Source organism: Lates calcarifer, linkage group LG7_2, assembly GCF_001640805.2.
Source record: "Lates calcarifer isolate ASB-BC8 linkage group LG7_2, TLL_Latcal_v3, whole genome shotgun sequence".
NCBI classification, from domain to species: Eukaryota; Metazoa; Chordata; class Actinopteri; family Centropomidae; genus Lates; species Lates calcarifer.
In genome coordinates, this window is record NC_066854.1 from 965852 (window position 1) to 1805851 (window position 840000).

An 840000-nucleotide genomic window follows, 5' to 3' on the forward strand; every position below is an offset into this window, starting at 1 on the left:
TTCTCATTCTTCTACTTCTCCTTGTCCTCCTTCTTCTCCTCCTCCTCCTTCTCCCTTCTCCTTCTCCACTTTCTTCTTCCATTCTCCTTCCTCTCCTGTCTCTTCTCCATCTTCTTCTCGTCCTCCTCCTTCTCCTTCCTCTTCTTGTCTTTCTCATTCCTCCTCTTCTCTTCTTCTTCTCCTCTCCTCCTTCTCCTTTATTCCCCTTTCTCCAGAGAATACAGGTCAGTGCTCATGCTGGGTGCCTCAGAGATGGATACGTGGTCTGACTTGTCTTCATCTTCCATATCCTCCCTTGCACATGAGGTCTGGCTGTTAAGCAGCAAGTTCTCATCATTGAAGGCTGCTTCCTGGTCAAGATGACTCCTTGAGACAACTCCTTTATTCTCAACCAGCCCTGCTGCAGTGTTGTTGTCTGCAGACTGAGAGGGCTCAGACTGACCTCATCTGCAGACTCCTGACATACAGTCACACTCATCGTAGCACTGTCATCCCCGAGAGCAGTGGACCTCTCCACTTCCCTGACAACCAACTCCTTATTCGTGGCAGTTTCCGAGCCACGGCTCCCGCAGAGGTATCGACCTCTGGTGCGCCGGTCACAGACCCGCCAGCCGCCAAAGCGGCCACATCCGCCGCTCCAAAAATGCGAGCGGCTCCGCTTGGCGTGAACACGCCATTCTCGATCAACTGGTGAACACAAGGTTCACTTTTCAGGAACACGACAACCGCCTTGTTCATGCCAGAGGCATACAAAATGTTGTCATGTTCTACCTGCTCACTTGCTGTCAGCAGAACCTCCTCCAAGGAGACTGAACCGTCTGGAGGAACAATCTGTGCACCATGCCAGACAGTCGGAGGAGGCGTCTCCGCAGATGCCATACCTCCCGACAGCAGCTAATCTCACAGACTCAGAGCGTGACTGTATGTCATGAGTCTGCAGATAAGGTCAGTCTGAGCCCCTCTCAGTCTGCAGACAACACACTGCAGCAGGGCTGGTTGAGAATAAAGGAGTTGTCTCAAGGAGTCATTTTGACCAGGAAGCAGCCTTCAATGATGAGAACTTGCTGCTTAACAGCCAGACCTCATGTGCAAGGGAGGATATGGAAGATGAAAACCAGTCAGACCACGTATCCATCTCTGAGGCACCCAGCATGAGCACTGACCTGTATTCTCTGGAGAAAAGGGGAATAAGGAGGAGAAGGAGAAGGAGAAGAAGAAAGAGAAGAGGAAGAATGAGAAGGACAAGAAGAGGAAGGAGAAGGAGGAGGAGGAGAAGAAGATGGAGAAGAGACAGGAGAGGAAGGAGAATGGAAGAAGAAAGTAGAGGAGGAGGAGGAGAAGGAGAAAGAGGAGAAGATAGAGGACAGGAGAAGAAGAAGAATGAGAAGGAAATGAAGGAGGAGGAGATGGACAAGAAGGGGAAGGAGGAATGGAGAAGGAGGAGAAGGAGAGTGAGAAGGACAAGAAGAGGAAGAAGGAGATGGAGGAGGTGGAGGAAAAGGAGAAGGAGGAGAAGAAGAAGAGTGAGAAAGACAAGAAGAGGAGATGGAGAAGAAGGAGAAGTAGGAGAAGGAGGAGAGTGAGAAGGACAAGAAGAGGAAAGAGGAGATGGAGAAGCAGGAGGAAGAGGAGAAGAAGAAGGCAGGAGAGGAAGGAGAATGGAAGAAAAAGTGGATCTCAGCCTCCCTTCATTGGCTTCCTATTCATGTTAGATCAGACTTTAAAGTCTCCTAATGACTTATAAAAGATGGGCTGGCCCCCTCATACCTGTCTGATCTTCTTAACCCTTATATTCCCTCCCGTGCTCTGTGTCCTCAGAGTGCAGGGCTGCTGTCTGTCCCCAGTTAAAAAGACCTCCACCTCTTCCTTCATCTTCTTGTCGTTCTCCTCCTCCTCCTTTTTCCTCCTCCTTCTCCAGCAGAAACCTCGAGCAGAACCAGACTCAGGGTGGGCGGCCATCTGCCTCGACCGGTTGGGTTTAGACAGAGAGAGGGGGTGGGGGGTAAGAGAAAGACAACATTGCAAATACAAAGTAAAAATGTAAATAGTAATAATAATAATGATAATTCTAGCTAAAGGAATAATAATGACAGAGCAGTGAAACAGCAATAACACTAACACTAATAAAAGTTTTACTGTTGTTACATCGTCAGTTGAGCTGGATCATGGGAGCAGCAGGAGACTCTACAGCTCCAGAGACAGAACCCTGCAGTGAGAGACAGTAGAAGAGAGAGAGAGAGAGAGAGAGAGAGAGAGAGAGAGAGAGAGAGAGAGAGAGAGAGAGAGAGAGAGAGAAAGCACAGAAACACACAGTTAGAGTGATGCAGCCACATTAAGATGGTTATATAAATCTCGTCAGCAGGACAACATGGACATTTATTAACTACTAAGCTTAACTGATACAACCTGCCAAAGGAAAAATGGTAACCTGAAATAAGGAGCATAATAAAGTGCTAACCGATAGGAGAAGGCCCTGCAGCCTGCTGACTTCTTTTTAACTGGGGACAGACAGCAGCCCTGCACTCTGAGGACACAGAGCATGGGAGGGAATATAAGGGTTAAGAAGATCAGACAGGTATGAGGGGGCCAGCCCATTTTATAAGTCATTAGGAGACTTTAAAGTCTGATCTAACATGAATAGGAAGCCAATGAAGGGAGGCTGAGATCCACTTTCTTCTTCCATTCTCCTTCCTCTCCTGCCTCTTCTTGTTCTTCTCATTCTTCTTCTTCTCCATCTCCTTCCTCTTCTTCTCCATCTCCTCCTCCTTCTTCCTCTCTTTCATCTTCTCTTTGACCTGTGGAGGTACAACGTGAAGTCCAGACTGAGGCTGGAGTTTTTCTTCCACAGGATCACAGTGAATATACATGTGTTTGAACAGCAGTGAGCTCATGAGGAGCTGTTGTGCCGGGTGATGGTAGAGAATTAACATTTGCATCATTCCTCAACTGATTTATTGATTGTAAAACTCTGTTTTTCAGTTTTTCACTGTAAATAAAGTACTTCTTCTCCTTGTCCTCCTCCTTTTCCACTTTCTTCTTCATTTTCCTTTCTCTTCTCCATCTTCTTCTTCTCCTCCTCCTCCTTCCTCTTCTTGTCCTTCTCATTCTTCTTGTTTCATCTTCTCCTTCTCCTTTTTCCTCCTCCTTGTATTTCTTCTCCATTGTCTTCTTCCCCTCTCATTCTCCTCCTGATTGTCTGTCCTCTTCTTTTCTCCTTTCCTTCTTCTCCTCTTTCTCCTTTTAGACGTTCAGCTACAGAGATACTTGTGATCCGACGTGCAAAACTGAATTTTATAAAATCAGAATTAGGATCTGATGACAGATGTTGTCACCAGGAAGATGTTGTTATCAAATCAGATCTTTTCAAACCACACTGATGAAGCAGATTTTTGAATTTTTGGCATTAAACTCAGACGTATGGTGAAATAATAATTAATTAAACTAAAAAATCAGCTGACAAAGAGTGGATGTCCAAAGTTTTCCTGCATCAATAAAACTTTTTAGTCACATTTCAGGATTGGAGGCGGAGGATGAGGAGCAATGCGGGTTCAAACTCTCCAGCTGAAGGGGGGAGTCAGGGGTTTCGCGGGGGAGTAGCGGATCCCGGCAGCAGCTGAGGGAGGTCAGCACCGCCACCTCGCTGCTCGCCGGGGCCCTCTCCAGGTCTCCGCTCTCTGGAGGTTTTGAGGATGGAGGTCCTCATTAAAACCTCCCATCGCTCTGCCCTCTCCTCCTCATCGCCCAGTCCTCCTTCTCAGAGGATTCACGCCACTAAACATATGCCGGGACAGACCAGGTGTCATCCGACAGGTGTCTGCTGACAGCTGGACTGCTCTGATTAGATCGCACAGGAGAGAGATATTTCAGCCATCATTAATAAAGTCACGATTTCTCTAAATCCAGTTGTTATTTAAGTGAATAAATCTGATTATTTTACTACATATAATTAGTTCTTTTGCTCTGTATACAAGATGGATGTGTTTTGTTGTGTCACCATAGTGCCAGTAAGAAACTCTCATGTCTCACCTGCCTGCTGTCTCATAAAGACAAAAATAATGATATAAGTACACATATATGTCTTTATAGGTGAGAGCTTCATAAATATTTTAACTGCTGCTGCAGCTCCATCCCCAACTCAAGGGGACAGATCCACATTTTGGAAAAATAAACAAGTGTTTGCCTCTTGAAAATAACTCTCTCATGTCCACACACTAAATACAGATTAGCCTAGCTTAGCACACAAACATGGGGGTAACAGCTGGTCCGGCTCTTCCTCAAGAAACAGAGACATCATGGACTGGAATAAACCAGTGTCCATGTGAAGAAAACAAGCTCTGCTGTGTATACACAGACAGAAAATGACAGTTCCACCTACACTTAGGAGATCACATGATACATATACATTGCCTGTATAGGGTGCATAGCCTGTGTTCATACGAACATTCGCAGGTTGCACTAATAAAGGAGTTTGGAAATGTCAGGGTGTGGACGGCCTCTCCTCCTCCTCTGTCCAAGTCCCTCACATCACAACACAGGTAGATCTGTGCACAAAAACAACTCAGGGAACCGACGCTGACCCTCAGCAGGAAACAGGAGTCACAAAAAGTCACAGCTTTACTAAAAAATGTTTTGCTGTATCAGCACAAACTCAAAATGTGACAATTCAGGCGTGAACTCTCTCTCTCTTTGTTTGATTTGGTGATTTCAGACGTCCCACAGCTGCCAAATTAAGCTTTTAAAATCAATGTTACACACAAGAGGCAGTTAACGCTCCAGTGTTTTTCACGCGGGAGATGAGAAGACAAACGTTTCAAGTGGAGCGTACAAACCTCCACAGCACCTCCGTGTTACCCTCACTCAGGAACACCTGAACCTGAGCTGCAGCCATCTTTGATCTGGCACATACAGTAACATCAATGGTGTTTATTTATTTATTTATTTATTTTAATCCTGACAAGAGAGGTGGTTTTTTGGAGGATGGTATCCCGTTGTGGTCGGGCAGAGAAAACACATTCTCCTAGAGGGGAGTTCATCTCTTCTCGCCGTTTCAAAGCCAAAAAGCAAAAAGGCAGAGAACAAAGCAGCTCTGTGTGTTCAGGCTCGCTGAGTGTTTGTGTCTCAGTTTTTACTTCCCCCTCCTCCTCCTCTTCTTCTTCTTTCTCCATCACTGGCAAAGGCAACGCTTTAGCAAGGAGTGAGCACTATTATTTCATAGCCCGTGAAAACAGAGATATGAACTGTGCGTAAATTTTAACCATGAATCATAAATACCAGATTTTCTCCAAAGACTTGTCAGAGGAGTAATCAGTGTGAAGAGAGTTGACACACCTTGTTCAGAAACTCTTCTTTATTTCTGCGCTGGAGGGTTTTGCCAAGGAGTACACAAAGAACACAGACAGCATAAAACATTCACCACCTGATGCAACGGTGATTTAAGTTTGTTAATGTTTTTCTCCCCATGGTGAAAATGGGCTCACGTCGTGCCAAAAGACCTCCAAAGCCTGATTATTCTTCCTCGTCTTTAAGACTCTCAGTTTATAAATCAACCTTTTCTCTTTGGAGGAGGGGTACGGATGGAGATGTGGAGGAGGAGGAGGAGGTGGAGGAAGAGGAGGTGGAGGGGGTTGTTTTCTTTACAAGCTGGTTCAACAGGCGGGAAATGCAGCATCATTTTCCACTGCAATTAAGAGGGAGGCCCTGATGCTGAGGCAGCGCCCAGTGCCAGCTCTGTGTATGGCTCTGGCACCTTCCAGCCTTTTTTCTGGAAAGACTTAACAGGGTCCCGGCTGCATGTCTTGGCTCCGGGTTTTGAGCTGGAGTCGGCCTCTCCCTTGACGTAATCCTTTAAGAAACGGCTCTCCCCGCTGGCTGCGAACCACGCCGCCTCTCCAGAACATAAAGGAAGCCTTGCTGTGATTATCAGCACGGTTAATAACCCACCCGATGTGGAGCCAAAGTTAGCAGCAAATATCTAAAAAACGCTCCCCGCTCTCCTCTCCAGCTCCACATTAGAGTCCATTTATGCAAAGCGTAGCTCGGCCTGTCAGCAGCTAATCATTACAAGGATGATCGATGGTGTTTATTTTCTGATGATGGAACGCAACCCCCTGCCTGATGATAATTGTAATAAAAAGGACAGATCAAGCCGGCAAAGTTATTAAATTATCAGACCATAATTTGCATTAATGCCGGCTGCAGAGATGTAGGGGTGGGGGTGGGGGGTTTGACGGAGGCAGGGTCCACCTTGAAAAGATCCCAGTGCCCTTGGCCCCCCGCAGATCCTAACGACACACCCATCACTTGACTGAGGCGTCAGATGGACGGCTCAGACACTCTGAGGTCTACATTTTCTAATAGAAAATGCTCCCAAATTTCTCTACTGCATGAAAGCACATTTCAGGACCAAAAGAGAAGAGTCATGCTGAACTGAAATCACAGTATTTAAGGATAATTCTGGTATTTTTGAACCAGAAACAGCTGTTTTACAGCTATATTCAAACTACCAGTGTGATTGTGTTACTGTGTGGTACTTTTAATCATGTAAAGTATCTGATTATTTCTTCTAAAAGTCACACAGTAACAGAAACACACTAACAGATGGAGGCAGTGGTATTCCAGCAGCTCCCAGTAAAATCCCTCTTTTTGTTAGCGGAGTCTGGTAGTGATATATAGAGATGTTTCTGGTTAATCTAAAAGGATCTTACTCTTTAATATTAGACACATTTTCCTCAAACTCAGCTGAATATAGTTTGTAGTTCTGTGGGTTAAAGGAGAGGAGTTGAAGTGTCTTTGAGTCGCTGGATTCAAGCACCGTGGTAAAACCTGAATCAAGCTGCTGAGTGTCCCAACACGCACCAGCATCTGTCAGAAAAGCCCTCTCAGACCTGAAGTCGAGCCCAGATGGACCCTTGAACCATCAGAGCCGAGTGATGTTCATTAGGCGAGCCAAGGACTTTTCTCTCAGTTGTCATTTTTCCCTCTACTCTGTTGGTTTTTGTTTTTTTTTTTTGAACGGGCCTCAAGGGGAACGGGAGCTTCTGGTTGGGAGCCAGCTGGACGAAAAAGATCCAACATGGGGGGGGGGGGGGGGGTAACCAGACCAGAGAGAGAGGAAAAAAAAAGAGGGCAGTGGCTAATGGGGCTCCGCTGCTTTTAAGTGCAGTGTACCAGAGGAATACATGAATGTGGATAATTCCCCGTTTCCCCTCAACTGAATGTCTGTTTCTCTGAGAACCTCAAACCAAAACAACACAGAGAGGTTTCAGACAGTGACATACATGTATTAACAAGTGGCTGAGTCCCAGACGAGCAACGCTGTGTTACAGGTTGGAGTCCGTCACCTGACTAACTCATCACGTCTCATTCTTCTCGTTTTAAGGGTATGTGTGCAGCCAAATGTTGCTCGGAATTGTATGTTTCTTAATTTAAAATCCAGGATTTTTCAAAGCTACTTAAAGCTGGCAAATGTCCACGTCAGCAGCCAACCACTCAGTGTTTTTTCAGATGTGTCCCGGCTGATTTAAGGCCCCGACACGAGCAGCTTCACGTGTCTCTGCTCTTAGTTTAAACTCAGAAGGCTCGTGTGCTCTTAAATTGTGCTGAGAAAAATAACAAACAGCTCCTCTGCTTTCCAAACACACACAGACTGAGAAAACAAAATAACGCCCTCAATTATCACAACAGCCAGTTTAGTCCAGATGTACAGTTCAGCAAGCAACGTGTGTGTGAAGTCCTCCAACGGCCAATCAGGACAGAGCGAGGCCTCTGATGACCCAGAGGTCGGGGGGAGGAGGAGATGGAGATATGAGGATGAGACAACCCCATAAATCCTATCTTTGTCTCTCTCAGGGGAAAATATCTTTCACTTCCCCTCTAAATAAAACCGTGATCAGAGCCTGATGTTGAGCCAAGATTCAGATTTATTTTCACACATTCGTTTGATTTTCACTCCTCTATATTTTTCATTTGGATGACATATCTTTACCATCCTGTCCAGGTGGTTTCTGGGAAGTGTAGTCCACTTCAACAACAATAAAGAGCCTGTGACCGGCTTTAAAAGGCCTGTACCTGCATGTTCCTGCCTCATAAATCCACACTTTAACACCTGACTCTCCTCCACGTTAAGCTCCTGTTCAACAGGTACAAGTTACAGTCAGCAGCTCTGAAGCGCCATCCACTGGCACCACATGGAACAGCTTTACTGTGCAACAACAACTCACACAATAAAATCAAACCTCCTCTGAAAAACGACAATAAATCTGCTGAGAAGCTGCACAGGAAGAGGGAAATAACAGGAAAGAAGAGAATCATTTGATAATACTTTGAGGGTCATTACTAATAAAGAGCAGTAATTATACAGGAGCCAGATGTTATATTGAAGAATATTTCTCTGCATGTTTCCCTGTGCTCAAAATTAAATGCATATTTTGAGATTAGCCTGCAATTTCACACCTTATTTGCCTTTTAACAGCTTTACTGTTGTTAAAGTGTCATATATATTAAGCATTGGCTTGTTTTAATTGATTTTTGAAGGTGTAATGTTCACACTGTATGAAAAATCTAATAATTTTTTTCTCAGGGAGAATCCTCTGCATCATTTTAAACACATTTCACCCTGATTCAGACAAAAATCATTGGTGTTTTTGAGAAATTAAATTGAATTTAAAATAAAGTTCTGCAGCTGCAGACACTAAAATAGGCTACTGGTAGATTTGAATCCCTCACTGCAAAGTTCATTTAAAGCATCAACGTCAGAAGCTTTCTGCATTAATTCTGCATCTACATCTGTATCTGTAACCTGGCTGATTTGTTGTAACAAATTAAAGCAGAATAATTATGATTTGAAGTAGCAGCAGAAACTTTGGCACCATTTGAAAATGTAGAAATTAAAAGAGAGTGAACAGGCTGAGTATGTTGCGGCAGAGCAGCACTGCAGTGCGGGTGAATCCTGCTCTGTTAAATAATCATGATGAATAATGAAGGTGTGAGTCGGCCTGGCAGATCTCCCCTCCTGGGCGGACATTTAGTGTCAACCTGACAGGTCTCAGCGCAGCTCAGGGACGAGGGGGGGATGAAGTTGTCTCCATATTAAGCAGGCAGATTAGACCCGTTAAATGGAGGGCAGCGTGGAGGGGTTCTGTACGTGGACCTCCGGGGTCTGCATCTCATCAGGTGAGCCCAGGCCCAAGCTGCAGGGGCGGGTGAGGGAGAGCAGTGGCCCGGCCTCTGGCCCGCCTCCACCACACCTCACGTCTTCCGCATCCACAAACTGGAACTGACCCTGCGCTTCTGCCAGCCTCCGCCGCAGCTAAGCCCGGCCCTTCCCATCATGCACAGGGGCCGCAACGAGCTCCCATGAGCCTCGGCTCGCTCCCTGCCATCTGCCGTGATTTATAGAAAACGGCCGATGATTTATGGGCCAGTCATCTCACAATGAAGTTGTTCTCTTTCATTTGCGCGACCTCCCGACCCAGCCGCCACTCCCAGCCAGGTTGGGGAAATGTGCGCTAATCATACACTATGAGGGCTTTTAAACAGGAGGAGCTGGGCGGGTGGAGGGAGCGGGTTGGGGGCTGCAAATAGAGGGCCTTTAATGAAATTAATTTTCAACAGCATGTGCATACTGATGATACAGGCAGGCCTCAGCGACAATGCGCGGCCACCACTGAGACACGCTAACGAAGCCGTTTCAAGGTCTGATGGTGGGGAGGACTCATCCAACACCGCAGCACCGTCCCCACGCCCCGCTTTGATCTACGAATGAAACGCCCCATTAGGAGCCAGTGATCCAAGGGATGTGTTTAAAGATTTATACAGTGTTGGAGCAGAGCTTGTAAACCAAACAGTGTGGCCCCTGCAGGCTGATCATCTGTAATCACCAATATGGCCTGATCAGATCAGTGGAGCTGTGCAGACACCTGACCACACACAAGTACTGTAATTAAGTACAATCTACACTACATTTTACTGACAGTTACATTTCAGATTCAGATAAAAGTCTAAAAACTGAAAACAGATCTGTGAATCAGAGCTTCATATTTTCCTCCTTCCTGTCCCATTTATCACGTGCCGACCCCTCAGATTTATCTGGTGAGCCTAACCCTTAGCTTGGGAACCACTGGACTGAACTGTGTATGGAGCGGTTAAAACCAGCTCCAGCTGGAGCAGCTACAACAGTAAAATGAATATCAGTCACAGGGAATAATTTATATTTAACTGATACTTGTGTACTTTTACCTGCGCAGGGTTTTACACCCAGGACTTTTAGTGATAATGGATATTTTTACGTTGTTTTATTCTAAATTTGGCCTTAACATATTCTGAATGTTTTTATTTATAATTGTTCTGCCTTTGTCCCTCATTTGACAGATAAAACTGATAAAACCAGGGCCTCCTCCTCTCACCAGTCAGCCATTTTATACTGTTTACACTGTGTGAGTATAGAGTAAATCCTCCACAGCATTACTTTATATATTTACTACAGTACATCATTATATTCATCAAGCCAAAATAAAACTAGCCATTCAAGTACATTTGAAATATTAGCACCGTTTTCAGTCTTAGTTTTTAACAACCTCCCACTTTTCATTATTTCAATTAACTCATTGTTTTATTTTTGTAGTTATTTGGTTATTTTTATCATCTTTAGTTTTATACATAATTTCTCAGTTTTTGTGTCATTTACTGTTAATATATGTTTAAATGTGTGGTTGATGGCAACAACACATCTCTTCTAAAATGTTTGTCTCTTCTGTTCCTAATAAATATTCAATTTAAATAATCTTTGAAACAAAACAAAGTGTCTCACAGCTGTAAGCAGTGACGTTGCTTTGTGTTTCTAAAATATAATAATTTAATTTACAGAGATCTTTTCATACAGAATCAAAGGTAAATATTTCCAGTATTTAAATTCCCCATTTGTATTATTGACCAAAAAAGCCACCTTGTTATAAAAATGTGTTTTTGCTGATGAATTAACAGAGTTAAAAGCATGAAATAGGAAAACAAAGGTAAAGTGGTGTCACAGTGGACTGTTACTGATCATCTGTACCTGGTAGCAGCTGTTCTGAGTCGACATCCTGAGTCTGAAACCCTGACTTGAGCTGAGCTGTCCCTGCCTGCCTGCCGCCGTCTGTGGATCTGACTCACTCATGGTTTATGGGACGAAACTCACAAAAAGGAATCCAGGAGTACTGGTAGTACAGGCCTGTAACAGAGACAAGTCACAGGTTTGATCTCCACAGGAGCAACACAGTTCTACTGTAGCGTCCCTGAGCAGCAGATACACAACAACCAGACAACTCATGAGACAGAAATGTCAGAATTCATCACATTAACCAAAGAATGAACCTGTGATAAACACATAACCTCAAACTGACATATTTAAAGATAAGTGATCAATAAAATAATTCAACCACCATTAATAAGGATGCACAGTGGCAGCCTGGTTAATCGTGTGTTTAGGCCGCCATCTGGTGGTGGATTTTTGGATTTTAGTTTCTGATGGTGACAGCAACTGTCGGTCAAACTATTTCACACAAAACAATATTAAAAGTCCTAAAAACCTTCATATCAGCACACTTTAAAAGCAGGCAAAGCATCTGAGTGGGAAAGACCTGGAAAAAAATTTAATTCTCAAATTACCTTCAAACACAGTGTATTTTTCATGCAAGTGCAATGCAGTTCACAATTGTAGTTTTCCAGGCACAACTACGCAGGAAGCTCCACATGTAGAACATACAGCAGTGGAGGATGTATTCTCACCTTTTACTTAAGTAAAATACTCAAGCAAAAATCCTGCACTTTAAGCCTTAACTAAATAAAGGTTGTACCTTAAAAAGTACAGTACAAAAACATTAGTAAAACAAGATAAAGAAATGACAAAAGAAGATAGAAGTCTGATAGTTTATTTCAAGTTCTGCAAAGTCTATCACAGGTGAAAGAGAACCAAACATGTAAATATATACAGTCATACACAGGAAAATAAAACATAATATAAATATTGTGAAGCATGAAATAAAACTAATAACCTAAAAAAAAGCGAGCCATGCATTGTGAGTGGTCTCAATGGAAAATATTGCCATTTCACCTCTGGCTTGAAGCTTATTTACAGCACTGCATCTCTTCATTAAAACGCTTTGTTCTCACATTACGTCCACTTTAAGAAGCAGTGTGTTGTAGTGTTAGTACAGGTTAGTATTGTACAGGACAACCAGGTATATTGCCAGGAATCTTTACCCAAAGGCACACATTCAGGAAATCAAAAGTACATTTCTCTTAAATTTGGAGTTTTTGCTCGACTGCTTTTGTCAAACTAACTACATTTGACGGCAACACAGGCAGAAATATCCTACGCTTCCTGTGGAGTACGCATGCAGACAGATTTTAGAAGCTGTAGTTTTAAGTCACACTGTACAAAAAAAGTAAAGGGAAATTAATTTCAGTCGCCTAAACTGCAGCAGGCTAACACTGGATCACTGATACTGGACGACATGCTGCGGAGGACTTCATCGGCTTTGGAGGAAACATTCAGTCCAGAGTGAACAAGTTCTATCAAATTGCCAACTTCTCACAACTGAGAAGAACGACAACGGGCACTGGTACAGTACATTTAACAGTCCAAGTAATGTGTTTGAAGAGATAAAGTAAGGCCTGGAAATATTCACTAACAGCATCCTTCACTCTCTGGGCTCTCGTGTCCCATTAAAGACACATCATGACATTTTTGGGAGTTTGTTGATTCGCTTTCTTGCCAAGAATTAGAAGAGAAGACTGAGCTAGAGGGCAAAGACTAGAAACAGCCTTGTTTGTTTAGTTTGTGCAAAAACTTGAGGCTATGTGTCAGATGATTTCTACTGTGGGGTGCAGTGAAGACCGAACAAACCAGACTAGCAGTTAACATAACACACTAACAGATGGAGGCAGTGGTATTCCAGCAGCTCCTGTGTTCTGCTTTGTAAAATTCCTGTTTTTGTCAATGGAGTCTGGTACTGATACTGCACTGATTCCCAATATTTCTGTCCCTATTAATCATTTACACCCAAAAATACCAGGCTTATTCTATAACAGAACTGCAATAAAGTTAAATATATTGTACAGAATTAACTTATCTTCTATTAAATGCTGGCTAAACACAATGCACAATTTGTAAGGTAAAGTTAATTCCACTCCTGGGCTTTGTTAAAAAAAAAACAAAGGGAGGTTCAGGTACAGTCCCTCAGCTAACTGTCTGTAGCTTCATATACTGCATAAAGACATTAAAATATTAATTATATTATAAAAAATAAAATCTTATCCAACTCTTGGCAAGAAAACAAACTAGTGCTTTCCCACAAAGTCAAACTAGTCTTAAATCTCCTCTGGAGCATTTGTTTGGACTTGCCTCGTGCGCCAGATGGGCAGAGTTTAGCACCAGGGAAGCTCAACCTGCCAGAGGATTTAATAATTTCAGTGTTCATGCAACAGGTGTTTTTTCCATTATGGTAACTGTACCTAAACCTTTCTGCTGAGATACAGTACATATACTGGAGTTATTAGGCGCGTTTGTTAGTATCATAATAAGCAGCAGTAACATTTAATTATAGGTGCGATTTTTAAAAAACTGACACTTCTGTACATTGACCAGCGAGAGCGTCTCAAAGGAGGAACACAATGGAAATTTACAGTGCTTCGACGTGATAATCCGAACTGGATTTCTCAGAGTTTATTGCTAATGTCCAAACATCAAACAATCTTTTGTTCTCTTTTCATTTTCAGCAGGAACCCTCTTCACACTGGCACTTCACGATTCATCAATTACCACTGTCGCTTGCCTTTTAGTAGCATATAATCATTAAGATTGTCAATCTTTCTGTCTGATTTAGGTATTGCCTATTTATCATTTGCTAAGATATTTCACATTCTAAAGGTTGAAGTCTTACATTCAATTTAGGAACAACTGATACAGAGGAGTTTCTTCCCAAAACAATTCAACTGTTAAACCATCTCTTCAAAATAAAAACACAGTGACAGTTTGTCAGCATCAGCACAACTGAAGCTTTAACCACTAATTATCAGATTACTGCTGACAGAACCATCAGAAATTTAAATACTGAGACTATTTTTGAGACATTTAGACCTTCATGCTGACCTTTAGATTAATTTTTATTACTTTTAACATATATCCTGTATATTAAAGTATTTTGGAATGAAACTCAACAAATCACAGTAGTCTTGACTTGACAGCAGACATAAAAAAACCAATAAACTCCCAGTTTAATCAGAACTGAGACTTTAAATTCACATCCTTCAGATAAAAAGGCAGGTGCTGTCATTTCAGTGGTTTTCTTTCATTTTCCCAAAATGTTTATCCATTGTTTCTTCTGTGACCTTTCAGTTCTTGACAGCCATTAAAAACCCACTGCATGTTTTCAAATATATATATATGTATGTATAGATGACAAATTAGGTCCATGTGAAGCTCATCAATTTGATTTTCCATTTATATCAATAATAGAAAGGTGGGTAACTGAAATCACCTTGTAAAATGTTCATTTTTGTCAGTTAAATCATTGTGATATTAAAAGTTTGGGCTCTTTTTTCCCTCAATTTTCTGCCTTTGGCGCAGTGGATTGAAAAATGGAAAAAGAAACATTATTTACAGAAATGATTTAAGATAAACTGTGAAAACAAAGCAAAGAACAGTGGGTATCTGGGCATTTTTAAAGAGAGCATGTGTGAAACATTTTAACAGCGGTCTTATTATTTCAAGGGGAAGTTATGCAAACGTCTTTGGTCCCACTGTAAGACAATATTATCGCTACGCTACGCTGCTAAACATCAGGCTACGGTGTCTACGTCTTGACACAAGCCCGTTACAGTTAAATGTCTCCACCACTGTCTCATGAATTAGTGTCAGTGTCTTTTTCCAACACAAACCCAAAAGAAAACTGTTTAATTATGTCGTCGTTGTGACACTATTAGCATTGCTAATAATATTTTATTAGCATAAAGAAATTGAACTATCAGGAGCCCTGAACCCTGACGTCACTAACGTTCGAGCAAATTTAAAATTGAAATAACGAACTAACTAAAATTAAATGCCATGACAGGAACGTTAGCACCTAACGTTACATTCTAGTTTTGATAGCAAGCATTCGCTAAATCTAAAGAACTCAACATTGTCAGGCTAATTAACAGTCCAAAGCTTGACATATCGTCATTTACGCCAATTAATTTTATGACATCGCTTCTTACCTTTCGGTAAAATATGGGTTAACTCCGCAGCGACAACTCCTGGCAAGTGCGGTGCGAGTGCCAAACACAGAAGCCAGTTGTGATACTATTAGCATTAGACACTATTAGAAATTGAACTATCAGGAGTTAACGTCCGAACCCTGACGTCACTAACGTTCGAGCAAATTTAAAATTGAAATAACGAACTAGCCAAAATTAAATGCCATGACAGGAACGTTAGCACCTAACGTTACATTCTAGTTTTGATAGCAAGCATTCGCTAAATCTAAAGAACTCAACATTGTCAGGCTAATTAACAGTCCAAAGCTTGACATATCATCATTTACGCCAATTAATTTTATGACATCGCTTCTTACCTTTCGGTAAAATATGGGTTAACTCCGCAGCGACAACTCCTGGCAAGTGCGGTGCGAGTGCCAAACACAGAAGCCAGTTGTGATACTATTAGCATTAGACACTATTAGAAATTGAACTATCAGGAGTTAACGTTCGAACCCTGACGTCACTAACGTTCGAGCAAATTTAAAATTGAAATAACGAACTAGCCAAAATTAAATGCCATGACAGGAACGTTAGCACCTAACGTTACATTCTAGTTTTGATAGCAAGCATTCGCTAAATCTAAAGAACTCAACATTGTCAGGCTAATTAACAGTCCAAAGCTTGACATATCGTCATTTACGCCAATTAATTTTATGACATCGCGTCTTACCTTTCGGTAAAATATGGGTTAACTCCGCAGCGACAACTCCTGGCAAGTGCGGTGCGAGTGCCAAACACAGAAGCCAGTTGTGATACTATTAGCATTAGACACTATTAGAAATTGAACTATCAGGAGTTAACGTTCGAACCCTGACGTCACTAACGTTCGAGCAAATTTAAAATTGAAATAACGAACTAGCCAAAATTAAATGCCATGACAGGAACGTTAGCACCTAACGTTACATTCTAGTTTTGATAGCAAGCGTTCGCTAAATCTAAAGAACTCAACATTGTCAGGCTAATTAACAGTCCAAAGCTTGACATATCGTCATTTACGCCAATTAATTTTATTATATCGCTTCTTACCTTTCGGTAAAATATGGATTAACTCCGCAGCGACGACTCCTGGCAAGTGCGGTGCGAGTGTCAAACACAGAAGCTCCTTCTTTGTCGGCTTTTTTTTCCCCTTTCATCTGCCGCGTCAGACGTATGAAAGAAAAAAAGATCACGTGACACGGAAATAGCGCTTGAGGGTTTCATTAGTTGAACAATTAACTAAATGTACGATTAAAAGTGTTTACAGATAAATGTATTAATCTAAAAATATTATTAACTTTTTCTATGACACTTTGGGCATTATACATTAATAAATTAGTTTGTAAAGAAATGCATTAATTATTATTTTTAATGTACAATTAGTTATTCATTAATGAAGTGCTTTATTATTACCGTGACACTTGGCAAGTTTGCAACTCCTACATAAAATACTGTTAATTAAAGTATGTGCAATTAGTATTGTAGCTCCTGGATTTCAAATCATAACTTGAATATATAATATAATCATTCAGCCCTTAGTAAAGGAAATGTATATGAGAACACAAGCATTATTTAAAGGGTTTATCTATTAGACAAACCCTGAGCAAAAACATCCAATTTCCATTTTACATTTTTCAATCCAGGTTAAAAAAAAAAAAAAAAATTAATAAAGAAATGGAAATACAGATTTTAGAAAGTCAATTATTCATCACTGACTTAAACGGAAATTCAGCTGATAAGTTTCACACAGATCAAATAAAGTCCTTCTTTCCTTCATATGTAAAAACCTATTTTGCATACTATGTTTTTTTTCTGAAACAATAACGCTGATATTTTCTGCTGGTTTCTGGGCCCAAAATAATAAAACTTTTTTAAAATATCTGCAGTGCTTAAAATCATTGGCCAGCCAAATGATCATTTAATATAAACATGAACTTGGATTTCACATTTTGACCAGCTGATACAATCCTCCTCTTGTCTTGTGAGGTGTCAGCCAAATTTCAAAATCAAAGCCCATAATTTTAGACATGAATCTTCAGATGGACCCTTGAATTCAGCCTTTAAAAGACTATTGTGCCACTTTCTTTAAAAGCTCAACACGGCTCAAAATTCACCAAATGCACGCTAAAAAACAGGAAAATATTCCAATTCCTTTAAGATTGATCCACCAGGTACAATGAGGCAGTAGTTTTAGGAAGGAGAAACACAGGTGAGATCCACGGTCATTCAAAGCTCTTTACATTCAATATACGATAAGGTTTGATGTGTCAAAGCAAATAAATTGTTCAAAGAAGTGGATTAAAAGGTACTAAAATGAATAAAAATACTGATAGCCACAGATTTCCTCCTGCACTGAGAGGAAGGAAGTTACACTGCAAAGATTCTCCAATTCTTCCATGACTTCAAACTCACCTTGTGTCCTTCAGGTCTCGATGCTCGGATGACTTTCACAAACATGTTTCAGCTCCACAGATCACCTTAAATCCACTCGATGGATTAAAATAGGATTTGTTAAGTCAATGTGATGGTGACATGAGGAGCAAAGAGGAAGAGGGGATGTTGGTTTCAGGCACACAGCCTCTAAAAACAGGTCTTCAATCACACTGGTTCCATAGTACGTCAATGGAAGATGAGGTCTTAAGGCTCATGACTCTAACGGTAGTGTGGAGGTTCAGGTACAGGGCCTGGGTCTTTATGAAAACGTCTTAGCTGCCAGGATCACCTTACCCTCCCAAAAAATGATTTCAAGAGGATGGGGAGATGTTCTGGAAACTGGAGCTGGGACAGGACGAGCTCCTCGAGACGACTTCAGCTCCATCAGCAGCTGAGGGAATGAAATGTCGGCCTGGTCCTAGAGAGAGCATCTAAATCATCATGATCCCATCTGCAGCGACTTCAGATCAGCCGGTGGAATGAAATGGTTTCTGTGCTGAGGCGAGGCTGAGAGCTAAGCGTGTGCTGTGGGAGTTAGTAGGAGGAGATGTCGGAGGAGCTGCTGCTGTTGCTGGTGGAGGTCTGGGCCCTCTTGATGTACAGGTTGAGCAGCTTCATCTGTTGGAGGGAAACAGCAGGGGGGTTAGAGGACTGCACCTCAGAGGCAACGATGAGACCCTCCCTGAAACATTCACACTCATCTTTAAACCTTCCTGCTCCTTTTTCTAATAAATTTACAACTTTAATCTTAAATTTTTTTTCAGAAAACTGGTGTATGGAGTTCTGTTTTCCTGTGTTGAGCCACTTCAGTTGTATTGTGGATGCTTTTAGTATATTGTTCGCCCATTTCCTGTCATGATACACCATCATGATACTAATCTTATTAACATCATCAATTATGCAGTTTTTCAAAAATAATAATGAATAATTGATGAGGTGAAGCAGGCAACAATACTTCACATATTTTCAAACCTGAGAGCTGACACTGACTCTGACACCATGTTCCAGTGTGTGTCAGGAATCTGCTGCTGATAAAAAAGAAGGCAGGGGAAGTGTGTACCTTGCTGCCGGTCAGCTGAGCCAGGTAAGGCTTCAGCTCCTCTCCAATCACAGAGTAGATGGCCACCAGGCAGAAGACACTGGCCTTCCTCACACTGCTCTCTGTGTTGTCGTAGCCCTGCAGCAGCACAAAACACTCAGTGACACACTGAAACAAACACGACTGCAGCGACCGTTTTATTCCTGTTTGTCTCACCTGCAGCAGTCCAGGTATGATGTCAGGCAGCAGCTGGTGCAGCGGCTCCTTGGTGATGCGTTCAATGGCCCTGGTTTGCATCTTAATTGCAGCCAGATTGATGGGGTAGTCTGCCGTCTGCACGATGGGACAGAGGACCTTGATGCACTGCTCCGGGTGGATGGAGCCCGCCAGCGTGGAGGCCGCCTCCTCCGCCGCCCGCACCACCTTCACCAGCCACAGCAGAACAAAGAGAGCATGACGTAGCATCACAGCAGCCTTTCTAAACTGGGAATCACTTAATCAGACGTGTACACAGCCCAACTGATTCTAACCTCCTTGTGCGAGTCTTTGTGGGCCTCCAGCGTCTTCATGATGGTGAGCTCGGCGTAGTTCTTGAAGCGGGCCGGCTGGTTCCTCAGGATCTCCTTCAGGACTCGCAGGGCCAGAGCCCGGATCGTGTGCTGAGAGACAGGAGTCAGATCAGAATGACTTACAGGGAGTTTTCTACAAACATGATCACCATGAGCTGGGGCGGCTTGTGTCCTCACATCTTTGTCTCCCAGCGTCTCGAGCAGCAGCAGCAGCATGGTCTTGAAGTGCTCCTCCCAGACCACCAGGCTGTCCTCTCTGGCCACCTTCAGCAGCTCCAGGAGGGTCCCCCGTCGCTCCTCAGGGCCCCGCTCCCCCGCCTGGCCCTGAGAGAGCTCCTTCAGCAGCTCCCCGACCAGCTCCAGCTGCTCCGCCGGACCCGCTACAGGTGGAGGGCAAATGTCAACCACAAGGACTTTAATGTAGCTTCTCAAAGCTCTATTCATCACACATTCACTCTAGTTGTTTAGCACTTCACATGTTCTATGTGAATTTTAAGTGGAGTGTTACTATGTCAACACCTCTGTGCTGCAGTGAGGGAGTGTGACGATGGGAAAAGTCTGAAGTTCAGGTTTAAATCAAGCAGAACATAAACAGACGAAGAGAAGAAGTCATCATTCTGCTGAGCAGACATTTTGGTATTTTAACGCTCCTCAGAAGAAGCTACATAAATTCACACGTTTATCTTTTAGATGATGCATCATCCTGGAGATCTAAGTGTTTATCTCTTAAACTGGTCTTCTGTCTCATGTCTTTACCGGGAAAGCTTTTGGGGTTCAGGATCTTGTTCTCAACACTTTCTTGTCGGCGGCCTGCAGACAACAACAGGAAGCAGAGAAAACATCTCAGTTTAAAAACACAACGTGACAAACTAACCGCATAAACACCAAAGAGAGCAGAGTCTCACCCTCTCTCAGCTGCTCCACGGCGTCCTCATACAGCGCCTCCTTCAGAGCAGCTTTGTCCAGCGTGCTGATGCTGTCGGTGTAGTTGTACGGGTTGTAGTCACGGAAGCGTGGGCCGGAGAAGGATCGCGGCGAAGGAGTGTTCAGCAGTGATGTCTTGTTGTCCAGAGCCGTGCGTCCGCCCTCCACCACGTCACCGCCGAGCCGAGGGTCAGAGTCTGACGACGCCCCGACTCCAGACTGAAGAACGACCATCAGAGTTTGTAAAGAAAACTCCAACAGCTCGACACAGATGAGCGTTACAAACATTTCACTTTTCTCACCATGCCGTCCCTCTTGCCGTCCCGCCTCAGCGGCTCCATCAGGTCCTCTTGACTGCGGAAGCTGAAGTTCTGGATGGCCTCGGTGACGCCGCGCAGAGAGCTGTAGATCTCCTCTGAGTTCAGGTTTTCACTGTCGTACTCCAGCATACTGCAGCGTGGGAGGAGGGAGGGAGATAAACAGATTCATCAGAAAATGTAATCACAGGAGAGCTGCTACAGACGATCTGAGGGAGACAGTTTGTAAGTAAAAAGTTAAACCTTTTGGATGGAATTCTCAGAGGAACCTTCACAAGCTCCTTGTGGTTCCTTAGAACTCTTTTCAGACAGATGTGCTGATCCAAAATCATGTTATGGTCGTGGATTAGCACTGAGTTTTAGTGAATAATGACTGAGGACACTTTCCCAGAACATGGACAAACAATCCCAACAAATTCTAACAAAATGAAACTTCACTAGTTTGAGTTTTTACATGTACAAATCATAAATTATTTTTCCATTCTTGAATGTTTTAAAACTTTAAAGACAATTGTCAATAAAGAAATGGATTCAGAAGTCTAAAACCCTCCAGGTTTTGTCCATGACTAGAAAAACAGGCAGCACCATACAGTCAGAGGACCTGCAGTCTTTCTGTGCACCACAATGTGTTACAGTGCACGTGCATAGCGGTGCATGTTGACGAACCAACACAGGTAGAGACAAACAGGTGAGTCGAGCAGAGAGATGCACATTTCCTCACCTGAGCACTTTCATTTCAGAGCAAAGGTAAAAACAGAAAGCGAACAGATGGACAGTGAACAACAATTTGAGCAGATGAAGGCACAAATTGTTGCAGCAAAGCAGAAGTGACGACAGGTGAGACTGTAGGTGAGTCAGAGGTTAAAGGGTTTCGCAGTGTGAGTACTGCAGAGTACTTTTACTTATGTAAAGTATCTGATTACTTCTTCCACCACTGAAAGTCACACAGTAACACAAACTAACTATACTGTGCACAACTGTATTTAAAAAGATATTAAAGATATGGATTTTAGCTCAGCACCCAGCAACACTGTGAAACCCCAGAAGAGGGAGGAAGAGGAGGAGGAGGAGGAGGAAGAGGAGGAGGAGGAGGAGGGGGTGGGGTTACCTGGGTGAGTAAGCTCGCCGCAGGGCCTTGAGGGAGGAGTGGGCAGTGGGTGGAGGTAGAGGGGAGGGGAAAGGTGGAGAAGGGAACTTGGAGAGCCCGTCTGCGCTCCAGCCCCACAGGCGACTGCAAACCAGCCGGGGGAGGACGAGGAGGGGAGGAGAGGGGAGGAAGAAGAAGAGGAGGAGGAGCAGAGAGAGAGAAGATAGAGATGTGAGAAAAGTGGAAAATAAGGAGAAGCACTGTTCTCAGTCAGAGTTAGTTCGGGCGGGGGGATAACTGGCACCAGTATCATGCTGGTAAACCTTCAGTGTAGCTGGTGTCTGCTCTGAGATCAGCTCATTTAAAGTGTTTTATAAAGGTGTGAAGCATCGTACAGTCAGTCTGTATTCATACTAGGATTCAAAATTCTCTCAAAACGGCACAGGCAACATTTTCTGGTGCTTAAAAAATGTCCAAATGACTGTGGAGCTGTGATGGAGATGAGCTGCAGATGCAAGAATTTTATCAGTTTGGATAAAATCACACACAGCTCTGATGTGGAGAAGACCAGATAAAGTTGTTTGTAACAGTTTTCATGTGGCTAAAATAACTGCAGCCTGTTGTCAGTGTTGTGTTGTGTAGACTGGAGGTGTGTGCGGCAGTGGGGAGTGTTACCTGGGAGAGAGCCCTCCGTGGGAGCAGTTGGTGGGCGAGGTCAGCGGGCTGCTGCGGCTGCTGGGCTGACGAGGAGGCGTCCGACCCGCAGAGTTACTGGGAGACGCCTGAAGGTCGACAAAACACACAACTGGCTTTACACACACACACACACACACACACATATACAGCTGTTTATAAATAAGCATTCAATCCCCTTCCTGTGTAAGTCGAGACTGTGTGTTACCATGACGATGCCGCTGTTGGCGCTGGCGTTCCTCAGGTGGTTGTGCAGCAGCTTGGTGGTCCCGTCCTGGAAGGTTTTGGGCAGAGCTCCCAGCAGCATGGTGAACTCAGGTGTGTTCAGCTCAAACAGGGCGATCAACACCACCTGGGCCGCCTGCACACACACAGACACACACACACCAAGTGTCACTTGATTTATCACTGCGACTTCCTCCTGTGTCCAGAAAACGTTTGGCCTCTGCTGCGTGCCGCAAATAATTTGACCTCCAAAATAAAAAAAACCTCATTTGGACAGGATTCACTTTACAAATCTTACAGGGGGAGGGCAGTAACAGCAACAGGAAACACATCTCTACGTCTAAAAACAGCTGTATTATCACTCTTTTCAAAGCCACCAGACTCCATTGACAAAAACAGGGATTTTACCACACAGTAACACAAACACACTAACAGATGGAGGCAGTGGTATTCCAGCAGCTCCTGGTTAAATCACTGTTTTTGTCAATGGAGTCTGGTAGAGATATATAGAGATGTTTCTGGTTAAACTAAAAGGATCTTCCTCTTTAATAAAAAGCTCTGTCTCTGTAGGAATCCTCTCATAATGTTGTCAGACACACAAAAATACCAGTTATCCTTGAAGACTGCCTGACCGCTCCCTAAGAACATCCCACCCTTGTTGGGCTTTCTTAAAAATGAATAAAACAACAGAAGCAGACTCAGCAGTCAGTAGTTATCACAATAAATTACATGTTAAGAAGCATATCTGTGGCAGTGAATGTGCAGCAGATCCATTCAGCTCAAAAATGAAAAGTAAGTTTAGCAAAAGCTGGAAAATAACAGTTTCTGCTCAAAGCTTCTTCAGGATAAATTCAGATGTAGTGAGGGTTTACAGAAAAAAGAACCATGCAGAACTTTCACAGTTAGTCTTAGAGTTAAAACTGCACGTCATGCACATACTGTAGATACATCTAATGAATGTTTCCTGATGTAACCAGCTGTACCATCACATGACTCTGAAACTGCTGAGATCAAACCGAGCAGTTAATGTCACACAGCTCTCCCACTTGTCAGGTTATTTTGAGCGTTTTCAGACTCCGGCTCTGCAGACTGACAGCTGCTCCCTGACAGCTCAGGCTGGGTTAGAGCAGGTTATACACCCCGGTCATGCTGTTTGATGGAGATTCTACCTGCTTGCACCTCTCCTCCAGGTTGCCCTCTCCAGGCAGAGAGGCCACGGTGCTGGGTCGGCCTGAGAAATCCTCCCCTGCCCAGTTATGAAGGGTCTGGGGGTTTGACGGACCAGAAATGACGAGTGGAAAAAAAAAAAACCATCAAGACGTGAAAACAGAAAATGAAACAAAGAACAAATAAAGGAAGACAGCAATGACATTTAAAAGATGTTCTGAGGGAAGATGGAGGTGGCACTGAAGCTCCACACCAACCAGACCTCCTACCTTGCGGACGTCGGAGCTCTTGGGCTCGGTGGTCCAGGTGATGATGCGCGAGACGGCAAGGCGGGTCTCGCTGGAGTTGACAAAGTCGGCAGGGTCCATCTGGCGAGCCAGAGCCTCGATGTAGCGCAGGATGGCCACCTTCACCTTCAGGTTGGGCGTCTGCGTCTGATCCACGATGAAACGCATCAGGATGTTGAACTGCTGCTCATACGGGAATGACTCTCTGAAGGAGGACAGGTGAAAATAAAGAGACGCAGCGCCGGTGAATGCAGGAAATATAACCGCTGCAGTTGCTTCTAGAGATTTTACACTGCTTCTAACCTGGTGACATCCAGAGCCTTCTGGACTTTGGCCTGGACGGAGCCCAGGAGGTCAGCCCCCATCTTCTTCAGCAGCTGGGTGAGCAGGACGAAGAGCCAGTCCTGCAGGTCGTCCCTGTGCAGCACGATGAAGTCCACCAGCGTCTCCAGGAACATGCTGAAGACCTGGTACAGAGAGAGAGGGATGATGGGTAGGAGAGGAGAGGCGTCAGAGAGGTGGAGCAGGAACGTGTCGGAGGGAAGGAGAAGAGACAAGCAGGGAAACAAGACAAAGAACAGGATAGTGAGGTGTGGTAAGGTGAGCAGCCGGGTTGATCAGAAGGTGAGTAAACACTTACTCTCTGGTGTTTGTTAGAGTCCACAGCAGCGAGGAGGCATGCAACAAAAAAACACACTCTGTTAGTTTGTACCACCTGAAATGAGAAGGCCCAGGCTCAAAAATCCTGGAGTTATCCTTTAAGTTTAATTAATGCTCAGCCACTCCCCACAGACAACAGAAACAGCTGCTTCACCGTGATGTTCACCAACATCAGTCTGGGCGTACAGGCTGTGTGAAAGGTGCAGTGTCTTACAGAGGCTCAGCTGGATCTCACCTTGCTGTGAGGGTCTGCAAACATCCTGGTGAAGATCTCACAGAGCCTCTTCAGCTCCACACGACTGTCAGAGAGAGAGAGAGAGAGCAGCGTGTTGTCATTCACTCTGTGAGGAGTTTAAAACCACAGCACCAGTGTCAGACCTCACTACACCCACCTGAGCATCCTCTGGCTCTTGAGCAGGTTCTGCAGTCCCAGCAGTCCCTCCTTCCTCTCAGACCAGTTGGCGCTGGCGCAGTGGTTCAGCACCTCCGCCACGTCCTCCGTCTGACGCAGGTAGTGCGGCGCCATGCCGCCGTTGCGCGAGCTGTACGAGCGCTCCGAGCAGGCGCTGGAGGCGTCGCTGTTGGCGTCATCGTCCGAGTACATGCCCGGCGACTCAAAACGCCGCCTCACCGGCCTCCGCTGAGTCAGAGGAGAGAAGACAGTGAGGTTTACGGACGAGACTGAGGAGGAACGTCAGCGTGCAGTCGTGACTTCAGAAGTACAGCTTTGAGAAAATCTACCATGCAGCTACAGAGTCAGTCATGCAGGTTTCTGATGCTGTGGTGTGATGGATGAGGTTATACAGAGTTTCCCTGAGCAAAGCGCTACAAACCAACCGCCTCACTATTTATATAAATGTCAATGTTCATGCTCTTCATGCACTGAGAGAGTGGATGAACTCCTGAAGCAGATTTATTTGTACCTTATTCCTCGAGTCTCCTAAGAGCTGGGATTTACAAAAAGTCCAGGAGGAGAGAGCACAGAGGAAATTACTGCAGGACTGTGCAACATCAACAAATCCATCAGTTCTTATTTCATCAGTATTAATTCATACCAGAGCATCAGCTACAGCAGCCTCCACCTCGGTGCCGGTGTTGAGGATTCTCATGGCGTTGACGGAGGCCGAAATCCGAGCCTGATGGGACAGACGGTCTGAGAGGGAAACACACAGCAGCAGGTGAAGAGGAGAAGGTTTCCTGCAAAGATTCAACTGTGCAGATGTGAAGGTACAATCTGACAACAAGCACTTATGATGGGATAAAAGCATCATGAAGAGGACCAATGCCTTCTTCACCTCTGAGACCAACAACACAGGAATAAAGTGAGATTTTATCTGGAGTGAAGAGAGTCTTGGTCCTGTTCTTTAGTGCATTTTAATGAGCTCAGTCTGGGCTTAACTGAGAAAAACATCTGTTAAGTAATCCTACCTTTAACCATTTATAGTATTATTTTATTAAAATAACAACAGTGTTGGGTGAGAGAATGTAAAAGATGTCCACATCTAAGCATAGAGCAGCCAGCAAACTGTTAAATCAAATAAATGAAATTTTTGAACACAAAACAAACCATGAAAAGTACAAAGCAGTCTAACAACGTGTTTTTTATAAAGCTGCAAATTAAATATTATAAAGACAAACTGAGGTAGATGCAAATATTCATCTTCACAATTTACAATCACTGATCTGTCTTTTTTTAACACTATTCATCATAAAATCAACACGATAATAAACTGAATATTTCTGTAATTGTGAAGAGCAGGCTGATGTTTAGTGTCGCCCCCTGCAGGTGAGTGAAATGTACTGTAACAACATGCTCTGTCTGATTCATCACTGCAGCAGCTACAAATTAAACTTAGCAACATTCAGCTGGGGGTTATTTCCCACTGTGTCCAGCAGAGACTGAACCATGCAGGGGAGGCTGCACCGGGCAGGAGGACTCAGTTAGCCAGATGACTCGACACAAATCACATGGAATAAATGCTTCTGGAACAGAGACCAAACGCTCTGTGTTGGTTTGTTTTCATCTCCTCTGGCTAACTGAGGCACTCTGCTCCCGGTGAAGACCTCACTGGTCACCTGAGTAGCACTCTGCAGAGGACAGGGCGCTGGTTGAGCGGGAGTGACGGCGAGTCGCTGGAGGAGGACGTAAAGTTAGAGGAGGTAACACTGAGAGTCTGATCAGGATACAGACCAACCAACACCTGGCTTATTACTAACTCACAACAAATAACTTCCTATATTAGCTGTTTGCATTTAATCAGACGATTAGTAGAACATTTAAATACAGAACATGCAGAGAAATAAGCAGGAGGAAGAGTGACACAGGCAGACAGGCTGAGGCTACATCCACACTAATGATCTCCATCCAGGAGAAATCACGACCACGCGTGTCCACTGAGCATGTGCGTACGAGTGCAAACAGGAAGCAGATTGTCTACTCTGCAGAAAATACGACGAGCGAGGATGAACAGCAAAAAGTAAGACCAGAGATTTCTTTACTTGGGCAAACGTTAAGATGGAACTGTTACGGTTACCAAAAGTCTCAGTTTCTTCCCGAACAGACGAAAACACCACCCCAGAGTTTTAAAACTAAAACGGTGCCAGGAGCGTTTCTACAAGTCTCTGTTTTAAACCTCTATTAGTGTGGACACAGCCTGAGGAGAGAAGTGAGGGTCACTACATGAAGGTCTAATGAGTCGTCCTGTGCACGTTTCAAACCTTCACAGGACCTTAAATGAAACTTATTGTCTCCATGATGTTGTTTTCTACTCCCCTGACAGGAGGAGGATTTGTCTGGGACTGGTGCCATACTCACCCAGGGGGGAGAAACCCCTGGAGGGGCTGGTGTCACGGCTGCTCTCGCGACTGGTTTCGCGGCTGCAGCCCTGACTCATGCTCGGCCGGGGGATTCGACTCCGGGCTAGAGAGGTGAGGCAGAGAGACAGACAGACAGACAGACAGCGGTGCGGGGAGGGGGGGAGAGTTTAGCTCGTAGCACATCCAGCCAGATACAGACGCAGCTGAAGCTCTGCAGAGATGGTTAGTGAGGCGGGAGAGACGGGGGAGTGAGACTCAGGGTGGGAGCAGGTACAGTGTTAGTGTGAGGAGAAGGAACAGGAAGTGTTGTTGTGGGATGAACATGCAAGTCCTCAGGAGGAAACAACAATCTAACTTTGAACTCACATCTAAGGAGCCATAGATGACGTTCACCTGGTCTGTATGAGAGGTTATCTACAGGTTCCACCTCAGCTTCACAACTGTGTTTGGAGATTTCTCCTCGACTACTGAATGCACGATGACTTCATTTCATATTTTTGTTGTTATGGATTTAATTAGTCTGTCCCTGTGGTTTTACACGCCCTCCTTACCCATGCCTGATCGGGTGGGGCTGGTCTCTCGGCTGCAGCCCTGGCTGCGGTGACCTCGAGGTCGGCTCTTGTCGGCAGCGCCGGCTGGAGGTGCTGTTGGCGGCGGTGGCAGTGGCAGCGGCAGCGGTTCCCATCGTCGGTCCTCGGGATTCTGCCGTAGGTGGAGCTCAGGAGGCGGCCCGGGGAACCTGACCGACTGCCAGCTGAAACACAGACAGACACATTTCAGTGCATGAGTTTTAATGGTCGTCAGGTTGGAATATAGAATCACAAACTCACGCTGAGACTGTGACACGACTTTCCCTCGGCTCCGACCCCGGCTGTCCGTCACTGACGGACCGTTTCCTGAACTCGTCCTCCGGGTTCGCACTCGACCTGAAGTGGGCAGAGAAAAGATAAGAGAGTGAGGAAAAAGGAAACGACATCAAAGTTGAAACACACTGCTGGTTTCTGAGTCGACACTTTCTAGGCTTCTGTCATGCAGAAACAGACTGAAGATATGAAACAGAGATGAAAGACAGACTCACTGATATCAGAAGTAAAACCCTCACTATCATTTTCTTGATTCATGTGGTTGCATAAAGTTTTTTTTGGTTGTTTATTTTTGGTTCACATCACGTTGTAAACATTTATTGCTCACTGAGAACAAACTGTTTCTTAACATGACACAGTTTATATCTGAGCGAGCAAGATTCAGATGTAGAGACACAACACATGGATGTGTGACGTGCAGCTGACTGCTACTGAAAACCACAACATAGACAGACTCAGAGAGAGACATCAGGTCGGTCACATGCACCAGTGTCCAACAGATTCAACACTAACAGTAAAATAGCTCTTAATGTGTGTAAATCCTGAGGAACAGTGACAATACAAAGGTCGAGTCTGCAGGTTTCAGTGAGTGTTTAATGTCTCTGATCATCATCTGTGATGAGAAAACATCAGATTTCCACACAGTCAGAGAAACAAAAAGTGCACATCAATCTGGATCGATCCCTGGCCAACGTGGACAGTCATAACAGAGACTTCAGTCTTCTAAGTCTCCCACTGACATGATTGAAGTGCTTGCAGTTGTGGATAAGACTGAAACTGGACACCGTCATGACGGTGTCTGAATAAATCTACCTTCCTCTCTTCTATCAGCAAACTAACAGATGGAGGCAGTGACAGTCCAGCAGCTCCTGAGAAAAATCCCCCAGAAAAATCCTTTCTGGTTAAACTAAAAGGATCTGACTCTTTAATAAAAAGCTCTGTCTCTGTAGGAATCTTATCATAATATTGTCAGACACTTAGAGTAACAATCTGACTCTGTCAGTGGTAAAACAAACTTTTTAGTGGACGTACTTTGACAAAATAAACACGACGTCTGAGGTCGGAGGATCTGACCTCCTCACTCCAACCGTTAGTACAGAGGTGGATAGTTTTCCACGTGGAGGAGAGAGGTAACAGTACACCATGTGTAGACAGTCCATGCACTGACATTTCCATCACAGATGACCACCATTACAGTGCTGATGGGAGGTGGTGGTGGGGGGGGGGATAAAACACACACCAAGGAGGCATGGAGGACCATCATTCTCCGGTCCACATACACACACAGCTTACCGTCTGCATTAACAGACCACGAGCCGTCTGACAGGTGGGCGAGCCCAGGAGAGACACAACAAGGGTTAAGGGTCAGGGGTCAAGAGGTTAAGCTTCAGATATGTTTGAGGAAGAGGTGGAGGAACAGGTGGGATACAGGTCGAGAGCGAGCGATGACCTGATCAGATCAACACGTCTCAGAATGCTTTTCATAAACAGGAGAATTTTCTGTGTGAACTCCTGAACCCAGTCATAAGATCTGCCGTCTGCTCAGCGTTACTTTGCATCTAAAACTAAACATGAGAAAATAAATGGGTTGGATCTTCCGAGAGATCAGAAAAAGACAGAAGGGGGGCGCTCATACACAAACATAAAGCTACAGACAAAGACAGTGGAGGTACACTGATATCAAACCTCTGGAGTTCATTTGTCCTGTTTGTCTTGGGTTACTGTTCTTACTCCACATGTACAAAGTCAAGTCAGCAAAAATCTACAAGTCTGATTTTTCTTTTTGTGAATTTAACAAAGTATAACACTGCCAGGAACCTTAAATGGACAAATCTTTACTAAAAACTCAGTAAATGTTGTTTAAAAACAGAAATAGAGAAATGTCTGTTTACATCTAAAGAGCTTTTATTCCGTCTGAATTTTGTGATGTTTTCATTGTCAGCTTGTCCCTGCATGATGTATAAATAAAGTTGTGTTACAGCAAATAAAACATGATCAGTGTAATCACTGATCAACAGCTGACTTCAGGACCTCCTCTGTCTGTGTCTTACCCAGAGAGGCGTAGGATCCAGGGGGGAGAGCCGAGGCCGAGCTGAAAGGAGAAGCCGACGACGGCACGGCAGAGGGCACGGCGGGCATCCTGGTGCGGGCGGTGGCGGTGGCGGCCGCGTTGACGTCCACGTCGCTGCGAGAGCGCTGGAGGGAGCCTGGAGAGGAAGCTGCTGCTGCCGCGGGCGTCCTGGAGGAGTGGGACGCTTTGGCTGCAAGAAGACAGACGATAAAACTTAACGAAGCATTTTAACGACGTGTTGTAAATGAACACGAGAGGCGAAGAGAGAGGGAACTTACATCTGGCTGTGCTGCTTCCAACACTGCTTTTTCCAGACAGAGGTCGACTGTGGAGACAGTAAGATAAAATGTTAAGGGACTGGTTCAGGAGACAGGTTTAAGCAGCGCTGGTCAATAAATCAATGGATCAGAGAGGAGGGGGGTGCTCCTCACTTGAGGCTCTCCTGAGAGGAGGAGGAGGAGCGGTCGGAGGCTGGCAGCGACATCAGACTGTCCCCGCTCCGCAGGTGAGCCTGCAGGGCTTTCTGATAGGACGACTCCAGGCCCTGGAACAGCTGCTCCGCCTCCCGGCTGAAGTGACCGTGGAAACCCCAGTAACACCTGAGACGGACAGTCCGAACACAACCGTCAGGACATGTGTGTCTGAATATGTCGTCCTCATTTAACGAAGCAGTTCAGTGGTGTCACTTACTTTCTTGCCACAGAGCGAGCCTCAGCGTCTGCATCGTGGATCCCTTTCTTTATAGTCTCCATTAAAACTGTTCCATGTCTACAAGACGGGAAAAGGAGGAGATAATACATTGAATTAACTGTGGTGTGTGCAGATGTTTAGGTAAAGAACTGCATGTTATAGATTTACATCTAATTTATCCATGTCATCCACGCTTCATGACGTGAACACAGCACAACTCCAGTCCTGACCTCTGACCTCCTGCATGAGTCAGAAACCTGCCATCTGCTCTGCAGTCCAGACTCTCCAGGAATCAATACTAGCTCAGTTTCAGCTGGGTTTTTGTTCAGGCTGAGCATCATTTCAAATTCCAGATCCCACAGTCGACATGTTTCAGTATCAATACATGTTTAACAGCCGTTTCTCTCTGGCTGATGACTTTCAGAAGCTGCCTTTGGAAAATAAAACTGATTTGTAGTGAGGTGGTTTTCAGAATCAGAGCCTCGCACACACACACACACACACACACAGACACACACACACACACACAGACCGACAGACTGATCGATGAGAACCAGAGAGCTCCCCTGGTATCAGGGACTGAGCTCGGGTTTCTCCCAGGCGGCGGCAGTTGCAGGAAGCAGCCGGGGCAGAAACACAATGAGCCTTTTGGAGGCAGAGAGAGATTCCCCTGGCATCGCCATGGAAACCGCCCAGATAGACCTTGACCTGTCCGGCGTCACGTTTCCTCAGAAGGAAGCGTTTGGTATTTTAGGTCGTTTATTCAGCTCATTACAGAGTGAATATTGACACTGATTGATGACTATTGATATCTAATATTTTCAATCAATTGATAAACGTTGGTGTCAGGTTGACCGACAGTGAACTCAGTCCTCACCTCTCCAGAGAGCTGGTCTGCCACTCCTGCAGCAGCAGGTCCAGGAACTCGTAGCAGCGTCTGGACGACACGGAAAAACAGTCAATTATTTAATAATAAGAAGAAGAAGAAAAACAACAACATAACACAACAAAACAGAATAATACTAACAAGCAAAAACATAAAAATACATTAAAATATAAAAAATAAATAACATGAAAATTAAATACTGAAGTCAATTAAAGTAAAACTAAACAGAACAATAAAATAAAAACTGTAATATGTGAGTAAAATGAAATAAAACAGTGAATGTCTGACCTTCTGACAGCCACAGATTTGGACGTACAGTTGCTGGTGATGATGGGGATGAGTCGCGGGTAGTGTGTGTGCTGCAAAACACAAAAACAACAACAGCTCAATCATCACATCTCTTTTTTCAAACATAGGAGGTTTCACTTCTTTCCAAGCTGCTCGTCTTTGTTTCACATCAAACCTGCTCAGTCAGACAACGGAGTCGTCTCGTTCTGACATGAAATGTGATTTTCAGAATTGAATCAAATCGTCTGTGAAACTGTTCCTGCTGTAATGTGGAGCTAACGTGGTTATCCTGCTGCTGAGACGTACTCTGAGGATGAGGCGGATGGCTGCCACGCCGGAGGTGGCCATGACTTTGGCACTGTTGGGGACCAGGTTGAGGAGGGTCGGCATGACGGCCTCTGCTGCGTGGTCGAAGCGGCTGCCGAGCACCAACGACAGGTGGCTGGTGACACGATGATTAAACACACAACATCAACAAGCAGAAAAACAGGAGGTTCATTATCACTGCTTCTTCAAAGCTCTAAATACCTTACGAAGTATTCTCTTACCCCAGAGTGATGCAGGCCTCTCTCACCACCTGAGAGCGCAGGTCCTTGGCGGACAGCTTGAACGCCGCCTCCATGAGCCGCAGCTGCTGCAGAAACCCGTCGAACTCCGGCGCTCCGGCCAGGAGCAGCGAACGCACCTTCTTCAGCTGGAGGAGCAGGAAACGAAAGGAACGGCCATCAACAGACATTTTCATCAAAGTGACGCTTCAAAGTTTGATGAGAGAGAAAGGTCGGGACGTCTTACAGCCGCCACTCTGAGCTCCCAGTCCCTCTTATCGTCCGACAGCACGTCTCGAATCTTCGTCATGGCCTCCTCCACCTCCCTGTTAGAGTAGATCTGGTGGAGGGAGGAAGAAGAAAGTGAAGCTGCAGCTTTTTACAGAGGACTTGTGGTGATGCAGGGGAATAAACTGGACGTCATACTTGCACAGTGGGAACATCCTCAAAGGTCTGGATGAAATCCTCTTCATCCACAGCTCCAGCACCAGACCCGTCCCTCCCTGCAGACCAGACCAAGAAGGTAAAGCCTGACAAACACTGTGTTGTTACTGAGTTCTATCTTCAGGGTGTGGCTTGAGAGGCATGTATGTGATGTGTCTCTGATTGATGAAAACTTCACACAGAAACAGTGAGAATAAGAGGCAGGAGCAGGATGTGAGCATTAGACGGCGGTTCCGGTTCTGACCTGCTGACTTGGCGCTGGAGGCAGAGCCGGGGCGTCGAAACGAACCCATGCTCACCGTCTTCCTCCCGGACAGCGAGGCTCCTTTGGACGAGGATGAGGAGCGGCCGCCGTCCACCGAGTCATCGTCCTCAAAGTTTTTATCTGGAGGAGGAGGAGAAGACAAGTCAGAGGAGCTCAGGTCACATGACCGAACAAGGAGTCCTCACAGAGGGAGAGAACGCCACCGAGCAGGCAGGCGGACATTTCTGCATTTTAAACTTTTAGCTGATGCTGAGTCGCACGACATAACTCACATTCCTTCAACATAACAAGCTGAGGATGGCGAGGAGCGCGAAGGTCAGAGACACGACGCCCCGACAATAAACTGGACAATCGGCCCTGTGTTCCCGGAGCGACCGCAGGAGAATGAAACACACACTTAGAGGAAACAGTCGGCTTTATCTGACAAGTCAACACATTCTCGATTCGTCTTCTTCACACTGATTCTACACACCCTCCCCTGCTCCTGACATGGTGGAGTCAGTGAATGATGTTACTGTTGATGAGCCTGTGGGTATTCATTAAAGCTGGAACAATGGAAACTGATCCAAAAGTTTTCATTAGCACTTAATTTAAGTCGTTTATCAAACAAAAGCAACGATGACTTCCTCTGGATAATTTCTGAGATCAGTGGCTGATCTGTGAACATGTTTACAGGAGGATCTGTTGAGTTCAATCATTTCAAACTGTCCAGTAAATAAATATGTGACAGTAACATCGAGCTCAAAGAGGCACAGCCCTGTGGACATGTCTCCTGTGGTGGACGACGGAGCGCCACGTGAGTCCCCACCCTCCCCCAGCACTGGAATCTGCCTGCTAGCAATCAATCCTCTTTCATTATTCAGAGTTTACACACACACACACACACACACACACACATATATATATACACACACAGCAGCAGCAGGGCAAGGAGCCAACACATCAGTCATGTGCCATCAGGTTGCAGTTTTTCCTCTGTGCAGAATCTAAGCGCTGTGCAACACCTCTCAATATCAACACAAGGTGACTGTGTGTGTGTGTGTGTGTGTGTGTGTGAAGAGGAAACACAGCCTGACCTGTCACCTGAAGTTTAACACGTTCACACCAACACAACACAACAGCAGCAGGAGAAACAGGTGCTGGTGACAGGGGCGTTAACACGAGAGGAAATCCCTGTCAGAGTCTGAGATTCACTGAGCCAGGTTAATGTTGTCTCAGGTTACCTGACATGGTCAAATAAAATAAAAGACAAATGAATTCATGATGGGACTTGAATTTTCATTTGTATCTGATCTAAAATCACAGTTTATAACTGTGTTAATTAGTGAAATGAAAATGAGAATTAGTTGAAATTCTGATTTGGCAGCAGCTGTGTTAAAAGTGGCATTAATTACTGAATCAATTAGCATTACAGTGCTGTGGAAAACACCAGTGTAAAATAGTTGTAAAGCTTCTGTTCTCACCAACACAGCACTTCCTGTGTGTGTTTCTGTAAGCCAGGTGTTACTCAGAGAGCTGCAGCTGGATTTTGTTAGCTTCAGGCTAACTGTTTCCCTCTGTTTCCAGTCTTTGTGCTAAGCTAGGCTAACCAGCTGAGGGTAGTAGCTTCATATTTGCCTTAGAGACATGATAAGACATATAAGACACCTTTTAACCTTGACAATATGAAACACTGCATGAAAACAAACAAAGACAAGGAACGCCGCCTCCCTAAGACAAAAGCATAACATGAGAAACCTTTTAACTAATAAATAAAACCAGCTGTGAAACCCCAGGTCCAGACAGTTTCTGACAAAAAGGAGGAGAAAAATTCACATTCTTGAAATTCTACAAGGAAATTTACAGAGTTCATCCCCACGCTGCAGACTGAAGAAGCAGGTGACAGTGTGTCACTCTTATCTCTTATAACAGACATCAACATGCGTCACAAATGTAACTTAAAGACACACAGCTGTAACAGAACTACACCACAGACATCCAGTTTAAATTTAACCTCAGTCCACAACAGGTCTGCACGTGAACTGGGCTCCAGCAGAGACTCTGGTGTTTCTGCAGCCTCCTGACCTTAACTCTGCTCAGAGACAGACGACAGGGCTGCATCACGTCCTGTCCACTGTCCACACAACAATTCAGCCGCGAGCAGGCCAGGAAACCGTCCTGCTGTGTTTACATCGGAGACAACGCAGATGCTGGATTTACCCACCACACCCTCGCATTCATCACTGAGCCCCACTCATTCCCTCCCTGCATCCAGAGTCAGAGCAGCAGCAGCAGCTTACAGGAGCAGATCCGCCTGCAGACCAGTTTCCTCAGCATGCCGGCAGACAGACACACAGACAGACAGACAGACGGTCAGGTGCTCCTCCAGTCCTCTGTGGTCCTCACATCTTTGCCCCCAGCTGAGGAGAGAAAAGAGGGGAGGCAGGAGGGGAGTCCGACCGCTAGCCTCCCCCCTCCCCTGTCAGGGAGCATGTGCTTCGATACAATCTTCCTCTGTCTCCGTCCTCCAGCTAACACACACTCACTGGCAGGACCAGGATGGAGGAAGAGGGAGGGAGGGGATGGAGAGAGGCAGGAGGAGGAGAGGGGAGGGAGGAGAGGAGTGGACCAATGGGAGGAGAAGGGAGGAGAAGGGAAGGGTCGGTCAGGGGACAAACCCCCGGTGCTCGGTGTGGAGGTGGAGCTGGTGGGTGGAGTCGGAGATGAGGGACAGCGAGAGCGTCATGATGACTCAGGAGAGGGGGAGGAGGGAGGAGGGAGGGAGGGAGAAAAGAAGCCGGTCCTCTGTCAGTGTTAATGTCAGTCGTCGAGCCTCCACCCGAGTTTATCCATCAGCCTGCAGCAGCTGGAGGTGTTTCATCAGAACAAGGTCGCTGCTGCTGACGTACGATAAAACAGTAACTGAGCGGCCGTGGAAACACAGATCACCAGGCTGCTGAACACAACAAGGCTGAGGGAAACATGCTCAAACATCTTAGCTCAAATTCATCTTAACATAAACACAACACCAGACAATGTGCTTCGAATGATCTGTGTGCACGTGTTAATTCATGCTGGAAGAGACAGAGAGTGTCTCACAGTCAAGTCGGCTTCGTTTGACTTTTAAATGCAGCTTCACGTCCAGCAGCAGCTCTGAATGCAAACACTGTCACAGCTCTCAAGACAAGACGCCTCAACCACAGTTTAAGATTCATCACCTTCAAGCTCAAGCTCACAGAAGAGGAATTCACATTTCTTCTTATATTCCTCCTCATCCTTTCAGGAGTTTCCAGTGCTGATTAAATGTCAGACACATCCGCTCCAGTGATTCCAGCTCAGAGGAAACTCCATGAGATGGCAGAGTAAAGTCAGAGCTGTGACACAGGCAGGAGGAACAGTAAATATAGAACCTGAGACCTTTTCTTTACATTCAGTCCCTGAAGTGACTGATGCTGAATGAAAAGACAGAAAAAGTGCATGTTTTCCTTCAGGAGGTCAATGGCTCCCTGAGGTCTTACTGTAAACCACCAGAGTCAGAGGAAGACCATCTGATGAAACTGTATCTGAGGAGGACACACCATCTGGGATTTATCTCCATAAACATCTCTATACTGCTGCAAAGTCTTTTATCCCGACAATGAGGTTATCACTGTCACTTATTTATTGATTATTGGATTAACTGTTTAGTGTGATGTCTTCAAACTCAGTTTACTGGTGAAAGTTTAACATTTTTACCAGATAAATGAAGTTAACTAATCAACTAATTGTTTTAAAGGTAAAGGAAAGATAAACAAAGAGAGAAATGAGAGAAATAATAATAAATCTGCAGCTATTTTGATGGTAAATTTGAGCGTTTTTCCTCATAAATTTTCCACTTTAATCTCAGAGAATATCCACATTTCTTTCTAGTAACAGTACGACTTTCTTCTACTATTACCCAACACTTTAGTAGAACTAACCATGGGGAGTAAATTATGTTTGACATGGTCGAGTGCCCCGTTGATCAGAGAGAGATAACAGCCGCTCACATCAGAAAGGTGACTGCTGATGACTGAGAAGAATAGTCTCAGACTCGTTGTGCACCTCCTCTGAGTGCCAGGTCACAAGTTTTCCTCCTGGCAGCCTCACAGAGTCTGTGGGAGCTCGGAGCCTGATGGACTCTGACAGCTGATCTCCCCGATGCAAATTCACAAAATGACCGGGGGAGAGGTGAGGCGTTCAGGAACGCAGAGAGCTGCGTCACTGACCTGAGAGGAAAGTGGGAGGCGTGGGAGAGCGGCTTCCACCAGAGCTGTGGGGGGACAAACTCAGGGCAGGTAGTGAGTCTGTACAGACACCACATCAGCCTCTGTCACTGTGAATCCATCACATCTTTCTCCACCTGCAGCTCTGCTTCGTTTTCATTTATGAGGCTGTTTTGGTTTTTGTGTTTCAGCCTCACGAGGGACTGAAAAAGCAGCTTGTTTCACTCAGTCTGAACCTGTGACCATGACATGATTTATGCTGTGTTCAGCCTTTCTACTGCTGGATGAATGAGGTGGGAAACACCCTGAGCCATTCACCTGCACATCTCAACCAGCTGGAACAACAGAGGGAGGGACGTTCCCACAGAATTATCGGGGCTTTGTTCGCAGCTTTCTCACCAGACTGGAGGCCATTCAAGCCGAGCAAATCCACAGGCCAGAGTGTGGAGTTACAGCAGATGTGGAGAGAAAGAACGAGTCATGTATACTGTCTTTAAAGCTGCAGTTATGTGCTGTTTCACCTGCGACAAATGAGCCACTACACCTTAAAATTGTCCAAGATAACATCCTCAACATCCAGACATTCAGTGGAAAATGATATAAAACAGCAAATCTGTCTTTTAAGAGGCTGATTTCAGAGAATATTTGACATTTTTGCTTGAAAAATGACTCAAATGAAGCACTGCTGGAGTCAGGAGGCTGAAAGCAGGAATACACAGTGATTAAAGGAGGCTCCAGCATCTTCACGTCTAATTTCTCTCTGAAAATACTCAGTATTTATCTGTCTGTTTGTGTCTACTTGTCAGGGTTTTTCGGGTCAGTCAGTCTCAGTTCCTGTTGAGAGTTAAAGTTTCCTGTTTGCTATCCTCCAGTTTCTGTGGAGAGGAGTTTTCCTGTTATGTTGTGTGTGGCCTCCTGTGTGGTGTTGTGTATCTGTGCACAGAGGAGTGTCAGAGGGACACGTTTTAAAAACAACAACCTGCTCCTCTAAACGTGCGACAGGTGTACCAGAGACAGGCAGAGCTGAAACACTGTCATGCAAACAGCTGCAGAATACACAACAGGTAGAGAACAGAGCAGCTCAGGTTCAGAAATGCTCTGCCTGCATCCAAACAGCTGACAGAGGCTCAGCGGTGCACTGCGCCCTCTCTCTCTCTCTCTGTTCATTATTCAGGAGGTTTCCAACTGTGCAACCCAAGTCCTGCTGGCAGCGAGTACCTGGTCTCGTCTCTCAGCGCCTCCCTGCAGGACCTCCTGTGGCGGCGTGACGCACACAGCCAGGTCAGTGTTTATCAGACCCAGAGAGATGGATCCACAGCAGCTCGCCACCAATAAGATGCTGACGGATGACGTTCAAAAACACCAAACAGTCTGAGCTTTCACCTGCCTCCTTTAGCTCCATACAGAGGTTAAACTTCTTCACCAACTTTTAAGTATCAAATCAAATAGAACCCAAATCAGGTGTTTTATTAAAGCAAGAAAATGACACAGCATGAGCAAGTAAAAGCTGAATCACGTTACTCTGAAAACCCCCTGAAACAAAGACGTGACAGTACGAGATCCAGAAAACAACGACAGCGTACAGCAGGTGGAAATAACAAAGTTACTGTTCCTCAAACTGTGTTCCTCAAATTCATAACAACCACTTCAACCAACATGACCTGAGTCATTTAAACATTTCAGATCAAAGCTGCAGACAGGAGGATTACACACATCACTGAGCTTCAGTTACTTGTGGCATTCAGTTCCCAGTTATGATCCGACTGCAATTATCAAGGTTTGTGAGCACAAAGATCCTGACAGAGTTGGGCGCTGGCCAGCTCCTGCATTAACACGACAAGACGGATATTTACAACAAGACTATAAAAAACTCTCATTCGTCTCATGTGTGATAAATTTACCTGCAGACGACACCTTCCCCTGTGGATCGGCCGGAGGAGAAACACTGCCGTCCTGACTCACACCCAGAGCTGATGCACTGCTGCCTGCCTCCTCCCTTCCCCTCCAACCTGGTCTTGTGACTGTAGGGACAACAGCTGACACCACTCCTACAAAATAAAAGCCCTGGGTTGTTGGAGTACAGCCCACTTCAGCTTCTCTTCCTGTCTCAGTTTTTCTCTCTCTCAGTCTCCAGTTTCAGTCTCTGATGCTCTGATTTGCAGCTCTGCTTGTCCTCTCAGTCCCTTTCTTTCACTCTCAACCTGTTTTCCAGGTCAGTGTGATGCCTCCCGCTCAGGTCACATTCACCACTCAGTGTGCTGACGTCCACATCTACCAGCATGGACATTTTTAATACTCCAAGGGAGGCCTTCACGTCAATAACAATAACAATAATAACATCAGTAACTGGATTTACTGTTAAATAAACTTTAATATCCAACAGAGGAACAGCTCCAAACCCCTCCATTAAACCTGACTCGAGCTGCTGCTTTGCAACCGTTCTGTCCCAGTTCTGCAGGGTCACTTTTCCTGCAGTGAAGCGACCGAAAGCTCCTCGGCTCCCAGAGCACAAAGAACCCGGCTCAGGTTGCACTCTGACAGAACACACCCCTCTGAGAGAGAAGCTCAAACGTGCTCACAGTGACAGACAGATGAAGAGGTTCTCCTGGTTCCTGCAGCGTTTTCTGCTTCACATTCTTGAATTATTATATTTACAGCTTCTGTTTAGACCCCAGAGCAACAAAAGAGATGAACAAGCAAAGAGCAGCTGAGTCGCAGACGTCACAAACAATCAGAAAAGTCTTCTTAGCTGATCAACCAGCCTGCACCAGAAACACAAGGCCTGAAACCATCAGACAGGCTGGACGTAATGAGTCTGAAGTTATTACAGGACGTGTTAGCACAAGTGTTAGCAGTCACATGTTGGTGTCTGCAGGCCGCTCACAACAACAAAACAACACCACACACAAACAAAAAGATGCTGCCATGACAACCAGAGACACACCACAAACACAACCAGAGTCTGCAGGGAGGAGGACGTGATCTTACCTGACACAGGTGAGAGGACCATGTTCCCCGACCGCTGCACTTCGTCAAATTTACTGAAGATGACGTTCAGCCTGCACACAAGAGATCAGAGGAATGAAAATTAGCACCAGAGTCACAGCAGGAGGTGAAGGGCCTCGCTGCCTTCAGGCCCGCACACTCTCCTCTGGAAAACAGAAACCGGGCTCATTTCAGACTCTCAGGAGACGGTAAATAGGCCAGAGTAACGTCTCATCGCCCAGAGTCTCTGCATCCGAAAATACACAGGCAGCGGGCGACTGTGGCGCCTGCTGGGTTTTATTATTAGAACAAACACTAATAATCACAATGTCAGAGCAACAGCAGTCACCGATGACGATGTGTTGACTTGATTTAGAGAAGTGAGTCTTTGTTGTGTCACTTTGTTTAGACTTTAAAAAGCTGTTAGTCATCTTAATTTAATCATCTTGAATCATGACTCTACTCTGTGTTTCCTCAGATGAGACACCAAACAAACAGTAACCAAAGATGAAGATGAATGTGACTGATTGTTATTATCTATTTATTCAGGTTTACTACAGATGCAGGGATGATGTTGTAGTGAAAACTTGAACGCACCGTGACTGGGGCAGGCCCTTCTTTCCCAGGTCCATTCGCACCCGCTCTCCAACATGGCGGTAGATCTCTACGAGGCAGTTCATGGCTCCATCACGCACCTAAACACAACATGTGAACACAAACAGTATCAACTAACACTTTTATTTTAAACTTTAGACACACCTTATTCTTTTCAACTGAAACTTTTACTCAGTTAAATTAAGATTTGTTTCTTACTGAGAAACATTTCTTAATCATCTTGTTTCTGAAATTAGTTTTAGGCAACTTCTCCGTCTGGTGTCTACGATACTTATATATACTAAAGTTATCTCGGTGATGCACTTGAGGACGAGTGCTCAGTGCTCGTATGTGAGTGTGTTTGGCTTCAGGAAGGGACGTTCAGGGGCACAGCTTCCTGTCCTGTGGAGGAAGTGTGATTCCTGTGATGATAGACTCCGCAGCCTATCACCAGACGACAAACTCCAACACAGAGCGCAGCCGGAAGATGAGAAGGGTCTGCTGGTTGTGGAGGAGACACCGCGACTGGAGGGTCACAGGTTTGATCCCTGCACAGTATCATGTGTCTTATAATGTTTTCTTTTAGATTTAGAGGAGGAAACAGAGAACAGAGACTCTGGTTACTGGTCTGAGCAGAGCTGCAGTGCTCCTGTCTGACCAGCAGAGGGCAGTCAAAGACCAATAATACTGCTGCTGCACCAATAATAACATTTTACTGTATTTTTTATCTTTAGGTTTTCATCGTTTGGTTTTGAGCAATGAGTTTTAATCAAGAGAAATTTTAATGTAGACAACTTTGCGTCAACAGTTTGTCTCTTTGGTTGTGTTCAGGGTCGTACCTGACTCGTGGGATCTCCGAGGAGGTTACAGATGTGAGGAACTATTTTACTGAGCGTCAGACTCTGAGATCCAAACCTGAGGAAACAGAACACACAGATGTTTCAATCAATAAACACCAAGCCTCATCAGTGGAGCTTAAATATCTCAGTTAGAGATGAAGCAATCAGTCAAATTATATAAATAACTACAAATAAAACAATTAGTCAATCGATAGAATATCATTTTAACAATTCTGATAATCAATTAATCATTTAAGTAACTTATAAAGTAAATATTCATTGGTTCCAGCTTCTAAAATGCAAAGATCTGATTATTTTTTGTTTTCTGTGATAATAAACTGAACATCTTTTTGTTTTTGATTGTTTGTACAAAACAAGACATTTGATGAAGTAAATTATTTTCAGATATTTTACAGATTAAATGAGATTAAATGCTGAAACCAGGAGAGAGATGATAAAATAAGATTAACTGATCAGACTCTGTAAAATGTTCATGTTATGTTTATAACCTGTATCCTGTTTCCTCCACTTACACGTTTAATGTTGAGATGAGACAGAGGCAGAGTCCTTCTCTGGTCCTGTTGTTCTTATGTTTGAAGCCTCCCATCATTCGCTCCCACACATACTGAGGACACACACATACACAAACAGATTTACACTCATTCAGTGTGTGTGTGTGTGAAAACTGAGAACTCATTTTAACAAACAGGTGAAAATGTGCACCTGTGGGTTCGCAGCCTGGTCCATGATCTTCAGTAGAAGCGCTTGGTCCTGGTCTCGGACTTGGTCCTTGGCGTCTCCGAGTCGGTCTATCAGACTCGGCAGAACTGAGCGGAGACAGGAAACAGAGAAAGATGGCATCTCCTCAGCTACATGTGCTCAGTTCATAATCATCATCATCTCCTCTCTTTCTCCTAAAGTCTGATTTTCTTATATTCATTCATTATGATGTATTTATTTGATTTAATTTCTGGGATTTTATTCTTATTCCATGTGTCAGGAATGTCAGTTTTTTGACTCCTGCAACAAAATCTTAAAAATCAATGCACTTCATCACATTGATGCTAATACTCATATAAAAATCCAATTCTACCAAGAAACAGGCCTTTAAATATGAATTTGAACATTTTCTAATGAATTCAGAGACTTCAAAACGACCGTTAACAACTTCTCTTCTTTTTATAATTAAACAACTTTATATAATCTGATGAAACTTGAGGTCACTGCTGCCACAAAACCACCAAAACATCATCAATACGAGCAGTGAAAGCTGAAGTTAAAGATTCATTTCAACCACAAACCATATTTAGAAAAAAGAGATGCTGTTTCTTTAGGCACAAAAAAATATAAAAACATTGAGATGAAACAAGAGAAAAATATATATAAAGCTAAATATGTTATAAAATAATTAAGTTTAACACCAAAATATATGTTTCTATTTTGTGTAGAATTCACAAGTAAATTCAAGTAGAAGCCGCTGAGCTCTACTTAAACTCCCTTTGTTGTATTTTCTTTGTTTAGATATTTAAAGTTAACTACAGAGGCAGAGAGGCGGCGTGAAGCAGCTCACCTGTTCCAACCTGTGTCCTGAATCTCTCCTGCAGTCTGCTGACCAGAGCTGACAGAATATCCATCCCCAGCAGAACCACCTGACAAACAAACAAACAAACAACAAACATAAACAATACAGGCTGAAGAAACAAGTTAAAATCACTTAACATCCTCGATAGAGAAGATTCAGAGCAGCTACAGCATGACATCAGCAGTGGATTTGAATCTGGGCTGCAAAGGATTGTGGGTAATGTGACCAAACTGAGCGTTTCACATGAAAAAACCGCAGAAACATCGAAATAAACGAGTTTTCTGCCAAAAACTCTACATGATGATGATCTACTCTGTCATCCAGAGAGCTAAAGACACCGAGTGAAACACGACCATGACTGAAGACGGTGTTCACACGTTACACACACACTTCAATGGCGGACACTGTAACTTTCCTTGTCATGGGGTGGTTTGGGAAACTCAATGAACGTGTAGTGAGAGCTTCCCTGCTGACACCATATCAACACATACGCGCCACCTGAGCTTCGTGTTCAGGCTCTGGTGCAATTTTTGGAAACTCTCTTTTGACTGTGAGAGACACACCGATCGTTAATAAGGATAGAGGCGCCATATTTGGTGCCATCTGCTGGTCCGGTGGAGGTACTACACCAACACTGCCTCCTATTATATGGTGGAGAGTGAAACCATGAGACCTGGTTTCAGTCTGACACCAGAGCCACGATGACTAACAGACACCAATACTGGTTATTTATTATTACATCTACAGATTATTCCTGTTAATTCCTCTGGAAAACAGACTTCCAGGGAGCTCGCAGCCCTATTCAGCCCATTAAAATTCACAAAGATCAATTTTAGAAGCTGGTTTTGTTCAGTCAGCATCCCAGAACAACAAAATATTCAGTTTATTATCATGTAAGACAAAGAAAAGCATCAGATCCTCACATATAAGAAGCAGGCACCTGTGGATATTTGGCCATTTTGCTTTAAAAACGACTCTAACAATAATAAATTAAGTTGTTTTTAATTTCTATTGATTACCTGTTGCTGCTCTGACGCTACGAGTTCAGAAGCATTAATTTATGGCCTGAAATCAAAGCCCAGGTCATGACCTTTGACCTCTAATCACACCCAGACCAGCCGCTCCATGCAGGGTCAGCTGACTGTTACTCTCAGCCTCTGCCATTAAGCTGTCTGTTTATCACAGGCTGGTCAGACAGGCCCCGCTGTCTGCTCCCGCTCTTCAATCAATTAACAAGAGCCATTAGACCAACAGCAGCACGCCCACACACACACACACACACACACACACACACACACTGAAACACTGAGGTTCTGTGCAGCTCGCTCCTCCTCCGGCGTTGGCTCAGTCACACAGGGAAGGAAACTGGGCTAATGGTGCTGGTAAATTAAGCTCAGAGCCACCGACGCCGGGAGCCTCGTCCCCATTACGGCCCCCGCAGATATCAACGAGACCGGGGGAGGAGGAGGAGGAGGCTGCCGTTTCCAGGGCAGCACAGGAAGCAGCGATGTGATTGGTCGTGTGTGTGTGTCTGCAGATGTGGTTTTGATGTTAAGGTCAGCTCCACGTCAGACCAAACTCCATTTAAAAATCTGCCATTTTACTGATGCTTCCAATTAAACATTTAGACTGACCATGAGGTCCATTTAGTGTCTGTTCTGGAGCTTTCACTCACATCACATCACCTTCCTCAGCACACAGAGGCTGTAGATCTTCAGGTTTATATTTTTGATGAGTATTATGGCTCAAAAGTTGAGACTCAAAGTTCACACCTGGCCGTGGACACTGCTGAGGAAGACCATGTCATATGTTCAAAAGCTCCAGAGCAGCCACCAAGTGGACCCTGCACCGAGACTATACTGTCAAATATCAAACACAGAATACACAAGATTCACCACTTATATTCATTTCATTACATGTAACAAGCTGCAACTAATTCTTACTTTATCTCCATGTAACAGGAAAAGAAAAGCGAGTTTAAAAGCTGTTCTGACTGCAGAGGAAAAACTCAAATATCTTGAGACCACAAGAAGCACAACCAGAGGAAGACTGGACTCAGACTGTTTGAATCAAAACTGAGCTACACATTAATTTATTAACAGAGCTGCATGAAAGAGGGGAAAATGTGTTTGTATTTCCTAAACACTTGTTTTGTTTGTTACAGTTATTATTTAATGTTGTAAATCTCTTGCCAATAAAGATTAAAGTGAAAAAGCAGCAGAGAAAGTCAGAGAAAGCGAGGCAGTGCTCCTCTGCTGTTTATATGAGAATACAAACACACATACACTGAGATTCATCCTCAGTGTCACTGTGCAGGAACACACTTGTGTATTGATTCATCAGCAGAGACGGCGTCATGTCTGCGTACTCTACACGCCGCCGTACATGGAGAGCATACAGATGAGTGACAGCAGCCTGAGATAAACAGAGGGAGGAAACGTCCTCTGTGACCTGAAGTCAGGTCTGAAGGGTCTGAAAACATTTAGCTCTGTTTCCCTTTACATGTGGGTCAGGGTGCTAATTACAGGAGGTATTATAGTAGTTATAAAGTTTGTTAATTCTCAGAAGAATTTTCTTGAAAGACGTGTTAAAATCTGACTGTGATCATTCGTTTTATTGAAGCTATCCTCCATATTTGTTGAGTGGCTGCAGGTTACAGCCGCGCTGCTGTGCATTTTCCCTTCAAGTAACACAGAATCACATGGTCTGTTTTCAGGAGAAACTGCAGCTTCATATCAGAAAACTCTTCTAACATGTACGTTACATTTACTTTACTTTAAGATTTTATTCTACCACAGTAGCTTTGTACAGGCAGTTTAAAGTTTGTTGTCTCTCTCTAAATGTGTAATTAACACTCTTCATTACAGATTAATCTGCTAGAAACAGCCTGGCTGCTGTGCAAACCTGTCACAGAGAGAAAACATCAGATTTTCCTCTTGTTAAAGATCAGTTAATCTGTTTCAGTGAAGCCTGGTTTCCTGTGCTCACACTTGTCCAGTGCAGCCCAGCAGCTGTAATGCAACAGCTGAGGGTGAAGAGCATCTCTGCAGTTATTTTTAAAACCCTGGTGATGGAGGCCCAGTGTGTTTTCACTTCCTCCACCTAACCCGCAGCTTCACTCCTCCAGTCAACAGCCTGTCCTCACCTTGAAGTTGCTGGAGTTGACCCAGGAGCTGGCCACAGCGTCCACCGTCCTGTCCAGCATGGTCTGGTCCTGCTCCAGCTCGGGGGACTTCTCCTCGTCCAGGACGAGGTCCACGATCTCCTGGCCTACCTGGAGCCTCTTCCCCAGGTCCTTCTGCATCACCTGCTCCAGCAGGTACTCCATGCTCACCGCCTCCTCCTCCATGGCTGCTGCAGGAGTCAAACCTCCAGCTGGCCTTTCTCCTCACGTTAGGTCCAGCAGAGCCCTTGCAGCGGACAGGCCCGTTATACACCGATTATTATCTTTAAGAGGCGGTTAACGGCGGGGACATGAGCTCCATGATTTCCTGTGAGGGGGGGCCGCACTGGACACTGCACTTCATTGTTCTGTGGCTGAAATTCAACAAGAAAAAGGCGACAATTAGGGCGAAGTTTAGCGCACTTCAACACACTTTACCGCTGTACTGATGATAAACATGTAACACAATCACACCGAGCTAGCATGGAGCTCTGCATTAGACACATTAGTGCTGTTTAAAGTGAAGTGTAGAGACTTAACTGCGTTTATAAAGGCGATCGTTAAGTGTCATTAACAGTTTATGTAGCTGTTAGCTTCTCCTGCTAGCTCGCTACTAGCCAGCTTTTATTCAAAAATACACTGGAGCTACTGTTAGCTAAGCGAGCTAAGTTAGCTCGCCAAGTTAGCAACGGCCGCGGAGGCTTTAGAGTGACTTACCTGCCCCCGGCGGGGTAATTAATTAGTTATTAATCCAGTGACCGGGTATAGATCCACTCACCGGATGGACTGGATCGTTCCCAGGGAAAAAAGTCAGAAGTGGCGATGCTGCCTCCGCCGTTACTTCACATCACAGCACCGGAGATTATCCACGCGCTTTAAACTACTTGGCGTTTAAACCTCAGGACATTTCACTGTGTTCGAGCCTCAGGTGGCAAATCACGAGTCATCCGCTGTAATCAGAGGTGACAAAATGATTATTTGCCATAGTAAATCATGGCATGTCCCATGGCAGACGCCGTAGAGGCTGCAGAGGAGGAAGCCGCAGAACGGCGACACCTGTCGGCAGGAGGGAGCAACAACAGCCGCCCCTGCAGCACCAGGAGAGGATGAAAATTAACAGGCAATAATTCAGAGAAATACATAGTTTTTAAGGCAAAAATGGTACCAGCCTCTAAAATGTGAATATGTGCTGTTTCCTACAGTAGCAAACTCAACATTTTGAGGTTTTTGACTGTTAAAAAAAGTCATTTTAGTTTGGTTACTTGGGCCTTTCTGACTGTTTTCTATCATTTTATACACTGAACAACTGATTTGTCAATGTGCAGAAAATTAATCAGCAGCTATTTTGAGTTTTCAGTTCAATATTTAATAATAAATGGAGTTAATCCAGGGTTTTCGGGCCCCTCAGGGTCTGGGGACCCTGATCGGTCCACACTGGTAATTCAGCCACAGTGGGTGGGCTCTCTGTCAGCTGCAGGTGCCTCCTCTCCACATTCAAGGTGAACATGTCAGAGTCAAGAGGTCTCATTTTCATTTCTGGAGCAGGTCATGCCCCGCTGGGCTCTGGGATGTCAACAAAAATCATTCATTTCATGGTGAACGGGAGGCTGGAGCAGGCCGAGTTTGGAGCCGACTGCTCTGCTGCAGACGTCAAAGGTAAGACTCAGGGCCTGTGGCTTTATACTCAGCATCTGGATGTTAACAGATAAAACTGTGCAACAACTGCTGCTTCATTTAAACCTCCTGTTAAACCACAGGTGAGGTGTCAGAGGGAGTGAAAAGTGCAGCTCAGCGTGTATGAAGTGAGTTTGTGATCATTCGATGGTCCTGAATGTTCCTGCAGCTCCTCTGTGAGGACCTGACCTCCATGTGGCTCTGACAGGTCCTCAGGTTAAAGCACTTTGTCCCGTTTTGCCTCTTGTCATCTTGAGCCAGTGAGGAATAAACCATGTGACCAGCTGGACCTCGGCTCCTTGACCTTTGCAGCAGCCAGCACAGTGTTTACTGTGTGACTTCAGTTCACAAAAAAACAACAAACAAGCTTTTTATCATTTTAACAGCAAAAAACATCTGAATCACTGTTTCATTTTCTGTCAGAAATGTTTGAGTATCCTGAACTACCCTGAACTCTCCGTGTGACAGATCTGTTCCGGGCAGCAGCCGAGGCCGGGCCTCACCACATCCTGAAGATGTACAAGACAAACGGCAGCGTGGTGAACATCTCCCCCCGGCTGGAGGCCAACAGCGAGGATTCGTACTACAGACTGGAGGTGGTGGCGTCAGATCTGCAGAGTGAGCGGCCTCCTCAGCGTAAACATTCAGATTTTGACTGTGAACAAAGTCAGATCTTTTCAGCTGTGTGTTTCTGTGCAGGTGTGGCGATGCCTCCAGAGCTGGACAACATGGAGTACAGGTGAGTGCATCCTGGAGGAGTTAGAAGCTCATCGCCGCCGTATAAAAGTGGTTTTCTGAAGCGTCAGGACTCACTGCTGTTTCCTGTCTCCACCTTCAGGCTGCGTCATCTGGAGAGTAAAGTCATCGAAGACGTGGGAAAGACTTCAGACATCATCTGTGAGCTGAAGAGCCATGTGGAGTCTTTCAAGAGGAAGCTGGAGGTTGTTAATCCTCTGTTTCTCTAACAGTTCACTGAGAGGCTGAGAAACAGTCTAAATCTGAATGTGAGAAGTTTTCCAGGAATAATAAAGTTGAATTTCTGTCAGAGTGTGGAGCACCTGAGCTGGATGGGTCTGTTCAAAGACGACGGCGACCAGCAGCTCTCCAAGTCCCAGAAACCCAAAACGCCTCAGCTGAGCGTGCAGGAGGAGCGGGAACAAGTCCGCAGGAAGTTCCTCAACATGAGGTCAGCTCACTGCAACAAAAAGCTGTCGCTCAGGTGAGGCTTTACCTGGTGCAGGTCTGAGGTCTCGTGTGTTTTCTGTCGTAGCTCGCTGCAGGTGACGGAGGAAGTGAGAGAGCTTCTGAAAACTCCACTTTTTGACAACTGGTGAGCACAAACACACACGTTAAAACACTCTCAGACACACACACACTCCTCTGACACCTGTGTGTGTTTCCAGGCAGTGGGAGGAGGCGGAGATGCTGGTGCTCCTCCAGGTGATGTACACCGACCTGGACTTCCTGACGGCGTTCCACATCGAGCTGGAGGTCCTGCAGAACTTCCTGTTTGAGGTCTACTGCCACTACAACAGCATCCCCTTCCACAACTTCCAGCACTGCTTCTGCGTCACACAGATGGTGCGAACAGCAGGAGTCATCTGAAATGCAGACGCCAGAAAAAGACGTTTATCAGCTGAGATAGAAATGTGTGTTTTCTGCTGCAGATGTACGGGCTGATCTGGCTGACAGACCTCAGGAACAAACTCGGAAGAATCGACCTGCTGATCATGTTGACCTCGGCTCTGTGCCACGACCTCGACCACCCCGGCTACAACAACGTCTACCAGGTCTCCTCACCGCCGCTCGGCTTGGTTTTATTCTCCTTTATCTGTGTCATAATAAAATAACAGACCCTGACACGTTAATGTCACACAGATCAACGCGAGGACTGACTTGGCTCTTCGCTACAACGACATCTCTCCGCTGGAAAACCACCACTGTGCCGTCGCCTTCGGGATCCTGTCCAAGGTAGAAAAACAGGATGCATTCAAGGACTCAAAAAGTATTGGACTATTGGGTTTATTTCCAACAAAAAGAAAATAACCTGACTCACAATGACTGTTATTTACGGCAGGAAATATCCCAACACTTGATTTATTAGTGTTTCTTTTAGTAACTTGCACCCAATCATCATTTCTCTTTCAGATTAGGAAGATGAATAAATAAATACTGATGTTAGAGGTCAGACACGTCTCATCGTCGTTCCTTTTCTTCACAACAGCCAGAAATGTGACTTCATTTTTAAAAAACCAACCTGTTTTAATAAAGTACAATAATAAAACTATTTATCCTGCAGATATTCAAGCAGTAAAATAAAAAAACAAACTCAGTCATTCATATTTGATGCTGTGAAGTTTCCTTCTCTTTGCAGCCGGAGTGCAACATCCTAAAAAACCTGACCAGCGAGCAGTACAAACACATCCGAGGAGGAATGATCAAGTAAGAGTTGAACTAACGGCGTCACTCGCTCCGTCCATGTTGATACTGGGCTGTTTGTTCACTGTGTTTTTCTCTCTGAATGTGTATTTGCAGATGTATTCTGGCCACCGACATGGCGAGACACAACGAAATCCTCAACAAGTTTAAAGTCATGCAGCCGGTGTTCGACTTCACCAACAAGGAGCACAAGGAAGTGGTAAAGAAAACACTTTAAATCCCAGCTTTTATTCTGAAAGGAACCTCATATCAATGATGCAGAACTTCCTCGCCTGTGACTCTGACTGTGCGTCCTTGTTTTCCAGCTGATGAAGATCATGGTGAAGGTGAGCGACATCTCCAACGAGGCGAGGCCGATGGCGGTGGCCGAGCCCTGGCTGGACTGTCTGCTGCAGGAGTTCTTCAACCAGGTTTCTACTCTGAAACATTTAGACGATAAACCAGAAGATTCTCTGATCCTCTCTTTGACTGATGCAGGTATTTCTTACTTAAAGTACGTGTTTGTGTTGTCGTGTTGTCCCACAGAGCGACACAGAGAAACTCAAAGGGCTTCCTGTGACTCCGTTCATGGACAGAGACAAAGTGTCCAAACCGTCGTCTCAGACAAACTTCATCCGGTTCGTTCTGCTGCCGCTCTTCACCGAGCTCACCAAGCTCTTCCCCTGTCTGGAGGTGAGACAGCACAGACGCAGACCAGCTCTGATCATCAGGCTTTTCTTTCTTTTACAGAACTAAACTGTCACTGCAACATGTACATAAGAGCTGGAGGCACGTCAGGGACAAAATACAGAGAAAAGAACTCTAAATTAAAGTTGTATATTAATGAGAAAACATTCTGGACATTCTCTGAGATTATAAAGCTCTCTGACATAAAAAACATTTTATTCCAGCTTCTAAATGTGAGGGTTTGTTGCTTTTCTCTTATGATTAGCAGTGGTTTAATTTGGATTTATCTTATTTTTGATTTTGTATTTTCACTCTGAATGTCTTTCTATATTATACATTTCTCCCCCTGCATCTTTTTTCAAGCTTTTTGTTGTGTTGTTGTGCAGCAACATATCCTGGAGCCGGTGCGCAGAGCCCTGGAGTATTATTCTGACATGGAGAGAGCCAGCAAAGGTGAGGGGGGGAGCACTAAACCATGAGGAGGAGGAGGAGGAGGAGACCCAGAGATGTTCAGTCAGTTTAAACATGAATTTATCCCTGACACTGTCATTTGTAGAGAACTGCATGCAAATTAGAATAAAGACAAATACAGTGTTTTTCTTTTTAGATTATTTCAGAGAAGTTTGGCTGCAACTGAAACAGTGGTAGATATTTAAATAGAGATTTGTTTCACAGCATTAATGTGAGTTGATCTTACTTCCATGTTAGTTTATTTCCATCTAATTAGTTTGTTTAGTCTTGTGTTCCACTGTTTCAATAGTTAATAGTTTAAATATCTATTTTAAGAAGCTTTAAGATCGATCTTAGCTCTGTGTTTTAGTTCATACACTGTAGAACCTGCTGTTATTTCCTGTTTGATGATTAATAAAGATCTGTTTTCTGCTTGGTATTAAATGATGTGTTCAAGGTGTGATTTACAGCATCAGTCGACTGTTCACATTTAAATAAAAAAGCAAACAGAGGCGCCTTCATTCACCATCTGCAGGTAAACTGGAAGGTTTATTTTTCACTTCATTTACAAATCCAAAACACAAAAGTGCAAATTTTTCTGTACCAGTAGTGATTCTGATAAATATCTCCAAGTTCAAAATAAAAAAGAAGCAGAGCTCGACGTTAGTGTTTCAGACAAAATGAAATTAAATTAAAAATGCTCACAATAAATCTTAAATATATACACTGTTATTTTCCCAATACATTCTGTTGGCATTTAAAAACAAAACATTGATCATTTGCTTTAACAGCACAGAGTGTTTTCTATATTTCTGAAGCTAAATTCCCTCAAAGGTTCCAGTTTAATGATTGTTAGCAGCTGGGAGCTCTGACCAATAACAGGTTATTTTCACTACAACAAATACCACGACACAGGAAAAGACCGAGGGCATAAAACCAGAACATGTGCAGGTGAGGATTCAGTTTTTCCAGAATCTTTCTGTGCAGTCTTGATATTTTTAAAAGCGGTTTGTGAATGTTTGCTTTCCTGGTTTGTTTTCCACACATGTAGGGAAATATCAGCATCTTTACAGACACTTAGTGTTTCTCCTTCATTCTACACATCTTTCCTTCTTAATGCAGCAACATTTAGCTTTGACTCACAAACAGCAGAGGTACAGTTTCACTGAGTTATGTGTGTCAGTTTTTTTAACAGGAGCTTACAGTACCATTGTTTACTGAGATGAAAAATACTAAAGTTAGCTCTGAAACTTCTCTCTGACAGGCCCCTACACACTGGGATTTCGTGCGATGGTGAATTATCATTTTATTTGACACCTTGTCATCTTCCTTAGTCTGTTTGAGACCGGTGTTCCATGTGTGAGCAGTGGAAAACTGAGAAAAAGAACTGTTTTCAAAACAGTCAGGTATCAAGTACTGATCTAAGAAACTGTTTTACTCACATCAGATCCATATATCTGATCAGTCATTATAGATTTTATAACACACATCTTGTGTGCAGAGGCCTTCAGCTGTCAGTTTCATGATGAGAGACATTATCCATTAAGCTTCTGCAGAGAATCACATTTTAAGGCTTTTCAAAACCTTTTGACACAATTAAATTAACAAAGATACAAAAACACAGCACTGATGAGAGTCTGACAGTGAAAGCAACATTTAGTGTTTCAGACGGTGACACACAGTCTGTGTCAGTTTGTGGCTTCAGGTCAAAGTAGCAGGAACGTGTCGTACGGTGCCACTGATACATTAAAATTAACATTGATACAGGCAGCATTAATATAAATATGGCAGCAACACAGAACATAAAAGTGCATCAGTTCCCAAACTCTCCGACTTTACAGAGAGTTTACACACTAATATCAGTGGAGCTGAACTTCAAACATCTCATTTTTCTGGTCCCACTTTTTTTTCTATGTGACGCCCGAGTACCATTTTATGATGAAGTTACAAATACTGCCTTCAGCCTTCAGCTTAACGTTTCATCTCAACAAGCAGCACTAAAGGAACAACTAGCTACACCCAGAGTCTGGAGTTTTCTATCTATAAAACAGAAGCATCCTGTCGGAGGTTACCTTGAACTGAACATGGAGCAGTGCTGCTGTGGGACTCGTCTGTCAGGAGGAGGGAGGGGCTCTTCACAGGTTGCAGTACAGTAGCGTCGGCACCGGTTTTACCTATTTACACTGTCGGAGAGGAGTGGAGCTCGTCTCTGCTGCTAGTTGAACATGATGGACTCTGGATCCTGGTTCATCATCTGAGCCATGTGTCGCAGGACGTCCTTCTTGGTGATGATGCCCAGGAGACGCCTGCAGAGGCACAGAGAGGCCGAGGGGTCAGAGGTCACTGCAGCTGTCCAGGCCTCATCAGCTGCTTGTTCTTTTGAATCATTTAAAAACCTGAGATATTTTCTCGTGTTCTTACCCGCTCCTGGTGACCAGACACTGGCGGAGGCCCAGCTTGCGGAAGATGTCCACCACCGTCTCCATGGGCGTGTGGTCGGTGACGGTGAAGGGGCTGAGGTTCAGGATGCGTCGCAGCTTCAGAGGCTGCGGGTTGCTGGCCGGCAGCTGCGGCGCGTCCTCGGTGAAGTAAACGACCGAGCTGCTCACCACGCCGTCCTGCTTCTGACGGGCGTTTTCTGTTCATGGACACGGGGAAAAGTCGCTGTTAATGGATCAAATGTAAATCAGAAAAAGCCTGGTGACGTGAAATCTGATGTAACCATCTTACTGATGGCGAGGGTCAGATCCCGGCGCTGAACGAAGCCGATGAGCCTCTCCGACTCTCTGGACACGACCACCGGGAAGCCGTTGTAATCGGTGTCTTTGATCAGCGTCTCCACGTCCTCCACCGTGGTGGTGTCCTGGGTGAGGACGGCCAGCGGGGGGTCGTTCCTGCGGGGCCGCATCACGTCAGTGGCCAGCGTGCGGTGGGTGAACTCGTCCCTGACGTCCAGGTACGGGTAGCCGTTGAGCTGGATGTGCGACTCGTATATTCCCTCCTTCCCGAAGGCGTCGGCCACCCACTTACTGGTGACGGCGGCGGCCATGAGGGGGACGATGTACTCCAGCCCGCCAGTGAGCTCGAACATGATGACCACCAGGGAGACGGTCATTCTGGTCACCCCGCCTGAAGGGACACAATCACAGCTGGTTTCTAAACGCACTCTCCGGTCATCACCGTCCTCTCAGGCGCAGACACTGAGTTTACTCACCCAGACAGGCGGCAGCTCCCACCATGGCGTAGAGTCCGGGTGTCACACAGTCTGCTCCGGGCCGGCACCAGTTCTTGAAGATGATCCAGTCGTGGTGGTGGTACGCCATCTGCTCCACGGCGATCCCGACGATGCGCCCGGCGATCGCTCCGACCGCCATGCTGGGAATGAAGAGACCTGACGGGATCTGGAGAGGAGACACGACCGATCAACCATGGCTATGAGAAAAAAACCACATTTACTCCTCATCGTCTTCCTCGTACCGACCTTCATGCCGAAGGTGAAGATGGTGATGACGATCTTGAAGACGAGAGCGAGGGCGAGCTGCCACAGGGCGTTGTAGACCCCGGGCCCCGCAGGCCGGTCTGGGATGTCGTCCACAGGTCGACTCATGTTGGGGTTATTGATGTAATCACAGAGCTGCGACGACTCCAGAGCGCCGCAGTCGTTGAAGAGCTCGGAGATGAGCTCGCTGGTGCTGCGGCGGGTGTACGGGTTGGGGTACGCCAGCACAGCGGTGATCCCTGTGATGGCGATGACCTCCAGGACCGGGTACTTCCCCAGCTGGGTGGTCTTCCTCCGCCGGCACCAGGCGATGTTGGCCCGGATGAAGAGAGTCCCCCAGAGGCCGCCGAACACGCCAAGCAGGATGAAGGGGACCAGCTCGGCCATGTACCACGGCGTGTGGTACTCGACGTAGAACAGCACCAGACGGCTGTTGCCAAACGGGTTGATGGAGCGCAGCGTGAAGGCAGCGACCAGAGCAGCGAAGAACGAACGCCACAGAGTCTTCAGAGGGAAATAATAACTGACCTGCAGGAGGGAGGAAGGACGAGGGATCGTCAGGAGACATCAGGATTTTTCAAAGAGAAGAATAAAAGAACAGGAGGAAAACTCAGAGGACGCACAAAACCAGGAAGAATAAAAGCCAAAACAATTCAGAGAGTTAAGCTTTTTAGAGGGAGAGGGAGAAGAGCACTGCTCAGACAACCGGACCACAAACATGAGCAGAGCACAGTGTCACAGCTCAGCAGGTTTGCAGGATTCATAACAAACCTCCTCCAGGCTGAACAGAACTCCTCCGATGGGCGCTCCAAAGGCCACCGACACTCCAGCTGCTGCTGCCGCTGATAACACCTGCAGGACACAGAAAGACAAAAGAAAAGGAATAAAAAATAAAATAAAGTGCTTTCCTTCACTTCAAACACCTTTTGTTTCTAGCAAGCGGCTGATAGCACTGATTCTGAATGTAGCATGTCATCTAATCGCAGCAGAAGCAGCAGTACCTCTCTCCGCTTGCCCTCGTTCTTGCTGTATTTGGAGAAGAGACTGCAGAAGAGGTTTCCACAGCAGCAGGCCACGTGGACCAGAGGACCCTCCTTCCCCAGGCTGAGACCGGATGACACAGCCAGCACCAGCGTGACCGTCTTGATCAGCAGGGTCCATTTCCCCAGGTAGCCCCGGATGATGAAGCCGCTGAGGATCGTCTTGATCTGCACAAAACCACAGGAGGCGTCACATCAGAAAATGACAACAACTCCTGACACTGAGTTTGTTCTCTGTAGTTCATCTCCTACCTCTGGGATTCCTGAACCGCAGGCGTACGGAGCGAAGACTCGCACCAGTGACACCGCCAGGAAGGAAAACAGAAGTGCCCACAGAATGTACAGGAAGTAGTTCAACACGTACGCTCCTGCTCCCTGAAAGAAGAAAGACAGAAAAACAATCACCCATCACTCACTTCTCTCTACAAAGCAAACACTTAATAGTTCACACGATAATGAGCGATGAGAGCCAGGTCTGACCTCGGCGTGGCCGGTCATCAGCTCCGCCCATTTCTGCCACTGCGGACACTTGTCTCGGTCGTCGAACGTCGTCTCGTTGGACGTCCAGCAGCACTGCTCGTGGCTGTACCAGAAGGCCGACAGACAGACGCCTTCCTTCAGGTCTGTCATCCAGTCCACCGCCAGGTCGATCACTCCGGCCAGCGTACCTGTGGAGAACAGGAGGCGTCAGGACACCTGAGGAGAGAGAAATGCTGCTCCTGCTGCCATATCACAATCAGCAGATCAGCACAACCAACAGCTTCCTCCTGAATACTGGAGTGGAAGTGCTAATGAGTCTGTCGTCTTCTCTGACTGACCTGAGAGCAGCCCGATGAGCAGCATCACCACCCATCCTGACCAGGCGTCCAACAGGCTCTTAATCAGCTCCCAGATGGACTCTTTACTCTTACTGGTGATCTGGTGGAAAAACAGAGATTAAAAAAGGTTGACATGATAACATGTGGGTTTGTTTCTTATTGTCACATCTGTTATGCTCCCTGTGTCTTTGTCTTGCCTTTAAATCTCAGAAAACAGTCTAAAAACCTAGAGGAACCTTTTTTAACTTGTATGATGAAGACCAGGACTGACCTTGCGGTGGCGGTCTGTGTCTCTGGATTTCTCCCTCAGCCAGTCGATGGTGTGGAAATCTTCATACGTGCCCACGTCTGGAAAAGGTTCGTCCAGGAAATCCATCAGGTTTCCAGCTCCGTTCATCTCCTCTGTGGGCGTGGCACTGCTGACACCTGACAGAGAGGACACATTATCAAACAGGACGGAACAACTTCCAAACACTGGTTTAATTACTGTAATCACATGATGCTGCAGAGGAGAGGACTGGTGTCAGCGTCTGTCTGATGCCAGTTCAAGGTGATGCCTTTAAATGTGTATTTATTATGTCCTGCCAGTGGTTAAAACCAAAACATATTCAGTTTTAATTCAAATAAATCACTTACATTTAAGAGGCTGCAGCAGTTTCTGTTGGCTGTGATTAAATTAATGCACAACTCTCATATTATATTGTTATATTGACGTTCGTGTTGGTTGAGGTTTTATTCACATCAAATCAGCAACGAATGAACAAATAAAATAAAGGTTTATGATTAAATGCTGCTTTGTTTACGTTAGCAGTTGAAGCTAGCTGTATCCGTCAGCATTAGCAACACCTCCTCTAGCTACGTTAGCTTGATAAAGTGGTGTTTTACCTTCGCCGGCCTCCATGTCGCTGTGACGTACAGCCCGTCTTGCAGGTGGAAAACGTTTCTTTTAAATCAGTAAGTTATATAAAGTCGACTGTCCCGGACATTTTAGTGTTTAAAGAGGTTATTTGGACAGACGACGTCCTGCTTAGCACAACACCGCTGCTCAAACCGTCAGTCTCGCGATATGTCTAATCTCGCGTTGGTTGCGCACCGAAGCCAAAGATCGTCTATTGGAAAGATGATTCACATAATAAGTTAAAAACAAACAGCAATGCCGCACTCAGAAAGATATCCATTACAAGTAAAAGGCTTGTACTTTAAAATACAACTGTATTTTCAGCAAATCAAAAGTAGGCTACTCATTCTGCAGGAAAATTAACTACTGATGGTTTTATTACTGATGCATTAATGTGTAATGTGCCCTTTACAGTTGTACTGTTGTGCAGTTTAATCTGCAAATTGCTGCACAAGAATTATGAGAAATTAAACTGTTTTAGAAGCTGCACTGAAAAAACTTCCACTGACAGATTTACTCACCATTATTAAAGAAAAGAAACTTTTACAATCCTGCACAGTTTAATGATCCTCTGGCTTTTCCTCTAGTGCCATCATCAGCTCAGTTCTTCATGATGTCCAGTACTGTGGTTTACCTGACATTCCCATCAGCATCAGCAGTTCATTGTGTTTAGTGACAGTTGGTAAACGTAGCATTTAGCTCACAGTGCTGCTAACATGGCTGTAGACTGTCAGGGTTGTTTTATAAACTGTCAAATAAAATGATTGTGTGATATTCTCTTATAATCAGGAAAACAACAGCACTTTTTAACTTTTACAAAGTTAATGGTCACAATGTCAAACTGTTGGTTGAAGAGAAATATGATAAATCTAATGTAGCTACAGGCTTATCACCATCTGAGGTATTTATTGAGTGCATTTCAAAATATGTTAAAACCATTCTTATATTTGCAGATAATAAAGTTTTTTTGGAGGTAAGTGGATGTTGCACCAATAAAAATCATCTTCAAATTTACTCAGTGTGTAACTGACTGAAACAGATTTTCAGATGAATTATCCAAATGTCACCGTTTCTGTTTGCAATAAAACACAGATTTCTACAGTTTACAGTAAATTAGGTATTTTAATGAGGAAAAACTCTGAAAATCATCATTTAAATAGAAGAGAGAAAATGACTTCCTCTTGATTATCTAAATATAAGATTATTTTCATCCTGTCACCCTGACATACTGAACCTGTGTTTCTCCTGATTGTGCCGTTACTACATCTTTACTTTGTCATTATGTTAAAAATTAGTTACCATAAAATACAAAAAGGTAAAAGATAAATGAGGTCTGCTCATAACCCTGAGAACAGTTAAGGCCTGTTTGTTTTGTCACAATAAAACAAAATAATAATCATGATCGTTGCTTCAGCAGAAGCTTCAGACCTGCTCTACAGTAACATCATCGTCTCATGATCGGTCTGATTCCCTGACGATCACGTTACCACCTCACTGACGACCGGTTCACCATATTTCAAACTGCGTGTGTTTCTTGAAGGTTGTTCTGTCCACGATGTTGTTACCGAAGAGTCTGGGGAGAAAACAGAGCAGAGAGCAAACGTCATCATTCAGCCACAGTAACATGGACCTGTATGAACTGATGTGAGGTTATGAATGAGGTCTCTGTAAACTCACCTCACAGTGACAGTGGAAGGGTTGATGCAGACCAGCTGCAGTAACTTGTCAGTGGAAACATCAGTGATCTTGTTGTGACTCAAACTGTAACATGAACACAAACACAGCAGGTGACACAGAGGTTCATCTGTGACTGTACATCACCTCCACCTCCACCCAGACCAGAGCTGACACTGCATCATGGACAGTCTTCACAGAGACACTCACTCCAGGACGTGGACTTTGTGCAGGTGCGTGATGAGTGTGAGCAGCAGCTGGTCGGTGAGCTGACAGTGACTGAGGTCGAGCTCCTCCAGTCCTTCAGAGAAGTCCAGCATCAGAGCCAAAGCTCCACAGGCCCTCTGATCCAGAGTGGTGTGACTGAGGTCCAGTTCTCCACCCAGGGCTGCACACAGAGACTCCGCCCGTCTCACTGAGTCCCCCTCAGGGTTCACAGGAACCAGAGACAGCAGCTGGAGGAGAACGGCTTTACTGGCTCTGAACAGAACAAACAGACTGTTACCATCAACATGACAGTGAACCTGCTTCTTCTCTGGTTTAGGTCAGTCTGTGGTCTCTCCCACCTGAGGTGGACTCTGTGGAGGACAGGAAACAGCAGGTCCAGTCCGCTGTCCTCCACCTCACAGTCCCTCAGGTCCAGCTGTGAGAGCTGGGTGCTGTGTCTCAGGACGGTGGAGACGGCCCTGCAGTCGTCACCGGTCAGACCCAGAGTCTGAGTCTGATCCTCCAGCTGCACACAGGAGGAGCAGGACAGATCCAACCTGTGCTGGAGAGTCCTGAACAGATCTGATGCTGCCTCCTGCAGGACGTCAGAGGCAGCGCAGCAGTGGATGAACCTCAGCAGCAGATTCCTGTCGACACTGATGCAGAAATACAACAAATGAAACTATTTATTGATAATAATAATATACATTTCATCTTCATGTATCAGTTACCAATAATCAGTAATACTGATCTAAAGGAAAACTCTTATTGTCATACTGTATAATAATTCTTTTCTATCAGTGTGCTGGAGTGAACTGATACAGACTGAGCACTGAGAGAGAAGCATGATGTCTGACCTGAGCTGAGAAACTCTGTCCAGAGAACAGAGGATGGACTGTGTTTCCTCTGTGGGTATGGAGGTCCACGTCAGGTTCAGTTTAACTCTGTCACTATGTCTGAGGGTGAAGAGCAGAGCAGCACAGTCCTCTGAGTCCAGCTCTCTGCAGGTCAGGTTGATCACATGACCCAATGACCTCTGTAAACTGGGTATAATCTGACTGGTCTGAGCTTTATAGATCTCTCTGATAGCGGCCAACACAAAGCTGGGACTGGACCTGAAAGACACAACAACACATACACAGGTGATTAAAACTGTGTGTGGGTCTGGATCTGGTAAAAGGTAAAAAATAAATAAATGAACCTTTTCAATAAAATCCTGTCCAGAAAGGGAAGCAGACGTGTGACGTTCTCCTGTAAGAAGTGGTTCTTCCTCAGGTTCACAGTGATGGTCTGAGCTGACGGCTGCTGCAGCAGATAGTGAAGAAGCTCCCAGTTCACACAGCAGCAGTTCAGGTCTCCACCAACCTTAGACAAGAAGAACAACGTCAGGTCCTGGTCCTGGATCTCATGGAGGAGGGTCAGCAGCTGCTGGAAACTCTCTTCACTCAGTCTGCAGATTGAACAGAAGAATGAATGAATGTACATCATGAACTGTTGTTCATCAGAATGAATTCATGAGGCTCAGGAAAGATTTTACCTGATTGTTAGAGAACCATGGTGAAGCAGCAGAGTAATGAGACACTGAGCAGGGAAACAGGACTCAGTCAGGTCTAAACGTCTGACTGCACAGTATCTGAGCAGAGACGCCAAACCACTGACGACCTTCAACAGTTCTCTGTCTGAGAGCTGAGCTCTGTCAGGGGCAAGAGAAAGCTCGTCTACAGCCAACGGACAGAACAACCTCCCTCTTCTGACCCAGTGAAACAGCAGCAAGACCATGTGGCTGGACAGCCTGAAAATCAGAGACACAGAGAGAGAAAACAGTTTCTCACTGAGCACACATTCACTGGACCAGGTGGAGTTACAGAACAAGAGACAGTAAATAAGTGACTGTGTACCTCAGACTGTGCAGTTGTGTTGAAGGTCTAAAGAGGAGGGAGGCTCCTCTGACAGACACCTTTCTGGGTGTGAGGATCAGATCCACATTAGAGGAACACAGTCCAAGAACTCTCCCCACAGTCCGACAGGTTTTCCTGTTTAACTCTCCTGTTAACTGCAGAGTGAAGTCCAGGAGCTTCAGCAGAGAGACCAACTGCTGGACCTCCTGTCTGGACTTTACAGAGATGGACGTACACACTCTCTGGAAGAAATCTGGATCACAGCTAAAACACAACAGAATGGATGAAAACAGCTGAGGAGCAAGAATTAAATACTGACTGCAGTTATAACATGTCTTTCATCAAGGATCAGTTAAGATACAGTGAGATGAATCAGTCTGATTGTTTGTGTTATTAGCTGTGATAATATCAAATACAAAAACACCATTTACTGCCATATAATTACTGACCTGAGAAATGACATTCATCTTTATCTACATTATGTTTGTAAAGGACAAATGACACAGGTGAAGATGAGCTGGATTTTAATCTGACTCACCTGAGCTGTGAGATATAAGGCAGACACTGTAGGAGACTCCTCACTTCACTCTCTTCATCTGACCAGCCTCTCAGCTCTACTCGTTTCTTCTCTGGTTGGAGTTTCAACACTTCCAGGAGGATGGAGGTCTTTCTCTCTGAGAGGTCTATGATCCAGACTGAAGGAGCTGACTGGAAAACTGACTGGAACACTGGAAGGACTCTCAGACCTGTTTTAGTCTCATAGTCCTTCACATGGGAGAAAAGATCCAGAAGGAAATCACACTGATATTGTGGATCATCATCATCCATGTATCTGTTATTCAGAGGGAATGTTTGATATGTGCAGACTGATGATAACAGCTCCAGTATCTTCTCTCCTGTCTGCTGTTCTCTCTCTGCTGCTGCACAGAGCAGATTCCCAAAGAGCCTGGTTTGATTCGAGACTTTAAACAGGGGAGAGAAACTGGAACGAGAATAAAACATGTTGTTATGACGTCAGTAACAGAAACAGAGACAAACAATACTGACATACAGGGAGTGGAGCTGCTGAAAGCTACAAAATACCTGCTAATGAGCAGAATACAGTCAAATCAATCAGCCTAACATTCAACAACAATGACAGTGACTTTTACTGACTAACTTCACACAATGTTTAAGGAACCAGGAATGTCAGGCAACAATGGTCAATCCTCAAATCATTTATCAATCAATTAGATCCAAAGTCTGAAAAGCTCCACCACAATTTTCAACATCCATCATTCTGTAAAACTCTTTAAACTGAATCAAGTCCTAATGAAGCAGAATCAGGATTTCCACTGGTAAACTTTCACTTCATCATCACAGGTCATTTCATTTCAGTGGAGAAAAACAATTCTCTCATTCACTGGTCTGAATCATTCATTGTTAAAACATCCTGCTCAGTTCCAGCTCAGTTATTGGTAGTTTTAGAGTCAGAGGAGCCAATGAATGAGCTTTCCATCCAGCATCAGTGACTCCTCACATTTAGTGATCAAATATTAAACTGATTCAGTCCTCAAAGTGTGAAGCACTTTAACACATCTCTTCAGATGACTCATACAGTGAATCCAACACTAACACAGTGATGGAGTTAAAGAGGAACTCTGGGTAATGTAGGAATAAGTACACTGTGCTGTGTGGAGTGAAACATGTTCCATCAGTAAAACTACACACCATGATGTCATGTTGATGTGGATCAACTGATCACATGACCTGAACCTTCAAACTAACAGTGAGTTGGTGTAGATGTAAGAACACAGATCCACAAATGTTCACTCAAGTCATGTTTAGTACAATCCATTTACCTGAGCTGTGAGATATAAGGCAGACACTGTAGGAGACTCCTCACTTCACTCTCTTCATCTGACCAGCCTGTCAGCTCCACTCGTTTCTTCTCTGGTTGGAGTTTCAACACTTCCAGGAGGATGGAGGTCTTTCTCTCTGAGAGGTCTATGATCCAGACTGAAGGAGCTGACTGGAAAACTGACTGTAATGATGGAAGGACTCTCAGACCTGTTTTAGTCTCATAGTCCTTCACATGGGAGCAAACATCCAGAAGGAAATCACACTGATATTGTGGATCATAATCATCCATGTCTCTGTCATTAAAAGGGAATGTTTGATATGTGCAGACTGATGATAACATCTCCAGTATCTTCTCTCCTGTCTGCTGTTCTCTCTCTGCTGCTGCACAGAGCAGATTCCCAAAGAACCTGGGTCCATCTGAAGGATCTGAAGACTGAGGCACGAAACTGAAATCACAAGGATTAAAAGATGTGATGTCTAGTTTTTATCTAAGAGAAATCAAATGTTTCTGTGAACTGTAGTATGAAATTTGTTTTGATAATTTAATCTACATGCAGAAACACTCAAAACAGATGGGACAGCTTCATGTGAATAATTGTTGAAAGGGCCCTGGCGCTTTGTATCCGTTGGGGCAGTGGCAGCCACAGTGTTAATGCAGTTCACCTGGCATGGCTCTGAAACTGCGTGACTGTTGGACTAGAAGGAATTTGTTAAAGTATAGCACCTGTATGTGGCAAAAACTGACACTAAAATTGCACAGTAAATTCAAAAGGGCCAACTTCCTGTTGGGTTTAAGTTATAGCTCCAAGGCTCTTTTGTAGGTCTAGGAATGTTACTCATGCCTTGCTAATTTTTTCAGGGTGCACCCTCAGGCTGTTTTGCCACACCTGTGCCCCAGACCCATATCAGACATCAAGTTACGCTACTTATGATATACTGTACTGTATATGCAAAGTTTTAATGAGCCTGAGCACAACTACCACTTCAAAGATGCTAAAGGTAATTCGGGGGCTGCTGGAGAGCCAATGTGCCAAATCAAATCAAAGTGCTAAGTACTTTAATCATGGGTGTTCATCATCAAGTTGTGAGAGTTAATGCACATCCTACAGGTTTCCAAAATGTATTTATAAGATGAAAATTTTGAACAAATGCCAAATTGGCTGACTTCCTGTCTGATGAAAAACATGTAAAAAGAAAAATGTATTAAAAAATGTATTACAATGATTAGAACTATCAACTCACTGAATCTCATGAATATCCAAGCAACATTTTCAGCACTGACGTGCTGTGGAGCTCACTGCCCATCCCCTGAGTCCAGTCACTACAGAACTTTGCAACCTTCACCATGTCTGACATGTAAGGCAATTTGGTGAGTTTTGAAGCATCCTAAGCCCCTCAAAAATGTGTTTCTGCAGCAGAATAACAATAATCTCAACAAAGAGGAATAAAATGTTTTTGTGAACTGTAGTATGGAATTTGTTCTGAAATTTCATCTTCATCTATAAACACTCAAAACAGATGGGACAGCTTCAAGTGTAAACAGAAATAATTAAAGCTGCAAAAACAGTTGAAAGGGCCCTGGCACTTTGGAGAAACAGAATAATTACAATCTCAACAGAAACAATGAGTTTCTTGCACCTTCAGTGCACAGGCCTTAGTGAAAATGATAATCATTTACCTGAGCTGTGAGATATAAGGCAGACACTGTAGGAGACTCCTCACTTCACTCTCTTCATCTGACCAGCCTGTCAGCTCCACTCGTTTCTTCTCTGGTTGGAGTTTCAACACTTCCAGGAGGATGGAGGTCTTTCTCTCTGAGAGGTCTATGATCCAGACTGAAGGAGCTGACTGGAAAACTGACTGTAATGATGGAAGGACTCTCAGACCTGTTTTAGTCTCATAGTCCTTCACATGGGAGCAAACATCCAGAAGGAAATCACACTGATATTGTGGATCATAATCATCCATGTCTCTGTCATTAAAAGGGAATGTTTGATATGTGCAGACTGATGATAACATCTCCAGTATCTTCTCTCCTGTCTGCTGTTCTCTCTCTGCTGCTGCACAGAGCAGATTCCCAAAGAACCTGGGTCCATCTGAAGGATCTGAAGACTGAGGCACGAAACTGAAATCACAAGGATTAAAAGATGTGATGTCTAGTTTTTATCTAAGAGAAATCAAATGTTTCTGTGAACTGTAGTATGAAATTTGTTTTGATAATTTAATCTACATGCAGAAACACTCAAAACAGATGGGACAGCTTCATGTGAATAATTGTTGAAAGGGCCCTGGCGCTTTGTATCCGTTGGGGCAGTGGCAGCCACAGTGTTAATGCAGTTCACCTGGCATGGCTCTGAAACTGCGTGACTGTTGGACTAGAAGGAGTTTGTTAAAGTATAGCACCTGTATGTGGCAAAAACTGACACTAAAATTGCACAGTAAATTCAAAAGGGCCAACTTCCTGTTGGGTTTAAGTTATAGCTCCAAGGCTCTTTTGTAGGTCTAGGAATGTTACTCATGCCTTGCTAATTTTTTCAGGGTGCACCCTCAGGCTGTTTTGCCACACCTGTGCCCCAGACCCATATCAGACATCAAGTTACGCTACTTATGATATACTGTACTGTATATGCAAAGTTTTAATGAGCCTGAGCACAACTACCACTTCAAAGATGCTAAAGGTAATTCGGGGGCTGCTGGAGAGCCAATGTGCCAAATCAAATCAAAGTGCTAAGTACTTTAATCATGGGTGTTCATCATCAAGTTGTGAGAGTTAATGCACATCCTACAGGTTTCCAAAATGTATTTATAAGATGAAAATTTTGAACAAATGCCAAATTGGCTGACTTCCTGTCTGATGAAAAACATGTAAAAAGAAAAATGTATTAAAAAATGTATTACAATGATTAGAACTATCAACTCACTGAATCTCATGAATATCCAAGCAACATTTTCAGCACTGACGTGCTGTGGAGCTCACTGCCCATCCCCTGAGTCCAGTCACTACAGAACTTTGCAACCTTCACCATGTCTGACATGTAAGGCAATTTGGTGAGTTTTGAAGCATCCTAAGCCCCTCAAAAATGTGTTTCTGCAGCAGAATAACAATAATCTCAACAAAGAGGAATAAAATGTTTTTGTGAACTGTAGTATGGAATTTGTTCTGAAATTTCATCTTCATCTATAAACACTCAAAACAGATGGGACAGCTTCAAGTGTAAACAGAAATAATTAAAGCTGCAAAAACAGTTGAAAGGGCCCTGGCACTTTGGAGAAACAGAATAATTACAATCTCAACAGAAACAATGAGTTTCTTGCACCTTCAGTGCACAGGCCTTAGTGAAAATGATTATCATTTACCTGAGCTGTGAGATATAAGGCAGACACTGTAGGAGACTCCTCACTTCACTCTCTTCATCTGACCAGCCTGTCAGCTCCACTTGTTTCTTCTCTGGTTGGAGTTTCAACACTTCCAGGAGGATGGAGGTCTTTCTCTCTGAGAGGTCTATGATCCAGACTGAAGAAGCTGACCGGAAAACTGACTGTAATGATGGAAGGACTCTCAGACCTGTTTTAGTCTCATAGTCCTTCACATGGGAGCAAACATCCAACAGGAAATCACACCATTTCTGTTTCAGAAGGAATGTTTGATATGTGCAGACTGATGATAACAGCTCCAGTATCTTCTCTCCTGTCTGCTGTTCTCTCTCTGCTGCTGCACAGAGCAGATTCCCAAAGAACCTGGGTCCATCTGAAGGATCTGAAGACTGAGGCACGAAACTGAAATCACAAGGATTAAAAGATGTGATGTCTAGTTTTTATCTAAGAGAAATCAAATGTTTCTGTGAACTGTAGTATGAAATTTGTTTTGATAATTTAATCTACATGCAGAAACACTCAAAACAGATGGGACAGCTTCATGTGAATAATTGTTGAAAGGGCCCTGGCGCTTTGTATCCGTTGGGGCAGTGGCAGCCACAGTGTTAATGCAGTTCACCTGGCATGGCTCTGAAACTGCGTGACTGTTGGACTAGAAGGAGTTTGTTAAAGTATAGCACCTGTATGTGGCAAAAACTGACACTAAAATTGCACAGTAAATTCAAAAGGGCCAACTTCCTGTTGGGTTTAAGTTATAGCTCCAAGGCTCTTTTGTAGGTCTAGGAATGTTACTCATGCCTTGCTAATTTTTTCAGGGTGCACCCTCAGGCTGTTTTGCCACACCTGTGCCCCAGACCCATATCAGACATCAAGTTACGCTACTTATGATATACTGTACTGTATATGCAAAGTTTTAATGAGCCTGAGCACAACTACCACTTCAAAGATGCTAAAGGTAATTCGGGGGCTGCTGGAGAGCCAATGTGCCAAATCAAATCAAAGTGCTAAGTACTTTAATCATGGGTGTTCATCATCAAGTTGTGAGAGTTAATGCACATCCTACAGGTTTCCAAAATGTATTTATAAGATGAAAATTTTGAACAAATGCCAAATTGGCTGACTTCCTGTCTGATGAAAAACATGTAAAAAGAAAAATGTATTAAAAAATGTATTACAATGATTAGAACTATCAACTCACTGAATCTCATGAATATCCAAGCAACATTTTCAGCACTGACGTGCTGTGGAGCTCACTGCCCATCCCCTGAGTCCAGTCACTACAGAACTTTGCAACCTTCACCATGTCTGACATGTAAGGCAATTTGGTGAGTTTTGAAGCATCCTAAGCCCCTCAAAAATGTGTTTCTGCAGCAGAATAACAATAATCTCAACAAAGAGGAATAAAATATTTTTGTGAACTGTAGTATGGAATTTGTTCTGAAATTTCATCTTCATCTATAAACACTCAAAACAGATGGGACAGCTTCAAGTGTAAACAGAAATAATTAAAGCTGCAAAAACAGTTGAAAGGGCCCTGGCACTTTGGAGAAACAGAATAATTACAATCTCAACAGAAACAATGAGTTTCTTGCACCTTCAGTGCACAGGCCTTAGTGAAAATGATAATCATTTACCTGAGCTGTGAGATATAAGGCAGACACTGTAGGAGACTCCTCACTTCACTCTCTTCATCTGACCAGCCTGTCAGCTCCACTCGTTTCTTCTCTGGTTGGAGTTTCAACACTTCCAGGAGGATGGAGGTCTTTCTCTCTGAGAGGTCTATGATCCAGACTGAAGGAGCTGACTGGAAAACTGACCTCAGTTTTGGAATGACACTTGAACAGCCCTCACTCTTGACATGGTGATAAAAATCCAGAAGGATGTTGATTAAGTCAGTGTTGACAGAGAACAATGAGAAGAGCCTGTTCACTACACTGTGAAAGCTTTCTTCTTTGTGAAGTGCTGCCTTCAGGCACAGTTCCAGTAACAGTCTCTTTTCTTCCCTCCTCAGTGTCTCGTGGTGTCGCTCCTGGTCCTCTGATCCTGGATCTCTGTGGGTCACCCTGAAGCTGCACGATAAAAACAAATACATCAAACACATGTTTACTGCATGTACAGCAAAACTGCATCATATTAAAATTTAAGAACATACTCTATACTTGAACACAAAGATGGTGTTAATACTGTGTTATGTCTGTGTGAGAGAAAACAATAACACCTGACAGCACATTCAGTTCAGCAGCTTCTCTCTTATTTCTGCCTCAACATCCACTCTCTGTCTATCAGCATGCAGTGAGGACTTTACTGTTCTTCCTCACACACACCTTTATGAAGCTGGTTTCTCTTTAATGTCAGCAACAAAAACAATGTTTCAGAATATACTGGCTGTAGAAAAGACCCATTCCATGGTGATATTTCCATCAACAGATGAGTTGTGTGGAAACAGGCTCGATCTTTTTACTAAGTGGTGAATTAACTGTGTAATATTTAGAATTTCAGGTGGTGATAACCTTATTAAATCTCCTTCCCTCTAACATTACTGAGGTGAGGCTTTGAATGTAAAATAGTTGCCATCTTGGGGCTGACTGTGGTTTACAAATCAACTACTACTTGCTCTTCAGTTGATCTCAGGACAGTCAGTTAGCTTGTACTATCTGTTGGTGCAAATAAACCTGAGTGAATTGATTGGCACTCAGTGTCTGACCTTCACTATTATTGAGGCTGTGCTGCTTCACACCAGCTTTAATTCTGTATTAGTAAGTTAAAGTTAAATAATTAGTATAGATTAGATCTGCAACACAAAGAAAGATGGAAATCCACCACATCAAACTGATGGTTTAACAAAAGGAAAATTAAAATATGTGAAATCAACATTACACAAAACCAACACCTACATACCTGAGTGAACTGATGTGCAGCAAACCCTCGAATAGAGACTCACAGAGGTGTTGACAGACAGGAGTCGGCCTGTCCCAGTAGAGGCACACATTAACCTTGGTAGTGACCTTCTGCATGACCTTCACTGCTCCTTCAAACAGCTGCTTTTTACCCTCAACTGGAAGGTGCAGCTGATTCCCATCAACGCCCAGTAAGCTGCTGTGGTCCATCTGCTCTTCACTGAGAAGGAAAATCTTCCACAGCTGCCGTGGCAGAGGGTCACACCTGTAACATGAGGAATAATCCAAAAACATTTTAACACAACTCAACCCAACTCAAGGATCATTCTCACTGTATTCTTCTTCCTCTTTCTGTTCTCACTTATGGTATCACAGCTCCTAAATTAAATATGTTGTAACTAAGCAGTAATCTGACAGTTAAAAACACTCTCTCTCTCGTACCATTGGACACATTGAAGGCAGCCAATCAGTCGCCTCATTCCTTGTTCTGATATCACGACATTTTCAAGGTCCAGATGGATTTTCCTCTCCTTGGACTGAGAGACCACGTAGGCCACAGCACAGCAGGAGTAAGGATCCAGACTCTGTTCACTGAGATCCAGACTGTAGTCCAGTGTGTTCAGAAGGTCGCTGCAGGCTTCAGGACACTGGGACTCATACAAGCACTGACATAAGAACAGTATGTCCACATCAGACCCTCTGTCCTTGTTGATCAGCTCCTTAAAGAACCCGTCTGATGTACTCCTGAGCTCCTCAGCTGGAATCAGACACGTCATCAAACTCGGGTTCTTCTCATTCAACAGTCTGCACATGAAAGGGATCAGATGTCTCATGTGTTTCATCTCCTCAGTCAGGCTTTGCTGAAAAACATCCTGAACTTTATCTGGATTCTTCAGGAGCCACAGTGCTGCAAAGAACTCCTGCATTGTGTAATGGAGAAATGAATATGCGGTGATTGTCTCAGTGTGGGCAACTTTGATAAACAGAGGTTTCAGGAAGGAAAGGACACAGCTGTCTTCACAGGACAGGTCTGTCAAGATCACAGTTTTTCTTTCAGCTGCATTAAAAGCAGCCTCAGCCAAAGACAGAATTTGCTCCCTCTTGTTGTTGATGTAGAAATTTAGACATTTGGTTTTTTTTTTATTGCTGTTCATCTTAAGACAGAGACGAACAATATTAATGTATATTTCAGTTGTAGTGCACGGCTGTGGAGAGATTTCTGATGAGAAGCAGACAGACACCATCAGTGCGTACATCGGGACGTGGCAAAGAGTCAACAACTCCAAGTTGTTTAAAACTTTCTTCTGTTCTTCGCCGAGAGTCACAGATAAATATGTTTTTATGGACCGCTCACTGAAGCCTTTCACCTCCACTCTGCGAAAGTCTCTAGAAAAGAAGTCTTCTTCATCATCTGGTCGACACGTTATGATGATTTTTGCGTCAGGTAGCAGGTCTTTATCTACAAGTCTCTTCACCACAGATGAAGAGAGATCTGTGATTCCATCAAAAATTATTGTAACGTTGTCTGAGTTCTTCTTTATATCATCTAAGACCTCTTCTTTACCTTCATCTGGTTCACTGAACACACTGAAAAGAAGATCCTCCAGGCTCGTGGCCTTCATCAAGTCAGATGTTTCTCTCATGTCAAAGTAAAACATGTAATCCAGCTCCTCACCGTCTCTTTCTGCCCAGAGTTTCAACATTTCATGGGTCAGTGCTGTCTTTCCAATCCCAGGCTTCCCAACCAAGACACAGTCTTTATCTGTTTTCAGCAGGTCACTGGGGGAAATCTCTGGTTTGTCTTCTGGGATGTACGTCCTCAGCTTTTTAGGACGACTCATCTTGCTTTTCTTGCTCTTCAATTTCTTTATTTTAGAAGGAGAAACGTTTCCTTGTTCCTCTAATACAAGTGGTGTGTATGACAGATCAGGCCTGTTTCTCTCTTCAAACAGATTTTTGTTTGCCATCCAAAACTTATTTGATATTTTTTGTGCTTTTGACTTCAGCTTTCTCTGATATCTGTGGCACGGCCTCGGACCTGAAACAAAACCAACAGTGAGTAAATAAATGGACTGTGACTCCACTGCTGTGACCTTTCACACTCTTTCTAATCAATGGATGAATATTTGCATTCAGAGACAGAACAGTGAATTATACACAAACAGCTCATCTATTAGAAATAATAACAAGAAATATTAGAGTCAGACCTCAGAATGAAAATACCTTGTAAATAGTTAACATCCATGTGTGTGTCTTCCTTGAAAGAAAAGCAGCTGATCCAGTGGTGCAGGTCAAACTTCTTGGTCCCAGTAGAAGCTTCACTCTTTTTCTCAGGGAAGAGGGACGACCTCCCTAACGTCCTCTTCCTCGTCATGTCAATAATCCTGAGTAACACATAACAGGCCTGTTCCCCTTTTTTAATGACTGAGTCCAGTATTTTTCTGGTTTTATCGTAGTCATCAGTCTCTGCCTGGATTTTACTGACCTCTTCATCACTGAGAACTTCTTGCTGATACAAGTTCTCTATAATCACAGAGAGGCTCCTTAATTCTCTTACAAGATGGACTCTGGCCTGCTGGATGTAATCTACAGCAGACTGTGATGTACAAGCCATGTCCTGACTTCTTTATGTCCTGCACACAGACCAACTTCAATCATCTGGAATAAAGATACCAGAAATAACATGTTAATTAAAGTAGTTATTTTGCCTGTGATATATTAACTGCTCAGTAAAACATCTGAAATCTTTTACAATAACAGAAACATTTTGCAGCACTGTGTAAACATCACATAGCTACAGCAATTCAACAGTTTAACATCACTTCTAATGGTATTGATCCAAAATGGATACCTGTGTGCTTTTGAATAATGTGCAACATTTTGGCATGTTGATGCCCAAATATCAGTATGATATAAATATAAATAAAATATTTACTCATTATTGTTCTTTTTGTACATTATGAAACACTTAGTATGAAACATGCCATAGGAATTGTTTTCTTTTTTTCAACTAACTAAAATGTTTAAAGACAAAACTAAATTAATGTTGTAACAAAGAAGAAACATCACCATGCACAGAGAAATACAGAATGTATATCAGAGAGAGACACTTACACATAAGCCTCATAGTCTCCACTTATGATGGACTCCATCAGCTCACCTGATTGTCCTGATCACAAGAAAAAAAAATGCATCAAATCAACACCTTGAGAAGCTGGAAAAAAGGATTATTTAATTGTCAAATTAGTTGCTGGTTAATATTCTGTTGATCAATTATTGGAATAATAATTAATTACAGTTAAACATTCACCAAACCTACAAAAGGACAGTGTTACTTCAGTTATGTTAAGATGCCCAACATTACTCATTATATCAGGTCTCACTGTAACTAAACCTTTAGGCGGGATTAGAGCATTAGTCTTTCATTATTAATATAGAAAACTGTCTCTATGTTGCTTATTAGCTCACTGTGCTAATGACCTAGTTTGTTAGCTGTTTCGTAGCCTTATGTAACCGTTTGAAGAAGTAAACTGATATTTACTTGTCTTACACATTCATTTTCATATATATTCTACATTGCCAAACAAAAGAGAGGAAAAAGAAAGAACAAAATATGTCGCCTGTCACTGCCTAAAAGGCTAAAAGTCGACTCCAAACGGTGCGTTAATTTCGGCGCCAACGGTTGAAGCTACCTAGCTAACAGCAACACAAAGCTAACTAATGTATCACAAGAAAATAAGTTTAACGTATTTAGAAATACAGAAAAAAATACATAGACCTTGTTTTGACGTGAACAGGCGGCAAAAAAAACCCTCACTTCTTCATCTTAAATTAACACAACAGTGAATTACCGTTAGTTGGTTGTTATCTTTTTCCGTTACTGTCAAGTTAGTTAATCGCACCCGGCTATGTACCTTTCAAAATAAAACAACGCCGCAAATATAGTACGTAACAAAATAAAAAAAAATAAGTAACTAAATACACATTTTAAATCAACTTTGTACATATATTTGATAAAAGAAACTATTTTATAGTTTTGTGATGTTAAACCATCTGTATCCAGAGATTTTCGTGGCCATGCTGTCCGCACAGAGATGAACAACGGAGGAGGAAGTGCTGAGATATTTTACAAAATAAAAGTAACAATACCGCAATGTAGAAATACTCGTTACAAATAAAAGTCCTGCATTTAAAACGTTCCAAAATAGAAGTACAAAAGTATTGACATCAAAATTGCCAAATGTACCAAAAGTAAAGGGATTAACGATGCAAATGGCCCATTTCGTTATAGTTTAGATTATACAAGATGGGATGTTGCTCAAACTTTTAAACAGAGCGGATCAGCTGAGCTTCACCTTGTGTATAAGTAATGCAACAATAAATAACAGGTATCATCTACAGGTATTTTCTTAAAATGGCAGGTGTGGAAACAGAAGAGTAGACGTGCGGTCTCTTCTTCACCTACAGAAACAGTCTAAAGGTGAAGGTTTCAGAGTAAAACCCTTAAACCGTTCAGATCTTCTTCCTTCATCTTACCTGTGTGGCTCAGGGTCACAGACAGTTTCTATTCCTCAGTCATATTTTAGACAGTTCTTCTCCTTTCTGTCTTTAACTTTCCGCCCTAACTGTTTCCCAGTCTGTCTTTACTTTCACTTTTGCTGCATGAAGTCACATCCTGTATAAAGGAGGAGCTCTCAGTGGTTGTAGGGTCCACTATCATCCACAAGATGTCACCATTAGACCAGCTGCCACATGTGAGGAAAAGGCTAAGAAATGCAATAATGCTAACATTTGATTAGAAAAACTAATTATTTACACTGTGGTCAGAAAAAGACTTAATGGAAAACATTGCTTGTTTGACTTTGAGAAATCTGTGTCTGGGTGATTCTGCGTTTGTTCTGCAAAATTATCTTTTAAAAAATCAGATTAGTTCCTATTAAAACTGTGAACAGCATCATCTGTGAAATATTAGAGTAAAACAGACACTCTTACTCTTAATACTACAATGACTAATAATAATAGTAATTAGAACAATAATGATAATGATTATTTTTATTTAATGTTTCTTTCATTTGTGGGATAATTGTTTGTGATTATTCTGATGATAAAAAACATGATGATTTTCAGGCAAACTCTGGATTCATAAAGAGCATTTCTTCCTTTCTCTCCCTGTCTCTCTTAAGCCTTCCCTGTTTCGGTAAATGTCATCAGCAATTTCTTTTACACGCCTGTTTGTTCCCTCTAAGTCTTCCTCTTCAGTGGATGATGGAGTTACATGGGCTATAAAGCTTTGACTCAGTCATAATAAAGTCACTCTTTGACCTCAGACTTGTTCGACTGAGAGAAGGAAGAGAGTCCAACAGTCAGACCAACAGAACTGTTGCATTGGGCAACACCTGTTTCTTTTCTCAGCAGACCTGAAAAAGACACAAGTGAGCTGCTGGACAGAAAACAGACATCCAGAGGAATGAGTTGAGTGAGTAGAGCTCTGCTTGAATTCTCTCTCTTTCTGTTTTTACTGTTTCCTTTTCATCAGAAACTGTCTGTGTGGACAATGATCCAGTGATTTTGTTGTTTTAAAATAACTGCTCATGACAACAGTGCTGGAGATGTGATTATTCCTGAATTGAAATATAACATCTAAAATATTTATAAAATATTGTCTAAGATCTTACTTACACACAATCAGTCATATTGATTAGGATTAAAATTTTGGGTCAATCACTTTGATTGATTGCTGTGCTCTCTCTGTCAGGTCTGCTCTCTTATCAGTGTGGCTCCAGGTTTATCTCAAACATGCAAAGGTATGGAGTACTTATACATTACAGCTGGTTGTGTATTTTGTCTTCAGCACAGTAAAAAGATATTGGAATCCATTGCCAGTAAGATCTTTATCTAATAAAACTGTAGATTACTACACTTGAACTTTAGACTTAGAGTCATAATAAGATACCAGTTTAATTTGATGATAGCACTGTTTTTTAGATGTTGAAACTGATCTTGATAAAGGCTGACAAATATTTTTATTATGGCGTCTATGTTATTGATTACACAGTAACAGTTACAACAAAGGTGACAAGGAAGAAGGTTCATTTACTTTTAATCATAAAATATATCCAAAATATTTATTTCTATAATTGTTCTGTTGCATATGTGTTACTGTGTGGTACTTTTACTCATGTAAAGTATCTGATTACTTCTTCGACCACTGAAAAAAGGACTTTCTTTACTATATTTTAGTTATGTTTTAGACATTTTTATGACACTCTTCCAGTCAGCCAAATAAGATTAAATTCCCAGATGAAAACAGATATTACATCTTTTGTTCAAAGCAGGAACACTTCTGCCCTTCCCATTTGCCTCAGGTGGTTGAGATAATACAGTCAGTAACTTCTTTGTCCTGCAAAAGGTTAATCACAGATGAATGGGTGTCATTGTCAGATGTTGTAAAGTCATGTGTTACATTAAACCTGAATGTTTTCTGATCGTACTCACAGTTTTTCTGGTGGTTTTTCTCTCAGGATTCAGCAGGAGAGACCAGACTCCCCTGGACCCAGCTGTGTGTCCCTGAGGAGTGATCACTCCAGAGGGGAACCTGTGACCTTCAAAGATGGACGCCACTTATTTGATAAAAGGTGAAGGTTTAAAGCTTATTCTGGTTTTTTAGGTGATCTGGGGTCACTGTTCCTGACAAATCAGCTTCTGAATAAAAAGAAATAAACAATGAGAGTAGAGTTGAATACTTTTCTTGCTGATATCTAGTTAGTTAGTGTATCCAGGAGCCACTGTGGTTGGATGACCAAAAAACAGGCTTCAAGAAATGAAAAAAATAAGTTGTTACTCACATTAAAATGCTGATAAACTTATTTATCTTGATTATAATATACTGGATGATGTGTTTCTGTCAGGGCACAGCAAAAGAGACCAGACTCCCCTGGACCCAGCTGTGTGTCCCTGAAGAGTGATCACTCCAGAGGGGAACCTGTGACTTTCAAAGATGGACGCCACTTAAGGTGAAAGTTAAAAGCTGCATTATTAACTCACATTTGTTATTAACATAAAGAGGCAGTATTTATTTATTTATATTTGACCTTTAGGGTGTCTTTTACCTAAAAAAGAAAAAGGAAGGCTAAAAGTAACTGCAGCTTATTCACTGTTTATCTGGTGACTTTCTATCAGGACTCAGAAGGAGAGACCAGACTCCCCTGGACCCAGCTGTGTGTCCCTGAGGAGTGATCACTCCAAAGGGGAACCTGTGACCTTCAAAGATGGACGCCACTCATCTGATAAAAGGTGAAGGTTTAAAGTTTAATCAGTTTTGTGGGTGATCTGGGGACACTGTTCCTGACAAGTCAGCTACTACATAAAGGAACAAAAGAATTAAGATGTTATTCACATTGAAATTCTGATGAACTCTTATTTATCCAGGTGATAATAAACTGTACGGTGTGTTTCTATAAGGATTCAACAGAAGAAACCAGACTCCCCTGGACCCAGCTGTGTGTCCCTGAGGAGTGATCACTCCAAAGGGGAACCTGTGACCTTCAAAGATGGACGCCACTCATTTGATAAAAGGTGACAGTTTAGAGCTGCATTATTAAACTATTGTATTCTTTATGGTACTCTTTATCCTTAAAGATCCCAGTTTTAGAGCAAACAGAGATAGCCTGAGGCTTAGGGACATGACAAGGTCCAGTTGAGTGATAAATGAGAATGGGAGAGGCTGACAAAGCAGGCAGTATAATCACAGGTTATAAGACAAGTCACCTTGGGTCAGACGGAGCCAGGTACTTCCCAGAGACATAAACCTATTCTACCGCAAATGCAAACATCATGTTTCCAAACATGGTTGTCCCCTGTTCTCTCTCTACCTTATGGCTACACAATATCTAGACTTCTCCAACTGTAACCAATCCACAGTACAAGCCTTTAACTCAGCTTTGATGAAAACTGTGTGTGAAAATGACGCCATCTGCTGGAGATTTTATATAACTACACCTTCTCGAGGCCACATCACTATGTCCAAGTGGAAGATTCCTGCTGGTGGTTCCTTGAGATCTGTTGGATCCCTGATGAAGGCTTGATGCAGAATGCCATGTTTTCAAAAAGAGAGTGCCTGAAATCAGCAGAGCGCCTTCCAGTCATGTTCAACTCTAGTTTGTATTATTGACAAATAATCGTTAACGACTTGTGTGTTTTTCCTTCAGAGTCGACCAAGAGAGGTTAGAGATGCCCAGTACTCAGTCTGCTCAGGAGCAGACACACCTGGATACCATATTCATGGTTTGTACATGCAAAGCACTTTTCACTTCAGATGATATTGAAATGAAAAATAATCTCTTTAAACCAGTGGTCTGTCAATCAACCTATTCATCTGATCCATATCCATCACTCTGCTCCAGGGTCTCGAAAAGAACATTGTCACTTTTGTGAGGAAAGAGCTGAAGACGTTCCTGCAGGTTTTAAATGACAGACAGGATGGAGGAGGAGGTGGTGGACAATGAGGAGAAGGAGCAGATGAGGAGCAGCAGAGAGGCTTTGCTGAAGATCACACTGCACTTCCTGAGGAGGATGAAGCAGGCAGAGCTGGCTGACTCTTTGTACAACAGTAAGAGAGTTTTTTAGAAAACATAACATGGAGTTGTGACAACTTGGAAAGTCTCCTCTCCAGTGTCACCCTCTTGTGCATGTTGGTTCTTGTTGGTTTCTTCATTATCAGTTCAATAATGTTGCTGTCAACCTGGTATTAGGTGTTTTGGACAGGTGTTTACAGTGAATTGAGGCAGGAAAGTAGATAGTAATTAATATCTTTTCAGTGATATTATTTGTTGCTTGCCCATTCAGAAATGGCTGCTCCGCGATGCCGGAGGAAACTCAAAACTACTCTAAAGAACAAGTACCAGTGTTTGTTTGAGGGGATCTCTAAAGCAGGAAACCCAACACTTCTGAATCAGATCTACACAGAGCTCTACATCACAGAGGGAGGGACTGGAGAGGTCAATGATGAACATGAGGTCAGACAGATTGAAACAGCATCCAGGAAACCAGACAGACCAGAAACAACCATCAGACAAGAAGACATCTTTAAAGCCTCACCTGGAAGAGATGAACCAATCAGAACAGTGATGACAAAGGGAGTGGCTGGCATTGGGAAAACAGTCTTAACACAGAAGTTCACTCTGGACTGGGCTGAAGACAAAGCCAACCAGGACATACACTTCACATTTCCATTCACTTTCAGAGAGCTGAATGTGCTGAAAGAGAAAAAGTTGAGCTTGGTGGAACTTGTTCATCACTTCTTTACTGAAACCAAAGAAGCAGGAATCTGCAGGTTTGAAGAGTTCCAGGTTGTGTTCATCTTTGACGGTCTGGATGAGTGTCGACTTCCTCTGGACTTCCACAACACTGAGATCCTGACTGATGTTACAGAGTCCACCTCAGTGGACGTGCTGCTGACAAACCTCATCAGGGGGAAACTGCTTCCCTCTGCTCGCCTCTGGATAACCACACGACCTGCAGCAGCCAATCAGATCCCTCCTGAGTGTGTTGACATGGTGACAGAGGTCAGAGGGTTCACTGACCCACAGAAGGAGGAGTACTTCAGGAAGAGGTTCAGAGATGAGGATCAGGCCAGCAGGATCATCTCCCACATCAAGACCTCACGAAGCCTCCACATCATGTGCCACATCCCAGTCTTCTGCTGGATCACTGCTACAGTTCTGGAGGATGTGTTGAAAACCAGAGAGGGAGGAGAGCTGCCCATGACCCTGACTCAGATGTACATCTACTTCCTGGTGGTCCAGCTAAAACGGAAGAGCATCAAGTATTATGGAGGATCTGGGACAGATCCACTCTGGAGTCCAGAGACCAAGGAAGATGATTGAGTCTCTGGGAAAACTGGCTTTTGATCAGCTGCAGAAAGGAAACCTGATCTTCTATGAATCAGACCTGACAGAGTGTGGCATCGATATCAGAGCAGCCTCAGTGTACTCAGGAGTGTTCACACAGATCTTTAAAGAGGAGAGAGGACTGTACCAGGACAAGGTGTTCTGCTTCGTCCATCTGAGTGTTCAGGAGTTTCTGGCTGCTCTTCATGTCCATCTGATTGTCATCAACTATGGAGTCAACCTGCTGTCAGAGCCAAAATTAATAACAAACAGTAACTTTGAAGACTTCTACAAGAGTGCTGTGGACAAGGCCTTACAGAGTCCAAATGGACACCTGGACCTTGTTCCTCCGCTTCCTCCTGGGTCTTTCACTGCCGACCAATCAGACTCTCTTACAAGGTCTGCTGACACAGACAGGAAGTGGCTCAGGAATCAATCAGGAAACAGTCCAGTACATCAAGAAGAAGATTGAAGAGACTCCCTCTGCAGAGAAAAGCATCAACCTGTTCCACTGTCTGAATGAACTGAATGATCGTTCTCTGGTGGAGAAGATCCAACAGTCCCTGAGTTCAGGAAGTCTCTCCACAGATAAACTGTCTCCTGCTCAATGGTCAGCTCTGGTCTTCATCTTACTGTCATCAGAGAAAGATCTGGACGTGTTTGACCTGAAGAAATACTCTGCTTCAGAGGATGCATTATTGCAGCTGCTACCAGTGGTCAAAGCCTCCAAGAAATCTCTGTAAGTTCAGATAACTGGGTAAATTCAGGATAGTTTGTTCAGTATTATACTGTTGACTAATGCCTGGGTAAGCAGTCGGTTACTAAGCAGTAAAATTGCTTAATGTTTGTGTTCATTGTTGTTTCTTCAGGTTGAGTGACTGTAACCTCTCAAAGAAAGGTTGTAAAGCTCTGGTCTCAGTTCTCAGCTCCCAGTCCTCTAGTCTGAGAGACCTGGACCTGAGCAACAACGACCTGAAGGACTCAGGAGTCAAGGAGCTTTCCACTGGACTGAAGAGTCCACACTGTAAACTAGAAACTCTCAGGTTAGAAATCAACACTGAGATGATGTTTGTATGAATGTCATAATGAGTTATGATTGTTGAGCCATAACTTGAGGGTTTGAGGGTTTGAGGGTTTGAAGATGATCTAACATGTATCTCATGCACCATGTTCTGCAGGTTGTCTGGCTGTTTGATCACCAAGAAAGGTTGTGCCTCTCTGGCCTCAGCTCTGGAGTCCAACCCTTCCTATCTCAAAGAGCTCGATCTGAGCTACAATGATCCAGGAGACTCAGGAGTGAAGATGTTGTCTGTTGGAGTGGAGGATCCAGACTGGAGACTGGACACCCTCAGGTATGGAGAGGAACCGATGTAGAGCCAGTAGACTGGGGAACCATTTTACCATTGTACAGGCAGGTTAATCCTTGATGGAAATCCATGTCAGTGAGATCAGGCAGCTGGTATAAGGGAGCACAGCCAGGTCATGAGATGTTGTAAAACACATGAAAGTCTGAAAGTGAGGTCAAATAATCTTTGATCTTATGGAGAATTAGAAGGTTTGGTACATTAAGTTTAGAGTATAGGAGATATTGTGGTATCCTGCTGCATGTTTATCTGAGACTGGGATGTTGTCTGAGCTTCGTCTCAGATGGAAAGGGCTTTGTTAGCATCCAAATGAAACACAACATGCTGCATTCACACCAGTTAAGTATAGTTAGTTTACAGTATTTCCTTTGAATCAAGATACTTTGAGTATCCTGCTGTATCTTCATCTGAGATCACTCAATATTTTCTCTCCCTCAGAGTGGACCATTGTGGAGAATGGAGATTGAAACCCGGTCTGAGGAAATGTAAGTGTGTTTACAGCTTGATGTTTAGCACTGACGTTAACCACATTATCTGAAACTCAGCTTCTGAATCATCTCTTATTGTAGACACCTGTGAACTCACACTCGACCCAAACACAGTGCACAGAAACCTCAAGCTTTCTGACAGCAACAGGAAAGTGAAAAGAGTGAAAGAGGTGCAGTCCTACCCCGATCATCCGGAGAGATTTGACGACTGCCTTCAGCTGCTGTGTAGAAATGGTCTGACTGGGCGTTGTTACTGGGAGGTGGAGTGGCAGGGACTGGTTTGTGTGGGAGTGACCTACAGAGCAATCAGCAGGAAAGGAGACAGTGCTGACTGTTTACTCGGAGTCAACAATCAGTCCTGGAGTCTGTACTGTTCTGGGAAGACTTACTCTGCTCATCACAACTCAGAAAAAACAGACATATGTCCCCCGTCTTCCTTCTCTCACAGAGTGGGAGTGTATCTGGACTGGCCCTCTGGCTCTCTGTCCTTCTACAATGTCTCCTCTGACTCTCTGATCCACCTCCACACCTTCAACACCACCTTCACTGAACCTGTCTACCCTGCCTTCAGGGTCGGCTTTCAGCTGAGGTTTTTTGATTCTTCAGTCTCTCTGTGCACGCTGCCGGAGGGAGAGTCGTCCTCTGTTTAAAAGAAACATTCAGACGTAAGGTGAAAAATGAATCTAGAGACACTCATAATAAATTATTTAACTGTGTAAAACAATATGTCAATGCCCACTATGCATACGTTTTGTAATGTTCTGTATGTTTGTTATTGTTTATTATTACTCACCACTGGTTCTTTAGAATAACTATAAATACACTCATATTTCAATATGATGGATCTTTGTGTTTATGTTTGTCACTCACCTTTTTAACATTTGTGCACAGTTATAACAGATGAGCTTATTTTTAAATTTCACCTGATCTTTATTTAAAGGATCACAGAATGTAAAACCAGAGAGATGACATTAGCAGGCTGTGCAGTGCATCTATTAACAACTTTAAATCTGTATGGAGGTCTTTGTGTTTGTTGTGCTGCTGTTTGCTTTAGATTTATTTTTGTAGAAAAAACTAATAAAGTTGATGATAATTCAAACTATTGAATAAAATCTGTATTTCACACTTGGCAACAGAATCATTACAAAAACCTATGTAAACAAATGGTCGACACCACAGTAAAATCCTTTTAAATACTAACTTTTAGCTCATTTAGAATCTGATTAAACTGACTTATTTTCAGATGTTCCATATGAGCAGTGGATTATCAGATATTTACACTCCGACCCAGAGGGAGTGGCGTGTTATTTTGTGTGTGAAGTGTGAAGTTGCAGGATCAGTGGGCGGACCTGTTGTGTCAGTCTGTACAGAGGGCAGCAGTTCCCTCTGAGCCTGCGCAGAGTCCACAGCAGCTGCAGAGAGAGAACACAGGCCTGTTAGAGGAGAGAAGAATCAAAAATCTGCTCACTCAGACTCAGAGGCCATGGCCAAGAACAAAGCCGTCCTGTTCAGCTTCTGGGGAGTTGCTGTTTCATCTCGACGTGATGTGGTTTTCAACAAGTTGGAGGAGTTGCACAACTTGCCGGGGTAAGGAGGTCATTATGTAACATCTCCACACTGTAAAAAAGAGAGAGGTTTTTTAAAAAGTATTCTGTTAGAAATCTGAGTGGATGTCTAATTAAAGTTAAAACATGAAGCATCATTGCATAGAGATTGTTCAGTAATCTGCTGTTGCTGCAGAGCAGTTTGTGCAGATGCTGCACGGATTCGATAAAACTTTATTAAAATAAGAACATGATCGAAAAGTAAAAAAGTAAATGGACAGCTGAATCTGAGCGGGTTATTGTTAATAAGATCCAGCACCGCACCATGTTTGCTAATTAATGTCTTTGTCATGCAGAACATCCAGCTCCCATTCTGCACTTTAACCAACGCTGGTGCATTTTTATAACCAGAAAATGTTGCACTTTGTCCCCAAATAACCCAGCGTCATGTAGTCTTTCACCCTCTCATACAGTTCTGTAACATAGGAATAATCTGTTGGTTTTTTTCCAACTTTGAAGGTTTTATTTTCTACCTGATCAAACCCTTCTGTTCTGCACAAATCAGACCAAATCGTTTATCTTTTAAATCTTTTAACCTCGCGGTGCAGAACAAAAATCCTCTGTCTAACATTGTTTAAAGTAGCCAGCAAGCTAACTGGCACACAGCAGTTACCTATGACAGACAAGTTCTGTGGAAAGCGCAGTTGACCCTGGCCACTCCTGATCATCCACTCTTCCACAAGAACTTGAGATAGAGGTTCTCCCTTTGTTCCTTTGTTCCACTTGATCTGACTGACATTTATTATTTATGAGGGTTTGCACAGAAGATTTTCTTCTTATTCTTTTTTTATCCTCATGGTTGTTTTTACTGTGTGAGTGTCCTGTATCCTTTTGTGTGTTATGTTGCATCTGTGTTTTACATTTCCAGATCCCTGTTAATGCAGAAAAGCAGGTTGTTCCAAGGATAAATGAACACATGATTTGGAGAGGTTGCCTCTCGTTCAGGGTTAGCTCCCTTTAAACCAGACTCAGTTTTTGTATCAGGCTTACAGATGAACAAACAGGCAGGTGACAACAGGAAACAAAACTCAGGGAGCAGGCACAAGGAAGAAAAGTCTGGTGGGAGTTGGCCTCACCTTAATGACACCTGGCAGCCTCATATTAACATCTTATCTGTCTCTTTAATGTTTGCTTTGTGCTGCTGGTTTCAGTGGTTTTCTGTCCAGTGTGGCGTCACAGAAGGACGGCGCCCTGAGCCGGGCGGAGAGAGGCGAGGTCACGCTTACCCAGGTGGGTGAAGTCGATTTCACTACTCCTCTGTCCTCTGTGCTCGCTGCTGCAGATGAAGGGGAGTCATCTGGGTTTCTTTGTGTGTAGATGATCCCAGTGTTTGAGGAGGAGTGTGTGAAGGAGGCTCAGGCCAGAGGTGTCACTCTGCCGTCTGATTGGTCAGTCAGAGGCCTGCTGGAGAAGCTCAGAGAGGCGATGATGGACGTCCAGCCTGCTGTGCTGAAGACAGCTGCCCGCCTGCATCGCAGCGGTAAACAAAACACTGAACACACATGAAAATAAAGAGTCTGATTTTTCATTTAAACTCCCCCACGTCTCCGCCCCCGGCGCTCAGGGATACTCACAGCTGTCCTGGCCAATCACTGGCTGGATGACAGTGCAGCTGCAGACAGCCCAGCCTGCCTTCTCTCTCAGCTGGGAGGCCATTTTGACCTGGTCCTGCAGTCCTGCCGCTCAGGTCACAGGGTCCCAGAACCCGCCATGTTCAGCTCCGCCCTGCAGCACCTGGGAGTGACATCACAACAGGTACACACCATGCTACTACTGCTTTGAAATCAGTGCTGACAGCTTGAGATCACTCTGGTTTCTGGTTGAGCTGTGCGTCTGGTTTCAGGCTGTGTGGCTGGATGCAGATGAGGAGGGTGTGAAGGCGGCAGAAGCGGCGGGGATGGAGGCCATCTTGGTGCAAAATCTGGACGCCGCTCTGGACAAACTGGCTGTTTCTACTGGGGTTCAGGTAGAGACCAGTCCTCAGGCTGGAACAGTAGAAGTTTTTCCAGGAGCAGACATGTTGGAAATGTCAGATATAACAAACATTAGCATGTGTGTGTGTGTGTGTGTTTCAGGCCGTCACAGCAGAGAGTCCTCCACCGGCCTGCAGCCCTGACGAAGTCTCTCACGGATTCGTCACCATCAGGGTAATCAGTCGTGACGAGTAAGACACACAGCTGAAGTAAGTTTCTTCTGATATTAAAGGATCATTCCTCTCTTTCTGTATCAGCCTGGTGTCAAGACTCATTACGTTGAAATGGGCTCAGGTCCACCAGTTCTGCTGTGTCATGGTTTCCCTGAGAGCTGGTACTCCTGGAGGTACCAGGTAACCTGCTCACAACAACACAACAGCAGCCCGGTGCTTCAAATTGTTTGGTGTGTTTTCATACCTTTCCTCTCTCTGTGGTAGATCCCAGCACTGGCAGCAGCAGGGTTCAGGGTGTTGGCTCTGGACATGAAGGGATATGGAGAGTCCACAGCGCCCCCAGGTGGGTTTATGTGTGTCAGGAGGTTTTTACCAGGAGCTGAATCCTCCTCAGACGTCTCCTCCTATTTAAAACAAACAGAGCAGCTGATTCAAACCAGGAAAACTCTGAATAAAACAGCTTCATGATAAAAATCAGTGTTTTTCCAATGCAGTTTGGTGCAGCAGAGTTGCGGCAGTTTCTCTGATAACTTCAGACTGACGACTGAAATCCTTCATCTGGTTAAAAAAGAAAATAAATGAGGCTAAAACTGGATAAAAAGTTCATTTTGACTCCTCTAACAGCCACAACACTGACACCACTGACAGACAGAAAGGACAGAAATGTCGCACAGTAGAAAATGACTGGACTAAAAAGATGAATTTACTACGATAAATACAGTGAAGAAAGGCTAAAACTCACATAGGAATTCATATAATGATGAAACAGTAAATTCAAACATTTAAAAAAGTCAGTAACTGTGTTTCATGTGTCATTTCTCCACCAACAGACATCGAGGAATATTCTCAGGAGCAGCTCTGCAAGGCACAAACACACCAACACACACACTCCTCACATTCCAATCAACAAATTCAATATTTAATCACTTCCATGTCACCACTGTTTGTCACTGTGTTTGTCCTTTTTCAGGATTTAATCACGTTTCTGGACAAAATGGTGAGTGACAGCACATCACCTGCCTCAGCAGCACGATAACTAAAGTTCAATTAAATGAAATGACAACTTTTTAACTGTGCTCCATGTTGACCCACATCTGTCCCTGTTCCAGTCCATACCTCGGGTCACTCTGGTGGGTCACGACTGGGGTGGTGCCCTGGTCTGGAACATGGCTCAGTGTTTTCCCGAGAGAGTCAGGTAAACACACACATTCATAGATTTAAAGCAATATAATGTGACTTTTACGACGTTTATTACCCATGATCCTCTGCTTCTGGAGCAGGAAGTGCTGCGGCTGTAACAAACAGACCAAACTCTGTTTCTAACTCTTGATCTTTGATGATCAGAGATGAACACTGGTTGTTAGTCTTTCTAACTGATCTACAGTTGCTTTCAGTTTTACACAGAAGTAAAACATGTTTTTTCTTGTGTGTGCAGGGCTGTGGCGTCTCTGAACACCCCTTGGTTCCTGGTGGATCCTTCTGTTCCTGCTGTGGAGAAACTGAAGGCTCTTCCCATATTTGACTACCAGATCTACTTCCAGAAACCAGTAGGCCTGTCTGCAGCTAACACAACACAACACATTAAAATAAAATCGTACAAAAGATTAAAGACATGAAGCTGCAGGTTTAGACCTGTCCAGGTCTGTGTTCTCACCTCACAGTCCTTTAACACCTGAGCGAGATCAGGGATTTTGAGTCTTTGCTCTGGACACTGGTGACTCTTGAGACTTCTTTCTGTTAGCTTAGCTTAGCATAAAGACTGGAAGCGGGTGGAAACAGCTAGCCTAGCTCGGCCTGTGTGTTGCAGGGCGTCGCAGAGGCCGAGATGGAGAAAAACTTGGAGAGGACGTTCAAGATTTTCTTTTTCAGCAGCAGTGAAACAGTGAGTACACACACACACACACACACACACACACACACACACACACACACACACACACACACACACACACACACTCAACAGGTCTGCACAGGTGATTCTCTGTCCTCCTCAGGCGAATCGTCCTGCTCTCAGCACTGGAGGAGTCTGCGCTCGAGGTCAGAGGATCAGACACTTCATTATTCCCTCTCTGATTCATCCTCAGTAGAAACACCTGTCACCTGTCCTGTGTGTGTGTGTGTGTTACAGGAGGTCTGTTTGTGGGTCTCCCTGAGGAGATCCCCATGAGCTCCATGCTGACGGAGGCCGACCTGCAGTACTACATCAGCCAGTACAAAGAGAACGGCTTCAGGTCCTGAGAACCACATCCTCATCGAGGTGAAGAAGAAGTTTAAATAAGCGTCAGGCAGTAATCCTGTGTCCTGTGTGTGTGTTTGTTTCACAGGAGGCCGTTGAACTGGTATCGAAACATGGAGGCGAACTCAAAGTGGACGTGTTCCCAACCCTCGAGAAAGGTTTGATACCATGAGAAATCTGCCCATGGAATAAATCCTGAAATTAAAAAATAGATGAATAAATAAATGAGGAGTCGTGGTTATCTCTCAAGATTGTAACATGGAGATAAGAGGTAATAAATAAATAAATGTGGCATCATGAAATAAATACAAGTAGTGCTTTTAAATAAAAAGATATTTCTTCATTTCCAGGATTTATTTCAGAGCCATATTAAGTGTTTAATCTGCAGCAGATGTGTTTCTATTGTAGTTTCCTGTTTAACTGCTGATTTTACAAAACTGAAATCAGCTGCTGTTTAACAGAGAAATCCACATCTGCTAAACATCTGTAAAAAGAGACAATGATCAGCTGGTCCTGTGTGTGTGTGTGTGTGTGTGTGTATGTGTGTTGTTAGCTGCTGATGCCAGCGCTGATGGTGACGGCAGGTAAAGACCCGGTGCTGCTGCCGGTCCTCTCAAAGGGGATGGAGGACGTGGTAAGAGACAGAGAGAGAGAGAGAAGAGCAGCATGAAAAACTACAGTCTGATTATAGATTATTGGAAAAGAATCTGACCTGGTTTTTATCAATTTCAGATCCCGAACCTGAGCAGAGGACACATCGAGGAGTGTGGACACTGGACTCAGATGGACCAGCCAGAGCAGACGAACAACATCCTGATATCATGGCTTAAAGAGACACACAAGAAGACTGGAGGTGTTAGTGTGGCTCCCAAACTGTGAGGAGGAGAGGGAGGAAGGAAGGAAGGAAGGAAGGAAGGATGAAGGAAGATCAAGCAACAAAAAATTAAAGAAAAGGAGGCAGGAAGTCCTGCAGAGAGTAATCAGAGTAAAATAAAACAATTAGAATTTCACAATAAAAGTCAGAAACAGAATTCTTTTGTGCATAAAATAAAAAGTAACAGAACCACACTACTTGTAATTTCACTAAGTTCTCATTAATGTGTCTTCATACTCTTTTCACAGACTGTTACTACCTATGCATTTACCTGTAGCTGATCAGAGTGGAGTTAATGGAGTTAATGACTTAGTGAAATGAAGATCTGTGCAGTACATATAAAATGTTACCAGTAACAGGAATACTGTAACGTACAGGTTCATATTTGATCAGTCATTTAAGTTAAAGATTTCTTTGACAGGTTTGGAAACAGGTTTATTTAAGTGAACTGTTGAGAAAGACAACGAAACAACCACAGAACAAATAATGAAATAATAATAATAATAATGGAGATAATGATGATGGGAAATGAGAAAGTGAAGAGGCCAGTCTGATGTTTTTCTCTGGTGGAGAACAGTTTGATAAAAGAGGCAGTAAACATGCAAAAATAAAACAACAAATGAAATCATCAGAGGACAGAAACGTTTCCTTTTTACAGAAAATCCCAAGAAAGACTGTGAAGCTGCAGAATATCACCACAGAGAAGAAAATCTCACAGGAAAACACAATTATCTGGAAATATTATCAATGTTCTTCTCAACATCACAACTTGTAGGATTTGTTTTTGTAAATTACGACTTTTTTTCTCAAAAATATTCTGTTCAATTCAGTTTAGACTCCTGGATGCTCAGCTTATACCGAGAAAACTTTTCTTTTTAAATACAAGCAATGAAGAATTATTTAGGCAGCTAATTTACAACCATGCAAGACAATAACACTTAAAGAATAAAGTCAAAATACTGAATGTATCTAACATTAATCAGACTAATCGACCTGATCAGGTCTTAGAAACATTTTCTTCTTCATTAACTCACATTATCTTGTGACATTAGAATTTTTTGACTTCACTGTAAAAACACTGAGACTTTCTCTCTGCATCTCACACATGCTCAGCAGAACAACAGCGTCCTCCGGTGGCTGAGGTGAGAACTGAACATGAAACCATTCTCACAGTTTCTTCTTCTCAAACAGCTTCTTCCAGGCCGGCATGATGTGTTTATAAACCTTCTCTATCTGCAACACAGATAACAAACCTGATCAGAAATAAATCCATCTCTCTTTCAGCCCTTCATGCTGAGATCATTATTAAACTGTGATGAGGTTGTGTTGAAGTGACCTGCTCAGACTTCTTCACTCCGTATCTGAAGAGCGTGGCCTGGTGCTCGCTGTTGTGAAACAGGATGTCGAACGTCACCTCTCGGCCCATCATGTCGTCGATGGCCGGCTTCACCACGCCGTGGAAGTCTCTGGCCGAGAACGAGTCGTCCAGCATGTTGCTGACCTGCGGCGAGTCGAAGAGAAGACGATCAGCAACACAAAGAGTTTGAACTATCTGAATGTGAGCGGTGTGTGTGTCTGTGTTGCCTTGTATTTCTTCCCCAGCAGCTCCAGTGGATCCAGTTTGATCTCTGACCTCAGAGCTCGACCAAAGAGCAGCAGCTTGGCGTCTGAATCTGACAAACACGAGGAAGAAGTGAAACATCGGTTCACTGAAGAAACATTTAAACACTTTTACTGTGCTGGCTGATGAAAATTAAAACCATCCTGCATCGTGACACTGAGGTTTCTTCTCAGCAGTTTGAATGTTTTTTATATTTAAGGAGAAAATCATTTCTGCTGTGTAGCCTCATAATCATCCAGATGCTACAAGTTCATCCTGGCAGCTTGAATTTCTTTATTTTACAGAGTATTAGAGAGGTGACTGCTGATTTCAACACATTTAATGAACCTGAACTGCAACTATTTCCTTATAAAGTCATTTTTGACCAATACAGAGGCTCAAAAGTGAAAAAAATCTGCCACTGCAACAATATTCTTGAACTTGCTTCAAATGTTTTTGTGATTCTTGTGCAGTAACCTGGAAGAAGCTGAAATATTCTCAGTGCACAGGTCAGTTTCAGACTCTCAGGAGTTAATGACAAACACAAACTGCCTCTATGAGGAGATTTTTGAGTCATAAAGGAGGCGACACCGACCTCGACATGTCAGATGAGCCACGTAGGGAACGCCGTCCTTCTCCCCGTAGTAAACTGCGAAATGGGAGAAGTATTTGTTCCTGGGATACTCCACGATGTCCCCTGGGAACAGTTTGGGTTGAGAATGTTTCTGCAAAAACAGCCGGCACAATCTTAAACACAGCGAGGAGCTGCTGAAACCATCAGCTCTACCTGAAAGCAGTGGGTTTATAAACCACAACAAACAGTGAAGCGACTTAAGTGGGAAGCCACAAAATGAGAAGCATTTCTTTGAATACACTCACTCTGCCTTATGCATTCTATTATTTTTAATATTTCTCCTTTTTAAAATGTTTAGATCTCTCTACATTAAAGCAGCCTTTAGACATTCAAAAGTCATTTTAATAAAATACAGACAAACTACGTCCCAGTTTGTCATGTAGATGTAGAGATGTTTCACAGGGTTAAAGAAAAGTCAGGGCATCACTAAAGTCAATGTGAGTTTTTTAAATTTCATTCCAATCCTCAATTAGATATCAAGATATTTCCCTGGAGAAATGAAGACCTGCAGGTGGCTTCAGTCTGGATCGAGCAGCTAACTCGGCCCAAATACTTAATTTTCTTTAATTTACACACATCAAACTCCAGAGTCAGAAATACTCATTTTATAGAATCTGATCCTGATCAGCCCCAAACGTTACGCACACTCCATCAACAGACCTCCTTGGCAGAGGCAACAAACACAGTGAGATGTGGCTTCTGTCAGATTTCCTGTCAATATGAGCACTCCTGGGTATTATCAAAACAACAGAGGACTTAACAGGACACATGAAGATGTGGTGCCTTTTCTTTTAAATGCCTCCTTTCCAAACGTTCGCTGAGGTTTCAGAGCGTTAAAATCAAACGTCAGTCAGTGGACTTTGGGAGTAACGCTTTTTTCCGAGAAGATAAGTGTCTGAATGAGTCACTTCTTGCTCTTTCTGATCAATTAAAGAGCTAAAAATACAAAGCTTTAAAGCATTCGGAAATAAAAGCCCGAGTAAAAGACAGATTCCTGCTCAAATATTAGAGACAAAGACACAAATTAAAACCTAAATAAATGACAAAATATACAAGAATTTTCCTACTCACCAGGCCCATGGGTTAAGGTTCTTGTTGTCGCTTTCTTCAGTCACTTCTGAAATTAAATTCACACCACACACACACAGGAACTCCACCTGCTTTACATAAAGGCCGTACTGATATAAAGATAAGTGTCTGCCACTGTCACAGTAGACTGACCTCGCTTCCATCACCCTTTATCACCATTAACACATCATTAACACTCATTGGTGTGTGTAACATTTCGTGTAGGTGTGTGTCTTAGCTGTGTTTGTGTGGGTCGAGGTGATTTTTGCCGGGACATTCCTGCTGTTTGTCTTTCTTTCTTTTTTTTTTTTTTTTTTGCATTAAGATGTTTAACCTTTGGGGGCGCCGTGGGTCAGTCAGCGTCCCCGAGCCTCCACCTCTGGGCGTGTAGAGCAGGTGTTTCCTAAGCAGAGAGCGTGAAAGAGGAAGTAGCTTCGATCAGACTTGTTTTATTGGAGATATGAAGGCACTGTGAACAACAGAGAGAGAGAGAGGAGCAGCAGAGAAGATGGAGGCAGTGTCAGCTCTCAACCTGGTTAACTCTCCACAACATCACTCCAGTCAGTTACTACAAAACCTGCTGCTTCAGACATGGCACCCATTTGAGTTACTTTTCATGAAGCTAAAATACCAAACATTACTGATGACACGCCGCTTCACTGTCAGGATTTACTGCAACAAAACTCAGTATTTATGTAACATTTTCACTGATTTCTGGCATTTTACAGAAACTGTTAATGGAGAAAATAATCAACAATGAAGCTGTGGACAGAATTTTAACAGTTTGACACTTGTTCCTGAAAGATATTGGAAATATTGATCTCAAAACACAAAATCAGAACTTTCCTGAATTTCCAAGTTTGTTTTTTAAAAAGTTTTATAGACACAAAAGAGAAGAGACTTGTGTTCCCATGATTTTGGGCGTAAATGACTGATAGAAACACAAAGACGAACCTTTTTAATAAGATCCCTTAACATCATTATATATATATCTATACCAGACTCCATTGACAAAAACAGGGATTTTACTGGGAGCTGCTGGAATACCACTGCCTCCATCTGTTAGTGTGTCTGTGTTACTGTGTGGTACTTTTACTTCAGTAAAGTATCTGATTACTTCTTCCACCACTGAAAGTCACACAGTAACACAGACACACTAACAGATGGAGGCAGTGGTATTCCAGCAGCTCCTGGTTAAATCCCTGTTTTTGTCAATGGAGTCTGGTAGAGATATATAGAGATGTTTCTGGTTCTTCCTCTTTAATAAAAAGCTCTGTCTCTGTAGGAATCCTGTCATAATGTTGCAAAGAGAGTATGCAAGAGTGCAAAGATTTTTGTCCCTATTAATCATTTACACACAAAAACACACAAGTTACTAATTAGATTATACACCAGAGTGAAGATTAAAGCAACACTTCCAATCTAATTAAACATTACATCTTATTTGTTTGATCAAACGTATGGATATATAAGCAGAGGTCTGAGTGCTTCCTCTTTTATATGTTTTTACTGAAAAGTATCACAAAAGTGCCAGAAATTCATCCATTCTCAGAGTTACAGTTAAACTCCAGCCATCAATAACAAAAGCAAAAAAACAGCTCCTTTGTCAAAAATCTGGCTTTTAAATGTTCGTGCATTCAGCTAGCCAGCTTCCTTTATTCCATTATATTTCTACTTGAGACGACTCCGTCTGATAAATTCACAGTTTTCACGTTAAGTTTGATTTTAAACGAGGCAGAGCTGCTCTCGGAGCCCAGGACTTGATTGACTGCTACTTGATTCGATAGCTTATCAAAAAACACACGAGTGATAATGCCTGAAGAAAACGGTGCTTTGGGATCCACGTCACCTGCAGAGCTCGGCATTAAAGGAGTCAAAGTTTGAGCCTGGAAATGTTTTTCTGTCAAAACCCGACACAAACCCAAAAACTGAACCTGGATTTCTCTCCCTAAGCTCTGAAGTAAAGTTCAGGATTTACTAAAATAAAAAAACCTGAGCTCAAACTAGTGACAACATCCTCTGAAATCATGGAGAATGTGAGTGAAATAATCAGGATCTGAAGAGTTTCCTTGTCTACATTAAAAGCATTTAAACTTCAGGACATTTCAGGATCTAGATCTAAAAAAACTCTTAATACTCCCTCCCTGAACAACAGCATCAGCCTGTGTTAGATTCAGACAGGAAACATTTGAATTAAGCTCCATTTGATGTGCTCTCAGATGAACAGCAGGGCTCCTGTGCAGTCTCATAACAATGTAATGATGTAAAGCATTTCTGCTTCAGAGTTCTGGTTGGATTACAAGAGATTTCTGCAGCAGAGTGAGGAGAGACTCTGCCAGATTTAAGATTCTGGGTTATTTATCATTGAAAAATAATCTGAGTCATATAATGGGAATAATTCAGCATTTTAAGAGAGAAAAGGTTCATTTTTCTACGATCTAACGCCTCCACATCCCCGATTTGATGTAAAGGCTGCTGAAGACTGAAAATACATTTTTACATTTCCTACTTCTTATATTATAAAGTCTAACACTTCTCCTCAAAGTATTTTAAGTTGCATCTCAAAATCTCTGATGTTTTTTGTCCCTAACACATCATCAGACTGAATTCTTCTTTTTCATCTCTGGTTTCATTTCTTGTTGGAAGAGTTTTTCTATTTGTTTTGCCTTAAAATAAAAGAATCAATGAACTGAGAGCGATGAATCTCGTCCCGTTGATGCAGAGGAACGACTGACACTGAATCTGTCCCTATTTGTCTTCAATATAACTAAATAAATAAATGTTCTGGTGGTTATTTGTCCAGTGAAATATAACAGAGATGTTTCTGCACAGGAACCCTGCTGAAAACCAGAACGAGTCCAGGACAAATAAAACCCCCACCCAAATCCACTTAAAGCTCATGATGATGATCCACCCCGCTGTTCTGAAAATCCACCCACATTAACAAAATATAGATCATCTGTAGAGGAAAAAATAAACATTTTGATTCATCAGATCCGTCAGATCCAGACTGCATTCACTGGAGGGAAAGAGAGAAACCTGATCTCACGCTCACTGATCTGAAGTCTGTGTGACGTGAGTTAATGCCCCTTTATAAAGTCAGTGCAGCGTTACAGTCGTTCAGTCTGTCGAAGGCACCTGAGTTTATCTCCAGCCTGAGCTGGAGGGTCACCAGTGTATACACAACACACACTCTCTCACACACACACACACAACATACATATGTATCAGGGCATGCATTGATTAGTCAAATCAATCAACGGAAAATTTGCAGACTCAGCCCCCGAAGATCCTGGGTCTCTGGAAAGTACTTCACACAGAGCAGGGGGTTTCTGGGGAGTGGGGGCAGGAGGGAAATATGATGATCAAAAAAAAAACAGGTTAAATAAACCAGTCTGCAGATTCACTTTCTTCCAGTCGGAGGATTTTCTGTTTTTACATCAGTGTACAAACGGAGTATCTCTGGGTTTGGGACTGTTGGTCAGAAAACACACTTCACCTCCGACTTTTCATCATTAACCCACAATAAGAATCAGATGCAAACATTAAGATCAAATAATCAATATCTGTATATTTAAATGCATTTGAGCTTTTTAAAGTTGGGAAAACACTATGAACTACAGGCTGTATCTGAGGATTATTAGATTCATTTTTATATTTAAACAGTGAGACATTTACATGAAACACTAACAGAGCATCAACAGCTTCAAACCCAAAGATATTCACTTTAAAACAGAGAAAATATCTGCATTATAGAAGCTGCGACCACAGAAGATGCTCAGATTAACTAATGGATTCTAAAGCAGAACATAACTTCTGTGCTGAAGGAACCCTGATACATACTTCACACACACACACACACACACACACACACTCGTCGTCTCTAACTGTCCTCCTGTCCCTGACTCTGGCTCTCCTGAGTGTCTTTGCCCCAGCTGAGGCCGTTGATGGGTGCGTGTTTGTCCCAGCTGTCTGTGTTGTGCCCGTGCTTCCTCTGGTGGCGTTTGTAGTTGTCCCAGTGGCCCGTGGTGTAGCTGCACTCGGCGCAGGCGTACGGCTTCTCGCCCGTGTGCCGCAGCATGTGCCTCTTCAGGTTCATGCTCTGGTTGCAGGAGTAGCCGCAGACGCCGCAGTGGAACGGCTTGGCGCCCGAGTGGATGCGCTCGTGCCGCCGCAGGTTGGCCAGGTTCCCGCAGGCGTAGCTGCACGACGGGCACTGGTAGGGCTTCTCGCCCGTGTGCACGCGCAGGTGGCGTTTGAGGTTGTCGAGGTGCGAGGAGGTGTAGGGGCAGTGCGGGCAGCGGTGGGGTTTCTCCTCGGAGTGGGTGTGGGCGTGGCGGGCCAGGTGGTTGGGGTAGTGGGACAGGAAGGGGCAGTGAGGGCAGCGGTACAGCTTGGTGCCTCGCTGACCCCGTCGGGATCCCCGAGACACGGCCGGGCCGCAGGGAGGCCCGGAGCCATCTTTAGACAGAAGGTCCAACGAGCAACGACGACACACCTGGAAAAATACGAGCAGAGGACAGGAGTCAGGAAAACCCCGAGGCCACGGCTGAATTCATTAGTGTTAGCACGTGTTGGTGGAGAAGATGCTGACTGTATAACTGCTGGACTGCACAGTGTGCAGATACAGAAGTATGCGGGCAGAGCCTCTGTTTGTTGTTGTTATGGAAACAAACACAACATTGCACAAGATGCTTTGTCAAATCCAGAAGAGGAAATGATGTTTCCGTGGGCGCAGGAACTCACGTTATGCTTCACAAATCCTTAAAAATAAAAAAACTGCAAACTCCCAGGCGTCAGTGAACATACCTGTCCTCCGTCACCCTCCCCCTCCACCTCCGCCTTGTCCCCCTCCAGGTCGGCCTCCTCCAGGGTGAGGCCGCACACCCGGCAGCACAGGGGGAAGAGGAGGACGGGGAGCGGGGCGGAGGGGGAGCCGAGGCCCCCCAGCGTCTGGAGGTAGCCCGAGTCCTGGGACACTCGCAGGGTCAGGTCTGACACGACTGAACAAAGACGACAGAGGGAGAAAAGAGAGGGTTTTATTTTCAGAGAGAAAAATAATCAGAGTCCGGGTTGATCTAATTCTTTCATTTAACCACGAGAAGCAGAAAAAACTTCTCTTTAAACTTCCTCCTTCTTATAAACTCTCAAATGACTTTATTACTGCTGCCTTGCTCGATTAATTTCATAGTTTCCCTCAGTGTTAGAGTTACTGTGGATGAGTTTTAGCTGAAACCTTCCTCCTGAAGCGGCTCGGCTCAGTGGAGGTTAGTTTCAGGTCGATGAGCAGTCAACCAGGCGACTTCTCTTCCTCATTTTTAAACTCTTTCAGTTGCAGCTTGTTGCTTCCTCTTTTCTGCTCACTGCTTCCAAAATGAAGAATTTCCCCCGTTACAAAAAAAACCCCAATGTTTCTTTTCAGGCAGATTAGAAACCAAGAGTTTATTTTTATTAATTCCCAAAGCTCTTACTTTTACTCTGTTCTCTTGCATTCCTGTTGTTGTCTCTGTCTTTTCCAAAACTTTTACATGCAGAGCAGTTTTTACTTTGGGTGTGTGTTCTCTGACTCAAGTGTTGCGTGCACAGAAAGCCTGACATCTGACACACGAGGGTATTTACTGGAAAGGAAGGTTCTAACAATAGAACAAGTGTTTTCTGAGACGCTGTCAATACAGCTACCTTGAATTTTAACACTTCTATTTTTAATCCATCTCTTGTGATTCCCCCGTGTGCAGTGCTGAAGTACAGCTTGAACTACAATGAGATTTCTAAGAGGACTCGAAACAATTAATATAACATCAATATAAAAGCTGTTATGAAGAACCTTTTAAAACAGCCTTAAAAAGGAAAAACTCAAATCAAAACTAGACCTGACCAACAAGTCCACTTTCAGTACTGTGTGTGGAAATGCCTGAGTCATGACCAAAAACGTCTTCTGTGAGATCACAGTGACCTTTGACCTTTGACCACTAAACTCTAATCAGTTCGTCCTTGAGTCTGAGTGAATCTGAATAAAATCCCCTCAACATGTCACTGAGATATGGTGTTCATGAGAATGAGACGGACGCCTCAGGACACAACTGTCGCCGATGTGGAGTCATAACAACTCAGCACCGGTATTAAATATTTATGAACTACAGGAGAGGCTTCTTTCAGCAAGAAGAGGAACAGCTGTAGTGTAGAGTGCACATCCAAACAGGAGAAGAGGCAGGAACTACAGAACTATAACGATTAGTCAGCAAATGAATCGACTTTAAGGAAAAGACCAAGAATCCTCTGGTTTCAGCTTTTTAACGTGAGGATTTGCTGCTTTTCTTTGTGCTTCATGACAGTAAATCAAATATGTTTGGGGACTGTGGACATTTGATCAGATAAAACATGAATCAGCTGATGTCAGCTTGGGCTCTGCTACAGTTATGTTTTCTTACATTTATGGACAAAACAATTAATCGAGAACTTTAGAGTCAAAACATAAAGTTGAGATGTTCTGGCTGTAGTCCTCTGGATCTATTCCACGAGCTAACTCCAGCTAACTGAAATGTGTGCAACTAGTCAATATTTTTCATGTTGATTCTTGTTGATTCTTTTTTCAATTCACTGCAGAATCAATAAAACAGTCAAAACTGATTCTTCTGAGTCAAAAGCGACATTTTGAACTGTCTTGTTTTGTCCGATCAAGAGTCCAGAGCCAAAAATATCCAGTTTACAACAGAGAAAAGCAGCAGATCCTTCAGCTGAAGATTTTGTTGGATTAACTGATTATTTAAACTGCTGTTAATTAACTTCTCTGTCTATGAAATTATCGACTAATCGACTTCTTCTTTGTGCAGAAATCGAGTTTTTTATTTCTCCATAGCTGTAACAATGCGCCCACCCGTACCTTCTTCAGTTTCAGCGTTTGATTTTTTCCGTCTCCCTCGCCTCTTCTCCTTCTCCCTCCTCTGCGGTCTCTCCTGCGTGTGCATGCGCTGGTGCCTCCGCAGGTTGCCCAGGGAGCTGCAGGCGTAGCTGCACTGGTGGCAGCGGTACGGCTTCTCCCCCGTGTGCGTGCGGGCGTGGCGCTGCAGGTTGACGAGCTGGGCCGAGGCGTAGGGGCAGACGGGGCAGTGGTACGGCTTCTGGCCGTCGTGGATCCTCATGTGGCGTTTCAGGTGGTTGGAGTAACGGGAGGTGAAGGCGCACAGCGAGCAGGAGTAGAGTTTAGCGGGGATGTCGCCCGTCTTATCTATGCTTCTCCTCTTCCTGTCGGAGCCACCGCTGAGGGATCTGTCCGACAGGTTTGACCCCTCCACCTGCGAGGAGTCGACGGAGGCCGAGTGCTGGAGGCCTTCCTCACAGGTTAGACAATAAAGCTCCGCCCCCAGGTCCAGACCCACACCTGGGACAGAATAAATCAAATGTGATGAGAACAGAAGACGATTGAGCAAGTCAGACACTAAACATGACTCCAACACCCACAGCATTTCCATATGTGCAGCCATAAAAACACTGCTGGGCTTACGATTACATAACTGGCCCAACAGCCTTTTTCCGTTTCTGCTACAGACATAAAACCCACTGGTTCATGTTCATGTATCAGCGGCAGAGCCCCTGTTCAGAAAATCAAACTAATGCATTTGTAAAAATGTCAAAATGAAAGTGTGGCTCCGTGCAGCAGCTGAGCCTGATCACATGACCAGATGAGAACTGACCGACGAGGCAGAGGCGGAGGGTTTGGTGTCAAAACGAAAAGCAAAAGTGCCTGTTTGGCAGTATTTCAGATTTCAACCCGACACCAAAAGGGAAGCTGAGAACACAATTTCCTCACTCAGAACTTAAATGCTGTGAGTGTGAGTCAGATCTGTGATGACACAGCTACAAAAAAGGCCTCTTGGGGAAATGGGAATGATGGCAACGTGTTTAAATGGAAGGACACAGTTTTAGAGTCATTAACAGCTGCCAAACAAATTCTTATAATACTTTAAATACTCTTCATGCAGGTAATGTGTGTTTGTGTGGAAACAGGAATATGTTTTATCATTTTAAATCTGTGCCTTCCAGACACTAAAAACTGGATTCTTTGCAGGCAGAGGAGATGAAAAACGAGAAGTCCAAATCTTTGCGGTGTGAACGTCTTCATAAAGGCGTCTGAAATAACAAGGACAGAGTGTATTGTGTCTTTGGAGGATGAGGTGATTTCTTTTCACTTACCGAGATCTAGTCCCGCTCCCAGAGGAGTGTCTCCCAAAAGTTGACCACATCCTTTACAGGAGAGGAAAGCTGGGAAAGTGGAGTCTGTTGGTGCTGAGGGGTCGTCCTCCACGCTCAGAGAGAACACCGTCATACCTGAGGAAGGACATCAATTATCTAACAAGCTGTTAATTGAATATGTATCAGATAAATAACTGCACACAGACACTCACCAGCTTCTCTATCCAGCCCCATGATCTCAGAGTCTCCAAACTCCAGCTCTCCGCTCAGCAGGAAGTCGCTCTCCAAAACCAGGCAGCCGGGCTCGCACACCACCGCCCCATCCTCCGACTCCACTGAAACACAAACACAAACATGTCAGCAAGGTGAAAGAGAAGCCAAACATCACGAGAGAGACCGAGCTGCCTGAGCCTCGACAGGAAGGTCCTGGCTTTTTCATGCTTTTTCTAACTTACACCACAAATGTTAATTTCACAATTCCACAATTAATTTCTTTGACAAACAAGTTGTGATTTCTTTCTGATTTATTCTACAGATGAACCTAATGATTATTCACATTACTCATTAATCAAACACATTACAAAATGTTAGGGAACAGTGAAGAAAACTATCATTTGCAAGGTGTGATTTCTTTAAATCTGTCCAGAGGTCAGAGGTTACATTTACTGTCATCTATGACCCAGAAAACCAGAAAACTCTCACACCTGAAAAGCTAAAACCAGAGAATTGGTCATATTTTTTCTTAAAAAGTGACTGAAATGATACATCCATCATCAATGTAGTTGATAAATAATTACTTTTATTTCAACTGACTAATCATTGCAGCTTTGTTTGGCTGTAGAAAGTGGTTTCAATTGGCAAAAAGTACAAGGAACAGCACAGAGGTGACAAAGATATACGAGCTCAGAAAAAGAAGAAGAAGATGGACAAAAGTAAAAGAGGTGGAGAGGAAGAGAGTAAATGGGGGAGAAAACAGAGGCAGGCAGGCAAAAGGAAACCAGTGAGGATGAGATAAGTCCAGAGGAGGAAGAGTTGGAGGGTGAGGAATGAGAGAGAGTCAGGAAAAGGAAGAGAAGTGAAAGAAGGGATGAGAAGCAGGAAGAGAGAACACAGCACTGATGATACATGACATTTTCATACATTTAAAAACAGCTGCTGTGACACTTTACCTCAGCAGTAAAGCACAGGTTAAATTAGTTTTTACTTGTCCAGAAACTCCCTGTCTGATGGTCATTTCACACAAAACTATGTACACCTTTACTGGGGCTTTAAACCCACAGATACCCCAACACACACACACCGATGCCCCTCAAAGAGACTAAATTAAACAGAGATAAATGTGAGGTGGGGGAGCACAGGAAGCGACACAGGAAGCGACGAGAGAAAGAAAGGAAGAGCAAGGGGAAGGAAAGGAGGGAGCAGGGGGTGGTGGTGGTCGGGAGGTCAGGTGAAGGCCTGTGAAGAGGAAGAGAGGAAGTGGAGCGTCCAACTTGAGCCAGAGGAGTCAGGATGAGATAACACACAAACACATCTGCTTAAAGGACAACAAGACTCCAGCAGTCTTCCTCTCCGATAGATAATGAGGAAGGGACTGAGCCTGAAGAGTCAATACGTTAAACCAGTTAGGCAGCTTTTTATGTGGCTGTTTACAGGGAAAAAAACTTTAATATCAGAACAAAGCAGGTATAAACTTCAGGAAAAGGCGCGTTAAAGTGGGTTTACGTGGTTTTAAAGCAACAAAGAGCCACTTCCTTAAACTGAAACAGTGATTTAAAGCTTGAGAGGTGAAGGGCAGCTCACAACACACGAGATCCAGCCGCAAACAGCTGAAGGAAAACAGCTAAACTCACATTTCACCGGCTGGGGGTTGGACTGTTTTCTCCGCGGCATCCTCGCCTCTCTTCGCCCCAAATCCTGCTGCGGCTGTAGGGAGAGACACCTCACACACGACTGGGCTCTGGTCCGTCGGTCGGTCCGTCAGCCAGCCAGGCAGCCAGCTAACTGCATGTAATCATCATCACCTCCTTCCTCTTCCTCTTCCTCCAACGGACAGCGACGGCGGCGGTGTCATCGCTACCAGCTACTGCCTGAAACGGAGGCTGTACGCCGACACCAGCGCGCATTAAACAAGCATCTAAACCTTCTTTTTACATCTACAAATTAAACACTACATTTACCTCCAGCTGTGGTGTGATTTTAAATAACATTACACACACTTCTACCACTTTAAAGTTGCCGATGTGCTTCATTCTTTGTTATTGTTTCGCAGGAAATAGTCGGAGCCATCTTGCTAGCCACCTAGCTGGCCGGCTAACTTTAACGTTAAAAACTAAGCTGTCGTTTCAACTTTAAACTTTAAATAAGCTCAACATCAGTAGATATAACTTCGCTGATAAACCTACCTGTGATCGAGTTCCCAGAAATAACACCGTCGTCGAGAAAACGTCGCTAACTCTTTCCGGATCACTCTTTTGTTGCCAAACGCACACCGCTGCTGACAGAGCTACGCCGGGTCCGGGCTCCGTGTGACGTCAGTGACAGGAGCAGAGGATTGTGGGACGTGGAGTCTTTTAAAGGTCATTCCCCCCACAACCAATGGAGCTGCAAAAATCAGGCCTTTTGTTTTCTGTAAATGGAACTAAAAGCCGCAAATGCATAAATAAACATTTAAAGAATTACTTTTACACCATTAGACAAAGAATTAGTAAAATATTATGTATATTTTTATATTTTCTTTGTTCTTTTTAATTGCAATAGTGCGCCTTGATGCTGTGTAGAGGCATGTCTGATAAATAACATGAGTACACCACACAGAACCTTTTGCAAGCTGATTTAATCTCATTAAATTCATTCATAAATATAACACAAAGGTGATTACCAGACTGTCAGTTACACATACATCAGTCATATGAGTTTCTACAAAAAACTGTGTTGTTAACGGTGTTTATTTTATTTTGTAAAAGATAAATGATTATTTTAAGGTTTATTTTTCTACATGGATAAACAGTAAAACCCACATATGATGGAGCAGGTTTGGCTTGAATGACTGTAGAAGAAAATACCAAAAGAAAAAGCAGACAGCAGTGAAAGGTGAGTCCAACTACTAGGCCACTTTAACATTAACCTCATTATTAATTGGTGCTATATAAATAAACAACAAACTTTATTCATTTATTACTTTCATACACAAGATTAAAAAATGGTTAAAGTGTGATTGGTCAATCTAGGGCCTGATCACGAGTTAATCATGGCCTCAAACTCATCAATCCTCTGTTTGGTGTTTCCTTTCCGGATCTTCCTGTACGATACAGTTTTGTACTTTGACTGACGGCTGCTGCTCTTCTTCTCGCCCGCCTCTCCGTTCATCTTGGAGAGAGTTTTGACCTCCTTCCTCTTTGCCTCCTTTGTCCTCCTTTGCCTCCATCGCGGGGTCTCGGGTCAGACCGAGCTCTTTGTTTCCTCGCCCGGCCTCAGCAGCTGCATCCATCAGTGTCACTTTTTTCTCCAGCCTGCGCCCTGATGTCAGTCGACCTGAAAGCAGAAACATCACCCTCTTTAATTTAAATTAAAAATAAAGCTGCATCCAATTATCTGACACTTGCTTCTGCAGACTGTGTGAGTGTCATCTTTGTGGAATTTTAATTTGATTTTAATGAATGAATTAACTCTCTGACCTGAATCTGCACTTTGAGTAATTGTGTTTCAGCCAATCACTGCTGCAGTTATGTAACCTCTCTACACTGCAGACTCTCAAACACAGTGGGAAGCTGCAGCTCCATATTTAAGCACAGATAACCTCAGGTTTTAGAGCTAAAGCCAAGAGAAGGCAGAAGGGAAAAGCAGCTGAATGCTTCAGTTTAGAGCAGTGTAGCAGGAGCACGCTGTAAGAAAAGAGGAGAAACAGAATCAGCAGAGTGGCAGCAGTGTTGTTACCTGTCTGTGGCTCAGGTGTAGCGTCTCTGGAGTCGTCTTCAGCAGCTGATCCTGGATCTGTCAGATGCAGAGCGGCGCTGACTGCAGGGAGATCTGAGTCTGACTGTGGAGCAGCAGTTTGAGTTGAAGCGTCCGAGCTGCCGCTCAGAAATGCCTCCTCACACTCTTTGTCGTTGCTCGGCGATGTGGGATAAATGTCCCCGCCGAGGTCCTTGGCAGCGGCTGAGCCTTTCTCTCCGTCTGTGAGGACTGTGTCTCCGTCAGCAGACTCTGGCTCTGGTGGAGGAGGTGGAGGAGGAGGTCTCTGAGAATCCTGCTCTTTCTCATCTTCCTCTGCAGTTTCTTCTCGGCCTCCCACAGCCTCCATCTTTTCTTCTTCTCCATCGTCATTTTGTTGTTTCTCAGCCTCCTTTTCTTCTTTTTTCTCTGTTCCCTCCATCTCTTCTTCACATCCTTTCATCTCTGTTTCTGTCTCCTTCTCCTCCGTCACCTCCTCGTCTTCTCTTTCCTCTCCTTCATCTGTCTCTTCCTCCTCCTTTTCTTTCTCTGCTCGGTCACTCTTCCTTCCTTCCGATCATAACCTCTCCTTCTTCTTTTCCCTCTGCCTGCTTCTGTTCCTCTCTTTCTTCAAACTCCTCTTCCATCTCTTTCTCATCCCCCCTTTCCTCCTTTTCCTCTTCCTCCTCCTCAGTCTTTATTTCTTTCTCTCCATCTTCTACCTCCTCTTCTTCATCCTTATTTTCTTTCTCTGCTCTGTCACTGCTTCTCTCCTTCTTCTCCGTCATCACCTCCTTTTCTTCTTCCTCCTCTGGTTGCCCCTGTTCTTCTTGTTTCTCCACCTCTGCTGTCTGTCCATCATTGTCCTCTTTTAACCCCTTCTCTTCATCCCTGTCACTCTCTTGCCTCCCTCTCTTCGTCCTCAGTCTTGTCCTCCTCCCTTCTTTCTTCTCCTGAGTCTTTTCTTCCTCTTCTTCCTCCTCATCTTCCTTCTCCAAGTTTTCCTCATCTTTTTCACCCTCTACCTCCTTCTCTTTCTCCATCATTTCTGCCTTGTCGTCTTCCTTTTCATCTACTTCACCTTCGCTTTTTTCTTTCTCCTCTTCTTCAATCCCTGTTTCTTTCTCTACACACCCCTCATCTTTCTCTTCTTCCACCAACTCTTCCTTTGCAGTTATTCCGTTATCACCTCCTTCTTCTTCCACTTTTTCTCCTCCTTTCTCCTCCTCTTCCTCTTTGCTCTCACTTTCTTCTCTCCAGTCCTCAACCTCCTGATCTTGTCCCATCTTCTCCTCCATCGTCATTTTTCCTTCATCATTTCCTCCTGGAACATCGTTCACCCTCTCCTCCTCAGTCCCTCCTCCCTCAGGAATCATCGGCTGCATCGTGTCCTCTAACGACAGAATATCTCCAAACAGTCCGACCGCCTGAATGACCCGAGACACTATCGAGTCCTCCTCCAGGTCCAGACTGTCCAGCACGTCTGCGGCCGTCCACCAGCTCGCCATCCTGAGCCAAAGCCGCTCAGTTTGTCGAATATGTCAAACAGAGGGAGAGAAATAAACCTGCGTTAGTTCAAACTTCTTGTCCGTGTTATGAAAAAGCCTTCACTTGCACGTTCAGAAAAGGATTTCATTAATGCTGATTGGCAGAAACGCAGCACACGTCATTTCTCAATCCACAGTCTGGTGACCTGAAGGCCACGTTTTCAGCCTCATGATTCATGTAAGTGAACAGACTCAGGCTTGTAAAGCTTTAATCTCTCAGGTGTGATCGCTCACTCTCCTTCACTTCACTCTCCACCATGATTTTTCTAATAATAAACCTTCATTTTTATAGAATAAAGTGCTGCACACAAACTAACTCCAGCACAGTAAGATAAATGAAACGAGGAACTTTTCAAAATGGAATAAATTGTAAATATCAGAACAAACCTCATCAGATTTATTTCAGATTTTTCCCTGCCTGAGGTCACAGTTTCTCTCTGTTACCATGTTTAGTTTTGTACTGACTGAGCCTTTTCTCTGACTCTGGATCTAACTATATATACAAGAGCTTGAAGATCAACATTCCCATCAGGGTTTATCCCACTGTGGAATGTAAAGCTGCACAGTAAGCTATTATGAGTGCTGCACTCTCACATGTATTCACATTACGTCACCGTTTCCCATCCTCACTGCACTGCACAGCTACACTCTCATCAACATTACACCTGTAATGACTAATCTAAACAGAGCAGACTGATGTTCTGGGAGGTAAATCTGATAAATAACTATGAATATTCTGATATTCATCTGAACGACACAGATGTTTCCTCAGCTGTCAGAACAGTCAATAACTGTAAGTTAATCACAAACCGTCCTTCACTGATAATAAAAACATCTCCCTTACATTTATAAATACCAAGATATCAGATGCACTACTCCCTCTGTCCACTGGAGAGCGGTATAATGTGACAAACACACTCAAGTGCTCCTTACAGAGCAATCAACGCAGCTGTTTCCAAAAAAAAAAACATGTTTCACAATCATCAAACCAAAACAAATGAGCAGAATTAGGAGGAACTTTCCCAGGACGTCCTCCTTTTCCATCATTACAGGATTTAAATTAGAGTTTTAACCTCAAACACTCAAACAACTCAAAATAAAAACAGACTCTGTTCCCACAGAGTCTCAGTCTCCCTCCTTATTTCATTGTTTTACACACATGTAATGTTTTTTCTAATAAGTATATAAGGTATCAGTAATGTGATAAATCCAATAACAAATCCATGCATCATCATTTATCAGGCTATTTATTGCGATAATAAAATAATGTAACAGTACAAATAGGATTAGATTTTCCTTTTTTCAGGCGTTTCATATCATCTTGTATGAAAATACAGTGTTTGATGATCAGTTACATTCAACAGTGGTTCACACAAAACCTTAATTTAAGAATAACCTACTTATATTTAAGTCATTAGTAATAATACAGGCTCTAAACATCCATTCTTATAAAATGTTTGATGCATGATGAGCAGGGAAAGGTGGCTTATTTTACCTACAGATGTAAACACTTCTAAAAACCTACTTTCACAAAAAGGCTTATCTGAGTGTATTTGAACAGTAGTGCACGACAGAAGAGTTTACGGAGCCGTCTTTGAACGAGCAGCAGCGTGGAATCAGCTCTAATTTTCGCTCCGACTCTGTGACTTTGCTTCCTGCTGCGCCCTCCAAGCAGCCAGCACCTCGTCGTCCTCGGCCTCGGCGGCAGCCCGAGCTCTGATCCTCTGTCTGGTTTGGGCGATGAAGGTAGCGATGTCATCCTCCTCCTCCTCCTCTCCCTCGGCTTGCACCCTCCTGCTGCTCCTCCCTTCTGTCTCGCTGCTTTCGTATCGTGAATGGTGACCGAACTTCCTCTTGGCGGAGAGGTCGTTGTAGCTCTCCTCCTCGCTCTCGTCGTAGGCTCCGTACGACCTCCCTGCCCGGCCGTAGCTGTGGGACTGTGTGAAGCCGTTGCAGGAATATTCTGCATCTTCACTGAGCAGATTTTCACGTAACCTTGATCTGTATCTGGAGCTGTACGTCTCCTCCTCCTCCTCATCGGCAGCATAGGAGGCCCTGCGGCTCGAGAAATCATACTCAGAAGCGGAGGCGTCGAGGTCGTCGTAGGGATCCTCCGACTCCTCTGCTCCAGAGGTCGTTTTCCTCGGAGGAGGCCTGACGCTTTTCAGCCAGTCGTCGATGCTGGTGTTCTTATCTTTCTCCAGCGCTGGGTTGAGGTTCAGGCACCCAGAGAGGCCGTAAGTCCTCGCAGGTTTCTCCTTTTTCTTTGTCTCTTCAAGAAACTCCTCCTCTCTCATCTTTCTCTCCTCCTCCTCTTCCTCATCCTCCTTTGGTTTCTTTTTCTTGTACAGAGTGCTGCGCTTGTTGTCCTCCAGGATCTTCTTCTTTTCGTACGTAGCCATCTTGCCCCTCATCTCAGACTTGATCTCCTTGTCCATGGCGATCCAGTTTGCCCAGGTTGACCTGGTCTTGGAAGAGGCTGAAGAGGGGGACGCTGGTGGTGGTGATCTTGTTTTTCTTGGAGCTCAGGGTGGAGCCAAGGGTGGATCCCAGCGCTGAACCTCTACCGCTGAGACCTGAGACGCTGCTCGACCCGCCACCTGAGAGGACTGACGCTGCCCTGCCACGACCCTGGGACAGAGCGCTGGAGTAGGACGCACCGCTCAACAAGGAAGCTTTGTCATCATCCGCTCCCCGGCCAGAGATCACGCTCGGCGCAGCACCAAAGCTGAGCTCCGATCCTGCACGTGATGGAGGAGGAAGGCTCATCTCGCTCTGCTTCTGCTTGATCGTTTCCGAAACAACATTAGCGATCCAGTTTTGGATGCTGGCCAGGTTGACCATCGGCTCTCCTCCGGGGCCCTGGACAGTTGGAACGGGGAGGATGGGAGGAACAGGGGGAGTGGGCTGAAGTGGAACAGCAGACTGTGCCGATCTGTGACTGCGAGCTTGTGAGACTGAAGATATGACTGACGACCTGCCGCTGAGCATGGACATGTTGTCATCGTTGGCGACGCTCGGTGGACCGGTGACGCCGGCTCCAGCCCAGAAGGCAGAGAGAGGTATCGTACCTCCGCTAACACAGCTCTCAGTCTCCCAGCCGCACATGGACTGACTCTCCTCTAAGGTTTTCTTTGACCGCTCCAGAATCTCCTCGCGTCTCTGCCTCCTTTTGATCATGGCTGAGTCCTCGCCTCGGCTCATCTCTAAAATCTCCTCTGGGTTCTCCTCGCCGTAACGCTTCTGCTGCCTCAGCTTCCACGCCTGATAGGCCGTCAGGTTGACGTCTTGGAAAGACGGCGTCTTCGCCTCTCCCTCGCCGTCGCCTTTCTCTCCGTCTCCTATGGAACTTTTTTCTCCATCCTCACGTTCTTTCTTGTTCCAGCCAAACTGGATCCTCTTGACGCGCCAGCGCTCCAGAGGCGTCATCTTCTCCTTGTTTTTCTGACAGAAGTTGTACATGGAGCTGGTGTCAGAGAGGATGCTCTCCACCTCGTCATCGATCTTCTTCTTCCCTCCCTCTCCTCCCTCAGTGGCCGTGCTCTCGCTGCCTTCATCGTCCTCCTTCTTGTGGTAGCGAGCAGCAGCTTGTTCCTCAATCTCCCTCAGCCGCTGTTTCCAAAGATCAGAGTAACTCGTGCAGCTGGAGGTGGACATGGCGTCTGAAGGCGGGCGTTTGCTGCGCCGCTTCAGCCGCTCTTTCACGGCTCGCACGTCCTCGCTTGTGACGCTCTCCACGTCGGCGTCTAAACCGCCCTCTGTCTTCTTTGGTCGGCCCTCCGTGAGCGATTCCCCGTCCTCGCCGTCGCTGTCCAGCTGCTGCCTCCCACCACTCGTCGCTTTGATACTTCTCATTTCTCCGCTGCCACTCGCGGATCATGCTGTCCAGACCGTCCTCGTCCTCCTCCTCCCTGCCCTCCTGCTCAGGCAGCACGACCTCCTCTTGAACGGCGGTCGATCCCCGGCTGTCCAGACCGTTCTGCGCTCCGATCGACCCGCTCCTGAGCGCCGCAGCGGCGGCAGAGGAGGCCACGCTGCTCATCACACTCTCTCCATCCTCCTCCTCCTCCATCATGATGGAGCGAGCTTTCACCTCGATCATGCTCTGCTCTTCCTCTTTATCTGTGTCATCATCATCATCATCATCTCTGCCTTCGTTGAAGATGCGAGCGCGGGTGCGAGCGTCGATCACAGAGCACTGGCTGAGCGTCTCGTCGTCGTCGTCGCGCTCCTCCATCAGGTTCTCGTTGAGCTCTCGCAGCTGCTTCAGGAAGCCCTCGTTGGGGTTGATGGCACGCTTTTTCCTCATGGACGTCAGGGCCTCCATGATGGTCATGTGTTGGAAGATCATCAAGTAGGACGCCACCAGGACAGCAGAGCGACTGGCGCCCATCATGGAGACCACAAGAACTTTCCCTGCAAGTACAGAAATACTGATTATAGCCTGACTTATATCAGCTGCTGCACTTTTATAATGTCAAACTAAACAAGGCTGCAACTGTGATTAATATTTTAAATATTCCACAGATTAAAACAGTATCATATGTTTGATCTTATCAGTTATCAGCAGTCAAAGTGTCTCAGGGCTTCGTGCATCAGCTGCAGTTACAGTGACTGTAACAGGAACACAGAGGTACTCTGTCCGGTCCTGAAAACACTTCTCAGAAACATTGAATAAGTCACTGAGATGACAAACAAACAAACCGTTATGTAATCTGCAATATACTGAACTCTGAAGACGGACGGAATAACTGAGACCACGACAGACCAGATAATACAGAGGGACTGGTCACTGAGTACAGACTGACAGAGGAAAGACGTAATAATGGGTAATCAGCCTTGAGAGGAAGTAGATGTAATGGACTGGATGTGCAGCTGATGGAGTAAATAATCACAAGGACGACCATAAATACATAAATAAATAATAAATAAATAAATACAGCTGAGGTCGTCTTGTGAATCAGTTAATCTACTGTGACTTTTTTTTGTCTCTCTGCAGACTGAGATCACTGAATCAAATTAAAGAACTAACCCAGTCTCACCTTTGTGTGTCAGCAGAGCCTCGTCCAAGAATTCAGCGGTGGGTCTGAAGTGCGCCGAGATGTCGGCGTCTGTGAAGTCGTCCACCTCGATGCCCATGTACTGGATGTTCATGCCGGCGTAGAAGGACTCGCCCGTGTAGACCCCTGTGCCGTGGGCAGCGTTGAGGATGTGGGTGATGCCCATTCGCTTCAGACGAGCCTTGTTGACAGCGACAGATCTGAGAAAGAAACGTCCCCTTACTGATGAACAAAGTCCTGACCTGTCCAGACTGTCCAGCAGCTGCTTTTTCAGACAACCTGTACAAGAACCAGAACAACTGCAAACTCACTTCTCGGCTATGAAGATGTTGGGCCACACCTCATCCACTGGGTTGACGGGAGCCTCCAGGCGGTCCTGCACCATGGCCCTCTGGATGTCCAGCACACAGGGGGTGTTGTAGGGGCTGCGGTCGTCGACCATGTCCCTGACCCGGTTGTAGAGGTCCTCCACCATCAGCTGCTCGGCTGTTTCCAGCATGGACTCCGGGATGGACTCGGTGCGCACGCCCCGAGGCGGCAGCTCTGAGGAGGACAGACAAGGTTTAAGACTGGAAACAAACAGAAGCAGCTGGCCTGGCTCTGTCCAAAGAGAAAGGGAACAAGTGACCTATATGTTTGTTCAGGTTGGAGGACTTGTTGTGTCTTCATTCTAACACCAGAGATGATGTGTTGTCTGAGTAAACACTCTCATAAAGGCAGGGAGGGCTCTGACATTCAGACACATCAATAACACACAACAGCACGAAGCTACACGTGCTGCACAGCTTCACAAGCAGCGCCTCACAAATACAGACAGCAGCTGCCACAGCTGTGTCCATCAGAGGCCGTCGTCCTCCCTGCAGATGAAACATGTATCGTCCATTAAGCCTCCACTAATGTAAAGTAATATCAGAAGAGGAATGTGAGACAGGAGCTGCTCTCTGATGTGTCGTATCAGCTAATTTCTTCAATCAGCGCGACTCAGCTCCTCCAACGAGAAACGTCTCCATCTGTCTGAGCGCTAATGAGCTGCAGGAGTGAAACGTGGACTCACTGTAATTGAGGAGCATTTGACTAAATGAGAGCTGCTGAATGTGGACGCAGAAATCAGTTTTTTACAAATGCAGCATTTGTATGAGGAGCGAAGAGCGTTTCAGATACGTCTGTTTCTCCTGAACACCGCGCACGCTGACCTGATCTGATCCGTGCTCGCTCACCTTCTGTCCTGGTCTCTCTCTCCTTTTAACACTGAACCAGAGACTCGGGGTTATTCAGTGGAGCTGGATCACATGAACAATAGATAGAAAATAATAAGAATTTATTCATTTACTGTTAAAAATCCGTCACAGCTTCTCAAATGTGAGGATTTGCTTATTCTCTCTGTTTCATATTTAGAACAATTTTTGTTTTTGTTTCTGGTGAAAAAGGAAGGTTTGTTGCAGCTCTGAGACCAGTTAAAGCACGCTGAGTAATGCTCATCAGATTACATGATATCAGGGGCGGGGAAGTGAATTTTAATTATTTTCTGTAGCAGCTTAACTCTGTCTGAGCAGCTACAGAGTGTGAGTCTCATATTTACAGATTAAATTTGCTATGGGGCCTTTGTTGAAACTAAGAGAACTAAGACCTAAAAACTTGTGCTCCTGCTCTGACATAAAACCACGTGCACCTTTAAGACAGGCACAAGATAAAGTTGTTATTAATCAGTTGATATTGTACTTTAATGGTGCAGATTTTTAAATGGATTAGTGGTGGAGGTTTCTGAGGCTCCTGCAGGTCTGGGATCACTGACTAACAAACCAGAGGAAAAAAACAGCTGCTGATCAACATTTAGAAACTTCATAACTGATCAATAATAAAATAAATATCTCTGCCTGCTGTTTCTCTTACTGCACAAATATCAGTTAATCCTGATGGTTTCTGTCTCACCCTCGTTGATGATCTTCTTGGCGGCGATGGCTGACGACAGGTGGATGGGCTCCATGAAGATGCTCGCAGCGTCAGAGCCGGAGATTGCAGAAAACCTGGACTCAGACAACATGGAGAAACTGAGACACAGAGAGAGAGAGAGAGAGAGAAGTTATAAATGACTTGAAGACATGAACAGTTCAGTTTGGGGAAAGTCAAGTTGTTGAGCCTGTTAAATAAAAGTTCAAAAGCAGAAAGCCGCCTTTATAAATGTAGAAAATGTAAAACCATTAGACGATGATTAAAAGATGAAAGAGGGATGATGGAGGATGAGAAGGCGACAGCTACAAAGTAAAATCAGCAGCTCGCTCAGGTGTTCTACCTGGGGGAGGGGCAGCGGAGGTAATGAGACTGCACCCCCCTGACGCTCCTCTCCTCCTGCTCGTCTCCATCAGGAACTGCCTGATCCCCGCGCTCCCCGTTCTCATTGGCCGACGCCATGGCAACCAAGACTCCAGCCTCCTTCCTGCTGGTTCAAACACGCAGGTTCGAGTTAGCAGCACGTTTCTACTCACTGCTACAACACAACAAGAAACATAAAGACGGCTGGTCATTTAAAGAAAGGGACGAATAAAGTAAAATAAAGAAAGAACAGGGCAGCTCCTCACCAACACTGACGCTCCAAAACACCTTCAGTTATACTTTACATTTAAGATCCTATTCATTATACAGATGTACAGGACTTTAATTAAATCAGAGACCAGACTATGGAGGCTACAGCTTCATGTTGACTGTGCAGATAAAAGGATGAGCCTGGTGACGATCTGAACCTTGAACTCTTAGTACGACGGCTGAAAGCAACATAAAGGCTAAAGCGTTCAGTAAAGAAAAATCTGGAAGGTTTTCAAATTGACATTGGTGTGAATGTGTAAGTAAAGTGTGTGTGTGTGTGTGTGTGATATGAGGCCTTCCAGCTGATCTATTTTTAACCGAGGTGACAGCTGCCTCAGAGCCTGTCAGGCTGAAAGGCCGAACAGCTCCGAGCTTTCAGACACAACAACACAACAACACTCATCAGACGTGTGAAAACTCTGAAATAGTAACTGGGTCTCATATAAAACACCTCATCTGTGTGTGTGTGTGTGTGTGTGTGTGTGTGTGTGTGTGTGTGTTTTCTTACCTCTGCTCTGACGGCGGTCTGTCACAGCGTCAGTCTCAGGGACGTTGTCTGGTCTGAGGACTGGACTGACACAGGCTCCTAAACTTAGAGAGTCCCCCTCCTCTCTGAGTCCTCCCCCACCAGGCCTGTGGAGGCCCTGACACCCGACACCACAGCTGCAGGTAACTGAGTACTTTTACTCAAGTAAAGACTTTTACTCCGCTGTCAGTTCTCTTTCTTATTTCCTTGCCTTCATCCTTTCCTCTCTCCTTATTTCTTCCAGTCTTCTCCTTTTGTTTCTCTTCTCTTTCCTCCTTGGTTTCTGTCAGGGTTACAGCTGCAGCTGATGATTATTCTCATGATCCATCACATGTTCCAAGGGTCCCAGCCGACATATTTAAACTTCTTGTTTTGTTGACCAACAGTAAACCCCAGAAATAATCCCTTAACTGTCACAGTAAACTAAAATAACAGCAAAAATCCACATTTGAGAAGCTGGAACCAGTGATTTCTTTTGACACTCATGCTTAAAAAAATGACTCACATTATTTAATGTTAAAAAAAACAATATCAACATCACAATAAAACCACTCGGACCTGTTTAATATCTCCCTGATTTCCTGACATTATCCTCGGAGCTTGAACGCCTCCCTGTGTGTTTATCTGCGGTCAGCTGACAATCGTCTTGACTATTTATAACAACAGAATGCAGCTAATTTAAGTCACACAGTCACACACACTGACGCCAGTATGAGCTCATTTGGTGTATTGTACATTTGTAATGTTACAAAATGGGCTGATGAGCTTTTAAAGGTCAAAGATTCATTTTAACTTCCAGTTTATGTTTTTACTAATGAACATAAATTATCCATGAAGCTGTTTCTACCCTCTCTATAACCTCCTAAAATATTTTTATATTTTAAACACACATTTCAAGCCTTTATATAAACTGACCTGACAGACATCTGATCTGACAGCGCTAGCGTCAGTTAGCTAACTAGCTAACACCAAGTCAGAGCTAATTAGCTAACTAGCTAATTAATTCACTTGAGGGAAACTAACCACATCATTATATCATTACATCATAATGAACGACAGCTGTTGGTCACGTGATGTGTGTGGACACTGAACTGAAATCAGTCCGCTGGTAAAATCATCTTTTTACCTGTATCACACTTCAGCGGATTCAGCTTCCTGTTCCGGTTTGTTGATGTAATCAAAGAACCACCGTGATGAGCAAAGAGTTTGAGGTGACGACAAGATAGTTCACTCCACCCACCCACACACACGAGCAGTGACGCGGGATATCAAACCAGGAAGTCGATGATCTTTACGTTGTACACATCCTGCAGTACCAAAGCAGAGTTATTTTAGATACTCGTCCAAACAGACACATAAAAATGACGCTCTGGCTAATTTAAAACAGTTTAAACACGTAATACCGTCCAGATTAAGCAATCAACATAATGACTTAATGATTTATTAACTGAATCTGAACCGTTAGCGCTTCATATATCTAAGATAGCTAACGTAGCTAACCTAGCTAAACACTTTACACTTTACCAGGTGTTTCAAGAACCATTTATCTCATGGGAATTATGTTCTTACAAAATTAGCATAAAGCCACACACCATGACATTTGTTTTCAACCTACATTTGCTAACGATTTTTCAGTTATTTATTCTCATAATATGAGCTCATTTAACCAAACACATTAGTTAAGGTGAAGGAAACTCTTAAATGATTGGCTCTAGTTGTTGCTGTTTAACAGAAATATCACAACAGTTTACAGAGCCAAACAAACATAGTCTCTTGTTAACACTGTGGTGCGTTACAGAAATGATGCACACATTTCAATTCCTTTTCATGTTTTATTGCATTGAAGAGTAACCCAAAGTGCTTCTGTTTGACAAGAAGAAAAAAGTCCTTGTGTTGCATGTTGAACTGAGACTTTGTCTTGTGGTTTGTGTCACAATAAAAGGTGAAAATTTAACTAAAACTCAACACAATGTGCATATATATATATATATATATATATATATATATATATATATATATATATATATATATATATATATATATATATATATATATATATATACACTGTAGTTCTTGACTCATCAACCATTTTCCTCACATGAAAACATTTCCAGGCGTGTGGGAGTGGCACGTTGGCTGGTCAAGCCGTCTGCTGAGATTTCAACACAACAGAGGAATAGCAAAGAAACACTGCTCTGTGAAAAAAAAGGCACATACAGGCACAAAAATAGATTACAGCACGACATCTAACTGCAACGATGACGAGAGAAATACAGTGACGGCACAACATCACTGCTGGCTGAGTTCCCAATATCAGAGGTGAGGAGGGTGACAGGGAGGAAGTGCTGTGGGCAGTTACATACAATGACAGGTGTTTTATAGTGTGTGGTCCACGTCTGTCAAGTCAATCAGGGTCAGTATTGCTTTTGACCGATCCCTGATCAGCACCTTAATCCACCTCTGAGCAGCATAATCATCACAGTTCACATGGTACAGCTTCAAACCACATCAGACCACAATGACAAAGAATGACAGCCATTTCAAGAAGAGAGTAAATATGATAAAGTATTACTACCATCCAGAACCCATCTCAACTCTGTGGTTATAGTATTTCTCATCTGTCAAGGCTCATTGAGTCTAAAATCATTGTGATGCTCAGCAGCTGATGAAAACCAAGTACCTGACTCACCCGTCTGTTTTGTACTTTTGGTGTGTTTGGCACTCTTTTTCCAGCGTGAAGCTGGGAAAATGTCGGGTTTAGATGTAGAAGGTGAAGACAACAAGCAAACAAAGAGACCTCAATATCAGGCTGTGGCCACCAGTGTCTGTTGGGGCAGTCTGCAGTCGAATATGAGGTAGATGGGATCAGGATCAGAAGATCAAAAATGGTGGATTCCCTCCTTCAGATTAGAAGCAGGTCATGTATCTTGAGATCTGGTCCATGAGTGATGGTTCATGGTTGAGTGTTCAATATGTTTGAAATGACAATGTGTCGTCTGACTGCACAAGATGCAAAGGTTTATATCTCGCCAGACTTGAAGACGGGGCACAAAGCCTGCGGTCATAGTCTGCTTCCTGCCACAGGAGCAGGACATGCTAACTGTTTTTAAACTTAATACTTTGCTGCTGTTATCCTTCACAAACTTTGGGTTTGTCGGCCAAATTTCTGCAGTTCTTTTTCCTGTGTTACACTACCTGAGCTCGGTCATTCAGCATCTCTAAAATATACAAAATACTCTTTTAATAGTGTTACATCTGTCAGACAGGACTACAGCAATCCACTGTATAAAAATAGACTCTTAAAGTACTGGTGAGAGAGGGGACGTTAACTCTGATACCTTGTTTTGGATCCAAACTCTTTGTCTATTCTCTGGAAAATAAATACATGTCCAGTTTGGAGAGGTCAGAAAACAACACAGTGATTGACATGTGCAGAGTGATAGAGAAGCGTGTTAAACCTCCTGAGAAGAAATCCACAGGTTTTTCCACAATGGGAGCTTAAATTCACAGCTTACATCTTCCTGAGGGTGCGAGCGTTACTCTCGTTGACTCCTGACCTCTTTAAACAAGCTGTATTTTTTGGAATAAATCTGAGCATCGCCACACGGGACGATGAACTGAAAACCCTCTGAGAACACCACACAGGTCGCTGCAGTCGGGCTGAATACTGACGGACGAAGCAAAGGAGAGAACAGAGAGAGACTCGAGGAAGATGATGAGAGGGGCTTGTGCAGATTAATATTCCATTCATGTTCAGGATAATCAAATATTCCCTCAGTGAGCTGACACGTGTGAGCTTAATAAGAGAATACATCCCCATATCCTGAATATGAACATCGAGTAGGAAGCGAGCTGGAATATTAACAGGATATAAAACCAACACAGTTTCTATGATCAGCGTCAGCAGGAAAACTAAAGGTACGTCTATGAAGTTTAAACCAAAGAAGCTTATTGTCTCGTGTGAAACGCCGTATACAGTGATGAGGTAAGGCTAACAGGTTTGGAACATTAATGAATGTAAACACACTAACAGAGGCTCTGAATGCTGAATGTACCCAGTGGTTAATCTCTCTCCTCCAGGCCTGAATCAACGGCATTGCACGTTTTTTTTTCTTCTTTTTCCTGAGCAAGACATACAACCCTGAATGTGAAGCTTTTTGCGGAGACAACCGCGGTTTGGGAGAAGCAGCATGTGGTAATGTGGTCATTATGTTGCTGTTTTTACTCTTGTGTATTTAACCTAAAGCTGCACGAGGCAACGTCACACTCTCTTCAAGTTTGATAATTTAGATGTTTGCTCTGAAACTGGACTTTGACGTTAAAATCAGCTGCAGCTTTAACTGCAGCAGGTTTGGTCCCACAGTGAGAGACTGCTTCTGAACAGGCGACCACAAAACAGACGAGCTGAGGTCCAGAGGAAAACATGTTGGTCACCGACACACAACGCGTGTTATTGTACCAGAAGTGGTGTTTTTTAAGAGTTTGTAGAGTTTGCAATGTTTTCTTTTTGCCCTCAGAAACAACATCTGTCTGTTGAATTGTTTTCAATGTGAGTTCTGGACATTTAGATAAAAAGGTCTGTCTCTGTCTTTCTTTCTTTCGAGCCTCATCTTCTGCAGCAGTTTCCATATTGCAGCACATTCAGCAGTTTATAAAGTATCTGTGTTTTCGTGGATGTGCTTCCTGTCGTTCAGCCCCTGTTGTCAACAGTGACGGGCAGCAGAGGCACGGCCGCCTCGCTCCTCTCGGCCTCGCCGCCATCTTTCGGCTCGTTCATCAGATTCTTCCTGGCCTGGTAGTCGGCGAGTTTCTTCTTCTTCTCCTCTTTCTCGGCCGTGTCTAAATCGACCCTCGGTGGAGGCGGGAACTCCCGGCAGTACGGCGGGGGCAAGCACGGCACCAGGTGCACCTCGCCACTTTCATTCATGAGCTGGACGCAGGTGTAGAAATCCTGTGGCGAGCGGGTGGCGGTGACGGCAGTGGTGTTGGGGGCGGGGACAGAGTTGGGATGTCCCATCATGCTGTAGTCCGTCCCCGGCAGTGACATGATCTCAGGTCTCAGCCACAGGGAGGGCACGTCCGGCAGCGAGGCGAAGGCCTCAGGAGGCGAGGAGCAGTAGGGCAACGGGCTCTGTACGTATGACGCCGGGTTCTGGGTTATGAGCTGATGTTGGGCGGCCACAGGCGTCAGGTCACACGGGACCATCAAGGCGTCCTTCTCCCGGTCTGTGGGGTCGGCCGGGACGCCGCAGTCCTTCGGTGTGGTGATATAGACGTCGTCTGCGCTGACCTGGTCCCAGACCTCCTCGGTGTAGCTCGGAGGTCTGTAGCTGTGGAAGTTAGTGAAGTGACGGTTGATTTCATCCAGGTTCCCCTTCTGAGGGAGAGGAAGGAAAGAGAAAAGATGGATGACAAGAGTCAAACAGACAGAAGCAAGACAGAGCAAGGTGAAAGAAAAATGGATGACGACAGCAGGACAGAGAGAACAAAAAAGAAAATTAAGGGAGAAAGAGAGAAGTGATACAGAGGGAAGAGAGTGAGACAATGAGAGGAGGAGAGAGAAGAAGGGATGAGTAACAGGAAGATGAGAGGAAAAAGAGGAAGATAGGAAAAGAAAAAGAAGAAAGGTGGCAGGGGAAGACAACAGAAGAAAAACAGAAAAAGGTAGAATACAAAGGAGGAAGATGAAGAAGGGAGGAGAAAGAGGAGGAGGAAAGGAACGTAGAGGTGGGAAGGAGGAGGTGGAGGAAAAGGAGGCAAATACAAGTGAAAGGCAGGGAGAGAAAGAGGGATGACAAAAAGTGATGGAGGAAGAGGGAAAACAACAGGAGGTATGAAGAGAAAGGAGGGAGAGGAAGGAAAAAATGAAGATGGAGTGGGCAAGAGAGCAGTCGATGAAGGTCAGAAGAAATAGTTAGAACATGACCGGGAACAGCACTGCATTTGTATATGTTTGTATAGGTGTGTGTTTGTGTTACCTTCAGGAGCAGCGGGTCAATGCCGATGATCCGCGGCTTGGGAATCGGCGGCAGGAAGTACTCTTTTATTCTGTTGGTGAAAACATAAAGAGAGGATGTTTGAGAGGGCAGCACACAAACAAACACACAACATGTCCATCTACTGATTAAATAAACACACAGCGTCTATGTGTGTGTGTGTGTCACACAAAGGCTGAGAGGGGATTTTAACTCTTGCGTGTGACCTTGAGACGACAGAAACACTGAGCAGCATCACGCTGGATTCCTCTGACACCGAGTTGCTGGGAAACAAGAAAATGGGATCCAGAGAGGAAACGCTGAATATGTTGACATACAAACAAGGAACCAGGTTTCTGGGAACTCAAGCCTGGCTCCTAGAAGTTACTCACTCAGTTATGTAATCAGAAAATAAAAACTGTTTTTAAGACGTGTAAAATACTGCCCCGTCCTCTCAGTGCCTGTCCACGTCAGAAAACAACTACAAACTGTTGTTTTTCATCTCTGTCTGATGCAGAAATCCATGAAAAATACAGGCAGTGTTTCTCTGTGTGTGTGTGTGTGTGTGTTCGCACCTTTTGCTCTGTGGAATTACACCGAAGGCGATCACCAGCAGAGCCACGACACCGACACCCGTCACCAGGATCAGCACCAGCAGTTTACCTGCACAGGTTCAACCAGAGAGCACTTCATCAGAGTCACAGAGTCACTTTAAGGAGAACAGCTTAGGTTTAACTGAGGCTGTACAGTGAACTACAGTTCACTCCTGCACCTGACTGGATCAGGACGTTATGTCCTCTTATTGTCTCATTAGAATTGTTTAAACGATGTTGATGCTTCTCTCAGCTGGGAGCCAACTCAAAGTTGAAGAGAACGTTTGTGCCAAATTTGAGGAAATTCCGTCCGAAAACGAGGCCGATGGATGAATGAAAATACCTCGCAGCTGCAGAATCCTTTTCTTTGCACAGTCTCTGACAGGTTCAGTAAACGCCCCGTGGTGTCCAAACGGTCATCAAAACAACAATAATGAGAGTGCTGGTGTGTGTGTACCTGCTGGAGGTCGGGCAGGGATGCTCATCAGTAGCGTGGAGCTCCACTTGCTCCACAGGCCGTAGTTGTGCGACCGGCAGCGAACTCTGATCACGTAGTCGCCGACGGGGAGGCCGAGCAGCTCCACGTGAGGCTCACGCAGAGGGTGTTTCACCTGCCGCCGACAAACACACACACATTAAATACACTCAGAGTGCACTTTATTAGGAACACGGCTGGGGCGTTATTCCCGGACGTACCTTCCAGTTGTCGGACTCGGTGACGCGTTGGTACTGCAGCTCGTACACCAGCGTGATCCAGCCGTACTGCAGGTCAGAGGGCACCGGGTACGTCCAGGACAGCAGCGCGTTGTGGCCCATTTCATCCCCGCCGGCGTCGGTCAGCGTGTAGGTCAGGTTGACAGGAGCTTCGGTCTGAACTACGACACAAACACACACACGTTAACTGGACGTCTGAGGAGGGAACAAAGAAAGGCGCTCTTGAACGTTTTGCACGGTTACACATCTCCTCCCTCCACATTGTGTAAACGTCATTTCAGTCGCATGACATTTAAGTATCGACGGTCTCTGATGTTTAACTTGTGACCTTTCAGCTAAAGTCCGGTCTGTGTAACAGCAGGAACCCTGCACTGTACCGTACTGTATCTGCAGCTGTGGGTTCAATCCCCTGCAGGGCAGTTATCAGATCAACGTCCCTGACCTTCTCACCGCTGACTCTCTCACACACACACACACACACACACACACACACACGTTGCTGCTGATAAATCACACACGTCAGAGTTTACTTCACATGACAGGGACACAGAGCAGACCCCCACTCTGCTGCCTCTCAAACCAGCTCAGGAAGTCCAGTCCAGAATCTGCAGCATCTGGATACTGACAGATACTGATTAACTGCTGGCAGAGGCTTTTTTTACTCCAAAAGAAGAGCTTTAATGTTTCTATCTTTGTTTGTTTGATCATATTTAGTCCCTATGGAGCTGGGCTGGACACTGTAGGGTGAATGTGTATCTCTCCAGTGTTATTACTCTACACAGGTGAATGTAGAGCCAACTCACCTGGTGTTTTCAGGGTTACATCTGCTGACGACTGTTGGTCTGATCACTGAGGATGAATCAGGTAGTTTTCTTCAGCTAAACACTGAGAAAACTAAGGATTTTTTTGTGTAGTGTAGTAATTATTGATGGGGTAAAATGTATATATCTGGACAGTAACAGATGAAAAACTGTTGTGAAACATCCTTAGCGACGTCCTCTTTATGGTAAATGCTGAGCTGCTACCATCAGGATGCAGGTACAGGACTCCACCTCTACAGATGTCCTGTGTCGCTGCTGTCCAACAACCAGTGTAAGTCACACTGAATCATATCAACACGTGTTTCATGTTGGTGTGCTCAGCTCGGACTGTGTTATGACGAGCCCTGAAGTCAAACACAATCAATTAACTCTACCGGGCTCTGGCTTTGAATCCAGCCTGTGAAGGCGGCGTAAGTGAATTGAATCTTCTTCACTCGACCTTCTCTCAGTCTCCAGGGGCAGAATGAATTAAAGCCAGTCAGGCCTGAAGGCTTTTCAAATTTTCACATTATTTATTCTACGCCTGACTGCGTTTAGAGACACCTGCTGCTTTGACTCCAGGTCACCCACCTGGTGCTCGGCTGTTTGACTGAGCATGACAATGTTTTCAATCATATTCATTTAATCAGCCAAGGATGCATTTTCCTGTGTATTTCACTGCTAAGAACTATCTTAAACAGTTTAGATTTATGTCTGATTTTAACACATTAACACTTGTTTTATATGGTGACTGTTGTACCTTACCTGCTATGTGGATAATTCAATGAATAATTGATGACAAAAAAAAAGACAAAAGCTCTAAGAGAATAAAAAAACTGATCCCATACTCCTTGGTCTCACTTTTGCACCAAATTCCATTGAAAAAATTAACGTTTCTGAGACACACAGCATCAAAAATGTTCAAACATTAGTCCTTACCGATCTCTGCCACGTCCAGGCAGTGCTCCTGGGAGGTGTAGTTCCTGTGGGCGGTGACGGCGGTCACGTTCATACAGTAGATCTTCCATATGGACGTGTGGCTGCTGTCGAAGTGGCAGCTGTTTGGACCGGCGGTCACGTAGTCTGGACATTCATGTCTGGGCCCCTTAGCTGTGAACGTCATGGAAAAGAAAATGTTTTGATGGATCATAACCTGTGAGGATTTTCCAGTTTAGGACTATCTCCCCCACATCCCACACCCTCTATCTGAACATGTTTTGTTGATAGAAATCTTTTAATTGGCATAAAAATATCAAAATCCCAGAGTGCCAGATGTACATTGGTGCTTGCAAACAAACTCCTGCAAACACACAAACTGCTGCAGGAGAAAATCACAACAATCGATGGACTGTTGAGCGATGTGAGCGTCGATGCCGTGTCGGGTCAAAGGCACAATCCAATTTGTCCTCATTACTGGGAGCAGTTTCTACGCTGTGTGTGCGCCATGAGGGCGGCGTGGCATCAGTCTGAGGCCATGTGACGCCACATTCGGGATTTCAGAGCTGCTCCAAAACATCGACTTGTTAAAAGCTTCACGCTGAAGTGGAGCATGAGAGAATCAAACTGGATTTAAACGGCAGAATTCATATGACCCAGAAACTTTGGTGTACTTTTGATCCGGGGCTGTGGAAAACAACACAAGCCTCAAGTCTGAAGCAGTCGTGTGACAGCAGATGCTGCAGTGATATGAGGATTCCTACAGACGCTTTACTTTAAGAGGAAGATTCCTTTCTAACAGATGGAGGCAGTGGTATTCCAGCAGCTCCTGTGTTCTGCTCCTTAAAATTCCTGTTTTTATCAATGGAGTCTGGAATGTGCAGTGCACAGTAAAAGTGCAGTCAATTAAGCTTCCAGGATAAATGTTGTCAACTTAGGACAATAAAGTTTTGTTAATGTGAGTGTGGCGTGCATACTCTTTGGAGTAGGTGAGGATGTAGGTGACCTCCTCGCCGTCTGTCAGGTTGTCCAGAGGATGCCACCAGCAGGTGAAGTCCTCCATGTTGGGCGAGCGGCAGTAGTATATGTGAGGCCTTGTTGTCACGGCAACCTTCCTCTGAAAAGAAAAGAAAAGAAAAAAATCAGTCAGCGAGAGCCCACCCCGTTGCCACGGACATGCCTGCATCGGCGCCATGGCGACCGCTGACAGCGCTGGATGGGGACAGGTGTTGATGTGCAAGCTTAGACACAGGTGGACTTATAGGCAGGTGGGAGGTGGGCTTCATGTTTCCAGGCTGCCAGCTGCACTGTAATCAGTCAACACTTTATATTTTAAACCTTTAAAAACAATAAACAACAACAGGAGCTGCGTCCTCTTGTTGTCCTGCCGCAGCTCTTGTGAGGACGATCATTCTAACTCAGGTTGTCTCTCACTCTTTAATTGAAATAATTGCTAAGCGGAGTGTGTTGCCTCACCAGATAAACCTGAGGGCTCAGGAGAGGAAATGAAACATTCACAGCTTTAGTTTAGTTACAGTTTTCAGTCAGAAACACTGCACGGCATGTGGACTACGTTCAGAGTCAGGTACAGCAAACCCCTAAAATCCTGCAATAACACAACCTCAGCTCAAAGTTTAGAGGAAGATCTCAGACAAAACTGACCAAAGCAGACAGAAAATACACAGAGCAGCACATTTATGAACTTTTAAAAGTCCTGCCTGGCGGCTTTCATCCTCTAAGTCCTGTGTTTTCTCATCTTCGGTGAAACTGAATCTCAGTGTGTGCGACACAAAAGCAGCAACTAACCCACGGCGGTTTCAGCCTGCAGAGGTCAGGAGATAAAAAGTCCTGACAGCTGCTGTTTCTCAGAACAAACGGGGACATTGCACAGTATCAGGAACACGACGCATCATTAAGTATTACGTTTTCAGCAGATGCAATCTGAGGACGCCCCCGCTGTAAACCCTGGACATCCACGATCCTCATTAATGCTTCTGCTTGTACACACAGCAGCAACATGTCTTATTGTACCCTGTGTTAGTCTGCAGCTACATTTGTGAAATGTATGTTGTTTGTATTTTGATTTGATAAATCTTGATAAACAGAGGGTCAGTCGATAAAAACAGAGCATGCAGCTGTCTTTTTGCCTCATGGTTTAAAGCTGAAATAAAATAATGTTGTGTGTTCAGAGCAGAAACATTCAGAGATCAGTCTCCTGTCCCCCTCTCTGCCTCTCCCCTTCACAGACAGAGCGCTCGTCTTAGTTCCTGCTGTTTTCAGACGCCGATCAATTTTCCACCGCTGCTCTAAATCACAGTCATGGGACGAACAGTCCATCAAACACAGATGGAATAGATAATTGAGAGTGTGTGTGTGTGTTTGAGGTAGAAACAGATGAAATTAGATGGATTTTGTGGAAGTGAGGGAGACGAGAGTTGACAGCTACATGATTGATTCTTCTTCCCCTCCTGTAGTTCCCTCTGTACCTGTATAAGTGTTACTCTGACACTGTGGCTGAACTGCCATTTTGTTACCTCTCCATTATCCAGTCTGTCATTACCTGCACATTAGTCGATTTTCTTTTTTTTTCTTGAGGAGAAAGATTTAGTTTTTCCTCTTAAACATCACAAATATCGACACTGAAGTAGAACTGATCAAGAAGAGTGAACCCTAGTCTGGTAGAAAGAAAAGAAATAAAACAACAACATTTCCTCCTCTCTGTTTACTCCTGAGATCTCAACATAACAACATTAAAATGTAAAACCATTAAAGCAGCGAGACATCATGTGCCCTTCACAGATCAGGGCAGTAATCCATCAGAGAATGCATGGAGCTGCGGTCCGAGGGCAGCGGGGAAACAAAGGCCCGTTGTGTTTGCTGTAAGAAGCTCAGTAGGAAACGCTGCAGGGACTTTCTAATCAACCACCTCCACTTCTCAGAAATAAAGCAAAGTAAGGACCGCATGCTAGCAACAAATAAAGACGGACAAATTTATACCTGCCGCAAATCAGATTTACTGCAGGTGCTGTACAGCGCCTGTAACATTGAGTTTATTTTTAACAGGGAATTAAGCCAGGCTTTATTACACCAAGGCGCCAAGCGGACTCTCATATTAATTATGTAAGAGGAAGGATATTTTCAACCTGATGAATGATGTTAAAAAAGGAACAGCCATTCACATATCTGTACTTTTCATCCATACAACAATATAAGACTATTTTCTTCGTCTTTATTCCTCTGTCACCTGAAGGCACCAGTGCAGGTGGTTTTAAAATGGTTGGATTACTGAACAGGCCTGACCCACTGGGCACCTGTTCCCACTCCGTAATCCATCCATGGAGAGAAACCAACCAGAGAAACAAAGTGCGTCTCATCTCTAGGTTTCATAAGACACGGACCACGTCAGCGTGGATTAGACAGTCATTTGTTACCGGTTCCTGAAGGCATCACATGTCTGATATTTATTCTAAGTAGGACAGCTGTTTCAAAGGAAAGCTCAGGGCCAATGAAATGATAGATGAATGAACGTGACACTGACGATGTGTTGTCCAAGCTGTTGTAAAGAAATGTGAAGGATCAGGAGAGGTCACGGCCAAGAAAACGTTCTTTTCACCCTGTTCCACTTCTGAAAAACTGGTTTCTTGGCTGCTCTCCTTCCACGTCTTCAGACTGTAGCAGGGATTAACCTGAAGCTGCCAGATGCTGAGCCAGGAGAAAGCCCTCATCAGATTTTGAACGTTTTCTCTCCTGATTCCTCACATTTCACTTAGACTTCAGCACACGCCCCTGTACGTTTGGCTAACGAGCTATCAGCAGCAGTATAACCATGGACGAGTGATAAGCTGCTCCTTTTCTCCTGCAGCTATCACACAGAGAGGGAGGAGGTGGTCAGACTGCATACGACCTTTTCTTTCTTTGCACCAACATCAGCAACATGATTTTTTTTTTTTTTAAATTTGAGTGGTGTTTTCAGGCCTGACATTATCTTGAAAGCCTCACATCTGGAAAAGGTTGAGCGTAACATTTCATTTCCTGTGAGCTTTAAAATCAATATGTGTGTGTGTGTGTGTTTTTCTTTCTGTCTTTCTGATCTACTTTAGAGGATGGAAGATATTTGTGGGATAAATAAAAACCCCTCAGTTTCCCTGCTGCTGATCACATATTAACTTTGTGATTCGGTAACTTCCTGCTGTGTGGCACAGACGCACAGACAGACATCTGGACATGAAATGATGTGTCTGATTAGACGCCAGTTACACACACTCAGGTCAAATATAAGATGAGGAGGATAAATCTCAGATCCAGAGAAACATTAACATGTGACGACTCCACAACGTCTGCTTTTTCAGACGTCTCGGTGTCAGATCAGATCATCATGCTCATAATGCTGATGGTCCTGACTGTAAATCTACGAGAGGAGGGATCCGTCTTCTGCTCATGTTAGAGGTTTTTTCTCTTGCGACACGTGGACAGTTATTTATTTCAGTGTTTCACAATAAACAGAGCAGATTCAGTTTTGTTTCTACTGTTGTCATCTGAATAAGTTAAATTTACTGGATTATTTCACATTTTTCTGTTTGTATTTATTCCAATGAATAAAAAATTCTAATTTTTGTTGCTTGAAATGAAGTTCTTTAATTTTTATTTTATTTTTATTAAGTGACTAAAGTATAAAATATAGTATTTACACTGTTTATCAAGCCTCTTTCCTATTTGACCTAATAAAGTTATTAAAAATATATCGCAGCACAGGAAGTGCAATTAACTGGCTTGAGCTGCTGCAAGAAGTTTTAATGAGTCATTTCTATGGCAACGACAACCATGATCAATTATGCAGCAGTTCATTTAATCATATAGGAGCCATGGCCAATGTATTCCATCCATGATGTTTGCTTTCCTGAGCCGATCACATTGTAAATTTACTAATTCATTCTGACTGTATATTAGTTAAGGACTCCAGCGTTTGTGCGACTAATGAAGCCTGAGTGGCGGTCTGCAAACCCACACCCTATAAAAGATCTGATCCAGAGTCTGTCTGTGCAGGTCTGAAAGAGTCAAGTGATCAAAGTTATGAAAGCAGAGTGAGTCATCCTCCCCGCTGAGGTATCGCTGAGCCGCCGACACGTCCAGCTGAAGGGAGAGAAGATGGCCGACGCAGCTGGCTGCCTGACCCCGACATGAACGTCTCTGCACCACATTCACCAAACCGGTCTGTCTGATCACAGGTACTGATCAGGCAGTGCTGAGGCATTCACCCACAGAGGTCAGAGTTATTTCTGGATTATTTAAAGACAGCAGACAGAAGCTTGAAGCTGGAATACAGCTGCTTCGGTCGCCTCGTCTAGGTTCAGCCGAGCTTTCACTGTCATGAGAACACAATTAACACATGCAGTGCACTTTAACCAAGATAACGACCTGAAACACACTGACGATCAAGTCTAATTTAATCTAATTAACTCAGAGAGCAGCGGGGAAAATCATTCCTGCAGGTGTCTTGTAAAACTTGATTTGATTTTGTGCACAGCTGTGGGACATTCTGTGCTCACTGCATTCACCAAACTGTGCCCACAAGACGCGCTCAGACTCACTGTGGTCGTGTCTTTCTTTATAGGTGACGTCCTGAGCCACAGTTCTGCTGCTGCCCACCAGAGGAAGCAGACAGAGCAGCAGCCACAGCATCCTGCCGCCTTCTGTCGACCTGTAAACACAAACAAACAAACAAACAAACACATGAGCTCAGAGCGGAGATGAAAACACCCCTCACCCCTTCAACAATGACACCTCATGATCCCAGGGTGCTTCTGCTCACTGTGGGAAAGTCCACCAGTGGGAACATGTGACCCGAAGACAAGTGGACGTTTAGATTTTAAAGGGCAGCAGTGTGATCGCCCCGCAACTCTAAAGAGTCCAAACACTGAGCAGCAGCGACTTATCGCTGCCTCCAGTCATGAGACACATCACAAGGGATGAACCCCCCCTCCTCACTCCCTCCTCCCCAGCATCAACTCAGTCCTCAGTGATGCCACTGCCGCAACCAATTCCCCTTAAGAGCACATATTTTCTGAAAATTCATACCACTCATTTTCTTAGAAGTAATAGAAGGACTAATTCAGGTTTACTAGGGGGACCTCCTCCCACTCAGTTCCCACAGACAGTAGCACCAAGCAACAAATCGGTCTCTTCCTCTGTGCAGAGGCAGCACAACAACACTGGAAAACATGGTCCATCTGAACAAGAGCTGATGGCAAACTGAAATGATTTAATCATTCGTTTAATTAAAATGTCATTTTCAATCATATCTCACAAAATTCAAGCATTAATGCAGCACACAAACAGAAATAAGACTTCATTTTTGTTTTGTGTTTATCACGTTATCCACATTAAGATAAAAAATAAGGAGATCATTCTGTCGTTTTTCATTTCTGATGCTGCAGAATCTAATTATTTTCAGTGTGCTCCTGAGCATAATAAGACTTTTTTTAATAATTATGTCCCAGTTTGTTTCTGATGAAACAGAATGCTGTTGTAAAAATGACAGATAATTATACTGTTATAATGTTGCAGGAGGATAATTTTAATTATTTAATAAATATCTTCAACTTCAGACATCAGGATTGACAGCTGGAGTTGACTTGTGATTGGTCGTGGCAGATTTATGGGTGGGACTTCAGTCACTCAGTCTAATCCATATAAACAGAAACATACAGTACACAGTGTGCGGCATGCAGGTTTTCGTGCGCCCCTCAACATGAATTAGTCTTCTGCTCATCAGACCCACAGATCTCTGGGCTTTAAGGATCTGCTGAAAGCTCATTACTCTAATCAGCTCAGTCCAGTGAACTGCTCCGTCAGAGGCTACTGAGCATGTGCAGCAGACTTCAAAAGTCATGCATACATTAGTGCACGCTGTTTTTGTTTTTGTGTCGTTATTTTAAAGTTTTTTTAACTGCATTTTTTCTGCAGGAGCCAATTTCCTCCTTAAGAAGAGACTTTTTGCTGCCGTCTTAAAATCTGAAATCAATTTTAAAAAAAATCAAGAATACACCTTGTGTTGCAAAATGAAAGCAGAAAAAAGAAGAATGTGGTGGAAAAGAGGCCTCCCTCAGTATTTAGGTCACAATAACTGAGTCCAAATTAAATTTTTTGGCTCAGAGGCCAAATAAAAACCAGTAGAGAGCTGTAGGAGGTTTTTCCAAGAACTCACAAACCCTTTAAAATCTTTCAAAACCAGGAACTTCACCTGCATCTCACCTGGACAAACAAGGACTCAAATTTAGTACCCAAACAGAGAGTAGGACTGTGCTGGTCCAGGAACTATCAGGGTCAGGTCACCTGCCTTTCCCACTGCAGAACTTTTCCAGGAACCATCAGACTTCTGTAGGAAACTGTAAATGAACCAGGGCCTACATTTAGATCCTGAGGGCGGGACTTCCTGATGGTCCAGGTGGCACTGTCAGGGTCGGCCCACCTGCCAGAGAACAACCGGTCATGAATCAGCTGAAACCATAAGAAATAAACACTGTTCAGCCTCGAGAAGTTTTCCAGGAAACTTTTTATGAGCTCAGGAACTTAAGCTGCAGCTCGACTGGAGGAATGGGGGTCTAAATCTGCTTCCTCTCCTTCTCTCCTTTCTCTTCTTCCTTGTCCCCTTCATTCTTTCCTTTAATTTTTACCTTTTCTTTCTTCTCTCCTTCATTACACACTTCCTACATTTATTTCCTTCCTCTTTTCTATCCTTCCTTTCTTCTGTTTGACCTTCTTTCTTCCTCATTTCATTTCTCCATTTTTTCTTTAACCTTTCTTCTTTTATTCATTTCTTTTTTATTTACTCCTTCTGGCTTTCCTCTGGTCATTCTTCTGCACTTGTAACTGAGTATCTGTCTCGCTGCAGATTTGAGGACTTTGAGCCGCTGGTTTCCAGCTGCCAACAGCTGTCGAGTGTCACCCAGGAACAGCAACACATGAAACACCAAGACTCTGAACTGGTGGAAGTAATGAAGTCACATGGCAGCTTAGGGGGGGTTTAGAGTCTGCTCTTATGAGGAGCAGGACGTCAGAAATGACATGCAAACAGCAGCAGCAGCTCGATCCTCGAGCGCTAAGACAACAATCACAGTCAATAATCCCTGCCTTGATCTTGCAGAGGGGGGGGGTGGATTAAACTGAGACCTTGTTGGGTTTTATGTGGAAGCCCTCAGCTCACCCTGACACACCACAGGACACTATGACACAAGATGACTGCCACAAAAAGCACAAAGACAGAAAACAGAGATCAAACAGGATGGATTGAACCACAACACAAACTTTACCACAGGTTTCTAATCCCTCAGCATCTGCTGCCCTCCCCCCTGACGTCTCCTGCAACACCAACACCTCCAGACCTTAAGGTTTCATTTGAGAGCAGAGTTTAGATTTTATACCGACCAAAATCATGACCCACGCGCTGTATTTAAAAATCTGACAGCCACTTGTGGCTAACACTTGTGATAAAATAAGCCATGATGCCTGTAGGTGCAGGCAGAGCAGGCTGCAGTCTCAGAAATGAAACCACCTCATCATCACGTTTTTCAGTTAAAGTCCAGGGACACACTCTGCAGGTTCACACACGATCAGAAATATAAAAAGTTCCACTGCAAAAAGTGACAATAAAAACATCATGTTTTTAATTTAGGAAACGAGGAGGGGATGAGGCTTCCTGACTTGACCTCTGTGTTATTAGCTACACCACGACTTCCTGTCACACACACATTATACAAGCAGCTATAAAGGGGAAAGCCCCTGTGCGAGCCTCATGCATGTGACTCCTCGGGCCACGAAGAACAACAGACCTCACTGGTCTTTCTTCATCAGTGTTTGGTTCAGAAACACAAAACAAGCCTTTTAAATAATGCAGCTGCTTTACAGAAATTCACTCCTTCACTGTAGCTGCAGCGACTGCCTTAACGTGGCGTTAAAATGTCATTAAAGCTAATTACCTAATGTGTAACTCTGATAACACCCAGCTGGATTATCAGTGTTTACACTTCTGATTACTAATTGACTCAGACTGCATTCACTGCCTCTTTTATTGGCCTGTAAATCTCCAGTACACAAGGTAAAACCACTCCAACACCTGATTACTTGTAAAGATACAAAGGTGACAGTGTGTGCTCGTGCGTGCTGATTTATATCAGGTTTAAGTCATTTATGCAACTTTTTATCAGCGTCTACGAGTCCTTGAACTCCGCTAATGTTAACAAAACAGCATGATGAGCGAGCACACATGAACAACTGAAGACTGAAGGGAAAATGTGTTGAGGATAAAACATTTAAAGACGTCTGAAAGGATCGTCATGTCGCCTTATAGACTGATGACTTTCAGAGGATCCTTGGCTCAAACTCCACGTGCACACACAGGAGTACACGCAGTACTAATGCACCGCAGCAGGAGGACTTTGTGTGCTGATAAAAAGTAATACTGCTTTCAGAGAACGGCGACGCATTTGAGGACACAGCCTCGTCTACATCATCAGATATGAGTCAGCTCCTGCTGCAGGTTGAAAGTTCACGGGTGAAAACAGCTCACAGCAACTTCATCTCTTCTACTTGGAAAAATAATAAAGAACTCAACTCTACTCACTCAATGTGCATGGTTTGTCATGTTTGGCAACTTATCCTCCAAGCTGAATGATGAAAAAAAAAAAAAAAAGATGATCTCACCAGTTTACAATCCATATATTCCAACGTAGGGTAACATAGGAGCTACTGCACCACCCCAGTTAGGACTTTATATAACTCACCAGTAGCATCTGTAAAATCTAATGGTCCCATCTCACGCTATCTTACTGAGGGAACCTCAATCAAAACAGTAAGATGGGAGATCCTCCTCAGAGGTCTCCTCCTCTTAAACAAACAGAGCAGCTGATTCAAACCAAGGAAAACTCTGAATAAAACAGCTTCATGTTAAAAATCAGTGTTTTTCCTGATGCAGTTTGGTGGAGCTGAGCTGCTGCTGCTAACGCTTAGCTCAGCCTGTTTCTCTGATAACTTCAGATCCAGACGTCTGACGACTGAGGATATGTTGTCAAATGAAACCGTTACTTTGGTAATATTTGACAGATTATATTCAAGACATTGGCTATCCTCTTATCTTTACTCTTTCAAAGCAGAAACAACACTACATAAAACCATGTGAGTGAATAACCCTGAGGAACTGAAGGTCAACGACAGACTCCATTGTTCGTCACGGCCACTTCAGCACACAATATGACCTTTATTATATTTTTAAAAAATGAATTCAACCTTATTTTCCAAAGGAGAGCTAAATGCTCTTGACCTGTCCTCAAAAAATAAAAATGACTTTGTTGAAGGATTCTGCACAAGGACGGACTGAGCCTGAACACATCTATTCAATCACAAAAGTAATTTAAGGCTGAATGCAAAGAATTTTGAGTTAATGAACCATCATGCGTCATAACCTGATCCAATTATTCTTCATGAATTTAAAAAGCGATGTGGAAAACTGCGTCCACAGTCCACAGGGTGAGGCTGGATTAGATTAACAGTGACCGGGGTCGGCATGATGAACCAGCAGGAGGTAACTCCACAGAGAGGACAGGAAGTCTCTGTGGCAACAAGTCGCTCTTTGTTGCGCCATGTTGCACCAAAATAGTTTCCAAAACACTATTTATCAAATTTGGAAATTAAGTCATTAACCCATTACGTCGAGTATCAATAGGTCTTTGAAAGGTCTGAACTCCTGAAAGACACATTCAAGGTCCTGACTGGTTTTAATACATTTAGATTCTGTGAATTACATGTTTAAATAAAATATCAGGATTCCCAAAAGGAAAAGAAATTTGAGGTTTAATGGCATTACAAGATTTTTTATTGAATGGACGTGAAAAATGTCTCTGATTTCTATATAATTGGTAACAAATGGCACAGTCCTGTCTGAGAGACTTCCTTATTATAAGAATCATCACGTAAGAAGGTAACTGTAACTGTTTGACTAGAAATAAATACTACGTCTAATATGATCAACTGTCTGCAGCTCTGTGGAAATAAGCAGAAAAAGGTGAGAGAGTTTCTCAGGATTTTTCCAAAATCCAAATCCACTGATTCAAATCTTCATCCCTGACAATATCCAGTGTATCACCCAGCTGCACCTCACCTCAGCTGCTGCTTTTACACCTTCTTATATCTGCTCACACACCATGTGTGTTAGAGAAAACACACACAAGCTGCAGCTGACAAACAACAGTCCTCAACAGAAATACCATCACACAGCGAGCAGCAGCTCTAATAAACTAATGTCTGACCCATTTCTCAAAGGTTCATCTGATACATGAATGCAGCATCCCTCCTGCCTGCCTCACTATCTGATCCTCAGCGGGCCAATCACAACACGTGCTCCACCTGTTGCCGTGACGACCGGCTCCCTGCCCATTTGCAGCGGCCGATCAACCCCTGCGTTTGAAAGCGGGTGAGGTATGACCCCGCGCTGGAGGAGCTCTCTGACGACCCGCAGCTCCCGACGGGGAGAAAAATCTATACGGCTGCATCCTGCAGGCCGACGTGAAGCGACGCCCGCGGGCCGCACATCCCGGACTGAGCACGCTCACAACAGGACGTCCACACACAGGGAGACAGGTCACTGTGCACTTTGATCACACTGAGAACTGGCAGCACCTTCAATAGATGACTTCATTATTTTCCATTTGTAGAGGACAAATCTATTGTTAGGTGTCCTCCATTAAGAACTGAGTCTCTGTGACGTTCAAGACGCTCATGAAGAACACACATTATATTTCTTTGTCTTATCTGTAAAACCTGGACGAAGGAAGAAGAAATCCTTCTCTTGACCAGTAAAACGTATAAACACACACATTCAGACATTTTCAGTCAGTATTCATCCGCTCCATCTCTCAGCAGTGACACAGGAACCTCTCATCTCTCAGCAGAGCCGTGAGTCAGGCCTTTTAAGTAGCTTCACTTGTTTGCACTCACACATATCGAGTGGTGGTGGTGAGGAGTTTGAACCTGAGCAGTCGTTCCCCCCGAGGCAGCAGCTGTGAAGATCACTCCTGAGCTGAGCCTCGGAGGAGGTGTGACGGCCTAAAACCCTCTGCAGGACTGAGACATGACTTCCAGTTTGGAAACAAAGACGCTCTCACAGTGGACACGCTCAGGACTAAGTATAAAGACATTTCATTTCCATCTCCTCAACTAATTTTACTGGCAGGCTTGAAAATAATTACAAGCTGCAACGATCATCAAATAATCACAAAAATCACTGTGATTCCAGCCTCTAAAGCAAGAAGACCTGATGCTTTTCTTTGACGTGTATCACTGTACACGCAATGTTTTCAGGTATTTGGACTTTTGATCATCTGAAGACACCAAACTGTCTCCAGACGTACTCCAGTAAGGTCAGGAAAGCTCTCTACAGATGTTTAGACAGCAGCGATGTCACTTTGTTGTATCCGTACTGTATCTGCAACACACTACGAGTAAAGATTATATTCTTTTATGACTAGATCTCCAAAATCTAGCTCTGTAAAAACCTCTGACTCGAACATGTCAACAAAGTGACGCAAGAATTTTGAACCTGGCTTCATCCAATGTTCTGTTTTCTGCTCTGGAAACGGACAGATGTTTAATTATCACACCTCATTTTCTCATCTGGTGTTTGGACCCCTGCAGACGAGTCTTGTTTTTCCCTCTGGCCACCACCATCTTATACAATTTTGAAATAAACATCAGAGCGGTTACTGAATCTCCTGCTGTTAGAACAGCTTGTACTTGATGTCAGAAACTCAGAAGCCACCAGATGTTAACATCAGGAGACGCTGTCGACAATCCTGCTTTGAAAATGTTCTGCAGGAAAAACAAGTGTAATGCATTTTTAATCTTTTAAATTACACAACCACAGCACTGGTTGATTCATCCTAAAACAATTAAATGTTTCTGTTAAGCTCTGCCCTTGGAAACACGTCTGCAAACCCCTGATTAACGTGACGGCTTGTCCTCATATGGAAGTCGTCGGGGAAATTCACCCTGAGAGCGCAGACATTTAAAAAGCTATTTAAAATAAGAGATAAGGCTTATTTAGATAGTGAGGCTGTTGCTGTTTCATCACAGTACTGTCCCCACAGGCCAGTCTCCGACCTTTAACAACAAAGGCTCTAATTAAGTCCCAGCACACAGACAGGAAGAGGAGACTCTAAACACTAAACAGAAAAGGGAGAAAGTTTACAGGGCCTGGTGACATTCAGGTGAATTAATTACTGCTCTGAGTTCATCACTGACAGCAGCGCAAAACATGCTTTATAACGTGCTGATTCAGACAAGACTGAAAACCACACAAGCACTGAAATTCACTCAGTGGGTTTCCAGAGCACAAAACGCATCAGAGTCGCTGATTGTAGAGAAAAAAACATAAATCTGATGCACAGATGAATCAACCATACACTGTAGTTTAAATACACGTCAGTATTTAGTCACTGAAGGGCTTCGACTATTCTTAGCCACAGATTTTGGAGCCAAATATTAAAACTGTACGTCCACGCTTGCTTTGTTTTTTAATGATCACTCTTTAAGAGAATTGTTTGGCTGGTTTCTTAAAACGTCTTCATCTAACATGTATATCTGCTTTTCCAGGTTAAAATCTTCATCTGTTAAAATGCAGTGATCGTTCCAGTCGTCACGCTGCAGCGAGGATAACAGAGCAGAAAGACGTTTGTCTCAGGCTCTCTGTTGGACTTTGTGGCCACGACTTCAACCGTCATGTGCAGATCCAGCAGAGATAAGTCTTATCTGAAGGATGTACGCTGCTCTGGAGCTCCATTCCAGCAGTGGTCAGAGCATCCACCCATCACAGCTCACACAGCGCCTCAGGCAGCGCACACACACACAGACAGGAAACACAGATCTGAACAGACAGGGCCATTCGATCCACAGGGAGTCACATGTTACGTTTGGCATCAACACTGCAGCATTATATAATCCTGTGTCCATGTTGACCTGTTACTAATTAACAGTCTGTCTGTTAATTAGCCATCATATCAACAACATGCTGACACACAGAAACACCATGAACTCCCTGAGACACAATAAAAGTCTCTCCTCCAGCTCCAAATATTCCAACACAACTCCTCGAAAACAAAAAGCAGAAACCGTTATCTCATGAAGCTCCACACACACCACACCTCTGGTCTTGTTTGTTAGTCTGCTTGTTATCGACAAACTGTCGCCTCCAGCCATCAAGACAAGTCGCTTCAAAAAGGGGCAGCGGGAGCTCATCTGGTCGAGAGAGACGACCAATAACCGTGGGATTAGTGGTAAGTGGATGATCCCTGCCTCCTCCTGTCCACACGTCAAAGTGACAGCTGGAACTTTGAACAAACCAGTTTCAGTGCAGTTAACCAGCACCTTTAACATGTGGTTAATTAAATTATCTTTGCCCAGGTCTGTACTGAGAAAAACATGAGGCCTGCAGCCTCCTCTGAGCTCAGATAATGAGCATATGATGACCAGGGTCATATGACAAATGATTAGCCATAAAGTACTGAATGTATATGTTTAAATGGATTTTCCACTCCAATGTACAGCAGACAGGAAGTACTGCACAACACTGCAGTATAAGGAAATTCCTCACTGCCTCTCCCATCCATTAGATACGGATTATAGAGTCTCATAAACAGGATTCAGGAGTTTTAAACAAAACTACTGCTCAGGTCCAGTGTTTGTCAGGTCTGTGGTTCCTCTCAGGTTTGGTCTTATCCTGTTCGACCGACGCTCCGAACCCCAGAGAGATTCAGCTTAAAAATCAAGAATAAGATTCAAATCTGCACATTTCAGAAGCTGAAACCAGCAAACGTTTTCCACTGCTGAGTGAAACAAATGATTATTCAATTATCAGAACAGTTTAATTGACTCATTTCTGCTGTGAAAAGGCTGGTCGCCACTCCTCTGGAGAGTGTATTTGAGCTTTGAGGCAGAAATACAAGCTCAACATTCACTATAACTACTTTTCAGATCAATCAGTGGAGGTATAATCAGCTGAAATACCACCCAGCTGAGCTGTCAGATGCTTTACAATGCCAACTGCTTCAGCTTTCAGGCTGCCACAGCCACTCGAAATTATTTATTGTGTAGCCAGGTTTATGTTAGAGCTGCAGCCATCATGATTCACCTAACTAGTTATTCAGCCAGTTATTTTCTCCTTTTATCAGTCGTAAAACATCAGAAAACAATGAGGTGGCATCTTTAATTGTCCTTTAAATGTCCTGTTTTCTTGCAGCCAGCAGCACAAAACCCAGAGATATTTATTAAACACAATGATTAAAACAAAGAGAAGCAGTTTAATATTCAGCTTTTTTCCTCACAGCTCGAGGTCGAGGCTGACGACCAGACCCTGAAGACACATCATCATTTTAAGAAGCGGCAAAAAAGTCCAACAACTGGAGCCAACGTACTGTGGACGAATGGAGTGAAAAAACACTCAGTCAGTCAGTAAGAACTGTGCATTTATTTAAAGGATTATGTCTGTTTGAAAGGTCAGAGTTCATCTGAGCGCCGTACATTTTAACTACCCCTGTCTGACACAGTGTTAATGGTCTGCAGAGTGATTCATTCACATCCTCAGCACCAGCAGGTGATGCAGACATCTGAACGCCGGGGTTTGAACTGTGACGGCTGCTGGTTCTGAAAAGTTTTAATCTGAAACGAGCTGAGCTTTGAACGTCTCGGCGCCGCACATCGCTCAGACCCAAGGACCAGAAAATCTTCAAAGTCCAGCAGCGGCCGAGCGATGATGTGATTAAACATCCAGGTTTCCCTAAGTTATGTTCACTGTCCTCGAACCAAACCCACAGAGCTTCACTTTTATTTCACCTCTTAATCTGACTTCTTTATATCCCCCTCAGTTCTCCAGGTGTTTATCAGATGTTCACATCATGGTCAAATAAAACAAAAACACTCAGACGCAGCCGCAGAGAACATCTTGTTTCCATCTGCATGTTCTAGGTGTGGCCAAATTTACAAGTCTACCACTCTTATCAGTTATAACACATGTGGGCATTGAGGAAGTGGAGTTACCAGTGAGAGGGGACGGGCGTGGGGCGTGGGGCGAGAGAGATGTGGGGTGATAGTTTAGATGAATCCACTGAAGTTTCGACACAAACTAAACATGAGGTTGAAATCATCGTTAACAGTGTTAAACTGGTTAAGAAGCTTGTTTTCAGTGACATAAACAAACTGTTTTTGTCCAGTCTTCATAGTTTGGATGTGAAAATAATAAAAAAAACAAACTTTTCTTTTTATTAAAGCAAATTAAACTGCGTACAGCAGCTTTCACACAGGTATAAGTTTACCTCAGGCTGATTTCACATCATCGTCTACAGTAAGACATTCTGATGGTTTCATACTGCCACGGTGTTATAAACATTGAGAGCTGTGATTTCTGTGATGCTACAGGATCAAAGGGGGTCGACCACATGTTCAGCTGATTCCAAAATAAAAGCATCTGCAGCAGCAACTTCTACACCAGCATCATGTGACTATGAGTCAAACTTACACTGAAGTTACACAGAATAAAGAGAGGTTCATCAAAAATCTGAGACACATTACATCAACAGCCATGAAATAAATCCTTATTCTGACATGTGTTTCCATTATTTTGTCCAGGGTGGACAAAATAATAGAAACAGCAGCACAACCTGCAGCTTTCAAAATGGTGGACATCTGAAACTGGGATTTTGTCACCAGGAAACATTTAGAAACGTCTGGTTTGAGCCAGAATGAGAGGATTTAATTTAATGCATTTCTCCTCCTGTTTAATACAATGCAGCCTGTGTAGTTTTACATTAAGCTGTCCATTAAAGCTGGACCAGTTTTTCAGATTATAACCTTTGGTTCAACAGACCTCCTGACGATAGCTGAACAAAATCACTTTAAAAGTTAAATCTTTCTTCTTTTTTAGCAAGTTTACTGATAAATATACATTAACAATACAGAACACAAAGTCCTGATTAATGAGCCTGTGTACATATGAATGGATGTTCTGAGTCTGGAGTTCAAGATGAGCAAATATGGTCAGAAAAAATCAGTAAGTATCTCATAATGTACATGTGAAGAACTATTTACAGAAAAGGACAAAAAGCAGCTACCTTTCATTAAACTCTGCTTATTTTCTCTGTATTTACCTGTGTCACACACTTTATAAACTGATCACTTAAATCTCAGTAAAAACTTTGAATATTTAAGGTTTATCCTCATTAAGTTCCACTTCCTTAATTAAGGAGACATTTTTCTCAACTTTTCATTAATGAGGCACACCTGTGCACGAGCGCTCTGAGCACGCTTAGCTTCAGATTATAAACATTAATCCGTCTTACCTCTAAAGTAAGAAACCCCTCGGGGAACCTGCGGCTGCTTTAAAAGCTCCTGGAAAGTGCTTCTTCAAACATAGACCCACACCGGGACCAGGACCGGCCGGCAGCTGGTCGATGTAGCCGGTAGTCCGGGTGAACTCCCCTGCGGAGGAGACGGAGCTGGTGATCACGCTGCTGGTGTGTTTGTGGGTGTGTTGGCAGCGGAGTGTTGCGTTCACTGCCGTTACTGTATATTTCTACCCCCTCCCACCGTTGCGCTGTAAGGAGATTTTCCTCCACCTGATCCCGCGTCATTAGCCAAACACCAGCTGGAGCTCCGGGCCGCCCCTCTCCGAACTGGACCCACCTCCTCCAGTCTGCTCCGCTCTGCACGGCTGGAAGGAGTATGGAAGACAAGTGATATCAAAGCTAAAATAAATAAATAAAAATACAAATGAAAGGTGAAGAATGATACAATGACAAAAGTGACAATAATAAAAAAAAAACAGTAAGATTTAGTCCAGATTATGAAATATTATATTCACAAAATTATGAGACACTGCTTCAAATTTATCAAGAATTTTTTTTTTTTTTTTGTCAAATTACAAAGTATTCAAATTAAGTCAACATTACTGAGTTACATTAAGTCAAAATTATATGACATAAAGTCAAAATTGTAAGATACAAAAATTTTAACATACTATATCAAACTAATAATTTTACCTGTAAAAATTATTTTTAAGAAAAATTTAATTAACTGATAAAAAATCATAACCATTGTCAAAATTATGAGATATTAACCAAAATAAAAAAGTTAGCAAGTCAAAATTTGATTTAGTTTCCATTATTTTGATTTTAAAAGTAAAAATCTTTAATTAGTCTTTTAACTTAAAAAGTTTAATTTTAACTAAGTTCCTACCATTCATAACTAAACAGTCTATGTTTATTTATATATTTTTTCCCCTCTCTTTTTCTGGTACAAATGTGCTTCCATACTAATCTATAGTATTCACTTCATTTTAAGAAATACCTGGACCATCATCAGGGTTCATTACTAAGTAAATCGTGGCTGCAGAGGGCGCTGCTGCTCAGCAAAGTTACATTATGTTGCTTTAAATCTGTTAATGTGATTGAAAGCTATTTCAACATGGCTGCATGATAAGATCCTTTTTTTAATCTTTTTTTATGTTTAGAAATTTTTAACAACTCAGATGCATAAAAATTGAAGATCTAAAAAGTCAAATCAGAAGCAGAAAACTGGAGAAGTGACCATCTTCTGTGCTGTAACTGTTTCAGGATGAGTCTCTGCATGCTGTGATGTTTTTGTTTTTAGGAAAACCTCGATTCTGCAGCAGCACAGTCGGCGTCAGACGACGTGTGAAAGAGCAGTCACCTCAGATCAGTATTAGCTCTGCCCCCACGGAGATGAAAATAATCAGATTACCCTCCAGAGCAGCTTGTTTGGTTCCCGTGCTGGGAGGCCTCGAGTGTGTGACGCTCTGCTCGTTTACTGTCTCCTCACTGATGTTTTACCAATGAGAACAGCATGACTGCTCAGTGCCCCGGAGCTAAGAGGCATGACTCAAATTAGCTAGAGTGCATCCTCCTCTGAATGATTCATCAAACAGATCCAGATCCCAGGATGCAGCAATGGAGGCAACCAGGCGGCTAAATGGGAGCTGATGTGAGGCCAGGGAGGGGGGATAGGCAGTGGTGTGTGTTTAAGAACATTTTTCTATCAGCTCAAACAGGAACATACAGTATCAGTTATGGAAGAACACCTGTGGTTGTACTGTAAACCTGTCACTGAGCCCAGACATGGATCACAGACTTTGACGAACATTAAACATGACTGCAGCCTGCAGTGAATATGTAAAGCTGCTAAACATTACACTGCTTCAGCTTTTAAAACTGTACACATGACACGTGCTGCATCTAAGAAAGAAGTGGAATAAGATCCTTTTTCACAAGAAGAGTAAGAAAGTAGAGAAAATGTTGGAGCCGAGCATTTTTTGTGCACAGGGATTACATCCACATACGTGTGCCTCATTATTTCAGAGCTTCTTTATGTCTTAATACAAAATGATCTGCATTTTTTTTAAATTGTCTGTGTTCACACACATTTCTACAGCACTACCACAGTTTGAGGTTTGCACACATGATAAAATAACTGCTCAGATTTCTATTTTTAGCCCAGATCTCAGCTGTAAAACCAAGAAACACCAACTCCAAGACCGTTTTCCTTTCATAATCTGCCCTAAGGCAGTGTTAGAAAACCTTTTTAATAAATAAATTCCAGAGTACTGGGAGTGTTTCGTCTCTCATGGTGACTCTGGATCCTGTGTGAATGAGTTGTTGCTGTTTTAAAGAAGTTTTACCACGTCCAGATTTAATCATGAGAGAGAGGTTTTCATCCCATAATAAACTGGTCTGCGTCGTCAGAGCGCCATGTGTGGACCGTTGACCTCTGACCTCTCTGATAGATCCCTGAGTACAGTACAGCTTCTACCTGCAGAGATCGGGGTGACTGCTGATGGAGCTCACACACATAAATATACTTAAAAATACAGCTGCAATGGAAACTGATATGCATCCCTGTCATGGAAGGAGCTCATGCATCATTCATGTGTTCTGCAGCACTGCAGAGACCATGCAGAGGATCCCCATCACTGACGTGTGCAGTAAAGCCAGCGGGAAACAAACTATATCTCATCATTTGTGTGTGTTCTTCTCTGATTGAATTCATATGAGTCTGCATTATATTTCCTGACTGATTAATCGATGCTATAAACAGTGTCCCAGAGTCTTACAGGATGTGAAAGTCAAAGACAGTTGATAAAGAAACACAGGGATTTTACAGAGCTGAATGGCGTCTTTCCAGAAACTTTCCAGAAACGTCGGTGCCCTGGTTGTGCTTGGCGGCACAGAAGTTTCAGCTGCAGCGTCCTCGATGGCTCAGACATGTAAAGGAGAAACCGCAGTACGGTGCAGCACTTTGTGATTATGCATTGTGAAATGGGTCGGTGGTGATGTCACAGTCGCTATGCAACAGATTTAATCTAATCCCCTTCCCCCAGATTAGGAGGGAAAATCACTAGAAGGCCTTTTGTCTAAATTATACACCATGTGAGTGTTGCTCTAACCTTCACCTCTGACTGCAGGCTTTATCATTTACCATATGCTGCAATTCTTCACCTCATCAACCTCTGACATTTTACATAAGGTGTTTGCTTCGCTGCTACAGGCTGAAGGCCACTGCCATGTTATTGTTACAGCTAAAGAAAATATCAGTTTGAAGCAGCAGACCAGCGAGAGAACAAATGATCTGCCATAAGACCCAGCATGGCCTCAAACGTTTTCAGGCAGCACTTTACTGCAGGCTTCACCAGACGGCCTTCAATTCATATCAGTATGCATGTAATTAGCAGCAATAACAATTAATAATAAATTATAATAATTTGAATGTACCATATTCATTTTTGAAAACATCTGGCATCAATTTTTGATGAAGAGATTTGACTGATTGATACTGATGACACAGAATATACATAATTCCATTTGGATGCGTTTGTTACAATATGCAGTCAGAGGCTGGCTTTCACTTCATTCAGCCGATTCAGTTTGAAGTGAGATGACTCCAGAGATACAACACAGACACTCAGTGAGCTGAGTGAGTTAAAAGAAGTCCTGTGTAACAGCTCAAAGGAGCTGGTTAACATGAGTCTATCATACATAAATCATGGTGCACAGTGTCTGATAACATCACTGACCACCTGAAGTTTACCAAACAGCAGCTTGACTCTACAGTGAACCTATGGCTGAACTGGAGGAACATGCAGCACTATGTGCGGTGTAAAAATGACACTGCATAAAAACTCTAAAACATCATCCCTGATGTTTGAAGATGTCAACGTCTCCACCACTAAGCTTCCAACTGGTCATTTCATTTAGCTCTGAGCTCTTCTACAAAAGCCTTTCTTCTTAGAAAGTTAGTGAGAGTTTGAAAGAGCGTGAGTAGAAACACAACGAGGCTGTAAAGGTGGACTGGTGAGTAAGGTGGACTGGTGAGTAGATGGGTTTTCATGTTAACGTCCCCGACAACCTCTGTAGTCTCATTTAGACACTCGTTAGCAACCGCCTTTTTTAAGACACGTAAAAGCTTCAAACATCAGGAGTGGGGGATTTACTGACCCATTTTATGTCGGAGAATAAAACCTGAAAATGTCTTGAGCTTGTGTTAAAACCACAGACCTTATTTCAGCACATTTAACCAGAAATAAACTGCCATCGACTTCAGGACGAGGGAACAGGAAGTGCTAACGTGTGAAACAACACTCTAAACTTAAGGGTTCACTTACTTTTACTACCAGCACTGTGAATATTTAAGGGTGTGTTCAACAAAGACACAACAGATGATAATTATCTGTCTGTTATTAACTGAAGAACAAAGTCTTTTTCTATACCTGTGACTTAGATCAATTCTACAAAACCAGATCGTTCCAAAGGGATCACATGTTTTTTTTTTACTCCATTTTCAGAAATAAACAGCCACTGCCAACAGCTGCTGCAATATAATCCAATGCTGGACAATGTTGTGTGGTACTTTTACTTACATAAAGTATCTGATTACTTCTTCCACCACTGAAAGTCACACAGTAACACAGACACAGGCAGTGGTATTCCAGCAGCTCCTGTGCTCTGCTCTGTAAAATTCCTGTTTTTATTAATGGAGTCTGGTACAGTGATGTTTCTGGTAAAAGACAAAGTAAAAAGTGCTGTCCATTGATGAGAAATCAGTAAAGAAGAAGAAAAATGTAGCAACACTGACAAGGATACCCAGAACAATCCCAACAATCTTTAGCTGTATAGCGGTTTATGAAACAACCTGCAACATGTTTCAGCTCAGCAGCTATTCAGAAACACACATGCGCGTGTGTGTGTGTGTGTGTGTGTGTGTGTGTGTGTGTGTGTTTCCAGTGGCGTTGAAACTGGCAGACAGATGGCCGTGGAAAGTGAGTGGGGAAAATACATTATTCAAACTGAACAAGGTTGAAGTTTAATGGCAGAGTGACTAACACGAGATGTGACAGAATGAGTTCAATACTGTACAACACACACACACACACACACACACACAATACAGTATCCCACACATACACACAAGGCTGCAGCATGAACACGTGTGTTTATATTAGATGAATTCAAACTGTTTTTACGGGTTATTCTCTCCTGATGACAGCTCTCTCATCTCCTGCTGCTTCTTAAAATAAAGCCGGATCTCTCCTCAGTCACTCTCTGTATTGTTTCCTGCTAGGTGGCAGTAACGCGCTCACATTGTTTCTTCACTTTGTTTGCCATGTGATCTGCTGCATTAGCAGGGACAAATCCCTATGCATGCAGTTTTAATCACCTTTAGTTGGGGCTATATCATGATTTGTTTCCATCTCTCATGATTGGATGTTAAACTGAGGATGGTTTAGTGACACTGGTATTTATGCTAAAGCGCATTTAAAGATTAATACACACACATGCATCAACAGAGTATACAATTAAAAAGAAACAGTGAATAAAAGAAGCTATCACCAGATCTAGTGCCAGGAAACCACTGAGAACAGGTAACTGCTGCCTTGCTCAGAGGCAGCCTCGCGGCCATTTTCTACTTCACACGTCCCCAATTCATCGTGCTCCAGTTTCAGAGATTTAACCTCAATTGGTGTGACATAATCTACAACATTAAATCCCTCGGGGCAGTCAGCAGCAATCTGATGGACAATAATCCTGAGTGCAGGATGAATTTCCATTGATGCAATTGTCCCTGAACGCAGCAGCAGCACAGCCCTGCAGGTCCTTTTTACACCTGGATAAAACTTCATAAACCCTGAAGACAGCATGGAGGAAAAGCTTCAACAGCTGGTCATTTCATGTTGACTAGTGAACATAAGCTTCTTTTACAAGTACAGATAACTGGTTTACAGCTCACATGACACCCATGACTTCTAGTGCAGGACTTAAATAGATCATCTCATTTATTTCGGTGCCAACAAGTAAACTTGTATCAGTAAACTCTGATTATTTACTGATCTAATTATTGCTGTTTATTTTGACCCCTTCAAGGACACAGACATTCATTTACTGTAACTGTGTCCCTGCTGAGAGCTCATTTCATTACACAGAGTGAAAACTAAAAGGCTGCAGCTCAGCTTCACTCCGTGAAAGCTGTAAGCACCCACACTTTTCAGATGAAATGCCTCTCCATCCTGCTGTAAACCATCACAAAAAACAGACTTAATTCTTTAAATTTGCAGGTTTCTGCTCTGCTGCTTTGTCGTCTGGTGTAAACTGAATTAAGGTTTTGGTTCAGGTGTTTCCCCCTCTGCAGTTTAGTTTGAAACAGGAAGCGTGTGGCAATTAATTTTCTGTTCTACTTCACATTTAGCAATCTGCCACTTCCTCTGCCTAAAGATTCACAGTGTCACCATCAAGTATCAAGTTCCTCACCAACGGTCACCTGTTAACACATCCAGGACTGAGCCACTGCTGCTGCTTGTGACAGGAGGGCGTCAACGCACAACAACCCAGAATCCTCCACTTTATGTTTGTAAGTGTCTTTGACTTTGGAAAATGGAGTTTGATATTTCTTCTCTATGTTTCAGAAAACTGCACAGACTCCACCTTTGCTGCAAACATTTAAAGACCCAGAAAAACTTATTTTAGTGTCTTATAATTAATTTATAAAAATGTCTGGTTTTCAAATTTCAACTTTGATTTTTTGACTTTGATCATGAATATCCAATATGTCAGACTTGGCTGAACGAGTTAATCACACATGGACGCCAGAAAAGATCCACTGTACAAGGCTGATTAAACACAGATTTAATGGATATCAGTATTAAGACTACTACGCTTCCTGAACGCATGCAAGATGAGAATCTGTTCTGTTGCTGCCTTTAATTTAATTAACTGTCCATGCAGTCATACAGAATACAGTTACATTCATAGAATTAAGATTACCTGGATTACTTTTTTAAATTCTGTATTATTCTCTCTTCAATTTGAAAGTAGTTGTAGTTTAGCTGAACACTTGCTACCTAGCTAGCTTCCTCGCTCTGTGCAGCTCTGCAGATTTACACTGTTGTATTGATATGACGTATAATCATGTTTTGGTTCTTTCTGATTAAATAAAGAGCAGGCTGATGACAACAGTGTATGAAAGCGATACTCGGCAGGTTTAAACAATGACTTCTCTATGTTTCATTGGCTGAGAATCCACAGGTCAGAGTTAAACTGAGGTGAACTCACAGGACAGAAATGTAACCTCAGTGCAAATTCATCATTTCAGTCTTCAGTGGTATTCCAGCAGCTCCTGTGTTCTGCCCGTTAAAATGAGTGTTTTTGTGAATGGAGTCTGGTACAGTTTCTGGTTCTGAACATTGCTTTGGCACCTAAACAGCGTTTGTTTGCTCTAACTGTGATTAAATGGTTCAAATATAAACACTGGGAGTTGGATTATTGACTCAGACTTGATAAGGAACCTTTACAGTGTGCACTGATTAGAGGAATTAACGAGGAGTAAACCAGCGTCTGGTGGGACAGACCTTCCTTCTGAAAACGCTTGAAGGGCCACTTCCTTATTTGCTCTCAACAAAGGTTATAAAATGAGTAATCAGTCCACTTCACTCCTTACTGTCCTCCTTCACTGTTTCCTGCTTCCTTCTACATTATCACATTAAAACTCTCCTCCACTCACACACCGCTTCAGAAACACTTTTCATCATGGGGAACTTCGCCGCCAATGAGGGACTCTCCATCTTTGTCATTGTGAGTACATTTTGAACAGTTTTTAAAATATATGTTTGCTTTCAACCTGCGTGTGCATGAGCTGAGGATGCTGTTAGTAAACAGGTAGAAAATGCTTTAATTTAAAGAGTCATAACCAACTAAAATCTGTGGGAGAAAAACCTACACCTGCTGTGTGTAACTGTAAATTAATATAATTAAAGTTAATTTAATTGAAAATTTAAATACAAACTGCACTTCATGTTCTCAAATTCCTCCCAAAATACAGAAGACTGTGTTTGTTTTATGGTTTTGTTCTGACAATATTTCATACATACAGAAAAGGTGTCCTCTTGTTATCAGCACTGAACATGATAAAACTGACTTCTTTAATTCATTTGTCCTGATTCATCTGTACTGATCATGAAATCTGAGCATAACATTTTCATTTAACCTGTGTGTTTCAGCTGGTATGGCTGGGCATCAACGCCTTCCTGTTTGTCAATTTCTACATCGTCTTCCTGGACAGGAGATGGTTTTACACCAGGGTCCTGCTCGGGGTGAGTCTGACCTGCAGCATCACTCATCTCCACTTTATTATCCACTGATGTTGATTCATTTGGAGAATAAAATGCTCTGTTCTGAGTTCAACACAGACGAGAACAAATAGAATAATTAAACAACTTAGGAATATTTTAGTAAAGTATGAAATGAGTCTGAAAACAGGACCTGGTCTTTTTCAGTTCCTCATAACGCGGCAGCTGCTCCAGGTCCCCGTCATTAATAACATCAAACTGCAGCACACCCACACCTTCTCTTATGTGAAAAAACAGAACTAGTAACCTGTATTGATTCTTCTCATCAGATAAATACTCGCCTGAGTGTAAAAATGAAAGCACTTCTCCAGGAACTGAAATTTCTTTTCAATATTCTTAATAAAATAAGATGAAGTCAATCCATCTTAGATATCACAGGAAGTAAGACTGACGTTATAAGATGGATTATTAATGTTCTTCCCGTAACAAAACATCTCAGTGCCAATAAACACACATCCACACCCACTCTAATCTCTCCTTATCTACACGGCACCTACAATCAAACGTCAGGGTTTTCTCTGTGGTCACAGCTGGGTTCATAGACACTATCACCGGCTGCACAGCTGGCTTCAGCTCAGCAGAAGTGAAACGCAGACGCTCTCACTTTGTTTTCTGTGTTTCATGGGACCAGAGCTGCTGTTGTACAAACATGATGAGTTTATGTTGAGGTAAAGGCTGAGGTCGAGATGATTTTGGAGTTTGAGGTTAAAGTTAATATTTGTAGCAGTAGCTACAGCAAATAATTTAATCAGACGAAAATGTCAGTTCCAGCTGATGTTTTTTCATGTTTGAAGTCCTGCTAAAATTAAAATGAAAACTCCAGTTAATGAATTTGAACATAAGCATCTGCCATAGTAAATGTGAAACTGACTTTTCGCTTGTTTAAATGTAATATTCCTTCATTTTCTACTATTTCTGGAAGCAACTTTGAACATGAAGATTTTATATGTTTATAATTTAATCATGGGAGCATTCATGAAAAATTAAAAAATACAGATGGTATTTAGCCTGTGGTTATAAACAGGAATCAATAATACTGTCTGTGACCTGTGATAAAACTCCTACTAAGTAATCGGATTACATTTTGAAGTAACCCACTGCCCTCTCTCTGTCCCATCAGCAAGCCCTGTCCTGGGCCAGAGCTCCTGCTGCCGCCCTCAACTTCAACTGTATGCTCATCCTGCTGCCAGTCTGCCGAAACCTCCTCTCCTTCCTGCGCGGCACCATCCAGGTACCCATGAAGACTGAGGATTACTCCTGAGAAACTAGACCAGAGTCTTGCTTTTAACAGACTGCTCATTATTTTATATGTTTGTCTTTCTCGTTTGTGTTCAGCACTGCAGCCGCACAGCCGCTCGTCAGCTGGACCGAAACCTCACTTTCCATAAACTGGTGGCTTATATGATCGCCTTCCACACAGGTAATGTTGACGCTTTAAAAGGCCTACGCATCATCAGCATTTGGCAGCTTCATGGCTTCATATCTGACCTTTCTCTCCTCCTTGCAGCCGTGCACATCATTGCACACTTGTTTAACTTTGAGTATTTCATGGACGCCCAGCTGAATCGAAACAGCAGCCTCCTGACCTTCGTCCTCTCTGAAATTGGCAACGGGGACAACGCGTCTTTCCTGAACCCCATCAGGACCAACGAGACGGTGAGTGACTGTTTGAGTCTCTGTTTCTCAGCCGTACATGTTGCTGGATGCTTCTTGTGTTGCTAAAATCTGAGAAATCCCACTGCTTGATTGCTAAATTTACCTTTTAAAAAAAGAGTATTACTTCATCTGACAAACTTCCTCTTTGGGGCTGTTTGCCTATGCAGATATTTTGTAATTGCAGACACTTCCTCTTCACAGTATTTAGCTGGCAGATGCATTTCTTCAAAAGCTAGAACATAAAGAACGACTGATCATTGAAGCAGAAAATGCAGCTTCTCACAGCATCTTCACCAAACAAAGTCTAATATGTAACGAGTCAGTGTGCAACATCTGCTCTCTGAAATACTCTGTATCGAAGACTAGAAACATGCTGAAACCCTCACTAAAAACTCCTCTTTTTCATGTCCTATTGAACCTAGATTGCCTACACTTAGTCTCAGCAGTGAGAGGAACTATGACAAAACATTTGGCACATGAGGGAAGTTAGCTAATAAACATGACCTGCAGGGGTGTTGTGATTAAAGTGGAAACGACTGAGGAACTGTTAAAGGTGACGACCCACAGCCACCATGACTAACGAGCTGAATCACGAATCACTTCCAACAATTCAAACTGTATCCTGATGCAGAACCCTACCATCGTCATGTTCACCACCATCGCCGGGCTGACGGGCGTGGCCATCACGCTGGCCCTCATCCTCATCATCACGTCGTCCATGGAGGTGATCCGCAGGTCGTACTTCGAGGTGTTCTGGTACACACACCACCTCTTCATCATCTTCTTCATCGGCCTGGTGTTCCACGGCTACGGGTGAGACGACACAAAAGTTCAGACACAAACATCTGCCTCATCCTCCCTCTGCATGTTCCCCCCAGTTTCATGTATAATACTAATGTTTCTTGTCTACGTGTTTCTGACTGCAGGCGCATCGTGCGAGGACAGACCCCTGCCAGCCTGAAGGCAAACAACCCGGAGGTTTGCGCTGACCAGTTTGAGGACTGGGGAAAAAATGGGTCCTACTGTCCTGTACCAGAGTTTGCTGGAAACCCACCGGGGGTGAGCTGTCAGAGGCTGTAGGGTTTTCATTACAGGGCATCTGACTTTCCTTCCACTGCTGCTGTATAATCTTTTATTGTACATTTTCCTGTCTGTAGACATGGAAGTGGGTGCTGGCTCCCATGATTCTCTACGTGTGCGAGAGGCTTGTTCGCATCTATCGATCCCACCAGAAAGTGGTCATCACTAAGGTGTGTGTGTGCTTGATTAAAATGGATATAAACAAAAGAGAGAGGCAGCAGGTTGATGAAGTTTTCCTCCACTAAAACCTGAAATGTAACAGAACTTTAAAAGTCAACTGCAGGGACATGTGAACCTCTATATAAAGGACATCAGTTGGCTTGTAGCTCCACAACACAATAACCTTGCAAAATATTATGGTATTTTGTGAGCAAGAATTGAAATAAGTGAAATAACAAAATATTTCAAACAAAAATGCCAATCTTTGTTTGGTTCCAGCTTCTTTAATGTGAGTATCTGGGAGTTTGGACTGTTTGTCAGATAAAACAAGACACTCACAGGTGAAACTTTGGCTGGAAAAAACAGTTTTCACTATTTTCTGACATTACACAGACTTTCTAATGAATCAAAAATGTACATACTAATTATCAGACTTCCCAACTGCGATTTAAAGCTTGATATTTGACAGTAACATCATCTAATAACCCCACACCTGGTCTACAGGTGGTGATGCACCCTTCCAAGACTCTGGAGCTGCAGATGAAGAAGAAAGGCTTCAGTATGGAGGTGGGTCAGTACGTCTTCATCCAGTGTCCGTCCGTCTCCAGGCTGGAGTGGCACCCCTTCACCCTGACCTCCGCCCCCGAGGAGGACTACTTCAGCGCCCACATCCGTATCGTCGGGGACTGGACTCAGGCGCTGTACGAGGCCTGTGGAGGAGACAAAAACGAGACTCAGGAAGCCTGGAAATTGCCCAAGTATGACAACCGGGGAGACGGGTGATAAAAGAGGAAAATTGAGCTCGGAACTGCGTGTGATTACATTTAACTGCACCCTCCACCCAGCTCTCCTTTGAAACCTGTCAACGGGGGTCACATTTACAGCCCTGAGGGGTTCATTGTGTGTGTTTGTAACTCTTCTCCCTTTCAGGAGTGAGTGGAGAGGCAGACAAGCAGCAGAAATCATACCATATTTACAATATAATCCTCCCAACATCCACTTAGTGTTCCCACAATGGTCCTGCTGATCAGACTGCTGCAATTTTCTCTGACAAAGAAAAAGCGAAGCCTTTTGAAGCCTCTGATGAAATTACCTTCAGGGCTGTTTGATTACACTTTGCAGCCAAAGATCCTACTCTTTTCGTTGCTTAAAGCGAAACAAACAAGTACTAAATTCCCTTTTTTTCCTGTAACGTTGTGGCATTTCAAAATTTCTCATGTTTCTGTTTGATGAAATGAAACTTGTTGAATGAAAATGAGTTAAAGTGACCTTGCTTGCCTTGCATGGTGGAGAAGTTTATTCAAATTCAGTTCTGCATTACTCTGTCCTGCTATAACTGTTTCTTTCTGCATCGCACACAGGAGCATTATCAGTGAGGGAAAGTACATTTAGACAGAAAATGTCAGGGAAACACTGCAGAAGCTGAGAGAAAAAGCAGGAGGAACTATAATGACCGCCTCTCTCTGTCTGTCTCTCAGGATTGCCATAGACGGCCCGTTCGGTACGGCCAGTGAGGACGTGTTTCGGTACGAGGTGGTGATGCTGGTGGGCGCGGGAATCGGAGTGACTCCATTTGCCTCCATCCTCAAGTCTGTGTGGTACAAACACATCCAGAACAACCAGGAGGTCTTCACCAAGAAGGTGAGACAGACCAAGATGTTCATTTACTGCATTTGAGGTCCTGTTGTCAGCAGCAAATTCCCCTGGAAACTCCTGTGTGTTCCTGTAAATGTGATGACTCATGCTGCTGGTGTTTTCCTCAGATCTACTTCTACTGGCTGTGCCCGGAGACACAGGCCTTCGAGTGGTTTGCAGACCTGCTGCAGTCTCTGGAGGGTCAGATGACGGAGAAGGGCATGGCCTGACTTCCTCAGCTACAACATCTACCTCACCCGCTGGAAAGAGACCGAGGTACGGCCGAGACACCAAGCCTGGTCCATTTCTATGATTATATGGTCCTCTCCTTTTCCTTATGTCGTTTTGAAAAGATGCTGTCTGCAGTAAGTGGCTGGAGTCATCCATTAAAGTGAGTCAATACTAGATGAGAAATCTACTTCTCTAATTAGAGCAGTGTAATGAAGTGAAACCAGATCAGACATCCTCTGAGTCGAGGGCATTTTCTGACCTTTCGGGCTTTAAAAATCTTTTCAAGACTGACTCACACTCTAGTTTTTGTAGTTCCTGAAAAGCTGACACCCAGCAGAGACCTCTATGAGCCCACTGGATGCACTCTAACACAGGAAGTTGCCAAATCTAGATTTATTTTAGTGCCTGAAAAACCCAGAATTTCACCCAGCAAACATCAGAAGCCTGGTCAGACCATCTATGCACTGATCATGTCTTTGCATGTCTGTTTTCTGAAACTTTCCTCTGTCAGGCGGCTCATTTCCGCGTTCACCACGAGGCGGAGAACGACCCAATCACAGGGCTCAAACAGAAGACTCTTTATGGGAAACCCAACTGGGACAATGAGTTCACCAATATTGCGTCAAAGCACCCGGGGTGAGGTCTTTCATCCCACTGTCACACTGCACACAAACACACCTTGTCTCTGTGCCGTTTATGATCTGACCGACTGAGCTGACCTGGAAATGACAGAGCATAACAACAGATAAATAATCAAATGTTGTTTTTGTGTCTTCAGAACTAAAGTAGGAGTCTTCCTGTGTGGTCCGCCTGCGCTGGGGAAATCTCTGGCGAAGCAGTGTCTGTCCCACTCAGAGGCCGACGTCAAGTTCATCTTCAACAAAGAAAACTTCTAAAAAATAAGAACAAAATCAGGAAAAGTGCTGGAAAACAACCACGACAATGAGATAGAGAAGACAGTACATACAGTATGTACTGTATGTACTGCAGCGCTCAGCTGGACTCCACCGCCTCCTCCACTTGCTGCTTCTCAACCACAAATGTTTTGCAAAGATGCCAGTCTTGCTCAAAAAAAAACAAAAAAACGAGGAAATAACTCTGTGGTATTTTCCACATTGCTTTGTTCTCCTTTTGTGTTACATCAATATGTGAAACATGCTGCTTTCAAAACTTTTTCTTAGCTTTCATTTTGCTCTTGCCAGCGCTGGACACGGTCATGATTTGTGAGAAGCAGATTTGGTACAAGATGGTTAAAGATTCTGAACCTGAAGAGGAAAAAAATAGAAAAGAAATTATGTTTGAGCAAAGGCTTTAACACTGGCTGCTATAACGGAGCTGCTGAGTCGAGACTGTGCTTAAAAAAAACAAAAGAACAAAAGAAAGTGAAGGAGCGTCAAACAGGCTCCTCAGTGCTTTCTATTGTGATGCTTCTCTATGTTTACTGTGCCTGAGGAGAGGCTGTCTTATGACTGGAAAAATGACTAACCAGCAGCTGCTTGGTTACATTATGTGATCATTTCCAGACATGTCTTTAAAAAAAGCGACTAAATGTCTTACGTTTTATGTAAATTTACCAAAAAATGGAAGTATAGATGTGAAGAGAGCAGGCTTACAGGCTGACAGAGATGTCAGTAATGTTCATGTTTGCATGTGTTTCCTCCCACCGTGCAAAGACATGCAGGTTAACTGTTGGCTCTAAATTACCCACAGGTGTGAATGGCTGTTTGTCTCTATGTATTAAACATGTCAGCAACAAAATACTGAACAATTACAAAAGAACAAATAGAAGAAAAGAGTAAATAAAACGAGACATATGAAAACCTCACAGTGGATGTAGAAACCTGTGATGAGCCTCCTTTCCTTTTTTCTGACTGAGAAATAAGAAGTTTTCATCGTTGTCACGGAGATGTTTCAGTTGTCATGTGACCTGTGTACGGAACACCTCTGAACCATCGCCATGACAACAGAGAAAATTCCATCAAATATGGCAGAAAGCACCGGAACATTTTCCAATAAATAGATTTTATGTCAAGTTTGTTTTTTTTTTTTACAAACTGCTATTTATTTACAGCTGTCTGCCATTACATCTTCAACATGTTTTGACATTTGTCTCGTTTCAAGAAAATCAAACTAAATGTGACTGTAACGTCACACGACAAACACAAAAAGTGACTTAAACTACTCAAAAGATGCTTTAAAACTGCAGGATTTACAGAGATTTTCCTATCTGCTGTCAATCACACTTCTATTTTGTGTAGTTTCTGTGTGTGTTTTTGCACCCAAGACCAAGTCAGTTTCCTTTTATGCATAATAAACCTGACCCTTCAGAGACGCCTGTGATTCTTCTGCCCAAAAACATGTTGTAATTACTGCAAACAACAATAAAGCAACTCTAACTTGGTCATTTTTCATCCACTGATACTTTGAGAAAGTCAAAGAGAACTCCACAAGGAAATGTCATTAAATCCTGTCTATAACATTATAGCTGGGTGTGAAGTTCAGGTTTTCGTGTTGGTTTTAAAACAAAAACTGTTCTGAGGATAAAAGCAGCAACAAAACATCTTCCAGTGAAGTCGTCATGTGAAGGACACTGAAGAATAAGCTCTTTTATTCTCAGTATCAGTTTATGGAAATCTAATTACGCAGAGTAAAACTGGGAAAAACACACGTCTTTAACTTCACGGTCTTTATGTCTGAGTGTCTTTGAAGAAGCCGCAGAATATTTTACACCAATTTCACTGTTTATTCACAGGTTTTCCTGACATGAAACAGTGAGTCTGTCCTAAATGAGTTCAGTGGAAGTTGAATATGTTTGACAGCACAGTAGCTCCACTTTAATCAAATATGATCCACATCACATTTCCTTTGATTGTAGGAGGATTACTGAGCAGACTTACAGGGCTCTGTATGAAGATGACATTTCTTATTTGAAGGTTATTTAACTCACAAGGACACAAAACAACTAAAGAGTTAAACAACGCGACCGTAACGAAACACAGACTCATGCTGTGTCTCTCTCAGTCTGGGGGTCCTGAACTCAGGGGGACATTTTCTCATCATCTGCTCATACTCCGGTGCTTTGTGTAGTATTTGTGCAGAGGAGCGTCAGTGTGGGTCTGTTGTGACAGGAGTTAGAGATCAGTTACAGAACAGTGAAATACTGCAGTCTTCTTTTTAAATACAGTGACTGAAGGTTTACTGTTGTTAAAGGTGCAGATCTTGTTTTTCTAAATGAGAAAGTTGTGTGAGAAAAAGCAGGAATCATTAGATCCGCCCAAACCACAAAACAATTCAAACTGATTAAATAAAAGATTTTTAAAAACTCTTCACTGTTCATCTGCCTTTATTCATTTACAAGAAATCTTCTCATGTTCATTTCCCTGCAGGAAACAGATCTGAGTACAAAAGTCCTTTTTCTCTCACTGACATGATGAACAGAATAAAAAACAAAAACACAGAGTGGATGTGTTGCACAGCTGCTGCTGTCAGGCATCAGTGATAATACAGATTGATGTGAAGCTGGTAAAGCACTGCAGTGACATGAAAAGATAACTACATTTACATGATGAGATGTTACATGCATCTGAAAAAAAACTATCAGTTTCCTCCTCTGCAGCTGTTCCTCAGAGGTTAAAGGAGCATGTGGAGGTGAACACACAGCTGTATGGATGTGGACTCTGTGGCCCCCTGCTGTTCACAGGGAGACACTGCATTCCCCTTCTGATGGTAGTGGTGGTCATTTACGTTATATAATTATTTTTGTGTGTCCTATGCGATAGCCACAGCAAACACACTGACCACACAGTACATGGTGCGGTTTTCCCATCTCACAGTGCAGCTTCCTGCAGACACAAAAACACAAACCACAGTTAGGAGAGAAAAGAACAAATGCAGGAGATTTTCAGGTCCAAAAGTTTGCACTAGATCCAAAACAGAGCTAAACAAGGCAAGAAGGGTTTTCCACAGGACAAGGTCAAACACATTTTTAAGAGGAAGTCTGCTGGTTCTAACTAACATCTCATCACTTCTTCATCACTACCCCCTGCAATATTTAAAACTGATACATCGACCACGTCAGTGTTTTCTTGTGTTAACCAGTTTTTACTGAGGAACAGCAGCATTAATTCTGCTGCTGCTGAATCAAGTCCCACCTGATTTGTGTTGTATCTGTAAATAACTATGAGTTGTAAATGTAATAAGATGCCGCTGGCTGAGGGTTTGTGCAGCAGACAGGAGGATGTCTTCTCTTTGTTCTGTCTGTTCTTATATGAAATGTGTTGATGTTGGACCTGCAGTGTGCAGTAGAAGACACGTCTGCTCTGTTCTGTATCTGCTGACTTATTGGTGAAACATCTTGTATAGTGTGTACGTGTCGTTACCGTCCATGGCAGTGTCCCAGTAGCAGGAGTTTGCTGTGTGGAGTCCTGCTCCTGTTTTCTGCATCACAGCACACGTCACTGCTCAGACAAAACAAGCACATTAATCATCATACTACCCTTTGACTTTCTGAGAAGCTACAAGAACAAACAAGGACTGAATTTCACACATCACAGGATGAAAGGAGACGCTCATACCGATGTACTTGTAGGGTTTCCCCTGTTTGACTAGCTGTGTGAGGCAGCGCTCCACGATGCTGGCGGTCCACTTGTTCACCTGACTCTGGCTGTAGTCGTCACCACCTACGACGTTCTCGATGCACTGAGACAAACACAAACACATGCACAGTGTTTACAGTCATGTGGAAGTCACTGGATGCTGCTTCACCCTGAGGAAACTGAAACAAACACTGCAAACATTGTTCGCATTCCCATAAACATCACTGTTAAGTGAAATAAAACTCTTTAGACGTTTCTCTCAAATGTGACAAAAACAAATGTCCCTGAAAGCAGCTTAAAGCCATTATCTGATCATGTGTCTGTGTTTTGATCTGGAATGTTTCATATTACTTTGAAAGTCAGTATGTCTAACCATGAACCAGATCCTTTAATAGTGTGAACCAATAATGAACCTCAGAGAGACTCTCTCCCTTATTCCCTCATCTTGGATATAAACCAATTAAAACATTGTCTGGAGAACATATTGCATGTTTTATAAGAGCCCCTACAGTTACACACATCTCATCACATATTAAAGTTTAATTAAACGATTTAAACACTGACATCATTATATCATGACTGTTCCTATGGTTTTCATTTATTCATGAGAAGAAGAAGTGAGTAGTAAAACACTGACAGGGACCATTTTACTGCTCAATGAGTACTTTTACTTTTTGAATTTTGTAAATATTTAAATGCATAGAGTATTTTCATTACATAAATAAATAATCTGAATACTTTTTGATTTAAAAAGGTTTTTTAAAGGGGCAAATAAAAAGAAATCTTACCTCTTTGACAATGTTGTCAGCTTCTTCAGAGTTGAAGGAGCCCTGAAAATGAGAATCAACAACACTTCAAACACTAAAAATATCCAGATTACCACAACTTTAACATATTATTTAACAGCAAAACAATTAACAACACATCTACAGTATAACTGCATGCACATGAAAGATTAGAAATATATAATTTACTCATTTTAACATTATTACTAGGCAGAATAGCCGCAGTTTAACGTGAAGGCCCTGTAGGATTTTAACTGAGGTTAATATTAGACGTTTAAAAATTATAATGTCACTTCCAACACTACTACTGATCCTCTAAGTACAATGAGAGAGTCACTAGCTAATTCAGAGTGTAATATGCAATGATATATTATGATTTTACAACGAAAAGACAGCGTTATTTGGGTGCAGGTTAATATAAGGAGTGGCTGTAACGACCCCGGAAAATCAAAATAAAAGCTGCTTCAGGAACATACCTCGTTTCCGTTATGATATTCCTCCATCCCCGTCATTTATCTCCGGTTCAAAGTGGGTGAAGTGTTTGTTTTTTAAATTAAAAGTGAAGGAAAAAGGCGAAGCGGCTCGGAGAGAAAAATACAGAGCTGTGGCTGCGGACTTCCTTCCTGCGACCTGTCAACAGTCAACGACGGCGGAAAAGAACGACACGAGCCCCGGGGAGCGGCCGCCCCCTGCTGGCGACTAACGGAACTGCGAGATAAAGCCCAGTCACAAAAAACTGGGGAAAAATTCTAGAAACAATCAATTAAGTTCCTGTAACTAACTCAAAATAATATTTATTACATACATAAGACATTGGGTTTAAAATATCTCGTTTAAACTCACCCGTATTGTTGAATATCAGCCATTAGTCCTGTCCATCACCATGGCGACTGCAGACAACACAGGTGTCGTTAATTAACATTAATGATGGCAGCTGTGCTCGAAACAAAATCCAATCTATCCAACATAATAACATTACTTTGAGAATTTTCGAAAAATTGCGAAACAATTTCTGCCGACAAAATATTATTTACACACATTTTTGAGACAGCTAAAATAAGCCTGTTAGCTAATATTAAAAAATATCTTGACGTATTCACATAAAAAATTAATACCTGACTCCCAACAGTTGTATGTAAAGTAATCCTTTCTTTCTCGCAGTTTTTATCCTGTGTCTTTCTCTTCTTTTATTCTTCTTTTACTTCTCAATTTCAGTTATTTATTCAAAATTAGCTGTAGCTGCAACCAACATGGTGGACCACCGGAAGTTGGTCTTCTTCGTGACTTTTGATTTCACATGGATTTAAAAAAATAAGTAAATACGTTTTTTTTTCATCATAAAATATACATGTATAAAAGTAAAGTGAATCTCTTAAAGGCTTTATACAATATTTTAAATTAAGTCTGCAGTTACTACAAATTTTATCAGGGCTGTATTAACATATATTTGACTTTTTTGTTTATATTTTTATACAAACTTTATGTTATAACTGTACATTTCCTTGCCACCTAGGCTTCAATGTCATATTTTTCCAGTAATAACAACAATTTATCATTTCATAAGAAAAACTGGAGGAAAATCCTTCTTTTAAATGTACTTGGTGAGTAAACCAGTGTTTAATCGTGACAAAAAATAAAGACACATGTTCAACTTTATATCAAAATGCTTTAGTGATATCACAAAAAAAATCCAAATGATAAAAAATTAACATGAGAGTCAGTTAAATGAGATTATCATGTCAGAATATAAAACAGATGCATCTCCTTGAAATGCATCCAGATCACATCAAAAGTGCAAATGTGCTCAAGGACCATGTCGCAATAAATACGAATATTTACATCCTCACAGTTTAAAACTCACACACACACACACACACACACACACACCTTGAGGTTCAGCTGCTGGGTAGGAAACGTGTCACACAACGACAAAGTGAAAACCCTCCCAGCAGCTCGGTGATACTGGTCACACTGGTGGACGAGGCTCAGCTGTAGGTCACTTGTGAACAGACAGTGGATAAAGTTTAGTGGTTGATTTTAAAGCTGCACTCGCAAAGATGGCGTGCTGGTGGCTCCACACACAGGCAGGAGGAAGGAAAGGAAATCAAATATAATATTCTCAGTTCTCAATAAAACAGTTCCGATTTCACTCTTAAAGGAATACTCTGCGTAAAAGCTTTGAAGTGTGAAAACAGTCACTTGGATTCACAGCAGTTATAGTGACTACAAGAGAAGAAAAAAGCATCAAAACATCTTTAGAAATGCCTCCAAATCACAAGATATCAATCAATGAATAGATTAGTCGATTGACAGAAAATTAATCTGCAACAATTTTGGAAACTGAAACTGAAAAAAATCCAGTTTCCAGCTTCTAAACTCTGAATATTTTCTGGTTTGTGGTGGATATTTTTCACACTCTTCTGTATCTGAATCGGTTAATAAAGAAAATAAATAGTTGCAGCAGTTGGAGTCCATTTTAACTGCTGTGAATCCAACACGTAACAGAGACGTCACAGCGTGCTGACACCTGGAGGACACCTCTACATCACTGCAGCCAGGTGAGACGTCAGACCACTGGACGTCTGCAGACACAAGATTTTCACAGTTTTCTGCAGCGTCTCTGTTTGACTGATATGACGAGTGTATTTACATAAAAACCCGTCTGAGCGGAGTTTAAACACCACAGAGGAGCTGGGTGATAGTGCGCACCACTGACTCCTGAGGGGAGCTGCTAACGAACCTTTCACACTTTGGTCTGACTCCTCTTGATAACTGAGGCCACCTGAGAGTTTGGTTCCTGGGATCAGAGGACAGTACAGGCACCAGAGCGAGGCCCTCTGGCTCCGGGGGGCAGGGGTTTCTGCTGCGCTCCACCTCTGTTTCTGTCTGGGTTGCTGCCCCCGGTGGCGGGGTGAGGAGGCTCTCCCTGGGCGGCTGCATCCCCGCTGACGGTGCCCTCCGCCAGGGTTTGGTCCCTGTCGTTGGTCTGCTTCGATCTGGAGAGGGACAGCCGTCTGAAGAGGGAGAGCTGAGGGGAGGACGGAGGAGAGAGTTTCAGGAGGAGTAAAGGATGTTCAGATTTAAACACTGATGGAGCCAAAGCATAATAAACACACTGTGTAACAGATTTATCCTGGTCTTAAAGACATCTCAGCCTCTGTAAATGAGCTGCACAGACAGACTTCCAGGTTTCTACCTTCTTGTTGGAGCCTGATTGGCTCTTTGAGTTGCCCTCTGCCGTCCCATTGGCTGGTTTGGTGCTGACGCCGGTCCTCTCCTCGCCGGTGGCTTCAGGCTCCTCAGTGATTTCAGCCGCTGTTGAGATTAAAACATTGCAGGTTTTTATTATCACCTCCATTTTATGAAAATATTCTGTGGTGATTTCTGTTTTTATTTCTGTAGTTTGCTGTGCTTTGTCTGTCAGTGAAATGAATTAGAAAAATTCAACTTAATAAGGTGATTGTTGAGACAACAACCCTGGAGCAGAAACTCAGTCACCTCTCTGCTCTCCATCAGGCACAGACTCTTCTTTCAGCTCCTCAGGCTGCTGCAAAGATGAGATGTTACGTGTTAGTGTGACAGGAAACGTTTCTTTAATGAACATCAGACGTTAAACTCAGCTCTGTGAACCTACAGGAGTCTCCTCTGCCGACTTCTCTGTCGACTTGTCCAGACTGTGTGATGACGGCCCCTCTGTCTCAGCCGACGTGTCGTTCTCCTCCTCCTCCTCCTCCTCCTCTTCCTCCACCTCTTCATCATCAGCGTTCTCCTCCTCCTCCTCGTCCTCCTCCTCTTCCTTTTCTTCTTCCTCCTCACCTTTGCTCCACGTTTGAGCAAACTCTTTTGTCAAATCCTGACAAGAGAAATCACAGCATGAAAAGAGAGACATTTTTCAGCTTTACATTTTAAGAGTACAGAATGAAATGGCTTGGATTAATTTTCCAGAAGAGTTCCGTGTGTTAGGTCTAGGTCTAGGTCTAGGTCTACCAGCTGACAACAAGGTATAGAAGCAGTTGGACACATGAGGGAGGACAGGACACAGGTTGGAGAGGAAGGTTAAAGAAGTGGACTGGAGGCTCTCAGCGTCTGACAAGCAGCACTGAGCTCCTCCAGACTGCAGCAGGGAATGATGGGAAGGGATTACAGTTGGGATTATAAACACAGAGATGATGGCGTGACAGGAAGAAGAAAATGAGCCCCACCAATCACACACTCAACAAACCAGGTGAATGATGTTCATGCAGGGTTTGCTGAAAACATCAGTGGCCTGGTTGATCAACAGAAATGTTCTCACAACAATCTTTCTAATCAATAATTTAAAATTCAATTAAATTAATTATGAAGAAACTCATTATTCTCTGGTTAAAGCTTTTCTACTTTGAGGATTTGCTGCTTTTCTGTGTTTTATATCACTGTAAACTGAATATCTCTATATATCACTACCAGACTCCATTGACAAAAACAGGGATTTTACTGGGAGCTGCTGGAATACCACTGCCTCCATCTGTTAGTGTGTCTGTGTTACTGTGGGACTTTCAGTGGTGGAAGAAGTAATCAGATACTTTACTGAAGTAAAAGTACCACACAGTAACACAGACACACTAACAGCAGTATTCCAGCAGCTCCCAGGAAAATCAGCACTTTTATCAATGGAGTCTGGTAGTGATATATAGTGATGTTTCTTGTTAAACTAAAAGGATCTTCCTCTAATAAAAAGCTCTGTCTCTGTAGGAAACCTCTCCATAATGTTGTCAGACACATAGAAACAACATAAACCAAGTGAGACACAGATATTTATTAGAAAAGACAGACATGAACAGAAATAGAAGAAGAATGAAGGTAGAAGGATCATTCCATATAAATATGTTCATTTTTTATTCAGCCAAAGATTAAGGCACTGTGTCTGAAGAATAAACTGGTGTTTTGTTTCTGTTGTTTCTATATTACAATACTGTTTGACTGGTTGTGTTGCCTGCTGCTCTTAGATCTCATAGAAATGAACCAAAGTGAACAGAATATAACAGAAAAATACTGTGTACTGCGTCATCATGGAGCAGAAGCAGAGAAAAAACAAAGAAAGCTGCCAAAAAACAAGTAAACAAAGCTTACAACAAAACATAACACAAATTTGATCCATTTTTAAATGTACACTATAACTTTACAGCAACAGCACGAGAGACAAAGGCTGAGAGGAGTTACAAAAGCAGTTCAGGATGAAACATCAGGGAAAGAAGAAGCTCGACAAGCAGCTCAGAAATACACTGATCAGAAGTGAGATGATGTGATGAGCATGAGCAGAAAGGCACAGTGTGTGAGTGGTTCCTGCAGGAGCAGAAAGCACAGGATGTATCAGCCTGTAAACAGGTTCATCCAGGATGAGCATGAACACAGGCCTCAAATATTCTCAAAAATCTGAGCAGAAAGTTCAGGTAAACCTCAATCAGGAAACAACCCTGATATAATACAAATCAGCTGATGTGAACATTTTGGTAAAATCTTTAATCTTTAAATCATTAATTCAGGTGAGAACAACACCTGCAGCTTCTTTCAGGCATTGTTCACTCTTCTCTGATCATGAAGGTGTAAAGATAGAAAAGAGACTTTCTGACTTTTCACAGATCAAACAGTGAATCGAGAAATGAATGGGCAGCTTGATCAATAATGTAACTGATGGCTTATTTCAGGTTGAGGTACTGAGGTAAAACATCACCCCAGAACTCCTCTGACTCCCCCGCCGCCTGACCTTTGACCCCTGACCTCTGTTTAGATTTAGTACTTTGTCTTTTGACTTTCTTGACCTCTTCCTCCTCCTCCTCCTCCTCCTCTTCTTCTTCTTCCTCCTCCTCATCATCATCATCCTCTTCCTCCTCAGCCTCTTCGTCTCCTCCTTTGCTCTCTTTCTCTTCAGTCTCACTTTCACTTCCTGCTGTTCTGCTTTCTTCCTCCTCTTCCTCCTCCTCCTCCTCTTCCTCGCTTTTTTGTTCCTCTTCTTCTTCTTCTTCCCCCTCCTCCTCCTCTTCTTTTTCTTCTTCCTCCTCCTCCTCCTCCTCTTCTTCTTCTTCTTCTCCCCTCCTCCTCCTCTTCTTCCTCCTCCTCTTCCTCTTCTTCCTCCTCCTCACTCTCACTCTCCTCCTCTTCCTCTTTTCCTTCCTCTTCCTGCGCTTCACTTTCCTCCTCCTCTTCACTCTCTTCTTCCTCACTACTCTCCTCCTCAGCACTACTCTCCTTTTCCTCCTCTTCCTCCTCCTCTTCTCCCTCACTCTCACCCTCCTCTGAAGACTTTAAAGACTCACTTTCACCCTCCTCTTCCTCGCCCTCACTCTCCAAATCTCCCTCTTCTTCCTCACCTTCCTCCTCCTCGTCTTCAGTCTCTCTTCCCTTGCTTTCTGTGTCATGACTTGACCCTTCCTCCTCCTCCTCCTCCTCCTCTGCGTCTCCTCCTTTGCTCTCTTTCTCTTCAGTCTCACTTTCACTTCCTGCTGTTCTGCTTTCTTCCTCCTCTTCCTCCTCCTCCTCCTCTTCCTCAGCAGCGCTCTCCTCTTCCTCCTCATCTGCATCAGTTTCTGACTTATCCTCTGGCTGAAGAGTGTCGCTGTCATCTTCTTCCTCTGTGACTTTCTTAACGCTCTCTTCCTCCTCCTCCTCCTCCTCCTCTTCTTCTTCCTCCTCGCTCACATCTGCACTCGTTCTCTGCCCCTCCTCATCTTCATCCTCCTCCTCCTGCTGTTTGGCAGCTGCAGAGTCTGTCTGCTCCTCACTTTCATCCTGACTTGTTCCCTTCTCGTCCTGACTCGTGCTCACCTCAGGACTCTCAGGTGCAGGTATGATGTTGATGCTGACGGCCGACTTGTTGCTGAAATCTGCGGCGTAGGATTCTGATTCGTCGCTCCTTGATTTCCTGCCTCTCAGGACGCCACGGCTGCTGTCAGACGGGGATGGTGATGGTGAGCTAACACGGCCTCTGGACGCCACCTCGTGCGCTAACACCGATCCGGCTGCGAGTGAGGCAGCTCCAGCGAGCAGGCCGAGACCTGACGCCTCTTTAACTTTGGACTCTTTTTTTGACTGAGCCTCTTTTTTGTTTTTTTCATTCTTTGATTTTTTGGATAAATCTGCCTCCTCTTTAGATTTGGAGTGTCTTTTCACCTCAGAAACCAGTCGGGAGCTACTCGTGCTTTCCTCGTCACTCAGGTGAAAGCCAGGTGAGTCCCTGTGACTGCGTTTACCTGGTGAGCTAACTGCTGCACGTTGACTTTGCACGACTGTCGGTTTGCCTCTCACAGGTTTAGCCTGCACTTGCTTCACTTTGGCCCCTGCAGGTTCAGAGCTGCCACCTGAAGCTGTCCTTTTTATTTCAGGACTTTGTTTGGAGCCTTGCACCTGCTTCCTGCTGACCTCTATCAGCTGGCTTTTACCCTGAGCTGGCCTGGGACGCTGCTTAGACGCTGCCTTCCTGATGTCCCCTACACTCAGAGCTTTGTTCTTACTGGGTCTCTTCTCCAGCTCCTCCATGGACATAATCAGATTCTCTTTGTTCTGGCTTGTTGTCTTAAGTCTCTGTGGACTGCGAGAGGCCAGAGAGTGAGCGCTGTGGCTCCTCAGGAGCTCGGTGGGCAGCGCCTGGCGAGCAGAGGCGGTCTCGCTCTTACGAGACGGGGAGGTTGAGGAGAAACTACTCTCTTTCGAGAGCTTTCTCTCCTTTGTTTGGTTCTCTTTCTGTCCTATAACGGTCTTACCATGCTTACCCTTCCTCTACGCCCGGCACGAGAAAGCAAGAAGAGGATGAAAAAGAGGCATGCATTAGAAAGAGACAGAGACATGAGGTAATTAATGAGAGAATAATGGAAAACAGAATGAGAGGAGGGAAGGTAGTGAGAACACAGCAGAACTAAATGTTGTTTTACTTTATATTAAAGCTGATGTAAATATGTCACATGACTAACTGATGAACTGTGTGTAAAGAAGATGGAAACAACCACAGATATCATCCTGATGGAAAACGTTTGTGGAGTAAAAACTGTGCAACATGTTTTTAAAGTGGCAACAGGACAACTTTTTGTTTTAACTGCTCGTTATGATAATAACTCCATTGCAGCTTAGACTGGTTCCCTATGAGCTTCTCTTTCTGGCAGGTGTGAATTTTTGTGAAATTAAGGCTCGATTTACGGCACAAAGGAAGTTCCTCTGCCACTGATCAACCAGAACAGAGAGAGGACAGAGCTTCTGTTTCTCCTGGTAGCTACTGGTAGTTTCCCCCAGGTAGAGGAGACGTCTGCCTGTGGAACAGTTCCAGTAACTGTGGAGCCTCGCTGTTGACTCCCTCGCCCTCTCGAGTCACAGAAGGTGAAACTTGATGGAGAGAGTTCTTTTCCTGGTCTTTTCCTCTGGGATTTTTACAGCCAACCAGGATTTGACAATGGAGAGAGTTCCAGGACCTCAGAGGATTCAAACCAACAGTCAGCTGGTTTTATTTCTACTGGATCAGTCAGTTACTAAACCTGCTACTTATTAATACAACCAGGTGTTTACTCTGGCTCTGAGATCAGATTCTGGTTGTTTCTTGCTTTGGACAATAACCATGTCTGCTAACACCAATGATAACAGTCAGAAACAAACCGATGATTCCCTGTCCTCTCGCTAATCTAAACTTATTCTATCCTTCTTTGCCACATTAATACCGTTTGGAAACACGAGGGGGCAGAAGTTGCCTGTTGCCACTTTACCAAATCTACCTTTAGCAAAAGTTCCCTTCTCTCGTGTTTGACTGTGACAGACGAAGTGTCTGAGTTACCTTCTGAACTGGAGACAGAGTGAGTGTTTTATCACCAGGATCCATCTTCATCACATGTGTCTATCAGGAGGAGAGAAAGGAGGAAATGAGCAGAAACTACTGACAGTAATCCTCTGCCGTCCACGTGGAGGTCAGAGGTCAAAGAAAAGCAGTGTCCCTGGGAGCGGCACGTCTCTCACCATGTTGAGGAAGTCAGTGGTTTCTCCCAGGCCTTTAACGCTGTCGGTGTCAGTCAGGCTCTCAGCAGCGCTGTCTGTCTCGCCCCCTGCCTGCGCTGACGAGACAGAAAAGAGGGACGCCATGTTAGTCCAATCAGGTCTAACTGTGTACCACATTTTTCCTGATGCTGCCTGGTTTGATCCCAGGGTGTCAGAGCGTTTATATATTTTGAAGGAGGAGGAGGTGGAGGTGAGGTAGGTACCCTTTTTCTTTGACCCCGGGCTCCCGTGTTTGTGGGTGCCGTTGGGAACCTTCCCGTGCCTCAGCTCAGCCGGAGGCAGCCTGGGCGGGATGGTCTGGCTGGAGACGGGCGGCGGCGGGTGGAGGTAGCTGGGCGTCATGGTGGGCAGAGTGCGGAACATGGCGCCGAACTGATCTGGAGATCGCTCCTGTGGAGAAACATCAGCAGAGTCACATGGTAGAGACAAATATAAAGTCAGTGTGGATGAATCCAGCGTCCGTGCTCTCACCCTCTCCCTCCTGCGAACCCGGGCGGAGAGGCTCCTCTGCAGGGTGGAGGAGTCGCCCGTGTCCCCCAGCAGCTCCACGTACGGCTTCTCCAGGTAATCCTCCGTCACGTCGTCCTCCTCCAGCGTCACATCGCCGCAGCTCTGATCCCTCGGCCGAGCCAACACCACCATGTGACAGCCGCCGCACACAGCCTGGACACACCAACATTTTTTATCCATCACTTTAAAAATTGCTGAATTACTCACAACATCAGGAGCCAAATGAAAGGAGCAAACACCCACTGCCTGAACGTTATACTTGAGGAAGCGGGGACACAGAGTTGGTTTGAACTGGTTGGTGAAGTTTTCTTCTCCCAGGCCCAGTTTGCCATGTCTGCCGTCTCCAAACGTGTACAGCAAACCGCCGTCTAATAACAAACACAACAGCAGCATCTCAGTCTGTTTGTCTGGCGGTGAAAGAGAGGACAGGTAAAAATAAATATTTACCAGTGATGACAGCGGTGTGATTCTCTCCACAGGCCACCTGACAGACACGACCCTTCTTGAAGTGTTCGACCACACGCGGCAGCCGAGACTCGAAAATAAACGTCCCGTGGCCGAGCTGTCCGAACTGACCGAGGCCGAACGTGTACACGTCATCCTCTGGGAGAGATGGAAGAAACAGACAAGAGTGTTTGTGTAATCGTGTAAAGTATCTGATTACTTCTCCCACCACTGAAAGTCACACACACACAGTCTGGTATTAATATATGCTGATGTTCCTGGTTAAACCTCTTTAATAAAAAAGCTCTGCTCCTATCATTGTCAGACATGTATAATAACTCATCTTTGCTGTTACCTGTAAGAGCCACAGTGTGTCCGCCCCCACAGGCCACCTGCGTCACCGGCTCCTTGATGCTCTTCACCAGCTGAGGGACTCGGTGTCGGGGCAGCTGGTCGGTGCCCAGACCCAGTTTGCCGCTGTCGCGCTCGCCAAACGTGTACAGAGCTCCGTCCACTGAGACACAGAGGAGGACGCTTTTAACACAACTAAAACTAAAAGCCTGCACTAAACACACATAATTCACACACACTCTGCTCACCTGTCACTAAGGCAGAGTGGTAGTATCCACAGGACACCCAGCTGATCGGCTGCCCCACGCTGATTTCCTGTGGCGAGGAGGCGTGACTCTCCTTCCCCAGACCAATCTGACCCTCCGTGTTGTCACCCCACATGAACAGCTTACCGCTCTCTGTGATGGGATCACACACACAAGCATTTATGTGTATGTGCTGACAATGTCCAGAGTTAGAAGATTTTTGGAGAAGGTCAGAGGCAGTGTCTGGGTCTGACCTGTGAGAGCAGCTGAGGTGTTTGAGCCGGCAGCGAGCATTTTGATCGGCCCGTGCGAATCAAAGAAATCGACTCTCTGAAACGCCGTCCTCTCCTCGCAGTCGCCGAGCCCCAGCTGACCCTCACTGTTCCCACCTGAGGCGTACACTTTTCCCTGAGCTGCAGGGGAAACACAGAGGAAAGGAAAAACTGAGCGAGACGCCAAAGACATAAAATTCATCTTTAACTGAATCTAAATCCTCCAGGATTCACTGACCGGTGCAGATGAGGGTGTGGTTTCTGCCACAGGCCACAAGCTGAACTTTCTCAGACTTCAGAGCTGAAATCACATCAATGACATTTTAATAAACAAGTCTGTGTATTTATTTATCTTTACACAACCACGACTGCACAAACATGGTAGTTGACAAAAGACCTTTAAGTTTGACATTTAGCTTTTCCCTGTGCTGTCAACCATCCCACAGGGTCTTCATAAGAGGACGCCAATTTGCTTTGGACCCAGATCTGTCAACATGTGAGCCCATGATAACAAGAGAACCTTTGAAATCATCTCCCAACTAAATTTATACTTTTATATATTTAAAAAAATAATTACAAAATCAATTTGCACCTAAAATCTAGAACAAGCTAAAGGTTTAAAGAATCAGATGATGGGAGTTTGTCTCGTTATTTAAGCCTCCTCATCTCTGTATCATTTTCCATGACTTTAGTCTCTCTGTCTCCCTCTGTGTCTCTAGATTAGAGCAGATTATGGACCCTCCAGATTGGGATTACAGTTGTAACAAATCTCTGAGTTTCCTCACTGAGTCTGAAATTAGCCTGCTCTATGAACTCATCTCAACATTTTCTGTCTGTCAGATGTTTTTGTGGGTTCAGAGCTTTTTATTTAAGACTAGTGACTAAAAATAGTTTCCTGTCCTGGCTGAAGGAGGCGTCTCCTCCTCTGAGGGACTCCCTCCTCACGTCTCCTTGAGGACGCTGAAGGCAGCTGTCAGTGGCAGCACTAACACACAATACTCGTCCTTTCCAGACTAAAACAGGGAACTGAGAGCTGTGTAAAGACCGACCTTTGACACATGTTGGCTTTTTCACAGTCAGTTTGGACCCCAGACCGAGCTGGCCCCAGTTGTTGCTGCCGAACATGAAGAGTTTCCCATTTTCTGTGGAGATGAAGAAAAAACAATCTGACAGGCTGAGTGGGGTTTTTAGTTTGCAGTGATAAATTACATCAGTAAATTATGTTTCATGGTAAACAAGAGGAAAACGTGTCAGGGTAAAACTCAGATACTGTACTGTAAAAGTTTTCAACACATTTCCAGCACAGATGGAAACTTACCTGTTATTAAGGCGGTATGTTCGTCCCCACAAGCTATTTTGAGAGGGACGTCATTTTTAAGCCAGAACTTACTGGGGACATTTTCAGCAAATTTACTCTTTCCAAAAGTGAAAACTGCTCCTGATTCTGTTAGAAAAGAAAACCAGTAAAAAGGCAAAATGATTATTTTAACGATTGATCAATCAATCCCGTGTCCATAAACCATCAGAAAGTAATTTGTTAACCATCTAAACTTTGGTATTTTTGCCTTTAAAACGACTTTAAACAATTAATTGATAATCAAAATAGTTGCTGATTCACCTCAGCTAAACTCTTTTTCTTCCTTTCACTGCTGAGATCAACTATAATCTTTGAATCTTATATTTCTTACGTAACATATTGAATCTGTTCATTAATAATAGTCAACAGCTTCATCCATTATCTGCCAATCCAAAACTAATGTTACTTTACAGTCTTTAGCAAGTGTACGTCAACTAAGCCAACAGATATAATCATTATGATACACTGATGTGAGGGTTTTAAACCAACACAAACCGTGTTAACATTTAATTACAGAGCACGTTTCAAAACGAACTTTTACAGTACTTCACAATGAGGGAGAAGAGAGAAGAAAAATGTAAATAACAATTACAGTGAGCAGCTAAACCAGTCATGAGGATTAAACAAGCTGAATATATTAATAACGGGCAGATTAAAGCGGAGAAAGTGAATGATGAACGGTTTATTTTCGGTTAGCATGCCGGCTAAAGCAGAAGCTAACAGCAACAACCTGGACCGTTAATTAGCCGCCTGATGTTGGCTAACTGACATTTTATATTTTAAACGGTTAGTAACGGACTCAGAGAGTCTGCAGTAATGAGGTAGTGATCGTTACCGACCTGGTATCTCGTCCTCAGCCTCCCCTGCCATCTCTGCGGGACTTTAATCCGCTTTGCTCGGTGTCGTGGGCGTGTTTGGTGCCCCTCTTGTTTTCGACTCGGACAACCCGGAAGTAAACAAAACGTCTCCTAGGTTACGGCGCTGGCTGTGTCTTGCTTAAAGGGACAGGACGTGTTTGTTTTTTGTTACTTTTTCAGTAGTAAAAAGTAAGGAAGTACATTCACTGAAGTACTGTACTTGTATACAATTTTTAGATACTGTTTTTAGGTACTGTAGTATTTTATGTAGTAGTATTTTACATTTTATGCTCCTTTATACTCCACTAAATTCAATTTATTATTTATGGTTACAAGTAACTTATCAGATAAAGATTTCACATTTATTTACATTTTAAACAATGATGATAATCATACAAAGTACAACACATTGTCACAGATGAATGAGTGGTTTCCAGCCTTTTTGGCATGTGAAAAAAAACAGTGTAGTTTTGTCACATTTCAGATGTTTGTCGTGTGGTTTCAGTTCACAGGGTTTATTGAATCAAAATAAAATCAACCAGCAATTTGAAGACATTGTCTTTTTTGATGTTTTTTAATTGAGAAAGAATAAATAACCTGTGCAACCCTAATTTAGTGCAGGACTGTTGTATTAGATTGTATTAGTTTTATTCAGGTGCAGCTAATAAACTAAGTGTATTTAGATGAGAGAAAACTGTGCATTTTGAGACAGGACACTTACACCTTCTAGTTTTTTAGCATTTCATTTCTACTCAGCAGAGAATCTACAGTAGATTCCCCAGTGATCACTGGTGAAGCAGCCACACTTCAGCTTCTCCAGCCCGACCAAGCCCATGCTGTCAGGGTCCACCTGCGGGACCCCGTCTCTGTAGGAATCCTGTCATAATGTTGTCACATACTGATAATAACATTCAAGACTTTACCTCAAACAGGCTGTGACTGTTGGGCCTCGTCTCCTCGAACCTTCCCATCATGCCACAGAAAGACAAATCCATGTTCCCTCCTTAGTTTGTTCCTCGAGTTCTGACCCAGAAATAAAACACTCGGCTCTCTCCCATGATTCTCAGCGGGCTTACTCCAGAAACACTGCACTGTCTGACCCTGCTGCTGCTGCTCCAGGACTTAACCTGCTCCAGAATTAGGCAACAAACAGTTTAGACATCAGCTCCCAGCTCCTGAGATTAAAACCTCAGAAACATAATGGAGCTTTAATCTGCTCCCAGAACAGTTCAGTCATTAGAGCTTCATCTGATTTTAAAATCACAGGCTGAAGTTTTAGAGACAGAAACAAGACTGTTTCTAATTAAAGGGTTATTACAGTTAAATCCTGTATGAAACAGTCTGAGCTGTGTCCAGTAGAAACTATTTAAAAAGGAGTAAAAATAAATCACTGGTTCCTCTGACATGAGAAGATTAACTGATTTCCATTCAGTCCTGAACTGAAACAACAAAAATCTGAGTTTCCTCACAGAAATACTAAAACACCACCTGATTACCTGCTGCTGGACATGAAACTATCAATTCATTTACTTTATTTTTCATCTTAATCATTTATTCAAACAAAAATGACTCATTTTCTGGTCTTTTCCTGACTCTTACTTTCTCTTACCTCTGGTCCTGACACTAACACAACTCTGTCTTTAACTTTTCTGCTGGAACTGAAGCTTCCAGTTTCTCCATGAAGAAGAAGCCTGACCAGTTCATCTGCTGCTGAAGAGTAAACACAGGACAAAGAATAAACTTCATGGTCTTTATTAGTTTGGATCAATGTAAAATGAGGCAGGAAACTCATGATGGTCGACTGGAATGTGCAGAACTGAAAGGAGTGAGTCCAGACAGCGTCGCAGTAACACTCTTTGGTGTTGAGCTGGTCTTTGTGGGACCAGTGGAGCGATGAACAGGTGTTTCGGCGATCTAGTACTCCTCTCCTTCGTCCTCCTCCCCGACGCTGTCGGTTCCCACCTCTTCGTAATCCTTCTCCAGGGCGGCCATGTCCTCTCTGGCCTCCGAGAACTCTCCCTCCTCCATCCCCTCTCCCACGTACCAGTGGACGAAGGCCCTCTTGGCGTACATCAGGTCGAACTTGTGGTCCAGTCGAGCCCAGGCCTCGGCAATGGCGGTGGTGTTGCTCAGCATGCACACGGCCCTCTGCACCTTGGCCAGGTCTCCTCCAGGAACCACGGTGGGAGGCTGGTAGTTGATGCCCACCTTGAAGCCTGTGGGACACCAGTCCACAAACTGGATGCTGCGCTTCGTCTTGATGGTGGCGATGGCCGAGTTGACGTCTTTGGGCACCACGTCTCCGCGGTACAGGAGGCAGCAGGCCATGTACTTGCCGTGACGAGGGTCGCACTTCACCATCTGATTGGCCGGCTCGAAGCAGGCGTTGGTGATGTCAGCGACAGAGAGCTGCTCGTGATAGGCCTTCTCTGCAGAGATGACAGGGGCGTAGGTGGCCAGAGGGAAGTGGATGCGAGGGTAGGGCACCAGGTTGGTCTGGAACTCCGTCAGGTCCACGTTCAGGGCGCCGTCGAAGCGCAGGGAGGCGGTGATGGAGGAGACGATCTGTCCAATCAGCCTGTTGAGGTTGGTGTAGGTGGGACGCTCGATGTCCAGGTTCCTGCGGCAGATGTCGTAGATGGCCTCGTTGTCCACCATGAAGGCGCAGTCCGAGTGCTCCAGGGTGGTGTGGGTGGTCAGGATGGAGTTGTAGGGCTCCACCACGGCCGTGGACACCTGAGGAGCCGGGTAAACCGCAAACTCCAGCTTGGACTTTTTGCCGTAGTCGACGGAGAGACGCTCCATCAGCAGAGAGGTGAAGCCAGAGCCGGTTCCTCCTCCAAAGGAGTGGAAGATGAGGAAACCTTGGAGCCCTGTGCACTGGTCGGCCTGCGGGAGAGATCGAGGTTTTAACACGTCGTCACGCCACATGACTCCTGTGCTTCCTCAGTTTAAAACATTAAAACACTGAGGACTTGAACTCACCAGCTTACGAGTCCTGTCCAGAACCAGGTCGATGATCTCCTTTCCGACCGTGTAGTGACCACGAGCGTAGTTGTTGGCGGCGTCTTCCTTCCCGGTGATCAGCTGCTCAGGGTGGAAGAGCTGTCGGTAGGTTCCAGTTCGAACTTCATCTGAGGAGCAACGAGAAAACGGGTTCATCCTGATGCTTCAAAAATCTGTTTAGTCGTATTTTCAGTGAAAAAATACCCCAAACAGTTACTAAGAAAAAATTAAATAGTGAAACTAGAGTAAAGTGAGTGTTTACCGATGACTGTCGGCTCCAGGTCCACAAACACAGCTCTGGGAACATGTTTTCCAGCTCCAGTCTCACTGAAGAAGGTGTTGAAGGAGTCGTCTCCTCCTCCGATCGTCTTGTCGCTGGGCATCTGACCGTCCGGCTGGATGCCGTGCTCCAGGCAATACAGCTCCCAGCATGCATTGCCCATCTGGGTGCCGGCCTGGCCGACGTGCATAGAAATACACTCACGCTGCAGAAACACAAGGGAACAACGATCAGTTAAAAAAAATAAAAATACAGAGGCTCAGACACCATGAACCAGTTCACACTGTGTCTCTGTTAGTTTGTTCAGTTTTATCTAAGCAGTGAAGACACTGACCCAGATCACACATCAGCTCCTCAGAGCCTGAACCTGTCGCCATGATACGCCCTGGTTTTATTTTTATTCAAGGAAACATCACAGCACAGAAACGTCTTCATCCGATTCAGTTAAGAGTCAATTAAAGAAAAAAAAGAAGAATGGCTGATATATAACTTAAGGACATTTTAAGGTCTTTAATACCAACATCAGTGTCTACTTCAGGTGTTTAGAGGAACATTTATTCAGTCCTGAGCCTCAGGTGAAGTCTTTGTGCAGACCTGATGAATCATCCCTGCTGAGTCACATGACCTGTGGGGGGTTAACTCTGCCCCCCTCCCTCCAAACTGAGACTGAACAGCAGCTGATCAGTTAAAAAAAACAGGGAGGAACGTAAACCCCCCACACCGGCAGGAGGAGGTCCTCCTCTCTGCCCCCCCACACTGCTCACTCCCTGCAAAGCACTACCTTTGTGTTACATTCACGGACAGGGCGTTATCTGATGGCGCCTACCAGCTCACACTCGGAAATAACCGTTTCACTCTCAGTTCCCGCACTAACACCGGCCGCATGGTCCACGCGGTCTTCTACAAGCTATCTGAATTATTATTTCTTTTAAATTAACAAGATGAATAAGTTTAACGATTTAACGGGGATTTTGTCGGCCATTTTTTTGAAACTGCGCCAGTACTTTGGCCTCGTTCCACGTCATATTAACGATACGCACACACAGGCGGGATCATTACAGACAGACGACTTTACGTCTATTTAATGACATTTAAACGATTATACGCAATTTTAAATCTACATATGAGCTGTTCTACATTTAAATACGTATCATTTAATGTCCGGAAAACAGCATTTGAAACAAAAAAATGCTTCATTTTTAACAGCAACAATAGACAGTCTTTAACCGATGATCTAAAACACAGAATACGATTTTTAAAAAGTGTTTTAACTTAAATACTCACCATTTTGTCTGACTGTTTTTCTCCTTCTCACCGACGTTGAAGTATCGGCAGCTGAAGGCAGTACTGAAGGGAGGAAGTGAAGCTGATGGTATTTATAGCTTTTCGAGGGGCGGGGCCAAAGGGGCAGTTTGAATTTCCTGTCGGCGGGAGCGGACGTTAGCCTGTGCTGCATTCAAGTACAGCCCAAAAAAGGAAGCTTACAGTTTAGCTGCATCATCTGAGGGACAAGGTTACTGCAGTCAGTGCTCAACAAATGTAATTTAAGACTTTTAAAGACTTTTTAAAAAACAACATGGGATATAATTTAATACCTTTTTCACAGAATAAGAATAGGAACAATAAGGTTTACATATATTTATTGAGTACATGTATTTATTGACATTTATAGCACATTTTGTCAGCACTTCCCAGTTGTTTAGTGATTTCTAATAATATAATTAGTCAATTAATGTGATCTGGACCTAATTAAGTGGCATAAAATGTGTGGATGAGTTAGTCAATTAAAAAAATAATTGATTGGTGATGCCAGAAACACCAGAATATAGGACTGATCAGCCTCCTGCAGAGCAATACTATCACAACAATCCATTTTTTATTGATTGATTTGTTTATTTTTTAAAGTTGGTTAGATTTATTATTTATGCCTTTCAGAAATTCCTTTTGCGTCTGCGGCAGTTGTCAGATGAGGACATGAACAGATGACATTACAATTAAAGACTGACGTATTTTAAGGTTTTGGACTGTTGGGACTAAAACTCACAGTTTAATTGTCAAGTAATTGTATTCATAAAAATAGCAGTACAACAATTACTTTTATTGCTACAAAGCATGAAACTAAAACACAACAACTTTTGTCTGTTTTTCTACCCAACAAGGAACATGACTACAGGCTGTGTTACTGTAATATACTCTGAAAGGCACTTAAACTCAAAGTTTTATGTGTGATTTTTCAGTCTGCAAGGGAGAATACAAACATAAAGAACCCTGGTATAATCCCAATTATAATCCCAAGTATTTTCATTATGTAAGGCATTGCGTGTGGCTGTGAGGAGGTATTAGATTTAAGTTTAGTGCTTATCAGTTGAGGTGGAGCATGAATGTGCAGACTGATTGAGGGCCGTGTTGTGTTATCAGACACTGACAACAAAGCACACCAACGGAAACATGTCTCAGTTTATTGTTTCAAGACAAAGACATATATGAAAGATGATATGCTGACACAGAATTCCTCCTAATCGCTCCAGATCGTGACATGAATTTTGCACATGATTCAGGGATTGATGTTGATAAATATCTGTTCAATATAGAATATTATATTATTTGGAATTTGGTCTTTCCTTACTCTCTTCTTACTATAAAATGCAGCTGTTTCCTGTTTCCTGAGGCAAAGATCAGGAGGAATTTTAGCACCTGTTGAGACAGCATGAATTTGCATTTTAACTGCAGCTAAATGTCACAGTTACTGCCAACCAGACCTGTGGATTTTCACACAAGGAAAAATGACGTGTAAAAGTTCAAACTAGATACCATAAAAGAATGAATATGAGTTGAAACAAAAGGTCTCAGTATGCTTCGAACAAAGTCTTTGTCAGATTGTTTAAGAGAGGTTGACAATTTTAGTAAGTTCCCAAAATAGACTAATCTGAGATGAGAGACAAAAAAAATCATGTTTTGTCCCTCTATCATGTTTAAAAGCTGGACAACAGTCAGATGACACATGTAACCTAGTTTGTTTGAAGCATAGTGACACCAAACAGACACAATAAGTGTTGGCTTTGTTTGCTGATTTCCAATTTAATATTCCTCCCCCTCTTCTTCTCCTTCATCCCCAAGGGTGTCAGTTCCCACCTCTTCGTAATCCTTCTCCAGGGCAGCCATGTCCTCTCTGGCCTCCGAGAACTCTCCCTCCTCCATCCCCTCTCCCACGTACCAGTGGACGAAGGCCCTCTTGGCGTACATCAGGTCGAACTTGTGGTCCAGTCGAGCCCAGGCCTCGGCGATGGCGGTGGTGTTGCTCAGCATGCACACGGCCCTCTGCACCTTGGCCAGGTCTCCTCCAGGAACCACAGTGGGAGGCTGGTAGTTGATGCCCACCTTGAAGCCTGTGGGACACCAGTCCACAAACTGGATGGTGCGCTTCGTCTTGATGGTGGCGATGGCCGAGTTGACGTCTTTGGGCACCACGTCACCACGGAATAAAAGGCAGCAGGCCATGTACTTGCCGTGACGAGGGTCGCACTTCACCATCTGATTGGCTGGCTCGAAGCAGGCGTTGGTGATCTCTGCTACTGATAACTGCTCGTGATAGGCCTTCTCTGCAGAGATGACAGGGGCGTAGGTGGCCAGAGGGAAGTGGATACGAGGGTAGGGCACCAGGTTGGTCTGGAACTCCGTCAGGTCCACGTTCAGGGCGCCGTCGAAGCGCAGGGAGGCGGTGATGGAGGAGACGATCTGTCCAATCAGCCTGTTGAGGTTGGTGTAGGTGGGACGCTCGATGTCCAGGTTCCTGCGGCAGATGTCGTAGATGGCCTCGTTGTCCACCATGAAGGCGCAGTCCGAGTGCTCCAGGGTGGTGTGGGTGGTCAGGATGGAGTTGTAGGGCTCCACCACAGCTGTGGACACCTGAGGAGCTGGATAGATCGCAAACTCCAGCTTGGACTTTTTGCCGTAGTCGACGGAGAGACGCTCCATCAGCAGAGAGGTGAAGCCAGAGCCGGTTCCTCCTCCAAAGGAGTGGAAGATGAGGAAACCTTGGAGCCCTGTGCACTGGTCAGCCTGCGGGAGAAATGAAATATCAGATTTCCTTCCACACTCTAACAATCTGAACTGAAATATGACATTTTTGCAGGAAAACTGACCAGTTTACGAATCCTGTCAAGAACCAGGTCAATGATCTCTTTGCCAATGGTGTAGTGACCACGAGCGTAGTTGTTGGCTGCATCTTCTTTTCCAGTGATCAGTTGCTCAGGGTGGAAGAGCTGTCGGTAGGTTCCAGTACGGACCTCATCTGTAAATGGGAAACATTGACAACATTATCAAACATTTCCAAATCCAGTTAATTGTTGAGCCAAGAAAACATCCCCAGACTATTTGTTATTATTCTCCTTTCAAAGAAATCCTATGATCTTACCGATGACTGTCGGCTCCAGGTCCACAAACACAGCTCTGGGAACATGTTTTCCAGCTCCAGTCTCACTGAAGAAGGTGTTGAAGGAGTCGTCTCCTCCTCCGATCGTCTTGTCGCTGGGCATCTGACCGTCCGGCTGGATGCCGTGCTCCAGGCAATACAGCTCCCAGCATGCATTGCCTATCTGGGCTCCAGCTTGGCCAACATGGACAGAGATACATTCACGCTGCAAGAACAAGTGGATCAGATGTCAAGAACTTCTTAAAACAAAGTTACAGAGCCTTCTTAAATGAAAGAAAATAAAGATCACTATAACTGGCCACACAGTGCATCCCAATCTGGAACATCAGATCCATAAAAAAGTAATTAAGATTTTGTGTTAAACCTAGTGCTAAGATGTATTTTCCTAAAAGAGGAGCTTTCATTTGATCCCATTGAGACAAACTAGAGATCCCACCCTCAGGCATACAGTGTGTTCAATACTGGCTGCAGGAACATTTAAAAAAAGACATCAGAGAGTGTGTTTCACTTTAAATAAGAAGGAAAAACATTAAAAATACCTCACAAGCCAATTATGCCATGAAGTGACTTGACTGTTCTACAGAGCAGTGCTGTCACAAACTGCCTCTTTAGCTATAATGACCAAATACAAATTAATGGGTATAACACAGTTTGTTGATATCTATCATGTCTATCTTTCCGAGGTGATTTTTTCCACAACTCATCAAATGTAGCTCATATGTGAAACTAAAACACAAAATAAAAGTCCTCACCATGTTTTCGTCTCTTGAAGCAGTCCCTTGTTCACCTGAGATGAGTGGCTGGGGATGTTGTGTCAGATAGGAGTGCAAGAAGCTGCTTTATAGCACAGCATCACTAGGCAACGGCCCGGCATGTTGTGGTAACTGGAGGAGCCGGAGAAGCAAACACCATCTCCTTCGATGAAAGATGAGCAGGAAGAACACAAAAAAGAAAATCTACTGGCATGCTCCCCTGCACAGATCTAAAGAACAACGACTGTTGTTACACAAATGAGTAACCACCAACAAAGACCGAGTGGCTGCGAAATATGACCCATAACAGTTTGGCCTCTCCTCAAATTTCACATTTTAGATTAAAGGCATGTTAGTTGTTACTATGCAGTGAACAGGCAGAGGTTCAAACTTGCTTAAGGACACTTAAACAGGCTGTTGGAAACATTGGTTTACCTGCTGAGGGATCAAACCCGCAACCTTTCAGTCACCAGGCAAAAAAAGCTTGTGTATATGGACATAACAATTCTCTAACGGAGCACTGTTCAAATGAAAATGTGCTCCTGTTAACATGGCACATTTGTAGCCTCAGTTTTCTAATCTTGCAGAGGAGAGAAAGCAGATACCTCCCCAGAGTGACCTGAATAGGCTTCTGTTACAGATCACTGTTGCATCACCACTTTGGTCGAGATTCATTTGCAATGCAAAGGTAGCCGTTTGCCGGGGGAAAGCATTAGAGCACGCTTCTCTCTAAGGCAGGTGACATTTGAGATTACTGTGTCTTTTCCGGCAGGTGACAGAGCACTGATAAATGTGATGAATATTTCCAGTGAGGTTTAAAATGTAGCTTCCTTCCTAACAAGAGTGAAAACCTTTGAGGAAATCCTAGTTTGTGTTTCTATCAGTACACTGCTGTATGAGTTGAAAAAGGCTCGTACATGTTACCTCTGTATCTTAAGGTAACCGTAGAGACATAATGACAAACTGCTTGAGTCTGCCAAGAAACTATTGCCAGAACATGCTCCCATGTAGTTTCCCTAGTTACTCTTTTCTCAGGCCTTCTTTGCTCTTGGATGTCAGCTGGTAATAACAGGAGAGGCAGTGGTTTAAAGAGGTGTGTGTGTGCACTGAACTCAACAGCAAACACTGTCATTGCTGGAGTCCACAGAGAGCTAAAGGGAGAAACTAATCATCAGCACAACACAGGGAGGGGGTGGTTTCTGTGTTCTGCAAGGCCTCTCATTGTCACAGGACAGAATTTATTACCTCTTCTCTCAAATTTTAGCACAAATAAAACAGATAAATGCTTTGCAGTTTAGCTTTATTTTTCATTTCGTTTCAGTATTTCCCAGCATGCATTGCCCATTTGTATGCCAGCCTGACCGACATGGACAGAGATACATTCCTGCTGAAAGAAGAAAATAGGTCAAGTTAGTAGAGGCCATTTCACTTACAGTTCTTAAATAAAATGGCAGTTTGTATTCGTGCAACTCACCATGATTATAAATTCCTGCTGCTGACGTTGAGGATCTGCAGTGGAAGCCTGCTGCTGGTGTGTCTGCTAAGATTTGTCTGGTACTTATAGTTCATCCAAACTCTGTGGTAACAAGCTTTGTTGTCGATAAATGGGGGGTAACTGGGTTTAGCAGAGGGGAAAAGCCAATAATTCAGCTCTGGAACACAATGTGCAAACATGCTCCGCCACACATCAATAACCCGTCGTCCTGCACCAAGATAATGTATAACCCTGACCCCCACGCATGTCAGGCACATAGAAGACATTTAAGCCACAAGCAACAAAGCAAACTGTGCCTTGTTTTAGTGTTTGTGGAGTGCACTGAGATTAATGAAGTCAAGGCTCTGCGGGGCCTGAGATCTCCATGGAGACCTTCTGGAGTCAGTCAAGGATATTGAGTGAGATTCCCAAATATCTGTATAAATCCTCCTCATAGCTTACCCTCTCTGGCCTTTTCTTTTTAACAGTTTTTAAAAATCTAGTTTTAGACATCTTTTATTTCACTTTACTAGAGAAGAAAATATGCAGATTATTACAGGTGTACTTCTACGTTACATAGAGTCGAGGCTCATAACTTATAGTTTTAAAAGTCCATAGATACAGTCTCTGTGGTTGTTGACCTGCAGTCCTGTTCCCTCTCTGCTGTTTGATCCATTGTTGCAGTAGAGGAAGCCGCCCCCCCACCCTCTCCATGAGGCCCGGCTGGGTTGCTCTGTCGTGTTTTCCACATGATTGGGTGTCCTGTTGTTACAGAGACAGTGAAGGTCACACTGCTGGTCACAGTGCTGCAGCTGGTATGAAGCTCAGACTGTCAGCAACAATGTTGATTTACTCAACAACAAGGCCTGTAGCCTGATATGCAGTGTGTCAGCACTGGCTTGGTAACTGATACTAAATACATGCACACACAAAACAAGTTCAGAACAAGCAGATTATATAATGAGGCCGCTTTTAAACTGGCTTATATTAAATGCAGTTCAGTTTTTTTTAAGGCACGTTCTCTCTTAAAATCTGTTTTTTTTTCCTGATTTTATGACAGGAATTCACATTGAAGTGCATGTATTTGATGGACTGAAGTGATTTAAACCTAATTCTGCAAAGATTTAAAAGGGGATACAGCAAAACATGCTCAGCAGAGAAACTGAATCTTGGCCACACCACCACCTGCTGCTGTGCTAAAGGAAAAACAACAGTGTGTGCATGTGTCTCCTCTGGACGTCTTTTTACAGTCTCTGGAAGTTGTTCAATATAAAACTAATGAGTTTAAACAGATAAATGAATAAATATCTATTAATTTGGGACTAAATCAATATAACTGCTCTTTTACTTTGAAAGGGTGTCATTCGTTTCCAGTGTTTTGGTTCTAACGAGGAGATTTAAGGTTAATGCTCTGTAACGAATGTCATTCTGGTACTTTGGTACATTATTTAGTTAAAAACTTGAACAAAGATTAATTCAATAATAAATAAAACCTTACTTATTAAGAGTGAGATGCATCACACAAAGTTTCATTCATCTTTAATGTCTCTGATTTGATCCAACAGATGGTGCATTAGTTACCACATCTTCACTAACTCCACACAGTGTAAAAATAGTTTCTTCATGGGTTTTTTGTTTTTTAGACTCCCGGGAAACTAAAGAAAAATGTCTCCAAATCTGATCCAGTGTTACCCTTCATACAGAAGAAGACTACAAGTCCAGTCAGATAGTTCAAGACAGCACAGAGATCCTCCTGTCTCAGATAACTCCACCTAGATCAGTGGTAAATCTTCAGAAATAGTGGTAACTAAAGAAGATGAAGGAAAACAATCAGCAGCTGAGTTTAATGATAAGGTTTTGCATTTCATGCCTCAATGAAACGATTAACCAAAAATCAAAATAAAACCATATGTGCATTAGAAAAATTTAAGCCACACGTCAAGTCATGTCCTCAAAATGGCCGATAAAATAAATGAAAAACTACTGTTCCCTCTGATAAACCTACAAGCCCAAGAAACTGTAAAAGATTTTTGACAACGCAAGGTGAAGCCCTGCAGACATGCTGTTTATACCGCTGGTGTTCTCCAGGGCTCTAGTCTAGGACACCTGCAGTTTTTTTGACAATCACAACCACATTTCATCATCGAGCGATCCCACCTGGTGTCACAGTGTTTGTTGTGTTACAAAGTAAATGACAATACAATCAAATGCTTCATGCAAGGAACTGTTGACAATACACAACATAGGTATTTTGACATTCATACAGTACATCCATGACTTATTTCTCCTTTTTTAAATATTGCTAACACGTCGTTTTGTGTTCCGTTTCAGTTCAGCAAAACATAAATAATTTAGGAATAAGAGAAAAGACAAATTAATAAGTTCTAAGTTTGATTTGTAATTTGACATCTCGATCTTTTAACTTTTAACAACTGCACAAACATCACATTGAGATGTCTTTGTATTTCAGTGCACATTTCTAATCATGCTGTACCATTGCATTTTGCTGTGTAGATTTGACTTTGTCTCAGATAACACATGTGAGGAGTTTGGGGAGGAGAGGAGGAAGAGCAGAATCTTTAGGTGACATGAACCTCAAACCTTCTGGGTGAAGTTTTCAGGGAAAACACCTTTGGCTGAAATATCTTTCTTCTGCAGCCACTGAGACTCCTGCAAGCCCATGAGCCAGCCGTCGTCCTGCAGAGAGACAGAAACACTGAGGATGAGCTTCAGGTAAACGCTGACACCACTGACAGGTTGTTTTTAGATATTTAAAAAGGTGTTAAAGTTACAGATTATACCTCAAAGTGAGCGACAACACCGGGACAAAGCGTATGTGACTGACCTGCTCATCTGGGTTGTCAAAGGCCACAACCAGCACCACATCTCCGACCTTCAGCTCCAGCTCATCACCGATCAGTGGCAGCGTAGTCGTGTATCGCTTTTACCTGGAGTAAAGAAGCCAAGATAAAGGTTTTGACTGAATGATACAGAATCTTATTAGAGGGTGTGCTGTGTTTTACAACTGAAATGACAGGGGAGCGTCACCTTGTAGAGGAATCCTGGAGGGAGTTCACCATCAGAGCCATTGGTCACCGCACTCTGTACCGAAACAGAAACAGTCCAGGTGTGTTATTACACACTGAATTCAAGTATTACAAAGAAGAGAGAGCAAAGTGAGAAAAAAAGAAGAGAGGATGTGAAAAGAGGAGGAGTTTTTGTGACTGGACTTCCAGGCTTTAACCTGCGATCTTCTCCCCACCGAGGTCCCACCTGCGTCCCCATCCACCCAACTCTACCTGGGCCTCCTCCTCCATCGCCCCAGTCCCCCTGCTCCACATTGCCGCCTTCGTCATCCCAGTTGGGCTCGGTGTACGACTGAGCGGCGTAGCCTCCGTTCGTCGTTCCAGCTTTCCTGACCCTGAGCCGTCTCTGCCTCGTCCCAGTCTGGCTGGGTGTAGCTCTGAGCGGCCTCATTGTAATCCCAGCCGCCCTCAGCCTCCTCTGGGTACTCGTCATCGTCAGGCTGAGGCTCCTGCTCTGCGGCGGCACGGTCTTGCTACGAGGTCAGGGGTTGTGGGGTAATTGCGGTGGTGGGTTTGGGTTGGGAGATGGATGGGAGGAGGTGGTGTTGTGGAGCGTTGATGCAAGAGGAGCATAGGGTTGGCAAAGTGTATAATAAAGGTCATAAAGCCAGAGGAAGGAGGTGTGGATGAAAAAAGATGCAGTTGGAGCGTTTATAAAAATATAGAAGGATGGACAGCTCTGGTTCCTGCTCTGCCATGTTGCCTTTTAAAAATCTAAATCAGATGAACCCATGCTTACCCATGAGTCCCATGATGGATCCTTTCCACGTGGGCAGTGAGAGACAAGACAACCAGAGAGGTGAACGAGTGTAAAACACTCCCATCACAGTCTTTAAACACATCACACACCCAGAGACTCAACACTGCCAGTGATGGACAACACAGAAGAATAAACTACACCAACCAAGAAGAGGAGGCAGAGATAAACTGGCTCTTCAAAGACACAAAACTTAATTTCCTGTCTTGATGAATGGTGCTGCGTCCTCCTCTGAATCATTCCCAGGTGCAGGGCAGGTCCATGACTGCCTCGCTGTTCCTCCTCTGTCTTTTAAATATTCACCTTATCCATCTCCATCATCTATAAATCTAATCGGCTATTAAGTATCAAGCAAAACAAACATGCAAAGTGAGGCTGAGTGGGCATGCACGTAACAAAACCATGCAGTGGATTTATTCAAATTAGAATAAGAGAACTAGAGGTTTGTTTCCTGATGTCACACACACGTTCAAATATTTCCTCCTATGTTTACATGCAGTCTAAACTTTAGCTGTCAGCTCTCAGGTCGAATTTGGCCTGAAAAAGAGTCAAATTCTACAGACATTTGACTCTAAAAGTCAAAACTACTGAACAAAATGCTGCATTTTTACAGCAGCTGCTGGTGTTAGAGTTTAAAACTGGACTAAAATCAAATAAACTGGTGTATTCAGCTGCATGGAAACACAGTGTCTGACCCTCCCTCTGCTGGTTTTTGCACACCCACCTTAGGAACTGGAATTGTGACGGGCTGTACTACCTCCACATCCCAGTCCAGCAGGTTCACCCCTGACCAGGGCTCACACTGCTTCACACACACACACACATATATGCACACACACATGAGGTTAGGAGGGTTACTGTGTAGGAAAATGATCTCTGTAGAAGTGAAGAGTCACGTTCAGCTCACTGGAGTTTTGTACAGATCTTCAGTTCAAACCGACCTATTGCCTTTGACTAAACAAATCCTGAGTCTCCTGCAGATGTTTACAGTCGCTCAGATCATACAGGAGGTCAGTGAGTCGGTCTGACCTGCTGTGTCGTCGTGGAGTCTGCGTTAGCGTCGGCCTTGTCGTTGCCCGGGCCGGCGTGCTGCTGCCTCTGGTCCGGAGACGGCGTCAGTCTCGGGGGAGGCCGACTGGGAGGTGGGCCGGGCTTCTGCACCGCCAGGAGGATTAAATCAGAACCACACGGCACACACACGTACAGGCACATGCAAGAGCAGTGAAGCAGGCAGAGACATGTTAGTACACACAACATGAGCTTTTGTGCAAGAAATATTCTGCAACAACCTACTTATCAGAAAGCTGCAGAGAAAACTACTTCAAATGAAATCAGGATGATTTCAGTCTCTGTTTTGGAACCAGTGTAAAAGTTGAGGATGCATTTGTTCCCTTTAACTCTTTTTACCTTTGGTGCTGAGCCGGCTGATTCACTGTGGTTGGCTTCCTCACTGAGAGAGGGAGGAGAAGGGAGAGGAACAACAGGAAGAAGAGAGGGGAGAGAGAGTCAGCAGATAACAGATGAATGATAAGAAAAGCTCCAAACAGCTCCACACGAGGGCGACAAAAAACCTCAAACATCATCTGAATCTCAACAGGTGAAACATGGCCGCCGTCACGCTCAGATAGACACATACAGAGTGTTACTGACAGCAAACAAACACGGACGTGTCACTGCAGCATGAAAGTTAGAGAAGCAAACAAAGTTACAGGTTTAAATGTCAAACATCTGGACACGATCAACTCTCACTCATGAGAAAACAAATTCTTCTGCTGCTGAAACCCGATGATTAGTTCACGTTGAAGATGAAAATGAAGCGAAGCGAGCATGCTCAGCCAACGAGGACCAAAGTGCTGCAGATTTTACCTCTTTGCACCATCTTCCTGTCTTGGCTGCTGCAGTACCACCTTTTCTACAGTAGGGGGCGGTGTGATGTACATGTGTTTCATTCATTTGTTCTACATGTCATTGGATATTTAACATAGAAACTGCTGGAACCATGGAGGGATTACTGGACCGGCCTGGACCTGAGCCTCTTAGAGGTTTTTAATAGAGTCTCCTCACATTTCTTTTGGGAGGATAATGACAGGACCACAAAGAGACGCAGGACAACCACAAACAAATCAGAGGAAACAACTACAGAGAAACACAAAATGACTGGAAGGAGACGCAAACTGTCGACAAACAGATTAAAAAAAACACAAAAAGATGCAAATTGATGACAAAAAGTTGCTAAGTTGCCACAAAAACATGCAAAACAACACAAAAACTCAAAATGACGACATACAACACAGACTCTCGGTCTGGGCGTCTTGCTCCTGTGTAGGAGGGGCAGTAATCCGTCCATGGTTTTAACTAAAACACTCTGTTGAGTTCACTCACTTGAGCTGCCGCTGCTCCTCCAGTTTGGTCATGATGTCGTTCAGGTTTTGGCTGAGCTGAGGAGACAACACACACACACACAGACACACAAACATCACTGACTGATCAAAGAATCAATCTATGGCTTCGATCGGTTTGATCAATCAGACTCACCTTGCCCATTTCTCTGTGGAACTTCTCCTGATGACCGGCCAGACTCTGGAATGTGTTAACATAGACGCCAACACGTCTGCACACACACACACACAGACACACACACATTTTTAAAGCTGGAGTTGTGATGAAACTTTGTGCAGAGGGAGTTCAGTTTAAATAAAGTGTCTCACCTGTCCCACAGCGCTGGAAGCTCGTCCTGTAACTCCACGTTCAGCTCCTCGAAAATCTTCTGGGCTCGACCCAGGTCCTCCTCTGCCTGCACACACACACACACACACACACACACACACACACACACACACGAATATTAATCCATACATCTGTGTGTCTGTAATCCAAATTGTTTGAGACAGACAGTGTTCCATGAGCACACGTGCATGCAGACAAACACACAGGGTTTAATAACTGCTGTGAGGCATTCAATGACAGTGATGAAAAGCAAATAAAGGGAGTTTCTGTCAAATACATGTGGGTAGCTATGACACAACAAGAGCGTAAACAACTAGTTCTGATTGGGGATCAAATTATAACGAGGCTCTCTGCACATGATCGACAGCAGGATCGCGCCACGACGGCGAGGAGTTGGCGAGTTTGAAAGAGCGCGAGTAGAAACACAACAAGGCTGTAAAGGTGGACTGGTGATAAGGTGGACTGGTGATGAGTTTTCATATCATTTAGACACTCGTTAGCAACCGCCTTTTTTAAGACACGTAAAAGCTTCAAACATCAGGAGTGGGGGATTTACTGACCCATTTTATGTCGGAGAATAAAACCTGAAAATGTCTTGAGCTTGTGTTAAAACCACAGACCTTATTTCACACATTTAACCAGAAACACACTGACTCTGGGACGAGGGAACAGGAAGAGCTGACGTGCTAACATGCTAACTGACTTCCTGGTTCTAGGATCAGTCCTGCAGCTCTCTATAGTCATAGTTTTGTGTCATGATGTTGTTGGTTGTTAAAGAAAAAGTCTGAGGTTCACCAAAATCACGCCAATCCATCTCATAGTCGTTGAGATAAATTTGCAAACGTCTGCCGATCATGTGCAGGGAGCCTGGAGGACCAGGTTGACAGTTTTGGGGGGGTGGGAGGGGGGGAGGTCAGCGATGAACCAGAGTTTCACCTGGTTGTAGGAGAGGTTAGTCTGAGCCACCTGGTGGGCTGATATCAAACCCTGAGCCCAGCTGGGAGCCGCCATCTCCAACAGGGCTGCTGGCTAACCACACACACCATGCAGGAGGAGAGAGAGAGAGAGAGAGAGAGAGAGAGAGAGAGAGGAGAGGAGAGAGAGAGAGAGAGAGAGAGAGGTGGAAAGAAAAAAGAGGAAGGTAGAAGAGAGGAGAGAGCAAACAAGAACAATTCAAGACAAACGCAAAAATGTTAATTAGCATTAGAATAGGAAACAGTTTTCATAAAGACATGGGTTAATCAGCAAACAGACTGTAGTGTCACAGCAGTTTAAAGGATAACTCCAGTGTTTCTGAACCTTTCTGTGGTTTTGGGTGTAAATAACTGAAACTGACCACTGACAGACTCAGACTGTTATAATAAGTGTGTGACAACATTATGGACAGGATTCCTACAGAGACAGAGCTTTTTATTAAAGAGTAATAACCAGAAACATCTCTATATATCACACCAGACTCCATTGATAAAAGTGCTGATTTTACTGGAGCTGCTGGAATACCACTGCCTCCATCTGTTAGTGTGTCTGTATTACTGTGTGGTACTTTTACTCCAGTAAAGTATCTGATTACTTCTTCCACCACTGAAAGTCACACAGTAACACAGACACACTAACAGATGGAGGCAGTGGTATTCCAGCAGCTCCTGGTTAAATCCCTGTTTTTCTCTATGGAGTCTGGTAGAGATATATAGAGATGTTTCTGGTGACGATAACATAAACTGGTCAATGCTGCACCAACTCCAAAGATTTTCCCTAACACTCACTTACACCCAAAAACATGGGGAAATAAGGTCCAGGTTCAAAAACACTGGAGTTAGCCTTTAAGGTGGTATGAATTATTCATGCATCAATAATAACAAATACCACCTTAAGCCCAAAAAAGTCAGAGTTATTCCTAAACTTCAGTAAAAGCACCACACGCACAAACAGTTCATCAGACTACACAATGTGGACACGGACACACACACACACACACACACACACACACACACACACACTGGTGGTTACCTTGGCGATCTTGGCCTCGTCCTTCTTCTTTCCTTTCTGTAAGGAGGCGAAGTGATGCCTGGCGCTGTCAAAGTCCACCATCTTCCTGTCGCGCTTCGCTATACGAGCCTGCAGGAGAGCGCAGGTTAGAGCGCCTCATCACACACCTGAGCCACACTGTTACACTGGGTGACCTGTTCCTTCACCAGCATGAACACACACACCGTCCTGATGCATCCATTTGTCATAGTCTACTTAATACTCTTGCTATCAACGAAGCTTGATCCGAATAAAGTTTTATTTTGAACTTTTATTTTAACAGTTAAATACATTAATTCCTAATTTTTCAGAATAAAAGCCTTTTCTTCAATATTACAAAATAAAAGCACTGACTAAAGAATAAAAACATTCGCACCTTAATGTCAGGAAACTGAGTCAGGTACGTGTCCATGCACATCAGAGATTTGTCCGTGATGTTCTGGTGATAGTCCAACCACAGAGTGTCTGTGTCCTGAAACACACAACGCAGCAACACAGTTTATATCCTCACGAGCTGCTGCGGTCACGACCTGACGAACATCTAGAGTGGAGATACAGTCTGCTCTAAAACCAAACTGAACGTGTCTACGTCCTCTACCGCAGAGCTGGACCAGTGTTTCCCACACGAGGCCAAAACTGAAACCACCACCACCCAGAATAAAACCTGCTGTTTGTCCACGTGCTCCATCTTTCCAACAAAACATGTCACTAATCAGTCACTGATTATTGTTAAAATAACCCGCCCCGATCGGTGGGATACACTGGAAGCTCTCTGTGTTTTACCTCCAAGTTATTGTCCATCTCCTTCTCTATCATCTCCTTCAGGGTGGAAGGAGAGACGCATGCAGTTAAGAAAAAGAAAAGAGTTAGAAGAAGAAGAAGAAGGAGAAGACAGCGGATCATTTACAGAACCTCTGCTGTTATAGTTTCTGGATTTCAAGCAGAGATCAGCTGAGGTGGAAGCAGAGGTACGAGGGAAGAAGAAAGTCTTCCTGGTTTCTCGGTCTCACCTCTGCCAACGCGTCCATTTCCTCTTTGCCAAACCAGTCGGGTTCGTACATGTCGGCCAGACAGTCCTGCAGCCGCCGCGACGCATCGTGCAGAGCTGCAACATCAAACACACAATAAAGAGACACGGAGGCAGAGGAAACATTTCTTTAAGAGGCTATTTTGAAGTTTTCTCTGCTGCTGGTTGTGGTTTCTTTTCTCGCTATCGGAGAGTGATGAGACAGAGCGGTGTGGTCGCTCAGGTCGGAGGACAAACACAAACACTCTTACTTTTCACTGCTGTCACGTAGGCTTTCAGGTCTTTCTGCAGTTTGGTGCCTTCTGCCTGAAACAGCAAACACACACACACAGTGATTTGGGGCTTTTTGTCTGATAAAAAACTTGAGTGAAAGAAACTTTCAAGGCTCAAATAAAAGACGAGTGAAGGTGGAGAACGGCTTCTGACCATCTGCTTGTTGAAGTTGGCCACCATCTCCTCGAAGGCGGCGTCTCGGGTCTCGTCTGCTTTGCCGAGCTTCTGCAGGACCTGCGGCGAGAGACACACGACACGAGACGTACGACATCAGCCGGGTGTTTGTTCATCTATTCATTCGTCCAGGCCTCGTTTCATTCATGCTGCTTTGTTCTGATCTATAACTGGAGGCATGTTTCAGTCTATTTTCAGGCCGCCTGTCAAAGCCATGTGTCTCCCCTGCGTCTGCTGTTAACACCACCTGTGTGTGTGCGTGTGTGTGTGTGTGCCAGGATACGGAGGTCAAAGGTCAAAGCCTCTGTGACCTGCTGACACAAGCAGCCAGAGGTTTCTGATTTTCAGACATATTAAAGTCACTTACACATGCTGGACATGAAATAAGGGCCTGGCTGCACCGGACTCTTTTGAGGAGAAAGAATTAAAACACTGACGTCCATCATCCAACACAGCTGAGAGGATTTACCAGTTTAACACGGGACATTTTAACCAGTTCATTTTGATTCTCACCAACGTTCAGCAGCAGTGCAGAGAGAATAACCATAGCCATCTCTCTCCAGAATCATCCAGCAGCAGTTTATTATTAACCTGAGTGAAATCTGTAAGTGAAGCAGCTTTGTGTCTCCACACGGTTTCAGTTCTGCTTTTGCCTGATCCGACTAAACGACAGCAGACAGGAAGAACGAGACGAGACACTACCACAAACTGAAAACCATGGTGTAAACACTTCTGAAGCGCTTCAGTGAGCTCCATCAGAACAATGAGTGAGTGTTTCAGCACAGGTGTTTTCACTTGTTCTCATCAGGAAACACCTGAGCTCTGTGAACAGGTAGAGTCAGAGTCAGAGGAGTCTGATCATTAAAAAAAAAATGTAATGAATGAAGAGAACTTCTCTGCACAAAAAGAGAAACTGGAGTTTTCCTCCTCTTATATTATTTGTTTAAAAAATAAATATAATTTGATCTATTTTTATTTCTGTATTATGTTTATTTATATTTATTGTTCACATTACTTTATCTATATTTTTGTATATTCCTATCTTTATCTGTGGTTTTTGATTATTGATTTTTTTATTTTATTTTATTCCACTTGAGTTTTTTCTTTCACTACTTTTCCTATTGATATTTATTATTTTATTTTTAACGTGTTTATATTTTCTCTGTGTCTGTGTCTCTGCAGGTAAACGTCAGTCGACCAGTTTCGAGCAGAAATCAAGAAGTTTTGTTGTTGCTCGTCGTGGGACAAGGTCACGGCAGATAATCTGATCAGACGGCCGATGGCGAGCACACGGACGAGCCTCCACCTCCACCACCACCTGCCGCCCTAATCCTGTGACGGATACACAAACCACCATCAACACCTCGGAGGGGACTTCCCCACCGCTGCAGCACACACACCTGCTCCCTGAGTCCACAGCCTGTTTATAGCTCCAGTAAAAGCCTCATCAGGCAAAAGCATCACAAGTTAAAGGCAGATGTGTCGTGGTGCATTCAGGTGCTCCTCCTGTGCATGTATGTGCAGAGGGAACATGTTATTTCCACAGTGAATTCAGGTGTAGAGTGTAGCGCTCTGTAACTGTGTTCACAGGAGGCCAAGGGTGTTCAGTTACACCCCCCAAAAATACACACACACAGGCAGTTTGTGGGGTATTAAGAGTGATGAGGAGGAGGCCCGGGTTTGGGGAGGGGGTGTATCTATGTATAGCCCCACTCCCTGAGCCCTGCCCACAGCAGTGAGGCATGCTGGGAGTCCTGGGAGGGAGGGACAGGTGCTGGGGCCAAGCAGGGCAACTTCGAGGTTTGATAAGTTTGGATTCGAGTTTCTAAACTTAGAGGGTTGTAAAAATATCTGCGCTTATTCTAACAACCTTCAAATAGATATTTTAATAAAGCGCTCGTGTGTCATGAAGTCTGTGAGCCGATGCATGGCAGGATAGACATCTGGGGAGGTGTGGCGTTCAGGGGGACAGGGCGGGGGGGTCAAGGAGGGGTGAGACCTTTAGGTGCAGAGAGGGGCGAGGTCGGTGTCAGGGGGTCCTGCCTCTTTGACTCCCAGCACCACACCTCCTCCATCACCACCACACTCATCTGCAGAAATTTTCCCAGCATGCTCTGCAGCACAGCTGAGCGGGGGGGGGGGCTGGTCATGAGCCACTGACGTTACATCGCTATGACAACCACGGCGACACCCAGAGGAGGCCAGGGATTATTGTGTCAGCTGGTCTGAATCAAATTATAACTTACAGTGAAACGTGAAACTGTTTCCATCAGTTGCTCTCTCTGCTGTTCAAAATGTAATCCATTACTGGAAAAGTAATCACATTACTGCAACCTGGTCAACACCAGGCTGTAACAACTCCACTGGGAATGTTTCCTCGTGACCTGAGTGACAGCAGTACGCCTGGAAGCATCGCTTTGCATCATTACCAGACTCCATTGACAAAAACAGGGATTTAACCAGGAGCTGCTGGAATACCACTGCCTCCATCTGTTAGTGTGTCTGTGTTACTGTGTGACTTTCAGTGGAGGAAGAAGTAATCAGATACTTTACTGAAGTAAAAGTACCACACAGTAACACAGACACACTAACAGATGGAGGCAGTGGTATTCCAGCAGCTCCCAGTAAAATCCCTATTTTTGTCAATGGAGTCTGGTACTGATAAATAGCAGTGTTTCCTTGTGTATTCTTCGTGCTGTCCAAGGTTCAAAAACACCTGAGTTATCCTTTAAACGATTAGCAAAGTAGTTGCCAATCAATCCTAAGGCTCACAGGTTAGTAAACATGATCGTGCTGCGTTCATGTTCCAGGATTTCTGAGCATCGCTGCTCAAATTTCAGTTTCATCTCATTTTGTGATTCTAAAACGTCCTCCTGCTCACTCGCTGAACAGCAGCAGATGCGGGAGAGTAAAAACGTAAAGTAAGTGAACGCAGAGCTGGACGAGGTGAGGGGTGGAGGGCAGCGTGCCAGCAGACAGACAGCTGAAGCCGGCGCTCCCCTCCTCCACCTCTGCCGGCCTTCAGAGGGAAGATGATACTCTGACCTTCCTCTACACCACCAGCGCTCCGGCTGAAAGCCTCGCTATCGCCTGAGAGTTTGTCACACCGGCTACAAACACCTGCTTTTCTCTTGTTTTTGTTGCTTTCTGAGTTAACTTCTAGATCTAAGGTTGTAATCTGACTTTTAATGCCTTTAAATACAACAGAAATCATCACAGAGGTTAGGGTTAAAACTTCCTACTTCCCAATGTTCCCTTCAGAGCTAAAACAGCTCCCCCTGTCTGGAAAACACCAGGCAGATGATCCAAAACCTCCTGCAGGAGTCCAGCTCTCAACCCCAGCCAGACGTGCTACACCCCGACCTCTACACCCTCACTCTCCACCTCACTACATGCAGACCACACCGCCCACACCAGGACCCGAACTGTCAAATTTAGGAGTAATTTCTAAGGAGGCTGGTCGCCAGGTTGAGTCTTTACAGAGACCAAAACATGAGCAGAAGATGGAGATGCTGCACAAAAGCAGGCGGATGGATACGCTGTTTTTCATCAAGAAATAGTTCCAGCAAGTTCCAGAGTGAAGCTGAACTGTAGATCAGTTAAAGACTAGTGTTCATCTCTGATATCCAGCCAGGAAATCCTGGAAATATCAAGACTTTTAAATGGAGTTTAGTGTGTTTGTTACAGCCACAGCACTTCCTGCTGCAGGCGCCGGGGATCATGGGTAATATACACTGCTCGGAGGCTGCTGTTACTTAGGAAAAGTCACACAGTGTTGCTTTAAACGGACAAAACACAGACAATCAGTGATCTTCATTATAAGGTGTATTTCTGCCAGGCTAGCAGTTTCCCCCCGCTTTCAGTCTTTATGCTAAGCTAAGCTAATCGCCCCCTGACTCTCTTGCAAAGAAACAAGTGGATTTCCTCAATACTGCACTGACAAATGTTTCATCAGTGTCTTTCTGTTTGGAGAACTTGATTTATTTTCATTTGTTTTGAGAAAATCTCACTTTAAAACTCAATTACAGATAAAAATGACTTTAACAGAAGGAGACAGTCTGAGGTTTCGACACGAAGCGGTGAAATATGTGCAGCTGCCACCAGGAATGAGCAGATATTCATCGGAGTGTTGAGGAAGGAGGAGGAGGAGGAGGGTTAGGGTTACAAATTTAATCCTGAGTGTTCATCAACAGCCTCGAGTCTCTGTAAACTGGAAACACCGAGCGACTGACAGAAACAAACAGAGAACAATAAGTGGTTTAAAATGTAAGTCTCTGTGACTGACTGACAGCACTCCTGGTGTCGTACTGAGGTGATTAGAGGGTAAAACCTCGGCAGGCTTAAGCAACAAGAGTGATTAGGACAATAATAACTCACAGAGCTGGACACAGACCGTCGATCGGGTTTCATTCTGTCGCTTTTAGAGCTCCTCCTGCAGCCTGATGTCGGAGCCATAATTCAGTTTTCTGCTTAGTTAGTCTGCAAATGAGCTTCTTGACTTTAAACGTGTTGTAACTGTGGCTGTTGTCAGGTAATAAATCTTGTATCTCAACCATAAACACAGGATTTTAGAGAATTTCTCTCAACTTCTTCTTTCTCCAGCTGATTTAAAACCATAAAAACACCTGATCTGACTGATGTTTTTTATGCTCAAAGTTGTTCACACAGCAGCTGAACTGAATTCTAATCTTCTGCGCTTTTACTGTGAAAACCTTGACTTCTTCCTCCTCCTCTTGTGAGCACATGATCACACCTGATTTTAACACTGGAACATGTCAAGTACATAAGAATCCATCACCCCTCCTCTGGTGGAAAACCTCAGCCCTGCAGCTGGTTGCAGGTTCAGCCAGTGTCCTGCTCAAGGGCACTTCAGCAGTGAGCTGACCGCTGATAATGAAACATGATTCACCCCTGAAAACATACAGTGTGTTTGGCAGATTTTAAGGGTGTTTTACTCATTAAAAAACATAAGTAAGGACAGAATTTAAGGGATTTTCTTAGTGATGGAGCAGGTAGTTTCTTCTTAGTTTAAATGCTAAATTAAAACCTTCAGCAAGTCTCTTGTTACTGTGAATTTACTGCACTGTTTAAGGGTTTTTTTAAGGGTTGGAATAGCATGAAACACATCCTTGAATGACCTTAATGTTGTTCAGTCAGAGATTAGCTTTAGCTGTGACTTGCTAAATGGCACAATGTTGATATTTTGGGGTTGAGACTGACAAGTGAAGTTCATATTTATTATTTTTACTCATTAAAACACCTTAAATCGTTCAGATAAGCCATTAAACTTAAAGGTAAATTTGGGTTTCTGGTTTAGCATCTTACTGACGCTAATTTAAGGAGTTTTTAATGAGTTTTCTGCTCAGTTTTTTGCTAAATGCGATGAAAAACACCTTTAATTTAGCTGCTTGTTAACGACTCAAGGCTGAGCTTCAGGTAAAGGTTCATGTAAAAGTTAAACCGAGCAGAAACGCCATTAAAAACACCGTAATGTGTGGCAGCCTGTTAATTAGCCCATTACCTGCCTGGTTTACAACATAATTAAACGGTGGCTGAGGTCGTATTTGAAGGTAAAATCCAGAAGGATCCAGTTTCACAGGAGGACACGGTGTCCCGCTGCTCAATGAAAAGTTTCTTACCTTCTCCTGCGCCCTGGTGAGCCGCTTCTGGACGTTGATGGCCAGTTTCCCGGCGGTGACCCCTTTCCCTATCTCGGCCATGTCGAGGGTGCGTGGAGGGCTCCCGGGTTAGAGTGGTCGGAACCAGCGAGGAAGAAGAAGAAGAAGGAGCAGAAGAAGAAGAGGAGGAGGAGGAGGAGGAGGAGGAAGGGCAGAGGGAGGAGAGCCTCAGTCTGGATACCGACGGTGCGTAAAACCCCTCCGGAGGGAGACTTGGCTCACAGCGCGTAACTCTAATCCCGGTGACAGCTTCTTAAAGGTGCAATGCGTAATTTAATCCGGGTTGTGTGTCTGCGTGTGTCCGTGTGTGTCTGTGTGTGTGAGATAAAACAAAACAAAAGAATAAAACAGCAGAGAGCAGGTGGAGTTTGGTGCAGAGCGCAGACAGTCAGAGTCAGAGAGCGTCCTGTTCTCGCCTCTTACTGTTAATTGATGGAGACTTGAGCTCGATATGGAGAGATATTAGGTTTCCTCCTCAGTCATCCTCTTAAAGGCGCAGCGGGCTCGTGTTATTATTAGCCGACAACTGTTGCATACATGCAACTGGTGCGTCGCTGTCTTTTACGCACGGCTTTATTTTTGCGCACAGGGCGGTTTCCAGTCAGATGTGAGGGCTAAATCAGTCCTGACCCCCCCACAGCCCCCTAACCTTCCTCTGCAGACACACACTCATCAGCTGCACCAATATAACGACACACGGCTCCTGGTTTTGGAACAGGAAGTCAGTAGATGTCAGTAAAGGTGCGTTCACGTGTCACCAGCACCAGAGAAAAAAACATGAAGCACACAGCTCATTTCCACATAATTTAATTTCAAAAATAAATCTTCTTTTAATATCTCTTCACCCACAATAACTTCATAAACATTACAGGATTTTCTGTAAACAAATAACACTTAAATACACTCTATTATTTCATCTAAGATCTCTGTTAAAGCAGTAAAGTTACATACAAAGAGCACAACGTCCCTGTGGACACTATAAAACTAAATCCCTTCATTCCTTTACCTTAAAATTCCATTCATTTACTCATTAGGTTTTAAACATGTGATCAATTTAAGGTATTTAAGGCTGAGATATTAGATTATTTATACCAGATTAAGGGTAAAATGATTCAACTGACAGGTTGTTTTATTTTAAGGGTTTGCTTGGATTAAGTGTTTTTCAAAGGGGTAAAAATCCCTTCAAAGTTGAATAAAACAACATTAAAGCCATTATTTAATTTACAGTTTACCTTAAAAGTGCCTTAATTTTTTTTTTTAAGGGATGGTTAAGGCATTTTTACACCTTAAATCCCCCTTATTTCATTCAGTAAACACACTTAAACCAGTTAAATGTCATAATCAATTAATTCCTTAATTGATAATAACAATAATAATTTAAACATTTGTCAGGCATCTGTAATGGGATCTTATGGGTATGATTAATTGTAAAAAACCCTTAAAATGGACCAGATTATACAAAAGCGGTCCCTTAATCCACAAAACCATTTATTTATTTAATTATTCAATTATCCCAGAATCCCTTAAAATGTCATTTATCTGAGCCTGAAAATAGTTCATCCCAACCTCCTAACACCTTAAACTGATTAATGTGTAAATTAAGGAGAATATCATGCACCTTAAAATCTAATTAAGTGTTTTTGGTTCTTCAAATGAATGGACCGAACTACCAAACTCTAATCTGGATGAAGGTGCTTGCTGTGTTTTCTTGGATAAATTAAGGATTAATTATGGGATTACTGCTTCATAGTGTGTTAAGGTTTGTGCACGTTCTTGAGGTCATTCAGACTCGGAGTGCTCTTATATTCGCTGTCTGTGTTTCTTATTTTGAGAGAATTCATCTGTGTCAGTTCACAGTTTCTTCTTCCCTCTTTTTCCCAGCTGAAAAACTCCCATCAGGCCTCAGCAGGAACCCGAACGTCCTGTTTGGGGTCCCGTCACCAGGTGAGGGGTTCAGGTTCCTTTCTGTTCGTTTCCCCCTCCCTCACCTGTCGTCCTGAGCCACGCCCAGCGGGTGGAGGCGTCTTGAGTCCAGCAGCATCCTCCCCAGCCAGTGTAAAAGCCGAGAGTACCAGTGGATCCCGTCGCCGTGGCGTCCGGTGGCGCCGGTCCAGCTGTGCATCAGCCTGAGCGGAGAGAAGGCCCAGTGAGCCAGGGAGTGCTGGTCCAGCACGGCGTAGCAGGACGCCACCACCCCGTCCACCACCACCGTCCCCTGCTGGGTCAGCGGCGCAAACGTCCCCCTCCTCTCCCTCAGGCTGACCCGGGTGATCCGAGACAGACGCCCCTCTCTGTGCCTCTGTCCCGGGTCGCCCTCCGACACCAGCACGCACTGACCCGGCCGGGCGTCGCTGGCGTACGCAGTCCTGAGGGCGCCGCGGGTCGGCACCGCCCCCTCCGAGCAGTTCCCCTCGGATACAAATATCAGGTGGGCGGCAGTGAGAGAGAGTCGTGCCCCGGATTCCGTCTGCAGGGTGTAGAAGAGTTTCCGGGTCGCGGGGTCACGGTCCAGGAAGGTCAGGACTTCGCTGTAGACCAGCTCGCCGCTGCCGTCGCTGCCCAACGAGGCCAGGACGCGTTCGCCGGGTCGCAGGGCGCTGATGGACTTCTGACCGCCGCTCTCCAACGTGACCAAAGCCTCGCCGGGGAAACAACCTCCAGACTTGGCCGCCACTGAGTGGTCTGAGGGAGAGAGAGACACAGGAAGGTTAAAGGTCAATCAGAGGCAGAAACTACGACTTTTACAGTCGTAAACACTTCATTAAAACTCACTAGTACAACCAAGTAAAGGTTATGAGATAGTTAAGTCCTAATTTTGACTAGTATCTCATATTTTTTAATTATTATGTCACAAATTTGGACTTTTTATCGCTTTGTTTTGAAGAAATATACATTATTATCTCATAACTTGAAAGAGAAAGTCAGAATTGTGAGTTAAAAGTTATGATTGTGGCTTAGTATCTGAAAATTCTGACTTAATATCTTATTTTGACTTTATAATAACAACTCTGACTTAGTAGTTTTTAAATGAAGTCATCATTTTAATTTAGTATTTCAGAATAGAACATGATATCTCTTAATTTTGATGTAATCTTTCCTGAGAAAAAGTCAAAATGTTGACTTATAACTTAACTTATAACAATATTTTTTGACCTAAAAAGTAATTTTAAGAGTTAATTTTGCTTTAACGGGTCATAATTTGAAATAGAAAATCAGAGCAAGGACTGAGCTTCTGTACTAAAAGGACAGGAGCACGTAATAAATCTTTCAAACTCCCTTTAACTAAATATTGACTTTTTCTTTCCTGCACTGGACATAAAAGAACAATAACTGAGCTGCTGGATAAAAGCTCCTGTTTGCAGCTCTGAGTGTGTGTTTGTGTGTGTGTGTTTGTGTACAGGACTGTGTTGGTAACAGGCACTTGAAAGTGACACTTGAGGACTTGTCTCAAGTCTATCTGGGGATAAATATTTGGGGAGGGCAGGAAAGCCAAGGCCAGGTGATAAGATAAGTCAGGTGAAGGAGGAAGGAGCAGAGCAGGAAACTCAGCCAGCAGGTTAATCATCATCTGTTTTTACATCCCTTAAAGGATAGTTTCAGTATATTTGAACCTGGGCCTTGTTTTGATAAGTCTGACAACATTATGATAAGATTCCTACAGAGACAGAGCTTTTTTATTAAAGAGGAAGATCCAGAATCATCTCTATATATCACTACCAGACTCCATTGACAAAAACAGGGATTTTAGCAAGCATAACACAGGAGCTGCTGCCTCAGTCTGTTAGTGTGTTTGTGTTACTGTGTGGTACTTTTACTTCAGTAAAGTATCTGATTACTTCTTCCACCACTGAAAGTCACACAGTAACACAAACACACTAACAGATGGAGGCAGTGGTATTCCAGCAGCTCCTGTGTTCTGCTCGATAAAATTCCTGTTTTTGTGAATGGAGTCTGGTACAGTTAATATAGTGATGTTTCTGGTTAGATAAAAAGGATCTGGCCATCTCCTGAACCATATGCATCATCATACACACAGTGTTTTCATAATCATCAGACAAAAAAGCCATAAATAGTTTGATTTTAAAATAAAAAAAGCAACTTTTCTCTAAGTAGAAGTGAAAAACTCAGAGCATTACCTTCCTAACTGTTCCTGGTTTGACCACAGTAATATTTCTCATCTTGTTGAAGTGAAGCAGCAGAAGTCTGAGGTGAAATGTGGTGATTATTAATCCCTGTGTTTCCTCCTTTTCTCATGTTTCCCCCCTTTTTTCAGTCCAGTCCTTCACCTACAGGGTCCTGGTGCTCTGCTGCCCCCTAGTGGTTGCTTCCTCTTGCTGACTATAGTCCAGCTGCCCCCCCCACCCCCCATTTTAAGAGCCTTACGAAGGATTTTCTGTCAGGGAGTTCATCAGTAACAACTTTTCCTTCGTTTCTTTGTCTTGTTTTGAGGAATTTTGAGGAAAAAAACAGGAGAAAAAAAAGGAGAAATCAAAAAACGTGTAAAAAATACCAACTTGATTGGTTGCCCTTCTGATCAAGTCAAGGACTGGGCCCTCGCAACCCGATCTGGGAGGGAAGGAGAGAGGAGGAGGAGACACAGGAGGGGGAAAAGAGAGATAAAGTAGGAAAAAGGAGAAAGAAAGAGGGGGAAAAGAAAAGGAAAATCTCATTACCACTCAGTGTAAAATGTGTCAGGGGCTGTTGAAGTGGGTGTTTAAATTCTGATGCATTTTTACAGGAGTGTGTGACTTTCAGCACATCTGTGTGTCCACTTTTGGATGACACATTTGTGTTACTTTTCATGCTATAACTGCACATTTTCCCAGCACACACTGTATGTTGTCACGAACAGTCGACATGTTGGATATGTTGAACCATCAGCTAGAAACAACACGGGATCTCAGAATGACACCAAACTAAATCTGGAGGTGGTCTAGATCTTATAAAGAGGAGGCTGTTGAGCACTATGCAGAGGTTGAGACAAGCTAAAGCAACAGCAAACAGGCTTCTCGACTTCTACAGTACTGTGCAAAAGTTTTCAGCATCCTCTCGGCCCCTGATTGATTCTGTAGCAGAGCAACAATCCTAAACACACAGCCCGACTCATACAAATCAATCCTCAGAGACAAGATGAACCTACAACAGAGGGTCTGGGATTACACGAACCTGCTGGGCACCCTGAAAAACTGCACTTTTTAAGAAGTTCAATGACAAATAAAAACTATTCATGAGTTTGTTTTACGTAACTTCACTTTGAAGGGCTCAAACTTCACCTTATCGTATCGTTCAGACTGAAATCTTGTGCAGCTGAAGCGTATCTGGCGGCAAAATGGCTGCAAAGCCTCCAGCCCAAGTACTTACATGTTCATAAGATCTAATATTAACTTGAATTCAGTCGTGTGGTGCGACTACGAGGCTAAAACTGGGGCCAACCATGTTGGAATACAGCAACATGGAGGTTTTCTCGTTCTTCTTTCCCCAGTAACAGACAAGGACGGTGGTAAGTGGTGAGTTCAAAACCTCCTGGTGAAGTCAAACAGCCAAGTTTTCCACAGTAAACGCCCTTATGTGTGGTTGTACATGAGACAGGTCGCTAATTTGCTAAGTGTTAGGTCTAACACAAGCTAATCCCCTGTGTTTGCTCAACCATTTGTGGCTATGAAGTCTGTTTTTACATCAGAGACCTTCAGTAAACAGACGTTATTGTCCTGATATATGAATTTTACTTCTCTGAAATCAGCAGATATGTGGCTGTGTGACGTAGAGATGAGCCCGAGGAAAGCAGGAAAGCCACGAAGAGCTCAAAGAAGCTATATTTTTAGATGTGATGCATAGCATGGCCTGATCTGAGGAAACATGGGGTGAGTGGCTGATGAGAGAGAGACAGAAAGAAGAAGAAGAGGGAAAATATAAGAGCTATAGCAAGTGCCCACTTACTTAAGATGCGAGCAGGAAGAGAGTTAGTGATCAGGGAGAAACAAAAACTGTTAAAAGGAAAAGCAAAAGGTGGCAGAAGCAGTTCCCTTTAAAAGCTGCTGTCACTTTTTGAACCTCAAATACGAGACAAGATAAATTCAATGTGACTCTTTTGGCGTCCTAATTTAGCACTGGGAAAACGTGGGTAATGCGATTAGTAATCTATCAAAGCTGAGTACGAGGGAGGAGGTGAGAGATTTACTGAGGCTGTGGTTTTCTCCTGGTCCAGCTCAGAAATACATCAGCAGAAGAAGTGTGTTTGTTTGTTTTTTTTTTTGCCTAACGTCCCATGTGTGGTTGGATTTAGGCTACAAAAACAGTTGCCGGTGGTTTTGGTTAAATATTGAAAAAGTAAACTGTCTTAAGTCGCTGTTTTTCAAACAATATTTAACCAAGACCACAATCTTTTCCAAAATGTGTCCAAGTGCTTTGAGTTGCCTAATCATGACCATGAAGGCGTCACGGTTAAATTAAATACCCTTTCTTTTCATACTGATGTTTCTTTAATTTGACTATAGTGAAAGCTTAAAGACCTCAGTATGCTTCAAAAGAAGTGTTCGTCAGGTTGGTTGCTTGAGTTTGTTTGTTAGTTTGAAGCATACTGAGACTTAAACCTGTGCGTTTTCTGGAAAACCATAAGACATTTGCACTTCCAGCACCTGCGATCTCCTCACCTGACTTGACGCTGCAGTGGATGTGGGCTTTGGACTCGTAGTAGACCCAGTCGAACCCGGCCTCCACCGCCAGTCGCGCCAGCATGGCGTACTTGTTCCGGTCGCGGTCCGACGTCGTGATGTCCACCGCCCGGCCCTCGTAGTGCAGCGACTCCTCTGAGTGGTGGCCGTCCTCGTCCCAGCCCTCGGTGACCCGCAGGCGGACCCCGGGCCAGAGGTTCATCACCGAGATGGCCAGAGAGTTCAGCTTGTCTTTGCAGCGCTGCAGCGGAGGAGACACAGGTGACGTATTCTCACTTTGCTTATATGAGGCCTTCTGTCTATACTCGTGAAAACGTCTGGACTCAGACTCTTCACAAAGACCCATTCTGCCTGCATCCATCCACTTCACCAAACCCCCGTCACCCTCCGTCACCCCCAGTCACCCCTCTCCCCCTTGTCTGTGGCTTCAGCTTTCCCACAATGCACCCCTGCTGTCCCGGCTTGGCCTGATGTTTGCTCTCTGTGGCGAGCGAAGGGAGCCGGGAGGCTATGTTAGGGATGGAGGGGAGGGTGAGGGGGGGCTGTGAGGTTATAGGGTGGTGGGGGTGGCAGCTACATGAACAAGAGGTCCTCAGCGTCCCTCTAAACCTGGAGTCTGGTCAGGGTGAGCAAACAGAAGGTGAGAGGGCCCATTGAAGGACTCGTTCAACTCCCTCCTGCTAAAATTTTGTTTAAATTTAGCAGGATCATGAGATAAATGGCAGCTGTATCGATTATGTTCAAAATGCGTTCTCTCAGCCGCCTTTCGTCCAGTTTTCACAAACGTTTGAGGAGAATTCTTTTAAAAAATACAAAGACTGGCCTGAGGAGGGCGCTGTTTCACATTAGAACTCAAACGTATAAATATCATGATATGATGTCGTCCAAGTTTTTGGCAGAAATGGCTGTAAATTCAGGATTTGTTGGACTTTAAATGATAACGCAGAGAGTAGCTTTTAATGAGTCCAGATATTTAGGGACCAGTTGACCGAATGGGAGCTGTATGAATAAATAAATCTCAGCCAGCGCTCGGCCTGATGAAGGTGCACTCACTACAAAGTCAAACATTTATTTCTCCACACCTTTGACCTGATTTTGACCAATTTAAATAAGAAATAAGACTTTGTTGAGCTACATGAGGTTGTAAGAGTTAAAACATGTTATTTCAGTCTGATGGGAAACCTCTGCTCACACCCTCAGACATAATCTGGTCCATTAAAGATCAGAATCTAAGGCTGATCTGGATTAAACCTGGAGAGATGGAGGTTTCATCTGTTTGACTCAGTCTTACTGAACCCAGGAGCCTCTGAATGCATGTCTCAGTGATGCAGCGTTTCATGAATCTCTGCCTATTAAGGCTAAAAACTGGGATTAAACCCTATAAATGTCTTTTTCCATGTTGGCTGTGATAAGAATAGCTCGTGGCTCGGTGGCCACAGATGCCTTTTCACAGTGTTCAGTGTGGATTTTAACGTCTTATGTTTTCTCTCTGCGGTCAGAGCAACGAGCTGGACTTCATAAATCAGACGATAGATTTTGTTGGTTTTCCTTTCAAGGTATACAGATCGACGGGGGTTTTCTGTAGGAGCGGTTTTAGCACTAAACCGCTGGCTGCACAAACATTGGACGCGCAGGCTGACAACATGCGCCTATGCACACCTTTGCGCTGCAAAAAGTGTCCCTGTGAGCTGGTGGTTTGGGCGTCTAAAGGGCTCGTTTTCTTGAAATTAGGGAACAAAATCTGCAAAAGCCTGTTGTGTTTTCACTTGATTCTAATGCAAAGAAACTGCGTTAAGTATTTTTTATTTGTTCTCCCTTTTTGGAGCAATCTTTGTGCATCAAGTCTGCAGGAAATCACTGAATATGCGTTGGACATAAGTGGGTTAATCTCGCATTTTTTGCATTTCTTTGCATGTGCACTGAAAAGGAAAAACAAATGCATTAAAAGTCCAAGTTAAACATCAAGAGTGACACTTTTTGCAGCGTGTCTTCGCCCCTGAACAGTCGCGTCTGTATGCAGCACGGAGCGCCCAGGAAAAAGCGAATAAAAACTAAAGAGGCGAAAAAAAATCTGTATAATTAAGGCTTCAACACAAGTGAAGCGGGGGCTATTTTTGCACATGTGCGCTGCGAAAACAAACAAAAAGTAACACGGAATAGCAAAAGACAAACAGGAGGCTGTCTCCTGCGGCTTGGAGCCCATAAATTGTGTGCAGGTCAGCGCCGTTGACGCGCAGCTGCTCGGGGGGAGCGCGCTGCAAAAAATGTCCTGTTTGGAGGAGACGTTTACCATGAAGAGTTTATATTTCATAAACGAGGTCTGGATGGAGTAAAGTTCGGGGAACTTCTGGAGGAAAAAAGCAGGTAATAAATCTGACTAAGGCGACAGATTCGGGGGGTTAACGCTCTGGAATCAGTTTTATTTGCACTAAAGACATTTTGAAGAAACTCGCCCCTGTGTGCAGATGTTGCCTCCTGCATTAACACACTCTATCCTCTACATTCTTCCTTCAAACCGAGCTGCAGGGACTCGCTCCGGGCGGACATTTCTTGCAGTGCGCGCACAGAGGTGACAGCTCCAGACTGGAGTGCGCGCTTTCATTCCCCACGTGGGTCTGTGGACATAAACGCCGCCGCTCTGGGGAGGAAGCCCGCGGTCACAAGAGCCAGATATAAATACTTTATTCCTGGGGAAATTGGGAGTCAAATAAATTCCACCCGGGGCCACATCAATGACGGTGTCGTAAAAATTTTTGACAGTCCAAAAGGCGACTGTTAACTCTGGCCAGTCGGGCTAAAAACGAAAACGGTAAACATCAGTACACGCTTGACCCGGGCTCTAACCAAATACGACTTTTGGCTGTTTTTCCACCAAAAAACACGATGGAAAACAGAGGACATAGTGTTTTAATTAAGAGCGACCGCTTTTCCATACATTTTTAGACGCGGGGTTGCCCTCTTTTACGCACGAGCTGCCCACAGTGAACCTCTGAAACCTGATGTGGCGGCAGAGAGAGGAGAGCTCTGATTCAAACCGGTCACCTCCACAATTCACAAACTGTGTCAATGAGCTGCAGAGATTTTTAGAATGAGCTGTGCTAACAGAGAGGGGTTTGTAATCTGTGTTTCCAAAGAGCAGAGCTGCAAGAAGAGTCCAGCTTAAACCTGTTTTTATCCAAGAAAAGTGTTGTTTTATTGAACAGAAAGTGAATTGAATCTTCTATTAAAGCTGCTCCTGTGAATTAAACAAAGAGAAACGACACGTTCCCTTTAAAAAGCTTTAAAACCACGTGTCTTTAAGCTGTTTTTACAGGGCTGTTAAGAAAAGAGTGCGTTAAACTTGATTTTGTTTGTTCAGAGTTTTTGCAGTGAGCAGCCTTGAGTCAACAAGAAATGCGGAAAAAGATAACAGCGTCCACGCGTTTAAAGACTGGGCAAAGTGCACCAGGTAACGCACCGATATTCCTCCCTAATAAACATGTTCTAGAGCTGAAAGCCTAAAGCAGGCTAAAAGGCACTACAGCAGGCGGGAGGGTTACCTGTGTCATCATGCGGTCTGCACCTGTGTTCTCCTCATCCTTGAAGATGATGTCGGGGTTGTAGTTCGGGGTGAGCTCCTTGAAGCGCTCAGAGTTCCGGGTTATTTTCCCTTCGTATCTCCCGCTGGCCCCTAAAGTCTTCTCGGCCACGTTGGGGCTGAACTGCTTGTAGGCGAGCGGCACGAGCTTCCTCGGTGGCCGCCTCTTGCCGTAGCCTCGTCCCGGTCCGCAGCCTTCGCTGACCGGCGAGAGGAGAAAGGCGCACCCGGCGAGGCACGTCACCAGCGTCGGGAGCAGCATTCCGCCCCGGGGCCGGTGTGTCACCCCCCCCGGCGGGTGGCCAAAATGTCACCGCTGTATGTCTCTCTGTGTGTCCCCCTCGCGTGGGTTCCCCTCGATAATTTTAGAGTGGAGGTAACGGAGCAGGACTCATCCCCGAGTCCCCAAAAGTCGCCATTCCCGGCGCGTAAAGGTGGCCAGTGCGCCGCTGGAGACGAGCTGGAAAGACCTGAACCTGTCCTCTGCGCCGCTGACACTCTCCTGTTCCGAGTGCACGCGGAGGCAGGGGCATAAATAGGCGAGGTGAGTTTATCTTGGCAGGCAGGTTCAAAGCGGCCTCTCTGTGTCGGAGCTGTGAGAAACGGGCTACAGACAGACACGGAGGCGCGCGGTGCGTAGGCTGGCTGCGCCTGTTGGGCACGGCGGTCAAAGGGTGTCCCCGCAGCGGTTTCTGCCTCTCGGGTTTGTTCTCAATGCGTCCCTGTGGCGCAGGGCTGTTGGCAGAAATGGAAATGGAAGAGATCCTACTACAGTACAGATGAGGTGCCGCGGGAGAAGAAGAAGACCGCGCCCTGCTGGACCTGCCCTCTGCTCCGTCCTCTCCTCCCATCGGGGTGGCACAGGCCCCGCGGCGGCCTTCATCTGTTTATTGTCAGCCAAGAGGACAGACAAACACCGAGCCACGAGACTGGCCGGGCTGGCACGCGCTCACTCTGTCCTTTGGACCCTCGTTGTCAAGTCGAGACGCACGAGCAGGAGCGCAGGTGTGCACTTTGGGACCTGCAAAACTTCCTCACCCCCCCTCTGTTAGATTTCAGACTTGGTCCAGAGTGACATAACAGTCTGAGCTGTAGGTGAGGAAGTAACAAACCTCTGGCTGTAAACGCTCACCTTCATTCTGCAGAGGCCTCACAGTGACATTAAACTGTCCCTCCTTCTGCTGGGGACCCCCTGGAAAACCCTCAAGGACCTCCTTCAGGGTCCAGGACCCCAGTTTGAGACCACAACCTCAAGAGAAAAGTCAGTATTTTGTGGTGCAGTGATGAAATATCCCTTAAAGCTGCTTCTCAATCTGACTCTTCTAGTGATTTCCTACACTTCCCAGAACCTCTTCCACAACAATATGAGGGATCCGCTGTTAATTCATAATCCAGTCGAGTTATTTTGTCTTTCAGAGGTTTGTTAACTCGAGTTTAATAAATCACAACACAGGACAAGGCCTGAGATTAAAGGAAAGTCCCAAATAAATCACAGCAGAAACAAGGAATAGTAAGTAAGACTCATGTTGGAGTGTCAGCCAAATCAGAGCTGTTTGAATTGTGAGGCATTGCTCATTGAAGTGGTTGTTGTTGCCAAATTAAAGAGTAGTTTCTAATGATGGTGTGGTTTTAAATGATGAGGCATCTCCTAAAAATTTCTGTCGAGAAGCGATGCAGCTTTAAATTCAGAGAATTTTGAATGGAGTTTGGTTTGACGTTCTCTGCTCACAGTGTCAGGCTTCTATCTTTGCCTGGTTACAAAAAACCTGTTCTTATGTTTTAAGGTGCGTCTCAGGAAAATGGTGAACCTAGTCCTTCCAGTACCTGGGGCTTTTGTTTTGAAAGGGCAGATAATTGACCCCTTCCTTTCGTCATCCGTCTGCAGATCTAGAGATGCTGAGAATAACTGGACGTGACGTCTCATCGTGAACATTTGACCACAGGTTACTAAAAATACAGGACCGGACAATAAAATTAACCCCGAAACGCTCAGCATCAGCTTTGTTTGGTGTTAAAGATCTTTAGGTTTGACATTTCCAGCAGACAGTCTGCGGCGGGTCAGCCCGCGGCTCCGTCACTGCACAGGGAGATCAGCTGTGGATAACACGCCGGCTTCACTGCGGTGAATTATGTCAGGGAGGAAAGGTCCGGTTTCACTAACAGAGACTGGACACCCAACACCCGGCCGCTGAGCCCGCTGAGCCCTCATGCTGATGTCATACCCTCCATCACCTGAGGCCAAGCTGGGGTCTGAGGGCCGAAAGGGGGCCTTCAGGAGGGTTTTCAGGGGCACAAAGCAAAATGAGAACTTTCTGCTCTTCCTTTCTGTGAGATTTCTGCATACATAGATAAAATCAAAAAGGTGAAAGGTTTAAAATGCAAACAAAAACTATTCATTTTACAGGTGGCTTCATTTCCTGCTTGTTTCCTGGAAGTTTGCAGGTATTTCTTGGTGCTTGTTGTGTTATGGTGTGGTACTTTAACTTACAGAAAGGATCTGAGTGCTGAGCTCCTGTGTTCTGCTGATTAAAACAGCTGTTTCTGTCAATGGAGTCTGGTATTGATAAATAAAAAGGTCTAAGAATTAACAGTTAAGTGCCAGCTTCTTTCTGGGAAATTATTCTGACCAGGATTCACAGGAAAAGTTACTGTAAAAGTAAATTTCTCCTCTCGTGTGCATGATGCATTTCCAGTTGAAATGAAACCACCTTTCAGTAACGTTACTCAAACAGAAACACTTGAAATCCTTCGGAGCCGTGCAGACAAACAGTGACTTTTCAACTTAAGACTTCAATAGCATTCCCGAGATGCTGCAACACCTTGAGTCAACATCTCACTGTGCTCTGAAAAAAAAGAAAGGCTGCTCTATCGACCGCCGCCTACCCATTATAGTCGGTCTGTCTGAGCTCGGGGAGAAAAAACGACCTCAAAATGCACCTTTAGATGTAAACACAGATGATTTGTGGTTTTAAAACAAAAGAAATATTTTAAAAAGGCTTGTATACGTAAAGAACAATGGTTTTTCTTCATTTAACTGCGTTAAATAACAATATAGCTAAAAAATATTGTTCTGTAGCACTAAATGTTTTTGTGAATAACGGATGAGAGCAGCCATTAAATTTATATTTACACCTTTAATCGACAGCTTGTTTGACTTCTCTAAAACCACCCATCAGTTTCAGACTACATGCAAATTGATTACTCGGTAAGACATAATAATAATGTAAAATATACAACTTGTCACCTGTGTAATTACCTGAAAATAAAAATCATCAGATAATTTGTAAAATCGAATACGGAGCTAAAACCAAGCCTCATGCTGCAGATCACAAAATTATCAAAAATAGAAAAATGCATTTATTTATCTTAATATTTTATCTAAAAGCTGTTAATATGATCAAATCTAAACTAAATTAAAACCAGCTAAAGTCTCTCAAACTACAAACGTGCCCGTCTTTGTAGAGGAAGTTTAAAAGTCAGTAATGGTTTTAAAGGCAGACCCGTTTTTCCATTTTTCTCCAAGTGAAGAAAAAACAGCACTTTTTCTAATGAAGTTCTTAATGGAGTGTGTGTGTCCTACTGCTCGGACTCATCTGAACAATCCAACGACTTTCTTCTTCTTTGGTTTGGAGGACGGTCGCTCTGCAGGGTCGGACGTGACGGACAGAGACTAAGGACAAAACAGAAGACAAGATGAATATTATTATCTTTTTTATATATTAGTACTTCTCTTGGAATGTTCTTTACCTTTTACCTTAAATATTTGCACAGTGATACTTTGTTTTATCTAAATTTTCTGTTTTTAATCATCTTGTTTATGTGCTGAGGCATCTAACATCTGAAATTCTTGAAAACTTTTGAGGAGAAATCCCAAATTTTCCAGCTCCACAGAAGTGTTTTGTAAACTTTGATTTCTCAATTAGAAATGAAAATGAAGTTACAGTCTTCTACAGGCTGTTTAGGTGTAAAATGTCTCCCTCAAGTCTTTTTTGGAAAACGGTGTTGATAAATGAGAAAGAAGCCGATGTCTTCCTCCAGTCGTACCTGTTGCACTGCGGCTCTGTCGGCCATCTTGGCTCTAGCTGCGTCTGTCTGGCCATTGTGGCTCTGTTTTCTGTCCCTCTCAGCTGTTTCACTGCTGACAGATCCAACACCTGAAGGACAAAGACAGTGAAACACAGCCAGACATTAACTGTGAAGCTCTCAGGCCGTCGGCACTGAGCCTCGTCCACTCTAAACCAAACACACCTAAAGATGGGGTGAGGTCAGGCTCCTCGGCGGCGGGCCGGTCCTCCTCTGCGGGTCGCTCCTCGGACAGTTTGCGTTTTCGCGCAGGTGCGTTTCCGTGAGCGACGACGGAGGCGTACAGCTGCTGCAGGTCGGCGTCGAAGCCCAGAGCGTCCTGCTGCTCAGAGCAAACCAGAGGAAGAGCCTGAGGAGAGACGGGAGACAGAGAGATGAAGTTGTACTAAACCAGACTTGTCCTTTAATGTGATGAGATTTAATGAGGTTTAATGCTGAGATAAGCTGTTTTCTTGAATGAAACCATCAAATAATGAACGTCCAGCATCTTAAAATGGACTTTTTTGGGCTGTACATTCATACATCTCTTTATAAAATCCCTCAGTATGTTCCCATTTCAGTTCTGCAGCCTTAAAGCCAATAAATAAATCCACTAAAAATGAAAAGAAATAATCAGACGCATGAGCTAAAAACATGATTTGAAGTTCCCCTTTAGGTGCAGCTTGGTGCCTGTGGGTATGTTTGTTTTACGGCCCTGCTACAGGAGTCACATGTCTGAGGTGTGATGCAGGGTGTGCTGTGGGCTGCGATAAGCCTCTAATCAAAGCTGCATTATTGTTACAGCTGACCCACAGGTAGACCTGCGAGCAGGAACAACTGAAACACACACAAACCGCAGAGCCTGACAGATAAGGGTGCATGTAAACTCATGCGACATTATGCGAACACACGGCCGACGTGTAGAAAAACACACGCTATTCACTAAATCCTTCTCCCCCACCACCACCACCACCAATGGAAGAGGACAAACTCTCCAAATTAGCTCCTCAAATATTGACCGGGAGAAATTGGTGGTCTCCCGCTCGCTGTCAGGGCAGAGGGGCTCCTAAACACACTTTGGTCAGGTCTCGAGGTTTCGCATTGATTTATTTTTGTTATTTGTTTGTTTAAATATCGTAAAAATAAATGTATGCTCTGGTGGAGGCTTAGTTCTGCTTTGGGCACAGAGAAACCAATGTGCTGAGGGGAGAGAAAGCAGCAGAAAGCCGATCCTTATTCTCTCTTTTTATTCACCCCCCTCCTTCCTGCTCTGCCAACCAACTCACTTCACATTATTTGATCTGAAATGATGCGTTCAATTTGTTGAATCCGGCTGCCCTGAAGTGTTAAAATCAGCGGCCTTATTTCAAAGTTTAAACCACCTCCTTTACTCATTACAGAAGCCCAAAAAAATGGCTTTTACTACTTTAAAGGAAGGTAAAAATATGAAATGCAAAGTCAAATCATGAGAGAATGAATAAAAATAATAAGATGTGAAGCCAAAATTTTGATTTATGGCATAAAAATCACTCAAATAAAAAAAATCCTACTGATGAGAACAGTTAAAATCTTTCATATTCTTCTTAAAACAAACTATTAACGGCTGGTGTTTTTTTTAGCAACAGCCATTGAGTACATTTAAAAGTCTTCCTTGTTCGTGGCAGATTTTATCTGTATTAAATTATTGTTCCTGCTAACACATCATTTCCTGTTGCTGCGGCTTCACATTAAAAGTGTTCAACTGGCGAGACGCGGTCACAGGAAAAACTCCTGGTTTGTCAGAGATGGATCAGTCATTATTTGGGGTTTTCGTTTTGTGACAGAGCATCAGTTGTAGATCTGTCAGGGAGAGATGGAGGAGAGATGGAGGAGAGACTGTGGGAAACTACTGGCTCCGTCAGATTGAGGTTGTTATTGTGTTTGACTGAGAAAAAAGTTAATTTCCAGAATCAAAATGATCAAATCACCTTTTGTTTTATCACTGCTCTGACTTGTCTTTGATTTATGCCTGACACTGGAAGTATTTTTATTCTTTTTTGGACACAACAAGGCTTCCATACCTCTCTGTATTTTAGGAGAGGAACAAAAGCGGCCGCAGGGTGTGAACACGGCGGCGGGAGGATTGTTATCTGCTGCCGCTGACCAGAAATGAAATGCCAGACGAGGAATAAAAAGGTGATTACAGCAGGTCAATAACCTCTCGCCCGTTTTGTCGGGCTGAGTAATGTTCTGGAAAGTTCCTCCCTGCTCCTGTAACAGAACAAAGTCCTCCAACCACAGAGGAAACGAGGAGGAGGAGGAGGAGGAGGAGGAGGAGGAGGAGGAGCGCTCACCTGGTGGCCACACCTCCAGAGCCTCCCTCCTGAACCACAGTAAAGCATCGTGTGTGGGGAAGGTGATGAGAGGAAAGCAGGGAGAGTTGGCAGAGTGTTGGTGTTTCTCTATTATTAGCAGGTAAACAGCTCTGATTTTAGACGCTGCTGCTGCTGTTGTTGTTGTTGTTCTTTAAGCGGGGGGTCTGGTGCCGGAGAGTCTCACACTCTCTCTCCCTCATCCTCGACTCCGCTGCTGACCTCCTGTTTGCTTTCCCCTCCTTCCCCTCCACCTGGTTTTCTCTCAGCGCGACCTCAGCTTCCCGTCCCGAGTCCGAGAGCGATGCGTCACTTTCTGCCTGAACCCTGAGGTCTCAAGGTCACGTCCTCGGAAAAAAACCCGGAGCCACTCAGAGACCAGGGAGGAGGAGGTGCACGGTTTGAGCGGGAGAGTGACGAGGTTGAGGCTTTGAGGTCTCATACTTTCACACACAAAACTTACTTGTTGTTTTCGAGGCTTTCAACCACATCTCGTGGCCTTCCTCAGAGGGATGGGGATGCTGTGTTGCCATGGAGATGGTACCTAAGAATGTCGTCCACATCCCGAGAAATGATGGTGTGTTAAAAACAAACCACCTTCGTGTGTGTGGTACTTTTACTTCAGTAAAGTATCTGATTACTTCTTCCACCACTGAAAGTCACACAGTAACACACACACACTAACAGATGGAGGCAGTGGTATTCCAGCAGCTCCTGGCTAAATCCCTGTTTTTCTCTATGGAGTCTGGCAGTGATAAACAGCCAGGTTGAAACACACAGGAGTTATCCTTTAAATGATGATCAAAGTAGGAGCCTCGTGCTCTTGATCATCATCGGAGATCATCGGAGCTCGTGAAGGTGGCGTCTCAGGAACGCCTTTGGGTAATGTCCTCAAATTTGGTGGTCACAGGTCAAAGGTCAAGGTCTCTGTGCGTCTGTGAGTTTTGAGAATGTTGGACTTCAGCTCTGACGTCTGCAGGCTTCAGGAGAATCTGCAGCTCACAGTAAAAAGCAGCGCACATGACAAAAGTTTCTTGTTTGAACAGAGAACTCCAGATGCTGAACATTCATCTTCTGTCAGCCGAGGAAAGCCTAATATTTGTTTGTGGCTCGCGTTCATTTTAAAGCTGTTTCGGCTCGGACTCGGTACACCGCACACTTACACAGCGTTGCTGTAACAGGAAGTGTTAAGTGTCACAAATAAACTACAGTACCCCGGGAGGCGGCTCGAGCAAATTGTGCCCGGCGTGTTCACGTGCCGACAAGCTGCCGCTGCCGTGTTTTGTGTCGCTGCTCTCATGTCGCTCGCAGTCTCATGATGTCTTTGTGGGACGCCGCACTCGGCCGGTCCAGGCTGGGGCTCGGCCCAGAGACCAGCAGCTGAAGAGGGGGAGCGGCCAGGCCACAGAGGGCCTAATTACAGACCCAGACCGGGGACAACCCTGTGGAAACTGTGTGCAACTGACAGAGGGCACAGGAGGAGGCGGAGGAAGATCCACTGGATGGAGATGTTTTTGTTTTGCCATCTTTTACTCCTCACAGAGTAAAAACTACAACTACAACTGATGGTTACTTTCATTATTTGATCAAGAATTTACCACCAGAGCCTTTGCATGTTTGGTTTTGTGTGACCAACAGTCCAAAGACCCAAAGTTATTCAGTTTGCAAGACATTCAATCACCAAAACTGCTGATTATTTTCCTGCTGCACCAGTAGAAATACACATTTATCTGAGTGCCAAGTCCAAAAACTGTAAATGACACTAATCCTGTCTAAATAACTGTTAAATATTATTATTTTCTCTTCATCAAATGAGAGAATTTTAACATTTAGAGGCCAAACTGATTCTGGATCAGGGATAAAACTACAGATTTTCATGTTATTAATTCTGTTATAAAACTGTTTTGTAAATCAATTTCAAAACGACTGAGTGAATACACTGAACACACTCAAACACACACAACAGCCGGCAGCTTGTACTGTTTCTATTCAGTGCAATTTTGGCTGAAAAGGCCAAAGAAGAAGAAAAAACAGATCCTTGATGGACGGAGAGGTGTGCAGACTGAGCCGACAGATACCTCCTTCAACACCGACATGGAACTGGATCCTTTCCAGTTCACCGACCTAATTTCAAACGGTTCAGAGCTTTGTGCAACGTCCTCCATTACTAATGCGTCCTTGATTACAACGGTTTCGCTCATAACCGGTGGAAATATTCAGAGTTCAACATCACATTCATGCCTCCCTCGCTCCTATCAGCCTCGCCTACTTACCACCCAGGCCCTGAATTCCTCAGGTATGTGAGATAAAGAGCTGCTCGCTCTGTTTATGAGCGCCAATGATTTACAGAGGAGAGAGGGGAGAAAAGAAGAGGAGGCTGTCTACCTTTCCCACTTCCCCCTCTCTCTTTCTCTCTCTCCTTGTTCTTTCCCTTTCCTCCTACTCCCTCACTTATTCTCTCATTTTCTCTGCCTTAAAACAATCACTCTTTACAGTCCTTTATTCACTTATTGTGAGGAGTTATCACGGTTCACAGACGGATTACAGATTACTGAGTCTTTACACACATTGCTGAACGATTTGTTGTCACCTGTTGTCACACCAGTGACCAGTCACAGTTTTTGCATCGTGCTGTCTTCATATCCAGCACTGGAAAAGGCGAAGGGGTCTGAATACTTTCCGAATGCACTGCAGGAGTCTCCAAAACTGCAGCTTAACCCCTCAACGTGCAATTATAAAGCCCACTTCACTGTCCTACATTAGTGTTGGACCTCACCAAAGCTCCTGTGGCTGAGAGGGAGCAAACCCCAGCAGCCAGGTTCAACATCTGGTGGAAAGACTGAAGGCGAGCAGCCACACAAAAACCAAGCACCAAGGGCAGAGCAGGTAGATCTTCATGTTTCGGTTCTGTTCTGGTTGTCTCTGCATGAGAATCTTTCATAAATAATTAAACTTTTAGCAAACCAGGAGCTTCCACGTTGTGTTTTTTGGGACTTTAACTCCTCAGCAGTAGACAGTAAATCGATCGATATCTGCAGCTTCTCTTCATTCTTTAAGTCACGTTTGGCTGCTGAGAGTCAAAGTGTGTATTTTGGCCTCCCATCAGCCGCTGTGGTCGCTGGATGAAAAAAATTAAGTTTCCTGCTCTGCTCTGCTCTTAACTTAGAGCCTCTGGTTGAAGCAAACAGATATTAGGATTTGACTCCTCCTGTTGTGCCAGCGCAGGGCTTCACATGGAGAGCTACGTAGCATTTAAGGATAATTTCTTCACCCGTTTGAGCACATAATCATTACAGCCGCTTTTACTCGAGACGGAAAACTGCACATCTCTACACTGTAAAGGAGGACGAAATAGTTTCTTATTGATTCTCATTTTGTTTTTAAGCAGTTTCAGGCACACTCAACACAAAACCTGACCAGGAAAACCTTCAATTTAAGCAAGAAAAGCAGGAAATTTAGAGTAAGGAATGCCAGATTTGGAAGCCGCAACATTTTGGCTCAATTATGTGATTCTGTGCAGCTCGAGTGAGGTGTTTTGGTCAGAAGTGGCCACTAATTGTCAGATGTCGTTATACTGCTGCGCGGTCACCGTGGAGCTGTGAAGCCGCGGTCTCGTGAAACAGGAAGCGGGCGGCGTTCCCAAACGGTGACAATTCAATTCAGAGCTGACAACTGTGACGCTGCGCCGAAAACTGCAAAGCATGCGTCACCACGGCACACACACACACACACACTCATGCACGTAAACATAAAAAACACAGCCCTGGTGACACACACACACACACACACACACACACACACACACACACACACAGCTCTGAAAAACCAAAAGCATGCGTCACAGCCTGCTCAGTGTGGACGAGCAGACACTCCCCTCTGCCAGGTCATGAGCTGCTGCTGCTGCTGCTGCTGCTGCCGCCACACACACACACACACACACACACACACACACACACACACACACACACTCCAAATTTAGGTCCTAAGGGAAGCTGATGTGATCCTAAAAGGATTTGAACATTTTTTTTCATCCTTCAGCTCCATGACCAGCTTTAGCCTGTACCCAAGTTAAATCCAACTGTGTGTGTGTGTGTGTGTGTGTGTGTATCAGTGGGAAGGCGCAGGCTAATTCCACCCATGTAAATGTTGACCTGAGCTGGGTGGGGTGTTTGTGTGGTGACCGGGTGGGGAGGGGCTTCCACGGAAAAGCTGCAGTAGAAAATAAAAGCTCCTGCTCCTGTCATCATCGTCTCTCTCTCGCTGTCCCTCCTGCCCTCTCATTCCCCTTGGTGTGGGAAACAAAGGCCACAAATGGCGCAAGCACAAACACACTCTTGTGGAAATGGTAAAAAGAGGGGGTGATGAGGCGGATATTTGTCTGCTCTGCCGTCTCTTTGGCACTCGGCACGTAAATATCTGTGTAAATGTCAAAGAAGTTCAAGTTCAAGGAAGGAAAAACTGAAGGCGAAACTGAAGCTGGGCGGTTTTTCACAAGAAGAGGAGTCACATAAAGACCCTGTGTTGTACCTGTGGCTCTGATCTGTCTCTTAGTCATTTATACACTCGATTTTGGAACAACAGTTTATGGGAAGCAGGCTTATTCATTTTAGAGTTTAGGCGAGAAGATCGATATCACTTTGGAGGGGAAACAGCTCGTCTACGACAGTCCACAGCTAAAAAAATCCACCGGCCAGCACCTCTGAAGCTCCTCGATTACACCTGACACCAGAGAGCGCTGTTTGCATCCTGTCTCCCACCAACAGTCAAATTTGGCTCCTTAGCTTTTACCTTCTTGTGCCTAGACCTAACCAAACCTTAGCCATAAAGGTAGCAGCTCATGTGGTGATGTATCTGAGACGTGAGTCAGACGGATGGAGAGATAAAATCAGCATTGGACTTAGTCACAAGTCTAGCATGGTGTTAGGGCTGTATCATCACATCACTGAAATGCAAGGCCCTGAACGATGACTGGTCAGACTTGCAGCATTCCCAGTCTCCTGAGCAAGAAGCAGCAAGAATTTCTGTCGCTACGATCGTCTAATCTGACATGTTGACTATCGTGAAAGACAAAAGAATATCATGTAGTCTGATCCAGGGATTAATGGGGCCAGGGAGAAAGTCTGCAAGCTCAACAGGCTGTTGTTTAAAACAGAGAAGCTCTGTTTTGTCCGACCAACAGTCCAAAACCAAAAGATGCTCAGTTTCTAATGATATTAAACAGAGACATGAATTCTTACAAGTGTTTTCTGGGGCTTTAACTTCATCTTAAAGACAACAGAGCGAACTCTCTTCACTGAGGAAGACCATGAGATGTTTAAAAAGCTAAGTAAGTGGACGTTGAGCTGGGAGACAGCTCCGACTTTAGTGCGAGTTCAAACTGAAGTCAGGTACATTCACGTTAACGACAGACACTCCGAACGTTGCCACGGAGACGGACACAGACGGCGACACAAACACGAGTCGCTGGGTGGACAGACAGCACACACACACACACACACACACAAGCATGCAAAGGCCCTACCCTGATAGATAAATACTACACACTCATGCCAAACGCCTTCAGCCTTTCTCTGATGCACACACACACACACACACACACACAGCGGCAGCGGTCCGTCCAGTGTGTGTGCGATTCCCCCGTTTGACGCAGCTCGGTGACATTTTTCCCCAGACACGTTTTATTTCAGTTTGGACTTTGGTCTGAAGGCGGCCTCCTCGCAGCCCGGTGGAATTTGCCATGAGAGGGAAGACTTTGATCCGGAGCAGCGTTCCTCTTCTCCTTCTTCTTCTTCTGTGGTTTCTGACTGTCCGCTCGCCCTCCTCCTCCTCCACCACCACGGGCGTATGGTCGCCAAAAACACAGCCGCCACTGTGACCCTGATGTAACTTTCCATGACTCGCTGTACCTGAGCTGGAGCCTTTCCACCAAACTAAAAATGTGATTCTTTCCTGGTTTGTCCTTTTAGACAAACAGCATCAACAAACAGGCCGGTTTCCTCCCTGAAAACCACCACACGATGAGTCACACACACCGTGAACTATACAACTGTGTGTTCCTGTCAAGTCACCTGTGAGGGGAAATTTCCCCACAATCGAGTCCTCTGATGTTCACCTTTAAAAATTCCACCACATGCATGACCTTCGCATGAAATCAGATTTCACAGCTTCTGGAACAATGTCTCTTTTCTGAGGAGAAACTCAAAGACTAAAGGTCGTCACAAGTTCAGCTAATTTTATATTTGTGCAAAATAGAAAGTCCCACACTCTCTACTGTACATGAACTGTAATGATGATAATATAAGAAGGAAAAATGATCATTATTTAAAGGATAACTCAGCCCAGAAACATCTCTATATATCACTACCAGACTCCATTAGAGCAAAAACAGGAATTTAACCAGGAGCTGCTGGAATACCACTGCCTCCATCTGTCAGTGTGTGCTGTGTTACTGTGTGGTACTTTTACTTCAGTAAAGTATCTGATTACTTCTTCCACCACTGAAAGTCACACAGTAACACAGACACACTAACAGATGGAGGCAGTGGTATTCCAGCAGCTCCCAGTTAAATCCCTGTTTTTGTCAATGGAGTCTTGGTAGTGATATATAGAGATGTTTCTGGTTATTACTCGCTTAATAAAAAGCTCTGCCTCTGTAAGAATCCTGTCATAATGTTGTCACACACTTGAGTTATGGAAACATGCACAACAAGTTTCAGCTTCGCAGCAAACTGTCGTTTATGTTGTCTGTCACTGAAGTCGACTAAAAACTGAAGTGAAACTGACATAACTGTAAGAAAAAAGCCAGGAGGGAGACGACAGACACACCTTGAAGATTCCACAGGTAGACCTGAAATGCCTGGTCAGTCACATACACAAACATGGAGGAGGGGTCAGAGGTCAATACAGTCAGAGATGAGAAATTCCTCACCTTCATATACACACACATACAGAAGATTAAAAACACAACCTCTCGTCTTCTCCTGATTGGCTGACATGCAGCGACTTGAAACCCGTGTCACGGCGACTCGATGTTTCAGTCGGACGGAGCGCTGCTCGGTCCAGCGGCCGCAGCGTTTTATCATGTGGTTCTCCACGCGCTCGCCACAGCCCGGTTAACGATCAGGGACGGAGCGGAGAGGACGGTAAAAACACACCCAAACGACAGGCTGCGAGGGCTGTGGTGTGTCTGAGTGTGTGCGTGTGTGTGTGTGTGTTGCTGACCTCTCACCTTTGCCATGAAGTCCTCTCTGTACGTTTCCTCCTCAAAAACGTCCGTCTGCAGCCGCTCTGCGTTCAAACACACACACATTTGGAGTAAGAGGATGTTAAAAACACACTCAAGATGATTCATAAAATTAATCAGCACTTAAAAATTCTTTTAAAAGTCTTTTAAACTCTGCGTCTCCTCCTCTCCAGAACAAACAGAGCAGCTGATTAAAACCAGGAAAACTCTGAATCAGATCAGTTTCATGTTAGAAATCAGCGTTTTTCTGATGCAGTTTGGTGGAGCTGAGCTGCTGCTGCTAACGTTAGCTCAGCTAGTTTCTCTGATAACTTCAGATCCAGACGACTAACAAGGAAAGCCATCGATGGTGAAGTGGGCTCTCCTTCTTTATCAATAGAAGGACTTTTTCTACAGAAATGGAGGAAGACACCTGAACATCTGGGGAGCTGATTATGACCTGGATTTACAAAGATAATATGACAGATTTTCATTTTGGGAGATAAACTTTGGTTTCAGGGTTGAAATCTAATTTGTTGCTGCTCAAACGGCTGAATGTAAAGGTACTTTATCAGTACCTCTGCTGAGCGTGGCCCCGTTCTCCCTGTAGTCCTGGATCTCTGCGTCCTTCCTCACCAGCAGACCTCCCAGCTGCTCCACCTGCCGCTGCAGCAGGTGGCTCATCGCCAGCAGGGGGCGCACCAGCTGAAGACACACCTGAAAACACACACAGGATACTGTCAGAGACGCCACTGTGGAGTTTTAACTGCTCATCCTCAGGCTGGCTTCGAATTTCTCCTGTAAAATACACATTTTTAACTGTTTCTGTAGTTCCCATCTGTCCTTAAAACTTAAAATTGTAAACTTTGTTTTTAACAAATACAGACATTTATCAGGTAAGAAACGACACCAAAACTAAAACATCACAGGTTCAAAACCCACAAAAACCTAACAAACACTAAAAAGTTCAAACCTGACATGTGGACCGTACCAGTGTGACGGGGGCGGGGGTGCAGTGAAACTCCCAGTAGAAGGGCAGCCCCGCCAGCTCGCTCTTCAGCTTCATGCTGATGTTGCCGTCGTCCTGTCGCGTCAGAGAGATCAGAGCCTCGCCGTCTGCTCGCTCGCCGCTTCCTGACAGACAGGGCTGAACCACCTCACACAGGTGGGAGAAGAAAGCTTTGACAGGGGCTCGTAAACGCCTGTTCAGCTCCTGGTTGGAAGAAACGGCAAACAGCTTCTTCAAAAGGGGAAAAAAATCCCAATTTAAGATTTGTAGTTGTAGAATTAAGAGCTCAATCCTCTCCTTTGTCTTCTGCGTACCTGTGCTCGGCGCTGGATGGCAGCCGAGTCCATCCTCTCCTCCCACACACAGATCATGTCCGTCAGCAGGATGTGGTACGCCGAGTCTCCGAACCAGATCTTAGCGAGGAGCTGGCAGCCGCTGATGCTCACAGGGAGCCAGGGACGCTGGAGGAGGACGACGGCGGGGGCTCCGCTCACCTCCATCATCAAGATCCAAATCACACTGTTAGGAGACGACAGGTGGAGAATCATCAGCGCAGAGAAGAAAATCTGAGGTACGACAAGCCTGTGGGGTCGACTACAACTCCCAAGATGCATCTCAGTGAGAAACATCCAATCACAGAGTTCCAAATTATTCACATCTTTATTAAACTGGAGAAAGTTACAAAGCATTAATGACTTAATTAAGGCTGCAAATAATGTTTATCTATTATTTTTAATTAATCTTGTTCTGTCCAACCAACAATCCAGACATCTAAAACCGTCACGTTGCACTCTGGGAAACAGTTTTTCATCAATTTATAGACCAGTAATCGATTAATCAGGAAAACAACCTGCAGACTGTGTTGTTGAAGCTCTGTTTTATAGATTACACACTGATATTTACACCCATTTGACAGGTGAACATTGATGGGTGAAAACAGGTAAAGGCTCCTAACAAGATGCAGGTTTTGAGATTGGCACTGAAAGTGGATGCCAATGAACACCCACACCCAGAATGCGGTGTCATTTTCTTTTTTATCAAACGTGTTTTTTAAATCATTCACCTCTAAGGAATGCGTCCCCAAAGCCTGGACTGAGATCTGTTAAAGCCGCGTTACAGACGCCGTCCTGGCCGCATAATCACCACCTTGCCCCGGGCAGACCGCAGTGGCAGCTCCTGCGGGTTACACGGCTCCTCTCTGCTGATCTGTAATGGGGCTGTTTTCTGGGAAAGAAAAGAGGCATTTCTCGTCAGTCGCCATTTCAAACACAGAGGGTGATTCATGCCAATTTGGAAATCGCAAAAATACCAAATCAGTAACTTTATGACTCGAGTATACAGCCATACAAAGTTGGACACGGATGCCAGCGGTTAGAGGGTGTCAGGGGAGGATGTGGTCCTGACACGCTCCGTTCTCGCCTGCAAGCACAGAGCCTCACACCAAACTCCATTGATAAATGTATGAATTTAAAGTTCCCTTGCTCGTCAGCACAAATTCTCAGGAGACAACGTATTATTTTAATCCTGGTCTACATCGTTGGTAGCTATGCTTTAATTCGGCCACCAGCTATCCACTGTAGTAAGCAACATTTGCAAGCTAATTCATGTCAAAAGAAGTTTCTTAACGATGGCAAATCACCAAACTCAACTTACAAATCTCTGAATTTTTAGGTTTCCTTGCCTATAAGCAAATACAGTTATCGAGTAGCTTCTGATTTTAACCGTGTTTGCATCTGTAGGAGCTATTTTTCAAATCGGCGACCTCCTCGCTAACACAATAAACATTATTGCCCACTATTATTCACAAGTTGACCGTTTTGCTAGCTACTTTGAGGCAGAAGAAGCTGTCCGGGGAAGTTAGCTAAAGTTTGTTTTTCTGCCGCTGTGGATTTAGTCTGACAGAATTAAATGTTGTTAACAGCATCTTATAACACAACTAGAGACGTGATAAAACATGAAAACAGCTTTATCTGTACTGTAAATGTACCAACGTTTGCTACAAAGAGTTGCAGCTCCTGCGCCGGGTCCTGTTGACAGTTACATGTTAAAGCGCCGACGTCAAACAACAGCGATTCAAAGGTTCCGCTTATACTACTATACTTGCGAACTAATTAGCTAGATAACATTAACTCCAGAGGCAGGCTGATAAACTTTAAACTAAAGTTGAAATGCTTTGCTTTCAGGTCAGTATAACAACACAAACTATGCATAATTATAGTGTCTCAATATTATGTTATTGTAGAAATATTTTATGTTTATGTTCTGTTTGAGACAGAGAATTCAAATCCAAAATGATGCAAATCTAAAAATGAAATAAAAAAGATTTTATAATTTAACTAAATTATCTTTTATACACACAAAGGGAGAAGAGAGGAGGCACAGAGACAGAATACAGAGAGGATGGAGAGAGAGAGATGAACTGAAAGAAAGTAATATTGAAGACAGAGAGAAGGAGGAGGCTATGGACAGAATGGAAAGAATCATAATCATAATTTTCCAGTTTCTCACTTGAGACAATAAAAGCACATAAGCTCCCTGCATTTGCCCCCTCTCAGCCGTCCTGAATGCCACAGTGAACACCTGACACAGGTGGTTTATTATTCTGTGTGGGTCTATGACGACACAGCGTGCTGTTTTATTTTGGGGATTGTGTGTATACAGTAGCTTATCATTTGTTTAACTCAGGCCCTTAGGCCTGTCAGCTGCCTGTTTTGGATCATAACCAGGGAGAGGCAAAGGCTGATGTGGTTATTGAGTGCAAATAAAAGAAAGTAAAAGCTCTGTGATAGTGAACTGAAGGGTCACAGGGTCACAGAGTCAGCCTGAGTGTACCTGTCGCATGGGTAAAGTAAGATTATATTGTGTGTCGTTTTAACTCCCAATGTGTTTTTAATTTACATTTCTGATTTTAGTGTGTGGTTGTGTTTTATTGCATGTATTGCACACTGGGAGTATGTTGTGCTTTTATTCTGAAAAGCCCATGCGGATGTGACTCCTCACGGTGTAATCACCTGCCCTGCCTCCACAGATAAGACTCTGGACTGCTCCATTGGACTCTCCCACCATTTAGTTTTAGCCTCCCTCCTTTTTAATACCTTTTTAGCAGCCCCGTTCTTATAGTCTTTTTAGTTTTACCTGTGTTTTTATATTTTTATTTTATTTTATGAATAAACCCCTGTGTTCCTGTCAAGGATCTGTGTTCTCTTGGTTTTAGCAACTGCTCTCTCGCCTGATTTTTAAATCACATTCATTTTTTATACATTTTAATTAAATTAAACAAGGCATATAGCATAACCCATTCACATACCACACAGGTCTAATGAGCAGTAGTTTGTCACCACTTGTCTTTCAGAGTTAGGGTTAGGGACTTTTTCAAACTGATGGAGAAAATCGGCGAAGAAGGAGAAGAGTCGCCAGAAAGAAACCCCTCCAGCTCCACAGCAAACAGACAGGAGGGTGAGGAGAATACACCAAGACACAGGTAATTCCACTGTCTGGACCATGTGTGTAATCCACTGATGCAGCCATAATCAGTTCTGTGTTACCTACTGTTAACATCCTCCAGTGTTAATATGGCTGAAGGTGCCTCCTGCAGCGATGAAACCAGAGAAACTCTATCAGAGGACGATGATAACAAACTGTCTCTGATCACATGGAATGTGGACGGACTGGATGGAGAGGAGCAGCCAGAGAGAGCCAGAGGTCTCTGCTCTTATTTAACCGAGTAAGCCCACACGTCTACACTGTTACCACATGATGCTGTGTCTGTTATTATAAAACAAATACATGTGAATATTCTTCTGGCTTGCTTCCTCGGTGTAGCAGATAGTTTCAGTTTCGTTTCCCAACACATTTGCCTCCTGTTTTGACTATCTGGGACTGTTTGGTGTATTATAAACCATTATACAGGAACCAACTAATCATCTGTCATTAACATAGATAAATAATTTCATATTAATTCAGATAAAAAAACATTTCGGACCAGTTCAGAACTTATAGACATGAGCTGATTGAAATCTTTTGTTTTGAAATGATGAATCAGGGACCACAGTCTCTACTCTCTCAGCTCTCAAATTTATTTTTTGTAAAGTAAAATGAAATCACCTCTTAAGCTGCAATAAGTGACTCTGCTGACGATTCCATTGTTGCAGTTAATGATATGAATTTAAAGGTTTATTCTCCACGTAGATACTCTCCTGACGTGGTGCTTCTTCAGGAGCTCGTCCAACCCTACGTCCGCTTCTTGCACAAACATCTGGGTGTCGACTACACATTCATTGAAGGTACATGTGACACAATGTGAGAAGTATCCGCTGGCAGCTCCTGTTTGCAGTGTAGCTGTGGATGTACAGGCAGCAGTTACACTGATACTGATGAAAAGTGAAAAACCTGATCATTCTAAGGCAAGTTCTGGAGTTATAAGAAGTTACTGTGCTGCTCAGGTGGTAAGGAGCATTACTTCACTGGGATGATGCTGAAGAAGTCACGGGTAACACTGCTGGACAGTGAGATTGTCGCCTATCCAACCACTCAGATGTTGAGGAACCTGCTTGTTGCTCAGGTGGGTGCACAGTCAAGAGCACGAGGCTGCACAGGTGCTTCAGCTTTACCTGCACTGATGTGTAAATATATCACCTTCAAAATCAGGTGCTGTTCAGAGGTCAGAAGTTTTGTCTGATGACGTCTCACTTTGAGAGCTGTAAGGCCAATGCAGAGGAGCGGATGAGACAGCTGCAGCTCGTTATGAGGAAGATGAGCGAGGCGCCTGATGATGTCACCGTCCTGTTTGGAGGAGACACCAACCTGAGAGCTGCTGAGGTTCGTCTCTTCCTTTAAAACCTCCAGCAGATGTTTTCACAGGTGTTTACTCACAGTTCACTGCTGTTCCATCCCAGGTGGCCGAAGTGGGCCTTCCCAGCAGCGTGTGTGACGTGTGGGAGCAGCTGGGAAGGCCGCTGTGCTGCCGCTTCACATGGGACACCAAGTACAACACCAACAACAATATTCCAGTCAACCGCCACTTCCGCTTTGACCGCGTGTACCTGCGCCGGGCTTCCAAGGACGGGGTCCCGCAGGTGGACCCTGACAGCATGGGCTTGGTCGGGCTGGAGAAGCTGAAGTGTGGCTGCTTCACCAGTGATCACTGGGGAATCTACTGTAGATTCTCTGCTGAGTAGAAATGAAATGCTAAAAAACTAGAAGGTGTAAGTGTCCTGTCTCAAAATGCACAGTTTTCTCTCATCTAAATACACTTAGTTTATTAGCTGCACCTGAATAAAATTAATACAATCTAATACAACAGTCCTGCACTAAATTAGGGTTGCACAGGTTATTTATTCTTTCTCAATTAAAAAACATCAAAAAAGACAATGTCTTCAAATTGCTGGTTGATTTTATTTTTGATTCAATAAACCCTGTGAACTGAAACCACACGACAAACATCTGAAATGTGACAAAACTACACTGTTTTTTTTAGGGATGCACCGAAATGAAAATTTGTGGCCGAAGCCGAATAAAATTAAACGCTTGGCCGAATACTGAATACGATTAAGTTTTTCACTATTTTTTTTAAATATTGCATAAATAGCCTAGAATAAAATTTTAGACATGTTTTTCATAGAAAGTTAATGTTTATTGAATATTCTGAGAAATATCCCAGTAGCCTTTGCTTTTCAAAAAAAGCACAACAGAGTTTTTCATTTATATTAGGCCTTCAAACAAAACATGCATTTAAAGTGCATTAAAGTGGATAAACCCACAACAAATGAATTATTATCCTTTTGGCACAAGTCTGCTTAGCCACAGTAGATAGCTAATAATGTAAACAGAAGGCTCAAGTAAATCTCAATAAGTGTGTGCTTGTAACCTCATACACTTATACAGGTACACAACATATCCCAGGCCAGAACAGATTTCTCAACAACAGTACTTCAGCTTCAAAATAAAAAGCAAGAAAACTTTGACATCTGAGACATCTTACAATTAATTTATACAGACAAAAACATTAACAACTGTGCCTGTATGTCAAATAAAATGCTTAAGAAATCTGGCCCATGATTGAACCTATGTTGATCCCTGCTGTAGGCATTCCAACAAAAAAAATGCATTTAAGTGCATTGAAGTGCACATAACAAATGAACTATTGTCCTTTTGGCATAAATCTACTCAATCTACTCCTTCAGATGTCACATGTCAGTCTGTTCCTCCTCTCATCAAGGACATTGGATGCAGCACTAAACAGCCTCTCGCTATCTGTGCTTGTGCATGCAGCAGCCAAGTACTTGGAATGGTAACAACACTGTAGGTTCAGTTCATTGTTATCAAGCAATAAAAAAGAAATAATATAGAAAATAAACCAATCCCTTTCCCATACTATCAGCTTATTGTTTTAAATGTTACTGTACATCGCCATTTCTCTTATGCACTTTATGTTTTGAAAAATGCTGCAAAACTTATTGACTGTTATTACCTGCCATCTGTGCTAAGTCAGGAAAGCGGCCTCGATTGGTCCTGTAACTTGAAATCCGCGGACTCGTGAATCTCGTGGACGCGAGCTGCAACACTGTCGTACATCTCCGGTAACGGACGGCCACGGACGGAGTGGGCGTGCTGGGACAATTAGCTTTCCTTTTAGCTGCTGCAGCCGTCTCTCTCTCGTACTCAGCATGCTGTTCAGGGTGTTTGGCTTTTAAATGACAAATTAAAGCAGTAGTGCTAAAGGTCTTTGCAGAGGAACAACCTCTAGATAGTTTGGTTGAACACTTGTTGCAAACTGCCAATCTTTTCACGCTCTCCAACACTTTAAAATATCTCCACACTGCCGACATTTTACCAAAAGGCGCCAGGTCACCGGGTCACTGCACGTTGTTTGATTGCGTCATTGCGTCACATTCCAAAAAGGCTGGAAACCACTCATTCATCTGTGACAATGTGTTGTACTTTAAATGTGAAATCTTTATCTGATAAGTTACTTGTAACTATAAATAATAATCAAATAAATGTAGTGGAGTAAAGAGTACAATATTTCCCTGAATTTAGTGGAGTAGGAGTATAAAGGAGCATAAAATGAAAACAGAGAGAGAGAGGGAGGAAGTTATGGAAAGAATCATAATCAGAATTTTACAGTTTCTCACTTGAGACAATAAAAGCACATATGCAGCATATATTTGTGCTGCATTTAACACTTTGACACGTATTTCTCTTGATTCAAACGACACTCTGAGGAAACTCGCGTGAGATTTGAGTTACGAGAGTTCAGACGTCGTTGGTGGTGAACGTGTTAGCACCGGTTAGCACTAGCAAAGTCGAGCAAGACTAAAGTCACGTTTGATCGCGCGAGATTTGGTGAAGCTGTTAGTGTGGTGTGTTGGTCTGGTTTGTGAGAACCTGTGCATATATTAACAATAAAAATGTAAAATTAAAAAGCTGTAAATGAGGATTATAAAGTGTAGAAAGTCACAGAAGGCAAACGGAGTGATTGCAGCACTTAAACACGAAAAGATTTATTTAAGGTCTCACAGATACAAAATAGCTTTTATTTTTTTTTCATAGAATAGCATTTCTTTCTTTTTTTTTATTTCATTTTCTGACTTGCGTGAGGTATACAACAATCTATCCACTTCAAATGATGTGAATGGCACACAAAGAGAAGGACGCAGGATGTTAGTATTTTCTGCAGGTGTTAGTCGAGTGAGGGGAGGAGGGGAAGCTACACATGTAAACCATCAGGATTCAGCATCAGCCCTCACTTTCTGGAGGAAAACATAGTCAAGTTTCTGCTTCAGTTCAGGTTAAAGTGGAGCACAGCTACCAGGACGTCAGGCTGGATTTCCACAGGCTGAGGTCAAATCTGATGTTTGAACAGTCTGAGGCTCGTTCACTGGCTGTCAGATGATTTAGATGGTTTGACAAACTGACAGAATGAGACTCACAGCTGAGTTTGTGCAGAAAAAAGGAGCATGCCTGGTGGGTGAGGAGGTAAACCAAAACAAATAGAACATAAAGTCATTAAAGCTGACTCCAGAGGGATCTGAGAATATTAGTTTGTGTAACATGCAGCGTGGATGAGGTTTCAGATTATCAGTGAATACAACACTTTTAATCCTCTGAATGTCCCTGAATGCATCACAACTGAGCCACAAACAGTTAAAAATCTGAAAATTAAAAACCAGCCTGTGGAAATCCTCCCATACCTTGAAGTCGTCCAACAGCTCCTCATTTTTTATTTCATGTGATGTTATGTTTTAAAGGCGTGATCATCATCATCATCATTAGAGAGGAAAGCAAAGGGTCTGGGGTGGGTCTGAGAGCGAGAGTCAGGGTTTGAGGGGTCAGCATCAGACTGGAGGCTGGTCTGGATCGTCCTGGTCTCACTGGGGCAGAGCTTTGAGGATGGCGTTGACCTCCTCAGCGACGGCCGTCAGTGCGAACTCAAACTGGTCCTGGAAACACAAAGAAAGATGATCTAACTTAATCACAGCACAAATATTTCCCTCCTTCCTTTATTCATTTAGCACCTTTCAAAATAAAAGCGCTTCACAGTAAAAACAAAAAATTGAAGTTCAAATGAAGTTTTCCAAAGCAACAATAAGCTGTGGATTAAAAACTTTGCAATTTATCATCAGATTGTGAGTTAAATATCTTAAAATCTGAGCAAAAACAATCTGTTTAATATTAGATTTGATTGTTCTGAGACTTCTGAGAGGAAAAGGAAACATTTAAGACTGAGAGAACAATGATAACATCCCTGAACCGTCTATCGAGGTGAGTGATGGTAAAATCAGACTTTATGAGGCTCAGATCCACTTCAACATACTCTAGTTGTGTTGCAAAGTATTTCAAACAGAGACATATGGCGACACCTGCTGGCCATTGTTTAATACTGCAGTTTTATCAACATTGATCCAAGATGCAAGGATGTTGTGTCTTAATGTTGTCTTTACTTGCAGTTCAGACTGTGCAGCCTGGTTTTAACAACAAATACTGTTTGTATAATATATCATACAATAATGATGTGTGCTGGACTAGAACAACAGTTAAACTGGAGCAAAGAATAAGTGTCAAAATGACAGAAATGCATTAGTTTAACTGACCTTGGTGCGAACCATCCCAGGCCTCTGGTCCCTGACGTGCTCCAGAGTCGCAGCGATGTCGATCTCTTTCACACCTGCAGCAGAACGGGAACAAAACAGTTTCATATTGTGTTGATGAAATAATTAAACAGGACCACACACGGCTGTAAAACCCAGGCAGATGATGAAAAAACCTCACCTTTAGCCATGCGATTCAGAACCATGTCGATCAGGATGTAAGTCCCAGTCCGGCCCGTACCGTCACTATGGAAACAACATCACAAAACACACTGTAAAAGATCTAAATCTAATTCAGCTCGAGACATTAACGAACGCACGAGAGAGAAACTTAAGAATAAACTGTATCTATCAAATTTCAAAATAAAGTTACAAATGGAAAACAATAAATATATATAATATTTTTTTTTTAAGTCAAAAATCCTCTTTTCTGACAAGTACACTGCAAAAATGTTGCATATGACTGCCCTCCTGTGGATTAATATGGTACTACTATGGAGAGCCCTAAATTATGTGTCTGTAGCTACATAACTTGTTTTTATTTTGAGATCTAAAATAAACTTCTAACTTAGTGAAGATGTTAAATTAATTTAACTTAAATTAAGGTGTGTGGTTCACCTGCAGTGCACGATGATGGGACAAGATCGTCCTCTGTAACACTTGTTCACCTTCCTGAGGAGAAAAATACAAGAAACAAGATATGATGACTTAAACAACAGGAAATGACATCAGCTCATAGTGAAAAAAAAAAAACAGTCACGTATTCTAGCTCGATAAAAATGTTCTAGAGATCTTAAACTGAAACTATACAAAAAACAAAAACAATTGAAATAAGTTCACTTGTTCACTAGATAGATAGATAGATAGATAGATAGACAGATAGACAGATAGATAGATAGATAGATAGATAGACAGACAGATAGATAGATAGATAGATAGACAGATAGACAGATAGATAGACAGATAGATAGATAGATAGATAGATAGATAGATAGACAGATAGACAGATAGACAGATAGATAGATAGACAGATAGACAGATAGATAGATAGATAGATAGATAGATAGATAGATAGATAGATAGATAGATAGATAGATAGATAGACAGACAGATAGATAGATAGATAGATAGATAGACAGATAGATAGATAGACAGATAGACAGATAGATAGATAGATAGATAGATAGATAGATAGATAGATAGATAGACAGATAGATAGATAGATAGATAGATAGATAGATAGACAGATAGATAGATAGACAGATAGATAGATAGATAGATAGATAGATAGATAGATAGATAGATAGATAGACAGATAGATAGATAGATAGATAGACAGATAGATAGATAGACAGATAGACAGATAGATAGATAGATAGATAGACAGATAGATAGATAGATAGATAGATAGATAGATAGATAGATAGATAGATAGATAGATAGATAGATAGATAGATAGATAGATGGGGGGTAAAAAGGATTTTCGGCGATGGACCTCCTGCTGCAGCCACATCAGTCCATGATCATTTTTGTGACTATGCAACTGGACCCAGACTACTAGCTGCAAACCACAAGAATGACACAGACAGATATGTTCAAAATTAAACCAGGGGCCCCGCTGACCTCCATCGCACAGGGAGGGAGGACGGGAAGAGAGGAGGGAGGGAGGGAGCAGGGGAGGAAAGACTGAAGGATGGGAGGGAGAAATATTGTTGCTTCATCATGTGTTTAAAGATGTGAAATATCTGAGTTTCAGTGCTGATAACTAAATTCTACCATTTAACAACCACTGAGTAGAGTATGGCTGCCCTCCTGTGGGTTAATGTGGTACTACAACACAGAGCATCCTGCCCTATTATGAGTGTGTATCAGGAGTAAAGTTTGGTGTTATTTCTCCCCTGCTGTGTTTATGTGTGAGTGCTCAGGTAGCAGCAGTACCTGCGGAAGTCAAGGAGAGGGCGTGTAGAGGTGGGGATGCCCTGAGCCGGCCAGCTGAGGAAGTGGAACTGAGTGAGTGTCCTGGTTTCCTGCGTCTGCACATTCTTCAGGTAGAAACTTCTCACCAGGAAGTCGTTACACCAGATGTGCTCCGACACCAAGTTCACCTGAGAGACGGACGGATGGATGTTAATACACAAAAACATAGACACAGCTGCCGTGGGACACGAGACACTTTATCACCGGGGTATCACCCACTCCCACCTCGTAGATGTGATAGAGGGATGAGCCTTCATCAGGCCAGTAGCGGTCACACTGTTTCTCTCCGTCCTCCACCAGAGCTGTCATCATCACGATCACAGTGCAGCCGTTCTCCCAGACCATCTACACAACAACATCAAACCAAAATGAAGTCACTTCATTAAAGAGACAACGCCACAGAGTTAAAAGACAAATTAGTTTTCTTCTAAACAGTATGACTGCCCTCCTGTGGATTAATGTGGTACTACTGCTGAGGAGGACTGAGTGATGTGACTGCTCCACAACAGATACTGATGATAAAAACACACACTGCGTGAGTTAGCGTTGCTCTCACCTGCCAGAAGTCAGAGATGGTGTGTGACAGGGGGCCCTGGGTGGCGATGTAGGCCGGCATCCGGGGGTCGTGCTCGATCTGAGAAGGAGGCGAGGGTGAAAGGTCAACGGCCAGAGGTCAAAGCAAAAAGGTCCATGGTGACCATTTGAGAGGCGTGGACTTACTATGGTGCTGGCGTTGATGTAGTCGGACCGCGAAGGGTTGATCTCTGCTTTCAGCTTGACCCTGGAGTGATCATCTGAGGGACAGTGAGAGGAACTTTAGCATGACGCAGACAGCAGTCATATTCTCAGTGCTGTCAGTCTTGAGAATAATTTGGACTCACAGGGCACAGAGTCGGGGCAGCGGTTCTTCTTGGCGTTGGCGTCGCTCTGAGCCACAGACACGGCGCTGGGCTCGGCCTGGTAGGAGCACAGAGCCTCCCACTCCTTCATCAGACGGTCCTTGTTCCTCAGGTGGTCCTCCATGTAGGCCTTTAGAAATAAAGCTTATTACACCAATCGCTGCTTACCTCACAGGTAACACTCGAGCGACGATACAGCGTCAGGTACTGACCAGTATCATGTGACCGGTGGAGATATCCATGTTGGCCTGTGCCGGCTCCTCGCACCATGACGGCGTGCTGCTGTGGGAGCTAGGGCTGGGCTGGGCTCCGTCGCTGAACTGGGACGACACGCTGCTCACCCTCGAGTCTGCGCCTCCGCCTCCCGCCGCCCCCGCCGCTCCCCCACCTCCTCCCCCGACGCCGGCAGCTCCTCCACCTCCGCCTCCTCCGCTCGCTCCTCCCACGGCACCCAGGGCGGCGGCTTCCAGGCGTCCGAAGGCGCCTTTGGAGGCCATGTGCTGGCGACACAGGTCCTGGTGAGCCAGTTATGCATGCATGTGTTGTTACGCCTGTGTTTCTACGTATTATCGTCACTACAAACTCTTTGTAACGCTGCTTTAACCAGTGCTGAATCCCTGGTGAACCTGTATTTGTTTTCCTCCCCTCTCTCACCCTCTCACCTGGTACTCCTGGTGGCTGAAGCTGCCTCCCTCCGGCCCCAGGCCGAGCTTCTTCGCCGCCAGTCGGTGGGCGTGGTGGCGCAGGCAGGCGATGGTCATGGCGGCCACCAGGATGCCGCCGATGCAGGCCATGGCCACCAGCGTGGCAAACACCCAGCGGGAGCCCGGCTGGACTCGGGTCGGCCAGGGGCAACGCTTTCCCATCATTCCTCTGTGGCAGAAAAAAGGACGGTTGATATTCAGCTTCAGCTGCTTCTAATCTTCATCATCTCCTCCTCCTCCTCCTCAACAACAGCAGCTACAAACCAACTCACACAGTTTATCTCTCACTGCTCATAACACAAGCTGAATCCTCATAAAAAGCCTGAAAAGGAGCTGAAATATTCCTTTAAAATATCTGGAAAAGTTGTCATATATGACATATATGTCTGAAACAAACTCTATCATAATAATAAACAGTAAATGTTAACTGCCTGATTGAGAAAATACAGGTTGCAGCTCCACTCTCCTGTTATTGTTATAGTCCCACTTGCAGCAGTAATAACAGAATTCAGATTTATATTGACATTAATACAGACACTATCCCTCCATTCATCCCTGTCATAACCTGATCTAATTCCCTCTTTATCCCCTCACTGCTCCTCCAGCTCTCAGACGTGAAAACATGTTGCACCCACCTCTCCGACGCCGCTCTGCAGCACCTTCAGGCCCGTCTCCGACTCCAGGAAGTTCTTCTCTGCAACTAAAACATTTTAAAATACACAATTAGGAGTCATGTACCAGTGAATATTCCAACCTGTCCTGCTTCTACAGAGAAACAGGTCACGTACCTGCTGTCTTTGCCACGTCTCCAGCTGTCAGGTTCTTGGAGTTGGGTCTGATCCTGAAGGTGACGGCCGGTCCGACGACACTGGAAAACACACAAAAGAAAATCCTCGTGTGAGTTAAACAGGAAGAGAACTGACTCTAAATGTATTTTAGTTTATTTTATTTCTTTGTTTTATTTTGGTTTGTTCTCTTTCCTTGTTCCAGAAACATCTCTATATATCACTACCAGAGTCCATAGAGAAAAACAGGGATTTAACCAGGAGCTGCTGGAATATCACTGCCTCCATCTGTTAGTGTGTCTGTGTTACTGTGTGACTTTCAGTGGTGGAAAAAGTAATCAGATACTTTACTGAAGTAAAAGTACCACACAGTAACACAAACAACAAACAAAGATGGAGGCAGCAGCTCCTGTGTTCTGCTTGCTAAAATTCCTGTTTTTGTCAGTGGAGTCTGGTACTGATAAAACAGCTGTTTCTGGTCAAACAAAAAGGATTTTAACAGACAAAAAAGAGTTGATAAGGAGGTGAAAGCCATAACAGTTTTCACTCTCAGGTCAAAGGTCAGGGGTCACTGGGAGGCGAGTGATTGGATGGAGCAGGAAGAGGAGGAAGCAGAGTAAAAGCAGCGAATCAGGTCTCATCTGGTGCTCAGGTTCCAAAAACAGCTTTAGGCGAAGGTTTAGTTTAATCCCGGGAAATAAAAGTCAGCGATCCGGCAGATGAGTTCAGATGAAGAGGATCCAGACGCAGGACGGGGGATCTGTGAGGGTTCATGACCGCTGGCGTCCTCGGTCCTACCTGATGCTGATGAAGGAGCCGGTGGAGAGGCCGATCCTCTCTGACAGCAGCTCCAACAGTCGCACCCCGTCGTTCAGACCGAGGGGGCTGTGGCGACAAAGCACACACACAAACACACACACACACACATGAACACACATAAACAGACTCAGACACACACTTTACTGTTTTTATTGTTTTTATTCTCCTCTGTCACTGATATCATACCTCCTTCCTTCCTTAAACCATATTCTTTCTCTTTCCTTTTTCCTTTCCTCAGCCTTCTCCCTTTGTTTTGCTTCCTTTCTTCCTTCCTTATTCTCACCTGTCAGCCACTCATCCCTTCTTTCCTTTTGTTGGCCCAGTTTTCCTTCCTTTTACCTCATTTCTTTTTTCTTTCCTTCTCTTTCTTTCCTTTTCTTTCTTCTCTTCTCTTTCCTTTTTTCCTATTTCCTTCTCCTCCTCCTTCCTTTCCTTTCACCTCTCTGTTTTCTCACACACAAACTCCAACCGTTCACAACATGAACAGAAAAAAAGCATCCATGCACAGACTTCCTGTACCTCTGGTTGGTGACGATGTATCCGTACTCCTCCGCCTTGTTTGCCGGCTCCATCTTTCCCAGTTTGTCCTGGTTGGATGTCACGGTGGGAGTCGTCTCTTTGTCCGGCGCCTCTGGTCTGGAGGACTTGGCGGTGGAGGGCGGAGCCTCATGGGCCACCATCTTGTTCACCAGAGAACCCTCTGTGACCTGAGGAAGAAATGACAACATGTAATTAAAAAACTATTTTATGTTTTACTCTTCAAGTCCATTTTCTAAGTCTGTTGTTGTAATACTCATTTCAGCCACAAGAGGCCGCACTGCACCACAGTCCTCAGTCTGAGGATTAAAAACACAGATTCAGGTTTACAGGAGGCGTAATAATCGTTGGTTGATGATGAATAAATGAAACCTTGTCTGCTTTTACTCACTCTGAATAAGAGAAACATTTGTAGTAAAAACATTCTCACCTTCTTCCCTGTGACAGCACTGTTTCCATATTTATCTAAGCAAACACAAAAACATGATATAATAATGATAAAACATTTACACAGGTTAAATATTAAAACTATACATCTTTTTACAGCACAAAGCCTCATGGTTTTATCTGTTTAAACCACCACAGAAACTGAAAAATAAAAAACTACTTCCATTTTTATCATGTCACTTAAACAGATTATGACTTCTTGATAACTCAAAGGGCTGAAAATATAAAATCTGTGTATCATAATCTGTGATTTATTAATGGTGTAACATGTGACTGCAAAATAAAACTCATTCTCACAGCAGTCAGTTCAGTTATCACACGTCTGAGTATAAAGAGCAGGATCTCGCTGCCTGATTTAATGACAGCAGCAAAGAGCAACGTTAAACGAACCGACCTTTGGTTTGTTTGTGAGCGTAGGAGCTCTCCAGCTGCAGCTGCTTCAGGGCGGCCGGCACGTTGTCTTTCTGCTCGGGGGACAAGTCCTTCATGTCGAGGCCGTAATGATCGAGCAGCAGGGCCAGTCTCTGCAGAGAGCTCTCTGTAAAACAGTATTAGAAGAGTGTTTAGAGTTTGTGACACTTTCCTCTTTCCCTCCGCTTCATTTCACAATTAAATATTTACTAATTTGTGAGCAAAAAAGGGGAAATTTTGACATGTTTCTGTTCCTTTTCTCTCCTCTCTCACCGTCTAGTCCTGACAGGGTGTTGTATTCCTTCTGCGCCTTCTTCTCCGCCTGCTCCTGCTGCTGCTGTTTCCTGAGCTGGGACATCTGGGAAACATAGTCCTCGCCGTAGTCCAGAGGGAAGTCCAGCTCCGGGAGGAAAGAGGAGGACGAGGAGGATGAGGATGATGAAGAGGGGAAACCTGCTGCTGCTGCTGCTGCTGCTGCTACCGCCCCCCTGTGACGGGAGAGGGACTGCACAGGTGAGGACGAGGAGGACGAGGAGGAAGCAGAAGAGGAGGAGGAGGACGAGGAGGAAGGGGAGGTGAGGTAAAAGGACACCAGGTCCTGGAGGAGCTGACGGTCTCGGTCCAAAGGGTTTCCTCTGGATCTGGAGCGAGAGGGGGAGGCGAGGAGCGGGAAGGCTGGATTATCGTCCAGAGAGTTGAGGGAGCGCTCCTCCTCCTCCTGGTAGCCGTACTGCTGCTGGAACAACACATAGAATAACCCTGCAACATGCTGAAAAACATCTTCTCACTGTGTAAACTCCCTCTCTTTTAGCTCTGTTTTTGGTCTCAGAGATGCTGCTGATATAATTTTCCTTAACAGAAATCTGAAATGTGCAACTATTTATGGGTAAAATAGACATTTTCCACCAAAAGCTGAATTTAAAACCAAGCAAATCTTCATTCATTGTGCATTTAATCAGTTGCAGGTGAAAGTGGCAGTGAACCAATTAAACACTGTCTCCAAAATTCCATAGTTATTTCCAGGAAACCTGGAGAAAACACTAAAGGAAAGCATTGCATTTTAAGCCTTTTAAATGCTGGTTTTAGTTTTAGTCCTGTAAAAACCCTCTGTCCTTTACACAGTTCAAATCCTTCACACATGAAAGTCAGTATTTCTGAGTCTAAACTTCATTCTGACTCGAGATATTTTGTCTGTTTTTTCCTGAACAGCAGCTCCCTCATTCTGTATTAATACATGAGTACAAGTTGTATTAATCACTGGTTGTGAATAATTTATAAACCTTAAGGAAACAGCTTAAAACCCGGGATTTTAAAACAATTAAAGCCTCAACTTGGGGAACAAATGGTGAAATATTAACTCAAGCACTGTGATGAATCAGTAACATAAATTCATTCTGCTCTCTGAACCATCTTTTGCTGACCTGGTGGTAGGTGTACGGGTCCATCAGAGGCGTCTGCATGTGGACGGAGGATCGTGACGGATCGAGGATCATGTAGTCCACGTACTGCTGCATCAGCTCGGGGTCAGCTGGATCCTCGGGTCCCTGAACCCTCTGCTGACCGGAGCCCGGCAGCCTGGAGGCCCTGCGAGAAAAGACAATGAGTTGTTGCACTGGAGTAATGAAGGGAGACAGTGTGCGTCGTCTTACTGTTTGGGCGTCTTCTCGTGGAGTTCAGAGGAGGCGCCGACGGTGGGAATTTTACTCAGCTCTCGGCTGATGATCGCCTGGGTGACGTCATCCCTCCACGTCAGACCTGAGCAGCCAGACAGCGACGAATGACTCGATGATTTAAAGCTAAATTCTCCTGCTCTGCTCAGTAAAGCTTCAAATCGTTGCTACAAAAGAAACCGAGGCTCACCTTGCACCATCAGGTCTTTGAGGACTTCCTGCAGCTTGTGCAGGGCGGGTACAGACACCTGGTACTGGACCGGCTCCTGGTGAGGGGCCTGGCACTGTCCGAACAAACCATCTGCACAAGAAGAGACCAGAAACTCATCAATGAAGACATCAACACTCTGGAAAAGTTTCCCCTCCTGAACAACTGTGACCTTTAGACAAAGGCGCCACAAAAAGTCCCACAGCTGCACTGAGTCCACTGGCTTTGAGTTTAAAAGGATCCCTCATTGTTTAAGCAGGGATAAGGCTGTGTGTGGGCTCGGTTTACACTCTTTCAGCAGATTTAGCAGCAATTATCTTCTCCTGTGTCTCTATACTTGCATGGTAAACAGCAGAATCAGTGTAATGCTATCATACGTCACATTAAAAACCCTAAAACGTCACTTATCTCTGGTGGAGTCTCTCCATGCAGTCAGTGTGAGTTTTGAGATATCTGTCTCTGACATTTCTGCCTCAATAATCACAGTGTTGGTGAATGGAATTTAATCTGTGGGGCTCACAGTGTCGAGAAATGGCATTTGAAAATTCACGGCCATCTCGAGGAGACAGCCAAATAAAACCAAAACCGTCTGCCAGGGTAGATCCTCGAGCCAGACAGACAGTCAGCCAGTATTAGCTGACTGCAGGTGTCAGCGTATATGTCGGCTGATAAGAGAGAAATTGCAGTAAAGAAGTGCCAAAGCAGGTTTGACTTCATTTAGAAAACACCAGAAAGCACTGGCAGATTGATTCTCCGACTCTAAAATGTCCCAAAAGTTCCAGGACTGTTCCTGTTGCAAATGAACGCTACGCCGCACTGTCATGCACATGCAGCAGGTACGAGCAGTAACTTTTGTGAGTCAGTATTAAACGTTACGTTGCAAGATCAACATCTGGACGTGAGTTACAGGTGTTTTCGCGACCACTTGCAGGTGGGACTTTGCAGCGTCTGAGGGAGGACATTCAGGCTTCCTGCGACTTCAGGCAGGGTCGGGCAACATTAGACACCTTAAGAGGTGAGAATCAGCTGGTTGTGTGTCCGTGTGATTCATGTGATACGACAAAAAACACAAACACACCAGAATCATTTCCTCTGGTCGATTATGCGACACACACCAAAGCAGAGCCGCTCTCACTGAAGGAAGAAGACAAGAACAAGAGGGACATAATGTACAGATACACATGTGCACAAACACTGTGGATACACACACCTACGCACAATATAGTGTGGGAAAGTACACACACACACACAAATGCATGGACAACACACTGAAGTTCACACAAGTCCACACACACTTTGTTAAGGACAGAGTGTGTGTGTGTGTGCGTGGGCTGTGGTGAGTCATCACCTCGTCTCTCATCAAACACACACACACACACACACACATGAGGGAGACACACGGTCGTCAGGCAAGTGATGTCACTGTTGTCATAGAGACGGCCAGGCTGAGCTGTGATTGGCTGAGAGCAGCTGACGGAGGGAGACCTTGTTTATGTTGCGCTCTCGCTCCTCTTCTCTCCATCCTCTCTGTTCCTCTCCTCCAGTTCATCTCTGCCTTCTTTCTTTCCATCTCTCTGCCGCTGTCATGAATCTCATTGGCAAACAGATCATTTTTCACACACACACATTTCAACACAATCACACGCACACGTCACCTTTACTCACACACTCCCCGTGTGAATGACGACTGAGAGCAGACGCACTCTCAGATGTAGTAGCTACGTCAGCTGAATTTACATTTCTTTTGATTTAGCAGATCACAGAGAACAGATGTTTATAGGCATAAAAGCAGTGTTTTTTCCAATGCAGCCTGGAATGGATTTATCTTCTCTAATATTCCAGATTCATCACAGATTCCAGATGTTTCAGTGCACAAAATAGATTTAGGAAACAAAATGGGCAGTTTTCTTAATGCAGTTTGGAATGTGTTTATTTCATTTAGTTACAGATTTCCAGATGTTTCAGGCTCCAAAATGTATTGTTTATTTTACTTAAACCCTTGATGTCCAAGAGCACACAATAGGTTGTTTTTTTAAATTATACTTCACTGTAAATATTTTACTGATTACTGATGTTTAAGGATGCAAAACAGGATGCAGTCTCAAATTCTATTTATTTTACTCAATATATTATGTTTAGATGTTTCAGGACATTAAATTGGTCGTTTTTTCAGTGCAGAGTGGGATTAAATTATTGTTAATGCAAATATTCCAGATTATAGATGTTTACAGAAACAAAATGAGTTGTTTTTTTAATGCAGTCTGGAATAACACTGGTTTTCCTCAAATTTTCTTTCCTCAAAGATTACAGATGTTTCAGGCTATAAAATTGTTTGGAATACAACCTGTTACTCTCTCTACCTTTTCTCTCATTCTCATTCTTGCATTTCAGTGAACGCACTGCAAAGCATCATCAACCCCCCTCCCGCTGTGACACCTCGCTCTGAATGCCTCTCGTGTTCCCTAAATGTTCCCGTCTCTGGAAACAGGGAACATAACATCCTCGGTGTGGACACAGAAACAAACCGCCATCAATAATGCAGCCGTCCCCGAAGGCTGAGACGCACAGGTGCACGCCCACGCACGTGCACGCTCTTGTAATGACATCCTCATCATGTCTGCACAGGCAGGAAGGAGGCAGCGAACCCACCGAGGGGATTACAGACAGCCGTGACGACTAACCAGGCTCCTGACTGTTTGATGGACAGAAGACACGTCAGAGCTTCCTGAAGCGTGCTGCTGCAACTGTGGCCTGCTGGGATTCCTCACTACTGCTCCATTTACTGTTCTCGTCACGTTGCATTCAGGGCACCGTAAACATGAGCGTTCTACTGGGGGGGAAAGTGTCCACATCAGCTTCCAAGAGGAGTCAAAACTGGCTCGTCCTCCCACTTCTTTTCTTATTTCTGCGGATGAGTTCACATGTCTTGTTTTGTCTCTGTAAATCGGATCTTTCCGTCAGACCTCCTGTTGACGTTATATAGCGTCTTCTCTCACATCATTTCCTTATTAGCATTCAGCTCAAAGCACCGCTGCACCTCATGTCTTGTTTTCACAATTATTAAACATATCTCTGTGAAAAAACGTGACTTAATAACCCTGTCCACGTCAGAGAGCAGCGAGCTCTGTGCTTATGTGGAAGCCATGAAAACCCTCCAGGCAATCAGAACAGTTTTAGAAAGACATGGCATTATAGTAATTATCATTATTCTGTGTGTGGCTGCTTTAATGGATCCAACATGTGAGTGCCGCTGAGTTACAGCAGCCATTTTGAGCCCAGGTTTCTAAGACTGTAAAAACAGAATCATGTTAAAGACTCGAAGACGTGAGGTCAAATACTCACCGTCGTTGCACAGCTGATCTCTGGGACAGAGCTTCTTCTCAAACAGACAACCTGCAGAAACAACAACAACAAACATTTTAAAAGATGCTTCAGCACCTTCAGAAAATTAACTGTTTTTTAACTGTATGTTTTCTCACTTAATCAAGTCATTGTCAGAAAATCCCTGTGTATTCAGATGGCTCAAAAACCTCCAGATGTTCAGTTTGCGATCAGACGTTAGATTAACAGCTGATTAATTTTCTGTCAATCAACCAATTGATTTATGGACGGTTGCAGCTGCAGGCGTGGACATGCACAAGTCACATCTGATGCTTCAGGTTTTTTGAATTTTAACTTTGTGAGCAGATGCTTCAGCTGCCACTTTGTCACATTGAAAACAAAATAAATTCAGATGAAATTAGATTTAAATACAGACATGAGCTGGGAAACCCCATCTTAACAGGCAGCTGTGGTGGATGTCAGTCTTGTGTTGCTAAGTGTCTCTGAACAGGGAAGTGCTTGTACATGTGTGTGTTTGTGTGTGTTACAGTTGACCTTTTCCCAGGTCCTAATCTGTTGCGTGGCAGTAAACAGCAGCAGATGTGAAGCCGCTCGCTCCGCTCTGTTTATTCACGGCCTGTTTGCGTAAGGTTTTCATTAAGGATTTATACAATCCTCTGTATTATTCACATATCCTGTGATAAGTTAAGAAAATACACTTTGTCCTGCAGCACACAGGACAACCTGCTCTCTTGGATGGACGTTCATCTCCATTTTAATTACTGTTTCCACTCTCCTCTCTCTGACGCTGTGTCCAAACAAGTGCCACTGAAACATCAAGTAATTATCTAACAGTCTAAAACCTTTCAATCTAATTCAGTCCAGTTTGAATACAACTTCAACTCTTCTACAAAAGAAAGAGCGAAATCCATGATGTTTTCTTTTAAAGGTCCAGTGTGTAACATTCACAGGAATCTATCGTCATACAAATATATGTTTTTATTATTGTGTGTATCAGCGAAAACACAGGGAGCAGGAGTCTGCATGTTTCTACAGTAGCCCTGGATGGACAAACAGTGGCTCTGTGTGTGTCCATAACCCTGAGCATCCTTCAGGTAAATGTTTTTTGGAGATGGGATTTTCTTCTCTACTTCAGCCCTGCTCGATGACTTTCACCAACTTGACTGATGCTCTTTCTTTTCCCTGAAATCTATAAAAAGTCAGACGAGTATGGACACAAACAAACAGCAGCTATCACAGAGGGAATCTCCATTAAACCAGAAAGCTGAGACGCAGCTAAACATAGAACAGAGAGATTCTCCGTCCGTCCGTCCGTCCATCGCCCCCTCCGTCCAAACACCACGATGACTAATCTCTGCTCTGTCCTCTCTCCTCCGCCCACACATCCCTCCCTCCTCCCTCCTCTCTCCTCTCTCCTCTCTCTTTCTAGAAGATCTCAGTCTCGTTAAAGCCGTCATGCAGCCGTCCATCACTATCAGCACACAGGCACCTTTTCTAATACACAACATTACTGACTAATTACCAGGAACTTCTGTGTAATTAAGTCTCTAATGAGCAGATTGATAAATACACTGTAAAAAGTGTTAATGACCAGCTCCTCTCCCTGTTTCTTATATCAAACGTCAGCATTAATTGATCTGATCAGGTTAAAATGCTTTCCACTGTCATTTTTAAAACAGTTTTTATTCTTATTTTTATTTGTTGTGTGTATAAACGTTGTCTGTAGCCAGAGTCAACAGATCAGCTGCTTTCGTCACAACATTTCCAACTGTTCCAACAAAACTCAACTCATTTTGAAATGTTTCTATAAATTATTGCCTGTAGAGCACAATAGAAAATAAGACTCTAGGTTTTTTGCAGTGAATCTCAGAGAGGTTTTTAACCCAGAGAGTCGTAAAAACAGACACAGAAACAAATAATTTCTCCTGTTTTCACCTGAAAAACCATGAAAATGAGTCGACAGAGTCAGTCTGTGGCTTCAGGCAGCAGCAGCAGGTCTTTACGTTTCTCAGGGGAAACCTCCTCCGGCTTCTCTCCCTGTTTCACAAACTAAACTTAATTCTCTAATTAGAGAGAGAGTAGGTGCTGTGGAAAGTCACCGTCTGGCTCTCTACCCTCCTCTGAGGTTACAGACAGCACCAGCTCCATTTTGTTCTCTGAGATGTGGTTGTGGTTTGTGCAGGAGAGCGGCGCCTACAAAATAAAAGCCCTAAATGTGTCAAATGGCAGAAATAAGAGGCCATTTAAAACACAAAGATCACACTCAGTCTCCTCACGGTCTTCACTCAGCAAAGGAAGGTTTAGCCGTCGTCACATGACCCAGAACTTTGGTCACATGACGACAGGTTGTTGTTAAATGGAGCTGTGACATGTCTTCCTCACATCTTTCCCTCACCTCACGACGTTTTCCATCGAGGTGGAGGAAGAGTGGTTAGGAGTATTGGAGTATTGACTATTGAAAGCTTAAATGATCCTGTTCCTAAAGGTCAAGAACAAACGTCTGCACCCATAACTTGTCTTTTACACAGAATAATCCATTTGTTTTCTTGTCGGCTTGTAAGAAAATAGCATCTAGGACATTATGAACATCTGTGTCTCCCAGAAACTGTAGTTATACAACATTAATTTGTGACAGGAACTAACCTTATCTAAGTGTGGATCATTCAGGTTTTCTGCAGCTCTGTGTGTGCAGTGCAATATCTGATTAAAACGTGTTTTCAGTGGAGAATGTTTGATTAAAAAAAATCAGGCTGACTCATGATTGACTCAGAAACTGAACTCCATCCTGCCACCGCCATCATCATCATCAGTGTCTCTGCTTTTATCGTCCATTAACTGGCTGCCAGATTGAATTCAGTGTCGTTTTCATAATGGCGCTGCTGGCATTTGTGGCTACCGGTGCCGTGAGCGCGAGCTCGTCCTCTGCTCCGCCGGCTGCCAGAGGATATTTAAGGTGGAATGAGTCAGCGTGGATGGAGCAGAATAAAACCTGCGTCGTGTTGTGTGAGCGGCAGCAGAGGCAGAGAGGTTACAACCCTCCTCAGCTCAGTTAACCTCTCACCTTTTAACGTTACACCAACTCTGATCAGTGCGACTACATCTCCACAAGCAGCATGTCTCCTGTCTCCAGCTCCACTGGTGTCCACTAACTATGAAAACACATCCATGAGCCTCACTGTTGCCCTGGGTGACATGTTCCTTCATCACCATGAACACACACACTCTAGTTTATTTTGATTCAGTCCCACCTACACCATCCTGCTGCAGGAAACACTCACTGGAGCACCAAATGTGGATTAATCCCCCACGGAAAATAGTCCTAACCAAGCGCTGTTTCCTCCTGTTTTAGGAAATTACTCAGCCTTTTTTTGATTATTCCAGAAAATAACTAAAGTTTCTGATCCTTCAGGTTTAGTTGATCAGATCATCTTCACAGATGAACTCCACTGTTCTGATGTTTGAAGTAAGAAGCTAATGTTAGTCTATAAACCAACTACACCACGGTCACATGACGTCAACGTCTCCACCACTAAGCTTCCAACTGGTCATTTCATTTAGCTCTGAGCTCTTCTACAAAAGCCTTTCTTCTTAGAAAGTTAGTGAGAGTTTGAAAGAGCGTGAGTAGAAACACAACGAGGCTGTAAAGGTGGACTGGTGAGTAGATGGGTTTTCACGTTAATGTGGATTTAAATATAGAGTTTAAGCTTTAAATCTGTGCAGAAATATCAAAGCACGACACTAAAAATACAATAAAATTTTCTGTAAACTCCAGCTCTCCTCAGCTTCATCACAGTGCATCAAAATAACATTAAGTACTATGATAAAAACCCCTGTAGGAATCTAATTCAATCATGTTTCCCTTGTTCTTTCAGATTAAAAAAGCTGCAGGATGCAACTGGTGGGATGAAAAGGACGGTTGCTGTCCGTGGTGCTGAAACACTGCGCCGCGTTAAGTGCATAAAGGAAACAGGAGAGCGTCGTAATTACTGTGAGCAGACGGAGCTGAGGGGTCAGTTATGAGTCATGACTGAATACGATGTCTTCTAATGTTGCTTTAATATTCCCTCAGCGATTTACTGCATGTTCTCTCTGTGGTACCTTTATTTTTTGGGGGTTTGCTGCCTACATTTCAGCTGCATTAAAAGCTGTATGTTCACTGTGTTACTGATTCATTCACACATTAACATGGCACTCAGCAGAGCACAAAACATCCACCAGTCTTATCTCTTATCTGCACCACACTGCACAAACTCACAGATCTCAACACCATGAACTGTATTTTCTGAGAAATTAACTCGATATTCCAGCAACTTCTCCTCTGTAAAATTCCTGTTTTTGTCAATAGAGTCTGGATCAGAAGCCAAAACTTAATCTCTTCTTCCCTGACCTATGACACATCCCTACACCAAGTCTGGTACAAATCAGATCAGTCATTTTTTTAATAAATAAACACACAAGCAGTGGAAACACAAGCTCTGTGGCGGAGGTAATAAACCTGTAGATCGATATTTGATGCATGACTCCTGCTAAAATCTTCCTCTCAGGATATTAAGATTTTACAGGAACCTATCGGTGGCTTCATAATGTTCTATAATATCTCTGTAATCTGTAATCTCTGTGGGAAATTATACTGAGCCTGAATAAATCTGCTGAGGACAGCAGCTACTAAATCCACCTTTTGAAGATGCTGTTTTTGTTAGAGCGGCACAGCCAAGTCTAACCTTCCTTTGATGGTCTCCTGCAGTGTTTTTTCCCACAGTGATGTGCAGAGAGCTGTGACAGGAGGATTCAGACACTTCATCACAGCAGATCCTGCAGCTCAGGCTCAGTTTATAAAAGTTAACCTGCAAAACATCCAGTTTACTAAAGTCCAGATTTTCACTGATCTGAAGACACTTACATTATACACACTTTTCTTTCCTAAGCCACTTACATTACTTAATATAATAAGTAATATTCCTGTTTTTATGAGACTTTACTTTGCATTTACACCAGTTTAATTCCTCTTACTGAGCTTCACGGTGTTTCATAAACTGTAGCTCTGTCAATCTGACCACAGGGAAAACATTAGAGCGAATACGTTAGAGCTACTTTCTCCAGGATAATGGATATTGACTCTGTACAGACACAGATTCACACTCAACCACCACAAACCGAATCATCCAGCCATCTCCCTCTCTCTCTCTGTTTGTTTGTTTGTTTGTTGTTGTCGTTGCAGACTGAACAACACAATGATTCAGACACAGCCGGACAGACCCCCGGTCAGAGCATTTGCGTCAGTGACGCAACTTAGCGCCGGTGTAAACAGCTCAGAGGAGCCGAGCAGGAAATGCACAGATATAAAAACCATGAGGTGAAAGCTGCAGGTTTCTGATGTGTACTGGCTGCATCACTCACTTTAATCTGGATACTGAAGATAAACCACCTCCTCCACTTCAGCGCAGGAGAAATGTGAGGATTAACAGAAAAACAACCCAACTACCTTCACTGGATGAATGTCAGACAGAAGGTAAACTGTGCACAAACTGCTGAGAGGTGGCTCCAAACTCTCACTTACTACAGGAACACTGAGCGCGGACCTTTCATCGGGAAGTCGTGATTTACGCGCCGCCTCCACCACCTGGATCCACTGAGTTCATTAACAGGCGAGTGCATCCGTCTCCATCAGTGTCGGGTCTTACCGTATCGGGCGGCCGCGCAGAGCCGGCAGGAGGCGGTGAGGAGGAGGCACAGAGCCGCCCAGAGCCGCGGAGACCTCATGGTACATCCAACATCCACCGGAGCGAGGAGCGAGGAGCGAGGAGGGGAGAGCCGCCGCTGCTGCCGCCGCACTTTTACCAGCTCTCCATCTCTGAGGAGAGCAGAGGAGAGGAGGCTGCTGCTGCACAGGACTGCTGGAGAGGAAGTGTGCGTGAGAGCGTGCGTGAGAGAGAGAGAGAGAGAGAGAGAGAGAGAGGGTTGGTTGGAAAACGCGGGCAAGAGGAGGCGCCACACTGCAAGAAATTACCTGAGCAAATAAAAACACACAGCGCCTCAGCTCCTGATTATTGATTAGAAGAACTGCTCGTCTATCTGTTGGCAGCAGCATTGATCACCTCCTGTCTGCAGCAGCAGGACTTGAAGGTGCAGCTGAAGTTTGTCATTATGTTACAGGATTACCACGACCCAGAGAGACCTCAGGTTATTGTGCAGGAGCTGTAATATTTTGTCACATGTTGCTTTCTCCTAAACTGATCTGTGTCTAATAAACTCCTCCCTCAGCAGACAGTCAGGGGACATCATATCCCAGCATATATTCCTACAGAGGGGGGAGGAGCAGGAGGGAAGTGGGCTCCAGCTGGATGATTCAGCTGATTGATGCTGCACTGTCTCTGCATCAGTAACTGTTCTGTGGCTACAGCTCCTCCTGTATTTATGTTCATATATATATAGATACAGTCTAAATAAATATGTGAAACCTCCTGCCTCTGTCTTTTCAGCTTCAGTTGTCTTTAATCCTTATTTAAACTTCATTTTGAAATGGAGGTATGAGTCTGTACGTTATTATTTTTTGTGCAGCATGTGGAGGTTACAGCTCTGATCGAGGTGTGTGAGGGTGCGACAGCATCTTATTCCTGCTGCTGCTTGTCTGAATACACTGTGAGTATAAAGTTGAATACTTGTATTTTATCCTATTTCTTTTTGATGTTTTTCTGTGAAGTCTCATGTATTTACTGCGCTGAACTGTGAGCTGATGTTTATCTCTAATGAACAGACACAGAAAGCTTCACTCATCTCTCAGGGGACTGTGTCAAACAGGCATTTCTTTCAGTGTGGAGGTGTTTTCCTCTCCATCCTCTTCACTCACTGCATCATGACGTCCACATCCTTCTGCCAAAAACCTGTCCAGACACTTGGCAGAGCGGCACATCTGGTGAAATTAAATTACAGCAGCCGTCTCCTGCAGGGGAGAAAAGAGCCCTCCACATTTACCATCATCTGATGCTTTCAGACAGGAAGAGGAGACAGGAGAACCCTGAGCACTGGACGACTCTAGGAAAGATTTTAAAGTCTTTTATTATTTTGTAAACAACTTCATTTCATAAGAAAGATCAAGAAGTGCTTGTGTAATCTCTGTATGTGATTTTCATTCTAATTACAGGGTTTTAAAATGGAGGTGCACAAAAAGGATTTGTCATTTCCAACACAAACAGCGCTGTTCTTTAACGTTGACTCCTAATGGTCTCTTATGTTGAAAATGACGCGTGGTCCTTTTCTTTCCCGGCTCTAATCGACGACCAGCGTGCTCCTCACTGTCGGGAACAACTCGAAGAAACCCTGCAGGAGGAAGCAGACAGGATGTGGCATCGGAATTTAAAACACTTCAACACAGGAAAAAAATCAACAGTCTGAATAAAAACAAAGCGACGGTGAAGATTTCATCCTTGAATCACTCAAAGCCGACAGACGAGGCAGAAACCTGATGAACGGGAACAGGGTCAATGTTTCTGCTGCTGTTTGTGCATGTTTTGGTTTTTATTATTTGATATTTAAAGAATGAGCGACCAGCGTTTCTGTACTTCCTGAAGCAGAACTTAAAAACATACAGAAGCTCATTTCTGCCAGAGCGATGGAGATAAAACTTACATGTTAAATCCTGTGCCTGCTGGTTCTTCTTCACTGCCAGAACCAGCTCCTAGTCTCGTGTTCCAGACTACCTGTGACCTTTGAACTGCTAGGTCTAACTTAGTTAACCTTCAGACTCCAAACTAACCAACACCGAGTCAAAGAAGTCGTCGGTGTGGCTGCATTTAGGTAAAGTGGACGTAGAAAAAGTCGAGTGTACAACGTGGTGTTTCGTTTAAAAACAGGAAGCTATAAAACCAAACGTCCCTCTGAGAGGGTGTGTTTGTTTCACAGACGGGGGTTACCTTAAAGAGGGTGGTGCTCTGCAGGACACTGGAGGTGCAGCACATCTCCCTGATGGAGTGCATGGAGAGCTGCGGCGCTCCGATGTCGACCACGGGGACGCCGAGGCGGGCGGCCAGGATGGGTCCGATGGTGGTTCCACACGGGCTGTCGTTACGCACCATCACGTCCTGCAGGAGGACAGAGGGGTCAGAGGTCAAACTGATCCACAGGAGCTTCTCTGACTGACGTCTGGAACGTTTTCATTTAATTCATAAAACAAGCAGCAGCTGACGCTCCAGAAAAATCACCGTCAACAGGTTTTAACCTAAACTTCAGATTTAATGAGTTGGTAACGTGTCAGGACTCTTTCCTTCATCAGTCAAAAATCTGAAGTAAATTAACATATTTTCCTCAACTGCATCCATTTAGTTTGAAACCAAAACCTCCTGAACACGATGCACTGCTGATTTATGATTTCCCAGAGGGACTTGAAGGCATCACACTGATCTAATATATGACAGATTTTAGAAACAGGACAACTAAATTTCACAGCCCTTTTTTTCTACTGTTTTTAAATCAGGAAACAAAGATTCAGTGAAGATGTGACTCAGCTCTGCCTGTGCTCTTTACCTGTACTCAACAAAAACTCATACATGTTTTTATGGCAGCTGATGTGATGTTTAACTGTGCTGAAGCTCGTCAGGTGTCTCTGCTGTTATTAAACCACTGACACACACACGACCTTTCCCCCTTCGTTATCTCCATCTCAGAGGTAATTCACAGGCTCTGTACGAGGGGATGAAAAGGATAATGTGTGTGTCGCCTGCTTTTCCATGACTAGATTACAATTGTATTCTCTCAGCATCTGTGCAGCCACCTTGTTTTCTTATTGTGCATGTCAATAAACTGTCCTTGTTCTTGTCCCTGAGTCTTTAATTCACACAGAGATTCTTTTCTTTTCGCCTCCCCGTCGTCCTGGAGCGGTCCGGCACGTTGCTAGGAGATCTGCCGCTCGCTGCCGGGTGACTCAAGACACACAGAGGAGGAATGAGAAGCTGCTGAGCCTCCATCTGCAAACAATTCATCTGCGATCACACACACACACACACCCCATACCTGCAGAGGTACGCCAACCCGGCTGGCCACCTCCCTGACGACGGAGGCGGTGACGGCGGTGGTGGCGTAGCGCTGGTTACTGTTGAACTTGATCACCGGGCCCTGGAAGACAAATAACACAGAACAAACAGACTTCCATCAACAATATGTGCCATAATGTACGCTCACCACAGGATTTAGACTGGTCCTGTCTGCAGGGTGGTGCACCGTGGATTCATCCCCCAGCGTCAGACTGTCACACCGAGTTATTCTGCACCGATCTGAGGCGACTGAGGGAGAGTATTCACTGCAAACGACCTGAAATTTAGCTGATTTTTTTAGGCTGCACCAACACAAACCGTCGCTCTCCTCCTGGATTTGGCTTCTTGCGACTTCTTCCTCTTCCCCAAAATGAAATTCAAGCTGAAGGGTCGCCATTTTTACACAGTAGAGGACGTGTGTCTTCCAGGGGAGCGCAGGGAGCAGCAGCCATATTTAAATCACATACAGTCTCTGAACTTCTTGATGGCACCTCGTGCATCTCCTCACCTTGTGGAAAGATGGTCGGTGGTTCTCTTCATGTTTCTCCCTGAGAGGAAAATGACAACAGTTTTCATTAAAGCCTTGAGTACGACGTGTGATTGTGGATGCATTTATAACAGCCGTTATTATGTGTTCTCATGTCGTTGGTACTGACTGGTAGTTGGGGTGGACGGCGTGCGCCATGTCAGCGCTGATCATGAAGGAGAGCGGCGCCGCCTGCTGGAAAGCGGTGAGGTTGGAGGAGGAGGAGGCGAGGCGGCTGAGGATGAGCTCCGTCAGGTTGGACTGAGCACCCTGAGCGCTCTCTGACCCCACCTACGACACAAACAATACACTCTCACTGAAGCTGTAGTGTTACTACATTAATTATTGATTAATCTATTGATTTTTTTACTTTTTACAAAATGCCTTAAAATCTTCAAATGTCTTGCTTCAAGTGTCTGACAACATTATGAGAGGATTCCTACAGAGACAGAGCTTTTTATTAAAGAGGAAGAACCAGAAACATCTCTATATATCACTACCAGACTCCATTGAGAAAAACAGGGATTTTACCGAGCGGAACACAGGAGCTTCTGCCTCCATCTGTTAGTGTGTCTGTGTTACTGTGTGACTTTCAGTGGTGGAAGAAGTAATCAGATACTTTACTGAAGTAAAAGTACCACACAGTTACACAGACAGACTAACACATGGAGGCAGCAGCTCCTGTGTTCTGCTCGGTAAAATGATTCATTTTGTTAATGGAGTCTGGTAGGGATATATACAGATGTTTCTGGTTAAACAAAAAGGATCTTAGAACTGTTCTGCACTGATTCTAAAGAGCTCGAGTATCACCCATCACTGGGATTTCTGAGTAAATCACTGAAACGCTTGTGTGTGAAAAACCAAATCGCAACAGCTGTTTGGGAAACGCTGGATACAGCACGCCGAGCACCAACTGTCAGGAGCCACTTTGTGCCCGTTCCTCATCAAACAACTCCAGCAGATCTCCCACACCGGTTCAGTTTCTCCGTCAGCGCTCACCTCTTCGTTGTCGTACAGAGTGATCATGCGGACGTTGGGATCTTTGGACAGAGAGTCTCCGGAGCAGGACTCCATCAGCCCCTGGGAACGAAGAAATAACACGTCTTTGAAAGCAATGCAACAGACGCGGCTTCAGACCTAGTAACAAACACATTTTTCTGGAATCAGGCTGCAGGTGATTTCTGGACGTGTGGGGGTTGAGTCTGACCTGCAGGGCGCAGTAGCAGCTGTGAAGGTTGTCCAGACGAGGAGAGTAAATGAACTCCTCATACACACCTCCCAAAGCCTGTACAGAGAAGAACAGTACAGAATTTAAGATAATTACTAATAATGCAGTTAAATTAGTGAGTTACTTTTTGTTGTATCTGCTCAGATTGTTATGTTTCCGGTTGCTGTGATTCAATACCAGACTCCATTGACAAAAACAGGAATTTTACTGAAAGCAGCTGGAATACCACAACATATAAACTCCCCACAGCTTTTCCTTGATTCTGTGCCAGCGTTACAACAAATATGAGCTGTGCTGGTTGCCTGAGGTCACTCATGCTTCAGGGTGTAAAACTGGAGTCTCACAGGCGACAGCAGTCAATGGTTTACGTGCAGACTCACCGCAGGCTGAGTGTCAGCCAGACAGAGCTCAAAGTCCAGCAGGGCTTCAGGCTTGACGCCAAGCTCCGAACACAGCACCTTCACCAGCGCTGGCTGGTGTTTCTCTGCCTGGAGAAGGGACGACACATACAACACGTCATTTTTCACGTTGTTATCAATCACTTCTTTCATTTCTTCACCTGATTTGACGACTTTTGTTTGTGTTTTTACCGTGCTGGCAGCACAGGAGGCGTCTCCAGAGGAAGCACTGCCTGTCTCCAGCTCCTCCTGGACAACGGTGGCGATAATGGGCACGCTGAGAAAGAAACACACGTTATCATTACCCTGTTTTTACTCATGCTCATCTCTCATGTGTAATACTCCTGAACAAATCCCCTGAACCGCTGAGCGTTGTTACTGACAGGTGGTTCTCCTTGTTGGGGCCGAAGGAGTCGTTGATGTCCCGCTGCAGGTGGATGGCCAGGTGAGGGACCCTGAGCAGAGGCCTGGCGACGTGAACCAGCCGGTGGACGAGCTTGCCGTCACTCTGCGAGGAGGAGGAGGAGGAGGAGGAGGAGGAGAGGGTGAGGAGGTGGAACACATCTGTTTCCATCAGTCACTAATAAAAAGTACTAATAACGACCCTGGTACCTTGACCATAACTCGGCCGGCGATGGTCAGGTCACGGTCAAACCAGGTGTTCCAGATGCCGCCACCGTAGCACTCCACCCCGACCTGCAGACAGCCCTGCTTCGTCCTCTTAGACCTCGGCTTCACCTGGAACACACAACGTTAACAAGCCAATAAATAAACAAAACAAAACACAGTAGCTCTGGACACAGATCTGATCTCAGTGAGGATAATGCAATAAAAATATCAGGTAAAAGGTATTAAACCCTGTTCTTTCCACAAACCTCTCCACAAATCTAAAGTTAAATGAAGCCAACAGGTCATCTTTGAAAACCTCCAGACTACATCAGCCTGGTGTTATTTAAGCTGTTTAATTTGACCCATCAGTTGTGATGTGCTTTTATTTCTCTGCATCACAGCACAAACAACAGACGCTGCCTTTGGCTGATCTGTGTGACAACAACACGCTGCAGCAGTTTGGCTTCTGCACGCCCAAACATCAGAGGGAGAAACTCAACACAACAATATTAAAACCGTTCTTCATGTGTGGCTCTTCCTCTGGCTGCTGTGTAAAAAAAGTGAAAGGGCAGATTGTGATGTGACAGGAAGAGGTGGGCGGGCTCTCACCCGCAGGCAGGGGCTGTCTGTGTGGGCTCCGATCATGGAGAAACCGTTTCCTGGCAGGTAGCGTCCGCCCACAGCGAAGGCGATAAGGCTGGAGAAGTTCCTGGTCACAAAGTACTGCAGAGAGGGGAAATATTCAAGATTAGGAATGGTGTGGAGACTCTCCTCCAACACCTAAATCTGCTTGAAATAATTTTGTTTATTTGTAGATTCACAGCAAGGATGCAAGTCCTGCAACTTTCCTCCATACACTGAAAATGACTTGAATGTTTTCCAGCTCATGTGGCTCTTTACTCTCCTGACCTCCCGCAGAAGACGATTAACCCTGACTCACCTTGCTGGCCGGTTTGATGTCCCACTGCTCCGTCTCCTTCAGCTCGATGAATCCTGCCTCCAACAGACGCTGCCTGCATTCTTCAACCACTGCAGGGAGGGACAGAGGAGGAAACACGATGCTCAGTCCTTCTATTAGCCATGTTTAATGGGTTTTATAAAAGTCTGTGACTTGTCATTGAAGCTGAAATTAGTTTTGTTCCTCTTAACATTTTTCATGACTTTTCAACACCAACACTGAAAGTCTGGAGTGCAGTTTATAAACTTCATTTTTATTGCTTTTATTGGCCTGTATTTATAAGACACACTCTGTTACTCTGTGGGATGCCAGAGGTCAGAGTGCGAAGGTAAGAGACATTGTGAAACATCTGTTTCATCTGCAGAAAACTCTATCTTATCTCGAGCTCAAAGTCGTTTTTGTGAACTGAACAGCGTCTCGACTTGGCACCTTTTAAACGCTGACACATGCACATTACAGGAGACAGAACTTCATGTTAAACTCCAGGTTATCGCCTCATCTGAGCTGTGAATCTCAGGTTGTACAAATTAAAAACTTGTGATTCCGTCAGCAGAGCTTCACATAAATCCACAACACCTCCTGTTACGTGTTTTTCTCAAGGGGTTTTGTAAGAAAAGCAAGTGTATTGAATATGACACTATTTCAATTTCACTATTTTGCCCCTTGATCCTGTCTGTTGTGTCCACAAACTTAATTTTACTGTAATATATGTAGGTACTGGAATAATAAATCACCTATATCTGAATATAAATGCATAAAAACATTCAACCACACATGCAAAGTGCATCTCTACCAGTCAGCATGACAAGTTTAAAAGGTCAGTGTATGAGTAACGCTTTGCAAAAGACAGGAAATGTTGGCTTTGTGATGAAATATCTGGAAAATTAAAGGAGTTTTTCAGGCTTTACCGTGATATGGAGACACTCCTCTGTTAACAAACTGCAGGAACTCTTTGGCAGCGGACTGTACGGCCTCTTTGGAGCTCTTCATGATCAAAGACTGAAAGAAAAAGTCAAAAAAAGGGACGAAAGTGACAAATAATCACAAGGAATGAGACAGCAAAGCTAGCAGCTACCGGCTACTCGCGGCTAGTTCCAACTTCGGACACTGGTCAAAAGCAGCAACACTTCTCCTCTACTTCCCGATAAACTAGACATAAATTATAAGGAGCCACTTTCAAAATGTATTACAATAATACAGAATGACTACTACTTCACTGATAAATTGTGTTTTTAAAGCTAAATTCCTGCGTTGTAACCGGACTAGTCCGACAACAGAGGCACCGGCTGTTAGCTAGCTAACCTGCACGGGACACGGGACAGCGTCTTCTTCGCTTCTCTTCCTCCGCTGGCCAAAGTCAGTGCAGCTCTCAGTGAGGGAGCAACACCTCCACATACCGCAGAGACAATAATAATCATTTTTATGGCTCTTACCTGCATTAATGGGACTTTCAAAGTCTGAACTCCGCCGCAGCGCAACAGGGAACACGGACAGTGATTATCTGACAGGAGCAGCAGAGAGAGAAGCAGCGGCTTTCAGACACAGCGCCACAGTGACACCCAGCGGTCAGGCGGCGCATTACAACTCATTCATTTTTCACAGACCGCCACAAAATTACTGGCTTAAACTTTTTTTTAAAAATAATTTTACAACTTTAATCTCAAACGTTTATTTATTTTAGGGTCATTAACTTTCTCATAAATCGTAGCCATATCATGATATATATTCTCCTGCATCCCAGATAAGAGAGGATAAATATTACTTACATTACTACATTAATTCTGTTCTCTCTGTCTTAATTCATTACTTTTCAGTTCTCTTTATTTAATTTCATGCATCATGAGGTTTTATTTATAATCTCTAACTTACCAGGATAAATATTCATATCTTGTTTTTTTTTTGTTTCTATGTAAAGACCGTCTCTGTCTGACTCACTCATGTTAGTTTACTTTACTTTCCAACATGCAGCCATTTATCAGTGTATCACTACAGGAACCAGCCTTATATAGAGCTGAACACCGAGGGAGGAGGAGGAGGCAGGGGAGACAGGGAGGAGGAGGAGGAGGTGGGAGAAAGAGGAGGAGAGGCAGAGAACGATGAAGGGATGTTTACTTCAGCTGTCAGCTCGCATCATCTCTCCTGCTTTTGAGGAAGCCCAGGGGGATGAACACACACACACACACACACACACACTAGGATTCAGACTCTATTAATAGACTGAGAGCAACAGGCTGCAGCAGTGGGAGTGTTGAACATACTGAGATCATGTGGGAATTCCTCTGAAACACACCAGTGCTGCTCTGTAACTTCAGTGGTTTAACAGCAGCACACTGTCAGGACTCTGTGTGTGTGTGTGTGTGTGTGTGTGTGTGTGTGTGTGTCAGTACAATGACATGACCTCTGGTTTTAGTCTGCAACACCTGCAGGTACCTTCACCTGTGAAGACAGAGTCAAATCACAGCCAGATGTTTTGAGAGTAAAGCGTCTATTAGGGATTATTTTTTACAGTGGAAAGTCATTATAACTATTGTTTAATACTGAAATAAACACAAAAGCTACAAAGCTTCCTGTATGAACAGTTACTTCTAGAGTTCTGCATTTGAGTTGTTACTTAAATTTTATTACTGGTTCTGGAAACAAGCTCAAGAGTCAAAAACAAGAAAAAAAACATTAAAATGAGATAAATAGACTTAAAGCAAAGTCATCAGGATAATGTCTCCTGACTAAGATTTTCAAAATAAAAGAGATAATTTTGCTTATTCTGAGTGATATTTCCAACATTTTACTGCTCTGTGCCGTGTTTTTGAGAGATCATAAATACTGGATTAATGCATTTTTAATTTAAACAAAGACTGTGATGCAGTGATGGACTGCAGGTGTTCATAAACCATGTGTGGGATTATGTGAATAAGAAAATGTGTGAAATAAACCTAAGAATGGAGGTAACCTCCCCAGTGTGAATGTGTTTGACTGAGCAGAGTCCAGTGTGTCAGCTGGCAGAAGGAAAACCTCTCTGTCACCCATCCTAATGATATCATCATTAATGGCTCATATTGTTTGGGAATGTGGGCTTTCTCCTGCTCTGGGAGCGCCTGCAGTCTCTCGGGATGGGATAGTTTTCCTTTTTAAGGCAGGTTAGTCAAAGCTCTTCCCCCCTCAGGCGCCGTCATTAACAACCTGCGCCGCCTCGCCATGTGAGGACGTCGCCGAGCTTTGGGAGCCACCGTCCTTGCATCCTCACATTGTTATGTCATGAGCTCACAGACGCAGGAGAGGGAGGTTTTCTCATAAAACTGGTACAGAGTGATTCAACCAGTCCTCTAAACTAAAGACTAAAATAAGATGTTGACCTTCCAGAACAACGTTACTCCATCATTTGTCACGATCTTCCAGAACAAAATGACTCTTACGTCTTCTGTCACTCTGTGCTTAGATCAGGATCAGCTGTTGACACAGATGTTGTAGAAAGTGTGAAGGCAGCTGGGCTTCTTTTAGGTTTCTTGAAGACGTACCTGTCGTCATCCCAGGTGTGAAAGGGGTTAAAGATCGCAATAAGGTCAAAAGGTCGCACTCTGTGTCTCAGATCAGATGCTTCAGTTAGTGCACTGATGATTCATGCTGTGTAAATTAAACCACCACCAGCATAAACACAATTTTCACAAATTTGAAAATAGATTAGTGGTCCCTCCTTTTCTGCTATGTAGCTAAGATGGCGGCCATTGATGGTGAGAAGTTTCCATCGTTCCTCGCCTGACTGTGAGTCACTGCCCTGGTTCTTATCCACACTTGTCAGTGTGAAAATACCAAGTGTGAGTATGGAAGTACACAACGAGACACAGCACTCAAATCACACCACAAGGGGTCCTCATCCGAAAAATGCTAACACTGGCTGTTTCAACGAACAACGCTGGTGTTTTTTTCTCTTGCAAAGACAAATGATACTTTAAAAATCCAGCTTTTACTGCAAACAAGTGTTGGATTAGAACCGTAAAAGTGAAAATCCAGTTTATCAGGGACTTTAACCTGTTGTATAAACAGACCAGACGAGTGATTCGATGTCAAAGGACAGAAATGAGAATAGGAGGAGAGAAAGAAGGAAGGATTTGAGGTGAAAGGGGTGAGGAAGTGAAAAAGGAAAGGAGAAAGAGAGAAAGGGAAAAGAAAAAAGAGGGAGTTTAAATTTCAGGAGGAAGAAAGTGATAAAAGAGGGAGAGAGATGAGGGCAGAAAAAGAGACAAACAGAGAGGAGAGAGAGACAGGGAGGAGGGGGTAAAAAGCGAGGGAGGGGTAACTACAAATAGCCGGGGGCAGCAGGTTCCTCCTCAGTGCTCCTCTCTGCTGCAGCCCTCACCAGGCTCTCCGTGTCCTCCAACATGGCCTCCTACAGCTCCTCCGCTCAGACCGCCTCCTCCTACCGCCGCACCTTCGGCCACGGCACCTACGCCTCGCCCTCCCTCAACCGCTCGCTGCTGGGCCACAGCGGCGGCGGCGGGGCCCACACCTACCTCCAGGGTCTACGAGGTGACCCGGACCAGGTCGACGCCGGCCTACCGGGTCTCCTCCAGCTACTACGGCGGGCCGCTGGCGTCGTCGAGGGCCTCCGTCGCCCGCACCTACGCCGGCATGGGCGAGACCCTGGACTTCAGCCTGGCGGACGCCCTCAACCAGGAGTTCCTGACCACGCGGACCAACGAGAAGGCGGAGCTGCAGCACCTGAACGACCGCTTCGCCAGCTACATCGAGAAGGTCCGCTTCCTGGAGCAGCAGAACCAGGCGCTGGCGGTGGAGGTGGAGCGGCTGCGCGGCCGCGAGCCGACGCGCATCGCCGACCTGTACGAGGAGGAGATGAGCGAGCTGAGGCGGCAGGTGGAGATCCTGACCAATCAGAGGTCGCGCATCGAGGTGGAGCGGGACAACCTGGCCGACGACCTGGACAAGCTCAAACTCAGGTGGGAGGGGCGAGGAGGGGTGTGTGTGTTTCTTTAAGAAGAAGGAGAGAGAGAGGTGTGAGTGCAGAGATGATAGAAGCTGATTAAAACAGGAGAAACGCTGACAAAGCAGGAGTAAAACCAGGAAATATTCCAACATGACGCCTCCTCTCTCACACATGAAGGTGGAGAAACGTGTGGATGAATGTGAGGTGTGTAATATCACGTCTGTTTATCCAGCCGTGTGGGCGGCGCAGCGAGCTGCTATCTGCTGTTTGTTGTGGTTACACAAAGTATTTTTAAACCCTGATGATTGTTGGCTTTTAAAGGAGCATGACACTGTTTTTTTAAACTTTACAAATCACAACCTTCAGACTGTAGGTGGCAGTTTGGCTGTCGACTTTCTTTAAAGCTACTTTAAAGTCCTGCTTTGTGAGAAATTAAAGTTCAGGACCTCTTTCTCTCACACCGTCCAAGTCCTAAAGTTTGAGTTTGAATCAGCTGTCGAGCAAGCTGGAATGGATTTTAAAATAATTTCTACATTATGAGAAGAAGAAGAAGAAGAAGAGGAAGACTGAGGATGACTCACTGTTGATGTGGTGGGAGGAGAATTTAAAGGAAGCTGAGGTTTAACTCGCCCACTGACTGACAAGCTGCTTTTAGAGTAGCTGAGTGTGACAGAGGGAAAAAGAAGAAGAATTACTCAGAGAAAATATTACAGCAGGAGATTTCTGTACAATCATTAATGACAGCTGAGTCAAAATGAATTTATACAGTTTTTCCTCCATTTATCTAAAACAGATTATAAAGCAGCAGTGAAATGTTATGAATGATAATAATCCACTGATAGAACACCTCTCTGCATATTTACTACTTTTACTTCAACTTTTAAATGAATATTTTTACTCATGTAAATGCTTCTATTGCTGTAGTGATTATTAATGCAGAGGCTCTATTATGAACAAAGTTACAGCTACAAGAATATAATAAAACAAAAATAACTTAGATAAAAATGATATTAAATCACATTAAAACAAATGAGAGACCCTGATATGAAGAAGTCAGACATTTTCTGAAGCTTACACCAGACTGGATCTATAAATACACAAGTGTGCCACAGCTTAAATTTAGACCTGACAATTCAATTCAGTTTGAACCAGGCACATGCCTGCACCAGTCTTTGTCCTGCTGAAGTGCCCCTGAGCAAGACGCAGAGTCCGAAACTGCATCAACAATCATCTGCTGCTAGTGTGTGTGTGTGTGTGTGTCACTGCATGAGTCTGACCAAAGTTAGAGCTCATCACACACACACCGTGTTTACGCCGTCCTCTTCTATAAAAGGAGAGGAACGAGCTCAGACATATCTGAAGGATCTCTGATGATCTGTCCTTTGTCTTTCTCTGTTTGTTTACATTCAACGTGTCACTTTCATAAAGATTCAGAGACGATTCAGATTAAATATAAAGTTTTCACTCGGACTGAAATAAACATTAGGCTTTTATCAGGGAGTTTATCTTCTTTTATTCCTGCCTGGATTTTATCCAAAGGTCGTTTTATTCAGTAACATTAAAGGCTCTGTAGACTCTGAATTTTCCATCTCTTTCTTTAATCTCTTTGTCCTCTTGGTGCATTTTGATTTAAAGATGCTTCTCTGGGGTAAAGATCAGCTTGTGTTCACTGCTTAAGAGGATTACAATAACATCTGGTATTACTTTAGAGCTTTTACTACATCAATAAATGTGTTGCTGACTTTTGTCTTTTGCATTTCAGCTCCCATCTATTTTCTCTGGCAAATTGTGGATTGAAACAAAGCCTCAATTTGAATGAATGCTGCAGGAAATATATTTTAATTTGATTTCATTACAGTTATCTAAATGTTGTTAACTCTGCGTCTTTGCCTCCTCCAGACTCCAGGAGGAGATTCTCCAGAAAGAGGAAGCAGAAAATAACCTGGCTGCTTTCAGGGCGGTGAGTCCTGAGTCACATTATGTTACAACATCTACAGTTTACATTTACGAGAGCGTACATGCTTAAAATCTATGATGCTTAAAGGATAACTCCAGTATTTTTGTTTAACCAGAAATAAATAAATGAAAGCACACTATTTAACATACAGTATGATTTACCAAACGTCTGCAGGACGTGGACGCTGCCACTCTGGCTCGTCTGGACCTGGAGAGACGCATCGAGACGCTGCAGGAGGAGATCGCCTTCCTGAAGAAGATCCACGAGGAGGTTCCCTCTTCCTTCTCTGTCTCTGTGCTCATTTACACGTGATTTAAAGACAGTTAAATCAGTTTCAGCTGATGCAAAGAGCAGCACCACAGCAGCAGATGATGTACAGGCTAAATGACTGTAGCAGCAGTGGACGTCCACTGTCTCTGAACAGCAGAGGCTGTCAGCTTAGATGAGAGTGTACTCCTGCTACATGAAGCAAGCCAGTGCTCACTGCTGTTCACAGTGTGATTACAAGTGTTTTGAGGACTGGTATCAGGATGATAAAGCAACATCCCTCTGTGCATGTGTGAGCGCTCAACACATCAAACCTGACTTTTTATTCAGTTTGAAGCCTCATTTATTTGCATTTAAAGAAACAAGCAGTGTTTTATCACATGAATGTTACTTGGTCAGTATTAGCAGTGTTTCTGTACGACGTGGACTCACCCACACACCCGTCTTCCTCCTCTCCCTGCAGGAGATCCGCGAACTGCAGACCCAGATGCAGGAGACTCAGGTCCAGATCCAGATGGACATGTCCAAGCCAGACCTGACGGCGGCGCTGAGAGACATCAGAGCCCAGTACGAAGGCATCGCCGCCAAGAACATCGCAGAGGCCGAGGACTGGTACAAGTCCAAGGTGAGAGAGGGAGAGATGTTATCATTAGTATGGACAGTATGGAGACGATTCCTACAGCGAAGCGTAATGATGAGAAACATCTCTATATATCACTACCAGACTCCATAGAGAAAAACAGGGATTTTACTGGGAGCTGCTGGAATACCACTGCCTCCATCTTTTAGTGTGTCTGTGTTACTGTGTGACTTTCAGTTGTGGAAGAAGTAATCAGATACTTTACTGAAGTAAAAGTACCACACAGTAACACAGATACACTAACAGATGGAGGCAGTGGTATTCCAGCAGCTCCTGTGTTCAGCTTCGTAAATTCCTGTTTTTCTCAATGGAGTCTGGCAGTGATATTCAGAGATGTTTCTGGATCTTCTTCTTTAATAAAAAGCTCTGTCTCTGTAGGAATCCTCTCCATAATGTAGTCAGACAGTTGCACAGTGATAGTAATGACCTGACCTTTGACCTTTGACCCTGCAGGTGTCTGACCTGAACCAGGCGGTGAGTAAGAACAACGAGGCCCTGAAGCAGGCCCGGCAGGAGACCATGGAGTTCAGACACCAGATCCAGGCCTACACCTGTGAGATCGACTCACTCAAAGGCACCGTACGTCACACACACACTCACGTACACTTCAAAGACCCACCTCATCCTGCCTGAGGTCTCAGTTCACACTCCCTCTTCTTCTTCTTCTTCTCTTGAACAAACCCAGAACGAGTCCCTGATGAGGCAGATGAGGGACATGGAGGACCGCCACGGGCGTGAGGCCGGCGGCTTCCAGGACACCATTGCCCGGCTGGAGGCGGAGATCGCCAACATGAAGGACGAGATGGCGCGCCACCTCCGCGAATACCAGGACCTGCTCAACGTCAAGATGGCGCTGGACGTGGAGATCGCCACCTACAGGAAGCTGCTGGAGGGGGAGGAGAGCAGGTGATGTTGGAGCACCTTTAACGGGACTAAATGAAACTGTCTGCCTCTTTTTTACACTTTAATTAAGAAGGGAAATGGATTTTAAATCTAATTCACACTCATAACTCTGTCTCTGCAGGATTGCCTTGCCTGTGCAGAGCTACTCCACCCTGAGCTTCCGAGGTACTCACATATCCGCTGTTACCTGAACGCACCACTAGAGGACACATTATACTGTAGTTCACCTGATTTATGATGCACTGTTGTTTAGACATATAGTTTTAGTCATCATGTGATTTTATTACAACGTTCTGAGGCAGAATATGACAAAATAAAAGCAAATTAAAACGCAAGAAGTTTAAATATTATGATAGATTAGTTCATCTGTGCTGCCAGTGGTCTCATAACCTGCTGACAATACATCAAAACCAAGTTGTTTTTTTAATCACACTGCAGAAACACTCTTCCACAAAGTTCTAACCTGGTTAATCTCTACATAAATAGCAGATGTGACAGTCAGACGTGTTGTCACTGATGATAACAGAAAGGTTTCCTGATTAAACAGAGACCAGCCCTGAACACCAGCAGCGCGCCTCTGAGATGCATTCAAAGAAAACCGTCCTTATCAAGACCATCGAGACCCGCGACGGAGAGGTAAAACCCACACACAGAAACGCTCTGATATCTTAACATACCCCGACGTTAGTTGTTACAGAACTTTATCACATGTTTAGAGGAAAATAAAAGAATCTGGAAGCAGCTTTGTGAGTTGAAATCAACCCCATGAATTCATCTAGTGAGCAAAAACAAAAACATCTTGCTGTGGATTGATAAGCGCCACACTAATCCACTCGATTTCTCACGTATCGGCTTGTTTGATCGACTAGTTCTGATCCTAAACTAATGGGATTACGTCTACACTGATCAATAATCAGACTGGGTCACTGCTTGTTTTAGTTAATTCAGCACTAAAGAGCCAATTTTCTGCACTGATGCTTCACCTCTTCACCTCCTGTCCTCATTACAGTTCACTTTTCTGCTCATGCTAATTCAGCACTCATGACCTTTGACCTCTGCAGAAAAGCTGCTGGCGTCAGTTACCAGCTTGAAGCCTGATCTGTCAGGACTCAGCTGCACGACACTGTGACAGTTTTTTGTCATTCAGAAGGCATTTGTGATCTTTCCAAGAAAACACATGCAGCGACTAGTTCAGCCAAAGTGGCATCCAAACATCGTGTCCCAGCCGAGTGGAGACACGCTACACCACCCGCAGCTTCCTGGGAAAACTAGACGTCCCGGGCGTGTTGTGACGAGTCCGGGCTGCTTCTTTATCAATTAAAAACTGCAGTGTTTTGCTTTGTCAGCGAGCCGTGTTGAAAGATGGGACATAAAAACAACACTATCAGCCAACAATCACACAGTCTCTCTGTGGTGCATCACTGAGCTGCAGACCACAAAAGAAGATCCACTTCAAATCACACAAACAAGTCTGGTGTTTAAAAATTTAAACAAAAGATATGACAATACAACAAAGCATGATTTTAAGGATTAATTATTAAAACGCACAGTTTTTCAGTCAAAAACATCAACATGTGGGAGTTAAACTTTACAAACAGAGAGAAAAATGTACCTGCTTTGTTTCCTCAAACGTCCTCGGAGCTGTTTCACCACCGTCCACAATTAGTTTAATTTGTCCCAGGGAAGTGGATCCAGTCTGCGCCCTGATGTGAACACCTGAAACAACCTGCTTAGGATTAGTGCAGAGTGGAAGTGAGACACAGCACCAGGGTCTTTTACTTCCAGATAAAACAGACACTTACTGAGAGAGAGGACTCACAGTGTCACGTTTACTCACTCCGTGTTTTTCTGTCTTTAACCACCGTGTTTCTGTCCTCCAGGTCGTCAGCGAGTCGACGCAGCACCAGCAAGACATCATGTAATCATCTGCAGAAGAAACAAAACAAGAAACACACACCCGTCCTTCCCTGAGCTGGACAGATGAAGAAAACATTAATGCACAAATAAAACGAAGCAAAAAGACTTTACAAACTCATCATTATGGCCTGTACTGTTCTTGTTTTGAAAGTTACTGCGACATGTGAATTTAAAGCAGGGTGTCGTTAACTTCATCAGGGTTTATTTATCTCTGCTTTCTGCTGTGGTTTAGCTGGATACAACATACACGCAGAAAAATCTCCATGTAATCACGTCATTTCTGTTTAATTGATGCCTAAAGATCTTATTTTCTCTTGAGGGAGTGAAGAACTGAGTATTTTCATCAGCTTTTTGCCTTGACTCAGTCACAGATACACAATGACTCGATAAGATGGAGATTTTTGCAGCGTATCGCTAAAATATTCAACATTAAATGGTATTTGTGCATCAGAAAAGTGAAAGCTTTTCAGACGGCCTCTTGAATAACATGCACACACTTCACACTCTGCAGCTTCAGTTAAATGTCACTTAAAATCTACCAATTCACTGCAAAACCCTCTGCTTCAGCAACTCATTTTTATCACCAGAGTGTGCAGACAGATCCAAACTCACATGATAAAAGCAGTAACAGACATTTTCCTCCAGTTTCTTCAGCGGTTCAAGGTCAGAGTCACTGTTTTGTGTCTTTGAACGAGGTGGGGACTGTATGTGCCTGTGTTTGTGCTTATCGACAAAGGGACGCAGAGAGGACAGATAAAGAGGGAGAAGATGGGAGAAGAGATTAAACAGGTGTCTGAAGATGAAGCGAGAGATAGAGGGAGAGGTTGTGCGAGGTAGAAAGAAGCAGAGAGAGGAGAGAGAGACAGGAGAGATAATCCCTTGTGACTTTCAAATATTCGCTAATAAAAGTGAAGTGGATTCATGTTGCAGCTGATTGATGTCTGTATGTCCTTGTGTTAAAAGACGACTCTCACACATCGATCCTATACAGGCCCATAGGAACACATGCTTTAATAATCATAGTCATAATTCAGTTTTAAAAAAAGCATGGAGTTACTGGCCTACAGTGATGACACTGCACTCTCCTTTACAGAAATAAATAAATCAGCAAATAAATACATCCCACTGGAAAAGAATGTGTCTCGATTTAATCCGACTCCTAAGAAAAAGAAAAAGAAACAGTTTAAATGAAAAGATAAAAAGGTGAAAATAACAACAGAAATAAAAGTTAGTAAGTGCTGTGTTTTATGTACAAGTTTCACATCGATGCACATGAAGGGGTGGAGGGTGTTTTGGTGGGAGCCAGAACGAAGCCACGCAGGGCGGGGTCGGCGAGGGTTGGTGGTGGGGGTGAGATCATGCATTTCAGTTTCCCACAGAAAAATAAAAATGTACCGTACATCCCCCCCTCCCTCCCTCTCTCCCTCCCTCCCACACACACCGTCTGCTTTTCCTTTAAAAAGGTAAAGACGATAACAAAGTATTCACATTTTCACTGCTGACTAAAAGTAAAGAAAATCAATGCACATGATGGGAGGAGCTGTTGGTCTAAGTACAAGTTGGTATGGCCACTAGTCCAGTGTTCTCAGTTAAGACTCTCTGAGCCTTATTTACACCGACACCTCAGTCTGGTTTCATCTGTTCACACACCTCTCTTTGAACAAGGTCACATTTAGGCGGGAAATTTGCTTTATTGCTTTACAGCAGAAAATGATTAAAACATCTTGAGTTTTAGGTTTTTATTTTTATTCTTATTTTAAGTTTTTGCTGTTGCTACGTAGCCAGAAGACTTTTTGAATCTTTTTTGTTTGCCACCGAACATTTTCTTACAATCTCACAATACGTCTGTGACAAAAAGTGTGTTATTAAACTGTTATTTCTTTCACATTCTGCTGATGATTTCAGTTCATTTTTGACGACTAAAACACCTACATTTAGCATCTTAATTAACATGAGATGGGATTATATAATCAGATGCTGCACCAATCAAATTCACCCCCAGTACAAATTAAATTTTAATTCTTAATTAAATTTTCATCCACTAATTTCCTCTCAAAATCTGCTGGATTGTTTTATGGCACTAAACAGCAAGAGGCTCGTGCTCTGCCGGAGCACATGGAACTTCAGACTGAGACTCTTCCACAGAGACAGATGGAGAGTGAAAGAGTGAAACATATGCAATGAAATTATTACTTCTACTCTGCTTCGCAGCACACACACACTCCTCACAGTCTTTTCCCACACGTATTAAGTCAAATCTCATGAGGTGCCAGTGTAAATATGGCTTTCTTGCTGTCAGCTAATTGCAAATCCTCCTCTTACATCCAGGCATCTGTGAAGACAACAAGCCAACTCCACTCCAGTTTTTTCTACCCTGCTTGTTGTAGCTCCATGGCTACTCCCCCCCCCCCCCCGACTAAAAAAAATCCTTCTGTGATCACATTTAATGCAAAAACAAGCCATCGATGGGAGATCTGCCAGTAACCCTCCTCCTGTTGCTGCCTGGTTCAGTCCCAGGAGGGGCAAGGCACCCATTTAAACAGATTCCCCAGCCTTCGTGAGACAAGTCTGACGCTTGAAGTAGTGTATCGTCCAGCACCAAGGGTGACGAAGGGTTTTCCCCTCTTTAAAAACGACACTGAAGACATTTCAAAGAGGATTTTTGTTGTCCAGATGGCACAGAGAGCGAATAAAGGATCCCAGGTTGCATTTAAGGGCCTTTACTTCCCTTTGTAGTTGATCTTCGTTGGGCTTGTTAAGAGTCCTCCAGGCTGAGGATCTGGTTGCTTCTGCAGCACCGGCTGAAAAACGACGGCAGCAGTAGAAACAGCACGCTGAATGAGGGCAAAGTGGTGTTTAGATTTTTCATACGATGCCTGTTTTTGTTAACCTGAGGCGGGTTTGCACTGGAAGTCCAATCCCTGATCTGTTTTGAGTTGAGATGGTGAAAGACAGGTCGGGGCTGGGTACAGCAGCCTGCTTCGGGTTTCCACGTCAAACCCTTGCGATTGTAGCTGCAGTGTGTGTGTGTGTGTTTTTGTGTGTGTGTAAGTGCATGCATGTGTTTGTGCATTTAAATCAGTGAAAAGAGGTCAAACCAAACCTCTGCACCACACTGATGCTCCAGCAGGACGAGGAGAGTGGAGCTTTATCATCTAAATTTATAATTAATAAAGGGTTAAACATGTTGCATTTTGGGTAAATCCAGCCCTAAACATATTCTAATCCTCTTAGGGGTGTGGCTAAACCCAGATTTAAACCCAGACTCTTTGCATTTGAACCTGGCGGTGTTTTGTTCTAGCACAGGTGTGGTTACACCCAGGTGGGGTAGTGATTGTAGAGTCATGTAACTCCCTGCTTCGTGGTGTGTTCAGGCCTCTGGGAGGTGGAGAAGCAATCAGACCCGTAGCGAAGGTCCCGCTGCTCCGGTGAGGGGCGCCGTGGAGCCGCAGTCGTAGCCCACATCCACCACGGCGTGGGGTCCGCCAACCAGCCGTCCCGGGAAGGGCTGCGCCTGCACCTGCCGGTCTCGGAAACTCTGGATGTAGCTCTGGAAAAAAAGAAACACATAACGTTTTCTGGTGGAGGCAACAAACAGAAAACAGAAGTACATGATGTCGTTTCAGGCTCCTCACCGGTGAGAGGACGTCCGTGTCGTAGCGGCGGATGGGGTTGGGTTTGCGGCGGTAGGCAGGCTCTGGGTGGAGTTGCTTGGCCTGGTGGTGGTGGTGGGAGGAGGAGCCGTGCTGCTGCTTCTTCTTCTTCTTGTTGCGGTAGCGGTCGTCCCGCTGACGGATCCGCATCACCTGCATCCTCCTCTGCTGCCGGCTGATGATCACTGTGGAGGACAGGGGGAGGTTACTGACCTTTACCTGCAACGTACGGGTAGAGGCAGCGGCTCCATCGCACTGTTTGGATTCAAACCAGAAAGTTTAAGAGACGTGCACCACCAGTTTTCCTCACCCTTGGTATGGGAGTATCCCTCAGCAGTCACCTTCCACTGGACGATGACACCCAGCAGGGTGAGGGCAGGCCACACCCCGAGCACCACCCACGTCAGCCAACACACGGGCTTGCCAGGCGCCGCTTTCATGCGCTCGTACATGTACAACACGAGGGCGAAGAGCTCTACGAAGTAGTCCAAAGCCACCGTGATCACCGCTGCACCGAACACTGCTGTGGACAGCGTGGTAAAGAGACGCTGCCACTGCAGCGTGAGCACGGCGAACAGCATGCCCAGGCCAAGCAGCACGCCAAGGGGCACCCAGACGGAGCGCGGCGGGCTGTCGGAAAGCTCCTCCATGCCAACCAGGGTGGCCACGGCTACCAGCAGGCCCAGCAGCAGGCCCACCATGAAGAGGCCCACGCTGCGAACCAGCATGGTGACCAGGCCGCAGAGCGTGCCGATGCCCAGGCCGATGCCCACCGAGGCCTCCACGCTCAGCTGGGTGTCCAGCACGCGCTCCTTGTAGCAGAGCATGAAGATGACGACGGAGCCGAACATCAGGCCCGTCAGGAACATCACCGCCTTGAAGCAGCGGTAGCCTGAAAGAAGAGGAAGAAACAGACACCGTCAACAGGGCTGCACCTCTCTGCTGCTCGGCGCTCCGAGGGGTCGAACTCGCTTCTCCAACTCACCAAAGAAGCAGTAAATGATGCCGAAAAGGCAGCACATCGAGCAGACGACAGAGGGAACCACCTTGTACCGGCCGCCAGAGTCCCCGCAGCCGTCCAGCCGCTCAGGGCTCAGCTCCTGGTCGGGCTGGGCCAGCAGCGTCTCCAGGGTGGTCGTCATGGCGAACGGGAGGAGAGAGAGGGGAAGGAAGAGGAGAGATGGAGGAAGAGGAGGAGAGGTGATCAGGTGGGAGGCGAGGGACAGGGGAGGCTATGGAGCACTGCCCAGCCGCATGGTTTTACCTGTGGACAGAGAAATAAAACTCATATCAGAAAATCAATCTGAAAACTGACTTTGGCCAAAAGATTTGTGAAAATGCAGGTCAGGTCTATCCGATTTAAACATAATGGGCTAAACCAGGAAAATCCAAAAGGATCAACATCAGTGCCAAGAACCAAAACCCTGTTTCCCCTTTCATAAAGTGGCTTTCAAATTTGCAGCAGTGTAAAACAGATTTTGTTTTGTGTCCACACACATGCACAGAAACACACACAGACACACACAGCTTGGCATCCCCCTGATGGCGGAAGCGGCGGATAATAATAGCTCAGATAACAGCGGGTGTTGGAGCTGGGTGGACGAGGGCAATCAAAGCCTCGTGCTCTCACTGTGTTTGATCACAAGGCGTTTGAGGGCAGAACAGGAAGCCGGCGTCCTCCAGGCCACTCCAGCACAAAGCCCTCTGATGGTTCTTCTCCCAGCCGGTCAATCATCCTGTCATTCAGTCCCCTCTCCCTCCATAAACACTATCTGTCTGTTTTAGACTGGATAAATGTCTGACGATGTCCTAAAGTGAGGTTCTTTGTGCCCAGCAACTGCAAACAGCTGCTGCACTAACGTGTCAAGAGTCTGACAACGTCATGGATAAGATTCCTACAGAGACGGAGCTTTTTATTAAAGAGGAAGACCCTTTTTGTTTATCAGTACCAGACTCCATTGACAAAAACAGGAATTTTACCGAGCAGAACACAGGAGCTGCTGCCTTCCATGTGTTCAGTGTTGTGTGTTACTGTGTGGTACTTAAACTTCTATAAAGTATCTGATTACTTCTTCCACCACTGAAAGTCACACAATAACACAAATTAACTAACAGATGGAGGCAGCACCTCCTGTGTTCTGCTTGGTAAAATTCCTGTTTTTGTCAATGGAGTCTGGTACTGATATGTAGCAATGTTTCTGGTTAAACTAAAATGATTTTCCAGAGGTTTTCTTCTAAATAAGAACAAGCCATTATTTTTATTTTGTGTCCTTCCCTGCAGCCTTTTTCTTACCTACCACCTTGAGTGTCTCCATGTTGTTTCACACCATGATTTCTCACTGTGATTAATTAAACGATCTATCTTATCTATCATTTATAGCGTCAGGTTTCCTTCTACAGTTTCAAAGCAAGATTAGCTCTTTGCCTCTCTTTGTGTAACAATTAATTGTCTGACTGTTATTTCATTCATCTTCCTTTTGTTTCCTCTCCTGCAGTCTCATCTGTATTTCAGGAACAGCATCTGTTTAAAGCGTCTGGTAAATAAATTTCTCAACTTTCTCAGGTCTTTACTTGTTTTTTCTTTCCGGTATTATTCGTCATGTGTGCACCTGTCAGCGACCTGCAGCGGCACAGCGATTCCTGACATTCCTGCTAAATCTCACCTTGTCTTTCACCCAGTTTCCTGCTGCCTTCACCTCTCAGATCTCTCTCTCTTTCTCTCTTTGTCCTCTCTAACCTGTCAACAGCCTGTTTCACTCAGCACACCCTTCGCACTGAAAGTACAGCACACAATACACACTTTTTTCCAAACCCTTCCAAGAGTTTCAATGCTGAAACAAACACACTGGACTGGACAAAGAGCAGCACTACAGGGACAAATAATAAGTGCACATAAGGTGAGATAGAACTGATCTGTCAGATCTGTCTTTCAGTCCTCTCCTCCCTCCCCCTCCGGCTGTTTTCGTTCTCTCCATCTCGGGGTGAATTCAGTCCAACTGTGGAAGGTTTCTGGGTCATAGGTGCTTATGCAACTCCTATCTGGGGAACTTTATTCTTAATATTCATGAGCTCCTCTATCCCTCCTCTCTCCTCTTTTCCTTTCTCCTGCTTCCTCCTCGTCTGCTCTTTTTCTGCTCACCTTACTAGGATGCCACTCCTTCTCTTCTTTCCTTTTTATCTTTTCACTTTCGTCACTGACTTTCCACCCTCAGCGTCTGGGTAATTACCTCCCTGAGGGTCGAGTCATGAAGGAGCAGATAAAAAATTGTTTGTGTCATGCAGGAGGCTGAAACTGGTCTGGTGTGGTTTGACAATATATGGAGGAAAAAAACGCTTCTGCTGCTGCTCTCTCTGTTTGACCTCTGACCTTTCTGTGGCATCACGTTTCAAATTTAGTTTTACAAAGTTGTTCTAAAAAGAAGCGATAAAAATAGAAGCAAAACACTGGTGTTGCTCTGTGCAGCTGGAGACACCTCTGGGTCAGCTGCTAATGCTAACATTAGCTACGTAGCGATAGCGAAAACTTACATATAGCACCTTTAAAGGAACAGTACGACATCCAGACATCTTGGGAGACACACTTACTTGCTTTAAATCCAAGAATTAAATGAGAAGATTATTTAAAAAGCGGTTGTTACACCCCTGTATGAAAGTCCAACCCTAACCCTGTAAAAGGCCTCGGGTTCAAAGGTTAAAGTGACCGTTGGATTTAGTTATTCTGCCTCCACGGTGCGGGCTAACTCGCTGCTGGACAGGGAGCAGAGCAGGTAAACACGAACGCGTCGTCCATCTCACTTTCCTGCAGGGAAGGTGGTTTTAAAAAAAGGCTGGACAGACACAGCTGTGAGCCAGCGTCGACCCAGCGCACCCCCGACCCTGCCGGACGAGCGGAGACAGAGTCCTGCTGCTCTCACCGCCACTGAAACACTCACAACCAGAAACAGTTTGTCCAAAGTCAAAACATGTATAAAGTTAGAATGGAAAAGTCCTGATTGAAACATACTGATGGAAAACAGAAGGAGAAATAAACTAATTCAGCCGAAGACGAATGATGAATGTTCTGTGCAATACAGCCCAAAAATATCCTTACTACACACACACACACACACACACACACACAAATCCATACACACAACCAGTGCTCAGATACACACACACACACTCACCAAACACAAACACACAGATTCTTTCTACATTTTCATCCAAACATGTCACATTAATAATCATCTTTTTGTGGAGGATTAGCAGGTCGCTACTGACTGACCCTGTGTGTGTGTGTGTGTGTGTGTGTGTGTGTGTGTGTGAAGCATTAAGCCGCAGATCAAAATGTGCAGTTTTGATGTTTGCAGACGGATCATCCTCTGCATAAAAAAGAGAGAGAGAGAGAGAGAGAGAGAGAGAGAAAGCAAACAGCAGCAGTTTCTTCTTCTGCTGCTGTTTAAATCAACAACAACGCTCTCTTCCTCCTCCTCCTCCTCCTGCTGCCCTGCTTCCTGTCTGTTGCCACGACGACGGCAGCAATGCTGACAGACAGACGGCCGGCGAGTCGGAGACGGCCCGCGGTCGGCCCAAGGCTCGGGGGCCAATGGGAAGAGCAGCTTAAACTCCCATAGCAACAGCGTGAGAGCCAATCAGTGGCCTCATCTGTTCCCTGTGACTGTGTTGGTTTTACCTCAGTGTGTGTGTGAGTGTGTTATAAATAAAGGTTTCTGCTGCTCTCAGTTATAAATAAAATATTCCAGTGTTAATTGACTTGCCTTCATTTCCTGGAGACTTATTTTTACCCAAAACCACTGACCCAGAATCAGTGCTTTTCTCCCTAATTGATCAAAACGTCCCAAATTAACTGATCTTTAATCTGATATTTGACTCTAAAAGTAAAGTTTGACTTTAAAGGATCAGTGTGTAACATTTACTGGGATCTATGGGTATAGAAGGTGAATATTATACACATAAGTATGTTTTTATTTGTGTAACTAATAATCAATGTGTTGTTGTTCCAGTAGAAGGAGCAGGTCCTCTTCCACGGAGGCTGCCATGTTTCTACAGTAGCCCAGAACAGACAAACTGAATACCTTTACGTTTTTACGGGACGAATGAGACAAAGAGGAGACGAGCTTTCCTCCACCGCACACGCTCAGAAAGGAGTTCCTACACACTGCTCCTTCACCACGAAGAAAAGTACGAAAATAAAGAGTTAGCTCTGCTGCCGAGTCGGACTCTCAGCCTAAAACAAAACAAAATGGCAGATTTGTCAGTCTGACTCTCAGCTGATAATCTTTGTGGATCATTCGATAAGACCCAGACACACTGACACAGATGTGCAGCCATTTTCAATGCTGACATCATCCGTCTGAACTCGGTGGCGGCGGCTGAAAGACAGAGAAGCCTCTCCATGAATAAAGAAAAGTGTCTATTAATACACAGAGTACACAGGCTGACCTACATCATGAAACATTTCTCAGTCGTTCTTCATGAGAGCGATGTGTTCAAGCGCCTGCAGGAGGCAGGTGCTGGACGGTGATGCATTCATGAGCCAAACAATCCAGCAGAAGTCAAGAGGATGAGTGTAGAGAGGAAGCTCCCACCAAACACAGGAGGGTGACACACACACACAGCACACAACAGGTGTCAAACACCCACTGCTGTTTCATATCCAAGCCCACACTCAAGACGCACAACTGTCCGACGCTCCTGAAAGGCAGCACGACTCCCCACGCTCCCTTTGACTTTATAGGATTCATCTTCTCCAATTCAGACGTTAGCTTTTTAAATGTAAACGTAATAAAAATAGATTAAAATGGAGAAATTCTTTGAGCTACAAGTTGATTTTAACTGAAAATGAAGGAAACTAGTTACAGTTTTCTTTCTTTATTGTTTCAAGTTTGGAGGTTTGAAGCATCGTGTTCACAGGCCCCAGGAGGTTTATAACTACAGAGTAACTCAAGGGTAACAACAATTCTACAGGCTTCAAACACGTCACATGAGACCATCTGCAAAGTGCAACAAGTCCCCAACTGATCGATGCGTCACGCAACAGATTTCACCAACACAAAGACGCCAACGACAGACAGCGTGACGCCAAAGTCTCGATGACGGTGGGTAAAACGCAGAGCAACGGTTCCTGGACCTGCTGTCGCGTGAGGCTCCAAAAATATGTCAAGCCTCCAAAACAGACCTTTTTTATTGAAGAATAAGATCCTTTTTGTTTCACCAGACTTCATTGACAAAAACAGGGATTTTACTGAGCAGAACACAGGAGCTGCTGGAATACTGCTGTTAGTGTGTCTGTGTTACTGTGTGGTACTTTTACTTCAGTAAAGTATCTGATTACTTCTTCCACCACTGAAAGTCACACAGTAACACAGACACACTAACAGATGGAGGCAGCAGCTCCTGTGTTCTGCTCGGTAAAATCCCTGTTTTTGTCAATGGAGTCTGGTCAATGATTTAACTAAACTGATCTTCCTCTTTAATAAAAAGCTGTCTCTGCAGGAATCCTGTCATAATGTCAGACGCTTATTATAACAAAGACAGAGAGAATAAGGAATGGGGTCAGGATGAGAAAAACGAGGGATGATAGGAAGGGAATAAAATAAAAGCATGAAAAACAAGACAGAAATGAAACCCAGAGCACCTGGGTGAGGAGATGAAAGCATTAAGAGGAAGGTAAAACTGAAAAAGGAGCGATGAAATGAGGTGAGAGAGGAGAGAGGGATAAAATGCCAACAGCCTTCCTTCCCACCGTGTCGCGTTACGTAACAGCCTCATAATGCATTACTCACTGCTCTTCAGCTCCTTTCCAAATCACTTTGCATTGGCAACGAGTCCCATGATTCAAAACGAGGAAAACAGACGCACAGACCTCCATGTGTTCAGAAACAGGTGCAACGTGGGGAAAAAAAACTGCAGCCACACAGTGAACTAAAAAAATAAATCTGGTCACATTCATAAAAATAAAACTGTTCCTTTAGATTTAAAAAGGTTATTTCTGACAAATCTTTCTTGTTCTTCATTTTACCAAACTAACACCTGTCGTCCTCGTTAGCCGACACTTTTCTCTGCAGTCTGCTGTCGACAAAAGTTAAAGGTTGGAACTTTGAAAGATTTTCTCACTGAGAGACAAACAGAGTGAGAGCTGCTGGTCGACAGCCGTGACACTGCTGAACAATCATGAGGCTTTTAGACGTGCTGCATTGTTCAGGCGTTGAAATAAACAGGAGGAATTAAAAATCAAGGCTCAGGTCTCAGGAGAGAATATCCAGACTGGAACCAGCCTGCTCCTCTGAGAGTGGAGGGTTAAAAACACTGTTTCCTTTGAACACAGATGAATAAAGAAGTTGCATTAACTCCAGAAGTGTCGACTGATGCCAGACAAATTAAATTAAATCGACAAAACTCTTCAACTAAGTGACAGTAAATGTCAGTTTGTTGAATCTTGTTCCCATCCCTGCATCCAGAGTTAAACCTCCTCCTGCCTCCATCACTGACCTGAGAGACCTGCTGCTCCGACCGAGGCTGCAACATGTTCTCATCCAAGACCTCCTCCCTCCTCTCAGCGTGTGAATGCCGGCGGTTTAATGAGGGAATGAGCCGGAGCGCATGATGCTGACAGACAGACCTCTCTCTGTCTGTCAGTGTTATACACGAGCCATCCGAGGGAACAGGCTGACAGGGCGAGCGGCCAGAAACTGAGCTGCCAGCGTCCCGCCGCTCACAGCGGAAGATCGAGTGTGTCACCGGTTCACACGTCAGCTTCCGGGAAAGACAGAGAGAGAGAGAGAGGGGGGCTGCTGCTGTCGTCAATCGCCCCTGCCGATAAACCGGGCACGCCAACCGCCATCCCGATCGATACCGGCCGGGGGGGTTGCTGGGGAAACGTGACATCTGTGTGTCATCACGTGTGACAGGCGGGTCAGGTGGGAGGAGGAGCTCTGCTTTCCAGGGAACGATGGGAATAAAAACGAGGAACAGACGCTGAGTTTTCCTTTAACCTCAGCCCAGTTTGTGCCTCTCACACAGTCACACTTTGTCCTGCGAGATGAAGCCAGAGCTGGGCCAAAAACATTACCACGATACAGCCCTGGATAAAGCCTGAGTGGTCTTTAAAAACCTGGAAACCGGAACATCTGCAGAATCCTGCTAGAAATCATGATTTACATGATGCACGTCAGAATTTCTAAATGCTCAGCATCTCTGGAAAGAAGCAGAGAACATATAAATACACATAAACATGCTTTTTATACCTTTGTCACAGAAACAGAGAAGAACATCTTAACGTTTGGCATCTGTCTCCTGATCTAGACGTCATTCTGGGCTAAAATCTAGAGCCTTTAAGGTGTGGGTGGGTCAGACGTTGTCCAGCAGGTGATGGAGGTGGAGCAAAAATCCTGTTTTCAAAAAACTCTAACTGTAAATGAAATGAAAGCCATCAGCATTCCTGAGAACTGTGAGACCTGATTGGAAGCAGGTGACTCACAGTGACTCACATCTCACATGAGCAAGAACCAACACTTCGGTTCAGATGAACGTTATTTGCATCGCTCGTCGTCTCTCACCCACAAACACCGGCACGACTCTGCGAGGATTAGGCACGACCGCCGGCACCAAGAGGCCGAGGCGTTCTCACACCTCCTCAGACGCTCGCTGAGCAGGTTACATAAGGCTGAGAGTGAATGGGCTGCTCCACTTATCAGAGCACGTTGTGGCTGCTGTCACCTCCTCTGACTGGGCAGAATGTGGAGAATCTGCTGATGGGGAATCAGTGTGAAGAGGAGGAGGAGGAGGAGGAGGAGGAGGAGGAGGACACTGAGGTCTTTGTCCATGTCAGACTGTTTTCAGGCTGCAGCATCGAACACATGCCTCCACACTATTTTAGTCTTTACACTGAACTCAACCAGCCCAAAACTCAACGACCAAGAGATGAAGTTTGAGAACCTGCAGCCAGAGAGCAGAAGTCTGGGGTTTTCAAGTCCCGTCACTGTCACTTTTTATAACGTTAGAACTCTGAGATGAAGGGCTCTGAGTCGGATGGAGACAGATGAAGGATGCTCGAGTCTGCTTCTGTCTGGAGACCAGCCGCTCATGGAGAAGAGACAAAGCAGCTGACAGACGCCAAAAGTGGCTAAAAATGCATCATTATCTCACTGTGTATTAAATGTTTCTACATCAAACTCCACCAGGATGAAGGATGAAAAGCTCATATTAGAGGAAGAAGAGGAGGAGGACCTGCAGGTTCCTCTCAGCCATCATCAGACCTGCAGCAGCTTGTCTGAAGACTTCCAGGAACTAAACACTCGTCTTTGTCTGCTTTCAGCTGAGGAGTCACTCTTGCGTAACCGCCGCCCTCCTTACAATAAAGACTTCTTCTTTTCCACAGCGACTTAATCCTGCTGCTCAGTATGACTGAACACCTCCCAACCACATCTCTGTCCCCCACCGCCGCCCTGAGGGAGCCGCTCAGGAATATCAATGATGTTTGTTCCCATGGAGGAGAAACTACAAACAGTTAGTGGAGGAAAAAACCTCAGTTAGTCTCTGTCTGAGGTGTGATGTCAGGAAATGTGTGAAGTTTGACACCAAAGGTTCAACAGAGAAAGAAAGAGAGAGATGACGCCTCTGTCAGAGCATTAACGAGCCGTCACTTAACGAGAAATCACCTCATTAACAGCCGTTAGAGCAGCGATATCAGCTCGTCTGTCTTCTGTCTGAGTTCTTGTGCAGGACAGTGCAGCTGTCACATCACAGAGGTGGAGCTATGGACTGTGCAGTTAAATTTGATCATTTTAATTGTCTTCCCCTTATGAAATGTTAAACTGTCAAGTTCTGAACAGAAAGAAAAGTTTAAATCCACAATTAACTTTCACTCAGGAGCAAGGACGTCAGGATCTCAGCCCTCAGATGCTGCAGACGTGTTTGACCACATCTCTGTGTTTCCCAGATAAAACTCTGAACGTGCAGCTTCTGATTCATCACTTCAGTCCTGTAAAGAAGAAACCACAACCACCGAACACAGACTGAGGAGGGAACCGCAGACAGCCGGTCTGTCACCACAACAACAACCAGTTCATCACCAGGACCGTCCGATCGATGTCTGCAATTACGCTTAATTAAACACAGGCGCACGTGTGGGAATAACCCATGATCCTCTCTGCCTGTTCGCCCTTACACACCAGCTCCAATAACAACCAGGCCGGACGGTCGATGACACCAAACGTGAGGAGCTGAGTTTCTGATGAATCCAGGATCAGGAATGAGCCACAGTTTGCAGGAGACTCCAGACTCTCCTCAGACCGCCTGCTTCACCTGTCGGCTCCGACAACAAGCTCTAATTCTCTGAGCAAACATCTGGCCCTGAGCAGCCTGCAGGTCTCCGCTCTCTGTCTGACACTGTACACTAATTAGCTCGAGCCGGAGAGCCTGTCATCACCGCTGGACCCTGAACGCCTCAGAGGAAAACTCTGACAGGAGCGCAGTGATTCCTGCAGCTCGTCTGCTAACGCTGACGGGAAACACAACACGGCAACATGAGAGTACGACCTGTTTAAAGACAGCGGTGAATGTTTGGAGACATTTAAGGATCATTTAGGAAGAGTAGGAAGTAAATAGCTGGAAATCCAGGTTCAGTGTCGTCAGGAAACTTGTCACAGCAGGTTCATTTATCTCTGTGGATGTTTTCCTGATGCACTGATACTCTCCTTGTTTTGCACGAGTCGGCTGCCGTGTTTGTTTGGAGTGAGTATGTAAACGCGCAGAGCACTGTAAGACCCAGGACAGAGACTGACAAGGGTCAAAAAGCTCAGTGTGGAATGACGGACACTTAGCACCCTCAATGGCAGCCATCTTGGCTCTGCAGCGGAAGAGGAGGGCCACATACACATGTGTTTTACTGAGCAGTCAAGCACTTATGTTACCAGTTTTCAAATGTGGGAAAATGGCGGCTGATAAAGACAAAACCATCACCAGAGCAGCTCCGTGATTCCTGTGTGAAAACAGTGAAGGAGAGAATTCAGATGAAAATCTGTTTTTCTGTCTCTGTCTGCTTCAGCACAGTCACACTGCAAAGTGAGGAGCTGGACCTGCATAGCAACCTGCTGTTTATCAGATCACAGTGAAGCTGCAGCAGACACAGGAGAAACTCTCCACCACAGACAGCTCAGGGTGAGGAGGAGGGGGGAGACAGGGGGAGGGAAGATGCGAGCAGCACCATGCTGGAGATGCGGACCCACTAGCGGATCCGAAGCGATGTGTTGTGGCATTTTCACCCCCCCCCCCCGGCGGGCGGCGGAGCTGGAGCTGTGCCGCCTGACTGCGCTGATAAGACACAGTGAATACACAGCAGCACAGCTCAGGGTCTGCAGGGTTTTCATCAGGCGGCCGCTCCGAGCGTCTGAGCAGAAACTCGCCCTCACCTCCTCTCACTGCTTCATAACTTCAGCCTGTGAAGTTCAAAACACGTCAGGGGATTGTTTCTGCCTCTTCTGCTTCAGTCAGCGACATCCTACATTTCCCAGAGTGCCTTTCAGTGACCTCCGGGGAGCAGCATGCATCCACTTATCTTCAGTTGTTGAACAAGAACAATAAGGTTTTTTAAGTTATGTAAAAAAGCAGAAATAACATCTCAGCTGGACTGTCAGGTACAGTGATTTATTAAAGAGGAAGATCCTTTTAGTTTAACCAGAAACATCTCTATAAATAACAGGTCACTTCACTCTCTGTAACTCCTGCACCATCTTCTCTTTGTTCTCGCTTCAAAATGAATAAAATAAAGATCAAATCAAACTCATCATGCTGGGACCCCTGGGTGTCTCCAACCTCCAACACACATTTCTTTGAACCAAAAATAGAAACACATTAAAAGACTCCAAGTTCATCAGGGCCCAGATAACCCTGGATGAACTTTTCATTTAGACGATAAGAGGTCATTAAAAAACCCAGAAAAACAGCAAACCTTCACATTTAAGACAATGAAACCAGAGAGTACTGGAGCGTTTTTGTTGATGAATTCCTGCTGATTGATTTATCAATTAACTGACTGATCATTTAATCCAGATTTAATCAGCCAAATTACTCAGATAACATCAGATAAATCCAGATCTGAATCACAGAGAGGAGGCTGAGCTATTTGAATTATCACTACTACACACTTAAACATGAGGAAACTCAGATTAAACCTGGTCCTCAGTTTGTCTGAGGCCCCTTCAGGGACCCCTGGGACAGCTCAAACTCCATCACAGGTCTAGATGCAATAACGAACCCTCGACCCTCACTGGTAAACACATCCATCCATCCATCACTCTATCATCCATCCGCTACAGTCAGGAGCTACTGACTCTGACTCGATGATCGACCCTGATGCGGCCATCCGGGTCAGACATCACGGACCTCAGCATCCATCACGCGCAGCCCGCTGACCTCATTTAAAGCTCAAATGTTCCGGGTTTTTACTCTTCGTCTTAAACAGCCCTGATCCTGATCTGTTGAATCCGCATTGAAAGAAAAAAAAAAAAAAACACCAGTTTCATCATGTTTGACAGCAGGTGTGTGTGTGCGCGTGAGCCTCAGACAAAAGAGACGCACCGTGCGCGTTACTCACCATCATCCCCGGCAGGTTGACGCGCCTCGTCCGCGTTCACATGATGGCGAAAGGATCCTCCCGAGCCACAAACACCGACCATCTCAACCGCGTTCGTCCCCGACCTGGCTCCGTGTCTCCCCGGCAGACTGCAGGGCGGTGGATCCCGACCTCACCAGTCCTCCATGGAGGAGGAGGAGGAGGAGGAGGAGGAGGGGACACAGAACCTGGGCTAAAAATGAAGAATAACCCGGGTTACATGCCGGATAAAAAGCAGGACTGTGTGCGCAAATCAGGAACCAGCAGGTGGACCGTCCAGGCTCCGGTCCGGGCGGATGGATGGAGGAGACTGAGCCGCTTACATGAACGTGGTGCGTCGGTGGCCTCCGCTGCAAAAAATGACGAGTCCGGACTTGTCTGAGCCTGAATCACATTTACTGAGTGAAAAAAACATGAGTCAGGAAGTCCCGCAGCGGCTCCTGGAGGCCCAGACTTTAAATACAACAAGGTTATTATTAACAATATTAGAAAACATATGAATTTATTTTAGCTCAGAGATATCCTTTTACAGTGTGTTATATTTTACACGTAGGCTGGAATCTGCAGAGGAGGTATCTTTGCCAACACCTGTACTTTACTTTAGATTTCATGTATTACACACAGAGGTCCTTCATTTAAAATAACACTGCACTGTACTGTCAGGTGGGTTCAAAACATTCACAAATCTGTTTTCAGTTTTTATACTTTTCTCTAATATCTGCACATTTTCCTTCTTTACAGGTAAAATCTCTTGTCAGGTGTGAAACGTGGGACACAGCCCCAACTAGACGCTGATTTTTAAAATTAATTATTAATATTTTTTTGTCTAAGAAGCTAAAAAAGATTCAAGAACCACTGGTTCCATCTTTAACAATGTGATGCATCTAATTTAAAAAAATAAAATAATGTCAAATGTAGTGGAAAAGTGCAATATCTCCCTGTAGTAGAGTTTAAGTATAAAGTATCATAACATGGAAATACTCAAGTAAAAAACATAGTTCTTGAGTAAATGTACTTAGTTACTCTCCACACGTTACAGATCAAATACAGTATAAAGTCATTAGAATCAGTGTTAAACACAGAATTCATGTCACTGTGACTGGTTGTGCTCTGTACCTGTGCAGAGGGAAAATAAAGTCACTTGAACGCAACATTTTTTGCAGCACGACGTCTCCATGCAGAGGACGAGAGGAGTCAAGCTAAACAGAACTAGGACAACCGGAAGTTGGAGTTATGAAACCTTCAAAATAAAACAGCCGGTAGTGCGGGGTTTGTATTTGAATTGTTGCGTCTAACTTGTCTGTTTTTTTCCATGTTGTGCTGTAGTCAGACTTCCTTCCTTTTCCTGTATCTCAGCTCAAGGAGTCTTTCCTACATTCCCCAGATTTACATGTGTGTTTGTCAATACAAATACAACTTTATTGACAAGTGCATAGTGTTTCCAGTTATTTTGCTGAATGTTATTATTGCATACGAACACTTACTGCAGCTCACGTAACAAATAAAGAAGTTTATCATAGTAATCAAAGTAAAAATGAAGGAGGGCGACAGTCTTCAGCGTGTGACAACTGACCTGTTTACAGTCTGCTTCATCATGAATGTCTAAAAACTGCATGAACATTTAGGTAGAAAACAGAAGTGACATGTTTAGTGACCCTTTAAATAATAAAACTACATTTTATTTCCACACTGGGACACTGTCTTTATGTAATGATGAGGCTACAATAAGACATTAAAAACATATATTATTATATTTGTGCAACAGCATGAAAACAGTTTAAAAACAGTAAGAGCTGTGTTACATATATATAAAATAAAATACCCTCATCTGCAGGAGTAATGAAATATTTTGTACAAATACCAGTCACAGTTTGTTACAATAAAGAAATACTACAGCAAAGCTACAGAGATTATTTGACTCTTTTCTTATATTTTCTGTACTTTAACTTACAGAGGAAAAACCGTGAAGTTAAAATCTTGTGCAAATAAAAGCCTGACGTTTGTAGTTTACCTGTTGGTTAAAAACAAAAACAGGATGAGTGTAGGTTCCTCTTTAGTTTTTATGTTCAAAGTGAAACAGACCTTGTGTTGATTGTGGAGCTTAGAGATGGTGAATAAAACAATAATTCAACAGGTGATTAAAGCATAAAATTAGTTAGTAAAGCTTGAACTGGTACAATATTATCAAAGGCTGCGTTTCCACCTCAGCGTCAGCAGGGGGCAGTGTTCACCCAGCAGCTCCTACCCCAGCTGTCGCCTCAACCTGCTCAAACTTCCCTCTCAAATAAAACAGATTCATGTTATCACATGACTCTGTTGAGTCAGAAAGCTTTCAGCCACATCTGCAGTGACTGCAAGATCTAAACAATCCAGTGAAAGGCTGAGAAAGAATGTGAGTGTTTGTGAGGAGGCAGAGCCAAGATGGAGATTTAATGACTCTGTAGAATCTCAAACCAAGAGTCTCAGAGACTTTGTCTTGGCACAAAGACAACATTAAATGACCTCCAGCTGTGACAGTATTTTTCTCTCAATATCATGGGATTCAGTTCATTACTAGTGTTGCCAGTTATTTATGTCAATTTGTGCCCAAAAAACTGCAAATTATCACCTGCTAAATATCCTGTACTTAAAGGGAAATGCCTGTGTGTTAATCAGGACAGTTACTCTCATGATTTTGTCCATTCTGCCTATTAATAGCGATAAAATGTCTACTAATAACTGCCGCTGTAGAAGTCTGGGAAATGCAGGCTCTTGTAAGAACAATGAAAAATGCCAGATTTTCCCTTTAATTTGTATTAAATTTGTCATTTGTACTTGAATATATGTTTGTAATTTGATCCCTCCAGCTCTTTAACTGAACTCTAACATCATGTTGTGTAACCTGCAGACACCTGTGCTGCCTTCATCAGGCTCTGGGCAGGAAGCGCAGGTTGATGGGCTTCGATGGGATCAGCAGGATCCGAGTTTTAGGCTCCACGGTCGGGGCGCTGACTTCAGGCTGGACCCTGTAGTGCTGGATCAGCTGCAAGGAGACACACAAGCTCATTAAGTGAGCCGTTGGATCGAAAACATCGCTTCATATCACTACCAGCCTCCATAGAGAAAAACAGGGATTTGACCAGGAGCTGCTGGAATACCACTGCCTCCATCTGTTAGTGTGTCTGTGTTACTGTGTGGTACTTTTACTTCAGTAAAGTATCTGATTACTTCTTCCACCACTGAAAGTCACACAGTAACACAGACACACTAACAGATGGAGGCAGTGGTATTCCAGCAGCTCCTGTGTTCTGCTCTGTAAAATCCCTGTTTTTGTTAATGGTGTCTGGTATTGATATACAATGATGTTTCTGCACTGAATCCAAAGATTTTTATCTCTTGTTATTAATCATTTACACCCCAAAACATGGGAAAATAAGACCCAGGTTCAAAAATATCTGATTAAATCTTAAACACTCTTATCTCTCACCCTGGACAGAGCGAAATACATCTCCATCTCTGCCACCCTCTTCCCCACGCAGGCTCGCACCCCGACGCCGAACGGGATGAAGCTGTACGGGTGGTGCTGGTAGTAGCTGGTCGCCGCCCTGCTGCAGCCGCTGCCCGGTGCCTCCGGGCGGAGCCAGCGATCCGGTACGAAGCTCTCAGCGTCAACAAACTCCGCCTCGTCGTGACAGACTGCGTAATGACACAGGTGGAACTGAGTCTGAAAAGAAACAACAATCATAAACTTAATGTAGGTTTTTTGTGCACGAGCACTTGTACAGGTGCATTAAATCCTCCCTACCTTCTTTGGGAACCAGTAATTGTCCACAATCACCTCATTCTCTGAGACAAAGCGTCCATTTCCAGGCACCACAGGATAAAGGCTGCAGCAGAAACACACAAAGACACAATCAAGCTCCAGATCAGAGGAAAACGTGACTCAGAGATGGAGCTCGTTCTGTTGATGTTCTGCTGTTGGTTATCGTGACTTGTCAAAGATAATAAACTGATGCCAACCAGCCAAAAAACACAGAGCAGGTCTGTCACACTGCTGCACTCACAGTGTGGATTAAAACTCACATCAACAAACCACTTAGAAGTCTGTTCACACCTCTGCTCTGTGGTGAACCACAGTAAGATGATATCTTTAATGAAATGAAGTGGAGCTCTCAGTGCTGCATGTACAAACTCTGCCTGATTAGTGGGAAAGATGAGTCAAGACTTTGTTATCTGGACTGAAAATATCAGACTGAAACACATTATACAACTGCAAGATTATTAATTTCTACTGTTGAAAGCTTTGTGTTGGCAGCTGCACGTAGTAGTGTAGTAGTAGTAGTGCAGACCTCACAATGTTTATGGCTCACCCTCTGCTGTTTTTACAGATTAAAAAAAATCCAAAATAAACTATTTTAAAGAGAAATATTGAAATACAGAATCTTATTTTAAAGATCACACCCAAAGGGCGACCTTTAATAAGACTTACCTTCCTTTACCAGGTGAGTAACGACACTTACAACACATTTTATTTGTATTAGTGAGTCAGGCTGACTAACTGCTCCCACATGTAACACTGCTTCAGGTCCTGACACCAACCTTAGATCCTAAAACATACCTCTACTACACAAAATTATCGACGTTTAAAAAAGGGGAGAAATAAAAACGTCATTAAGTTGACAGTGACACACACAGCAGCTGACAGGAAGTCACACTGGTTTGTTTTAAAGGGTCATAAAAAAGTTAAAGTCACCGTAACGTCTCCTTTATGACGGCCTTCAGGTACGGCATCCTGCTCAGGTCGTCTGTGGTCGGCTCCCGTCTGTCTGGACACACGGAGTTCACCTCCCTGTACAGTCGATCCTGGGCCCGGTCGTCTCTCGCTAAATGGTACAACGTCCATGACAAGGTGTTGGACGTCTGAGAGCAGGTGGAGGAGAAACAAGAGGGAAGGGATGAAAGAAATGTGTGTTTGGTTTGTTTCACATAGAACACATAGAATAAGTCTGACTCAACATGTGGTTTGCATTTACAAACATGAAATCAGGGGTTTTTTGTTTTTTGGTTCAGGATTTGTTGAAAAATGAACTTTTGCAGAAAGTTAGCAGAGGATTAACTCGACTGTATTAGATTCCACAAATTAAAACTTCTGCTTTTGTTTTTGTCTCACTATACGGTATTAACTTCCTCTTGACCTCACTGAAAGCTCGTTGCTTTCATCGTTTCCTTATCACTCAACAGTTTTAGGTTTCCTCAGATGAAAGAGCTCAGACTTCAGCCTGGGCTCATGTTATAGCAGCGATAACACAGATGCCTAGATTTCACAAACCTCAGGTTCTTGGTAAAACAATGCCAACAAGTCTCAACTTCACCTGGGAATGCTGCCAGACAAGCTCTGCGACTGCCGTACGTGCAGCAACACCAGCTGTGAACACCTCTGTAACTACAGCGCTGCAGGTATTGATTCCCTGAGCACAAAGCTGCAGGGAATTTAATATCCAAAATAAATACGCTCCCTGGTGACACAAACATACTGGTGGTTGTTTTCTTTGCTGTTATTTCTCTCAACAGTTTCTGAAGCTGCTGGAGCATGTACACTGACCCATGTCTGAGACTGAAGACAACCAGGCTGTTTCTCAGAGCGTTATATGATCACGTATTATAGTCCAAGATAAATGATGCCAGAGATTTATGGTTTAGTTATGGTTTAGTTATTTCCAAATAACCCTCTTTCCCTCTATGACTCTGTGAATGGCTGTATTTATTCACATCTTATGTTGCAAGCAGACAGACATTACACAGAGACAGAGGCTTGCTAACGATTTGAACTGCAGTTTACACTGGGCACAGAGTCAGTGTTCAGATTGATTCATAATTTGGCAGAAACACCTGAGGTCAGGTCCAGTCTTACAGATGTGAGTAGAGGCAGAGCAGAACTCTGACACTAACAGGAAAAATGAGACTCATTGGGCAGGTTTGTAATATAAAGTACAGTCAAACAGAGAGGAGAAATCAGGGATGATGTGTTATTACTGAAAGGACAGGAAACTCTCAATAGCTCATTTCCTCTAAAGGGTATTATTGTGATAATTTTCTCCAGAAAGAGGAACTAAATAATTTCCAAATGGCATCAACTGTTCATAGAGAGGAGCCAGTAAAATCCAATAAAACTCAAACTACCCTTACAGCTTAATTCACCTCTCCACTGTCTATTAGTTCTGTGTTTATCCAGATGTTGGCAAAAATATGAAACATAAAGAGCAAACAGAAGGACGAAGGAAAAGGAGGAATATGCTGCAGTAGCTGCTGTTTTACACTCACTTTAACTGCTAAACACTCCACTGAAGCACAACGAAATCCTGATTAAACGTAAAGTCTGAACAGGCAAACAAACAAAATGAAAAATGAAGTCTTGCTATTTTGTGTGAGGGCTTATCTCACTGTGTGGATGATGCACACAAACACAAACAGCAGCAGTCATGTGAGGGAAAACCAGCCCTGGTATCAGGACATCTCCCCTCCCTCCTCCCTCACCGTGTCGACTCCTCCGAGCAGCAGCTCTGTGACGCTGATGTAGACCTCGGCTCGCGTCAGCTTGTCAGACGACAGCAGGTAGGTCAGGTACATGCCCTCCACCGGTTCACCGCTGCACACCTGAGCTTCGATTTCAGCCATCCTCCTGTCGATGAGGGTCTGAGCTGCAATTCAAACATTCACAGTTTTACCAACTTGTAATCTAAAATCAGAGCTCCCCCAAATTCCCTTTTGTGGTTTCTCTTGCTTCCTACCTACGTCATAGAGGTCATCCCAAGCCTGAACAAAGCGCTTCCAGAAGGGGAGGATGCTGCGACTCCAGCGTGGGAAGAGGACCACCATGTCAGACAAAGTCAGCATGTTGTTGACAGCAGCGATAAAGCGCTTTGTGTCCTGGGGAATCTCATCCTCCAGGCAGCCCAGCCTGGTCTCAAACAGGATTGAGGAAACACCTGCAGGGGGTAAAATCCAAGAAGAGGTTTTAAAAGAATCCAAAACCTCCCTGCGTGCCCTCCATCGCTGCTTTAACTCTTACCCTCAAAGCCAAACTTGTAGAGCTCGGCCGCCAGGTCTGGAACCGTGGCTCCGTCCTGACTCCGGCTGCGCAGGAGCTCGACACGCTGCAGCAGATCTCCGACCACCCGGTGGACGATGGGAGCGAAAGCCGCCACCTCCCTCAGCTTCAGCATCTTGGGGTTCAGGACGCTGCGGATCCGGGACCACTCTGGTCCTGAGCTAAAAGTGGGAGAACTTTAATGGTTCTTCAGATCACAGATTAGTCAGATAAAATGTTCTCCAGACTGAAACTTCCTGTCTGATGAATAATCTGCCTCCACTCACTCCACATGCAGACCGTAGGCCTGTCCTCTCAGCTCCCTGTACTCCTTCCAGTGCAGCAGCTCGGCCCGGACCGGGTAGCGACCCTCCTGTTGGATCACCTGAGCGATGAGCTCCGGAGTCGCCACATTGACCAGGTCGAATGGGCCAAACCTGGAGCGCCAGATGGGCCCGTACAGACTCTTCTGTAGACCCTGGAAAATAAGGACAGTGTGTAAAAACAAAAAAGTGTTGATTTTTGAAGGACTCAAAAACTATTCTATCACATTACTACAACCATAGTTACTTTACTTTTTCAGTTACCATGTTCAACTAAAATATATAATTAGCCCCATAATCATCAACCAGAAATACTGCTTACAAGCATCAATAATAATACAATAATATAAGATTATATTATATTAACTAAGCTAAAATAATGAGCACTTTTACTTTCAATAATTGTGTAAATGTTGCTGCTAAAATAAACACTACTAACTGTATGTTTACGTTGTGATATTGTTACTTTCTAAATCTAACTTCTTGACTCCTGTGTGAACATGTTACTGACAATATCTGCACCACAACACTGAGTGAAAAAGGTTGTGTGTTTGTGTCATTAGTAATTCAAATATTTTAAAACAGGCTGCACAATTACAATGGACTTTTTACCATGTCATGAATTCAGCTGGATCATTTCTACATTTGAGTAAACAGTTAAAGAGAAGTACCTGTTCACGTCTGTTATTATGACTTGAGGTTTGATGTTATTATACCCTGAGGTGATTATATATTAAATGAAAATACAGAAATCATGTGCATGCATCGTGCAGGTTAATAAAATAAAACTTTCCATGTAATTCCTGAATGAATTTTCTCTCCCACAGGATTTTATTCTTACCGACAAGTGATGTGCATTAACTTAGAGCTTGCAGAGCTTTTCATTTGCAACTTACAAATAAATTACAGTATTTTTTTTTTGTTTTAGTGGTGAATCCAGCTCTGTACCTGCAGTAAGTGGCTCTTATCTGCGTATCCTTTAACAAATAACCAGTACAGGGTGGTGGACATGCTGGGTCCGGGCAGGTCATCGATGGTCTTCAGCCTGCCCGCCTCGGTCGCTGCCTGGGCGTTGAGGTTTCTTCTGGCCGAGACGGCAGCGGAGGCTCCGGGTCGGGCCGCCGGCAGTATCCGGGTGGAGAGCGCAGAGAGCCGGAGAAACCGGGATGCAGCCGCTGGGGAGCCCATGGTGTGAACTGAATGTCTGAAGAAATCGATTGTTTTAGTTGTTAAATGTGCTTCGTAATTTGAAGTGACGAATTTTTATTATACTCATCCCCTACAGGACGTCTTCAGTATTGCAGTAACTAATGTTTTATCCTCATAAGGTTTTTCCAGAGGGCAGTCCTTAAATCTTTCTAGAACTTAAAGCCAATCAAACTACATGTTTCTGAATTCACATGAGACTAATTAAACAGTCTGATGTACACTTCTTTAACGGTTTTATAACATTTATTTAATTTTAATAAAAGAAAATTTGTGGTGTAATGTTGATATCTAGTGGCCATGTGGGGTAATTCCAGTGTTGGGATTTATAGATGAAGAAAGAGTGACTACATCCTCTTTTTTAATTTCATTAATGTACTGTACTCACACTCACACCCCAGCAAGCATGTACAGATAAGTCAATTAACTCATTAGACCAAAAAAAGGAAAGAAAAACATGGTTTCACCCTGTTCATTGGACAGTTGGGTTTAGAATAATAATAGAATTATTGTTTATTATTGTTGTCTCTAAGTAACTCAATTCATTGAGGCTTTTTATTTTTTGTTTTAAAAAATAAAAAATACATATAAGTACAGAAATTACTTTAAAAATGTAAAAAATAAAAAATGTGGACTTTCATATGGTGAAACTCTCCACTTCCGAGTTCTTATTCTCGCGAGACCGTACGTGACTCACTGAGATGAGCGAGAAGGCAAAGAGGAGCCTGGATTGGTGGATTCGTGTGTCCGTCTACACTTTGTGTGAAACTAACCAATGAACACTCGGGAAATCACTAAGGACCTACCCACCACCGTAAAACTACTACAGTTCACGCAGTCGATACCGGAAAGGCTTGAAAAAATGGCGGGTAGACGCAGAACAGCAGAAGTTGTTGTTGTTTTGGAAAAGAGCGATGAGGAGGAAGTAGGTGCGGAGTCCGAAGTGTCCGACTACGACGATGAAGAGTATCGTTTTAGAAGCAGTGAAGAGGATGACGGATCTTCAGAGCTTGAGGGGTTTGATTCGGATTATGAAGAGGACTACGAAAATAACTGGGATCTATTTGAAGATGAGTGAGTGTATTTATTTAACAACTTTGTTTTGTTATGTTTTGTATATCACTAATCATTAATTTTGAATGAAAGTATGTGACTGTCTATCAGTAAAGTATCAGTCTGTAAAAGTTATTTCCTTATTATCAGGTACAGATAGTACAGTGTTTTCTCTGTGATGGGTGTGATGAACTGTCTATCTATGAACTTAGCAGTAATGATTGTATTAATTAACCAGATCACCATCACCACAACCTCCACCAGAGAAAAGGGCCCATACCCTCAAAGTAGAACCTCACTCACGGCCATCGTCCCCTACACAGGAGGCGGCTCTGCTGTCGTGGATGACAGCGGAGGACCCGGACATCACTCCCCATGTCTCCAGATTTCAGCCAGCTCGGTCACCAGGCCCGCAGCTCAACTCCAACTCCACACATACACCCCTCGATCTCTTCAAACTTTTCTTTGACGTAGAAACAGTACAAACACTGTGTAAAAACACAAACAAGCAGGCTGCTAAAATGATTAAACAGGGAAAGAAGTACGGATGGACAGACTTGCAGGTAGAGGAATTCTACAGGTTCGTTGGGCTGCTTCTCTACATGTCCATAGTAAAACTGGACAGAATTGCTGATTACTGGAGGCAGAACCACCTCTTCTCTCTGCCTTTTCCAGTAGGGATCATGACACGGGACAGATACAGGACAATATCCTGGAACCTTCATCTTAGTGACCCAGATGAGGATGTCTGTAACAACAGGAAGAAAGGCACAGCTGAACATGATAGACTCTTCCAACTAAAGCCCCTGCTGAACACCATAAGGACTGCATGCAAGTCATTTTATCATCCCCACAGAGACCTCACTGTGGATCAGAGGATGGTGGCCTCCAAGGCTAAAATACCAGTAACCCAGTATTGGAGGGCAAAACCCACAAAGTGGGGATTCAAGCTGTTTGTCTTAGCTGACGTGAGGAATGGCTACACTGTGGACTTCTCCATTTACACTGGCAAAAGTGACGTCTCCTCCCAACATGGCCTGGCCTATGACGTCGTCATGTCCCTCATGAAACCAGAATACCTTGGCTCAGGCTTCCACATTTACATGGCACAGTTTTTATTCTAGCCCCAAGCTCTTCAGGGCTCTCCATGAGAAGACATTTGCTGCCTGCGGGGCTTACAAGAGGGACTGCAAGGACTTCCCTCAGACAGGTGAGAACGCCCTCACGAAAAAATCAGAACGAGGCTCCATCAGATGGATCCGGGACGGACCCATCGTTTACGTGAAATGGATGGACAAGAAAGGAGGTGTCCGTCTGCTCCACGATTCACCCGGCACACTCCGGTAAGACTGTGCAGAGGAGAGTGAAGCAACAAGATGGCTCCTGGGCAAAGGTTTCAGTCCCCTGTCCCACACCGGTGAGGGAGTACAATGAACACATGGGTGGAACTGATCTATCAGACCAGTTCATTCAGTATTACTCTGCTCAACATAAGACCATGCGCTGGTACAGATGCCTGTTTTATCATTTTGTGGACGTTGCCACCACCAACAGTTATGTCATACACAAGGAGCTCTGTATGGCCTGGCAAACCAAACCCCTGTCACGCAGAGCTTTCATGGAGGCGCTGATTGCCGAGCTCTGCGGAAAGCCTCTCCAAAAAGCTTCCCCTCGGGGGCCCAAAGGTCATCTCCCCGTGGCCATCGCTGACATACCGTGCGGCGGGCCCCAGCAGGAAAGCCACGCTGGGTCGCAGGAGTTGTGTGTACTGCCTGAGCCAAGGCAAACGGAAAGTCACGCCGTGGAAATGCAGGGAATGTGACGTCTGCCTCTGCCTGCAGCTGGACAGAAACTGTTTTGAAGTATGGCACAGCAGCTGAAAAGATGGAGACGGGGTTGTCTGCAGGACATGTAGAGGAGTTGCTTGTAGCAGGAGGCATGTCTGGTACTTTCACTGTCTTAAATGTCTTAGCAGAACAAGATTTGTTGTCGTGAAAGTGGCAGCAGATATACTTTTACCTCTAACTAAAAATGCACAGTTAACAACAACAGTCTTACCTCTCACCATGATGCCATTTTGTAAGTAAAAAAAGTACAACAAAAGTTTAATGCGTCTGTGTGAAAATAGGCAAACACATTCTGAACCCAAAAAATAAATACCTGATACAGAAAATCCTGTAATAAGCTCACAGGAGACAGAAGAAACACCACTTATTTCACCTTGTATCTGTTCAGGAACACACTAAATACAGTATGTGAACACTTACTAGAGATGGCAAGTTGATTTGTGTATTTGTACACTGTGAAGCCTCCTACATGAATACACTGCTTGCATTTTTCTTCACCTGAGGTGTTTTGTATTGTACAAATCTTATGCTGCTTTATCTCTGAACAAAATAAAGAAAAGAGATTCAATCTGCTTTTGTCATTTTTGTTTGCAGTCTTCTCTGATCTATCACATTTAACTGAACAGTTTTGTATCGATGAGGTCTTCATCAGATTAATCGATTAGATTACACAGAAGCTGTATTATGGTTTGTTTTTTTATTATGACGTTTAACAAATGGAGACAAAGATAATACAATATCACACATGACTGGATGTATTTCGACACCTGATGGGTTGTTTGTGGAGAGTTTTTTTCTCATCTGAAACAAGACTAAAACACTTTGAGGCACATTTGTGATCGGGCAGTCTAAATAAAACTGATTTGACTTCAGATGCTGCCATCCTCTCTCACCTTGTGCGTTGGACGTGAGAGATAGTCCTTCATGATGTTTTGTAGCTCCTCTCCCTCAGGGCTGCAGCTGGTCTCCTGCTCTCTCTGGACCGGTCTCATCACACCCAGTCCTTCACTTCTCCACGTCCCCTCCACCAGCGCCCGGTCCTCGCCGTCTGACGGTCCGACAGGCAGGTAGGCCTTTGAGCGCCGCCCGCACAGGAAGTTATGGAGACACACGATGGCCAGTGTGACCTTTGCCACTTTGTCTGGGCGCAGGTGGATGCTGGTGTGGAAAATCCTCCACCTGTGTGCAAGGATGCTGAAGGCATTGTCGGCAGGTTGCCGTGCTCTCGACAGCTGGTGGTTGAAGAACCTCTGACCGGGGTCCACGTCCTCGCCAGAGAATGGCGTCATGAGGTCAGAGCGGAGAGGATACACACCATCCCCGACAAACACATACGGAAACGTGAGGTTTGAGTTCGGCAGAGGCTCCGCAGGCGGCAGGTGGAACAAACCCTGATCCAGATCTCTTCTGAAGTCTGAGTCTTCAAAGAGGAAACTGTCTGAGTACTCACCCTGTGCTCCCACACTGACGTACAGGAACTTAGAATCGGCATCGACGGCGGCCGCCAGCAGCACCGAGCACTCTTTGTTGTTGCGGAAGGTGCTGCCGCTCTGACCCGAGTCCTGAATGGAGATGCGTTTGGCATCCAGCGCTCCGACGCAGTGTGGGAACTGCCACTTCTGCAGGAAGCCCTCAGCAACAGTCCGCCATTCAGCCTCAGATTTTGGCATCTGGAAATGAAATACAGCGAGGTGTCACTTTGAGCTTCTGGATCTGACATATTTAAAATTAAATGATTAAGTGAGAGAATAATCTGGAGGATTAATTGAAATAAATAAACAGTGAGAAGCAAACAAAGCATCTGACAATGTGTTACCTGGAGGAAGTCTTCTTGAAGCAGCTGGTGTATGACAGTAGACGTCTCTAAAATGATTTTTGACACAGTGCTGCCTCCAATCCTGTACATACAGCTGAGGGATTTAAAGGACTCTCCTGCAACAAAAAAATAAACATAACCAGGAACATAAATCACTGTGACATGACACAAACACTCAACAGGTGAAATGGCAAACATACATACCTGTAGCCAGAAACCTCAGGGTCAGAGACAGCCTGTCTTTTGCTGGAATAGCTTTTCGTAGTTTGGTGTCCTGTCTGGTGAGTAGCGGACCAACTCTCCTCAGCAAAATGTCAAATTCTTCAGGGGTCATCTTTACATACTTTAAAAAGTCATTCCGGCTGTCATCAGCCTACCAAGACAGAATAAAATACAAACAATAAATGTATGGCAGAAAATCAGAACACCTAAAGAACAAGCAGAGACTGCAAACTGATGGATAATGTAGGCTGAAGCTGTAGCTGAATTTTCCGGAGTAAAAATGTTTCAGGCTACAAAGGGAGAGGGAGAAATCTGAAAGCTCTTAAATTATAAATTCTTTAGTAAAATTTAATTTATACCACAAGGCTGTAACTACTTGGCAAACCAACCAGAAGAAAAACGAAGGTATATATCCACAAAAGGTTGAAGATAAAAACTTGCAAAAGCATTTTATTTTTATTTATCAAGAGTAACAATTTAAAACGTAACATTTGTAATGTATTTTTTAATATGAAAACCAGTGTTTATTGATTACACACCTGCTATCAATAGTTTGTTAGCATAGACTATAATGCGCATGCGTCAGAGGGATTTCTGTTTGCCTAAACGTTAGCTTTCATTCAAAACAACGGGCCGCCATCTTTGGCTACCTTATCCAGTCTTTCACACATCAACAACAGAAAATAAATAGTTCCTAAAGCCTCAATTGTCTCGTGTTTCGGGTTTTTTAGAGCCATTTTTACATACAGTATATGTAACTAAACTACCATGACCGTTAACTCATGCTAAAACATAGCAGAGTTAGCATTCTCCACTTACCGTTAGCTCTGTAGGCAGACCGCTGCACGTCGACCAGTTTTTCTTCCAAACACGACGACGTTTTGACTTTCTTTTTTCCGGTGTGTCGTCTAAAAGCAATGCTGCTACACAGGCAGCAGCACAGAGCAGCCTTCGCCGGCGGTCCATGCTCGTTTTCTGCTGATAGTTTCGCTGAAATGTCGCGACGAGATGTGTCGACCCCCGCGGTCTTTTCCAAATTGATCATTTTATTTTGGAGTTACTCACCGGAAGTAAAATGCTAGCATTGCGTTAGTTCACCGGAAGTGTTAATACCTTTACACATTAGACTACACAATTTTACTAGTTTTACAGGTAAAACTACATTATAATCAGCCTGTTTTCAATTATTTAAAATTTTAACAAATGATTGGATGTTTATTGACTGAAAGTCTGCTGAAAAATTGTTTTGTCTACTTTAAACAGTGATTTTTAACTTGTTTTTGTAATTACACACAATGGATTTTAAGGTTTTTTCATTAGATAACCAAAGAGCAGATGGTTCTCTATTAATCTTGGTGAATAAATATATCCATAGACATGTTTATTAAATGCTTCCCTCACAAAAGAATGCAAATAACATCCAGATGTGAAATAAATATCTTTTATTGTTTTCATCGTCACAGTCATAATTGTTGTAATTATGAACACAGAGCTGTGGCAATACTCCAGAATTTTGCCAAAAAACAGCAACCATTCAACGGCACCGCTGCGTCTCTCAGGACCCAACCATGCATAAAATCTCCCATTTAAAAAAAAGGTAAAATAAAAAATATATATTAAAAAATTATGCGTACCACTGATATACAGATCTGATATAAACAGGCGTATTGGTCACAAACCAATTAGAATTATAAACATGGCTTCTTTTACAATACACAGAGACCAAACATGTGGGATATAAGTGTACTTTTCTTTAAAAAAAAAAAAAGGGTACATTTTCATTTTATACATTTGTACATGATTTTTTTTAATTTCATTTTCATTATTATTTTACTGATCTCACCCCCTACAGTCAGAATGCTCAAGGCATTTTGGGCGCAGTGTCCAATGAGCACAAATTGCAGTAAATGCACGTTTACAAACTCACACACACACACACACACACACACACACACACACACATACAAATCACACACACACACACACACACATTCAGGAGTGGCAGCAGTGGCTTTAGACACTAAAGAGAGAACTACAGGTGTATCTTGGCGTTTGCAGGTGGCAAATACTGGTACCAAAGAGTTAATCCACTGTGGTGAACGAGGCCATCTGACGGTAAAAATGAGACATTACATTCATGTACAGGTCATTGCTAACTAAACCATTATCATCATCACACACACACACACACACACACACACACAATCTGCTCACACTCACTCAAGTAAAAATAAAAAATAGTCTTTAAAATGTGCAAAAGAAAAGGTCGCTGAACCGAGCTGCACGAGCGACAGCTGACGAGGAATCGAGGAAAAAGCATCAGTGAATAATCGATAGTGCATAATGGTAGTGCGTATCAAGGTTTAACCAGTGCTGGCGGCGTTTAACAACTGAACCTCCACCTGTACCAGACAGTTTACTGCACGCCGCCTCGAGCTCAATACAACCACTTCTGTTTTTCATGATCCTTTTTTTTTCTTTTCTGGAGCTTTGTTTGGTACCGTTTTTGAAAAACAAAAACAAAATGCATAACGTGAGTGACAGAGGAGAAATTTCCACAACTGCAGCTGAAAATTTACCACAGAGCAACAAAAGGTTTAAGTGCATTCAGGGAAAACAAGGGGCTGTGATAAAGGTTGCGTGCGTCTGAATCATACTCTGACTGGGCTTCAAGATTCAACCTGCCTTTTAAAAAGGTGCTGTCAGTAAAACACAGCTCTTTAGCAACAACTAGTGGAGACTGTGGGGAACTACAACAACATTAAACACATGTCCTTTGAGAAACCTAATCTCTCTCCATTAATATCAAATATCATCAACAAATCAAATGAGGTTGTGTCAAAACATCCACACAGACAAACGTGGACCTTAGAGTTAAGGAGAAGTCTGACACAGAAATATCCAGCAACATTTTCCACAGTTAATTTGTGTAAAGAGCCAGTAAAATATGACTAAATGCACCTTTAATAAGCAGAAACAGAACTCGTCTGCTCTGCATTAACACTTCACGCCGTCAAAGCTTTAGATACTGTCTTTAAATCATAATATCACCCAGCAGCAGCTCTGCCCACAACCAACAACTCTGATTAACATAACATTTAAAGACATTTAATAATCTGTCTTCTGCAAATCTGCTTTTTAAATATGTTGGTTCAGCTTGTAACGATCCATTGTAGCTAATATTTAAGGCATTTTATGAGCCACAAACTCTCAAAGGGCTGATGAGGATGAGTGTGTGAAAACCCAACTGAAGACAAATTAAATGGATTCTTTAGTTTACTTATAGTGTCCACTACTCAGAAGCAAGACGAGGGATGTTTAGTCAAACTAGCATGATTGGTTGCTGACAGAGCTGCTTGCAAAGACTAAAAAAAGACCAGGACGATGGTCAACATCAGCGAGGTGTCACCGGTTGTAGAAACTGGTTTATCCTGCTGTCTGGTTTGTACAGTGAGTTTACTGGTGCATAGTTATGGAGGAAATGCTATGAAGAACTCTATGTATCAGTCACGAGCCCGAGAGGAAACTGCGACGAGAGCCGAGCAACGCACGGTTTGTGGGTCGGCTAAAGTGACGAGTTGACTTTGACGCATTTGATTTGGCAACGACAGAGACTGCAGCGCCGATTGTTGAACAGGAACAAAGCTCCAAGAGGAAACTGTAAACGACTTCAAGTGTGAATCTGTTCTGTGGGAGTGCGTGTGGAAAAAAAAACAACAACATAACACAATACATCTGACACAATACGGATGCTCTGATATGGCACAGTGACGCCTTGGCTGGAGAACATTAAGGTACCGATTGCAGCAGTGAAGCATGAGGAGACATTTTAACCATTAACGTATCTGTAGAGCAGCTTGGGAGACGTACAGCTCTTCATGGCAAACACTTACTGAGTTTGAAATCTACTGAGCGACAACAGTGGGACAGCGTCATACGGCCAGACCTCTGGCCAATCAGCTGTGAGCTTCTTGCCTTGCAGCACCAGATCAACTCTCTTCAAATGCTCCTCTTTCATTTCAGTGCCTCAAGTAGTCGAGTGGTCTGTCACAGCAGTACGACTGAGAGTTTCTGAACCATCTGAGTTACTTTTAGGAAGATATTTCCTAATCTAAATAAGCCGACAGTCTGTTCATCTCTTTAGTTCCCTTTAGTTTATAAACTGTGAAAACTTTTATAAACTTTTTATAATTTTTGCTTCAAAATGATCAAACAATTAACAAAATTGTTGCCAAACTCTTTCCTCTAGTTGATTTAGTGCTGTATCTTATTTAGGAGAAGTCTCTGACTGGCTTCTGCATGGTTTTTGCAGAATGACTTGTATATACTACTGCATTGAATGCAGGATTTAAATGAAATATTCTGCTCACTGTTAATCCACCTCAGTCCTGATAGAAGAGACTGATCTGCTCTGACAGTCTGACCACTGAGCGCTTTGAGAAGCAGAGGAGAACAGATGCATCTGAAGAGGAAAAACCAACACATCTGGATCCGTCTCTACAGACTGAAGCAGAGGAAGTACCAATCCTTGTGTGAGTACCAGCTGGCAGGTGAAACCTAAACCTTCACTTCTGCCACATTTCAATATTAAACCAGCATGGTGAGTTTTCCAAACAAAACGTCTGAGGGCTATTTGGTTACCAGGTGAACAAACCAAATGAGCTGAGGCGGGAGCCCAACTCAATACCAGGAAGTCTCTGTTACAGAAAAGGCAGAAATGGACATTTACGGCTGAACTGAGATCAGCTGGATTTGGGCTAACGGTGCAAAGGCAGTTTATCCAGGAGGCAAAAACAAACACTGAGAACTGTTGCGACTAAGAGCGACGGAGATCATCCACGAACTCGAGACTCATTCCTACACTGCGTTTAAAAACAGAAAAGGCACACGGCAAAGAACGAAGATGTGAGGAGGGAGGAGGGCAGTTTACAGATGGTAAAGCAGAGACAAAACATTTCATCTGAGAGAGCAGACCAGAAGGTGAGTGGAAACTGTTTTTGGGGAGTGTTCTCTGCATCTGGGGTTTAGTTTCATCTATAGCAGCGGGCCCAGGTCATCACCATCGCTCTGGGTTTTGGCAGGAGACTACATTCTGGGGTCGGGTCAGCGAGATGGGCGGGAGGGTGGGGGTGGGGGGTAGCAGAGCCACTTGAGAGTCAGGCATCACCTCCTGTAGGTCCACAACACAGACACTATCCCACTCCAAAACGTTTGAAGAGAGAAACCGTACAAACATAAAAAAGGAGACGTTTTCAAATAGTCGTTTTTCATCGCTTCAGGAAGAAGTGCTCCACTCCTCCTTTCTGACAAATTAAGGTGCAACTTGCGGAGAGAAAAATAAAATAAAAATTCATGTCCTCTATGGCAGTCTCATACAAACAGAGACAGGAGGAGCAGTTATGAGCCACCCCCCCGCCTGCACACCCCACCGTCTTCCAGCCCGATCTTCCTGGTCTAATGTGGTTTCAGCTCGGAGGTGGAGGGAGCGGGGTCAGAGGCAGGGACGCCCCTGTCAGGTAAGGCCGTGTCTGGCAGTTCGGCAGGTGGGCAGGCAGGCGGGGGGGGTGTTAAAGGTTCAGGGGGTGGGGTTAATGTACAAAGATGTGCCTCAGTAGCTCATCAGCAGACGGACGCTGCTTGGTCTCTACAAAGATCCGTTTGAGAAACTCTCGGCAGTGGTCCGACACGTGGGCGGGGAGAACCGGGTTGGTGGGCTGGGTGGCGATCTTAAAGATGGCTGCCATGGCCTCAAACTCTGCCCAGGGGGGTCGCTGGGTCAGCATCTCCACGACGGTGCAGCCAACACTCCTGAGGGCAGAATAACAGGAGGTAGAATCAGAGAGAAGCAAAATCTGGAAAACTGGAGATCCATCTAAGACCAGGACACGTGTGAGGTCTCACCAGATGTCGGCCTTCCTGCCATAGCCCTCGCCACTGATCACCTCCGGACTCATCCAGTAGGGAGTGCCGGTCACCGACTTGATGCCTGTTCCTGACAGACAGATGGTCTGCAGCCGCCGGCTCGCCCCGAAGTCTCCCAGCTTCACATTACCCACTGAATCTCGAAGGATATTTGCTCCTGAACGAAGACGAAGATTTATTACAGGTCGAACAGATCAACCACAACTCGCTTTCTGTTTTCTAATAAACAAATCAGGCTGAAAACATACAAATAAAATAGTCCATCTCACCTTTGATGTCCCTGTGGACGATCATGTTGCTGTGCAGGTAGGAAACTCCCTCCAGGATCTGCCGGGTGTAGCGGCGTGTCACGTTTTCCGTCAGCGCTCCGTACGACTTCAGCTGGTCCTTGATGGAGCCCTGCAGACCGCAAAAGATTAGCAGCTGATTTCTGTGGAACATCAACTCAGATTTAAATGAATTTACCCTCACAGGACAAAGTGAAAGTGTAAATGAGCACTCACCCCAGGCATGTACTCCATGAAGATGGAGAGCGTTCGCTCCATCGTGTCTCGCAGACAGCCGTAGTACTGGACGATCCGCTCATGGCACAAGTTCTTCAGGAGCTGGATTTCACACTCCAACGCACTCACCTCCTAAATGAGAGAAAACAAACAGCACAAACAATCATCTTTTTCTGCTGCTGTGTTTTACTGGGTTACACCAGTTGATATTAAGCCAAACACCAGACAGAACTGGAGCTCAGCAGTGGAAAATAACGAGACTGAGAGCTCATGAATAAGAGTGTAGTGACTCCAGTCCACCTGGTGACAGTACTGCTCTTTGCTCCAACCAGAAATCCACCCCACTCCACTTTAGACCAAGGATACACAGCTCTAAATTAAACACAGGCATTCCTACAAATCTGCTCTAGAGCAGACTCTCACCTTGCTAGTCTCTGGACTCTCCGGGTCAAACTGGACCTGTTTCACTGCCAGTTCCCGTCCAGTATCGGCGTCGTAACAGAGGAAAACCCGTCCGAAGGCGCCCTGACCCAGAAGCTTTCCCAGCCGCCAGTTGGTTGGAGCTCGAGGAGCTGGAGACAGACACCAGACAAAATTAAACCACAGGGTAAAAAGCAGGTGAGATCTTTTGGCTAAAATCAACATGGAGGCTCACAGCGGCTGGGCGGACTGATGTCCATGACGGAGAGGGTGGGAGCAGTAGTCGGGTTGGGGTTGGGCTCGATGTCGCTGCCCCTGCGCGGCCTCCTAGGCAGGCCCCGGGGCCTCCTCCAGGTCGGGGGTGAAGACGCTGCTGCCGCTGCTGGTGCTGGGCGACTGCTCGGTCGGACTGAAGCTGACCGGCGAGCGGAAGCCGTGAACCTGCGTTCGCCGAGCCCGAGGGAAGGTCTTCCTCCCTGCCAGGCAGAGGGAGGGGAGGAGAAGTGATCAGGGACATTTTTATCTTATTTAAAAGTCATATTGTTGTAATGTCAAAAAGAAAAAATACCCACCATCGCTGTAGTCCTGAAGGCCGAAGGGAATGCCATACCGTCGAGGATACGTTCCCCCTTTCCCCGACTTCTCAAACACTGGGATGTCGTACTCTGCAGAGAAAACGATGATGAGAAATAAAACAAGGCACAGAGAAAAGCTGCTGCAGCTCCAGTGTGGGTTCAGTCTTCAGTCTGTTTTTCGCTACTTGTGAGATTTTGTTCACATTTACCTGGAAAGTCCTGGTGGTTGTCTGGGTAGCTCTGTGCTCTCGGCATCCTGGACTTGGGGTAGTCGCTGCACAAAAACACAAGCAACAGGAAATGTCATTGTTAGTTGTAATGTGTGTGTAGTGTATTAGCAGATCTCTGACACTGTGGTATGATTAAAATACTGAGCTCCTGACCTGTCCAGCGGGCTGTCTAAAGAGGGACAACTTCCAGATGCTGAGTTCTCCGGGCTGCTCATGGACAGCGGGTCCAACATCTGAAGAGAACAAAGAAACACACACTGTCAGTCAGCACGTCCTCTTCTGGGCAGGACTCTTAATGTTCAGATTTTCAGGCCATGGAGATTCAGAAACTCACCAGCTGAAACTTTAGCTGCCAATTAATCATCTAATCCAACACAGTAAAGCCTCTAATTGATGGATGGTATCAAACCTACAACCTACAGTAGAACATGACCTCTCTAAGCGAGTGTTTACCTGGTCCATGCTCTCAGGAATGAACTCTCCCTCGCTGTTGATGCTGGTGAAGGAGCCGTTCCTCGCCACCTGCTGGAGAGCGTCGGGAATGTATCCTGGAGGAGGAGAGCTGCGGTCCGTCGAATGGGAACCTGAGGAGAAATATTTTTATTTATGGTGATTATTTTATTGGATGAGCCTGTGTGAGCCTGTGTGTGCACGGAGGTGGAGAATCACCTATCAAAGCCAGCATGCTCTTCTTGTCAGCGACCCTGAATCCCGTGTTGTCCAGCTCCTCGTGGGACGGCAAGAGGTCCATATTGGAGGAAGAGTTCTGGAGAAACAAAAAAGGCTGTGAACGTTTGGGAAAGTCAGGAGACAACTTCACTTTATTTAGTAAAACTTGGGATTAAAATGAAACGTCTGAGATAATCTGGGAGCTGCCGACCTGAGAGGACATCTGGAGCACCAGGAGGATCTTCAGGCTCTTCATGTGAACGCTGCGATCCAGCAGCTCCACGGCCTTGTCCAGGTCGTCCTGAGTGGTCAGTGGAATCACCAACTACAAAACAAAGAAAACCAGACTTCACTGTAGATATCTGTGTTTTCAACATATTTCACTCAGTGTGTCGCGTTTAGTCTTTTATCTTCGTACCTCGTTGTTGGTGTAGTGAAGGTCCATCGTTTGACCAAAAGCCACTTTAGCTTTTGACCTCAGGTCGTCCAGCTTGACCGGTCGAGGGAACTGCAAAATCCTAAAGAGAGGAGGAGAGGTCAGAGGTCAGGAGGGCACAGCTCCAGGTCTGCACTGTGTGCATTAAAGTGATGAACGTGGACGAAGCCTCACCTCTTCTCCCCTTTGAACTCGAACTTCACTCTGACGTCGTTCTGTTGAAAAGTCACAGAAAATTCAGCGAAGAGACAAAGATCAAATATCTGAGGAGAAAATGACTCGATCCACTCACTCACTGATCTGATTTTTACATTCATTTGAGGAGAAATTACATTAAGATTTGTTCATGTTTTAAAACACAAAACACAATTAGATCAAGAGATAAAGACAGATCTTCAGTCAGAGTAGTAATGTAGTTCTCTAACCGACACTTCAGCCTGCTGGGGTTTTTGTTCATGTAGTGGTTACCTGGTTCTTGGGCGAGGAGGCTTTGGGTTTGCCCAGGTCCGACAGGAACATGGCAGGACGGCTGGAGCGGTGCAGTTCGGCCAAGTCCTGCATGATCGAGTTCAGCGCCTCCTGCTCATCTGAGGGACGACAAGATCTCAGTTTATTTAAACAGATTTTATCCATTAAAAGGAAAATTACTCAGAAACATTACTGTGAGTGAACAAAATCCAGGTGGTCACAAAAAGATCTCATTATAAATCACAAACTAAAATCTAAATAGGTGAAATTACAGCTTAGTTAAAAGAAACATAACTATGTTTTAATGTAAATGTGTTTTTTGAATATTAATTTCTTTACTTAAGTAAAACTGCACAGTATTTTCTACAGCTCCTATGCAGTCTTTCAATGACTATCTATCTTTCCAGACCTGCAGTAGTAACAGCTTTGTGCCACTTGCATAGAAGCACATAACAAAAAGATTATTGTGAGGTAAAGATGTCAAAGACACATTGTTCAGGGAGGAAAAAACATTCCTTGGGTTGTAGGTTTGACAAAAGACAAAGTTGGCCGACTGCCAAACAGTAACACAATCTTTAAACACACACACTTACCCATCATCATGGCACGGCGATTGACCCAGGAGGCCAGGAAAGAGGATTCTCCCATCAAAGGGATTCCTTTCTCCTGCAACAGCAAAAGCACAACATAAATCCTGACATCTGACAGCTGATGGGGACACGAGTCGGAGCCTGAAGCTGCTGACTGATCAGTTCATCTGTGGCAAGATGGGGCGTTATCAAGTCATGCAGCAGCAACAGCAATAAATTTTAACTTCATGAAAGCTTATAATGCTCAGCTTTTTATATTTGATGTTTTTGATTCTGGAGGCTGTAGTTCATGATGCAGTCTGAGTGAATGGCTTTACTTTATACCTTCTTCATGTTTTCTAATATTTGAATAGTAATCAGACTTTTTGGATCAGTCATGCATGCAGACAGGAGGATTATCAGAAAAATGCACTAACAGCATTAAAAGTAGTCACGCAGAACATTATTCAATTTCAGTTACCACATCATAAACCTGGTATGTAATGTCTCATATTTGTTAAACTGATCATATTTTGTTTTAATCTGTAAAGTAACAAGTAACAAAAGCCGTCAGATAAATGCAAATGAAGCAGGGCTGCGACTAATGTTTGTATCTTTGATTAACAAACTAACATTTGTCCATAAAATCTCAAAAAATGCCCATCACAGCTTTGCAGAGTCAAATGTGACATTTACAAAGACACATGACAAAGAAAAAGCAGAGAATATCAAAGAATAATTGACACTGTTACACTATTTTTGACTGCAGTGATTAATCAGTTATCAAAAGAGCTGTAGATGATGTTTCTGTTAATCGACTAACTGATTAATCAGCTATAAAATGGAGTAAAAAGAACAATAATTCCCTCTAAACTGTGGTGGGGCAAAAGAATAAAGTCCATCTAAAATAATTAGGGCAATACATTAATATAATATATATTGTGTGATGATGAAAATAATGCAGCCATTCCCATAACACTGTATGGGAGATGCTTCTGTACAGTCACCACTAACTGTCATAACATTATTGATAAGTATTAGCTGTTAGTGTGAAGTCCTGGTCACTACAGACAGAAGCTCTGCACCAGACTGTGCAGTGAGTCTGGAAATTAAAGTCTGAACAGCCAAGATGGCCTCTGCTGATGAGGAACCTGATTGGATATTGCTGATCAGAGTCTCTGATCATCACTGATCGATCACCGTCTGCTGCTGACGTAAAATCTGACTACTCCATCACGCTGCTGAGAGTGGGCTGGAACATCAACATTAGCTTAGCATCTCACAAACGTCTAACAAATAACGACCTTGGCAAAACACTGTGGTGATGTGATCACAGCAAAGTTGATACCAACAACACTGCCACTGTTATGGCCTGCTTTTGTACATAATTAGCTTTAAATTAACTTGCTAGCGTTAGCTTAGTAGCCCCGTAAGCTAATATAGACCAACAACTGTTGCTAGCCAATTTGGCGTTACGTGCCACGCCAAAATGTGTTTAATGAATGATTTGGCATCTTGAAATATAACCAAAACGTCAAAGTTAGCTGCAAATATATAACTGATGAGGGAAGCTAAGCGGCTAATGCTAGCCGAGAGTTCCGTGTACAGCTAGCTGTCAGGCCAGGGAAGTTGACAAGCTAAGCTAATGCTAATTCAAAGCTCTCCCGTACCGCACGGCCATAAAAAGCAACCGTCAAACGAACAAATGTCAGGTCCGAACCGACCAGTTACACCGTAATCATCTCACCTGGGGGGCTGATTAGATTCGTTCTCACTTCCTCATCCACAGGGCCGGTGACAGGAGCCCCGGGCCCTGCGGAGAGCCGCTGGAGGAAGCAGAAGTTTGGCAGTCCGCTTCCAACTTCACTCGAGTCCTGCTGGGCCGCGACGACGAGGCCCGACGGCTGTCAGCTCAGCCCGGCGGATCTCCTCAGGCAGAAAAATGACAAGATAACGGCTTATCCGACAAAGTATCCCCGTGTCCGAGCGGCAATGAAAAGGCGAAGTTAACGGACAGCTTTCATTTTGTTGCACACTGGTTGACGGCAGCTTCGCTCGCTGGTGCCTCTACAGATACGTCAAGTTAGCGGTTGATTGACAAATGGCTACCGGAAGTGTGGACATTTTGCTGACAAGATAAAAGCACAAAATGTGTCGCGTGGGGGGAAAACGTAGTTACACATTTCGTATTTTATGTTGAGTTATTAACCGGAAATTCAATTTTTCATTTTGGAATACTTGACAGCCCTCGTTGGGGGAGTCCAACAAAAACACAACTTCTGATGTCAGAGACATGTATTGATTTCCTGCATCACGACTTAAACCTGTCAAATAAACACATTTTATAGATTTTATATTCTTTTAAATTTTCTCGTTAAAGTGGCAAATATTGATTAAATATCAATAACGTTTGGAAACACAAGGATAAAAATTCAGGAAGCATTAGAAACAGACAAAAACGAGAATATAAACCTGAAACTGTAACTTCTATATTATTTAAAAAATATATAAAAAACTAAATCATAGAATATTAAACAAAAATTATTAGTATTTCCCCAGCCTTATTGGATTTACAAAACTTGTATGGTAATATCCAAGTGTCAATAGATATCTTCATTTAAGTCCAAAAAATATATACAATGTAGGGAATAGTATATAGCAACTCACACCACAGCATTTTGCAGCTTTAAATTATAACCACGTATTAGTAAAGAATATGCATTTACCTTCACCTAAGATTAATTAACTGCCTACATTTTCATTCTATAAGAGCTGGTTACTGTTGGTTTTTTATTTGCAAAAAACCAACAGTAACAACAATCTTCCGGTCAGTAGTGTTTACTCTTATTTTGAAACACAATGTACGTGATGTTGTTTCCGGTCTATGTCGAATTCTCATAACATCAGGCTAGAGCTGCGACTGGAAGCTAACGCTAACGCTGTTGTCGGTGGATTTTTCCCAACACACACAGAGGCAAAACATGTCAGACACGGTGAGATATAAACTCTACAGAGTCTTTAATTGTTTGCTATGTACGCAAAAAGAAAGAAGAATCAAATAACTGTTTTTGTGGCCGCTGCCTCGTATATGGTTATCTAACATGCTATCTGTTAGCTCATGTAGCTTCAGGCCCAGTGCTCACTTCTTATTCGGCTGCCTAGCTTAGCAGCTAGCTTCGGTTTCAGTTGATTTACAAAGTTCTGCCGTGAAACAACAAGCTTTACCTGTGTGTTGAAACTGAAATGTGCAGATAGATGAGCATCGCTGTTGACAGAATCACTGAAATTTAGCCCACAGGCCTGTTTGGAATATGTGTGTTGCGTTTACACGTTTTGTTTATTTGTTGTTGTTGTGTCTTTAGGAGACAAAACCATCCAGCCAAGACGGCGGGGATAAGAAGGACGGAGAGTACATCAAATTAAAAGTGATCGGTCAGGTGTGTAGAAACGTGTGGTGATGGATGGGACTCACTGAGCTTTACATGGGAATATGTAGCTGTGGACAGTCGTTACTGATGCATTACTCATCCTTTCATTTTCCCACTTAATCAAGATTTTTCTGTTGAATGATCCAGATAATATGTTTACTAGTGCGGTAAATACTGTGTATATGCTGTGATTACTTCTTTCTAAAGGGAGCATGTTGTTTCAAGTGAAATATATGCTTACTTGTGCAGTAAAATTAGGCATGGATAGAGAATGTCTGGGACTAAAATATTGTCCTAAATGATATCTTAGACAAGTGTAAGAAATGACCTATGATCCGTTAGAGAGCAGCTCAGTGATTTACACACCACTACACTATTTCTGCCTTTTACCTTCACTTTCTCTTTCTGCCCACAGGACAGCAGTGAAATCCACTTTAAGGTGAAAATGACGACACATCTAAAAAAGCTGAAGGAGTCTTACAGCCAGAGACAGGTATGAAGAAAGAGAGAAAGTGCAGTCAGCCACTCCTTGTTACTGAATGACGGAACTTTGATTTTCAGACATAAACAAATCACAGACGCGCTGAATCTCAAATAACTGAGTACAAAGTGTGATCAAAAAGCTCAGTTCTGTCATTTGAATCTCCTGCTCTGTGAAACCCTTCAGCTTGAATTTGATTTTGGGGACGAGGAGGAAGTTGCAGGGAGCGCTGATAACGTGAATGTCATAGTTTCCTTATTTCATGCTGCCGTGTGTCGGTGTGTGTCTTCCAGGGCGTCCCAGCGAGCACGCTAAGGTTTCTGTTCGAAGGACAGAGAATCGCAGATAACCAAACTCCGAAAGAGGTAAACTCATCTCATCTCATCTTACATAAACATTTTGAATGTACAGAATATTAAATACTACAAGAAGAGGGTCTGTTATAGTGTCAGAGATGAGATGTTGTTTCTAATTGTCTCTCCTCTGCTGTGTGTTCACCTCAGCTGGGGATGGAGGACGAGGACGTCATCGAGGTTTATCAAGAACAGACCGGCGGACTTTGGAACGATTAAACCTCCTGCATTTCTAAATCTTTTTTTTTTTCTTCTTATTTTGTATTTTATTTTGTATGTATGTACGTATTTTTTGTTCAGTTTCAAACCATCTGGATCAAAACCGACTCTATCAGGGCTTCCATGTGTGAGGGCGGGAAGGTGAACAGACCGAGGTAAGAGCGAGGGAGAAAAAGGACAGCGGGTCCTGAGCAATAGCGTTCAGTCGCATCGCATCTTGTTTGTGTTTGTTTGTTTTTTTAAATCCCATCTTTTTTTGGGGGGTGGCAGCAGAAGCAAGTAACGTGCTTAAGGAGCAAGCTAAAGGAATAGTTCACCCAAAAAAACAAATATTATCACTTATGCTTCTTTAGCTGCACTAAGGGTCCAAAAAGTTCAATAATTACTTGCTAATCAGCTGTTGTTTAAAGACCTAAATCTAATTGCTACATGAAATGAAATAGAGCTGGTCAGGTGCATCTTGAGATTTATGACCCTTGAAAAAGCTGAAACCAGGTGATCACAACCCAAATATTTGACTACTGAGACCACCCGATAACGACACAAACAGTTTTTGGAAGCACTATTCCTTTAAGTGTGTTCTCGGCATCGTCTTGCTTTTCCTTTGTACGGAAAAATGTAAAAATGAGTCGTGGTTTTCCAGAGGAAATGTGACAGAGGAGCTGGACACACCAAGTCAGACGCTGTTTGTACACAGAGCAGTTCATTCCACACGTCTGGTGTATTTACATTCAGGGCATTCAGCAGACAGAGGGTTCACTCAGACACATGACCCGCTCATCACTGCTCAGTCTCTCAGTTCATCCACATTTGTCAGTGTAGATTTGAATAATTTACATCTACAGCCTCTGTGTGTGTGTGTGTGTGTGTGTGTGTGCGAGCGAGTGTGTGTGTGTGAGAGTGTGTGTGTGAACTGCACCATCACAAAATTGTAAAATTCTGACAATAATTGACCTGATATGATCATCTTTGAGATTTGAAACCTTTTTTTAAATGATAATTGTGCTTTACTTGTATATGTTGTACTCAGTATTAGAGTGTGTTTGAATGATATGCCACATGTATCTCCGGTGTCGTCCTTTATTTATATCGGGGGGGGGGGTTTCATTCTGTAATTATATATGGAAATATATACCCGTTCTGGAAATACTTTGCTCGCTGACGGTCACAGTGTTTTAAACTCAGATGATTCTGTCCTCCAGCAAATAGTCAGAGCCGTCACCTACGATCAGTGACGTGTTAAACTGTGGTTTAAAGCTTTTCTTTGTGTTTTTGGGTTGAAACTCTAAAATCTGTGTACTGTATGAAGTTCCTCGAGAAGGTTAAGATCAGCAGCAGCAGTAATGAATGAGGAGGTGAATTAGAAACAAAGATGGCTGCATGACGGAGATGCTCAACTCCTGAAGGATGGAGGAGAAAAAAAAACACCCTGTTGATGTCTGTTGATAGTCAGGTTCTTTCACTCTTCACACACACACAGAAAGCTGCAGTGGATGATGGGTAAACTGCACCTCTGGGACTCCTTTACTTTCAGTGCACACACTGTAAATGAGAAGCATGCCAGCTGTGTCTCCACTGCCACACATTGTGCTACAGAAGCAAGAAAAGGAAATAATCACACATCATCTGTTAAATCGCCCTCATTTCCCAGAGGTGGAACAAACAGAAACACTCTTCTTACAGTAAAATATTTGCCTCAATTGGATAATTGGACTTTTTCAGCCTGACTGACTCAGGTGAACTCCCACCCCCCACCACAACCCCACCTCCACCCAGCAGACAGGAAGGGCTGTGATCTGAGCCATAACACTGATCTCAGTGAGGTGAGGGGACTGTTCATCATTAGAGGAACATTGATACAGATGGTTTGAAATCCTGGAGATGAGCTTTTTGCTTTTTTTGAATAAAATATTTAAGAAAAAAACAAATGTTTTGTATTTACTGTTAAATGCAACGTTTACTTCTGAGAGGAAACTACGTTTAATCTGTTTACTCCTGTGTCATTTGTTTAAAGTTTCAATCCAGACATGAGATTTAACACAGACTGTTTCAGGTGCCGACTGTGAGCAGGAGGAAACTGGTAAACAAGCTGCACCAACACAGGTCAAAGGTCAAGGCCGATTTTCAGAAAAGGAAAACATGATGCTTCTTCCTCCTGTGGATGTCTGTGTTACAAGAACGAGGAAAATCAAAGGCCCATTTGTTCTTTTATCCACAGAACGAGCACAGGTACACATCTGATTCACATACAGCTGAGCTGCAGTGTCACTACATTAGAAAGAATTCAGTGTGTGAGTGTAAGAAGGCAGCTAGATTAACCACATGAACGGCATCTAACGAGGCATAAAGCAGCTCAGAAAACATCTAGCTGCAGTGAAGGATTGAAGCATGTGTGGCTGAAATATTAACACACCACATCTTCGTCAAGTTTCAGTTCAAAGTCAGTGTCTTTATCTAAGCTGCTGTTTTCCTCATCACAACAACTCACTCTGTGTCCGACGGCCGTAAAGGAAGAGATGAGTCATGGAGAATAAAAACAGATGAGTCACTGGAGATCATCCAGGAGCAGCAGCTGATGAATCTGCTACCAGTTTATGGTGACTGAAAAGTTAGTGTGAACTTCAAACTGATCACAAGTGTTCATGAGAGTCAAACGCCGGGTTATCTTTCCCCCCTGCAGCCCCCCGACCGTCCGCCCCGGCCTGTGGCCTGGCTGGTAACCTGTACCTGCAGAAGATAATCCCAGAGATGATCATCAGGACTGTGCCCACCATCCCGACCCCAATGCCGCAGCCAACGTGTTGAGAATCAGGCTCTGGGGGCATTTTGAACTCAGGGGGGAACCTGATGGTCTGGTTGGTCGCCACTGAGCTTATGTTCCACACCAGAGGGATGAGAGACATGACGGCGGCCGTCAGGCACAGAGCTCCGGTGGTGAGGAACGACAAGCGGATCGGCGAGCTCTTCTCCAGCCCGAGGTAGATGTTCCTCAGGGCGTACACGCCGCCAGCGTTCCCGCAGAGCCCCACCAGGACTGAGAGGACCATGAGGACCTGGCCCGCCACAATCTCTGGAGGTGCGAAGGCCTCGGTCAGGGTGATGTACCTGCAGTGCATGACCCTGAAGCCGGGGGTCACCACGGTGTGGCTGTTGAAGCAGGCCCTCCAGACGCCCACCCAGGCCTGACCGGAGCTGATCACCTCCCTGTCAGACACCTGCCACACCCTCCACTGGACGAGTCCGAGGGCCACGGTGGTCAGAGTCCAGCCCACGCAGCTCAGCCAGAGGGCAGCGAGCTGGGCGTGGGCGCTGTGAGCCAGGTAGGTCATAGAGGAGCCGGGCCACAACAGGAAGTCCTGATCCCACCAGGCCGGGTGGAAGGTGTCACCTCCTCATATCCACAAAGTCAGATCTGCTGCTCCAGCTCCTGTTTACTCTCTCTCCTCCTCACAGCTGATGCTCTTTGTCACCCTGGGTTACCTGCAGCTCCCTCTGAGGAGACAGACACACAGAGTGAACACTACATGTTCATGTTAACATGCTGCTGTTAGCATAGAAAGCTAACAAGCTAAAACATGTTTACAGCTCTGCAGACATCTTTAAATGCTCAGGCTAACTTTTATTTCCTCAGTGGAATCAGGGCAGTTTAGTCAGTTTGAATCAGAGTGTATTTAGTCAGATATATTTTCAACAAAGTCAGAGATTTACGATGGTTTGTCTCGTGCTTGTTACGCTGCAGGCTGACCTCGTTTATTTATCACCTTCTGATTGATTTTCTTAGAAGAGTAGAAGGCTGTTAAACAAACACATGATCCAGTGTCTCTTACTCCTCTTGTCTTTCTCTTAAATGTCAGAGGACCAGTGTCCTGATTTTAACAAGAGCTAAATGATCTCATTCATTTTCACAATATGTCCTTTACTTATTGATTAACTGCTGAAACCAGTGTTAAGAGAAGAGAAGGCCTCGCTAAAATCTAAAAAGAAATAAGGAAGAAGTGAAAAGAAATGAGAGCAAATTAAGTCTTTATATAAATACATTAAGTTTCATCTCTTTAAATAGAAAAATGTAAATCATACGGACAAAAACAGGATTTCTCTGCTGTTCCAAATCTGATTTTCACAAATAAAGCTTCAGCATGAACATATTTAATCCAAAAATATCATGTTTGATCACAGAAGAAGTAAAATCATTTAAATCCAGAGTCTGAGGTCAAACTGAGACCTACCTGCTGCTCTGTTGACTCGTCCTCACACTGAAAGAAAACAGAGGAGCAGGAGGGTGTTTTATTCACTTCCTCATCCTGCTACAACCAAACATACATCCAGTTTCTCGTCATGTGTGTGTGGACTGTAAATGATTGACAGGATGTAGGTCAGACGGAGAGGCCGAGCCGAGCCTTATTCTTACTGTAAATGACTCTGTGAACTCACTTTGCTCTCCTTTATTGATCAATCGAATTTCAAACATCCAGACGGTGTATTTACACGTTCCTTCAGATCCTAAAATAACATTGATTTTCCTTTTTCTGTGTGAAATATTCTGCTTGTTGCAGGTTTGCTGAAAAAAGCCTTTTTTGCACAACTCTATAGATAGAAATCAGTTAATAATAATCTACTCTGCCCGTCTGAAACATCATAATAAACCCTAAACCTCAGAGTGAGGTTGTCACAGAGCCAAAATAAACCTCCACCTGGATACAGTTTGATCAGGTTTGGGCTTCGAGGGTCAGGATAAGACTAACATGGCTGAATAATGTGATCATATGTGTCCACCTCTGTGAGCAGGACACGTTCAGTTTTCTCTCTCAAAACAAAACCCAGATGCAGTAAAAGTCCAGACCGGGCGAAGTGAAGAGCTGTAAAACATTCCCAGCATGAGGCTGTAAAAGTTACTCCGTGTATCACTGTGTTGTTGAGCAACAGAAGAAAGTACGTCATCACTGATTGTAACAGGAAACTGAAGGGTATCAGTGTCTGCATGATGAAAGAAGTGGAGAAATATGCAAACTGAAGGTCCCAGAGATCCTGGAACAATAAAAGCTTGTGTCTCATAATGAAGCAGGAAGTGACTAAATGAATCTTTACTGCACTGCTGCTCTGTTGTTCCCTCTGCTCCCTGAACACCTGTTGTTATCTCTGTGTAACTGTGTTCAGGTTGGATCTCCCTCTAATGGAGTGAGAGTCAGAGGCTTAAACTGCTGGAATCAGACCCAGAGAGTTCAGAGTGATGCTGAACTGTAGATCATTAAAAACCAGCTGATATCCGTGGATAAGCCGTGGATCAATGTGGCTGATACAAGACAACATCAAGATTTTTTCTGTGAAATAAAAAAAGCAGGTTATTGGATATAAACTGGAGGACATGTTCAGCAGATCTGAATCTTTTTATTGCTTTCGTGTTGGTGAAAGAGCGCACTGCATACACAGAGAGCGCCCACGTCAGTCCATGAGCATCACAGTGGTGGGAGGCTACAGTAGGCACGTCTTCAGAGAAATATATATGTACTGAGTCCTCGAACAGGACCACACCTACAGAGTAAAGTGCTAACTTTTTGATTAACCTCCGTAGAAAGACACCAGCTGCACCTCAGCCTCTTTACAGAGGGTTTTTCTTTGGATGGGAGCTTCAGCTAAAAGCACCAAGTGTGAATGAAAACCTGTGAGGTTATGAAATCACCCACAGTGTGTTATCTGATAGAAAAGAACTAAGGAGCAACATCTGTGCTGCTGGAACGAGTCAGCATCGTCCTCATGAGGAAAAAGTCCAGTTTTCAGATTCACCTCTTATTCTAGCATAAATTAAATTAAAGAGTTCCACTCCAGAATATTCATCACGTGACAGTGAATAAAACACTACACAAAAGAAAGAGTTTGTTGGAGAAGTGGCTGACGGGATTAAAAACTGATTAATGGGATTTTTGGAATCAAACTCTTTCATTTCATTTCATTAGAAAACAAAAGGTACGGCTGAAATTAAATTAACGGGGGAAACATCTCCCCTTTCTCCACACGTCTTTTCAAAAAGGCTACAATAAATTACTAGAAAACATCACTTTAAAACTTTAAACACACACATGATGATAATTAATTAGCCACATACAGTACAGCAGAAATACAACTATTAAAGAGGAGGCTGAAACACTGTGTTAACATGTTGGTTGAGGATATAATCTGGTGTGTGTAGATTTAGGTGTTGGTCAAAGGATTTGATTGTGAGAATAAAACTACAGCAGCCTCAAGGTTTTTAGCCTGAAGTACCAGAAGAAAAAAAGACATCATAACTGAGTAGATTTCCTCGAAAAGTATCTGCAGCTAATTTTATACTGAATTAAAAGTCAGAAAAGCTGCTGCGTCGCTTCAAATAAAAAATTAATAAAATAAAATAAAATGTTCTTGTGTTTCAAGAACGAATCTGAGCTGGATCCAGGAGTGAAAGAGAGTGATGATCATTTTTTTAAAGGTGCTTTATGTACGTTTATGTTAATGCTACGTAGCCAACGTTAGCATTAACATCAGTAATAGTGTGGGTGAGTAATCTTGGCTCCTGTAGCTGCTTACTTCCTGGAACTAGAGATGGGAAACATTATTAAAGGCTTGAAATGATCTCAGCCACGACACAATTTAACGACATTAATATGAAAAATGCTACATGCTGCACCCTCACTTCCTGGTGCTCCAGTCTTGATCCAGTATTTCCTCCTCCTGCAGACCCGGCTCCTATCAGAGCGGCGGCCTCTGCTCCAGCGGCAGACTGTCCAACAGGCACTTCAGCTGCTCCTCGCCAAGCTTGATCTTGTCCTCCAGTTTGCGCTGCTCGATGATGAGGGCCGACTTCATCTTGACGAAGTGCCGGTAGTCGTCCAGGCTCTCCGGGTCCAGGTGGACCTCCATGATACCCGGAAACCAGACGCTCCCGACGATCCAGGTTCTCCTTCAGCTCCTTGGCGTCTTCGTGCTGCCGCATCAGCAGCTTGCGTTTCTCCGTCAGGGTGCGCTGAGGGAGACATATTTCATTACTCAGCAGATCAGGACAGTGTGAATGATTTTTCCCCTCTGGTGTCATGTGACCAGGGCGGTTACCTTCTCCTCTGGCGGAGCTTCGTCCTCCAGGCTGTTGAGGGCGTTCTCCACCCGGGCGAGCCGCCCCGACAGCGACAGCAGCAGGCTCACCACTTTGTCCAGGTCGCCCACGAACATGCGGAACTTGTCGAGCTGGTTGGGCTGACAGAGGCGCTGCACGGTGGCCTCCACCTCGCGGCCCAGCGTCTCGTTGTCCTCCACGTCCTCCTGCAAGGCTCTGCCGCGCCTCCCGCAGCACGTCCAGCTTCTTCGCCAGGCTGGAGATCAGCTCTTGCTGGAGAGGACGAAGAAGACAAACACGTAAAGACAGAGTTATTTCCCTACTTTAACTCGAAGCGAACTCCCGTGTTTTACCTTTTTACTGGCCAGGTCAACGTCCAGCTCATCCTCAGAGTCCTGCTCCTCCAGCTGCCCCTGCATGTCCTTCATCTTGATGAGGAGCTCGGCTTTGGGAGCTGATGTGTTGTAGTAGGAGGAGCTGGGGACGAGGGAGGCTGCTGCTGATACCGACACGTCCTCCTCCTCCCTCCTGACACAGAGAGACACACATGATTTTCAGTTTCAGTGTTAAAGTCTTGTAGCTGTGGCTGGAGGATGGAACTGTAATGAAATGTTTGACCACTAGAGGGCAGGCTGAGTAAAGGCTGGAAAACACCGATCAACTCCCTCATTTCTCTGCTGTTAAAAAAAGGCTTTAAACTCTATTTGTCTCTAAGTTCTCCCTGTATTTTTTCCTTTTACATCCCTGCTGTTGACCTTTGTTTTTCCTTTAACATTTGCTGTATTTATTCTCACAATTTCTGTCAGAGAGGGGAAAGGATCTGTCCTGCAGAGGATGGGAGACATTTTCTAAAATGAGCTAATGTCAGAGGTCGGGCACTGGTCCTTTCCCACCTGTCTGTGCTCCTGGGGGAGGAGGTGGGCAGCCTGGAGCTGGCGGAGGCCCTCCTCCGCTGGTGGGCTCCCTCCAGGATCTGCTCCTCAGGGGGGAAGAGCCCCTCCATGAGGTCCATGGTGGTCTTCCTCCCGCTCTGGTCGAGGATATCCACCAGGGACTTGTCTTTACCCATGATGTCCCGGGCCAGCTCCTCTCTCTTGGCGTCCTCCACCTCGGGGGCGGCCTGACGGGTGTAGGCGCTGAACAGGGACGAGGCCGGGTGCTCCTGTGGCGCCCAGGCAGGGGACGTGGGGCGACGGCTCGAAGAGGCTGCAGGCGTCGGCGCTCGGAGGCAGGTAGGCCCGCCCCTCCCGATCTCTCTCGGCGTGGACGATCCTCACGGGGACTTTCCTCACCGGACTGTTCACGTCCATCACTTCTGACTCATTCTCTGACCTGAACATGAGACACATGTCAGCATCAGGAGAAGCTACGCAGGCGACTGCTCCTAATTAAAGGATGGAGCAGCATGGAAAGTAAAGGTCGCAGCAGCTGTGTGGCTTTAACAAAATTACAGCCTCGTCTTTCTTCTTGAACTTGTTTACCTGCAGCTGTTATTCAAAGCCTCTTCTACTAGAACAGAAGGGGAAAGCTTTACGTAACGAGGGGCAGTGAGGAGACCTGACTAAGCCTCTTACCTGAGCGGTGAGTCATCCTGCACGGACACGGCCGGCGGCTTGTCGGTCAGCCTCAGCGGCGCAAACTGTGGTGAGGGAGACCGCGCTCGCTCCGCTCCTGGAAGAGTCAGAGCGGCCGGCGTCCAGGAAGAGGAGAACGGGGACGAAGAGGAGGAGGAAGGCTGCGGCAGCTGCTCCGTCTCCTGCTCGGTTTCTACGTCTCCTCCGCTCGCGTCTGGTGCGGGCGTCCTGTGGAGGAGGTGAGGGGAGGAGGAGCCCTGGGCAGCGGTGTGGTGCTGGGTGTCAGAGCCGGACAGAGGCTGGAGCGCTGCCTGGATCTGCCTGGGCGCCAGCACGGAATTCCTGGGAGGAGGATGTGGTTTCTGGGCCTAAATGGGGCCTGGGCGGCGGCAGCAGGAGGCCCTTGGTCTGTGGAGGCTGGGAGCCAGGGTTGGGACTGAGGCTACGAGGGCCCGCGGAGAGTGTGGTGTGGGAGGGACTGGCAGCGTCTGGTTTGGGCCTGTGGTCAGAGAAGCCTGGGACCGGGCCCTCGTTTCTGGGGACTGACGGGGCCGACTGTGGGCTGTGGTCGGGCTGGTTTCGCTGCCTGGTCTCTGCCTTCCCTCTAGAGGTCAAAATCAAGACAAACTCCATCAGCACCTGAGGGTTACACAGTCCTACACATAAACAGAAGTCTGATATCTGTGTCTAAATAAGGCAGATACTGACATGTGTCTCTCCATCATACATAATTACTCCTGTATGTTTGTTTGTGCTCTGGTACTCTGGATTCTGTCCATATTCACTGTGAGTTTCAGTGGGAAGCAGGAAGACATTGGGCTTCAGTTCAAACTCCATCAAAACAACATGAGTCAGTCGTAGTTTTTTGGGCTCAGTTTAGAAAAACAAGCGTGTTTCTGTGGTGGTTTTAGAACATCTAAAAAAAACCCACGGGTGTGTTGACTGATTGACTATAGTCGGCTGAAAATAAGGATCAATTTTAAGACTGTTTACCTGGTGCAAGCACCGAGCATGTTTACTCCAGCTGACATGTTGTCTTATTGGTTTATCTGAACCACGAGTGGATGTTTAGAGGCTTTAGAGGTGTGTCGCCTGGTCACAGCGAGTGTGTGTTACGCTTCAGGAAACCTGAGCCACGAGCACAGAAACCAAACACAGAGGCTGGATTACAAGTGAGAAGAAGACTGAGGCGGGGCCTGATTAAAATGTACTGTAATCATTATTCACCTTTTTGTAATTAACAGTAGCATTTTCAAAACCATGTCCAGGGTTGATCTGCTTTGTTTCTAATCAGTTTCTCTCACAGTAATTACAGAAATGAAACATTCACTGCATGTAGCAGACATGGTGCAGAAATCAGGCCTAGGTTAACTTAAATATCTAAATTTAATGCTTCAAATTAGCCTTTTTTTGCAAGAATAAGAGACAGGCCAGTTAAATACACATTAACATTAACTGTTAAACATCTATATCATTTATCTACGACCAGATCAAGGAGCTTAAGTTGCATTTAAGGCTTCATTTTTATGTTAACGTGTGTGTTCATCTTGTTCAAATACCAGCAACTAGTGAAGTAACACTCAGGAGAGAGAATTCAAGCAACACTCCAGCCAAAGATATCTCAGTGTTTGTCGACGCTGAAGATGATGACGCAGGCAACAGAGAAGTGTCTCTTTGTCAACAGCAGCTTCACAATAAACTGATCCACACTCCACCCGCTGTAAATCACCACTAACTGCACAGACACCTTTGTACATCGAGGTGTAGTTTACTACAGGAGTCCAGGAGATACTTATCAACTCAACCTGAGCTCTGACAGCAGGGAGATAAAGCTGGAAAAAGAGGATCTAGAGTGACAGAAAACGATCATTTCCTGCCTTTCAGCCCAGGAAACCTGAAAAGGGAAACTGAGACCTGCTCTCTCTCTGCGCTGAAATCTCACCACGCCGACACATTCCACATTCACATGAAACTTCACAAGCGTTTCTATTTGGTTTCCGAGCAGTCGACGGGTCAGGGTCGAGCAGGCAGGTGTTCTGTATTCTGCCACAACACGTGTAGCTGTTGATGGACACTTTGGAAATCAGCGAGCAGAGCTTGTTTCTTTATGTTCCTCTCTTTTCTTATTTTCTTATGTTTTCACTCAGAACTAAAATCTCACCTGGTGGTGGTGGAACTGCTCTGCTGGGCTTGAGGGTCTCTCCACGACGAAGGAATATTCTGCAAATATAAAAGCAAAGTTAAGGCCTTTTCTAAATGGACACTGACTTACATTTACATTATGACCATTATGATCATCCCTAAATATAAAAACCCACGTGATGTTGGCTCACCTGTGTGTAGAAGTCTGCAGAGGGAGAGGATCTGGATCTCTCGTGGATGCAGACTGGCTTCTCCTCTGCATCTGCATCTAAGATATTCTCAGCAGAGTGATACCTCCCTTGTGTCTTGGCCTCTGATGACTTCTTCTGCTTGTTCCATGTGGCCTGGTACTCAGCGAAGGTCCCGAGCCTCTGCTGCTCCAGTAAGCTCTGCTTATGTCCAGGGCTGAGGAGGTTGGGGTCTGCGGATGGCTGAGCCTCGTCAGGATCTCCGGAGGGAGCTCTCTCTTTGGGTTTTCCCATCTCGCCGAGGTCTGCGGCCACGTTTGTACCCTGACTTGACTTCAGCACAGGTCTGGAAAACGCCGGTTTGGCCTCAAAGAACTTCCTCCGCTCGCCGAGGGATCCTGCTTGAGGCTCTCCCTCCACTCCTACTTTGTCTATCTTGTCAGGCTCTGAGAAGGAGTGCATCCTCTTTGCCAGGGGGAAGCGTTTACGTCCTCTGATGCGTCCATTGGAGGGTTTAACCGCCGGCGCCTCTGGTCCGAGGGGCTCTAGGTCTCGTCTCTGGAAGGAGGTGGCCTGGAGGACCCTGGCCTGCGCCTCCTTCAGGTGGTCCTTGTAGGTGTTTGAAAAGGAGACGCCAGAGGACATAGACGTCTCTGTGGATCTCCACTCCTCCGCCTCCTCATCCTCTGCGTCGCAGGTCAGGGTTGCGGCGCTGCGGCTCTTCTGCAGCTGAGCTCGTTTCTGCTGGATCTCTTTGCGGAGGGTGGTGGCGTAACGGTCGCTGCGCCGATTCGCTTTTCCGCCGCCGGTGGCTGTGACATCACTGGCGTCCTGGGCAGACATAACACCCACGGCCGCAGCCGCTGGCTGCCGCTCAGCCAGACTCCTGCTCTCCTGAGCCAGGGAGTGGAGAAGTGGGGTTTTCAGGGGGGATATACGGTGGTCCTCTTGAGGCACCCATGGGTCTTGCTGCCTTGAAAGACTGACCTTATGGTCGCTGCTTTGTTGTGCTGGAAAGTGTCTTTTCATGTCATTAGCGTGTCCTTCGCCTCTCTTCACAGCGTCCTCTGGGCTGCGGCTTCGAGCAGGATGTTCAGAGGTTTGGTGGTCGTAATGAAGACCATTTCCAAGATGGGAGTGGCCGTTGCGCTCCTTATTCTCACTGTAAGGCATCTGGGGCTGAGGTAGAGAGTACTTTGCCTTAGCGTTTGCCTTTGGGAAGCCTGCTTCATTGCTGTTCACCCAGTGAGGTTTCTCTGCTTTCCCCTGCCTGGCCTGGAGCTCAGCGCTCTGAACTGAATGCTTGCTCTGCAGGCCGTAGTATCTGCCGTGCCCTCCGCTCTCCAGGTTTGGGTTTACAGCAGAGCCTGTCATGGATGCCGTGGAGTGCCGGACCTGTTTGCGGCTGAAAACATTGGTGGGCAGATCCTGGAGGCTGCGATAGTAGCTCCCTACACTCTGAGTCTTGGTGGGAGGAGCTGACCTGGTCTGCAGGTATAAGGGGCTTTCGTCACTGTATTGCCTCTGGTGGGCGGGTACTTGGCTGTAATGAGACTGTCTGACATCAGTGCTGGACAGGGAGAAGAGTTTGTTGGGCTGCAGCTGGTTGTGGTTGTGGTCAGCTGCCGTGTTAGGATGGAGGAGGTCTTTGGTGGGCAGGGGGTTGAAGCTGCGTCTGGCGTCTGAGGTTTTGTCCTGGCTGCTCTCAGTCAGTTTTTCAGCTGACCTGCCGTGGCTCTTTGCCGGCCCCTCAGAGTACGGGAACACCTTTGTGGCGGCAAAACTGTCACTGCGCAGCGGAGGAGGTGGAGGAGGAGGAGACTGGGACTTCTTCTTCTCTGGTACCTGCCACACTGGGCCGACGCTGGGCCTCCCCGCGATGGAAACTCGAGAGGCAGGCCGCTCCTCCGCCCGCGTCCCCTCCCAGCCTCCGTTCCCCAGCGTCGGCTGGAGGTACCTGGGCCGTCCGGCCTGTGGAGGCCCTTCGCTCTGAAGGCCCTTGAAGAAAATGTTTTCAGTGCCGGGGCCCTTCCTTCCAGACGCGCTCTGGTCGTGAACAGGAGGGCTGGAGCCGTTGGAGAAGCAGCTGAACCCTGAGTCTCGTTTGGCTCCTGGTCCAGAGAGCGGCTCGGCGCTGCTCATGTATTTGGTCGGGGAAAGACGACCTGGTGGGTAGGGATGAGAGGGACGGTCCAGTCTCTCCATGTTGTTCGCTGAGCTGAACTGACTGGTTATCTGACGCTGAGTGTTCTGTTCTGCTGGAGCGGACGACTCTTTGGGCCTGAGGTGAAAGGTCACAAAAAAAAAGTTTTTATTTTCTGTGCGGCTGAACAAAGAGAGAGGCTAAAACAGAGCGTACAAGCTTCACCTTGCTTCATGTTTCGGCTGCCAGACCGGTGCCGGGGCGGCCTCTCTCCCAGCGGGCTCCGACTCCTCTTCCGTCAGCTTGGAGGAGTGCCAGGAATGGGGCCGCAGGCCTGGATCATTCTTCCTGCGAGGCAGAGAGCAAACAAAACACTTTACACAATCAGTATTTGACATTTCAGCTTCTGCGGTGTTTTCCAAACTCTCATGAGAAAACAGACGTAGTTTCACATTTTCTCACGTGTAAATACTGGAAATATTCCTGCTTCAGTCCCAAGATACAAACTCTCCTCTGCTCTTATAATATCATCCAACTCCTACAAACATTAACAGATGACTTTACTCTGTTATGAACTTTAGTCACACATACCCTTTGAAGCGGTTCTTCCTGGAGAGCATGTTGAAAGGGAAAATACACGTTTAATAACTCATACACACTATTTTAAACCAGACAAGACTGAATACAACAATTAACACAAATGAGTGAATTAGGACTGAGGAATGAGGGTCATAAACACTGCACGAGACAACAAAGGAGCACAAAACACTACGTAAAAACTCAGTGGGTTCACCACAAGCTACCAGCAAACACAACGGGACGTGGCTGGCTGATGGTACCTCATGGAGCTTCGCAAAATCTTGGTGAGAAAGCTCCTCGCCACGTGAACTTCGGTTTCTGACGGCATTGTGCGTGGCGATACAACGTCGACCATTTTAGGCCTGATGTGCGGCGAGCGAGAGGAGGGGAAGGAACGTGAACAGAGGAGAATTATCAATCTGAATTCTGAGGCAAGAAGCAGTAAATCTAGACCTCTAATCCTCACACAGATCTCTGAGGGTTATATTATCTTTAAAAGATGAAACGTGACTGCATTTTCCACTAAATCCTGGAGCAGACTTTTGTCTGTAGCCCAAGCATATCAGGTGTTTCATGCCTGGCCCGAGGAGGCTTCATGTTGGCTGTTTGACCCGTCTTTTATTGTGAAGAGCTTTCACCACAGGAGAGGCAGACAGATCTGTCACAGCCATATGGCCCCAACAAGAGCTTAGCTACTTAGCTTGTAGAAAAAATGAGATGTGAGTTGGATCAGCCTCCTTCACCGGGTTCATTTATTTATCTGAAAATGAAAATAAAGCTAAAAAAGGTGTGAGATAAGTGCAACCTTTTCCAATCTTCCCAAATTCAAATGTCAGGCTGAAGTGAAATCTCTCAGCCGCATGAGACTTCAGCTGAAACTTTAACCCCGGCAGGCCGCGATGGAGACGCTGCATTCTTTCAGAGCAGGAATGCAGGGAGGTATTTTCCCTCCCTGCCGTACCCTTTGCTTCAACCGGGACATCTCTGTTGGCCATCACCCAGGAGTCTGAGAGTCTCCGAGTCTGCCACGGGATAAAGAGAGTGTGACATCTCTCTGACTCTCTAACAATACTTCACCTGGCTCTGACTTCCTCACTGTCACTGGCTTGTTGCACATAAATTAGTGGGAAGAAAGAAGAAAAAGAAAGGAGAAATGCCCTGAAACTAAAACATTCATTAATTGGAAGTTAAAAACCTGAAAATGCTACAGCAGCAGATTTATGAAGCAGAAAATTGGCTCTTTCATGAAGCGTACATCAGCGTTTAACCACAAACATCCCAGACTCTTACTCTGACATAAAAACCCTCCCTCCCTCTGCTCAGCGTCGCACACAAAGTGAGAGTTGCGTTGCCTCCAAACAAGCTCCTGCACAATGGAAATGCAAATGTCCCCCTTTTTTCTAAAGCGCTGAGGGTCTATTGTCAGGGGATACAGCTGGTCTGTCACAGATATTCCACAGGGGAGGAGACGCCGCCGTTCACTCCCAGGAAACATGAGTTGAACTGAGGCCGAGCTCATTCAAGAAAACATGAAACTAAGAACGCAGATGACCCAGTTGGCTGCGAGAGCATCCGTCATCGAGGGGGATTTGATAAAGGTGAAGAAGTGCAGTAAAAAAAGATGAATCAGTCTACTGAACATGATAATCACTTAAAATATGAAAAATAACTAGTTAGGTGTGAAGAGTCTCCACCTTATCGCGACATTTCTGCACTAAAACCTTATTTTCCTGCGTGTGCAGTAAGAGTTCAGCTCAGTTTTGTAGAAGTTTGTGTCTTTATCTTGAAAAAACAGAAAGAATCAAGAACATTAAACATGATTTTAGCGAATCATTACATTAAAAAATAAATGAAGCAATGATGAGATGTAACGCAACAAAAAAACACTGTGACTTACCAGCTATCTGAACATGTTTTCTTTTTGTGTGTGTTGTGTGTTTAATCTGTCTTTGTGTTCACAAAAGGACACTTCCGCTTCACTTCTCCACAGCCGACTCCTTCAAAAAACACTTCAGGACAGGAGGAGGGAAGAAAAAGATGCACTTTGACACCACTACTCCCACCGGTCAGACAGAAACAAGCGCTGAGGAATCTGGCAACTTCATGACCGAGGAGCTAATTCCACCTCCTCCTCCCACTACGAACACACACCAACACACTCCACCTTGTGCGGCGGAGGAGATTTCCTCGGGGATTATAAAGGGGGGATTTGAGACGACGGGGGAGGAGTTATTGTCCTGTCCTTGCTGTAATCTAGTGGTTGGACTGTTGGGATGTGAACGCCACACGGGAGACAAATACAGGAACAACACTGGATAACAAAAGCAGCAACTGCAATAATTCAGTGCACAGAAAAATGTCACTGTCACATGTAACCTGAACCTAACCACGATGTTAAAGCTCCCATCGTACCTGCCACCTCTCCATCAACTACACTCAACTTTGTGTGTCTGGTGCATTCACATGACGTCAGAATAATCAGAAAAAGTAGCTCCCAGTCGGAATAATCTGCACCAAACTTCACACAGAGCTCCAGAACACCTGAATACAACTTTTCACATTCCCAGAGTAAAGCATGATGGTGCCACCAGAAAGAAAAGTCCAGGTTCCCCTGATTCAACCACCTGACACTGACTGAACGAGTAAGATCAGAACTGGTGAGAGGTGTTTTTCTGTCTGTGTAGCAGCTTTTACTGAGATCTGTTCTGTTTCTCAGAGGCTCTAATGTTTGATTTTACTGCATTTTGTCCGGGTATCAACCTGATATCTGACACGTCTGTTTATGGTACATTCCATCACAAGTTTATATTTCACAACCCTGATTTTTTTCTCTCTCTCTCTGCTCTCAATCGACTTCAGTGTCCTTGTCAGGAAACACAGCACAGACAGGAATGTTTGGCCTGAGCCCACGTCTGTTTTGAGAGATACCAGCCAATGTCAGAGGGGGTGGAGGAGGAGGGGGAAGCAGATACTGAGCGGCTCCTTCAGCATGAAATAACTCCTCCACTGACGGGAGGAGAGGCTGCAGGTTACTGTTCACATCATCAAGTTATTAGTTTAAGTCCATGTCTGGATTCTTGGCCTTGAGTCTACTGTGTGTCATCCTGGTTTCAACTGTTTTTCAAATCATTATCTGGACATGTATTACCACATGTGTCATGCTGAGGATTCCTGAAATACTCCTCCATCAAGAACTCAAACAAACCAAAGCCACAGCAGAAAAAACCCACCGCGATATTTACCCTCCAACAACCACTGCCACTCACGTTAAATCATCATCATTTCCCTTCCTGACCATCTATCACCTCCCTGGCCTCCTGTCAGACGGCTCAGCGGTGACACATCTTGCTGATTCACCAGCTTGTTGGCACCGGAGCCCAAACAGTCGGCAGCAGCAGCAGCGGTGGCGGCGGCGGGCCGAGAGGCCGAGGGGCCGACCTCGCCGCGCTGAGCTCCAAACACAACCACACACAATGGAAAGTGCCGGCGTCATCACAGCTGGGCTTATCAGTGTGTCACCGGCTGCACCGAAAAAATACAACAAAAAACAGGAGAGAGGACGAGGATAAAAGAGACACTGTGAAGAGAGGAACAAGCTGAAGAAGACAAACAGCTGCAACATCTGGCTCTAACAGTCAGACCCACGCTAGACCTCATGTAGCAGACTTTTCCTAAGATATCCATTTGCAGCAACACAATATTCATTCAGCAGCAGCTGAATCATGACACAAACTGAGTTTTGAGACTTTGCTGCTGTTTCAGCTTCAAAAACAAAACCTAGTTTAGAGGTTTATGTTCTTCTGCAGTGAGTTATTGTGAGGATTTCAGTGCAGACTTTTAGATTTTAAACTTTAAACTTTGTGAACTTCGCTTACCTGACAGACAATAGATCCAGCACCTGGTTTGTGGAAGACTTCAGTGGTTTCAGGGGTCCACACCCAGGATAACCTTTACAATTTTCAGTTAAAAATAAGCAATTTCTCATCATTTTGGACCATTATTGTTGCCGTGTCTGTGTGCAAACAGACAATAAATAAACAAGATCCAAAAAGCTGAAAGACTAAACTTGCTATAGACGCTCACTGGTGACTAAAAACAACCATCAGATCTAGGTCTCTCAGAGTGTATTCTGATGCAGATGTGGGTCCAGATGCATCATAATTCTACATGTTAAAGGGTTCTCTACACGCTCTCTGGTCTGAATAAATGAATTTCTCTTTGTTTCAGGCTACAAATGCTGGTAATGTTTCCTGTGAAGGCCGCTGGGGGGAAAAACACTTGTTGCTCGTGCTCTGAAAACACTTCAACAACAGGTTTTCATCATTTTCCCTCACACACATCAACTCTACAACACTTGAAACATCAGTTTACCTGCGCTAACGTCCATCCTGTTTCCACCTTCAAATAAATCCTCAGGATATTAAAGAAAACAGAGGAAATCCCCTTCAGCTTTTCTATATTCAAATCTGATCCTCAGTCACCGTCTTTTAACCTTCATGTGTCATGTAGACGAAGAAAAACCTGCTGTTATCTCAAACTGATTTCACCGCTTCCTGATTTAATCCCATTTGTCAGGAAAGCAAATGATTGAATCGGAGGAGATGAAATAAAAAAAGAGGCAGAGACAGAAAAAAGAAAGACAGAGGGAGGAGGAAAATACCTGCGAGTGTAAATCTTCTCTTTTATCTTCTAAAAGCCGAACATGTCCAGAGAGAGAGAGGGAGGAGAGGCAGACAGGAGCGCCCACTCTGTGCTTGTTGGAGTAGCCAAAGCCCCTGAAAACAATGGGCTCTGCTGATATGGCCTATCCCGCTAAGTAGTGTCAACTCACCTAGGCAACACGGACCGTACCACTCCTCCTGCAAACGGGGGAGGAGGCCTGCGCTGCAGCAGCTCTGAGGACGACTCTACAATCCCTCAGAGCCAGTTTTTAAGATCCCCCCCTCTGGACTCGCGCCCTAACGTTCGCCCTCTAACCCCGTGGAGCCCGAGCGTTCTCCCGGAGGAGCCGGGTCGTTGACTCACGCCGTCGGCCCACCGTTTCCCTCCACGTTGACTCGACCCGCTCTGCAAAGCTGAGCCCAGGCCCGTGGCTTTGCAAACTAGTAATTGGATTCAGGCTTTAAGACTCTGTTGCCATTTCCCAGTGAACAGTTTATAATTCTGACAGGACAGTGACACAGGCAGAAAGAAGCAGCTATAGAAATGACTCAAATAGAATAAGAGATGCTTGGAGATTAAATAAGCAAAATACATCACCTACAGTTTTAATTTCAGGATCAATAACATTGATTGTATCTTTTTTTATGACTCATTAAATCAGAAAACACTGTCTACAGCCATTAACAAAAGACTTTGGGACATTTTTAGGATGAAAACTGGAGAGTTTGGAGTGTTTAAGTGCTGCTGAAGTGGAGAGAAAACACATTTTAAGAAAATGTATGATTTATAATGGAAATCTACAGACGCAAAGAGACAAAGTGCAGTAAAATTAACTAAATATGGATGTTTTCTTTCCACTAATGAACATAATTGATCATTTTTGCCTGCAGCATCTCACGTTAAACTTTTAATTTCCTCTCAAACCTCCTCTTATTTTCTGTATGACACTCATTTCTTGAGTTAAAATAACTGATCAGCTAATGGGCAACAACTGGTGGTTAGTTAATTTAAGTTAAAGTGATTGATCAGTCAAATATTTGAGGATTCTTGGCTCTCTCTGTTGTAAACCCAGTTTCTTTTGGTTTTGGACAGCTGGTCAAACATCTGAAGGTGTCACCTTTAATCCATTCGTTTGATTTTTGTTTGCGTTTCTCTCTTGATTTACACGTCGCGACTGATAAACCTGATCCTCATCCAAACACAGTGGTGATCAATAAACCTGTCCTAAGGCCAGGAAACGACTAAAGGGAGGAACACAGATTATTTTACCATCATTGTAAGAAGATTTACTCTTCATAAACATTAAAGTCAAACACACACACGCCTCCATAATGAACTCAGGTCTCCACAGGGTGGAGCTAACGCCATCAGGGCTTCATCATCTGCCTCCTGACGCTCAGCCTGGTGCATAATGTCTACTCTAAACAGAAGGGATGGAGTGAAGCTGGACAAATAATGGTAAATATTAAACTCACGTGCAAATATTTTGATAAAGAATTGATCATTTCAGTCATTTCTTGCATAAAAATGACACAATTCAGCTTCTCAAATGTGAATTTTCTTGGCGTTGTATGAAAAATAAACTTGATTTTTTTAGCTGTTTTGAAGTTTCTGTCAGCTCTGGGAACTAAAAATGGTGCAGGTTCACTCAGCTTTCAGAGCCAAACAGAGCAACACGACACACCTGGTTTATATAACGAAGGAGCCTCATTAAGCAGCAATAAGCAGCAGGTGTGAAGCTTGCACTTGTCACAAAGACTGAGAGCCTCTTCAATTAAGATGAGAAATAAACTGAGCATGTCTAAAAATGTCACCCTGACCTGAGGGATGAACTGGGCTAAAGGTCGACCCATCCCGTTCTCCCCTGGGACCCAAAGTAGACTCTGAAATAACAGTGCCGGCTGAAGCCTGACCGCCTCCACAATGCCCACTTTTGTTTTACCCTCGGGGGCAAACAAGCAGCGAGAGGCCCATGATTTTGACCTCTGACCTCCTGACGCAAAATGAAGTAGCACACATGTGAACAGGGCTTGTACTGACCTATCAATTTAAAATGGTTTTGTAGGAGAAAATAACTCCGGTATCTGCTGCTGCTGCTGGTGTTGTGGTACCTGCGGACCACCAGGGTCAGGGTCTTGTGGGAGCTCTTCACCAGACAGATGGCCTCCTGTCGGGAGCCGCTGAGGGGCACGGCATTCACGCTCACCATCTCGTCGCCAGCCCGGAGACGGACCGACGCTGCCACGCTGCCCTCCTCCACCTGAAACACACATCACACACAGGCGGTGTTGGGACGGCTTCATGTAGCGCTGCAAAGGGAAAACTTCCGGAAACTTGTTGGAGCCTTTCCATGGGAATTAATGGGAATATGTAGGAGATGAATCATAAACAAACGTCGTGTGCAGACATTTTTAAAATGACATTTTTAACTGTTATTTATGTCTGTGTGGTAATTTAACACATTTCCAGTTTAAGTTAATTTAATTTCCTGTTAATTCCCATTGGAAAGTGTCCAGTTTTGAAAATTAGCTGCATGCTAACTTCAGGCACACTACAGGTCTCATTCCAGGTCCTATTAGCTGATAAAAGCTGGAGGTGTGCAGCTGTGTCAGGGGATTTTTCTCTGTTAATTCTCAGGTGGATGTTTCACTCCAGCTGCACCTGTGGTGTCCGGCAACCTGAGCGCTCCTGATTAAAAATTAAACCCTGCAGCAACTGTAACCTGAGGCTGTCGCACCAGCAGACAGAAAAAGCTCCTGCTGCTCGACGTGCTGCTGAATTAAAACTGCTCTTTCAAATCTCAGGTTTTTCTAAGTTTTTAATATGAACATTCAAACTCACTCTGATCGGCCACAGCATTAAAGCATCTCACACTTCACTTGATTATTCTGTGGGTGTTGCTTCTGCTGTCTCTGGTGCATTCAAGTACCTTGGTGATGACCAGAGGCTCTCTGTGCTCGGTGCCTCCCCTCACGGTGAAGCCCCAGGGCGCTTTCCCTCGGAGCAGCACCTCCACCAGCTCTTCCTCCTCCTCCTCTTTCTTCTTCTTCTCATCGTCCTCCTCCTCTTTCCTCTGCTGACCCGCGCCTCGCCACTTGTCCACCTCCCTCCACCACTTCATCCTCCCCGCTGAAACTCTCAGGTTGTCTCTGTAGTCCATGGCTTCCATGGTGCCTCCGGTTCAGGGGGCTCCATCAACAAAACACCTTTAATCATATTTCAATTAGATTTCATTTCTAATATTCAGAGGGTTTGAATGCCTGTTAAGTTTCACTGAGAGCTGCAAAGATTAGATTATAGGCTGATTATCACAAAAATAATGTGAAGCTACTTCAATAATTGATTAATTACAAATATATCTGTTATATTTCAACAATATTTACTTGTTTTTTAGTCTTACATGATATTAAAATGACTTTCTGCTGGCTGGACAAAACAAACAGTATGAATATGTCACTTTATAGTTCACATATTAAATGTATTAATTAACTAAGAGAGAAAATACAATAAATAAGTAATAAAAGAGGCTTAAAATTCCTATAATAATACAAAAAAATCACGTGAGACTAGAAATACCTGTATATATTATAATATAATACCTTAAATATATTTTAATTAAGCTAGCAAATATCCAAATGTCATCACCGTCATCAACACAAAATGAGGCTGCTGCAGATAAATGTTCGCAGCAGATAAAGCTAATTATATTTAAGCTAATTAAGATCTTAATAACGCTCGAGCCCCAGCAACATAAAGAAAAGTCAATGTTAATTGTTTTTTTTTTTATTAAGTTTTAAGACCTTAAACTTACTTACAAATGACGGACTCGGCGGAAAAGCTGTAAACAAACCTCCCAGATCAACAGGAGGCAAGAAACGAAGAAAATGGACCGGTTCCGTTTCTCCGTGTGAGGCTCCAACAGGTGATGGCGCGCCTTCTGCCGTAGTTATTATATCTATTTTAATCTAATTTAATGATGTGGACCGTTGGAGCGGTGTTGAAAGAGTTTAAACCGTCTCCAGAGCCTCTCTGAGGAGCTCACACCGTCCCAACAGAACAGTTATCCACCGTCCAGCTCCTTCGCGCTCCTCTGTCCGTTAAGTGATGATGTCACCGCGCCCCCTGGTGGCGACGTGCAGCGTCATCAGGCTGTGAGTTGCCTTCAGGTGCTTCACGTAAACTTCTATTTTCTTTTCGTATTTCTGCTCACCTGTTACATGTAGGATTTCTTCACAGCAGGAAGGTAGGAAATGCACAGATGTTACGAATAACATTAGCTGCTGCATTCCACGACAGTGTGACAGGAGACTGCATGCACAATAATCACAACCTTGAAACTAAAAAGTGGTTTTCAGCTACCAGCTATTAGTTTTATTAATTACACTTTTGTCCCTGTATTATTCAACGACAAAGGCCCAGTACTTTCTTTATTTTCTGGTATCAAGGATTTTGTCAAGACCTGCACATCTGACCTCATTTAGCAGAATTATTATTATTGTACTTTTATACTCCAGTAAAAATATTATAACTGACATTTCTCATTACCGCTAATTTCAATTTTCGTGTAAAGGTTTGTACATTTATCTGGATTAATATATGCTACTAATTTGTTTGCATTTGGCGTAAAAGGTTTTTACTGAACTACTAAAGAATCATTTTTGAACAACGTAAAATGATTTTGTGTGTGTGTCTCTTTCTCTACAGATTGGATAAAGATTGAAACTAGCTTGTCACAGTTACCTTTGAATTAATCTACACTTTTCCTCTGAGCAGTTAATTTTCTCCTTTACAGCTGACATAGTGCCAATAAGGCACCGTATGACTCGTACCTAATCCTAAAGGCAGGGTAGACGGGTTCAGTGAATGTGGTGTTGAAGGTGTGGAGGTGGATCAGAGAGTCAGAGGAGATGCTGAAGAAGGACAGAGAGCCAGAGGGCCAGTCCAGATACACTCCCACTCTGTTAGACAGAGAGGAGGCTCGAGGACGCACAGATGTTCCACTGTTTTTGTGACAAACAAAGAACCCATCATCAGAACAGTCCAAACTCCAGGACTGATCGTTCCCTCCAAGCCTGCAGTCCACGCCTTTTCCTTTCCTTCTGATTCCTCTGTAAGTCACACCTATATCAACCCACCCTCCCCACTCGACCTCCCAGTAACATCGACCAGTCAGACCAGTTGTACACAGAACCTGCCCCCAGTGATTAAATCTCTCTGGATGATCAGGATATGGCTGCTCCTGCTCCACTGCTGTCACCTTCCTGTCGTCATCAGACAGTTTGAGTTTTCTAAGAGCTGTGTTTGAGTCCAGAGTGAGTTCACAGAAATCTGAGAGAACAAGATACAACACTCTTGTTTAATAAAGTAAACAGGTGATGCTACAGGTACGCTAATTAGAAACAGACTTACACTTCCTTGGACCTGGTGTTAGCCTGCAGGCTCCTCTGTCGACCACTCTGTGGGAGAAAACACACCAAATCAGACCAGCACATAACGTCACTGTCACTCGTATGAAGTCACTTCACTCTCCTGCATGTTGACAGTTCCAGCTTCAACTTAAATCTGCCCAGAAACAAGATTCTCCAAACCTGAGAGTCTCCAGTTCACAGCGTTGATCTTTCAAGCCGACAGACAACAGCTTCACTCCTGAGTCTCCTGGATCATTGTAGCTCAGGTCCAGCTCTCTCAGATGGGAGGTGTTGGATCTCAGAGCTGAGGCCAGAAAAGCACAGCCTTCCTCTGTGACCATACAGCCTGACAGCCTGCAACAGCACAAATCAAAATAGATTGTGTGAATATACTCAGATTCTTTAAGAATTTAATGCACTATTGTCCTGTAATCACCAACTGTGACTTCAGAAGCTGCTGTTGCTCAGCAAAAGTTGCACAGTGTTGCTTTAGATCATAATTTTTATCGATAGACTAAGGAGTACTGACCCGAGAGTTTCCAGTTTACAGTGTGGACTCTCCAGTCCAACAGAAAGCATCCTCACTCCTGAGTCCTGCAGGTCATTGTCACTCAGTCCTCTCAGACTGGAGGACTGGGAGCTGAGAACTGAGGCCAGAGCTTCACAGCTTCTCTCTGAGAGGTTACAGCCACTCAGTCTGAGGAATCAGTGAGAAAAACACAGTGGCCTCTAGTTTCATGATGGCATGGTACAGGAGTAGTGAATAAAACTAGCTGGATTGGTCGATAGTTACGAAGCAGTTTGTAGGCTGCTCCCTTGAATTAAATGCTGGTGTGACAGGGCCATAAGAAAGCTATAGCACTAACTAAACACTGCACATTATATGAAACTGTGCTGAATCTATTCAGTTATCTCTGTACTTACTGAGCTTTTTTGGAGGCTTTGACCACTGGCAGCAGCCTCAGAAGAGCCTCCTCTGAAGCAGAGTATTTCTTCAGGTCAAACACGTCCAGATCTTTTTCTGATGACAGTAAGATGAAGACCAGAGCTGACCATTGAGCAGGAGACAGTTTGTGTGCAGAGAGACGTCCTGAGCTCAAGTACTTCTGGATCTTGTCAACTAAACAATGGTCATTTAGCTCATTCAGGCAATGGAACAGATTGATGCTTCTTTCTGGACGTGGATTTTCCCCAATCTTCTTCCTGATGTACTGGACCGTTTCCTCATTGGTCTGCGAGATGCTTGTTTTGTATCTAAGAAAGACTGGTAGAAGACGCTGATTGGTCGGCAGTGAAAGACCCAGGAGGAAGCGGAGGAAGAAATCCAGATGTCCATTTGGACTCTGTAAGGCCACGTCCACAGCTCTCGGGTAAAAATGTGCAAGTTTATAATTGTCTGTGAACAGTTTAGACCACCAGGATGTCGATTGTTCTGACAGCAGATTGACTCCAGAGTTGATGAAGGTCAGATGGACATGAAGAGCAGCCAGAAACTCCTGAACACTCAGATGGACGAAGCAGAACACCTTGTCCTGGTACAGTCCTCTCTCCTCTTTAAAGATCTGTGTGAACACTCCTGAGTACACTGAGGCTGCTCTGATATCGATGCCACACTCTGTCAGGTCTGATTCATAGAAGATCAGGTTTCCTTTCTGCAGCTGCTCAAAAGCCAGTTTTCCCAGAGACTCAATCATCTTCCTGGTCTCTGGACTCCAGAGTGGATCTGTCCCAGATCCTCCATCATACTTGATGTTTTCCACTTTGGTCTGGACCACCAGGAAGTGGATGTACATCTGAGTCAGGGTCTTGGGCAGCTCTCCTCCCTCTCTGGTTTTCAACACATCCTCCAGAACTGTAGCAGTGATCCAGCAGAAGACTGGGATGTGGCACATGATGTGGAGGCTTCGTGAGGTCTTGATGTGGGAGATGATCCTGCTGGCCTGATCCTCATCTCTGAACCTCTTCCTGAAGTACTCCTCCTTCTGTGGGTCAGTGAACCCTCTGACCTCTGTCACCATGTCAACACACTCAGGAGGGATCTGATTGGCTGCTGCAGGTCGTGTGGTTATCCAGAGGCGAGCAGAGGGAAGCAGTTTCCCCCTGATGAGGTTTGTCAGCAGCACGTCCACTGAGGTGGACTCTGTAACATCAGTCAGGATCTCAGTGTTGTGGAAGTCCAGAGGAAGTCGACACTCATCCAGACCGTCAAAGATGAACACAACCTGGAACTCTTCAAACCTGCAGATTCCTGCTTCTTTGGTTTCAGTAAAGAAGTGATGAACAAGTTCCACCAAGCTCAACTTTTTCTCTTTCAGCACATTCAGCTCTCTGAAAGTGAATGGAAATGTGAAGTGTATGTGCTGGTTGGCTTTGTCTTCAGCCCAGTCCAGAGTGAACTTCTGTGTTAAGACTGTTTTCCCAATGCCAGCCACTCCCTTTGTCATCACTGTTCTGATTGGTTCATCTCTTCCAGGTGAGGCTTTAAAGATGTCTTCTTGTCTGATGGTTGTTTCTGGTCTGTCTGGTTTCCTGGATGTTGTTTCAATCTGTCTGACCTCATGTTCATCATTGACCTCTCCAGTCCCTCCCTCTGTGATGTAGAGCTCTGTGTAGATCTGATTCAGAAGGGTTGGGTTTCCTGATTTAGAGATCCCCTCAAACAAAGTCCGAAACTTCTTCGACAAATTGTATTTGTGTTTTTCCTGGCACATGACAGCAGAACCCCCTGATTGAGCAAACAAGGATTAAGATCAGTGAGTGAATTTTAAGGTAAATGTGTTACTTTCTTATTGATGTATACTATTTACTATAATACTATTATATTAAATGTTAAAATCCTCTTACTGCTCTGCAGAGAGTCAGCCAGCTCCTTCTGCTTCATTCTCCTCAGGAAGTAAAGAGTGATCTTGAGAAAAGCCTCTCTGCTGCTCTGCCTCAGCTCTTCATCTTCATCATCAGGCAGGTCATCATCCTCCCTCTTTATGCTTTCTGGACCAGGACTTAAAACCCTCTGAAATCTCTTCAGCTCCTTCTTCACAAATGTGTTAATGCTCTCCTCAAGAAGCTGGAATGGAAATGGAAAGACAATATTCAGTATCTCCTTTAAAGACCAGTTGGTACAATTACAAGCTGAATATTTATTTTTCATGTCAGTACAAATACAGACCTTAAATACAGAGTCCAGATCTGTTTGGTGAAACCCATCACTGTAGACCTCGGACCTCTCAGCAGTGTCGACACTGTGACAGAAGAGCAAGTATCAGGTCACAATATCAACCATTTCCAGGTTTTTCATGAGGTAAGAACACTCTTTAGACTGTGAACCTGTCACAAACCCATATTTAAAGTACTCCTGTATTTATACTGAATAATTGTGGGTCTGCATTGAGGACTCTGCTGATGTGTTTCATTTTATCTGTACAACAGAAAGTTCTCCTTTTTGGCTGGACAGGCTGCAGCAGAGCCTGTAAACACAAACACGAGTTCTGCCGAGAGCTGCGTGCCCATCGCGTTAAAGTTGAACTGTCAGTGATGTGGCGAGTTCAGCAGGAGAGACACTCACACAGAGAGGCAGGATTTCATAACTGAGTTGTGACAGAGACACCACCTTTATGTCTGTATGATAAAAGGAACAAATACTCTTTAACAATCTTAATCTTTGTGAACAGCTAAGTTTGATTCAACATCTCTAGCACAAATACATTTCAGATTTATCACACACTGAACAGAATATCCCTGTAACAAACTGTCCAGTAATATACAAGACACACATAAACACACTAGTGTGTACTATGAGCTATAGCTTACTTCTCTTCAGAGGTAAAGGACCGACTTTCTTTAAAGGTGATAATGCCTTGTTTGGAGTGGTCACTCTTCATGGACACACACAGCTGGGCTCTGGAGAATCTGGATTCTTATCAATGGTGGGATCTGATGGACAGAAAATTACACACAAACTCAAATAACTGCTTAGAAAATGGTTTCAGGTGTGGACATGATAAAGTGGAATATGTACCATTACCATGTGTGTTCAACAACAAAACATATACATATATGTAAGTGTAAACTCCAGAGGGTCAAAGATCTTTCTTTCTGATCAGGCATGTTGTTTATCTACTAAATTATGATACTGTTACTTGTTCCCTTATCAAGACTTTAACCGAGCAGAGACATAAAACATAAGGATTATTTTCATTTGAAGTTGTACCTTTCCATGGTGAAAGTAACCAGCAGCCACACTGATGAGAGACTAGACAGAGAAAACAAAAATTAAAGAAGAAGTTAAGAAGAATAGAGTTTGTGTAGCCTGAAATATTAGTCACAACATGATGATACTGTTCTAGAGCACAACACCGGAGTCTTTAGAGACTGTAATGACAAGAATTCAGATACTTACTCGAGTCATTCACAGGTCCCGACTGTTCAGCAGGTCACACGTGTTGTTTTCATCATGTTTTATCCATTTCTGCTCAAATACAGTCTATCAAATGCTGCTTGTTTTCAGTGTCAGTGCTGTTTATCTGAAGAAACGTCCTCAGGGCTTCAAAGCCTCTGTATTAAATTATAAAACTATAAAGCAGATGTGAAGGCAAAGATCAGGTTCTTGCAGTTTTATTGTTAATTTCTAATCTCATCAGTGAACAAAGGTCTCCTTGCTCTGATCAAAACACCATCATTAGAGCCATAAAACCAATAAACTACCGTATGAAACGTCCAAATACTAACGTTTAATAATGTCTACATACTAAAACTTATATTATTTGGTAAAAGTAATAATTACAGGTTGTTATAGGCCCCAGAATTAGAAGCATTTAGAGTAAACACTGAGGCTGTAACAAGGAAAGTTAATGACGTTGAATATTAATTCATTAATCATTACAAAGTGAGAGCAGTGTTGACTTGATCCTTCGCTCTGTTATATTAAAAACACTTTCATTATCAGCGGTGTGATTAAAGTTTAAAGTCTAATTCTTTGAGTGATGAGTTCAGGGGACTCCTGTGTCCAGTGAATTATTATCTCATCCAATTAACTTAAACATTATAAATCAGTTTAAAGTTTTAGTTGTTGTGGATGAAGTGAAACACCTGCTGGTGTGTGAATGGAGGGTGTGTCAGGTCTAGACAGTCTGGGTTTAGTGTTTTGATTTCTGTCATGGAGAAGAGGCCGTCTCATGTCTATCGTCAGCACCAAGAATCAACGATGTAGTCACTTGATTTTTTAAATAGTTAATGTGACAAAACATCATAGATTGTGTTTTCTCATGATATTAGCAGAGGATATTTGCCAGGGTGAGACACACTGACAAGTTAATTCAGAGCATCGAGCTGAGAAAGGCTGTTATTTGCATATGAACTCAGCCTTTCATGTGTTTGATGACGATATCATCACATGGCTTAAACGTTGTCACGGACGACCATGACAATAAAGGTGAACTCCACCTATCTGGTACGCTGACATGATGAGACAGGAATGCAGCTGTGCGAGACTCGACTTATTAATTACAGCGCATCTTCTCTACACTGACAGAAGGAGCAGCTGTTGACTGCTGTCCAGACCAGGTAAGAGTCTTTTTCTCTCATTAGAAATGTTTTGTATGGAGCAACAGAGCAGCCAGATTAAACCTTTAGGAGAGAGTTAGAGGTTTTCAAACTGTTTTACAGCATTTAAAATCTAATAACATGAAACAAGAATATTAAATTTGCTACGACATATTTGGTGTTTTGCTGATAATGTGAAAATTCCTTTTAGTTTTAGTGCAACACTGAGAAACAGTTTAGAAACAAACAGCTGAAGACGACATTAAGCTGAACTTTACTTTACCTCCTTAAAATCAAAGCCACAGGATGAATTTTTGTAAGTTTGAAAGAGTTCTGCAGCCTTTTCCAAACTGGACTGGATTAAAAAATGATAAAAACACCTTATAGGTTCCTGAAAGGTTAATGCTTTCCCTGTCATTTCCCCAGCCTATAATTTTAACTCTGTCTGGTCAAACCGGTTTAACTGAAGTCTAAACGGGCGCCTCCCTGTTTTCATTTATTTATTGTAGTGTATCGTAAGAGAGTCACCGACGCCACCGACGCAGAAATGTGGGGCAGCAGTTCAGGTAAGACACAGTTTTATCTCTTCCTTTGTTTATCCTCCATCTTTTTTCAGGCGACTGTGTCTCCACTCCTCATGTTTTTATTTGACTTTTTCTGATTGGTTCTCCTGCAGACAGCCACCCCTCAGGCTACGACCTGGGCCCCAAGCCAGGGGACCAGGGGAGCCACGGGCCTGGAGGTGGGAGTGGAAGAGACGGTCGCTCTGGACGAGATGACCGCCATGGAGGAGACCGCCCAGAGATGATCGCCATGGAGATGATCTCCATGGAGGAGACCGTCATGGAGATGATCGCCATGGAGATGATCGCCATGGAGGAGACCGCCCCAGAGATGATCATGAGGACAGCCACAGGAGATCCAGCCCCGACCGTGACAGGGACCGCCACAGGGATAGACACAGCCCTGACTGCCACGGAGACAACGACAAGGAACGCGACCACAGCCCTCGTCGTCATCGTCGGGGCAGCGGTGGTGGGAGCCCCAGACACGGTAGCAGTGGTAGCAGCAACAGCGGCAGCGATGATGAGCACAGGGGCCACGGAAAACATGGACGCAAACACAAGCACGGGGGCCACGGGCGCGGTCGTGGTCGTGGTCGTGGTTGTGGTCATGGTCGTGGAGGATGGTGAGACCAGAAGACAGGTGAACACAGGGGAGATGTAAACTTCATAAACCCACTTTGTCAGTCATCTTCTTAATCTGAGCGACAGCTCTTACATGAAAACAAGATGGAGCAGGTTATTCTGGTTTGAAGTGGAATTCAAAAATTCAAAAGTTTGAATCTGAAAAAACCCAGTAACGTCAGAAGCTTAATTTTCTGTTTTGTCTCGTTTTGTTTTCCAGGCAGCAGACTCACTGACCTGCAGAGACTTGACCTGCCTCTGAAAGAAAGATTAAAACATGTAGAACTGGATCGTTTTCTGCCATGTACTCAAACTAAACCCACTGTTAGTACAGTATCACTGTTCTGTTTCCCCCCTGGAGCAGCTGTGGTTGTTTGCTGTGTGAATGAAACTGCCTGCAGCCTTTGAATGTCTGCCAAACAACCGTCATGGCTGCTGGAATCCAAAATGAAAAAACTGCGATACAGCTAAAGGATAACTCTGGTATTTTTTAATTGAGCCTTGTTTTTCCGTGTTTTTGGGTGTAAATGATTGATAGGGACAAACATCTGTGAATCTTGAGCATTACTGAGTAAGAACGGTGCACCAGGCCACTGATGGGCAACTTTACACGTCATGTACGTCCACTTAAGTGCTTGTTTTGCCACTGACAGACTCAGATTGTTGATTTAAGTGTCTGACAATAGGATTCCTACAGATATAGTGCTTTTTATTAAAGAGTAAGATCCCTTTTGTTCAACCAGAAACATCACCGCACATCACTGTACCAGACTCCATTGACAAAACAGGGATTTAACCAGGAGCTGCTGGAATACCACTGCCTCCATCTGTTAGTGTGTCTGTGTTACTGTGGGACTTTCAGTGGTGGAAAGTTTCTGATTGACTTCTTCATCCACTGAAAATCACACAGTAATAAAAACACACTAACAGATGGAGGCAGCGGTTTTCCAGCAGCTCCCAGTAAAACGTTTCTCAATGGAGTCTGGTAGAGATATATAGAGATGTTTCTGGATCTTCCTCTTTAATAAAAAGCTCTGTCTCTGTAGGAATCCTGTTCATAATGTTGTCGGACACTGAGAAGAACAATCTGAGTCTGTCAATGATAGAAAACAAGAACTTTAGTGGACGTATTTCGACGTGGAAAACTGCACCAATTCCAGAGGTTTTTGTCCCGATTAATCACTGACACCCAAAACCATGGGGAGATAAGGCCCAGGTTCCAGAGTGCTGGAGGTACATATTGTCCTGCACAGTGTGGGCAGCAGAAAAGTAAACATGCTAATGCTGTACTTCTGTGCTTATCTGAAATAAAATGTTCTGAAAGCATAAACTGAAATTAGTCTTGTGTTTGTAAAATATTTTAACTTCTTTGTTTTAGAGCCAAAACAAAACTTCCTTCCTCCACGCCTCTGGGTGGAGCAGCAGTGTCAGTTAAAGTGACAGGTGTGTGGATGGTGTAGCTCCGCCTCCTGACACAGGTAGGATCAAAATGAGTGGGTGAGTCACCTGAATTGTCCAAATTTCCAAAGATACTGTGGTTATTATAAGGTGAATAAACAGGTCTGCCCTCCGTAGTTTGAACCACACCTGAAGCAGTCAAATGAAACGATAAGATGTTTGCAGGAATCAACCTGCAACAAATAAACCGTCATTAACAGATGAATGAACACAGAGGCTTTCTTCAAACAAAGGTAAAAGTAAAGTTGAACTCGTCCTCTTTTCCTCCTCTGCTGCTGCAGGAAAACATTGACTTAACCGCGACTGACCTCCGCTTATGTTTTCATGTCCACAAAGACTCTGCAAACCTGCACGGTAAACACGCCGAGAGACAAGGTCGTCCTGTTGAACAGGTGTCTGACATGTAATTTTCTCACTGACAGAGGCAGAAAATGATCAGTCCTGTCGCTGCTAAGGGAAACACTGCACAACACAACCCATCTCTGCTTCATTCAACAAAACAGGAACTGTCCAAACTACTTTTTATGTATTTTTAGTGGAAGTCTTAGATTTTAATTCAAAAATTAAACACTTAAATACTCAGTGCACCACTCTGGATGTGAGTTTATTTCTGATGTGTAAACTTTATTTATTCGATAAACCAGATTTGGAAGAAAGAGACTCATTGGCGACACCAGGTGGTAGCAAGAAGGAACTGTTAAAGCTTTAAAAAAGTTAAATTCTGGTGATATTCTTTGACCAAAACCACCAATGAATCTGTTTTGGCATCTTTGAAAGATGAAACTATATATTTGTGAGCAGATTTAAAAGGTTTAAGGTTCAGTAGAGACGTCAGGAGATATTCAGAGACTGAAACATTGTTGGTTTGAGTCTTTTCATAGGACTTACTGATGGTAAAAATACATGAATTAATACTGAATCTTATCTAACTTTATAACCTACAAATCCTGTGCAGAGATGTTGTTAAGATGTGTCAGTGTTCTGCAGCATGAGCTGTAAAATGTGACCAAGATGATTTAATGTAGGATCTTTATTCAGGAGTCATAATCTGTAATCTGTCAGTTTGTGTAGTGTTTTTGTCTTCACCTGTGGGTTAATGGATCATTTTAGCAGCTAAAACACGTCCTGGTCCAGTTTTCTGTTCATATAACATAATCATAGTCACTGTCAATGAACGGCAGGTCCTTGTATCGACTCTCCACCTCCCAGCAGAGCTGCAGAGCCTGAGCAACGATGTCCTCCGACATCTTCTGAGCAAAATCCAGAATCGGGTTACAGACCGGAGGAAGGGTCAGTGAGCAGCCGTCGTCTGCCATCTCCTCTGGACTGACGACACATTCAGCCTCCTTCACATCCTCCAGAAAGGCTTTAGTTTCATCCTGTCCTCCTTCCTCGGTGATGATGGCTTCCTTCTGTTTGTCTGAACCAGACCAGGACCAGCATCTCGACTCGTTACATCCCATTTCACAGAAACATCAGTCGACTTTTCAGCAGGACGAGCGTTTGATGATGATTTCCATGGCTGCAGAGAAGACTAACTCTGACTCCTGACAGGTGTGTTTCATCACCTGTGAGCTTCTGTTTAACCAAAAACAAAAATCAAGACAGTCAAGTTTTTAAACCCTCAACCAAGGTCATCTTTTCTACCAGTCTTTAAGTACATATAACAAAACATTTCAGAAAAACAGATCAGTTTAAAGAGGAAAAACTACTACAGGCCAAAGATAAAACATCTGAATATTGAAGTGTTTTCAGTCTCCTACTCTGCTCTGTGTTGCAGCTCCTCTCTGGACTCCGGGCAGGTTAATTTAAAGTTTCTCCAACCTTCAGAGCTGCTGATAAACAGGCAGCTGAACCCGTTTGCTGCTGCTGGGCGGTGGGAGGAGCAGATCACCCTGCACCACCCAAAACCACATCACTGTATCCTCTAAATGTCAATAATTTACTATGAAAAATGTAGCACCAGGGTCATTTTTGAAAAGACTTGTGTTTTGTAGCTCTGCTTGTAGTTGTTGTTGTTGTCTACTAGGCAGCATGAAGGGACCAGGAAACATTAAACTCAATATAATAATCAATATTTAAATCAAACACAGCACTATTTAATCATCACCCACCAAATTAAATACACAAGAGAGAAACATTGTTTGATTGTTTGGGGAAAATGTATCTTTGAATATAAATTACAATAATAGAGAATAAAAATAATCTAATGAATAATTAGTTTTTAACGTCTAGTAGTGTCTGCAGATGTGTTTGTAGTTCCTGCTGTTGTCCACCAGGTGGCGCCAACAGACCAGGAAACATTAAACTAACTGAACTGAAGGCAGAAATAATAATCAATGATTAAATCAAATAATCACACAGCTAATAACTGAACTATAGAAATACATTTTATGAAAATGTGAAATAAAAAGATGTTAAGATGCGAATACAATTACAGTTGTTGTTCTTTACTGTTATGAATCAGAGAGAGATAAAGTTGATACCTGCAGGATAAAAGTAGAAGCTGTGCTCTTTATTTTCTGCCTAAAAACTTTCCACGATAAAAACAAAAGTCCTGTTTGTCTTTGCTGTCTTGGTGTTGCTGAAAAAAGCTGAAAGCACCGTGAAAACAAGAGTCGACAGACTCCACAGTGGATCCAGATGAATTAACCATGCCCAACCTGCTTAAGTGTCCTTGAGCAAGAGGCAATGACTGCTCCCCCATCTTCTTTTAACTAAAGTTTCTAAAGCGTTAAATCAGTGGTAAAATGTAGAGCATGTCCTTAAAGATGAGAAAATCTTAACTCAAGCTTCATTTAAAGATCATAAAATTGATCATAAAATCTTGCTACCTCTTTAAATCTCCTCTCTCTGATTAAAAAAAGATCCTCCTTGCAGCCAATCATAAACTCCTGAGGTCCGGGGACAGACTCATATCAGCCAGAGTCGCTGCACTGACCTCTTCTTCTCTGCAGGATGCTCCTCTTGTTCTGTCTCACCCTCTTCTTCTCTGCGGCTTTTTCCATGGAGACGAACCAGACCTCCAAGCTGCTGGCGGAGAGCGGAGAGCAGTGCTCGGCCTGCGACTTCCGGGAGCACAGCAAGCAGATGAGGCTCCACAGCATCAAGTCCCAGATCCTCAGCATCCTGCGGCTCGAGCAGGCGCCCAACATCAGCCGGGACATGATCCGCCAGCTGCTCCCCAAAGCGCCTCCTCTGACGCAGCTCCTGGACCAGTACGACCCGCGGGTGGAGGACGAGGACCACGCCACGACAGAGACCATCATCACTATGGCCACCAAGCGTAACTAAACCAAACCATACAATACTTTTCAACACTTTCCAAAGTATAATGTTTATATCTGTGGGAGTAGAAGAACAAAACATCAGAGCAGATCCAATAATTGAGTTAATTACATGAACATTTCTGCTTGAAGTCACGTTCAAGTCTTATTTAAAGCAACAGTATGTAACTATATCCCAGCTTCAGTGTTACTGTGACGGTTCACTGACTTAATAAACAGAGTTTATTCCATCTCCCTCTAACTGAGTGAAAGTTCCAGAGTAAAGTAAAAAAAAAAAAAAAAACAGTTCATCTCCAGCCAGAAAACTGACAGAAATATCAAGAGTTTTAAATGGAGTTTGGTGTGTTTATTTGAGCCACAGCCGGGGATCATGGGTAATATACACCGTTCAGCTGTGTTTCAGTGTTAAATATATGATTTTTTTCTGGTGGTGGTGTTTGAGGAAAGGTCAGGAGGTCACCAGATTAACCAGGTGAAAAATTTTATATGTGTGATGTATGTGAATGATTTCCTCCAGATAATCCCGTCGCCCAGGACGAGTTGTCCTTGTGTTGTCTGTTCAGCCTCAGTCCAAAGATCCAGCCCAAAAACATCCTGAGTGCTCAGCTGTGGGTCCACCTGCGTCCGGCCGACATGGTCACCACCGTCTTCCTGCAGATCACCCACCTCAAACCGGGCAAAGAGGGAAACAACACCCGGGTCCGAGTCCGCTCCCTGAAGATCGACACAGACGCCGGCGCCGGTTCCTGGCAAAGCGTCGACATCAAGTCCCTGCTGCAGGCGTGGCTGCGTCAGCCGGAGACCAACTACGGCATCGAGATCAACGCCTACGACTCCAAGGGCGAAGACCTGGCCTGTCACGTCTGCGGAGCCCGGAGAGGAAGGACTGGTGAGCTCACAACAAATCAAAATAGAATAGACAGAGAAATTAGCATTTTTCATAATAGTTCTAATCGTTAATTTCCATGAAAGTGATGATATTTCTGATGAACCACCTCACTGATCTTTTTTTATGTAGAGTCATCAGTTTCACCCCGGTCCAGAGTTTTGACCTCGTCTCTTTAACTTCCCTCCTAGCAACCGTTCATCGAAGTGAAGATCCTCGACAGCCCCAAGAGATCCCGCCGTGACTCGGGCCTCAACTGCGACGAGGAGTCGGCGGAGACGCGCTGCTGCCGCTACCCGCTCACCGTCGACTTCGAGGAGTTCGGCTGGGACTGGATCATCGCGCCCAAACGCTACCGGGCCAACTACTGCTCAGGGGAGTGTGAGTTCATGCACCTGCAGCAGTACCCGCACGCGCACCTGGTGAACAAGGCCAACCCACGGGGCACGGCGGGGCCCTGCTGCACGCCCACCAAGATGTCGCCCATCAACATGCTCTACTTCAACCGCAAGGAGCAGATCATCTACGGGAAGATCCCGTCCATGGTGGTCGACCACTGCGGCTGCTCCTGAGGAAACCCCTGCAGGAGTCAGGGTCGGTCCTGGGAGTAGGATATGATGGAAACAGTAGATTCTGAAGGTTATAACGGTGGTAAAATCACATCAACGATGGCAGAAATGTGTGATTAAATGATAGAAATGTGAGCAAGTGATGGTAGTTTAGGCTTTGCTAATGTAACAGCCCGGTCATCAAGTAGTTTTTACACCTGTAACAGCAGATTTCTGGTCAAAAACAAAGCTCAACAGATGTAATCACCACTTCAATTTAAATTTCAGGCTTTTTCTCTCTGGATAGATGGACTGGCTCCTGCTGCTTCCTGTCCTCCTGTCTTATGAAAACGTGTCCTGATTTGAGCCCTGGACCAGAACAAACCCTGCAGGGCGTCTTCCATGTGCCTCTTTATTTTAAAAAACATGAACCGGGTGACTCTGAGCCAACACATCGCCCCTCTCTTGTTTGCAAACTCCTCGCTGTGACCAGTTCTCAAAAGCGACAGAGAGGAAGAGACGTTGTTTTGTTTTTTTTGTTTTTTTAAAAGGACGTTGTTGCAGGTGTGTTGTGATTTTATTTTGCTAATTGTATTTTCTTTGTGACGGACAGTGTGATATGTTGTAAACATGTAAAGTCAGTCAGTTCGTCGTCGGCAGAGAGAATGGATGGAGCCTTTAAGGCCCCTGTACTCTCGATCCTGTCTTTGAATGCATCTGCAGCCTCTCAGAAGCTTTTGAAGCAGATTTTCCTTAACATCACTGCAGTGATCAAATATGAAAGGATAACTGGATTTTTGAGCCTGGCCTGTATTTTCCACTGTTTCCTGTTGAAAATGATTGATAGGGACAAAAATCCTTTCACTAATGTTCTTGTTGTTGCCACTGAACGGCTCGGATTGTTATTATAAACATTATGACAGGATTCCTACAGAGACAGAGCTTTTTATTAGCGAGTAATAACCAGAAACATCTCTATATATCTCCACCAGACTCCATTGAGAAAAACAGGAATTTAACCAGGAGCTGCTGGAATACCACTGCCTCCATCTGTTAGTGTGTTTGTGTTACTGTGTGGTACTTTTACTCATATAAAGTATCTGATTACTTCTTCCACCACTGAAAGTCACACAGTAACACAAATCAAAACCAGCCTTTGTCTAAAGGTTTGAAAAAATGACCACTGTCTGAACAGTGCGGGAAGATGAGGAGAGAATGTGATCTCAGAGGGAGGTTTCATCTCGATTTGAAGCTGAGTGCAGATGTCCTGACTGTTGTTGTGCTTCACGGGGGTTTCTGACCCAAAAGTCTTTGTTCTGCTGTCAGAACAGAACAGAATGTCCACGAGTGACACAGATTTACTGCGTCTGTGGTTATGCAGTGAACTTGAGTTAACTTTTTTTGCTGCAAAAACGTCCATCCGAGTGAATTATTTCCTGTTTTTCTAGTTTCAGTGTGTTCATCTCTATAAAAGTGAGAGTTTAATTAGATTTTAAAGAGAAATTTAAGGTGAAGAAAACTACAAAAGAAGCATATTTGGATGGATGTTTTTTTGTATCTTGTGTTTGTTGATATTTATCTTTGTTCACACTGATGCCTTCCTCCACAGCAGCAGTCCCTGCATGATTTTATGATTTTAAGTAATTATAAGTTTCCACCACATGGGTGCAGTAAAGTTCTCTGTACTTGCCTTGAGAAAAGAGGTTTAAGTTTCATTTTCGGCCCTTTTACAGTTTAAATCGCTGTACTAAAAGCTGCCAGGGTTGATGGTTTAAGTCCCACTGATGCTTTTGTGCACTCTGTATACATTTACATTTGTTATATTTTGACTGTAAATGTCAAAATTGTGAGAAAAGACTGGTTAGATAAGGATTTATTACTAATTTCTGCACATTAATAACAATATTAGCCCATATTTTACCACACTTTATAAAGCAAACTGTAGTTCTCTGGATTCATTTGTACATTTTTCTGATTTTTTCCAGTAGTGTTGATTAACAGTCACGTTATTCTCCTGTGCATCTGAATAAAATACTCTTTGTAAATGACAAATTGTAAATTATATTATAATAAAAGAATATTATAAGCCCTTATTACTCATGACTCCTTAAAATATGATCAAACCTTCGTCCTGGGCATCAGAAGTTACCAGGTTAATCTCTAAATACTCACTTTAATAAATAGGTAAGACAATTAGACTTAGACATTTATTCATATGTGTTTTTCTTCCTTACTATCTCTGGCACTCATTAGGTGCTCCAAAAGAATAATTACATGCTCGTTATTAATTTAATGATTAGGTACAACCTTTAAGACATCAAATATACAGTAAAATAAGTCTTATATTTATCATCATTATTAGGGTAAAATATGACTCACTGATCATAAATCTGAAGCTGTTAAAACAATAATAATAATAATAAACGGCTTATTTTTATGTTTTATTATCGCCATATCTTGTTGATTGATAAAGTTTTATTTTCCAATCACACCTGCTAATTTTTAAAACTATTTTTATTTCTTATTTTGCACAAACTCTGCATAATAACGTGTAAACTGGCCTTTGAGGTGAGTTAGGTTTTGGTTTCAGAGAGGTAGGTGTTCGGCTTACTTTCTCTTTCTCTGAAAACACGTGGTCACTCAATGCTCTTCTGTTCACTGGCTTTCCTCCCTGTTAAAACCCTGCATTATTTGTGCTTTTTATCATCAAAATACATTTAACATACAATTTGACAACCTTAGAGTCTAAAAAACATTTTTAAAAATGAGTTTAATTTCGGTATTGTGCTATTATTGGGGAATTTATTTGCAAAAACACTGTGTATAATTATTATGATGGGGAGGCTTGCTCATTGACAGAACAGCCGATCTGCCATCGCTCTGATTGGCTATCAAACGCATAGGGGCGGGCACGTGCCGTGAATCCAAAGCTGTGATTGGCTGACGGCGTTTCCGTACAGTTAGAGACAGAAACACTACATTAGCTGAGGAGGGCTGACTAGCTTCCTGACAGAATCGGTGTACAAGTTTGGGAAAAAGCATTTGCGGACATAAAAATAGATTTCTGTCATATATTTTACACGTTTCCTCAAATAAGAGGTAAGTTCAATGACTTACTTTCTCTTCTAGTGACATTATTTAGCCCAAATCCGCTCCCTCTTATGTTATTGATATACTTGACGCTATGCCAAACTCGCTGACAAAACTGAGCAGTTGAACTTGGCTTTGCTAGGCGATAAAGTCAAACAAAAGTCACCCTTTAGAAGGGCACAAAAGAGCTTTCATGCAAGCTTGTACTTGTATATTTATTGTCATGATAGTCCACCATTTAGCAGTTATTTAAATCAAAGTTCAGCTTTTCTTTTACAGTGGTTTACAGTATACGTCACCGCGCACCGTTTCAGGTCTAAAATGTGAATTATTAACTGCCAACCTGCCCTATATGTTGAAAATGCACTTAATGTGTAGCATTAGGTTAAAAATGAATAGGCCGAATTCACCAGTGGGACATCACCTTTCAGATTAAGGTTTGAGTCTTAATCTATTTAATAGGCAACTATAAAAAATTATCAGAAATCCATAAGAAAAGTCGATTTTCCGAGCGGAGTTTGGTTTAGGACTTGCAAAGCTCGGTGGGTTGCCCTGGTGATCTGTGCAGCCACAGGGGTATTATTCTCTGATATCTTATATTGTGTTGTAGACACGTAGTATAACTGACATAACAGTTTTGCAACTCAGGAACATTTCATTATACTGTTAATAATCACCAGGAAGCAGCACTTTACAGGTTCTTGTTTTGTGGGGATTCATTCCAGGGAGGATTTCTGCTGAAAGATATTGTTAGGTGTGTCACTGGTGGGGAAAATGAAACCTATGGTGCATCCTCCTACATTCACTTTTCCAGTTTGTAATGAAAAAAAATAAAATAAAATCAATCTTAAAGTTGAGTTTAATCATAAAAACAAAGGTTTTATGCAACATTAGCCTTTAATCGTCTCGCTCAGCTGAAGAGTCAGGTTTTATTAACCCGTCGTAGTTAATGTTTATAACTGTTTAAGCTTTCCAGATGCAAGAATGAGTCAAATCCACGTCTGTCTGTTCCCATATTTGTTAATAACACCACTCTGAAGTCTCAGGTGTTGGACTTTCCTGTCGACCTCTGGTTTTCCCTTCAAACCTAAATCAGCTTTTATCATCACAGATTAACGGCCATTTTTCTCTGAGCAGAAACTGGTCGAGGAGGAGGAGAAACACTGCCCACTGTTATAGAGTTTCTGTCTCTGTTTACAAGCAGCTGGTTTACACTCATGAACAAACAAAGGAGCTGGATTCAAACCTTTCACTCCGAAGTGATGAAACTTTGTAGATTATTTGGGAACTTGGAGATTTTACTCAGACAAAAAGCAACTAAATAAAACAAAGCAGAAGTAAATAGGAGGAGACAGACAGGATTCAGAGGGACATTACAAAACTAGAATGTTGAAATATTCTCATATTGAGAAATTTGTAAAACCACAGCAACAGAAATCCTGCTGATTACTGCTCAATTTTAAAAATCTCACCAGTTTTTGTTCCTGGTCCGATTTTATTTGGTTTGGAAAAGTCCTCATGTTGTCACTGTCGTTCTGCAGAAAATGGCGCAGTGGTGCCAGCTTCAGATGCTGGACTGCAAGTACCTGGAGCAGGTGGACCAGCTGTACGATGACTCCTTCCCCATGGATATCCGACAGTACCTGAGCAAGTGGATCGAAAGCATCGACTGGTAAGAAGCTGGTTACTCTTTACTTACTCTTATATAACTCATTTTTAAAAACAGTTTAATGCTATATCATTTTAATTACTAACAGGAGGTCATAAGTTAGCATTAGCATCTGTAGAAATATACTCCAGAGAACTGGAAAGAGTTCATTTGGTAGAATTAAATCACCTCTGTGATGAATCCACTGATTTATGCAGGATGTTTATTATTTGTAGAAGCTGTTGTGGTTCATTTTTATTTGAAATGATGCATCAGCAACAAATTTTAAGTCATTTAAGACATTGAAATGCCAAATATTCTCTGGTTTCAGCTTCTGAAAAGTGAGGATTTGTTGTTTTTCACCATTTATTTTTATTTCTTTAAGCAGAATATCTTTGGATTTTGAGCTGTTGGTCAAGACTTTGCATTCTGGGAAATCTTAATGTGTGTTTTTCTCAATTTCCAGGCATTTTGAAGGCGAAAAAACGACCTGCGATCATTAGAATCAGCTTCTCATTGATTGATTGATTGATTGATTGAGCATGCAGATTGTTTTTGCTTCACTGTCAGTTTAAAATCTTTAAATATTCTCCTCAGGGACACGGTGGCGATCCAGGACTCGCTGGCCACCGTCCGGTTCCACGACCTCCTGGCTCAGCTGGACGACCAGCACAGCCGCTTCGCCCTGGAGAACAACTTCCTGCTGCAGCACAACATCCGCAAGATCAAGAGGAACCTGCAGGTCAGACCTCAGAGAGACCACACAAGATTTTATTCTCTTTGGTGATGAGTAAAATACAAAAGCGAGTGTCATCTACAGGATCGGTTCCAGGAGGATCCGGTCCACATGGCCATGATCATCTCCAGGAACCTGAAGGAGGAGCAGAAGATCCTGGCGAGTGCGAAGAGCGCCGAGGTAAAAGCTGCAGCTCAGCGACAAACAGAACATCTGTTTACATGACTGATGTTGAGATAACCAGAAAGAAATCCCCTGTTTTCTTTATCAGAGAGTAAAATCTCTCCTTTATTCCTGCAGCAGGAGGGAGAGGGGACGGTGTCGGCCATGGTGGTGGAGAAACAGAAGCTGGACAACAAAGTGAAGGAGATGAAAGACAGAGTCCAGGTAAAAGAAGAAGCAGCGGAAAAGTTTGATGTGATTAGATAAAGCCAGGGGCGGGAAATTAAATATTCACTCTGCTCCGGACGCCATTTTAAGCACCAGGAAATGGATATGGTGTGTAATAGATGCTGACATTCAGCTCAGGAGAGTTGAAAGGGATAGAAACAGTTTGTTGTGTATTGATATCGCTCAGCACTTCGAGAAGATGTAGTTATCTCTGATTTCCATCAAGATTAAACGCCCGTACACCCGCGCAGAAGTCACAGAAAAAAGGCGCCTCAGAACTCCCTTGAGAATCATCAGGTTTTTAAGTTTTCTTCAGTGTCACAGTGATTCAGTGACACTTGTATGTTCATCATAATTACAGTGGAAACAGGAGCAGTTAATAGATAATTCAGCTACTTTTAATGAGTCCAATTTGACGAGTAGCTGCATGTAGCTGACACTGAAGTTAAACCAGCTCCTCAAATAAATCCAGTCCACATGAGACCTAAGAATGACTTCCAGACTTTTTAAATCCTCTTTCCTCATCATAATAAATATTTAGCTTATTTGTTGTTTTCTTATTGCAACTGGAAATGATGAAGTTAAGTAATAAAGCTGCGCTCTCCTTCCTCAGTTTGTGGATCAGAACATAAAGAACCTCGAGGATCTGCAGGACGAGTACGACTTCAAAATCAACACACTGAAGAACAGAGGTGAGGAAAAGTCTAAACAACATGTTTAGGGTGTTTTTGTTTCTATAAATGTCTTTATTAAAGCCTCACATGTTTTTTTGTTTAACCAGAAACATTGCGATATATCAATACCAGATTCCATTCACAAAAATGGGAATTTTACTGAGCAGAACACAGGAGCTACCTCCTTCTGTCAATGGAGTCTGGTATTGATATGCAAAAAGTATCTTCCTCTTTAATAAAAAGCTCTGTCTCTGTAGGAATCCTGTCCATAATGTTTCTGATAACAACTGAGCAGTGGCGGAAACAAACACTTATGTTTTCCTGTTTGTGTAGAGAATGAAATGAACGGCATGACACCGAAGGAGCTGGAGAAAGAGAAGATGGTGATCGCGAGGATGTGCTTCGAGCTGAAAGCCAAACGACAGGTGAGCAGAGAGAGAGGTGATGTTAACCCAGGTGCACTGCACTTTAGCCTGTATTTGTTTACACTGAAAGTATGTCGAATTAACTAAATTAGCAGCTGCTGTTTGTGATGAACCCATGGATGTACAGAGAACTACCTCTGCTTTACTTTGATACTGAAGGAAACTTAAAAACTGCAGCTGTAACAAGCATCTCTTTTTCTATGATTTATTCACCGTCAATACTGGAGATAGTGATATCCACTGAAAGTAGTCGTCACCTGAATCTAAAAATGTGACTTTAGATTTTAATCGAGTCGTGACTATGAGAAGGAGATCGAGGCCTGACACAGATTACAGCAGCCAGACTCCATTATAGTTTCCTGTTGTTTTTAGAGCACTGACACGCATCTGTCTCTGTCACTCAGTTTGACAGCCTCTAATCTTATTTGTTTGTGTGTTTACTGATGTGACCTTTTACCTTGGTGTTTCAGGACGTGGTGACGCAGCTGACCGACCTCCTGAACGTCACCCAGGCGTTACTGTCGGACCTGATCTCCGAGGAGCTGCCTGAGTGGAAGCAGCGGCAGCAGATCGCCTGTATCGGAGGTCCTCCTAACGCCTGCGTGGACCAGCTGCAGAACTGGTGAGACGCACCCCTCCTCCTCCTCCTCCTCCTCCTCCTCCTCCTCTCCCACGTCTTCTGTTTTCTTGCCTTCATCCCTTGAATAATGTTTCTCCTCATCTTCTCCTTCCCTTCTCCCTTTTTTCTTCCTCCCCCACCTCCTCTCCCCCTACCTCATCCTCCTCTCTCTCCTCCTCCTGCTCCTCCCCCTACTCTCTCCTCCCCCTTCTCTCTCCTCCTCTCTCTCCTCCTCCCCCTCCTCTCTCCTCCTCCAGGTTCACAGCAGTAGCAGAGAGCCTCCAGCAGGTGCGTCAGCACCTGAAGAAGCTTCAGGAGTTGGAGCAGAAGTTCACCTACGACAGCGACCCCATCACACAGAAGAAAGCTTTCCTGGAGGCCCGAGCTCTGGAGCTCCTCAAGAACCTCCTCTCTAAGTAAGGACCCCCTCACACGCAAGTTATTGATCACCATATTATTGATTATTAACTTGTGTGTGTGTGCAGCTCTCTGGTCGTAGAGCGGCAGCCCTGTATGCCCACCCACCCACAGAGACCGCTGGTGCTGAAAACAGGCGTCCAGTTCACCGTCAAACTGCGGTAAGAGACAAAAACAAGCAGCTGAACAGTCTATATTACCCATAATCCCCGGCTTCTGGAGCAGGAAGTGCTGTCTCTGTAACAAACAGACCAAACTCCATTCAGAATTCTTGATATTTTCAGTTTCCTGGCTGGATATCAGACTTCTAAGTGTTTTTAACTCATCTACAGTTTTACAGCTTTACTCTCACACTATAAACAGGTGATGTGTGGATCTGAAAATCATTCACACAGGCAGACGTACGAGCCTTTGTGTTTTCAGACATCTCACACAGGTTGTTGTGTTGTCATTTCCACCTGTAGTTTCCTGTTTTGTGGTAAAAAGTGTCTGTTACTCATTTAAATGTCACCAAATCAAAACTTCCTGTTTCAGTCGAGCGTCTTGTTTCCTTTTCGTTCAGGTTCCTGGTGAAGCTGCAGGAGTTCAACTACCAACTCAAAGTCAAGGCCGTGTTTGACAAGTGAGCTGAACTTATGTTTACACAGGTTCATTGTTTCTGCTGTGTTTGAACATGTTGTTGAATAAATCTCTTGCTGTCCCTCCTCCTCCTCCTCAGGGATGTTACAGAGAAGAAAGGGTAGGTGTCACAAACTGAATATAATTTCTTAAAAAACAGTCTTTTCATAATAAATATTGAATAAATTAATGATGTCCGGACTCATTGATCTGCCTCATTTTAGGTTTCGGAAGTTCAACATTTTGGGAACAAACACCAAAGTCATGAACATGGAGGAGTCGAACGGCAGCCTGGCAGCAGAGTTCAGACATTTGGTGAGAGAAATACACCTGAATTACAACTTAGATGTTTTTCTTCTATCAAATATATCAATTTTTCTATTGATTTTCTTTCATTGATTAGTGAAAAATATTGTTAATTAAGTTTTTAATTATTTGTCCAGTCATTTTATTTTCTGAAGCTTTTGTCTTGTAAAAAACTTTAACTCTAACTTTATCTTGTTTTCTATGCAGCAACTGAAAGAACAGAAAGTAGCTGGGAACAGAACAAATGAGGTGAGAGCTAAAAAATACAGATTTTTGAATGTATAAATGATCAAAAAGAAGACGTTTTTTTCTCTTTACGGGACCAAGTTTACTCCTGAACTAAAGTCCTAGTTTGCAGGTTCTAGATTGGCTCTTAAAATAAACCAGATTAATTGAGAATTTTAGAAGTTTGCTGCTTTTATTTGGAAATTATAAAGTTTGGCACTGTCTCGTGGAAAATGAGGAATGACACAGAACCCGAGGGCACAAAAACTAATCGCACAGATAGTAACCTGAAATTATATTTTTAAAGTAAAATATTAATTTGCTTGAGGTTTATTGTGACTGTTATGTTGCAGTAGTTTCATTTTTACTATTTAATTTTATTTCTAAGCATTTATTGCAGTGCTCAGTGTGTGTCTGTGTGTTCAGGGTCCTCTGATCGTCACCGAGGAGCTCCACTCACTCAGCTTTCGAGTCCGAGCTGCAGCTCAACCAGTCAGGACTCGACATCAAACTGGAGGTGAGAGGAGACGACAGTAATTCAACACAGCTTCTGCACTGAAATCTTATTTACTCTGCTGTTCTTTTTGTTGTTGCTGTTGTTGTCGTAGGCCATGTCTCTTCCTGTTGTCGTCATCTCTAACGTCTGTCAGCTGCCCAGCGGCTGGGCCTCCATCCTCTGGTACAACATGCTCACCACCGAGCCCAAGGTGAGGACACACACACAGGGTCAGACATTAAAGATAAATTCTCTTATTTTATATTTACAGAAATATTTATTTAACTTGAAACAGTGCTACATATCAATACCAGGCTCCATAGAGAAAAACAGGGATTTAAGCAAACAGAACACAGGAGCTGCTGGAATACCACTGCCTCCATCTGTTAGTGTGTCTGTGTTACTGTGTGACTTTCAGTGGTGGAAGAAGTAATCAGATACTTTACTGAAGTAACAGTACCACACAGTAACACAGACACACTGACAGATCGAGGCAGCAGCTCCTGTGTGCTCTGGTAAAATTCCTGCTTTTGTCAGTGGAGTCTGGTAGTGAAATGCTTTGTGTTATTTGTAAGGAAATGGAAATTAGTTGCAAATATCAGTCATGCTCTACTGTTAAAATGTAAACCAGGTAATGGAGTCTTCTGTTTTCTCCGTCCTCATCCACAGAACCTGAAGTTCTTCCTCTCTCCTCCGCCAGCGAAGTGGTCTCAGCTGTCCGAGATCCTCAGCTGGCAGTTCTCCTCCGTCACCAAGCGAGGCCTGAACCAGGAGCAGCTCAACATGCTCGCCGACAAACTGCTCGGTCAGAAACACAACACACACAACAAACAGATCAAAGGAAACCCCAGACTAACATCAACATCAGCAGAATATGTCAGTTTAAGAGTTGTTGTCAGTCTCATCCACGCTTGTCGTTGTTTTTCTGGCTCTGACGACGTCTCCTGTTTTTAATCCCAACAACAGACCCCCACAAAATAATACAGGACGAGTACTTCAGGTACCTGCAGAAATCTGTAAAGTACTAAAAAGTGTGAAATGTGTTTCTATGCAGGAGCCAAAGCCCAGAGGAACCCAGAGGGACAAATCCCCTGGACCAAGTTCTGCAAGGTGAGCCACAGTCGGACTGTGACATCTGCCTCACCTGGTTTTTCTCTGGAGGTGGTCTTCTGAACTCTTTTTATGCTGAAGCACATGTTTGTTTTGTCCAGCAGCAGAGTGCCAACGAGAAAGCTTTTCCCTTCTGGCTGTGGATTGAAGGAATCCTGGATCTGATTAAACGACACCTCCTCCCCCTCTGGAACGACGGGTGAGTGCCACTCTGGTTCTCCTGAAGCAGACACAGTGGTGAGTGTGAGATTTGACCATAAACCTCTGCCCTGTGTCGCAGCTCCATCATGGGCTTCATCAGCAAGGAGAGGGAGAAGGCTCTGCTCAGCGACAAGTGTCCGGGAACCTTCCTGCTCAGGTTCAGTGAGAGCAGCAGAGAGGGAGCCATCACCTTCACCTGGATCGAACACGACGTCCACGGTACGGTTTACATCTAAACATCTGTGGATATCTCAACATATATAAGTCAAATATGAGCAGCACATAACACAAACTGTTTGCTCCTCCACCCAGACAAGCCCTTGTTCCACTCTGTGGAGCCGTACACCAAGAAGGAGCTGGGCGCCGTCTCCCTGCCCGACATCATCCGCACCTACAAGGTGATGGCTGCCGAGAACATCCCGGAAAACCCGCTGCGCTTCCTCTACCCCAACATCCCAAAAGACAAGGCCTTCGGGAAGTACTACCCCAAACCCACAGAGGGTGAGACACACACCATCCTGCACCCGGTCTCTTTTATCTCACAGTAACAGTACGCAGGTTTCTGTACAGAAATTAAACCAGACTTTTCCCTGATTTCCAGCTCCGGAGCCGATGGACGTGGAGAACACTGAGAGGAGCGGCTACATGAAGACGGAGCTCATATCGGTGTCAGAAGTGTAAGCAGAGAAAACGTATTTATGAAGAACGACGTGATTTATTTTGTCAGTGATAGAAACAGAGGTAACGTCCGTGTTCCTCTGGTCCAGACATCCGTCCAGACTGCAGGACAACATGATGCCGATGTCTCCTGACGACTACAAGGTTTTGGAGCAGTTCGTCGGTCCCAGAGACATCGACGCCGTGGTGAGTGCCAACTGCAGATGAACACGTTAACTCTGCTGTGTGCTGCTGCTTTAAACTCTGCACAGCTCGCTGACAGAACCATCCACAGTTTTCACACTCGGATTTCTCCCAAATCCTCCATTTGTTGGGTCATTGTAAATCTTCTGAGACTGAGCTGTGTTTATCTCTGCCTCTTCATACTCAAACTGTAGAGTTGACTGTGTTCAGAGTTCCTGAAGCAGCAGTCATTTGTTTTTCCTGCTCAGTCTGATCTCTGTCTTCTCAGCTGTAAATCTCGCTGTCTGTCTTTTGTTTTTTTGTATTTCTCTTCCTGCTCGGCCTCCAGACCAGCAATCTGATTGGATTTGGAGAGTTTGACGTTCAGGTAGACGCCGCTTCAATCTGTTCCCCTGCTAAACCGCTGCAGTTTAACTCAACTATACTTTACTACACTAACAGCTGTGGCTCTCCCTCCTCCAACACAAGTGTTTGTTTTATTTTTGACACTTATTAAAGCTTGAAATACAAACAGCAGTAGAGAAAATATTTGACATGCATGCAGAATGAATTTAGGACAAATCTAAAGCGCCTCGGTCATGTATTGTATTTCTTTACGTGTCTGTTGCATGAAATTCACTTGTTAACATAAAATTCATGCAGAAAGATCCCCTTCATTCTTAGAACAATACTCTGGATTTACATTAGAGCTGGAGTCACTTTACTTTGTGTCTTTGTACCTAACAACCTGTCCTTTTCTCTTCTTCTCAGATGAGCGCAGACTTTCCTGACCAGAACTAAAGATCAGCTCCTCATCCTCTTGTTACCAGTGTACTCTTCATGTCTTTGTTTAATGCAGAGACTAAAGCCCCATTTGGACGGGATTAACTGTACGGGAGGAGGTGGGGACTTAAATCTTCACTGTGGTCTTCTGTAATGTAACCTCCATAACTCTGCTAAGAAGTCAGAAAAAAGACACTTGTGTTTGTGCAGAACTTGCTTTTGGAACTTGTTTGTAACTTTTCTTCAGTATCACAGTGATCCAGTGACAGCTGTCTGTACGCCCATGGGTTCACTGCAGACAGGAGATGATCGCAGCTAATTCTGCATACTTAGAATAAAAATATGTGAATAAATGTATATGCTGTGATTACTGCAGGTATGGGTGGGTGGGCCAGGTATTGTTAAACTAGCCCACCTCCTCTAAAAAAGATCCAGTCCAAATGGAGCTGAAGTCGGGTTTAGACGGGATCTGTCACTTTATTTTTGTACATACATCTGTTTTTATTAAGTCCATAATACTCCCTGCTGTAAAACAGTGAAAATAAAGAATATGATTCTGCGTGCCTCCTTAAATTTGCCATAAAATCACATTGATTAATTGGACATTGTGTATTTGAGTCTGCAAAAACATCTTATTGTGTGGAGGTATCATGTAGCACTCAACCTGAGCTTTTTATTTAACAAACTGTATCAGTGACTGTAGTTTTCATCAGTGTTGTAACAGCAATTAAACCACTGTAGTACAACTGAGTTTTTGTTGATGTTTGTCCCACGACCATAAACCTATAGATTCTACAGGTTCTGTAGTATAGAACATGTTCTTATCACATTATTTTGCCAATGTAGAGAATGTGAGAGAGCACACACATGACGATAAATAACACAAGTGTGTGATGTGCAACGACCAACACAGCACACCACACTAACAGATCTCAATCAGATCAAATCTCGCGCGATCAAACGTGACTTTAGACTAAACAAACATGGCGGACGACGGCGATTTCCCCCAAACGTTGACAGAATATTATGACAACGTTTCACAATAAGACATGAAAACAACAACGTGTCACATTGACTATCGACTGTCGATCAATACAGCGCATGCTCGGATTTCCTCGAGCCCCCTCCCACACACACAACAGGATTTCTGACCGTAAATACCCTAATAAACACGTGTAACATTTGTCAGAGCGGTCGGGGAGCGTAAAATCATTCTTAATCCACCTGAAACCACAGGAAACTCCTGCAGGATCACCGTTAGAGCCATCATAGCGCCACATTATTGTTCAAGGATTTTTACTGAAGATATTCGCTTTCAGGGTCAATAAAATGAATTAAACCCATATCCTACCTAACCTTACTGATAGCAATGTAAAGATGAAACACTAGGGGGCGCAAACGAAAAGCAGAGTTTCACTAAGTTGAACAAACACCTGTCAGCGCCGTGACACCAGAGTGTTGTATGGAGCGGGTTGAAGCAACAGAGAGGGAACAGGAATATTTGTTTTCAGCCTTTGATATTATTCTGTTTTTATAACCTGACAAACACCTTATCTGAGAAGCCATGTTTGGACATTAAGACCTAGTACTATTATCACTGTCTCAGGGAGAAGAGGGAGAGTCTGAACTCAGCTCTGAGAGGGTTTCAGAAGGAGCACTGACATACAGGGCCTGTGTCCACCAGAGGGCGCTGATGAGCTCAGGTGCTGATGGCCCTCTGCCATGCTCACCTCCAGTATCTGCAAAGCTTTTAAAAGCCTTATTTCAGGAAATCAAACACCGTATAGACAAAGAACAAACTAAATCTGAGACAGTGCAGCAACCACTCTCTTGGACTGAAACATCTGTGGACGTCAGATGTTTGGATCTGAACCAACAGCCTGTTTAAAGGGCTGTTCCTCATCAAGCCCCTGGGTCACAAAGGTCAAGAGGTTCTCAGTCTGTATTTTGGAGCGTCATTTCTCAGACTCCAGTCTTACTGGTGGGGTTTAGGCTTCAAGCCAGATTCATGTACTGTATTTTGGTTCAAATCAGCAATGAAATTCTGTTTTATAAATCTGGACTAGTTGCCTCAACAAAAGAATTAGATCCACATGATTAAAGTCTAAACATGGTCCTAAAGCATTAAACTCATGTGTTTCTATTATTTTTCCATCTCCATTTAGAACAGTGAGAGTAATGAAGCTAAACAGCGCCCCACTCTGTTGAACAGTGGTAATTTTCAGACCCAAAATCCCCCCACATCACCCTCACCTCCAACACCCAAACTGTGGACATTCACGAACACAAATTCCCCCCATCTCCCCTCCCTGCTTATTGGCCGGTAAATATGTTAATATGTCTTTTAATATGTCTATAATTTGTATTTTTTCTTTCTCGTCTTTATCACACATACAGTTTTTCTAGTTCATCTGGTTGGCAACTGGGCAAGTTGCCACCCACTGAGGAAGACCATGGGATGTGACTAAAAGCCCTTTAACAGACTGGACCTTGAGTCAAACTACCAAATTCCTGTTCAGCAAAATGATGAATTGTGTATGACTGTATGACTTTTTCATCAGTGTCTGGATTGTTTTACCACATTCAAGCTTATGAAGTAAACAGACAGTTACATATGAGACCTGATGCCTACCCTCTGTGTCCTGAGCCAACTCTGTGTCCACGAACGTCCTCCTCCTGTCGCTGAGACATTTCTCTCCTTCTTCTCTGTGATAGTTCTGTCAGTTTAAGGACAGTGAACATCGTTAGTGACCATAAATGTTATTAATCCTCAGTTACTTTCTGTAAAGGAGGACACATGTATGAGATTTAAATTCACGTTTCAAACTCACACTCTCAGGGACCACAAAAGGGACCTGTTGGTCATAAAAGCCGTCCATGTTGCAGGAGTCTTCCCTCTGGAATAAACAGGGACGAGAGGACAGATTAGGGAAACCATTATTACAGTAACCGCCCTTCTTGTTTGTTCGTCTCGGTGGGTTGGTGTTTTTCTAACCTCCATAACCCCCACAGGGTTTACAGTGGCTGTAAAAGTGTTGTCGTCAATGACAGCATTATGCAACCTCCTGTAAACTCAGTCTGACGTGAACTGGAGCTGCAAGAGGAGCCAGTCTTTAAAGACGTTTTAAGATTGAAACGCTAGTATTGAGGAAATAAACGGAAAGCAGCTGTAGTCCAATAAAACATGAGGTCTTTATTAATAATAATAATAATAATAATCATGCTTTGATTTTTGATTTTTTAAAATAGGTTAAAAAGTTCTCATCTGGCAATATTTAAACATAAAAACTGTGGTTATTACTTTGTCAGACAATTCATCTGAAAAACAAAATCAAAAACACATTTTATAAAAGTAAATTGGCTAACTCATGTGTGTGATGTACTCATGTCATTTGCAAACCCCATGCTGCGAGCTTCTGGGTGTTGTGCCCAAACGCTCGACTGAAGAGAGGAGGGCAGGGGATTGTGGGAGCTATTATTTTGAATTTGTGGTTTTGAGAAAGTGTCGTCTGGATATGGCACTTCACTGTACTATATACTGATTTAAATAATTTTTGACAGTTTCATTAAGGCAAACCTCCTGCATATTTCATTTGTCTCAGAGCAAAAGGAATCAAATCAAGAAAACAGGAGCATCAGTTTTATTTAAATCTATATATCTGTGTGTTTATTTTTCCAATTCCAAATACTGTTTCATTTTGGAATAAAAATCTTCAGCCAATCCCTGTTAAATATCTTTTACTGGTGAAAATTTGCGTGCATTATTTTTAAGGTTTCATAAACCATCCCACCATCAGAAACGTTACAAATGTTTCCTTTAACTTGAAGTAAGTCAGTTACACACAACTATTAATTCAGAATTTGCAGCAGCCAGCACTGCTGCTGCCTAGAGCTGATCCCAGTGTTTTTACAAAGCGGTGAACGTCGCTGAAGGTGTTGTAGAGAGGCACTGGAGCGATTCGCAGCACGCTGGGCTCCCTCATGTCACACTGAAAGACAGGAAATGACAGACAAAACAAAACGTTACAACATCTTCTGAATATTTTGACACTGCTACCATTTTCTTAGTTTTAGCTCAGTGTATATATTTTATGCATAGGACTTGGTAAGAGCATTTCCTCTAAACTATGCAGGGAATATCTGATTTCCCTTTTAAAAAAACACTGAGCTTTATGTATGAAAGAAAAATTAAACTACAACACTATTCTGCTTTTAATCACTGCTTCCAGATCCTATAAAATGTATTTCTTATTCAGTTCCAGTCAGCTAGAAGCCAAAAAGTACTTTGAAATGTCAGCTACTCACACAAACTCCCCTCTTCTCCAGCTCCTGAAAGACCTTTCTGATGGGGACGGAGAAGGAGAGCGACAGCTGGCAGCCTCTCTGCCGAGGGTCAGAGGGCGTGATGATGTGGATGTGAGGTTTGTGGGGCTTGGCGGGGTCCTCGGTGTAGTAATGCCGGATCAGATACTCCAGGTAACCCGTCAGCAGGAGGGACTTCCTGCGTAACGCCTGCATGCTGGTCATGTTAAACACCTGGCCACAATAAAATGCTGTGAATGGAAATCACTTCTCAAAAGCTTTTGATGCTCATATCACTGCCATCCAGAAAACAAACCCATTAAACTGGAGCATTAAACATTTTACTGTAGTACCTCTAAGCTGGCCTGAAGGGGACAGACCAGCAGGATGGGCTGGTTGGAGAGTCTGAAGCCGCTCACACCAGACTGCAGATGCAACTCTAAAAACAGGAGAGAAAACAACTGGAGTTTTAATAATTAATACAGAGTGGAGTGGAGAAAGTGTTTATACAAACCCCCCTGTGTAAATATGTGATATGATATAGTGCACAGCAGTGTGTGTGTTCAGCCTTTACTGTTATCCATCTGGAACCGAGTCTTCAGGTCATGTCCCCACCATCCCAACAACCTGGTGGAGACATTTAGAACCAGAGACACCGGTGTTAAAGGTTCTGTTCACATTTACACTCATTTTAGCTCGCACTTTAATTTGTTTTACGCAACTGTAATCGATTCTTTTTCCAGAAAGTTCCCTGAATTAGTTTTTAGAGAAAATACCGTGTGCAATTGGTACACTTTAATAAATGATTGCAGTTTATTGTTTCAATAAGCTCAAATATGTGCAGATAAGAAAACAAGTTAACTTTGGTGTCTTTTAAAGAAACTCCTAAAGTAGTGCAAACATGAAGTCAAAAATAAAGATCAAATCGCTCTCAGGATGTCTGAGAGGTCACTGAAAAACATCATAAAATCAAAAAATAGCTTAACTAGAATTAAACCAATATGGAAATGACCACTGGTTATTGATGTGTGTGAACAGGGTGGAGGCACTCACGCTGGTTTGATGGTGTCTTTATGTTTCTTGTGGATAAACGCTCCAGCTATTCCTCCAGCACCTGAATTCAGATACTGTGAGAAGACGGTCAGTATATATACTCATATATTCAGTCAAAGTGGACAAAAACCAGAGAGCAGGTCAGCTGACCTTGTAGGAGCACCAGCAGGCGAAGTCGACTCCCCAGTCGTGCAGCTTCAGCTCAGCGTTTCCTGCAGCGTGGGCGCAGTCGAAACCTACGTAACAGCCCTGACACACAAACAGCAGCAAAGCTATTAGTTGAAGTTAGTCACAGGTTTCTTTTCATTTAAACGTCACGCTGCCTTACCTTCCTCTGACCGGCCTCGGTAATGGCAGCCATGTCGAACAGCTGGCCGGTGTAATACTGAACGCCGCTGAACATCACCACAGCGATGGAGTCGCCCTCCTTCTCGATCACGTCCAGGATGTCCTCTGTTCTCAGAGTCTCTTCTCCCTGAACAGGAAGCACAGTCATCAGTCAGAGTTTGTTCTCACCTCTAAGGTTATGGCTGTTGTTTTTTACGGGATTCAAAAGACTGTATTTGAGCTGAGATGCCTGTTGAAATGTCACTGAAAATAACTAACAAGGATCCAAATAAAAACTCAACACACACACCTACAAATCAAACCACTCAAGCTAATGTTAATGTGACAGAATCCAACTTTCAGATAAAATTCACTGTACTGGTCTGGGTGACAGCAGCAGCATGCTCTGCTTAGGGTCGAATCCTCGCAGCCTGATCTGAGACTCCACAGCGTACTGAGGACAGGAGAGAGACAGGGTTCACTTTCATAATGAGGAGACTGATTAACAACAATTTAATGAAAACAACATTTGTGGGTTTACTCACATGGTCTGAAGGAAAGGCTTTGTCTTCTAGAAGGATTCTGTGTCGAGCTGCTGTGGGTTTGTAGAAGGAAAGCTGCAGAATAATGACATGTTACATCTGCTCAAACTTAAACCGTATCCTCTATTTACTAAATACACTCCAGTACAAAGTGTTGTACAGAGAATATGTTTCTCACCATTAGAAGGTGTAAATTAACTGTCAGGCCGTTCATCAGCGCCACCTCTTCAGTTTTAGCTCCTGTAAGAAACGGAATAAAACATGAGACTTGTCAGAAACGTTGTGAGTGATTTAGGTTTTATTTTATTTTATGAACACATCACAGTTGTCATCACAGTAATCTCCACCTGCTCCCGGTGCCATTTTTACACTCACAGCATCAGCTCATAAACACTGATATGCAAAAAGATGCCACACACTCGATTTTTCTAAATCAAATTTCTGCTTTCTCAGAGACAATAATATTTCTCTCACAGTTGTTCTTATGAGACAACAGTCTGGAAATCATCTGAGTCAGTGACAAAGAGTATAATCCTCGGTTTATAATCCTCCTCTGTTTCCTGTCTCTGTCTGTACACATTCTTCTAGATGATGAGTGAACTCTTTCAGGAGACTAAAGATTGCAGACCTCAGCCTTCTGTATGTATCTGCAGATTTATTTGGAGACCTTCATGTGAACTTTGGACTCTACAAAAGAGGCCTGGATGCAACAGTGCACTGACCTTTACAAGCAACTTCACAGAGCCAGTATGAAAGTTGCAAAACATCAATCTGCTCCTTTAAGACCAGTTTAAATAGAAGTCTGTCTTACCAACAACATTAGCCATGAGTTCCTCGATGTTGTTTTCAGCCCACGCCCAGGGTCGAGAGCCCTCTGTGTGACCATGAACACCCCTATAGAAAGAGTCTGTCAGTGCAATACAAAAACACCTTCATCTCAGCCTTTAGGTAAATATGGAAATAAAGAGTTAACATACGTTTTGGCCCATTTATCCAGCTCCTCCTCCAGATACTTCCTGGCCATTTTGGGCTGAAGCCCCAGTGAGTTTCCCACAAGGTAGATGCACTCCTTGCTGCCGTCGACCAGCGAGGGATCAGCTACAGAAACACTGAATTGATTCTCACTGAACACTGAAATCCAAATAAGGAGATGTAAAATGTGGTAAATCTTACTCACACGGAGGCAAATCTGCAATTTTGGGCACCAGGAACTTCTCTCTGAGATGTCTCAGTGTGTCGTGTTGGTCGAAGTATGAAGCCACCTCTGCAGAGGTCGGACTGCAGCCCAGCAAGTCTGAAACTTGCTTCACAGTTTCCCTCGGAGTTGAGCCGATAAACGGGTCCATTGCTGTGGGGACTGGAAGGCTGCTGGAGAGGAAATACACCACGTTTAGAAAGTCTCTGTGAAAAACCTTTCATACTACAGAGTTCTATTTTTTTCTGTCCGTATGTCAAAAGACCTCTGGGTTTTAAAATCCAGAAATTACGAATGTTGTTGTCTCTCTCCAGTGAAAACTGTAGCGACTTTTCTTTGACATTAAAAATATTTCAGTCGTCTAACTTCAGCGGTGATTTGTCACTTTACTGTAAAATAGTTTCTGACTTACACCTACTTACAACTACTAAAATATATGTAAGAACACAGTCACTGTACTGTCACCTTCAAACACATACAACACCAATAACTGTTCACTTAAACACTAAATAAAAGAGCCTCTGTTGCTTTGAAAATCACTGCATGTCATTCATTCTTTGACAGTGAAGTGTGCAGTGAGCTGAGAGCTGTAACTCACGGTCAGATCAGGTGGTTTGCAGATGAGCTTCCTCTCCACAGCCTGCAGTCAGACTGAGTGACTCCTCTGCTCTGGAGACGCTCTTTAACCTCTCAGCTCTGAGTTAATCATTGTTCCAGTGAAACGAGCTCAAACTGGAGATAAAACCAGAGCTCGACATGTCCTTCAACCCTCCATGGATCAGATTCATTCCTGCTATTAAATGTCCTGTTTTGTGCAACAGACCGATGAGAGTGAGTTCCCTTTTTTCATAGTTTCACTTCCAAGTGGAAAATCCAAACACATGGTGTGAAGTTCCACACAGAAACACTGCTGAAGCCATGAGCATGAATCTGATGCTCTAACAGCCTCCTCTTTTGGTTTTGTTTTTACCTCCTGCAGCCACAGGTGACGATCATATGATCCAGTGCTCAGCTTTTAACACTACTGTTGAATTTTACACAGTAAAAGTTGAACTAAAGTGACACTGGAGAAGAATCAGCCAAAGGTTAAAGTACAGAACTAAGTTACTCCTCTTTTCCTTTTCATTCAAATCATGATGTTAAATAAATATGTTTATTATGATATTATCATTATTATCTTTTTTCCACTAGATGGCAGCAAAGTATGGTCATGCTGTGAGGTAAAGGTTAAAGCCTACAATAAATCCTCATTATAAATATAGATAAGGAACATTCTTCTGGACAAAACACTTACATCTTGTTAGATGTAATAAAGGTGGAATATTATGTCAGTTCTGCTAAAGACAAAATGCCATTATAGCCTGAATATTTGCAGAGGTCGTCTGTGAAAAAATGAAAAATCTAATTTTAAAAATCACCATGTGTTTACTGTGCTAAACCAGTGTAAGAAGCAGGCAGGTAATATAAGATCTCTTTTCTCCTGTCTGCTGCTTTTCAATCACTGAATATGTATTATTTTAGACAACGATGCACATTTAGTTTGAAATAGTTTTTCTCTACTCTGAGTTTAGTTGAACTATATCTCCTGTGTTGTCACTGTAATTAATAAGTTTACAATGTTGATTTCTCCAACCAAAGTGGCCAGTGTCGCTCATCTTCTCCCTCACCTTCTTTTCTTCCTCTGCCTCATTATTCATCTCTTCTTCACAGCTCACTAAGCCGTCTGCTTTCATTTCATCACGTCGGCTGGAGCTCCCCCTCCTGCATCAATCTGTGCTGAACCTGAATTAAAACACAAACACCACAGTCTGCAGTAAATATATAACAGACTAATACGACTACTGTTCATTGGATCTGAGGAATTCCCCATAAAAACTTTTTATATTCTAATTAGCAATTGTTGCATTTTCTTTCTACATTGTCTGTGAGCTGCAGCGGCTCTGGTATCATAAAGCGATCAGTGCAGGAGAAGAGCCAGATATCATCCAAAACAGGGAGTACATCCCTTTTCAAATGACTAAAAATCTCACCTCAGACGTGACCTTCAGGAACATATATTGAAGATATAGTGCCCCCCGGGTCAAGCTGATTGACCTCTGACCCCTTCAACCCTGCCCTCTGAGTTTATAGATGGCAAAAGATCACTTTCAGGTCAGCGTCTTAAAAATCAGATGGAAACAATAACTGCAGATTACCTTGTTGTAATTGCTGAGAACACACCCTGGCTGCATGTATTGATAAGAACACACCATGTTTGGAGGAAGCAGGAGTTGGTGTTTAGAAAAGCTGAGCGTGCAGACGTGTTAAAAATGACTCAGAAACAATATGGTTGCAAGATGTTCGGGGGCATTGGAGCTGCTTACATGTCTCTTGTATGTTCCTCCCTTGTTTTTCTCACAGTAAAAGAGGATGTGCGACATCTGGAAGCGCTCAGGAGGCAGGACCTGAAACTTCCCCCCGTGTCGTTTCTCAGGGCACAGACATCAAAGGAGGCGGCAGATAATGTTTTCTCTCCTGTAAAGGTGTTTCAGCAGCGGGCCACCGACACTGCTGTCTCTCACTCAGGACGACAGTCTGACGTGGATGATATGTCGGTCTGGAACACACACAGGACAAACTGAAGGTTAGCACACACTAGAAGAAAAAGTTTACGAGGCCTGATTCAGTGACTGACATGACAAAATCTGTGTGAATAAAGTTCTGTAAAGCTTTAAGGTGCCATGAGCATGAAATGAAGGTCTGAGGATGCTTCAGGTGAGGTGTCATCAAACAGATCATCAAACAGCAGGGTGAGGGACTTTCTCACAGCGCCACAGTGAGGTCTGAATGAAAAGGCGAGAGCAGAACACCTGCTGCTGCCCTCAGCTCTTTTATTTAGTGGAAAGGTATGTTGTCTTCTTCCCTCTGAAGCCTCCAGCACCTGATATTTACTCTACACTCCGCAGGCCGACCTTCTCCTGTTTCAGCTCTGCAGGTTCTCACCTCCCCCCCACAGCGAAATCATCTCAGTCACAAACTGTTTTCAGTCACATGAAGAGATAATGAACCGAGGGAACAGATTAGACCTTTCAGTGGCTGGTGTGGTCGAGTATGGGTGAGGAGGAAAGTCTACGTCCTGATTTGTTTTTTTAATATCACATGTGTCTACTGTTTGTGCATCTTTAGCTTCAGTGTGTTTAGGATTAAACTCCAATTAAAATAAAGAGATTAAATATTTTTATAGTTTATGATGAAACTGATACATAGATGAAGTAAAAAGAGAACTTCTTTAGCTTTAAAATTAAAACTATATATGTTTATATATTGTTTCAATGGTCTTTCATACACACATGCTGCTCAACTTTCTCTGACTGGACACTCATTTCCTCCACAGCTGTTGACATGCTGTGAGTGTATCAGAGAGCACATACAGCTGCAGCAGTATATACACTGTAGTCACATGTATAATCTGCTGCACAAATGTCTGAACTGTCAGAATGTGAGAAACAGCCAATCCATGTTTATTTCTCCGCTCAGCAGTGATTCAATGATCTGCACAGAACATGAAATATTTCTCATGAGTCATTTTGCCTGGAGATGTTGAGCAGAGGTGACAGCATGTGGAGGAAAACGCTGTCTGTTTTTTCGTTTGATGCCTTACTTTCATTTTGCTCACACTGACGCGCGGTTCTGTGTCTCCTTGTTTCCTTTCCTTGTTCGGAGCCGCCTCGGAGAGGGATTCAGTTCTGATCATGACAGTTTACCGATGTGATTTGTTCCTGGGATCACAGAAGACCCACCTCCAGGAAAAGACTCCTCCGTGGTTTGTTCCCTCCTCCCTCCCATCTTCTTCTCCCTTTGTCATCTTGCGCGCTCCGCACAGGAGAAGCCGCAGTCTGCAGCGAGCGCAGCGCAAATTTCAACCTCTTTTCTCTAAGCGAGGATATAAGAAGAGTTTGCACCACTTTCGTTTCCCCACACTCTAAATGGGACCAGACGACTGAGGCGAGCCTGTTGCATCACTTCACCCCGGAGCCGCAGCGATGGACTGTTGCGCATATGGTTCGGTGCGCCTCTTGTTCCCTGGATATTTACGCATCGCGCTGCTGTGGCTCGTGCAAACAGGAGCGTTCGCGCAACATGGTAGGTGCATGTAAGACTTTGTTATGGCTCAAGTTCGCGCTAAAAACGACCTCAAGTCCTGAGGTTTTGACTTTCAAACGGTGCCCAGCTGCCATGTAGCGGACGATTTTACCTCGAAGAATAGAAAAAAACATTTAGAATAAATGCAGATGTCTAATAGGACCCAGAGCCTCACATAGAACATCTCTAATCCTCATTTCGTGACATAAGAAGCAGAAATAAGATCATGTTGCCTGTTAAAAGCTGCAGCAGATTCAGCAGAGTTGGCCCGTGCCGCTGCACTTCCCATCACTCAGCAGGTCCAGAGGTCAGATGGACCTTCAGAAGACACAAGACAAGAGCAAAGCTAGTCACACACAAAGAGGGAAACAGCTCAGAGGCACTGAGGTCAAGGAGAAACAGACATTTTAGCTCTTTGTCAGGTTCAAACACAGTGACTGTGTCTACTGCAGAACTTCTTTAACTGCACTTTTTATCTGAGCACTGGGTTTTGAGCCCATCAGCAGGAAAGCTTTGGAGATTATTTGCTAATTATCACTTCAACAAACCCTGGAGTTAATTACAGCGAGGAACTAGTGGAGAACAAAAGAAGAAAATGCTGTAAAAACAACATGAGCAGAAATAAAAGTAACAGAGAATCATAAAAGGCAGCTGTATGTGAAACATTTAGTGTTTACTGGTTTTTCTCATTGTTGTCTTGTCAGGTTTCTTCTCCCATCATGCTCTTGTCTTTGTGCCGCTGCTGCTGTGACATGTGTTGGTCATAAATCTAAAGGAGGATTGTAAACGTTGCAGAAAACTTTACGATTTTAGCACAAAAAGTCATGTGTGATTCTCCTGTGATCTCCTGCTTGGTTCACACTGCCTGCTCTGATTTTATTCCTCTGATGTTTACACTGCCTGAACTCACTCTTCTCATGTAGTAGCTGACTCATTCAGTCAAACATGCCACCCCGTCTCCCATCTCCATCATGTCTTTGTCTCCAGGGCGTCCACAACACATCAAAGCACACAGTCGTAAACTTTAAGGCAGGCCATTGTAAAACAAAACGCTGTGGGTCCTCACGGAGCTTTGCAACAAGAACATGAGGGATTTCTGCGCCAAAACAAAGTCTACCACAACTCCTGTCACCCAAGGAGACACTTTGTCTGTTTAAACAGTGGCAGGTCTTCTAGATTCTTCCTCAGGTGTTAAAATGCCTTTAACCCTGCTGACCTGTCAGTGGCACCATCAGTAAAAACTCCCAGAAGCCTCTTACGTTGCTGGATATCCCAGTCTGAAAGTGGTTAAAACAATTCACAGGACAGTTCTGGTTTTATATGTGATATATATATAAAGAAATGGCATCTTAGATTTGACAGGGAGATCAGGCAGCAGCCTCGGTCATTACTGGTCTTTAAAAAACAATATAATTCAAGCCCTGTCTACTACATGCATGTAATGTGTTGTCCTCCACAAATCCGGACCCTAACCCTGTCTGTGCTGGTCTGACTCAGTAGCTTCTGTTTGGCGGTGAGTGACGGGCCCTCTGGGAAAAAGACCTGTAACCTCAGTTATGTTAACACCACGCTCTCCTAAATTAATCTTCTTTCCTGAGAAACTGGAGAATTCCCCGCAGAGTCCCTGCACATCTGGGCTGCTGAGGGCCTCCCTCCCAGTGGGATCTCCTCCACCCGGGGGCCGGTTCATTAGCTCACCACCCCCTCCGCCTCCACCACCTCCCCTCCGGCTCTGTAAACTCATTAAGCCGCCAATTGGAACAGTTTAGCTAGCAGCCAAAGTCTCGCCGATTGTCCTCCTCCCTGAAAACCTGCTTGTTTGGACGACCTGTGACCTCAAGTCTTGTCACGCAGACAGGTGACGATGTAAACAAGAGCATTTGCTTTCAAGAGGCTGTCAACGTGAAGACCAGCCTGTAAGACCTTGTTTAGGCTCGGGATCACTGGCAGTAACTTCACCCCGACCATTCAAGGCTTTGACGGTCTCAAGGCTTCTTAAACACCCTGAATGTTTGTTTTCCCTGACTTTACTCAGCCACCACACTCAAACTCAAACAGAGGAAAGGGAACGAGGTTTGTCCTCTGGAAGTGAAAGAACAATCTGTTCTTTTTGTTTAGGTTTGTTAAGAAAGGCCTCTGCTGACGACTTCATTTCACTTCACAGATGTAGAGCTTTTCAGAGTGTGCTAGGGTGGAAAACTGCTTGTTCTGCTCAAGTAACTCCTCCAGTTGTTTCAGCCTCCAGCTGCAGGCGGTGTTCAGAGGCCTCTCATGCGCCATTGGCTTTAACGTCCTTTCCCGGGGCGAGTTTGGAGAGGTGAGAGGCTCAGAGGAATGTCTGTTATTCTTAGCAATTTAGATAACCTCTGGGGGTGAAATGATCTTTCTGGCTCACCTCCTTAACGCCCACTGACACTTTAAAGAGCAATCATACATGACGTTGTCGCCTTTTTCTCGCTGTTGATGCTCAAGTTGAAGTTCTTCAGCAACAAATGATTCAGTGTTGGAGGGTAGAGGTAGAAAAACACACTCCTGAACATCTCCATCTGTGTGTTCTCTGCACTGCATCTCCTGAAAAATCAAACGTGACATCTCTTTCTTTGTCTTTTCAGTCACAGTGGATGTCACTGCTCATGCACACGGGTCTTCTTCTGCACAAGACACACATAAAGAGCATCTGGATACCATACAGTCAATGTTCAAATATACAGCAAAGATTTCTTGATCTAGAAACCAGCTGGATCTCTGTTGTGTTTCACAATCAGAGAATAAAAAGGAGCGAATCAAATTTCTGTTTACGCTAAAACATGGTCCATTGCTTCATTTTAAATGAAGATCAAATGGACCTTGAGTTAAATATACAGTAGCTCCTCCGATTACTGTTCCCAGAGCCAAGAATAAACTTTCAGACTCAAATTTAAATGAGTTCTTTAACCTACAGTTAATCTTTCCCACGATTAAATGAGCTGCTTTTGTTTTGTCTCTGTCTGTAACATCTTTCCCCTCAGACCTGCACACAGCCAAAACAGCAGGACTCTGTCAGAGATAAAGACGCCATCTGATCATGGCCTGTGATTCTTCCGTTTTCATTTCCTGTCGATTAAACCGACAGATCTGGAACACAGAGAGAGACAGCGAGAGGAAGAGATTTTAGATCCAAAAAGACTTTAACACTGAGTGTCAGACCGTAGTTTTCTGTTTGTTATAATACTCAGATTAACATCTGCTCAGTATTTGTGTGAAGTTGTTTTTCTTCTTCTCCACATTGTCTTGGTTTCACTGCTCTTCCGCTTTCATCACAGTTTGACGTCCTCCCTGTCATTCTTCTTCTCAGCACCGGAGTGTTACCCGGGAGGCCATCGGACTCTGCGTAATCCCTACCGGAGCGTGGACTTTGACTCCACAGAGATCCAGAACACTGCCATCCAGGATCTGATCTGCGACCACTCGCTGTCGCCGGGCTGGTACAGGTTCAAGATCAACAATAAACCGGCGGAGATGCCGACCACCTGCGTTGAGGTAAGATACCAAAATAGCAGGTGAGTTCTGCCCAAAAAACGTGGTTGTGTTCACTGTTCCACTTTCTCTCTGCCAGTAAAATAGCATCAAGCATCCTCTGTCTGCAAACACCTAGCACCCAGCAGATTGGTATAATAAGCACCTTCAGCCCAGCTGAAGGGCATAATAACCCCTCCCTGCAGGTAATGACTGTTTCTCCTGACGCCCCCTCACCCCTGTAGATGAACCGCTGTGGCACACAGGCTCCAGTGTGGCTGTCACTGAAGGACGCCTCCCTGCCGCGGCCCGGCGACGTCCGCCAGCTCTCCGCCTGCGCCACCTGGCAGTTCTTCCACGGCAGCGCCAAAGACTGCTGCTTGTTCCGCATCCCCGTCACTGTGAGGAACTGCGGCGAGTTCATGGTCTACCACCTGCAGCCCACGCAGGGGTGCATGGGATACTGTGCTAAAGGTAGCTGTGGCAATTATGGAATATTTAGCAGTCATAAATGCAACAGCCATGTCTCTGTGATTTGTTTTCTTTGCATAATAATAAGAAGTGCTCATGTTTCAGTTGCCTCTGATGTGGGACCAAGACTCTGCCCTCCAGGTGAGGTGGAAGTCAGCGGCCGATGCAAAGGTAAGACCGTTCAAATGTCAGTTTGACTCAGATCACATGTTGTTTGTCTCTGATGACTGACGAAAGCCTCCGTTTCCAGCCTCCGTCCCATCCCTGCCCTCCCGGCCCGTGATCACTGCGGAGCTGCTCGGCCACAGCGTCCACCTGAGGTGCTCCTTCATCCCGCCGCCGTGGAGCCAGCTGCTGGGCTTCCAGGTGGTTTGGGCCAGACACATCGGCCACAGCATGAAGGCTGAGATCAGGCAGGAATCCACGCTGAAGCCCTTCTCTCTGGTGGAGATGGATGGCGTTCACTTCAGGCTGGGAGAAACGGTAATTCCTGCCAGACTGTGCTGAAAGTTTCAGGAGCACATGTGGAGGGTTTGACCCCTGGAGCAGGCAACGTAAGCCATGGATCACGCTGACCCCCTTTTGCCTGGGTTCAACCTTAAAAAGCAAAGGCAGAGAGGCAACATGTGTCATATCACGTTAAGAAAAGGCCAGAGGAGGGTGGGGAAGTTAAATCAGTTGCAGGTTGGAAAAGCCTCGTCCACATGCTTCCTATTTAAACCTCTCCATTCAAATCTTCACAGTTAATTCTAGGGAAGTTATTTTTACATGGACAGATGCACATATATACAGTGAAGCTGTTTCTTGTGATCATATAGACTGTTTTCTTGACAACTCAGTACTGAGTCATAGAAAACATGTTCATACTTCTTTATGTGCTCAAAGGGACACCAGAAGATAGGCAGTGGTAACCTGCACTATGTCTGCAGGCATGTTCAGTTTGGATATAACTTTAACACGTCCTCTTCCATTGCAGGCGTCTGTTTTAATTCTGCATTCTCTCCATCATATCAACAGTCTGCTGCACAGCCTCATCTCCACACAGCCACACCACAGAGGCTGCTGAGACTAATTATTTGTTGCCAGGACACACTCGGTTATTAGACGTTCAGCGTGATGCTATTTGAAACTGAGGTGACGTCACTCTCACTGCTCGCCCTCGTCCAGCTGTGGACCATTGTGCTGCCTTATTTGGACACCAGGCTTGCATTAGTTGTGTCTGGAACATGTTGCAGAGGGCTGAGCTCGCTCACGGGGCCCGTCTTCAACACATGTTGATACTGCATCTGAGCTGGGTCAAAGGTCACCCCCACCCAATCTTTTCTAACCCTAAGAGAGAGTTAAATGTTAATGCTGTGGACCAGTGGAGCGCTGCAGTGTGGGACACACACAGAAATGTTTGGATAAATCACAAATACAGTGCCAGTCGTGTGTCGTTTTCATGAGTAATAATCAATATATAGGAATTTAAAGAGCCGGCTCATTTGGAAATATAATCAACATCATCTGAAGAGCTTAAAATGATTTTGTTCCACAAATACACAATGTTAGAATCAGGTTTGATGGATTGATAAAAACTATTCGACCTTTATCTTTTGTTGCAGTTCTCCTGCAGTGTGTCGACTGTCAGAGCCAACTCCAGCAGCACCAGATCTACGCCAAAAGAAAGTGAGAGTTTCTATGCTGGACTGAAGGTAAACATGCACGTCTTGTGTTTAAACTCGAGTCTACACCAGGATAAGAAGCAACATTCCTTTAAACGCTGGTGATTTTAAGCCCCGCCGCACTCACCATAGGCTCGTTTTTCCCCCCTCTTGCTCCTCAGTTTTCTCCAGACTCGCTCCACATCGCAGAGAACGGAAAGGAGCATGAGGTGACCGTCCACAGCACAGTGCCCATCCCCTGCTACAACCCCGACCACGGCAACCAGTGTGGAGTCCCTCTGGCTCTGAGCGTCCACGACCCAGGTCAGACCTGCAGGAAAACAGAAGACGTTCCCTTAATTTGACTATTATTTTCACATTTGTGACCAAAACACAAATTAGAGGAACTGAATTAGGACGTGTTAAGACACTGAAAGATGCAAGAAACTTCAGTAACATCAGAAAAGACTCCAGCAGGTGACTCTTCATTATTTTAGTATAAACAAAGATGCCCTGAAAGAACAGCTTGTTAGATTGTTAAAGACGATTAGAGGGTCAGGTTGTCATCCTCAGTCTTCTCTGCTGTTGTTGTTGACATTGAATTTCCTCTTTGCTGCTTTGGGTTTTTCTTCTGTTGTGTTCCAACTTGTCCTGTACATCGTCACATCAAAGCCAGTTTCAGGAAGACTTTATTACAGTTCTACAGGCAGCTGCGTGCCGTCCGTTAACACTAACTTGCCGCCGTGTTGACATCCACAGACAGCTTCGAACACGAGGCCTCAAATGTGGCGCTGTCCGCCTGCCAGGTGGAGCTGCAGCCTGACGCCTGCAGCGACGGCAGCTGCGGCCGGGCGACGTTTTTTGTCACCGCCGTCACTGATTTCACACGAGATGGGAACCGTCTGAGCCTGATCGGTGGTCTGCCCGGACCCAGCGCGCCACGACTCTGGAGGAACTATGTCCCAGTGTCTCTTAAAGTGAGTTGAAGTGAAACTCCTTGGATGTTTGTGGATAAACACATTTGATTTTATTCTCATCTAGATCAAATTTGACTTAAAGTCACCTACTGTGTCGTGTATACCAAGGTTCCAGAGATCTGGAGACATATAAATTGAAATTGTGGCCCTTAAGGGATTTAAAGAGATCCTTGAGGACCCTTATTTTCTAGTGGTTCATAAAAAAGTTCAAGCCATTCTTGAGGATTTACTACTTTAAGGGGTTTTAGAGGAGGATTGATGAGTACTTCAGGACACTCCCTTCAACCCTGAGGGGCTTCTAGTGCCCCTGTAAGTCAGGGAAAATTGGAAATCGAGACATGAAAATTGCATGGGACTTAAACGCCCACTGAGCCTTGAGGCGCTTTTTATGGATTTGTGTTGTCACTGAAGACAGTGCAGGGATACATAGGAAGCTACTGTAAGTTTTTCAGGTTCTTTAAGGTGATATTCTGAAGATCCAGGAGGGTTACAGGGGTTCCTGGACTCCTTGAGGATGCCCAAGGGGTCCTTGAAGGAGGTTCAAGTGGCCCTTGGGGATTTCAGGAATCCTGAATTTCTTAAGGGGGCACCAGGGTTCAAAACTAAATGAATAAGTGCAGAGTGATATAATAATCTCAGTATTACTGTGATTAGAGAGTAATGTTTAGGCTGTGTACTGTGTACACATACACACAGGTATACAGTGCTTTATGAGGTTGGAGAGGAGGGGGGTGTTCAGGGCCTAAAGTGTGCCTGCTTCATGGTTTGACATGATGTTTTAGGAGCGCTGCTCTAAGTGGTCATTAGCTGCGTCCACGTTATGTAAGACATGATGTCAGCCCTGCAGACACTGTGTCTCTGAGGGGTCTGCAGAGCAATTTTCCCATCTGTGTTTAATGAAAACATCAAAGCCCAAGGTCAGAGGGTCAGAGGGTCAGAGGGTGGGGCACCCCCCCTAATCTTTGTTCTCCTGACCTCTGCCCCCAGGTCACAGTCCAGGATGTTCCCACTTCCATCTGCTACTCTCTGACTGACCCACATATCATTACATTGGACGGCAGGTAAATTCCCTCCTTATCAGCTGTCAGCAGTTGTCAAATGATCATTTTAACTGATTTATAATGCTGCTCTTATGATAGATAGTTCTACTCCTCAGATTTGATTAATTGAGTTTCAGTTTGGAATGATAAAACAGCAGAGTAACTCAGTGTGTGTCCTGTGCAGGCGTTATGAAAACCAGCAGACTGGCACCTTTGTTCTTTACCGGAGTCTCGCCCGAGAGTTCGAGGTCCACTCTCGCCAGTGGGACTGCGGCAGCCGACACTACGCCGTTGCCTGCAACTGTGGCGTGGCGGTACGAGAGGGGAACGAGGTTGCCGTCTTTGACATGTGCGACGGTCAGCCGCAGGAGAGCAGGCCACAGCTCACCCTGAAGAACCTCGGTGACGGGGAGGGCGGTCGGCTCAGGGTGCTGGAGACCCACCAGGGGAAGAAGGTCACCGTAGGTATCCGAACATTTTGACACTGGTGCAGATTAATTTTGGAGCATCACGCTGTTTTTTTTTCCCAGGAGACATCATAGCATACCCATCATATAAATACGATGAAGAATGTGCAGCTCTCTCAGGTTGTACTTTCTTTTTTTTTTGCTGCATGAGGAGAGTGTGTTAATTAGCTGCTGGGTGTGACTCTCCTCTCGTAGTTGATCTTTCCCTCCGGGGCCTTTGTTAGGGCCGATGTTGGTGACTGGGGGATGAGCCTGTCCGTCCGGGCGCCCAGCGTCGACTACGGCAACACGAAAGGCCTCTGCGGCACCTTCGACCGCAATGGCAGCAACGATTTCCACAGCTCTGACGGCAGCTCCTCTGGCCCTGATAACCTGCAGCGCTTCATAGAGGACTGGAGGTCAGTCTGCGACAGGAGAAAGGCAAATTAAAATATGTTGGTTTGAATTTGCTTTACTAGGACCTCATTTTGCTGAACTGGCAGATTCTTTAAAGTTTCCACAAAGCTCTTTGTGTTTTTTTCCTTCTCTTGTGTGTGTGCTAGGATAGCTCCAGGTGAGAGTTTATTTGACAAGACGCCTCCCGGGACGACGCAGGAGGTCAGGAGGCCCTTCTGTCAGTGCCAGAAAGGATTCAGCACTTCTCATCACGCTGGCAGAGGGATGAGGAACCTGTACAATCCTTCCGCTCACTCCGACTGCATCGCTTACGATAATGTGGATTACACATCTGTGTTCCCCTCTATGGACACAACAGTGGAATACATCAAGAGTCCAGAAAGAGAGGAAAGCATCCTGGATATGTCTGCCTTTATCAGTCATCCTCTGGAGAGGAGGCACCTTTGGTTTCACAGTGAGAACAATCAGAACAGTGACGGTGATCCTGAACTAGACAGCGAGTTCCGGAGGGATCATCTGCTTTCCGCTGACAGGCAGAGAAGACGGGCCCCATTTGAATTCCAGCCTGTCTTTGCCGCTCAAAGCCTCAGTCAGGCCGACCTGCAGAATTTCGCTTACTTCTTCCCCGAGGATCACCTGGCAGAGGCCCGACCGGAGGTGCAACCCCAGTGGCCCACGCCGAGCGGCCTGACCTCGGCCAAAGCTCTGGAGGTGTGCCAGATGGCTTTGGCCAACTCCACTGTCGGCGCGGTGTGCCGGGGGCTGCTGGGACGGCGCCTGGACGAGGCCGTGGATCTCTGCATTCTGGACCTGCAGCTCAAAGACGATTTGGGCTGGGAGGAGGCGCTGCTGCCGTACCTGGAGAATGAGTGCGAGAGAAGGTTGCTGGAAAACCGGACCCAGAGGGCTTTGGAGGTGGCTGGTCCACCAGGAGCGTCCGGGGAAGTGGTGACAGCGCTGCGCTGCCCTAACTTTTGCAATGGAAATGGAGAGTGTACAGAATGGGGCTGCCAGTGTTATCCCAGCCACAGCTTCTATGACTGCAGCCTGGCCATCAGTGAGTGTATAAGCATTGTTATCTGAATCTCTATTCTGATTATCTGCTGAAATAACTAATGATCAAACAATAACCTGTCCTCTAACAGGCCAGCCAGTAGAGTTAACAGACCTGGAGAACAGTGGACTTTGTGACATCCGAGCCTTTGACTGTCGAAGCGTTCGAGTCTTCGGCCTCGGCTTCATCGACTCTCCTGACCTCAGCTGTCACGCCACCAGACTCAAGGTGAGGGAAGGCGCTGTCAGATGTCAGGCTGAGAGCAGTCAAGATTAAATCAAATGGATTTCATCTAAATTGCGTTGATCTGCCTCCACAGTACATGAACGGCGTCTGGGTTACAGGGGAAAAACAGAGAACAAAAGCCACTTTCCTCAGCTCCAAAGCTTTGGACTGTGCCGTCCCATCTCTGAGCAACACCAGCCGTCAACACAGAGGACTTCATGATGGACGACAAACCATACGCACGCTGGGAGATTAAGGTAATGCAGCTTCTCATATTTATAATGATAATAATATAATTTTTCTTATCAGAGGCTCTTTACAATATCTCCTCCTTCTTCTGTCAGGTGACCAATGATGGATCCCAGTACAGTCAGGCCAAGGTGCTGACAATCTACGATGGCGTTTGTCAGGTCTGCGAGGCGTCGCGCTCAGGACTCTGTAAGTTAAAGGTAACTCACATCCATCTAAGATGTTTATCTCCTCCCCAGTGAACTGAAAACTGGCTATTTCTAAGAAATATGCCGCCATTTTCATGAAACAAGTGCTTTTAAAATTTGAGTAGATGGACTCCTGCAGCTGCAGCAGTTAGTTAAGAAACCTTGGACTTTCCCGTGTTTATTTAAATATGGGAAACAGATTTATGAGACAGTGGGTGTTTAGTGGTGAAGCGTTTTATATGCTGTGTTAGGGGTTCCCAGTCTGCACTCTTGTAGCTGTCTGAATGACTAAACCAGAGACAGAGTGATTTCCCATCACAACATGCAGCAGCTGACTAAAAACTAGACATTCATTAAAAAGAAACAGGTACAGAGGGGGTCCTGTTATCTTAACAACAACCCAGAGTCAACACACAAACAGCTGCGCACACCAAGAAATGTTCATGTGTTTGCCAAAGCTGAACCAAATTGAATTAACTTAAGTGCAGATGTAGCAGATGATGTGTATTTAGAGCTGATTTCCTGTTCCTCACCTGGCAGAAAAAAAGGCAAAAGGAAAACAAGCATCTTGGAAAAACATGTTTTACAATGTTGTAATTCCTGCTGTGTCAACATGTCACCATTTAATAACAACCCTGTAAATATGAGTATACAAACAAACCTTTTTTCTGTTTTACTGTGTCTCTGTTGGCCAGGAGCGGACGTGTAACATCGACGGGATGTGTTTCGCAGAGGGAGACTCCAATCCCAGCAGCCCTTGCCTCCTCTGTGACCCTCACACCTCCAAATTCACCTGGTCTGTGAACCAAGGTACAAACGGGTTTTCAGAAATAATCTTCTTGGCTGAGTCCGTGAGGTCGACAAACATGTGACACAGAAAATGGATGATAACAGCATTTATCCTACCGTACTAGTGGAGGTGGTGTGTCGCTGCGGTAGCTGTCCAACTGTGGTCCTGTTTGTCTCCATTAGCAGATCAAAGCGGAGGTTTGAGTTTCCCAGCATGCCCTGACCTGTCGCTTAACCACTCTGAGAGAGAGAGAGGGGAGGAGAGGGGGAAATAGTGTTGTAATAGTGAGGCCGTAGTGCTAATTTTAGCAGATTCCTTAAGCAATGGAGTGAAATAATTCATCTTGTCCCCAGTGCAGCTGTACAGTTTGTTATAACCAGACACAATAAGGCAGAGGACAGTGATTACATCAAGAGAAAAGCACTTCTTCTGGAAGGGGAATTCTCTCAGCACACTGTCAGACTATTTGCTTGTTTCTCAGCAGTTTGTTATGGAATTCAGAAATAGTAAACATCTTATTAATGCTGCTTTCTAAACATATGTCCATCATGCTGTGTGATCTGAGTAGTTGGGGGATGCTACATGATCTTGTTGAAATACCTGCGGAGAGCTCCAGTTGGAAAGAAAAGATGGGAAGCTCTCCAACCGCGGACGTGTGTTTACAATGATTCTTCCAGAAAACGGCCCGGAGGAGAGTTCTTGCCAAACCGAGCTCAGTTCTGAAGAGTTTATTTCAGGACAGGAAGCAAATTCTGTCATCAAAACACAAAGAGAATAATGGGAATAATTGCTAGTGCCTGAAAAGCAGGTTGTATTTGTACACAGAGGCTCAACTCTGCACCCCACTTCAGCCTGTGTCTTCACCTTTTCCTCCCCTGGCAGTAAACGAGCCGCCGGCCTTCCACCGACCTCAGATCAACCTGCGAACATTCGCCGGCGAGAACTTTGTCTTCCAGTTTGCGGCGTCAGACCCCGAGGGCTCGGCGCTGCTCTTCCAGCTGGAGGAGGGTCCACAGGGGGCTGTTCTCTCCCCAGCTGGCCTCCTTATCTGGAGAGTCCCCCCGGTGCCTCCAGAGGAGAGGGGACGCTCGTTCCGCTTCACGCTGTCCGACGAGTGCAACGCCCAGAGCACCTTCACTGTGGAGGTAGAGCTGGAGGAGGGAGAGGGGAAGAAAGAAGGGGAGAGAGGGTTTACATCAATAATTATCCCTGTCCCTGCAGATTGACGTGGTGCCGTGCGGCTGTCAGAACGGAGGCACGTGCGTGACAGATGTCAACTTCCCTGCCGGCAGTGGGAAATACCTATGCGTGTGTCCTGAGGGGACGAAGGGTGAGCTCTGCGAGGAGGACGTGGACGAATGTTTGTCGGCTCCGTGCACGGTCGGCAAGTGCATCAACACGGTCAGTGGGTACAGATGCGAGTGTCCTGCGGGGCTGAGAGGTAAGAGCTGATGACAGTCCTCCAAATTTATCTGTGCCCTAATTCAAGAAAAGCAGGTTCTGTTTACTCTTCTGGCATCACATTTGCAGCTGTAGAGAATCAATCACAGTTATGGTTCATAATCGCAGAATCAATTTCCTGTGTCTCTGTGTGTGTTTTTGGCAGGTAAAACTTGCCTGGAAGATATCAATGAGTGTGAAAGGAAGCCCTGTTTCCCTGGAGTCCAGTGCTTCAATAGCTTTGGCTCCTATGGCTGCGGCCCCTGCCCCAAGGGCATGCTGGGAAATGGGACAAAATGTACAGGTAAGCGTGGGCATCTCATCACTGACCTACCGTCTCACTTGCCATATGTTGCTGTGGAGAAATGCACCAGTTTTTTCGTTTACGAGAGGTATTCAGTTATAGGTTTCCCAAATCTGGTGTCCAGTCCTGAGATCTGAGAACATAAAACAAAGTCTGATCATTACATCAGGAGAATAACATGAGAACACTTTGCTCTCTTAAGCTTTCTAAGATAAGACATGTAAGTCTGAGCAAATCATTTCACCATAATCTGTCTTAAAGTTGTTTTACCGAAAAATAAGTGAGATATTTTACTAAATTCTCAATGCAAGTCTGTTTTCAGTTTTCAGTGGACATAGCTCATGAGGTAATAATTATTTAGAGCCACTGATAAACTCTACTCTCTCACCAGGTTGTTCTTTCTTTTACAAAAACAACAATTTAGGACAGTTATAATGATGAAATGACTTCAATGCATGCATACTGTTCACATATGGGAACCTTATACATGATAACATAGCTCCTACCCCCAAACCTGGACCCCATTAGCAGGCATGAGTTTATCAGATACTGCTGTACTCCATTCTGTGGAGATCTAAAGGTCTCACATAATAAAAAAAATGCTCTTTTCTATCTATTTATTCATTCCCCAACAATTATTTTATCATGTATGATCATCTGTTGGACGCTGTGATGTTGGTTCCAACATTCTTTGTGATTATTTGCATTCATTTGCATGCTCGCTCTGTTTTTGTGCAAAGTGAAATCACCGTGGATAAGAGCAACACCCAAACTGTGAGGGCAAATTTGTTCATTGCAGCCATGTTACTCTGAGGACCACTCAGCAGGGACACAGCACTCATGCTGAATGGAAACCAGATGGCTGATGGCACCTGATACTGCAGCCTCCGTCCTCATTTTATATCACAGCTAACTGGAGTTAATGAGTTAAACACTGCCGCTGTGGGAGGAAGAGGGGTTTTTTTTCCTCGCTTCCAGCTAAGCTTAATCTCTCAGTCACGTCTGTATGTATGCATACATGTGAAGTCGCACAGAAAACACATCACAGAGCTGAGATACTAAAGCGTCTGAGATGTAAGGCTGCTTCTCTACCTCAAATCAAATACATTTTTAATTATCCACAAGCTTGATAAAAGCCGACTTCACCTGTATTTGTACAAACTGTAAGCCAGTGCTTTGTGTGATCTTTTTAAGGCTAATCACTAATCGGTTCCTTTTTGCATTCTGACCAGAGAAAACAAACGTGGGCTGAACAGCATTTGCAAATCATCTTCAGTGTTTGCTTTTACAGACTGTTTAATTGTCGGCTGATTTGTGGTTTTCTTGCAATTGCATTGTTGTCCCTTGAGTAATGAAGACTGGCATCTAAGCAGGCTGAAAACCAAACCACAGTGTACACTGCAAGACATTACTGTCCCTAATGGAAATGTTGGCCCACAGCAGAACACACAGCATAAATTACTATTAATATTACATTTTTATGGATCTTTGTAAAAGTTTACTCATGAGGACAGACATTTGGATTTCACTCATTCCCTTTGTTTTACTGCTTACTCAGTCCTGTGATCCTCTGGAGCTGAGGGACTTTGCTTCACCTCAGTTCACCTCAGCTCAGTGCAAAAGATGCTCATGAGTCAGGGGCCAGCGGGAGCTGCACGGGGGATGCAGTATGAAGTTCCCACATCTGAAATGTCCTGGATAGAAAGCGAGCCGTGATGAATGTCTTTTTGTCTTTTTCTTCCGTTCTCTGCAGTCAAAAGCTCAAGAGTCAAGTCCAAATAAATTCTAACTCTAACTGAAGTCGAAGTCCAGAGGGAGCAAGATAAGTTGAGTTATGTCCGGTGTAGCCCTGAATGACAGGCAAGCGTCTCAAAGAGACAGCAACAGAGCGAAAAGAAAACCTGCAATAAATCAAACACCAAGATACGATGCGTGTGATTTATCCTGCATCAGTGGCCGCCAACAGTTCTTGCTTAAATCCGAGTTGGGTTTGTTTGACCTGCTGCCACGTCTGTGGTCTGTCGTCGTGAGTGTTTTCCTGCTACGCTTGTGGCTTGTAAATGTGTTGACAGGCCGTGAGGGCTGAACACGCCTCGTTGAGATCTTTACACAAACTCATTCTAAAGGCTCAGCTCTTGCTGTGCATCTTATTAAAAGAGTTTCCTATTCCTTTACTGTACCATCACACAGACTGTTCTCCGCTCATTCCATCTACAGTCCTTCACTAAGTGGGTGATCTTGAACTTGAATAAGAAGTGATTCCAGATAAGAGCGTCTGATAAAGGCATTACATGGCTATCCAAAGTATAATCTGTGTCTTTCTTTCATGCAGCAGTCGTCAGGCCGGCCACCATCACTCCCACATCTGCTCCTCGTACGACTGTCTACAAGATACCAGATGTTCTGCTGCAACCCCCCAAAATGAAGACAGACTCTTTCTGGAAGACCTCGAGTGGCAGCTCCCCACAGACGAGGGCTGAAGCGGGGAAGACGTTTCCGAGAATTGACCCGGGCCGATCACAAACCAACAAGAGCATCACAGCAATTACACCGAGTGTCTCCCAAACAAGGACAGACGCTCTGAGGAAAACCCAAGGAATTAACTTCAGCCCATCCAAGATTAACACAGACACCGCTAAGAACAACTCAGGAATTGCATCAGAACAAATCAAGCCTGATCAATCCAAAATCAGTAACACTATTGTCCAGACACCCACTGTAGCCCAACCGTCAGGAAGTGGCAGAGCAGCCTCAGGTGAGCCTGATGTTTCATGTTTTACACAGATAAAGTGCCCTGTACAAAGTCCACATCTGGATCTGGTAGTTCTTCAGTGCTTTGCCGACAGACTGATATGAGTTTGTGTCCCCCAGGATCGACTCAGTTTCCAGCCGTCATTGTGTCAGCCACGTGTGCCAGCAGGCCCTGCTTCCCCGGGGTTCAGTGCATCAACCGCAGGCCGCCGCACGTCGGCTACGTCTGCGGCCGCTGCCCGCCCGGCCTTTACGGCAACGGACGTGTCTGTATGAAGAACGCCAAGGCAGGTAGGGGAACCTTTTCTTATTATTTCAAAGCTCTTCTACACCTGAAGCGAAATTTTAAAAAGAGATGTCTTCAGCACATGCATGAATATCATCATCTGAAGACACTCTCTGTGTTGTTGTTCAGGGATAAAAGAAAAACATCAGGCAGTAATGTGAAATCTCTACATACATTGTGGACTACTTTACAGATCTTTAATTTTGATTTTATGATGTCTTGGTTTCCCTGATGTTGTTTTATGTGTTTGTCTTGGTTGGAGGGAATGTCATTTATTGCAGCAGATAAATCAGTATAAGTGGTTAGAGACTGCCTGGATGTAATAACCACCTCAGCGCCTGACCACAAAGTTTCAACACTTGACGTTATTTTTCTCACAATGGGAGCGGGGTGTCCTAACAGTTCAGAAGAGACGGTTTTATTCCAACTTAAATCCCTTTACTGTGGTTCCTGTTTGTCTGGAAAGTCACGAGGCGGAACAAAGTGTTTGTGCAGATGAGAACAAGATAGGAATCATGTAAATCACTTTGCAATGCTGTTCTGTAGAGTTCTAATTTCCTCTTAACATTTTATTAATCCAAGGAGGTTTTGTGTACAAGTCTTCTCTAATAACACGCGGTTACTTAAGCAGATTTTCCTTTCTCTCCTGCTCCTGGAAAAGAGCCTGACATCATCTCCTGTCTTTCCTCAGCATCCAATCACCTCCCTCAGCAGCAGACAGTGGGCAAGACCAGCCGATCCCCGCACGGAAGTAGCAGCAAAGTCTCCCAGCTGCACCTGCCAAGCCTGCCCTCCAGACACAGCATCAAACACCTGTCACTGTCTGTCACCAGACCGAACCAGGACGCTGCCCCACGCCAGGCTCCCGCCTCAGGGAGGGGAGGTGGTACTGGGAGGAGAGAGGCAGTCACTGCTTCCAGAGAAATTCCAAAGACATCAGTGAGCGCTCTTCATGTCACCCACCAAAGTGTCAACCCTAGATCAGATGCTAGGACATACCCGAGAGCTAGCATCACTGCCTCCAGAGAGCTTGTAGTTCCCCATGTGACTGTCCCCAAGGTGAGTCCACCATTTCTGCACTGTGCCAGAGAGCACAGAGAGCAGTCATGATTCATAAAGGAAGATGTGTCTGAGGATATCTGCATCCTATAACCCTCCTTTCTTCTCTTGATAATCATCTCCCAGCAGTCTGAAGCCGCACTGAGCGGAGCCACACCTGTTAAAGTAACTCCTCCTGCTCCTCACCTCTCCACTCAGCCTCGTGAAGTGACGCAGCACAGACAGACAACCCAGCCTCAGCTCAACCACCTGGCATCCACCCAGGCCAAACCCTGGACCCCTTCAAGACCTGCCCTGCCGCTTACAGCTGCCCTCACCGCTCTGTCCTACTCTCTGTCCGAGTCGGAGTTCTCTGCAGATGGAGACGAGGCTGAGCCTGGATCTGAAGCAGAGATGCCGCAGATGATTCCGGCGCTGAGCTTCACAACGCCAGGAAAGGCGGTCTACAGCCCCCCGCTGCAGAGAGCCACCTCGGTCCAGCCAGGGGTCAGGAGCGGTACGACAGCCGACAAGCATGTGACAACCTGCGCCGACCGGCCGTGCTTTCCTGGTGTCCAGTGTGAGCCAGCCATGGACGGGGGCTTCAGCTGTGGGAGGTGTCCTGTAGGGTACACCGGTGATGGACGAGCCTGTCGAGGTACAACTCCATGCCTTCAATACTCCAGAAATGTCCAAGGTTTTTATACTGTGGCTCAGTGTCTCAGAGCGCCTCCTGTGTGTGTTTTAAGCTGTTTGCAGACATACATGTGGCAGAAACATGGAGTGTGCTGCACCAAATACCTGCCGCTGCAAACCAGGCTACACTGGATTTGACTGTCAGACGGGTAAACAAATAAATGCCTCATATTTATTATTATTTTTAGCATTCTCAAATACATTTCTGTATGAATTGATTTGTTTTGGGTATCTGGTTTTTGTTTTTTTTCCTTTGTTTATTGTTACATTCCCATATTTTCTTAGCAATCTGTGATCCGGAGTGTATGAACGGGGGTGTTTGCATCGCTCCGGGTGTGTGTCAGTGTCTGAGAGGATTTCATGGAGAAACTTGTCAGGAAGGTACGGCTTGCTTCCCAGTTTTCCTGCTTTATAAATCAATTAGAAATGATCAGACTCACTGAAATCCATCTCCACAGCTCTGTGCAGATTACCGTGTGAAAACAGGAGGAACCTGTGTGGGTCTGCAGACTTGTTCCTGTCCTTATGGGTTTGTTGGACCTCGGTGTGAGACCAGTGAGTTCACAGCCACTATGATTTCCTTGTTTCCATATTTATTTATTGAGAAAAGTTACAGCCTGATTATTATTTAGCTGTTTTCCCATTAAGTTATTTTCCTTTAAAGAAACAAATGCTCTTAGCATCATGAATATTATGTGTTTGTTTATTATAGTGGTGTGTAGCCGCCACTGTCACAACGGAGGCCAGTGTGTGTCTCCAGATGAGTGCTCGTGTCTGCCAGGCTGGACTGGACCGTCCTGTGAGACCGGTGAGTGTGTGTTTTGTGTGTGTTTGTGTGTACTGACCGCTCAGCGCTGACGCTCTGACCTCTCTCTCCTCCAGCTCTCTGCTCTCCCGTCTGTCTGAACGGAGGCTCGTGTGTTCGGCCGAATGTCTGCGAGTGTCCTCACGGTTTCTACGGAGCACAGTGTCAGAACGGTACATCTACAGCTTCACACATCAGTCAGCCATTAAAATTTGAGGTTTTGTTCAGTGCTGTAATAGGTTTTGTCTCCTACTTCGTCCTCCAGCCGTCTGCAGCCCTCCCTGTAAAAATGGTGGCGTCTGTATGAGGAACAACATCTGCTCCTGTGTGCAGGGATACACGGGGAGGCGCTGCGAGAAAAGTATGATTTCCTCCATCTTCCTCCTCTTCTTGCTTTGCAACTGCTCCTCCTTCTTTCTCATCCTACACCTCACTCTCCTCTAATCTCTTGTGCTCCTTTAATTTGTCCTTCGTGGCTTTAAATAGTTCCTCTCGTTCTCCCTCAGGTGTGTGTGAGCCCATGTGTATGAACGGCGGCAGGTGCGTCGGCCCAGATGTTTGCGATTGTCCGTCAGGTTGGCGAGGGAAGAGATGTGATAAACGTAAGTGCCGTGATACAAGAATCAGATACATTTACGACGTTATAATCCTGCAGGCCAACACACTGAGAGCCATGATGCATCAGTGTGAACACCTGAAGAGTTCTGACTGTTTCCACAAGTTGATTTCATATCAGAAACTGAGCAGGAGCGATCATGACGCTGTGAAACTCACCCGAGCTGAGGCGGAGGCAGGTACAGTGACACTGTCCAGCAGAGCTGTGAACATGTGAACCCTCCAAGTTCTGCTGACAGACATGTGGAAACCATCAGCTCCACGGTCTGCAGTGTTTTACAGGGCTGACCTTCAAACTTCTGACTGAAGCAACAGTTGCCTAAGAGACAGACACCCATCGTTAGCTCACACCTCAACACCTGTCGCTCATTAGGACGGCCTGTCAGCAATAACGAGGCACCTGTGAAGTCTCTGCACCTGGTCTGACACTGAGCTTCACTGTGTTCTGCAGCATTTGGTTTCAGTCTCCTTTTTTATGTCTCCTGCTCCTGCACTGCAGCAAAGAATAATAACATAATCAATACACCTGAGCAGAACATGTTTATAATGACACAGAAAATGAATGTCTCAAAAAAAGATGGTAGAGCAGTCATATCCAAGTCTGACTTGAGTACAGCTCTAAGGTTGAGTCTTGTGTTTCCTTGCAGCCAGCTGTCTGCAGAAGTGTCTGAATGGAGGAGAGTGTGTGGGTCCCAACACCTGCCACTGCTCCCCGGGGTGGCAAGGCATGCTGTGCCAGATCCGTGAGTATTACAACATACACAAACTCAGTTTTGTTCCCTAGCATCCTTCCTCTTACGTAGAAGCTGTACTGAGTCGAGTTCAGGTTGTCCTAAGATCAACAGATCTGCAGGAGATGATACTACATGACCTAATGACACCTCACTGCACTGACCTCCTGTTGTGTGATTTCTCAGCTCACTGTGAACAGAAGTGTCTGTACGGCAGCCGATGTGTCCGACCGAACGTCTGCGCCTGCCGGAGCGGATACTCAGGTTCTCTTTGCTCCAGGAGGGTAAGAAGGACTGAAAATTATTTTGAAATAAAATGAAGATGATTAACTTTTAAATGACTTTCATAACGTAAACTCAATCTAAATGTTCCTCTTTTCCTGGATTCTTGTGTTGTTTTTAACTACACCCTCTGAAGTAGGTATATGAAGGAATATAAAGGTATATATGGATTCTTCCCAGCTGCTCTGAGATTCACATATGTGCGTCAGAAGATCTACATATGAAGAAAACTAGAAACACGTGAAAATGCATCCAATCCCATGATTTTGACCACTTACAGATGATGATGAGAGTCTAAAAAGTTTCAGTGATAAGACTCAGTCTCCAACATTTTTCATTTCTGTGTGCGACTCTTTTCTCTTTTGCAGTGTGAATCTGTGTGTGTCATTATACGACCTCATATTCTTCTTGTTTTTTCAGCTCCCTATTGCCCAAGGTTGAGATCCAAACACCAAACAGCTGGAGCTGGATCGGCACCAATAAAGCCTTCAGGTGATCCAGATCCATCAGCACAGAGCATCATCAAAAGAAAAACCTCTCCACTGGATTACACTGCCAGGTTCAAACTCCAGGGAATCACCCACATTCTTTTCAAACCAAGCAGAGCAAAGTCTGACTCCAGAGGTCAGCTTCATCTCTGTGTGTGTCCAGCACAGGACTGAGCTTAGCACTTAAACTGGAAGCAGGGGGAAAACTAATGTTTTTACAACCTGATGGTGCCCAAAAATACTCATCTAAAAGCAACACTTTCTGCAGTTATTTCTTGACAAACTACAGTTTATTTCTTGGTCCTGCATCTCTACAGCTGCAGCAAGTGATGCCAGTTATAATAAATATGATTTTGTGCAAATGTGGTGATTGCTCACGTAACCTGATTTCTAAGAGTAAACTGGTTTCTTGTTTTTCACTAAATGAGGCTAACAGTTTCCACCTGCTTCCAGTCTTTGTGCTAAGCTAGGCTAGCAAGATGCTGGCTTGTTGTACTCGACAGATTTTTTGCTATGTATGCGTCTGATCATTACCTGAATTTCACCACTTAATATTCTAACATTACAAAAGGCTCAGTCTGCAGAAGACAGATTTCTTCTTTTGTTATCATCCTGCATTGATGAGCTGGTACTTTATTGATCAGTGAGACTGATCATTTCAAAGCTGGTCATTCTCTCCTCTTGGACACTTTCTACTTCTTCACTGTAAACTCCATCATGTTCAGGTTCTACACAACAAACCCAAACCTCTGTATGAGTATTTATTTATTTGGTTGTTTTATACTGTCGCATATTTCTTGTTGTATATATCTTAATCACTGTATAATCTATGGTATTTCTTATTAAAGCATTGTTTATTGGTTGTTTTGTAAGAAAACTAATAAAGATCCTTTAAAGGTACTGATTTCTTCACATTTCTTTAATGGTGGGACAAGTGAAGTCAACCAGGAGTTAAGTGAGGTCAACTTAACTGCACGATATGATCACATTATATGACTGCAACTGTAACAGGATCTTACCTTTAGGATCTACGCATGGTTTGAAGAACTGCGTCTGTCTCCTTGTACCAGAGGATGCATGGGGTCACCTGAGAAGTATAGATTTGATAAAAGATTATAAGGCAATCACACAATGTTCAAAATGTCCGATGTGTTTATTTTGCTGATGTTCCCTGAGGTTTTCTGGGACTTGCTGTCTGTCGGCAGCAGCAGCAGAGAGCCATTTGACTTTGCTGCAGGGGCCAGACAAGTTCACGGCCAGCGGGTCGGGGCCACAGGGGCCGCAAGGAAATGAGGATTAAAAGATTAATGAGGCCGCATTAGCTCTGCACCAATTAGGATTCCACTCTGCCCCGACTCCTGCCTCCGCCCGGCTGAAAACTAAAGAGCCGTTTGACTTTTTACAACTGATTAGGATGAAGCTGGATGGTTTGTTAGAGCACAGCAGGAGCAGCAAACTTGACCCTCTGATGATATTTGTGTCTATCACTCATATGCCTGTGTGCATGTTGCTTCAAAATGTCTTCAGATTTTTCTTTTCAAAGTTATAGAACTGCTAAATATGTTGCTGTGCATGCTCTTTACTGGGCCTCCTATAGCAGGACTAATCCTGCAGGTAGATGACCTTTGACCTCAAGCAATTACTACATATCTTCTGTTGGGGTTTTTTTTAGAAATTGGATGATGACTTGACACTCCCAAAGTTCAATATTTTGCAGGAAAAAACCCACAAACCTCAGAGAAATGATCTTTAGGGTTTCACTGCCCTCTTGTGGCGCAAGTAATAATAATCAACAATATTAAAATCCACAGAAATGCAGATAAAACTCTCAGAGGTATGGATTGTTTATGAAATGCACAGCTCAGTGTGGATGGTTTGATGTTTTAAAACAGCTGAGTAGAAATTTAAATTATCACCAAATTCATTTACAAGACAACATCAATAATTGTCAGTTAATTTCATCTCTCTGTTGTGATCTGAATTAAACTGACAATCCAGCTTGAAGGTTGTTGCAAGCCTTTACAGCAACACACACAAGGCATCGTCCGTTCACAGATATTTATATCCACTCCCAAAGATGGGACGGGACAGGACGGGGCGGGTACACCTGGACTGTTCACTCAGTGGAAGCTCAGAGCCGCCGGCCAAGGCAGCAAAGTTATCCTCCACCCTGGACGCCAACACACACAACACAAACGCACAAACATACAAACACCAGTCCGTCAAGTTCATCAGCACAGTCAGACAGGAGGAGCTGTCTGAATACATGTGTGATTATTACATTTCAAAGTCTCCAAATACACAGTCAGAGTTTTATTGAGGAAGATATGACACTTACGCCTCTTTTCACTGGAAAACCTCAGTGTTTTCCTCCAGGCAGTTTCAGACAGGGTCCAGAAACTGCTTCACAGCTGGATTTGCTTCCTGCCTGCAACTAAAGAACGACTCAGGTTTGTTCTGTCACTCAAACTCAGAAACATTCACTCAACAGGGTTAGTATCTCCAAACCTCTGATCATAATGTGTTCACATAGACATGAGGGCACAGGTGACTTATATTTATTTATACTGTGCCACACTTATATCTTTTTGGGCCAAAACCTGTGACTGGATGGACTTTTATTGGAAAGTACATGTGTGTTGACACATCTACTGCACAGATGTGCCACATCTGTACCCATTATGGAGCATATCAGAGCCTTGTGTTGTGCTGATTTTACACTCTGATGCTTCTTGTGGGAAAAAGGAGGGAAAACAAACTGTTTTATTTTCTTAACCACAGTTAGATTATAATATAGTGTTATGGTCACCCTTCCTGAAAGAGCTTTGGATACAAAAATCATTCCATCTCACTGGAGTTTCAGTAGGAAAATCACTAATTACAGTAAGTAAAATAATTGTTTCGAACTTTCTGATCTTAGTAAAACAAATTAAACTTTTTTGTGCAGCTTCAAACCAAAATCCCAACTTTATACCTGCTCAGTAATAATCTATGGTGCCACTATCGACCCTAAGGGAAGCCCCGTATCGGTCGAGCCTAATTTAAACCCGTATCCTGCAGACCACAACAGGTGCCCCCTCCTCCCCTCCTTTAAGCTCCACCTGTCTTCCCTTTTCCGCGGCGGGTTGGCGACCCAGAAAGCAGCCGTCATTCATTACAAATGGTATGCCGATCCGTCGGGGGCCGGACGGCGCAAACCCCCTCGGTCACCGGATCGGCGGCAGCTGCTCGGCCCCCCGGTGCTATTTTCACCCTCAGGATAAAGTGATGTGCAGCAGCCGCCCGCCCGCACGGCCCCAGCAGCTCCAGTCAGACCAGAGCAGAGCCAGGATGAAGTCCACAGGCAGCGAACGCACCGCGCAGCCCGACGGCTTCACCTCCGACCTGGACGACCTGGACAGCAGCAGCGACAGCTCCGACGGAAAGTCCACCGGCGGCTGCAGCCCGCGCAGAGAGCCGGGGGACCCCGCGGGGAAGGAGATGGGGGGCGGCGGCGGCGGCTCTCGTGGCGCCGGCACGAGACGGAGGAGAAGGCGGAGACGGACCAGCGGCGGAGGTGGAAGAGGCGGCGGAGACGCGCGTCTGTCCGGAGTCAGTAAGCAGCGGCAGGCGGCCAACGCGCGGGAGCGGGACAGGACGCACAGCGTGAACACGGCCTTCACCGCGCTCCGCACGCTCATTCCCACCGAGCCCGCCGACAGGAAGCTGTCCAAGATAGAGACGCTGCGCCTGGCCTCCAGCTACATCTCCCACCTGGCCAACGTGCTGCTGCTGGGGGAGGACTGCCGGGACGGACAGCCCTGCCTCCGCTACCAGAGCATCCTGCACGGCACCGCCGCGCTCAGCGCGCCCTCCCTGCGGCCCATCTGCACTTTCTGCCTCAGCAACCAGAGGAAACTGGTGAGTGTCCGTTCACATCCAAACAGAGTCCAGCTCCTGCACAGACCATCGCCAAAGCTGCCTGTTCCAAATCTGTTCCACAGTCTCCATCCAGGAAGACACCTGGACACCTGTTCAGGCTGCAGCATCTTTATGTTGGAAATAGATTTTCAAGTGCTGAGTTTGCACGAGGAGACGTGGTTCAAAGATGATTTGGGGTCACCAGAGTGACACCTGTTTCTCCACTGATTGACAACACAAAATGAAAACATGCTGTGGTGCCTTCACAGGTTTAAAATAAGTGTAAGTCCCTGACGCAGCTGCAGACTGGATCTGAAAGAAATCTGGCACAGGTAAAAGACTGTGGTTATAATTAATGATCAATTATACTGTGTATAACCAGGTATTTCATTTATACAGTTCAATTCAGACTATTCAATACAATGTGTATCAACTAAACAAACTGAATTTCCCCTATAAATTAAATATTAGGTTCCACAGTTTATTAAAACCAACTAAAAGGCACCATGTTAGTGGAAACGATGGATATGAATATTAAAAATACTGATCATTTTCGACCCAGAGAACGATTTTTATCCTGAATGCACGTGTAGTAGTGGATTAGAAGTGTTTACACAATGTGGTGGCAACACTTCACAGTTAAAAATAGAGACTAGAAACTGGCACCAGATCAGTAATATTATGTCACTGTGACTTTTAAATGTAATACTCTATTTTCACTATCACAGCAGCCTGAACTTTTTCTAGCGCTCTGCAAAGATTTACTTCTCTCATAAAGTCCACAAATCCTAATTCCCTTCATGTACATAAAAGACACAGATGAGTAACTGTCTGAGGATTCATTTCACATCTTTCCAGCACAAATCAACCTGAAATTTCTTAAAGTCTTTCTCTTAGTTCAAGTGCAGTAATGTTTTAAACTCACTTGTTTCCTAAAGTGTAGTGGAACTTGTGTGTGCCTAGAGAAAGTCAGCTGTAAATAACAGTAAACTGTACATTTTCATAGGTTAAAGGTCGTGATGCTTTCACTGAACTGCATTAAAGTGACATTTCTTTGCCTCCACAGCTCAGAGATGGAGGGAAGCACTCAGCTGCTGTGTGAAGCGAAGCGGCTCCAGGACAGACCAGGAGTCCACTTTAATGTTGTTTACATGTAGACACGTGTTGTAAAGATTCACCTGTAGGACTTTGTACATATATAAATATATTTATTTTTGGATTAGACTAGAAAACCGAAGACAGAACTAACACTGAAAAGCACTTTCTGTTCAAGGCCGTGTGCTTCTGAACCTCTGTGTTTTGGTTGAGCTGTAACCTGAGCCGATGTGTAAAGTTGCACCTGACGGGGGCTATTTTGGTCCCACGAATAGTACAAACCCCCAACCTCCCAACACCCCCTCACCCCATGTCTGACTCCTAAAAAAAAAAAAAACTTGTCGCCTTTAGTCACATGAAGGAAACTGAAGAGCTGCTACTGCAGCGGTCGCTGTCAGTTGAGTGGTGTTAATGCTGCCTTCAAGTGCGGTCAGAAACGTCGCAATTAACTGGTCTATTACCTCTAGTGGTGAACGGCAGGAACTGCAAAAACAGAGACAGGACACAGCACGTTAAAGCATTGCATATCGACATCTCAGGAATCAGAAAAGTGCCCCCCATCTTTGTTTGTAATATCTGACACAAGGCGCAAATACCCTGCAACAACAGTTTGCACTATTTTTTTTGGGGGGGGGGCTTCTACAAAATCAGGGAGATCATGCATATGTTAGTAACTTTGGATAAACTCAGGGGAAGATTTCACTTAGTTTTATGTTTAAAAATGGTTCCCTGGTTGAGTCTGCTACCATAGTTTTTTGTACATATGCGAATTAAAGAGCTGTCGCTATTTTGCACACCCAGATAAGTATGGATTTCTAGTGAGATCAGGCTCAGTCACATCTCCCACAGCATGAGTTATGGAGCCTCATCTGAAGTGAAGTCACATCACTTTTCAGTCAGTTTGCAAATAAAACAATCACATCCTGCAAAGGACAAAGGAAAAGACCAAAAAAATCTAATAAAACTGCAAAGGGAAAACGTTCTGTGGCAGCAAACACTTGAAATTACACTGACTGGTAGGCTGGAAAAATGCAGACAAAAACAATGTGCAAAACATTTTTCCCAGGGAGGAAACAACTTTTAACTCTTTTGTTTGTCAAAAGTTCTGGTTTTGACCTGAATTCAAGCTGAAATGTTGAGATAAATTTATTTGCAGTGTGGTGAAATGTTTACTTTTGCATTGTTGCACAATCTCTGTATCACTTTAAAAACACAAGACTGATGTTTTGTGTGCACATGAACGTGGGATGCCCCGATACATAAAGTGCCTTCTGCACTTATTTGGAAAAATGTATAAATATAATCCTTCTACAACCAACTGGATCCCCTGATATGAATTCTACAGCAAACACAGACAACAACTATCACTGGGAAATGTTGCACACTACCTCAGACCTATGTTTTAAATATGAAGGCCTACCTCTAAATCTAATGTGTAACATGACTGTATAAAAAAAAAAAAAAAGTACTTGAATACCTGACAACTGTGTCCTTTGCACATCGCAATTACCGAGAAGCTGCTTGAAGATAAATGTATTTTTGTACAATAAAAACAAAAATATCAAGCTGTCCTCTTTTTGATGCGTTCAGTGTCATCTACAGTGTTCGTTTTATGCAAGATAGAAATTTCAAAAGTGGTATTCAAATGCCAAAATATCAAACGTACAAATGATTATAATTTAAGTTTGTTTCAGCCAGTGTGGTGTTAAAAAGTGACAGAAAAATCACGAGCAACAAACAAAATCTGTTAAATTCTTCACTCCTAGAGTTCATAAACTGTAATAGGTTTAAGGTTTTCCTGTTATCAAATGACTCCATGCATAAGATTGGTGTTAATTATAGCTAAAAAAAAATTTGTATATTTCTGTAGATTTAAAAAAAACCTGAGTAAAAAGCCAAAGAACAAAGTAAAAACCATTTCAATAATCTTTATTTCATAAAAAAGTCAATCGGTTTATATCAGATTAAAGAAAGTAGAAACCAATAATAATCAGTTAGCTGGCGAGGCATCTTACAGGGGTGCGTGTCTTCTGACAGACTGACCAGAGTGACCTCGACACGCGGTACAGGTTTACCCGAAAGTCAAGAAAGGAGGTGAAGTTTAAGACCGAACAGGAGCCAAAACATGAGCTGGGCAAAATAAAAAGTGAAACGGGAGAGGGGAGGGAAACAAAAAAGAAAATGAAAAAATTTGGCTGAATTGTATCAACATTTTTGTCAGCCTCGTAGTCGCATGGCAAAAAGGCAAACTTGAATTTTAACCAAATTCTGGTTCAGATTCAAACGAGCAGCGGCCATCGAGATCTCATGGAATGTTTTGTATCCAAATTACAGAAGGCGTTACAACAAGAATACCAAAAAAAATAAATAAAATAAAAGGGGAGAATTCATAGTTTTCCTCTTCCACGGTCAGCCGCGACAAACAGGTTACGAATAAGGACTGAGCCCTTTTTAATTTTGCTTAAATAACATTTAAGTGTTTGAGTGGTGGAAGGGTGAGTGTGTGTTTGGGGATAAAGAAGTAACAGGAGGTAGAAGAGAGAGAAGGGAAAAAGACATTCTACTGCTCCTGCTGCTACTTATTTTAAAAAAAAGAAAACAAAAAGCTCATCTGGCGATGGAGGTTTTAGTCTGCCTCCTCTTCCTCTGACTCTGACTCTGGAGAAGAAAAACAAAAAAAATTACAGGTCAACCAACATTCTGACATTTATTGATTACTCAGACGTCAATATTAGGTTTGTGTGTAGAGCTGCAACTAGCCATTGTTTACATTATCAATCAGTCTAGCAGTTATTCAGGTGACGAATTAAAGGAAAAGTGTCTCAGTGCAGTGTTGGGCCACAAGGAGTCACCAGAGCAGCGTCAATGCTCTGTGGCATTGATTGTACAAGACTCTGCTCTAATGGAGGGATCGAACATCATTCTTCCAAAAGAACTGGTACGTGAAGGAAGCACGATTCGTCTCATTTTTACACTCTTTGCTGGGCTCTGGGAAATTGTGCCACTTTGTGATATTTCACCAAACGACTGATGGAGCAAACTGCACGATAAAACGATAAAGAAATAATATTATCTCTGGAAATATGTCTTAAGAGTTACTGTATTTCATTGTATATTCATTTTGACTTCTAAACAACAGGTTTAATAAAAGCAGAATTTTGTCATCTTATCTACACTGGCATGAGAAATCATTAATAAGAGTTCTACCTGCGATTTTCCTGCTATGACAAGTCAGAATATCTTCTGTATGAAACGTTTACCGCCCAAGGGTGGAGGAGTGCGAGTGTGTTTTCTTACCTTCCTCCGCATTCTTCAGCCACTCAACAAATTTTTTCATCTGCTCAAGGAAGACGCTCTTCCCCTTGGCAAGGTGGGCTTCGGTGTACCACTTCAGTATGGCCTCTTCACTCAATACATCCGCTGTGGAGGAGGAGGGGAAAGGGAAAGTGTCAAAGCTTTGCGGCAGGACTCGACAAACATGACATTCAACAGATACGCTCAAAATGCCTGAAAATGAAGTGAGTTAACTGATGCTTGGTGGGAAGTTCTGCTTGTGGCTCTTTAAAAACCAGTTGGGAAAAGGAAGCACTTTTCTAATGTGCTGTGGTTTATGTCTTATCAGCCTTTTTATAGATTTTTAAAAGGGAAATCTGTTCACCAATCAGAAGCTGAAGCTGCGTCTAAAGGGCAACGACAAGCCAGACTAAGTTTTGTTAAAAATGACACCAAGCATTAGGAGGTTCCACAGTTTAAGGTCAAGGAAATGTTGAAAAATGACCTCATACTTCTCAGCGTTAAAAGTGAACGGATTTTCATAAACCTAAAACAAAACGAGACAAACGGTCAGTGGATAGTTTATATTAGGGTCATTTGGCATCGATGCAGCTGAATGTTCCTCAGCGGCTGCGACACCAACCTTTGTAGAGGAGCACCACGATCTTCTGAAAGGCCTTCATGAAGTGGATGTTGTCGTAGCAGTACTCCTGGATCTTCAGCAGCAGGCTGAGCTCAGACAGACCCTGGGAGGTGAAGGCTTTCAGCAGAGGGCTGTATTGCTGCAAGAACGAGAGACACAGTAAATACGGCTGCTGCAGAGACAACAGCTCTCCTCTCTGGGGCAGAGATGGAAATGCACTCAGCTCGCTCTCTGAGGAGATATCATGTCTGTAGCGAAAGGCTGTTGGTGCATTTAAGCTCATTGATTTACAGCAGGATCAAGATTTTAATTATAGCAACAGCAGCTGAGTGTGCCTCCTCAGTGCTGCAACTAATGTTGCTTTATTTTACAGAGGTTGTTCTTGTTCCCACACTATGAATATGAACATCATATAAATGGTGCAAATTCCATTTTAACATTATGGATAGGATTCCTACAGAGAATATTGTTTTGTCAATGGAGTCTGGTGAGAAAAACAAAGGGTTATTACTGGTCAACAAACCTACACAAGAGCACTGACTCCTTACAGAACATTGAACCTTCTACAGCAGTAGACAGACTCAAAACCTTTTCAGACTTGTCAGAACCTGCAGTGCAATGTATTGCCTAATTCTTTAGAATCACCACGTACACATTTTCTCCATGGCTTCAATAACTGCGCCTGATGTTTTAAGTCATTGAGGGGTTTTATTTAACTGTACTCAAGACATTTAAACTATTTTCAGGACATTTATTTACATTTTAAAAATTGTGGTACCTTCAAGTGTTTGATGGCTTGTTCGGTCACCAGCTCTTCCTTCTTGTTCCACTCCACGGAGCTCATCACACTAGTCCAGATGATGCCGATCATGGTCTGCTCAGAGAGGCCAGCCTTTTTCATCTCCTCCCTGGTGAAGGCGATGATCTGAAGCGACAGGGAGACAAACGTCACGTTCACATGTAGAGGAATATGAGGTGGAGACTCTTAAGGAGCTCACAAATCACAGCCAAACTTTTCACCTCCATCAAAAACTGGATCCAAAACAGCCATTTAACATCACCAAAAGCTCAGAGATGAGGAGTGGCATGCTGGGTAGGCTGTATTGTCCCCAAACAATGCACTGTGTGCCTGTTAGGTCTCAATTAACACTGACACTGCTAATTTGTATTCAACTTAAATGACTCACTGTACAAACGCCTTTGTCGTGCTGTTGACTAGTTAGTTTCTGAACTGCTGGTGCGTCAAAAACAAAATTATGCAACATGGCAAAGAGGGGAAGTGTCAATAATGAGGACAAGTGCCAAACACGAGAAAGTCTGTTGGCAAAGAGGAACAATTCAGACTTTCACCTGCATCCACTGAGCAGAGACGATGCCTCTGTCCTGAGCTGCTTCAAAGTGTTCTTTACAGCAGCCATATTGTTTATCAGGGAATATTTGGTGCTTTATCGCTCAGCTGCAGGTGAATTTGATTCTACACAAACAGGATTGATAATATTTATCTTCATATTGTCTGCAGCAGTCCTGTTCTATGTCGTACTCATGGCTTTGATTTGTGAACCCAGAGGAAACCATAAGTGGTTAATCTTTGCCCTAAAGCAGCCTCACCTCCTTCTGAGGGTCACCACGGGACATCATCTCCTGGAGCTCCTTCTGCAGCTCCTTACGGGCGCCAATGGATTGCTGGTTTCGGGCGAAGTCGGACAGCTCCTTCAGCCCGGCGTCGGTGAAGTACTTAGAAAAATGCTCGCAGCTCCGTTTGTTGGCAGGAAAGAGTTCCTGTGGGAACATATTTTTTTCAGGTTTCAGTTAATTCACATACAAGTCAGATGCATCAACTGCAAAAACTTAAACAGGGAAAGGAGCCATCTTAGATTTGTGACCGTTCATTTACCATCAGCCTGTTGTCCATGCCGACTTTGCGGAGACTGGCAGCAACAGAGTTGATGTCCTTCTCATTGATCCATGACTTGAACAGCTTGACAGCGAAGGCTGCAGATACCCCTGAACAGAGAAAAGACAAGATTGGTTCCTGCTGTACTCAAATACCAAATATGAAAGTGTAGACCACTGATTGTGGAGAACAAAAACCCTTTAATTAGTGCTTTTAAACATATTTGGCGACTTTACGAGATGGGCACTGCGAGGCCTTTCCTATAAAAGAGTGTCCTCACCCTCTTTGACGAGGTTCTCGTTGAAGAGACTGTTCAGGATGGAGGCTGATATGTTGCCGTTGGCCAGCAGGATACCGGTCAGCATGGCCAGTTTGTTGCGCTCAGACTCAGTGAACCCTTTTAGAAACAGCAGCAACTGCAAGGATGGAAAAAACAGGTTTACTGTGTGCAAGTTACAGAGGTTACTCATTCCTACAACTTTGATTTGATTTGACTGTAGGCAAATGCTTGATGTTCCTGCAGAGTTATTTGCCCTCCAGCTATAAAACAATCTGCTTTTATAGGACATTAACACTGCTTTCTCACAGTACTGGAGAGCAAACACTTAAATTGTTAAAAACACGTTGATATCGGTCAAAAAAAAGGACGATCTACAAAAGAGACTCATCAGGACTGTAAGTTGCTCACAGCCTTATTTCCTGCAAACCTGAGGCATCTCATGTCTCATTACAGCTACAGATAAACAGTTCATCGCCTGTAGAAAACAGTCACTTTCTGAACTATAATCAACTGTGACTTCACCAACTGACACCTGCCAGATCACTGTAAAACCGCACCGTCAACAAAAGATCACTTTGTGCTCCAGCTGGAGTCCAATAACTGCACATTAACATGACACACACCCCCCCCCCATCTTGGAGACACGTCCAACCGGTTGTGAGCTTAGTTTATTAGAAAAAAAAAAAAAAAAAAAAAACTGTACCAGAGCATTCAACATCTGCTCTCACCTTCTTGATCTCCTCTTCGAAACCCTTCTCCAGGTACTTGTAACGCCTGATCAGCTTGTTAAAAACCTATTTTTGGTGAGAAAAAGAAATAACACTGGGTCAGTGTCCTTGTGTTTAATGAGTGTTTATCTATTTTTTTAACAGTAGCTGCTTTTTACCTGAGCATATGCTTGCATTGTCTCCAGGTCTTCTTGTGCCGTGAAGAGGCAGAACTCAGTGCGGGTCATGTCGTCAGATAGAGTCCCGCCTGGGGCTGTGGGAGAGAAGATAATAACCACCATTCAAGTCACAAAAGGAACTGCAGGGACTGTTAACTTCCTGCCTATATCACAGCTGTAAGACTGCTTTTATTCTGCTCCTCTTAATGCGCACTGCTGTACTCTCAGAAAAGTTTAGGTCTTGAATCTGTGATTCAAGGCATTTACAAATCTCTTACAGACATCAGTTAAAGCATGTACACACATGAAGTACCCGTTTTGCCCCAAACACTCACCCAGCATTCCGCCAGCCACCAGGATGTCAAAGAGTGTCTCTGCATACCGGCGGTAGTCAAGCTTGGCGCCAGAGGCATCAAGGAACTTTGCAACCGCTTCCAAATCAGTGCCAGTTTGATTCAAGCCTTGTACGATACTTTCTTGAAACTGAGTAGGGTCAAACCTCTCCTTTTCATCTGTGGGAAGAGAGCATGCACACACAGGTTGGAAGGGCGAGGTTAGATTTGTGCAGATTTAAAACATACAAAGCAGAACACATGTAAACCAGCAACGATGAGCACTGACCTCTTTTCCTCGTTTTGAAACGCTGGCCTGTTAGCGTTGGCTTTTGCTGCTTTTGATTATTCATAAAAGACACTCTGGAAAGGTTAAAATGCAGACAGTTAATGTTTACTCAAGTTAGGCAGATTACAAGTTTACACACGAGGGACCAGCACACTGTGTTCCCTTTAATTATGTTTTGTACTCCCTGCGTCTGGGTGTAACCTGGGTCAGCTCCATGTCACTAACAACGAGTTTAACACCGTAAATTATTCTTACATAACTCAAATTTGACAAAGTTGAAAGCCTGTCGCCAGTGGTACAACAATGAACTGATCTCTGCACAGAGTTTATGGTCATTCCTGTCCTAAAACTATTACGAACACGCCAATGAGCCACGATGTTACGCTGGGTGAAACGTCAACCTGACTATTTAGACTCAATCCCACATACACCACCCAGAGCACCCAATGTTCATCACTATGAAGAAGTAGAAAGCTCAACATAAAACATGAAAGAATGCACCTAATGATTATTTTCACAGCTAATCAGACAATTCTATTCCTCGCTTGCTTGCTTTGCCAGTAAATCCTCACATTGGAGGGGGTGGGACCAAGTAAAGTTTTTGTATCTTGGAGAAACCAATAATCAAAATAGTTGCTGACCGACAAATGACATTGTTGGAACTTCAAATTTATCCTTGCGCTATGTGTATTTTAAGTTTCATTAAGGCATAAATGCAGTCTCATGTAAGTGTATAACTTAGTTAATTGTCAAATAAAATCCTTAAAAAGGCCAAAATTTATATACAGTATATCCTGCTATAATACTGAATTAGTGTTAAACTCGACATTTCTAAAGACCTTTTAACACTACATAAAGTGCTATTTAATAACTTGTTCACTGTCGTACTAGTTAAAGAATCTTACTTTCAGTTTAAGTGCAAGACCTTGACCACCAGATACAAAAAAATGTTAATTACCATGGCAGGCAAGAGAAAATGTAATAAATTTAATCCTGCTAATAGACTGTAGTATCATGTAAATTAAAGCCAAATTGTAGTTGAGCTTACCAGAGACAAATTACACAAAGCTGGTTTAATATATTACCAATGAAAAAGCAAAGGAAGACAAAACAAACAAAAGACAATACCAGGAGGTATAATGGAGCTGGTGGGTGTTGGGTGGTCTAATTAGCCAGGTGTTGTAGGTTATACTTTAATCAGCACTAACAAGCGTGACCCTAATGCTGTAAACGCTTAGTAAGGCATTTACAAGTTCTAAGGATAGATGTTGGCTCAGATTTAAGGAAGGCTATCTCACTTTACAGCTGGCTAATTGTAGGTTAGCATTAGCTAACTTCAGGCCTCGCCATGCGCCGGAGCAGCGCTGGTTAGCCGGGCCCGCTAGCTGGATAGCTAATCATGTTACCTTGATTACTAAACCGCCGCATACACACGGAGAACAATGGCGATTAGTTAATCCGTCCTTAAACACAACCTGTTGTCGAAATGTCATTACAAAATGTGGGTTACTATCGAGATAGAACAGATATGGCTAATGGTAAGTTAGCTATCCGAAACCGGAGGAAATCCAAAATTCGCCCTCCAGCGGCGCCCATGATTGCAACATTCCCGGATAAAAAACGTTATTTTACACTTCCTAACATTACATTTTAGAGTCTTAAGAAGAAGGTTAAAGTGTGAAAGAACACGAGGAAGGTAGGAATTGAGGTACTCACCGAAATTAATGCAGATAAAAAACGGTTGTTAACCAGGGGAATCAAACCAAGTGTCGAATCTCTCAGCGGCCCAAACAAAAAGACCTTTCCGACAGGACCTCCGCAGGCTCCGCCCGCTGCGCATGCGTGATTTAAAGGGGATTTCCGTCCAACAAAAAATAAAAAAAACTTTAAAAAAATCTTTTATTTTTTGTTCTAGGTGAGAGATGATATTTGTAATCTATTATATATTTTGTTCAAAATCGTTAGGGCTGAAAACAATTGTTTTTTAAAGTCGATTATTCTGCAGAACATTTTCTCATATTTTCATATGGATTGTTTTTACCTTTAAATACCTTACTTTACTAGATTTTGAATGCAGGGATATTGAGATTAAACTATAAATGTGATAAAATAACACATGGACACTTAAAGCTTAAGTTGCAGATACCTTAAAGGACATTAAGTGTAAATATCAATGCAAGAAGTTAAAAAAAATAATCAAAATAAATGAATTTGTGTATTTTATGATGATGATGATGAAATCTCCCTGTAAAAAATTAGCATTTTTATTATCATTGCAACCTGGTGCTTAGATTTGGACTCTCAGGCAGAACAGGAATGAAGACACCGTTTGTTTCAAATCTATTTTTTACACGTCCCCTGCTGAACAGAATCTAACAAAGCCTCCTCTGTGCTGCAGTAGCTTCTTGTAACACCCCTGTCTCTGTGGCATTTATTTATCTGATCAAACAAATCAGCTGTTAGACCTTTCTGTCCCCCTTTGTCACAGTTCACATCAGAGGCCCAGTCCTCCAATGACCCCATGGGTCGTCCCAGCATGCATCAGTCTGCTTTCCAGCAAGCCACAGGTGAAGACAGATGCTACGGCAAACTGCGGCTGGTCAAGGGAGAGCTTTTCATCTTCACCACAGCCCACGCCAAAACCAGTCAGTATTGTTTTCTATGTGGGAGTTAAAGTTTTAATGCTTAGAGGTAATATAACACCATCTAGTGGTCATATTGGAGAACTGCAGCTCTTTATCATACACTGGCTTTCAACTGTCAAATAAAAATTAATCACTTTGGACAGTTACTATGACATTTTAAGTTATGCCAACAAAGACAAAACATCCCCAGCACTTCCTGTCGCTCTTGAAGGCCTCATCTCTGATGAATGGGACTGTGACTCCATGATGCGTCCATGTGTGATCATCCTCGGTCCACAAGACAAATCAGTGTCAGTTTACAGACTTTTTTAGTCTCTACTATAACACATAGAAACTTAGCACTTAAGACATAATTATTTATTTTGTTGTTGAAACAGAGATACACATTCAAATGTGCTGTAAAATCAAGTGGTCATGATGCAGTTGTTTCACATTATACATGGTTGAGAATGAGGATAAATGTGCAATGTTGTTCAGTCTGATTTGTTTTTTAAAAATACACATGTAAAGATAGTTTATGGTGTAAGTAATTAGTAAACTAACTGTATTAGTACATTATTGTTAGTTACGCTGAGTTCACAGTCATTCTAGCTTGCAACAACAGAAAAGAATTAGTTTCAGTTTTAGATGTTTAAGGCCCGTGGTTTGAAAGATCCTGGTTTACTGTCTGGAATCTGGAAATAAAATAAAACAAAAACATTAGCAGAAATTAATAAATGTATATGCTCATGTTTTTTTGTGACAATGAGTTATGTTATATTATTGCAAAAGATTATTTGACCTATTCCTTTTATTCATTTTGTTTAAGTTAGCTCACTTTATTTTTCCTGGCATTGATTTAAGAGCCTTAAAAGCCCAAAACTCTGAATTCCTCAGTTTAATTTCAGTGGATTGGAGTGTTTCCTCCTTGACAAAATAATATTTTGGAAGAAACACTGAAACCTTGAAAATATACAGACTGTCAACAAAAATGTCAACTGGTTACCACTGCACTTCCTGAGTCAGAACATCAGTCTTCTCATATTATTACCTTCTGAGTGAACCTGGAGGCACAGGCCAGACAGGCTCTCTCTGGTGTTGCTGGACTGTCCAGGGAAAATGGGCCGACTAGACCAGACTCCGAGCGAGCAGCAGCCACAGCGTCTTTGATGGCGAAGAACACTGAGCTGCCCAGGAAGAGGACAGGTTCTCCAATACCCTGCAGAGCCAAAATATCATTGGTATGTTAGTTGTTGTGGAGACTGAAGCAATCACAGTTTCATCTGTATTTGACAGGTGAAACTTAAATATTTAAAAGGATAAAACAAGGAGGAAAAGATAAAAAGAAAAGACGAAGGACCTGATAAAATAAATCTGTACATATGTACATGACGACCTCTGACCTTTGAGGAGTAGATGGCGTGGGGGTTGTGGGAGTCTGACAGCAGGTAGACGTTGAATTGAAGCGGCATGTCACACACTGCGGGGATCTTATACTGAGACGGGCCGCGAGTGTACAGGAGCCCAGAGGGGGAAAACTTTAACTCCTCCAGGGTGTACAGACCCAAACCCTGCATGAACGCTCCTTCAATCTGAGAGGGACGGAGAGATAGAGGAGAGACAGGAGGAAAGTCAAAAGAGAGATGAACTGTAGAACAGTAGTGCTGCTCATTTCCCACACAAACCAGCATTAAAGAATGTGGAAGAAAAAGACTGTAAAGAATGCTCATCCACATTTGCAACAGTCACATTTATTTCATGGGTCCTGTGATTTTAAAAATATCAGAGGGTCGAAAATTGACAATGTTGTGTAACAGTACAGCCTCATTTGTGTGAGCCTTTACCAAAGAACCAGAAAACAGGATTAGTGCTGCTTTATCAGCTGTTGTTTTTTTCTAGAGGAATTTCTGAGAAATAAGCTGTGACAGAAAATGTCCCTGGACGTCCCTCAGATCCTGTTACAAACCTGCCCAATGTCCACAGAGGGGTTCAGACTCCTGCCGATGTCGACCACAATGTCCGTCTTCACAGTCTGCATGAAAAAAAAAACAGTTTTCTCAGCCTGATCTCATGAAAAAGTCTGTCTGGTGTAAAGGTTAAAGGTGTGAGCTCTGACCCTGTAGTCTCCTGTGAGGCAGTCCAGCTCCACCTCACAGCAACACGCTCCGAACGTGTAGTATGCATAAGGCTGACCCTCCATCTTGTCCCAGTCCATGTAAAGGTCTGGACCTCTGAGGACACACAAGAAGCTGTCACTATTTTCCAGGTTCATTAAGTCATTATTTCAGAGGGTCAGAGTTTAGATCAGTCTTACCTGTGGAATCCAGTAGCAGATAAACTGATTTTCTCAAAAAACGCTGCCCTGACCTGAGCACAGAAGACAAAAAGAAATTTATTAAAATGCTGCCTCAGTTTCCAGTGATCCTTCAGGATTAATCTACACTCATCAACTCATACCCAACTCTCCCATGATCCTTTAGGATCCTTCTGCCTCAATGGCTCCAGTCGCTGGTACAGAGTCTGGCAGGCGTTCTGAATGACAGAAATTTGAAATGATACTTACAAATATTATTCCATTTACTGTTAGAATACAGAGTAGTTTTTAATGCAGGAGCTGGACTTGACCTTGACTGCCATGCCGTTGGCATCAGTGCCAAAGGAAGCAGCAGAGGGGCAGGTGTTGGGAACAGTGTTGGTGCTGGTTTCACTGATGTAGATCTTAGAGGGCGGGATATGAAGCTCTCGGCTTGCAACCTAACAGCACACAGGAAACACACCCTGAGCTTGGAGGATAATACCAGCAAAAGATAAAAACTATGCCTGAGTCTCTCAACTCTACTAAACTTGTGCAGGAATGTCATTAAACTGAAAGATAAATAAAGGATAAGTGATCAGAGATTTAATGTCAGAGGAAGCCTATTTCCACCCTGACTGCTTTGTCACAGTACCTGCTGGATTTTAGTGTGGATTCCCTGGCCCATCTCCGTCCCCCCATGATTGACCAGAACAGAGCCGTCTTTATAGATGTGGACCAGAGCTGCAGCCTTTCCCACAAACACACAGGGGAAAAAGGAGAAAATTCAACTACAGACTAAAACTAACATTATCTTCTGTTTACAACTTGACAAAACTGAGGAGACCTGATTTAAGAAGCTCTCAGCAAACGCGATGCCATATTTAATAGGAATGAGGGACATCCCTCTCTTCTTCCAGCGGCTCTGCTGGTTGAACTGGTCGATGGCTCTGCGGCGGGCGCTGTAGTCAGACTTGGCCTTACATTCCTCCCAGCAGCGCAGCATGTTCTCTGGGCTGAACTCAAACTTGTAGTGGGTGACTGACAGCCCCTTGTACATGTTGATCTCCCGCACCTGATAAAGAATTTGGAAACAGGAACTCAGTTCAGATATAAAGCAAGATATCAACTGTTCCTTTTTTAAATTTTACAAGAAGAATAACATCAGGTTGATGGTAAGATGGGATGTAACCTGGTCTGGAGGGCGTCCCAGCACCACAGCCACATCGTTGACCATGTTCTCCACAACCATGATGCTTTGGGGCACGCCGAAGCCCCTGAAGGCGGTGTTGGAAGGCAGGTTGGTCCTGCAGGCGGCGGCACGGCCTCGCAGGTTGGGGATGTTGTAGGTGTTGTCCATGTGAAGCAGAATCTTCTCAACCACCTGCAAGAAGAAGAAATCCAGTGATGCAGACTGCTGAAGTCTGACCGCTCACCTTTAAGAACTAAGTCAAATTTCTTTTACCAACCAGAACAGATTCATCCACAGTGTTGCCAGCATTGGTGAAGTACTGGATATCTGCAGCCACGATCCTTCCATCATTCATGAAGCCCACCTGAAACAAGCAGCACTCAGCTGACAGGGTTTCTTTCCATCAAACTATTTAGATCATTAGTGTTACAAAGAACTGTCCTCTGTTGAGTGATGCAGTATTTCCTTCTCAGATTCTCCTTTCTTTTATTCCTTTGTTGATCTTTTCATTCCTTGAATAATCTTGTAACCCGTTGGATTCATCTTGGGGCCGATCTGTAGTATCAGTATCAGTCTCACGTTGGATGATAGAGTGTGTTACTGTACCTTGTACTTTCCCAGGATGGGGTGACGCCCTCCTGTAATCAACATGTCCTCCCCTCGCTCCAGAACACAGCGGACTGCATGATTGGTCCTGAACAGAAATTTAAAACAACAACTTTTCCAGCCTTTCCTTTCATTTTGATACACGCTGGCTTATACAAGAAATTTTTAAATTTTAAAAACCTATATTTAAACATCCTGTTTGTTGTTTTTCAGTCATGTGACTGTGACTTACTTCCATGCAGCCACAGAGGTGATAGAAGCCAGAATGGAGGTTTTAGTGACCTTTCCTCCAAACGCTCCGCCGATCCTTTTGACATGACACGTGACTCTGTTGGACGGGATGTCAAGCGTCTCTGCAACTGCATCCTGCAGTCAGAAAAAAAAGACAGAGCCCTTGAAAACCAAACAAATCCTCCTCAGCTCGGATTTCTCTTTTAGTTACCATCAGGTGCCAGCATACTTCAGGTTAGGACTGAGACAGAAAACAACAGCAGGTGTCCAGGTGTCTCGGTGTACCTGAGTTAAAGTTGGCCACTGTGTGGAGACGTAAACATTGAACTCTGTCTCTTCACCGACAGGAACAACCAGCATGCTCTGAGTCTCCATGTAGAAATGCTCCTGTCCACCCATTCGCATCTCTCCTGAGGAAAACAATTACAAACACAGATAGTTAGAAAAGACAGGGCTGATGTGCTGTGGTGTTCATGGTATGTTCTTCTAACACAAAGCAGATATTTACCCTCATAAACCTGATCAACACTCTTAAAGGCCTCAGTTACATTTCCTCTCTCGATCATCCTCAGTGGCTCAAAGAAAGACGACTTTTCAACAGCTTCCTGTCACAGTGAGAGAGGACAGACACCATGAGGAGCTGTGATTATGCCCAAGAGAAGATTTGACAGTGAATGTTGCACTTTCAGACCTCTATGGTGAAAACAGGGTCCGGCAGGTCTTCGTAGCTGATCTTCACAGCTGCTGCGCCTCGTTTGGCGTGCGCCCTGGTGTCAGCAACCACCGCACATACCATCTGACCGATGCACGACACCTGAGAACACACATCAACAGAGATAATTACACTGCGGACATCAAACACGATGATTTCTTGGAGCTCAAGTTGAAAACGAAAACACTACCTTGGACTCAGCAAGCAGCTCCTCGTGATAGCCAAACATTGAACGGACTTTCTTCCCAGGAATATCTTTGGAAGTGATGACATCGACAACACCAGGCAGCTGCAGAGCCTCGCTCACATCCAGCCCTCTGTTGGACAGAAGATTTAAAACAGGAAGTGGAGATTCAGAGATCGTTGGCTGTGAAACAGGAATCTCCAGGAAACTGTGACTTTCTCCTTACGTGATCTTAGCGTGTGCCCGAGAGCTCGTGACCAGAGCCAGGAAGAGCTCCCCGTCTGTTTTGGGGATGTCATCACAGTAGACGGCTTCACCTGTGGCCTGGCTGATGGCAGAGCGATGCATGATGGGACGTCCCACTGGGTCCTGGTTGCTCTGGCCCTTTGACACATGCTGGATGAGGAGAAAATATTTCACAATCTGTTTCTTCTTTAAGATGTGAGAACACACATACTTAAAATGACTTCTTTATTTTCTGACCTGGAACTCCTGCAGGCTGCGTTGGATCTCTCTGGGTAAAGGCTTGATCTGCATCTTCTCAGGAAGCTCATCTGTGATCACATTCTGTAAGAAAATAACTCTTTTTAAGTCCCTTGTCTCAATATCCTGCAGCAGTGGCTATTTTCTAAAGCCCCTGCTCAGTCCTACCATTTCTCTGAGCTTCTGCAGGACCTCCAGGTTAAATTTGAAGAGGAAGCTGAGAGTCAGGGAGCGCCGAAACTCTACTTTTCCTCCCGGGGCCGAAGGAGGCAGGGCCAACTCGTCCAGGAGGATGTCATAGGCTCGGCTGAGGGTTTCATCGTCCCACGGCCTGAATGAAACACAAGCGGAGCACAGGAAAGTGTGGTTTTCATTTTATCTGGTTTTTATTTTTCAGCTGTAAGAGTTAAAGATAAATGAGGAGCAAAAAGCGAAAGAAATGCAGTGAAAGTGAGGAAGCCAGAGACTAGGAAACCATGGAAGGAGACAGGATGAAACAGGAGAATTTTCACTTCTGATCACAAGGAAATAAAGCCTAAAGTGCTGATTAGACTAAATGATCCCATGCAATAAATACCACACTGACCTTGCGACAATAGCTGCGCAGGTTTTGGCAGCGCTGACGGTGGTCGGTCCCATTCCTCCATAGTAAATACTAATGTCCTGAACCACTCTAGATCCCTCAGAGAAAAACACTCTCATCCCTGTCGTCACGGTGGCAAAAGAGCTCTCCTTCCTCGGAGCCTGACGGAAAGCTCGGACAAACTCACCCTGCAGGACAAACACAGCATTATATTACACTTTCACGTGATCATTTTAAAGGTTTTAAAGAATGCCTCCTCATCGTTTTCCTCTTTTGGTTTGGAATAAAGAAGGAGAACTGGGGAAAGAGCATGAGCAGAGACAGCAGTGGAAGAGGAACAACAAGTTAAATTAAATGTTAAACAACAAGGAAAAAAAATCCCTGCAAGCACCTGACCAATAACAACAATTGTGGGTGCAGATGGATTCTCTCAGAGAGAACATTTTTACCTTTCTGGAAAAGGGAATGAAGACAGAGACGAGGATCTCTTCCGGTTTCAGGATGGTTTTCCCAAAGCTCACAAAGAAGTCCTGATTGAGAGGAACCTCTCGTCTTCCTCCTGGTGGATTCAGACAGAAAGGCTTGTTAATCAGACTTGAGAAATGTTTTTTTTAGTCTAAACAGCAGAGGCTCCTCTGGAAAGCCTTTGTTTTTCTCAATTAAATAAAGTGGTGGCAACTCACCGCTGGAAATGACGCTCACTTTGCTGTTCCCAGCAGCCAGAATAGGATTCAGGTCTGAATTAGGGTACGCGCTCATGATGTTACCTCCAAGAGACTAAATGTGTAAAAAGAAGAATTAACACACTGCAAACTCATCAAATCATCTGATGTGAATCTGTTAAAATAATGTTTCATCTATTCTCCAGGACAGGAGAAGAAAATTAGTAAAGGAAGGAAAGACGGAGGAAGAAAGGCAGGAAGTTAAGAAGAGAAGAGAGAGAAACTGGTTAAAGTAAAGAATGCCAGACATCTCCTTACAGCAACATTACGGATCTGCTGGCTTCCCAGGTTCCCCAGCTGCTGGATCAGGGCCTTGAAGAGTTCGGTCTTCTCCTCTGGAAGCTGAGGAACCAGCTTCTCCAAAAGAGACCGAACCTCGGACAGACTGCAGCCTGCTCCCAAACAAACACCTGCAGAAAACCGAGTATGTTAACACAGCCAGTAACAAAACCAGAAACCTGTGGTACTTTTTGCAGAATTACTCTCTGTGTAACAAAGTCCCACCCTGTGGTGTCTGGGTGACCTCAAACAGCTCCGTAACTCTGGTTGGAGATATTATCAGTGGATGCTGGACACCTTTGAACCTCATGTCTGGACCTTCAACACAAAGCAGAAAGACCACCGCTTAGTTAACTGTGTTTTTTCTGAATCAAAAGAAGTTTGAGTCTATAAATCAGGAGCATTTTGTTGACTGAGAGACCCTTTTTCTAAACATTCTGTGAAAAAAAGATCATCCTTTTTAATAGGAGGAGCAGCCATAATTTAAAAGCATTTTTTCAACTGGAAAATCTGAAACAAAGGCAGTGAAAATGAGTAAATTGACTGCACTTTAGTCAACAGACGTAGCTGTGGTCAAGTGGAACAGCAGAAACTGGTTGTACTGGTCACCTATGTTGGTGTTGCCCATCACCAGTGGAGCTTTAGGGTTACTGGTCTTCAGCTGGACCAGCTCCTCCAGAGAGGTGGGGGACACCCAGGTCATCCTCTCCCCACAGAAGGTGAGAGTCTGTGGGTTCGCCATCTCTGCCATCAGCTATGAAGAGACGGCCATTTTTAATACTGCGACTGCTGACAATTCAGCTCAGTTCTTTTACATAATTCACACACACAAATTAATCCCATCTCTGAAAAGTGCTGACACCAAACAAGGTAACCTCTTGTTGTGTGAAACAACATGTGATGGCTTACAATCAGTTCAGGAGGGAAGATCAGCTCCTGTGTCGGGTCTAGTGGCAGAAAATCATCCTTGTCAAACAACTGTGGCTTTTCCTGCAGGGCATAATGAGAGGGTAAAGAGGCAGAATAACAAGCACTGAAACTGGATTACAGCATGATCACAGGAATGATGTGTGGAGAGAAATATATAATAATGATGCAATAATCAGTGAAATCTTTTCAGAAGAGGGTGTGACTGGTGTTAATTACAGGTTAAAGGAGAGAAGAGAAAAGAATGGGAAAAAATAGAGAGTAAAAGACAAAAGGGACAAAGAGAGAAGTAGAAAAAAAGGAAAAATTAATCAGTTTTTCGCTCACATGCTCTGGTTCATCAGCATTGTTCGCTCCATTGAGGCAACAGTTTCCGACTCCATTGGCTTGGCAGCAGTTTGTTTCCTGTTGGGATCATTTTACATGGATGTCACACTGACTGCAGCAATTACACATGACACTTTCACATCACATGACTTTCTATCACCAGATCAAAAGGATTTATAACAGACAAAGCCTTTCAGTTGTACTTGTGATTGTTTTTTTTTTTTGGTTGCTGCTTTGCTATCAGATCTGAAACTCAGGTATTGTGATACTAAACAACTAATCAGTCATAAGACTGTGATATCAGACATCATCATCAGCCTCACTGCTGATTATTCCTGAATTATGTCACTTGCACTAGCTGCAGAGCTGAGCTTTGTACCTGACAGAAGGTCCTGCAGCCGTCAACAATAGGGCGATATCCAGTACAGCGACACAGATTACCTGAAAAGCAGCAACATGTGAGGAAAGGGCTGAGTGCATATCAGATTTCTGTGTTTGTGTACCTAGACAATGTGCAGTACTTCATGGAAAATCACTTGATGTGTTCCCACCCAGAAGAATAATTTGCTTTTAACTGGATTAGTTGCACATAATTTGTGATAAATGCATGTTAAAACCCATTAGAAGTGACCTGTAAACATAACAGAGTTCAGAAGAGCAGATTTCACACACCAGCCAGAGCCTGGGTGATGTCCTCCATGGTTGGTTGAGGTTTGTTCCTCAGCAGAGCATACATGGACATCACCATCCCTGGAGTGCAGAAGCCGCACTGGGAGCCATGAGCTTTCGCTATTCGCTCCTGTAAACACAACACCCACAGCCCAATTCAAATGTATTTGTACAGTATTAATGCACTAATGAAATGTAGTAAAAGTGCTTTTGGTCTCTTTGTTTCTTCCTCAGTTACTGAAATCAGACTTGTAATTAAATAAAAGAGAAAAGAATGAGACACTCTCTATTCCCTCAGCACATAACGCTGAGCTGCTCATGAGTAACACTGACCTGTACAGGGTGGATCCTGGTCTTGGTGCTGCCGATGCCCTCCACCGTGATGACTGCAGCTCCGTGGAGCTGACAGAGCGGCAGGAGGCAGGCGTTGGCTGAGTAATGTCTGATAGTATAGTAAAGGTGAACTGTGCTGATGGAAACATGCTGCAGAAAACATTACAGTGGACTTTAATCTTTATTGTTGATGCTACTATTGAAACTTCACACGAAGGGGTCAGCAATCGGGTTTAACTGTGAAGTTAATGACTTGTGTAGAGCTGAAATAATAAGCAGCTATGTAGATGACTAATTAAGTCGGTTTTACATTTGAAAGTGTGTGTGTTTGTGATGGATTATCTCCTCTGCTACAGGACGGGGAAGGAGTGAAACAGATGTTGTGTATTGGTTTGGTTCCAGAACAGGAAATCAGCCAGCACAAAAAAATTCTGTTAACTCTTGGCTGTAAATGTTCAAACCACTCTGGCAGAAAGCCAGTTCACATTCAGACTAACTCTTGTTTTCTGAGAATCTAATTTAGTTTTTAAAAAATGGTGGCAGTGTTTGGTATTTTTGGTATTTTGGAATTTTATCAACCTTGTTCGTGTCTGTGTTACACCCAGTTGTAACAAACACTGGCTGTGGGGAGTTTAGCAGACTCAGCAGACCGCTGTGTCCCCACCAGGGAGGAGTCGTTCATTGGTTAATAATGAGAAACTATCAAGCACAGCTTAATAAAAATAAAACTCTCTGTGGTGTGTTTTGTCACTTGTTTTCCATCTAATCCTGGTTTAATTCTGGTAAAGGTTAAAAATTATACACATCTGATCTAAAGTCAAGAGGATGGTGAAGAACTTCATTTAGATAAATCAAACACACTCATGAATATGCTGCAGTCTGATGAGCTAAAGTAACTAAAGTACGTATGCCAGTTATTCCACTACACGTACGTAACAGCAGCAAAATTTCTAAATGATAGTTTCTATTATGATAACTTGTTATTGGCTGATAATATTAGCTGGCTGAATCATCAGCTCTAGTGCAAACTTGTGTCATTTTCTGCTGGTGCACAACAATAAAGTGCTTTTAAAACTTTAACACATTAACACCCAATCAGAGCCCAGCAGCGGGGCCATGTGATGTATAATAAAGGATACATGATGGTTTTGGTGGCAGGCTGATAGCGAGACACCATGACCGTGCACGCCCCGCAGCCTCCACCGCCGCAGCCGTACTTGGTCCCAGTTAACCGCACTGAAGTCACCGTCAAGGAGATAACCAACCTCTGATGATGGAACAGGAACCTGAAGGTGGTGCTCAAATCATACAGTTTGTTTAAAAAACTTTAAATATTAAGGTGGATTTGAAGACTCAAAGGATACGTTTCTCTCTGAGGAAGGATAACAGCATCGTCTCAGGGTCGGCATGGTTCTCTGTTACCTGTTTACACAGAAAATCACAATCAGAGATCACACTGTGGGTTGGTGGTCATGTTAAAACAAAGGGAAAAAGGTTGATTTTGCCACTTTCTTTGCAGAGAAGATGAAAAATGCAAAAAGAAAAATACTCTGGAACAGCAAATGCAATTTGAATCTAAAGGTACAAAGGTGATTTTTAATTAAAATAAAAACACAAGTTGAGCTATCTGCACCAGCCCAATACAGCACTGTTATTGAGTAAAAAAAAATCTGATAAAAAAATATAAACTAATTGCTTTTATCATCTCAAACTAAGAGATAAAATGGAATAATATGACAAACATAACCACTATATTACAAAACAATGATCTACACAAGTTCCAGATCAACTGTCCTAGCATGCATGCAATTTAATTTCAAGGTTATTTGATTTCCTTTTCCATGCATGTCATTGATTTTTTTCTATGTATTTTTCTAGGTTAAAGCCATTAGGACAAAGGAGTCTGTGTCTCCTGTCATCTCTTATTGAAAACTACCAGTTTTATCTCTGAAATGTAGTTATAACTAAAGTGGCCTCAAATGTGAATACTTACAGTAAATTTGTACTTAAGTACCTGAGTAAATGTACTTAGTTGCATTCCAACAATACTCCTGTTGTTGGTACAATGGCTACTATACACTATAATGAGTGACCTACTGTATGTCCAGCTGTTTTTAATTAAAGTTAATGACTCTTCTTGTAGAGTTGGGATACAGCTTTTTTAAAATGTTCCCTCCAAACCAAAAATGGGTCAAATACTTTACTTTTTTTAGCCGTTAATAGAAACTATGTCATAAATTTTACAGTTGAGGTCAGTTGAGCTTTTATTTGTTTAACCTCTCGGCTCTTTCCGTCAATGAATCTGACCGGTTACAGATTTCTCTGTAACACTGGTTGTTGATTTGTGGCTACTTTAGCTAGTTTTGTAAATATTTTACCTGCGTAGGTCCCTGACACTGCTCTATGAGTTGAGGGAAAATCGCTAAAAATCCTTTTTTAAGGCTTGAAAACTGACATTTGTAACGGACGTTGACGAAACTAACTACAAGCTAACAAACAGTTAAAACAAGTTACACTGCCACAAACCGTTTAATTTATAGCATAAATGTTACACTTACCTTTTTGCCGTTGATAAAGAAGCATAAAGTGTCTCCTTCTTTCCCCGCTGACATCTTTGAAGTGCAAAAAACCAATCTGTCACCAGGATAAATGAAGTACAAAGCAACCTAAAGCACTTCCGACTGTTGACACTTTCAAAATAAAAGACGCAACTGTCCAGAAAAAGGCAGCGGTGGAAAATAAAGTACATTTACTTAAATATTGCTCTGAATTACAACCTTAAAGGGGTGGTAAATAATTTTTTGAGAGTTAAGCTCTTTTGACTTAATACTCCACTACATGTGAACCTGTGAAAAGGCTGTGGTTACTTTTAAGATTGCGATTTCATGTGCAAAACATTTGAAAATAAAAATAATAATAAATACAACACTGTAGTGCCAGTGGAAAGTTTTGGCTTGGGGACTGGTTAATTTGAATATTTTAAAGGGGATTCAAAGTGATTAAACTACCAAGTCTGGAGAAAGTTTGTGTAGCAAATTCATATTAAAGAAGAGATATATATATATATATATATATATATATATATATATATATATATATATATATATATATATATATATATATATATATATATATTAAGATTTATACCACAATTCAACAGTTCCAATGACTTTTTATGCTGAAAATTACTACTTTACATCTATTTTAGGTGTTTTATTTTTAGATCTACTATCACCGTATTTCCTGTCTCACACTGCTAATTAACTCTAACTTGATTGATCCAGTTTGATCGTACAGGACTATAGAAACGCCCACACCAGCCTTATATGACCTGTAGACACACATAATCTACATGTTAAGGAAAGTTTCAGGGACACGGTGGATTAAAATCATGACTGGTGAATCTCAGTATCATTCATTGTCATAGAAAGAAGCAGCTGGCTCTGTATCTCTGTGTATTTTGGATAGTCTCTACTATATATTCTCTCTTTGTTATTTTCTTTTTGTCACTTTTATTGAGTGTTTTTGCTGTGACAGTTAAAGTCTAAGAAACAGATATAATTCCCTGCAAGTGAATACATGTGTGTGCTATGCTCTCCTTTGCAGCGTATTATACAACAAGTTTTAAATGATGTAATAATTAACCTGAACTAGGTGAACAGGTGAAGACCAAACTTCAGTCTGTGGTATTTTATTGACCAAACTGTGACATGACGATGGATGAGATAATTCTTCCAAAAATTACTTTTCACTCAGAGAAAACATTTATTAATATTTTTCACTGTAACACTAATTTGCTGATTTCTTAGCAAAGGCTCATAAGGAAGAAAAAAGCTGATAACAATCTCAGATTTGTTGTCAGACAGACAGTGCAGGTGCAGAGTTGAGCCACAGGAGGGAGCTAAAGGCAAAGATAATCTGTAAAATATCAGTTCAGGAAGGAGTCGATCAAAAACCTTCTGGAAAAAGCAACAACATAATCAGTAGTTGAAACGTCTAAGAACTTGTTTTCCACAGTTTCATGTATCTTTGGTCGTTTATTCTTTCTTCTTTGTGCAGTATGTGACAGCGTTTCGTAAATTATTGCGTGCAGGGTTGAAAACTCAGCTTTCATTTGATTTATTTCACAAGACAAATATATAAAGTCAAGGTCATAGCTTGTGCTCGTCTGTCAAGTCTTCACTTTCTTCTTATTTTTCTGTGTTGGACATGATCCTCACCTCTTCTGCCTACAGAGCAGCAGCTACAGTTCAGGTTTTAGATGCAGGTTTGGGTCCTGTACCACAGCACTCATGCAGCAGAAGGCTAGAGCTAGTTTTCTACAGCGTTTCCGTGCTGATATGAGCCCTGATAAAGCAGCACGTCACCTCAGTCAGATCTCTGAGTGTGGGAAAGTCCTGCAGGAACAGCAGAGTGAGCGCTCAGCCGTCCCCTGTTCCCTGTTTGATCTCCTCTCAGTTTATTTACTCAGCTTTTGTTCCAGGTTAAACGTAAGTGGCTTCACCTTTTCTCACAGGATTGAGTTTCTTTAACACTTACACCAGGTATGATTCCTGAGGATCCAGAAAACCCCTTAAAGACAAACAAAACATCTCTCTCTCATCCCTCTGTGCTTCTCATCAAACATCGTTTTTGGGTCAGTGGGGTTGACCTCTGACCTCCGAGGGTTAGCGTGTGTGTTTTCCTGGTGTCCACACACAGTTTGAGTCGAGCACATTCCTCCTCCTGCGAGCGTCAGACAGATTGGGTTTATTTACTCAAATCGCAGCATGTTTGGTTGAGATTTACAGCTTAAGACGCAGCAGACGGGTCAAAAGTGCCACAGCACACAACACACACAGACACACCCTCAGGACTACTGGTTTCCAGACTCCTCACCATGTAGTCCTGCTGTTTGGAGACTGATTTCAGGAAATATTTACATGTTGGTTTGACTGTCATCAGCTGAAAATGAATGAATCTCATCCCTCCTCCTCTTCATCTTTTATTTCCCACTGCAGACGTGACTTCAGTTGCAGATCAGTTTTCTATCTTTCAGTTCATCTCTTCTTCTAGAGGAGGAAGTCATTTCTCCTGTAGTCAGCTGAATATCTAAAGTATAACCTTACACTTAAACCTTAGGTGGTAAACTAGAAATTGGCTGTGTGTTTTGGCCTTGAGGTGTCACAAGAGACACTTTGATTTTTCATTGGAAACATTATCAAGCTATAACCCAGCAAAGTGCTGCGTACAGTTAAGAGTCCTGAGCAGCACTGCCAACGTTCAGCCACATTTGATGCGCAGTGGGAGATAATTTCCCTCCATAAGTACAGCTTACACAGGCCAAGTGAGGAAACTACCACTTTTATTTACTCACTTGGCAATTAAACACTCAGAACATGAGGAAGACGTGAGGGAAAAATGTTGAGAGTAATTGGAAAAAGTTGTGGATTTGACCTGAGGCAAACACACAGCTGAAAAGTGATTTAAACCTGGAACAGATGACAGCTTTCTGTGAGTTATTCACTATGAGAAGCATTTAAATACAGTATGTAGTTAAATTAATGCTTGTGTGATGTTTAAGGACTCATGTCAACAGTCTTGTAAAATCATTTTTCTGCACCTCTCCACAGACTGTGAGCTAAAAAAAAAAAAAAAAAACCTCTGAAGAAACAGAAAAGTTGACTCCACAGCTACATGAACTCAAATTAAAACCTTAGTTTTTGGCCTGAGGTGGATTTTTTATTCATTTCTGCACAAAAACATCAGCGACCACAGACAGAGTCTTTGTTAGGACATCCATTTTGTCATTATTTACGACCAAAAGAACCCGAATGTGTGACCCATTTACAGCTGACAAATTAGGAGGAAGGAGCTGAGACTGTCTGGCAGCATCTGTCTGTCACGGCTGAGTTAAAAGGAAAGTTAAATAAACACATTTAGAAAGTTTAGAAACTCCTTTTGGTTCCATATAGAGTCTAAAAATGATGAGAGCAGAAGGTGTGGGAGCGTATCACTTCAAAACAGCTGGATTTATCATTTTGGTTTCCGAGTCAGATGAAACTCTGTCAGGAAACAGACTGAAACTTTAGATTTCGCTTCACTGCACTGCTGAGCATAACAGACGACAAGAAAACATGTCTGCCAGCAGGGATTCGCTCATTGTTTAGATACTAGAAATAAAGAAAGACTACAGGCTGTTGTGTAATAACTGGACTTGGACCCCGAGAGGCGCATTTTAAAAGCAAAGTTAACATCTCACATGTGTGTCAGATAGCACAGCAGAGTTCAGGGGCCACTCTGGATCGAGGCTGAATGTTTCTTGTTTGAAAGTTGTAGAGCTCAGTTGAAGTGGTAAAACAAAGTGTGGAGAGCTCTGTTAATGTGGCTGAGAAATTCTCCATACGCAGGCAAATGTATTTGTTTTTTGCAAACAGCAAAACAAGCCAGAAATATGCCAAATCACTAAAAATCATGTGACAGAGTTGGAGGTGGAGTCGCTCTGTTTTCAGCGTGTTTCAGTTTATTTCTGTCAAAAGTTTTCTCCCAGCATCCTCTGGGAGCGTCGTGGTGGAGACGCCCTCTGGATTACAGAGGTGAGTGGTGTAATTTAACATGTTAATGACACGCTCCACCGAGCAGCTGTTATTAAAGTTAGAGATCTGTCGCCATGCCACTCTACGCTTTCACTTTACACTGTTTCTCCTGTTTCCAGACTTAACCTTTAATTTAAAGAAGGACAGAGAAGCTCCCTCATTACTGTGCACGTTAAAAAACATTTATTTTCTAACAGGGTTGGCTGTGTATTTTTGTCAAAGCTTAGTTTCTACCCAAATGTTTTCTGTCTTGGAAATCAGTGTTAGTAGAAGTATATCCATTCAAAAAAAAAAAAAAAGCAACAGCACATGACAGAATTCTTCTTCTAACGTCACTTTAAAAGGAGAATTCATCGAGTCTGTCACAATCCGATTTACCCCCACATCTGCATTTAAATGTCTTTGTGTGTGTGTGTGTGTGAACATATGAAATAATTGGCTTTGACAGCAGCAAAGACAGAGCCAGAGCTTTGCTGCCTCCTACACAACAGATTAGTCTCACTGCTGAGCGAGGTAACCTGCATTTAACACACATGTACTGTACAGCTGTACAGTACATTTAAATATGATTGTGTTTACTTTACTGTCATGTCACATTATGTTGCTTCGCTTGTGATGGAGAGCAAACGTCAAAATTTGCTCCATGATTCCTGAATATTCTGGGAATGTCAAACATGTGAAAACATTTTGACACTGTTGACTGAACAGCTGCTACTTTATTTTGAATTAATGGTTGTATTCTTGTTTTTGGTGCCACAACTGAGTACATTTTAATATCTTTTAATATCTTAAACATGTGTTACATATTCCAGCTTTAAGCCCTTCATTTGACTTTATATGACTTGTTGATGACTCTCATGGTTTCTCTCTCTCCACCTCTTTCCCAGACTCCCAGCCTGTAATTAAAATGATAATGAGCTGTGTTTCAAACGAAGCCTCGGCCGTGACGTCAGCAGTGACTCTCGTTTCACCCCGACACGCTCCTGGCAGGAGGAAACACAGCCGGATTAGCCTCCCCCTGAACCGGCTCGCAGCTCGGCAAACCCTGAACACACCCCACAACCGAGAGAGAGTGTGTGACTGCAACAGCAGCACATAGGTGGAATTTGCATTTTAATAGGAAGAGTTCATTTCCAATGAGCCACTGATCCATTTTGGAGCAGAAGAATAGAAATGATGATGTGTTCAGAGAGCTGAATGAAGGATCCTGACGTCAGCCAGTTTACCTGGGCCTCATCTTGGGTCTAATGTTGGGATTTGAGGACAGTGTGAGGGGGAAATCAACAGGGTTTAGATGGACAAAGGCCAGAAACCACAGTGTAGAAAGACTGGATCTTAGAGATTTAAAAAAGCGGAGATTAGGAAGATAAAAGTCGACGTTTCTGTCTTTCTGGAGAGAGGAAGACACTGGAGTTAAAAAAAGAAGAAAATCCAACACCAAAGCAGAAAAGAGCAGATTTGATAAAGACAGAAACTGGAGCTTAAAACGACCCACACATGAATTTAAAAAGACAAAGACTAGAGCTTTAAGACCAGAACATACAGAGAATAGTTTATACATCCATGCTCGGAGCTCTGAGGCTGTACTTCAACACTGCTTCAAGAAAAATAACAACAACAACCTGCTGATGATCATGTGACACAAAGAACACCTGAGGTTGATGGGAATGTCATTCGTTTTGCAGGTATTCGCTCATAAACCACGGCACTGGACAGATTAAAAGTTTGAGCTGATGGTGGAGGAAAAAGCTTAGAAAGACCTGGACTGTACAGTAAAACTAGCCTGACCACAACCAGGGCGCCTTTATTGTCTTCTTCTGATCATCAGTCAGACTGGTTTTAAATCTTAAAGCCTCTATTGACTCAACACAGACTGACCTTATCAACATTACACAACAAACGGAGCTTATGCAACAACAGATTCTGTCTGCAGCACGTTAGACGTTTCACTTGTAAACTGATAATTCCTTTTAAATAGATGCTGTAATAATGAAAATGAATTTGACCATAGATTCAGTCAAATATTTTTCCTCACTGTGGTACAACAAAATAATCACGCTGCTGCACATTCAAACGCCAACAGATTCTTAAGCATGTTAACGTTCAAAGCTTTCCCGTGCTCAGCAGAAACGTGACGCTCATTCTGGATGGCGAGGGCGGAAGTGCGAGGGATTATCATCCAGGAGAACACGCAGATAAAACAGAAAATCCCATTCACAGCCACCCACAGAAACACACAGGAGACGAAGGGAGAGAAACAAAGACACGGCTGAAACCTCCACACTCTGTCAGCGGTTTGAGGAGGAGATGTTAGAATCATAATGGACCGAGGACGGATGAATGCAGCTGCAGAGAAACTGGGCTCTGGATTAGAAATGAGATGAACAAGACATTAATGGAGCATTAAATCTGTGGGTGTAGGTGAAGCTGTAGATTAATACCAGTAACTCAAAGATTACGTCACCAGGTGCTGAGGTTTAAGGTTCCCAAAACTCACAAGCCCTTGGACTTCCTGACCTCTTCATCTAACCATGATGGAATAATCAGGAACCAACACACACCAAGGATAGTACACTGGTCTGGTCCTCATGTGTCTCCTTATCGGTCCTCTGAGATCCAATCAAAACGTATAATATTTATCTGCGTGTACAGTGACGTGATTCCCAGGCCTGAGATTTGAACCACTGACCTTTTGTCTGTGAGCCCAGCTCTCCAGCTCCACATATGTTTGATACTCAGATAAATCAATAAACAAGCACATTCCTCTTCTTCCTCCAGACACTTAAACCTCACAGGACAGAAACAGGAGCACAATGTGTGCAGTGCAATTACACTTTGACATGACAGCCATTCTGTGCTGTGGACATGAGTTACACAGGCTGTAATAATAAGTCAGTTTAGCTGTAAACAATGACGCACAAAGGTAAAACTGGTGCGAGACAGAAAGTGAGTAAACAACAAAGAGGAAACATGCTCTGCATGTACTGTGGTGTCTAGAAACTACAACTACTATCTCATTGTCCTTGTGTGAGACCTTAAATATATTTATGATACACAGGTTTAAATCTGAGGACTAGACCTCAGACAAGGACTTGTCCTTTAAGCCTTTGAGCCGAGGTTTCTTGAGGCATTGAGGTTAAATAAAAAGGTTTTCAAAGTTTCCACAGACTGATGAAGTATATTACTTAACAAAGTATAAGATGCTCTGTGTAAGTGGCACTTATCTGAGAGCTGCTGGGAAATAAAAAACCAGACAACAAACAAGTTCAATTACAAAGATTTTAATCCCAAAAATACTTTGTTCTTTTTTCCATTTTGGCATGTAATACATTGTTTGGTCTTGCTGTATCTCGACTGACCTATACTGTATAATTTACATTGTCTGGAGTAGTGGCTGTCATGCAACGTTGAACACAGCTCGACTGATCACAGGATGCCACGTTCACGTCAGAAATATGACTGTGAAATAATAACGTTCATGTCTGCCTCTTGGTGGGAGCCGTAAGTACGACATGTGGGGGTTATAGTAGCATTCCAAGATAAATAAACCTTAACAGCTTTACTATTTTGTGGACATCAAGCTGCAGCAATAAGATTCTGTCCTGTTTCTTGTGTTTTGACGTGAACGCGACATAAGACAACAGTCCATTTGAAACATTCCACAGTCCTGATAAGACCAAAGCAGGGACAAGCTGCTAACTGCTAATGAGCTATTCCTGCAGTTTGTGGACTTAAATTTGTGAAGCCTAATGCAAACACTGTTGTCGTCAGGGGATGAATTTGATTTTGGTTTACCATTCAACTAGAGGAAAAGCTTCTGATTAAGTATCATTCAATAAGAGGAAAAGTCATCTTTAGGAGCAGCTGAACAGGTTCCAGCCTGCAGCATTACAGGAAGACACTTTGCTCCTCGCCTCTGTCCTGTCACTGCCAGCAGGTCGACACAGCGTGGGATGCACTCATAGCACGTTCTCAACAACTCTGAGAAACAGCTGATATACAAAAAAAAAAAAAACATTAAGAACACTGATGTTTTAAATGGATTGGATGATTTCAGTCATGGCTGCAGCTTAGATCTTTCACTCTATGCTCAGCCAGGTTTTAGGCTGGAGCTTAAAAAGCAGATGATATAAACAGTGACACAGCTGGTAAGAAAAAAGGTGTGTAAAAAGAAACTAGGACTGAAACAATGAATCAATTAACCATTCAGTCGATCGACTTAAGTGATCTTAATGTTCAACTGAAGTGAAACGTATAGAGACTCTGTTAATCTAAACAGCCTTTTCTCAAACATTCACTTTAGATTTATTTCTTCTCCTCAAACTGGAAAGGAGAGTTGTAAATAACTGATTTGTTTGGTTGCTGCATGCAAAATCTTCCACTCTATGTTTACAACTATTTAGTGTGTTGTTATATATCAGACACTTTTCAGGTCATGCACAATGCAGAATGGTTGTTGGCACTTGATTAATGGACATGATTTGTCTGTTGGCTTAAATAAAACACTGAGTTATTGTGCATGAGAGAGTTCGTTATTTGGCACTGACTAATTGTTTAAGTTATTCATCAAGCTCAAATATCAAGCAACAGTTTTGAACTGGATCTGACATCAAATTCCCACTTTGCTGTTAAAGGTCAGTGGAGTAAAAACACCAGGGATAACAGAGGGAATAAGTCCAGGACTTTGTTGTTCTGTCTCTAACAGAAGTCTGATGTGTTGGATTTTTTAAACATAGTCTAATAAACCACTGTTAGCCCTTATCAGCGTTTTTTCACCCCTGTCCCTAAAAAGCAACCAGCAGCAAATACAGCATTTTGTTTTCTAGCCACGGCAAAAATGTTATGTGCTTACTACAAGTGTTTGGTGTAAAATCATTGCAGCTGGAGATGATTTGTAGGTCCTCACGCTCTGTAGCAAATATATCCAGCTGTAAACACATATGGCAACTTTTGTTAGCAACTAGTTATTTTGCATGGAAGAAAAGTGGCACAGAAACCAAGAGCTACATGCACTCATACAGCTGAAATATGTTGTCGTGAATCCAACGTGCAACTATGAAAATAGTCCAAAAACAAAAGAACAGATGAAGTGATAAAGTGGTTGATTTCTGGTCTGAAGCAGACGTCTGCTGAGTTCTGCAGAGACAGAATCAGCTGCTCACAGAGCTGAAGACCTCCAGAGGGAGGTGTAATCAAAGAGGGTTTCTCTGGGAAAGACACAGCACTCAAAAATAACTCAACATGCAAGAAAGAGCGGTCAGTGGGTGAACTGAATTTCACTGATTTCTTTCTACTGCTCGAATTCAAATAATCTGCTTGTTGGATTTTGAAGAAATATTCCTGTAAAGGTGAGACCACACTGACCTTCCTGGACTTAGCCTTATTCATTCATTCAGGTTTATACTGTCAGCTCAAAGTAGCAGGGAGGGCTGTAAGTAAGTAAACAATGGAGGATGGGAGAGATGGGGAGTTCAGTGTGTCTTCTCAGGGGAGTCGTCTTTGCTCTAAACACCAGTCTGTGCATCAGTGCATCCCTAATCACATTTACAACAGTCTCACATCTGTGCAACAGCACAACACGGCAGCAACAGGGAGCTCAGCCAGTGGAGCCACACACTCTCTAAAACATCTCCGCTATAATGTAGACATCCCTAATGGAGCAGTCCTATTAATATTCCTACATCAGGGACTAACACACAGGGAGCGCCACCGTTTATCTCTATCTGTAAAGAGGGTGAACAGTCATTCATCAAGGCAAACCATCAATATTTCCCATAAATCTGAGATTATCATCAGTAATCTGTGAGGTTCTATCATTCATAACATCCTCTGGTTGTTTTCTGCAAATAAAGATGTTGGTAAATGAAGTTCAGGCGTTTCTATCTTCACTGTCTGTAACATTCCTATAGGAACATATGGATGCTAATAAGTTTAAATACTGGGGTTTTTTAGCTCATGTGGCATCACTATACACATTTCCCATCATATGCTGCTGTGGTAGTCAGTGATGATATTTCTGATGTTTTATCAGCTACGTAAAATCCATCCTATAATATTTCAGCAGTGGGGCTTTATCGTAGCTTCTTTTGCCATCATGCAGCCATCACTGCCTCTTCTTCTTCTGCTTCAGAGACTTCCTCCTCTTCACTATCATCTCATACAGTTTGTCCATGCCCTCATCCAGCCCCTCTCCTATGATGGCGCAGGCCGGCTGGACGTGGTACGGGGTGGAGGGACTCAGCTCGGCCAGGGCCAGCTGCCTCTCGATCTCCCCAACATCCAGCGCCCGGGGCAGGTCCTGCTTGTTGGCGATGACCAGCAGCGGGGTCCCCTGGTTCTCCGAGAACCGGGTGATCTTGTGCAGCTCGGTCCGGGCCTCCTCCAGCCTCTCGGCGTCCACGGAGTCCACCACGTACACGATACCGTCCGTGCAGCGGCTGTAGGGCTTCCACAGGGGCCGCAGCTTCTCCTGGCCCCCGACGTCCCAGAAGTGGCAGCTGATGCCCCTGGAGGCCCCCGCGCCGCCCAGCCGGATCCGCTCCGTGTTGAAGCCGATGGTGGGCACCGTGTTGACGAACTCGTTAAATTTCAGCCGGTACAGCACGGTGGTTTTGCCCGCAGAGTCCAGCCCGAGCATGACTATGTGCAAGGACTGGAAGGCGGCCAAATTGGAGAAACTATTCCCCATCTTGCAGGCAGTGAAGGAGGAAGAGCATGCACTCCCACAGTCCCAGCAGCGAGCGATATCACCGCAGGAGACGCTTAAATGTCCCAGGAGTGATCCATAGCGGCTTCTTCCCTCCGTCAGAGTCAGAGCATAAGGTCGGAAAAGGGCAGAAAACGCGCAGAAACGCGCCTCTCCCGCTCAGCAGATGTGGAGGGCGCAGCCCCACGTTGCGCGGCGGCACTCCGGCAGCCAGACAAGCCGCAGCATCCCTGGACTCACTCCAACAGCATCAAGACGTCCGGAAACAGCCAAATCATCAGAGAGAGAGAGAGAGAGAGAGAGCGGTGCATTCACGGTGCGCGCCGCTCTCCAAATGCGCAAATTACGCGTGGCCGAATGTCACATCATGTCTCTGCATCTGTCTGTGTCTGCCCAAGTGCGTAGCAGCTCATGTAGTAACACACACACACACACACACACACACACACACACACACACTCACACACTCAAGTGATGGTGTGTGACGCGTGGATCAGCCTCTAAACGTTGCCATGTAAAGATGCGTCAAGTTACAGCAGGAAAATACCGAACACGTTTTTCCGGTTGAGTCACAGACCCTCAAAAATAAAAGCCCCGTCTGTTCGGTTGGATTTAGTACATGCCGTTACAGCGAAACTGGGCTCTTATTTTGAAAGGTATTGGTTCATGCCGTGGCTGAGGTGTTTCCTCTGCGCACTGAGCAACCTGAGCTGCTGAACACTGACACCTGCTGGTGAATTATGACAACACCTGACCTATCTCATGTTGTCATGTGACATCCTGTACCACTAGATGGCAGCATCAGACTGCAGTACAGGTGAGAGGCGGAACCTGAACATTGACAGTAAAGCTGAGGATGCTGTGACACACAGGATCTTTATTAAACCTCCTGCTGTCCCTGACAACAATCAAAAGCTGTTGAAATCACATTAAGGTTTAACGTGTTTATAATTTTGCCCTCTCCTGTATTTACCTGTTTCTGATTGAACATATGGTACCTGTGCTCCGTTCCAGCAGGTTTCCCCGTCCACTTAACACCACCTAACGAGCAGCACGGTGGATGGATCACTGGATTATTAACACACAAAGTTTGGTGACCTCAGCAAAGCTCTACACAAAAAATAAACCTGTAACGAGGTCTAATTAACCAGAATAAGGAAAGAGTGCTGGTATCAGCATTAGCAGCAAAGACACATGGGAAAGGAAAAACACACAAAAACACACACAGGCACGAACACAACCTGAGTCATCAAGACCTCACTAATTGTTCTCTCTGCCCTCCTCCCTCATTGATTTCCCTTCTAATGAGTGTGTGTGAGATCAATGAAACGAATTATAAACAGGCCGGACACACACACACACACACAGGCCTAGCTTTATAAGACCACAACTCACTCTAACCACTCTCTCTCTCTCCAACAAGGCTGAGTCACCTGAATGTCTCTCGCCCGCCACCCACACAGTCCTCTCATCCATAAAACAAGAGCCCCCTTCACTGATTTACCTCTAATTTATTCCAGCGTCTCCTCGCTGCTCCTCAGGTAACAGGCGGCGAGCAGCAGGCAGATGTTGAGGAAGGTTAAAAGGAAGCTGAACACGCTTCCTAACGAGCTGTTTAACCCTCTGTGCTGTCTTAGAGGCAGGAAGTGGAACACAGGTGATCGCCATTAAACTTCAGCTAAAAACTCAAACGTTAGTTCGAGCTTTGTTCTTTCAGGTCAAAATGAAAATTCTCTTGTTTCTCTGTGCTGCTGATTACTGTTCCTCACTGAACTTTTATTTCCTCTGATCAGTTTGGGGGAATGTGTCACCACACTGCAACCTCCACTGTTTATTATTCTAATCAGTATTTTTTATACTTCTGTTTCTGCTTTACTTAACTTTAACTTAACTTTATCACTGTTCAGTGACTTGCTAAAATCTCAGCTGATCCTGAAAATACAACAGCTCAGCGTTCACTGATCGAAGCACAAATACCAAATGAAAAACTCATAAAAAGAATATTCCTCCTGCTGCAGAAGTCTAACTGATGCAGTGAATAAAGTTTCTGTGTGGATTTTTTATTTTTTTCTTGACATATACAGTCATTGGGAGCATGATGCTCTGACACACTCAATCCATGGCAATAAACTTTCTTACAGTAGGCAACTTTTTACAGTGTTTATTGAGAGTTCATAGTAAAACTTTTATTGAGGATCTTCCCCTCTGGACTCTGAGCTGAGAGCACACTGTCAGCACCTTTTTAAAAAGATGATTTTTTAGGCAGAGGAGAGAGAAGGGATTTGATAGGTGCTACTCGCTCTTTCAGGTGAGCGACTGTGGCGCCTCCTGTCAGCACCTATTTGAAGATTCACTCAACCGACCAACAGGGAAACACTTCACTACACTCACACGGAGTGCTGAGGTGGAGGCAAAGACGGCTCTGCACGCTCAGGAAGGTCCAGGACAAAAACTGTGAGAAGATCCTGTCCTCACAGATCTGAATCTGCAGGTCTGAGTGAACTGTGTGGCTCTGTGAGAGCAGCAGTGATTTCTTGCTCCTTTACAGGCGTCTTGTTGCACAAATGTCTGATAAAACTTCACAAAATGAACCAAACCAAACTCTAAGATGACAGATGACATGGTGCAGGACTGCAGTACTGCACAGATAATCTTCCTCTGCTATGAAATATCCAATAACAGCAAGAAATGAACTTGACATTTTCACAGGTTTCACAGTTGGGAAATCAGGTTTTCAGCCCATAAGGGAAACAGGTTATCATGCAGGTGACGTTCTCATAATTCCCAAGGCCGGAGGTTTGACGAGTCTTCCTCCTGACAACAGCAGCAAAACGTCCCCATGGCTCCAAAATGGTGGCGCTGCAGAAGGAGCGAGACGTGAGAAACAGCAGATGAAGGAGTTTTATTTTTATCTTTCAAGGGCCCTTTACATTCTCCAGACCCACGAGGTGAAACCAGCCTGGCCCGTTTCCACACACTCACACACACAACTCAAACAGCAGATGAAACAGACCGACAGCTCGTCCCAGAGCTTTTCATCTCACCACCTGGTTTGCATTTTGAAAAGCAGCTCAAAGCTCGCCAGTTTGTCCTGAATTAACGAAGGAAAGAGCGGCGAGGAAAACGACTGTTTCCCTCTCACTTCTCTTTGATTGTGGGATTTGATGGACAGAAATGTACACCCTCAGATTAGAGGAATAATACCTGTGATAATGAGCGATATCACTGATTACAGTTTGTTACCAGAGTGAGTTTATCTCCTTAAATCTACAACAACTGCTCACATCTCTGTTTCTGAACATGTATCCAACAAAACTCACTTTTCATGCAGGAAACATCAGACTCCAGTGGTCGTGTGAGCTGATGAGAACACTCTGCTCTGCTTTTGCATCCCCACAGAAAACACCAGGTTCGACAGCTCAGAGAATTTGGCAGATGAACCTGTTTTTATCTCCCTATAAATATTTCTACCTGTGCAAAGGGGGATATGTAAACACACACTGTGGCCTCACAGGGTTTGAGGTGATTTATTCACCTTTTAAAAATGATTTTATAGGGCAAGATAGAAGCTGGGAAGATGTCTTACTATTTAGTTTTTTAAAAAATGTGTTTTTCTTAATTGCTAATCTAGCATCTGAAAGCTAAATGTCATTAGCAGCTAGCAAATAAGCTGGAGGCACCGTCAGAATAAGAGCTTTCTTTCTATTTGTCTTGGAAGGCCAAAATCAGACTGCACAAAGAAATTAAGGCACAGGGGGAGATGCCCTCAGGGTGTTCTGCCTCACACCACTAGGGGGCGTCCTACCCCTTATATACTTTTTTGTTTTTACCTTTTTATTTTAAAAAAAGCAGCTTTTTAAAGCCTCAGTTTAAAAGAGAGCTTTGTTCACTATGTTTTTAAATGAGAATTCCTGAAGTAAATATGCAGTAAAGGTACACACACACACACACACACACACACACACACACACACAGCCTTGGTCTGAGATTGGAGTTGTATCCAGGAGACGAGCGGGAATGTTGGGGGTGAGTCATCGAGAGGCAGAGGACGACTCTGTCAAGGTGGCCTGTCCTCTGAGGGAGAATAATTATCTGCTTTAATTAAGAACAATAAACTCAGAGTGTGTGTGTGTGTGTGTGTGTGTGTGTGTGTGGAGGATTGTGTTTGTCTGGGAAACAGAGCATGTGTGGATGGATTTGTGTGCGTTCATGTGTGGTGTTTATGGATGAATTAGTACATGAGATTGTTTGTGCATTCATGTGTGATGTGTGGATGTGTTTCTGAGAGTGTGTGTGTGTGTGTGTGTGTGTGTGTGTGTTTACATGAGGGAATGTGCTGTATCGTCTGTGTGGAATCCATCATGACGCTGTCACACAACACTCAACACAACACACAGTCATTAAGTGAACGCTGCTTTGCAGAGAGAATCACAGCACACTGTGGACTGAGGCTGAAATCTAAATATTTGTGAGAGGTTTTTTCCAGATACTGAAATGAAATAAATAAAACACGTGTGTAAACAACAATATAATCACATGTTCTCAATCAGATTTAGTTACACTGGAGGTGATTGGTACAAACACACTGAATTTATGTTTTGAATTTTCAGTTTTATTGATACCCTCTGAACAGAACCTGTCACAGCTCATAAAACATCACTTAAGAATGTTTCAATACTCAGTCGGTGTTCGGTACAAATATATAAACTCTGCACACGTTTTCTGTTCGGATCAGATTCATATTCTAAACAGACGCAGGGACACTGCAGCAGTCACAAAACAGAAAAGAAAAACACTGAAAGAAAGACAGAAAAAAACAAACAAAGAAACGACAGAAGCATCGAAGCTGATCGATTATAATCAAAGACAAAAGGCTTCTTTAAATACAAATTCAACAAAACCTACATCATTTCTCATAGTGTTGTTTTCACAGTTTTTAAAAAATCATTTATGATTTAACCGAGAACTAAAACGTGGTTCACAGGTTCACAGCTGTGAAACTGAACACCTCAGATTCATCTGGTAAAATCAAACACTAAAATAAGTAGATGTGTTCTGCAACATAACGGCACCTTTTGTTGAAGGTTCTAGTTGGAAAGGATAAATGTATCTGGTTATCACAGTAATCTTTTAGCATATTCATTATTCTGAAATACATCAGAGTTCTATCTTCATCACATAATCTCAAAAAAAAACAATCAGTGAGGAACAGTTTTAAAGTTAAAACCAGAGAAAGAAATCAAACCCAAACACAATAATAACACATTATCTGTACTGTTCTGCAGGTATAAAAAATAGAAGTATATCTTGCATCAGCAGATATACAGTACCTTTACTGCAAAGTTGTAAAGTTAGCATCGGGCTAACTGTTTTTGGCAAGCAAAAAAAGTTCTTAGTTTCTGTGTCACTCATGATTTTTGAAGACCATCTGCTTTGCCTTCTTTTGTTTAAAAAAACTGCCAGTGAGAAAAGGAGGAAAAACTGTGATTAAAGTTGGATTTGCAAACAGAGATCAGTAGATTCAGATTCAGTCGGTACGGGAGTCAAAGATGGAGAAAGCTCACAGTTTGTCTGGTTATGCACTGCAGTGGTCGAGGTCTCTGATGTCCTGAGGGCCGAGGTGAAAGAGCGAATCATACAAACTGATAATTAACAAAATAACTAATGAATTAATCAATTCATTAATGGAAAGAATGAGACAGAAAAGAGGGAAAATGAAATAGCGTACGATACCAAAAGGTACGTAAGACATAACGAGAGGTGAGAGAGAAAAAGGGCGAGGTAGAAAAGAGATGGAGGAGAGATCAAGGAAAAGACAAACTTAACAAGAGGCATAAAAACAGACAGAGGCAGATCCAGTTTCATGTTGACTTTTCCAAAGCCAGAATCAATGGTGAGCCTGGAGGTTTACGGTTTAATCTCTGTCGTCCATCCCAAACACACAGTCCTCAGTGACTTAGACTTGTCCGTGACCGATATATGAATCTCAGAAACAAGAGTAAAGTCCAGGGAGGAAATGTTCAGACGGCAAAGTCTCCGTACCCGGTGGGGCAGAAGGCGGAGCTGCGCAGGGTGTCGAGGCAGTTGACGAGGATGAGCGTGCCGGTCAGGTGCTTCCACCTCTTGGTGATGGGGTTCCTCATCTTGTCCAGGCCGAGGTGGAGCTCCTGGATCACGTCTCGGTAGCTGTCCCCGACGTGTGCAGCCCACGTCAGGAGGAAGTCGTAGGCTGGCTTCCACATGGACTGAAGGATTAGGACAGACGGTGAGAAGAAGGGAGAGGGATAACAAATGAACAAAACTCAGTCTAGTGTAAAGTGTGGCTGTCTCACCTCGTTGTCCAGGAGTCCATTCTTGTCGCGGTGCGGAGCCTCGTAAGCCTCCATCTGCTGCCTGGACACTCGGGCCAGTTTCTCAGCCAGCTCCCTCCACCTGGACGCCACCTCCACCGCCGTCGTCAACAAGACGAAGTCCAGGACCAACCTGGCAACAAGACCCTGGCAGTCCATCTTCAGCAACGCCTGAGAGGACAAACAGAGACAGAGGTGGAGCGGGGTCAGAGATTTATTCTTTTCTAATGAGGCAGAGAAACATACGTGTTTGTGCAGGTTTTAGTTGACTCTAGGCTGAAAGCAAAACACAGTCCTCACCAGGATTCACATGATTCTCCAGCTCTTTAACTGTTTGCCTCACACTGCAGATGAGAGTGGTGAGTGGTCAATTTAACAGTCAATGAACAAGCAGAATTGATTTACCAGGACTGAGCCTCAGTGGCCTGAGGTTTTAGCTCAGAAAGCATTGCTTTTAAAGGGATAAATCAAAGTAAAAGCTCTTAAATCTTCTGCAATTCATTTGGACGTTTTGAGAGAAATGAAATACTTGACCCTGTCCCCTGAAGCAGATGTATTCAGTGGTCTGAGTCCAGTTTATTGATTTGCAACACTGCCTGCAATGACCTAAAGCCACCAGGGGTATTCATTGGAAAGCTGTTGTTTTACAGTATGTGCTGTCATATCTGCAAACCCTAACTGGACCCGACTGGACTCGACCTGAACACACCCAGCTAGAAAAACTGGCTTCAGTTGGCTGCTACACCAGTTAACAAGCAGCTGAGTGGCAGTGTAAGCCTTCAAAATGAAATGAAAGTTGCTGCAAAGAGCAAGTTTTCCTCCTGTGATGATGGTGACACGGAGCTGATAGAGTCATGGATTCACCTGGATACTGGAGAAATGAAATATGCTTTTCATTCCCTCCTTTCCTGTTAATCATCACATGATCCCTCAGACTTCTCCAGCTGAAACCACTGTTGTAATGTGAAGCTCCACTGAGATTAGCTGTTTGTCTTTCAACTAGTCCCAAGGGCAGAAGATAAAAGCTCATAAAAAACAGCTTTCTCCATCTCAATGTATGAATATGATCCTTAACCTCTTCTATGAGTAGTCGTGCTCCTCAGGCTGCTGCTGGCAAACATGTTCTCATCCAATCTGGATAAATGAGGGTTAAAAAACACTGAGCATTAATAAAAGCAGCTGAGTGGAAAATATGCTGCAGGCAAGATTTTTTTTTCTTTCCTTTCCACAATGACCACTGAGGTGTTTTTCTTTTCACTGAGACCAAAAATGCAATGTGTGTGTGTGTGTGTGTGTCCATCCAGAGATAAGATTTTGGTTCAGGAAAGCAGGGGTCTCAACTACTGCAGCGTCTTTACACACACCTACACACACTTCAAAGTGATGCACTGTCCTGTGGTGATACCTTTCAGGTTCTTTGCAGGGGAGGTTTTTCTTTGCTGCCAGCCCCAGAAGCCACAAGCAAGCAGGAAAATACACTATGGTCCTAACAAGCTTGAACAGGGGTCTAACAGTATAACACAAGTTCTCAGAGATCTTACTTGAAGGATATTTCAAAGAAGAAGCATTATGAACCATCCTGAGCTCAGACTCTGCAGCCAGTTAAAATGATGCTACTGGAATCTAACAAAGTGCCTCCTCCACGGTCCCAGGGACCATTTCAGGGACAAGGGAACAGGAAAACCAGGAAACCAGGGAGCACATTCAGCCGCTCAGACACAGTTCCTGGTTTTAAAATAAGGGATGGATCAGGAACTATCAGAGTCAGGTTTGCAGCACTGAAACGTGGAGATGGTGCTGAAATGGATGCTACTGCTGACGTTAATGCAAACAAAGTTCAGCTGCAGTCTGTGATGATTTTCCTTTGCATGCATAGAAGTTTGATGAACACAAACCACAATTCCCCATCCCACTATTAATGCAGGTTTATTCCTACAGTTTTACCATCTGCACCGTGTTCACACCGCGCACTGTGACTCCAGCCCGCTGCAGTTTGATACATACAGCATGTGTGTTTGGGGCAGAGTGTGTCGCATCTGTGCCTGAAAACCGGTGCAAAAGCTGCAGTGGATATGACCCAGAGTGTGTGTGTGTGTGTGTGAAGAAGCAGAGAGCAGGAGCCAAACTTAATTTGCTGCCTGACTGTGTCATTGCTTTTATTTACGACACTCAAAGCATCCTCTACTTCAGAGACTGAAGTTTTCCATGTCTGCTTTGCATTTATTCATTGCATCCATTCACTGCACAGCAGACACAAACAACAACAGAAATCTTTTGTTGTCTCCCATTGTGCGCAAATTGCATCTTGAACAACAGCATAAATTTCGTAAACAGCCATCGCACTAATTTGCTTAATCCTCGCGTGTGCAGGAGACTTTCAGTGATGCCTGAGTTTGGTTTTTTTTGGGGCTCCATGGTTCCTCAAACTACTCAAAAACATCCAATCACCCTCTGCAAGAAGATACAAGATCTTCAAATGAAACTGAGGAGAAGCTGATTGTAGCTTAAACAAACCAGAATGACACATTGAACCATCGCCCGTGAAATGAACAACTTTGTCATGCGGCGATATGAGAAAACAAGTGTCCGATCAAAGCCGAATCAGTGAGAACGCGCTGTCACTGTTCCCCTCTCCTCGTCATTAACGGCTTCATCAGATCACATCAGAGGGTTGTGTTGTGTTCAATCATCCAGGACTTCAGATGAGATTGGTTTAACGGCCCTCAGACAGACGTGACTGTGACGTGACGAGATTCATCTCGTCTGATTACTGATTGCTCACATCCAGAGCGTAGAGAAGTTCTCACATCCACTGTGAAGTAAATATAAATATACCATGAACCCAACACATTGCAGACAAGCCAGAATTCATAAAGCTGTCGACACACGATAAGATTCACATGATAAGAAATATTATTCAGGTTGAAAGGAGCGGCTCAAACCTTTAATAACATTTCTAATTAATGTCTATTTTTGGAATATCTATATATTTTGGTTTATTAAAGTCTGGTGGACATGATAAGGGACTGATCCTGAAGCTCCGTCTCAGACGTCATTCACTGATGGACATGCTGCTACTTTAAGCACCTCCTATCACATCTAAAATGAATCTCAAGTTCGATGCTTTCTCTAATGATTCAGAGACAACAGATTTTAGAAGAGGTGAACAGTTTGCAGCCAAAAAAATGTAAAGAATAAATTCGATACGTTCTCTTTTCCCTTACGAGAAAACCTCCAACTGTGGAGCCTCGACTTAATTTAATGGAGCTCGAGTGGTTTGTACTGATTCAGCCTCTCTGTCAGTCAGCTGCAGCTTCAAAGCAACGCCCACACACACACACACACACACACACACACACACACACACACAGTCTCCAGCGACCAAAACACTCTAATCTGAATCAAAAAGAACCAAATTTCATGCTGATTTCTCTGCAGCACTCGAGTTCAGATTCCTGATACAATCACGCTGCTGTAACACTGACACAGAAACACAACATCTTAGATCTAACGATGAAACCAAAAATATCATGCAAGACAAACGTATGATGAAAGCATTAACTTGAGGACAACAGAACCAGTTTCCTCTCTTTTTTACTGTTGCTCATTAAAAGCTGACTGATTACAAAATGTGCCTATTTAGGTTAGGTTTGTAGTTGACATCGGATTTAAACTGTTCAAACTGTTGAAATGGTACGTTTTCATAGCAAAATGCAATTAAATGAGGTATTTAAATCACAGCTTGAATAGTAAATGCATCTTAAAAACCTGCTCTACCACAATATTAAGCTAAATAATTCAACGTACAGGCTTTTCTGGAGGGATAGCTTATATTAAAACAAGACCAAACCTCCTCCATGTGTTGCATTTCAGATGATGACTGATGATTCAGGTCTGGTCAAGGTGTAACAGACACAAAAGCACAGGAAGCTACTTCATGTGCATTGAAATTTGCTGTAATTCTAAGCCACAGGAGAGGCGCTGCAGCCTCTGGATGCAGATAGTGTTGGTGGATTTTTTTAATTAAAAACACGAGCACATGGACAGTACGTGATAAGGAGAGAGCCGCTCTCTTCACTGTAACTTGTTGATAAAAATTTGTCGGATCAGTTTTGCTGGGATCACGTTGCAGAGAGGAAACGATAGAAGAGGCAGCCGCTTGGACGAAGAGTTCACGTGAAACCAAACCTCCAACGTGTAATCAGAGTAAAGAACGCCTTTTCCAGGTATTTAAACCTGCAGAAGTGGGTTCCATTGAAAACCACTGGTCTGATCACAGCTGCTTTAAACAGCCTGCACTAATGGAATCGATGCCCCATTATCCTCATACCAAGACTAATATATTATTCTCCAATCGATTCTTTGCCAGTAATTGATTCATTATTAACTATATTAACTGTCTCAGAACTTACATCCCAAATTACCAGAACCAGGAAAGTTACTGATCAAACCAGTTCTAACACTTGATTTAAATATAAACTTCATATCTGTGGGTTTCAAACAAAACAAAACACCTGAGGACGTCACCTAGAAACTGATTTACAGACCAGACAATCAATGGATTCATTCAAATAAACATCAGGTTAACTGATAATGATAATAAGTGATGCTGAATCTGAACTGAATGCAGCAGAGAATGATATATTTCTCATTACCATCGTTCCTGTGAAGAAAACTCCAGCTATAGATAAGAAAAAGCAGCGACCACAAGCAAATTAAATCACACAGATCGAGTGAGAACAAGAGAACAAGTCTTTCCAGAATCCTGTGAAATTATTAGCGAATGATGAAGGTCTTAGCTTAGTCTTTAAAGACAGGACAGGAAGAACCTTATAATCCAAAGGTCATGTTATTTCCAGTTATTAGAATGACCTATTTTTATACTCCTATCTTCTCTCGCTTCATCTCTTTTATCTCTCGGTTATAGACTGCACGTCAGACTTTCCAAACCAAACTGAGATGATGAATTATTTTGGTTTTGAAACAACAGTCTGGTTTATTTATGTTCACCTCTGCCTCCCTCCTCCTCTCTCTCTCCTTCTCTGTCTTTATCTCTCTCCACCACCTGGCCGACGAGCACTTTGGCCTTCTGCTGTGATGTCCTCAGTCTGCTGATTCAGGCTTCACACAGGTTTCAGTCTAAATATAGACCTGGTCAGGCCGGGCCATCCGAACACACACACACACACACAGCGACAGGGTTCAAGCCTGCTGTCTGGAAATGAGCATGATGTGTTCAAATGCAAATCAGGAGCTCATGTACACGCAGGACAGATGAGTGGTTTAAGCCGGAAAGGATTAAAAGCAGGAGGCACAATAGGAAACAGGAAGGAGTCTGTGCTTCAAAATAAAGGTCAGAGGTTCAGGGAGTGCACACAGGCACAGTCATGTACCTTCAGCTTAACTGGGAAAAAAAAAAACCTAAATCTGCATTTTGTTTTCTGGAAAAGGACAAGTGTCATCTGCCCCTGAGACAAATACTGCACCAGATGGAGGTCAAAGGTCAGCGTCTTGCTGAAGGACACTGTCAGTTGTTGTTTAGTGGCTCCTCCACTTTGTTATGTTGTAGATCATTTCAACTTTCACTTCTCTTTGTGTAAATAGTAACGGACCATGAATAGACTCCTGTGGTATCCCATCAACGACGTCTGCTTAAAAATGATTATGTAATGTGAATAAAGTTGAGTCATGCTGCACTCTCCAACATGAGAACATTTTCTTCTTCTCTTCCCCTGTTTCCTGCCTGGTTTCGGTTGATGTTTCCACATTATTAACTAACAGGGTGATTCTGATCTATAAATAGAAAGCTGCCCGCTCTACGAGAGACTAAAGTGACTGAAAAATACGAGCGAGTGTTGATGTGCGGGAAGCCCCGCGGCAGACGGACAGACGGAGCTGACAGCTGACCGGGCGGCTGTCAGCTAAATGAAGAACGAGGAACGAGGGAAGAGAGGAGGAGGAGAGGTGGAGCAGGGTGGATAATGACAGTGACAGGCAGAAAAGATAGAGAGAAAGACAGAGAGCTTTTCCAAATCTTAAATTGCTGTTTCTTGTTTCTATGTAACGTTGGTTGTTCAGGTTGGATCTCCCTCTAACTGAGTGAGAGTCAGCAGACTCAGAGAGTTCAGAGTGAAGCTGAACTGTAGATGATTAAAAACCAGAGTTCATCTCTGATGTCCAGCCAGGAAACTGACAGAAATATCAAGAATTCAAAATGTTTGCTGCGTTTGTTAGAGCGACAAACTGCTCCAGAGGCCGGGGATCATGGGTAATAACTGCTGTCGTTGTACATTTTGCAGACAGGTTTCTTGTCTTTCTGGTATTTTCAGTCGCCCTCTCTCCACTTTCTGATACGACAATACAGATATAACTGCTCTAAAGTAGCAGTCAGTTCCTGATTTAGTTTCTATAGTTAGAGCTGTTTGGTTGAAAAGTCCCTTTAGTATCTGTCAGTTTGGTTCAATCTCTTCCTTTATGGAGCATGTTCCTCAGCACTAAATAACAGGAGGACTTATTGTGAGAAATCCTCTCTGGTTCTGTGCACTTTGGACTCTGTGCTGAGTTGATTCCACCTGACAACAAGCGATTTTCTCCTGAAACTACCTCAGCTCTAACAGCGCTCTCTCCGGCTCTGTCTGATCAGCTGCAGACGATCTCATGTTTCTAGTCTCAGGTCCAGTAAACCTGCGGCAGCCAGGTCTGGATAATCAGGCTGGCTGTTAAATATTCATCACTTAATTAACATAGTATTTCTTACTGGCTGTCACAGGGGGGTCGAGGCGGCTGTGCATTTATACAGAAGTCTAATTTTCCAAGCTGTAACCCTTGCTCGGGTGGCAGTGCTGTAACTATTACGTTTTACAACTGAAGGTCCTGGTTTAAATGGGAGTCTACAAGCAGGGGATTGATTACGCCCCCCCCCCATGCAGGAGTGATTCGCCCCACCTCTCTGCATGGATCTATTATTAAACAACAGTCTCCCGTCCTTTCAGCCGCTCTCCTGCACAAGGGACGGCTTTCTCATTTTGTCCTCTGCCTCGGTAACTCGAGCCGCGGCGTTAAAAGATCTGCCGGGGCGGTGTCGGATGCCCCCCCAGGCCTCCAGCTCGGACGCTGATCAATGGCTGCTCGCATTTCACATGGGAACACCTGTCGGCTAGTGTGGCAGGGAGGGGGAGACGTGATGAGCTGCTCTAACCCTGAAGACTAAGAATGAGTGCTTGTTCTGCTGCAACACTTTCATTATTTTATCTGCACAGAGAGAGACGCACAACTGAGGCCAGGTAGTTACAGCTGAGATACCTCTCTGCTTTGAACACCTCCACTTCTGCAGAAAACTCTGCAAGAAAATAACACTTTGCATCATATTTATCCGTTTTAGTTCAGCTTGTTGCCTCCCTAAAGTCAAAATATGATGTCTCCATTTCACCGTCTACAACTGCAAATCCTAGCATCTTTCCACCAGCAGGGATAACAGGATATATATATTGTGGCCCTGCTTGGTATCAGAGCCAACTGGTATCAATCCATGGAAGTCTCTTCTCTTATCCAGAGCCGTGTCTTGCGTTAAACTGATTAGCTCGACACATGTGTGGTTGGCCTCAAGACTAGAGACACTGAGATTAGCGGAGCTTTGTTTGCAACGTGTATTGTTCAACAGAAAAATGGTCTACACAAAAAAGGAGATGGCTATATCGGGTGCTATTATGTAAGCAGATCAGCTTCGAATGTTGCTCCAGCAAGAGTGAGCTGGATGGATGAAGAGCAGCAGAAACAAACACAAAGAGGCCAATTTCTCTGATTAATAAAGTCAGTGTAATGAGATGAAGAACCTGACCACACCTGGGTCTTGATTCAGTGACCTGTTTTACCTACAGTATATACATAGGTGTGTCTGAACTCTTTCTTTTCCACTTGGATCAGTTCCCATATCCAACCCACTGCACCCATTTTTTCTGCTTCTTTGCTTCCTCCTCTCTCATTACAGAAACCACAGGGAGGGGACAATGAAGCCATGATACTTCACTCCCCAGGTTCCTCAACATGACATCCTACCAGTCTACACCCATCCTCGACTCCCATTCATTCCTTCACTAACACATCTGCAGGTGGTGTGCACTGAGATATTGTGTAATTTAATCTCAATGTGCTTGAATTAGACACTTTTGTTTGTAACACTAAACAGAATAGTCTGGATTTGGGTATTTTTTGAAAGAGAGCAGCTCTTGTCCAGATAAAAGCCACATTAATAAGAGAAAACAACACAACGCCTTGTTTGCTAATCGTGGAATTTAAAGCCAGAGGGTCTCACTGTGGGAATGTTTTCTTGAGTAAGAATTATATAAAATGGGCTGTTTTCCCTTTTCTTCTGAGGAGAAGATTTGGTCATTCAAGCCTGTGTGACTCACTGGACCTTGTTCTTGCAGCCTGATGCCAATTCACTGCTCTCTGGTGAAAACGTCGCAGGACACACACACTCATCCATGCACCTCCCAGAGTGGTTTATAGCAGGTGAAGTACAACAAGTGACTGAGCTGTGACTTACTGAGATAAGAAGTCAGGATGTAAAAAACTGAAAGAAAATAAAGCAAAGAAGGGGCGTTTAAATTCTAATTTATTACCAGAGACACGTGGCCTTATCCTCAAAGTGAAAAGATAGTTAATAGTGGGATACAAAGCAAATAGCAACATAAAAATTTATCATCTCATCTATGAACCTCTTAAATTCTGAAGTATCCACTGACAGCTCCATCTTATTGTGCAGCCAAACTTTGTTCAAATCTACATAACTTCAATTAAAATTTTAGTTTGGATCCTAAAGCTTAAAAAAGTGTGGTCATGTTTCTGGTGTTTTCCTGTTTGAAGACAGACCTATTTCACTGAATGCATCGATGAGAGTGAGGTAGGTCGCCTGCTCAAAGGACAGCAGAGCAGCCATGGCAATGCCAGAGGCAAAGACAATCAGAGTTCCTGTGGATGGTTAGAGTGATATGCCACCCCATTACCAAGACAGACAGACTCCCCTCTTGCATGCACCACCTGAGGCTGTTAAGGCCCCTGGATAATAAGTTATATGTTAAGTTATAACTCAGATGTTTTGGTCCATTGCAAAAAGCTGAGAGCTTTGATTTGGTCTGAACAGCTTGGAGAGCAACATGAGACACTGCATGACTAGCTGAGGCATGGAGTAATTAATTTTTCTGGCAAACGGCCCTTTAATTCAGGGTTTACAATCTGTTTAAAAGCTCTGCTCAGCCAGGAAACATAATAGAGGTAAATTCCATACAATCTGAAAACATGTATTGGTCTTGCACATATGCTGCAAAACTTTACACTATGTGGACAAACTGTTCCATCAAGGTCAGACTTCGTCCTTAGTGATGAAACGGTGTCTGGCTTTGGAAGAAAACTGCTGGACTTCAATAAAGGACATCTGACTGTGTCCTTGTTACATTTCCTAGTAAATATATATATAAAAAAACAGAGCTCAGTGGAGTCAAGGATGAAGCCCGGTTTTGAGATAGTAAAGCCAAGGTGCTCTTTGTGCACACACCAAGTTAAAGAGCCTCAGCAGGAGCTGAGGGCAGCCGCCAGAATAAAAGCCTTTTATGAAACATAAAAGCATGCCTCCTTCGTTTTAGCCTCAGTCAGATTATAGGGAGGTCATGTGACTTACAGTCAAACAGGGAGAGGTAGATGCAGGTGAGTTGCTCTAGATAACAGTGTGGGGTAAAAAGCACGAACAGCAAATGAGTAACACTCTCTTTTACCTTAACAGCTACTGTCAAAGTCCCCATTTCCCCATTCGCTGTGACAAAAGTGCACGTACGCTTCATCAACTCTGCCTGGATAAACAGCGGTTGGAAAATGTACTTTGCTAAAGTACTTTTTGAATAATGGCGTCTAGTGAGGGAAACGTCTCGGGACTATTTTGCCTCCCCCAGGGTGCCGGCGCTGTCGGAGAGGAAAAACACATCGAGGCCTGCATGCCTCCGCTTGACAGAGCTGTTTTCGCTCAAACTGCAGATGTTAACTTTTATTTCTGTGCTTTGCCGTTACAGGATTTTCTCCTCCAGCTTCTCCCCCTCCCATCCTCCTCACTCTTCATTTTTCATGTGATGGCTGTCCCCACTGTGAGACACCTCAGGCTATAAGACAAGTTGTTTACCATTCATGTGACTGAGCATATAAGGACTCAAATCCGTCCAGTTCACACTGAGATTGTGTCCCTTTGTCCGCCCGCAACACGGGCTGAAGTGGAAAGAAATCATGTTGAGGGCTGCCGTCACTCAGATGCACTAATCAATCAGACAGCGAGTGACTCTATCTGTTTAGGAAATTTGATTTTTGCTCTTTTCAGCTTCAACAAAGCTTAACTAATGATGCAGCAACCAGCTGAGAGACACTGATAGAGGTCCTCTCTTGCTCGGTCCATAATGTAAATCATTTAAGCTCTTGCTGCAGTGTTATGGTAATGCAGGGCAATTTTCTTTATATTTATCTGGGAAGTAAATGCTTTGAGTGTTATTTCTGCAATATCCTGTGACAGCTGGAGGATATTGCGGAATGGCACCAATTTTACTTTATGTTATTTCTCTGCTCAAGGACAATTCAGTAATTGTGAACTCTTTCCCAAAAGATTATCATCATTTATCAAACTTAAATGCAAAATATTCTCTTTTACCAGCTTCTAAAATGTGAGAGTTTGCCGGAATGGATGTTTGTTTTATATTAATTTACGTGGATTGTTTTCAGGTTTCAGGATTGATGTCCAAATAAAGCAAGCAATTTGAGGACGTCGCCTTGGGCTTTGAGAACTTGCAAGCAGGCATTTTAAGTGTTTTGAGGTTTTACAAAGTACTATATTTAATTGAAATTTGGACTTCATTTGGTTGCAAGGGTCCACACATAAAAAACTTAGCGGAGTCAGCGCCCCATGCTTTGTCTGTGGGACAGTAATAAATTTTCATCCCCACAATGTCATGATTTTAAAGGTCAGGTTCACAGTTTCAACCTTTAGATAAAAAGGGATGCGCTTTAAAACTGCTGGCTAAATAATCCTGGAGGTCAAGAGGAAGAACTTGTGTGAGCTCTTAAAATAGAAGGCATGCACCTTTCGGTGTCTCGCTTAACGACATCTTAAAGCAGCTGTCAAATGAGCGCTCTGAATGCCTCTTTTTCTTCCAGCATCTCTCAGCCGAAAAACAAAGATTAGACATCTAAAATCCATGCTACAGTCTGCTAAACTATTCAACTGTTTTTTGTTTTTTTTTCAGTGAAACACAATATGAGAGGGACAGCAGAGAGATTTAGGGTAATGTCACTCCACAAGATTAAAATTTAAAGCTACTTCCTAGTCTGTAGGAAAGTACTGTACTCTTACATGTCACAGCCATGTTCATTCACATTTTCCTTTTGTCTTACCATCATGAGTTCCCTCTGGAAGGACTTCCTCTCCTTGTTCTCCATGTTGGTACACTCCTCTTTGAGTTTCTCCAGGACCGATGCCACCCTTTCCGGCTCATTGTCCAGCTCTGTCCGGCAAAAATAATTCAACGACAAATTCCCGTACCCGAGGGCATCTGCAAACGCCCTCCAGCTTCCCACGTTCTCCATTAAAACCGTCCTCACTGTCGCGTAGATGTACGTAAGAAATTTGCAAGGCTTCAGGATCTGCTCCAGCAGCATGGTCGTCGTTAGATCTGGCCCACACCAATAAATGGGCTTGACTTTACCCAGAACCAAAACGTTCTTGGCATGGACAAGCCCCATCTTCCCCTGATAGTATCCAATGTACCACTCTTTGGTCCGCAGCTGCCCTCGCAGTTTGATTTTCTCCTCGCTGAGCAAAGCAATAACATCCCCCTTCTTGTACTCCAACAAATAAGTGCTTTTGTGCTGCCTGACCACGGTTTTGATCAATTTGCCAAATTTTAGATTGGTAATACACCGGTCTTGAAACTTTGGATATTTGGAGGTTACAGCTAGCGGTGAGAGGACAATCTTATCCACCTCTTTCTTCTTCAAGAACCGTCTCTGACCTGTTATCCTCGCTCCGGTCTTCGGCGGTGGCTGTGGAGTTTGGACACAGAACTGGGTGAGGATACAGTCCAGGGCGTCCTTGACTTGGACCCTGAGAGTGAAGTCTGAGATGCTGTTTGGGTTGTGTGATGTTATCATGTACAGGAGCCGGCTGACCTTCCCCAGTTTGACCTGAAAACCCCGAATCATCCCAGCGCCCTCGCTCGTCTTCACCTGGTAGTTGGACATGTTGGAGTACAATCCCACCTGGAGGTCCTGAGGGAATCCAAGCACAAACTGGTGCTTCCCCCACAGCTGGAGGGCCACTGGTGGAGTTGAGGTAGCCTGCCGACCCACCTCGCTTACCAACAAAGTCTTGGGGGCGCAGTCGTGCCCAAACATGGCCACAACTGTCTTGAATGAAGGGTGGATGTGCTTGGGTCCATAGACGCCCAGAGTTACTTTTCTTTGCACGTGGTCCCAAACAGTCGTATTGTGGCTGATGTACTGCGACTGAACCACAACAGCCAAATACATGCAGGGCTCTAGACTATCCAGCTGCACCTGGACTGTATCCTTGTAAATGTAAGCATTAGGGATTGGTATGTAAGGCCCGTCTTTGCAATCACTGCGAACACAAAGCACTTCTGCAGTGTGACAGCTCTCCTTCTTCACACTTACTGATACCTTCATCTCCAGTGTGATGAAGGACTTGGTCTCCATGTTACTGAGCTTTATCTCCACCACGGGGCTCACGGTGGAGCAGTGGTCAGTGTTGAGTTCCAGTGGAGGGTCCAGTAAGGCTTTCATGGAGATCTGCTGGTGGTCTCCATGGCTAACGTGGCCCTCAGGGATGTGTACACTGATATGGGTGTCTGGAAGCTGAACAACCCCTCCATTGCTGTCCAACCTGCACACTATGTTGGTCTCCACCGGCTGTGTCTGGCCCCACCCAGGACTCTGACCCAAAGAGTCGAGGTCGTGGCAAGACCTGGCTAGCTTTCTGTGGTTCAACCAAGCAGTCCTAAAGTCCTCCCTGCTCTGAAACTGCTCCGGTGAAGGAGCCTTAAGGCCCGTGAAGAATCCAGAAGAAGGTAAGGTGGGATTCGATTGTGCCTGCAGAACCGACAGTTCTGACAGACTATGGGAACGTTTACTCCTGAAAAATGGATTATCCCTGTGGAGGTTGGGTAGAACCTCTTGGTTTGGGCTGGTGGGGGTGGTAGAGTTAATATGGCAACTGCTGAACCCATTGGTCATGACTGTGCTCGTGTTAAAGTTGGAGCAAGATGATGGAGATGCCAGAGCGTCAAACAGAATAAGGTCTGCTGAGTTCCTTACGCCTATATCTTTGCAGTTTTGATCTAATGGACAGATAAAGGGGTTCACAGAGAAGGAGCTGTTGTTGTAAATCGGGGAGGGCTTCAGGGCCATCCCTGTCCACTCCCCCAAACCTCCAAACTCCTTTGACCCGTCCTCATATCCCTCCCCGAGGCTGTCGATCATCCCACTGTCGCTAAGCGAAGAGTTCCTGAAGTTGACCGGTTGGACGTAGGCGGCTGGGATGTAGCCCATTTCCGTGTTGTTGTGGGCGTACCACCACTCTCCACCTGACGTGTCCAGCACATAGAGGCGATCACCTTTGGAGAATTTCAGCGTGGTGAAGCTGCTGGGGCAATAATCCTTTATGGCAACCACTTCCTGTGCAGCTCCATAGGAGGAGGAAGTGTCCAGCCTTAAGGCACTGGGAGAAGGCACTGAAAAGGAGAAAAGATATTAAAACAAATCACAATTTTATCTCATAAAATGATTAATGATGGTCTTTTATGTGCCTTGATTGCAAAGTGTTTGGGCCTATTTTAGACAAGAGCACCATTCACTGGCTGATTACTCAAAATACAGCAGTTAAACACTTATAATCAGACAGATATAAAGGGCAGTTAAGACACAGACACAAAGGATTGTGATTAAATGGCTGCAAATTTTTTAGGGTATCTGAATCTCTCCTTGATCCTGAAAGAAAAAGCTAAATTACCTCCAGCATAACCAAAACCTTAGTTCTTATCATGTGCATGCAGCCTCAACATTTTCAGATCACTAGTTAAACGTATGAGCAGATGAACCGCATAATTTACTATTTTTAGTCCACCTCATTAGCGTATATGGAGCATGTAAACAAAGCTGTAATGAAGTGCAACCAGTGAAGTGAAAGAGGCAGAGAACGAATAATACAGTTTTCAGCATAGGACTGAAAAACTGATTTGCAAAAGATAAAAAAGCAAAAAAACAACAGATAATTTAAATTCTTGAAATATTAAGTGATGAACAAATTAATACATTCAAATGATTAAAAACTGAAATACTTAAGCCTTTTACGTCATTTCTTGTAAAGGTTGCGACGTGAAATGTGGCTACGTCTGACTGAAACACTGACCTTTGACATCGTTGAGACTGGCCCCGGTGACCCCTTCACTGAGGTCGATGAGCGTCCCCTCAGACTTGCAGCGAGGGAGGATGTGGTTGTTGTTTGTTACTCTGATGATTCGATGGGCAGCCATGGCCGGTTCTTACTGTAGCGTTCGTTCATTGGCAGCTTTTCATCTGGATGGGGAATAAACAACATAAAGGATTTGAGGGAGTGAGCCACCGGCCAATTCTATATGCATCTACATCCAGGCGTTTCGCTGATGCTCGAATACGAAGCAAATTCCAAAAGCAACGCTGGAGCAGGAAGCTTAATTTTCTAGATCAGTAACACAGTTAACGGCAACAAAGGTCAGAGCATAGCAGCAGAAAATAAGGTTGATAAATATCACTGCTTCTTTGAAGGAGTATGAAGGATCTGCTGAGGAAAGAAATGAGCTCCCAGCTGAGCAGGGAGAAGTTTTTGCCAAATCGATGTAAAGAACATGAGGGGGAAGTCGGAGACACAGAGAGAGAGATATGATTTCGGGGGAAGAGAAATCGAAAAGCAATAAAGAAATGAAACAGAATGGGATTTAAATTGTGAAAGAAAGTGACAATGAAGAAGGTCGGGAACATGAAGAAAAGAATGAGAATGAAGAATGTCACGAGCATACTTGTCTAAGAGTGACATTTAGGCTTTGTTCCTTATTTACAGCAATAATACAATGTAGGAAAATGTATAGGCTACGCTAATGCTGGCCAGTGGAACTACATTCAGCAACTAAGCCTTTTATCTAGTGAAAAAACACTTTTAGTTAACCTCCTCCGTAAAAAACTGTTCCACAAAAGACAAACAGTTTGCAGTTATAAGAAACAAAATAAATAAATAAACTGTGTCCAGCTTTATTCCCTCTTAAATAAGTCTTCAGTGGATGAAATGATGGTGGAGTCCTGTGTTTCAGCATCTCTACTCACATACTTCTGGCCATACAGCATATTAAAACTTTTATTAAATTAAATATAATATCTCTTCCCTGCCAACAGAAATTAAAAGTTCATACCCAACCTCAGGGGCTAGGCCTTTATCAGCGGTTATACCAGCAGTAATCTTTTCCTACGAGGGCTTCAAACCAGCAACCTCACAGACAATCATCTCTCCCTCCTCTGGCTGCACTGCTCTGTGTGTTTTGAGTATTTACATCTCTGAGTTTATCAACCAAGTTACCAATTTCCTTGTCAGAGTTGAGCTGTGATTCAATTTGTGTATGAAAACACAAAGTCAGCAGAGGAATGTAATCTGATTAGAGAGGCTGCAAGAAATTGTTTTGCAGCGAAACGTCGCTCCCCTTCAGTCACGAGAGACTTTATTATTCCTACAGGATGTGGCGAGCGGTGACAGTGGGAACATTTGCATTTGCACACTAATGATGCCATTTTAATCTGATTAAAGCAACACAGGCTGTAGAAGCTGCCATGTAAATGCCTTTCACTGATTATCGTCATTAGAGCTGCATTTCTGCTCAGTGTTTTCACATTTAACACAAAGAATTTTCATTCATATGCACACGTCCTCAGCCAAAACTCAGAAAACCACACCGCCACCACAAATTGGCTATTATTAGCAAGGTTTCATATGAATTATACAGAGTCCCCCTTGCATTGAATTCAAAGCCTTTTGTCTCCTCCAGCAGATATGACTCTGACCAGCTGGTCAGAACTTCCTCCAGAAAAGTGCTAATTTAACTCTCTCTGCGCACGTCAATGCAAACTGCCAAACTGAACAAAAACACGACAAATTATTCCTGACACTGCGAAGGCTCCTGTGAGATCTCATTATTACTTCTCTTACATAAAAAAGAGGGAACTAATTCAAGTTTTTCAGAGGTTAGAATCGTGATGTGAAGAATATCTCCATTTATTACCTCTGCTGATAGCAGGCTTATGTTGGTCCTCCAAGGACAGCTTTTATCTGATGAAATAAAAAATGTTCAGTTTCTTTTCCGTCCTTCCATCTTGTCACAGCAGCATAATGGTCAAGTACACTGAGCATAACTTCCATAAAATCAAACTGTAGCACCTAAACACAAAAGTAAAACCAGGTACCACAGGAGGACGCTGAGCAGGGAGTAAGTTTACAGGTACAGAAACCTGTTTAGATGTACTGTAAAGACCTGGATACTGTAAAATCTGCATTTACAGTAGCAGGTCAGTGATCAGGTTTCTCCTCTACTCTCTGCTTTATTTAGGAACCAGTCAACATGGATGAAAATCAGACTTTGAATCAAGAACTCACCTTCCTCCAGGAGATATCTAGCTGTGGAAATCAGCTAACAGTATAAAGTCGACAGTAACATGGTTGCTGAAGTGAACTGATACTGATCACAATACTGTGCTGCATCTATTTTTATCTGCTAATACTTAAAAACTCTCACACTTGATCAAAAAATATGAAAAACTTCTTCATCCAGTTGAGTCTTAACACCTTTCTCAACTTATTTGCTCCTATGCACCAGTTTTACACCACAGAAGTTTAGTCTTTATTTAAACTGCTGCAGCTGGTGTGTGTCATTTAAAATGTGCAAAGACAGCACTGAGCAGATATATGAATGCTTCTACTTTCATACTTCCAAATGAAAAATACTGAAAACTGGAGTTGTTTCAGAGCAGTTCCTCATGGGAAGCGGAGTGAAGCTGTGGCAGAGCTGCACCCTGGGATGCCAAGCACGGCGTGAAGAGAGACTCGGGCTTGTTTAATGGCTGCATCTGTTCACCTGGGAGCTCGAGCTGAAAGCAAGTCAAACTCCTCCGAGGTGACATTTCATTTTCATCCTCCACCGTCTCCCCTCATCGGGGAGCGTGTCGCCCATCGATCTAAACCCCCTCCTCCCGCTGGAAAGTGAGCACTCAGCGGGCAGCCGGAGCGAGCCTGTGATCAATAACAAGCCGGCAGACAAAGACACTGTCACCCACTTTGATATAACGCTGAGGTGATCCCGGCTAAATGCAGCAGGAGGCGAGGACGGCTCTGACAGACGCAGAGGGAGGAGGAAATTAGAGGAATTGGAAGCTGCTGTTCTCTGCTCCGGGAAACACAGCAGGAGGCTCATTTCAGACCCGAACTGGGTTCCTCCAAATGACCCCTGCAGATCTACGCTCAGCCTCCTGGAAGCTGAAAGCTTTTGTTACAAGACAAAAACATCCAGGAGCTGAGGGGGAAAAAAAAATTACCCAAGCCAGAATAAAAACAGAGAAGTGAAACTAGTCTGAATACTCTGGATGTGACCTCGTTAACAGACAGGATTCTTCAGATTCTAGAGATACTGAATGATAACACAAAGTATATACAGCGTTTGGGGAAATGAGCTCCATTTTCCTTTTGTTTTACTTCACATTAGCAGAAAAATTTCAATTACAGAGGCAGAGGAAACGCTAAAAAGGGAGCTTTCAGGGGATCTGCAGAAATCTGCTGGAGGGCTTGTGGGTTAGCCGTCCTCAAAATTGGAAACAGGGATATTTTTTTACCCCACTGGTGCATTCATATCTGAGTCGGTGAAATTATTAACTCATTTCAGTCAGGCTGACAGAGCGAAGGAGCGGTGAGGACGCCGGGGAGTCGAAAGTTTAATTAGCCGGGAGTCGGTCGGTCCTAATCCCTGGATGAATGTTGCTGTAATAACCAAATGCACGCAGAGAGTTTATCGCTTCCCCATCACAGCCGTTTAAAATGAGCAGATCACAGGACGGAGAGTGAGACACAGCAGCACAGATCTGTTAGTGTGCGCCTGGAAAACAAAACCTATTGTGTCATGGTATGTAATATTTAAATTTAATCTGCCATTGGATTTCCTCTGTTAGCATTCAAACAGGCAGTAATCCCAGATCAAAAGAGGAGGCTGAAGGGGCTAAAAGTCTCTTAAATCAAGATCAAACAAACCAAAGACGGCTCCTTCCTCAGCCTGAGTCACAATTCACCACGATCGCTTCAATAAAACCAAATGCAAACAACTTCAGGAGCTTGTTAGACAAATCTACAAATATTAAAGCACATCTGCTTCACTTTAAATGCCATATTAACAAAGTCTCCTCCAAAATCTGATCCTCTGTTTACTGCACAATGTGTTTTTTCAGTCTCTCCTAATTATTGATGAGCTAGGTTCACTCTAGCTCTCTCTGTTTCTTGTTAAAGTCCACCAAGACTAAATAAATTCCCCTGAACTTGACTGTTTAACTTGTTTAGTTGGTGCAACAAGCTGCAGTTTCTCTGGCTCCTTCTCTACGTCTTGTGTTTGTTTCTTTCAACCAAAAAACGACTAAAAACCAAGAGAACCCGGCTTCACTCGGCTCCATTAAAGGTCAGCTTTCTCATCCATTTTGCAGGAAAACTGAGTGCAGGCACTTTGGGTTTAATTCAGTCTCGACCTCAGGGACAGAAACACATTAGGTCTAGTTTAGTCAGGTATCTAACAGGGCGCTCTGCTGCGGCCTGCGGCGACGCCGCTCAGCTCCCAGCATGCATCACGTCGTGTGTTTACACCAGCGATGCAGCAGCAGTGAAACAGCAGAAGAAATGAACAGGAGCTCAGGGGATAAATGTCCTTGGATGTTTGCCCGTCAAAGTAAAAACTGACCAAAGAAAATGCTCAGCTATTATTAGTGGTCTCACCTTTTATGTCTGTAGAGTTCATTTAATCGTATGTGGGTTTAACCGCTGTCCCCTGTGGGCCACCGTAGATGTTTGTTAGAAACTTATGGATGCTGCAGTTTCTGTTATGATTTATAGTAAAATAAATATGTGTTTTTACTTGTTTGTTTCTAAAATGTAATAAAAGTGCATTCATTTGAGAACCCCTGAGGAAAATACCCAAAAACCTGATCGATGAGAAAAAATGCTGTGGTTTGGATGAAGGTAATGTGCAGTGTTTTTTGAACCAGATTTCGTACTGTGCTGCCAAAACTGAACAACTGATTTTTCTGGGGGTTTAGAAACACGGTCAGCTTTGAGAAGAACGGGATAAAGCAGCAAGAAAGTTATTTGTTTTGAATTATAGGGGAGATGGGATGGATATTGACGGGCAGCATCAGCAGTAAAACAGGCGTCACACTGGGCTGTTGTGGTGAAGAGGGAGCTGAGCCAGAAGGCAAAGCTTTCGATTCACCAGTCGATCTACAGTCCAAGCCACAACTGAGGAGAGAGACAGGAGGAGGAGAGCCAACATCTGGAGGAAGCTCAGAGCAGAGCATGAGCCCTGGAGGTTTTCTGGGTATGTCCCACTGGTAGGAGATCAGGATGGAGAGATTATATATCTCATCTGGCCTGGGAACACCTCAGGATCCCCCAGGAGGAGCTGGGGAGAGGGATGTCCGGGCTGCCTGGCTTAACAGCAGAGAATGAATGGATGACGGTGATTCTGACCTCTAGTAACACTGAGTCTGTCCCCTTGTACGCTGGCACACTGTGCTGCAGTTCCTCCATCTTTACATAGAAGCATCACAGCCAGGGATCTCCACTGAATGAGGGATGAGTGATGGTGCAGCTCCACTTCACGTCACGAGACGTGTAATAAATCAAAGATCAAGCTGTTGCTAATTCACAAAGAATTATGAGAAATGACGGGTGGCTTTCTCCCTCGAGGCTGACACATTTACTTCTCTGAAATGTCCAACACAATGTCGGAAACTTGGGTTTATTAAGAGCTCAGAGTGGAGTTTGGTGTAAGGTAAAAAGCAGGAGACGTTGTGAGAGGTTTAAAGCTTCATTTCCTCACATTTTAGACAAATGTCAGTGACAGTCTCTTTTCTTTTTAAGCTCCCACACAGAGAAACGTCAGGCTGAGTGGGTGATTCCTCTGTCAGCTTTGCCACATGTTCAGGGTTTGTACCTCACAGACCTGCTGTTATCTAACCTGCAGAATGAGGAAAGAAATAAATAAATAATCCTTCCACTTGGCATGTGGTCAAGTACATTAGTCTGAGGCGCCGCTCTGCCCCAACTGCCACCGTTCATCACCGGAGAAATTCATCCGGAAATATTACAATCCCTCCACTCTTTCTCCCCCCCACCCTCAGGATGAATTTCCAGGTAAATGAGGCTGCTAAGTGCTGAGTTTTAGTGCCGCTTCCACCTCCGCGCTGAAGGAGATTCTTCAGCTGACGACAGTTTAAGAAGAGCGGTCCGCACTCAGGAAGAGGAAGAGGCATTTTGAGCACGTCGACGGGTCAGCGTCGGGGCAGCAGAGAGTTTAATTTCCAACATTAAGTGTTTCGAATGCAATAATTTACCACCCACGTCTCTTTGCGCAGCAGGAAAAAACAGCCAAGTAGCAAATCATAAAGCATTAACAGATGGACGCTGTGAGAAAACGTCTCTGTAAACGGACTGCGAAGCCTGTTAATGCAATAAATTCAGGGAAAATGTAAAAGCTGCTAATTGTCACATTAACCAGCGTTTATAATCCCATGATAAGGCTTCAGCATATTTTTAACTGATGATGTAATAATATTGATTAATGAGGAGAGAACACAAGCCAGTGTTGTGTTGTTAAATCATCACAGTTATGTGCTAATGTGATGCAGTGTTTTTTATGCACCATTTATGTTTCATTTTCTAAAGTTATTAGATAATTAGGATTTATTTTATTATCAGCTGGCCTTGTTTTCAGCTCGACTGCAGCTATCTAACAGAGTTTCTAATCATTCCACTTCAACCCAAAGACAAACTGAGCTGTAACACACGGCTGCAGGGCGTTTAAGGGACTGCAATGTGTGTTTATTTTACATTTTTATTCCCCTGATCATGTTTAACTCCTCTACCTTGGAGGCAGCTGTTGGTGTGTCATGTGGCAACGCGGCTGAGAACATGACTGTTTCCATTCATTCACGATAACGTCCAGGAAAAAACAGATATGTGGTGAGAAGCATTAATCTGAGGAAAATGAAACCCAGAGGAGGTCGTTGTCCTGGAGTCCTTGAAAGCATCAGTAGAGGCAGTTATCAAAACAGTCCTTGCTCGCTCTGGAAACTCTGCAGTAAGTGGTGTTATAACACTCTCACCGGTATCCACACGTACTGATTTTGCTATATGAATGGTCTGAATTCAACTTAATTAACCTGTAGAGCACGATTCAGAGCATCAATATGAAGTGGCAGCTGGAGCTAGGACACATCACGCAGGTTCTTCTGCTGATTTCCATCTTTAAATGACAGTTAAGCCGTCTTTAGTGGATGCTGTGCCGATCGACTGGTGCTGAAAATCAACATCAGTTCATGAATCATATTTGGGAACTGGACCATCAGACTCGTCAGGCAGCTGTTCAGCCCGACCTGCAACCACCGACTGACTGACAGAAGATTGATCTGCAGCAACGCTGATAATCAATCGATAATTTAAGACTTTTTTAAAGCAAACCACCATATTCTCATTGTTCAGTGTTTTCTAGTGTTTTATGGACCAAACGATTACAAATCAAATGAAAAGCTTTATGCTTATAGTTAGTACAAAGCTACTCATGAGGTAAAATCTGGTTTCCAACAGAACTAAGTAGCTGCATCCATCAGCAACATCTCCCTCTGAAACACAACTGAGACTCACCAGACAGAAATATTAAACAGTAGATGAAAGCTGCCAGGTGTTGAGAGCATTATTTCAATAGTTAGATTCCACCTGTGACTGAAGTTCATCAGCTGCTGCTCAGGCTCCAGAAACACACAGGGAGGATAAAGACTGTAATCAGTGAATTATATCTGCTAATGAGTTCAGTGTGTTAGAGGAGGAAAATCTCAGCACTGTGTAAGAACAAGGTACAGGGGTGTAGTGTGTGTTTGTGCAAGGACAGCGTGCTGATTCAAATCTATACATTGTGTGTAGAGGTGTGTGTGTTGTGCTGACTGGTCATTCATTACAAAATAAAGCACACCTTCACGTGGAGCTGGAAAACGTTGACACGCTAGTTTTCAGGCTTAGCCTCAGGGGTGGAGACAACAGAGTGTGAGTGTGTGTGTGTGTGTGAGTGTGTAGTAGTTGTTGAGTCGGGTTTTTTGTGTGTGTGTGAAGGTGGGGGTGTTCAGTGTCACTTTCACATCAGTTTGTGCTCGTGTGTTTGTTAACAGAGGAGGAGGGAGAACAAAAGAGGCGAGGGAGAGAGGAGGATGAGGAAGATGTGATGAAGAGGACATCAGCGGGAGAAGAGGAGGGAGGAAAACAGGGAGGAAGAAAAGAGGAAGAGGAGTAAAATAAGTGTTTGGAAGATGAGGAAAGAGGGCAGAAAAAGAGGACATAAACATGAAAAGGAAGAAGAAGTGGATGAGAAAGGAAAGAAAGAGGAGACAGCCGAGGAGAGAGGGAGGAGGAAAAAGACAACAAGGAGGAAGAGGAGGAGGAGAGGAAGAGGAAAAAGAGATGAGGAGCAGATATAGAGAAAAAGGGAGGAGAGATAAGTGTGGAAGAAGGAAAATAGGATTAGGAAGCAGGGAGAGTCGAAGAAGAGGAAGCAAGAAGGAAGAGGAGGAGGAAGAAGAAAGAGATGAAGAGGAAAGAGGAGAGTTCTGCAGGAGGGAGGAGATATGCAAAGAAAGGAGGAGGGAAAAGGAAGAAAAGGGAGGCAGATAAGATGAGGAGGAGAAAGGAAGAAGGAAAGGGGGGTAGGAAACAGGAAAAGAAGAAAGAGGAAGAGTAAAAAATGGAGGAGGAAGAGAAAAGAGGAGGAGAAGGAGAAGAAAGGAGAAGAGGAAGTAAAAGAGAAGGCGGCAAGTGAGGTGAAGATGAAGAGGAGAGAAAGAGAACAAGGATGCAGGAAAAAGGGGTAGGAAGAGGAGGAGGAGGAATACAAGGAAGAGAGGCACAAGAGGTGAGGAAGGAAGAAAGAGTGAGAGTCGGGGAGAGATGGAGGAGGAGGTATGGAAGAAAGAAGGATAGGAAAAAGGAACAGGAGGAAGAAACAGGAAGACTAGAAGAAAAACCCACATTCCTCATAGTGTGTGTGTGTGTGTGTGTGTGTGTGTGTGTGTGTGTGTGTGTGTGTTTCAAACCTTGAGGCTGAGAGAGAGAGAGAGAGAGAGAGAGAGAGAGAGAGAGAGAGGATTTGCAGCTTATCAGATGACCTTATTGGCAGAGCTAAGGAGGCGCAGGAGATGCACGCGTGCGCGCGCTTTTCCGTGTGCGCGCACGTGACAATAAGCGCTAATTGTCAACTTCTTATTGTGATTTTTTTTCCTCCATCTGCTGCGGAGCTTTTCCTCCGCGACCGATTTATGAATATTCATAAATATTCACAGCCAGACAGATAAAAGACAGGAATAAAAGAGAGAAAGAAGGAGCCTATAACAAATACTGAAGGGATACCAGAGGGACATTATAACAACATCAGAGAAATAAAGCACAATAACCCCCAAAAAGAACGATCAGGCTCATTATTAAACACCATAACTCATAATCAATCAACCTTAGCCCACTGGAGAGAGCATGAAATATTCAGAAACAGTCAGAATGTACAATAAGTGCAACTATAAACTCATTATAAAGCAGCAAACTCACACAACAACACAAGGAGGGACACAGAGCAGCAGAGAGAGAGAACTGTGGACTTATCAGAGGAATAGTACAGAGATTTCTCATGTGAATAAAGCCGAATTTCTCCCCTCACATTGTTCTGCTAAATTAACAATGAAGCTGTGGGAGTAACACGTTTAAAAGATCATTAGAAGTAATAAAGTCTAAATTTGATTTTAATGTGAACTGACCTCTTGCTGGCTGGAAGCCCGAGCGCTCAGAGAAGGTGCCAAGTGAGAAGAGGGTGAAAAAGAGATGATGGAGAGCCCGCCGTTACTTCTGCCTCTTCTTCTCGTTCCCTCTCGCGTCATTTGTCTTAAAAAAAAAACAAAAAAACAAATAGTACTAATTAAAAAATGGACTATAAGACAAAAATCAGAGCTTGTTTCCAGTCCTAGAAGTTTTTCCCAGTGGTGACAGATGAACAGATGCACCAGACTCCGTCCGTCCCTGCTCCGGTCTGCCGGAGGACTGGAGGAGGGCTGCCGAGTGGTGGAGGAGAGGGGGTGACGTCACGAAGAAGGCGGGGCCACCCACCCACACACACACACACAGAGAGAGAGAGAGAGTATGGTGTCCATGTTCTATACAGTCCCCAACTGCTGCGTTGTTGTCGACCTCTATGACTTCAATCATTCATCAGCTCTGAAGTACTGAAAATACTCACTCAGCAATCAAGTAATCTATTACTCACTACTCCCCTGTGATTTTGTATTTTGTTGTAAAGGTGTTACACTTTACATCCAGTGTTGTCTGGGAACGTTATGGTCCCTCCAGGTGAGGATAAATGAGAATAAGCTGCATGCAAGATCTGCATCTATCTAGCTCCAGTGCAAATACTGGAATGGCAGAAAGTTTTTCTTCTCTCTCTGATGTGAAATGACACTTCAGACGCCACAGGTTGTCAACATTTCTGGCCTTTCACACAATATGATCGCCTAAACACTCCTCTGTCTTCCACCTATCAATTATTTTCACTTCCTGTCATTAAACTGCAGCTGGACATCACATCTCCATTAGAGAAAACTCAGAGAACAGCAGAGGAAACTGCAATGTAATCAAATGTTACTGCTTTATGTTTCTATTACCAATAAATTAAATAAGTCTGGACACTATTCCTACAAACTGAGCTTTAAAAAACAGCAGATAAACACAATAAAGCTGCCTGTGGAGGAAGTAATGATCAACACATTGTGTGAGTTGCTCTCTGTAAATCTGTGTTCAACAGCCTCTATAAATAAAGTTGAGTGGAGCTGAAGGGTAAATGGCTCGTGCAGCGGGACGGTCCTCCACTAATGAGGCTCGGTTCATTGAGAGTTTGGTGATTAAACGCCGTCAGCGAGTCTAAATCCCTCCGCGGCTGCTGCGGTCTGTGTGACACCATCAATAATAACAACAATAACAACAGGAAGTGGAGCTGGTTTTAAAAGGAGGGTGTTCCTCTGTCTCATGCATGGAAAAAAGATGACTGTCCACTGAGAGAAATGCATGGAAAAATGATATTTTAACCACCTTTTCATCGTAATAACTTTCTACACATCAGAGATACTTCAGACAACAATCACACCTTTTAAAAAACGTTCTAAAAAGCTGCTTCTGAGTTAATATAATTGGTTTCTTCAGCACCGAAATGGAGAGAAACAGCTTTCATCAGCCTAATAGACCTTCCTCTTTCATCTCATTGACAAAACCCCGCTCAGATGATGTGTCCTCTGCGCTCGGTGTAAAGCTGCTGTCAGGGCAGAGGGGGGAAGCTGGAGCCGGAGCCGACGTCGTCTGCAAAAGACGACAAGAGGAAGAAAAACCTGTCCCCGAGTAATCAGCCAGTTCAGGAGAAGTAGAAGATGATTACCTGCATGTGAGGATCTGGTGATGACGGCTGAAACAAAGTGAGGGAGTTTTTACATTTACACATTTGGCTTTTATCCAAAGAGACTTATGAGTGAGGGACGTGAAGGCTTCATCCTCAAATGTGTTAGTTCTGAGAGAGACTGGACTGAGAAGGCCTCGTGTGCAGGGATGCTGATCCTCAGAGGAAGGTGTGGAGGTCAGTGAGCAGTGGAGTGACGTGCTGCACTCTGGACCATCTGTAAAGGTTTCAGTGTGTGTGAAGGAAAGCCCGAGGCGAGGCGTTTAACATCCATCTCTGCAGCCTTTTGTTAGAAACATTACGAGCTCCCTCCTGCACATTTCAGATTTTCCAGAGGATTTTCCACAAATACACACACACAATCCTCTGACCACTGGAGTGTTCGAAGGCATTTGTGAGGCTGGAGATATCCTCTATCTTTGTTCTCGTCAGCAAATCCAAAGACCAGGATGATGAGGATGGAAATGGACGATTTCCACAGTGCTCTCTGACCTACGTGAAGCGTCGGCTCTTTGCAATGGTTCACATTTTCATATCTGCCCTTTTCACAGGCGTGTGGATTCAGAGAGAAGCAGCTGTCGCCCTGTGAGGTCAGAAAGGTCCTGACCTCTGTTACTGTCTTTGCATCATGTGTTCCCACCTCAGATGCATCTAAACAACGAGAGGAGTGACTGTTCACATGAGAGGCTGATACCTCTGCACTCCTGACCTTCTGCTCGGTGGTTATCATAATGTCTATTTTAGAGAGTTTAATCTGAAGGATCATGGCTGATACCAGTGCATCTCCTGACAGTTTGAACTTCTAACTCTGACCCACTAAATCCAGCATCACACACACACACACAGAAGATCAAATCAAAAACTTTAAGATGCCTGAAAGCGACAACCTCAGAGGCATCAATGAGTCAAACCAAAGCTCAAAGAAAGCTTCACTTTGATCTGCTCCGCTAAGGAAAGCTGTAAAAACTGGACCATCAGGCCATTTTCAAAACAGAGAGGATAGCACATGCTGCAGAGCGGCACGCTGATGCCTTCCTGCTCCCCCCTCGGTCATGCCTGAGGGGGCTTTTAAAGGCTGCACCCAAAGTTTCCAACAAGGCAGCTAATTAGACCAACAGCTGGAGGGGAGAGAGGAGTAACTCGTTTTACAGCTGAAATTAAAATGCATCATCCTAATTAATCTAATAAAAGTCAGGTATCACATTCATGTATCGCATTTCTCACAAGAGCTTTAACAGAAATCTGCCTCCTCCTTATTCCAGTCACTTTTCCTGCTGGAACTTTTTATTTGCATTTGAAAACATCGTGCTGATTTTGCAAAATCTAAAAAGACCAACATCAAAAACAGCCTTCGCCTTTAGCTTTTGGTCTTTTAGTCCTTAATTCACACGCTCTTACATTCAGCTCAGGCTTTTATCCCAAAAGCTGCAGGACTTTAGAAAACGTCAGACATCTCTCTGCCTTTCTTTTCGTACACAGAGTACATGATGAATGCTACAGCAGCTTCACACCGGTGAAAGCGGTGTGATTTATCTGACCGCCCTCCTCATGCGTTCTCATTCTGCCCTGTCAGAGGCCGAGGGGGATATGATGGATATCTGTAAGGCGAGCAATGGACTGACTGGAGATCAGTGCAGGCCTCTGATATCTATTCAGCGGGCCGGAGTCACCTTGGACCTGCACCTTTTAGAAAGGGATTTCTCACAGTTTCAGCGTCTCAGGCTGAAGAGGCCACCGGCTAAATCAATCAAGATGAAGTTTTCATTTACTCCACATGATGAACAGCCTGCTGCTCGTCATCAGACTGGATCTGAACCAGTTTCTGCTCAGCGCATTATTCAACTACGACTTTGTTTATAGATTTTCTTTTGTTTTTCCTTCAAATCTGTCTCTGAAAGTCTCATTGGTCACACAAATTCACTTATTTCTTCAAGTATTATTCATAAATGGTCAGTTTTCCATGTCAGTTTGCAAACGTGCATCCTGCATATTGTGCATAAACTTTTATTCTTGAACTTGGAAAAAATTAAAATGAGAAAATTACATCTGTCTCAAACTCCATCCACTGAGGACGACCACAAGATGTGGCTGAAAACTAAAAAAAGCCAATAACTTGTCAGACTTCCACCATCTGTTACAAATAAAAATCTTTCCAGTTACTTCTGGGATATAATGCCATACTTCTTCTCTGGAGGACTTGTTGAGTAACTGATTCAGTCATTTATCAAAGGAAAATGATGAATATTATTAAGGGCTGTTTGTATTTTAATACGTCAGATTTCAAGAATATTAAGAGCTGAATTCAAACAATAAACCTCCACAGAGCGGAGGACGCCTCCTGAGAAGTTTGGCACATAAAGCTGGGAGCTTTATGTTGGATGCGCCTCTCTCAGCGTGGCCGTTACTGCCCCGTAGTTCAGCTCTTATTAGAGGCCCAGACTGGATTTGATGCGACTATTCATCTGGACTGAATGGGAACTGTGGGATCTCAAAAGGAGCTTTCTATTCAGGCCTTTATCGAGCAGCCTCGCTATCAGCACAGCTCACTTTGCATCAGAATGACTGAGCGTTTGCTTGTCAGCCAGGTTGGTTATGGGAAGAAACACCAGGAATTTGGTTTATTTCAGATGCTGAGTGAATGGAAATACAAGAATTCCTGAAAACATAGCTGCAGAGAATCTGTTCCAAATAATTCAAATACCAGCAAAGAAAGGAAGAGGCTGCAGATTCAGATGAAGAAGAGGATTTACTTTGTCCTCAGACAAAAAAGTCTAGTACATGTTGGAATACTGTAGAGTAATGTATGTACGTCCATGAAAATGCAGTGACTCTGGAGTTTTTGCAGACAGATTTCATCTTCAAGCTCTCTTCTTCCTCCTATTATTTTCCTTCCTCGTCTCTTCTCCCCTGCCCATTCCTCCTCCTCCTGCCTCCATCTGTCCGTTTACTACAGCTCCACACTTGAGGCTGCGCAACCTGTTCACGGGAAATTACTTATTCATCATTTCCTTGGTCACAGCAGCTGGAAAAGGCCGCGGATTAGAGCGCTGTATCTTTCAGGCAAACACACACACACCTGAAATCTGCAGCCTCTTCTGTCCTAGCGCAGCATTTTTAGGATTTACTGTTAATTCCTTATGATAAATGAGAAAATTCGCATTTAAGCAAACCATAAATCATTCCAGTAATCCTTTGGAGGTCTGGTCAGTGGTCCGCTCCAGGAAGAGGCTGAGTATCCACAGCCTTTAGTCTTCATTTCTTGTGTTTTTTCTTGCTTCTTTCCTGAGGTTTATTGGCATTTTATCCATGCTCCTGATCCGATTGTGAACTGAGACCTCCATCTGCAGTGTGAAATACACAGAAACCCAGTCTGATGAAATCAAATGATGCTGCTTTCTGAAGGGTGGCCTTTAAATCCTTAAATCCCCAAATCCCTGGTTACTAAATGATTACCATTTCACTGCCTGGATCCTCTGCACCCAACCACATTTATAGAGCATTCATCTTCTGCTGTTCTTATCCACGGGGGGGTTAGAGTTTCGCTCAAGGACACGCAGACGAGATTCAGGATGATTAACAGAGGGTAATGGTGTTTCCCTACACAAGTGGATGTATGATGTTTGGCAGAAGCTTTAAATGACAGAAATTCATCCTGTGAGATGAAAATGAGGGATGTCTCTTATGGATGAGGTCAAATACTTTATAGCTCACTCTGAATGCTTTCCTGAAAATAGACAGAATAACCTTTAAGGTTTTAGGTTTAAGGTGGAGCAGCTTTGATTTTTGAATGATGTATTTGTAAAAGCTGCTCTGAGCCTGAATCCAGCCTTCAGTGTCTCTGCAGCAGGATGAAGCATTAGATTTTCCTGTGGGCTGCAACTAATGATTAATCATTTAGTCAAAAAAATGTCTCAATCCAAACCCAAAGATTTGTTCAGTTTACAACCAGAACGGCCCTCAGTAGAGCACATAGCTCTGCCAAGGCCAAACAATCCCATACATGTCTGACTGGGGCTCGTATAATACAGACATAAAGAGGAAAAAGGAAGTAGTCTGACAACATAAAAGATTTATCCATCATATCCGCCCCTTTCACTGGATCTGCACCAGGATTTAATGGGTTCACCTCTGGCCAGTCCCCCATCCCTCCAGCAGGTCTGGTGCAGATTGGTTCTGCAGTTTTTGTGTAACACAAACAAAACAATAGGGTAATATTATATAAATATAAAGCAGAGAAAAGCAGAAAATCTTCAGAAATTAAAAGCTGGAACCAGAGAATGAAAAATAATTCAGTTATTTAAATTGTTGTTGATCAATTTCTTTATTTGACTCAGTTTCCTTATGCTGCTTTAAAAACTAAATTCTAGATATCAGCTTCAAAACATTTGGTAAAACATGTCTGTGGTTTTCAAACAGCTCGTTTTAAAAGGAGAAATTTGTCTTTGACTTCATTTCTACAGCCCCAAAACTCAATTCCCGCCTCCAACAGCTGCTGAATGAAGCTTTAAATTCATTTATAATGTTTATGACGAGTATGACGTGTCTGCAGCTTTAAAACGTAGATTAAATTCATTTTTAAAAAGGTGAAAGGCTTTGACTGTGTATTCCACTCTGGTCTGAGGTGATTACTTCAGCGAAAAGACAGATACTTTACAACTGGGGGCGAAATCTCATCTGGGGCTTCAGGACCGACGCCTGGCGATCGATCAATAGAGCGATAGATACAGAGGAGTCTGCCCAGGTAATGTGATTCTGCACCACAGAGCTGAGTCCTCTCTGCAGGGTCTCCTTTGTAAAATCATTATCTCTGAACCCTCACCACAGCCCACTTCAGCTCAACACCAATTACCCACGAGCCCCACTGTCCACGGGGTTTCCCATGGCAACATGAGCTGTCCGTCAGGATCGCCTCTGAGAGTTTCAAAAAAAGGTCGGGGAGACGTGAAGACAGCGGCGATAAATGAGTGTCTGCAGGAGTGAGCAATTTCCTTTTCTAATTCATAATTCATGTCCATTAGCACACAGATATTAAACAGTGCAACTGTTAGGTGTGAATTACAGCCAGACAGACAGGTGTGTGTGTGTCTGCATGAATCTGCATTTGAATTTCAGGGTTCAACTCATTAACACGTCTCAGTGTTGATAATAAGGTGAGGTTTGCATTTAATTTACTGTATAATTCACTAAGTGTCAGAGCTGCTTTCCATGTGTTTAAGTATATTACTTAACTTTTCTAATTTTCCCTCGTGTTTTACTAAAATGTTTTCTGTAGAGGGCTGCATATTTAACTTGTTTTTCATGTCTTTGTTGTGATTTTGTTTCTATTTTTACTTGGTTAGTGTCTCTTTGTGGTCATTTTGCTTCTGTGTTTACTCATTTTGCTGTAAATAAATCCAGCAGAGTGAATAAATGCCAAGCAGCCTCAGTTAGAGGCTGACAGGCTGCTCAGTGACGGTCTCATTTGTTTACAGTGCTTAACACCGACGTCTCAGTATTAATGTGCTAATGATTTACTGATGTTAAAACTCTACACGCTGCACCCTCGCCCTCTTTTATCGCCATTAATCTCACGCCTCCTCACCGCGCTCGGCTAAATGTTTTTCGGCCTTCATTTGCCCGAGCTCCTCCCACCATCGATCAGCCATGATTGATGAAGTCGCAGAGGAAACAAGACATCCGCTTTACGGGGTCGGTCACTTTCATTGTAACCACCGCAAGTCATCAAACTCGAGAAGTGTGTGTGTGTAGCTGCTGAAACCTGCTGAAAAGTTTGTCAGGAGCTGCAGAAGTCACATAAATCTCACGCAACTGGGTGAAGCGTGAAAACTCATCAGAAGGTCGAGTGAGAATTAAAATCTATAAAAAGGTTCAACAGTCGTTTCACCTCTGGACCAAGCAGCAGGGCTGATATATGGAGATGTTTGGACACAGATAGTATTTACTGAGCTGCAGTGATATTCAACAAGTAGAGCAAGATGCTAAAACTGTCAGGGTTGTGGGATTTAATCAGTTTAGTCCGAGCGCACTAAGGAACTTCTATTGTTTAATGGTCATCCACAAAATCTCCACCAAACCTCAGTGCCTGTAAATGTTTTAAATACTGAGTGAGAAGCAGAGAACACAAGCTGTGTGCGTTTGAAATTGAATAATCTCTTGATTTGTCCTTGCAGGGAATCACTGAAGAGCAAAGAGCTGATTGCTCCATGAATAATTTCAGACTTTAGAGGCAGATTCACTGATTTGAGGCTGAAATAAAAATTGAATACGTAGCCAGAAGCTGCACGGTTTAGCTGAAACTCTCTTCCTCAATTGTTTCAGGACTCGCTCAAGGACACATGGATGTCCCCAGTGACCTTTCCACGACAGGAAGCGCCCTCCATGCTCCTCTGATGTGAACGCTCAAACGGCTGATGCGGCGAGAGGACTCGAAACAGAAACGAGAGAGCTCATTATGATAATAGGAATCGGCCGGGGAGCTTTTCAGCGAGATTAAAAACAACTTGATTAACCCCTCGGTCTGTCAGTCACGCAGCTTCTGCAATAAGCCACTTTGAAATCCTGTGAGTGAAATGAGAATCACAGTGTCCGCAGATAACGGCTAGACAAAGAAATCTGCTCCAGGATATGACAAGAAGAGTTCAACAACAAAACCCTGTCTGCTGCTGTTTCACTTTAATGACACGGCTGTCAATATGTTACGACCACAGAGAATAGAAAATTACTCTGCAATCAATTACTCTGTATTCAGAAGATTGTAAGACTGGACACTGGCTGGAAAATCATGTGAGCAGAATATGAACTAGCAGTTTACACTTGGTGTTTATTTTCCCCTTAAATTTCTCCTTAAGTTCTTTAAATATTTGAGAGCTTTGGGATCTCAGCTAGAGTTTAAAATAAAGTGAAGCGGGTTTCCACAATTATTGCATGGCCTGACGCGGCTGTAGATTTTAAAAGCTTCAAATTATTCATGCATCAGTTGCTTCATGATTGTGTGTATCACAGAGGACATCGAGTATAGCTGCTCGCAAAACTTTAATGCTTCATTTTTATGAGAAAATAAAAGCCACTGTAATGATTAAAGCCATGAATTTCACAGGCTGCACTCTAGTTTTGATGCTGTTGGCTGCTTAAAACTTATTTCCTGCTACTCCAAAAGTCTGAATCATAAACTTAAAGGCTGTTTACTTACCACTTTAGAGGAAACGTTGTGAGTTCAGCATCAAACTTCTTCCTTTACTCGCCAAGAGCTGTCTCCAGCTGTGGAGAGAAACAGCAATGTTAACTCTTGTTGCTTCTATTTCTTCTTTTCTTCTACTCAAGTTAGCGTGCTAACATGCAAGCCCTTTCCAATAGCAACTAATCGTAGCATCCAGGCTGCCTGAAGAGGCAGCACTGCTAACCTTTTGTACTGTAAACACAGAGGCTGAAGCTTTAATCTATACTGGTGGAAGTGTTTTTGCAGCAATGACAAATTTAAATTTGGTGGAAACATGACTTGAAAATAGTAATGATATTAAAGGATGAATGAAGTTGAAGGATAGCTTTTAAGAAATAGGATTACACGTTTGAACTGCGTCCTTTTTTTATTCATTTAGAAGTCCCAGCTCGATGAAGTGCAGCTCATCGCTTCTTCTACATCAGTAATCCCCTCTGACGGCCGCGGTGAAGTCGGGGCAGCGATGTGCCAGCTTCTCTGAGAGTTTGAAGCTTTGCTGTTATGACCTGACGGGAGCTTAGTGTTCACCATATGGTGTTGTGGTTGTCAGGAGCTGTTTTTGTGTCTGCGGGGGAGGTTTTCGGTGGAAAGATTAGCTCTGTGTGGTCGCTGTCACACTGGGTGTTCACTACAAGACTGTCCAAACATGGAAGACTATGTCTTTACTGTTGCATGAAATGACTTTCCTTCCTTTAGTTTAATCCCTGGCAGACACTGAGACAACATTAGAAACAAATGGTAATAGTTAATTTATTAGAATGACAGGGAATTAGAAAGGAAATCTTATGCTCCTTTCCACAAAGATTCATGTTGACAGTGGTTTAAATTTCATGTAATGACACTGTTTGTCTTGTGTGAGAAAAATAAACAAATAAAACAATCATTTTTTTCATGTTATTCATGTATTTTGTTAAATATGAGAGGATAGTTTTCAGTTTAGTCTAAATCTGGGAGGAGTTCATCTGCAAAGGTGAGAAATATTTGCACTTTTTGCAAGTTTAACCTCTCACCCCACCCAGTTATCAGCTCCGTTTGATTCAACACGACGTTATTTACCTCTGTAAGGCTGCTCTCTCTTCTATTGTTCATGAAGAGAGGGACAGGTTTGACTCACCTGTATCTGCAGGACTGGACTCTGCATCACCCACACAACATGACGCCATCCTGCTGACTGTCGCTGTCTCACTGGTAAACCTCGTCTGAGTTCATCCAGCAAAGTCTTTTGCTTGATCTAAAATAAAAAATCAGACAATCATTTCAGGACAAAGTTCAAGAGGAAAAAATTCAACACTCCCTCCTGCTCTCCTGCCCCCCCCCCCCAGCCTAGAAGGCTGCAATTAAGTGACTTTATGAATATGTCCAGTAGGTTTTGTTGTGTTTGACTTTCATGTGTTTAAAGTGAGTTTCAAAGAAAAGCTCGAGGTCAGATTTTGAGGAGTATCAGAGAAATACTTAAATTTGATTCTGTTTGTCTCGTCCTCGGCTCCTCTCAAAACTTTTCTTTCAATACCACAACCTGGAGTCAAACCCTTCTGAGGTCCATCTGCCTCTCTGACTCGCTCAGACATAACGAGCGCCGGCTCGGCTCCGACACATTCGTTTCAAACCTGAAAACCTCGTCTGGGACAAGGTCGGATAAATCAGGCTGCTCACAAAGGAGGAGCTTTTCTCCAAACGTGGTGCTTCCTCTTCCTCTGCAGCAGGACTTCTACCAGCTGTGAGATCCGTCTGTGATCTGATTCACCTAATTAACTGACTAACCAGCTAAAAATGGCTCTGATGACCCGGCCAGGGTTTGACAGACAGTGACATGGAGGCCGACGTCGAGGTAAACTCATTCGTCTCTGTATCTTTTCTAGAAGATTAGGATTTTTTGGGAACATGTTACGGCAGAAAATCCATCTACTATCAGGACAATTTCACGAGTTAAGAAAAGTCTGTGAGGCACATTGATTTGTGTTTTAAAAAGGTGACTGTATCCTTCACCTGTGGATAGACTATGTGAGAAAAATGAGATTTAAAGGATCAGTGTGAGACTAAAGAGCTTACAAAGGCTGTTGTTGTTGTTCATAGCGATTCATCACTGACCTTCATTCAGTCTACAGTCTGTAAACCTGTTTATTGTCTTGTAGTTTGTTTTCTCATCGGTAGAGGAAGTAGATATGTAGGCCATCAGGTAGGCGTGTGTGTGTGTGTGTGTGTGTGTGTGTGTGGAGGATAGAGTGCTCTGATCCAGGAGCCTCTAATCCGATCGGGGGGGTGAGAGTGGAGGCAGGAGAGGATTATGGGATTAAGGAGGGAAAGATGCGACATGAGATGGCCACTCTGCAGCTGGCACGTTCGGGGTCGCCATGGAGACGGCGAATGGGCACAGGTTCAAATCCGCTGCAGTGGATTGATACAACACCAAAACAAATGGCTGGGCAGTTTTTAAATATAAGATATATGAAGCATGTTCCATAATTTTTATAATCTCACGCAAACAAGTAAATATATGATTTAAAATAGTACAACCATAAACTTTTTACTTGGTTTAAATGGATCATGACCATGTTTTGCTTTGGATTAAATTAAAGAAATGGTTTACAGCAAACATTTTCCATGAGTAATGCATTGATTTTGTTAGAAATAAAAGTTAGAAGTAAGAAGAACAGCTGATGACTATAATGTTAAATGCTGGATGCTTATTCTCTCGCCTCATAACATTTAAAAACTTCAAGGTCAGATTATACTTCTGCACAGAATCAGTTACAGTAAAATGTTTTTCCAGCTCCTAAGCTGTGGTTCCAGGCCTGATGGATAACTGGTTAGTGAGTAAACTAATTCAGTTAAATCCCTGGTGTGGGCCAACAGGACTAAAACTGTCTGTAAGAAGCTTGAATTCCACATGTTCCAGATTTATTTCATCATGTTTCAGATGTGACATTTACTGTCTTTGGTAACAAGAAATTATCTCCCCTCAGTTTGCTGAGTTTTTTCTTTTGGTTTAATAAAAGTCTGATTTAAAGGACGAATCTGAGATTCAATAACTTGTCAAGATGAAAGCTGCTTTGTGGTGAGAGTGTGTTGGGGAGACAGGAGGAGACAGGAGGAGACAGGAAGACAGAAAATCATCTCTTCTGAGCTCCGGGCGACAGCGGATGACCTTCACAAATCACCAGAGTGGCTGGTGATTGCAGCCATAACTCAGTGTAACACCCCGGCACAGTAACACTCACGGCAGCCACAAAACACTTTCCTCCTCTGAATTATCCGGGTTTATGACGGTTTCTCTGCCGCCGCAGTGTGAACACCCAAATGAGCCAGATGGGATTATGGTTTGAATGACAGATTGAGGATTCGTCCAGATTATGCTGTGATCAGCAGCCAGGCATACGCATGCTCTGCCAGGGAGTAATCCAGCGGAGGGAAACACCAGCCAGGACGGGCACCGTGATACCACCGGGCACGGCATCAACAGCGCTGTGGTCACTGCCACGGCTGCAGCCAGGGAAGACGAAGAGATGGATGGGATGTTTCTCCATCAGCAGCTCGTTGAACTGAGACACTGTGAACTCTCACTCTCAGTCAGACTCAGAAACAGGTGCTTGAAATGATTCCTGTTAAAGTCACCTTTATTTTGTTTTGTGCGAGTCCTCGTTTCCTCATATCTCTACTAAACAGGCGACGGATGCAAAGTCATCACGACCCAAAGAGCCACAACAGCCACATTTATGAGAGCGTATTGACGTAACCTCCATCTTCATGATAAAATAACAGTTAAAAACAGTTATGCTTGTTTTAAAGGCATGGTTTTAATCGCTAACGATAAAGAAAAATCACTAATAAGAGAGAATGTGCAGAGAATAAACTGTGACATCTCACTCTAGTTGTCAAAATAGAACATGTTCTCGTCCGTTATCTAATAAGAAAAGTTGAGATCAGCAACTACAAAACTCTGCACAACAGACGTTAGATACTTCATGTTATTATCATCAGTGCACTCAAACAGCCTAAGACTCAGAGGTGACTGTTTGCAGCCTGCAGCCCTCAGTCAAAGCCTTAAAGGAATCAATACAGCGAATCAATGAGACTGAACAGCGTCCCGCTCTGACTCTGATGTTTGTGTCTCAGACTGCCCCCTACAGGCAACATGGAACAACAACCTTGAGGAAGGAGATGCAGGAGGAGAGAGGAAACCTGTTTGAGTGGCTAAATCAGGAGCTAAGTTTGGGTTTACGTGCAGGTACAAAGGATTCTTGTTACTGTAAGACAAAAAACCACACATTCCTTAATCCCAATAAACATATATTCTCCCCTAATTAATTGAATAATGTTCAAATTAGTTAAGAGGTTTATAGCTGTTAAAATGACCTTAATCAGAGATTTTATTGTCATTTTAAGATCAGCCAGGGATCACTTTAAAGACAAGATCTATGTTTTTCTTTAATAACCAATTAATAAACCTGTAAATCATCCACAAGAGGTACACTAAAATCCCTTAACTACTCCTCTAGAATAAATTTAAAAAAAAAAAACACACAAAACTGACTCCTTTAAAGTTTTTAAATCAGGTTGTATAATACTGATTTATTGTCAGAATTAAGGATTGATTTGAGAGATGAGGAACTTTATGAATTGTGCATGACACACTGCTGCCCTCTGATGGTGAATTATCACTATGACAAGTGCAGGAACCAAGAAATGCCTGTTTTTTGTTTTGTTTTTTTTACTTTTTGTTTTCTTTGTTTTTCTCAGCCCTGAGGGACTTGAAGTGAGGTCAAAATAAACTCCTGACCTGCCAAAATACACAAACCGAATAATGGGGGGAATAAAAGTCAGAGGTCACTGCATTAAACGCAGGAAACGAAGCAACTTACTTGACCTTAGAAACAGAAAAAACAAACCAATCTAAGTATAAAAATAATCAAAAACAAAGTTAATAATCCTTAAAGAACAGGGAAGAAACAAAAACACCACCAACCTCAGTATGTGTGTGTGTTTTAATCTCAGGTTGTGCTCGGCTGCCAGGTGGTGACTCAGCGGCCTGGCAAACCTTTTCCAGACCAGCAGGAGGCCGTGACCGGTTGCCTCGGCGACGGCTAAGCTCTGGGAGCCCGGCTGGGCCCTGAGGACGCCCCAGGGCCGTTTGAGGACGCCGTCTCCTGGGGGGAAAGTATGCTAAAAGAGACAAGAGAGGAGGAGAAAGAGAGGTTGACTGTCAAATCTTGAGGTGTAAAATCTGTCCGGCCTGTGGCTTCATGCTGCAGGTGAAAAACTGGGCCAAATAAAAACTTTAGTTTCTTATTTTTCACACTTTAACCAACACTTAATGTAATTTACCTACTTCTTAAGAAGAATATTTAATCAAATTATTTTTTTCTTACATTTTAATATGAAAACAACAAAAGAAAAAACTAAAATCATAAAAACAAACACTTAAAAACCAACACAAAGTTAAAATTCTCATTTTATATTCATTCTACTTAATTAAATTAAAATTCAGAGATAATAAGTAAAAGTTTTGGGCTACAAAGTAGTAGAAGTAGTAATAGTACATTTTAGTAAATTAAAATGATCTGTTACTGAGTCACAGTTATGGCCTGCTGGTAATTCTGTTGACTTACTATCTCATATTTTTGACTTTTATCCCTTCATGTTTACACACTAAAAAAATGAGGTCTCACTGCTGACACACGTCGAGCAGAGAGAGAGAGAGAGATGATAGACGATGCTCTCTCGGCCCGTTTCTCTGCACAGAGTTTCAGTGTTTGAAGCGAACAATGAGACGGTCTGTAGTCGTCCGCGTGAGGAGTGTATTTACCAACAAACAAAGACACAGTTTATCATGTAATAAACGGCTCTGTTCTCCAACACGCTGCCTGACCGAAAATACAAAGAGTGGACGGGGGTCAGAGGTCAGAGCGGGCGCTGGAGGAAGTCATCCGGGGGATTCAGCACATTGTGGAGATTATTGACTCATAATACAATATTCAGCAGATACACCTGCTTTGTCTTAATGTTACATCAGAAGTCATCATGTGAAGGTGAAGTGTTATATTTAACACTAAATATTCAAAGGTGCAAAATGCAGAGTGATTTAATTTTAAATGTCCCCATTTATTTTGAAATTTAGTTTCTGTTTTGCTTGTATTCAGACCAATCTTTAAATTATCTGCTGTACATGATTAATAATACATCTCTGGGGGATTTATCTTTATTTAAGACACGACTAACAGTGGTAATATTTCCTTTAAATCAAAGCTTATGATGTGCTCATGATTTCTTTAAGGCTTTTGTTCCTTTTATAGATTTTTAAAAATAGATTCTCTGACTTGAATCTAGACCATATCCTGGTTTATTGTAACAGAGAGTGTTTCAGATGTTTTTAAAATTAAGTTAAAGTTAAATATCCATTTTAAAAAGAATAATTAAAAGCCACAAAATCCTGAGAGACGATATTTTTTCTTCATAAAAAAACTTTACACTTTGCAACTTTCTCCTTTCTCTTATTCCAGAAATTGTGAAATGTTTTGAGTGAACTAACTCACAGACTAATCTTCATATAAAACGTCCCATAAGTTTGTTTACAGCGTTTTGGAGTAAGAACCTGGCACTGGGACGTCTCAACTTCAGCCTGTTTGGCTTCAGCAGATGTAGTGTTTGCGAGCTCTCTTTGGGCTGAGGAGGGCACACGTCTGGCCAAATCCAACGGTGAAAAGAACATCTTCATTAACATGCACGGCCATACGCTTCCTCTGAAACGGGCCTTTGTCGCCCAGCAGATGCCCGAACATAACGAGGAGAGGCAGATCTGGATCAAAGGGGGAACACAGATAGATGGTATACGATCCATGATGAACGGCACGGAGATACACTGCACAGGGAGGTGTTTGGCACCTTTACCATTGTTTGTTCATCTCATTAAATCTTAATTAGCTCAGAGGTGCTCGGCAAGGTTTTAGCAAATTCATCTCAACTGGAAAAGACCTGCTGCTCCTCCTGTAACTTATAGTACTGAAAGAATTCAAATGTTGACCAGATGGTGGCGCTGATATTACCATCGACCTGCTAGCATGGCTAAAAACAAACTCTTTAATTAGGGTTGGGTGATGTGATTGACTCCTTTTTCCTCGTTTTTCTTTTCTCTTCTGATAATTGGAAAAATCCTCTGATCAATCAATCTATCAATCCAGCCGTCTGCTGCTTGGCTCACTGAGGAAACCAATCACAATCACAGGCCACTGACTCTCAGAAGGTAAATCCATTTACCCAACCACAGTTTGGACTCAAATCAACCTACCAGACCTGGAGGCAGTTTTATAAACGTCTTAGACCTGGTCCGTCGTGAATTTGAACCCTCAGCCAACCAACTCTTTCAGCCCCAATCAATGAATGCATCTGCTGGCCCTGGCTATTCCTCAACCAGAGAGTTTAATGTCTGGGCCCAGAGGCTGCAGAGGTCACTGTCAGGTACCACAGAACCTGAGGGCAGGAAATCAAAGAACAAAAAGACGTTTACTAAGGTGCATTTTTAAATTTCAGCCGTCATGTTAAACCCAACAATCTCTAATAGTGGGAGATGTAGTAATGAGAAATATATTCTCATCAGCAGGAACAGTTATCACTTTATTGCACTGACATTAAGGTCTGTGAGACGGTCAGTGCTGGTCAGAGCAGGGTTGCAGTGGAGTGAGGAGGAGGTGGATGGACGGGATTGGTCAGCAGTTTGAATGACAGGCTGGCTGACTTCAGCACTGCACCCTCCACACCACCACCCACCTCACTGCCACAGTATAAAGCCTGCAGTCCATCCTCAGCCTCCACTCTCTGGATACACAACACACAACTTCTGCCTGGACTGACCCCCAAGGTAAGGTCATCAGCGTTTTTTCATTTGGGGGATAAAAAAACTGACCGATGGATCAGGTTTTATTGCATTTTGTGCCAAATAATGTGATTAAATGATGAATTCTGAGATCCTACAATGTAAATAAACAACAGTGTCAAGTTTTCGTTTTGGTATCGATGGAAAAATTACGGTATTTGTCAAATATGCTTTGTCATTTGAGAAAGCTTATTGATTTTCATTCCATGGCAACCAATCAGCAATTTAAATCTTAATAAGTTGGAATTTAAATTATTTTTACAAACAAGATTTTGACTTGGATACCACCTCGATGCTTTGTTTGTTGCTTAAGTTTTTAAGTATGTGTCATCATAAAATATATATAATAACAAGCTGATTTAATGATGGGAAAATCAAGAGCGAAAGTCGGCGCAGAGGATTATGATTGCTGTATGATTCTTGACTCATTCTCGTATTTGTGTTGTAGGTAAAAAGACAATGACTGACCTGGAGACCTCGATGGCGACCATCATCGCAGTATTTCAGAAGTATTCAGAGAGAGAAGGAGACAAGCACAAACTGAAGAAGAGCGAGCTGAAGGATCTGCTTAACGATGAGCTGCCAGAGCTGATGGCGGTGAGACAAAAAAAACTCTGGATCTTTGGAGAGAAGGTGGAGGAAGCAGAGAGAGCATATCCTGAATATTTGAACTGACCCCAAGTATTCAGATCCTTTACATTGGTTAAAACAAAACTACAGTGGAATAATACTGAGCTACAAGAGTTAATATTCTAGTTTCATCTGTAAGTGTTTAATGATCTTTCTTCTCTTGTATTTGTCCTGATCTGAACCCCTCCTCCCCCCTGCAGCATGTGAAAGACCAGGCCACGCTGGACAGCCTGATGGAAAGCCTGGACACCGACGGCGACGCCGAGTGTGACTTCCAGGAGTTCATGACATTCATCTCCATGGTTACAGTCTGTTGCCACGAGTTTTTCGAGCACGAGGACGAGTAAGGAGGCGGCGACCGCGGACGGAGACAAAGGGGGGAGTTACAGTAAATTATAAAGAAGCAGAAGCCTAGCAACGCACGACTGGTCGATGCCTTCAGAGCAGCGCAGGGTGGGAAAACACAACTCCAGCCAGCAGCCAACAGATTACCGGTAATGTTTGGCTGGTGGCTGGCAAACAGTCCAGTCTAGTGCTCAGTTTGGCTGAAACCAACCATGATTCACAGATCCTACCATTTTCTACTGAATCTCAATATCTACATGGCTATGAAAGTCCTCAAAATGGCGACAAAGCTTGTTGCAAAACTTGCCACTGACCAGTAAATTAAGGTGGCTGAAATGCTGGCTTTCTTTAACAGGACAAACAGATTTTTAGAGTTCTAGCTGGCTGCATAAATTGGCTGATAAGTTTTATTTATGTACTTTTTGAAAGCCAAGTGGCTAACTAGTTAATTCAATCTGGGAATCAATCAACTAATTAGGTGTCTGAAAACTGAAAACAGTTAATTTGAATTTTAAAAATCACTTGTAAGTTAGTGATCATGTTTTAAAAATGTCTTTTAGCCACATTAGAAAGCACAGTTTAGAGGTTTTATCAACTTGGCTGCTGAAAATTGAAAATGACTGGTAACTTTTTTACTCTAGCAAAAAAAAAAAAAAAAAAATCCTAAAAAAAGAGTCCAGTAGTAAGTTAGCCAGGGACCCAAATAGTCAAAAAGTAATAGCAGAAGAACAACACACCCTCCACTCGTCAGCCAACCATTTCACAGCACCTGTATTTGACAAATCTAGTTGACTATCAGATATCAAAGGTAACGTCTGAGTTGGTCGATATTTAAAAAAAACATCTGATTGCCTTGTAAAAGTTTCAAAATGGCTTGTGAGTTTCAGCTAATCTAGACGCCACACTGAGTTGGTCTGTAAGTAAAACCTGTTTATTTGGCTCATTAAAGTTTCATAGCATGTGAGATTTTTCTGCTTTAGCAGCCATTTTGGTGGGAAACCAACCATCAATTGGAGTTATATTATTTTAAGAAATGGCTGTCGCATATTGCATGTGGTTAGTGAGTATTTTATCAGCCACCAATCATTAATTAGATTTTTTGCACTTGTTAGAAGAACTAACCAACCATCTATAGATACCTTTGTTTGAAAATAGTTGACTGTTGAATACTGAAAGTGACTTGTAAGTTGGTCGTGATTTGATCGGCTGGTAAAAGTTTCAAAATGGCTTGTGAGGTTTAGCCACGCTAGCTGCTAATCTGGTAGACTCCAGTTTGAACTAGTGTTAAAAAGTTAAAGTGACAGATTAGTTTGTCTTCTAGTTAAAATTGGCTTAAAGAATTCTGAAATGACTTTTGAGTTTGTTTTGTTTTTACTCTAGCTGTCTAGTTGGTAGAAAACCAAACATAATTTTAGGGTCATATACTAAAACAAAAATCTGGCTGATAGATTTTAGATATGGCTAAAAAGTTTGTTTATTTGATGCTCAACAAAAACATTAAGTTTATTGTTTAGAAGCTCATTTTGGAAAATCTTTTTATTTAGGTTCTTGGTAAACAAGTAATCAGCAATTATTTGAGTCATGAGACCTTCCAAATGTCTAGTTGGCTGCTAAAATAATCATAAAACGTTGGGTTTTAGAAGCCGCTGTTGCCTGTAGACGATTCAAGTTTCCCTCCCTGCTTCTGCTGCAGGTTTGATCCTGTTAGAGTTCATATCCAGTGCAGTAGAAACTGTCAATCTAAAAAATCATCTAGTTTCACAGTGCGTAACTCTCTCTTCATACAATGATAGCTCTAAAACTGTTAATGAAAACAGTGTGGAACAGAGGAGTTTGTCTGGTGATGTGACAAAGTGTAATTTGAAATGCGGAGGACTGGTTTGTGTGGATGTTGGTGATATGAAGTGAATTAAATTATAAATGTATCGCTCTGGGTTTGTGAATGTTTTTGTGGGATGTAAAAGCAGGTACGTCTGACATGTTAAAATTAATTTGTTCAACAAAATGAAAACATTCCTGCTCTTTTTAAACAAAAGTAGATTACATACGGGACAAGAACGTGAATGTGTTTTGTTTGTTTGGTTTTCCCCCAAAATGTGCAAACATTCAAATTTACTTTTGGCTGGCTGTCATCAAGTAACAGAAGTAACATTTGTTCTACAGAGTTTATCAACCATAGACCATCTGTCGTAAATCGTTTTTCTCAGTGTTTTCACTCCACTGCAGGTGTTTCCTGTTTAACAAAGACAGAATTCAGACACTTGAAGAAATCAGAGTAAACTCTAAACTCCCAGACTGATTTAAATCCCTAGAAAGCAGAGACAGCAGGAAGCTAAACGGTCTTTCAGTATCACTTGTATTCATGTACATAGGGCAGCTAATGTAGTTCAACTGGAAACTTAGATTCACTATCAACAGAGGAGTCGTACGGAGCTGGTTGGGGTGCACAATTGTCAAAGCAAAGACAGACAGGCTATCTTTTTATGTTGTATAGAGCTTCACTTAAATCTCCAGCCATAGTAAGAGATGTAAGTAAGTTGTACACATGCCGCCCTAAATCTGTGACGTACACAGATGCAGAAAACTAAAAATAATTCCCCATTTGTTGAAAAAGGCAACAGTGTTCTCACAACTTAAAGCACTCTAACTCCTAACATGTCACGTCATGGTTTTACAAGTCTCATTCTGGCCTCCACATGTCCCCAGAGTTGAGACAAAGCCAGAGAATAATCTGGCTTAATACACAGCTATATATTAAGACAGGTTGTATAAACCTACATTCTGGGAAATGTAGGAAAACACCTGCAGCAATGCTACACATACCAGACTAAAGAAGAAGATCTACATTAACAACAGGTAAGATTATTAAACACAGTGTGTGTACACAAAGGCACACAAAGGATAATTAACAGATGATGTAAGAGGCGTTGTCAGCTGCACAGTTTCAGACATCTGCAGGCTGTTTAACATCAGAGAGGTGGAGTCAGCCTCGCTATTGGCCAGCAGGGGAACAGATCCCGACCCTGGGGACTGACACCACACCCATCTGTGTGGGTGTGTGTGTGTGTGTGTGTGTGTGTGTTGTGCAGCATATGCTCTGTTGTATTTCTACTTCTTGTTTGCAATTGAGGAGCAGCCTGCAGATTCTCACACCTGGTGAGTTTTGTATCTTTTAGATCACACATTAAGGTCTTTTAGTGTAGTTTAATTTTTTTAAATCTTTGTGTCATTTTACTTCATGCACTGTGACTGTGTTTTGCAGAGCAAGCTGCCATCCACAGTGACAGCCACTCAAAGCCGTTGCACCTTGGTTTATACTCCATCATAGTAAGTTATGTCAGTTCTCTGTAACACGATGCTGAGAAAGTCCCTGAACATAACTTTGCTTCACAGTTTGCTTATTTTACAAATTAGATATGTAGAATTAACTTCTGCTACAAGCTTCAATAAACAAAAGAGACGTTTAAGCAAAGTAAAAAGTGAATCCTCTGGCAAATAAAATCAGATTAAGGTCTGTTTTAGTGCACGTCACATTTCTGTGTTTGACCTTAATGCTCTGCAGCTGTGAGGTTATTATAGAGGAAAACACCAACACTTCTCATCTATTTTGGTGTCATTCCTCCGAGGTCATGATTCAGTATGTGAAAAACTAGAGGCACTGAGTCCCTCAATCGCCTTTTAAAGATTATGTGGTTCATTTTTCTGACTATTTCACAAGAAAAATGGCACTTGAATGCTTCAGAGGCAGCTCAAGAGGGCAGAATATCTGACGTATTTGTAGCTGTTCCCACTGAACTATCTCAACAACAACTGGGCATGAACCTGTGTACAGACGTTCATGGTGCCCAGAGGGTGAATCCCTAGGATCTGGATGATGACATGAACGTGAAACTATGTTTTTGATCTGTTCAGGCTGACGTCAACATGAACTTTCAGATGACTCCTTTGGTTCCGACGTCTCCAAGAACACGTCCTCCTCTTTCAGAGCATGTGACCAGGATACCGGCAACGGGTACGTACGCGTATATGACAGTATAACTCCTTTAAAGGATGAATGATACTTTATGCTAAGCTAAGATAAGCTACGCTAACCAGGGTAGACATGAGAGTGGTGGCCACTCATTTAACTCAAGAAAGCAAATAAGTCTATTTCCTAAAAACTGTTTCCATAAAGCAAATGGCTGAAAAAGAGGCGTGTACAGATGTTTTTATAGTTTCAAATGTTAAAAAGAATCTTCATCTTCTCTTAATCAACTCTGTAATCAGTGTGTGATCAAAGGAGAAAGTCTTAATTAGATGTCAACACACTTTCACACGCTGCAAGCATTTTTTGGAGCAGCCGAGGTGTGTTTGTGTTAGGCAGGGAGTGTCTTATCAGCCTGGTGTCAGAGAGGAGCATGGGAAGGAGCAAGTGTGACGCCTCCAGGGTCTGTCACTGTGGAGATAAGAGCTGACACACCGATACCCGCTGGCCCTCGTTTCCACAGCAGGGCCAGAGAGGGCCGGAGAGGGGCTAACTGACAGGGGATCTGCACGTAGAGAAAGCCAGGGTTAATATTAACATCTGGAAAACATGTTTTTTGTAGATTAAACTGAAGTGTAAGGCTGCATTCAAGTTGCATCACACATAGTTGGACTTGGACACATGAAAAATCCAAAATGTTGCAATTAACTGGAGGGGGATTTTCTCTGAGCCCTGGACCTGTGTTCATCCAACTGCTAAAAGTAAAAGTTTGGACTTCAGTGAAAGATGAAAGTAAAAATCCTCCACTTTTAATCAGAAACAAAACTTCTTTTGACTTAGAAAGCCTCTTAAATGTCAGAACTCCAGATGTCTGTTAAGATGGTTACAGAGCACAGAGAGGTTTTCTATCTGATAACAATAAATCCAAGTCCTTATATTTTCACTGTTTTGCTGATAAAACAACAAAAAGTGGAAAAGTTTACGAGCAGAGTCCATTTTAGTGACCGGGAACACTTAAATGCAACACCCGTACTTGGATTTCTGACTGTGAAATGCATGTAGGAACTTTGCAGAGTGACTACAAGGTTTGTTTGTTTTAGCATTTTTAAAGAATTTAATTGATAAAGTTTAGAGTTGAAGCCAAGAGCAGCTGCATTTGCTTATTATTGTTGAGGCCTGATATATTGAGATGTCCATTTAATCACAGTGTCTCTGTATCTAACTGTTGTAATTCTATAATCTTTTACACAAGTTGGTTTCATCACAAAAATAAATAGGTGTAGCTGCCGTCTTCTTTCTGTCATGATGTGCAAACAAATGCGATGTGAAGAGAGTCGAGTCCTCTTCGGTCGTGCAGTGTAAAATCAGCCTCTGTCACTTCTCTCTGCACACACTGACGATCTAAAATAGCCTGAGGGTGTTTGAATACCATGCATGGTTGGATCCTGAGCCGAGGAAAAAAATAAAAAATAAAAATCAGCTGCCATGCGTCCTCCAAATAACTTTATAATGTGAGCTGCCTGTGACACTACATGGGAGTGGTGGCTCGATACTGAAAATCTGCAGACTGAGACAAACAGGATCAGACCTGAGGAAAATTCAGATTGTAATTTCTTCTTCTTATGATGTCCATAAACCAGCTTTCCCTGATTAAGATTAAATTTTATCTACTATCAGACATTAACACCCATCACTTTCATAAAGCTACAGGATGCTTTTATTGACATTATTCATTTTCCAAAAATAAAAACACATATTTGGTATCATTTAAAACATTTGAATCTTAAATTTAATTCTGTTAAGGATCAGTACAAAACAGTTAATTCTGCACAACATGAGTTGTGGACAAGGTGATGTTTCCAAGGCTGATGTTTTAAAAAGCTGGATAAACAAACACTGTAAATGGTTTTATTGCATTTTGCAGTTTAATTCATTGTCTTCACAGGCTACAGCTCAGACAGTGAGGCTCTGGCAGCTTTAATTGGAGGTGAGAATTTAACTTTTAATTTAATCCGTAATTGTTGTTTCTGTTTTTTATGAAGTATTAAAATGGCAATAAATTCAACACTGAACCTTTGATTTAATGATGCAAAAAATGAACAGCCAGACAGTAAAATCAAGTCTAGGTCATTCCTGAAATGGAATCTGAACCAAAACTCTTTTTTATATGACTTGAACACAGCGTACATCTTGTGATACTAAATTTAATCTTTTGCAGTGCTAAGTTACAATAAAATAATAATTAATTTGCAACATTTTATTCAGTTATTAATCTATATAAAGACAGAGCAAACCAGTCAAATTAATAACTGGCCAGTTTGATTTGAGAGCATCACTTAAGTGCAAATCTGAGTCTGAATTTTCAGGTCGTTTAGTGATCTCCTGTCTTGACATTTCTACTCCACCCTCCAGGGATCGTTGGTGCAGTTCTGCTGGCACTGATCTGTGTAATCGCAGTGCTGCTGTGGTGTCTGTCCAGACAAAAAGGCTCATATATAACTGGCGAGACGGACGACGACGACGACGACGATGTCGCCAACAATGACGACGAGTCTGTCGGTTCTGACGCCGCGCTCCAAAGCAAGAAACCTCTGAATATCAAAGAGGAGGAATAAAGTAAAAACAAATGAATAAATCAGAGAGAATTTAAGATACACACTTGAGATGTGCAGTTGTGGACAAAAACGCTTCGTAGCTTTGTTACGAGATGGGACAAGATGGGAAATTAAAATTTTTTTCAGGGTTGTTATTTTCCAAAAGTTTAACCCATTTCTCAAAACTGCACTGAGCAACTCTGCACAATCAACATCCAGAAATTCAAGACTGTAAAATCATTGAGCCCACAGGTCATCAATAAGCTTATTACGATTTATCAGAGAGACATCTAGTGGACGTCGTAGTCGAAGACGGGAACAAAGATGACGACGTCGACCGGTGTTAGTTTCCTATTAAACCCAGTCATTTTTCATTTTGAACAATTCAGCTTTAAAACAGGTCAAAGGGAATTAAAACCAGCATGCCGACGAAGCTTCCGTGCAACACAATGTTAACCACATGTTTACTAATGTTACCAACTTTCCCTCCAGTGACTTTCTGATTTATTCTCCAAAATAAACTTAAATAACATCAAACACAGTGAGGAAAACATCTACTTGCAGAATAACAACCTTAAATTTAGCTCATGTAGCAGTTCCCTTCTAATGTGCAGAGAAACCTTTTGCCTCAAATCTCTAATTTTCTGTCTCATGTACTGCATCACATGTGAAAAACTCCACCTGCCGACACAGATGCTGCTGGTTTCTAAAACTTTTACAGCTCCTGTTGCTCCCACACAGGACAAATTTGATTTTTACAGCAAAATAAACGTCCTTTGTTTCTTTAAAAGCGTCTGAGAGGCCGAACTAACTTACTTAGCAGACGCTGATAAACATTTACCAGCATCTCAAGCCTCTGCTGGTGATTTTCCACCCTAGTTGCTGTCATGTTTTGAGCTCACAACAATGACCAACTAACTGCAGATTGGACTCTGACTAACATACCACACTGTTATGAATCATCTGTGAGAAATAATGTGTGTGTAAACATTTGGACAAGAGAGTTTATGGTGATTTTCCAACCAGATTTCAAACCCCAGTGATGTTTTTCTTCTGCGTTTCTATTTTTTCATGACAGAATAATAGAGAAGAGAAGGACAGGATGATACAATACAAGGTCAAAAGGCTTTTAAGGGTCCAAGTCTTTAAAGAGAGAAGAAAGAAAGGAGCAAAGATTGAACTTAGCTGCAATAATTAATCAGGTTCCTCTATACAGTTAGTGTAGAAGAATTTCAATAGTTTGTCACAACTTTTTTAAATCTTTGTTTACACATATACACAGTATAAGAATAAAGTTTACTCTTTTTGACACATTGCAGTCCTTGGCTTTGTTTTTATTTGTTGCCATTATGTGATAATGGTAATTTCATAGACTGTATTTTATTTTTTTTTATTTATCTGTGTTAGAATATGTTTAACCAGGAGTGGTTACAGTAACTCACACACAGTAACTAAACCTACATCACTGCAGTTTCGGTGTCTTTATCTGTTCTGAAGAAGCCTGAACTTTAAACTGTTGAAATAAGGTTTATTTTATTGATAAAATTAAACAGCTCAACAAGCACGTTTGGTTTGTTTTCACCTGGGAATCCCTAAAGATTACCCAGTTAATTATATAACAGGTAAGGATTCACTGAAGACACAATGTAAAATAACTGTAATCACATTACACATGTGCTTTATTAACTTAATATTAAAGTAATATTATTAATATTTTGTATTCAGTCTATGGTTAAGGTTAAATGGCTCCATCTAGTGGCTGAAATAAATTAATGCACACTTGATTGATGGAGCTCAGTTATTCTGATGTCTTCTACTTTTCTGATTTGGAATAAAGGCGACGTCAGTAAAAAGTCACAACAACAAGAGCTTGACAGAATATTTACAGTGAGATGCTGAAGGCAATCATGGGTCAATTAGTCACACAACCTGACGGCAACGTGGCTCCGATGATGACTGCACTAAGATGCTGATGGCTTTATGTCACAGAGGCTAATGGCAACCAGAGGCTGATGAGATACTCATGGAAAAATATGTTAATGTCAACAAGATCTAAAAGGTAATAGCAATATTTACAGAGACGCTCTGAAGGCAGCTTTAATGAGTCACACAACAGGCCGGCAATGACACACTGATGGCAACGAGGCAACAGAGGGGAAATAAACAGATTGCAGGCACTAATAGCAACGAGGCAATCAGGGCAGCAATAGGTTTATGTTTAGAAAACGCAAATGCTGATCATGGCAACAACATTTTAACAACCAACTGCTGCAGGCAATTTGATCCTAGAAGCAACTTCTGTCTTCTGTGTTTGATGTGTTTGAAGATCAAATACATCCAAAGCTTAATTTTGGGAAGAGCAAGACGTCCCGGTGGTGCAGCCAAGGACGGATGATCTGAGTGTGTGTGGTCCTGCAGGTTTCACTTTCAGCTGGAAATCTGCCGCTCAGCCCTTTCGACCGGAGATTACTCCTCTGGGCCTTTTCTGAGCCGCCGCTCGGAGCCGGTGAGGGTTTGGATACAAACTTGTTGCCAAGGTGTCTGGGATTCGTTTTGGGTTTGAGTCACTGTGGACTTCTGGTAATTGTTGGGACATTATGATGAGATGAAGTGAACCACGACGGGAAAGTGAAGCAGCGCGACCACAGAGGAGAGGAAAACAAAGACTCCTGACATGTTAAATGTCAGATTTGAAGCTTTACAAACAGACAGAACAAAGTGCAGACACAGGCACTCTGTTTCATCTTAATGTTTATAGCATCTCTACCTGCTTTTACACTGCACACCAGTCAATTAGTAAGAATGTAACAGCAATACAAACTTTTTTGAGTCAGTTTTTAGCCAAAAATGTTTGGTTTACTAGTTAAATATAGATGTTAAGTATGTTTGTCTTTCAAATACAGACTATTTTATGTTGTTCTCGTATATTATATACAGGTAATTACAATAATTTGTGGATAACTGGATTATCAGGCAAAGATGACAGATTTAAACTCTTTAACATATGTTTTGCAGATTTATAAAATAATAGCACAAACAGAATAAAGCCACAGTACAAGAATCAAGGTCATTTTATGATATTATCAACACCTACAGCATATATAAAAGTTTTGGAGAGTACTGTAAGAATTTATCCTTCAAGCTGCATTAAAATTTGAGTTTGAATGTTTATTTTTTTATGTAAAGTATGTTCTTCTTTTCTAATATATGTATAGAAACAAAGATGTTTATGAATTATTTCATATTACTGCCTGGATTTTTTTTACTTATTCTATGACTTCTATGTTGATGAGTTAAATGAATGTGAATGAGGATATAAATTCAAATTTTAATCAGTTTAATTTGCAGCTTTTTAAAGCCTGACAGCAAGAAAACTGGAAGATTGTCTGGTTGTAATACGACCACTGGCCTGCAGGCTGTGCTGTTGGACCAAAACATATCATTACAGCAAACAGCAGAAAGCTACTAGAAAAGAGATAATATACAATACTGAGTTCAATTTAAAATGAATAAAAGTAAATAGTGGGGGAAATGAAGAGGAGGAAAGGAAGAGAAGAATGTAGAGAGGAAGAGGAGGAAGAAAAAGAAAGACACACGAAGACAGAAAGACAGATAGTTGTCAGTTGAAAAGTTGATCTTAGATAGAGTATTATCTCTTCTTCCTGTTCGCTATAGCAACAGAAGTGTGTTCATGTTACCTCATTAAATATTTAAACTGGCACACACACACACACACACACACACACACAGCCTGAGCAGCAGAGTAAATATAAAGTGTCTGTGTGTTTATCGGCTAATAAAAACCCTCAAATTAAAACCGTGTGACGCTTGGTAATGAACTGCCTTTAAACAAAACACACACCACCGCAGCATTGTAACAGCTTAGCGGGCAGAGGCTAAACATTAAGGCACTAACAGGCTAAATTAGCTTAGTGTGCTACTTGCTCGGTAGCTACAGTGGCTATTTGCACCAGCTTTCAACTTGATAACAAAGGAATAAATAATGAATTCACAAGTCTATTTATTTAATCATGAAGCATCACAATGTTTAAAAGTAACTCAAACTAAACATCACCAGCCCTCTGAGGCTTTAGGAGCTAAATTATTAGAACACCTGAAAGCTTGTTGATTTTTAAAATATTTTAAATGGTAAATATTTCTTCACCTAAGGCTTTTTTTTTTTTTTTTTTTTTTTTTTTTTTTGCGCCAATTTGGCCAAGAGGAGCCTCATGTAAATTTGCAAATGTTTCACCATCTGTCAAATAACCTGTCTGATTGCAATTTGGCTGTTTTCCCTCACATTTTCTCAGCCAAACCAAACAGTGAGTTGTCTGCGGTTTATTATGTATAACCCACAACACCTGAACCAAATAAAGGAAATGAGATTAAGTTCACCTCTACCACAAACGATGGAAAATACAGCAACTACAGCTCGGTGTTGACATTTTCAGATGTAAAAACTCTGCAAAAATCTAAACTAATCTGTCTCCTAGTAAGCCTGTGGGACTTGGTTCCTTACACATTATTTTCTAATTAAAAAAATAAAATTAAACCTACATAATTCATTAAATGCTCCTCATATAGGTGTAGTAAATAAAAGAATGCAGGGCTGGAATTCACATGACAACAATAAGACGATGAACTTTTACCATTTTTGTCCTTGTTTTTATGCAGATTAAAAGAACAGATTGATTTTTAGCAATTTTTACTGTAATTCAAAAATCCATGTGAAATTAATTCTAGTTGCCAAATAACGGCTCAAAATATGACAAAAACCAACTCTAACTCAAATCTAAACTTTGAACCGCAAAATTTTAACATTAAAGTCACTGAAAACAAATTTCATTTGCAGAATGACACAAAAATATTGTCACCAAGGCAAAGGGGAACCACAGCAGTTTGTAATCAGACACCTTTATCAGACGAATCATGTGAAACCAGGAGCGTTATTCATTTCGCAAACATCTGCTTGTTGCATCATTTCTTTATCTAATAAGAAGAACTGCTGTTTTTGCAATAGGAAAGAAAATTGATAACATTTGTCTTGTGATGAGTCTCCAAAGCTTCTTCAGTATTGAAGCCCAACAGTATTCAACAGTATTTATTCAAAAATAACTAATTAACTATGTACTTCCAGTTAATGGAGTTATACCTCCAGAGGAATGAAAGACCTTAAGAGACCTTTGTCAACGTAGATATATTGACTCAGAAGCAGGAAAAGCGCAGCTCTGACTAATAATGTAAACGACATCTCTGCATCTGATGAGTCAGACTGACTTCAGGAGGTCTGCTGCTTCTCTACAGCTGCGGTTTTCAAGGTTTGTAGGTGGATACAAATATAGTGACACTAGTAATGAGGTGAGAGTTATTCGAGAGAATTGGTCACAGCGGAAGCAGAAAATAGAAATTTGTTTGCACACTGCAGGTAACAGGAAAATGTGTGGGTGCATGGCTGCAAGCATTAGCTGCTGGAGCTAAGCTACATAGATTGCACTGGTTAAATATGACACCCTGCTGTTTCTGTATTCACTTCCAACATGCATCATCTAATCATAGAACAGGTTAATCCCATCATCTTTCTGAGATGACTGTATTAACAGTGCTACATGCACATTTTGCTATCACTACATAGCCAGTGTTAGCATTAACAGCTGTTTACTCACCATTCCAGAAGAAATGTTGTGAGTTCAGCATCAAACTTCATTCCTTTCCTCGCCAAGAGCTGTCTCCAGCTGTGGACAGCAACACCAATGTTAACTCTTGTTTTGCTTCTCTTGTAACATTTCTTTTTTCCTACTGAATTTAGCATGCTAACCAGGTAGCCCTGGCCCATCCAGTCTGTCTCATCACTTTCCGATAGCTACTCACAATAGCATCCAGACTGACCTGAAGAAGTCGGGCAGCTCAAAGGGTGTATTATAACCCCATAATCCTCTATTGAGGTTAGCAAGCTAACCAGCTAGCCCTGGCTAACCATTTGGAGAAACTGTAAGGATTAATAACTGCTGACAGATTTGACCCTTTAAAAACACATTTTGCAGATTTATAAAGTAACAGTACAAACAGCATAAACACACAGTACAAAAACCAACATTATTTTACATTATATTCAAGTTTACAGCATTTACACCTGCTTTTACACTAGCTACTAGTCAAAAAGTCAGGTTTAAACACCAATTAACGCTTATAAATTAGCAATTTTAATGATAGTGATAGTAATAATGCTGCTGCAAGTATTTGCTATTGCTACATAGCAACATTAGCATTAGCAGCTGTTTACTTACCAATTTAGAAGACAGACATGAGAAGTTCAGCATCAAACTTTAATCCTTTCCTTTAATTCCTTTAATCGCCCAGATCTGTCTCCAGCTGTGGAAAGCAACACCAATGTTAACTCTTGTTTTGCTTCTATTTCTGTCGCTTCTTTTCTTCTACTTGAGTTACCATGCTAACTAGCTAGCCCACGTTCGGAAACGTGAGCTAGCTTGTTAGCACCATCATTTTTATCATTTTGTGTCAAACATCTGAATCATAATTGAGTCGAATCTTAACAGACATGTCACACATATTGTAGATTAACTGTGTCTTACACTTGGTGACGATATCTCTCGTGTCCATTGCGTATAAACGTCCACAATCCTGTTCAGAAATGACAGGGAAGAACAACCACACCATGTCGCTGCAGAATTTGCCTGAGAATCATCCGATTTTGAAATTTTCTTCAGTATCAAAATAATCCAGTTGTAGTTGTTTGTAAACCCGATGGTAAATTGCAAACAAAAACTGCTAATAGCAAATTCGGCATACTTAATTGTTCAAAATGTAAATAAATATAGGCCAAAAATAGGACTCCAGTTGTATCCGGCAGCTTAACTTACTGAATCTATGGCAACATTATTCTCAGCGTTTCCAAGTGTTAAACTCCACCTGCTACAGCATTAAACTGCAGATAACTTGTGAATGCATGAATAATAATGAAAATATTATTTGTGCTTCATAAGAGTTTTGGTGAACCTGTTTAATTTCCAGCAGAGCTCAGCCCTCTCCCAGCCTAGCAGCACTCTAATCAGGCTGAATAAGTGAAAACACCTGTGCAGGTGTACAGGGCTTTTAAACAAAGGGTCTCACTGGTGAAAAGAAAATCCATTTATAGGAGCCAGAAATTCAAAACACATCATCAAAACCTGATTTTCAAAATGAAAGAAATAGATGTTTTTCCACTTAAGCTTCTCAGATTCTGTTGCTCTTTTATTTGAATTGTCTTGGGAATTTCCAGCTTCAGTATTGAGACTTGACTCTAACCAGCTGCTGAAGTGCTGATGTTTGTATTACCTAAAACTCACAGATCTGACTCACACTGACTGAGACAGAGACAGTTCAGAGTGCACCTTTGAACTAAGCAATGTGATGGTTGATTAAGTTTAGGTTTTACAAGGCTGCGTCTGTGACAACATCTCCATTAATGGGAGACGGCAGGGGAACTGAGCAGGTGAGGACAGTTAAAAAAGTTCAGAGGGAAAGTTTGGACTTTGTCAGGTTTTTTTCCCTCCTCATCACAGTCATAACTGCATCCATTACAGCCCAAACCGTCGAGGAACGAAGGGGCCCGGAGCGCCGCCAAGGTGGGAAATTTCATCTGTGACTCACATGCTCGTTGTTTGTCAAATCAATTTGAGTGCTGAGCTGAGTTAACAGTGTTCTCAATAACAACAGCGCTGCAGCGGCCAAGGAAAGAATGAGCTGAAATTGTTTTGAGGAAAGAAATCAAAGAGATAAAATACACTGTGAACTTCCCAGGAGAGCTGGGTAATTTCTCGACAGTAACGCAGTCCTTTTTTTCCAGAGAAGTGAAGGTTTGGCAGGGTTGAGTTTCCCACCCGGCGGTCCCACCAGATCATTACTGGAATGTGAAAATATATCACTTTTAACGTGATTTATTTAACCTGGTGCTGGGTCTAAAAAGATGACTCCAGTGTGATTGTGGGGTCTGCTCATTTCCTGCAGCCTCTTGCTGTTTTCCATCACTGTTGATGGTTTTCCAACTTTTATCATGTTCAGTTTCTCTAATTCTCTAAAGTAAATATGAGAAAGTCCCTCCAGGAAAACAGAGGGCAGTAAGTTAGTTTTGTAACTGTGTCAAATGCTGTATATCTTTAATTTACGTTCCTTCATATAAAAGTCTTTGGTTTGGTTTGTCTGTAAGCTGTCACCCACAGCTGTCTGGGTTTCATAAATCTCAATGATTTACTTCTGTATTTGTTTCTGGTCACTAATTGACGTCACCAGGTTTGTGTAGAGTTCAATTTGGTTAAAATCTAACACAGGAAAACATGTATCTGTGTTTATGTAACTGTCTAGCAGAATAATACAAGCAGCAGAGAGTGACACATCAGTGATGGACATTAACATGTTTTATTAGAAGCTACATCATTTTGACACTGCTGAAGCTGCTTTGTAGCAAAATTAGCATCTTTAGCTTCTAATTTAGCTGCGTTAAATATGCAATAACTGATTTCTTGGCCACTTGCGAGCAGCAGAAACTAGCTGTGAATGCAACATTTGCATATTCATCACCTATTTAGTCAAAGCTTGTTAGAAAATAGAATAATAGAGCAACATTACTGTTCATTTGGAGTTTTGTTTGTTTCTCTTTTAGCTCTGCTTTTGGTCTCCACCACCTCCTGAGGGAATTATCTGGCTCTTCAGCTGCTGTCTGTGGAAATACTGGCTTTAAACGACATGTAATTTAGCTGGCATGGTAGTTGGCTGATGTTGTTTAATGGCTGCCATCTCCACCAAGAGAGCCATCACTTTATTTTAACTGATAAAAGCAGTGCAGGGTTTTTCACACCAGCAACGCACCGCAACTCATCATTGCACAGAGCCAAGGCCATTATTTCCAACAGAGAACGAGCACCATGGTGATTTTCCTCCATGTTTTTAGCCACAGTTCAACTTAAGAGAAAGTTGCAGACCTCCACAATGAGATTCCAGCCTCGATGGGAGACAGAGGTTTTGGTGAGACTGTGGAGAAGAAGAAGTGTAGTGGCTTTGTCCTCTGTCAGGTTTATCAGTTCACATCAGTGTTTTTCTTCCTCATAAATGATACCCATGATTTCCCAACCGTGAGGCTGTAACTGTTAGCTGTCTAATTATACTGGTTGCATGTCTGATTCACAAGCAATCGGGGACTAAATGCTGTTAAATCAGGATTGACAGTGTAAACAAGGAGGTATCTGGAGCAGCCTTGACTTTTGAGTCCAGTCCTGGAAAATCCTGGAGAGATTGGGACAAGTAAAAACAAGCAAATTATTTCAGAGCAGAGAAAGAGGAGGAGATGAAGGCCCAAACCTCAGATTTTATTTTGAAGGGGTGATTGAGTTCATGGGAAGCCGCCGTCACATCACTCATAAGTGTGTGTTTGTGTGTAGTCCAAGACACCCCCCCCCCAAAAAACACACACACAATTTACACAGTCATACACCACAGCTCTTGTCAGTGTGTGTGTGTGTGTGTGTGTGGAGGGAAGTGGTGATGTTAATCAACCCCAGATGAGCAAAGAGGCCAGACGAGCCGAGTCACTATGTGTATATGTGTGTGTGTGTGTGTGTATATAACAGCAGTAATAACAGTCTGGGCTGGTGGAGTTCGTCCCAAGGGCCCCGCCCCACCCCCCCAAAACCTCGGGGTCCGGGGCCGGTGCACACACATTCACCACTCACCCTGAAGTCACCACCTGAGAATGCTGGGACACGGAGGCTGGAGCAGCACCTCTGTGAGTGAATGCAGCTCGCCAAGTGTGTGTGTGTGAGTGTGTGTGGTTTTCTCAAACAGGACGGGGGGAGTTTGGAAGAGTGTGTACTTCACTGACAGGCCCCGGTTTCCTCGACGTCTCGGCTCAGCCACGAGGATCCTGCTCCTTTTGCCCGAAGTCGGCCTTTGCACACATTTCTCCTTTTACACTGAATATAAAACCAAAAGCAATCAGTGACTCATGCTGCATTCGAGGTCAATCAGGACAAACCACCGGCATGCACTGGTAGTAGAAAGTAACAGCTTGGTTTCCTTAAAACTCAATGTTTGTAGTTTTTTGCATTTTTCCATTATTCAGTCAGTGATGGTGAAGATTGTGAATAAATCCAACATCAACACTTAATCAGAGACGTCTACAGGACTGCAGGAATGCATTTTAATAAAGTTATTTTCAATACTACAAGCTTTGTTGGACTGTTTTCCCTCCTTTTGCAAGTTGTTCCAGAGAGCTTCAGTTTTCAATAGACTCCTACTGCAATAATTCATCTATTTTACAACTTAGGTCTGATTTTATTTTCTGTGATCTGAGGATGTGGTGGCAGCAACACAAGCAGGCACATGAAGGCATCAGCCAATAGATAGCTAGATAGATAGATAGGTAGGTCTGTGTTGCTTAAGAAGCTGGTGAGTCATAAGTTATGAAAACCAATAGGAATGATGATGAAAACAACCCAAACAATGGAGTTTTCCATGTTAGATGTCATTTCCCACTAACACATGAGCAACCCAAAAAACCCCACAGGTCGACCAACAGTAATAAATTATGATATACTTCATACCTGTTAGTCACTACATCAACATCTCTGACATTTTTATTCAGTGCTGACAGGAGCAACGGCCAAATATATAAAAGCTGATGGAGTTCAGGCCCACAGCATGAAAACTGACGTCGTTCTGTTGTGTCTCGTCAAATTAAATCCATCTCTGACAGAGACAAAAGAGCAGAGGTTAGACAAAATTGAATTTTAGTACTTTCAGTTGGACTTGGATTGGATTAAAATATTATTTTTTATGCCTCTGTGTGTTTTTTCTTTTCCTCTGGAGTCATGAAACACTTTCATTTCATCGCTTACCAAAAACGCCAGTTTCATTTTCCGGACGTTTTTTTTTTTTTCATTGGCCAGGAATGAGTCATCAAAACTTAAGGGTTTGGAAAGGATAGCCACTGACGAAAACATTTCCCAGCATGCTTGGTTAGTCACATAGCAGGGTGATGGATTGAAAGCTCTTCCAAATAAATACATGAAAACAAATCTCCACTTCCCAGGTCGGCGATGAGGTTTTTATTCAACCCCTATTTATCCAGGGGAGGTTTGCTGGGCACATTCACTCTTTCTCAACAATGCCGTGATTCAGTTTCATGAAGCTGCACACATTATCATTTGAGAGCTGCCCGGTGCGACCACAGCCTTCTGCTGTCAGCTACTGGGAGCTGCCCAGTATACAACCACAGCCTGCTGCTGCCACAGAGCCGCTCCGCCGAGCTAATTGGAAGTTAAGTGTCTTGTTCAAGGGCACAACTGTGGTATCTGCTGAGGTTGGAGACGGTTACTGCTTCACTTAAAGGCTCAGTTCACCCAACAAAACAGAGCTTCTCACTTACCATTAGTGGTGTCTGGTCATCTGGGCTGTTTGGGTTTTAATATATCTGTTTTTAAAACGTCTTTCTAACAACACTGACTCCTCTTATTTCATGGTTATTTCTGAGACTTCTGTTTATCTGGAATAAATAAAAAATGTTGTTGTGACTTGGAAAAGATGAGTGTGTAAAAGTGTGTGATGCACCACCAAGACTGACCTCTGACCTTTGACCTATGACCACCAAATTCTAATCAGTTCATCCTTGAGCCCAGGTGGATGTTTGTGCCAAATTTGAAGAAATTTCCTCCAGGCGTTACAGAGATACCACGCTCACAAGAACGTCACAGACAAGAGGACTACAACAGACATGGCTGCATCATTTGTAGTCCTTCTGTGTCTCAGTCTGGCTCCTTTGCTCCTGCCTACATCTACCTGTCCATACCTGAAGTTTAAGTTCACTGAGAGGTTTCAATCCTGGTCCATTGTTTCATTTGTTTGTAACCACGGTGTTACTCATCACTCTGACCTTTCACTGAGTCAGACACAAACCTCCAGAGTTCCTCCTCCTCTGATATTGATGGGCAGAGAAGTGTGTGTGGGTGTCTGATATCCAAGGAATGGCGTGGGTGAAGAAAATATGTAGCTCTCCATCATATTCCTCCTAAATTTACTCTCTTTGTTTTCACTTTTCCAGAAGCTCTCGGGCAGAGTTAATCTCTCAGGCGTCAGTGTGCGGAGGCTCGTCTTTAACCAAACCTCCCGACGTTTGACTTATTAAGAGACGAGGTAATGCTGCTGCTCATGGTTTCTTTTTGTTGGTGTCCAGCTTGGGAGATATTTGGTGAGGTATCTCCAGTATCTCAGACATGCTATCACAAATTCCACAAGTGCATCGGACACCACAATCACCAGACCAGTTGACAATTTTCTCACACTTCTTATCACAAAAAAGTCAGTATCTGCTGCAGTGAGTTTAGTTTGAGTTTCAGTTTCAATGTGTTTTCATTTTAACCTGATGGCTCCTTTGCTCTGATGTCTTAGAGGTTAAGGCACCAACCCTGAGCTGAAGCATCCCTGGTTTGTCCTGTCTCTGGTCTGACCTCCACTCGTCATCAGATCCATCTCAGGCCAAACTTGTAGTGTTTCTATTAAAGAGTTCTATTGTTCAGTGTCTTCCTGCTGCAACAAATACTCACCAGAGCACCAAATGTGGATTAATACACCACTGAAAATAGTCCCCAACAAATGCACCGTGTCCTCTTGTTTTTTCTGAGTGAACACACATTGTTGGTTGGAGTCGTTGTTGACGGCTTGAAAAATATAAAATAATACCGGGCTTAGCTTTCAGCCCTCTACAAAGAACTTTCATTTTGTTTGAGGTTTGTGCAAAAATCTGTGGTTGGATTTCTCTTATTATTTCACAAAGTTGGAAAACACTCTCCTTGTCCCAACTGAAGTGATGACAGGCATCAAGCACAAGGCAGCATATGAGCCACAATCACGCCTCAATCATCCTTTAATGCATTTTTAATAAACAATAGAGATGTCCTACAGCGGGAAACAGATGGGTTACATGAGCGGAGCAGTCTGTGTCCAATTCTCCCCTCTGACATCAATGCTTTCTGGATGGATTTTAATGAAATGTTGCAGTTTGTTCAGCTGCATAGTTGTGTTGCTGTTGTTATTGAAACCTCAGTGGTTTTACTCGTTCGAGTTTGGTGGACGAACTCGGTGAGTGTTCATGTGGGTCGTAATGAGCCAAGGTCTGCTGTTTGTCTTCCTGCTGATGTTGTGGAAAATAGAGAGAAGTAGAGTCAACAACAAAGCTGCTTTCTTCCCCCATTAGCTGATAAACATGATGGATTTATTCTAACAGTGGAAGATTTAGGTGTTAACTCTCACTAAAGGTTGAATCTCGGTTGGCCGCCTGCTCAGCATATGCAGACAGAGATTACAAAGTCTACCCGCACAAAAACAAGGAGACATGTTTGGGAGGAAAGTCTCTGTAAATACCCTGTGGGTAGTCCTGTTTTTGGTCTCTGAACAACAATGCCAGGACCAGGACCGGCCTGTTGCACCTGCACCCACAAAACTCAGCACTGGAACCAGGTCCTTAATTGCAAGTCTCTCTAACTCAAGTCAACCAAATCAAGTATATCTGTGACTCGGTGAACAGGTTACCTGTGGTGATTCCCGTTGTTCGAGGTGGACGTTGTTTCTTAGTGTTTTAAAACAGGAAGGCTTAACGTTTGTAAAAGTTTCTCAGAGTCTGGAAAGGTCTTGTTGTCTTGTTTCTACATTTAGACATAAATAAACACATTTCCACACACAAAAAAAAACAAAAACAAAACAAAACATGATGTTACATGATGTTATCACATACAGTATGCACTCACTGACAAGCACTCAAACACACACTCATCTGCAGATTCCTTGGCTGGAACAAATGAATCTTTATTGTCTCTGGAGCAGCTGAGGATCGTGGGAGGAGGAAGCTTTATTTATTCTATCTCCTGATTTGTGATCTCTCGGCACGTTGCTGCTGACAGGACGGCAGAAAAATGCTCCCACTTCAAACGGCTCAGGGGCAGCAGAGCGGACGGCAGCGTGGGCCGCCGAGCCGCCTGCACATCATTTCTCTTCGGAAGCGTTTTGACCTCAGCGCGTAAGGTCAAACCGACTGATGCTGAGGCTCGAGACCAGACCAGCGGACAAATGAGGAGTTTCATTCCACAGAAACATGAGGATGAAAATCTCTTTTTTCCATCACAGCAGCTGCTTTCAACCCGTCCCACAACTCACAGGACATCCACAGTATATACATTATTTAAGTTTGCAGTTATCTGGAGATCAAACTCCTCACTATTACAGCTTTTCTAATACAACTGTGATGCTGTGATAACATTTCCTTGTTTTCTTGGACACATGTGCCTCCAATTTCACTGACCTGGGTTCAATTCCCAACTCATGAAAACAAGTTTTCTACTGAGAGGAACAATAACATTTTTGGCGATGTTTTGTTCCCATTTAAACCAGGAATAAAACCTTCAACCAAACTGCTCCAAGTGCCAGACTTTACCCAAACTTTTAACTGCCACTCACTGAAAATCAGCCACGCCGAAAAGAAAAACAAAGTCTCAGATTGTTGCTTTTTTCACATAATCTCACTTATTGAGTTGGAATATTGGCTTCACTTAAGTCTTGTAAACTGCAAACAATCTGCTTTGCCTAGTCTGTGCTCAATTTCCATCAGTTTATGGGTCTTATTTGAGATTTTATGGGATTTTTTGTGATCCCTCAGCATCACTGTGTGCTGTCAGAGCACAGTCAGAGCACGAAGAGATCTCATCGTTCTCTAATCAAACAGGTTGTGATGTGGTTTTTCAAAATAATACACAGAGCCACCTCTCTAAACTACAGGTAGGTTTAAGTGTGTAGGAAGCAGACTGCACAGACAACAGGTAAGAAGACCACAGGTAACATGTTGCTAACAGCTTCTGAAGGTTTAATCCAGTACACATAAGAAGAGAGAACACAAGTGAGTTTGTTTTCCCACCAGCAGAGGAAATAAAAATGTGAAGTTTTGACTGAATTTGTCCTGAATTCATTCATCTTAAACGCTGCTCTATTGTCTGTTTATTTCATTAAAAGAAAGAGTGACATCTTCAGATTTAACTGAGGTTTAAACTGGGAGTATTTCTACACATTTAAGAGCAGTCCAGCCCTTAAACATAAGCTGAAATTTCATTTGTTTATGAGACATCATGAGGAGGAGGATCACCGGGAACATTTGCATTCATCCTGTGGGGAACACATCCAAAGTAAATTTACTGGAAATCAGCCCAGTATTCATGATGCTATCAGGCCCTGGACCAAACTGTTGGACAGACACAACACTGAGGCCTGCAACACTGGGCTCTCTATACTATAAAGATATTACAGGCTGATTTGAATATCTTGTGATTGGGATTTGCATGCAGCGAAGATCAAAGTCACATCCAAATTCCCGTGCAGCTCGCCGCCTGATAACTCTCCATACACAAAGCAAATTGCTAACAAGCTCCACAAGAGCTGTTTTTTGTTTTTTTTGTTTTTAACGAGCCGTAATGTTCAGCTGTGTGAGTGTGTGGTATAAATAGGAGTCGAGGTTTCCAGAGGCTGCTGGGTAAAAGTACAGGGTAGGAGGCTGGTATAGGTCAGAGGTCCAGACGATCTCATGAGAGGGAGATGACTGGCAGGACTACAGTCGATCTGTCGTCTTCACGGGAGGAAAAAACACAGAACTTATCTTTATCTTTATTTAGTCTGAAACAAGCAAACAAGTCTGTCAGTGAGGTGGTGAAGCTCCACTTGTTTCTGCTGCACAGCATCAAATCAAACATTGTTGTCTTGACAGTAGACTCCTGGAAAATGACTCTTATCATCTGTTTTTACTTGTAAAACTCCTCAAACTGGAGCTTTCTGCAGGAAGGTTTGGAAAGAGGCTCTGTTCAGATTCTTTGGTAATCAAGGACGCTGTGAGGGAGTTTGTGGAAGAAACACAGATTTGGAAATCAAGGCAGACGTTCAAGGAAGACTTGTTTTCAGGCAGGTTGTTGTTGGAACCGTTTTCAGTGACTGGGTCCCATGAAGTCCCAAAGAGCCCCAAACCCAGCCTGGACTCATGAAACTAACACACCAAGTAGTTTCATGTTTTTTCTTTCCCTGACACTTTACCAACAGGGTGTAAAATGACACACAAACAAGTGTTTAACGTGGTGTGGTATTTGTGCACGGAGAGGGTCTTGGTCCGTGTCTGAAGTCACAGTCACTCACTAACCAAGCAATAATACCATCGTGCAGTGTGTTTGCACTGAGGCATGACTAATGGGACAAAAAAACTGAATTATTTATTTTATTTATTCATCAAAATGAGTCTTCTGCCGTCATTACAAGACTCTGAATCAGATAAGACATCAATAAAACACTTAGATAAACTAACACAAGTATCTTCAGGTCGTTTGTAGCGTTCAGAAGGTTGAGTAGCCTGAGGAGACGCACTTTGAGTTTTGTTTGATACGCAGTCGTCTATCTCTGCTCCCACAGGGCATTTCCTCAAACACAATAGACTGAAGACAGAGACAACAGAGATGACTAATATGTTTGGATGCAGTCTTAACTATTTCCTCTCCAGCAGTATTATCAGACTGAGCTATAATATAAAGTATCATGTCTATTTTAATACCTGATGCTTCAGATGTTATTAACACACATGGTTATTTAATACGCCTGCTATTTCTTTAAGGATTATGGTACTTTTTTTCATATAGCTGTCAACTTGTGCAGCCTCATCCTGTAAACAATGACTAATCTGGAGGTCATGAAAACAAGATCTCTAACAGCTCACAGTGACTCATCAGCTCGCAGATATCCTACACTGTAAACTGTAAAAAAGACAAATCAGACGCCACCGTCAGAGTGTTGAAATGTTGTTTTTCTCCACTTGTATGACTTAATTCTCCTTTTCCCCTCAAAACTTTTTCACTTCTTCAGGTCAAAGGAGGTGATTTAGTGCGCTGAGAAGATGCAGAAGTTTGTGGTTTAACAGCAGAAAGTTAAGATTTCAGGTTTGCAGATTGGACTCCGTCCAGACAGAGAGGGTTTCACATTAATTCTGCTTCACTTCCTGCCCTTTATTTACATGCAAATTCAATTAACCTCCAGACCAACTGTCAGAGTTTCACACAAGGAGCATTACTTCACCTCAGATGGAAATCCACATTGTAATCTGTTAAATATTCACCTCAGACTGTTTCCCATCAGGCAGGAGTTTCCAGTGGTAAACACATTAAAAAAGAATCCACAGTTAAAGCACAATAAAAACAAGCCTCAAACCGCCGGGAGATACAGACACAACTTAGAAATATCAGCTGATAAGAAGAGAACAGAAGAGAGTTTAGATCCTGTGCAGGTCAAACTGGGACAAAAAAGAGCTGATTTACAAAAATAAATTCAAAGAACTAAAATAAAACAGAAGAAACAGGGATGATGTGGAGCTGCAGTTACTGAGAAAGTTTTAAAAAGTTGTTCCTACAGCTGATTTTTCCCATTTCAAAGAAAAAAGAGGGCTGTGTTCAATAAAGAAAACTGCTGCCATTGTGGAGTGAAAACCTCATGACTCCGATTTTAGTGATTTTCTCGGTTCAAACTTAATATAAGGGTCAAAGATTACACACTTTGTCCTAATGAAGTCCTTCTTAGAGAGAGAAAACATGCCTGTCGAGCCAAAACCAAGCAGGCTCTGGACATTTTAAAGATGTAAGGAAGTGGAATTAAAAATCATGACACATGATAACATGCTATTGACAACATGTGGTGTTAAAATGAGGTCTAATGGTCAAATAAACTCACCATAAACAAACTGTCTTTTGTGGTCTCACAGCGCTGGAAGGGACTCAACAGTTTTTAGATTAGAGAGCTTTAAGGCTTTCACTTAAAGAGTCAGTTCATCCAAATCACATGAAATATAAACCTGTTTTAACAGGATCGTGGATGTAGCTTTGGTTGATGTGACAATTTAAAGGAAAAACCTGATGAACAAGTGGAGAAACAAACGCAGATGCTTCCACAGACGTCACCAGGAAACACCAAAACTCCAGACTTTATGTTGCCTCTGTCAAATACTACATTTACCAGCGGCGGTTTGTTTACGGATGCAGTGGCCTTGTTCCTCTGAATAATCCACAGACATAACAACAAGTCAACAATTTTAATTGGAACTACTTTTCCGCTGAAAAAATAGTTCCTTTGAAAAGTATCCAGAGTGAAGTCTGTGATTATCCAAAGTAGGTTTCTTGTTTCTGGAGAGATGCAACCAACAGGGTAATTTTCAGAGCTCAATAATCTCAAAATCTCATAAAATCTAAAATATCTATGTGTCTCAGTGTTCCCTTAGAGTGAAGTCAGTGAGGAGACGTTAAATCAGATCTGATTTTCTTCTTTAACCCCCTTTATTAAAACCTTGAGTGAAGAGAAAGAGAAACTGAGAGTAAACAAGTACTACAGCTACACTATATGTTCCTACTGAAAAATACAGGACCGTTTCTACAAAATAAAAGACTCAACCCACCTGGAGCTTTCAGTCATAATATTACATGATCTTCATCATCAAATGAAGTTTGTTCATTTGTCATGAGACTGTAGATGTTATGTGTCTTTTTTCTGAGCCAAAGTTTTTGTGATTTGTGTGGAATCCCCCTTTACTAGATGCACTGCAGTGGATTTGTGATGAGCCTCAGAGTGAAACTCAGGCACAAAGAATTCAAATTTTAACCAAACAGTTTTATAATTTGGAAAATTTCTACTATTTCCAAATGAATAATGACTCCTCAGTTGAAATGTAATACTTCAAAACATCAGCCTGCACCTGCAAATCTGTGTTTACTGAACACTTTCATGAACACCACTGGAAAATTTTGCTAAATCTAAATAGCCAACCCCTCTTTCAGTCAATCAAGACCTGTGTGTTTAAAATCTGTCACTTTTAAAGGACAAAAGTTGGATGAAAGCAGGAGATTAAGGCACCAGAGAGAAGTCAGAGAGGTGCAAGTGGGAGCAGAAACTCCTGAATTCCAGTAATGAAAAGCTGTTTTAATTCTTCACTTCCACTGTTTGACACGAGCCAACCGCTCTCCCTCTGAAAGCCCCCGCTCGCATCCAGAACTCACCAACATCTGCCACCAATTTACCAGAACGCTGCTGTCCCGGATACGACTATTAACCAGAGCTGCAGCCTGCCGTGTCTCCTCCGGGCTGCACGGCTCTCACCACTAACCAGGACTGAAGGATGAGCCGCAGGTCCGAGCCCGCTCCAGACTGGGCCTGACATGGAAATAACACGACTGCAGCAGGCCTGTAATTTTGAGTGGCTGTGACCTTTAATCATATCTTGATCTACATCCTTTATCCCCGCGTCTGTCGGTGGCCTGATGCTAATTTGAGACGTCGGATGTCTGAAAGTTTCGACCTGATCCTTGTCCCGTGTTTGGTACCGTTTCATATTTTGGAGACGGGTCAAAGACCAGATGGAAACAGACGCTGACGTCGCTCTGCCAGCTGCCTGTGAAACCAGAAAACAGCAAAACACCAGTCGAATAAAATCGTTTTTATACATCAGGAGATTTGATCATGGTGGAGTGTAGGTGTGAGAGGTAGCAGGTGGCAGTGCTTCCTCTCTATGACCTTTGACCTCCTTGCATTACATTGTCACCTTGAAACCGTAAAGATCCTTCCTTCCTTTCTATATGCTCCTCCTGACTTTTATTGTGAAGTTGGATTTCAGCTTCATTTCTTCATCATTCAGGGACTTTTTTCTCCATATCTACAACGTGAGATAAAGTTATCTTTCTCATTTTGACACTTTGCACAAATCAAAACAAACACAACACTTGTGATTTGCAAACTGATCTGTCATTAGCACTTAGACCTGTAGGTGAGTTGTTTTCTGTTTAAAAATGGCCTTGCAGTAAAGCTTCATACTATGCATTTTTAATTTCTTTGAATACATTTCCAACAAAGAACTCTGTAGACTGGTTAAAGTCAGTCAGCTAAATACACAGACATTTGTCTCCAGGGAAGAACTCAACCAAACATTAATGGAGGATGAAGTTTCCAAAAATAAATGGATAATAAATGAATGTTTATTTGGGTTTAAATTGAGCTTTTCTTTTCCTAATTTCCCCGTGATTAGAACCAAATTAGAAGTCATTCAGAAAATCACAGACCCATAAAATAATGTTCAAGATGAATTCAGGGGGATTTCTGTTTGATTTCCAGACTTGTACATGCTGTAATTTAAGAAATAAAAGATTCATTGACCTTTGACCTATTTTCTTTTGGAACGAGAAAGAGGAACTGAAGATTCATGCAACAGCAGCTCAGACGTATATTCAAAACAGAACGAGGCAAACAGTTCATCTGCAAGTTTCGTGGTTTTGCAGTAAAGAAAGTCTCGCTTACTGACGACCTTTCAGTTCATCACGAAGCTATTGGAGCAGAAAGGTGTGTCACATGCTGAGGTGCTGTCGAGCAAGGCACCACCTCCACTCCTCCGTGGAGCTGAGCTGCCCCCCCGCTTTAATTTCAAACTTAAAGTTCACAACTTGTAGTCAGTGAGTTTGGGAGTGCGTTTACCGCCGTGTAAATGCCACCTCTGCATGTCGCAATAAAACGCTGCAGCAGCCTGCGGTGGCACAGTGGAAAGTTACCGCAGCTCTTCAGGGGCCTGTTTTGGTGCTGCCAAATATATAAACCGGTGGAGTTTAGTCATGGAGCAGCTTAATGATGAGGAACAACAGCTTCTGGCTTCCTAACCCCCTCTGCTTTCTGTACAGCAAACAAAAAAAAGGCCGGGTCTTAATTCAACTGCTGCAGCCGACAAGTTCTGATCAGAGAAAAAAGACCAAAAAAACACTGATTCATAATCACACTGTCAGCCAAGGACCTCACTCACCTATTCTCCTTTTAAAAGCACTGTCATTTGTTTTAATCACCTGCTATAAATCACTTTGTGGATGTCTCAATTAAGAGCAACAACCGCTAGGCCCCATTAGCGTCTGGAGATCACACAGCCATTACATTCAAGCTTCGCAGACACAAATCAACCTGTCATCTTCATCAAAATCATTCAACTTAAAGACAGAAAAACAACAGCCAAGCTGCAGAAACAGAAAAAAAGAGAGCAGTGGTTCTTTAAAAACGTCTCATAAAGAAAAGTGAGGGAGCGCAGCTGCCAGACGCTCAGGGTTCCAGCCAAGCTGTATTAAAACAGGGTGTATTTTAAACAAAGGTTGCATTTTTATAGGGCCAGAGGGTGGCATATCGCAGATAGCTGTTGACTTGTAACTGCCGTGTTTAGCGTTAAACACAGTGCCCTGCCATGGCAACATGGATGCCAAGAGTTCCCCCCTCCCTCAGCGCTGCCAGCCAACCTGGAACTGTTTTATATGCAAAGCAGTTGCAAATGAGAAGTACTGTTTAATGACGGGGAAAAAGAAAGGAAGAGGACGTCTTTGCACAGGATTGTTTATTTAACTGAAGCAGGTATCATCATCTTTATCATGACAAGGTGAAGGAACACCTGAACCTGAAGTATCTCAACAACTGTTGGACTGTTGTTGTTGAAGTTCCTTGTCCTCAGAGGATGAATCCTGTTGCTTTTTTTCCTTTAGCACCACCACAAGCTGTAATTAGCAAATCCTACAATGCCTGTCTGCTTGTCACTGGTTTAACGTGCGTCTCCATCGTTGCACCTGCATAAACTCCCCGTGATAAAGCAGCCTGACATTGATTCTCTACAGCACACAGCAGCGTCTGCAACTCCTGGTCCTGAACTTTAAACCCAGCAAATAAAAACTCCAGCTTGTTTTTCATGTCGTCTGTCGTCATTATTTCCGTCCAGAAGAGTCCTGATGCGTGACAGTTCATATTTACAGCTCTGATCTTGGAAGTCAGCGGCCCGTTGCACAATTTGAACCATCACACTGAGAACTTTACACCCGACAGATGTTGGATAACAGGACCAGTGAAGCCCCTCACTCCTGAGCTCTGATTTTCAACTTGGAGTGAATTTGTGTGCCTTTTGGGTTTTTAAATTTGGTCCCTGGCGTGTCGGAGCAAGTCTCTCTCTGAGCACAAAAACACCATGATATATTAGGCTGACGCTGGCTGCACTGAATACAATGAACAATACAGGAATCCTTCAAATTCACAACTGCGTAAAAAAAAACCTGGTTCACCTCAGTCTGACAGAGCGTAGGAGGACACGGTGACTGACTGCCAAATGACCGAAACACTGAATAAATATGTACATGCACCTTGGCCGATTCATGTTGCAACTGCAGCGTTTTGCCAGAACAGGCAGAGTTAAGCAACAAGAGAGAAGCTGAACCTTCACCTGTCGATAACCGCCCAGTCAGAGCCGCACATTTACAGATTGTGCAGCAAAATCATGTGTTTTTACAGAATCTGAGGCTGTTTTTTTTCCACTGATATGACAGTAGAGTCCTGGGAAATCTCCCAACTGTCAGCTTTTCAGCAAGAGCTTTTGTCTCCAGCTCGACCTCCAGTTATTTTATTTTAAGGCCATGTAAACAGACTTGAAGTTTCAGAAGCTGTTTCAAGGTTCAGGGTCTGGATCCTCTATCACGTGTCCTCCGGAAGGACCTGAGAGCTCAGCTGAACCTAGGTCTCTTTCTAAAAAAAGCCAATATGGCCTCCAAAGATTCAGAATCTGGGTTTTAGTGTAGAAAGGAAAGATTTTTAAAACTTTTTAGTGTTAAAATCTGGTAATATTGTTGTAAATTTCTAAATATAAATATATACCATTGTTGCATTTAATGTAGTTTTATTTGATAATGTCTGTACATTTAATAATCTATAAATAATATAGAATATATATTTATTGTTTGTCTAGTATAGCTGTATTAACACCAGTATATGTATTTATTATTTATTCTTTTGTTTTAATATTTATTAATTCATGTATTAAATATCTTGTAAATGTAAACATACACTAGTACCTCACTGAATGCATTTATTTGAAATAGATAGATTGCTTATTAAAATGTATTATATAATATATAAAATAACTATTTACATTTATTTATTTTATTTTTAATTTTTATTTTTAATGAATGTATTAGCACTGTAGCATATCTATATAACTTACTGTTTTTTTAGTAGAATAAATTATAAGAAACAACAAAATTGATGCATTAATATTAGAGTGGTTTATTTTTTATTTTCTATACTATTTATTTTTAACTTAATTATTTATTCAAATTCATTGAAACTTTATAGAATACTGTAGCTGTCTATCATTATTATTATTCTGCTGTAATAATAATTACTGTAATTATTATTGTAAATATTATTTTTATTATCCTAAATTAAATACTGTACTATAATTGGATGACAGTGAAAAAACTCCTCCTTAAGGTCTTCCCGGTTGGAATGCGCTTTTCCAGTCACTCCTCGCCTGCGGTGTCAGTGTCAGTTGGCCCACATTCGGACCACCTTAAATATTTCTGCTCTCGCGTTACAGTGACACACATGCACACAAACCGCGACGGGAGCGCGCGTCGGCAGCAGCAGCAGCAGCAGAAACAACCCTGTCAAATCACAACGGAGGTGACGCGCAGGCAGAGGAGTTACATAAAAATCCTCCGAGGACTTTTCGAGCTCTTTTTCGCGTCTAAAAGTCACCGCATCCACCGAGAACCGGGGGGAAGTACTTAACCGTCGGAATCATGAGAAGTTGTGACAGCCTGTAAACGTCTCACGGGCGTTTGGAGTAGCTAAGGAAAACAAAAAGTCGTTTTTTTCTTACGCAGCCGAGGAGCGTAAAGGGGGATTTCTGCTTATTTTCTGTCTCGTATTTTTTGCCGTTTTTTCTTTAAGGGATTTTTTTTTAAAAACCAAAACCTCTGAACACGTCTGGACCTGTTAACGTGAAAAAAAAACCGGGGATAAAGCCACTTTTTTTTTCCTCCTCACTTTGCTGTGAATTCACCATGCTGCCGAGCACGGCGCTTTACGCGGCGAAGAAACGGAAGAAGCCGGTCCAGAAAATGTAAGTGAACGAGCGATACGCAGTGAAATCACTGTGATATCCGCGCGATGCCACATACTGTGTCTAGAAAGCGAGTTTCTAATGACTTCTTTGTGCTGCGGTATGTCTTTAAGATATTCCTGAAGCGTGTCTGGTGACCTATTGTACCCTCTGTTGTACTTTTACTGTAATACTCTTGCAGTACTCCCATGCTACTTTGTAGTAATTAAGCCTGTGATCTTCTGTAGTGAATTTATACCAATTATAAAACCTATAACTTGTAATTCTTCCATTAAAACAGCATGCATCTGCACTTTAATGTGCTTTTATGTGTTGTTTTGATCATAAAGTTAAAACCTGTACCTTTGCATCATATATACACAAGTGACTGCTCTTTTTTTAGGTGGTTCCAGCTGTGCAAACATCTCCAAACTAGCCAGTCACTGCGCATTACAGCCTGTGTTACATTCTAATAAGGGTGTAGTAGCTTTTTAAGTTGCACTCTGTGTTTGCAATAGTAGCTACATTGTCCTTAGTTGTATCCATAAGGGCTGTAAAGTCTATTTTCCCTGCTGTGGTTGTGCAATGTTGGCGAGCCAGACCGAGGCTCTGTGAAGTGCCAAAGTCCAACAACACTGCAGGGCCTATCCAGCAGTGGAAAATAAAGAAAACTGTTGCTTCAGTTTTATTTAAATCTAATTATACCAAGAGAGACAGCCGGGCTTCCCAGACTGATCCGTGCAAATGTTCTCCCTGCCGCTAGAAATGTGTTTATCTGAGATGTGTTCTGAGGAAATGTCAGTGAGTTTTTATTTTTAGAGTTTTTGTTTGTGAGTGTGCTCCGTAGGCGGGGAGGTTAACAGTGGAGAGAGTGAAACCCCACATCAGTAATACCAGCGTGCCACCTTCTTATGGTTCTACTTGTGAGTTAAGCAGATGTGTACAAGGCATCTTGCCCCCCCGCCCCAGGATTCCCCCTTCACAGTCCCCTGGAGGGCCCCAGACCACAATTTGAGGACGGCTGCTGCACCGGAAAGTCGTTCTTCAGGGTTTCATGTGCAGTAACAAATCCCTTTTTTGCTCAGATGAAGCCCTGAGTTTATTTACTTTATCAGTGTGTCACTGGTTCTTTACTGGAGTTCTTACAAACACATCAGAAGAAGGGTTCTTCATGGGACCTTTATGGTCACGTCAGACATCTCAGGACCCATGAGAACCCCCTCCAGGAACCAGTCCATCATTCTGTAAAGAACCTTTTAGGAAATTATTTTGATGCCCCATATTCTTATGGTTAATCAGAGATCCTTCATGGTTCTCCAAAGCACCATGCTCAAATAGCTCCTTCATGGTACTGTAAAGAACTTTTTCGAGAGGTTCACTAGGCTGGTTTATTAGAGCGCCGTGCTCCAGTGGTTCCTCCTGGTGCTGTGAGGAACCTTTTTAGGGGTTCTCTTCAGCACCATGCTGACATAGTTTTACCCCAGACCCCTCGTGGTGCTGTAAAGAACCCTTCCAGAGCAGAGGAGCTGCTCTCAGCCTCACTGTGATTTTACCAGTTTGTGATTTCTAACTTTAACAAGCCAGACTGAGTGTTAACTGCTCCATACAGAACCACAGGCCAGAGCAGAGAACCACGGCAGAACCCTGCCAGAACCGTGGTTTCGGTGTGTGTGTGTGTGTGTGTGTGGTGCTACCTGCATTAATCATAATCAGGACGGGGAGCGAGAGCGCTCTCACGCAATGTTTCCACGAGGGAGGGAGGGGGGAGAGGGAGGGGAGAGAGGATGGCGTAATCTGAGACTTGCTCTGTTTTTTTTCTCCTCCTCCTCCGACTGCCACAACATACTTTTTTCCTGTCTTTCCTTCTGTCTCTCTCTGTGTTTTTTGGGGGTTGTTTTTTTCCTCCCTCCCTCGACTCAAATTAACATAGTTCTGTGTCACGCGAACGGTTACGTAAGTCTGCCATGTTCGCCCGCCTCGGTTTTTTAGGAAAAGTTGTCTATGGGAGTTTAACTTTCTTTTCTTTCTCTTTTCTTTTAGGTGTGTGTGTGTGTGAGTATGGGGTGGGGGGGGGGGGTGGGGAGAGTTATGAGTGTGTATGCGAGAAAGTCTGTTTAACCCAGAGGCAGGACTGGGGGCGTGGGGGTGGGGTGTTCCAGCCGTCTGCCCCGGGGCAGTTTACCTTTATGTTTACACTGCGCTGTAAAACTAGAACATTGAAATTTATGGTAATGCCTGCGAGGAGGAAGGAGAGACAATTAAACTTTATTCAGCTCCACCAAAGTTACGAAACAAACATGGAAGACGTGATATAAGTAGACAGATAGATACGCTACATGGCCCAAAGTATGTGGACACAAACCCATAAAGCAGCTGCAGGGATTTGTTCCCACTCAGCCACAATTAGTGAAGCCCAGTCACTGTAGAACTGGATTCTGGACTCCAGAAGGACGCCGTGCATGCATTTAAAGGAGCAGCGTGTAGCGTGTTTACTGGCATCTAGTGGTGAGAACACAGGTCGACTGAATACCTGTCCCCTCGCCCCCCCTCCCTGTCCATGTGTGGAGAGTCTACGGTGGCCGTCAGCTGACAAAATGAGGTTTTGAGAGTAAAACTTAAAAATGTCTGAGCTTTAGAACCAGGCGTGCTACGATGCTAACTTACGCCTGAGTTATTGGTCTCATTCCTGCAGTTTTCTGTGAGTATACACTAATAAAAACACACTTAAAGATGTATAATATTTCATTTCTGCCAGTAGATCCCAACATAAATGATCCCTAAAGACAAAAATGTTCTAAATAGACTTTATATTTACTCACTGATTCGTGCACAAAGCCTTTCAGCTGGTGTGTATACAGATCTGAAATTATACTCTGAGTTTCATTACAAGAGTCTGTGTGTTTTTAAACCTTATCATGAAACACATTCATGGACAGTAGCTCATGTTGCAGAGCTTTGTCCTGAACCTCAAATTTCTAGTTTAAAAAGGGGCAAATATCTGCCAACTTACTGTAGTTTAATGCAGAGAAAGGAAATATGATGATGAATCATTCGCCCTAGAAAGAGTTTCCATTTAGTTCTCCTTTTCATTATGGTTGGACATCAAAGATGTGTGTGTTTGAGAAGTTTTAAAGTGAAAGAACAGAAACATAAAAGTGTGTTAAAACAGATGATTTGTGTTTGACAGCAGTAATGACAGAGGCTGGGACAAACTCATGTGGAACAGACGTTACCGCCGCTCGTGTTTCTTGTTGCCGTTTGTGTTTTTGTTTTGTGTCGGTGGAACAGGATTTTGGCAGAGGTCATGCTGATGCATCTCGAGGCCTGGAGCAGGAGACGCGCTGCTTTTCTCATGACTGACATGTGATGGACATCAGTCTCCAAACTTTCACTTCCTGGACTTTGTGGTGACGTCAGGACGACGTCAGAAACACAGAGATGAGACTGAGCTCTGTTGTCTGTTTTATAATTTATGGTTCTGGTTGATTAGGACGGGGACGCTGCATTTCTACTTTTTTATGGATGAATTAACTTCTGAACCTTTGATTTCAAACAGAGTAAGTGTGGAATAATGTCAGCAATATGATGATATATAACCCTTTAATATCTCTTCTATTAATAAAGCCACCATTTCTATATTTTCATCTTTTCTTCACTGTGTTTTTGCAGTGATAAAATACCTAAATTAACAGTGATAACAGAAAATAATGCACATGTGCTAATGTAAACAGAAGGAAAACTACAGCATTAGTAACTGCTGCATATAATTAATCACCATTAAAGAGCTTAATTGCCATTAAATAACAGGGCAGGTTAAAGTGACATAAACCAGAGAATACTTGATGGAAAGTGATTACAGTGATTAATAGTTGCAGCTCTAGATGAGACTGTCTGAGACTCAGCTGTGGACTCTGATATCGGTGCAGCTCTCACACTGTTTTTTTCCCCCTCTGCTGTATCATAACTCCAGTGGGGAACCGATGCCAAAATCGTATTTAGTTTCTTTTGTTCCGCAAAGGTGTCGTCGCCCCGGCGGAGACAAAGTGCCTTTGTGTGAACGCCGGAGGAGGGGAAGGGGGGGGTTGTTTCTTCAAGTCGTCCAACACAATCCTGCACACACACACTTGCACACACACACACACACTCGTACGTACACGCCTCTTCCAGGACAGATTTGGTAGATAAAGCGAGAAGCAACAACACTGGCCGCTCATTGTTCTGGTGGGGAGCTGTGCCGTCAGGAATGCAGCGATAGCCATCTCGCCTCGATTTCAGATATGTCGTGTTCTGGAGTATTATTGGAAGCAGATGTCTTATTTACAGGAGGGGAGTTAAGGGGGGAGGGAAGGGGCTTCGTCCACCTTTTACACATTTATGTTCCAGTTACAGCTCAGACATTCAGCTCATAACCTTTCCCTCAGAGACTGTCTGTGTCTAACACCTGAAAAAACTCACTCATGTTACAGGAAAGTGGCTTTTCCTACACCGGCGATTGTGTTTTTAGACGTTAACCTGTCAGATCTTACATTTAAATACTTTTCTTTACCACACTGCTGCTTATATTTCATCTAAATTTATGTGCCCTTCTTGACACGGGTTGTTATGTTTATTCTTGGAATGTTATTTAAGAAGCATTTTGGTCGTTTTTGTCCCGTGAGATCATGCATCTGTAGATAAAAACATCAGCCACTGGTACATTTCACCACAGTTTGATCTATATTTAACATATTTCACAGCAGGCTGCTCTTAGAACAGAATTATGGGTATATAAAGTTATTTTTAAGCATGTTTTGCTACTGGTCAGTCCATGCTCTAATTCATTTTTGTGCATATTTCATTCAGATTTAACATATTTCACATCAGGCATGAGGTATTCTGCCTCTTACTGTTATTCAAAGAGGAATGTCAGAGATAAAACTCTTTTTCTTTAAATAAATTTAACATATTTCACAGTACGTCGTCTCTTACAGTCCATGTAATGCTATTTTTTCATTTTGAGAGCAGTTATCCAGCCAGTCCTTCTGTATATTACATTTTTTTTTTTATCTCATTGGCTGTTGCATTTTGCAGGAAGTCCACTTTTGCAGTCCAGATATAAGTTGTTCTGCCTCTCCAGAGCAGTTAACCTATAAAATTGTACACGTTATTATTAAAAACTTTGCCCTCTGTCCTTCCTGTAGCTTTATTATTTAAATCTAAAAATCTAAAATCTAAATATACCATATTTCAGAGGAAATCTGCTTTCACAGTTCAGGTATGAATCCTTCTGCCTCCTACTTATATTTTCAGAGGTGTTTTTGGTCTTTTTAAAGAGCTGGTGTTTGTCATATTTCATCTAAATTTAACATATTTCACAGTTGACTACACCTACAGGTGAGGAGGGGTTGATCTTCTTCTTAATGTTATTTTTAGCTGCATTTTTTCACTTGGCTTTTGAATATTTTTACCTAATTTTTCATTTGGGTTTAGCAGATCGTGCTCAGGCTTTAAGTCCAGGGATGAGTTATTCTGCATTAGTTTCTTCCTCTTTTTGAGAGCAGTTAACCTGCAGAACGTTTACTCTTACCATCCAGGTGTGACTTGATCTACTTCTTGATCATATTTTTATTTATTTTGGTTCATTTTTAAGCAGTTAGCAAGTCAAATATTAAAAAATAAAACCTCAGCTGTTCACATTTTCTATCCATTTAAGACCTAGAAAATTATAATTTAAAAAGGCTCGACCCAGCAGTTTTGTTTTCACTTTATTAAAACTTGTTGAAGGATAATTGTGTCAGATTTCTAATTTATATGTTTGTGTTAAATGATAGTAGGTTTCCAGGTCACACAAAACTGGAACGACCCTGTTTGCCCTTGAGCGAGGCAGTCAGCATGAGGGTTTTTGGGTTTCTGTAGTTTTTTCCTCATCTTGGTTGTATTTTAGAGTCAGTTTTCTGTAACATACACTGTCTACATCTTAGAAACGTAAGTCCATTTTTGAGTTCTGAAACAGTAGCTTGACAAAAAAAGACTGATTACTAACTTTTTCTGGAGCTTTCAGCCGTCTTCTTCAGTGGAGTTTGCTCAGTTACACTGTGTGATATGACTGAATGTACTGAGACTACAGATATGAGCCTCCATCCTTTTTGCTTTATGTTGCATTTTAGTGGAGGAGTGTTGCTTTACTTTGTCTTTTAGCTGGAGGTGGACGACCACAGAGTACAGTGTGTTATGTAGAGGTTTTGTTTGGGGGAGGTGGACTGAAATAACACTCATACTGTGTGGGAGCTTCACTGTACTTTTTCAAGTGGAAAGAAGAAGTAAAGATGACTCGAGTCTATTATTACATTTACAGTTTTGTGACGACCTTGAGGGACTGAAGTCAGGGTTAAACTCCTCAGGTCTCGGTGTAAACGAGCAGGATCTCCAGGTGCTGTTTGAGGTGCACCTACACCTTCTCTGTGCAGCGAAGGTCTGGTTTGAGTTAGAGCCGAGAAAGCTAACGGCAGCCACTCTGGTCAGAAAATCCCAAACACCTGATTCTCTATTTTGATATTCTTTGGTTTGAGCTTCACAAATGTGAGCATGTCTCTGCTTTTCTTTGCTGTATATGATGATAAACATGCAACAAATGAAATTAAACATGCTCCTCCAGTAGAGAGAGTGGATGTTTTGGAAGGAGGATGTTGCAGGTAAAAAAAATGGATCTTTCACCTTTCAGTTTGATGTTTTGTGTAAATAAATGTGACCTTTTAAATGTTGTAAATCTGATGTAGGAAGGAAGCTCTCCATTTCCTCTGCCTCAGTGAGTTTGTAAACTGAGAGCTCTGAGTCTATAAATCCTCACATGTGGATAAATGTTGATTTCTCCTGCTGTTTGGACTCTCCTGCAGAGCAGAGACAAGCTGATAAACAAGTCCTGGAACAGGTGACATCAGGCTGCTCACCTGGTTCCCATGGCAACAGTGGATGGAGCTCGACGAGCTCGCGGCCTCTGGAGAGTCGAGGTGGTCCGCGGCTCCTGTTGTTTTTCCTTTTACCTTTTTAATCCTGGTCATCCAGCAGCTGTGAGGAGGGGGGAAATAAACCAGACCTGTGTGGGCTGATTATGGAAACTGATTCTGAGCTGATTAGTGTGATTACCTGAAGACACGGAGGGGCTGTTTTGCACAAAGAGGCGTCATGTTTACAGCTTACGTCTGTATGCGTCTGTGCACACATGAATTACTCCTGTGTCGCAGGAGAATTAGCTTTTTATTTAGATTTATTATATTTAAAAATAGTCACAGGACTACAAAGGACTACAAGTCAATAAATAGCAAGTGGAAGGACGTAAAATGAATTGGCTTGACTTCTAATGATTTGTTAATTCTTCAAATCATTTTGCAAATAAAACTCTTAGATGAACATTTGCTGATTTCCCTTAAAGCATTATGAACAATGCTGTAAATATCTTTGCAATCTTTAGCTGCATCTTTAGCTGCAGGAGCAGAGAGAAAACTCTTCCTCCTGTTGTCATCATCTCCTGCTGTGTGTCTCAGTCCTCGGTGTCACCTCTCTCCTGTTTTATCAGTGTGTTATCTGAATTTATCGCAGCTGCAGTTGCACTGACGCACACACACGTCAGAATACAGAGCTCATGTAGCCTCCAGCTTGTTTGTTGTGCTCATCATGACCTTTCTTAATCAACTCAAGCGCTTGACTTTTAAGAGAAACTGACCTTTTAAAAATGTGACTGAGATTTGGAGGAAGTTTTCTCAGGTTAGACAGTTTTCTATCCTTATTTTTAATCTGTATTTTTGTCCTGCGTTGCTGTGTTTTAACGACGTCATCTTTCTTGTGTCTGCAGCCCCAAACCTCCACCTCCCGATGGCGCCAAGTCCAACCCGTCCAAACGCCACCGCGACAGGCTCAACAGCGAGCTGGACAAGCTCACCAGCCTGCTGCCCTTCACCGAGGAGGTCAGGGCTCGGCTCGACAAGCTGTCTGTCCTCCGCCTCAGCGTCGGCTACCTGAAGGTCAAGAGCTTCTTCAAAGGTGAGTCTGGAAAACGACCACGTGTTCATCAAGAGCCAGGTTCTCCGGCGATGTCTGGATGCTGTATCACTGCTGGAAAAAGATGGAGGAAGTTGTTGCTGTTGTCTTTTCTTCCTCTTTTTCTTTCTAATGTTCTTTGAGGACCTTAACCTCGTGCTGCTGCAGCCGTTATGTCGATGCATTGCAGCGATGAGGCGTTCAGGTGCCGAGGCCGGTGTCGCCACCCGTGGTTCCTGTCTGGAAACAACACGTTGTTTTTTGTTTTTCGGGCTGTGATTTATCAGCTCTAGCGATCACAGGATGTCAGGATGTGTCTGATTCACTCTCAGGAGGTGACGATGATTTATTCATCTGATCTGTGGTGATTAATCAGACATATCGCAACGTCAGGAAAACTGAGAATAACGGAGTTAGAAATAGTTTTAAGTTTGTGGATGATGGATTTTTTCTGAAGCCCAGTCCTGTGAGAATTTATTTGCAGGCTGTGTGGGAGACAGGAGATGTTTCGTGGGTGTTTACCACCTCTTGTTAGTTTCCTGTGAGAAGCCTAGTTCATGGAAACTCTGCAAAAAAACACTTTACCAGTTTATTTGAAGCCTTTTTTTTAACTAGGTTTAGTCCCATGGAGACAAACATAACAGTTTCAAACATCCTGCATGTATTTAGCCAAGAGGTACGAGCCTCTCTCTGCGGCCGATACTGGAGGAGGATTAGATATTAAAATGCTCAAAGGGCAAACGTCTAGACTGCATTCAAAATCCTGCACACATTTTCATACACACTTTAAGCTAATTCTCACCAGTGGCACAGGGACGGAGTCACAGAACCAGAAGCAGCACATAAAACACAGGATTTTTGGGGGAAATGTCTGAGAAAAATAAATACATTTTAACCTAAGGAAGTAGAATAAGTGCTTTTCAAGTAACATTTGGATCTAATTTGAGATACCAGGCTAAGCTTGGAGGGTTACGAGGAATTCCAGTCTCTTGTTTGTTTTCTAAATGTTACTGTAAATCTCAAAACAACAATTACAGAGAAGTACTAGAAGAAGAAATAAACTCTGAGCTAAGGATAAAACAGAGGAGGAGTGATGCTCTCTAACCTCCGTTAAAAGACAAATCTCTCCACTGGGAATGAGTAGATTATTTATACAGAAAAAAAACACAAAGTGAATTCTGCCCTATTTCTGTCAAGGGGAGGGTTGAAGCTCAGAGAGGTTATTCCAAGTTTCCATCGAGCTTCCTCACATTGTTCTGTGACCTCTTTTGAAAATAGCAGCGATTAGATCCAGACAGCCTGAAAGACGAGGTTCCCATTTACAGTAAATGGAGGTGTGTGTGTGTGTGTGTATGTGTGTGGTCGTCACCAGCTGAGAGGCTATATCAGTGCAGGCCTGTGAAATTTGGCCCAACTCACTTACCGTATATTTGGAGCCATCCTCCTCAGCAACAGGGAGGTGTGAAGTGGAACGAAAGGAGGCGAGCATTTCTCTGTAAATGTTGTCAGGGAGATGATCTGTACACACACACATGGTCTGTGTGTGTGTGTGTGTGTGCATATTAGCATGCACCTGTTCTGTGCTGTAGGTTAAAATGCTAATATACACATGTATGTCCTGAATGTGTGAACAGATGGTACTTACAGTGTGATTTGTTTAGATTTGTGCAGAAGCTTAAAGGAAAACTGTGCAAATGTTCATTTATTTGTTGATCAGGAAGTTTTGATTAGTTTTTAAAGTCATTCACAAAGCCTTAAAGCCAAGCATTTCCTGGTTGCAGCTTCTCCAGTGTGAGGATTTGCGGCTTTGCCCTGCTTTGTATCTATGTAAACTAAATGTTTTATAGGTTTGTTTGATTTGGAGATGACACCTTGGAAAATGTGATGTGTGGTTTCTAGCGGCAGATGTTGGTGGATGTGACGGTGTTTTTGTTTGCTGCTTGGCTGTAGATATCATCACTGAGAGAAAAATATGCAGCCAAATTAAAGTGGACTGCAGCAGCTAACAAACTGAATGAGTGCCAGTGCAGTTACTGTGGGTGTGGGCTGTTTATTTTGGTCTGATTCTATTTTCGATGTAATTGCGAATGGAATTCTGAATGGAGCTGATGAGAGGAAATGTAAACATCCTTTAAAGCTGCAAAATCTGATTTTTCAGCCACGTGCGAGCAGTGGAAACGTCTTAGAAGTTGATATGATGTAAATGTTTTATTGAGCAGTTCACTTGGAGCCGTGTTTGTCCAGTATTTCCTCTCTTTCTGCTCTGGTTTTGGTCTCCACCACCTCCTGAGTTTGCAGCTGCTAAATGCTCCACTATGTTCACCAGCTGCTCTCTAACTGTGTCTGTCTGCTGTTTGCTGCAGCTGAGCATTTAGTGTACTGTGACTTTTTGGAGCTTTTATTCTGAAAATCACGCTATGGGAGCTGTTGTGGTCCTGATGGATAAACAGTGAGCTGAACTCACTGTAAAGCCCTGTAATAATCACAAATATTGATTTAAAAAAAGACAACACGCAAACAGAAAAGCAGAAGGTAGCAGCTTCTCAGATTAGCTTCTGTTCCAACATTTACATCTGCATTAGTTAATAAAGCTGTGAAGTCAATGTCAGCTGTAGTTGACACAATCAGTAAATACTTCCAACACAAATCAAAGCTGTAAACAAAGTCGTCAGAGCCGACTGACACGTCTAGTGAGGAGGTGATATATCACCGAACACTGGAGTAATAAAACTGCTGCAGCGTTCACTTTGTTGGCTGGAGAACGAGGCCTTCATTGTTGGAATCAATGGGAGTTTTTGTTCCGAAACGAGAGTTCAGGCCGCGAACTGAGCCAGAAATCTCTGGCAAGTAATCACTGACTCACTGGCATTGACTAAGAACCCTATCAACCCCCTGCAGTCATGTTGTGGTCTATTTGTGCTCTGAGAGTTAAGAAACTGACTTCTTGCCTCTTTGATGTGTCTGCAGAAACAGAGCGCTCATAACCGTTCTCATCAAAACAAAAGGAGTTTCAGTCGTCTTTTTTTTCTTCTTCTTCTTCCTGTTGCCAGAGGAAACAGACATCAGAGCTCCTTGCTTTGGATTCATCAATTATTTGGCAGCGTCGGTCACTTAGTGTCGGCTGAACAAATGCGTTTGGAGTCGGCGGAGGGAGTCTGGTTACTTTCAGGCTGCGCTGTCAGTGAGTGGGCTGCAGCCGATTCACTCAGGGGGCTTTTATTTTGAAAGGAGATCAGAGGGATGAGGGAGACAGAGTTTTGGTTCAGATTCAGATTTGCTGTTAAAGCTGTTCAGTAAAATGAAAATAGCAGATATTTTCTGCCACCAAAGTGTCAAAATCAACAGCTTTTATGTGTTTTATATTGTTTTAAATTGAATAAATTAGGGGTTTGGACTGTATTTGAAGACTAAACGATTGTTTGACTCATCCAAAAAAAATCAGGGACAGATGGATTTATAATAATCACAGTCGCTGGTTGCAGCCATCTGCTCCAGTAAGGACAGGACAGTGGAACCAGTAGGAAAAAAAAGTACAAGATAAATTTGAATTAGTTTGAATATGAATTTGTTTGGCTTATTCAGATGCAATAACAAAATTAACTTAAAGAGCCATTTAACGACCTATTTTGGTTTTAATGCACTTCTTTCACATATTAAAAAAGGCTTAATGTGCAGTTACTGCTGTAAATAAAGACCAAAATCAGTTGGTAGAAGAATAAATAAGTCAGAAAGTGGATTTAAACAAAATTATTTGATCTTATTTTTCCAAATAAATCTTTTAAATGTTCTAGTTTTTTAATGTTTTCCTGCAGTTTGTGCTTTTCCAAATGAAACTTCTGCTCTAAAGTTAATTTTAACCAAAAAATGATGCATCAGACTGAATCGCCGTTTTGTTTTACTTCATCACACGTTAATCTGTTTTTGTGTTGCTGTCAGCTGAAGTTACACAAGTGGTAATGTAATATTGTCAGATGATTTAATGCTTGTTCTTTCTGTTAGTTAACATACAAAGACTCGTACCGCTGCATGCTGTTTGTTGATTTTGTTTTTGTAGCTGTTTTTCTGGCTCTATGGAAACAGCAGAGAAAGCATTGGCATTGATTTTAATAGTGGAATAATCACTTCGGGTCATTTTTTAAAAGAAAAAATGCCAAAAATCTGTAGTTCTGGTTTCTCAGATGTGAAGATTTCAAGCTACTCTTTGTCGTTCATGACAATAAAGTGAATATCGTTCGCTTTCCTGACGTTCTGTGGACCACACAACTCGTCGACTAATCAAGAAAATACCGAAATTGATCATTAGTTGCAGCCATGTGTCGACATAAGAAGAAGGGTTTTTACATGGTTTCACACAATGAAATACAAATCACACTCCTCTTATGTATGTGCTTATCTGGTAAAATACATGTTGACATTTACGCCTCAGATATGTACAAATTAATCAAATTATCCCTCATTATCCAGCAAAGTTTAGCACTTTTATTTTCTAGCAACCTCGCCTGGTAGCTACTAATTTTCTTTCTGATTGCAACACACTCAGCAGTGATTATTTATTAGTGTTATTACAGGTTGACAGGTTGAGAACAGATTTATCAACAGGGAGAACAAACGTGCTGTTTTCGCTGCAACATGTTGCAAAAACTAATGCACAACATGCAGTAGACAGAGGTCTGACTTTTCATAATAGCTATTGAGAACACTCACATACAAACACCTCCACCTCCACCCATTTCTTGGCCACTGATCCGTCACTCTCCCTCCCTCCGAGCCCCGCCCGTTTCCTGTGGCGGCCCCTGCAGCACCCCGGGGCCCCTTTTCCTTCAACTGTTCAGGCTTTTCCTCCTCGGCTCCCTACGTCTGAAGTTCACAGCTCCCCCCTCGCCCCTCCGCCCTCCTCCACCTCAAACAAACGCTGCAGGACTCCAGTGTGTTGTTACAGCAGGGAGGCCTGTTTGCACGGCAGGCCTGCACCGGGACAACTCAGGGCTTTATGCATTCATGAAACTCCCCAACACACACATCCATACACCCAATTTTACTTCTTCTTCTTCTTCGCTCCTTCAAAGGTTTCTTTTAAAGCTGACTTTTAGTGCAGGCATCAGACTTCATTTGAAGTGCATTGTGGCTTTTTTAAGTATTAAAAAGTCCTCATTACTGTTGCTTTTGAGGTTTTATGTAATGACAGGTTTGTTTGTCCACCTTTAGATGAATCCAGAGATCATAATGGACTCGGTCTGCTTTACTGAAACCAGTCCTCCCTTAATTTCCTGGTATCTTTTTCGTCATTCCAGCTGATCATTTATAGTTTTCATCAATTTTATGAGCTTTGTTCTGCAGAATATGGGCTGTGAAGTCAGTTTTCTCTCATAATCTGATGTATTTTCTGTTGTTTGGATGAGATAATGCAAAAGAAATTAGCGATAGGTGTGCAGAGTATACTAAAATAATAACCTGTCCTTTCTTTGCCTCTCTGTAGTCGTGATAATAGACCTTTCTTATTTTAAAACATTAAACATAAAATACTTTTACTGTCAAATAAAAGCTGACATCAAAGTCAGGAAATTATTAAAAATGTAGATGAAAGCACAAGTACAGACGGTCAAATTAGTAGTGAAAACAATAAAAAAGAAGACATCATGTAAAAAGCGAGTCCATAAAGCTGAGTTTTACAGGGTGATCTTTAAAAGGTAAAACTGATACTGATATGATGCAGCTGCTCCACACAAGATTTTCATGTTGAATTGAAGCCGTGTTCTCTGCTTCGGTCCAAATTAAATTCTATCAGTGCGGTCGCTGGAGTCAAAACCCAAAATGTTTCCCAAACAGCAACAACTGACCACAGACCAGGAAAAACAGATTTAATGTTCTGACATTACAGCAGCTCGTAAGTAGAGATGCACCAGTCCAGCTTTGTCCCCAGTATGTAAACAGAGTCAGGCTGTTTACTCCACAGTCCAGAGGAAACGTTGCAAGTTCAGCATCAAACTTTATTCCTTTTCTCACCACCAGCTGTCTCCTGCTTCTAGTTCTGTCGCTTCTTTTCTTCCACTGAAGTTAGCATGCTAACCAGCTAGCGGGCCGTCTCGTCACTCGTCTGGCCTCGCAGCAGGATTTATATCAGAGCAGTGAAATACTGTCTGCAGTTCACTTCTGCTTGAGGCAACCACATGCAACATTAGAATAGTTTTATCGGTCCTGTTTGACACAGTTCTCATGATGCACGAGCTATAACTTGATGAGCTGTTGCTCCAGACAGTCTTTAAAATGTCTCCTGACTTTGTTGACTGCTTTGTTTTGTTCGACCAACAGTCCAAAACCCAAATGTTTGATTTTTGGATGATGCATGACCCAGAAAAGCATCACATTTAAGAAACTAAAAAGGAAAGTGTTTGGTACATTTGCTTGGAAAATAACAGAGGAGAGAGGAAAACTTTTGATTGGAATGGCTGGAGGATCTCCTACGACCGTCTTTGGACCCCAGTGATTGATCGATAGTGAAAATATCAAAGCTTCTCCTGTTGATTCTCACAAACCTCTCACTAAAACACATCATTGTTGACATGTTGTAGATATTTTGCAGACATTTCCTCACTTTGATTCGTCGTTGTGGATGATATTTTGTAAAATCATGTTTGGAGAAGCGGCCACAAGAGCGGCGACAGGACAGGAAGTGGCTTCGGTATTCTTAGCCCTTGAGCCTTAGACTGAGCTTTTCCAAAGTTGGCATCTGGGAAAATAAGCATCTTTTCCATGCAGAAGTGCAACATGTGGACAAACCCAGCATTTCGACGCTCACACAGACGTTGATTCATCGCTTTAAGTTCTAAAAAAGTCTAAACAATGGGCTCAGAAGCGTATGTGAGAGATAGTGGCTGAGAAAGAAAGCGCTGTATCTTCTCTGCTCCTGACAGACGTGAAGAATCTCCTTTGTTAGCTGCTCGGAGAAGCTGTCCACAGGCTAGTAACGCTGCTCTGTGCTGCTGTGTGTGGCCTCTGTGCAGTCCAGATGCTGATGGCAGCAGGAGTCTCTCAATTAGATTATTCTTCATGAGGAATTCGGACGAACCACAAGACCTCCAAGGCTGAGAAAGTCGAACAAAGACATGCTGCCTCCACTGTCATTTAAACACAGGCCTTTTTGTCTGCTGTGATAAAGACTTGGATAAATAAAAAACTTCAATCAGCCACCTTGAGTTTTAGAGCACAATAGGAGCTCTAATGGAGGGATGGATCCCTGCCAGAGTGGCTGAGCTTTTAATCAAACCCACACTGACATGCTGGTTGATTGTCGCTCTAAAACATGGAAATGCATGAAACAAACATTAAAAGCTTCACAGGTGGTTTGTCCCCCCCCTCTGCAAAATTAATGGATTAATCCTGGAAGGCTGTAGATGTTGCACACTGATGATTGCCAATGAGAATTTGGTTGGTTGGGATCTAATCGACTGGACCTCTCATTCTTCATGGATAGATGTGAATGCCTGGCTGCCCACATCGCAATTAAAATTGATTTCTCTGGTGTGGAAAATACCCGAGCCAATCAGTGATTTGTAGGCAGGATTAAGAACAGGGAAGTCATTTTACTGTGCCACAAGTGGCCACAAATTAAATCAAGATATTTCCTCTATTTTCAGGACAAACATTAACTTGAGGCCAAAATAATTTCCTCCTTCCAAACACAACACCAGACTGAAATATAAGTGAAACTAAATGGTGGTTCAGCCTCATTACCAGGCCACCAAACTGCAGCAAAACATATTCATCTGAAATCCGGCATTAATCGTTAAATTTGGTTGTTAAATTTCTAATATCATTCAGCCCAGGTGCATTGAAACCTTGTGTTAATAGCTTACCTGAGCTTTGGTATTGTTTCTAAATCAATAGATGTTTCCGATGTTAAATCGGGCTAAAATGTCCCAAAACATGTCCTAGAAATGCCACAAAAAGAGAATCAAACTTGTGTTTCCACAGTTTATTTCTTTAGAACTGCCGTCAGCTCCTCTATTTTTGTTGTGTGTTGCATTGTGGGACTTTTTGGTGACCAGACTGGGGGAGGAGGGGTGAGTTCATTTGTCTGCTGAAACAGAAATAATGACGTTCACAGTTTCAAAAACAGACTGGCTGAGTGTCTGCGGCCTCGGTGAATCCCTCTTTGTGACCGTGGCGTTACCAAACACACCGCCGTCTCATGGTGAATTTCCCAGCATGCCCGTCAGCGAACAAAGACGACCCGGGAGTGTAAAGGCTCATGGGAAGGCGAGGCCAGGCACGTCCACGTCCAGGCAGGATGTGGCTGAGAAAGGAACGCTCTGTGTCCGTCCCCTCGTCCCTGTCTCCCCCCCTCACCCACCCTTAGGGCTGAGCCGCGGGACGGGGCCGACAGGGCCGATGGGAAACGCCCGGAGGTTTGATCCCATGGCTGACGCTCACAACACGGGCTTTGTTCAGCACTATGAACATTTTCTGAACCAGACCTCCGTCATCTTCAGACATGGCTCTGTTTTTATCCTCAGTGTCTCTGTCTGCGTCTGTCTCTTCTTTCTTCTTCTTTTCTTCTTTCTGTGCTTCCCTTTTTACCAGAAAAGTTATTGTTGACTCACAAAACTTAGAATTAATTTCAACTTTTTTTACATTTCATATGTGCAACTATAAAGCACCTCACTGCTCTTTTAAAATGCACTGTGAAGTCTTTGTTATCACCGTATATTAAGGCACAAACCAAACCCATGAATGTATTACTGAGCGGGATTACTGGGCCCAAAAGGTCAGGGCTGTTAAGATTTTTTGTTGAAGTCAATCAGAAGACCACAAAGAGAAGCAAAACGACAACAGAGAGGCACAAATTGACCACAATGAGATGCACGGGAATGACAAAGAAGTACAAAATGTTCTCAAGATGAAGTAAAATGACTACAAAGAGAAGCAAAAAGGCTACAAAAAGATCCAAAATGGCTGCAAAGGGAAACAAATCCTCTGTAAAGACACACAAAACTGCCTCAAAAAGATGCAAAATGACCACAGAGAGACACAAAACAACTATAAAGAAGCATAAAAAGACGGCAGAGAATCAAACGACTGGTCCGGGTGTAGGAGGAGTGGGGGCGACTTCTTTAGTCCATACTTTTTGGTTGGGGGAGGAAGGCATCAATGAAATATTTGCCCACAGAGTAGTTGTTTCTCCTCCTTGAAAAATGCGGAGCGATGAATGTGAGGTTGCGACATTTTTCCAGAGTGGATGTGTTTGGTTTTTTGGAAGTGAAGTCTTCATTCTGCCGTTGATGAGGCCCCAGCAGAGGAGATCTCTGGCTGTGGAGAGCCGTAATTTGTGGTCTTATAATAGCTCCGGTTGAACTTCCCTCCTCTGCTGGGCCTCAGGAAACACACACACACACACACACATGCATGCATGTACACACACTTACTTTTTTTTCCTTCTTTGTTTCACATTTAGTATTTTCTTGCACACACACCCCCCTCTCCTCCTCCTCCATGCATTTTCCAGATGTGTTTCCAGTGGACAGTCTCAGGCCTCAGTCAGTATTCCCAGCTGATTAAAGCTGCTGGAGGTCGTCGCGCTTCCTCCATCTGAACCCTGTGACCCCTCTGACCTCTGACCGGTGTCCCGGCTGAGGAAGGAGGTCAAGAGGTCACTGGGCTGTTAGGAGCACTGTAGTCTACAGAGCCATTAGGTTTAGGTTCGTCATTGACCGTGGAAACAGCAGCTAACAAAACAGAGGCCAGTCTTTGTTAGCTGAAAGTTAGACCATTTAACATGATCAAAAGCTCCAGAATAAGCCAGTAAGTGGACTTTGAGTGGTCAGCTGCACTTCTCCATTATTCATGTAACAATTTAGTCAATGAAGTGTTCAGATAAATCAATGAAATGACTAATCTTTTTAGTATTCAGACATTAAAAAGAGTTTAAATTCACAATATGTACAATAAAAACTAAGCAAGAGCATTATATGTCAACTTTTTTACCCATAAACCTGTGATTTAAACCTGAAATACCTTCAAACCTCTTTAAAATCAGACCTTCTAATAAAAAAAGTCCTTTTTGTGCTATAAACTTTCCAGACAAAGAGGAAAATAGTTTTAATGCCTAACCGTAGAAGAATCCTGGGAGTGTCGACTTTGGTTTTGTCCCTCGACTTCTTCTCCTCCTCTGCTTTTTCCTGCTCTTTGACTGACAGGCTGACAGGAGGCGTCGACAGACAGAAACCGGTGTTGGCGTTCACTGTTGTGGTTGTTGCTGAGGTTTCGCGCACACACACACAGACAATGTACAATGACATATAAGACAAAAAGAAAATCCATATCAGCAGCTCGACTCCACAACACGAGCGAGTCCTGCTGCAGATTCACAGTTTGGCAGGAGTCCTGGGCCCTGGGTAACCGCTGTCAGGAAACAGATGCCTGGTTTAACGGCGTTTGGTGGGGACCTGCCTGTGTCCTGAGGCAGACTGAGGCAAACTGAGGTGGTGCTGCAGCTGGGAAGGAGAAAATAAAAAGGTTATTTTTTGTCTCAAATCACAGGTTCCTGCTGGTTATTGAATTCCTGGAATATCTTGGACTTTTAGAGACAAATTCCAATTAAGTTTGGAGGCAGAGAATTAATTTTCCTGCTGTTAAATGTGACATTTAACAGCCTCGGCTCCTCAGTCCTGAATAAAATCAGCTTAATTTGAATTAAATCAGCTGAAATGATCAAATTATTGATCTGATAACTTTCTGCAGTGGCTGTTTTCGTCTTGCTTCTGTGTAATGTTTAATAACTCTTCTTATTAATATCATAGAACCGTGGATAATGGCTTAAATTGAAGGGGACACTTATATGATTAAATATACAAGCATAAATTAGTTGTTTTATTCATCTCCATGAAAATATAGGACACTGAAACTCCACATTTTTTGTCAGCAAAGGCGTTTTGAGCCTGGAGGAACTAGCTCTAAGAACAGTTGGAGAATTGAAAATGTTCGCTGTAAATAACGGCTTGTAACTCTCGATAAATGAGACACAACACAGACAAATGGGTTGTCAGTGAAGTCAAGACTTTACGTAGGAAATACGACGTGATTTTGACGTTGCTATGCCGACCGCTGGCTTGCTTATGTCACTTCTGCGTTCCCATTGACAAAAAAAGCGTGTAGTTCTCAGTGGAGCTCCTCAGTGGGCAGTTCCTCTCAGGGAGGTGTGGTCCAAACTCGGCTCATGTTTACCAGGTTACAGGTTGATATGTAAAAGCTCTGAGGTGTTACAGAGATGGAGAGCCATGTACGGTGTCCTTTAGGTGCCAAACTTATTCAAAAACTCCTCAGAATGTCAGAGACAAGGCTCGTTCCTGCTCAGATTTCTCCTTTCTTTGCTCCTTTCTTTATTGTTTCCTACCTAGATTTGTTTTCACAGTTCAGTTTATTTTTGTCTCACATTCATTGTTTGCCGCTGAAAACCCTAATCCAGCATGTCCCTTTAGTTTGACAAAGAGGAAAAGGATTAAGAAAAGAGAGAAAGAGAGAGAACTGGTTTGTGTCAGCGGAGAATGAGCATCAATATTTGTATTGGCAAGAAAAGACAAAGAGTCCAACAGTGAGAGAAAGAGAGCGAGACCTTTAAAAACCGGTTCTGTCAATAAAGAATAAAGTAGAACAGAAAAGAAAAGAACGTAAGAGAACAGAGAAGAGAAAAAGACAAGGGAACAATCTGTAAAAACCTTGGATTTGTGCAAATATTAAACGCAGCACTGGTTTTAGAAGCCAATCAGAAAGGGAGAGGTAAAGTGCTGCAGGGTTACTTTGAGGGAAAATGTCCTGGAATACGTCCTGGGATGAGTCCTGGGATGTCTTGTGGTGTGTCCGGCCTGATAGCATCGGACCTGCAGACCCTCCGCACAGAGGATCGCAGTCAAAACACAGCAGATGGCCGGTCGTGTAGAAACCTGCCCAAGCATCTGGGGAAGACCAGTGTGTGTGTGTGTGTGTATGTGTGTGTGTGTGTTTGTGTAGAGCAGAGTCTCTGCAGAAACATGTTGGCGCCTCATTTAAATCTTTGTGTGTTATTTTTTAGCTGCTTCTCTGTGATTTGCTTCAAACCTAAACCTAAATAAATGATCTGGATTTAAACAGGTGGATCAATAAATCTAAAATCTAAAAACACCTGCTGGTTTCAGCATCTGTGACGTCAGGATTCGAGGCTCTTCTTTGTCTCATATGATAGTAAACACAAGATTTTAGGATTTTTGACTCTTGATTGAATAAAATCAGTGATTTAAATTAAATGAAATGGGATTTTTTGTGACATTTAGACAGAAAATGAGTCAATTAATCGAGAAAATAATCCTAATTTCAAATTTGCATTTCCTTGTGATGCAGACTTACTGACCTCCCATGAATTCTGGGTAATGCAGTCCTCTCTACAGTCTCACAGTTTCCCTCCTCTGCTGTCTGGAGCAGCTCTCACTCTTGCTAACTTTGAAGCATGGTCTGATGTCAGACTGGATACTTTTAGTTTTATAACAGGCTGATTTATTTTTACTGAGGGAAATGAAAGAAGTAAGCAGCTGCAGGATGAACTGCACTCTGGGTAAATAAACTCCTGCTGTGGCTGCTGCTGTATAGTCCCCTCAGACCGGGGAGGTTTAGGAAACGCGTCCACATCCCCCCTTCACATCCCACACGGTCCATGTCTGCGTGGCAGCATGCCAGACGTCGCTAATCGATCACACGTGTACGACTCTTTTCATCACGGTATCCTACTATCCTATCAGTGACATCATGTGTTACTGGTGGGCGTCGCTTTGTTTTCGTGCCACGATGTTGTTTCTACACCGAGCTCTATTCCTCATGCAGAGAACAATCATAAAGCTGGCAGACAATGAAACAACCCTCGTCTCTTTCATCTGTCCGCTCGCTGTCGGTGACTAAACGCTTACTCAGTTTTTTTGTTTTCTTTACCCAGAAATCTCAGAGCGTGTTTCAGCGTCCTGACACACAGCTCTGATTTTACCGTCCTGATGGAGCAGCAGCAGCAGTAGTAAAATCTGGTTGTGTTTTAGTTAGCCGTCATGTTTCTGTGTCTGATCGTTCGAGGTGAGATGCTGCTACTGAGCCTCGTCCAGATTTTTATCTCCTTCATGCAAATTGGTGATTTGCATCGGCGTCCTGCTCAGCTGTCCTCACAGACCTCACACAAACAGGCCGAGCGGCGAGACAAAGAGCGATGAAACGCGAGCGTTACCTGAAAGGAAACGGGCTTTTGTTAATAGGCGACGGGAACGAGACGTCAACACACCTTTGCTGGATGAAAACGTGTTTGTTTGTCCTTTCAGACGAGGAGGTGAAGCCGCGTGAGACGTGCTCACGGTTAGAAAATGTGAAGTGCAGCTGAAGAAGAGTGAAAATCAAGATTTAAAAAGGTCACATTTGCTTTTCTCTGCAGCTTTAACCTGAAGTGACTCGTGTGCGTAGTCAGAGGAGAATTAGAGCATTATTTTTAAACGTTTCCCCGTTCAACAGTGACTCATTTTTCAATTTCACCGAAAGTTACAACCCCAGACCACAGGGCATCTTTCACTAAACGTACAGAAACCCAGCAGAGGCTTTCTGTCTCTCTGAGCAGGACAGTGAAACTTTCTTTTTCTAGCACAGGACACTAAAGGCATTAGAATAATTGACACAAAATGGCAGATTTACAAAGAAAAGCTGAGAAAAAGTCAAGAAAATAAAACAGCAGGAGAAGCGAAACTGAGGAATTTATAGAGCAGATTTTAAAAAACAGCCCAGAGTTTAATGAAAAGCAGCGTGGAGCAGCAGATAAGTTGCTTTGGCCTTCACATGCAGCTTTTTTTTCTCGCCTGGGACTCGACGCAGAGCATCCACGTGCTTGTCAGTTAAATCGGGGGAAACCTGTAAAACACGTTGACTAATCTCTCCTCTGTGTCTTACAGGAAGTTATGTTTGTCAGAGGAAGTCAGGGCGGGAGGAGGAAGCGCCCTGGGGCGAAGTCGTGGTGGAGAGAAAGGTGTCTGCTAACCTCTGATCTAGCCACAGCCGGGGCCAGACGAGGCTAAACGGGGGGCTGGGACTGACCCAAAAAGACAGGCGGTGTTGTTTTTAAAAAAACGAGAAGCACAGGACATGATGTGCAGAGGTCTTGTGGTTCTCTGTGACTCTGTGACAAAAGATAAATCCTATTTGAGCAGAGATGAGGCAGAATGCCATTAGAAAACTGAACGTTTAGAGCCCAGAGTCTGCAGGATCTCTCTCCAATCAAACGCCACAGCAGCTGATTTTAATCTTCGCCACGGCTTCGGCCAGAGCGCAGCAGCTGATTAATAAAAGTGGTGATTTGTTGGAGTGAAAACCAGCAGGCTCTCGCCCAGCTGTTGCACACGAGCGCCCGTCCTTCATCCCTCATGCATGAAGGAGTGGACTTCACTGCACGTTGTGCTGCAGTTGTAGACCGACAGAAAAGCAGAAAAGCATCGGTGTGGATGCAAAACTCAATCAGGGACGATCAGGTGTGGAGGAGAAGTCATCACACGAGCAGCTGCTGGTCGAACAGTGAGGTCTGCATGACGTTAACTGTTACTTTAAAGGGAAATTCCAGTATTAAATACAAATAAACTCAACATAAATCTTTTGTCCCTTTGGAATCTACAGCTCAAATCTTTATGTTGTCTGGTGTGAGTTCACAAAAGTGGTAAATCAAACCCAAGCTGAAAAATAAACACCTCAGATTTTCCTTTAGAAGATCTGCATTAATCTCTTTTATCTGATATTTATTTAAAGAGGAGGACTCTCGTTCGCCTCTGTAGCTGATAATCAGTGTTTATTTTAAAGCCGACGTGCCGGGTGATGCACCACCTTCACTGTCAGCTGATTTATTTCATATCATATATCATATCATTTCATATCAGAGATGAACGCTGGTTTTTTAATGACGTCTAAGTCTTTTTAACTGATCTACAGTTCAGCTTTACTCTGCGGAGGTATATTTCTGAGTGCACACTGATCCGTTTTCCCCTCTTGAGTCAAAACAGGCTCATATTAATTGAAGTTCTCACACCCTTAGTGACTTTTTCTCATGTTGAGTCATCATTGCTGAGGAGGAGGTTTGATACCAGGGTTAATTTAGGGGATTTTTCCAATTGTTTCAGATGTGTTGAAGCCTCTGGATGAAGAGGAAAAGGTGCATTACTGCTTGTTAAAGCTCTTTTATTACCCAGGTCTTTTCTTTTTTTTTGGTGGTGCAGACATTTCCAGAGTCAGGATACAGTTACTGAGCTGTCATGATCTCATTTTCCTCAGAGGAACAAGCTGCTTCCTGACTCCGCTTCCCCTTTATCGACCCAAATGCGTCGGTCAAAGTTAGCATCTCCTCTCATTAGATAATCGGCGAGCTGCTGATGGATGTCCCCTTCTTACAGGCGCTTTCATTGGCTCGGAGACGCCGTCCAACGATGACGCTAATCCACGTAATGACGGTTTCTGCAGCAACGGCGGAGCTCGTGATCAATCTTGATTATCTTCTCTTCTGAATGTTTTTATGTTTTTCTCATCCGCTCTGGGGAAAACTTTACATCCAGTGCACATGTTCGTTGTGTTGTTGCTGTCTGAATACCTCTTTTTGTTACCTCAAGTGTTTTTAATTAAAATTAGAGGCTCTTTGATCTGATGGGATTAAGCACAAATCACTGTCTTAGACATGATGGCAGAACAAGAGAAAGCCTTTTTAGGGAATATTGATGTATTTCTTTTATTTCTCTCCTCCATCTTGAAGCGATTTAAGTGATTGTTGTGCTTCACGTCCTGTCGTGATGTTTTCTGTCGTTTATCGTCTCTCACATCAGAACCAGAGTCAGTTTAATCCATTAACAGGTACATGCTCATGACTCAGGTTCATCAAACAATAACATCAAAATACAGGTCATTCAAATGCTTTTGTTCTCTCAGAGTATGTGGAAATAATGTTCCTCCTCCCCCAGGTGCTGGAGATGGATCACATAGAATTAGGTTTCCAACATAGGGGTTGTGAGCCAATAAGGGGCCCTGAGATGGATGTGATGAGAGAGATAAACTACATCAGATCGTCCAAATAAAACAATATGTGATTGAGAAATCAGTGTTTGCTCGTGTAACAAGTAGAAATTGTTTGATTTAAAAGGATGACGAGCCAGAAATGATTGGTAATCAATGACTTCAGGCTCGCCTGCACAGATTTTCAGCCGTCAGTCCACTTGTCTTGGCAGGCTGCGTCATGACTCAAGTTTTACTCATGATGCTTCAAGCAAAGAAAAACACAGTGACAACAAACTGACGCCTCAAACCTGCGAGAGTGCTTCAGTTCTGATCGATCAGATTGATTCAAATCCTAAAATTTAACACACTTGTATGAAATGAAACAGCCCTGAGAGAAAAAAGACCAAGCAACTGAGGCTTTTTATACATTATTGATTCATCTGCTTATTATTTTCTTGATTAATTGCTGAGTTATTCAGAGAAAAGAAAAGAAAAAGCAACACATTTCCACATTTTGAAGCAGAAACCAGTGAGTTTGAAACATTTATTTGTTTCATTGTATCATGAAAACAGTTGTCGATTGATTTTCTGTTGGCTGATTGATCGTCGCAGCTCTTTCAGTGAGTGTGGCTGTGATTTCTCCGGACGGTTCACGACCTCAGTTAAACTGAAGGTTACAGAAGGTCAACCCTTGCTGTGTTTTTTGAGACATTTACAGATGGTTTCCAGCTGCTGTAAACACCTTACAGATGATTTATAATCGGCTAATAACAGCTCGATGTGGCGGCTTTTATTCCTCAAAAGTCTTGAATCCTCCTCTTGAAGGAGGAGGAAGTCGGCAGCTGTCAGAGGTCGGCCTCGCCACCTGTTTTCCCGCTCTGTGCGTTTTGCTTCTTTTGCACTCAGATGATCTGGAGTCTCTGCACGGCCGTAAATTTAAAGCTCTGGTTGCTCCGTCCACCTGTTGCATCCCCTATAACCGCTCCTCTGCCGTGCACTGAGTGACTCCTGCGTTATTCACAAGTACCAGGCATTAATCGAGAGAATATTGAGCCAAGCAGCGAGTGATAAATGTGTGATGTTGAGGTTTGGGACTCCCCTGCACTCGCTGCACGTCTGGAGCTGCAGCGGCGCTGTCGTTTTTTTAATGACAGGGAAGTGAGTTTGGTTAGATCTTTATGGTGGAAAATTACTGGCAGACTCTGGGCCCCGCCTCTCCTCCTCATGAATGAGAGTTTACATAGGCGGCGAGGCAAGTATGTGTGGGTCATTAAGGAATCGAGGAGCTGCCAAACTGCAAAAAAGACAGTTTGGCGCTGCGGGAACTTGAGCCGCTGTTCAGCACAATGTGATATCTCCACTACTCACCTCAAATTATAGATTTAAGTCTGGCAGAGGAAAACAGAAGTCGACTGAGCACGTATTCATCTCTCACTCTCGTTTTTAAATGACTTTATGACATTTACGAGTCTTTTTCCACAGTGTCTTGTTCAGTGCTGCAGGAACTTGACTTTCTGCTTCACAAAATAGATGCAGTTTATTTTTAATTATAGATTCAAGTGTTATCATCTCCTCCTCCGTCACCTGTGTCTCACCTTTGAGATTTTTTTGGACAGGTATGAGTCATTCTTAGGTTATTTTAATGTGTAATAGTGCAGCGCTGGACACAAATACCTGAAAATAGAGATAAACAAAACAAAAATGATTGAATCTTGATTTTGAAATTGTTTAGTTTAACTTTTAAAGTAAGTAGTCCAGAGATAGACACAAATATCTTAGAAAAACAGAGATAAACAAAACAAAAGTACTTGTATATGTCTCTCCTCTGAGATTATTTGTCATGTTTTGATCTTCATGAGTCATTTTCTATGTAAAGCAGCTTGAGTTGTTTGCAGCCATGCTGTGTTTTAGTTTGAGTAGATGCTGTTTCTCATAGTTTGATAATAATAATGAGTTTGTGACGGTTTTAAGAGTCTTAAGCAGCTCATTGTTTTGTTTTTTAACCATGGTCTGAAGAGGATTTCAAGCTTGAGTCTTTCCAGATGAGAAATCCGGCGTCTAATTAGGTTTTCAACGCCACACATGATGCAATAAACACATCAGAGACAAGTCAAACTAACTCTCCCACTCATCATCTCGGTGGTCTAATTAGGTTTTCAGCACAGCGCAGGCTAATGTTGGTTAGCGACGGCAGCAGGAAATCTGCTCTGCTGCCAGGCAGACGATACAAGGGAGTTTACATCTCCCTGCATCCTCTCTGTTTTTATTTTCTGTTTCTGAAGAGAGAAAGAGCCTGTCGGAGCAGATCGCCCTAAACCCCCGCCCCTCTCCTCCCTCCGTCTTTCCCAGCTGTCCCTGTGGTCGTTTCTGGGAATATTTTTAATCTCTGAAATCAAAGTTGTGTAATTGATAGGGATATGTGCCGCAGAGGAAGGCATTATGGTCTGGGCCAGGCCTGCGTCACCATCTGAGCTTCTTTTTTTTCCTCCTTTTAAAATTTGTTTTGTCATGTTTTTTTTGTTTTTTTTTGCTGTGATCAGACGCCAGGAACATAAGAGAAAAAAAAAAAGTAACTGTCCCCCAGAGCAGAAAGGTGTGAAGGAAGATGGCGTCGCTTTTATCTCATTGAACACAAAGGAAGCTGTCTTGTGAAATCGCCACACAGGCGTTTGACATCAAGCAGTTTCACAACGCACAGCCTGCACTGCTCAAACTATAACTCACTAGTTTTTCTTTTTACTTTGAACTTAATCTGTTTTCACTTCCCGTGTTTTGCATTTTCGGGGTCTCGCCCGTGACTAAGTGTTTTCACAGTTTCTCATCAACATAAACGGCGATGTGTTCAGGCGCTCGAGTCCAGCCCCCCCCCTTACTGATGTCAGCTGACATTTTTCAGCTGCGGTGTCATCGGTTTATATTAGTCTGGGCTCGGCGGCTGAGCTCAATGGAAAAGCCACAAAGTCGGTGAATAAGGACTGGGTGTCACGGCCCATAAAAAGCCCATCGGTACTCGCTTGTGGTCGGTGATGGCTCTGTCTGTGCTCGACCGTTAAAGTTAGTAAAATAGTGAAAAGTGTCCGAGGTGACGTCTTTAAATGTTAGACCGAGAGTTTAAAAGCTAAAAATATTCAGTTTACTGTGATATAAAACAGAGAAAAGGAGCAAATCCTCACTTTGGAGAAGCATTTTCTCACAATCAGTCAGATTTAATTCATGGACTAATCATTTCAGCTCTCGCCGTGGAGGCGTGACAGTCGACTGCAGGGATGGAAACAGATGTGTTTCAGTCAGGAGAGACTTCAGGAGGTGGGAAGCAGTCGACTGTGTCTGCTGCTGCCGATGTGCAGGAAACTGCCCCCCCGAGCTGAGATGTTGGGAGGGAGACTGAAGGTGGTGAAGGGTTGTGATTGGGTGAAAAGAGGAAGGAGCTGGTAGCACGTAGAGACAGACTCAGATGGCGTTTGTTTTCTATCTACGTCTGGCTCTTTACTGACTTTCACTGGTGTCAAACACGATAATCTCTGCAGAAGTTCAGCCCAGGTCAGGGTTAAAGTCTGTCTTAAATTGTACAGCATGTGCTCAGATAAAGTCTCTAACAACAAGGGCTGCAACTGTCTCTTCAAATGTCCTAAAACATTTGGTTTACGATGAGAAAAGAAAAACATTTGAGAGGCCAGAATCACAGGCAGTGACTGTGACATGAGCTGACTGGGAGGTGGATCTGCAGGCGTCTTATCTCGCATAAACAGACAAAAGATGTCTGACACATAATGACGTTTTTCCCAGGCTGAAACCAGAAGATTATCTGCATTTTATTTGATGATTTATCTCCGTTTCTCAAGCAGCTTCCTGGTGACACCATCATCATCATCATGAGCTTTGACTTTAGTTCACTGGAGACAAATGTGTGAGTGTTTACATTCTTCTAAAGTCGTTCGATCCAAATCCTTCTTCAGGAAATAAAAACCTCCGACACACCGCAGGTATTAATGAAGCAGCTGCAGAGGTGTGAGTGTGTGTGATGGTTTACAGGAGATAATCCCAGCTGTAGGTGTCAGCGTGTTGCTGCAGGATTCACCGTGACACATAAAATCAACATGTAACGTCAGTGGGTTGTGATTAACAGAGACGACTGTTCACAGCGAAGTGAATTATCCTGAAAAGTCACTTCCAGAGCCTGTGATTACACAGCAGAAGAAAATCACCGTCTTTGTCGACAGTCAGACGACTTAAGTGAATGATTTTATTTCTGGAGTAAGGAGTGCAACTTTTTTTTTAACTTCTAGCACAGAAAACGAAAAGGTTTTTTCCAAGAAAAAGCAGAATCATATCAGGAAATCCTCTTGAAGGCTGATTTAGCTGTAAAACTAAAGGCTTACTCATGTCCAGAGCTAAAAAAGATTCAGATCTGATAATCGATTGATCATTTTTTTACATTCAGCAGTTTCAGCTTCTAAAATGTGAATATTTGCAGTTTTTTTTCTCCTTTTTGATAGTGAATGACGTCTTTTTGAGATTTAGATACTAAAATATGTAAACTGGTGCTCTCTAGAGACATTTTTAAAGACTTCCTGAAAAGTTTTGGAAAGTATTAAGCATCAGGAAGTATTAAAAAGTTTTTACTTTAGTTTAGAAAACCACTGCATGTGTGGATAATCCACCTGTCTGTCCATTTCCTGCCACTTTGAGTCAAAAAGCCCAAAAATGTTGCGTTTACTGTCGTAGGAAAATGTAGGAATCGAGCTTATTGGCTTAAAATAATGAATGAATCATGACAGTTGCTGTTTTCTTGGTGCCAGAGGAAACATCACAGCTTCACTTTCTTGGTTACTCCAGGTAGATCTCTCTCTTTCTCTCTCTCTCTCTCTTTCTCCCTCTTTTTCTTGCTCCTCTTGTTTACATACTTGAGCTCCTGCAGATGAAAGAGGAGCCGGCGCCTCCTTCCAGCTGGTTCAGACATGTCGGCAAACTGGCCGTCCTCGCCGCCGGGCCCAAACACCAAAACAATGGAGCTGGGGTTGTGTAATCGCTGTGCACACCGGAGCTGGGCTGCTTTAACCCTTCAACCACCGACTGTGCACAACAAGTGAAACTAATCTGGGGGTGGTAGGGTGTTTTTTTTGAGGTGTGACACTGCAGGAAAATAATTGAAAACATTTCTCTGGTACTTTTCCACATGTAGTTCCACCTGTTGTGGGGGATTTTTGACGCACATTCCTGAAGGTTAGGAGCCCAGAAAGTGTCACATTTGAACAGAAAACACATGAATGTGCAGCAGCTGCAGCAGCTCCTTCGATCTGCAGACAGAAAAACTGGGAGCTAATTGTTTTGAGTGTGGATGTCCTTACAGCGTCCTGCACCTGGAACGAAACCGGGCTGCATGCAAATATCCTTTTCCTCCATTTGTTGACACTTAGCAGTAATATCCTTCATGATAGTGGAGCTCTTTCTGCTTTCTGAAAACGTCAGGATTATAAAAATATCTCTTTCTTCTTGTCGGGAAACTTCTCCTTTTTCTGTCACATGGAGGTCAGAGGTCAGAGTAAAACACTGTATATATAAATATCTGTTTTGTTGAGTTCTCGTTTGTCATTTTGGAAACAGCAGGAGGAGATAAGTCAAATATCTCCTGATTCTTGCAGAGAAATATCTTGTTTTCCTGTCTTTCATGTGGAGGTCAGAGGTCAGCGTCTTGTTCGACTTGTGAGTGAATGTGCGACAGTGTTTTCTCTTATGCTTCCCTCTAACAGATGAGAAGAGTCTTAGATTGTTTGGTTGCAATAAAGCGTCTACGATGTGGCACAGTGAACAGCAGCAAAGGGATTCTGCTTTACAGCCTCAGATATCTGAACACACAGTAAACACAAGACAGGAAGTAGCTTAAGTGACTTCAACTCACCAACGTTAAACCTTCTCTACGGTGCAGCCGTGCATGCACACAAGCTGCAGGGCAGTCACAGTCACCCCCTCCTCCGCCCTCCTCCCCCCATCGCCCCCCTCCGAGTGTTTAAAGGTAGCTTATCATGTGTTTCCTATTGGGCTTCATGTAGCAGCAGCTGACGGAGCTCTTGAAGCGATCAGCGTCCATGTGCGCGGCAGTCCACGGCTGAAAATATTTTTAGCCGAGCGGTGTGTATTTTTAGGATCGACAAATAAAACCTGTCGCCCTCCCCTTCCTCCCCCTCCTCCCCCGCCGCGACGCTGGAAGGGAAGGCAAGAGATTCCCTCCCCGAGACGCCCAGATCCAGTGTCTCATATTAGATTGTTTGGCTCGTGTGGAGAGATCACACCCTAAGAAATAAGATAAACAGATAAATATTTGCAGTTTTACGTAGGTTTTGATAAATTTCCAACAAAGATACAGAAAAATTAATTATTCTAATTAAAAAAGTGTCGTTGATTTCAGCTTCAGCCGCTGAAAAATCTGCTGCAGAAAATGTTTTGTTGCTTCACTCGACCACAGACAGCACAGGCTAATGAGAAACATGACGGCGTTTCAGGCAGATTATTCAAATAAAATCTGCAGCTGGAGCTTATTAACTGACAAGACGAATCATTTCTGTAATTTAATGTGAAGTCCAGCAGAAATAAAGACATATAATATGAAATAATCAAAACAGTACTGGCTGATAATCTACTTTTTCAGCTCACAATTAAAGTTTCTGGGTGTTTTGGAAGAACTAGGGCTGAAACTACCAATTATTTTAATTATTGATTAATTCAATTTGATTGATTTATTCCTGTTTATTTCAGAAAATAGTAACAAAAGCATAAATTAGAGCTGCAGCTACTATTTTTTTTTAATTAATCACGTGATTGTTGTGTCTATAAATAAGATCAAAAGTAAAAATTGTAATATATAACTTCCCATGGAACTTTAAATGACTTTTCAATCCAAAAATCATATTTTAAAAGCTAGAGAAAGCAAATATTTCACATTAATGCTTTGAAAAAATGAGAGCTTTTTGCAGCCAAACCTCAAATTGACATTGAAACAGCTCATTTTTACTGAGTAACAACCTAAAACCCAAAGATATTTACTTTAACATGATAAAAGAGCGAGAAAAAGAGTTATCATTCACACTTTGCAGCATGTAAACCTGTGATTTTCTTGGTGGTTTGACTTGAAAAATTGACATAAACAATGACAAAGCATCAAATAGTCGCAGATGAATTTCCTGTTGTGGCTCTTGTGGAAATCATTAAATGAAAACCACAGTGTTGATATTATTTTTGAAATGTCTCTAACAAACAGGATCAGTACAGAGTGTTTCACAGGCACTGGGAGAAAAGATAAAAGCGAAGAAGAGAGAGGAAAGAAAAAAGGGCCGAAGGGGGAATTCACATGAATGAAGAGCAGAGCGGAGTGAAAGCAGCAGAAACAGCTGAGAGACAAACTGCAGGAGGAGGAGGAGGAGGAAGTGTTTTTGTGCTGCTCTCTAACATTGTTGACCGTCCAGTGTTCACTTTGGCACCAGATTGTGATTTATCCATTTGATTTTTGTGAGTTTTAGGCAACAAAACCAAGAGATTTTAGTCTAGTTTTTCCTCATGCATCTTTGATTTTTATCTCCTCTGGACAAATCCAGTTTAAAATAAGGGCACACACACACACACACACTCTCTCTCTGCTGCAGAAGCTTCTGCATCAGAAACAAATGGTTTCTCAGGCTGAGACATTTCTGTGATTGAATCACGACCTGTTAACCTTTAATAACAACAAGTTACAAGTAAAAACTGACTGAACCATCAGAATAAAGTCTGTAACAAGCCTCTTTACTGGTTTGTTAAGTAACCAAAACTTAATCAACGAGGATTTATCATGAAAAACTGCAAAAATATCAGAGCTCCAGCTTCTCTTCTGTGAGGATTTGTTGATTTTCGGTGATTTCTATGATTGTAAACTGAATATCTTTTGGTTTCATTGAGAAATTAACTGATACTGAAAATAATTCTCTTAGGTGGTGTAAAATAAATTCATTTATCTTGGACCAGGATGCATCCAAACCACATGTTGGCATGTGTTCAGTCTGCGTTAATAGATACGTCAGTTTTAATAAAACACAAAGCAGAGGACGACGCTGCAGCAAAGTCTTGGAGATTTTCTTTCCATTGCAGCCGCCGTGACGTAGAGACGACGATCTCCGCCGCCCCCCCCCAAAAAAGAAACCGCAGAGCTCTTTTCTTTTCAACCACCAGTGTTTACTGACAGTGCAGGAGTCACGCTCGGCTTCTGATTTCCTAAAAGCCTGATTCTGCACTGATGCCATCCAGAGAGGCTCCGTCGCTCCGTCTGCGGGGACGATGCAGCTTCGCCTCCGGTCCCTCTCTGGACTGTTTAGGTTGGGAGAGCTCTGTGGTGAGGCCGAGCCAGAGTTTACGTTGGAAGAGCTTCATTCCAAAACACTGTAAATCTATTTAGGAAAAGAAAATGGATGCCCGATGTCTGTTAATTAAAGAAAACATGTCATTCTGTCATGTGAGTGATGCTGTTTGGACCGAGGAGCTTCAGGGTGTTTGAGTTCCTCTTTGATGTCTGCAGCTCGTTTGGCAGAAAAGGTGTCTCACATGGTGGTTAGGATTTAAATTCAGGGTTCAGAGAGTTCAGGTTTCTACATAGTTTCCACTTTATGTTCAGACAGAGTTTGATTTCGTGACTAGATTTGAAAGATTCTGGTCGGTTTTTCAGAGTCGTGCAGAAATGGAAAACTGCCGCTTCTCCAGTTGGCAAAGGGAAGAGCTAAAAAAGACGGCACAAACTGCTCCTATTATGATACAAAACTCAATAGTAGAGATCCCAAAGTTTCCAAAATACCAAATGTACTAGGGGAAAGTCAAAACTAATTTCCATTACAGGAACCGTGCAGCCACAAAAACACAAAGTCCAAGAAGATACAGAAAATATCTGATGCTGTCAAGGTGGAGTAAGGTGATTTTTGCAACCTTAAGGGGAAATTAAAGGGGAAACATGGATGTTAAGGGGTGATGGGGTCATGTTTACAAAGGAAAACACTCTGAGAATGACGTTTTATTTGGATTTGTGTGCACCAATACGTCTTTACCTCACTGAACGTATTTCCATCCTCTTGTTTCATGTGCGTTTTCAGTTTTCTGAGGGGAAATATTTGCAGGAAAAAACAGCTTTTTATGTTTGGCTGAGGTGGAAAACAGACGTAGAGAATGAATGATGACGTAAATATAAATAAAGATCTGTGCGGAGTAACCAGGAGATGGAAATGTCATATTTTTTCCACATTGAGTTCCAGTTGTTTGAGCTTTGACTGAAGCTTTCACCTCCTAATATTCATATACCAGCTGTGCATGGAAACTTAATTCATTTGCATTTTCTTTTGTAGATTTTCTGGAATATTTGCACCAAACTTGGAAGGAAACATGGCAGAATTTTCACTTTAAATCCACTTAAACTCCTCTACTCCTGTCTCTTTATTTACACGCACTAAAGTAATCTGATTTCTTTCTGTTATGATCACAGACCTGCTGCACGTATACACTGATTTCCAGCACCAAAGGTCACTAGAGTTCGTGTAAACGTGCTGTCTGGTTTCTTGCACAACCTGATTTCTCTGAGTTACTCTGCTGCTTCTTGTGTGCATGTAAACAAACTGGATGTGAAATCTGAGCCTGACAGTCGGAGCTCAAGAAAAATAAATCCTCAGGTGTGATCATTTCTGAGGTTTTTCAGTCTTCAGCTTCCACTAACGTCTACTTTTGTTCTTTCTCTTTCATGTCTGATGACCCCTCTGCTTCACCTGCGACAGGTAAGACTCTTATCAGTGTTTTATGTACAGATAAATCAGTGCCTTGCTCGTTGGCAGGTTGTGTTTGCTGCTGCTTTTCCTCATGTGGAGGAGGGACTGTGTCACTCAGCATCAGCAGCATCCACAGCACCAGTAGTTAGAGTAGTAGTGAGTACTATTACTTTTGACTTGAGTAACATTCCTGCGGACGTGCAGGAACAAACCCACCGGGCCTGTTTGTCTGCATTCACCTGAGGGTGTCCTCACCTGTACCGCAGCTCCCTGCATGTGTGTGTGTGTGTGTCTGAGGCTGCACAGCGACACGCTTAAAGCGACAACAACATCACCCGTCAGCGCTGGTGTCAAAAATACAGATTCAAATGACTTTGTGATCATCTTAAGCTTTACAGACGTTTCCCAAACGCATCGTAACTGAAGACGCAGCAAGATGTATGATGTTAGAAAAACACACTGTCCCAGGTGTTTCCTGGTCTACATCAGACTCAGATTCTGCATCATTTGAAAGCTCTGTCTCCTGATTCTCTCTGTGCAGACGGTTTTAGGATCCAGACTCCAGAAAAAAATAGGTGAAGTGAAAAAAAACCCTCTCAGTTCACTCTCTCTCCTCCTCATTCTGACTTTTTTGGTCTGTAAAATGCAAAGAGAGACCAGGCTTGTGACTGGAATCAAAAGGGTTTGAGGAACAGTTTCTCCACAAAAGGAAAAAAAAACGAGAAACAAAAACAAGAATCGATTGTCGACCACTTCTCAAGAAAGTACAGCATCTTCCTCCTCTTCAGCTTTTAGGTTCAGAAAGAGGAACTCTGGTGTCTGTTGTCTCATAGTGAACCATCGGCACAGCTCAATGAACATTTCATCTGGAATAAAGAGACAGTTTTACATCATTTAAATTCAATTTTACGCTGAAATAAGAATAAGAATAAGCAGCAGCCTGTTTTCCTGCAGCTGTGCGTGGAGGTGGACGCTATCTAACATTTAATAAAAGAGCAATATTGGCTCTGTGTATCACATTTCCGTGTTTTTCACAGCTGTGCAGATGTGCAGTCTGGATTTGATTGTGTGGGCTGCAGGGAGCAAAGACCAGACACACAACACTGATCTCTAATCAGCCTGGTGTTTCTCTCTGCTGTTTCTCCGGCTGATAACTCATAACTCCCCCCACCCACGCCGGACCGCCTCCCGCCGCCCGCCGCTCAGACGTCCAGCTGAAAGTGTGTCGGTGACTGATTTATTGTGTTTTTTTGGTCTGAAATGTGCAGAGCTTCCCCTCAAAATGTTTGCAGCTTTCTGCCTGAGGCAAACATAAAAGAGGAAGTGATGAAGTTTTATTGGATTTTGGTATTTCCCTTTAGTGTTATAGACTGGATTCAGCAGGATTTGAGAAAAAAACTAGCTACGTTTTTATAAAAACGACAAAGAGCGATCATTGTAAGACCCAAAGCTAACTGTTCGTGTGTCTCAGCCGCCGTGAAGTGTATTTAACCGCCATCTCTCAGCCGAGCCGCCCATGCACCATCAATGGAAATAATGAACCATTTACATGAAGTATGTGTGTGTGAGACTTTTCACCACAGTGGCAGCCAAGTGATACCACTTCCGCCTCATGGCGCCCGCAGCACGTGGCATCACCTATAAAAAGAAACCGGCTCGGTTGAGGGTTTTAAAGGCACCGGCTGCAGTGTCTACCAAACCTGGCTTTGTTTACGTGATGATTTATTGGGTTGTTGTTTTTTTAACAGTGAAAGTTTTGGCGCAAAGAGTGAGATGTAGCTGTGAGACGAGTGCAAGTCTGGCTAGGAAACAGCACTTCTATCACTCTTATGTAGTTTTTATAACCAGTTTCTGTCATTTAACTCGTATAAAACAATCAGTTTAAAAGCTGCGTTTTTTCAATGGAGGTTTGGTGTAGAAAGTTGCATCAGAAAAGTTGCATACTTGTGCTGTTTTACGTTAAAAAATGGTTAAAAAAAACCCAAAAAAGCAAAATATTGCTCTAAAAATCACACTTCTCTTGTTTTATTTAACTTATCACACCATTATGTTTAAAATTCTCTCAAAATCTGAATAAATATTGAATCAAAATGCAAATAAAATCAAGAAAAAGTTCAATGTCATGTAGGAAATCTCAAGTTCATCCTGTTTTTAGTCTGAAAATGCCACTTTTTTCTGTTTGAATAAACTGTTTTCTTGATATTAACAAACTGACACGCCACAGTTTCCGTATAATGTGTCAAAAAACTTTCCAGAAGTTCCTAATTTGAATAAATCGCCATGTGATCAAAGCCACAGGTGGATTCGGCGCGCTGAATAACTAAGGAGCCCTAACTCTTCGGTCCACCTTAAGGACTCCTGAATGCCACTCGCAGGTGAAAGCTGAGGGGGAGACTGAATCACGGCGCCGTTGATGTCATTTTACGGAAGCTCCTCGGGGTTTCACCGCCCACTGCCGAGCCGAGGCAGGAAGCTGCTGAGGTTGGCTGGGTTTTCCTCTGATTCACTCGTTTTACAGATGACGCAAGACGCTCATAGCAGGCCTGGCAGATACCGGGAAAAGCTTTTGCGCGTTTCCTGTCGTGAATTAATGGGTTGTTATCTTCCAGAATTTATTCACGCTTAAAGATAACTGAGATAGATGAGAAACCTCCTCAGCAACTTCTGTCATTTAAGTCACATAAAACCGTGAAGCTTAAAACTTCTTTTTTTTCAGTGAAGTCTGGTAAAGAAAGTAAGATCTGAAATTAAATGTTAACAAGTGTGACGTCAACAACTTGCAAAGTCGTGTGAGAACATTTTCCACGACTTTCCGAGGTGTTGTTTCGACATCAGTGTGTTTTCTTGTAATTCGAGAGCTAATTTTTCTGATTATTCCAACAACACATGAATGCACCGCAATTCATAGCTCTTCTTCTCAGCAGTGACAGCTGAGGATCATGGGTAGTGTAGTTTTTTTTTTTTTTAACTTTAAACTTTTAAACAGTTTCTGTGTTGAGTTTTTATTAAAGAAAAAATTAAAATGGGAATACAGCGCAGAAACTTTTATTTTTTATTGATTAATCTTGTAAACAATCAATCAGTTATCAGAATTAGTGAAGCTATTGATTAGAGCTGCAAAGATTGGTTGATTTTTTGCCGTTTTTAAGCTAAATTTTCTGCAGTTTTCGCTTCTAAAATGTGAATTTTTTATGCTTTTCTTTGGGTTTTGGACTTTCTGAAATTATAACAGACATTTTTCACCATTTATTGTCAATTTATGGACTCATCAGATCAATCAATTATTGGTTGCAGCACTGTTTTTAATCAAGTGATCAACTTATTGTTTGAGCAGTAACTTGCAGCCTGTTTCTTTAGGTCACAACCTGATTGTGTCTTAATTAGTTTTTTTTAAATGTATCTTAAAGCTTGATTAGTCAGAGAAGATGCAGAGAGAGGAGGTGGAGAGGAAAAGAAAAATGAAAGACTGAGGTGAAGAGAGGGAAAGAGATAAAAAGAAACAAAGAGAGAGAGAGAATGTTTGGCAGAGGAAACCAGTCAGTCAGACATGATCAGACACACACACACTGCAGAAGACAGATTACAACCAGCCAACTCCTCTGATCAGACTGATAGTGTTTCCATGTTGAGTGCACACACTGACACACACACACACACACCTCTGCCAACTACAGAGTATCTGTCATTTTTTTTGGGTGTGTGTATTTATATACGTTTCACCACATGTATGTACAAATACATGTGTGTACAGTACGTTATACACACACGCATTATGCACACACACATGCACACACAGTTTACACAAGATCAGGTCTGTTCAGATCTCGGTTCAGTTCCAACCTTTCGTTCGGTTCCTGAGTTCTGACAAGGAGTGAGACCTCTTCCCTCAGGTTTGAACAAAACATCTTTCAGTCCCCCCCCTCCCCTCCCCACCTGACCCCCCCACCGCCACCCCCACCCTCTCGCTCTCTTGTCTAAATAAACTCTTTACACGCAACTCCTCTGGCCGCCTGCTGAGCCCGTCTACGGCTGAGAGCGCCTGTCAGTCAGCACCCAGGGTTAAACTAGACAGGAGCTGGGCTCAGAGCCTGCCAGGTACTGACTGACTGGGTCATTACTGACTGACTGATTATTGGCTGTCTGACTGGTTTACTGTCTGGTTTACTTCCTCACTCTCAGCATGTAGCTTGCTAACTGTTTTACTGACTGATCACCATTTATCTGACACAGTTGTTTCACAGACGTGTGAGTGAGATAAAATCACCGAGCTGCTGAAACGACTGAACAGAACCTAATAATCAATCAATAATCAATGATTAAAGCTTTAGATTCTTCGTCTGCGATGAGTTCTCACAGCAGCAGTAAGTACGTCAGCTAATCAGGCTTCAGGATTAACATTACAGCTGTCACTGGCAATAACAACAATCACTGAACCTGCTCCAGCAACACTTGAAGGTGTCACCATGTTTTTGCATCAAGACGAATGGAGAAATGCCCCCATGCAAATCCTCTGCTGCTTTTTTGGAGGATTTATTCCTCTCCAGAGCTGCAGTCCTGCACAGAAATAATGTAGGTTTGAGTGGAGGTTTTAAGGTTTGTAAGGTTTCGGAGTGTGGTTTGGTGCAGACAGGAAGGAGCGTGGTGACGACAGAGAGAGAGAAAGTGAAGAACACACAGATTTGATGATAGTAAGATGAAGTCTGATGGTGAGAAGTCTGCGTCTTAAATTCAGAGTTTTTTGAACCAGGTTTGGTGCAGATGGCCACTTGTTTAGACGGAGATAACCTTTTCTCCTACTTCCAGCTTGATTACAGTGTGGATGAAAAGTCAGGGCAGTGTGTGTGTGTGTGTGTGTGTGTGTGTGTGTGTGTGTGTGTGTCGGGAGGTGGTTTCCTGTCCTCAATGGGTCCATGGCACGACAGCGATAAGAGCACCGGAGCTACATTATGCTTCAAACTCCATTACAGATTACCTCCCCCCTGCTCCTGTCTCTCCTCACCCTCCTCCTCCTCCCACTCCCATTTCTTTCCTCCCTCACTCACCTCCATGCTTCTTCACCTCTTTTCTCTCCATCCTCCTCTTCCTCCCACCTCCTCTCCTCTTTCTCCCCCTCTTGTCTCTCCTCACCCTCCATCAACTCCTCCACAAAATCTCAGCATCCTCCTTTCATCTCTCTTTACTTCGCTTCTCTTTCCTCCTCCTCTCCTTCCTCTCTCTGCCTCCCGTCTCTCACATTTTCCTCCTCCTCTTCTTCTCTCCCCTTACCTCCTTGCACCTCTTCCCCCCCCTTCCTCCCTTTTCTTCCCTCCCCCTTTTCTCCTCCTTTCACCTCCTGTTACTTCTTTTCTGTTGCCACCTCTCACCTCCTTCCTCTCTTTCCACTTTTCTCTCTCTCCCCCTGCTCTGTTTTCTCCCCCCTCCTCCTCCTCCCCCTCCTTCTACCTCACCCCCTCTCCTCCTCCTCCTCCTCCTCCTCCCTCATCAGTATCTACTGTATAATAACATTTAGCAGTTCCAAATTGGAGAACATGTAATCATGCAAACCATTCAAAAGCCAGTAAAGGCATATCAGACGCTTTGGCAGCCGTCGCCAATGCGTGTGTGTGTGTTTGTGTGTGTTTGTGTGTGTTTGTGTGTGTGTGTGTGTGTTTGTGTGTGTGTGCGCGCGCGCTGTTCACACAATAATCACGCTAAATGTTTTCCCTCCCTCTCCCTCTCTCTCTCCTTGTCTTTTCCTCCGCCGGCCTCCTTCCTCTCCTTTCTCAGCTCAGGATGCCGGGGGTTGAAAGTTCGCACGCGAGGCTGAGTGTGTGTGTGTGTGTGTGTGAGAGAGTGTGTGTTAATGTGTGTGTGAGTGTGTAGAGAAGAGTTCATTTGAAAGTAAGCAGCAACTACAGCAAATTAGCCGTGTTTCCATCAGTTGTGTTGAAGCACATACACCCTCCTGAGCCTCAGACTTTGTTTTCTTTTCTTTCTTTCTTTCTTTCTTTCCCTCTGGGTGTGGACCTTAACATCTTAACCTTCTGCTTTTTGGGTTAAACACTTCTCCAAATCATGTTGCCAAACTCTGCTTTAGTTTCATTGGCTTCTGTTTTTTCTCTCTGCGTGAAATCGACCCACTTCTTCGACCTTTCTCAGCGGAGCGTTTTATTTTCCAATCAGCGATCGGTTCGCAGGAATAAAAAAAAATCCCTTTGTGTCGTCACTATGTTTCCACAAAAACCACAGTCTTGTGCTGTCAGCTACTGGTGTGCGCTGCCTTGCTCGAGGGCACCGAGATGTTATCTTAACAGATTTTTTAATTTTTATTAAGGCTGAATGAACAGACGCCTCCCTGTGATGGAACCAGGATATTTTAAGCTGCAGCTTTATATATGAAACTACATGTGATGGTTAGTGCCTTTGATATGACAGATATAATCCCAGCATTCAGTTATTTTATAAAACTACCATAATTACAAAGGGCAAACCCACCTTCAGCGTGTTAGTGATGGTCGTTAATGTATATTTCTCTTTTATTTTGGAGCAGGAAAACATGTTCTGATCTTTGCTCTGATAATTTCAGTTTTTTCTATAATTCTGCAGCTTCTGCAGTTTTCAACAGAGCACAGTGTGCTTATTTTGACTCTATATTTTTACCACATGTCCAAGAAAATGTGTTTAAAATACTTAATGTTCATTTACTGTGAGAACAGCTAATGCAAATAAGATCATTTCCTCCATTAACTGATGAATTTCTTCATCTACAAAATGTTAAATGCAGTTTTTAAATTTCTCCAAGCCTGAAACCAACAGATACTCAGTTGGTTTGTCATCTATGTTAAAGAAAAGCATGAGATCTTCACATCTTATAGTGATTATTGATGAAGGTTCTTGATTAATCTGTGAATTGTTTTGTGAAAAATGTCTGTAAGTGTCTTGTTTTTTTCGACCAACCTTCCAAAACCAAAAGATACTCAGTTTACAATCACATACTTTATATAATTGCTTTTTCTTCTGCAACTAAAGATTATTTTCATTATTGTTTAATGTCAATTTTGTCTATAAAAAGTCAAAAAAGGTGAAAACTAAACTAAGAGTCAAAAAAAGGACTCAAACTGATGATAATGGACGAATCTTTGTGTGTTTATTTATGTATTTCTGTGCATCTGCAGTTATCTACCTCTCTGTGTTGTTGTTGAAGCACCTGGAGCTGCTTTTGCACAAAATAAAATCAGAATTTAAAATGTTGAGTTTGAGCGACATGTACCGACAGTGTGACGGTGTCGTTGGACGAGTGTGAGGAAGACTCGGCTTTCAAAGAGGCCCACCCACCTGTGTTTTCTCCACAACAGTGTTCTGCAGATGAACTCCTCAACTCGCCCCCCCTTTCAGTGAGTGAATGGTACAATCCCAGTGTGTGTGTGTGTGTGTGTGTGTGTGTGAGGGTGTGGTGGGTCGTGTGCAGTATCACCCGAGGGTAACCTGCCGTTCAGACACAGGAATGTAAACGCTGAGACGTCTCCTCCAGACTCAGGCCTTATCGCAGCATGCCTGGGGTCAGAGGTCAGCAGTGTCATAGGAAGAGCAGGTTGAGGGCTGGAGCTGTGTGTGTGTGTGTGTGTGTGTGTGTGTGTGTGTGTGGGCTTGTGTTTTCAGAGCGCCACCTATCACAGGACGTTGTGTGTGTTGTTTCTGAACGCTCGTACAGCACGTCTGTGACTGAACCTGCTTTTGCCTGCTTGTATGTACAAAGGGTGTGTGTGTGTGTGTGTGTGTGTGTGTGTGTGTGTGTGTGTGTGTGTGTGTGTGTGTGTGTTTGACGGATTATTCCAGGAAACGAGTGACAGCAGGAATCATCAGGCCTGCAGCGACGTTGCTGCGCAGAAACTCTGTCGACACGAACCTTAAGTCCTGAAGTCTGACGCTTTCTCCTCCTTAAAATCACAAACAGTCGAGTTACATTTTACAGCCTCGTTTCGTATTTTCAGCCCCTTTCACGCTTCCCTCGCGGGTTGTTTACGGTTTTTCTGTGGGCTCTCTCCGTTTGGGCGTGGCCATCAGCGGAATAGTTGTGGTTATCAATGTGAGACTTCTGACCGCAGAGCAGGAAGTCACAGTAACGACCGCCGTGGAGGAAGAAAACAGGGTGAGATTAGAGGAAGATTAGTGTCACATCAGCAATCAGGGCTTTAGATCAGTCGTGAGTGACGGGTGTCAATGAGGAGAGACTCGCCTCCAAGAAAAAGACATAAAAGTGTTAAATTAATAGGATTTTTACCAGTTTTTTTTTAACCAGTTTTTGCAGCGTAAATGTTTTTCTGTTTTGGGTCACTGAACTCTGTCGCTGTCAAAATGGCGCCCACTGAGCTTCTTCTGCATCTTCAAACTTTGAAATGTACGAGCACGAGCTGTTTAACTCCTCTCCTTCTACCTGAGGACACAAACTCCTCCATCACCCCTCTTTCTTTTAAAGACTATCTTTCAGTATTTCAATACAATGTCTGTAAAGGCTTCTTCTTTTCTTCCTCTGTGTCTTTTGGTTTGCAGATATGTTGGTTGTAGTGTGTGTTAACAAAGTCATTTCCTGCAAAGGATCAATAAAGTCTGGTATAGTGTAAATCCTGGAGCGACTAACAGTCCAAAACATTAACTTTACTACAAGGTACGACTAAGAAAAGCAGCAAATTCTCACATTTTGATCAGTTAGCTGATTGATTAATCAGTTCACGAGCATGAGATAGGGCTAATAAATACAGAGATAAACATGTGCTTAAACTAAAATAAACCTACTACATGCTGCATGTTAATTGAAATAAATACTTGTAAATATGTGTAGGTTAAATTGAATTCTGATAGCACCCGCTAAAGGACAGATAATGTAATTTATTTACAGAGCAGATTACATGTGGTCTGTGCTGTGTGTGTGCCTAATTGAACTAAATGTTGCTGATCAAAGCAACAGCAGCAAAACAGGAAACAACACACATCAGACAACAGATGAAAAATGTTAAAAACACTGAGAGAGAGAGATGATTTAAAGCCGGAGACCAAATGGAGAAGCACTCAGAGAGTTTTTGAATCTGAAACCCTTCTCGATTTCCAAACCAGACAAGGCCTTTTTTTTTTGTGCTTTAGCAAAAGTCCTTCTCGCCGTTCATGTCCAAACCTGCACCGAGAGGATCACAGGAGAGGGAGAGCGAGCATTGCTGAGAGTGAAAGGGAGAAACGGAGAGAGGGGGAGAGCGCGAGTGTCGGTGATGCCGATCTCCTGTCACCCCCCCTCCTCCTCCCTCCTCCTCCCTCCTCCTCCTCCCCCTCCATCCTGCAGTCCAAAGCGATGGAGAACAATGACTCCATTCAGCTCTTGGGTTTCAAAGTCAGGAGAAACCGCAAAGTGCTTCAGAGCGGCTGTTGGGAGATGGAGGGATGGAGGAGGGAGGAGGGGGCGTGTTTGCAAATATGATAGAAATGGGAGAAAAGAGGTGAGGTGGTGGAGGTTTTGAGGGGTTGCACCAGCCTAAAATCATTTCATGTAAGTGTGGGTTTTATGATGGAGGGTCAACAAGCGCACAGATTTTTGTCTTTAAGGTCCACACCCAGAAAAAAAAAGGATCTAAAGAAAGCAAACAGTGAAAACTAACGAAACAAGATCAGGATCAGAACAGGAAAGAAAAATGCTTGTTTTGGTTTCTCAGAGTGAAAAGTTGCATCTTAAAATGTCCAAAAAAGAGTCCAAAATGAAAAAATACTCTGTTTATTATTGTAAATGATGAAGAAAAGCATCAGATTAGGTGGAACCAGCAAGTTAAAAAGTAACTAAAACTTGCTGATTTCTCATTTTCTGCATTTATTATCGTTTTAGCTTCGTGTCATGTCTCATCCAGAGCAAGCAAACCAGACACAGTGCATGTAAACACTCCAGCATTAAGGTCATATGTAGAGGCAGTAGAGCAGTAGAGCACTTTTAGCTCCTTTACAGCCCCGTAAAGTTACTGTCAAACCATCTGAGGGCTGTTAAACTTCAGTATCGAACCACAAGAGCATCGGAAAGGGTGGAGGAGGGGGTCTTCATAGCACCGAGCTTTGTTGGTACTGTACAGAACCTTTTTTGATCAGTGTACAGCCTCTAAATGAATGTGGGGAGGGGGCGAATCGAGCGCTCCAGGGCCCCTCGTCTTCACTGTAAAACCATAGGAGACGACGATGAAGGAGAGGAGGCGGAGGGGTGGTGGTGGTGGGGGTAGTGGTTTTGGGGGTTTCTCCTGTTTTACAAGGGCTCTGGCAGTCAGTAGGAGTCAGCTGTTCCTTGTTAAAACCTCAGCATTTAGGGGTAGAGGGGGGTAAATGAAATGAAGAGGGGCTTTTTTTTAAAAAAAGCCTGGGAGTTCCCCAGGGCACCTGCAGAGGTCCTCTCAGGTTTGATCTTTATTTCTTCATCTTTTGTGTAAACATATTTATTCCTTTTTGTTTTCTCTTTTTGTCCTCTTCCACTTCTTCATTTTCTTTATTTAGCACTTTCACACTTTCTCTATTTATAAACCTCACACACTTCTTTCATTTCTTCTTTCTTCCTCGTCTTAATCGATCTTCTGTCTCACCACGTTCTTTTCACTACTAAAATAGCTCATTGTTGCTGCACCGAGACGCTGAACCACCAAACCAGATCGCCTCCAGCTATGAGTGTGTATGAGTGTGTGATGGAGGCCTCCAACTCTGGGCATGCCTGGACAGACCACCCCCACCTCCCCCTGCCCCCCCTTCACACACTTACACCAAAACCACACTAAGGCAACAGTGAAACCAAAGACAAAGACGTGCACTCTTAAAAATTCTTGTGTCTAGTTTTGGGTGACATACATCTTAACTCAATATTTGTTAACAACCCACACACACCACATGTTGTTTGTGTTACACATATGGACAACTGTTTCATATTTGTCCTTACAATCATCATCCAGTCCAAGAAAAAGTGTTGGATTTAGTCGACAAAGCGCACAAGTTCAGTCCTGCCCAGTTTCTGTTTGGACTATTGCACACTGTTTGACTGTAAATGTCACTTTTTTCAGGTGTTGCACGTCTAAATTTAGTCTTCAGGTGTCGTCTGTTGACAAATCATATTCCCGTAAGATGATTCTGCGTAAGTGTCATCTATCATTCCTACATTGCCGATGAATGTTTGTGTGTGGTCAGGTTACAGAAAAGGTGTGGTGAGGTTGAGAGTGTGCAGGTTTTTGTTTCCAGTACAGAGAGGAAGGAGCACTGAGTGAAGGGAAGCTGTGACTGATGAACAGATTTTGGCCTTAAGTGGCAGGAACGAGTGATTTAGCAGCATTTGTCTCGGATGAATGAGTGTGGAACAGCTGGACTGAGCATCTTCACAGGAGGGGAAACGAACGAGTGAATTCTGAAATCAACGAAAAGAATAATAATAAATGACATAAAAAAATACATACATCTATAAACTATAATTGTGCATGCAGGAGGCTTTTTGTAGAGTTATTATGTATAATTACTATTTATGATCATTAATGTTATTGCTGCTGTTAGCCACAGTAGCTAGGAGATCAGTTTTTTAACTGGGTCATCTACCCATCACCGCTTTTGCCAAGTACCTGGGTCCATTATTCTTCCTTATTGTCCCTGTTTTTCTTTCACTAGTATGACAGTGAAACAGAAATTAAATTGAATTCTCTGCGTTAAAAAAGTCTAAACACCTTGTCCATGACTGTTGTGTCTCCTTCGACTACTTTGCTCCAGAAAGACATGTTTTATTTAACTTTACAGACATTAACTCTTCCCTTCTTCACTTCACTTTAACCTTATGTAGCAATTCAAAGGCATGCCAGTAATCACAAACGAGCTCCTGGTCATGAGTAGGCGGCGTTAATCAGCCTAAAACAAGGTGACGAGAGAAAACCTCAAAGAAAAAAGAAATGGATGTTTAGGTTCTGAATATGAGATGTTTCTCATTCATTTTTCAAGCAAAAAAGTCTCTAAAATGTTAAGAACTGCTGCTTGTCTTTGTCATATATGATAATATCGTTGAGTTTTTGATGGATATTTGGACAGATTTGGGCTCCAGGGAGTTGTTTTTCACCAAGACCTTTGGCAAAAACAGCCTCTGTAAAGCTGCTAAAAGCCCAAAAGTAAATGTCTGTGGTTGCAGCGGGACTCGTCATAATGGTAAAAGGTAAATAAACATTAGAGAAAAGGAAGAAAAGCAGTCCCTGTGTGCCTGTGTGAAACGCTGCTGTAGGGCTGAGAAAGAAGAAAGGATTCAGTATTTAAATTCGTGAAATGTGAGAGTGTATGAAATCGATCGATGTGTTTGGCAATAAATCATGTTTAACGGCGTGCAGGGCATCGCGTGGGAGCAGTAAAACATTTGGCAGGGCACCTGTGGCAGGCGGGGGGGTGAAACACTCCCCGAGAGGAGCGGGAAGGCAAGCAAAGGAGCATGGGATTAGAAATGAGTCTGTTTTAACATGAAGCTGCTATTTGATGGGAAATTACCAAAGTCTGTCTGTGCATGATTTTAGCTTTAAAACAGACGTATGCATTTGAGGATGTATGAGTTATCGCTGCTTGTGCTTCAGACAAAAGATTCAGACTATTTTGATCTTTAGTTTTGTGTAAAAAAAAAAAAATCAGATGAGATGCATTTTTTGTAGAAGAATAAAAGTGTTGTGAGGAGTTTACATTTTATTTTTCACTCATTGATTCATTTTCATTATATTTAGGGAACTGGATAGGATTCCCACAGAGATAGACCTTTTTTTTATAAATGAATAAGATCCTTTTTGTTTAACTAGAAACATCACTATATATCACTACCAGACTCCATTGACAAAAACGAGCAGAACACAGGAGCTGCTGGAATACTACTGTTAGTCTGTCTGTGCTACTGTGTGGTACTTTTACTTCAGTAAAGTATCTGATTACTTCTTCCTCCACTGAAAGTCCCACAGTTACACAGACAGACTAACAGATGGAGGCAGTGGTATTCCAGCAGCTCCTGGTTAAATCCCTGTTTTTCTCTATGGATTCTGGTAGAGACAGTGATTGTGGAAAAGGAGCCACATCATCTCAGTTTTTAACTTCCACATGCTTACTCTTTGACTTAATTAATTTATTTATGAGGACATCAAAGGACATTAATCATGTGCCAGTGTTAGCCAGCTGGCTGCAGTCCTTTATAAATAATTATACAAATTATAGAGGGAAGACAACATGATGACAGACAGCTGCCAGACAAGAAGATAAACACGGCAAAAGCAACAAAACAAGTAATGCAGTTGCAGTTACTTGCACTTGCAGACATGCAAAGCAGCAATAAAACGATAAAATTCTGGTTATAGCATAGATAGCATTTATAGTTTTTCTTTTGGGTGTCATTTAATCTCTTCTTCATTGCCTTTAATGTGTATTTACTGGCTGTTACTGCATCAGTAATAGAATTTTTGAGCCTGAGCTCGCAGGGTGGCCGTCGGCCAACATGTGTGAAACCAGTAAAATGCAGCTTTGGGAATATGATTGGTATGCAGCGCCATTAATCAAACTAAATAAAACAGACAGTGGCGTAAATCAGCACAAAAGGGCATCTTAGTGTAATAAAAAATAAAATCCTGGACAGTTTTTTTCCCTCTTTCTGTCTCTTTAACTGTTTGATTTATGTTTCTTACCAAACAAATCTTGGGTCTTTCTGTTTTCTCTGTTGGTGAACCAAATCCCGTCCAAATCCATAACTCAAATTATGTGTTCCCGCCATATTTTTATGATCAAACCAGGGCCCGCTCGTGCCGTGTGTTTCTGTTTTGGGCGGGCACCAAATACTTTGGGTTGGTTATGTTGGCGAAACACCCGCAGCATTTGCATTTCCTGCCACAGCTGGAGAATGCATCCTTTGATATGAAACTTAAATGTCGTTTTTTTTTTTTTAATGTAACACCACCTGGTCTTCCTCATGTGGATATACTGGGTGGAGATTGTGCCCAGTTTCAACCGCAGTGGTGCATTTCCTTCCTTTGTGCTTTAATGTGTTAAACCAACCCATCTGGTTTGGTTGTTCCCTGGCATGTTCCTGTCTTTGTACCAGGCTCAAATTATCTGCCTTTCCTGACCAAACTGTACTCTTTAGTTGGGCACGTCCACGTCTATGGACACTGTGTGTTTTGACGATATTAACCAGTTTTTGTGGTTGTTTTTTGTGGTCTGACTCAACCAGGAAGTCATGAAAGGAATAGTTTTGGGAACTTATTAAAGCTTATATAACGAGTATTCCCAAAAACGAACCACTTAAGTTGACGTCTCTCGCTTTGATTTAACTTCATATTTGGCGGTTTTTGTGTCAAATGACAGAACACGAAGTAATTTGTCCGTTTCAGCTGCTTAAATGCAGATTTTTATGGCTAATGAATGAATTAAAGCTGCAGCCGTTGGTGGATTAATTGATTAGTGAGTCTTGGTGACTGTCCATAAAGCTAAACCATCTCAACTGCCACCTGGTGGCTGACTGGTTAAGTTAAGTTAAGTTTAGTTAATTGGCAAAAATACCAAATATTCTCAGGTTTTAATTTCTTAAATGTGAAGATTTGCTGCTTTTTTTAATAATAACTGACAGAATAAATAAATTACCTCATTATTTCACATATTTTTGAACATTTTATTCACTAAACAATCAAGTAAATAAGTGTCAGATTAAAGTTTAGTGAAAATAGTCATCAGTCGCAGCTTTAAACTTGAATATCTTTGGGTTTAGGTGAAACAAAACAATTAAATAATTGAGAATATAATCACAAGCTACAGCCCTGAACGTATATTAACATTTTGCAGATTTTTCTGAGGCGAAACAACCGAGAAAAAGCTTTGAATTTTCTCATCTTTAATATTCCTCTCTCTGCCCTGCAGATAAAAAACAGCTGCAGTTTCAACTCAGACAATTCCATATGTTGCTGGAAAACATTTAAAGGGTATATAAACCCCTCAGGATGTGCAGCGTGCCAACACCCCCGGCAATACTAAAGCTTCACGGCCATTTTTGAAGGATTTTCAAAGTCAGGCTGCTCAGCACGAGCTCCGAGGTCAGAGCAGGTTTAGAGCGATCGCTTGAATTGTGTTGAGAATGATGTTAAAGCTCTAATAAAAGACAGGGATTGTTTATTTGTGCAGCGGAACTAAAAAATACTCTTTTCTTGGTGCAACTTTTGTAGAAAACCAGATCAAAATGTGACCCAAACATGAGAGAACGTCTTGGGAAAGTGGAACATTTGAATCTTGGGACACAACAGATACCTCGCTGATCACGTCAGATTAGAAATGACAGATTCTTTAAGGCTTTCTCAGTCATTGTGGTTTAAAAAATAATGGGTTTCACTCCCAAACAACTTGAAATTAATGTGTCATTTCTGTCCCTGCTGATGGGAAAGGAACCAAACCTAAAATAACTAATAAATGAAACAGTTTTTCCCCTCGAATGTTTCCCACTTTTTCACGTCAGCGATCGTTTCTGTCACGGCACCGGACGAGTAGAAGTTTTTGAAACCTCAACAAACGAGCAAATCTACTGCAGAAATGTCTTTACCAGTGTGTTCTGTGTTTCACATCTCACCAGTCACTGCTCTTTGGCCAGTTTTAGGGACTTTCTGTGTTTTCATTTTTGTCTTTTTAACTGTCTCACCCCACAGGCATGGTATCATTTTAAGCATAAACTCAGCTATAAGTCAATTTAACAAAGTATAATGCTGCAGAGAGAAAAACAAAGATTCAGGGGCCTTGAAAAATGATCAAATCTTTAACAAAAATCACTTAAAATGTTATTATAGAACTGTTAGAGGTTGAAAAATGTGTTTTCATTATCAAAACACACAAATACAACAGAAAAATGCGAGAATTAAGACAATAATACTGTTTATTTAGATGTAAAGTGATCTGATTTTGCACTTTCCTCAGCTTGTCTCTACATGTAAAAACATGCCCAGTGTATTTAATGCTGAATAGACAGAGTCTGGAGGGTTAAATTTAAATGTCTTTTATGAAAACAAAGAGTATTATATGTGTAAAAATCCTATTAAGTCGCCTAAAGTCTGACTTTTCCTCCAGTTGTGTGGTCAGTCTTGTTGCAGATGTTTTTAAAGAGAGAAAACTTGAAGCTTGACATATTTAATCACTGTGAGAGAAAAAGAACATTTCCAGAAAAAGAGCTCCATGTATGTTTTTCAGGGAGTTCTAAGTTATAATGTGAGGCTCATTATCCAGTATCTCTAAATTATATGTGCGTGTTTCAGTCGGTGGCGAGACTCTTCTATTAGAAAACCGGCTCGATCCAGATCGATGGAGTCGACCACTTCACATGAGCCTCGTCTTCCAAAACTTCCTGCCACCCCGCCGCGTTCAGTCCACGGGGTAAAAAAAAAAACAGCGAGGCCAACGGGTAATTTTGTGGCTCTGCCTGTTCCTCGTCTGTCCTGAACTGAACTGAACCATCCTCCATCCTCTGTGTGTCAGAGAGTTTGAAGCTTGGATAAAAACAGCAGCCTGCACGACGTGTACGGCTGCAGCTTATTATCATTCTCATTATTAATCAATCTACTGACTCTGTGTGGTGTTAAGTGTTTGACTTACAAGGTGCAGCTCAGATATAACCACTGTTTTTGTTTTTATTTTCTTAATTAATCCAAATTGTTTTATCCGTCTCAGTAGCTCAGAGCCCAAATATATTCGGTTTAAAATGATATAACATTAAGAATAAACAGCTTGGAGAAGTTGTAGATGCAAATGTCTGTGTTTATTTTGCTTAAAAAATGACGTAGATGTGTCCTCCTCCTCCTCCATCATCGTCTCTAACTGTTTTCCTTCGTTAAAATCCACCTGCTTCCTCTCTGACAGGATATTTTTAGGGTGTTGTTGTTTCTCTCTAGTTTTCTCTCTCAGTGATAAGAGGTCAGAGGAGGAAGAGGGAGAGGAGGAAGAGTTGAGCGACAGTGTTGTAAGACGACAGGAAACATCAGGCAGCTCCACCCTGATAGAAAGACGCAGAGATGTGCCGTTCCTCTTTCTGTTTTTTCTCACAAAAGAAAATTTCAACAGATTCTTGGGAGAAAACGTCAAGTTAAACACAATCAGCTGCTGACAGACTCAGGAGTCGTGCTGCAATCACCTAAAACTTAACGTCTGCAGCTTTGCACAGAGATTCATACACTGGGTGGAGAAAAAAAATTGTTTCACTTCCTGTTTTTCTTGTTTTGAATGAGATAAGAACAAATATGCAAATCGGAAATGTGTGTGTTTCTGCAAAAATGTTGAAATTAATTAATAAAATGACAATAAAAAACAGAAACGAGTCAAATAAATATCTTGTCTTTCCTCTTTAGCCACCATGAAGAAAAGCCAGAATGGCTCCAGCTGGACGAGCGAGCGGAGCCTGATGTTCGGGGGGAGCGTCCCGAACGCGCTGACGCCTCCGTCCTCCACCTCCACCTCCTCTCCCTCCATGACCTTCACCTCCCAGGTGACCTCCATCGACGGAGTAGGCTTCTCTGAGGGAGACCTGCTGCTCCAGGTAAATACAGGCCCCCAAACTACAACCTCAGTGCAACAACAGTGTGACAGAAAAGCTGAAGAAAGAGACATATAATAAACAGGGAAATAATAAAGGTTTTTCTCTGGTCTTCAGGCGCTGAATGGCTTCGTGTTGGTGGTGACGGCTGAAGGTTACATCTTCTACACGTCCCCGACCATCCAGGACTTCCTCGGCTTCCACCAGGTGAGAACATGTCCGATATATACTTAAAGGTTGTTGTCTGTTATAGTTGCCAGATGTGGAAACTTTTTTTTGCAGTTTTTTGCATAATTAAAAGTAACAAGATCAAATCTGTCAGGGAGAAAATCAAATGTTTTCATGCAAACAGATTTTTTTGTTAAATGGTTTTAAAATCAGCATGAAAAGAGGCAGAAAGCTACAAAAACAAACACTAGTAACAATAAAATGCAGAAGAATATAACCAGATCATTTCTTTTGTCAAAAACCTTCATTCTCAATTCCTTTTGTGTCATTTGTACATGAAAATAAACTTTCATTTCACTTTTCAGACCTTTTTATTCAGTTTTACTTCTTTCCTGTTCGTATCATCTGATATTTCTCACGCTGCTTCTCTGTTTTGCAACATGTTCAGAGCCTGGGAATTGAGAAGCTTGGTCTGCCCATAACTGATTAAGTCCTCTTCGAAATCTGCTGTTGAGCTTTTTTTTTTCTTTGGTTAGAGCAGCGATTATCTGCCCCAGAAATGATAAAATCAGCCGGTGCTGAGGAGGAGCCTGAGCACAGAAATAACTCTGTTTCCACTTCATTGACCTCCTGAACTCTGATGTTCCTCTTAAAACACCCTGTAAAAGGAGCATTAGTGTTGCACTGTTTGTACCTGTTTCCTACTCTCTACGAAGCAGCTGGTTTCACATCATTATTTGTGCACTATACAAAAGTCAGTTTGCACAGATTTAAATCTGTCCCTGTGAACATTTTGTTCTCGTTTGTCACATGCAGTTACGAGCTGTGACTGTTTCGAAAGCTCTCTCCCCCTGTGGTAAAAACCAAGAACACTCTGACGTCTGATAATTAATCAAATAAAAACGTGAAACAGACAAAAGTAACCATAAACAGAAACATCGTACAGAGGATACAGGACAGAACTGGAACCAAAAGACAGCCTTTAAAATAATCTGAAAGGCTAACTCTAGTGTTTCAGTGTTTGAGCCCACGTTAGGGATAAAAATCATTAAAACCAGTGCAGGATTGGTCAAGAACCACTGCAAACAGCTGCTGCAGTGTAATCCAACAGGCAGGCTGACAGGCTCAGATTGTTATTATCAGTGTCTGACAACATGATGATAGGATTCCTACAGAGACAGAGGTTTTTATTAAAGAGTAAAATCCTTTTAGTTTAACCAGAAACATCTCTATATATCTAAATCCCTGTTTTTGTCAGTGGAGTCTGGTAGAGATATATAGAGATGTTTCTGGTTATTACTCTTTAATAAAAAGCTCTGTCTCTGTAGGAATCCTGTCATAATGTTGTCAGACACCTAGAGTAACAATCTGAGCCTGTCAGTGGAAAAAACAGGCAGCTGTTTGCAGTTGCCAGGTACACTGTCGTTGATCAATACTGCACTTCTAAAGAGTTTGTTTGCGTTTTATTAGAGCTGCGTCATGAAGAAATATTTAAACTTAACTTAGGTCATTTTCTAAAGCTGCTTCCTGAATCAACTGGACGTTGTTGTGAGCATCATTTATCCAGATGTCGGAGTAATTCAGCAATTCAGCTGCACAGCGTGCTAAATGACAGAAACATGTTAGTCATGCGCCTGTGTGTGTGTGCATGAGAACTGAACTGCTTTGTTGGCTGTGAACTCTTGACTTGTAAACACATCCGTTTGAACCGGGGTTAAAGATGTCTGCAGTCGAAGAGAAGGGGAAAGAAACCAAAAAATGTTGCCTGGGGAGAGTGCACGTGGTAAAAAAAAAAACAAAAAACACACAGGCTTGAAGTCAGGATGCTAATCAGGGAAGGAAGCGTTTTGTTGTCGGAGGCCGCCGCGGCTGGTGAAGCCCAAAACTCACCAGCTGCTTCGACTGTTTATTGCCATTATAAACTTTATTTATAGAGCGGCTCTGAATACAGTTACAGAGCAGAGGGAGAGAAGCTGGAGAGATAAAGAGCAGACAGTCGAGATCACAGTGGACATGAAAAGAGGGAAGCCATGGGACGATGAAAATGACGCTGATTTGTCGATGCCGCTGTGTGTTTTTAGTTTCAAGGAGCTGCAGTGCACTGATTTCTGTTTCTGTCGTGGTAAAAAAGTTATATTTCACAAACCTCTGGAGCTGACAAATCCTGACCTCAGGGTTGTTTTCAGCTCATCAAAGCCTGGCAAAGCCATTTCTCAGCGCCCCTGACAAAGGAGGGTTTTGTGTCTGGCGTGTTTGTCGACAGAAGGTGTGGTCCTGCTCGGCACCTCGGTTCCTCTCAGCACAACGGCGTCTCTGTGTTTCCAGCCTTAAGTCGGTGGCACTCGTCCACCGGGGGGGGCATTGTTCGCGCCGTGTGTGCATTTATACTTGCATCATCGTCTCGAATGCAGCTCGCCAGGACAAACAGCGGCATGGATGGAGCCCAGCACTGAGGGCTGAGCTGGAGGAGGGCCAGCGGTACACACTTGTGCCAATACACACAAGCTGTGGACCCATTATTTAATATTTGTTATGATCTTATGCACTAGTGGTGAAAGAGGGATGTCCAGGTATAGTTTTCTCAAGTAAAATTCATCAATTGCACAAAAAAGAGACAAATCTCCTGGATGTGAATCACAGATTTGGGTCTTTTAAGACAGATAAAGGTGTATTTTTGTGTTTTTTTACCATCCTTTTACAGTAAATTAAAGTTACACTGATAAAGAAAACAGAAAAGATGCAGACATGACTTTGTCTCTCCATGTTCCCTCAGTCGGACGTCGTCCATCAGAGTGTGTTCGAGCTGATCCACACAGACGACCGAGCTCTCTTCAGACGACAGCTTCACTTTGCCCTCAACCCGACCACCAGCAACCAGGACGGCACCGCACAGAGCACCAGTGAGAGCTCCTAAAACCCTCCAGCTGACGATAAGAGAAAAAGTAACTGTGTGTTTGTAAGGTAAATAAATATTTGATGATGGTTTACAGGTGAGCAGAGCTCTGCAGATATCAGCAGCAGTGTGATGACCTACGAGCCCGAGGCCGTCCCTCCAGAAAACTCGTCTTTCCTGGAGAGAAACTTCTGCTGTCGGTTTCGCTGCCTGCTTGACAACTCGTCTGGCTTCCTGGTAACACGCTCCCGCCCCATTAAAAACCATCAGCCATGATTATAATGATGAAATGTGATTTAAACTGTACAGGATGACATTTTAAAATCTGCTGATAAACCCTGACATAGACACATGCGCTCGTCCTCAGGCCCTGAACTTCCGCGGCCGCCTCAAGTTCCTCCACGGTCAGAACCGGGTGTCTGAGGACGGGACGCTGGTGCCCCCTCAGCTCGCCCTGTTCGCCATCGCCACACCACTGCAGCCGCCATCCATCCTGGAGATCCGCACCAAGACGCTCATCTTCCAGACCAAACACAAGCTGGACTTCACGCCCATGGGCATCGACACCAGGTAGACGAGTGTCACATGATTGCAGAGAGCACATTTAGCAAAAATCTGAGCTATATTCCAACATTTTTTGTTGGTATTGGCCATAAAAAATAAATATAAATCAAATTTAACAGATTTATTTTTAAGGTTAACAGTGTCTTCTTTATATTTCTTTAAGTTTTTTGTTTCTCTAGAGAAAGAAACCCTGAAAAACTTTATTATGAATTATATGTCTAAGAAAATGAGATGTTAGTTTAGTTTTAATATTCTCTGCAAATAAAATGAACAGAAAATTAACAGACTAGTCTGGAGAGCTGCTTTTCTGAAGCTCTAGGCAAGAAAAAAACTGTGCAGGATTAAGATTCAGATGATTAATCATGAAAATGCTAAGAATTTGTTCATTAATCTTTATTATTCAGGTATCTGATTCATAGTCAGCCACTTAACCAACACAGTAAAGAGATGAAGAGACTTAATAAAAGCATTTAGAATCATAATAAACACAATCGGGCAGTTAATGTCTGTTCATTTGGAGAATCTGAGCTGCAGGAAGCAGCTGCTCATTTACATTTTGTGTCTTTTTCCCACAGAGGGAAGGTGGTTCTCGGTTACAATGAAACTGAGCTCTGTACGAAGGGTTCAGGATACCACTTCATCCACGCTGCCGACATGATGTACTGCGCCGACAACCACATAAGAAGTCAGTAACTGAGGAAGCCACAATAAGTAAACACCTTCTGTCTGGTTATAAAACATCTCTTTTTACAGTTAAATCAATGTTTCTGTGTCGTATCCAGTGATAAAAACCGGAGACAGCGGTTTGACCGTCTTCAGGCTGCTGGCCAAAACCGGGACGTGGGTCTGGGTGCAGGCCAACGCCAGGCTGGTGTTTAAAGGAGGGAAACCAGATTTCATCGTGGCGCGGCAGAGAGCTTTGACGTAAGTAAACCGAACATCACAACCAAAAGAAATTCTCTAACTGACTGATTCTGTCACCACTTAATCAGAAACCTCTTTTTTTTTTTTTCAGAAATGAAGAAGGAGAAGAACAGCTACGCCTCAGACGCCTGCAGCTGCCGTTCAGCTTCACCACTGGAGAGGCGGTGCTGTACGACGTCACCCCGTCTGTTGATATGCCCGACCCGTGCTCCGCCCCGAAGCAGAGGAAGATGGACGACTTCTCCGTCAGCCCCAACTCCCTCCTGGGCTGCATACTGCGTCAGGACCAGTCTGTCTACTGTGAACACAACAGCGCCAACAACTTAAACTCCCTCAACGACGTCGCGTTCAAGGACACCCACGCCACTGTCAATGTTCCCGGGGACATCTGGCAGCACCCTTCGCCCAAAGCTGTCGTGGGAAGTCTGGTGAAGTCGGAGGCCACAGTCCAGGACATGATGGAGACCCTGCAGCAGATCCTCGGGGACGACACCCTCACTGACGCCCTGGATGTGGGACCGGACGAGCTGAAGAGCTGGGAGAGTACGCTGCTGAGGATGAGCATCAACAGCTGCGAGGTGAGCGAAGACCTGAACGAAATTCTCAGCGATGATATCCTGTCTTATGTGGAGGAGCAGCTCCAGAGAGAGGGTGGCCTCAAGCTGCCAGATCAGCTGAATGACGTACCGGCCTGCCTCTCCACTCTGGACCTCCAGAACCAGGGTCCTGACCAAGCTGGGGAGCTGACCTTCAGCTGGCCTCTGGAGCCTCAGAACCTGCTGATACCAAACAGAGTGCAAATGATGCCCGGACAACCGACTCCAGTCCTGGAGACAATGAAACTGACCCACATGGATCTTCCTCAGTTGAGTTCTTCTGGTCTTAACGGTCCAACCCTTCAGCAGATCGCCTCCCAGCAATCGCTCCCCAATTCTGTCGGTCTTGGCAACGTTGGCGCTCCAGTGACCTTTAACCCCACCCTGTCGGAGTCCTGTGCTCAAACACAGAATCAGCTGAGGAGCTTACAAGTCAACAGCAAGGAAAACAACAACCTCGAAGCCTTCAGTCAGCTTCACCCCAGTCAAATGCAGAACCACATGCAGATGAGGGCGCCCAACCTCCCGATCGGCCTCCAGGACCAAAGCCAGGAAAGGAAGTTAAACCCTGTTTTCCACTTTCAGGGCAACCAGTGGAGCCCCCCTGTCCCCAACTCAAACCAAACGGACAGCTTTGTACAGACATACACCCAAAATATTTCAAACAAATCAGGTTTTACTGCAGATTCCCCCTCCTCCAGCTGCTTGCAGGGCCGCTTTGCACTTCAGACACAAAAAAGTGAGAATCAGAGACAGTCTTGGCCACTGGAGCAACAGCAACCGCAGCTGATTTCAAGTGGGCCCCAACAAATGGGCGCCTGCCTCAACCAAATGTCAGGATTTCAAAGGAATCCTCTTCCTGGAGCCGTCGCGCCCCAAACCACTGTCAATGGCAGGCCAATGTTCAGGACTCCAGAGACTTCCAATGTACTATTTCCTGCTCAGCAGGACTTGGAGCTGCCACCTCTGGCGCCTCCTAACAGCTGTATGTTCAGAAACGCCACCCAGTCTGTGCCTGTAAACGGAGTGCACCTCAGTCAGGCGCCCTCCTGCCAGCAATTGGACCCAGCCGACAGCAACCACATGCCCTCCAAGCCCTCCTGCCTCTATCAGGGTCTTCCCGGAGGAGCATCTGTGCCGGGGATGACGGCGATACCAAATCCCGATGATGCAGCGCTGTCCTGCCAAATGACTGCTGCTCTCGACTCGAACGGCCTGTTGGCGCAACAACAGCAGTATCTTAACTTCAATGAACAGACGCAGGTAAAAAAGGATAGTTTTACAGCAATAAAAAGTAGATTAACATCTTTAGTGCTGTAAAGTTTCTTTTTATTTGGGTTCTGTAAAGTTTATATTGCAGCTCTATGTCAATTACTGCTACTTTTAGCTTAGCTCAGCTCCAAGCCCATTGTTCCTAGGTCATAAATCTTCAGAAGCAACTCACAATATAAATATAAAAGGCCCAGTAATTTCCTCTAAGAGCTGGTCACTGTAGTGTTTATTAAACAAACAGGAGGATCTGTGAATTGCTGTGACAGGCTCTTAACTCCAAGCTACAAACCTTTAAAATGAAGAAACAGATAAAGGGATGAATGTTTATGAAGTCACATCTTCTAATCTGTCATTGATCTTTTTTGCAGATTAACAGCCGTCCAGTCGTCGGGAACGGAGATTTCCCCTTCCCCTCGCTGCCCGATGGGATTGTATACTACTCAGAGAACAAATAGGAAATCAGCCGCTGTGACTTCTTGACGGCAGAGGATCCCAACTTGGACTGAAACGTCAGTTTAAACGAAACAAAAGACTCCCGTCTCAAAACATGAACATGGAATAGACTGAAGAGCAGAAATGTGCCCCAAACAGGACGAGGCGACAGAACAGGACGCCTCTCCGTCTTTTTTTTCTAATTAGGAAACAGTGATGGAAGATTTAAAAGTTCAAGTCTGGATTAGGATAGCTGGTCTTTGGTTGAGGAAGAGAAGTATCAAGAGGAAGAAGAAGAAAGCAGAATCAATTTGTTTTGTTATGTTGAAGCTGGATATCAGAGAAGTTTGAATTCCTTTCTTGGAGCTGGTTGGATTGTACCAAAAAAAGAAAAAGGATAACCTAAATCAGTGATTTGTTTTGTGCAATCATGATCAAGTTTTCCATCATCTCATCTGGCAAACCAGTTTCAGAATGTGTGATGATTTTTCTGCCACGTCGGTAGATGAAAAGCCAATCATCAAACAGCACTTGTTCCCAGGAATTTGACCAATGGAGAAGAACATTTTAGTCTATGATTGGTTGCATTGCATTGCTTAGATAATTGACTGTGGTTGTCATTTGTTTGGTGATAATATTTAGGTGTATTTGCTGCTCTTAATCAGAGAAGTTAACCAGACATGCATGTGCCAAAACAGCCAATCTGTCCTCATCACTGCAGTCTTTTCTTGTGTAAAACCAAAACACTGTTATGTCAAAACACATGTTTCATTAGAGCTGAAATAATTTGACATTAATTAGTCATTTTTCATTGGTTTTGGGTTCTAGACTCTCATATGTGGATTTGCTTCAATATCTTCAAATGAAAGCTGGAACCAGAAGAAAACTTATATTCAAAATAACTTTACAAGAGCGCCACAGGGTGTAATTCAACAAATTTACAATGTGGTTCAACTTAACTGTTAAACCTCTCCAAATACAACAAAAGCAGCAAATTCTGCTGATTCTGCCTGAGTGGGTGGTTTTCCTCCATTGGCCACAAGGGGCAATGAGCAAAAAAAATGGAGATCCCAGCTTAATCGGATGATAAAAGACTGAGAATGAGAACTAACTGGTTGGTTTGAGACGTGTATCTCTATATCTAAGCCTTACAGTTCCCACTGTGTTGGACTCAGTGGATAAGACTACCCTAAACATTGTTCCTAGACTGATCGACCTGAATGAAAGTTAAAAAGAAAGAACCCCTGAGACAACCTCCTGTTAATCCTCTGCTGTCTCTGACGCACAAACACATCGCACCTACTCCCCATAAATCTGTTTTCCACTTTGAGCTCTCAGAAGGATGAAATGTATCTACTTATTTTTTGTTTTGCTGTTTTTGTCCTTTTGAAATTGCGTCTCAATTAAGTTCATTTCAACTCTTTACTGTCCCACTGAGGGAGATTTGCTTTGCAGACAGGGTATATATATATATATCTACATATATATATATACATATACATATATATATATATGTAAACATATATATTAAAAAAAGAAACGCACAACAAAGTCATGGCATCGTCCTACTAACAGACATTTAAGATTTAAACATGAGGTGATTCAATGAAAACAGCTGCTCGTTAGTGCATCTTTTATATATATTTTAAAAGCAGTCAGAGCTTCGTCACTGAGCCAGTTTTGTTTCTTTATTTTTCTTTTCTTTTAAATATTTCTGTGTTGTTTTCCTGTTGTAGAGGAAAAACAAACGCAGACGGTGCCTTAAACTGACAGACCTGTTTGATACTTTAAAGGGACAGTCTGTTGCAATTACAAAACATTTCCATCAGGAATATTAGCAAAAATTGTTTGGTGGAAATTCATATTTGATATATGACAAAAACCAAAGTTAAACCTGCCCTTGCCTTAAATTCACAAAGCCAGTTTTTTAAAAATTTATTTCACTATTCCTTTAAAGTGTTGCCAAAGCTTAGTGAAGAGAAAATAATTCATAAATCCTATGTCTTACACGACACTAAGAGCTTTACTACGAAAAGAGATTCCTTAAGTGAGTTTTATATTTTATTGATATTGGAATAGAAAGTCATTATCATGGCATTTAAATAAATAATAATTCTATATTTTTAATACAAATTTTTAAAAACCAAAAGACCTGTCCTGTGTCTAAGTAGACTTACTCACTGCCTTTTTTTTTTTTGTTTTGATCTGAGCTTCACACTAAACCTGAAAATGAAAGACCAGGATGTTTATCAGCCTCCCTGTAAGATACTGATTGTGAGAGTGGAACCTTTTATTATTCATATTTTCCACAACAAATTTCCGTCCTCTTCATCTTTCCTCTTTCTGTCTTATGGTTAATTTATCAACATTCTTGCTCGGACTCGGGGGGAGGGGAGGTGTATCGCCGATCGTCCGGGCAGCAGAACACAGAAGTAAAACAGTTAAAGGCAGCTATTATATATTTTAAATGAGGAAAAAATGGAAAAATTAACACTTCACAAGTTAAAAAAAGGGTGCCTTTTAAATGATCTCTTTTTTTGATTGTCTGTGATCTTACAAACACAATTCAGCACTTAGATTGAAAAGAAAACACCATAAGAAAGCCTGAAACTGCGAGAAATGTGCGTCGCACCCAGTCGCTTCATCCAGTACTGAGCCGTAAAATCTGCTTTTTTTAAGGCAAGTTTTGTGTCACTTAGTTTTTAGCACTTCTTAACCTTTTTGTAAACAGCACGTCTTGTTGAATAGGTAATTTGCAGCAGATTTTAGCAGCTGCAAAAGACAAAAGTAGTGACAGCTAACTTGAATACTTGACTTTAATAAATAGTCGGTAAAGCCATCTGTGATGCTTTATTCTTGAGGATACCAAAGGGACAAGTCAGAATTCAGATCCACTGTTGGAAAATCCCAGTTTTTATGGACAGTTTCATGACTTTTAACGGTTGGTGGAGACTTCACACCGGAAATGAAAACACAAAGAATGATTGTGGTCATTGTTTCACTTAGTAAAACTAGAATTATGTTCATGTCATAAAGGAGTTACCGTTAATAACAGTTTCCAACTTGTAAATATTGTTCATGTCAACATAAGTTGTACTTAAAACTGGGAATGTTTTTCTTTTTCTGAAAGTTTCTTTCATCTATGGATAGAAAAGCAAATAACTCCATTACTTAAGATAATGAAACCCAAATTTAAATGATATGGTTTGATATTATCACTGCACAGTATTTTTAACCCTCAAATGTCCAAATCTGCCGTCATTCGGCAGCTGTTTTGATAATCAGTGAATCGTTTCAATCAATTTTTAAGCAAAAATTGTGGAAAAAATGTCAAACTTTTTGTAGAAATTGGTACTTTTCTTTGTCAGATCAGAGTTTTCTAATCATAATTATAACTTGGATGTTAACTAGAGTGCTATTTACAAGTTGGAAATTGCCTACACCATATGATGTGAATGTGGGTCTGAGGGCCATTAAATGGAATTCTGGGTAATGTAGTAAACCACTAAGTGCAGTAAAAGTAGAGGAGGCGGTGTTTTATAATTGCTTTGGCTCAGTTTATACAGTGTATTATGCATCAAAACATTATATTAACTGTCGCTTCACTCTGTTGTTATTGTTTGATGCTGTCAAACAGTAATATATTTCCATGTAATGAGCATTTGTGTTTTGCATTTTGTATTCAAAGGTAAGAATTTAGCATTTCTATGGAAACAGAGCCAAAGCAGTTGTGAAACAGTGTAAATTGTAATAAAGCCACTGCATCGTAACATCAGCAGTGAGCTAAAAGGACATTTTTGGCAATTTGGCAGTGTTATTCAGTGCTACAACTGAACAGTCCATTCACCAAAAAATAGACCCAAAATCATCACAGATGGATGGTGTTCAACAGAGGCTGAATATTTAAGACTCAGTACAAAATGAAGCGTTTTATTTTGAAGGTGTGTGATTTTCCGCAGTGCACTTCTTCACATCTCTTCTCTTTTAAATCTAGAGTACTTTGAGTCAGAGACTTTTTCTCACAAAGTATTCTGCATATAGAAATATAAATATATCTTGTCGCTTTCCTCTAGATTTTAAAGAAAATTAAGCCATTATACTTTTTTAAAAATAAACCCAAGGCTCCAAAATGCAGTATCTTTGTGTACCTGTATATAAATATCTATATTTGTCTTTATTTTTCAAAATACGTATTGTCATATATTATGTATCTTAATATCATATTGGCTTAATCTGACCCACGCCTATTGTTTTTTGTACATTGTCTGCACAGCATATACATATGTATCCTCTTGTTATGATGTTTTGTTTTTGTAACTTTTCGACTTATTATATCTTGTGGATTTGTTTTCAATATTTTGCTTCTAACAGTGTATAAGTGTTTGAGTCATTATGTTCATGCTCACCATATTAAAGGTGATGTGATCAACATACACTACAGTTTTCATGCCAGTGTTTTTTATTGAAATATTTAATCAAAATTAGAGAAAATTAGTGTAGTTTAATGAAAAAGTAGGTGTAAAACTAATTGGTTTAGTTTGTAAGCTTGACTCCAATAGAGATAATGTGGAAACTGAACATATTTTACATTTTATTGTTATATTTGAGTCATAAATTAAAAAAATAATAAAATTGGCATACTGTATAGCTTAACTTCTATACATATATTTGATAATATTATAGTCTTCATGTTGTAGTTTTTATAAATGTGATGATCTCCAGTGTCCACTAGGTGACAGTGTAATTCTCTTTTGGTATTTGTGCACTGTAATACATCTGCTCCCAGTTAAGCCTTTAATGGTTTTCAATGCAGGACCAAAAGCCAGAAAGGATCAAACACTGCTTTGATACACAAAACAAGTTCATAAAAATATTGCATAAGTTTGTAAAATACTGTTTGAAATGCGGAAGTAAAGTAACTACAAGTACCTAGAATTATACTTGAACGTTACAGTTATTGTGTAAATGTATTTAGTTACTTTCTATGACTGATTAAATTTCAACGTTGACCGTTATTTTAACTTTTAAAATTTAACTGTCGAACGTTAATAATTCCTCACGTCACCTTTGACCCCGGCGCGCGCTCCCGTCGACAAATCAGTGCCATTGCCCGAGCAGCGCGCTCTGGTCGAGAGGGGAGACAGAGGAGAGCAGCACCAGCAGGAGTGGAGAGGGTCCAGAGAGGGAGAGAGAGGGGAGAGGACGGGAGCAGGAAAGCTGAACTTTAACGGCTTAATTCGGTGAAAATGTCGCCCTCGGAATGCTAAGTTTAACCGGAGCTTTTTACCGCGGAACGTCCGCGGTAGTTGACGCACCGGCGGAGCGCCACGGACGGGATAACTGCGATAGTTCTCCCGTGATAGCACTTCGACAGGAGGCTGTTAGTGCGTCTGTTTTATAGTGAGTTCACACAGTAAATTATCTATCTTTAGCTGTGGCTTCTGTTTAACTCATTTTATATCCACGTAGCTTTAAATTAGCGGTTTTCTATTTGTTAGCTAACGGTAACGGACCGGCTGCGGATGTTTTAGCTTAAAGCGGTGTCCTGTCTGTCAGTTAATGAGAGCAGATGAATCACATGCCTCTGATCCCTGGGACTGCGAGAGCCGCTGGTTTCTACTGGATTCTACTGTCTGGAGCTTGTTTAAGTTTATGGATGTCCTCCAGATCCACTGTGATTAATTGAAATAAACAACAACAACAACATGTATGCTGGACGGAAAAGAAGAAAACCTGCGCAGAAGGGGTAAGTCATCATTTGCGTTATTTAAGCAGCAATTAAGTGATTTCTGTCAACCACAGCTCAATAAACACACAGTGGAAACACTTAACTTAAAGTCCCCCTATTCAGCATTTTCAGGCAGCATGTAAACACAGAAAAAATGGTTCAAAAACACAGTATAATGTAATTAAAAGCAAATAAAACTCCTCCTGAGGACACCTGAATGAGGCGTTAAAACACAGGTGCATAATGTTTAATATGTCTCAATAGAAGAAGGTAAATCTGTTCACAAATACAGAATAAATAAGCATTTAAATATCCTTGTATATGCTTAAACCTGTTTGAAAAACATGTATTAAATGTGTTCATACTCAAGAGCGTAGAGGTAAAAAAACAAACAAACAAACAAACATAAACCCCCCTCAAATTCAATCAGTCAATCATCTCATAATTAATCTTCAACTATTATGATGACTGTTAAGGTCACTTTCCTGACATTTTCTAAACACAACGATTGATTGATTATCAAGAAAATAAACATGAGATGAATCAAAAATGAAAATATTTTCTTCCATTTCATCTGAAGCATCTTAGATCATTATATTGACCAGTATTAGCTGATGACAGACATGTTGGCATATGTCAGCTGATGTAATGTCAAAGCTAAATGTAGGGTCATTTAAAAACAGTGTATTTATGCGTAGTTTGTCCACAAGAGAGTGCTCTGTAAATACCTTCTTTAAGAGCCAAGTTTTGTCTCCCCCCTCAGGGGTCAGTTGCTTTCTTTTTTATCTGGAGCATCAACAAGGCTTCCTAGATTTTTCTGGCATTTTGTGAAGTCGCTATAATAGTTTAAAATCAGATTTTACATCCATTATTTGACCGTTTAGCATCTAGTTTTCCCTTTTTATTTCTCCTTACTAAGTCTTATTCCACTCATATATGACCGTAAACATCTGTTTCTGAGGTGATAAATATTCACTTGATAACGTTCAAACTTCGTATCCAGAGTCAAGTCGACCCCTGCCGAAGGCGCCAAGTCTAACCCGTCCAAACGCCACCGCGACCGCCTGAACTCGGAGCTGGACCGGCTTGCCAGCCTGCTGCCCTTCTCCGACGACGTCATCTCCAGCCTGGACAAGCTGTCCATCCTGAGGCTCAGCGTCAGCTTCCTCCGCACAAAGAGCTTCTTCTCAGGTAGGAAACGCTGTTCAAAATGGTGGTCAGAAGCAGCAGATTATGGGTTGTAAATGGTTTTAATAATAGTGGCAAAGTTGAGACAGATGAGAGACATAGAGAAGCTGATCTTAAAACAGCTGCCTTTCGTTCCCCGCCTCCTGAAAAACCGAAATAGCTTCTCACACTTCGCACAGGACCAGAGGACACAGAGGCAGAAACAGACAGGGGTGGAGGGTTTTAAACAGGAAGAAAGAGAGTACAGTCCTGAGAGTCCAAGTCAAGGTTTTTACTCAGACTTGGAGAGAAAGCAAAGTTTCACATTCAGATCAAAAAACAAAACAAATCCTTTGCCTCAACTTGTTCCTCCCTGTTGGCATTTATATGGATTTACATGAGAGTCAGTTTGTGTTGAAAGTGTGACACAGCAGTTAATAATTCAAACAATGGACAGAAGCTGAAGGGAGATACACATTCAAGGTGTGAAAAAAGTCAAGGTTTCAGAACCACTAATATTTTCCATCATGCTGTTCTCATGGTAGAAGCACCTACAGGAGCACCACCTATCACTCCATGCCAAATTCAGAATGATGCTGTCTTGAAATGCAACAGCTATGAGAGCAGATAACAGTTAGCTAGGTAGCATCAGTTAGTTTCCCCTCTTAATGTTAGTTTTCCACCATTGCGTACATGTGTTCAAAATCACAACACCGTTCTTTTGAAGAAAGAAAATTAATTTTATTTTAACAACATACACATTTATTAATGCTCCAAATTCAAATGTTCTGTGGTGTTTAAAAATAACATTTTACATTTTGTATTTAGAAATGGGTGGTAGAGGTTCTGACCTGTGTGTCTGGGCTGGATTCAGGCTCAGAAATGGGTGGTAGAGGTTCTGACCTGTGTGTCTGGGCTGGATTCAGGCTCAGTTTAAGAAGTGTTGAAGTGCAGAGGATCAGCTTTGTCGAGGAGTTAGCAGGCTTACAGGCACAGCAGATGGATTCTGGGATGTAGGTGTGTGTGAGTGTGTGGCAGACCTGAATGTGTTCACAGATTTACTATTAAAATCAGACTGAGAGTTCGTCCAAAAACAACAAACAGCCCTCAGTAATCTGCTCAGCCAGAAAAATCCTGAAACCGCACTGAACATCTGGAATATCTGAATCCCTCAAACCAGGAACATTTGACTTAATTAACAGCTCTAACTACTCCCAGTGCACGTTTCAGCACCTGTAATAATGTGAAACGGCTTTGACTTTATGTTACATCACTCACAATGATTACAAAATGTGACAACATGTGTATGAAAGCTGAAAAACTGATTGTGATATCAACTAAATCTGATCAATTAGGTCTGTTTTTGGACATTATACCAGAAGTCTTAGGAGCTGTCTTGAAATATTGACGTGCATATTTTCTGCATACATTTTTTATTGGACCAAAAATGTTGTGAATAATGTGAGAAAACCTTGTGTATCCTCAAAGGCTTTAACCTCAGACTCTTATCACCACGACCCCTGGACAACCCCCACTTTATCATAATGTCTTACAATACACAACTGCAGCATATTGTAGGTCAGCTCCTCTCGCCCATGGCTGCGAGGCAACACTTGTCCGAAAGTCTCAGCCGCGTGGAAACAGTCGGTCTGAGGAGATGGCGGCGTTTCAGCGAGCAGAAAGGAGATGAAAGCGTCTGAGAATAAAAACACGACGGGATAATCCATTCGTAGCTGATTTACAGACCTTCAGAGGAGGGAAGGGGGCAGACAGGTGCCCACTTTTAAACTTTTGACTCGCGTATTATTGTATTTTTCTCCTGTACATTCATTAATTGGAGTCATAAAGCTGCAGAATAAGTAAATGTTTTCATCTCAAATTAACAAATTTGTCTCTGTTCGCATTGACCAGAACAAATGTGCATCTGTTTGTCTTTATATGCAGTTGTTTATCTCTAAAATTCACTCTGTGTTTCGTCTAAACACATGTTAAAGATACTGAGAGATACACTCATATCTGCTCTTTAACTAAGAGCTAGAGTCATCTCAACCGGACTGGATTTCACAAAAATCCCTCTGGTGTTTTTTGTGGTTGATGCACTAATTATTCTTCATCATCATCTGGTGAAAAATCCAGCGCTGTGAGCTACAACCTGCTCAGACTGATTATACATAAACCCATCACATGAATCAATAAATAAAGAAGCTTCAGTCACTGTTTTAATCTGTGAATCCCAAAACACTGCCACAGGGTTTTGTTTTATTTATGTGTTTTTTTTTATATATATTTAGACTCAAGGAGTCATCTGTTAGGCGACTGGTTCCTTAGGTCAAAGGTCACCGGGCTCATTAGTTTTACTCAGACGTGAATCACACATAATAATCAGGTTGACGTGACGTTAATTGACCTTGTTTGTTAAAGTTAAGCTCATAAATCCTCTCTGAAAAATTAAAAAAATAACTTTCAACTTCCCAAAACTCGTTTCCTAACTTCAGATTGTTTGTTTGTTGTTGTTTTTTCTTTGTGTGTCTGACTTTATTCCACCTCATGAGGCAGCAAATGCAGGGGAAACAAAATGTTTCTGTTGAGGTCAGGACTTTGTTTTGGTCGTCTGTGCCATGTTCAGGGCGCCTGGTAAAACCGCTGAACTCTACGGGTCAGTTGTTATCACATTTACCCCGCTGTCAGTCATCAGCTGCAGAAAAATAAAGTTTTTGAAGTGTAAACTTTATTTATAAAGCAAGTGTGTGTATGTTAGTCCACATCTGTCTACATGTAAAGCCATCTGCCAAGAGCTCAGAGCAGATTAGTGCTTACTTATGTAATACAACAGCCTGTGTTTTCTATTGTTTCTGTCTCTGTTACATGCATTATACTAGACAGACTGATAGAGTTCAATTAAAATAATAAAATAAAGTCTCGTCAGTCCGTGATGAATATTTAACACAAATCATGTTAAGCCCAACACCCACCAACACACAGTAGTCTGCAGATACTCCTCACCGTTGTTGCTGCTGCACTCGACTGAACTTGTGAAAAATTAATTTCGGTCACAAACCTTTTGAACGCTGGTGGTGGGGGATGAGATGCTGGATTAGACGGGTCATTGTTTGTGTCATCGTGACTGCAGACAGTGGAAGAGACTTGGTGCTGACAGTGGGTAGGTTTAATCTGTGACCCACTGGCTGTTGTGTATAGTTGTTGGAGAAATGAGTGAACTGATGTGACTGATGCATTTTGTTTACTGCAGTTTTTGTTTGAAGAGGTTCATTTATACAGCTGTATTTAGATATTTTATTCAGTTGTTAGTCTGTAAAACTATAGATAATACCTTTCTTGCTCAAGCGGCAGCACAAACGTAAAAACACAAAAAGTGTTCAGTTTGTCCATTCTGGGCTACTGTAGAAACATGGCAGACTCCCTATGTAGATATAAATAGTTCATTCTAATTGAACGAAAACACAATGATTATTAGTTTAAGGTGCGACACTAGTAAAAACATAATTATGTGTATTATTTTCCATTTCTGAGGATTTAGGTCCCTGTAAATGTTAAACACTGATCCTTGTGGTCATTTATCAAACAGACATTTGCAGGTTTAAGCTGCTAAAATGTGAGAAATATATTTGGGTTTGGGACAGTTGTTCGAGACAAAACTAGACATTTAAAGGCCTCATCTCGATCTCTTGGAGCTCATAATAGACCTTAATAATCATTAGTTGAATGCCTAAGTGTGTGTTATGTCATCATTTCACAAAATATCTTTGTCTAAATTAATGATTCCAGGCAAACTGTAGCTAAAAACAACAAACTGAATTGTAAATTACAATATAAATCAATATTGGAGGAGCATTTTTATTAAAGATTTCACCTTCAGCAGTATCACCTGATCTCTTCCTCCTCTAACTGTGGAGCTGCTGCAGCCTCCGTAATGTTTCCTCTCTTCCTCTGTAAAGTGGCTCCGCCAACTGAAGAGCGTCTGTTGTGATGTTTTTATCGGCTGTTGGTGTCCTTGTCGCCCTCCGTTGTGCCAACAAATGTCCCTCCTCCTCCCCCTCTTCCTCCTGGTCGCCTTGGGGTGTTTGTTCTTGCCGGCGGCTCCTGGTCATGACGTCAGAGCGTCAAAATAACCCACCACCACCTCCATCTACCTTCTCCTCCACCCTCCACCCCTTCTACCTCTTAATTATTGATAGTCAACATGCTTTTTCTGCTCTTCTCTTGGCCTTGTGAGCTTACAGTACACTGAGCTGTGTCAGACAAAGGTTTGGGTGCAGCTCAGTGAGAGTTTATTTTTATATGCGGAGTCATTTTGGAGTTAAGGTTACTGTTGGTGCAAATAAGGCATAATGGTGGGGTTTTACTGGGAGCTGAATTCTCCTCAGATGTCTCCTCCTCTCCAAAACAAACAGACCTGATGATTAAAACAGGAAAAAAAATGGAATAAAGTAGTTTTATGTTAAAAATCTGTGTTTTTGTGGTGCTCTTTGGCTGTTAGCTGAGCTGCTGCTAGTGTTAGCTCAGCTTGTTTTTAGGTTAGGGCTCCTTCAGCGTCAGTCGTTCAGGAGATTTTTACTGGGAGCTGAATTCTCCTCAGAGGTCTCCTCCTCTCCAAAACAAACAGACCAAGTATTTAAAATCAGTAAAAACACCAAATAAAGCAGTTTCACTATAAAAATCTGTGTTTTTCTATGACACTTTTGGGCAGGAACGAGATGTGGAGAACAACTGTTTGCTCAGGATCCAGACATCTAATGACAAAAATCTTTTATCCTGCTTTGATATTTGAGAGTCAGTTGCCAAACCCTAAACTTTAAGTGAAAAAATTACATCTGCATTGACTTAATACCACAAAAATATTTAAATACATGATATTTCGATCCCAGCTGAGCCTTCATCTCGTCAAAATGTAAACAAAAATGGCTTCTGCGCCCACATAAACTGATGTTCTGGATCCATATCAAGGTTTTTGTGGTTGGTTTCTGTCCCGTGCGATTACCTCTGACGCCCAGCAGACACAAAGACCAACATTCACCATAATGAAGAGATACGATGGACCTTTATTGATCCCCGTGGGGGATTTGGGGCAAGATCAGAAGAAGCAGTTTAACCAGTCGAACCTTCGGCCTCTGCATTGTCTGAGATTTCCTCTTCCATTAACGTCACCACCACTGCTTCAGAAAAGCTCTTTGTTTCTCTCAGACTTGACCCACTCAAATAGATTTTGTCCCCAGGGTCAAAGGCACACTGCTGGCCTCTGTGTTTTTGTCTCAGGGGTCATGGCAAAGCCCCCTTTGTCCGCCTGACCCGACAGGAAATGTTTCAGTCACAATAAACCCTGAACACAGATGAAAATATTTCTGTGTCACTCCTCTTTCTTTGCCTTTCCTATAGGCGTTACTCCATCCCTCTTCTCACCTTCTCTGTGAGTGTTACTCCCTCCATCTTGTGTCCTGAAATCCCCTCTCTGTCTCTGTAAAGGTGTTACTCCCTCTGGTTCTCTCCTTTAACAAACAGCTCCCACTCACTTAAGATCAGCTTCTCTGGCCGGTTTGTACAAACTGCCACAGGATGCAACTGCAAAAGACAATCCTGGACCCAAAAACAGACTGTTAGCAAAGAGGATCCAAATGTTTTTTTAACTATGTCTGCAGTTGTTTTTCCTGTGGATTAATTCAGTAACTTGTTTATTAACTCTTTAGTTTAGACCAACTGGTACTGGACTTTTGAGGTGTTATTATTGAAGATATGAACATGCTTTTAACAGAGGCACTGTGTCTGAATTTCCTCTCCAGAAATAAAAAGCTATAAACCAACTACACCACTGACGGATTTTATGTCAGAGAATAAAACCTGAAAATATCCTGAAAAGTATCCTCCCTGTTTCTCTAGTGGCGCTGAAGAACCAGCTGTCCAATGGCATGAACAAAGGAGGCGATCACCATGACGACGGCAAGATGACAGGATCTGCAGACGGTCGCGTACCTGAGGGGGAGCTGCTGCTGCAGGTGGGTGAGGCTCAATGCTACCTGTCCACATCTTGAATTTACGTTAAAGCTGTCAGGAAGTAGCTATCGTCTAACCACCAGTCACCCCCCTCCTGGCTCTGAGGCTCTGAGTGAGGGCTTTTTTCTCCCGGTGCGTCACGCTGTGAGTCAGCACACATCAACAATAACAACAGGATCTTGGCTCTTTTAGGTCAGTGTTAGCCGTCTGATGGAGGAGAGGCTGCTCTGCACAGCAGGACAGCAGGAGAAATGTCTTGTTTACTGGGACTTGCAGCAGAGACGTCTTTCCTTTTTGGTTCAGGACTAGAGAGACAGAGACAGCTTCCATTATATAAATCAATTAAAGGGAACTTCAAGATGTAAAAAAGCAGTTTATCAGCCTGACAGGTTTGTGTGATGATGGTGTAAATGAACTGAACAGAGGTGGAGCCTGTTGCTCGCTCGGTCCAGATGTGGACGATCAGGTCTTGAGTGCACAGCCTCAGAGAGAAGTTAACACACTCACTCTCTCTGACCTGAGTCAGTTTATTGATCGATGTATTGATCCCAGAGGAGTGAGTTTGTCACAGCAGCAGCAGCAGTGAAGAATCAAAGACGTGTCGGTGTGGAGGGAGCAGCAGCTTCCTGCCTTCAGCTGCTCTGTTCCATTACAGACACCGCTCCATGAATTATACAGAGCCGGTGAACACATCTATTATTGAAGGGAGGGGGGGTTTAGATGAAGGAGTGTGTGTGTGTGTTTAATATTCTTGGTCACAGTGTAACACCAAATCTCAAACGCTCCCCTGTTGTATATATGTGTGTGTGTGATAAAGGAAGTCAAACAAAACAGGAACAGGAAACGTGATGATAACAGCTGATTTCAAAATGTTTTGGGGAAATTCTTCTTCTTCTTCTACGGTAAATAACGAGACAGGAAGCGAAACACGGAGTGTTCCTGTGTTTCCAGGCTGTGTTTGCTGTTGTTGGGTTGTCATCTTCCAGGCAACAACAAACACTACACACACACACACATACACAGTCTCAGGAGAGAGAGAGGTTGGCCAAACATGAGACAGAGAGAAAGAGCGGTGTGTTTTCTGCAGACAGATGAATCTACAGTAAATATTTATACACAGTGCATGTATGTCACTGCACACTGTGTACACTGTGTGTGTAGTCTATGTGTGCAGGCTGTGTGTGTGTGTTGGAAAGTCCTGGGCGTGGTCACTTACTGTACATTGCTGCTTTTTGGCATTTAAAATCTTAAAGACTAACCTGGTCATAGATCAGTTATAGATGGTTTTTGAGGGATTGTATTTTAATTTATCAGCAAAATCAAATGTCTGTTGATTCAGTATAAAGAAACTGATGCTAGGAAAATATAAAAACCAGTGTACTATAATTATATCATAACTAATTTACATTTTTTATTGAAATTTGCTTGTTTTGAGTGGTTGTCTCACTCTGAAATAGCTCTGGGAAATGGGTCAAACCTGTGTATATACAGTAAATATGAAAAGTCAGGCTGCTAGTAATGATTATTCTCATCAGTGATTAATCTCTTGGAAACTTTATGGTTAATTTCTTAATAATTCAGTCTGTAAAATGTCTAAAACCCCCAAAATATTATATTTACAGTGATTAAAAACAAAGAAACCAGCAAATCCTCATAATTAAGAGGCTAAAACCAGAGTTTTTTTTACATTTTCTTCTCCGTAAATGTCTGAAACAATACATTAATTATCAAAAATATATATAATAATAAATATGCTGCTTTAATAGTATAATAACATAACATAATAATGACATAATATGCTGTTATGTTGTGATATTGACGAGTAATGTTGCCGGTATCTTTGTTTACCTCAAAATAAACGTGTTTATATTTATTCAGCACAGTCTTGATCCAGTCAGAATAAAGTAATTAACCCTGACCAGGACTGAGACCCTCCTCCCTCTAACATGTGAATTATTCAACAGCCAAGAGAAACCGTCTTGTTTTAGCTCTGATTCTAATGTATTTTTGACATGGTGTAATGGATTTTGAGAAGAAGGTTTCAAGAGGAAATGTAAAGTTTTGACTCAGCAGTTAGAATACCATCTGAGCCTACATGTGAATGAGGAGTGTATCAGCGCTCATGTCTGTTCGAATAAAGACTGTATTGTCGTCATCCTCATCACCGCGGTGTAGGTGGATGCTGGCAGGACGCCGCTGCAGCGACTGGACTCAGTGTCATCACCTCCTCACTGAGCCCCGAGGCCCGAGGAGGAGCGATGATGGAGGTGTTAGTCATCCAGTAGTGACCTCCTTCTCCTCCTCCACATGACTTCACTTTGAACTGACATCCGCTCGACTTCGGCCTTTCCTTCTCCTCTTCCCCTTGTCTTCCTCTCTCCACCCGGGAGGAGAAGTCTCACCCCTGTTTTCATGTCTTTTATCCTCTCCACTGTCCCATTTCTCTCTGGTTTTAAAGCCTTTGTACTAGTTTGTTTCTAACAAGCTAAAACATGAAATTTCTAGCAAGCAGATTTCATGCTGAGATTATTCCATGTAACTATAAATGAATGTGACAACATGAGCTGGGTTTGTCAGGTAAAACTACCTGTGTTGAATCTTAAATGTAGGTGACATGAGTCCTTATTTCCCAAACTAGTAAAGTGAGGACTTATCATCTTAATAAACAAGAATTAAACAATATATTTTCTCTCTGCAGGCCCTGAACGGCTTCATCCTCGTGGTGACGGCTGAGGGAATCATCTTCTTCTGCTCCCACACCATCCAGGATTACCTCGGCTTCCATCAGGTAAAAACTCCCGGGAAATTTCCTGAACAATTTTCAGTCGCTGATCCTCCTGTCCACCTTGAGTTTGGCACGTACCGTGAGTTAATTGTATCGTTACACCCCCAGGTTTTAATGCTGTGGCTGATCGGTGTATATCCATTTATAGTCTCGCTCTCATAAGAGTTGGACTGAATGTGCTTTTGGATTATGGATTATGAGGAATTAGGTGAGTCTGCAGGTGTCTCCAGGACAGAGCATCGCACCACTAACTGCACAGCACCAAAGAAGAAGAAGTGGAGGACATGATAGTTAGACAGAGCTGCAGGTGTTTGCCTCATTGGACTTGAACAAACCAAGAGAGCAGCAAGTGAACGCATCGTCCTCTCAGCGTCCAGAGGATTGAAACGAGTGCACATATGGAGAGAGAGATTTAATCCAATTGGCTTCTCAACAACGCACCATGGCCTCCAGTCTAATCTCATTTTGGAGAATGTGATTATCAAATTATCCAAAGTCTGTCTGACTGTCTGTCTGACACACACATACATACACACACCGTCCAAATACAGACACAGTAAGACACTGTACATCAACATCTTCACACACACTTTCGTTGCCAGGCCAGGGTGTGATCATCACCTCTCACCCCTCGTTTCCTCGTCCACCTGAGGCGCGTCACCTCTCGTTTACCAAACACAACCTAAATCTTCAGTGAAGCTGCTGTTTTTTAAACAAATAAAACACTGGGTGTCAACAGCTGTTGTAGCACCCATGAAATAAGACACAACAGTGGATACAAGCAGGTAAACAAGAAATCCAGAGATATAGAAAAAGAAAAGGCAGACGAGGAGTGACAGAAGGGAAATTTGTGGAGACACAGACAGTGTTTTGTCTGTTTCTAAATACAGACAAGCCAACAAATACAGTTAATAAAACTAATGGACTAATAATAAAACTTTAAAGGTATAAAGTTAAACTTTTATGTGTTAAAATGTCTGATCAGACGTCTGGATATGAAGTTAAACAGCAGCTTTAAATTTTCTGTGCTTTGGTCACAAGATTTAAGTTTACTTATTTTCTCTCTCAGTGTCTTGTGCTAAGCTAAGATAATCTAAGCACATTCCTATTCCTTACTGGGATGTTTCTTTTAGCTTAGCGCAAAAACAGAGACTGAGAAAAATAAACTCCCCTTTTCATTTTGCTGTTATTTCACGTAACACTTCTGCCTGTCAACATTCCTTTGCAATGACCTGGTTTTGACCCCTCCCTCAGTGGGGGTGGAGGGTGGTTCCAGTCTGGACCTCAGCCAGGTCACGCTGGGTCCGGACGACAGATATCAGGGTCACGGTGGGTCTTTGGCTCCGTGTCAGCTTTTTGAATCAAACATTCAGCGACACTTGATTTCTCTTGGCTCCACTTCAAGGCAAACAGAATCAAACGCACCCCTCAGGGTACCTGCTTCAACAAAACATCCATCTTTACCCACACAGTCTCATTTTCAGCCTTTAGATTTAGATTTTTTTTATTCACCTGATCTCTGTTTGCTGTGTGTTGTTTTCCTGCCAGACTGACGTGATGCATCAGAGTGTGTTTGAGCTGATCCACACTGAAGACCAGCAGGAGTTCAGGAGGAACCTGCACTGGGCCCTGAACCCCCCCACCAGCCTCCGATCCCCCACAGATCCCTCAACAGGTCTGTCTCTTACAAACACACCCAGTTCACTTCAGCAGCATCTCCACGCTGTGTGTGTGTGTGGGTGTGTGTTACTAATGTGTCTAATGGAGGGCGCCGCAAATACCATGAATGTCATTATATTTAATTAATGAGTTTTAATCTGGAGCATTAGTCTAAATGTCACGACAAGTCTAATTAAGACATGAGCATATTGTTGCTAAATGCTTTTAGAGCTGTGAATTTACAGCTTTATAGAACACAAATTCTGTGACCTGGATCATGAAATTTAGAAAATGACCTATTTTCCACATAAAAACAGGTAAATTTACTCATTTTCATTTACATAAGGTCTGAATAACACTACATATGAATCAAGATTTACTCCCACGTTCTTCTCTCAAGAAGAGCGTCCAGGATATAGAGTTTCAGGGATGTCCTGCAGAACCACTGCGACAAAGCGTCGTTTTCCTTTCCACTGAGCTTCTTGAGGAAGTCTGTACACTCTTCTTTATTTGTCGTACAGCTTTTACCTTTGCCTCAGACAGATTAGGAGAAGAAGTCTCAGAAGAAGTCCGCCATGTTTGTTTACTCACTTTTGATCGTGTGAGATTTGGAGTTTTGAGAGTTCATACTCTTGGAGGTTGTTGGTGGTGAATCTATTCTTGTTGCACATCACACACTGTAAGAAAACAAAACTGTGAAATATGGTGTCACGTGTGTGGATTTAAAAATCTTTTAGTGTGTTCCCAGGCTTAAGTTTGGAAGATCCTAGTGTCCTGTGATGATTTTATTTATGTGAAAATACCCTAAAAACTCAAAATATCAAATTTTTTGCCCTTCTGAGTCGAAACTGAGGTCGTACAGAGAGGCGAGAAGAGGTGACCTTTAACTAAAGGCTCCTGAGATGTGGTCTAAATGTTACAGCTCACACACACACTAACACAGCAGTGAACTCATCAGCAAAACAAACTCACACAGTTGCTTTCACCAGCACACAGATGCTCTTACTGTACATACTGTGCACACACAAATTACACACACCTGTCATCCTGAATTAGGGGTCAGCAGATGACACAAACACACACACACACTAACAGTCAAACAGTAATAAAATGAGATTTCTATCGTCCTCAGATGGCGATTCAGTGTCGACCTCTCCCTGCCTGGTGAGCTACAACCCCGACCAGCTTCCTCCCGAAAACTCGTCTTTCCTGGAGAGAGGCTTCGTCTGCCGCTTCCGCTGTTTGTTGGACAACTCCTCCGGCTTCCTGGTTAGATGAATCTGTTTCCTAAAAAGCGTTTGGTGTGTAATGTCCCATCTGGTGTCCTGTTATCACATTTAATCAGGGGAGGGAACTTTTTTATCTAGTTTATAAACACAGGGATTTAAATCGATGATGTGGCAGTTCCCACTCAGACAAAGTGATAAAGTGAATTCATATCTAGTGATTTGAGGCCTGTTGATGCTGCTGGCAGTATGGCGTGCCACCTCAGAGTACCTCAGGGATCAGAAGCCACCATTTACTCCTGTAATCCGCCTTAAGAGAGGCCTCGGGGTCGTGGGGAAAAGGGCCTTAATCCACCCACCACCCAGAGGAGACGAGAGCAGAGGTGGGGGGTGGGGGGTGGAGGGGGAACTTGCTTAGTCAGGGTTGGTAGCTCCAGACCGGCCGCTGCTGCTCTCACTAAGACAATTAGCTGCAGATGGAGGGAAAAACATGGCTGCACAAATCCCTATAAATGGTGCCTCCCCATGAGCAAGGCACTTCTTCTCCTGCTGACACTCACAGAGAGGTCAGAGGTCAAGTTGCGGATCTTTAAGTGATTGCTCAAAGACCCTTGAGCCGGGCACACGTTGGGCTTCGAACCTGTGCCTCTCCGTTCTCCCTCCCAGTGCGTTTGCGTGAGCAGTAAGCCAGGTTTGTACTTGTGTCGCTATGGCTTTGTTTTTCGTAATCCCTCCTGCTATTCAGGGCTAGATTCCTGACATCACGGCTGCAGGCCCTTAAACCCACCAAAGTCAATTAACCAGAGCTAACAGAGAAGAGATGGGGGGTGGGGGGTGGGGTCTTCACACGAGATGCCACAAGGGGAGAGGAGGACAAAGGTCCCTCTATTACATCAGCCTGATGTTGACCCTAGTTCTTCCCTGGCATCAGTCCAGTTCACTTGGAGTACTTTTTGTGCTGGGAACTGGTCTTTTGACAACAAAAGCTAACGATAGTACACTGCTAATGCTGTAGCAGCACAGAAGAGACTTTTATTGTGGAGGGGCACTCAGAAGCGACCCTGATTTACTGATGTGAAATGTCTCTGTCCTCTCAGGCGTTGAACATCCAGGGTCGGCTGAAGTTCCTCCACGGTCAGAGCCGTCAGCGCTGCGACAGCACAGAGGACGGTACACCGCCGCCGCCGCCTCCTCAGCTCGCCCTCTTCGCCATCGCGACGCCCCTTCAGCCTCCAGCCATCCTGGAAATCAGGACGAGGAACATGATCTTCAGGACCAAGCACAAGCTCGACTTCACGCCAATGGCCTGCGACGCAAAGTACGTACAGTTACTTTGGAGCAGTCAGTCACAGAGTGTGTTTAAGTTAATAAATCGTGTCTGTATCCATTAAATCTTCCTGGATTTTCAGGGGTAAAATCGTTCTGGGATACACCGAGGCGGAGCTGAGGGTTCGTGGTTCGGGTTACCAGTTCATCCACGCCGCTGACATGTTGTACTGTGCCGAGAATCACGTCCGAAGTAAGTCACAGCTGTTCGCCGCCTGCATGGTTTACATTACAGTTAATACAAATTTCAGTGAGATCCCTGTGACTCACTGCTGTTTTAGTAAACTCACCCAGGATGAGTAGATAATCAGATTTAAGTGTTTTGACCCCTGTCTCATGTTTGGCTCAACATTACATTTCTAACACATGCAACAAACAAACAAACAAACTGTGTGTGTGTTGCTGATGTAGGAAATCTCTGAGCGAGTGTCCTACTTAGCTCGCGTACCGGATGACCTGGTTAGTCGTAACCATGGTGCCCTCAGTGCCTGCATCACTGCTACCAGACACACACACACACACACACACACACATATACGGTATGCATGTAGTCATGCATACAGAAACAGAAATGTATGCATATGCATTTGGAAACATACAACACAGATACATACATGTTCGACACGCTCTGATGCTCGCACAGATGGGAGGCAGGTTCATCACAGACACACAAAGATATAAATGCACATAACAACAACACATGATGCTGTATTCAAAATTTGGTGAGACAATTCTGCAACTAACCCAAACTCCTGTACTTATATTACTCTGTATGTTCACTCTGGTCGAGATGATCGGCCGAGTCGGAGAGTACAGACATTTACTCCTGTAATCCTAATCCCGATCGAGCAAATGCAGCGCAGAGTGTGTGTGAGTGTTTGTAAACAGCAGCGACACTGAGCCTCCAATATCTTGTCTGATGTGGTTCTAGTGATAAAGACCGGAGAGAGCGGCCTCACCGTCTTCAGGCTGCTCACCAAGGACAACCGGTGGAAGTGGGTCCAGGCCAACGCCCGGCTCGTCTACAAGAACGGAAAGCCAGACTACATCATCGCCACCCAGAGGCCTTTAGCGTAAGTGTAAAATAACTACAGCTTCTTTATTTTCTGTTTTACTTTATTCATCTGTTAATTTCTTCTCCGTAACATCTCTCTCCGCAGGGATGAGGAAGGAGGGGAACACCTGAGGAAACGATCTATGCACCTCCCTTTCACCTTCGCCACCGGAGAGGCCCTGCTCTACCAGACCGGATACCCGCTGCACGGCTTCCCCGACTCCTTCCAGGGCAAAGCCAAAGGCAGCAAGTCCAAAAAGGGCAAACCGGACAAGAGCGCCGCAGACGAACTGGACCCAAAGTCCCTGCTGGGAGCGCTCATGAGCCAGGATGAGTCGGTGTACATCTGCCAGCCGGACACAGAGCCGAAGATGTCCTACCACAGCAGCCTTTTCAGCGAGCAACAAAGCGAGACTGGCGGTTTCAGCGGGTTGTTGAGCAGCGACAGCTGGCCCATCGTATCTAACGGGGAGATGGGGAGGTGCAATGGTAAAACGTCCAGCTACGACCCGCTGCTCGCCACTCTGGACTCCCTGTCCCTAGACGGCGACGAGACGTGCTCCAACAGCGAGCTCTTCAGTGCTCTGGAGAACCTGGGTCTGAATGCCGAAGACTTGGAGCTCCTGCTGCTTGACGAGAGGATGATCCAGGTGGAGCTGGACCCCAACCACGTCCCCACCCTCAGCGACCTCCTCACCAACAATGAAATCCTCTCCTACATCCACGACTCCCTGGAGAGCGGCACCGAGGGAGAGGAGGACAGAGGTGGGTTCGGACCAGCGCAGAGTGTCCCCCAGCAGGTGTGTTTGACACCCGCTGTCCCTCCGCCCATCGTCCAGCTGTCGCAACAGATGCAGCAGCACACTCAGATCCAGGCTGTCTCCCAGCCTGGAACTACAGACGCCAACAGTCACTGGGTGGTCTCGACAGAGAACCACCATCACCCACATGCTGTGCTCAGACCCTCACAGCTGAACGGCGAACACAAACACCTTAACTCACACCTGGAGTCGAGTCAACAGTGGCAGCAGCTCCAGCCCCATCAGCAGGTAAGCAGCCAGAGTTTCCAGAGCCACTTTGCAGTCACCACGAACAGATCTTACATCCCGAATGGACACGCCGCCTTTCCAACAAACATGGAGGTCAGCCACATGGGTTACAGCGTCTCCAACACGCCACACACAGGCGGCACAGGACTGAACGGCCTCACCACACCAGACATTTATCACTACCAGAGGCCCTGCCAGCTGCAGGGTCACCACAAACACCAGCATGAGCAGCAGCAGATGTTGCAGCAGACTCAGGTTCCTCCATCTTGTTTGTCCCAGTGTCCCACCCAGAGCTCTGGGCTCGATTTAGAGCAGCTGCTGGGTCTATCGCAGCCGTCGTTAGAGGCCTACAGCATGTTCAACACCGGAGCAGAGGACACCACCCACAGCAAGGTAAGAGACACAGGAAGTAATGAATCCAGCTAAGATCTTCTGTCTTGCGTCAGGTCCGTTCTGTCCTCCTCTCTTCCTTCTTGCCGTCTGCCAGCTCTCCTCAGAGCTGTTTGGTCTGGGAGCTATGCCCTCTGATTCTCGCCCCAAGTCTTTGCGTTGCTCTCAAATATCAGCGAACATCAACAAACTGAGCTGCTGCAGGATCCACAACCCTTCAACCCCCTTTATCCCTGCGCTGTTCTCTCTCTCACTGTCATGGAAATTGATTTTTTTCCGAGTCAGCACACAGAGGCCGAGCGCTGGCAGCGAGCTCAGTGTAAACTGTGATGATGCGACCAGACATGCCATGTAAATAAGACGAGGGGGAGATGGGCCAGAGAAACGCAGTCTTGAGATGAGAGTCGACTAGAATCTAATGCAGTAGAGTCTGTAGATGCAGTCGGGTTTCATCAGTTCTTCAGGAGAGGGTCATCAATTGTCACAGCTTGTTTAAAGCTTAGAAGCATTTCATCCGTTACTCGTCCGGTTGATCAACAGAAAATTAATCTGCAGCTATTTTGACAATCAATTAATGATATATCTTATATCTAAGGCTAAGCTGCACCACCTACTCCAAATTCATGTAAAATCGTTGTGGAGAGCATCAAAACTGGACTTATTTAGCAAGTTTTATCTCTTAATTCTCAGGTGTTGTTTATTTATTATGTGCTCTAGCTTTTCCAGATGTTTGCACAGATACGGCAACAATAATGGTCCAAAATAATTAAGTAATTATTCAATCAGTTGTGATACAATAAGGCATTGTGGGGATCTTGATGCACTGCTGGAGCTCAGATCCCAATAACATTATTCTGGTTTCTTAATGAGACCCTGTAATGTTCATGGGAAGCAGGAATTCATCTTTAAAGGCCAACAAAACCTTTTATTTCCCAGTAATGACAGAGCAGTGAGGGCTGGGGAATGTCATCCTAAAAAACGCTAATCAGTCCGAGCACAAAGAAACGAGTAGTTGGAGGTCCAGAGAAATTCCCATCGTAAAAAACAAAAACAAAAAAAACAAGACATAACGAGGTAACGAGCCAATCAGTGCCACCAAATTGAAGTTTGAAGCAGGATTTTAAAACCAGGAATGTCTCAGGAGCTCCCACAAATCCCACCACCGCTAGAACAAGTTTGCATTGTTCATTTAGCTGGGAAATACTCAAATAAAGGACAGAAAATCATCAGTGTAACATATTATAACAAATACTGAGGTCAAGTTCTGATAAACATCCTAATCTCTGCATCTGCCATCTATGTTTTTCTCTGTCATTGTCCCGTAGCGTTGTTTTTCCAAGCATGAAGAGCATCACTGGTGTTTAGAGCGAAAAACAAACAGACGTATCAAAGGAGACATGATGAAACATGAGGGAGAGGACAGAAAAGCAAAGAGGCAGTAGTGAGAAAGAGTACAATAATGAATAGAATAAGGTCGGGATGGGGGGATGAGGGGACGGGGGTCGGGCCCCAGAGATGTACAGACCCCAGCGGGCATCCATTCATTCACCCCCCCTCCCTCTTCCATTCAGCCTCCGCTGTTATTCTTCAGGGTCAGTGGCTGTTGCTGAAAGAAAAATACTGGCAGGGCCGGGCAGTCGAGCATGAGCGGCGTTGACCTACAATTTGACTGTCATCATTACCTAATGCTGTGATCGCAGGATGGAGAGGAAGGCAGGCGGCGCAGAGAGAGACTATTTTCAGCTCGAGTAGAAGCAGGGCTCTACTGTAGTTTGATTTACTTTCAGTTTAGTGTCTTTAAATAAAACAAATGTACTGTCACCTGTGTGAAGCTGGAGGGCAGCTGGAGGGGAATTTACTGTGATTCTTCTCATTATGGATTTATCTGTTGACTATTTATATTAATATTTATTTATTAATATTTTATTAAGTCCACAGTTGAGTCTGAAAATTGTGGAAAATTCCCAAAACAGTTTACCTAAGATAAATGTCTTCAGTGTCTTGGTTTACACAACCATCAGTCCAGGGCTCATAAATATTCACTGGTCATCTTTATAGCTAGTAAATTTTTATGAGAAGCTGAATCAAGATAATTTTCTTACTTTTTTTAAGCTACAGCACAAACTTATACAATAAAAATAAGAAATATGAAAGGTAAGAAGATTTAAAGTGATTATTCCATCTGTTAAAAACGACTGTTATTGCCAGAACTGGCACAGAAAAATGTGGTTTTAAACACAAGCTTCACTATGACAATACACTGAGGCAGAAACGAGTAGGAATAATTAAAGCTGGAGGACACAGGTCAAGTTGAGGAAGAGAGATGACATTGACACTATAAACATGGCTACTTACTCAGACACTTTGTGTGACTAATGCTATCCAGTAAGCTAATGCTAATCTTAAATGCAGATGTTTGAGCATGTGTGAAAACTGACACTGCTGCTAAACTGGAAGTTTAAGTTTTATATTCACATAAATTCAGCTAATATTTGATGTTTAACTTTTGAAAAAAAAATTGTAATAATTCATTTTATTTGTGATTTAATCCAGTTTAATATGTTTAGATGTGTGTCTGAACTCCTGCAGTGCTAACTATCTGACAAACGACCTAATCTGTTTAGACTTTAGGGATTACAATCACTGTCTCTCTCCATTTCCTTCTTCTCCTCCATCTTTCCTCCTCTTCCTCCCTCTGTCGTCTAAACCTCTGCTGCTTGGTGCTTATTCCCTGACCTGTCCTGCTTCATGTGATTAAGGTCAGCAGTGGCTCCATAACTGCATATAGGACCAAATGTAGCTCCTCAGGGTGAAATCCTCCACAGGTGAATAAAACTGTTTATTAAGATAAAATAATTGATTGTTTTTCAGGTGGAGAACGGCTGCCTCCTCAGTGCCACCAATGCAGCGTACATCAGGACGTGTCTGATGCCCAACGGAAACGGAGTGGCGACGGACGACATCCCTGTCTCACGCCCCGAAGGACTCCCCGCTCTACAGGACCCCCAGAAATCTGGATTTTTCCTCTGAAAGGACAAAGACGAGGCTCAAACAGAGGTAGAGAAGGAAAAAGAATCAATTAGTTGAAAGGAAAAAAAAAGAGAAAGGACTTTATGTTATACTCAGAGATACAGTAGGTACGATGAGAAAAGACAAAACGAGAGGAAGAAATGACGTTTTTAATGTCACACTGTTATAATATTACTAGTCGTGCGCTCACTGAAAGTTTAGTTTGTTGTGTTCCTTGCCGCCAGTCAGACGTCCAGTTTTCTGACTCTGTCAAGCCAAAACTCATCACCTTCTGATCTGTATATACACTGTTAAAGTCCTGGAGAGGAACTAAGAAGAGGAAGAGAAGTGGTTACACTTTATCTGGATAGTCCCAAGTTGATGCTCAAGTTGACGACAAAATGTTTGACTCAAGATTAATCCCAGCACAGACAAAAAGTATATACAGAGATTTTAGTGCCGTTTAATATGATAGAAAGCTGAGTTTCAACACTGGACTATTAAAATAAAGTGGGACTCACTTTGATATTTACATACTTCACATTACTGCTGACCATTTCCTGAGGTGGCAATTTAATGTGATGAGTCTGCAGCTTTTCGTACGATTAATTTGCACGTTAAATATATTTTTGAACTGTTGTTTTTATTCTGGGTTAAAGGATCCTTGTAGTTGGTCTTCTGCCTCCGCGCTGTATGTGAAAAGACCTTTAGCCTGAAAACATAACAGCCATGGGTGAGGTGGGGCAGTGCCAAAACAGTTTGCACAGGAACTGCATATTGCCAGATCACACGTCAACAGTAAGGGTGGCGTTTTCAAAAGATTGCACTCTGGAAGTTTGTGTTTTCAGGCCCCCAAAACACAAAAGGTTTAGCATTTTATACGTAAACTGTTGTCCTGTTAGTCTGCAACTTGATTATTGATGCTTTGGAAAATGGTCAGCAGCGATACTAAAAGATATAATTTAGTTAACGAGGCTGAAACGTGAATATTTGGAGCCGCGGAGCCTCACAAATATGTTACAGGAGAGTGAGAATATGCTGCTTTCAACATGTCTGCTGGTAATCTGTGTTTCCTCAGGCAGGAAAACTTTCTCATTTCAAACAGCCACGAGATTTGGACTGAACACACCAACAGAGTATTTAAACATCAGTGTTCGTCTGTCACTTAGAGGTAGATGGATTCTTAGGGTTAGTAGATGTCGTTCGTCCTGGTGCTTTACATGTCAACAAGCATTTCAATTTATCATTTTTTTAAGATGAGATTTAAAGTGTAAAATCAGAACGGAGCAGCAGTTGAAAGGTTTTTATTTATTGCCGCTGCTTCTATGGCTTCACAACATTTTATCCTAATGCTGCATTATAGCCTATTTAAGGTTTACAACGATGCTGTGCACTTACATGTATGTTACAGGCATAATCAGAGAGGATCTGATTTGTCCGTCAAGTGGCACTGAAATCAAACAAAATAGCATTTTTGTTTCCTGACCGGAGACAGTGTGAAAATCTCCCGTTAATGCCTTGTCTGGGCGGCTGAGGCCAGTCAGACTCCCACTTGCTTTATCCTGCAGTCATGTCGTGTGGGGAAACACTGAGTGCACTTACATGCACACAGTAATCCATTAAGGACCTAATTGTAAATAATAGATTACAACTGAGGGCGGAAGAGGAAGCGCATGTTAGTGTTTCTCAAGTTTTGTTTTCCTGTAATCACAAAATTAATATGATTAGTGTTATTATTCCATGAACAGGAAGGAACAGGAGATTAATTTCAAATAAAACCTGTTATTTTCATATCTACGGTGGCCCTGTGTGGACATTTGAAGGAAAAAAATTATTGTGTCCCATGATTCGACGCATGGGAATGAGATTGAATTAAGTTTCTCTTGCTAATAATTACTCCATGCCACGACGTAATTCGATCTTGTCGTAATACGCTTTTTTCCCTTCATATGTCTCCAGAGGAGCTTTGTACATATCTGATCAATATGTGCACATGTGAAAAACTCCAGCTAGTAGCATTAAAGTTATTATTGTTAATGATTGTTTATAATTTAAACATCAGCAGTATTAGTTGAGTTGAAGACTCAAATCAAAACCGTGTTAGACTTAACAGAGCGAACACACACGTCCATTATGAGTCTCTCTCTGCAGTATTCACTTCCTTTTACTCTTAATGTTAATGGGAACGTATCAGACACAATTTACCACTGCTTTTATTAATAATAGTATCAGAACAGACACTGTGACCGACAGTACACGCTGCTGAGACTTTAATACAGCTGTGCCGCAGGTAGTTTTTGTGTCTCTGTTTATTTTTTTGTTTGTTAGTCAAACAAAACTTCTCACCTGGCTCTTCCTCTTTAGCTTGTGAAGGTTAAAACAATATAACAAAACCTACAGCGAAAACAATCATCACCTGGACGCCCACAGCCATCAGTGGGACATGGAAACTTAAGCTGCATTCATGTCATGTCAGAGTAACTGTAAATATCAGCTGCAGCTTCTTAATGAAAATTATTATAGAGGAAATAGTCATTAACATGTGTGGAATGAAGTCCTCAGCCGGACTTTAACTAGAGGAGTTGCAATTATACTGTAGTTGTCTCAAACACCCAGTTGACTTGTCGCTAAGCCCGCCCCTTTGTTGTTAGCTGGCATGGCGCCCTTCCTGAAGGAATATTATTCCATTTTTGTAAAAAATGAAAAAGTAGTTTCAGATAGAAGCAGTTTTATTGTTTTATTTTAACCTCATATTTTACTGCATAAATCAGCTCACCTCTGATGTGACATGAATGCTGTGTCACTCACATTTAAAAGACTTTAAAAGCAAAAGAAAGAAAGAGCTTCGGTCACCGGAGCTGGAGCATAAGGCGACGGACTGGACAGCATTTAGCACTCAAAAACCAAAACGAGAAACATGTGAACACACGTGTGTCTGCAGTTGCTCCTTTGTTGAATGTCTTGGGTAAAACTGTAAAGGCGTTTAAAAAAACAAAGCTTTTATTTCACGACAAAAAGGTGCTTAAAAGTGATTTGTCGACATTAGTAGACGATGAAATGCATTTACAGATTTGCCTCGTGTCTGTTAATCCTGTTTTTTGTTTTTGCAATTTTTTTGTAAACTGACTTTTCTTATAAAACAGATTATTTAAAACCAGTTGTGAGATCAAATGCTGTATGAAATAAAAAATTTATAAAGAGACAATCATTTTCCAAGGCGCTTAAAAAAAAAAGAATGGTTGTGTGTATATAACTGTGTTTTCTATCGACGTTGTTGCAAGCACTACTTTAAAATCACTGCTCTTAAAAAAACTCTCCAGCACTGAAAGTAGTCTTGTAGAAAAAAGCATTTTATGACTCTGTGTCGTTTGAATATTGTTCCCAAGAGTCGTGTGTTTTATCTTTATGTCATGTTTGTCACTTTAGCTGAAAACTGAAATCTGTGCCATAACGGTAAGCTCAGACTTACTCCTGCTCAGTATATGAAGAGAAACAGTATATTTCAAAACACTTGAGCCACATTTTACTTTAAAAAATGATCAAATCTTTTCCTGAAGTTTATCTTTAACATCCACTTTGTCCACAAATTAAGTTTTAAAGTGAATTAATTGCTTTATATTTATGTTATCAGCCATTTTGTCAGGTTGAACGCAACAAAACCAAACTCTCCAGCAGCTGTTCATGTTTTTAAAGGCACACAGACTTTATTTTGCTACTTTTATCACTGAAAGTTGTAGTTGTATGTGAACAGGATTTTTAAAAAAATGCAGTTTGTCTTTGAGCTGTGTGTGGAAATGTGCTCTCAGATCCTGGAAATAAAGGATTTTGTGCAATCACCCTGAATCGCCTCCTCTTTACGCTCGGTTATTAACGTCTTCTGTCTTTCCAGGTGAGCCCCGTCGTTCCTCACCTGTCCACCTGATGTCAGTGTAGCTCTCTCCCCCCTACTCCATCCATCACCTGACCTGCTCACCTGTCTCCCCCCTCCCCTCCATCCCATCCCCCAGTCATCCCTTCAGGCAGAGTACAGAGTAGCCAGCCAGACAAACCTGCTTCTTGAGGAAAGTTAGGTAAGAAATGAACCAGAACTTAGATTAAAATCATGTTGAAGTTTGTTGCATTTCACCTGTTGTTTTCTCTTGTTGTCTGCTGCTTAGCACAGACTGCACACTCCGATACAGTCGGTGGCGCTATGCACCTGGTTGGTTCATGTGTACCCAGGTACACTTCACATCAGGTGTGAAAACTACTGAAAACAGCTTCTTCTCCTTCTGCTCCTAATTCTTTTTTTCCTTGTTCTGCTCCTCCTCCTTCTTCTTCTTTATCATCATCTTCTCCTCATCCTTCTCCACCTCCTCCCTCTTCTCTCCTTCTGCTCCTGCTCCTGCTTCTCCTCCTCCTTCTTTCTCTTCTTCTTCTCCTCCTCCTTGTTCTCCTCCCTCTTCTTTTCTCCTTCTTCTCTTTCTTTTTCTCCTCCTCCTCCTCCTTCCTCATCTTCAGCCTTACACTGGGTTTTAGGTTTTGAAAATTTTGATTTCTATTCTCATTTACTCTCATTTTTATTCCTTAAATTTCATTCCAACATATTTTAGATTTTACAGATGAGAAATGAACAGAGGTGCTGTTTCTGAATTAACTCACGTCTGTGTATTTTATCAATTTCTTGATAATTATCAGTTAACACACAGTACACACCGTGTTATACCTTTTAAAAACCATTAACAGGGGGTAATATTTGTTATTCAGAGATTTCAGTCAGTCGCTGTTCAGTCATAGAAACAAGTAAACTGACAGATATGTAACCAGTAAGATGAAATCCAGCCTGAGATGCATTATGGGACCTCAGAGAGTTTCAACACTGAAGTGAGGCACGCCAGCAGCGACCTGAGGATGCTTTTAGCTGCTGTCACTGAACCCTCCCCCAACACACACAGCACCACTGTCCATTTCCACCCAGCCGTTCTTACGCTTTTTGCACCAGCAGATGTGTGAACTCACGCCTGACCGAAAGCAAACAAACACACACTGATACCAAAGGCTAAAACTGCTGTTACTGACCAACAGCAGTCAATTAAAGACAAAGAAAAAACTGGATACAATTCTAACATATTCCCCCTTAAACCTCATTTTGATTCCCAGGTTTTAGTCACTTCAGAAAACAGGGATGAGGAGATTGTCACCTCCCATCAAGAGGGACTGACAGTGTTAAAAATCAAACCTCCCTCATCCCTGTGAGAGAAAGAGAGGTCAAAGAGGATCCATTTTGTTTTCTTTCTTTGTGCTCCTTCAGCTCGGACTCAGATTTACAATCAGAAATGATTTTTAAAAAATAAAAGCCTCACTCTGAAGGTGAAACAACAAAAATAAACCCATGTGCTCATGAGAAGAGAGGGCAGCGATGAGTTTCTAATCATCTTCTAATCGGAAAGTGAAGGTATTTTTTACAGAAACAGACCAAGCAGCCTCTAAAGCTTCCTCTCCTGAGTGCAGAACACTGTCTGCTGCCAACTTTACATCTTTAATGACCCCCTCCCCCGAATCATTTATGAGAGTTTTTCTTCTCCCGCAGTCTTCAGCCGGTTAACTTTGCCCGCTTGTGACGTGATCAATCATCCGAGCAAGATGTTGTGTGTCCCACTTTAGCTTCCTCGGGCTGCCGCGCCACCGCATCACCGCCCCGAGGCTCCGCCGGGAGAGCTCAGGCCCTCACTGAGGCCGCCGACGACACAGCAGCCGAGAGCAGAGATGTTGCTGTTGTTGTTGTTGTGTTGGTCACTGAGATAATTCACATTAGAAATGCTCAGAGACCAGAGGGAGGATGACTCAGTGTTTTCTTTGTGTTAATAACACTGCTGTAGCCAAACCGTGCCCTCCATGATGAAACAGCTTCATCATCTCTTCCTGTTACATTTAGAAGTGTTTTTAAAGGAGCATTAAGTCATTTCCATCCCCAGGTGTCCTTTTCTCAACCTTTAACAGCTGATGTGACACACTTCCTAGACTGCACTGACATCTATTGGTCCGTATTCTCTCATTTTGTGTATCTTTGGCTTTTTAATGCTGCCATCTTGGTCAGATCTGTGTGAAATTTACCTGCTCAGGTGTTAGGAAGACACAAAAAATCAGGTTTTAAGAAGTCCAGATCCACCCAGACCTTTTCTGCAGGACTGTAACATCGTCTTAAATCTGTTTTACTCCTGACAGACGACAGTCACAACTGGTAAATCCACAAGAAACATAAACACAGTTCAGTTTAAGAACAAACAACCACACCTCAGTGTCTGACTTCTTTCCCAACATGTTTCAATCAAACTCAAACTGACTGTGGATCCTGTTTTATTACAGTAACACACTGTATATTTACTGCAGCCTGTGTCTGATATTTAACACCTCCATCGGGGGTCTGTGTGGTTCTGCTGCATAGAAAAGATATGAAATATTTAATGACCGTCTATAACCACTCAGGCCTTTTCCCTGATGGAAAATATGGACACTGTGCTGTTTCTGTGCAGCGAGTGCAGAGCTGCTGACCTGTTTTCAAACCGTCTCAGGACGACACTCAACTCTGTCTTTTTCAAACCTTAGATTTTTCATTCATCAGATTAAATTCAAGCTTTTTTGTGTTAAAATTTCATTTTTACACATAGTGTTTTAATGTCTTGTTCAAATTCTGCCTGTTTAATTGATTTCCTACATTTCCCACAATGCCTCTCACCAACCCAGGAATGAACAGGACATGGCAAACAGCTAAATTCATATAAAATCATTTCTTTAAGTGGAAAGCTTTGCTTTTAGAAAGATCCCCGAACCTGACGACATTTTTAAATCAAAACAGAGCCGCTGAAGCTCTGATTGATCACTGACTGATCGATTTTTCCATCCAAGTCTATTAATTGTTTGTCTTTTTATTCATCCGTATGCAGAGAGCTGCAGCAGGAAGCACTGATCTCTCTCCTCTCTCTGTTTCTCTCCGCCCCGTCTCCACCCGTCGGGCTGTCAATGTGCATTACCTCCACCCCAGCAGACAGATACTCCTGCTGCACTTCCTCTGCATCAAGGTAAAACACACTCACTCCTCCTCCTCAGTCAGGAAGAAGCTCAGTGAGAGGCAGCGATAAATAATGAACACAAACTTTATTTGTGGTAGCACTTTACAATAACAGATACAAAGTGTTTTACAGACAATAAAACGTGAATAAATAAAGCCGGAACAAGGAAACAGGACAGGAAGTCGAGATTTAGATTTAAATTTGAGGTGTGGGTTTCTGCTCACCTTCGGTCATTCGCTGTGACCTCGGTGCGACCGCAACCTCCTCTAATTCTTCTCCATTGTATCGTCTCTGCTGCCGTGCAACACAGAAATGTCCAGTCGGGCCGAGCAGAGCTATAAAGGTTTAAATGGAGAGCTAATGGCCGGTGTTAACAGGCAGGGGGAGGCTTTTAGGGAGGAAACACCCCCCCACAAACACAACCTTCACCTCCACCTCCTCCCATCACTGTAACCCAGATCCGAGCTGTGACTCCCTGCAGGCTGCTCACACACACACACACAAATTCAGATCATATTCACACTTTAAGGAGTTTTTTTTTTTTTTTTTGCTCCTTGAAACTGAGCTATGGTTTTTAAATTCTCCTGTGACAACATATCATATATAACTGTATTATATTATCATACATGGCCTGTTTATACTGTTATACTTCTGGAAAAATACTTAGATGTGAGGACTCAGCAGCTTATCACACTTACTAACCCAGTCCCTAAAATCTATAAAAGTTCATCCATTTTAAGACCACATATTTGGAACGTAAGACTGATCTGTGGACAAATCAAGCAGGAAGGTTTCAGACGATTTCTACCTACAGGTCACTCTGAGAGGAGTTGTTTAGTTTATGTAGAAAAGCAGGAATATGCAGCAGAGAAGTAACGAGATCAGTGTTTTATTGGCTGCCATATACTTAAATTGGTACTTAAAATACACTTAAAGCAGAAACTTTTATGTGTGTAGATCTGTAAAGAAAGACTCTCACTGCTCCAGGTATTTGTATTTTTTGTTGAATATTAGTTTTAGCTGCAGTATATAACCCAACATTTCCACTAGGAGGACCTTTACCTATCAGACTTTCAAAAGATAATCAGTCAAACTGGATCAAACTCGCTTTAATAGCTCAACGGCATCGTCCCAGATTTTAGTCTAGTTTCCTAAAATCCAGGTTCAGTAGTTGCAGGTGGTTGAAGCCGATGTGCAGCTAAAAGGTCATGAAGTCTCCAGAGAACGTGGTGTGTGTGTGTGTGTGTAGGTGTGTAGGTGTGTAGGTGTGTGTGTGTCTGCAGGACGCTGCAGTTTGAATGTCCTGACCTTTACTGAGTGTCGGTGTTCAGCCCGCAGGCTTCGACCTCAGCGTGACGCTCAGGTCAAACCGCGGAAACAGAGTTTGTGTGTGTGGACCAGAGGTTTGACTGACAGCTCACGGAAACACCCACCAAACACAAACACCAAGTTAGACCTCTGAGGAGAATTCAGCTCCTGGTAAAAACCAGCAGCAGCTAACGATTGGTGAAGACAACAACTCCCATGATCCCTTGCTACTTCGCCAAACTCTGACTTTTGTTATTGTTTTAATTGGAAGACTTCCAGTGGAAAATTAAATACTGTGCGTTAAAGCCAAGTAACCTGAACAAAAAAATTTCTACTAAACAGTTTGTTTACATGTTTATGTCACCATGTAAACAAACAGACTGAGGCGACTCTTGTTTACTCTCTGTCGTGATTCAGTTTGACAGGAAAACGTTTCTCTGTGTTTTTTCCCCCCTGCGACGCTTCACTGAGCACCTTCACCCGCACGGTTTGACCTTTAACCCCCGCCCTCCACACACACACACACACACACACACACATACACACACAGAGTCCTCAGAGGGTTGTGTGTTGTTGTGGCATTACCCTGACCTCTCATGTCAATATGCCAAAACAGGTTGGATCAGCGCGCTTGTTTTGCCAACCCCAGCAGATGAGGTGGGTGGAGAGGTCGTCAAATATTGATGCCAGAGGCTGAAAGACACAACTGCCTCCCCCTCCTCTGATGAAAATTACCTGTTCAAAACAAGTTTATCTGCTGGTTTAGTTTACCTACACACAGTTAGATTTTTCATCTTTAATCAATTTAAAACAGAATCTCTGAAGCTTTAGTGACAGCAGGACCAGCAGGTGAACACACAGATGGAACACGATCCTTTAATGCAGTTTGTGTTTGTTTAACCGAATGTTTTTGAAGTGACAGTCAGCCGTTTGTCGCGTCGACTTCAACACGTTGACGCTGAATAATTCAGAGTATTTTTGTTGCGCTCTGCTGCTGTGGTTTTGGGTTTGTTTTTTTTCAGTTTTCCAGGAAGCTGCCGAAGCTCACAGCTCTGCCTGACCTAAAAGCTTTGACATCTCAAGGGGCGATCACACACTGAGCTGCCAAAAATACACTGTGTGTGTGTGTGTGTGTGTGTGTGTGTGTGTGTGTGTGTGTGTGTGTGTGTGTGTGTGTGAGTCAGTGTCCAGACTAGAGAGCAGAAACACAACCTTGACCTACAAACTGAAAAAACAACCAGAGGAGGGTTCAAGGAGAGGAGGAGGAGGAGGAGGAGAGAAGTGAGGAAGGGATGACAGAGGGTAATTAAGGAGGAAAGGAGAGGGAGGGAGGAAAAAATGAGAGGAAACAGTAGGTGTGGTAGTACTATACTGTATTTGCAGTAGTAGTGACAGTAGTAGTACTGTAGTATTAGCTGTAGATTTAATAACAGAGGTATCAGTAGCAGTAATTGTGTTAGTTGTGGTATCTCTTGTAGTAGTAGATGTATTTGTGGTAGTATTTGGGCCTAAAAGTAGTAATAGTGCAGAAGTAGTTGAAGTATTTAGCAGTAGTTGTTGTACAGCAGTGGCAGCAGAGCTTCAATGCTGCAGTAGTGGCAGTACAGTGGCAGTTGTAGCTGTAGTACTAGTATTTCTAGCACAGGTGTTACCACCACTCCTCCTCCTGTCGTAGTACTGTAAGTATTTGTGTATATTTGAGGATAAAAAAGAAAGGAGGAGGAGGAGATGGAGGAGGAGTAGAGGAGTGTTGGCTTGGAGGTCACGGCCTCCCCCCTGATGGTCTGATGGATCCACACTGACAACCAGAGACCACTGGAGACTCTGTGTATGTGTGTGTGTGTGTTAGAGACAGAGACTTAGTATGAATACACACTCAAACAACACACACACATCTTCTTCTTGTTTCCCTGGAGGTGTTTTCTTTATCGACCGTGGCTTTGTCTGGAAACTTCATCACAAACACATGCAGAGGTCAAAGGTCACAGAGCAGTAGTAGTACCAGTAGTAGTGTTAGTACCATCATCACAGCTGTTGTAATCACAGCCTTTGCATTTGTAGTACCAGTAGTAGTTGTGGTAGTAGTAGAGTATCGGTAGTAGTTCCTGTAATGTACTCACAGAAGTAATTGTACTAGAATTAGTAGCAGGAACATATAATAGTTGCAGTTTTGCAGTATTCAGTAGTTCTAATACTAGTACTACAGTATTTTTTAGTAGTATTAGTAGTATAACTATTTACAGGCCTAGTAGCGGTGGCAGTTGTTGTTTTTGCAGTAAATGTAGTAGTAGTTGCAGTGCTTCCACATAATTTCACCAGTAGTATCAGTAGTAGTAGTAGTAGTAGTTGTTGTTGTAGTACTACCCTCTTCCTCTGAGTCGTACTAATGTAAATGATTGTCCACAAAAATCAGCAGAATTGAATGACTGAAGCTGAGATGATGATGATGATGATGATGATGATGATGACACTCAGGCTGACAGCACTGACACTCAGTGATGATGACGATGGTGATGATGATGGTAACGACAGCGGTGATGATGGTTATTCAGAGAAATGGGTTCACACTCAGTGAGGAGTCTGTATCACAGTTTGGACGTTGAGACGTGAGTTTGGAAAATGATTTATAATTTGGTTAAATTATCAATATTTTCATTGATATGTTTTACAATAGAATTAGATTTAGATCACAGTGTATCTGGGTCACTGCCAAAAATTTTTTATTTTTTAGTCACAAATATCAGTTTATTTAACACGTAACCAACCATTTCTTTAAATAACTATTTTATTAAGGGGGAAACAGAGAAAAATGCTAAGTTGCATTAAAGTGACAAATACACATTTTGAATAGTTAAATATGTGTGTTATTAGATTCAGTGTTGAAAAAGAATAGAAAATGAAGTTTAATTTGGAATAATTACAAAAAACATCATGCATTATCGGCAAAGAGGCAAAAATAGAAAGAAAGAAAGTCAAAATATGTTTGTCTTTTATTTAATTGAACTAAACGAGCACCTCACTGCCAAACTTCATAGTAATTTTGCTATTTTTAAAATATGTTGTCACTTTACAAGTAATTTTAATCAGATTTAAAGTTAGTTTTCTGTATTCTCTCCTCCTGCAGTTTGTATATTAGCAGGTTACGAGCAGTATTGAGTAATTTGTTATTTACCAGACCAAATTTCCCAGTGCTGATGAGGATATGTTTATACAAGAGTTCCTAAAGTTCCTTTTTCATCAGAGCACTTAGTTTGATTTTAAAGACACGAACCTTTGCCAGTATCAGCGTTGGTGTAGCGTGAGAATATTATTGTAGGATCAGTGTCTGAGTCTGCAGTCTGTCATGAAGCGGAAACAACGTCCTCAACATTTTTAAAAACACGAGAAACTTCGGCGTTGAAGATGAGAGCAGGGAGGAAATTCCTGCCAACGCGCTCTGAAAGGCGTCTATTGTGCTGCGATAATCCACTTAACCTGGATGCTTTCATTCATGTTTGCACAAACAGCTGCGAGGCCCGCCCCTGTTTACTTTACTGCAGCTCACACTGTGGCAACAGGTTCAGATAAATCTCCTCTGTGCTGCAGCCAAAACCATCAGACCGCTGCAGAGAGAGGAGCTGCAGAGCATGATGGGAAAAAAAAGTTAGACCTTACAGCTTCGACAGTTCACTAAAAACAAAAGTTAAAATTAAAGTAAGAAAATGAAAACTGTAATACACGTGTTGATTTGTTGACGACTTAATATCTGGGTGTCGCCCCATATAAAAAATACAACATATTTATGAATACATTAATGACAAATATCTAAAAGTGCAACAATTAAAAAGATAAATTTGTCAAAGTTTTGATATTTAATATGAAATTTAGGTCAAATTAAAGCTCAAATGTATTTTGAGACCAATTTTTTAAAAATTCAACTTTTTTTTTTTTTGATGAATTTAAGAAATATTGTAGCACTTTTAAGACGCATTCAGTGAAAGACAATTTATTCATGAGGATATTTTTTATATTTAGGAATTCTTCTCAAAATTTGTTTATAAAAGTGTAAAATACAAATCCAAAGTTGAGTTCTATATATTTTAAATACATTTTAAGACAATTTGATTAAAGTATTTTATGCATTTCCAAGGTAATTATGTGGCAAATGTATTTTGTCGTCAGCACCTTTACTCAGTCAGTATTAATTAAACATCAGGTGTAAAACTGTGTTAACGCCCCGGACGTCCAGTCAGCGTCTGATCTGAGGACCTGATTGAAGACTTGACAGCGGCAGGGACAATCTGTTCCAGCCGCCCTCGCTCTCTGCTTCTCTGACCTCTGTGACCTCTCTGAGTCTCTTCCTGTCGCCGGCTCAGAGATGCCATGTTGGATCTGAGGAGGAGCGAGAACGAGCCACCGCCCTGTCGCATTCATTAACAACTCCGTCTGTCACACACACATTCACACACACTGTATGAGTTTACACACACCTCCGGGTCCAGGGTTTACTGACTGTACAGCTCAGCTCACTTTGTCTGTGAATAAATTTGAATTGACTTTATTGGTCTGAGGTGTGAGCGACAGAGAGCAGGATGATTGACAGCTGCTGGGAGTGTGAGTGTTTGTTTTATAACTCATTAGCAGCAGGAACCAGGACAACACCACCCACTATTTTTACATTTTTAGTTTAGCTGCTTGTTTTTACCCTTCACTTTGGTCTAAATGTTGTTCAGAACCAGTTCTGGTAAATCCCTTTTATTTTTATTAATTAACTGCAGTTACTGTGCTGACTGTGAGAAAAGTAAATGTCAGAATCAGAGTTTAAAATCACTTCTGTGTCTGTGTTAAAACAATCACCACTACTACAGTTTCTGTTATCAACAGCCAGTGTCTTACTCTCCTTTACTTTTCAGGCAGGCCTGTTGTGCCCCCTGCTGGTCAACATGAGAAACTACAGTTTGAATTCTCCACATGATTGAAACCTGCTCACCTGTTCACAGCGTTCAGAAAGGTGAGACACTCACACATGCGCCGTATATCGACCTGTGATTGAACAGAAAACTTCTCTGATCAATACTATGCTGTCCTGAACTCATTGATTATTGATTGATTGATTACATATCAAACATTTGCTCAGTCCATCATCTCAGTGTGAAGATTTGGTTCTTTAACAACAGACAAAATGTGTTTTACATTTAAAATATGTGATGCTGTGACATGTAAATATTCAGTGTTTTTCTGGCAAAAATACATTTTGACTTCATGTGTAAGTGCAGAATTAATTAATGTAAAGTAGTTTAGTGATGATCTCAGGGACTGTGAATCTTTGTCAAATACATCTAAACTAGAAAAATAGAGAATATAAACGCAGAGAGTCAGAAAAATAAAAACCTGTGATGAGAAGCAGTGGGTGTGATGCAGATGAAGACTTTAATGTTCCCCTGAGCAGCAGCAGAACATGGAGGTAATCCTCATCCACAGGGATTAACGATTAGCGTCTTCACTGAGGCTGGAGCAGCTTTCATGAGCTTCACTGTCAGGGTTTCTGTCTTACTGTAATCCCCCTGCTCTCTGATAGCCTGACACACCCACCGCCCCTCAGCTGGACACATCTGTACTGCTAATACTGCGTGTACAGGTACTACTGTACCAGCTGCCATAGAGAACACTGAGCGTGTTTGGAAATACACAGTTCTGATCACTAATCAATAAGTTCTGATCAGTTCTGATGATCTGACACAGTAGAACTGAAGTAGTAGTGCTGGTAGTGGTAGCTGTAATACTTTTAGGAATGTAGTAGTGGTATTAATAGTTGTAGTAATATAAGTAGCAATGGTAGTTGATGGTGAAGTATGAGTACTAGTAGGAGAATAGTTACTAATAGTATAAGTGTGAGTAAAAGTATAAGAGTAGTAGAAGAAATAGTGGTAGTAGCAGTAGCAATGTAGCTGGTATTAGCAGCAGTAATAGTATAAGGTGTAGTAATAGTAGTAGTTGTAGTATTTTCATAAATATATCAGTTAAAAAACATCTTGTGTTTATTTTTACATTCATATCCTTTTATTTTTATTTTATAGTGAGTACGACCTTAAACCTTCCTCTGTGAGGATGTACGATTTTGACCTAAAACCAGGCCCCTGTTGACATTAGAAACTCCTGTAATAATCAAGTTAAGTGTACAGTGCGGAGGTAACTGAAGTAGTTTCCAGCTGCTGTTATTGTGCAGCACAATTATCCAGGTCAAGTCAAAGGCTGCGGTGAAACAGGATCTCCTGCAGACACCCAATATCTGTGAGAGGAAACTGACTGTAGCATCACTGACACTGTCTGGAGGGAGGAAGTGAAGGGTCTGCATGGTCTGAAAACACAGAGACAGAATGTAAACAAATAAAGGAAGCTCTGATTCCTCAATTAATGGAGGTGGACGGACGATGGTGGCGGCGGTAGCAGAGAGTGGTTTATCTGGGCCGGGGATTTGGGCGGTATTAGTGTAATCTTTCTCTCTGTGACCAACAGGTCCGCTCATCATCTACCCAACACATCCCGCTTCATCCTACAGATGAGAGTAAATAATGGCACATCTGGGCTGCAGCTCGCTGCTGATATCTGTCAGTACCCAGTTATGACTTCAGCATCTGAGATTAACAACATCTCCTTCTTTTAATTTCAGTTTTCATGCTGTCAGATGAAGGAACCGACATTTGTCTCTAAAGCCACAGGTGTCAACTAAAGCCTCGAAAATTTGTGCAACAGAGCACTGTGACAAACCACTTTCATTTTGCTTTTGTTTAGTTTTTAAATCATGTTTGTTGGAGAACAAAGCTGCAATGAAAAGTTATTGTTCATCACAACAGCTCCTGATAAAATATTTAAATGGACGTCAAGTAGTTAATATTTAATATTTGTATTATGTTATAAGTGGCAGAAAACAGTGCATGACCTGTGTTTAGATGGTTGTGCACTTAAGAAAACATGCACACATTACACAATAATGAGCTTAGATTTTAAACATGCAGTTGTTTGGGTTTTAAAGATCTATTTCTACAGGGTTTTTATGTATTTTTAACATTTTTAGACGTATTTTAGCTTTTTTTAAAGATGGAATTCTTTTTCATTTTAAACACGTACTTCTTTTACATTTTAAATGTTAAATGTGTAGTTCTTTACACTTTAAACATGTGTTGTTTAACATTTTTTTACATTTTATAATGTATTTTATTATATTATAAACACTTTTTTGTGCTTTCTTTTCATTTTAAGGATGTATTTTTTTAAATAATAATTTTACTTTCTTGCCAGAGACGCTCATCCTGATCAGAACAGTGTGCCACAGAGAGAATATAAAAACTTTTCTCAGTGTAACATGTGATTAGATATATACATCTATAAATAAAGCTGGAACAACGTGGGGATAAACACCCTCTGCCTGCAATCAATCAAATCTGCCCAGACCTTCTAATTCTCAGCTCTGTGGCCCAGTTTGGCTCCAATCTCTTAAACCTCCCCTCGGCTCTCATAACCCCCTCCCACAACACAACCACAGCGCTGCATGGTGAATAATTGACGAGCTCTCCCTCCTCCCTCCTCCCCTCCTCCCCTCCTCCTCCCCTCTCCTCTCTGTGTCTCTTTCCATCACTCTGTCTTTGTGGTGTCTCTCGTCTGGTTTTCCGGGCAGCGTGACGACCTGTCCTCCCTCCCTCGCCTCTGTCATGTCCAGTTTCCACCTGCTGCCGGCTGCATGTTGACGACTGTCAGCAGGTAAACAGACGGAAACACAGGAGCAGCAGCTGCAGGTAAGACCACACCTGAAACATTCAAACTAAACACGTTTAAACTGTTTCTAGTTAGTCTACTTTTTATCTGCTGTCTGACTCTTTAAATCATGTCAGGAAGCAGCAGATTCAGCTCTTTCTTTCTTTCTCCCTTCACTTAAACACAGTAAAATACTCTGATGTAGATTTGGTTAAATTAAAAACAATTTAATGATTATTAGAAGCTTTTTGCTGCTGTAGAAAACCATTTAACCCTTTAGCATCTACACCTTGTTTGGATGTCGTCCACCTAAGCCTGACGTGATTCTACAGTTTTTATTCTTAATGAGGGCTGCATTTATTAGATTGAGTTGTAATAAACCAGAATTATACAAGATTAGAAACAAGTAAAAACACATTTTTCTTCTCAGACCTATTCCTATTCAAGTGAACCAGTCGCTCTTTGATTTAACACTTTAAAAGGTTAAAAAGGTGCTACAGTAGAGAAATACTCATATGAGAAGACAATTTATAAATAATGCACAGTAAGTTTCTCTAATTGCCTCTTTTTTCTTGAATATATAAACATAAAGCAGCTCGTTAGAACGGTAAATAAGAATAGTGGAGCTAAATAAAGCTATATCCTGGATTAAAAACCTACTCTCACATTAGTTTAAGCCAAATATTTCTACGTGGCTGATGAGTGTTGTGATGTGGAAGCTGGATGTCTTTTTAATTAATTGTTTGGAGGCTTTATTCATCATGATTGAGAACAAAATCCTCTCTGGTTGTTTTTAGAAAGCTGTTGGAGTCATGAGGAAGTTCACGTTCTTCCTCCTCCTCCTGCTGGCGGCGGTGGTGACAGAGGTGTCCTCCAGGTTTCGCTCATGTGAGCTGGGCTGCGACTGTCGAGGAGACCTGAAGTTCACCATCTGCTCCCGGGCTCAGTTCACTCAGCTGCCCAGCCGGGTCTCCCCCAGCACTGAGCTCCTCGACCTCTCCGACAACCACATCTCCATCATCCCTGAGCGCTCCTTCAGCAAGAACCGCAAACTCCGAGTCCTCCTGCTGCAGAACAACAACATCAGCGTGGTGGAGGACGGCGCCTTCTCTCAGCTGGAGTTCCTGCAGAAGCTGGACCTGAGTTGGAACCAGATCACCACCCTGACCGAGGGTTTCTCCGCCGGCCTGTCTCTGCTGCGGGAGCTGCAGCTCGCCCACAACCGCCTGACGAGCCTGGACAGCACCAGCTTCCTGCACCTGGACGGCCTGCAGAGGTTAAACCTGACCAGCAACACCATCGCCACCATCCAGGTGAGGTCGTTCGCCTCCATGAGCAGCCTGCGGCAGCTCCACCTGGAGGACAACCGGCTGACGTCCCTGCGGAGCGGCATCTTCTCCATGCTGCGCTCCGTGGAGGTCCTCAACCTGGCCGGGAACCAGATCAGCGAGATGGAGATGTCCGTCTTCAAGCCGCTCACCAGCATGACCCTGCTGGACCTCGCCGCCAACCAGCTCTCCACCATGTCCTTCAAGACGTTCCAGAGCATCCATACCTACAGCACCCACATCCTGCTGGAGGGGAACCCCTGGAACTGCGACTGCGACCTGCAGAGACTTTTCCGGAAGCTGCGCAGCATCCAGAAGCTCTTCCTGGACGACTACTACAACCTGACCTGCACGGCGCCGCCCGTCCTCCGGGACTACCGGCTGAAGGACGTGGACACGGAGCTGTGCATCGCAGAGACCGTCACCGTGCTCATCATCACCATCACCGTGGTGATCACCGTGCTGGCCGCCATGCTGATGGGCGAGAGGAAGAGGAAGAAGAAGAAGAAGGGGAAGCACTGGACGCAGCAGGGGGAGCTTTCAGACGAGTCGGACTACTGAAACACGTCCTCTCTTGTTCGCACAGTCGGTGCTTAAATCCCTCGGGAACATCTGCGTGCCTGGAAAGAGATTTTTGGATCCTGCGGTTCATTTTGTCAGATTTCCCATCTGCTTCGCCACAAAAAAAGCCTCAGAAAGCTTCCTCTCAAACACGCAACATCTGCTTCACAATAAAAACACTTTCATTTGCTTGAATTGCATAACATTTATAAAAGTTTTCTCCTCTAATTTAACTGATTCTCTAATAAAAAAAGTTTATTTTCTCATCTCAAGCATTTTATCGGCTCCTGATGTGACTTTTAATTTGAAAAAACATTAAATGGGATGTTGTGACATTTAATTGTCATTTAAAACAAACATGTTTCCCAGTAGAAAACACCTCTCAGCTCAGTGAACACAGGTTGTTTACAATGAAGTCTACAGCAACCTCTGCAGGTGAAAAGATTTATTGCACTGAAGATAATTTTCTGACAATTGATTTTATTTTCTTGAACATGGGTGGGGTTTGTGTCCTGGTAGACTATCTCTCTGATACTTTAGAGGAACTTCTGTTGTCTGTATTTTTTCTAACTCCACCCATCAGGCTTTAAAAACAGAAGTTACACACACAAGTCTTGAAGAAACAAGCTGATGAGAAGATGTTTTTATCTATGTTGATGTACATTCTCTAATTTTCTGTCTCAAAGGAAAAAGATGAAACTACTTTACATCTCTTTTTTGCTCACTTTATTTTAGTTTTTCTACAAAACACTGTGTTTTGATTTGAGTTCTCAGAGTGGGTGAGTTTTATTTCTTTTATTTTGATTTATTTTTTATTATTTTTGCCGCTAATATGGCTAATAGAGATTTATATAATAGCTCAGTTTTGCTGTTCAGCTCATGCAGTGTCTGTTTAAGATGATGTTTGTTTATGTTTTCACTGTGATTAATGGAAGTTTCCCCTTTAATTGACACACTGGAGACGTTTAGGCGGAGTCGCTCTGTTCAGACAAAAACACTGGATTTACCACTGAAAACTACCGGATAATGTCAAAATAAAAGCACACGGAAACGACAAACAGTATAGGCAAAATGTTGCTGGAATGAATATTGATTGTAGGGCTGTATTATTTTTATTATCACTTAGTGTTATGATGACTTGTCAATCAATTGATTCATTGTTTGGTTTTAAATTAACACAAAATGTCTAAGAGCTTTAAAAGTCCGGTTCAGGTAGATTGTTTTATTTTTATAGCATTTCAAAACTCAAATAACTACCATTTATAATCATTGCAGATGAAACAAAAACTAGGAAATCCTCATATCTGAGAATCTGGAACCAGCTAATATTTAATATTATGCATTGAAAGATGGTTTATAATAGTTTTCAAGGGACATTTGAGTGTTTTACCCGACAAAAACCTTGACAAATATAACAAATATTATATTAGAGTGCCAACTATTATTTTTCAAAAGCCTTCCTGTTGTCTTTAAATGAGTTTTTATGTCCAGCCAGCAGTCTAAAACAACAAATATGACAAAATGTGACAAGAAACAGCAACAATTTCTCACATTGAAGGTGCTGAAACCACATTGCTTTTGCTTGAAAGATGATGAAAATAATTAATTGGTTATAAATTAGTTTTAGATTTACAAAAAAATAGTATTGACTATAATATAACCAGCAATGTTGCAGTAAACAAGCTTAATATGGACTAATAATTATTGAAAAACTACAAAAGAATATAAAGTGACTTTTATTTTGAAGATATTGACCGGAAGAAGACTCGTCGGTTGACGGTTGTTGATGTCGGTTTGAGGACAGGTGGGAGCTCCGGTTTAACGAGCCGCCGTTGTTCTCAATACAAAGAGGGTAGAGCCGGAGAAACACTTTCAATTCCCACTGAAATAAAAACATGGAATATTTACCCTAAATTCAGACGTTATCCGCGAAATAAAAGTGATAATTATGAGCGTTTTTTAGTGAAAAATGTCCGAGCGAAGAGAGAAAAATTCAACAGAAACTGCGCAGTCATAGTTTAATGGGAGCGGTAACCTGAGCAGGTGAGAAAATTAATCTGCTTTGTCTTTAAATTTCATGTTTTATTTCTGTTGCGTGTTTTTAAAATATGTTTAAAGAGTTTAACTGAGGTTACATGAGGCTAAATGAAAGCAGTCATAACCTCAGAGAGTCATTTCCTGCCTGTTAAACCGGTTTATTTCGACTAGCAACGACATTTTAGCCACTCTCCTTAAATCGTCCTTTAAATGAATTGAGTTTGGTTTGTTTTACATCCAAAATAAACTGTAGCTTTATTCAAGATGACAGGTACTTCCGCATAGGACCGTCGGTGACAGTCACTGACGGACAGGCTGTTTCCAAACTGGGGGTCGAGGACTTCCAGCGGTCGCTAAACTATTCTGTATTGATCACTGTTGTTTAGGTGATCAGTTTTATTAGCACTGGGTCTCAAAATGAAATCACCAAAGATCCTCAGAGTCCCGTTCAGCGTCCTCAGCAACCTGCGTTGACAGTAATTAGTGAAAATAGGATGCTAATGTAGATAAATATGTTTTTTCTCTATCCAGACCACATCAAACCAGGTCTAGATCAAAAACCACTATTAATTATTCTATTAATAGAAACTTTCTTTTGTTGAATTGTGTGACAATGTCACTGTGTTTCAAAAGATAAAAATAACTTTCATGTTTTTGATTTCTAAGTGAAAAAACTGCTCATTTTCCAACAGACGATCATATAATATTAGATTATTGTAGTATAGATTGACCTCTTGAATGTAAGACATTCATTTTTTATCAACTACGATCAGTGGATCATAGATTGAACAATCCATAGATCAGTTATTGACTCAGTAAGATGTCTTTAACAGCAGCTGAGTGACTGTGTGCAGTATTTTAAGCTCAGTAAATGTTCCTCCAAAGACAGGTCTATTTATATCTGTATTGGCTGTTTGATTAATGCCAGCCTAAGAGGTATTGATGTTGGAGAACCTCCAGAGTAATAAACCTTTAAAGTAAGAGAAAGAAAAATAATCTTGTGAATAATTTGAAGCAGCAGTGTTTTCCTGCAGAGGATTAGTTTCTGTTTACAGTAGAGGACAGTAAAATCATGTTTTATTTCCAGTCAGGCTTGATTCTGTTTAGCTGAAGGATGAATTCAGTATAATTTGGTTAATAGCCGTTGGTGTCGTCGCTCCCTCGCCCTCATTTCCTTATCTTTCAGATATGGCAGCTGACGACAAGGTTGCCATCCTGACCGAAGACGAGGAGGAGCTGAAGAGGAAGTATGTCCTGGCCGAGCCGTTCAACACCCTGTCCATGGAGGCAGGCACCTCTGCAACGCCGGCGCCCAACTTGGACGCACCGCCCGGGCAGCCCCTGGACTCCTCGCCGCCAGACTCCATCGACTGCTGCGAGAGGATGTGCCTCCGCATCAACAGCCACCTCCTCATCTCCAAGATCTTCTACTTCTTCTTCTACGCCGCCTACGGCTCGCTGCACCCCCTGCTGGCCGTCTACTTCAAGCAGCTCGGCATGTCGGCCAGCCGCAGCGGGCTCCTCGTCGGGATCCGCTACTTCATCGAGTTCTGCAGCGCCCCCTTCTGGGGCGTGGTGGCTGACCGCTTCAAGAAGGGGAAGGTCCTCCTGCTGTTTTCTGTCTTCTGCTGGCTGGTGTTCAACTGCGGCATCGGCTTTGTTAAACCAGCCGAGATAAAATGCGAGGAAGTCGGTGGCGATTCTTCGACCACGGTGACCCCCGCGATGACGACTTTCCCTCAAGGTAACGTCACGCATCTGAGCAACTCCACCAATCACACCAGGAGCCGCCGGAGCGTCCTGGACTTCTCTGGACTTCCTGAGCTCCTGGCTGAACTCAGCGTGCTCCAAAGGCACGAACGAAGCATCAACGCCAACACGATGTCACCCCCCTTCAACACCACCAATGTCCTGCCGAATACCACCCAACCCACCACAACCTCCACCTCCACCACTTCTCCTGCTCCAACCGAAGCCAAGGAGTACGAGATCATCTACAACAAAGACCAGGTGGAGACCATCTTCCTCCTCATCCTGCTCGTCATCATCGTGGGCGAGTTCTTCAGCGCCCCAGCCGTCACCATGGTGGACACCGTCACCCTGCAGTACCTTGGCAAAGCCCGCGACCGCTATGGCCTCCAGAGGATGTGGGGCTCTCTGGGCTGGGGCCTGGCCATGCTGCTGGTGGGAATCTGGATCGACCACACGCACCTCAACGTCGTGATCGACGGCGTCGGCTGCATCCCGCCCGACTACCGCCTGCACAACTACAAGATCGCCTTCATCGTGTTTGGCGTGCTGATGGGCGTTGCGTTCGTTGTCGCCACTCAATTCTCCTTCGATAAAGTTGGCGACTACCTCCATGAGCTTCCAGAGGGGGTGGTGGCGGAGCCGACGGACACCCCAAGGTCGGCGTCGGAGTCCAGCTCCTCAGATCAGACCCCCATTGCCCCGGATGCCGCCACCGCCGCCACCACCGCCACCGCCACTCAGGGGTTCCACTACAGCGACCTCCTGAAGCTCCTCTGCAGCGTGCGCTACAGCTCCGTCCTGTTCGTCGCCTGGTTCATGGGCTTCGGCTACGGCTTCGTCTTCACCTTCCTCTACTGGCACCTGGAGGACCTGAACGGGACGACCACGCTGTTTGGCGTCTGCTCTGTCCTGAGCCACATCTCCGAGCTCGCCGCTTACTTCACCAGCCACAAGTTCATTGAGCTGGTCGGACACATCAGGTATGACACAGCTGGGTTATCAGAGGTTATTCCTGCAGATATTTATAATCAGCACAGATAATATGGAAACTTTAGGAAGAGAAAAATCTGTGATGAAGTTGTTGAAATATTCCTCTCACTGTTAAAGGCCAAAACAGGTTAAAAGAACTGCCAAAAACACACACCAGGAACGTTTCCAACATCACAAAATCATCAAGAAATGCTTGTTACATCTTCTCAGGGCCGAATATCTCATCTTCAAATGTCTTGTTTTGTCCAAACACCCAAAAATATTTAATGTACAATGACATGTAACATAGAAAAACAAGAAATCCTCACATTTAAGAGGTGTTTTTTCATGATTTTTGCTTGAAAAATAACTGAAATTATCCCATTACTTTTCTCTTGATCGACTAAAAATGAAGATTATTTGCTGTAGCATGAGGTGAAAAACACTCAGTCTGTGCTGTACATGAAGCTGGGCTTCCTCTTTTCTTGCAGCTTTATTTGACTCTGATAATAGACTAATGAAAGTGTTTATTCATCGCAGTAAATACGCGTTAAATTCGCTGCAGTCAGTCGTGGTATCCAGTGTCGAGGAGCCTCTGTGAGACAAAGCCGGCATTGATGCTCGGGGGGTTTCTGTCGGAGTGAGTTTGGGGCTGGACCTCTCGGGCAGCGGGGACATTTGAGAGCGTGGTGTTAGATGTCAGGCTTCAGCTCTGAACCTGCACATAAGCCTGCTCCTGAGTCTCCAAGAGGGGAAGTTAAAGGGAAACGACGCAGAGTTTATAAAGAGATTTACAGTTAATTACTGACTAAACACCAAGCTTTCCTGCTGCTGATATTAATCACTGACTAACAGCCTGTGTGAGAGGTTTTCAGCTCCTTTCATGATTATTATTAATCTCACTGGGGCAGGATGTTGAATCTCTGATGTCTTTGAGTTATTTTTACAATAAAAAATGAGCTGAATTTTGAGCAGCAGACATTTGTGAAGGTCCTGACCTCTCAGCTTCGTTTTTGGAGAAACTGATACTAAGACTAACTTTAACAGTTTGATGAAGCAGAAAATAACACACGCAGCACTTTCATTTCAGGATCTGCAGCAGCTGCAGTTAAACACTGTAGACATCACAGGTTTCAGGAGGTTCATCTCACGCTGTATTTCAAGTCTTCAGCTGCAGACGCACTTCCTGTTTTACTCTAAAGTCTGAGTGTGAGCAGAAACCGTCTCAGGTTTAACGTCTCAGCATCCTGCTCTGCTGGTCACTTTTCTCTTTACAGATGGGAGGATGTTGATAAGTCACCGCAGGCTGCAGGTGGCTGGGTTACAGTCGACTTCCTCCAACATTGCTTTATTTTCGCCTGGTGATTCACGCTGATTATAATATGAACTGCTCACCCTCACCTGACAGGTTTCATCAGGTGACTCTGGCTTATTATTAATGTATATGTGCCAGACAAAATGTACAAACTGTTAAGCAGTTTAAGTTTATTGTCCTGGAAAAGCAAACAGTGGAAGATTATCTGTTATCACGATTATTCTAAACCTTACTGGCCTCAAACATGCAGTAGAAAATACTGTTTTAAAAGGAGTAGGATCCTTTTTATTTAACCAGAAACACCACTTTATATCACTACCAGACTCCAATGACAAAAACAGGAATTTTACTGGGAGCTGCTGGAATATCACTGCCTCCATCTGTTAGTGTGTCTGTGTTACTGTGTGACTTTCAGTGGTGGAAGAAGTAATCAGATACTTTACTGAAATAAAAGTACCACACAGTAACACAGACAGACTAACAGCAGTTCTCCAGCAGCTCCTGTGTTCTGCTCGGTAAAATTCCTGCTTTTGTCAGTGGAGTCTGATATTGATATTTTAATGATGTTTCTGGTTAAACAAAAAGGATCTTACTCTTTTTAAGGTATTTTTTTACTGGATGTTTGAGGCCAGTCACAGTATTATAGATAGATAATTATCATGATAATAGTGAATCTTCCTCTGTTTGTTTTTCCAGGACAATACATTTTAACTCCTCTTAGTGAGGACACGGTTGTTTTGCTCTGTTTGTACATTTTGTCTGGCACAGATACATTAATAATAAGCCAGAGTCACCTGATAAAAACCTGTCAGGTGAGGACATGCAGTTCATATTATAATCAGTGTGAAATACAAACATGAGGGTTAGGAGTCACGAGTTCAAATCCCTTAATCATCAGGGGAAAATCTACGAAGGGTTTTAAATTATTCATGTTTTCAGGCTCAGGCGGCTCGTACATCGTGTGTGTGCGTGTGTGTTCAGTAAACCGACTTCAGATGAACAAACAGTGACATAATGATGAGCGAATGAACTGACGGACCGAGGGCGTGTCGCCTTCAGAGTCAGGTTTGTTCGCTTCAGTTCAGCTCGTTTGTCCAGAAAACAATTTAAACTACAAAGCGCTCGTGGGTGTTTGTTTCATCACCTGACACCACAGAAGAAGAGCGCAGTTAATCAATGCTGATCTGAAACAGCGGTTTGATGCCTCAGTTATACTCTTAAAAATGACGGACCACTTCCTCTCCGGTCGATGAAGCTGAAAGCACTCGGACTCGTCAAACAGCTGTCTCCCAGTTTAGGAATTAACCCGAAACTCAATCACTCAAAGACAATTTTAATAAACATGGAATAAAATCACTAAATGCTGCTCAAATTTAAGATTTGTCTGCTCTCCACCTTTAATTATTTTCATTAATTTGGGATTTTTTGACTGTTAGAGAAAAGCAGTTTCAACACATCACATATTTTTTATTAGACAATAATAGCAAAGTAGGAGAAACTCTACACAGAAGGAGAAAACATGTTTTTTGGTTTAATTGTGTAGTTTAAACAGAGCTCTGAGTCAATTAATTCTGAACAATGGAAATTATGAAGAAAGTAACAGAGCTACTTGTGAGTCTTGTGACTTTTATTTTGACAGTTCAGTTGGTTTGTAGTCAGTCTGTGGTTGGGTGTGTGGTAATGATTGATGGCAGAGATGCTGTTTGACTTCCTGCCTCCTCATGTCCGTATTAACCCCCCCCTCCCTTTCCTCTGTGTTTCCTCTCAGAGTGCTGTACATCGGCTTGGCCTGCAACACGGCTCGTTACCTGTACATCTCCTACCTGCAGAACGCCTGGACCGTCCTGCCCATGGAGGTCCTTCAAGGTAACTTCCGCTCATTCCCAGTCTGGAAAACCACGATCCTGGGAAGCAGACGGGAACCGGGCGTGTTTGTTTAACAGGACGCTTATCAGACGGCGTCTTTCCTCCACTGAGGAGGAAGCTCAGAAGTCCCTTGAAAATCTGCTTGTTTTTAACTTTTCTCCGGTGTCACTTTAAGCCAGTGATTGCTGTCTGTTCACCAGTGAATACACTGAAAACAGACGCTGCTAATTTCTAATTCAGCTGCGTTTTAATGATGCCAGTTTGCAAAATATAAACAAATACAAGCTTGAAATAATAAAACGTAGCCCACAGCTAACTGAGCAACTCCATGGCAACATCACACTTTGTGTTTACAGCCCCCCCCAAAGCATTATGGGAACTGTTCCAAGAAGTGAAGCCTGATTATCCTGCATCCTGTACAACAGAAGACAGAGAACAATAACAGAATAATAGAACAAAATAATAATATTTACAGTCAGATATGAAGAAAGAAAAGCTCATGTTTGATAAGATTTAACCAAGAAATGTTTGATCAATAATAAATTAATCAGCTGATCAGTGAAGCTTTTCTCCCAGGGATCTCCTTTTGAATTTACAGTCACATGTCAGGAAGTTAAAGGCAGTTGTTGGACCTGCAAAATGAATTATTATCAGAAGTTATAACAGGAAAATATTAAGTTTATCTCACGCAGAAGAACAGAATAAATCACACATGCTGAAAATCTGAGTCGGTTGAAATGAGGAAACATTTACAGCATTTAAATTTACGTTATCAGTGGATAAATCAAACTAAAGTAGACGGAAAGTGAAAGAATAGAATGATAGGAATGTAAATAAAGTGTGAAGTGGTGGACTTCTACTGCTGTAGGAGTCTGGGTTTGTTTGAGACGTCCGCCCTGAGAAAACACAGACGCCTCTCAGAGCAAACAAGTGAAAACTGGTTCAGAGCTTCGGCTGTTTGACACTGTGAGTCCGAGCAGTTAAAACAATTAAAAACAAATAGATCTTCACCTGAATTCAACATGTCCGACATGCTGATAACATCACCACACAACAGGAGTGTTTAATGTGCGATAAGCTGCCACACGTCACCAGACAGGAAGCTGGAACACCGACAAAATAAAAGCACAGCGCAGGTTTAATTCTCATGTATCTGATTTTATGTTGCTGCACCATATTCTCTTGGTTTTCTTTTTGTATTTTAGAGCCTTTAAAGTTTTTAAAACCTTATTAAACAGCCATGGTTCTTGGAGTGAAATAAGATAAAAAATTAAGTGTTAAAGTTTACATTAAATTAAATTAAAAGTTTTAACTTATGGTTTTAATTAAAAGAAACCAGCAGAAGAAACAAAATAAAACAGTTAAAAAGGGAAGTAATTTGCTGTAGAACAGATTAAAATGAAGCGGTGTGTGTAGGCAGTGGAGTTGTGTTGATTACTGTCAGTGCCAGTGTTGAATCATATTTTACTTTGTGGTGTGTTGTGATCTCAGTTTCAGTAACCCTGATAAACAAAGTGTGATTTTTTTTTTTTACTGCTGAAATTCAAGCCAGAAAAATCACTCAAAGACAAATGTGGAAACTCTGACTCACTGCTCTTCTTTCAGATATGTGAAATATTAGAAGAGAAAAAGACAAAAAAGGATTTATTTAAATTTTTGTCAAAGTTTGGCGTTTGATGTTTAATCTCCTGACCGTCCCCTGTCCCTGTGTGTCCCTCCAGGTGTGACCCATGCCTCAGTTTGGGCCGCGTGTATCTCCTTCCTGAGCGCCGCCGTGCCCCCCGCCCTGAGGACGTCGGCGCAGGGAATCCTGCAGGGCCTCCACCTTGGCCTGGGCCGCGGCTGCGGAGCCATGGTGGGAGGAGTGTTCGTCAATTATTTTGGTACGACAACGCAGGACATCACAGAACGCAGGAGAGAAGGCGGCCATTTTGGGGCAGAAAATAACAGATAAACTGAGATATATTGGTGTTTCAGCTGCTTTACTAACCAAGAAATGTGACTTCTTCTAATTAAGTTGAGATATTTATTCTTAAAAATGTGAGTAATTCTTCTCTGTTTCTCTGATTCTCAGGTGCTGCAGCGACGTTCAGAGGAATCGGCATGGCGTCCCTCGTCATCCTCCTCATCTTCTCCTTAATCCAGTGGCTGAGTGGAGAGACTGAGGGCAAAGGTGGGAAAAACCTCACTTCCTGCATATTTATTATATGTTAATATTTATTTTCTGTTTTGTGAGAAAGACCATTGAATAAATTACATGTATATGAGATTTAGAGATTTAAAATAATAGTCGCACACACAGACAAGTTAAACAGTCATAAATATTTACTGTAATTTGTAATTTTAAAGGAATAAAATCTAAATATTGTGATCACACAGGATGTCTGTATTACTGTGTGGTACTTTTACTTCAGTAAAGTATCTGATTACTTCTTCCACCACTGAAAGTCACACAGTAACACAGACACACTAACAGATGGAGGCAGTGGTATTCCAGCAGCTCCTGGTTAAATCCCTGTTTTTCTCTATGGAGTCTGGTAGTGATATAAATTGATGTTTCTGGTTAAATCCATAATATTATTATACAGGTGTGTTTTTAAGTCAAGATGTTTCTAATGTCTTATTTTTCTTCCTCAGAGGACAAAATGTTAGCTGAGAACATCCCGGTCCCCTCCAGCCCCGTTCCCATCGCCACCATCGACCTGGTGCAGAGCCAGGCCGCCGCCGTCGGCAGCCCGACCCCGTCCCGCCAGGCTGCCGCCGCCTTACCCGTCAAGAAGACCAAGCACCAGGAAGATCAGGAGGACGTGAACCAGCCGGCGTGGGTGCTCTCCGGAGCCCCCTGGGTCACCGTCGCCTTCGCCGTCGTCCAGATCAAAGAGATGATGAGCCTGGCAAAGAGCGGGGGGCCGCCGCCAGAGACTCAGCCACTACAGGTGAGCTAACATGCTAACATTTAGTGTAAGAATAGAAAATAAGCAAAGATACAGTTGTTTTTTGATTAACTTAAATCCAAATATTTAACTTGTGATTGATCGGACTCATAAAAAACTAATAAAACTAGAATTTTAGTTTATGTTTTTAGTTGAAACTCATCACTGGAAATAGACGCAGTAACAATAACAGACTGTTTCCACGTGTTCTGTCTGATAATTTAATGACTGTGTGGGAAATGTTTCTCTAACTTTTACTAATCTGAACCTTCTGACGCTTCCTCCTCTCACCGGCTGCCCGCACACACACACACACACACACACACACACACACACACACACAGATACAGAAAGGTGAGATGCGTGCGAAGGTCGATGGAAAACTACTGTGTGTGTGCAGGGGGGGTGGGGAGGAGGGGGGGGTCCGGTGTTTCCTCTGTGTGTGTGTGTTGCATGTGGTGACTCATCTATACCTGAGTGTGTATTCATGTGTGGTATGTGGGCGTGTACATGCATGCATACGTCTGGGTAAACTCCCACGCCTGAATCATGACGTTGTGTGAGGTGCATGCCATTCCTGAATTACTCCCCAGTGATGTCACACCAACAACCCACCCCCACCCCCGACCCCACCCTCTGGCTGAAATCAGGGCTCGTATTTACCAAGATTGAAACTGCAGAGGTCCCTACAGTACCAACAGCAAAGTGTGAAAGTCTCTCAAGAACCAGAAACATCACTGTACCAGACTCCATTGACAAAACAAACAAACTTATCAAGGCAGCAGTTGGTTTACAACTCTTGTGTCCTACTTGGTAAAATTCCTGTTTTTGTCAATGGAGTCTGGTGGCTTTGAACAAAGGCAATAAAAGGGTTGTTTCTGGTTAAACAGACACATTATCCTTTAATTTTCTGCTGACTGCTGACACAATTTATATTATATATATATATATTATTCTGCAAGAACATACATGTATATAATTATATAGTATTTATTAAAGTATTTTAAAGTCTTTCAGAGGCTTTTTAAGTAGTTTTTCAATTGTTTGTGAGGAGCAGTAAAAATGCATCTTTCATCTAAATACGAGCTCAGATCAGTTCATCTCTGATCCGTCCCAGTGATTTTGTTTGACGCCTGTCTCTGCTTTGATTTTGCTCTGAAGGTCTTACTCAGTCTGTCTTCCTGTCTGTACTCGTGTTCATGTGAAACGTCATCAGTCACAAGACAAAATACTGTTTCAATACGAAGTCCAGATTTAGCTGTCAGCTGTTGTATGACTCCATAATGCCAGAGAAGGTGGTTTTCCTGAGTGAGCTGCTTGATCGATCACGCGTTTTTAGTGTTAAAAGAGCAGAATATATTAGTCATGCTTAAGACGGTCTTAATGATTCAGTCACATGTCATTCCCCACGCAAATCTTAAAGGATAACGCAGGTTTTTTTGATGAGCAGTGACCTTTTTGTTTAACCAGAAACATCATTAAACAGGGTTGTTTCTGGTTAAACAAACAGGTTCAAAAATATAATAATTCTACTTTAAGGTGAAAATCCAAACATAATGTTATCCAGCAGTGGGTATTTTCTACTGTCTGCTCTGAACGATGAAATATTTTCCTGCCTGCAGACTTGAATCATTTGGAGCAGACTGTAGACAAACCTTTCTAAATGCAACCTGCTGCTGAATAACAGGTGAAAAACAAAAACATTTTGTCTTGAGAACATTATGTGACCGAATCAAAAAGAAACGTACGGAGTGCAGACGACACAAGTGAGGCTACAGATGGTCAAGATTCACCCAGGTCAGTGCAGCCAATGACTTTATGTGAACTGTTTGTAAGATTTAACTTATCTTATCATCCAGTAGTAGCCTAGATAATAAATAGATAAAATAGAAGCTAGAAAGTTTGAGTTAAAATAATTGTGTGATGTTTTATTCAGGCTAGTTAGCTAGCAAGTTTTTCCAGCTAGAATATTTAATTATATTAAATAAAAGACCGTTTAAATTGTTCCTCCATGATGGTGTGAGATATGTGGTGCAGCTGTAAAACCAGCTTCTCGTCAACCGTTATCACTGTTTGTTCCCCTCGTTGCCAGGTACCTAATGGGCGGGCGTCGGCTGAGTATGCGGCCGTGGTGAGGTCACGCAGAAGTTCAAACGATGACAGCACAAATCCGCCGCCAGCCGCCTCGGAACCACCCACACAACCCGACAACGCCACAACCACCACCACACACCCTGACAGAGATCACCCATCGTCAGACGGAGGAGGCCCTAACGAAAACCCAGCCTTCACAGCAGAAAACACAGACTGACCTTCTGTTTAGAAACTATTTAATTCACACACACTGAGCTTTAAACTGCAAAAATATCCATCTCTGCAAGTCACTTAGTCTCAGATTCAGTCTTAAAATCTGCTGCTGTGGTGAAATAATCGATAATAATGACACAACTTTGTACTTATTTAGGTTTATCGTAAAAATGAGCTTGTATATGATCATGAAATTAGGCAAAAAGAAATTGAATTAACTTTTAAAACGGTTTTAAGACTCAAGACGAGACTTGTTGTAATGGGTTGTTTTTGCAGCGGGGACTTTGGTTTAAATGTCGATGAAAATAGAGGTGGCGTCTGGTGGTATTTGCTCCTCAGAGGTGAGCAAATCCAACGCACCTCAGAGCTCTGTGCACTATATTAACTTCCCTTTGTCGGTGGAGCGTGAAGGAAAGTCCTTCAAGCATAAAGAATGTGCCTCTTGATAAGTTATTTAACTTAATTTACATAAAAAGTGAGGAAATCTGACATAACAGTGACTTAACTCAACGGGTTAAATTCACATTTAAAGGAAGTGATAGTGACAAATTCTTTAAATGAGTTTAATCTGTTTCCGGTGCAGTTTTACACAACAGGTCGACTGCACTAGAAAGACGTCACAGTCTTTGTTTCAGATTTCATCACTTACCAAAAAAAATCAGATTTTCGAGCCTCATCAGAGGATGAGCTGCTGTCAGAGACGGACGTTTGTTGCTGTATATTTGTATGATTTCCTGAGGAGCACATGAAGGAGCCGTGATGAAGAAGTGCCTCTTTAAACCTACTGTAAGCCTCTTAGTCATCATTGTTGTCCTAACTTATTATTATTAAATGTTAAGCAAGGATCCCTTTACTGTAACACACTCCTACAGAAAGATCTCCAACACAGGATACTGAGGGTTTTTTAAAGGTTCATTCCACTGTTTTTGTATTGAAACTGCCAATAGCTGACACACTGTATCCACTGTCTTTGTCTTTTCATTTTCATGCCAAATAATTCTCAGTATTCAGTGTTTTTGTGTCGTCTGAGCAGGAAAGCCTGAGGAATGACGAAATTCTGTTGGATGTAAAAAATGGACGATTAAAGGAGATTTTAGAAAAAGATTGAAGAAAATGCAGTTTTTCTTTTCTCTGTGATGGAACCAGCCCTCTCACACTCAGAGAGAGAGTAGAGCACTTGTAATGGAGTATTTTTACTCTATGATACTGTTCTTTTTACTCACGTATTTTTAAAGGTGAATGTGAAGTACAGAGTTTAATCTGATCATGTTCAAGCTGCAGGATGTTTTTAAGTCAGGTGTTTCAAAGCAGCCACTTGATGGCAGTAGTGGTCCTGGTGGATTCACAGTCTTAAATGGACTAAACCAGTGTCTGTGTGTGTGTGTGGAGGGTTATTGAGGTCGTGGTGCGCCTGCTACTGATGGGTGTGTGTGGGAGGACAGTAATAGGCTTCCTCAAAAAGTAGACTGTGCTGTCGTAAAAAAAATAAATAAAATAAATAAATAATAAAATCAAAACCGTCTTGGCACACTCAGCCTGTCTGATATCCGTGGAGAAATTTCAACAGCCCCTCTGCTGTTGATGCTGTTGTTGTGTTGTCTTGTGTAGTCCTTAATAATGAACTGTGTAATAGTGTTGTTTTTTCCTCGTGAAGGTGTCATGACCAACAATGCTACATATTTCAGTTGAAATGACGCAGAGGGTCGAGGCGAGACGGGCCTTCATTCCCGACACGTCTCAGGAAATTGCAGGGAATTAACTGCAGCGCTGACCTAAAGACGTTTCCAATTACTGGAACAAAGAGAGTTGTACGTGTTAATCACTGCAGTGTCTTGCTTGTGGGCACTTTGGCAGCACATGTGGTCATTTTCTTTATTATAGACACATTATCTGTGACTTTTCCTCCACTGGACAGCTTGTTCCTGATCTAATCAGCTATAAAAACACCAATAATACAGATCATTTTAAATATATTTCCAATCAAAAACTATATTGTGCTTTAAAGTGACTCTTAAAACCAAACTTTAGAAGCAAATGAAGGCCTGTGCACCTGAAAAGAAAGGACTTTAAAGGACATTTTCCACCATCTCAGCCTCTTAACATCCTGTTTTTTTCTCTTCTTTCTCTTCTCGGTCTCTTGTGGTTTTGTTTCCTCTCAGCCACCCCAAAACTAATCAGTCAACTCCTGCACAGAAAAAAATGCTTTTATCCACAACCTCTGCACATACCTGGACATTTAAATCATTTGTATCTGTTGTTAATATCTCATAAATGACTCGATCATGTCGTCAAAACACAATAGAACCGTCAATATTAAAAAGTATGAATATTATGCTAATCAGTCGCTTGCAGCCAACCGCTGCCCAGATACAACCTGAAGCTATTTTTAGCCTCTATTTTTCCTCCCTGTGCTGAGATGGAGAGGCGCGCCAGACGCCCTGAGGAGGCGACTGGGCAGGAACTGTTAAGTCAAGGTGATGACAGCTCCTCGTGTCCTCCCAGACTCTCTTGAGAGATCGGGGACCTTTCTGGACCTGAACAAAGGTGTCCATATTACCCAGCAGCACCTTGGGGATCGCAGTATACCTGGTAGAGTCACTGGTCCAACGAGCATTAAAAGCTGCTTTTTCATTGCAGGAAGTTCTCTGAAAACTGTGATCATACTCCTTAAGCCAGAAATGATGTCCAACCCTGATGAAAAAGTAATGAAAAGGAGATAAAGTGGGTCATTACCAACCACTGAACAACGCTAATGACTCAAACGCAAGGCTGAAAAGTGCAATTTTAAATTTTGTGCCTCAAGCTTTTGAGCTTCAAAACACAAATGTGCTTAAGGAACCTTTGTAGTTGCCACACTTTGTCATTTTTGCTCAACTTTGTCCTGGAAAAGACTGTTTAGACGTTAAATCTGCTCTAGTTTTCATACCAAGGTCCAGAGAAATCCCTCTGCCCTTAATAAAAAGCAGGAGGTAGAAAAACAGCAGTGAAAAACAGACTCCAGCCTCTGTACTGCATTGTTTTTCTACATTAGGATGCTGGTCAAACACAAGCAAAACTGTTGAGTGTTTTCACTGTGGGATGGAAGAGCTAACTTGTTTTCCTTGGTTCAGAGCCTCAGTTTAATGAGATAAAGAAGATTATTAGTATTAGTATTAGTAAGTTATTACCCCTTCTAAACAAGCAGGTCTACAAGCATTTACCCTTTTTCCACAATAATTAGAAGATTTTCAGATGCCTGTAGAGGTGAAAATATTTAGTATTTTGGCAGAAAAAGGCAAAAATTTGAGAAAATGTGAAGATTTTTGTTGCATTTCATCTCTTTAATCGTCTGGTGAACCTTTTCTGCTGCATTGTGTGTTGATTTCTTTGACTGAAATAAAAAGATATAGGTTCCAAAAGAGCTCATGTGTAATATCAGTGTATCAGGTTGCTGATGGTGATAAAACTCTTCATAAACAATTCAGAAGATTTGTAGATAAAGTGTTTAAACATACGCTCCATTATTCTCAGCCAAAGCCACAAACTACCATCATGTTTTGTTTTGACTCTCTGTGTTGCACGAGCCAGTGAAACCAGCTTCAGTGTTTACTTGCAACAGAAACCTGCAGACTCTTGGCCCCTGCAAGGCAAACTGCTGGAGACCACCACCAAGCTAAATGACTAAACCGTGAAGTGTAACTGAGCAGACAACAGAGCGGGTCACGGGTTAAAGATGAGCCTGGTGCTGACGCCGTTCCAGAAAACCCCCCCACCACCCCCCAGACGACCTTGGTTAGACCTCCTGCAGCGCTACGATCAGGACCACCTGAGTCAAGTCTGAGTCAGACTAAAGACCACAGCGAGTCATGTTATTGGCAGGAAACTGCAGACTAAGCATCACATGGCTGCGTGCCTCTCATTCTCTTTTTAGATTGAGAAATTTGTGCCTATTTTAAAACACGTATGCTGATTTTAGTTTTGAGACTAAAAACAGCCTGTGAGAGCTCACATGTTTACACAACAAATTCCCCATTTAGTGCTCGCTTTACGTTCATGTACAGATCTTTACACTCGCATGGGTTCATTTGTAAACATGAAACTTCAAGGACTGGTTGCATTTGTGTGATTATCTACAGAAAACTGAAACCTAAATCTATCTGACACGTTCAGGGTTTCCCCAAAGTTTTAATCGAGGACGTGCCACCCATCTCACCATTAATTTACAGTAATAATGATACTCATCACATTATTATTGTTTTCTTTGTGAAATAGTAACTCTTAGGTGGCGTAAACGGCGTACCTTGACTATAACACACATCTGAAATCGCTTTCTTTTTTGCCTAAAATAATCATATGTAAAGGTGTAAACTGCAGGTGAATACTGTAAACTCCTTCTCAGGTGAATGAAGCCATCAAAAATCTATTTTCATAGCTAAACGATGCAGCTCTTTGCTGTTACATGTGTAAATTAATTGTACAGACCACATTTATCACTGACAAATTCATATTGATGGTGAAATCAGAATTTACTGGTCACTACAGAGAAATGTATTCAGCAAGTTTTTGCTTAAGGAATAGTGAATAAATGAAAGTATATTGTGTTCTAAAAATATTTTGCATTTTTTATATGCAGAAGTAGGCTAGCTTGGAATTGTTAGCTGCTGCTGGTTAGTTAGCACAGGTTAGCTGATTTGCTAGGTTGCAAGATTGGAGTAAACTGAAGACAAAAATGCAAAGAATAGATGTATTTTTTCATACATTAACTATTTAATTGATTGATTTATTTATTAACTTTTGTATTATTTAGTTTTCTATAAATTTAAATTGAATATCTTTGGGTATTTGTGTTTGTGCAAAACAAACATTCACATGTTCTGACACTTTAAAGATCAATTATTGGAGAAAACAAGCTTGTGTTTTGTCTCTAGCTGGTTGGGATTTTTACGTTTTTTTTTAATCAGATAATTTTCTAGTTTTTGTTCACAATAAGGACGCAGTTTTTCGTAACGACTGTGGCCATAATGAAACTGCAGACCTCATTTCGCTCTGGGATTTTCCCCGACCTCAGCACCTCGTGTTTGATGTTACAGTAGCATTAACAGTATGTGTGTGCAGAGCAGCTGCAGCATGACCCGGGTGCAGCAGACTAAGATATATCGGAGCAGACAGCTGTCATGGTCGGTCTGGCATCACCCCACTGGCTGTATTCACACTGCCTCTGTTTACACAGGGAAAGTGAGGATGCTGCGCTGTTACCTGTCCACGTGCAGCACGCTCCCCTTCATGTTCTGCTGAACATTGACCCACTTGTGTATTCATGATCCTTATTTGATTAACTAATGTTTATTTTTGTCATTGCAGGGAGGGGTTTGGACGACAGCCACGCTTCACATTCAAGCAGTTCATCATATTCATGACCACGTTAGTTCCACCAGGATAAACGGAGGGTAAGTGTTCAATCAGCTGCACGTCAGAGGTGTTTATTAGTCAGTTCCCCACCCACAATTTTCCAGGTGACCCAGGAATTCAGGTGAATGAATTCTCTGACTTTATTGTTGCTAATAAAAACAGCTGTTGGCTCCTTGACAACAGGTTTAAACTCATTGCTCATTTGTATCCACTCAGGTTTTATAAGCAATTCAGCATAATGTGTAGTGACAGTTTAGTGGAGCTGTAAACATGAATGATGGTGCTAAAATAATAAATAAATAATCCCCTCACTCACCAGGAAATAAATCCCACATGATCTCAAATTACCTTTGTTTTAAAGACCTTTAATCCCGAGGCTCCTCAGGGAACCACTCCGGGTCCCCCTGTGGTTTTAATCTGAAAAACCTTCAGGGTTTCCTGTAGGGCCTTTTATATTTCACAGTGTGCAGACACGGTAATGTATTTTAAAACATCTTAAGCACATTACAAGCGTGTTGCACACCATTCTGTTTGTATAATCACATTTTGGAAAATGACATGCATCATTATCAAGGGGAGGAAATTAACATTTTCATCCACCGGCCACAATGGTTGGTGCCTTCCAAATTTTTGCCAGAGCCGTTCGCTGTGTCACCAGCCAAATATGATCACGGGGGAAAAAGGATGGGAGGTTACTGACGTGTAGCTGCAGGCTGGAGATGTTTCTCTACCTTAAACAGATTAGTGTTTGCAGACAGTGTATTTGCTTTTTCATTTTTTATTGATTAATGTCAAGTTATTGGGACAAAAAATGAAATAAAAGAGCAGCAGCAGTAATTTATTCATCTGTACTGTATAGATTAGACTGCTTATAATGGACATGCATTATTAATCATTAAAAATCAATGAGAGCAGGCTGACTGAAGGCACTATTGTTACTCTGTGATGTGGTTAATGATGGATTATGATGATAATTACCATGAGATGAGAAAGCAGCACTACAGAGAAGTGAAGTGTCACTAACCAGACTAATTACGACAAAATCTCATTTTCCCAGACGCGTCGACATCTGCGGCCTCCGACAGATGCTGCTGTCAGGCGGAGAAGACCGACTACATCTGTGAGAGGAGGAGTGAATATTTCATCTTTGGCTGCTGATATTACAACTGCAGGTACATTACACTGGTGCAAAACTCATCTTTTACGCTCCATGAGGGCACAACAGGAATTACCCTTTAAGAATTAACCGTGCAGCAAACTCTTGCAACTCCCAAACCTCGTGGAAAAGTATTTAAATTAGACTTTGAAGGCACACAAGTGAAGTGTAATTCTGCAACTGCGTGACCCATTTCCCCATTTCAAAGTTTCTCATGTTCTGGTGGGTGATTGAGGAGAAATATAACAACTTTCCATCGTATCTAAACAGCTCAAAGCAAAGACTAAATACGACCCTGCGAATGGTGCATTTGTTCCCACTTGATTTGTCCAGAATGAGTGAACAAAGTTTTTTGTGTTGTGTATGAGAGTTTGAGTGGACTAGAAATATTCAAGCAACCTGCTTCCACGAGAAGAAACTTATTTTGCAGCATTTTCGAAAAAAAAAAACAAACCTGTCGATATCTGTCTCATTGATTTGGTGCCCGGCGGCGTCTCAGCACAATTTCAACTTTCTTAGAAGACTCTTTCTCTGTTTTGTGGGAAAAATCATTTATTTTGTAGCAGCCTGGCAGAACTTCAGTGAAGCTGCAACTCTCAAATGAAGGTAAAACAAAACTCGTTCTTGGTTCAACTGTTCTGTTTTCTTACAACTCAAAACTGTTTGTTTTAGAGCCAGAAACTGTCTCAAATAATCAACTACAGATAGATAGATAGATGTGACCAGGGTGTTCTTATATTGTTACTCATGGTGAATTTCAAAAAGTTTTAGTGTAAACTATGAAAAGGTTTCACTGGAGGGACCACCCTCCAAGCCTTCCATGAGGGAGTGGCAGGTACATGTTATTTACAGTAATTTATTTGTTTGGAAAACACCTGTTAGAGATGTTTGTAAGATGAATTTTAGCCTTAAAATAAAGGTATTGTTTCCTTGATAGTATTTTTATGTGTCTGGCTGTAGTTCTGTAGTTGGTGTTATCGGTGAAATCTACTTTTCACACTGTGCCTCTAAAAAAGAACCACGCATCTTTGCAATAACTTTTGTTTCTTTAACTGGTTTCAAGCCCAAAAGTTTCCAAAACTCCCTCAATGCATAAAAGTCAGCGTCAAACCCACACCACCAAAAACTGAAGGTACTTTTTTTTTCCTCAGCAGCTGATAAACAGCTCAGCCTGATGCGCCTCAGCTGTGATACGTATTATGAAGTAGAAAAGATGCGTGCTCTGTAGCTGTGACCTTTCCCCCTCTCCAGGCAAACACCTCCACAACGAACCCACAGCAGCAGCCGCCACCTCCACTCCCCCCACCACCACCCCACAGCACGGCTGCCTGGACTTCAAAGCAGAAACGCTGGCATCATACCAAAGTCATACAACAACTCTACACAAAATTTACCCTCTCTGCTTTTTTTTTTTTCCACAGTTGTCTCACACAACAGCATCAATTAATGGAAACTTAATGGAAACAGCTAACGTTCACTCCGTGATCGTTCCACGGTCACAGGAAGATCCTGCCTGTGACCTCTGACCTTTGACCTCCTGTTGGTTTTAGGGTTTTACACCCACCAATGCAACGTCTTGGGCTCTTTGTGGAGACGAAATGACTACTAAAATGCACCAAAACAGAATTTATTGGAAGTTATTTAAGAATCACGAAAGCAAACCAGAGAAAAAGAAAATTGTATGCAGAGTAGAGAGTAGCTACTGTCGGAAATAATTTACCGATTTCTGTGATAAAAGCGTTTATTAACATTCAACTCACATTCCTTTGTTGGTGTCATGGATTTATAAAGAACCTCAGGTCTGTGGGTAAATTTTAACTTTGGTAAAAACAGAAGTACTGTCAGCAAAAGGAATTTAAAGTCTCAAACGTAAGAGTACTAAGTGAGCAGAAAAAAATCTTTCTAGAACAAAGTAAATAAAGCTGTGAAATATATATAAATATACACAAAAATACTGCATTTCCCTCTGAGCAGCAGCAGTAGTACTAGTAGTATTACTGCTTGCTGCTGAGTTGTAGTAGTAGTGTGGTGTAGTACAACACTGTGCTGCAGTGACTCTCAGCACTTTTTTCCTGCTGCTGCTGCTCGGGCAGGACAACAGGAGGACTTTTTGTCCTGGCTGGGATCAATCGCTCCATAGATGACGCCCACCCGGCCAGGCCTCTCCGTGGGCGGCCGAGCGGCCCAGCAGCCCAGCAGACTGGCCCGGTCCGGCCCCGCCTGGGCCCTCCTCCGGCCCCCGCAGCCTGCAGGGCCAGCGCAGCAGGAGAGCTGCACTTCAGCTGACACTACAGTGAACTTTAAAGTCACTGAGGAGAGAGAGAGAGAGCGCAGAGCTTTCTTATTGTGATCGTCCACAACCAGCAGAGAAAGAAATTATTCATCAGTTAAATGTGTTAAAGCTAAAGTTGCATAGAAAACTGAATTCTAGCTGCAAGTTTCCATCTTAATATTGTGAGAATTTTTACTGAATTTCCCAAATATTCTACTACTAGTCTGATTTCTGTATTTATAAGTCTCCAGGAGCTTTTGATCATACTGCATGATCTTCTTCAGCAGATGAAGTTTGAAATGCAGATTTATTTATGAGCACTTAATGTTCAAAGATTATTCTTGACCTTGGAGTCAGCAGTTGACTTAATAACCTCCCCTCAAGGTCCATTTAGTAGCTTTTCTGGAGCTTTTGACCGCATCAGATAAGTCATTAGTGTGTTACAGGTTTGTGTGCATCAGTCATGGTTGTAAATATTGGAGAAAAAGACAAAAAGAGCAGATGGAGATGAAGCAGCTGATCGTGACGGCCGTGCAGTGAAGGGTTGACTTTTATCTCGAGCAACAAAGTGAAGATGATTTATTTCTCATTTCTGATCATTTCATCCTCACTGTTATTTACATAGTCAGTGTGTGTTTGTTATCCTGTCTGCATCTGTGGTAACGATATAGGTGAGGGAGAGTGTGCCAACCAGTGAGATGGTTTGACATTACAGTTAACATCTGTTGCTCTGCAGGTAATGTAAAAATACTCCACTACAAGGGAAAGTCCTGCGTGAAAAATCCAGTAATTGATCTGTTAATATATGTAACATAAGTAGATGATTAATGCTGAAGCATCAGTGTGTCAGCAGCATGTTACATCTGTAGCTGCTGGAGGTGGAGCTCATTTAAATACAGGGTCACAGGTCAATCTGAGGGGTCGTCAGATGATTAATGAGAGAGGAAAGAAGAAAAAACATGGTTCACAAATCTGTTTTCAGCTTTTGGACTTTTTCTCTTTAGGTGAGATATCAGATCATTTGTAGACATGTTGATTTGAAGATGTTAACAACTCATAGACATCTGAAATAATCTGATTTCTGTAAGACATCAGAGGCCAAAACGGTTGGAAATCACTGGTTTAAGCTGTATTTTAAAGGCTTGTTACATTACCCCTTGTGTAAAATATTAATCTTAAAAGTAACTTGTAACTAAAGCCGTCAAATAACTACAGAGGAGAAGAAAGTACAATATTTCTCTCTGAATGGAGTGGAAGTGTAACGCAGAATAAAATGCAAAAACTCAAGTAAAGTACAAGTACCTTAAAATTGCACTTAAGTACAGTACTTGAGTAAATGTACTTAGTTACTTTCCTCCACTGAGAGTGAGTTAGGATTGTTGTCTGTCAGCAACAAACAAATAATGAGAGATAATATGATTAAAAGCAGCTGTAATGGGAAATATTCTACATCAATAATCACTTTAAATGTCTTTAGAACTGCAGTACAGTTTGTGGCTCATACGTGTAACAGTGCAGACATTTATTTATTTGTTTATTTTAAAGTTTTTTAGTGCTTTAGTTCCTGGATCACCAACAACAAAAGGACTTTTAAATGTGTAATTCATGCGACTCTGATCCAGACTGATACCCACATCACAAACCATCAAACAACGCGCACGTTTACCGTCCAGTCATCATGAATTACATCCACCTCTCGTCCACAGTTAGGACATTCACGTTTAGATTTGCATTTTACTCACAGTTACTCACACTGGAGCTTTTTTTACCTGGAGGGATTCCAGTTAAGTCTGATTCTTTTCCTCCATCGCCACCATGACCAGGAAGCGTTGACAGATCCAAAACTGGGCGCTGGATTTCCCAGGAAATGATGTGTTTTTACTTCTGAGGAAAACCCTCAGTGATAGAGGAAAAAAAAACAAAAAACAAAGTTCAGTCTGCTTTGGGTTGATGTTTGTTGAATGAAAGCCACAGACGTGAAAGAGGTTTTAACAGGAAGGAAGAGAAGACGGATGGTTTTTACACCTACAGCTTCAGCAGGGACAAACCTCTCCTTTGGGATTCAAATTTTAAAGTATTTAAACTTCTAAAGGGCAGTTTGTTGATTTTCATGCTCTTTAATGGCCCTGGTCCTGGACCTTTTGCAGAATTATTTTACGTTCTTGTGTTGCATCATCCAAAAGTTATTTTTACATTCGATTAAACAGGAAAGTTTTTGCCCACCTTACCAGAGAACGTTTTGTTTATCAACACAATCTACAGCGTCCCACAATCGACTGTGGTCGTTCAGTTTGTCTTTAGCTGAGGTCAAACTATGCTGACGTTTCCTGATGATATTTTTGAAGACGAATTAGAAGTTTTTTCCGAATTGAACACAGCTAAATAATAGAATTTTGTCTTAGCGATAAGGGACCTTGGTTTCAAGTTACGACATAGTGTGTACCCTACTGTACGTGGTGGATGGTTGTTTATACCGTACGACTTTCCAGTAATCTTAATCATAAACCTGTCGTAGCCATGCACTTTACAAACATCAGCATTGCCGTGGTTTTGAAGGATATCCAGGGTTTTGCTTTTGTTACTTTTGTTGTGGTAGTAAACATAAATTTTAGGAGACAGGGTTGCAACAGTGCTTTGTAACTTTGGGCGTTGTTCAGTATTTTACCTGTATTTTCACTTTGAAAAGCTTCTGAAACACGAAACAGACCATCATGAGTCTCCAGTGAAACCAAAATACTCCAAAATCTCTTTCAGTTTTAGGTCACACTGCTGCCTCTAAACAGAGCGTTAGCTGCCAGATAACACTGCTGACCGGTGAAATGAACAGAGCTCGTGTGCAAAGACAATCAACAGCCTCATTTCTGCAGCTTCTCTGCAGCTCTACGCAGGCAGTAATCACACTGGATGATATCTGATATTTAATTAAAGGCAGATAAATATTTATTTCTCCGCGTGTTCAGCCCTGTTGTCTCAGCACTGTTTTATCAGTGTGTACATTAGTTGTCAGCGCGTCTCTGCATTAATGTCACCAAGACAAATCCCTGTACATTCATTGTGCTCGGCGATTAAAGCGATGCCGGTTGTGATGTGCTGCAGGGACGTGGGCAGGGCGATGTGGGTACTTGTGCGTGAGGAGCCCTAAGTTGCAGAGGTTTTTTTCTAATTGAGTCAGGGACTTATGCTGGCAAGGTAGGCGTGTGAGTGGGGGGGAGACTAATCCCAAGCTGCTGTTGTTTTTCGTGCCTGCTGGCTTGAGATCAAAAACTTAACAGCAATAATCATGCAAAATGTGTGGCTTCACTTCAAAGCCTGCCTCAACTTTGCTCACACCCTTGTAGCTCGCATTGTTTCATCATTTCCACCAGTTTTTCTTCTCCTTCCTCTCCTGCAAGGGATTTTTTTTACCCTTTAGTGTTCGTCTTTTGTCACATATCAGCACGTCAGCCCGCGAGGTTTGAAGGCGATCTGATAGATAGTTGTGACCTTTTGACAGAAGGATCGAATTAATGCATTTAACAGATTAATCACACCTTCAGATAAGCTCCACGTTGAGGTGTTTTTGTCATGCACACACACACACACAAATGCCACATTGAAGACTGGGTGGTTTCTCTCTGACTGCAGTGTGTGGTCGTGGCGGAGGGAGCTTCAGCCTCCGCCTGGAGATAGCAGACATGTCAGACGTCAGCAGCACTCTCAGGGTGAGGATGCCGTGGGCGGCGAGGGTCGCTGAGGCCCGTACGTGGCCAAAATGGGCAAATCCCCTCCACGTCAGCCCACGGTCTGTCAGCAGGGAGCTACAGGGCTTCCCACTTAAGCTTTAAAGGTGCAACACATAACATTTTAAGACCAGTAAAAACTCCACCGCATTAATGACGCTTGGCCCACTTTTTCTGAGCCCACTACTTTCACTACACAATGAATGATGCAAATTTATAGATCAAATCTTAAAAGAATGCAAATTATTGAGAGACTAAAAAGAGACACCAAGTTTGCACCAAATTCAGCTCACGAGTTTGAAGCTTTTAGATCTTGCATAACAGTGTTTATCATTGCAGCTGTGCTTTTGACCATCAGATAAAGCAGTTTAGCAACACATGATGCTTATTTTATTATATTCATGGTGTTTCCGTCTGTGCTGCACATTCAAGCTTAATTATCTGAACATATTCAGAGTAAAATGAGAATCTGTTGTGCTCATTAACTACAGTGCAACAGTCAAGGACGTAGAGAGGATATTAAAAACATTCAAGTCCAAATTCCCCCAGAAGAACCCCACCCACTTCTTCAATTATGACGAGCCGCCAAACCAAAATCTATTCAAATTGTAGCAGGTTTTAAAAACAGAAATGTTCAAATATATTTCCAGTAAATATGAAGTTTTTTAAGTCAAATTTTAGTCTGCAAAACGTTTAAATTCCCAGAAATATTACTCAGGACATGACTGAAGTCTTTAATGTTAGATATTTAGCTAAAAGTTGCATCTCTAGAAAGGCTGCACTTTAGCATTGTTAGCATGTAAATATTAGCCGCAGCGCGTAATTCTGACGTGTTCAGTTTCTCAAAGGCTCAAATCAGGACGACAGCTCTACGTGTCGCCGCTCAGTGTGACGTAAACAAACACTACGTATCCTCAGAGATGATGACAGAATCAGGAGTGACTCAGACCTCTAAAACAGTTTAACCTTTCACCTTGTTTTTAACCACAAGGCCGTTCTGCTACAGACCGAGCCCACCTCAGAGGGTGAGTCACTCATAGGGTGTCAGACTTGCCTTAAACGTGACATTTAAATATTTAGTTTGACTTTTTTAATATGGGAGGCACAGATTTGCATGTTGGATGGGCGAAGGTTAGTCAGTCGAATGATTTGTTTTTCTAGTGTCTGTCAGGGCGTGTTTTGATGTCATGATGACACATGACACTGGGGATTCCTGTCCATAGATAAAGGTGAATGGATATCTACCTCTGGACTGCACACTAACACTTGAATGCCTCATCTTTATAATAAAAATAAAGGTTTAGTTGCTGTATTTTGTCAGCTCGTAACAGTTTGAGGGAGATCGTACGTGAAAAGACAAAGTTACACAGAGACACACCAGGTGTTCAGGGAGCCCTCAGCCACCATCCTGATACAATAAGGATGAACTGAAATACATTTACTGTATTCTTAGTGTCAAAAAATTGACAGGTGAACATTTAGCAGCAGTGTATTTTGAGTGTTCAGCATAAAAACATGTGTATTACCAGAAAAAAGTATCAGCCTTTAACACTGAGGTGCTGAATGCCTTTACCTGACTCTGATGTTAAGAGTCATTTGTTATTGGCCAGTGGAACTTTTTTTTCTGGGTTTTATATCTTTTTTTGTATTTATAAGAAAGCTAGAGCTTTAATTTACAATGATCTGAGAAGCTTTAACCACAGATTTCTGCTTAATTATCAAAATTAAACGTGACACAGTTTCTCAGCGCTGTGTGTCTTCATGGAGGTGATTTTAATTTGAAGTAGTAGTAGATGCGAGTGAAGGCTGCAGATTTCCACGCTGGCACATTTGCAGGCAGCAGGGCCCCTATAGCTGTTTCCACAGTCCAGACTCTGCAGTAAAGTTTCACACACATAAACACACTGCAGGAACACTGCAGTCTCTATCTGTATGTCACATAACCTCCGCCTACGCACACTACACCCACACACATCCTTGCCCAAAACGCCCACACGAGTGTAATGTGTGCAAAGACACACACACACACACACACACACACACACATCGCCCCTATACACACTCCCCGCCCACGCAGGCACACACGTGTTCAGTCAGACATAAGCCGCTCATACCATCCCACACTTTCTCAACAGACACAAAGTAAGACTAACCAGGGAGCCTGTGCAAACACACCAGCTTTAGCCCCTGCACACACACACATCCAAATCCTCCCAGTACACACACACACAAGCTGTGGCCTCGTACGGCATCGTAAACTCAAAAAATATGCTCATGTGCTTTTATAGAAAGAGAACCTGCTCGTCTGCTTCAGCTCCTCTCTGTCCAGATTTTTTGGATTTCACTACGTTTTATTTTTTCCCGTGCAGTGAAGTCACGTCCACGCCCCAGCTGAACTAAAATGCGTCTGCCACCCAAAAACGGCAACACAACACCGGGTGGAGTCGACAATGGGAGGCACTAAACTCCAGACGTTTTTTTTTATTTTTATTATAACTGAAATGTTTTAACTCCTGCTTTTGGCATCACAGTCATGCTGTAACCCATATTCCCTCCAAATGAAAAGGGACACTCCATGACAAGCACTACCACCGCCTGGAGACTGAATCATGCCGCTCTGTTGTTCCTCCTCTTTTTCTTTTTTCTTTTTTTTTTCTTCCAAAAGAGGAACTTGGATGAAAAGAGCTGCTTTTTTAGAGCGCAAAGTGTTGAGGATGTGGGTTGGTGGGAAGGGGAGGAGAGGGGAGGGAGAAGAAGAGGAGAGGGGGGAGCAGAGCAGCGTGGGCGCTCTGACAGGGCGAGGGGCTGACAGGCCCAGGCGTGGGCGTGTCATTGAAATGTGTTTCTACTCCGGAGGGGGGGGGGAGAAGAAGAAGGGAGAAAAAAAAAAAAGTTGCAAGGGAGAAAGAAAAGGAGGAAAAAGAGAGAGAGAGAGGCAAGGCACTGCAGAAATTAAACGAACAGGCGTCTCCTGAAAAGTGAAATATGAAGAGGCTCTTTGCCAAATGAGATACATCCACTGTTTGGAGGTTTCAGTCGAGGGAGGGAGGGAAGAGAGAGGGAGGGGGTGCACACTCACAAAAATAAATAAATAAATAAAAAGTGACGCCTACTCTTAGGGAATGATTGACAGGACGACATGAAAGCAGATTGCTGCCGTCGTGTGAAAACCTCGTAACTGTTCCTCTCTGTGGTTTAAAGGACTAAAACTGAAGGACGAGTGTGGAAACATTTCAAATAATAAAAATAAAAAAACGTCTCTCAGCTCTGTGCAAGATACAAGGTTTCCACCAAGTTAATAAAATTGTAATGACTAAAAAGAAGCTGTTATTTCCTGCAGTTTGATGGCGCTAAAGTGATGAGGTGTTGTCGTCAGTTGAGTTGTTTCAGGTGCCAGTTCAATCAGCTCAGTAAGTCCAGTCAGAGTCACAGTCACAGCAGCAACTGTTGCTGTAAGTCACCAAATCTGCTCCACCTGAAGTTGTTAACATTAGATTTTAATGCAAAATCGTACCGTAACATTAAATCACAATAACCTGCACAATAACCACTCTACAAACAGCGTAGCAACATGTCCACAGATAAACTGCTGTTGATATATTTCTTATCTCATAAAACTCTCAAAAAAGTCTATTAACAAAATTCTGTTTTTTTTCTTGGTGGCTGCTGGAACACATCTGCCTCCATCTGTTAGTGTGTGTGTGTAACTGTGTGGTACTGTTACTTCAGTAAAGTATCTGATTACTTCTTCCACCACTTAAAGTCACACAATAACAAAAACAAACTAACAGCAGTTTTCCTGCAGCTCCTGTGTCTGCTCGGTAAAATTCCTGTTTTTGGTATAGTGGTATATAGGGCTGTTTCCAGTTAAACAAAAAGGATCTTTACTAACTTTTCTGCCATTTTAGCAGATGAGCTTGAGTCCTCTGTAAAAATAATCATGTAAATAAACTGTGTGCAGTAAAGCAGCAGCAGGAGCGTTAAGAAACAGGCCAGTGGTGTAAAATTTGGTAAACTGGGAAACTGGGACTTGTGGGAACAAGCAGCCTGGGTGTCGACCTACCTCAGAGTGTGGGTGGACATCCTATTTCCTGCCGGCGCTCTCGTTTTAATTTGTTCTTGTTTGGTCCTTGTTGTTGGTTATTTAGTACAGAGTGTGTGTGTGTGTGTGTGTGTGTAGGTGAGAGGAGGGGAGGAGGGAGGGGGATGTGGGTGAGGAGGGGAGGTCAAAAGAGAGAGAGAGAGAGCTGATACTCCTTCTCCTCCCCGTTTCTTTCAGAGTTTGATTTGATCCCCGTCTGCCCGGAGGCTGATCCATGGGAACGCCGTCAGAAGGTCATATCTGCATAACAACACACACACACACACGCACACACACACAGCAGCCAGACGTGGATTTAGAGGCTGAAGGTGGGCGGACTGGAATCCTACCTGCCTACCTGCGTTTGGAAAATACATCATAAATATTTGCATTAAAGTTCATTGTTGACCTTACAAAGACATGGCGTCACAAAACTGTCTGAGCTCAGGATTTTTCCAGAGCTTTCTACCACATCACATGGTCCTCAGCAGCAGCTTCATACAGAGATAGACCTTTTTTATAAAGAGTAAGATCCTTTCTGTTTGTAGTACAGTTAGCAGTAACATCTATAAATGTACTGTATACCTGCAAGAGCTAATAGTGGTAGTATTTGTACTAGCAGTAGTTGTTGTGAAATCAGTACTAAAAGAAGCAGTAGTATTAGTACTTCTACTGGAAGTACATGTACTGGTTATCTTGTAGGAGTAGGATCAGAGGTTGAGAGTAATCGAAACTATATTTCTTGGTGTAGTAGTAGTAGAAGTATTTGTAACAGCACTAGTAGTAGTAGTATCTCTGGTACATTTATAAGATCTAATTGTTGTAGTAGTGTGTACCAGTAACAGTGATAGTAATAGTATAATGGGTACTAGTAATAGTATACATCACTATACCAGACTCCATTAACAAAAACAAGAATTTAATCAGAGCTGAACACAGGAGCTGCTGGAATACCACTGCCTCCATCTGTTAGTGTGTCTGTGTAACTGTGTGGTACTTTTACTTCAGTAAAGTATCTGATTACTTCTTCCACCACTGAAAGTCACACAGTAACACAGACACACTAACAGATGGAGGCAGTGGTATTCCAGCAGCTCCTGAGTTCTGCTTGGTAAAATTCCTGTTTTTGTTAATGGAGTCTGGTATAGTGATGTATAGTGATGTTTCCAGTGGGCCACACATGCAGTACACACAGATAAAGGTCTTCAGGTTGTCTACTGCAGAAAATACTACAAGCAAACCCTGTAGTACTCCTTTAAGGTGTGGAGTACTTCATGCTAAGTTTGTATGTGGGATTTTTTTTTTTTTTTTGCATAACTCTCCTGTAGGATTTTATATTTCAGCATAATCTGCAGTTTTGCTTTGATATTTGTTTTAGTTTCCTTCTGAAATTAATTAGAGGATCTGAAAAGCAAGGAGTTCCACCCCATCCACCCCCACACAGACACACACAGACACACACAGACACACACACACTCTACAAATACTAGTTTTCTCATCATTTGGGCTTTTGAAGACACATAAAAGAAGCTGCAGCGCTGAGTGTAAATTGTGCGTCTTTTATTTTTATTTTACTTCACTGCTGCAGTGTTCAGGGGGGTGGAGGTGGATGGTGGTGGGGGTGCAGGGTTTCAGGGGGCTGACAGAAGCCGTTCTGGTTTCGTCCCCGGGGTGTTACTCTGGTTGGTGGTGGCTGGCCTAATTCCCCAAAATAGCTCATTGATGGGGAATCAGGCGGAGTCGAAGCGATCGTGTGGAGATTTGATTGGCGCTGCTGGCGGCCGCCGAGGGCGTCGCTCTGCGGCGTGTCAGGACAGAAACACTCAGGAGTACACGGGGAGTACTGACTGCACTGTACTGCAGTTTTTTGGGTGTTAAGGTGTTTTTTATATCCTGTGGTTATTTTTATACTTTTTCCGGACACCGTGACCTCTGACCTTTGATCTACTTCCTGGTGTGTACTCATCATGGTTATCACTCAGGAAGTAATAATAACAGTAATATCTGTACTGGGCGTAGGTATACGCAATTGTAGTAAAATGTACTTTAACATTAAATAGAATAGAATCAGGACTGAAAGAGGAAGCAGTACTAGCTCTACTAATAAAAGTAGTACTGCGAGTAGCAGTAGCAGAAGTTGTAGTACCAGTAGTTTCAGTGATAACAGCAGTGGTAGTAGAAGAAGTACCAGTGATAGTATGTGTAGTATTATTGATATTATAACCATTAATAATAGTAAAGTAGTAGCAGTAATACTAGTATTTTTAGTACTATTAGAGGTAGCAATGGCTGGAGTAGTAGTAGTAGTATTATTGGATGCATTCGCATGTTAGAATTGGCACCAGTACTACTAGTATTAATAGTGACAGTGATAGCAGTAACATCTATAAATGTACTGTATGTCCTGGTACTTGCAAGAACTAATATTAGTAGTATTTGTACTAGCAGTAGTTGTAGTACTATTAGTACTTCTAGTAGAAGTACTTTTATCAGTTATTAAGCAGGAGAAGAAGCAGTACAACACACTAGAACAAAGAAACTGCAGCTGGTTATATTAAATATAATAAATACAGTAGTAGTAGTGGTAGTAGTGTCAGAATAAGTAGTACTAATAGTGCTAGTAGTAGTAGTAGTAGCAGTAACAGCACTATTTGTAATAGTAGCAGCAGTTTTAGTGTCAGTTTTGAGTAGTAATAGTAGTAGAAGTGTACTATAGTCAGTGTGAACTGTAGAGGAGTAACAGTGGTAGTAGTGGTAGTAGTATCAGAAGTAGTACTAATAGTACTACAGCTGCATAAGTAAAATTAGTAGTAGTAGTAGTAGTAGTAGTAGCAGTAGTGGTAACAGTAGTATTTGTAATAGTTGCAGCAGTGTTAGTAGCAGTTTTAAGTAGTAGCAGAAGTTAAAGTGTATTACAGCCTGTGTGAACTGTACAGGAGCAGTACTGCAGTACTATTAGTATTGTGCACCATGTTACTGTGTTTTCATGTTTTCATCAGTTGAGTGAGTTGTAACACTGACGTCAGATCAGCTCTGTGTCTGCTGTGACAGTGACACTGGGGAAACACTGGATTCAGCCCTCTCTGCTCACAGGGCTTCCTGCTACCCACTTCCCTGTGTTGGAAACCATTTGCATGTCCTGTCACTTCACCACTGATTGTAAAAAATTGTGAAATCTGAATCAACCATTTACATACAGGCCCGTTTCACTGACGCACTTGTACCGCGCTCGACTTTACAGAGAGCCGCACGTGACGAAAACCGTCTGTACAGAGATCAGTCAGTGAGAGATACCACAGGCAGCCTGGGCACACTCATAACACGAAGGTGATGCCTTTGAAACGCGAAATCAAAACGTTTGATTGGGTTAGAAATCACCTCCTTTGCAGGAAATTCTGCTGTTTTATCAGATGTTGGGAATGTTTTCTGATTCTGAGACGACAAAAACCAGGAACCGTGAGACGACGACTCTGAACCACAGCTGGACTGTTTCCACTTTTTTCTCTGTAACAGGAGGAAAATTTCCAGCTGCAGCGTCGTCTCTACGGCAGAGTTTCCCTCAAATTTCTCCTGACTTTGTTAAATATTTCCCCTCCGCATGGTTTTGTTTCGTGACTCTGAATTATTCCTGAAAAGTCACAATGAATCCACTTTATTAATTTAAAGAGTCATAGTACAGCTGTTTTTACTTTTTAGTTTAAATTGAGGAGTAAAAAAAAAGATTGTTTCTATTTTAGCATGAGGCTGCAACATGTGAAAAAAGTGAATACTTTCTGAATGCACTGTATATAAAACCAAACTGCTGTCTGGAGTGTGCTAACTATTAAGCTAATTAAGCTTAACCATAACTTCTACTTCATCGCACTTCGACATTAAACAGAAAGATAATTTTGTAATTTCCATGTGAAATTAAATTGGGTTTTGTTACAGGCTGCACCTGCAGTGCTGGCAGCAGGTCTGGGGTGTTTCAGGTCCAACTTCCTGTATCGCAGTACAAGATGGTGGACATTTGTATGTAAATGTATATACACACACAAAGTATAGATATACACATGTATGTGGACACATTTACATGAACACACTGTACTTATAAAATAAACATTCAGGAATGTAGTATATTTCCATGTGAACATACTGTGCATGTACACTTGTATTAATATTCATATTTTACACTCAGTTTGTCTGAAGAAAAACACACAAACCCCTCAAAGTTTTAAACCTCGTGCACGTTGTAAAGCTGCACGGTGATCAGTGTCAATACCTATCGACTATTGGTTTTGACAATATTGACTGATGAGGATCAAATAATGAAATAAGATCCGCAGCAGTAATTGAGTTAGAGAACATGAAGTGTGCAAACTGCTGTGTCTCTCTGTGTCTCTGTGGGTGTTGAACCTGCCTGTGTTTGGTATTCCGTGCAGAAAGCCTCCCACGCCCCGTGTGTCCGCCCACGCGCGGATTTGCGTCACGCAGGGAGCAGCGTGGGCGAGGGAGAGCGAGAGAGAGAGAGAGAGAGAGAGAGAGAGAGAGAGAGAGAGAGAGAGAGAGAGAGAGAGGCTCTGTGGCAACCGCGCGGAATATCCCACTTTATTCAGCTGCCGCGTCAAGCTGCGCGCGGTGAGGGCGCGGCAGACCGGATACGGTGACAAAATAAAAGCCTCTGAACTTTCTCACCCAGGCCTCTTAGAGCTAGTGCTCCAGTAAAATCCCTGCTTTTGTCAGTGGAGTCTGGTATTGATATATCACGACAGTTTTATGCTTTAATAATTCTTCTTTTCTGCAGAAATAACCACGTTTACCTAGTACTACTTTGCCTCTTATACTTTCACATCTGTAAGATTATGAATGCAGTAACTCTAGTTTTTACAGAGTATTGCTAAACTGCAGTTACACTACTTTTACTTAAGTAAAATATCTGATTTCTTCCTCTTCCACTGCTGATTTCTGGTGTATATTTTTTTAAAACAGACATGTACTTTTATTTTTCGTGCATTTTATACAGCAGATTACATACATGATAATATTCCTGCAGCCTTTTATTTCATTTCATTTTATTTACATTTTAATCTTGACATCAGTCACAGAGTAAATGTTATAGTTGAATAGTAAACATTGTCTGAGTTGTTTTCATAATAGAAGTACATAACTGAGTATTTAGGTGCATTTTGCGTCAGTATATATTTAACCTTTGGAGAAGATGTCATGCTCATGCAGAGATACCAAAACATTAGTGCTTTTATTTTGTAATGTCAGGCGGAAGTGTGCGTGCCTGTGCGTGCGCGCATTGACGGTGGTGAATAGTTAAGGGGAGTGGAGAGAGACGCTGGGAGAGGACTCACACACACTCACACACACTGACACACACTCATCACTACTCGCGCACACACACGCAACACACACTCTGGAGGAGAAAGACGCACCGAAAAGACGCACGAAGGTCAGCGGCTTTTCACTGATACTCTGCGCTGTTTTCTCTCTTTTCTCTCTACGGCAGGAGAAAGAAAAAGTTTCCAGAAAGAGAGAAGGAGAGAGGAGAGGAGTGTCGCTCGGTTCGAGCCAGCAAAGACAAGCAGACGCTCTCTGGCTTCTTATTTGCGTCTTGGAAATTAATTTGAAATTTCTACGCTTGATTTTTTTTAATTTTACGCGCCCTGCTCCTGCTGTGGGAATCTGTCTTTGCGGGGTTTTCTTCCTTTTTTATTTTTTATTTTTTTGCACAAATTGATACCCAGTGGTTTGTGTTGATAAACAGTGAGGAAGAAGAAGGAGACAGAGAAGAAGAGGAACCAGACCAGGGCGGACCAAAAGGGGCCAAAAACTCACCAGGTAGGCAAAATGAAGACACGGATTTAATCCTGCATGTGTTACCTGCTGCTGCTGCTGCTGCATCGTATATCCTCTATACATATTTCTGCACGGATAGCAAGCAACTACCTCCAGCTATGGCAGGAATATTTGAGGGAATGCTTTAAAATATCACCGAGGATCATTAAAACTCATCATTTAGGCGCTAAAACTCCCTGTGGGAACATAAAACAGCTAAAACGCCTCATTTACAGAAGCTAAGTCTCTATTTACACATTAAGGTTATTCTATAAGAAGGGGGAATCCCTTAAAGGAATATTAAAGGGAGGTAAAAATAGCTCAAAACGCTAATTACCATTATTAATTATATGAATATTATGGGTGTTAAATGCCATGAAGGACGACAGTGTCACTGTGAGCTCACTATACAGCACCATAGATATACTATAAGTCTCTATTAGAATATTATAAGACCTGGAAATATCTTAAAGGAACATTACAAGATAAAATTAGCTCTGAGCAGCTGTAAGTCTCTGTAAGGATACTGTAGAAATACTACAGTACAGGACACTTTAAAGGACAGTTATAGCCACTATAATGTGTATTGTGTCATTGTAAACTCACTATAGATAAGTTACTAAATGAATATTAGAAGAAATTTTATTTCTTGTCTTATGTCATTTTCAGCTGTTTTAAAACCAATTTTTAAGCAGTGGCTCAATATTTCCATTAAATGTGATGTTAAGAGACTTTTCGAGGTCCTTGAACACATCACTCGCTCACACACACATGAACTCGTGGCTCCCAGGTTGTAGTGAGGGATTACAACATTATTGTTCTGCATTGACAAACTGGAAAATTCCTCTTGAATCACAGTGAAATTGAAGTTTCCCTCGTTTTTTTTTTTTTTTTTTTTTCTGGGGGAGGATTAGAGGTGATCCTGGTCTGCTGCGTGGCACTTCACCTGGAAAACTACACACCAGCCTTCAGATGTGTGTGTGTGCATGTGTGTGTGCTATTGTGTCAGTGCACGCCTTGCCTCTCCAGGTGAAAAGCTGAACTCGCTAAACTTGCTTTGAAAAGCAGGACTTCAATTAGAGCCTGCCATTCACAGCCGCCCATTACACCCAGAAAACACACACACACACACACACACACACACACATCTGCTGTGGTAAAACGAGTAATATGGCAGTGTCTGCGCGCACAAAAAGCATCATTACTCTTCTGTTTTTCCCTCTGAAAGACAAAAATGTTCTTTTAAAGCTGCAGCTTGCAGCAGTATTTTGTTCTCCAGCTGATGGACAGTTTATATATATATATATATTACAATATAATAATTCAGATCACGCCAGCAGAAGCACAAACACTCCTCTGGTAGATGTATTACTGTATTTATAGCTGCAGCTAACACTTACTGTCACTGCCAAGTATTTTCCTCATTAATTAGTTGATTGTTTTGTGTGAAAATAGTGAAAATGCCAATTTTATTCTCAGATAAGTCAAAGAAAAGCAGCAAATCTCCACATTTATGAGGCTAATAGTTGAGAATATTTGGTGTTTCTGCTTGAAAAATGGCTCAAACGAATTCCTGATCAAAATTGTTGCTGATTAATTGATTAGATTTCAACAGGTACATGCTGATCCTGCAGATTGTGCGTAAATGTCATTAGTACAAAGTGAGTGTTAGCATCTGAAACCTCCTCCTCCTCTTCTTCTCACCTTTTCACAAATGTGTGGGTGATTTTTCCAACTTTACGAAACCAACAATCGCACCGTCTCTTCTCAGCGATTGGCTGTTGTCCCTCAAAGCACCTTAAAGCTAACAGCTGCAAAATCCATCGTACAGATTTTGTTAGGCTCAGGAGAGGACGGGAAGTTTGCAATTTCTCCCTCTTCTTTTCTGTCTATGTTCAGGTTCGATGTCTTGTGTGTCTGTTGTGTTGACGCAGACACGACGACAGAACAACTTTCTCAACAGATGACGTGTTTGTTTAGATTATTGGAGGCGTCGCTGCTTTATTTTAGCTCTGCCATGAGTTAGAGTGTGACGTCTGCCCCGAGCTGCAGCTAAATCAATAAAAGTTTACTCGATTAAAACTTCCACCCAGTCGCATGAATCACAGAGGGCAGCTGGAGACTGTTTGCTGAGCGTTAAACTTTTCTTTGTGTCTTTTACAACACTTGAACTTTGTGATGTATTATTCATAGAAACACTTTGAGGAAACCGTTTTACCCTCAAACTTTTCCTGAAAGTTCTTGTACATGCAACGCCACGAATGCCATATTCTTTAAGTTTCACCTCAAACACTTTTGTCTTTTTCAGACGTTATCGGACGACACTTTGTACGAATTAGTCCCAGCGTGCTCAGTCGCCAGATCCAGACAAAAATACATTTTAATTTGGAAGCAGAAGTCGTTTCTGTTCTTTAATGTTTGTATTTTATTATAGAGATTTGCGTATTTTAAACGTTCATGTAGGGACGGCTCTAAACACTGCGATATGTAACATCAACAATCAGTATTTTCATCTACAAATATAGTAAAAAACGTACATATATCCCAGTTAACACTGACAGTTTAACACCTTAGTTACATAATGAAGGTGTTTAGGACAGAAAGAGAAGATTTCAACACATTTCTCTCTGATTTTGAGACGACCCAGAGCCAGTCTGTAAAACAACCCATCTTCTTCCAATTAACTGCAGTTTTCAGTTGAATGGACCAAATCCCAAGAGCTGAGTCTTTTCTCAATGAATATGTATCATAATAATCAGTATTATTGTTTGAATGTAAGTATGTAAGTTCAATAATCAAGCTAAAGTGGGAGTTAAAATACCTTTAAACAGTGTCGTATTAGCTGAATTGGGATAGTTTGCAGTTCTAGTTTCAGTTTTCTCTCTTTATTTGAAGCTGAAATATGTCGAGCTTTAAGAAATAAAAAACGTCGAATGGTCACTTTTTCCATTTGTTTTGTGTCGGATGTTCTGGCTGAGCCGCACGACAGCATCGTGATGCTCGTGATGAACTTCCTCCCTTGCATGACATTAAGTTGCCACAGTGATTTTTGCTGTATCACTACTTTCTTTCACAGCTCTCACTCTCGTTTGCAAACGACACATTGACTGACTGGAAACTCATGCAGGTTGAGCAACTGAGAAGTTGTTCTCAGGAAATACTATTTCTCGAGTATCAGGATGCGATTCTGCTCATGAATTCCAGCATCTCAAATTTCTGATTTGATGCTGCAGCGTACATGTTTCCTTGGCATTTGTCTGGCAATGAGGACCCAATCTTCATTTCACGATGTTTTATAGCCTTGGTTTTTATTTAAGGAGCAAATGTTGCTTTTATTTTCTGTTTTCGAGCACAGATTTGGTCGATTGAAGATATTTTACAGTGATGGACATTTTGTAGCTGAAAGAAGCAAAAAGTAGTAGATTGGTTAATAAGTGAAGTTGCCGTCTTTCCATCGTTCTGGGTGTGTTTAAAGGTTGTGTAGCTGCACTTCTGTTTCTGAATTTTACCAAGACGTTTGTGGGTTAAAGATCAGCAGCTAGGGAGCATCATTCATGTTCTGGATGTGGAAAATGATACGGACACTCTGGAAAAACCTCAGATGAATCATTGCTTATTTTGTTTTGTAATCGTTTATCTCAGAGTAAACCCAGTTTTTCAGAAAGCCAGATGAATGAAGCTTTAACAAGAGGCTGTATTAAGTTATAGAAGCTTGTTGGAGGTGTCCTTTACTTCACCTTTACCAGCAGCAGCAGTAGAAGTGGATGTTTATCAGCAGTCTTTGTGGGTTTAGTAGAAATTAAACTTAAAGTTTAGCTGGTGAATCAGTTTTCTCTCTGGCAGCGTTTTTCCCAACTCACTCAGGCTGAGTCGAGGCCTGCCTGGCTCCCCGGGCTGAGGCTCTCTGGGCCTATTCTGGGCGAGGCGAGCCCACCACCTACACATCCTGCAGGGGTGGAGAGAGGCATGTGGTCCTCCCAGCAACCCAGGCCTGCTGACTGCCACTCCTCTGTTAGCTAGGCTTCCGCAGGGCCTCGCATGCACATAGGAAGGAGTCAGAAACAAGCCTCTTTCAGATCCACGCTGCTCCTCTCTCAATTCAAGGTGGCAAGTGAGAACAGTTTGGCACAGATTGCGAGTGTTGCTCTGCTTTTTTGTAAGGGTTGAGAGTGAATGACGGCGTCGCTTTCAAAGATAAATACCAACCTGACGAGCTGTCGCGCCCAGATAAAGTTTATTCACAGGGTTCTGCAGATCTGCATGTAGACGCTAAAATACTTGATTTAAAATAGTCTTTTCTGCATTTTATCACTCTGTGCATTCAAGCAGAATATCCTCGATTGTAGATCAGTGCTCTAAAAGTATAAAATCGTCTGAATCCGCTCTGTAAAAGGCAGGTTTATCGTCTCATTCTCTGTGTTTGTTCCACAAATTTTCACCTTCACACACCTGAGAGGCTGTAGACTGCCAAACATCCCTACCAGTGCCATTCGAGCTAAAAATGTTCGGCACTCGTGGCACTCCTGACATTAAAAGTCGTCCATCCAGTCGCCAAATTTAACCTTTTCACGCACCTGTCGAGGCCTGATAAACTGAAAATCATTCACCTGCCAGGAATACATAGAAGAGCAAATATAAGTGGTGTTTATTCTTTGTAGAAATGTGTCTCCTTGTCAGTTTACAGTGATAATTCAGCTGCAGAATCAGGTGTGACATGAAATAACAAGAGCAGGTTAAAATATATTTACTTCTCATTTTGCAGCCGTCCAGACAGTAAGGAAACTTAATCATAACTTTTTAACCTCCTGCACTTTTCTTTTTTACATGACCTTATTTCTTTTCTCTTTTTTGTCTTGTAGCAGTGTCATCTAGTTCAGTTACATTTCAGGTTTTATCTGTTATCTGTTGTTTGTACTGAGGAATTCAGATACGATCATCTCAGAGTTAGTGTCCAGGGTGGATCTCTTTCTCGCCATAAAGGACAACTTCTCACCATTTGGTGCTCAGTAGGAGGATTTCAGGCTCTGCAGTCAGCAAATGACTTATCTGACATTTCCACATCAGATTTTTATGAGGACTGGACGAGTTATTGCAGAAATGCAGTTTATTTTTCAGCATTAAAGAAATACTTTGTAGTTGGTTTGAGGTCAGAGGTTGGAACTTTACATTAGAAATAATCAAAACCATTAGAAAAAGTCTAATTTCTTCTTTTTTAATAAAAGTTTGTCTTATTTATAAAACCAGCTGTTAGACTGAAACACAGTTTATGATTCTCTGCAGAACTGAAACACAGAAGTTTTATTTCAAGCCAAATCTGGGCCGAATCATGTCCAAATTCATTTGTTCAATTGTTTTTAGGGGGAGGAGTTCTGTACCCAACAAATCCCAACTGTGAGCAAACACTTGGCAACAGTGGCGAGGAAAAACTGAACCCTTTAACAGGCAGAAATCTAGAGTCGACCCGGATTCATGGTGGGCGGCCATCTGCCTCGACCGGTTTGGGGAGGGAGGAGGAGGGGGGAGGACGTTCCAGTTAGGGTCTAAATAACAAACTGGACTCTGTTTCCTAATAAAGCTCAGATCTTATAAACTGCTGTGTGTCCTCTCTCAGGTATGGCGGCGGTGTTGCCGAGAACCCTGGGTGAGCTGCAGCTCTACAGGATCCTGCAGCGAGCAAACCTGCTCTACTACTACGAGGCCTTCATCCAGCAGGGCGGCGACGACGTGCAGCAGCTCTGCGAGGCCGGGGAGGAGGAGTTCCTGGAGATAATGGCCCTCGTCGGCATGGCCAGCAAGCCGCTGCACGTGCGCCGCCTGCAGAAGGCGCTGCGGGACTGGGTCACCAACCCGGCCATCTTCAACCAGCCGCTCACCTCGCTGCCCGTCTGCAGCATCCCCGTCTACAAGCTGCCCGAGGGCTCGCCCACGCTGCTCAACGCTCAGGACCGAGCCAACACCGCCAGCGTCAAGATGCCCAAAGCCGTCGCGGCCACCTGCTCGGATCCAGGGAAGCTGGATGTGGCGCGGGACAAAGTGTCCGCGGGGTCGCCCCTGCAGGGCAGCAGCGAGGCGCGGTTCTGGTCGAGCCACAGCAACGACAGCGAGCACAGCCTGTCGCCGTCGGACCTCGGCTCCCCGTCCTCACCCAGAGACGCTCTGGAGGCTCTGGATGCTGCGGCTGTCCAGTCGGTCCTGGAGTGCGTGGACAGGATGGCACCTGGACTTCCTAAAACAGACCTGGCCGAGGTCAAAGAGCAGCTGAAGAACAACAAAAAGCTCGCAAAGATGATCGGACACATCTTTGAAATGAGTGACGATGACCCGCGCAGGGAGGAGGAGATTCGTAAATACAGCGCCATTTATGGACGCTTTGACTCCAAGAGGAGGGACGGCAAACACCTGACGCTGCACGAGGTTGATAAACACACATTTTACTAAAATCCAAAGAATGAATTTGTCCTCAGGGAACCCTCAGGTTCATGATGTTGTGTTTTTCCTCATGATGTGTAGCTGACGGTGAACGAGGCGGCGGCTCAGCTCTGTATGAGGGACATGGCTCTGCTGACACGTCGAGACGAGCTGTTTGGACTCGCCCGGCAGATTTCTAGAGAGGTTACCTACAAATACACCTACCGCACCAGCAAGTAAGAGCCAGCACTCACTGACTGTTCCTCCTATTAGCTTTTCGCAATCACCATCAGATAAAATGAAGAACTTAAAGATAGGAAGTGGTTTTCAGTAATAACTCCTGGTGTTTCTCTGCAGGTCTCGCTGTGGAGACAGAGACGAGCCGTCCCCAAAAAGAATAAAGACAGAGGTAAGATCAGCGCTCTGATTAAAACTTTAAAAAACTAACGACACCTCAGGCTTAAACTTTTTTTACTATTGTGTGATATGTAAGTAACTCTCATGGCAGTCGAACAGTTTCCTACACAGTTGCCACTCTATTAATTGTTCCTAAAACTGTGTAAAATGTAAGAGGCACAGCCCGGGCAGATGGAGCTCCTCCTGTGTGCAGCTATGAGGAACAGAATGAACAGAGCAGCAGCAGCAGCAGCGTTGAACGGAGTACAAAGCGATCTCTCAGCGTTCATCTCCTGACACACTTGGCCGAGAGTCGTCTTTGAGCTCTGAATGGCTCCTCTCAGTTTGTAAACTGATGATCGAAAACATGTGGTGGCTGCGAACTCTGCCGGGATTTTAAACCACGCCGAAAAGCTGCAGATGAACCGACACCTGCTCAGTGAAACTACTCCGAGCTCCTAAAGGAGGAGGTTTCCTGCCAAAATTCACTTTCAAGATGCAGAAATAAAACTCCCCAAAAAAATCCCAGTTTGTTTGTCAGTTGTTTTATCATCACAAAATAAAAAGAAAGTCAATAAATTAGCAGTGATTGTAGGTGTAAACAACCTTGAGCAAGAGACTGAACTTGAATGGGACTGAACTGTGTTCCTTTTTCTTTTCAGGAGAACTTCTTCGACATCCAGGAGGCGCTGCAGGCCATCCACATGAGGCAGGAGATGCTGAGGGAGCAGCTGGCCTGCGCCAAGTTGAAGGGAGAGGAAACCGTCGGGCGAAATCTGCAGGTGGGCAGACAAATGCGATAAAACCCCGCGGTGGGAAACTGTTGCTGTTTGATTTCGTTATAATCCCAAAACCCACATCGACAGAGATTCTGGGGCATTTTAACAAAATCAGGGAGTGAATCTTTCTTATTACAGAAAATGTTTGAAGGTCATCCAGGACATGTTTATGTTGCCTTAGCTCATTCCTCTGTGATGTACAAAAACTAGAGGAAATGAGTATTAATCCGCCGCTGAAAATAGTCCACAGCAAACCTGCTTCTCTTCCCGTTTGATAAAAACTACAGTGAGCAGCTGTTTTAGGAGATTACTATAACTATTTCTAAAAATTAAACTTTATCTTTATGAGGTGTTTTTGAAGATTTACATCAGAGAAGTGTTTTAACAGACGGACTAACACATGGTTAGTTTTGGTTCTTCTGTTGGATTTGTTGCCAAAAACCAAAAATATAAAACACTGTCAGTTGTGAGAAAACATTTTAAAACAAAAATAAGTTGTTGTAGTTTTAACACAAAACAAAAAAGGCCTCAAATCTGCTGCAAAAAACAAGCACTTGTTTCATGTTTCTTTCACCAAACTTCATTGACTTTTTTGGCGTTTTTTAAGACATCCTTATTCAGTGTGAATTTACCTTCTCGGTGGTTGTAGATAAATCATTATTTATTGAATTAAAACAACTCAAAGATCTTCACCAGCAGATTCAGATTTCCACGTCAGCAGATGTTTCACAGCGGCAGGATCCAGTTTGATCCCAGTAATGGTCTTTATTGGTTTCCATTCTGCTGCTGTGGTTTGTTCCTAATTAGAGCTGGAGTGTAGGAGGAGAGCTTTATGATAACTCATTACACAGAAAACACATTTATGTTCACTGTGTGCCCTTCACGTCCTCATGCGTGTTGAACATATGTCTTGTCTCATGTATATTCGCGTGTGTGTTCTGTTTGATCAGTGTGTGTGTGCGGCTGCAGTTACACTTGTCATCTTGATGTGATTTCCAGAAATCGCATTCAGTAGAAGAAGAGATTTCATGGCTGCGTTCACACCGCCGGCCCTCTGAACATCCCATAATAATTAAAACTGACAGTGATGCTCAGACTGACAATAACCAGACATCACTGCTGTTTTCACTGCTCAACATTTCAGCTGCAGCTCAGAAACCGAGGTGTCAACTGTCTTTTACCTTCACTCAGGAGTTATCAGTGATTTCCCTTTATACTGGAACATAAATTTGAGCATAAAGTCATAAAAAAAAGTAATAATAATAAAGTTACAATTAATTAAAGTAGGATAGCATGGCATAAAAACACGAGAAGATGAAAAATAAGAGCAAAAATGACATTTCTAGCTGAATTAAATCTAGAAAAAAGGAGATAAAGAAGCATAGAATGACATAAAATCAGTAGTTAACATTAATTACAATTATTTTATCTCAAAATTCATAATAATAATAAAATAATGGTCATCTAACCTCCAGAAAATGTTCATTTCATAACATTTATTCACCTGTTTCTTCATATTTTCTGTAAATTTGTTGATTTCAATGCCATTTCTTTCAAAACCTTTTTTAAAATTAATTATTTTAAAAATATTTATGCTTATAAATATCAGTCATCATGTGTAATTTGTGTGTAATTAGTGGAGTTACAAGAACATAGCAACTTAAAACTCCTTTAATTCTGAGTCGTTCTCGTCCATCAGATGCAGCTGGAGCGTCTGCTGGCGAGGCAGATGGAGATCCTGCAGGACGCCGCCGTTCAGGAGCGACTCCAGGCTCTGGACTGGAGGATCCCCCCCGCCGCTTTAAAGTACCTCAACGACGCCCAGAACACTAATGGAGCCGCTGCCGACGCCAGCCGAGACAACCAAGGTACAACACAGACAGTTTACTAACTTTGTCAAGTCAGAAACAGGTGACGTTTGGATGATTTTTAGGTCTTTTTGTTTTTAAATGCTAGTTTTCAGAGTCGGAACTGGCTCGCTGCTGCCCCCTGTGTCCAGTCAGGAGAAAACACCCAGCTGCAGCAGACAAACTGCTGCCCATTGTTGGTGTTTTAGCCGAATCTGAGCCTAATTTGAGTTGATCTTTCTTTGGAGTGTTAATTTGAAGAGATTTATTTCATGTCATAAATGCCACAGGATGTGTACTCGACTCCGTGTGGATGGAAACAACACCTATAGGTGCAGATTTTCCACACCCAGCTGTGGCAGCTGTCACTTTTTTTTCTTTTTTTTTTAATCTCTCACTTTTTTGTGTGTGTGTGCTGACTTCTCAAACACCAAGGAGGAGGAGGAGGAGGAGGAGGAGGAGAGGAGAGGAGAGGGGGGAGAAGAAACAAGACGCTCATTATTCAGGATCTTACTTCTCCTCTGGGCCTCATCTCATTTTCATCCTTTTCCTCCCTCACCCACTCCCGACAGCTCATTATAACACTGTTCCCACAAATCCCACAATGCACCTGTAATTATCACGCCCACGCCTGTTTACCTCCAGCCAGTTGCCCGGAGGGGGGCGTCTCTCTCTCTCTCTTGCTCTCTCTGTCTATCTCTCTCTACCTCTCCCTCTCTTTCCTCCCCCTCTTCTTCTCTGTTTTCCTTCCTCTTGTCCCTTTTTTTTCTCTGTCATTTGTCATCTCGTACTCTTCATGTCCTCTGCTTGTCTTAACCTCTCTCCTGCTGCACAGTCTTTATTTGTCCCTCTCTCTCGCTTTCTTTTTCACTGTTTCATGTTTCTTTGCATGTATTTTATGCACATTACAATATATCGCACAAGAAAATTCAACGAAACTCAGCTTTAACACAAAGTTCTTACACCTGTTTATGGTTTCGTATCAACATTATCCACATTTTCTGGATGAAAAACAGTGAGGAGTTTTGTTTTTTTACACCATTAGCTGATAAATCCAGCTTCTCAAATGTGAAGATATGATGGATTTTTTTAATATACATGACAGAAAGCTGAATATATTTGCCACTTTGTGTTGGAATGTTATTTTCTGACATTTATAAAGAAAATAATCAGCATATTGAAAATAATCCTTAGTTGCAGCCTTATATGGAACATTAAATTTAATTTATTTCAGTTTTGAACTGATGGTTGAATAAAACAAGCAACTTAAATGCATCACCTTAAGCTGGGGGATATTCTAACGTGGTTTTCACTGTTTTGTGACCTTTTAATGGTCAAAACGATTAATGAGAAATGAAAATGATCATTAGCCTCAGTCCTAGAATTGTGGTGAGACGAATAAAATCCAAATAAACAGCTGGAAAAACAGAAGCTGTGGCATTTGAGTACCTGACCCAGTTATGAAAACAAAAGTATGATGACAGACAATGAAATTATAATGTACAGACATGAATGAAAGTAAAAGTAAAAGCCACAAATGTGTAGAGTAAACCCTATTGTTACTCTCATCTCCCGTTTCTTGTGAAAAGCCAAAAACCTCAACCGATGAGGCAACTCAGACGATACCGACTCACCTCAGTGTAAATTATTGGATGTCTGCGTAATGTTTTCATCGTATTGTGTCTTTCTTTATGTCCTATCTGGAATACTACTGTGCATACGAACACACTCAGTAACGACCTGTATAATGCAGATTAACTGTGTCAGTATTAAGCAAAGAGCAGTCAGAAAACACAGTTAAATCTCCTGCTCTGTCTCCCTCTCTTTGTTTCTTTCTTGCCCTCGAAGGGAATAAAAAGACAAACACAAGGGATCAGCAGCTTAACTCACACAAACACACACACTTTTTTTATAACCACTGGGAATATTGAACATGTAAAACAAAGCCAACGCTGGAAGAAAACATCTGGGCTGATGTTTGCATTTCCCCCCCAACTGGATTCGCTTCAGTCAAATGCAGTTTGATAGCAGAGTTTAACAAGAATAATCTGATCTTTCTCTGTGGTATTGTGACGTTTTGAGCAGTGAGAGTGAACGTAAATAAAATCAAAATAATAATAATAATAATTTTGTTTTCCAGATGAACGTCCAATCAACTTGCGGGTGGTTAGTCAAAGCATGCAGGAAGGCGACCTCCCATTGGGCAAGCAGCTAGCCAATGAACTGAAGCGTCATCACAACCACAACAACAACAACAACACAGACGAGACCAAAACACCAGCAACAGGTTAGTGATGTTTGACGTCTATCTGCAGATGTTATCAGGGTTTAAAGTAAGCAAGGAGGCAGAGGGATAAGTGCCTTGCTCAAGGATAGTTAGGGCAAGAGTTGAGGAAAATAAAATCTGAGAATGAACTGCAGTAAATTTGTTCTACGGTTACTGTTTTATATGTTTCTGCTCAGCTTTACGCTGCATTAGGAACCTCTATGCTAATGATACTGTCTTTTCTCTTCAGAGAACGGGACGTCGCAGCGGGCGCCTAGCAACGCAGAAAAGAAGACCATCAAGTCAGAGCCGGAAGACTCCACATAGTGCCTCCTGCCTCACCCACCCACCCAACCCCGCCTCCCCCCTCGTACCCACCCCCCAATTCATTCTACTCACACTTGACAGTATGCAGTTATTACCCGTCAATAGATACTAAGCAAGCACAGCCACAGTAGAGCCTTAACAACCAATGTTGCCTCATGAATAGCATTTATTTTTCTTTAATTTAGTCTTTTTGTTTTTTTGTTTTAAAAGGTATCTGCCAAAGCACCTAGAGAGCATGTGAAGCCCATCAGTGCTCTACAGGTCTTTGTCTGTTGATTAATTGTACATGTTAGGTGTACATGTACATGTAATTTAAAAGTGATCTGTTGCAGACATTTGTATACTCTTTACCTCTGCGTGGGTGTTATTTTTGTTGCTTTCTTTGGACAGCCGGGTTACAGGCTGTGATTCAGGGGGCTGAGTCCTAACTCAAGCGTAGATTCAGAGATGAGACAAAGGGAGAAGTGTTGGCTTTGACGCTGCACGTCCACACTGAGGCGAGTCCAGCGTTTTGGTAACACCTTATATGACCACCATACCACATGGCCAAATGGTTTTAAGTCTCTTTTTCTGGCTTATACTTTAAAATCTAAGCTCCAGATTCTTCCAGTACTCAATGTTAAATTTCAAAATATGTTCCAGTCCAGAGTTTGTAATTCAGATTTCTAGCTAAATTACCATTAGCACTTCATTTCAGACTGAAATATCTTGACAAATATTGAATGGATTGCCATTTAATTTCAGACTTTCATGGCTTCCAGAGGATGAAGCTTAAACTCTGACTCTCATGGTTCCAGGTTGATGTATCCTCCTGTGACGACATCAAGTGACATTCCCATTGGTCTGATCTGTACTTTGTGTTTATCAAAGTGTCGGCAGCTCTTTTAGGCAAATTTAAAAGTCAATATCACTAAATCTATATTACTGTAATATTAATAGTGCATTTTTAAAGCATTTATAGACTTTTTAAAGTGCATTTTTATGAAAACACAAAGAGCTTTTTGATCTTTCTATCGGCAGTTACCAACATGTGATATAGATGGATATTTATTGTGGTAGTCATGCAAAGTGTTACCTAATTTCTAAGCTGCAGTGGCTGGTTTCCAAAAAAACTCACAAGCCATTTTCATGACTTCTTAAGCCAACTATAATTTTTTGATAATAATAAAATCAAAACTTACTAGCAATAGCCAAAGACAGGCTTGTGGTCGCCTTCCTGGCCGTCACCACACGTCCTCTGAGCCTCCGTCATTCTCCCAAATCCTAACGTAGGTGTCTGCATTTGTACTGTAACTCAAAGCAAAAGTGTAAAAGTACTGTAGGGAGATTGAGTCGGGACTCAGCCCCTCCTAGCAGGTTAGGTTTTTTTGTCGTTCACTTCAAATGAGAAAACAGGAGAAGTGGGATTAATCCTTCCTTCCTCGCTCTTGTCTTGTGTATATTTATGGGAGGTAATTTAAAGAAGAGGATGTATAGGAGCTGTTGAGGAAATAACAGCAGGGGTCCTCTGTCATTCATCTTGGCAGGATGGCTGGGCTGGAGTGCCGGAGGCCGAGCTAATTGGTTCATTTCACTTTGTAATTTAGCAAAACACTGCTGTTGAACTGAAACCATGCATCTACAAACAGGGAGTATTTCAGGAATAAAGACGCCTATGTGTTTTCAGCTTTCAGGAGGGCTCCACGGGTCGTAAAAATCCACTCAGTGCGAAAACTTTCAACTGAAGACAATAAAATATTAAAGATTGCAGGTATGTGGTTTTTCAACAACAGCGGCAAAAAGTTAAATTCCTGTTTATTGCTGTTGTCTGCAGAGCAGCAGCCTGGGTTCTGTAAATAGTACCATGATAACAATTAGTGCTAGCCTAATCTCTCAACCAGGGTTTTCCTTTGTCAAGTGTAACTTTGCTGTAGATTTTTGGTGTCAATGCAGTGTTTATGTACGTAGAGCAAAATCAAAAAAAGAAATCTTAAGTGTCATTGAGGAAAAAAATACAACTGTGTGAAAGTGTCTGGTATATAAAACATGCTTTACATGATGATAATGTTGATTAGCCTTAGCTCTTAACAGTGTTTAATCCACCTGTGATGGCCATCAGTACATATTTCAAAGATGTGTTTTTGCTGTTTAGAGGTAGATACATAACAAGTAAGTGTTCACTGTGTTGTTTTTTGTGCGTTTGCCACATTGTGTAAATACGTCTGTTTGGTCTAAGATGATAATAATGTCCAGACAGTTTTAGTCTAACTCTCTCTCCCTGCAGATAGTTTAGTCTCACTCAGCGTAATGACAGACCAATGCAATATTTATGTAAGTAATAAGTCTATTTGCATACTATATGGATCCATCGTTTTGTCATGTGCTCAGTAACTGTATGTCTGTTATCAGGGCAGGAATTCACCTGCAACGTGGGAAATGTTTGTGTTGTCTCACTTTAAGTGCACAGAGCACTGTATTTGTATTTAAAGACATTTTTGCTCTTTTCTCAAAATTCCATGAGGTTGTTTTGTTTCAAGCCGCCGCCACTACGGCGAGAAATCAACAAGGTTGTGATCACGGTCGCCACAGCTAAAGTGGCTGGTGAATTCTGGGAGACAACGCCGTCATGGTTTGGGGACAAAAATATTTTTTTGTCCCCAAACCATGGTCGGCTCAAACACTGGCCGAGTCGGCGCGACTTTATGTTTCTGAGAATAACGCATGTCTGACCTGCCGTCTCACTGATCACCGTTCTGCTCACTGTTTATTGTAAAGTGATAGATTAGGCTTCACCTAGTTATGCACCTGTTTTTTAAACACTAATATATTTTATTTGTTATACAGCACATAAACATTAAACTTTATTTTTTTGAACTCTATTGTGTGGTGCGCTCTGTGATCAATGGAAATCCAGTTTAAACCTGTGGTTTCACTTGTTATTCGGTGTTTGCATGATGATATGACAGAAACATTTCCCTTATTTATTTATTTTATTTTATTTTTTTAAGCATTTATGGTTTTTACAATTTATGGCTAACTGCAGCATAAATGCTCAGGTGGTTACAACAATTGCTGAGACAAAAGAAAAACCTATAAAATCAGGCAGCTATATATATGGGCCAGTCACAATTGATTGTCCAGTGCCAGCTAAACCTTTAGTTAATTCATTAAAAAAATAATAATTCACTGAAAATAATGATTTATATTTAGACATTTGACAAAAAAGAAAAAAAACAGGCAGCAGATTATTATTACTAGCTGTCCCTTCACAGGCATTAGCGTGTTAGCATGTAGCTGTAGTGACTGATGGAGCAGTAAATGTCTTTGTAGTCTTGTCTTTGCAGTAATAACAGGTTATAGTCTCAGTAACACTATAATGCAGTGATAATAATGTTTTGCTTGATTATATATCAGCTGCTGCAGGGAGGAGCTGGAGGAGCTTTGGTTTGAATCCTGACTGGAAAATCTGAGCTGAGGATCACTCATCGTCCGTGAACGACTGCCTGGGAGCCTTTGAGCAAAGCAGGGAAGCCCCAGCTGCTCCCCAGCATGAGAGGCAGAGCAGAAGAGCCTGGTGGTCTCTCATGTCAGTTCAGGTTGAAGAGAGACTGAGGGAGGATTTAGGATGAGAGTGACTCTAAGGACAGTTCAGCTTCCTTTAAAGGAGCTTCTCTCTGTCTTCTGTTTGTTTTCTTCTTTTCTTTTTTTTGTTTTAGAGATGAATCCCTTCTCAGGCCATTTGCATCAGCGTCACATCAACACATTGTGAAACTGGCTGATGACTCACTGTGACGCAGGTCCTTTTCACATACCTCCCATCATCCTCTCCTCTCTCTCTCTTTCTCCACTCCCTCCTCTTTCCCTCCTCCACCTCCCCCCCACTCCTCTCTCTCTCTCTCTCTCTCTCTCTCACACACACACACACATACGTAGACAGATTTTTCTCTGGAGAATAGCTCAGCTCATGAACACCCACGCCGGGTTGCTGTTCACAGTGGCAGCCCTGCTCAGAAAATGGCCACCCCTCCCCTTCCCTTGTCCTCCTCCTCCTCCAGTGCAAGTCACCAACGACGACGACGATGATGATGATGTGTTGCCGTGGCAACGGCTGGATGTGGGCGGCTCCACGGGCGGTGGGCGGAAGCCAGCCGCTAAGCAGCGTGGGAGGGATCTGCCGAGCGCACCCATCACCCTCATTTTGAAAGGAGCAGGAAGCTGACTGCTTTTGAGAAGGTGTGGGTGTTGGTGAATTATCGCCTCTCCTCCCTGCAGCTTCGTTAGGGATCGCCTTGTTTGTCTCCCTTCCTTCCTTCCTTTGTTTTCTTGCCTCTCACTGCTGCATGCGGTGAAAATGCTGCTGCTCACGGAGGGATTTCTGTGCAAAAATTTAACTTTGAGAGCTGCTTTTAGCTCAAGAAAGCGACATTTTTTCTCTCATTGTGAGGAAGATTCCACAGTGTAGGCACTTCAGGGAGAAAAAGCACAGACATTAAAGGGTAAAATACAGACATAGAAAAGGCTTACACTGAGAATATATAGTTTGTAAGCTGTAGATGACGCTGCATGCATCTGTCTCCCACAGTCTTTTTTATTTTTCTCCCATAATGTGAAATGTACTGGTCGTCAGGGTCAAGTCAAAATCAATGTAAGTGTCTGATTTGAGTGAAAACATGCAGAACATACTAAAAATGTACATGCAACTGGGAAACAGCACATAGTAAATATAGAATAAATACAGAAATAAACAAACTATAAAAAGACATAGAGGTGAAATACGACACAGCAAAGACGCTTTCTGCTCCTGTTAACTATTAAACTAACAAACTACAGTGATGAACAGTGTGTAAAACCCCGTCTTTGTCCAGAGTATCTGACACCATCTAATGGGTTAAGGTCATGTGTCTGTGAACTCACTTATTGCACCACGCTGCAGCGTTTAGTTTCTGGGGAAATGACTGTCAAATTCCAACTTATCTTTCAGGAGTTTGCATAAAAAGAGGATGACAGAAACCTGCTGAGTGTGTCGGACATGTTTGGGCAAACAGCTGGAAGTAAACTACCTCGTTTCCGACAGAGAAAATTATAGGACCAGGTCGCTGATACTTATTAGACTTGAGGCCTGAGTCAAAAGTCCCTCATTGTAACTTTTGTTGGAAGTCCCCTTTACCTCGAGACCTCATTACATGGAAATCAGAGCTGCAGAGTTCACGTTTCCTCCTGCAGATTTTTTGTCCAAATTCATGAATGTTTCATGTTCCAAGTGAGGCATTATTAGTCAGCCAGGGGCCGTTTATTTGTTTTATCCTGCTTTTTGGAGCTCTGTGTGGAGTTTACTGCCATTCAGATCAAGTCAGATAAAAGTCTGGAAGCAGCAGAAAAGTAAACTTAAAAAATACTTTCCAGTGAGTAATCTGTTTTTGTAGGTTGTTATTTTACACCGGGTGTCAAACTCCACCCAGTTGGGCTGCCAAAGAGGTCAAAACAAACATGAAGATGCTGTCTGAGTCAGGTTGAATACTGTAATGATAATGCAGGTTTACCAGAAATATGTCCAGATGTAGAGAAAAAAGGCTGAATGCATGATTAGTAGTGAACCAAACAAATCCTAAAAACCACTCCTCATCTAAATTCTAACTCATCAGTTCCTGTTTTTTGCAGCTTTTTTGCACTTTTTGTAAACTCACTTTGTGAGTGTGATCTTGTTGTGTGCATGAAACTAACTTGATTTCTAACCAGGAGATGGTGCTGTGAGTGTTTCAGCTGAGGACAAAGACTGCCCTCTGCTGTGAAACTACAGTCTGAATATGTGCAGAACCACAATAATCCACACGGTGTCAGACCAGGACAAGACATCACAGATCTACAGGGTCTGTGCTCCTCATCCCTCGCTCCTGTAAACGACTTAAGGTGTCTGTGTGGAACTTCAATAAATTAAAAACATGCACTGGAAAAAAATAAAAGGAAATCATCAGAATCAGGTAGGATGTTTGTGCAGCATATTCATTGCTGCACTGTTCAACTCTTAGTGTATAATATCTGTGTATTAGTAATCATTTTACTTAACTGTATCTTAAATCCTATGACATCCCTCCGCAATCTCATTCATTTCATATACTTTGCTGTGATTTTTTCTTTCTAAACTCTAATATAAGCTCACTTGGTTCCTGTACATGTTATATAAACTGTTTTAAAGTGGAATATTATATTTTAAATCATTAAAAAGGTGAATTTATGTTAAAAATCACAGTAAAATGTTTGTTTACTGTTGGAAGTGACACAGGTCAGACAGTTCTGATGATTGACAGCCCTCCTGACCAATCAGGTGCAGGTACGCGTTCTCGTGCTCCAATCAGAACTCGCGTAGCGTGAAAGGTAGGTTGTATCCCCACAGAGGAAAACCGTTACTCGACCGAGAAGATCGACACTCTTACCGGGAACACGGCTCTTTTTATTCTCCAGTTTTCTCCACCCGGTTTTACAGCAGTTACTCCATCCACATAGTCTTCTCCACGGGATTGAAATGTTACATTTTCGATCATCGGTAGCGCTCAAGGAGTTATTTCAAACCCAGCTGAAGCGTCCGTTGACAGGTAGAGGAGTCGGCGTGAAAGCGGCACCTGCGACAACCGCCGCCTGCTTCGGCACCGTCTCTTCGGATGGGAGGTCGCCGGGCAGAGGGAGGGCGTTTGCCGGGTGGAGAGCCCCGCAGCACTTCACCAGGAGGCACGGCGTGAGAGGCTTTTGCTCCAAAGGCGACGGCCACAATGAAGCCGCCAAGGATTCCGCAACGGAGAAGTGAGTAACGCTAGCCTCGGTCTATGGGCAGATGTTAGCTGCTAGCTTCAGAACAGGCCAAACTCCATTGGAAAAAATGCCGATTTAACACAGCCGTAATCTGGGATGGAATTAGTGATGACGCTTGGGAAAAATTCTTAAAGTTTCTTATTTTAACAAAACAAGTCAATATTTAAAAACACAACAGATGCCGAATTAATAACTGGCTTCTAACATCAGCTTTATAGTTTAAATGTATTCATTTTCTTGCAGGTTTTACTTTAACAAGCTGTGCTCATTTTAATTAGTGGATCTTTTGAATGTAATTCGGCATAGAGGGTCTACAAGCACACTACGCAGGGGGACTAGCTGCTGTCTCAGATGCTGCTCAGCTCAGCGAGCCAGGAAGAAGGTTAGCGAAGGCTGGAGTCAGGGTGTGCCCGGTAACCAGGCTGGTCAGGGGCACCAGTGGAGGGGAGGGACCAGTGAACAGCTCAGGGGGTTAGCAACCGGGGCGTGATAGTTAAGTAGCTGTTATCGGACAGGCGTGCTAATTCAGACCAGGCTTAGCCATTCACAAAATATTAAAACCTCATTATAACATCATTTGATGCTTTATCAGATGGGGGTATTAATTCAACATCTTCCGCTAATGAAATGATAACAATCACCTTGGATGTGAATGTGTCCGAAAATGGAAGCACACCTACGGCAGCCAGCCGGATAATCGTGACCACCAGGAGCTCCAGCTTTCATCTGCAGCCCCAGCACGTTAAACCACCGAGGCATTCAGCTGTGATCAGTGTGTCCAGCCTTTGGAACTCACCACACAACCATAACAAACACAACCTGTGTCTGTTTGACTTAATGCACTGTGGTGATGAGCATCCTCAAAGTGACAGACCGAGCCTCAAGGCAATGTCTAATGAAGGTCATGTCACTGTTTTTCTATTATTGATTTTAATATACTGATCATTAATTCTGTTGTCTGTAGTTTATCTGAAATAGAATGAGTACTTATGCAGCTTTAAGTGAGTATGACCTGGTCATTGTCAGCAATTATTTTTGGATGAGAGCCCTCCTGGTGATAAACTGGATGCAGGTTAAAAGCATTTAATGACCAAAAAACCACCACAGATTAGTGAGGCCTCAGTGTTTCCACTTAAACCCACTGACACGCCGCCTTTCACAGCAAAGTGCTGCATCATGTTCAACAGTTTATGGCGTCAGTGACGTCCTGCATTTCCCAGAAAGACATGCACCCCTTACAAAAACCCAAACTCGTACAGTAGCTGCTTTGTGTCGTCGTCTGTGGTTGTGGAAAAGTTTTCTTCCACCTTGGAGCTGAGGTTGTTTAATGTTGTAAATCTTTAAGTACAGATGCCTGTTCGTTCAATGTTCAATTATATTAACAAATATATAATAATAATGAGAAATATTTGCCATGTTACTGAAGTGATTTCTCCACATTTTAACTGTGCAGTGAGGGTTGTTGCCACAGATTATATAACTTGACCCGCTGTCTTTTTCCACTCCTTTTATAGACGTAAACCCATTTGGTTCGTTTTCAGCGGTGCAGGGGAAGTGAAAGCTTCTGTTTGGCAATATTTTGGATTTAAGTACCAAAAAAAGGGAAGCTGACAACATCAACAAGGCTAAACTGTAAACGAGTGAGGCGAGTGGATTTAGTGCTGCTGATTGGAAACAATGATTTCTCTGTTTTATATTTTTGTAAACTGATTAAAACATGTTGTCAATTAGCAACAAACTAATTAGGCTGTTTATTTTATTATTATTATTATTTAGTTTACTGTCACATATCCTTACACTTGAGAAGCTGGAATCAGGGGATGTTTATTGATTGAGGGTAAGAATCTGCTGCCTTTTAACTCCATAACAAACGTCTGACAGGTGTTAGAGACGTGGACTCTGGTCGGTCTGTGTTTGCCTCTGTATCTCAGCAGCTCCCAGTCTGACGTGTCTGTTGATTTAATGAGATGTAAATGTGCCTCTGCTCTGCTGTTTAATAAGTCGTTTACTCTCAGTGTTACAGGCCCTTAAAGCTCAGAGGATCAGAGCAGGAAAAGACGGTTATTCAAACTGACGAGCAGCGATGGAGGCAGTGCAGGAGTCGCTATGAATAAAATAAAGATGTTAATCATTCCCAGATACATGATTTTCATCGTGTTGCACAGAAAATTAAATCCACATGATAGTTTTCCTTCTTAATATTCACATCAGCTGTGTTACCAGCCGCCTGTATCCTCCCCTCACCGGGTTTCCATGGTGATAAAATGCCTCGTTGCCCCTGCAGGCCGATGTTGCCCCATTTGTTTCTGTTCACAGACAATTGGCTTAAACTGTGGGTGGCGTTCAGGCGGTCGTTCGCTCAGCTGACTGGTTGTCGTCAACATCTCGGTTCCTCTCCGACCCTGAAGGCTGTTTTCAGTGTTTAAGGAAACACCAGCGATGAATCACAGCGAGTTCAGCGGGTTCAGTCTTTGTGAACAACACTGACTGCTGTTGAGGAACACATTGGTTTTTCATTATCAGTTCTTGGAGTGAAGCTTAAAGGGACTCTGAGTGATCTGTGGCTGCAGCAAAAAAAGGTCACGGACTCTTTAACGTCGACTCAGATCAGGAATGTCAGGAATGTCTCAGTATTCCAGCTTCTCCACAGCGAGGATTCTCTGCTTTTATAACAATGTAAATCGAATATATTTAGATTTAAAGCTGCTGATTGGACAGAACTAAACCTTTACCTTGAGCTCTGGGAAAAGATTAATCAATCAATTGATTAGTTGATGAACTGAGATCCTTCAAATGTAGGATTTCTCTGCTTTGTATATCTGTAAACTGAATATCTGACTGGGGTTAGAAGTCAGTGAATCAGACCAATATGAATAAATCAGATTCCTATAATCTGAGCAGCAGGGAGTGTGAGGCTTCAGAAGCTCAGGCTTGACTCCAGTGTGGTTACGAGGGTCCTGAGGCCGTGCCCCGGCTAATCAGGGGTTAAAAGCGTTTGTAATGCGGCGGAGCTCATCCCGCCCACGTCATTTTCCCACGATTTTTGCACCAAAAAGCCTGGCGTTCTGGCGCGCTGCCCGGCAGTCGTCAGAGCCTAAAGAAGCAGATGAGTCACTCTCAGGGATTGATTTGTGAAGCGCCGCCTGTCAACGCTGCCTCCACCCCACCCCCCACTACAACAATTTGTCATGATATCCACGAGGCAGCGAAAGCAGCACCATCGATCGGGTCAGATACTACAGACGACTCTATCCACGCACAGATTCACTGTGAGCGACTTCAAGTGTTATTTCAGTTAAATAAGATCATCTGTAGTAACCCTGTGTGGATATCGGTCACACGCCTCATCAGATAAGTTGTGGAAGCTGTGGAAAACACTGTCAGACCAGAAGCTATAAGGCGTCATCAGGGTGTAAACGTCCGTCCGTTCAGCTGTCACCGTCCCCAGGAATCAGCTGTCCTGTCAGCAGTAAAAAATACCTTTAAAACTGCTGATCTGTTCACACACACAGGGAGGGAGGGAGGGTGAAGGCAGAGCTAATGAGAGCAGCTGAGGTGGATTAATGAGGCGATCCAGGCCGGTCCAGATGTTCCAGCATCCACCTTTAACCTGCTGGTGATGATGCTCCCAGAGGTGACGTCTCTCCCAGGCCTCGTTAACTAAACAAGGATGTTACTTACAGCCTCTTTAGTCAGCTCTGTTTCATAACAGATCTCTGTCATGTTTGAGCACAGACTCTCATACTTACTGTTCATTTCCTTCATTAAGTTTAAGTTTGTTTCAGTGTTTGCAGGCTTGAGTTTTTCCTGCATTTTAATGTCACTGCAGCAGCAGAATAATAATTATAACACAGTTGAGGTTTATTTTTAGACACAGACCTGCTTAACACACCCTTTGTTTCTTAGTTTTCACCTTCACTGCTGCTGATTCAGGGAGAAATCTGCATATTATGATTCTTTTATCCATTGAATAATGTAGTTTTCATCAGGTTTATGAGGCATATTCTCTGATCCTGTTCTTTTCATTCATGCATTTCTGATTTTTTTATCTAAATAATGTGAATATTTGTGTTTTTTGCTTGTTGTTGCTGCTGATCTGTGTACTGTAAATGCCATTATCACTGTTACTAATTCAGTATTATTCCTTCTGCACACTCTCTCCCTGTTGTTGATCTGCTTGCTTTGCATTTGTAAGTATGTTTCTATTTTTTTTTTGTTTTAGTTTTAGTTTTTTCCAGTAGAAGTAGAGGTTTTCCGCAGAAAGCCGACAACCGCTTTTACCTTGAAATGACCTCACTTCCTCCCAGCGGCTGTGCTTGAATCCCCCCCCTCCCTCTCTACCTCACCCCCCCTCCATCCATCCTCTTCCTCCCCCACCACACACACACACTCACACTCACACACTCTCTCTGATGTGTATTCCTTCCCCACCGGCAGGACCACGCCAACAAACCGTCAAAGGAATCGACAACATGTTAATTCAGATGTTTTCAGTGTTGAAGTTTTGATTCAGTTTCTGACGTCAGACTTTAAGTGGAACTGAGCAAGAAATCTGTTACAGTAAAAACAAAATCTGAACGACAGAGTCACTTGGTCCCAGCGTTTCCTCTGCAGTTTACTGCAGCAGTGCAGCTGATTTTCCAATATTTAATGGTGTAAAAAATCTGATATCACTTTACCAGCTGAGAGCAAAACATAAAACATAAACATGTTTTATGTGTGATTTATGGCTTTATGGCTGATTTTTGCTCCTGAGTGAAAGTTAATTTAAACTTTTCTTTATGGTCAGAACATGACAAACACTTGACATTTAACAAACCTGAGGTAGAGAAACAATTCTAATGATAAAATCTAACCTATCTACTCTAAAATGTATTAATTATATTGAACATTTATTGGCCATTTGTTATATTTCTATTGGGGAAAAGTTTTATCAGCCAGCTGTGCTTTTTGGTAATGGAGACAGCTTCTTTATTACAAATTTTTGTTTAATTATCAGCCAGTTTACTGTGTACACTGGTTTATTTTTAAAGCTTTATCATCAGAAATTTGAAATATATCTCAATTTATGTCAAATTACTGTGATGTTTTATCTAAATTACACAAGGAAACAGTTTCAAATTTGATTCATGTTCTGCATTTGGCTATTGACTTCTGTCCATCATCATGTTTGTGCTGCTGAGTAAACCCAGAGGAAACCCTGAGTCTGAAATTACAAACTGGTAGATTTCTGCTCTCGTGTCACCTCGAGGGTCCAGAATCAGCTTTATTTTTCTCTCTGGCTGCTGAGAGGAGCCACCTGCCAAACTAAAGCTTTACCTCCAGACATCCTCTCCCCCAGTACGCAGGCCCGTGGCCCCATGATGCATTGCAGGAGACATCGTGAGCCCGGGCCAGCCCAGAGCTTTGCGCAAATCCAATTTGGTGTTGATATGAATCATAGCAGAGAGCCTGCTGTGAGCCGGTCGTCCCGTCCGCCTCCTGACACACTACTAACTTTCCTCCCAGAGACAACTCGGTGTGGAGACGCTGCTGAGAGTACCAGCCAGAGCAAAACACAGGATCACAGCAGGACGATGCAGGAAGGAAGTGAGGGACAGTCAGCTGAATACATCATGAAAATCACATGCAAATATGCCCAATGTCTGCACATTAACAGGCTTGTTAGCATGTCAGCATGAGACTTGCTAGTTTTAAGTGTAAACAACACGTGTCTGTGTGTTGTTTAGTTATTTTTTGACAGACAGGAAATGGGGAAAAGAGAGTAGAGAAACAGCCTCTCATTAACATCTCCATCTCTTATCTAAACGATGAATGAAACTAAATTAAATCAGAGGCCTGGCTGTGAAACGTTGAGCCCTGTCGCTGTAATCTCATCGCTTTAAATCTGATCGCTGGATTTTCTAGCAGCCTCATCAGAGACTGTTCTGTCATCCAGTAGGAGGCTGGTGCTCGTTTCCCAACCGGCTTCCAGCCACCGAACCACATGCCGTCAACGTGTCCGCAGGACGCTGGCAGGCCTCCACTGTCACAGCTGCAGCAGTTAAAGCCCAGTCATCACAATTCACAGATTGTGTTTTTATTCGGCCGACACCGTCTGCAGCCAGGACGAAGATGCCTTTAAGGCTGCGTCATCTTCACTCCCTGACATGAAATATTTGTCAGCTCAACATTAATCAGCTTATTAAACATATTCCTGGCTGGTATTCTAAAAAGCAGACAGCTAATGATTTACATTACAGTGGCCTTATGGCAGCATATTAACCTCTGGGAAAGTACATGTTATAATACTTCACCTGGCAGCTTTTCCACAGGTTATAATACTGAGGTAAGGCCAGGGTAAAGTAATGATTTCCAGTGCAGTATTACAGTTATTACTCACTGCTTCTCCTTGCAGTAAAAAAAGCTTCTTCTCCTCCTCCCTCTGCTGCAGCTCCCCTCCATGTCTCCACCTCTGAACGCCTCGCCGTGGAGTTATTCTTCTCACTTCTCTCTCTTCTGTGTGTTTGTTTTATCTCGGTTTCCTGCAGGAGAAGGAAGGCAGGCATCCTGCCCAGCCTGGAGGACCTGCTCTTCTACACCATCGCAGAAGGCCAGGAGAAAATCCCTGCACACAAATTCACCACAGTGAGTTATGGAGTTTTATGGATGTGCTGTACAAACACACCAGGTTTAGTAAAGAAGATGTTTTCAGGGCTTGTGAAAGTTTACTTAAATTAAAAGACGAGTCATTTTACAGGTTACCGGGGATAAATCAGACCTGGCACGTCTTCTTTCAGTTTGTTGATAGGCCTGTAAATCAACGTGTAGCTTTGGAAGTCATTAAATATGAAAGTTAAATGGGAAAACAACAGGAGAATCAGATGAATTTGACTCCTTTCTGCAGGATTTACAGATAAAAACACGAGCAGCCTCGGCCCTGTGCACATCTGTCCCTGGTTGAATTATGAGCAGGATGCCTCCTGTTGTTAGTCTCTTCAGGAGTCTCAGTTCACGGCTCGTAGCTTTATTGATTTGTTGTCAGGGCGTCTTAATCATGATGTTTCCCCCTCCCCCTCCTCTCCACAGGCTCTTAAAGCCACGGGGCTTCGCACAGGAGACCCCCGGCTGAAGGAATGTATGGAGATGCTGAAGGTGACCTTGAAGACGACGTCTGACGGAGCGCTGGACCGACACCTCTTCAAAAAGTAGGTTTTTTTCTGTGTTGAACACTGGAAAAAAGGAGCCATTGTTCCCTGTTTGCTCCAGCTTTTATTATCAGCATCAATCTTTCATCACAGAATTATTAACGCTGGTCCTGAGCACTTCACCGCTCGTCATTAATTATTCATCACCTCTCAGTTTGCACGTCATCATCGGTGTCTCCTTCAGCTGGATTCATTCAAGAACACGACTACTGGGGAAAAAAATAGTATTCAAACACAGACGTCTCCAGACTGCAACATGGCAAAATATCAAACTTCAGGCAAAACACTGTTTTTAATGCACTGACCGTTTAAAACCCACATTTGGGTGTTTATTTTTCTACATCTTGTCTGTTTGTGTTTGTGTAGATTTCAGTTACAGTTCATTTGTTTAAAGGCTGTTTTCTCAAAATGAGTTTTTTCTCACACTGACACAGAAATATATAAAATGCTGGGTACAAAATGAGATAAAGCTTTAAACATGATCATTTGATGCTGTGGAATAGAGAGTTAAGAGTGTGTAACATACAGTAAGAGATATTCACAGCTCACACAGTGACCTTTCAATAACTTACTTCAAAGGTCAAATCAATTATACTGTGAGCAAACTGTGGTAAAATAATTAGCTGTCAGAAAACCACATGAAAGAAAGATTTCAACTGTGACATGAAACATAAATGAAAAAGCAAGAAGGTGTGGGTGTTAATGACAAGTCTGGAAATACGAAAGTGAAAAAGTCACTTTGATTTAATGACAAGAAGAGGAGTAGCACTAGAATTAATAATCACAGTAGAGCTGCAACTAAAGGTTTCTTGATTAATCAACAGTAGTAAATATCTGGCATTAAATATCCAAAGCTCAAAGATGTTCATTGTGTGAGAATATTAATAAAAAATGAGCTGCAGCCATCAAATATTTCTCATTTTATCAATAAAGCAAAAGAAAAGTAAAGTTTTTGTCTCTGCTGCGGCTGTAAAACCACAACTGGAAACAACATAAGGCAGAGTGTAGAATAAAATCACATTACTGACACCCCCCATCCTGGTTGCACCGCTGCTGAATGAACAGAGTGACAGCTTGGGAAGTGACGTGGTGTAGAGTTGGGGCATATGACGGCTCACCAGGGAGCTGAATCCTCACCGAAACAGACCCCAGCGCCCGGGCGCTCCTGGCTGGGATCCATCACTTCCGCTCCCCGAGCTTATTTATAGATCTCGGCCTCACAGAGGGAAGCATGTGAGCGGGCGGTGGAGTGTAGCGTGTGTGTTGTTTTCTGCAGGGATCCCATGCTACAGGGATTAGAGAGGGTTTGATGCAGTGAGATAGCTGAGCCACAAATCTCTCTGCTTCCACCTCACCAAGCTTTGTGTGTTTACGATCAGGACACAAGGTTTAGGAGAAAGACTGGTGGTGAAAGACTGGTGCTTTTTATTGTTTATTCTCTCCCCATGCCATTTGGAAAGCAGGAAAAATCGATTCCAAAAACTACAGCGAAAGATCAGCTGAGAGAATCTGAGGATAAAGGTGCCAACAAGCCCATCGAAGCTCGGTCAGAAAAGTTACCGGGAGGTTTTAGCCTGGAAATGGAGGCAGTGAACCAGAAAAGCAAACAGTTTCCCTGAAGACAACACGACTCATTGCATGATATTTAGGCAGTAGCAGATGTCTCACAGAGGCAGAGTGTGGTTAAATAACTCAACCAGTTCAACCAGCAGAGAAAATCTGAAGCCAGTGTCTTTGTCAGGCATTTGTTTGCTTCTTTTGACCTCTTTATCGTCTTTTAGAAAATGTAAAGAAAATGTAGCTGTTTCCTCTTCACAAACACCAACAAACTCTCACATTTTGCAGGTTTAAAGTGTCTAATAAATCACTTTATATGATAAAATAGTAGCAGAACAGCAGATCCTCCTCCTACTCATCCATCCCCAATGTAATTGACATTCTGTCTTGTTTTTTTCAAGCCTGGCAGATACAGTCTGTTTGAATCACCAGCATTCGCCACGCTGTAAATCCCTGCAGCTCCTCTTCTTCTGGAGAGTAGCAGGTGGCACAAATGCTAAAACTGCGGAGGTTAACACAAACTCTCGAGACTAAGCAGAGGTCTAAACTGATCCTGTCTCGTGTTTTTGTCTTAGATGTGTCCAGAGCAACATTGTGCTGCTCACCCAGGCCTTCAGGAAGAAGTTTGTCATCCCAGACTTCCAGTCCTTCTGCGCCCACATCGACGACCTCTATGAAAACGCCAAAAACCTGTCAGGAGGGCAGGTGAGAAGTAAATCTGTCTGCAGAGACAGAGCTGTTTTAACTGATGATTTATTGTTATCTTCTTTATATTCATGCTGTAGTTCTGGTGTTTTACCACAGATGAAGGTGGATTCATTCATCATTTATTCACATAGAGAAACTGTGCTGCAGGCTGCAGATGTTTCTGCTGAGAGAGCAGAAGAGAGTGTTTTTCCTGCCAGGCTGCAGACTTAGACTGATCATAATCTGCTTGTGTTACCATTTGCCATATTAACAACCAGAAACAAACTGTTGTGTAACGCTGTAGGTGGCAGACTACATTCCCCAGCTGGCCCGCTTCAGTCCAGACCTGTGGGCCGTTGCCCTGTGCACCGTCGACGGACAGAGGTACGGTTTCAGGCTGTCACCAGATTTGAGAAGATTTCTCCTCTTTTAAACAGTCATGAAACTTTCACAGCCACTAAAACATTGTTTTGCTCCTTGCTTCGTGTTTGTCTCACACGTTTCCCGGCAGAAAGCTGTCGAGGCTTGTTCTCAGAAGCAGCTGTCAGGAGAGAGAGCAGCTCTTCAGCTGAAGTGAAATCCAAGCTAATTAATAATGCAGAAACAAAAGATCACACGACACAGTTTAAGATTTGAAGCTGAAGATTGTGCGTCAGTGTACAAATAATGGATTTGTGTCTCCTTGTCTTAGGCACACTGTCGGCGACACCAAGGTTCCCTTCTGTCTTCAGTCTTGCGTCAAGCCACTGAAATACGCCATCGCCGTCCACGACCACGGCACAGAGTACGTCCACCGCTTTATCGGCAAAGAGCCCAGCGGTCTGCGATTCAACAAGCTCTTCCTGAACGAGGACGGTGAGGAAACACTCACTCATACCAACCTCTCTCTCTCTCTCCTCTCTGTGTGTTTGTGACTCAGTCGGCTGTGGTTGGACTTTCTCTCTGTAAGAGGATCCATCTCCAGGCCTGGTTGCCATGGAACTGAGATAAATTGTTAATGAGAGGTTTCAGCAGTGAGGCAGAATAAAAACAAGAGTGGTCAGTGTGTAACAGAGACTTAAGAACAAGCTGCTCGCACGTGGTTCTGTAAAAACCAGACAGGACTGAGAAGCAGGGAGAGCAGAGACAATGAGACTCTGTATTAGAAAGTAACCGTCCTGTTGTGTTTGGAGATCGTTTCCCACAGGTCTGAAGAGTTGGCATAGATCAGTCTGTTTAAGGAGCTGTTTGTAAGTTCACCTGTCACCTGTCTGATTGCTATCAGACTTTGTGTAGAAGTCAAAGTTTCTCCAACAAACCTCATTAATCTACTGCAGTTTTTACTTCCTTACTCCCATCCAACTGTCCAGTGTCTCACACTAAAACGATAACATGTGTCTATGGTCTGTGCATGTGTTGTGTTTAGATACTCAGCTAACCCCCGCTGTGGCTATTTTGAGAGGCGAGCTATCTGTTTCTACAGGAACGCCGTATGTGTGGTCAAAAATATCCATGTCTGAGTGATGTGGTTGGTCAGTTGGTTGTAAACAGTCCAAACTGACTTTCTTACGAAGGAAGAAATCACAGTCAGAGTTTGAAGTGTTTACAGATAATACTGGTTGGATGTGAAATATACAGCGTACTGAACACTAGTGATTCTGCGTATCAGAACCAAAAGATACAGACACTCGTTGTCTCTGTAAACACATTAATAGTTACTTTAAAAATAGCTTTATTTATATAGACTTTTGAAAACAAAGTGCTGTGCGTGCATAAAACAGAGTAAAGCAATAAAAAACACAAGGAAAATAGATGAGATGTGAGTAAATAAGGGAAATAAAACAGAAGATCACAGTTATGTATGTAAAAACTATAAAAATAACATAATGTAAAAAATCCTTTAACTCAGGTTTAGAAAACAGTGGACAAAACAAACTTTCCAGCTGTTGAAAAGGTTTGAAAATCCTTGAAAAACCCGCACTGTTCATGCTGTGCAGCCGCCGTCAGCAGACCTGACATTAAACCCAGAGATCTGTAAAAACTGTTTGTTTCTAAATGGAAATGTGAGAAAGCTCCAGGTTTCCTCTCTTTGTTGTTATCTAACAAAGCACAGAACTCGCCAGAGACGGAAATGTTCCAGCTGTTTATTTTTACTTTTTAGTTTTTCTAAAAACATTGTTCTGGCCTGTTGCATAAGAAGATTAAAAACACAGAGGTTTCAGCAGTGTAAGTGTGTTATAATGTTGATTTCTATTTTTTCTTTTGCAGATAAACCACACAACCCCATGGTTAATGCTGGTGCTATCGTCTGCACCTCCCTCATCAAGGTAAGCTGCATTTACATTTTATTTTGAAAACACGCCCCACAATCTGACATTTATCATTTTCTGTCTTTAAATGTAGATTTTGTTTTTATGTCAGGGCTTACTTCAGTTTCAGACAGGTCATTTTGCAGCTGATTTTTAACGGCAGCGAGAAAGTTGTGTCCAAAGAGAATTAGTCTGAAATAAAATTATAATCGTCTGGAGAATGTGTGTCCGGCAGATTACTGTATACGGGGGAGATTAAGGTTATAGATAATCACGCTGAAAGGGGATTTGGTTGAAAGCGCTTGGATATCCTGCACTGAGAGTTCATAGAGTCCACACACACACACAGAGTGGGTGGAGATGGAGACCAGTCAGTTCAGCTGCAGCTTTAATCAGAGAAACTGCTCTGTTACCTGAGCGCTTCATTACAGATCCTCCTCTGACCTTCAGACTCACAGGGACCTGGTTTCACCGCTCTGTTAGAAACACAAGAGCACCACCTGCTGATCCAAGACCTAAAATATACACGAGCATCAACAGGAGTCCATGAGGGCTCCTCAGAGTTTGTTTAATTATTGTATTACATTCACACAGAGAGAGAAGACTGTGACTTATCTTCTGTTTCATTCTTTCCTGCACTGAATCACACGAGAACGCAGCTTCAGACAACATGTTTTAACTTCTATTAAAGGATAAGTCTGTCTCTGTCTGTGTCTGACATTATGATAGGATTCCTACAGAGACAGAAACATAACCAGAAACACATCTATAGATCACTACCAGACTCCATTGAGAAAAACAGGGATTTTACTGGGAGCTGCTGGAATAGTCGTCTCCTCCATTTCTCGCCAGACGGAGCTCAACAGTAATAAAATAATGAACTTCTGCACAGAAATCTATTAAATCCTTGGCAGCCGGCTTTGCAGAATTGCCAATAAACTAATTTCTCTCCTGGGAAATGAAAAGACGTTGGACTTTGGAGGTTTAATTATGTCGCTCACAGTGTGAAGAAATCTTTGGAGATCGTCCATCACACGGTAACACGTGGTTGTTGGAGGAATCTCAGGACGTAGGACGTGGTTTAGCAGGACACTGGCTTCGTTTACATACACAGAATATTCTGGGTTTTGCTCTTATTTGCTATGTTTGTATTGTTGGCCACATAAGCAGCAAACCACCACACTGCTACACAAAAACATCCTCCACCACAGTCTCATAAATCACTGATCTACACTGACACATAGAAATGATAATAGTAACCCAGTCCTGACAACATGTGTAAACAAACACTGGGTATTCATGAACCTTTTATTCTCTAACACCCACTGTTTTATAGTAGAAACTACTGTCACAGAAAGAAATGAGGCTTTAAACACAGTCGTTATGTCGTGTTATTAACAGAGGAAGTTCAGGGATTAATGACAGAGAGCTTCTGCTTTTTTCTATTTTTATTTTCTTAATCACACTGTTGTATTTTTGGTGCATTTGGTGCAGCCGTTTTATTTCTTTATCTTTCGCAGAGTAGATGAATCATCCAGTATCTTTTGTTGCCGTAACATTGCATGGGAATAATACTCAACACAATCAGACATTCAGATGATGATTAATCACTATTTTAGGATTTTGGGGTTTGAAAATTTGAGCTCAGGGAAGAGAAAATATGTGTTAACTCCTCGTGTTGTTCTGCGGATTATTCCCAGTTTCCACTGAATCCCAAAACCATTGATCCACGTAATAAACCCAGGTTCTGTCAGGGGCTGTTTGCATGCGTCCCTCCTCCTCTCTCCTCTGATCTACACCTCATTTTCAAATGTACCTTTTCAAGGCTCGTTGTGTGGTTTTATGTGTTGTTGCATATTTTACAGCATTAGGATCTTTGGGAAATTATGACCACAGCAACAGGTCAATGACGTTGGTAATTTTTTCCTTTTTAATCATTTTTTCCCCTCTCTCTCTCTTTGGTCTGGATTCTGTGACAAGCTTTTAGCCTTCACATGGCCGTTTAATGATTGTTTTAAAAGTTGCTTTTATACTCTTCACCTGCATCCTCCAAACTGTTTATACGTCTGGATTATAAACAGTGCAGCTCTGCCTCAACTCAAACACTGGTTTTATATCATGTCCATTGTTCTGTAGAGAAGGTTTTGTTATTTTCATTTCTAGATATGTTTCTATTCATGAGTTAGAGCAGTTAAATCCTTCTACCTGGGATTCTCATAGATCTGCAGTAGTTCTCTGTATTCACACTGCAAGCTACGTGGCTAATGAGTTGTTAGCATCTGTGTGTGCAGAGATGAACGCTGGTTTTTAACTGATCTAAACCAAAGTTACACAGAGACAACAGAGATTTTAAGATAAATAAAGATAAATGGTCGTTTGGACCTAATAATAGATGTAAATAATCAATATACAAGTTTTCAAAGAAGATACTGTTATAAAATAGGCTGCAGTAAAGAAATATAGTGAGTTGTTGAATAGAAATATGTTAAAATACATGCAGAAGTTTGGAATAATGAGCTCTACCATCACCAGACTGTAACAGGTAACCAGTCAAATTAGTGGGAAGCTGTTTGCAGTGTGAATACACCATAAAGTTTATTAAACTAACTCACCAGCTGCAGCTTTGTCCAACACACACACTCCACATTAACACACCTGTAGACTCAGGGTGTTGTCGTCTCTCGCTGTAGTTAGTTTAAAACAAGTTCAGCTGAAGAGAAACTATTTTTTTTTGTTGTAGTTTTTTGTTTCTTTTCTTTTCTGAAAGCCTGAGTGGATTAACTGTTTTATTTCACCTCCTCCATCTCCAGCTAGTCTCCCACCTCTAATCTTAATTCATCTGGTGTCATGACTGGTTTTGATTGGCCACGTAACTGATGAATTTAGTTTAATATCATAGAGATGTGGATCTTATGTAATAGTGCTAATGTCTTGACGTGTCAGAGGCAGTTTGATGTGTTTTAGATGTTTTTCTGGTTGAAGTGTTTTATTAATAATCTCACTGTTCTGTTTGTGTTTCAGCAAGGGGCAAGCAACGCTGAGAAGTTTGATTATGTGAGTATTACATGAGGAATTACATATTTTCATTATCACTCAGTCTGCTGGTTATTTTCTTGATTAATTGATTGGTTATTTGGTCTTTAAAGTGTCAGTAACTAACAGAAAATCACTGTAATATTCAGCTGTTTTTGTCTGATTATCCAGAACAAAAAAGATCTTTAATTTACTGTTGAAAAAGATGAAGAAAACCAGCAGATACTCATATTCACTCAACCAGTGGATATTTTACTTGTTGCTTCCTTAATGTGATGAGGAATCTGTTACAAACCCCTCCTCATTTTAGTTTAGATTTTTAAAATGTTGAATATTGAGCTGTTGATCATTTTGTGCTGCTCTGCTCTGCAGGTCATGAACTTTATGAACAAACTGGCAGGAAACGAGTACGTCGGCTTCAGCAACGCCACGTGAGTAAAACACTTCATCAGTGATGAGTTCAAGGACACTCAGCAACTTTTCGAGACAAAATCGTTCAGTCAGGGCAGTTTGAGTTTTATATAACACGAGCTGAGTCATGGTGTTTAAAGAACAAACCTCTCCCCCTCTTCTCTCTGTGTCCCAGTTTCCAGTCGGAGCGAGAGTCTGGAGACAGAAACTTTGCCATCGGCTACTACCTGAAGGAGAAGAAGGTGAGGTCAAAGGTCACCTGCAGCTGAGAGCTGAGGAGAGATGTTATTTAACCTGAAGAGTGGAAACTGTCTGACAGAGCTGCAGCTGGTTTTATTTCTCTGAACCAGACTTTATGTTCTTGAATTTATAGAGTTACAATCCACATAAATTATATTTATTGATCAGTTTTGATAAAGTTTAAACTGATCTCTGAAACTTTGCTGCTGCTTTGATTTAATGTTGTTTTTGCTGCGTTAATTATTCTCCTGTTATTTGCTTTGCACCAGTTAATTTGACGGTTTGACTGTGTTTTTGTTCTTCCAGTGTTTCCCAGAGGGCACAGACATGACCTCCATCCTGGACTTCTACTTCCAGGTGAACACAGGAAATTTAAAAGTCCAGTTGGTTGTTTAATTTCATTTAAATATTCCTCAAAAAGACACAAACTCATCCTGGATTTTTATTTTTGAGTTGACATCTCCACACTTAGTTTATTCTAAAGCATGAAAGCAAAGGTTTGGATCCTCCTGTTGTGGCGTTAAAGCAGATTTCTAACTGTTCTTCTCCGTCAGTTGTGCTCCATCGAGGTGACGTGCGAGAGCGCCAGCGTCATGGCGGCGACTCTGGCCAACGGCGGCTTCTGTCCAATCACGGGAGAGCGAGTGCTGAGCCCCGAGGCGGTGCGAAACACCCTGAGTCTGATGCATTCCTGCGGCATGTACGACTTCTCCGGACAGTTCGCTTTCCACGTGAGTGACTTAACACGTCTTCCAGTGAGCAGCCATTTTGGACACACCAACAAATGAATCGTCTTTGTGTTTCAGGTCGGGCTGCCGGCGAAATCCGGTGTCGCCGGCGGGATTCTGCTGGTCGTACCAAATGTGATGGGCATCATGTGTTGGTCTCCTCCTCTGGACAAGCTGGGCAACAGCGTCAGAGGCATCCAGTTCTGCACGGTAACCTCGGCTTTAATCTTTTTATTTTTAAGCAGCATAAAAAACATCACTCAGCTTTTCCTCAGTCTGACTGAGTTTCTCCTCTTCCTCTTTCAGGACCTGGTTTCTCTCTGTAACTTTCACAACTACGACAATCTGAGGCACTTTGCAAAGAAACTGGATCCTCGCAGGGAAGGAGGAGACCAGAGGGTGAGTCGACCTCCTCCTCCTCCTGTATTTTCATCCATATACTTTACTCGCTCTTATTTTCCTCTAGTTACAGATTATTTTTATTTTTAGTCTAAATGTCACTTTAACAGACACTGAAACACTTTGCGTCATATCCTCCCTCCTGTGTGCTCAGCGTCCTGGATGCTGGGTGACCTTGTCTGCAGGATTTTAATCCACAGCGCCATCTGCTGGGAAAATACTGAACCAACACATATTCCTTTAAAAAATCCTGATTCTACTCTTTTCTTAATAGAGTTTTGTTGTTTGACTTAACATGTGTTTCACCTGCAGTTTATAACATTGAAAATAATAATAATTTGATTTCTTTAACACTCAAAACGAGAGTTACTGACACAAATATCAGACAGTTATCAACAAAATGAAGATAAAATACATAAATATGGAGACAAAAGAGGGAAAATGCATAATAATCTTTATTGCAAAGGGATTTCTTTAATATGTGGCTCAGCTTTAATCATTTTGTTGTTGTGTTTCAGGTGAAGTCAGTGATCAATCTGCTGTTTGCTGCGTACACTGGAGACGTCTCAGCTCTGAGGAGGTAACGAGTCTTTCTTTCTTTAAAAGGGGAAAATATTCAGATTTAAAATCTCTAAAACCAAAAAAGAAGGTGTTTCTTTAATTAGTTAATTTAACGTTTATCCGTCCAGGTTTGCCTTGTCGTCCATGGACATGGAGCAGAGGGACTACGACTCCAGGACGGCTCTGCATGTGGCAGCTGCTGAAGGTGAAACACTCAGAGGACGATTAAACGTGTTAATGAGTCAGATTAATCAGAGTGTGTGTTAATAAAGCTGATGTGTGTGTGTGTGTGTGTTTCAGGACACACTGAGGTGGTGCGCTTCCTGCTGGAGGCCTGTAAAGTCAACCCGGTTCCCAGAGACAGGTAACAAATAACAGAATTCAGTTTCACAAATTATAAACAAATTCACATTTTTTAAAGACCTGAACTGCACTGATGTTCAGTTTAAGTCCAACATGGCTCCTCTGACTGTTTCCTTATCTGCAGGTGGGGGAACACGCCGATGGATGAGGCCGTCCACTTCGGCCACCACGACGTGGTCACCATCCTCCGCGACTACCACAACCAGTACAGCCCTCAGGACAGTGCCGCCGAGAAGCAGAGCGCAGAGAAGAACCTGGACGGGATGCTCTGAGGGCGAGAGGAGGAAGAGAAACAGGAAGCTGGGTGGCAGAAAAAGTCAAGGTGGACGGTGCGCTCTGAGGGGAGAAATAAAATCATTTTGCACTCGAGGATCTTAAATGTAGATCAGAGAGGAAAAGCACACGCACAGAGAACAGTTCAGAACATTAAAACAACACAGATAATAAACTGTACAGAGAAAAACTACTAAATAATCCTCTTAAAAATAGGGCCACCGTCCCTCCAGTGTAAAAGCTCCTCATCATGTCGTTAGTAGATGTTGTTGGTTTTGTATTATATTCATGTACGTACCACACTTGGGGAAATATTTTTATTTTCATTTCTCCTCCTGTATTTTATCGTCAGCTTTGTAGCTCTGTAGGAAACGAACCAGGCCACCAGCTGAATGCTGGGTAAATTCAGCTGTGGCTGTTAGAAAGTGGATGGGACTTTTAATTTTTTATTCCGAAAGGCTGAAACAGGAAGCAGCAAGACGGTTTTCACTCCCCAGTTAAAAACCTTCTTCACTTCATCGTCACAGCGTGGTGGAATGTATCTTCCTCCCTCCTGAAAAACAAAAAAAAGAGAGAACACTTAGGTGTGTTTGTACATGTGTGATATTTATTTATCTGTTTAAGATAAACTGTACATTCATGTCGTGTGTGTATATTCCTGAGGTAAATTAGTGTAAATACAAACAGGTTCTCGTCCGGTGGATTCAGCTTTCATCACGGAAAAACTCTAAAATATTTAATATTTTAATTTGTCACTTTAATTCAACTTTTAAAATTCACAAGTTAAAAGCTTTCTGTTTTGTTTTTCTTCTCACAAAACTGGATTTTTATTTTCTCTGCTTTATTATTTACTATTTATTTTAGTTTTTTTAATGTGTAACATGAAGAAATAATGTAAGCAAATCAGCCAAAGTTCAGGTTGAAAGAGTTCAAATTTCCTACATATCTGATGCGACACTGCCAGTGCTGAATTACTGTAACGCGCCACCAACAACATGAGAAGCTTGTTCTGTGTTTTTATTTTGTTTTTAACTCGAGGTTCAAGACGTCACTGCACAAAAAAAACCTTCTGCACTCAACATTGGAGGATATTTCAAAATAATTTAATCTGGTTTTTAAAATCTCAGGAAGTAAACAATCAATATTAACTTTATTTATGAAGCACGTTTAAAACAGAGTTGAACAAAGTACTGTACAATAAAATAAGATGAAGAGAAATATAATGATATAACATAAGAGACAAAAGGTGTAAAAAGTGAAAAAATAAAAAGTTTAAGGACAATCGAAAACCTGAGAAAGTTTGTGATGGATGACATCTTGAATCTAAAATCAGCTAACTGCTGATTAAATCCAGTATTAACACTTAAACAACTGATTTAAAGGAACTATTCACTACAAACGTGCTAGAGGTCACCTGATGCTGAAGTCAGTGATAAATAAAAATGCCACTTATTCCAGTTTAAAAAAGTGAAATATTTCTCCTTGTTGGGTGCAGCAGCTCATTTAATTTCACACTGTAACAAAGTCGAGGCTTCTAGTGCAGATGTGCAGTGTGTTATCTGATGTATCATATGAATTATGATGGTTTGTATGTAAACACTTGTTCCTGCGGAGGACTCAGGATTTTAAACACTTAAAACAACTGAAGGAGCTTTATTATAACACAGATTGTTTTGTTTTTTAATCTGTAATTTGCAAAAGAATCTGTCATACTTGAAAGATTGTGCAGATGTTTGGTTTTTCCAGAGGTTTTGAGTGTTTGTTTGTAGTGTATTGGACGTTTGGATGTTGTTTGTGTACAAAACAAACTGAACCAGGCGATGTTAACAATCCACAATCCACATTTTGTTGAAATTTAGAGCAGTGGAAAACATTTTTATCCCTCAGGTTGGGATCAGCTCATTTGGTTTGATTAAAAATGTTCATCTACAGTTAAAAAGTGGATTGAAAGAAGCACAAAACTGCAGTATTTTAGGAAGAATTAGCAATAGAAATGCAATGATTGTAAGATAAAATCAGCAATATGAATTTGAGGATTTGATATGAGCTGATCTCGACCTGCAGCTCTGCTCACTCAGCTGTTGTCAGTGAAATGAGGTGATTTTTGTTTGTGTCTGTGCAGCTGCGACTGAAGTAATCTGAATGTAAACGTGTTTGGTGTCGTTCTGTTTCCTCCTCCTTGTATATTTATGCTGCTTCAGCTCATGTCGGTGGGTTACTGAGTGTCGCAGGCAGCCCAGATATTTATTCACAGATAAAAAACATTTAATAAAAGTTAGACCTAACCTAACAGATGTCTGTATTTTTGTATAAATAGTGTGATGTTTTCATCATGAAGAAATTTATTTTGTTGTTGTTGTTGTTTTAATTTGCCGCAGCAAACATCAGCTACACCTACATATTATATGTAATATCAAAAAGATCTTTAAAAACCTTACATTTAATTTGAAATGCAACTAAACGGTAAGCATCGTTTTTTTTCGGTTGCGCATGAATGCAGCACAGGCTAACGTCCGCTCCCGCCGACAGGAAATTCAAACTGCCCCTTTGGCCCCGCCCCTCGAAAAGCTATAAATAAAACCAGCTTCACTTCCTCCCTTCAGTACTGCCTTCAGCTGCCGATACTTCAACGTCGGTGAGAAGGAGAAAAACAGTCAGACAAAATGGTGAGTATTTAAGTTAAAAACCCTTTTTAAAAATCGTACTCTGTGTTTTAGATCATTGGTTAAAGACTGTCTGTTGTTGCTGTTAAAAAAAATGCATTTTTTTTGTTTCAAATGCTGTTTTCCGGCCATTAAATGATACGCATTAAATGTAGAACAGCTCATATGTAGATTTAAAATTGCGTATAATCGTTTAAATGTCATTAAATAGACGTAAAGTCGTCTGTCTGTAATGATCCCGCCTGTGTGTGCGTAACGTTAATATGACGTGGAACGAGGCCAAAGTACTGGCGCAGTTTCAAAAAAATGGCCGACAAAATCCCCGTTAAATCGTTAAACTTATTCATCTTGTTAATTTAAAAGAAATAATAATTCAGATAGCTTGTAGAAGACCGCGTGGACCATGCGGCCGGTGTTCGTGCGGGAACTGAGAGTGAAACGGTTTTTTCCGAGTGTGAGCTGGTAGGCGCCATCAGATAACGCCCTGTCCGTGAATGTAACACAAAGGTAGTGCTTTGCAGGGAGTGAGCAGTGTGGGGGGGCAGAGAGGAGGACCTCCTCCTGCCGGTGTGGGGGGTTTACGTTCCTCCCTGTTTTTTTTAACTGATCAGCTGCTGTTCAGTCTCAGTTTGGAGGGAGGGGGGCAGAGTTAACCCCCCACAGGTCATGTGACTCAGCAGGTATGATTCATCAGGTCTGCACAAAGACTTCACCTGAGGCTCAGGACTGAATAAATGTTCCTCTAAACACCTGAAGTAGACACTGATGTTGATATTAAAGACCTTAAAATGTCCTTAAGTTATATATCAGCCATCCTTCTTTTTTTCTTTAATTGACTCTTAACTGAATCGGATGAAGACGTTTCTGTGCTGTGATGTTTCCTTGAATAAAAATAAAACCAGGGCGTATCATGGCGACAGGTTCAGGCTCTGAGGAGCTGATGTGTGATCTGGGTCAGTGTCTTCACTGCTTAGATGAAACTGAACAAACTAACAGAGACACAGTGTGAACTGGTTCATGGTGTCTGAGCCTCTGTTTTTTAACTGATCGTTGTTCCCTTGTGTTTCTGCAGCGTGAGTGTATTTCTATGCACGTCGGCCAGGCCGGCACCCAGATGGGCAATGCATGCTGGGAGCTGTATTGCCTGGAGCACGGCATCCAGCCGGACGGTCAGATGCCCAGCGACAAGACGATCGGAGGAGGAGACGACTCCTTCAACACCTTCTTCAGTGAGACTGGAGCTGGAAAACATGTTCCCAGAGCTGTGTTTGTGGACCTGGAGCCGACAGTCATCGGTAAACACTCACTTTACTCTAGTTTCACTATTTAATTTTTTCTAAGTAACTGTTTGGGGTTTTTTTCACTGAAAATACGACTAAACAGATTTTTGAAGCATCAGGATGAACCCGTTTTCTCGTTGCTCCTCAGATGAAGTTCGAACTGGAACCTACCGACAGCTCTTCCACCCTGAGCAGCTGATCACCGGGAAGGAAGACGCCGCCAACAACTACGCTCGTGGTCACTACACGGTCGGAAAGGAGATCATCGACCTGGTTCTGGACAGGACTCGTAAGCTGGTGAGTTCAAGTCCTCAGTGTTTTAATGTTTTAAACTGAGGAAGCACAGGAGTCATGTGACGTGACGACGTGTTAAAACCTCGATCTCTCCCGCAGGCCGACCAGTGCACAGGGCTCCAAGGTTTCCTCATCTTCCACTCCTTTGGAGGAGGAACCGGCTCTGGCTTCACCTCTCTGCTGATGGAGCGTCTCTCCGTCGACTACGGCAAAAAGTCCAAGCTGGAGTTTGCGGTTTACCCGGCTCCTCAGGTGTCCACGGCCGTGGTGGAGCCCTACAACTCCATCCTGACCACCCACACCACCCTGGAGCACTCGGACTGCGCCTTCATGGTGGACAACGAGGCCATCTACGACATCTGCCGCAGGAACCTGGACATCGAGCGTCCCACCTACACCAACCTCAACAGGCTGATTGGACAGATCGTCTCCTCCATCACCGCCTCCCTGCGCTTCGACGGCGCCCTGAACGTGGACCTGACGGAGTTCCAGACCAACCTGGTGCCCTACCCTCGCATCCACTTCCCTCTGGCCACCTACGCCCCTGTCATCTCTGCAGAGAAGGCCTATCACGAGCAGCTCTCTGTCGCTGACATCACCAACGCCTGCTTCGAGCCGGCCAATCAGATGGTGAAGTGCGACCCTCGTCACGGCAAGTACATGGCCTGCTGCCTCCTGTACCGCGGAGACGTGGTGCCCAAAGACGTCAACTCGGCCATCGCCACCATCAAGACGAAGCGCAGCATCCAGTTTGTGGACTGGTGTCCCACAGGCTTCAAGGTGGGCATCAACTACCAGCCTCCCACTGTGGTTCCTGGAGGAGACCTGGCCAAGGTGCAGAGGGCCGTGTGCATGCTGAGCAACACCACCGCCATCGCCGAGGCCTGGGCTCGACTGGACCACAAGTTCGACCTGATGTACGCCAAGAGGGCCTTCGTCCACTGGTACGTGGGAGAGGGGATGGAGGAGGGAGAGTTCTCGGAGGCCAGAGAGGACATGGCCGCCCTGGAGAAGGATTACGAAGAGGTGGGAACCGACAGCGTCGGGGAGGAGGACGAAGGAGAGGAGTACTAGATCGCTGAAACACCTGTTCATCGCTCCACTGGTCCCACAAAGACCAGCTCAACACCAAAGAGTGTTACTGCGACGCTGTCTGGACTCACTCCTTTCAGTTCTGCACATTCCAGTCGACCATCATGAGTTTCCTGCCTCATTTTACATTGATCCAAACTAATAAAGACCATGAAGTTTATTCTTTGTCCTGTGTTTACTCTTCAGCAGCAGATGAACTGGTCAGGCTTCTTCTTCATGGAGAAACTGGAAGCTTCAGTTCCAGCAGAAAAGTTAAAGACAGAGTTGTGTTAGTGTCAGGACCAGAGGTAAGAGAAAGTAAGAGTCAGGAAAAGACCAGAAAATGAGTCACTTTTGTTTGAATAAATGATTAAGATGAAAAATAAAGTAAATGAATTGATAGTTTCATGTCCAGCAGCAGGTAATCAGGTGGTGTTTTAGTATTTCTGTGAGGAAACTCAGATTTTTGTTGTTTCAGTTCAGGACTGAATGGACACCAGTTAATCTTCTCATGTCAGAGGAACCAGTGATTTATTTTTACTCCTTTTTAAATAGTTTCTACTGGACACAGCTCAGACTGTTTCATACAGGATTTAACTGTAATAACCCTTTAATTAGAAACAGTCTTGTTTCTGTCTCTAAAACTTCAGCCTGTGATTTTAAAATCAGATGAAGCTCTAATGACTGAACTGTTCTGGGAGCAGATTAAAGCTCCATTATGTTTCTGAGGTTTTAATCTCAGGAGCTGGGAGCTGATGTCTAAACTGTTTGTTGCCTAATTCTGGAGCAGGTTAAGTCCTGGAGCAGCAGCAGCAGCAGGGTCAGACAGTGCAGTGTTTCTGGAGTAAGCCCGCTGAGAATCATGGGAGAGAGCCGAGTGTTTTATTTCTGGGTCAGAACTCGAGGAACAAACTAAGGAGGGAACATGGATTTGTCTTTCTGTGGCATGATGGGAAGGTTCGAGGAGACGAGGCCCAACAGTCGCAGCCTGTTTGAGGTAAAGTCTTGAATGTTATTATCAGTATGTGACAACATTATGACAGGATTCCTACAGAGACAGAGCTTTTTATTAAAGAGTAATAACCAGAAATATCACTGTATATCACTACCAGACTCCATTGACAAAAACAGGAATTTTAACTGAGCAGAACTCAGGAGCTGCTGGAATATCACTGCTTCCATCTGTTAGTCTGTCTGTGTAACTGTGTGACTTTCAGTGGTGGAAGAAGTAATCAGATACTTTACTGAAGTAAAAGTACCACACAGTTACACAGACACACTAACAGGAGGCAACAGCTCCTGTGCATATATTAATAATAAAAATGTTAATTTAAAAAGCTGTAAAGGAGATTTATTAAGTGGAGAAAGTCACAGAAGTCAAGGGGAGTGATTGCAGCACTTAAACACGAAAAACGTTTATTTAGTCTCACATATACAAAATAGGTATAAGTGTCTCTGACCAGATAGCTTAGGGAGTAAGGTGAGTCCTCTGATGTTTGGAGGTTTTGTGTTCAGTTCTCAGGCCTAACAGTGAGTTTTGAAGCCCAGCATCCAAAGTAAACACTCAAGTAGTCGATGAGGTCCTGTTTGATTGTCTGGTCAGGTAGTACTGATGGTTAAAAGACTGACTCGCAATATTGAGGCTGTGAGTTCAATTCTTGCAAGACTCAATGAATTTTTGACGCCCAACACCTAAAGTGAAGACTTAAAGACTCTTAAGATCTATAGCTCAGCCATATCTGGCCAAGTAGCTCACAGTGTTAGAGTGCTGCACTGAAGTTTCAAGGTGCAGGGTTCAAATCTTGCTGAATTTTGAAATCAAACACAAGGACATAAGACTTAAGACCTCTAAAGAACAAACCTCAAGTGTCTCTGAGCTGGTAGCTTAGGGAGTAAGGTGACTGCTCTGAAGTTCAGAAGTTTTGGGTTCGAGCCTCAGAGGCTGCAGAGTTTTGAAACCCAGCATTCAAAGTAAACACTGAAAGGCTCAAATAAAGAGGGTTCAACTGTCTGAGAAGATAGCATAGACTGGTAGAACACTGCTTTGTGTTCATGAGGTTGTGAGTTCAATTCTTGGTTGAGGCAGTGAGTTTTTGAAGGCTGGTGAACAAAGGAAAGACTGAAAAACTTTTAAAAAATGAACCCCTTTGTCTGACCAAGTAGCTTGGTCAGTTAGAAGATGGACTGGAGTTAAGAGGTTGTGAGTTCAGTTCTTGTGTGAGTCAGTAGATTTTTGAGGTCCAACACACAAAGTGAAGTCTGAAAAGCACTGTGAGAGATGTTCCCAATGTGAAGGATGCTTGGTAGTGTGATGGATTTGTTTATGGCTGAAAGGTCATATGGGTCTGGGAGTGGCTAGTTCAAATCTACCCTGATACCAGTATCTGGAGCATGGGTTAGTGAAAGGGAGAATGTTTTGAAATATACTTTTGGAACTTTAAACATTTTTTTAGCTCTTCTACATGGAGCAACTATTGCTTAAAATATCCACATTCATCACATTCTCTGTGTTTTTGTCAGTGCAGTTTTTCCTCTGATAACTTGACAGTTACACCTTAACCTCAATTTTGGGCTGCGGTCCAAACCTGAATAAGACAATGGTTTTTGAAACAGTACAAAGATTATATCTGCAAAATGACTGAATATCAGCTGCTGGTAATTAAAGAATGACTGTGGCTTGATGAGGAGCAGCCCTTTAAACAGGCTGTTGGTTCAGATCCAAACATCTGACGTCCACAGATGTTTCAGTCCAAGAGAGTGGTTGCTGCACTGTCTCAGATTTAGTTTGTTCTTTGTCTATACGGTGTTTGATTCCCTGAAATAAGGCTTTTAAAAGCTTTGCAGGTACTGGAGGTGAGCATGGCAGAGGGCCATCAGCACCTGAGCTCATCAGCGCCCTCTGGTGGACACAGGCCCTGTATGTCAGTGCTCCTTCTGAAACCCTCTCAGAGCTGAGTTCAGACTCTCCCTCTTCTCCCTGAGACACACCCACTGGCTTTGGTTTGTGTTTCTGGATCAAACAACACCACACAAACACTTCTTCCCTCATGGCCTCAGCTACACTGCTGATTTTACTGATTACACGTCACTGTTAGTTTAAGTTTTCCTCATTGTTTTAAATAGAATCATTTGTTAATTGGTTTTGTTGTGTGCAACTGTGCAGCCTTGTTGTGAAGAGTAGAATTAGCGCCCTCTGGTGGACACAGGCCCTGTATGTCAGTGCTCCTTCTGAAACCCTCTCAGAGCTGAGTTCAGACTCTCCCTCTTCTCCCTGAGACACACCCACTGGCTTTGGTTTGTGTTTCTCCCTCAGCAGTAGCTTGACTCAGTGGCTTGAAGAGTTTCTGTGACTTCAAACCCCGCCCCCTGAACTCTGCACTGCCCAACTTGGTACAACCCAAGTCCCCTCTCCCTCCTCTCCCTCATCTCCCTTCTCCACCTCACCAAGCAATTGAGTTGGAAAAACTAAGGATTGATATTGTGCAGGTTCAAAGAGATGGTCAGGCAGTACAAACCTTTAATGGTTCAGTCATGTTGAGAACATGTTTGTCTTCCATCTTATCAGTTTTGGTGAAACTTTAGTTAAATCTAATGCTGTGATATGTTTTTAGCTCTTGATATTTTTTATTTTTACCCTCTCAAAGTCACCTTATCTGAGAAGCCATGTCTGGGCATTAACATCCTGACAAGTTTTATTCCTAGCTTCACCAAACTTTGTAAGATCGCTGTGTTGTCTCTCTGCCCTGTGTGCCTGTCACTTGCAGTGTGGCTGCTTTCTTTGCAGATACTGGAGGTGAGCATGGTCATGAGCACCTGAGCTCATCAGCGCCCTCTGGTGGACACAGGCCCTGTATGTCAGTGCTCCTTCTGAAACCCTCTCAGAGCTGAGTTCAGACTCTCCCTCTTCTCCCTGAGACACACCCACTGGCTTTGGTTTGTGTTTCTCCCTCAGCAGTAGCTTGACTCAGTGGCTTGAAGAGTTTCTGTGATTTCAAACCCCGCCCCCTGAACTCTGCACTGCCCAACTTGGTACAACCCAAGTCCCTCTCCCTCCTCTCCCTCCTCTCCTCCTCTCCCTCCTCCACCTCATCCAGCAATCCAGTTGGAAAAACTAAGGATTGATATTGTGCAGGTTCAAAGAGATGGTCAGGCAGTACAAACCTTTAATGGTTATTATATCTGCAAAATGACTGAATATCAGCTGCTGGTAATTAAAGAATGGCTGTGGATCTAATTCTTTTGTTGAGGCAACTAGTCCAGATTTATAAAACAGAATTTCATTGCTGATTTGAACCAAAATACAGTACATGAATCTGGCTTGAAGCCTAAACCCCACCAGTAAGACTGGAGTCTGAGAAATGACGCTCCAAAATACAGACTGAGAACCTCTTGACCTTTGTGACCCAGGGGCTTGATGAGGAGCAGCCCTTTAAACAGGCTGTTGGTTCAGATCCAAACATCTGACGTCCACAGATGTTTCAGTCCAAGAGAGTGGTTGCTGCACTGTCTCAGATTTAGTTTGTTCTTTGTCTATACGGTGTTTGATTCCCTGAAATAAGGCTTTTAAAAGCTTTGCAGATACTGGAGGTGAGCATGGCAGAGGGCCATCAGCACCTGAGCTCATCAGCGCCCTCTGGTGGACACAGGCCCTGTATGTCAGTGCTCCTTCTGAAACCCTCTCAGAGCTGAGTTCAGACTCTCCCTCTTCTCCCTGAGACACACCCACTGGCTTTGGTTTGTGTTTCTGGATCAAACAACACCACACAAACACTTCTTCCCTCATGGCCTCAGCTACACTGCTGATTTTACTGATTACACGTCACTGTTAGTTTAAGTTTTCCTCATTGTTTTAAATAGAATCATTTGTTAATTGGTTTTGTTGTGTGCAACTGTGCAGCCTTGTTGTGAAGAGTAGAATTAGCGCCCTCTGGTGGACACAGACCCTGTATGTCAGTGCTCCTTCTGAAACCCTCTCAGAGCTGAGTTCAGACTCTCCCTCTTCTCCCTGAGACACACCCACTGGCTTTGGTTTGTGTTTCTCCCTCAGCAGTAGCTTGACTCAGTGGCTTGAAGAGTTTCTGTGACTTCAAACCCCGCCCCCTGAACCTGCACTGCCCAACTTGGTACAGCCCAAGTCCCCTCTCCCTCCTCTCCCTCCTCTCCCTCCTCCACCTCACCAAGCAATTGAGTTGGAAAAACTAAGGATTGATATTGTGCAGGTACAAAGAGATGGTCAGGCAGTACAAACCTTTAATGGTTCAGTCATGTTGAGAACATGTTTGTCTTCCATCTTATCAGTTTTGGTGAAACTTTAGTTAAATCTAATGCTGTGATATGTTTTTAGCTCTTGATATTTTTTATTTTTACCCTCTCAAAGTCACCTTATCTGAGAAGCCATGTCTGGGCATTAACATCCTGACAAGTTTTATTCCTAGCTTCACCAAACTTTGTAAGATCGCTGTGTTGTCTCTCTGCCCTGTGTGCCTGTCACTTGCAGTGTGGCTGCTTTCTTTGCAGATACTGGAGGTGAGCATGGTCATGAGCACCTGAGCTCATCAGCGCCCTCTGGTGGACACAGGCCCTGTATGTCAGTGCTCCTTCTGAAACCCTCTCAGAGCTGAGTTCAGACTCTCCCTCTTCTCCCTGAGACACACCCACTGGCTTTGGTTTGTGTTTCTCCCTCAGCAGTAGCTTGACTCAGTGGCTTGAAGAGTTTCTGTGACTTCAAACCCCGCCCCCTGAACCTGCACTGCCCAACTTGGTACAGCCCAAGTCCCCTCTCCCTCCTCTCCCTCCTCTCCTCCTCTCCCTCCTCCACCTCATCCAGCAATCCAGTTGGAAAAACTAATGATTGATATTGTGCAGGTACAAAGAGATGGTCAGGCAGTACAAACCTTTAATGGTTATTATATCTGCAAAATGACTGAATATCAGCTGCTGGTAATTAAAGAATGGCTGTGGATCTAATTCTTTTGTTGAGGCAACTAGTCCAGATTTATAAAACAGAATTTCATTGCTGATTTGAACCAAAATACAGTACATGAATCTGGCTTGAAGCCTAAACCCCACCAGTAAGACTGGAGTCTGAGAAATGACGCTCCAAAATACAGACTGAGAACCTCTTGACCTTTGTGACCCAGGGGCTTGATGAGGAGCAGCCCTTTAAACAGGCTGTTGGTTCAGATCCAAACATCTGACGTCCACAGATGTTTCAGTCCAAGAGAGTGGTTGCTGCACTGTCTCAGATTTAGTTTGTTCTTTGTCTATACGGTGTTTGATTCCCTGAAATAAGGCTTTTAAAAGCTTTGCAGATACTGCAGGTGAGCATGGCAGAGGGCCATCAGCACCTGAGCTCATCAGCGCCCTCTGGTGGACACAGGCCCTGTATGTCAGTGCTCCTTCTGAAACCCTCTCAGAGCTGAGTTCAGACTCTCCCTCTTCTCCCTGAGACACACCCACTGGCTTTGGTTTGTGTTTCTCCCTCAGCAGTAGCTTGACTCAGTGGCTTGAAGAGTTTCTGTGACTTCAAACCCCGCCCCCTGAACTCTGCACTGCCCAACTTGGTACAACCCAAGTCCCCTCTCCCTCCTCTCCCTCCTCTCCCTCCTCCACCTCACCAAGCAATTGAGTTGGAAAAACTAAGGATTGATATTGTGCAGGTACAAAGAGATGGTCAGGCAGTACAAACCTTTAATGGTTCAGTCATGTTGAGAACATGTTTGTCTTCCATCTTATCAGTTTTGGTGAAACTTTAGTTAAATCTAATGCTGTGATATGTTTTTAGCTCTTGATATTTTTTATTTTTACCCTCTCAAAGTCACCTTATCTGAGAAGCCATGTCTGGGCATTAACATCCTGACAAGTTTTATTCCTAGCTTCACCAAACTTTGTAAGATCGCTGTGTTGTCTCTCTGCCCTGTGTGCCTGTCACTTGCAGTGTGGCTGCTTTCTTTGCAGATACTGGAGGTGAGCATGGTCATGAGCACCTGAGCTCATCAGCGCCCTCTGGTGGACACAGGCCCTGTATGTCAGTGCTCCTTCTGAAACCCTCTCAGAGCTGAGTTCAGACTCTCCCTCTTCTCCCTGAGACACACCCACTGGCTTTGGTTTGTGTTTCTCCCTCAGCAGTAGCTTGACTCAGTGGCTTGAAGAGTTTCTGTGACTTCAAACCCCGCCCCCTGAACTCTGCACTGCCCAACTTGGTACAACCCAAGTCCCTCTCCCTCCTCTCCCTCCTCCACCTCATCCAGCAATCCAGTTGGAAAAACTAAGGATTGATATTGTGCAGGTACAAAGAGATGGTCAGGCAGTACAAACCTTTAATGGTTATTATATCTGCAAAATGACTGAATATCAGCTGCTGGTAATTAAAGAATGGCTGTGGATCTAATTCTTTTGTTGAGGCAACTAGTCCAGATTTATAAAACAGAATTTCATTGCTGATTTGAACCAAAATACAGTACATGAATCTGGCTTGAAGCCTAAACCCCACCAGTAAGACTGGAGTCTGAGAAATGACGCTCCAAAATACAGACTGAGAACCTCTTGACCTTTGTGACCCAGGGGCTTGATGAGGAGCAGCCCTTTAAACAGGCTGTTGGTTCAGATCCAAACATCTGACGTCCACAGATGTTTCAATCCAAGAGAGTGGTTGCTGCACTGTCTCAGATTTAGTTTGTTCTTTGTCTATACGGTGTTTGATTTCCTGAAATAAGGCTTTTAAAAGCTTTGCAGATACTGGAGGTGAGCATGGCAGAGGGCCATCAGCACCTGAGCTCATCAGCGCCCTCTGGTGGACACAGGCCCTGTATGTCAGTGCTCCTTCTGAAACCCTCTCAGAGCTGAGTTCAGACTCTCCCTCTTCTCCCTGAGACACACCCACTGGCTTTGGTTTGTGTTTCTGGATCAAACAACACCACACAAACACTTCTTCCCTCATGGCCTCAGCTACACTGCTGATTTTACTGATTACACGTCACTGTTAGTTTAAGTTTTCCTCATTGTTTTAAATAGAATCATTTGTTAATTGGTTTTGTTGTGTGCAACTGTGCAGCCTTGTTGTGAAGAGTAGAATTAGTGCCCTCTGGTGGACACAGACCCTGTATGTCAGTGCTCCTTCTGAAACCCTCTCAGAGCTGAGTTCAGACTCTCCCTCTTCTCCCTGAGACAGTGATAATAGTACTAGGTCTTAATGTCCAAACATGGCTTCTCAGATAAGGTGTTTGTCAGGTTATAAAAACAGAATAATATCAAAGGCTGAAAACATGAAAACAAGGGCCGTGTACAGGCCTTGTTTTCTGGACCTGTTCATGTCAATGTCTGAACAAAATCAGAGATGGTGCTGCAGAAACCTTTTCTGATCTGATATGGAATGACCCCTCTGAAGTTCTTGGGTTTGAGTTGTGGTGGATTTTGATGAAGTCCAGGACCCTCTGTAAACTCCCAAAGGCTCCAGGAAATAAGTGTGAAGGGTCTGATGAGATAGCTGAACCTTTAGGTTCTGAGGATGTGGATTTGACTCAGTTGTGGGTCGTACAAGCAGAGATTTTTGAATCAAAGTCTGACAAAAGCCTCTGATCAACACGTCGCCTTATAGCTCACACCAACACTGAAGTTCAGAGTTATCGGTTCCTCTGGTTTTGAGGTCTTGGGTCAGAGGCTGCAGAGTTTTGATGCCCAGCACTCAAAGTAAACACTGAAAGGCTCAAAGAAATGTGTCTCAGCTGTCTGACAAGATGGCGCAGACTGGTAGAACACTGACTCATGTTCAAGAGTCGTGAGTTCAATTCTTGGTTGAGGCAGTGAGTTTTTGAAGGCTGGTGTGCAGATCACAGAGTGAAATGCTTGAAAAAAGGAGTTCAGGTGTCTCACCACATAGGTCAGTGGTTAAGGAGATGGACTGGGTCTCAAGAGTTGGTGAGTTCAATTCTTGCTTGCGTCAAAGAGTTTTTGAAGACTGGTGTGCAAAAGAAAGGCTGAAATGCTTAAAGAAAGAGTCCTCCACTGTCTGACAAGATGGCGCAGACTGGTAGAACATTGACTCATGTTCAAGAGTCGTGAGTTCAATTCTTGGTTGAGGCAGTGGGTTTTTGAAGGCTGGTGTGCAGATCACAGAGTGAAATGCTTGAAAAAAGAAGCTCAGGTGTCTCACCCTGTAGGTCAGTGGTTAAAGAGACGGACTGGGAATCAAGAGTTCGTGAGTTCAATTCTTGGTTGAGACAAAGAGTTTTTGAAGACTGGTGTGCAAAAGAAAGGCTGAAATGCTTAAAGAAAGAGTCCTCCACCGTCTGACAAGATGGCGCAGACTGGTAGAACACTGACTCATGTTCAAGAGTCGTGAGTTCAATTCTTGGTTGAGGCAGTGAGTTTTTGAAGGCTGGTGTGCAGATCACAGAGTGAAATGCTTGAAAAAAGAAGCTCAGGTGTCTCACCCTGTAGGTCAGTGGTTAAAGAGAAGGACTGGGAATCAAGAGTCGTGAGTTCAATTCTTGGTTGCGACAAAGAGTTTTTCACTTTCAACTGCCAAAATGAAGAAGCCAAATGCGCCACGAGCATTAGTCACATCAGATCCTCAGTGGTGCAGTGGATTTGTCTGCAGGCAAGAGGTTGTGATTGGGAACCAAGAGGTTGCAGGTTCAAGTCTTGGTTGAGACAAAGAGTTTTTCACTTTCAACAGCCAAAATGAAGATGTCAAATACGCCCGGAGCTCTGTTCATATCAGATGCACGGTGGTGCAGTGGGTTCGTCAGCGGCCGGATGGTCGACTGGTCTGGGAGAGGCCGGTTCGAATCCCCTTCACTGCCAGCGTCTGGGTTAGGGGGTAGCAGGAGAGGATAATTTAGTTCGGGGGGGGGAGGTAGCTGGGGGGGAGGGGCTAGATCAGGTGGGGGGGGCTAGGTAGGAGGAGCTAGAGGGGGGTGGGGCTAGGTAGGAGGAGCTAGAGGGGGGCGGGGCTAGGTAGGAGGAGCTAGAGGGGGCGGGGCAGGTAGGAGGGATTAGAGTAGGTAGGAGGAGTCAGGGGGAGGGGCAGGTAGGAGGGGCTAGAGTAGGTAGGAGGAGTCAGGGGGAGGGGCAGGTAGGAGGAGCTAGAGGGGGCGGGGCAGGGAGGAGGAGTCAGGGGGAGGGGCAGGGAGGAGGAGCTAGAGTAGGTAGGAGGAGTCAGGGGGAGGGGCAGGTAGGAGGAGCCAGAGGGGGGGTGGGGCAGGAGGAAGGGAGGGAGTGACTTATTGGTTTTATAGGACATGCTTGTGCGTACAAGGTGCTTTTGAAACTTTTTAGCCAGCAAGAACTGGAGCACATGGAACAAACATTTGGTAACTCTTACTTAAAATATCCACACATTTATCACATTTTCTGCATTTTTATTGTTGTTAGTGCAGTTTTACACTGTTAACTATTAACTTTAGCATTAGCTTTAACTTTAACATTAACTTTAACATTAACTTTAGCTTTAACATTAACATTAGCTTTAACTTTAGCATTAGCTTTAACTTTAGCATTAGCTTTAACTTTAGCATTAGCTTTAACTTTAACATTAACATTAGCTTTAACTTTAGCATTAGCTTTAACTTTAACATTAGCTTTAACGTTAGCATTAACATTAGCATTACCATGCTACAGCAGAACTAGCAACAACAAAAGGTGCAGAGATACACTTGTGAATGGATGCAACAAAGGTTAAATAACAAGGTCCAAACAAACAGCAGCGCAGACACGAGTGTATCTCCTCACCTCCCGTTTCTGAAAAACACAGAGAAGAAACAGATGTAGTTAGGTTAGGCTATGATTCTAGCAGGAGTTGAAATCTGCAAGGATTCTAGCATTAGTCAAAATCTGCAAAGTAAGCCAACAAAAGACTCACGTTTACACTTAAATTGAAAGATAACCATTTAATAACTGCACCGACAACAGTAAAAACGCAGAAAATGTGATAAATGCGTGGATATTTTAAGCGAGAGTTACCAAATGTTTGTACCACGTGCAGCAGTTCTCGCTGGCTCCGTCTGCGCGCGCCGGGTGTCAAAGAGGAAGTCGCTGTTTCCGGCGCGCCTTATATAGACGAGAGCGTGGGGGGAGGGGGGCAGTGCACTGGGGAGAGGAGGGGGGCGGCTGGACCTCACTCTGTGCAGGTCTCATGGGAATCGAATCCCGTTTCTGACACGTGTGTGATTCCCCCAAACAAAATGTCCCGTGAATAAATCACTATAAGATCGATGTTTTATTGTGTGAACTGCTGCGGACAACATATAAATCCACAGACGTTTGCAGAACAGTCAGTTTGTTTTATATTTGTGTTGCATTTAACACTTTGTCACGTATTTCTCTTGATTCAAACGACACTCGGAGGTTGTCGCTCAAATCTGACAAAGTGTCTGACTGGACTGTACCAAGTCAAGTAGAGAACAGAGGGGGGTTTCAGGTGATCTCCACCTTAGTTTGTGTTGAGCTGCCGAAGGCTCTGTGTTTCTTGTAATACTCTGACTGACTTCATCCCCACTTTAAAGTCTTTGACCGTTTCATGAACACACCACGCTTGCTCATGGTTTGAATTGTTGGGTCTCCTTATAAATATTATAATATAAAGAGCACGGTGTAAACCTGCTCTGTGTGTACAGCGCCTCGAGATGACGTCTGTTATGATTTGACGCTGTATAAATAAATATTGACTTGACATCATCAGAGAAATCAGAAGAAAGCTGCAGCTGTTCTCAATTAAAAATGATTGCTATGAGTTTATGGGCCAACTTTTCTTTGAGCGTCTCCTGCTCCACAGCCTGAAAGTTAAAAAATAAAATAAAAGAACCCCCCACCCCTCTTCCCTCTTCCCCCTCCCGTGCAACCCCCACCCCGCACCCCCGCACCCCTAACCCTAACCCTAACCACAATCTCAGTTTATATAACGCCAGATCACAACAAAAGTTATGTGAGGGTTGGAATGATTAAATCAGATTCAGTTGTGATGGTCAGAATGTTTTATTTGAATGAAAACCTGCTGAGAAACGATCTTTATGATGAAATATTCCTGTTCCCTCTCTGTTGCTTCAACCCGCTCCATACAACACTCTGGTGTCACGGCGCTGACAGGTGTTTGTTCAACTTAGTCAAACTCTGCTTTTCGTTTGCGCCCCCTAGTGTTTCATCTTTACATTGCTATCAGTAAGGTTAGGTAGGATATGGGTTTAATTCATTTTATTGACCCTGAAAGCAAATATCTTTAGTAAAAATCCTTGAACAATAATGTGGCGCTATGATGGCTCTAACGGTGATCCTGCCGGAGTTTCCTGTGGTTTCAGGTGGATTAAGAATGATTTTACGCTCCCCGGCCGCTCTGACAAATGTTACACGTGTTTATTAGGGTATTTACGGTCAGAAATCCTGTTGTGTGTTTGTGTGTGGGAGGGGACTCGAGGAAATCCGAGCATGCGCTGTATTGACTGTCATTTGGAACGGATCGATAGTCAATCTGACACGTTGTTGTTTTCATGTCTTATTGTGAAACGTTGTCATAATATTCTGTCAACGTTTGAATAAAGTTTAAAAATGATCAATGTGATTTTATGGCAAATTTAAGGAGGCACGCAGAATCATATTCTTTATTTTCACTGTTTTACAGCAGGGAGTATTATGGACTTAATAAAAACAGATGTATGTACAAAAATAAAGTGACAGATCCCGTCTAAACCCGACTTCAGCTCCATTTGGACTGGATCTTTTTTAGAGGAGGTGGGCTAGTTTAACAATACCTGGCCCACCCACCCATACCTGCAGTAATCACAGCATATACATTTATTCACATATTTTTATTCTAAGTATGCAGAATTAGCTGCGATCATCTCCTGTCTGCAGTGAACCCATGGGCGTACAGACAGCTGTCACTGGATCACTGTGATACTGAAGAAAAGTTACAAACAAGTTCCAAAAGCAAGTTCTGCACAAACACAAGTGTCTTTTTTCTGACTTCTTAGCAGAGTTATGGAGGTTACATTACAGAAGACCACAGTGAAGATTTAAGTCCCCACCTCCTCCCGTACAGTTAATCCCGTCCAAATGGGGCTTTAGTCTCTGCATTAAACAAAGACATGAAGAGTACACTGGTAACAAGAGGATGAGGAGCTGATCTTTAGTTCTGGTCAGGAAAGTCTGCGCTCATCTGAGAAGAAGAGAAAAGGACAGGTTGTTAGGTACAAAGACACAAAGTAAAGTGACTCCAGCTCTAATGTAAATCCAGAGTATTGTTCTAAGAATGAAGGGGATCTTTCTGCATGAATTTTATGTTAACAAGTGAATTTCATGCAACAGACACGTAAAGAAATACAATACATGACCGAGGCGCTTTAGATTTGTCCTAAATTCATTCTGCATGCATGTCAAATATTTTCTCTACTGCTGTTTGTATTTCAAGCTTTAATAAGTGTCAAAAATAAAACAAACACTTGTGTTGGAGGAGGGAGAGCCACAGCTGTTAGTGTAGTAAAGTATAGTTGAGTTAAACTGCAGCGGTTTAGCAGGGGAACAGATTGAAGCGGCGTCTACCTGAACGTCAAACTCTCCAAATCCAATCAGATTGCTGGTCTGGAGGCCGAGCAGGAAGAGAAATACAAAAAAACAAAAGACAGACGGCGAGATTTACAGCTGAGAAGACAGAGATCAGACTGAGCAGGAAAAACAAATGACTGCTGCTTCAGGAACTCTGAACACAGTCAACTCTACAGTTTGAGTATGAAGAGGCAGAGAGGATGCGGTTTCCAGTTTTCTGTGCGTTCCTCAAGACGTTGCTCACTCAAAGTTAAATAATGAAAACATGAGCGGTTCTGTTAACAACCACCAAGTAACAGAAAAGTATCAATCGTAGTATCGATACGCCTCCACCGACCAGTCCTGCTGCAGTTAATAAGACTGTGAATTCTTGAATTGTGGCCGTAAATGTGTTTGGTGCTGTCACGGTGACCTTTGGCCTTTTGACCACCTGCATGTAATCAGTTCATCTTTGAGTCCAACTGAATATTTGTATTAAATTTGTATTAAAATTCCCTCGAGGCCTTACTGAGATATCGTGCTCAAAGTAAAGGGACGGCTGCCCATTAATTGAATTTTGCCGGCACGAGTGAGAAACAGCTTCCCATAAACACAGCTCAGTCTCAGAAGATTTACAATGACCCAACAAATGGAGGATTTGGGAGAAATCCGAGTGTGAAAACTGTGGATGGTTCTGTCAGCGAGCCGTGCAGAGTTTAAAGCAGCAGTGTTGGATCCAGGTGAAGGTGATGGCTCCCTCTCTGCTGCTCTCACTGAACCTGAGCAGGAAGCACAGCCTTCTCCCTCTCCTCTCCTACTGATGAAGCCCATGATGGAGCTGCGACACAGGGCAGAGGTTTATGGTCAAATCTCACACTCACCACTGTGTCTGCTGCAGGAGAACCAGAGTGGCACTCACCCGTTGTTCCAGATGGAGAGGAGGTGTCGTTTAATCCTTCAATCCTCAGCCTGTCTTCCACACTTACTAACCATCATTATCACTTTCTTCTTGTTCTTTCAGGCCAAAGAGCTGCAGACTCTTCACAACCTCCGCAAACTCTTCGTTCTGGACCTCACCACACGGGTTAAGAAGGTACATCACCTTCCTCTGCTTGCTTGGTTCTGTTAAGCATCATCTCTCTGAAAATGCCAGTTTAACACTGAACCTGTGCTCTGACTATTGTTGTTAGAGTGCAGAGATGGACTGTGAGGAAGGGCTTGGCAACATCGCCCAGAAACAGAAGATCTCATTCCTGGAGAATAACTTGGAGCAGCTCACAAAAGTCCACAAGCAGGTAAAGTACCTAACATATACTATATACAGCATATGTAACATTAATACAAAATAAGCTGACGTTCTGTGAAGGAGACTAGTATTTTTCTTTTTTCTCAGCCAGTGATGGAAGAAGTCAAAATAGCAATACAGTAAAATAAAAATACACCTACTTCAATGAAAGCATTCTCTGCATAATTTACTATAAGCATCAAAAGTTTCAATGGAAATACTCAGGTAGGTACCTCAAAATTGTTCTTAAGTACAATTTGTTAAATTGTTCTTATTTTTACCCTCTCAAAGTCACCTTATCTGAGAAGCCATGTCTGGGCATTAACATCCTGACAAGTTTTATTCCTAGCTTCACCAAACTTTGTAAGATCGCTGTGTTGTCTCTCTGCCCTGTGTGCCTGTCACTTGCAGTGTGGCTGCTTTCTTTGCAGATACTGGAGGTGAGCATGGTCATGAGCACCTGAGCTCATCAGCGCCCTCTGGTGGACACAGGCCCTGTATGTCAGTGCTCCTTCTGAAACCCTCTCAGAGCTGAGTTCAGACTCTCCCTCTTCTCCCTGAGACACACCCACTGGCTTTGGTTTGTGTTTCTCCCTCAGCAGTAGCTTGACTCAGTGGCTTGAAGAGTTTCTGTGACTTCAAACCCCGCCCCCTGAACTCTGCACTGCCCAACTTGGTACAACCCAAGTCCCCTCTCCCTCCTCCACCTCACCAAGCAATTGAGTTGGAAAAACTAAGGATTGATATTGTGCAGGTACAAAGAGATGGTCAGGCAGTACAAACCTTTAATGGTTCAGTCATGTTGAGAACATGTTTGTCTTCCATCTTATCAGTTTTGGTGAAACTTTAGTTAAATCTAATGCTGTGATATGTTTTTAGCTCTTGATATTTTTTATTTTTACCCTCTCAAAGTCACCTTATCTGAGAAGCCATGTCTGGGCATTAACATCCTGACAAGTTTTATTCCTAGCTTCACCAAACTTTGTAAGATCGCTGTGTTGTCTCTCTGCCCTGTGTGCCTGTCACTTGCAGTGTGGCTGCTTTCTTTGCAGATACTGGAGGTGAGCATGGTCATGAGCACCTGAGCTCATCAGCGCCCTCTGGTGGACACAGGCCCTGTATGTCAGTGCTCCTTCTGAAACCCTCTCAGAGCTGAGTTCAGACTCTCCCTCTTCTCCCTGAGACACACCCACTGGCTTTGGTTTGTGTTTCTCCCTCAGCAGTAGCTTGACTCAGTGGCTTGAAGAGTTTCTGTGACTTCAAACCCCGCCCCCTGAACTCTGCACTGCCCAACTTGGTACAACCCAAGTCCCCTCTCCCTCCTCTCCCTCCTCCACCTCATCCAGCAATCCAGTTGGAAAAACTAAGGATTGATATTGTGCAGGTACAAAGAGATGGTCAGGCAGTACAAACCTTTAACGGTTATTATATCTGCAAAATGACTGAATATCAGCTGCTGGTAATTAAAGAATGGCTGTGGATCTAATTCTTTTGTTGAGGCAACTAGTCCAGATTTATAAAACAGAATTTCATTGCTGATTTGAACCAAAATACAGTACATGAATCTAGCTTGAAGCCTAAACCCCACCAGTAAGACTGGAGTCTGAGAAATGACGCTCCAAAATACAGACTGAGAACCTCTTGACCTTTGTGACCCAGGGGCTTGATGAGGAGCAGCCCTTTAAACAGGCTGTTGGTTCAGATCCAAACATCTGACGTCCACAGATGTTTCAGTCCAAGAGAGTGGTTGCTGCACTGTCTCAGATTTAGTTTGTTCTTTGTCTATACGGTGTTTGATTCCCTGAAATAAGGCTTTTAAAAGCTTTGCAGGTACTGGAGGTGAGCATGGCAGAGGGCCATCAGCACCTGAGCTCATCAGCGCCCTCTGGTGGACACAGGCCCTGTATGTCAGTGCTCCTTCTGAAACCCTCTCAGAGCTGAGTTCAGACTCTCCCTCTTCTCCCTGAGACACACCCACTGGCTTTGGTTTGTGTTTCTCCCTCAGCAGTAGCTTGACTCAGTGGCTTGAAGAGTTTCTGTGACTTCAAACCCCGCCCCCTGAACTCTGCACTGCCCAACTTGGTACAACCCAAGTCCCCTCTCCCTCCTCCACCTCACCAAGCAATTGAGTTGGAAAAACTAAGGATTGATATTGTGCAGGTACAAAGAGATGGTCAGGCAGTACAAACCTTTAATGGTTCAGTCATGTTGAGAACATGTTTGTCTTCCATCTTATCAGTTTTGGTGAAACTTTAGTTAAATCTAATGCTGTGATATGTTTTTAGCTCTTGATATTTTTTATTTTTACCCTCTCAAAGTCACCTTATCTGAGAAGCCATGTCTGGGCATTAACATCCTGACAAGTTTTATTCCTAGCTTCACCAAACTTTGTAAGATCGCTGTGTTGTCTCTCTGCCCTGTGTGCCTGTCACTTGCAGTGTGGCTGCTTTCTTTGCAGATACTGGAGGTGAGCATGGTCATGAGCACCTGAGCTCATCAGCGCCCTCTGGTGGACACAGGCCCTGTATGTCAGTGCTCCTTCTGAAACCCTCTCAGAGCTGAGTTCAGACTCTCCCTCTTCTCCCTGAGACACACCCACTGGCTTTGGTTTGTGTTTCTCCCTCAGCAGTAGCTTGACTCAGTGGCTTGAAGAGTTTCTGTGACTTCAAACCCCGCCCCCTGAACTCTGCACTGCCCAACTTGGTACAACCCAAGTCCCTCTCCCTCCTCTCCCTCCTCTCCTCCTCTCCCTCCTCCACCTCATCCAGCAATCCAGTTGGAAAAACTAAGGATTGATATTGTGCAGGTTCAAAGAGATGGTCAGGCAGTACAAACCTTTAATGGTTATTATATCTGCAAAATGACTGAATATCAGCTGCTGGTAATTAAAGAATGGCTGTGGATCTAATTCTTTTGTTGAGGCAACTAGTCCAGATTTATAAAACAGAATTTCATTGCTGATTTGAACCAAAATACAGTACATGAATCTGGCTTGAAGCCTAAACCCCACCAGTAAGACTGGAGTCTGAGAAATGACGCTCCAAAATACAGACTGAGAACCTCTTGACCTTTGTGACCCAGGGGCTTGATGAGGAGCAGCCCTTTAAACAGGCTGTTGGTTCAGATCCAAACATCTGACGTCCACAGATGTTTCAATCCAAGAGAGTGGTTGCTGCACTGTCTCAGATTTAGTTTGTTCTTTGTCTATACGGTGTTTGATTTCCTGAAATAAGGCTTTTAAAAGCTTTGCAGATACTGGAGGTGAGCATGGCAGAGGGCCATCAGCACCTGAGCTCATCAGCGCCCTCTGGTGGACACAGGCCCTGTATGTCAGTGCTCCTTCTGAAACCCTCTCAGAGCTGAGTTCAGACTCTCCCTCTTCTCCCTGAGACACACCCACTGGCTTTGGTTTGTGTTTCTGGATCAAACAACACCACACAAACACTTCTTCCCTCATGGCCTCAGCTACACTGCTGATTTTACTGATTACACGTCACTGTTAGTTTAAGTTTTCCTCATTGTTTTAAATAGAATCATTTGTTAATTGGTTTTGTTGTGTGCAACTGTGCAGCCTTGTTGTGAAGAGTAGAATTAGCGCCCTCTGGTGGACACAGACCCTGTATGTCAGTGCTCCTTCTGAAACCCTCTCAGAGCTGAGTTCAGACTCTCCCTCTTCTCCCTGAGACAGTGATAATAGTACTAGGTCTTAATGTCCAAACATGGCTTCTCAGATAAGGTGTTTGTCAGGTTATAAAAACAGAATAATATCAAAGGCTGAAAACATGAAAACAAGGGCCGTGTACAGGCCTTGTTTTCTGGACCTGTTCATGTCAATGTCTGAACAAAATCAGAGATGGTGCTGCAGAAACCTTTTCTGATCTGATATGGAATGACCCCTCTGAAGTTCTTGGGTTTGAGTTGTGGTGGATTTTGATGAAGTCCAGGACCCTCTGTAAACTCCCAAAGGCTCCAGGAAATAAGTGTGAAGGGTCTGATGAGATAGCTGAACCTTTAGGTTCTGAGGATGTGGATTTGACTCAGTTGTGGGTCGTACAAGCAGAGATTTTTGAATCAAAGTCTGACAAAAGCCTCTGATCAACACGTCGCCTTATAGCTCACACCAACACTGAAGTTCAGAGTTATCGGTTCCTCTGGTTTTGAGGTCTTGGGTCAGAGGCTGCAGAGTTTTGATGCCCAGCACTCAAAGTAAACACTGAAAGGCTCAAAGAAATGTGTCTCAGCTGTCTGACAAGATGGCGCAGACTGGTAGAACACTGACTCATGTTCAAGAGTCGTGAGTTCAATTCTTGGTTGAGGCAGTGAGTTTTTGAAGGCTGGTGTGCAGATCACAGAGTGAAATGCTTGAAAAAAGGAGTTCAGGTGTCTCACCACATAGGTCAGTGGTTAAGGAGATGGACTGGGTCTCAAGAGTTGGTGAGTTCAATTCTTGGTTGAGGCAGTGAATTTTTGAAGGCCGGTGTGCAAAAGAAAGGCTGAAATGCTTAAAGAAAGAGTCCTCCACTGTCTGACAAGATGGCGCAGACTGGTAGAACATTGACTCATGTTCAAGAGTCGTGAGTTCAATTCTTGGTTGAGGCAGTGAGTTTTTGAAGGCTGGTGTGCAGATCACAGAGTGAAATGCTTGAAAAAAGAAGCTCAGCTGTCTCACCCCGTAGGTCAGTGGTTAAAGAGACGGACTGGGAATCAAGAGTTCGTGAGTTCAATTCTTGTTTGAGACAAAGAGTTTTTGAAGACTGGTGTGCAAAAGAAAGGCTGAAATGCTTAAAGAAAGAGTCCTCCACCGTCTGACAAGATGGCGCAGACTGGTAGAACATTGACTCATGTTCAAGAGTCGTGAGTTCAATTCTTGGTTGAGGCAGTGAGTTTTTGAAGGCTGGTGTGCAGATCACAGAGTGAAATGCTTGAAAAAAGAAGCTCAGGTGTCTCACCCTGTAGGTCAGTGGTTAAAGAGACGGACTGGGAATCAAGAGTCGTGAGTTCAATTCTTGGTTGCGACAAAGAGTTTTTCACTTTCAACTGCCAAAATGAAGAAGCCAAATGCGCCACGAGCATTAGTCACATCAGATCCTCAGTGGTGCAGTGGATTTGTCTGCAGGCAAGAGGTTGTGATTGGGAACCAAGAGGTTGCAGGTTCAAGTCTTGGTTGAGACAAAGAGTTTTTCACTTTCAACAGCCAAAATGAAGATGTCAAATACGCCCGGAGCTCTGTTCATATCAGATGCACGGTGGTGCAGTGGGTTCGTCAGCGGCCGGATGGTCGACTGGTCTGGGAGAGGCCGGTTCGAATCCCCTTCACTGCCAGCGTCTGGGTTAGGGGGTAGCAGGAGAGGATAATTTAGTTCGGGGGGGGGAGGTAGCTGGGGGGGAGGGGCTAGATCAGGTGGGCGGGGCTAGGTAGGAGGAGCTAGAGGGGGGTGGGGCTAGGTAGGAGGAGCTAGAGGGGGGCGGGGCAGGTAGGAGGGGCTAGAGTAGGTAGGAGGAGTCAGGGGGAGGGGCAGGTAGGAGGAGCTAGAGGGGGGCGGGGCAGGTAGGAGGAGTCAGGGGGAGGGGCAGGTAGGAGGAGCTAGAGTAGGTAGGAGGAGTCAGGGGGAGGGGCAGGTAGGAGGAGTCAGGGGGAGGGGCAGGTAGGAGGAGCTAGAGTAGGTAGGAGGAGTCAGGGGGAGGGGCAGGTAGGAGGAGCTAGAGTAGGTAGGAGGAGTCAGGGGGAGGGGCAGGTAGGAGGAGCCAGAGGGGGGGTGGGGCAGGAGGAAGGAAGGAAGGGAGGGAGTGACTTATTGGTTTTATAGGACATGCTTGTGCGTACAAGGTGCTTTTGAAACTTTTTAGCCAGCAAGAACTGGAGCACATGGAACAAACATTTGGTAACTCTTACTTAAAATATCCACACATTTATCACATTTTCTGCATTTTTATTGTTGTTAGTGCAGTTTTACACTGTTAACTATTAACTTTAGCATTAGCTTTAACTTTAACATTAACTTTAACATTAACTTTAGCTTTAACTTTAGCATTAGCTTTAACTTTAGCATTAGCTTTAACTTTAGCATTAGCTTTAACTTTAGCATTAGCTTTAACTTTAGCATTAACATTAGCTTTAACTTTAGCATTAGCTTTAACTTTAACATTAACATTAGCTTTAACTTTAGCATTAGCTTTAACGTTAGCATTAACATTAGCATTACCATGCTACAGCAGAACTAGCAGCAACAAAAGGTGCAGAGATACACTTGTGAATGGATGCAACAAAGGTTAAATAACAAGGTCCAAACAAACAGCAGCGCAGACACGAGTGTATCTCCTCACCTCCCGTTTCTGAAAAACACAGAGAAGAAACAGATGTAGTTAGGTTAGGCTATGATTCTAGCAGGAGTTGAAATCTGCAAGGATTCTAGCATTAGTCAAAATCTGCAAAGTAAGCCAACAAAAGACTCACGTTTACACTTAAATTGAAAGATAACCATTTAATAACTGCACCGACAACAGTAAAAACGCAGAAAATGTGATAAATGCGTGGATATTTTAAGCGAGAGTTACCAAATGTTTGTACCACGTGCAGCAGTTCTCGCTGGCTCCGTCTGCGCGCGCCGGGTGTCAAAGAGGAAGTCGCTGTTTCCGGCGCGCCTTATATAGACGAGAGCGTGGGGGGAGGGGGGCAGTGCACTGGGGAGAGGAGGGGGGCGGCTGGACCTCACTCTGTGCAGGTCTCATGGGAATCGAATCCCGTTTCTGACACGTGTGTGATTCCCCCAAACAAAATGTCCCGTGAATAAATCACTATAAGATCGATGTTTTATTGTGTGAACTGCTGCGGACAACATATAAATCCACAGACGTTTGCAGAACAGTCAGTTTGTTTTATATTTGTGTTGCATTTAACACTTTGTCACGTATTTCTCTTGATTCAAACGACACTCGGAGGTTGTCGCTCAAATCTGACAAAGTGTCTGACTGGACTGTACCAAGTCGAGTAGAGAACAGAGGGGGGTTTCAGGTGATCTCCACCTTAGTTTGTGTTGAGCTGCCGAAGGCTCTGTGTTTCTTGTAATACTCTGACTGACTTCATCCCCACTTTAAAGTCTTTGACCGTTTCATGAACACACCACGCTTGCTCATGGTTTGAATTGTTGGGTCTCCTTATAAATATTATAATATAAAGAGCACGGTGTAAACCTGCTCTGTGTGTACAGCGCCTCGAGATGACGTCTGTTATGATTTGACGCTGTATAAATAAATATTGACTTGACATCATCAGAGAAATCAGAAGAAAGCTGCAGCTGTTCTCAATTAAAAATGATTGCTATGAGTTTATGGGCCAACTTTTCTTTGAGCGTCTCCTGCTCCACAGCCTGAAAGTTAAAAAATAAAATAAAAGAACCCCCCACCCCTCTTCCCTCTTCCCCCTCCCGTGCAACCCCCACCCCGCACCCCCGCACCCCTAACCCTAACCCTAACCACAATCTCAGTTTATATAACGCCAGATCACAACAAAAGTTATGTGAGGGTTGGAATGATTAAATCAGATTCAGCTGTGATGGTCAGAATGTTTTATTTGAATGAAAACGTGCTGAGAAACGATCTTTATGATGAAATATTCCTGTTCCCTCTCTGTTGCTTCAACCCGCTCCATACAACACTCTGGTGTCACGGCGCTGACAGGTGTTTGTTCAACTTAGTGAAACTCTGCTTTTCGTTTGCGCCCCCTAGTGTTTCATCTTTACATTGCTATCAGTAAGGTTAGGTAGGATATGGGTTTAATTCATTTTATTGACCCTGAAAGCGAATATCTTCAGTAAAAATCCTTGAACAATAATGTGGCGCTATGATGGCTCTAACGGTGATCCTGCAGGAGTTTCCTGTGGTTTCAGGTGGATTAAGAATGATTTTACGCTCCCCGGCCGCTCTGACAAATGTTACACGTGTTTATTAGGGTATTTACGGTCAGAAATCCTGTTGTGTGTTTGTGTGTGGGAGGGGACTCGAGGAAATCCGAGCATGCGCTGTATTGACTGTCATTTGGAACGGATCGATAGTCAATCTGACACGTTGTTGTCTTCATGTCTTATTGTGAAACGTTGTCATAATATTCTGTCAACGTTTGAATAAAGTTTAAAAATGATCAATGTGATTTTATGGCAAATTTAAGGAGGCACGCAGAATCATATTCTTTATTTTCACTGTTTTACAGCAGGGAGTATTATGGACTTAATAAAAACAGATGTATGTACAAAAATAAAGTGACAGATCCCGTCTAAACCCGACTTCAGCTCCATTTGGACTGGATCTTTTTTAGAGGAGGTGGGCTAGTTTAACAATACCTGGCCCACCCACCCATACCTGCAGTAATCACAGCATATACATTTATTCACATATTTTTATTCTAAGTATGCAGAATTAGCTGCGATCATCTCCTGTCTGCAGTGAACCCATGGGCGTACAGACAGCTGTCACTGGATCACTTTTTTATGTTCATGTGTTCTTCCCAACTGTTTTAATGCGTTGTTCCTGTCAACTGTTAGAAAAAAAAATTTTTTTTCAGGGTCCGAGTTGCAACATGGCCCGAGTTTCATACCTACCCCACAATCGACCTTCCCTGGGCAGTACCGGGTGGGTGCTGGGTCCAGTCGCAAATTTTTTGATATGTGTTTTATTAATTAATAAAATTTGAAAAAAAATGAAAAGGGGTGTGGTTTAGTGTGTGTAATTACATGCAATTTTTGTATAGAAAACAATAGAAATTTTGGAGGAAAAATTTTATTCTTAAGTGTTACATTGAAAAAATCAAAATCTCAAAAATTTGAATGAAAAAATTTAAAAAATGTCAATGGGAAAAAAAACAGAAAAAAAAATAAAAATGGGGCACCCCTATAGGCTCATGTGCCCCAGTTCAGCTAAGAGTATTATTCCCATGCTCATCTACACTGTCCTATCTGAGTAAAGGGCTGGGCCAAAGCGTGTCCCATCCCTTTACTCTCATTCCTCTGCTATCTCTTCCTAACAGGAAACACAATACACACACAATTTATTGTCACACAATAAAAACACATACAAAACAGTGAACAACAGTCAAAAATGTCATAATACAGTAAAGCATAACAAACAATCATAAACACTCAAATACTGTCATAGTAGAGTACAGCAGGAAAAACACTTAAATAATGTCATAAACTAGTAAGGCATGGAAAACAGTTAAAAATACTCAATGTCACAGTAGAGTTGAGTCGGGTTGATTTCAGTGGGAGGAGGGTCAGTCGGAGACAGAAGTGATTCTGGATGAAAGAAAACAACAGTATTTAGATGGACAGACTGACAACATGATACTAAGACAACTACTGATGAGCTTGGACACTTAAAGATCACCTGTGGCAGTAAATTTTGAGGCTATACAAACAAATGCAAACACTAAAAGAAAAGGAAAAGGGACTGCGACTTGTAATCTTACCTGAAGCAGACAAAGTGTGAACGCCTGTCCAACCGCTCTTGACTCCCTGGCGTTATGGGATATGCGACAGCACTGGTGGCGTTTCAGAGACCTGTATGTAGGGTGTTATGAAACAGAGAAAACTTAATTAATAAGAGACAAGAAGAAGACTAATTATATTCTCTTTGACTAATAAATTTTGAAGTTTCTATTTTGTTCTAAATGACAGGGTCAGACTACAAAGAATAAACACTGACCTTCTGGAAACATCTTCATGTCTGTCTCTTCTCTCTTGTGATTTAATGGTTGAAGTTTGAATTCTGTGGAGAAAAACACAACAAACATTCATATAAAGATGTAACTTTTAACACATCAACATAAAAGCGTTTCTGGATATTGAACACTTGATGGAAGTAAAGGACACTAAATTCTTCTTGTTCTGGATTCATCAGTTAAATTTGTTTTCTACACAAACACAGAAGAAGCTGCTCATATTCACACAAAAGCAGTGGATGGAAATGTTTGTTTCTCCATCGTAAGATAAATTTAAACTACATTTGGTCAAGAGACGCAGACAAAATGAGAGACAGATAACCAAGATGATATATAATTTAATGTCTGTGCTCTGTGTTGGACAGGTGATGAAGCTGTTTGTGAATTACCTGGAGGCCTCTGTCCTGGTCTAAACAATTCCTTCATTGTTCAAAGACTCTCTGATCGTGGACGTGAAGTGGAGACACCTGGAGGACATACAGAGAGAAACATGCAAAGCAAAATGATCAGTACACTGTGACCTGTTCATCAACAGTTCAACCATGAAAACACAGAAAAGTATTCAACATTACAACTGAACCACTACATTTTCAAAACATAAGAGAACTGTCTCAGAAAATGAGCTGTCACATATGACAAGACAAAGTATTACATCTTTGAGAACCAATCACAATAACTATTTGGGAAATCATGTGGAATCATGTACATTACTTTGAACTTTATTTTTCATGCTCTGCATTCTCCACTTTTAATTTTTTTAATTTGTAATTTTTCTTACTCACGGTCAAGCAGCAGAATTTAGCATCATTACTGTTGCATATTATCGATTTCAATAATCCTTTAAATGTGGCTGGGGGTATTATTGTCCTGAGAGACAATATAATGCAACAGCCTGTTGTAATTGTAGTACAGTGCACAAAGGTGAGTCAGAGGTTTACAGTTGATAATGAAGCACAGTAAACTTTGTGGAAGACACTGGCAGAGAGATAAGTACTCATATTTAGTACAAACAAAACAAACAATGGTTCTCTTTCCAAATTGTGGGCCTAGTATTTTTTCTGTTCTGGACACAGGATGAAATTGGATAAAATATCCAAAAAGATTTTGAGACAAAGGATGCTGTTGTTGAAAGCTGCATTTTCCAAATAACATAGAACATCAACAATAACTGTATCATGACCCCTAATACATAACCCAAATGCATTGTACAATTAAACCAATATGCTCATATGTGCCCAGTGTACAGTTTATAACTGTAAAGCAAAAGATGAGTGAAAAGTGAATACGATTCTGCAACATAAAACCTCATTGTTAAAGGAATTATTCCAGTAAAGTCATGATCACTGATATATTATGTATGTATGGATATAAGAGTAAATGCACACTGTAAACATACAAGGATTATGACAACTGAGATATTTGGTAGTGTTTTTGACCTCTGCTCTCCACAGCAACATCACAGCCAGCAACCAGATGGGTTATCGCAATATTTCTATGCAAACTGCGCTCATTGTTTTATAACTGCTTTCTGATACTCCACCCGTGTGTGTAAAAACAGATGTGATGCATATAATGCAAAGACTAATTCTATGAAGTATGTTGATGCTATCAAATTCTCTTATCAATATGGTGAAATTTACCATCATATGTCACTGCTATCACCTTTATATGTTCTTACATCTGGTACAGTAAGTATCCAGAAAACATCAAGTGGACATATTGACCAGCATAAAGTCCTGCAGCCTGGTCTGACAGCAGCTGTATGTGTACAGTACCTCTGTGTCCCAATGGGAGTACAGCGCTCCCTGAAGCCTGATCCAGCAAGCCCTTTTTGAACTCATCATAAGTGTACATCACTGGCTCATTGTTCTTCATCAGTGCCACCCACACATTACCTCCTTTGCAGTGGACATGGTAAACAAAGTAGTAGATCCCTGGTATGGTACAGTTGAAAATACCAGTTTGGGGATTGTAGTCTAATCTCACCTCCATTCTTCTTGTAGACTTGTTTTTGGCCAGTGTATGGGCCAGTTACAGGGGGAATCTGCCTCAGGTCAGGAGATACAACTACAACTGCTGGGTCACGTAGGACAACACCAGGTGAAGACACTCCCCCTCCCCAAACACACACGCAGACTGTCACAGACTAATCCCCCCAACCCCCACTACACGTTACATTAACGTACATCTATCTCTGTAATAGATAAATACATTGTACAATGTGCCCAGTGTACAGTTTATAACTGTAAAGCAAAAGATGAATGAAGAGTGATACGATTCTCCATACACAAGGCATACTGGCAGACGACTGAGATAGCATTTCAATATTAGAAAAAAACAAACCACCAAGACTCAACAGAAGAAAGTTCTGACTGTTCAAAGACTGAATGAAACATCACCAAGCTCTACCACTAGGTGGCATCATAAAACATGAGAGACCTAGTTCTTTGTGATGCCTATGCTATGTTATGTTATTTTAGTTTGCATGGCTCAACATAGTTATCGTTATGGTTATTGTTAAATCACTTTGAGATGAGTTCAATTTAAGGGGAAAACAGTGTATTTTATTAAAATGCTTCACTCATTCAGTCCATCACAGTAACAAAAGTGTCACAGTTTGTGAGATGTGCCATGTTAACAGTCATTTAAAACCCCAAGACAAATATTACAGAGAAAATGTAAAGACATTGAATTAACCCCCCCCCCCCAAATCCAGAGAATCCAACTTAAAAGAAGTGCAAACATTGGTAAACAGAACATAAAAATAGCAGTAAATTCAGAAATGTATACAAAGTGCAACAAGAACAGTTTCCCTTATAGGTTGTTAAACAATTTGAAAGTGTTAATATGCACAAAGTTTTGTGTTGGTGACAATTTTGTAAACACATTTAGACATTTTCATTTTGGTCAAGATTCACATTTAAAAATCAGTCATATTGCATCAATATATATATATGTATGCACACTTAATAGTTAGCTTTGTACATGAATACATACTTTAATGTCTTACTTGTAAAAATTACACCAAATGTGCCCAAACTAAGAGGGACTGATTACATTTTAGCAGCATTAATGGCGCCTGTTGCCAGAGGGAAAAAACACCTGATTAGTCCAAAATTTTTTACCTAAAATAAATATATAAATACATACAGTATCGTGAGGCTCATTTCATAAAAACTGGCAGCCCTCTTTAGCAGGTTAGCATGATGGATACCCTACAGCCAGTGGTTTATTGCACAAGAGCAACAGAGCAACTAGGAACCAACTCCCCCTTGGCACGGACCAAACTCAGCCTATGTGTGAAGCTTCTGCTTAGGATTGAATGGATGACATGAGAGATCAGTCAGAGAACAGATCAGACCCTCAACTGTGGTAACATCTACCTATTCTATGCAGCATCTCTCAGATCTAAGGTTACTTTTTGGTCAAACCCATTCAATATCCCCCTATGAAAGATGTGACGTTGAGGTGTAGTGAGTTACCCCAGCCAGCGGGGTGCCACTGCACTACTGCACCGGTTCCTCCGCTCGTCAGTAGCAGCCATCTCTCCAGGTGCTGTCACGAAGGGCACTGAGGGTGGACAAGCTCTTTGGAGGTGTCAGTAAACTGAGGAAAAAGGAGAATGAGTAGGAGAGAAATCCTGAATTTTCATTCAAGAGCAAGTATACAGTTGTGTTTTTAAGAAATAAAACAAATAGTTTACCTTCGCACTGGCTGGGCCACCTTGTTGCGGGGGGTGGAGCTTGTGGTGCCCACAAAGGAGGCGGGGCGAGGCAGGCTGCTGCGGGGAATGCTCGGGGCAGAAGCGGGTGTCCCCCCTCCACTGGGAGGTTTGCTGAGAAGAGGGATCCCACTGCCGACCCCGCCGTTACTCCCACTGCTGCTGTTCAGAGACTGCAGGCTGGTGGAGGTCAGCATGGAGGCTGAGCCCTTGATGGTAGGACTGACGTAGGCGGTGGCCTTCGGTGGTTGCCGTGACAAGGAGGAGAAATTTCCAACGCTCTGGACCCTGTTTTGAAGTTGGCCTGGTGAGGGGACTGGAGGAGGGAGAGGAGAACAGATGAACAAGCAAAAAAGAAAACTAAAATGAGTTCTCCATGATTTAAATTTCACAACGGGTTAGAGAAAAGAAAATGTCTGAAAGTGCAAATAAATGGAATATAGCATCACATATCATGTTGTATAGTCATGTCTGTTCTTTTATTACACCTCCATTCCTTAAGACGTAAAGCTGGTCATGATCTCCTTTACCGAACAAATCATGTACATTACTGGGAACTTTAAAAACTTTCATTTAAGTACATTTTTAAAAGCAGGGTTTTAACTTGTGGTATTTTTAATTATACTTCAGTACACTGACAGAAAATTACCTCACAACTATTTAGAGTTTTTATGTATCATTAAAACTGCTACTATTTTCTGACATGATTAATCAGCCATTATTATATTCAATACTAATCTCATTAAATACAGGGCACAGAGCAGAGGCCTGTACCACGAAGCAAAGTTACTGGGTTATCAGAGTAACTTGGTGACGTCAGGTGTACCATCCCAGTTAACCTGTACTATGAACGGTGGATAGGTTTTACCCAGAGTAATTAACACTGCATCTCTAAACTGCTACTTCTACCTAAGTACCACCCCACAGGTGGATACCAGCACGACGACTGAGAGGCTGACTCTGAAGGACAGTGCCCACCCACCACAGACTAGACAAGACTGCTGGATGACAGTACTATATTAAATGACACTACTACTATATCAAACCAAAACATGCAGTATTAATGATGAGAAATATGAATGTGAACCACTTTATAGAATCTTTCTATTTCATCCAGGTTCAGTTTCCACTGAGGCTGAAATACTGTTAACATGAAGTTCATACTGAACATAACAGCATTACATTCATACATATACAGCCACAGTGTTCCAGGCAGAACATCATTAACAGTGACTAACAGCTCAATTTCAGACATGTGACCCACGTGTTGACTGTAATCCAAGTATCTAAAAAATCATCACATATTTTCCGTGTCCTTAATTCTCATATTACAGATTAAGAATCCAGAGAACACGTGACCAGTCTCCCTGGCTTTGTTGACAGCTGCGGTTTTACATTGTGTCGTTAGAGTCTCTTTAAATTCCTCGTAAACTAACAGAATTAACGTGCGCTCTTCATCTGAGAATTACGAGAATTAAGTCAACACTGACTCAACTTACTGACATCTTCACCACCATAATTCCAGTCACAGTCACCACAAACAAATGGTGAGGGGATCAATGAATGGCTATGGATAGATTACTACCACAAACGGCAAAGAGGCAAAACAACTAAATTACAAAATGATCACAATGCCACACTGAAAACCGCTAGACCCGCAACTAGAAGAACCATGACGACGATAATCCACCATAAACTGACTTAAAATGACCAAGCTGGAACTACAAACTACAAAGAAACAGTAAATTGCTACGGTATGCTAATGGTATGCTAGTGATGGTACAGAGATGCAAACAATTGTAAACAGACTAATAAACAGTTGACAACAACGTGGCAGGGACGCCACAATTACACTTCAACCCAAAAAACAAAAAAGACGCCAAAAAGGGAACACTGCCAAAAAACATCCTTAAACGATAAGGCTAATGCTAACGCTCTACGTTTATGCTAACGTTAATGTTAACGCTTGCCATTGGTGAGATCGGACGCTAAGCACACCTGCGGCGGCGGCGAGGTGAGGTTAATGCTAATGCTAACACCCTCACCTCGCCGCCGCCGCAGGTGTGCTTAGCGTCCAATCTCACCCGTGTTCGACAGAAAACAGCTCAAGAGTTTGTTTTAGCATCTGGGGAACATCGCCAAAAACATCCTCAAACGATAAGGCTAATGCTAACGCTCTATGTTTATGCTAACGTTAATGTTAACGCTTGCTACTAATGCTAATACCCATGCCACGTGTTAGCATGGTAGCCTCACCTCGCCGCCGCCGCAGAACAGCTCCACAAAAAACAGCTCCAGAGTTTGTTTTAGCATCCGGACCTCGGTGGTGACGTTCCCCCGCACTACTGGCAAACAGAGGCAATGACTCGAACATGGTTCATATCTGATTCTCCTCTCTGAACAGCTCCTCCCAGAAGCTCGTGACCAATGACGAGCCACGTCGTGACCAATGACGACATACGTCAGCTAACAGGAAGATGCTCTACTACTATTGCGAATCTGAGACTGAGACGGTAAACACATTAAAGTACCAAAACACTTTAAGACACGGTTAAAGGTGCGTTTTCACAAAATGTTAAATATCGAACCATTTTTTTTTAAATTATAAAACACTTGGGTCTTATATGCAAGTACTTTGGAAGGTTAATTTAAAAAAGATGTAAAAATCGAGAAAATAGCATCAGACCCCCAAGGGTTAATGATAAACTGTGCAATATATCTCGAGGTTAGAACCCATATATACATTATAAAGAGAGATTAAAAATCCAAGGGACTCGTATATTGTGGAGAGGTAGGGAGACTTGGAATGCCAAGCTCAGCATTTTCTTAAGTCATTATGCATAAATAGTGTGTGGTATAGCCAATCTATATTTTCCTTACCTTTACCATCTTGGAATAACGTGAATTCTCCCAAATCCCATTTTGTTGATTTTGTGTGAAGGCAGCATTAGATCTTTGAAACTCCACATACCCAGGCCTTTGTTAAAAATGAACCTAACGTTATGATTTGTCAAAGCAGTGAAATCACAGTGGCTGAGTTCTGTTGAGTGCCTCAGTCAGCCATGTGTACTGAGAAAAAAGTCTGCAGCTTGTTGTCAGTGGGACTTTTCCTGACGATGCCGGCACTGCAGCTGTTTGAATGGCAATGCATTTGCTTAGAAAACATGTTTTACTGTTTCGCTGCTGTCACCCACATGTAAGGCAAATCCCACCACAGTGGTTCCCATCTGTATCTTTTTACAAGTGGTTCCTTAGAGACTGCACTATGGGAGATACTCATCCTTAATGAACTGCATTGCTCAGATTACCTATGTACACCCAGCTGGTGTACATAGGTACTGCTCCGGCACCGTTACGTGGCAATTTATTTTCTGAGTCCAATACGAGGTAGAATCCCTGAAAGAGAGGCCGATAAGCGTCGGCTGACATGATGAATTTTGAAGTTAAACAGCAAGTTTGCTCTCTTCCCAAATACGGCAAAGACCAGGTGTCGCAGACATACATGGCAGTCAACAACAGCAAAAAATATTTTATAAACAAAATATCACATATAACAATATATAAGCATGATAATGTCACAGTATAGTCAGCTGGATCTTTACTGCGGGTCATTCCCCTACTCTCTCTCTCCTCTTGATTAATGCGTGGTGCAGGAGGAGAAGATGGCAGCAGCTGAAAGAAAAGCAAAGTGTTAGATAAAAGACCTCGACCATCTAACTGCTGTGAACTAACTTCATGACCTAAATATATAATAAATCAATGATGAATGATTGTTTAGTCAGATTTACAACGTCATAGGCAAAAACCAGTGAAAAGTGCTGTTTTTCTTTCTTTATTAAAAGTCACCAGTAAAAGCAACACAGACCAAAATTCACATATTTTGTTAAAATATGTTAAAAAGGACAAAAAGGAGGGAACAAGTTGTAAAAGAATTTCATTCCAAAAGTTTGAACACCTTAATTGACAATAAAAACTGAAAAACAGTGACACATTGATTATTACAACAACTTTGGATTTGGTGACATTTACATGAGTAATAGACACAACAGGAAACTACAGGTGGAATTAACAACCTAACAACCTGTGTGCGTTGTTTGAAAACACTAAGCTTCATATATCTGCCTGTGTAAACAATTTTAAGATAAGAGTGATGCCAAACTGGAGATCAGTTAAAAAGACTGAGAAGTCATTAAAAACCAGCGTTCATCTCTGATATCCAGCCAGGAAACTGAAAATATCAAGAAAAAAGACTGAAGGATGGGAGGGAGAAATATTGTTGCTTCATCATGTGTTTAAAGATGTGAAATATCTGAGTTTCAGTGCTGATAACTAAATTCTACCATTTAACAACCACTGAGTAGAGTATGGCTGCCCTCCTGTGGGTTAATGTGGTACTACAACACAGAGCATCTGCCCTATTATGAGTGTGTATCAGGAGTAAAGTTTGGTGTTATTTCTCCCCTGCTGTGTTTATGTGTGAGTGCTCAGGTAGCAGCAGTACCTGCGGAAGTCAAGGAGAGGGCGTGTAGAGGTGGGGATGCCCTGAGCCGGCCAGCTGAGGAAGTGGAACTGAGTGAGTGTCCTGGTTTCCTGCGTCTGCACATTCTTCAGGTCTGTCAACACAGGAAAAACAAAAAACCCCTAAATGAATCTGGTTGTTTTTGTTTTGTTAAAGCGTAGAGGAGCAGAGAAACAGGTCACGTACCTGCTGTCTTCGCCACGTCTCCAGCCGTCAGGTTCTCAGAGTTGGGTCTGATCCCGAAGGTGACGGCCGGTCCGACGACACTGGAAAACACACAAAAGAAAATCCTCGTGTGAGTTAAACAGGAAGAGAACTGACTGTAAATGTATTTTAGGATTAATTGATTTTGTTTAATGGTCAATAATATGTCAGAGAACTTGTATTTACAGAGGCAGAGCTTTTTATTAAAGAGTAATACCAGAAACATCTCTATATATCTCTACCAGACTCCAGTGACAAAAAGAGGGATTTTACTGGGAGCTGCTGGAATACCACTGCCTCCATCTGTTAGTGTGTCTGTGTTACTGTGTGGCTTTCTGGTTCTTTGTGATGCCTCATATTAATTTCATTTTGCATGGCTCAACGTAGTTATTGTTATGGAAATTAGTTACATCACTTTAAAATGAATTCAGTTTAAGGTGATGAGGGAAAACAGTGTATTTTATTAAAATGCTTCACTCATTCAGTCCATCACAGTAACAAAACTCAGTAACAACTCAGTAGATGTAAAACATTCATGTCTTCCCCTCTCCTTCCCTGTTTCCGTCCCCTCATCATGTGTGGGGGCCGAATGGCGCCCTGGGCAGGTGGTGGTGACGGCACCACTTGACAGGTAATAGGCACCGAGAGCTGCATGCATCCAAACTAATTACCTTAAATAGCCCCAGCCTCAGGCTTATTTTTCCAGACCGAGTCTCTCAGACTTGACATCTGGCAAAGGTAGCCACGGCGGCGAGGTGCTGCATGGGACTTTTCATCCCGTTAATTAATTGTAGGGGAACTAAACCGTGAAAAGCTGCAGACAGAGGGACTTTACTGGTCGCTCTCTTGGCAGGTCTGCTATGACAGCCACTAAGAGGAAGTACACGTTAATAAAGCCAGGTAGAAAAAGAAAAAAATGTAGTGGATTAATTTTGGATGGTTTAACTTCATTTGAGGCTGAGCTACACTTGAAGCTATCAAAGAATTCCATCAAACAGAGTTTTTCCCTCTTTAATAAAGTGGATAAAAGCAGCTTGTTTTTAAGTCAGAAAAATGGTTTTGTTTGAAGAAGAGGCTTCATGAATAAGAGAAGAAATCACAATAGAAAAGACAAGAAAAGTCAAAATATTAGCCTAAAAGAAAAAAGGAAGCAAGGGGTGCTCTGCGCTCAGATGATTTGGAATCAGATACTACAACCTTGTTAGCATCGCAAGCTTATTTCCATATTAACGACCCCTTCAGAACCTTCAAAGTAATGAATAATTGACAACAAATGAAATGTTTTGATTGTCGTCGGCGCCCGGCGTGTTTAATGTTTCATATGTTGCTTCCGAGCTAATTATGAAGATGGCACATTTGTCAGAAATACGTCCCCCTTGCAACCCCTGCGCGACCCTCCCACCGTCCTCCACAGATGCCCGTGTGTTTCCAGACAGGAGATGGGAGGGGGAGACGGGTGGAGGCAGGGGTGCAGACAACTACAGGCCCTGTTGTAATTAGCAAGCAGGGAATGCTCAATGACCTGGGAGTGAGTCTAATGGCTGCCAGTGCTTACAGGCATTGTTTGGCCACAGAAACACCAGATATTACAACCTCTGAGGGAGGAGGGCAGATACGGTTCTCTCTTATCTATATTATATGAAGACGCCTGGCTGGTGCATGGCACTGCATGCAGAGGAAACAGTCAAAAGGCTGTATATTCCTCTAAGGGTAGTTCTTTAAGAGGCCTTGTAGAGCCACAAAGGCGGTTCAGGACATCACATCACACAACCTAGGCTGTTGTGAGACCTTAAAATTTAATTGTCCAACAGTTTTTTTCTCTCTTTTTTCAGTCTTTACACACAGACTTTAGTGACTAAAGTACGTTGGGCAGTTGCAACCAAAAGTCAAGATTCGAGGTGTCAGCATTACAGAGACGTGAACAAGACACAGGGTTCTTGGGAGGCAGAAACTGGGGACAGGACACCACAGGGGCCTGTGCAAACCCAGCCAACCACCCAGATACATCCTGCAGGAAGTGGAGAAGGACCAATACTGTCAGCATCCTAAAAATATTCAGAGAAAAACTAAATGGACATAGGCTCCACACTGGTGACAGCTGAGGCCACAAGCTCTATGTTTTTGTGTTGTCCCTCTACCATCATGTTATTGTGAACATATCATCTCAGGAGCGACTTGTCAAAATACATCTATATAGAACACCTGCTGGAGATATTTCTATATCATCTGTCTAAATGTCTAATAGGATATCCAAAAGGTCAAAGGTCAACTTCACTGTAACATCTACACATTTAGTTTTGCAGACTGGACAAGAAGGTAGCAATCTGCTCCTGTCTGTGTGACTGAAAATCAGCACAAATATACTTAACATCTACAAACATACACCATCTGCAGTAATTTCATTAGAGTCAAGTGATTTCAGTCCAAATTTTAGTTTTCATAATGCAGTTCTGACTGAGCCGTGAAGGTTATTAAATAACTTCCATCCTTTTCCCAAAACACAGTCACCTCTTCCTCAGCTGCTGGTCCCTGTTTTGTAAAGGATTTGAAGGATTAGCTTCATCTTCCATCCCTGAAAACACTGGCACAGCATTTCAGAGCTGAACTTTTCAGAAGCAGTTAGCTGGTGATGAACTTTTTCGGCGGACACCTTGTCTCTCTGATGCACCTTGACAAGACGACAGACAAACCAGAGCTGACAGAGGTCATGTGTGTCAGACAGACAGCTGGAGAGAGCTATATTTGGCTACAGCTTGTGTTTGTGTAGACTACAAGTGTTTGTTTGTGTACATCTGTGTGCATGTTAGTGTGAGTTCAAGTGTTTATCTATGCATGTGTCTACACTTTCCTCACGTGTGTGTGCAGTTGTCATGGTCCAGTCAGGTCGGAGTATCCTGAAGACACTGTCAGGCAGGATTGATTTCCTCTTTCCCGATCTGTGGAAGTGTTCCTGTAACACAGCTGACCCCCCGAGTTTCGTTACCTTGTCATTTTGCGACACGGATCAAAGTGAAGACGAGCTGGAAATAGCCGCACGGCGACCTTGAACTCTGCGAAGAGGAGGAGGAGGAGGAGGAGATGGGAGTGACAGGAGCTCTAAAAAACACACACAGACACACACACACTGCTCTCAGGTTGGTTCATACAGAGGCAGATTCTGAATCTCAGCAACACATTCATCTAGCTGCAAACAGACAAACAAAAATTCACCTAAGCTGCATCAAACATCACAAAACATCCATTAAGAATACTGGAAATAAGAAAAAAGAAACAACAACAAATCAAAGTCATTCAAGTTTTCTGATGCTGTAAGAGTTTGTTTCTGTTTGCTGAAGTAAAACATTAATATGGAAGCATCAGAAATGCTGCAGCTGGTAAAGGTAGAGCTAATCTTTCTGCTGGGCACATGCTAACAATGAAAACTGGCAGATAAATGTAGTGGAGGAAGTATAAAGGAGCATAAAATGGAAACACTCAACTGAATCACCTTAAAAGTGGACTACAGTACCCATCTTCTTGCTATATGCCTCGATAAGCAAATGAAAAGTGTGGAAGCCAAGAAACAAAGCTTTGCATTACATTAACCACAAACGAGAGCTGGATGTTATCACAAACTGTTAGTGATTACCTTCCAGTGCTGGAAAAAAAACCACAAACATTTACTCCAGTTCTGCACTTAGGTTCAGTTTGGATGTACATTAGTTCACTACTTTATACTCCTGCTCCACCACATTTATTTAAGAGCTACATAAACTGATTGTCTGATTATTAAAACCATATCATGGCCTTATATGATTTGATGCTTGATTATTGTCCATTTGAAAATCCAAAAAATCCTAAAATTAGCTCCAGCTTTCAGTAATGTAATGTAACTAACAATTGCTGTCATCAAGTAATCCGCTGATTATTTGCTTCATTAATTGTTTTGTCTACAAAATCTGAGCAAACAGTGAAAAATGCCTCTTACATCGTTTTATAAGCCATGGAGTTTGAATTTTCTAAACTTGCAGAGGAGCTAAGTCGAGTATGTTTTTGTTATTTCATCTGTCTACAAGATTTCTGAGCAGAGAATAAACACTATCTGACTTATGACTGAGCATACAAGGGGTTTAAAGGATGAATACTGACATGTAATAGCAGCTCTGAAGACCAACACATGCAAAAATACACACACAGAAAACAAAAACCATGAAAAATAAACCAAACTTTCTGTCTTCAGTCAACCTGAAACACTTCCACTAAGCAGCCAGCAGAGGGCAGAACAGCACCAGGAAACACCTGACACCCAGGCAGCAGCATCACCCGCCAAAGACTTTAAATCCTGGGTCTCTCTCACACACACACTGAGCTCATGATGACCTTTAACCCCGGCCAGGTGGAGTTAACAGGTGTGTCAGGTGAAAGTCTGGGTCACTGACTTTTACACATCTAACTGACCTCACTTCACTGAGAAACTCACCTGGCTCACCACGCTGGAGACAGGACGCCCACTTTTTCTGGACCTCTGCTCCGAGCTGCAGATTATTGACCTTTCCTCTGAGTCTTCACTGTGGGACGTTTGTTTCCTGCAGACAAATAGGTTCTAGTTTTAAAATTTCAGCTGTAACAAAAATCACAAGCTGAAGAAATTCAATATCAGCAGCCTCAAAAATGAAACGTCTTCATATTATAAACCTTAAATATAACAAACTGATTCATGCTGACATGGAGAATCCAGATCTTAAGTTATATGTAATATTCTCCCCATAAAAGCAAGTCTCTTATTCTGAAAAGACAATAACAGTTTGTGAAAGACAAGAGTGGAGGAGTGGAAGTGATGTTTGAGTGTCCATATACTTTTGGCCACATCCTGCATCTATGCAACCTCCTGATTTCTCTCTTCCACATCAGGTGATCAACCTCGTTTCACCCACAGTATGCTGGGAGTCGCCTGTGTCATCTGGTCCTCCTCCTCCTCCTCCCACACACACACACACACACATAGTGAGTGAGAGAGTGCTGAGGCCCAGCTGGGTAAGCGAACTGCACTCTCTCTCTCTCTGAGGTATTTGGTTGGTTATGGATCCCTGAGGGACGCCGCTGCCTCCTGTGAGCTGAGGATCCATGCCAGGCCCTCAGTTGAACTGTGTGCATTTGTGTGTGTGTGTCTGTGTGTGTGTGTGTGAGAGAGAGAGAGAGAGACGGGGGAGATACTGTGGCTGGCACTCTCTCAATCTTGCCAGAAGACAACAGAACAGTGAGGATGTGTGTGTTTGTGTTCTCAAAAACACTGAGATGGAGGTGTTCTCATTCAAACACAGTGAGAAAAGTTCTGATTGTTCATGTTGCACTAAACCGAGGTTTCAAACCTGAAGTTAATTATCTTGCAGACTGACCATTTTAAAGCAGGAATGACAAATATTCACTCTTTCCTTCAGTGTTTTCTACTTATCAGAGTTGTGATGTGTAACACAGCAGCCTCTGTGTTGGTGCCAGCAACATTCTCACCTTGAACAGACTGAACAGAGGCTACTGCTTTATCAACACACATCACTCAGTTATTTAACAACAGCAGCAGACGACCTGAGCCCCAATCAGACTGAAACTCAGTTTTGTTTTTGCTGAGAGATAGTTAACTGTAGCTAAAGCTGCCGATGACTCAGCAGCACGGACGGATTATGAGACAATGGGTCCCTGGGCACAGACATGTAGACACCCACGATGAAAAGACTTTGTAGTCGTTTGATTTACCAGGAGCCCTGGTCAGCCCATCCCATCATTTACTCAAGTACTGTACTTTTTAACTTCACTTCTGTACATGTTGGATGTAAATGTCTCCACGTTTATCAAGTTAGTTTCCTGATTCATTTGATATTTTCCTGATGTTATTTGTACATATGTGAACGTCCGCAGTTCATCTGTTGTCTAACAGTTAACAACCTTTAACTTTGGTCATCGTTGGAGTTTCAGTTGTATCTGATGCATTTTGTGTTTTTTCCTACTTTCTTTATTTGTTTTTTGTTACTCTAACATTTTCTGTTTTCCTGGCTGTATACATTTGAATGAAAATCCATTAGATTCACTTGTGATTAAATCGTTCCCTAAACTGCAACCTGTAGTCATGTTTTGTTACACAATACTGCACAGACTGTAACTTCAGAAGCTTGAGTTTATGAATGGTTTCAAAGTCCTGCTGTTTTTCATATTTGCTAAAGAGCCGACATGTTTGCAGTTGCAGGGTTTTATATTTTCTATCGCTCTGACCTCTTCTCTCTTTACATTTCTCCTCACTTTCACTCAGAGCAGACCTGACAGAGACGGATGCAAATGCTGTTGTTCATCCTCGCTTTAATTGTGTGTCGATCCTGCAGCTTTGGCGTTTTGCATATGTAATAAAACTACTTTTCTTTTCACCCTCGCAGCTCTAAATTTCCAGCTCTTAGTTTCAGTTTCTGCCTCGCCTTTTCTGGCTCCAACAACTTTGTTCCATTTCTCATTCTCTGGCATAATTACAGCTTTATAGCATTCTCCACTGCTCGGGCATGTTGTAGATACCTCCCCCCCCCTTCCTTTTTTTTTTTTTTTTGTCTTTTTTGGTTTGGCTCTCATTAATAATTCACAGAAAGAGACTGGGAAATTTTAGTGCAATTTGCAGCTGCTGAATCCCAGTTATTGTTTTGCAGGGTGTTGCAGAGAGAGAGCAAACCTCGGACGGAGGCTTTGTAGTCCTGAATGTAATTTGGCTGCGTCTCTCTGACAGGCCACACATCATTAGGGGGGTGAAAGAGATATGGGAGGGGGGTGGGGGGGTAATGACTCCGTCCAACCAGTCAAACACACTGTCCTCATCTGTCGCTCCAAACCCCCGACGCTCTGTGTTTCCTTAATGCTTTTAGATGCTGTTTGTTCATATTTATGCCTCATAACTATCTATGTTTTATTCCGTTTGTTTGCATTCGACCAGGCAGCCGCTGAATTATTCAGGACGGGCCGAGCAGCTTCGAAAAGATGACAAAGACGACGGGAAACTTTTTGGATGCTTTTCTTTCAAAATGCAAGACCAGACGCTTCTTGAAAGAGGAACAACGGCTTTGTTGACCAAGTTTTTTTTAGGGCATCCTGGTGACCTACACTATAACCACTGGATTCTGACTGTTTCACTGCTTTCCTGTCTGTATCTTAAAAATCAACCAGCTAAAAAAAGCAAACATGTTCATAAAGCGGTCTTTAAAAAGCTCTGAAGTCAGAGCTCATGATGTGAGTGTCAGTTAAAGCAGCAGACAGATGCTGTAGAGGTCAAAGCTGCATCTCCACCCTTTCAGACGTTTCTACAAAACGTCCTGCATGAAAAACCAGAAATAAAAAAATAAATAAACTCACAGTTTTCAGCTGAGGTTTGTGACAAGTAGGACATGACCTGTAAGTAACCAAAATACAAAATCCTATGATTAAAGATGGGTGAGGCTGTAAAATGGAAATTAGTAGTCTTCAAGACAACAGTTAATCTCCAACATTATCGTCTAACATCGTCTATCATTACAGCAAAATAAAATAATAAGTCTCTTTGGACTTTGGACTGATGGTTGGAAAATTTTTCCTCAGAAGTTTGTTTCATTCAATTTTCTTTCTTTAAAGATCTAATGACTAAATAAAACAACCAACAATCAGTAGAGAAAACAGTGGAAACTTGAAGCACTCACTTTCCCTTTTTTCTTAAATCATAACCAACAGCTTGTACAAGAGACTTGATATTAAAGTAAAATCTGTTCCTTCAGGCTCAAACCTGAAATCTTAAATCTTAACCAACCTTGACAAGAGTCAGAAAAATGTCTCGGCTCGGTGTATGTTACTGCACTGGAATATTCTGGTGCCTGAAAATGAAGAGAAATCAGTGAGGATACAGAGAAGTTCATCTGAATTTTATTCATCAAATTTTCCTTTTTTCCTTTTACTTACTCTTTGTTTTTTAATCCACCTCAACTTCTTCGACCACCGGGTGTTAGCTTCTGATGCCTGTGAAGAGAACAAAGTTTCACATCAGACCATCCTGCATACGTAAATGCATCCTGTCTGCTACACTGATGCATTTCCACCTGTTTACATTTCACAGTTTGTACATTTGTTTTGTTCATTTTCCTCTCTGAGGTAAAGAAAACAGCTCCTGCTGCAGGATTCTTTAAATCTGAGCTGTTCTTCTTTTGTTAAAACAGACTTCTGTCTGATCTGAAGACAGTTATGTTCTGAAATAATGACAAATTCCTTGAACACACACTGATTCAGTTCCTCTGTTTTTCAGTTTTTGGATTTCTCATAAAAAATTGTTTATCGTGTGCAGTTTGCCAGTAAAACTGATTTGCATGTATGAGTATGACTGTGTGTGTGTGTCTGTGTGTGTTGGTGTGTGTGAAGGCATCAACCACCAACAGAAGAGTCCAGAGGCACCGGGGCTCGGAGGAGAATGCAAAAAACAGTGGAAAAAAAAGATAAGAAATCAAAACCTCTCTTTTCCTTTTTTCTCTGCATTTTGCCTGGCCTGACCTATTTTGCACAGAGTATCTCATAACCAGAGAGTTTAGGGCTGTTTAATGCTAGGTGACACAGCAGTGTCCTGCAGTCTTTTCTTTCTTAATCCCTGGCATCTTCGGTAAAAGATCTCTCAGAAGAAACAGCGCTTGTTTCTGGCATCCAGCCGCCGGAGGGAAGGGGAGATTGTCAGGGCGCATTTCTTCCCTGCTCGCCAGCCATTCCTCAGGAGGGTTGTTTGTGTGTGTTTGTGTGTGTGTGTGTGTGTGGATAAATCCCCCCACCCTTTTTTTTTTTTGGCGAGTTAGGTAAACTGAGGGGGAAGGAAGAAAAGAAGAAAGAGAGGTGGCAGCTTTCCCCCTTGGAGAACAATTCCACCTTAAGCTCTTTTTGAAAATTACAGGAATGTTTCTCTTGTATTGCTCTTGTCACCTTGCCTCCAACATGGCCGCAAACAAGCTAAAGTGAAACTCAGTGATGCGTTTCCTCCAGAGCAGTGGAGAAAGGAGGAAGAAAAAGGAGGAGGAGGAGGAAGATGCCCGGCGGGCTGGTGTTTCGTGTCATCCTCTGATAGCGGGTTTTGTTTGGCCAGAGGAGGTTTGTGCAGAGGGATGTTGAACGCGAGGCTGACTGTGTGTCCAGTAATCTCACTGACCTCGCTGCCCAGCCGCCGAGGAGGAAACGCAGCGTGAGGCTGAGTCTCCCTCTCTCTGCTGGCCATTTGGTGAAGCTGAGACAGACTGTAATCCACGTCTCACCCTCCAAAATCTGTGTTTCCTGGCAAACGGTATTCCACTGGACCACAACACACACTAAAAGCACCTACATCCAGGACAGAGCCGGACACAGTTCATCATTTACAGCTGCTGATAAAACAAATCTGAACATGAGCTCTTTTACAACTATTTCATGTCATCAGAAACTGAGACATTTGGTTCAAGACGCACAGTCTATCTCTGGTTCAATGAAAAAGAATGAATGAATTATCTGTAACTGGAGATTCTCTCATTACTCTGCTGTTGTCCTGCTGACGGTGCCACAGTCTTCTCTCACTTTGACCAATAATATATCATATTTATCCTCATATTTCTGGTTATTCACCTGAATTGATCTGATTGAGGTTCTGTAGAAAAGTTGAGGTGAGAAGGACGTACTTCACCTGCTGATCTCTCATAAAGCTCCTGTAATATTCAGTCTACATTCTGTAGGGAGAAAAAAAGTCTGCTGAGAGCAGCTCAGCTCAGTTTCTATCAGCTGCCGTTGAGTCAGAGCATCACAAGAACGTGTTGTATCTGATTTAATTTGACTGCTGCCATTTTTAGATGAAAAGTGAAAGTGCATCAAAAAGCAGGAAGAACCCAGGGAAGATGATGGCTTGTTTTTCAACCACCAGCCATCTTTCAGGTCTGAAAACTAAGACACAAATCTAAAACAAAAAGTTGCTGATAAATATAATTATTTACTGCTAGAGTTACCTTCATATCTATTTCAGCAGCAGCTTTATTCAGACTCTTTTTGGTCCAATTTATTTGCACTACCTCAAATTTATGACACTTAGTTTTTACAGTGTACTTGGAGCTTGCTTTGATTATAAAAACGCCAAAGTAAAATGTAAAGGAAGCCAAATAAAAAGCGTGGTGGTTGGGTACTTAGGTGCTCCTCTACAGAGAGACACACATAAGAGCAGCAGAGTAACTCGTCTTTCTGCAGCAGCAGATAAGGACGGGGTCGACCCCCCATACGTCCCAGCTGCGAGGAAACCGGGCGTCCAGGAAACCCGAGTTTTCCCCAATCAAAAGTTCCATTAACCTGGAGCACCGGGAGCTAATTGAGAGCGGGAGAGGGTGAGATATATCACTGTGTCATTTCAGCCACACGGCTCGCCAACGTGCCGGCGTCAGCAGACGTCATACGGTGACACGTCTGACATATTTGTAATTATCTGGGATAATAAGAAAAGAAATGCTGCAACAAAACAGCCGAGCTGAGGGGGATCGTTTTGGCTGGCAGTCTATGGACTCCTCCAGGAAAAGACAATGAGCAGGAAGATTCTTCCAACCTTTGATAACCCAGATCATGTTTTAAGCATTAGGAGATGCATAAGTAGTGCTCTTTATAACAGGGAGGAGAAAAAAATCCACAAATCTGCATTACTGTTTTGAAGATTTATGAATCTCCACTTCACACATGCTCTTTGGTGGTGGAAGATCACGAGTTCATTATGTTTTCTACCGTTTTCTGATGGTTGTGTCTCTCTTATCTCCTTGAGAGGGTGAAAGATATTCTAATCTGTCGCCCCAATAGCCTTAAGCCCTGGTACGGCGAGTGGGCCAACTTTTGTTCCGCATAATCCCTCCACCCCAGCGAGGGGAGGTCATGTTTGTCAAAATGTGGCAAAGTGAACATGAAATTTTTTTCTCTCTCCTCCTCCTTCTTCCCTGGCTTAATTTGGAATTAAAAATGCATGTGATTTTGAACTTTAGATCTCCGGAGAGAGCCGTAAACAAGTATGAAATTAAGTGTCTTTTGAAATGCTGCTGCAGCGACGTGAATTGAATTGAGACACTCACATTATTCAGCCTTGGCGGGCTTCAGAAGGGTGGGCGGGTGACCAGAGTGGCCTCTCAAGTCAAATCACTCAGAGTTGGTCCATACTGACTAAAACAAAGAGGACTGCAGGAAAACTGCAGATCTGAACACAGACTGGAGGAAGGCTGAATCTGATCAGAGAACTGAAAAATCTTACACAGATTAGAAATGTTTTTATCCACTTCAACATCACTTACTGCCACCGCACAGATATTACAACTGATTGTTTTTAAATGGAAATATAACACAATACCTGACTGCTTACAGTAAATCCTCAACACTTACAGTAAAACAAACAACAACATCAACAACAAGGCAAAATAGATCAAGTCAAGACGACGGCAGAACTCCAACTCTGCATCACTTCAATCAGTTTGACGCATAAGTGGGTGAATCAGAGTGACTTTCCCTTTTTTCTGTGAATTTTAAAGGCTGGAGGTGATAAAAATCCACACACATCTGCAGGTCGGTTCATGAGGATGAGGATATTTTATATTTAAGCAGAAGTACAGATTATATTTGACTCTTTTTGTCATCTGTTTCCCCTCATTCTCTGACTCCACACAGTGAACCTCCACTCTGCTAACACTACATTTCCTTCTCTTTCTTCTCTCCGTCTCTGATGGTGTCCTAATATTTACACCTTTTTATGAGCTCCGCTGCTCTTTGCTCATTAACAGCAGCAACATTTGTCCCTCTTTAACAGCGGGTCGCGCAGAGGTCAGGCAGCACCTTAAGTAAAAGACGACACATCCTGTTCTCCCCTCGGGCCGCACGGAGAGAGCTGTTAAGCAAATCTGCATCGTAATAAGTGATTAGTATTCATTTCTGTGTCCTATTTCTACACACTGAATCCTACTGTAACTTCACAGTGCTTTAGGTTTCTCAAGAACCTGAAAAAAAGGAAAAGGACTTAAACATTTATCAGTCTTTGCAAACAAGCCTCAACGATACCTCACCTCAAACATGCAGAGGTTCCATGAGGAACCTTTGAGCCATGATTGAAGGATCTCAGGGAGTTATGTGGCTCTCTTAACCCTTATTAAACTGCACTTTCAGAGTGAACAGCCCCTCTGTCCTCACTGCTCATACAGCTCTCCTGCCAACAACACATGCCTACAGCTGTGAGGAGCTAGAGGTCAGACTGCAGGACGCACAGCAGCACATTCGATTACATTACATCTCAGGTATTCAGATGAAGCTCCCGTCCAGAGCCACTTAAAACTGCTGCAACAGTGAAATATGCTCACATTTCTGGAATGTAAACTGTAAAAACAATCAGGGGTAAGACCTTAAAAGGTCAGAGGTCACAGTCACTATCAAATACAGTTAGATTCTAGCAAAATAGAGACAAAAAGAAACAAAACAGTAGCCTGTGCAAGTATGTTTACATTTCAGGAAATCAGCCAGTGGTTCCCACCCAAAGATCAGGCCCACTAACAAAGAGATTGTGAGATGAATCAGACACACAATTTTGCAATTAAAAATGGTGTCTATGTACCGACTTCTCTCTATCTGTGTGTGTAAATGTGTGTGGTTTCACCTTTTCAGGTCTCAAAAACGATGAAATAGAGCAGCCTGATAAGGAAAAATCGCTCTTTCATTGAACTGTTCTCAGCTCACATACAGTTTGTAAATATAGTTCTTTGCTTGCTTAAATTTTACTTGCTGTAAAGGCTGATATTCAGCTGCTCTGTACAGCTCTGCCCTGGCCAGGATACTTCACTTACTGATCCTGATACTGTAAGAGCAGAAATCTACAAACATGAAATCACCTGACTCTGCTTTTCTGTGTCTGATTTGCTTCACTATTTTGCTTTCTGCGTTTTTGACTCAATGTGGCTTTGATTAGTTCTACACTTTGTACAGTCCAGAGTGGACCTTTACAAATAAACTAAACTTTGTAACCTCTGCTGTGGAGGCCACGAGGCGGCGGAGCGAGCAGCTGAACTGCTGCAGTCATCTGTTGGAGCAGCAGACAGCTTGACCAGGGGAGCAACCCCCGGATGACGGATGGCGTGCGGCCGGAAACGAGCGCCTTTATCAGGCCGCATTATCCTCCAGCAGCCGATCCAGACAGGCCAGATTTTTATCGAACTGTATTGGATTTAGTAATTTCCTTTTCCAAGACGAATGGATGGAGATACCGAGGGGAGGAGGGGGGGGCTTATTGTCTGCAACCCTGGGGTGATTATTACTTATGATCCATTTAGTATTTCAGGCTTGTCCCAGCACGTGCTGGTTATTACTCTCAGTCCACCGCAGCTTGTTCACCTTTCTGTTACACACTTAGAGGGGGATTTAACACTACAGGATACTGTGCTGCCACAGACAAACAAGATAGAAAAAGTTTAGTCAAAGAAATGAAATGATGCAGCTGAGGTAACTGCAGACAAATCTGAGATATCACTGCTACAAATGACAACTTAAACCTGGTGCATGTGGCAGCATATTACAAAACATTTCCATTCATTGTTAGGAGTTAAAGTTAAAGTTTCAGTTGTGATTTGGAAAAGTTTGAAGCTGTGGTTAAATATGAAACTCCACAGCTTGATCTGAGTGCTACCTGTGTGACTAATAAAGCTTTATCCTGCTTATTTCATCACCTTTCATGAGATCAGGCTCAATGAGACGCTACTGCTCGTCATGAAGATCTGTTACAGCCATGAGAGCTTCCTCAGAGCAGAGCAGCTCTTGCACTCACTTTATTCAGCTGCAGTTGCTGAACCTTTAGGAGATGAACGTTGAAGAGATGTATGCTGTTGATTGTGATACTTTAGGTGCTTTAATTGTACAGTGTGACTCAGGTCTATTTATCAAAAGACACAATGATCCTAAAGGGAATATGTGATTAAATAAATATCCCCAACACTATGTCACAGCTATCTTTTCATGCACAATGTAAAAGGAGTCTCATCATACACTCACGGTGCCATTAGGCGGTTTGGATTAAAGTGTTCACCAAATGGCATATGTTGTTCTCCCACCTCCTTCCCTCCTCTCTCCCTCTCTCTCTCTCTCTTTCTCTGTGTGTGAACATGTGTGTACAAATTCCACGGCTGCGAACACACAGACGGCGGAAGCACCTTGCGTCGATGAAAGCTGTGTCAGGTAATTTCACACTCTCACACGCGTGCAGTCATGTCGGCCTCCCCCGAGCTAACTCATTACCTGTCTCAGCCGCCGAGCGCGCACGGGATGCACCTTCTGGAGACGCTGGCGTTAAACAAGCTGCGCAGGTGGGGGGTTGGTTGGTTGTTACAGCGAGGGGAGGAAGGGGAGGGCTTGTCGTACTAAACATGGCGGTGAAAAGCGACAGTAAAGCAGAGCACAGACTGAAACGGTTCATCCTTATCCTGGGGGGCTTTTAGGGGTGAAAAAACAGAAAAGATCCACTGTGACAGACCTGGGTATCCTCAAACAGAGGCTAACCCACGCTGGCAGCTCCACTCACCTTGTAGCGACTACGGCACCGACACAAACAAGAGCAGGGTCGAGGGGTCGAGGTTCACCTTCTGTAGGCCCAGGGAGAGCAGAGAGGGCACAAATCGAGGGCCAAGGCCCCACCAGCTGTCTTTCTCTCTCTACTTTGCTCTCTGATAAATGCCTCCCTCCTCTATCCTCCCCCTCCAACACCATCGCCACCCCTACAACCTCCCTGCCGCGCGGGAGCTGTCAAGGGGGGGGAGGACTGGACCTGCCAGCATGCATCTGGCTGACAGGCGACTGGGAAGGTGCACTGCGAGCGCACGTCACAATCAATAACCCCTGCTGAGAGCGATGGACCAGGGGGTGTAGACGCTCCCCGCCACCTCTCTGTGTGTTTTTATTTTTGTACGGGGGGGGGAGGGGGGCTGGGTGGCGTTGACTTGTCACCTAACAACACACGCTCGCTCCGGCTGTTTGGGATTTTGTTTTGAGAAAATACATATGCGCCGTGTGCAGGCGTGCGTGCATGCACGAAGAGCGAGTTTTGGAGGTGTGATACGTGATGTGATAAACTGTAGGTCAACGTTTGGGGGTGGGGGTGGGGTGGGGGGTGTAACAGAGCAGCAGGTTTGGGTGGCAAAGAGAGAGTGTTTTCAAAGAAGGATTCAAACTGCACCTATAAGCTGCTATGCTACAGAGTTGCATTGTGGGAAATGTAGGATCCAGTGGTTTTGGAGAATCAGATTCTGGATATCTCCACCTTTGCTGCAACAATTTTGACCAAATTGTTGGTCAAAGAATTGACTCGTTATTTGTATTTTTCAGACAGAAAGTCAAACTTGTATATTATATATTTTTGGCAGTATATTGTTAGATTGCAGGATATGGAGACTTCAGTCTAAAAATATCAGCTCCGGCCTTCAGAAACCTGAACAGAGACTCAACCCAGTGAGAGTTTTCAGGTTTATCATCAATGGTTACTGTGTTGTACGGGGAAACTGTGTATGTTCGCATGTGTGATTATATATCAGCATTTTTGAGGTGTCTGTTTATGAGGAGGGTGATCAATTGCCTTTGCACTTACAGTCAACAGCCCAGGTCGTGGCTAACACGCTGAAAGATCCGTTACGGGACCTTCCCAGAAAAAGAGCAGAAGAAGAAGAAGGAGCTGCCGAGACGAGGAATTCCTGGCACATTCATGCGGCCGTAAACAGATATAACAAGTTCCCTCCATCGTAAGATGAGAGAATGTCAATGGGGCCTGACACTGAGACACCCGACCGCCGATCAATCGATAGCTGACATTACACCTCGGCACGTCAAGCCTCTTCAGTCGCGAGTATTAAAGTTTTGCATTACCAATGAGGTCCTGCTGCTGCTGCTGGGTTTTTCCTCCTCCTCCTCCTCCTCCCCTGATAATTCATGTTTACCAGCTCTGCTTATATTTTGAAGGGTGATTATCCAGTCACATCAAAACCTTAATGAACCTCATTTCACTAGCAGCAAATAGCATAAGGAGGGTTTTCTCTTTTTTTTTTTAGCAAATGAAATCTACTTTTTAGAGAATTCAAGAGAAACTGCAGCTGATTAAAGTGATTCTATTGGTGTGTTTGAGCCACAAAAAGACAATTTCTACAGCGTAGGGGCTATTCTGTGAGAGGAAGATGGTTGGTCATGGCTTTTGGACGCGTCATGTCGTATTTAAGTCGACAGCATCCTCCTGCTTAAGGTTTTCTAAGCGCTGACAGATTTTCCTAACTGGGCAAATTAACTGGCTTTGATACCTCGCTCATCTCCTCCTAAAGCCAATCAGAACATGTTTACCATCACCACCAGAGAAGGGGAGAAGTTTTAAATGTGTGTATGTGTGTGTGTGTGTGTGTGTTTCTGTTTTTTTTTTTTTAAATCTAGCCTCTGATGTGATGTGGCCCCATCCACGGCGAGAAGAGGGGGCATCCTCGACGAGCTCGTCGTGCTTTTAATGAAGCACTGAGCAATTATCAAAGCCGCCTCCTATTGATCTCAGCGCTCGTGCCAGGTCGACCAGCCTTTTAAAGTCACTTTTTGAGCTCTGGTTCATTATGAGGACCAGACACCATGAAAACGCATGTCAGCATGTCGGACATTGCATGCACTCATTTGCTGTGGTTTTGCCCTGATTCTGGGCTGCAGGGAGGAAAAGGCCTGAATGTTTTTTCCTTCACAAAAATAAAAAGGCGAGGAGAGTGAGTTGAAAGATCAGGATTTAAAGATCTGACAGGTTACAAGCAAGCTAGCTGTAGCTAATGGACGCCTGTAGCACAGAGGGAGTGGTCATGGCGCAGGACCGTCACAGTGGCGGTGTGTGGGCTTTCACACAAATCAGCTGTGTCCATACTCGGGGACTGGATCCTCCTCCAGAGGAGGTGAAGGTGAGGCTTAACCTGCACCCTCTTCCCAAAATGAGACGAAACATCAGTGTCAAAGTAAAAAGCCCAGATCCCTCTTGGTCCAGTACAACTGAAGACCCAGTATATTGCATGTTGTAGCCTGGTTGTTGCTGGTGCAGAGGTGAGACTTGGTGTTACTGCTGCTGCTTTCAAGGGAAGTGATGTAGTGTGTGTGAAGTTTTAGGATCTCACACACACATTTGTCCCTTTGGAAATGTTTAAATCTGTGGATATGGAGGAAAAAAAAACACGCTGACATAGTGAAATCCATCCAGGACACGAGAGCCGTTCTCTCGGTGTGTGGACCTCTCCTTCACAGCCTGACCCAGGCAATAAAACTCTGAGTCAGTCTCCTGAAATATGCGGCTGCGTCGCTGTGGTCCACTGCTTCGCTTCCAAACACATCAGTCCGTATTGTTACAGGGCTCTGTTTACCTTCAGGCCCCGACGCTCTTCATTTTTGCATCGCCACCTGTCACCGAGCTCTCATTTATAACACGAGCGGGTTCCTTGCCCTTCCAAACAATGCCAGAACTGTGAAACTTTCTGTTATATTTATACCAAAAAGAAATATAAATATTTGAACAAGCGTTTAATGGGGGGTTTTGTACATTCCATCATATCGTACACAACCTCAATTGTTACCTTGGATGAATCGCAGGGTTGTATTTACTTTGGGGTCTGCGTGAGTGATATCCGCATCGATGCTGTTTGCCATATTAGTGAGCTAAGACCTGAGGCTCTCCAGCTGAACTATTGCGGCTGTGTACACAATTTAGATGAAAATCCTGTTTATATTGCAAAAGAGGTGTATTTTGTAAGCCCTCCCTCTCCCCCCCATCCTGTTGTATATTTAATTGTGAAATATTTCCTGCTGCCCTGTTGCGGTCCGGCCGGTATGTCCTGACGGCCTAATAAAGACCAGAATGCACCTTCAGCTGTGGATTTATTGGTCAGAACATTTGGTACCACTTTCTCATTGGGCACACTTTATGATGCCTTATTGATGATTAATAAATTATAATCAGAACTTTATAAATCAGCAACGAGCGAATGTAAGAACAAATTTTACACAAAGTTGGGACTGTTTCTCTCTCAGCCTTTTAATTTATCAGGATGAACTTCACCACCTAACTTTGTTGAAAAGCAGCAGACAGACTAAAACTAATTAGCAGCTGATTCCACCTGCATATTTAACAGCTTATTATGAAGTCATTAATAAAGAGTCATATGTTTTCATTTTATCATGACAACAGTTCAGTTTTGCTGGAGAATATACTGTTCACCAACTGTTTATAGACCATTCATAGACTGCTTTCTGACACAAATTTAATACAATATAATAACTGTAATACAAATCAAGCCTCTAACCTCTTCTTAGGGGGTGATATTTTATTAAAGTGCCTTGTCTGAAGGCTTTGACTTTGCTCAGTGTGAACTGGTTTTGATGCTGACTGGCAGGATAATTCAGAGAGCTTCCATGTAACATTGACCATATGATGCTGCTGCTGTGGCTCTCTACTGTAACCCAGTCTGGACTTAAAGATCTTTGAAAGGAGGCAATTTCAGATTATCACGGGCTGATCTGTGTGGATGTGTCGGCCCCTCGACGCCGTCAGCTGTGTGTGGAGACGACCAGGACACACATGGTTTAGGAATGCACAGATGCCTCGTGTTGTCGTTAATCTCCCCGAGTGGCTCGCGTCTCGATGGCATCCATATGCAACTTTAATTTCAGCACTTCAAACTGCAGGGGGATAAAGATAGCTTTTGAAGATTGCTTTTCATGTTCACTGCGTTCATCTGAGCGTCTAAGTGTAGCCGAGAAGATCTGGACGGTTTTCTCTTTTGTGGCACAGTTTGGCTTCTTAAATGAAGGGAAAAAAAGAAGTCACTCAGCGCGGAGACAACTTGAAGCGTCTGAAAACGCCGGCTTTAGAGGCAATTTCCTGCTATTGTTTCACACTAACGAGATAAACACTTTCTGTCAATCAGAGCTTCTTCCAGAGGTGTCAAATTTCAACATCATGCTAAATTACATGTGGTAACAGTCAGCGGTTGATGGAAATAGTAATTTTGTGGAGAGAACTTCATTGAGCTGCCAGCTGTTTTGGACATTTTTACATTCAAGTATTTTCTGAACCCGGCAATAAAGTGTCCAGCTTTTTTCATAACTGCAGTTTTCCCCTTTCACATAAATATGCCTCTAACAAACAACCATAACATCCATGTTATATGATCCCTATTGTTAACAATTCTCTTTTAACTTCCATCCAAATCAACTGGCGCTGCTCACAGAGGGCCAGTGCTAAAAGGATATGGAGCTTTCAGATGGCACCTAAGTGGTGTATCGCATAACCAGTGTGCCTTTTTATGGATTAACAGTTTATTCCTTTTGCTGGAGCCACACCAAAGCGCCCTGGCCCTCTGTAAAATATACTGCTTTTGGTGAATTATGAGTGTGGCCTTCATCCAAGTGCCTGTGGCCTTCCTGTTTATTTGTACGGCGGCGCAGGTCGACAGTGAGGTGGGGTCCGACGGATCCAGCTGAGCATGTGTAAACACTCATCCTGGGAGCCGCGGTGAAAGTGGCTATTTTCCTCCAGCGAGGGGATTTTTTTACTGCCCATTGTTTTTAACACAGAATCGACCTCTTAAAAACATTGGACACTCTCTCATGGCTCTCCTGTGGCCCAAAGAGTGCTTTGTATATGCCTATTGACAAAATATTTCTGTGTTATGGCATGTGTATACTGCGACTCGTATAAACTGGAAAAGAAACACGAGTGTGCTGGCGGGAACATCTCGCCCATTTCATGCAAGTGCTCCCTGGAAACCTCTCCGGATACCGGCTTAAAAAACACTGACGACCTGTGTTTTCCTTCACTGCAAATCTCAGACACACAGACAGAGCTCAAGCTTCACCTTTTGTTCAAACCTACCACACTACTGCTGCACTTTTGCTCCATTTCCCAAGATAATGCTCAGAAAAGAATCAGGTCTGAACCAATTTCAAGTTTTAAAGCCACACAGGAAACAACCTGACAACAACAAAACTGAACTGGCTGAGAAACGAACACAGCAGTTTATGTGGTATTTAAAGGTGGATACATGAAGCCACAACATAAGAAAAGTTGTACTAATTCAACTTAGACTGCATAAATCCTCTGCTGCTCAGAGAAGAATCGTGCTTTCATCGCAGTATTTCCTGCCTAAAACTGAGCTCTGAAAACTTAATTTATAGAAAACAACAAATTCTTCTCCAAACTAGTGGAGATGATCTAACAGCACTGATTTACTGGCAGGACGTAACAGAATACATAACAATACTGTATACAGTTGGACACATGGGGGACAAACACACTCTATAATCGTCTACATGTCAGTTTAACCCTTGAGCGTAATCATGGGGACATTTTTTAGCGTGACTTGTGTGTCTCTGAGGTGCAACCGCCGCTGTTGTTTTTGTCAACATGATACGGGTCATCCAAAGGCAAAATGTCAGGGGCGAGCGAGGCTTCGCTGCAGCTCTGACTCAACGAAACTCAGACCTTTTCAGCCTCAAATGGCGGAGACCGGGGCGCTTTATCTGCTGTGACATAACGGAGACGAGGGTGATGGTGATGGCGGTCGTTACGAGAACGGAGTTTGGGGACAAGCTGGAGAAATAAACATCTGTAGGGTGGTGGTTGAAAGAAGAGGAGGGAGGAGCGGGCGGCTGTTTGAGTGTTGCCACTATGTGAAAGCTTCTCCGGGCTGCCCGTGCACTTTGACACCGGTAGCAGAGTCCTGGAGGCCTCGACCGTTTGTTGCTGCTCAAGGGGTCTGGGAGCAGGATCCAAGCCAGGGTCAGGGGGTTAGATACATGTCCTAAAAGCAAACTGTAACCTACTTTCCCCTACCACACACTATACACACACACACACACACACACAGTGAGCCAATCAGACATCCTGACACAGACTGCACTCTTGACGTTCTGTCTGTTTTGCAAAGGCAAAAGGCCACAAGAGAGAAGAGGTAGTTCACCAAACTTTGGGGCATCTACTGAAGTGCCTCAGAGTTCCCAGAGTGCCGATGTTTCAGTGTGGGTGGCTCCGATACCTCAGCCCTGCAGTGTTAGTGTCGTCTACACAACTGCATACATTCTGTATACCCAGATGATGACATTGTGCTACACTGTTGGGATCGATGCAGGCTGAGAAAAGTGACGCCTACTGTCCCAAAACAACCACCAAAAAACCCAAACTAATTCTGATACTTTTTAAAGAAGTGCTCCGGTCAGAGAGACAGACCAAAAAGACCAGAGTAAAATTGAAACAGCACAGGCTGAGATATCCTGACTCTTTATGCTCTTGCGCTGACATCACATGACCCAGACCAGTCATACACTGCTGTCTTTCACAACTTATGTGATGCATTGTGTTCCTATTGGGTCAGTGTGCCTGAAGATGTTTGAGAAGTTGTAAAACTGGACTTGTGAAGGCAAAAAACCCAACATCTTTTTGTCAGGACATCATGAGGCGTCCGAGATGCTACGTAGGTCGTCTTCCTGCCACCAGAGTCTGTCAGGTCTGGCTGCAGCAGGTGTTTACATTGTCCTGTTGGGCTAAGCCTGGCATCAAGATGAAGGTCTGGGTTGAATATGAAAAAAAACCCCTAACCCTGCTGTAACTTTCGTTGGGTGTGAGGATGTTGCACCTCCTGGATTAGGAAAAAACTTTTTCATTGAAAATAATCGAGGCAGCAGTTACGATTTCTTCAACACACATTTGGAAGAGCGCATTAGTGTTACATGAAAGCATTTTAGGAGACATGCTTGTTCTGATTGTGTTCTGCATGCTGCCTGGTTGTTGCCCCACAGGCCGCCGACCCTCCCGCTAACCTCGGTGCAGTATTGCGTCGATGCAAACCCACCAACATGAACACACACGCAGAGACACGGCTGGCCTGTAGCACCAACAAGATCCGCTCCACTCAGGATCATCCTGCCCGTCTTCTCCCAACGACTCGCTGCTAGTTTAAAGTTTGACTCTGAGGCGCCTTAGAGATCTTATAGGGTTTGAAGTCATGAGCCGCGGCACCGACAAGTACCCGCTTCTCCTTTCACCTCGAAGCGTTTCTACGCCCTGAAACAAAGCAGCAAAATCGTCAAGTATCTGCCAGATCAAGCAAAAGGAAGGAAGAACACAGAACATCTCCAGGAGGCAAACATGGGCTCTTTCTGTGGTTGGTGAGGATCAGTGGGGCGTCAGCGATCACATTAAGGATGATGCTGTTAAAAGTCTCCCTCAGACCTGATCACACTCTTTACACCGGTGAAAACATGTCAGTACAGATATAAAACAGAAAACAGCACAAATCTTTTTTTCCAGTTTCTCCACATACAGTATGTCAGAGACTGAGAAACTGCAGCAAATGGTCAGTCAGTGAGATGGATAGAGGAGGAATGTGACCTTACATTGTGCACTGTATCCTGAGTTTTAATCAAAATAATCTGGTTTAAATTTATTTTAGTGTAAAAAGTATTTCTACTTTCTTGGGGCATTCTACTATGTCTACACATTGTCCACTATTTACCTTGATCAAATTTCCATTAACATTGTTTATACCTGCTTATACTTATTTACTTTGATACTTACATGTCTTCTACATTTCCTCTAACAGTCAAATAACCTTAGAGAAGACAGAAACAAAACCTGTCAGGACTCACACTGCTGCACGATGTGGATTAGTCTTTTTTGTTTTTTTGTTTTTTGCAAACACATAAAGGAACAAGGCAAAACAAGCCATAGTTTTAAAGTTGGAGGTTGTTTTATTCATGTAGCTTCAAGATGCAGACAGAGGAGTCTGCTGGAAGCTCTCTGGCATGGCGGGAAGTCAAGCGAGGAGAGATAAGGGCTGTATAGAGCAGCAGGAGAACCTCAGTTGGGGGAGAAAGAGTTGAACAGTAACCACAGGACGCACCGCCGGAGACAAATATTTCATCAGAAAAGTTCCCTGATACAGGCTGGAGGAAACTCGGGTGCTCAGTGTGCTTGTGAACACACCCCGCCCTCAGTTTGTCATTGCCTCGCCTTGACACTGCGAGCTGGTAAATATGTGTTTTCCTCTGCAGTGATTGGAGATGGCTTTCACCGCCTGGAATAAATCATTGTCGCTTGTGAAAAGCAAATACGTATCTGTTGCTCAGCTTATTGACAATGTAGAGAGACTGAAGAATAAATAAAGAGAAAAAGGGAGGAAATGAAGGCAGCTGCCCAATCATGACGCCTGCTTAAGACCTCATTGCTTCTGAGTGCTACTTTACTGTTGCCGTATTTTGACTGAAATCTTAATGCAATGAGGATTAAAGGGATTACAACATAATCTTGAATAATCCAAAGTGCCACGGACGGAGGAGCGCTTGTAATAACGGCGTAAAACCCGTCCGGAGGTCTGACAACATTGTCAGTCACGGCGAGGATTAAATATTTGCGGGAAAAAACTTTTGACTAATGCCCGCAAACCATCGCGGGGGGAAAAAAGCACAGGGGCCAGAAGGCAATTTAGTAATTTAAGAGACATATAGCACCTCGGTAAGTGCTGGCCAGCCTGCTGCCAGGACAAAGCCCAGGCAGACGAGGGGGAGACGGGCTTTTTAAGCAGATTTACTCCTCCAATTTTTGTTTTTGATCAATGCTCAGGCAGGTTCATTACACATGTAAAGCACGGGGGAGGTTTGAGCAATGAAAATGTTCTCACAACCAAGAATCAATTCTTATTAGGTTTACCGAAATGCCATCAACATGTCCATTAGCTTTTCCATTAATTTATATTTCTTCCTCAGGAGCAGGGCTTCCTTGTATATTTTAAGGATTATGTAAAGCATCACAAGAAATTATCTTTTGAGCTAAATAACCCATATTCATCGATGTGAACCTGCCTTTAATTACAACCCTTCACTCAATAACAGCAACGTTAAAATCTGTGTGGGAGGCACATTAGTGGGATTTGATGCAGACCTTGCCTGGATGCTCCCTGAAATTCATGCTGGTTGATTGAAGTCTTATTGACGCTTAACTCCTCTCCAACAAACCAAACCCTTAATTTAACTGAATGAATATAAATTGAGTGCAAGAAAAGCTTTTAGAAACAGAGTCTACATTAAGTTCAGAGGAATTTGTCTCTGTGAACAAGAAGCAGAGACACTGATGACTAAAACAGTGACAGTACAAAGAGACTGGACAAAGACAGACTGTACATGACTCACACACACCATGTATATGATAAATCTGCTCTATATTGAACATTCAATCACTGTGTGCATTCAGGCAGCGACAAACTACGGCTGCTGCTGTCAAACAGGAGGAGGAGAGAAGGCTGGTAAAGTTGAGATTTTTACGCTTTGAATCGGATCAGTCATTTTGTGTAAGTGCTGTCGCCTGGAAACATGGATGAAAATGAAGAAAGCACTTCAGTTTCACATCGTAGAGGTGTGCATCTGCAGGAATTCTACCTTTCTGATATTTTCTCTAGACTGTTTACTGCACAGTGAATGTACAATGTGATGAATCATCACCCTGTGTCACCTGAGCTGAATCAAACAGATCCAGATCAATTTCCTTTGCTGTGAATAAAACTGAACGGCCTCTTAAATGTTAACTTATCATAAAACTAAAATAAGAAATTGTTTCCTTCACACTGAGTTTTGTGATTTTGTTTGTTGTAAAAGTTGAGTTGATGAAGAAGTGGGTTTAGAAATGATTATTTATGACAGTGGAGGTCAACAGATGTCGGCGGATTCTGTAAAAAGTCACAGAGCTGACATTTTGAATGTAGAAAGATTTCACTGCAGCTGTCGGTCGACTGCACGTTTGGCCTTAGTAACATTAAATCCTCCTCTCTGTCAATGAGGACGTACTCTTTGACTCAACCTACTGTGGCCCAGCTGCCCTTGGGCAAGGCACTTGACACCAGTCTGCTGTGTGTCCGGCAGTAGAGGACTGGCCGGCTTCCAGTTTGAATAAACTGTGTGAGATGAAAATACTGATGTGCCTCCCCTGCCCTCAGATGATCTGATGCTTTTAAAATGTTTCATTTGACTTTACTGAAGACCCACTTTACATCTGAAAGAGGTTGGGATAAATCACTCTTTCTTAACTTTGGGATAATTTATGTATTAGTCCTGTTAACTTGGAGGACAAAAGTTACTGTGCTTATATTCTGTCTTCATCAATATGCAGAGAAACAGTGGTCTCTAACTTGATTATATTTGTAAAGCATGAAACTTCCTTTCAAAGCAGTCACCTAGTTGTAGTAAACACTAGTGTGATAAAACAATACCAACTCAAGGTCCACTTACTAGCTTTTCCCAGAGCTTTCAACCACTGCATCTCACTTGGACATGGAAACTGATGCTATTCAAGCCCATGAGACATTGTTGAAAGCTCCAGAAAACCTGAACTTGAGCTATTTTAAAATATTAATTTTCTAATTAAAATTATTTGACTAAAACTGAAAATAATGCAACATACCAGACCCATGTCTACAGCCTATCTGATATGCCCTACGCTTTATTTAGACCTCCTTATTTAGCACTTATAACCAGAATATAAATGGCTTACAAAACACTAACTGCTCATCATGTGGATGTCAGCAGATTAAGACATATATAATGAAGCAGCAGTTACTGGTGTATAAACAGTTAATGAATAACTGACAATTTAAGTACAAGTATTTATTTTTTTATTATAAAATTTAAAAAATAAAGTTTTAAACCTGCACATAAATGATATGTACATGTGTATAAAAGCTCTATAAGATACTGTAAAGAGTGTTACCACCAAGCTCAACTACAGATCTTTAAAATGTGTCTGTTTTCAGTCCTGAACCCATCTCCTCTCTAATCTCACCCACAGTGCTGCCACCCAGTGCAGACTGCCGTCAACAGCAGCCGTCTCTCAGCAGCCAGCAGTCGCTTTCTGTCATGGAAACAGATAAAACCCTGGACATGTGTTTTAGTTAGCAACAAGAAGACTATTTTATAAGCAGGCACTTTACACCAACTCCTCATTTCTCTGAGAAAAGGAGGGAAAAAAGCTGCCAGGCGGCACAGACAGTTTATTTTTTCTGCCTATAAGCCATAATGAGGTTGTGCCCTGGGGAATCAGTCGAGCGGAATGTTATTAATGCCTCAAAAAAGGGAGGAAAAAATCCTCGGCACCTTCTGCGGCCGTGGCATAAAGGCAGGAAAAGACTGTCAAACAATTAAAGTGAAGTGAATTCCCTGAGATGGAGAGGGAAAAGAGAGAGAAAGAAAAGGAAAAAAAAAAAGGAAAAACAAGTGGACTGGCCTGGAAACGTGTGGAGAAAACAGTTTCCTTCAGGATGTGGAGGAGAAACGATGAGCTCAGCTTTAGTTTAATCAGCGGTGTGAAAGCTATCTAAAGACCTGGATGTTTTTCCACTGTGAGTGCATGAGAGCTGAGTTTAGATCAAACAGTGTGAGGGGTCATTACTGTACATTTAACTCCATTTCCTACTGGGAGCCATGTTTTCACTGATGTTAACTGAAACCTGAAACAAACTGTTTCATCTGATTAAGGGAAGCCAACAACAGGTGAACACGTAAAGCTTAAAGCTCTGCTGTTGTAGCTGTTGTAAGTTTGAAGAGTTTGATTTGTCCCCACCTAAACATGTTGTTTTTATAGAACAGCTCCAGAATACATTTTGATGGTTTACTGACTTGTAATAGGGAGAACAGAGCCTCAGGTATGATCTCCATCTAACTGAGTGAATCATGTTCCAGAGAAAAGCTGAACTGCAGATGAGTTAAAAAGACTTAGAAGTCATTTTAAAGAAGCGTTCATCTCTGATATCCAGCCAGGAAACTTAGAAAATATCAAGAATTAGAAACAGAGTTTGGTCTGTTTGTTAGAGTGACAGCACTTCCTGCCCCAGAAGCTGGGGATTATGGGTAATATACACCGTAAGAAATTCTAAAAAGCAGCCAAAACAGTAAACACTTACACGTCCCTCTGCACATTACCACTCATTGCTCAGGAAAAGTCATTTTGATTGAAGCGAAACAGAATGAAGCAGCTGTTTGCTTGTGAAATTGGTCATTTTGGGAGTTATAGTAGCAGATAAATGACGTGACGTCCCCCCCCCGCACAGACTGGAAAACTATAACTCAGCAAATCCAACAAGGAGGTGACAGATCCGCTGACATGTTGACTCTTCTCTTCTTGTGCTCAGTGTTTCTCTTATTTTTCTTCATCCAGCGTGGTCCAAGATCTTTGGTTTTGTGTCATGTTTGAAACTAAATGCAGATAAAGCATCCTCATCTGTAAACTGCATATCTGTGCATTTTACCAAAAGGTCAGACAGGCAGTGTTTTACTCATGGACACGTTGGCAGGGACGGACGTCCAGGACACATTTAATTTTTTCCTTTAGTGAAACACCGGCAGCTGAAATCTAATTTTCTCTCCTGTGTCCCTGTAGGCTGTGTTAGTGCCACAGAGCTTCAATACAGAGGTGTGTGACACATTTTCATCTTCATTCAGAGTAACCCCAATGACTCTGATTTAATTTGCTTAGTTGCATCCTCCTGGCCGGGCCTCCTTTGTTCCTCCTGTTGTGTCAGGGCGACATCCTCCACGGAAGACGCTGTCACCGTCAAAGCTGGGCGCCCCGGCGGGTCGAGACCCCACAAGCGCCGCACCTCATTGTCTGTTCCTCACCTTTGTGTCTTTGTGTCTTTATGAACTGTCACGTTGGCGGGTCGTTCAGACGTGACCCGCCTCGGCTCGTCAGGGGAAACGCTGCTCGACAAACGCGGTTCCCACAGGAAGTGGAGAGGGGGGAAAAAAGATGTAGGGGAAGCATATCAAACAAGGAGAGGTGAGCGCCTGTGACACTTCCAGCAGACTGAACTGCAGCTGGTCGGTTTAGAAAGAAAAAGATCATGAGATCCAGAGTCTCACACACGTTTCATGTTGAACTGCCAGCAAACAAAAATGAATATTTAGCTCCTGTGAACCCCAACCTCAATGACTCAGAGTCACTGTAACATCCAGTCTACCCTCAGTCCAACATACATCTCATTTAAAGACCACATTTCCTTCAAAACAATCTGAACATGGACAAGCACATGGCGCTGTTTGTGCTGCACTGAAACTTACAGATATTAAGTACTTCTCTTCATCTCTCTCTAAAAGACAGTCAGGTAGTAAGATATGAAAAACAAGCTACATTCTCCTGCATCCAAAGCTGAAAACTTAAGTTGACAACTGCAGCACAAACTAGGCCAAAGACAACAGTCACTTTAGCTTTTCGCTGAAGTAAATTTTGTCCTGAGCGCTCTTGTTTTCAGGATCCGTACTGGGGCCTCGCTCGTCACACCCATCAACTCTGATATGTTGACAATCCCCTCATTAATTTGAACGGTGCAGCCGGGTTTGAAACGCGAGAACCCTTCAGCCATTTCCCTAATGGTCTGCGAGCCAGGCCGACCCGGGTGCAGCCGAGCACTCGCCTCGGTGGTGGAGCCGGGACGGAGTTAGAGGTCCTTTCACTGCGAGCTGAGCAGCCATGATGGCTAACCACTACACCAGAGGCCCCTTTGTTTTTCTCTTTTCTCACCCCAACACTTTACAAACAGCTAAGCCTGTCACAGTCCGACATCAAGGTTCAGTGGTCTGTCAACATTTACCAGCAGATAAAGACAAAGAGGGGAGAATTCTCAGCCCTGGAGAGCACATCGCTTCGTCCACGGAGTGTGTGTTTGAGAGAGAAAGTGTGTGAAAAGATACAGAGCGAGTACTTATGTGTCTTTTCTCAGTGACAGCAGCCAAACAGAAAACAGTCATGCGGGGAAGAAGTCAGCGAGAGTACATTAGAGCCCCCCGTCGCCTCCCCGCCCACCCGTCGATGAAAAGTGACGATGGAAAGCTCTGACAAATAGGACCAGATCCCGCCTCCCCTGGGCTCAAACCGAGCTGCTTCTCGTTCTTCAGCCCGTGGGCCTTTTGCTCTGCTCAGAGGAGAGGAGGGCTATCACAGGCTTCGCCAGCTTAGATGTGTTTGAGACAAGAAGCTGGGGCAAAGATTTGGGATTCGGTTCTGTGACACCCATTGAGGACGCCCTGACTAATAAACAACGAGGGGATTTGACAGCACAAAACAATCTGCTGCTCTTTGAAACAGCCGGAGTGTGAGGACCCAGCACTGAGGGGGATTTTCATTTATTTCCAGTTAATGATCCACCTTCAAGAATATATATATTTAAAAAAAATGTTTGCACAACTTTCACTGTTTGCTGGGAAATGTGTTTGCTAATTGGGCCACAGATGACGAAGAGCTCTATAAAGTTTCTCTGAAGTTTGTCACACAAAATACAAATATCTGCTTCAAACAGCACACTTTACACTGCAGCCCTGCCACCAAGGTTCAAAGAATAATTCAAGGGGAACTGGTCACAATTAGGTTGCACTGAATGAAGGTGGAAGCTGAATTGTACGTATTAAAATGTGATACTTCATTGATCGCTAAAAGGGAGATTTCTCCTCAGAGGTCAGGAGGAGCTTGAGTGTGTCGTGATGCCGACACTTTTGTATCCAGATCATACAAAATATAGAACAAGTCGACCTCCTCCTCCACCTGAAAGCACAATTACTAATTCAGGATGACTTCACAGTATGTGCAGATATGGCCAAAGTATGTGGGCACCACTGCCTCATAGGGGAAAACCTAATACTGTACCACAGTAATGTTACAGACAACAGAGCAGATCCCTGCAGCAGCTTCAACATCTGATGTAAGACTGAAACCAGAAGAGTGGAGGCTGTTACAGCAGCAGACTCATGCCCATACATAACATGTATTCTACTGTGTATGTATAATCCACTGTCTACATATGCTGTATAATAATAATATCCTGTGCACAGAATATAACATTTGTGGCAACTAGTGTTGCATGTATTTTTCAGTTTTCCATAATCAATTATTAGCTGTATTCAAAACTATGCTGTTTTATTTTTAAATAAAAGACAATAAAGAAGTGAAGACGTGATCGAGTCTGCTTGATATGAGGACTGGATGAGCAGATCTGATATAAGTAAGGCTGAATGATAAAGTGACAGTCTTGCATTTTACATCAGTGACGGCTCAGTGAGCCAGTTTTTATGTTTTACTTTTCAAATGTGAAACACAAAACTACGCTGTTTACTCTTACACTTTGTAACATTACAATAATAAAAAAAAGACGAATCAAAAGTTAACTTTTTACTTTAAACATCATCTTGATCCAGCTCTTGTGCCACAACATGCACTGTTTAATCTGCGGTGTCTTAGCTTGTATTGTCCACATGGACTGTAAGGAGCCTTGGAAACGCGACCACACACTGAGCTCAGGATCACAGCACAGAGGCTTAAGTGGACGTGGATGATTCTGGTGTCACTCTCCCTAAAACCTGGCATGTTGTTTTAGCATCAGTGGGATCAACCTGGATAATTTGAGTAAATAATTAACCGTCCCTGATATTCTCTGTCTTCTCCTGTCTCTTTCTGGCTGCAGGGAGAGGAACCAGGCCTCAGTCACGTCAGCTCTGTGACATCGAAGCGACCGTGACACCGCAGCAAACCGGTGATGACGGATGCCTTTTTGTCTTGTGCAGTCAGGCCGGAGCGTCAGGCCCGTGGACGACTGTAATTGCACCGACAGGTGACACATATGTGGAAACCAGAAGATGATGGGGGAGACTACTTAGATCATGTGACCTGCACCTCACATGCCTCCTCCAAATACTGTAAGAGTGTGAAGAGTTTCACTGTGACATCTGATGACATGAAGGAAACAAAACGGTCTCCTTAAATTGATCAGAAGCCGTGGTGTCCGTTGGCATGATGAATATTTCAGTCATGGTGATTAATGGACTTAAAAATGAACATTTTAGAAATGACCATGTCATTTAAGGTGCCTTTAAAATTATCTGCGACAAATCATTAGTAACAAGTGATTGGTTCTGAGGTCTCAGCCCTGCTGATTCCTTTCTCCTCTTCCCTTCCAATAACATTTGTTCCCATCATTCTTTCTCTCTCTCATTATCAACAGCACAGCACTGGTGTTTGTAGTGTGCATACCTATGAGGAGGCACATGCACGGGTGCAAGCAGGCTGCATGTTTCTGCAGTTTCATTGACAGCTGGTGGCTGTAACATGCCAAGAAAGGTAGCAACGAGCCAATGAAGGAAACATGACGAGAGCTAATCCAGGGTTTCAAACAAGCTTCTTTGTAAAGGGCCATGAGACATGGACCTAGACATTTTACATTTTTAGATTTTAGCTTCCAAGGGTCAGACAGTTTGACTTGTTGCAGGTTTCAGTGTGATGATCTTCTAAAACTCCACTTGAAAAGCATTTACATCTTAAAAACAATCACTACTGTAACGACTGTGTCTGTCTTCCGTAGAATACAGATATATCTGCCATATAAATGCCATTTCACTCATACGGTCACACTGTCAGCAGTATAATTTAGTGTAGGAGATTGAGTGTATCCTCCTCGGCCGCTGTCTGAGCAGCTCAGTCAGCTGAACTCTGCTGGAATGTGATGGAGGAACCAGGTTGGGTTTCATGAGCAGGTGTCTGTTGTTTGTCTCCCTCGTGTTTCTCACACTGTTTCACCACCTGTTCTCATCTCTACTCTTTCCCAGGTTTTTTTCCCTCCCTGCTAAGAGCTCAGAGAATATGGCGTGCATACATTTACCTCTGAATTTTACTGTATGAGGGGAAAAAATTATCGAGCAACATGTAACCAGTGAAGGAGATGGAGTTTGGATTTTGAGCTGCCAATATTAACTATTAATTTCTTTTTAAAAGATGATTCCATCCAAAAGAGGATGTTGTGGTGCAATTAATTTCCTTAGAGGCTTCAAAGTTACATTCAGTTCTCTACAAACAATGGCTCCATCGATACAGGATAAGTGTTGTGAATATTCAGTATCATCTATTCTTGCCATCACTAGGGGAGAGAAGACATTTCTTGGAGAAACAGTGTTTGAGGTTGTGACAGACGAAGGTTGACTGGGAGTGGGGTGAAAGTGGGAGATGGAAAGGAAAAAAAAAAAGCATTTGTGATTGTCGGCGTGTCCGCCAGTGTTCTCCCTCTTTGCTCCGACACACTTTTCCATGTTGCGGGCGCGGCGTTACACTTGTCAATGTATTTGTTGAAGCGACTCGGCCGTCGGTCCCTGTGAGGGCTGTGCACCGCTGCCTCCTCTCTCCCCCACGTCTCTTTTTTAAAAAGCTGTGGCTCTTGCTTGAATGCTCTCTGTGTCCATGCCCAGTGCCCTAATCCAGGGCCTGCTCTTCCTCTAAGCAGGGAGTTAACTTAATCCCTCTCATTTAGGCAGCTGCACTGCCGGGGAACTATGGGAAAAAAAAGTTATAACTCTGTGACAGACACTTTCAGCTGTTGTGACGGCACCTCCCTGATTCAGCTGCCTTAACATGCAACTCTCACTCTCGGCCCGGTATTTTAATGTAGCTGTGAATAATGCATGGGGGGCGGCGAGCATGGAAAGCATAGAGGGAGGTATGCATGGCTGGGATGATAGCTGTGTGACTGAAGACAGAGCCGGTGTAAAGCAGAACAAGCTGTAAAACACTGGCATCTATGAGCTGAATGAGCCGACCACCAACAGTAAATATGCTGTGAATGTAAAGGGTCATGCCCAAAGACACCAGCAGACAGTGTGAGGGAGTTTCACTGGAGGAGTTCAGACCTGTGCCATGATGTGACTGAGTGATGGTTTTTAAAGGTAAAAGGTCAAAGTCTTACATTGCAAAATGAATCTGAGTGATTGACTGGTGATTGGTCAAAAATAAATTTGTCCTGATAAGCACAAAACATCTGTAAAAGGCAACTACTTCTAACTAAGGTTTAGCTGATGAATGCAAATGTTATGCTGTGTTGTCTTGTGCATTAAGCGTTGCACGGTGCACAGAGTGTAAACTTGAACCAACTTCACACCTCTGCACTTCACTCTGCAGAAAAATTCTCATTACAGCGGCCAGCGGAGGTCAGAAAACACAATTTACAATTTCTGCAAACATCTGAGCTACTTATCTGTGAAATTTCAAACCTCACAAAACATTTCAAAAGGGTGTCAACAGCGGTCAGCACAAGTAGCTGCCTCCTTTATCCTTCGCCCACATCTGGCACTTCCAGCCTGCTGAACATTTGTAATGGGCCTCGATTAGAGCGCAGGACAGATACGGTAATAAGCCCTGGAACCTTGTCAAGAGAGAGGTCAAATCAGAAGACAAATAAATAGGAAATTGCTCCCTGCGAGCCTTCTCACTGTCACACTTTGCTTGTTACCTTGAGCACTAAAAAGGTATTTATCTGACTCCCTCTCTGCTGTTTAAACAGGCATCAGCGCTGCTCTGTGGGGCTTAATTGCGCCTCGGTCTCAGGAGTTCACTTGGTGAAGTGCAGGTGCGACGTCCAAGAAAAATAATTGAACAAACAATTATAATGTGCGTTCCCACACTGCCGGTTAGAGACAGAGCAGCTACAGGCTTTTGTGCTGTTTAGCTTCCCTCCAGTCCAAAATATATCACTGTAAGAGTGTTGAAATGCTGCAAAGATCTATGGTGGACTTGTGTATATTCTGGCAGCGAGTATCTTGACAGTCCCGTCCCTCCACCCTGGGAAAGAATCTGCACCGTCCCTGTAAACAGCCTCTCCTGGTGTCTTTCTGTCCTAAAAAAACAAAGGCAGAGTTCTCGTCTGCTGCACCTCGCTCACCGTCGCTGACAGGAAACAAACGCCACCTCAGGACATCAACACGTCTCGGGCCTCAACGCCTTGTCGGTGGAAAAGATCCCGAACCCAAACATGCAGAAGAGACCCGACCGGCCCTTCGAGGTGCTCGTCACTCCTCGGAGCTCTTTGTTTTCAGCTTGTCCCATTGTTCCTCAGATGGGGAAATGTTTTTGTTAGATGACAAACGGTATGTCTTCACTGTCACTGGATTATTTTCACAGGGTCGCTTCGGTGGGAAAGAGCTGGTGGAAAATGTTGAGCTTTAAGAAAACAGCAAAGTCACAGCTGACGCAGATCATTCTAGTTAAAATTATCAACATTAGCAACATCTGAAATAAGAGGGCTGCATATGACAGTTTTTAAAATGTTCTGAAACAGACAAATCACAAACGTGCCCACTTTACAGAGTGACTGGCCGGATATGCAGAGACGCTCGCAAATTAAAAATATACTTTCTTTGTTCAATTAGAGTCAGGCTAGGTAGTTGTGGGCAGGTTAACATTTTCTGAAACATTTTCTTAAAAAAGTCTACTGTCTTCTTTGCTTTTTCAAAAGCTTCTCACAAAAATCACAGTGGAATTAAACTTTGAAACTACTTTACTTCTGCCTTTGTTTCCGCTGTACGAACTTATTTGCAGGCAAGAAAAAGTTAAAATTCACTTCTAAACATTTCTGAAGATACCAGCTCTCTGGAGGCCTTAACTTATGAAACAAACATTTTAGACGGCACATTCTTTTTTGTTTTTTTCTTTTGCCACATTTCGAGGAAAGAACACCAGGTTATGTGTTCAAACTGTTTTGGAAGCGAAACCCTTCAAATGGATCTTCAAGTTTGCGTTTGCTTGATCAATCTGATTTCTACTCCACCGGCCTCCCTGAGGAATTCTTCTTCCATGCAGGAGGACTTCAGTTATGGCTGTTGTTTTGCTTTTTCAGCTCTCCGTCTTCCTCTCCTCCTCTCTTTCCCCTTTCGCCGTTCTTCCAGAGATGCGTAGTTGTTGGCAGTGCTTATGTAATAACAGATGGAAGCTAGAAATTAACACGTCTTGCCTCTCTCGTTATTCTCCTCTCTCCATTTATTTTTAATGCTGTGAGCACGAGCGTCTCTCTCGTTCTCTCTCTCTCTCTCTCTCTGTCTTTCGCTGTGTGTGTGTGTGCGTTTATGTCTGTGTGTGTGTGTGTGTGACCCCGGCAGGCCAGCAGCACCTGTCAGGAGTGTATCCACCGTGGTTGCGTGCCTAATTAGCACACAAGGAATTTGGTGGCACGAAGCGCGCAGCATCGGTGGGAAGAAAAGAGTGTGGGGTGCAATTAGGATTTGTTGGCATGTACAGAACACACAGCGAAGAATCAAACGAGGAGGAGGAGGAGGAGGAAGAGGAGGAGAGGTTGGGGTGTGTTGGTGTGGGAGTGGAGGGTTGCATGTGTGGCCTGATACTCCACTACTTTTTTTTCCACCCTCAGAAAGATGAGAGAGAAGCGTTTGAATACTGAAAACAAACCAAACTACGTTCAAATCGTGTTCTGGTTGTGAAATATCGGTCGTGAAATATCATAACTTTGTCGCTTGAGATTTCACATAAATGCAACAGAGTGAAATCCAAATAACTTGCTCTGCACATGAAAAGCCGTAAGCAAAAACCTGAAGCTAACAATCCAACTGTTTCAGCCACCAAAAAGCCCACTGTGTTCAGCTGAAGCTAATACGAGGATTCGGTAGTCTGAGCTCGACAAGTGGATTTCTTTTTCTGGAATTCACATGTAGGTTTATTACTCGTTTCATCCCAGCGACAAAACTGCATGAAGTGTGGAATAAGTATTTAAATCCTTCACTTAACAATGTAAAAATCCCAAATGCCACATGATGGACTGGTTACCCTCATACTCTGTTGACCTACATTAGTTCAATAATATTTATATTGCTGTTGGCTGTGTGACAGGGAGTAATGAGAAAAATACAGCACAGACAGACTTGTGCCAAGTGCAAGGTAATTAGTGCAGAGGCACCATATAGCCTATAAATTTATCTTATTATCATTTTTCTCATGGCCTGGCAGCAAATGTTGCGTGACCAGGAGCTGGTCCTCGGCCCAACTACCAGACCTCTGTCTGTTAGTCTGTGAACCAGTGACCTTGTGACCACACTGTGACTCCTCTAGGATGTGCAACAAACACACATAACCCCACCCCTGTCATCACAACACACCCACACAACACAGGCCGCTCAAGCTTTCTCTTCTTGTCAGCCTTCATCTAAAAAAACACGCCGCGGTTGATTTAAATCCTTCTGCATAAAAACAAAGATCTTCTCATGTGGATCTGACCCTGCATTTCAGTTTCTGCCACTACTCAGTCAAAAGAAAAGTTTAAGGGATGTTTTTGATTGAGGAAGGAAGAATAACATAAAGAATTTATAGGTGGCATCTTTTAGTTTCAAGCAGATGCCCCATTCCAACAATTGTGATGGACTTTGTTCAAGCATTGATTGGTCATTACAGTGTCATCAAAGAATAGACATCTGAGTGCTGGAGGAAGAAGAAAAGAGAAGGAGAGCAGCTGCTGGAAGCGATTGTGACGAGGTTTAACTTTGTGTCCACCACATGATTTATTTATCACCATTGCGACCATTTTCATGGCTAGATTGGGGCGACGGGGGGGCTGCTGGGAAGTTAAAAAGAGGAGAGGGAGCTACAAGGAGGAGACATGACCTCAGTTTGACGAGAGGGAATCAAAAAGATCACGATAGCTCTTGTGCCCACAACACTGAAAGGGAGCAAATGGCTCTTTAATATTTCCATGCATAGAAAAAGAAAAAAAAAAATCATGAGAACGGTGATGAATAAAACAAAAAGAAGCAACAAGAAAGGGCTGCAGCAGCGGCGTCTTTGTGAGGCAGAGAGGAAATATGCGCCATGTCAAAAGCCGGCGTCTTTTTATCTAATGGGTGCGGCGGCTGTAATGCATCCATGTGGCCCTCACTTTAATAATTGAACAGACATCGGGGCGGCACCTGCTGGGAGCCCAAATCATCGCCACGGCTTTGAACAAACCGCTGTGACATTACGGCATCAGGCATGGCAACGCAGCGCTGAAAAATACAGACAGAGGGGAAGAGGAAAAGGAAAAAAAAGGATGCATTCGAGGCGGTGAACATGGCCTGGGGCTACAGAGTAATGAGCACATCTCCACGGAGGCTTCCACAGATTCACTATTTGAAAATTGTTTCTTGTCTTAATAAATCCTAAATGTGTAATTTACTTGTGAAAGAGGAACAACAAAGCAGCTGACATTCCCGTCTCCCGCTCTTTTCCTCTGTAAAATGATAGAAATCACACCGACCGAGGCGTGTCGACGTTTCCTCAGGTGTAGAAGCGGCACCCTCAGATCTCCTCACCCCCTCCTTGCCCTCCCATCCTCCCTCCCCCTCTGCTCTGTTCCCCAAATTGCAAAGTCATTGAAATTCCTGATCTGCCTTTGCAGGAATTATAAAACCTTCTCGATCAATTACAACATCAATCAGGCAGAAATCTGCGGCCGATGAATATGTATAAAAGTACACACACATCCGGCTAATTAAACAAGGCCGCCAGAAATCACCTCCGACAGGTTGGTACAAACGCACAGCGAGCATACATTAACCATCAGGAAGTTCAGGCTAAGAAACAGCTGGGACTGAATGCTGAACACATGTATATGTAGATTCTGTCTCCTTAAAACAAGTGTCAACATTTTTTACTAGATCCACACAGTTTGTGTCAGTCAGTCAGTGTCAGCTGATTTCAGGAAATTTAAAGGACTACAGTGCAACATCAACACAAGCACTTCCTGCACTGGAACTTAAACCCAAAGCCCTCTCCTGCAGAGGCTGGAGAACAGGGGCCTGACAGTTTGATCTGGCCGTGGGTACCAGCCGTAAATCTGTGACCGCTTTATATCCTGCAGGTCATGTCTCACAAGGCCAAAATAGGAAGACAAGCGATTGTTGTCTCACAGTTTTTTTTTTTTTTTTTTGGTGGTTTTTCACCTTTATTTTGATAGGACAGTGGAGATGAGACAGGAAACAGGGAGAGAGAGCAGGGGAATGACACGCAATAAAGGTCCAGCTGAACCGGGAGTCGATCTGGGGACCAGCTACTTAGGGCACTTAAGCCCATGTGGTACACACCCCAACCATTCGGATCCGGGGCGCACCAGACCTCACAGTTTTTGATGTTTCACAGGGGCCCAGTCATCTCTGCTTGTCTGTGATCATCTAATCTGATGCAATGACAGTCTGCAAAGGCATAAATGTTAGTTCCTCTGACTGAAGTGTAATGTGCTTTAAAACATCATGTTAAATAGATGTTAACATGCAGACCAAAGTGAAAATGTTGGTGTGTTTTCAGTGGATTTCTATGTTCAGACTTGTCCTGCAGAGGCTCAGCTTCACCATAATAATGCACTTATACATAAATCAGCTCCAAAAACAATGTTGCAGATTCTCTGCAGGATTAGACACCAACTGTTCCTCTGCACTCCAGTGGCTTGTTTTTTCCCTTTTTTTTTGTTCTGCTCTCTGACAACAGCGCTAGGGTCGATCATTAACTTCAGTGTTAGCTCCACTGCTTCATGCCTGAGGGTGATAAAGCACAGAGATTTCTTTAGGTTCCCCATTAGGAAATTTGTGAAGTGAAAATTAAGCTCTCTTATGCCGACGCTCACTGCACAAGTTTATGTTCAGAGTCCAGACTCAAACTGGGGAGTCAACTGCCAAGGTCAGAGTTTGGTTTGATCGGGTGCATCGGTCTTATTTTAGCTGGCATGTGTTCTTTTTCTCTCACATCATGTTCAGTGTTTTTGTTCTTAATGATGCCGTCAAGAGCAAACCTGCCTCACTTTGTGCCAGAACAATGGCAGATAATTGTTTATGACCATCATATTTTCACCACTTTATATATGTTGCATTAGGGTCATCTGGACCAAAGGAAACACTAAACACAGCCCAGGTTATTGACTGAAACTGGGATTAGATTTGACTGTGCTTTGAAATTTCCTGACGTTACTGATCACTTCCGTTCATCTAAATGTAACAAAGGTTGATTTAAAGGCCAAAACGTGGTGATTTAGACTGATAAGTATTTTCATACACGCATGTTGCCTCACTTTATTCTTATTCTCCTGCTGGATAAAAGCCGCAGCTAAATGCCTGAATATGTACAAATTTCCTCTGAAGAAAATCACGTTGGATAAAAATCATCTCACTTTAATTCTCTGTTTCACTTGACACAAAGTTACCCGAGCGTCTCGACAGTGGAGGAGTTTTACGATTTGAATATTTTATCTCTGTGTTCTGCTCCACGGCCAGTTGTCTCCGGGCCGTTGCTGTCTCTCCCCATGTCTCCCGTCCTGAGATGTGCTGCTCACAGAGCTGAGGGAGGGGAAGGGAGAAGGGGAGGAAGAACCCAGCCAAGAGGCCCCGGGGCCACGGCCCTCTCTGGACCCCCAACCCCGGGTCACCGAGCACCCCGGGTCAGCCGGTCCTGCACAGCCTCCTCATGGGGTAATCGCCTGGCTACCAGATCGAGGAGGAGGAGTGGGGAGGAGACCCCCCCCAGTGTCTTGTGTAATCAACATTTAGAGAACAGCTGGGAGGAGGAGGAGTGTGTGTTTGTTGTGTACATGTGTGTTTTCTCACATTCAGATATATGTGATCTGTCATATGTGTGTTGGTGTTTCCTGTGTGTTTATGTAAACGGCTACTATAGAATTAACAAGCTTAGATATGAGCTTGTGAACAACTTCATTTTGTGTGTGTGTATGTGTGTGTGTGTGTGTGGTCGGTGTGTATTCCCTGCTGGCCCTCAGTGCTCAGAGCAGGTTCAGTGTCGGGGTCTTTGCCTGCAAATAAAACTCGTCCTCTGGGTGCCAACATGCTCGTCTGTGGGTAGAACTGTCAGAGTGAGGAGTTTCAGACTTGCAGGAGAAGAGACTGTGATATTTACAGTTTCAAAGTATCAGAGAGTGACTGAGATATACTCATTTTGATCTTTGTTTGCTTGGGATGTATTAAAGAACCATACTGGGTCTTTTCTGAATGACTTATAGCATCAAATATAAGTGCAGTGACTCACTTTAAAAAGTAAGTCGAGCAGTTAAGTAGAAACAAGCACTACTGTCAAGATTTTTTTCATCCTGTAACCTACACCCCTTTTTATTGACTCCATTTCTTAATTTAACATTTCAAATGTCCTGTTGTTGAATGTCGTAATTGCTCATTTTCCCCCCAGTGTGACCCATTCTGTGCACATTCATAAAATGTTTAAGAGGCTGCTAAGTTTGGAGAGAGAGTTTATCCACAGTGAATTTCTGAATGCACACTTTTCCTACTGTTATGGAACTGGACACTGGTTTCCATTTATTGACACACAGTATGGAAACAATAAGAAAACTTAGCTAAAGCGAGTCCAAAGTTTTGTGCTTATCCAAAACTGGACCCGATGATTCAGAGCCCAACACATTCATCAGAGGACAATTAGTCCCAAACACGGACAAAACACCAACAGTGGCAGCAGCGTGGCACCAGTCCACCAATCAACAGCAAGCTGGAGTCAACAATAGGATCAACACACGTCACTTTTCCTGTGATGCTGATGCTCCAGCCACATCAAATCAAATCTGTAAAGTATTCCAGGTTTGTAATAATTGCTGTAGTTCTTCATTTCCACCTGACAACTGAGAGCTGATGGTTCTTATTTTGTTCCTTCCCCTGAAATAAAAACGAGGCGAGAGCCAGTTAACATTTTGCCATATGCATTGTTTGTTTTGGATCTATAAATACTGTAATCGCCTCGGGTACAGTGCTAATGCAACAGATAGCTCAGTGTCGCACAACATTTGAATGGACCATCTGACTAATTACAGCAGCGTACGATCGAATCAGGCTCCAGAGAACCTGTGAAGACCCTGAACGTGGCCTTCCGGTCAGGAAGAGGAAGCAGCCTCATTGTTGCTGCCAGAAATAATAATTTCAATAATTTTCTATAATTTCCAGCATCTAAACAGAACAAACCAAGTCAGGAAACAAAGCAGGGGCCCGCCAAGCTCCGCCTCCAACTCCCCCAGAAAACACACGCCGAGGCCGGTGAGAGCCTCCCCACGGAAAGCGGCTGCCATCTAAAAACAGCCTCTGCAGCTGGCCGCCGCAGCGAGAGGCGTGCTTTCAGTGCTCGCACCCGCAGTCACAGTTTACTCCCGCTAAATGTATGGAATCAGGCTCTCGCTAAAAACTACAATTACAGGTGATATACAGATTGAAATCATAGGGGCTGCTTTTTTTGTTGAGGAAAATTGTCCTAATGAGCGGTTTGGCGATTCATGGGGTGGAAGGGAGGGAAGGGTTGGTGCTGGTGTTGGAGGAGACTGTGAAAGTCTTTTCTCTTCGAGTGTGTGTGTATGTGTGTGTGTGTTGGGGAGGTGTTGGAGGGGCATAAACAGCTGCACCTGCTGCTGCGGCGCGCACTGCCACAGTTAATGATATCGGATGATATCATTAGGCAAAGTGCTCATAAACAGATGTTGGAGGCGCTGCCTAAACAGTGTCAGCTGAGCCGGTTTGCATTTCTGCGAACGTATTATTTATATAGGGCATTTAAGTTTGTTATGTTAATAACCCCTCTGTTAGCATGCAGGATGTGGCACAGGAAGAATACAGAGATGAAGCCGGTGTGAGGGGGGGGGGGGGGGGCAGCAGATAGTTAAACTGCACCTCAGAGGCTCGGTGAAACCTCTGAGTCTGATCAGAGGTGTGAAGAGCTGACAGGGGATCAGTTTAGAGCCTGAACACAGCAGGCTGCAGACAAGACCAACATGGCTGAGGCTAATCCAAGATCCACCTGCGTTGTGGTCTGGACCATAAAAAGAGCATATGGTCTCCATTTTAAACTGGGACTTGATCAGATATCGTTCTTTTCTGATCTGGAAATGATCAGATTTTCATACAATTTTTAGGTCAGGTGTAAATGAATCTCAATGTGCAACCTCAGCTACTCACTTTATCAACAATTTTACTGGCAAACTAGTTAAAGGTACAAGGAATTCCAAGCAAAGTGTAATGTTTTAATACTAAATCGTGTGCCATCTTTGAAACTACTAACTTCATCGTGGCTGCCACTCAGAGCACATATCTCAGACTAGCTATTCCCATCAAGTTTTGATCTTCGGAGCTCTAAACCCTTCACACAACATATGCTGTATATTAACAACTCCACCTAAAGACCAGGAAGAGAAAAGCTGAAGACTGAAGCGGTCACCTTACCGAAACAACATGTGAGTGGTGGGACCTAGGGGAGACTCAGGCAGGTTGGATGAGCAGCCTCTTCATGCAGCCGTGGATCTCATCAACCAGTTCTGTAAGAACAGGACAAGATAGCAGACTGTTTAATCATCGTATCAATACACAGTTTGTGGACAAAGAGTGGATTTTTAGCACAAATGGCCCCAGTGTGAGCACAGTAAGTCTGGTTATATCAATGCCTTGCTCTAGATCTGAACCAGCACAGGGAATGAAACCCCTGACCTCACTCATGACCCCCGCTGTTAGTGCCTTGCTCTGGGGGACTGAAGCCCCTCACTCTGACAGGGTTCATGTATCACTTTAAACTACTGCACTTAAGGATCTGTTAGTCTTTAATTTGTTTATTTTGCATTAGAAATAAATATTACTGCCAGGTAACACACTGCTATTTACAATAAAAATGACTCTAATTACCTGAGCTGAACCAGTGTTGCAACAGTTTTAAGTCTTAGCAGACACTTGGTGTAAAAATGTTTTTTTTGAGGCATAACTGTGTTTTTATGAGCATGAAAATGAGCTGATGCGTCCAGGACCAAACACAGACAGCAGGGAAATCCTAACTTAACCTTCTAATACAGATATTTTACCTTTTAATATCTTTTACTACGATATTTTACACAGAAATAAAAAAGCTTGTTTCTGTTTTCATGCTTTTCTCATTTCACTTCTCCACCTGCAACAACCACTAATTAGCCCAGAGGACTCACCAACAGAAACAAGGCTTGCATACAGGTGAGTTAACAGTGTGTAGGTGTTTGCCTCAACATTACTCCACCTTTGAAACACAAATGGAAAAGAGTTCCTCACCTCAATCATGTCTGTGGGTCACCAAAAAGGGAGGAGTTCACTGAACTCATTCCACAAAGTCAATCGTACAAAATATCCACACAAAGATTCACATTTCAGTCAAACGTCTTTGAGAACACCTGAGTTAAGCTGCTGCCTTGATTAACTCATCCTCTCTCTTCTTCTTCTGCCCATTTTTATGTGAAAATGGCAGCCAGCTGCAGTGTTTGATGCACTCTACTGCCACCCTCTGCTTCGGAGTGTGAGGATAAATCTACCCTGTTCACACCTCAGGATTACCTCCCTACTTCATGCTATAAGCCATAATCAGTTGTCTTTGTCTTTTATGAGTTTGAAAACATAACTCCTACCTTGTTAAGGAAAATTACATGTGGTGCAGAAAGTAAACGGAGGAAACCGAGCATTATCTCACAGTGGAAAATCTATAGTTTTCTTTGACTCTGTTTCTAATTTAACATTAAAAGCGTTTACTGTGTGTAGAGGGACAGATCTGAAAATACTGCAGTGTGACCATGTATTTCATCATGCTCATGCTTTGCACTCTCTCTGTTATTGTTTGGGCTTTCTTCTCTGGAAGCTCCAGGACAGATGTAAGTTTATATGACAAAACTCTGTAGTTTGGTGCAGCAATAACATGAAAACAACAAATTCAAGCAGAAAGTAGCAGGGAAAAACTCCAACAGGCTCAACCTCCTTAGAGGAGGAGAGCATCAAGCCTCGCTTTTAAACAGCACTCATACACGTGTTAACAGATTTATGTAAAAGGTTAACGTCCTTGTGTTATTCTGCTCAGGCGCTGCCATTTTACCCCCTCCTCCTCCTCCTCCTCCTCCCCACCTCCCTGGCTGAAAAAAAGGGGGAACAGGCGCCCATTTCCCTGCCACCATTATGCTCATTTGTCCTGTCAAGAGAATGACAGGCCGGTTGACTCTTCCCCAGATACGACCATTAGGTAACGCTCTGTCATCTGACAGCGAGGCATTCTGCCGCTCCCTAAAAACCCCCTAATTATTTCCTTCGCCAGAGACAGGCGGCGGCGGGTAGGTAATTTTTAACCTTTCACGTGCACCTGGGGAACCCTCCTCCGGGGAGCCAAGGTGCCTGTGTGGCATTCAGTCATCAAAACATGACCTTTTATGGCCGTTCGGAGAGCAGTTGGCACCGGGTGCCACGCGCCAGCTAATGCTAATGTTGATGACTAATTTATGCATCAGCCGACTGCATCTGCAGCAAGTTTAGGGTAGCAACAATGTGTGATAGAGCAGTGTGATGGGAGAGGAAGGGAAGAGGAGGAAGGGGGGGCCTCACTGCAGAGCAAGCAGAGGTGAAAGGCATTTTGGGGGAAGGGGTGGGGCTTTTGAGACACCCGGTAGCTTGGCACGACAGGGAATTGAGGGGGCTAATTATGTTGCAGGGAATACATTCGGCGTGACCAGCGAGCCTTTTTAGAATTTGTCGAGCGCAATCTGACTAACGTGGCTGACCTTTACTTTTTTTAGCCCAAATTGCGGGAGACCAGAGAGCATGCAAGATGTGTGCATATTCTATGACCTAATTGCCTTTTTTCTTGAGGCTAAATGCTGCCCAGCACCTTTCCCCCTCAAAAAAGAAAGTGGGATGTCAAAAATCACCTCATCACATGAGCATTTTAAAGCTTAGTGTAGACACAAAGGCACGTTTACACTATGTTTACATCCACAGACGTTACTACTCCCTGTGGGCGGAGGTGTTTTTTAGCCAGCTTGCCTTGTTAAATGAGGATTAAAAGCGTCGCCTTTGAGGAGAATCAGCTCTCAGAAATACTACATACATACATTCAGAGCCTTTTTTCTTCCCTTCTCCCACTCACTGATGACCTTTGACCTTTGGTGTTGTTGATGATGTAGGGTTAAATCATTTCTCAGTACCGCTAACTTATTTAAAAAGAGTTAGATGAGAAGATTGATACCACACCTATATCACTTGGATTAAAACAAACATCACAGTATGCACAAACACAAACATGTCTTCCTGTTTTTCCCCCTTTCTCCCCATGTCCACAGCAAATAATATGGATGGGTGAGAAGCAGCGAAAGCCTCCTGCACTGTCAGCCTGTCTAAGAGCGATGGGCAAGGGGATGACAGAGACATTTATGTGGGAGCATAAAATAAAAAAGGCACGGCCTCAGGCTTTACAGTTAGCTGACAAAAACGCTGTATGTTTATAATCTCCCCCAAATTCCTGCAAGTCCATAAATTGTTATTATCACAAAGTGTTTCGGCGAGCAGACAAATCGAGGTGTTGGGGTGAGGATGAGATGAATTTCATGCAGAGTGGAGAAAATGAGGAGGGATGAGAATCCAGCTAATCGGATCACAAGTAAGTGATGGTGCTATTCTGCTTGAAAAACATAATTTGTATGAATCAGGCCATGTGTGTATTTGCAAATATGTCAGGCCACCTCTGCTCGCTGCGTTTGTGTATTCGTCGTCAGCCAGAGAAGGAGAGAAAGATGCTGATGAACTCTTTGTTTAGACAAATCAGGAAATTACACGCCTTATTCCGCCTGGAAAGTGTGATTTTTTATTTTTCTCCCTCCCTCCTTCTATTGCACTTGTGTTTCTCAAGTTCTGGAGAAAGGTCATCACAAAGTGTTTCCCTTGGAGCAACATAGTGCAATAAAACACAAGTAAACACAAAGCAAGACGGATTCAAGCCGCCGTACGTTCACGCAGCCATTAGTGATTTATACTCTGCTTCTAATCCCTTGCTCAGGCCGCCCTGATGCCATTAAGCTTCAAAATTACATGTTCTATCACAAGCAGCCGCTCTCACCTGAGTATTGGATTACTGAAATAAAATATGAATAATTAATACTGAGAAATAGGTTCCTGGCAACAGGAATGGCTGCAATTTAATAATGAGCATTATGTTTCTTGCGTTTTTTCCCTCCTTTTCTTTCTCTCCTCCTCCTCCAGTGTTGTTTGATCTTCTCGGGTATCTCTACCAGGGGACTCAGTGCATCCTCTTCTTCTTCTTCTTCTTCTTCGTTGGTTCTTCCTTGGCTGGTTTGACTCCCCTGGCCGCTGGGGCGAGAGACCTGCCTTCCTCCTGTGTTCTTTATTCTTCCTCCTCCTCCTCCTCTCCTTCTTCTTCATCTTGTTTTTTCTTTAATAAGCTGCCGTTAAATAAATTAGAAAATACCCACCCAGGGGTGATCAGACGGCCACAAACCCTTGTCATCTGTCTCCTGGCGCTGCCAGGCAAAAGAGAGCAAGCGAGGGAAGGAGAAGAAGAGAGGAGGACAGCCAGGATTTCTTCTTCCTCATCTTCTTTTCCTTCCCTGGCTTGGTATTCTGTCAGAGGTGAGAGGGAGAAAGAGAGAAGAAGAACAGGCTCGTTTCCACCCTGCCAGACAACCGAAGGCGATTCGCCATTTGCTTAAAAAAAAAAGGTTCCATACATCCATATTTATTTAATGCGCTGTGAGAATATATAAGGAGGAGAGGAAGGAAGGGAAGGAGACAGACAGAAAGAGAGGAGGAAAAAAAACTTTGCTACATATGGAGTGCTTCTTACAACTAATCAGCAGACTGTTGGTGATTGGGGCCGCGGGCGCCAGGTTGGCTCGAGCCAGAGTTAGCACAGTGCCCAGGTCTTTGCTGCAGGCTGCACAGGTTGGCCTCAACTCTGCTGGGGAGCAGATGGCGAGCCAAAGCTTGTAGTCACACTTACCTTCCCCACTAAATCCCTAATCCCTCCGTGGACGCTCCTCCAAGGCAGGTTTTTGGAGGCAGAAATAGGGGTTACAATCTGGACCGGCGCGACGCCTGCCAAAACACTCACAACACAGAAATGCAAATTAACTTATTTGTGTTGTCCGCCGGCCAAGGCGCCGCTTCTTTTGCGAGTAATTAAGATACCTTGAAAAATATTTGTAAAAGATCAATAATTTCAAATGGACAAATAACAATGCAGAGAAAGAGAGAGTGGAAGAATAAATGAGGGGTGTGGACACTGCTTTACATGTGTTTTATTTTAGTTTTTAACACCCGTCCCTCCTCTCCATCTGCACACACCAGTCAGCCCTATCACTCCCTGTTTCACCTACAGATATGAAAAACTAGTCCCTCAGGTGTTGCTGACGTTTGATTACTCCTAATAACTCAGCCACCGCAGCCACTGAACCAGACTGGAAACTGGATGTTGAACACATAAAGCATTTGTGTTGAATGTTCCTTTAAAGCCGGCAGCTTGAGGCCACACAAAAAACCAAAAAAAGAAGAAGAAGGAGAAGGGGAAAAAAACACAAGCGCCCCCTGAATCAGTAACTGTTAGAGGAGGCGTAGGAGCCTTGGTGACACCTTTCAGCTGTGCTTGTTGGCTGGTGCTTAAGCTACGCGCTAACACACACACACTCTCATACACACAAACACACACACACTGTTATTAGCCTGGTGTCAGCAGCACTAAATGGGCTGCAGATGTTAATGCACTGTTTTAGATACAGTGGCAGGAAAAAGAGGCAGAGACGGAGCCATTCAGACGCAGAATAACTAAATACAGAGAGAGAAACACATTCATTAGAGAAGAACACACGGTGGAAAATAATTCAGAGGTGATGCATTATAAACAGTGCTGTTTAAACACAGTGGGTATGTTTAAAATCTTAAAAACAGACAATGTGTAGGTTTTACTTGTTTTACTCTCGTGTTGTGTCACAGTTTATTAGCTTAAGACTCAGAGTCGGTGGAGGGTTTTTGAGGCTGAGGACAGAGTTCAGGTTTGTGGCTTCTTATCTCAAAGTTTCATTTATCCCAATTATAGATTCTATTTATTAAATGTAATATTCTTGGGGAGTGTTTCAACTGTATTCCCTCCCTGGATGGATGCACTTTACAGGCACATTTGGTGCATATGCTGGACAAAAATACAGTATACATCTTAACAAGTATCACGAGTGAAAATATTTATCTGGGGCCTACTGAGGTGGATTGATTTATTTATCCACACGCAGATCAGTGTAAAAAAAGCCAAATCTTAAAGATGCAGGGAAGCACAGTTATTTAATCATAACGATACTGGCTAAAGCTCAAAAGTCAGACAAATGTCTGTCTCTCTTTCACTGAGAGTAAACTGTGCTGTTGTCATGTGCCCCTCCAGCAGCACTCAGCGTTGTACTGTAAGTCTAAGAGGGTCTGAAAGGCCTCTGGGACCAGCCAGGCGGATCAAACGACCTCCCCAGTATCGGACCAGATGTCCTTACTGGGACGGGTTCAGATGGTCCCAGCGAGCAGCGAGGGAAAGGTCAGAGTCACACAGTGGGTTAAACTGGACCCATCATGAAACTGGCTCGGGCTGCGGGTCTGTGCAGCACCGCCCCGCTCATCGGCAGGGATTATTTCAATTAAGGCTCACGCTGGCTGAACGCGGGATTACAACAGGGTTTAGAGTGGCAGGACACATCTGAACACAGCACATGGTCAGCCAGGCAGCTCCCAGGGATTATACGGCTGAAATATGACAGACAGGGTGTCATAATTACTAATGAAACCATTTTCTATCAAAACAGATATTTCACAAATATTTTTGTTCCACGGAGAAGTAGGTTGCATACAGAGATTTTTACTATTTTTAAATTTTTATCAGTCACTTCAGTTAGATTTTCATGATTTTATTTACTTCTCTATTTTTGTTATAGCGCCCATTAGCACCACATTTATGTTGGCTCACTGATGATTTGACTTTAATAAGTCAACACTGTTCACAGTTTGATTTAAAACATGTTTAAATGAATTAGAACTTGACTGTTAGAACAATATTAGAGAATGTTTTAAAATGAGAATTTTAATATATTTATTTCACAAATATTTTAGTATTCTTTTATTTTGTTGTCAGAAAGATGGTGAACTTACTCTGATTTTTATTGGAAGAAGCTGCAATATAACTGCACCAAAATGTACAGTGAGATAAGATAAAATAAGATAAACTTTACTGTCCTGAAGGAAATGTGTCTTGGGCTAAAGTGCTGGATACAGCTACATACAGACAAAACATAAAAGATATCACATCATTATTCTTACAAAGTCCTGAAACCAAACTGAAAACTGGTCTTTTGGAAACACTCGCGTGATCTCAAATACATAAAATCTTAACACCTGTTTTGACAGAGAATTGAGCAAGACAGTGAATTACTTCCTTTGACCTCTGACCTCCCTGTGCAAGATACAAGAATGAGGAATTCCTCCACAAGAATCAATAGAATCTCACCTAACTCTTATCAAAGCTTTAGTTTGTCAGTTATTGTGTATTACACCTTAAAATGATGGAGAGAGAGGATCCTCCCAGAGGGATAATTATTATAATCTCAGCTTCTCTGCTCCTCATAGATGAGCTGCTTCTATTATTGGCAGAGATCAAAGAGGAAGGTAAACGCTGGTATCACATACTGAGTGAAGAACCTGTTTCTGATCAGTCAATGATGTTTAGCAGCAGCCTCAGGATCATGAAAGGTAAAACCAGCAAACGAGAGACTATTAGCCTCTGCCCCCTGCGCTGTATGCATGGCATGATTTGGACATGAATACCATTACTGCCCAACCTGCCTTTAGCATTCACGACGACGACCGGCGACTCCGTCTGGCATTTCACCTGCGGACGGTCTGGACTGATTGAGATGCGTCTGAGGAGCCCGCGGAGACACGGCGAAGACTCACCTAATTGGCCCCGGAGTCGGCCCTAATTCCTGATTCTCAGGGAGGTCCACATTTCAAAGCAGAGCCTGGATCAATTAATGGACCGGTAATGTGTCTCATTTTCATACAGGGCGAGAGACTTAGGTTGGGAAAATCAGATATCGGCCACCTTCGACTCAGCAAAGCGAGCGTAAGTCTGAGTTATGTGAAGGGGAATTCGATATGATGCTCAGCTGTTCAGAGCAGGATCGCATTGGTGAATATTTTTTGTCTGGCTCCCATTTCTCCTTTTGACCCTAAACATTTTTAACACTCAATGTTTGAGATCTACATCTTCTCCATTTTGTTTTCTAAAAGCTAATAAAACACATTAGGGAGGCACACTGTTGCACTGGGTGTCATGTTCCCTCGTTATCCTGACCATGGCCACTATTTTGACTGCTAGAATACTTACTAAAGCACCTAAAATGTATTAATCCACCATTGAAAATAGTTCCCAACAGATGCACTATTTCCTCCTGTTTGAGTAACGTCTGCTAAAAGCTACAGTGCCCAGCTGTTTTAGAGGATGTTGAGCTTTATGTTGAACCAAGATTTATGTCTTCAGCAGGAATGAATGCGCTTGTGCAAAGCCCCACAGACAGGGTAGAGAAGTAGCTGAGAGATGAACTAGCACAGTAAGAAAAATATAGAAAACTCCAGCCTAGTCCCTGAACATCAGCATCCCACATGAGCAAGTTAAATTCAACTAGGAACCCTTGACTATGAGCATATATTACTAACTCTTTTTTAATTTATTGGAGGCTATATGTCAGTGAAGTCTATGTTTTTCCCTAAATGCAGTCAGACATGGCTGTTAGCAGACTTGTGATAAAATCCCTGTACGTAAAAATCAAAGGTATACCAGAGTCTGCACTCCGGCTCAGACTCTGACAGCCGTAACCACACAGCACTTTAAGGTAGAGCAAGGTACAACCCTGCTGTTTTCTCAACGGCAGACTGAAATATGAATGAGCAGCCTATCTATACATCATGTTAGCTGACATGTTGTATTAAAATTTATGAATGACTTCATCAAAAAGCACTTTCTGCCAGACAGATTTGCCCTGACATCACAGTTACATGGCTGGTTGGAGCCTCAGATAAATGTGTGTGTGTGTGTGTCGATGGCTAAGTGTGAAATTATGTGTACTGTGTGAGCTGGTAGAGTGTGTAATCTGTGTTCACTGTGTGTGTGTGTGTTTGCTGTGCTTGTATTCAGGGAATCTGCATCCTAATTAAACCAAAATAAAAGCCTTTTAAAAGATTTTTGGTGCCTGTAATTAAATTTGGGAATTAAGACCATACATAAAATATGACAAACAGAATGTGAATAATTAATGAAAATAAAGTTAAACTATGTATAAAGCAGGTATATGTTTTTAAAAAACCAATGTATAACAACTCTGATTTTCTCAGGGCTTCAAGTCACATAATCGGAGACTTTTTCAGAGTCTGTGTTTCGATGTATAAGGCTAAAATGTAATACAAAAACAAGACAACAACAACTCAGCAACTAGTTAATGATTCAAACTGGTGGCAAAACTGTGTGTGTGTGGGTGTGTGTGTGTGTCTGTGCCACCACCAACCCCTCTTCAGGCTTTGGGTTATGAAATAATACCTGTCATCTGCCGCCTGCTGAACCCTGAAAAGGGGGCAGGTTTTCCAGGTCAGCCCGCCATCTGTCATCGCAGCCCTCTCCTGTTCCCGCACATTAGCACCTGATTGGCTGGAACCGTCCCTGGGTGGGCGGGGCCACCCGCGGACCCCCCGCCGGGACTCAGCAGAGGCAGTCACATGCGGACACACTGACAGTCGCAGACGAGGACGGAGACAACATGCACACGTGCTCATGCTGCGCACGCCTACAACAGTATGGACGTTCTGTACACACACAAGCACGGACACAAAAACACACACAGAGACACACAGAAGTGAATGAAAATGACATAATTCACACTTTTTCCAACAAGACAACAGCTAAATGACAAGGCAAAGACAAAACATTGTAAATGTCTGACAGCATGTTAAGATGTTTCAGTCATAGATGCATAAAAAACACTGTAATGTCCGCGTGGAGACAGTAATTAAACATTCAGAGCAGCACAAAGTTTCACACAGACACACTATTTCTCCCTCTCATCACGCAACATGAATCTGGAAACCTGGTGCACCACGACCACCTCCAAAACATGTCGGACCTGTGCATAATCCAGCAGGACATTATGTTTGTCAGCATAATGTAACTGGAAAACAACTGAGTGCTAAATAAATGTAATGTCGAGAAGACAGGGTGAGAATCAGAGCTGTATGTTGAGGCTTGAAGCAGGTATGTGACTGGTGGATGTAGAGAGGCAGCTAGAGTCAGGGAGAGAGACGGAGGAGACAGTTTTTTGGCAGCTTTCATATTAATTGTGTGTCCTTGTAGCCAAATCTCTGGCTCTTGACTCAGTTTTCAGATTCGTATTAGTTCATTAACACGCAAAGGGTGTAAATAAAACAACAGGAAAACATCACACAGTACTCTGATTGACAGGTGCTCTTCAGGGAAATAGATGCATATACACCTCACCACAAAGGTGGAGGTTAAATGATAGCTAACTGTACAGATTATTACTTTGTAATGTGTAAAAAAAAAAGCTCCATCCATTTCCTGCTTCTCTCCTTCCCTCTCTCCCTCCCTCCCTTCCTCCCTCGCTAGTTCAGCTGTCTGGTCAATGGGACCGGGGCAAGTAGCCAAGCATGTACAGCCAAGCCTCCCTCCCTCTCCTCCTCCTCCTCCTCCTCCACCTCCCTCCTCACCCTCCCCCTTCCTCTCCCATCCAGACGGCCTCCTGTTCAGCTGTGCTGCTCGCCGCAGGTTCCAGCCAGGTCAGATGTTCAACACGAGCGACAACATGTTCCCTCCTCACCGCTGTTTACCACGCCTGGCTGTCACGCCGGCAGCCCACCGATACGGGCTCCGGGAAAGGTCCAATACAGATTCTTTTCGGGATGAGGTCGCCGATAGTGAATTCAGAGTCATTTCACTGCAGAGTTTGGGTTTTGGCAGGTTGGAAAAGCCTCTGAAATGGCATTTACGACACAAAACCTCTCTACTAAAACCCAAACTAATGAAGTCCTGCTAATTAAACATTCATTCATTGCAGATTTTATAGACTTCCAGTGTAGCTGCAAACTGCGAGGATCTTCCATGATAACACTGTGTGGCTCTAACACAAGTTGTTACTGAAGATTTGCAGTATTTTTAAATATCTACCTAAAAAAGACAGAAATTATAGCACTAATTTCAAGATAATTGTTAATTCAACATCAATTTTTGAGTGAGTATGTATAGACCACAGATAAAAGCACATAGCATCAGGCTGGTTAGCTGTAATTCTATATTTATTTTCTTATTTTTAATCACATTAATCTTTAAACGTGTCATTTTTGGGACCTTTCCTCAGCCAGTTACTGTAACTACTGTACTAACAAACATAAGACAACTAACACTGTGTTTTCTAAGCGTCTCTAAAATGAGGAAAATGATAAAAATAGTCTTTTCTCTTTTAATGTAACTGTATATATAGTCAGATACTGTATATTTAGATTACAGAAATAAAGGTCATACACGCCACCATGGTCATACAGACTCATATGTTTTGTGGTTCAGTATGAGAGCAGCTAAATTACATAATTCTGTTTATGTTCCTGTACCTCCTGAACCAGACGTGAAAGGTCACTGTGGACTTTGTGGAATGAGCAGTAAATTTTTTTTTTTAGCACAACAGGTGTCGCACGTTAAGAAACACACACGACTAGGAGAGCACAGAAACACTTATCTGGATGTGAAACCTGTATTCTGAGGAACTATTTCAAAGATACAGCTTAAAAGAAAATGACTTGAATTTGCAGTTTTGCAGCTTTTAAACAGCTCTGGATGATCAAACAAAGGATCGTGCAAATTTAAAACTAAGACTCTAAAAACTATTTTGGTCACATGGTGACAACTGAGCAAACTCTGTACATGTAAGGAATAAAAATCCTTGAATCCACTGCACTGTTTCAGATTCCTCATTGAACCCATACTTGACATGTGAATGTCATATTTGTATGAGGAAATATCACTTCCTCTGTGAATCTCACTTTTTCCTTGTGCAATAACACACTGTATTTTCTGTCTGTCTCTCTCTCTCTCTTCAACACACACACACACACAGACACACACTGCAGCGGTGGCCTGTGTGCCCGAGTCAAAGGTGCAGGCCTGCATGCTAGCTGCCCAGGTGCAGAGCAGATAGGGTTGCAGCGCGTAAACGGCTAATTCCGGCACGGCTGTGGGAACGCCAGCTGCCCCCGTATTTCTCAAAATCTGAAATTGTTTTGGATTTGCGCGCCAACAGAAGGACTCGACATGCAAGAGTGAAAGCAGCTCGTTTCCTGTGTCTTCCCACGTCAATAAAATAACTGCTCGGTACCGTGGCAAAACCTAACTTCTGTTCTGCAGCCTCCCCTCCTCAACCCCCCGCCGTCTCCTCCTTCCCCTCCCTGTGTTTGATAGATGATACCGAATGTATTTGAGCTTTATCAAAGCAGGAGGACTCGAGCAGAAAATATGCATATGTTTGACCATTAAAGCCTCGCACAATATTGACTGTACTTTTTCAGGGAAGTCAAACGGTTTCACTATGTTTCTGTTCAATGTATGCAACCTTTAAACCTCCTGCACACTTGTTTCTCTAAACGAGATCACTCGCTTTTCAAGCCCTAACGAGATGTACTTTCCACAGTCCACATGACCTTTTAACCTTTTCCAAACTTGTCTTTGTTCTGCTGCTGCAAACACTCTTTTAGAGCTCATTTCCAAAACATCATGGTCTTTCTGGAAAATCAAATGATTATTAGGCTTTATCAGATACAATGGATCAGGGTTGGAGTGCTCTGCTACTGAAACAAAATCTACTGAAATTTCCTTTAAAAGTCAGAATAATCATTTTTTATTGAGTGGAATTTTTTTCTAAATCATTATTTAAAAGAAAAATAAAATCACCAATTTATCTTTCTTTTACTTTACTTTTTAAAAACTTTTTAAAACATAATTTACATATATTTTCTTTAATATATTTTTATTTTTCAAATTAAGTTACTTATAGTATATACTATATATTTATACTTTGTCCATTTTTTAAATATAAATTCTTAATTTTCTTCAATATTTTTTGCAAATTTCTTTCACATACTTTATCCTATACGTTGTTGTACTTGTTCTATATATTTTTGTCATTGTCATTTGTGTCATTTGTAGGTTATTTTATAAATTTTCCATGTTATCATTATGCTGTATATTTTGGATAAATTTTCAAATAATTTGTTGTAATCTAACACAGCTTTTTGAAGGTATTTTTATCCAGAAAAAACAAGTGTAACAAAAATAGTATTTAAAAAAAAGTTATACTTGTTACTCCATATAAATAAAGTACATTAAATATGTAAACACTGTTTATATATAAACATTTTCACCCAACGATTTGCATCTGGGTCCAAATTTGAATCTGCTGCTGTCATTTTAATCCCCAAAGATCACATGGAAACTTGTTGAGACGCAGCTAACTCAACAGCACAACAGATGCGTCAACATTCAACACTGTCGATGACACCGTGTGGCAGCAGAAACAAACCGACTGTTGATGTCGTTTCTGCGGCAGCTTGTGAATTTTTGGCGGGCAGATGTTCTTCGTCAGGCGTCGGTCGACCTGCGAGACGAGATGAAACAGTTTGGACGCCGCTTGACCTGCAGAGGGAAAAGGCTGCGGGGAGGACGGCTTGTCCCGGTGGCCCTCGGGAAGATTTGGTTTGTAGACGGATGGATGTGGACTGAGATCAGCAGAATGGCATCTGCTTTACACACCCACACACACACACACACATATACAGCCACACACACACACTGCTGAGATATTAGCATTCAGAGCAGAGCTGCAACTGAGCAGCTTTTCTGTGTATTTGTTCTTTTTTAAGTAACTAGGGAGCAAAATCACTTAACTTCACATGAAAAATTCCCCTTAACTTCTTCAACTACTGACTCTTCGGTGGTTCCATCACTGCGACCTCATGTCGGGCAACAAAGCAGTGTTTAAACTTACACATTTTTACTTGATGTCAAAGTTTCCAAAAAACAAATGCATCAGACTGAATTTGGAAGAAAAGTGTAGAAAAGGACATGCAGGATGTTGCAGCTTTAAAAAATGATCTGGTTACTGTGTATACTTAAAGCTGTGACACATAGTAAAGCATAGAACTTTATGCATCCTGTCCTGTCTTAGTTTGCTCTCCAGTGTTACACACTGGGACAGTGGAGTTGATGCTGTTAACTTGCATTATGGGTAATGCAGGATGCAGCATTTTTGGAGGTTGACTGAAATTCAACACATCTCTGCCTCTGCTGCTTCAACTCTGACCATTTTAACTTTTAAAATCTGTCTCTTTAAGGAAAACCAACAGTAAATCTGTGGAATTCCCCTTTAAGGGAAGAGACGGGATATAAATGTGATTTACCTGTGGAATCTGATACTGATATATAGTGGGCTGAAATTTAAAATGAAGCTCTATCATTTTTGAATGTTATACAACATGAATCACTAATGACAGAACTACCAAAACATCTGTGGGTATGAGTTATGGTATTCCCTTCCCAATTTGACCCTGATTTCACCCTCAAATTTCCCCTTAAATATGCAAAGTCTGAAAAAGTGACTAAAGATGAGAACTAAAACTGAATGTGTGACTGACACAGCATCTTATTCTGAATCTCTTTAAGGGAGGAAGTGAAGATTATTGTTCTGTGGGGGGAGCTGAACATGATACCTTAAATTTACCATCAACTACCTGACCTTAGATTTTCCTTTTCTGTTTAATTATGCTTATGTTAATTGAAATATTCAATCTGAAGATGCTGTGTATTGTTTCTGGTTCTACCATTGCATCAAAAGTGTCTGTGGATGTAAGGACTTTACAGGGGCTGTAACGTATAACGTATAACTGATTTTTCACCCTTAAATTTCCCCTGAAACCTGCAAGGACACATGAAGCTGATTAAAGGATCACAGGTAAATTCGGTCAGTGGTTATAGAGTCTTTAGCACCTGGCTCTTCTATATCTTAGAGATGTTTAAAAAAAGAACTTCAGGTGATAATTGTCCCTGAATATATAAATGAACTCTTCATTTGCTCCATTTTTCTTTCCCACCAATTAGAGATGTCTGTGGTGGCAGAGCACCACATTGCACTCTTGGACCTTCGTCAACGGGGGGATGAGGCGATTCTCTGCTCGTGTGAAACGGTGCTGGCAGTCTCCGCCGCTCGCATTCATTCCACACATAAACTCCTCTTTTTTTTTTCTTTTTCTTTTTTTTTTTTTTTTGCGGTTTCCTCCCCCGGCGATGCAGACAGCACAATAGTCTCACTGAGCGGTGACGATTAACACATAAAAGCGACACGGGGAATCTCGCTGCTAGATACTAGCGCACATGAGAGGGCAAAGCATTCATACCATGCCAAGAACTTCAGTGGGAGCCCCCTCTATCTGATTGGTGATCTTTTGTTTTGGCGTTGCCCTCAATTCAGGGGAACGTGCCCAATCAGATTACGGAGAGGGAGGCAGAGCGAGACGACAATCGCTATTTTCTATTTACTCCGTCTATCTCCAAACGGCTTCACTTAAGGCGGCCACAGATAAGTCAAGTCTCCATCTCGGTTCTTCAACTTTTATCCCACCCCCACCCCTCTCCTTCCTTCAAGTAGATTTGGTTTGCACAGTGGTGCTCAGACACTAATGCTGGATTAAATTCAAACTAGAGCACAATCAGATATTCTTGTGAGTTCAGGGTTTTTAATCCAAAACTTCAACCCCTGACACAAGTGACAGGTAATCTCAGGAAACTATTTACGAAACAAAATGAAGACAAATGAAGGATCATTGCTTGAATTACGTCTCCTGTCAACAAAATAAAGACACGTTTTGGTCTACAAGGACCTCATCTTAAAAAGAAGTGGGGCACTAGGCCCATTCAATCTGTATTTCAGGCCTTTTTGTATTATATAATATATTCTAATCATGGTAAGTCTATATAAAGTCAAGTTTATCGCTCTGTAATTTGACCTGCTTTTGTAATTTCTGTTTAAGATCCTTATTTTTTTGTCAACAGGAAACAACAAACAACAGGAAATTAAGACGTCTGAGTTGTGTAAAGCAGTGATAACACACACCTGCAACCCCTCCCTAACAGTTCTTATGTGATTTCTAATGAGACCAAATACTGTAACCATCACAACAGGAGCCTGCAGGAACCAAAAAGGTCACCCTGAAAGTGATCAACAATCATCTATAAAGTCTATTCACTCAGCTAACACTGACTTAATGATGACAAGATGTGAAAGCTGCAGCAGCAATAACTACAGGGCCACGAGTGCCTGAAATGCTCTGCATGTGTTTTTGAAATTAATATCTGCGGTTGATATTTCAATATGGTTGCACTGAATTCCAGTCTGTATAACTCTGATTAACTCCTTTGATTTCATGCTGTTATATAAAAAAACACTGCTATTTTTTCAGTGTTGTTTCCTGTCAGAAACTTTTCTTTTTAAAATTACAGCCAATTTTTTTTTTTTTTTTGTGCTGTCAACTTCTCTATAAGACTTTAAATCATCTTTTTACACACGATCCAAAGCTGATGTTTGTCCAGAACTGAAACAAGAGTAAATGAGAAACAGTGATGTGTGTCTGTGAGTTGTCTGTTTTCTGAATCAGCAGTGGTTGTGGCACGTTTCCATTCTGGCTCAGACTTTCTGCCTGTTTTGATCCGAGTTTCAGTTCTGGTGTGAACTGGACTTCAGGTAAGTTGCTAACCTCTGTAGCTCCTGTTTGATAGTAACATTAAAACAGATATTTTCAGTTTGATTAGACACTTTATTGGATGACTCTTCATCTTTTATTCTTTTAGAATCATTTTATATCAAAACCTCACAAATGACTGAGAGTGCCACGTTTGCTGAGTGAATAGAGACGAATCACTGACCTCAAGTCTGCATTTCTGCATTATACTGCACTATATAATTATATTACTTTACATACGTGATGCTAAGATGTGTATAAAAAATGCAAATGAGTGCATATTTTACTGATTATGTTAATGATGATATAATGTGATTATGTGTGTATATATTAGTGTCATCGGTTTATTAATATTACATGATAATGATGTCATTAGAGCATTATATTTAGACATATGTTGTAAACAGATTATTATAGAGATTCATTATGCTATATAGTATATTTGTGCATATTTATATATATATATATTTGACATATTTTAATGGTGTGATGTATTGGCAGATAGTAATGCTGTTAGAATATATATGAATATATTTCTGTATGTACTGAATCAAATGTAATGCGATGCACTGCAAACATGAATCGATATATAGAGTCAGATATGATGGTATTGGCGGTTTATAGTCTGGAATGTAAACTGTATATTGAGTAAAGAAGGGTGTGAACTGCAGCAAAATATTTCTAAACTCAGTGTTATCAGTAAAAATCTGATTCGGAGATAAGTGCAGACATTCTTCTGAGTCACTGTGCAGATTTGTTTTTAGATTAAACGGACAGTGATTGATGGTTGATCTTTAAAGTCGAAGCACAGAGTGACTCAGAACTTCTGCTGTGTTTGATATTTTCATACTTTACTGCAGCTATTGATCAACTTACTGGTTAAACTGTTTTTGTCTAAAAGAGGTCATACTTTTACATTTAAATGTCAGAAGTAGATCATGCATTTCTGATATGACGGCTATGATGCAGTATTTATAACAACTAAACAATAATGAATATTTGAGGGAAAAAGGCATTAAATGGTCAAATTTAAAGACTTAAAACTTAAAAGATGAAGACATTAAACATTAAATCCAATCTATGTTAAGACAAAAGGTTGAGAAGAAAATACTAAAAAGATTTCATTATTAAGGTCACAGCCTCCCTCACAAAAAATAAAAAATAAATAAGAAGAAAGATCTTCAAATATTCCAGTGCAGGAGTCTGTGGTAATTAATGCTGCTTCCTCTCCTGCAGTATTTACATTTTGATGGTCTAACAGTACAATTAGAGCTTCTGAAATACTGTCCAGAGCAGACTTGGCTGTCAGGATATGTGTGTGTGCGTGTGTGTGTGTGTAGTAGGGGGGTGTTCCACTACCTCAAGTGGGATTTACAAGCCAAAGCTTCTTGTTGATGTCGCCACTGTTGGGAGGGGACCAGACTATACGGACTGACCAAGTCCACTTACAATCAGTGTTAAGACATAAATAATACATGTGTCCAGGCTTCTCACTATTTGAGTTTATTGCTCACACCTGATTAAAAAAGGCTAAAAAATAGAAACACTTCAGTTTTTCAAAAGGTCAAATTTTGTGACCCTGAAGTGGGTGGGATTCATTCATCATCTAAACTCAACTTAGACCCAAAGGTGCCTCTAATTAGTGCTGAGTGATACTGAAAAATGTCAAAACATGACAATATTTTTGTCTGAATGTGGCAATATTTTAAAGATAACCGTTGATGCCCCCAAAAACACTCTAAGTATTGTTAATTTCAAGATCAATATTGTCTAATCTCACTGTAATTCAGCATGGAAGACAAATATTTTAGCCTTATCATGATACAATGGTACCTAAAGCTCCAGATGATATTATATCAAATAATATTTAATCAATAAATGGCCCAGGTCAACCTATAAAAATTACAGACCATCCATCTTTGACTCAGAACAACTCAGACAGGAAAAGCGATGATGAAGATGACGACAGATTAAATTATTTATATCTCTAGTTTTACTCTGTCTCACTCTAATCGCTATCAAAGCAAAAGAAAATGAGAAAAAAGTGATTTTTCCAGTTATGATATTGAGTTTAAATAAATATTTACAAAATAAGGAAAATTATCATCTTAAAAATGGACGTCACAAAATAAATTACAAAATAAAATAAAGCAGATACTACACATACACTAAACATATATTAAAGTTAAATATTTTCTCTGCAAATATTTACATAGATATGTGTATTTTTATGGCTACTGATTTTTATTGTGGATCATTTTTTTAAAATTTAAATAGGATATAAAATTATCCAAACATGAATGTAATGTGCTGGTTTCCTTAGACTCTGGATAAAGGAAAAATATATTGCATAATGTTTATAGTACTGTGCATGCATGTCTGTGAGTCTGTGTTACTGCACAATATTTTGGTTTCATTTTAAAAATGATTCTTGGTATAAATTTGAAACTTTATTAGGAAACACAATTCATAGACATTTGCCACAAGAGCATGTTCCAGTATCTTTTATGAAGGAAAAACCACAAAATCTTTATTAGATTTTGACCAAAATGAGCTTCTGAGGCGCTGATAATGACGCCAATATTAGTCCATATTTTGTGCAAATGTTAAGTATTGTTAAATTTGATCATGTTGATGATTATTCACTGTTTATCCCAGATTCTTCTCCTCATTAAGGCAGAAAAGCCTTGATATTTCATTTAGACCATCACAGGACACTAAAACTCTCCAGTGAAACCAGACTGGTGAAATTATTTAAGAGCTGGAAGCACTTTAAATAACAGTGACACTCTTAATTCATTCAACACTGTGTCTAAATGAACTGTAAGTTTACTAAAAACGCAAAAAATCGAATCAGAAAGTTGAGATTTTTCTGTTTTTGTCTTGCTATGATGCCAGAGGAGCGTCCTTTGTGTCTGATATTTAATGAAAATCAACACTGGTCAGTTTTTTTTGCGTGAAGAACAGAGGGTGAGCAGTGTTTGGAGGCTGAGCAGGCACAGTGAGAGACGGTTTTTAAACTGTAGGGTGCAGCAGTCGTCTTTCAAACAGGACAAGCTGGAAGCAGCCGCAGAGCCGAGCTGAGCTGAGCTGAGCGGAGAGCTGGAGGTGGAGGAGGCAGAGCAGACCGAGGCCTGAACACAAGAACCACTATCGCTCCGAAATGAAGAGGAGGAGGAGGAGGAGTGAGGGGGGTGATGTGTAATTACAGACTACATACCAACACCCCGTCGTAATTTACATTACTTGATGTCATGGAAAAATATTAGATGAAGATTGTTTTTATCCGCAGTCAGTAACACGACGGAGGGAATCCAGGCGAGTGATGCAGGATGGGAATTTGCTCACACACACACAGACCCACACAAACACAGACACACACATATCTAAACAGGCCACTTGACCACTTAAGTTGCAGTGATTATGCCATTAACTGACATGAACCTTCAGCCAATTCACAGCGTCACTGACAAGCAGCCAATCACGGGACGAGACGGACATTTGGCGTTTCACATACAGTCTGCTGAATGAAACGATTAATGGAGAGGCTGTTTCAATTTAATGCCGTTCCTTCAATTGTTGCTTTCATTCTGTTTTTTCTGTCTGCTACACTGTCATGTCATCTGTGTCCTTTTGTCTGGATTTTTTAAATCTTACATAACGTTTATAATGTGTTTATATTTTCCTGTATGTGTTTTCATTTCAAAATAAGCTCAGGGACCCTTGTATTCAATTTTAAGCAATAAATCTTTTTTTTTAGCTGCAGTTTTGTGTTGATCATCTTTACATTTTTTCCTGCTTTAATGCCAAAGCAGAACATGCACTCAGTAACCTAACCCAAATCTATATTTACATGAGGGTGGAGAGCCTTCTTGTGTCATATCCAAACCATCACTGAAACTCTCAAAACTTTTTAGGCTTCAAAATACAGCTGCAGCTACAGTACTGATGTGAAATTTGCTGAATTTAGTTTCTAAAATGGCAGAAAATGGCAAAAAAAAAGGACTGCAAGCAAAATATTTGAATTATAATTTAAGAAATCTGAATTCTTGCAAAATAGTTAAGTAAAATGAATTTCTGATCAGAATCAGAACAGTTGGTGAGAAAGTTTCTGTTGATTCATTTAATCAGCAAATTGTTTCAGCACTACTTAGAGCTCTTTAAGCTGAAGACATATGAAGCCTTTTGAACAAACAATAAATTTACCCAAACAGTACAGAGCAATGTGGTGGTTCAGAAAATGTTTGAAGAAAATTAAATGTCATGTTGAGTTTCTAAACTTTTTTTTAGCCCAAATTTCTTCCAATTTGATGATAGAACAGGTGATAAATTGCAAATGGGTTATTCATTTTGTAGTTAACACATTTTTGAGGAATGTGTTTATAGTGAATTGAAATATGTCCTAAGTTTGACTCTATGTTACATTGTTTCTTGGGATGAATAACCCAAACTAGCTGAAAAGTAATCACATTCCACGGCTGTTTCAGTATTTCAGAGGATTACATGCCTGCTTACAATTACAAGCAGGTAGTCACTAATCTGTACTGGTTCATTCTGAAAGCAGCACACTCGTGCAGTGAAAGCTTTCGAGGTGTTTGCGATGGATAAGGTGGGCTGTTTACTGCTTGTCTTATCGGTGATACTGTTCAGAACGAGACCAGAATTGATCCATATTAGCAGAGGTGCAAAGTTCAAGTGGGCCTCAGGGTATTGATTTTGGGAAGTTTATGCCAAATATTGAGAGTGAAGCTGTTGAATCGTCTCAGAGCAGAAATATGCACAAGTTTGATCTGCGGCTTGATGTTTCAAAGGGGTGAAATGTCCATGCTGACTATTCCAGCCCAAACATACAGTATATATGGATTCTGCGTTTCTAACTTAAATGAAAACATGGACATCTTCACTCGTGTAGAAACTCAAAGTGACACTGATGCTTTATCAGTATATATAACAGTTAGCGTGGTTATCACACTTTAGTCTACAAAACATCTTCCCTTTCCTTCCTCTATGGAAGCCCTGAAGTGACACAACTCAATTGAAACCAATACATCGAGCAGATTTTTGTTTTTTTTTGCATATGACTATCGGTCAATATTTGATAAAATAAATCAATAAATCTAAAAGTTATTTTCAAATGATTGTTTTTTATATTCATCTTTTTTTACATTAAAATTCTGATTACTGTATTCCCTAATAAACAAGATCCTCTTGCAGTGATCACAGCTTGTGAAAATTCTTGTAATATTAAAAGGCGAAGAGAGAAATGGCAGAAAAATGCAATTTAAGATGATCATTATGCTTCAAGTAAACAAATAATTGTTAAACTACAGTGTTTGTGCTCCTAATGGTGTTTTAATCCTATTTTCACTTTCCTTTTTGACAATAAAAATAAACACCAATGAATTTGTGGTTTAAAAAAGAATGATGATCCTATGTCATACATCATATATACATATGGGAAATGAACTTTCAATTTGATTGAATGCTTTCAATTTAAAGTCTGCCCTGGACATCCATACCCAAAGGCCAACACTGCATATGAGAACATCCTTTTCCAGCATGCTCTTACCTTTTCATCTTCTCACAGCTGAACCAGCACCTGAAAAAGACAAAAGGTAGAGTCTCTTTAAGCACACAATCCACAAATGACACTGACATGGACGTGCACAGCAGCTGTCACATGAAGAAGACACATTAGTAAATAACAGCGGGTTGATAACGGTGAAAATGCACCATCAAATGTACTTCATAATGCTTTACTGCTGCCATTCGCTGACATTTATATATCACTTTTTAGTGGTGGGCCAATGAAACGCCGGCTTTGAAATAAAGTCGGCCATGATTCATGTCTCTGCTGTGTCAGTCTTACATTAATATTATGACCATATCCATCATGTCGGCCATCTATAATGAACAGATGCTGTAAAACACAATTTGGCATGACAAGAAGGAGAGGTGGAGGGAGAGTGTTTCATTGATGGCAGTGTGTTGCTGGGCAGTGGAGCTCGAAACAGCGTGAATCTGCAGAAGAAGTCAGGAATTCTCCTTAACTCATGAAATCCTGAAGGTAAGGTGACAAGTGTTTTAAGAGATAAGGAAAGAAAAATAAACACAAAATGAGCATTGGGTGCTGCAGGTACAGAGACCGTGATCAGGTTACTCTATCTTTGGCTTTTGGTGTTATCTCGCTCAGTGGTTCCAAAACTTTGCAATCGCTCACAGCCACCCCTTGTCACAGCATAAGTGTTGTTTCACAGCATTTAAATGACTTTATTTCAAGGTGAAACATGTTCTAATTGCATGTTGAAATAGTCACTGAAAAGCTGTAACTTTTCAGCCAAGATTAGCTCCGTTTTAACCTGAGATGACCTGAGAATGACTCTACATTTAGTTGTTGGATTTGGTGAACTCACAGAAGGAGAGCATGCAGGTGTGAATGAGTATATAAACATTTAGTGATCAAATACATTCCTAAACTGCATGAATCAAGCTCATTCCATCTGCCCATTAAAGTAATGAAAAGAGGTTAAAGACAAAGGTAGATGCTATATGTTTTGTTCCTTTGCACAACTCTTACATGGCAGACAACAGCCTTGTTTAGATTCCATCATCTTCCCATAAGGAAAACTGAGAACGGAGGGTTCACATCACACCCGACACCAAAAATACTCCCCAGCGCCTGCACTATATTTGATCAGCAGTGTACTATTTTGTGGCCAGACCACATGCAGTGGTTGTAGGTGTCTTCTGTCATCTTACATTGTGGGCAGAGACTGGATATTATTTTCATGTCTTCAACTGGGAGATGTGAAGTCTTCTCTAGGCTGCTGCTCCAACAGATTCTTTTAGCATTTTGCCAGATTTCACGCCACGTCTCAGCTGTGATTTCTACACTGAGATCGTTCTCCCGCATCTGTTTAGTAGCCTGTGTGATAACGCAGGTGGTGGCAATCAGTACCAACTCTAATATTTTGAAGAGGAATGTCTGTTTGTGTGTGTTTGTGCTCCGGAGAATGGCCAATAAAGCTCAACTGGGCTTCTAAAAATGAAGTGCGAGTTAAAGTAGAGTCTGTTTTTGAGGGAGAAATTATTCGAAGCGACATTTTATTCTTCTACTTAAAAGTGAATGGCACAAGCTGTTGTGCGTGCTCCCAAATTTACACCTTATGGGAATCACTTCATTCATAAATATCCAGGACAGCCATCAGCTCAGGTGAGATAAAAGAAAAAAAAGGTCAAATTGAAGCTGTTCTGTGAAATCAAGGAGAGAAAAGTGCCTCCCAGTGAAATAATCCAATTATGTACCAAATTCTACTTCTCCATCCTAACCCCAACCTCTACCCCTTACATTGCTCATTCTCACAACAGTTTGCCTCTAAAAACGCAGTATTTCAAAAATGCTAATTTCCTAAATGTGTTTGCCTGACTGCGTCCACAGCGCTGATGAAGGTGCATATTTCTCCCTCCCCTCGAACACTTTCATTTCCCCTCGCATCCCGTTGAAAATTACACACAGCCTTGTTTTGTATGCAAAGATACCTCTCTTGCTCAGGGAAATTTTATTTGTACGCCGTCTTTCCTGCTAATGCAACAAATGAGAAATGGCGATCCGGGCCTCGGGAAATGCTCAGGACCGGCAACTGGCACTGTGATGTTTGAGCATAAGCCTCTCCTTTAAAAAAGCGTGTTGATTCTCCATACCCCAATATTGACCGACCGTCTCTGTTTGATGTATGCATGCCCCTCACCCCCCTCCACATACACACACATTCATAAACTCCCCCACTGCCATGCAAACCCAATGTTTGGGCTTAACTTGTTAGTTCTGCTTCTGCTGATGCCCCGAGATATTAGTGTACGATCGACTGTTGTGATGGACCGACCGACTGTCTGTCTGTCTGAGAGTTTGCACACGCTCACTGGTGGGTGACGGATGTACTGTAGCGTCTAGCAGCACAGACCTTGTCATGTTCATATGTTTACAGTGAGAAGAATGAGGGAGTAGCATGTCTGTATTTCAGCAGCAGTGCACATATACATCCATGAATGAACTTTTTTGCAAATGAAAAAGTGCTAGAATAAGATTTAAATATTTTCTTAATGCCAAAGACTGAGTTTGTCATTAAGTGCACAGGTTTAAACAACAACTAACACTTAATGTCATATTTAGGTATGAATAGTACACCTACAATTGGCTTGTTAACATTGATGGACATATCAGAGCTAATCAGATCAAATGCATTCATAAATTTGCTGTGATTTGATTGATTAAAAGATTCATTCACCCAAATTACAAATTCTATTTTTTTACCCAGGTTCAGGTATACACCTCTAAAACTTCAAGTCTGACTGTAATACAGTTATTTGTAGTGTTCACAGCAATGAAAACTGCAACAGCAATGTGTTTTCCCAGAAATAATTTCCCACTTTCTCACTATAATTGTAAAAAAAACACAATGCTGGTGTTCGCTGGAACTACTCTCTTCTGAAGAAATATGTCCTTTCAAATCTCCTGACAGTGAACCTGTCCAAGCAAAACCACACTATCTGCATGGCTTAGTGCCATTATAAATAATTGAGAAAACATGTTTTTATTGTAATCTGAATGACCTGACCCGTGCACCAGGACGAACTTAAAAACAGACACAAAGAGAGAAACACTTGAAATTGCATGAATTATATACTGTAGAATCACAGGTTGAATAATAAAGTCATAGCTGATATGCTTATGTATAGTTATACTGCTTGTAGTTGGAAACCACCTGCTTTGGATACACTGGACCAAAAATACAGTATATTCAAGGTGAGGGGGAAAATATGGCACCAAAAGTTAAACAAACTGAAGACAGCACCTGATCTGTTGTACAAAACCATGAGTGTGGACAGAACGAGCGACAGTGAACACACTAAGAACATGTCGTGAAAATATTTGTACGCCGAGTTCTCTCGGTGCCTCTCCAGTGGCAGAGAGTGCTGTTATTAAAACAGAAATATCAACATAACAGATAGGTATCTCCTTCAGATTGAAGATAATCCCCGCTGAGGCTCTGCGCCAAGATATCGTGAGCTGCTGCGAAGTTATCTCACCAGGAAAAAATCCTTGTTTACTAAAGTGGCTAAACAGTGTAAACCTAATTACTCTGAACTAGGTCAGAAATCTGCTACTGAGTAAAGAGTAATCAAACTGAATATTTAATAGTGCACACTACACCCCCCCCCATCCAAAAAAAAAAAAAAAAAAAAGAGCAGACTGTACTGTATCTCTATCTGTTTTTACCTTTCCATAAACTGTTCACAGACTTCCTGCCTGTCTGTAATTTGTTAATCGAATCACCTGATGAGAGTTCTGCAGTCTGGTTGTGATAAAGAAGGAAAGAGGAGGGGGTCTCTATTAATAGATCAGTAGACTTGTGGCCTGCAGATGACAGGAAGAGGGGCCTGTCATGAGGAATGCCTTTGTTATTTTCCATCCAGGGAGGAAATGAATTTCTTGTGATTTTTCAGAAATGCTGCCCGTGGGCGCAGGCGTCGCCGCTTCGAGGCTCAGGGAGAAACAGACTGAAAGAGACAGGAGAGTCAGTTGATGATGTGATGATGAGCGCTTTTCAGTTTTGATGTGTCTGTCGCAGAGAGGATCGGTCTCAAAGAGGTTGGAGGAGGACGGGCTCGTGTTTAAAAGGTTTGGAGATGGAGCAAGCTTCAGTGTGGGAGGCCCGTCCCTCTCTCCAAACCGTCTCTGTGAAGTCCAAGAACGTATTGTGTCATCATTTGATGTCCCTGTTGGAGAGCGATGAAGAACACCCGTCAGTTTGCTTTGAACACATCCCTCGATGCAACAACTTTTCCATGATGGAATCAATCTTTGATGCACACGGCCAAACCTTGAGCTAATGTATGTTGGCGGTGTAAAAGTTGTTTCAGTATAGTAAAGGGTTTGGTTAAGCTGTAATGAGCTGTTCTACTCGACCTAGGAAGGTAAAGCAGCAAAACAGCACCAATAACTGATAAATCCCGATGGGTTACGATGAACTTGTCCCCTTCAAATATTCAGAGTCCAGTTCATTTGTCCTTTCTAGTAGACTATTGTTCCTTGATACACTCTGCTTTAATTGGTGTTGAGATCTCTCCATTGTAAGCGGAGCAGGGTGGGGCTGTTCACACTGAAATTACAAAGTCGATTACCATGATAATAAAATGTGTCCACTCTGTAAAGAGACCATGTGGTCTATGAAAGGACGGCCAGTTCCGCCAGCTCTTATTGGTGTAGTCTGGTTTGGCTGCAGCTCCCCTTGTTCTTGGAACCGGTATCAAATGGCACATGAACACTATAATCGGAGCAATTTTCCAAACATCTTCAACTTCCACTGCACAGAAACGGATCCAGGAGTGCGGCAACAAAACCGGGCCTTATGTCAACTTCTGATTCCAAAACGTTAATGATCTAGATCAAAAGGAGCTTCAGAGACGACTTGCTTTTGTGTTTTCCGAGTCCTTTTCAAACGCTGCCTTTGAAGGTTGAATACATGCCCAGAAAATGGTTTGATTAAACAGGTATGTGGGATGGTTAAACATATTGAAGACACTAATTACTACTGAACGCTCTGTGGTGTGGGGCGCTGGATGAGGATGTGGAGGAAAGGCCGCTGGGCTCAGGCAGAAAGCCGTTTTTGAAATCGAGCGGATCCAACAAACACAATCTACATTATTTCATATGAAATTAATGTCATTTGTCTTATTTTCATCATGGACAGGGAGAGTTTTCCGCCCTGCAGCCTGTGTCAGCTTCTGTGGGGGAGAGACCCACTTCCAACAAGTTTGAGGGTTAAGGGAAGATAAACACTTCTTGAAAAAAGACTTTAACTTTCAAATGACATCTTTTTATGTTGTTTCAGACTTGAAACAGTGACAATCAGAATGACTTTTGGATTGAGGCACCTGTGCTTTATGAGCAGCAGTCAGCTTTGTCCGAGTTTTGCTACCCAAACCAACACCCGATACTTGGGAGGGATTGTGTTTGGCCTGGATGAGTTTGAAATGATCTCTTCTCTCTTTGTCAAGCAAGATTAGCAGTTCCCAGTGGGAGAAAAGGAGTGCAGCAAATATGTTTTTTAGCCAGACAAATTTAAGGTCAGTGATGAAAGAAATCAAGTAAAAACATTTCTCTTGGTTTCAGGTAGGGTCAGGCTTCAAATGACGTAGTACCGGACATGTTCAGTTCTATCAGGACTAAAAGATACAGGCTGTGTTAGAGTCTCAGTCTAGAAGTCTTGAATTTATGGACTCAGCGTGCCCTGGGTTTGCCTCTCAGGCTACATAAAAGCAGCCCTTGTAATCTGATAAGGACCTTGCTGGAGCTGGATGCATTCATACTCATAAGACAGAAACTAATGATGCACTGCTAATTGATTTGTTAGACATGTGGAAGGTACAATGACCAAATTCATAATAATTTCCTGTACATGTTTGTGATCTGAATGTAGGTAAATGTGGCATTTACCCATGGAGCCAAACCTATGCTCATGTGATTGTTGAACTTTGCTGTAGTGTTTTGTAAACTAACTGTGATCGACCTGAGAATTAAAGTCCTATTTTCCATGTGCTGTTTACAGTCTTATGTTGACCTCCTGAACATGCTCTACATGAATAATTACATTAAAAGACTACACATGATTGCACATTTGTGTAATTATTCATAGTTTTGAGCCATTTTGATTTAAATAAATCATAGGTGAGTCCCTCCTCTGACCCCCCCTGGCATTTGACTTTGGTTTAGGTCCCTCTTTGCACGATTTCTCTGCTGTGATGTGGACCGAGAACACTTTTGACACATCTCTCGAAACACACTTCTAATTTGTCCCCCAGGCGCTGGTTATGACGCGAGCTGACACTGAGGTCTGACAACATGACTTCTTTCCTCCTCTGGCCAAAGCTGCCGCAAAGCTGCAGCCTCACCCGCCTCCAGACTGGAGAATCGGGGTGTCTTACGATTGAGTTGTTCCCCTCCCCTTTTGGGACATCGGTTTGAATTAACGCCACCGCTGTCTGACTCTTTAGGCATCGCCGCTGACAGCTTGAGCGCTCACACACACCAGGTGCTTCTGTCTCCACCGAGGTGCCTATGACACCTACCTGTTTTTTAGTCCCCGACCTGTCAAGGGAGCCAGATTTAATTAACGTAATGATCAAAGCAGGAAAAGCAAGTTTAGCCCTGAGGTAGCAATCCCAGTGAGCCGCGCTCGCTTGCTAATTATTTAGCATTAAGGTAGACGGCACTTAGGCATACATGACTACTTCAAAGATTTGATTGGGGTTTAGTTCGTTACAACAGCAAAGCGCCTGGAGGAGCCGGTGGTGACATCAAAACATCAGTGTGGATAAATCTGCTGGTGTAAAGCATCTCGCTCTCAGCCACCAGGTAACCTTTCTTTATCCTCTCTGACAACGCCTGTTCACAACAAACATCAGCTGTGTGAATTTAAATGAAGGGACGCGGGGGCAAGTTCAGGATGCGATGAAGAGAGAGATGAAAGTTTTATTTTAGGGTGCTGAGAAGAGAGGCTGAGCGCCCTGACCGCAGTTTAAGGTGACCCTGAGGAACAGCATGCTGCTGCCACAGCTTGTCAGCTCTAGCTGCAAATGAACTCTGGGAGAAGGATGAAATATAATAAAAGTACATCAAAAATATGGAAATTAAGAGTTGTAGAACTCATGTGGTTACAGGCAACAAGCATAATCAGAATTCCTTTACAGTTAGTTTTGGTGTTGTGATTACTTCCAGTCTATTTTGATTTCACATGACTTTTTCTTGTGCTTAATTTGACAGTTTTGTGGGAAAATTATATCCTGACAATTAACCTGTTCAAAGGCCCAAACACTTTAAACCTCAAATTTCTAAAGATACTAAATATTTTAGACTAAATTTAGTGTAAAGTGTATAAAATGATGTGTTAGTATCCAAAAATGAGATGTTTGATGTGATGCCTTAAAGCAGGTGTGATGATTGGTGACTTCGATCAGCTCCAGTTCTACTTCTGCTGCTCCACATATTATTTGTTGTTGCTTTCATACAGAGTTTGGCTCCAAGGCAAAGCAACATCCATTCATCTTCACTTGTGTGACTGTTATAGATAAATGAAGTGACTTCAATTCAGATTAAGTCGTTCTTCCTCTGTTTCGCTTTTGTTTTCGCTCACTTTGGGAAGATTTGTGGTTTGATATGTTGTAAAGCAAACAGAATGGACATTAGTGGAGTCCAATGACTACACTGTTTGCCAGAAACCACCGTTTCTGCTACTGCCAGGAAAAACTGTTTCTTTCCAAGGCTGTTTCAATGACGAATTCAACCATTCTCTCTGTAATTTTGGACAATATAATCCTCAATTTGCATAAAACAAATTGTTGTTCATTTTAGTTTACATGCCAGAGAGCTCATGGTGTTGCAAACTCAGTTTAATATCTTACATTTTATAAAGTCTTAAGATTATTTTATGCCCTGGGTTGAAAAATGTAGACTTCTATCTCGACACATGTTGGTTCATATGTATACAAACTGTCCTAGATCCCTCAAGAGAGATGTTGCATCTTTAAATTGCATTATGACAATTACTTGTGCTAACTTACTTCTTCTTATTGGGTGGTCAGGTGTCTGCTTCTGCCTCAGGAGTGCCGTTTGGGTTTCCATGCACAAGATCTAGGCAGGGATTATTGGAAAAGCCCCGCTGCCTGCAAGACATCCTCTGCTTAGATTCATCTTTCATTGGAGACAAGCTCCCTGAATGCGACCATGTGCCTGCCTCTGAATCCTCAGCCTGAACTCAAAGACAAAAGAGTGTTTTCTTTATCTGTTTATCTGGATCCTCGGTGGTTGCTATAAAGGTAAAAAGATTTTCTGCAAAGGTACGGTAGCAAATTTAAAGGATTTCAAGGACGTTAAGTGAGTGACCACTGCATTCAGGCTTCACTGAAGCACCATTCAGCATGGAAAGCCATATAATTATGAGTTAAATTAATTCTGGGTTCTGCAGAGTTTGTTGTCCTGTCAGATGAGTAAAAGCAGGCCTCCAGCCATCAGCGTAGCCGGGTCTTTCCCTCCGGTGTACAACATGAATAGACAAGAAAAGAACAGCCTTCAGACTGACACACAGGGCTCTCATTGAATCATGTGAACTAAGACAGGGGGAATTTCTGATAGCCCCCATTTCTGTGCACAGACGTAGAGACAAAAGACCTCACTGTCTGCTGCCGTGGAGCTGCGACTTACCTCCAGGCACTGCCAAATAAAAAAAAAAAAAAAAAAAAAAAAAAGGAGAGAGAGAGAAATAACCTCCTGGTTTTGGGACCTGAGCAGTTGCCCATTGTTCCACTTAAAATGAAAATCCCCGCTCCTCTGCTAGGGCCCCCAGTAACCTGTTCATAGGCAGCTGGTGACCACCTGTGGAGCAAGTCAAATTAGGGAAGGATTCCTACTGTTTCTGTTTATTGTCTGCAGGTTTTTGTGTGTGGTATTGTGCTTTGGTCCTGTGCAGTGGCGGTGGAGGTGAATCGGCCGGCGGGACAGCCAGTGGCTCCCCGGAGGCTTTTGTTTTGCCGCTCAAATCATCTGGTTTTCTTCTGTTTGGCGTAGTGCAGCTCTTATCATATTCGGCTGCTTGTGTTGGACTGCTGATTGTTACTCGCAGAGGGAAAATGAGGTTTGGTACAGTGTCGGAAAAGTAGAGAGACATTCAAGAGGCGACTATGTTGATGGATGACGTGAATCAGCCTTGACTTCTAATTTAGATTTTGTTCCAGCAGTTTGATCTTCAATTTACAAATAGTGTTAAGCAAAAATAATACGTAACAAATTCATGGCGTCCCAGAAAGGTTACACCAGATCTCTTGCATGACTATCTTTAAATCTTTAAAAAAAAGATGGACCCGAGATATGACCTATGTCCATTTTCCCTCAAATTATCCAATTTGGCCTTTATGAGATCCTGTAGCCTGGGAGCCTAGAATTCCTTTTTCATCCAAACAAGAGTTGCTCTTGTTTTCCGCCGCGACCACTCGGCACGGAGATAGAAAACAGATATTAATCATCATTTGGACACACCGAGGGAAAAAAAATTCACTGATGGGTCACAGAGAAATGAGTCAGTATCACAAATCTGCAAAACACGGTGGCTCTTTGTGTCCGTTTCCCGTTCCCAGGAATGCAACTCGTCTTATGACTTGAGGTGGGGTTGGGGAGGTGAATGACATCACTGGTTGTGCTCACATTTAAATTCTGACACAGTGGCACCTTGTGTTCCTATTCACCCCCCACCTCCCCACCATCTCCTCTCTGAAGCCTGGATTGTGCTCGGCTCTGCCTTTTCTTTCCCCCCTCAAAGAATACCTCCTTTTCTCTTGCTCCTCTTAAGCAGCTGCCTGCGTATGAAGTGGGGAAAATGACACTCCATCTCATGATGAATGGTACTTGACCCCTGGAACCCGTTCATGTGGGGCTCACACGGAGCCGCATTTACATAAGCCAGGAGATCTCACGCACGCACTTGTTTACATCCGGGAAAAACAAGCAGCGTGGACGCTCGCCACCGCTAAGGTGCTGCAAATGAAGATTAAATATTTGTTGATCAACCTCGGATGTAAATTGGACAACCTTTACCAATGCTTTTTCTTTCTCAGCCCTCGCTTCTTGGTTTGACACACATACCCACTGGTGGGGTTGCCTCACTGAGAGCCCTTTTGTTACATGATTAATTACTCTGAGCAACAGTTATGGCGGGATTAACAATTAGCTAGACCTGTCAAACAGTCAGTCTAAGATGGCAGACTAATTGAGCGGCTGGTTGGCCATTGTGTCTCAGTATAAGGCCAAGGAAGTGGGGATGGTTCACAAGCCTTTCATCTCTTTTACAGGCCTAATACTGCAGCAGAAAAGGGCCCGCTATCAGCCACAGCGAGCTTGGGTAATTTTTCATGAATATTCATACGCCTGCTCTATCTGCAGTGAACTTTACAAAGTTACCTTCATGGTGCATGTTCTGGAAGTCTCTCTGCTAGAGAGGATGTTCACTCACTGTAAAATGTTGTACACACTGCAAAAAATGTCCAGCTTTCTGAGTCGCATCTATTTTTTAGCCTTAACACTGAAAATGACACTTTTTCTTGAAACTAAAGCAGCAACCTTGTCTTAAAATTTCCACCCTCATTTCTAGTCAGTGCCTGGAGCCCTGCAAAGAGGTCAAAACATCTGACCCCACCAACAGATTTTTATGCTTAATTTAGGAAAATTAAAGTTTGATGGCTAAGTACTCCTAATGTTTGCAGTGCAGCAGCTCTAGGAATGCTGTCAGATTTTGAACGCATTAAAATGATGAGCCAAACTGGACTGAACTAGTCATTGTGCTGGTTAATGTATCATCACACTAACAAGGACAAAAAGAAACCAAAAAAAAAAAAAAAAAAAAAAAGATTAAGCCCAGGCCAACTCTGGCCAAACAAAGAAAATAACAACCCAAAACTTTCTTGAGCCAAGTTTTGGATGAGAGAGAAAAAAAGAGAGAAACCTGCAAGGCCACACAACTGAAGTGGCTTCCTCAAAGAGTTTTTATCCGTGGTGTCCATGGGAAGAACCCCAGCGGAACAGCTGCAACGGCAAGCCATGGCTCCTCATGAAAGGTTTTGCCTGGAGGCGGGGAGGCGAACGACTTGATCGCGAAGAAAGTCAATTGTTCCCCCGCTGAAAGGCAAAAAGCCCAGGAGGAGCTGCACCATGGTGTGTGGGACATATCAAAATATTTGACAGACTTCAGCATTATGAAAAACCTTCGTCCTTTTTTTGGGAGGGGGTGGAGGTTTTGTTTTTCAACCCACCACCGACCCGTCACACTCCCATCAGGCCCCCTGACTGGCCCGTGTCATTGTTTGGGCCCTGAGAGTTCAAAGCGGGCCCTTTAGGAGCCGCTCAGTGTGCGCTGACACCATGTAATGAAATTAGTAGTTCTGGCTAAACAGGTTTCAATCAAAGAGTCTGAGCCAAGACCTAGTGCCCACTGTTCATGAATCACCTCTTTCACTGACTTATGGCAGACAGTCTGGGACATTGTTACTCCTTTCATTGACCCATCATTCAGCCAGGTAGTCCCACCGAGAATAAAACACTGTTTTTCAAAGGGAGACCTGGCTCAGAGTGCGGCATCGACAACAAATGACAAGCAATAATGGACACAAAAACTCGGTGCCTTAAAGGTCAAATCTTATAATTAAAGAGTCAGTTACTGTTTTAAACTCAGGGTTTGCCATGTTTGGAAATAAATCAGGCTACATTTCTTCTAATCAAACAAATGTTATTTCTAATTGATGCCTCAAGTCTTATTTCTTTAAAACATATGGGGAGAAAGAATATTTAAATGTCTTTAAATTAAGAGCAAGTTGTTTCAAGTATTTTCTGCAGTGAAGTTTCATTTTTCTTAATTATAGTGCGAGTACAAGTTCCTAGATACGGACATAAATATGATATACTCTTCTGGCACTAGAAGATGTTTCACTTATTTTAGTAAAATAGATTTTCAGGACATAATAATAAATGACTTCTCTCTCTAACCTAAAGAGTCCCAAAGATATTTAATGATACAAAACAGAGCAAATCTTTTTTGAAAAGATAAAACTAGACAATACTCATATTAATCAAAATTGCTGTTTCCATTGAATACTCAGCGATTCACACATCCTGATTCCCTAAACGGTTTTGTTGAAGGGGAGGAAAGGGTCTTTTTCTTGGTCAGCATGAAAACAGAGGCTCTGCAGGTCGGAAACATGCTGCACTTACATTAACGTAGTGTGTCAGCTGTTTTATGTTTATCTGCAGAACCTCGTCATCAAACACTTTTACCTGGTGCTTCCATGAGCTGCAGGAAGGTGGAATTATCCTTTAATGCACAACACATGTACAGCTGCTGCTGCATTAACAATGGCCTCTACAGTGCACTGCTGCTTATCATGTGTGGGTGTGTGTGTGTGCGTGGAAGGAGAGTGAGCCTGTGATGCATGTGTTTACATGTGTGTATTCATGTGTCTGCATGATGCATGTGTTTATTTGTGTGTGTGTGTGTGTTTTGTGCTGCGTGTGTGTTCTCGCCTCCAGGCCTGTCTCCTGAGCCCCCCCCTCCACCTCCCCTCCTCCATCTACACACACACACACACACACCTTAAACTGATGGCTTTGAATCACTGGCAACCCTGCTGCTAATTTATTTGCGCTGAGCATTATGGGAATTAATGTACCTGACATTCAGTGACAACAGCCGGCGCTTTGTGGCCCTTTTTACATTTCAACACATTCCTGCCATACACACGGCTGCCTGCTGAAAAACGTCCATCTTCCTACCTAGCTGAAAAGAACACACACACACACACACACACACACGGCAGGCTCTGAACCTCTAGGTGCAGGAGGCTGTTAGCGGTGGCTGATGATAGTAGCAAAACATTAACATAATAATTAGTGTCTTGTAATTGTTTCATTAAAACCAGTTGTTCCATTTCTCCTCTTGTTCTCCCAGAAGATGCGAGACAGAGTTTGGACGTCAGCCAAAGGGAGGGTCGGTCCACGTTTGTACCCACTCAAGATGTTAGTCCGCTCGCCGGGAAGCCAGGGAGGCTGTCAGCGGCGGCGGGCACGGCTACTCCAGCCATATGTGGCGACAAAACAAACACGGGGGGCAGGCGGGTGGCGGGCAACGCGGGGCCCACAAATTCATGATGTGAACTAAACTGGAAAGGATTTATTGACTTTAAATCTGCTAAAAGTGCAGATTTTTAACAATGAACTTCACTCAGAAGGTGAAATGACAAAAAATATTTTTGCCTGAGCTCTCCCCTCCAGCTTTCTTGTGATCTCACTTGTCAAAAATAAAAGCCTGCGTCGCGTAAAGTTGCTTAATAATGAACTAAATCCTGTATATTATGTCAGTTCCTTTAAAAGGTCACATAGCGCAGTCGCATTGAAAGCTGGCAGTTCATTTAGAAGCTGCAAATACATACACGAGCGTTCATGCATATACAGTGGCTGCCTGGCTGTGAAGTGCTTTCATTCACTCAAGCACACACACACACAGATTTGATCCTGCCCTAATTAGCATTTTAAAGAGGAATTGCACTCGTTTACCGTTTAGTACCTGCCAGTCCACATTTGTGAGCATGGTCGACTCTTCCTGAAGCTACCAGCTAAAGAAGTGAAACCTGTAATGTCATTAACATTTAAATTATAAAGCAGCTCCTCGGTGCGTGTGTGACAGAGTGATTCTGTAGGCCGACAAAAGCTGATTGAGTTGTATTTTACATGTATAAATATATAAATCTGTGCCCTTTTCTGCTGCTCTCACGTTAGTCTGTTGCAGAAATATTATTGAAAATTATAACCTCAAATTTTCTTCGTCTTTAGGATCAATTCAACTGTCTAAAATGCTCCAAAACAAACTATTTTCAGTTCTCTTCTGTAGCAGCGTGGGGAAGAATTTAAAGCATCATTTTGAGAGTGTAATTTCACTCCATGCTCTGAAGGGAAAGTTTAGAAGATAAACGATGGAGGGATGTGAACAAGATTTTATGAGGAAAGGTTAGATAGATCAATAAACAAACAAATCTTAACTTAAGCTTCACTTACTAGTTTGGGAGTTTCAATGCCAGTCTTCATCAGCAAATGGAGTTTGCTCTGTTGTCATGGAGACAGCTCCATTGTCATCACATGACCTATGGATGGAAATAAATTAGAACAGATTAGTCAAACTGCTGTTTTCATATTCTACTTTAGAAACAGCACAGATTCAAACTAAGAAAATAAAAAAGTCAGTTTTCCTGTTATAATTTCTTAATGGACATCACTGATTTAAACCTCTTTACTTCCTTAAAATGACAGAATTCCTGTTAAATTGCTGCAGGACATAAACAGAAGTAGGTGATTATTCTAACCTGCTGTAATTGCACACACACAATTAACACAGGGGGATAATTAGAAACATTTCAGGCTTCACTTTCAGTTTGACTCCAGATAAAGTGGTTTATGTAATCTGGATAAACTCTTGGCTTGTTTTTAACTTGTGACATTCAAATGTCTTAAATGTTGTCTCATCCACTTATTGAAACCTTACGTATAGCTTGAAATCAGTGTTACTGTCTTTGAGTCACTTCTTTGAGAGGAATGCAGTTGACAAACGTAAACACTAAACACACAAACAGCTCTGACAGCTTCACAACAAATGCACTGAATTTTGTTTCCATTTTCCTGCAGTGTTTTTGTGTCCCTGAACATACATGCTCTGCCAGACCTCTCACTCACACACACACACACACACTGCTGCTGCTGCTGTTGTTGGTCTGCAGCTGCGTGCTCTCTGCTCCATCTTCCTCAGTGCAATACAGTGAGGAGGCACGGGAGGCAATAAGAGGCATACGTCTCATTGGCCAACTCTGGGGAGGGAGGAGGGTGGTGTACGTGTGTTGAAATGTGTGTGTGTGTCTGACAGCCTGTGTCACACCACCAGATAGTTAGATACCACCGCCGGGGATTTGACATTTAGTGTTTTTTGACAAACTTCTGACGACCGTCTCCCGCAGATCATTATCAAAGCATTGCTGTCTGTATAATCAAGATGAATGCTTCCGAATACAACGATGATCATTTTGTGGAGGAGCAACTCTCGAGGATCCAACAAGGGAGGGGTGCTGGGAGGGTGGGGGGTCTGTATCACTTGGGCGTGCTTAACACATACATTTCCATTTTCCCAAAGACAGATTTGTTGGCAGCGCCGATATAAAACGACACCCCGGTGCTGACAATGTTTCTGTCAACTTATTGAATCTTCGGCAGAAAAAGGGGGCAATCTTGGAGGCAGAGCGCAATCTAAAACATTGATAAATAAATATGGGAGATATGAATATGTTTGTTTGTTTGTTTGTTTGCGCTGGGTGTCGATTTAATCCCCGCTCGCCTTAGAAATCTCCCCAAAGACTGATTGGTGTCATGCACTGCAATTAACTCCACGAGCACCGTCTATAAATCAACTTCCTGAACTCGGCGTGGAGGAGATGATGTTTTTGAAATTAGCACCATCCGCCGCTTGTATTGTGGGGGGAGGGGGCAAGGGGAAGGAGAGGATGAAGGGACGGAGGGGGGTGGGTTGATTTTCAAAATAACGGCCCCTCTGATATCTTATATTCATAAAACACGCAGAAACAAGTTTCAGAAAATCACGTTCATTCTTCAACACGCCGCGGGGGGAAAACGCACCCACGCTCATTTTCCTGACGTTTTGAGTGGCGAGCGCGCTTTTTTATTTTAACTGATCGTCTGTTTGGTTGCAATTGAAGCATCAGCGCCTCCCTCATATTCACCTCCTGCGCTTTCATGGCATTATGAGCCATGAGTTGCTGTCACTGCCTTCACAGAAGAGAAGCATTTAGGTCAATTATCATTCTATTCAGAATCATGCTTGACTACTTAGATTAAGAAAAACACTTATTTGCCCACATGGTCCGAGCAGAGCAATATTTCTCTGACTGAGACCAGCGTATCAAGAGAATGCTTTATTGCTTTACTTATTCATGTTTCATTTGCAATTCCTTGTGTGAGTGTATGTGTTTGCATCCTCAAATATATACAGTATGTGTGTGTGTGTTTGTGTGTGCATTCCCTTGCAAGTGCAGCTGATAACGCTAATCCTGTTTACTTCTCTTTTCCTCTCTCCTCAGTATTTCAAATATACCTTACGCCTTTCTCGACTTCAAGGCGTATTCCACGGAGGAGAACGCGGCCCCTGCCCTGCACACACACACGCCAGAACAAAGGGAGTCCCCCCATATTCGATTCCCTCTCTGAATATGTAAAACACAGCAGCAGCAGCAGAGTCAACGCTGAGAAATTACCAGAACTATCTGGGCCATTGACAGGCCTCCCCTGTGGTCAAATGGGCCACGGTTGTGTTTGGTGAGCCCCCACCCTGCTCGGGTTTCTGTGGCTCTCCGTAGATAACCAGCAGGGAGGAGACGCGCTCAGTGGGCGAGCTCTGGCTTATGGGGAATATGGACGAAAGTGACTGTGGTGTTGCTCTCTGCCCTTAAAACCTTTATTTTTAATGCTCCCCCTACAATAATCCTCTTTATTGCCCCCAAAAGGACAAAATGACCGTAATTTTATCTCTTGGAGGTCGATGGGGTCATTGATCAGTACTGATGGCTCAAACTTTACCTGCTGAGATTTGTGGCTTTCAAAACTCACTTTCTGGCTGCTTCTCCGTTGTTACAAAAATCTGCACTTATAGTTTAAAGGGACAGTTTCTGTTACCACATGTGGCAACACAGTGCTCCCCAACCTTTTTGTGATAACGTAAAGTAACACTGTGTCAATTTGAGAGCCCTGGTCACAGATTGAATCTCTCTGTAAGTTGTGATTAGTTTAACAAATTGATGACTTTTCCCTCTCAGACTGTTTGATTAGGATGAGTTAAAGATGCCTCAAGAGGTAGACAGTAAGTGTGAAACACCACCTCCAACCCTGATCTTTCTGGCCTTGTGATGCTCTTCAAACAAACCTATGTCTACTTGCGAGGTTGTGTGAATTATCCCATGGATGGACCTAGGTTTTAAATGTTTTATCTCTGATAGGGCTTTCTGCACTATGGCATTTTGCACCTGTATTTATGGTTCAGTTCTGTTTAGAATAAACAGCAGAATTGAGTATTGAGCAGTTAGCAGTTTCAGCATTAGCCACCATGGCTAAAAAAAACAAACATCACCTACAGAAACAGAAACCTCTAAAGAAAATCCAAAGCGGTGCAAAGCCCTCACGGTCCAGTCTTAATAGGGGAGATTTTACACTGAGGCGTTGTGGTAAACATAAGTGAGAAGGTTTCGATAATTCTGCCCTTTTAGGTGATGATATTTTGAACCATTTGTGATTCCCCTGACCCGTTGGCACCACTGTGGCCCTTGTTGGCCCGCCACCGGCGTCAGGGGAGATCCTGATTCACAGAAGCCATGGCTGCTCCTCAAACCCGCCGGCAGATGCTCCCTCTCTCCTGCCTCGCCAGCCGGCAGCGTGCCTCCTCTGACATGCGTGTGTGCCTGTCTGCCTGACTCAGTCTGTCCATTCGTCCGTCCATCTGTCCATCAAGTGGCTGAAGCCTGAAACCTTGATTATAAAAATGCACACTGGCATTTAAAGCGGAAGTAAGTGAGGTATTTCCCTCCCTATAGGACACACAGGGTCCTAGAAATAATATCTAATATTAGGAGAGAAAGATTCATGGAAGGCAATATGTTCCCATGAATCATTTATTGGCTGACGTGTTTCAGTGCCCACGTTGGCTGATGAATGATTGATGGCAACATGTTGCAGTGCTGAGCCCTTTTCCTGTTTCTGGATATTTTTAAACTACAACTTTAATGTTTAGGTCAATTACAGGCCACTGTAGCTCAACGAGTCTTAAAGCTGCACAAGTTAGTGTTTCTTATATGAAGAATGGGTCAGAAGGTTGTGTGTAATGTCTGAGGATGTATTTATGGAGACCTTTAAAATTTACAATTGTTGACCAGAGAGATTACATTCTGGGATTATGTGAATGCTGATTACAATCGAAGATTTTAAGGATTTAAGAGTGAAAGTAAACCTGATAGAGACTCAAGCATTTATAAGTACTGTCACACATTTTACAAATGGGAAACTTTTGTGACAACACACACTTGTTAATGAATAAATCATACCATTAATGACTGGAAGTTTGTTTTTCTTGTGTGTGTTTTTTTCCTTCCTGTAGCTGATGAACCCTGGAATGGGGCACCGGCCATCTGCGGTCTTGTGTGTGTTTGTGTGTATGTGTGTGTGTGTCTCGGTGTGTGCGTGTGTGTTTGAGCTGTGGTCCAGCGTCCGCTGGGGAGACTCGGCTGCTGCCCCACTTTTCTCGCTCTCATGTCGGACCGGGACCATCTGACGGGGCTAAAGACCAGTGTCACATGTCTATATTTGGCCGCCGTCACCGCCGCTGCCAGAGCTCAGCACTGCAGTTGTTTTCCAAAATGCGCGGGGCAATCGATGATAATGAGGAAGGACATTTTAATTAGGGCTGTCGCAACCTGGGGACGACATGCGGGCTCGCTCGGTGGGGGGTGAGAGAGAGGACGGGAGGGGGTCTGGTCACCATCACACCTCCTGTGAGTTTGACTGGTGAAAGTCTCACTGCATGTTTAGAGGGAAATGAAATCTGCATAGAAGGCTGTACTGTGATGAAACATTATTCAGTTTTTTGTTTTACAATTTCCTCAGCTCTAGATAAGAGCCATGTCTAATGTTGTTGCAAGTGTAGCTTACTCACAATACTGATTGAGTATTTGGGCATCACCTGCTCTAACCCAAATTAGATGAACCTGCTGAGCGAAGGCTTTCTGGTTCAAAAGCAACAAACTGACCTGACTGGACAGATTTCAGGACATCTTTAGTGAGGAGAGCCAATCAGGACGAAGTCCAGCTGTGATGTATTTCATCCAGTTACCCTAGTTACCAGTTTCCTACTTGTAAATATCATTCATGTCAACATCCAGATTGTAATTACGACTGTTATCTGGACTGGATTTTTCTGAAAGCTCTCATATATCCAACTTGGCCCTGTAGTGCGGAAGTGGCCAAAGAAGGCAAGAAAATATGGATGCACCAAGTCATCCAAAGGCTGTCATTCATGGTTATTAAGCCTACATTTAAAAAGACAAATCACATAACTGATGTGAATGTTTGCAAAGCACATAGGAATCATTCCCATCCCTTATGACATGGACACACTCATATGACATTAGACTGAAGTCTGAAAAACACTGAACAAACCAAACCAAAATTAAAGGATGGGTCTTAAAACAACAGCCAGGTTTGACTTCCTGTAATCATTCCTCCTGTTCACACTGGTTATTAAGAGATCCCCTCCTAAAGAACGAGAACTGCTGCTCCATTAAAAGCAGAGAACTGCTTTTCCATTAAAAGCAGTTCTTCTTCTTTGCAAAATGTATTCAAAGGTGTGTTTGAAGCTGATATGAGACTTGAGTCGTTTTAGCTCCAAATTTACACTTTTATGTCACTATCCCTCCACTGAAACTCAACAAGGATACACCATCCAGAGAGGGAGTTTTGTACTAAAGAGCCTGTCATTTTAGGATACTCACTTGACTTAACTTCATATTAAGTTAATTACATAAACATTTCTGCACTGTTGGGAGACTGATTTAATGATTACAACAAGCAAGAACTGTTTTAATGTTGATTAAAGCATCAGACTGTTTTGAGACAGAATTTCTAAATTGTGAACTTATTATTTAAGCTTTTTTCCAGCAACTTCATATAAAAGGCTAATTTTGCCACTTCCTTAACAGCTAAACCTCTGCAGGAAAATGCATATCAAAACAAGTGGATTGGCTGATCCAACTTCCTGTTGGAAGGTGGGTTCAAAATGGAAAAACATTCCACACAACTACAGCACCGAAACGCTTAAAACACACACTAACATCTCTGAATGACAGCCGTGCACATTGCTGACACGCAGCCTGGACAAGCTTGTTGCCCCCTTTCCTGCCATGCCTGCAGGTTATTGTAAGCTATTTGTGCATTGTGAAATCAAGTGATAAGAGGGTAAAACGCATATGTTGTACTGCTGTAACACAACATGAAGTCTGCACGAAACCGCCTGCAGAAAAGGAGAGAGTTTTGAAAATGAAACTCATTAAAGATCAAGTCATTGCTGTGTATTTAAGAAAAGAAAACTCTTATGAATTCCAAAAATAGAGCTGCTTAAAATTAAAAATGGATTATTTCACAGGGAATTTAGATGATGTGACCCATGTTGCTCTACATTAAAAGGTCTGTAAGATAATACTCACATCCAGAGAATGACTTCTAATGAGATCAAGAGAAAAATAAACTTTAACTTGAGATCACCAGGATCACAAACAATCAACAACAAGCATCCATTTGTCTTGAAAATGTTTATGTATATTAGAGACATGCAAGAAAATAAATCTTTCATGAACATGAAAAATTGTATTTTATATGTACCAACTATATATGAGTGCTAGATGAAAGCAAGTGGCTCGCCGCCACTGTATTTAATATTCATTCTACATCCCCAAGCAAAAACTATACAAGGTGTGAGAAGAAAAGCCTGTGCAGAATCACACCAAAAATGCACAAGTTGGGAATAACTGCATAAATTATCATCTGTGCCAGTAATGAAAGTGGCTTGCCCCTGTGCATGTGCACAAACAAAAGCAAAACAAATCCACAGCCCGATCTGAACACTTCTTCACCTTATGAAAAATGAAAACAGGCTGAGAACCTGGAAAAAGCCAATGGCTAGTCGCGCGCAGCTCGCTAATCAACTAAAGGCAACATCAGAAAGAATAGGTAATTTGAGACACAAAAAGAATTAGTAATTTGGGAGGCACATACCCAAGTGGCCAAATTATTTATGCCTAATGGAACGGGGGTGTGTGCATTCATTTGCAATTAACCAATCTGCTTTATTACCTGTCAGTGGAAACGCTTGCTAATGCAGCTGAAAGCCCCGCTCTACAACGCCTTTAATTAGAGTCTGAGGTGTGGAGGCACTTCCTGCTGGAGGAGAGAGGGTTTTCATACGTTTTCTCCGGTTTCTGTATTCCTGCAAAGTTTGCATCTGAACTGCACTGATCTTAAAGGTGAAAAGGACAAATAGTTTGTTCACACTGAGCCTGAGCCTGACTTTGTCTACACTTAAAACCACTTTTCTATACTATTATTTATTTTCCTTTGTTCACAATGCTACAGCAGCTTCATTATGTCAAAATCTTTTCATAAAGACAATAACCTATCATATGTTTTTGACAGAGCACTTGTCTTAGAAACAAGGTGAAGGTGTGTTTCAGAGCTGTTGCCTGTTAATTAACGCATTAAAACAATAAAAAACAGTGAAAATGCGAAAATTAACTGTTTAAATTCAGGATATACAGCTCTAATTATACAGTTACCAGCTCTGACACTTACAGTACAAACAGAGTGTCAGTTTTAAGGTAATGAACACCTCTAACTCATCATATTACACATGTTTGCAATTCAAATATGAATTTGTCTTCTGCTGCCTTTGCCTGCTGAAGTCACTCTTCAAATATATGTAATGAGCTGGTGTGTTGGGGCGGCGTTGGCACAGCGTTAGCAGCACTATGGTTGTGATTGGCTCTTCTCAGTCTGCGTACCCAGAGGAGGCTCCCTTAAGAGCAGATCTCCTGTTAAGTATGAGATCCCTGAGAGAAGAAGTGTTGGAAGGACTGTGGTTTCTTTAAATATACGGGGCCGTCTTGGGAATATAATGGTTTCCATATATAATTAAGGAGAAAACGATGTTAGAGGGTTTATGTGTCTTTGTGCAGCACCTTAATGGCTGCAGCAGCTTGGTGTATACGGCGTGCAGGGAAAGCAGCAGCTTTATTTAGAAATGCACGACACTGACATTTCAGAGGAGGCTCTAACACACAGATGAAAAGAACATGGAGAACAACCACAGAGGAAGCTTCAGTTCCTAGATGGGCAGAGTTAGGAGCAAGTGATGGTGAAGAATCCAAAGGTCAAAGGTCATGGAGAACAGAGAGAGGTAGCAGGCAGGAAAAAAAGCCAAAGGATGTGGGATTAATTTGTAATTTGCACCTGTGTTATGCAGTAGAATCCATGGCTGGAATAAAGATGTAGTATGTTTTGGGGGATCTATTTTTAAATGAGGTGTACATTAAGCCCTGGAAAATTAACAGACAAGGTAAAAATGTCCCTTATTAAGAGTCACCTTGACAACTGACAAGGTAATGTAATGACTGACAGATATGGGCTGAATCACCTCTGATTAAGGCTGATGAAATCTGGTTCTATTAAGCAGAGCCTGCCCGTCTAGAAACACACTCAAGACAAAGCCAAGAAAAATACCTAGAAAATGCATCGATGAAAAATATCACCCCAAGCTCAATGTTACAGATCACTATCAGGTTAAAGTGCAAATACTTCACACAGCACCACCTGCCTCAAGATCATATCTTCACCCATAAAAGCAGCTGCTCATCACCCCTCCCCAGCCCCACGACTCATCATCCGAGTCTCCACACTGTGTAGTCAAACTTTAGGAGAGCTCCAGGGGTCCATCGGCAGGAAACGAGTGCTAATTGTACTAATGAGCTTGTTTGGATAAGCCCCTATTTCTCCCTCCATTCCCCCTCAGCACCACAAGCGGCCATCTGACTTCCAGAGATGCCGGGTTAAGTGAGACACACTTGGGATGGACCGGTTCTGACGGTGACGGGCCCCGGTCGAGGTTTGGTGCATGCTGTGGCCGGTGCATCCATCACCAGTAATAAAGCTCTTTGACACAGAGGCCTGCTCTCATCCATCATCGCTCATTTAAGATACAAGTTTGGCTTCGGTGTGACAGAAGTGAGGGATTATTGCCATTAGAGGCAGATCTTTTGTTTTGATGGCCCCTCTTAATGGGGTTGCATTAGGGGGAAGTCCTAGGGGCCAGTTTTTGGGTGATTAAGCAAGCAACACATTTACAAGTCTCTAATTGAGAGAACAATGCCAGGAACCTACAGAGTGCAGAGCTGTAATGAACTGAGGCTCCCTGAACTAGCTTCATGATTAGCTAACGTTGTGGCTCGTGAATACGCCACAAAATGCTCTCCCATTTCCTCCTGCTGCAGAGGAAGAGAGACTCTTTCAGACACTGATGTGTTTGAGTTGATTTGAAGAGGATTATGGGAAGCAGACAGCACTGAACTAAAGCTCAGGGTTTTTAAATGTTCTTTAAATATCAACTGTCCTTTACACTTCAATATAAAACCAGGTGGAACTTTTTTCAGGCCTTTCCTACTCTATGTGGGGAAGGAAAACTGATATGCTTCCTACAGTCAAGTTTCATAAGTGTTTTATTTGTGTCATTTGCTGGTGATTAATGAAACATGCTCTGTTCCATCTATCTGTCCTTGTCTTTGTTCACACTGAAGTGAAATCAGGTTAAGTGGATCTTGTTCCTGCACTGTGATGTCATATTTCACTGCAGCTCTGTATCTCAGGTTGTTGTGTGCCGTCTCGTGCCCTAATTAGAGAGTGCTGGAAAAAAAAGAGGCAGCCAAATGAAGCAGTAGTCACCTGAGATGAAGGACACATCCTCTGTGCCAGGAGACGCTTCACATTTGATTTTTTATTTATATTTCTACGCAGTGCAATACTTGGGGAGGAAAAAGTGGGTCAATGAACAGATTTGCAGAAACCAACTTTGAAACATCCGTGTTGTCTGTCTGTCTCTGGTTAAACATAGTTTTGTATCCGATTCCCCAGTGCCAATTACTCATTAAAAATGTTTAACAACATTTTAATTGAAGAATTAATTACCTTCGGCTGGGCAAAACCCTCCTAAATTTCATCTGGGGAGTCATCAAATGTGCAGAGGAGCAGCCATCGATGAAGTGTCAGGGAGTGGGTGGATGTGGTGGCGCAGGAAAATTACATCAGCAAGGAAATGTAGTCCGTTGTGAGTCAACGGCAAAACGCACGTGATAATTCATGAGTAAACACATCGGTGAGTAAACTGCTACGATGTTCCTCGCAACATGTGACTTCATCCTGCAGAATTGTAGCTCACAAAGCCTCTGCCAAGACAAACACCATTCACAGCCTCTGCATTATTCAGAGCGTTTGACTTAGAAACACAAAAACAAGGACAGGAGGGAAAAAAATGAAAGATTTACTTTTTCCCCTTAAATAAAGGCCTTAATCATCCCTTAATCTGGGCAAACATAAAACACGGTTCCTTAAAGCAATGAATTTAATTTTTTTTTTACATTGCCAGCTTAGACAGCAGGCTTCTTTAATATACCTTAAAGGGGTAGTTCACCCAAATTACTTGGAGGATTTCTTCTGTTTGGTTAAATTCATTTTTAAGTTTTTCTTTATTTTTTTTTTCCTTAGAGTTTCTTGTTTGATTCAGACTTTAAAACTCGCTTCAACTGGTGCAAACATCTGAATATTATAAAAAACTTGGGTGATAAAGTCCTCTCAACAATGTTGGCTCACACACACCTTTGTTGATCCAGTTAAGCGCCTGGTTGGGTCTGAGTTTAATTATTAACTTATTTGGGGCTGGATAAACTCCAGACACATACAGGGTCCTGCTGTGTCTATACTACACTGACATACTTTATGTTTGTTGGCGTGTAGCGTCTGCACCAACAGCTCCTGAGGTCATAACATTTGGGTTGTGTGGACAATTGTGGAAATGCAGACTTTTGCACATTTTATCCTTTTTTTTTTTTTCAAATTGTGATTGTGTTTCTTGATATTATAATTACACTACCAATGCTTCTGTCTAGTATGTATAACTATTACATGTTTGTCTGTCCTGGATGAGGGATTCCTCTTTACTTCCCCTAAAGGTTTTTTTTTTTATAAAGGGGTTTTTTAAATTTTGGATGTAAGGATAAGGGGGTGTTGGATGTTGCACAGACTGTGACTCTGTCTGGGACAAATTTGTGATTTTGTAATATATAAACTGATGTCACTGCTCAACTAGTGAAAGCTCATTCTTTAAATGTTTAGATTGACATCAATTTCCCACTAATCAACATCCTTTGTGCTGCTCAGTGCTTGAGTAAAACTGGCGAGGCTAAACCTTCTGACTTACACCTCTCCCCCCCCCCTCGCTTTGTCTGTCTCCTCTTTCTCTCCTTGCCTCCTATTTAGCCCGTGCATTTGATTAGTTAATCACCCCCCTCCTCCCTTTCCTCCCCCCAGTCCTCAGGTGGAGGCAGAGCGCTCGGGCTTCTCATCCAGCCAAGCTGTTCTTTTGGAAGGGAAAGGAGGCAGCTGTGTTTACAGCCCGGGTCCTGGCGTACATTTAGCAGAATCTATTATTCATATCGCTCAGTATCAGAGCGAGATCTCCAGCCACCTGTCTCGCTGACAAGCTCGCCCCCTTTTGTGGCGCTTTCCGTTCGGAGCAAATTACGCTCGTCTTGATGAATTGAGTTTTTATGAGCGTTGCTGTAGCGCCTGGGCATCCTTGCACCGAGCCAGGGACCATCAGGGGCCCGGGGAGATTTTTCTAGTCAATGGGCAAACGTTTGGAAGAATGTAGATTCAGACAGGGAAAAGAGGGGAAATCAGAGTGGGTTTTACCTAGAGCTCATGTCTTCTGTCAGGGTGATTTTTGTCCACTGTCTGCTGCTGTGTTCCTGCCAGTGTTTAATGATGTTCTTACACCTGTCAGTGTTCGTTTCCCTTCCTCTCTCTCGCTGTCGTGCTACCTTATTGTTGTTTACCTCTCTCATCTGAGAGCTGGCCCTGATCTCAGATTTGAAGAGTGAGCAGCAAGAACAAAGGCTTCCTTCAGAATTGGTTTTCTCTGAGACACAGCTACCTGATGAGTCTGCCGGCGAACTATCTCCCTCCTTTGACTCCGTGTGAACATTTTTAATTAACAGGGAGGTGCGTTAACTCGATGATAAGCACCCCTGATAACTTATAACATGATTCATAATTTATAAAGATTTTTGCTTTCATCTTCACTAGTTTGCATAAAACTAATTACTCCGTAAATGGTATTCATTACAAAATATATTTTTTTCTCTTTCCACACAGACGCGTAAATCACGGCACCCAGCTACCAAGTGTTGCTCTGGGACTGGTTAGCATGCAGAGAAGAAAGGTAATGATGACTTGTTAGAGGCGGTGTCAGGGGCAGACCTGCCTGTCTCTGTTTGTACTGAACGAGCATGTTATGCAGCTTTAGATTCATTATTCTAACTCCTACAAACTGCAGCACATTTATCCTGCCTCATGCAGGTGAATCAGAACCAGAGGCATATACAGTAGGCTGTGCAAAACCAACAGGAATATACTGTATGCATTTAATAATATGCAATAGTCAGGACATATGGTGGACAGTGTGTTTTCTAGTTTCACTAAGACACATTTTTGGATTATGACATATATACAATCTAGAGGTAACAATGCTTATCTTGGAGGGATTTGTAGGTGCTAGAATACAATTCAGGATTGAGATTGCTAGAAATATTATGGATTTGCACACACAAGAAAATGATCTCTTATAGCTCATTTTTTGCATTATATTTCATATTTGCACTTACCTTTACAGAAAAGGTTGTTCTTAATCCATATTTAGTGATTCTAAAATGTATTTAATTGTTGTTAAAAGTGAAAGGAGTCCCTAGGGGACACTGTGTGTAAAGCCCCTAAAAAGACTAGAGCTGGCCCTGCCAGTCACCCACGTTAAAATAACACAGACAGTGAGATGCCTCATACTGCAGTTTTAAAAACACTCTTCAAGTGGAGTTTCCCATGAACAGAAGGTCCTTACCTGTAAAGTATCTTCATCCTCACACAGGTAGACACTCACGACAACTGAAGGAAACGTGGATTTCAGTCTTGTGTCACATGAACAACTCCTCTGTCAGCCGCAGAGTCCTGGAAGTTAAACCTCCCCCCTGAAAAGAAACAACAGCAAAACAACTTTAGTTTAGAAGGGGGAGAAAAAAAGAAAAGTGAGATGTATAAATAAACATGCCGAAACACACTGCCTGCCTCGCCAGTCTGTTTTCAATTCCCATTCGATTAAAGTGTCCCTGCAGGAGCCGGTGAGGTTGGGTACGGGGTGAGGTGCAGAGACATAAATCAAAGCGGTCCAAGGAATAGTAATCCTCGCTGAACATTTTGGACTGATTGATATAAATAACATTGTCCTCGCCATCTGTCCAAAGAGGGACCTTTCCAGTTAGTGTTGAGCGGCAACGGCAGAATAATTAATGAATGGTGTCCTTTGTGCCGGTAATAAAGAGGAGACAAATTATGTTATAATCCAACTGCTGCTCGTTTGTCACAGCCAAATAAAATGTCAAATAAAAGTGAGGGGCCACAGTGTTTGTTTAATGGAGTGCAAGCTACCTGCTCCAGAGTGTGACAGCAGGGTGGGATGGCTGTAAAAAGCAAAGCCTGGATTCAAGTCTGCAGGAATCCACTCAGACTGAATGTGGTGCTGTGTGCTGATTATATGTGCTGCACATTTAACAAATGTTCACAAACACAAACGAAGAGTTTTCTTCCCAAATGAGTCTGGATGTCCATTCTGGAGCAAGATCACGACCTGAACATTATCTTTCATTCCTAATCAAAAAAAGAATATCCAATCTGTGTCTCTGACTCTGTGATATATGTGTTGCTACCTCCTGCCACAAAAGAAAAATAGGTAAATTAATGATGACTGCACACCTAAAGAGGATGTTTGTGAATATTCCGGTGGAGCAGTTCAAACTAATTATCTACTGTAAAAGCTGTAAATTATGTTTTATAAGAAGTCTTAGGCAGTTATTATAGTTGCAACTCTACCACATTTGTGTGCTTCAAAAATGCCTCTAGGGGTTTTGATTGAATCAATCACATCAAACATGTTTATAAAATGATGTTGGAGGAGTAAACATGAACCTCAGAATCATGGTGTGTTGGTATTCCTCCCAGAACATGTAGGTCTAACTCTTTTTCATGTCAGGAGTGGAGTTGGGTTGTAAATTATCGCTATTTTTGTTTCAACTTCCGCTAACTTCCAAAAAAGAAACAAAACATTGGCTTTGTTTTCCACCACTGGAGACAGCTCTTGGTGAGTAAAGGAATGAAATTTGATACTTTACTTGCAATGTGTCTTCTAGACTGTTAAACAAGCAGCTGCTAATGTTAACATTGGCTATGTAACAATAGCAAAAATGTACAAGTAGCTCCTTTAAAGATAACCTGATGGTAGAATCAACAATGTTAGAAATGATATGCTCAGGGTTTCCCTGTTTTACTGCAGCATTATGTCCTTGTGCTATTAGCAGTGTAGGGGTTAAAGGTCACACTGAACCCTTAACTGCATTTAAAGAAATCCTTGTGAACACATATCTAAATATAAGCAAAGAGATTAATCCTTCACAACTCACTGAACTAAATCATCAAACCAAGAATTGGATTTCTTTTTCTAGAGTTGCTGTGCATGTGTCATCTGTATGCCTTACATGGAACATCTGCTCAGGTATTCATAACCTGAGATCAAGGTTGGATTGGTGTCATTGATCGGCAGAAACACCTAAATTGAATTTGTATCCCTCATCTCACCTCTCTGCAGAACACTGCAAAGTCATAACCAGAGTCCAAACCTGAATGTTAAGCCCCTGAGCAAGAGGGGACGTCCAGAAAGGAGGAGGAGCTTCAACAACCCGTCAAACAAATTTGGATTCTCATCACAAGTGGGGACTAAACTGAAAGAACAGGTTGATGTGCCAGAGAACAATTTACAGCACAAAGCCAACAGTAGACTTGGCCCTTGCTTTAACCTGCAAAGGATACATTAAAGTTTATGTGACTTATGATCTATACTGATGCCATTAAGGTCAGTATAGAGGAAGCAGCAAACAGAGATATTGTTCTTGTTTTCCCTTTAAAATATATCGTCTTTTTCTGAATCATACACATGCATATGCAGAAAACAATATGCCCCGTCTTTGACCCTGAAGGATGGAGAGCTTTTGCAAATACAACATGCTCTATTATGGTGATACTCGCACTACAAGCTGAGGACGAAGTGCAAAGTGAACTTGAACTCTTGAGAAAGTTTAGAGGCATCCTGGGAAGCAAGGACGAGGGAAGGGCTGCCAAACAGCGCTGGCTCGGTAAAGGGTGGAGGAGGCAACCTAGACAGGAGTTGAACGCTCTGCAACATCGCCTCCAGGTCCATCAATCACCCTCCAAATTAAAGGCGAGGTGAGGCTTAGGCTTCACCAGCCACTTTTGACATCAGTCTCACATCAGACGGCAATAAGGACATCACCCAGATCGCGAGGATGCTCCGTAGGTACACTCATTCCACCCACGTCAGCGTCTCAACGGGCCCTGCATTATCCGCGCCAACAAAAGGAGGAGCCGCTTTGTGCAATCAGCACCGTTCTGTACATATTAAACAGCGCAACATTCTCAACCCAGGTTCATTTTAATTAGAGGGGAATTTGATCACTGCCGTCTCCCACGGGCGCTTTTGATGTTAATAAAACAAGCTGTACCTTAGCAAAGCAGAGCTCTCTTTCCAAAGCAGGGGAGCCGTCGGGGTGAAGGCAGGGGGGAGAGGGAGGAGGAGGGAGGGGGGCAGAAAAGAAAAAGTTCCCTCTTAAAGTCAAAACTACAGGGAGGTATCAGAGGAGAGGCTGTGATCCTCCGCCGTGTTGGGAAATGGTGAGTAAGAGTGAACAGAGGTTGCTGAGGTGCTCAGAGGGATTATCAACGTCGACGAACCGCATCACTACCTTATACATGCACACCATCTCATAATGAACGGCTGAGGTGCTCCCCATTATTGCTCTGACACTTTGGTGTATTCATTCAATAGATGTTAATAACAAAAGAATTAGATGATGTGATGAACCCACAGGATGATATTTGTCTGGGTGATGATTTCAAACACTATACCTGAACAAAAGAGTTTTTTTTACAGTGTCATTATGTGACATTCATGATTTAATGTTTTCAGTCAGTTCAGATGCTATCTAAGTGCAAATGAAGCGCTCAGACATCACATATTTTAAAGGCATATATAGGCAACATATGATTTCGTCAAAAAACTCAAATGTTTCCTACAAACCTGACTAACTCTAATCAGTTTCAATTTAAGAGAACATGTGCTATCTATCTATCAATATCAAATTTTGGATTAAAAGCTCAAAAGCTACATCAGGAAATCCACCAATCCAACACATCACTCTCTCTACAAAGAGTACTGAACAAAACTGCATTCACCACCACTGTATAGAGGCAGTGGTAGAAATCCCAGAGACATACAGTATATCTAAAACCTCAGCACATAAAACTGCAATTATCTGCATGACCCTGAGGGTGCAGGAGAAAATATGTCTTTTTATAAATTTGGGTTCAATGTCCATCTAAAGGCATCATCACTGAAGGTTTTATCTGTGGTGCAAATGACATTAGAGGTTTCATTTCAAAGTGAGAGCTAAAAGCAATTATTTGGCAAAGTAAGTGTAAATTTCTCTGTTTTTTTTACTTTCTAAAATGATCCCATCACCTCCAGAAGAGACTGTAAAGGCCTGTGATATGTGGTTTCAATAGGTGGACTGAATTTTGCAACATAATTCAGCATCAAAAGCTAATCGTATGACGTGTTTCATTCATTTACTGAAGTGTCATATTTGGGAACAAAAGTCTTTACCTCTTTAGCACACACTGTAAAGGCCCATAGTGTTATAGCATTTGCTTTTATTTTCTCAATAAATGAAGTGAACGGTCATCTGTCCCTGAAGTAAACGCTCCATCTCTCTCGTGCCTCCAGGCGGGTCGTTAAACGGCCAAACACGCGATGGAATGAGTAAATAATTCAACAAATAGATGAATAAATAAAAGGGGTCGGACTCTGCGGTGGTTAAGCAGAAGGGGGCGAGGGAGAAGGTGGTGGGGGGGTCGTTCAGCTGGGGAGCCACCTATGGCAGAGGGAGGGCAGCTCTCTCTCTCTGAACATGTACCGTCTGTACAATCCTGAACCTTGGCACCGGTACAGGCATCTGCTGCTGGCCTCCCTCTGCCAGTCCACCGTATATACACAAACATCTGCTTCCTCGCACGAAAAAAAGGGGACACGTAGCACTTGACAGGTCTGCATTTCGCCATTCTGCCTGGCCCCTGCTCGCCAGTTCTTTACACAAAAACCTTAATGCATCCTGTCAAGCCATTAGCCGGTGATACGATCAGCTCACAGGCCCCCATTAAGCCATCAGTGTCCACCTGTGATAAAGACGACCATTTGTTTTCTTAAAGCCCTACTTAATGTCCGTTTAACTCAATTTGTCAGGAAATGTACAACAATTTCCTCCCCCCATGGTCCTGAAATCTGGTCGGGGTTCAAAAACGCCATAGAGGAGAGGGAGGGAGGGTTTTTTTTGGAGGATGCATATTCAAATGAGGGGATTAAATTGCCTCTCATATTGACGTATCGTGTTGCGCGGGTGCTGAGAGGTGGCCTGTGTTTTCCCTCTAAAAGCTGATTTTTGGACAGCAGGGGCAGGAGCTGGAGGTTGTTTTGCCTCCATTAGCCTCGGTCCATGGCCCCTGCTCCCTCTCCTGATGCGTCCGTGACAGCACTCTAAATCCAGCCCCGACATTATTACCGGTGCACATGCCACGCCGCCGCTGCAAAAGCATAATAACACCTTTTAAAACAACATTGTCCCTGATGCTCACAAACACACATGTCGAATGATCACCCCCCCTCCTCATCCACATCCCCTGTGAGGACACCTAACAGCCACTGAAACATCTGTTTATGTTTTGTCTACAGATACATCATTTGGATTTTGGAGGGGAGGTGGTGGTGAGGTGGGGAACGAAACATAATGATCCTTTGCTGTGTTGTAATCCCAAGCGCTTGAGTAGTAAATCAGCTATTAACTCCAAAATGGAAAATTAAAAAGTATCTGGTAAAAAAATAAAACAAAAAAAAAAAGGACAAACAACATCCCCCACACCATAAGAGGCTCAGATTGGCAACAGTGCCCGTTTTGGTGTATACGACTGCCCCGGCTGCCCCTTCTTCCCTGGCGGTGGGACGGCGGCTCGGCCAAGCAGGCAGGAAGTGGAGAGGCCCCTAGTAGTGGCGGCGGCGGCACTGTCGACATCTGTCGTGGTTGGAGAGCTCAGCGCACAGGAAATGGTGTGTCACGGCGCGTGCTTGTTGGCCATTATCCTGGCATCCTAATGAAGCATGGGCAGTTCGCAAAAGGGGGTCTCTGGATGGCATGTTGAATGCACGGATGGGCAGAGGCAGCACACACACACACGCTCGCCATCCCTTCGCCCTCACTCTCCCCTTCAAATCCTCCCCCTCTTCCCTGTTCCCGGTGCCTGTATCCCATCTGCCCGAGCCCCCGAACTGCACCCAATGGGACGGAGGCTGGTCGGGAGCGCATGCGCTGTGTGCCGGGTGCTTTCCTGCGACAGGCTGAGCGCGAGGCCATTAGGCATCTCGGCACGGCCGGCGTGTGATTGGAAACACACAGTGAACAAGTGTCCTCTCGGCACGGATGCTGCCTCACGCTAGGAGAGCTGGGCTGTGGCGGCGCAGCGCCATCAATATACCTGGCCCTAATGGTCTTCGCACCACAGATCAAGTGGTGTTTGTCAGATTCCTGAAGGGCCTTAGGTGGCTGTTTATTGACACAACAAACAGAAAAGACTCCCCAGACTGAATGTACTTCCACAACATTTCAGCACAAGATGCCCCTGAGCGCACATAATCATACATCAAAATGGCAATTTATAGAAATCTATGGAAAGATGATGCTGTTAAATATTTGAAGAGGTCAAAACAGTGTGTATCTGTTTGGAAGAAGAGGAATAATTTGACTTTATCGTTCGGTAATTCTAAACCCACCAAATCACCCAGAATTTGCTGCTAAGACAAGTTCACTGTTGTTTAAGCTTTTATTAATGCGATGAGAAACTCTTTTGTTCAAAGTGGTAGTTCATGGAAATCAATGGAAAGACGATGGTGTTCAGTGTTTTAACAAGTCAAAACAGTGTAAGAAAACAACTTTGTTTTTATCCTTTAGCAATTTCAAAATTAAGACACTGAAAATCTCTCTCAGAGTGCTGCATATCTATTCATCTTTCCATGAAAATTATAGGTTTTAATAAGATTTAACTCTTCCTTTGACACAGTAAACAATAGTGGATGGTGAGTGGAAATTCTTCCTTTTAAAAAAAACTGCAACTGACAGAAATCTTTGGAAAGATGACAGTGTTTTACATGTGAAGAGCCCAGAAATAGTCTATGTCCATTTGGAAGAAGACAAATATTATTTTCATGTTCACTCACCAACTCAAGAAATGTGAAAACAACCAATTAGCATTTAAAACTATTTTAACTATGTACTGCATGTATCTAAAGTAAGAACTGTATGTATCTAGAAAACTACAGGTACATGTTTTTACTCTCATCTGAGCTTTTGATGCACTGCAGAGTAAAGACCAGTTTCTCTTTTTTGTAAAAAAGCCAATGTAATATAATGCAGCGCAATAATCTACTTTAACCTGCTGTTAAGCAAACTAAAAAGGTTACAAAGAAGCCAAGCTAGACTGTTTTCTCTGTGTGTTCATGTAGTAATCGGTTGGTGAAAAATAACAGATAAAAACATTTGAGGGTTGGGTTTTCACAGAGCACTCAGCAGAGAGCAGTAACATGCAGCCTGTTTTGCTTCTCTCCACACAAACGATCCCTCTTCAGGTAAAGAGTCTCTACTTACTTGTCTGCCCATAACTGTAATGGGCTAATGTGCCGAGTAAATGTAGCACTACAGCCCTGAGTGCTTCATCAATACGTCCGACTGATGCAGGACAGAAGGGGGATTATCACGAGCGCCAGATGCTAAGCCACTGAAACTGCACACAATCAATTAAGTCCTCTGTGCATACAGTAGCATCACACTGCAGCTGAGTTTATCCGGCAAAAATATCACTCAGCTCGTCTCCTAACATGAACAGGAAGTTGGATATCAGCTCATCCGAGTCATCTGTGAATGTTTTTCTGTCTGCAGATTAAGAAAGCAGATTGAAACACTGATGAGGGTAATCAGGCGGGTCACCGAGGTGCAGGGGAATAAGGAAAGGCTTCACTTCTTCAACAGGATGAGAAGTGAGGTCAACAAAGGAACTATTTTCCAATGCATTTTATTATTTGGTTACGAGACCATTCTCACTGTAACGCTCAAGAAAGCTAAAGTAATCAAAGGTCCTATATCAGGGTGAGGTTCTCGTCATTTGCTCCTCCTGCCTGCTGATGATGATGGAAGTCCTGCTCTGGCTTAGGACCAACCAGGAGTCAACAGACAACCAGGCTGCAGGACCTGTTGGCTGCCACCTATAAATGATGCTATTATCTATAGAAATTTGATGGAATGTGTCAGGATTTTCCCTAAAAGCAGCTGTTGTATGATTTTTACTTGCTTAGAAGGCTTAATCATTTCACTCTGACCTACACTTTTAGGTAAATCACTGACTGGAAAATTATTATATCAGAGCCACACAGGTTAAAACTAATTTGCAATGACACACAGACACAGATCAGTTTTTGAGACAGGTCTGTATGTCCCGTGTGTGCTTCCCCTCGCACATATGCACTTGACAGGTCATTTAACACCTTAGACGACAGCAGCGGCACAACAGACTCAGAGGGAGGAGAAAACATCTCAAACGCCAAAGCACCCAATGATGGACTACACTCATTTTTCACCTGCGACCGCTACAGATCGCTTTATAACGATCCGATCTCTTTGTCAGATTCGGCAGAAAGAAGGATCGTCTACCTGGACACAAACCGCCCCACAATCCCTTACAGCAGCCCCAGTCCTGACAGAGGAAGTAGGTAGTTAACCACATTACCTAACGTGTCATGATGAATGCTGCAGCTCTCTGCGGGGGTCAAGGGTCAGGCAGCCCCCCTTGTCGAGAGGAAGACAGATGAGGCTGGGTACAGCGGCCAGACACCTCTCTCACTCAGCCTTGTTTTCTTTACCCCCAAGCAATCTGATACCTGATTGGCTCTCAAAGGAGCCTGGGTTTGATGGCACATGATTAACGCCGTCCGCCGCAACACGACCCGACACCGTTACTGTAATTACTGATGCGGCTCAGGCGGAGTTGAGCTAATTCTGCCCAGAAATGGGCATTAATTTAATAATATAGGGTGTGTTTCACACATTACACTCCTATCTACCACAGACTACCATAAGGAAACAGTGATCCAACATGTTTCCAAATAATGGGAAGATTTTTCCATTTGTAGTTATTTCCTGCTGAACAGGAAGCGATATGTTTCAGGTTTCTGGTTTATCTTTTCAATAAAAAAGAACTCAGTAGAATTAGCCAAAGAAGCACAAATAAAAAAGTAAACGACACCCTGCTGATGAGATGAATCAACAGTATGATCCACACAGCTCCCGCAGCAACATGTGAAGACAAAACAGGGCTGTCTGAAGCTTAGGAATGCTGAATCAGCATCATATGTGTTCCCAGTGACTTAAACTGCAAGGTGGTGGAAGCACTCCTCCCCTCCTCCTGCCTCTTAATGCTGGATACACTTTTACCTTTCAGCCACTGTCAGCCCTGCTGCCTCATCCATCACTGTGGAAAAAGCCTGTGAGTGCTGTTTACTATAAAGCCCTGATGCTATCTGCTCCTGCTCTGCATCGCACTGGACACACTCGGTAGCCATATTGGAGATTCTAGTATGGCACAAGCTGCTCGTGTTTCACTTCCATGTGTAATAGATTTGGTCAAATTCTGTGCTGTTTGTGACCAATTAGTTTAATTGCCTGCTATTTTCCACTTGGATTAAAACAGGTATTTTAAATGAGTGTTTTACCTGGTTCCCTGGTGTAACTAAAAACTCCACAACTGGAGATCAGTAAGACACTTTTTACAGTGTGGCCTGGCGCATTCGCCTGTGTTGTCAAACCTCACAGAATCACCTCTCTTGACAGTGAATAACTGTGCGGCGCTTACACTGCTTATCTGAGTATGTCGAACAGCGGCAGTGGGAAAGAGAGCCCTTAATCTGCCTATAATCAAACCTGACAGTCACCTACAGCAAGGTGTGGCGCCACGCTGGGAACCAGTCAGTCGAGAGCTCTGATCAGCAGAGAGAAACTGCCAAGCCATTAATATTAATCGTCCTAATCGGACTGGAGAGCGGCGGAGTGATCAGAATGCAGTAGAAGGTAAAGCTCGGCACCGCGGGCGCTGACTCGGCAGGCGAGCACGCTGTGGTACATCAAGGTAACGCTTCGTCGTAACCTGCGGCGGTCTATTTGAAGTAGGTGAAGGGAAACCAGGTTTTTGTTATTGTTAATTACACTCTTTGTAGTGAGTCTAGACGAAGAGGCCTCCCCTCCTGTCTCATTCACTTTCCCTGCATGCCTACTTGTCTTTCTTTTTCTCTCCTCCTTCCTTCCATTCCTCTTCAGGCTCCTAGGTCTTCACCACCTTCTTCTCTCCCTTCCTTTTCTTGTTCTCACTTTCCTTCCTTCATTCCTCAAACTGGATACATGCAGATCCTTCCACAAACCTTTTGTCCTCCTCTTTTGTCTCTCCTCCTTTTCTTCCCTTGGCTCTTCCTCCTTATTTCCTTTATATTCACTTATTTCTCTCCCCTTTTGCATAATTTCATCCCATTTTCACATTGTTTCTTCCAGTCCCCTCTAAACTTTTTCAGCTCAGATCTTGTTTCCTCTCCACTTTCTCTTCTTCAAATTAATTTTCCTCTCTACCTCGCCCCTCCATTCTCTGTTTGCCTCGTGCACCATCCATCTTCTCCATTTCTCAGCTCTAATTTGTCCTCTTTCCCTCTCAGTCTTTGTGTTTCCCTCTCACCACCTTTTCTTTGGTTTCCTTTCTTTTTTGTCCTCTTCACGTGATCCTTGTTTCACTTTTCCATGTTTCTTTTTTCAGTTTTAATTTCTTATCTTTCTGCTCTTTTCAGTCTATTTTCTTCTTTCTTGTCACCTTCTCATCTCCCTTATTTTTCCTTCTCTCTTCCTAGAATCCTTCTTTCTCTTCCCTCGTGCACCATCCTTCTTCTCTGCCTCCAATCATCCTCTTCTCCTCCTCCTCCTCTTCTTCTTCTTTGGCCCATATTTCTCCCCAGCTCCACGACCCTGGCTCTGACGGAAGATCAGTGTCCTATTCGTAGACTCCAGCTCCTCTCTCTGAGCGATGACCGTCCCTGTTTACCCGGCATCGCCGCGGTGACGGCCAACTTCTCCCCGACTCTGCTTTGTCGGGGCCTTGAGCGAGTGTGTGGGCCTTATCTCGCCGCCGCCACACAGAGGATTACTTTACCAGAGGAGATGTAGTCAGGGATAAAGTTGTGCTGCTTCACCTCTCATTCTCCCAAAGCTAACAGAACGTCCAGGAACCATGTTAACAGCAATCTGATAGCAACTGACAAATACAGCCTCCTTTGTCTAGTTATTTCCCTGTCACTTATGTTTTTTTTCCTCCCTGGGAAGCAGAAATGTGCAGTTAGGATAAACATTTGAAAAGTAGCAGCTCAGGCCGGCACTAATAATCAGGAATGAGCAAAGATCTGCGGTTGAGAAATGGTAGAAACTGGCTGTTGCAGCAAACAACCTGCAGGAAGCTTTTTCACGGCGGCAGAGAGGGAGAAGGAAATGGGTAAACAGTGTGTAGGGGGGGTGAAAAGTCCTACGCTCAGCAGCTTTGAGAGTCCGAGATGTGAGAAGTGACTGGTTGATTTATCACGGGGGAAACAGAGCCACAAAGTACAATTTTCTACCTTGGTCGCAAACAATAATTCATAATGATGTCGCCTCCTGATAGCAGCAGACCTTTGTGCCGTGTCGGTCTGCGAAAATGATCGTAATAAATGTCAGGACTTCGCAGGTAACTACTTTAAAAGCCATTAGAAGTAGTCGTGATGGAAGATACCGGCTGGCGCTTCATATGTTGTGATAACAACTTGGTTTTGCAGATAAAAGAGTAGAAAAATGAGCGGGGTGTTTTATTGTGAGGTTACAGGAGCTCAAGGACTATTACAGATAAACAGGTTATGTCAATTAAAATGGCTGCACAGAGTTGCTCACCCTTCCTGCCACCATGATAGGAGGAGGACTGCTTGTGGTCCTTTTATTTACCAAGGCTATAAAGTCTTTGCCACATCAAACCCAAATCTCTACACCTTGCTCAAATTGACAGATATTAACTGCGAAGGGAATAGGAAAATGTACAGCGCACCATTTCGTAGTGCTGTCATGTCTCCCTGTTGACCTTTCAACTGGAAAAACTTAGATGGAGTACTCCTAGCAACAGTCATGCATCACAGTTTAATGGCGTGTCAGGAAAAGGCTTGGTGCTTTTTGTTGGTGCACATTTTTTATTGCCACATCGGCAGATTATGAGAGAGCTAATGAACTCTGGATCTGAGAAAGGAAAAAAAAAACATCCCTCTGCCTTTGTTCCAACTTTTCTGGCTCTTGTACTTCTAAAAGTGGAGACTTCAAAACGAGCCCATATTGAGCAGGGAATCTAATACAAAAACTAATACTTGTAAGAGCAAATAAGCAGGCGCAGATGAGCATTGGTCTTTATGTACACTCAGCTCTGAGAATATTGGATCTTAACATGCTCAATGTCATCCGTTTTGCTGTGAGAAGAGCTCATAAAAGCAGCGGTTGATGTGACTTTAAAGTTCCCCAGGGACGTGAGCGAGACTCTTTAAAGACTCTTTAATGCCAAACCCTGAGTCTTTGCAAGTATTGCAAAGACCCAGGGATTAATAACAATGAGTTTACCTACACTTTCATCTTCTTAACATACAACAAATCTGATTATTTAAATGTTTTATTGCAAGAATGAAAACAGCCCACCTGTAGGAGAATAACCTATGGAAGTGCAGCTTTTACTTTGTTCTTTATACTCACAGAGGAAATGATTTTTCTAAATCTAAAGAGCTTCCTTACAAGTATTTAGTTCACTTTTAATTCACTTTTAAATCCTTGATTTATAGATGTTTAAGAGTTTTCCTTGACTTCCCAGGTCTAGAGTAGAGAATTAAACTGGCCATAATACTCAAATTCTTCAAGTTTGCAGACCATGTAACTTTTGCAATACAAAAAAATTACAAACCTATTGTTACAAATATAAAGTTAACTACATGAGATCTAGATTGGTGAGTCAACAGCTGTTAATGCTAACACTGGCCATGCAGTGGTAGCAAAACTTACAATTAGCTCTTTTAATATATGCATCCATGACACCTTGGAAAGGTTTAAGACAGCAGTAACACGTGTGGTGATCCATCTGATGCTGCCTGATATCCAAAAGACAATGAGGAACAAAGTGTATTTGTTGCTACATTTTACACCATCTCTATCCTTTGCCGTGTCTTCGAGTGTCATGTTCGTGTCCCAGTTTTGATGCTACATCAGGGAACATGGCTTTAAGCAACACAGACATGGACAGAGAGGTGTATGGGTAATGCAGCATGAGACTGTCTGTCGTATCACATGTGCAGGACGTAGCCTGCAGGAGGGAGGAGAAGGAGAAGAGGTGGAGAAAAAGGGGAGTGTAGCTCTGAGGAATCACAGTCCCTGTCGCCTCACTTCTCCCGGAGGGGGGTGACTGTGTGCTTTCCCCATCCGCCTGAGGTGAGTGTTGAGTGGGGAGAGTGCGTAGGGAGGGGGATACAGCCTTGTAAGAACTGAAGGGCCCTGCAGGGACCTCGACTTCTGTTGTCCCCAGACCCAGAGCCATGTGTTGTGCTTGGCAGCCCCGTCCCTTCTGTGCCCAGCCTCGGGTCGCTCTGGGAGGGAGGGAAGGTAGGGTGAGGTGGGGAGAGGGAAGGCGGTGGATTTCAGCTTGGAAAGGTTTAGTGGGTGACTTATGTCGACCAGGGGTGTACTACTTTGTGAGGTCTGGATCTTTTTGAAATTGCATTCGAGGAATGCAGAGTGAAAAGTAAAGAAATTACAAAAACACGGGGGAAAAAGAGAGTAAATTTACTTAATTATAGGGTAACTCACAGACAAAACCCATTTTTTGGAGTTGATGAATTTGATCTAGAGTCACTTTATTAGCCTGTTAATTGAGTCATTTGGTATATTTCCCATAAATATGGCTATTGTGGCTGTATGGCTCATGCTGACTTTGCCTTCTTCATAGAGATTCAGGGGAAACAAGGACTCGTGCAAAACACTGATACGAACTACAATGATCCTCTCTGGCTACAAACAGAGAAATAAACCCAGTCAGAGTGATTTGGCCTGCACACAGTAGATTCTGGTTTCATTTACAGGCTGCAGAAACAGCACAGAAGTGTCCATTTTAATTAGAGAGCATCAGAGAGGGTTGGCTCACGCAGAGATGACGTGGGAGCAGGGTGGACGAACTCAAGCAGCTTCATTTAGATCTAATTTGTTTGAATGACAGGTCATTTTCAGAGTGTAACTTGAAGGCTTTCATTACAAAATGTCATATATCCATTCTGGGTAAAGGAGGAGAGCTTAACTTTTCAAATGCATAAGTGATTATGTCCTCAAAAGCGGAGCTATTTTTATAGCAGAGGTAATCAGCTACCTCATAATGTCCTTTATAATCTGAAAAGAGAAAAGGTGTCACATTGTTCAAGCTGCTGATACCTGATGCTTTGGAATTTAGCCTCACTTGCAGAATCCATGAACAAATTTTGGCAATCTCGTCAAATGCATTTTGTGCAGCAGGAGGAAGAATTTTTAATTAAGTATCAAAAGACTACCTTTTTCATACAGCAACAGCAAAGACATGAGTGTGTCGGAGGTGTCCCATGGCTCCGTGGCCTCATTTTGCCTGACACCAATGCCCCAGTAGTGACACATCATTATACAGCACAGGGGAGATCCTTCAGCCTGTCTCATTACCATCAGTGTGGAATCTGCTTCCATTCACTCAGAATGGCTTGAAAACATCCAGTGGTCTGACACCAGGACACAAACTTTTGCTAATTAAGAGTAGAAGAAGAGGTGTGAGGTGAACATGGAGATTTGTGGTGATACAGAAAAAACTAAACTGCAGGTGCAGGGAAGAGCCCTCGCTGCTGATGAGTGCATATTATTGCTGACAGCTTTATGGATAAGGTTTGATTAAATTTAAGTAACTAAAGCTACTTGTGTAATATAAAAAGAGAGATGTGCCTCTTCCTTCTCAGAGACATTATTTACATAAAGTCCTCTGTCAGGAGAAAGTTGAAACTGGTTGTTTTACCTTGGTTTTCTGCTGTGGACAGACATGATAGATGCTGATTTGTCTCAGATATGTCTCGGGGTTGTGCAACAGGTCTGAATTTCTCCTGCTCCAGAGGGAGATTTAAAAAACCGGCAGCATGTCATCCATTTTACATAGATTTAGGTTTTTATTACCCAAGGTTGCTTCTATGAATTAAAGGTTTAATTTGCTAATTTAGGATTACTATTCCACAAACAAGGGAGAAAAACACTGGATCCTACACTTCCCACAATGAAACCAGCATCTTCTCATCAAATCCTCCCTGTTTCATTAACGTTAGGTCTTTCAAATGCCACAACTCAAGTTTCTCAGGCTTCCCATTAAAAAGTTGGAGTCTCCAAACCTGAGCCAAGAAAACCCTAATGACATCATCAGGGTTACGCTCCTCCAAAGCCACAGAGGACATTACACAGCTGTTTTCACAGGCCGAGTAATTCTCCCAATGAAGTGACTTCAAACTTGCAGTTTCGTCCGTCTGCGTAGTCATCAGTGCAAGAAACCCGAACAAAAGTGTTAAAATCAGAGACTCTACCAGATACAGCAACACTGTACTTTTAAAAGACAGCTTTCACAGGCTCCCGTGACTTTACTTTTGTGTTTCTAGAACCTAACTCCTGTGTAAAACATCATGGAAACCTTCAATTTTAGCAACATTAAGACAACAACCAACTGCTGTTACCAGTTCTCCCTGCTTCTTTGCAAAAACCTAAAAGCAGTAAAGCAGAAGTGATGGTGCAGAGGTGCAGAAAGGTGGATGCAACAAACATTCAAACATTCAAAAACACACTGTAAAAAAACAGTGAGCATGCAGTTTGAAACTCTCCATCATCTCATCAGTGAAGGATTAATGGACTGACTGTCCTTTAAAATGTAGCATAATCTGTTTTAAATTCAGGCTATCAATTATTTTGTGAGATGAGCTGTCACATCACACGAGGCAAGTCAACTCTTCAGATGGAGCAGTGAGGTAATGTCCTCTTCCTTGGACAGGCTTTCACTCCTCACTCCAAGATAATACCAGCTCAGAGCCAACAATACATTTTACTACCAGCATGGTAGCATGTATGTGCTTTCCACTGCTGCCAGAAACACAGAGAGTAGCAAACAAGATAGTAGAGAGACAGAGAGAGGGAGGGGGCGGTCATAAATGCAGAGAGGGAAGACAATCCCATTGGCTCTGCTTTCATCAGATAGGTGGCACCGTGAGCTAATCCCTGGGCTTAGCTGCGTGTCGCCCAGCACGGCACCCAGCCGGGTGTCACCGGGGCCACCCTGGCAGATCTGGCGGGCCATGTGGCTATCCCAGCATCCCTAGGGAGGTTCACAATCCCACCATGTTGCATTTACCTTCTGTGCAGGTGGCCCCGCTGGCCCCTCACTGGCTATCACCAGAGTTAAAGCGGAAACTTTTGAACACTTTGGCAGCGAAAGTTTAAAAACTGTTTGTACTTTAAAACCCACGGACAAAGAGGCTTGATGTTAGTAAACTGCACATCACATGCATTTTCCAACATACTTTTAGACTCTTGGCATCCTTCGCAGAGCTGAAAACCCTGAATGTGATTCTTATCTTGAAGTACAGACAGACAGGCGGCGAAACGATTTGGCTTTCAGAGCCCCAGAGTTCAGGCTTTTCTGGGGTTACAGCCGCACTTTCTGCGTTTTGGCAGCTCCAAATAACAATCCATCAACTGCTGCTCCATGTCTGCTGCTTCAGTTGTAAACTCATCAGCTAATCTTATACATCCCCCTGTCAGATCTTTGTGACCCTGATCTATGACTGACAGAGCACGTATGAGTACTGCTGCACGTTCATACAGTTACAGAATTTTATATCCATTTGCACAATAAACTGCATCCAGCATAATAGTGTCATATAGGTTTCTATATTTCTGTTATCTATTAAATATGTACTTTTATGCTTTCAAATCTACTACTGCAATGATCTAATTTAGATCTTCTTTAAAAACCCTCAAAAGCATAAATGCACAACTGAATAGATGAAACACAAAATTATTATATTATCAAATGACCAAAAAAATAGGCAGGTAATTCATTTGTTTGTTTATTATATATTTACTTTCTAACTTATTCATTTTTAATTTATTTCGTCTCGTACATAACCATTTGGGGATTTTAATTTATTTCAATTTATTATTCATTTGATTATTTAATTATTTAGCTATTCATATATTTATTTGCTTGCATACTTTTGACTTTTGAAAAATGATCCATTATGCATAACATTTTTCAAATTTTATTTCCTATTTCATTTATTTATTAATTTCAGTTCTTAAGCTATTTATATATTTACTTTCTGCTGTGTATGTGTCAGAGGTGATGATTGTTTTTAAAGAAGCAGTATCGTATACATACATTTTTTGGCCTGTTATTTTGTTTGTATTTCCATGTACTGTATTTTAGTATTCATGTCCTTACTTATTGTCTGTGTGTGACTATAGCCCTGCTCCTGTTGGCTGACTGTAATGCCGCTGATAGAAGAGTCTCATTCTACTGTTGCTCCTCATTGTGAGCTGTTTCACCCGAAATGTAAATGTAAACATTACACCTACACAATACCCGTAATATTTCAGTGCAGTAATCCTCAATCAACAGGCCCCACTGGGGGAAAACAGGCCTCCTCTCTCTCTGTGTGTGTGTGTGTGTGTGTGTGTGTGTGTGCTGGCAGCAGGCCAGTTCCTTCCTCTGTACCAAACACTGAGCCGAGTCGGTTGCTTAGTGGAAACAGACAAGCCAAATCGGCGCAGAGTGACCTATTTTGTTGCTGTGTGCCGCTGGGAGTGTGTTTTTCCCTAAACTAACCCCTGCCTGCTCGCTACAGCTCGCGTCTCTTCTCTCTCTCTCTCTCCCTCTCCCCCCTCCGTATGGGGGGGTGGGGGGGAGAAGCCGAAAATTGCCCAGCAGTGGATGAGCGGCCTCAACGCCACACCTACTGATGTGGTCCGAGCTCTTCCCCTCTCTTCCCTTTTCGCTCTCCACCCCTCTTCAGAGGCACCTAATTATGAAAACCCTGACTCATTTACATGGCTATGTTTGATCTAAATTACACTCCAAACCACACCAAATTAGGATCATCTGTGAATGTAAAACACTTTTTTTCCTCTTTCTGCCCCCCTCCTCCTCCCCGTCCTGTGTTCTTGCAGTGAGCTCTGCAGGGCACATGTTCAAATGATGAAGGGGGATTTACAGTTTTTCAACGTTCTCTGGAGACCTGAGCCTTGTCCCACCCCGCCGACTGAGAGGGACTGGAGTCACCCACAATTATCCCAGGATCTGATCTGCACCCCCACCCATCCCACACCCAAATTAGACTGAGCCTCCTCTGACTGATTCGACGTACAGGCAGCACATTAATTACAATATGCCAATGGCTGGCCTGGGCTAATTGCAGGCGCTTATTATGCATTCATGTTCTCATAATGTACATCATCTTTCTGTGCTCTTCTGTCTCATTCCAGCCGCGGCTGTTTGTTTTATTCTATTATCAACTCACTGTTTTCTCAAATATCTCAAAGCTGCAACAGTGATTTGCTGATGGTTTCTGGGTATTTAAAGTTGCTGTATGAAACCTTTGCCACATTAAAAAGAATAAATGTAGCAAACAGAATTTGATTTATGTTATCATATTGTCTTTGTGCCTCAAGCTCAAAGTTTTAGACATTTTCTGTGACTATGTGACGGCAGGAAAGACAGAGCAGCAAAGCTCAACATCCAGAAACGAGGGGTGTTGATGTCAGTGTGAAATTAGTCAAGATGGGCATCCTAACATTGCTGTGCCCAGCAGCTGGGGTAGTAGCAATAACGCTTCAGAGAAGGATCCAATACAGTATGAAATGTATACCAACAGATCTAGACAAGATTTCAGAGTGTTTTCTTTTTGTTGTTTTTTCTTTTTCTTGTTTTTATGAAGACTTTACCTATAGATTTGTCAGTTTATGTAAGTTAGTATTAATGTTAGCAGAATTAGCTGCAACCTATGAAGTTTGTGCTGCAGTCTGGTTGGAAATACTGTTTCCTCAGCAGGTACTTAGATGCAGTTTTGCAGAGTTTACACACTGCAGAGGCCAAAACTCAGATACTTTTTTAGCCTGGAACATTTCCTTGTCACTCTGTGTCTGCCATGTTTGTGAACACAGCTCTGGTAATATTATGTTTTGGTGTTGTGGGCCCTGGAAGGAATTATTATAGTTATTCAGTTACATTTTTGGAAAATACAACAGTGCTGTTTTTTGACTAAGAAATAGATTCTTACAGTCTTGTTTACATCTTCGCTGTAAAAGGATAGGACAATTTGTTTGATTGATAAAATGATAAATTGATTAAAGCAAGCAAAGGCAAAAATTCAATCCAAGAAATTCAATCTATGCACATGAATCTCTGTATTAATAAATTAATTAAGTTGATTAAAAAAGACCTCTAACAGAAAACTGGTGAATATTTCTCTGCTTCCTCTACTGATTTCCTGTGCCCCAAATTCAAAGCAGACAGGATTAAAGCTCCATCAGCTCCACCTTAACACTGCTGACAGTTTCTGGAGGTGATTGACAGGTGTTAGGACTTGAGTGTAACCGCAAGAGGACAAGACTACATGCCTAAAAATATACCTGCCTGTTGCCTCGATGTGAAAAGTTGCCGATTGCACCTACAAAGTTCAGGCAGTTGCCTCTTGCTGCCGTTTGGAGCCACCAGAGTGCTAAGTCGCCTGGTGCAGCTTTTGACAAAAACGGCTGATTATTGAACTAAGATCAAACATCTCCCCACAAATCTTTGAACAGGCAGCCAAACTACGGAGAGGACTGCTATTCTGAGAAGTTTGTTTTCATGCCTTCTGTTGTGGTTTGACTGGGCGGGCGAGCCGTGCCTCGTTCCCCCAAATCCACAGAGCCTGGATCCAATAAGCCACAGTATCTGACTGCGGCGGTGTGGTTGGCAGAGGCAGGACGCTTCAATCTACCTACTGTACCCCCTTCACTCTTCAGGCTGCAGCCTAGGTGCTTTTTCTCTTTCAACTCTCTTCCCTTGAAGACTTAATTCACAACAAATGTTTTTTACGCTTTGCTCCTTTTCTCTTGATCCCACAAAGCAAGAACATTCCTTAAAAACAGTGAACCTAAAAACTCAAAGCCCACAGGTAAACAGCAGCTTCGCCTCAGGACTGAGATGTTCCTGTGAAGTGAAGGACGATGCTTTTGTTGACTCAAGTCTTCTTGATTTCAGACATCATATTGATTTTTTTAATTTGTAGACCTGGAAACATACAGAGTTAATTGCCCCTGATAAAGTTTCTACAGGTTTTGACAGGGTTGTTGAGGTTAAAAATGAATGTAATACTGCTGGATTCTGGCTAAGCTGTGCGCCTGTTTGGTTCAAACTGAAGCCATAATTTGATCAAACACATCAGTTCTGCTCCTCTGTCTTTTGTCATCTCTCCCCTTTTTCCACCTCCGAGCTTTGCTGCAGCTTTTCGTTTATTTGCACGTACACCCCTCAAAAAAAGGGGGGGTGGGGGGTGGGTGTAAAAAAGACTGATACAAACAGAGTGCGGTTGAGGCAACAAAACCTCGAGGGGTTTATAAAAACATCTTACCCCAAAAGAAGAAAAAAAGAGGATTAGATTGCTGCTGTCATGGAAAATGCCTGTAACTGCAATTTGGGTGTTTTTCTTTGGCGTACCTGAATTCAAACTTTCCATGGTCATTTAGTGTGCTGTAACATGTTGAGAACTCTGTGACCCTCAGGGATTTTTAAACCAAGAAAAATGTAAATGCGTTTAATAAATGAAAACAGAAAAGTGGCTTGAGAGTCATTTTGAGTTCTGCTTTGAGACATGATACCAGTGCCACACAAACCCTGGCACTCTTCAGGTAGCATGGTGAGTGCAGGGGTGCTGCAGTAGACTATGTTTTTGTTGCTGCAAGATATAGATTTAGGGATGTCCTAACTAACGTATCTCTGCTTAAAGAAAACACATCTCCTTATGGATTTCCTATTATACGGTGTACTGTCCCACTGCATTTTATACTGTTTGTGCTGATTTGTTGTTGGACAGATTTAGACAGCCTATTCTTATCTGGCATTGACAAAATGCTAAAGTTCAAATGCTGTTTTAGACCAACAACAGCAGTGTGATAACTATCCCATAACAGTGTGTTCTGCCTCATCTTATCTCTCTTATTAAAACTGGGCAAGGTCACTCATTCCTGATAGATTTTGTTACAGGTTTGTCTGATATTGTAATCATGTGTTTATTGTTCAAATGAGAAGGTTAGTGCAGCACCTCCTAATCAAAATATGTTTTTGCTGCAGCTCCGTGTACGACTCTGTCTTTCTAGTTTAAGCAGTGTTAATCAAGTTTTGATCTGGCCTGTTTTTCTCTTACATTTACTGATTGAAGCCTCTAATTAACAGGTCACAGAGGGTGTGGACATCTTCATTCCAAGTTTAGTTTTCTCCACAGCCATGAAGACACAAGCTGAACCTCACATCCACACAAAAGAGCAAAAGAGAGGGCAGCTTCAAAAGTTTTTTTTTTTTTTTTTTTTTTGCACAGAACCACAGTTTGTAGCTTAAAAAGATTATTTGTCTGTGTAGGTGTTGTGCCTCTGTGACCTCTGACCCTTTGCCAACCTATTCATAGTGTTGTGGGTGATAAAAAGAAATTCCATTATTTGAATTTTTTGCTAATAAACTAAACTAAGCAGCAACTCCTCTTAAGGTGAAGTAAGAAGCAGCAAAAGTAAAAGCAGAGCTGTAAATGCTGCTGGAGGAGGGGTCATTACTTTAAATATTTAAAAATCGTACACCTCCTCAGCTGTGTCTGACCTCTTTTCATCTCAATCAGAGACATAGGCCAAATGTCAGAATGCCAGTGAAAAGGCTCTCAGCTAATAACTCCAACAAGACGCATTTTAAGTCCCCCTTAGTCGCCTTTTGATCTCCTGAGCTGCGTTCAACGGCACTGAAGCCGGGACGGTTTGTCATAGCCAGGGGCACTGGGAGCCAGCGAGACGGGGACGCGCCATGAAAATCTGACTGTCAACGTGCCCTCCTCAATTTATTAAGCAGCCCTCAGAGCGCAGAGCCGGGATTTTGACCCTGATAATACAAAGCCTAGGGGGGAAATGGCATCGAGAAGCAAGCTCCACATCCTGTTGTGCTGCGGTCAAAATGAGATGCTAATTAATTACCATTGGCATCTTTAGCAATGCGTGTCAGCTCCTATTTGGTGTATCAATCTGTTACGGGATCAAACCGAGGCATGCATGGACGCTGCTGGTTCCTGCAGCCGCTGCAGTCGGCTGGATGCAAACGTTTCACCCCGAGGTCACAGCAAACGCTGACTGTAACCCCATGTTTAATAAGAGGGAGTTTAACTGCCCCACAGCACAAAATAACCATAATCAATCTGATCACATTACGGATCAATAACAATGAATCAACCAGCTGCTGAGATCTGTCGCTTCAAACTCTCTCTCTGGTTTGTGCTTTAGAAAAGCAGTCTCAGAACCAAGACATACAACAGACATATAAATCTCCACACACTTCTACACCTGCTGGAGAAGCTACAGGATGAACTGCCTTCTGGGTAATGTAGAAAATCAATCAATGAAGCATAAATCGATAGATTCTAGAAACTAGTCAAAGGTACAGAAGCTACAACAGAGATATTATCCCTTTAAGATATATTTTAGAACACATAGTTAAAATTAGGCTCTTTACTTTTTATTCAGTACATAATGTTTTAATACTTAATTGTAAATGGGCTAAAACATATAAAATGTCCTTTAATATGTAGACCATGAACTTTTTAGCTATTTTCTCTCTTCCACACTTTCACCTGTCTCCTAAAGGATTATTTAACTAATTAGAATTAATTTAATTCTGAGATCATTTTTTAATTTATTCTGATATTTAAAGTGTCATCTTTATGAAAAACAAATTCATTAATTTAGTATAAATGTGTGTAATATATCTGTCTTTGTAACATTGTAGGACACAAAGAAATGTCTTATAATTGGGGGAGAACAGGGCAGAAAGCTCTATATAAACAAATTAGGTTAATGCCCCTGAGGATGTGACTTCTATAATGGTTTCCACTGTATACAAAACCAACACAAGATAGAAGAAAATGTACAAAATAAAGAAAATTAATCAAACAGGTTGTCCGGGATCCTGCTTCATCAGGAGGCCAATAGCAGCAGCAACAGTCATTAACCGGAGATAATAAGCACAAGGTCAGGAGATTTCTGAATTATCTCCCCTTCTCCCCACTGTTCTGTCAGACTCCTATGAAGTTGTGTTCGAGAGCGGGCTCACGTTAATCAGCGGTTTAATTGCCACTTGCCTCGGAGTGTGTGGGGAATAAGGCCAATTTCCCAGAGTCTCTCCTTCAGGAGGATGCAGACAGGTTCTTGGAAAGAGAGAGGTCTGTCAGTGTGGATTACTGTCACTGGCAGGGGTCTGTTTTTACAGTTTTAGAAACAGAGACCCTGTGAACGTAGCACAAAGGTATCCACAGGAAACAGCAGAGTTATATATATAGTGTTATATGCTCATTTAATAGTAAAGATATGGGAAAATACTGTAGGTCCACAGGAGGGTTAGTGCTAACAGAGGTGAGTTAAAGTACCAGTAGCAGCAGCAGTAACACTTGCAACGTTCATGGCACTGGTGTACTGTGTATGAGTATGTATTGTATATGAATGTTGGTGTGATTCATTTACACTGTTCTATTTGTTAATGTGCAAACAAATAAAATAAAGAAACTGCCTCAGCACCAGTACTGGTAGTGTAAGAGTAGCAGCAGAGCACTAATTAATATCTGTAGTGATAGAAGTGACACAAATCATTACTGTAGTGGTAGTTTTCACAGTAGTAAGGGTAAAATTAGCAAGAGGACTACCACTAGTTGGAGCACAGCAGTCCAGTTTTACTCCTGTTAAAGGCTTATTTATTTATATTTGTATTTTTTTAGAGGAGTTTTTCTTGCCCAGTCGAAGGTCTAAAGATAGAGGGTGTTCTATGTTGTGCAGCCCTTTCATGCAAATATGTGATTTTGGCTTATACAAAATCAAACTGACTTGACTCGACAGGCCTTTGTCAGTGTCTTTGCTGGATCTGTTTAACCACAGCACTGCAGTGCACTCCAGAAGAATTTTCTAAGTCAGAGGAAAACAGACCTGAAGAGTAAAAATACATGAATGTAAAGAACAGGCCCCTTAGGGCCAGTTTAGATAGCTGTATCGATTTGAACTAAAATGTATCTACTCTGTCAAAGGTGCCTGAGACAGACGACTGAAAAACACAGCTGGAATGCAACTGGTGGAGACAGGGTGTAAGGCAAGAGGCAGGAGTAGTAGCAGTAATTGTTGGAGTAGCATCAGTACTGGTTTAGGAGAAGCAGCATTTGATGCAGCATCACCTTCATGTACATGTCTGAATGTATTTGTGCCAGTCTGTGAGTGTACATGAATCTGCTGTGTACTCTATATACAGAAATTATGCTACTAATTTCTCTCCGGTGGTAAATATTGGAAAGAAAATGCTGTAAATATTTAATTCCACCTCCTCATACAGTTTCTCCATATTTATCTTATTTAAACAATGTTAAGTTCTCTTGTCTGTGTAGAACAATCCTATTGGTTTAGCGTCTCGTCCTAATATTATTGCATTATCCAGTGAGTGCAAACTGTGCATCCCTTTAATAACTCCATGTCAATGTGATTAATGGACATTGCTTAATAAATTTCCTGTAATTAAGTGTCCACCTGCAGCTTGCCTGGAATCAATTACCTTTTTGTTTATGCAATTTCCTCGAGGTATTTAGTTATGTGCTTCCATTATGGAGTTGTAAGATAATATCTGCTTATTCTGCTAATTCCCGTGTTACCTTATGTGACATAGTGGGCTAAAGGCCTGAAGCAAAGAGGAGCGTAGAGCAGATGGATGGCAATGAAAGCGGCACTCATGCACTCATACTTCACGGCCTTAATGACTGATGTTTGCTGTTTGCTAGAAGTTAATAAAAAGACAATAATAATGCTTGTTATTCTTACAGTCTGTCTGTATCATGCTTTTCATAATGGTCAAAGACACCAGTATATTAAAAACAAATTACACTAACAGATAGAACAAAGTATTTTTACAGATAAGAGGGCATATATTAAGAGAACAAGTATGAAAATATACATTCAGAGATAAGAGATGAAATGACAAGAGGGCTGCCTGTTTCAATCTGAACACCAGATGGAAAACTGTGCATCAACTTCCTGGTGAGAAAACTGTGTGAATGAAAAACTTAAAGTTCTGTTTAATGGAGTACCTGAGTTCAAAAAATGTGGGCATTTATCTAACAAAAGACACTAAGCAGTTGCATTACTGGAAATGTAGGCTCCAATGTTTTAAGAACCTGACTCAGCAACATAAAAAAAAAAAGAAGGAAAATCAGCATTTCTGATCCTTTACCGCTTCATTTTGATGATTAATTTCTTAAACTGTCTCTTGCAAGTCCCTCTACTCTATGAAAGTCCAGTAATGAATTGCTGGAGTACCACATTTTAACATTAACAAATACTAGAGACATTTTTTTATCTAATTACCAAAAGCAAAACATCAAAGTTGTGCACCACCAGATTTGCAGGAAAGTTGCTGGATTGCTTTATGGTACAAAACAGGAGGAGGAAGCCGGGAAAAAAGATCACTAGTGTCAACCTTCTAGTGGTGATTACAAGGCAGATGTGGGCGTACTTCCTAACTGGCATTGCTGCATTCTGTACTCTTGAGTCAATTCTGGTTGAAAACAATTTAGCAAATCAAAATTTTCACACTATTCACATTATTTCTACACGAGACGTCTGGGGCTCTTAATTTGGAAAAATGCTAAGCATCCAATCGTCTCCAAATGCTCACTCGTTTACATATTTACAGTAATCATACCAAGGTATGGCATTCAACCTGACAGGTGAAAAACACAAAAATCAATATCCACACAGCCACGTTCCTTCACCTCTCTGACAATATGAGCTTCACTGACTCGACCTAAAATGTGAATTTTTTACGCAACACAACTGTTTGTCTGCATCAGACAGTCATGCGGTCATGAAATCAAATGACTCATTAGTGCAACAAGGGTGACCTTTTCATAAGGGTGGTGACATGTGAGGAAGGTCACCGTGGTTAAATGGCACACCCCTAAGTGACTGTCAATCAAGCAGCTGCCACCGTGTCGCCTCCCTGTCATCGTGCAGCAAATATTATGCAAGCACGTTAAATTAACCTTCCACGGCTGGTGTGCGGCGCTGCTTGAACGGCTTCCAGATTTGTCAAAAAGAACGGTTATTTGAAGTGTATGAATTTTAATGGTTAGTATGTGAATTTACACTTAACAAACAGGTTGTTTAGAAGAAGATTTATTTTCCAACTACCTGTAAAGACAGCAGTCAGAGGCGAAATGATTCAGGCAGCAACAGCTCAATTTTCTGCCACTTTCTGAGGTATCCAGGTCTGGCATTAATTCAGCTCCGCTTCAGGGCTCATCAAAAGTAAGTGAAGGTGTGAGATTAGAAATTGTGTTTTCTGCTTTCTTTCTTGTCTCTGCTGCTGTAGTTTAGTGTTACCGGCTTCATGCCCTGACAAGAAGTGACTGCAGGCACTCGAGGTGAGTCTGTGCGGGAAATCAGTTTAGAAATTACTGTTGGTGGGAATAAGTGTGGCGCACATGAATGAGAAATAGATGTCAGTGTGCATTTCAGCAGCCAATCACTTGAGTGCGGCTCTCCAGGAACACAAGTGAGAAGTGGGCAAATAATTGGACTCCCTGTGTCCTGTTAAAATATGTGTATCGGTAAAAGGAGCCGGGGAAGGTGTACTTCACCCGGCAGAACACCGAAGATTTGATAAATATGAGAAAGGAGGCACTTGAGGCTTTCACTCCGCAATAATAAATGCAACCATCAGACAGCAAAAAATTTACTGCGCATCAATCTGCATCAGTCCTGTGTGTTTGTAGAACTGAGTAAAAGACTCATTTTGATTCAGACTGAGGCTGAGTTGATCTACATGAAACTCAAACAGGATATAAAGAGAAAATCTAATATGCTAAGCACACGTACAGAATACACCAGCCAGAATACTAATAGAAGAGTAATAAATGGGAAATTAGCATACATAAAGTAATGAGGATATAAATCCATATAGCAGATGATTTGAACATGTGGAGACTACACAAAAATAATTACTGTAAGTTATTATTATTATTGAGCTTATTATCTTTAGTTTTTACAGGAAACAATGATCAAACTTGTGTTCCCTGCTGTAAGAAGACGGCTGATGACTGTAGTTTACAGTACTGCAACGTCAACAGCTCAGAAAACACTTCTGTTAAGAGACAGTAAAGAGAAAGAACTCCGAAATGAGCTCCTGATTATGAATCCATCTAATTAAGTAAAAAACAATGTGCTGACTCGGTGCTGTCATGTGTCTCTGACACAGAGGACACACATCTATTAGAAATGGAAGTGCTGTCTACACTGTAAAACAACCTTACATTGTCAGTTTAGCAGAGGATTATGTAAGTTTAAGAGAACGCCAACAAACCATCACATTGTTCTCTGCAGGGTATAAATCTGATCAGTGTTTCCAACAGCAACAGAAAAGTTTGTACAGAAAAGTTGTATTTTGGGCATCATAGAAACAAAAGCAGCAGCAGAAATCCTCTTGTATACATTAATATCATTTAGGTGGGAATAACTCAGTGTTATGTAAAGTATCGCTGTCCCTGTATCAAGTGGCTCAGCTGGTCATGATAAAGTGCATCAGTGCTACAAACCAAATCTGATACTTCCAATTTTGCTGGAATAGATGTCGCTTGTAATTCTGCACATTTGGGACAAAACTCCCCAAAGGAAGGCTTTTTTTTTTTTTTAAGGAAACAACAGCCTACATATGTCACATTCTCTCCACAGCATGTTCAGTAATTATGTTTTTCACATATCACAGTGAAGTTGAGGAAAACCAGACACCCTTCGAGTCTGATAGGCAGCGTTTAATTGGTTCAAATATCAGTGCCAGAAATAGAGTCAGTCAGCAGCGAGCATTACATAACTGTAATTTAGTTTGTTCTGGGTCAGCGGGTCTCGACTCTCCGACGGTGCAACATTAAAAAATGTGACAATTCTTGTTAAACACAGTGTGAATGATGCAGATCAGCAGGCAGGACTCAGCCTGGAGGTTACAGACAGTTTTCTATCAGGGTCCAACCAACGAGACTTTCTAATATTTTCTTCTATTAAAGACAATGTTTAGCAGCAGTTTTACCAATTTCATGCCCCCAAAAACAAAGAAGACTTCACTATGTGATGATTTTGCCTCTAAATTTGATCTAAACCATCATCCATAATCCACCATCCTCTGCCCAATGTTCATATTAATGGGCCTAACATTGGTCTTATCAATACTGGAAGTGATTAATAGAAATAGATCAGAGAGACATCTGCTTTATATCAGACTAACAACACTGACTGGCTAATATTCAATACGGCCAAAAGTACAGAGGCAGCTCTTCTGGTCTGTGATTATTTACCAAAGTTTGAGCTGAGCTCCTTATTTGCAATGAAAGGAAATTACTGCTGCAGCACACAGTGATAGTTCAGACAGCAGTGCAGCAGAAGCTAGGCCCATAAAGGAGTGCTTC

At 43.0% G+C, this 840000-nt stretch overlaps 51 protein-coding genes, 7 long non-coding RNA genes, 1 other non-coding gene and 1 pseudogene across 102 annotated transcripts in view; 23 read left to right on the top strand and 37 right to left on the bottom strand.

Moving 5' to 3' along the window:
* Positions 1–11890: 11890 nt before the first annotated feature.
* On the bottom strand, positions 11891–48008 carry LOC108873163 (CLIP-associating protein 1). Its single transcript, XM_051065912.1, has 39 exons — positions 47626–48008; positions 46891–47282; positions 43734–43812; positions 42887–42990; positions 42697–42788; positions 42164–42239; positions 41328–41425; positions 40734–40804; positions 33502–33642; positions 33240–33316; positions 33061–33153; positions 32817–32962; positions 32575–32710; positions 32269–32339; positions 31972–32031; positions 31095–31172; positions 30836–31003; positions 30683–30729; positions 30385–30594; positions 28301–28396; positions 28138–28224; positions 28022–28105; positions 27469–27573; positions 26730–26786; positions 25709–25806; positions 25046–25293; positions 24889–24952; positions 24297–24460; positions 23976–24198; positions 22523–22675; positions 22297–22403; positions 20520–20667; positions 20199–20436; positions 20050–20103; positions 19471–19673; positions 19255–19383; positions 18941–19147; positions 18746–18862; positions 11891–18303 (listed from the first exon to the last, which is right to left on the bottom strand). The coding sequence occupies exons 2-39, from the start codon at positions 47092–47094 to the stop codon at positions 18220–18222; spliced, it is 4617 nt and encodes a 1538-aa protein (XP_050921869.1). The 5' UTR covers positions 47095–47282; positions 47626–48008; the 3' UTR covers positions 11891–18219.
* LOC127139165 (U4atac minor spliceosomal RNA) lies at positions 44155–44283 on the top strand. The gene has a single exon (XR_007809160.1). It is a non-coding gene; the product is annotated as a U4atac minor spliceosomal RNA (small nuclear RNA).
* A 292-nt stretch (positions 48009–48300) lies between the features above and the next one.
* LOC108873127 (high affinity cGMP-specific 3',5'-cyclic phosphodiesterase 9A) lies at positions 48301–52575 on the top strand. The gene is made up of 14 exons (XM_018661251.1): positions 48301–48564; positions 49051–49200; positions 49282–49321; positions 49421–49523; positions 49629–49768; positions 49853–49912; positions 49986–50163; positions 50250–50372; positions 50461–50553; positions 50957–51024; positions 51118–51220; positions 51327–51431; positions 51547–51693; positions 52074–52575. Exons 1-14 carry the CDS (start codon positions 48414–48416, stop codon positions 52164–52166), a joined length of 1554 nt encoding a protein of 517 aa, XP_018516767.1. The 5' UTR covers positions 48301–48413; the 3' UTR covers positions 52167–52575.
* A 79-nt stretch (positions 52576–52654) lies between these two features.
* LOC108873156 (H(+)/Cl(-) exchange transporter 4) lies at positions 52655–59346 on the bottom strand. Its single transcript, XM_018661293.2, has 12 exons — positions 58380–59346; positions 57766–57920; positions 57495–57594; positions 57157–57344; positions 56929–57051; positions 56638–56844; positions 56408–56488; positions 55619–56164; positions 55352–55538; positions 54868–55266; positions 54559–54775; positions 52655–54443 (listed from the first exon to the last, which is right to left on the bottom strand). The coding sequence occupies exons 1-12, from the start codon at positions 58393–58395 to the stop codon at positions 54353–54355; spliced, it is 2310 nt and encodes a 769-aa protein (XP_018516809.1). The 5' UTR covers positions 58396–59346; the 3' UTR covers positions 52655–54352.
* A 148-nt stretch (positions 59347–59494) lies between these two features.
* On the bottom strand, positions 59495–74956 carry LOC108873155 (uncharacterized). Of its 17 annotated transcripts, none has more exons than XM_051065901.1 (18): positions 74822–74956; positions 73400–73454; positions 72509–72943; positions 70727–72323; positions 70287–70550; positions 69023–69457; positions 67579–67790; positions 65692–65899; positions 64013–64459; positions 62710–63153; positions 62172–62435; positions 61811–62065; positions 61475–61723; positions 61131–61388; positions 60633–60929; positions 60277–60546; positions 60070–60153; positions 59495–59965 (listed from the first exon to the last, which is right to left on the bottom strand). In XM_051065901.1, the coding sequence occupies exons 3-18, from the start codon at positions 72897–72899 to the stop codon at positions 59899–59901; spliced, it is 5742 nt and encodes a 1913-aa protein (XP_050921858.1). In that variant the 5' UTR covers positions 72900–72943; positions 73400–73454; positions 74822–74956; the 3' UTR covers positions 59495–59898. The 17 variants fall into 17 exon arrangements, with proteins under 17 accessions (XP_050921858.1, XP_050921856.1, XP_018516802.1 ...); XM_051065899.1 differs by having other exon boundaries at positions 62710–62917; positions 64221–64459; positions 65692–66138; positions 67371–67790; XM_018661286.2 differs by having other exon boundaries at positions 65692–66138; positions 67371–67790.
* A 684-nt stretch (positions 74957–75640) lies between these two features.
* Positions 75641–83149, top strand: LOC108873157 (NLR family CARD domain-containing protein 3-like). Its single transcript, XM_018661294.2, is given in 16 exon segments — positions 75641–75761; positions 76041–76089; positions 76807–76920; positions 77194–77298; positions 77465–77578; positions 77747–77860; positions 78493–78568; positions 78688–78752; positions 78754–78893; positions 79130–80133; positions 80135–80512; positions 80514–80911; positions 81042–81215; positions 81351–81524; positions 81975–82021; positions 82106–83149. Coding segments are annotated over 15 exon segments (3480 nt in total). The 5' UTR covers positions 75641–75761; positions 76041–76081; the 3' UTR covers positions 82675–83149.
* LOC127139155 (uncharacterized) lies at positions 76290–83515 on the bottom strand. The gene is made up of 5 exons (XR_007809147.1): positions 83374–83515; positions 82414–82666; positions 82207–82319; positions 76781–76987; positions 76290–76685 (listed from the first exon to the last, which is right to left on the bottom strand). It is a non-coding gene; the product is annotated as an uncharacterized LOC127139155 (long non-coding RNA).
* ephx2 (epoxide hydrolase 2, cytoplasmic) lies at positions 83381–89078 on the top strand. The gene is made up of 18 exons (XM_018661304.2): positions 83381–83611; positions 84780–84858; positions 84946–85108; positions 85193–85383; positions 85472–85594; positions 85704–85775; positions 85859–85954; positions 86039–86117; positions 86605–86639; positions 86745–86771; positions 86884–86969; positions 87210–87321; positions 87582–87656; positions 87769–87811; positions 87903–88005; positions 88099–88168; positions 88564–88644; positions 88743–89078. The coding sequence occupies exons 1-18, from the start codon at positions 83508–83510 to the stop codon at positions 88887–88889; spliced, it is 1686 nt and encodes a 561-aa protein (XP_018516820.1). The 5' UTR covers positions 83381–83507; the 3' UTR covers positions 88890–89078.
* Positions 88867–92474, bottom strand: plaat1l (phospholipase A and acyltransferase 1-like). The gene is made up of 5 exons (XM_051066116.1): positions 92190–92474; positions 91080–91209; positions 90469–90557; positions 90221–90385; positions 88867–90117 (listed from the first exon to the last, which is right to left on the bottom strand). The coding sequence occupies exons 1-5, from the start codon at positions 92196–92198 to the stop codon at positions 90052–90054; spliced, it is 459 nt and encodes a 152-aa protein (XP_050922073.1). The 5' UTR covers positions 92199–92474; the 3' UTR covers positions 88867–90051.
* A 141-nt stretch (positions 92475–92615) lies between these two features.
* On the bottom strand, positions 92616–102935 carry LOC108873169 (zinc finger protein 513). The gene is made up of 7 exons (XM_018661307.2): positions 102779–102935; positions 102227–102475; positions 100589–100711; positions 100377–100511; positions 99067–99564; positions 96996–97189; positions 92616–96684 (listed from the first exon to the last, which is right to left on the bottom strand). Exons 2-7 carry the CDS (start codon positions 102264–102266, stop codon positions 96070–96072), a joined length of 1605 nt encoding a protein of 534 aa, XP_018516823.1. The 5' UTR covers positions 102267–102475; positions 102779–102935; the 3' UTR covers positions 92616–96069.
* Positions 102936–103192: 257 nt separating this feature from the next.
* LOC108873128 (cilia- and flagella-associated protein 251) lies at positions 103193–106944 on the bottom strand. The gene is made up of 2 exons (XM_018661253.2): positions 104310–106944; positions 103193–103907 (listed from the first exon to the last, which is right to left on the bottom strand). Exon 1 carries the CDS (start codon positions 105812–105814, stop codon positions 104864–104866), a length of 951 nt encoding a protein of 316 aa, XP_018516769.2. The 5' UTR covers positions 105815–106944; the 3' UTR covers positions 103193–103907; positions 104310–104863.
* Positions 106945–107084: 140 nt separating this feature from the next.
* On the bottom strand, positions 107085–114567 carry dusp27 (dual specificity phosphatase 27). Its single transcript, XM_051065915.1, is given in 8 exon segments — positions 107085–108294; positions 108296–109676; positions 109678–110269; positions 110896–111113; positions 111225–111456; positions 112843–112961; positions 113204–113398; positions 114002–114567. Coding segments are annotated over 7 exon segments (3480 nt in total). The 5' UTR covers positions 113323–113398; positions 114002–114567; the 3' UTR covers positions 107085–107475.
* Positions 114568–116086: 1519 nt separating this feature from the next.
* LOC108873050 (growth hormone receptor) lies at positions 116087–123921 on the bottom strand. The gene is made up of 6 exons (XM_018661068.2): positions 123041–123921; positions 121284–121462; positions 121045–121198; positions 120570–120657; positions 119998–120067; positions 116087–119396 (listed from the first exon to the last, which is right to left on the bottom strand). The coding sequence occupies exons 1-6, from the start codon at positions 123249–123251 to the stop codon at positions 118710–118712; spliced, it is 1389 nt and encodes a 462-aa protein (XP_018516584.2). The 5' UTR covers positions 123252–123921; the 3' UTR covers positions 116087–118709.
* A 22960-nt stretch (positions 123922–146881) lies between these two features.
* LOC108873164 (cytochrome b-245 heavy chain) lies at positions 146882–155924 on the top strand. Its single transcript, XM_018661301.2, is given in 15 exon segments — positions 146882–146989; positions 148151–148209; positions 148635–148727; positions 149884–149994; positions 150099–150183; positions 150271–150419; positions 151051–151232; positions 151346–151478; positions 151577–151669; positions 152163–152416; positions 153137–153299; positions 153422–153520; positions 153522–153569; positions 154036–154160; positions 154303–155924. Coding segments are annotated over 14 exon segments (1698 nt in total). The 5' UTR covers positions 146882–146989; positions 148151–148164; the 3' UTR covers positions 154421–155924.
* A 925-nt stretch (positions 155925–156849) lies between these two features.
* Positions 156850–159550, bottom strand: LOC108873165 (dynein light chain Tctex-type 1). Its single transcript, XM_018661302.2, has 5 exons — positions 159381–159550; positions 158908–158949; positions 158099–158222; positions 157904–157981; positions 156850–157366 (listed from the first exon to the last, which is right to left on the bottom strand). Exons 1-5 carry the CDS (start codon positions 159414–159416, stop codon positions 157293–157295), a joined length of 354 nt encoding a protein of 117 aa, XP_018516818.1. The 5' UTR covers positions 159417–159550; the 3' UTR covers positions 156850–157292.
* Positions 159551–164503: 4953 nt separating this feature from the next.
* On the bottom strand, positions 164504–173554 carry rpgrb (retinitis pigmentosa GTPase regulator b). The gene is given in 16 exon segments (XM_051065914.1): positions 164504–164969; positions 164971–166656; positions 167696–167755; positions 167875–167969; positions 168117–168303; positions 168385–168576; positions 168667–168791; positions 168871–169026; positions 169223–169381; positions 169467–169616; positions 169718–169876; positions 169974–170036; positions 170785–170877; positions 171054–171179; positions 171932–172087; positions 172873–173554. Coding segments are annotated over 15 exon segments (3672 nt in total). The 5' UTR covers positions 171963–172087; positions 172873–173554; the 3' UTR covers positions 164504–164579.
* Positions 173555–173685: 131 nt separating this feature from the next.
* Positions 173686–176652, bottom strand: LOC108873135 (tubulin alpha chain). The gene is made up of 4 exons (XM_018661261.2): positions 176520–176652; positions 175218–175440; positions 174935–175083; positions 173686–174838 (listed from the first exon to the last, which is right to left on the bottom strand). The coding sequence occupies exons 1-4, from the start codon at positions 176520–176522 to the stop codon at positions 173864–173866; spliced, it is 1350 nt and encodes a 449-aa protein (XP_018516777.1). The 5' UTR covers positions 176523–176652; the 3' UTR covers positions 173686–173863.
* A 1022-nt stretch (positions 176653–177674) lies between these two features.
* On the bottom strand, positions 177675–180561 carry si:ch211-114n24.6 (uncharacterized protein LOC795591 homolog). The gene is made up of 4 exons (XM_018661254.2): positions 180420–180561; positions 179650–179872; positions 179378–179526; positions 177675–179294 (listed from the first exon to the last, which is right to left on the bottom strand). The coding sequence occupies exons 1-4, from the start codon at positions 180420–180422 to the stop codon at positions 178314–178316; spliced, it is 1356 nt and encodes a 451-aa protein (XP_018516770.1). The 5' UTR covers positions 180423–180561; the 3' UTR covers positions 177675–178313.
* A 2854-nt stretch (positions 180562–183415) lies between these two features.
* Positions 183416–198094, bottom strand: bin1b (bridging integrator 1b). The gene is given in 15 exon segments (XM_051065916.1): positions 183416–184590; positions 184739–184807; positions 184809–184841; positions 184942–184995; positions 186766–186891; positions 187144–187186; positions 188119–188174; positions 188272–188347; positions 188445–188530; positions 190471–190578; positions 190865–190960; positions 191499–191593; positions 191767–191821; positions 191942–192022; positions 197602–198094. Coding segments are annotated over 15 exon segments (1161 nt in total). The 5' UTR covers positions 197683–198094; the 3' UTR covers positions 183416–184488.
* A 337-nt stretch (positions 198095–198431) lies between these two features.
* LOC108873130 (Indian hedgehog signaling molecule) lies at positions 198432–210931 on the bottom strand. The gene is made up of 3 exons (XM_018661255.2): positions 207851–210931; positions 204291–204552; positions 198432–200322 (listed from the first exon to the last, which is right to left on the bottom strand). The coding sequence occupies exons 1-3, from the start codon at positions 208148–208150 to the stop codon at positions 199625–199627; spliced, it is 1260 nt and encodes a 419-aa protein (XP_018516771.1). The 5' UTR covers positions 208151–210931; the 3' UTR covers positions 198432–199624.
* Positions 210932–211002: 71 nt separating this feature from the next.
* On the bottom strand, positions 211003–224612 carry nhej1 (nonhomologous end-joining factor 1). Of its 3 annotated transcripts, none has more exons than XM_018661258.1 (9): positions 224524–224612; positions 223596–223756; positions 222847–223051; positions 222515–222736; positions 222102–222240; positions 221530–221588; positions 212137–212320; positions 211933–212042; positions 211003–211558 (listed from the first exon to the last, which is right to left on the bottom strand). In XM_018661258.1, exons 3-9 carry the CDS (start codon positions 223033–223035, stop codon positions 211478–211480), a joined length of 984 nt encoding a protein of 327 aa, XP_018516774.1. In that variant the 5' UTR covers positions 223036–223051; positions 223596–223756; positions 224524–224612; the 3' UTR covers positions 211003–211477. The 3 variants fall into 3 exon arrangements, with proteins under 3 accessions (XP_018516774.1, XP_018516772.1, XP_018516773.1); XM_018661256.1 differs by having other exon boundaries at positions 222515–222763; XM_018661257.1 differs by having other exon boundaries at positions 222515–222763; positions 224520–224590.
* A 934-nt stretch (positions 224613–225546) lies between these two features.
* On the top strand, positions 225547–229956 carry LOC108873126 (tyrosyl-DNA phosphodiesterase 2). The gene is made up of 6 exons (XM_018661249.2): positions 225547–226013; positions 226098–226256; positions 226721–226815; positions 226975–227093; positions 227180–227350; positions 227428–229956. The coding sequence occupies exons 1-6, from the start codon at positions 225913–225915 to the stop codon at positions 227707–227709; spliced, it is 927 nt and encodes a 308-aa protein (XP_018516765.1). The 5' UTR covers positions 225547–225912; the 3' UTR covers positions 227710–229956.
* Positions 229957–230006: 50 nt separating this feature from the next.
* LOC108873168 (receptor-type tyrosine-protein phosphatase-like N) lies at positions 230007–250127 on the bottom strand. The gene is given in 24 exon segments (XM_018661306.2): positions 230007–230973; positions 231625–231698; positions 231803–231867; positions 232240–232293; positions 233560–233726; positions 233824–233943; positions 234155–234232; positions 234319–234392; positions 234480–234627; positions 234710–235012; positions 235160–235339; positions 235341–235370; positions 235837–235901; positions 235990–236069; positions 236785–236871; positions 237325–237512; positions 237773–237807; positions 238184–238327; positions 238474–238936; positions 239622–239784; positions 239850–239955; positions 240061–240171; positions 243421–243471; positions 249102–250127. Coding segments are annotated over 24 exon segments (2937 nt in total). The 5' UTR covers positions 249181–250127; the 3' UTR covers positions 230007–230901.
* A 331-nt stretch (positions 250128–250458) lies between these two features.
* dnpep (aspartyl aminopeptidase) lies at positions 250459–257742 on the bottom strand. 2 transcript variants are annotated; one of them, XM_018661276.2, is made up of 15 exons: positions 257599–257742; positions 257074–257164; positions 256148–256236; positions 255817–255930; positions 255211–255336; positions 254982–255106; positions 254791–254875; positions 254581–254688; positions 254180–254257; positions 253972–254052; positions 253103–253263; positions 252955–252994; positions 252427–252528; positions 251331–251498; positions 250459–250737 (listed from the first exon to the last, which is right to left on the bottom strand). In XM_018661276.2, the coding sequence occupies exons 1-15, from the start codon at positions 257602–257604 to the stop codon at positions 250687–250689; spliced, it is 1425 nt and encodes a 474-aa protein (XP_018516792.1). In that variant the 5' UTR covers positions 257605–257742; the 3' UTR covers positions 250459–250686. The 2 variants fall into 2 exon arrangements, with proteins under 2 accessions (XP_018516792.1, XP_018516790.1); XM_018661274.2 differs by lacking the exon at positions 257599–257742 and adding an exon at positions 257468–257592.
* A 2730-nt stretch (positions 257743–260472) lies between these two features.
* On the top strand, positions 260473–266903 carry desmb (desmin b). The gene is given in 10 exon segments (XM_018661277.2): positions 260473–260667; positions 260669–261114; positions 263001–263061; positions 263233–263328; positions 263789–263950; positions 264419–264544; positions 264651–264871; positions 264990–265033; positions 265416–265504; positions 266749–266903. Coding segments are annotated over 10 exon segments (1416 nt in total). The 5' UTR covers positions 260473–260538; the 3' UTR covers positions 266791–266903.
* An 868-nt stretch (positions 266904–267771) lies between these two features.
* Positions 267772–283415, bottom strand: tmem198b (transmembrane protein 198b). 6 transcript variants are annotated; one of them, XM_051065936.1, is made up of 6 exons: positions 283375–283415; positions 283034–283244; positions 271424–271702; positions 270749–271330; positions 270421–270623; positions 267772–270335 (listed from the first exon to the last, which is right to left on the bottom strand). In XM_051065936.1, exons 3-6 carry the CDS (start codon positions 271578–271580, stop codon positions 270183–270185), a joined length of 1095 nt encoding a protein of 364 aa, XP_050921893.1. In that variant the 5' UTR covers positions 271581–271702; positions 283034–283244; positions 283375–283415; the 3' UTR covers positions 267772–270182. The 6 variants fall into 6 exon arrangements, with proteins under 6 accessions (XP_050921893.1, XP_018516796.1, XP_018516800.1 ...); XM_018661280.2 differs by lacking the exon at positions 283375–283415 and having other exon boundaries at positions 283034–283366; XM_018661284.2 differs by lacking the exons at positions 283034–283244; positions 283375–283415 and adding an exon at positions 278685–279179.
* A 334-nt stretch (positions 283416–283749) lies between these two features.
* On the bottom strand, positions 283750–291736 carry si:ch211-113j14.1 (sterol 26-hydroxylase, mitochondrial). The gene is made up of 9 exons (XM_018661066.2): positions 291389–291736; positions 290405–290595; positions 290100–290299; positions 289819–290016; positions 289565–289728; positions 287784–287950; positions 286836–286917; positions 286518–286754; positions 283750–286073 (listed from the first exon to the last, which is right to left on the bottom strand). The coding sequence occupies exons 1-9, from the start codon at positions 291626–291628 to the stop codon at positions 285957–285959; spliced, it is 1596 nt and encodes a 531-aa protein (XP_018516582.2). The 5' UTR covers positions 291629–291736; the 3' UTR covers positions 283750–285956.
* Positions 291737–292373: 637 nt separating this feature from the next.
* On the top strand, positions 292374–295130 carry LOC127139143 (piggyBac transposable element-derived protein 4). The gene is made up of 2 exons (XM_051066082.1): positions 292374–292720; positions 292938–295130. Exons 1-2 carry the CDS (start codon positions 292422–292424, stop codon positions 293821–293823), a joined length of 1185 nt encoding a protein of 394 aa, XP_050922039.1. The 5' UTR covers positions 292374–292421; the 3' UTR covers positions 293824–295130.
* A 98-nt stretch (positions 295131–295228) lies between these two features.
* On the bottom strand, positions 295229–297640 carry si:dkey-121j17.6 (uncharacterized). Its single transcript, XM_018661278.2, has 4 exons — positions 297404–297640; positions 296567–296735; positions 296363–296478; positions 295229–296216 (listed from the first exon to the last, which is right to left on the bottom strand). The coding sequence occupies exons 1-4, from the start codon at positions 297548–297550 to the stop codon at positions 295416–295418; spliced, it is 1233 nt and encodes a 410-aa protein (XP_018516794.2). The 5' UTR covers positions 297551–297640; the 3' UTR covers positions 295229–295415.
* Positions 297641–298011: 371 nt separating this feature from the next.
* On the bottom strand, positions 298012–308482 carry map3k2 (mitogen-activated protein kinase kinase kinase 2). Its single transcript, XM_018661305.2, is given in 18 exon segments — positions 298012–302392; positions 302486–302663; positions 302776–302905; positions 303010–303141; positions 303433–303581; positions 303665–303758; positions 303760–303905; positions 304002–304094; positions 304214–304278; positions 304388–304467; positions 304688–304818; positions 304904–305000; positions 305115–305228; positions 305322–305421; positions 305514–305554; positions 305808–305926; positions 306401–306473; positions 308124–308482. Coding segments are annotated over 17 exon segments (1944 nt in total). The 5' UTR covers positions 306456–306473; positions 308124–308482; the 3' UTR covers positions 298012–302172.
* Positions 308483–309222: 740 nt separating this feature from the next.
* On the top strand, positions 309223–311921 carry sumo1 (small ubiquitin like modifier 1). Its single transcript, XM_018661273.2, has 5 exons — positions 309223–309369; positions 309739–309813; positions 310220–310297; positions 310579–310650; positions 310789–311921. Exons 1-5 carry the CDS (start codon positions 309358–309360, stop codon positions 310855–310857), a joined length of 306 nt encoding a protein of 101 aa, XP_018516789.1. The 5' UTR covers positions 309223–309357; the 3' UTR covers positions 310858–311921.
* A 1124-nt stretch (positions 311922–313045) lies between these two features.
* On the bottom strand, positions 313046–316093 carry LOC108873146 (claudin-34). Its single transcript, XM_018661272.2, has 2 exons — positions 315084–316093; positions 313046–314349 (listed from the first exon to the last, which is right to left on the bottom strand). The coding sequence occupies exon 2, from the start codon at positions 314184–314186 to the stop codon at positions 313488–313490; it is 699 nt and encodes a 232-aa protein (XP_018516788.1). The 5' UTR covers positions 314187–314349; positions 315084–316093; the 3' UTR covers positions 313046–313487.
* A 133-nt stretch (positions 316094–316226) lies between these two features.
* Positions 316227–333666, bottom strand: LOC108873144 (protein Shroom2-like; annotated as a pseudogene).
* A 204-nt stretch (positions 333667–333870) lies between these two features.
* Positions 333871–337948, bottom strand: LOC108873047 (NLR family CARD domain-containing protein 3). The gene is made up of 7 exons (XM_018661065.2): positions 337801–337948; positions 337479–337698; positions 335559–337359; positions 335164–335331; positions 334815–334988; positions 334636–334682; positions 333871–334554 (listed from the first exon to the last, which is right to left on the bottom strand). The coding sequence occupies exons 2-7, from the start codon at positions 337513–337515 to the stop codon at positions 334013–334015; spliced, it is 2769 nt and encodes a 922-aa protein (XP_018516581.2). The 5' UTR covers positions 337516–337698; positions 337801–337948; the 3' UTR covers positions 333871–334012.
* Positions 337949–340051: 2103 nt separating this feature from the next.
* Positions 340052–342689, top strand: LOC127139149 (uncharacterized). 3 transcript variants are annotated; one of them, XM_051066109.1, is made up of 5 exons: positions 340054–340193; positions 340682–340738; positions 340849–340954; positions 340999–341361; positions 341580–341635. In XM_051066109.1, the coding sequence occupies exons 2-5, from the start codon at positions 340720–340722 to the stop codon at positions 341593–341595; spliced, it is 504 nt and encodes a 167-aa protein (XP_050922066.1). In that variant the 5' UTR covers positions 340054–340193; positions 340682–340719; the 3' UTR covers positions 341596–341635. The 3 variants fall into 3 exon arrangements, with proteins under 3 accessions (XP_050922064.1, XP_050922066.1, XP_050922065.1); XM_051066107.1 differs by having other exon boundaries at positions 340052–340193; positions 340849–341361; positions 341580–342689; XM_051066108.1 differs by having other exon boundaries at positions 340064–340193; positions 340849–341378.
* Positions 342690–343416: 727 nt separating this feature from the next.
* On the bottom strand, positions 343417–345751 carry LOC108873148 (uncharacterized). The gene is made up of 2 exons (XR_001959371.2): positions 344581–345751; positions 343417–344395 (listed from the first exon to the last, which is right to left on the bottom strand). It is a non-coding gene; the product is annotated as an uncharacterized LOC108873148 (long non-coding RNA).
* Positions 345752–345758: 7 nt separating this feature from the next.
* Positions 345759–349631, top strand: LOC108873145 (growth/differentiation factor 8). Its single transcript, XM_018661271.2, is given in 4 exon segments — positions 345759–346103; positions 346622–346959; positions 346961–346993; positions 347182–349631. Coding segments are annotated over 4 exon segments (1080 nt in total). The 5' UTR covers positions 345759–345775; the 3' UTR covers positions 347563–349631.
* Positions 349632–350478: 847 nt separating this feature from the next.
* Positions 350479–360866, top strand: LOC108873137 (signal transducer and activator of transcription 1-alpha/beta-like). Its single transcript, XM_018661263.2, is given in 26 exon segments — positions 350479–350637; positions 352170–352300; positions 352874–353018; positions 353097–353192; positions 353313–353399; positions 354016–354094; positions 354410–354501; positions 354972–355123; positions 355378–355536; positions 355606–355698; positions 356100–356159; positions 356256–356276; positions 356380–356470; positions 356669–356710; positions 357113–357151; positions 357153–357203; positions 357295–357393; positions 357852–357987; positions 358237–358292; positions 358397–358491; positions 358573–358712; positions 358806–358994; positions 359095–359170; positions 359261–359357; positions 359683–359721; positions 360105–360866. Coding segments are annotated over 25 exon segments (2292 nt in total). The 5' UTR covers positions 350479–350637; positions 352170–352172; the 3' UTR covers positions 360135–360866.
* A 2801-nt stretch (positions 360867–363667) lies between these two features.
* Positions 363668–368420, bottom strand: kynu (kynureninase). Of its 2 annotated transcripts, none has more exons than XM_018661266.2 (14): positions 368134–368420; positions 367518–367705; positions 367318–367438; positions 367152–367234; positions 366519–366580; positions 366344–366415; positions 366178–366252; positions 365800–365946; positions 365622–365720; positions 365472–365545; positions 364993–365045; positions 364772–364857; positions 364422–364652; positions 363668–364105 (listed from the first exon to the last, which is right to left on the bottom strand). In XM_018661266.2, the coding sequence occupies exons 2-14, from the start codon at positions 367684–367686 to the stop codon at positions 363971–363973; spliced, it is 1407 nt and encodes a 468-aa protein (XP_018516782.1). In that variant the 5' UTR covers positions 367687–367705; positions 368134–368420; the 3' UTR covers positions 363668–363970. The 2 variants fall into 2 exon arrangements, with proteins under 2 accessions (XP_018516782.1, XP_018516781.1); XM_018661265.2 differs by having other exon boundaries at positions 367518–367708; positions 368134–368417.
* Positions 368421–369565: 1145 nt separating this feature from the next.
* LOC108873142 (uncharacterized) lies at positions 369566–371310 on the bottom strand. The gene is made up of 3 exons (XR_007809026.1): positions 371176–371310; positions 369899–370131; positions 369566–369694 (listed from the first exon to the last, which is right to left on the bottom strand). It is a non-coding gene; the product is annotated as an uncharacterized LOC108873142 (long non-coding RNA).
* Positions 371251–392988, top strand: si:ch211-246m6.5 (von Willebrand factor D and EGF domain-containing protein). The gene is given in 35 exon segments (XM_051065867.1): positions 371251–371657; positions 374992–375176; positions 375398–375626; positions 375729–375794; positions 375874–376106; positions 377228–377317; positions 377449–377590; positions 378026–378243; positions 379231–379304; positions 379468–379744; positions 379946–380148; positions 380293–381203; positions 381292–381428; positions 381520–381621; positions 381623–381682; positions 381770–381874; positions 382558–382672; positions 383535–383797; positions 383874–384093; positions 384259–384396; positions 386729–387151; positions 387268–387438; positions 388125–388492; positions 388619–389129; positions 389221–389316; positions 389453–389548; positions 389626–389651; positions 389653–389722; positions 389880–389975; positions 390050–390145; positions 390238–390333; positions 390479–390574; positions 391235–391330; positions 391505–391602; positions 392021–392988. Coding segments are annotated over 35 exon segments (6228 nt in total). The 5' UTR covers positions 371251–371557; the 3' UTR covers positions 392042–392988.
* LOC108873141 (uncharacterized) lies at positions 382404–383400 on the bottom strand. Its single transcript, XR_001959365.2, has 3 exons — positions 383253–383400; positions 382769–382891; positions 382404–382660 (listed from the first exon to the last, which is right to left on the bottom strand). It is a non-coding gene; the product is annotated as an uncharacterized LOC108873141 (long non-coding RNA).
* On the bottom strand, positions 384238–390314 carry LOC108873143 (uncharacterized). Its single transcript, XR_007809025.1, has 3 exons — positions 390226–390314; positions 390013–390122; positions 384238–384371 (listed from the first exon to the last, which is right to left on the bottom strand). It is a non-coding gene; the product is annotated as an uncharacterized LOC108873143 (long non-coding RNA).
* Positions 392989–393088: 100 nt separating the features above from the next.
* Positions 393089–399265, top strand: si:ch211-246m6.4 (transcription factor 15). Of its 2 annotated transcripts, XR_007809042.1 has the most exons (3): positions 393089–395988; positions 396072–396320; positions 397055–399265. XR_007809042.1 is itself a non-coding variant. In XM_018661269.2 (2 exons), exons 1-2 carry the CDS (start codon positions 395254–395256, stop codon positions 397088–397090), a joined length of 771 nt encoding a protein of 256 aa, XP_018516785.1. In that variant the 5' UTR covers positions 393926–395253; the 3' UTR covers positions 397091–399265. The 2 variants fall into 2 exon arrangements, 1 of the variants encoding a protein (XP_018516785.1); XM_018661269.2 differs by lacking the exon at positions 396072–396320 and having other exon boundaries at positions 393926–395988.
* bzw1a (basic leucine zipper and W2 domains 1a) lies at positions 398996–406531 on the bottom strand. Of its 2 annotated transcripts, XM_018661267.2 has the most exons (12): positions 406397–406531; positions 404681–404754; positions 404395–404571; positions 404060–404154; positions 403902–403967; positions 403174–403309; positions 402894–403003; positions 402608–402778; positions 401778–401924; positions 401000–401138; positions 400381–400503; positions 398996–399741 (listed from the first exon to the last, which is right to left on the bottom strand). In XM_018661267.2, exons 2-12 carry the CDS (start codon positions 404742–404744, stop codon positions 399710–399712), a joined length of 1260 nt encoding a protein of 419 aa, XP_018516783.1. In that variant the 5' UTR covers positions 404745–404754; positions 406397–406531; the 3' UTR covers positions 398996–399709. The 2 variants fall into 2 exon arrangements, with proteins under 2 accessions (XP_018516783.1, XP_018516784.1); XM_018661268.2 differs by lacking the exons at positions 404060–404154; positions 404681–404754; positions 406397–406531 and having other exon boundaries at positions 404389–404472.
* A 1136-nt stretch (positions 406532–407667) lies between these two features.
* On the bottom strand, positions 407668–419501 carry aox6 (aldehyde oxidase 6). Its single transcript, XM_018661308.2, has 35 exons — positions 419404–419501; positions 418210–418267; positions 417985–418081; positions 416846–416954; positions 416516–416642; positions 416223–416284; positions 415844–415921; positions 415499–415579; positions 415199–415343; positions 414815–414907; positions 414569–414720; positions 414272–414365; positions 414038–414147; positions 413592–413776; positions 413174–413336; positions 413006–413089; positions 412749–412918; positions 412529–412655; positions 412318–412440; positions 412135–412231; positions 411912–412036; positions 411628–411761; positions 411396–411483; positions 411067–411153; positions 410790–410981; positions 410445–410672; positions 410253–410348; positions 409930–410058; positions 409762–409836; positions 409619–409671; positions 409421–409535; positions 409271–409336; positions 408708–408896; positions 408356–408523; positions 407668–407999 (listed from the first exon to the last, which is right to left on the bottom strand). The coding sequence occupies exons 1-35, from the start codon at positions 419455–419457 to the stop codon at positions 407949–407951; spliced, it is 4005 nt and encodes a 1334-aa protein (XP_018516824.1). The 5' UTR covers positions 419458–419501; the 3' UTR covers positions 407668–407948.
* A 7184-nt stretch (positions 419502–426685) lies between these two features.
* On the bottom strand, positions 426686–430632 carry arl4ca (ADP-ribosylation factor-like 4Ca). The gene has a single exon (XM_018661311.2). The coding sequence runs from the start codon at positions 430106–430108 to the stop codon at positions 429524–429526; it is 585 nt and encodes a 194-aa protein (XP_018516827.1). The 5' UTR covers positions 430109–430632; the 3' UTR covers positions 426686–429523.
* Positions 430633–434722: 4090 nt separating this feature from the next.
* On the bottom strand, positions 434723–476987 carry sh3bp4a (SH3-domain binding protein 4a). Of its 2 annotated transcripts, XM_018661296.2 has the most exons (9): positions 476816–476987; positions 474497–474693; positions 470648–470764; positions 469507–469574; positions 460639–460762; positions 450932–451098; positions 447901–450254; positions 436459–436647; positions 434723–436371 (listed from the first exon to the last, which is right to left on the bottom strand). In XM_018661296.2, the coding sequence occupies exons 6-9, from the start codon at positions 451053–451055 to the stop codon at positions 436147–436149; spliced, it is 2892 nt and encodes a 963-aa protein (XP_018516812.1). In that variant the 5' UTR covers positions 451056–451098; positions 460639–460762; positions 469507–469574; positions 470648–470764; positions 474497–474693; positions 476816–476987; the 3' UTR covers positions 434723–436146. The 2 variants fall into 2 exon arrangements, with proteins under 2 accessions (XP_018516812.1, XP_018516811.1); XM_018661295.2 differs by lacking the exons at positions 469507–469574; positions 470648–470764; positions 474497–474693; positions 476816–476987 and having other exon boundaries at positions 460639–460919.
* Positions 476988–477279: 292 nt separating this feature from the next.
* s100b (S100 calcium binding protein, beta (neural)) lies at positions 477280–486244 on the top strand. Its single transcript, XM_018661298.2, has 7 exons — positions 477280–477385; positions 477849–477997; positions 478231–481531; positions 481638–481702; positions 482288–482387; positions 484285–484326; positions 484752–486244. The coding sequence occupies exons 2-3, from the start codon at positions 477860–477862 to the stop codon at positions 478375–478377; spliced, it is 285 nt and encodes a 94-aa protein (XP_018516814.2). The 5' UTR covers positions 477280–477385; positions 477849–477859; the 3' UTR covers positions 478378–481531; positions 481638–481702; positions 482288–482387; positions 484285–484326; positions 484752–486244.
* A 4351-nt stretch (positions 486245–490595) lies between these two features.
* On the bottom strand, positions 490596–492904 carry LOC127139137 (uncharacterized). The gene is made up of 3 exons (XR_007809094.1): positions 491524–492904; positions 491218–491302; positions 490596–490665 (listed from the first exon to the last, which is right to left on the bottom strand). It is a non-coding gene; the product is annotated as an uncharacterized LOC127139137 (long non-coding RNA).
* Positions 492905–508427: 15523 nt separating this feature from the next.
* Positions 508428–571536, top strand: ahr2 (aryl hydrocarbon receptor 2). Its single transcript, XM_018661285.2, has 11 exons — positions 508428–508937; positions 516745–516932; positions 560068–560255; positions 560370–560459; positions 563194–563320; positions 563411–563550; positions 563681–563883; positions 564453–564562; positions 564660–564801; positions 564893–566660; positions 567038–571536. Exons 1-11 carry the CDS (start codon positions 508879–508881, stop codon positions 567122–567124), a joined length of 3102 nt encoding a protein of 1033 aa, XP_018516801.1. The 5' UTR covers positions 508428–508878; the 3' UTR covers positions 567125–571536.
* A 645-nt stretch (positions 571537–572181) lies between these two features.
* Positions 572182–596487, top strand: ahr1b (aryl hydrocarbon receptor 1b). 2 transcript variants are annotated; one of them, XM_051066039.1, is made up of 12 exons: positions 572182–572847; positions 573833–574020; positions 579889–580004; positions 582701–582790; positions 584336–584462; positions 585579–585715; positions 586770–586990; positions 587082–587191; positions 587930–588071; positions 588159–589494; positions 592363–592548; positions 596390–596487. In XM_051066039.1, the coding sequence occupies exons 1-11, from the start codon at positions 572807–572809 to the stop codon at positions 592519–592521; spliced, it is 2667 nt and encodes an 888-aa protein (XP_050921996.1). In that variant the 5' UTR covers positions 572182–572806; the 3' UTR covers positions 592522–592548; positions 596390–596487. The 2 variants fall into 2 exon arrangements, with proteins under 2 accessions (XP_050921996.1, XP_050921995.1); XM_051066038.1 differs by lacking the exon at positions 596390–596487 and having other exon boundaries at positions 592363–596343.
* On the top strand, positions 596482–610605 carry LOC108873125 (leucine-rich repeat-containing protein 4C). The gene is made up of 5 exons (XM_018661248.2): positions 596482–596570; positions 599522–599558; positions 605750–605847; positions 608512–608629; positions 609386–610605. The coding sequence occupies exon 5, from the start codon at positions 609401–609403 to the stop codon at positions 610475–610477; it is 1077 nt and encodes a 358-aa protein (XP_018516764.1). The 5' UTR covers positions 596482–596570; positions 599522–599558; positions 605750–605847; positions 608512–608629; positions 609386–609400; the 3' UTR covers positions 610478–610605.
* A 449-nt stretch (positions 610606–611054) lies between these two features.
* LOC108873123 (major facilitator superfamily domain-containing protein 6-A) lies at positions 611055–630872 on the top strand. Of its 3 annotated transcripts, XM_018661244.2 has the most exons (8): positions 612262–612520; positions 613701–615246; positions 618319–618416; positions 620138–620299; positions 620491–620589; positions 621054–621352; positions 628997–629082; positions 630102–630872. In XM_018661244.2, the coding sequence occupies exons 2-8, from the start codon at positions 613703–613705 to the stop codon at positions 630166–630168; spliced, it is 2355 nt and encodes a 784-aa protein (XP_018516760.1). In that variant the 5' UTR covers positions 612262–612520; positions 613701–613702; the 3' UTR covers positions 630169–630872. The 3 variants fall into 3 exon arrangements, with proteins under 3 accessions (XP_050921997.1, XP_018516760.1, XP_018516759.1); XM_051066040.1 differs by lacking the exons at positions 612262–612520; positions 628997–629082; positions 630102–630872 and adding exons at positions 611055–611256; positions 623442–624760; XM_018661243.2 differs by lacking the exons at positions 628997–629082; positions 630102–630872 and adding an exon at positions 623442–624760.
* A 9635-nt stretch (positions 630873–640507) lies between these two features.
* nab1b (NGFI-A binding protein 1b (EGR1 binding protein 1)) lies at positions 640508–660976 on the top strand. Of its 2 annotated transcripts, none has more exons than XM_051066041.1 (9): positions 640508–640526; positions 646025–646098; positions 651707–652509; positions 652606–652739; positions 652861–652912; positions 653562–653681; positions 655378–655546; positions 657666–657812; positions 658042–660976. In XM_051066041.1, the coding sequence occupies exons 3-9, from the start codon at positions 651709–651711 to the stop codon at positions 658116–658118; spliced, it is 1500 nt and encodes a 499-aa protein (XP_050921998.1). In that variant the 5' UTR covers positions 640508–640526; positions 646025–646098; positions 651707–651708; the 3' UTR covers positions 658119–660976. The 2 variants fall into 2 exon arrangements, with proteins under 2 accessions (XP_050921998.1, XP_018516758.1); XM_018661242.2 differs by lacking the exon at positions 640508–640526 and adding an exon at positions 645574–645709.
* A 3489-nt stretch (positions 660977–664465) lies between these two features.
* Positions 664466–684913, top strand: LOC108873076 (glutaminase kidney isoform, mitochondrial). Of its 2 annotated transcripts, none has more exons than XM_018661175.2 (18): positions 664466–664892; positions 671438–671528; positions 671970–672088; positions 674221–674350; positions 674637–674716; positions 675024–675187; positions 676580–676638; positions 679642–679674; positions 680026–680084; positions 680240–680306; positions 680611–680661; positions 680859–681035; positions 681111–681242; positions 681339–681431; positions 681950–682011; positions 682121–682197; positions 682293–682356; positions 682480–684913. In XM_018661175.2, the coding sequence occupies exons 1-18, from the start codon at positions 664618–664620 to the stop codon at positions 682625–682627; spliced, it is 1881 nt and encodes a 626-aa protein (XP_018516691.1). In that variant the 5' UTR covers positions 664466–664617; the 3' UTR covers positions 682628–684913. The 2 variants fall into 2 exon arrangements, with proteins under 2 accessions (XP_018516691.1, XP_018516690.1); XM_018661174.2 differs by having other exon boundaries at positions 664469–664892; positions 671432–671528.
* Positions 684914–685170: 257 nt separating this feature from the next.
* LOC108873085 (tubulin alpha chain) lies at positions 685171–688117 on the top strand. Its single transcript, XM_018661208.2, has 4 exons — positions 685171–685294; positions 686364–686586; positions 686720–686868; positions 686965–688117. Exons 1-4 carry the CDS (start codon positions 685292–685294, stop codon positions 687937–687939), a joined length of 1350 nt encoding a protein of 449 aa, XP_018516724.1. The 5' UTR covers positions 685171–685291; the 3' UTR covers positions 687940–688117.
* Positions 688118–688259: 142 nt separating this feature from the next.
* Positions 688260–712945, top strand: LOC127139144 (kinesin-1 heavy chain-like). 4 transcript variants are annotated; one of them, XM_051066086.1, is made up of 4 exons: positions 688260–688933; positions 702473–702544; positions 702642–702746; positions 711294–711508. In XM_051066086.1, exons 1-4 carry the CDS (start codon positions 688862–688864, stop codon positions 711420–711422), a joined length of 378 nt encoding a protein of 125 aa, XP_050922043.1. In that variant the 5' UTR covers positions 688260–688861; the 3' UTR covers positions 711423–711508. The 4 variants fall into 4 exon arrangements, with proteins under 4 accessions (XP_050922043.1, XP_050922041.1, XP_050922040.1 ...); XM_051066084.1 differs by lacking the exons at positions 688260–688933; positions 711294–711508 and adding an exon at positions 712814–712945 and having other exon boundaries at positions 702140–702544; XM_051066083.1 differs by lacking the exon at positions 688260–688933 and having other exon boundaries at positions 702140–702544; positions 711294–711505.
* Positions 698662–702450, bottom strand: LOC108873111 (uncharacterized). Of its 2 annotated transcripts, none has more exons than XR_007809124.1 (3): positions 701470–701608; positions 698899–701086; positions 698662–698676 (listed from the first exon to the last, which is right to left on the bottom strand). It is a non-coding gene; the product is annotated as an uncharacterized LOC108873111 (long non-coding RNA). The 2 variants fall into 2 exon arrangements; XR_007809123.1 differs by lacking the exon at positions 698662–698676 and adding an exon at positions 702371–702450 and having other exon boundaries at positions 700502–701086; positions 701470–702289.
* LOC108873107 (SLAIN motif-containing protein 1) overlaps positions 711523–840000 on the bottom strand; it is a 148277-nt gene continuing 19799 nt past the window's right edge. The window contains exons 1-19 of one of the 5 annotated variants that reach the window (XR_007809122.1): positions 808803–808887; positions 799029–799114; positions 784950–784979; positions 772131–772393; positions 762950–763041; positions 728828–728884; positions 728679–728742; positions 728252–728288; positions 725352–725457; positions 723876–723988; positions 720875–720954; positions 720671–720782; positions 718426–719841; positions 716152–716485; positions 715931–716054; positions 712838–712915; positions 712433–712495; positions 712197–712287; positions 711523–712023 (exon numbers count right to left, since the gene is read on the bottom strand). Coding sequence is in view for 4 of the 5 variants with exons in the window: in XM_051066088.1 (XP_050922045.1) it covers positions 715979–716054; positions 716152–716485; positions 718426–718543 (528 nt within the window). In the remaining variant the exon portion in view is untranslated. Of the gene's footprint in view, positions 712024–712196; positions 712288–712432; positions 712496–712837; positions 712916–714978; positions 716055–716151; positions 716486–718425; positions 719842–720670; positions 720783–720874; positions 720955–723875; positions 723989–725351; positions 725458–728251; positions 728289–728678; positions 728743–728827; positions 728885–735154; positions 735226–762949; positions 763042–772130; positions 772394–784949; positions 784980–799028; positions 799115–808802; positions 808888–811785; positions 811913–840000 lie in introns of those variants that run through there. The other 4 variants (XM_051066088.1, XM_051066087.1, XM_051066089.1 and 1 more) reach the window with 4 other exon arrangements.

Bases quoted from the DNA above. Each gene is read 5' to 3' on its own strand.
- LOC108873146 (XM_018661272.2), bottom strand. From the start codon at position 314,186: ATGACCTACCTGGCTCACAGCGCCCACGCCCAGCTCGCTGCCCTCTGG.
- LOC108873050 (XM_018661068.2), bottom strand. From the start codon at position 123,251: ATGATCCATCAAAACATTTTCTTTTCCATGACGTTCACAGCTAAGGGG. The intron at 121,463-123,040 runs GTAAGGACTAAT...TTTGTGTCGTAG, and splicing joins CCTGGACGTGGCAGAGATCG to TTCAGACCGAAGCTCCTGTC. The intron at 120,068-120,569 runs GTGCGAACACAC...TTTCACCAACAG, and splicing joins GTAATTCCACAGAGCAAAAG to AATAAAAGAGTACTTCCTGC.
- LOC127139143 (XM_051066082.1), top strand. From the start codon at position 292,422: ATGAACACTCGGGAAATCACTAAGGACCTACCCACCACCGTAAAACTA. The intron at 292,721-292,937 runs GTGAGTGTATTT...TTAATTAACCAG, and splicing joins TGGGATCTATTTGAAGATGA to ATCACCATCACCACAACCTC.
- si:ch211-113j14.1 (XM_018661066.2), bottom strand. From the start codon at position 291,628: ATGGGCTCCCCAGCGGCTGCATCCCGGTTTCTCCGGCTCTCTGCGCTC. The intron at 287,951-289,564 runs GTGAGGGAGGAG...ACCTGCTCTCAG, and splicing joins TGCTCGGAGGAGTCGACACG to ACGTCCAACACCTTGTCATG. The intron at 286,074-286,517 runs GTGAGAGATAAG...GTCTCCTTGCAG, and splicing joins TGTATTTCGCTCTGTCCAGG to CTGATCCAGCACTACAGGGT.
- sh3bp4a (XM_018661296.2), bottom strand. From the start codon at position 451,055: ATGGCTGCCCATCGAATCATCAGAGTAACAAACAACAACCACATCCTC. The intron at 450,255-450,931 runs GTCAGTGTTTCA...TCTCCTTTTCAG, and splicing joins CAGTCTCAACGATGTCAAAG to TGCCTTCTCCCAGTGCCTTA. The intron at 436,372-436,458 runs GTGAGACAGCCA...CTAATCCTTCAG, and splicing joins ATGGACTCCTGGACAACGAG to TCCATGTGGAAGCCAGCCTA.
- s100b (XM_018661298.2), top strand. From the start codon at position 477,860: ATGACTGACCTGGAGACCTCGATGGCGACCATCATCGCAGTATTTCAG. The intron at 477,998-478,230 runs GTGAGACAAAAA...TCCCCCCTGCAG, and splicing joins AGCTGCCAGAGCTGATGGCG to CATGTGAAAGACCAGGCCAC.
- LOC108873169 (XM_018661307.2), bottom strand. From the start codon at position 102,266: ATGCCGCGGAGAAAACAGTCCAACCCCCAGCCGGTGAAAT. The intron at 100,712-102,226 runs GTGAGTTTAGCT...TTTGTGTTTCAG, and splicing joins CAACCCCCAGCCGGTGAAAT to TGGAGTCGGAGGATGGGGCG. The intron at 100,512-100,588 runs GTGAGTGTCTGT...GTCCTTCCTCAG, and splicing joins GGGGCTGGATAGAGAAGCTG to GTATGACGGTGTTCTCTCTG.
- LOC108873076 (XM_018661174.2), top strand. From the start codon at position 664,618: ATGTTACATTTTCGATCATCGGTAGCGCTCAAGGAGTTATTTCAAACC. The intron at 680,662-680,858 runs GTGAACACAGGA...CTTCTCCGTCAG, and splicing joins TCCTGGACTTCTACTTCCAG to TTGTGCTCCATCGAGGTGAC. The intron at 681,243-681,338 runs GTAACCTCGGCT...TTCCTCTTTCAG, and splicing joins GAGGCATCCAGTTCTGCACG to GACCTGGTTTCTCTCTGTAA.
- nhej1 (XM_018661256.1), bottom strand. From the start codon at position 223,035: ATGATGGAGGTGAGCGGAGCCCCCGCCGTCGTCCTCCTCCAGCGTCCC. The intron at 212,321-221,529 runs GTGAGAGGTCAG...GTCTCTCCTCAG, and splicing joins GAGAGGACTTCATGGCAAAG to GCTCTTCCTCTGGTTTGCTC. The intron at 212,043-212,136 runs GTGTGTTTGGTT...TTTGTCCTTCAG, and splicing joins TGACCTCACCCCATCTTTAG to GTGTTGGATCTGTCAGCAGT.
- LOC108873135 (XM_018661261.2), bottom strand. The intron at 175,084-175,217 runs GTAAACACTCAC...GTTGCTCCTCAG, and splicing joins CCTGGAGCCGACAGTCATCG to ATGAAGTTCGAACTGGAACC. The intron at 174,839-174,934 runs GTGAGTTCAAGT...TCTCTCCCGCAG, and splicing joins TGGACAGGACTCGTAAGCTG to GCCGACCAGTGCACAGGGCT.
- LOC108873126 (XM_018661249.2), top strand. From the start codon at position 225,913: ATGGAGAAAATCGGCGAAGAAGGAGAAGAGTCGCCAGAAAGAAACCCC. The intron at 226,014-226,097 runs GTAATTCCACTG...AACATCCTCCAG, and splicing joins GAGAATACACCAAGACACAG to TGTTAATATGGCTGAAGGTG. The intron at 226,816-226,974 runs GTACATGTGACA...TGTGCTGCTCAG, and splicing joins CGACTACACATTCATTGAAG to GTGGTAAGGAGCATTACTTC.
- LOC108873125 (XM_018661248.2), top strand. From the start codon at position 609,401: ATGAGGAAGTTCACGTTCTTCCTCCTCCTCCTGCTGGCGGCGGTGGTG.
- LOC108873123 (XM_051066040.1), top strand. From the start codon at position 613,703: ATGGCAGCTGACGACAAGGTTGCCATCCTGACCGAAGACGAGGAGGAG. The intron at 620,300-620,490 runs GTACGACAACGC...TCTGATTCTCAG, and splicing joins AGTGTTCGTCAATTATTTTG to GTGCTGCAGCGACGTTCAGA. The intron at 621,353-623,441 runs GTGAGCTAACAT...CCTCGTTGCCAG, and splicing joins CAGAGACTCAGCCACTACAG to GTACCTAATGGGCGGGCGTC.
- LOC127139149 (XM_051066107.1), top strand. The intron at 341,362-341,579 runs GTGAGACCAGAA...TTTGTTTTCCAG, and splicing joins GGTCATGGTCGTGGAGGATG to GCAGCAGACTCACTGACCTG.
- LOC108873155 (XM_018661286.2), bottom strand. From the start codon at position 72,899: ATGGCTTGTACATCACAGTCTGCTGTAGATTACATCCAGCAGGCCAGA. The intron at 61,389-61,474 runs GTTCATTTATTT...TGTGTCTTTCAG, and splicing joins GACAGGATTTTATTGAAAAG to GTCCAGTCCCAGCTTTGTGT. The intron at 60,154-60,276 runs GTGAGTGTCTCT...TTCATGTTACAG, and splicing joins CACAAAGTCCACGTCCTGGA to TTTGAGTCACAACAAGATCA.
- ahr2 (XM_018661285.2), top strand. From the start codon at position 508,879: ATGCTGCCGAGCACGGCGCTTTACGCGGCGAAGAAACGGAAGAAGCCG. The intron at 564,563-564,659 runs GTCAGTAACTGA...TGTCGTATCCAG, and splicing joins CGCCGACAACCACATAAGAA to TGATAAAAACCGGAGACAGC. The intron at 566,661-567,037 runs GTAAAAAAGGAT...TCTTTTTTGCAG, and splicing joins ACTTCAATGAACAGACGCAG to ATTAACAGCCGTCCAGTCGT.
- LOC108873047 (XM_018661065.2), bottom strand. From the start codon at position 337,515: ATGAAGCAGAAGGAGCTGGCTGACTCTCTGCAGAGCA. The intron at 334,989-335,163 runs GTCAGTACTCCT...GTGCTGTTGCAG, and splicing joins TGTAAACTGGAAACTCTCGG to GCTGTCAGGCTGTATGGTCA. The intron at 334,555-334,635 runs GTAAGTCTGTTT...TTGTTCTCTCAG, and splicing joins AACACCAGGTCCAAGGAAGT to ATTTCTGTGAACTCACTCTG.
- bzw1a (XM_018661267.2), bottom strand. From the start codon at position 404,744: ATGAATAATCAAAAGCAGCAAAAGCCAACGCTAACAGGCCAGCGTTTC. The intron at 403,004-403,173 runs GTGAGGACACTC...TTCTCTGTTCAG, and splicing joins CGAGAACCTCGTCAAAGAGG to GGGTATCTGCAGCCTTCGCT. The intron at 399,742-400,380 runs GTAAGAAAACAC...TTTCTTCTCCAG, and splicing joins GCTGAAGAATGCGGAGGAAG to AGTCAGAGTCAGAGGAAGAG.
- si:dkey-121j17.6 (XM_018661278.2), bottom strand. From the start codon at position 297,550: ATGGACCGCCGGCGAAGGCTGCTCTGTGCTGCTGCCTGTGTAGCAGCA. The intron at 296,479-296,566 runs GTATGTATGTTT...TTTTTGTTGCAG, and splicing joins CCTGAGGTTTCTGGCTACAG to GAGAGTCCTTTAAATCCCTC. The intron at 296,217-296,362 runs GTAACACATTGT...TTTCATTTCCAG, and splicing joins TTCAAGAAGACTTCCTCCAG to ATGCCAAAATCTGAGGCTGA.
- arl4ca (XM_018661311.2), bottom strand. From the start codon at position 430,108: ATGGGGAATAGTTTCTCCAATTTGGCCGCCTTCCAGTCCTTGCACATA.
- si:ch211-114n24.6 (XM_018661254.2), bottom strand. The intron at 179,527-179,649 runs GTAAGATCATAG...TCCCATTTACAG, and splicing joins CCTGGAGCCGACAGTCATCG to ATGAGGTCCGTACTGGAACC. The intron at 179,295-179,377 runs GTCAGTTTTCCT...TTTCTCCCGCAG, and splicing joins TTGACAGGATTCGTAAACTG to GCTGACCAGTGCACAGGGCT.
- si:ch211-246m6.4 (XM_018661269.2), top strand. From the start codon at position 395,254: ATGCCGATCCGTCGGGGGCCGGACGGCGCAAACCCCCTCGGTCACCGG. The intron at 395,989-397,054 runs GTGAGTGTCCGT...TTGCCTCCACAG, and splicing joins TCAGCAACCAGAGGAAACTG to CTCAGAGATGGAGGGAAGCA.
- tmem198b (XM_051065936.1), bottom strand. From the start codon at position 271,580: ATGACGACCACCCTGGAGACGCTGCTGGCCCAGCCCGACCAGGAGCTG. The intron at 271,331-271,423 runs GTGAGTTGGAGA...CTCTTCTTTCAG, and splicing joins CATCATTTACTGCTTCTTTG to GCTACCGCTGCTTCAAGGCG. The intron at 270,336-270,420 runs GTGAGGAGCCTG...CTTTTTTTCCAG, and splicing joins ACACGGACGTCCTCTCACCG to AGCTACATCCAGAGTTTCCG.
- LOC127139144 (XM_051066083.1), top strand. From the start codon at position 702,140: ATGGTTCTGTCAGCGAGCCGTGCAGAGTTTAAAGCAGCAGTGTTGGAT. The intron at 702,545-702,641 runs GTACATCACCTT...TATTGTTGTTAG, and splicing joins TCACCACACGGGTTAAGAAG to AGTGCAGAGATGGACTGTGA. The intron at 702,747-711,293 runs GTAAAGTACCTA...ATTTTTTTTCAG, and splicing joins TCACAAAAGTCCACAAGCAG to GGTCCGAGTTGCAACATGGC.
- sumo1 (XM_018661273.2), top strand. The intron at 310,298-310,578 runs GTATGAAGAAAG...TGTGTCTTCCAG, and splicing joins AGTCTTACAGCCAGAGACAG to GGCGTCCCAGCGAGCACGCT. The intron at 310,651-310,788 runs GTAAACTCATCT...TGTTCACCTCAG, and splicing joins ATAACCAAACTCCGAAAGAG to CTGGGGATGGAGGACGAGGA.
- kynu (XM_018661266.2), bottom strand. From the start codon at position 367,686: ATGGACCCGTTTATCGGCTCAACTCCGAGGGAAACTGTGAAGCAAGTT. The intron at 366,416-366,518 runs GTGAGAAACATA...ATTATTCTGCAG, and splicing joins TTAATTTACACCTTCTAATG to CTTTCCTTCTACAAACCCAC. The intron at 365,947-366,177 runs GTACAGTGAATT...CTTCCTGTTCAG, and splicing joins TGCTGCTGTCACCCAGACCA to GGAGAAGAGACTCTGAGAAC.
- LOC108873163 (XM_051065912.1), bottom strand. From the start codon at position 47,094: ATGGAGGAGGAGGCGGTGAGCATGGAGTACCTGCTGGAGCAGGTGATG. The intron at 42,991-43,733 runs GTGAGCTGCTTC...GTCTCCGCTCAG, and splicing joins CAGGACACAGGTTGGAACAG to TTCTGCCGAGTCTGATAGAC. The intron at 28,106-28,137 runs GCCACTGCCACC...CAGCACCTCCAG, and splicing joins CGATGGGAACCGCTGCCGCT to CCGGCGCTGCCGACAAGAGC.
- nab1b (XM_051066041.1), top strand. From the start codon at position 651,709: ATGGCGGCGGTGTTGCCGAGAACCCTGGGTGAGCTGCAGCTCTACAGG. The intron at 655,547-657,665 runs GTACAACACAGA...TTTGTTTTCCAG, and splicing joins CGCCAGCCGAGACAACCAAG to ATGAACGTCCAATCAACTTG. The intron at 657,813-658,041 runs GTTAGTGATGTT...TTTTCTCTTCAG, and splicing joins GACCAAAACACCAGCAACAG to AGAACGGGACGTCGCAGCGG.
- LOC108873128 (XM_018661253.2), bottom strand. From the start codon at position 105,814: ATGGCGAGCTGGTGGACGGCCGCAGACGTGCTGGACAGTCTGGACCTG.
- LOC108873127 (XM_018661251.1), top strand. From the start codon at position 48,414: ATGTCAGAGTCAAGAGGTCTCATTTTCATTTCTGGAGCAGGTCATGCC. The intron at 49,524-49,628 runs GTTGTTAATCCT...AATTTCTGTCAG, and splicing joins CTTTCAAGAGGAAGCTGGAG to AGTGTGGAGCACCTGAGCTG. The intron at 50,164-50,249 runs GTGCGAACAGCA...TTTCTGCTGCAG, and splicing joins GCTTCTGCGTCACACAGATG to ATGTACGGGCTGATCTGGCT.
- ephx2 (XM_018661304.2), top strand. From the start codon at position 83,508: ATGGCCAAGAACAAAGCCGTCCTGTTCAGCTTCTGGGGAGTTGCTGTT. The intron at 88,006-88,098 runs GTCCTGAGAACC...TTTGTTTCACAG, and splicing joins TACAAAGAGAACGGCTTCAG to GAGGCCGTTGAACTGGTATC. The intron at 88,169-88,563 runs GTTTGATACCAT...GTGTGTTGTTAG, and splicing joins GTTCCCAACCCTCGAGAAAG to CTGCTGATGCCAGCGCTGAT.
- plaat1l (XM_051066116.1), bottom strand. The intron at 90,386-90,468 runs GCAACACAGACA...GACTCGCCGCAG, and splicing joins TGCTGGGGAAGAAATACAAG to GTCAGCAACATGCTGGACGA. The intron at 90,118-90,220 runs GTCACTTCAACA...TCTGTGTTGCAG, and splicing joins GAGTGAAGAAGTCTGAGCAG to ATAGAGAAGGTTTATAAACA.
- LOC108873085 (XM_018661208.2), top strand. The intron at 686,587-686,719 runs GTAAACACTCAC...GTTGCTCCTCAG, and splicing joins CCTGGAGCCGACAGTCATCG to ATGAAGTTCGAACTGGAACC. The intron at 686,869-686,964 runs GTGAGTTCAAGT...TCTCTCCCGCAG, and splicing joins TGGACAGGACTCGTAAGCTG to GCCGACCAGTGCACAGGGCT.
- ahr1b (XM_051066039.1), top strand. From the start codon at position 572,807: ATGTATGCTGGACGGAAAAGAAGAAAACCTGCGCAGAAGGG. The intron at 580,005-582,700 runs GTGGGTGAGGCT...TTCTCTCTGCAG, and splicing joins AGGGGGAGCTGCTGCTGCAG to GCCCTGAACGGCTTCATCCT. The intron at 588,072-588,158 runs GTAAGTGTAAAA...CTCTCTCCGCAG, and splicing joins GCCACCCAGAGGCCTTTAGC to GGATGAGGAAGGAGGGGAAC.
- LOC108873165 (XM_018661302.2), bottom strand. From the start codon at position 159,416: ATGACGGGGATGGAGGAATATCATAACGGAAACGAG. The intron at 158,950-159,380 runs GTATGTTCCTGA...TCTCATTTTCAG, and splicing joins AATATCATAACGGAAACGAG to GGCTCCTTCAACTCTGAAGA. The intron at 157,982-158,098 runs GTATGAGCGTCT...TTGTCTGAGCAG, and splicing joins GAAACCCTACAAGTACATCG to TGACGTGTGCTGTGATGCAG.
- aox6 (XM_018661308.2), bottom strand. From the start codon at position 419,457: ATGTCAGCGGGGAAAGAAGGAGACACTTTATGCTTCTTTATCAACGGC. The intron at 413,777-414,037 runs GTAAAAATGTTC...TTTGTCCTGCAG, and splicing joins TCATTCCCTTTTCCAGAAAG to GGTGAGTTTGTCCGAGCTTT. The intron at 411,154-411,395 runs GTACAGTAACAC...TGCTTGTTTCAG, and splicing joins CCATCCTGGGAAAGTACAAG to GTGGGCTTCATGAATGATGG.
- LOC108873130 (XM_018661255.2), bottom strand. From the start codon at position 208,150: ATGCTGCTCCCGACGCTGGTGACGTGCCTCGCCGGGTGCGCCTTTCTC. The intron at 204,553-207,850 runs GTAACCCTCCCG...CCTCCGCTGCAG, and splicing joins CAGACCGCATGATGACACAG to CGCTGCAAAGACAAGCTGAA. The intron at 200,323-204,290 runs GTGAGGAGATCG...TCTCTCCCTCAG, and splicing joins CCACTGCAGCGTCAAGTCAG to ACCACTCAGTGGCGGCCAAG.
- dnpep (XM_018661274.2), bottom strand. From the start codon at position 257,560: ATGTGGAGGTGTTGCTCCCTCACTGAGAGCTGCACTGACTTTGGCCAG. The intron at 253,264-253,971 runs GTGAGCGCTGAC...TTTGTGTCGTAG, and splicing joins CTCTGTACGACAACGAAGAG to GTGGGGTCAGAGAGCGCTCA. The intron at 252,995-253,102 runs GTCAGTACCAAC...TTTTCCTCTCAG, and splicing joins GCCGTCCACCCCAACTACCA to GGAGAAACATGAAGAGAACC.
- LOC108873156 (XM_018661293.2), bottom strand. The intron at 55,267-55,351 runs GTGAGTAAACTC...GTGTCCCTTCAG, and splicing joins GGGAGCTGCCGCCTGTCTGG to GCGGGGTGACCAGAATGACC. The intron at 54,444-54,558 runs GTAAGAACACGA...GTGCCTCTGCAG, and splicing joins TGTCTGGTCACCAGGAGCGG to GCGTCTCCTGGGCATCATCA.